At 36.1% G+C, this 1153433-nt stretch overlaps 1 protein-coding gene and 1 non-coding gene across 4 annotated transcripts; both read left to right on the top strand.

Moving 5' to 3' along the window:
• The first annotated feature begins 360952 nt into the window (after nt 1–360952).
• On the top strand, nt 360953–905545 carry KHDRBS2 (KH RNA binding domain containing, signal transduction associated 2). 3 transcript variants are annotated; one of them, XR_008425555.1, is made up of 14 exons: nt 361014–361317; nt 448207–448334; nt 541928–542044; nt 616538–616684; nt 693565–693692; nt 699322–699520; nt 844259–844341; nt 860696–860754; nt 880066–880239; nt 882178–882238; nt 896062–896139; nt 897556–897635; nt 898408–898441; nt 905470–905545. XR_008425555.1 is itself a non-coding variant. In XM_024576649.3 (9 exons), the coding sequence occupies exons 1-9, from the start codon at nt 361227–361229 to the stop codon at nt 880161–880163; spliced, it is 1050 nt and encodes a 349-aa protein (XP_024432417.1). In that variant the 5' UTR covers nt 360953–361226; the 3' UTR covers nt 880164–881164. The 3 variants fall into 3 exon arrangements, 1 of the variants encoding a protein (XP_024432417.1); XR_008425556.1 differs by lacking the exons at nt 897556–897635; nt 898408–898441; nt 905470–905545 and having other exon boundaries at nt 360953–361317; nt 896062–896140; XM_024576649.3 differs by lacking the exons at nt 882178–882238; nt 896062–896139; nt 897556–897635; nt 898408–898441; nt 905470–905545 and having other exon boundaries at nt 360953–361317; nt 880066–881164.
• LOC112319396 (U2 spliceosomal RNA) lies at nt 534174–534360 on the top strand. The gene has a single exon (XR_002976338.2). It is a non-coding gene; the product is annotated as a U2 spliceosomal RNA (small nuclear RNA).
• Nucleotides 905546–1153433: the final 247888 nt, after the last annotated feature.

Raw genomic sequence — 1153433 nt, 5'->3', positions numbered from 1 at the left:
TGAAGTACAGCAGAGGGAATATAGTAGCCGAAGGCTATATATGCATGACCCATGGACATGGACAACAGTATGGGAATTGCCTGAGGAAATGGGGGGAGGCCAGCATGGAGGGGAGCAAAGGAGGAAAAACTGGGAAACTATAATAGCATAAACAATAAAATATAATCTAAATTTGAAAAAAAGAAAATATTGTCAGCTCAATACACTAAAGGAACAGTAAAACTTTAAAATATCAAATATTAAAGTTATGTCTCTTAATCTATGTAAGATAGGCTGAATTGACTTGAACTGAGTAAGGGAAAATGAATAATGAGCACATCACTGATGAAGAGCTGATAATATTTAATGTATGGTGATAAACATATCAGTCATGGTACTTTAGTCCAAGCTTGTTGATAGCTTACTCTGGTGGGTATAATGTTGCCTTTCCCTTGTGAGCCTGACCATATGCATCTACATACACTACCTATACCACACAGGATAAAGTTCTTCTTCGCTTCTCCAGTTCTCAGTGAAACAACAGGGAATGTTTTCTTTAATTTTTTCTGCCCAATGACATTAGTTTTTATAATTCCAACACTCAAATAAATTATAAGGATCAACATACAGTTCAATTTGAGGCTTTACTGTTGCACTGTTGAAAATATTTATGATCTTCCAATACTATTAGGCAAATATGATTCTTGGTAAAATACAAATATGTAGAGCATGATAATGAGTTAAGATTATAAACAAAATAAAATCTGTTTAAGGTTCATTATTTTTCCCCAGTGACAACCTATACAATATTATATGTCTTGGCACTGTCAATTGTAATGAATAAATCATATACTGAAACCCTCCTTTAAGGAACTATAACCTCAAAAACTAACTTTACTATTTTCTTGTCTACATTGGTATGTAGTATATATAGCTTTTTATTGTCTTTTGTCAGGAATTTTTGTTATAAATTTTAACTACTATGGGTAATATATTTTGCTTACCCTTTGTATAAATAATATACATAATTATTTATTTAATTTTGGGGAGAGGGGAAGGGAGGGAGAGAGGGAGAGAAACATCAGTGTTGGATGGCTTCTCATGTGCCCCCTACGGGGAACCTGCTCTGACTGGGAATAGAACCGGCGACACTTTGGCTCGCAGGCTGGCACTCAATCTACTGAGCCACACCAGCCAGGGTTGTTTTCTAATGGAACATACATACGCACACAATGTGGAATTGTATCATTGAAAATAATGTATTACATAATTTTATTAAAACTAGAAAACTAAGAATTCTCATTTCACAGTTTTCTAACAAGAGTTTTTAATCTTAAATTTAATATTGAGTAGTAGAAACATATGTCCATGTTGTAAATTCTTTTTTTATTGTTGTTCAGTTACAGTTGTCCCAATTTTACCCGGTTGCTCTACCCAGCCCTACCCACCCCTGCTCCCATAGTCATGTTACAGTTTCTTTATCCAAATAACATTATCTCTCTCAATGCCATGTGAAAATACTGTCATTATTTCTCTAATCTTTTTTTATGAGGTGGTTTGGAGAGTGAGGAGTGGAATTAAAGTATGAGAGGGGACCCCTAAAAAAACAGAATTACCTTCTGGACGGTGGGCCCCCACTAAGTGATTGTTCTAGGGACCCATCAGTATCAGTGCACCAGCTGGCATTACTGTGAGAAGCTGCATTCAGCTTCGGTGAATTTTTTTGGAAGACTCTTTCAATGTGGTTGCCCATTTCATGATGGGTGATTTATGACTGCACCTGCCCACACACGCTGCGTATTCAACAGATTTTGACCAAAAACTGCATGACCCCTGTGGCCCACCCTCCCTATTCACCTGATCTTGCTCTGGGCAACATTTTTTTGTTTCCCTGGATAAAAAAACGTTCTCAAAGGGAAATGTTTTACCGATGTGGAATAGGTGAAACAAAAATGGCAGAAGCACTAAAAGGCATCAAAATTGATGAGTTCAAAACTGATTTGATCAGTGGACAACACATCTTGATAGGTGTACTGCATCAAATGGAGAGTACTTTAAAGGTAATTGAAGTTTAAACATGTAAAAATAAATACACAACTATTTATAAATAAATTCTAGTTTTGGGGGGATCCCTCTTATAGGCTTTGCAGTTCAGTAAAGATTCCTTGAAATCTGTATTAGTTGGTTTTCCAGAGAAACAGAGCCAATGGGATGAAAAAATATATATAAATATATATATTTATGTATCAATATATGTATACAAAATATATATACCAAGGAATATATATAGAGAGAGAGGAGGGTGGAGAGAGAAAATAAGGAATTGGCTCACGAAGTTGAGAGCTGAGAAGTCCCTAGATCTGAGTCAGCAAGCTAGAGACTCAGTGATGGTGTAGTTCCAGTCTGAACTCTGGCAGGCTTGAGACCCAGGAAAGGCCAACATCTGAGTCTAGTATGGCAGGAGGAAAAAATATAATATCTCTGCTCCAGCAGTTAGGCAGGAGGAGTTCCCCCTTGTTTGTGGGAGGCTTTCCACTGAGATTGAAAAATAGCATTCACATTAGAAAAGGCAATTTGTTTTCCTCAGTCTACCAATTGAAATTATAATCTCATCCAAAAACGCCTTCACAGACACCTAGAATAATGTTTGACCAAATATCTGGGCACTCCAGTACCCCAGCCATGTGGACATATTAAATTATGTCTTTAGCTAATTGAAACATCATTGTGAAAAATGTCATAATAACTTCAAAAATGCCTTCTTTCTAGCTCTAAACATTTGTATTTGGGGATTTAAAATCCATATTTAAGCTAATTTTATAGAGAATAAATTTGGCCTTAAATCAAGGGTAATACGAGATATCATAGAGCATTTTAATTTTGGTTCAGTTAATAGTTTGTTTATTTTTATTTTGATCAATTTCAGAGAACTTTGAGGACCTTCTGGAATTGACTACGTGTTTGTGTACTCTTGCCTTCATTTTCCTTCTTCTTAACTCCTATGGCACAGCATTTTCAGATTTTGGCCCTAGCACAAAAAGAAAACTATAACACGGACCTAGTTAAGTAATATTTTGGGACTAAATAAAAAAATACTACAGGATTTTATCATCTAGGGCAATTATGGTACTGATTTCTAATGGAGGGGGAAACATTATTTAGTAGCAACAAGGACACGTCTTGGGATTCCAGTGGTCAGTTTATTTTCCCAGTTGAAGTGCATCATAGGAATTTTGGCTTTAAGGCTTACTAATGTTGAAGCTCTTACTTTATATGTTAAGAAAATCCCAAGATGTCTCTATAGACAGTTGAATTTTTCTCTATAGGAAGTTTAGTTTTGTGGTTAAAAGACATATAGACTAGTTAACTCTATGAACTTACTTGTTCTTACTATGAACTTACAAAGAAGGGATAAAAAAGTGGGGGATTTTAGCCTGAGAGTCTGAACATTATCAATAGATAGTGACTGAATCTTCTAAGTACATAAGACTTAATCTTTTAAGGTAAATGCTTTGGTTTATCTGAGTGTGTATAGAAAGGACTACTTCCCTTCATTCTAAAATGCCATCAAAATAAAAATCTCAATAAGTGGTTTGGAGGGACCTCTCTGGCTGCTTATGAATTTGTTACTTCTTGCCTGATGGCATGTACATCTGCTTTTAAGTTTTTATCATGTCTGTTTCTTAGAAAACTGATATTCTCTACACAGACTCTGAACTGCTTGCAGTTCTTTGCACAGCCCATGCTGATTCTCATTCCCCTCATTTACTCATTCTGACACCTCTGCTTTACTCCTTTCTGGCCCCTATAATGCCTATTCAACTTTTAAGACCCTGCTCAGGAGTCATCCTTTCCCATAGGAAATCTCTCATAGTCTGTCTTAACTGTACAACAAGGTATGTTAGATTATGTCCCTCTTGCCTCTGTGTTCCTATACAAGCATCTGCAAATTTCTTGTCTTAGAGGCTTGGTGGGAAACAATGATGGGGATCATTTTCTGCTCCAAGGGATTACTAACTGGTGTAGGAATTACTACAGAAATGAATTCTGGTGAGAAAATATAGTCTCCAGGGACAATTTCAAAGTTGGAACAGTTTTTAGTATGAAATTACCATGCTCTTAGGGAAGCTAAATTATTTGTTCTACTTTCTTTTTAGAGATAAAAGAATGGAGTGGGAAGAGTAAGGAGAGATTAATATTAAAAGGTCAAGGAAGTGATGCTTCATTGTATCTCCTTGCTAAAGCTAAGAAAAGGAGAATTTCTGCACAAATCAGAGATGGACATGTTCCAAGTGGGCATCTGCTTATCCACTGAGCTTATTGACGTATTTACTCAATGTTACTGGTGTCAAAGGAAAGCAGAGTATGGGAGAGAGGTGCTCAATGCTATGCTTAGGCAGACATTGGGAAAGAATTATCCATTGACTCCCCAGTTCTGGATCAGTACAAGTGGATCCTTCCCATTTCTATCTGTCTTAGGTTAGAGGCTTCAAGCTGGACTGGGAGTCAAGATGTGTGGACCAGAGGTAAGCAGTTAATGTTGCCCACAGAGGATAGAAAGAAGATGAAATTTCTCTCCAATGGATCATCAGTGCTTAGAAAAATCTGTCTGGGGCGGAGTCTCTTACCGGCAGGGCCTGAAGGGCTTTCACAGCACACCCTAGATCACAGACAATGAGCTAGGACAGTGATGAAGACCAACAGAAAACAGGGTAGAAATCTAGACCAGCTAAGTCACGCAGAAGACCCTTCTCTGCCTTCTCATGGTCTCGACCCTAGAGGATAAATAAAGAAATATAGAATGTGAAATAGCACAGATGAGTACAGCACAACCCTTTCTCTATTCCAATACTGAGAAAAGCTGGAGCAAAAGAGAGAGAGCGCACACTCTGAATGAAGTATGATGACTTTTGTTACTGTCATTAATATCCACTTTATTTTGTTTTAATTCAATAATGTAAATTACATGTATATGGGATTAAAATATTATAGAAAATATTTAAAAAAATAAAATCAGGGAGGAGACAGGGATTATTTTCTCCACAACTACTGCTGCATAGAGATTATTTGGTCATTTTTTTAATGGTAAATAGCCATAGGCCAACTTTTAAAAGCAGCAACTAGCCCAGAACTTTGTTTTTCTTCATTGAAAGTAGAGACTTCTATATCACTACACCCATTAAACCCTAGCAGAAACTGCTTTCAGTATATGCTACAGTAGCAGATGATTTTAAAGTCAAATATTAGAGACTTGAATATAAATCTCTTGATTTCTCAAATGTCCACTCATTTTGGTACTGATTTTAGGAGTGGAAATTATGGGAACTATAAAAATGATAACAAAATATAACTCTAAGGTGACTTTAAATTCTTAACTTACAGTAACTACATACCACAAAGCTCAATGTATTTCTTGGTGGTTGCCCTGTCTGCTCAGATCCCAGGAGGAAATGAGTGGGTGTGAACTGGCACCATGCCCAGAGAATGATGGGAGGTTGATTTGTAATAAGAACAACAACAACAACAACAAAAGGTAGAATCAGGACTGAAATTTTCTGTAAGTTCTTTTTCTATCAGTGGAGACTGGTATTTCACAACAGAAACTCGTGGAAATTGGTGTGAATATGTTGTGTTTTTAGCTTATGTCTGTTTAAACTGAGTTTTTGGAAAACCAGATAGTTTATTGTCCTGTTTCTTTCAAGAAATTCTTTGGGTTACTCATTTCTAAATAAAATTGTTGCTCCAATAATTGTAAAAGAGAAATATTTGTGACAAATGAGTATATCAAGTCTATATTATAGCATCACCGTAGGGAAGCAATACTAAGTATTATGATAACAAGCACCAGAAACAGACCTGCTTCTCATAAAGGGTAAGATAATTTTTGGAAGGATTTTAAAGCAATCTTCCCCCTCTGCACAAAATGTATGGCAACTATAAAGTTTCAGAAGGCAAGTAAAGCTTTAGTGTAGCTGCAGGGAACTAAGAGGCATGAACTGAATTGTGTTCACCACCCCCAACTGTAAAGTCTTCATGGAATTGTGTCATCTGAAGGGAACCTTGAAGAAGAGTAGAGTTTTGATGAATAACAATACAATGAAAGGGAAGGCCCCCGTTCAAGTCTTTCTCCTATGTTTGGTATCTTGTCCTAGAAACACACACACACATTTAAAAAACCCTTGACATATCAGTGAACATATCATAATTCAAAATTTCTAATTGTTCCCCAATCAGATCTGCATTGACCAAGTTGTTAGTGTCTTTCAGTTTCATTCAATTAACATAGCATATAGTTGGGTCTTGTTATTTTTATCTAACTGAACAACTGTCTTTTAATCATGGTATTTTAGTTAATTTATATATAATGTGATTATTGATATTAGTAAGTTTAAAACGACCATATTTTTGTTCATTTTCTCTTTATCCAATCTGTGGCTTCCCTTTTGTTCATTTACTGCCTTCTCTTGGATTAAATATTTTTTACGGTGCTATTTATCTGCTTTGTTGCTTACTAGCTTCAATAACTCTGGTGTTGTTTTTTTGTTGTTATTTGTTTTTTTTAGGGGCTGTTTTGCAGTATATTGAATATACACTTAACTTATCACAGCCTGGCTTGAAGTGAAATTAGATGAGCTTGGGGGTGTTCAGGGTGGTATGGCCATAGACACTTGAAGTAAAATTAAACACTTCATGTGTAAGATTGAAAACTCACTACAATATTCATGTTTCCCCCTCTTCATTCATAAAGAAGAGGTTCTAAAGAAGAATACTTTTAACTTGTATTTTGACATCTTTACTTCACCTTTCTTTTTGAAATATATTTTTTTGCTGGATATAGAATTATAGTTTACAGCTTTTTCCTTTCAATACTTTAAAGATGTTGCTCCTGCATCTTTTGGGTTACTTGGTTTTTATTAACAAAATTTTTTAAGGAGAACCTGTTTCCATTCTTATTTTTTCCTCAATATGTAATGTGTCTGGTTGCTTTAATTTTTTTTCTCTTTATAATTAGTATGAAGCAATTTGATCACTATGTGTTTAAAATTTGTCATGTTTCCTGGATTTGTGACAGTGTGGTTTTCATCAAATGTGAAGAATTTTAAGTTTTTTATTTATTTCTCTCTCAGGAATCAGCAGTTATAACTGATTCCCATTCCCAGTGTCTTTAATTTATTATTTAATAAACTTTGTCTGTCTATTTTTTTGGGCTTGTTCATTTTAGAGAGCAAGTCCAATCCCTCTTATTTCCCACGTGGCTGGATAGAGAAGTTGAGCCCAGCAGTCTTTTTTTTCTTTTTTCTTTTTTTAGAAAGGTTGTATTGAAACTATTTCAAACTTACAGACAAGTTGCTAGAACAGTATATAGAACCTCAATATGTCCATCACCAAGGAAAGGAAATTTGTTAGAAATGTATATAGCATTTGTTTTTTCTCTCTCTCCACACACACACACACACACACACTCATTATTTTTAATGTCTTTGTGAATCTTTTGAAATTAACTTGCAGACATCATCTGCCTTCAAAAGCACCCCAGTGTGTATTTCACCAAAACAGGAACACTCTTCTATATAACCAGGATACATCTTCTAACGCAGGAAATCAACATTGATCATCCTTACCGTTCCATAAACAGACCTCATGCACACTTTTCCAAGGCACCAACAGTCTTTTCTGTTAATTTCTTGTTTAGGATCAGACCCATTTGTCTGTTTCATGTTAACGAGCGCTAAGGAGTGCAGCCCTTATGTTCTACGTGAAGCTGGCGGACATTCAGCCTGCATCCGTCAGTTGTTTTCTCACGACAAATCCATTTCGTGAAATCTTAGCACTATCATCACTAAAATGATGCTATGAACTTCTCCCTGCACTATTTGCAGCACTTTGTCACCCAAACTTTGGGGATGTTAATTATGTTTTCCTTGTCATATTCATATCTGCTAGGTTTTCCCATCACCATTTCACTGTTTTCCCCCTTTCAGTTGATTAGCATTTTGTTGGAGGTATTGCATGACTACTCATCAAACATTTACGCAACAGTTTTATCTATTGCTTAATCTCCCCTAAAATAGCCTTTTGTGTGATGTTTGACTGGGAGAGGAAGATAAGGGAAAGGAAAATGAGGGGGAAGGAATGATGACTTGGGAGGAGCAGAGAGGCAGGGAAAAGAAGATGGAAAGTTATGAGAAGATGGGGAAGACGGAGAGCAGGCTGACAGCTCTGGTGGGGTTGGAGGGGTGAAGAGTTCAAGCAAGAAAGAAAAAAAGAGAGAAACAACTCATGACACTGACATGGGTGTGGTGATTGTGGGGGGTGGGAAGTGAAGAAGGGAAAGCAAGGCAGAAACATTGTTTCGAACTATTTCAATCCCATCTTTAAATAAAGTACAATCATCTGACTACCAAATAAATACCTGTCTCTTGGGTTCATATCTTACTGAACTTCAGATTAGGCATTTATTATTTAAGATAATGTTTAAACAATTATGGTGTAGAATTAGAGACAAAAAAGCTCAAGATAATTTGTATATTAATTATGACCAAAATTTAGTCATCATTTGGGGGATACAGAAATGTGAAAGGGCGGAAGATTCATTGAGGAGCAGTTCATCATGTTCTTTGAGCTGATTGTTCCGTAAGAGTCCCCAGCCAATGTGGCCAACTAGGGTGTATATCTCAGGGTTTGGGTCATAAATTCTAGGCACTAAAGGAAAAGTAGTGCATGGCAGGGTGATGAGAAGAAGAAGGGTAAAGATGAAAAAGTACACATACTTTTGTTCTTCCACAGCAACCCACAGAAGCTTCAATCATAGCTACTCTCTTTATTGGACATCCAAACTTTCCATTTACATATCTATTCTGTTATTTCTTTGTGGGCAAAAACCTTGTCTTAATCATTTTTATATGCCTTGCACTCAGCACAATACCTCGCCCATAGTAGGAATTTAATACACAATTTTTGAAGAGATAAAGAATAACTAAAACTGTGTGGCATAAAGCTTAATGAATTAACAGGACGGTATCTGGGACTAAAGCCAAGGAAAAACTATAGAGAGCCCCCCTGGATTTGTCATATGGCAGGTAGGAGAGGTTCCTGGCAATAATTATTTTAACAACTGCCAGAGTAATATTGCTACCTTTTAACATTGAGAAGTTTTGTCTACCTGTTCAACAGCTTTCTGCTTGGCTGGATCCCTGGGATTTGAACTGCTTTTGAAGGCCTGTGCTCAGGTTCCCTGGACAGCAGCGTCTGCAATGTCAGGGGCACCTTTTCTAGAGAAAGAACAGACCCTGAAAAAAATGCAAATGTCCTTAGGGGCTGAGACACAATTCATTCTTTTCCCTGTGGTGATTAATCTGGGAGGCAGAATTACACAGTGGTTAATGGTGTTGGCATTGAACAAACCTGAGTTGAACTCCACCTCTGCCAAATCCTAATCAGGAAACCTTAAAGCAATTTACTTAACCTTTTTTTGTCAGTCCAAGTCCTAGCAGTCAACAATCGGCTACTCCAAAGGGTGTAATTGAAGAGAGCATAACAAGGCTGTGCAGAGTTAAGGAAGGAACAAAGGGTAATGAAGAGCCAGAATTAGCAACAGCAGGAAGCTGTTTCCACTAAGGCCTAAAAAGGGAAGGAGAAGGAAATGTATTACCATGTTGCAGAGATAGCTGGGGACACATAATAAAGGGACCACAGATTTGAGCTGTGGTCATGAAGAAAGGCAGTCCCTGCCAGAACCTTGGCAAGGTGAGTAAATATCCTGATCTCTTCTCTCACACTACCCCCGTCTTAGTTCTTCCAGCTTCCAAACCTGACCAGAAGCCAAATGTCGTGGAGCCCAGGAAAAGAAGTCCTTATGATGCAGGTATTTCAGGGGCCTGGGGACCCAAGGTCCAGGGACCCACTGTGGATTCTTGACTTCATGCAGGAAAGAATTCAAATTCAGGCCAGCATAGAGTTTAAACTGAAAATGAGTTTTTAGTGGCGTGGTGAGACAGAGCATGTACTGTTTCACAGACAGAGCAGCTCCCCTTTAGAGGAATTTGCTTCCTTTATTTAGGTCCCTTTAATGAGGAGGGGCAAGTGTGGGTATTTAATAAGGGGGAGGAATATTCAGGATCTTCTTGAGAAAGGGGTGGATATTTCTCTGGAGAGCTCCGTGGCCATTTGTGTCCTTATATGGGCTGGTTCCAATCATAGTGGCTCTGACCTGTGTCCTTCGGTGTGCTAGTGCATTATAATGGGCAAGTAACAAGGCCAGGGATCACCGTAAGGTGAAATTAGTCACCATGTTGGATCTAGCTGGTCTCTGATATAAATCCAATGTGTCTGGTGTGTGTGTGTGTGTGTGTGTGTGTGTGTGTCTCGGGGATGATCTTAATATTTTCTTCACAGTTCCTACAGCTTTAATCTATGCCGCCGTTTTGCCACACACTGCATCTCACTTAAGGGTCAGACCCTCAGGGTGCAGAACAGGGCAGAAAAGTGCAGCAAATAGACCTGGAGGGAAATGGAGAATGAACACATTCCCTAATCATCAATTTCCTTTTCTGTATATTGGAGATTATAATCATATCCTCCTCAGATATGAGGGTCAAATGAGATAATGAATGCAAAGCCTTTAGCATAAAGCTTAGCACACTGTTTATACTTGTTAAGCAGTAAAGTATCCTCTAAAAGTTGCCCTGCACTCTGATCAGAGGAACCCTAATTCCTGAAAACAGCCCTTTTCTAATTAATCTCTTAGTTTAAAAGAGATGAAATAAAATCGAAGCTCTGTTTTCAGAGTGTCCGCACACACAGTTTATTCAGGTGCAGATATTCCTGGTGTGAGATTTGGATTCAGAAAAGCTCAGGGGCCAATCTGGTTTTCAGTTTCTTTCTTTACCACTGTATGGGACTTGGGCAATTGTGTATTTTATATGAGCCTGTTTTTTAAGGTCTAAAAGTAAAGAAATAATAACCGCTACCTCATAGATATTTATCAAAAATAACACAAGGTCTAACACATAAGAGGCACTCACAACCACTGCCCATCTTTAATATCACCATAGAAGCTGAACGTGGTATTATATGTTATACGGCAATAAATAGTTGTAGGATAGACATTCATTTTGTGCTTTGTTTTCTTTTTAATGTTAAAAGAATTATATAGATAACCTTAAAAACTGTACACTGATCGTCTTATACTAATATTTCACATTCTATGTATTTGAAGCTATAAGGCAGATATCCTAACACCAGACACTACTAGGTTAATGTTAATATACAGTCTACAAAAAGGCAGAAAATCTCAATAATCCTCAAATATATTTTTATGTTCTCCATTACCAAATAGCAAAGAAAATAGCAGGCTGACTCCAGATGTTCTCAGCAAAATGTCCTCTTGTTCAACCTGACTTTATTTTCCTTTGGCTAAACTATAAGGAGTCATTTTCGACAATTACACAATTTTCCTTGCCCTGCTTGGTCAAGAGACACTAGAGGGAAAATGTTTGAGGTAAAAAATAGAATCACTGTACCTTTTCTTGGAGGGAACCAGCAAATGCCACTGAATGAGAAATGTTCTTGATGCAGAAGAATACACCAGTGATGAGCATATTTGCTACTCCTGATGGCTGCATCAAGCCCACACCACCATCAGCATTCAGTGTAGCACCAAGACCTGCAGGAAACCGTTCCATTTGTAAAAGGTCAGACATTGGTAGCCCTAAGCTTTTGAAATGAAGCAGAGAAAACAATTTCAGAGCTATTTACTACCCTGTCTTTTGAAGCTTTTGTCCCAGTTTCCAGTAAGAGAGATTTGCTTTTATAGTCACAATCCTTTAAGTAAATAGGATGCTTGTGGCTACAAAAATGCATTTGATTGCTTTCTTTGAGTCATAAGCCTGTTATCTTGTTTCTGAAATCACAAAGCCCACTAGGCATTGCATTTTTCCAGAAGTATTGACTGAGGTCTATCCTATACATTCAGGTAATCAGATAAGGGTATAGATGATGATAGAGTAACTTAGGTAATGCAGGAAGGAATTTATAATACATGAAGGTTCTTTTACAATGGAAGCCATGTGACTTTTGGAGGGTAGAAAAATTGCTATTATTGTTTGGTTGTAACATTTCACATTTCTAATATACTTCTAGCATTTTTGTATATTAACAAGAATATATTTGGAGGTCCTTCAGCATCATTTAATAGAAAAAACACACACATGTAAATTATCAAACTTGCTTTTGTACTTCTAGAATACTGTCAAAATAAGAATAGTAAATACAAAGCAGACAGAAGCTTGTGCAAAAATCTGGTGTAGTTCTTATCAGGAATTGCTGGTTAGAATACATTCTGTGTGTACTTTTAGTAAAATAAAGGCACAAACAACAACAAAAATAGACAAATGACATCTGTTTGATTTTTAAATGATTTAAATTTGAAGTGAATATTATTAGTATATTTACTTCACAATAGTTTTAGAAATTTAAGCAATTCATAGAGCCATTGTTTTAAAACAGCATTATTTTTACTCTCATTTTATAGTAAAGAATTTAAATGATTATGTGACTCCTGATTACATACTGGGTAGGAAAAAGATTTCTTCTCAGATAATTTGAAACACAAAAGAAAAAAACCCTGGATGGTGTATTCTCAAACTTTTTCTCTAGGTCTATTTAAGTTTTTATACTGCCGTAAATATTATATAGAGTTTTTTGAAATCTACTCAGCTGTTACACATTGTTTTAGGCCAACAATTATGATATGTTTCCAATAGCATGTGTTTCTGTACCTGTCATGTAACAAGCTTTGCTAAACTATGTGATAAAATGGGGATCAAGAAAGACAAGATTATTTCTTCCATTGAGTTCAAAATCTTACAGGTAGTCAATGCTACTGAAGAAGTAGTAAAGGAAGTTATCATAACATAAAGACAGGACCCAGGAAGTCATCACTAAGGAAACTGTATGAACTGAAAATTAAAGGCTAATTAGGGATTAATGGACAAAGGAAGTCAGTGACTGTGGTGGCTGATGAACAAAGTGGGGCAGCAGTGAGCGAGGAGAATGGCCTTTCAGCTGAGGGAGCAGCTTATTCAAAAACTCAGAGGGAGATGAATAGCAACAAGAATGTACTCAAGGAACCACATAAGGAACCACGTAAGACTGGAATTTCTGATAGAAAATAGATGAGGCTCAAGGACTTAAAAAGACTAATTTATACTAGTACTTATCGAGTTAACCCAAAGAATTATATTGTCATATCAGACTCCTAAGAATCAGAAATCTTACCTAGTATCAAGCTTTACTAATAATATTAAGGATATAAGTAATCTCAAGAACCAGCCAAACAGAAAAAAGTTTAGGACAACCAATAAAACTCCGCAGGTACTTCTTGACCTGAAAATGTATTCTTTGGGCCATGTTTAAGGTGAACTATCTAAATGATGTACGGGATCATCATTTACGCAAAAAGAAATTACTTTGGTCTTTACTTGGCTTCTGTAATATTTTCCCTGGTTCTATGGCCCATGTATCCAGAGTTCATCTTTGTTCACCAAAAAGAGTCCTATTTAAATCTGATACACTTTGCTAAAGGCATTCTATAGATAGTGATTCTCTCATTAGCAAATAGCAGTAATGTGCTTGCCAGCAGGTCCATCAATAACATGTTTTCAAGGGAATTTGACCAGGTTATCTTTCTTTCTATTTCTAGGACATTCCCTGGTAAAGTGAGAATGTATCACAGGCCTGCTGTTAATTCTTTTCTTTTCATCTACAAAATATATTATAGGTTTTGACATTATCATGAAAACAATTGCAAAAGACAAAAGACTTTTACGACCAATATGGAAAATATAGTGAGTAGGTTGAAAAAGAAGATTATAGGCATGGAGACCAGTTGCAGCCTTTGGAATGGTGAGCATAGCTTAGGCTAGGGTATCCCGCAACGGTGTTTCAAGAGCAAAAGGCAGATGCAAGAGTTGTTTATGAGTTAGAGTCCATGGAGCTTGGTGATTAATTAATATAGGAAGTGAAAGTAAGGAGTTAAGGACCACCTATATTTTATTTGCACAGTGAGGTAGATGGGGTCATCAGCTGAGATAAGTAAACATTAGAAGTGTTTATCTGGCTGTCAAAATATGGTCTATTTTAGATATGTTCAAATTTGAGGTGATTGGGAAATATAAAAAGGAAATATTTTAGTAGGCAGTTGGATAAATAAGTTAGAAACTCAGGAGAAAGTCTTGGGCGGGAGAGTTGGGAGTTACTGGCATAAAGAGAAATATTCATTGAGGCCACAGGAATGGATGGCTTTGTCTAAAGAGATTAATTAGGAAGAAGGCGGAAAGAAAGCAAGCCAGTTTTAAAGAGCACAAAGTAGATGAGGAGAACAAAATAACCATGGTATAGAATTAGGAAGCCAGGGGCTGACTCTTCAAGGATTAAAGAGGACGTTTGTGTAAAGAGCTTCTGAACATCCAAGAAATGACTCTGTGTTTAATTTAATAATGTGGATGGGACATTAAAGCCCTAATAAAGAGATGGAGACAGAGTGGATGAATAGCTTCTCCCAGAGGTTGGTTGTCAAGCCAGGAGCAAGATAGTGTTATGGGTAAAAAGAGATACAGTCAAGGATGGAGCTGCCATTAACAGTAGGAGTGAGTAGGAGCGAACACAGTAGAGCTCAGTAGAGAGACCTTTAAGATGGAAAGATAGCTTAGCTTTTAACTAGGCTATATTCCGTTTTCAGACTTGTATCTCTTTCTGTATTCCCCATAGCAGCAGTGGACTATGCATAAGAGCTTAAAAATGTCTTTTGTGAAAAGGGATATTTTTGAAAATTGTGATCTGAAGAAAGGCTGCATCCAGATTAATTATTTGCTGGATGTGTGCAAAGTAAAACTTCTAAGCCAGGACTTGAGTACAACCGTCCAGTGTGCCTTTACACCCCCTTTCCCTGTTTTTTATTAAATTTATTTTTTATTTTTTAACATTTTCCAAATCTGCTGGTTATATTTGTGTTTGAGGAATAAAGTAATCCATTCATTTCTGCTTGATGAAAAGAACTGGAAAAGAAAATCTACTATAGAAGTATCATAAAATATAATCTTAATACGGACAGAAATTTCACTGATTTGCTATTAACTTATCCATACTACTCCACTCTTTTTTCATGTATGATAGAAAGATGACTATATTTCAAAGGAAAAAAAGACTGGTGTACATTGATATATTGATCATATTGATATATTGATATATAAGGATCATATAGATCCTTAGGATTTAATATAAAAATGTTGACAGAGGAAAGATACTTGTTTTTAGCTTGAAATAATAATAACAATAACAACAATGATAGCATAATAGCAGTCTCTTGTTTTAAGAGATCATATCACTGATTCATCATCAGTAAGATATTTTTCTCCTATAAGAGGGTATATATTTATGCTACTTTATGCTTTGGTAATCAATGGCACTGAGTTGAAAAATTGCTTAGTGAATTTAGGAACCAATATTTAAGGAGGGAAGAGAGGAAAGATATTTGAATATGAAGAGGACCACTCCTTATCTTTTGTATTATTTTTAATCAGTTGAACATATTAACCCATTGTAGGACTTTCACGAATTTTTCCTAAGTCAGAAGAAATTGCTATTTTACCTTTTGATTGAGAGGCAGTTCAAGAGTTTTGAGCTCACCCAATTAATTGTCAGGGGCTACTTAGTATTTAAGTGCAGAATATCCGTGATAATCCTGCCTTTCATTGAATTCACAGTGAGAAAAACCCTAAACCTGATAAAACGTAAAACAGTTTCCAGGCAAGATAACATTACTATTTGTTACAATTATACTTATTGCCTTTGTTGTGAACATCTCCAAATGCCATCAGGTTTATGACTCTATAAATCTGGAAAATGTCTTACAGTGAAATAATGGTCATCTGTTTCTAAACTGAAATGGTGTCGTAACACTGGGGCTGATACACATGAAGTAGTTAACTCCTAAAAGGAACACATTAAACAAAGGAAAAATGCCTCTTTGATATTTCTAAAACCTGTGCGCACTTAAAAAAATTTCAGAATTGAAGATAATTTTTTTTTTTACACTGGAAAATAACTTCAGATATAGCAGACCTCTTGATCCAGTCTTGACTGTGGATATGGTTGGAGAGAAAGACAATGGGAAGTATAAAGAATTCAGTCCTTACTTTAAAATTTATAGATGAGTAATCTTTAAGTAAGCACTCCTGAATAGAATATACATAAAATATGTTAATACGTATAAGACAGATAGATACTCTGACCAAGGCCTTGTCGGAGGAAAAATGTATTATACCAGTTGGAACAGAGCCCTACTATGGGGTCCTTGTTTTCTGTAGAAATAGGAGCCAACAGAAAAATCCCCGTGCAAACTTCTTACTACAGGCAAAGAAATGCAGTGTAAAGCTGATAGGAGGTTAATATCCAAAATTTATAAAGAAATCAACTCAACATAAAAAAAACATTTAAAAAAATGAGCGAAGGACCTAAATAGACACATCTCAATGAGGACATACAGATGGCTAATAGACGTACGAAAAGATGCTCAGTGTCACTAATCATCAGAGAAGTGCAAATAAAATCATAATGAGATATCATCTCACACCTGTCAGAGTGGCTATCATCAATAAGTTCACAAATGGCAAGTGTTGGCAAGGATGTGGAGAAAAGAGAATTCTCGGGCATTGTTGGTAGGAATGCAGATTGGTGCAGCATGTTGTGGAAAACTGTTGGGAACCGCCCTGCCTGATTTCAGAGGCTGTAACCCCCCCACAGTTAAGGCTGAGTCAGAATTGGGACCATAAGCCACTAAGGAGACAAAGCTTATCTCCCTGGCAGGTGTACCACCTCTGCCCACTTCACCCTGCTTGGCCCTGAGCTTGGCCAGTTAGCCAATGATGGGTAAGAATCCTCAAGGGAGGATCAACCTAAGACAGGCTCTGGTCCCCAGGGATAAGCGCCCAGGGAAGGACTCGGGGGGCTGTGGCAAAAGGGGGTGATGGACCCTCGCCCCTCGGCTTTGAAATAGCCTGAGTCCTCATTCTGTCTGCAAGAAGTCTCCTAATCCCTTGGCTGCCTTACTTCCCTTGCCTGACTTAAGCCTGAAGCAGTAACAGAGGGCAGTGCAGTCCTGTGCTGGGAGGGGTGGATTCCCTGAGGAATCAGGCCTAAGAAAAATACATACATTCCTGTGAAACCTACTTAATTTGTACCCTCAGCTTAAAAGATAAGGGTCCAGACCTGAGATGAGTCTGGCCCCTAAATTTTTATGGCCCTGTAACTAATTGGCTGTAACTCAGAATAAGCCCTCAAAGTTCTCTGTAAATCCTGTATTGTTTAACCCTTACTGGCTGACAATGATTGATGAGCTTTATCTGTTTTCCTATGCGAATGAACCTAATAAAAGCCCATGGAGGGAAAGGATCAAGGCCCTTCTCCTTTGAGAGATCGCCACCTCTACTCCCCAAGCAGATCGTGTCTTGGTAGTCTTATTCTTCATCCGCGGCAGACCGGGGGAAAAGATTCTCCATTTTGTCATTGACAGTTTTTAAAAGTATGACTTATTATGATTAATTCATTTTTCTGTTCTGAGAAATTTTTTAGTTGCCTGAGAATTTTATACACTAGATCAAGCTAGTTTTTAGTATTGTTAGTCTTCTAATATTTAAAGATTTTCTATCACTTAATGACTGCAGAGTGACATTTGCCTTTTTCTCTTAATTTCTATATACTTTTTGCTCATGAATTCCAAACTTGATTGCTGAGTGCATACATTTAGGATTGCTGTGCCTTAATGTTATATTTGATAATATTCCTTGCCCTGAAGCCTACGTAGTGTGAAATTAATACAGCCATTCTACCTTTAGTGTGATTAGTGCTTGTGTGGTTCATGGTGTCTCTTTAACCAGTATTTTACTTCTAATCTTTTTCTTTATATTAAAGGTAAATTTAAGCTGGCATTTTCATAGACAGGATAAAGTTTTATTTTGTATTTTTCCAGTTTGACAATCTATATTCAAATGGAATACTTGAAAAATCACATCTAATTGATTTTGATGAGTTTGAGTTTAATTCTATCAGATTTCTCTGTTTTTTAAATTAGTACCAACTCTACTTTGTTTCCTTTGTCCTCTTTCTTCCTTTCTTTACAACTGAGTATTTTTAAAATTGTATTTTATCTCTACTATTGGTTTATTAGTTGTATGTCTTTAATTGTATGGCTTTGTCCCTTAAAGGTTTATATATAATAATTATATTGTAATAATTTTCCTCCAAATATTATTATACCCATTGTAAGGACCTTATACAAGTACATTTCCTTTGTGCTACTATACAATTCTTTATACATTTGTATGTGTTACACACTCCAAAATTCATTGTTGTTATTTTTTCCAGTTTATTGAAACATAATCAACAAACAGTTGTGTATTTTAAGTCACACAACCCATTTTGATAAATGTGTACACTGTAAAATGATTACTACCAGCAGCCTAACTCACGTGTTTGCTGTCTCATAGAATGACCTTCTATCTCCTTGACCCTATCATATTGATGGAATCTACGCTCTGGTAACGCAGCACTTTAGAGCTTCCCAGTTTTCTGCCCTGCCTTAAGAGAATTTTTATTTTCTCAAATGTAGGTTAGTGAAAGTAGACTCATAGAGTATGCAATCTTTTAAGAATAGTTGCCATCACTCAAAAGAATACTGTTGTAATTTACCCAAGCTGTTGCATGCATCACGAGTTTGTTCCGTTGTATCACTCAGTAGTATTTCTTTGTATGGATGTGGCATAGTTTTTTTCTTGTTTTAAATATATGCACTAGTTGAAGAACATTTGGGTTGTTTATAGTTTTGGAGATGTTAATAAGGTTGCTATAAATATTTGTGTACAGGTTTTTAAAACATTTTTATTATTGATTTGTTTGTTTATTTATTTATTTTTAAAAGGTTGTAAGGAGCACCTCCTTAGACCTTTTGAGGTCTTAAAGGATCTTTTTTAAAAGCATTTTATTTATTTACTTTTTAGAGAGAGGGGAAGGGAGGGATAAAGAGAAAGGGAGAAACATCAATGTGTGAGAGAAACATGTAATGGGTGCCTCTCATGCCCCCCACCCACAGACCTGGCCTGCAGCCTAGGCAAGTGCCCTGACAGACACTGAACCCGCAACCTTTCGGTTTGTGGGATGGGTGATGCTCAGCCCACTGAACCACACCACACAGGGTCAGGTGTTTTTTTTTTTTTTAATATAAGTTTTTTCTTTCTCTGGGGTATATACTCAGGAGTGGGAATGGTAGGTCATATGGTAACATATGTTTAACTTTAAAGGAAACTACCAAAATAGTTTTCCAAAGAGTCTATACTATTTTACATTACTCTCAACAATTATGAGACTTGTGTATGTAGTTAGGTATGAATGTGTACATTGTCAGTATATGTATATATTGTCAATACTTTTTATTTTATCTGTTATAATAGATGTCCAATGATATTGTAGTTTTAATTTTCATTTTCCTCATGACTATTGATGTTGAACATCTTTTCATGTTTTCTAAGTATACTTATTAAATAATGTTATGATATTACATATTATCTTTGAGTAACATAAAAGCTACTTGTTATTTAAATCATCAGCTTTATCTAATTAATTACATGTGGAGTAAATTTATATTTAACTTGTATGTTTTGGTGGCTCCCTTTCTTAGTATTAAATATTTTCATGTGTTCTAGAATTTTGCATTTTCAATTTGAATGAGTGTTATTTTGCTTTTATATTTATATTGTATTAGTGATTATTGTTTTTCTCTTCCTAATATTCTTTGTCCAGGATTTTAAAAAAATTTATAACTTTATTCATATCACTCATTACCTACCTCTCAGTCCAAATCAGAGCCCTCACCTTCTAAAACAGTTAGCATTTCTTGCAGTCCTGTGTAGTGATTTAGTGTCTACAGCTTCAGTATTTATTCTTTGGTGAGTGAAAACATTTACCTTTGTTTTCTAATAGTGAACCTTGCTTTCTGCTTTGTAGCATTTTGCGTCTAGGTTACTCCACAGAGTTTTATTTCCTGGCTTCCACTTGCTGCTCCCAGATTGGAGTACAGCCACTCCACGACTTTTGTCCCATTCAGGGTTCTACACTTTCTGCCTAGCCTATAATCTTTTAATATTTTCTTTTTATATACTCTAATAATACCTTTTAATTAGCTCTTTTAATATATTTTCTATACCACCACCATGATTTGGAGCAGAGGTGTCTCCCACATTTTTAGGGCATCTGATATTTTTCCAAGTGGTCTCTATGGTCTATGCTAGCTTTAAAATTCTATGTAAACACCCTAAGCTCATCTAAAATATCAACTTAGTGCATATAACACCTATTGATATGCATTTCATTCTATGATGTTAGAGTTAATTTGCACTTTACACAATATTGCACTTTAGTAAAAATTAATTTAATTTTATTTATTTTTTAATTGCTTTAGTATACTTTTCAGAGCATAGAAAATATTGGTATACAGAAGTCTATAACCTGTATATCCTAAATTAAAGTGGTTGAATCATTTCTTCTTCATAGATCTTCAAGTACACATCTAATTCGCCTCCTTAACTGGTAGCATTCTTAGGAAAAGTAGACAGCTTTCAGAGTTCTAGAGATTGAAGTTCAAATTAAGCTTGAGGAGTTAAATAAATTTAGGTAAATTGCAGGATAAAAGGTTTTCTTCCCATCATAAAAAGTGCTTAGTGTGGAGGTTGAGAAATAATCAGGTCAGTGCCTCACAGTATCTCTGGAGAAATTATGCATATGTAGAATCATGTGTCAAAGCAGTCATTAGATATCAAAGACAAATACATATATTCCATTGCTTTTAAGATCAAACACAAATGGAGGCCAACCTTGAAAATTCCCTGAGCAGACAAAAGCGGTTCAATCATACAAGCAAAGTTTAATTTAGCTTATTTTGCAAGACTAACTTGACCTGGGTCATTTCTGGCTTATGTGTCTGGAAATCCTAAGCAAAACTTAGTTTCCCAAGGTTGATATGAGGTAATCACTGTGAAAAATTCCAATATTGTAACCAATCCCTGTGAATAATAAGCAGTCACTACTTTCCCCCTCTATAAGCTTCTTCATAACAGTATTATATCCCACAATTGTTTCCGGTTTGCAAATTTTTTTTTAAGTTAATATATTTGTTTATTTTTTGTAAAAGGCATGGAAGTAGTGATTTATTTCTTATGTAAGTGATTTTTTCAACTACCGTTGACATACCACATCATATTAGCTTCAGGTGTGCACTCCACTGATCAGACATTATATAACGTACAAAGAGATCATCCAGGTGGTACGCATCTGACACCATGCAGTTACTAGAATATGATTGACTATATTCCCTGTGCTGTACTTACATCCACATGACTATTCTGTATCAGCCAATTTGTACTTCTCAACCCTTTCGCCATTTTCATCCCATCCCCTCAAACCCCCTCCCATCTGTAACTGTGAAAATGTTGTCTGTATCTGACTCTGTTTCTGTTCTGCTTTTCATTTTGTTTTTTAGATTCAATTGTTGATAGATATGTATTTACTACCATTTTATTGTTCATATTTTTAATAATTTTTTCTTCTTCTTCTTAAATAAAACTCTTTAGCATGTCACATAATACTGGTTTGGTTGTGATAAACCCTTCAGCTTTTTCTTGTCTGGGAAGCTCCTCATATGTACTGTTTTTATTTTTTAATGTATGCACAATATATTTTACTACTTCTTACTTTAGTGATTCACTGGTTTTATGTGTTATGTCTGAACTTTTTGACACTTGACTTTCACTAGTATTTACTTACCTGAGATATCTTGAAAACGTGTTTTCTTTGTAAAGTGAATGGACTTCACAAAATACGATGTGATAAAGTAATTTCACACATTTTTATGAGGGTGAGCATCAAGAGGAACGCACGGTCCAATGGAAGAGTCATCAGATCATCAGACGCTAACACATTATACTGAAAGCTTATGTTAAGAGTTTTTCATTTAGAAACTACTAGGACCAAAGTCAAACTCTTATTATAAGGAATTAGCAACGAGTACCCTAAAAGGATCTCTTTATACCAGTTGTATTTTATCACTCTTTTTCTATAAAAAAAAGCTCTGGTTAAAGTCATGATTTCTATTTCAAGTATATTATTAATAATTAGCAGAAATTTTATCTAGGACTTACCAGTATTTAATCTTTTCTAATTATATATTTTTTTGGATTATAGGTACTAGAAAATATACTGGTACTTTTTCTTACTATAAAATATAAAATTCTCATAATCTATTTTATTTAGAGCAGGTATATAAAAATCACTTTGTGGAAGCTTTTTATTGGTAGATTTAACTGAATTCTTCAAAGCAGCACAGGCTAAATAAACTTATAAATTAGAAGAAGAAACTAAGACAATTAAAAGTTGAGTATATTGGCTCCAAACTTATGCTTAAATTTCTAAGAAAAAATGTTACTAGCACCCTCCTCATCATTCAAAGTTTAGCCAGTAAAAAAATTTCCTCTTATAACGTCTTTTTTTTCAGAAATATGTTTTCTTTAATTATGATAGAAGATATTTTTCATATTTTTCTTTTTTCCCTTTTTTATGGGAATACATATTTAAAACATTCTTAAATTTTAACTACACAAATTTAGGAAAAGTGAGGCGATGCTTTCTACCGTGGCGATCTAGGCTAACTTTTAAATTCTTACTAATTTATGTCTACTTACTCTATTAATTACTGAGAGAGGTATTGAAATCTTCAACTATAATTGTGAATTTGTCTAACTTTTTTTTAGTTCTATCAGTTGCTATGTCATATGTCCTAAAGGTCTTTTACTGCAGTCAAACATTTAAGGTTAATTGTATCTTCTCCATGAATTGGGCCCCTTATCATTATGAAATGACCTTTTTTGTCCCAATTAAAATTCTTGCTCTAAAGCTTATTTTGCCTGATATTAATTATTGCCACCAAAGTTTTCTTTTGACTAGTATTAGCATCATTTTTTTATCTGACTGAAAAATGTTTTAGTTATGTTAAAGTAGGTTTCTTATAGGCAGCAGACAATAGAGTATTGTTTATTCATCTAATGCAATAATCTCTGTCTTTTAATTGGGATGTTTTAACATTTACATTTAGTATGATTATGGATATGGTTTTCATACTACAAATCTTGCTCTCTTTTCCATTTGATCCATTTTTATTCTTTTTTCTCTCTTTTCTTTTTATCAATTAATTGGATAATATTTTATGATTTCTTTTCATTTTACTTGTTGGCTTATTGGCTACAATTTTTTGTTAAAGTGATGGTTGACATGTTTTACAATGTATGTCTTTGATTTATCACTGACTCCCTTTTAGTGATATTGCACATTATTTCATGTATGGTATAAGAATCTTATAATGGTGTACTCTCATTTTTCCCTTCTGGTTGTTTTGCTAGTGTCTGGTTGTATATTTTATTTTGATATGTTATAAACCTCATATATTTTTATTATTTTTGTTTTAAATAGTCACTTATCCTTTAAAGAGTTTTAAAAATAAAATAAAGTGTATTTATTTACATAGTTACTATTTTTAGTCTCTCCATTTCTTTCATAGATCTATATTTCTATCTAGTATTAATTTCTTTCATTCTGAGTATTTTCTTTGGACATATATTCAGATATATTGATGATTTTTTTCAGATTTAATATGGTTAAAAGAGTATTTCATTTTCTGTTTTGAAAGATGTTTTTCATGTATAGAGAATTCTAGGTTGGCAGAATTATTTTTTTTTCATATTTTAAAGATAATCATTCATTAGTTGAGCTTAGTGATGGCAATAAAGCTGCTGTCTTTGGATTGTCTGTTTTATGTCTTTTGGTTTAAGCAATTTGATTGTGATTTGTCTTGCTGGAGTTTTCTTCTTTTTGGGGTTCAGCTTCTTGGATTTTCAAGTTTTTAGTTCTCATCAAAGTTTGAAAACTTTGGCCATTAATTCTTCAAATACTTTTCGTGTCCTTGCTTCTCTTTAATATTCTCATTATACATATATGAGGAAGTTTCAGCTCTCTGATACTCTCTCTGTTCAGTTTTTTTTCACTCATTTTTCTCTGTTGTTTCATTTTGCATGGTTTCCATTGTTATGTCTTCACCGATGTCTTGTGATGTCTAATTTTGTTTATTTATCTCACCTAGTGCATCTTTCATCTCAGATATTGGAGTTTACATCTCTAGAACTACAATTTAGATCTGCTTTATATTGTCCTTATCACTTCTCAACATATTCTAATATCTTGTGGCTCCTTGAGCTTCTGAAATACAATTATAATAATTTTGATGTCTTTATCTGATAAATCTATTATAGTGTGTCATTCTGGTGTGATTTTATTGATTGACTCTTGCTCTTAATTTTGGGTATTATTTAATTTTGGGTATTATTTATCACCAAAATTGATGCATGTGAACCTTGGTGACTATTTCTTCTGATCTGTTTGGGCAGCTCTTCACCTAGCCTTGTGTAGTTTCCTTAAAAGTTTCATTGACGAACATTCAGCTTAATATTCAGATGGGAACTAGGCATATATCTGAACTGGTCTCTTTTTGGTCCTCTCTTTTCTAGGCAAACTCTGAACGCTTTGGCCTTCTTGGATTCCTTGCTCAGTCTACTTAATTCAGGAAGCTCACCTCATTCTGCACCATGGTCTGCTCTTCCTACAGTGCTGCTTGGAAACTTTATCCAGGCAGTACTGTGTAAGTCTTTTTTTTGATTTTATTTATTTAGTTTTAGAGAGAGGAGAAGGGTGGGAGAAAGAGAGAGGGAGAAACATCAATGTGCGAGAGAAACATCAAATGGTTGCCTCTTACGTCCTCTCAACTGGGGACCTGGCCCATAATCCAGTTATGTGCCCTGACTGGGAATCCAACCAGAGACCTTTCAGGTTCAGGAAGATGCCAAACCCACTGAGCCCCACCAGCCAGGGCCTCTGGGTCAGTCTTACGGCTCACTTAATTTATTTCCCAACTGTTCCCAGCATTGCCCCTGTTGCCTGTGGTCCAATGTCTTGAGACAGTGTTTTATGGGATTTTGTTGTTTTTTTCAGTCAGGAGGGTGAATCCAGTTTCTGTGTGTTCGTTTTTATGTTGGGACTCAGAAAACTTCATTGAATCATCTTTACCTTATATCTTCTGAATTCATTTCCTCCTTAAAATACTGCATCACTTTTCCTCTTACCTTCTTTTTCTTAACTAGAAAGGAAAATATTTTATATGCTTCTTTATAATGTAGAGCTACAAGTATGACTATTCTTTCAGCAAGGTCATTTTTCTTGAAAATTTTATGAACTGGGATCATATTCAAATTATAACAAGTCAAATCCTCACTTTGGCTATTCTATATATATTATTCCATTTAATGCAAGCCTAGTAGCAGACTGAGTTATGTGAGCCTCATGGTTCTTTGCATACTCCATGTCCAGCCCAGGTTACGTGTTTTGAACTTTTTAAATGATATTCAAGAAAAGACTAGAGTATACTTAAATATTCTTGAAACCGTTCCTTATGTCAGGATCTCTCAAATATTTGAATGGGTAGATTTTCAAGTGATAATTTGACACTCAATACTTCCCAGATATATTTAACTGTAACTTTTGTTTTGTTTTGAGAATATGTAAGTAATATATGTTGGAAATGTCCTTAGCAAATATTATTTAAATCACAAAGGAGTATTCTTCTATGACAATAGATCTAAAAGAATTACCTTAAAGAACATAACATTGTCAGATACTTAAGCTGCAACATTTCTTTTCTTTTATCAACCCAGAAGCATCATCTAAACCAAGTGCAAAAGGGTTGAAAATAACATATTTCTGCTTTGTCAAGTTGCCATTTATTAAATGCTTTTCAAATTGTCTCTAACACAGTTATCCAAATAAAATAAGAAATGTTAATATGAATATTATAAATATGAAGAAATTATTTTATTAGACAAGAATCTGTTTTATTATTTGAGTGTTTTCCATGGTAGTGCCAGGTGTAAAAACTATAGCACTTGACTTTGAATACAAAAATATGATTTATATTTAAATCGCTTTCCTTTGATGGCTTCTATCTTCATATTAATTAATATTTTCAAATTTTTGTACACCCAGGACTTAACAATTAATATTCTTTGATACATCATGTGAGTTTCTTTAAATATGTTTTGTTTTTATTAGTGTTGATGTTAGAGACCGTAAGTTTTTAGGAATTAAAATATACTAATTGGTTTGATTCATCAACTGAATGCAGAGAATGCAGAACACACACACACATTTTACATATATGTAGTAGAGGATTATGAAACTAGACTACTTAATGAGTAGGTGTTCTTGCCCTGGCTGGTTGGCTCAGTTGCTTGGAGCATCATCCTGTACTCGGAAAGATTGTGGGCTCAATCCCTGATTGAGTCGAGGTGAGTATGAGAGGCAGCCAAATGCTGTTTCTCACATCGATGTCTCTGTGTCTGTCTCTGTCTGTCTTCCTTCCCCTCTCTTTAAAATCAATAACAATATCCTCAATGAAGATTTTAAAACTATGTGGGCATTCAGAATAACATTGTCAATATAGTTTAAAAATATTTTTACTCAGGAAATTGGATTATATTTTGTAGAAAATGCAGTGTACTTGGGGTTGAACACGGGCAAAGTTGGTGAAACAAGTCAAGAAGTACCAACTTCCAGTTAAAATATGAATGAAGCATCGGGACGTAACGTACAGCATGATGAGTACAGTTAACACTGCTGTAGGATATATAGGAAAGTTGTTAAGAGTTGATTCTAAGAGTCCTCACCACTAGGAGAAATATTTTTTTGTCTTTTTATTATATCTATATGAAATGATGAATGTTAACTAAATCTATTGTAATCATTTTACAATATGTAAAAATCAAAGCATCATGCTGTGCACCTTAAACTTATATAGTGATGTATGTCAATTATTTCAGTAACACTGAAAAAAATAAAACCTTGGTAAAAGAAAAGAAAAAAAAACAGATATGCAAAAGAAGTAAAGGAAAAAAGAAAACTAAGGAAAGTTAAGGAAATATTGGGATGTGTTCTCAACTGGAAAATGGGACCTTGCTCTACCAACTATTTTGTAATTATTTTTTAAAACTTGCTATATAATGCTAATGGTTTGCTATTATGGAATATATTATACTATATTCCACTAAAGAGAACATGGCATAATATTTAGAAAATTACTTTCCTTTCTGATATCATTATGAATAATGGTACTATTACAAATAAATTCTTGTGCACATCTTAAGCATTTATTAAATCTTTGGGGATGATTAAGGGGCCTGTCTGGTCTCTGGGTCATCCTTCAGAATATCAGTGAACTCTGGGCTGTTTTTATAGGAAGGAATGGAGCAGTGGATGTATCTATTCAAATTATAGGACAAAGCCTGGAAATGTATTTGGTTGTTGGTCTTGTGATTAAATTTTATATGCAAAATATATATGCAGAGGAAAAATGAGAAAATGATTCTGGTTAATTGATGATTCTCTATTATGCTTTTGTTTGTGGCAATGTAATTGTATTTCTTATTATGGCAAATTTGGTTTAAAATACAGTAATGTATAAAGGGAAAATGAATAATGTTTGTTAGTGTTGAAACAGTATAGAGTGAAGACTGTATAATTTTCTAGCTGCTATTGAGGAATATTTCGACTATATTACTTTAATATATATGACAGAAAGGAAAAAGAGAATGGGGAGTAAGAAATCTCTGCATAGCAAATAAAAAACACATTGCATAAAACGTATTTAAAGCTCTTCCTTACTCATTGGAGAAAGTCAGATGAGCAGTTGATATTTAAGAATAGAATCCATTTTCTTTTTGTACAATTCTTTGTTGCACCCTCCTCATCTGCTTCAAGGAAGACATGATCACAAAAGCTCAAAAAATAGGGGGTTATGTTAAGATGGATCATTTCTTTCATTGCTCATGCTCATGGAATAGTACAAATGATAAATCTCTACCTTAAATTTTTCCCTTACTTACATAGGCATAATAATGCGCACATGTAATTTTAGTCTATTTCATAAAATGTTTGGTTTTCTAAAAAATATTTAAAAAGTAATCATTACTTAAGCAAATTGGAAAAATGTGTCATATTTTCTTATTTTATTGTGTGGCCCCACAAAAAAGTGGTGAAGAATGATCAATTTTCTAACTTCTCCTCAGGTTGTTCTTTCAAATTCTCTCAAGTCGGGTTTGCTACTCTGCCTCACTGCTCCATGGAGTCTCAGGTTAATCTGCAGAGTATCGATAAATCAAAACCTCCTTTACTCACGGACAAAGTACATTTAATGAATTTTCCCACTGCTCTTTCTAATATCATCAAACCTCTGATTTATCTTTGTGAATTTAATATATAATCTAAGAATATGATATTGATGATAATTCATTATTTTGAAGTGCTTATGGACTATAGCAATAAGAAAATGTTTCAGACAGACAAAAATATCACTTCTGGTTTTTATGAGAGCACAATGGCTTAGAGCTCATTTACTTTTCTGTATTATAAAGTTATTTGATCTTCTAAAGATAATATTTGTTTAAATTATTCTTTTTGGCATTGTATATGATATACATAGTTGTATTTTTATCTACTTTATTATGTAAAATAGTGACTTGTTTTATAAACTATATTATCCAATTACATTTTTTATCCACATCCAAACTGTCACAAATTACCACAAACCAGACTTAAATCAGTACAGTTCTGGAAGTCGGAAGTCTGAAATAGATTTCCCTGGGCAAAAATCAGAATGTTGCTCATGCTTTATTTCTTCTGGGAAATGTAGAAGATAATCTGTTTCTTTGCCTTTTTCGGCTTCTAGAGGTTGACTGCATTCCTAGACGTATGGCTCTTTCCTCCATTATTAAAGCCAGAGTGTGGGGCCTTGAAATCTCCCTCTCTTTGTAGCCTCTGTGTCCATTGCCATATCTCTGATTCTGACCCTCCTGCCTCCCTCTTATAAAAATCCTTGGGCCTGCCAGCATAATCCAGATAATCTCTTCATCTCAAATTCCTCAATGAAACATATCTGGAAGACCCTTTTCACCCTGTAGTTATTCTACCTTGTATATATGTTAATATTTTTTTTTTAACTGAGGTAAAATTTTCAATGTACAGAACTTAAATTTGCAGTTTTAACAAACATATATACCCATTTCATTTACATTCTCATCTAGCTATAGACTATTTCTATCACTGCAAAAAGTTTCACTGTGCACTTTCCAAGTCAGTTTCCCTGACACAGAAATAAACATTGTTCTTATTTCTATCTCTATAGTTTATAGATGGTCCCTGACTTACTGTGGTTTGACTTACAATGTTTGACTTTAGGATAGTGAGAAAGTGATAGGTATTCAGTAGAAACTCTACCTTGAATTTAAATTTTGGTCTTTTCTCAGGCTAGTGGTATTCTGTACAATACTTTGTCATGACACTGGTCATGAGTAACAAGAGAATTTTGCCCATGTGTAGGCTCATGTGGTATTTAATGCAGGCTAGGCTAAGCAACAATGTTCAGGAGGTTAGGTGTATTAATGCATTTTTGACTTACACTATTTTCAATTTGTGATGGATTTGTCAGGCCATAACCACATTATAAATCAAAGAGCATCTGTAATTTTATTTGTTATTGAAATTGATATAAATGGCATCATATAGTATGTACTCTTTTTATGAATGGCTTTCACCCATCCACATGTGCTTTAGATTATCTGTATGGTTGTGTCCATCAATAGTTTATTTCTTTCTACTGCTGAGTGGTATTCTATTGGATGAATGTGCCATGATTTATACATTCTTTCTCTCTCTCTCTTTTTTTTTTTTTGGACATTTAAGTTTTTTCCAGTCTTTGATCATTATGAATAAAGCTGTGATAAACATCCTTGTATTATGAGCATGCATTTTCATTTATCTTGAATAAATGGAGGAAATTGCTGTATCGGAGAAAAACTAGCAAACTTTTTTTTGTTCAAAATGGTTCAAACATTTTACATTAAGAGGAACATTCTCGCCAATATTTGTACTTCTGGGCATTTAATTTTAGCCATTCTAATTGGAGTGAAGTATAGTTTAAATTGCATCTTGTGATGATTAATTATTTTGAACATGTTTTCATGTGCTCATTGGCCTTTCTTAAAGTATTTGCTTATTTTTAATTGGGTTGTTTATTTTTTTATTATTGAATTAAGGGTACCTTATATATTCTAGATATTAGCAGTTTACTAGATATATGCATTGCAAAAATTTCTCCCAGTCTGTGGCTTCTCTGTTCAGTTCCTCAAAGATATATTTTGATAGAGGTAGGTTTTTTTCATTAATTTGCCTTGTGTGTAGGGGGGGGTTTCTTTTAAGAAATGTTTGAGTATAAAATTAAATTTATTATTACTATTAAAATCTTTTGGGGAGAGCAGTTTAATGTTTACAGAGAAATTTATTATATGCCCCGACCTGACACATGCTCAGCCCCCTCCCCAACCACGGTCAGCATCCCCCACCAGAGGGGCACTTTTGCTAAAATTGATGAAGCTACATTGCCACATTATATTGGCCCAAACTCCATAGTTTACACAAAAGTTCACATCTGGTGATGTACATTCTCTGTTAGTTTTTAATATTTTTTGATGAAGTCCAATATATCAATTTTTTTCAAACCCCACTATTATATTTTCAAAAGTTACTATTTCAGTATTTGGGAATTTAAAGAAAATATATGAAATGCCATTGGGAGTCATTCTACTGCTTTGAGAAAGTGTTCAAAAAGAAGTTTAATATTAATTATAATAAAAAATTTGTCGTTTTATAAGATTATCTGTAAATATGTCAAAGAATAAAATTGGATAGTTATCTTACGCTCTACATAAAAATTAACATGAAATGGATTAAAGAATTAAATGTGAGATGTAAAATTGTAAGTCTCTTGAGAAGAAAACATAAGGAAAAATTTTTCTTGACCTTGGTTTTGGCAATGATGTTTTTTATATGACCCCACAGCAAAATAGACAAAAGCAAATTTAACCAAGTGGGACATCAGATTAAAAAGCTTCTGCATAGCAAAAGAAAAAAAAATCAGCAGATTGAAAAGGCACCCTACAGAATGAGAAAACATATTTACAAATCATATGACTAATCAGGGGTTAATATCCAAAATATATAAGGAATTTATACAACTCAATAACAAAAATAATGATTAAAAAATGGACAGAGGAACTGAGTAGATGGTTTTCCAAAGAAGACATACAAGTGGCCAATAGATATTTTAAAAGGTGCTTCTATTTTTGTTTATTTTGTTCATTAGATTCCACATATAAAAGATACCATACGGTATTTGTTTCTCTCCAATAGGCTTATTTCACTTAGCATAATACTCTCCACATCCATTCATGATTTCACAAAAAGCAAGGTTTCCTTCCTTTTTACGACCAAGTAGTCTTCCACTGTATATATGAACCACTGGCTTTTATCCACTCATCAACTGAAGAGTACTTCCACAACCTGAATATTGTAAATAGTGCTGTAATCATCATAGGTGTGCGTATATTCTTTAGGATTAATGTTTTGGGTTTTTCAGAGATGTTCTCAGAAGTGAAATTGCTGGGTGATAAGACAGTTTTATTTTGAATTTTCATGGAAACTCCATACTGCTTTCCACAGTTGCTGCACCAGTCTGCATTCTCACCAACAGTGCACAAGGGTTCCCTTTCTCCACATCTTCACTACTAATAGTTGGTTGGTTTATTTATGATGTCCATTCTACCATGTGAGATGATATCTCATTGTGGTTTTATTTGCATTTCTCTGATGATTAGTGACATTGAACATCTTTTCATATGTCTATTGGCCATTTCTATGTCCTCTTTGGAAAAGTGTCTATTCAGGTCCTCTGCCCATTTTTAATTGGATTGTTTGTTTATTTGGTGTTGAGTTTTGTAATTTTGGGTATTTAACCTCTTATCAAATATTTCATTGGCAAATTTGTTCTCCCATTCAGTGGGTTGTCTTTTCATTTTGCTGATGGTTTCTTTTGCTGTGCAAAAATTTTTAGTTATGTAGTCATGTTTGTTTATTTTTTTTCCTTGCCTGAGGGGATATAACAGAAAAAAATATTACTATGAGAAATGTCAGAGATTTTACTCTCTCTGTTTTCTTCTGGGATTTTTATGGTTTCAAGTCTTACATGTAAGTCTTTCCAAGAGTGTCCAAACTTTTGGTGCCTCTGGGCCACTCTGGAAGAACAGTTCAAATGCTAACACAAAAATTCTAATGAAAACTGATGAGCAAAAAAAAGGTTTTAAGTAAATTTATGATTTTGTGTTGGGCCACATTCATAGCCATCCTGAGCAGTATGTGGCCAGTGGGCCGCAGATTGGACACCCATACGAGTTTCTTCTTGTGTATGGTTTAAGAAGGTGAACTAGTTTCACTGTTTTGCATGCATCTGTCCAATTTTGCCAACACTATTTATTGAATAGATTATCTTTACCACATTGTATGTTCTTACCTCCTCTATCAACTATTAAATGAAAAAAAACCTGACTCATAAATATAGAAAACAGTTCTCAGAGGGTGGGGAGTTGGAGGACTGGGCAAAAAAAGGTGAAAGGATGAAGCAAAATATTCACAGACACAGACAACAGTGTAGTGATTACTAGGGCAAAAGTGGGGTGAAGGCAGATAGAAGAGGGTGAAGGGGGGATAAATGAGAGAAAGAGACTTGACTTTGGGTAATGAACATACAATACAATATACAGATAATGTACTAAAGAATTGTACACTTGAACACTGTACAATTTTATTAACCACTGTCATTCCAATAAATTCCATAAAAATTATAAATGAATAAGCTCAACATCACTAACAGGGAAATGCAAATCACTACCATGATGATATATTGCCTCACACCTATTATGTTATCGTAAAGACAAGAATTAACAACTGCTTATCAGATGTGGCACAAAGGGAACTCTTGTGCACTGTTGGTGTGTATAGCCGCTATGTAAAATACTATGGAGGTTGCTCAAAAAATTAAATATAGAGCTACAAGGTGATCCAGTAATTCCACTTCTGGGTGTATATCCAAAGCAAATGAAATCATGATCTTGAAGAGGTATCTGCATTCTCATATTCATTGCATCATTATGCACAATAGCCAAGATATGGAAACAACGTGTCTGTCTACAGATGAATAAATAAATAATATTGATATATATGAAATGGAATATTATCCATCCATGAGAAAGGAGAGCATTCTGCCATTTGCAACAACATGAATGGACCTCAGGGACATTATGCTAAGTGAAATAAGTCAGACAGAGTAAGACAAACACTGTATGGTCTCACATATATGTAGAATCTAAAAAAAGGCAAACTCATAAAGACAGGGAATAGAATGGTGGTTACCAGGGCCTGCTGGGTGGTAAAGGAAAGAAGGAGATGTTGGGCAAAGAGTTCAAACTTCCAGTTATCAGTTCTGGGAAGCCAATATACAGCCTTATGATTATAGTTAATAATAGTTTGTTATATGCTTGAAAGTTGCAAAGAAAGTAAATCTTAATTGTCCTCACTACAAAAAAGAAATGGTAATTATGTGACATGATGCAGTTGTTAGCTAATGGTAATCATCTGGCTGTATATAAGTATATCAAAGCAACATATACATCTTAAACTTGCATAACATTGTATGTCAATTATATCTCACAGCTGGAAAAAATGTGTCATCCTAAAACTCTATCATTCATCAAAGGACTTTTCTGCTAATGTTGTTCTCTCTTGGTAGTTCAAAAGTTAAAGGTGTGTGCATGTTTATATTCGTGTGCATGAGTGCATGCTCAGAGCTGGTAGGTCTTTCATTTCATTTGTAAAGTTTGGGTGAGTGATAAGAGAAATGGGGGCCAGTGTTGCAGTGGAAATTACTTTTTCTTTAAATAAAATTCATTCTGCTACCTTTTAAAAAATAGTCAAGTTCATTAAGTGATTACATATTATATGTAAAGACAATATTAACAAGGGTTATGAGACATAGCAATGATGGTTAAGTTTAGAAACTTTGATAAAACTTACATCACTCTATGAATAAAAATTGTTTGGAGACCTCGTAAATACTCAAAAATCTCCCTTCATCTTGCAACTCTTAATCCAAAGACAATAAATTAGCCTATTCATTTTATTCCCTGATTTTGGTATTAGATATTGCAACAACTAACCAAGGAAATAGGTAGACATGAAAACCAAATGCCAGGTCGTAATTTTCTATTAGTAAGTTCTCTCATAGTGTAATTTCCAAACTGATTCAGTAATATCTAACTTAGTTCACAGTAACCGCAAATAATTATTCAAAATACAATTTTGCTTTTCTTTTTAATTCCAGAAAGATCTGTTGTTGAAGTCTTACTGTGCACAGGATAGCATTCTGCACCCATTGTTGCTCTCATGCTAAGCCACACAGTGTGAATTACTCTGGTTTAAAAAGGCCTCATTGGAAAATCTGCATCTACTTATCTGATAGTGGTACACTTGGAAAATTACTTTTTCTACTTAAAAATTTTAAATAATTTGTTTAAATTAGAGGATATATAATTAACTCATTATTATAGTATACCCATAGTATTAAAAATGTTAACCAAAAATGCTCCATTTTGTGGTGATAATGTCTATTTTTTTCTTAACTGTGGTAAAATACATACAACATAAAATTACCATTTTAACCACTATTAAGTGTATTAATAAAATGCAGTTAACATTATTAACTCCAACGAATGTACAATTGTGTAATGTTAAATATTTTCATTTTGTCATGCAAACAATTTTCAAAACTTCTATCATTTTACAGAAATGAAACTCTATACTCCTTGTACAGCTTCCCATTCCCACTTCCTGTAGTCCTTAGTCACCATTATCCTTCTTTCTCTCTATGAGTTTGGATACTATAGATTCCTCAGATAAGTGGAATTATACAACATGTGTCCCTTTGAGTCTCATTTCTTCTACATGGTGTAATATCTTAAAGATTCATCCACGTTGCTGCACATGTCACAATGCCCTTTCTTTTAAAAGCCTAAATAGCGTTCCATTGTTTGTATAAACCACATTTTGCTTATCCATCCACCAGTGAATGGACATTTGGTTTGCTTCAAGGGTCTATGGTGGCTGTAGTGAATAGTGCTGCTACGATTATGCATGTGCTTGTATTGTCTTTAAATTAACAACCTAAGAGATGAGACTTAATGGACATTTCACAAGCTCCAAACAAATTCTTAATTTAAATAAATTTTTAAGTTGACGTAGTAGCACTGGCATTTCTCTTTTACCTTTCCCCCCTGTCTGATCTGGTACATTTCAATGATCTTACCCTGAAAAAAATTTACATTCAGAAAAGTTTTGCATCCCCCAAAATAACATGAATTTCAGGGCCATCTGGAAAGTTTTACATTGTAAAATAAGCCAGGATCTTTTATTTTCCCTTATCTAAGACCAAAACTTCAGCTTTTTATTCAGATTTATTCACTTTTATCCCATCAAAACTTCCTACTGTCTTAAAATAATTGGAAAAATAGGTGAAGATTTTTTTCAGGAACATATATAAAGGACACATGGACAAAACCAAAAGAGTAAGATCAATGGCAGGAAGTGGGGGTGGCTCGGGTGGAGGGAGTGGTGGGGGGAAAATGGAGACATTGTACTTGAACAACAATAAAAAGAAAAAAAATGCTATATTAAAACAGAACTAATTTACAGAAAAAAGATTTAAAAATATTTGTTTTGGAATCTCAGTTTTTCTGAAAGCTGAACTCCATTGCATTATACATTTTATTATAAGTAAAACAGTTTTTAAAAAATTTTTGATGACATATATAGAATTATATGTTTTCATTGTTTGTTTTTGACAGTTTACTTAGTATGTCCCAGCACATTATCCACAGAGACACTCTGCGTGGTTAAGTAAATTGGACTGCCTACAACGGGTGTTTAACATCCCCTGTGCCAGTCTTACTCTCCCGGGTTCTAAGTGTAATCAGGGTTAGTATCACCATGCAGCAACAGAATTTCACTCCCTGTGGGCCTGATTCATGATCCTCTTGTTGACCGGGATAGATTTGGTTTAAAACCAGTCTGGATTATTTTTGTCTTCATGGCTTCCTGGACCTTTCCAGTAACGACAGGTGCGGAGAAGTCAGTGCCTGCCTTTGCTCTGTTGGATGTTTATAGGGTTCTGGTTATCTCCTGTAACAAACACTCACCTCTTCAAACCGCTGCATTATAAAAGCATATGTTTTTATCAAAATCATGGGCTAGTCTCAACTGAATAAATGAAAAAGTTGCCCCCTGCCGTGTCCTACATCGTTGTTGTTATTTTTATCTGGCTCTGCCAGTCTGTCTGCTTTCCCTGCAGAGGTTGCCTGCATATGTGTACGCAGCTGTATTAACTTCTGAGTCCTGGCTGAATTGCTAGATAATGCCATTCTGTGAGAAAAGCTTCTCTCTGCACTTTATAAAGGAACATCATTAATTATAATGAATGACTTATTTGCAATAATTGTCCCTTTGAATCTATAGACAATGTTCCTGTAGAGTCTTTCTTGGGGATTTATCAAGCACACAAATCTCTCCATAAACTCTAAAGGGACATAAGTCAAAATATATAATTAAAAAAGAACATGTATGAAGGACACATGGAAAAAGCCAGAGGGGGTGGGTGAGAGGCTGGGGGTGGGGTCGGGGGGCAAGTGAAAATGGAGACAACTGTACTTGAACAACAATAAAAAATACACAAAAAATATTAAAAAGAGACATATGAGATATCAAAAAGAAAAAATACCTATGAATATTTAAAGATTCAAAACTAGATTTGGAAGACTTGGAGATGAGAGATTTCTGATAGTGAAGCAAGCAATGCCTAGCTTGCATAACAATGACTTGTTATAAATCTCGAACACTCAAGGCGCCATAAAAGTGCATGTCCTTTTCTGCCTGCCTTCTCCAGCAAACGCGCGACCTCCTGTTACCAGTGCTAAGATATGTAAAGCATTCGAGTGGGTGCTTTTTTCTTTGATACAAAGTAGATAAGTTCCATAAAAGTACACAAATTAGTGAAATCAAGATGTGAGAAAAAGCTCTATGTTTTGATAATGTGTTAAATGTTATATTTAAGCTGCTAGCTTGACCCACACTCTGACTGGATAAGGGATACAGTAAGCAGCACATATGAAACTTCAAAATAAATATGATTTGACCGCAAACTTTCTTCTAGAGATCCCTTCCTAGTACTCAGTCCTTGAGAAAAGGACTTATCTTCTCCAAAAATCAACTGCCCAACCTGCCAACGAGTTTGACAATATTCCTCTGTGGTATAATGTGAAGCATTTTCTAGCAAAAAGAGTTTTATGCACAATTGCCTATTTCTAGAATAGATTAACATATTCATCTGTTCTAGATTCTGCTTATTACCAAGATTAATATATTAATCTGTTTCAGAAAAGATTGCAGTATAATGTAATTTTTCATATTTAAAAGAGCTATTCTGAAACTGGTGTTCATGTGTGTTTAAGATAAGGGAAATCGAGAATTATTAGTGACAGAAAAATATTTGCTTTTCAAAGAAAAATTCTGTCAAGATAGTTTAGGAGAATTGAACTATGACAATGATATTTGATTGCTATTTAAGAAACAAACAAAACTAAAACAGGGATAACTAATAGTCATAAAATGGCACATACAAAATTAAATATTTTAATATATTGTAAAATGAGTAGAGAAAGAATAAGAATCCAAATTCATGTCTTATTGCTAATTAAGGTAAACCCTGTCACAATAAACAAACACCAGCTTAATAATTTCCTCTAAAAGTGCCTGTATGTTTTCTCTGTCATCTTTGATCCTGCCATTGTGTGAAAAATTATGCAAATGCAACATTTCCTTTTATGTTTGTTTGGAATTTCATTTTTTCCCATTTCTTTGAACTTTCTAAATTTCCCTTGCTGCTTTTATGAGTCATAAAAATGATCAAACTACTTAAATTCATGGAATGGATGCATTTGTTTAAATATATTGAAGTATTATAACTTTTATTTTTTAAGATTTGTTCTTGTGAGTCTCAGATAATCTTCACCTTGAATGCTTCTCTGTTTTAACTGCCTGGATAAAATATTGATGTCATTTCTTTGAAAAACATTTGATCTAAACTGTGATTTTCTTCTTTGATAGGTTCAACTTAAATAGTTTTCATTTAACTAATTGACTTTAAGACTTTGGACATAGGAAATGGAGTTGATGAATGAAGATTAAGAAGACTAAATTACAAAGAAGGATAATGTGAACGATCTGAGTCACAAAGCATGGTTTTAACTCATACATGCGTGTTTATATAAAATGTTTGTGATGTGTAAAACTCCAATTAAGATAATAACAGCTTTACTGTGGTAAATGTATTATGATGGCAAGATTTGTATGTTTGTGTCTGTGTGTGACCGTGTATTTAAAATAAACATATAAATGTAGACTGCTATTCAACAAAGTTTATGAAAGATTAAAGAATTCAATACTTTGGAAAGAAACCTGATCTCATGTAGATGTTGATGAGAAGCAGAAAAGTAATGCATCCTGGGCGTGCGTGTGTGCCCCGAGAGCTCAGATTCTGCTTATTACCAAGAGACTATTGTTTCCCAGTGGCCTAATGACTTGTCTTGTTTTGTTTTCAATACTCACCCAAGGACATGCACCTCGATTTTAGAGAGAGAGGAAGGCAGGGGAAAAGAGACATAGAGAGAGAAATCAATGTGAGAGAGAAACATACTTTGGTTGCCTCTTGCACGTGTTGTAACTGGGGATGAACTCACAACTGGGTATGTGCCCTGACTGGGAATTGAACCCTCAACCTTTAGGTGCCCGGGACAGTGCTCAACCAACTGGCCAGGGCTGACTTTTTTTTGTTGTTCGTTTTAACAAATGTTCTTTACTTCTGAAAAGAGCTAGAATCCTTAGTAATTATTACTTGCCACTGTTTCATCTGGAATAGTCTTATGCTAAACAAGAACTGAAGCTATTTCTTGTTCTCAGGTTGGTATCTATGACTTAATGTTCATATATATAACATGACTTTCAGGCCCCGAATGCAATAGAATAAAACTATGTGATTTTTATTTTTATTTTTTCCATGCAGCCTGTTTTTGGAGATCACCTTTTGGCCATTGGATGGAACTGAGTTTTACTCTTTCACCTTCAAAATGGACAGAGGCTGTTTTTAGTTAGATATGTTTAGTATTTCCTGCATTTTTACTAGCTCACTACTTTTATGAGCTGTCATTTTATTAAGCCACAATATGGGAGTCATTTAAATAAAATGAAGAAGCTAAAGTTTCCCTATTTCTATTATGTAAATATAAAATGTTCTTCAAATGAATACATTTCAACAATTATTTACATTTCAGGATGCATAGCTACATATTCGTGCTCATGTGCAAAGACTGGTATAGTGACTGTCCCTAAGTTAATGTGATAAACTGTATTGTTTTGTGGTTTAAAAATATCTTTGTTGATTGATGGACACATAGTTTATTGGATGAGTTAGAAGCCTGCAGAAAATTTTTGATGTTTTCGCGGTCTATAATAAGTTCTTACCTCAGGGTAATCAGTAACTAAAGATCTAGTCAATAGTTCAGACAGCAGTTTTCAATCTTTTTCATCTCATGACACATACACTGCTAAAATTCTGTGGCACACCGAAAAATATACTTTTTGCCTATCTGACAAAAAATAAGTATAATTTTGATTGATTCACATGGGATGGTATTATTATATTCACTGTTGTGATTTTATTTTAGTTGATAATCTAAGGGAAAAGAGATCAGTGCCCCTGACTAAATAGTCAGGTATTGCATGTTTTAAAAATTCTTACATCGCACAGATTGAAAACCACTGGTTTAGTATTATAATTCCCCAAAGAAGATTCTATAACCTCCCATTTTTATATTGTTCATCACTATAATAAATTAATCAAAACTGTAGTCTTCAAACATGATAGCTTCTATAAGGACTGTGCCACGCGTTCTTGACGGTCTGCGGGTCACCGTGTAGCAGCCTCACCAGTACAGGTGGAAGGGGCACCACCTCGAGCGCCCACTCGTCAGTTTAGTCTGAGGAACCGAGTCAGGACTTGCAGCCCTTCTCATGCAGAGGCACTTGTCTTTACAAAAGTAGACCACTGTGTAAATCAAGGTCAACCGAACAGGAATTGATTATATGGAAAAAATGAAATTAGCAATTGGGTTTGTAAGATTACTTGTTTCTAATATTATTGGTCTTGTTTTTAAAATTCTATTTTCTGATAGATGCATGACAATATCTTTGTCTTCTTCATCTATCTGAATGTTCAGCGTAGTTGGTTCTGTTCATGTAAAGTGAAATGCAACCTTCTAGAGCTTTATCTGAATTTAAATGACCCCTTAGAATTGAGGAAAAATATCTTAAAGTTGGCATACTAAAGACTCTGAGAGGCTATTAAAAAGCATAGTAAAAAAGTCATGCTTAACTAACATGTCTATAACCTATTCTTCAGAACCTATTGTCTTTAACACCTATTTCTATCTCTGAACTGTAGGATTTTCAAATAATTATTTGAAACATATGCCTATAGTGTTCATCTATTCCCTAGATTTCAAAAATGTTCCCTTTGATATGGATTAGCTCCTAAACAGCTCCCTATTATTTTAACTTATAAAGAGGCTTTGGAAGAAATTTCAGGTTTGAGTCTGCATACTAGTAGAGAATTGCTGTTAAATGTGATTATGAATTATCGGTGGGACCAAATTGTGATTGGCCAACTCCACCCTGCATATATGTTATAGTTTGGCTTATGCAGCTTAAAAGAAAATCAAAATCAGCATTTAAAAAGTCAAGAGATTCCAAATAAAAATACTAATTTCTGGCATTTTCTGATACAATGGAACATCTGCCGATATCAGGAATGCCCTCCCTCATTGCTCAATCAGCTACAGCTAAGTCGTGCTGCCTCATGTAGAAGGAGATGCACCGGCTAGAATCCCCTGCTGGTTCACCTCACTAATGTCTCCTGGCCTGGCCACTGCAGTCCATTGAGTTTATAGTCCCTGACTTCATAGTAATTGACCTTAACTGTGTTCCTTAACATCTATCAAATCTCTTCTCAATAAATAGGAAAGATTGAGAACAGGAAACAAATAAAACTAAAGATCACAGCCTCTTATAGACACGTCAGTAAGAACACAGAATGTTTCATCTTTCTAGACAATGAACAGTATTAGAAATATGTCATATTAAAATGAAGAAGCCCACTTCACTCAATCAAATATTTGCTAGGTAGGAAAAGAATATCACAGTATTCTGGAAAAAAATTATTTGTACTACAAAGTAAAAAAAGTATTCTGTTTATGTCATCATAATTTTTTTCACAGAGTAGGATGAAAACTTATTTTTTTTTTCACTTAGCAAGCATTTTTACACAACCCTAATGACAAAGATACTGTGCACTGGAGACCGTTGATGACACCATTCTAAAGGTACTTGATTGGGTATTTGGAGGTGAATGAGAAGGGAAAGTGAAGAGCAGATAATTTATCAATATAATCTGAATTGTAATCAGTCACTCGCAGTCACAAATAACAAGACAGGCCACCTATCAAAAATGCATGAGCAAAGTTAAGAAGAAATCATAAAATTATATGAATGGGAATGGAGGTAAAAGTATTCAAAGCCTAGAATTAATTGGAGTTCACTGAAATTGAAATAGTTTAACCATTTGACTAAAAATATCTTTTCCCAAGTAAATTGTAGAAAAGATAAGTTCAAAAAACCCCATTTTCAATGATTTTCTGTATGCAGATTAAATTCTGAGTTTCCCAGCTATGATTTGATATATTAATCAGATTACAGTTCAGCTTTCCATATTAAAAACAATTACCAAATATTTATTTTGATAGTTTTTAATCCAAAGTTCAGTAACTAGATACTAAGACTATGAGGGAATCTATAATAAAACTATGAAAAGATGAATAAAACTATGTTATGGCATAGACCTAGAATTGTTTCTTGTTGGGAACTGCCCTGCCTGGTTTCAGAAGTGTAATCCCCCATGGCTAAGGCTGAGTCAGAGACCTTAGGACAGCTAAGCCACTGAGGAGATGAAGCTTATCTCCCTGGCAGGAGCACTGCCTCTGCCCACTTTACTTCACCCTGCTTGGCCCTGAGCCTGACCAGTTAGCCAGTGACAGGTAAGATTCCTCAAGGGAGCGACGACCTAAGACAGGTACAATCACTTGGGGGCCCTCAGGGAAGGACTTGGAGGGCTATAGAAAAAGGGGGTGATGGACCCTGGTCCCTTGGCTTTGACATAGCCTGAGTCCTCATTCTGTCTGTAAGAAGTATCCTAATCTCTTGGCTGCTTTACTTCCCCTGCCTGACTTAAGCCTGAAACAATGCCAGAGGGCAGTGCAGCCATGGGCGGGAACAGGTGGTTCCCCAGGGAGATCAGGCCTAAGAAAGAATGCATAAAATCCTGTGAAACCTGCTGTGCTAGGAATGCTCTCAATTTAAATGATAAGGGTCCAAGCCTGAAATGAGCTTGTTTCCCCAAAGTTTTATGGCCTTTTGGCCTTCTGACCCTGACTCTAAAGAAGCCCTCATTGTTCTTTGAATGTTATCTATTGTTTGATCATTACTGCCTGACAATGATTGATGGGCTTAATCTGAAAATTGTGGTTCTTTAGAGCTGCTGGTTGCTTACTGATTATAGTAATGCTCTGTGTACTTTGACGCATTTGCAAATTATTTTCCCAGGGTCAGGTGAGAGACAAGCAAGTAGCAAGCTTTGTGGTATTGTTACAGAGCAAGGAGCAGGGGTGGTTCCTTCATGATAAATTATTACAGAAAGGATTCCGCCTTTCTGTCTCTGGAGGTTCCTTCCCCAACGCCTCCACCTGCTAGGTTCGCAATGCCCGCCGCCAGAGGAAGGACGTCTCTCAATGCCAGAGACTGGTGAAAAGGAAAGGAATTGTTTATTTAAAAGTTACACAGACTTAGAGTAATGGCCTAATGTCTTCAATAAGATACTAAAGTCCTCTAGAATACCCACAGATGCACAGTCCTTCCCTCTCCCTGTGCCCAGTCCGGGGTACCGTGTCTCAGGAAAAGATGTAGAAGTCCGTGATTCAGGCTCCCGGCACCATCCGCTGTGTGGCTGCTGCAATCTCCAGTTAATCCAAAGCCGTGTGGCACCTTCTCATGGCCCAGCAGCAAGAGTCCTTTCTCCCCTTTCTTCCTGGCAAAGTCTCTCCTGCTGCCTAAGCCGCGTGGCAAGAAGAAGCACTCCAAAACCTCGTGGTCCTCTTCCTTTCCCTCAGAATCGCGGGGTCTCTTTTCCCCACTTCAGAACCACATGGACCTCTATCTATCTACTTGCTTCAGAGCCTCGTGGTTCTCCCATTTACTTCAGAGCCACGTGGTCTCTTCTTCTCTCCTAAAACCTTGTGGTCCTCCCCACTACTTTGAAGCCGTGTGGTCTCTCCTCTTTCTATGGCTGCTGGGCCTAGGTTTTAATCCCAGTGCCCATCTTCCTTTGCAGCCCCATTTCTGACTTCTCCTACAGTCAGCTACACCTGCCAGCATCCCTGTATTCTTCCAGCTTTACTGGGCTGCCATAGTAAGTCTGGGCAGGTGTGGCCCCATGGCATGGAGCCAATCATCTCCACACTCTCACGCAGGCCCTGTAACCAGGGGGAGTTACTTCCCAGTCCCATCCTGGGTGGAATTTGGTCCCATCCCCCTGGCTCAAAGCATGGCCACAGCTACTTAACACATCCATGAAACCAGTTAAAGGTTATAGATATGTTAAATGACTGTGCCAGGGGTTAGCTGCAAAGCTCTTGCTACCCAAAACAACTCTGAATGGCCCTGTTCCATGTGTCCCATCCCCCTTGGCTCAGGCCTGTGGGGGTGAAGACATCCTACATACATTTTTCTAATATTTCCTGGACACCCTGAGTCCTGGACCCCATTACAAATCCCTTCTTGGGGCCCTCCTCTTGGCTGCACCCTGCTTCAGTATCTATAGTGGTCGTAACTAAAAACAAGGGGAAAAATATAGGAGACTGCTCTGCTTGGCGTGGGCCCAGCTCCCACTCTGAAAGGCCAGTGGAAAGCGAGGTCTGGCACACAGGACCATCACCCACAGATAGGTTCTCTGGGGAATCAGGCCTGCATTGCACCTAGGCTGCTTTGAGACTTGCTTTTTGCTAAAACTCCCTCATCCTGAATTGATGCAGCAAATGTTTACTGCATATCTTTAAGGTAACTTTCTAAATCTATGCTAAACCTTCCAAGGATGAGTGTAACCAGTTCAACCGCTTTTCCCTTTATATTTGTAAATATCCTTCCTTTTTGATGCAATTAGCAACATCCTCTCCTTTGTTTTCTGTAAAAGGTAACCACCTAAAGTGAACCTGTGCATAGTAAATAAGGACCATCCTCAATGTAATGGGCCTAGAAAAGCAATAAAAGCCTGTCTAGGCAAGGGTCAGGGCACTCTCTGGTTGAGAGAGTGGCCGTGCCATCCCTTTTCCTCCACAGGACTCAATAGTCCGTGTGAATTTGCCTTTTCTCAGCCACAATGTGGCAGACACGGCAGGCTGATGTCCGCATCAGTTTCTAAATAATTTTTTTAAGTGTTCTATGAATATTCATCTACTTTAACCCATTTTGAATATTTATAGACCATTCTAAACATTTTGAGAACCTTAGCAACTGAATGGGTAGGTAGTCCTTTTTCTTACTTTAATCAAACATTTCAACATGAATTCATTCACTCAATACTAAGTGCCATTTCCACTGAAATTATCCATAAATCTTCTAAGTCCTATGGAAGAGAAATATAAAATTTAACATTTTTAAAGTCATGAAATTAAACTATTCTGCATTTTTAACAGAATCCTAGGTCGAGTATGACACCCACAATCATTTGGGAAGCTACTGAAACACTTGCAAAGAATTTTGGAAGAGTCTTTCTGATGTGTTGCTACACATACTTTATTAGTCACTCCGATTCTTGTATTTCAAAGGAAATATTCTGTACTCTTTCAGAAATAGGTCTTTAATCTTTGGGAAAAAGTTTCCTCTATTGCTAATGTGTTCTGTGACCTTGAACAAATTATTTATTTGGCTAGGCTTTTGATTATCCCCATATATAATTAAGGTGATTAGTGCTTGAGCTTTGTAAAGAATCTGAAATTAATTATATATCAAAATTTTGGTACTATGCCATTTTTTTATTCTCACCCAAAGACATGCTTTCTTTGGGGAGGGAGAGAAGGGGAGGGAGAAAGAGAGAGAGAGAAACATTGGTTGGCTGCCTTTTGTAGGCACTCCAACCAAGGACCAAACCAGTACCCTAGGCATTTTCCCTGACCAGGAATTGAACCTGTGACCTTAAGTTTCATGGGATGACACCCAACCAGCTGAGCCACAATGACTGGGGTGGTTCCATGCAATTTTTAAGTTTTAATATTGAAATAAGTCTGGACCTATAGAAGAGTGACAAAAATAGAGTTCTGTGTACTCTTCATTAAACTTCCTTTAGTATTAATATCTTACATTACTATGATATAGTTGAAAAAAATAAAAAAATTAACATTAGTACATATTATTAATTAAAACTTCAGCTTTGATTGAATTTCACCAGTTTTTCTACTGCCTTTTTTTTGGGGGGGGGGGTGTTCAGAATTTAATCCTGGATCCCACAATGCCTTTTGTTGTCGTGTCTCCTAATTCTCTTCCAAACTGTGATAATTTCTCAGTCTTTCCTTGGCTTCATGACCCTTACATGTTTGAAGATACTGGTTAGGTACTTTGTTAAACGTGCTTTTGTTTGAATATGCCTGACATTTTCTCATGAATACATGGAGGTTTGGGAATTGGAGGAAGAATGTCACAGATATTATATACTCTTTTTATTGCATTATATTAGGATTAACCATGATATCAATATAATTTTTCACCAGTGATATTTACCTTGATCACTGATTAAGATTATGTATATCAGGTTCTCTACTCTAATGTTACTATTTTTCTTTTCTTTTTTTTTGAAGTAGTATTTTTCATTTTTTTACTTTTTTAAATTACTTTATTGTTCAATTACACTTGTCTGCATTTTCTCCCCTCTCCCCCACCCCCAGCCAAACCCACCGCCCTCCCTTGCTTCCACCCTTCCCCTTGGTTTTGTCCATGTGTCCTTTATAGTAGTTCCTGAAAACCCTTTTCTCCACTGTCTCTTCCCCACTCCCCTCTGGCTATTGTTAGATTGTTCTTAATTTCATTGTCTCTGGTTATATTTTGTTCACTTTTTTCTTTTGTTGATTATGTTCCAGTTAAAGGTGAGATCATATGGTATTTGTCCCTCACCATCTGGCTTATTTCATTTAGCATAATGCTCTCCAGTTCCATCCATGCTGTTATGAAGGGTAGGAGCTCCTTCTTTCTCTCTGCTGTGTAGTGTTCCATTGTGTAAATGTACCATAGTTTTTTGACCCACTCATTTGCTGATGGGCACTTAGGTTGCTTCCAGCACTTGGCTATTATAAATTGTGCTGCTATGAACATTGGGGTGCATAGGTTTTTCGGGATTGGTGTTTCAGGATTTTAGGGTATAGTCCCAGCAGTGAAATTGCTGGGTCAAAAAGTAGTTCCATTTTTAGTTTTCTGAGGAAATTCCAGACTGTTTTCCACAGTGACCTCACCAGTCTGCATTCCCACCAACAGTGCACTAGGGTTCCCTTTTCTCCACATCCTCTCCAACATTTGTTTGTGGTTTTGTTTATGATGGCCTTTCTGACTGGTGTGAGGTGGTGTATCTCATTGTGGTTTTGATTTGCATCTCTCTGATGGCTAGTGATGCTGAGCATCTTTTCATATGTCTCTGGGACCTCTGTATGTCTTCCTTGGAGAAGTATCTGTTTAAGTCCTTTGCCCATTTTTTAATTGGGTTATTTGTCTTCCTGGAGTGGAGTCATATGAGTTCTTTATATATTTTGGAGATCAAACCCTTGTCTGAAGTATCATCATCAAATATGTTTTCCCATATAGTTGTTTCTCTTTTCATTTTAATACTGTTTTCTTTAGCCATGCAGAAGCTTTTTATTTTGATGAGGTCCCATTTGTTTATTCTTTCTTTTATGTCCCTTGCTTTAGGGGACATATCAGTGAAGATGTTGCTGCGTGGGATGTCTGAGATTTTCCTGCCAATGTTTTCTTCTAGGACTTTTATGGTGTTATGACTTATATTTACATCTTTTATCCACCTTGAATTCATTTTTGTCTATGGTGTAAGTTGGTGATTGAGTTTCATTTTTTTTAATGTAGCTGTCCAGATCTCCCAACACCATTTGTTGAAGAGGCTATTTTTGCTCCATTTTATGCTTCTTCCCCCTTTGTCAAATGTTAATTGACCGTAGAGACTTGGGTTTATTTCTGGGCTCTCTGTTCTGTTCCAGTGGTCTATGTGGCTGTTATTATGCCAGTACCAGACTGTTTTGGTGATAGTGGCCTTGTAATACAGTTTGATATCAGGTATTGTGATCCCTCCTGCTTTGTGCTTCTTTCTCAAAATTGCTGCAGCTATTTGGGGTCATTTATGGTTCCATATAAATTTCTGAAATGTTTGTTCTATATTTGTGAAATATGTCATGGGTACTTTAATAGGGATTGCATTGAATCTATAAATTGCTTTGGGTAGTATGGACATTTTGATGATGTTAGTTCTTCCAATCCATGAACATGGTACATGCTTCCATTTGTTTGTGTCTTCCTTAATTTCTTTCTTCAGTGTTGTATAGTTTTCTGAGTACAGGTCTTTTACCTCCTTTGTTGAATTTATTCTTAGTTATATTATTTTTCTCGTTGCTGTATCAATTGGGATTTTTCTCCTGATTTCTGTTTCTGATGTTTCATAAAGTTACTACTTTTCTCTTTCTTTTGCTTCTTTTGCTAAAAGTAAGTCACTCAGTTGAGCCCACACTAAAGACAAGGGAAATGAAGCTATATCTCCCAGAAAGAATGTTATCAAAGAATTTGTGATCATGTATTAAAACAATACCATATGTAGTAAATTTAAAAAGGAACTTTAGGGCTATGGAAAGATCCTCTTTCACCTATTAATTTCAGTATTGATCAATTGTTCATGATGCTGCAGTTCCATCCACTTTGAATAATTGAAATTCTTCTGTAATAAAGACATATCTCATTTCTCCCTTTGTCGTATTTATTCATTTACTCATATCAGAATAGTTTCATGGAGATTTGGTTTATTTTTTGTTATGATATTTACCTTATTATTTTATTAAGTTGTTCCAATTTTTGCTATTGGGAGCTCTCTCAGCATGTCTTCTGAGACTCTTTGATAGGACCCAATATCTTTTTTTAATTTTTATGTGTGTGTGTATGTGTGTTTACTTCTTTACTTTTTGTCACCAGAGAACAATGTCCCAAGCTCTTCCTGTGTTTTTCCTGCCTCAGTCCTGGAATCAGCTGTTTCCTTATGGAGGCCTGATGCCCTTTATTGGACAATGATATTTGCATTAGTTTCCCAGGACTGCCATAACAAGTTATCATGAACTAAGTAGCTCAAAAACAACAGAAATTTATTGTTTCACAGTTTAGGAGGCCAGAGTTCTAAAATCAAGATAACCGTAGGTTTGATTTATTTAGAAGGCTCTGAAAGAGAATTTGTTGCATACCTCTTTTCTAGCTTCTGGTGCCTGCTGGTAATCCTCGGCATTCCTTCGTTTACAGCTGTGTCATGGCAATCTCTGCCTGATTCATCACTAGGGCCTTCTTCCTGTGGATCCCTCAGTCTCCTCTCCTGTTCTTATAAAGACGCCAGTCATTGGATTTAAGGACCATCTTACACCAGTATGACCTCATCTTAAACAATGACATCTGCAAAGACCTGTTTCCAAATAAGGTGTCATTCTGAGGTTCATGAAGATATGAATATTGGAGGCACATTATTCAACTCACTGCAGTATTTAGAGACCAAGATCTGGGCCCTACATTTAAAAAAGGGAACCTGTTGTGTGCGTGTGTATATGCATGTGTTTTGGTCAACAATAGACCACATACACAATGGTGGCCCCATAGATTTATCTGGAGCTGAAAACTTTCTCTCGCCTTCTGATGTTGTAGCTGCTGTGATGTTGTAGTGCAATGCATTAATCACGTGCTTGTGGTGGTGCTGGTGTAGACAAAACTACTGGGCTGCCAGCAGTATGAAAGGATAGCACATATCTTTACGTACATCATAATCCACAACTGTTACTGGTTTATGTATCTACTGTATTATATTGTTTGTTATTTTACAGTGTATTCTTTTCTACTTATACATAAAAAAGTTTGTTCTAAAACAGTATGCCATGTTACACTGGCTGCAACCTCATACATGTCTTGCTTACCATGTGTCTTGATTTCCTCTAAAATCAAGAGAAAATCAATAATTTTCTCTTGTGCTTGATTGAATCTTGTGTTATGTGCAGTAACATGCTGTGTAGGATTGTAGCCTAGGAGCAGTAGTCTATTATATATATATATATATATATATATATATATATATATATATATATATACACACACACACACACACACACACACATATATATATATTACATATATATGTGTGTATAGATATTAGTATTATATTATTTTACATTATTAGTATTATATTAGCATTATATTGGTATATTATATAGAATATTATATATGTGTGTATATGATAGTTTGTAAAATGTTATAACCTACTCAACAAGTGCATTGCTTCATCACTTTACTATACATTATATTACAAGTCAAGAAATTTCTTTAGATATACAGATTATTCTCTAGTTACAATGGGTCAGTTTACAATTGTTTGAGTATATGATGGTTTGAAAGCCATCTGCATAATGAATTACATGAGATATTCAATACTATGTACAAAATAGGTTTTGTATTATATGATTTTGCTCAATTGTAGGCTAATGTAAGTGTTGTGAGCACTTTAATGTAGGCTAAGCTAAACTATGACATGGGTAGGTGGGTGTGTGAAATGCATTTATACTTACAATATTTTCAACTGAATACTGGGTTTATTGGGATATAACCCCATTGTAAGTTGAGGTGCATCTGTACTATTGAAGATAAATATAATCTAAATTTCCATCTTTGTAGAAATAAAATCTTATGTTCTAGGTCATAATAATGCTATTAAGAAAGTTTACTTTTAGTCTTTTACATGACCAGAGGAAAGCTAAAACCAGAAAATTCACATTGCTCTCATTTAGTTTACTTTAAATTTAAATATTTTAATTGGGAAATATTGAAAAGGTGGAGCAAAGGTACACCATAGTAAGCACAATATATCCTCTACTCACTTTTAACACATGGCTGGATTGTTTTTGCACTATAAATTTTTTAAAACAAAGTATATTTTTATAAAAAATTAAAATATTAGCATAAATCAAAGACCCTCTTTTTATCATGTATATTCAAATTCATATCCATAATCATATATCCACAAACATTGCATTATATGTTTTTGTATTTTTGTAAATGACATGTTTCTTTTCAATTGTCTTTCATTCTTTTAATTTTTCAAGTTTTATCTGTGTTAATACATGTAGATATAGTTTATGTTAACTACTCCATATTATACAATTCTCTGGATATTAAAAATATAATAGACTATTAATTCATTTCTTTATTACTCAAAATTTAGATTCATTTTTCAATATTAACAGAATTACTCAGTAGAGATCCATGCACAAGTGATTGTTGATTCGTAGTGTATGTGGATGCCTAGCTCTACTGACTGCTCCTAAGCTGTACTCCTAATGGTTTTTCTTGTATAGACGCCTAATGACAATGTGGACAGGTGCTGCTTCTCCAAATATATGCCTATGAGATGTTATCTAATAAATACTTATATATTATATATGTTTTTCATTTCTGTCATTTTGTAGATGTGAAAGTAAACTTCATTGCTTTAATGGACATTTTCTTAATTTCTAGTAATAATTAACTGTTGGCAATTCAGTTTTCCATTTGTGATTTGCCTGTTCAAATCATTGGTTCACTTAATTTATTTTTTGTTATTATTTTTGGAAACATTTAGTCCATTCAGAAACTGAATCTTGATTACTTACTGGCAATACAAATATAATTTTGCAGTGTACAGCTTATGTTTTCACTATCTTTTTTGTTATATAGAAATTCTAAATTTCAATGTGGTGAAATGAAAATTGCATCTCATTTGTTGTTTTCTGTAAAAGTACATGTGTATTACTTTAAAAAAATCTTCTTAGCCTGAGGTCATATAGCTACCTTTTACAATAATAAAACTACATGTTTATTCCATCTGTACTAATTTTTGCATAATATAAGGTAAGTACTATTTTATATATACTTTTCCATTTGGATAGCCAATGTTTCCAACATCATGTATTAAAAATTCATTATCGCCCTGAGTGGTGTGGCTCAGTTGGTTGGGCATTGCTCTGTAAAGTGAAGGTTCTCTGGTTTGATTCCCAGTCAAGGGCACTTGCCTGGGTTGTGGGTTGGTCCCCTGTTGGGGCACATACTAGAGGCACCTGATTGATGTTTCTCTCTCACATTGATGTTTTTTTCCCTCTCTCTCTCTGTCTCCCCCGCTTACCCTGTCTCTAAAAATAAATACAAAAATCTTTAAAGAATAAAATATTAAATAAAAATCCATCATCTCTGTAATGAGGTGGTTGTACAACCACTATCTCTGGAATATTCTGAATAGACATATCTGTATGGATCTGATTCTGTTCCATTTCTCTATTTGTCCATCCCTGTGCCAAAATTATAATATGTTAATTTCAACCTATTTTGCTATTTATTAAGTCAAGTCTTCTCATTTTACTTTTCTATATGAGCAGTATAATGGACTGGTTTATAATGTAACATTTGGAACTGGTATAATAGGATTCAAATCTCAATTCTATCTTCTCTTAGCAATATAATATTTGCAAGTGATTTAGACTCTCTGTGTCTCGGTTTCTTTATCTACAAAATAACGGTAATAATGGTTCCTATGTCACAGTGTTCTTTCAAAAATTAAATGTGCTTATTCATGTAAAGCACTAGAATTATTCCTATGAAAAAGTAAGTACTCAATAATTATTCAAAATTATCTTGCATTTTCTTGGTCTTTTAATCTTTATTGTGAATTTTAAGGTCAGTTTTTTAAATAGTTTAAGAAACCCTAACCAGGTTTTTTATTGAAATTTCACTGAATGTTTAGAATAATGTATGTTCTCTAATTGATTCTGTGATCAGCTTTGTTTGAGCACCATTAATTCTTAATGCTAAGTTGTGATAGAAACTAGTGTGATAACAGTCCTGATAATGATTTATAGAGTGAAAAATTTTATGATTAGAAGGTAAGAGTCAAAACTTGAGGATTATTTTCTTAAGGGTAGAGGAGTAACTTAGCAATCATGTAAAAGTAGCCCTTGTGTACAAATGAGGAGCTTGAGGCTCAGAAAACTGGTTTTCTCCGTGTGCCACGGTCGTCTGCACAGACCTAGGACTGCACATTCTAGTATCTTTCATCCAAAATAGATTTGTTGTTATTAAGGAAACTTAATTAGACATTAAGTTTAATATTTTACTAAATATTACTTACCGTGGTTTTGATAACTGACTACATTTAAATATTTCAATATGTCCTCAGGTTAAAAGAAACATAAATTGATGCTTTGGAGAATATTTAATAGAGATTCTCAGCTGAGAAAAATGTATGAGAATCAGCTTTTACTATGTTTTAATATTTACCTCAAAAGAACTGGGTTCCATCTCAAATGATATTTTTTTTCTCTGTAGCATTTTAACCACTCACCTGCTCTGTAAATAACTAGAGGTGCGGAGCCTGCTGATCGGCTCTGGTTTGGGGCTGATGCAGCATCAGGGACATATAGAACTCAGTAAGTTCTTTAGGTGACAGTTTGGGGAGGATAGTGAGTTTGCTGATTAGATTATTCATGAAGAGACCTATTTTCAGAGTCATACCCACTTCATAGTCAAAATAGTTTTGACTGCAATTCATCTTTTAAAATTCTGCTTTGCTGTCATCTCTTTTGGGAGCTGGTTCTGACATCCTCCAGAGGAAAAGGAGAAAATGTTTTGTAAATAAGTTCAACCTTAAAGAAAAAAGTGAATATAGCCATGTCATCATTGAATAAGAGGCTACAAGATGACACTTAAAAAATGTACTACAAAGACCATGCATTTAGCGCTATTTCTTGCAAACCACAAATAAATATCCTAGTGATTAGGGTAAAGGAGGAAAATTTTTACTTATTTCCTCAGGTAGTTTTGCTGAATTTTTAAGCAGGCAGATTCTTGACTCACTTTCTTGTTGAAAAGCATTAATGGGAACAAAAAGTCACATTTGTTTTTTACTCATTTGTCCGGTTTTGCAGCAATTCACACCAAGATTTGTGATTTCCCAGTTTCTTTAGAATGTATCTTCTCAGACAGACATGACTGAAAGGCACTTCTTCAGAGCCTCTGTTTTCAGTAACTTGTAGTCAAAGTAATTAACGGGTGAAATGAAATGATTCATGCTTATTGTCAGTTGAAAAGTGAATTTAGCTATATGGAAACAAAATCTTTGAAGTTATTTTAGAAGATCTGATGAAAGCATTTACATGTTTTGGCAAAAATTCTTTGGTGTGAGTTAACACTGACTTAAAGTTTTTAATATCCAAACAAACTGTCCAAAGAACTTCATGTGTGCCTGTCTTTGAGTCTCCTCATCAAGACCACAGTGTGTTCTAATCATGCTTCAGAATTAAATTTCTCCCTGGCTGGGTGGCTCAGTTGGTTGGAGCATTGTTCCATCCACCGACAGGTTGCCAGTTCAACTCTGGGGGAGAGAACATACCTGAGTTGCAGGTTCAATCCCCAGTACAGACACATATGGGACGCAATCAACTGTTGTTTCTCTCTCATCTCTTTCTCTCTTCCTCTCCTTCCCTCTCTAAAATCAATAAACATATCCTTGGGTGAGAATTTTAAAAAAGAATTAAATTTCTTAGGTGAAAAATAAAACAGGTTTCCTGCAATCTTGAATATTTCACGGTCTATGCCCCCATACTGTTTATTTCTAGGAATAAATAGACAAAAACAGCAATGGTTATAAATATGTGATTAACAACCAGTCATATCTGGGTTAGTTTCTTTACTTGATCTTTACTAATTATATAACATCGAACAAGTTACTTAAGTGTTCTCTGCTAGAAAACAGAGAAACAACACCTAATACATGAGATTGTTATAAACAGTAAAAATGATATGGTTAGAAGTATAAACACTTAGAACATTTAGATGTAAAAGCAATTTTGTTTTATTTTCCCCTTCTCCTTGCTACTCAGAAAGAATAGAACATAATCTTAGAGTTCAATTTGGTTTTTTCCCTTCTATAAAGGGGAAATTATATCTCTGAGTGTAGGGAAAAAAATCAAATGTCACATGAAGATGACTATGGAGATGAGAAAGCAGCCAATCTTAGGGAAGTTGGGCAACAGTGGATTTCTGTCACTATATCTAGGTGAGAGGATACAGTGAAGGATCACTAGAGTGGTTAGGAGGTCTTCAGAGTGCTCAGACTGTCAACCACTCAGCCATTCACGGGAACAAGATTGGTCTATCGCTTTTGCCCAAGGTGCTATAATGTTGACGTCCAGCTCAGATCCGGAGTATTTTACCTTGTCAGCCTCCACTTTCTCACCAGTTAATTGCCAGCAAGAGAGAGATGAGTGAGATGCCATGTGCTTCCCATCTGACCACTACATCCCACCAGAACAATATATAAATATAACAGGCCAGGCTGCAAATACTCAATTATTGGGTTATAACCATAACATGAAGGATAAGAATTTAAGAAAAACTTGCAATTAAATTTTTAAATTTCACTTAAAGGATAGAAAACAAAATATAAGAATTAAAATGGGGTAAGATTTAGAAAAGCAATGTCCTATAAACCACGAAATAGCAGTTTCCCAGAAGGTGAGTTAAAATATTAAGTGCTGTTGAAAACAGTTGGATTAAAAAAAAATAGGCAGAGAACCTGAATAGACGTTTCTCCAAAGGGGTCATAGAGATGGCCAACAGACACATGAAAAGATGCTCAAGATCACTGATCATCAGGGAGATGAAAATTCACACCACAATGAGATATCACTTCATACCCATCAGAATAGCCATCAGTAAATCAACAAACAAGTGTTGACAAGGATGTGGAGAAATGCTCGTGCACTTTTGGTGGGATTATAAATTGGTGCAGCCACTATGGAAAGCAGTATGGAGGTTTCTCAAGAAAATAAAAATAGAACTACCATATGATTCAGCAATGCCACCTCTGAGTATTTATCTGAAAACAATCCAATACACTAAACTAAAAAGATATATGCGCCATTATGTTCATTTCAGAATTGTTTATAATAGCCAAGATATGGAAGCAACCTGTGTCCATTGATAGAAAAATGAATAAAGAAAAAGTGGTACATATACATAATGGAATGTTACTCAGCCTTAAAAAAAGATTGAAATCATGCCATTTATGAAACTAGGGGATAATCTAGAGGGTATTTTGCTAAGTGAAATAAGACAGAGAAAGACAAATACCATATGATTTCATTTATGTATGAAATCTGAAAAACAATAAATGATCAAACAAAAACAGAAGCAAACATATTGATACAGAGAGAAAAATCTGTGGTTGCTCTGTGTGAGAGGGCTTAGAGGAATCGGTAAAAAAAGGTGAAAGGAATTCAGAAGGACAAATTTCCACTTATAAAAATAGTCACAGGGATGTAAAGTACAGTATAAGGAATGTAGTCAATAATATTATAATAACAATGTATGGTGTCATAAAGTATTAGACTTATCAGAGTGATCACTTCATAAGACATATAAATATCTAATTGCTATGTTTATACCTGCAACTAATACAATATTGTATGTCAACTAAAATTAAAAATAAATGTAAAAAATCAAAAAAAATAAATGTAAAAAATCCATCCTTTTGATATACTTGGTTAGAAGAATCAGACCACTCTAAATGTGCTCTTAAGTAACCTGAATATTTGTGGAAGGCCCTGCAAAAAGGGATAAGGTATATACCACAGATCCAATAGGCATTAAACGCAGTGTGCCCTGTACTTGTGCTAAGAGCTGCTGCAGGTGAGGGCACCATTAAAGCAGACTTTCCTAAACTGTTGAAGAGAAACTAGAGCTGCATCTGCTTAGCAGCTATATTTCTTAATTGAATATAGGTAAAATAGCAATTTAGTTTTTTTAAGTATATTTTATTGATTATGCTATTACAGCTGTTCCATTTTTTCTCCCCTTTACCCTCCTCTGCCCTGCATCCCCCTCCCTCCAGCATCACCCCCACCTTCCCACTTAGTTCATATCCATGGGTTGTACATATAAGTTCTTTGGCTTCTCCATTTCCTATACTGTACTTAACCTCCCCCTGTCTATTTTGTGCCTCCCAATTATACTTCTTATTCCCTAAACCTTTTTCTCCCATTCTCCTCAGTGATAACCCTCCATGTAATCTCCATTTCTGTGATTCTGTTCCTGTTCTAGTCGTTTGCTTAGTTTTTTACAGGTTCATTTGTTGATAGTTGTGAGTTTGTTGTCATTTAACTGTTCATATTTTTTGATCTTCTTCTTTTTCTTAGATAAGTCCCTTTAACATTTCATATAATAAGGGCTTGGTGATGATGAACTCCTTGAACTTGACCTTATCTGGGAAGCACTTTTATCTGCCCTCCCATTCTAAATGATAGCTTTGCTGGATAGAGTAATCTTGGATGTAGGTCCTTGCCTTTCATGACTTGGAATACTTCTTTCCAGCCCCTTCTTGCCTGTAAGGTTTCTTTTGAGAAATCAGCTGCTAGTTTTATGGGAACTCCTTTGTAGGTAACTCTCTCCTTTCAACTTGCTGCTTTTAAGATTCTTTCCTTACTTTAATCTTGGGTAACTTAATTATGATATGTGTTGGTGTGTTTCTTCTGGGATCCAAACTTCTTTGGGACTCTGAGCATCCTGGACTTGCAATTTAGTTTTATAAAACCATTTCTGTGAACTTAATGTGTGCCAACTCACAAGAGAGGAACGCACACAGTGGATTATCAAATTGAAAGACCAGATGGTTAGTGTTGAATTTACCAAAAGAATGCTATTGTATGCAATGCATCCAGGGTCCCAGTTGGGTCTTTCTGTGAGATGTTACTGTAGATTATATTGTGATAAAATTTTTTCTTTAACTTCTAATGCATGGGAATCTTCTGAGAAGTATAAATTTAATTTTAAATATATAAATGCAAAAATGACTATAGTGCTGAATCCTTTGTAATAGTTAGTCCATTATTTCCTAAGTTACAAACATTATTTCTAGTAACTTAAGTTTGCTATAAGTAACTAACTCCTTTAATAAAATTTAAGCCAACATTGACAGTTTATTTTTACTATTTAGAGGAAACCAATGATATCTCATTTTCATTTTGAGTTATATCAGTTATTTTATGACATATATTAGCTATGTTTTGGCCCCAAATATGTGTGTTTTTCAACTAGAAGAGTTCTTAGGCTGAACCATAATTAATAGCAATAAATAATTAATTGATTTAACAATTTTTATTATCAGTTGTTTGGAAAAAATCCTTTTTGTGATAAATGGGGACAATTTACATTCTTTCTTGTTTGTTTCTCTTTAGAACAATAGTTAAAACTTCAGTATTAATCATATAATATTGATGTATTTATTAAATACATAATGATTATTGCAACTGTGTCAACAGTGAGTGTTCCCTGTAAATAGCTAAATAGTGACTATTTTAGGCTTTACAGGCCATGTGGTCTCTGACGCAACCACTCCAGTCTGTTTTAGTGAAACATCCATAGATGATATGTAAACTGACAGGTATGACTGTGTTCCAGTAAAACTTACAAACCAGGCAACAGCCTGAATTTGACCCATGGACCAGAGTTTGCTGATCTGATCTTAAGCATTCAAAATGTATGCTTAAATTGTGACTAAAATGTCACTGAGGTAGGAGTGTTGTTTGGAATTCAGAGCTTTAGCATCTCAACCTGGGTTTGATTCCTGGTCTAACCCTTTCCCAACTCTGTGGCTTTTGGCAGGTTACTTAACTTCTCTGTGCTTCAAATTCTTAAGTGCAAATGGAAATAATGTCTTATTTTGTAGAAATATTTGAGGTAATTACCCTAGATAATTCATGTGTAGTGCTTAACCGAGTATATCTTGGCACATGAAAAGCACTCAATAAACCTTAGCAATGTTATCGCTTTTCTCGAATATATTACATTACATCTGCTATGTAATGTAATATATTCAGTATATGTTGTCATTTTGCTTTCATTAATATTATATATTACATAATTTATAAGATATGTCATTTATACAATACAACCTAACATAGATATTACTAAAATATTTGATTTTAGAAGTTTTGCTTCTGATAACTTTCGACAGTTTTCCCCCTTAGTTTTGTATGTTTGTTATTAAAAATGTTTGAAACACCTCTTTATTAATTTAATCAAAGACAACTTTCCTTTAGTTAATCAAGTCTATGTATAAGTTTAGGACTAGGCATAAAAGGAAATGCTAAAGTCTAGACACCGTAGGATTAAAGAAAGCTAGACGATCCATTACATTCAATGAAGAGCCAGACTTCGCATTAAAACAAGTGATTGTAAAGGTTTTCACATGTTAACCACCAGTTATGTGAAACAACAGCATTATGAAAGAATAATTTTCATCTTGAAAGTAAGGCAAGTAATATATATAACCTCAATTATATACATATATGTATATATTTACATATATCCTGAGGTGAGGATTTTTTTTTTTTTTTTTTTTTGCTTTTAGAGAGAGAGGAAGGGAGAGAGGGAAGTATTGATGCAGGAAAGAAGATTCAATTGGTTGCTCCTGTACATGCCAAACCAGGGACCTTATGCACCCAGACCAGGGATGGAACCTTCAACCTAAGTATGTGCCCTGATCAGGAATTGAACCCACAACATTTTGGTTATGGGATAATGCTCCAGCCAACTGAGCCACACTGGCCAGGCCAATGGACTTGACATTTCAAGTGTTGCAAATTGGCAAAATCTAGACTTTGTAAAATAAAAATATGATCAATATTTATCATGAATTATAAAAGTACCTTTTAGTGAATTTTCCTAACAGCATTATATATACATATTCATATAAATGTATATATTGAAATATATTTACTTAAATATATTGCACAATTTTTCACCTTAATACAGTTTAATAAACAGATGTGTTGATCATAGTTAACCTTCCTCTGATGATTTATTATCCTACAAAAGTGGGCATAGCCGTTGAACTTATATTTGAAGGCCTCAGGATGATCTGATCACTAGTTTCATTTTACCTGATATTGACAACCTTTTATTTTGTATAATCTGGTACAAGTCAATTAAAATCATAGTTTCATTTTTCATTTACATACAATTTGCATGAAAGAACAGCCTGTCTTTGGAATTAGAGCTTTATGATAGCTCATGCTCAAGGTATTTAATTGTTTACTCTTTTTTTAGAGAAATAATGATTCTGAAACTCATGTACCCAGAATTCAATTAATTATTCAGTTTCTCCTAAAAATATGAATTTGGACTTGGGAGAAAATGATGCTGTTCACTGAACTCCAAAGTTTACTTGTACATGAGAAATTTAGAAACCCATTGCCACCAATGTGCTTAATTTTCAGCTATTGAAAGTTTTACATATTTCAAAGTTTTAAAATTTTAAATAATTACTTGAACAATTTCAAATAATTTTGACAGTATAAGTAGTGAAGACAAATGTTTTTCTGAAATCTCTTTTTTCATATATATATTTACATATATAAATTTATTGGGGTGACAATGGTTAATAAAATTATGTAAGTTTAAGGGTATAGTGCTATGACAAATCATCTGTATATTGCAGTGTATTTACCACCCAAAGTCAAGTCTTCCATCACCATATATTTGACCCCCTTTACTAGTCCCTCCTACCCATTACCCTCTGGTAACCACCATACAATTGTCTGTGTCAATGAGGTTTTGAGTGTTTGTTTTTATGGTTTGCTCATTCATTGTGTTCAGTATTATATCCCACAAATGAATGAAATCATGTGGCTATATGATTTCCCTTGTATATTAATCACTACTGTGACTTAAAATAATCATAGGACATTATCATTAATAAAATATTTTAGAATTTTTTCATTTAGCCCAGATGTTTTTAAAAATCCCATGAATCACCTGAAGTCAGGTTATGAATGAAATAGCTCTCAATGCTTTTGATTTGTTTCAAAGCTTCTGTCAGTAGGATGTTTATAGAATTGCTGAGCTGGTCTTTTCTTACTTGATTGTAATAACTGTAAGCCAGAAACCAATAAACCTAAAATGCATAAATATGAAAGCATGAGGTTTGTGAGCAAATGTTTAAAGTTCTTAGTTTTATAGCAGATACACTCTAGTTTAAATTAATTGAAAAATTAATTCAATTATTGAAAATTAAGGAAGTAAACAAAACAAGATATTTAGAGATAATAGTCTACTTTTTTGCTCCTAAGAGGATAAAACTATTAATTACAATACAGTATAATTTAAAATAGATTCCAAAAGTATATACCTTGTATTTTTTATGCTTTTTTATGAGTTTTAAAATATGCTTCCAGAAAAAGAGCAGATTTTCTTTGTGATTTATTGGTAATTTTAAGGAACATAGTTAAAGATAACATTTTTAAGAATCCTGGCAGCCTACAGATGTAATGTCATTGATTTATTACCTACCCCCTTAAAAGTCAATCCTTGAAAGGAGCAACTGAAAACCTGTAGCAGAAGGCAATTCAGCAAAGCTAGTTCAAGTGATTAACACAGGACAGAGTGTAGAGCAGCCAGCGATGCCCTGGAGCCTGCTTTCACGGACACTGGAGAGCCAGTTGTTCATATTCCTTCCCTGTTCTGTGTCAGTGACATCATGTTGGTAGCTTGCAATTGACCATGGCAGGACTATTATGCCGCAAAAATCAGAAAATGCTAACAAATCAAGCCTATTATCTTTGTTTTTATTTCCTTCTGGAGAGCCAACTCTTAAAAGATTTCTGAGTGCAACACTGGTTACAAGTCATGATAGAGTACTTTTTAATAGAGATTCAAATATTTTCTTTGCTTTAAAAATAATACAGTGATGGTCTCACTTAGAATTGTTATAAGTAGAATAAATAAATACGAAGAATGAGTCAAAATTAACTATAATAATATCATTTTTACTTTAGATGGTAGACTGTGGATTATTTATTAATTTATTCCATATTTTGCCTGTATATACTGTGTGACAAATGCTATAAACAGGTAAACATGTTTTAAAGATAAATAAGAAAGGAATTTTAAAAAAGATTTTATTTATTTATTTTCAAAGAAAGGGGAAGCAAGAGAGAAAGAGAGGGAGAGAAACATTGATCGGTTGCCTCCAGCACACACACTCCAACCAGGGCCTGAACCAGCAACCTTTCGCTTTGCTGAATGATGCTCAACCAACTGAGCCACACTGTGAGGGCAATAAGAAAGGAATTTTACTCAAAAAGCTCATATTTTTAGGAGAAATCACATAAATGGAGACTATGTATTAAATGCAAATGTAGAGATGTGTGTGGGATATTAAACAAACACCAAAGGACAGGGTCTAGAATGGACCCCTAGCTTATGAATATAATGTCTTAGAATGTAGGTACTAGAACATATACTATTTATTAGTACAATATATACTGTTTACAGGATTTATTCTTATTCAGGGCGGTTCATCTAATTTCACTGGGTCATAGAGATCCAGGCTTCTCCAAGGCAATGCCCGTCAGGTATTTCTTCTTCTCTTCCAGCCCTCCCTAGTGTCTCTTTCGTTTCAGCCTATGAATTTGCCCTTTGGAGATTCTTTGCTACTCACCTAAGCATCTCCATCCCATACAGTGACAAAAACTGGATCAGACAAAGAAATGGATCCTGTCACCTAAAATCTTCCATTTAATAGTAGATATTTAAGATTCCTACATCGATCATAACTAAAGTATCTTTCACTCTAATCTAAAACAGACATCTATTTGCTTTACATCTAGCTTTACATCCACATGATGTATTTACATTGTCAAAGAGAATTCGGGTTTTTCTCAGACTATGCCATTTAGGTGCATGCAATGGAAAGAAAACCAACATGTTAAGCAAGTGTTGAGTGTAGAGGAGGAAATATTTCTGTGAGAAGCAAATTCACTTCCTGGTAATGGCAAGGGAATTTCCATGAAGGTATCCAAGAATATCAATGTTATATAATGTAATTTATTTTTTTTCTGGTAGTTTTAAGTGAGGTCTGGCTTTTGAAGAATGTAGGCTCATCTACAAGGAGTAAATAAAACTTATATTTAGTTTAATTTATTGAGCATTGCTTATGTCCAGAGTGTTCTAGGGTAAAAAGAGATGGACACAACCAGGTATCTGCCATCAAAGTATTTATAATTTATTTCATGAAGAGAGACAACAAAGAACTTTAATATAATTTTGCAATAAATACTAAAGAAGAGGTACACTACAGGGAGAGACCAAAAGAGAAAGAATATTTTCACTGGGAAGGGGATATGAAATAGGTAGTATAGAATTAAGATAGAAAAATGGCCATTGGCAAAAGCAGTGGAAGAAACACATGCTTTGAAACAGGTTTGGGATGGGATGGTGAGACCAGCACAGAAGGATTTTGTCAAAGTTGGAGACCTGGAATCTAAAAGACACACTGGTAACATAGAAGCCACAGGAGGAGAGAAAGAAATAGTTTCTAAATGAATTCAGGTCTTTAAAATGTCTTTGGCACATAGAAACCAGTTCATTTCCAGATCAGTTCTCAGGGAGTAGAACATGGTGGAAGAAGGAAGTAATCTTAGTGGATTGAAAAATGAACAGAAGATAGAAGAGTGAAGATGGGAGGTGGGGTAGAATTTATGAAATTCAGCTGTATGGGATGGTGGTGCTTAGGTGAGTAGCAAAGAGTCTTAAAAGAACAAATTTATAGGCTGAGGAGAAGGAGATGGTGGGAAGGGCTGGGAGAGGGAAAGGAAGACCTAATGGGCACTGCCTTGGAGAAGACTGGCTGTCTATGACCCAGTGAAAATGGGTGAACTATCCCTGAATAAAAGGAAGGCCTCTTCTTCACCTGAGACTACAGGAAAGAAGGAAAATATGCATAAGGATATGTTAATAAGTAAAAGCTGCAGGAAATTGAAAGTATCCACTCCTAATAACATCAGTTTCTACTCGTCAGTGAGGAGAATGGAAGATGGAACTAAGAACAAATAAATGTATTATTAAGTAAATGTGAGGGTCCAGCTTTGTCTGAAAATATTATTTTTTGGTGTCATGAATCTGTACGGTTGCTTGGTTTTATTTACCAGGGCTTAGGAAAATGCCTTGGCATGGAGAAAGGGACTGTGGGACTGAATCGTAATTGCAATTTTGCCAGGTGGTTGCAGTGAAAACGCAGGAGTAGAAGGATGTTGAAAGTTCATGAGCATGATTTTGGGTATAGGCTGCGTGCAAAAAGAGGTGACATAAGAATCACATTACATATTAAGTAAAAATGGAGGCATTGAGGCGAAAGGACTGGAAGTTGTAGTTAGATAATAAGGTGAAACCGAGACATCTGATTTGGAGCAATTCAAAGTGACTTTTAAAAAGGGACAGATGTGTGTGCTGGGAGGAGGCGTTGAGAATATGTGTGTGCGCATACTGCCGTCTCTACTCAGGGCTCCTTTTTCTCAGCTCTGACTCTTACTTCCTTGTGTAATAATTCTAATTGTCAAAATATACATTGTATTATTTTGTATTCCATTTACAGATTTAGAGATTTCCTTAAAAAAGTGCAATCACAGCAGTAGAGTCCCCATCACAGAACTGATTTGGGGGTGTCTGTTTGGCAAAGATGTGGTTTCCTTGGATTGCCAATTCAGCTCAGGTGCTAAGGGTTGGTCCTCATACACAATGCAGCCACTTGAGGACAAAATGGGCATAATGGCTAAATTGTATACAATTTAAAAATCTCAGCAGGGGAGATTTCTAAGTTTTTACCCACAGATTTCTGAATTCTGGACACTGCTTGGTAGTCACTACTGCACCAATTGGGGTTGATTTATTATTGCACCAACTGTTGTACATGGTTTAAACCATAGATTCTTCTAACTGGTAGATCAAGTTAATTGTGGATAATTTAAGGGCTTTTGGTATGTAATAATGTTCCTAAGTGGAACAAAATATTGAACACAAAAAAATGTATGTTTATGTACAATTAAAATGTAACACTTATAGGCTCTGAAATTGATAAAAGGCTATTTTAATTTAATATTGCATGAAGTTATTTTCATTTTGAACAGACTATTGACACAGATTTTGTTAAAGGGTATGGACATCTCCCCTCAGCCATCCCCTCAGTTTTTGGTTGGCCTGCTTACCTTTGTCTTCCTTGCATTTTCAGATATTTTGAGTTGTCCCAATTTGGTTTTTAAATAGGAAAAGAGCATTACTGAGGAGAGGTGGTAGTAAATAGAACATGGTTTTGAATTCTTCATTCTACCAAAAATATATTTTTCAGGATCTCTCATAACCAAATAGTGAGCTTACTCTATTTTTGGTAAATTCACATTCTCGTTCATTTCAATTCCTTTCCACTTATAAGACCTTAAATATCTACATCTATATATCTACATTTATATACCTATATTTACAGGGCCTGGCAAAAATAATGCCCCTATTTATTACAAAGTCTTTCATTACAAAATCATAAGCATGTAATTCTGTCTCATAATAACATCACACTCAAGCACACCATATGACACTTTAGGTGAAGTGTTCAAATTAAAACTATAAATTATTACACCCAGGTTACTCTATCAACCACAGTCAAGTATATGTTACTTCTGCCAGACCCTGTATATATATCTTTCCATATTCTTAGCACTGTTCTAGATACTTTGGGAACACAAAGGAAAACCCATGTTATAACCTCACCTTCTGACCATCTAATTGGAGCAGATTAGTATCATGCAGGGAACAATAAGGGCCAGGAAAACAGGGCGAAATATGAAGTGTTAAGCCATGCTCTCGTTATTATTCATTCAGCAAACATCCGTGAAGCACCTTGTTTCAGGTGCCCTTCTAGGTGATGAGCATACAGTATTGAACAAAACTGATGGAAATATCTGCTCCCACATGGTTCATGGGGAGCAGGCAATAAGCAAGTAAGTGCATTAAAGAATAAAGAATGCTAAATAGAGACAATGAGGAAGAAAGGAGTATATGAAACGTCAGCAGGAGGATATGAGGAATTTTTAAAAGATTTTATCTATTTATTTTTAGAGAGAGGGGAAGGGAAGGAGAGAGGGAGAGAAAAACATTGATTTTCGGTCAGTTACCTCTCCTATGTGCCCTGATCAGGGACTGAACCCGAAACCCAGGCATGTGCCCTAACCAGGAATCAAGTGGCGACCTTCCATTTCGTGGGATGATGCCCAACCAAAGGAGCCACACCAGTCAGGGCTGGTGTGAGGAATTTTGATAAGTTATTTAGTGAATGGTTCGCCGAATAGAAATCTAAGTGAAGAAGCTGAACTGGCCATGCACATATCTTGGAAAGGATATTCAGGCAGAGGAGAAGTCAGGTGTAAAGGCCCTATGGCAGGGGTATGTTCAAGAGGGTAGAATAGTGGGGATGGCATGAATGAAGAGAGAGCATTCAGTGAGAGAACTGAGATGAGAAGGGAGAGGAATCAAGTAGTTAGAGAATATCTTCAGGAGTTGAGATTTGAACTGAGTTTTGATGAGTAAATGGACATTGAGTTGGCATATAACTATTATTAAGTAGTTTGATACCAGCATAGACATAGTAGGAATTTAGAGACTTTGATGGTAACATGTGCAGTGTGCCTTAAGTAGAGGAGACATTCCAGGATTAGCTAATTATGCTGGAACTAAATTACTAATGCCCTTAAATGATGTGAGAGGAAATGATAAAATAGAGAAGTAGAGAGTCTTGGAAGGTTTTGGCCATCAAAGTTTGAATAAATGGGACCAGAGAAGGACAACAGATAAAATAAAAACGGAGACAAAAACAGAATATTGACTTCTACAGCTGTTTAAACAATCAAAATATTCCTCTTCATCAGTAGACTTTGAATTTCCTCCTGTGGTTTGTAAACATGCACGGTTTTGTGTGAACTTATGAACAGAACCGTTGATAATGATAATATAGGAAATGTAGTTTGAGATGAGAAGAGGAAGTGAAGGGGATTAAAGGAAGATATAAGATGTAGAAATAGGAACATAAATAAAAATAATTCAAAAAGCTTGAGTTTCCTTAATCATTTTTATTAATTTGAAAACATTAGGAGTGTTTTAATGTGCTGACATTTATTTCAGTGTAGTAACCTGATCTTTGGGTTACTTCCTACATCTTGAGATAGAAGGTGTTTTGAAGGTATTTTTCTAACAGTAAAATAAAAATGTACTTTAATGTTTTTCTCCCACTGCCTCTCTGACATGGAAAGATTTTCACACAGGTTGATACAGGAGGTAAAAATAAAAATTGCTTTTACTGAGCCATTGGACTGCAAAATGCAGTAAATTTCTAAATGGCAACACGAGAACAGTGTTTATGACTGTGGGGGATTTGCTTACTACAGAGCATGCCTTTAGGTGGGCTGGGAGTTTGTGAAATTCTATTTTCTATATGTGACCTTTAGCAAAAAATTGAAGATGGGAGAAAATTCTTTTCAACCTTGACTGGTTTTCAAAGTAATGCGTATTAATTGGATTGTGACTGTCAGTGTATGGTCAGACTAACAAAAACCAAAACAGCCTTAATGTGTGAACTGAAAAGAGTCATGTTTCTGAACCCAGGTCAGAAATGGGTAGAGGAGAGTTTTGTAACTAACAATAAAAAGAAACAGGATTTCAAATACATTGAACAAATTTCTAGTGGTTTATTCATAAAACAGTTGTTGTTCTCATCATCCTAAAAGAGACGACTCTGGCATGGAAACGGGCAATGGCAAAATAACCTCACACACTGAATTACTGATGGGGAGGAAATAGGAAGCAATGTTCCAAGACAGGGATCCTCAAACTATGGCCCCTGGGCCAAATCTGTGTCCCACTCCCATCTCTTTTTGTAAATAAAATTTTACTGAAACACAGCCATACTCATTCATTTATGCATTGCCCATGGCTGTTTTTCCAATGCAATGACAGAGCTGAGTCGTTGCTGGAGAGATTGCCTGGCCTCCAAAGCTGACTATATTCACTATGTGGCCTTTTATAGAAAACATTTATCATTCCTGTTCTAAGAGAAGCACCGCCTATGAGATTCACACTGCTGGAAGATAACATAAACGTTTTTATGGGAGGGCAAAGGAACCCGGGAAAGAGAAATGAGTGGCAGAGAGAGAGAGCAGTAAAAGAATTCACAGGTTTCATGAAATAGGTTTTGAGTACTACTGTCTGTGTACAGCTTATTTGAACACCCACATCATCCAATGTTTTGTTTATTTTGAAGAATAAAAATAAAGATACTTTGGCCAAATTCTATAATGCTATTTTTTGTTGTGTTGCCTTAGGAAGAGGTATATAGTTTTATGTACCTAACTCCTAAGGCAACTAGTAGGTCTTGACCTTAAACAAATGGATGGCCAGATATTTCTTTAGCAAAATGTGTTTAATTCTGCAATAACAAAGAATTGCAATTTGGGACATGTAGTCTAACAGCCAACCAAGCACATGTTGACAGAACAAAGAAAATTTTATATTTATGGAAGAAAGAAGGACTTCAGAGGGGAGAAGATCTTCCTTCTTCCTGCTAGAGTAGTGGAGTAGAAAAATATCTTCCTGTTGGATATAAAAAGCACATCTCTTCCTGTTTGGGGTAATTTGCGAAGAATAGAAGAATAGTAGAGCGTGAAAGCTTCCTCTACAGACCCTCTCATCTCCAATTTAAATGAGCTCTCAGTTTATTAGTCTTCACATATGCTATATAACAAACAATTGTTAATAATTAGGTTTATTTATCAAAGGAGTGAAAAATAAGCTGTTGCCATTCTCTCATTCTCAGCTCCTCTTATTATAATAGCAATAGTGTTGCTTTGAAGCTATATAGGAGAAAATTGCCACTTGCTGAGATCACAATATAAAGGCAAAACAGGTGAGAAATTCAGATCTATTACATGCCACATATACTACTATTTATTTTTAAAGACTGAAATTTGTTGTATTTTTTGAGGGAAACAACCTATTTTCTCTAGTTTGGAGATGAGCTTCATATCTCTTCTATCTCATCCATGAAAACTCACTATCAGTGCACTTCATGAACACACGAGAAAAACCTGAATGACGCAATGGATGCTGAAGACACATTTCAGTTGCTAAGCACGCCGGCTATTGTTGCTGCTGCAGTCACAGAGGGTGCACTCTTTGTTTACAAAACCGAATTGATAAAAAATAACAAAGGTAATTTTTATTTGTTTTGAGACAATTCTTGTTAAATATTTCTGAAGAAATGATGCCTCCCTTCATTTTTGCAATAGATTTTAATTCTAATTTTAAAATACACTAAAATAGCTAGATGTTTAGGGAAGCATTTCTCAGATTTTGATATCCTAGAAAACTTTCCCACTCAAAAATCAGTAAGGATGTTAGCTGTCTGCTTATGTGGATTATATCTATTACTATCTATAATATTCAAAATTAAAACTGAGTAACTTTTAAAAAATTATTAATTCATTTTAAATTTCTAATTGTAAAATATATTTAACAAAATTTGCAATCATAACCATTTTTGAGTTAATTGTTATTGTTAAGTATAGCCATGTTGTTTTGTATCATTAATTCACTTTTTAGGGATTTCATTTATTTATTTTTAGAAAGAGGGTAAGGGAGAGAGAAAGAAAAGGAAAGAAACATCAATGTGTGGTTGCTTTTCGCATGCCCCTCATCTGGGGCCTGGCCTGCAACCCAGGCATGTACCCTGACTGGGGATTGAACCAGAGACCCTTTTGTTTGCAGGTCAGTGCTCAATCCACTGAGCTACACCAGCCAGGACTCATTAATTAATTTTAAATGACATTAATAACACTATCTATGATGACATAAATAACATATTTTAATGGAGAATGCTATTTATTTATTTTTTTAAATAAAAATAGATTTCTTCCCAATTTCTATAAAGAATAGATTCCCCCCCACCACAAATTCTATAAAGGTAAAAACAGCATTGTTTTACACTATTATAAAGGTCTTTAATGTCTGGCTTAATAGAAAATGTCAGATTCTCATATCTGCTTTGCATTCCCTATGGTACAATATGTTTCTTAGTGGAAATATGAGGTCTATCTGGAAAATGTCCCACCATTGTTAACATAATGAGGATGGTTTGCCTGACATCATGTAACCTGGCAGTCAAGGAGACTGTACTGGAATACGCATGTGTGAACAATGACAGTGAAGTCATCATTGTCAGTGGGGGTAGTAGACATGGTTGAATGAGCATGTGCACTCTGTGGTCTTGGCATTCAAAATGACTGAGTGAGTAGAGCAGTGCATCTGCATCAAATTGTGCATTAACTTTGAGCATTCCTCCGTGGAAATTATTCAGATTACTCAGAAGGCTTTCAGGGACAATGCAATGAGTGCAGCACAAATAAAAGTGTGGCACAAATGCTTCAAAGACGGTTGACAATCTGTTGAAAGTGATCCACATTCTGGAAACCCTGCAACAAACAGAACACCTGAGAATATTGAACGTATTTGGGCTGCAATCAGCAAAGATAGGCAACTGACAGTGTGAGATCTAGAAGCTGATATGAGGATTCCAAAAACTACTGTGTCCAAGATTTTGATGCAGGATCATGTCGTGGTAAATTTCACTCCATGGCTTCTGCTCCCAGAGCAGAAGGAACATCGTGCTGCAGCTGGGAGAACTGTGTGAGGCCCCAGGTGCCTCCTGTGAAGGGGACTGAGGTGTCCTTATCTTATGTATAATGTTTCTTGTGTCATCTTCAATGAATGTCTCTATTTTTTATATTACATGGCCGGATACTTTCTGAACAGACTTCATATATGAAGACATTCTGGTTTTGCATAAATATGTAGTTGATAAAAAGGAATATTTTTAACAGTCTTTCCAGATAATTGTGAATTTGTCATGTGGCCAACACTGTGCATGTGAAACAGAATAAGAGTAAAAAACAGCAGACAACACATTAGTATACCTGAAATTATGTTGACCTTACAGACCCCCTGAAAAAGACTCCTATGGGACTTCTGGCAATACTTTTGGAATCACTGGTCTAGAGCATAGCATTGTACAAATTATGATATGATTTCTTAGAGGCCAAGGTTAACATCAAACATTGTAATTTTTAGAAAATCATATTAATTTCCTTTAAATTGTGGTAAAACATGCAATAAAAATGACCATCTTAACCATTTTTAAGTATACAGTTCAATAGTATTAACCATATTCATGTTGTTTTGCAAACGATTTCATCTTACAAAACTATGCTGGAAAAGCTGGATATCCACATTTAAAAGAATGAAGATGGATTCTTACCCTTACCATATGCCACATAAAAAATTTAACTCAAAGTACATGTAAGAACTAAATATAAGACCTAAAACTATGAAACTCCTAGAAGAAAATCTAGAAAAAAATCTTCATAAAATTGGATCTGGCAATTATTTCCTGGATATAACACTAAAAGTAAAGCTAGGAAAAGCAAAAATAGACAGACTACATGAAGCATAAAAATGTTTGTGCATAAGGAAAACAATTCACAATGTGAAAATGAAAAGGCAACCACGGAGTGGGGAAAATATTTGCAAATAGTGCATATAATAAGGGTTAATATCCAGAATGCGTAAATAACTTCTCTAGCTTAACAACTAAAAAATGAATAACCCAATTTAAAAATGGGAAAGGACTTCAAAGAACATTTTGCCAAAGAAGATGTACACTTTCTAACAAGCATATAAAAATATGTCAATATAACATTATTAAGGAAATGCAAAATAAAACTACATGAAATATCACTTCACACCCATTGGAATGACTGCTATCAAAAATATACAAAATAACAAGTTTTGGGAAATTAGGACATTTGTGCACTCTAAATGGGAATGTAAAATGATACGACTACTTTGAAAAATAATATGAAGGTTTCCCAAGAGCTTAAAAATAAAATTAGTTTATGATGCAGAAATCCAATTTCTAAATATATATATATATATATATATATATATATATATATATATATACATGAATGGAAAACAGAATACCTAAGAGATAACTGCACACACGTGTTCATTGTAGCATTATTCACAGTAGTCAAGAAGTTTGGCAATGCAGATGTCCATTGATAGATGAGTGAATAGATAAATTGTAGTATATATACAATGTAATTTTATTCAGCCTTAAGAAAAAGAAATCCCGTCATGTGCTACCACATGGATGAGCATTGCACACATCGTGTTAAGTGAAGTAAGCCAGTCACAAAATGACAAACACTATATGATTCCACTTATATGAACTATCTAAAATAGTCAAGTGGGAAGATTGAGCAATAGTTAAGGTCATAGAAATAGAAAGTGGAATCGTGGTTGCCAGGTGGGGGAGGAAGAGAAAATGAGAAGTCATTGTTTAGTGGGTATAGAGTTTCAGTTTTTCAAGATAAAACATTTCAAGAGAGCTGCTTCACAACAATGTGATTAAAGTTAATACTATTGTACACTTAAAATAGTTAAAATATTAAATTTTGTTATATATTTTTTCCAGTTTTTCTTCTGGTATTGATTTCTAGATTGAATTCAGTGTGGTTAGAAAAATGCTTTGTGTGATTTTAATCTTCTTGAATTTATTAAGACATTTTTTGTTGGAGAACCAAGATGGCGGCGTAGGTAGACACACTGCGCCTCCTCGCACAACCAGAACTGACAGAGAATCGAACAGCAAGGGGGACCGACACCAAGGAAACAGAAAATAATCATTCATCCAGACTGATAAACCGGACGAACGGCGGGCAGAGAAGCAGACCACTGCGCAACCCAGGGCTCCAGCTCGGGGAAATAAAGCCTCAAACCTCTGATTGAAAGCGCCCCTGGGGGTTGGGGCGGCAGGAGAGACTCCCAGCCTCACAGGAGAGGTTGTTGGAGAGACCCACAGGGGCCTAGAGTGTGCACAGGCCCACTTACTCGGGAACCAGCACCAGAGGGGCCCAGTTTGATTGTGGGTAGCGGAGTGAAAGACTGAAATCCGGAGGAGAGTGAAGCAGGCGCCATTGCTCCCTCTCGGCCCCGCCCCCACGTACAGCGTCACAGCGCAGCGACCAGCATTACCCCGCCCCGGGGAACACCTAAGGCTCCGCCCCTTAAAGTAACAGACGCGCCAAGACAAACAAACAAAAAAAATGGCCCAAATGACAGAACACTTCAAAGCTCCAGAAAAAATACAACTAAGCGACGAAGAGATAGCCAACCTATCGGATGCACAGTTCAAAGCACTGGTTATCAATATGCTCACAGACTTGGTTGAATCTATTCGAAAAACAGATGAAAAAATGAAGCCTATGCTAACAGAAACAAAGGAAAATGTACAGGGAACCAATAGTGATGAGAAGGAAACTGGGACTCAAATCAATGGTATGGACCAGAAGGAAGAAACAAACATTCAACCAGAAAAGAATGAAGAAACAAGAACTTGGAAAAATGAGGAGAGGCTTAGGAACCTCCAGGACACCTTGAAACGTTCCAACATCCGAATTATAGGGGTGCCAGAAGGAGAAGAGGAAGAACAAAAAATTGAAAACTTATTTGAACAAATAATGGAGAACTTCCCCGATCTGGCAAAGGAAATAGACTTCCGGGAAGTCCAGGAAGCTCAGAGAGTCCCAAAGAAGCTGGACCCAAGGAGGAACACACCAAGGCACATCATAATTCCATTACCCAAGATTAAACGCAAGGACCTACGTCCAAGATTACTATATCCAGCAAAGCTATCATTTAGAATGGAAGGGAGGATAAAGTGCTTCTCAGATAAGGTCAAGTTGAAGAGGCTCATCATCACCAAGCCCTTATTATATGAAATGTTAAAGGGAGTTACCTAAGAAAAAGATCAAAAATAGGAACAGTAAAAATGACACCAAACTCACAGTTATTAACGACCACACATAAAACAAAAACGAGAGCAAACTAGGCAAACAACTAGAACATGAGGGTTGTCAATAAGGGAGTGGGAGGGGGAGAGGGGGGTAAAGGTACAGAGAATAAGTAGCATAGATGATAGGTGGAAAATAGACAGGGGGAGGGTAAAAATAGTGTAGGAAATGTAGAAGCCAAAGAACTTATAAGTATGACCCATGGACATGAACTATGGGGGGGGAATGTGGGAGGGAGGGGGGTGGGCAGGATGGAGTGGAGTGGGGGGGGAAATGGGACAACTGTAATAGCATAATCAATAAATATATTTAAAAAAAAAAAAAAAGACATTTTTTGTTGCCTAACATGATTTATTCTGGACAATGTCCCATGTCACTTGAGAGGAATGTGTTCAGTGGTTACTGTGTGGACAGTTCTGTTTGTATTGTAAGGTACAATTAATCTATCGTGTTGTTCAAATCCTCAATTTCCTTATAGATCTGTCTCATTCCATCCATTATTGAAATTGGTGTATTGATGTCTTCTATTATTATTATATTATCTATTTTTCCTTTTAATTCTGTCACTGTTTACTTCATATATTTGGGAGGTCATATTAGGTACATATATATTTATTAATGTTGTGTTTTGCAGGTATTTGACCCTTTATTATTACGTACATTCTTTCTCTTAAGACAATTTTGACTTAAAGTCTATTTCATCTGATGTAAGTATGGCCACCCCTTCTCTCTTTTGTAAACCATTTGCATAACATATCTTTATCTTTTTTTATTTTTAGCTTGTGTAGGTGTACTTAACTCTGAAGTGAGTCTCCTTCAGAGAGCATGTAGTTGGACCTTGTTCTTTGGTTTTTGGTTTTTATCTATTTAGTCAATCTATGTCTTTTGATTGCTGAGTTTAATTCACTTAGATTTATTTTTTTAAGTCAGGTTAATTGAGGTAGAACATATGACTACATACAATAAAATTCATAAATATGTGACAAATATATAGTATATATTTGTATATATATTTGTATTGCACATATATTGTATATTACATACATTATATTATATAACATGTTTGTATGTGTAATATAATATTTGTATATTATACATAATATATTTGTATATGTAGTTGTGCAACCACCACCACAATCATGATATAAGACATTTCCATCACCCTCAAAACTTTCCCTGTGACACCCTCCCCCAGTCCCTGGTAACAACTGATCTGATTACTGTTGCTTTTTCTAGAATGGCATAGAAATGGAACCCTACAAGATATAGCCTTTCAAAGATTGGTTTCTTTCACTAAACATAAAGCTTTTAAATTCATTTTTTTAAGATTTTATTTCTTACTTTTTTATCTTTATTGTATTTTTTCCATTACCATTTAGTACCCCCTCCTCCCAGCAATCACCACACTGTTGTCCATGTCCATGAGTCCTTCTTCCTTTTTTGCTCTATCTCTCTACCCTATAACCTCCCCCCACTAGCCGTCATCCTTATCTCTATCTATGAGTCTATCCCCATTTTCCTGATTAGTTCATTTTGTTCACTAGATTCTACGTATGAGTAAAATCATATGGCATTTGTCTTTCTCTGGATGGCTTACTTCACTTAGCCTAATGTCCTCCAGTGTCAGGGAGCTTTAATGCAGCCCCCCAGGCCACCACGGATGAAGAATAAGTCTACCAAGACATAATCTGCTTGGGGAGGAGAGGTGGCCATCTCTCAAAGGAGAAGGGCCCAGAGCCTTTCCTTCCAGGGGCTTTTATTAGGTTCATTCGCATAGGAATGCAGATAAAGCTCATCAATCACTGTCAGCCAGTAAGGGTTAAACAATACAGGATTTACAGAGAACCTTGAGGGCTTATTCTGAGTTACAGCCAATTAGTTAGAGGGCCATAAAACTTTAGGCGCCAGACTCATCTCAGGTCTGGACCCTTATCTTTTAAGCTGAGGGTACAGATTAAGTAGGTTTCACAGGAATGTACATATTTTTCTTAGGCCTGATTCCCCAGGGAATCCGCTCCTCCCAGCACAGGACTGCACTGCCCTCTGTTATTGCTTCAGGCTTAAGTCAGGCAAGGGAGGTAAAGCAGCCAAGAGATTAGGAGACTTCTTGCAGACAGAATGAGGACTCAGGCTATTTCAAAGCCGAGGGGCGAGGGTCCATCACCCCTTTTTGCCACAGCCCCCTGAGTCCTTCCCTGTGAGCTTATCCCTGGTGACCAGAGCCTGTCTTAGGTTGATACTCCCTTGAGGATTCTTACCCGTCATTGGCTAACTGGCCAAGCTCAGGGCCAAGCAGGGTGAAGTGGGCAGAGGTGGCACACCTGCCAGGGAGATAAGCTTTGTCCCCTTCATGGCTTATGGTCCCACCTCTGACTCAGCCTTAACCATGGGGGGTTACAGCCTCTGAAACCAGGCAGGGCGGTTCCCAACACTCCAGGTCCATCTATACTGTCTCAATGGGTAAATTTTTCTTCTTTTATGGCCAAGTAGTATTCCATCGTGTAAATCTCCCAACAGTTGTTTTAGCCACTCATCTACTGATGGATAGGTTTAAAGTAATTATTGATAGAGAAGGACTACTATTGCCATTTTATCTGTATGTCTGGTAGCTATTTTGTTCTTTTTCTTCATTTGCCACATTTCTTTTTGTTTTGTTGATTTCTTGTAGTAATATGATTTCTTTCTCATTTCCTTTTGTATATGTTTTATAGGTATTTTCTTTGTGGCTACCATAAAAGGGTTACATAGAATACCTTAAAGTAATACAATATATTTTACATTTATAACAACTTCAATTGCATAAAAAACTTTATTACTTTATATCTTGGTCCTTTCCACTTTATGTTATTGATTTTACAAGTTATAGCTTTTTATATATTGTGTCACAACATAAATTTATAGCTATTTTTATTCTTTTATCTTTAGATTTGATATCAGAATAAAAAGTGGCTTAACACCAACATCATATACTGCAGGATTATTTATCTGTCTATATATTTACATTATCAGACAGCTTTACACAGGGCAGGGCCCAAGTAGGTTTACAGTTGTGAACACACAAAACCCAGAGTTTGTTCTTGTATTATTACTTATTAATTATTATATTATTTTCCATGTGAACAACTGCAAACCTACTTTTACCCTGCACTATATTTCATGTGTTTTCATGTTGCTGTCCAGCATCTCTTTGTTCCTATTTGAAGGAGTTCCTTTAGCATTCCTTTAGAGCAGGTGTAGTGGAGACAAACACCCTTAGCTTTTGTTTATCTGAGAAAGTCTTAATGTCTCCTTTATTTTTTAGCTTTATTAAGGTATAATTGACAAATAAGAATTGTATACAGTTAAGGTGTACAACTTGATATTTGATATACATCATGAGATAATCATCACATTCCAGATAATTAAAATATCCATTGCTTTACATAGTTGTCATTTGTGTCTGCAATAAACTATTGTTAGCTATAGTCACATTGTTGTACACTAGATCCCCAAAATGTATTCATCCTGGATAAATAAAACTTCACAACCTATGATCAGTGTCTCTCCATATCTTCCTTCACCCCCACTCCTGGCAACACCATTCTTCTCTCTACTTCTGTGACTTTAACTATTTTACTTTCTATATACATGAGATCATTCAGTATTTGTCTTTCCATGTCTGGCTTATTTCACTTGGCATTATGTCCCCCAGATTCATCCGTGTTGTCACAAATGGGAAGATTTTCTTTTTTTGAAGTCTGAATAACATTCATGTTTGTGTTATGTGTGCGTAGATATAGGAAAAAATATATGTATGTTCAGGAACACATGTATAGATTGTCCATTGATACATAATTATTTGTTCATTAAAACATTTGCATTGTTTCCAAACCTTGGCTATTGTGAATAATGAAATGAATATGAGAGTGCAGAGGTCTTTGAAATACTGATTTTACTTCCTTTGGCTATACACCTAGTAGTATAGTTGGATTGTAAGGTTGTTGTATTCTTAATTTATAAAGTAATTTTTATATCATTTTCATAATAGCTGCACTAATTTACATACCAACCAACAGGATACAAGGGTTCTCGTTGCTCCACGTCCTCACTAACACTTGTTATCTTTTGTCTTTTTGATAATAACCACCAACGGTGTTGTCAAGAATAAACATTGGAGAAAGGATAGTCTTTTCAATAAATGTATTGACAAAGGGATATCTGACAAGCAGAGTTAAATTTGGACCTTTATCTCACACCATTTACAAAAATTAACTCAAAATAGATTAAAGACTAAATGTAAAATATGAAACTGTAAAAGTACAAAAAGAAAAATTTTGGAAAAAAACTTTCTGACATCGATCTAGGCAATTATTGTTTTATGTGACCCCAAAAGCACATGCAACAAAATAAAAAACAAACAAATGAGATTGCATCAAATTAAAAAGATTTTATACAGCAAAAAATCAACAGCAAAAAATGTCAATTTATGGATTTAGAGAAAATATTTGGAAACCGAGTTTCAGATAAGCTATTAATACCCAAGTATTTAAAGACCTGTTACAACTCAATAGCAGAAAAACAAATAACCTGATTAAAACATGCATAAAGAAACTGAATAGCTATTTCTCCAAAGAAGACATACAAATAGGAACTAGGTATATGAAGAGGGCAAGTCTTCATTATTGATAACTAGTTTGCTGGATATGGTATTTTTGGTTGACAGTGTTTTGTTTTAAGCATTTTGAATGTATCAACCCAAACTCTTCATGCCTGCAAGATTCCTGCTGAGAAATCCAGTGATAATGTCAGAAGCTCCTTTGCATGCAATAAATAATCTCTTGCTACTGTCAAGATTCTCTATTGAGGTTTTGACATTAATGTGTCTCATTGTGTTTTGGTTTTATATTAGCTGTGATTTGTTAAGCTTCTTAAATTTGTATGTTCATTTTCCTCGTCATATTGGGGAAGTTCTTGATCATTATTTCTTCAAATAGGCTCTCTGCCCAATACTATTCTCTTCCCATTCTGGAACTTATGTAATACATATTTTGGGTTCTTTGATGGTGTCTCATGAGACCTTTATGCTCTCTTGAATTTTTTATTTTATCATCTTCAATTCAATAATTTTAAGTGGCCTGACTTTAAATTGTTTGATTATTTCTTCTCCTTGATTGGTGCTGCTGTTGAAGCACTTTAGTGAACATTTCAACTCAATTATTGTATTTTTTAGCTCCAGGATTTTTGTTTTGTTGTTTTTTATAATTTCTATCTCTCTGTTGACATTTCCATTTTGGTTGTGTATTATTATCCTAATTTGACTTAGTTGTCTATGTTTTATTTAACTTATTGAACATCTTTAAGATTATTATTTTAAATTTGTTTTAAAGTAAGCTTAGATCTCCATTTCTTTACAGTCAGTTTCTAGATATTTATTTTGTTAATTTAATTGAACCAATTTCCCCAGTTTCTTTGGATACAATGTGGTCTTATGTTGAGATTTGGACAATGGTAAAGGCAGGTAGGATGGCAGTAAAGATGCAATATCCAAGGTTAATATACAAAAGTTCATCAGTTTCCCATATACCAACAATGAAAAAGCAAAATTTGAAGTTAAACATATACTTCCATTTCCATTTACATCCAAAAAATGAATTACAGTCATACCTCAGTACTCGTCAGCTTCAGAACTCATCAAACACTGTACTTGTCACGTTTTCATGAGAAGAAAATGTTTCAGCACTCCGTGCTTGCTGAGGACTCATCTCACTTGTTAGAACGTATATGAGTCACTACGCTGCCCTGCAGCAGCAAATGCTTCATCACTCAGTGCTCATGAGTTTTGGCGCTCATCCTGAGTTCTTGAACGAATTAACAAGTACCAAGGTACCGCTGTACTTAGGTATAAATCTAACAAAATATGTACAATATCCAATGTGGAAAACTATAAAAACATTGATAAAAGAAATCAAAGAAGACCTAAATAAATGGAAAGATAGTCCATATTCATGTATCTAGGAAAACTCAATATTGTGAAGATGTCATTTTTTTCTGTCTGCATTATTACATGGATATATACAACCTGGCTCTAAAGTTTGTAAAAAGAGACAGAAGACCCAGAATAACCGTAAATATATTGAAGTAGATAAACAAAGTTGGAAGACTGATGCTACCTGACTTGAAGACTTACTATAAACCTACAGTGTGATATTGGCAAAATAATAGACAAATAGATCAAAGAATACAATAGAGAACCCAAAATAGACCCACATAAACATAGTCAACTGTTGTTGAATAAAGGACCAAAGGCAACACAATAAAGAAAATAGAGTGTTTTCCATTATAAACATATACGCACCCAACATAGGAGCACCCAAATATGTAAGGAACATCTTGGACGACTTCAAGAAAGATATACACAGCAATACACTTACACTAGGGGATTTTAAAACCACACTGTCAACAATGGATAGATTTTCCAAACAAAATATCAACAAGGGTATTGTGGCATTGAACAATGTCCTAGATGAAATGGACTTAACTCATATATATATAACCTTTCATCCCAAAGAAGCAAAATACACATTCTTTTCAAATGCACGTGGAACATTTTCAAAGATAGGACAAAAACAAGCCTCAACAAGTTCAAGAAAATTGAAATCATATCAAACATTTTCTCAGACCACAAGGGCCTGAAACTAGAAACCAATCTCAAGGAAAAAACCCCAAAACACTCAAACTAATGGAGATTGAATAGCACACTATTAAACAATGAATGGGTTAATAATGAGATCAAGGAAGAAATCAAAAAGTTTCTGGAAACAAATGAAAATGAACTCACAACAATCCAAAAACTTTGGGACACAGTGAAGGCAGTCCTGAGAGGGAAGTTCATAGTGATACAGGCCCACATAAAAAAGATAGAAACATTTCAAATAAATAACCTAACCTTACTTCTATAATAACTGGGTGAACAACAACAAACAAAGCCCAGAGCAAGTAGAAGGAAGGAAATAGCCAAGATCAGAGAAGAATTAAGCAACATAGAGACTAAAAGAACAGTTCTAGGCTCACTAAATCCAGGAGCTGGTTCTTTGAAAAGAGAAACAAAAATGACAAGCCTTCAAGCAGACTCATCAAGAAAAATGAGAGCGGACCCAAATAAACACAACCAGAAATGAAAGAGGAGAAATTACAACTGGTAACACAGAAATACAAAGGATTGTAAGAAATTACTACAGCCAACTATATAGCAAGAAACTTGAAAACTTAGGTGAAATAGACAAATTTCTAGAAAAATATATTCCAAAGATGAATGAAGAGGAAGCAGAAAGCCTGAACAGACTGATAATAGCTGGCAAAATTGAAGCAGTAATCAAAATACTCCCAACACACAAAAGCCCTGGACCGGATAGTTTCCCAGGAGAATTTTACAAAACATTTAAGGAAGAGCTCACCCCTATCCTTCACAGACTATTCCAAACAATTCAAGAAGAAGGAAGACTTCCAAACTCTTTTTATGAAGCCAGTATCATCCTAATCCTAAAACCAGATAAAGACACAACAAAGAAAGGAAAGTACAGGCCAATATCACTGATGAACATAGACACTAAAATCCTCTAGAAAATATTGACAAACTGCATCCAGCAATACATTAAAAAGATCGTACATCGTGATCAAATAAAATTCATCACAAGGATGCAAGGACTGTACAATATTCACAAATCAATAAATGTAATACATCACAGAAACAAAGAAAGACAAAAATCACATGATCATATCAATAGATGCAGAAAAAGCATTTAATAAGGTACAGCACCCATTTGTGATAAATACACTCAGCAAAGTGGGACTAGAGAGAGCGTACAATAGCCAAGTGTTTGGAAGCAGCCTAAGTGCCCACCAGTAAATGAGTGGATCAAAAACTATGGTACATTTATGCAATGGAATATTATACAGCAGAAAGAAAGAAGGAGCTCCTACCCTTTGGGACAGCATGAATGGAACTGGAGAACATCATGCTAAGTGAAATAAGGCAGGTGGTGAAAGACAAATACCATTTAATCTCACCTGCTAGTGGAACCTAATCAATAAAACAAAGAAGCAAGGAAATTATAACCAGAGACGTTGAAATAAAGGACAAACTGACAGTAATCAGAGGGGAGGTAGCAGGAGATAATGTGGGAAAAGGGAGAAACATTGTCAAGGAGCATGTATAAAGGACACATGGACAAAGCCAAAGAGGGATAGGATCAAGGGTGGGAGGTGGGGATGGCTGGGGTGGGAGTGAGTGGTGGGGGGGAAATGGAGACAAGTGTACTTGAACCACAATAAAAAAAGAGAAAAAAAGAAAATAGAGTGTTTTGAACAAATGGCCCTGGAAAATCTGGACATGCACATTAAAAGAAAAAAGCAAACAAAATATACCCAGAGTCTTTGAAATTAAGAACAATCTAACAATAGCCAGAGGGGAGTGGGGAGAAGGGTTTTCAGGAACTACTATAAAGGACATATGGACAAAACCAAGGGGGAGAGTGGAAGCAAGGGAAGGAGGTGGGTTTGGCTGGGGTATGGGGGAGGGGTGGGGAGAAAAATGCAGACAACTGTAATTGAATAACAATAAAGTAATTAAAAAATATAAATAAATAAATAAATAAATCTAGACACAGACCTTATAGCTTTCCCCAAAATTAACTCAAAATGTTTCACTGACCTAATGTAATATAAAAAAACTATAAAGCTATTAAAATAACATAGGGATTGGTCAAAGAACATGTATGCATCACCCGTTGACACAGACAACAGAGTAGAGATGCCCAGAAGGAATGGTATGGGCCTGGGTGGAGGTAAGGAATGGGTATATCTGTAAGAGTGTAATCAATCAAAGAGAGGAGTTGAAACTTTTGTCCACATGTAAACCTCCACACATGTTTATAGCAGATGTATTCGTAAATTCCAACAGTTGGAAGCAACCAAGATGTCATTCAGTGGGTGAATTGATTAATACATTGTGGTACATCTGCACAATGGACTATTCAATACTAAAAATAAATGAGATAAATTCATGAAAATACATTGATAAACTTTAAATGTACATCATTATGTTTTTAAAAAGCCCATCTGAGAAGGCTATATACTATAATATTCCAACCATGTGGCAGTCTGGAAAAGGCCAACTATGGAGACAGTAAAAAGATTATTGGTTGCCATGTGTTGGGGGTAGGGAGAAGAATAGGTGGAAAGCAGAGGACTTTAGGACAGTGAAAATTCTCTATATGAGATTAACTGTAGTTATTTTTCCTTGTCATTATATGTTTGTCCAAACCCAAAGAATGTACAACAACAAGAGGGAACCATAGTGTAAACTATGGACTCTGAGTGATTATGATGTGTCTATGTAGTTTCATCAATTATAACATCTACCACTCTGGTGGGGGTGTAGGTAATGGAGACAATGCACTTGTAGGGGCAAGGAATATATGGGAAATCTTTGTGGCTGAAAAATTTTTGGAGTTATTGCCATTTTATTATTATATTTTTATCTTGTTTTCTTCTTTAAGAAGTCCATTTCTTGTAATACTGGTTGGCCTTTTGTTACCTGGGAAGCTCCTTACTTATCCTTCAATTCTAAATAATAGCCTTGTTGGGTAGAATAAACTTGGTTGTAGGTTCTCACTTTTCATCACTTTGAATATTTCATGCCAATCCCTTCTGGTCTGAAATGATTTTGTTGAGAAATCGGCTGACAGTCTTCTAGGGGCTCCCTCATAGATAAGTAACTTATTTTTTTTCTTGCTGCTTTGAAGATTCTCCCTTTGTCTCTAATTTTTTGCATTTTAATTATGATGTGTCTTGGTGTGGGCCTCTTTGCAGATTTCTTATTTGGGACTCTGCACTTACTGAAATTGTATGTCTATTCCTTCACCAAGTTAAGGAAATTTTCCATCATTACTTCTCCAAATAGGTTTCCACTTTCTTGTTCTCTCTCTTCTTCTGGTATTCCTATGATGCAAACATTGTTATCCTTGATATTTTCCCAGGGACCCTTAAACTAATCTTATCTTTTGGATATTTTTTGTCTTTGCTGTTCTAATTGGATGTTTTCCAATGCATTGTCTTCCAAATCATGATTAAATCATCTGCTTTATCTATCCTACTCTTGATTCTAATTTATTTATTTATTCTTTATTTCCTTATTGTATTCTTCATTTTTAATGGCTATGCTTATGTTTACTGTGTCTTTGTTGAAGTTTTCATTGAGATCACTGAGCGTGCCTATAACCAGTGTTTTGAACTCTGCATCAGGTAAATTGCTTGTCTTCATTTGGTTAAGTATTTTTTCTGGAGTTTTGTTTTGTTCTTTCATTTGAGAAATGTTTCTTTGTCTCCTCATTTTGGCTTCCTCCCTGTGTTTGTTTCTGTGTATTAGAGCTGTGACATCTCCTGGTCTTGGTAGTGTGTGGCCTTATGTAGTAGGTGTCCTGTGGGGCCCCCGTGGCACAGTCTCCCTGGTCACCTGAGCTGGGTGCTCTGTGTGTGTTCCTTGTGTAGGTTGTGTGTGCCCTCTATTGTAGTTGAGCCTTGATTACTATAGGTAGGTCAATGGGAGGGATTGACCCTCAGGCTGATTGGTTGTGAGGACTGGCTGTGACTACAATGGGGGAGCTGTTGTGTAGGGGCTGAACCTACAGAGTAGGAATTGATGTATTAGGACTCTGGTGCCTGCTGAATCTGCTCCTTGGATATGTTGTTTGTGGAGGTAGGTGGGTGGTGCTCTGGTGTGCTCTGAACTTGGACACTGGGTATGTTGATTCTGGGGCCTCTTGTGAGGAGTTCTGGAACAGGCACAGGTCAGCTACTACTAGTGTCTTGGCTAGGGCCACTGATGAGCTACAAAGTAATCTGCTGATGGTTTCCAGTTGTGTCCTGGGAGAGGCTAAGCTGTGAACTGGGGCCAGCTTCCATTAGTGCTGGGCATGAGGCTGTTTAGCAAGAAGTAGAAGGTATGCCAAGACTAGATATTGTTTGGTTGGGATTTGTGAACCTTTGGGAGATTTCAGGAAAGTTTGCAGCACAAGTCAAGACAGGCCATTTGTATGGAAAAGCCACTGGAAGTGGCTCGGGTGGGCCCTTGAAGAGGAACTACCTGGGATTCCAGACACCCTCCCATCTGTTTTTCACAACCACAAGTTATAGAGACTTCTTTTCCTGGCACTGGAACTCTGCGCTGGGGTGCCTGGTGTGGGGTGGGATACCTTGCTCTTTGGCGGAAACCTCTGCAGCTGAGATTACCCCTCCACATTTTTAACTGCCACAGGTGAGTGACATTCTCCATCTCTATTCTTCCTACCAGTCATGGCTTCCTTATATCCTTAGTTAGAAAAGCTCTGTTCAGCCAGTCTTCAGGCAGTTCTCAATGATGATTGTTCTATAGTTGTAACTTTGATGTGGTTGTATAGGAGGAGGAAAGCACAGCATTTATCTACTCCGTCAAGTTGACTGGAAGCCTCTAAGTAGCTAACATTTTAAAAAGTAAAACTATGTTCTAGCATGATGTAGTTTCAGGTGTGTAGGGAAAAAAAGGAGACAGCAAACTAAAGCATTCAATCAATGTTAATTCTCAATAAAATTTTACTTACGGTAAGTTGTCTTTTATGCAGAGAAGAGAAACAAAATTAAGAAAGTTAAGAAATAAGGGTTTTTTTAAATAATTACAAATATAGTTGAATAACTGCTTTTCTTAAAAAAAGTATAGACTATCGAGATATTCATGACTTTGATAATAGTTGATTAAATATTGTTGATTTGCCCAATTATGAACATAGCAACACTAGCATATTTATGAAGCACTCTTTCTGGACGAGATGGCTAGACCTGCTGGAGGCAGTATTTCTACAAACTATCACTTTATATTAATGACCAGAGAATGCTAAAACTGTTGAAAACATAACACTTTCCTGATAAAACACATAAAAACTATTACTTCTGATCATGCCAAAGTGTGCAAATATTTCAACTTTAGAGTACAATATTTCAAGAACAAAATGTCCACTTTTCAATAACATTTATGTTTTTGATCCCAAACTGTATCTCTCAAATGCATTCACATTGGACAAACTTAAAGGGTCACTGCCCTCAGGTATGAATCAATTAAGTGCCTAGTGAGATATAAAAAAGATCAAAATCTACTCTTGATTGACTATATATAATGAATTAACAGGGAGTTTTGTATAATTTTAAAAACATAATTTTCAAATTGAACATGGTTATTCTAGAAGTATCAGCAATAATGGATTTAATTATATATTTAAAAAATTTTTACTTTTTCCAAAGTGTTATACCCTTTATGCCTGTTTGCTTTACCTCTCTGTATATCTGTACTTCTGCGTGTTTACGTATCTGTCCATCAATGGTCTATTACTCCACTCACTTCCAAAACATTTGTGAGACCACTCAGAACAACTATTTCAGTCAAGAGCTAAGTGCAGCTGTAGGCAGCAGCGTAAGACATTCGCCAGATTGGAAGCCTTGATGGAAATGACTTTCAGCTCCTGTGAGCAGAATTTCTGCACCTCCATATTCATTTTCTGAAGAGCTAGTGTAAGTCTGACATGTACTAGATGAAAACATGAATATTTGGTGAGTTTAACTGGGGGTAGATGAAGGATGCAAAATTTATTTGCATTTTAAATTGTTCTACCACTTTTGTCAAGGATGAAAGCAGACTGACAAGTAGTTTAAACTCTTCTTTTTAATATTTTGGATATCTAATATTATGTGAACTAATCACAAAGTAAAATTAAATAATAAAGCAAAAACTCAGAAAGAACTTCAAAATGACCCATTTCTCCAAACTGCTGCTTCTTCTGGCTGGTGAGCTAATGTAAATTACCAGCTAAAGCGGGGTCATCCTGATAATCACCCTCTAAAATTACTGGCTTAGCTCATGAAGTTTGCCATGTTTTGACTTCTTCCTGTCCATATATTACTTCTCTGATCTGCACCAATCCCTTTCACCTTTCGTCCTCTTGGCTCATCCTGGGCAATGAAAATATCAAGGACCGTCATCATCAGGATAAAACATCATAACGATTACACTGCAGTGGCAGAACGAAACACCCTTCAGTGACTGCAGCAGATGTCAGAGCAATGGAAACTTTGACTAGCATTGCTAAAGTATTCAAGGTCTTGATAAATATCTTCTGACTTATACTCTTCTAGCTTATTTTGAAATGTCACCTAACTCAGTAATTTTGTCAGAAAGCACGACGAGCCACGCACTATAGGATATGTATAACTGTTTCTTGGATTTATTCACTTTAAAAACACAAACATAATTTGAGCTTTGACTTTTTGCTCATTTATTATAAAATACTACTAGAAAGAATCCACTGGTTGCTGCTGTCATGCCTCCAAATGGAATCCAGGCATGTGCCCTGACTGGGAATTGAACCAGCAATGTTTTGGTTCACAGGCTGGTGCTCAAGACACAGCCACACCAGCCAGGGAACAGACTGACAGCTGCCAGAGGAAAGGAGGTAGGGGGAGGAAAGGTGAAAGAAGGTGAAGGGAGTAGTCAAAGAACATGTATGAATGACCCATGGATGTGGACAACGGGGTGGGGATGGACTGTGGGAGCGGGAGATGGAGCAGATTAGAGGAAAGCAAAGAGGGAAAATTGGAACAACTGTAATAGATAAAACAAGAATAAAATAAAATTTAAAAGATAAGAAAAAACTACTAGATACATGCTGTGGGAATTTGTAAATCTCTGAACTGTCTTACAAAAATAAACAAGTCTTTTTAAAAAATGTGTCTCCTCAAATGTATATGAGTTTGCTTTGATTATGGAATAATCCACTTTGCCTGTCTAGAGAAATAAAAATCTTTAGGTTAAATCTTTAGTCTTTTGGTAATCTCCTTCCAACGAAAGACTAAGCCATTTTATGAACTGTCTCAGCTATAAATACCCAGACAGAGGCAGTTTGGAAGTAACTTGCAGGAAGTTACTCTAACTGAAGAATAGGTCAGCAGCCTCTGTGTTCTTTGGGCTGTAACATATAGTTATTTCCAGTCCTTAGTTTACAAAGATTTTTGTTATGTAGTTAAGAGACTCGTAGATCACTACCACAAAGAAACAAAAACAAGAAAATTAAAATCACTTTATCTTCTCAAATAGTGGTAAAAATTCAATATGTACAGAGGCTATGTAAAATATAGATACTGGATATAACTGAAAACACACTGCGGAATAAATAGGACTTTTTTTTTTACTACACAACTTTATTATTGACTCTTTATGTTCCTTTTCTCCATATTTCCTTTTTGATAAAAAGAACTGTTTGAAAATCATAATTAATAAATAAATTATTAAAATTATTGCAAATTAAAATGCAGTATTTTACTGTTGGTGAGAAGGCAGACTGGTGCAGCCACTGTGGAAAAGAGTATGGAATTTCCTCAGAAAATTAAAACTGGAACTGCCTTTTTGACCTGGCGATTCCACTGCTGGGATTATACCCTAACAATCCTGAAACATCTATTCGAAAGAACCTACGCACCTCAGTGTTAATAGCAGCACAATTTACAACAGCCAAGTGCTGGAAGCAACCTAAGTGCCCATCAGTAAATGAGTGGATCAAAAAATGGTACATTTACACAGTGGAACACTACAAAGCAGAAAGAAAGAAGGAGCTCCTACCCTTTGCAACAGATTGGTTAGATCTGGAGAGCATTATGCTAAGCGAAATAAGCCAGGTGGTGAAAGACAAATACCATATGATCGCACCTATAAGTAGAACCTAATCAACAAAACAAACAAGCAAGCAAAATACAACCAGAGATGTTGAAATAAAGAGCAAATTGACAGTAACCAGAGGAAAGTGGGGAGAGAATAACAGAGGGAAAGGGGAAGGGTCATCAAGGAACATGTACAAAGGACACATGGAGAAAGCCAAAGGTAGGTAGGATTGAGGGTGGGAGGTGGGGATGGGTGGGGCAGAGGCAAGTGGTGGGGGAAAATGGAGACAGCTGTACTTGAACAACAATAAAAAATAAATTAATTAATTTAAAAAAGAACATAGCAACATACTTGCTGTAGAAAGTATGCCTAATAAATGGTTTTTCAACAAAAATTAATTAATTAATAAAATAAAATGCAGTGTTTTATACACTGAACCTAAAAGATTGCCACTTAATCTAATATACACAAAACTAAAATGACATTTTTATCATTCTGTTACAGCATTACCTCAAAATGATAAAGAGCTTTCAACTAAATTTGAGAAACATGTTTGGGATAATTTGGCTTAATGAAAAAAAGACTATATGGTACATGTGAAACTCACTTTGACCATCCTTAGGGAAAATTCAGAAATACAGTCATTTTGCAGACTAAGCATGAATTTGCTAGCTTTCAGGATACAATTGTGTAGTCTGACAATATATAGACTATATGTCAATTAAAGTGCATTCACTTATATGTTGGAATGAAATAGGTTACATACATATAAACTATATATTTAAAAATATATATTTACATTTATGTATAAATAAAAATATGTAATTCTACTTATGCCCATTTAATTGATTATTTTAAGTATGTTTTCTAACATGTATATATATATCATTTATTATGCATTTAATATGTTGTGTAATCTACATCACACATGTGCATTAATATACGATGTGCAGTGAGACAAACCAAAATCCAAGGTTGACATGTAGAATAATCACACAGTCTTTTATCACTCACTTTCTGGCTTAGTAAAAATAAAATGTGAGATCATAGATAGTTAGATTTTCAGATAGAACAACTTTGTGGCATAATATTTTTAAGTATATGCTAAAACCATAAAAAATAAACAAAGTAGGAATCAAAAGATAAAGTTTGTGTAGCAGAGGAGGGAATGTGATGGGAGAAAGTGGAAAAATGAGGCTCAGATGTAATCTCATGGGTAAATCATTGACATAAAATGTCAAACTATGAAATAAGAACAATTTTGTCTCTGAGATAAGTAGCTGAAAAACTGTGGGCGTGAATATTATCAAGTCTTTTTATTTTTCAAATTAATTGCTCCAGCATGTATCTCTCAAATTATATCAAGACATCCAGATCTGTATTAAGCTTGCCTTGGGCTTGAATTATCCAAAGAACTCAGAACTCTTCAGTGAAAAAGGGTCAGTCGTGCATCCAAATATTAGGCGAAGAGGTAGTTGGAGGGTCAATTTCAGCGTTTCTGCCTCTGACAAAGCTTTACTGAGACACTGCTGAACGCTGCTGAAAACCCTTCCTGAAAGTTCTTTTTCCCCCACCAATTTGTTTTACACATTTTACTCACTGAAGTTAGTTTTTAATCATGAGTGACCTGCTCAACCATTATTCCTAAATCACACCCACTATAACAAGGTTGATCAAAAAAAAAAAAATGGCACCATTTTCTACCGTTTTCTGTGTGACTTTGCAGTTCCTCCCATCAAGAAATGAATTTACCAAACCCATAGTTATAGAAAACAAATCAATGGTCACCAAATGGGAGGAGAGGTTGGGGGGATAGGTGAAAAAGATGCCAGTAGTCTTTTCAGTTTACTGCCAGTAATATAAATAGTCGCGAGGACATAAAGTTCAGCATAGGGAACACAGTTAATGATGTAATAACTATGCTTGGTGTCAGATGGGTGCTAGACTTAACGGGCTGATCACTCCTAAGGTATATGAATGTCTAATCACAATGTTGCACACATGAAAATAATATAGTGTTGTATGTCAACTATAACTGAAAAATAAATTTAAAAAGTAGTGTCCTCTGCTATACCTTGAATCTGGGATAGTCTTGTCTTTTCCTTTGACCATGATGGAATATGATGGAAATGATGCTACATCAGCTCCAAATCTAAGCCTCAGAAGGCCTTGTTTTTAGAGCCCTTCTGCTTACCTTTACACGAGCCCAGGCTAGCCAGATGAATGAAGGGAGGCATGTCACTCCTTATCATCAGACCCCATAGAGAGTGAGGGCTCCAAGATGAGCTAGTCCTCAGTCAACCCATCAGGAAACTGTGAGCAAGCCTAGCCAAGATCAACAGAACCGCCTAGCTAAGCCACAGATTCATGAGGAATAACACGTGATCGTTATCTTCAGCCTCTAAGTTGGGATGGTTTGGTATAGAGAAAGCTAATCAATCTTCCACCACTCAGCCCCACAAACTGTTAGAACACTTCTATGGGGTTCAGTTCACCAGTCCAGACTAACCCTTCTTTTCTTCATGTCATTTCCCCCCCGCTTCCAGTGGACAGTAATTTATCAAAAATTTTTTGCTACTACTGAACTACAAAAGGGAAGAAATTAAGGTCTGAGGTCCACTGCTCCCATCTGGCTCTTTTCTTCCTATCTGAGTTTGCTGTCATTAATAGTAACTGTCATTGCCAACAAGTGTCATGCAAAAGAACAAAAAGAAGTTTTCTGAGATGATAGATGTACTTAGTTCCTTGATTATGGTGATGGTATCATGGGTGTATGTGTATGTTCAAATCTGTAAAACTATAAATATGTGCGTTTTTTCTTTATTTTTATTACTGACACTATTATAGATGTCACCATTTCTCCTGCTTTGCCCACCTTCAACCAGCTCCCAGCCCCCCTTCCCTCTGGCCATCACCAGTGTTTTCTGTGTCTATGAGTTATGCATATATGTTCTTTGGCTAATTAATCTCTTCCCCTTCTTTCCTTCAGTTCTCTTTCCCCACCTCCCCTATGACAGCTGTCAGTTTATTCCATGCCTCTGTTTCTATTTTGTTCACCAATTTATTTTGTTAATTAGATTCCACATATAAGTGAGATCATATAGTATTTGTCTTTGTCTGACTGGCTTATTTCAGTTAGCGTAATAATCTCCAGGTCCATCCATGCTGTCTCATTCCCACCTCTGGGACTGTATCCTAAGAATCCTTAAACACTAATGAGAAAGAATATAAGCACCCCTATGTTCATTGCAGCATTGCAGTAACTAAGATCTGGAAACCACTCAAGTGCCCATCAGAAGTTGAGTAGATGAAAAAGCTATGGTGCATTTACACAATGGAATACTACATGACTGTTAAAAATAGGAAGAAACTTTTATCTTTTGTGCAATTTTTTTGGTATCTCAATTAGAATGTAATAAAGATTTTTTAAAAAATAGGAGTGTTATCATAGCCTCCCCTGAGGGAAATAGAAACCACAAAAGTTACATTGGTTCAATTGGATATGTTTCATAGAAATTTTCTGTATATACCTGAACATAAAAGTTACAGATGTCTTCCCTAGTAAACTGTTAATCCTAAATTGTCCTACTAGAAGTAAAAAATCGAGTTTTCTGATAGATCACAAGAAGTACAATGAATTCAGTTCCTGGTTTACCGGGCCTTAGTCCAGCGTGGCCATCCAGTTGTGCTGAAGACTGAATTCATATATGTAAAGTGCTCGAAAAGTCTCCAGGGTATAAATTCTCAATAAATTTTGGATATCATTGCTGTTGTTCATCTCTAATAAATTGCTTAATTTCTTTAATCTATAAAGTTAGGTTATAAAATCTATAATTTTATAATCTATACAATTACATAAAATAATTTATATTTCTCCATAATGCTGTTTTAAGACTTACAGAATTAAATGTATATAGAATGATTAGAAGAGCAAAAAGATAATTCAGTAAATGTTGGCAATCATTACTATTTTATTATATAAACTATACTTAAAATATCCATGATTCTTGGAGGTGTTTAAAGAAAACACTGTAATTATGCATTTTATATTTTATTCTTAAAAATTCATCCTAGTAAAAGATTCTCTTGTTTCATACTTATGGCTTTACTAACTTTTTTCTTAAATTTCAAGTTTAGCCATTATCCTATTGGATTCAAATTACGTATAAGGACATGTAAACCTAAATTATATCTGATAAAAAAACCTCCAGGAAGTCCTTTCTATGTTTATTTCAATAGCACCCCAGCCAAACATCTACTCAACTATTTTTAGATAATAAATAATCACAGTGATGATTTTTGTTTTCATTTCAGGATACTTTATAGCTTATAAAGTACTTTCACCTGCATTATCCCATTTTAGAAATATCATTTCCCACAATTTCAATAAAGAAAAACTTAGTCATAAAAATGAAATAATTTGCTTAATACATTGAGTAAATGTATTTACACTGAGTAAATGCCAGATTCAAGATTTGATTTATGGTCTTTAGACCCCAGGTCCCAAGTTCTTTTCACACTATAATATTTTCCTTCATAATCAGCAAAATTAACATTTAAAAGACTGTTGATATTTCAAGTTCTGCATTTACTGGCAATTAAACAATCTAAAAATGTCATTAAAAGTAAAATGAGAAATTATACTGTAACAAGCAGAGTGAACTAATTAATCCTACTTAAATCTAGTGTAGTATGCTAGTCATTAATGAATGAGCTCTGACTAGTATCACATCAATTTAAATCGTATTTATGCATGAAAAAGATGACACTTTTTTTTACTAACTACTTTTCTTTCCCATTCTCTCAGCAGGCTAGTTGAAAATAGTTTGCCTAAAAATATACTGGTATATTTAGGATAATAAGAGATATTTTCTTAATTTGAGTAAGTACTAAAAGCTGGAAGTATCCATCCATCCATCCAACCATTTGTGAGATTTAATATATAATTTGGCTCATTGTATGAACGTGGCACAGACTTGGATCTAGAGAATATTATGTATTTTTTTAATAAATTTTTCCAATTAGAAATTTAGTCTTAAGTTCAAAACATTTGGGATCCCAGAGTTATAGACAGATATAGATAACATCATACAGTGGAACGAGACTTCAGCATCAGACAAAATTCAATATGAATCCTAGATCTGCACCAACAGAATGGTCTTGGGCAAGTGACTTCACTTCTCTGGGCCCCATCTTTTCCACGTGTAAAATGAGAAAATTAGTTAACACACTCCAAATCTGCAGACATGTGCAGCAAGGATGTGTGCGCAAAGTTAGTTACATAATTCAGGCCCTTCGTGCACATTGCCGTCGTGATCGATCATAACCACCAGGATTATCATCCGTTAAGACAAGATCTCTCTCTTCCACTGCTATGGATGGAAAAATTGAGCTGCATTTTCATTTAAATTGAATTACTTTATTTATTGAAATTAAGGACTGCTTAAGGTTTAGACATAAGAAATATATTCTCGTGAGAAGGAATATAAATCAATATTTTTGACTACTTAGCTATGTGCCAGGCATGTCAAGAGCTCTGTGCTTCCTGTGCCATCTGGGAGTAATGTTGCCACACAGTTATGTATTAGCTAATGCGATATTTTAAATGTAATAAAACTCAGATTAATTTGTTGAAGATTTTAAACCTAGTTAAAGATATATCCAGTACTCAGATTTAAGGTTGACTCATTATTTTGTAATCATATCTTATATTTAAACATTTGTAAGGTGGTATCTATATGAAATAAAATCACAGACCAATGTAAAATATGTAATAAAAACTTAATTTGAAATAATTTGTGGATAATTTTAGAGGACATGAGACAATAATGAAAAACATGACTTTGAAATTAATTTATACTGAGAATGAAAATGAATTCATAGAAATAATTGTTAACCACAGGAAAAAATGAATGCCATTAATACAGTATATGCAAAATCAGTATATAGGACTATTGGTGTGTAGATTGATAAGGATCAAAGATTTTAGAAAAAAATGTTTGAATATTTCAAGAGAATAAAGTCACGACTTATTGGCAGATGTGAGAAGGACTATGATCCAAATGTCATATAAATGTTATGAAAAAAATCCCCCAGATCTAACTATGTAATTCTGAATAACCTAAGTGAGAAAAAATTGGAAAATGGAAAATATCCAAAGAAATGGTACATTTGAACAATTAACTCCATGAAGACTTCAGATTGGAAATAGGTAGCAAACTGGAAATTTGAAATGAGCATCCAGTAACAAGCACAATGCTGACAAGCACATGTAGTAACAATATATTGAAAATGTCAGTGATATGAAAGCCTTAAATTGTTATAGGATTATTACTTTAGGAGCTAAAGATAATTACTAAAGGGACTTTTGTTTGTTCCTTTAAGAGTGTTCAAGCTAGAGAATGAAGGCAATAAAAGCTTTTCATAAGTAGGCTCTCTGGGACGCAAACTTTTTTTAAATATCCAAACTGGAGAAATCTTTGCCCAACCCTTTAAAAATGTAAGATACCGTTCTTAGCTAATGAGTTGCAAATGTTCTTGTGTGATGAGATGACAAAGGTGAAACTTTTCCACACTGTCATTTTGCAACTTACTAATTGTGCTGCCTCCAAGGAGTTATTTACCTTTTTTGCACCTTAGTTTTTCATCTTTATAATGAAAATAAAAATAGTTCCTAGCACATGGTGTTATTGTGAGATTTAAATAAATTAATATTTTTAAAGCATGAGGACCAAGTGGTACAGAGTAGCACTTAGTCCTTTATATTTCTGTTACGCTACTCCTTGGTGTGCTGATAAACTATTCTTAGCCAGGTGGGTGAGAAGGACGCTTGATTTGTAGTGTTTGCTAATGTCTGTGGTGTAAATATTCCCACGAAGTCTATTCTCATCTACTATGAAGTCACTGACATCACCGGGTAGAAATACACAATAGCTTTTCACTATATAGTATTTCCATCATACAGAAATTGACAACCTCGAGGGCGTAGTTGATAGTAAAGTGCAGTAAAGTAATTAGGAAATGATGTGTTTTAAGTATTTTTTATTTTTATTATTTTTAGAAAAAAAGAAGGAAGGGATGGAAGGAGATAGAGATGACTTGAGCAATGGACTACGAAAGTATGTATTCAGTGTGTGCTGCAGCAAAAGCTTGCCTGGAATTATAAGTTCTAGGAGAGCAGGACTACCCCACTGACCGTGTCTGTTGCAACTGACATGTGTTTGCCCCCCCATAGAGTAGGGTTAATGAATACAAATTACTTGTACATGTAGGGCCTGTTGGGATTAGAAATAGTATTTTGAAGACATCTCTATCTATAATATAGTATTATATATCAGAATATACAAATTTGGCTTTTCCATACTTTGTAATATTTCTATAATAAATATATTACTCTTATTAATTATTAACAATGAAAAGTAAAGCTGTATAACATTTAACTCAAAGTGGTTTATGGTTGAAACAGAACTAGTCAGGTAACATTATGAGGATAGGGCATTATGGGGATGGCTCAGTTACAGTTGGGTCCAAGTTTCCAGCTCTTTCTCCCTCGAGCCGCCTATAACTATGAAATGGTTCCATGCTCTCCTAATCCCTACAGATTTCCCTCTTTATGCTAAATAGGATGATCATGTTTTCCCAGTTTTGGTGATGTCACCTCGAAGGCAAAGAAGTATATGGTACATTTGATTTGGGTAAAACTTGCAGAAGCTTTTGACTCTGCTGGGCGGGGGGGGGGGGGGGGGGCGGGGGGCGTAATGTGCTCATTCATGAATCACTGTAGCTTTGGAAAGGGAGTATTCAAATCAACCAGGACCAGTATAGATCATATGTTCCCTAGTGGAGGGGGAGCAGTTTGCCAAAACTTCCAGTTCCATAGAAGAGAAGAACTTATTTCTTAAAGAAAGGTAGATTGAGCAGTAAATAACATGTCTACTGTGATTGTGAAGTGAAGGTGAAAGGTAAATTTGTAGCTAGAGGGGAATATAAGGCTGAAGGAAATCACATGAAAGAAAATGTTATGTGTAAGATTTGTGAATTACCTAAAGCCAAGAGAAACTATAAACAGAGTTGATGGAAAGATTGGATTCAAAATGATCTCAATAGTCAGAAATGTGAAGCATAAGACAAGATGTAATTTCACAGCAGCAAATATAAATTTCTACATTTAGGTTCTAACACTTGGTTTTATATAAATAAAAAGTAGAAAAACAAGATTTATAGCAGTTCTGCTGAAAAATGAAAATGTGAAGTTTTATTTAGCTTCAGGTTCAATGGGAACTGACACATGACACTTGCTGAGAAAGGTAATCCAATTTTAGGCTGTTACATGACTCAGAACAAAGGAAATTATAGTCTCCTAGTGCTCTGTGCAGATCATATTAAACCCACATTACTGCTTCCAGTTTTGGGTTCCACACCTTGAGAGTGACACTAACAAACTCAAGGGAAATCCTGAGTGAAATGAATGAAATAGAATAATGTCTCAAAAACGACAGAACAAACTGGATACATTTTTATCATGGAAAGGATGGTTTCTGAGGTATATACAATAGCCTTCTTCACCTATTTTCAGACATTTTTATGGAAAAGGAAGGTAATTAATCTTGAGATCTGGAAGAACAGATCTGTACCAATAGAACAGAACAGAACTATACTCATAGAAGTCAAAATTCTGTCTCACCAGGAGGGTGACATTTCTAACTGAAATGACTGTGACTCCAAGTAGTGTGTGCCTTTCATTGGAAATGTTAAGCTATAAATTAGCATGGTGGAGTGAGAGAGGAAAACAATTAGTAAGGATATACAAGTAGGAATTTTTAGACACTGGTCCTTACTAAAACACTGCAAAATATTTAAAGTGCATGTATCAGTTATATTATGATTTTTAATTGCTTTCTGAAATTTTACATCATGCTGCCTTAATATCTAATTTCTCTATTTGATTTTAATAGCTTTATAGTAATTGCCCTGCAATAAACTGTATATAAAATGTATAATTTTATGTTTTCACATGTGCATGTATCTGTGAAATCATTATTACAATCAGTATAGTGAAAATATCAGCCAACTCTAAACATTTTCTCACACTTCTTTGGAATTCCTCTTTCCCCAAACTCTCACTCCAACTGCCTGAATCCCATGACAAATACTGATTTCTTTTCCTATCACAATTAATTTGTTTGTATTATTTTTTAGAATTTTATATGAATGTAATCATACAGCCTGTACTATTTTTTCTATCTTCTTTCAGCATAATTATTTTGTGGTTTATTTATTAATATGTGTATCAATATTAATCATTTTATTGCTGAATAGCATTCCACCATATAGATACTACATAATTTTCACTTATTGAGGGTCATTTGGGTTGCTTTCAATTTGGGCCTATACCAATTTAGTATAGACATATGTTTTCATGTCTTTTGTGTAAAATTAAGAGTAAAAATCCAGACTTTATGGTAGGCATATGTTAAATATTTTCAGAAATTTTCAAACTTTTCCCCCAAATTAAAGTGTGGCACCATTTTAAATTGCTAATAGAAGTACATGAGGGTTCCAGTAACTCCACTCTGATCAGTTAGCTTTCGGCATGCTATTGGGTGTGTTGAGTGGTATCACATGTGGTTTTAGCTCACATTTTCCTAATTACTAATGCTGTTAAGCGTTTTCTCCTGGGCTTACTTACCACCCATTTGTCTTCTTTGTTTTGTCTGTCTAAATCGTTGCCCATTTCTTAAAAATTAGTGTGTTGGTACCCTATTATTTCACATTCTAGACACAAGTTCTCCATCAGATATGTAATGTGCAAACACTTTGTCCCCATCTGTGGTTTGTCTTTTCACTCTGTTGGGAATATTTTTCAGAAAGTAGAGTTTTTAATTTTGATGAAATCCACTTATCAACTTATTTTATGAATCGTACTTTTTATAGATTGTGCTAAGGAAATTTTAAATATTCATAAAGATTTTCTCAACAGTTTTACTTAAAAAAACTTATATTTTTAGATTTTACATTTACTCCGTGGTCAATTTTGTGTAATGTTTTTGTTTAAAAGTACACTGGATAGATCTAAATCCTTTTTTATTTTATATATCTATTAGTAATTGTTCCAGCATCATTTATTAAGAGATCATTCCCTTTTCTACTGAAATGCCTTTACATCTTTGCCTTATAGGAAATCAATTGTCCTTGTATCCTGTTACAGTGATGTATTTGCCTACTGTCATGCCAGCTCCACACTGTCGTTAGAACTAGCTTCACAGTAAGTGTTCAAACCATTGTAGTGCTAGGATTTCAATGTTACTTTTCTTATTCAAAGTAGCTTTGACAATTCTATACCTTTTGCACTTGCATATGCAATTTAGAATCAGTTTGTCAATTTTTACTAAGTCCCACAGGAATTTTAAGCAGAATTGTGTTGACTCTAGAGACAAAATCTTGCTAAAATTGGCATCTTAATATTGAGTCTTTCAACTCATAAGGACACTACATGTCTTACTGTTTTTGTGTCTTTAATTTCCCTCAGCAATGTTTTGTAGTTTTTGTGTATCTTGCATGTATTTTGTTCTATTGAATATTTATCTGTAATTATTTTCTATTTTTGGTGCTATTGTAAATGCACTTTTAAAAAATTTCAATTTCCAATTTTGTTACTCCTATAAAGAAATACAATTTATGTGTGTATTCTCTCTTGTAGCTTCCATTAGGTTTCCTAGGTACATATATATGAGCGTGTACATGAACATAAATAAGCCCATGGAAAGAACCCAGCTTTAGGGGGTGACAACTCTCAACTCCACTCAGTGCACAGGCGCTTCACCTCAAACGTATCAAAGAAAAAAAAAAAGAAAAAGTAACATTGCAGCCAACTTTGAAAAGGGTAACTGAAGTAAACATTCTAAAGTGAGTAAATTTTAAATTTAAAATAACTGATTCATAGAGGAAATAAACAATAAGAAGAAAAAATGCAAACTACTCAGCAATCATTAAAATGAGGATGTAAATGTCTTATAATTATATTTTCCATTGAATGTAGAAATCTCCAATTCTAAATTTTATGTGGAATTTATGGAGGAAGGAGAAAAGGCCATTACCAACAAAAAATGTTAAAGTAGTATATTAAAATTCCTTAGAAGGAAAGATTATACAAATATGTAGCAAACATACTATTCTATAACCAAATTATCATCCAATCTGTGTCTTTAATTTTAAGACCTGGTTAAGAAAGAGCTCTTTAGAATAAACAAATAGGACAATTTTAGAAAAAATGAACAAAAGCAGATGAATTTTGTTATTTTCACTCTTTTTTGAACCATGTTGCCTAAATAATTATTATCTAACAAGATTAAATAATACTGCTCCCAAATTTTATTTTTCCTACTTTTCTCAATTATTTTGATCTTCATGAAACACTATTACCTCATTTGCCTTTAAAACTCTTGACCTCTTCATCTTTTATTCTTTTCTTTAAACTTCCTCAATTGGGAGTACTGGATACATCAATGTATTGATTGATAAATAAATGGTTAAAATGCATTGATTGGTAAATCAACTGTTAAAATGGAACAGAAATTAATTCCAGTAGATATAGACTTGATAGGTCAAAAGTTACTTCTTACATTTACTCGAATAATCTATAGAAAATTTTATTTCCTTTTTATTCCTAAGAAGAAAATGTATTTTATTTTTATATCCTATGGGTACAGAAATCTAAGTTACAACTCAAATTTTGTCTCCTGAAGGGAGCACAATATAATCTCAACATTAAAAAATATAAGCATAGCAGTGATATTCTCCAGCACTGGTCGTGAGGTCCTTGAGGCCATATTTTACATTTGGTTTGATCCCACCTCAGTGCCTAACACTGCTCTCTTCTTGGGAAGTGCTGAGTTTCTGTTTATTGATGATGTTGTGTTATGATTAAATCACATGAATTGAGTATATAGTGTAGTTCCGTGAGAAATAATACAATTGGCTCCATATCTTAAGCTTCTGTATGTAAAGTGATAGACAAATAATAGAAATCAAATAGTTTTGATGTTCTTTTGATGACAAGTAAAAATTAGCAATAGTCTGCCTTCAGAATAAATGACCACATAGTACAGTGACTACTTTCTTGCCTGGCTCATCTAGAATGTTAGCTTTACTTCCTACTCCACTGTGTCTATTAACAGTGACAATGGTATTGGCTATGATTCTTTACTTTATTTTTATTGTTGTTCAAGTACACTTTTCTGCCTTTTCCCCCACCCCAGCCCAAAACCCCAGCCCTCCCCTCCTCCCTCCCATTTCCACCTTCCCCCCCCATTATTATCCATGTGTCCTTTATAATTGTTCCTGCAAACAATTTACCCTTTCCCCCTGAAATTTCCTCCCCTCTCCCCTCTGGTCACTGTCAGCCTGTTCTCAATTTCAGTGTCTTTGGTTATATTTTGCTTGTTTGTTTCTTTTGTTGATTAGGTTCCTGTTAAAGGTGAGATCATATGGTATTTGTCTTTCACTGCCTGGCCTATTTCGCTTAGCACAATGCTTTCCAGTTCCATCCATGTTGTTGCAAAGGGTAGAAGCTCCTTCTTTCTTTCTGCTGCATAGAATTCCATTGTGTAAATGTATATGGTTCTTTACTTTTAAAAATGCTTCCATTTTTAACATTCATTATATTATAAACTTAAATTTTAAACATGTCACATTGTTGTCTAGCAAAAAATAAATGATTATCTCAAGGTTTAATAACATAAAAGTTAGTGTTCACATGGTAGTGTACCAATAAATCAGTAAATATGTCAATTAATTAATTAACCTAAGTCTCAAAAGATTTGCTTCATGTTCTGTGGTTCATGCAGCTTGTTAGGGGTAGAGATGGAAAGATAACAAAAAATTGCATTTTATTGTTTGAAAACAGTATTAAAATATATTCATATATTTTCTGTACATCACTTAATTTTTTTGTGAAATTATCTGCAAGGTAAATATTGTTCTCCATTTTAAGATGAGGAAACAAGATTGCAGAGGTTAAACGATTTGGGAAAGGACACACAGCTAGTAAATGTTATAAATGTTATAGCTGACATTAGAGCTAGGTAGCCATATTCCAAGTTCTCTCCACTTGCCATTTAACTTATTTCACACTCAATATACTCATATGTAAAAGAAGGAGACTGGATCAGATCATCCTCTAACTCATGCCAATTCACAGACTCTGTACAAGGAAAATGAAAGGCCTAGTTTTAAAGTATTGTTTATATGACATTAGCATAATAATTAAAACAGTAAATACCTTGCCCATCTGTCTCCTTGTAATATCACCACCATTAAACATTTTACCTGTACAGGCTTTTTTGACTAAGAAAAAAATCAAACAATTATTGTATCTTAAAGAAAATTACAACATTCATTTCTAATTTAAAAAAAATGATGCTGGTATACTCTTTTACTTAACCAGAAAAATCTACTTTCCTTTCTCATTAATTAGCCCGACTCATATTTCTTTTATTAATTCAATATGGGGTTCATAGAACAATGCATTTTATGATAGCTATTTCACAACCTGTCTTCTCAGTTTTCAAATAGGATTTCTCTAACTGTGAAAAGAGTTTCATATTAACATACATAGTAGGATATGAACCATGGTTTTGTGCCTTGATGTTGCATTATAACTCTACAATTCATGGTTAACTATTTGCACTTCCATATTTGAATACTGTGTACTTAAAGTATGCTAATAAAGCATGGAGATGCAAATATATCTAAATTAATTTTTGTGTTGTAATATAGCCTTTTCTTTGATGTGATATTTTTTATTCTAATATAATGAATTAAAGTGAAGCAAACTGGGAAATGAAAATGATGAAAAATGCACATGCAATTTCCTTTGATACTTTTGTAGGGAAGCTCAGAAGGAATAACTTATAGGTGTTATTCGAGGCAGCAGCAAGACCAAGGACATTCCCCTGAAATCCTGGCTCCGTCTGATGAAGGATGCCTCAAATTTCTCTTAAGAGTATTTTCATTAAGCTTTATTTTCTAAGTCTAGAATTTAACAATAGTTTAGAAATGTTTATTTAATCAGTAATTTATACTTCATTGTGAATACATTCCTAATACTATTTCAGAGCTTTCATTTAACATATATCTTTATTGAATCAATTTACCACCTTACTGCCAGACACCATCCTAAACAAAAGGAGCTGCACTCACAAGGTCCCTTCACTCATGAAGGATATGGAGTGAGACTGTGGCTAACATAGGTAAATCAGGCAGAACCTCTTTGAGCCAGTGAAATTGGACTGAAAGTTGAAGTCAGAGACGTCTGAATAAGAGAATTCCAGGTGGAAAGAACAATCAGTGTAAAAACACTGAAATGAAAATAAGCTTAGTGCATTCAAGGAACAGAAAGCCAGTGTGGCTGGTAGATAAAGAGATTTAGAAGATAATATTAAACATTAAATAGATATTCAAGAGCTAGATATTCAGGACATTATAAGCCATGGTTAAGAGTCTGGATTTTATTCTAAATATAAGAGAATGTTTTAAAGTAACAGAGTGATTTGATTAAACTTTTTTCTTTAAAAAGTTTATTCTGTCTGTTCTTTTAAGGATGGATGGTACCAGGCAAGTATGGAGCGGTATGAGCTTAAGGTGGAAATTTCAGATTCATTTATCTATCTGTCTATTTATTTATGATAGAACAAGGGGTTGACAGTGGCAAAAAAAGAACATATATAATTAAGATATATTTTAGAAATCAAGTCAAGATTTGGAAATTCCTGATAAAATGAATTCAGGGAAAGAGGAAGAATAATCAAAAGTCTACACTTGGGTTTTTTACCTGCTCTTCTAAATGGTTTCATTTACCATGAATGGGAAGACCAGCAGCAGGACATTCTTGCATGTTTGGGATATCAAAGTGCTCAATCAAGTGTCCTATGTTCCAAATGTTAAATTTGTGGTGACAATTATTCAAATGAGATGTGTAGAAGAGAGGTGGATATTTGAGTCTGAACCTCAAAGTAGGCATTGAGATGGAGGTAGATAATTGAGTCAGCTAAGCATAGATAATATTTACAGCCATGATCACATGGAAATAATATAGGTACAGAAAAAGTTAAAAACCACACTGTTAAACTTTAAAGGCCAGTCTAACAGAAGCATTCAGAAAAGGCAATTGTTGAAGTTCCAGTGACATTCAAGGAAAATCAAGGCCATATTTTGTGAAATGCAAGAGTGAAAAGTGTTCAAGAAAGGAGTGGCCATGTGTGTCAAGGGGTTGAATAATACAAGGGCAGGGAAGTGACCATTGAGTTTGCCAGCATGATGGGATGAAAGTATATTTTAAGAAGAACAGATTTGATAGAAGAGGGTGGGGCAGAATGTTACAAGAACTGGATGTTCATGGGTACAGAGCGGCGAGGCTAAGTGTGCTAAAGACAAAATTTTCCACTGCATGCATGAGTGCCTATAAAACAGGTAAAAACATTTTCCATTACACATGGTTAGCTTACTTCTTTTGTATATTTTTTCATTATATACCAATGATTTTTATGACACTATAACTAATTTGGCAGCTTAATTCTTTAAAAAGTAAGATTTCCAGTAGTGTTTACCAACTGAATGCTATCTTAGGTTCAAGGGTTTCTGTTCTAGTCTAACTGTTTGCACAATGATCCACTTTGAGATTAGTATCTGCACTTCTATTAACAAAAATGTAAGAGGTAAGTAACAAATGACAGAGTTACAGTATTAATAATTTAAAATTTGATTATCAGTGACTCTATATTTTTTGGTGGAAGAGTTATGGCAAATACTGGAAAGAATTCTCAGTTACCATTTATTATCCACCGATGCCAAAACTGAGCACAAATAACACATTATATATGATTAGCTCAATGTATAGAGTTTGAAGCTATGCATATTACAACTTCAAATTTTGAAGTTTACAACTTCAAATTTTTTCTCTTGTGAAAAAATAAGGATGTAATCAATTATTATTTTATTTGTCATTCTTAAAATAATAAGAAAGATACAAAGAATATCTTATTGGTTTTTAGCATAAAGAAAGATAAACCTCAAAATTCATTATAGATTTTATTTTTTTTGTTTTTTTAAATTTAATAGCTTGTATACTAAACCTTTTTAAAAACTTAAAAAAAGATATTATTTATTTAGTTTTAGACACAGGGGAAGAGAGGGAGAAAGAATGGGAAACATGAAAGTGTGCTTTCTTCTCGCGCATTGCCCACTGGGGATGTGGCCTGCAACCAGGTATATACCCTGCCTGGGAATTGAACCAGCAACCCCTCAGTTCGCAGGCTGGTGCTCAATCCACTGAACCACACCAGCCAGTGCATAAATTTTCAGTGATTATATAGCATCTTGAGTATTGAACAGATGACCAAAAAGATTACCTGTTTAATGGATATATGTATAAATAAATAAATAAATAAATAAATAAATAAATATATTCACATATATGATAAAGGAAACACTTTAATAATAAAGTAAAACATATAACCTTAGAATTTTATCAAACATATTTATTTATGTTGTTTATTTTGAATTTAGAAGTTATATAATATATTGCTATATTTGTCTTGCCAATATTTTGTTGAGGATTTTAGCATCAATGTTCATCAGGGGTATTGGCCTGTAATTTTCTTTCTTTCTAGTGTCTTTACTTGGTTTGGAATTAAGATAATGCTGGATTCATAAGTTGAGTTGATCAAGTGGGATTTATTCTGGGAATGCAAGGTTGATACAATATTGCGAATCAATACATTGTGATTCACCCCCTAAACAAAAGAAAGCATCAAAACCACATGATCATATGGATGCAGAAAAAATATTTAATAAAATCCAGCACACATTTATGATAAAAACTCCTAGCAAAGTGGGCATAGAGGGAACATACCTCAACATAATTAAAGCCATATATGACAAACCTGCTGCCAGCATCATATTCAATGAGTAAAAACTACAAGCATTTGCCTTAAGATCAGGAACAAGACAAGAATGTTCACTTTCACCTTTCTTATTCAACATAGTCCTGGAAGTTCTAGCCACAGCAATCAGACACGAAGAAATAAAAGGCATCCATATTGGAAAGGAGATACTAAAACTGTCTTTATCCACAAATGATATTACTGTACATAGAAAACTCCAAAGATTCCACCAAGAAACCACTAGAACTGATAAGTGAATTCAGCAAAGTAGCAGGATACAAAATTAAAATCCAGAAATTAGTTGCATTTTTATGACAATAACAAATGAACAGAAAGGGAAATTAAGAAAACAATCCCATTCACAATTGCTTCAAAAAGAATAAAATACATAGGAATAAATCTAATCAAGTATATAAAAGATGTGTACTCAGAAAATTATAAAGCACTGAAGAAAGACACTGAAGAAGATACAAATAAGTAGAAGCACATACCGTGTTCATGGATAGGAAGAATTAACATCATTAAAATGTCCATACTACCCAAAACAATCTATAAATTCAATGCAACTCCTAGCAAGATACCAATGACATATTTCACAGAACTAGAACAAATATTTCAAATATTTATATGGAACCACAAAAGACCCTGAATAGTAACAGTGATCCTGAGAAAGAAGATCAAAGTTGGAGGAATCATGCTGCCTAATATGAAACTTACTATAAGGCCATAGTAACACAAACAGCATAATACTGACATAAAAAACAGACACATAGATCAATGGAACAGAATAGAGAGCCCAGAAATAAACTCACACCTTTACAGTTGATTGATACTCGACAGAAGAAGCAAGCATATGCAATGAGCTAAAGATAGTTCATTCAACAAAGGGTGTTGGGAAAATTGGGCAGATGCATGCAGAAAAATGAAACTAGACCACCTTCTTACACCACACACAAGAATAAATTCAAAATGGATCAAAGACTTAAATGTTAAACCCCAAACCATAATAATCCTAGAAGAAAAGATAGGCAGTAATATCGTGGACATTGCTCATAGCAATATATTTTTTAAAGATTTTATTTATTTATTTTCAGAGAGGAGAAGGAAGGGAGAAAGAAAGGGAAACATCAGTTTGTGGTTGCCTCTTGCACACCCCCAACTGAGGACCTGGTCTGCAACCCAGGCACATGCCCTGACTGGGAATCAAACCAGCAACACTTTGGTTTGCAGGCTGGCACTCTGTCCCCTGAGCCCACCAGCCAGGCATGCTTGTAGCAATATTTTATGGGATATATCTCCCCAGGCAAGAGCAACAAAAGAAAAATAATAAATAATTGGGACTATATCAAACTAAATAACTTTTGCACAGCAAAGGAATTCATCAACAAAATAAAATCACAACCCACAGAATGGGAGAATGTATTTACTGATACATCTGATAAGGGGTCAATATCCAAAATTTATAAAGTCCTTATAAAACTCAACATCATAAAAACCAATAACCCAATTAAAGAATGGGCAAAGGACCTGAATAGACACTTCTCCAAAGAGGACATAAAGATGGTCAATACACATAGAAAGAGATGCTCAATGTCACTAATCTTCAGAGAAATGCAAATTAAGACCACCATGAGATACCATCCCACACCTGTCAGAATGACTATCATCAATAAATCAACAAACAGCAAGTGCTGGAGAGGATGTGGAGAAAAGGGAACCCTTTTGCACTGTTGGTGGGAATGCAGACTGTTGCAGCCACTGTGGAAAGCTATATGGAGATACCTCAAAAAATTAAAAATGGATCTGCCTTTTGACCCGGCAATACCACTTCTGGAAATATATCTGCAGCAATGTAAAACACAAACTTGAAAGAACAAAAGTACTCCTATGTTCATTGCAGCATTATTTACAGTCACCAAGATATGGAAGCAGCCCAAGTGTCCATCAACAGATGAGTGAATAAAACAACTATGGGACATTTACCCAATGGAATACTGCTCAGTTGTAAAAAAGAAGAAAACTTTATCCTATGCAATAGTATGTATGGACCTGGAGAACATTATGCTAAGTGAAACGAGCCAGTCAGAGAAAGAGCAATACCATATGATTGCACTCATCTACAGAATCTAATAAAGAAATCGAACTAACAAGGAAAATGGGGACAGACTCATAGATGGTGAGCAGATGAGAGCCAGTGGAGGGTGGGTTAGAGGTGGAGGAGTTAAGGAAAATGGACTCGTGGACATGGGCAAAAGTGTGGTGATTGCTGTGGAGGCAAGGGAGGTATAAAGGGACCAAAAAATAATGGAAAAAAACAAAATAAAGATTAAATAAAATAGAAAAAAACACAAAAATTATATAATAAAGTTCTTTATCCTTTTACAGCTGAAAATATTATATATAAAAACAAACTTATTTAAAAAGATAAATTTGAGCTAAGGATTCTGAAAATAATAATTTTTAAAATAGTTATCACAAAATATATATCATTTTTCTGATATATAGTCAGCACAGTGTGATGAAAATATTTCATTTATAGGCAAAAAATATAACTCAAGAAGAGCAAGGATTCAAGTTAACTTAGGTAATTATATATGTTTAATGTAATGACAGTATTTAAAGTTTAATTCATTTATTAGTTTGAACATATTTTTAAAAGAGAAAATTAGCAACTGACACAATACCTACCTAAGGTAATAGTGCCAAAGTACTGTTAATAAAAGAAATGATAAAAGTGACAGTTTCATAACTGATGTGAAAATATGATTTTTCATGCTTATACTTTTCTGGCAAATTTATGTTATTTTTATGGTGTTCAGGCATTTTTCTATTTACTCATGAGTACTTTATATGATTTTATAATTAAAAATCTATTCCTCTATAGCAGCCTGCTTTACTCACCATTCTAATAGGTTCTTACAATAGCAAAAATTTAAATTATTATGAAAATATCTAATAGATCTATATTTTAAAGTCCTTAATAATAGTGTAGTGAAACCATTTTCACTGCGAATGTCTATTATTTGATGCCTGCCTAAAAGGGATAAGAAGAGGTAAAGCCTTTAAATATCACCACTTGTAGTAAATACACTCTAAAGAGTGAATAAAATTTTGTTAATGATGAAAATAAATCTGAAATAAAATAATTTGCAAAATTTTACAGGGTTAATGTATAGAATTTAAAATACGTGTATCTAATTCAATGCAGTTCATAAATATTTTTAAAAGTATATCTCAAATAATTGTTTGCATGATAGTTTTGCGAACAAAATTATGAGCTTTGAAAAATATGTACTATCCTAAATATTTTAGTCTTTAATCATAGCAGGTATCAGATTCATTTTACTTCAATAAAATACATTTATTAAACATGAATTTTCCATTCTGAACTAAAGAATGGAGAACTAAATATGATTTGTGAGTTAAATTATGTAATTTTTTTATCCAGGAAAGATTACCTAGTAAATTCCTTGCTTGTTGTCCGCTTTCGTAAACTGTATCAAGACCTTACTGAATATTATCTGCTGACAGGCTACCTGCATGGCTGATTTCAGGCCCCACGGAAGTGTTTTTGGGCACAACTGCTGGTGGCACTGCCAGTAGCTATTGTCTCTTGTACTTGGAAATGCGTGTACAGTCAGTTGGCTATATTATTAGCTATTATTAATCATTTTTGATAGATCATCCTGAGGCTACTTTCCCAGGATACTTCCAAAAATATTGATTTTTATTTGTGAAAGCTTTTATTTGTAGTAGAAAATGATTTTTCAATCTTTAGGCATCAATATTTGCGCTGCATCAAACTACTGCTTCTCATGTTCAATATCCAAAATATTATCCACCCAGGACACCTAATTTTGAGAAGCCCCAAATTACAATGCTAACTTGATAATTACTCTCTTTTCTCAATTACCTTTCTTAAAAGAGTTTCTAGGGAACTAGATGGGATTGTCCTAACTTCAGTCAGAAATATCAGTATCTGGATGAGTCTGTCTAAAGTCATGGTTTTCTTTTAAGGAAAATATTTTGTTTTCTATTTTTGAAAAAATCTTAGTGTATTGATATACTTAATATCATCATACAAATTAGAAAGTGTTATTAGCAAAATATCTACTTTTAAATGTGAATCTCCACTGGAAGAAATTGATATGTCGAAGTTCACAGGGCAAGCTAGTGACCCAGGTCCAATTAGAACCAGTGTTTGCAGACTGCTTATCCAGAGCCGAGCATGCTATAACATAAATTTTTTCCTGAAATGTCCCCTTTATATAATCACAACAGTGAAAATAGATCCTATGAAAGAGATTTGTCTTTGGACCAGAAATATCTGCAATTATAAAAGCCCCTTGCTTTCCTACTACAGTGGCCATGAGATTTATGAGATTCACTGGGAAAGGGGTTGCACTTTAGAATATTGCAATACTCTGTCGGCACTAAAAAATTAATGATACAAAAAACCATCTGCAAGACAAAAAGTAATGGAAACACTCCATCGTTCAATAATCACTCTGGTATTTAGTACTTCAAGCTGGGTAAGATTGTTTCCAATGTATCATTCTGCTAAAATGAAACAGTGCTTAAAGAAAAGAAGAACCTGAGGTGTTTCTTAACAAGAAATTGAAAAAAGATCTTAATAATGTCTAAGCGGATGAATAACAGCAGCCAGAGTTTTCCCTTAAACTGATATGCTGTGAGATGTATTAAAAGCAGCAGCTTTCTGTAATAATGTTATTCAAAAAGGCTAATTATTAATATATGTGTAACTCTTTTAAGAGACTTGAAAAAAAGAATTCAAATTAATACCTAATTTCCTGAAATCATAAGGTTTCCAGGTAATGTTAAAAATAGTACTGCGTAGATTTTGTAAAATGCTACCCTGCAATTAAATGTCTCATTTATGTTTCACACACGGTTCTTAGAAATCGAGACTGATTTACTGCTGAGTGTTTCTGAGTTAAGAAACTAGGATGCAGGAAATAAAAGGGCTCTTGAAAGCTTAGGAAATTACGAGATTTTTTTCCCCCAATATCAGAGAGAAAGACACATTTTCTGTGGACAAGAGATCTAAATGAAAGTAAAGAGAGTAAATATCTTGCCTGGACTCTGAGATACAACTACTTGCAAGATGTCCATTCACCTGCAAGATAAGACATGGACAATGTACTTTCCATAATTACCAATGAATATGCTCATAAATAACTCTCATAAAAAAGGTCCATGGATAATCAAGCTTCCTCTCTGATTGTGTACTTAATGAAAAACTCACATAACTTCAATAATTTGAGGAAAAGACATGATTTCATTAGGAACCTTAACATAACATTTCATTCCTCTGTAAATATTTTATTCATTACCTGTTATTCTAGGTACTGAGGATCCAGGTAAACAATGCAGGCAAGGTCCTTCGTGGAGTGTTCGCTTAGTGGGAGTGTGAAGAGGAGATGATGGCTGAGTAAAAGCAAACGTGGTAACTGCAGGCAATTGTTAGTGCAGCGCTGCTAAGGGAAGCTAGTTGGGATCTTACTGAGGTAAAGAGTGATACGAGCTGGAAGCGGGGCTTTTCTGTTCCGCTAGGTACTGGAGATCTTTGTAAAAGATGATGTTGGATCTAAGGTGTGAAGGCTGAGTCGGAACAAACAGGCAAGTCTATACAAGAACAGTATTCCTGGCAGAGGATCAAGTATAATAACGTCCTGGGGTAGAAATAGTTAAGGTCCCATAAATTTTATTTGACATTTTGGTTGCAAACTTTGATTATTATTGGAGCTAATACTAAAGAAAAAATATTGCATTGTGAAGAGACACAAATTATTTCATCTACTGTACTTTAATTCATTTATTTTTCTATTCTTACTTCAATACAGTCCCATTAAACAACAAAACACAGCATGATCCAAACATTTAATTGGCAAATATTTTCATTTCAATGACAAAGTTAGATGAAGCTGTTGCCTTCACAGGACCGGTAGTGATAAAACACAGACTTGTGTCATTTTTGCTTAAATTCACCTAATCTAACATTACCTCTTAACTCCAATAATACTGAGCAATACTGAGCTATAACTAGTGTTAAACTTGATTTTTATATTGTTTTCAATGTTTAAAAAAGTTTTGAAATATGTTATTGTTTTTTTTAAAGAAACTTCTGTGCATTAAAAGACACTGTCAGCAGAGTGAAAAGGCAATTCACAGAATGTGAGAAAATATTTTCACATCATGCATCCAACAAGGAATTAGTATCTAGGATATATGTAATGAACTAAAACTCACAAAATGTGACTTAAAATGGGCAAAAGATTGATTAGGCATTTTTCCAAAAAATGTTTATATCCATTATATTCTGTCCAGAAAGTATCCAGCTGTATACTATGGAAAATAGAGACAATTATTGAAGAAGATACAAGATACAAGAAATATTGAACGTAGGACAATGATGCCTGAGTCCCCTTCAAAGTAGGCATCTTGGGACCTCACACAGTTCTCCCAATTGCCATCAGCTGCCCCTTCATATTTTCCTAAATCTCATCACCGATATGAAATCTCTCCCCTTTCAAAGGTGATTTTAGTTTTGGGAAAAGCCCGAAGTCACAGGGCACCAAATCAGGGTTGTAGACGGGCAGAGTCACCTGGGTGATTTGATGTTTTTCCAAAAAACTCTTCACAAGACATGATGCATGAGCAGGGGCCTTGTAGTGATGAAGCTGCCAATCACCAGTTGCCCATACCTGTGGCCTTCTGAATCATTCAAAGAGTTTCCTCAGAAGAATGTTCAAACTTAACACAAAATTGAAGGCAGCTTCATTGTTCTACTTGCGTAGTCATTTTTTATGCAATGACCACACAGTACACGTGCTAACTCAACAGTGTCTACCGCCCCGTAGTGACTAGTACAGTGACTTTGTCATTGTTCACCCATGCACACTCCAGTCCACTCTCTTGGCTGCCAAATTACATCAATGTCACACAAACTGTTCTTGTTATATTAATGATGGGTGGAGTTTTTCTGGACAGACCTACAGACAAACACACAAATGGCCCATAAGCACATGAAAAGATGACCAACAGCACTAATTATGGAAATACAAATCAAAACCTCAATGAGATACATTTAACACCCATTAGGATGTTAATGAGGGAAAATATCAATTGTTGGTCAGGATGTGGAGAAATTGGAATGTGGACTAGTGCAGCTGCTATAGAACATGGTTGATGGTTCCTCATAAAATTAAACAGAATTATTTGATCCATCAATTCCACTTCTGAGCATATAGTCAAAAGAATTTAAAGCAGGGACTTGAACGGATATTTATACGCCCACATTCATAGCAGCGTATTCACAATAGCCTAAAAGTGAGAGTAACCCAACCGTCCATCGACAGATGACTGGACTAACAAAGCATGGCATACGCTGTACACACAGATGAGTGTGATTCAGCCTGAACAAGGAGGCAATTCTCACACATGCTACTTGAGGACATTATGCTAAATGAAATAAGCTGGGCACAAAAGGTTAAATACTGTATAATTCCACTTATATGAGGTACTTAGAGTATTCAAATCCATAGAGAGAAAAACAGACTGGTACTCCAGGTTCTGGGGAGAAAGGGAGGGAGAATGAAGAGTTACTGTTTAAATGGTCAAAGTTCCACTTTTGGGAGATAAATGTGCTGGAGATGGATGATGGTGATAAACACAAGAATGTGAATGCATTTAATGCCACTGTAATATACACTTAAAATAGTTAAAATGGTTAAATTTTGATATATGTATATTTACAATTTTTAAAAAGATACAGTATTATTAACTTTGGTAATGTCTATTTAGTTAAAAGAGACTCCTTGCTTAATATGGAATTCTCAAATAAAGATATTTAAAATGTATATCTTGTTACTTTGATCATGTTGAATATTTCAAAATCTCTTATAAAAACAAAATTTTTACTTTTTGAAACTTGTTAACCAAAAAAAATCAACATACGTTTTCCCTCAAATTTCTTTTATGTTAAAAGATTATAAGTAGCATGATGAAATGTGAGAAATCAAAAAATGTTTTGTTTAGATGTTATGTTCTAGTTAAAATTTATTTAGGATATACATGTTATATAAACAAACAAAAATATAAACTACTATGAATATATACTTCAAATTAGTCTAATTTGTTGGATGTTACATGTAACACATTTCAGCACAAGTTAAGATTAATGCAACATTCTAACAATTATGCTGGAGCCTTATCCCTGTGGTTATTAAGAAAGTGATTTTTCTCTGGAGTCAAATAACTTATAAGAAAGACTACACAATGAATATGACATCATTTTACAAGAAACATTTGTTTTTAATAAAGCCATGGTGAATTCTCAAAGCATTGCTTTAATTAAATGTTTTATTAATTAATGTAAGCCACATGTAGTGAGGATAAAATAAACTTTCTTCCTTTTCACTGAGCTACGAAAGCTGAAAGACAAAAGGTACCTTTGCTTGGGAAAGTATATGATGAGAGGCGAAAAACCACGGTGGGGTTCTTGCCTTCAAAGTTGCCTTCAAGGAGGCACTTAGCCCCCAAATCACCTATCTTGAGCTCAAATCTGCAATAGACCATGAGACATCCGCTAGCATCATAGAACAATAGACCATGAGACATCCGCTAGCATCATAGAACAATAGACCATGAGACATCCGCTAGCATCGTAGAACAATAGACCATGAGACATCCGCTAGCATCATAGAAGGCATTCCTGGGCAAAGGAAACTCAACAGACAGTGGGAAACTGTTGCACTAGGAAGTGGCACCCCTCACCATTTCTGCTACATATAGATTACTGTAGTAGAAAGTCGGGGAAATGAACAATAACAGGAAAACTAAAATGTGGTTATTGAATGCTATAATTGAGTACAAAAGCCTGTATTTAGCTCATTCTTCACTGTGTTTACATAATCCAAACCTACCTCTTTGCCTAGACCCACACAAGTGACTATGGCTGGAAAAACAAACCCATGTTGATTCTAAAGACTTAAATCAAAATTATAATGGAATCTTCAAATTGAACACTACTCAGCAATCCTTTCTTATTCCTGCAGTCAGTTTACTCTGTCCCATTTCCTTGTCTCTTCTAGATTACCCATTTCCTTGTCTCTCCTCAAAATTCCATCTCCCTGTCTATTGATGTTCTAAGGAACATCAAGATGATGAACATCCTTCTGAACTATAATAAAAATCAGGAGGTATTTTAGTTCTGGGACATTGCAGTGAACCCGTTCCACTGTCCTTTCCGTGCAATTCGAGACTGCACTGGAGATCCCATTTGCTAACTCTACATGCACCCATCAAGGGACAGGGGTTGTATTGATCTGCTCCAGTAAAGATATTCGGTACAGCTCAGAAGCTGTGGATATTAAGCTACCACTTGGTTAAATTTATGGTAGTGCACTCTCATCCATTATGAAACTTTTTTTTTTTTTTTGCAAAGGCAAGACAGATGAATTGGCTAGAGATAGTATGAAGACCACTAACCCTGAGTCCTTTACTTACTGTTGCTGGTTTGGCAACAATTTATTTAAAGGAAGTGTAATTCCAGGAGTTTATATTCAGCTGAGCAGTCCGTCATGTAAAAATTAAAGACAAATAATATTAAACATGTAGGAAAACAAGTATTATTTATATCAGTTCTTTCTATAGAATATATGAGTGCTGTGCTGTGTGGTAGTCACTAACTACATGTAGCTATAAAAATTTTAATTAAAATTTAATAAAATAAAAAATTTAGTATCTCAGTCACCGTAACCAGATTTCAATGTATATTGACTAGTACCTACTATATTGCACTGTGAGGAACTGTTCCAAGCGTGGGAAATGTGGCTCAGCCCCCACTCGGAAAACCAGGGGGAGCAAGGTTGGCTGGCAGGACCCACGTCCATGGATAGGTTCTCCAGTGGGAAATCAGGCCTGCATTGTACCTAGACTGCTATGAGACTTGCTCTTGCTAAAACCCCCTGACCCTGAGGCAGCAAATGTTTACTGAGTATCTTTATCTTCCTAAAATCTGGGCTAGACCTTCCAGGTATAGAGCGTAGCCAATTGGACCATTTCTCCCTTTACATTGCAAATATCCTCCTTTGATGTATTCAGCGGCACCCTCTCCTTTGTCTGCAAAAGATAACCACCCAAAACAAACGTTTGCATAGTAAAGGAGGACCATCTTTGATGTAAGGGGCCTAGAAAAACAATAAAAGCCTGTCAAGGCAAGGGTCGGGGTGCTCTCCTCTTGAGGGAGTAGCGAAGGCACTCAGAGATGCTCTCCTCTTGAGAGAGTGGCTGAGCTGTTCCTTTTCCTCCACAGGATTTCTGTAGTCTGTGTGTATTTGAATATTGCAACCACAATGGATCCTGCTGGCCAGGATTCGCATCATCATTTGAGCATCCAGGGTTCAAGTCCCTGTTCGGGTGCCAGATGACACGGATAAAGATACTCAGTAAACATTTGCTTGCCTCAGGGTGAGGGGGTTTTAGCAAGAGCAAGTCTCATAGCAGTCTAGGTACAATGCAGGCCTGATTTCCCACTGGAGAACCTATCCATGGACGTGGGTCCTGCCCGCCAACCTCACTCCCCACTGGCTTTTCCGAGTGGGCACTGAGCCACATTTCCCATGCTTGGAACAGTTCCCCACATTGCACAACATGCAGATAAAATATTTCTATAATTGCAGAAAGTTATGTTGAAAGGCACTGTCTAGAGGGTAAATGAGCTACATCAGTTAAAGATGATTAGGAAACCTCAGCCCATGCTTGGTTCTTTTACTTCTCTGGCTATCAGAAAACTTCAGGTCACTAGCTTTTAGTTCCTCAAAAAAAGATTTTATTGTTCATTGGTTAGAATTTTTAAAAACTCAGTTTCAATTTATATTATTCTTATATGCTTAATGTGGTTAAGACGATATGTGTAGCCTATTCTCTGTCAAAAAATAGAGAATTTTGAAGAAGAATGAGGAAAAAGGATTTTTAAAAATAAATATAACTAAAAACTAAAATTTATATTGAGTCACAACTACTTTTTAAAAGATTTTATTATTTTTTAGAGAGAGGTGAAGGGAGGGAGAACGGAGGAGAGAAACATCTATGTGTGGAGGAAGCATTTCTCAGTTGCCTCTCACAGGTGCCTGAACCAGGAATCAAACCTGCGAACTTTCACTTTGCCAGATGATCCCCAACCAACTGAACCACACTGGCCAGGGCACAACTACTTTTTTAATTTTAAATAATATAAATGCAGGAAATCTTTGCTTTGCACAGTAATGTATGAAATTAAAAATGACTATGCAAGATAAAAGAGTGCAAAGTAATTTTAATAGCAAGCGGGAAATTTATTATTGTTTTACCTTTAACAAATTTTTTGGCAAAACTTAAAATTTGTCAGTTATAAATGTATATAGAAATAAAAATAGTACAATTAAATTTTATTTCATAAGCTGTAATTTAAAATGTTAAGAACCTTGAGAATGGTGTTTTGCAACTTTATACAAAATGCATGTCAATAGTAGTTTAAACAGTGTTTGCCTCGTTGTATAACTTACAATGTAGAGTAGCATCTTCTACATATCTTTCTAAGTCAGGATCCACTTTAAATATTTTATCCTTTGTTTTCTCAATGTCATGAAATGTCTCCAAGAACTGCTTTAATGTTAAGTTTTTGTCCACACGGTTGTGGGGTATCGTACTCTTGTTCACCACAACCGTTTTCTGTCGTCATTTACGTCAGTAAGCTTACCTCCACTGAGCTCACCTGCATGCATTTCCAGTGTCTCCCAAATATCCCCTATGTTTACATTCTTACAATCAGCTATTTCCTCTAAAACTTCATGTATGTTTTATTCAAAATCTGCAGTTACTTTCATGATATAATAAATGTTTTTGCAGTAATATAGGCATATTACTCTGTTACTTCAATTGCATGCTCTGTCATATTTTTCTAAAATTCATCTAAAGAAATTGCATGATCTCTTATTATCAATAGCCTGCCCAAAAGTCTGTCTCTAATGATAGTCTTCAAAAGTTGAAATAAATTCTTAATCCATTAACTGGATTAATAAAGTTGAATTTGACAGTAAAAATGATATGTTTGCATGTTAACTCAAGTCCCAAAGAGAATCGAGGTGACCTGAAGTATTATTCAACAGAAGCAGTACTTGAAGAGTTAAGTTGTTTTGCCTGCAGTATCTCTGCCTCTCTGGGATATGAGGCAACATCACTACATGTTTGCTGTCTGTGCACGAGCCCAGTAACAAATGGTCCGTGGCCTCTCACCAACAGACTTTGAAAGGCTAAGAGAGGAATAAAGTTTTCTTTTCCCCTTCTAGGATCTTTGGCTGGTCAGATAATCAAATTAACATAAGACTAGTTAACAGGAAAAAATTAATTTTGCACGTGGAGGAGCCCCACAGGTTTGAGGGTCCCAGACAGTGAGGCAGTGGAGGCCTGCCTGTCTGTCGTCCCCAGCAAAGGAGAAGGGGCTGTGGGTCTGGGACTTAAAAGAGAGAACATTTACAGAAACACGAGATGAGCAAATGTTTGGAAAACAAATGTTTGCCATACCATGCGGAGAAATCTCTCCAATATAAAAAGAAGTTATCTTTGGTAATAGATCTCTTTCTGATACAGACTCCCTATCTAAATTCTTTTAGGCAGTTATAAGAGACAAAGAAAAATGTCCTGAGTCTTCTGTTTCTTAAAAATAATCAGCCTAAAATAATCTTTATGCTAATAAAACACTTTTGGGGGTGCCAAATATATAATTTATTACTCTATAAAATCATGGGATTGGTCACTGATCAGAATACCCATTTGTTATGTATGTTGTGATTTGTAGACTGAAGAACTAGGAGCAAAGTTTACACTTTACATAATTCCAGTCACGTGCCGTGGTAACTGAAATTTGAAATGAGTTGTTTGGGGACTAGGTGTTATTTAAAGAAACGGTGTTAACTGAAACATGCATGCTGTATCATGCAAAGTGAGGACAACTGTATTTTAAATGTTACCTACTGTTTCAAAAATTAAATAACTTAACTAAATATTGAAGCTCATTTCCCCAGGCATATCTTTGAGATGAGTAAGGTTTGACTTTTTTCCCAAGTTGACAGAAGTGAAATGACAAATAGTTTTCTGAGCAATAACATTGAGATTCTGCAGAACAGTAACCAAAAGTCACTCAGCAAATTCTACCAGAACCTCATTGTACATGTGGGTAGACACTTAGAATGAATGAATGAATGAAAAGGATGAAAAATACTCCTTCCAATATGTATAATGTAGCCAATAAAATGATTCATTTACTAAAATAGGAAATATCTTTTATTTTTATATTAAAATATAAACTCATTAAATCTATAACCACATTCATATTATGAAACTTACAATAGACATGGTGAAATTCATTTTTTTGCTTTGAATATTCCCAAGAGGAAATTAGAAGACATGTACTGGGTCTTCTTTATTCCCTGGAATGTTGGATAAACAACTATTCTTCCCATATTGTCTCCTTTTGAGGAGTTTTCTAGGAAGTAAATGCACCCCTAGAAAAGCCATTAGTAACTATGACCCCAGTTGTGCTTCTTGCAAGCTCAGTAAAGCTTTTATGATTCTTCTTTCTAATTAATTGCACACGTCAATAGTGATCTGAATCTGTTTATTTTAACACTAACTTTTTGGTTTAGTGATTTTATTGTCCCTATGCATCCCACTTTCAAAATTATAGATGACAATATTTAACCAATAAAATTAGACAAATGAAAAGTAATGAAACATAAATCCAGGAAGCTACACATTATGGTGGATAGAATCATCCTTGTAAGGAGGATTTAAATTATACTTGATTTCTTTTTGTATATTAGACAGTTGTGTGGAGACAGCATTTCACATTACGAAGCAGTCTGATGAAATCTACAACAGTAAGGTAAATTCTGTCTTCAGTGTTTATGGATAATTTAGCAAGTAGACATACTTTTGAAAGGAAGTGTTGCTCCCTGGCTACCACCTAATGTCAGTTGATGTCTTATTCATTGTAACTTCTTTGAAGTGTGTGTTTTTAAAAGCAGATGTCTAAAGATCTAATCAGAAATGTTTCAAAACTATTTCAAATATCTAATACTGCTCAAATAAAAAAAATAACCTGTTTAGTCCAGAAAATAGAAACTTTTAAAAGCCTTATATTACCTGTCTTCACTTTTTCAATTTATCAATATAAATTTTTTGATTAAAAAAAGAGTAAAAATGGGTTCCAGTGACCCACCTGGTTTTCTGTCATCTGGTTTCCTTCAACTTGGAAAAAAAAAGGAAACAAAACATGAACAAAAATGTTATGTTTCCACAAGCAGTTAATATGTTTAAGAAAATTAGAAAATAACAACTAAATCTGTAATAATGAAATAAATGTTTTAATATCATTTTTTTTCCCTAAAATAAGCCTGATTAAATCTCAACAGTCCAAATAGGGAAAATATTTACATGTTCAGGGACTGCTTTAAAGACAAATTCTTAACTCTTACTGAGGTGGGAATTTCCCATTTATCACTGAAATTTTAATATTTCTGAAGTCACTCGCTTGAACTAACTTGTGGACAAATTGTTTGAGGTTGAAGTGATAGAGAGAAGTAAAAGCACTGGTTGAAAGGCTATCGGCTAAAGCAAGTTTCTGACCACCATAGTTCCAATATCTGGGGTGAACACATGTTTTATCTTTCCAATTGGGAAACTTCTGAAAGTCAAAGCAAGTGATATTACAATTACATTTGGAAAACAATAATAAACTCATGTTATCTCGGCAAAGCGGGAAGTAAGGCCCCCCCTGTATGTGGAGAGCTCACATAGGTTGTGGGCAGGGATACTGCATTCATTCGTACTTGTTTCATACATCTTTGAATTCTTGACTCCTAGTACATTTCAAATATTCAGAGAAGTTTTAAAAAGTGATGTATAAATTAAATAGTAAAATAAAGCAGAACAAAGAGGAAGAAAGAAAAAGAGAAGAGAAAGAGAAAGTTTAATAGAAGAATTCATGGATCACTTACCCAAAAGATGAGATCTAGGATATTTGTATTTAAAGAAGAAGAAAAGGGAATTTAAATACATTTTTAATCCTACATAAACCCATTGTTGTTAAGACACAGATTAACATGTTTGAAATGTGTGTGTGATGAGGGGCAGGGAATGAACAAAAACCACGGCTCCCAGAGCCTTTACTTTGCTGGTACAGTGCACTGTCGGTCAACCTGTTCACTGTTTACCTCCAGCCCAATTCCACCCCCATCAAGACATCTTCATGACCAAACTACAGTGTTGCAAAATCACACGCATAATCATGTGCTAATGCCCATCTTGGAGTACCTTATAAACTGCCTTTCCTAAAAGTCTAGCGTGGATCAAAATTTGTTTAATTATTTTCTTACATAAGGTATCAAAACTCATGCAAGTACTCGTAGATCACATAGATGGAAATACACAAGGGTTCATTTTATAGAAAAACTATATAGTTGTTGAATATACAGCCCTGTAAGATAGCCTTATAAATAAGATATTTAATGAGTTACTTTTTCTATGCACTCACAGATACACTTAGTTATTGCAACTAGGTATGTTCATTCATTAATATTTGATTTCAGTTACAGTGACAGTCAAGTTCAACCACAAGCTTTCAAAATTACAGACAGTCATGAAATTGCATCTTACTCTAAAAAGATAAAATAGTTCTCCCATTAAGTGAAAATTGTTGTGTCATTTCCATAGCTGGCAAACCTCATAATCCTCATTGCATATCCAGCCGTCTTCCGTCATTTCTCAGCAGCAAATCATTAGCTGAGAGCTGGAGTGAGACCTCATTATCACTCACATTAAACTATTTCCACAAAATGTGTTAGAAGAAATTTGCTAGTCTACCCTGAAGCATTACCAAAGAATCGGTACTGAACTATATTTGTCAAGATGAATGAACAAAATAAATTCTGTGATATGGTCTTCTTCATTTTTAATCATGTTTGCTGGTGTTCACTAATTCATAGAACTCAGTAACTGGCAGTTAGTTTCTCTCATTTGCACAAGTTTGTCCTAGGCTTCTGTAACTTTAATGTACCAACAAGACTATAGTTTTATGGCAATTTTCAATATTTAAAGTGTAAACATAAGTAATTATTAATGTATTGAATAGTGTTTTGTTATCTTTGACATGACAATGCATTACTAGAGGAAATATAGTACAGCTTAAAGTTATAGTAAAGCTATAGCATCGCTTGTAAGGGAAAACAGATTATTTCTAAAAATGAACTACTATTTCCTAAATTTGATTATGTAAAATCAATATCATCTAAATAAAATAATTAACAAAAAGGCAAAGAAAAACAAGACATAAGAAAAATATGAAAGCTAAGTGGTTAAATTTGTTAACATATTGAAAACTCTATATAAATGGGCAAATAAAAAGTGAAATACAAATAGATAATGAACTTGAAAAGATGTTCAGTCTCATAATTAAATAATATAAAATAAAATAACAATGATATACTATTATTTACCTAAGCAAAATCTTAAAATGTACTCATATTTGGTAAGAAAGGAGAAACAGGCCATCAAACATTGTTAATAGAAGTATAAAACCATACACTTTATAAAAGAGAAATATTTGAGGAAATACAAATTAACAACTAAAATTACTTTGTCATTAGCCAAGCAAGTTTACTTCAGGGCAGACAGAGATCTCACACACACACACACACGCACACACACACACACACACACACACACACACACACACAGAAGGTCCGGCACAAATAACGCCCCTTTTATTACAAAATCTTTTATAACAAAATCATAAGCATGTGATTCTGTAACATAACAATATCACACTCAAACACACCATATGATATTTTAGGTGAAATACTCAAATTTTTGTCCATCTCATGCAAGACATTCATGTACCCTACCAACCACACTCAAGCACGCCTTACTTCTGCCAGACCCGGAATATATTTCTCTTAGTGAATATGCCTAAACAAATGTGCAAGGCTGTAGTATAAGGACATTACCAAGTAACCCTTTGCTATTACTGAAAAGACCTAGGAATAACCAGTGTCCATCAATTTTATAAACAAATTTGTTTAACAACTTGTGGTAGTTCCATTAAATAAAATCGGATGGAGCATTTGAAACTGGAACATTCTGTGGATGTTCCTATCGTATATGTTATTCTTGCAATTGTACATGTCATACTCATATCATGAATATACATTTATGAGCTGTGTGTGTTTTCATTACAGAATATCACCACATGCTAATAGTGGCCCTCTCTGTAGACTTGGGATCACATGAAATTCTATTTTGTAAAGTAAAAGAGTCAAAATTTTAGTTTAAACATGTTGTTTTCTTATTACACTAGAAGTGTATTGCTTAATTGATTAATATAAAGAGATACTATGGTAATGAATTTTCACAATTGCCACCTTATCGCATGAAAAAAGTTCTTTGTCTTCTAGTACCGTTTGTACTTAATGAGGAAAATACATTTTAATCTGTTATTCTAATTCAAAGTTAAAATGAAAAGATAAAAATAGGCTAGTGTTTTCATCTATAACGCCCATAATGACCTCATGTTTACATGATCTCTATTTTGACATTTAAAAAATGATAACTTGGACATACAAAAACATTTACTCAAAACTCAAAATTGTATCAATTATTAACCCCCAGGGAGAGAAATAGTACTAAGAGAAATAGTACTAAGAACATTCTCTAGTCCAAGAGGGAATCTTTTACAGCAATGTCCTTACTGCATAGAATGAATAATGGGTAGACCATATCCTAATAACCTCAAACAATAAATGTAAAATCACCACCAATCAGCCTTATTATCAGGGAATGTAATTAGACCTAATTACATCCCAGACCCATTTTCCCTAATTTTTCATTCTCTTGGTACTCATGCATATTGATTATACCACACAATCATGGGCTTACTGATCTGTTGCCTTTTAATTGGTCTCTAGTGTTTCACTGGTGTATATTTCTTTTCCTAATATCTCTCTGAGGCTTTTTTTAAAAAATGCCTTCCCATATTCCTTAGTGCAATTGACAAATAGGAAGTGTTTCTTTAATGAAAACATGGTAAAGAAGAACCTTTTAAGCATGAACTATTAAATCATTTAATTAAACAGGAGAAACCCAATAGGGAAGGTGAGATTCTGGTTGTCAATTGGGTAACAATAAAAGAAAATTAAGTGATAGCTGTGTAGGTAAGAATGAACCAAGGAATCTTAGTTCAGTAGGTTAAACTGGGAAGTGAGGAATGGTCACACAAAAGTATTTTTTCCATTTTTAAATATGAATTTTATTGCAAACTTTTCAAATTCAAATGTTTCTATATAAATATGTTAAATCAATCTCCACCTTAATTTAATAACTGGTCATCCTCTGCTTTTAAATTTACTGATAATTACTATACATAGCTGTTTACCTTGGCAATAATAAAATTTGTTATTAGTTCCTGGTCATCATAATAAAGCTATTAAACATAGTACATTTGACTTCCTCATGTCTACACAGCCTGAATATCTGCATCATTGGGCACAGCCCAGGTTTTATAATAAATGAAGCCATTTGGCACCAGGAAGAAATGTAACCTGAAACTCAAGTCCAGATGCACACTTCCTATACAAAATAATTTTGAATACACTTCATAGGTCTAGTGATGAGAAGGGACAAAATAATGCTAAGTGTTCATATGGTTTATTTTTAAACACTAAATACAGATATTTTTCATGATCACCATAACAAATATAATAAGAATGAAAACATTTGAAATATTGCAAGAATTACCAAAATGTGGCACAGAGACGTGAGGTGGGCATGCTGGAACTATGGCACTAAGATTGTTCGATGTAGGATTCCTGAAACCGTCAACTTGTGAAAAAACATGATCTGAGAAGTACGATGAAGCCAAGCACAATAAAACGAAGTGTGTCTACATTTTACTTATCAGATTTATTAAATTTAAATGAATATATGTATATATTTCTCTCAACTATTACCCAAGAGACAAGAGCTTAAAATATTCTGTTTTCTATCATTTTTCTATTTTTTTCTATTAAAAAGAAATAGTTATATTATTTCCTTTTTGTCAAAATACGTTACATACGTAATATTTTATATTTATTTCTTCCTTTGTTTAATTTTATTTCCATTTTTATTACAGTAGAATCTGGCCAAAGGTTTGTACATGTTTGTAAAGATAAGCCCCCTCAAATGAAGGGGGAGTCTACACTAAATATTTACTATAAAAAAGGGCCCAAAATAAAGCTATTCAGAAATAAAATTTTTATTTAAAATATTTAATATCTATTTTGAAGGAGGTACTGTGCATGTTAAATTATTGCTTTTTACTTGTTAGGCATAAAATTTGACAGAACTATTTATTTATTTAATTCACACACATCTATAAATTATGTACATATATTATATATGATTATATTTATGTATATATACTAAATATGTATATATCCAATATATGTGTGTGTGTATATTTTGGACATATATCCAATATATATGCATGTATATATTTTTGGATATATATTAGATATATATATAAAACTTTCATTTTCAACCTCCTCAGATCAAATACATCTAGTTTTAACCATGATTACACTTTATTCCAAAAGTTGCAAAACTGAACAATGAAAATACGGTTTAAGGGAAAATATTGGTAATTATAAGGCTAATGCATTTTATTTGTCTAATTACTGTACAACTCCATTGCTACCAATTCCTGTAATTACAAATTTCACATAAATATTTAGGGATAGCTGATGACATTGCAACACTTAAACATTTCCTGGACCATACTGTGCCCGTAAGTGAAGGAAAAAATAGCCTTGAGGAAAAAGAACTGATTTTAGTAAATGTTAGCATCGCAACTAAAGTCTAATTAGGCATGTGGGAATGTTAGTCATTCAACTACTCATTATATTAGATGTCAGTGATTATTATATTCTATATTTTTCTGCATAGTCTTTTCGTTTATTCTCTCTCTATATATATTTTGCATTCCATACTTTCTCAGTTTTTCTGAATTTTCCCCTTCTTTCTTCTCTCCCACTCCTGCAATTTTCCTGACTGTCTTTGGTTCCTCTGTGAGTACATCATTAGAATAACAGAGTAACGAGGTGTTCCAATGTCAGAGTCTAGATTGTGTTACTTAAAATAGCACAACCTCTTAAAAGTAATACAGAACGTTGAGGGGACAATGATTTTGTAGTACTTTGCAATCTTGAGTGTGATAATCATCACATAGTGTAAAGTGGTCAGGTAGAGGGGGTCCTGAAAGGCAAAGAAATCTGAAATCCAAAGTGACCAAAATTCAGCATAATAAAGGAGAGCTTACTTTAAAATGATAACTGACTTAGATCTTCTATCCTTCATTCAGCACTTCTTATTTCCTTAGTGTCCTTCTTCCTATGAACATACCTAACATATTGTAACGATTGTTTTCCGATTGTTGCTTCTCAAAATTATTTAAGTCATCTAGAATTTCTGGGAGCAGAGGTTAAATTCTGCAATGAATTTAAAAGAGCTTAAAAGTCAAGAATTCTAGAGACTGCTATTGAAAGAGCTAACAGGGTTCCGAGTGTTCACAGAAAATTTTTAGTTAATTTTATTATTCTGTAAAATGCTTATAACCATGAATATTTATAAAATTCTGTGTAGACATTTTGGAAATATACAATTTTGATTAATATACTTCCATATTTGAATTTCAATTTTGTACAAATGTTCTAATCTCTTGGAATTCTACAGAAGAGTGAATAACAAAATAAAGATAGCTCAAAGAATATTTAATTATTTTTGGTGAAAACATCTAAGAATACAAAAAAAAGAGATAGATTAAATGGCAGTCGGAGGCTGCATTCAAGATGTTTTTCTTTTGTGTCAATTACTGGGACAACATAAAGAAACATATGCAGCCAAGTTACCCCAGAGACTCGTTGCAAAGGAAATGCCACAACTGATGGAAATGCCAGGGAATAGGTGGCTCCCCACGGAGAGAACAGAACTGGTACTTAAATGCAAGTTGACAAACATCTGCAGGCTAAACCTCTAATCATGGTTAAGTAAAATCCTGACTTTAATTATGAGGTAAAAAAAATGATGGATATACACTATCTGAATATAATTACGTTGAGTGAAGCATAGAAAATACAATCACCCAATACAGTTTCATCATGTTATACTATACTATACATAGACAGGTAAAAAATCTCAATGACAATGCTAAGTACATATAATGAAATATGTAAGAAATATGTACATGTGTATTTCCCCTGGCAATATCATAATGCAGAAATTTTTGTTGTCTATTTAAATCTGTCTGTTTCCATTAGCTACTGTGTGTGGTACCCATTTCAGGTGAAATTGGTTTACATTCACTCAGTCATAAAACACAGCTTCCCATCTGAGTGGCACTTTCCATGATATCACAAATTCCCTTTCCCTGAGGTATTTCCATCCCACTAAATATGGCAAATGCTCATTGCTGGCTAACCCAACTATCCAAATTTCCTGTGCCCGCACAGCAATAGTCAAGCACTGCTGGAGAAAGTCAAATAAAATAAGTTCAATTACAAATTCAAGATCAATAATTTCAAATGGGATTAAATTGGCAATTCTATTCTATCCTTTTCCTTTATCTCTTTCTCATAACTGGCACATGTAGGCAACACGCACACTCAAGAATTTTACACTCTTGCCTCTTCCATCAGATCCTCAAGTCTTGATTTATAAAAGATATATAATAAATAACCCAGGAACTTTTCAATGCAATCATACAAAATTATCTATTATCCAAAAACACCTTGTCTTCCTTCCTTCCTGTTGCTAGAGAAAGTCCTCACTATTGAAGTACTGTAAATCAAATATACCGATTTTATTTAATAATCTAATATTATTGAATATCCCCTTCCCTGTCCCCTTTTCTTTTAATATTCAAACTACCTATGACCTGGAATTATTCCTATTGGATTTTAGATGTATTCAAATTTTTATCATGAAAAGAAACACACCTCACCATGGTCACTGTTTTCCTCACTATTTTCCAGCTACATTGATAGCTTTCTCTTTCCCTTCTTAGCCAATATTGTAGTAAAAAATTATGCATGCTGTCCCCATTTTTGCAACCTACTCCTGTTTCATTCACTGTAAACTAGTATGGATACGAGTCCAGCTGCTGCAACTGAGATCCAAAATTCATAAAATACCAAACAAAACCTGTTTTTCTTCCTCATATACAAGTTGGAGTTAGTTGTGGTAGCACCCTTTTGGTAAATTTTAAAACCCATATTCCTTCTGTCGTATTGCTCTGATATTTATAAAGGGTCACCTTTATCTGCATGGTTAAAGATGACCTATTATCATGTCTACATTTCAATCACTGGGCAAAAGAAGAAAGAAGAGATTTACCAGGAAGTTGTGTTGCATTACCTATACATTAACAACATGACCAGGTTTATTTGCAATGATCATTGAGAAATGTTGGCTTGATTTTGTAAGTTGTGCGCACAGCTAAAAATGGAAGTTCTATTACTCTGCAGCAGAAGGAAAGAGTGAGTATTGGGGAAGCTACAACAGAATCTGCCAAATACTCAAATTTTATAGTTTCTTCTCCAAAATAACTTTAACTAACATCAGTTATTATGACCATGAATCTAAATTCAATATATATTCATAAATCCCATATATATTTTTTTTGTGGCACCTCTGAACATTCCCTTCTCGAAATGCTCTCTTAACTTGACTTCTATGACATAAATTCTCTTTTCTTTGATTTCTCTGTCATCCAATTTGCAGAATGACTTTTGTCTAAATATGAAATTCTATAGTTTATTATGAGCATTGCTACACCATTCTTTTTTCCCATTGTATTCTACTTTATATATATATGAAGTAGAAAACATACACACACACACACATACACATTCCTTTCTTCGCTCCCCTGATTTATGTCTCCAATCTAGGCATCTTCTAATGTTCTCCATCCCAGTTAATGACATCAATATGCTCCCAGGTGGGATAATTCCAGCACCTAACATACTTCGTAGTTTTTAGTAGGCCCTTGATAAATATTTTTGAAAGAATAAATAAACAATTGACCAATGACAGAATGAGAATTCTTTCTTTAATACTGTACTATCATTTGTACTTATTAAGGATGATAAATTGACATCTGGAGAGATAAAATTATTTTACAGAATCATAGAAGGAGGGAAAAGGGTTCAAAACAGTTTGCAAACCTATGGTCTTTGCACAACATTATGTTTCTTTTCTTGACAGAATTTGAAAAAAGACAGAGGCAAGGGAGAAAAAGAAGAATGTGAAAATTAAATTATATGTATTATATGTAGGGAAAAAGGAGGAAATGCGGAAGTTTGAATTAGGGTTATTGGGGAAAGATTGTTGCCATGACAAGAAAGGGGAGAAAATGAATTGAATTTTTACATGAAATGAATTAAAACTGCTGAAAATCAATACGAGATTCCCAAAAGTTATTTGGAAAAGTGATTCTAGATGTAAATTTTAAAAGTGAGAATTGGAACCTCAATATAGAGTAAAAATGACAATGAAGGGAACATTTAAAGAAAAAAATACCCTTCTGAGAATTTTTCTTTGTGATGCTTCTGACTTTGGTGATGTTGGCTAATAGTTGCACCCTTGGTTAGGCATATAGTTTAGTACCGCCTGTTTATGAAACGCTCCTTTTATCACTGCTAATGTCAATGGTCTTGCAAATCTCCTTGGTGATTTTCAGGGTGTTAATTATTCTGTGTCTTTCCTTGTCTATATGAGAAGAGAATTCCTTCTCTGTGACATCAGGTTATTCTCCCTTTATGTGTTCAGCTATGACTATTTTGTATACCTGTGTTTGCTTTATATAATTCTTCTGAGCGTTCTAAATAAATGTTCAGTATAATAAAGCTGGATTAATGAAATGCATACTGTTATCACTTGCATGTAACAATGGTCATTCTTGCACTTTTTTCAACTTTGATCCATATTCAGATGCAGAAGTTGTCCTTATATGCTATGAGATTTCACAGTCCCTCTGCTGCAGAAATATAACAGAAACCCTTATAGCCGAGGGTAGAAAAAATTGTTGAAGTGTGGATTCATTCATGAGAATTATCATCAAAAGGCTAAGAAGATCACGCGATCATGTTGAATTCACAGAAGACTCCCTAGATTTGAAATTCTTTGATGACTAGGAAGTGTGTCATCCCCATTTTTGTTTCTTCAACAATTAGACCATTATTGGGCACACAGCAAGCACTTGGCATTTGGGTGTCTGAAATTAACTGAGATAGATAAACATATCTCACTATAAAATAGATGCAATTTGAAGTTCAATTTCTAATATAGTAGGAAAATAGACATCTATTGCCTTAACCAATTCATGATTTAAAACTCAAATGTTTTGGCAAAAAAATTTTTAAAGGACACACTGAATGTTTGTTCAGTGTCCATATCAACATTTACGAGGTTAAATCCCAGTATTTTCTTAGGATAACATAATTGAAATACTAAAAAAGTAAAAACGAACAAACAAAACCCCAGCATGGACAACCTGCTTCAAAGTGTTGCAGAACTGGGGGGAATCTCTGGCTGTTGACCAGAGTGCCCCACAATTAATCATGATTGTTGTAGTAATTGTGTCTGCCTTTAGGGAAAACCCAAAGCAGGACCTGGTGTTATACTACCTCAGCATGATCTCTGCAGGCAAATATATCACCATGTGGCAGAGTGCCACGCTGAAGCAAACTGCCCCGTGCCAGTGTGAAAAATGATAACTTTTAATCCCTGTAAGATGTATGGTGGTATAACTTTTTAACTGGTTTCCATTCCCTGGTTTTTAAAGCAATTATACTGTAGGCTGCAGGGCATGTTGTTAGATGCTTTTTTCTATCCTCAGAACTTTTCTTTCCCTATTGAATATTTTTCCAACTTGAACATTTCCTAAATTGCTATGGCAACTGAGTATGAAGCACAGAAGTTATAAAAACACCTAGAAAGTCCAAGTTTTGAAACAAAGAAAAAACCAGTAGCTTAATTTGTGACTCAGTTGTGAAGAAATAACCCTCTGTCCCATACATCTATATGCTCCCTTAGTGATACTTCCTTGCTATCTCAGTATATTTTGACAAACTTGAAGTTTGAACTTCTTCAGTAGATCACTTATATTTATAAAGAATATGCATTCTTTAATTGGGAATTCTCAAATTCCTTACTACTAATATAGTATGTACTTTTCCTCACAAAGTAAACTATAATTGAAAAATATTTGTAGATTCCCGTTAAATATTTAATAATTCTATACATTTATGAACATATTTAAATGCATTTCACTTGAATCATATATGAACAAAGTTCTGTTTTCCTTGTGCTTATCTCTATTAAATGGACAAAAATGGAATGAAGGCTTAAGTGTTTCTACCAGTGAGTAGAGAACAACAAATTATTGTGATGTCCTTTGTTGTAATGGAGACAGTAGGAGTTGCCTAGTTTACCTGTGAAAGTTAAAAGAAAACCTTGTTCCTTCTCGCCAGCCCCTCTATGTGTCTCACACACATTGTGACTCAGCAGAAGTGAAAGTTAATTACATGCTGTGGGACTTCAAGTCTCTTGTAATAAGCTGACATGGGAAAATTCCTACTCTAGAGGAAAGCTGGAATTAAATGAGTCATCAGTTTGAAAGTAGGTGAATATATTAACCTTTGCTCTTTACTGGTAGGTCCACTTGTAAACCCATGCATGCCTTCTTACGTCTCTTTCAAAGTTTCTATAGTTCTGTAGCTCTTAAGAGTCACTCATCATTATTCATTATTTATTAATTTACTCAAAAAATTATTGAGCACATCTAAAATATTCTCTACTAGGTGAACAAAAGAGTGGGCTAAAGAGTCATTGACTACCTAAGTCCAGAAAAATACATACTGAAAATCAGGATACATTCTTTCAATGAAGACCTAGGGTAATAGGGGAAAGAATTATCAAAGGGGTGATATTTAGACTCAGTGATATGGAAAAGTTTCTGAGTAACCTAAGTCTAGACATGTTTCTGTTAATTAGCTTAGAAGTAATTACTTTAATTAGAATACAAACATGTTTTCTCTAAAGGAAAAGTCAGGACATTTCATTTTCAAAGACTGCCTATGTTACTACATTAGTTGCTATGCTAGCTCTTTCCGGTTTCCCCCCCTGACTCTTAGGCCACACCAAGGCCAAAGGGAATCCTTCACAGAAAACCGTTTCAGACTGCCGTCCGCTGACATTTTCACCTCATCCAGAGATGCATGTCCCCCACCCCTGGGGTTGTAGTGCCATTACTTCTACACTCACACAGAGTAACCTTTGCCTCAGCCCAGCCAAGACGTTCTTCTTATACTTCTAAAAAGAGAGTGAAGAAACACATCTTCAAATGAACGTTTCTAAACTTTTAAGATGATCAATCATATAATAATTGTTACTCTGTTCAACAGAATAAAGCAGTGATTTTCAACCTTCTTCATCTCATTGCACACATAAACTTATTACTAAAAAATTTTGTAGCACACCAAAAAATATATATATTTTTGCTGATCTTACCAAAAACAATGGTGTAATTTTGATTCATTCACACTGGACACCTATTGTTGCATTGGTTGTCATTTTTTTTTTTTTTTGGACAATCTAAGGGGAAGAGGTCAGTGCCCCTGACCAAATAGTCAGGTATTGCAAGTTTAAAAAATTCTGGTAGCACACAAGTGCGCCTGCCGCAGCAGACTGGTTGAAAATTGCTGGAATAATACATTGACAATATAAGGCATGCTAAAACCATAAATCTCTCTCCTCCTCCCTTAACAACTGTCTCAAATCCAAGATCAACATCATTAGCATATTGCCTATAAGATATCAAAGATACAATTTATCTTAGAGATCATCAGTTCAGTGGTTTTCAAGCTACTAAGGATAGTCTGGCAGGACTGTTGGCTTCTTCCGTGTCTTTCAAAAGGACTTCATATATAATTGATAGCTGGCTGATGGTGTGTGTAAGAATTTGTTGGAAAAAATAAGTTCTGGGCTCTATAAAAGTATAAAATCACTAAGTTATTTCACTGTTCACTTGTGGGAAGAACTCCATTCAGCAGCATTCTCCCATCAGCCGCAGATGAGAAGTAAGTCATCCCAGACACAATCTTGCTGTTCCAGTGGGACAGGGGGTGGCAGTTCCCTCTAGTGGAGAATGCCCCAAGCCCTTCTCCCAAATGGCTTTTATTGGGAATGGTCTGTGTAGGTGTATACATGCATAGCTCATCAATCAATGTCAAAAGGCTATAGTCACACAAAAACAGGTATTATCTATAGAAGGCAATTGAAGGAACACAGAGATTTGTCATAGGTCAGGGTCTATTAGTCATGCTGATGCCAGAGGGTCTTTAAGGTGTGTTTCATGAGATAAGGAGGTTTACTCCTTATGCCTTGAACTTAACATCCGGTTTATATCTACAGAGCCATATAAAGCAAAGCAGAGCAGGTTTCAGAGGACAAAGTGTGCATTCTTTCTCAGGTCAGATTTGTCCCTGGGAGCTGTTCATTCCAGTATAAGGCCACAGCTGCCTCTGGCAATGTTTTCAGGCTGAGTCAGGCTGGGGGAGCAAAGCAGTCAAGAGATTAGGAGACTTTTACAGATAGAATGAGGACTCAGGCCATGACAAAGGCAAGGGGTGAGGGTCTAGGTCTTTCTGTCCCTTTTCTATAGTCCCCTAAGTCCTTCCCTGATGGTCCCTTCATGACTGTGCCTGTCTTAGGCTGCCCCTCCCTTGAGGAGTCTTGCCTGTCATTGGCCAACCAGTCGTCCATCCGGGGCCAAGCAGGGAGATATGAGGGAGGCAGGGGTTGTGCCCTGGCCAGGAGGATAGGTTCTGTCTCCTTAGTGGCTCATGGCCCCAAGGCCTTTTCACTCAGCTCTAGCCGTGTGACTCTTTTGTCCATTAATGAGGCTACAGCCCCTAAACCCAGGCAGGATGGCTCCCAACATTCACTGTTTAAACAAACTAAGGTGCTGAAACTGAGACTCAACTATCGCATCAGTGGTTGCTCTGTCCTCTGACCCATTAATTTTTCTCTTAGCCAACATAAAATGTAAATTGTGATCAGTGCATTCAAAATTAATGAAAGCCAGAAATATAAAAGTTGTTTCCAAAATCAGATTCCCCTTTCCTTAGAGGTTAACATTTTAAACCTCATGCTTCCCTTCAGAATTATTCCAGAATAAAATGCTTCAAATATGGCAAAATCTCAATGGATGTACGAAGAAGACATATTTATTAAAAAGCAGCATAAAGTCAAATATAATTCTGCTACAGCCCAAAGAGAGAAATGAGGACAACAAAAAAGATACAGCCATTAACTTATTTCTCTGTGCTTTTCATTCTTTCCAGAGACTCAAACTAATTGAATGCTCAGCACCTGTCAGAGACTTTAAAAAAAAAATGAGTAAAAGGTCTAGTTGGAATGTTGGAGCTTAGAAATCTTAGGCGAATTCTTCAGACTGACACCAGATGTACTGCTGGGCAATTTAAGAGAAGACAGCCTATTGACCAAAGTGGCTAAAATTGCCAAGCTTGTGACAATTTTGTAAGAGTGACGAATTTACCCTTGATAACTCTAGTGACTATTTATTCTGTTACAATCAGGGGTTGAAAATAGATGGAGACATGGTCACTGCTATTTAGACCTCAGAGCATAGGAGATTTTGAACCTGTTTCCAGTCAGTGATTTGTCACAGGATGGGGGAAGTCAAACATCAAGTAATGAGATGAATTTTTAACAAGCTTATCAGAATATTTACATTGAATTGAACACATTATTCAAACCAACTTGAATTAATATATGATTTTTCTAATTAAATGTTTATTCCTAAAATTGTTTTTAATACATTTCATGTTTATTTTCATTGATCACATATTATAAAAATTGATCTCTGCTCTCTTAAAATCAAAATAAAATTTCATGTATTCCTCATTCCTGCTACTCTTTTTGCTATAGTCTGTTACTTTTGTTAGTGCCATTGTTAAGCCACACGAAAGTCAATTTCCGAGGTGCAAGGCTTCCTCAACATGCTTCCAATTTAGTGTAACTACTTCCCTCACCTAAACATTTAAAATACCATGACGTTGTCTGCAGTTGCGGTTTTCAGCTGTTATGTAGCATTTTATCATTTTCTCTGTCTTGAAGTTGGTGGCCTCTGTGCCATTTATTCCATGACTCCAGAAAGTTCTTTTTAGCTTCTGTGGTCTATGTCACCAGTTCCATAGCATCTTCTAGTCTTCATACATAGGTATGCCAATTCTGCTCACTGTTGCAATTTTAAAACCTCAGATAAATTCCATCACCCATGATGTCCGCCATCTTTTTGAAACCTGGAGTTTCGCATAGTGATAAAAGTATAACCATAATATCTGGCTTTAGTCACAGAATTGTTGGAATCAAATGGGATACTATGTGTAAAATTAAATTAAAAAATGTAATCATTTATAAAGATATGTTGATCTAAAGCTACCCAATTAGAATCACATTGGCAAAGGTGTGGCCATGATGCAAAGTGGCAAACCAGAGTTTTTGGGAGTTTTTTTCTGAGTTGTTTGAGAAGACACTCTTTTTTTCATGATTAAAAAGCTGGGGAACATGGCCTAATTAAGGCCTCCATACAAAGAAATACTATTTGAGGAATCTGGCTATATTGTTGGATGTTCCAGTGATCTGAGCCAATCAATTATTTTTCCTTTACATCTGTTTAATTTTTATTTTCAGCTACCAAATAACAACTGATTAGTACCATATTTTTCCTCTGGTTCAATTCATAGTGGATATGTGACTTCACTCTTGTCAGGATGGGAGTGACTGTTTGTTTGCATAAACATGTTTACACGATTCATTAAAAACTGCCTAGAGGGCTATAAAGAAGCACAATCATAAAGCCTCCTCTAATTAAACTGAATTTGAGAGCTCAAACATCCCCAAATTCCCAAATAATTTTGGCTTACACTGTTACGTCCATCCTTAATGCCATCCCTCTTCCTAACACTTTACTTTCGTTTGAGATATTACTAAATGCACCATGCACACATCAAATGTCATTTCATTTTTTAAAATCCTGTCTTATCACTGTAACACTGGACACGCTCTCTTCTATTTATACCTCTTTTAGGGCAGTCCTCTGTTTTCCTTGTCTAGATGCCTCTTACATATCTGTTACTGAAGTATAAACTCTGAAGGCAGGAGTTTTGTGTTCACCTTTGTAGCTCTTGCAATGCCCACAGAACAATTTGTAGATTGCTGTTCTGTCATATTGGCTCGCTTGGATTAAATTGCGTTCTTGAGAAAATGGAAAAAAGACTTATCTTTAATACATTTAAAATTCCCTATCACTATTTCCCCCCAAACAATGACAGTTGTAGCACTAGTGTGTCAGAAGGTGAGCATCAGAGCCCCTTCGGCTTCTAAATTGTTAATTGACTTGAACTGACTACTCAATGAATTGAGAGCATCTCTTGGAAACATCTGCCCACTCTCTCAAAATATCATGTTTACTTTTTTAGGTATTCTCTCTTTAGTATGATTATCTAAACCTAATATGCCTCCTGCCTAGCCTTTAATTTTTCCTAATTTGGTGTTGACATTTAGGGGAACATTTGTAGTCCAAACCCCTTTTAGTGTACTTATGACATCCCTGAAATTACTATGTTATACATATGGTTTTTGTATAATATAAAAATAATATAAACCATATATTAAGGAGAACCATATACATAACCATATATTAAAGTTAAACCATATAACCATAAAGTTAAAGCATTAAATTATATCCCCTTAATAATTCATTCATAGATTGGCATAATTTAATAAGAAAATTCCAGTTGAGCCAGGCTAGAGACATTCTTTAGCCTCCTATCCAATGCATGGGATTTCTACCCAAAAGAACTTGATGCCACCGTAGAGTAAAGCCCATTGTGATGATGCTGTATGCTCCTCTCTCACATTGTGCATTATTTTACTCCTTCTTGTTCCCAGGACTGTAATTCATAAGTATTATTTCTGTTTTTTTCTATACACTGTTAACAACTGTCACCATTTATTCTATTACTAACATAATATAGTCATTAAGAGAACTAATTTTAAGGCTCAAACAAATTTGGTATCAAACAGAGACTAGTATCCATTCATTTTCTGATATGCTGCACACTAGCTTACTTAACCACTTTGAATTTGTTTTCTTCTCTGTAAAGTGGGTTAATCTGAGGATACTTAGCACAAAGTGCATTATATAGAAGTATCAAATTATACTATCAATAACAACATAAGTAAATCTCTCAATGATCTTTCCATAAAGCTATGCATAAATATTCCATTTTATTTATTTTTGATGATTAATATTTTCATTTTTTCACATTTTTTATTGTTATTTAAGCACAGTTGTCTCCATTCCCCCCCTACTAATTTCCCCCCAACCCAGCCATCCCCACTTCCCACCCTTGATCCTAACCCCCTTTGGTTTTGTCCATGTGTCCTTTATACATTTTAAAATGTAGAACAAACTTAAGTTACATGAACAACTATGTTGAAAAATGCTGCGTTGTCCTTTATAAGAGAGAAAAAGAAACCCTAGTTAGAAAATATCTCTGGCTTGAATTTATGTGCAGTTCATTTTTTTAGATTTATTGAGCTATAATTTACACATAAAGTTTAAGAATTTTAAATGTGTCAAAGTGATGTTTTGATATACATATACATTGTGAACGATTCACACCATTAAGTTAACACATCCATCATTTCACATATTTATCTTTTTTAAGTTCTCCTTAAGTTCCACTCTCTTAGCAAATTTCTACTGTACACTACAGTGTTTTCCATAGTGACTATAACAGTTTACGCTCCAGCTAATAGTGTACAAGCATTCTCTTTTCTACACATTCTTGCCAAAAATTTTTATCCTTTATTGTTTAATAACAGACCTTCTAACAGGTGTGAGATGATATCTCATTGTGGTTTTGCTTTGCATAATTAGTAATTTGAGCACCTTTTTACATACATATTGATTATTCATATCTCTTACTTGTCTATTCAAGTTCATTGCCTATTTTTAAATTGTTTATTGTTGTTGTTGTTGAGATGTATGAGTTTTAGATAAGGTCCATCCAGGGCAGTATTGGTGATTCGCAGCAGGTTGGTTTGAGAAGCCCAGGTGGATTCTCCTGGCTTCCGGGTCTCAGGTCTCTGGAGTCGGCCCTACATGTGTGCCATATTAGAATCCTGCAGAAGCTTTTAAAGTTTGCAGATAGGCCTCTTTCAGGGAAAGCGTGAGAAACGGGTGCTTTTTCTCCTACTCCCTGTGCACTGAGCCCTGGAGGAGCAGCCATGGTGAGTCCTTGTGAGCACATTAAGAACCGTTTCTTTGTTTGCTATATCCTTGTGGTCTCACGGGTGCAAGCCCCACTGGCTTTCAGAGCGAGGTGATTTGGGCACCCTCCACTCATGTGGGACTCTTAAAATTTGGGGTGCTAGATGTACAGTCTCAAACTTTTGCTCCTCAGGAAGAAGGTGGGAGTTGGGAGTTCCCTACTGATTGTATGGCTCTGTGCTGGCGATGGGGCTTATGGTAAGGGTGTGTCTCAGCCTTTCCTATATATTTTGATGTGGGTGATTTGGGTATTTTCTCATTCGCCAATGTGGAGGAGTGGCTTAGCTAGTATATGGGTTTCTTTCAGAGAAACTTGCTCTCAGTGTAGATGTAGATTCATTGTGTCCATGGGAGGAGGTAAATTCAGGAGGCTCCTATGTCCCAGTCTTGGACGAGACAAGTTGGTAATGTTTTATGGTATTAATTCCTCCCAAGGTAATAAGGGTGACACGTGAAGATACAAAATAGTCAATAACTGTTACCATAAGTGTCCCAGAGAGGCTTGGTGGGAATTAGGATTATTTCTTTTTATTCAGCAGTTTAAAATATTATCATTGATTATAGGCCATTTCAAAAAAGATGTCTAAATTTATAATGGAGAATATCACAGAGCCATCTTGAAACAAAGTGCCAACAATTTTGTTTCTAGTTGTAGACAAAGGGTGAATAATGACTGGGCTGAACCCAATATTCAAAAGGAAGGAAAAGAGAATCCCATACTGGGGACACTGAAGTTATACTTGACATTTAGGTCACACTCACACTTGTGGGAAAGAGCAAGGTGAGATGACTCTGAAGGCTTAACCGAACGATAAGGATACAACTAAAACCGCTTGCCAGATTCGTGGGATAAAGGGTAGAAGCAGCTCTGGGAGGGGATTAGCTGGACTTGCTATAATAAGCAGAATGCGCATAAGTGTGTCAAGAGGGCTTAGGTAAGCATTTATTAGTAGTAAAAAGAAGTTGGTAAGAGCAAGTGCTGTTTGGTTTATAGCCAACTAGATTTATAAAAAGACAGTTTATTATTTTTGGAAGATAAGAACAGAGGATATACTACAGCAATAAAGTATCATTACCTATAGCTAAGGTCCTGGGGTCTCTGCCCTACAATATATAAAATAAGGGGAGATAAAGTTTTAGAGAGCCAGCAGTTTATTATGTGGTAATTATTTGCATTGATGTACACATGTTATTGACACAAAAACTCAAATGCCGCTATATCTGGTTTTGTGCAAAATTCTTAGTTGCTTGAATACTGAAATACAAATAATTATTTTAGCATGTTAGCATGGGGAGGCCTGACTGAATTAGGCCACTGGAAATGGAAGTGGAAGGAAAGGAAAAGGGAGAGAAGAGAGGCAGCTGGCGATGACGCAGCCATTGTAGGAGGATTAGGTGCTCATTATCTAACCATTAGTATCACTGACTATGGCCCAGAGAAGCTACTGGCCTCCTAATGAACGCTGACAGATCCCCTCATGTACATTATTTATATATGATATTATGAACAGTCAATTTATCTTGATGTATTTTAACTAAGGTTTCTTGCAAATGACTTCAAGGGATATTAAATAGGAAAGCCATAATTAATGCTTGAGGAAACCGAAATATAAATGTCTCATAGCTGTGTTGCTTCTGTAGGGGACAGGATCAGTTTCACTGTTCCATGGGGTTTATCAGTTGTTCAGTGTTGAAATCTGACAAAGTCCTCACCTTTCTTCAGCTATATTTGGTGCCAGTTATCATGATTGAATGAAGTGGATTTGAGAATGCCTTCTACACAACTGGAAAAGCCCAAATGCTTACACTGATGACTGACTTTTATGATGTAGATTAAGTTGAATGTTTATATTTGCTTCATAATTAAGTAGTAAGGAGAAATCATTCTTAAACTGACTTGTTTTGAAACATTTGGTGATGTTAGCAGAAATCAAAAGTTCAATTAATAGTCGAGAAACCCAAATAAGAAATCTCAATTTTCTCCTAATATAGTTCTAGATATGTGAAGAATCACGGATTCGGATTCTTAAGATAAGATTGACCATTATTAGCTTACTTGGCTTTATTGTGTCTAAACTTATACTATCCAAGTGCTTTCTAGCTCTGACCAGTGTAGTTTGATACTAAAATATATACAAGTGTCAAGGTCCCTTGCCTGTTTCTTCAGGCTTGTAACAGATAGATAGGCTATTCTGCAATAGCTTCATGTATATTATCTATATTCCCTTTCTCCCTGTCTCTCTCTCTCTCCTCTTCTCTCCCATGTAACCCATAAACAAGAAAGAAAAGTTCTTTCCATAAAGTTCGCTTGTATCCCCTGCTATACAATTTTCCCATTCCTGTAAGCAACAAAATTTATAAATATTTATAGAGAGATATATGCAATATTTACAATATTTATTAAGAGAGTTTCATTTTACCTCTTAGAAATCATCTAAATATAATCATTCAATATGTACTTTTTGGAGTCTGGCTTTTATTAAAAAATGCTTGTGAAATTAATCATGTTGCTTCATGTTTTCATAATTAGTCCATTTTACTGCTGAGTGGTTTTCGATTGTATGAATGTACCACAATTTATTTATTCACTTGTTTTTTTATTTACATTTATTGGGGTAACTGATTAATAGGTTTTAAGTCCATAATTTTCTATGATACATGATCTTCACCTTGCATTGTATGCCCACCTCCGAAAGGCAGATCACCTTCTGGCACCATACATTTCACCATACATTTCGCTGCCTTTACCCTTTACTAATGCTCCCTTTTTCTGGTAACTACTGTTGTGTTGTCTGTGTCTGTGAGCTTATTTGTTTTTCTTGTTGGTTTATTTGCTATCTTCAGTTTTATATCCCACAGATGAGTGAAATCATATGGTTCTGGACTTTTTCTGTCTGACTTATATTACTTTGCATGATATTTTCAAGGTCTGTCTACATCGTGGCATATGGCAGTGTTTCATCTTTTCTTATGGCTGAGTAGCGTTCCATTGTGTATATGGACCACATCTTTTCTATCCAACCATCTACTGAAGGACACTTTGATTGTTTCATGTCTTGGCCACCATGAATAATGCTGCAATGAACATAGGGATGCATATGTCTTTGTGAATAAATGTTTTCAAATTTTGAGGGTAGATACCCAGAAGAGAGGTTGCTGAGTCACATGGTTACTCTATTCTTAATTTTTTGAGGAATCACCTGACTGTGTTCTATCTGGCTGTACCAGCTTACATTTCTACCAGCAGTGAATGAGGGTTCCTTTTTCTTCAGGACCTTGCCACTACTTATTATTTGTCCTTTAGATAATAGCCATTATAACAGGTATGAGGTGGTGTCTCAGTATAGTTTTAATTTGCATTTCCATAATAGGTAGTGAAGTTGAGCATCTTTTCATATATCTGTTCACCATTTGCATGTCTTCTTGGGGGAAGTGTCTGTTCAGGTCCTCTGCCCATTTGTTAATTGGATTATGTATTTGGTATTGAGTTCTAGGAGTTCTTTATATATTTTGGATATTAAGTTCTTGTTGGAGCTATGTTTGAAGACATCTTCTCACCTTCTGTTGGTTGCCTTTTTGTTTTGTTGGTGGTTTCTTTTGCTGTGCAGAAGCTTCTTAGTTTGATATAGTCCCATTCATTTATTATTGCCTTTACTTGCCTTGACTTTGGGGTAACTTATGACCAAGGTCTATAAGTTCCATACCTATTTTTTTGTATGTTATTTATTCTTTTGGGTTCTATATTTAGGTTTTTGATCTATTTCACGCTAATTTTTGCATATGGGGACAAGCAGCAATATAATTTCATTCTCCTACATATGGCTTTCCATTTTTCCCAGCACTATTTATTGAAGAGGATTTCTTGGCTCCATTGTATATTTCTGGCCCCCTTGTTAAAAATGATTTGCCCATACACATGTGGATTTATTTCTGGGCTCTTAATTCTGTTCCATTGGTTTGTGTGTCTGCCTGCCAATACCATGGAGATTTGATTGTCATCACTTTGTAGTATAGTTTGAGTCAAGGAGGGTGATACCTCCAGCTTTATTCTTTTCTCTGAGGATTGCTTTGGCTATTTGGGGTCTTTTGTTGTTCTATACAAATTTGATGATTTTCTTGTTCTATTTTTTTAAATGTAATTGGGATTTTGATGGGGATTGCATTAAATCTGCATACTGCTTTAGGTAATATGTCCATTTTCACTATGTTGATTCTTCTAATCCATGAATATGGAATGTCTTTCTATTTCATTCTTCAATCTCTTTTAATAATGATTTGTAGTTTTCAGTGTATAGGTCCTTCACATCCTTTATTACATTTATTCTTAGGTATTTTATTCTTTTGGTTGCAGTTGCAAAAGGAATTTTTTTTTCTTAATTTTTTCTGAAGTTTTGTTAGTATATAGGAATGCAGTGCATTTTTGTACATTGATTTTGTAACCTGCAACTTTACTGTATTAGTTTATTGTTTCTAATAGTTTTGGGGTGAAGTCTTTAGGGTTTTCTGCGTAAAGAATCATGTTAGAGCAGGCAACGGAAAGAAATAAAAGGAATCTAAGTTGGGAATGAGAAGAAAAAGTGTCATTTTTTGCAGATGATATAATTCTTTGTATATTTATTCACTTTTTAATGAATATGTGGTTTGTTTCTAGCTTTGGGTTTTTATGGATAAGGCAACAGTAAGTATTCCTGTACAGGCCTTTTTGTGGACAAACGTTTTATTTTGAGTAAATATCTATGCGCAGAATTGTTGTTTCATAATTTTAAAGCCAAACCAGTTATCCACAATGTCTCTACATTTCCTCTTCTCCTGTCAGCAATGTTCAAGAATTCCAGTGGCTCCACATCATGGCCACAGTTTGACACTGTCAGTATTTTTTATTTTACTCATTAAAGAGGGTGTCTGTCTTTCTCCCCCTTTCTTTCTTTTATTGTTACAAAAATTCTCTTCATGACTAATTTCTGTCCACTCTACTTCTAAAATGTTTTCTTTTACTACAGTTATTCTAAGTTTGTTTTTGATAACAAATTTCCTGAAGGCAGTGACATTAGTATTTCTTTGGTGATGTCATTCTGTAACTCGCACACAACTAGCACAGCGATACACATCACCAGTGCACTAAACTCTTACATCAGAGAATATTTGAGATAAAAGGGGCATTATTTTGGTAAAGGCTCTGCTTTACGGCTACTGTGAAGTATGAAGACTATACTTGCACAGCCATGCTCAAATTACACATGGCTGGGTCCAAACAAGGAAGCAGAACATGGTGCGTTGGCCCAGCCTGCTTCTCTTGATGGACCAACAAATAATTAGCTGTTAACTCTGCTGCTCAGAGAGCTAAAAAGATAAAGACATACAGACTAGAGTGTCCCTAAATAACAGCACATCCTCAGGAATGCTTACCACCCTGTGATATCTACTGTGCTCCTTAGCTGGTGTCCATGACAACTTTTCCATTTTGGGAGACAATCTCAAAGTTTTGTTTAGGGTGTCATAAGGAAAATAAGAGATTGCTCTGGGTCTCTCAGAAACGATCATATTTCAGTTGATATCTAAACACTATGTTTTAATTTTTACTATATGTATTATTGTATCTTTTATTGTAATATGCCTTGAAAGATAAGAAGGAAAGTACACCTTACTCCTTAGAGACTGTGGAACCACTAGATAAGGTACTGATAGGAGGCACGTCCTGTGAGGTAAAAGTCTGTCCATGTTTTACAAGTACTCAGAAAATCTGTACAAATCAACTCCATGAGGCCTTCCGACTCTTAAATGACCAGATCAGCAGATACTGCTATTCACATCTTTTCTGTTTTTTATATCTTTTTACATATGATAAATGGCACATAAATTATGAAAAAGAAAATTTCAAATATCTACATGTAAAAATTAGGCATTAAAGTGTTTCCTTATATGTGTGTGAATTCTTTTAAATATAATTATTATGAAGAAGTCACAGCATGCCATAAATTATGACAATGATTACCAAAAGCCTTGAGTACGTGTAAAAAATGTTTACTATGGTTGGTGCCTTTTCCTTTGAAAATCTGTTAACTATTGCCTTGAATTATCTGTCCCATAAATCTTAGAGAAAATACGTCTGTAAATATATTTTTCATAGTTAGCCTAGAAAGATAAATCTTGAAATTTGGAAGAATAAACCAAATTCGCTGAAGTTCAAATACATAACTTTTTTCCCTAAGTTATGGATCTGGCTTTTCCTGAACACTGACAAGAGTTTCAGTGCCTCTGATACAGGCAACGCAGAATCTTGCTGATTGTCATTGATTCTTAAGTGTATATCCCCTCCAAACACAGCAAAGGTGTCACAATCTTTTGTGTTGACACTATATTTCTACATTTGGAGTTTTTGAAATTTTAGTGAAGTTCTTTTCTAGAAGATCCTGGTAATCAGAAGTATAATTGACATCACATTATGCTGAAAGTTCCATGGCAAAGGTAACATTTTTACCCATTAAATAAAATATTCCCCCATCCTGCCAAATGACCTATAAAAACTGTATGGGAAGATATTGCTTGGCTCCCACTTAATACCCTGCTCTGTTGTTGCACCCCTTGGGATTCACAGTACTATCTGGAGTTACAAAGGCAACATGTGTTTGGTGGTTGGGAACCAAAGGTCAAATGTTGATAATATACGTTACGCAGAGTCGTAGAATAATAGCAAACCCTCAAGGTGAAATTTTTTGCTGATGTTGAAGATCAGAATTTTTGGAAAATAAAATAAATACTGAGAAATAAACCAGTAAATTCATTTCATTGCCAATGTCCTGACGATTCGGATTATGACAAGATGTTGGTGGTGTTGCATATCTCGGGCTCTCTCCTGTGATTCTGAGAGCAAAGATGAACACTGCAGGGTTTAACATCCAGCTCTTGTCCTCACCGCGACATCCGAGCAGAATCGTGCGTAGTCTTGCCCTTGTAACCACTAGTGTATGTTACCTCTGCGTAGAAGTGAAAAAGATAGATATGATAAATCTTCTAATAAATTTTTAAAATAACAAGTAATTTATTAATTTAAATTCTACAAATGATTGTTATGTTATTCTATATTATATAATGATATTATTAAAATTTACTCTATACAGTATTCCTCATAAAACAGCACTTAGTTTGAAGTAAACATTTGAATTGAGGTTTCAGGGGCCTAGTGTACCCAGGGCTGGTTTATTTCTGGTGTTTGGCAACTAATATATATTAATGTGGATTTTCACCAACCTATAGGTGGAAGTTAATTATATTTATAACCTGTGAGAAGTGTTTTTCTAGATATCTGAAAGAAATACTTTGGTTAAAATTTTCAAATGTATACATAAAATCAGAGATTTCATGAGTACATTTAAAAATGTTTTATTGACATTTAACATATATAAAGTGTATAAACCTTAAGTGTACATTCAATGCAGTTTTACATGTGTACATATACTCATATATGACTTCTAAGTTATACTTAATAAAATACTAAAATTATAGCCCCTAATATATAACAAAAAGATTTGGCTTTTTTGGTATGAAGCAGGAGAAATGGGTTTAGATAAGCAAATCTATTGCTCTGGAGTATGGCTAGAGGCCAGGGGTGATGCTCACTTTATGAATCAACTTGGCTAGGCGAAACTACCCAGTTATTCATTCAAACACTGATCTGCATGTGCTGTGAAGTATTTTGGAGATATGATTAATGTCTGCAATCAGTTGACTTCAAATAAAGGAGATGATTCTTAATCTTACTCTGGGTGGGCCTTGTCCCATTAGTTGCTCGGCCTGGAGAGAAGAACTGGTCTCCCTGAGGAAGACATTCAGCGTGTGGGCTACAGCACCAGGGAACGAAATCAAGGATTTTGTGGGAGACATGTTTATACCAAATTCCAAAGGTTAAAGCTCAGTTCCACAGTATATTTCGTTTCAGATGTCCTTGATGCAGCAGTGGGGTCTTTTTTGACCATGAATTCTCCTGATTTCTTTTGCTTTTCTGATTACTTTTTCTCAGTGCAGGTTCCACTGCGTGTCCATTCTCTTCTATTTGAGCTTTAATGGTGGGTTTGACAAGTAATTCTTAAGCCATCTCCTGCTCCTCTGTGCTCCCCTCTTAGGCAATATACCCATAATTGTGGGCGCAATTATAACAGTATGCTGATGCTTGCCAAATTAATTCATCAGCCCCAGTCCCTTTTCTGAGGTGTGGTTACACGTACGTAATTCTGTATCTGACACCTTGGCTTTAACGTCTCCAAGTTGACTGAGCATCCACATGCCCAGAACACAGCTCTCCAGCCTTCCCACCAATGGCTGGCTCAGGCACAGCTGCAGGTCATTCATCAGAGCAGGTGCACGTGTGCCGGTGAATGAGCGGTGTTAATGAATAAAATTTAGTCATGAGAATAGAAATAACCATATTTAGCACTCCTTCCTCAGAATGTCTGGGGGCTAAGACTAATCCTTTCACTCTAAAAACCAGCTTCATTGGTTTTGTAGTACATTGCCATGATTTTTTTTTTTTAGTTTTTGAATATGCTCTCTAAATCACAAATAATTTGATTTCATATATAGTTTTATCTGATACAGGAGGTAACAAATCTGAATAATGAAGCTTTCAAACATTATTTATGGTTCTTGAAATAGGTATTATTACCCCTATTTTGTAGACAAAGGAATGGAGACACAGGGAGAAAAAGTATTTTCTCCGAGATCATACAAGGTAGCAGTAGTGTTCAGATTTAAAATATAAATATATATGACTCAAAAGTCCATTAGCTTTCAACTTCATGAATTCAGGAATTGACATTCCCTTTTCTAACCTATGGTTTAAAAGCTTATATATTCAAAAATGGCTTAGCTAATAGCAGTGTTTGAAAAATTAAATCTAGTGTTCACTTTATACATTCTTAGAAATTTTAACTTTATATATCTTCTTATGTAACATAAAATGGAATTGAGATGTGATTTATACTAGCAAAAATATATTCTTTTGTTCTTTATAATAGAACAAAGGCTTTTATTAAGTTGAACATGAGAACATTAGGAATTTACAATTTTTATTTAGCCTTTTCCTAAGATTCATGTGTTAATCAGGGGTGAGAAATTTACCTTCTGTTTTGATCCTTGTTTTTGCACTTTGTTTGGTTATTTTCAAGCTCCAGCTGATTGGCACATTGCTCTAAAAATACCTCGTATGGATTTTTTCTTTTTTGTTGAATTTATTTGGGTGACATTTGTTAATGAATTTGTATGGGTTTCAGGTGTACATCATTCTATGATACATCATCTGTATAGTGTATCGTGCATTCGCCACCCCAAGTCTCCTTCTATCACTATTTCTTCCTCCATACACCCTTCTAGTTCTCTCTACCCCTCTTTTCCTCTGGTTGTCACCACACTGTTTTCTGTGTCTATGAGGTTTTTTATTCCACCCAGCCTCCCCATGTGTCCTCCCTTCTGACAGCTGTCAGTCTGTTCTCTCTATGACTTTCTGTTTCTATTTTGTTTGCTTTATTTTGTTCATCACGTTCCACATATGAGTAAAATCATATGGTGCTTTTCTTTCTCTGACTAGCTTATTTCGCTGAGCATAATGCTTTCCAGATCTGTCCATAAAGCTGCAAAGAATAAGATTTCCTTCTTCTTTATGGCTGAGTAGTATTCCATTCTGTAAATGTACCAGTTTTTTATCTACTCATCTACTGATAGACACTGGGCTACTTCTAAATCTTGGTTGTTGTAAATAATGCTGCAATGAACATAGGGGTGCATGTTTCGAATTAGTGTTTTGAGCTTTTTTAGATATATTCTTAGCAGAGGAATCACTGGGTGATAAGGCAGTTTCATTTTTAATTTTTTGAGGTAAATTTATACTGCTTTCCACAGTGGCTGCACCGATCTGCATTCCCACCAATAGCACACAAGGGTTCCCTTTTCTCCACACTTTCATCAACACTTGTTGATTTATTGATGATAACTATTCATCAATAGCTATCACCAATAGAGGTGCAAGGTGATATCTCATTGTGGTTTTAATTTGTATTTCTCTGATGATTAGTGATGTTGAGAATTTTTTCATATGTCTATTAGTCATCTGTATGTCCTCTTTGGAGAAGTGTCTATTCAGGTCCTTTGCCCATCTTTTAAATTGGATTATTGTTTTTCTGGTGTTGAGTTTTACAAGTTCTTTATAAATTTTGGATGTTAACCTTTTATCAGATGTATCACTGACAAATACGTCCTCGCATTCAGTGGGATGTTTTTATATTTTGTAAATGGTTCCCTTTGCTCTGCAAAAACTTTTTAGTTTGATATAGTCCCACTTTATTTTCCCTCACCTGGGGAAATATAACAGAAAAATTATTGCTATGAGAGATGCCCATAATTTTATTGCCTGTTTTCTTACAAAATTTTTATGGTTTTCAGTCTACCATTAAAGTGTTTAATCCATTTTGAATTTATTCTTGTCATGGTGTAAGAAGATGGTCTAGTGTCATTTTTTTCATGTATCTGTCCAGTTTTACCAGCACCATTTATTGAGTGGACTATTTTTGCCCTGTTCTATGAAGGTGTGGGTTTGTTTCTGGGCTCCCTATTTTTTTCCATCAATTTATATGTCTGTTTTTATGCCAGTACCATGCTGTTTTGATTACTATGGTTTTGTAATAATATAGTGTGATATCAGGTAGTATGATTCTTCCAACTTTGTTCTTCTTTCTCAACATTTCTGTGGCTATTCAGGGTCTTTTGTGGTTCCATGTAAAATTTTGTAATATTGTTTTCTATTTCTGTGAAATGTACCATTGGTATCTTTAATAGGAATTGCATTGAATCTATAGATTGCTATTGTAATAGTGGGAATTTTAGCCATGGGAAATTATAGCCCACCTCACCATTCTTTTGACATTGCTTCTGAAGATGCTGACTATGACTATTATGTAGCTTATAGATAAACAGTATGTTTGTATAAGAATCCTAGGAGCTAACTTCAAAACATAAAGACTCCAACCTTCAGACACTCCAGTCCTTTGATATTTGCTGACCTTCAATCATGGAGCTGGGATGCCTAACCCAGGATGATGTACACCAGACCATCACTTGCCTTGTTGGAATGGACTGTGCTCATCTGCGCATGGAAAACTTTTCAAGCCCCTCTCTTGATCTCTTTGTTCTGTTCTCCTCTCACTTGTTATAAAAACCCCTGCCTCCACTGAGGTGGGGAGGTGGACTTTGAGACACGAGTCCCCCATCTTCCCAGGAGATAGGCTTTGTGACATGAGTCTCCCATCTTCCACGTGGCGGGCATCTGAACAAACCACTGTCCTTTCCATTAGCACCTGTCCCTGGAGCATGGGCTTTCCTAGCAGCAGGCAGCCAGACCTGAGTCTCGTTACACTGTGGGTAGTATGGACATTTTAATGATAATTCTTCTATCCGTGAACACAATGTATGCTTCCGCTTATTTTTATCTTCTTCATTTTCTCTCTTCAGGGTCCTATAATTTTCCAAGTACAAATCTTTTACATCCTTGGTTAAATTTATTCCTGGTTATTTTGTTCCTTTTGAAGCAATGGTGAATGTCATTGTTTTCTTAGTTTACCTCTCTGATAGTTCATTATTAGTGTATAAAAATGCAACTGATGTTTGGATATTTATTTTTGTATCCTGTTACTTTATTAATTCATCTATCAATTCTAGTAGTTTTTGGTGGAATGTTTAGGGTTTGCTATATACAGTAGTATCAAGTGATCTGCCAATAATGACAGTTTTACTTCTTCCTTTCCAATTTGAATGCCTTTCATTTTTTCCCCATCTGACTGCTGTGGCTAGGACTTCCAGTGCTATTTTGAGTAAGAGAGGTGAAAGCAGACATTCCTGTCTTGTTCCTGATCTTAAGGGGAACACTTGTAGTTTTTTCCCATTGAGTATGATGTTGGCTGTGGGTTTGTCATATATGGTCTTTATTATGTTTAGGTACGCCCCCTCTATTCCCACATTGCTATTTATTTTTATCATAAATAGCTGAAAGTATTGTATTTTAATGTAGCAATTCTCTCAAGCTGTCTTTTTAATTCAGAATAATGTGTGTTTCCACACAGTTGAGTGTGTGTGTTTAACATGTCATGATTTCTTTCTGTTTGACTATTTTTTATTATTCTGCCTTAGATTCCACAACCAATTTGTACTTTTATCCATACTATATTAACTCACTATTAACTTATTCTTCCAGATCATGACTCAATAAAATATCCTGTGGAGTAGAATGAGAACAATGCTTTTTATTTTTTATACACACAATTGAAACTTATGCAATAAGATTTCTAATAAAAGAGACCTTTTTTCTCAAGTTTGAATATTACAAACACCTCAATTCTTATTATAAAATAAAACTGTCATTATCTCTCTTAATATAGTGTCATTCTCAATGGGCAAGATTTAAATACTTTTGATTCTGAAAATAGGAGGTTTTCTTTTTCCTCACTGTTCGTATGGTTTAGGTGTTTCCAGATATCTATTTATATCTTCTTTATAGGATTACATTGTTTATTACAAACCACTGTATAGACTCTACTTTCAGTTGCCAATCGGCCTCGGCCTCTTCTCTCAGTCAAGGTAAGCTTTAAGTAGTAGCCTCTTGCACAACCCTGAACCAGCCAAATGGCTCCCACACAAAGTCCATCACCAAATGCCTGCTGTCAATTTCATTTTTTAGTACCTTACTTCCACATTATAATTAATTCTTCCAAAAGTGTTTTTAATAAGAACACGCAAGTGAATAGACCAGTATAAATCAAAAAACAAAACAAAACAAAACAAAACCCAGATCCCAGGAATGTGTGTAACAGAATGAAAACATAATCTGTGGTCAAAATAGTTATCTGTTGATACTGATTGATATTTTTTTTCTTAGAGAGAGGAAGAGAAAAAAAAACACATCATTTTGTTGCTCTACCCATGCGTGCGCTCAGTGGTTTACCCCTGTCCATGCTCCGATGGAGCCACAGCCTTGGTGTACGGAGATGGCACCCCAACCAACTGAGCCACCCCACCAGGGCCATCCGTTTACAGAATAAAGTGTGTACTGCCTGCTTATGTATTACGATGGCTAACATGGAAAATAATATATTTCTATATTTTTCTTCTTTTTGGCTGCTAAAATTTCAGTAAGAAATAGTGAACTATAGTAGAATTATATTCATTTTGACTGTTGGATTTAGATTATGGCCACAAAATCAGGACATGCAAAAGTATTTTTATATCACTTTCTACTTATATAATATATGATTGGCCAGCATTAGGAAGGCTATACACAATTTTCTCAGCTAAAATTACTTTATCTACACCTGCTTTATTTGTACTTCCCTTATTCTGTTAACTCTATTATTGAAAAAAAATTATCCAGTATATTATAAACTCTCTCATAATTAAAAGTACAAATTTTTCATAGATCATGTTAACTTTTTAAAAACTTTCTACATTTGTTACACACTTTACTGTCTTTCTTTGTAATTTGTAACTACATACTGTCAGCCAGTCACAGTCATTTGCTACAACATGCACTTGATTCAAATGTTGTTAAAATGCCCCTCTAAAATATGGCACACTCAGGACGCCACAGCATTTGCCTCCATTGAAAATAATTTTCTATACATGATATAAACAATGAAAAAGTATTGAAAATAAATATGCTCTGTAATTCTTAGACTATTCCCTATGCTGGAGGTCTTCTGGCCTCCTCATTTAAGTTAAAAATAATTGGTTTAACTTGAATTATTCAGATTCTATATCTACTTATCATAGATAATTTGGAAGTTTTTACCATTTTAATAATTGAGTGTCTGTCAATTCAATTAACTGTGTAGGACTGTAGATCAACCATTTAGACCACAGTCCAATTGAACCCGCTAAGATGTTTTTGTGTGTGTTCAATTCTTAGAGCTCCCTGGGTCCCATCATTGTACTGTGCTTTACAGCCTGAGTACCAGCAACACGGCTTACTTCCTTCAGGGAAGAGGTGTCTTAACGGCTTGAAATGCTGCCTTTTTTAAAATACATAATTATAGGTTTTGCATTTGCCTGAATATTTTAATAATTTAGAAGATGCTTTTCTAGTAATCAAAATGAAATAATTTTCCCTGATAATTACCTCAGTCACTTTTAAAGAGTCAATGATGAACATATTCATGTTGTGAGATATAAAAAATGTGATTAAATAGAATTTAGCATTGAATATATTTTTCTCTCTGTCATCTATTGAAATCACTATTTAAATTTAGTACTCATGAGACATTGGTATTTTCTTAATGGAATATAATTAATAGCATTTTTTCATTTCAGGAAAAGTTTATTTTATTCAACTGTTGTTTTTCATTATTTATGATGCTAATGTGAGGGAGCAGGCATGCGCAGAGACATGAGGTCAAGGAATGGGCTCACTTCAAAGACTACCTTCCGGGCAACTTCATAGACTGGACACCATCTCTAAAGAGAGAACTACCCCAGTCTTAATTTGAGGGTAGTTCAAGGTAAGGAAAATTTAATATTATGAGCAGAGCAGAGCATAGGGGATTTCTATGAATACCCAGGAATTCATTAAGTAGAATTAGATCTTATTCTTAGCCTTTTGCCTTCTGTTAAGGCAGAGATATACATTCCATTCCCTGAAAGATGATAAAGGTGAGGCTTGGGAAAAGATTCCCAGTGTACAGATTGGTATTTGCATATATCTTGGTAAGAAGTAGGGGGGAATATAGATGGGAAGTAGGAAAGTATGGAGTCCTTTCTCCTTTAGACTAAGCCAATAAGAAAGTATGTACTGGGAGACAGAACTGGGTAAAAGGATGTTTAAGGGGTTGGTGGTTGTGATGGGTAAAATGACTGAAGTAACACAAAGTCTAAGATGTGTCCCATGAGCATTTGGGTCCAGGATCTTGTGGACAGTAACAATACACAGAATATCACTCCAGAGCTCAGTGGTCATAGCCATATCTCAAACACATAAATCTCAGCTATTTAATTGTGAGTTTGATTTGGAAACAGAGAAGGCCTGGGCATCATTGGATATTGCCATAATAATGTGGAAAAGAAAATACCAGGGCATCCAGGAAAGGAATGGGAGTTCTTTTCACATCACTATAACAATGTCTAATGATGCCCAGGTGTACGCTGTCTCTCAAACAAGCTTAGAATTAAATAGCCTTCCAAGATTTTTTTCATATAATGAGGTTTCCCAAAAATCTCCTTTTTCTGGGAATATTCTAGCTCACCTATTGAATTGTATAATTTTCTTAAGTGGAATGAATTATCATGTATTCTTTCGTATCTGCTCTCTTTCACTCAATATTATTTTTGTGATTCATCCATTTTATTGCTTGTAACAGTAGTTTGCTCATTTTCATTATTCTTATTCCCTTGTGTGGATATTTATTGATATATAAATTCTACTCTTGGTGGAAATTTGTGCCATTTTTATAGAATGGTTCAGGTCGTTATTTTAGTGTAGCAGGTCTATTTGCAAACTGCTTTCCCCCCCACAATTTAAACCACAATACATAAATAAAATGAATTGTTAATACCACAATTTAATAACAGAATCATAATATTCTAAGAACACTGGAGAAAAATAGAAAATTAGAGAATTTCCTATGGATGAGAAAGTGTGAAATATGGGTGAAAAGAGAATGTACGGCTGTGGAGGTAGGTGTTTGTGACACCCACGCTGTCGTGAGCACACTCCTGACGGCCTTGGCAAGAGGTGTGCACTCCCGGCCCTTGAGGAGCATCCTCCACCGCTGAGTCAGCCCCTGTGTTTCTCCCTCGGCTGTTCACCACAGCAACCCAGGCATTTCCACTTCACCAGTGACTCTTGATCTCTCCAGGCTTCTGAGAGCCATTATCAGCTAATTTATCCTCATTCCCTGGAATATTTGCTAGGGCAGTAATTCCTATGTCCTAAAATGTGCCAAGTTACATGTTCTCACATATCCAATGTTATGTCCCAGCCCCATTGATCAAGCAACCCCAATATTCCCCTGGTTCTTGTTCTAAGGAACAAGGCTTGGTAGGTCTTATAGTTCCTTTGGTATATACTCCTTTTTCTGCCTTACTAAGTGTAACAATCCTTGGTGGGTTATGGGAAGATTTTACAGTTGGCACAGGTCCATCAGCAAGGAGAAAGGTTGGGTCACTCCTAAATGGAGATATCTGTTAGTCTGCAGGTAAGAGGCTTCTGACAGACTGGTAGAAGTGCTAGCTTTGGGTGGGGAGGGGCGAGCCAACTCTGTAAGCCCTGGGCATCCAGCAGATCTGCAGAGCCAACATGCTCAGGGACATCCATGTCAGTGACTCCATCCTTTGCTTTATGGTCCCAGGTTTTTCTCAACCAGGACTCTGACCACAGCACAAGGCACTTGTCTTGGATCAGCTTTTAAATGTCTCTGGACCTCTGTGACTAATTATCAGAACCTCAGCCATGCTTAGTTGCCTTAGCTATTCCATTGCAGGATATAAAGCCTTTTTGTAAGCTACCAAAGACACATGGAAGAGATTTATCGGGGTGGGGGGAGTGCCTGAGAAGGATAAAAAGGAGGGAACAAGAGAAGGTGGGGAGTGCCTTCAGATATTAATGCCTGCCTGACCCCTTTTAAGCAGAGGAATATAAAATCACATTGCAGTATTAGGAAAATCTGCCTAGTCAGGTGGAGGTATCCTTGAGCTGCAGTCATGCTTTAAAAAAGCCCCCTATCTTGCAGGAATGGGCCCAAATTAACATCTGTGCTGTGTCAATTGGCTGGGTGCAGCCCTCAGAAACATGTGAACACCACGGGGCTAGATCCAGAGGAGAAGCTGCGCAGACCGTCAGTCTTACTCTCCCTCTGTGAGCAAATCTAGATGCATACTTGCAAGGCTCCCACTAACACATTTTCCAGGCTCCCTTTTCAACTGGCTCCCTGTTAGCCAGTGGAAAACACTCGTAGGGTATGGGCAGCAGACAAGAGAATGCCAGGGAATTACTCTTCCTCTTTTTCTTTTGGCTGACTATATCCCACAGCACCTGCAGCTCTTTTGTGGTTTCATCTTCCATCACACAGCCCCTCTGCTTGTGGTCCCAGCAATTTCTAAGCAGCCCCTGCTATGGTTCCAGGCTTCTGTGCTCTCAGTGGGCTTTTCTCATTGTCCCTTTAGCCCCAGGGCTGGTTGCAGTTTCCTGCTGTGTTAATCTCCTGACTCAGTCACTGAACTCTTTTCGGCTTCACAGTTTTTCCATCATATGAATAATCAATTTCTTTTATTCAATTTCTTATGATTTGAAGAGTGAAAATGGTTTCCAATTTTCTGCCTGAACCCTCACTGATAGAATTAGAATAAATAATGTAAAAATCCATGCCACTTCTAAAAAATCATATCTTTTTTCTTTATATATAGCTTTCAGAAAATATTATAATTTTCTCATACATTCTTATATTAATATATTTAAATTATTATCTGTTTTAGGGATATTCCTTTTTCTATAACTCCTAACTAACATGGACTTAAAATCACAGCAAAAATGAGTTAAGAAAGAACAAGAAATTACACTTTATAAAACATGTTTAATTATTAAAGATACGTAATATTTATAGTTAGAGATATAAAATTCTTGTTTTAAAGAGTTTACTTATTTATTTTTAGAGCAAGGTGAAGGGGGGGGAGAAAGAGAAACATTGATATACAAAGGAAACATTGATCATCAACCCATTGATCAGTTGCCTCTTGTTTGCCGCAACCAGGGTCTTGGCCCAGCAGCCGATGCGTGTGCCCTGACCTGGAATCTAACAGGCAATCTTTTGGTTTGCAAATCCCAGCCCACTGAGCCACAGCAGTCAGGGCTAGAGACATGTAAGTTTAATTCTATACTGCTGATCCTGGCATTTAAAAAAATTATTAACTAGCTTAAAACTAAGTCAATATATATATACACATTGCAAAACAGAAATGTATATTAATTTGGATATTTTTCTTCCCCAGTATTGAGTTTTCAAGCCAATAGGTAAGAGTAATAAAATGCTCAATGGTGCATTTAAAACTGTTAATGCCTTTTTTAATGGACTGTCTAAATACAGATTTATCTACCAGATAGGTCCATGTTCACCATTCAGACTGAACTGTAATGAATACATTTATCTTGTATCTTGATTGCTACTGATACATTTGACTAGACAAGTATCTTTCTCAGTGTTTTTGATCAGTCTGCATTTCAAGCATTATCATTTAGCGAGACTCGCACAGTCTCACATCATCTATGATAAAGAGTTCTTGAAACATGCACACACAGAAAGGAGAGTGGGAGGGAAAAAGAAAGAGGTCAGTGAAAATGGAGGGGTTTTTTTTTTTTTTTGCAGTTTTACTTTACAAACTTATTTATTTAATACCAAAAGGAAAAATTACATAAATTGTTGACTTTCCTAACTACCTTAACTCTGGTCTTGTCTCCTGGACCTTGGCCTCCACCTGAGGAACACTCTTCACAGTCAGTTTTGTCCACGTCTGAATCCATTCCAAGATCTAAACATGCAAGCCCCCCAGTGAATTTTAGACAGTGTGTGTCCCAGTGGCAACATAATTGGAATGATTCTTCCACTCCTAATCTTTATAAATTCTCTGCTGCAATTGACCCAATACAAAAGTGCTTTATACGCTCAATGAACTGACTGGCTGTCAGTTGATGCTGGAGTACGAGAATAAGCATAAAATCAAGCAGTCTTTGGAGATCTCAGAAAATTTCTACCTTTAAGATAATATTAGTCAAATCTTCCTGATATATGATGCATTTGGAACCTCTTGAATTTTTTTAAAAATCAAAGTCTAATGGGAATACCAACTCCTTTTTATTAGGGTGAACCATGTAAAATTGCTCCTAATTTGATCATTTTTAGCCTAAAACAATAGCTATTTCATAAACTACAACAAACTAGCTTTAAAAAAAACTGAAACAAGCTCACCTAAGAATGTCTGTTGAAGAAGGGAGATTTCACATACATGTGAAATTAGCTAATGCCATTTATAAAATAAAAACAATGAGCTCTTGTCTGCATGGACTCAGAGGAACTCTGCAAAATGCCCAAAACAGATTTTCCAAAGCATCAAACTTTCTCTCTGACCCGGTGACCTAGTAAGGTTTCGAGTCAATGTGCCTGGGGAAGAGGTACAGCAGACCCGTGGAGGGCTCAGTCTTTCATTCTGAAGGTTCTGCTGACAACAGCATGCCCAGTTCTGCAGAACACGAATCTGCGTGCTTGTTTCAACGAATCTTGTCAACTTTAACAAATCAGCCGTCAGAGGTATCCTTTTGTTCCCTTGGAAAGAAAGGGTGTTTGTTACCTTGATGATTTCTAAGGTACTTTTCGTCCTAGAAATTATTCATTAATATGATTCTGTTCTTGAAAAGTGGCTTTACTGGCAAATTGAAACTTGTTTCTGCCTTTTAAAACATTCTTCACAACTAAATTCTCAACTTAATCAGGGCACACTAGTATTTAAATTTTTATCTGATTCTCACAATTATAAAATATATTAATCTGACTTTATCTTACTTTTCATTCATGAAGACAATCTTTGTAAATTTATAACCATGCAATGTTTGTTAAAGTTATTTTTGCTACTTTTTATGTGTCTAAATCATACGTTAAAAAAAACCTAGCAGAAATGATTTTAACAAACATTGCAGGGTTACAAATTTAAGTTTAAGCTGGTTGTTCTTGGAGTATTTCTCTATCCCTCTCATTTTCACAGTTCCCTGAGCAATATGTTCCCACCTGCAGTGGATGAAAAGCCATCCGTGGGCCCACGCACTCACAAGAGAAGCCTGGAGATCTGACGTTGCCCACAGCTGGCACTGCCTTCACCACAACCAGAGTCCATGGTCACTGTACTGCCGAGCTTGCTCCAGCACTCCTCCTACAGCTGTGAATAGGACTCCACTGCTTGAGGACGATCCAGAAATGCGGATTTGCCCTTTGCTGCTGCCACTGCTGCTCAAGGCACCCCAGAAGCAGAAAACAATCATTTTCTCTTCACATATTTCACACTTAGACCAGGACTTCCCATCAGCTGAACACTGCTCGGACTCAGTTGCCTAAGAAATCTGGGATATGTAGTTGGTTGACTTCCATCTCCCTATGCTTCAGAAAACAGAAGAGTGGAAGGACGGGAATGACTATGAGAGTCATAGTACAAGTGCCTGGTGGTTTAACTCTGTGGAGCTTGAGCATCTATTCTTGCCGTTGTACCTCTATTAATGTTCCATTGGTAATATGCAAACCCACTTTGTGCTTTCAGCTGATAAGGCAAGTATTCTTTGTGCAAATTAAGTTGTTCTCAGAAAAGGATAAAATCCAAGGTCCCACAAGTCTCTATATCCATCTTTGTGTGACATTAATTTCTTTTCTGATTCATTCAATATCCATTCTCTGTATTTAACAATCTAAGGACTAAATATGACTGCCAAACACCACCAACACTCCTTACATAAGAAAGTAGATGAAAGGGAGAAAGTGAAACAATAAATAAAGCAGTTAATAACTACACATGCATGAATACTTGTAGTGCACATTAAAATTACACACACATAAATAGCACCCAAGCAAGAAAATGTGCATAATGCCACTGTCCTCTTTTCCACAAATGGTTACCTAGACATTGTTGATATTAATAACTAACTATATAGTTAGGTAGGTGTAGAGTGAGACAGACAAAAATGAAGATGAATACTAAGATAAAGCCCCGAAAGCACACATACTTAAACATTAAGAGATATTTACTAATCATTGACTTGAGAGCCAGTGAAACCTTTTGTCTTCCACAAACCAGTTTGAGAATATGTAAGAATATGGTCCAAAAAAGAAGAAGAAGAAGAAGAAGAAGAAGAAGAAGAAGAAGAAGAAGAAGAAGAAGAAAAAGCAAAAAGGATGGACATGAGCGGATATATGCAGTATTTCTCCTACTGTTTCTGAAGGTTCATTGACCCTCTAAAGTTTATCAACCCACTAAACGTTTCCTACAATGATCATTTGTTATTTTTCTAACAGGGGAAACTTAGATGTATACTCCTAAGAACAAAAGAATAGGCAGCCTACTTGGTAATGTGGAACTTTTCTATACTTCTAGGAAATTAAAACAACAAAATCTTTCTAAAATTAAAATGGCTACATAGTATAAAAGCCAGACCATTCTAAAAAATGAGTAAATAGTAACTTGTTTTGAGCAAAGGCAGAGGATAAAAAAATTCTGTGTATGAACTACGTCATTTTTGGAACATGATGCATTCTACTGCTTAGGTAATATAAAACGAAACTCAAATTATTCTCTGAGAATCGCTTATACCAACTCAAAATCTTCCATAAAGACATTGTATTTTATTTAGTTTATTTTCAAAGTGTCTCACTTAGGAAACACTTTTGCATTGCCAATCAAAAAATACATGGAGCCTCTGGTGTAGGGAGAATAAAAAATCACTTTCTATGTATAATAACATTTTGGTGATTAATACCTAATGTATATATAGAGGTATAGTTTCAATTTTCTTTGAAAATGTGGATTAAGAATATTTATTTTCCAGGGGAGTTTTCTATGAAATATTTCCATGGTTTTAGATTCTCTGGATAGCTTTAGAACTATGAATCTTCCCAGTGTTTCTTCAGTTGTGGTCTTTTAATTATCAAATAGGGATTGAATTTATTCAAACTCATAAATACTGTGTATAATTCAATTGATGGGTGATGATATTGATGCTACTTAAGAATAGCCCATGTTAGCAAATTAACAGAAGAGAGTAACTATATGAAAGTGAGTACCCAAGGAAAAAATAATTGCACTTTATTTATTTCATTTAATAAGCAATTGTGAATAAATTAATTGTATTTGTTTTTTCTCAGTACTGTTTTCAAGTTATTTTAGGAGGCAGAAATGAAGATGGAATGAAAAATAATGAATAAAATTTAGAGTATGTTGATAATAATTTTAACTTTACTCAGACACCTAAAATTCAAATAAGCAAAATATCTAATTTATATAATGAAATTAATTTCTTATAAGCCCAGTTTGATACTTTTGTCATTATTAATGTTTAGACTCTCACTCCCCTGAGTCCTACCTCACGTTTCGTTGCCTATTATTTGCTTTTTAGGTATATGCTTTCAACCAGGGACTAATGATTTCTCACGTGTCGGGACAGGAGTTGTTTGTGTGGGTAATATTCTTCGGGATATTACTCAGGCCCAATACATAATTCATGAAGCAGAGCTTTACTAAAGCAAGCACTGCAACAGCATTTCAGGGCCCCTACATTTCCAATTTCATTTCCTACCATTATCCCCAAGAATTCTGGAAGGTAATTTTCTGTAAGTTGAGGACCATTGTTTCTACATTTTGGCACTAGTGCTGGGATCACAACCGACACCTTCCCAACAAGTATTTACTAATGGAAAAATCTGACAGATCTCCAGTCAGATCAGTAACCTCAGTTTGACCTCTCCATGCAGAAATAGCTTTATCGTTTATCTGCACACGTATCTGTTACCATCTCTCCTTTGTTTATATTACCCTAGTTGTTATGCTAAAGCTCTAAATCTATCACATAGATTAGACTGTACACCGTTGTTAGTATCTCATAGAAATTTCTTCTTTGGTATGTTAGCCTTTTTTTCTCCAACACTGTTACAGGCAGGAATGTTATCTATGTTCTTTAATAACCTCCTATAGCAACTAAAACATATTTTCTTATTGAATGAAACATAAGAGGTTGAATAAGCCAGCTAAAGGCATAATCAATTGTAGTATTTATTCAACCCACATTTATTTAGTACCTACTTGATATGAGATACTATGCTTTTGATATTGGGGATTCTAAGGAGAACAACAAACAAAGACATTAACCTTATGGAATATATTCTATTGCTGTAGACAGGAAATTTCACCAAAAGTTAAAATCAAAGAAATTGGCACTATAAGTAGATGGAAACACAAGGTGCCATAAAAGGTTGGGAAGATGGTGTGATGGGCAGTCAGCATGAACTCGATAGAGGGTATGAGTCTACAGTCTGACCTTCAGTTAAATAGAGATCTTATGGTTACCTCTTTTGTGTGTAAAATAATCCCCTCTTAATTGGTAATGTCTGATCTAGTACATTGTTTTATTAATGTGGAAGAATAGTTTATTCGTTGTTAAAGCTACATCTACATTAAATGCAACAACACAGCTGAGGACATTGGAAAGGTCCTAGGTATTAATTTTCTCTTGAAAAGAAAAAACTAAGAGTATAGTTGCAATAGTACATTCTTATTTCAAGAGCAAATTTATTTATCAATTTGTTTGTAATTGTACCACAAAGCAGCACAATCTGGAGGCTCATATTTCCCGTTGTAGATGGGATTTATTCAAGCAATACCAATGAGATCAGCCTCGGTGCAGCCTTGTCATCCATGTTCATTTCTCCAAGTGCTAAACTTAAGAGGTTATCTGATGTCTAATTAAAAAATTACATATTACATGCTCTCATAAATTAGCAAAATTGCGCCATTTAGTTTCACTGGCTTGACATAAAAATTTCTTTGTATAAAAACACAAAAAATGTGTATAATCCTTAAAACAAATATATGTAATATCCTTAATATTTGGAAGTGAGTTTTGAAATACTTCTGAACTTTTATTTTGTAACCTTGCTCTGGCCAGGGCTGTAGAGTTCTAGAATGGATTCTATTTCAGTTCTATTTCGGAGATGTTGAAGTTTGCGCTCAATGTTTGCCTTTTGGGTTTTTTCATAAATACCGGAACTGCCACGTAACCCGTCCATCCCTAGCTTCATCAATTCATAATAACAAAGGCGAATTGCACCTCTTTCATATAAACAAGTTATTAGAACAAGAGCCCTACAGCAGCTTAATTAAAGAAAATTATCTCAGACATGATTTCCAGTCACATTTGATAAGAATTCCCTTAGCCCTTCCACTTTCCAGCATTTAAATTTGTGACCTTAAACAAAAAGTCTACTAGATATTTCTCCAGCAAAATGGAATTATTGAGGAACAAGAAAGAGTTGTGATACAGCACATTCAACCTTGGCAAAGCAGTGTGAAGTCCCCTAGAACAAAGGAGAGCAAACTCTTGTAGAGGGAAGGAGGGTGTTGTGCTTGGAAATCTGCTGCCAGTGTAGCCTGTGAGAGCTCTCCCCCTTCTGGCCTCTCTAATTTACCTAAAATGAGGTTTTTGTTTACTCATTTTTTTAAATTCAATTCCACTGCTGGGATTATATTCTAAGAACCCTAAAACACCAATCCGAAAGAACCCATGCACCCCAATGTTCATGGCAGCACAATTTACAATTTCCCAAGAGGTGGACGTAACCTAAATGCCCATCAGTAAATGAATGGATTAAAAAACTTTGGAACATTTACACAGTAGTATTCTACACAGCAGAAAAAAGAAGGACTCCTACCCTTTGCAACAGCATGGATGAAACTGGAGAGCATTATGCTAAGTGAAATAAGCCAGGTGGTGAAACACAAATACCATATGATCTCACCTTTAACTGGAACCTAATCAACAAAGCAAAAAAGCAAGCAAAATATAACCAGAGACATTGAAATGAAGAACAATCTGACAGTAACCAGAGGGGAGGTGGGAGGGGATAATGGGGAGAAAGGGGTAGGGTTTTCAGGAACAACTATAAAGGACACATGGACAAAATCGAGGAGGGTTGTGGAATCAGGGGAGGGAGGTGAGGATGGCTGGGGTTGGGGGGAGTGGTGGGGGATAAATGCAAACAACTGTACTTAAACAACAATAAAATAATTAAAACAAAAAACAAAACATCTTGCCATTGTACTGCTTCTACAGCTGCCTGGAGAGGTGAAGAAAACTGGTTTCTTGTGGGATGGATGCTGGTAGCACCAGTGCAACCTTGGGGAGAGGATAGTGACCTTCTTCCATGCAGAGGGTCATTTCTGGCTGCTTCTATTGCTCAGTGGGACTGGAACTCAGGAGCAGCCTGTGCAGGATGAAGCTAAGTGGCAATCACCAGCCATTTCAACCTCCTTCTAACTGTCTTTCTTAACTGCAAGGGACTGGAAAGCTAAAAAATATTTTTTACAGACTTTCTTGTAGCCAGAGTTATGGATGCAAATTAGCGTCTGCCAATTACAGGCATTCCTTAGAGATTTGGCAAGCAGAGGTGAGGCTGCAGACAACTGCAGTTGCTGGCAGCAAAAGGGTCATGGAAGATGTGGGGTGTTTTTGCAGCTGGGTTCCAGTCACTAGCTTTGGGGTTGCTAAGATGTGGGTACACTGGGTCACTGCTACTACAGGGTGAAGGACAGCCTCCAGAGGCCCCTCCATTCTCACTGTGATGGAGGTAGGTGCTACTCCTGCAGGCCATGTAAGCAGTTTGTTTGGGATTCATTCCTGAATACTCAGCCTGTAGTTCTTAGGACAACTTCTTGTTTTCAATCCCTTTCTCCTTAAAATGACTAGAATGGTTTGGGTGGTTAGCATGCAACACAATATACAGATGATATATTGTACCCTGGAAAGTTATGTAATCTTATTAACCGATGTCACCTCAATAAATTTATTTTAAAAAACTAGAATGTTTACTATTTCCTGCAACTGAACTATGACAGATATTCATTGTGAGTCTCACTCATACCTGCCCAAACTTGGCTGTTTTCAGAGACTCTTTTCTGCTTCATTTCACTGCATCGGCAGCTGTTGCCATCACTGATGAATGGTGCACTCATTTAAGTAAGCATATCTCCAAACTGCTTTCACATGGTGAGAAATAGTTGAGTATCATTCCTGAAATGGTTCCGGGGCATACAATGTCTTATAATCAGAGACCTGTAGGCTCTAGATTAGGTTCCAAAAACCCACTTCATTGATTATCTGAAGAATAACCTCCCCCTGGGTAGTTGTCAGCATCAGCATTAGCTCCCTTCAGTTGAAACTAAGCCCCTTGCTCATGACTTTTTCTTAGTCCCCAAGAGAGTCATGATGGAAACTGACATGTAAACACTTCCTGAACAAAGAATATCCATTCTGTTTTGTCTCTGTTTGCTTTATAATACTCGTAATTATAACCATATACCTATGGGCAAAATCCTAGACCAGAAAAAATTCTCACTAATACAATAAAAGTGGGCATTTCTTATATACACTCTTATTCTTATGTGTTTTCCATGATTTAAAAAGCTGTTTTTCTCAAAGACCTAAATACACTCAGTTAAAATCAGTTAATGTTAAAATCAGTTTTTGTTTTTATGAATATTTTCACTTTGGCCTTTTACTGAATTTATTTCAGATAAAATAACATACTCTCTTTGTACGTGATGTGGGATTATGATATACTTACATGTATATCCACTTTCAGATTTTGACTCCCCAAACCCACAGATCAGTTAATTTGCCCAAGTTAATGTGGTACCTGGTACACTTGAATGTTTAATATTTAAACTTTACAATGGAATTGTTTTAAATTTTATTTTTAATTATTGATACATTTACTACTCAGATCTTGAAGCTTTACTTGAAGTATATCCAGTATATCTATTTACTTATTTCGGAAGATTAAAGATGCTAGTCCTTCCACTGATAGATGCACTCCAGGCTTGGTTTCTGATTTACTTGTCTAACATAATGGCAGAAAAAGTCATGTCCTGGTAATCTGTAGCAAGATCATAGCCAGTCTCACAGATCCGGACCCTGACTGTCTGGAACACTTGTTTTTATGTATGTCCTCTTGGAAGAGAGCTGCCCTGAAGTGTAACAAACGTGCAACTGCCATGATGGGGGAAGCATAAGCCCCATGAAGATTTCTCTGAAACATGAGACACCCTGGGGAGTGAGAGGAAGAGAGAGCTAGAGGGGGGTGGGGAGGAAAGAACGCAAAAAGCTCTGAGACAGAGAAATACAAACAAAGCAGCCATCTTTAAGAGGAATCTGAAGCATCCTCTTGCCCCAGCTGATCATCAACGATCAAAGAAAAACTTTACAACCAACCCCTCTATAAATTTCTGACCTCTGAAGTTGGAAAGAAATGGTTGCTTTAAGCCACTAAATTTTTGGAATGTTTGTTATATGGCAGTACAGGAACAACACATTCATTCATTCAATAAATATCTTCAAAAAATTACTGCATGCTGGGTAATACAAGAATGACCGTGTCAGATAACAGCAAAATCTACTATTTAAAGTGAAAACACTCTCTAGTATGACAATAATAACGGGTAAACGAATGGGTACACAAAATTTGCCAAGACCAATATTAGAGAAATATACAAAGTATTCCAGGAGGAGAGATGAAAATGCATCTCATTGTAAGTGGGAGGTGAGGGTGAAGTGAAGAATCATAGAGAAAGAGATAGAATTGAGTGCATGTATTAATGGGGCTCTTTTATGTAAGTGAAGGAATGAGAGGCATTTTAGTGACAGGGAATAACCTATGAAGGGAAAATGACACATGTTCATTGTCCTATTGGTGAGATGGTTTTGTGTAGATGTACAGCAAGATGTACATGGGGAAAGGGTGGAGAAGTGTCAAAAAAGAGAAAATGTGATAATTATCAAGGGTCTTGTGGACCATATGTAGTATCCTGTAGGTAATGCGTTTTTAAAGGATTTTAAAGTAGTTGAACCACTATACTAATAGATCCCCAAACATTTGACTATTCAAACACAAGAATATTTCTTGCTCAATCAAAAAGTCCAAAATCTCCAAGATAGGTTTAAATAACTAGAAAGATGGCAGTGGGACAGTGCTGTGCTCCACACAGTCATTCACAGACCCAGAATGAAGTGAGTTTGATGTCTTCGACACATGACATTCAAGGTCACTCTGAGGATTTGAACCCAGCAGGCACAGGGAAAGAGTATGGGGAATCAAATCTGCAATTCTTTATGTGCCATGCCTGGAAAGTGGTTCATATCACTTCCATCCACATTTCTCTGGTTATAGATCAGTCATAGGACCTGCCCTAACCACGAGAGGGTCTGGGAAATGTAGTCCATCCAGATCCTCAGAGAAGGGAGGAATCTGTTTGTTTGCTTTTATCCTCACCCACGGAGGTTTTTTCATTGCTTTTAGAGACAGAGGGAGAGAGAGAATCATTGATGTAAGAGAAGCATCAATTGGTTGCCTCCCATATGCACTTGGACTGGGGATCAAACCCACAACCTAAGTATGAGCCCTGACCAGGAATCAAACCCACAACCTTTCCCTTAGGAGATAATGTTCCAACCAACTGAGCCACCTGGCCAGGGCAAAAATCATTTTTTTTTGAATAACCAATATTCTCTGTCACACAGGTAAAATAATAGATCTTGACAACAAATTTGATGTGGAGAAGTTTAACAGAGTAGATGTTCATGATGGCAATTTGATTTTTCACTTGAGTAATTTAGTGGATACCCATGTCTTTTAATTAGATAGAGGATACAGAGAAAAGTGCCATCCACAGGTTTTGTTATGATGGGATAATGTTAACAACAACAAACCATCACATCTCAATTCTTTTTCAGATAAGAAACATCAAGTTTTGAGGGGTTAAGTAAATTCCCTGAGGTTATACAATTATTAAATGATAGATCAGGAATCCAAGATCTATTTGATTTCATAGTTCATATCTTTAGCTACAAACACAACATCAAAGTTAGAATATTCAGAAAACAACTGTAAATAGTCTTACAAACCTCACGAAACTCTAGATATAAATTTGCATGTCATGAGAGCACAGGGATGGTTTGAAACGGGGCCTGTTTCTCAGTTTGCCAAGGGAGGGTAGAGAGAAATAAGAGGAACAAAGAAAATCTGCTAAGATGAGTCTCTTAGTCCTGGACGCTAGACCACAGCTCCACTGGCCGATATGTCCTGTATAAGAAACACTTGCCTGAAAACTAAGAAACAAGTCACGGGAGCACTCTAAATTTGGGAAACTCAGTACTCTGCTTTGCAAACCAAAGGGGTCATCCTGTGAGGTGGGAGGCTGACAGTCTCCGTAAATTTAGCTCTCAAATCCCGGAAACAGAGTGTAAGTTAATGATCAACTGAACAAAACTGAAAACAAAGAACTCAACTATTTTCATCAAGGTCATTCATATCCTAGGCAAGAGTTTTCTCTGAGCACTAAAGCATGCTTATACATGTTGTCTTATTGCTTCCTCCTATACCATCTTAACTGCCAAACGGCATCGTGTTTGCTTGGAGGACTTTCCCCGCCTTTCCACAAAGGGAATGGCGGAGGCCGTTGTCTGTTCACAGAGCCACGTCCTGACCTTCCTGAGCTCACGGTTAGGCTGGATTCCTCAGACCTCCTGCGTCTGAGTTTGGCCGACTGCCATTGGGCAATGCCACGTGAGCAGACAAGATGCAAGACACTTACAGGCCTGGCCCAAACATATCTCCCCTGTGTGTGATCATCATCTCTATTCATGCTCTTCCTCCATCCATTAACCGTACATAAATGATTCAAGGATCTTAGAGAATGTCGGAGCTCTAACATTACAAGAGTTGCTTAAACAGACAAAGTAGTTCCTCAGATAACATCATTTTGTTCAATGTTTTGTTATAATGTTGACAAGTGAAGAAAATATTGATTCCCACTTGGGGGTGACTGTCTATGAGGAGCTTGCATGTTCTCCCCATGTCTGCATGGGTGGTCTCTGGGACTCCAGTTTCCTCCCGCAACTTGAAGATGTGCACAGGAGGTGAGCTGGTGTGTCCAAAACACTCCAGTCTGAGTAAGTGTGGAGTGTGTGTGCGAACCACTTTGCCATGGAGGGCGCCCTGTCCGGGGTTAGCTCTGAGCTAGCTGTTCAGGCTCCAGCTACCCTCGGCCCTGGACTGGAATAGCGTATTGGAAAATCATGATCTCACTTGTTATTAATCTTTCTTAAATGTATATATACATCATATTTATTTCAATGTTTAATATTAGAAGTGCTTTGGGAGTTTATTTAGAAATTTTGTGATTTTGGTTTTTGTGACCAGAAATGTGCTGTTGGCATTTAATTTGTGTTTATATCAATTAGCCCATGGTAAAATTCATTTTGTTATACATCTTTTCACTTAAAGTTGCAGTTTCCAAGAACTTACTGATAACATTAAGTGAGGACTTACTGTATACTTAAATGTAAAGAGGAAATGTACTCTCATGCAGTTAAGTTTATGAAATGTTGGATGTTGTTTGTTACAACTAATGTTACTAATATCGGTGAATCAAAAGATGGTAAAAATTCCTATAGAACAGACATGAAAACAAATGGAATTTTTAAATAAGGTTGAACATGTCATATTGTAAAGATTTGGGGTTTTAGTCATTTATAATATTCCAAAATTTAGGCATTTGCCCTTATGATCTATTATTCTAGCACCACAGAATTCTGCTGAAAACATTTAAGTAAAGAGTAGAGAAAGTTAAGGTCATGAAGAAGAGAAAGGAGCTTGAGAGGAAAGAAGAAAATTAGGGGGACAGAGGCACAAAAGCCAGGAGTAGAACTAGAGAAGATAGAAGTGTGCCATGGAGCCTAATGCCACAGTACAACGGAGAGGCGAATAGACTCCTCCTACCAGGTCATGAGTGCCAAACAATGTCAAACTATTTATTTAGTACTTAGAATGTGCCAGGCAGTGTACTAGCAGAGATGAAAAAAGAACCAAGGGAGACAAGAGCCAATCTCCACAGAGTTTGCATTTTATTTATTATTTATTATTTTAATAGTTCATTTTTATTCTATTTTTCTATTACCATTTATTCTTCCTATACTCCCTCCCATCTCTACTCACTACCCTCCTCCACCCAAATCACCACACTGTTGTGTATGTCCATGAATTCTTTTCCTTTTTGCTCTATTCCCCCACATCCCCTCCAAGAGAAGTGGCCTTTAATGATAGCTTATTTGAGGCAGATTGAATTTTATTGTGGAGTTATTGAGTACCAAAGAATTAAACACGTCAGGATGTAGGGATAGAAGGTGATGGTGCAGATAGAGTGTACAAGCTGACATAAACCCAGGTAGCTAGAGCTTTTGCCTTTGTTTCCCTGAAGAAAGGCAAAGTGCTATGAGATGAGGTCAAGGATAAAAGACAGGTGCCGGATCACATGTCACTCTATAAATCAAGATAAGGATTGATGAGTGCGATAAGCAATCATTAGAAGGCTTAAATTACTATTTTTTCTTTAAATATTTTTCTTTCTTGACTTTTACACTTTTGAGGAATACTGATCAGTTATTTTTGTCTCTTGATTTGTGCTTCTTTGATGTTTCCTCATGATAAATTTAGGTTATTTATTGTCATCAAGGACACTAAAAAGCAATATGATGCCCTGGGAAGAGAGGGGCAGCCTGCAAGTGAACACCTAGGTTATTATGTCATTCTGCTGGTAATATTAACTTTGATTACTTCTTTAGGGTGGTGCATCAACCTAATCCACTCAAGAAACAGAAAATATATAATAATCTGACCAGGGGACATTTATTATAAAGGATTATTTAAGAGCAAATTGAAGTAATTGGAGAGTGCTAGTAAGAGATAAAGAGAATGCTAAGGAAAACAGGAATCCCAGATGCAGGGGTCTGCCACTACAGTTGGTTCTTGCTGAGTATTCAGTGCTTGGTGATGACAGAGAGCACTCAAAGGAGAAACAAAGCTAAGGAGGGCGTGCTCCTGGACTGAGATACACTCCTATTTAGAGAAGGTATGGTCCTGGCTTTACTGACGTCTCTACTGATGGAACTCTTTGGAAAAATGCCTTTTGGGTTTCCAGGGAAAGCTGTTGATCTTAGAGGGTTTGGAGGAATCTGTACATGGGATGAGGCCAGGCCAGTGACACTTAATGAGCAGCCATCTGCGGGAGGAGCTTTGGTGCTGACCTCCTTATGCTGCAGGAGCTAGCTATACACACCGCAAGGTCCCCCAAAGGAAGCGCTGGCAAGAGCCAGAACTAGGAAGAGAAAGCATGACATCGTGCCAGCTGGCCAAGCAGGAATACACAGAACGTCTCACTCAGGGTGTCAGAGAAATTGATGAAGGGCAAGGTTAGACTTCAGATGTAATAAAATAGGTAATGGGAAGATGTTTTGTCTGATAGTTTCCTCAGTATAAAGTAATATTTTTCTCTTTGTCGTTAATACATATAGAAAGGCTGAGATTATACAAATAAACATCTACACATTTTAGCATTTATTAGTGATTCTTGCCTGAATAATTTATTACTGTGCTATTCTCCAAAGGTTGATTCACTATTTCTACAATATTTTCTACATTTGTTGTTTAGAATTTTTATAAGGAAGAGCTATCACTCTCCCCTATGGGTTTATTTATTTGTTTGTTTATATAAATATGGACTTGCAGATAATTATTTAATTATATATTTTAATGTATTACTGTCATTTATCTTGTTGCTCAAAATTTCCTAGATTTAGCTACTGGGAGCTCCTTCAAGGAGACTTCTGATTCTTTTTGACATGTTTCCATTATCTCTTCTTAGCACAACAGAATGTTCTGAAATTAGCTTGTATTTTCCTCACCTAAACTCTGGAACTAGCTTCTTCTCCAAAAAACTTTAATTACTTTTAGTGAAAAACCTTATTTAGAAATGTAAATCTGGGTTTTGCTACTGGAGTGACATTTCCCTATAAGAATATGAAGCTAAAAAATACTTGTATGTATACATGCACATATATATATACACACACATATATCTGTATTTATTATATATATATCTATATATACATATGTTTACAGATATGTATGTAAATGTGTGTATATATCAAATATGCATACACATAGATGTGTGCGTACCATATTCACAGAAGTCCCATTTCCTGCTTATTCCTTGGAACTGTTCTCATTTCCTCATTCTTTCTATGATATTCCCAGCCACCAATTCCTAATTTAGTGAGTAAACAACCTCATTAGTTTCTGGATTATTCTTCTAGGGTTTTTTGGGGGATGACAGATAAATACATATTTTTTTCCCATTTTCTTCTTTCTTGCATGAAGGATACAATAGTATCTTTTGCAACTCATTTAATTCACTTATATCCATCTCAGTTTATATCTTTTCTTCATAAATTACCTTATTGTTGTTCAATTACAGTTGTCTGCATTTTCTCCCCAACACTCCCCTCACCCCAGCCAAACCCACCTCCCTCCCCTGCTTCTACCCTCCCCCTTGGTTTTGTCCATGTGTCCTTTATAGTAGTTTCTGAAAACCCTTGTCCCCACTGTACCCTCTCCCCTCCCCTCTGGCTATTGTTAGATTGTTCTTAACTTCAATGTCTCTGGTTATATTTTGTTTGCTTTTTTCTTTTGTTGATTAGGTTTCAGTTAAAGGTGAGATCATATGGTATTTGTCCCTCACCTACTGGCTTATTTCACTTAGCATAATGCTCTCCAGTTTCATTCATGCTGTTGCAAAGGGTATAAGCTCCTTCTTTCTCTCTGCTGCATAGATTTCCATTGTGTAAATGTTCCATAGTTTTTTGATCTACTCATTTGCTGATGGGCACTTAGATTATTTCCAGCACTTGGCTATTGTAAATTGTGATGCTATGAACATTGGGGTGCATAGGTGTTTCTGGATTGGTGTTTCAGAGCTCTTAGGGTATAAACCCAACAGTGGAATTGCTGGGTCAAAAAGGCAGTTCCATTTTTAGTTTTCTGAGGAAATTCCATACTGTTTTCCACAGTGGCTACACCAGTCTTCATTCGCACCAACAGTGCACCAGGGTTCCCTTTTCTCCTCATCCTTTCAACACTTGTGTTTATTGACTTGTTGATGATGGCCATTCTGACTGGTGTGAGGTGGTATCTCACTGTGGTTTTAATTTGCATCTCTCTGATGGCCAGTGATGCTGAGCATCTTTTCATATGTCTCTGGTCCCTCTGTATGTCCTCCTTGGAGAATTGTCTGTTCAAGTCTTTTGCCCATTTTTTAATTGGGTTATTTGTCTTCCTGGAGTGGAGTCATGTGAGTTCTTCAGATATTTTGGAGATCAAACTCTTGTCTGAGGTATCATTTGCAAATATGTTGTCCCATATAGTTATTTCTCTTTTCATTTTAATACTGTTTTCTTTACCCATGCAGAAGCTTTTTAATTTGATGAGGTCCCATTTGTTTATTTTCTTTGTGTCCCTTGCTTTAGGGGACATATCGGTGAAGATGTTGCTGAGTGGAATGTCTAAGATTTTCCTGCCGATGTTTTCCTCTAGGACTTTTATGGTGTTATGACTTGTATTTAAGTCTTTTATCCACCTTGAATTTATTTTTGTGTGTGGTGTAAGATGGTGATCAAATTTCATTTTTTTTAATGTAGCTGTCCAGATCTCCCAACACCACTTTTTGAAGAGGCTGTTTTTACTCCATTTTATGCTTCTTCCCCCTTTTTCAAATATTAATTGACCATAGAGACTTGGGTTTATTTCTGGGCTCTCTGTTCTGTTCCATTGATCTATGTGGCTGTTTTTATGCCAGTACCAGGCTGTTTTGATTACAGTGGCCTTGTAATACAGTTTGATATCAGGTATTGTGATCCCTCTTACTTTGTTATTCTTTCTCAAAATTGCTGCAGCTATTTGGGGTTGTTTATGGTTCCATATAAATTTCTGAAATGTTTGTTCTATATCTGTGAATTATGTCATTGCTACTTTAATAAGGATTGCATTGAATCTGTAAATCACTTTGGGTAGTATGGCCATTTTGATGATGTTAATTCTTCCAATCCATGAGCATGGTACATGCTTCCATTTGTTTGTGTCTTCCTTAATTTCTTTCTTCAGTGTTGTGTAGTTTTCTGGGTACAGGTCTTTTATCTCCTTGGATAGGTTTATTCCGAGGTACATTATTTTTCTTTTTGCTATATCAAATGGTTTTTTTTTCTGATTTCTGTTTCTGATATTTCATTGTTGATGTACAAAAATACCCTTGATTTCTGGCTATTGACTTTGTATCTGGCTGTTTTGCCAAATTCATTTATTAGGTGGAGTAGTTTTTTGGTGGAGTCTAAAGGATTTTCTATGTACAGTATCATGTCACCTGCAAACAATGAGAGTTTTACTTCCTCCTTTCCAATTTGGATGCCTTTTATTTGTTTTTCTTGTCTGATTGCTGTGGCTAGGACATCCAGTACTATGTTGAATAGGTGTGGTGATAGTGGGCATCCTTGTCTTGTTCCTGATCTTAGTGGGAAAGCTCTAAGTTTTTGTGCATTGAGTATGATGTTGGCTGTAGGTCTCCCATATATGGCCTTTATTATGTTGAGGAATGCTCCCTCTATTCCCACTCTGCTGATTTTTTTAATCATAAATGGGTGCTGTACCTTATCAAATGCTTTTTCCACATCTATTGATATGATCCTGTGGTTTTTGTCTTTGCTTTTGTTTATGTGGTGTATTATGTTTATTGATTTGTGAATATTGCACCATCCTTGCATCCCTGGGATGAATCCCACTTGATTATGGTGTATGATCTTTTTAACATATTGCTGGATGCAGTTTGCCAATATTTTATTGAGGATTTTAGCATCTATGTTCATTATTGACCTGAAGTTTTTTTTCTTTGTTATGTATTTATCTGGTTTTGGGATTAGGATGATGCTGGCTTCATAAAGAGAGTTTGGAAGCCTTCTATCTTCTTGAATTTTTTGGACTAATCTGTGGAGAATGGGGGTTAGCTCTCTGCTAAATGCTTTGTAAAATTCTCCTGTGAAACAGTCTGGTCCAGGGATTTTGTGTGTCGGAAGCTTTTTGATTACTGCTTCAATTTCATCAGCTGCTATTGGTCTGTTCAGGCTTTCTGCTTCTCCTTTATTGAGTTTTGGAAGATTATATTTTTCTAGAAATTTGTCCATTTCACCTAGGTTTTCAAATTTCTTGGCATACAGTTCTTTGTAGTAATTTCTTACAATCCTTTGTATTTCTGTGGTATCAGTTGTAATCTCTCCTCTGTCATTTCTGATTGTGTTTATTTGGGTCCCCCCTTTTTTTTTCTTGATGAGCCTGCTTGAAGGCTTGTCAATTTTGTTTATCACTTCAAAGAACCAGCTCCTGGATTCATTGATCCTTAGAATTGTTCTTTTGGTCTCTACATCATTTAATTCAGCTCTGATTTTGATTATTTCCTTCCTTATACTTGCTCTGGGTTGTCTTTGTTGTTATTCCTCGAGTTCGTATGGGCGTAGGGTTAGGCTGTGTGTTTGAAGTGTTTCTATGTTTTTTAGGTAGGCCTGTATTGCTATGAACTTCCGTCTCAGGACTTGCCTTTGCTGTGTCCCATAGGTTTTGGGTTGTTGTGAGTTCATTTTCATTTGTTTCCAGAAACTTTTGCTTTCTTCCCTAATCTCAGTCTTGACCCATTCATTGTGTAATAGCATGCTATTCAATCTCCATGTTTTTTAGTGTTTTGGGGTTTTTTCCTTGACGTTGGTTTCTAGTTTCTGTCCCTTGTGGTCAGAGAAAATGCTTGATATTATTTTAATTTTATTGAATTTGTTGAGGCTTGTTTTGTTTCCTGTCATGTGGCCTATTTTTGAAAATGTTCCATGAGCATTGGAAAAGAATGTGTATTTTGCTTCTTTGGCATGAAAGGCTCTATATATATCAGTTAAGTCCATTTCATGTAGGACATTGTTCAATGTCATAATATCTCTGTTGATATTTTGTTTGGAAGATCTGTCCATTTTTGACAGTGGGGTGTTAAAGTCCCCTACTATAATTGTGTTGCTGTCAGTATCTTTCTTGAAGTCCTCCAAGATTTTCTTTATGTATTTGGGTGCTGCTATGTTGGGTGCATATATATTTGCAATGTTTATGTCTTCTTGGTGGATTCTTCCTTTGAGTATTATGAAGTGACCTTCTGGGTCTCTTTTTATGGCTCTTCTTTTGCAGTCTATTTTGTCCTATATGAATATTGCTACCCCAGCTTTTTTTTCCTGTCCATTTGCTTGGAAAATTTGTTTCCAGCCCTTCACTTTCAGCCTGTGTAGGTCTTTTGTCCTGAGGTGGGTCTCTTGTAGGCAGCATATGTGTGGGTCATGCTTTCTTATCCATTCTGCTGTCCTGTGTCTTTTGATTGGGGCATTTAATCCACTTACATTTAAGGTCATTATTGATAGGTACTTATTCATTGCCATTTATCCATACCTGTGTTCCTCTCTCTTTCTCTGTTTTTCTTCTTGTTCTTAAAGCAAACTCTTTAACATCTCTTGCAGAGCTGGTTTGGTGGAGGTATATTCTTTGAGGCTTCTTTTGTCTGGGAAGCTCCTTTTTTGGCCTTCCATTTTAATTGAGAGCTTTTGTGGATAAAGTAGTCTTGTTTGCAGGCCTCTGGTTCTCATTATTTGGAATAGTTCTTGCCATTCCCTTCTGGCTTGGAGTGTTTGCATTGAGAAGTCAGATGCTAGTCTTATCAGGGCTCCCTTGTATGTTACTTCCTGTTTTTCCCTTGCTGCCTTTAAGAGTCTCTCTTTGTCTTGGAATTTTGCCATTTTAATTATGATGTGTCTTGCAGTGGGCCTCTTTGGGTTCCTCTTTATTGGGACTCTGTGTTTCCTGGATTTGCGTGACTTTTTCTCTCATCAAATTAGGGAAGTTTTTCATCATTACTTTTTCAAACAGGTTTTCTATCCCTTGATGTTCTTCTTCTCCTTCTGGTATCCATATTATACGGATATTATTACATTTCATGTTGTCCTGTATTTCCCTTAACCCTTCTGCATTCTTTCTGAGCCTCTTTTTCCTTTTCTTGCTTATTCCTGGTGTTTTTTTCTACCTTGTCCTCCAGCTTGCTGATCCGACCCTCTGCTTCATCAAGCCTGCTTTTGATCCCTTCTACTGTGTTCTTCAGTTCAGAAATTGTATTCTTCATTTCCTCTTGGCCCTTGTTGATAGTTTCTATTTCCTTTTTCATGTTAATATAGTTTTCAGTGAGTTCATTGTAGTTTCCCTGTAGTTTTTGGTAGTTCTCTGTGAGCTCATTGAGCTTCCTTATAACCATCACTTTGAACTTAATATCTGATAGTTGACTGACCTCTGTTTCCTTTAGCATTCTTTCTGAGGTTTTCTCCTTTCCTTTCATTTGGGGATTGTTTCTTTGTCTTCCCATTGTTTGTCAGACTCTTCTTGCTGGTAACCATGTACCTTTCCTTTCTTAGTGGTGCCTAGAACTATTCTTGCATGTTTAGTTTTATCATATGAACATTAGCATCAACTACTCTAACTTTATTTTAAAATTTGTTAGTATATTTATTGAGATTATATTGACTTTATAAATTACCTCAGGAAGAATTAACATGACTATGTTGAGCCACTTTATACAAGAACAGATTGCATACTATTTACAAAAAGTCTACTTTACTACCTCTCAGGGATGTTTTAAAGTTTTCATGCAAAATCTCTTAGATAACTGTGGCTAATTTTTTAAATGTCTTTAATCTTTGTTTCTATTGCAAATGGATTTTCTCTAATATTATGTTCTCTGGTTACTTTCTATATAAATGAAGGCTATGGATTCATGTGTGTCAATTTTATAGCCCACTACCTTACTAAATTATTTTTTTATTAATGCATTGTTAGTATTTGTTAATGATTTTTTAAATTTGTTCTGTTTCAATAATTCTTTCTTACTGTATTTTTCATTCTCTTAGTTGATTCTCTACTTTTCTCAATGATCAGAATTAAATTAATAATTTGAACTCTCTTTCATGTAATTATTTTTTCTAACATAATTATTTTTCTTTTGCATTCCTTTCGTGACTTCTAACAATTAACTTTTATCTGGTTCTAATTTTTACATTTCTTATTCAACAGAGTTTTTTATATTAACCAATTTTTGTTTAAATATATTTAGTTTGGAGTGTTACCTTTCAATTACTTCTGCTTTGCAAGTTTGTTTCAGGAGAACTTTTAACAGTTAATCTTTGTTGGATCTCATTTCTTGAGTTTTTTGATGACTCTGAATGTCTGATAATGAATTGGCCATGAGGAATATTAAAAAGGAGGAATAAAGGAGCAAATAAGGAGCTTGAGTAAATGTGTAGTTTGTGCTGGCTTTTATTGTAATGAGAAGGATCTAAGGGATTAGCATATATAGAATTGAAGATCAGTTTTGATTATAACTTTGAAATGTTTAATATGCATCAATAAGTTTGACCCATTGTCTATTAATCTGAAATTATGCGGTAGAATCAAACCATGGAATTGCCTTGTTGTGCTATTTTATCATTGGTGTGTGATTACTTGTTTTGTTAAGTTTTATAAAAATAAAAGGTTTAGGAGAAATTTTCATCTTTGGGTTTCTTCCCCCATCACTACTTCATCTGTCATCCACAAGTTATGTTTATTTTAATTAATTTATTTATTACAGTAATAGGTTTTTCCAGTAGCCACCATGGCTCTTGGTTACACGGCTCTTGTTGAACGTAAGCAGGTTTGCCCACATACGGAGAATTCAGCTGGAATGGCATATACTCTGTACCCTTTTTCTGAGATTAACTGTCCTGGGCCAGGCTATATTTGACCTGCTAGGGAAAGTGACCAGTTATCAGGAGGAGATGCATGAATCCTGATGGCTCCCCTAGTTTACCAACAGACCCTTGACCTTCTATTTTTATCACGGAGAGTCAGATACTGTCTTTCATTTCTACCCTTTAGCCAGGCTCTCTGTGGTAGCTCCGCCAACTAATTACTTACAAATTTGGTGATCTGAGAATTGTGTGAATTTTGTTGACCCAGAGTACAGCCTCTGAGGTTGGATTAGAGGTATTTAGGAATAGTGTTACTCCAGAATTTATCAGTCCTTTTCTTGGCTGTTACCTCAAAGGTTTATGGCAAAAAGTTAAAACCCTTTACTTATTGGCTTGATGCTAGTGAATTTTTGCCTTAAAATAACTTTAATTTTGCTTGATATTATACATTGGGAAGGGAGATTTAGTGATTTGGTGTCACTCTCTATCCGCATATGAAAGTCCTAACTTCATAGTTTACATAGGACAGCAGTTAAAAGTGAGTTTCAAGGGTCTGAATAAGTGAGTAGTAAAGACATGGAGGCCAAAGGTTGGGTCATTCTTTTCTTTTTCTAAGAAGTATTTTTGAAAGTATAAAGAAGTTAAAAAATTGAACTAAAAATAGCAAGTTCGAACAGTTTGTTTTAACATTGAAAAGATGTATGCATGCTGTATGTTGGAAGAACAAGGAGAAAGTAATGTTTAACATAATCATAGAACTCACACTGCAGGCATTGATTTTTAGCCTTTTACAATGAACATACAACTTATTTTTAAAGTGTTTCATGGAATCAATGCACCGATGTCTACAAAGCCAGTATAAAACTGACACTTTTTTTTATTGCTTACTGTGAGTTTGTGATCTTTCCATGCATTCTCAATGATTTGGCTGGTCCTGGGAAATTTCCGGGGATAAAAACTTGTGTAGAAGTGAAGACCAATTATTCATAATTGGTAAAAGAAAGCAGTTTCTGAAGAAGTCATAGATGATAAAAAAAAAAACCCTTCTGTGAGCAGACACTACTACTACTTGTTGCCTTGAATTCTATGCAGGACAAAAACATGAACCACAGGAGAAACACAGAAACAAAATGCCCTTAATGCCGGATGGCAAATTTGGGACAGCATGTCCTCACCAGCTCTCCTCCACCAGCGATGCCCACCGCTGACACACTGCAGCTCTTCTTCGTGCTCAGTTGACCTGTGATCTCAGAATTGTTTTTGACAAAACTATTTCTATTCCTTTTTCCCACTAACAATTGGATTGATAAGTAATTTAAAAAGAAAGTGAATCTGCCAATTGTGACTGACATTAGTGGTTCTCAGCCTTGTCTGTATGGTGGAAGCACTTGACAGAAACCTAAAAGTGATATACCTGTGCCCTATATCCAGAGATTCCGATTACTTTGTCCTCGGCTATGGCCTGGGCATCACTGTATTTTAGAAGTCCCTGGGTGATTTTGACAATAGCCTGGAAAACCTGAGATGAACTTCAGTAGTAAACAGACTGCACATTCAGCTGTGGTGAACTTCATTCTGGGCACTATAATTTTTTCACTTGTGCTACAAGAGCTGCTCTTGTAATGCAAAAATTTTGCTCTTCCCATGAGATATGGTTCCTGCTAGCAACCCTGATACTGCCTCAGTTGACAGGACAAAGCCCACCCACATTGGAGAGCCCTCCTGGCGGTGGGCGATGGGCAGAAGGAAAACCTTTCTGCCTGGCCTCTTCATGCATCGTCTCTAAAGCTGCTTTTCACATTAGTCTGCATTAGTGTCTTCTTTACATACATTCAAGTCCAGCTCCTTGTTAAAAGAAAAAAGAAAAAAGTTAAGATAGACATAGCGCCTAGTCTGTTTCCTCTATTTTACTGAAAATATAGTGAAGATCCTAGCAATCAGTTATTTGTAAAATGTAACAAACTTGGTAGTGGCAAAGCTTGGTTGAAAATTCAGTCCCTCTTCCTAATTCCTAGGATGGGCGTTTTCTGGGTTACTTATTGCTTAAAACATTAGCCTTTATTGTTTACTTCCAAAGGCAAAAACAAAAACACAGGACACCTTTATTATAGTCTGATATAGTCCTCAGAAAAATAGGTAGTTTAGCAGGAAGATTGTAAGTAAAAATGCTCTCGTCAGCAGGTTTTATTTTCTTCCCACCAAATACTTACTGACTTGCAGTACTAATGAGGACAGCAACTTTTACCATTTCCCTCCTTGCTAATTTTTGATGTCTCATTGAGATTTTTTTCTTCTGAACTTTGACAAATTACTCTGAACTTAGGAGTTTATTGAGACACTGTCCTCATTTCCAGAATGCATTAAGTCTCATACTACTAAATAATTTACCCTGGAAAATAATGATACTCTAGCTAATAATCAGTCTGATGAATTCAGCAAAGACTAGAGATGCGATAGATCTGAAAATGAAACAAAATGTAAAGCAAGAATAAATGCAAACTTAGAGAACTAATAGGGGTGGTGCAACTTAGCTTTATATTAGTAGTCTTCCAATTAGAAATCTCTGTTTTATGTAAAACCAAAAAACATTGCAATAAATAACATAATATAATGAATTGATTTATAAAAAGTTATCATTGAAAAAATATTTTGAGAACATTTCCATTATAACATAACATACTACCATACAAAATCATATCACCTAGTTCAAATTATATTGTTAAGTTAATGTGAACAAACAATAAAAACTTAACATAATCAATGTGAGGCATTACTGAATATTAATCTTCTCTTAGATAATCACATTAAAACCGCCATGGTGGTTGTAAATAAGTGTTCTTTAACTACGTATGTTTTCTGGGCAAGGTGAGAATTCCTGTTTAATACTAATTTTAACAATAATTTTGTAGTGAAAATGTTAACACTGAAATGAAAATCTTTATTATTCTTTAGATATTTTAAACCTAGTTTTAGGCCTATCATTCCAGCATTGTACTAGGAAGACAAAATAAGAAAACATACACAAAGGATTAGAAATAACATATAATAGCAAAAACATATATGATGTCAAAGCAACTGCCTTGAATATTCGTTTTTGATGAAGATCTGTAGATAGATCTACAGATGAATAGGCAAAGAGAAAGAGCAAAATGATTAAAATTACATATAAATAAGTAATAAGTTCCATAATATTTTAGGTCTGGGAGGTAGTATGGTCTAATTAAAGGAAAATTTCAGCTCTCTCATTAGCTAGTTCTATAATCTTATGCAAATTTTAATATTAGGGATATATGTATGCTTTAACAAAGATGTAGCCTTCAAAATGTTAGCCTAATATGATATGGATTTGCAAGTTAAGTAGAAGGACTTTTTGTCACCAAATATTAATATATCAGGTTGTCCTAGTGTCTGCTACTTCAACATGGTGTGTTTACTCCTTTGCGTTAAATCTTGCCTTATTCGTGGTAGCCCTTCTTGAAAGAAAGAAAGAAAAAAAAGTCTTTGTATAAATAAGAAATTTCCATCACCACAGAACTGGACTAAAAATTCGGAGGGAGCTAAGCCCCTCTGTGGAAGCTGTTGAAATGGAGAGTTTGCCATCCCTAGACATTCTTCAGAGAATCTTTTTCTTCGTGGCTCTGTGGGCCTGTGTAGCCCAGGTGTTGTCTCGGGCCCACTCTTGTCCCCATGCTCTCCCATGCATTATCTCAAGTGGATATACAGCCAAACCATGACATCCAGGGATTGTTACCTGCTTTCTTTTTTTTTAATTAAACACTTTTTATTGTTGTTCCCCATTTCCCCCCATTGCTCTCCCCTGCGCTTGTTACCTAATTTCAAAAGTGAGGGATTATTTGTTCACCATGACCGAATCTCTAGATAGAGGAACAGGTGATTTCCAGGTGGGATGCAGACCACGTCTGCATCAAAAACACATGGAGTGCTTGTGCAAAAAGCAAATTCCCAGGCCTTACTCTGACCTAAAGAACCTGGCCACATGGGTTGGACTCAGGAATCTGCATTTGAATACACTTCAAATGGTTTTTGTGCACACAGATTTACAGAACCATGAGATTAAATTCTAGTTTATAAGAAAAAAATTCAATTGATACATTCTTCCAGACAGGAAGTCGATTGTGATTCCTGGGTAAAAATTTCCTTGAAGAGCCAAATGAAAATACCATGACTCTAAAGAAGAAAAGAATATCAAAAAAGAAAAATATATATATATGTTAAAAAGAAGAAGAAGATTTAAGACACATATCATCAATTTTCCAGGACAGCCTAATTCATCAGGAGCAATTTTATTTGAGGAAGAGACAGCTTTCTTCACTTGTATTTAGTTTTGGCGTTGTTCTAGAATTTAATTAAGCATTAGTTATATTGTATTCTGAACATATTATTTGACTATGTAATATTCACATATATTAATTTCATTAAAAGGCATTGACTTTAAAATAAAAACAATTGTATTTAATCTAAAGGCAATGCATATTTTAAGAAGACTATATATATGTGTGTGTATATATATATATATATATATATATGGAGAGGAAAAACATATATATATATATATGGAGAGGAAAAAACAGTAAAAATGAAAGAAATATCTATACTTTAAGCATTTTCCTTCCCATTTAGCTATTCCAGTATTTATGACATAATAGACCTTACTGGAACAGGATTTTGAAGAAATAAAAGGTCATTTCCCCCCTTACTATAACATTGCCAGGCTTATTGAAACACATCTGCTTATTTTAAATGAACTTGTCTCTATGCCTCTTCTAACTGTAAAAGTTATATAGCAGCATGTAAAAGTAATGCAGTGATCTCTAAAAGGAAGCTAGAACTTGTGAGAGTCAAGTTGGTAAGATAAAAATCTCACCAACACCAAGAGAAGATTTAGGGGTAGAGATGCAGAGTGTAGCACTTCTAAAGTTCTAAGAAGCACAGTAAATAACTCATTATTTCAAAAAGAGTACCTTATAAATCAGTAAGTTTAGGTTGGAATATTTGCTGTATAATGTCACTGTGAGGTCTATGCAGTAATTAAATGTAAATAACTTGGTGACTAGCACATGGTTGGTGACAAATACTAATTATATGTGTGCACTTTTTAAAACCAATTTAAAATAGTAAACTTCACCTGGAAAATCTTTTATTGTTGGACTTAACAATCAATGAGAATAATGCCAAAATATTTATTTTTATTTGAATATTTATTTTTAATGAAAATTGGTAGATTCACAGCAAAAGGAAGTATGGTTACTTCAAGAAAAGTTTGTTTCAAAGATAGTATGGCCCAAGTGAAAACAACAAACACACATATCAGCTCTGCCATTATTTAGCTGCACAATGCAAAGTGGAGCCTCTCATTTGCGAAAATGTGTGTTTTGACCACAATGTCAACACTCAGAACTATTGAGCTTTTCTCTGTTACCTCTCAATTTGGTAACCTGGTCACATTCTATCTTTTGATCTTTCATTCCTACTGATTGTAAAAACCTTCTGTATCCTAGCAATCAGTTTCGTTTGTTCTGAGTATAAAGATAATATAGTAAGTGTCCAGATGTCAAGGATATGAGGATTCTCTGTGGTTACATCAGGACCCTGCATTAAGTCAACCTGACCTGTCCAGAATATCTGTTCTCTTTCCTCTCTCGCTGAATATGCAGGTGACACAGAATATTGCTCTTTTCTCTTACCACTTTTCAAATCTACTCATCACCTCTGATGACGATGCAATGAAAATACATCGTTCCATTACTTGATGCTGTGCATGTATCCTCCAATGGCAAGTTTCTGCATGAAGAAGCACTCAAACCACCATTCTAAATCAGAGGTTGGCACTTGCATAAATTGGATTTGTAAGTAGGAAGCATTTACAAGTGTGGTTTTTTGCTTTTCGATTTTTATCTAATGACAGGGAACAAACACATATTCAAGGTTACTTTATTGCTTCTACTTTATTGCACATTATGATGGTGCAGCTAAGTGTGGAGAGGTATGACATGAACCATGACAGTCAATGAGTCACCAGGTATGGGATGTTCGTCTGGTCTCTTAAGTCACCAGAGCCCAATGGATGTTTGGCACCAGCCAAGACAATTCACCTGTCCCTAATACATCACTTCTGAGGAGAGAGCTAAAGAGCTTTCTTATTTGGTCAAAATGATGTAGGCTCTCCTTGTTAGAGCCCAGGCACATGAGGATGGTACCTAAACACCCAATTACCTTAAAGCTTTCTAATTTAATTCAACTCTCATCATTGAAACAAATTGGCTTTTGGCCATACAGTTTTTTTTTAAATTTCTATTGTTATTCAGTTACAGTTGTGTGCCTTTTCACCCCATCCCTCCACCCCACCCCAGCCAAAACCCCCTCCCTCCTCCACCTCTACCCTCCCCCTTGGTTTTGTCCATGTGTCCTTTATAGTAGTTCCTGTAATCCCCTCTCCTTACTGTCCCCTCCCCACTCCCCCCTGCCCATTTTTAGATTGTTCTTAACTTCAATGTCTCTGGTTATATTTTGTTTGCTTTTTTCTTCTGTTGATTAGGTTCCAGTAAAAGGCGAGATCATATGGTATTTGTCCCTCACCACCTGGCTTATTTCACTTAGCATAATGTTCTCCAGTTCCATCCATGCTGTTGCAAAGGGTATAAGCTCCTTCTTTCTCTCTGCTGCATAGAATTTCATTGTGTAAATATACCATAGTTTTTTGATCCACTCATTTGCTGATGGGCACTTAGGTTGCTTCCAGTACTTGGCTATTGTAAATTGTGCTGCTATGAACATTGGGGTGCACAGGTTCTTTAGGATTGGTGTTTCAGGGTTCTTAGGGTATAATCCTAGCAGCGGAATTGCTGGGTCAAAGGGCAGTTCCATGTTTAGTTTTCTGAGGAAATTCCAGACTGTTTTCCACAGTGGCCTCACCAGTCTTCATTCCCACCAACAGTGCACTAGGGTTCCCTTTTCTCCGCATCCTCTCCAACATTTGTTTGTTGATTTGTTTATGTTGGCCATTCTGACCAGTGTGAGATGGTACCTTATTGTGGTTTTAATTTGCATCTCTCTGATGGCTAGTGATGCTGAGCATCTTTTCATATATCTCTGGGCCCTCTGCTTGTCTTCCTTGGAGAAGTGTCTGTTCAAGTCCTTTGCCCATTTTTTAATTGGGTTGTTTGTCTTCCTGGAGTGGAGTCTTGTGACTTCTTTATATATTTTGGAGATCAGACCCTTGTCTGAGGTATCATTTGCAAATATGTTTTCCCATACTGTTGGTTCTCTTTGTATTTCAATGCTGTTTTCTTTAGCCATGCAGAAGCTTTTTATTTTGATGAGGTCCCATTTGTTTATTCTTTCCTTTATGTTCCTTGCTTTGGGGGACATGTCTGTGAGGATGTTGCTGCGTGGAATGTCTGCGATTTTCCCGCCAATGTTTTCCTCTAGGACTTTTATGGTGTTATGACTTATATTTAAGTCTTTTATCCATCTTGAATTTATTTTTGTGTATGGTGTAAGTTGGTGATCAAGTTTCATTTTTTTGCACATAGCTGTCTAGATCTCCCAACACCACTTGTTGAAGAGGCTGTTTTTGCTCCATTTAATGCCCCTGCCTCCTTTGTCAAATATAAATTGACTGTAAAGTCTTGAGTTTATTTCTGGGCTCTCTGTTCTGTTCCATTTGTCTATGTGCCTGTTTTTATGCCAGTACCAGGCTGTTTTGATTACAGTGGCCTTGTAATAAAGTTTGATATCAGGTATTGTGATCCCTCCTGCTTTGTTCTTCTTTCTCAAAATTGCTGCAGCTATTCAAGGTCATTTATGGTTCCATATGAATTTATGAAATGTTTGTTCTATATTGGCCATACAGTTTTATTGATTAGACCAGAGTCTGGTGACCATCTAAAAGGTGCAACATTGCCTTAGCCAAAGAGCAAGTTTTTCCCCAGGATTTTTTTCTCAAGCTACAAAACAATGACATCGAATACTATGTTGTGTGTGGCTCAAATAACTATTATTTTGATAGTCCTATCCAGATAGTGTCCTGAAAAAGAGAATGTGGGTCTTATGATGCTGCATGAAGGGATAGAAGTGGAGTGGATCTCAGCTTCTGCACTTCAGAAGAGCCCCCAGAGCTGACAGGAGTTGGGGGTGGGTGGGTTAGGTGGAGTAGGTGGGGGAGTGTTAGAGAAGATGCAAAGTACTGAATGGAGGAAAGACCACTCTTGGCTGTTGTCACATATGTTTTTACTTTATTCTCAACATCTATCTTCCTATTTTTATCTAACATAAGCATTTTCTTTCAAAAAATTGAAAACAACTCACAGTTCTAATGTTAAAGGAACAATTAAAGCCTATAACCAAGATTACTTCACTAAAGCTATTATTTAGAATCAAAGAACATACTGGAAAAAGCTAAAGGAGTTTATCAATACCAAACCAGTGTTATAAGAAATGTGAAAGGATCTTCTATAGAAGAAGATGGAGAAAAAAATCAAAACTATAAAACAAAATAGCAATAAATACATATGCATCAACAATTACTTTAAATGCAAATGGATTAAATGCTCCAATTAAAAGACCCATGGAAGCTGAATGGAGAAGCACACAAGACCCACACATGTGCTGTCTCCAAGAGACTCACTTCAGATCAAAGGACACACACAGATTGAAAAGGATGGAAAAAGATATTTCATGAAAATAAAAAGAAAAACTCAGGGTAGTAAGACTTATACAAGACAAACTAGACTAAAACAAAGGCTATAACAAGGGTGAAAGGAGGACCTAGAAAATTTATTTATCTGAAGAAACCCAAAACACTAATATAAAAATACATGTGCATCCATATGTTCATTGAAACATTATTTACAATAGGCAAGATATGGAAGGAACCCAAGTGTCCTCCAATAGTTGAGTGGATAAAGAAGAGGTAATGCATATATACAATGGAATATGACTCAGCCATAAATAAGAATCAAATCTTGCCATTTGTGACAACATGAATAAATCTAGAGGTTACTGTGCTGAGTCAAATGTCAGACAGAGAAAGACAAATGCCACAGGACGTCACTTATATGTGGAGTCTAAAATACAAACTAACCAAACAAGCAGAACAGAACAGACACAGATTTAGACAACATTTTGACAGTTGCTGTATGGGAGGGGTTGCGGTAATAGGTGAAAAAGGTGAAGGGATTAAAAAGTACAATTGGGGGTTACAGAGCATTCGTGGGGGTGTGAAGTTCAGCGTAGGGAGCACAGTCAATAATACTGTAATAACCGTGATGTCAGATGGGTACTAGATTTATCAGGGTGATGACTTTATAAGTTATCTAAATGTTTAATCACTGGGTTATATACCTGAAACTAATACAATATTGTATGTCAACTATAACTGACAAATAAAAAATTGCTTAAAACTAAAAAGATTTATTAAAGCAATATTGATTCATATGCAATGGAATTGTATAGCTATTAAATGCCTTTTTAGAATAGTACTTAATGATGAAAACACATTCATGATACATTCTTTAGTCTGAAAAATGTAGGTTATGTAAAGCAAATGTTACAATGTAACATTTTGGAATTTATATATGTATAAAATTCTCAAATTATTATTTTAAAATACCACTTCTTATGATAAAAATATTTATAAAATATATGGGTATAAGATACAATTTTAAAGCCTTCTGATATCTAAGTCCTATTCCTTGAAAATGCCATCAACGTCAATGGTTTTTTAACACAGAGAATTACGACACACTTGCATATATTCATTTAAAAAATAGGATTACATAATACCATTTTGTAACATTTCTTAAACATTAATAAGTCTTAACAAGAAAGATTATAGGATGCATTCTATAATAATCCACTTAGATGCAGCTCCCTATGTTAGAGTGGCAGCTTTGCACCAAGTGTCACCACACCTACCCCCTTGTTAACACGTGGCCTGTGCATCGGCCCTTCAGGTGCACTTCACTGTCACCTTCTCCAAGTCCTTCCTTGACCACCCTATCTAATACGGGCCACCCGTCTCCCCATCACACTTCTTATTGTTTTCATCAGAGCACGTATTATAATCTCAATATGCACATGGACACGTGTATGAATGTGTATCTTTGTCACTCATTCATTTTCCATGCACCCCATTAGAATGTAAACTCTTATTCACTTCAGGTTGCAAAGCTTAGAACTAAGCATGGCTTATATTGAACAATAATTACTTACTGAGGGAAGGAGCAAATTTAGTCACCTTTTGATAAATATTTTCCCTTTATCTCAGGATTACAAGTAATACTGGAATTTGCATTTTTAATATTTCTATAACTCAAATATATGTGTAAAAACCCCAGAAGTTGATTGACTGGATTAAAGGATGTTTACATTAAAAATGTTAATAAACACTGCCTTCTGAAATTCACAGCAATATGTGCTCTCACCAACAGTATGTGACAGTAGTTATTTCTCAGTACCTTGGATAAAACTCCCTGTTATCAAATGAATTCATCTCTGCCTATCTGATAAATAAAAAATGTATTTATCTCCCAGAATCTCATGGTTCTTTATATTGTGTTTATTTTGATAAAGTTGCACATTTTTTCTGTGACCTCCATGTTCACATAATTTGATCATTAATCTTTTGAGATATTCATCTTTTCTTAGTAATTTACAAGAGCTGTTAAGGCATTAAAGAAATTATTTCTTAGTTATCTATGTGAATTAAATAGTATTTGCAGTTTTTCTTTTGAATTTAGAAAAGTTTTTATGATGTTTTCCCATACAGTAATTTAAAATGTAATAGGCAACTTATTCATAGCTTCTAAGCTACTATACATTTTTCATAAGTGTCTGTTTTAAATTATCTCATTAGAGTCAAATGAGATGAAGAAATTATTAGATAAAAATGATACACAGAGATTATTAAAATCCATAATCATATCTAAGAATAAAATTTATAAATGTGAAGATGAAAATTAAAAGGAAAATAAACAGAGTAGTAAGCCCTTGGAAGAATGATTCATACTAAAATAAAATAGCTTTGATTTTTAAAAAATATTTTATTTACTTACTTTTAGACAGGGGAAGGGAAGGGAAGGAGAAAGACAGGGAGAGAAACATCAGTGTGTGGTTGCCTCTTGAGCACCCCCTACTGGGGACCTGACCCACAATCCAGGCATGTGCCCTGACTGGGAATTGAACCAGCAATCATTTGATTCACAGGCTGCCACTCAGTCCACTGAGCCACACCATCCAGGGTTGATATTTTTTTTTGAGTGATTTAGAAATAAGATAATGAAATTAGGTAATGTCTACAATTTAAGTTAAATTTTAATATAAATTACCTATATATTTTAAAAGCTTACTATTTCTTGGAGAGACATTTAGAAGAAAAATAGAACTTCAAACACTGGAAGAAAAAAAATTTTGAGAACTCATGTGAATTAGAGATGGTACAGGAAATACATTCAGAACAATTTTAAGCAAGTAGTTTTTTATGTCCTTAGTTAACCCACAAAGTGTTTAGTGTGTCTTATAAAAACACAACCAACAAACTACTAAAACATAAATAAAACATTAGAACTAGGGAAAATATGAATTAGAACAAGAGAAACAGACTAAAAGAAGAAAAGAACACAGATAAGCAGATGTAAGGACCAAAAAGGTTACTATAATTAAGACATGAATTTGTGACTCTAACATCCCCAAAAGTCCAAGCAAAAAGGGAAATGTTGTTAGTTACATAGTTTTCATTAACTATAAAGAGGAAACATACCAGGTCTTTGGGAGAAGCAAAGATATTCCTTGACTACCTTTTAAAACACATTTCTTACGTAGGTAGATAAGCATAATACTTTTTCTTTTAGTAGCTTTTGAGATACAATTTAAATTTGTAACTGGGAATAAAGATCGGTTGTCACACATGTTGTTCCCTCCAAGGCTAGGTGGCTTGGTTGGTTGGAGCTTTGCACACCAGAAGACTGTGGGTTCAATTCTCTGTCAGGGCACAAACCTGGGTTGTGAGTTGGATCCCTTTTAGTCACGTATGGGAGGCAACTGACTTATGTTTCTCACATTGATGTTTTTCTCTCTCTTTCTCTCCCTTCCATTTTCTCTAAATCATAACATATATCCTTGGTTGAGGATTTAAATTAAATAAATGCATAAATAAATAAAAAATAAATAAAGTTTATGATTCCATCTGTTGCCATGACATGGCCTGACACCTCCCACATCGGTCAGTTAGTTCAGTCAGTCATGGTTCATGGTTTTGTTTATCCCTAGCAAAGGGCTAGCCATTGAGTCCCTTACGGAGATCATGGTCTAGTCAAAGACACAGAGTCCCAGTGTTACCAGTGGATGGTCGATGGATCCCAGGAGTCTTCATCAGCCTGGACGGCAGCTGTGTAGGTTCTTACACTGAGCAAGTAGAAAGCTAGAAATATCAATGGATAGAGTCACAGCTCATGAAAAGATAGTGAGATAACTGGGTAGGAAAAATCCCTCCCCACACCCTTCAGTCCTAGACTGTGGGTAGGACCAGGGGAAGGCAGGCACATTTCTAACAGAAGTCAAAATGGTGCAGGAGGAGGGGCTGTACCAGAGAGGCCTGTCAGTCTAGCCTGGGGAAAGAAGGGATTGGCTGGGAGGTGGACCCACCTGAAGCATACAAAATTTTGGGAAGTTGATTGGTCATTTTGAGAAAGCACCACACCAAAACTAATATAATCACAGGGGAACAAACTGGCTCTCCGGCTGCAGCTCATGTTTGCTCATGAGCTATTCTCATACAGTGAACTCGTGAACTCACCTGTCTTCTCCATGGGCCATGTGGCCCAAGGCCTCCACGGGGGAGTCCTCTCTCTCTTGCCAGCCTGGTGATGCACATACCCATACATTGGCATGCTCCCTTGTCCAGGAGCATGTGAGCCTGTGGCCCTAGCTGCCCATGGTCATGCAGGCTGCAGACACAGGCTCCAGGAAGGAGCCTGAATTGGACAGCAGCTGGGAACGAGCTAAGCTACAGTGGATGGGTGCTAAGTCTCGTTAGCAGCAGCCTGCAGGCTCCAGAGGTCTGTACTTTAAAATGGAGCAGGAATCCTGCATGCTGGGTTTTGTCTTGGTCTTATGGAGGAGATGAACTGTGAGACAGCATTCTGCCATTCTCCCAGATAGGACATGCCTAAATAAAACCTCTTCTCTTTTTACGCCAGCATCTGCCTCGTGATTTTGGCTTTTGTAGCAACAGGTTGCCAAACCCCAATTTTTGTTTGGTAACACCAGGACCAGCAAAGCAAATGAAAATGTACAGGGAGCTTGGAGTTCAAACTGAATTGGAAGATCAGAAATGTTTTGCTAGCAAGATGGGATTTGAACTGAATCTGGAAAGATTAGGACAAATTTTAAAGGTTAAATAAAGGGGAAAGTGTCATATTTACTCTGTAAGATTATAAAATGAAGGCACTTTCAATACACATTAAAAGACTACAAATTCAAATAGGTTAGTGTTTTGATTCATTAGGTAGATAAGTCTTTTCTGTAAGTTTTCTTATATTCAAGAGACCCACAAATATTTTCTAAAGCAAATCTTGAATAAATTACATAAGTAACTTTAAATTGAAAGTTGCAGCATATAAAATTCTATTTATTTAAAAGAATCTTCGTTTTGGTTGACTTCCCCCATGAAGTAACTTAGTTGCTTATATTAAAGAATGTGTTGCCCCAGACACAGAACATGCCTATAAAATCTCTCCACCCATTCTCTGTCACATCACCCTTTACATTTTCTTCATTACTTTGAAATTATTTTTATTAATTATCTTTATTAAGTTTGTTAATCCTCACCCAAGGATATTTTTATTGATTATAGAGCAAGAGGAAGGAAGGGAGAGAAAGAGAAGGAGAAACATTGATATGAGAAACAGCAATCAGTTGCCCAGTACCAAGGATCAAACCCACAACCTTTTTGGTGTATGGGACGATGCTCCAACCAACAGAGCCATTGGCAAGTGCTCTTTATTAAGTTTTTGATAGTCTTCTACATGATGCACAGTTAATGAAGACAGAAATTTACCATGGTACACAGTACTGCTTGATAAAGGTATTGACTAAGTAAATGGATTCAGAGGACCGTGATACTGAACAGTAAGGAAAAAGGTCTGGTGGACATGGACAAAAGTATAGAGATCTCTGGGAGGGTTGGGGTGGGGAAGGGGAGAATAAGGGGACTAAATGGTAATGGGAAAAATAAAGATTAAAAGTTTTTAAAAATTTAAAAATAATTTAAGTAGACATTTGCAAGAAGAGGCAAGGCTAGAACTCAGTATAGGAAGGGAAGATGCCATGTCCGCTGGCAAGTACTTCTCACTAAAATATAATTTTAATGCTGCCTCCCATAGCTACCATATTGTAAATGGGAAAGATGTTCATTTATTTGTTACCCATTTAGGTTTTCTGATGTATCCCAGGACTTAATTCTTGAAATTAAGAGACTAAATTATATTCCTGTGCAGGAGGAAGCTATCAAATCTGGAACACTCTTTTCTTTGCACCCCCTGACCTATTTCTAAAAACTAATAATCAGAAAGTGAAGATGAGTGTTCCTAGTTCATTGAAAAGAACATACAGACAAGGTAGAAGTTTCTCTGGTGTTTTCCAATAGAAAAAAATGAAAATAAAAACAAAAAATAAACCTTGCAACTAGAGATAAGTTGATGTTTCGGGATTAACCACAAAATCTTCCTGATCTTTAGAATTGTTTAATAATGTACAGAAGTCTTCTGTGAAGTCATGATTCATAAGTATTCGAGCAGAGATTAGGTGTCTGTCTGGCATGTGTACAGGGACTTGGTCAGTTTGAGATGCTGGGCTACACCAAGGTACTGTGTGTTCATTAGTGGGTGTGAGTGACAAATATAGATTACGGTTTACTCATCTATTTGCAAATTAATTGTGGTTTAAGGCCAACAGGGACTGGTTAATACTTAGCAGCTCAGAGCCTAAATTAAGTAGATTAAAAAACATGAGGTTTTTCTGCAAATTTGTTTTCTCCATGTGTTGCTTACTGGTATGTCAAGACACACGCCAATATCATGATAAAAAACTCATTAGTTTAGTCATGCTCATGTCTTTGACTTAAGGAAAAAATAAAAAACAAGGTATTTGTAGCCTTTTTTTTCTTACTGCCTAACATCCCTTGAGTCATGCTACATAGGGGAGCGTTCCATCACAGTGTACTGGTAACTTTGCATATGTCCTCACAAACCAAGCAGGCAAGGGTTAATAGTGGTCTAACCCAAGTCTTTGTGGAAAACCCTGTGATTTCTTTTGGGCCAGGAATAAGGAGTGTGGTGAAGAGTTGCCACAAAACTGTTTTTCACCCACCTCCCTATCTTGAGGGAACTGCCGCAAGGCTGTTTCTATTCCATTTCCCTAGTTTCAGTGGAGCACAGGACTTTCTGTCTCACCCTCTGTTAGGGTACAACTGCTAAGGGTAAAACCCCTGAGTTTAGCATCTGGAATTGACTCTCCACTGTCAGAGCAACCCGAGACCTGTGCTGCTGTTATCTGAACCCCCCCCCCCCCCCAGTTTGGTATCTTCCTGTAGGGATTGGGACACAGGGAGCTGACACTATGCTGATCTAGCTGTTGCTGTCTAAGTAATAAACTACCTGAATCCATTTGGGACATCGTCTCCTTATTGGCTGGATTCGTAGAATCGGGGAAAAAATAACTCAACAGCTGTAGTAGTGGTCTTTGTGGCCCTACTAGACCCCATGTTGCTCCCTAGCGACTGATCCATCACTTAACATTTTATACTCAGTCATAGAGTTACCTTTCTTCTTCTTCTGCCTTCGTGGACTTGGTAACCAGGATGCAGAATTTTTAAATGTCGTGAAACTTAAACTGAATGCTTCAAAAAACAATACCCACCTCCTATGTACCCCCTTCCCAACTGGACATTACAAGACGGCCCTCTGATCTTGAACCACACGTTAGAGGAGGGGGCAGTGTACTGCGGAAAACTGAGCTTTCTTTGACATCTGAGGTACTAGCCGGGGTACTCATGCATACAGGCATGGAAGTGAGTTATCTCTGCCCTTCATCTTGAATTAAACTTTACTGTTGAGTTTTGTGTACATAGAATCCATTGGTTATCTTGGCTTTTACTTTGACGTTGCCATGAAAAGCACTAGAAATTTCAAAGATCTGCCTCTTCTAACAGTATAGTGGTTCTTATACGTCTTTACAGTTGGTGCAGCAGGAAAATTTACAAATATACCACAGAGTTAAATGATCTAAAAGTATATCATACAGGCAAATATCAGAGCTTTCTGATCCTGTATTTTGATAAGGTTCAAAGACTAACAAACCTGCCTTAATGGATATTTCATTGTTCATTCTACATTCACTGTGTATTTAAAAAGTATTAAAGACGGCCGTGTGGATGCAATCCCTGCATTTGCAGTTTACCGCGAGGGACGAGGAAGGGCCGCATATCATGGCAGACGGGCTATTCTGGCAGCGCCTGGGCAAGTGTGAAAAGGGAATATAAGGAGAAAGTAAGACTCTGTTTATAGCTATCACAGAATCACCATAGCAACTCTTCTCCAAGAATATTGTTAGGTATTTTGTTACAAATATTTATATTTATTTCTGATTAAAATAATTATATATGTATGTATCTTTTTATTGTATATATAAATTAATATATAGATATATCATAATTATATCACTAAATATATAAAAATGATTCACTAAATTAAACAACAGATATTCAATCATTATGCAATATATATAAAATATGTAATTATAGAAAATGCTTAACTTATCACTGATAAAGCAAGATACTAAATACATTTTGCCCCAAATATACAGTTCATCTGTAGATATATTTTACAAATGTGAAGTAAAGGCTGTATAGGAATTTATCTAGCTGTTACTAGCTATTAATTATGTCTTGAGGAGAGAGTACTAATAGGTGAGTGACTTTTAAATTTTTCTTAAAATTTTTTACATGCATGTATTATGTATATAAGTGACAACATTCATTTAAACTTTATATACAGTAAAATATTTCTTCTCCTCTTCCTTTTCTCTCTCTTTCTCCTTCTCATCTTTCTTTTAATTTTTTTCTTCTTTTGTGATATTGTTCTATGAGTTTTAACATATGCATAGATTCTGCCCTTTCTCACCTCTCTTTCTCTTGAAAAAAAATGATCAGTGTTCCCCCTCTGCCCCCAGACAGGCAATGTGCTCAGGGCTAAATGACAAATTGTGAGTGTCTTAAGTGGCTTCCCAACTTCCATTGCAGTAAGGTAGCTGTGAACCCAGTTAGGATTGCCCGATGAAGGACAGGATGCCCCATTAAATTTGAATCTCAGATAAACGATGACTAATTTTTATGTCCCAAATATTGCATTGAACCTGCTTACAAGCAAATTTGTCATAGCAAATTTAACTTGGTGTCTTGTATTTTTATTTGCAAAATTTGATGCAACTTCACACCCAGTTCTTGCCAATGAAACCTAATGGAAAGACTGTTGCAAGGATTTGGGGGAAAGCCTTTGCCCTCTGCCCATTCTTGAATGTAGATGCAGTGCACAGAGATATAAGTGCATCTCGTGGTGAGTGTTAGCACCACGTGCATTAGAAAGGAAAGCCACAAAGTGAGAGGGCAGAGTGGGAAACTACCTGAAGCTGGTCTCTGGCATTACAGGCACTAGCAGGGGCATCCAACCGGCAGCCCACGGGCTGCATACAGCCCAGGATGGCTATGAATGTGGCTCATCACAAAATAATACATTTATTTATAACCTTTTTTTTTGCTCATCAGTTTTTGTTACTGTTTGTGTAGCCCAAGACAACTCTTCTTCCAGTGTGGCCCAGAGATGCCATGGGCACCCCTGTGAGGCTAACTCCTGAATTTTTCCTTTACAGGAAAAAAAAATCCTATTTAGTGAGAACATTGTAAATTTTATTTTCTTGTATTTTATGCTGAATGCAGTCCTAAAGGCTACACACTGCTTGGAGACTATTCCGCTTTCTACACCAAGAGTGCTTGCTTATAATGATAGCAATACAATTATTCACTCCTTCAACAATTATATTTTGAGCACTGACTTTACACTTGGCCCCAATCTCCTATACCCCTCTCCCAGCTATCTGTCAGGATGGGTCAAAGTATATATCTATAAATGAGAATTATAACTTTATATATTTTGTTTGAATCGTAATTAGTTCAAAGAGAAATACTACAACTGAAATAAATGTCAGAAGCACACTAGCCCTGGCCAAGGTGGCTCAGCTGGCTGAGGGGCATCCTGCAACAGGAAGGTTGCAGCTTCAGTTCCTCAAACCTAAGTGGTGGATTCAATCCCTCGCCAGGCACGTGCCCTCCCTAGTCAGAGCACGGAAGGCAACCCATCAATGCTTCTCTCTCCCATCAATGTTTCTCTCTCTTCCTTCCTCTCTCCCCTCCTCTCTCTCTAAAAAAATTCATCAGGTGAAGATTTAAAAAAATGTACACTATGCCAGCGTCGGTGAAATGGTGGAAATGCCTTAAATCCAAACATATTTAGCATTGACCAACCTGTGAGCCTTTGGTAGTTCACTAGATGCAGTATTTCATAATGAAGTGTTGGAATATTTCATCATGTTAAATTTTAAAAATGTTTTCTAAAGTGTATTTTAGGTCTGTCTTTATTGATAGATTCATCCTGTATTTTATAAACATATGAAAAATGATGACATTCTTTATATTATTATCATTTTACTTCTCTTAAAACTCCAAAATTTGTCTGTTTATTTTGTGCTATAAAATTGAAAATACTTGTTTTATTAAAGAAAATTGAAACATTAGATACTTTCCAGTTGTTTTATTACTAAAACTCATATTTCTGAAGAAAGCAAGAGTCTTTTTGTTATGATAATCTCATAAAACTAATTCAAATGACAGATTGTGAGAATAAAATGATATTAAAAATGTGCTTGGATGAGAGGTTTTGAATTTTTAGGAATGTTTATGACAGAGAAAGCATTCATAGAATAAGATTGGCTATTGAGCCCATACAATCAAGATATAAATTGATAAAGAAAATAAACTATTTCATATCCTTAGTGCTTTCTCTTAGATTGTATTTCACCTATGTATTTAACTCTTAGTAACTTTTTTTTTGGCTTTGAAAAAATCAAGGTGTTGCAAAACACAATGTATAAGACAAAAATAACACCTCTGAATCATTTCTAGCAAATTGCACTTGGAGAAAAGAAACTCTTACCAATGAATCTTATGTCTTCTCCTGTTCTGCAAAAGTTTCTCAATTATTAATAGTTTCATTAAGCACGAACTATTCTATAAAAATGAACGTTAGACAAATTACTCATTTGTCTAATTTAGAGAAAAAAATAAATCATGTCAACAAACACGTATAGCCTCAATTTTTCAGTTCTCTGACAACTGCCATCAGTTATAACTTTTGTTGGGCCCTCCTCTTTGCTCACTGACTAGTAACCGACCCTTCCCGCCTTGGACATAGCACCAGACCACCACTACGAATTTCAGTCTCTGCCCATCCCCCAGGCATGGTGCTTGCATGACACCAAGGGCTTGGGATAAATCAGTCTGTCACATGGATTTACACATTGGATCTGGTGGGGCAGATTTGTATTTTGTTGTTGTTGCAAAATTGTAGTGGCCTCTTTTTTTTTATCACAGCTTTATTAAAATATAATTACATTGTGTAAGTTTGAGGTATACATTGTAATAATTTGATATACATGTGTGTATATAACTCGAAATGATTACCACAGTTGTTACTTTCACATATATCGCCTCATCACCTCAGAAACTTTTTGTAATGAGAACTCTTAGGATATTCTCTCTTAGCAACTTTCAAATATACAATGCGGTATTTCTAACTCTAGTTATGATGCTGTACATTGCGTCCCAGGTTTATTTATTTTGCAGGTGAAGTCCATGCCTTTTACCCACCTTCAGCCATTTCCCCATCGCTTTGTTCCTCCCCGCAACCTCTTGAAAAGGCTTTTTTAAGTTATTATTTCACATATACACAAGATCATGCAGTATTTTTCTTTCTCTGTTTGACTTATTTTATTTAGCTTAATGCCCTCAAGGCCCATCTATATTGTTGCAAATGGCAGGGTTTGCTCTCTTTAATAGCTGAATAAGCCATTATATATGCATACACACCACATTTTTTACCCATTCCTCCATTTATGAACACTTAAATTGTTTCCATGTCTAGATTATTGTAAATAATAACGAACAAAAAAACGGGGGGAGGGTGTAAATGTCTCTTTGAAATAGTGATTTCATTTTCTTCAGATATATACCCTTAAGTGCAATTGCTGGATTTTAATTTTAATTTTCTAAGGGTTCTCCGTACTCTTTTCCATAGTGGCTGTGCCATTGCATTCCCACCAACAGTGCGCGTGTTCCTTCTTTTCCACGTTCCCGCCAGCGCTTGTCTCCTGTGTCTGTGATTTCAGCAGTTCTGGCAGTGCCAGACGTTAAAGCATTGTGGTTTTCATTTGCATTTCCCTGGCGATTAGTGATGTTCAGTACTTTTTCATGTTACTGTTGGCCATTTAAATATAGTTTTTGGCAAATTTCTATTCGGATTCTTTGTTCACTTTAAATCATTTTTATTATTATATTTTAACTCAAGTTTTATAAGTTTTTTATATATTTTAGATATTAACTCATCAGATATGTGGTTTGCCAACATTTTCTTCTATTCTGTAGACCGTCTTTCTTGTTGTTGATTGTTTCTTTTGCTGTGCAGAAGCTTTAAAGTTCAATGTAGTTACACTAGTCGGTTTTTGCTTTTACTATTTGTGCTGTAGTGTCACAACCATAAAATTATTGCCAAGACTAATGTCAAGGAACTTTTACCCTATGTTTGCTTCCAGGAATTTTTCAGGTCTGACATTTAAATTTTAACCCATTTTGAGAAATAACTATACAAGAAAAATATATACATATATATTCTATTGTGGTAAAGATAACACAGGAATGAGAGGAATGCCTAAAAAGCATTCCTGAGAAAGGTAAAAAGGCATGCCTGGGAAAGCAGCAGGGAAAGGTATTTGGACACTGGCTTCTCAAAGATAGTGAGCTACTGAGTAGCAAGGTCAATGATCCCTTGCTTGGAAAAGCAGATTTGCTTCAATGCTGAGAACTGCTGCAGAAAATTCCCTCACATTTATTTCATACTAAGATATCACAAAGGAAGTTGAGGTACCTAAAGAAATCCACCATCTTTAAGGCAACTGCATTGCAGAGTGAAAGAAACCTGTGGGAGTGGTTTTCAGCTACAGAAAAATGTGTTCGGGGGAAAAAATGTATTATGTACATTTAGTAAATTAGCAAGAGGTATATGTGTGTTTAAGGCTATGAAGATAGCCTCTAGAAAAGCCATGGATTATATAATTAACAGCATACTGTGCAGCAAAGGAGATTACAAAGATGGAAGGATCTATTTCAAAGTAGATCTGTTGAAATTTCAACCTCACTTGCAGAGGGAAATCAATAGGCACTGGTAAGGAAATAGACTAATTCCACTAAATAAATTAGTTATAAAGGATCACAATAGCTTTAAAAGAGTATAAACTTTTAAAATGATCAGAAGTAAACATACAGAGTAATGGAAACACAGACTTTACTGAGAAAGAAAATAAAGTATAAATGCTCAAAAATAACATAAATTCAGCTGGAAAAACTAAACCTAGCATTAATGTTATATCCATAAGTATAAATGAGATTTTCTTACCTATTAAAAGAAAAAATATGCCCATATTAAATAATCAAGCAAAACCAAACTACATGCTTTGTACAGGAGACAGAAAATGAAGTTATCTCAAAAGTTGGAAAGCAAAAGACTAGACAAAGAACAGCAAACTGAAGACTAAACCTTGACAGCACATTAATACTAGATGACACATGATTCCAGTAAAAAAAAAAAAAATGAATCCAATAAAAAAACTATAAAGAAAAGATTTAATCCACAGTGAAAATGTTATATTCAAGATCTGTATACAAAATATTTGCATTAAAAATCATAAGGCAAAAATTTTTGCCTTTTGGACCTCTGTCAGCCTATAGTAGATAAAATTATAAAAAATACATAAGACAAATAATCTTATGGCTTATATTGATCTAAATGATATAGCTCAGCAGAGCATAAAGTTTATGTTTTCCAAGTACCCATAAAACAACCATGTTATTGACAAAAGATGCTCAATAAATTCAAAACAGTAAAATTACCAGAAATATTATACTTCATTTATAATGTAAGAGAACAACAAATTAGTCCTAAAATCAGTAAGACAAGCAAAAATGAATAATTCATACTCTTGCATTACTTCTCACCTTCTCTCTATCACTACTTCAAAACATTTGTATTTAATATTCAATGTTTTTCAGGAAAAATTGTTATGTGAAAAGGCAAGGCATAGAATAGTAGAGTTTTCACTTTACATGTTTGATATACTACAATGTGTTTTAAAAGGATATATAATATCTTTCTTTATGTATAGCCATTTCGGAAATTATGTATCAGATTTGAAATTTCTGGACAACAAACTTATGGGAATGGAGAAATTGTAGGATGAGATTTACCCTTCTCATGAAATTTTTTAACATTTCTCTATAAAACTTATACATTTAACAAGTTATAAAAGAGCCTGTGCACCCCAATGTTCATAGCAGCACAATTTACAATAGCCAAGTACTGGAAGCAACCTAAGTGCCCATCAGCAAATGAGTGGATCAAAAAACTATGGTATATTTACACAATGGAATTCTACACAGCAGAGAGAAAGAAGGAGCTTATACCCTTTGCAACAGCATGGATGGAACTGAACAGCATTATGCTAAGTGAAATAAGCCAGATGGTGAGGGACAAATACCATATGATCTCACCTTTAAGTGGAACCTAATCAACAGAAGAAAAAAAGCAAACAAAATATAACCAGAGACATTGAGATTAAGAACAATCTAACAATAGCCAGAGGGGAGGTGGGAGGGGACAGTGGGGAGAAGGTTTTTCAGGAACTACTATAAAGGACACATGGACAAAATCAAGGGGGAGGGTGGAGGTGGGGGAGGGAGGTGGGTTCAGCTGGGGTGAGGTGGAGGGATGGGGAGAAAAGGAATACAACTGTAATTGAATAACAATAAAAATTTAAAAAAAAAGAGTTTGCAAAGCCCTTTTATGGTAAGGTATATAGATAGTCTCAATAAGCATCAACATGCATGGAAGACATAAGCAAAGTGCTGGCTGCTATTGGTCTCATTTTAGACATTTATTGCTCATGTATATTTTATAGTATTTTGTTTTTTAACCAAAAATATATATCACATTTACAGTTAAAAAGGACAGCTACAAATCTTTTTTTCATTTTGGAAAAAATTCACAAAACTACACTGAGATGGTATCCTATTGCCTCTGGGAAAAATTTTAAACACCTTAATGTAGCATTCAAAGCCCTTCACAATGCCATCCCATTTTGTACTTCCAGCACTAGTTCCTGCCTTGTCTGCCTTATAAACCTCTATTTAAGAAAGATTTGAGGCTCCCAATTCTGATAGTTCATCAGTAACTTCATACCATATTCCGCATAGAAGACTCATACATGTCCTTCCTTTAACATCAACCCCCCCCATTTTAAAGCATTCATTACAATGTTGCTTTAGTGATATTTACAAGTAAAAATTAATCACTACTTCCTCTGATTTCTTTTACAATACTAGAATTAAATCCATATATCTTATATGATACTGTTAGAGTGTGTGTGTGTGGGAGGAAGAAGGGAAGAAAAGGAGAGAGAGAGAGAGAGAGAGAGAGAGAGAGAGACAATATAAAATTTCATTGCACCCTTGTCTCCAATAAAAGAGGCTAGACATATCCAATTTTTAATTTTATCAACTTACGAACAATTTTGTTTGCTCAAATAGATTGATGAGACAGGTGATAACTAGACCTTCCGATAGCCTATCACTGAGTTTCTGGCTGCGATGATGAGTAGATTGCAAGTTTTCTTATGATAAGCAAGTGTGGAAATCTAGAGATTGTTTTTAACCAGATCCTATATTTTCTGATATAGAGAAATCCCACCAAAAGTCCAATAAAATGTTTTTCAAATAAGTCACAATTAATTAAGAAAACTTTGGTAATAATTAGCCTAAGAACTGGATGATAATGAATCACCTTATTAATTTTTTCAATTTGACACCAATATTATAAACATTAAAAATGACTTAAATTGAGGGCTTCCTCAGACTAAATGTAGAATAAAAACTTTATCCTGAATTTAGAAAAATAATTTATTTTTCATCATTTATTTTAATGACAAAGGTTATTTCATCTGGCTACCAGTGTTCTAATAAACAGACAAACAAAAAACTATATTGCTTCTTTTTGTCAATAATAACTTTTTTGTTTGGAATTTCTAAGGGATTTCAGATATAGTTATGTTAACATAAATGGAAGAATATTTCTAAAAGAAATATGTTTTTTGTTTTTTAATAGGAGCTTTAACATACTTAGATTACTCTAGAATTATGAATTAATCATTTTGGGGTAGAATCTAGCAATATTGTGACCTTGAGCAAGATATCCAACTCCTGAGACTCAATTACTCTTCATTAAAATGATGGTACTCACCTCACATGGTTCTTGTTAATGATTCCAAAGTAGGTGGTACAATAATAATTTCTACTTTATTTTACTACTTTTTGGGTGTAAAAAATTTAAAGCCTAATTATCTGCAATTCAAGTGCTGAAAGTCTTGTGCAAAATATTTACAGAATTAGTATTCACTGTCTCAAATGCATGCACAATTGAAAACAAATTTGATTAATCAATGACAAAGCAGTTCTACCTTTGAGGATGGTATAGTGGCTTGTATGAATAATATCTTCTTATAGATAACAATTAAAAACTATGGGATAAAATTCTGAAAACATATTATTGACAGCTCTGGAAAACAACCTAAATCAGGCAGAACTGGACTTTCAAACCAGCTATTATAGAAATGTTTGGACTTAAAGAGAAATATTGTCATAAAAATAACTAAATGGAGAATCTCAGCAGAGAAATAAAAACTATTGAATAGAAACCATTAAAAAACTAATGGAAATTCTAAAAATAAAAAGTAAAGTATATGTAAAATAAAATATGGCCCTGGCTGGTGTGGCTCAGTGGATTGAGTGCTGGCCTGCAAAACAAAGGGTCACAGGTTCAATTCCCAGCCAGGGCACATGCATGGGTTGTAGGCCGGGTCCCCACTTGGGGTTGTGTAAGAGGTAACCACACATGGATGTTTCTCTCCCTCTCTTTCTCTTTCTTTTCCTCTCTCTCTAAAAATAAATAAATAAATAAATAAAATGAGGCTTTGCTCATAGACTTTAAAAGCATATTGGAGATGGCAACTAAAAATGAATTTAAAGATAAAACAATATAAATTATCCTACCTGAAGAAGATAAAGAAAACAAAAGATTTTAAACAGTATCTTTGCACATTTTTTAAATTGTTTTTTGGGGGGAGTGAGTTTTGTAAGTTCTTTATAAATTTTGGATATTAACCCCTTACCAGTTATATAGGTGAATATGTTCTCCCATTCTGTGGGTTGTTTTAATATTTTGTTGATGATTTCATTTGCTGTGAAAAAACTTTTTAATTAATTTGATATAGTCCAATTTGTTTATTTTTTCTTGTTTCCTGTGCCTGGGGAGATATAGCCAATAAAATGGGCTATGAGCAATGTCCAAGATTTTGCTGTCTATGTTTTCTTCTATGATTTTTATTGTTTCAGGTCTAACATTTAAGTCTTTGATTTACTTTGAATTTATTCTTGTGTGTGGTATAAGAAGTTGGTCTAGTTTCATTTTTCTACATGTATCTGTCCAAGTTTCCCCACACCATTTATTGAATAAACTATTTTTAGCCCATTGTATGTGCTTGCTTCCTCTGTTGAATATTAATTGACTATAAAGGTGTGGGTTTATTTCTTGCCTCTCTATTCTGTTCCACTGCTCTGCATGTCTATTTTTATGCCGGTACCATTCTGTTTTGATTACTATGGCCTGTCAGTATAGTTTGATATGAGGTAGTATGATTCCTGCAATTTTGTTTTTCTTTCTCAGGATTTCTGTTACTATGAGGGGCCTTTCCTGATTCCATATAAATTTTTGAAATATTTGTTCCAGTTTTTATAAATACATCATTGGGGTCTGAGAGGAATTACACTGATTCTATAGATTGCTTTGGGTGGTATGGGCATCATAATGATGTTGAGTCTTCCCATCTACAAACACAGTGTGTGCTTCCACTTATTTGCAACTTCTTCAATTTCTTTCTTCAGCGTCTTGTAATTTTCCAAGTACAGGTCTTTTACATCCTTGGATAAGTTTATTCCTAGGTATTTTATTCTTTTTGTAGGAATTGTGAAAGGGATTGTTTTCCTAATTTCTCTTTCGGCTAGTTCTTTATTGGCATATAAAAATGCAACTGATTTCTCAATATTAACTTTATATCCTGCTACTTTGCTGAATTCACTTATCGATTCTCGTAGTTTCTTGGTGGAATCTTTAGTTTTCTATGTACAATATCATGTCATCTGCAAGTAAAGACACTTTACTTCTTCCTTTCCAATTTGGATTCTTTTTATTTCTTCTTCTTCTTTGATTGCTGTGGCTAGGACTTCCAGTACTGTGTTGAATAAGAGAGGTGAAAGTGGACATCCCTGTCTTGTTCTGGATCTTAAGGGGAACACTTGTAGTTTTTTTCTTCCACTGAGTATGATGTTGGCAGTGAGTTTGTCATATATAGTTTGAATAGATACTTATCAAAAAAAGATACTCAGATGGCTAATAAAGACATGAGAAGATGCTCAACATTACTAATCATCAGAGAAATGCAAATTAAGACTACAATGACATATCATTTCACACCTGTCAGAATGGCTATCACCAATAAATCAACAAACAACACATGCTGGTGAGGGTGTGGTGAAAGGGGAACCCTTTTTCACTGTTGGTGAGAATGCAGATTGGTGTAGCCACTGTGGAAAGCAATATGGAGATACCTCAGAAAATTAAAAATGAATCTGCCTTTCGACCCAGCTATCCCACTTCTGGAACTATATCTGAAGGAACCCAAAATACTAATTTAAAAGAATATAAGCACCCCTATGTTCATTGCAGTGTTATTTACAATCGCCAAGATATGGAAGCAGCCCAAGGGTTCATCAGTAGATAAATGGATAAAACAACTATGGGATATTTACACAATAGAATACTACTCAGCCATAAAAAAGAAGAAAATTTTACCCTTTGCAATAGCATGGATTGGACCTAGAGAACATTATGGCAAGTGAAATAAGCCACTCAGGGAAAGACAAATACCAGATAATTTCATTTATATGTGGAATCTAATGAACTTAACTAACAAGGAAATTAAGGACAGACTCATAGATGGACAGCTAGCGCGGGGGGAGGCTAGGGAGTGGAGGAATTGAGCAAAAAGGAAAAAGGACTCATGGACATGGAAAACAGAGTGGTGATTGCTGGGGGAAGAGGAGTATAAAAGGGCAAAATGGTAATGGAGAAATACAACAAAAATTAAGTTTTAATGATATTAATTCTTCCAATCCATGAACACAGTATATGCTTCTATTTATTTTGGTCTTCCTTAATTTCTTTCTTCAATGTTGTGCAGTTTTCTTAGTACATGTCTTTTACTTCCTTGGAAAAAAAAGATTAAGTGAAAAAAACAATTTTAAACAGTAGATGATGAAATCTGTCAGGCAACATCAAGCAAACATGTGTCCAACTATAGTCCCAAAAAATGAGAGAGAGGGAGAGAGAGAAGAAGAGGAAGGAGAAGAAGAAGGAGAAGAAGGAGAAGGAGGAGAAAACAGAGGAAGAGGGAGAAGGAGAAGAAGAAAAGAAGAGAACAAGAAAGAAAAAGGGAGAAGAAGGGAGAGCTGGGGAAAGCAGGGGAGGAGAGGAGAGAGGGTAGGGGAGGAGAAGGAATAAGAGAGAGGAGGGCAGCAGAGAGAAGAGAGGTAGACAGGAGAAAAGGAAGAAACAATATCAAGTAAGATAAAATGTAAATACTTGGTCAATTGGAGAATAGGTTATTTAGGATTTTCTGATTCTTTTCTTACAATATTTTCATAAGTTTGAAATTATATAAAGAGAAAGCAAACTATAGCAAAAATTATTCTGTCTTTATTTCCTTTTTTAAAACTAAAGTGTGGTTTAAACATTTGATTCACTTCTATAATAAGTCAACATCTTTGGACTATTTAATAAGACACTTTAGAACAAATTAAGTTAGAGTATTTACAGTAATGGTTAAAAATTCAATTAAGGAAAAGTCTAACATGTATATAATGCATGATGGCAGAGCTAATTATTCACATTCATAATAATCTTAGAGAGAGACTAATCTTTTCATAATTTTATTTCCAGAGACAGAGTAATATTGAAAACAAAGACAAAGACTTAATTAAGTCTTAAAAATAGATTGAAAATTAACTGCATTTGCTAATTAATTTGTAATGCAGAAAGCTGTTCTATTGAGTGATATTAAATAAATACACTTTCAGTGTGTCAATGGCCTAGAGCTTTTATTTTTCCAGATTTAGACCAATCTGCTCCTTAAAGTTTGGCTAATTTAAAAAAAGAATTGAGAGTCTGAATTTAGGTCAGATTGCTCAAGGATATTGCAAAGTGGGGTCTTTGGCTTTTCTTTAATTCTATATTATATGAACAGAATCATACCCTCACATGCACATTCACACACACACACAACCTCAGAGCAAATAGTTAGAAAGGTTGTTCTGATATAGAATGATGTTCTTGAAGTTAGAAGACTTATTTTCTCTGACAGCATATAAAAAAATGAAAACCTTCAAAATGTTAAAATAATGCTTTCCTCCAATTTAACCAGCCACATTTTTTTAATGTAGAAATATTCCCCATATATAAAGTATATATGTTTAAAACTATAAGTAATTTGTATATTAAAATAGTATATAAAAGTTATAGTAATAATATTGTACAGAGTTCATGTTAATTGGTTTATTATTTTAAATTTATCTGTATGTATTATTATCTATAAGGCAAAGCAACAGTCAAAACAAGAGTAAGTGTGAACAATGCAGAAAACAACTCATCATTTACTAACGTGAGGTTTATCTCATTCTTCTACTTTTTAATGTGTTTTGAATCATACAAATGACAGCTAACTGTGCGTTTGTTTAAAACGTCAGTTTGTACCGAAGATACAGAACATACCGTCTGCTTCCATGGTAGCCCTGCATCTACTTGATTTTCTTCTCCACATATAAATATTGTTAATATGTTTTTTGTGTTTTCATACCTTCTAAATTATAAACTTACATTCATGAATATATGTACATATATTTACATATTTTACCTTAATGAAAACTTCTAAATATCACTGTGTAACTTGCCTTTTTAACTTAATACCCAATGTCATGCATGTTGTGGAGCAGAAAGAAATTGTCTTCTACTATTCTAGGTTCTTTTCACTTGTAGAAATAAAAAAAGGGACTCTCACCACTCTGTTTCCAACAAACTCTGCAGTTAGAGATCCAGGAGTCTTATTTGGTAAGATAATTTCTTTTTTCTTTTCTTTTTTTTTTTTTGGCTGACTTGGTAAGGATCTTTCTATTGTAGCAGCTAGGGGGTGAGAAGTGCTCAGGAGGCAGTGAGGTATCTTGCTGACTATGCCAATTGTGTGGGAGGAAGAAATTTTGCTCTATCCTTATGGATTCTTTTGGCTGGTCTAATAAGTAAATCTACATGAGACAGATTAGCAAGAGAAAAAATAACCAAGTTTAATTACATATGTGTATATGAGAACCTCACATACATGAGAGTCCGAGACCCCCTGTACATGAGATGTGGAGGAAGATAATTCTCAGGACAATGATTATTAATTAGAAACTGCCCTGCTCTTTAGATAAGTCATAAAAAGTTATTTCTGATGGTGACTCTTATTATGGACATGCCCCGACTTTAAGTTCTTTAAGGGAAAGGTAAATTTATCTTGAGCCCATAGGGTCTCAATTGCCTTTAGCTCAAATTAATCTACATGTCAAAGTGTCACATCTTGGACAGGCCTGTTCTGACCCTTTCAATATCTTAATATCCATGGAATAATTCTATGTCTAAATACCTTTATTTAAAACTATTGCTCACTGCCCTGGCTGTTGTGGTTCAGTGGATTGTGCCAGCCTATGAAGCAAGTGGCCGCTGGTTCAATTTCCAGTCAGGGCACATGCTTGGGTTGTGGCCCAGGTCCCTCCACACTACCCCCCTGATAGGGGGGTGTGTGAGAGGCAACCACACATTGATGTTTCCCTCTCTCCCTCCCTTCCCCTCTAAAAATAAATAAATAAAATCTTTAAAAAAACATCGTTTACTATTTCATTGTGTCATTCCCTATTTATAAAAGGAAATTTAAGTTATAGACAACTTTTACTATTACAGATTTGGATGCAATGAATCTGCTTGTTCATATATCTTTCAGTACAGATGAATTGTGGGCCAAAAGTTTGATGGATATTGAAAACAGGAAAAATTCTTAAAGATTACTGATTTATAATTCCATCATTAACATTGAAAGTACCATTTGCCATTCCCTTCACAACACTAAATATTATAGAAATGTTCAGTATCCTAGAAGGTCAAAAAATAATATTATGTTGTATTCATTTGCATTTATGTGACTCAGTATTTTTATCAGCCACTTTTTCTTTCATAAATATTTTGGGGTGTTCTTTAGGACATTTTTCTGTAATGTTGTTTAACTTTGTTCTTACTGTTCTTACTGTTTTTTAAGAATTGTCTTTATTACGTTCAATGATGAATGAAAAATAAAAACTTAATATTTACTTATTTTCTGACATTAATAAAAATGATAAACTCTGGAAAATTATACCATGAGTTTACTTCTATATCCCTGAAAGCCAGACACTTTTCTAGAAACATGATAGGCACCATTATGGACCAACAGATGATCTCGATCTAGCAGGGCAATAAACTCTTTCAGTGTCTATTAAAGTATTTGTCTTCATGCACTTGTTTTTTCACTGGAGAGAGCATATATTTCTTTCTATCTTTTTCTTTTCTTTTCCTTCTAGTAATTTCTTTACTAGATTACCAGTTCATTATAAAAGGATAAAACTCAAGACCAGCCAGGTGGAAGAGATAAAGAAGGCAATGTAAGTCACATGTGGGAAGGGGCAAGGAGTTCCCACACTCTGCCTGGGTGTGCCGCTCTCCCAGTACCTGCCCAGATTCACCAACATGGAAACCTTACATAGATATCATCAGCTTCTCAAAGCGTTTTAGACCACAGGAACTTGTCACTGTTAGGACCCATATGCAAGTATTTTTACAATTTATTGCATGCCACACATTTGATATTGATTCCAATCCAGACAAAATGATATCCAAAACACTTGCAGAAAAATACTACTGATGTACATGAATAAAAATTCTTTAAATATTCTATATAAAACCCACCTATGTCTTAGAGAAATAGTATATTATGATAAAGTTCAATTAACCTAGCAATTTACTAGTTTAGTTGTAGAAATATTAGGAAATGTCATTCCCACAATAATTATGTCATTCTCATACTAATAGGCAAATATGATAACTTGAATATAATTAAAACCTTTGGAAATATAGGTAATAAAATATCAATATTGCCACTTTTATTCCATCTAGGAAGTCTTAGCCAATACAGAAAAACAACTTAAAAGAATTGAAATACAAGACTATCACTATTTAAATATGTTTTGGTTATTTGCATATAAAACACAAATCAATCTGTAAATAAATTATTGGAATTAATACATGAGCAATTTAATAGTTGAATTCAAGTTTGTTAGAAAAAAACAAGTATACAAAATTAATTATGTTTTATGAGCCAGATCAGACAGAAAATATAATTGGAATAGGATTTTACTTATAATATAGTATCTGAGAATAAGTCTAGATTCTGTATAAACACAATTCACTCCGTGTATTTTAAAAGTATGAAAAGAGACTACTTCAAAGATATCCTCAAAGTACATGTTGTTCATCATTAATGTGAATTACTTAAAATATTTAAATGCATATGATTATATGCATCATATCTATATAAAGTCATGGTGATTGAACAAGTTAATGGCAGCTATCACTTGGTAACTAAGATTTCAGGTGATTTTGCTTTTGTTTTTATTTACTTTGTTTTGCATGTTACTATGTATTTGATTTTCTCATAAATTTACTTTTACTATTTCTATAATTAAAACCAGGAAAATAAGTATAATATTGCTATTAAAAAGCAAAACTCAAAAACTTGCACAGTTTTATGAAAATATATTATGATTGTATACTGATTATTTTAATCTAAAACAATGTGGTTAAATGGTTAATTATGATAAGTACTACAGTCTACTTTATGTCATTCTGAAAATAAATTTGTTCCTATGAAAATGAGCTAATGCAAGTGATTTTACTTTAAAGTTGATCTGTTTCCAAAAATCACAGCAGAGAATGATATACATAGGAGAATTATGGCAAAGTCATTTATAAGCTGAGAACCATAAGTTCACTGGTGGGAGGGTGAATACCAGAACTCTCAATCAAGAAGTGGCATTTTATGGTGTTATGACTTATATTTAAGTCTTTTATCCATCTTGAATTTATTTTCATGTATGGCGTAAGTTGGTGATCGAGTTTCATTTTTTTGCACGTAGCTGTCCAGATCACCCAACACTATCTGTTAAAGAGGCTGTTTTTGCTCCATTTTATGTTCCTGCCTCCTTTGTCAAATATTAATTGACCGTAAAGACTTGAGTTTATTTCTGGCTCTCTGTTCTGTTCCATTGGTCTATGTGCCTGTTTTTATGCCAGTACCAGACTGTTTTGATTACAGTGCCCTGAAACACCAATCCAAAAGAACCTATGCACCTCGATATTCATAGCAGCACAATTTACAATAGCCAAGTACTGGAAGCAAACTAAGTGCCCATCAGCAAATGAGTGGATCCAAAAACTATGGTATATTTACACAATGGAATTCTATGCAGCAGAGAGAAAGAAGGAGCTTATACCCTTTGCAACAGCATGGATGGAACTGAACAGCATTATGCTAAGTGAAATAAGCCAGATGGTGAGGGACAAATACCATATGATCTCACCTTTAACTGGAACCTAATCAACAGAAGAAAAAAGCAAACAAAATATAACCAGAGACATTGAAGTTAAGAACAATCTAAAAATGGGCAGGGGGGAGTGGGGAGGGGACAGTGAGGAGAAGGGATTACAGGAACTACTATAAAGGATACATGGACAAAATCAAGGGGGAGGGTAGAGGTGGGGGAGGGAGGTGGGTTCAGCTGGGGTGGGATGGAGGGATGGGGAGAAAAGGCATACAACTGTAAATGAATAACAATAAAAATTAAAAAAAAAAAAGAAGTGGCATTTAAGCTGGTTCCTAAATTAGCCCTCAATCAATAGCTGTTGTATGAACACCCAGTTCTCTTACCTCTTGGGTGAATAATTCTAAAACCTGTGTTCTATACTACATCCCAGAGTTGTCTCCCCATGTTTTTGATTTCTTGTTACCACAGCCATTAGCTGGCTTAAAGATGCACAATTCATTGTGTGCCCACTCTTTCCTATCCCAGTTTCCCATTCTTCCACCAGTTTTCCTTTACTTCTCATAATTGCACTTGAATTATTGTCTCAAAGTATACTTCTGGGGGAACCAAACCAAAACAGCAGAAAGTTTCCAACTAAACAGTAAGGACTTAGAAAAGTATAAAAGTTAACAATTTGCAGGTCATTATTGGCCAGAAGAAAGGTTTTCCAGATGTCAAATTTTCAATCAAGTGTTGAACTGTAAAGTAGTCAAATGAATAAGTGTGACAGAAGTGTTATAAAAACAAGAGGGGATATTTTTATTTGTTTTTGAAAAGCCTAAAAGTCAGAGAAAAAGTATTAGGAAAAAATACTTGTGACTGTGTTGAAAGTCACAGAACTTGCTGACCTCCACAGATCAGACCACCTGTCCATCCTTTGTACTGTATACAAATAAAACGTATCCCGCTTCCAACTGATTTTACAGTTGGTGATGTTCAGACTTGAATTCAAACACTAATACTATAAGTCAGTGAAATAAGGTGGGTGGGACAGAGAGAGTATAGACAGAAAGTGCTGAGAAAACATAGAATCATCCTCAAAGCTTCAAATTAGAGTGCTGGTGTTAAAATGTTGGTTAACATTGAAGTTTTACATTAACAGAGACTTTCATGACAGAAATTAAGAAAAAATGATTGTTGTTCAGTTACAGTTATCCTATTTTTTCCCTATTGTTCTCCCCTGCCCTGCCCCCTCTCCCTCTCCCACATTCAATCCTCTCTCCATTGTTCTTGTCCATGGGTCCTTAATACATGTTCCTTGACTTGGCCTTCTCTCCCCCTTTATCCTCCTCCTCCCTCACCTCTGGTTACTGTCAGTTTGTTCTTTATTCCCATGTTTCTGGTCCTGTTTTACTCACTTGTTTGTTTTGCTGATGAGGTTCCACTTATAGATGAGCTTATATGGTATTAGTCTTTCACCACCTGGCTTATTTCACTTAGCATAACACTCTCCAGTTCCATCCATGCTTTTGCAAAGGGTAGGAGCTCTGTCTTTCTTTCTGCTGCATCGTATCCCATTGTGTAAATGTACCAGAGTTTTTTGATCCATTCATTTACTGATGGGCACGTAGGCTGTTTCTAGGACTTGGTTATTTTAAATAATGCTGCTATGAACATTGGGGTACAGAGGTTCTTTTGAATTGGTTTTTCAGAATTCTTAGAGTATATCCCCAGCAATGAAATCGCTGGGTCAAAAAGCAGTTCCATTTTTAGTTTCCTGAGGAAATTCCATACTGTTTTCCACAGTGGCTGCACAAGTCTGCATTCCCACCAGCAGTATAGTAGGGTTCCCTTTTCTCTACATCCTCACCAGCACTTGTTTGGTGATTTGTTTATGATGGCCATTCTGACCAGTGTGACGTGGTATCTTACTGTGGTTTTAATTTGCCTCTCTCTAATGGCTAGTGATGCTGAGCATCCTTTCATATGTCTCTGGGCCTTCTGTATGACCTCCTTGGAGAAGTGTCTATTCAGGTCCTTTACCCTTTTTTTAATTGGGTTGTTTGTCTTCCTGGTGTGGGTCATGTGAGTACTTTATATATTTGGGAGATCAAACCTTTGACTGAGGTATCAAATATTACTTGCTGTTCCCTTCTTGCCTGCAGTATTTTTGTTGAGAAGTCAGCTTCTAGCCTTATTGGGGCTCCCTTGTATGTTACTTTCTGTTTCTCCCTTGCTGCCTTTAAGATTCTCTCTTTGTCTTTGAATTTTGCCATTTTAAATTATGATGTGTTGTGGAGTGGGTCTCTTTGGGTTCATCCTGTTTGGGACCCTCTGTGCTTCCTGGACTTGTGTGACTCATAACAGAAATTATTTTTAAAGCAAGAGATGATGCAGATAAATCACATTCAAATATGTTTTAAATAGTAGCTAAAGAAAATCTGAAGAAAAATTGTTTATCTGTGTTGACATAAACCAGTATATTGGTGGTTCTGTGGTAGAGAGGGTTCGCTCCTCAAAATTAAAATAGCTTTAAAAAGGACACAATTATGTTTTAGATTTTTAGGCTAGCAAAATAAAAATATATAGAATTGGTTCACTGTATTCTTAAATGAATGAAGTAGCTAGATTCTGACAAATTATTTATCTTTCTCTTGATTTCAATAATTTTATAAAAAATCTCCACCTGCTTTATAAACATTACTGCCTTATTTATAGGGCATTTATTTTACAGAAGCTTAATAAATTTAGATTCTAGGCTTTCTTAATTTTGGAGAAAATAATTATTCCCACACAGAAACCTTTGGCATTAGAGCACAAAATACACATTTGCTTCAATAAAGATGTGTGTTCAGGACTTAATGCTATTACTGAATTTTGAGACTAGTACTCAGAGTCACATTTATTAAATAGTGGTCAGTGCTTATTTCTTAATTCAATAATGGGCTGATGTTGAGATATAATATTTGCACTAAATTCTTAAGAGTCATGGTTGGATTATTACTTTAATTGTTATTATAATGAAATATCAGGCATGTTTTCTTTATGATTAAGCCAAAAACCTTAGCTTATTTTAATATGAAGCTAATAATTGGAAATGGAATATAACAGCTGGCTTTATAGTTGCCAATAAATGATGATTTTTACTAGGATTAGATTTAGATAATTATGCCTTCAACTCCTATTACCAAAGCAGAAGCGCAGCACTCCCTGCTGCTTGTCTGAATGGACCCCCTGGTTATATTCTCTCTGTGCTCTGTCATTTTTGTGATACCTCTTAGGAAGTTTCCAACAATCTGCCCTACCTTAGTAAGATGAAGGATAGCAGTCTTTATCTGAAAATAACCAAATGAAATGGTTAAGCCATTAAAAAATTTTCTTGTGAAATAAGAGTTATATGATGTTGAAATGTCTAGTGTGACTTGAAGAATAGCAAAGGTGTCTGTCTTAAGGCTTCAGTGTGCTTGTTGAAAGAAATTACCTGGAATAGCATAATCTACAATCTGCATAATGCGATGAGTGCATTGAAGTTATGGCTCATTGCTAATTCCTCTTCCGTATCACTTTTAGAATTGTGCTTCTGGTGACCCTATTACCTTTTTAGTGACTGATATTTATCCTGGGCAGTCGGCTGCTATGAAATCCCGTTGGCTTAACCTTATCCTATCAGCAGTAAATTGGACTGAATGTGTGGGAAATGAGGCCACACTTATAGGGGCCTCGGAGCTAAAGAGTCTGCTTTAAAGTATGGTGAAAATAATGTGATGAAATAAGCCTTTCAAGATACACTTTAAGAAACTCCATCCTTTGAAATCTCCACGAAGGACTTACACTCCTGAAAATTGTCTGGAACCAAGCAGTGCAGCCTCTTCCCACTATCCTTTTGAGGGGCCTAACTACTGATTGTTGCCCCTATGTAATCACCAAGACTCTTGAGAAGAAAGTGAGCATTCTATAATCATGCAGCAGCTGAATGAGGCAGATTTTTTTTTACCTTTATGCAAGTGAAATACTATTTTCAGGGGCTTCAAACTCTCTCTGTATAGGATAACATTACATCAGAGATGATAGAGGGTGACTCTCTAGGAACTTCTGAGCAACATGGCTAAAAACAAACATCAGGACAATTTAAAGCCAGTTTCAGTCCTGGCTTCCTGGTTGCTTTGATGTTGGGGCTGAGTTTAAAATGCTTGTAAAGTAGCCTTTAGTGTGTGCCTTAAGGGGACAGGAAGGATGAAACTGAAAACAGCTAGAGAAAATGAACAGATTCCAAAGGAAATGAAATAGTCTTGTCAGTCTTAAATGTCACTTGTTGCAGAGATCCTATTTACTATCATTTAACAACATAGAAAAGAGTACACCTTATTAAAATATTACCAGTTTAAGCAGAAATCTTGAGAATCAACATGGGATCATACTTAAAAGTATAGCCTGAAGTGCAGTGAATTTTACATTCTAGTTGATGCCCTCTCTTGGCTATAACAGTCAATCCTAGATTGCTTTAGGAAGAACTATAAAAATGCAAATTACTGAGACCTGATTTGGTCTTATTGCCTTAGCTAAGTTCTAACACTTAAACTTAAAATATATGGCTGCTGGAGCTAATTAATACTGGTTAATTTGCATATTCAAGAGTCTTCCCATAGTACTCCTTCTCTCTCTTAACTAATATGAGATGACTCTTTCAAAGCTCATGAGGCCATTTAAATAGTGAACTGGATTGAAATGTGTGTCTTCATTTAAAAATGTTTTATATTTTTCTTGAGCACCACATCCCAGTTTCAATTCTGCCTTATATTCCTTACTAGTTTCCCTCCAAAATAAACAGAAGACAAGGACTATTTTTGTATCGAATTACACAATTTAAATAGAAAGTAATGTCTTAAATTAGCATAATAACACGTTTTGGAAGTGATTGTATACTTATAAAATAATTTCATCATGCATTTAAATACAGAAGAAAGCCTCGTTATATATTTGCAAATAGGTCATAGGAAAATGTCTACCACAACAGATTCATAACATAGCAGAAATAAAATTAAAATAGTTATATAGTTGGAATAAAAAGAGAATCATGTACTTGATATAAACAATTTTTCTAAACTTCAACAATCTCTGATTTTTGAGATTACTTGCTTTTACAAATAAATAAGAAGTAAGAATAGTTAATACTGAAAGGATGAATAATTTATTATAAATTATGAAATGATACTAGCTGGATATACAATTATATATTACTCACAACATTTAAGGCACATGTAGATATACATGCCATCTACACAGAAAGGGAAAGAGAAAAACATAAGGGTAAATGCAAATGTGAGATCTGTTAACCCAAATTTAATCTCCTGTAACATTTAACTTTTTTTCCCATAAAACTCATCAGTATTAAGTTTCTTGTTTTTTCTTTTGAAAACTTGAAAATTTACTTCAGAATATGTTATTAATAAAGTTAACATTAATATTTACCACAGAACACTACACTCCTTCCTAATAACAACCTGAAAGCATATGAGAGAAATTTGAGGACGATGTCATTATTGAAATAAGTGTAGGGCCAGACTTGGTGACTAATTTGCAAGGAAGAATACAATATTTATGAAAGCTTATAGTTCTGCATGATCTATAAATGGCTGCATTAGAGATATGTAGATCAATTTACCTTGACACAGATAATATGTCAAGCTTCATTGGTTCCAATAGTTTTAGTACCCAAATCAGCTGAACACTCTTTAGATAAATTCTAGAGCTAATGAGAGAAGGGGGAAAAGTGAGACAATTACTGACTCCCTACCTCCAATACCTTTTTATGATTTTAGCTGAAGGTGGTATTTAAGGTGATTGCTTCTGTCATTTTGCAAGTTATTCGGTGTTCCTCAGTCTCTCCCATGTATGTAGGTGGGATATGTGTTTTAAACTTTAATTTGTTTTTCTTCTGCTAAACTATCTCATGTAAATTTGATCATTAGAACAGCCAGAAGAACTTATAAGGGTAGAGGAAAATGCTGTACCCCAGTTAGAAATAAGCATGATACACCTTTTAAAAGTTGGATATCATAGTGAGGGTATTGCTTAATGTCATCACATAAAATAGTCTATTTGCATAAACAAATTTTCAGGGACTACTGTAGAATACTGCCTGTTCATACATTCATTTATAATTTTCAAAATAAGGTTTATATTATCTTAGTTGAACTTGATAGCATGTTAGTAAATTAGCTGTGAGCAAACTGAAACCCAGTAAATTTAGGTAATATGTTCAATTCACACACTTAGCAACGATCAGAAGCAGGTGTGATGCCAGAGCTCAGCAGAGCTGGCAGGAGGGGCCCTGCAGGCTTCCACCATAGCAGTGTTGCTTTAGGCCTTGAAGGCACCTTCCAGCTGCCTCCACTGCCAGGGTGTGTTGCAGCCTGTCAAGGCCTGGCAGGTCTACTCTAGCTTTGAGGAGACGGAAGAAAATGCGCGGAGCCACGGGGATGCTTGGCATGCCTTTATTCATGGATGGGCAGGCCACGCACACTGCAAGCTGCGTGTCCCTAGTGAGAAGCTCCTCCTGCCTTAAGTACTAGAGGTGAACAAAGCTGGCTTCCATCCAGAAAATTATATAACATAGCATAATTCTGCTCATATGAGCCCCCCTCATGTTATGGGAACAGTTTATTGGACCCAGTCTCAAGGCTATGAGAACACTACTTCTCTTAGTTACCCAGACACCTAGGTAAGAAAGCCAGACTGCCTCCAGTTAACCTACACAGGGAGACAGCAGGGAGCACTCAGAGGTGCAGCCAAGAATGAAAGTACCTGAAAAACATAAGGGTCTTTCTGTCAGTTACCAGACTAAAAGGGTTTATTTGCCTGCATGCATAAAAGTCCAATAAAATGCATACAGGAGTTTACAGCAAAGAAAGTAGAGGATTATTTAAGAAAATGGCACTAAGCCCAGAGATACGGGTGAGCCGATGTCCAAAAACCTGTGTCTCCATTGGCCCGCATGGACACAGATTTTATATATTGGAAAAATTGTTAATCACGGTGACTCATGGAGTTGGAGTCTTGGTCTCTAGTGACTGGTTAGGGGTAGTTGGTAGGGGGTAGGTAGGTTGGTAGTTGGCAGGGTAGGGGGTAGTTGATCATTGTGTCAGGTCTTGGTATCAATCATGGAGTCCTTCTGTCTAGTTTCATGAGGGTGAGTCAGTAGGGTCACTCCACTTTCATAGGCCTAGGACTGAAACACAACTGGGGCTGAGATGTTATCTTTAGTTTGATCAAAACTGTTCGCTCTTCCATAGACCTGAGGCTTTTTCTTAAGGGATTAATGGTAAAGAAAGAAAGTGGGCATCCAGTATGTGCAAAGGCGAAAGGACCTGGTTGAAAGGAGGCAAGTGAGTCACGGCGCCATTAGACTGGACAAGGCCAGTTTGAATCAAGAAGACAGAAAGGAGAAAGGGTCATGTAAAAGAAATGGAGTTTCTGTGCAATCACATCACATCTTGTTCTTCCTCCTGACGCACCAACACTTGTAGGAGCAAAGGTGTGTTTTCTTCGAGAAGCAAGTAATCCTGTTGTTGGAAAGTCTAATTATTAGAAAATTCTTTCTTTTATTGAGCAGAAATGTTGTCCAAATGAGCGAGCCTTTTTTGGTGATTATTAAAGAATAAAGGATATAACATTAAATCTGAATACAAAAATAAGTTTCTTTGCTATTTGGAAATGTAAAATATCAACTAAAAGTAGAAATTCAACTAAATGAAATAAGCACTAACTCTGTCTATAAAAAGTGCTGTGAAATATGCAGTAATAGTTGATCTAAGAGAGACTGGTAAGGACAGAAGCAATCAGTGTTTCCTCTCAATTATTGTCTAGCTTAAACAAACCTTGTAAATATTTAGAATGACAGTAAAAATGTGTGAGTGAAATTTTAACAAATGCCCATGCGTGTTATTGGTGAATTTTAGATATGCGACCTAAAGATACCAAAGTAGTCACCCTGTTGTCAAAGACTGAGAGTGCCGTTACCTACGGCTCCCCAGAAAGTCAATATACAGTCTGCTGCCATTGGAGAAATACCGGGATTATAAAACATGGGATGCTTTGCTGGAGGCTAAAGCAGATCTCTCTACATCTCATTCATCCTCTTTTTAAAGAATCTCTGTTCTATTGATTATCTCTTCACTCACCCGAATCTATAAACTCTAGTCATTCCTTCCTGACTGTCAAAGCAAAAACTGCACAGATAAAGTTAAACTAGTAGATAAAACTGTATTCAGCTATTGCAATAGAGGAAAGAGATGAGAAAGAGATGAGAAAAAGATGAGCTTCCACCTGCCCCTTGGTTTTGTCCAAGTGTCCTTTATAGTAGTTCCTGAAAAACCTTCTCCCCACTGTCCCCTCCCACCTCCCCTCTGGCTATTGTTAGATTGTTCTTAATCTCAATGTCTCTGGTTATATTTTGTTTGCTTTTTTTCTTCTGTTGATTAGGTTCCACTTAAAGGTGAAATCACATGGTATTAGCCTTTTACCACCTGGCTTATTTCACTTAGCATAGTGCTCTCCAGTTCCATCCATGCTGTCACAAAGGGTAGGAGTTCCTTCTTTCTCTCTGCTGTGTAGTATTCCATTGTGTAACTGTATCATAGTTTTTTGATCCACTCATTTACTAATGGGCACTTAAGTTGCTTCCAGCACTTGGCTACTGTAAATTGTGCTGCTATGAACATTGGGGTACAGAGGTTCTTTTGGATCGGTGTTTCAGGTTTCTTAGGATATAATCCCAGCAGTGGAATTGCTGGGTCAAAAGGCAGTTCCATTTTTAGTTTCCTGAGGAAATTCCATACTATTTTCCATGATGGCTGCACCAGTCTGCATTCCCACCAACAGTGCACTAGGGTTCCCTTTTCTCTATATCCTCTCTAACACTTGTTTGTTGATTTGTTTATAATGGCCATTCTGACCAGTGTGAAGTGGTATCTCACTGTGGTTTTAATTTGCATCTCTCTGATGGCTAGTGATGCTTTTCAGAAATTTATATGGAACCATAAACAACCCTAAATAGTTGCAGCAATTTTGAGAAAGAAGGACAAAGTAGGAGGGATCACAATACCTGATATAGAACTGTATCACAAGGCCACTGTAATCAAAACAGCCTGGTACTGGCATAAAAACAGACACATGTATCAATGGAACAGAACAGAGAGCCCAGAAATGAACCCAAGTCTCTATGGTCAATTAATATTTGACAAAAGGGGAAGAAGCATAAAATCGAGCAAAAATAGCTAATGGTGTTGGGAGATCTGGATGGCTACTTGCAAAAAAATAAAATTTGATCACCAACTTACACCACACACAAAAATAAATTCAAGGTGGATAAAAGACTTAACTATACGTCATGACACCATAAAAGTCCTAGAAAACATTGGCAGGAAAATCTCACATGCTTCATGCAGCAACGTCTTCACTGATATGTCCCCTAAAGCAAGGGACACAAAGGAAAGAATAAACAAACGGGACCTCATCAAATTAGAAAGTTTCTGCATGACTAAAGAAAACAGCATTAAAATGAAAAGAGAACCAAACATATGGGAAAACATATTTGCAAATGATACTTCAGACAAGGGTTTGATCTCCAAAACATATAAAGAACTCACACAACTCCACTCCAGGAAGACAAACAACCCAATTAAAAAATGGGTAAAAATCTTGAACAGACACTTCTCCAAGGAGGACATACAGAGGGCCCAGAGACATAGGAAAAGTAAACTTCTGATGTCTTCTCTATCAGGTAGGAGGTGGGTTTAGAACTTGAATCCCTTAGCTTCCTACCCTCCAACAGAGACTGGGAGATAGGGTGATATCTTCCTTGATGATCACATTTCAAAGAGATGGTTCCCAGGTCCTTGGGAAAATCAGTCCTGGATTAGAAAACTAGCAAGAGTCTTTTAAAAGAATTTACATCATTGGTGAAGGCCAGAGGTGGGGTGTGGCCCTGGGGGACCTCTGTTATAGTGTCAATAATAAAAACAAAGGAGAAATAAAGAGCTTACATCTCGAAGGGACATAGAAAGAATTTGTAATTAATAATTTCCAAAGTAAATACTCAAAGTAAAGGGAGTCCTAGAGGCAGAAAGAAACCTGTCAAAAGTTTAGCAAAGCTGAAGGGAATGCTATGGCCCGTCTACATATGTAGAAATGTTTGCCTTCTTATAGCAAGAGACAAATAAAACAGATCACAAAATCTTGGATTTCTCACCCTTTTTTCTATGCATTGGTTTTAGGAAGAAATGGCAGGGATACGTTGTCTTCCTATGCATGACAGACATTTAGCCTACTTGAATATTGTTTTACAGATCTCTACAGATTAGGCAAAATCTTATTACCTGCATGTTGGGCAGAAAACACCCACCTTCTTCACCCACTAGCCCTGAACATTATTGACTCTACCCAGTCACTATTTTTTTGCTTTTCCTTCCCAATCAAATTATATTCTAGGCTTAAAATTATTTTCTGTATTTCCTCATGGAAATTACATTATCACACTGAATTTGCTTTATTCAGTAACCAATAATTGAATTAATTGTATATCCAATTGGTATTTCAGTCCTTATCTTGTATATTCACTCAGTTGCATTTGACAGAGTCTTGATGTCATATGTCTCTGGTTCTTCTGTTACTCCTGTCTACTTCTTATCCTCTTATGTGATATCTCTTTCTACTGCTAGGTCCTTAAATGCCCATGTTTCTCTTTCAAATCCTATTGTCTTTCTACTTGAAATATTCTCTGGGCAATCTTAGCCTTTCCCATAGATTTATGCGCATTCACATTCTAATGACTGCAAACTATAATTATTCCAGCCCGTATTTCTTTTAGAAGATTTAGGCTTATACTTCCAACTCCGTTCTAACTATCTTCCTCAGCTATCCCAAGAAAATCTTAAAGTCAACAAAACAAAAACATCAACTTGCTTCCAGTTCTACTCTTTTCTCGAGTTGAAAACTCAGGAACTAACCTTAATTTTTCTCTCTCTCCCTCACATGTCATATTTAGTTAACCAGAAACGTTTATATCATTATCAAATTATATTTTGCTTGAATCTTTCCACCTCTCTTCCCCCAAATTCAGGGCATCACACATCTCCCATGAATCATCACAACCTTTGAAGCAAGCAGTTCTTTATAGTTAGTAAATTTGTCCTTGTTATTTGAGGTTCTATTCTACTCTTAGTGAACTACCCATAACAAAATAAAAATTGCATAGATGTTTTATTGTTTTTATCAAAAGGAAACATGGATTTTGAATCTTTTCAGAAATATCTGAATATTACATGCCATTTGGTATGGAATAGATAACTAGTAACTAACTTCTCTATCAACTGCACATGTTTTACATTTTATTAGAACACCAGAACAAGGAATAAATTAGGAACTCCCTCACTCTCCCCCATCAGCAAGTAGGTCTGAGTTATCCCATGCTCCATATTTCAATTATCTGTGTGACACACTGCTCTTAAACTTAATAAATTAAAGCAATGGCCATTTTGTTCTGTTTTGTGAATTTATGAATTGACTGGGTTCAGTTGGGAAGTTCTTCTGCTCCACAAGCTGTCAACTAGGGTTGCAGTCATCTGCAAGCTCTACTGGGCCTGAATGCCCATAGTAGCTCACTCACACAGCTAATGTTTGATGTTGGCTATTGGCTGGGAGCTCAGCGGGGGCTGCCATGTTCTTTCTATTCCCACCTCAAATCATGGCAGTGGGTTCCAAGAGCACAAAAGTAGAAGCTTCCAGACCTCATTAAGCTTTTGGCCCAGAACTGACTGAGCATTACTTACTCCCTATATCACATTGATTAATGCAAGTCTCATGTCCAACACAGATTTAAGAGAAGTAGACTACACAATTCTGTGTATACTGGGAGGCTCAATGCAGTGGGTGTGACCAGAGAAGCAGGCCAGCACCACTGATTGACTTGGGGTCAGGCCAGTTTTTATGAAGGGCTAACAAACCACAACTTCACAGCTCCACATCCGACCTCTATATGCCATTGATTTTCTGTTTTTATTGCTAATGTAACACAATAGTTTTTTTTTAAATAATAGCTAGTATTCAGATAACTGGGATACCAACATTTTTCAGAACCTTATCAGATTTTTCTTATCAGGGACACTACTTTTAAACATTTATTGAGATCTAGTTCACATACCATAGTGAAAGTATACAGTTTGATAATTCTATTATATCATTGAGTTATATAATCATCACCACAATCTAAATTTAGGACATTTTTATTATATCCCACAATCTACCATGACTAAATAGCCATAATTTTTCATTCATTTTTAACCTAGGCCTAGATAACCATTAATATGTACTCTATCTCTATGAGTTCCCCAGTTAATTCATTTCATACATGTGGAATCATAAAATCTATAGTCTTATTAAACTGGTTTCTTTAAATTAAAATAAAATTTTAAGGTTGATTCATGTTGTAGTATGAATTATAACTTTATCCCCTTTTTTACAGCCAAATAGTACTTCTCTGTATATTACTGTTTATTCATGAGTTAATGGTCATTTGAGTTGTTTTTACATTTTGATTATTATGAATAATGCTGCTATAAACATTCATGTACAATATTGGAGTAGATGTGTGTTTTTATTTCTCTTGGATAAATACCTAGGAGTTGACTTAATTGGTCATATGATAAAATTATATATAAAAATTTGAGGAACAGCCAAATATTTTTTTCCAAAATGATTGTATTCTTTTACATTTCCACCATCAATTAATAAGAGTCCTAGTTCCTACCCAAGGTGTGTTACTGCCTGTCTTCTTTATTGTAGCCATTTTAATGGGTATAGAGTGGTATCTCACTGTGGTTTTGATCTGAATTTCCCTAACAACTAAAGATATTGAGCAACTTTTCACGTGCTTACTGGACACTTGTATATATTTTCTGTAGTAATATCTACTTAAATCCTTTGTCCATATTTAATTGGATGATTTGTATTTTTATTACTGAGATGTAAGAGTTTTTCAATATATTCTGGATACAGACTGTTATTAGATAGTATGAGTTACAAATATCTCCTTCCATTTCAAGGAATATCTTTTCATTAGTCCTAACCACATATCTTATTTTATTTATTTTTTAAATATTTATTACATGTATTAGGATGACATTCATCAATAAAATATATACAATTCTATATTGTACAATATAGTATACAATTGTGCAGTGTACAGTTCTATATAGTGTACAATACAGTGTACAATTGTATAGTGTACAATTCTACAATACATCATCTGTATTTTGTATTGTGTTCACCACCCCAAGTCATGTCTTTTTCCATCATCATTTATCCCCCCTTTACTGTCATCTACCTCCTCCCACCTCCCTTTCCTTCTGGTAGTCATCCCTGTTGTCTGTGTCTATGATTTTTTTTGTTTGTTTGTTTAATTAATCTCTTCACCTTTTTCACCCAGCTTCCTAACTCCTCTTCCCTTTGACAGCTGTCTGTCTGTTCTCTGTATCTATGAATCTGTTTCTATTTTGTTTGTGAGTTTATTTTGTTTATCAGGATGAAATCATATGATACTTATCTTTCTCTGATTGACTTTTTTCACTTAACACAATACTCTCTAGGTCCATCCATACTGTCCCAAAAGGTAGGAGTTCCTTCTTTTTTACCATCAAGTAGTAGTCCATTGTGTAAATGTACCACAGCTTTTTTGTCTGCTCATCTACTGATGGGCTTCTCCCAAATCTTGGCTATTGTGAATAATGCTGCATTGAACATAGGGGTGTATATATTCTTTTGCTTCTGGGAATATATCTGAAGAAACCCAAACCACAGATTTTTTTTTTATTTTTTGTTTTATTGAGTTATAATCAATATACAAAAATGGCACACATTTAATGTGTGTACCTATTGATGAATTTGGGCATATGCATATATTTATGATCCTGGCACCACAACCACGGTACTAAACATATACATCATCTTAAAACATTTCCTTGTGTTCTCTTGTGGGTTCCTTCTTTCTCACGTGAGATCTACTCTATCAACATATTTTAAAGTGAAAAATATTATATTGTTAACTCTAGGTACTATGTTGTATAGCAGATTTCTAGAATTTACTCATATTGCTAACAGAAACTTTATATTCATTACCAAATAATTTCCTCTTTCCCTTCTCCCCAGCCTCTGGCAACTGCCATCCTATTCTATGCTTCTATAAGTTTGACTACTTTATATACATCACATAAAGTGGAATCATGTAGTATTTGTCCTCCTGTGGTTGGCTCATTTCACTTAGCAACATTTCTTTTAGGTTATTGATGATGTCAGGATTTCTTTTTTCTTTTTTAAGGCTGAATAATGTTCCATTGTATGTATGTAACACATTTTTTTTAATCTATTCCTCTATTGAAGGGCTTTTGGATTATTTCCATTTCTTGGCTTTTGTGAATAATGATGCAGTGAACATAATGGTGCACGTACCTCTTCAAGATCCTGACTTTAATTCTTTTGTATATATATTATCACTGTGCTTTTGATATCATTTCTAAGAAAAAATTTTCCATGGCCTTGGTATACAGGTTCTCTTCTGAGGGTTTTAAGGTTCCAGTTCTTATAAGTCCATGATCCATTTTGAATTAATATGTGTGTACTATAAAATAGGGGTCCAACTTTTTCTAGTTTCTGTGTCATTTGGTGAAAAGACTATTTTCCCCATTAAATTATCTTGACACCCTTTTCAAAAACCAATTAAATGTAAATATCTGAGCTTATTTTTAAATTCTTAATTCAATTCCATTGACCTAGAGGTCTATCCTTATGCAGTACTACACTGTATTAATTGCTGTAGCTCCATAATAAGTTTGAAATTGGGAAGTGTTAACACTCCAGCTTTATTTTTCTTTATCACATTTGTTTTGTCTAACTGATTCCCTTGGATTCCCACATAAATTTTTGAGATAGCTGGTAGCTTTCTGAGAAAATGACAAATAGAATTTTAATAGGGCTTATGTTGAATTTGTAGATAAATTTGGGAAATATTACCATCCTTGTGATTTTCTGACCCATGAACTTATATTATCATTCCATATATTTAGATCTTCAATTTCTTTCCATAATGTTTATAATTTTTATTGGGCAAAATTTGCATTATTTTGTTAAATTTATTTGCACTTTTATACTATTATTAAATGAATTATATTTTGTTAATGTCATAGTGTTGTTTATTTCTAGTGCACATGAATGCAGTTGATTTTTGTTATGTTGACACTTTATCCTGATAACTTGCTAGACTCATTTAAGGGTGAATAATTTTTTAGAAGATACCTTAAGATTTTATATATATATATAAGATCATATGAACTCCATACAGAAATAATTTTTATATTTTTTTACCATCTGAATATTCTTTCCCACTGCTAATTGCCCTCTAGTAAAAGTTGAACAGAAGGGTGAAATCATTCAGCCTTTTGTCATTTAGTTTGATATTAGCTGTGGAATATCACAGATGCCTTTTGTCAGATTGAAGAAGTTTGTTCCATCCCCAGTTTTAAATCGTTTTTATTAAGAAGGGATTATATATCTTGTCATTTTCTTCATTTTTTCCAAAGATCATGTAGATTTTTCCCTTTTTTCTTTGATATGATGTATTACATAGATTGATTTTCAGATGTTAAATCAACCTTGCAATCCTCAGAAAATTCCACTCATACTTACCATTTCTGATTTATTCTATTATTTTTGTAGATTTAAATTACAATCTAGTGTAATTTCCTTTCTTAGTAATATTTTGTCCCAACTCATTGTTCTTTGTGCTAATTTTTGGCCAGTATATCACATTTCCATATCTTCTATGACTATTAATACAATTATTTACATATTTTCATGCAATTACTTTTTCAATAAGTCAAAATAGAAAAGCAAGGGGATATGCAATTAAACTATTTTCTGCAATTAGTTATAAAATTTCCATTACCAATACTCTCTTTTTTAAATGTAGATTTCAATTACTGTTTGCTATCAAATGCTTTCAACTGAAAAAAGAACTTCCTTTAGAATTTCTTGTAAGGCAGGCCTATTAGCAAAAAAATGTCTTTGGTTTGTTTTCCTGGGTACTTTATTTTCCCTTCGCATGTGAAAAACAATTTTATTAGATATAAGATCGATTGACATCTTTTTTACTTCCTGAACTTTGAATGTCATCTTTCTGCCTTATAGTCTTCACTGTTTTACTGTAAAGTCATCTGTAAGATTATTCAATGGTGTGTAATTTCTCTCCTGCTGAGTGACACTCCTCCTCTACGAGCGGGAATTGGAGGTAGGTAGCAGTCCCTAGTCTTCTGGTCCTACTCTTGGTGAGGAGACTTTACTAGACAATGTGAGGCAGAGGTGATCAGTCCCGCATATTTGTACTACGGATGGAGTCGGTCATGGCTCAAATGCCTCAGACTCTTAGTTGTTACCAAGATTTAATGGATTTTCTTGGATCAATGCTTCTCAATACACTACATTCCCTTAAAACTATTTCCAGATAATTTAAATGGTTTATTTTTGCTTTATAATAAATGATTTATTCTTGTTTTATCATTTTCTCCAGTAATTTTTTTTTTTTTGGTTAGGGAACAAGTTCACTGCACTCTTCACAGTACCATTCCAGAAGTCAGTCCCTGCTCAATCACTCTAGGGCTATATTTCTAGGGCATCTGGGTTCTCCTTGAAACTGGGCAGATTGCCAAGCCTCAATTAGTGTTCTGGCTGGGAATAAATGGTATATTCTAAAGTATTACAGAAGATATTAACCCAGGAGAGTTTAATGAAAGTGTGATCTGTTTTAAGAAACAACTAGTTTTAACGAAGAACCCTAGGAATGGGAATATTAAGAAGTCATTACTATGTGAAACTTAAAGGAGCAAGAGAAAAAATTACTTGAATGGAAGATGTAAGGAGTGAAAAGCCTTAGAAATGGGCCTTTCCAAGGGTCTGTATCTGTAGGTATTATTTTTTAATTATTTTTTGTTTTTCTCTCCTGAGTCTTTAATTATTGAAACTCTACTGGCCCTGTCCTATCAGCCAACATAATTCAAATGCAGGATAGGAGTGAGGAATCTCAAAGAAACTCCAAACTATCTTTCCTTCTATGATTTCATCGTTTGTTGGTGCTTTCTGTAGGGCAATATTTATGAGAAGAAAGACAGGAAGGAAACCTGAGTGATGCAATTTAGAGAAGCCACCTGTTGTGCTAGCAATACAAGGGTAGGGAGAGAATAGATTGGCAGGGCATGTAGAGACTAACCAGCCAATCACAAACCCAGTCACTCTGCAATCTGTTTGACGATAAATGTCATCACAGCCTGGGACTCTGTGTCTGCCACTACATCTGACTCCTTTAGATATTTTTGCTACTATGCATACAGGTTAAGATTGTTATTTAGCTTTATATACTACTATTTAAACTTTTTACCTTTTGTACTTAGTCAAAGTTACTGCCCTCATTTTAACTTCTGGCCTTCACCATCCTACCAGCCCACCGAAGAGGTCTTACACTTTGCTTTTTCTCCATTGGCATGACCTGTGCCTTGTGAAGTATCTATTTATGTTACATCTAAGGATGAGCTAGCTGCAAAATGTGCTCCTTGGCAGATAATAAAGTCTTGACATTATTTATATGTTAGAGAAAAATGTGCCATCAACAAAGCAATAATTTGATTTTGATATAGATAATGAAAATTTCCTTATTTTAACATAATAACCCAATAGAGCCAAATGTTTTAAGTCAATTTCCATCTGATGCTAAAAAATATTATATAAGGGATGACCAAAAATTTCAGAATTACCTTCTAGAGGGTGGGCTCCTTGGTACAGGATTCCCCCACCAGGTGAGTGTTCTAGAAACCCATCTATATCAGTGTACCAGCTGACATTGTTGTAAGAGGCTGCATTTGACTTCAGTGAATTTTTTTTTGAAGACTCTTTCAGGTGTTTGCCCATTTCATGGTGGGTGATTTGCAAACACACCTGTGCTAAGTGTTCAGCAGTTTTTGACCAAAAATGGCATGACTCCTCCTTAACACCCCAAGCTCCACCCTCCCTATTCACTGGATTTTGCACTGAGTGACTTTTTATTTTGTTTTCCTGATGACAAAAGTCCTCAAAGGGAAAAGTTTTGCTGATGTGGAAGAGGTAAAACAAAAAAACAACAGGTGCACTAAAAGGCATCAATATCCATGAGTTCAAAATTGTTTTGAGCAGTGGAAAAAAATGTCTCATAGGTGTATTGCACCAAATGGAGAGAGTACTTTGAAGGTGACTGAACTTTAAACACATAAGAATAAATACACAATTTTTTATAAGTAAATTCTGGGTTGTTTTGGATCCCTCTTCATATGTGACGTGGAACAAAATTTTTTTTTTGCTTGTTATATCAACAAGAAATTCATCTAGCTTATTGAGTACTTGAAAAAATTTAAAAATTAAAAGGAAATGATTTAAGGTACTGTTATTAATATTAGATTGGAATCTGACATAAAATTATACTCTGAAACCTAAGATATTGTAAAAGCAGAAAACATTTTCCTCTTCCTTTCAGATTTCTTTGGCTAGTCTAATGATAATTAAATGGACATAAGACAAATTAGCATGAGAAAAACAAATTTGATTTTATGCATTTGGTAGCTCCATAAAAAATACGAGACTCCAAGACATGACTAAAGCAAGAGGCTTTTATACCATTTAGACAAATAATAAATTTGTGAATAATTGAAAGACAAGGAAGTGTGGGCTTGTGGTAGTAAATTAGTGAGGAATTAACAAGGTTTGTTTATACAGCTTTCTTGGCCCTAAAGTTTCTATTTCTGATAAGGATGCCTTTTACCTTCCTGGTATAGGAAGGATACCTTTCACGTGGGATTTATTTCCTGCATCAAGGAGACAAAGGAGGGTCACTGTGTCCTTCTTACACTGGCTGTTTCTTAGATAACTTTAATTCAAAATAATTCATATGGCAAAGTGGCATATTTTGGGATGGCATATTCTGATCTGCTTCAACATATATCAAGAATATAGATTGGTCCAGAGATACTTTCCCACAATTAAATCAAAGATTAGTGTATACTGTCTTTAATTTTTCTCAATTATTTTTCCATGATAAAGAAATAGGAAAAATATTTAAATTTTATCCATTTATGCAAAATATTAGTTTGTAAACTAGGCCTAAGGATATTAATTTTTAATTGATATTATTTTAAAAACAATTCAATATCCTACTATATAATTGATAAAAAGTTTCCTTTTCTAAATGTCTAATTGATTATAATCTATGTTCTGTACAAAAGGATACCTTACTTATTTTCATGGAGACAGTGGAGAACAAATAGAATTTGAAATGCTTATAACCAGAGCTGACCTGAAGAAGGCCTTCCAAATCATGTGCGAGAGTAATTTAATGATGATTTTAAATAATTATGTGATATTACCAGTAATGTGCTGTAAAGCTGAAAGTAACTCTCTGAACTATCAATAATAAGAAGCAAATTTTGATCAATTATGCTAGAGAAAAATTGTTTTTATTCTCTCAGTTTGTTACCTTACTAACAAGCTCTCTGTTTGCAGCCAATAAAATATAGAAAAATAATGGGTTAGGCAGTTAAATAATAAAAATATTGTGCTGTCTTTCTAGACTTTGATTCTAATGCTTGTCAGCTTTAAATTTTATAATTTTTGTTAAATGTTTTCTTATTTTAAATATTCAGTTTTGTGCTTAATTTTGTATACTTTTGCTTAATAGAGTATTGGAAATTATAGGGCTTCATGATCCGCAAAACCTAAACCTGCTCTTTACTGACAATCCTCCGTAATCTCCTTTGCTCTAACTCTTTTCTGACCACTCTCCTCACCCTGCCGCCACCACCAAACACTCCCAAACAGAAGCCCTGAGACAGAGTGAGGATAATCTCAAATCTTGAGAACCCATTAACTCTGCAGTGATCCCTAAAGTAGAACGCTCAGATTATAAGGTTTTTTCTTTCTTCCCCACAACCCCCTGAAACCAGGAATATTACCAGAGATAGATATTTATTGTCAACTTTGATGTTCACTATTAAATCCTACCTACCAAAACACTAGTATTTCCATTATAAACTCCTGGAATTAGGATATAATCTTTCAGATAGAGAAATTTTTTTATTAACCTCTCCCTCCATTACCTTAATTCTTAATAATTCTGTTTCATTTAGGAGTCACTGACAGTTGATACTCAACATTCCTCTTCTCTTACAAAGAGAATTTAAGTCTATTTTCTTGCATTTACTAAATATCAAATTTTCTCCAAAAAAGTGAAGTAAAAACATGTTCTCAAATTCTTTTTGGTAAACCTCTGCTGTTTTTCACATGGTGACCTACTTTTAGAAAAAAGTAAGAAAGGACGCATAGACAAACCCAAAGGGGGGTAGAATTGAGGGTGGGAGGTGGGGATGTGTGGGGTGGGGAGGATTAGTGGGGGGGAAATGGAGACAACTGTATCTGAACACTAAATAAATAAATAAATAAATAAATAAATAAATATAAATTTTTCACACACAAAAAAGTAAAAAGCAATGGAGTTAGGGCTCGTAGAAGTTACATATGTACTTCTCATGCTATGTTTGGCTTTCTATCTTGAACTTTAGTTATAAATCAGATTGACTAAATTCTCTAATTAGTGTGTAAACTAATTGAGGACAAAGGGCATATCTAAATTCTTCACAAATTATACAAGCTCAGAAATATTTAAAATGTGAGTATAATTTGATTGTTCCCAATGTTTGTGTGGTCAGAATTAGGGTAATAAGATAATAATGAGTTTTGGTCACTCGGTGTTGATTACATAGTTACATTTGATTTGAGAAAATGTTAGTTTCTTTGTTTAACTAAATTATTTCCTTTTTACCCTTGTGGTATTCTAGGCTTCTGTTTTTGTTTTTAATTTTATTTATTTACTATTAGAGAGATGGGAAGGGAAGGAGAAAGACAGTGAGAGAAACATCAATGTGTGGTTGCCTCTCATACACCCCCTACTGGGGACCTGGCCTGCAACCCAGGCCTGTGCCCTGACTTGGAATCCAACTGGTGACCCTTTGGTTCACAAGCTCATGCTCAATCCACTGAGCTACACCACCAGGGTGTATTCTAGTTTTGGATCTGTCTTTTAATTTTAAAGATTTATTATATTTATTTTTTAATAATTTGATTGATTTAAACATCATTAAACATATAGGATTTTTTTTAAGATAAAAGACAAAATAATATGTATGATCCATTATTTTTACCACAAATTTTACCAAAAGAAATAAAATCTTTGTGATATTTAACATCACAAATCATCATTTATAAAATATACTAAAGTATTTTATAAACACATTTTAGTTAGATGTAGTCGTGTTAACATATTTCAAAATAACAGTATAACATATATAATAAGAAAAGAGGAAGTATTTAATTTTAAAACAACTAACAAAGTTATATTAGATACTACAACTATCAGGAAATATGATATTGTTTTAATATACCATCACTTTAGTCGCACATTTTGCCAGAAAATTAATTAGATGAGATTGATAATGTGTTCTTGGGTGATTTTCTCAATTAAAATGTTATAATGAATATAAATTTGTACTCTATTTACTAAACAATCAATTGGTCCTTGAGCCACATTAGTGATAAGTTTATTATTAAGGACACAAAATTATACCACTGACAGTGAAATCGAGTTCCTAAGAAACTCAGGAATATCTTATGTCTTAAATTGATAATTTGTTGTATAGTTTTATAGATTAAATGGGTTAAAGGGCAGATTAAAAATATTTGAGCAGACTTAGTTATATATTTTATTAATCAATGTAAATATTTTTAACTTAGCACTGCTTAAGCAACAAGGACCAAATTCTTTGTCCTGGAAATCAAATTCTTGAATTGTCTCTTTAACAATGCTTCCTGTTTAATTTTCTTATATATGTCTTTCAGGAATTTCTTTGCTTTAACAAAACCTTCTCCTACACCTGCAAATGTGGTATGCCGCCACTCTTTCTTGCAATTCTATGGAAAAAGAGGGAAGAGATGTTCTCATGGTTATTTCTTTCATCCTGCTTCTCTCCCTCTCCCTCTCTCCCTCCCACCCTCTGTCTCCTTCCTTCCTTTCTTTCTTCCTTTCCTTTCCTTTCCTTTCCTTTCCTTTCCTTTCCTTTCCTTTCCTTTCCTTTCCTTTCCTTTCCTTTCCTTTCCTTTCCTTTCCTCTCCTCTCCTCTCCTCTCCTCTCCTCTCCTCTCCTCTCCTCTCCTTTTCTTTTTTCTTTTCCTTTCTTTTCTTTTCTTCCTTTCTTCTTTCTTTACCAAGTTAATTTTAAATCCCTTCAGCTCAGGTTTCTCTTTCTCCACTAAGACTTCTAAGATCAATTGAGCATCTAAAATATCTCTTCACCTTCTGACCACTTATTTAACTACTCTAACCACTTATTTAGAAATTAATAGTGCACTACTTCTTTAATATTCCTTATGGCTTCATACTTCCCCATGTCTGAAAGAGTACACTAGAAGATTTTGCATTCTTAGCATTATTTCCTTTATTTTTAAATATCCTACACCATCACTAGCTCTGCCTCTGACATTTAACATCATCTAGTCTTACAGAACCTGTTTGTTTTCCCCTAGCTTATCCCCTTTGCCTTTCTCACTTCCTACCTTGCCTGGAATACTTTCCTCATTGCCTGGAATACTTTCACATCTCTCATTCCTTAAAAACTGCCTACCTTGGACATTTATCTTGCTGCACACACCTGAAAAATCTGCCTGGATAAACATTATAATCTGTCTCTAATATATGCAATACCTTGAAGATTGAGAAGCTGTTGGGAAGAAAAATCACATCGCCACGTAGATAACTGCCATTGCGAATCTAGAAGTCAACCTCAGCAGAATCCTCCCTCGGTGTTCTTTGGAAACTCTCTGTGCCTTAGCCATCTCACTGTGTCATTCTTCTCCTCAGGCACCTCCCCAAGCTTTGCCCTTTTCTGAAGCCTCTTTCACAACATCCACCACATTCATTTTTGGTAGACTTTCTGGCTTTTTTCTCTGGTTCTAAATGAATGTGTTAAATTGAATTTATTAGCCATGAACTCTCTCAAATTCAAAATCATAAAAACAAAGTTAACAAATATGCTATGATATTCCTTTGTTTCATTTAGTCTCTGAGAAAAAGACACTGCTTCTCCTCTTTAATTTGATCAGTTCATTTCCACACACAGCTTCCTGATTATCACTCTAATCCCTGTCATCTGCCCCACCTTCTCTTCTACTGCTGCAGTCCATCATTTCTAAATTTCTCAGTGCTCTCATGTCCCTAATGTGCCGCTCACAGCCATCACCCAATTCATTCTCTACATCGCTTCCAGTGATATTTCCAAGATATATGAGTAGATATGATATGTCATTGTTTGCTCAAAATTCTCAATGTCTTTTCTTTAACTTCGTTCACAATGCAAGTGTCTTAGCTTCACTCATAAGACCTGTCATGAGTCTGGCTTATCACTCAACTAAGCTCCAGCCACACTGTACTTGCATTTTTTACATCTTACATTCTTTTGTATTTGTGTTTGTCTTGTTTTGTTTTGTTTTTGCCTTTGTACATGTTGCTTCCTCTGACTAGAATGCTTTTTCCCTGGAAAAAAATCCTATATGTAATTCAGAGCTTGCCTGATCTATAATATCTGCCTGGACAACCCCCTCTTCCTACTTGCTTGTTCACTGTCTTGGGCCTTTGTGTGCTCTGTAGCATTGTGTTTACCTTGTGTCCTTTGAATTTTTCTATGTACGAGGGGTACAGGTAGCCTCATATACCCAAGGTCTCACTAAAATTAAATACACAGTGTTCCCCCAAATTAGTTTATTGACAACCATGAAATGACACTTTTAATTTTTTATATTTTTGTTACACATCTCATATAAAATAATACCAAAATTGTCTAATCTATGGATTTAATACATTTTGCAAAATGATCAATAGCATTTATAAAACCCATGTTATAATGTCACATTTACCTTGCATGCTTTGTGTTTTATTAAGGAGCAGGCATAGTACTAGTACCAGCAATGCAGTGCTAGGCCTAAAGGACTGGACTGAAGTGTCTGTGATTGTTGGTATGAGTTGGGCAGTGAGAGAGCCTGTCTACAGGATGGTGTGAATAGTTTGTTTCTATATTTTATTATAGACACAGAAAAATCTTCATCATTTGTCTTGTTCTTGTTCACTCATTATTTGTTCCTTCAATATATGTTTACTGAACATCCAACAGGTGTTAGACAACGTGTTCATTGATGGTTATAGCTGGTTACATTAAATAGTTATGATTCTGGCTTTGTGATACCTTTAGCCCTTAATCTTGCTATTCTAGCTACAAATATAGTGGCAACCAGAAAAGGAGAAGGTAAACACTTCTGATCCAATATAACCATTTACCAGTACATGATAAAAAGAGATATATAAACTCCTGACAACACTTGATTGGAGCTAGAAGTAAACTTTCCTTTAGATTTCTCCATGAGCTTCCATTTAAGAATGGTTAACTGATAAGGGTTTGTATTAGAAAATATATATCTGCCTCACAATAGAAAACTTTTCAGTTATTAGTATATATACTAGGTCAGAAACATGTAGCCATCTCCTGTTTAGAAATAAAGGATGAAAATAACCATTTTCAAATGCTGTCATGTGTCAGCGTGCTAGCCATTGTCTTATGCTATCCCATTTCAAATAGCAGACTCATTTATATCCATTCTTACATCATTTTACAGACAAGATTTTAAATATTCAGAAAAAAATCTTTCCTTCCAAAAGGTGCACATCCAACACATATCAAGCCAAATTTGTAATTCAGGACAGTTCTTTATATCACCTACCTGCTATATGATTAACAACACTAAGTTTGAACAGGTTTTTATCTGATGAAGGATGCAACACCATCAAACAATTTCCTGCTGAAGAAGTATCTTCAGGGGAAGAAGTATCTATAGGGGAAGAAAGTTTATTTGCTTTTAAAAAAACCATATTCTATATTTAGCAAAAAATAAAAGGTGAGCAAGTCAATATGAGTACCTCAGCCCTCAGCAGATAGGATAACTCAGAGGGAATTACACTTTGAACAGAATGAATAATACGACTTAATGGAGATGTCAACAAGAAAGATTTAGTCCACCTGAGAGATTCTCATGACAAGTTTCCTGGGAGGGTTATTTCAGAAAAAGAATACTGTACTGGATGAATTAGTGTCAAGATCTAATCTCACACTTTAGAATTATTTTGTAGGAATTCAAGCCCTCAAACCCATCTATGAAGTTTTCTTTTTCTGCTTTAGAGCATGGATAAGCTAGAACAAGATGAACTTACATCATGTTTTATAAGAGTTCTAAATTGAACTTAATTCAAAAGTGATGGAACTATTTTCGTTTTAAGCAGAATTGGCTTTCTTGGAGTACATATAAGTGTATAAATACTTCTTAAAATAGTTTCAGCCTTAAATTACTTGCTTATAATTCTCATAATAGACAGAGATTAGAAAGGTCTCTGCTTAGTTAGAAAGCCCTTATAGTCCTTCTGTGGTTTATTACTCAATAACTTTTGAGTGCCTATTTTGTACCAGGCTCTGGCACATGCTAGGAATACAGCAATGTAATAACAGACATAGTCCCTGCCTTCATGGAGTAGCAATCAAAGGGAAAATACACGTCATGTTTAGTATTTAAAAATACTTTGCAGACATGTGCCATCCTGACATGGGCTCGCAAAATAAAACTTAATAGAAGATTAATTAATTTGCTCTTTATTATTCTGAGAGACTGACATTAAAGGGAATTTAATAACTTCTTTGCACATCATCTGGTGTTGCTATTGCCAAGAATTTTTTGGAAGTATAGAACAATCTGTTTATTCCCGTACTGAAAATCTCCCTATTTTGCTTTCATTGTATCCATCCATATCATGGTCTGGTAATAAATAGCACATGGATTTTCTGTGGGGAATTTCTATTCTTCCAGTCCACGCAGTAGCTGTCTTGATTCCAGTAGCTGTCAGTCAAGGTGACCTGTGTTCTTTTTGCCAAGAAGTTAATCAGGGACCAGACCAGAAAAATTTGAATCTCTTTTCTGAGCATTTTATGTCTTTGAATCAAAAGACATAAAAACACAGTCCGGGCTGGTGTAGCTGAGTGGATTGAGCATGGGCTGCGAACCAAAGGGTCACCAGTTCGATTCTCAGTCAGGGCACATGCCTGGGTTGCAGGCCAGGTCCCCAGTGTGGGGCGTGCTAGCGGCAACCACACATTGTTATTTCTCTTCCTCTCTTTCTCTTTCTCTTCCCCTCACTCTAAAAATAAATAAATAAAATCTAAAAAATAAAAAGTCATAAAAACACAGATTAGTTAGAGTTGATTTACCCAACTGAAACAGCACCTTAAAGAACCATTCCATTAATCTTGCAGTCTTCATTTCTGTTACATTTCTGGTCTCTGTATTTTCTTCAGTCAAGCCCTACCTCAGGTGTTGAGGGTAAAATGGTGAAAAAGCAGATATGGTCTTTGCTCTCATCGTGTTTCAGTATAGAGGCAAAGGCAAATATTTATTATGACAAAAATGAATTAATTGCAAACTTCGATGAATAAGACTACGGAAAGATTAGGACTGAGCAGAACAGTTAGGTGCTCATTTTAATTAACATTGTGGGAAGCCCTGAGCTTCTCCACACCTTTCTTGCGAGGTGGGATTTTTGAGACGTGTTGAGAATTGTAGTTCAATTTGGTTCAGAGAGAGAGATCACGAACTCACATTGAAAGCACCAAGAAAGTAAAGAGAGCTAACAGACTGCATTAGCAGTTTTTGTTTTTTCTTGAAGAACCTGTTGTATAAACAAAATGAGTTTTCTTATTTGGTAGAACACTAACATCATCACAACAAAAATGATAGGAATTAAAAAAGGTAAAGCAATTATAACACTATTAAACTTACATAAAAGGAATACAAAGCACTCAACACTTCAACATTACATATTTAGAGCATAGGTATAACTAAGAGATAATTGGAGATTATATGATAATAAAACACCTGCCTTTATGATTGTAATAGATATTGCTTTACATTTATAGCCTTTCTATTTAAGTGTGATGTTTCCATTGGAAGAAAGTCAGGCATTTTTTTTATGTCTTAAAAAACAAAAGTAAAACAAAGAAACTGGAAAGTCATTATCAAAGAAAATTTGCTAGAAGACTGAAAATATAAATTTAAGTGAAAAAAGGTGAAATTCTAGGTTAAATATTATTCATTTAGAAGATTAATCTTTCACCCTAATAAAATAGGCATGTAATAGCCAACAGCAACTGTGAGAGCTAATGCATAATCTTATAAGTTTTCAAACTCTTTATTTGGTTAAAAATATTTATAGGTATGTTAATTGCCTAACTATGGATTAATAATATTCTTTATTAATCATTACAATGGAATTCTGCTATAATATTATAAATATTAACAATAATATTAGTTATTCATTAACAGTAGTTAACCCAGATCTAAGGGGGTCATTCAAATAATAATTTGCAATATGAAAACAAGTTAGATTATATCCATTTGCTTTCTGACTCCAGCTACATCTACCTGCACCTATATTTTTCATCATTACCTTTTTAACTCCTCTGGGGAAAAGAGTATGTTTAACCTCTTCCAGAAAATATTTACCAGTTTAATAATTGTCCCCAGTTTATCCATCAAAGTACAGTTATGAAGTCTCTCAAGTTTGTCAGTCATTCAAACATGAGATACTATAATTTCTTCCTCATCCTATCTTTAAATACATGCAAATGAGGATCTTTTCATGGCTCTTAGTTCCCAATTGTTTTGTCTTAATTCTATGGATATAGTTCCCTTTAAAAAAATAAAAAACAGTTAAAATGGATAAGTAATGGCATTTTAACCACCCAAATATTCCAATATATTCAAATCTGACCTAATCCATTTTAACCAAACATACTTCCATCATATTAAAATGCCAAAAACAATTTATTTCTGAAAAATATTTATTAAATCTTCCTATTAAAGTGTGGTACATTATAAAATTAATTGAAATAATTATAGCATATACACTCTTGTAAATTGCCTTTGTCATTAAACACATATTGTGAATATATTTACATTTTATTAAGTATTTTGATTAAACAATTTTTACTGGATGATTAGACTTTCATTTTTAAAGATATATCACAATTTATTTAACCAATATTATATAATGGAATATTTTTCTTTTTCATTGTGATAAATTTGCAAAAACTATTTTTGCAGAAATACTTTTGTACATATATCTGATTGTTTTCTTAGGATTAATAATTATAATAAATATTGTTATATTTGTGTTTGTATAATTTGGTATTTTAGAACTGATTTCTTTCTTTTCTAATTCTTTTTCTTTTTATTGTGTATTCCTTACTTTCAAACCGAACTAATTTCACCCAACATGTAATCATATTTTCAAAAATTATTTAGATATTTGTCCTTTACTACCTGGCTTATTTCACTTAGCATAATGCTCTCCAGTTCCATCCATGCTGTCGCAAAGGGTAGGAGCTCCTTCTTTCTCTCTGCTGCGTAGAATTCCATTATGTAAATGTACCATAGTTTTTTGATCCATTCATTTGCTGATGGACACTTAGGTTGCTTCCAGTACTTGGCTCTTGTAAGTTGTGCTGCTATGACCATTGGGGTGCACAGGTTCTTTTGGATTGGTGTTTCAGGGCTCTTAGAGTATAATCCCAGCAGTGGAATTGCTGGGTCAAAAGTAGTTCCATTTTTAGTTCTCTGAGGAAATTCCATACTGTTTTCTGCAGTGGCTGCACCAGTCTGCATTCCCACCAACAGTGCACTAGGGTTCTCTTTTCTCCACATCATCTCCAACACTTGTTTTTTGATTTGTTTATGATGGCCATTCTGACTGGTGTGAGGTGGTATCTCATTGTGGTTTTAATTTGCATCTCTCTGATGGCTACTGATGCTGAGCATCCTTTCATATGTCTCTGGGCCCTCTGTATGTCCTCCTTGGAGAAGTGTCTCTTCAAGTCCTTTGCCCATTTTTTAATTGGGGTTTTTGTCTTCCTGGAGTGGAGTCATGTGAGTTCTTTATATATTTTGGAGATCAAGCCCTTGTCCAAGGTATCATTTGCAAATATGTTTTCTCATATAGTTGGTCCTCTTTTCATTTTAATGCTGTTTTCTTTAGTGCAGAAACTTTCTATTGATGCGATCCCATTTGTTTATTCTTTCTTTAATGTCCCTTGCTTTAGGGGACATATCAGTGAGGATGTTGCTGTGTGGAGTGTCTGAGATTTTCCAGCTGATGTTTTTCTCTAGGACTTTTATGGTGTCACAACTTCAATTTAAGTCTTTTATCCACCATGAATTTATTTTTGTGTATGGTGTAATTTGGTGATCAAGTTTTGTTGTTTTGCATGTAGCTGTCCAGATCTCCCAACACCATTTGTTGAAGAGGCTACTTTTACTCCATTTTATGCTTCTTCCTCCTTTGTCAAATATTAATTGATCATAGAGATTTGGATTTATTTCTGGGCTCTCTGTTCTGTTCCATTGGTCTATGTGTCTGGGCCAGTACCAGACTGTTTTGATTACAGTGGCCTTGTAATACAGTGATCTCCCTTTTAAATGGAACATAATCAACAAAAGAAAAAAGCAAACAAAATATAACTAGAGACATTGAAATTAAGAACAATCTAACAATAGCCAGAGGAGAGGGGGGGAGGGGACAGTGAGGAGAAGGGTTTTCAGGAACTACTATAAAGGACACACGGACAAAACCAAGGTGGAGGGTGGAAGGAAGGGAGGGAGGTGGCTTTGGCTAGGGTGGGGGTAGTGGTGGTGGGGAGAAAATGCAGACAACTGTAATTGAACAACGATAAAGTAATTTTAAAAACAGTTAAAAAATATTTAGGTAATGGTTACATTCCCCATTCTTTTAAATCACAAATTTGCATTCTATTTTTCTTTTTACTCATACTTCTCAATTGAATGGGCTAACTGGATACTACATATCCAAAGCCCATGTCGATGAGAAGAACATCTCCCCTTTGGCATTACAAGGGGGTTAGTAAGGAGTGAATTTGGCTGTGTCTCCACTATTCCTTCCATTGTCTTCTCTTGTTCAGTAAGGCAGAAAGACAAACTGAGGGTCAGGTAACATTTTTTCATTAATGAAAATTCTGTCTGCATGCTTACACATATCTTTACTTTTATCACTGAATCATTTCACCAGGATTTATTTAGGATTTATTTTTTCCCTGAATTTTGTAGTATTTGAAGAACTTCAGATGTATAGAAATATGATTTTAGCACAGAAAAATTATTTTTCTTGCTATTTTTCTTTTTATTTTATTCCCATTCCATTTGTCTCATATCTTTCTTAAAAATACCTATGAACACTGTTAGATCTTTTTTCCTTCTTGCTATCATCTTTAACTCTTTTTATGTTTCTGTCATTTTCTTTCAATCCTTTGTTCAATTTATTCCCTTAATTTGATTTTTTACAGTGTCAATTTGCCTTTATTAGTACAAAAGGAGTTTTGCATTGTACAATTATAATTTGTGTTTCCTTATAATTTTTATATCATTTACATTTCTTTTTTTTTATTGTTGTTCCAGTACAGTTGTCTCCATTTTCCCTCCACCACTTTCCCCTGCCCACCCACTCCCACCTCCCACCCTCCCTCTTACCCCTCTTTGGGTTTGTCCACAGATTCCTTACACATGTTCCTTGATGACCATTCCCCTTCTTTCCCCCATTATCCCTCTCCCTATTTCCCTCTGGTTTCTTTCAGTTTATTCTCTATTTCAACATCTCTGGTTATATTTTGCTTGCTTGTTTGTTTTGTTGATTAGGTTCCACTTATAGGTGAGATCATATGGTATTTGTCCTTCACTGCCTGGCTTATTTCACTTAGCACAATGCTCTCTAGATCCATCCATGCTATATCATGTTGGATTTATTTGAACATATTTAATCTGAATTCAGGAATTTGTAGCAGATAAAGTATGATCCACTGAAACTAACCAATTCCTTATATATAGGAGTACAAAATCAAATTGAGAAATTATTTATTTTTAAAAGTATATTTTAATTAGTTCTCTATTTATCTGATCATATATAGACATAGCTTATATAGATGTCAAAAGTAATAAAAGTTATTACTGAGCTTGAATACAGTTGTACTTATTTCAACCTTTTATACCATTAAGCATTTATTTATATAATGACAACTGTGTCGAATATTGTAACATCATGTAGTTTTCTTATTATATAAAATAGACATCTCAGATACTGTTTAGGTATGAGATCATTTCATATCATCTCATCTGAATTGTGTTTGCACATGTCAGACAAAAACCCTTTGATTCAATCACTTGAATGCTCTGGCATTAGAATTAATTTTTAAATGTTTGACTTCTGCATGTGCCCACATGTACACAATACAATGATGAAAATTCTTAAGATAAAATATGTTATTTAATCTTTAAAAAAATGACTCAAGGAATTGAAAACTAAGCTATTTAAAGTAAAATGCTATCTTTCATTTTTCTTGACATGTACAAAGCTCTTTTTCAACTGAGTGATTTAAAAAGATGTGTATATCATTTATGAGACAACTTTATGCATATATTTCTGCTGAAGAACAGATAAGCTTATCTAAACATTATTTCATTTACCCAATTGTCAGCTTACATTTTACTACCAAATATTTATCAAATGGCAAGAGTGACATTTTAACTCTGTTAATGAATGATTTAAAACGTATTTTTACAAAATTAGTGTCTTTCAGAAATTTAAGTCAGATGAAATAAAAAATAATAATTATAAGTTTACCAAAATTATCCTTCTAATAAATAAATATATAATTTGATAAGTATATGTCAATTTTTATAAGCAGTTTATTTTATAGCTGGAGTCTCAGTCACATGTCCCTTAAGCCTGAATTTTTTTGTTTACTTTCATGTTTACTATTACTTCTCTCTATTCAACTCTTTGTACAATTTATACTACTCCCTAAAACCTCCACTTGTCCCTCTCCATTCTTGTATTGACCATATATTGTGTCAAATAAAGACTTTGGTGGCTTTCCCCCACCTACAATACTTCTCAGTCTTTCTTTTGCATGGGCCCGGCATAATGGCTCCCACAAAGAAGTAGTGACAAGAAGTAGTGACACTGCAATAATCCATGAGGTAGTGACCAGACAATACACCATCACCATTCATAAGCACATCCATGGAGTGAGTTTCCAGAAGCATGCTGCTCTGTCACTCAAAGAGATCCAGAAATTTGCTGTGAAGGGGAGGACAACTCCAGATGTGCACATTGACACCAAACTCAAATGCTGTCGGGGCCAAAGGAATAAGGACTGTCCCATATGGTATCCAAGTGCTGTTTCCCAGAAAAGATAATGAGGATGAAGATTTACCAGACTTGCTCTACACATTGGTTGCCTACATATTGGGTTGGCCAAAAAATCTGTTGAATTTTCCCCTGCAAAATAAAAGGTATTTTTTTTCATTTTCACCAATAACTTTATTGACTTGGGTATTTTGAGTATGTTGGTTATCTCCTTCATGCTATAACGTTGATTGTTTTCAATTAATGTCTCGATTGCATCACCACCAACTTCAAGTGGTCTCCTAACTGTGGAGCACCATCCAGTGGGAAATCTCCATCACGTAACTTTGCAAACCACTTTTGACACATTCAAAGAATCACAGCACCTTCTCCATACACTGCACAAATCTGTTTCTGCATTTCAGTTGCGTTTTTACCTTTCTTGAAATAGTAAAGCATAATATGACAAAAATGTTGCATATGTTCTTCCATCTTCAATATTAAAATGGCTACATAAAAATTCACATATTTTGATTTTTTTAAATGCACACTGATATGACAACTGTCACAATACATTTTAAATTGTTTCAAATGAAGTTAAAGACAACTAAGCGCTACTAGCCATCTTTCAGAAGAAACCAAGCGAACTTTTGGCCAACCCAGTATCCGTCATGACTTTGAAAAATCTACAAGCAGTTAATGTGGATGAGAACTGCTGAGTGTCAAATAAAGTTATAAAACTGAAAAAAAAAACCTCTTTGGTAAAGAATTTGAGATGATTCATAGATACTCCCATCAATTTACTTTTTTTTTAATAAATTTGTGGACCCTACCTCAATCAAACAAAATTATTTGTTATAGGCAAAAAATCAATTACACTCTAGAAATATGGTTATTCATCTACCTTCATTTATGACTCTAATTAATAAGGACCTCAAAAAATCTTTTTAGTCTAGCCCCTCTGGGCTTTTTGACTAGAATGAGCTCATCAGACTTTATACAGGGCGAGGCAAACATAGGTTTACAGTTGCTCGTATGGAAAGTAACACAATAACAAATAAATAATAACACAGGACTAAACTCTGTGTTTTGCATACTCACAATTGTAAACCTGCTTTTACCCAATTCTGTATTTCCTCACTTCCTTAATCACTTCGCACCACGTGTTGTCCTCCAAAATATGCAGTGTTGAGAAAAGAGACAAATTGGGAGGACAAATACACTAATGTAAATTGCATTATGTACACTGTAAAAATAACACGTTTAATGTCAATGCTGGTTTATGAGTATGGACTGACTTTTCAAGAATGTCTGTGTCATTCACTGTGACTTACTTTACTACAAAGTGTCTTTGCACTTATGGAGAATGGCCACTAGAGTGCTGCAAGTACCCATTCATGTTAGAGCCCCTGTTCTGCGGATATTGCATTAGTGATTTAAAAACAAGTGATTTATCCTTGGAACTGAAGGGCCACAGTCAGTAGAGAAATACTGAGATCATTTAAACCATGCATAGTTTTACATGCCTGTACATCTCTGCTTATAACTCTCTTTCTATTTTTGCATTAGACTTAGAAGGTACAGAAATAATTGAAATAAAACCAATGTCAGTTAATAAAAACTAGTTTCCATTTTATTATCTTGCCAACAACACCTTTTAACTTAGTAATTTTTTATAAATACTCTTTAAGTAGCATCCTTTTCATAGCATTTCTTAATTTCTATTGATTAAGAATACAGGTTGTGGTACAGATGAACTTTGATTAACTTTCTTCTTTAAGATATGCTTTTTAGCTTATATGTCCATTCAATATATGAAGGAATACGTTTTTGAAAACAAATTAGTTTTAATTTTAAAGTTGTAGTTACTACCTTGACACATTTATTTATAGTTAGTGGTAAGTTCTTTGAGGATAAGGAATTATTTTATTCAGCTTCATAACTACAATGTCTACTATATATTTAAAAAAACATATGAATATTGATCATTTAAAAACAGAAGAATAAAATGTATTTCTCAGCAAACATCACAAAAGCAATTGCCCTCGCATCTGTGTTTTATTGTCTATATTGTTTATTGATATTTAGAGTTAAATAATACTTTATATGAAATATATTGTGATATTCTGATTTATAATAAGAAATATATATTTGATCTTTATCAAAGTTTCTGGCACAGAGCTCCTCCAAACATTGGATTTTCTTAAGTGATAAAGGTATCTTTTGTTATGTTAATGAGGACTTTGGGCAGCACCTAGGGTTGGGACTAATAAATTCTGATTATGTAATGAAGCCTCCATAAAAACCAAAAGGGCTGGGTTTGAAGAACTTCTGGGTTGATGCACATGCAGTGATTGGGGAGAATGGTGCACCTGGAGAGAGGGCATGAAAGCTCCTCACCTTTCTTCTTGCATTGCCCTATGCATCTCTTCCATCTGGTTGTTCCTGAATTATATCCTTTTATAATAAACTGGTAACCTGGGGAGTAAACAGAATCCTGAGCCCCATGAGCTGCTCTAGCAGTTCTTGAGAACCTCTGATTTATAACCAGTCTGTAAGAAGTATAGGTAATAACCTGGGCTTGTGACTTGCGTCTGTAGTGGAGGGGGGAAGGCTTTATGAGATTAAGCCCTAAACTTGTGGAATCTGATGCTATTTCCAGACAGATAACATCTGAGTTGAACAGAATTTCTGGACACCCTGCTGGTATATGAGAACTGCTTGGTGTTGTGTAGGGGGAACCCTCCCACATTGGAATTGATCTAAGAAGACCATAAAGATACCTCATTATCTTGGTTAAGATTAGAAGTACGGGGTTGTGATAAATTAACTTTAAATACAAAGGAAATCAAGGCACAGAGTTTACTCATATATTACATTATTGATAGATACTACACTGGAATTCCTATTTCCTAACTGAGAAAACTATTTTAATAGTCTTCTTCCTTGTGGACTAGTCTTGAGCTTGCCAAAATCTATGTTCAATCAGTTCATATCCCACCATATGTAATATACTTTAATTGCAAGTATACAACTACCCACCGACTAAATAGAATCAGTTAGCTTCAAATTAAACATTTCATATAAAACCAGAAACTAGTATTTTAACTCAAATCAAATGAAAGAAAAAGAGATATCAGAGTCATTCAGATTCTATTTCAGCTCATTTGTCTCTGAGGTGAACAGATGCTCGTAGTTGCCTGATAGAAGCAGTTGGAGAGATAGCCATTCATCTCCTCAGTAGAACGACCTGGTTCTCTGCTGACAGTGTCCAGTCAGTTTCCCATGAATCTCAAAGCAAACCTGTAATTCCTGTCTCATTTTCCATAAGAATACTTTACAAACTCTGCCCCTGGAATTCATGTCTGTGCGCCTCTCTTTCATCATGCCCTTTTATTCTGCAATATCGCCTTTCCAGGACAGCTTAAATTCCAGCTCATTTGAGATGCCTTCCATAATTCCCAGGTTGGAAATAATTGCTCCCTTATTAGGAATCCATAGGGTTTTATTTACAGAATTAATTATAATATCATGCTAGGTATTTCTCTCTGTTTTACTATTAGACATTTTTTCCTGAAAAATACTCTCAGACAATTGATTAATTGAATTATTTATTCATTTGTTTCATAAGTATTTCATGAGTATCTACTATGAGCTCAAAGTTGCACCAGGCCCTGAGAATAAAATAGTGAACAGACAAAATCTCTGCCTTCGTAGAATTTACTAAAATGTAATTTAAGCAGATAATAAATAAAACATATGACTATGTAATATAATTATAAGCCATACATGATAAGGAAAATATAAAGCAGGATAAAAGAACAAAGAGGGGTGATGAGCTATATAAATAACCTCTGTCAAGAAAACAGAGGTGACCAGAGATCTGAGTGCCCAGAAGAGAGGGCTAACCCATGCCACTCTCTGAGGAAGGAATGATCCACAAAGAGAAAATAGCAACTACAAAGCCTAGGGGCAGAAGTGAACTTGTCAAGGTAAGAACAACAAAAGAGTAGCAACTGGGCTTGAAATGAAGCAAGTTCAGAGAGGGAAAATGGTGTCTTATCACCATGCCTATCTTCCCTGGGTTTCTTATATGCCATGTTGCATTTAGTATACAGGTTTCACACAGAGTAATACTCAATGATAATGCAATGTGCTGATTATGGGGTACGCAAAATTTGGGCTTGAATTGAATTTCACTTCCTATTTATTTAATGACCTTGAGCAGATTGCATAGCTTGAGGCTTAGCGTTTGTTTGATCAATGTTTTCATTTTCCAGTTGAAAACCTTATATTAAGATCATCAATTAGGAGAGAGATTAGTTTAAAAAGGTAAATTCTCATAGAAAAAAAGTATATTTAGTATAATTAGTTGAACAGAAATTTTTTTCCTAAAATAAACATTCTGAAGTACATTAATCCTTAATAATCAGATGTAATTATTGGCTTATTTTAACTGACAAAACTCCTTAGAGAACTGTGGGAGAGGAAGAAATTATTCTTTATCATCCTAGGTTCTTTTGGTTGGTCTAATTACTAAATCTACATGAGACAGATTAACAAGAGAAAATAACTAAATTTAATTACATATGCAAAGATAGGAGTCCCACATACATGAGAGAATCAGAGACTCAGCCTACACGAGAGGTTCAGAGGCAGACCTAGCCCACAGGTTAAGTGAGGTATGTGTGACATTCTAAGCCAAAGAATGAAATGACACACTTGGGGCTTCAAAGAGGAAGAGGACGACTCCTAGGATGTTCAGTAATTAGAACTTTGCCCTGCCCTACAGATAGATCATAAAAACTTATTCCTGGTAACAACTCTTATTATGGGAAAGGCCCTAATTAAATTTTAATATTTTTAAGGGAGAGGTAAATGTTTCCCTTGAGGCTGCAGAGTTATGATTGCCTTCAGCTCAAAATAATTCACATACCAAACTGGCACATATTTGTGGGGACCATTCTGAACCCTTCAAAACCTAACATCTTTCTTTACTGAAAACTGGCACCAACAGAGGCTTTCGTTGCTCTGAGAAACAAAGCTCTTGCCCTTCATTAAGGAAAAAACTGGGCTTATTTCATTTAGAATCATATTTTCTAGGTCCATTTATGCTGTCACAACAGGTAAGATTTCCTTATTTTACATTCCAGTAGTATTCCACTGTGTAAATGTACCACAGCTTTTTTATCCACTCATCCACTGATGGGCACTTGGGCTGCTTCCAAGTGCAATAAGCCAGTCAGAGAAAGACAAGTACCATATAATTTCACTTACATGTGGAATCTAATAAATAAAATAAAATAAAATAACACACAAAATTTAGAAAGGCATAGATACAGAGAACAGACTGGCAATTGTCATAGAGGAGGGGTTGGAGGGCTCAAAAAAGAAAAGTCACAGACACAGACAACAGTGTGGCGATTACCAGAGGGAAAGGAGGGCAGGGGAAGGCAGAAGAGGGTGAAAGGGAGATAAACAATGATGGAAGGAGACTTGAGGTGGTGAGCACACAGTATAATATACAGATGATTTATTATAGAATTCCTGAAACCTGTAAAAAATTTTATTACCAATGTCACCTCAATAAATTCAAAGAAATAAAAAAAGGAAAAAACTGGGCTCATTCATCAGGACTCCATTTTTTATTTCATCTCATCTACATCAATTTCTGAGCTTCACTCTTTCCGGTTTCATTCTAAAGACAATGAGAAAAGATGAATTCAAATGATATAAACTACCAGTTGACAAACTTCATATTTTTCTATTGTTTATCTATGATTAAAAATACTTTGAAGTAAAAAAGTGATCATAGTCATACTCTTCTATTTTTAATGGGTGGCAAACACCAGGATCGTTAGGGAGAAATGGTTTACCTCAGATCTTCAAGGAAACGTAATCCCTATCATTCTAGTCAGAAGTGGTCTATTGTTCTCTCTGAGGTAGGAGGATCTTATAATATCTCCTGTCCTGAGCTTACAGGATCTCCCACCTATCTTCTTAAATATGTGAATAGAAAATATCGATCCTCTTAAATGCGAACTTCTGAAATGTCCTCCTTTAATTCTCTGATGCTATCATCAGATCTTTTGCCACAATTAATATGCTTGAGATGCCTGAGATAGCTTTACTAGGAAATAATAAGATAAATTAAAATATTTGCCTTTTAAAATGTGTACTTGCAGTGTAAGAGCTGAAAAATTAATATTGCTTAATTAATTATTAAGTTGGGAATATTATAATTTCATCTCCTATCAACATCCTCTTTGTTTCTTTTCCTTTCTGTCTTTATACCCTGGAAAACATAACTCGTTTCTTTGTATCTCGTGAGTTTGCATATTGTTCTTCGTACCCTATTCTCCCTCCTATCTTTGAAAATTCCTAGTGTCATTAATTTCAGAAAAAAACATTACTTCCTCTGTAAAGTCTTTTCTTGCATTTCCACATCCCCATTAGAATTAATCAATATGTGCTATGTTCCTTTATCATTTTGTAGACATTATATTCTACTACTCCTTGTGCTGTATTTTAATTGTTGGCTTGCAAGTTCACAACTCTCCATTAGACTGCAGAACACTCAAAGACAGAAACCATGTGTTATTAATTTTCACTACCCTAGAACCGAACCCAGTGACAGGTACGTAGTAGATACCAAATTATTATTGGATTAACCATAAAGAAAACAGTATATCTTTTGGAACTCAAGAACTTCCCCTCTATAAATTGCCCAATCCAACTATATCTATTCTCAAAAATAAAAAGTTACTTATCTATAAGATATTGGCTTATAATTTTGCCTTTTTTCATCTACAATTTATTTTTTCTTTTTACCATCTGCTTGTAAATATACTGCCATCCACTGAGTCTTAACACATCATGGAAATATTTGCTGTGATTTCAGCAATCACCTCCTGCTGAGAATGCCTATGGAACTTATGTATGTGTCAAGTCTGACAGTTATCCCAGATGACCTTGTATTATTATTGTATGTGTGGAGTAGATTACTTGAAACTTCTAATAGATTTAAGCCTTGTAGTAACTGTGCCATACTCTTCATATCATTTGTTGCATCCAGTACATACTTTACATAAGGAAAATAATTAATATGTCTTGAATGACTGAATTAGTATATGTAGGCATTTACTACTATTTAAGTATATCTATCTTATTTATTAACTATACATTTGTAGTGATTTCCCCTTACATTAAAGACAAAGAAATTAGTATTAGGCAGGGTTAGGCAAAATATTTTCTGGAATCCAAATCCTATTTATTTCCTGGTTTGTTTTTTTTTTTTGCCTTGCCAACAAGCCAATAATGGATTTTACATTTCTAAAAAGTTGAAAACTAATCAAAAGAATATTTTATGCCACATAAAATTAAAATTTCAGTACCCATAATTAAAATTTCATTGGATAACAGCTATACCCATTTGTTTAGATATTCTCTATGGCTGTTTTCATTTCATAACAAAGTTGAGTTGCAACATGTATGTCCCATAAAGCCAAATATGTTTACTATCCAGCCACTCAAAAAAAAAGTTTGGTGATTCTCTTTATAAAAGAACAACAGCAATATAAATGCTGATAAAACAAAATTAAATATGGTAATATTTGCAAACATCATTCACAGCAGACTTTTCTAGTCATGACTGAATCTTTTAATAATGCAATCTTATGTTTACAAGATTGTAGTTTTTAAATTCCATGTATAACAGTGATATGTAGACTTTACCTGCAGGATTAAATTGTGCATGTGTATTAAAATACATTCAAACACATATACAAAATCAATGCAGTGTGGGAATTGAAGCATCAAGGAGCAATATTTATGCTGAGACCTACTGACATGGTATATAAACCAAGCACAGATTTAAGAATTTTGATGATCTGATACAGATATGAGTTAATATTGAGTCTTGCTGATTTTAATCAAGAAAATAAAAGTACCAACTAATGTGTTCACGATCTTCCTCAATATCACATATACATGTGATGAATTTTGAGTAAGAATTCATCTAACTTAATTTACATTTGATCATTTTAATTAAAGAGGTTACAAAGAATTTACTGTTTCTTAAAATCTAAAGTACCCTATTTGTCTAAAATACCTAATTTTGATGTTGTTTATTTCTTTAAGCACAGAGTCAGATGAAGATATTTCTATTGGTATGTAACGGAACTCTTACAATAAAATAGACTACTTCTCCTTTTAAACCAATATGAAATTAAATAAATGACTCATTTCACTACTTTTCTTTTCCACCTCAGGGGCATCTCTTGATAATTTCTTTGCTCAGCAGTCTATCAGACTCTAAGCATCAAAATTTACGAAATAAAGAAAACACTTACGCCACAGGGTTGAGTGGTTAATCTTCCTCTCTTAGCAATTGCATTGCTAATGGAGTCTCTGCATCCCATGATGAACTGTATAACTTTTGCCAAATCAAAGATTGCATATATCCTGGATTGCACAGCTGATAGGTTAATAAGAGTATACTACTGTTCCATTTTGTGTTTGTGTATTGAATAGAGAAGTTTACTTATATATTTACTTTAACTTTTTTTGCATTACAATAGACATCAATTAACAGTGATTATTCCAAAGCCAGCACAACATAATCAACAATACCAAATACATGTTAACATTCAGACTCAGAGCATAATTTGATTGCAAGCCAAGTTGTCTGTGACACACTGAGTCTTAAAGTTTTTATATATTTTTGGTTTGCTTAGATCCCAGTTACATTTCTAATTTATAGTTCACTGTACATTTCTTTTCCAAAACTCTACCTCAATTTTTCTTCCATCTTATTTCTATCTCTAAGTGATTCTCAACCTATTACTTTTCTCATTATATTATTAATCTCCTGGGGACCTTAGCCTAATCACTTTGGTCTTCTTTAGGGGGTAATTGTATAGTTCCACGTTAACTTGACTATCATGCCAAACTTTTTTTAACTTTCCTTACTTCACATTCTTGTGCTTTAAAAATATGAGAGCATTCTTTGTCCCCACTTCTTTATATTCTTAGAGTTTTTCTCCCAATTATTTCCTGAATTTACTGAAAAAATAATCACATTATTTTCAACTGAGTATATAAGATATTAATGTGTGCAAAACATCATTAACAAAGTAAGTATGAAATATTATTAAATATAAACAACCCAATAATTATACTATTTTCAAAACCTCTAACCAGTTGCTCCAACACTGATTTTTTAAAAATTCATCTTCAGTCAACTGATAAAATGCTAACCTTATTATACGGTAAATTCCAAAATTGACTTGGTTTTTGTACTTTCCCATTCAGTTCCACTGATCTATCTAGTCCTATAAGTAACAAATTTCTTTAATTACTCTATTTTAAAATCTATTTCAACACCTTCTACAGCTTAATTGTACCACCTGATTATTCTTTTTTCTGACATTGAAATGAGCCTTAGGAATATGTTAACTTTTTCAGGTAAATTTTGTATTTTTCAAGTTCTGTGATGATCTTCTTGGTATTTTGAATTTTATAGAACATAAGGGGACAAATTCATAGATACTAGAAAAGACATTTGACAAAATTCAACACCCACGTATGTTAGAACATACACAAAATAGGAATTTATGGATACTCCCTTAACAGAATAAAACGTATAATTCAGTGCAGTTGCTATCATGTTACTTGCTGAGGAAGTAACAGGGAGTTTCCCACTAAATGAAGAAAAAGTAGAGTCCCATAAACGATTCTCTGTCCTACTGTTTGACCTTTAGTTGAAGATCTTAGCCAATGCAATTTAACAAAAGAAAAGAATTACATATTATAGATTTTATAAATATAGTTAAAGTTATAGATTAAAACAATTTAAGAGGCATATCAACTTATTCAACCATCACACTTTATAGACCTTTGTAGATACTTGCTTGAAAAACTCTGAAAAATCATGATGCAATTGAGGAAAAATGAACATAAGTGATATTTAGAAAGTATTTTAATATTTTAGTGTGACAATAGCATTATAAATCTCTTTAGAGAAGATTATGAAACATTTTCAGATAAAATAGCATGCTATCTCAAATTTCCTTGAAAAATATTCTGGGGTGGCCGAAGAGAAAGGGAGTAAAATAACCTTGGCCATGCATTAATTGGCAGACTTGGGTAATGGTATATTGAAGTTCTTTATACTATCCTATCTAATTTTCTATGCATTCAAAGTTCATCATAAAAACACAAGGATGTTTATCCTTTTTTTTTTAACTTGGCCTTTCTTTGCTCATAAAGATGTTACTGTCACAGAAAACAACGTGCAGTCATCACTCTATCGCCTTCTCGTACACCATGAGTGGTTTTCTTGGAGTTTTGTTTTCTTGAAGTGTCTGTATTGATTGGTTCTATAAAGAGGACAGGAAAGGAGGAAGGTTACAAGAGTGTATATTAACAAGTTATGACAAGTTCACAGATCAGAGAGGGTGGAAGGGGGTAATAAATAAGCATCTGCACGAATTTCTGATTGCAATCTCATGAATCAAGACCTAAAAGCAGGTGGGATTTTCTACCTTTTTTCAATTGGTCTCTGCTTGTAAGTTGAATTCTCAGGACACCATGGTGTGAAATCTCAAAGTAGAGACTCTTAAAATGGTGAGTTTCTATAACCCATGTATCAGTAATTGTCTTTTAGATCTGGTTAAACTGGGCCAAAAACCCAATTTCATGGTTTTAAAATGTATAAAGTTCTGCTCACACATTTTATAGATTTATACAATTTTCTTAACTAATTTCCACCCCCCTCAATTTTTCTGTTTCTGCATCTACATGAGATTTTCTTGATTTTACTAATATTATTCTGTTTGGAAAGTTACTTCCTATGTTAGTGTCCATCAAATATGCTTCAAAAAATTGACTCTCAGTGAATTTTCTGAAGGTTTTGAGATTGTGAAAGTCAAATTACTGAGCAAAATTATATTCTGCCATATTACTGACTTCACACTCTTTTTCACCCTACCCCCATACCTTTATCTTCTCTTCAGAGAAACTAGAATATTTGTTACTATTAGCAGAGTATTTTTTTCTTACATTCAGGCCCTGAGAACTTATATTCTATTGAAGAGGTCTTGCAAATAATTACTTAAACCAATTATTCTACCCTATTATATGCAGAAGATTAATTGTTGATCAGTTTTACCCATTGTTATATCAGAATGAATTTGGACAAATTCTGCTGATAGTAAGTAGAAATGGAGAAACAATCTGGTCCCAGCATAACCAAGTGTGTAAATTCATAGAGCTAATGGGTTTGCAGAGAACATTTAGTTAATTCCTCATCATTCGTATGAAGAAAAACAACCTTGTCTATGGCCACAGACTTAGTGACAAAGCCAGAGTTAGAATACAGATCTTTAAATTCATGGTCAAAAATGCTTTCTACTGTGTTGCCTGTAATACCAAAAGATATTTTTATACCCTTGTGAAAATAGCAGAGTTTAAAGAAAAAAAAGGAGAATATTTTCTGACTCAAGTACAAAGAGATAAACTTTCCTTGAAGTGTGAATTGAATAACTATTGAGAAACGTGGTAACGTCCAGTTTTGATCTCAGAGATTACAGCTCTTATTCTTTTCGGACTTGATAGATAATTGGATTGGTAAAGCCCGTGGATAGTGAAATTCGGCAGATAGCAGAAGGAAAGACTTAAAAGATGTAATTGAAGCTGCAGGTTTTTGGAGATGAAGTACAGAGATATTTTTGTGACAGAGCGGGATAATTTCTTATTTCAAGGTAATTATCTATATTTGAGGATTTATCCAATGTAATTCATGAAAGGAAACTTATGGTAAGAGTAAGGCATTTTAACTATATTGTCAATTACTATACATACATATGTATAATCAATACGTTGAAATATAGTGTTATTTTAAAACGTATATAACAATTAGAATGAAAAGATTACCTATTGTTATATTTTTAAAATTGGTAACATAGGTAGTTTGCCATCAGCAAATGTGGGTAATATCCTTAAATTAATTGTTCTTAAATTGTGATGCACATCCCAAGCATCTGGATGGTTGGGGGTTTTTTTAGATTTTATTTATTCATTTTTTAGAGAGAGGGAGAGGGAGGGAGAAAAAGAGGGAGAGAAACATTGATGTGCGAGAAAAACATCAATCAGTTTGCCCCAACCAGAGACCTGGCCTATGACCCAGGCATGTGCCCTGACTGGGAATTAAACCAGCGAGCTTGGTTTGCAGGCTGGTGATCAACCCACTGAGCCGTATCAGCCAAGGCTGGGAAGGTTTTGAAAGCACATATGCTTACCTTCTACTCTAGACTTACTTCCTCAAGGGTTCTGTGTGGTAAAGTCCAAGAATGTCTATTTAAAAATGTTCCCAGGTACCTGATGCACAATGCTTGTTAGGATTTGGTCCTTAAATTCAATGTTCATGATAAACTCTGTTTCTCTATTGAACCGAGGAGAGATTTCAGGCAACATTCACTCACTGTCACTTGATGACTGGTGGTGCTTGATAGCCACCTTCTCAGGTGGTATGTGATACAGGGCACTTGCTTATTACTAAGCTAGAGAATTTTGGGTTGAATGGATTTTTCCTGATCTTCATATTCTGCATTTCAGATAATCTAGTTACCCCTTTATGTTCATTCAGAGTAATCTGATCACTCAAAAATTTAAATGAATTTATTGATTAGAGAAGCTTAGAAAAATACTGATATGAGGAAATAAAGTAAATTGACCAAAAAGTCTATTAAACAAATATGATCTAGAAAAACAAAATAAAGCTTATAGAAATTAACTGAAAGGCAACTAATGACTTAATTTTGTAGTATCTCCTTTACTATCATTACCTATCAAAATGCTATATTTAAAGTAGTCAAATGAGTAAATAAATTGCAGTGCAATTAACTTTTGCATTCCTTTGGATTTTCCTAATCTAAATTGAAAAACTATGAAGAATGAGTTTTTTCAATAGTTTTATCATTTAAAATTACATAAACACAAAAAATAAAAAATAATAACCATCTACATTTCCATTATCAACAATGATCAAGAATCTGACATTCTTGCATAACTTATAGTTCTATCCACATTCCACCCTTCCACTGCAATATTATTACATTTTATGTTACATTTTTAGGTAATATTTAGATACTGTATAAGTTTGAGAGTTCCCAAAACCACTCTACAGCTCAATAATTTACTAAAAGGAGTCCTAAAATTCACTGAGAGATTATATTCACAGTTATGGTTTATTGCAGGGAATGTATCCATTAAAAGAAACCAAGAGAAGAGTATGGAAGGCCTCCAAATGCAAAACTGCAATTGTTCTCAATGTGAGACAACATCGAGTATTGTCAACCTGGGAAGCTCACATGAACTTCAGTGCCTAGAGATTTTGTTTGGACTTTGTTTTATAGGCATGATTGATTTTTTTATTTAACATGGAGAGAAAATAATGTTTACAGCAACAGTAATAAAAGTCAGGAAGATGGAGAAATGGATCGAGATTGGGGAGGGTGCTCTGTGGGATCTGGAATACCAATAGTATGATAAGAAATATATAATCTGAATTAAAAGAATAAAAAGTAAAAGACCAAGAGTAGTGTGTTATTTGGAATATGAGTGAATGAGTGGATCAAAAAATGAGGGTACATTTAAACAGTGTAAGACTATGGAGCAGAAAGAAAGAAAGAAGGAGCTCCTACCCTTCGAGACAGCATGGATGGAACTGGAGAGCATTATGCTGTGAAATAAGCCAGATGGTGAAAGACAAACACTGTATGATCTCACCTATAAGTGGAACCTGATCAACAAAAAAACAACAAGCAAAATATAAGCAGAGACATTGAAATAAAAAACAGACTGATGGTAACCAGAAGAGAGGGGAGAGAGGATAATGGGGAAAATAGGCCAAGGATAGTCAAGGAACATGTATAAAGGACACATGGACAAAGCCAAAGGGGGATAGGATTTAGGGTGGGAGGGGGGGGTGGGGGAGGAAGGGGAGAGTGGTGGGGAGAAAATGGAGACAACTGTACTTGAACAACAATTAAAAAAAAAAGGGAAAATCTAAGCAAAAAATGATATTGGTTAGTACTGACTTGTTTGTCATCACCCTAAATTCTGTGCCAAAGGCAAGTACCTCATTCACTCTGGCAAGGGTTTTATCAATCCAATCTTCCCTATTGATCATTAAGGGAAGATCTCTTCCAATATTAAAAATGGCCTACTGACCTCTTACTTTTCAAAAATTCTGAGAGCTGCCAAGCTAAGTACAATGCACAGAGGTACTAATTTCCTCACCTTTCATTTTTAATTATTTGTGATTTCATTGGAATTATACAAGTACTTTCAAAATCAAATACTACTAAAATTTTATGTATAAATAATGTATATACCAATATTTCTTATTCATCACTTTTAGCTAATCTGATTTCTTTATTTAGTAATTATACAAAATGTAGCAGCTACCCTATATTTTCCATTACCCTCACTACCCTACATTCCCTACCCGACTTCCCCACGCCCCCAACGTAGTTATACTACATTTTTGTTTCAATTATCAGTATTTATTTTATTTTTACTGTATGAACATCTTTCACTTTTCAACTGAATAGTATAATAAAATTGTTTCTTTTTCCTTTTTAACTATTCGTTTTACTTTGTTTACTATTTATATATTATAGTTTTATCTGCCAGTAATAAACAGTAGATAAAAGGAATATTTTTTGTGGTCCTTGAATCTGAACAATATCTAAATTCTGCAAGCATATTTAAAGAATGCTCAGACAAGCTATAGATTTCTAGATGGAAAATTATTTTCTCCCAGAATTTTGAAAGCAATATCTACCAATTTTTTTTACCTCAAGTGCCTGTTGGAAATATAGATACCATTATTATTTTTATTTTTTTTACATGAGCCAAAATGTCTCCTGTTGAAAGCTTTTTGGTTTTACTTTATTGCTGGTGTTGTGAAATTTCACGGTGATGTACATTTGATGTGTATTGTCTTTAATTAAAACTTTGTGCATTCATGATTATTTTCAGTTCTGAAAAATGTTCTTGTATCATTTAAAATTTTTTTTTGATATTTCCTTCCCACTATTTTCTTGTCATTTTTTATAACAGCAATTTTAATGTAAAACTTCATTTAATTTATTCCTTATTTTGTTTCTTTTTACTTTTATACTCAACGTCTTTCTTTTTTGTATTGCTTTTGGGGAGACTTTCTGGAGTTTGTTTTCAGACTCTCCTATTGAACATTTAATTTTTAATATCTCAAGAATAACTTTCAAGATTGCATCTTGACTTCTTATTGTTCTCATAGAATGTCTTTATTTTTGAAGAAATAATATTTCTCTGAAGGTATTCATAATAGTATTTTTGAAATTTTCTTCAGTTCTGTGAATTGGATTTTTATTTCCAAGTTTATTTTGTCTTACTGTTTGCTATTATTTATTCTGCATTGGAGGATTTTCCCAAACCTTCTGGTGATCCTTTATTCTCTGCTTTTATTGCAGGGGGATGCACTAAACATTAGTGTAGTATTTCTATTTCTAGGGTATGTATAAATACAGGAAGTGCTTTGTGACTGATGAACATCTCAGGTAGTGTATCTTAGTTGTGGATTAAACCTCTTTCTTGAGGAAAATATTTTTTTCCTGTGGAACGAACATATTCTTCTCCTCCAGAGAAGCAACTTCTTTTTTTCTTTGGTAGGATGAGTGTGAATGAAATACTGATATTTGCTAGTTGCCTGTGTAATAGAAGACCTATAAGAGCCTTGTGAACCTCAAAGTTAGTGTACTTGTTTACTTGATCTATTTTATTTCTGCTCTGTACTTCATCTTTGTGCTTCTCTATACTGAATGTCTCCAAGTAGAGAGCTCCTTAGATTTGTTTTGCAATAGAATATATTTCTTGCAGGAATTTTCAATTTGCTGTAGAAATTGAAAAAAATAAATATTTAACACAAGTTTACCAGATAAACCTTAGGTTGCCTAATCTTAAGTATGAATGGACAATAAATGATTAGCAGACACTGAATGGAAATCTATGGGATGTTCCATTACCTCTGCTGCGTACTTTTAACATATCTATGCTTGTATATTTAAAGTGAGATATAAATATAAATAGCAAATATTTGGACATTAATTACTTATTAAATTAGATATTTCTGCCTTTCATTGTCTGTTTAGAGTGTTCATATTTAATAGAACTATCAAAATAGTGTCTTCTATTTTCTTTATATTTGTCCAATCAGTATTTTTCTTTCCACATTTTCTCTTTTTATTCCTCATTTTTAATTGACTGATTTTGAGGGATTCCAATTTCTTTTCAAATATTAGTATTAGTAATACTATTTTGTAATTTTTAGTGGTTTATCTAGGGTTTATAACACATCTATAATGTATTGTAACCTTTTTTCAAGCAAATTTTTTCCACTTTATGTACACGGCAAGGTGTTTAGAACAGAATATTTACACTTCCTTTTTTCCTTTCTTTATGCTTGTAGTATCAAGTATTTTGTCTATATATGTTATTGTCTTTATGATAAGTTATTTTCATTTTTATACTCGGTTATCTTACAGAGTTTTAACATAAAAATGTAATTTTTTGGTATTTTATACATTTTAACTATATCATGTGGTAATTTCATACCATAGATTAAAATTTCCTATTGGTAACATATTTTTATTGACTGAAGAAATGTGCTTAACATTTCTTTTAGTACAAGTTTTATGGTAATAACTTTTTAGTTTTTATTTGCTTGAAAATTCCTTTTTTAAGCACATTTTTATTTCCCAGAGTGTTTTTCATTTTGTTTCAACAATTTTTTTTATTAATTGTTGTTCAGTTACAGTTGTCCTCATTTTTACTCCCATACTCTCCTTTGCCCTCCCCTCCCCCATCTTCCACATCAATCCCTCCCCCCACTCCCCATCTCCCCCTTGTCTTTGTCCATGGGTCCTTTATACATGTTCCTTGACTCTTCCCCTTCTTCCCCCCTTAGACTCCTCCCCCTCCCCTCTGGTCACTGTTAGTTTGTTCTTTATTTCCATGTCTCTGTTTCTATTTTGCTTGCATGTTTGCCTGAAAATTCTTTATTACACCTTTATTTTGAGATATGGCTTTCCTGAATATACACTTCTGGGTTAAAAAGCCTACCCTCCCCATTATTTAAAAAACATGTTGTCTTATTGTCTATTTCCTTTAGAGTTTCTGATGAAAAATATAATACCATAATTATATCTGTTGCTATTTTTCTTTGGCTAACTTTAAGATTTTCTCTTTATCTTTAAAATTCATCAGATTAACAAACTTTCTTAGTGTATGTGTGTGTGTGTGTGTGTGTGTGTGTGTATATGTATCCTGCTTAGTTTTCTCCAAGTTTCTTGGAACTTTGGGTGCTATCATTCAATAATTTTAGGAATTCTTGGCTGTTATCTCTTTAAATATTTTTTCTGTCTACTTTCACCCTCTTTTGGAACTTTAGTTCATACAGCAATTCTTCTAATAAGGTTGTTTCATTCAACATTTTTTCCTTACAATGTTGAGAGAAAAAAATTTTCACTTCCAGCTGGGGTCACTGACTGTGTGAAGTTTGCACTTTCTTCCAATGTCTGTGTGGGCTTCCTGAGGGTCTCTAGTTTCCTCCCACATCCCAAAGACGTGCATGTAAAGTGAATTGGGTGTCTACACTGCCCCCCGGTCTGGGTGAGTATGGGGTATGGGTAAGAGGCCCTTGGATATAAAGGATGTCCTCTCGAGAATTGGTTTCCAACTACAACCCTGACCTGGAATAATCAAGTTAGAAAATATTGATCTTACTTGTTTTTATTGAATTTTTCTTAAATCTATAGCTTACATTTATTTCAATGTTTAAAATTAGAAATGTTTTAGGTCTTTATTTAGAAGTTTTTGTAATTAAAAACATGCCATAGGAACTTAACTCTTATTTATATGAATTAATTAGCCTATAGTAAAATTGTTTTTGTTATAAGTTGTTTTCTTAAAGTCAGAGATTCCAAGAAACTATGGGCTACATTAAGTGAGAACTCACTGTATATACACTATTTAATACTATTCCATAGATTTTGTTTTTCTGTTTTTTTTTTTTTTTTACTTTATTTATTTTCCTTTTTTGTGCTTCATTTTAGGCAATTTCCAAAATAACTAGAAATGTAAAACATACCAGATAGAAAGAATAACCTAGTGGTTCTATTCAATGATTATAGTTTCCCACATGTTAATTTATGTTGTCCACCTTTCCACTAGATTTTTCACATGCAAGTCTTGTAGTGTACAGCTCTTACAAGACTTGTGAAAGAATGATTTTAAGTTATTTGAAAAACCATGGAAACTGTAAATATGGTAATAAATATTTAAATGGTTAATAAGTGAATGCTAAAACATTGATTATAATACTCTGAGAAAAGAAAGATAAGTGAAAAAATCAGTAAAATGATTTTGATTTTGGAATAATAATAATGTCAAAAGTATAGAAGATATCAAAGCTCACACAGAAAAAAAAGATATTAAAATTAACAAACCTGATATAAGTTCCTGAAATACACACGCCAGTTGTGTGTGTGTCTCTGATCATTTTTCTTTATGGATATGAATGTTCTACCCTTTCAGGAGCTAAAAGTAAATAATTTTACTGTAATATGCAAAATATGGTATTGTTGGAAGCACATGCTTTTGAAACGAGTACATGCTTTTCAAACAAAACTGGGTTAGAAAGCTAGCTCTGTTTCTTACTAATTTTCTAAATGTAATAAAGTTATTTAAACTCTCTGATGTATACTTTTCTCATTTGTAAAAAGAAGGTAAAGCGTCTTTAGAGTTATGTTTTAAGTCATGGAGGTAACCGATGCAAAGAATTTGACATAGAAGTCGCTCAATAGATTGTAGCTAAGTTTCTTGAGGGGAGGTAATGAGAGCTGTTACAATTTATAGGTACACTGAAAATAATAAAATTTAAACTTATACTTTGAATTTATTTAGATGCTAATTAATTTTGTGATCTTGAGATAAGCATTTAACTTTAATGAGATGTATATTTTAATAAAATAAAAACACATGTACTTTATAGTGTTACTGCAACTGTAGGAAAAATTTACATAAAATGCCAAAAGTGTACTGCTACCATATATAATATATATATACATATTTGTGTACATATAATAGTACTGCTACTATTATTATGATATGCTTCTTGTGAAAATAATCCGTTCATGTTCAGGAAACCTCTCCGAAACATTAAATCACAATTTCCTTTTTTTATCCGTAAGACATATCCATTTTTAAAATAAAATATGCTGTTTCTAATATGCTTCCTTTTGCTCTTTGCACTAAAATTTCAACAATTTATGTTCCATGTGGTTCTTTTACTCTTAGCTATTTTTCTCTAATGTCATCATTAATCTCAAGGCCTTAGCTTTAGAATATCCTACCTTCATCAGTTTCAGACCATCAAATATAGATCTGTTCTAGATCATGAGATATAGTTCATCTAACTCAGCTTTCGGAAAGGTGTCCCTAATATTAGATTGTCTTGTATGCATACGGATATGAATCAATAATATAACTATACTTTCCATATCTCATTCTTTGCCATTACTGCTTAAGGAGACAAAAACTCACATATATCACTTATTCATGGAGATGTTGCTAGTTTCAGCTCTATGAGAATACCAGTATTCTCGGCTATGAAGTCTATTACATGTGCTTTTAATTGCACAATTATTTGTTTTATACGCTTCTCTTATTGAAAAATTTATGATTTGGGAAGATTTTCTTCTTAATTAAAAAAAAGTAAATATTTGCCAGTATTAAAGAGAGTAACACAAAGAACACCATTTTAAATTTTAGGCTGATAGTTACAATTGCCAATCTGAAAAGAGTCTCAGTCAATAATGAACTAGTCCAAACAATGAAAATTATTACAAAAGTACTATATAATTGGTCTTTTGAACAAGATATAGAAAAAAGTGCCTAACTTTTCAGAGAAGAGCTATAACTAGTTTCAAAAAGCAGAAGCTGACAGATTTAGTTTTGAAAAATAGTAGGCATTTTTATTGTAGAAAAGGGAAACATTAAAAGTGATAGGAACAAATTGGACAAAAAAAACAATTTTGAAGTGTGTGATGCATTTGTCAAGTAATGAGATTTATAGGGGCTTAAGGAATTATGTGCCTAATTAAAATATCTGAAAAAGTGAACCATTCAGTGTTTATTGAGTAAAAAAAGTGGATTAAGAGAAAAAGAAAGGAAGGGAGGGCCCTTCAGGGGAACAATATATACTTATTCATTTTGAAGGGAGGGAAGGAGGTACTCACGCATACCACAACAGGTTAGCCTAGAAGTAACAGGGAGAAAGTATGTAGAGACAAAAGGTATTATTTTTTTCTATGGCATATGTGATGGTTAAAATATAAATTTATAGGATGTTTATTTCAACGTTTCAGTAAAAATGGCATAAAAACTAATAATTTGGAAGGGTTTTGAAGTAGCCTTATTGACTAAAATTAGAGAACTCTCATCACGAAATACTAGACTGATAGAAGTGGAATTTAGAATCTGGTTTAAGTTTAACGAAGCCAAATGGAAATATAAACTAACATTATATTCCTCTTGATTCCTTCAACTCTCTGAGAGTAACTTTGTGTGTCTTTTCTGGGGAGGTGCTGACTTTTCTCTTTCCAGTAAAGCTAAAGGTATCAGTTATTTTAGTTGCTTTCTAAGGGAAGTCTGTCACCGTCTGATGAAGATAAAGCAGAACAGAGAATGTTGCTTAATATATACCTTTGATATAAATTTCAGAACAAAATTTCTTCAACATTTTAATTCTTCACTGAGGACTAGACAATTTGTAAACCCACACAAGCAATCAGTAGCAGAACTTCGACTATTCTGTCTCCATCATACTAATGCAACAGGTGCGATTCACTTTTTAGTAGTAAGGTGATGCTTAATAGGATGCAGTTCATGACAGGAAGGTAAGAAAGACTCTTTTGACCAGAAATGTATCATAGGATGTATAAAGATGAAAGCCCTATAACTGAGTACAGTGAGGGGGGCAGAGATCATTGTGTAGTAAATTTCTTGCCCAGTGACAGAAAGTTGAGCCATTGAGACAGGGCACCAGGTAGGCAAAAAAGATACACACTATCTATGGTAAAAAAAGACCTTTGGACAAATTCTTAAGTTCCCAGATATGAGGGTCTCTGACACTCATGTATATGGGGTTCCCTAAGTACATGTACAAATAAATTTGGTTATTTTATTTTATTAATCTGTCTCATGTAGATTTGATTATTAGGCCAGTTGAAAGAACACTGAAGGGTAGAGAAAAGTTTCTTCCTCTCCCACACTAACATACACTGGGAAGCACCTGAAAGGGGGACTCTTAATCTGTGACCTAAGTCACTAATCAGAAGAGACAGATATAATTGACCTACTAATGGAAATACCATGTCTGTGGTCTTCAAATTTATAGCATCTATGCTGTTGCATTTATATTATGAAATGTACACATTGAGAACATATATATATATATATATATATATATAAAATGTACTAGGTTAACAGTCTTTCAAGATGTGTTTCAGTGTAATTTACACACATGACATTTTAATGTCAATTTCTCAAACATTAAGAGATTTTCTACCTTTTCTTCTTTCTTGTTTTTACTATTAAAGATCATTAAAATGAACTAATAATCATTTTACAATAAATACATTTTTATAAAAAGAAAAATTTAAGAATGAATATTCCACTCCAGATTATATCTGTTTTGCATAAGGGATATCTTGAGCTGATCATTAAGAAACTGCATACACAGGAGAAGCTCTGAAAACTGAATTGAAGTTACTGTTTTGTAAGAGACACTTACATTTATAAGGGAAAATTCCACTTATAAGGGTGTCTCCCTGACTGTATCAGGAAGAGGAAGATGACTAAATCTCTAGTAACTTTGATTAACAACCATACTTTGTTACTTGTTATTGTGCTTTTAAAACCCCTTATCTGGTCAGCCTCCCTACCTCCTTTGGTCTTTAGCTAGAGATGGTATTTAAGATAGTGGCTTCAGTCACTTCTGAGAGTTACTTAGTTTTCCTGGGTTTCTGCTGTGTATATAGGAGGTGTACATGCTATTACAATTGTGTGTGTGTATGTGTGTTTTCTGTTAATCTGTATTTTATTACGGGGTGGTGGGTGTCTCAGCCAAGAACTTAGAGGAATATAAGAAAAATTATTTTCCCTTCCCTATGTAGATGTATGACACAAATTCTGTTGTTAGTCATGACAGTAAATATTTAGAATTCCTTTTTATTCATTTATTAATTTAACTTAAATCTTGTTTAGTTGTAATCTTTTTTTGCCAGTTATAAAAAGATGTAGATAATTACGAACTTTATATTAAGACAGGGAAAATAAGCTCAAATCTCACCATATCAATATATCCACAGCTGCTTATTAAATGAGAAAATAAAAACAATGTGGATAAATTACTGCAATTTTACATCTCCTTCCAGGGTTATATTTTCACTCAAAAGAATGACTATTCAGTAAAATAGAATAGTCTTGGGAAAATTACACATAATTGTCCTAATTCTACTTATAGGAGATGTTTCAATCTCCTAAATTGTATGTTATTCATAATTATCTTGTGTTTTGCTTCATTTAAAATTTTGAGGTGAAACTTTTTATATTTGAAAATATTTTTATAAAATATTTTACATATAGCTTAAGAAATGAATGAGTATTTAAACCACTGTGATTCATTTGAGCCATCAGTTTATTTTTTTCTTCCTTTTTGGGGAAGTCTAAATTATGTTATATTAATTGCTTATCACAAATGTTTTTCTTCTGCTTATAAAAGATATAATTGTGTATAGCAGTAACTAGAAACTTCACATTCTGTCATGGTCTGATTGAAAGTGAGATCTGAATATTTAAAAATGAGAAAGAACTAAGCAGAACTTTGATTTACAAAAATCCTTATTGAAAAAATTACCTCATGATTCTGTCCAAAGTAATCACTTGACCTTTCCTAAATTAAATTCTCTGTGTGAACAAAGAAAAGAAAATGAGCATGAGCTCCTACTGGCAAAGTTCATCTTACCAGCAGTCACTTAAATCCTTGTTACTTCGGACCCAGAACTTCTATTATGTCCCTTCACAATGGTACAACCTTTCTTACTTTGAGTTTTCTTATAACAGATATTGAAGACCCTTTAATTCACATGAAACAAGCAACTATTCACCATATATTGTTCATGAATAAGATATATACATATTTACACATGTTAGTATATACTCATTAACACATGTAAATATATATGTATATACACATATATACACACTCACTCTCAAAGTGAATATTATCTTGCTATATTTTGAAATGACCCCATTGAGTGTTTGACATTTATTTACTTCTAAATGGCCTTGAGGTTGCAAAACATTTTTTAAAAAATCTAGATTACTTAATATCTTGTTTTAATTAAGTGAATAGTTATCACAGAGTTGTAGATTCTAAATAAATAATATATTTACTTAAATATAAATTATATTTATTTGAACTTTCATTGGAAATTAATTAATATGATCTTAAAATTTACCATTCTTTTGTATTTTAAGTACACTTTGGCTAATGGTGACATCATCTAAAATGAGATTCGGCAAGGAGAAAATGGCATGTGATTAAACAAATTTTTTTTTGCCATTACCCAGTTCTAGGACTTGCTTAATTTGAAAAGCTAGAGGATTGAATGGTGCCTTTTTTCTACATTTAGTCTCCTTTATGATCTTGCTATATATCCAGTTGCATGGTCTAAACATCATAAAGTAAGTGTATGTATGCATGCATGAGTATTTAGAAAAAGGGGAGGGGGAATGGAAAGGGGAGGGGAAAGAAGGAAGAATGGAAGATAGGAAGAAAGGAAGGGAAAAAGAAAAAAACAAAGGAAAAAAGAAAGGAAAGAGATACAGAAAGAGCATGTAGACACATGAAACAGACAAACAACAGAAATAGTAAGAAACACAAACAGGACTGTGACCCTACTAAAATGAGCAGTTGCAATAAACCCCAAATAAAGAAAAAAAGTCGAATTTTTATATATTGTTGTAGGAAATATATACAAATTTGGATTTGAAGCATATATTTATTAGAAACATACATTTTGTTTTGGTGTATTTGAAATAAAATATTTTGTATAAAATAGATATCTGAAAAAGAAGTTGAGACTACTTTGGGTTTGTGATATTGATTCTTTCTAGAACTTACAAAACTGAATTCCAATAATTGAACAGAATTTCAAAAGAACTAATAACATCAAATTATCTGATCCCTCACTCTTGCTATTCTAACTCCACATTTCTTTTTAAGTGCAATGTGCATAAGATCATCAGACTGAAGTCTGCATTAATTTCTGTATCTAGACCCAGAACCCTCCTTGTCCATATCCATAGATTGAAAAGAGGCCAATCATCTACCCACAATCTTTGTTACTCTTCAAGTAACAATAAAGACTGAGCAGAGATTTAAACAGAGATAAACTTGTTTAATGTCCACCTGTTCCCCTTGCATAATATTGGATTGGAAAGCCTGAACCTGTAATTTATTAACGGCATAAAATAAAGGTGACTAACTGAGCTGTACTCCAAAATAACACAACAAAAACACTGAATGGATCTTTAAAATGCAATTGCCCATATATTTTGAGTTTTTCAGTTGAGATCCTATTTGGAGTGAATTTGATGAGGAGTTTGCAATAATCAGAGTTAATACTTAGAAGAGACTTGGGTGATTTTGGGCACAAAGGTTTTTATCTTTTGCTTTGACTTGAAATTTTAAATGAATAAGTGAGAAAATATTACTGGCTATAAGGCAGTGAGAGAATTTAAGAAGTATGGATTTTAAATAATTTTATTTCCTGACTGAGTAGTTGAGAATTCACATGCAAAGTATTTTTTTTAGCTTGTTTCACTCATGACCTACATTTTAGCTTACTCTTAAAGTCTACCCCCTACCCCAGTATGTTTTTAAACTTAGGTAGAATTTCTAGTACCAATATATATATATTTTTTCCTTTCCTTCATTTTTATGCTATCTCATGCTTGGTGTTTATGGACCCATATTCTTTTCCATAGCAGATATTTAGGAAAATAGTTTTCAGTAAGAATGTACAGTAATTAATAACTTATGGAATTCTTTATGGAAATGTTTTTAAATGTATTTTCCTTTCACTGGCACAAAAATAGTCTGAGAAAAAATATCCTTTTTTATTTCACTATACATTTCTAAACTTTTAGCACTTTTTACATTTTGCTACAACAATTGATTTTCTTATCTACTTTTCTCCACCCATATGTAAGTTCATTGAAAGAAGCTATTGTTACTTATTCATCTCAGAAGAGTCAGCACTTAGCATTTGTGTGGTATTGTACTAAGAATTCAATCCATAGTTTAAATAATGAATCAATGAATGAGTAAATGACATGAGTATAAAGGGAGAAAATAATGGAAAGCCCCATTTCTCATAAAAAGTATTTAGGAAGAGAATTTTTCAGCACTTCTTATGTCTATAATTTTTGCAGAGACAAAAATAGACTAATTTATGGTTCACTTTTACCTCTTAAAATTTTTCCTGCCTTCACAAAAATCTCTTGGAACATGCTATATATTATGGTTTAGTATAATGAAAGTGTTCCAATAATCGAATCAGTTAGAACACTGGTGAATAAGTAAATTCCCCTACCAATAGTTCTTGTTAAGATAAATGCATTGCTATATATTTTTGTTGTTTTAGTCTTTTCAGCTTTCTTTCTCATCATCATACACAATATAGGACCTGCTTCATCAATGACATGTTTTTAAGGTTCGAGTCAATGAAGAAGCATAAGAAAATCAATTTGTAAATTTGTAATTCATGACTCGGGCTTGACTACTCTTCTTGTCTACAGCTATTTCTTTATGATGTTAACTAATTGGTACTATCAGAGGGCATGTAACAATTATTTTTGGTTTCCGTCTGTTGATCCCAGTAAAATAGAAGTGGACCACAGTGAAGTTGTACTATCTGGTAGTGAAACACAGCATAATGTCAAGTAAGCTAAGGTTAATTATGCATTATTTTAAACCAAACACTTAGAGTGGCTGGAGATTAGATTGCAGACATAGCCATGAATATTGTTTGATATTAAAGCACTAACTCAGGTAAATTTCTGTTAAAAAATGAAACAGGCCAAAATGAAGTCACTTTTGCTAAGGTGTGTCACCAAACCAAAACTAAATCACTAATCTAACTGCAGTTTCGGGCCCTCCCAGAAGTAGAATTTTAAACCAATCAGATGAACACCAGTGAGACAATTTGTCAGGTAAGACCCCTGTCTTCCCCTAAGAAAAGGTGTCCTTGCTTGGGGACACCTTTTCCACTCTTAATTACTCAGTCCCACTCTCTTTCTGCTTATAAAAACCTTCCATTTTGTACAACTCAACCTAATCAAGAATCACTTAGTAAAGACAATTAGCTCTTCAAATTTACTCCACTGAATTTTGTTCTTTAATATTTCTGAAGATTTGCTTGCTGGGGTACTTTTAGGGAAGCAAAGGAAATATAAGAACAGTTGTTCAGATGTTCAAAATAAAACAACTTTTAAACTCATCACGTGTAAATTTTAAAATTTATTTACCCATTAAAAAATCAGTGTAAAACCATGAACCAGTGTTGAAATTAGCCTTACTAGGGAATATCTAATTCTGTAATTAGTTTAGTCATTTTGATAGGGGACCTCAAAAGAGTTAAAAGATTTTAGCTTCAGTCATAGTTGATAGGCTTAAATGATTAACGCATGTGGAAAGCTGTTATTCCAGAAACTGGAATGAATGACTACGGTAACTCCAGAAGGTTGACAAGCAATTCAACCTTTGTGCCCCATAGGGTCTGCAAATGATGGGCATGGTGTCTGAGCCATTTATAGGGAGGTATCTCCCTGACGCAGATAAAAATTTGTTGATGAACAGATAAAGAAGTACTAGGAAAATCAACACCTGACTAAACTCAACCAATTAACCTTTATTCTAAATTCTTTACCAACCCTCTCTTTTCCTTATAAAAAGGTATGCTTGAGATGAGACATTAAGATATTTGAGGGTACATGACCCACTATCTTCTCAGATCACAGATATCTGAATAAAGCGCCCACGAAGATTCAATCCTTGTCTCTGTACTTATTGGTTCTGGTAGTGACTGGAAGTATGAACACCGACCTTCCTGGTTTGATTTTCGTATTTGCTACAATGAAAATACTTTAAAAAAACATATGTTTAACTTAGCATTTTTATATATCTTCAAGAACTTTTTTATAAGCTAACATCAATAATGATATATTTCCTTAGTTTATGATCACCAGGTTGAAAGGATTGCTGAAAGTAGAGTCTCCAAATAAAAAACAAGACATGTATTCAAATTTTATTTTCAGCTAAATGATGCATAGTTTTTAAGATAAATGTATGACATTTGGAACATACTTACAAAAATTATTGGTCATTTACCTGAAATTCAAATTTAAGTGGGAATCTTATATTTTTAATTGCTAAATCTGGCAACATCAACTATAAGGGTTCTCTTAGAGCAGATTATAAAAAGCTAGCTATCTACTAGATATTTAACTACTTTTAGAGTGTACAATTTTCTTAAAACTATGAGCATAAAGCACCACAACATCTTACTGGTGCCTAAGATTCAGTATATGAGAAGCCAGTCCATGAGCTTCAGAATATTTGGAAATTATTGAGTCTTACAATTAGGCATGAGGGGACGTGAGAGAAGTGAATTCACGATTAGAGTGTTATGCAGATATAGTCTGTTTTTCCTTAAGGCAGAAGTTTAGTGGAATATTGTTACCAAACAGCAAGTGGGGTCCCACCACAACTCTCTAGGCAAAATTCTTCAGGCAAAATTTTTCTGATAAAGGTGTCTTTGTTCAAAAGCTACACAATTTTGGAATAACAGCCTTCCACATGCATTAGTCACTTGTAGCTTTAATCACTTAATCCTATCAATTAAGGCTAATATCTTTAACATCTGATTTCTCCTAGTATTGACCCTGTTAGTTTTTAATTATCTTATTTCTATAGGATTAGTTTACCAACTAAAACAACATAAGATACAAAAGCTACACAATTTTGGAAGAATGGCAGGCTTCTGCCTCAGAGCTCCTCCCCTCTAAATCACCCAAAGAAGAATAACCCTACCACCCTCTGCCAAACCAGCCAAACCCTAGGCTGTGCCTGGAATTCCTTCCTCTCCAAAAGGCCATCCTTTGGGAAATTCAGGCAGCTACAGCACCATCATCCAGGCATCCTTGAGTAAGAGACACGAAGAGCCAGTTTCTGCCCTTTTATTTTACATCTTCTGCCCCCAAATTCCACATGCTCCAGAGGTGGTTGGCTTCTCAGCCAGTATCATCCTAATCTGTTTACCATTGCTTTGCACAACCTCCTCCTATGGCTCCTCCCTCCTACCCCCAGTGATCTGATCAGATCTCTCTGTATCAATATGTTGGAAAATTCTGCTAAAATGCTAAAGATAGAGTGCCCTTTGTATAGCAAAGATTTTAACCTTGCCCCCAAAGAGGTCTTAGTTTTGTCCTTGGCTTCTAGGAGATAATCTCTATACCCTTGAAAAGTTGGCTTGGTAGGAGTGTCTGTTTTCCTGGGGCCATGGGCCAGTCAGATAGTAACAATGTGATTTAGGGTGGAGGCTTTGCGCCACATCAATAACGACATATGGGGCGGTGGTTTGGGGTCATGGATACCAGTTCAAACTTGTAAGGGCTGATGACTGAGGAAAGGCACAGGGACAATCAGCCATACTTAGGTGATGAAGCCCCATAACAAGTCCAGACGTCAAATCTCAGGCAAGCTTCCCTGGCTGGAAGTACTCCATGTCACATAGTTTCCAAGAGGCACTAGCACTGTCTATGACTTAATGGGGAAACAATATCTGGAAGCTCCATGTTTGGAACCCTCCTGGACTCTGGGCTCTGCTCTATGCCTTTCTTCCCTGATGTTAATCTACTATATCCTTACCCTGCAGTACCTGGTAACCATGAGTTCTGTGGGTCTTTCTAACACATAATTCCAACTGAGAGTGAACCTTCCTAAACTTACAATTGAGGATAACTCTGAACCTCTCAATCTTGTTTTACCTTTAAAGTAATGTCAATTATATTAGTAAAAAACTTTTTAAAAACAAACACCAAAAGAAAGGATCTAATTTTATATTCATTACCTTTTACTACATAATAAACCAGCTCTAACTTTTGTGCCTGAAAGGAACATTTTACTGTCTCTCACAGTTTTATGGGCTGATTGAGCTCAGGTAGGGATCTCTGTCTCTCTGCATGAGACTAGGTTAGGTTTACCTAGTGAGTACTTTGGTCAAAAAACAAAATAATCCCAGATGGAAATACTATAAGTAAGAGAGATGAAGAAGACGATTGATAAGTATTGCCAAATAAAGTAGGCATTGACTGAATAAATCAATGATAATAATGTACTATGAGTGAGATTCAAATAACAAAAAACAAAACAGAAATGTAATTTGAGCCAGGGCATTTAGAATTAAAATATTCTAAGATTATTACATTTTCCTAGCGATAAAGATAATAACATTGGATATTGATACGTTTATTTATCTAGGGTATAATCATTAGAAGAATAGGGCGAGTATCATTTCCAAATAAGTGGGAGAAGAGAAATAGAATGTTTATATCTGCTCAACTGACCCCAGATATGCCAAGAGAAGGGAGATACAAATAAGGAGCACGAGCCGATAAGACTGACTATACTTAAAGGACGAAGTGTTCCAGCCAAAAGAAAGATTTTTCAGACCAGCCACATGATGTTTAAAAAAGATACGGTTAAGCATAAATATGCTAAAATGTTGATATTGAAATGATTCAAAATTCAAAAATATAACAGGTAAATTAAACAATAAAAATATATATAACTGTAATGATCCAAACATGATAGACTTTATATAAGTCATTCATGATAGAAATAAAACAATCACCAAAATTTTTTCAAAAGTTTTAATTTAGCTGAAAGTTATAACAAATTGAAATACGTATCACTTGTTAGCATAGCATCATATTATATAGCACATAGAATTATGGAGAGAAATAGCTAATTCACCAAAATACTGTGGGACTTTAACATACTTTCTTATGTAGTAGTACCTTAAATGGACAAAAATTAGTAAAAATTTAGAAAAATTATATAATACAGTATAAACCTGATCAAATGAACATATGTAAAATTCCACTTACGAAGTTGACAATACGAAGCATTTTTAGTAATATAAAAAATGTTAATTTTAAAAACATAAAATATAATTATTTGAAATAAGTTTAAAAGACAATATTTAGCCAGAATTGGAATGCATAAGCATATAGGATGTATAGTATTATAATGTCAATTTTTATGACCTTAAAAAATGAGTACCTCTCATTGATTATCTCTATATCGAGTGAAAGAGGATGACTTAAATTATATTCTGAGGCTATAAATCTTACTAAGAATAAACCAACTAGGAATTTTTAAAATTCTAAATAAATCTATAGTCATAAAACACATTAAAAAAGTTCCTAAGGATTCACCTCCTAAAATGGCTCCGGGACAGACATTTTTAAGTAAAATTATTTTAAACTTTCTAGAAATAGAAAACTTAGAGGTTTTGATGCTTGTGGTAAAACATGAGAAGAGGGGATGTTCTGCGACTTGGTGCTAAAACTGACACTGAGAACATACAATACAAAAGCACAAATAATGTCAGCAGTTGTCAGTCTCGTTCCAACTCTGATTCACTAGCAATAGCTGCTGACAAGTACTATGTAAATAATAAATCATTAGCGTCATTTGCTCTCACCAATTACAGTATCTGCCGTGAACACATGCGGCTCTATAGATGACAACACTTCCCATTCTTGCTATGAAAACCTATTTTGAAATAATGTAGACATAAATTCTGATATAGCATCATCAGACTCAATGTTAAGACTACAGTAGAAAATGATCTGCCACTATTTTTTCAAATGTGTTTACCACAGGAATCAGAGAATGGTATTACCTTGAGAAATCTATTCATACATCACATCGAACAATACAAAAAATGTAAGTCTACAAATGATGGTATAAATTTAACAACTCTTCTCCATACTCTTAAAATTAGCAATGGTGGGATCTTTCCTTAATATTCTGAAAATTTGCTGTCATAAACTAACAACCAACACACATTTTATGGTGAAACCTCTCCTGGTGTTACCACTACCATCATAACATTTTAATTACAGGTGTTTTTGCTTTGTTTTGTTCCATTTCAGAAATTCTATCCAATGGCTTGTAACTGTGAAATGTAACTGTGAAAGACTGAAAACCAAGGTACCTTAAAATTTAGCAAATAAACATGGAGATTTGAGGCGGGTGTTATAATGTTTAGAAAATACACAGCAGATATAGAGGAAACCAATTGCTGAGTTCCACCTACAAAGAAGGGCTAAATATTGCACTGCCATGTTGGATTAGAACAGGTGATGTCTCTCTTGATTTGAATTTATAAAGCTATTATGCCAACAAATGAATTAGAAAATCTTACATTATAAAGCCTTTGGGGTTATAAACTGTAAAACAATAAATAAGTTAAATTGCATGGAGTAAAGGGAGTCAAAATACTCTTTGTCCTCATTCCCAGTGATGTTAGGCTGAGAGCTCCAGGTGTGAGTTTGGAGAGGACAGGCATCTGCCCTTTCAAACCACAGTCTTCCCAGTACTCTTCCTCTTACCCTGGGACAAGGAGGAGACAATGCAAAGGCATTTCTTTAAGTGCTGTTCTTACTGACAGGGCAATATGAGCATCCCTATATCTCACACACCAAGGACGGGGACAGCACTGAGATGTCATTGTTTCTTTGCCCGATACCAACTTGTTCCTTGTTCTTTCTGTATTTTGTGTATCCTAATACTGTCTCCTGGTGATGCATTTGCTGGTTCATCAAAGGACCGGATCCTACCCCTACGTGACCTCCTGACATGGGAGAGCCATTTAAAGTGCAACCTTCTCCTCCACTCCGAGCTTCGCAGCAGGCCACCTACCTCACAGCCTTGTGCAGTTGGGGTCTTCTCTCAGGAAGAGTCTGTCTTAGAGTATGACAAGAATGCGTAAGATGATGTAACCATCCAAAATGTCCACTAGACCCATGGAAAGGCACTTACATTTCCTATATTAAGTGGAGGTAATCTAGGCTCTAATTTCAGCCCTACCTCCTCTCTTATGCCCCTTCTCTCTGCCATAACAGAGGAAAACGAGCTGTCTCAGTGACTCAGCAATTTCCTGGTAAGAAGGCATCATTTATTGGAGCTTTAAAAAAGCATGATTGAGGCACTTTCTAGTGAAGAAGTTGAAAGGAAAAGAGACTTGTTGTTGCTGAAGAACTAAGTTCTCATCTGGGCCCTATTTTCTCACTCTGGTCTACTTAAAGTACCTTTTGATAGTGCACCAAGAGAGTTTAACCTTCCACCCTGTATAAGGGAGCATATGAATTCTGTATGAAGATCGAAGGATTCTTCTGACTCTGGAGAATTTAGCAACTTTTCTGTATGCCTGCTTTAATCACTACATTATTTAAGTTAGCCTCCCTCCATATCACGGAAAATATAGATCTCAATTGATACCTCTCAACCACATTTTTAGTGTACCTCTGTGTTGGAGACTTATGAAAATAGGGGTAAGTTATCTGTGGCATTTTTGATTCTCTGAAATTATCTATAAAGGCAAAATATATGCAAACCTCTATTTTAAAGCATTTCATATTGTCAAGAATGAAATGGGGACATTCTACCAAAAAAGATGGATGCAAATGTTCCTTTTGGGCCATTTTTAGCTGCACAGTTGACATTTCAGCATAAATAAAATATTCAAAGTAGCATGAAAGGTGCAAATTAGGATTAGTAATAGCTCTGGCATCAGACACATTAATATCATTTTCTGAAGTTATTATCTCATACAAAATTCTCTTGAGAATCACAAAGAATGAGCTATATAATTACACAAAATATAGGCATCTTACAATTGCTTCCTGTGATGGTTCTTAAAATGATTGCTCTCCATGTGAATATTTTAGTAGTTGTAACTATCTAATTAGAAATACTTAGGTATAGTAAATTAAAAAGTTTATTCCATCTACTGCAACTCTTGAATAAATCACACTAGCGGTTAAGCAAAGGAAAAGTATTCAGGAGTTTAAATCAAAGTGAAAGAAAACATATCATTTTCAGTTTCGCTGTACTTCCTGATTTTTTCAGATAGACAGATTGTCAGTACCACACCTCTGCCTTTAAGGAACATGGCTGGTTTTCTCTTTGTCACAGAGCAGAAAAATGGTTTTATGGTAGCAACACTAGAATTTGTGCTATTTCTTAACACAAAATTTGACAAAAATGGAACACAAAATCCTATAATTTTTCCAAAAAGTGGCACCAGAGATGTGACACCATCTTAAATTACTGTCAGCTCCATTCCCTGAACTGATGGCTTACTGCTGAGGGAGACAAAGCTGGAGACGAAATTCTCTCTCAATGATTGCATGGGAGCTTGGTCAACATTGGGTATGCTAAGCATTTTCAATACCCTGATTACCTCTGTACATATTTTAAAAATCTCAACAACTAACAAGTAAGCAAAACATAGAGATATTTGAATGTTAGTGAAGGGCTTGCTTTAGAAAGAAAAACCTGTAATGATAATATATTGTATATTAGCAGTCACATTCTTATGGTTATAAGGAGCAGGTAGCTAAAATTCCATTGCAATGAGAAAATTTTATTTGTAATTTGAATTCTATTATAGGAAATCTTATCTCTGTCTAATAATAACTAATCACAGAACACATCACCTCATTCCATTTTATTCTTCAAATAACCTTGTGAAGCAAATGGTTTTCCTATTCCAGAAAGAAAGAATCGAGACACACAAATGTTATCCGCCTTATTTCAGATCTCATAGCTAGTCCCTGTTTGGCATGGAACTTGAAAGTCGATCCACTTTAAGATTACAACTTTTTTTTTTAAACATACCATTGTTGTCTTTATAGCATGGAAACTGGGAAGAGGACATATCTCTCAAGGTCAACCAAACACAGGTAAGGGACTTGGATTTTGGGAAACACATAGTATACTGGCTTTTGAACAAATGTTTTGAAAAAAATCATCATTGATTTCATTATGAAAACACCTCTATGAGCTTCATACCATTAAAAACAAAGGCAGACAGGTGGATGCTGGATATACTTTCATTATTCATTGCAGAGAGTAGGAATTGAGAGTGAAATACAATCTAAAGTGAGGTTTCATATGTGTGGATGTCCCTTTTACGGCAATTCTTTATTTCTGTTTTGTCATTTCTATTTATGGCCTGAAGTATCTGATTTTAATGTCTCAAAAAAATGAAGAGAAACTACATTCTGCTTATAGAGACTTAATGTTTTTCCCCTTTAATTTAATAAGTAATTCGTTATGTATAGAACTCCAAAAAACAGTCTTTTAGAAATAGCAAACAGTTTAAGTTGGCAAATCAGAAAAGGGGCGTTTACATTTGATTTACCATCTTATTAAAATTTGCAACACTGCACTGATTAATGAGGAAGTAAAAATAAGAATCAAGAAACTCCAGACAGAGAAAGATGATTCTGAAATAGAGTGCTCTTACTAAATATAAAACTAAGAGAGGACGGCTTTTGTGTTTCCGAGGGCACGGGCTATCTGCTGTCTGGCCAAGGAAGGGCAATCACAACTTTGTGATCTGAAGAGTCACAATCACCCCTTAATTTCCTTTCTCTCTTATTATATGCATGATAAGATGACAGATTTTTTTTTTAAATCAATAAAATACAAGCAATAGTGTCAGAGAGGAAATTGGCAAATACTTGGTTGGCTATTCTCTTTCAGCCCTGCAGTATTTTAAGGACACCTTCCAATTAGGATATATAACCTTACTTTAACAATAGAGACATTAAGGTCCTTCTGAAAAGAATTCGCCGGTGGCTCTGGTATTATAATCAGCACCAAATGCTAGGGAAATCCTGCAACTGCGAAGTGTTGGGAGGTAGTCAATGTTCCAACAGAAAACAAATGCTCAGATGCACTTGGCTTGGCTTTACTGGCGCTAGTCATGAGCCGGGCAGGCAAAACCAGCAGCAAATGGCAAAAGGAAGTACATTTTGAGCAAATGATAACTAGGAAATAACAACAGGAGGGAACCAGGACTAGTCCGTGTAGCAACTGGAGATGAGAAAGCTCAATTTGAGCTAAATTATCAGCCCATCCATGAGTCATACAATGAGTGCACCTTTGAAGTTCAAACCATGTTAGTCAGTTCCATCATGAGGCAGCATCTCTGTACACAAGTGCACCTATGAGCAGATAGAGGAAATGTAAGGCTTATAAAATACCATCAATAGGGATGGTTGTTGGATTGTTAAGTGTTCTGGTCAGTAAGCAGCTATTTGGATGTGGTCCTGTACCTTTGAATTTACAAATGGACTACCATTACTACATTTGAAGTTAAGGTCATTTTTAAGGGCCAGTGCTTTGTGTGAATATTGAATTAAAAAAATAAAAGCAATAACACTCTGTCCTAATGGAAGATTGGGACTAAAACCCATATTGTAAACAGTGATGATAGCGTAAGCTGAATGTATCCCTTTTAGTGTGTGAAGCATAGTTTGACCTGTGTGATAGCCACATTAATTTAATGATGGTCCCTGTTTTATTTGTACAGTGCTATGTGTTTTACAAAGTTGTAGAACAACAATTACCATAATTAACATAAAAGAAATTATCATCATACAGTAAAGTTCCCTATGCCTATTTTCAGGTAACCTCCCCCTTTCAGAGTCTACTAATGCTCTTATTTGTATTACCAGAGCTTAGTTTTCCTGTCCTATAACTTTATATAAATGCAATTAAACAGTATATACTCAGTTCCGCCTGGCTTTTTCTTTTTCTTTTTGCTCTGCATAATTTCTCATTATCACCAGCACTATGTGGGAGGCAAACTGACATATTTACTTTTGAGATTTCAGAGTTACAAACCACCTAGGTGGTGCCCTGGAGTATGGTAGAATATTATTGCATTTGCTTTTCACTTTTGTAACATCTCTGACCTGTGGCTTGGTCAACTCTACATGGGGATCTTGGGGTCAAAATAACTGGCTCTTGCAATTTAATGGCTAAATGATATTAGGCAATGATTTACATTCTCTACAGCTCAGTGTCCTTATGTATATTCAGTACAATGGAGATGATAACACACAGGCTTCAGTGCTTTAGGAAAGATAAATAACAATGTATATCAAAATGCAAGACCTACGGCTTTTGCTTAGCATATAGAAAATAGGTAATCTCCAAAAATCATAGCTTTTCTTCAAACTGTCAGAGAGGTCAGATCATAAGGAAACTAACCAGCCTGTAACCCAAGGAAAGGCAAGGACTTTTAAGTAGAAGTGGAGTGTGAGTGCTGAGTTATGAAGGGCAGACCTTAGGAGAAAAATGAAGCTTCCAGTACAGGTGGGCAAAATAATACAGCTAAAACTTTTAATGAATGCGAAAGGCTCTGTGTGGTCTAATATGAGTGTTTAGAAGCCCAGAAAACTGTAGACACAAGGTAAATTTGCATTCCTTCACTGGCTGTTCCACACAGATCTTTACTGAATGAATGCTCATGAAAAAAGTGAGAATAGGGTGGTTGACACAGGAAACAACTTCCATTTGCAGGTTTAGTCAGGGAGAGTGCTTAGTGCTTGCCCCTTTGAAGAAGTCAAGAAACCTCACTTGGAAGATCATCCACAAATTGGAACCACTCACAAAAAATTTACAATAACCATGATTAATGTATTAAAGGCTCCATTAGAAAAGGTATAGAACATGCAAAAGAAGGTAGGCAAGTTCAGGAGAGGCAAGATACAAAAGAGTGCCTGTCAATTGGAAATGCTAGGGAAAAATATGAAAGTATGAATGCCCTCCAAAAAGCTCATTAGTATATATGATACAGACTTGGATGAACACGGTGAACTTTCGTAAAGGTCATTAGGAATTACCTAAACTGAAACACAAAGAGAAGAGGGAGGAAAAGAGAGAGAACGGAGTACACAAAAGTTGTAATGCAACGTCAAGTATCTAACAGATGTATAATTAGAATCCCAGGAGAAAAAGAAAGAGTAGAGAAGAAATATTTGAAGTGAAAATGCTCAAAAGTTGAAGTAATAATGGCCAAGAATTATATAAAAACGATGAAGGACACCAAACTACATATCTAACCTCAGAGAACTCCAAACAGGAGTACACACAGCATGCACACAGTAATCAAACAACAGAATGTCAAAAGTAAAGACATTTTGAAGACACCAAGGGAAAAAAGACACATTACATACAAACAAAAATAAAAGATATAACAAACTTCATGTCAAAAACTGTATAAGTAGGAAGACAATGGAGCGACATCTTTTAGAATACAGAAATAAATATAATTTTCAATATAGAATAGTAATCATCAATAAAGAATTATTTTCAGGGGCAATATCTTTCAAAAATACAGGAGAAAAAAGACTTTTCCCCAAAACTGACAAATGATAATAGCATTCATTACCAACAGACCTGCATTATAAGAAATGTTAAAGAAAGCTCTGAAAAAAAAAAAGAAAGCTCTGCAGGCAGAAGAAATATGATGAGACAGAAATTTTAAGTATGCATAAATCAGTGTCTATGGAGACAATCCAGAATATATAAAGACTTCTTCCATCAATAAAATTTAAGAAAAGCCCTGGTTTAAAATACAGCCAAAATGTTTGAGCAGACATTCAGATGCATGGATAGAAAATAAGCACATGGAAAGTTGTTCAAGATTCATTACCACTAGGGTAGTAGAAATTAATTAAAGCCACAATGAGATATCACTGCATGCTAATTAAAGTCACTAAAATTAAAATGATTAAAAGTATTAAGTGTTGGTGAGGAGGGAGAGCAATTGGCACTCTCAAATATAGCTGATGAAAAACTATAAAAACACTTCAAAAACTTTAAAAAACACCTGGACATCTCTAATAAAGTTGTTATCATACATTCCATGTGTTCCCAGAATTTACTTTGGGAAAATGAAAACACATGCTCACATAAATATGTGCATATGAATATTCATTACAGTTTTATTCATAAAAGCCCCAAACTGGAGACAACCCAAATGTTCACCAATAAATAAACGGCTAAACAACATTCTGGTGTATCTGTAAAATGGAATGTTACGCAAAACAAAACAAAAAGTGAATATTGATACATACAATAGCCTAACAAAATTTAAAATTTTTATGAAGAATGTAAGAGGCAAAACACATATTTCGTACTGTTCATACCCATATACATGAAACTGTAGGAGAGATAATCTATAGTGAAACAAAACACATCAATAGTCACCTGGTGCTAGGAGTGGGGTGGCGATGGTTTAGCAAGTAGTGATGGTGGTGATGAGAAAGAAGGAATAAAATTAAAATAATATTTTCCCTTTTGGAATATAGTCATAGGTTCTATTTACTATACTGTAGTTAATTTACTTACTTTTATATGCCTTTAATTTCACATTACATTTTAGATCCTTTGATTCCTGGAAAGTTTTTTAACTCCCAAACTTTCAAGCAGTTCTATTTATGTAGTGGTTATTCAATATTTATTGGCTGACCAAAAAATGAATGACTAAAGTAATTGTCACTATGTATAGCCCGGAACAGTGGAAACGAAGCATCATTCATGTTTAACAGAAAGTTAATGAGAATAACTAGCTGTTTTTGATTAAGCACCTTTCTCAGTTATTTAAATCCTTTGGAAGTATTGCACTTGGCTGTGATATAAAAGGATTACTTCTGTTGGGACATGAATTAAGGTACATTTGTTTGTGTTTAATTAGAATAGGATTTCACCAATAGTAATGTCACTGAATTCAAGTTACAACCCTATTTAGAAAGTGATTGTTGAGCTTCCTTCCTATAAAGCCATTAAACAATAATCATTTCACTGCATCACTAAGTTGAAAGACCCTTTTTTTAGCGGTAGGTTTCTTATTTTGCTCTAGTTCAATAAGGCAAATAGAATAAATTCAATAAATTTCCAAAAAGGGCTTTAAAACATTTTGTTAAAACTTTCCCTAAATGATAAGAGATATTCATTTTCTTCTTTTTCTAGTGAGATAAAATAGGTATCTTTCCATTTTTATTTTGGTAATTTATGCTCATAGTTCATGGAAGAAATATTTCCATAAAATATTTTACATTAGTGGAAGATAGTAACTAGTTGATTCATATATTAATTCATAGAAAGCTACTCATCATATGAAATTAATCTTCCACAGTGAAGATTCATCCTGGAATTGTTACCCACATGGAATCATAATGTGCCTTTTCTCTGTATTCTTGCTTGGGTAGTAAGAGTATATTCATATTGATTTGCAACAGTCAATACTATGGTAACATATGAGTGTTCGCTCGTTCGTATAAAACAATTATACTTTGAAATAATCTTTTGAGAAAACTGCAAGACATTGAGGTGAATGTATCTTTGAGTGTAATGTTCTGTGCTAATGACAGAAGTAAGTGACCGAAGCTTATAGTCTCACAAATATTCTATGTAGTAAAATTAGAGACATCTTCAATATTCTGGTATTTGCTTACCGATGGGGGAAAAAAGGGAGCACACATTTATTACTCCAACACTTGAGAGTATTTGGAAATGACTACTGTAAAGATCCAAAAGGGGTAGATTGTGACAGATGACAGTTTATTATCTGAAAGTACAAAGCAAATGTGCATGTATAAAAGAGAAGCTTAAGACAGGTCTCTGAAAAACTCAAAACTATAAAAATAAAAATAAATCATTGATACATATAAACAGAATGAACAGAAAATTAACAAGCTAATTTTTAAAATGTTTCAGTTAAAGCCTATTAGTCATGGACATTGAGGCACTTTTTAAAAATTTTATAAGAGAATGTGAAAAATACTTTGATAAAAATGTTTTTAATAGGGAAATTATATCTGGAAATCATTGTCACATTTTACTATGTTTTATTAATTAGAAAAAAGGAACGAAAGAGCAATCATTAATGAAATTATTAGTAGAATAATAAGCTAAAAATCTGAAAAACTCTTATTTTTCCAAACTAGTAGCTTCCTGCTAATTTAAGATAATAAATATCCTCATATATATAGTGTATTTTACATATATATATACATATGGAGACATATATAGAGAGAATATATATATATATATACCCACTCACATGCATGTATATGTATATATGTATGTGCATATATATATATGCATTACTTTTTTGAGAAATGTGATTCTCTGTAAGCTGTAAAATATAATTTACTAGTATTAATATATTAATTCTGAACTATTCAGTATAGTTGGATGTCTAGCTATATCTATACCTATGGATGTTAGAATTGTTCTACTTCTAACGTCTCCAATTCTAAACTTCTCCAAAAAGCAATCCCCATAGCTCCATGTCTTAACATTGCATAGCTGTTTTCTGACTGGCTACAAGCAGTCTTTACCCATCCCTGCTGTTCTAGTCCCTGAGCCTCTTCTAGACCTTCCTAGCTTCTCTGTCCCTGAACCTGGATTTCCCTCACCACCACGTTTTTCCCCCCTTTGGTATTGGGCTCCCAAGCCCTCTTGAGATCACCATGAAACTATCTTCTCTGACTTTAGAAAAACCTGCCATTTTCTTCACAATCTTCAAATTGGTCTCCACGTGAATTTTTATTACATGGTTCACAATGTCTTTACAATCTTCTTAATAATAATAATAACAACAACAATAGTGAACAAGTCCATGCTGCCCACAATGTGCCAGAGATAGTTCTAAGGACTTCACATACATTAACTCATTTAATTCTCATAGAAACATGAAGTTTTTCAGGTGGGAGAATTTTTTAGGAAAAAAATTATCTTACGAATGAAAAAAAGTAAGTGTTTATGATGGTTAATGTGACTTTCTAACCTATTCATTAAAAAAAGAATAGAATTTTTTACAGAATTTTTCTATAAAATCAATTATCTTCTCTCATTTACTCAATTCAACTAGAAAGTTGTAGAACATATCATTCCTGAGCACCCTGTAAAATGTAACATTTGATCAGATTCCTTCTGACATTCTTTCCTTTCTTGCTTCTCTAATATTGCTTTGATTTAATTTCTTATCTTCATACTATTTAAGCTATTTTAATTTTCTTATTTTCCTTTTCCTGTGCCCTACATAAATGCGTTCTGAAGTTTATGCTTTGACTCACGGGGTTGAAGCAGATGTCTCTCATGAATGCATCCCAGGCCCCCAGCCCTCCTCTGACTCAGGTGTGAATTCTGGTAGAGAGGTCAGAGCAACCTCAGACTCATCTTCGCTGTCAGTGTCCCACTTCAAGTTTAAGTGCATAATGTCTTCCATCATTCTGCCTCAGGGCATTTTCTGAACTAGGTAGTTCACCTGAGAGCAGTCCAAATATTCAGCAAGACTTAATCTCTGGGACAAATCTCTACCAATGGGTTATGGGAACAGGTGGCAAAATGCTGTAGCCTTTAGCTTTTAGGTGGACAAATCTAGGAGATAATTTTTAGTTTTTGTAAGTCCTAGTGGAATGAGCCCTATTGTTTACAGCAACTATCCAGTTCTCCATCTCTTAAATTTTGGTCATATCTATACATAAATAACATGGTGGCTCCTTTGTTATAATTACCTATTGTGACTCCAGCCAGCTGCTTGTGAATAACAAATAGTGTGGGGGTGATGTGGAGGAAGGTCATTTAGGGACAACCACAGCTTTACTTCAGGACTGTTGTCTGGAGCACTAAGTCTCTCATGTCCATTATCCCTTGAGACAGCGGTCCCCAATCTTTTTGGCCACAAGGACTGGTTTTGCCAGGGACGGGGGGCGGGGGGGCGGGGGGCGGTGTTGCTGAGTCAGGAGGCTGAGCTCAGGGGAGCTTCCCTTGAAGATCGAAGATCGCTTCCTAACAGGCCACGGACCACTACCAGCCCGTGGCCAGGCGTTGGAGACCCCTGCTTAACACATGGCATCCCTAGGCTGTTTGCATTCCATTGATTGATATAAAACATAATAAAGCCCCTTAATTCATGGGGTCTTTATGTTATAATAACTGTTTTCTTTCTTCCTTTGTTATAATTCATTTTGTCAATCTCCTTTGATAAGAGCCGTTCCAAATTGAAAAAAAACTGGTGATTGCCATCGTCTCTCCTTCCGTTTTAATTTCCCGTGCGTTTGTACTGTGCTGAGCTGAGGCAACGCCCATCGTTCATCTACAGCCTCCCAGCCCTGTATTTTTGGGAATCACTGGACATATCTTTTAGGAACCTGATTCATACTTTTTAGGGACACATTAACCATCCCTTGCTCCTCGTATCTGAGTTGCCTGTAAGGAGTTGCTTCTTTGCATCCCTCTGTATTTATAATTTCAGAGCACTTCACAGTTTTAGACATAACATGCATTGAAGTCATGGCCTTCTTTCTGCTTCATTAAAGACAGGTTTCTTTGTATATATTTTGTTCATTTTACTTATTTGATAGGAGTCCATGAAAGTAAAGAAAGTTGAAATACCCTCATGTTATCAAGTTTAGACCTGTATGTATAATTATTCATGGGTACCAGTTATTAGGAATCACATTTATAGTACAGATATTCTTAAACTAATAAAATTATAACCATATGCAATATTTAGCCTTTTAAAAATGTCTTTTATCCTGTTGGATACAATAATGGGCCCAACTGCTTTCATCTCAATTAATAAAAATGCTCATCTTAATGAAATTTTCTGTCTTACAATAGCACAGCAAAGTGTCTCAAATAAAATACTATCTAGAAAGTTGTACTTCAAATTTGGTTTCCAAATCCCATTTTCCCCTTCATTAAAGTTCTTTTCTTGAAGATGTATTTACTTGGCTAAGATATAACTTGAGATTTACAGCTAATTCATACAGGAAAATGTGTAGTCTAGCTTATAAATATTCAAGAGAGTAATAATAGAAAGAAATATAGAGAACGTCTTATATCATTAGTAGGCAGTGGTTCTTTTTACATTTTACTATTAATTAAATACCTTATAATAGATATGAGAAAGAAGAAAGCATTTTTCTTTTCCAAAATGTAAAATGAATCCCAGTGTTTCCATTTCTACAAATCTACACATTCCTTGTGTTCTCAGGATTTATGTTGAGAAAATGATATGTTCCATTTTTTGACATGCAGAGCTCATTTAAATATTTTGAATCTCCATGTTCCATCTGAAAAAGCTGTTACTTTCAGCATTTCCTATGCATCCTCAATTTCTAAATGTAGATTATCAAATAAAATTCTTTGTCATTTAACTTATAAGAAAAAAATAAAACTTTGTTCTAGTGTCCTTCATTATTGTTTTTGATAGAAAGATATTTTTCTCAAATAACATCCAACAAGGATACATTATGAATTATCAAAATGATTTTGTTGTAAGATAAGCCTGACACATGGACTCTAAAACAATAGGAAGCTCCAGTGTGATTCTCTTTTAATAGCAGTGTTACTGTTGCTGGCCTCTATTAGAATACTGTAACTAATACAGTTGCATTCCCTTCTGTAAGAGAGAAAGTATGCTTGTTTTATGTTTACAGACTCCATCCTGCTTACAGCTCAGCTCCCTCTCTTTATGAGAACCATCCCATCTCAGATTACTGACATGCCAGCTTGGTCTGCCTGTTGCTATGGTTTCCCAGCAGTCATTGGCCATGCCCTGTTGCTTGACATTATGCTTAGGCATGTCCTCCTACAATTTCATTTTTTTTTTTACTGTAATTTTGGTTGTTCTCAGTTTTGCATAGAGCAGTAGTCCATTTTTTGGTATGTTTTTCCAGAGTCCATTTGACTGCATCAGCATTGAATGTCTCGAAGATTTGGCTGGCTCTGGATGTACGGGGGATTCTCTTGTTCGTGGCAGACCTAGACTTGTAATATCCCTATTGCTTATGGATTGAACAAAGGGCATGATCCCTGAATTCTTTGTAATGGCCTCATGAACTATATATGTAAGATGAGTTTCAATGGTCACACGGTTGTTGGTTTCACCTAAGGGCTTACCTTTTGTTCATTGTGACGTGGTGGAGGTATGACACTTAGTAGCATCTGTGAGAACCTAGACTTCACAGTCCAAGTACAAATGGCACGCTGCCACCATTCTGTGGGCTATTAGCTTGGCTCGGGACATTTTGCTCTGCTGGTATCATATCTTGTCAGCTAGTCTTTCTGGGAACGTACTGGATTTATTTTATTTTCTATTTCCCAGATGGAATGCTGTTCAATGATATTTTATTAAAATAGTAAAATTCAATAATCAATTTTTATTTTTCTTTTAATTTTTTTATTTTATTGCATTTTTTCCATTACCATTTATCCCCCTAATACCCTCTTTCACCTTCACCCTTCCCCTCCCCTATATTGATTTTTATTTTTCCATTTCCAGTAAGGATCTAATGCTCATGGACTTCAGATGCATTATCCTTATTAACATTATTATTCAACAATTACTAAACACTTATTAAAGTAAGATCCTTTTAAAGACAAGTACAGAATCAAAAGAGGAGAATCTTGATTTTTCTGAATCACATTGTTTAATTTTTTAAAATTATTTTTTCTACTCAAAGTTAATTTTTATGTAGTACCCTTGGCAATGGTTAAGAATAAAGAGGAAAAAATGGGGAGAACACAAAGGAAAATAAATTAAAGCTGAACAATGGTATCGCTAGTGTGGGTAGGATAATTAAATACTATATGAAAGCATTCATTCATATACTTTACACATGTACATTTATATTAAAGCCTTAAAAATGATCTGCTAAGACATTTTTCTTACTCTTAAACATATCTGTCCCCAATTTGTGATCAGCCAGTCCACAGAAGTGTCTCAGACTTAAATTTATAAGACCCATTTTAGTTGTGGAGAGACCAAGTTACAATCCCTATGTTCTTTAATTTGGCCATGACTAGGAGGTATAACTTCATTATGGGCTTATAAAAACCTTGAGAGCATGGTGAACATTTGACACAGGTAGATAGTTTGAGAGGATGACCCATAAGCTAGATAGGTCGTGTGAACAGATAAGAAAATAGCAAATATGCACATATTCCCTTAAAATTTATGAATGACATAAATTTTATCATTCTATATCATGGCATCATAGATTTGAGATTCCATCTAAGTTCATTTGTTAATCAGGGCAAAGAGTTTCTGGGAATATTGAAAAAAGTGATATTAATATTATTAAGGATTATTGATTTGTAACCTTTGGATTTTAACCTCTAGAGAATGTTAGTTATATAAATTAGATTAATTATGATATTTGTTATGTCAAACCATAATTACTCAGTTAAAGTTTTAAACCATGTTTTTATAAAGGGTTCATTTTCACCACAAACTTAGTGATAAATTAGTTCAATTTAGCTGTACAAAACCAATCTGTATTTTAAAAAGTACACAATTTCTTTCACTTAGAAATATAGCTAATGGTCTATTTCTCTTACTAGAATATATTACTAGTAAAAAAAGGATAAGTATAAAATAAAGATGGCCTTGAAAGTGATAAAGATTCTCAATTTATGATCACATAGGATTTTGAGAATAGTCAACTGCACAAGGGCACTGAGAGTGGACGACCTTCTAGATCAAAACCTCAGCACTGATGCTGTTGCTGTTGCTGAATTCCCGTCAGTAATGCTGCTTTTGTGATACATGACACTGTGTGTTATTTTACATGCACTTCCCTGCCTTTGCTATTTTGAGTCTATGCAGTATGCAACACAAAATTCGGTCAGAGGTACTGACCAGTCATTCTTCCACTTGCTTCCTCTATGGCATCAAATATGGCACTTTAAATTTCTGATGATCTGATCTCTTATCTGTAAAATGAAGAAGAATTTTGTGACAATAAAATGGGGGAAATTTTGACAAAAATTTTAAACTGTAAAATAATAAGAGAGGTGTTAATTGCTAACTGAACGGTTGTGGAGGCTCACCTCATGGATTTCTGAGGCTGGCATGTATTCTAAAGTTGAAACTGTTTTCTAAAAGAGCAAAAGACCGTATTTATTTTACTGTAGATATTGAAGATATTTTCTCAGTCACCATAGAAAATGTATGAAATTAAGATGAATTAATATAACAATTTTATGAAAGAAATACATTTTTTCCCTAAAAAATATTTTTCTTTATCCATTTGCAAGCCATTTTCTGCTTCTACTTCCTGGCTCTCAACATAAGTCAATACTTTCAGAATTTTTATTATTTTAGCTTAAACATGTTTCTCTTCCTCAGAGTAATTCATAGCCATTACAACAACATAAAATATTAAAAAATGTAAATTAGCTGGAAAAAACAACCTATTACATTGTAAACAATATGGACTAGAGAGTCCAACAGATTTGGGCACAAATTTCAATGCTTCTCTATTTTCTTACTCTGATCTCTGGGAAGAATTATTCAATAATTGTGCCTGACTTGCTGATGATATGGTAAGAATAATAATATCCATTTTTCCAAGATATCCTGTGACAGTAATATTGTAACAGGATAATAAAAAGCTAGGATAATTCCTGGACAAGTGGAATGGAAAAACTGAGAGAAAAACAATTAAACAAGGTCAAATATTCTGAACAATTGACAGCCACCTGGTGAACTGCAAGACCTTATTTCCCCTAACCAAAAACACTCTAGAACAAATGGTTTATACCTCCCCACCCTAACCAAAGAATACATAGCTTAAATCCCCCTGGCCTGGAAAATAGAGAATAGAGACCCAATTAAATGTCATTTATGCCAACTAAACCCAAGGACAGATAAAGTCAGGGAAGCAAATTAAAAAAGCCAGACAATACCAAAATAAAAATAAAACAATATAACAGACCAAAAAATATTCCCAAACTTCCCTATACATTCATTTTGACACATCAATATATTAAAAATATACCTGGGAAGCTAATAAATACTCTGCTAAAAGCCTCCTCTAAGGTTCTCACCCGCACACAAAAAGGTAAGTCCTCAGGGCAAAGACTCTGGAGGCTTGCTCTAGAGCACGTCCTTGCCCCGCCCCTTCCAGGCTTGAACCTTTCATTTCCTCCCTCTGAGGGTCCAAAGGAGCCTTGCAGCCACCTGAGCAGTGAGCAGTGGCAGCTCGAGCGGACTTACCCCTTGATCCTGTCTCCGGGGTCCCCTTTTCCTCTGACTTCCCAGTGATCTAAAAGCAGCCCTGCCCAGGCTCACTCCTTTCCTATAACTTTTCTAGGGAGCCAAAGCAAAACACCGCCTAGGCTCTCCCCTGTTCCTTCTTCTACCCCTAGTCCTTCATTTGTCTCCTGTCCCGTTCTTAATAGATGTACTTTTAAAATCATGTGGACTCGTACTGGAAAATCTTTCCTACGAGAAGCCAAGAACCCACACAGTACGGGCCGGCCTAAGGCGGACCTGCTCTGGCCCAGTCCCCCGGGGGTAACAGTATAAGATAAGACACGCAAACGATCTTCCATAGTGTGCAAGGCACGTCAGTCCTTAATAAATGACAGCTTTGATCGTTACAACACTCCCATGGAACCATTGTTGATTTTTTTATTTCTTTGCTTCATAGTTTAAAACCAGTTTTTAACTAGAATAAAATCAGAAATTTTTACTTTTGAAAAACAACTTAAAGTTATTAATTCTCCAGACTTTCTTTTCGTATTACTTGCCCGCTCAGTTTTCCAGTTTACAGTTTCAAATACCTTTTGCTTAAATAACAGTTTCCAGGCGTTTTTACCTTCTAGACAAGCTTTTGTTTTTTAATGTCATATTCAAAATGTATACCCCAAGTGGGCGGGCTCATAAAGATTGAAGTGGACCAATCTCTCTTTTGTATGGATCACGTTTCCATCAGTGGAACTTCTTTTCCCACTTCCATTTTTATCCTTACAAACACAAGGGGGTGACGTGGTTAAGCTTGAACTCCCCTAAAATATCTGCCTGCCCCCCTCAAAGAGCTGTCAGCCTTCTCTCACCAAATATCTGTGTTTTTAAATACAAACAAAAGTTTTTTATATTTATTGTTAGTAACCCTTATTTGACTTGTTTTCAGCTCATTATTCTAGCCTAATTTTATATACTTTTATTCTGATCCTAATGCCGAATGTTTTAACAATTCTCCTGCTTTGTAACGTTGACTGAATGCATCATATACTTTTAGGAATATTTTGACTTTTAAAAAATACCATAAAACCAAAAGATAATTCTATTGTATACCCCTAGAGTAATTTCTACAGGTTGACAACATTTAATTAATAAATACTCATTTTTTGAGAGAGTTGCTCAAATAGCCATTAGTCCCCATGCTTATAATATAATCTGGTATCTATTCCTCCATCTTATCTATAATGCTATGAAAATAGTTTACCAAATATAAACTAAAATAAAAACATGCTATTTATAGAGCAGTCACTTCATTTATTGATCGAAAGGCTCAATCGGGATTGTAGTAAGTCAATTTAATTTTTACACATTTTTTAGTAAGTATGACAGTTATCAGTATTACTTTTATATTCCCTAAAAAATCATTTATTTAATAATTTATTGTGGAATTTTTATCTGAATATTAAACATATTGATAAGATAGATTCTGGAATCCATTATTTTTTATATTAAAGAGTCCATTTCCATGTATTTTATTGCACCAAGTGTCATATTATATTTCTTTTTATAGAATAATAAACACATAAGGAGCACGTGTGCTGGCAAATGTGCTAAGTCCAGTGATGAAGCAAGGTTGAACTAGATAAAGTTGCTTTTCCTCATGAAATTTGTGTTACAGGGAGTTAGACAATAAAACACATCACCTAAAGCATAAATAAAGGAAATCTTGAAGGAAGTAGAATTTGAAAGAAAAAGAAAAGATTGCTTTGAAAAAGAAGAATGAGGCAGGTTTTCAAAGAAAATGGTTAGACAATCATTATTTAAGAGAGCAATATTATAGATTAAAAGAAGTCAGCTGAATAAAGAAGCAGGAAAAGGAAACTTTAGAAAGAGAAAACAAGACAGAGACCCTAGACAGAAACTATTTCATGTATTCTGTAGAAGGATAGAGACCCAGGTGACTGATTAACATGTGGTAAACAGGAAAAGAGTGGCTTGAGATGAAGTTGGAGATGTAATAAGGAGTCAGATCACCAACTGAACTGAAGTTCTTCTGATGAGATTCAATTTTACTGTGTAAATTGGGACTCTATTAATAGACTATAAATAGACAGTATTATGATCATCATAGCATTTCAAAGTGATTATTTTGGCTGCTGTGAAAAAAGTATTAGAGGAATTGCACAAGAGCAAAAGAAAGAAAACTAGTTAGAAAGATTTCTAATATCCCAATAAAGATAAAATGAATGAATGATTTTAGCTCAATTTGCCCAAGAGAAAACATGCATCAATTATAGAATGACTGAATCTTTTAAAATAATTCATAAATATGCTGTATGATCAATATGCCGAATGGGCAAATGGCCAAATTTACAAATTTACTGGAAAAGATTATTTATTTACAAAGTTTAGAGATGTTTTGATTGAAATGGATAGTTTTAATAAGCTTTGGAAATTTCTGAGATATTTTAGTCAAGCAATTTAAATTTTAATTTGTTGTTCTTATATTCAGTTTATTTTTTATTTGTTACGAGCCATTTCACTCTGGCAAGGCAAAAATCTAGTAATGTACTCCTAATTTTTTTTTTTTTAACTCTTCCCTGGTTTGGGAATGAGAATGCCTTCTGTATTTTCCCTGACAAGACTTACTTGGACATCCAATATTGAAACTTTAAAATGAAAGAGTGAGTTTCTACCTTTCAGTAAATTTATAGGCACCAGTTCATCAACAAGTTCAACAAAGTTAATATTTGAGAATTGCTTAAGGGCATTCTTAAAATAGTAAAATCAATTTCATCAACAAATTCAGTGTAAAATAGTTAAAGATTTAGCCATATTAAATCTACCTGAATCACCCCTGGCTGGTATGGCTCAGTGGACTGAGTGCTGGCTTGTGAACCAAAGGGTCACTGGTTCATTTCCCAGTCAGGCCACATGCCTGGGTTGCAGACCAGGTCCCCAGTAGGGGTCACTCGAGAGGCAACCACACATTGATGTTTCCCTGTCTCCCTCCCTTCCCCTCTCTCTTAAAGAAATTAAATCTTTAAAAAAACCCCTACCTGAATCAACTTATGCTACGGATAATTAAAAAATCCCCAAACTCTCTTGAAATCATAATATTCTGGAAAGTATACAAATATTTAATACAAATATGTTGGAGTGAATTTGCATTTTTGGCCATTGGATTTTTTTCAATCTTCACTGGAAAACATTTTTAGAGAGAGAAGAAGGGACAAAGAGATACAGAGAGAAGGGCCAATGAGAGAGAGAGAAGCATCAATTTGTTGCTTCCCACATGCGCCTGTGCTTTACTGGGATTGCGCCTAACAGGGAATGAACCCACACTTTTCAGTTATAGTAGGGGGAACTCGAGAGGCAACCACACACTGATATTTCCCTGTCTGATGTGCCAACCGAGCCACGCTGGCCAGCACGGCCATGGATCTTTATGAATTGGCTTTCAGACAATTAATTTTCTGCTATTTTTTTTAACCAAGATTTTGGTAAATTGATCATCTGGCATAAACTCTGATAATGGCAAAGTGAATAGAAGGTAGTGAATATGACACTGGTTGGAGGGACAATAAGATTTGATCCTGCGTTTACTTTGAAGGGCAGGAAGACAAAAGAGGTCAATGATTACTCCTAGGTTGAAGACATGGTAAGCGCTAGCACTGTTTATTAAGATAGAGAAATTTAGAGCATAGTCATGTTTGCTGGCAAGGGGAAGGAATATTTCCAAATTGATATTTTAATGTACGTAGAATGCTAATATAATCACCATGTAAAGATGTCAAGTAGAGTAGAATTTACCCATCTGGATCTAAGAAGAGAGGACTAATGTGAAGATAAAAACTCAGGAGTCATTAAAATATGGATGTCCATGAAGACCAAAGGTGAGAAGTGAAGAAAGAGGCACTAGGATCCCCCCTGAGCTTCTCAACATATAGACTGTGTATAGAAGAGTATAGCTGGGAAACAAGTCTAAAAGGAGTAGCTAGTGAGATGTGCTGCAGTTAAAAATAAGAAAAGGGAGTTGCTCAAGAAGGGTGGAGTTGTCAAGTGTAAAACAGCAAAGTTCCATCTATGCTATCACATTTGACTCTTCAATTCCCCTGCCCACTTTTTTAAGGTTTCCACATCACTATTACTCATAATTTCTGTGCTTTATGCTATACGTATAACATACATACTTGTATACATATATAGACAATCATAGTGTGTATGTATGTGATTATGTCTATATTCTATTTCATTGTTAACCATGAACTTTAATGGCATTTGTCTTTGTATGTCCAGCACAGTGTCTGGAAAATACTAAGTGTTCAGAAATATTTGTTGAACTGCATAAACTATTTCTAATAAGAATCTTGTTTCAGTTATCATTAAGATACAAATATAAATACTGATGAAACTTGTAAGAGCATCTTATATATTGAAGCTAAAATCAAGAGTATATTTCAGTCTTTACTGGGCATTTTATCTCCGCACTTAAAAACCAATGCTACCTTTTTTTTTTTGGTAGAACACATATTGTTTATTTTTGTTTATTTATAAAGTTCTTGCTTTGACATTTTATGAAAATCCTTTGAAAGTACACAGTTGATTCACAAACACTGAAGTCAGAGCAGAAAATTTACAAAAATAACATCTACTCGTTACAACAGCTAGTGGTCTGAAACTGTGAACTGTGCATGCAGCGATGAAATTGACTTTACTCATCTTCATATATGTCATCAAGATCAGCATGCATTTTGAACCATTACTTAAGATTTTGTTATAAAATGATGAAAGTTGCAGTGTGTGAGAGTGATTGGTTTTCTGAAAAGCTTCTCAGCTCATTTGCACATAGCCAAAGGCCACATGTAACCTCCTCGATGAAGCTATTAATTTGGCATTGTGCCATTATATGAGCAAAATCCTAGAGATTTGTTTATTACTGCAGTTGAAATACTCACTGAAACAATTGTTAGAGAGAAAACCACAGGCCCCAAACTGTGTCACTTGGGCTAAAGCCCCTGATACCAAACGTAGAGTTAATATCTGATCTAATCGCTGTTGTAGCCCTTCCCACAAATATAATTTTAATCAACTGGTCAGGATTTTTCTGGTCAACACCAATGTGGTCATCTGTCACCTGCACCCTCTCCATCCCCCCAAAAAGAAGAGGAAATCTGCATGACAAAAATCTTTACAGTGACCCCCACCTCCACAAGATGTTCTGGTCTACAATAATCCTTTTTTTTCTTTGGTTAATAGCTCCCTTTCCCGACTTGTCTTCTTATACAAACCTTCCATTTTATACGTCCCCTCTAAGCACCCTTCTAGTAGTGAGATGGGATCTGCCTCATTCATGAACTTAATAAGGCCAATTAGAGCTTCAAATTTACTAGGTTGAATTTTGTTTTTAACTCAATGAAATGGTAATGAGTTCCATTCTGAGAGCTAACATAATAAAATAATAGAAGAATGTAACACAGGACATGAGAGAAAAAAATTTTAAAGCAAAATTGAATGGGAATAAGTCTTCAAAATCAGGAAGCATAGTCTAAAGGATATGTATTTAGACTGTCCTGAATGTAAATATACATGTAATAGATTTTCTAGTATTTCAACCTCATTTTTCAGGGTTAAAGAATCATCAGACCACAGAATATTAGCATTAAGATGAATCTTAGAGGTCCTATGACTCAAAGCAGAAAGGCCATAGGATATGAGGTGACACATTGGGAGGAGAATAGGGAAAGCTGCACTCATGTGTCAACTTACATTATTTTTCTCCCAAACAACATACTTCTCAAAGAAGACAATCTGTCTTTGAGTTGTGTATTCAGACTCCTGACATTTAAAATTAAGTTAAATTTAAATCTATCACATTTCTATTCATCAGGTATATTATTTGATCCACTTTTCTTCTTTATCTGCCTTGTTTGGAATAATGTATCATGTAATTATTCAAAACAAAAGAGAAGAGATGAAAGCTTTTGTACTAATGTACTCTAGTACTTTAAATTTTCCCAATAAATAATAATGACTGCTAGACAATAATCTGCTTCTAATTATACGTGAAATTAAGGTAGCAACAACAAAATACCTCCTTTTACATGGCTTTGCCATGTATTATATGACTAATAATAGCAGCATATAGTCTCATGTTAAAACTGGTCTTCGCTGGCTAATTAGCACACTGAGAGAAGTGAGGAAGGAGTACCAGGGGCACATTGTTCAGAATTCAGAATTCAGCATTTGAAATTGATCAACCATAAAAGCACACCATTTCATCTACAGTTATTTTATGAAATATTTAAATTGCTGATGTTTATTCTTCATCTTTTCCTATGAATTTTGCAAAATAAAAGAAGATAGTCATTCAAAGTGGACAAAATAGAAACCAACTTTTAGTTAATTATCTTTAAAGTATGAATCACCTATAATAACTCCCATTAGCGCTAATGGAAATTTGCATGTAATAAATCCTTTTGATGCCTGGAGAATATACCACAGCTCTTTTAAACTGTCTGGTGCTTTTACGCCGGGGTCCTCCAGAAGTGATGAGCCATCAAATATAGTGTTCCTGGAAAGGAATAGGAAGATAAGTTAAGTATCTCCATTTTCTGTCTTTGCATATAACAGTCATTTTTCCCCCCAGAAGTGCATGCATACATATCTTAATACTCCCACATGACTATACTTCAGAGGAGCTCAGGTAAAAATATATTGGATCACGTGAGGGGGACTAGGTTATTCCTTATGAGAATCTTATAATTTTCTATAAGTATCGTTACAGTTGGTTATAAAGAAGTTTATTTTTATCCCTAAGTACATAATGTCCTTAAAGTACCTGCATGGTACTGCAATAGCTGAGACAGTGCTGGGCTTTTAGGAACATGTTGCGAGTATGATCCTGGGATTCTACATGTGGATTCAAGGCAACCTTAGGGGTTTTCGGAAACGATTGTCAGTTGTTGTATTATCAGCACAGAGCAGACTGAAACTCTCAGATCATCTACAGTCCTTGCCCCATTAGCTGGGACAAAGATGGGTTAGAGTGAAGATATTTCAGACTCTAGTGTATGCCTGACCTGTACACTCTAGTTTGTGTCTTAAGAAACAATTAATTAGGTGACTTTGGATGTAATTGATCCAAAGGTGAGGATTTATTATTTCTCAGAAAATAATAAACTTTTACAGGTCCAACATATTTACTTAAAAACTTTCATAGAAGCCCTAGAGCCAAAGATAAAGTTGTAAAACACGTGCTTACATTTTAAGTAACAATATATATGACTAATTAACTATAAAACAAAGAATTGTAGAATTATTTAAGCCTGTTCAGGCTGCCATGACAAAGTACCACATACTGACTGACTTGGACAACAGAAGCTTATTTTCTCACAATTGTGAATATCTTGAAGTTTAAGATCAAGGTGCCAGCATGGTTGGTTTCTGGTGAGACTTCTCTTCCTAGTTTGCAGACAGCTGCCTTTTCACTGTGTCCTCACATGGCCTTTCCTTCCTGGGCTCAGGGATAGGGAGATCTCCCGTGTCTCTTATTCTTATCAGCACACAAGTCCTGTTGTATTGGAGTCCTATCCTTTGACCTCAATTAACCTACATTACTTCCATAAAAACCCCATCTTCAATTACAGTCACATTGGGGTTAGGGTTTCCACATATGAATTTTGGGGAACATAATTCAGTATGTAACAGATGGGATTCATCTGATATAGAACCTCTTTCTGACAAGAATGAGAAGTTTCAAAGATTAGTGAACTCTCTTCTATATGCTTTGTTAAGTAAAACTCCAGATTTAAAAAAAGCTAACTACCAATCAAAATATATTTATAAAAATATTCTGTGGCCTTAGACTGTTAATTCCGTCCTAAATCGCTTTTACTCAAAGCATACAACATTACTGATAACTGCAACGACAGACACATATTTTAATAAAAATTATTTAAGTAGGGCAGTGGTGTCAACTTTCAAGTATTTATAATTGGGTTTCTGGCTAACCATGCAATCTGATAAGAAAAGTTCATGATGTGAACATACTTCCCTACTATGAATAATGCATTCTCCTAATGTTGGAGAATGGTGCTTACCCCTATTTAGAGCATCATCATAGGAAAATTCCTGTCTATGAGAATGTCATTTCAAATTAATCTGTAATTTTAATAGACATTTCAATATTTGCTTTTTAATAATTACTTTCCCAATAAATCAGAAAATCAGATAACTAAAGTGCTTAAATGTAAACAACCTATGCTAAAGATAAATTCATTTATATTTATATTCTTTAAATATATTTAATAACAATAAAATGATAATTAATACACTAATAAATATTGTTAAGAAATCCTTTTGGTAGAAAAGTCAGTATTCAGAGTGAATATTCTACAGAACATCTGTTTTGTAATTCAAGTGGTTGGGGCAGTTTTCTAGTAAGAAAAAATATTTTAAAAATAATATTAAAACCTATAAACATACACATAAAGTCCTAAAAAAAGAAGAGAATTATCCATAAACTCATCTTTTAATTTTAATTTTAATCATCCATATTGATTTGTTACAATAAAAGTAAAAAGTCTATATAATTAGAATATTTAACAAATAAATCACAAGTAAAATCCTCCCTATCTCAGACCTGGACCCATTTTATCTTCCAAATAGTCACTTTGAGAATTTCTTGTGTTATCTTAACATTTTGTTACACACAGGAGTATGTCACCTTGAACTGAACAAAATTACTAGTTGTTGACCACCAATTCTATGTTACTCAAACTAACATATTACCCTATATATTTTTAAATTTAATAACAGATTTTAGTTCTTTCTATATTAGAAAATGTAGTACTATATTTAGATTAACATTATTATGTAGGTATAATAGATTTATTATAACTGATGCTCTTTTGATCAAAATTTATAGTTTTATTTCCTATTACAACCTTCGTAGAATATCTTTATATATGTATACATACATATTTATAGTTAGACACCTAATAATAGCACTGTTGCATCAAAAGGTGAACATTTAAAATTTTTATAGAAACACTTAAATTACTCCCCCAAATTGCTAGCAGTCTACACTTCAACAGACCCACAAAGTGCTCCCCCATCACACACACCTTTGCTCAAACCAGATATTACTTATGACTAATAAAACTAAGTATATTGTTTCTTTAATTAGAAGTGAGATTGAACATTTTTCATTTGTATATACATTTATTTGTGTTTCTATTGCTCTTTCAGTATATTTTCTGATTATGTACTTTGTGCCTTTTTATTTACTTCACTTGTGTAACGTTGGTTTTCATAACTCCTTGTAAACTACTTGTAAAGCAATTAGTACTTTATTTGTCATATATCTTATGACTTTTCTGATTTTGTTTTTCATCATTAAAGTCACAAGTAAATGTATACAGATTTGCTTTTAGAAAATTTGGGTTCATCCAAATCTTTGATCAATGTGGAATTCCTTTGTTATAGAGGTGAAGTTGACATTTGGCTTTATATTTCTCATTAAAAGTCTGTTGTTGCCACTGTAAATGACCCATCATTCTTGTTAGCATGCACCTCACTGAACTCTCTCCGTGTTATGAATAGATTTATTTTAACTTGATACTCTCAGGTTTTCCAAATAACAAGTACATCCTAAATAATTTAATATTGACTGAGGAAATATTGACAGTATAGAAATAGTTAAAAGTTGTATAAAACCATGATAAAGATTGAATTCTTTAGGGGAGATAATTTATAAAAAGACATAGGTCAAATGATTAACCTTTGAAAAATGCCAAATATCAGTTTTTGTTTAATATTGCAAAAAAAACCCCAAAACCCAAAGTAGCAGTTTCTCTCATAAGGGAAGGAAGAAAACCATAAGTGTAGGAAGAAAATTGTAAGTGTATATTACTTCATAAAACATGGAATGAACTTAAGAAAGTGAAAACTGAGACAAAAACACCAAAACTGGAAAGAAAAACAATTTGAGTTCAGTTACATACACAAAATTAACATTAAAAAAGATCAACAAAGGGCCCTGGCTGGTGTAGCTCAGTGGATTGAGCATGGGCCTGCAGACCAAAGGGTCGCCAGTTCAATTCCTAGTCAGGGCACATGCCTGGGTTGTGGGCCAGGTCCCCAGTAGGGAGCACTGAGAGGCAACCACACATTGATGTCTCTCTCCCTTTCCTTCTCTCTAAAAATAAGTAAGTAAAATCTTTTTTAAAAAGTATCAGCAAAGGAATGGTATGAGTAAAAGATGTCTGAGTTTATAGATTATTCTATCTAAAAGTTTCACATTAAAAAAAAAAGGAGACACAATGAAAACTGTCTTTGAGTCAAAGATTTCTATTTCCTGTATAAGAAAGTTCTGTAAGATTTGTTTTTTCCTTTTTCTAAAATTGTTTTTCAAGTACAGTTGTCTCCATTTTCTCCCCACCATTCCCTCCCCACCCTGCTCCACCCAAAATCACCTCCCACCCTGGATCATACACCCTTTGGCTTTGTCCATGTGCCCTTTATACATGTTCCTTGATGACCCTTCCCTTATTTTCCCCATTATCCTGTCCCTCCTCTCCTGTGGTTACCATCAGTCTGTTCTTTATTTCAATGTCACTGTTTATATTTTGCTTGCTTGCTTGTTTTGTTGATCAGGTTCCATTTATAGGTGAGATCATATGGTGTTTGTCTTTCACCACCTGGGTTATTTCACTTAACATAATGCTCTCTAGATCCATCCATGCTGTTGCAAAGGGTAGGAGTTCCTTCTTTCTTTCTGCTGTGTAGTATTCCATTGTGTAAATGTATCACATTTCTTTGATCCATTCATTTACAGATGGGCATTTACCCTGCTTCCAACACTTGGCTATTGTAAATTGCTCTGCTATGAACATTGCGATGCATAGGTTCTTTTGAATTGGTTTTTCACACTTCTTAGGGTATAATCCCAGCAGTGGAATTGCCAGGTGAAAAGGCAGTTCCATTCTTAGTTTTCTGAGGAAATTCTATACTGTTTTCCACAGTGGCTGCACCAGGCTGCATTCCCACCAACAGTGTACTAGGGCTCCCTTTTCTCCACAACCACACCAGCACTTGTTTATTGATTTGGTTGTAACAAATATCCCAAAAATTTATATGGAACTATAAATGACCCTGAATAGCTGCAGGAATTTTGAGAAAGAAGGACAAAGTAGGAGGGATCATAATACCTGACATCAACTCCATGGTAATCAAAACACTCTGGTACTGGCATAAGAGCAGACACACAGACCAATGGAACAGAATAGAGAGCCCAGAAATAAACCCAAGTCTCTATGGTCAATTAATATTTGAAAACGGGGAAGAAGCATAAAATGGAGTAAAAATAGCCTCTTCAGCAAATGGTGTTGTAAGATCTGGACAGCTAAATGCAAAAAAAAAAAAAAAGAGAGAGAGAGAAACTTGACCACAACTTACACCATACATAAAAATAAACTCAAGGTGGGTAAAAGGATTAAATATAAGTCACGACACCATAAAAATCCTAGAGGAGAAGATAGGGAGGAAAATCTCAGATATTCCACACAGCAATATTTTCACCAATATTTCCCCAAGAACAAGGGACATGAGGGAAAGAATAAACAAATGGGACTTCATCAAAATAAAACGCTTCTTCATGGATAAAGAAAACATCAGCAAAATGAAAAGGGAACCAAACATATAGGAAAATATATTTGACAATGATACTTGGACAAGGGTTTGATCTCCATATATGTAAAGAACTCACATGACTCCACCCCAGGAAGACAAACAACCCAATTAAAAAATGGGCAAAGGACCTGAATAGACACTTCTCCAAGGAGGACATACAGAGGGCCCAGAGGCATATGAAAGGATGCTCAGCATCACTAGCCATCAGAGAGATGCAAATTAAAATCACAATGAGATACCACTTCACACCAGTCAGAATGACCAGCATAACCAAACAAAGATGTTTTTAATCTGATCAAGACTTGGGCATTGTGAAGGCAATGAGAAACCTGAGGAGAGACAATAGGCGAATGAGAACAATTGAGAGTGAGGGAAGAGTGGCAGAGCAGTACTTCAGAATCAGGGAGGATTTAAAGCTGAGGTATCAGGAGGATTTTGAGGAAAACAAGGGCAAGCCAAGGACAGAATGACAAACTAAAATATGTTTTCCTATTCCACAGAGTTAGGCTAGGCCTTTGGGAGACTCTAAAATAACTAATGTGAAAATTAGCAGAATGACATCTAAACTGATTCAAGTATAAATGTAAATATCAATAAATATTCTAACACAGTCCAAGATATCAATATTACTTATTTCCCATAACTTCCATAGGAAAAATAACACAAAGTTAAGAGAAAACATTTGAAGTATTGCAAATGGGGATTTAGGCAAAATTAAGGTCAAAACTTAAACGTACAGATGCTGTAGTAACATGAAGAATGCCATTTAACCTAAACCTATATAGAAAAAATTTTTCCTCAGAAATAAAAATTTCAAAACATTAAATTATAAGGATTAAAAGCTTGAGTTTATTATTTAGTAGGTACCTGACATATATTGATAGGCTGATAAATACCTGATTTTGATAAAATTCCTTTTATCAGTAAATACATTCAGGTACCTACATTTATAATTTTTGTTGTTTGTTTTGTGTGTGGGGGGGGGGCAGTGATAGTGTTTATTTTTTCCTAATGTGTGTATGTGTGTATGTCAGCAAATAAAAGTTCGGCATGAATATATCTTGAAATGGTCATTTGGAAAATTTATTTCCAAAATAATACAGCATTGATCTTTTACCTAGAGTAAACTTAAACATCAATGGTGACTTTAAAATAATTGTGGCAAAGCAATATTTATTTTTTTTGTAATTTTTGAATAAATAATTTAAATTTCCATATGTTTTACATTAGGCAATATTTATTTTACTTTGATTGAATTAAAAACTTTTTTTGCTATTTCAGAGCATTTCAAAGTAACTGAACAAGCATATCTCATTAGCCTTTCTCCGAATTATGAGTATAATAATTTTAAAAATTCTATTTGTACTTAAATACAAAAGACTTCAATGTAACAGAAATTTGTGGCAAAAGAAAGGGCCACTGTATTTCAAGAATTATTTTTCCCCAAATCTCACTAACTTTTAATTAGATAAGGAAGAAAACCAGACAACGAAAAACTTGATAACATTATCCCTTACATTTGACAATACTTGACATAAATTTAAGCTTTTTTCCTAAACTAAATTCTTTATAGACCAATATAAATCCTTCATTGGGGAGAACACTTATTACAGTATATGAACTTTCATCATAGTATATTTTCTAATTGAAAATAAAATATACTACATTTATTCTTGAGTGTGCATTTACATCAAGTTCTTTAATGTAAAATAATTCTACTTTTGGTCTTTTATAATACTCATAATGTTAGAGTTTTAAAGTATAACGGAACGTCCACGCCCTCTCTCTGGAGGCTGCAGCTTTCTTGACGACAGACGAGTATGTTACAGACGTACTAGCATCAGCCTTACCTTCTGGAATTCCCAATAGCTCTTCAATCGAGAAACTCTATTTCTCAAAATAATGCAGCATACCTTTTATCCAAAGTAAACTTAGATATTAATTGTGACTTTTGGAAATGATAACAAAGCAATTGGACTTTATTTTTTAAAGGAATAGTTCAGCATAAAGAGAGTTCTGTTTATGTTGGAAGAAATGTTGAAAACACATTGCTCTGATTGATAAGCTCCTTGGGCCTTCTAGGAACTTAATATGCAAATTCACTTTTTCATTGACAAGGGATTTTCCACTTTTCATTTTAAATGTATTCATTATTTTTATGTATGTGATGTTAATATTACAACACTTTGCGTTCCCTACTGAAGAGAGAGAGCTCAGTGTTCGGCTTTTTCATATTTGTTTTTGATCTTTATCTTAAGAGCTCCTTATGGCAGAAGCTTAATAACTTAGAGCCATAACCTTGACAAAAATCAGGAAGAAAAATAAAATTAGAAGAGTAGATAAAAGCGTGGAAATAAATAAATGCAGAATTATATACTTTTCTTAATAAGATCTCAGGAGTTCTTGGTTGAAGAGGTTATGCTGGGAGTATTAGGAGAATTGTAGATGATATTCCTGTAGGTTATAAACTTCACAAGAAGCAAAGACAGTCTACTTCAGAACTGGGCCACAAACACCAATGAATGGATTTGGGAAGAGGGGAAAATAACTACAATACATTTCAGGAGTGCCGAACTGTTCAAATTCTTTCTGACAGCTCTTATTCACCGGTATCCAAACTAAAATCCCAGTTACCTTTATCTCCAATGGACAAATGGGAGATACTGGCAGTGAAAACAAAGAAAATCATCCAAACCATGATGTGAGGTCAGGTTGGCTGCTCCAAGGTAGATTTTGAAATTACATAGAATAATCTTTCAACTCAAACATCTAATAGCAAGAATAACTCGGCCTTGAGAATGGAGCTCAAAATAAATACTTGGATTATGTGGACTACAAAATGTGTTTGTTTAATAATGGATAAAATAGAAAAAAATAGACAAAAATGCAATTGGAAAAGGAAATAGAATTATGTGATATACTCAGAAAATTTATTTGTGGGGGAGGGAGGTGGGGAGGACTGAGGTGGTGGGGGGGTGGGGGGAAAAAGCAGAAAACTGTACTTGAACAACAATGAAATTTAAAAAAATAACAAAGAAAAAAATTATTTGCAATTATTCAGTAATATGATAACTGTTTTATTTTATGTTTATATATTATATTTAATTATATTTTTATATTTATCAACAAATGAGGCTAATTATCTTCATTTCTTGAAATATTTTATATTATTGGCATTATCCCCTTAGATAGTTTGTATTTATAAAAATCTACCAACTAGAGAAAATTACTTTTCAATGCTACTTTCTTCAGCTTTTTGAGTTAACCATCTAAATTTTGTATTCAGATTTATACTGGCAACCCACATTCTTTCAATAATGTATACAAGTTAATTATATTTCCAAGAAGTCAATCCTTATTCTTGAAAATATGAAGATATTAAAAGTTAATTTATAAAATCATGAAGCAATTCCTATCATACACTGAAAAGTGAATAAAGAGTTGGGACAAGATGAAATTTCTTAAAATCATATTCCTCTATCAACAAGTATTCTTTAAGTGCTGATTTCATGCAAAGTAATTTTTTAGGTTCTGTGAACTATTTTTTTGAAATTGCAGTTCCTACTCTTAAAGAATATTGACAATGACCTAGTTCTGATTCTCATTTTTTCCTACCTTGACTGTTACAATAATTCTCTAACTTTTCTTTCTCGATCCACTTCTTTCTCCTTGAAAGCTACCTGAGTTCTCATGTCACACCTTGCTCAAAATTCTTCTGTTTCCCCTTCCCCCGAATTGGGTAACATGTAGTCTAAGATTTTCTAATATGTAATTGCAATGGGCCTTTCCAGCTTTCTCTTTACCAATATCCCTCCCATGTACACTGTACACCTGAATCACCAAAATACTCATTCTAGAAGAATTTTGTGATTTTGTAGATGTTCCCTTGACCTGATATGCTTTTATCCATTTATAAATATCTTTGTGTCCATCAAATGTAAGTTCAAATCCAATCTCTTCCAAGAAAGGCTTTCTTCATCTCTCCCAATCTTGAAGGACATGTTTTCTGTTCTGTGTTCCAACAGCATGTATTGTGGTATATTATGGTATTATTTTATCCTCCTCTTGCATCATATTTAATTGCTTGTTTCTATCCCCCTTGCCTTGAAACTATTTCAATTGTTATTTTTTCTTTTACCAGTACAAATGTCTTTCTTTGAGGACCACTTCAAATCCTTTTCTTCAGGGATAAAAATATTATGTCAATGAGTAAATGCTTTTCCTCTAGGTTAGATATTATATAAAGTCAGGACTACATCATAGTCATCTTTGTCATAATCAATAAATATATAAAAATTGGATTGAAGGTAATATAATTGAATTGTTTTGAACAACAATTAAATGGAAAATACAGAAAGACTTTTTATAAAGGAGGAAACCAGAGGTTTGTATGCAAAATTTCTATGCAAAGTAAGAAAACTCTGTAGGTCACTTGGTAAACTTCGTATGTTGTTGGATTTAATTTATATTTCAAATTATGAAGGGACCGAAAGTCACAAAAGCAAGAATAATTTCTTATACAAAAAAAGCATTATCAAAGCAAATGTTTATTTTATAAACAATCGTGGTTGTTTAGTCCAAGACAATTCTTTATTTACAAACTATGGTTCTGGATAATGAAAGACAAATTATTGGGAGAAAATAAAGGAGTACAGGTGTACATCAGGCTAGAAGTATCAAAATGAGAATGACAAAGGTCATTAAATACTCTAAACACACCTGATGGCAAGGATGTCGCCTGGAGGGCAATTTCTCCATGAAATTAATATTGAAATATAGCTATATTTCTTTATTCATTTTTATAAGTAATTTTTTTACTTATCTATATATTTTTTAAAATACACTTTAGACCTATTAATATTTTAACAGATTTGCCATACCGATTCAAGCCCATCAAATCCAGTAATATTTAGCAAGCACCTGTGATAAACCAGGCTCCAAACTAAGAGATGTTATACAAAGACACAATAGCAGCCTCTGTTTTAAGAAGGTTGACTAACATAAACACTGTTATAAAAGAGCAGATGAAACAGTGGTAATTTTACACACAAAAATCATTATAGGAGCCCTAAAAAGAAGCACTTAACCCGTGCTAATGTGGCTACAGGTGTTTTCAGGCTGAACCGAAAACTAACAGAAAAGTTTAAGTAAACGTAGGCAGTTAGAAAAGAGGAAAGATGGAGAAAATGGAAATTCTGAGCAGAGGAAAAAGTGTGATTGAAAGCAGAGCGAAGCATAAATCAGCAGAACTGGCAACTACTGGCAGTTCGGGATTGCTGAGAGATAAACTGGTGGTGTCTGCGGAATGGCCGGTATTTCTAATGTCGCAGAATTTGGTGACTACACTATGGCTGCTTTTTCTTTTGAGTTAGGCATCTTTAGAGAAATTTAACCTTTTAGAACACAGTCATAATAAGTGTAATGATGATGACATATATAATTTAATAGGCAACAAAATGTATAAATTGTATTGTATATAACTTATAATTATATATACAAATATAGTACATAATAACGTTTGTTGAAGGTTTATGTGCCAGACATTGCACCAGCAGATTGGATGACAATTTGTGATCCAATGTTACTCTCACAAAATTATTTGAAATATTGTTACCAATTCCATTGTACAGGATAAAGAAAAAGAAATAAAGAAATAAGCTTACTTGGTCCAAGTTCTTATTGTTACCAGACAATGGAATCCAGATCATTTTATTATTTTATTTTTTAATTATGCTTTATTGAGTATACTATTACAGTCATCCTGATTTTTCCCCTTGACCCTGCCTCCATCCAGCACCATTGTTCATGTCCATGGGTCATGTATATAAGACTAGTCCATTGCCTATCCTGTACTGCACATCCCCATGGCTATTCTCTAACTACATATTTGTACTTCTTAATCCCCTCATCTCTTCACCCATTCTCCCCTACACCCTCCTATCTCATAACCATCAGGACATTCTCTGTATCCATGATTCTGTCTCTGTTCTTTTTGTTTGCTATATTTTTTAGATTCAATTGTTGATAGATATGTATTTTTTCTATTTTATTGTTCATAGTTTTGATCTTCTTTTTCTTAAATAAGTCCCTGTAACATTTCATATAATAATGGTTTGGTGATGATGAACTCCTTTAGTTTTTTCTTGTCTGGGAATCTCTTTATCTGAACTTCTATCTAAATGACAGATTTGCTGGGTAGAGAAATCTTGGCTGTAGGTCCCTATTTTTCATGACTTTGAATATTTCTTGCCAATCTCTTCTAGCCTGCGAAGTTTCTTTTGAGAAAGCAACTGACAGTCTTATGATGACTCCCCTGTAGGTAACTAACTTATTTTCTCTTTATGCTTTTAAGATTTTTCTCTTATCTTCAACCTCTGGCATTTTAATTATGATGTGTCTTGGGAGTGGGCTTCTTTGCATTCATCTTGTTTGGTACTTTCTGTGTTCTGCATGTCTATTTCTTTCACCAAATTAGGGAGATTTTCTTTCACTATTTTTTCAAATAGATTTTCAATTTCTTGCTCTTTCTCTTCACCTTCTGGTACCCCTATGATGTGAATGTTGAACCTCTTGATGTTGTCCCAGAGGCTGCTTATACTATCCCCTTTTTTTGGGGGGGGGGATTCTTTTTTCTTCTTCTTGTCCTGATTGGTTGTTTTTTGCTTCCTTATGTTCCAAATCATTAATTTGATTCTTGGTTTTATCCACTCTACTGTTGTTTCCCTGTAAATTGTTCTTTATTTCAATTGTGTATTCTTTGTTTCTGACTGGGTCTTTTTTATGCTGTTGAGGTCCTAAGTTCCTTGAGCATCCTTATAACCAGAGTTTTGAACTATGCATCTGATAGATTACTTATTTCCATTTCATTTAGCTCTTTTTGTGGAGTTTTGATGTGTCCTTTCATTTGGGCCATGATTCTTTGTCTCTTTCTTTTGGCAGCCTCCCTGTGTTTGTTTCTATGTATTAGGTAGAGCTGCTTTGACTCTCTATTTTAGTAGTATAATGTAGTAGGTGTCCTGTAGGGTCCAGTGGCACAGCCTCCCCTATCACCCAAGCTGCGTACTCAAGGTGCACACCCTTCATGTGGGCTGAGTATACCCTCTTCTTGTAGTTGAGTCCTGGTCGTTGTTGGCAGATCAATGGGAGAGATTTATCCAGGCCAGTCAGCTGCAGTGATTGGCTATGACCACTGAGCACAAACCTCCACCCTCTGTGGAGGATCTGCTGTGCAGGGGCAGGATGGTGGTGCTCCAACATGGTCTGTAGCTATCCACTGGGTAAACTGGCCCTGGGTGGTGCAGGCCAAGGTCAGACCCCACCTGTGTTCTACCCCTGGGCCACCCTGTCTGAGCTATAAAGCAATGTGAGATGGCTGCTACTTGTGCTGGGCTTAGAGATTCCCAGGGGAAGCCAAGTTGTGAATCCAAGCTGGCTGCAGCAAATGCCAAGCCTGGGCCTCACTGAAGCCAGCTGTTGCTTATTTGATAGGATTTAGGAAGTTGTAAAGCATGAGCCAAGACCAGCCATACATGTGTAAATGTAGCTTGACTAGCTGGGTGGGCAGAGTCTCTGGGGATCTCCAGAGTAGGTCAAACAGTGTTATCCAGATTGATGGAGTATCACACATGGCACCAGCTTACTGGCTCTGTTATGAGAGGGTTTAGAAAAGGGACAATGGCCTCTGCTCTCCTTGATGCCAGATACTTCAGTTCCTCTCTGTATACCCCTGGTGCTTTTCAAGCTGCTACCTTGGTGCTGGAGCTCAGAAGGAGTGAGTCTGGGTAGGTGAGTCTGTGTATGGGTTCTTTAAGGAACTTCTTGGGGCTCCAGACGTTTCTTCCACTAACTCAATCCACACTGGTTTTTGCAGCCAGAAGTTGTGGGGACTTATCTTCCTGGCACAGCAATCCTGGGCTGGAGGATCTGGTGTGGGGCTGGGAGTCCTTGATCCCAAGATAGCCTCCTGAATTTTTATCCACCACACATGGGTATAGGACCAGCCTGTTCCACATCTGCGCCCTTCCTACCAGTCTGGATGGATGTGGTTTCTTTAATTCCGTAGTTGTCAGACTTCCATTCAACTTGATTTCTGATGGTTCTGAGTCATGGTTATTCTATAATTTAGTTGTAATTTTGAGGTGGTTTGCGAAGAGGTGAGCCGTGTCTGCCTATGCTGCCATCTTGAATCCAGATCATTTTAGATGACTTCACTGAACACTTGAAATTTCTCTCTATCACCTTGAGGTAATAATTTATCTTTCACTAATTGCATTTTCAAGCAAAGAACTCTTTAAATGACAAATTTTCAGTTCTAAGGAATTGCTTGTCATTTGTTCTGTTCTCTAGAAGGATGTTATTTTTCTGTGGCAAAAAATAGCAACCCCAAGTGTCACTGATTTTTGAGAAATGTTTCTTTTTCTCCCCACAGCTCCTTAAAACTCTCTATCCCACTTTTTATCACTGTGTAAACTACCATTATCCATTCAGTCATTCATTCAGGGTTAGATCATGGTTATTAAATTTTAAAATCATTGTTTTCCTTCTTAAAACTGGCAAGTTTTTCTCAAAAGTGGACAGTTTTTCTGCTTTTCAGAGGATACATATTTAGTATTAAGATGGCATCAATACTGTGACTTGCTAACCTTGATTAAATTAATTTTCTATTCTGAAACTACCCCATATCATATTTCTCCCTTGAGCTCACACAAAATTAGTATTAATTTGTATTGTCCGCAAGTTATTTTTCCACCTTTAGAAACTTCAAATATATTTCTGACACTTAGAGAACTATGTCAACAACTTTAACAAATTCCCTTCTGTGTGTTATAATTAAATCCCATACAGACCCAGCCAAAATTCCTTTCTTTCATTTCTCCATCTTTCTTCATTAAATCAAAAATATTTATTATGTAAGAGGCCTTCACCTCATGCTGCATGTTTGTATTATTTCATAAGGTATTTTGGTTTTGAAACTTGAAATTCATTTTTATTATTATGAACAAATTTATAACTTTTCTTAAATATTTGATTCAAATCATGGCATCATGCTGTAATGAAATCTTGGTTGAGCTTAAAAATATCCAACTTTCATTTTCTCCCTAACCCAAATCCTTAAAGTATTATATCATTAACCTGAATTACCTATCTCTTTTGACTAGGGGTTCTCAAATATTAGTATAAAAATAATCACTGGAAGACCATTAAAGTGAAAATTATCTGGCTGCAGCCTTAGATGACTAAGAATATCTGCAACAAACTTTATTATATAAGACCAGCAAAGAGGGGTCCTCAGGCACACTTAAGGATCACTGAATGAGCCTGATACAAAACACATTCACAGAGCTATACTTTTGCAATGGCAGCTCCTTAACATATCTTTAGTTTTGGGGGGTAAAAATCTATGTACAATAAAACACATTCATTGTAAGGATGTAATTCAATGATTTCTAGTAAATGTATTAAATTATATAATCATTATCACAATCCAACTTTAGGATATGTCCATTAGCTCCAAAAATCTTCTTATGTTCTTTTACAGGTTGGTATTTTCTTATGTTTCTATATCTTTGCCTTTTCTGCACATTTCATATAAATGGGAGCAATCACAGTGTGGTCTTTTCTATCTGGCTTCTTTCACTTTGCATAATAATTTGTGATCTATCCGTGCTATAGTATGTATCAGTGGTTTGTTCTTTTTCATTGATGAATAGTATTTCATTATGTAGACTTAACATGTTTTAAAAACATCTATTCACCAGGAAACAGCCAACTGAATTGTTCTAAATTTTTGGCTATTAAGAATAATGCTGTGACCAGCCATGAAGGGTCCTGGCAGCAAAAGAAACTGTTCCATTTTGTGGAAATAGTCCTCAGAATATTAACATATTTGTGGTTTGTTTTCTCTTTTGTTACTGTATTACATTAACACTTTTTTTGTGTTATTTTTTTTAATAGCCAGAGTTTTATTCTTGATATATTCAGACTGCATAATTTGTTGTCTAAAGCTTTTGATGCCAGGTAAACAGGAGAAAGTTTTTATATTTGTTTGTTGTGGTAGCTTAAAAATTTTTAGATGATTCCTAACTTTGGAATAATCTTTGTAAGTACAAGCAATTATGATACATAATGTAAATGGAATTAATTACATCTGTAAGAGGGCTAAACAGGATTATATTAGACCCTTTGCTGTGGATTATCACTCCAGGAACCTTTGGGAATGTTCAAGTGTAATAGTCACTGCAGTGTCTGGTCTCCACTCAAATTCCGGAAGTGAGAGGTCATATCCCATATGTAAATTTTCTCTTTGCTGCTTATTAATAACATGCCTGTCGACCAATGAAACCAATGAAGATTTAAGGACAGAGTTTCAAAAGATTTTGTCTTTTGTGCTGATGGTTTGCCATGCCATTGATTAAGATACATTTTTCTCCCAGGGATAAGAAAGGTATTCTAGCAATACATTATCATCAGTCCTTAAACGACAGTAATCATCTTGGCGCTTACCTTAAAATTACCCATCACTTGTAATTTAAAAGCTTCCCATTAGAGTACCCTTCACATAGAATTTTATGTACTGTCCTGTTAAGTACCGTTGTTGCTCCCTGTTTTTACTTGCTGCTCTGCATCTCCTCCCTTGAACCATTGGTATAGATGATAATGTTAAGAAAATTTAACTGAATCTTTAAAATATTACAAAAAGAATCCTGCTTTTTAATCTATGCATCTTTGGGATTATAGAAAATATTTTACTCTTTGATATAAAAGGGAACTGGTTTAAGAGTTGGAAACTCTGAACCTCTGTGTGTGTGTGTATATGTGTGTGTGTGTATATATATATATATATGCAATAAAACAACATAGGCTAAGGAAAAATAAAGAGTAATGCTGTGAAAATTTATGTATGAGTCTATGTGGACATCATTGTTTTTATTTTTCTTGGGTATTTTTAAATAATAGATTTTAAAGACCACCTACTTAACATTCAAATATTTTATTTCCATAATCAAAATTATATTAAAATAATTTTTATTCCCCAAAGAAGCTATTTACATATGTTGATTATGTTACACTTAGTATACAGTTTATGAATCATGTGCCAGAAATCTGTAGTTGTCTAACCTAAACATCACGCTGCCTTCCTCCTTAGGTAACAGAATTTGACTGCGTGTGTTGTCACTGAATTCCACTGCAGTTAAATGTGGCCATGAGATTAAACCACAGTAAGAGAGTGGTAAGCAAATGCTGTTTGTAATTTCTGGAAAGGATTCTTAGAAAACGTTTACTTAAGCTTGGAGGGACAGCTACTTGCAATTACACCTTTTATGCTTCTTTCAGTCTTCCCAATGGTATGATATCTGGGATTCCAGCAGCCGTCTTGGGCTATAGTGACCTAGGAGACAGAAAGAAGCCTTATGCTTGGGTAGAAGAAAAATAGAGGTTGCAGTCCTGCTAGATTAAAGGGAACAGTCCATAAGAACACCCTCATTTCTGAGGTCAGTTGCAAACTCAGGAGTCTCAGAGACCGCCTTTAAGTTCAACAATTTGCTACAAGGACTCACAGACCTCACTGAAAGCTTATGGTTGTACAATATTATAGTTAAATTCAGAAAAAAATCAGCTATGGGAAGAGGCACATAAAGCTCAGGAAACTTTCAAACACAGAGCATCTGGCTTCCAGTTGCCAGTTTTTTGTCCTGTCCTGATGGACTTGTAGATAGCATTGACATCTCAGCAAGGATGTGTGACAACATTCACAGAGTATTGTCGACCAGAAAGTTCACCAAAGCCTTGGTGTCCATACTCTTTCTAGAGACTCAGTCCTGTAAATCTTGTTGGATACCCAGGTGGCTGACTTCAGTCTCCAGCGCCTCTGGAAGTCCACTGAAACCACGTGACCCAAAACACCCATTATAAATCACCTTGTCACTATCTGGTCTGGCCCAAGCTCCCCAATCTAAATCATACTCTTTGTGTAGCACAAAGCTCTCCTTCTAAATCATATTTGTACATAGGATTGGCTCAAGGCCTTAAGGTAAAGAAAGACATTTTTGTCAGTGTATTCTAAGGGCTTTGAAATGACTTCCCGGAAGTCAAAAAGGCCAGACCTCTCTCTGGGTAAAATTAAATTCTTTACTGCAGAGACTGTCTTCCACAGAGATTTTACAACAGCCTCTGGTGACAACATGAAGCTGCAATAATGTACCCAGGCTGCATATCTCCAGGCTTTCTTTATATGAGAAATTTTCATCTTATTTACGCCACTGTTATAAGACAGGTTTTTTTGCTATGTTCAGCCAAACATTATCCTAAACAACCAACCTGGGAACATGCAACACTGGGTAACACAGAGAATAGAATACATTTTATAACTTCCTCCTAACAATATATAAAATAGTTAAGAAGAAAGAATAATTAGTATATTACAAAACTTTTATCAAAAGATATGCAACTATTATGATAGCATGAAATTGTATAATTATAGAATAATATCCAAATGTAAGAATGTTATGTAAAGAAATAACTCTATACAAAATTGGTACTTACAACATTATAGGAGAAAGACATGAAATAATATTTGGCCAATGCATGTTGAAATATCAATGATATAAACATAGAGACTATTTAATTAAATTTTACATTTTTCTTCCTTTATTTCAAATAACCTCCTTTTGTTATCAAGATTGATATTTATTACTTAGATATTTTTAACCAAGATTTAGCCCACATATGTCAAAACATTAGGTTTGTTTACAGATTACTTTTGTATTGTTATGAATAACAAAATTTACATGATCATCCATGAACTTTCAGTTTAGAACTTATTTCCCAGAATGAATTGAGATAAAACAAGAGGGGAAAGTCTTAATATATACTGTATGGTGTTCTCCCTGATTTTAATGTCTTTAGGAATTTTCTCCTAAAATTAAGAAATTATGTTTTAGCTAATATCAATTTAGGCTTTTATGTGAAGATTTTAACTTTCATGATTATAAAATTACTAGTACTTTTCTTAATGAAAATATAACCACTAAACTGTTTTCAAAACCTTTATGTCAGAAAAGGTTCTCAAATTTATTATATATTTTCATGACTTTGTAAATAGTGAATATAAATAAAAATTTTCACTTTTTATTTCTTACTTCAAAAAATATTTATTGACTTTCAGAGAGAGAGAGAAAAAAAAACATCAATTTGTTGTCCCCCTTGTTGTTATAGCCTTTGGTTGACTCTTGTATGTGCCCTGGCCAGAGACCAAACCTGCAACCTTGGCGTATCAGGATGATGCTCTAACCGACCGAGGTAGTCTGGCAAGGCCAAATTATTTTCTTATTTTATTTTTTTATCACTTTTTATTTTTTTAGTTCTCACCTGAGGATATGATTATTGATTTAAGAGAGAGAGAGGAGAGAAAGAAAGAGAAACATTGATGTGAGAGAGAAACATCCATCACCCCGACCTATAGTTGAAAATGCAACCTAAGTGTGTGCCCTGACCGAAAATCAGACCTGCAACCTTTTGGTGTACAAGACAATGCTCCAGCCAACTGAGCCACCTGGCCAGGGCTATTTTACTTTTTAAAGCAAATTTTTATTTTAGGATAATATTGGACTTACAGAACATTTGCAAAGATAAGAAAATAGTTTCCATATATCTAACTTCAAGTATCCCTCAATTTAACATCTTATATTACTATGGTACATTGATCGGAACTAAGAAACAACATTGGTACATTACCATTAAATAAACTCATACTTCATTTGGATTTCACCAGTTTTTCCATTAGCATCTTTTTTTCTTTTCCAGGAATCAATTCAAGGTTCCACACTACATTAAATTCTTATGTCATCTCACTCTTCTCTGGCCTGTGATGTTTTCTAAGTCTTGCCTTGTTTTTTGAAGGCTTTGGCAATTTTGAGGAGCCCTGTCCATGTGTCCTGTAGAAAATACCCCGGTCTGGGTCTGTCTGATGTTTTTTCTTATGCTTATTCTGGTGTTATAGGCTTTTGGGGAAGAAAAATACAGAGGTGAAGTGCCTTTCCTGTCACATCACATGGGGAGAACATGCCATCCACATAACATCCGGGATGATGCTAAGCTCCGTCAGTAGGTTAAGGCAGTGTTTGCTAGGAGTCTCTCCTCTAACACTATTGTTTTCCCTATTCAAGTCTTTGATAGTCATTAAGCCCAGCTCACCCTCCTAGAGGGGGAATATTCATAAATACGATTTAGAATTCTTCTGTAGGAAGATTTTTTTCTTCCTCATTTACTTACTCATTATAAATGTTTTCCTGATGGCAATTTTTTTCTTCATTACATGTATTATGTAATATAATAACTTTAGAATATTTTATGATCAGTCAGGGTTCCCCCAGGAGAAAAAAAACAGTAGGATACACATTTGTATACATACACATACACACACATGCACATACCCATATCCATATCCACACCCATATCCATATACAATGAGGAAGAGAAAGTGTTAGTTCAAGGAATTGTGACCTGGCAAGTCTGAAATAGAGCAGGATAGCAGGCTGGAAGGACGTGAGCAGGAATTGATGCCACAGACTTGGGGCAGAATTTCACCATTGAGAAACCTTAGGTGTTGTTTTTAAAGCCTTTCAATTGATTGGAAGAGACTCACCCACATTATCAATGGTAACCTTTACTAGAGGTCAGCTGATTGTAGATGTTAACCACTTTGCAAAATACCTTCACACCAACACATAGCCTGGTGTGTGATTGTGTAACTGAATCAAGATGACACATAAAACCAGCTGTCACGCATAGACGGTATTTGTGTTCCTACAAAAGAAGCCATTGGTGCTAGTTTTCATTATTTTCCTTCTAAAGTAAACTCAGATCAACTTTATTTTTTTCCATCTGCCTATTTATCAACCAAATAACTCAATCAAATGAAATATGCAGAGCTACATGATCACTTGGGCAATCAAACTTAGATAATTTTCTGAAAATAAAAGGAATAAAAAAGTTTCACACCAAAGGAAAAAACAACTGCTCTAAGCCTAGATTTCCCCCAAAGAGAGCCTGAGACAGTAGCTTGTATGTAGTTTATTAGGCAATGCTACCTTAGGATGCAAGAGTGAGGGACAGATGTGTCTACTGAGGTGGCCTATGCTATAAGTGATGGGTATGTAATCTCACTAGAGTCTCTGGGGAATCTTATAAAATATGTCTCTGAGTTGACTTCCATTGCCTATTAGTCTATGGGAACCACCCAGGCAAAAGTAAAGAAATAAGTAAAAATAAAAGCATGAGGACCAAAAGGTTTTCTAAGGGACTGAGGCAGAAAGTAAGGGGACCTCTGCAAGCTCAGGTGAGGTGCCATTAGTTTGAGCCTGTAAGAAGGCAGTTAAGCCTTTGGGAAGCTGGAACAGTGGCTGGAGTGACACATGAGAGAAACAGGTTGTGAAGAGACACACAAGAAGTGGTCAGACATGTTCCTAGGTTGTGTGACCATGTTCAACAAAATTACCTACTTCACTGTCAATAGAAAATCTGATATTTAAAAAAAAATCATTAAAATATTATTTAAGCCCTGGCTGATATAGCTCAGTTGATTGAGCATGGGCTTACAAAGCCAAGGGTCGTGGGTTTGATTCCCAGTCAGGACAGATGTCTAGGTTGTGGACCAGGTCACCAGTAGGGGGCATGCAAGAGGCAACCACACATTAGTGTTTCTCACCTTCTCTTTCTCCTTCCCTTCCCCCTCTCTAAAAATAAAATAAATAAAATCTTAAAAGATATATTATTTAATTTCTCACAAGCAAACACATCCATTTTCTCATTGGCTTTGGTGAAGTATCTTTGTTCCACAACAGAAACAAAATGGCTGGAGACATATTTTTTCAATGTGAAAAAATAATTTCCTCTTAGACATCTGAAGATCCACTATTTGAACCTAGAGTATGGCTTCTTGATTGAGCCTCCTGACTGCAGGGTCTCTCCCATCCAACACCTATGACATTCTTCTGTCAGGCATATCTGTTTATTCCATTCCTCCTGAACAAACATGCATCTTACTGCAGTTTTGGATAACATGAGAACTAATTTTGAGCCTTAGCACACTGCTTTCATCATTTGGATAACTCGCAGGACTTATTCATCAATTTGTAGTGCTCTTCTCTCTCAGACAGAAGCTGTTTTATATTCCTGATATCCTTGTCGTTATTGCCCATGGTCTGTTGAATCACAGTACCTCAATATGACAATACTTCAAAACCATTTGCTTTAAAAATTAACTTCTTTTTCTTGGCTTGACATTTTTTACACGAGCCATTTGGTCACAAATATATCCTGCACATGTTTTTCTTTTTAATTCAAAAAATTTAAACTATCAACAAACCTTTCAACAAGACATTTTCCCTGAATTTCAATAAATATTTTCTCTGCAACTAATACTATAAGTGAAAAAATCCTATAATTACAATTTCCAGATAAAAAAGTATAAACTGTAGCATGTAGCCTTCTTCTTAGTTCATGTCTTGTCAGATAGAAAATTTTTTCCTTGATGCGTTTTTAATTGTTTCCTGAATTCTTCATGATCTCATCAAAATAACTGCAAATGTTTCAGAGAAGTGCCAGAATTTTAGATAATTTTCTGATTAATAAAGACAGCAAAATCCATCATGTACCCACCAAGTCCAAAATATCGTGCTATGTATTTCACGTACAGTATCTCACTCAGTCCACACAAAGCAAATGAGCAGAAGAGGACCCTGGTGCTTGTACAATGGCCGAGCTTGTCTATGACCACAGAGCCCATTATAAGGGTAAAATACCCTCATGGTTTGTCTCTCTCCATAAGCAATATGACAAACCTAATTTTGGAGACCTTTCAAAAGCTGGTACCACTCTAATAATATTTTTCATTTTGGTCTGTCACACATTGCCCTCTCCACTCTAACTGTGCATTTTTCACATCAGGGCTACTAAGCTTTACAACTTTGGCATGAATTTCTGTAACTTTCTCATATCCTCAATGTCTCCCCTAATTAAAGCACACAGTCTTCTCTCTTTTTACCACCATGAAAAATGTACCTTACCTCCCTACCACTGTTAACACTACCACCACTCTCGTCCCACCATTTCTTTATTGCTTCTGTCTCCTCTAATATACTTTGTATTGAATCCTTTTCTTTCTCGCCTGTAACTTAATTACTTTCTTTCTAGTTCTTCTCTTCCCCGTAAAAACATGCTCAAATGTCTCCTGTCTTTTTATACTAATTGGAAATTGATGATATGCCTTTAAAAACTTTTTTAAGATTGGAATGGTGGAGAGAAGGAAACTGAACCTTTACATTAAGCTACCCATGGGCCCAATCTGTGCAGAGCTGATAAGGGCAGAGACTGGGGCGGCCAGCACTGGCCAAGGCCATAAAAACAAGTGGGGTTGAGACTAAGAGAAAAGGGGAGGGACATTCTAAATTAAGGAGATAGAATGGGCAAAAGAGGACTGGTTTTCGCAAGTGCAACAGACAGTAAAGTCATTAACCTTTACCAGCAGAGAGAAAAATTGAGCAGTTTACCAGAGAGCCTCAAATTCTATCCAAGGGGTTGGAATTAAATTCAAACATCTGGAATTCAGAAGATAAAACTGATTCTGAAAATACTGTGATGGAAACATCAGAAAAACATAACAACTAAATTGATGCTGGATGGAGAGATGTACAGGCAGGATATAATAAAATATAATAAAAAATAATCCCCAAACTTCAAGAATAATAAACTTGGAGATTGATAGTCCTTATGGAGTAGTATTATTTGTGGGAGGACATCAAAGAAAAGTACTTACACTGACATTCCTGAAAGCTAGGAAATTTCTAAAGTTCTCAGAAAGAAAAGGTTTGGTACTCAAAGGTCAGTTTCATAATAGTTTATTTTTAAAATTAGAATTCTACAGGCGTATACACTGAAATGTTGGAATTATTTCAGGTTGCGATACATTTAAATGTACTAATTTGTGTAAACTACTTGTGCATTCAAATAGTTGACCTTTTGTGACTAGATCAATAGTCTCAAGGTAATCTTTAAATATCAGTCTCATTTTCTGGATGTCAAATTAGCTTCCCAATCAACTAATTTTTTTAACTTTTAGAAAGTCAATCTAAGAAAATGAAGACCTATTGTATCTTGATTTCCTGCTACTTCTTTTTTGCTAAACTTGTGTCTAGATACGGATCCCAATGTTTTCCCTTGACAGGTGAGTAGAGAAAGAATCCAATACTTAAATATCTGATTAAGAGATGAATATATCAACACAAGCGATGGACTTACCTACTCATCATTAGACTTGTCAGAAGTTTTCTCCTGTCTCTGATCTAAACCATGTAGGAATTTTCTTTTTTCTCACTTGCCATTTATTACTGTATTATTTACTGAGTACCTAAAAAGTGCGAGTACTATTAACTCAGAAGTAACATAGAACTTGGGGAGATTATATTCTAGTGCGTGGAAACTGAAAATAAGTGGCTAAATAAGCAAATACATAAATAACTACAAAAAGGAAAGAAGGAAGGAAAGGAGAAAGGGAAGGAGAGGGGGGAGGAGGAGGGGGGAGGAAGGGAAGGGAAGAAAGAAAGAGCTTAATTTCTAATTATAGAAGTGCTATGAAGGAAATAATTACAGTATTGTGATAGAAAAATATGTGAAGAGGAAAGTCAACATTAAATTGAATGGTCAGTAAAGTCCTTTCTGAAAACAACTTTTTGAGACAAGTCCTGAAAAATAAAAGAGATAGCCAGTCTAAGACCCAAATGAAGAATATCCCAGAAAGTGAAATTAAGAATTAAAAGCAAAAACTATAAAACTCTTAGAAAGAAACATACAAATAAGTCTGCATGACCTTGTATTTGCCATACAGAATGGGGGGAAATATCTGCAAATCATATATCTGATAAAGAACTTGTATACAGAATATATAAAGAACCCTAACAACTCAATAATGGCAAGACAAACAGTAATTAAAAATGGATGAAGGATCTAAAAAGGCATTTCTACAAACAAAATATACAAATAATAAATAAGCATAGGCAAAGATGCTTGATATCATCAGTCAAGGAAACATAAATCAACAGCACAGTAAGATGCTGCCTCACAACCAGTAAGATGGCTACAGTAACAAAATGTAATAGAATAACAGTTTACAAAGCACGGAGAGACTGCAACTCTTACATACTGCTTTGGGAATGCAAAATGGTGCAGCCACTTTAGAAAACAGATTGACAGTAGTAACTCAGTTAAACATACAGTTACCACAGGACCCAGGAATTCCATATTTCTGCATTATTCCTAATAGCCAAGAGATAGAAACAAACAAGCGTGTGTGTTAGAGGGAGCCAGAAAGAGGAGGAGAGACAGAGAGAGAGGAGCACCGACTCCCTGGATCACTTAGGGTGGAAGCGAGAGCATTATTTGTTGAGAACAACTCTGCCTGGTAGACGAAAGGAAAAAGAATGTGAGATAACCCTTCTCTTTCCCATGTTAAGACAGAGAAAGGTAATCTAAAGGGTTTGGAAAACTGAAATGTAGGTAATTTAAGTAATATATCATAAACTAGACTCACACAAAATTATCTTGCAATTTTAACTCCTCAGACCCTAATTCCAAAACAGAGATAATACAAAGGCATTCCTGGAGTAACTTTGCTTCTGCCATGTATTTGTGGACTAATTGACTGGAAGGAATCCAAGGGCAAATCATGGCTGCCATTCCTACAGGGGGTGGCCCGGGGGAGGGGATGTGGCGTTGAAATGAGGTGGGACTTTATAAAGGTACATTACTTAACTCCCTACCTCAGCCATGAGAGCCTGGCATATATTTTAGACATGGAGTGTGGCTCAGCTTATAGATTAACAGATTTTACTGCATTGCCAGGCTCCTACTATCAATACATATGATGCATAGTACCAGGAGTGGAAATAAATATAATGTAAACTTTTGTTAGTAGATGATCTGCATTAATTTTTGTGGAACATGTATGAGACCATGGATGATGTAATATTCAATCGACATTAGCTACAAAGAGATGATGAAATCTCCATGAGAAAATCAATCATAATAATGACTTGCATTTGTATTACACTTGAATGATTACCACATGCAATCACAGAGCTGAGCTCGTTTCATTTTCACAACGGCCTTGTAATCTAGGCAAAATAGCAATTACACTATTTTAACAAGTCGGGATAATTCATGTGTCAAAGTTTTCTAAGTAAATAAGCGGGAACTCCCTGAGTACGCATCCAGTGAGTGCTCTATCGTACCACAGCCGTTCTCTGTAGCCCGAAGACCAGGAACTGAGGGCGATGTGCGCTGTATCCATTACCGGGCTAGCAAGAACCCCACACCTTCATTACAACCGGCTTCTTCTGCCTTCCTGTCTTAGGATTTCAAGGCAATAACCTGAAGAAGAATGCCCTAGGACAACTCTCAGAGGTGCCTAATAAATAGGCAGAATCTTATCAAGGCAATGGAATTTTTAGTTCTTTGTTTTAATTTTTTTGAAGTCCACAAATACAGTCACCTTTCAACTACAGAACATGATTCTGATGCCAAAATTCAGCATTGATATTAGGCTTTCTATGACTTAAAGCTACTTACTGAGATTATGAAACTGTCAATGGCATGACGAAGTTTACGCATAGCTTCATAAGGTAGTCTTCAAGTAATTAGTTAATTAGTGTGTGTATGTTCAATCTTTGTTTCCCTTCCACATTTGAATAAAAATAAGTGAAAATACAAGCACCAAACTGTAAGGTTCATTAATAAGTAGCTTATATCATTAAGTAAATGACTATAGGTACTATAGTTGCTATAATAATTTCTAAATCTATTATTGAAAGAATTATACTAAATTAATTAAATTTTGCAATTTACCACTATAGGTCTTTCTCTTTGCCTAAAAAACTAATTGTAGCAAACAGTATGAATTGACTACTTTCACTGGGTCATTAGATATTATAAATTAAAATTTTATTTTAGTGTTGTATTTTAGGATTGGCTAAATATTTATTACTGAAACCAAGAACTTTTAGAGACATTTAGAAGAACTTGGTCATATTAGATTGTTACTGTACTTTTCAGACTACATGACGCACTAGACCATAAGACACACCTAGGTTTTAGAGGAGGAAAAAAAGGCAAAAAAATTTGAAGCAAAAAATGTGGTCCTAATCCTGCCTCCTGTGACCCCGCTCCACCGCCGTCTCCCCTGACACCAGTGAACCAGGTAAGCTACATTCAGACTATAAGACGCACCCCCATTTTCCTCCCAAATTTTTTTTGGGGAAGTATGTCTTATAGTCTGAAAAATGCGGTAATTCTTTGAAACTGGAATACTTGTCTTTGATATACTACAGGAAATATTTTGCAAATGTATACAAAAATAAATTGAGATAAAGCACAGATGCTCACTGACATAGTTCAAAGCTTCAGTGGCCTGATGCTGAGATGCTGAGTATAGTTCCAAGAAAGGAGCTTGGCCTGGCCGCTCCTTCTGCTGGGGGAATCCTGCCTCTATAATGGTTCCTGCAAAACACAAGCAAATAAACCAAAAAAAAAAACCCTGAATGCTATTTTCACTTTTCATCTTTTTCATAAATGTAGAAATATGGATTTTTTTCAGAAGCATAAACAGGTGCTAATTGGGTCTTTCTTCCAAATGAAATGGCCTAAAGAGAACTTTCAAAAAGCAGTGGGGAGACCCGATTTCTTGTCTCAGTACTGAACACTTGCCTGGAATAGGAGCATTGAATAAATATTTAATGAATTGAAGGCAATGAATTACCACATTCAAGAAATTTGAGGTTTGATTTTAGATTTGACTTTCTTTTTTTTCTTTTTTTGTATTTCTTTTTTTTAAATTCATTTATTGAATTTTATTCAGTTACAATTGTCTGCATTTTCTCCCCTTCCCTCCACCCCACCCCAGCCAGTCCCACCTCCCTCCCCCACTTCTACCCTCCCCCTTGATTTTGTCCTTGTGTCCTTTATAGTAGCTCCTATAGACCCCTCTCCCCACTATCCCCTCCCCACTCCCCTCTGGCTATTGTTACATTGTTCTTAATTTCAATGTCTCTGGTTGTATTTTGTTTGCTTTTTTCTTTTGTTGATTATGTTCCAGTTAAAGGTGAGATCATATGGTATTTGTCCCTCACTGCCTGGCTTATTTCACTTAGCATAATGCTCTCCAGTTCCATCCATGCTGTTGTGAAGGGTATAGATTTGACTTTAGATGAACATTACAGTATTCCAGCTAAATAAATTCCAGTAAGTTCAGAAAATAAATAATCATTAATGGTTAGCAATATATTTGTACAAATCTTTTCCTTTCCTTTAAAGCCATAATTTGCAAATCACCTTGTAAATGCTGAAATCCTATTGAAAAGTTAGGTTTTACTGTGTATTCTTTTCCCTAGTGGACAGTGTGGTTCTTAGCATGGAGAACGGTGACTGATCTCAGTTCAGATAAGGCTTCTCTGAGCTAAGAGCCTATAGCAAAATCTATTTTCCTCTGCAGATCACCCTATAGAATAAATGCACATATGAATTGCACATTGGACTACAGTTGTCATATTATGTCAGGCATTGATATTTGTTTTGGCACACTCGTATACCCAAGGCCTTGTCTATATGTGGCAAATAAAAGGCACTCAACAAATATTTGTAGAATATCAAATTGGTAAAAATATTAATATAATCTTCCAGTTTATATCATCTTCTATAATAGTATATATCAAAGGTAAATCACTGTGTTATAAAATTTATTGAGCATCATTCTGTGTAGAAAATTGAATCATATACTTGGAGGCAAAACAAAAGAAATATTTTCCAATGATGTTAAAATAAGGCATATGGAATTACTTAAAATACTCTGAACAGATGTATTGGCATTTGCTAAACATTATGTAAATAGATTATTTTTCTTTTCTTTAATTGAAGTGTAATTATCATACAATATCCTATTAGTTTCAGGTGTATAACAGAGTGATTCAATATTTATATACATTAAAAAATGAACACCACAATGTCTAGTTACCATCTGTCACCATGCAAAGTTACTGCAGCATTATTCCCTATGTTGTACATTGTAACCCCACAGCTTATTTATTTTATAACTGAAAGTTCATACCTCTTAATCCCCTTCACGCACTTCAGCTCAACTCCTACCCCCTCTGGTAACCACCAGTTTGTTTTCTGTGTCTATGAGTCTGTTTCTGTTTAGGTTTTTTTTTTTTTTTTACTTGTTTTGTTTTTTAGATTCCACATGTAAGTGAAATTATATGCTATTTGTCTTTCTCTTTCTGACTTCTTCCAGTTAGCATAATACCCTCTAGGTCTCAAATGGCAAGATTCAATTCTCTTTTATTTCTGAGTAATATTGCATTGTATGCTACATCTTTATCCATTCATTTATTGATGGGCACTTAAACTGCTTCCATATCTTGGCGACTGTAAATAGTGTTGCAATGAACATAGAGATGTATGCATCTTTTCAAGTTAGTGTTTTTGTTTTCTTAAGACAAATACGCAGAAGCAGAATTGCTGTGTTGTATGGTTGTTCTATTTTTAATTTTTCGAGGAGCCTCCGCACTGTTTTCAATAGTGGATGCACCAATTTAGAGTCCCACCAACAGTGCACAAAGGTTCCCTTTTCTCCTCATCCTAGCCAACACCTGTTATTTCTCGTGTTTTTAATGATGGCCATTCTGACAAGCGTGAAGTGCCATCTCATTGTGGTTTCAATTTGTATTTCCTGATGATTAAGGATGTTGAGCATCTTTTCACGTGCCTATTAATAGATTAATTTTCTTTTACCCACTTGTAACAGAACTGGCTAGGAAAAAAATAAAAGAACACCCAAATCGATTAGTTTTGGACTTCAGGGCTGTATCTGTCCTTGAACCCAGTTAGCTGCATGTTGTGATTCCTTCAATTACTCTTGGGGCATTCTTTTGTCAAAATCTGGACATGTTTCTCCCTTGGTCTTTATATTCCCCCTTTGTCCTTCCCCTCTAATCCTAAGACAAACAAACAGCATAAATAAGGAAAAACATATAGGGTCCCAGAGTTTTATTTCATATAAGTGAACTAATATTCAGAATGCTAGCAATGGTTAGTCTGGTCTCCCCTTTCGTGTTTCCATTCCGTGGCTGGAGCTTCAGGCTCTTTGTAAACCTATGGGGAGTCTTTATGTTGGTAATGACCCCTACCTCCGGTATTTCAAAAGTATCCAGTGCATGGCTTGCCCCCATGCTACCCTTTGATTAATACCTCACTTAAGGGCAAAGAAGAAAATAACTTAAGTTGATATTTAGAAATAGAAAAGGAAATTTATGATTGTCAATACACCATCTTCATGTCACACGAATGCTCTCTGGAATTGTACAGAATAAAAGTAACACATTTATTAAATGTGTGGAAAATTCTTAATATCTCAAGCAGATAGCAACAGCACTTGCAAAATCTCTGGTTTTGGTAAATTTGATTTAAAAACATTTAAGTAAATCTCTTGGAAACACATGGTTGTGAAATATTCTTATATCTTTTTAAAATTTTAATGTTTTCAGCCTCTTATTACTGCCTTTGCTTTTCACCCTAGTTACTAAGATAGTTCACAGCTGGTCCCCATGTTGCAATTGCTCCATTACAAAGTGTCCCCAATATAGCTTGTAGAATAATTTCCCATAATATTCAATTTAAGAAATTGCATTTATTCCAGAGGCTACTTCCAAGGGAATGATTCGATAAACAGAGGGAACGAGGTGTCCTGCTGGACAGCCTAAAGCCCTGAGAAAACAATTCTGGGAAAAGAAAAAGAATAATCCTTAGACCTGGGCAACTGAAATGTAGAAATACATCATTTTTCAGAGAGAGTGTAGAGGTGATCTGGGAGCTCATTCCTAGAAGGAAGAGTAAGAAATAGGAAACAGAAAACAACTGGGGAAATTCCACTGGGTACAGGGGGTCTGTTTGAATTGATATATTAAAAATTATAATACGGTCTTCACAGTCCCCTGGGAAAACATTCACCATAGGAAAAGAGGTCTGATTACAGTGACTTCCATGTGAATTCTTTCCTACTCTCACTCCTCAGGCTTTGGTCTGAGTGTCGGAGCCAGGGCGAGCATATCCTGAGAGTCATTTCACTGGCACAGCATCATCAGGCAGAAAGAAGAAAGGTGTCTTCGGTTCCTTCAATTACTGTGTGCAAACAGAGTCTCGCGGATGCAGCTGGCTGGGGTTTTTTGACAGTATAAGAAAAATGAGTTATGAGTAAACAAACTGAAGCATATGTGGCAGACAATAGTGGTACCACTACAGGGAAACCGAGAGGATTAGCTTAAGAAACCTAGGTGAGGAGCCCAGTTCAGGAGAAAGCCTTAGGGGTCGCTGAGGTGTGGTGAATCCTGCATTCCTAGAAGCAATCATTTATTCTGTTAGGGATTTTCTTCCCTCTCAGGATTTCAGCCTGTCTGTGCAATTCTAGTATTTATATTTCTATCCGTGATTTGTAAAATGAATTTCAACTGCATAATAACTCCTCTACCTGTATGACCTACTTGCACCTTGAAATCGGCATGAGGAAACCTAAATTTATTACTTTGGCTCCAAATGCAGCAACTCCTGGTGACTTGCTTGTTTTGATTAATGGCACACACACTCTTCAACTTATCCACGATAAAACCTCCGAGACACCTTTGACTCTTTCCTACATCTACTTGATAAGCTGAAAAATCTTCCGTTGCCTCCAGAATGCTTTTTACTTCCATATTCTGCTATTTTCCCTTCCATTAGTATCTTTAAGTTAATACTCTTGATGGATGGTAATAGCTCTGATTATTTGGTGAGTGCTTACTTACTGAGGTGCCAGCAGTCCACCAAGGGCCTTTCATGACTCACCTTACGCAATCCCCGAGAAATCTAAAATGCAGGTACTCTTGTTTCTGTTTTCCAGATGAGGAAAGTGATCTTCAAAGAGATTTCATTATTTGCTTGAAGTCACCAAACTAACAAACAACAGAGTCAGGAGTTGAGCAACAACAGCCCAGCTCTAGTGCCCAGAATCTTACACATTGTTATCAGAAAATTTTGTGATATGCAAAGCTCCAATTGTGTGCACCTCACAGAAAACCTTCAATGGCTGTTCTACACAATTAGGTTAAACTCTCCTCTCTGCATTTCTAGAACTTCCATGTTTTAGTCATAATCTATACTTTACTTTTCACCTTATTACTATTCCCCCCTGCATAAAAACTCTTAAGCAATCTCTCTAATTTTTCTGATTTCATAGCTCAGTGTCTAGTTTCTTCTACCATGATTGCCACCCTGTTTATTTTGTACTGTCTTTAAAGATATTTTGAAATTGAGTTTTAATGATTAAGATGAAGGCTTTCCTGAGAAAATTTTGTAAGGAGGGCATTTTGTCTCTTGGCCCCACATCGTACTTGGCCTGTATCACTTAAGACCCTTAGCTTACGTTCACGGTAATCACTCGTGTGAAGGCGCTGTTCAATTTCTCAGAGAGCAGTTTTCCTAAAATTGGAACTTGGCCTCATGAGCCATTTCCACTTCTGTTTTACACATTGATTAATTAATTAACTAATTAGTTGCATAGTGAATTAAACTGAGCTGACAGAAGGGTAAAGGAAAAGTGTTTGATATGGGAAATAACTGAACAGAGGCAAAGAGCAGCAGGGCCAAGGGAAATGGTAACATTTAAAAGAGGACGGAATCCTAAGTGGCACATAGGCTGCAAAGCAGGACGGGAGAGACCAGGCTTGCAGCCCTATCCTGAGGGAGTTGTGGGCAGTGTCATTCGTAGGCTGGAGGGAAAGTGCAACCAGTGCCTGAAGCGTCCAGTGTGTGTTGTGACAGTACGAAGAGAGTGAGGACAGAGATGTTTTGAGGGAAATACAGAATATGTAAGACTCATACTGCACGTTTCAATTTTATAAGTAAATCGTTGACAGAGCCATCTTCTGGGGTTAAAGAAGAAACAACAAGATTACGACTTAAAGAGAAAGAAACACGTGTATAGGATCCCACGGGAAAGGATATTAGAATCCAGCAAAAATGGAGGAGAATACTGATCTGCAGCGAGGAGACTCAGCTGAAGGCAGGTCTAGTGAATTCTGGTGAAGCCAGCGAGCATGATTTTCTCATATCCACAATGCTTAGATGTTAGAACAATTATGTGACATAGTTATCATATAACACTATAAAATTACACAGAAATGGTTAATACTGAATATACTTTTTAAATAAATTGTGGTGTGTGTGTATACACAGTCAATTCTGACACTTTGTAGCTCTGAATTCTATGAGATAGTGTATTTTAGAGGTAAGGTATATATGTTTAGATATATTAATTAAATAAAATATAATTAAGTTATATATTAATTAAATATAACACATGCACATATTATTCAAATGCCAGGTTACATATGAGAGGAGAGCATAAATAATAAAATGATATTTTTTCTAAGAAAATACTATGTTAATATTCAAATGCAGGTGCTTGTAATAATAAATATATTGGACTATGACAATAATGATTCAAACAGCTAAATATGTTATAATTTTTCTAGAATAAAAAGCTATCTTCTTAATGATAACAACTTCTGCCTGAATATTCATCCCTTTTTCATTTTCTATCTTCTACTTTTAGAAGATAGAAAACATAAGAGATTCATTTTAACATATATTTACATGTACTTTACTTTTTATAAAACTAGTTTTCTATATTATATAGTTACATCTTTTTTCCTGAATAATACACACTCATGCATATAACAAACACTGATCAGAAGATGCTACTGATCACTCCTGTTCACCATCAAATAAACAAGGTCTCTCTACGATAACATTTGTAAAAGGTCATTTCTATTTGTGATTAAGTTCAGGTTCTCAGCCCTTGCCCCCTTCTTTGTTGTGGCTCTAATTGGCTACAGCACTGACTTGTCTCATCCTGTTTTTAAGTAGGCAAATTAAGAAATGTTCTACTTTTGTTGTACAGTTACTCAGCCAAAAATCAATTATATATCAATCTTATTTTGACTCTGGACTCAAATTCTATGAGGTATCCCTCCTATTGCTTGTGAATAATTCTTTGCCTTCTGTTCATCTGTGTAATTCTTCATTCATATTTACTGGTACATACCCTATGGCAGCCTCTGAACTAAGCCCTCATGAAAAAAGATATATGGGATCTTCTAACTCGAGGATCAAATAGAAGAGTCTACCTTCCAGTTTTTCAGGGACCATAACTTGCCTTCATGTTACAAACTTGCCTCATTTCCTCCTCAACCCCATGATGAGATTGTTTGTGTCAGTTCTTAAGTTCACAGCTGAGGTTCCACAATCCACCCATCACATAATCCTTCCACTGGTCTGCACTGATGTGTTTATGTAGCATACATTGATATTACTCATTGGAATCTTCATTCTCGATATGCATCCTTGACCACCAACTGATACCATTTTCTTGTCCTTTCTATTCGCACAGAGTCCAAGCCCCAGTACTTTCCAAAAATCCTCCAAAAAACATCCAAAAATCCCAGCAGTTTTTTTAGACCCATTTCTCCAGGTCTGATTTTCTGGAATACTTTTTCATCCTTTTACTTTTAACCTATTCGTTTCTTTGATTGGAAAGCATATTACCTGTAGAGAGCATAGAGTTGGATCAATTTATTTTTTTCACCCAATCTGACATTTCTGCCTTTTGAACAGAATGCTTCATCCTTTCATATTTAGTACTATTATAGGTTGTTTGGATGTACACCTGACATTTTACATTATATTTACTGTCTCTCATGGCTTTTGTTCCTCCGACCCTCCTTTTTTTGCTTTCTTTTGTATCCAGTGGTTATTTTAGTGGAAAATTTTAATTTCTTTGCTGACTTTTAGCTATATCTTTGAGTTATTTTTTAATGATTGTTCTAGGGCTTAGAATATACATCTTATCAAAATGTTCGTCAGGTTTATGCTTAGTTATAGTAAGATGTAAGAACTTTACTCCTTCATAACTCAATTTCTTACCCACCATTTTGTGTTATTACTTTATGCCAATGGTCTCTATATGTACAAATCCAACCATACGTGGTTTCCTTTATTGCTTTACATAATCTTAATATCTCTTTGAAAAGTTAAAAAGAAAGTAAGTGCATATTTTAAAGGTTTGTTATATTAAACTTATTTAGCAGATCTCAATATTATAAAATTTTTTTCAAATATAGAAAAATTATTTACAAATTTTTAAATTAAGGTTAACAGCAAGCATATTCATAAACTTATTAGAAGAGGAAATAAAGTGTTTCTCTTGGGTTCCTGAAACATTGTCTCATTGTTCCTCACCTATACCTTGTTATGCCTTATCAGGCTCTGAAGACTTTTCAGTATCCAAGAAGAAATCATTATAGAAATAATAATTTTCTTATTACTCCTTTAAAAAAACTGTCTATGTAAACCATCATATTCTTGTTTTAGAAGATTCTTTAAAGTATTTATCATCTGGTTTTGTCAAAACATTTTGCCTGCAAATAAAACTTAGTTATAACATTTATTCTTGATTTTATATAGTGAAAAATTGCTTAATTAAAAGCTGTCTGTTATGATGTTTTTATTTACTTTCTATACTATCTGCAATTATCTACAATCTTAGGTGGGTTGGTGATAAAATATTTAACAGTGGCTTCATCAATCTACATTCCCAACAATGGTGCATAAGTGTTCCCCTTTCACCGTATCCTTGCCAGCACTTGTTGTTTGCTGACTTACTGATGATGGCCATTCTGACAAGTGTGGGATGGTATCTCACTGTGCTTTTGATTTGCATTTCTCTGATGATTAGTGATGCCGATCATTTTTTCATATGTGTGTTAGCCATCTGTATGTCCTCTTTGCAGAAGTGTCTATTCAGATCCTTTGCCCATTTTTTAATTGGATTATTTTATTTTATTTTATTTTTTTGGTTTTGAGTTTTGTAAGTTCTTTATAAATTTTGGGTATTAACCCCTTATCAGATGTATCAGTGAATATGTTCTTCCATTTTGTGGGTTGTCTTTTTATTTTGTTGATGATTTCTATTGTTGTGTGAAAACTTTTCAGTTTGATGCAATCCCATTTGTTTATTTTTTTCTTTTGTTTCCCTTGCCTGGGGATATATATCTGATAAAATATTGCTATGAACAATGTCTATTAAAAAAGGACCTTCCTTTCAACCCACCCAGCTATTCCACTTCTGAGAATATATCTGAAGGAACTCAAAACACTAATTTGAAAGAACATAAGCACCTCTATGTTCATTGCAGTGTTATTTACAGTTGCCAAGATATGGAAGCAACCATAGTGTCTATCAGTAGATGAGTGGATAACACAACTATGAGATATTTGTATAATGGAATACTACTTGGGTGTAAAAAAGAAGAAAATTTTTACCTTTTGTGACAGTATGGATGGACCTGGAGAACATTATGCTAAGTGAAATATGCCAGTCAGAGAAAGACAAATACCATTTGATTTCACTTATAGGTGGAATCTAATGAACAAACTGAACTAACAAGGAAAATGGGGACAGACTCGGAGATGGAGAGCAGGGTGACAGCTCAGGGGGTGTTGGGAGGGGATGGAGGGATGGAGCAAAAAGGAAAAAAGACTCATGGACATGGGCAACAGTGTGGTGATTATTGGGGGGAGGAGGTATAAGGGGATGAAATGGTAATGGAAAAAATACAATAAAATAGAAAGGAAATTTAGTTCAATAAAAATATATTTAAATCTTTTTTGTTTGTGTGCTTGTTTGCCTCTTGATTTGCTCTGAAAATATCTAGATTTTACCTTCATTTATGCCTACTATTTTTGCTAATTAATATAATACTGGATTCAAAGGGTTTCTTTCTCTCCTAGCATTTTAAGGATGCCATACCATGAAGTTTGGCATCTATAATTTATTTTGTTGCTTATTTGAAATAATGAGCCTTTCTCCTAGCTGCTTTTAAGATTGTGGTCTATCTTTGATTTTCAGCAACGTGAACACAGTGTGACTGGCTATGTGTACAGTTGTGTGCCTCCACCCTGATACAGATTCATAAAGTTCTTATATCTCTGAGTTGATACTTTTCTTTAAATTTGAACACCGTTGCCATTTCCTCAAAATGATTCCATATCATTCTCTTTGCTTTTCCTTGTATGATTCCAGTTACATAAATCATAGGTCTTTTGAGCATACCCCACATACCTCTAATGACCATGTCTTAGGTCTCTCTTATGCTCATTCTATTCTTTTCCATGTCCTTCTCCTCTGTGGTTTATCCCAGGATTTTCGGTGTCCTGTCATCATGTTCATTCACCCTGCCTTCTGCTGTATCAGGTCTGCAGTTCATCTCACTGTACGATTTCTTTATTTCTGACATGTTTTTAGTTCTAGAATTTCTATTTTACTCTTATCATTCAATTCTGTTGAACTTTTCCATCTCATGTATTCCAGGCATATTTTACTTAAGTGTTCCTTAATTTCCTCCATCCAACACTGGATCATCTTTGAATGGTTTTTTTTTATCTCTTCATAATTGAAATTTTCCCCACTGCTTCTTCATATACCTAGTAATTTTGTCATATGCTGGGTATTTTGGAAAGTACCTTGAAGAGTTTTGGATTATTTTAATATATTCAAAATAGTATTAAGTTTTGTTCTAGGATGTTGTTAGGTTGCAATCAAATGACACTAATTCAGTGTAGGGTTGCTTTTAAACCTTTTTAGAGAGTAACACTTTGTTTTGTACATACCCGTAGGACATGACACCTACTCTTATAGCATAGTGTTTGATTGTACAGTATGGCCTCATTTCAGTTTCAACTGAAAGCCTGGTGTGTTTATCAAAGTCTGCTCATTCCAAAAGGGCTCAAATTCCATGGGGATATGGAATTTCCCCATTCCATATGGTTTCACCATTATGCAGCCTCACAATTTCTTCTTTCCTTTCTAGTCTTTAATAGATGTTTTCTACTAGTTTTTCCAGCAAACCAGCTGTGTACTCACAATTTAGATATCATTCAAAAGCAAAAAGCTCTGAGTTAATTTTACAGAGATTTTTTAGAGCTAACTTTCTGAGGCTTCTGACACCTGCCTCCAACTTTTTTGGCATTCCTGTAACACAATTTCTGTTTTAATCCAGAGAATGTTGCTAGAGTTTTTTTGAGGGGGGAGGGTATATCCTTTAACTATAGCGTGTAAAAATCCTCACAAAGTAATCTGGGAGGTATTCACTGTTAAACCTGTACTCTTCTTTGTTGTGGGTATCACAAACTTCCATTGGTTACTGACACTCTTTTAAACAGTTGGAAGTATGTAACTTGAATAGTTATTTAGCATAGAAAGGTTTCAGTACCAGCTAACCTGTAATGAGTATAAATGAAAGTGGTTGCCCACTTTTCTGGGGTTGTGTCTTGCTCATTTATTTCATTCCTTCCATGGATTTTTGCTCCTATACTTCATACCAAGTATTATGGAAACCCCTTCCTAATATGAACGGTCTGAATCATTTTCTGTTGTTGCCAATCCAGATCCTGTACGTTACCTACAATTTCTTCCAGTAAGTGTACAACTATTGTCTTTATCTCTACTTTTGCCACCGTTCTCTTTATCTCACTTTACCATTCCCTAACCAATCCAGGGTACCCATCTAAGCTTCAGGTCCTATTTGCTCTGAATCTCTAAAATACATTATTAAGTACTTTGTATGATATCTGCTTTACAGTGAAAACTTTTTGATATTTTAGAACTTAACTTAGAAAGGATGAACTTGACATATTTGAAATTGAAGCTAATAACAAAATGTACAACTAGTGTATCCATGACATAAGTTACATACAATGCATACTTTAATTTAATTCATAAGGGTCTCTTAAGTGAAATGGATGAAGTATAGGTTGTCTTGCTGGAGCACGAGAAATGAGTGGTAAATTAAAAGAATTCAGTATAGGTAACTCTTTGTAGATGTTGGTCTATGAAGTATACACAAGAAATAGGTCAATTACTAAAGCTTCAGGCCCTGAATGATTAATTCATAATTTTTCCATTCCTTAGTTCAGTTAATATTTACTACATATCTACTACATATTAGGTACTGAGATATTTTTTGTTTATTTTTATTTTCAATTAGAGTTGACATTTATTATATTATATTAGTTTAAAGTATACAGCATAGTGGTTAGATGTTTATATAACTTATGAAGTGATCCCCAATAATTCTAGTACCCACCTGACACCATCCATCACTATTACAATATTAGTGAATATACTCTCTATACTGTACTTGACATCCCCATGACTATTCTGTAAGGACCAATTTGTTTTTTTTAATCCCATCACCTTTTTCACTTAGTCCCCTAACTTCCATCCCATGTGGCAACCATCCAGGCCCTGAGATATTGTGATGAAAAAGAAATGGACATAAGGACTTTCCACCATGGAACTTACTTTGAGTGGAAGGAGATAGAAAATAAGCAAATAAGTCAGTAAAACATAAGATGATCAGAAGCGCCATGGAGAAAAATAAAGTAGGAAACAGAGATAGGAATTATTGTAGAAAGGGGTGGTGCAACTTTTTAATAGGGTGGTCAGGGAAGACCTCACTGATAAAGTTACTTATTTTTATTGTTGTTCAAGTACAGTTGTCTCCACTTCCCCCCACCTCCCACCCATGATAAAGTTACTTTTAAGCAAAGACTCAAAGGAAGGAAGAGCATGAGTGATACTGAGACCTGTGGAAGCATAATTACAATGCATCAAATATTTAAAGATACCTAAATGTTGATAAGAAAGAGTCAATGCTAAGAATCAAATGCAAAACCTTAAAGAAGCAAGAAAATTGAGCTCTTGCTGGTGTGGCTCAGTGGATTGAGCACCAGCCTGCAAACCAAAGGGTTGCTTTGGTTCAATTCCCAGTCAAGCACATGCCTGGGTTGCAGGCCAGGTCCCCAGTAGGGGGTGCATGAGAGGCAACCACACATTGATGTTTATCTTTTCTTTCTCCCTTCCTTCCCATCTCTCTAAAAATAAATAAATAAGATCTTTAAAGAAAGAAGCAAAATAATTGAGACAGTGAGGTCCTTGAGAGAGGTAAATTGATGAGGAGCAATACAGAAATATGATTAACCGATTGACCTTAGGAGAAGGGACTGACTAAACATCTAGATTTGATTTGATAATCATAACACTTGTAGATTGCTTCCTATAATTCAAACACTACTGTAAACATTTTAATTCATTAACTCAGTTATTCCTCATGAAATTGCCATAAGATAGGCTTTATTTTTCACATTTTACACACGAGGAAACTAAGACCCTAAAGAGGAACTTGTCCAAGTTCACAAGCTAACAAGTGGTAAGATCAGATGAAGACCTAGATATTCCAAAAATGATTAAACTTTTGAGTGAATGTAATATAGAGATGAGAGTAATCTTGTGAGGGATAAAATTTTAGTGAAGAAGGAACCAGAATGGGATGAGATGATGAGAAGCAGGGCCTTATAAGTGCACATCAAATTTTATCATTATTTTTCCACCAAGTTATCTTTTCTCTTCTAAATACAACGAATGGCATCTATACTTGTAGACTGACTTATATAAATGAGGTGTCATTTAAACAATATTTCTGTGTACAAATGGTTTAAATATATTCTCTGTAACCAAGATTTTAAAATGTTAAGATACTATATAAATAAAGTGTTTCATATTGCACATAAAATAAAAATTGGATTAGAACCTGAATTAATCGATGGTTCACTAAGCAATAAAGTGAATTAAGTATTGATCTTGAATACTTTAAGAATAAGAAACTAATTGACACCTGAATTTGATGAGAGGTATGCCTCACATAAAAAGTCATATTTTATAAAGAGAGATAATATAAAGATTAATAAAAGTAATTCTTAGTTTAATGAGTGCTATATAGGCATCAATTGGTTTAGATAGGAAGCTCATAAAAACTGTAACAAAAGATTGATGACATTTTCAGGTTGAGGAGATCAAGAATGTTCAAAGAAATTTATGAAGAACAACCATCTTTACATTACTTTGTGTTTTACCATGACTTCCTCTAGCCTAAGATGGTCACAATGGCAGAAACCAGGAAATGGATCATCTTGAAATCCACAGTGAACAATCGAAAAATATAAAGGTGGGAAATGGTGTGATGAGATTTGAATTAAAAAGATGCTCAATGTCACTAATCGTCAGAGAGATGCAAATTAAAACTACAATGAAATATCACCTCACATCAGTCAGAATGGCTATCATCAATGAATCAACAAACAACAAGTGCTGGCAATGACATGGAGAAAGGGTCCCCCTTTCTCCATATCACTTCTGGTGAGAATGCTGGTGCAGCCACTGTAGAAAACTGTATGGAGTTTTCTCAAAAAAGCTGAAAATTGAACTGTCATTTGATTCAGTGATTCCATTGCTGGGGATATAGCCTAAGAATCCTGAAGCACCAATCAGTAAGAATATATGCACCCTTATGTTCATAGCAGCATTATTTACAGTAGCCAAGATCTGGAAACAGCCCAAGTCCCATCAGTAGATGAATGAATAAAAAAGCTGTGGTACATTTACACTGTGGAATACTTGGCAGCTCTAAAGACAAGGAAGTCTTCCCTTTTGCAACAGCATGGTGGATCTAGAGAATATTGTGCTAAGTGAAATAAACCAGTCATGGAAAAATGCCATGTGATCTCACTCATATGTGTAATCTAATGAACAAAATAAACTGACAGACAAAATAAAATGGGAATCATGGATATATGGAACAGACTGACAGATCTCAGAGGCATGGGGGGAATAGAAGAAATCAACCAAAGAGCATATGTGCATGTATGCAAAGCCCATGGATATAGACAACCATGTGATGAAGGCCAGGCAGGGACTGGGTAGAGGGGGGCAGAGGGAAAGAGGAAATGGGGAACATCTGTAACAGTGTTAGCATTAAAAATAATAATAATTCCACTATTTCTAAAAAAGAGAGAGTGAGAGAATGAACTGAAGAGAAGAAACTAAAGCTGGGAGTCCAGGGAAGTATTTAAGAGGTTATGGCAACCTGCCAGGAAGCATGTGACAACACTGATTAAAGCAGTGGCAGTAGTAAGTTGTAGAGGAGGTAATAAATGTGTAACATATTAAAAAACAGAATCTACAGAACCTGTGGCCAACAGGAATGGAGAGATGAGAGACAGGAGAGAATCAAACAGGATTACTGAGGATTATACAGCTGTGAGTGTGGAGAAATGCCAAAAAAAAGTATCTTGAGCTGGATGTCTTCCATCCCCTTTGCAAAGCCTTCCTGCTCTGCACTCAAAGAAGCTGTCTGAAGCCAATTGTTTCATGCTCTCCCTTGCCCTTTGGCTTCAGGTTTAGATTTAGCCCAGAGGCAGAATAAAGGAGGCATAGGAGTGAGTCCACTATAATTTCTTAGTCCCTCCCCTCAGAGTCACCTCAGGTCATGTGGCTTCTCAAGGATGCCATCTCAACTCGAACCTCTCCTGAGTTTCAGTAAACACTTTCATCCTGGGCTGAAAGCTGTTAAGGTTAGTAATAGCTCTGCAGCTATTAGTCCAGGATTGTTATACTGTTTGTTGTGGACTCCCTATATGCCACCAAACTTCTGTAAATAACTCATTTGAATAGGAATATTCTTTAAATTTTTCCAATTTGTTTGCCACCCACTTCTGTTTGGACCCTGACTGAAATGGTAGAATTCTGCCTTCCACCAAAGTGGAGTAACAGGAACTAGATTAATCTTCCTGCTGAAACAATAAAAAATAGTGGACAACTGATAAAAATGCACAAAGATCCTTCAGAGATAAGAGATGAAAAAGGTGAGCTCTGTGATTACTCCTCACTTTGCTGTGAGGAAGCATCTAACCCCGGTACAAGGACAGCACCCAGCTGGAGACGGAGGTGACAGTGCAGAGAGATCAAGGAAACTAGAATTCACAAGAGAAAGTACAAAGAGGAGAGAGCTGCACACAGAGAGAACTCCAGAAATCTGCAGAGAATTCCCCTCAAGTATTCCACAAAGAACTGATTGGTTTATGGACGTGGGAAACTACCTAGGGCCTGGGGAAGGAACATCTGGAGGTTTTAAAGGTAACAGTGCCCAGCATCCAAGAGGGTCAGAAATAGTTGTTCCAACCAACCACAGTGGGAAAAAAAAACCTCATAATTTACAAGATATTGGAGGGAGTACTCAGCTAATCTTGACCCAGTAGTGCAAAATACATGGTTGTAGATTTCACAACACTTCAGAACTACCTAACAAATCATAGAAAAATAAATAAATAAGCAAGGAAAGGGGACGAAAGAAAAATAATATGGAAAAGCAGAAATAAGTAGCAAGAGTGTATATATGATTATATTAAATATAAATGGTATAAATTATTCTAATCCAAAGACTTTGTCAGAGAGAATAAAATCCTAAAACCACACTTAATTCTGTCTGCATGTAACCCAACTTAAAATTATTTTTGAATGCTAAAAATAAAAAGTTGGAAAAAGATAAGCTATGAAAACCCTAATCATAATAATCGATAGTGTCAATATTGTTTAAGATGGAAAAATATTAAGGGGTAAAAAGAAAAATTTCATTTGATAAGTGAAATTATCAACTGACTATAAAAATCCTAAATGTGTATGCACTTAAGAACTAAACATTAAAATACCTGCAGAAAATTTATAGAACTTAAAAAATAAATAGAAAAGTCCAAATATCAACTATCTTCTATGGACAACTGATAGAGTAAATGGAAAGAATATTACTTAGGTATATAAGAAATATATATCATATTTCACAATGTTCTATGTATTCATCATATAATCTATCACATCTATATACTATATATCCATTTATCATATATATCTCCAGTACCTCTAATATTCAATATATAGATATAAATATAGTGTCTAACAATGGATGAATGGGTAATCAATTTGTGGTATAATGAAATAAGAGCTTAAAAAGTAATATATAGACATACCAACCAAGTGGATTAACCTCAAAAATTTTATGATGACTGGGGGAAATCATGCAGTGAATTATGTAATGTATAATTAAGTGCATACAAAATTATGAAAAGGCAACAAAGTCATCAAACAGTATATTCAAAATGAGTGAATTTTCTCATGTGTAAATTTTACTTCAATAACATTGATCTAAAACAACAAAACATTGAAATGACGTGTTTGAGGTGCAGGGGGAAAATAAATCCTGCCACGTACATTGAAATATATTTTAAGAATAAAGGCAGTAAAGGGTTTCAAATAAACACACAGGAGATTTACATTAAAAAATACCAATGGAGTTTTTCAGTTAGAAAAAAAAATTGTTATACATGGAAACACTGTAGTGTGTGAGAATATTAACGAGTCATGAAGATATAATATCCTAAATGTATAGTTACATGATAAATTTAATAAGATTTAAGACATATAAAGGAAAAATAGAACTAGAAATATAAATGCAGTTATCCACAATCTTAATATGAATTTTAACATAACTCTCTCAGGAGCTGATAGAACATACTAATAAGAAAACTAGTTAAAATGCAAATGATTAGAACAAATTTGGCATAATTAATAGAACACTGAAACCAGCAATCGGATTTCACAAATTTTGGAATCTTGCCCAAAAAACCATAAACTAAGTGACAAGGAAAGCCTCATCAAATTTCATGAAATTGGATTAATTCAGAATGTGCTTTTATTTTTGTTTGTTTTTATTTTTCCAGATTTACTGAGAAATAAATGAAATATAGCAGTGTATAAGTTTAAGGTGTACAATGTGATGATTTGTTATACATAGTAAGATAATTACTATACTAGTGTTAGTTAACATATCCATCAATACACATAATTGCAATTTTTTCGTGATGAGAACATTTAAGACTATTCTCTTAGCAACTTTCAAGTATATAATTTGGTATTGTTAACTATAGTCACATGCTGTACCTTAGATTCCCAGAATTTATTCATCTTGTAACTGGAATTGTCTCTCTGACCAACATCTCCTCATTTCCCCCTCCCACCAGCCCTTGGCAATCACCAAGGGCTGTTCTCCTTTTCTGTGAATTTAGAACTTTTTAGATTCCACATATAATATAATATTTGTCTTTTCCTGTCTGGCTTATTTCACTTAGTATAGTGCTTTTGATGTCCCTCCTTATTTTCCCAAACAGCAGCCTTTTTTATGGCTGAAAAATATTTCATTGTATAAATGTATAGATAGATATAGGTATAGCTATAGATATAGATATACAGTCTATGGATTCTCCAGAAGGTATCTAGCTATGTATTATGAAAAATAGAGGCATTTATTGAAGAAGATACAAGAAACATTGTTCATGGGAAAATGACACCTCAGTCTTCTTTAAAGTAGGTATCCTGGGACCTCACACAGTTCTCCCAATGGCCATCAGCTGCCCCATTGTACTTTCCTGAATCTCACCAATGGTCTGAAGTCTCTTCCCTTTCAAAGGTGATTTTAGTTTGGGGAAAAGCCAGAAGTTGCAGGGTACCAAATCTGGGCTGTAGGTGGGCTGAGTCACCTGGGTGATTTGATGTTTCACCAAAAAACTCTGCGCAAGATGTGATGCATGAGTGGGCATGTTGTCATGATGAAGCTGCCAATCACCAATTGACCATAGCTGCAGGATTCCGAATCATCTGAACAGATTCTGCGGAGGAATGTTCAAGGTTAATGCAAAATTTGGTGAAGATTCATTACTCTACCTACTCAGTCATTTTGAATGCCACAGCTGCACAGTACACATGCTCACTCAACAGCGTCTTCCACTCCCACTGACTAGTACAGTGAAGTCATCATTGTTCGTTGTTCATGATGGGCATTCCAGTCCATTCTCTTTGGCTGTCAGGTTACATCGATCTTGCACAAACCATTTTTGTTATATTAACAATGGTTGGACTTTTTCCAGACCACACACATGAACACACATATACTACACTTGATCTTAGCCAAAAGGCCAAGGAGCGAAATACATATATATTTAATATATTTTCAAAATATATTTTTTGGGGGTATTCCATGATAGAAATGGACTTGAGAGGCAGCATGAGATGCTCTAGACAGGGTCCAGCTGTGCCAGGTCTTACCTGGCTGAACTTCAGGAAGTGGTTAACCTTTCTGTTTCCCATCCATCATCTTTATTTTTTCTTTTAAATGTATTTTTTTCAATTGTAGTTCATAAACAATGTTATATCAGTTTCAGGTGTACACATAGTGATTGGACATTTATATATCTTACAAAATGATCATCCCAATAAGTACTTATCTAACACTAGTCACAGTTATTATAATATTATTGATTATATTTCATATGCTGTACATTTCATTCCCATGACTATTTTTATAACTGGCAATTTGTACTTCTTAATTCCTTTCTCCTTTTCCAACCACCCACCTAACCCATCACCCACCTGGCAAATACCAATTTGTTCTCGTTATCTATAAGTTTCATTTGTTTTGTTTATTCTTTTATTTTGTTTTTTAGATTCCACATATAAGTGAAATCATATGGTATTTATAAATTATACATCAATAAAACATTAAAATATAAAACAACAATTAGCAAGTGGAGCCCTGGCTTGTGTGGCTCAGTGGATTGAGTGCCGGCCTGCAAACCAAAGGGTCGCCGGTTCAATTCCTAGTCAGAGCACATGCCTGGGTTGTGGGCCAGGTCCCTGGTGGGGGGTGCGTGAGAGGCAACCACACATTGATGTTTCCCTCCCTGTCTTTCTCCTCCCCTCCCCTGTCTCTAAAAATAAATACATATTTTTTTAAAAAACTGGAAAAGTATTCAAATCTCCTAACATTGGGTATTTTTCTTAATATGTAAAGTGTGCCTCTGAATACATAAAATAATGTCACCATCAGCTTAATTTTATTTATTTATTTTTTAAAGATTTTATTTATTTTTAGAGAGAAGGGAAGGGAGGGAGAAAGAGAGGGAGAGAAAGATCAATGTGTGAGAGAAACACATTGTGATTGGTTTTCTCTCCGAGACCCCCAACCTGGGACCTGGACTGCAACCAGATATGTGCCCTGGCTGAGAATTGAACAGGTGACCTTTTGCTCCAACCACTAAGCCACACCAGTCAGGGCCAACTTCTTTTTAGCATCACCAGTTGACATGAGCAGAGTTCATAGAGAGGGTTATGAAAATGTCTCAAATACTGAGATGTTCAATCTCTTTGATAGTAAACACAGATTCGGATAACACTGATACAATGTTTTATCTATGATCAAATTAGCAAATAATTTTTACAAAAAAATATAAAGAAACAGGAATTCGATACATTATTTATAAATCCATAAAAAAGGAATACACGACACTTACAAGAATGGCCCAAATCCAGAGCACCGACAACACCAAATGCTGGCAGGACACAGAGTGACATCATTGCTGGTGGGAATGCAAAATGATACAGCCACTTCGAAGACAATTTGGTGGTTTCTCACAAAACTAAAAACATACTTTCACCATATGATTCAGCACTCAGGCTCCTTGGTACTTATCCCCAATATTTGAAAACTTATGTCCAAAAGCCTGGACAGATATTTACAGCAGCTTTATTGATAAATGCCAAAACTTGGAAGCAGTGAAGATGTCCTTCAGTGGGTGAGTGGATAAATAAATGGCAGTACATCTAGACAATGGAATATTATTCAGCATACAAAGATATGAACTATCAAACTATGAAAAGACATGGAGGAAACTTAAATGCATATTCCTAAGTAATAGAAGCCAATCCGGAAGGCTTCATACTGTATTATACCAACCAGATGACATTCTGGAAGAGGCAAAACTGTGGAGAGTAAAAAAGATCAGTAGTTGCAAGGATGTGGGAGGGGAGGAATAAATAGGCAGAGCACCGAGATTTTTAGGGCAGTTAAAACACTGCATAATACCATCATGATGGATACATATTATTATGCATTTGTCCCAAACTATAGAATGTCAACACCAAGAGTGAACAGAATGTAAACTATGAACTTTGGGTGCTTACAGCATGTCACTGTAGGTTTATGTATTGTAACAAATGTACCACTCTGGTGGGGGCTGGCGATAATGGTAGAGGCTCAGCATGTGTGGGAGCACAGGAGAGATGGCAAATCTCTGTATCTTCCTCTCAATTTTGCTGTGAACCCAAAACTTCTCTTAAAGAGGTAAAATCTTTATTAAAGAAAAAAAAAAGAATGGAGGTTCATTTGGATTTCTCTTTCAAATATTCTAAATATCTCTGTTTGGCTTATAGAAAATTATCTTAGAGATTGGTTTATATACATGAAAAATGGCATCACTTACCCTGTTTATAGTAATAAAATATTGAAAACATCCTAAAAACATCAGTATGTATGTGGCAGAAATACTCCTATGTACTCTACAATATTATTTATTTTTCTCTTATTATTTCCCCTATAATTAGGTGGAACCACGTGGCTAAGTTCTGTGGGTCAAAGGAATGTGAACAGAAGTGATGTACTTCATTTCTATACCTGCCCTCAAAATCTTCCACTCCTCTATATACAGGTATTTAAAATATAGAATCCTATATTTTAAAATATCAGTGGGCAGGTTGAGTGAATGAATAGATTGGAATCTGTAAGAATGACTATATATTATACCAATAATATTATATATATTATTAGTTTAAGCTTTGCATTCTCTCAATTTAAGTAAATTAATGTATCTTCCTGTTTTAAAGTTTTCAGTAATAGATATTGCATGGTACATAATGTCTTCCAAGCTTATATTTATGGTTATTTTTTCCAGTGATATATTATGTTGAATTGTTATTAATGTTTTTTCTAATATAGACAACTGCAGTAATAATGACTACAATATTGAAGTGTTATACTTTTCAGACACAATGTATTAAGTGTTTAACAGTATGAATCAACCTAAATCTTCACAGTGATTGTCTAAGGTCACATAACAACAGCCCATGTTACAGATGGGGAAAGGTGAGCATGGCAACTTTCACCGACGTGGCAGAGTTAACACACCCAGTACAGAAAAGCTGAGCTAGTCTTCAAACCCTTCCTTAAACACAGGCCTGCAGTCTCTCCTATTAAACTACTGTGCTTTCCAGAAAATCTCGCTTGAGTACTAGAAAGTATTTTAATATACTAATGAGCATATTTGCTTATATTAACTTTACGATTCACATTTTTATCTATAATTGGAATTGAGATGTTAAAAATGAAGTTTTAATTCACTTATACTAACTTCTTAAAATGAACATGGCCATGTTTCTTTATCTGAAACATGTGGTGTACAATATGAATCAGGCTTCTTTTAGAAAGTAGGATTAAGCTTACCTATATAACACTCGGACTGGGATTTCACGTGGTAATTTCTTCACTCATTTTCATTCTCTTACCTGATTATCATCTGTTCAGACTGTGAAATTTTCCTGTACCACATTTGATAAAATGTATTTTCCTATAGAATTACTCTGCACCCATATTCTTAAAATTAAAAAAAAAAGATTATTTTTTGCCAAATCTTTTCTGTGAAATGTTTTTATTTGACCCATAATTTGACCTTTACTTATTTGAATGGGTATCCAGTATAAGACTAGAATATCCTGTTTTAAGAAAGCTTTCATCTGCCTTCACAGAGTAAAAAAATTAGTTTATATACTTAATCCTTTCAGAATATTTGCTTTTTGCATTCTGTATTAACATGTGATAAAATATTACTATCAGTCCACTGTATTAAAATTTTAACTTTAAAACTACATTTATATGCAAAACACTAGTTAATTTTTAAATAAAATGACTTTTCATTGAGTTTTAAAGTGTATTCTGTATTTTCAATTAGGCATGTTTAGTACTAGAGGGAAAAATACATCCAAGTGTCAGATAATAAGAATTTTTTTAAATAGCCATCATGCTTAAAAGGAATGCTTATGTATGTCCATTAATTTCACTTTCACAGGTGTCTCTCAAAGTTTGTTTCTTTTCCCAATGCATTAAAATATACTAAAAGATAGCAGTGAACTCTAACTGTTTACTTGAAAATATTGTAATTTCTGTTTCAAACAAAATAACAAGTTCCTCACCAGACACCCGATCTGCTGATCTTAGCTAGCTTCCCAGAACAGTGAGAAATAAATATTTGCTTAAAAAATAGCATTGCTAAGATAAATTAATAGACAAACTAGAAACAGAAGAAAGTCTATACTAAGAAAATGATATTATGAAAATTACACTTTTTAAATGTTAAATTACCATCAAAGAGCAGTGAAATTTCAAATATACAAAACTAAAAAAATCTGTCTTGAAGTTTTGGATTAAAATTAGACAAACCAGGGGCTAACCTGTGAGAGGCCAAGGGATGCTAACCTTAGTTCAAGTAGGAAGTGCAGCGCTTCCAGGTGTCCCGACACTGGCTGCCCTCAGGTGCAACCGCAGCGGCAGAGGGAGCCACGCCAGGAACTTGCCTTTCAAGCGATTCAGACATAGCAAGGAAGGATGCAGATGAAAAATGTGTCTGTCTGGCACCAAAAGTCTATAGTTTTCCAATTCAGAAGAGAGGTTATAGTAGGAGGAGGGTGGCCTGACAGAAGCTCAAAATAAGTTAGGAAACATCACTGAGAAGGAAAAGTGACATAACGCAGAGAAAGCGTTGCTCTAATTGTTCAGTAGTCAGCTTAAAATTCTTCATTTAGAGTAAAAAGTTGTCAATACGAAATGTTCAATATGCCAACTGAGTACAAGCTGAAGACCATTTGTAAAGATACATAATTTATTTGTATGTTAAATTATTGTTTATTCCTCTTCCACAACCATTAGCAGTGAACTTGGTACCAAGCAAGTTCATGAGCACTGCAGCTTGTTTTTGTTAACTTAGAAATATAGCACACACATAATGACAGCCATCACCTGAATACAGTTCTTTGTATATATAATTTGTACCTGTATATGAACTCTATTTTGTTTTTAATAAAAGGATATATTAGTATTTGTGTTATATATGTATGTATGTGTATATACACACACATAAAATTTTCACTAGGATATGAACTTCTTAAAAAAAAGATTTTAGCTATTTTATTATTATTTTTTTTTTAGAGAGAAGGGAATAGAGGAAGAAAGAAGGGAAGAGAAACATCGATCAGTTGTCTCTCACACACCCCAACTGGGAACCTGGCCCCTAACCCAGGCATTTGCCCTGACTGGGGATTGAACTGGCAACTTTTTGGTTTGTGGGATGACAACCAACCCACTGAGCCACACCTGTTAGGGTGGATATGAACCTCTTGAGGTAAGAAATGATTAATTTCTCTTTTGTATCCACTTATCACTTAGTGCAAATCTTTTCATATAATGAACTCCCAATGAAACACAATATAGCCTCTTGGCGTTTGAATCTAGTACTTAGGACAAACAATTTGCTTGATGGTTACACTACATAGGTAGTGAAATCACTGAAGGCTAGGACATCGAACAATTGATATATTAAAGAAAAGCAGAGCATTTTTAAAAGGAGGAATCTAGGGGAAAGAACTTTTGGTACCACTAAATTATTATTTCTTTCTATAAAAGTGTATTACAGCCTCCTCCCCAGTGGATGCATTGTGGTTTCTCCTGGCTAGAATTGGCAGTGCCCTTTTATTTACTCCTCTTACCTCTCATTTAAATATCATGCACTAGACTATCATTCCTGACTTTACTACTTTTTACTGCCTGTGGGCTTTTCTCAACTCATTTAAAAGACATTATGCTTTGATAATGGACTGTCTGAAGATGGAACTAAATTATAATTTTTTTAAAACTTCAATTTAATCAATGCCAGAGGCTACCCAGAGATATAGAGTTTCTCATGAAAAGTTCTATTCTAGTTGAACTCTTTATATATTGCATTTTATTGGAAAGTTTTCAGAGTGTATATACAGGGTGGGGCAAAAGTAGGTTTACAGTCATTTGTATGAAAAATAATACAATAATTAATAAATAATAATACAAGAATAAACTCTGTTTTGCTTAGTCACAACTGTAAACCTCCTTTTGCCCCACCCTGTACAACATGTAAGGATATATATGTAAATATATTTGCAAATGTAATTTTCATCATTATAACTAATTAGCATTAAGATAGTGCCTTTGAATTTGTTTGATTTTATAGGATGAACACACAAGAAAGACACAATTTTTAGCAGTAAGAGCACAAGGCTTAGGATTTCTCAGATCTAGCTTTGAATTCTTATTGAGTTTTTCTACCTATGTAACCTTGGTGACTTGACTTAACTTCTCTGAGTTACCCACCTGGAAAATTATGATGACAAGCCTTATAACTAAGGTCTGAATTGGGTAGCATTATAAATCACTAGCCTTCAAAAACATTAGTATTTTCCCTAGAGAAAAATGAAAGAAGCTACTAGTATAAATATAAATCCTGTTTGGTTATTTCTTTTCCTCTCTAGAATACAAAACAACCAAAAGAAAATGACATGTTTGCCCAGCAACTTAATGTACTTATGAGTAACATAAAGAAAAAAGAAATCAGGTTCAGCAAGAATTCCTAAACTGGCTATAGATCTTTTGGTAAAATGATAATTAACTATGAATTTTATAATGAATTTAGCAAATATGTTTATTTTTGAGTGTGTGTGTGTATATGTATACATATATATACATACACATTTTTATGTACATATATACACATACATATATACATATATATGTGTGTATATATAGTTTGATGGATTTTAGGACAGATTTAAAAGAAAAGTGAAGTAAAACCTTAGTATTTCTGAAATATAGCCAAGGTAAAGTCCTTGTTTCCCCTCAAGGCTCTGCCTTCTCAGTCCATCCCTAATCAGTAATGATGACACTTTCTACCAAAAGGTTGCTCAAACCACTTATTTGGATTACATTTTGACATTTTTATTTCCCTCACCATGCCATATTCAATCTACCATTAAGTCCATTGTTCTCGTATTCAAAATATGTTTTGGAGGGAGAGAAAAATAGACTTATCTATACCCGCTACCATTATAGTGCAAGCCACTGCCATCCTCTCTTGAACTATTACATCAGTCTCCAAGAACAGAAACTCCCTAAGTAATCATTGCTTTAAAAAGTTGTTTCCACTTTAAGATAAAATAAATGTAAATTTAAAACATCCAGAGCTGGCACGATGGTTCTATGAAGCTTTTAGAGTATAAAATCCCTTCCTTTTTACCATGTGGGTGTGATTCTTAAGCTCGTGGTCCATGGTGACTTCAAGAATGCCAGCCACCACAGGCAGCAATATGGACGAAAGATGGCCAAAGGATGCATTCCTTTCTCCTTAAAGGGACTACCTAAAAGTGCACAAGGAGCCAAAATTTGCATGACTGTCGAGAATGAATTCCAAGGCCCACAAGCTACAAGGGGTCCTGGAAAATAAAAGTCAGTGTGACCGACTAACAATTAGGGTTCTGTTTTTATCTGGTTCTGGCCTACCTCTCTGCATGAGGTTGCCATATGCTCCCATTATGTCCCCCACTGTCTAAGTGTATAATAAACTATACCCCACTTCATAGTCTTAATACATGCTATGTTCTGTGCTTAGAGGGCTCTAACTCCATTCATCCCCTGAATAACTTTGTATCTGTCACGTTTTACTTTAGTATCACTTCTTTGGATGGATTTTCCTTGCTAATCCAATCAAAGTTGAAAACTTCCATCAACTCCCTGTTACTTCCTCTCAGAGCACCAACCTTCTTCCTTCATAACACTGATTATCAATGACATTTATTTATTTGTTCTTTTTCTTGTTGGATTTCTTCTACCTTATCCACTAGTCTAAAAGATCTGTAATGATGGGGAACGTGTTTCTTTTTTTCATTGCACAATGCCTAGTGCATAGTAGATGCTCAGTAAGTATTAGAAAGGGACCAAAGGAAAGGAAGAAAGAGAGGGATTAAGGAAAGAAGACAGAAAATATAAATTTTTAATAGAATATTGATGGTTTGGCTTTCACCTTTCTATTAGTCATTTTTCTATTTTTCTTGTCTTACAGTTATAGTTCAGAAAAATATATTCAATTCATTGAATAATTTGATCATAATATAAAAACAATCAGAATTGACCTTAAAATGTTTTTTTTTTGAAATAATGTTTTGAAAGTTATACCCACTGGATACAACTCTCCAGGTGAAAATAAAACAGAGTGAATTCAAAAGTTTTAAATCATGTTTAACACGGTTTCCCAAGGAACTAGTCTGAATAGCTTTGTGAATCATGTTTATGGATAAAAACAGAGTTCTCTGCAAGTCCAGGCACAAAAATATAGGGATTAACTTCATGAATGCTTATAAAATGTCCTGTCTGCTGCTGTAATTATTTGTGAGGAAGTAAAAATACATTAAAATGTCTTTTGCCTGTATGGTAATGAGCATGAAAGTATTCTAGTGAATATAAAAAGTCACTATTTTCCTTAGAACTCATTCCAGTTGGGTTAAATGTCTCCGAATATCTTATGAAAGTTTGTCAATTCTAAACATCTCTCTTAAACTTGCTTTTGTTCAGTCGTCAACAGTAATACCTTGTTTTGCCTTTCCCTGAATGACACTTTAATAATGAATTTAAAAAACTAATTGAAGCCAATATTCATCTTGAATAACATTGGGTTATTCTCAGTACTCGTAGCTATTGTAGTTTGCATTTTGATGAGTTTTATTTAAAATTTTTTCTGTCGAATCATGCTCATGCACCATTTGGAGTTTTCTCTAGTTTTTTTCATCATCTATGTGATTTCACTTGTTATTTTGGTTTGCCTTGTAAGAAATTTAAATTTCCCCTCATTTTACTTTCCACAACGATCTTTCAGACTTTCAAATACTTTTTTTAAACTTATGCCAAAGAACACTTCATAAACATTGGTGAAACAGTGCACTGCCAATACTTTTAGCTGAGCTATATTTTATTTTTAATGAAAGGATGTATTAATATTCATTGGAGAATATTATGTTTTCAGCTCAGTCACATTTCTATTTGGCTGCTTTGCAGAAATAATTTTTCTTTTAAAGAAGGATTTATCAGAGGATTTTAAGCAAGGAAAAGGTTTTTGAAAGCCATTACCCTGCTACCATAAAGTGAATACATTTTGATTTAGTGGTCATCATCATATATGAAAATTATTTTCACCTAAATAGAAGACAATTCTTCGGTGTCTAATATCATTACCAGAATGCATACTTGGTCATTTATTTGCCTGAAAATAAAGATGCGACAATTCTTCGGTGTCTAATATCATTACCTGAATGCATACTTGGTCACTTATTTGCCTGAAAATAAAGATGCTGTAGAAGGCATCTACTACAATAATGATGTCCCTCCCCCCGCCATGGGTATTCAGGTCTTAATGCCAGGACTCTGAATGTGTTAAGGTTACATTGTATTAGTTTCCTATGGCTGTTTCCACAAATCACCACAAACTGGTATCTCGAAAGAGTATAATTTTATCATGTTATAGTTCTGGAGGTCAGAGTTTTAAAATGGGTCTGCAGGGTAGCGTTTCTTCTGATGGCTCTAGGACAAGTTCTGTTTCCTTACTTTTTTTAGCTTCTAGAGGCCACACTCATTCCTTGGCTAGTAGCTCCCTCCATTTTCAAAGGTGGCAAAAATAACAGCTTCAAAACGCTCACTCTCTCTTCTCTTTCTTTCCCTCCTTTCCTCTAGCTCCTTCTCCATTCATTTCCTTCCCTGTCCTCCCTCTTTCTATCTCTCTTTCTCTCTCTCTATTGGCCTTTCTGTCATTTTCTCTCTGTCTCTGTCTGTCTCTTTGTCTCTGAATCATCTACCTCCACTTCATAGGCACCCTTGTGATGACTTTGGGCCTCCACCTGAATAATCCAGAATAATCTCCCTTCTTCAAGGTCCTTCACTTAGTCACATTGCAGAATCTCCTGTGCCATGTAAAGTAACACATTGACATGTTTTCGGGATGAGGGTGTGAACATTTTGAGAGGGTGTTATTCAGCCTACCACAGTTGCAGATGAAATTATGATTGATAATCAGCCAACCTAAACTAGGGAGACTATTTTGGATTATACAAATGGGCCTGGTGAAATCACAAGGGTCCTTGAAAGGAGAGTGGGAGAGGGGGTCAGATTGTTGCAATGTCAGAAAGACTCATCGTTGTCTTTTAAAATGAAGACAGGGGCCCATGAACCAAGGAATGCAAGGAGCCTCTAGAAACTGGAAAAAGAAGACATCCCATAAAGCAATACAAAACAGCTCTGAGGAAACTTTGATTTTACCCCAGGGAGACCCAGGTGAAACTTCTGACCTAAAGAACTGTAAAATAACTTTTTGTTGTATTAAGCCACTCATTCATGGTAATCTGTTAACAACAGCAACAGGAAACAGAAACAAGGGTCCATTTTTAAAAAATAGGAAACTTATGTAATGTCATAAATGTGTCATGCAATTCATAATACACTTCAAATAATAAATCGGATCATGGCAGGTGTGTACCTACATGACAGCATTGTTGCTTCACTTATTCTTTAGACTACTGAGTAGCTCTGGCATCCAAATAAAAGATTTCTTGGGTTGATAGACTTGTTAATAGCCATTGTTTTGCTTTAAATAACATTCAGAAAGAATATAGTAACTACTGCGATATTTAGTGCATTCGATATCTTTTAGACATATTTAAGTAGAAGTTTATAATCTTTGAGTTGGTATAAACAATCCCAGGCAATCAGAAAAAAATATCTGCTTCTTTAATTCAGTGATATTCTGAAATACTTCAATTTAGTTAAAGCAATAGTTTGTAATCCACAAAGGTACGTGTCTTAACTTTATATGGTACCTTGTAAATATTCTTCTTACATTGTATAGTTTATGTGGTATTTGCCTAATAGCAGTACTTAAGAAGTCCTGAAAAGTTGGGTGACACCTTTTACCCTGAAGGTGGGTTATCCACAAAGATACGGCCTTTAAAGTAGCATTGCCCATCGTTGATATAAGAACTGTTTACATTTTCCAAAAGTGCTCATTCTTGGGTCCAGTTACCTGTGTTTGAACAGTAATTCTGCTATATGTCAGCTTTGAGACTTTGGGCAACACACTTCTCAAGCCTGAATCTTTTTGTTGTTGCAAAAAGGGGAGGATGGTAATAATACCCACTTCAAAGTGAATTGAAAGAGTTGGGGTTACCAGTCTCACTGATGGCGGTCTGTGATTGATCCCTGCCTCCTTGCATTTACACCTTGGTTCGTAGTCTTGGCAATCAGCTGCCATGTTGCGAACAGGTCTATGGAGAGCTTTGCTGCAATTTCAGGCCCTCCTCAAGACTTCAGATGATGACTACAGCTCTTCTGGCTATTTCATGTAAGTGGATTCATACAGTATGTCAACTTTTCACGTCTGTTTTTTGTTTTTGTTTTTTACTTAGCATAATGTTTTCAGTTTGTCTGCATTGTAGCAGGCATCAGCACCTTATTCTTTTTTATGGCTGAATAAGTTTCCACATGTGAATAGATCATATTTTGCTTATGCACCCAATGGATGGTGGACATTTGGGTTGTTTCCACCTTTTAGCTATTGTAAATAGTGCTACAATAAATGTACCATACATGTATTTGCCTGAGTACTTGTTTTATCTTTCTTTGCATATACAGGGTAGATAAAAGTAGGTTTATACTAATGAGTACAGGAAACACAGTTTATTTTTGTGCTGTTTATTAATTATTATATTATTTGTATTGTTTTCTTCTCATTATTATATCCTATCCTTTCTTATGGTTTATCTTTTAGGGAATGATGGCTGGGAATTTAAACAGCAATAAACAAAAGTGGACACTTTTGTATCCACTTTTTAAACCTGCTTTGGCCCACCCCTGTATATTTAGGTAATAGAATTGCTAGGTTATGTGGTAATTTTACGCTTACTGTTTGAGAAACTGTCAAACTGGTTCCAAAGCTGCCACACCATTTCACGCTCCTATCAGCAATGTATAAGCATTCCAATTTCTCCACAACATTGCCACCATTTATTTTTCTTTAAAAACAAGACAATAGCCATCATCACAGTGGGTGTGAAGTTGTACCCATTGTGATTTTGATTTTGATTTTCCTAATGATGAATGAAGTTGAGCGTCTTTTCATGGGCTTGTTGGCCATTTATATATCGTCTTTGGAGAAATATCTATTCAAGGCCGATTTTTAAAATTGGATTTTCTTTCCATTTTGGAGTTGTTAGAGTTATTTTCCTATTTGGGATAAAAGGCCTTTACCAGAAATTTGATCTGCAAATGTTTTCTCCCACTCTATGTCTTTTCATTTTCTTGATACTGTCCTCGCACAAAATTTAAAAATTTAGATGAAGTGCAATTAACATATTTTTTCTTTTGTTGCATGTGTTGTTTTCTTCTAAAAATCGTACGGCTTTAGACTTTATAAATATACTGTTGATCCATTTTGAGTTAACTTTTATGTATAGTTTTAGATCAGGATCCAGCTTCAAACTTGTACATTTACACAGACAGTTGTCCCAGCATCATTTGTTGAAGAAACTATTTTTTTCCCCTTTGAATGGTCTTGGCACCCTTTTTGAAAATCAGTACACTGTAGATGTATAGGTTTCCTTCTGGACTCTCAACTCTGTTTCACTATCGATAAGTATATGCTTATACCAGTACCACACGTTTTTGATTACTGCACCTTGGTAGCAAGTTGAAATCAAGAAGCATAAATCCTCCAGGTATGTTGTTCTTTTTAAATATTGTTTTGGATATTTGAGATCCTTTGTACTTCTGTAAGAATTTGAGAATTGACTTTTACATTTCTGCAAAAATAATATTGGAATATTGACAGAAATTATCTTGACTCTGTAGTTTGCTTTGAATAGTACTGCTATCTTAATAATGTCTTCCAATCCATGCTTATATAAAATGTTTTTTTCCATGTATTTAGGTCATCTTCAATTTCTTTCAGTAATAATTTGTCATTTTCAGTGTACAAGTCTTTCATCTCCTTGGTTAAATTTGTCTCTAAATATTTCATTATTTTGGATGCTAATCTATAAAAATTTTTCTTAATTTGTTTTTATGATTGCTCATTTCTTATGTATAGAAATACAACTGAATTTTATGTGTTGATCTTGAAATTACAAATCTGCTGATTTTTATTAGTTCAGTAGGTATGTATTCATTGAAATTTTCTACCTATAAGATCATGTTATCCATGAATAAATATAGATTTACTTCATTGTTTCAAATTTGAATGTTTTTTATTTTTCTTTATTGTCCAGTTGCTCTGGCGAGAACTTCTAATACTAGGTTGAATTGCAGCGATCAAGGTAGTCAGCCTTGTCTTGTTCCTGATCTTAGTCTTTCACCCTCAATTATGATGTTAGTTACTGTTTTTTTAGCAGCATTTCTCACTCTTAAATTTTTGCCACAATGGTAAATTTTGTCAAGTACAATGACTTTTGTCCTTATGTCCTATTAGTTCATTTCTTCCCTAATATTTGAACCAGCCAACTAAGTACATTTAGGAGCATGCAGAGCACCTTATGATACAAAGAAGCATATATTTCGCTTATGCTGTCCAATAAACTGGAAAAAGTATTTAGAAGACACAGAGTAAAACCAGAAATGCAGGGATATTGTGATATATTCAAGACTCAAGGTCATACACAAGAAGCATGAACTCTGAAAAACAGTTTCTTCTCATTTTCTTCCCATACTGTTAAAATAAAAATAGTATCTATTCAAAACAGAAGTTTTTTTTATGCCTATAGTTTATTTAAAGAAACTCTTTAAAAATGGCTAATTTTGTAGTAAATGGCTGAAAATGTTATTTTGGAGGAAATAATACAGCTAACATAATTATTTGTGTTATATTTTTGTTTGAAAAAAAGAGATAAGTAGGTGACTCACACATATGTGTTTGTTTGTTTTTAGTGAGGTTAATAAAGTCATTACAAAATATTTGGTCATTTGTGTCCAAACTCATGAATTCAGTGCATGCTATAACAAGGCTATATGATGAAAATAGACACCTGTGCTCTCTGTGGCTAGCTACTGAACTGAGGTTTGGATAAGATACTTTGAGATTATTTTTGGTAATATCTAGATTTAATTTTTTTAATTTTTAAGTAATTTAAGATTTATGTAAAAATTTCAAAAACAATAGAGAATATTGCTATATACTCTTCATCCAATATATCCAAATGTTAATATTTTACCACATTTGCTGTGTCACTTCATGATTTCCCCTGTCTCTGTTTCTTTTTCTGTCTCTTCCACTCTCTTTACAGCTACATGTACATGCATATTTTTTTCTTAATTATTTGAGAGTAAGTTGCAAATGTGATGACCCTTTGCTCCTTATAATTCATTATGTATTTTCAAAAACACAGGCACTTACTTATATAATCACAATACAGTTAGCAAAATCAGTACAGTTAGAAAAATATAGACTTTATTCACATTTTGCTAATTATCCCATCACTGTCCGTCGTAGTAAAAAAAAATAAAGATAAGATAAGCACAAAATGTGGCCCAGGATTCAATCTAGAACTGCATTTTATGTTTAGTTATCATGTAGTGAGGTAATTTTCATGATATTTATTAGCTGTCTGGATGGTCATGATAGTCAATGTTTTATACAATGTCTATGTCTTTGATTTTTTATTTTGTTCTTTCTCCTTTGTTGGGCTGATAAAATCTTGTCTCTGTAACTGTTTTCCTAATTTCATTATCACTCTCTTCAAATGGCTTGTACTCACATTGTAATAACTATTTTGTGCAGTAGGATTTCATAATGATTGTTTCCTGCATGGCAATATCATTTAATGTGAGAGATCAGAATAATGAAAAAAATATCAACATGTATCTGTAGTATTTTAAACCTCAAATGGGGTGATATTGTCTTAAATACTGTTTCAATATTAACCCATCATTTCCACGAATGCTTTTTTAATTAATCCAACTGAAATTTAATCCACTCTTTATTAACTTGTTTTTAGTGATTTGAAACAATCGCTTATCGATCTGTCTCCATGGCAAAAGTTAGTGTACTTGAAGATTGTTTTTATTAGCCCTGGCTGGTGTAGCTCAGCGGATTGAGTGTGGGCTGCAAACTAAAGTATGGCCGGTTTGATTCCCAGTCAGGGCACATGCCTGGGTCGTAGGCCAGGCCCCCAGTGCGAAACATGCAAGAGGCAGCCACACATTGGTGTTTTTCTCCCTCTCTCTCTTTCTCCCTCCCTTCCTCTTTCTCTATAAATAAATAAATAAAATGTAAAAAAAAGATTGTTTTTATTAAATCATCTTAGCCTTTATCTGTACTGAATATAAGAGGGTTCACACCTTCATTTGCTGTGTATGAAAATATTTTATTTTACTGATATGATTTTTTGCCTTAATATTTCGATCTCTAGAAATAATCGATATATGACTACCATTCAACAATTCAAGGATTTAATTTGAAAAAGACAGTCAATAACTTTCAACTTGAAACAGTAGCTTCATTCTTCTTTCCTATAATTCAGTAACTGTTCTTCAGCTGCTACCAATGTCAACCAACACGTGTCAGTGCAGTGGCCGTCCACGGAGACAGCAAAAAGATGAACTTCGTCAGTTTTCCAAGCAGAGACAATGTCAACATCAGAAATGCTGTATTTGGCTTCTCAGGCCACTTTAGAATTACTATCAGCTTCTTTCTTGGCCTTCCTTCCTTACATTTGTAAAGATTCAGAATGGCAATATTCCAAACACAATAGTAGGCTCTCAACAATTATCAGTGCTTTCTCTCTCTCGTCTGCTATTCTTAAATTATACATTTGCATCTGCTAAAATTCAATATGATAATTTTAAATTTTCCAATCAGTAAACACTTTTTTCCTGTGTATATATAGGCCAGCTCTGAGTGATGAATATTCATTTTGTGCTGTGGCATATTAACATTAGAGCATAAATTTTGGCTCTGAACATATTACCTATGAGCGATTTCTCATTGCACTTGGTACTGCTGCTATCGGTTGTCAGCACAGCCGAGTCCCCACTCCCTTCTTTCTTACTTGCCACCCTAAAATACATCATGAAAGTTATAAAAGAAACTGGAACTTATTTCACTAGTTTAGTTAGTGAAACTAAAATAAATGGGAATATTCAAACAGCACCTTCTATGTAATGGACTTTGCCAGGCTCTTCAGTAGATGAAAATCAGTCATTCGCTATTTTGGTCCTTTATTATACTCTGTCCAAGGCACCAAGGCATTAGAAACCTTAATATAAATGATTGGGCTGCTATGATTTTATTAACCCATGGTGTTTATTTTGTGAGTGGGTTCTACTGAATCCTTGGAATTTATAAATCATTGGGCTGCTATAATTTTATTAACCCATTGTTCTTATTGTAAGTGGGTTCTTCTGAATCTGTGGAGTAATTGTTAGCAGGCTAATGAGGTATACCTAAAGTTGATGAGAACTCTGAAATTGGAACTGTGTGTTTTATTAATGATACAGGTTGGAATTTTTTTATTAGAGTCCAAAGATAAGCCAGATTAAATGCCCCTTTCCCTGGCTTTTCTTTAAGTGTTTTTTGAAAGTATTGAATACACAGTTTGTGCATTAGCTACAGAATATACTCTATAATGCATGCCTTATTCTTCCTTCAAAAACAAATTTGGTTGGTGCAAAAATGTCCACGATATCCCATTGTTGAAATGATAGTGCAGTAAATGGAAAACCATTAAAAACAACAACAAGAAACCTTTCAGGACTAAAACTCATGTTTAAAATGAAATACACCTTTAAGATATACAAATCAATTCAGTGGTGATTACAGTTAAGTTATTTACACCATTAGAAGAGGAGATGGGCTTACCAGTAGTTATAATTTATTCATGGATAGACATATGATATTTTCTATTCAATAATCATCTATGGGTGGCTCTCAATTTATTTACATTTATGTTTATTGAATGTTTGCATTAATGAGGTAGCTCTAAGAATACCCATTCTAAAAGTGTGGTACCTATGAAATGTCTGTATGTGAAATAGGTGCGGAACAGGGCAACAGAGAGTCATCTACTAAAAACACATGGCTCTGATGCTGGATATACGTACGTGTAGAGCACTTGGGGAATTTGCCTTTTTCAGCCATATCCTGTTGGAAAATACATTTCTCCTGATAAAAATGCATCTTAGGCATTTGTTAAGAGTTTACTTAAGAAAATAAAATCGTAACTCTTTCTTGATAATTACTAGGAAAATAAAAGTCAGCTAGCTTAATCATGTGTATAATGACCTGGATATCCAAAGACATTGTATAATAAAGTCAACCCTTAGACTGCTCTCCATCATATCTTCTTGGTGCACCTTGAATCACGGAAAAGAGGACTGTGAAAGGATAATGGAATTGCTGTTGCTGGATATAACAAGAGTAACTGCATCTTTTTGATTCATGAAACTGGGTTTGTTCATGTCCCCATCAGCAGCACCATATGCTTTTAATGCTTGGGTACGCTGCAAAGCAAAATTCGATTGTAATTACTGCACAATAATTTTTCTCATTTACATTCATTCAAAATGTTTACAGTTTATTAGCTATGGCTGGCATCTCATTCACCCTTTATTACTATAGATATCTGGCTACCTCTTTGAAGATTGGTACTGCCAAAAAAAGCAAAATTATCAATGAGTCATGTTCTCACAGCCTATCTGATGTACTTTTAACAGTCTTATTACATTTGTTAGTCACATATCCCCTTACCATTGGCACCCGGTTGACACTCAGCTTCCTGACAGGATGGACAATGGCTGGTGTCAAAAAAGGTCATATTTGTTACTTCTGGGTCACTGAACTTCTCTGTCTCTGCCTTAGTTGCTATACCTATAAAACAGATAACGTGATACTTGCACCATGTTTTTAAGAGTGAAAATTGAGATAATGGATGTGAAGTCATGTTAAAATTGTAAAACATAATATAAGGGAGAGGTAATCTCCCAACCTGATCTTGAAAAATAAAGAAAATATTTGAATACAGTAAGAGAACTTGGAAAAGTTTCATCATGCTTTATTTATAGGAAAGTTAGCCCCCATTCTTTGGGCAGAGGAGAGGCAATATCAGAAAATGACTGTTTATGATACGAGACGGGAGAAAAATTGTTTTGTAATATTTGAAGCATTCAAGCTACATTTTCTGGCCCGGGTGGTGATACCTCTAAGGGTTTAACTCTGCTTAAATAGAGGTGGGATAGGTACAAACTAGCTCAACAACAGCACCTGGAGAAAAAGGCTGTCACATCTAAATAAGGAGAAAAGGCGAAATTAGAACAACCTCGGTTATGTATTTTCTAGTCTCTTCCTTTTCCACGTTTTCCCAATTTCTTCACAAATTGTTGCTAATTGATTGTGTTGCTTTTTAGTTGAAAAATACAGACCCCTCCCCGAACCTGTCCCATAGATAGGGATTGAGGAAGCAAGGAGGGATGGGAGAGAAATCAGAACTAAGTCAATACCCCGATGATTGTACGCTAGAAGCGTGTTGCTGTACAACACTATCGCCCTGGAGCTTCTTTATTTGTTTATCAATGAACCTCCTACAGCGTCCCCGAGATGTAGGTCAGGCTCATTGGAAACACGAGTCGCCGATCACATGCAGCCTTCATTATGTTTCCAGACCGGGTGAGCTGCTGATTCCTGCACACTGGAGTGCGTCTGAGCCACAGGAGAGGAGACACCTGTGCCTTAGGGACGCAGGTGAAGTTCCATCTACCTCCCGGAGACTTTCCCTAGTGTTTTTCCAACCCCTCAGCTACTCACTCCTCATCTCCATCTTCCCCGCCGTCTCTGACCCGGCTTCTCTGTTTAACTGGTGCTTTTCCCGCTCTCTCCCTGCTCGGCACCTCAGCCGAAGACCCAGGGCTCCATACTACTGGGCATGCTTAATAACCAGGGAAGGCTTGAGCTGCAAGAAGAAAGCGTTTGCACCTTCTGCGATCCCCTCCCCTCCGCAGCTGTCTCCTGCCAGTCAGCCTATCCGACGTGCAGCTCGGCCCAATGACAGCTCGCGGCCTTCGCGAAAGCCCCGCCTCTCATGGCACATCACCAATGAATGGTTGGCAGAGGTGGGACGTATCTTGTTCCCGCCTCTCCAGTTAAGGCTGCTTGTGTGAGACGGGATCGGCGCTGGCGACGGACGACGGAACAGACGGGCAGGTGTGGGCTCTGGGCCGCGTTAGCAGGACGGCGGGAGTCGCAGGTGCTCGGTGCATGGGCCAGTGAGGACGCGCGGAGATACCCTCGCCGCGGCGTAGGCGGAGCAGCGCGGGAGCCAGGCGCTGCCCCGCGACCCTGCGTCCGAGCGAGCGGAACCTTGCGCTTCGCCCGTGGACTGTCTGAAGTCCGCGCTATGGAAGAGGAGAAATATTTGCCTGAGCTGATGGCAGAGAAAGATAGCCTGGATCCATCTTTTGTGCATGCATCGCGCCTTTTGGCGGAAGGTAGGACTTGTCTCCCCAGATGGGCACAGACCTCTGGCCGCCCATCTCACCCGCGGCTTGGTTAGGAGAGTGAAGTTGGGGAGGGACGCCTGTCTCCTTCGCAGAAACTGTCACCCTGAAGATGCTGGTTTCAGAGCTCGGGGCGGACAGAGCCCATTCTCAGGGCGGGCAGCAATGCTCCTTCTCTAACGTTTTAATTTGGGGAAGACTAAAAGCTAGGAGGTGTAAAGGCAGTGGTGATGTGACCTGTTAGGATCACTGCTAGAGAAACCATAAAGAGTAACGTGGTTTTCAGGGATATTTTCACTTCGCAGAGGGAAGGGAAATCAGTTTGGAAGTAAATGGTGATCAGTGTAGTGTTCAAAGAGCTTCTCGCTACATATCAGCATTTTTTTTTTTTTTTTTTTTGCTGCATATGGGAATTGATGTTGATATCCTTTAGTCTAATTACAGCCTCTCCTACGAAAAGTCTTAGAATCAACCTAGATTAAACTATCATGTTCTTCTGTATTTGTGAATGTGGCAGAGGCTAACGTGCTTATCAATTTATCTGAAGTGTGATAATTGGTTTACTCTGCGAGTTACTGGTCCCTGGGAACACTCTGCAGTTGATCAGCTGTTTTACCAAGTGTGCATTTTCTGTTGTGTACCTGTAATGTTAAAGGAGATTTAATTCCCAGAACAGGTATGTCTTGTCTTTTGCGTGACTTTGAAAGGTTGTTTAAAACACACACAAACTTTGTGACAGAAATGTTAACCAAAATTATTCCACTTACCTTAAAATGAAGCTAACTGCTAATGATATGATATCTGTGGTAATCTACACATGCCTTTTAAAAACAACTTCAGACTTTTTTTTTTGATGAGTGTGCTTCATTAATAATGAATTGTTTCATCATTAAGTGGACTGTAATGCAATTTTGTAGCTAAGGTTGTTATGGACTTACCTATAGTAAAACTAAAAGTGACAACTTCCTCTTCCTCAGCCCTTCAGCGTTAAGGGAAATGTTTTCTTTACTGAGACTTAGTTGTACATGGAAGGAAAAATTCTGATCTTCCATGTATGATTCAAATATCACTAGGTTTATTTAAATATTTTATTGATAGATTATTATTTATAATAACAATAAAGTATAAGTTTTTTTCCATTTTGCATACTAAACAGTTAAGAGAAGATTTATCATCCAAATATTGAATTTGTGAAACAACTAAACTGTTTTTCAAGGAACAAGTTAGTTTTGGAGAGGATTTGGGAAAGTAAAATGCAATTATTTTTACTACTTTCTTGGTTACTGATTTTTAAAAAATAGAAATTAAAGTTGAAAAGTAAAGTCAATTAAAAATTAAATTCTCAAAAACAAATGTAACTGCATAAAATAAGTATTGAAAATTAATGACTTATTAAGTGCTTAGGATTGTTCAAAATAATTATAAATGCAACTAAGCCTTCAAAATTGTTTACTTCGATATATTTTTCCAGAAGTGTCTTTATTTAGCTGATAAGATCTTTAAAATGAAAAAAAAATACAAATTGGTCATTTTCTCTAACACGCTCATTGGTGTTCTCTTTGGGACAGCAGGCTCAATGATTAATTCATCTTTTACTAATGAGAGTCAGTGTACTGTTGAAAACTGCCAAGCTAAAAAAATGCACGTGAGAAACTCTTAATAGAGTACAAAGTATTCTGTGGCTGATGAAACAGCAGTCTCTGCACCTGATTCCTTAACATTTTATCTTTCCCAGGAACTTGATTTCTTGATACAAAACAACATGCTCAGATGTTCCTTGTAATTTAATTTTTTCCCAGTAGGGGGAAGTATGTCCTGCTTTTATAAAGCCTTAGGAGAAAAAGCCCCTAAATAGAGAGAAAAGCATCTAAGTAAGAAACAAAGAGAGATGTCCAAATTTCAAGAGAAATCATAATAAGGAAAAGAGAATGAAATATGACTATAGGTGATTATAATAATTTGGGGTTTATAAAGAGCTGTGCAAAAGATACATAAGGTTTGAATTAATTTTCTGATTGCTCTAGAAGCTCTTTATATGGGGTTATTAAAAAGTATAAGGCATGTGTGCTCTGGAATCTTTGATAAATATTAATGTACACTTTACATTGTAGACATTTCATTATTTTTTAAAAGGCTGTTTGCCAAGATTTCCAGGTTTTTGTTCGGATCTTTCCAGGAGAATGTTGTTGAGATGATTTTATTTCTCATACCTGGAAATGCACTGATTGAAGGCAGTAGCTATAAATAAACCTGACATAGATATTCATTTGGAAGGAAGATGCACCCTGAAGTACGTTTCAGTCAGTACTGTGCAGACAGTCTCAAGACTGAGTGAGTAATAAAAATGATCCAGATGATTCAGTTCTTCGGAATGATTTTTTCCGGAAGCTAACATCTATAAGGGTAGTGATATAAACCAATGAGCTTTCACAATGATTTATTTTGCTATTTTGATTGGTGATAGATGCAAATTAGTGCCCAATATTGACTGCTTTGTTTAAAATTGAAGGCCCTGAGGTTTAAAGTACTAGTTTTTTAGTTATTTTGTCATTTTTATTGTGGTTTGTTTTATTTCACTTGTTTCTGCTGTGTTTTCAGTACATATGATTCTAAGAAAGCTAATGGAAGAGCCCAAACATTTTATGTATTTGACTTTTATTTAGAAAAGATCTTAAATAATATGGTTTGATGAGTGCTTGATTAATTAAAATAATGATTTTCCTGTGATTATACTACTGTTATCTATTTGTTGTGGGTGGTGCTTTTGAATATGATAAAACAGCAAACTCAGCGTGATCCTAAAAGTTGCACTCAGCCTCTGAATTTGCTTGCCAGATGAAATTAGATGAGGTTATTTATATCTCTGCTACTTCTGGGAAGTGCACTAAACTGTGACTCCAGATACCTGGATTTTAATTCCACTTTTGCCTAAACTGAATCTTGATAAGCTTCCCTTCTCTGGGCCCAGTTTCCTTGTCTCTGAAATTAAGGAGTTGGACTAGATGATCTATATGTTTCTTTGTAATTCTAATTACGTCTGGGACTACTGCTGATGCAAAGGAATGGTGTTTGTGTATTCAGAATACCAAAATCAATGGCTGAACATTTTTGAAACTTTAAAAAATTTCTTCCTAGATTAATGATTGATAATACATTTATTGCTCTATAGTATACTTTGCGGCATATACATTATTTTGGCCACTGGGGACAGATTTATGTTCTTAAGTCTGTCGAACTATTATGAAGGCTTGGAGCTGAAGTAATATATATGCATGGATATTTCTTGTTTGCACTCAAGCCTGCCTGTCTGTTGACAGACGTAGATCTGTTCAAGTTTATAGATTCAATTATGGTGATTCCATGTCTTTAGGAGGATTAGTAAATACTGGTCCAGTTGAGACTGTTTTGGGTTGGCAAGACTTCCTAACCTAAATTCTTCACAAATATTGCTAGATTCATCATTGTTTTGGTTGACTCATCATATGGTGAAGTCAAGGATTGCCAAATATCCCAACAGTTTAAATGTTAAAAAAAAACCCCCGAAAAACTCTAGGTGCTATTTTCAAATTTCAGTGGAAAGCTTGGCCATCCATCTAGGATTGGGCTCTCTGCTGCAGATAATAGATGAGTTTTTTAAAACCACACAAGAAATGGGGATTAACACTTATTATAAATACTTATTTGTAGTGATTTAACTATATTTAGGTTTTCAATCACTTTTTAAATTTAGATTGTGTTCCTTAAAATGTGTTCTATAAAGCATGGTGAGTTCTTAAGTGAATGAAAGTTATTGGTATAATGTCTAAAATCAGCTTCTGATAAAAAGTAGTATTCATGTGGTTTTTCCTTTGACTAATGTGTAATCTCTTTTATATTCCTCTCAATATATTTGGGTAATCTTATTCATGTTTCTTAAAGAAAAAATAAAAAATGGCAGATAAACTAAATTCAAAGTTTAATAACTTCTATCTATAATTAAGACCCGTTTACATTATCATAGAAAATTTTGCATATGCAAACCCAACACTTGGCATACATTGGCCACACTTCTGCCTGCTGTGAAATTTCCTCTGATTCTCAGTTTCTTCATCTGTAAAACGGGAAAAGTAAAATCTACCAGGTGTGGCTATTTTAAGGTTAAAAAATGCTGTTTCTGACAACATAGGCAGTATTTTATATAAATACAAATGGAATTTTTTATTCATATGTAAGAAAAACATAGGCAGAAATTATACAAATATGAGATGATGCTTTCAAGATTTTCCTTCACATTGTAATGGCATTGTGGGCTTGACCTCAGCTTGAAGCTTGAGTTTGTAAGGACATAAACACTGCCTTACTTTTGAATTACTGCTGAGTGAGATTTGAACTCATAAACCAAACTATGAAATAAATTATCTTTTGAAAAATGATTCCAGTGAGAGTTTTTTAAATACCTTAGTCACTGGGTACTTGTCATTGGTTTACTTGAGCTTGATGAACCCAGGGCCTCTGTCTTTATCGGTAATTCTAAACCTCCTGAGGCCTCTTCAGAAATCCGTATGTCCTTCCCTCCTGGCAGCTGTTTTCTTGGGTGAAATGGATACATACTTTCTGATGCTCTTCAGCCTCCTGCCATCCAAAAACTTCCATATTCCTTCCTATTGTCTTTCATGCTCAGGAGGTGAAGTGTTTCTTTTTTGGTCAAGGCCCACTCATTCACCCATATCCTTCACTTTAAAATGCTCCCCATCCTCTCCAGACTTGCTCTATAGTTATCTCCTTTTCTTCAGTATCTCCAACTTCTTCCTCCCTGTTCACTCTTTCTTATAGCAGCCTGGAAACATGTTCCAATCTGAATAATTTAAAAAACAGAATTCCTGTTTCACTTGCCAAAAGTAATAAAAACAATCTTTCTTGACTTTTATCCTCTCTCATTTCTTTCAACTTTTCGATAATATTAGTCTATACTAAGCTGCCTTGTTTCTCAATTTACCTCTTCAAAACTCCAGCATGACCTCTGTTCTCATCAGAAAACCAGTGGCCCTGGTGACAGAATCATCTCCTAATTGCCAAATCCAATAAATTTTTTCTGACCTCTCATCAGGTCTCTTGGCTGCATTTTTCACTGTTGATCTTCTTCCAATTTTTTTGGCTTTTGTCTTGCCTGACACACTATGCTATCAGAGTGATCCATTCAAAATTAACTGTGACCATGTCACACTTTTCTGTTCTCTTTTAGCAGGCTTTCTCTGACACCGTGCCCTTCGAGGGAGAGGGGGCATCACTGATACTTCCAGGTAGAGTGAAAGTCCAGGTGACCCTCCAGGGATCCATCGATACCACTCCAGCCAGGAAGGGGAGGAGCACATTGTTACCCTGCCTACCTGGCCTCTATGGAGACCAAGAGGAGTGGGAGGGCTCATTCCTACTGGAGCCTGCTGAAAGTTGCAGCAGGAGTGAGACTTCTTATACCCCAGTGGCTTGGAGGGAGAAGGGTGACGTGTTACTTACTGTTCATAAGGATGGAAGTCCAGGATCTCCAATGACCCGTTGATGCTGAAGGAGGCCTCCTTTCTGTGTGTGGACACAAAGTCCCTATTCCCCATTCAGTCTTAGCTCTGATTCCAGCCAGAGAGGAAGAGGGTGCCTCTCTGCAGCTGGGTGAGGTTGGAAGTCAGGCTCCCTGTTTAACTTTTCTTGACAGGGGTGAGCATGAGACACCTTTTGTTTTGTTTTGTTTTGTTTTTCCTGTGTTTAGCTGGAGACCGATGTTTGTTGCTAAATGTTTTCTGTTTTACTAGGTTGCTCTTTTTCTAGTCCTTTGGCCAGAGGGAGCAGGCTTTCCTTGAGGCTTTTTAAATTTATTTTAGTTTTTGCCTGCTTCTATTGATGTTTATGGATTGCCAGCTTTTCCAATACCCACTCTGGCATACATGAGGCACGAGAAAAAACTAGGGAAACCATTGCCCTGCTGTTCCTGGGTCTGGTGGCACCCAGGTAGCCTGCATTCTTCTTTGTAATCTGTGGTTTATTGATCATAATATCCCCATCCCATTTAATTCTGCGTTTTAATTTATTTCTTTATGACATTTTTCTTGAGAGTGTATGCTAGGCCTTGTACATTAGAATTTCATTAACAAGTTATGTAAGAATGAGCATAGATAGGATACATCTATATTAATGGGCATGTGTTTTTCACTTTATCTAATTTCAAAGAGACTTTGTGATACGGTAACTGAGAGTGGGAACAAAGTGATGTCTGACCATTCTTTCTAGTTTCTGTTGATGGGTACGATTTACATTGAAGCTTTTTGTTTCCACAGGAGCTTTGAAAGGAAGGAAGTTTTACAGGTGGTTTTTAGAAACCCATGGAAATAAGTCTGTCACCTCACCAGCTTATCTTATGCCTTTATTTGTTGGAACACCTGATTTGATCTCTTTTGTCTGAATATACATATATATAAATATATCTTAATTGGCATTATATTCTGATGCCAATTTGTTTTTTAAAACTATAACAGTGTAAGATTTAATATAGTCATAGATTGAAATGTGATCCTTTTTCTTATGAAATGGTGAATTTCATTAAAATAAGCATGGTGTAGAAATAGATTTTTTTAAAAAAAATGAGTAGTAGGTAATAGTTGATCTCCCATATTAATCTTTGCAAACACCCATGTTGTTGTATGACATTTTTTTTCTCAAGTGGAGAATCCTGAAATGGTTGATGTTTTATTGGTTAAAAACTTGAAGTCTTAGTCAAGCAGCATTGCTCAATCATTATTAACTATTGTGGGGAAAAAAGTCATTTGTAGCATATCCTCCTCTGCATACTTTTGCCTCACGAGCGCTACTTTCAAAAAGATTTTGTTGCGGAGAGAGATAGCAAATGTTCCAGAACATCCAAATGACCGATTTTTAGGCCATTTACCATCCTCATCGATTAGACAGAGTTTGGGAGGTCAGTGTGGATGCACTAGCGCTGCACTGTGTTTGATGCGGCATGCGTGCCCGCGAAGGTGTGTTGGCAATACCTGTCTGAAATACGTGCTCTTGGTATGTGAAGAGGTATCAGATGTTTTATTTATTGGTTTCTAAATAATTGGGGGGAGTCAACATTATGCATAAGATAAAAATAGCAGTGCATGGGAAGGTCTCCTGAATTTTACACATTGGTGATTTCCTGGGAATTCAGAGGAGATTATGACTCTTCTTGGCCAGGGTAATAATAGATTCTGTATCATCATCCTCATCATCATTTTCATTATTGTCAACATTAATTGGGAAATCACTCTTTGTCAGGCACTGTACTTGATGCTTTGCATGCATTACCACACTTAATCCATCCACCAGCCCAGTGAGATAGTTATTAGCATTATCTTTGCTTTACAAATGAGAAAACTAAGAATTGAAGAGGTTAATTTATCTCAAGTCACAGAGCAAATGCACTATAAAGCTGAAACTCGGCTTCCTCCCTCACAGAGGCAGGTGTAACCATTACACCATACTGCTTCTGCAGAGGAGACACAATTTGAGTTAGGCTTTGAAGGAAGGCTAGATATTAATATGCAAAGTATGTCTAGGAGATCGACGTGGTTGTTACCATTAACTTCTAAAATATGTATGTTCCTGGATGCAGGTATTCGATGAATTATTACACAACATTGTTAATAAGTACACTATGTAAAAGGCAAGCACATTTATAAATAGGGCAATTTACCTAAATACAAAATTGGGTTAAGGATTATCAAGAAAGCCTAACTTTTCCATGTCTTATATTGACTTTTTTCTAAAGGAACCTGGTGATGAGGTGGCAAGGAACATTCCAGGTTTTTCTTTTCTTTTTTTTGGATCCAAAAAGAGATTTGCAGAGGCATTTTTCTTCCCATGTTTTTGTCTAGAGAACTGCTTATTTGCTGCCTTCTTCTGGGAAGAAAGAACTATAGGTCCTCTCTTGTGCCTTGAGGCAGTGTTGGTTTTGTTTAAAAATGGGAAGTAAGCAGATTGCACATGGGGTCAGACAGAGAATTTGGCAACGCAGCTCGATCCAAATGTCATCTATAGGTTCTGAGGTCTTAGGATCTAGTAACTTTGACACAGATGGGTTGGTATTATTACACTGTTATCAGAAGTGGCCCAGTCGGTGCCCAATTTATTTACAGCATTAAAAATGAGATGCTACTTTTCTAACAGAGAAGCAGAATGAATATGTCTTCTCTAGAGTGTAGATATTTTTTGCAGATTCATAGTTTTATATGTCAGAAAAGGATGCACCCTGACTACAACTCAGGAGAGGGGGCCTCTGTGACAGAAATTCAGTAAAGAGAATGAAGGAGAGAATTTCTGTTAATTTTTAGAAGAAAGGGACAACTAAATTAATACCATCTTAACGGAATATATATTCTGACTCAGGTCCTTTCATTATACCTAAAAAGGCAGCTAATGTTGCATCTATTTTATGGGAAAGAAAAAAGAGGCAGATTAGAGGATAGCATAATCAATGTGGGTTTTTAAAGCAATAAATTAGATGTTAGGTAAACGTCCAATATGAAAGTGTCAAGGAGTGACCATTGACCATTGAAGCATTAAAAAATATTGAAGAATTTTATTTGTTTAAGGACATATCATGATCTTGCTTTGAAAAAACTTTTAGAGGAGTTAAATACCTGTTAACACAGTCTACTGTTTCTTTTAAAGTAATTTTTTCTGGGAAATTTAAGGAATTTGATTTTTTTTTTTAGAAATTTGATTCATATGCAGCAATATACTCATTGTATAATAGAAGAGAGTAGATGACTAAATACATCATGGAATATATTCCTTGCTACATGTTTAGGCATGTAGATATTATAAATGGAGAAATTTAAATGATTGTTATTTTGAATTAAAGAACATCCATGTCTTCAGAGAATCTAAATTTTTCTTTTTGGAATGCAAAAACTGGAAGCTGCCTTTTTCTCTTTCTGAAGTCTGATGGAAGAGAGGGCCTTTAAGGAATTGTGTGGAGATGAAAGAACATTTGGTGTGCTGAGGGCAGATGGCACTTTATTAAATGATACTGTTTTGGAATGGACTTCAGGAAGATAGATGGCTATGCATTAAGCTAGTATTCTGAAATTAGTGCAAGATTTGAAATTATATCATATCCATATAAGGAAAATCTGGTGGAATAAAGCAGGATGATGATTAAAAAAACATTTAATAGAATTATATGAAATGATAAGTATTTGGAATGAGCTGCAATAAGCCAAATGGCTTCTCTTTGAGTAAAATGAGTAAAAGGTGTGTGTGTGTGTGTGTGTGTGTGTTGAGCGTGTACTAGGTAGACAACGAGAAACAGTACAGACTTGGTTCAATTGGTTCCTAATATCTGTGCTCTGTATTGTTGAGAGTTATACAGGGTCTGGCACAAATAACATCCCTTTTATTACAAAATCATAAGCATGTAATACTGTAACATAACAATATCACACTCAAGGACACCATATGACATTTTAGGTGAAATGTTCAAATTAAAAGTATGAATTATTATACTCACATTATTACCCTACCAACCACACTCAAGAAGGAATTACTTTTGCCGGACCCTGTATTTTGGTTGAGGACAAGGAGAAAGGAGCTGCAGCCAATTAAATAATTTTCATAGGATCTGCAAAATGCAGTAATAAGGAAAATTTTTAAGAGTCTCAGGTAGGACACCTAAAAATGTCTACAGAGATTATGGGAAGCTTCAACAGGAAGGGGCATGTTAGTTGAGATCTAACAAATAAGTGGGATGTGGCCAGGAGTCAGTGAAGAAGAGGCTATAATTAAGGAGAATTATACATGTGTACAGAAAACAACATCTCTAAAGCCTGAAAAGAAAGACAACACTAATTTAAATAGGTAGAAGTTAAGTGTGATATTGTGATTTATAATAAGCAATATAAATTTGGTCTCCTTCCCTGGTTCTGGCACAGAAACCTTAAAATCCTTGGAGCTTCCTAAGTGCTGGGAGCGATAAGGTGTCTTTTTATGTTAATGGTGTGGCTTTTATACCGGACCTGAGGATTGGGGCTAGTTGCCATTAGACCCGGCCATGTAATTAGAGGTAACTCTTAGTACCATTCCCCCAATCTCCAGGAAGGGGCGAGGGGCCGGAGGTTGAATCAGCTGCCAATGGCTAAATGGTTTAATAAAACATGCCTATGTAATGAAAAACCCTACGAAAACCCAAAAGGACTGGGTTCAGACATCTTCCCAGTTGGTGGAATGAGCTTTGGGAAGAGTTGAAGCACAGAGCAAGGGAGCTCTGTGTTTTCCTGCACCCTGTACCCCATTCGTTTCTTTCATCTGTTTATTACGGAGAGACATTCTTTACAATAAACTGGTGATCTAATAAATAAAATGTTTCCGTGCGTTTTGTGAGCTGCTCTAGCAAATTAATGAAACCCTACGAGGAGGTTGTGGAACCTCGAGATTAATAGCCACTTGCTTAGAATTTCAAGTAAAAATCTGGACTTGCAATTGGCCTCTGAAGTGAAAAGAAGGTGTTTTGGAACCCCAATTTATAGCTACTTAGTCAGAAACACAGATGACACCTTGGCTTGCAACTGGCTTCTAAAGTGAGTATTGAGGGCAGGCTTGTAGGACAGAATCCTTAACCAGTGGAATGTTACGCCATTTCCAGGTAGATAGTATCAGAATTCAGTTGACTTCTTGGGCATCCTGCTGGTGTCTGAGAATCACCTCCCATTGTTTGGGATCCGCCCCCACATGTACTTTTGGGGCCAGGAACCCAAAGATTAAGTGTGTTTGAAAAATACAGTAAAAGAGAAAGCATCAAGAATCAGTGGGTCTAAAGAGAGTGGTAGATGCTTGTCACACATATCTTGTCAACTTGTTAAAAAGTGTGAACTTTATGCCAAAAGCAATGCTGAATCATTTAAAGCTTTTAAAAGAGGGCAATTTGGTACCAGAATTTCCTTTAAAGCATAATGTAACTGCACTGCTCGGGAAGGATTTGACAGGTAATGAGACGTGGGCAGACCATCATCAGATAGCTAGCAGTCCAGGAGAGAATTTGTGGTGACGTGAATTTAAATAATGAGAGAGCAGGTGGAAAGAAGTGGAGAGAGATAACAGAAACTTAGCAAATGAAATGTAAAAAATCATACTGGATAGAGAGGGTGGAAATAAAGGGTGGTGAAGGCTATTGTCTAGGATGCTCTTGGTAATTGGTTTAATGGTGGTGTCAGTTACTAAGAAGAATTAAAAGGTGGCTAATGCTGAGTTCAGTTGAATATACACTGAAAGGCATGTGGGGTGTTGAGGTAAAAAGGCAGGTGGAGAGTTGGGTCAGGAGAAAGGTCTGTGTTACAGGTAATGGTTTAGATTTCATAGCAGGTAGGTGACACTTGACCTTGGGGGAAGAAGAGTTCACCCATGGAGAGCATATGGAGAGCAATAGGAAGGAGATTTAGGATAAAACCCTGAGGAATGTCAGCATTTAAGGGGAAGACAGAAGAAAGCTAGTCTGCCAAGTTGACTAAAAACAATTTCCTAGAATGTGGGTAGGAAAGATCAAGTACGTTCAGTGCAAAGTAAATAGAGTATTTGGAAAATGAAGGGTTTGGTTAATATTTTCAAGTGCTGCAGATGGGCCCAGTGAGACAAAGATTACAAATGTCTAATGGATTTGGCAACCAAGAACAAATTGAAAGAGGAGTTAAGAGAAAAATCTCAAATTCCTTCAGGTTAAATAGTTAATTGCGAGACCATAGGAGAATGAAGTTTGAAAACTCTTCCAAGAACTTTGACTTTGTAGAGGAGGAGGAGAGCTAGGAGATAGAATTTGTTGAACAGTATGAAATTGATAATATTTAATAATTTTGACCTAAAACATAGCAGTTTTTTATGGTTTGACCTTTATAAGGGGATAGAATGAAAGAGGCATGTAAATGTAGTGGTTACAGCGTGGACACTGAAACTGGACTCCCAAGTTTCCAATTTTGTTCCTATTATTAAAGTTCCGTATTATTTTGGGCGAGTTACTTTAACCTTTATATTCCTCTTTTCCTTACATGTAAAATTAGGACACTATTAGTTCTAAACTAACAAGCTAATGACAGCCACATATTGTTTAGTTTGCCCACTTTAAATTACATCGTCATTCCTGGGCTGCACCATCACCGCCACTCTCCTCCTTTGGCTTCTACCTTGCTAACTTCATGGAACATTGTTATGCAAAACTACACCTCATATCATCAAATCATAAAATTATAAAATTAATCCATACTCTTTTTCTAAGACTACTTTTTTCTTTGACAGTTTTTACTGATTTGTTGACACATGTGACTTTGTTGACCACTGCCACCTTTTTGATATGTTTTCTCCTTAAATTTGTGCTTCTACAATCAACATAGAAATTTACTTTCTTTATCCTGATCAGAGAAAGCTAAAGCAAGGGACATAAAGGAAAGAATAAACAAATGAGACTTCATCAAAATAAAAAGCTTCTGCATGGCTAAAGAAAACAGCATTAAAATAAAAAGAGAACCAACAGTATGGGAAAACATATTTGCCAATGATACCTCAGACAAGGGCCTGATCTCCAAAATATATAAAGAACTCACATGACTCCACTCCAGGAAGACAAACAACCCAATTAAAAAATGGGCAAAGGACTTGAACAGACACTTCTCCAAGGAAGACATACAGAGGGCCCAGAGACATATGAAAAGATGCTCAGCATCACTAGCCATCAGAGATATGCAAATTATAACCACAATGAGGTACCATCTCACACCGGTCAGAGTGACCAACATAAACAAATCAACAAACAAATGTTGGAGAGGATGCGGAGAAAAGGGAACCATAGTACATTGTTGGTGGGAATGCAGACTGGTGAGGCCACTATGGAAAACAGTCTGGAATTTCCTCAGAAAACTAAAAATGGAACTGCTCTTTGACCAAGCGATTCCACTGCTGGTATTATACCCTAAGAACCCTGAAACACCAATCCAAGAGAACCTATGCACCCCAATGTTCACAGCAGCACAATTTACAATAGCCAAGTACTAGAAGCAACCTAAGTGCCCATCAGTAAATGAGTGGATAAAAAAACTATGGTATATTTACACAATGGAATTCTATGCAGCAGAGAGAAAGAAGGGGCTATACCCTTTGCAACAGCATGGATGGAACTGGAGAGCATTATGAAAAGTGAAATAAGCCAGGCAGTGAGGGACAAATACCATATGATCTCACCTTTAACTGGAACATAACAAAAGAAAAAAGCAAACAAAATGTAACTAGAGACATTGAGATTAAGAACAATCTAACAATAGCCAGGGGGGAGTGTGGAGGGGACAGTGAGGACAGGGGATTACAGGAACTACTATAAAGGACACATGGACAAAATCAAGGGGGAGGGTGGAGGTGAGGGAGGGAGGTGGGATTGGCTGGGGTGGGGTGGAGGGATGGGGAGAAAAGGCATACAACTGTAACTGAATAACAATAAAAGTTAAAAAAAAAAGAAAGCTAATCCACAGTGAATACAAGATGGGTGGCTGAATCTGTTGTATGTTTAGATCCTTATAGCTTGTAATATAACCATTTCTTCATACAGAGTAACTTCATTGTGTGATAAGAAATGTGTATTACCTTTCATAGGTTTGTTTCAGGACTCAGGAAAATAATGACTCTGTTGGACCTGAAAGAAGACTCGTATTTCTGCAAAATTTTAGTGATATATTTTAAGGTTAAACATCGTTGTATGAAATGTTTGTGTGTGTGTCTGTGTGTGTAGTGCAGTATTTCTTATTCTGGACTGTGGTAAAAAAATGTTTGAGAGCTACTTTTATAGTACAAACAATAGGTGAAGCCAAAATACTAGTGTTTGAAGCCCAGATCTGCTACTTGATAGCTTTGTGACTCTGGGCAAATTTCTACATCTCATTGAGCCTTTGTTTTCTTATCTACGAAATATGCTCTTGTCAAATGTCTCACAGATCAATCAAGCATCTCATGAATCCCAGGCCAGTCAGTGTATGTGCAGTATTTCTGGCACAAATCAATGAAGATTCTTTTCTTTCCTCCACTTTGTCTGATTTTCTTACTTTAAAAAAAATAGAGGCAAATTTTTTGAGAAATGAAATGCAGTTTTTAGGTATACAATTTGATGAGTTTTGATAATTGTATAATCTGTGCAAGCAGTAGTCTTGGCAAGGTAGAGAACATTTCCATCAGCTCAGGCTTTCTTTCTTCTCCCTTCTCATTAATTTGTATTTCCTTTGGCAACCACTGATCTGGTTTCTATCATAGGTCGCTTTGACTATTCTTCAACATTATATAGACGGAATAATTGACTATACACTCTTCCTTCTTCTTAAGTTCAATATATTTTTGAAAGTCACCCATGCCATTGCATTTATCAATAGTTTATTATTATTTTCCTGCTGAGCAGTGTTCCATTGTATAAATATGTCATGATTTCTTTATCCAATTTCTTATGGATGGACTTCTCAGCTGTTTTCAGAGTTAGCTTATTACGAAAAAGCTGCTGTGAATGTGCATGTGCACGATTTTTGTGGATATAGTTCTCTGCTTGGAGTGGAACTGCTGGGTGTTACAGTATGTACATAGGCTAACCTTTTTGTTATGTGGGATTACCAAATAGTTTAAGAACTCTGGTAGTTCACGTCCTTGCCAACATTTGAGGTTCTCAGTCTTTTAAACAACAGCTATTTTAGTGATTTCAAGTGGTATCTTACTGTGGTTTTAACTTGCATTTCCTTGATGATTAATGATGTTGAGCATATTTTAATGTGTTTTTGGCTATTTATATCTTTTCTCTTATTTGAAATGATTGGTTAGAATGTTGACAGATTTTTATTTGGATTGTTGGTCTTTTTATTGTTATCAGAATTATTTGTTTATTCTGAATTTGCATCCTTTTAAAGTATATGTTCTGCAATATTTTTCTACCAATATCTGACTTAGCTTTTAATTTTCTTAAGTGTCTTTTGAAGAATAGAAGCTATTAATTTATTCTAAGGGCTAATTTATTGGGTTTTTTATATACTCAATTGTGTTTGTGTCCTCTCTAGGAAATCTTTGCCTCCCTCAAGTCCACAAATTTTGCTCAGTTCTTTCCTACAGAGGCTTTATGGTTTTAGCTGTTAAGTATAGGTTTATAACCCATCTAGATGTAATTCTTATGTAAAGTTTTTATTTTTAGATTTGAATACTTACTTGTTCCAGCATCATTTTCTGGAAGTGTTTTTCTTTGATCACTGTCATATTCAAAGTGTTCAACGATATAGTGTAAACACCATGAACATATAGTATTTACACACATAAAATATAGAAAAACAAACATCATAGTGTTCAAGTGTTTGTGAACTACCTTACAATATCGACCATCTACATGTCTGTTCCAGTGCAAAAGGAAACAAATGACCGCCTTAGAATTCTTAAGCATGACATGTGTTTATACTATGCTTTAAAATTATAGATAGCTATATGAACTTTTTGTCTTTTTCTCACAGTTTAGAAAATAATCCTTGAAGAAAATATGAGTACACTTTTCTTTTTGTAACTGAGGGGAAGACTAGGTATCCTTCGTGTTTACTGATTCTGGTAAGTATAGCATTCTACCAATGAAGAAGTAAGGTATTTGCTGCTAGTGAGCAATAGTGGTATCTAGTAAACCAAGAGAATTGCACTTCCCTGAGTATAAAAATAGATTGTTATATTACAAAATAATATGCATGTTAAACATTTTAATTAAAAATAACCAGTTCTGGCCAGGTGGCTCAGTTGGTTGGAGCATCGTCCCGTACACCAAAGGTGATGGTTTCGATCCCAGGTCAGGGCACATGCCTAGCTTGCAGATTGGATCCCTAGTCAGGGTGCGTGTGGAAGGCAGGCGATCCATGTACCCCACACCCCCTCTCCTATCCTTTCCTCTGTCTAAAAAATCAAGGGACATATCCTTGGGAGAGGATTTAAATAAAGACCATATAATTTTAAGTAATAGGTTATATGCCTTTTCTTGTTGTACAGAAACAATACACAGGGTGGGATAAAAGTAGGTTTATAGTTGTGAGTATGTGAAATACAGTTTATTCTTATATTATTGTTTATTAAGTATTATATTATTTTCTATATGAACAACTGTAAATCTACTTCTTCCCACCCTGTATAGAATTGTATAGGATTGACTACCCTATCCTGGATAAATAGATATATCAGAAGATTAATAACTGAGACCTACATCTGCATCCACAGTGATAGCCCCTTTTTATTGATATCTCTTAATCTTCACTGTCATCATAACTGCCAGCATTGCTATTACCCAGAAATGTGACAACGATTTTGAAATCGCCCAAGGGCATTAGTGACTGGTGACTTTACATTAATCCCTAAAGCACAGGTACCAGACCACTATCATTTCGAAAACACATAGATAGTCATGATGTCAACAACAATAACCCCAAAGAGGATTTACCAGTGATCCAGACTGACACAGTACATCGGTGCTGGTACCTGACAAGCTAATCTCGGGGAGTGTGTTTACACAGGCAGGAAGGCTACTCCCTGAAGGAGAGTGAGGGTGTTGTGGGTTTCGCAGTAGGGATGCAGTGGACAACTTTGTCTGCGTTTGGAAAGGAAGAACAATGTTGTGAGGTACTGAAATGCGTTCCAATGGTGATGTTTAGGACCTCCTTTAGAAAGTTGTGGGGAAAGGAAAATAACCATTTTAGTATCCTCAAAAAATATGTATATTGATGCTTGCTTAGAAATGGAAGCTTTGATTATGTGGCCCATGAATATCAATTTTACGTATATTGAAAACATTTCATAATATTGACAATAATGCCTTGTGACCATAAAGAAAGGCTGCTTTTGAAATCTGTCTCAACATGAAATGGTAGAATGTGAGATTTATATTCAATAGCAATCCACAGAGATATTAACTCTCTGAAAGAAAAAATAGATCAAAGCTATATAATATTAGAAAGTTTAAGAGCCACACGGGGTGAATGGGAGAGAAAAAGGACTCTTGATGCATCTGATGTTTACTGTTAGTAGTTCCTTTTGTCCACTCCCAGTTAGAAATGAAAAAATAAGTACAGCTTTCTTATATGCAATTCACTTTTAGTCCCTAATAACTGATATTATATAATTGGTATTTGGAGGATTCTCTAACTTTGTCTCTATTCTCTTAAAACCCCAGCCCCTTCTTAGAGCACTACATCACCACCATTGTTCATCTGAGTGGAACCAAATGGATCAGAGTGGCCATCTGACGCTTTCTGGGGAGAAATTGGCATTAAAATTGAGAAGCCACCAGTTAGGGTTGGTTCCAGTAGAGGGGAAATGTCAACTCTGGAGTTGTATGTCTGATCTCCAGACAGAACAAAACAGATGCACAAGTGAGGCCAACAAGAGAGAGTTTTCTGAGTTTCCTGTGATCGTCCAGGAAGTCTTTCAAGAGACCCAGCTGAACTTGGTTCCTGGGGAAATCCCAGAATTTTTCCAAGATACACAGTTTTTTGATATTTATTTAAGATGGTCCCAATTGGTTTGTGCTTTTATAACTGAAATAACTTTTCAGTAAGAGAAAACAGGACTAGTTCTAGGAAAACAACAATCTCTTGTAATGTTTTAGTTTGAATTCCCCTAAAAGCAGACCCCGAGATGGGGATTTGAATGTTGAAACTTACATGTACTAGTACTGATTGCCAGCACCGGCAGGAAGGAAAATGGCAAAGCAACTTCATTAATCTCTACAGAGTCGCTATTGTTTGTTTGCTTGTATGCTTCTCAGTCTAATTATAGTTACATATAAGCTAAAATTGCCTATATTAATCCTGGTGGATGGAAATAAGAAGCAAAAGAATACAGCTTTAAGGCTGTCCTATTCTCTGCTGACATCTTTATTACTGGTGGTTATCAGGGATAAAAATGTATAGCAGATTGGCCTTCTATTCATTTTGGGTGAAGTTAAGTCCAAACTTATTTAGCAAGAGGTACATAATATCTTATAATTTTCTCCAGAAGTAGACCTTGAAACAAATACTGGAATGCAAGTAATTTATTCTGGAACAAATACTGGAATGCAAGTAATTTATTCTGGAGGTGATCTCAAGAAATGGGGAGGATAACTATGAAGGAAAAGCAGCCAACAAAGATTTTTGTACAAAAATGTTACTAATACAGGCAACTGATGCTTAATCACATTGAAAAAATTTGGGAGCCAGTAAAAACATATGCACAAGCTGAGAGATGAGGGAGATAAGGTATTTACACCAAATCATATTAGCCAGTGGTTAAGAGGTGCTCACCAATTTCCTGACATACCATACTGATGTTTTAGGGCAAAAAGACAGTCTCTGACGGCCCACAACAACTCTTAGGGAAGAAATGTATAGGCCCTGGGTGTTGGAATATGGGCAGGCGTGCCCTGAAGTTAAAAAGTTAGGAGATACTATAATGCAAGCATAGACACTGTAATGCATAGGATGCAATAATAAAAGGTTGCTTTGATTCATTTTTTTTGCCTATATATAGAACAGACAAAACATGCGAGAGTCCCTTGTGAGTTAGAAAAGAGTCAACTAAATAGGAAGAATGATGGCTTGTCTACCCAGCCTCCTCCTCTCCGCTCAAACAACAAAACAATAAACATGAACTAGGTTTGGAGAGTACTTGCCCTGAAATGTTTCTGTATGAATGAACTTTAGAATAACACTGCTCTTTATTGAACTGAGGCAAAATATTGTAGCTGCCTGATAACAGCCTGTCACATTACAAATCACCACTTGCAAGGTTACACAAGGTGCCTTTAGAAAAAGCTAAATGAATTACTTCAAATAGTGTGTTTGTATTCAAAAGGGAAATAGCTGGTAGTTTGGGAGTGACAATCTTTTTCTTTTGGTTTCAAAAGGCCCATTGCCTTGCTTTGCTTTGTCAGAGCTGCTGGGAGCTGGAAGCCTGCGGTGAACAGGTAAATAAAGGGTATTTCTAATTGAGAAAGAAAACAAGAAAAGAATTTTGGTGAAACAATCACAAGGTCTCTCATTTTACCTTTGTAATATTTATAGAGTTTGAGGTTGGTTAAGCTAAATGTAATTGAAAATAAAACATTTAGCTAATTCATTTTTTAAATTCTTATTCAATTAACATTTTTATTTAAACATTTTAACCATTTATATGTTTAAAATATGGAAGAGTCTATATAATTTAACTACCAATGATATATGTCAAAAATAGACACACACAAACACACATACGTGCGTACATGGAATATAGGAAAGGCATGTACTACACACACACCACACGTTACAGAAATCCTGTCATTTCTTCCCATCGAGGTGGATGTTAATTAATTAGCAATAAGGTGTGTAGTTGAGAGCAGCTAGCCACTCATTCAGTGAGAATGGCATTCAGGAGACAGTTCATTCAGTGATCTGTTGTATACATACCTCTTATTGTTTAATGACTCATCCTATGGGCAAGATCAAGTGGTTCATTTTCTGTCTAAATAATGTTTTAGGATATATATTGTACCACAAATACCTTCAGGGATTCCTATTGTCTCTCTTAACAATGCTTTTTTTTTCAATTAAGATTTTATTTATTTACCTTTAGAGAGACTGGAAGGGCCAGGGCAAAGAGAGGGAGAGAAACATCAGTGCGTGGTTGCCTCTCTCACACCCCCTACTGGGGATCTGGCCCACAACCCAGGCATGTGCCCTGACTGGGAATCAAACTGGCGACCCTTGGTTCACAAGCCAGTACTCAATCCTCTGAGCCACACCAGTCAGGGCACTTTACTTAACAACGCTTTACGTAAAACGTTCAGCTTAGTTGTTCTCTGATAGTTTGTGAACCCCAGTTCGTTTAAAAAAATCTTTTTTTAAAATCTTATATTAGCCAAAGCACACATTCACATTTCCTGTATTTCTGCCTCTGGATCTATTGTGTTTTAGGATTTATTTTCATATTAGGTAGTTGAAATCATTAATTTGTAAACCTTAGTGGGTAGAAGTAGGGACATGAGACACTTGCTATTCGGTTACAGTGATGCTTCAGTACTGGACTTTGAATGTCTTTAATCCTTGAGCTCCTTTTCAACTGTTAGATTCAATTATTCTAATTAGAAATGCAAAAAGATAAGCTCAATAAACTTGATGATAAAGAACATAGTGAATTTAAAATGGTAGGTTTGAAAATTATAAGTCAAGATGAACATCAAAATTATGTGCTTATAAACATCTACTATAAATACCTCAATAATTATAAAGCCAGTCTACTATCATGCTTCACAATAAGACTAACTTGAAACTATTAACAGTTCTGTGTGAGTTCTTGCAAAAAGAGAGGTCTGTAGGAGTATTAGGGGATAAGGGCACAGTAAAGGAAAGGAGAACAGCCAATGAATGCTCACTTTATTTTTCTTGTTGCTATATGAAAAGGGATGTTCTTCCTGATTTCTGTTTCTGATATTTAATTGTTGGTGTACAAAAATGCCTTCAATTTCTGAATATTGACTTTGTATTCTGCTGTTTTGCCAAATTCACTTATTAGGTTGAGTAGTTTATTGGTGGAGTCTATAGGATTTTCTATGTACACTATCATGTCATCTGCAAATAATGACAGTTTTGCTTCCTCCTTTCCAATTTGGATGCCTTTTATTTCTTTTTATTCTCTGATTGCTGTGGCTAGGAATTCCAATACTATGTTGAATAGAAGTGGTAAAAACGGACATCCTTGTCTTGTTCCTTATCTTAGTGGGAAAGCTTTTAGTTTTTGCCCATTGAGTATGATGTTGGCTGTAGATTTCTTGTATATGGCCTTTATTATGTTGATGTATGCTCCCTCCACTCCCACTTTGCTGAGTGTTTTTATCATAAATGGGTGCTGTACCTTACACAATCACTATTAAAATACCAATGACATGTTTCACAGATATAGAACAAACATTTCAAAAATTTATATGGAACCATTAATGGCCCTGAATAGCCACAGCAATTTTGAGAAAGAAGGGCAAAGTAGGAGAGATCACAATACCTGATATCAACTGTTTTACAAGGACACAGTAATCAAAACAGTCTGATCCTGGCATAAGAACAGACACATAGATCAATGGAACAGAACAGAGAGCCCAGAAATAAACCCAACTCTCTATGGTCAATTGTTTTGACAAAGGGGGAAGAAGCATAAAATGGAGTAAAAATAGCTTCTTCAACAAATGATGTTGGGGGATCTGGACAGCAACATGCAAAAAAATGAAACTTGTCCACCAATTTATACCATACACAAGAATAAACTCAAGGTGGATGAAAGACTTAAATATAAGTCATGACAACATAAAAGTTCTATAGGAGAACACAGGGAGGAAAATCCCAGGTATTCCACACAGCAATATTTTCACCAATATGCCCCCTGGAGCAAGGGACATAAAGGAAAGAATAAACAAATGAGACTTCATCAAAATAAAAAGTTTCTTCACGGCTAAAGAAAACATCAGCAAAATGAAAAGGGAACCAACTGTATGGGAAAATATATTTGACAATGATACCTTGGACAAGGGTTTGATCTCCAAAATATATAAAGAACTCACATGACTCCACTCCAGGAAGACAAACAACCCAATTAAGAAATAGACACCTCTCCAAGGAGGACATACAGAGGGCCAATAGACATATGAAGGGATGCTCAGCTTCACTAGCCATCAGAGAGATGCAAATTAAGACTACAGTGAGATACCACTTCACACTAGTTAGAATGACCATCATAACCAAATCAACAAACAAGTGCTGGCGAGGTTGTGGAGAAAAGGGAGCCCTAGTCCACTGTTGGTGGGAATGCAGACTGATATACTGGAATGCATAGTGGTGCAGCCACTATGGAAAACAGTATGGAATTTCCTCAGAAATCTAAAAATGGAACTGCCTTTTGACCTGGCAATTACATTGCTGGGGCTGTACCCTAAGAATCCCAAAACACCAATTCAAAAGAACCTATGCAACCTAGTGTTCATAGCAGCATTATTTACAATAGCCAAGTGCTGGAAGCAACCTAAGTAAATGAGTGGATCAAAAATTGTGGTATATTTACGTGATGGAATACTATGCAGCAGAAAGAAATCAGGATCTCCTACCCTTTGCGACAGCTTGGATGAATCTGGAGAGCATTATGCTAAGTGAAATAAGCCAGGTGGTGAAAGACAAATACCATATGATCTCATACCATATGACCTATAAGTGGAACCTAATCAACAAAACAAACAAGCAAGCAAAATATAACCAGAGACACTGAAATAAAGAACAAACAGACAGTAACCAGAGGGGAGGTAGGAGAGGTTAACAGGGGGGAAAAGGGAAAAGGGTTGTCCAGGACCATGTATAAAGGACACATGGACAAAGCCAAAGGCGGGTAGGATAGAGGGTGGTGGGAGGTAGGGATGGCTGGGTTTGGGGTGAATGGTAGGGGGAAATGGAGGCAAGTGTACTTGAAAAATAATAAAAAAACTTTAAAGATGAACATAATTTTTTTAAGAGCTTGGGAAAAAAACATTAAAATTTGGTACATAAAGGTAACATAATAAAATTTTCAGCTAGTATTATTTTCAAAAAATGATATGATTCATTCACTTCATATATTCACTGATTTTTTACTACCTGAGTTTAGGTGCTTATATAAAACATATATTGTTAACATCTCCCTTCCATTTTCATGGCTGGATTCCCAATTTACTTGTCAGATTAAGTCAGAGTTGTTTTAAATAAGAAGTAATATCTTGATGTTTTCTGACTGAATTATGTATGTCACTGTATACATGAGTATACTTTTTGAGAAGGAAGCTTCCTTTGGAGCTTTTATTTAGTAACATGACAGTGATGTCCTGTGATTTTCATCCTTCAGGTTCAGATCGTATCTCTGAAATTAAGGTGACTTATGGCTTGCACAGTTGTGAACTGCTCATCCTAGTGCATGAATTAATTGTGAGAGTTACTGTATGAGCAAAGGTACAAAAACCAATGAATAAATCCACTTTACTTCAAGACTTGGTGCACATTTTTAGAAACCATTACATATGAAGTAGTAACCAATATAACTTAGTAAAAAATTATTATTGAAAGGACTCCTATATCATGAGCAAAAGCCATTAGTTATGTATACTTGTGAGAAGATTCTCAGATTTTCATGTTCTAAAGTGTAGCTGAGAAAATGTCTGTATTTAATGTGGTTTGAGCAGTGTAATATTTTTAAATGAAAAAAATATTTTAAAATATTAAAACAATTGTTATTCTAGTTGAAATTAAGATATCACTCTGCTAAACAACAATAACATGTTTTTATTGTAGTGGATCTTAGTCATGTGTGAGTCATATTTGGCTGAGATAATATGCAGCACTCCTATTTTTAAAAATATTTTTCAAACACTTAGTTGGTAATTTATATAATGGGAAAAAGTGTTGATATTACTAAAGTCTGATAGATCCTACAGATATCTTCAAAAGATGCTGGGTTGTTAATTATTAAAAAACATTCCATATCTTGTGCTGAATTGTACATTTAGAAGAAGTAATTTATAAAATTCCTGTAGAAACTTAATGGGATTTTTTTCTATGGAAATTTTGTTGCACTGAATGTGATTTTTAAAATACGCTCATTGCCATGTAAAACAACATCTACTCATTGCAAGTGTAGGAAATGCAACTATACAAATCTGAGTGCCTAGGAGCCACTCCCCCCGCCACCCTTTCTTTTAAATTTTCTTGGCAAATACAGCTACCAAGTACTGGCACGACAGTATATGAATATCAGGTGTGTTTCATATACTTTTGATGTTGATGTTCATTGTCAAACTTTGATTTCTTGCTGTTTGCTTGCCTGCAAGTTTTTAACGCAGGCACGATGGAGTGGCAGTGTGACGCAGGCAGAGCCGCCCGGGCACCAGTGTTGAGTGTGTTGGATTTTAGAGAGAACGTTCTTTCTAGAGAAAAGTTTAGAGTACATTTTATATATATTTGTAGCTATTATTTCTAAGGTTAGTTCATTTTTGTAGTGGTGTGCGTGTATAGATAGATACTTTCATATATTAACCATTCTAATAAATCTACTTAGGTGTTTATGGAGCATGACTGGTTCAAGCACTGTGCTAGATGGTAGTAAACAAAGATGATGAAGGGATACCTGCTTCGAATAAGCCCTTCTATCCCCAAGAAATCAGAATTACAGAATTTTACTTCGTATTAGGATAGATTCCAATTTGAGGTGTCAATAAATCTGTTAAAACCTGAATTTTAAGTTTTTTGAGATTTCTTCTCTTTTGTTCTGCTTTTATTACTTAGATGTGTTGAGTTATATAAAAATTCTTGATTTTGCTGATAATGATAGAAATGATTGACATGGTGACACAGACTCAATGGGTTGGCTAATGTGTTTTAATATAATTGTACTTTAAGTTAATTTCACCTTGTTATTTTCAAACCCGGAACCTTTTTATAATGTGATTGGTGCAGTTAAGCTCTAGAAATACACAATGGACCCCTGAGTCCTCATTTCTGATAGCTCGTATTAAAAAGACTATTGTATTTCCAGAGTTATTCAGACATTTGAATCTAAGTACTGGGGTATACCTCCTGCTCTTTGATAATAAGCAAAATACATGTAGAGAAGTTCAAAAATTTCAGTTTTTAAATAAATATATCAAAGCCTCAAATGACAAACACTAGTGTATGTGCCTATTTCTTTCAACAACTGATGTTTATGAGGACTTTGGATGGAGAAAAATCTCATTGTTACTTAAGTGTTTCTGAGAATTATCCCTCAATTTGTGGGTTATTAAGTATCCCCAAGACATGGCAGTGATAATGAACTTAGAATTAATATTTATTTTATTCAAATGAATAAATTCCAAGAATTTCATATGTTACCAGCAGATTGTCTGTGGGGTCGATCCATAATATATGATTTAAAAAATTATTCCTATGGTCTAATTTGATTTACTTAAAATGATAACAAAAGACCTTGCTTGCTTGCTGCTTCCAGAGCACTTACTGGCTAACTCTGCTACTAACAGCAAATGCTTCATTTGTTCCTCTTATTCAGAGGTTTCCTCACTTTTATACTGCATCAGTTGGATTGTGAAGAACATCTCTTTAGTTATAAGCCATTGTGCATAATGATTTTTGGCATAATTTTAGAAATTAGTAACACATTTCTCATTATAAAATACCTGCTATCTAAATAGTTGCAAGTCTTTGAGACAAGCGGGTTCTGTCAAAATTGAAAACTGTCAGTGATGCTGCTAATTCTGATCTAGCTCAAAACAGGTAAGTAGATAACTGCTTGAAACAGTAGGGAAATTTTATTTTCTTTGAAGCACTGAAGAGTGCACCACTGAATGGTGCTTGTTTAGGAAGAGACAAAAGGTGGTTGCCAGTGGGTTGCATTCAATCTAAGCATACAGTTTAGCTCAGGCTTCTCTGACAATCAGGTTTTGGTAATGAGACCAAGAATTGTATTGGGTGAGCCCTGGCTGGTGTGGCTCAGTGGATTGAGTGCTGGCCTGCAAATCAAAAAGGTCACTGGTTCCATTCCCAGTCCAGGGCACATGCTGGGTTGCTGGCCAGGTGCCCAGTAGGGGGCGTGCGGGAGGTAACCTCTCTTTTTCCCTCCCTCCCCCTCTCTAAAAATAAATAAATGAAATCTTTAAAAAAAATTGTATTTGCTGAGAAGGTCATTCCTCCCTTTTATCTCAAAGTACAATGTACATAAATCTGAGTTAAGATTCATATAGCTTCATTTGAGCCTTGAATAGAGCTTTAGAAGATTCGTAGTAGTATTTGCAGCTTACTGATGATGGAGCCAAGGGTTGTGCAGCTAGCGAGTGGCAAAGCTTAGCTTGAACCCAGACCTTACTGAAGGTCTTGAACCTGCCTAGGTTTCGCAAGGCCTTCCTGGCAGCAGCTGAGCAGCCTAATCATAACCCACATTGACAAGTTACATATTATACCCTGTATAATGTTGACTATTTAGAGCTACTTGAATATTAGACTTCATATGCAATATGATCCTGACAGAAATATTGGAATATATACACCAGAAGTTCTCACTTGGAATTAACCATGATTATTTTCATTATATTTTTAGTAACTCCCAAATTTTCTACAATGACCATTTATTTTTTTAGAATCAGAAAAATATTCTTAAAACACCATCGTGCTGTGAGTTTGTGCTTCTTATAGGCGTAATTCATTGCCTGTTGAAACACATCCATATTCCCTTCTTCATCTGTTAGAGCACAAGACTGGTTTCTCCCCTCAGCTGGGACCTTTGGTAACTGGGACCTTGAGAAAGGATCCATTTTCACCATTCCGCATTTTCTCCTCCGTGTGACGAAGGCATTGCCCCTGATCAGCCGAGATCCATTTCTGCACTCACACTGGGCCCTCTCCAGAACGCCGTTGTGTATTTCTCCCTGCCGAGGAGCACCAGTAGGAGCACCCCTTCCTTTCATGAATGGCTAACTAATGAAACCTCCTCAGGGTGAGGCCAAGCCAGGTCTTCCCAGGGACTGCAGGGTGGAAAAGTTTCCTGTAACTGGGTAAAGACTAGGAGAAGGATGTGAGTTTATGCTTGTGGGAAAAAAGCAAGGTGCATGCTCCCTGGCTCTGCGGTGACAGAAGATATTTGACTGGATGTGAGCACACAGTGAATATACGGGACATATATGACAGAAATGTACACTGAAAACCTATATGATCTCATTACCAATGTCACCCCAATAAGTTTAATTAATTAAAAAATCCTCCCCCGACAATACCTTTCAAAATGTGTTAGAGACCAGGCTGAGTGAGAAGTTTGAAACTCTTGAAGTAGGTCAGGAAAAGAGGGAAATGGGCTGCTGAAGATAGCGGGTCAATGTGTAAGCAAAGCAGAATGTGGATTGTCCCTTATTTATGGAAGAAATAGGCCAAGGGTTGAGGAAGATAAACTGCCTGAAGGTTTCCTGGCACTAATTTAATATTTACACTGAGTTTTCAAAATAAATATGTTATTAAAGGACAAATTAGAAGTAGTGATGAATGATTCAAGTTGTCTCACATTGGTGTACAATTAACCCACTTTCATATTTATTTCAAATATTCTCATACTTGGTGGTTTTAATAAATCCAAGCAGATAATACACAACTTTTGGAACAGAGAAAGCAATTAGTGAGTTAAGCATTGTTTATGTGCTAGTCAATGTTCTAGTGCTTTACCTTCCCTTAAATCCGTCTAACAACCCTGTAACAGGCTGGATAATAGGAATAGCAATAATAACGATAGCATTTTATTGCTTACTACACAGCCAGGAGAATGCTAAACTCAGTGGTTAAGATTGGGACTGAGGATGCCAGTATTCAAATCCCAGTGACAGTACGTGCCCTTCGTGTTACTTTGGAAAAAAGTTCTTATCATTCCATTTATCTCATTTTCTTCTTCTGTAAATGGAAATTATATTTCACCCAACATTAAAGTATTTTTGAAGATAGACCCCTATGAATCCCTAATGAAGTGTGTGACTTACAGGAAGCAATGAGTGAAATAGCTCCTGCAGTTTCTCCTCCCCGACTGGCTTAATATTATTCATTTGCACAACCTCTAGAGGTAGCTACTGCTGTAGCCCGATTTGGGGAGATTGAGGATTAAAGAACACAGATAACTAGCCCACAGTCCCATGGCCTACATGAATCCAAGACTTTCTGTCTCCATATTCCATATTGTTTATCCTCTTGCGCATGCTGCATGCACAGAAATGATTACTTCGGTCCCTTTCCCCTGACTACTGGCTTATCATTGCTGTCCCTCTGGCAGTTTGTGAGAAAAAATAAATTATTCAAAAGGAGATGCAGGTAAGAAACTGGGCAAAACAGTAACGGCTGACAAGGGTCCCTGTGTTACCCAGCCTGGAGTCAGACACCTGGGCCAAGGTGCCCTCTGCAGCTGCTGCTTAACGTCTAAAACTCTTTCTTAGTCCTGAAATGAAGGATTTCACTTCAATTTTTAAAAGTTTGTGTCAGTGAGGAACTTAATTAGTTAAAGATTCAGTTTCCCAGCTTACCATGTCATGTAAAAGTATATAGAGTGTACCTGGAATGGTATAGTAGGATACCTACCATGCATTCTGAGGGGGAGCACCAGGATATGGGAATAAATTCCCCCTAGGCAAACAATGATTATTTCTATGGGATTTTTTTTTAAAGCTTGAGGAATAAGAGTAAATACAGTATCACATGGGTATTAAGAGGGTTTAAAAGGAAGTAAGCCTGGGTCTGACTCCCTACTCTTCAGCTACTGACTGTGTCAGCCGGTTATCAATCAGCACTTCTTAGTGTCTCATCTGTGGGATACGGATACCAACAGTTTCTCTATCTCCTTCAGGATGTTGCAAGAGGTGTCTATTAATCATTACTTAGAATAATGTTGGTACTCATTTCACATCCAGTCAATGGTGGCAATTGTTTATTTTCTTCTTATATATCATATGGACCTCTGGGTCCCAAACCAAAACAATATACGTTGTAGATTGAATAGAACACCGTGGGTATCCTGGGACAATAACTAACATTCACCGTTTCTATGAGAACGTGTACTCTAGATTTATAATTACGGATGCATGAGAGGGCTTTTGGAAAATCATTATCAATTGAAACTTCTTTTCATGTTTCTCACTCTATAGAGTGCCACCATATGCAGTGATTACATTTGCACGTTTACCTTACCTTGAATCTCAAGATGAGGTCATGACTCACATCCCAGACTTCAGAATTCATGGGGGCAATAACAATAAATTTTTATTGCTAACATTTAGTGAGGGCTTACAGTATGCCATGTACTGTATTAATACTTTATGCATTATCAATTTAAGAATAACTTTGTGACAATATTATTCTTATACAGTCCATCCCTTCAACTGCTTTCAGATGTTTCAGATCCTATTGTCAACCTTCTACAAGCTGCCGATTGCAATTAGCATGAAATGCAATGTCTGAATCACGGCCTACTCTGTTCCCCCTTTTCTAGCCCAACCCACCTTTCTGAGCTTTGTATTTTCACAGCACTTTTGCTCCACTGCTCATTCTGTGCCAGCAGCACTGGTTTTCTTTCTCTTCCTTGACCAGCTTGTGGCTCTTTTCTGTGTTAGGGCTTTTGTACAGTTTGTCTTTCTGGGAAAGCATCACCCCCAGAACTTTGCATGCCTGACTTTCCATGGCTACTTTAAATTTAGTCTTGGCCTTCCTTACCCTCCTCTGTCCCATTGCTATCTTGTCTCTTGTTGAAATCATCTGTCGCTAACTGAAATTTGTTACCTTATATATTCTTACTGCCTGGCTCTTTTTTACACATAAATTCCATGACTACAAAATCCTTTGCCCTTTCCCTTCACTGTACCTAGAAAAATATCTGACATATATTAAGCATTCAAATATTTGTTGAATGAATGATTGGGTGAAGTTTAGAAAGATGACAAAAGGTGTCTATCATCTTGGAGCTAGGGCAGTGGCAGAACTCAGTATATTGGAATCTAAGCCAACTGTTCTCTAAGGTAGTAGGACATATGAAATGCATGAGCAGCTACTGAAACAAAAATATAAAAGTATGGATGTAATAGCTTTTTGACATTTATTTTATTTTGTCATCCAATTTGCAAGGAAGAAATGCCCTGTTTTACTTTTTATTGTACCTTTTCCTTCCATGTGTATGAGTTTCTGTCAACAGTGATGCTCTGGGTCACTTATTTCAGTCTCTTTTAAAAGTTACAGTACTGCCTGTGCTATTCTGCATAGCTGTTGACTGATAAGAGAATTCCCCAAATAAAAGAAGAACTCTGGCATCTGGCCCCCATGGCTGTGTGTGTGGAGGGGGAAAATCCCTACAGTTATACCAGAAATAGCAGAGTTTTACTTTATTTTTTTCAGAAAAAATAATGTTGGATTAGTTTGTAAATTCAGCATTCAAGTACTTTAAAATCATTTAAGAGAAGGTGGGAAGGCATTTGCATTCAGGATCAGGTGAAAATATAGAATCCAGGGGCACAAACTTTTATTGCAATTATTGTAATAACTACAAATTATTAAAATACTTTTGTAAGAATCAGTACAAATTACAGTGCTAATAGGATTATTTTTCTGTTTCTCCTCCTCTTCCTCTTGGGTGTCATTTTTTATATTATAATTTCTTAGACAAATGGGACCTGAATATGAAACATTTTTCAAGTTGTGCATCTTTCAGTTTCATTTGAGAGAGAGAGAGAGAGAGAGAGAGAGAGAAAGAAACGGAGACAGAAGGAGGGGGTGTTGTGTGTGGGGGAAGAGAGAGAGGGAGAAAAAAATAATTTTTCTGATCCCCAAGACAAAAGAATCCCAGTGAAGAGTCTCAGTGAGCAAGCTCTGTCTCAGCCACCTCTTTCTAGGGGAGGGACAAGAAGAGAACAAGGTAAATATCCCGTGTGTGCCCAAAATTTTATGTGAATGTGAATAAATTATGTATAATTAGTATTTTAACATACATAAAGCAAAAAGCCTCCCCTGATTAAAATGTGAAGACAATCTTGATACTTGAAAGCAGAACTCTGTGCTAGAAACAGTGTCAGGATAATGAAGTAGCAGATATTCACTGGCCTCAAAAATCTCTAATGAAATTTGGGATACATGTAACAACAATCACAAAGCAAGAAAGTTCTTTTTAAAAGTAGCATGATGTTATATATGCTTTTTATGGTATTTATGTGCGTGGAAATAATTTTTATTTTTATCTTTTGGTGGGGAGAAGAGGAAGCCATGGGAAAATTTAACAAGAGAAAACCGCCCAGCGTTCCAGTCTGAGGCTGTCAATGGCGATGTGTTCATCATATAAGCCATTCTAGTCACTTTATCATATAATATTTTTTCATAGTCATGATCATATTTTATGTACACATTTTTAACATTTTAAGTACATGCCTGTGATTCAAATTCAAACTATTAGCTGACTAACTAGGAAAAGACAGTTAAGTAACTTGAAAATTTTATGAAGCCTTCCTTGAACTGAATTTTGAAGAAATTGAATTTTTAACTAGAGAGAAGAGAAAAGAGTATTCATGCTGTTTGTTTTCTTTTAAGTAATCAAAAGTATCATCAATCAAGGTTCAAAGTCACTTTAAATTTCTCTATGAAACTTTGGTACAAATTAAAAATAAAGTCAGTAAATGAATATTGAATTGATTCATTCAGAGGCTATTAGGCATTATAATTAGTGCAAGGTTATTTTGCCCAGTCCCTGGTCTCAATGAGAGTATAATCAGTTTGGTTGGAAATGACAGAACTGGTAAAAAAAAATCCATTTTCCACATTAAGATTTAAATACGCTGTTAAAAGTAATGAGGAGTCATACTAGACATTGGATTTCAGTGCTAAATGAATGAAAATATTTGAGTTTGAAATAGGAGACATTTTTTTCAAAGAGGTGAAGCAGAACTGTTTTGAATGGGTGAATAGAGAAGAGCAGAGATGTTACTCTGGCCGGCAGGGTGGTGGAATGAAAGCATAAGGACCCTCAAAGTATGAAGCATTGCTGCAAACCCATCGACCGTGAAATGTTCTCCAAGAGCAAATCTGGCATTCATAATATTGAGTAGTATCATTAAGCAATGAATATTATCTTTATTGTTTGTCAAATCCTATTAAAAATATCAAGATCTAAGGGAGAGAACACATTTCTAAGAAATTTATTACACCTCTCCTCTTATAAATGTAGTCAATAAATATTATTATGTGAAGTCTGTGCCAAGAATGTTCTCCTCCTTCGTAATAGGTAAACTATTCATTCATGTTCGCAAATGTCCTACTGTAAGATATTATAAATGGTAATGGAATTGGATTTTCTTATTTTTTTAAAAGATTTTATTTCTTTTTTAGAGAGAGGGGGAGGGAGGGAGGAAGGAGGGAAACATCAGTCAGTTGCCTCTCACACGCCCCCCGCTGGGGACCTGGCTGCAACCCTTGCCCTGACTGGGAGTCAAACAGCAAACTTTCTGTTCACAGGCCAGCACTCAGTCCACTGAGCCACACCAGCCAGGGCTGGAATTGGATTTTAAATTACTTTCAACATTTAGCCATCTGTGGGATTCTTATTATTCTCACAACTTTAAATATCATTTATTCTCTTATCTTTAAAACTACGTTTACTTTTTTCTTCCTTTATTTGTGCATTTGAAGTAAAAAGGTGATGCCATGTATGTGTGTGAGAAAATACTTATTTTTTGGTTTTGAAAATGATTTCCATAATGTGTGATTATATCACATGTATAATGTTAGGTATATATATGCAGGTAAGAGTTTTAGTACCTGGAGTTATTGTCAAGTAGGCAACCTCTAACCCATTTTGGGTTAGATCCAGATTAGAATCAAATATTTTGTTGAAGAGTTATGTCTCCTTAGCCTTCTTTATTCTAGAACATTTCCATAGCCTCCCTTTGTCTTTGATGACAGTCATTTTTTTTTTGAAGAATACTGTACTGCCATTCCCCTTTATAAAAAAGAATCATCCTTATTTATTTATAATTAATATTTTCCCCTTGCAATCTGTACACAGTCTGTGAGGCACTTCAAGATCGCTCTAGATTTAGCATCCATTAATTCAAGCCCGATACAGCCTTTACTATGATGATTTAGAAATGGTCATTTTGCATCTTTAGCACTCCCTCTACATATACCAGCCAGCCTTTAGCATTCCACCAAAATCCAGGACCCTCTTTTCCTTCCTTCTTTCCTTCTTTCCTTTTATATGAGCTCTATTTTACCACATTGGAAATCAAAATCTATGTGTCCTAAACTAGGTTATAGATTTCTCATTAGGAGTTATCTATTTAAATAGAATTATACAACACTTGTCTAATTATACTTTGATAAATCAAGATTAGTTATATTCTGAAGTTTGCATTTTATGGTGTTATTCACAGGGAGTGTTATCAGGAAAGGACATTATGCACATGTACAAACAAGTCTACACATGCTTTATAATTACAGCATTTCATCAACAATGGCTGATCTGGAGGAAGCACTTTGTCCTCTTTTACAACTAAACCTTTATTCATTTGACAGGAGAGTCAATGTGCTTTTTACATTCCGGGGGTTGACTTTGGAAGGTTTTCCGAATGGCAGACCATTGCCCTTGGAACTACTTCCATTCATCATTTTAAGAGATAATAAAAGTGTTTTCTTCTAGTCCTCAGTGCAAGAACAGAGCGTTCTAGTTAATAAAAAGATAATTAAGAGACAACATGTGGGTAAAATCGGTGCCTCAGTGGAACTTCTGAACATCTGAGAAATCTGCCTTTTTAAATGTGAACTTTAATTAAATAAATTCATCATATTAGCTATTTGAGACAAAGCTTTTATATGGAAATGTGCAGTGTGGACTTAATCATTAGTAGACAGTGGAAGAGCATACTCTTTTCATAAATATGAAAGCCACTTTTCTGAATTATTCCACATGGAAAATAAGGCCTTTATTGAAAAATACAAGCTGGTTTGTATAAGGACAGAAATAAGGCAGTTTTCAATTTGGGTTAAATGGCAGCCTGCATCCTACAGACTTCAGGAAGTCAGATGAAAATTAAACATTTTTTTGGTTTTATTTTATTTTATTATAGTATATACTTTCAACATTAATCATTACCATATACTCTTATTCTATACTATATTTATAAGTTGAGGGAAGAGATGAATAGATAACTTAATATTTTCCCAATATTGCATGGTTTCCTTTGAAAAATTAGAATACACATTAACTATATAATTATCGAATAAGATTTTGGTACATTAATATGTGTGATTTATAACAAATGGCTTATAATGTTCAATATAGTTCCTTAGAAACTGACATTTAAAAATAACTTTCAGGTTAAAGTATGCTCTCAGTACTTTTTAAAATGTACTTTACAGTATACATTCAAAAATCTGCTGAGAGAGGCATACAACTTGAGACTTTCCCTAGGGATTTTATGTATTTTTGATCATTTTTGTCTACAAATTTTATATATTACAAATGTGTAATGACATATATGCATACATATATAATTGCTATTAAGCAGTAATGGAACACTTTCACTGAGAAATTTTACTCATTTAGCCTATTAATTGCTTTAAAAATGTATATAGAAATGGCTGAATGGACATGTTTAAAGCATCTTATGAAACAGATTTTTCAGCACTGAGTTATAAAAGATTTGTGAAACTGGTTATATTTCTAGAACCTTTGTTTTTGTTGCTAAATGTACATGGTCAAAATATAAAGGATTATTTATCCAGAGATATTACATTAAAGAATGAAAGCATCTGAGTTGATTTTGTTCTATCTTCTCACACTATCCCAAGTCATCAAATTTAAATGTCCCCATTCTCTTTTGAACACAGTCTTTATGCATCTATTGTAGTAGACTTCAGTTCTGTGGTTGTTTTCCCATCTGCAGCTGCATTGGGAAGTCATGCTCACTTTGTAATTATTTTGTAGAATGTCTTTTGCCCTTTGGGGTTTTCCTCAAAGTAAAATCTAGCAATTCAATTGAGTTCTTCACCGATCTTTTGAAGTTGCACAAAAAAAATGCTATCAATACTCACACTGTTCTCCATGTCTGTGGGTCATTCATACATGTTCTTTTGTCTAGTCCCTTCCCCTTCTTTCCACCACTATTCCCTTTACCCCGCCCCTCTGGTCATTTTCAGTCGGTTCCATGTCTCCAGGCCTGTGGTTCTATTTTGTTTGTTAGTTTATTTTGTCTACTAGATTCCTCTTATAGGTGAGATCATATGGTATTTGTCTTTCACTGACAGGCTTACTTAACTTAGCATAATATTCTTCAGTTCCATCCATGCTATTGCAAAAGGTGGGAGTTCCTTCTTTCTTTCTGGGGCATAGTGTTCCATTGTGTAAATGTACTAGTTTCTTGATCCACTTATTTACTGGTGGGCGCTTAGGCTCTTTCCAGGACATGGGTATTGTAAATAGCACTGCTATGAACATATGGGTGCATAAGTTCTTTTGGATTGGTGATTTGGGATTCTTAGTGTATATTCCCAGCAGTGGAATTGCTGGGTTAAAAAAAATTCCATTTTTTAATTTTTTTAAGGAAATTCCATACTGTTTTCTACAGTGGCTGCACCAGTCTGCATTTCCACCAACAGTTCACTAGGGTTCCCTTTTCTCCACATCCTTACCAGCACTTGTTTGTTGATTTATTAATGATGACCATTCTGACAGGTATGAGGTGGTAGTATCTCATTGAGGTTTTAATTTGCATCTCTCTGATGGTAGTGATGTTGAGCATCTTTTCATATGTCTATGGGCCATCGGTATGTCCTCCTTGGAGAAGTGTCTGTTCAGGTCCTTTGCCCATTTTTTAATTGGAGCAGGGTGAGGGTTGGGATGGGTGGAGGAGGGCAAAGGGGGAAAACTTGGGACAACTGTAATAGAATAACAAAAGTGATTTGACAAAAAATGTTTTAAAATGTTATCAATAAAAATGACATTAGAACAAACATTTTCCTGGGTCCAAGTTAAAAAAAAATTCCATTCTTTGTATTAGTAGTTTTACTTAGTTTTATTAATTACTCAAGCTCTTGTGATAGCAACTTGTTAATAACCACCTCTTTTTTTGAGTCATGGAGATAATGGAAGCTAAGCATAAATGCAACTTTTATTTATTATAATTTGATTAAATCTATCTTGTGACTACAAACCAGCTCTAAAGTGAAGCTAAGGGCTCCAATGTAGGACAATAATTGAGAATTGTTAATTTGTGTGTAACTTTCACAGTTAGCAATGCCACCTGAAAATGATTTAGAGACTGAGATTTGAAATGGTGTATTTGTTTCAGGATGGTTTTATTCCATTAATGAAAATATAAAGGAAAACTCATTTTTAACTAAATGAGTAACAGTGTAGGAAAACTATTTTTCGTTCCCACTGAAACATTATTGGATTTAAAAAATGGAACTATTATCTCTGGAGTCCTTCAAATAGTAAATTAATACCTACCTATAGCCATTTTGTTGACAAGAGGAATGGTGGTATTCTAATTGATTACAGTTATTCAGTAGGGTTGACTAAAACTTTTAAGCATTGATTTTGTATCATTTGTCTCTCTCTTCATAGTGATGGTTACTCTGTGTAATTATAATTTGTTTTCTTTTATAGAAAAGGGTCAGAGACTTACAGAATCTAATAGCAAAAGTCTAGAATCTATATGTGCTAGATCCAAAGAGCCTACATTCTAAATAACTTTGTTATACATAATATAATATATACAGGGTTCAGCAGAAGTAACACCTGCTTGAGTATGGTTGGTAGGGTAATAATATGGATATAATAATTTATAATTTTAATTTGAATATTTCACCTAAAATATCATATGGTGTGCTTGAGTGTGATATTATTATGTTACCAAATTACATGCTGATGATTTTGTAATAAAATATTTTGTAATGAAAATGGGAGTTATTTGTGCCACAACCTGTATTTGTAAAATATTTAGTGTAGTTGATTTCTCTAAGTTATTCCATACTATTTTTGTATAATTCTGCAAAATTACCCTTTTTCTTATATAGCTAGAAATTTCTTGTTTGTGTTAAATGACCTCAAATATAAAAACATCCTCTTTTTGGTATAATCTCTACTATAATACCCATGAAAGTAGAGTAGAACCTCAAATTCACAGTGGCGTTGTGGCCGTGGTGAGCAGATACGAAATTGTACCAGGACGTCAGCTTAGATACCTAAGACAGACTGACAGCTGCCGCAAAGGAGTGGGGCAGGGCAGGATGAAAGATGGTGAAGGATTCACCAAAGAACATTCATGTACAGCCCATGGACACCGACCACAGTATGGGGATTGGCCTGGGGAGGGGGCCTGGGTGGTGGTGGGGAAAGGGAGAAAAAACAGGAACAACTGTAACAGCATAAACAATAAAAATGAAAATTTAAAAAATGTACCGGAAGTATTAATCACAGTACTACTATTTACCAGAGGAGTCAGAGTAGACAGAGTTGCTGTTGCTGTGAGCTTTCAAAGGAAATCGCTGTCCCTTCTCTCCCTGAAGACAGTGTGTGTGTGTGTGAATGTGTTTGGGAATTGATCAGACAGCCTTCACCTTTCCAAGGAGTATGATCAAACTATTTCAACCAGTTTTTTGGCCTCACACATTACCTCAGAAAAACTTAAAACAATTGACTCACTGTTGCCATTTTTCATAAACTTGCCTGATAATATTTTGGTTTACCAAAATAGGGAAAATATTTGAAAAATCAGATATCACTGATATACATAGAGATACATATATTTTTACCGGAATATACACATATATATATATATGTTTTTCACCTGAAAACTTCATTAAAGATACATGAAGATTCATTTTTCTTCCCCTGCTTTGTCAGCATTTGAAAATGGCTCTGTATATTTCTTCTGAGAACTGACTTTGATTAAATGCCCAGTGTATTAGGCACTGAAAAGTTTCTTATTCCTTTTATTTTGCAAAACAGCATATTTAGAGTTATATGCATATGCTGTTGAAGGCACAAGACAAGAACAGAATTCCTGTTATATATCTTCCCAGCCCAGTCGATAAGAAAATCTGGGAAACCATTCGCAGTAGAAAAGAGAGGGCTGTGGAGGTTTTTCTCGTGGCAGTATCTCAGGTTTATTTTAGCTAAGAATATTTTTTTAAGGTACAAAATCATGTAACTCCAGCTTGCTTATATAACTGGTTAAATAAGCAAAAAAGATCCTGTCCGCATCATGGAACTCAGCCTGGCTCTGATTCTGTACCCTGGTTCTCTGGCTGCTATAGCCTCCCTTGTCCTCTTTTGGAGACAGTTCCCCTTGACAAGAGCCCCTGTGTTCTTCTACTTTACTGAAACTCTTCCATAGATCAACAAGGTTAATACTAACTTCTGGGTATAGTTTTAACACCGATTTTTATAAATCAAATAATTACATTAATATTTGTAAATCCTCCCATTGAGCATTATTTGGCATAAGTGCATATATATTTATATGTTGTGATTGTCCTATTTCTAGAAATTCTCCTAGAAAGATAGGTATTGGCACCTAATTTCCCTCTGCCTTGTATTTAGAATGCAGATTGGCTCTTTAAAAAATGTAAATAGATATCGTTTGAATTGATCCTTGCCAATATTATTTCAATAATCACATAGATTTAGGCCAGACCTTTGCTTTCAGCTGAAAGTGGTTGAAGTAGAAACAAACAAACAAAAAGATCAAATGTAACTATTTGATGCTACATTTTGAAAAGATTTTAGCACAGTTTTGAACAGAGAAACTACATTTAAAACAATATTTAATAAAGGTTCTTTTAGAGTAGCGAACCTAAGATTTTCTTTGTGTAGCCTGCAGAGAATTAAAACATTCTATTAGAATTTTCTTTTTAAGATATCTGGGCAACAGAGATGACATTTATGAGATTAAAATGCTAGAAAGCACTAGAAAATATGAGTGTAAAGGTGCAGAGAATAACAAAAACAAAGAATGTAGCATACCTTCTTGTACGCATTAGCACGATGACCATTCCTGAATTGCACTTTCCACCTGTATTTAGATATTTAGTAATCAGTCTTCAAAACCCTTCCAGGTCATGGAAACGTTGACTCTGTTTTTAGTTTTCCCGTATATGAGGATTTGGGGAATAAGCTATAGAAGTCATGAAATACCATAACTCACATCTTCTCCTGCACAGAAAGTTCTCTTTACCTCTTTGGTGTGAGCAAGGGTAGAATGTGCTCTCTGGCCCTGATGGTCACAGCCCTGAGCTGCTGATGTGAAGATACCACTCTGGCTGGCTCTGCCCATTATTGCATTTAATAGTCACAACTGCTTCAGACGCATTTGCTGAAACACGGCCGGTAAATGCAAACTGCTGTGTTCCATGGAGATTACATTCCAAAGGCAAGAGATTTGGATGCAAAAAGGCTTAGTTCAGAGATCTGTAATGGTTATCTTTAGGTTAAATCTTTTGTTTAATCTATTTCTACTTATCAGTCTACAGTGGAGCACTGAATTGATACCATGGAGACCCAATTCACCTACCTGCATGAAGATGTTAAATATTAGAAAAAACACATTTCTTCTTTATACCTGAGCTATACTTCCCCTGAGGTCCAGTCCATTGTCTTTAATTTATTCTCAAAATAAATTAAATTGCCACTTGACAATGCTTATGTGCTTTTTCTCTTACCTCATAGTGTTGATACTTGTTAAACTTTTCCCACTTCTTTCTCCACCTTCTTTGTTTTTTTAAGGCAGACTGAGACCATGAGAGACATTATAGGCAGATGGATTTCAACTTTCCTTAATTAAAAAAAAAAAAAAAACCAGCCATTCAACTTTCCTTGAATGTTTTATGGTATATAAAGACTTTCCTAAGTTAGAAAACTACAAAACATTTTAACTTATATTTATGATAGCTAGCAAAACCCAACACACACACACACACAGAAATAAAGCTGGCAAAGCACAGGAGTAAGAGAACAATTTTATGTATGAATTTAGATGGAAAAACCCTAAATAAATTATTAGCAAACTCAGCAATCTTTTTAAAAGTAGCAGATGACAGGAACAAGTAATGTTTTGTTTTGTTCCGGGAATGACAGCATGATTCAATAATTGGAAATATGATTCACGTAATTTATCACACTAATTGATTAGACAGGGAAAGAAGACATGAGATACTCTTGAAATCTACCCAAAAAGACATTCTGAGTACTCTAGGTATAGGATACTTCCTTCATCTGTTAAGGATTTATATCCACCAGTTAGTGAAACATGTTATGCCAAGTTCTTGGCTTGACATTTTGCATACTTCCTAGCCCATCCCGCAACATTGTGACAGGGTCAGAGATGATATCTTTATATAGGAAGATCCAAAGGATTCTGAACTGAGAGCTGGGGTTTGAACCCATAGAATCTGACTTCAAAATCCATACTTTTCCATTAGTTCTATATTACAGCCCTTCTATTTTCTTACAGTTTTTTTATCCCATTAGAATTAGGTTTTTTTAATTTTTAGGTAATTATTATGTATTATTTTCAAGTCTAGTACATTTTGCTATGTTTTTTTTCCACACTTCAAAGTAATTGCAAAATAAAAGAAAACCACCCTGAGGGTGGACTTCTCAGGACAATCACTGCACAGCTGCAGTTTGTTTACAAGCCTGTCAGTGTGATTATTTTCAGTTGAAATTTCTACACTGAGGCCTCTGAATCTTAGTGCACCTACTCTATTTGGGGTAATGTTTGAATTATAAATTTGAAATTGACCCACAAACACATGTACTGTATTATGACAGTCTTTCATGCAAGAGGTTCTCTGGCCATTTGAAGCACAGAGAAACTGAATGCTTTCTGCCTTATAAAACACTACAAGTTTTTACAACAAGTGTTCCATTAAGGTATAGCTATTGTGTTTTGCTTGAGCTAGATCAACTTCCACCACGCCCGAACAGATAGCACTGCATCTTTCATTTAGGCCACTCTGTCACTTCTCTGTAATTTCAGACTCAGAGGCTAAACTGGTGCCAAGCTCACGGGTGGGAAGGCATTTCCGGAAGAACGATCTGAGTATATGCACTGTTTTCCCCCTGTCTTTTGTCATTCTGGGAGGGTTATGTTGGTGGCACCTGACAAAACACATAAAAGCAAAGAGGCATGTCCTGCGGGCGGACCGGGCAGGCCGGCGTTGGATTGGATTTTAAATTGTGTTGATGCCATAAGGGCAGATGTCTTTAAAGAAACAAGCAAAGCATTGGTTTTGAGAGAGAGTACATTGCTCAGTTCTCTGCTGGTGAGGATGTAATTTATAAAAGATATGTGTTTTTTTTTTTCTTTAGTGCTGCTGAGGTTGAGTCCATCTGGGTTAAAATTTAGTCGGTCAGCTCCTAAGGAAAAAAGCTCTTTTTAAGAAAATAAGAGTTTTCTGTGCTGTATTATCAAAGGTCCTCCTATTTAAATTCCGTAAATATCATTCCTCCAGTTCTGATTCTGAACCAGTGGTTTTCTATTAATTCTTGATGAGTACCTTCTTCTGCATCCTTTCCATGATGTCTACATGCTTCACGTTACCATGAAGATACTAAGAAATTAATAAAGCTTAAGCCTCAGGGTCTCTCTTTTATATGCTCCTTACAAAGGCACTGGGAGGGCTTCCAGACATGGGTTCCCATGGTTTTATCATTTTATAAATTTGCCAAAATAAAATGATTTTACTTCCTCTTTCAAAAATACTGTAAACCTACAGAAAGGATGCAAAAACAACAAACAAAATACCCACATAGAGGGAAAGGTGTTGGTCTAACTAACTTTGGAATTGAGCACAGTCTGTCAGATCAAAGGCAAAAGGAACCGCACAGAGCACTGTATTCTGTTGATAAAATTGTGTTCTGTGGTGATAAAGGTTAATAGCTCTGAAACCTCTCACTGGATATGTACAGTGGGATTGGACAATGAGGCACATGGACGGTAGATGATAGCAGCCACATTTCTTCTTTTTGGTGACAGATAAGGTGGAAGGATCCCTCTGGTAATGGAGGCAGGTTGAAAACTTAAGTATGAACTCAAATGTGTAACATTATATTATATTATATTTAGATTTATAGATATTGTATATTATATATGCATAGAGCCTAGAAGCAGTGACATCCCAGGAACAAGAAGCATACCCAGCTCCTAGATCTGGCTTTTTATAAACGTCTACTTATTATTTAAAGAACCACGGTCCTTGGAGGAATTGCTGATTGTGTAACTGGGGCAGGATATATACAATATGAGCCTGAGCATCTTGTAGTACTAGAAAGTAAGGAAGTTCTTTGAAAAAAAGAAAAGCCCGCAGTGATGGGAATATATCAAAGGGGCACAGGAGCACACTGAGAGAATTCTCGATGGCCAATCTGGAGCAATCTGAGTAAAAAAATAAATAAATAAAGCACAACTTGACTGTAACCCAAAAGATAAAATAAATATCCGTGAGTCCACACTAATGTAAATAACCAATTTACAAATATGTAAATGGAGAAAATACCCCGATACCCTATGCAACAGAATTCTAAGCAATTTGTGTAGATACTTTGCCCCGAGGAGGAAGAGAATATAGAATAACTGCTCTTTCCTCAAGTGGGCTGTGCTTAGTAAATTCTTACCAAAGACTACTGTGTGGGAAGAGGGGAAAAGAGTAACTTTACAGTAAAGAAACCTGACAGACGTTACCTCAGCTAGGTAATCAAGGTCAGCCTCAGTCCTGCTAAGTCATGTTGGTAGTATGTATCCTTGTTATAATGTGATGAGAACATCATTTTAATTCTGTGGTCTCCCTCCATAAAACACATTACCCCAGGCTAATTGTGAGAAAAACATAACGCAAATGCCAATTGAGGGGTATTCTGCAAAACACCTGATGACTAGTCCTCAAAACTGTCAAGGTCATCAAAAATGAAGAAAATATCAAAAATATTATAGCTAACAGAAGCCTGGGGAAATTGAAAACCAAGTGTAGTGTACTATCCTGATGGGATCCTGAAGTGGAAAAAGGGCTTTAGGCAAACTTAAGGAAATCAGAATAAAGTGTGGACTTTAGTTAATAATAATGTATCAGCTGTGGTCCATTAATTGCAATAAATGTAGCATTCCAATATAAAACAGTAGTAGTAGAGGAAACTGGGTGTGTGATATATGGGAACTGTCTGTACGCTCTTTCTGTACTAAATCTTTTCTACAATACAATATTAATAAGTTAAAAAATACACTGGCTATCTGATTAACAGTCTGCCACATTTGTTCTTTAAATGTGTGTTAGAGAGTGTGCGTATGAATGTTTTTGAGAATTACTTGAAAGTAATTTGTTAACCTCAAGACACTTTACTACTATCCTAAAACTTCAGCATGTGTTGTTGAGAACAAGGATATTCTACATAACAATATCACTATCACACTTGAGAAATTAAGTTTTGATTCACTAATATTTAATTTATGTAATCCATTTAAAAAGAATCAGTATCAAACCAAGGCTTATGTGTTACATTTGGTTGAAATGTCTCTTTAGTTGCCTTTATTCAATGAGTTTCCTCACGTTTGTCTTTCATAATAACATTGAATTTGTTCAGTAGTTCAGTCCAGTTACCTTATTGTAACTTTACATTCTTTGGAGTGTCTACTTGTGATTAGATTCAGGTTAAACTTTTTTGGCAAAATAAAACATATATGTGAATTTCCCAAAACATAGCAGTAGAAGGCACATGATTTCAATTTGTCCCATTATTGCTTTTGCTAAGTTTATTCATTTCATTAAGGTGTTGCATATATGTCAATTAAAGATAATAATGTCCCTGCTTTAATAATAAGTAATCTGTAGGGCTATAGCTTCAGGCGGTGTATATATACGATTGACAAAATCTTTCACCCAGTGGCCTTAGCATCCATGGATGGTTATTGTCTCGGTCATTGATTACTTTGAGTGTTGTTCATGGTGTTTTTATAATTCTATTGTTTTTCTACATTTATTAACTTGCACTCTTTGTACTAAGAGTTTTTCCTTCCCTCTAAACTTTTTATATTTGATTATTGCTATGATTTTGTGAATAATTTTTATTTTAGTATTTTACATGTTATTACTTTCATTGTTCTCTTTTTATTCAAGTTGTCCCAAGTTTTGCCAGTAAAAGACACATGTAAAAGAAGACATTTGAAGCTCACTTTGTACTTTTTTCCTCTAGAACCCTGGAATCAAGCATTTTGTAACAATTTTAGAATTTTCTCCAGTTTATTTTAGAAATAAAATTTAGGGTGATGGGTGTGGTTATCGTTCCTAGGGTGTCGTCTCTCCTGGACTTGTAGGGCACACAGCTATTAAATGCACACACGTGTACATGCACATGCATGGGTAATGCCTTGTGCATGCATGCAACCACATGCATATGTGTGTTTGTGCTTTGATAATCAAGAGATACAGTGTTCATACTTGTAGTTCAGATCCAACAACTTGTAAGTATTACCGCCCTTTCCCCACTTCATATCTGTGTCTGCCTTCTTACATATAGTGAAAATTCTGATTCTCCAAGCACCTGTATATTCATTTGCTTTGTACTTAAGTATATATGAACTAGTTGCAGAGTATCTACACTGATGTCAATATCTACTAATTTAAAGAGTCCTACTAATTAAATTTAAGATGGCTTGGCTGTTCTTTTTATTTCTATGGTATATCTAATAAAGGTGTATGATCAGAGTACTGTATCTAAAATAGCTTGAACTTTTTTTCACGGTGGTGGTGATGTTAACATTATTAATGTAGCATATGATGATCTATATGTGGTCCTCTATGTGCTTTTATAACTTTTATTTTTAACTAATTTTGAACCATTTGAAACACTGATTCTTATAGTTCTATGTTTTTCAAATATCATGTAAGTTAATTCATGCAACATACAACTTTTGGGTCCTATTGTTTTTCAGTCAGAAAGGTACATTTAAGTCCATCCATATATATTTCCATATACCATTCATTTTGCACGAATTGGTAGTTTGTTTCTTTTCATTGCTGGCTTGTGTTCCCTATGGATGTACCATAGCTTGCTTATTCATTCACCTCAAGTTGTTTCTGGGTTTTGTCAGTTATGAATAAATCACTCTAGATACTTTCGTATGGGTGTTTGTGTGAACTTAAGTTTTGATTTCACTTGGGTAGTACCATGGAGTGCGATTGCTGTGTCGCACGGTGAGTGCATTTTCAACTTTCTGAGATACTACCCAACTCTGTTTAGACAAGCGTTTTGTAATTTAGTCACCTGGCTTACTTCTTTCCTGTCTTATGTGATGACCTAAAAGTATTATGTTTAATAAAGTGCTTTTATTTTTATAAAATAAAACTATATATTCTGAGAAAATATTTAAGAACTAAAATTAGGCATAAAATCAAAATTTCATATATAAATATATAAAACTAAAATTAAGACACTGCATATTTTCTGAGAAAATGTATAAGAACTAAAAATAATGACTCAAGTGATTTCACTCATATGTTGAATCTAATGAACAAACTGAACAAGCAAAATGAAGACCGATTCATAGGTAGAGGGCTGGATGACAGTTAAGGGGGGCGGTTAGGAGGTGGAGGGATCCAGTGGAAAGGAAAAAGGACTCACGGACATGGACACTATTTTGGTAATTGTGGGTGGTGCTGAGGGGGAGATGAGGAGAAATAAGAAGGATAAATGGTAATGGGAAAACTACAATAAAACTGGTAAAAAATAAAAATAATGACAGTCTTTTTTGAGTAAGTTGAAAATAACTCTACTGACATATTCAGTTGGGATTTAAAACCAAAAAGCCTCATTCTCTTTTTTAAAAAGGCAAATCTGTGACTTTTTAAAAATGAGAAATGACAAAAAGAAGTTAATAGAGATGCCACTCTGACAATAGGAAATTCTAACATTTTTACATAAAATTGTTGCATTAGATGCCGTGTCAGACAGTGGTGGAAGAACCAGTTGCATGAAACTAGAGTCAGCTTTGATTTAGACGTGTGCCTTCATCAGAAATACCAATGCTTGGTTGGTAGATTTCCTGACCTTGTTAACCTCATATGCCGACAGTGTCAGCCTGAAATATTGTAATTTGCTGCACTTCATTTTTCTCATTTTTGTCTCATTTCTAGGGACCTATTTAATTTTGGGATTATTGCATGAAAGTACTGGCAGTTTATCTTAGCTGCAAATTTAAATGCCCCCTCTGTGGGTGGGACAGGGGAGAACAATTGCCAAACCAACACAGACTTAAACAGTATGAGGGGCAGTAATCCGAGTAAGATGATATAGTATGAATCACATCAGTCTGTCTGTGCATCTAAGGCCACTTACAGAGGAACTGCAGTACTGAATGAGATCCTGGTGCATAGAGATGCACATTTTTCATTCATGGGTATTGATGAACTAGTATACAAAATAATGTATACTAGAATATATAGGTGTATACATAGTGCATACCAAGTGAAGCTTAACATTTAAGAAGTTTAGAGATTTTTAATGATATTTAGTTGAGTATAACCCACCACACCTTGAGTTTATTATTTTCTCAAGTCTAAGTATTAATGGTCAGTGTGTGCAAAGTGCATCATTATTAACACTTAACCAGTTTTTGATTGGTATGCCTATTTCCTTGATTTTGAGGGGAAATTTAGTACTTTGAATTTTTTTGCTTTAATCAGAAAAAGAGTGGCATTTCCTTGCAGAGTTAAACCTATGATATAATGATGCCTTGAAACCATGTGGGCACAATGAGTACCTTATGGCATGAGTGCCTTAGGGTAGTGTAAGTGCCGCTTAATGTATCCAAGGATTGACTGCACCAATAAATTAATAGAATAGTTTAGTTGAACAACTTAACTGTGTTTTTCTTTTAACAGAAGGAAACTTGTTTTCCATTATGTTTTTGTATTCACTACTTCCACCAGATTATATTCTGTTTTCTAATGTAAGCATTAACTCATATAAATTTTATGTGTGTCTGTATATCCCTGGGAAATTTCATAGATGCATTTACATATGTTATAAAAATCCAAAACACTTTGAAACCACATAAATATTTGTTAGTGTGACAGGCGCCTTTCTTTTTAGTATCTTTTGACAAGTCTAAAATCAAATACCATTGGCTGTTTGTTCATTTATACTTTGGAAGTCAGCTTTGATTGAACTGAAGATATGATTTGTCACTCTCATTCATGTCTCTCCTTCTAAAAAGGATATTCTTTTACAAAAGGATATTTTATTGCAAATGAATGCCTTTAAAGCTGTTTTTATTTATGTGTGACAAGAATGCTATATTTTTGAGTCATACTCTTGTATTTTAATCACAATAAAACTGAGGTTTAGAGAACTCTAATGTTTTGTCCAAGGCCTTCATTTGCATACTTGTGGGATGACGATAGAACTCACTTCTCTTGGTACCATCACTTTACTCATTATAGTAGATTGGGCTCTGACTTAGTGCTATGTGGTATTTTAGAGATACAACCCTCACATGTTTGTCAGCCTGATGTCTCAGGGGTGTTATAGTGGATACTATCAACAATTTATTTCTTATTCTGCTGTTCGTTCGTTCATTCATTCATTCATTCATTCATTCATGTTTGTTGAGTACTAGAAGCAATGCTTGCTTGTTTCAGGAAAAAATAAGATTAAGCAAAATAAGTAGATCGACATTAAAATATGTATGCCAAAGTATACATACACATTTTGTCCTTGTTTCTCATTGTTTTCCAATCTCAAGTAATATATAAACTTCATAATAGTTAAGGAACATTTAAATGCATGTATTACTCTTCCAGTTCTACTACTATTTTTTCTTTTATTTTCTCATGGATTTTTATAGCTACCATATTTGTAGGCCAGTCCTTAGAAACCATCAACTTTCCTTATCATTTTTTTATTATAGTTCCCATTTATGTTTTTGGTCTTTATGAAGTTCTGCTTATATCTCTTTGCCCTCTATGCGAGGATACTACAGCAATGCTTTCCTTTGTGTAAAACAGAGCAATGATAGAACAGTATGTTCTCCCACTAGTGGCAGCAATTGGTGTTTGCTCTCACATTTCCTCACTCCCTTTTGCCACCCTGTACATACTTCAAATGAAATACTTTTATGATCTTCTCATTTACTGAAGTATAGAGACTGTCCTACAATAAACAATTCATAAAGAATTCTAATGCACATATTATTAGGTATTTTATGGTATGCCAAAAATTATTAGTAATCAAGAAGTCTTTTGAAAATGAGTTAGAGGCCTATGCCAAGACACTGAACAATTTTGATAATTACTTCCATTAAGCCAATTCTATAAAACAGAAAGACCATGGAACGGCTTTAAAAATGATGTAATGTTCTTTAAGTACTGTGACTTACCTGAGATTATAATGCTAGTTTAAAAAATGCTAGGGAAATCAGAATGTTTGATCTGTCATTTCCATAGCTTCACAAATTATTTTCAAAGTAATTAACATGGTTTTTAGGTTTCACAAGTCTCTGCATTACACCTGGGGTGAGTTGTGGTGTGTTGTTTGTTTTTGGAGAAGTGGATAATGGTGAGGGAGGGAAATACTTAACTGATCTTGCCATTCAATTTGTTAACTTTTAAAAAGGTTGAGAATGCTTTTCTATTTTAATCTTTTCAATGAGTGTCGCTGAAAACATTGCATTATTCCATCAGGTTCTCAGGGGAAATTTTGCATTTCCACTGCTTTCCTGGAAAAATCATTGGAAAAATAATATGCAGTGAGAAAACACAAGAGAAGTGCACATAATATCTTATCCCAGAGGAAATAAATATAATTATGGGGCCAGAAGATACAATTAACAAAGAAACAAAATTCTCTGTAATAATTATCCTCAGAAATACTTGAGAGGGTAATGTGACTTCCAGTTTCAAGACTGCAAAAATTGAGGCAGAATGTTGGCTGGCGAGTAGACAAGTTAGGGAAAGTGGCACGTTGTGTTACCAGGTGACTGAAAATTAAGATCCAAACAGTGTAAGAATATCAGGAAGCAATGGGAAGATAAATGCAAGACATACACAGGAGGGTGCAAGTTGGAAGGTATAAAAAGAGCAGCATTTCTTTAACAGTTTGTTACCCAATTGATCAAGTATGTGGCCATCTTTACTCTGAGAACTTAAAATAGACACTGATCACGTGAGCATTAGTCTAATGTTTTGTTACTTTGAGCTGGTTCAAAAAAACCTAACAGAAAAGGAACCATCCTTAGTCTGTAACATAATGAGAATCCTATAATATTATAGGACAATTTGTATTAAATCTTTTAATAGGTATTTATAATTACCAACGAAACCACTTACAATGACGTATACTAATATTAAAAAATAATGATTTTGTATTTGAAATTTTTATTTTAGTTGGGTTTTGGAGCAGAAGGAGAACCTCATGGGGCTTTAACCTGACCCAGAAGCTCAGATCTAATCTTCGTTAAATTTGTTTTAGTTATTAGAGATGATAATAGATAATGATTTTGTTGCGATGTTAGAAGCTCAGCTGGATGATTTATTTTCAAGCACTTCTTTTTCTTTTTTATTGAATTTATTGGGGCGACATTGGTTAATAAAATTATGTAGGTTTCAGGTGTACAGTTCTATAATGCATCTGTATATTGTATAGTGTGTCCAAGCACTTCTGTTAACTGGTCACCTTTCACTGCCCAAGTCAGGGAATAACTCAGCACCAAAGAAGCATTAAGGAGTTTGATGATGGTAATGCTTATTCTTTCTATTGAACTTGTTCTCAGTACTCTGTGACTATTGAGTTAGGTTTTCCAAACTAGCACTTTTCACTTTACCACTATATTTTTAAAACACTATTTCATTTTTTTAAAGTTTCAGATTGAGAAATGATGAGGAACATTGGATATAATGTAATGAAGCTTGTCTTTTTCATTGTGTTCACAGTACCTGGCACATAAAAAGTACTAGTAAATATTTGTTGACTGAATTAACAAATTATTTGATTCAGTTGCATTGACTTTTACACATGCAAGTTAATCTTCACAGCAGACAGTGTTTTAGTTAGTAATAAACTTGTGATTTCACACAGGGAGAGAGAGAGCCCACGATCACCCCAGTGATACCTGGTTGACTAGGAGGCAAATCCAGTGTATGTCTGGAACTCTTTTTCTCCAAACCGTAGGTGCTAGTTTAGGAGATTGGTGATCTGGGGCTCTCATCTTATATGCTGCTTTTTATTAACCAAACTATTTGAATGATGCATTTAACTTAACTGCATTTTGTGCTTTGTTTCATATTCATAAAATTGGAAATTTAGAATACATACATAATTTCTAAACAGAATTTTACCTGCCTCCAAAATTATTCCATTATATAGCAGATTAAATCCATCTTTAATTATTCTACAGTGCTTACCTGTGTATGGTGTGTCATGATAAAATTCTCTGTGTTGTTCATTAGTGCATATTCTCAATCCATATACATGATATTTACCTCCAGCTTAATGCTTTTTATCCTGGTAATATTACATAACAAAATGTGCCAGCAGTAGAGAACAACTTTTCTTTGCTCCTGTGACTTGCTTCCTGTCATGATAGTTAGTCTGTTGGTATAACCCTGGACCTCTCTGTGGACACCAGCCCCAGAAGTGGACAGATATATCTGGTTCATAAATCTGTGGCTGATCAGTTAAGCCCCATGTGCTTCATCCTGGTAGACAAGAGCATCAGCAGAGAGCAGGTATCAGATCTGCTTCTCCAGGGGCAAATCATTTTGTGAGGCTCCATGCAAGTTTATGAGTATATCTGGCTAACAGACCCAAACCACATTCTCCAACTGGCCCTTAATAGGAATAAGGTAATATGTTGTCCTCCTTCATTAATAGTCTTTATTTTAGTTCTCATCTTGACTGTAAATGAGCATGGAAGAAAGGTGCTATTTTGTGAGGATCCCATAGAGACCCCGTCAGGACTTGTGTTTATGATTGTCGTAGGCGATTATCATCCTGCAACCTATGTTTCTGGTCATATCTCACTTTTATTGATTTGTTTTTTGAAAAGTGCTATTTTTAAATATATATTACATTTACTTATTTTAAATATTAAAAACTCAACAACTAACTATTGGTTGGATATGAAAAATTGAAGATTCAGTTTCTGTGATACCAATAGGTTTTAGAGAAAACTATTAAATTTCCATTTGATCCTTTCAAGGGTCTAGAAACTTTGAGACAGTAATGGAGTAGCGGGTCTAAGAAGGAGGTGTTTGGGTGTGTACATTGCCTACTCTTCCCTTGTGCCTCCTCTGTTTGTAGTAGAAGCCAGGTTTTGTTCTGGTATTTGAGCGTCCTTCATATGCTTCTGAGAAAGCTACTTCTCTGTAGTTCAGTAAAACTAAAAGGCAGAGCTATAGTCCTGGATCCAAGAAGGGTTTCTTTCTCTCCACATAAGATAGGTCTAGGAGCCATGACTGTTAAATGCTTCTCTTTGGTTGGGTGACACATGAGAAGAATCAAATGTTTTGTAACCTAGTTCTACTTTGTGGGTGGACTGCAGTTTTCCGGAGGCTTGTTGTCATTCTAGGCATCTTAATATGTCAAATAACCAATTTCCTTATTGAAACCCTTTTGAGCTGGTTTTCTGTTACTAGCCGATAAAATAGAACTACAGATTTTTATATTTTGAGAGAGAAAAGTTTCAAAGTAGAAAACTATGAGCAGAAGAAGATAGGAATATACATGACTCAGTCTATGGAGGTGTGTATGAGTGAAGAAATGTGTTATTTTTTTTAAATTTTTATTGTTATTCAATTATAGTTGTATGCCTTTTCTCCTCATCCCTCCACCCCACCCCAGCCAATCCCACCTCCACCTCCCCCTTGATTTTGTCCATGTGTCCTTTATAGTAGTTCCTGTAATCCCCTCTCCACACTGTCCCCTCCCCACTACCCCCTGACTATTGTTAGATTGTTCTTATCTTCAATGTCTCTGGTTATATTTTGTTTCCTTTTTTCTTCTGTTGGTCATGTCCAGTTAAAGGTGAGATCATATAGTATTTGTCCCTCACCGTCTGGCTTATTTCACTTAGCATAATGTTCTCCAGTTCCATCCATGCTGTTGCAAAGGGTATAAGCTCCTTCTTTTTCTCTGCTGCATAAAATTCCATTGTGTAAATATACCATAGTTTTTTGATCCACTCATTTGCTGATGGGCACTTAGGTTGCTTCCAGTACTTGGCTATTGTAAATTGTGCTGCTGTGAACATTGGGGTGCATAGGTTCTTTTGGATTGGTGTTTCAGGGTTCTTAGGGTATAATCCTCAGAAAACTAAAAATGGAACTGCCCTTTGACCCAGAAATGTGGTATTAAGGACAGTACAGTCACTGGGTTTCAGGTGTTTGTGTTGTAGGTGCATGTGTGTGTATCAAATGAATCTAAGTTTCAGGAGTGTGTGATTCTGTGTGAGAGAGAGTGTGTGTGTGTGTGTGTTAATTCCAAGCATGTGTTTTGCTTCAGTGAGAAAGTGACTGGCACCTTTTTTGTTTTGATCCTAACTTTCCTTAGAGTACTTCTGTAATTGGGCGATGGCTTGATTAAATGATCATAGTAATTTCATTCTACACATATTGGGATTGGATAGTATCAAAATCATTCTCAATTACATGTAGAGAGAACAATTAGACATTTATTTATTCAATAGCTATTTATTAAAGGACAATATTTACCACATACTCTTTTGAGCACTAAAAAGAAAGGTCTTAGCAAGACAGTTCTCTTCTTCACAGAGCTTATAGTCTAGGTAGACCAAAATTCTCTAATATAGTGTTATAGTATCTGTACTGTTCATGTCAGTTAAAATTTAAGTAAAAAAATGTTTCTCCTAAAAATAATCATTTGTCCCAGTAACTTCTATTTTTATAACTAAAAATCATCGTTTAACCCAGTTTAAATGGTGTAATCACCCTCATAGAATATGGCACATGACCACATTAGAAAGGCAAATCATTTAAAGCATATTAATCTGGGAAACCCTGTATCAATTTACTACTGTGAAATATAATAAATTAACATTTATAAGAAATACCTTAACAGTGCTCCATAAGGATTCATCAGGAGGCAAAGAAGACAGACTGATGTCTTTAGCAGTCCATCATAACTAGGTAAACCGTTTATACCACTTTATCTCAAATAAGCACTGCAAGTTAATACTTCCTGAGAAAGCAAATTCTTCAGAAAGCAAAAACAAAAGAAAAATGAAAGATGTTAATGATATTCTTTAGATATTAAAATATACTACAGGCAGCCCTGACAAGTGTGGCTTAGTTGGTTGGGCATCGTACTGAAAAGCAGAACGTAGCCGGTTCAATTCCCAGTCAGGGCACATGCCTGGGTTGTGGGTTTGGTCCTGGTACAAGATGCAAGAGATCGATGTTTCTCTCCCTCTTTTTCTCACTCCCTTTCCTTATCTCTAAAAATAAATAAATAAAATCTTTCAAAAATTGTGTAAAATGTACTACAAACAATAATTTTTCCTATTAGTTTTAAGCCACACCTGTATGCATAATTTATTCGGCTTGATGTAAAATACTGTTAGTGATTTTTATTTGCCTTACTGTTGAACGTCCTTCATATGTTGGGGCAATTTTATATGTGTGTTTACATTTAGATCTCCCAAACAGTGAGTGGACTATGAGGCATGACCATAGGAGGCATAGGTTATTTTATGACTTAGAATAGCATTTTGCATTTGCTTTGACACAATTCCCAGTCACTTACAGTCATTACACATTTATATGAGCTGTTGATCATATGGTGATTAGAGTCCTAGGCTGTTCAGGAAAAGCAAAATAATCAAACCAATCAGGCCTTTAATATGCGTAGTTAAATTCCTGCTAGCGGCAGTATCAGTATCATTTGATTTAGTTTGGTTTTTAATTGACCTATGAATTGCGAATAGACCTTTTTTCCCCTTCCTTTCAGGTTTTGAAAGCTAGTGAATTGGATAAACATATACTAATATTAAAACATTAATTAAAGCATATTAAAATGATTAGGAATTTCTTGTAATTGCTAGGAACTATTCAAATTACTTTCTACTTATCATATCCTCTGTAACGTTCTCTAAAGTGGCAGAGCTAGGATTTCATCACCGCAGGTCTGAAGTTCACTGATAGCCACCCCTGTATGATTTTGCTACAGTCTGTTCAACACATTCTCTCATACTAGGAAAAATAATTACTGTATTACAAGTTGAAAATGCCAGCTGCATCTTGGAGTTTTAATTTTTAAACAATTTATTTGCATTTTAACTGTCTCTAGACATAGGCAAAGGGAATCTCCAGCTTTCATGAAGAAGATCACTGGGTTTCTAATGCCAATGTGTAAAATATGAAACAATTTAAATATTTAAATCCCTATTTAAATAAACATATCTCAAATTGATACAATAATCATACTTCTCTACTTGTCAGATATTTGATTAAGAGATTCTTTAACAAAAATGTGACTAGTTCACCAAAGTTATATTGAGTTGTATATGATTGACCATAAATATATCCTAATTTGTGTAACTTCGAGTTTTGGCTGATTTTAATTCCTTATTCTAAGGATTGTTTTTGTCCAATCTAGAAAACATGAAAGAAATCAACTCAAGGTTACTGTCGCACAAGATGGGAGGGATAAGAAAATGCTCCTGGATTGGTCAGAGTAGGCCAGGGTTTCTCAATGAGGCCTTATTGACATTTTGGGCATAATTCTTGCGGGGGAGGATCCTACTGTTCTGTGTATTGTGGGATGTTTCGCAGCTTTCCTGGCTTCTATCGTCTAGATTCTGGTTGCATCTGCCTCAGTTTATATAAGAAAGAATTCTGGACAGTGCCAAATGCCCCCTGGGAATAAAATCACCTTCAGCTGAGAATTACTGGATCAGCCAGTTCTAGAAGGAATATCAAATCCAAGAATAGCCCAATTAGGGGTAATGAGCAAGCCAAGAAGAAATGTGTGTGTGTATGTGTGTGTGTGTATTTTAAGTACTGATAGATCAGCTATGGATTTCTTTGAGAACAGACTTTTCTTTCTATTGATGTTTGCATAGTGAGTCGTTTCATCATCTCATTCCGTGCACTGTAATTCAGATAGCCACAAAGGGGCATTTTGCTTAGCTATTTTTTAGACAGTAGCAATGGAAACGAGCCATTATTCCATTACTTTCTATAAAATGTCAGAGATGAATTGGACTGACAATTGTTTAAGTTTTACATAGGAATAAATTCTAAAGTCAGCATTTAACGTGAAAATTGTACATGTCAAAATAATTATTGAAGTCCATAGATGCTGCCAGGTTGAAAAATAATATTCAGTCTCTCAAGTCCTACGTAGCTAGTGTTTCCAACAGTGGTAGAAAAGGTTAGCTTTTGCTTCATCTGAATATCAGGTGAAAGATGGGTTTGGAAGCCATATTCACATACTGCCCCCAATGTTTACACATACACAATCACACACACATACACACAGCGAATCCCATGCAGATTTCCAAAACACTAATGCGATGAGAAGTGTACCCAGTCTATTTCTACTACCTCTCACACTACTTTACTTTTTACATTTTTTATTACTCAGTGTAAAACATTTTAAATCTCCCATTGTTATATCTTTGGCCAGTGGTTTATGAAGTACATTCCTTATTTCCAAATACACAGGTATTTCTAGTTGCTTTATCACTGTTTTTTTCTAACTTAATCGCATTATACTAATAGTTTGACAACTGTATATTATGTTTGTTAAAATTTATAAAAATTAGTGGTCTATAAGGCATATATTTAAGTTTCTTATTTTGCCTGAAGTACTGATTCCCTTTTCTTCTGTTTGATTATCAGTCAGGGAGAGGATCCAGATACTGTGATGGTGGAAGTTTAAACTTCTCATATAGAGAGAGCACTATCAGTTTTTGCTCTTATATGTTGAAGTCATGCAATTGAATGGTTATTAATTGTGAAGTTTCATATATTCCTGATAAATTAAACCTTTCATTAGAATGAAGTCACCCTCCTTTTTTCTTTTAAATATTTTATTGTTTATGATATTATGGTTATCCTAATTTTTCCCCTTTTGACCCCTCCACCCAGCTGGCCCCCAATTCCCACAGTCAATCCCCACACCATGTGACATTATTTTAATATAGTTTTATTGTGTGAGCCTTTTTGATACTATTATGTCCATTTCAGCTTTCTTTTTTATACATTGTATATCTCTCTACATCCCTTTATTTACACTATTCAGTTTTCTTAGTTTGTATGTTTCTTTTTAATAAACAGCAAATAATGTTTCTTTCTAATCCAACAATCTTTTCTTTAAATTGGAGATTTAATTTTATTGTCATTCAAATTAGTCACCAATATATTTGCTTTTAAATCATTATAGTCTAAATTCCTTCTTATGTCTTACTTGATGTCACTGTATTTTTGTCCTTGCATTCTTTTTTATTGATTACATTATTATTCAATTTTTGCTGTGTTGTAAAGCTATATATTCCTATGCTATTCTTTCATACATTGCTCTAGAAATTACAATATATGATTTCTCATACTGGGTGATAATAGTCTAATGTTAACTCCTTATTCCCATCTTCTCCTGATGAGTATAAGTATATTAGAACACTTTAATATTTTTAACTTGTCTGAGCTTATATGCCACTTTTATTGCATGATTTATTCATATGTATGCATACACATATGTATACTTATGTGTATATATAATTTTTGCATGTATATGTGTGCATGTATGTATGTGTATATATAAGGTCTGTCTGCAAATAGTCTAGCCATTGTTAATATAATGAGAATGGTTTGCACAACATTGATGTAACTTGGCAGCCAAGGAGAGTGGACTGGAATGCACATGCTGAACATTGATGACTTCACTGTACCAGTCAGTGGGTGCACTAGACGCCATTGAGTGAGCGTGTGTACTGTGTGGCTGTGCATTCAAAATGACCGAGCAAGTAGAACGACAAATCTGCATCCAGTTTTGCATTAGGCTTGAACATTCCTCTGTGGCTACTATTCAGATGATGCAGAGGGCTTTTGGGAATGATACAATGAGTGCAACACAAGTAAAAGTGTGGCACAAACACTTCAAAGATCATCAAGAATCTGTTGAAAATGATCCACGTCTTGGAAGGCCTGCAACAAGCAGAGCACCTGAGAATGTTGAACATGCATGGGCTGCAATCAACAAAGATCGGCGACAGACAGTGCGGGAACTACAAGCTGATCCGGGGATTCCTAAAACTATTGTTTCCAAGATTTTGGCACAGGATCTTGGCATGGAATGTGTCATGGCAAATTCGTTCTGCAGCTTCTGCTACCAGAGCTGAAGGAACTTAGTGCTGCAGTTGCTAATGACTTGATTCTAACCAGTGAAACAGATTTCCTCAGACGGTCATAACCAGAGATGAATCCTGGGTCTAAGGCTGTGATCCAGAAATGAAGGCCCAGTTGTACCAGTGGAAGTCACCTGGTTCTCCACACCCATAGAAGGCATGGCAAAGTCACGGCAAGATCAAGACCTTGTTAAGTGTGTTTTTTTGACTGGGAAGGTGTTGTCCATCACATGTGTGCCCCCCCAGGCCTAACAATTAATAAGGAGGACTACTCAATGTTCTTCATCAGTTGAGAGATGCATTATAATGAAAATGGCCACAGCTATAGACAACTGGTGATTGGCAGCTTCATCAGGACAATGTGCCTGCTCATGCATCACGTCTCGTGCAGAGTTTTTTGGTGAAACATCAAATCACCCAGGTGACTCAGATTTGGTACCCTGTGACTTCTGACATTTCCCAAAATTAAAATCACCTTTGAAAGGGGAGCGATTTCAGACTATTGATGAGATTCAGGAAAATATGATGGGGCAGCTGATGGTGACTGGGAGAACTGTGTGAGGTCCCATGATGCCTGCTGTGAAGGGGACTGAGGCATCATTGTCCTATGTACCATGTTTCTTCTGTCTTGTATTTTCTTCAATAAATGTCTCTATTTTTCATATTGTACAGCTGAATACCTTCTGGATAGACTGTCTCTTCATATATATAGAAATCCTCAATAAAATCTGGTTATTGTTATGTTTTATCAAGGTGGTGAGTCATTTAGATTTCCCCATATTGCTAGTATTCCTCTTGCTCAGCTTTGTCTTTTCCCATTTGGACTTTATGATTCATTTGATATCATTTTTCTTCTGTGGGTATATACTCTTCTAATACTTCGTTTGCTTGAGTTTGTTGGTAGTGAATTCTCTGTTTAATTTTGGATGAATTGGTTTTTATTTCACCATCACTTTTGAAAGATATTACCACTTGGTGTAGAATTCTAGGTTGTTCATTTTCTTTTGCGTGGTTGAAGACATTATTTAGCTGTCTTTGGGCTTGCATTGCTGTTATTGAGAACTTATCTGTAAGTCTGTCTGGTGTTCTCTAGTAAATTTCTCCCTTCCTATAACTACTTATAATACATTTTCTTTCTCTTTAATTTTTGTTATTTCATGTTGACATATTCAAACATTTGAATTTGTTTTATTTATCTTTCTTGGGATTGATTAGAATATTGAATGTGTGGATTCGACCAATTTGGGGAACTCCTTTGACATTCTTTCTTTTTTTTTTAATTTTACTCCATTTTTTCTGTTCTCTCCTCATATTCCAGTTAAATTTATATTAGGCCCTTTGCTTTCTATATCTGTTATACTCTCATATTTTCTTTGTGTTTCCTTTTATAAAGTCTCCAAATTCATTAGTTCTTTATTTAGGTATGTTTTATCTGCAGTAAATATTTCTGTTTATTTTCTAGATTTATCATTAAATATTTATATTCTGAATATTCTTTGTCAAGTCTTTAACTGTTACCAATTCCTATATGAATGTTTTAGTTTCATATTCATTCTCCATAAATATCACATATTCATCTATCATTGAGAATTTTACTTTTGTTATCCTCACTTGTCTGTGCCTGTTTTCTGTTGTTTGTGTTCTGTTTGTATTGTGCTCTCTTTATCTGTGTACATGACTTTCTTTGTTGCTGGACATTGTTATTAAAAATTACTTGAAGAAATAATTATTTTTCTAGGATGATGATATCTTATTCCAAAGAGGATATTCTTTTGCTCTGTCAGGTTCCCAGAGATCAAAAAATCACATTAATCATGTTTCAAGGCCTAAGATATTTCTGGATTTTCAGACAACTAGCAGCCCAGCTGCCATTCATTGAGGGCTGCTTTCTTTTGGTTTATTTTTATTCCCTTTGCACTCACTCGCCCTTGACTCCACATTTTGTTGCTGTTGTTGCTGGAGAGACAGTCAACATGCTACGTGGTTCTTTTCTGTCTCTTCTGTGTTGGCTGATCTCCCAAAAGCAAGTGCAAACCCAGATGCTAGACTTCTCTCTCCAGATTTCAGTCTTCTCTTGGATCTTGGCGCCGTACTTATTTTCTTTTTCTGGTTAGTTCTTTATTGCTTTTAATATTTTATAGGTATTAAAGCTAGTAGAAGGATTGGTTCAAATTATCCAGTTTGCCATTTGTGAAAACAGAATCCCTCTCCTAATGCCAATGAGTAATTAATATTAAAACTTCATTTACTTAAACATTCAGGATCCCACATTTTGATGCTTTATGGTTCTGTGTAATCTGTTTTATCCTTTAGCCTTAAAAAATGTTCTTATGATTGCAAAAAACAAATTATGTTTCCATATTACTTAAGATGATATTCACATTCTTTTAGAATTAAACTGTTGTATTCAAGACATCAGTTGGTCACTCTTCTAGAAAATGTAAAACCCGTCTCCAAATACTGTACTAGAATTTCATTCTCTGATCCCTTTGCGTTTTGTTAATTCTTCTTATCAGATTTACCACATTGTACTGGCAATGATATGTTTGGAAACAGCTCTTCAGTTATAAAGATTGAACATCATTAATATGTATACCCACAAGGACAACCAAAGCATCTAGAATTTAAAGTCCACAATAAATGTTTAAATAAATTAAAAATATAACTTGTACTTCTATGTCAGAAATGTTAATTGAGAATAAACAATCACATGACATTGGATATAGACCCCTGAAATTAAAAAAAGACTAGTTTTTAAAGGATTCTTTTTTGGTAAGATTTATTTATTTATTTACTTGTTATTTATTTATGCTCCTTTGACTATAGGGTTGTTTGATTAGAAAGAATCTTGTTGTGACTTTAGTGTGTGATTTTAGGTTTGTGAGAGAAACCCAGCTTCCTTTTGAAAACAGCATAGAGACATTTCTTCTGCATTATTTAAGTACATGTACTATTCTCTTTGTATCTATTCAGTGTTCACAGTAAATAATAATTTGGCCAAGATGTTGAAGACAACAAGGACATAGTCCCAAATTTGGTTCTTTGACACCTTATTTTTAATCAGATCATCTCTTTTTGAAAAAATATAAAGGTTTTAAGGCATATAATTTCTATAGTTCACCTGCTCTTGGTAGCAGCTCTTATTAACTGCTGACACTGGTTTTGGGTCTCTGATTTCAATAACAGTACTTGGCTCTCCAGAGACTGGAAATTAAAGCTGTCTGGAAAATGTATCTAGGTACATACTTGAGGCTCCTTATATCCAGCCAAGGTTGAGGGATCCAGGCTCTAAATTTAATCCAGTCTACCCTGTTTGGTTTGAAACATCCTCTTCTTCCATTAGGAGAAACTCTTATCTCTGAATAATTTGAAAAAAAGGAAGAAGGAGAGAAAAGAAATAAGTTAAAAATGTTTAAAGAAAGTGGATCAAACCTTAGTTATATGACTTCTTTGCTTTGCTTCCCAAGACTACTAGCATCACAATGCATCATTATAATGAATCCTGTGGAATTTCAGTCCCCAGAGACCTTTAGAATAAATATATTTTAAATGCTGGGGGCATCTTATTTTGCCTTTTTTAGACCCCCTAACCTTTAAATGGTCTATTGCTTTTATGGCATATAAACATTTCTATGTATTCACAAGAATTTTTAGATTTCGTGTTAAAACAAACTATTAGATGTGCTTTGCTGAGAGATTTTAAAGGTCTACAGAATAAATCATTGTGTCACTAGTTTTATTTAGAAGTAGCACTCAACCTTATTCTAGATCATGTTATTCAGCCTCTTGTTGAATGATTTCAGATTGTTACTGAATATTTTATGTAGCAGTGTAAATGTTTTCTGTACAGTGATTCTAGTACTTGAAAGTCAGCTTTATTATTTTGGAATTTAAATGTAAAACCCAAAAGGAGTCTCAAATAAAAATTTTAATAACTCATGTACAACTCATATAGCTTATGGCTAAACCAAGATTAAGATGTTGGGTCCTGTCAGCATATTATCAAGTCAACATGTATAAAAATGCTTACTATGTTTAAATGTTTAAATGTTTAAGAAATTTATACAATGTGAAATTTTTCTTTTATCTTCAAGTGTCTTGTATGAACAAGGTGAGATTCTGAGTGATTTACATTGAGATATAATCTGTGTTTTAAAGAAAATCCCAATTTAGTAATGATGAAATCAAAACTTTAGGAATATTTCATGTTTATTCTAGTGAGTTGGAAAGATAATGCTGAAATCTCACACTCAGAATGATTCAAATAACCTAAGAAAACATTATTTTCTAACTTAAATATATGCATTACTGTTTAAATGGAATTTCCTTTTTACTCTGTTTGGGAATGGCTGCTCCCTCCTAGTACCTACTATGTCTTTTCATGTGGAAGACCCTTCCGTGACTCTACACTCAAGACTCCTCTCAAATTCCTCAGTCACTTCTCTCTGGGAAGTGACTTAATTGTTAAGGAAGGACCTGGGAAATCCCAGCCCGGCTCCTATCTCCTCCTCCCATAGACAGTTCCTCTCCCATAGGAAATGTATATTCTCTGCTCTTCCGTGCCCTTAGATTTAATGGGCAACACTCCCCACCCAAGTGAAGGGATGATGAAGCACAGCATGTGAATTGGTGAGTGTTTAGAATTGGAAAGCTCACTTGCTTGTGTTAATGTTATGTGTTTGAATTTCTACTTTTCAGTAGTAATGATATTTTGGCCTTTCTCCTGCCTTACTTTTGTTTCTGAACTTGAATTTTCATAGGGAAAAAAAAAAACGGTCTATTGGAATCATCTTAGCTTTCCATGAGAACAATGGCAAATTCAACTAAATTGTTGTGATATTTATATTTCTAACATTTATTTTCTTTCACTTATGTCTTGATTTGTATGTATAACTCTTAATTTAAGTGCATGAATAAACATTATCGGTAACAAATAGAGAAAAAAGCATTTGGGGAGGTTGGTGATGAACGTGGTGAAAACTTTCAGCCTTTCAAGTTTGGAAGAAGTGGAACTGAGTGGAAATAAGAGGAAATTGATTATTGTAATCTGTTAGGGTGGGGAGGAAAGTATAGTTGAGAGGTACCTATTGTCCAGTAGAATGTTGCTCCTGTGGGTAAAATGTGTATGTGACAGAGACTTGCTAGATGCTGCTCAGCCAATTTCTTCTTTATGGGCAATCAGAAAAAAGAAGAACAACTGCCTCTCTAAGTTTCCCTTTCATATAAGCTGCAGCTGTGTGAATGAGTTCTGGTCAAAGGGATGTGAGTGAAAATGATGTCAACAGTTACCAGGCATGATTCTGTATTTTTTTTTTCCAGCGCCTTCATTTAGCTGCTTTTGTTTATTATGCCCAGGGTTTATTTTTGTTATGAGGAAGGATTAGTCTGGTAAGATCTTAGTCATTACCACTAGTCAACTATTAAATAGGTTTATATTTCACACACATATCTAGGCAGTCTTATTTTCTGAAATGTCATATTTTTACAGCTTTCTATGGTTACAATTTTATTAGTATTAAAAGAATTGTTAATATATTAAAATTTCATACCCACATTTAAATAATTATGAACAGTGGTTCTAATATGATAAATAATCCCTTTCTGCATTGGTCAAATGGTATAAAATATATATAGTAAAGTTCAAAATATAAAACATACCAGCACTTACAACAATAATATAGCTGCACAAGGAAATTTTTCCATGGATGCATTTTCTACACTATAAATCAAAACTCAAAATTAAACAAATGAAGCATCAAAAGGCATAAGATAGTATTTGCGTATACAGAGAGAAATATCTGCAAAGGATAAAAGATAAGGCTGTCCAATTTGCCATAGACAAAATCTCAAAAGTTTAATAGTTATTTTATAATACATTTTATACTTAAATGCCGAAGTGTTTTATCATCATATGCATCTCTTGTCATAAAACCTATTTGAGAAAACAAATACAGATATATTAGAATAAAACATTTAAGTTATTGATTTTATATTACAGTAAAGACATATGTCCCAGACTTGTTTCATCTCTGCAAGCTTATGACTACAATCTGGCTTTTTTTTCCCTCTATGATTCCACTAAATTTGTTCTGTCAAGGGTCAGTTCTTCCCTTTATAGTTTTATTTATATTGTATTTTGCTTTTAAAAGAATTAAATGTTCCAGGATGATGTTATTTGGTAAGGAGTACCCTTATCTGTTTTGTATACACTAATTGATGATTACAAGAATTCAGATGCTTAATTTATGATGTAAATTTATTTTGGGGAGATATCCCAATATCAGAGAAAAACTGAAGGATTTTTCAGACCTCTGTGTAAGCGATTGCACATATGTATATTTAACAAAAGAAAAGAGAAGAAGAGTTTAGATTGTTGGAAATTTGCATAGCTTTGCTTTTTTTTTTTCTTCTGAGTGTCAATTATAGAATCAACTTTGTAGTATTTTAAGAAAAAATTCATTGGCCTAGTCATTTATACGTGGGCCTGACTTTCTACCCTCTCTTTATTTTAGAGAATAACTCTGGGAGAGTTTTTTAACCTCATGTTTAAACTTATTGAAATAAAATCAGTGATTATGTTATTATTTTTTACTGAACCAGTGTTAATTTAACTATTCATGTTCAGGTTTCTCTGATAAAGTTATTTGTCCTACGAATCACTCTTAATGGAAAAACATATAGAGATATGCCATTTCTAGAAATATAATTGACTGAGGATTTTAAGAATACTAAAATAATATACTTTATTTTTCTATAGTGACAGCACATGTTAAATGTTTATCAGGAATTTATTATTCAACCAGAGAATTCTTAGAAACATCATCTTTATTTTCTACTGTTCTACCCACTAAAAGTAGGCGGTCCGAGATTCTTTGACAATAATTTTTCTTACCAGATAAATAAAAGCCAGGCTCTTTTTCAGTATTGAGATATTAGTTTTAAATGGTATTTTGTGTAGGAGTCTCAGTATCTAATGGTAGTGTGTCGGGGAATATGTGTGTGTGCACGGGCACAAAAATTTTTGTGTACGTAATGAGGTTTGTACAACTTTATACAGCACCTTCAGGAATGGTCTGTAAATCACCAAAACTGAAGCTGATCCACTTCCACAAAATAATATGATCTGTCTTCCTTGTATTCTGTCTTTGAGTCTTCTCTCAATGCTTCTTCCCTTTTGTCTGTTTTCCACCTGCCAGAATGGAGAGTGGGAGGGGTGAGAGATGTTTAAAAGCTCGTTTTGCTCTGTCATCCATACCTTTTCTAAGGAATCATTTACAACTACTCCTTGTCAAAAACTAAGTATCTTCTATTTATTTCTTCTTTAAAGTATATGTTATTGATTATGCTATTACAGTTGTGCCAGTTTTTTTCTCTCCTTTATTCCCCTCCACCCTGTAACCCCCTCCCACCAGCATTTTCCCCCTTAGTTCATGTCCATGGGTCATACATATAAGTTCTTTGGCTTCTCCATTTCCCATATTATTCTTAACCTCCCCCTGTCTATTTTGTGCCTACCAACTATGCTTCTTATATATTTCTTTTTAAAATTTTAATTTTTAATTACAGTTTGCTTTCAATATTTCTTGTGTTGGTTTCAGGTATCTTTTAAAATAACCATTGACTAGAATTCTCCTCAATATGGAGATGGCATTATGTTTAGTAATATGAAAACCAATGGGGGTACAGGTGTCAAAGACAGCTTACCTTCATATAATATTTATATAGCAATAAGAGTTTTATGGATTAAAAAATTCCTTGGGTTTTTATTATGTACATTTTTAAAAAATTTGTTGCAAAGCTTTGTTTGAATTTAAAAATCCACTTTAACATGGATTTTCACTTTGGCCTCACGGAGTTTTTGAGATAAATGGGTGGAGTTTTCATCCACCCACCCCTAGGGCTTAATATTGGGTTGGCCGAAAAGTTCATTTGTTTTTTCTGTACAACGGCAATAGTAGCACATAGTTGTCTTTAACTTCATTCAAAACAATTTTGTTAGATTGTATTTGGACAGCTGTCATATCAGCATGCATTTAAAAATATTCTCAAAGTTAGTGGATTTTTGTACAGCTATTTTAATATTGAAGATGGAAGAAAATATACATTTTTGGCATATCATGCTTTATTATTTCAAGAAAGGTGAAAATATATATAAAATGCAAAAAAAGATTTGTGCAGTGTATGTGCTTTGACTGAACGTGTCAAAAGTGGTTTGCGAAGTTTCTCGGTACTATTTACATTTTGGCCAAATAATTCTTTGCTGTGGGGCTGTCTTATGCAATGGAAGATGTTTACAGCACCCCTGGCCTCTGCCCACTAGAAGCCAATAATGGGAAATAGCCGACATACTCAAAATATCCAAATCAGTAAAGTAATTGGTGAAAATGACAAATGTGTCTTTTATTTTATGGAAAAAACTACACAGACTTTTTTGGCCAACCCAGTACTATCAGGTTTTGTAATGTAAGGGTACTGGCCCCCATTTCTTTCACAGTTCCTGAGCTTATGCTAGGAAGGCCAGCAGTCTTGCTAATCATATAAACCAAATTGGCCTTTGAGTTAGTGGATGAGATAGACATTTACAACACACATTGGAGTACACCTTTATATAGCAAGTTATACCATTTAAGATAATTAATTTTGACATTATTAATGTGTTTATATATGTACAATAGCTATGTGATAATCTCATTTTTTTTCTGTGCCATAAGAGGCCTTTAAAATTATATTATTCACTGATGTGTCTCAATCATCTTGAAGAATGCCTATCATATAATAGACACTCAGATACATTTGTTTAATATACAAAATCATCAGGAATATGGATGCATAGATACAAGTTTGAGAATAGCAACTGTGAGATTATTTAATCTTTTTCTGTTCTGACCATTGCTTACATGTATTTTTTTCTGCCAATAACCTCTTTATTACTTCTATAATATAAATATTTTATGTGTGTATGGGTAAAAGATAGATGAATAAATATGGTCAGGTGGAAATTCTTAGACTTGATCTGTTACATGGTGCGTACTGCCTCTGCCCTCTTTGGGCAGATACATGGAGAAGGTATACCAAGTGTGTGTACATATAAAGTTAGATAGCTACACTCAGCAAATCAGTGGGGGGGGGGAAGTCACATCCATCCGTCAATTCATCCTTCCATTCATCCATCTCTGACTGTGTATCTATGGGCCTATCTATGCAGCTATCACTCATCTATCTATTTATGCATCTGTATATATATTGTATAGCAATAATCTTATTTTATACTGGAATATGGGTAGATCATGTGAATATTCAGGTATGCATATTTCTATCCTGAAAAATTTTTTAAATGACACTGGGAAGATTGAGTAATGTTTTAGATCTATAAGGGCAAAGAGATAAAAGAGATCAGGGTTTTGCCTAGTTTCTCTTTTGGGGATACCAAGAGATTATAAAATTGAATTGCAAAGTCAATTATTAGTGTTGGTGTGGGGGTCTGAAGAACACCATTACTAAAAAAGTAACAGCCAAATTCCTATTCACTGATTATAAAATCTTGGAAATGGTATAACTATTACAAAATTTTATTTCTATGTGATGGAATGGCTGTATTAATTTGAAAGGTATAATCAAAATAAACAAAAACCCTATATTTAATGCCAATTTTTAAAAATCAGGTTATTTTCACATATTGCTAGGACACCGTGTCTTAAAAAACAAATGATTATTGCATGTACACATAAATAACTGTATAAAGTTTTTGACCCATGAGGTTAAGGTGGACTTTTTGGATATGCATAAGAAAATTATTTCTGAAATCAAGAAATTATACATCCCCCAAACATTCATGTCATTAATTTTATGAAAGTGCATAGCTTTGAAATGTGTAAACATTGACATGACCAAACATTAGATATCTTTTGTAAAAATAGTCTCCTCCGGTACTAGCTTAACGCATTATGCACAGATGCCTTTATAATAATGATGAATGTTTTAAGGTCGTAGGACAGAATATTTTATTCTTCTAATTCATTTACCCAAAGAAAAAGTCAAAGTTTGTTTGTCAAATTAGTACATTTTTGTTAGAAGCATGTATTTTATTCTCTGTAGCTCATTGTCTTCCATTATTTATACTAGCTACATGTCATTTATATGACACCTTAAAATATCTCAGACATTTTAATATGAATTGCACACAATTGTTTGAAGCATCTTTAAAAATCCACTACCATTTCTTACAACTTTCAAAATGTCTTTCAAATGTTTGCCACATCTGCCACATTTTAATTATACCTTTTCTGTTCTATTTTTACATAAGATTTTTTCATCTGTGTACATAAGATTAGAATTTTTATCCCTACACTAATATCTGTATTTATAAACTCATGGACTTGTCTCTGCCAGACAGACACGCTAGAGGACTTTCATGCTTATTAATCTGAAAGAGTAAGCAAAAGGAAACTCATTTTTAATGTTTAGTATGGTAAATACTTGAGTTGGCAAATACGTGTCTTACTAGAAGAGTAAGCTCCTTCGGGACCCATTATTCTTAGAAGCAGTGTTCTTAGAGTAATCTTAAAGAACAGTTTCTGTAAATGATTGATGATGCCTTGTATATGTACCCGTTAGAATTCATGCTGATTTGATTGTGCCGCTATTTTTCCTCAGTAAAATACAGGTTTTCAGAAATACAGTTTGATCTATGTTTACAATGAGTTTGGAAATTTTAATTTGATATTATGGTACATGTCTTTATCACATTTGCCTCAGGTTGTGATTAAATTTTAGGAAAAAACATAAGACTGTAAATTTGCTCACATATCCAAGAGACCTTGAAATTACCTGTATAATGCAAATTCATTTATTATAAAGTAATACCTCTTTTTTGAAGGAAATTTCATCCTTGTTTTGATTTTTCCTCATAAGATTAAAAGCTTAAATCATTGCTTTAATTATTGTACAGATTCTCTTGTCATTGTGATTTTTATCTTGCATGATGAAATGCATGAGGTCAAAGCAGATTACAGCATCACCACTCTGTCGTCATTCTTATTAGACGCGGGCCATTGGGGTCCCTTCTCTGAGCTTCCCGCTTTGTGAATCCCCTTATGGATTTTATCTGGCTATGCATTTCCCATGGGGCAAGGAGTCTCATCAGGCCATTTTGTTTTGACCATATAAAATCAGCATTTCCACCCCCATTCTCTAGAACATTCTCTGAAGCCCTCAAATCCCTGATCATTTGGCCCCAAGCCCACCTCTAGTGCCTATTTAAATTTGTTCCTTGGGTCTCTCTCTCTGAGAGCAGACTGCACTGCTAGTATATGGACATTTAGCCTGAAGGGTTGCAAGGCATGGCCTTGTGCCAGGGATGTATGATTGAAGCTTGGCAGTGTGGGTAGGATGTTCATCTTCCCATAGACAGACCACACCATCGATGTGCATACTCCAGAGCTAAACATTTCAAGACATGGGTCTCTGAAAGGATAAAGTTTGGTGGTATGGAATGGATGCCCACAAAAATGTAGGCACTGCCTTTAGCCCTACTACATAGAGCTGAGGGTGAGTCTGGCTCTTCCCAGATCATTCTCTTCTGGCACGCAACCTGGAGGAGTATTAGATGTCTAAATTCTATCCAGCCATTTACCTAATTGAAGTATACTGATTCAGAAGTAATGAATACCAACATCAATATTAAGTTAAAAAGTCTATTTGTCATGGTAGAAGAATAGGATTTATTTAACAGTTTGTTAACTTGGTTTATAACTTCTAAGTATTTGCACTTATGGTATAGGGGCCTCTATTTGCCCTACCACCCAAGGCTCTGCAAATGGTAGGAGTTTGTCTGGACAGGGTTTCCCAATTCAATCTTCTTTTTTTAAAAAATTATTTTATCATTGTTCAATTACAGTTGTCTGCATTTGCTAAAAGCAATAAGCACTTTCATTAGAGACTTGAGTTCTTTTTATTTATAGAATTTTAGATCCTGCAGCAAACTCTGAGGTCATCTCATTCACTCCAAAGTGAATAAAAAATCACTTTGTAGCATCCACAATGGATGTTTATTCTACCTCTGTTTTAATATTTTAGACATAGATAACAACCTACAAAGCAGTGTTTCTAATTATTTCATTAATTTAAATTAAAAATAATTTCTAATATTTAATCCTTTTTTCTCCATTTGTTCGTATGAAGTAGGATTAAGTACCGCTACTTTCCAGCCTAAGCTAAGAATCAGTGCTGGGCCCACCTTGTCTGCACTGAGACTTTCCTGTGGGGATGAGAATTCACCAATTTTTCTCTGTTGGACTGTGTACACTTTATGTGTCTTTATACACCCCATTCATTTTTACATTCGTTCAGTAACGATTTATTCCGTGTCCAATGCCCAAGGGCTTTTTTATGTTCCTTAGCTCAGAAAATATTCCTAAAGAGCTGTCATTATTTCATAGTATTAACTTTTTAATTTTACTAAAATAAAAAAAATGTGCTTTATAAGAAATGTGTTTGTTTTTCTAGAGAAGTTTTATTTGATGACTCTGAAATTTCTCATTCAGGCAGTGCTTCCTCCTTAAATTTATTTTATTAAAAACTTTGCTGATGGGGAAGAAAAATGTCATGATACTCCCTTTTCCAAAGAATCTGTGGTGGGAAATAAAGTAGATGCATTGTTAAGAGAATGTCAATGTTAAATGTAATCAATCAATGTAAAAAATCCATAAGGAAGTTACACAAAAATATGAAAACTTATTAAAAAGTACAACAAAGTTCCAGGATGCAAGATCATACAAATATAAATTATATTTCTATATTAGCAATGAAGGATCAAAAAGTGAAATTAAATAATTTTATTTACTTTAGCATCAAAAAGTAATAAAATACTTAGGAATGAGATTTCACTTCTTTATTTTTTTAATTTTTAAAAAAGATTATTTATTTATTTATTTATTTATTAGACAGAGGGGAAGGGAATGAGAAAGACAGTGAGAGAAACATCAATGTGTGGTTGCCTCTCATGCACCTCCTACTCGGTACCTGGGCTGTAAGCCTGACATGTACCCTGACTGGGAATTGACCTGGTGACCCTTTGATTTTCAGGCTGGACCTCAATTCACTGAGCCACACCAGCCAGGGCAGGAGTGAGTTTTTTAAAAAGAAGTGCAAGTTTGTATGATGAAAATTATAAAACATTGTTGAAAGACATCAAAGAAGAGTTAAATAAATGGAAATGCCTCCCATACTCATGGTTTGAAAGGCTAAATATTGTTAAGATGACAATGTTTCTACTCTATTGACCTACAGATTCAGTGAAATCCCTGTCAAAATTTGAGCTGTTCTGTTGCATAAACTGACAAACTAAACCAAAAATTCCTATTGGAATTTGGAGACCTATTGCCAAAACAGTAATGAAGAAAATGAACAAAATTAGAAAGCTCATACTTCATGATCTCAAAACTTACTGCAAAGCTACATAAATGTTAATGGTACTAACATTATGACAGTAGATCAGTGGAATAGTTTTCAAAGTGCAGAAATATATCTTCATATTATGAGCAGTTGATATTTGGTAAGCGTGCAAAAAACATTCAATGTGTAACAACTAGTTTTTCAACAAATGGTAGTGGTAAAATTGGAACAGAAAATGCAACAGAAAAATGTTGGACCCCTGCTTCATACCATACACAAAAATTAATCAACCATGAATCAAAAATCTAAATGTAAAAATTGGAACTTTCATAGTGCAAATGATACCATCAAGGAAGTAAAAAGAACACACAGAATCAGAGCAGCAAGAAGAAAAAAGAATTTTAAAAGATGAGGATAGACTAAGACATCTTCAAATGTATTACCATCCAAATCATAGGGATGCCAGAAGGAGAAGAGGAAGAGCAAGAAATTGAAAACATTTTGAAAAAAAATAATGAAAGAAAACTTCCCTAATTTGGTGAAGGAAATAGACATACAACTTCAGGAAGTACTGAAAGTCCCAAATAAGATGGACCCAAAGAGGGCCACAACAAGACACATCATTATTAAAATGCAAAAGGTTAAAAGAGAGAGAATCTGAAAAGCAAATAGTTCCCATAAAATACAAGGGAGTTCCCATAAGACTATCAGCTGATTTCTCAAAAGAAACTTTGCAGTCTAGAAGGGACTCTGGCAAGAAGTATTCGAAGTGATGAAAAGCAAGGACTTAAACCTAGATTACTCTATCCAGCAAAGTTATCATTTAAAATTGGAGGTCAGATAAAGTGCTTCCTAGACAAGGAAAAATTCATCATTCCTATTCTGTTCAAGGAATTCATCATCACCAAACCATTATTATATGAAATGTTAAAGGGAATTATCTAAGAAAAAGATTAAAACAGTGAATGATAAAATGTCAGTAAATTCACAACTATTAAAAATTGAATCTAGCCCTGGCTGGTGTAGTTCAGTGGATTGAGCATGGGCCTGTGAACCAAAGGGTCACCAGTTCGATTCCCAGTCTGGGCATGTGCCTGCATTGCACACCAGGTCCCCAGTAGGGGGTGCATGAGAGCCAGCCACACATTGATGTTTCCCTCTCTTTCTCCTGCCCTTCCCCTCTGTCTACAAATAAATAAATAAAATCTTAAAAATAATTGAATCTAAAAAACAAACTGAGCAAACAAGCAGAGCAGAAACAGAATCATAGATATGGAGATCATTTGGAGAGTTATCAGTTGGGAGGGTGGGGAGAAAATGGAGGAAAAGATACAAGGAATAAGAAGTACAAATTGGTAAGTACAAAATAGACAAGAGGAAGTTACAAACAGTATAGGAATGGAGTAGCAAAATAACTTATATGTATGACCCATGGGCGTGAACTAAGGGGGCATTGATGGAGGGAATAGGGGTACCAGGTGGAGGGGAGCAAAGGGGGAAAATTGGGACAACTATAATAGCATAATCAATAAAGCGTATTTTAAAAATTAAAAAAAAGGAAACATGGAATAGGAAAAGTATTTGCAAATTACTTGTCTGATAAAGGACTTGTATGTAAGTATGTAAAGAACATTTACAACTCGGGATTAAAAGACAATCCAGTTAAAAATGGGCAAAAGATTTGAGTAGACATTTCTCTACAGACTATATGCAAATTACTAGTAATCACATTAAAAGATGCTCAGCATTATCAGTCATTAAAATGCAAATCAAATCTGTAATTAGATGTAACTTTACATACTTAGGATGGCTAAAATAAGGATGACAATAACAAGTGGGAGTGAAGATGCGGACATATTGGAACCCTGACATATTGGTGGTGGGATGTACAGTAACTTTTGAGAGCACTGTGGTGGTTCTTCAGAATGTTAAGCATATAGCTACTCTGTGACTGAGTAATTCCACTTCTAGGATTTTGTCCAAGAGAACTGGCAATGTATGTACACAGAAACGTATACATAGATGCTTAAAACAACATTATCTATTTTATCAAAAAAGTAGAAACAACCCAAATGCCCATCAAATAATGAATGGGTAAACAAGATGAGATACATCCATATAATGGAGTATTATTTGGCCATGAAAAGAAATAAAATACTGGTACACGTTGCAACACAAATAAACCTTAAACATTATGCTAAGTAAAAGAGTCAAGGCACAACAGACTACCTATTGTGTAATTCCATTTATGTAGAGTTCAGAATAGGCAAGTCTGTAGGTATACAAATTAGATTAGTGTTGCCATAGGCTACAGTGAAGGGAGTTAATATTTTCAGTGAAGAGAATGTTTTAAAATTAGATAGTGGTGATGGTTGCAAAGCTCTGTCAATATATGTTGTCTTTTTTTGAATACTGGATTGTAACTTTAAAAGGGCTCATTTTGTGATGTGTGAATTATGTCTTAATGAAACTCTTGTTTTAAAAATATACACACATAAACACACACACACAAATCTTCCCAAAAATGCAATTCAAGGAACCTGTCTAACTTAACTCACCTATTTGTCATGGAAATAAAAAATAACTTTTTTTTTTTGTAATAGATTGTTTTGATTCTGGAACATCTCATATTTTACTACTGCTGAGACTCAGGAATAAAGAGAAAAAGTTTAACTATCTGAACAGTCCTGTTCAGATCTGTGAACAGCTAACATAATTAAATGCTGTAGAGGAGAGGGTGCCTTAGGTTGTCTGTCATCCTGTTGACTCTAAGTATAGTTCTGATGAGTCTCCCGTTTAGGACTGTTTGTGAGATGGGCGTTCTCTCCTACATGTACTAGGAGAATAATATGAACAGCAACAATAGTGTATCAAGTAGTACTCAATGCAATTTAGTTATAGTTACCATCAACCCCCAAGACAAAAATATGAAGTAGAAAATGCTATCTTCATTTGATTGATGAGGATGTAGGGTATAGAGTGGTTAATTAACCCCTCTTATGAGTTAAGAAGCCACACTCTTAATGATTATAATATAGAATCCAAGCTGTAGGAAAATGAAAATTAAAACTGGAAAAGAGATAGTGTCACAAAAAGAGAAAACAACTCAAAGCAAGTTAATGTCAAATATACTGTAGAGGTATAAACTCTATTGAACCTGTCTACTCTTATAGACATCACATTCTATTTTTGCATTATAGACTTAGACTTAACTCGTACCAGAATTGGAAGGGCTCTTCAAATTCATCAAGGAAAATAATGCTCCTTTTACAGATAATGAAACTTAGAAGTAAAAGTACAGATGGGACTTGCACAGGTCAAGTAATAAGGTAGTGGCACATCATGTAATTCCTAGTTTATGATTGTGTGTGTTTGATAATATTAGTATATTTCAGCTGCCCTTTTTCAGCATGGGAATAGTAAAGAAAGTAGACTTCTTGTTCTAAGAAGTTGTCAAAATTAATAACACATGACAAAGAGAAGTTAGAAACTTTTCAACACTTGTTTATGTCTTTATATCTTAAAAAATGGAAAGTGTCTGTCTGACAGTGTGGCAAGGGGAGTACAAAACAACTGATAAAGAATATAACAAAAGTTATACCTTATTGGGTTTCTCTTAAGTGGATGGTACATTTGTATCTTTATTTAGGAGAGAGAGAGACCTCAAGATCCAAATTTCCAAGTCCACAGTTAGTCTCCTATTCCCTCTGCATGTTCCTGAGTGAGGGATGAAGAGAGATTGTGTCCTTGGACTTGCCTCGCACAATATACTTTCTAGTTTATCGTATATTAAGCTATGCCATGTGAGACCTATGGACTTGTTTTGGCCCCCAAGCCTAACTTGAGACTAAATTCAGACTGAGTGGCAACCAGACACTGGCCCCTTCCCCTTAGAGCCAAGGCTTGAATTCATTCAAGGATTTATGCTTTTTGGTGAAGAGAGGTAGAGGAACACTGATTCAAAGGATAAAACATATCTCCCTACATCTAAAAAAGACCAACCAAAGACAAGCACTTAGTATGTACTTTTTTCCAGGACCACATCATGGTGGTGTCAACTGATGGCTGTGGCATCAATCCAACACCAAGAGTAATTTCCAATTTGGGGTGTGGTACAAACAGCTCAATTTTAATACAGTATGGCTGTGAGTACACCATGGCTGTAAGTACAGCTCAGTGGTGTTACAGCTCAATTATGAAGCTGCACGGCAGCACGTCTGTTAGGAGACCCTGGAAGTGGGGGGGGCCTTGAGGCAAGGTGGCCCTGGGGCCAGGTTTCTTTCAGCTGAAGAAACACAGTCTTTTGTCTTCAGTCTTTGGTGGAAAAGGAAAGCGTGCTCTCTGAGCCAGAGGGGAGTGTATTTACACAGATAGAAGTCCCCATCCCTAGTCCCTGATTGGTTTGTCCTCATGCAAATGGAGACTCTGAGTCCTTGAAGTTTGATTGGTTCAAAAGACACTGTCCTGATTGATCAAATGGAGCTGCTGTGCTTGGCTGATGAAGATGTTGGTGTGGATATAGCTGCACAGTTTTGATTGGACAAGGAAAGCCTTAGTCTTATTTGTTGAAATAGGATTCCAGGATCTCTTTTATGAGAGCTTGCTCAGATGGCAGAAACACCGTAGGAAAGCAGTTCAGTGCAGGAGGCAGGCAGCTTAGCATAAGCTTCTCCCTGAAGTGTGGCATGGGTGAGAGGCCCCTGTGTAGAAATGGCTGCTAAGTTCTGTTTTCTTTTTGTTGTTATTGTGTGTGGGGTTTTTTTTTGTTGTTGTTTCTTTTTAATTAGAGCCCAGTTAGCCACCAGGAACCCTTCTTACTAGACATATTCTTTGTCACGGTCCAAAGTGGCTGGAAGCCCATTCATAAGTTGAAGCCCAGTCTATTTTATTACATAATTTGCATGGAAATACCTGTAAAAAGAGAAATAGGAAGGTGAAATGAAAAGTTGAATGGATGAAAGAAGCTAGAAACATCATCTTTAACTCTCATGGAATATTTGTTTTCTAATACGGCCCATGATTGTTTGACCTTGGTTCATTGGAGGAGCTTTCCAGGGTTGATTAAAGATGATTGGGGTAACGGGAAATGGTTGGTAAAGCTTAGAAATCACCACAAACACTCTACCACAAAAAGCTCATAAATTATATTCTAATTTTCAAAATAACTCAGAAAGGTAGAAGGACATATTTGTATACATATACATGGAATATCTTTAGTCCTTCTATATATATATATTATTGTCATACTTGGATATTCTTTTGCATATCCAGCAAAAACATGATGCTAAGGAAGATGGACTTCCAATTTATATTTATGTCATTTCTAAATACTAAAAATATAGTTAATAACTTCTCAAATTAGCTTTGATGTTTAACTTATCAAACTATACAGAATAAGAAATGAAGGGGTGGGGTGGAGGGAAGGGGAGAAAATGCAGACAATTGTAACTGAATAAAAATAAATTAATTAATTTAAAAAAATTAGGAATGAAATGAACACATTAAGGACTATTTCATGTGATACTTGCAATTATTGGTTAGTAAATAATGAACAATCGAGGATAATGTGTTACTTATTTTTCTTCTTCTCCCAACGGCTTACACACAGTGACACTCTCCACAACCTTTGCTGAGTGAATGAAAGGACTGAATTAGGAAGGAGTGCCCTGGAGCATTATGAATGTGAAGCAAGTCATACCCAGTTCCATTTAAATATCTTCTGCTATTAGGAGTTGTTATCTCCAATGAATAATAGCTCACCTTTATTCAATTCCAGAAAATTGATTTTTAAACACAAGAAATGCCTAATGCAATTAGGCTTTTGAACATCTTGAAAATAAATTAATACAAATTCAAGCACATCCATGTGTAGTATTTCTGTCAAATTAGTCCAAATGGGGAACAAATGCTGATTTAGATAATTATCACACTAAAAGTAGGCTCAGAAGAGGTCTTTTAATTTGAACATAGCCAATGAAGCTTGAGCTGCTACTGATTTTAAATTTTGTTTTCTTTTTATTAAGATATCTCAAGATATCTTTGACAAAAGTAAAATCTCTCATTTTTCCAATAAATACAGGACATGTTCTATTCATGCTCTGGAAATAAATATAGTTGAATATGAATATGATGAAATCAGGAATAAATTAGAAATGACTAGAGTCTGCTCATGCTTAACATTAGTAATTCATTTTTAAAAATCAACTCTATTGAATAAAAATGCTGAGAGCTTAATTTTCAACATTTTTACATGAAAAACTTATAATGTATTACATGTCAAGTCAAAAGCTTCAACCAATTTCCTAAATCACAGTTAAACCTCCACAGATAAGTAATAAAATTTATTTGATTGTAAAATGCTAAAAAAAATCACTAACGACCACTAAACAATTAGGCCATTAAAAAAAAAAGTTTCTTTGAATGCTAACTGCCTCTTTTAGAGGTCACTCTCATTTTCTTCAGGCTTTTCAAAACATGTACATGGTATTAAAACCACTCCAGATTATAAAAATGTTGTATTGCCTTTTGTGAAAATAAATATGAGTTTTAAAATGTGGTATTGTGTCTTGTGGAAATAAGTATTATGTTTTCCCATGTAAACAACAATCTAAAAACCATTGTATTGAAAGTCACATATATTCTATGAAATTATTATTATTATATTATTATTATTATTAAAAATCAAGAGATAGTCTTTTAGAAAGACTTATTTAGACAGTTTGATGAGTAGGCCTGATGTAAGTTTATACTTATAAGTTGTCCGTTGTAATGGAGTAAAAAAATAATAAATGTGATGTGGTCTCTGACCTCAAGGAAGTCACAATTTAATGGAAAACACTTGTAAATGGCATATTACGAGGGGATAAAAGTTCTGTATTTTAGAAGTACAGAGTGCTAGGGGAGCCTTGGGATGGGGTAATCATGCAAGTGAGGTGGGCCTGAATATTCCTTCATTGGTCAGAGGAAGGAGGAAAGGTCATAAGCATAAGCCTGAGGCCTTTGAGAGCATATGGTTTGCTTAGGGCATGTGTGAGGATTGAATGCAGTATTTTCCTCAGGATGTCTAGACAAAAACTAGAATGTGGCAAGAGACAATAAAGAAATGGTTTATCAATTTATTGTGGCAGGAAAACAATTAAGAATTTCACCTTCAGGCAATGAGAAGCAGGCAAGTGTCAGAGTAGTGACTCATTCATTCAACAAAGATCTGAATACTCAGTATAGCCAGGGAGTAAACCAAATACAAACAGCACATTCCAGTAGCAAAGGGAAGTGTCTAGTGCTCAGATCTGTGTTTTACAAAGACAGCTTGAATGTGAAAGATAAGTTATACGTGGGTCTTCAGGCAAAATATTTGAAAGCCTTCTGCCATAGGTGAAAATGAAGGCAAAGGGAGGGAGTAGCGGCAGAGCCCCTGGGGTGGCAAAGCTGGCTGTGAGAGGAGCTCCCGAGGTGGAATCACCAGAACTTGAAGATGACGACATGCAGAATGGTGAGGACCAGGGAGTACTAATGTAGAAATGGTTAAGATTTGTGTTCTTGTTTTGGGGCGACGAGGAACATTGTGGAAAGGAATACAGGGAGAGGATAGTCTTTACAGTTAAGGTGAACTCACTTTGAGGGGTATGAGTCTCATATATCTCAGAGATTTTGGAGTGTATATGCAAGAGTTAAGATGAAGAGGTTAAAACTCAGGAAGGAAGTTGGGGTTTGATGTCTGGAAAGAGGAAAGCTGGCACACGTGGATTGTGCGAGCGGATGGGTTCAACTGACAGTGTAGTTCAGGTTACCTCAAAGAAAGTGACTTAGGTCTTAGGGTAAAAAAAAGGAGGAAAACGTTTAAAGGAGCTGCAGGACAGGTAGGTCTCCAGGAGGTCAGCACAGGGTTTGGGAAGGCAATGAACCAAAGTAGTTGTAGGGGGCAGCTTCCTACTCACTGAATACACATTCTCTCCACCCATTTGCTCATCAGTCTGCCCTGACAAGTGACTGAAATCATCCTTAGGTCACCAGCACCTTCCTGTCACCAAATCCAATGGTCAAAATTCATTTTTTATTACTAAACTCATTAGGATAAGTCAGTTGATTTTTTTTATCATTCTTAAGACACTTTCTGCACCTGAATTTTATGTTCTTCAGGTTGAGTTCCCTGTCACTGTTTACCCCTTCTTACTTAATTAGTCAAATCCTCCTCCTCTTCCATTCATCTGTTCCCTGGGCCTAGTCTGGGTGTTAGGTTTATGCTTCATGACAAATAGTCATTATTTATGAAATATTTGCCAATTCATTCTGGACTTAGAAATGCCAGAATCCTACTGTATTATAGTTTACTGATCTTTGAAATTTCAAGTATCAGATCTAGAAGGGGAGATGAAAATTATTTTAATATGTCATACTCTTTCATTCTATTAAAATAATTATTAAGTGTTTGATTCTGTGTTCAAATACTAAGAGTAGAAAACATTTTTTACTTACAAACTAGAAGATGAACAAGAAGTATTACCTTTGATCAGTAACATTATGTAAATATAAGTTCATGCTCCATTTAAAATAAAGAGTTCTGATACCGGGCAGTTGAACATCATTTGTATTTCAAAGCCGGGAAAAATGGGGGAGCATCTGTAGTAGTGTCAACAGTAAAAATAAGAAGTAGTGTAGTCCATTTGGTGGGTTGTTTGACAGTCGTGTGCGTGTTTGTGTGTGTATAGTCAAGGATAAAAGATTTTCATTTACAACAAAATTCTCTTCTGAAAATGCTCATACATAAAAAGAAATGTTTACAACTTTGTATTGATTTTTGGTTTTAGATAAACATAAATGTCAAAACAGCTCAAAACAGGTAGCATTTCCCGTTGTTATATTTTTATTGTTGTTTAATTACAGTTGTCCCCATTTTCCCCTCACCACTCTCCCCATCCCCATCCCCACCCCCCCACTGGCTTTGTCCATGGGTCCTTTATGTATGTTCCTTGATGACCCTTCCCCCTGTTTCCCCTGTTTCTCTTCAGATCATATAAATCTTTCGCCATTGTTATTTTTAAAGGTCATTTATGTTTTATTGACAATAACTTGTTTTCTTCCTAGACTAATTCCATGTTCTTTGCTTCAATACAATTTACAGTTATACCTTACAACAAGTAAATGTTCTTTTCTCTTATATTGCATTGAAATTATTTTCAAAGTCTACTTGGTAATTAAATGTATCTTGACTGTTTAAAAATTTGTCATCATAACTAATGGTTATGCTTGTCCATATTTTAAGTTTGTCCCCACTTTTTAAAATTTTAGAATTATTAGTACCTGTAAGTACATGTATTTCACTCTCCATGAAGAAATTAAACATAACTTTGTAATTTATTCGACTAAGAATATATTTAGTATTATTTAGTATATAGTTCCAACAAGTTTGGTTTTATGACTTCATGGTTGAATAAATAAGTGTACATAGAGGTGACATTGTGCCACCAGGGAAAATGCTAACTGAAAATAACAGGAGCAAACAACAACAAAAATAAACAAATGAGCAACAATTAATTGCAAAACTGAAAAACATTATTAAATGAATGTTCTAAACATTCACTCACACTCCTGCCCAGAAACACACAGAGGATCCTTATTGTTAGGACAACTTACCCAGAGACTATTTGTTCTTCTCTTCCTCCCCCTTCGCTTCCTATCCGTAGTTAGGGTCGGATGTCTTACCTTCAAGGTTTATCCTAAGTCTGGTTACTGGTGACCCTTCAACTGCAGTCATATAAACCAAGTTCTCCTCATTATTCTCTCACTTTAACTATTGCTGTTACATATTTAATCCTTTACACATGACGTAGACTCTAATTCAGTAGTACTCATTGAATTACTGAAAGAATAAAGTCATTACTCTTACTGATTAGTGTGATAGAATAAGTGACACACATCATATAGTCCCTGGAACATGCAAATAAGTATTTCAGAATGATTACTTAAATATGTAAATTTTATTTTAAGATTAATTATGTTAAAAATCCAATTTTCCCATGGATCTTGATAATTGTGATTTTTTTCTGTTTGTGTATATGTAAATATAACTAATCTATATTTAAAATATGAACCTCTATATTTGCCAATTACAAAAATGAATGTAAGCATAATAAAATAACTTGTATAAAGCATTAATATATAGATACAGCCTAATATATCAATTTTATAGCTATTTAATGATTGTAAATCTTAAGCCAAATGTATTCTGGAAGTCAGAAGAATACTAGGTAGGAGTGTGTGGGAGGCCACTGCTACTCAACACACCTGATTTAGGAAGTATGAATTATGACTGCAGAGAAAATCACTTGTGTCAGGAAAGTAACTCGAATATGAAGGTATAAGTTCATATATTTAAATAAGATCTCTTTCACTGCAATTGTACTAATTTTTAGAATGAGTTTAATGCAAACCATAAGTCATTTTACACTGATTTATGCTTGGGGTTAGGGAATATACTGAACAACAAACAGGGCAGATACAGGTATAAATATTTGACATTATTTGACGCAAATTTTACTTGAGGTTATAGAGTATATAAACTACAGATATGCAGCAGATATAGGGATAAATCTTGTATTCAAATAGAATCCCTTTCGCTGAAATTTTACTCCTAATTTTTAGAATGAGTTTAACCCGAACTTTAAGCTACTTGACAGTAATTTATGCTTTAGGTAATAGAATGTACTAACTTGCAAATATAGGGCAGATATTTAAATTACTTTTTGAAATCATTAGCAGAATAAAGAGCCATTCTTGGTTTATAAGAATTATATAGCGTGAGTCCTCAGTCCAGCCAATCGCATTCGCATTTCTCTGTAATGCTTTCTTAACCTAGGGTTCAGTTTCTGGCTCCCTCTGCATGGCATACTGCCTTATGCCTGCTTCAGAAGTTACTTGGTCCTTTTAAGTTGAATATTTTAATACTGAGGATAATAATAAAAATAATGGTTTTGCCCTTTTTCTAAGCACCTCACTTATATGAACTTATTTAACCATTTCAACAAACCAAGAGTTCTTTTCCTAATTTCCGGTTGTGAAAACAGGGCAGACGTGTGCTGCTTATCTTCTGCACCCTTGGTTTTTACCACTGTCTGGAACTAGTATTTTGTGCCGGTTACTTCTAACCTATTGAATCTTGTGTTATTGTTTGCACCTCTCTATCTCAAAATCATCCTCTGTCTCTGTCTCTCCCCCATCCCTTATTTTTCCTCTCATCCTCGCTCTCCCTTGGTCAGAACATCTACTAATCATATATCTCATGTAATAGTATCATATGATTCTTTTATGAGAAAGTTTTCTTAATTATAGTTTTTAATGTTTTTTTCAGTTTTATTGTTTTAGTTTTCATATTCTGAGAACTCCAGTTATGCATACATTGGTCCATTTTTGCCTGTTTTCTAATTTTTTTCTTGAAACTTTTTAACTATCTGGTTTTATAGTAGTTCTTAATTCTTTCTTCTGTTTCTATTTCTGTTCTGTTCTATGTTTAGACTTGATTTACTTCTAGTTCTTCATTTATGAAATAAATAAATTCTATTTCATTCTTGTACTCTGACAGCTCTGTTTACATGCTTCTCTAATTTAATTGCTTTTTATACAACTCTTTTCTATTTCTGACATATAATCTGTTATTGCTTTTATAATTTCATTGCTTTATTTTCCTTCATTTTAATATTTAGTGCCTTTCTGCTTTGTTATCATACGTTTCTCGTCTGCTTTCATTTTCTACCAATATATTAACATTACTTAGTTCATTTTTCTTTTTTTTGTTTTCTTGGAGTTTACTTGTATGAGGTTTAACACAATCTGTTTCTCTGGTTAATATTTAAATGACAAAGTTTTTCCTGTACTTTCAGGAGATTTCTATCAGAATAGTTCATTCAGCTAGGGTTGTGTCCTTTCTTCATGCTCTCTGAGGAGTTTTCTTACAGTTTTTTTTTTTTTTGTCCTCCTCAGGTAGGGACTTTATCTCTAAAGAAGGAAATATTTGTTGTTTTCTTTTGTTTTCTAAGGTCCTGGTGTACTTGTGTTATCTAAGTACCTACAGTTTTTTGTCATACATTATATGGTTTCCAGATACCAGGTTTTTTTAATCTTTTATTATCCTAGGTGCTCTGTCTTATTCTATAATTAGTTGAGATTCAAAAGTGAAGTCACTGGAGGAAAATGGAAGTTATAGAAACACTTTGCTCTGTCTGTGGGAATGTGCCTCATGTATTTTGTAGAACAAGTAGAATTTTTTCAAATTAAGTATATCTTCTTTTATGTAAATGTTCCAATGAAATTCTCACATACTTCTTTTTTTTCCTTTTTATTGAATCTATTTGGGTGATACTGGTTAACAAAATGATACAGGCTTCAGGTGCACAATTCTACAACACATCATCTGTGCACTGGACTGTGTGTTCACCACCCCAATCTAGTCCCCTTCCATCACCTCTCATCCCCTTTACACCCTCCTCTACCTGCCTCCACCACCACTGTCTCCAGCAATCACCACACTGCCGTCTGTGTCCATGAGCTTCCTCTTTTTTTCATCTATTTGCTCAATTCCTTCACCACCCGCTGCCCACCCAGCCTGTCCCCCTGCCAGCTGTCAGCCTTTTCTCTATCTTAGAGTTCATCACTATTGTGTTAGTGAGTTTACTTTGTTCATTAGATTCCATGTATCAGTTAGATCATATGGCACTTGTCTTTTCCTGACGGGCTTATTTCACTTAGCACAGTGCTCTCCAGGTCCATCCATACTCACGCATCTTTTTCATTTCAAGATGGATTCTGAATGAGTAAAAACGTTTTATTGATTTATATTTAACCTTTTGCCCAACAATAAGGAATATAACCCTTTTCATGTAATATTCACAAGTCTTGACCAAAAATTTATAGTCATTTGGAAAATAATTTGGAGATTCTTTAAAAGATAAAAAATGTAATTACCATATGATCCAGCAATCCTACATCTGTGTATATATCCAAATAATTTAAGGCAGGATCTTGAAGAGATACGTGCACACCCATGTTCATTGATACATTGTTCACAATAGCCAAGAAAGGGAAACAACCCAAATGTTCATTGACAGATGATGGATAAAGAAAATGTGGCATGTACATGCAATGGAGCAGTATACAGAGTTTCAGAAGAAGATCCTATGTTATGCTACGACATGGAGGAACTTTGAGGACATTATGCTAAGTGAAATAAACCAGTCACAAAAGAACAAATACCGTTATATTTCACTCCTATGAAGTATCTCATGTGGTTAAAATAGTAGGAACAGAAAGTAAAAATGGCGGTTACCAAGGCCTGAGGGACAGAGAGGGAAAATGAGTTTTTAATGGCTCTAGAATTTCACTTTTGGAAGATGCAAAAGATCTAGCGATCTGTTACACAATAACGTGAATATACTTAACACTACCGGACCATATACTTCAAATGATTAAGATGGTAAATAACGTTACGTGTTTCTACCACAACCAAATGGCCTTCTTACATAGCTTCCATCTGACTTAAACCTGTGTTGGGAGTGGTGCAAGGTGAATGACCAAGGTTGCCTCTGTTGTACTTTCCACATAATCCTAGTACTGTGATGAGAACCATTACAAATGTCAGTGAATGTGAACGTATGTTACTGAATGAACAAATACATTAACTGACCCATGGTGAAAGGGGAACAGGAAATACTGAGATCCATGAGGGGCTCTGTATCTTAACTGTTAAAGTACCTGTCTAGTAAAATCTGTGTAGTTTAACATTTTTTCAAAAAAATCATCCTGCCTAAATATATTGAATATGTTTTCCCAATAATATAGCAGTCAAATTTAAATAGACTATTAAAGTATAAAAAATGCTTTATCACTTCTACATAAAACTATTCAGTTATTGCTGGATGTTAATGGGTGCCTTTTGATTTTAACAGATATCTGTATTATCTAAATGTTTCACAAGGAGCGTGCATTAATTATGAGGTGAAAAAAGAATTACTTTATGATAATACATTTAAAATATGAAGGTACTGCATACATCATTTTCCCTGATTTTAACACCAGGCAAGTAAATACTGTTCTGTCGCTGTGTCATTGACAAATGCAATTACTGAGCTCTTAGTCATGTAGCTGTGTAAGGAACGCAAGATAACACCCTGAAAGTATTAGAAGGGCAAAAGAAATACCAAAATTTTTAAATGAAAGTGTCGAAATGCACAGAAAGGGCAGTGAAAATGGCATTTCATTCAGCTCTATTTTGTGATGAAAAAGTTATTGGAATTAATCGTCAGTGGATCAAATTGGAACCATCTAAAAATGCCTAAGGTTGTAGTTTTGTAGAGAGCAAATAGTATCAGACAAATTTAATTTATTTTTATGAAAGAGTGACAAGGGGAAACCAGACATTTAATAGATTGGGAATTGAGACAGCTTCTTCAGTATGTCCTATGTTACAAGTACCTCAGCAAGCTAGGAAGTACGATATTATGTAGGTGCATGCACCCGAAGGGCAGTGATCACGTTTATTGTCAGTATCAGAGGGTATAATGAATATTCTTTCTTTGTAATTGTCAGAGTTCCATATGAAATGATTATATAGTGGATTGAAAGTGTTAAATAGGGAGTGTTTTTTGGTTTAAAAAGACAAAGTCACTTGTAATTGCTCTGGAGTACGAAAGTAAGAATCTGATGCCATCATAGTAAATAGAAATTATAGACATATTACAAATAACTTCTTTTCAGACAGTTCAGTTTAAGATAATCGTCTTTAGGAAGATTGTAGCATATAACTGAAAAAAGTGATTGTAAATGACTTTATACAAACTATGGCACTCATTCATACATTATCTGGTAAGCAATGTGATCTTCAAAAAAATTTTTTTGCAATTTTACGTGGACCAAATAAATAATATGCTGTAAGATCACTTCCTGGAACATTACTGGGATTTTGTAACAGGAATGTGTTTGTTTCATCTCTAACAAAACTAAAAAAATAAAATAAAATGAAATAAAATAAAATCTGACACATTCATAACAATTTAAGAAGTGCTTTGAAATAGTACAGTTGGGCAAGAGGAACAAGAACATAAATATTTATAGGTTATTTTAATGGTAATACTAACTGGCCAATAAACATAAAAAATAAGGGAAATGAATTTTCCAAGGTTTCATCAAAACATTGGTTTTATATGGTGAATTCCATGAAGTGACTTTAGCTGCATACACATCATTGTATCTCTACCTCATTAGACCAAGTCAGCATCGTTTCCCAGCTAGGCGAATACAAGTTACTTTCCTTGTTTGCTTTCTCTCTGCTATGATTGGTTTTGCATATTATATCTGGTGTTATATTCACAAGTAAAAATCAAATATGACTTCCTCCCTCCTGCACCAAAACTACTCAGGGGCTTCCCACTACATTCACAACAAAAAAGCAGAAAATGTCACTTGTCTACAGGGTCTTACGTGATCTGTCCTGTCAACCATCTGTCAAACCTCTAGCAAGTCAAGCTGCTTCTCTATCAGACTGTAAAGCTTGATTTCTCCATCTCTCATGAATTTATCTTCCTCATTTTTCAGGGTTCTGCTCAATTATTACCCCATAAATCTACAGTAATAGCCCCACTCCTTTATGCAACTTTCCTTTATATTTTAATAGCTTTATTGTGTTTATTTTCACCTCCACACATAAATATGAGTGTGTACATATATTCAGTTTCTAATTGTTCAAATTCCCTATCAGAACATAGATTCCATAAAAGAATACACATTTTCTTGTTTCTGTTCTATACACAGGACTCACATTAGAGGTTCAAAAGGCTTGGGAGAATAAATTAATTTTAAAAAGAAAAATGTATAAACAGTTTACTTTTGCTCAAAAATATCCATTTTGGAAATATTCTCATAGGGCAAAATTAGTAATTCTCCTTAAACATGCAGAAAGATAACTTTATATTGATTAATGTGAATGATAGCAGTTACATATTTAATCCTTTATATAACTTTTCTGTGGCCCCCTTTTTAATTGCTTTTAAGTTTGGTTATAAAACATATAACATGCTATTAATTTTTACTACCCTATCTTAGATAATGGATGATTACTATTCTTAATTATTTTTTCTTAGGAATAATTCTGAATAAAAATAAAACATATGATCTTAAGGTACATTTTATTCTATTCATTGCTCCTAGGAATTATGTTTGCTTAGGTAATTTAATTTCACAATGCTTAGATATTTTAAATAGTTAAAGGACATGATTCTTCTTTATGTATATGTTGTTTGAAGGTATTAAAGTTAATTAAATGCATCATTTGTTTCGAAGGAGACAGTCACATCTTCAATTACCACTTTGTAATTTTAATTGACAGAGGTTATCTTGTATCAGTAGCAGCATTCATGTGGCTGTTAACGAGGTGCCATTTCAGTCCTTTTATAAAGATTCTTCAAAATCTTAAGAAGGGAAGTAATAGCAATCAGCATATTTACAGTTAATTTCCATTTCACTTATTTTTTTCTCTTGATTTTTTTCAGAAATTGAAAAATTTCAAGGTTCTGATGGAAAAAAAGAAGATGAAGAAAAGAAATATCTTGATGTCATCAGCAACAAGAACATAAAGCTCTCAGAAAGGGTATTGATTCCTGTGAAACAGTATCCCAAGGTACTGCATTATATGCTTTGTTCGCATAGAGTTCAGAAAAAAATGATAAAAATAAGACTATATTTTATTTATTGATTTTAATGAAATAAATATTTAGTTTCATTATATAAGTATGCAAAAATATTTGTACTAACATTGAGGGAGAAAAACTTTTTTAAACTACAGTGATGAGAGATTTTAAACTGAAGGTGATAACATTTTTGTTCTATAAATGTGGGAAGCATAATTAGATATTTTAATCATTTATTTAACATGTAAATGGTTCAATATTTGTTCAAATATAAAACAGAGTAGACTTTAGAATGATACTAAATATATAGCATGAGCCAATTTGTAGGGAATTGTTATAAATAGGAAATCAGTGTAGTTTTTATTAGACCCTTGGATTATAGCTATCAGTCTTCTGTAGTCAGGAGGCTACATACAAATAATTATGATATTGGCCTTGGCTGGTGTGGTTCAGTGGATTGAGCATCGCCAAAGAATCGCTGGTTTTGACTCCCAGTCAGGGCACATGCCTGGGTTGCAGCCCAGTCCCCAGTAGGGCGGCATGTGAGAGGCAATCACACATTGATGTTCCCATCTCTTTTGCCCTCTCTTCCCCTCTCTCTAAAAATAAAAATAAATAAAAATATCTTTAAAAAATAAAAAATAAAACAAAAATTATGCATTGCTCTCTTCAGAATACTTTTTTACTAGATATTTTATCACACGAGGTTTGTATCACCAAAGTCAGGATTGTAAAACAGCATGCAGCCGCATGATTTTGTCAGTTATATTTATAAATTCCAATGGGTAAAGAGAGAGTTTTATTTTTTTAATGTATTAAGTAAGCTAAAAATGGAAACTCAAATATTCAAGCTGGTAATATACTTTCAGAAGAGTGGATCTGAAGCAAAGGACCATGTAATTATCTGAATAATAAAGATTACAGACATAAATACTATAGTTTACCAATTGTCTCCTAATATGATAAATTTTAGTAAGTATAATTAAGTAGAGTGTTGTGTTTATAATTATTTCAAACAGGGATAAAACTGTTGCAGCCCACCAAACCATGAAATTTAACTTCTAAATAAAGTTTTGGATTTTTGTGGTTATTTTTTTAGCTAGACTTTATTGCAGGAAAGGTGCATTCTATGGATATAATTTTCATATTAAATTTTATTAGATTTACTTTACAGTTGCATTGCTATGAATATTAAATTGGGAAGTCATAGAAACATATGTGAAAATTTTTACATCGTAATGAAATATAGTAGAAATATTGGATATTAAGAAAGATGTGCCTTTTATTAAGGAACATGATTAATTACCCAATTATAGTCTAGAGTACAAGTTTTTTTCCTTCAATCATATATAACTTGAATAGTATATAACTTGATGCTATTTCTCAGAATAACACTTGTCTATTCTCTGTACATGGGAAAGTCAGTGACAAACTCAATATCTGCTTCTCAGTAAAGTGCAGCTTTATGTCTTTGACCAAATTAGGTTGTCAAGTAGGGGAAGGCATTTCAAGTTCAGATGGCTCTTCAAGTGACAGTATCTGTGATTTTATGCTGAATAATACAGTAGTCTATTTTGATTCATAATGATGAATATTGACACAATATTTTTCCATTTATTTTTATGCATTTACTTTTATCCTCACCCGAGGACATATTTTTCATTGCTTTTAGAGAGAGAGGACGGGAGAAAGGAAGGGAGAGGGAGAAAAATATTGATGGGAGAGAGAAGTATCAATCGGTTGCCTCCTCCTGTACAAGCCCAGACCGGGGACTGTGCGTGCTGGGGAACAAACCTGTAACCTTTCGGTCCCGGGATGACTTTCAACCAACTGAGCCCCACCGCCCAGGGCTCAATTTATTTTTTTTATTTAAGAGTAGTTGGTATACAACCTTATATTGGTTATATTATTTTCAGGAGTACAACGTAGTGATTCAACATTTTTATACCTTACAATATGGTCATACCACTAGTTCTAGAAGTCATCTGTCACTGCATAACCTCATGAAAATATTGACCATAAACAGTATCTTGTGGCATTTAATCTTTGTGAGGTTTAATTTTCTAATTTGTATGAAGATGATCAAACAACAAAACTGCCTATTCATATTGAAATAAACCATATCTCACTAGCAAATTCTTGTCTCTTTAGAATGACAGAACGTTTAAGCTGGGACTAACCTTGGAAATCGTAGAATACATAGAACTTTCACTTTCCAGATGCAGTAATGGGGAGATCATGAATTGCTCAAGGACGTGTCTTTGGTACAGATGAGGCTGCTTAGATTACTCTTATTTTAGATTCTTCAGCTTTTATAAGCCATTATATTTTTAACTTGACTAGTAATGCTCACATATTTGTATTACATTTCCATGTAAAATATGGAAGAATATGAAAAGGATAGCCCCTAATAATTAATAGTTCGGTAATGTTTTCAAATCACAGTTTTTGCTTAGAAAATTTACCATTTTTAATCGATAAATACAATGTCATTTAAAAGGATGTACATTTCCACATCTAATTATCACACATAGGAGAATTCTCAGGGCTCTTTACAGAAGAAGAGTGCTAAGAAACGGGACAGCCTGTTAAGTTGACCTGAATTTGTTTTTGATTATTTTTATACTGAAACAATAAAATTAAAATAAATCTTTTGAAAGCCATATTTTATTTCAAAAGTGGTGATTCTCTCCTACTGAGTGGTTTTTGCCTGCTTCTCCCAAAAACATCAATGGGGTGGAATTAGGATATGATTGCTAAATTTGAACTGTAGTTGATATACATCTGTGAGCTGTAAACTATGTGGTGTGGGGTGATACTGTGAACTGCCGAGCAGAGCACAACAGTATGGATTTGAAGTTTAATCTTTTATAGTAAAAAGTGATTTATCCTTCAAGGGGCACACTGGGAAAAGACCTGCTTTCACAACTTCTCTCAGACCAATCTCTCCCCTCCATGCTGCTGTCTGTGGGAGCCGGTAATTAATGGGGTGGGACACCGGCCTTTCCAACAAAGGGCGGTAAATAACTACAGGGACTCTTCAGGGAATGACCTTCTCCTGCCTTTATTACATGACCTTTTTGAATAGGTTTTTGTTTCAGTTCATCTCCAATTTCAAGTTAATTTGCTGTCAGTTGAGTAATACACAGAATTGAAAGAAGTTTCAGGTTTAAAATTATGGGCATTATAAGAATGGTCTTACATTAATAATGATTTATGTAGCTCTGGTGCTTTATGGTTAATCATTTAATTTGGGTAAAATATGTTACATTATTAAATCATTTTAATAGACAGTTTTTCTTGCTTGATTTATTATTTGTGTTTTTAACAAGATTAGTAAAGAAATAGGCCTTGTACATCTATTGCTGGCACTTGAAAATGTTTTAGAATCAGAGCAATTATTATTTCATAGTCAAGTCTCCAAGGAGGTAGCATGTGTCAATATGTTCCTTTATAATCATGCAGAAAACTCACCATCCTTAACATTAGCCCCTTTCCCTAAATCCACACATAGTGTATTTTATAGTCAGCATATATTTATTTTTAAAATGTTAATGTCATTAACTGGGGCGCCTATTGTAATCAAAATAATTTTACAGTCTTTACCCAGAAAGCAGTGGTCATAACTCATTGTTTTTGTCTGTAAAATTGCACATGTAAATTGGGTCATGGCTTCTTAAATCAAGTCGCTTGTAGTGTTGAAAATATGTGTATTGAGTTTAGCTGCTGTGTGAGGTCTCCAAAGATTGCATTATGTTTTAGCGGTGATTATGATTCTGTGCCACGGTATTGCATATGCAAAAGTAAAGAATAGAACCATAGCTTGGGGTATAAATTTGACGTTAATGAAGACAACATTCATCCTTGGAAGAAGGAGAAAAATGCTATACATTCTTGGTCCTCAACCAACAAGTGCCTTATAAAACCTAAGAAACAAAGACAGACATAAATGGCTAGAGCTGTGTTATGTTTAGTTGCTGCTAGACATGTAAAATGAGTACCTGGTACAAGGGTGGGCAAATTGGGAGGGTAATAGAGGACAGGAAGGTGGACTTGCTAGGGGAGATCTACCTGTTGCTTGCTACTGTACTTACTTGTCCACCTGGGCAATTCAACTTCTCAATGCCTTTTAAAAATATCTTTTTGATATTGCCTTCAGAATCCTCTGAAATACATCAGAACCTTTCTAAATTAAATTTGCCCCAAGGCCCACTTTTTATTTCTCTCCTTGAGTTACTGCCAACTTTTTAAAGCAGTAGATTGCCAGGAGTATAAATCAGCCCCAAATTTGGCCCCTTTTAAGATCAAACACAGTCATGTTCCCCTGTGCTGCTTTGCAAATCCATTCCTTATGTAGATTAATGCAGAAAATTAAAGTTCTAAAATATGCTCAGAAGCATCACACTTGCTCCATATTTCATCTTCCTCTGCTCAGCCCTAGAGAGAGGGCCCGGGCCGCCTCCGTGCATGGCTAGATGTAGTCTCCACGGCCAAGCCTTTCATCCCACAGGGCTTGTTTCCTTCTTTATACTCTGAAAGAGGAAAACCCAAATTCAAATCCTTGATGAGTGTTATTTTTTCTAACTTTGTAAGTAATTATCAGATCATTTCAGGAGCGTTAATAGAGACCAGGAATATTAACTGTGGAAACTATGACCACTTTTCAAAAACAGCATAACCAGAGGTGTAAACACCTCTCTATGTTTCTAAGCACTGTGGTTATCTAAAAGCCACCCTGTAGTTTACATCTTAAACCCATTTTTTTCTTTACCAGACAGAGACCATTGCATAGTATCACTTTCTAATATTCTAAAGGAAATGGAAGGCCGGATTTGGTGAGATTTAGGATTTGTTTTATTCATATCAGTTTCCTAGTCACCTATGAATTTAAATTTTAATTGAGAAAATGACACTCAGATTCATATTTCCTATCAAAAATAATTCCAAAGTACTTGTAGATTTCATTCTCTCTAGGAGAATGAAACCTGAAATAACACTGTTTTCTAGCGAAATTTAGAAATTTGCAATGATATTATGTCTAGCATTTACCTTTTCTGATGACTTTCTTTTTATTAATGTTCATCCTATGTATTTATTTTTCCAGTGTAAACTTAAATTTTTTTTGCCTCTCTCTCATATTGCCCCATGGGTTTCTGACTTACATACACTTCTCTCCACATCCTCCTTTTTCTATGGGCTCAGCACCTCTTCACAAAATATGTTCGTATACTTCCTGAAATAGTCTGCCCTTTTCTATGTCTAGACCTTTTAGAGGCTCTTTAGTCTGTCTTAATCTGTTTGTTTTTTTTTTTTTCTTTTATTTGGTCAGGTTACTTTACCTTTATCTTCAACTGGAAAGCTTAAAATTACTTCCAAAGGATCTTTAAATTGCAAATGTCTGTTGAAATGTGACCAAACATGCATGCTTACTCAAGGGTCCCTTAAGAGCCAAAATATCTTCCACCTCACATCCCCATGTATAACCTAGCCATTTTTATTCTCTTGTTTCCTCATTTGTTATTTTGTTTAATTTGGTGAGTCTTCAGTAAGTTTCTCTGCACCCATTAGGGCACAGATGTCTCTTCTTTCATTTATTTTGATGTTTTAGTAGTAGGGGCTTTGAAATATATTTTAAAGAGACTAGAGAAGAAAGATTACTTTCAAAATTGAGAGACACTATATTACCAATTGTTTGGATTCCTATATTATTGTTGACTTTGATGGACTTAATGACGTGTAGAAGCAAGAATTCTGTGTAAATTCAAGTACTTATATATTAGTATTGAGATTAACAGAAAAACAAACTCTCTAGAAAAGATACAGGGAGAAAAGTCAGTGCACTCCCTTGGAAACATGCAGATGAGAGATTGTTGTTACTTGGATTACTAATTTATGACCTGACTACAACCATCTTTTTGAAAGAAATTTAAATCCATGTAGAAAGTTGTGAATAAACGTGACTCTTATGTATTATCTTTTTAATTTAAGTAATGTTTAAAAGAAATTTGTATAATATTTCTATTTCTATCATATTATAAGTATTTTTCTTGAAAATATGTGTTTCACAAGAGTATCACCAAAATAAAACACTGCAAAGCTCTTATTATGAAAACCAAAGCAAAAACTTTAAAATATTACCAAATGTGCACTAGTGTTCGGCGTACCATTATTTACAATAGCCAAAACGTGGAAACAACCAAATATCCTCAACAGATGAATTGATAAACAAAATGTGATACATAGTTGCAATGGAATATCATTCCTCCCTCGAGAGCATTGTGCTGCAGATACACAGTGTGACGTGGATGAGCAGTAAAAGCATTGTGCTAAGTAAAACGAGCCATACACAAAAGGTCAAACATTGCACTATTCCACTTATATGAGGTACTTAGAACAGGTAAGTTCTCAAACACAGAAAGTGAAATACAGGTCACCCGGGACTTCGGAGAGGGAGAAATGGAGAATTATTGTTTAATGAGTAATAAACTTTCTGTTTGGGATGAGAAAATGTCCTGGAAATAGATGTGGTAATGGTTAGATGACATTGTGAATATACTTAATGACACTGAATCACATATATAAAAGCAACTAAAATGGTGAATTTAGTTATATATATTTTACTATAATAAAAATTGTGTTACAAAATTTTACCAAATGTATTTCAATAGCACACTTTAAACAAATAAATTATACTCAAATGTTGTTTACTTCAATGATTCAAAACTGATGTAGTCTGAAAAATATTTAAAATTTACTGAATTTTAAGATCAAACCAGGTATTTGATTAAATCAATTTTACATTCTTCATGAAATAAATGTGGATGTATATTACATAATACATATATATTTACATTCATGTGAATTAATCATTATTCAATAAATGTTGGACAGATGACTAGTGAGGCATTTGAGGACCAAAGTAAAGGGCGACTAAATTTCTAACTCATCTTTTATACCAGCATGAACCAAATGGGACTTAAGATTAAATGCAAAAAAGAAAAAGTGCTAGAATAATTTATGGGAAATTTATTAACATGGTATAATATTTAATTTAGGGAAAGCATTTCTAAGAAAGATGGAAATTTTTAGAGTTATCAGTTATTAAAACATTTTACAACATAAAACTGAAACTTCAGTACTAGTGAAAATGATGATCACCAAAATGCAAAGGCACTAACTGTGCCAAACTGGTGTGACTCTGAAAAATATTTGAAACACATGACAGAAAGTTCACTTTTTTATATGAAATGGACTCAATTTTTTAAAAATTAGACACGAAGCCAGTGGTATCAGCAGACACTTTTCATCCTTGTACTGTTGAAAGCAAATAGAAAAAACAAAACAAAACTCCGCACGTCACTTATCAATAAACACAAGTTAAGGTGAATATGAAATGCGTCTCTTTTCTGTCATACTTACAGATGCAAGAGTTTGATTGTAATCAATAATGTAGCAAGGGTATGGGGAAAGTATGCTTCAGAACCTGTTGGTCAGATTATTGAAATTCAGCCATTTTGGGGAACAATTTTGCAGAATCAGTGATAATCACAAGGACACAGACTTCAAAGCATTATGTAATTTTAGAGTTACATATTTGCACACATGTACCTGTATTGTTAAGTCAAAGTATGAAATACTATAGTTTTTTTCCTTGAGTGAAAAAGGGATATATATACACACACATAGATATGCTCATGTGTATGTAAGATTATAGATAGATAGATAGATAGATAGATAGATAAGTAGATTGATAGATGTAACAGGGACGTGTTCTTTTTTATTGCAGGTTCTTTTGTGCTCTTTGAATTATTATTAATCTGTTATATTCCCAATAATAAAGATATTTTAAAAATAGTTTGAGCTAACTGAAAACTTCTAAAATAGAAAACAATTAGTTCTATGTAGATTTTTCCCCCTAGAATAGAGGAACAAATAATAAAACCTAAGGATTATTAACTGTTTTTATGTACCAGACATTTTACTTATTTTACATGTATTAACACATTCAGTTGTCTTCAAAATCCTGATAATTCTATACTTTCCATTTTATAGGAAAAATATTGAGTCTCAGAGGAGCTGACTTGCCAAAATCATGGTATTAGGGAATGATCGATTTGAGATTCATATCCAGCCACGCAGAATTCACAGCTTGTTGTCTTTGCCTCATTACACTGTGTGGCTTTATTAGTAGTATGTAAGCAAGTAACATCTTAACACACTTATTACAAAAATTTAACCCTAAATACTATTCCTCAAAATCTATTATGAACTTAAAAACCAGATGGAAATTTTGTCGTTATTAAAAGAAAATCATACACTTCTGTTTCTGGTTTATGAGTAAATATGGCACTTAAATGAAGAGTGTAGTCCTGAACTCCAGTTTAGACAAACAGCTAACTTTAGAACATCGTAAAACAGCCTTTAAATCTGGGACCTCACACTTAGAGAATTAAGGTTGGTGTGCGTACCCACTGTATCAATCACAGAGAACCGCTGTTGTGTCCCCTCAAGAACACTGGCGAGAATTCTGAAGAGACTAAGATTTTAAAATATTCAAGGAAATTTCCTAAAGCCACACAATTAGTGACACCGTTAACATTGTCCCCAAAGCCTCTCCTCTTTGCATTAAACCATTGCTATGATTCACTTTCTTTTATATGAAGAGGCATTGAGATAATTCCAAACACAGACTGCTTAGATTGCAGCGGCCCACAGATGGAAAAGCAGATGTATTTCTCCTCTGGTGTTAAGTGAGGCAGAAATAATAGACTCATTTGGTGGAGTGTATCTCATAGGTCGTACAGCCTAATCTCCTACCCAATTCAGGAATCATTTTTACAAGATCCGTGGTACTCATCAGCTTGTCTCTGAATACCTCTAGTGATTAAATAGAAACTTCACTGTGTTATAAAACAGCTGGATTTAATATTGAGTAGACATTGCTGTTATATATTTTTTCTTATTTCAATAAGATCATTATCCCTATAAGTGGCCATCGGTCCTGGTTCTGCCTTCTGCATCTCCAAAGTACTCACTTGAAACACTTGAACCATGGTCTTACTTGAACTGTCATTGATACATTATTTTCAAAATTTATTTTTATCTCCTATTACAAAATTAACTCCATTTCTCACCCTCCTGGCTTCTCCTCTTCCATATAACTTATTAATGTTGGAGTTTCCCAGGGGCTCTCGATGGTGCCCTTTCTATCCACACCCACTACCTCTCTGTTGTCTCACCCATGCCATGGTTCCTGCCAAAACCTCTCTCCAAGACCGAGATGTGGAGCTGCCTACTCCATATATAGTGTGTCTAGTCATTATTCTTCCCTCACATGTTCTTTACCTGTAATCTACCTGTCTCAGTTGTTGGCAATGCCATCCTTTCACTTGGTCAGTTCAGAAACTGTGGACTCCTCTGTGACTCCTTTCTTTCTCCTACACACCCTATTCAACCTGCCAGGCAAACCTGGTACCCTCGTCTTCAAAACATATCAAGAATCAAATAGCTCTCCCCATCATCACTATTACCCCCGCCTAAGTCACCATCTTCTCTTACCTGAATTACTGTGATATCGTCTTAACTCATCTTTCTGCTTTGGTAAATGCTTCTGTGTCTTCCTACCCATGTACTCACAATCCCTTTACCCTTCTCTCATTTTTCTTTTTTTCATAGAGTGTATCACCTTTTAACATACTTTGTGATTTGCTTATTTGCTATTATGGTTTCTCTACACTAGAATGTAAATTTAAAAATGCCAAGTCTTCGTGTCTTTCTCAACCAGTCATGAATCCCAGTCATCTAGAACAATGCCTAGCGCACAGTAGTTGGTTAAGAAGTATTTGCTGAATGAATATAGAATAGTTGTACAGCCTCTTCTCCAGACACTCTTGCTGCAGTAAATGCCGTTACTGTACAATGGGTCCAGAAAAAGGATCTACTGATTCTCACTTCTTGCCTCTCCTTCCAGAATTCCAGGGGACCTCTCAGAGTTGCAGCAGTAACATCACAGGTTCTCTGAAAGACACCTCATATCACTGTCCTCATCGAAGCCCCAGTGCTATTCTAATCTTGGCAGAGAGGTCGAGTAGGAGAAAATAACAACTATGCTTCTTTCCCCTTTGTCAAATATTAATTGACCGTAGAGACTTGGGTTTATTTCTGGGCTCTCTGTTCTATTCCATTGGTCTATGTACCTGTTTTTGTGCCTGTACCAGGCTGTTTTGATTACAGTGGCCTTGTAATACAGTTTGATGTCAGGTATTGTGATCCCTCCTGCTTTGTTCTTCTTTCTCAAAATTGCTGCAGCTATTTGGGGTTGTTTATGGTTCCATATAAATGTCTGAAATGTTCGTTCTATATCTGTGAAATATGTCATGGGTACTTTAATAGGGATACCATTGAAACAATTACAATGAACACGTCACTCAATTCCAGTGCCTAGATAATCAGTTACTTTTTTAACCACATTTTCTAATCGAAATTATATTAAAAGGTTAATTCAGAAATTACTTTCAACTCATTTCTGAATATCATGTTATGGCTTTTATGGCTCTTTATGTAATTATTGTAAAATTATCCATTTTTAGTAAGTGCAATACATTGAACATTATTTGACCTTTTACAAAGAGCCAATGAGGCCTCCATATCATCATTCTGAATATTAATTTCAACTAATGCTTTCAGTCATCCAGGAGATAACTTATTGGATCTAGATGGCAGTCAGTTGGTCTTCAACTTATAAATGTAATCATGGAAAAGTTGCTTTCACCGGTCCCAGGAAGTCCTGTAATACATTTAAACAGCTGTCCTAATATGGCTTCCAACTAGAATGAATCCAGAAGCTCTGGGATTGTGTGAGTTTACATAAAAGCCTGAAGTCAGGTTGTCTTTAACAATTTTCTTTAGGCTTTAGAGTCTAAGACCTGAAAAAGAAGGCAAAGACATAGAAAAATAGGCCATTATTTGAAAAAAACCAGCCGTGAGGAGAAAGAGAAAGGGGGTGCTGTTTGGGGGGTAGGACTGAGTGGAGCAGAGGGGTGAGTTCATGGTAATGTTTAGCTGCTGTCAAGTCCTCTCACTAGAGAATCCTTCATTTATATGGTGTTTTTGTAACCTGGCGATTGTTAGGTCTGGCCCCTTCTCCTGTAGAGTTTCTATGTTCTGGAAAGGACTTTGTAAGACTATAATTAAGATGTGGAGTGTCTTGAGATGTGAAAGAGCTATGAATATATGCTATAACATAATGGGAAACAATAGAATTTTGAACCAGAGAGACCTAAGTGTCAGTCTTGGCTCCACTTTCATTCAACAAGGATGGTGGTGGGTTCTGTAAACACCTCCATCCTCAGTGTTTTTCAGCTGCAACCTGCGCGTAATGACATGCCGTGTGGGTTCATCAGGAAGACTGGAGAATCTATGTACATACTTGGCATGGTATCACACATCCATAGCTTCCACAGGAATAGTCGCTAAGTAACATTAATATTTTTCACTTAATAACACTCTCTTTGGTGGGGAAGCACCTAGTCTGTACCAGACTCTGTATGTGTGATAAGACAGATAGTTGTAAGTATTTTCCTAAGAGTTCTGTAACCCCCTTCCTGAAGGGGAGAACCATGAAGACATTAACAAAAGTAGGAATAAAATAAATGAGAGGTGGTAACAATTATATTGGTGGTAATAAAACTTTGTTGACTATTTACTATGAATTAAGCATTTTTTCTGTGATCTATATTATTACCTAGTGTAGTTTACTTAACGTCTCTGTAGAATGACTACTATACAGAGAAGGAATTTTAGGCACAGATAATTAACTGTTCAAAGTTACACGGACAGTTCATAGTGAATTAAGCCTGAAGAAAAGAAGATAGCTTAGGCATGAATGTTATCTTCAGTAATTGCATGCTTTTTATAAACTGATTTCATCCGCATTTATTTAAACAATTCTAAAGTATAGGTGTACTCCACTTCCTTGTTTAAATGTTTGGAGTTTGAAATTAAAATTCATGAAATGTCATAAATTGGAAATGAATACTAAACATATAATATTATATTTTGAAATGAGTAAGTTTATGTAAACCATGTTGTTATCGTATTCATACATAATAGATCTTTGACTCGTAGTTATATACTACTTTGTATTAAAACATATCAGTACATACCCCTACAGTACATTTTGCTTATTTCCTATGTTCCCATCTGAAAACACATCTCTTTGAGGTAGAAATTGATGCCTCTGTTAGTGTATTTTTTAATTGCATGTATTAACTGAGAACAAATGTTCTGTGTTTCAGTTAGTTGGATATTTATTGGATAGTTCCACAGCTAGCCAACAAATATTGAAGCTTCACAAAATTCTTCATTACCTCTTGTGACAATAGTAACTTTGTTTCACTCATATGCTAGGCTATGAAATAAGAAATGATAATCCATCTTGGGTTTAGTGTACCTCATATTAATTTTCCCTTTTTAGAGTATGATATTTATATTTAACCTAATTAAAACTTATTAATCCATGGTGTCATAAAAAGCTACAAAATTAACTTTTTAGAAGTAGCTCTCCATGTCAGAAAAATCTAATAACATGTTTTATTTCTTTTATGATTTCAGCAGTAGAATTTAACAAAATGCTTAAAAGAGTATTTCCCTTTCTACACTCTGACTTACTGCAATTCTAATAGAATCCTAATTATTAAATCAAAATTGGGACTTATGTTTTAAGGTAAAGTTTTAATGAGGAAAATTTAATTTTTGAAATGCCCAATACTCATCTTCTTTTTCATCAAATACAAAACCCCTCAAATTTATGAACACCTTTGGTAGTTTTGGTTAGCTGTTGGAACCTAATTTCAATGTCTTGAAATAGCTTTTGATTTTATAGTTTCATACTAAGCGTGCAGATGACTTTATTGCTGACATTTGGTCATGTATCCCATTATTCCAACTTGCTTTAGTTCAATCTCAGTCTACTGAACTATTCAAAGAAGTGCTGTATTGTAAGATTTAATATAGTCTTCAAAAATTCTCCCCAAAATTGACCATGAAAGTATAACTTCTTGTTAATCAAAATATAAAGTATAGTACAAGACACACAAAAAAAACACATAGTTTAGTGGACCTTGGGAAACATTTTTAATATGGTTATCATTTTTATATTTGTATCATAGATGGTTTGAAATAGTTCAAAGCTTCTATACATACACTAGTTCTGTACCTAAGCTATCAGATATATTTGGATCAATGGCATTACTGAGAGCTTTCTATTTTTTAGTATATGTAGAGTTGTTCCTGCCTACATACTAGGAAATCTATGGGGAAATGCATTAAATTAACATACAAAATTCTGCTGCCAAAAATATGTTGTCTAACTAGACAGAGAAATTGTTGTGACCCTATTTCACACAAGTGAGAAAAAGAATAAGCCCATTATGTACTCTGAAAGCATGATGGGGTTCACCCTCCAACACATAGCAGTGGGGTACAGCTCTCCAGGCTTCACAAAAATGAAATATTATGCAGAAACTATCACTCCCCACACCCTTTCATCTTTTTTAAAAGATTTTATTTATTTATTTTTAGAGAGAGGGGAAGGAAGGGAGAAAGAAAGAGCAACATCGATCTGATCAGTTGCCTCTTGTAAGTGCCCTGACCAGGGACCAAACCCACAACCCAGGCATTTGCTCTGACCAGGAATTAAACTGGTGACCTTTCACTCTGTGGAACGGCATCCAACCAACAGTGCCACTCTGGTCACGGCCCCATTTCCATCTTTTCTTCAAATGATTTATGTAAACTCTTGTATTTTTGTAAACTGTGGAAGACAGATCTAGGAATATCTTATTGTGTGTCTTCTAAAACAATCATATGAGCAAAATTGTTTTAGATGATATAAATAGTGTTTACACATTAAAGAAAACTAATAGGTTAGCAATGAAGTTGCGTAAAATGAGGCATGCAAATTTTGCCATCCTGGGCAGCGTCAGGGAACAGAGCCAAACCCAGTGTCCTTAAAGTCTGTGTGTGAGGTAGAAGATACATACTTTCTTGTCTTGGCCCAGCATCTTTATCTTGCTCTGTTACCAGTCTCTGCCAGTTCATCACCTGCCTAGATGTTCAGAACCTTGTAGTTGCTAATGACTCTCAAACCTGTATCTTCAGTCAGTGTCTTTTCTTGATCTGCAGATTTTTGTATCCAATAATGTGATTGCTTTACTTAGTTGACATTGTCCCCTCAATGTTCCTGAGGCAACTCAAACTTGGCGCAAAAAAAAGTATTCTTTTCATTAGAATCTGCCCTTACTCTTCTGCTCCTCTTTCAGTGAATGTCACATCATCCTTCTTGTCGCAGTCACTGCAATTTGGGTATCAAATTTGACTCTTGCCCTGACTGCAGTTTTCGTACTGAACACAGCTCCAGTCCATTCTCATTTCCCAGCTCCACTGCCGCCCTGTTCTCGCTGGCTACTGCCACTCTTGACACCCATTTCTGTAATGGCCTCCTGCCTGCTTTTGCAGAATTCAGTATTTTTCCTTCTGATATATTCTTTACAAAGGATATTGAGTGTTTTCATATTTTATACTCCTACATAAGTCCTTTCAATGTTTCTTCACTTTTTAAATCCAGTCTCCATGATACATCTTGTATGATTTGAGTTGTTCTACTCTCCCTTGAATCTTGCCTTCAATTACTTCCATCTTTTGGTATATTTGTGGCATGAGTAATCCTTAAAACTTAAAGTTTTGTGTAGTTTTATAACCATAATCTAAATAAAATGTGGTCTAGGACTTTTAAGATAATCATTCTTCAGTTCATATTTTTCTCTTCAGCATCATTTGTGAAACTGTTATTACTTTATCTTGTTTGTTCCCATTATTTTTTTACCCCTTTATCTATGAATCCTTACATTTTTTCTTATTTTTTCCCTCCACTTAAGATGGATAAGAGAAACTGAGGGGATTCTAAGAAATGAATCCTTCCAAGGGGAAGCAATGAGCAGAGATTGAGAGAGCATATAAGTCAGAACCTCTCTTTTTTTTTTTTTCAATATATAGTCCAACAATCAGGGCTTATGTTGTTTGCTTTTTTAAAATTAAAATGTAATATACTCTTGAAGTATTCTCACAAGATGTCCTATAAAATAACTTTGGTGAAATAACTTCAGGTCTTTTATTCCCCTTTTCTTCTCTACAAATCAAGGTTAAAAAGTAATGCAACTGCCTACATAAAGCAGAAAATAGGAATGGAAGGGGGAGAGAGCAACAGAGAGCACAGGCAGAATCCCAGTGACACCTGGGTGCTGGTGTGTCCCTGGAGCCCAAGCATATCTGTTTTACCTCTGTGCTTGCTTTCCGGACCCAGCACTCGTGCCTAAGTTTCCTTTGATAACTCGGCCCTTTGATAACTCGGCATGCGGCCTCCCTGTGTGCCGTCAATCCTCTGCTCACTTCTCCCGTTAGTGGAGTCCAGGAAGTGTTGTGGTCAGGTTACTAGGAAGGTGATTACTCCAGGGATCAGACAGCCTCTGCTAGTGAAAAAGAAAGATAAAAAGAAACCAGGTAGACCCAGGATGCCAGTATCCCAGGCCGTGAGAGAGGCCTGTTTTGTGACTTCAGAGCAGGTGGATGGGGTCGTGACAAAGCAGGCTTCCGGTGAGCAACGTGGGGGTTGTTGTCTCTAAAATCTTCCTATCAGTCAGAGTCTGGGTGGAGGACTTCTCCTTGTAACAAAAGAATCTCCCTTATCCTGTACTCATGGTTCAAGAGAACTGACTGTAATTATCCCAGGCATTTTTTTTAAGAAGGCAAAAGAGCGTTCTTCACGGGGTTTTGAGAACAAGAAGAAGGCGGCGACCCCCAGCAGGACTGAGTGGGTCTGACCGTAGTAGCTGTGCTCACGTCCCCGTCCCTGTGCCCAGCACGTCAGAGTGCAGGCCTGGCCTTGGAGGGGACTCTGGTCGTCCTTTCATCTTTTCTCCCCAGGCTTTAAAATAATACCCACGAAAATATTGAAATGAATATTTATATCATTTATCGTTAAATGAATTCTCTTTAGAGGGAAACTGTGGTGCTTAGTTATCATTTTGTGCTTTATTTTCATAATAGAAAGGCTGAAAGCTCTTATCTTTTCAAGAACCATGCATGGTGCATTCCGTGCTCACACCAGGCAGAGCGCAGTGCAGAAACAGAGTGTTCTTTCGTTATTTGACATATGCATGGACTCCAAAAATAAGACTCCATACTTATATATTTTTTATTGCTAACCAGATTTTATTTTACAATAAGGCATTAAGGACATTTATCATTTGCTCAGCGTTAAATTTGTACAAGCAAATTTGGATTTGGAACTCGACTGTGCAACACATTGTGTTTAAAACGCTAAGCAGGTCATTCTTTAATGTTCTGTTCATTCATACTTTATGGTAATGAATTGACATCTTGGAGGGGAGTAAAACTAATCCTTGAGATAGGACCTTAAAATGTGAAGTTTAGTGTTTATCCCATTGAGCAAGCTATAAACTGTGAAATAATATTTCAAAATCCAGAGTTTCTTCTCGAAGCCCTTGACTCACACACATAATCCCCAGTGAGACTCACCTGGGCTGAAGCCTCGATGCTCTCAGGTGGATCCAGAGCCCTGCTGTGTTTCTGGAACCTAAATATGTAATTTAAGGAGCTTGTAATGGCTGAAGATATTAGTGTGTCTATTTCAGACCTGAGGTATGTTCCCTGAGGGTGCTTGTCATGCACAAGTTACCTCTCAGCCATTCCTAAGGAGCGTGCGTGTGCATGCGTGTGTGAGTGAGCGAGCGAGGGACAGCCACAGAGCAGCCTGCGCCCACTCATGGCAGCCGTCCCCTTGGGGCAGTCGGGTGGCAGAGGGACAAATGAACTGCAGAGAGGAATTTACTCAGGTCAAGGTTTAAATATGGATTTTCCATCTTTATCTTGTTACAATTTTAGATAGTCCCCTACAAAAATTGTACATCTTCAACTTTTTAAATAAACTGATTGAGTAATCATGTGTCACAGTAAGAAGGGTTTTTTAATGTCAATTACATATTTTCTCGAGGGTCAATGGATTATTTTTAGAGGAAGATATTTAACCCCATTTGTCTAACCTTTAGTGAATTCTTATTACGTGCCAGGCACTGTACTATCTGCTTTATTTGAATCATCTCAATTATGCCTCACAGAAGCCCTGTATGATGAGAGTTATACCCTTTTCACAGATGAGGACAGTAAGGCATAGAGAAAAAAAGTATGTTGCCAAATCACATAGTTATCAAGATATGGGTATAGGTCTCAAACCCAGGCACTCTGACTCCAGATCATGTGCTTACATTGGATGCTCTACTGCTGTATATTTTTTCTTCCCTTCTTCATATGTTTCTCAATATAATTAATATTTGTTGCATGAAATATATCTTTTTGCAGATACTTTTTGCTGCATGTTATATGCCATCTTTATTTGAAATTAAACACCAGCACTAATTCTTTGTTTAGATAGTCTACTTACATTTTTTATTTATGCTGCAGTACCTGTTATTTTTTGGTACGTGTGTGCATGCATGCACCCTCTTTCTTCTTGTGCTAATACGGACTTCAGTTCACCACCCAACAGCTTGACTATCCTACTGCAACTTCCTTCAGTGCCTGTTGAGTTAACTGGTGTCTCCGAGATTTGTCATTGTCCATCTTAGATTGTACAAGCCTGGAGATGATCAAATAGCACTTTTCTTTTCCATAACCTTAAAAATCATCTTTTCTTACTTGAATTTTAAACTAGTTATTACTGAAGAGGAAAATCTTAAATCTAGAAGCAGCCCTATTGTTTATTTTTCAAAAAAAAAAGCATCATTTCAGGAATATTCCCAGAGAGAAAAAAGAAGATTAATTTTGGGACTGTGATGTGAAGTATAGAAACAGATGGGTTTTATGTGACAGTATGTGAATCCAATTTATTTTTTGTGCTAGAGGAAGGAATGGAGAGGAATATCTACCGACTGCATAATAAAAGGCAAGTTCTGCCATTGTGAGTTCTTATATCCAGTTTAGAGATGAGGAGATCAAAGCTAAGGGAAGTTAATTAGTATCTCAGGGTTATATCTATAGGGTGTGGCTAAGCCAGAATGGGAGGGTCTGAGTCCAGAGTCGTATATGTTCCCTCCCTCCATCCATCCTGCTGCTTTGTTACCCAAGATGCAGGTAAAAATGCCTGGGGAGGGGTGCACCGAGGGAAGTAAAAGTTATAAAGTGAAGCTGAAGGGAGTATCTTGGGAGAATTGAGATCAAATTAAGATCAAGCATGAATTATAAAGGATTATCTTTGGCTTTTACAGTTAGGTAAGAACAAGATAGAAGTCTGTCTATTGCTTACAGAACTCTAAATTAAAATAACACACTGATTTGATGTCCCCTTTATACGATTCACTGGGTTCTGGGACTATAAGACTTCTGTGACAAGCCCTAGACCCTAAAGGACTAAGTCTCCTTGTGGGAAAGCAATGTGCACATTGAAGCAAGATACCCAAGTAAGTGATGGTACAGGAATCAGCATTTTTTATTTGGGGACTCTGAAAGGTATCTGTTTGGATAAGTATTTTTCTAAATAATTCAGATGTCAGTCTTTAGTGGAACACCACTTAGAAAGCAAGGGCAGCATTATGGTTTGGTGTTCAGGCACTGAAAGAGGAATACTCTGAGTTCCGACGTCACTCTACCACGTGTTACTTGTGCGGACAGGGGCCAGACACTGTCCTTCCCACGTCAGTCATTATATATCGGGGATACAGAGTGCCAGCCTCACAGGGTTTCTTTTTCTTTTTAATTAAATGACATGATACATATCCAATTCTTAACACAACTTCTGGACCATGGTAAATAAACTCCCAACATATGCCATAGTTTCTAAAGCTTTTAAAAAATAGTCTCAAGTTTGATTCCTGTATCGACTGCCACCAAATACGTGGTGACAGCAAAAATATTATCAAGGCCATTACTGAAAAGAAACGTTTGCTCCCCCAAATGGTGAGACCGAAGTGTGGCAGTAAAGGAACCAGCCTAGCATCGCTGGATTCAGTGTAGTATTTCACCTGGTCACTTTCTGAGACACCCTCCACACACACCACACTCCGCTGATCTATTTTTACCATTAATTTAAAATGAAGAAAAGACTGTTAGTATGAATGCAGGATGTATTACATGCCAGCCACAGAGCTAAATGCTTTTCATGTTATCCCTACTTTTTTCCCCTACTTTACCAAGATTTACTTTTTCTATTGTTGTTCAATTACAGTTGTCCCCATTCCCCCCAACCATTGCTCTCCTGCTCCCTATCCATCCCCACCCCCCCACATTCAATCGTCCCTGCCCCACAGGTGTCTTTGTCCATGGGTCCTTTATACATGTTCCTTGACAACCCTTCCCCTTCTTTCCCCCGTTATCCTCATCTCCCACCTCCCCTCTGGTTTCTGTCAGTTTGTTCCTTATTTCCATGTCTCTGATCCTGTTTTGCTTGCTTGTTTGTTTTGTTGATTAGGTTCTACGTATTGGTGAGTTTTTTACTTATTTATGGTATTTGTTTTTCACTACCTGGCTTATTTCACTTAGCATAATGCTCTCCAATTCCATCCATGCTGTTCCCAAGGGTAGGAGCTCCTTCTTTCTTTCTGCTGTGTAGTATTCCACTGTGTAAATGTACCACAGTTTTTTGATCCACTTATTTACTGATGGGCATTTAGGCTGTTTCCAGCATTTGGCTATTGCAAGTTGTGCTGTTGTGAACATTGGAATGCATAGTTCATTTAAATCCTTTTAACTATTTTTGACATAGACACCATAACTTTACTTCATGCATCAAAAAAAAAGATTTCAGTTGAGTTGGATACATTGTTTACCAACTACTGCTAGTACATATTCGATGTAATGGGTTGGAACAAAGCTCCGCCTAGCTTCACAGTCTAGTGCCGACGAAAATGATGGCGACAGGTGTCTCTGTATCACCATGTTTGTGGTACACCTTTAGTTGGGGATTTTTTTTTTTTTTACTGAGTCTTATGCAGTAACTTCTTACATGCTGCAGCATATTATACTTAGCTTTAAAAAAAGACTAACACTTGCTGAATTTTTATAAAGTGCTTTATTTGTATTATATTAGTTAATTTATTTAGTGAATTTATTTTTATTTACTTAGTGAATATTTATTGAACAAATTCACACTGGTGTCACTCACTGTGCTAGGCAGTGGTACTATAAACAGCAGTAGTAATACTTGCCATCAAATGCTCATTTTTCCTTGGAAGACTTTTAGCTTGGGAGATAGACATGTGGACCATGTCAGTGCAGTGTGGACAGACCCTGAGAGGTGAACTGTTGGATGGCTTGGAAGCATGCAAGATAGCTCCTGTCCTAGGCTCCAGAGTAAGAAAAGGCCCCCAGAGGATCTGAAAGAGGCCTGAGACACTTAGAAATGAGCGCCTAAAGGGGAAGCAGTAGGAAAAGGGCAGAGATAAAGGGGTAGTTGCTCAGTGTCACAGGTGAGTGCCCGGAGGCATGTCTGTTGTTGCTGGGATGTTAATGAGTAACTGTGAGTGCAAATGAGAGAATTCTGAGGTTTACATTTTTTCTTCTTGTTTTTGTCCCTATGATGGACTTTGTGCTGACTTGTATCAACCATGCTATCCCCTTGCATGATAAACCTCTGGTAAAGGACACTATCTTGTCTCTGAGACTCATGGGCTTCTTGAGCCCAGGGACTGTCTTTTTCTCCTTATTCTTAGTGCCAAGCAAAGTGCCAGGCTCCTAAAGGACAGTGAGGAAGTGCTTGGTAAATTGTCCAATTTATATTCATTCTACGGGCCTTGCATTTTATATTGGTAAATAATAAGAACTAGAGATTTAGTCTATGGTGAGAGACTGGACCGCTTTAAAAGAGGATCCCAGGACTTGGTTTTATTTGTATATTGGCTATAATCAATTAAGTCCATGGCCAAAGATAATCCAGTTGCAAAGAACTTTTTATTAATTTCTAAAGTCAACTCATGAAGTCAGTCTGTTTTATAAATGTTGACATAAATTTTTTCTCTTAACCCATTGGGCCACAATAATACTTGTGATTCCAGTTTGCTTGCTTCGGAACATTTAATGTTTTTGCTATGTCTGTGGAGCATGTCTGTTCTTGTTTATTTGGTCCTCATTTCAAAACGGATAACAGTCATAAGAGCTTTATGTTCCCCTCTCATAGGCAGGCGGACTTGTTCAGTGCTGAGATGAATTACAGAGTCACTGGCTGTTTTACCTCCTCAGATGCCAGGTATAGAGAAAAGCAAAGGACCCCTCTGTAAAGAAAAAAGATAATGCTTTCAGCATTATCAGGTACACGCACAGCCTTCTTAACAAGCCACTGTTGGTTTAATGATTGCATTTATCACCCCCTCCAGCCAAGCACTTTCTGTATTATCCCAGGGAACCGTCCCAGAACTGTTGGCAATTCCTATGGTTTAAGAAGGTTGAAGAATTGAGTTCTTTGTTATTACAGATCCCTCTTCTAATGTATTATTATAGTAAAAGACCTTTAAGTAGCCGCTTCTTTTGGGATGTTCTGAGAGCCTTAGCTGCAGCCTCACTTGATTTTAAAAAAATAAGAAACTCTGATGGAACTGAACGAGGTGAAGTTAAGCAAAGTCTAATGACCAGTGACTTATGGGGCTTGGAATATTTTCTCTCTCGCTTTTTAAAAGAATACACTTACAATGTAATTTATAAAATAAGAGAACACTAGCTTACTAAACCTATTGCCATTATTTGGCAGATTGAAGGAAGATCTTCTGCTTAGTAGAGTGTTACTGGGAAGAGGTAGGGAAAAAAAGCTTGCTTTCTTCAGGTTGGGACATATCCAAAGTCCTTGAGTTCCTAAGATTGATCATCCTAGGGAAATTTTGGCAATGCAGTGCAGATTTCTGAAACTCAAGAGAGTAGGCAACTCTGTAACAAGAATAAGTGAAAGATACCCCAAGTGTAATTTCTGAAGAGGAACCAATCTAAGGGCTAATGTGTGTATGGTCATGTGAACATCCTTCTGTAGATCTTATGTGGTAAGCAGTTTTGATAGTAAGAGATCTGAATAACTGAGTGTAAATATAACTGCTGGGGTCGTGGACTTGGACATAAAAATGTGGCCCCTTACAGTGGAAGTGGCTCATTCCCCAGATTGATGAGGTCAAAGGTTGGGGCCTATTTACCAGTGGAGGAACCTATGCTTACTTACATCATTATTATTAAACAAGAAACTTCTGTAGCTGAAAATGTCTTTATAATAAAAGGTTTACTGGGCCATTTTGCTAGCCAGAAAAGGACCAGGTCTTGGAGCATAACGTCTAAACCATCAGAAGTATGACTTGGTGGAAAATACAAGCATCTCTGCCTTCCAGAAATTGATGAGTGCTTTTATACACTGTATTTTGGGAAAGAAAGATGTCTAAGTTGTTTCTAAAGAATTTACATTGGCTACAGACAAGGGGAGATGGAAAGGTGAAGCGGGGGGAGTTCTATGGTTGGTGCAGTCTGTAAGGAAGAACTGACTGCTATATTTGGTGGGTTTAAGGACAGGAAAAGTCCTGAAGGATCGTTCATATGCAGGCTGTGGTGGTACCTAGTGGTCGGCTCTTAGACTGCAGGAGGTTGATTAAAGCTCCAACCTACCAACAGGAGTATGAACAGTCTTTTGTCAGCTGGCCCACAACTGTTCACTGGTCTCTTTCTCTTACTCTCTGGCCAGCTGTAATTTAGAGCATCTCAGAATCTTTTTCTTATCATTATACAAACAATGTTCTTTGTATCAACATGTAAGAGTATCTGTCAATATTTAAAACAGTTAGCATTGTCATAGATGTGTAGACTTGTAATTTTTCTTATCCCTTGAATTGGGGCTGACACAGAGGATATAAGCCTGGTTTCTCTGCTGTGGGGACCCCGCGCTGCAGCCAGTCCCATGCTTAATTGTGGTATTCAGTTTAGATATACTAATGAAGGGTGTCATTATGATTAGTTTTCTTTTAGTCACTTTACGCATGTTGGCACATCAATGGAGTTTGTGTGTATATATCCCTTTAATTTTTTTTAAAGAAAAATGATTTATGACTCTGTGAATAAGGAACTTTGGCCTTAAATTGAAATCATTGTAGTAGAGAATATATTTTATAGGAGAGGATCAATTCTGTAGAAACTCATGTAAAAGCTATACTTCCAAGTTGGAAAGTATATAAATTTTTTAAACCTCTTTATTTTCTTCTTTTAAAATCCATACATAAAGTTATTACTTAAAAGCAAGACTTAATGAAGTAAGGGACAGCTGAGCCAAGAGGCAGCGACCAGTGATTTCTAAAAAATTTTCTTTGTTTAGGTGTTTGGGACACTGATCATCCGAGATGCAACCTTGGAAGAGATTATAGAAATAGGGAGATAGTGAGGAAAGTTTTAAAAGTTAAGAGGACTTTTTCTGTTTCTGGGAGGTATTAATTCATAATAATCAATGATAATCTGAGAGTACTAACCAAGCAGTTTTCCTTGTGTGTAGAATAAAGGAGAAATTACATGATAATTCTCAAGGGGAGGAGTATGCATATGGAATCTCTGAGAACGGATGTGGCAGAGACCCAGAAAAACCAGTCAGTGGCTTTGTTATTTCATCTGAGGGTCCTTTGCTGACTTACAAGTATGGAAACTGAATGGAATATGACTTTCTTAATAGAATGGAAGAAATAATGTAATACTGACTCCAAGAATAAACAGCACTACAAGTAGGGGTAGGTGTCATCCCCAGATGTGAGAAGCTGGAGAAGGAAAGCACAGTCTGGTCAGTGAGAAGAGAGGTAACACTGCACTCTAGGTGCTGCATGGTAAATAGATGGCTTTTCACTCAAAAGAAATAATATGTGTTGTTATGGGCTGAATTGTGTCTCCCTGAAATTTGTATATTGAAGCCTCATTACTTCAGATGTGACTATATTTGGCGACAGTGTCCCCAGAGAGGTGATTAAGTTAAAAATGAGGCCATTAGGTGGCCCTAATCCAATCTGACTGATGTCTTTGTAACAAGAGGAAATTTGGATACACAAGGTGTCACCAGGGATGCATGTGAATAGAAGCCAGGCCATGTGAGGACACAGCAGAAAGCTGCCCATCAGCCAGACAAGGAGAGAAGTGCCAGGAGAAGCCAACTCTGACAACACCTTGGTGATGGACTTCTAGCCTCCAGAACTGTGAGGAAATAAATTTCTGTTGCTCGTGCTGCCCAGTCTGTAGTATTTTGTTATGGAAGCCCTGGCAAATTAAGACATCTGTTCTCTACAAAGCACTTGCATTTGAGAGGAATGAAATACTACTTAGAAGACTACGTAGTCTTCTAAGACTACTTAGAAGTAGTCTTAGTAGAGTGGTGGGTACGAAAAGAGAAGGATTATAGTGATGGTTGACAAGTTTATGCATGTACTAGAAATTATTGAACCACACACCTGAATGGGTGAATGTTACAGTGTATAAACATATATCAATAAACTTGTTTAAAAAAATAACTAAGATGTCAATCTCAGAGGATTCTATGAGACCAGCATGACCCTAATAATAACAACAACAAAAAAAAACCTACAAGAAAAGAAAACTGCAGGCCAATATCTCTGATGAGCATAGAGGTGAATGTGCTCAACAAATTATTAGCAAATCAAATCCAAAAAAGAGTGAAAATAGTTATACATTATAGCCATGTCAGATTTGTTCTAGGCATCCAAGTCTTGCTCACCATTTGGAAATCAATGAATGTAATCTATTATACCAACAGAGTAAAAATAAAAAATTACATGATCATATTAATAGATGTAGAAAAAGCAATGGACAAAATCCAACAAGCACTTGATTAAAACTCTCAGTTCAGTAGACATAGAGGGGAACCTTCTTAACTTCATAAATACTGCCTATGAAGGTTCTACTGCTAGCGTCATACTTACGGGTGGGAGACTCAAAGCTTTAACAATAAGGTCAGGTACAAGGCAGAGATACCTCCTCTCATTGCTCCTTTTCAGCACCCCTGGAAGTCCTTGCTAATGTAATATAAAAGCCAATGTGAGATACACATATTATGAAGGAAAAACTAAAACTATCTTTATTCACAGATGACATGATTGCCTACATAGAAAATACAGAATTGACAAAAAATATTGGAACTAATAGGCAATTATAGGAAAGTTGCAGGTACCAGGTTAATATACAAAAATAAATTGCTTTCTTTATCTACTAATAATGAGTAAGTAAAATTTGAAATTAAAAATACAATACCATTTACATTACCACCCCCAAAATAAAACAGATATGAATCTAACAACATACATATTTAATCTCTATGAGAAAAACTACAAAACTCTGCTGAATGAAATCAAAGATGATCTAAGTAAATTGAGAGATATTTCTCGTTCATGGGTAGGTAGACTCAATGTTGTCAAGATGTCAGTTCTTCCTGACTTGATCTGTAGGTTCAGTGCAATCTCAATTAAATTTCCAGTAAGTTGTATTATGGATATTGACAAACTTTTTCTAAAGTTTATGTGGAGAGGTAGAAAACTCAGGATAGCCAGTATAATATTAAAGGAGAAGAATAAAGTTGGAGGACTGATAATATTTGAATTTTAGACTTGCTGTAAAATTATAGTAATTAAGACAGTGTGGTATTGACAAAAGAACAGACAGATAGATCAATGGGATAGAATAAAGAACCCAGAATTAAAGCCTCTTAAATGTAGTCAGCTTCTCTTTGACAAAGGAGCAAAGGCAATACAATGGAGCAAAGATACTTTCTTCAACAAATGGTGCTGGGACAACTGGACATCCACATCCAAAATCATGAGTCTGGACACAGATGAGTCTTTACACCCTAACCAAAAGTTAACTCAAAATGGATCATACACCTAAATGTAAAATGCGTGACCATAAAATACCTAGAAGATCTAGATGGCCTTGAGAATGGTGATGGCTTTTTATACAAGACAGCAAAGGCATCATCTATGAAAGAAATAACTGAGCTTTATTAAAACTTCTGCTCTGAGAAAGACAATAGCAAGAGAATTAGAACACAAGCCACAGACTGGGAGAACTTATTTTAAAAGACGTCTGATAAAGGACTCTTACTCAAATGTACAAACATCGAAAACTCAACAGTAAGAATGCAACCTGATTAAAATATGGGGCAAAGACCTTTATGGAAACGTCAACAAGAAAATATACAGGAGGAAAATGAATACATGAAAAGATGTTCCACATCATATGCAATCAAGGAAATGAAAATTAAAATTAGATCCTACTGTATACCTATCCAAATGGCCAAAACAGAAACACTGGCAACAACCAGTGCTGGAGAGGATGTGGAACAACAGGAACTCTCTTACCGTACTGATGGGAATGCAAAATGGCACAGCCACTTTGGAGGATAGTTTGCAGGTTTCTTACAAATTAAGTATATTCTTATCATGTGATCCAGCAATCATGCTCTTTGATAGTTACCCAAAGGAGTCAAAAACTTATGTCCACACAGAAACCTCCACACAGACGTATATAGCAGATTTACTCATATTTGCCAAAACTTGGAAGTCACCATGATGTATGTACTTCAGTAGGTGAATGGATAAACTGTTGTACATCTAGGCAATGGGATGCTACTCAGTGCTACAAAGAAATGAGCTGTCAAGGTATGAAAAAAAACATGAAGGCAATTTAAGTGAATATTAAAAGTGAATGAAACCTATCTGAAAAAACTTTATGCTGGATGTTTTTAATTCTATGACTTTCTGGAGAAGGCAAAACTGTGGAGACAGCTGAAAGATCAGTGGTTTCCGCAGCTGGGTGGGAGGATGAGTAGGCAAAGCAGAAAGGATCGGTTGGGGGTGTGGGTAATGGTAGAAGCTGTGTGTGCGTGGGAGTATGGGCATATGGACGATGTCTGTATCTTCCTCTCAGTTTTGCTCTGAACGTAAAACTTTGTGACATATTTCTTCTGTTCATAGTGCATTTGACCAAAGTACCACACAAACCCAAGCCTAATTCCCAAAAAGTCAGTGAGTACAGTCTGACCCTGAGCCTAGAAAGAGAGCTACACTTTCTAAACAGATTTAGTGACCAGTACAAGAGCAAAACGGACAAGTGAAACATACACAAATACCTATAAGTAGATGAAACAATTGTTTTGCTGCATTAATAATGAAAGCAATGCAAATTAAACAGGACTCAAGTTTTAGGTTTTTAAGTGAGCAATAGTAAAAAGAAAGTTGAAATCCAGGTTTGGTAAAATATGTACAAATAGTATGTGCATTAATGATGGGAAGAAATGCAAATTTAAAGAACTTTTTGATTGGCTACACTAATACATTTAAAAACCTTTTAATGAGAAAAGAATGTAATTAGACAAGGGTAAAAGGTGGATGCGCAAAAGTGTTTGTCACAATCATTTTTAAAGTAAGAAAAAAGTTTATGAACAGTAATGATATTTAGGAAATTTGATTAATTATGATATAGCCATCAAAAGAAAAGGTTATGAACCTTTTAAAATGATATTGTAGGTCTGCATTTGTGGAGGGAAGAAGATGACAAAGTATTTTTAAATGTAAAGAGTAGGTTGCATAACATATTACATGGAAATTTTTGTAAACATTCAGGTAACCACATTATCACATTTAAGCAGTAACAGTAGATACCAAAAAGGTAAATGACCTTTACTTTGTTATTTTAAGAGTCTATGTATTATTATGACAATTAATACGTTATTCACCGAATGATTAATATAATCATTCAGAATAATTGAATACCCCTATTGAAGTGTTTGGACTTCAACTTTTCTCCGCCTGTACTTTCTCCAGCATTATGTTTATTATTATGGCCAAAAATACCACATGTAAGATGGTGGGTGGACACAGAAAAATTGATTACATTGTTTTCTTCTCATATCTTTCTGTATATTGCTCAATCATCTCAAATGTAATATATGTAACACTAGACTTCGCAAATATTATTTTTCTATATTGTTTTTTCTAATAATGCCACCTTTGCCCTTCCAGTTGCTTAATTCAGATATTAAGATGTTATTCTTGATACCTCCTTTTTTCTTCACTCTCATAGTGATGCTACTTCTTCAATATAATTAAATTTTCTTATTTACTGTAATCTATCTGAGATACAGTCATCTTATTGGGTTGGCTAAAAAGTCCATTTAGTTTTTTCTGTAAAATAAAAGACACATTTTTCATTTTCACCAATAACTATTGATTTGGATATTTTGAGTATGTTGATTATCTCCTGCTATTGGTGTCTAGTGGGTAGAGGCCAGGGGTGCTGCTAAATATATTCCAATGCATAAGACAGCCCCACAGCAAGAATTATTTGGCCAAAATGTCAATAGTGCCAAGAAACTTCCCGACCACACAAAATGGTCCCCCAGTCACAGTCCCTTCTCCATGCACTGCACAAATATTTTCCTGTGTTTCTGTTGTTTTTTTACCTTTCTTGAAATAATAAAGCATGATACACCAAAAATATTGAGTATCTTCTTCCATCTTCAATATTAAAATGACTACACAAAAATTCACCAATCTTGATAAGTTTTTAAAAATGCACACTGCTATAACAGTTGTCATAATACAATCTAATAAAATTGTTTCGAATGAAGTTAAAGACAAAGAAGCACCACTACAGCTACAGAAAAATCTAAACCCACATTTTGGCCAACCCAACAGGTCAGCTTTAAGAGCAGTATGCTATTCAGAATAAATGAGTCAGGAATCCTAATCTGCCCTACTAGGCTCTTAGAATATCACATTCTTTTCTAAGCCTGACATTCTAAAATAATAGAAAAAATAATATCAGAGACTTAAGAAATTACCATTGTGTGATCATGAGTTCAAAATTACTACCAATGAAAAAGAGCACAAGAAGCTGTTTATCTGTAGGTGAAACTACACCCAATAAGCAATAGCATAGATTTTTAACTACCTAAAACTATATAATTACAGAGATAGAATGGCAAAATGTAAGAATCAGATCATTATACCTGAAGCCCAGCACCAGAATTTTCATATCAATGCCCATCTAAGTGTATGTGAGTGCGGTAGCCCCCGCCCCCATTTGTGGGTTCCTCTTCTGTGGTTTTGGTTACCTACATTCAACCACGATGTGAAAATATCAAGTGGAAAATGTCAGAAATAAATAATTTATAAGATTTAAATTGTGCACTGTTCCGAGTAGTGTGATGAAATCTCACCACATTCAGTTCCTCCCACCTGGGACCTGAGTCGTCCCTTCATCCAACACATCAATGCCGTATACACTAACCACCCATTAGTTACTTAGTGTACATTTTAGTTATCAGATTGGTTCTCAGAAAAAGAGAGGGAAACCACATTCAGCTAACTTTCATTACAGTATATTGTTATAATTGTTCTATTTTATAATTAATTATTGTTCATCTCTTACTGTCTTGATAAATTAAATATTATCAGGTCTGTGTAAGTATAGGAAAAAACACAGGGTTGGGTACTCTCCATAGTTTCAGGCAGTCACTGGGGGTCTTGGAGCATATATATCCCTGAGAGATAAGGAGGGCAGGCTACTGTAAATAGAAGGTTCTTTAACAGTAGCTGTAGCAGACACTGACTGCACTTCGCACGGTCTGTGCCAACATGGTGCCCTACTTGCAGTGCTTTCGAATAGAGGGCTTTTCCGCAGTCCAAACACAGGGCGTGAGAGCATGTCAGATACGCCAAGGAATTAAGGCCTCTAGTAACAGCCCTGGGACAATGACAGATGGCAGAGATCATTACCTAGTTTCTACGCTTCTTGGGGTGGATAACGCTGAGGGATGGTCTACACTGCCTCACAGAAATCCCCATTGAGATTCAGCTATAGTTGCTTACAGACGTACCTGATTAGTAGCCCTTTCTTTGCTTTCTTACTTTTCTCACTTCCTCACTTTTCTAGGGCTTCCTAAAGCCCTCTCCAAAATAAACTACTCACACTAAAACCTTTGTCTCTTCATCTAGGCCGATCCAACCTAAGACAAATGCTTATCGACCCTCCTGAAGGTTCTTATTGAAATCCATGTAAATATACCCAAGGAGATGCAAGGTTGAAAGACTGTGCACTTGGGGAATATTATCAGCAATCTTTCAGGCTTCAGACACATTTCTACCCATCTAACCACAAATAGAAACCAAAGGCAGCAATTTGGAAACGGCCGCAGTCATTTATCCTATTCCAGTTTGGTCCCCTCTTTGTGCAGATGTTGGTCTTTGACAAAGGGAAACCTGGCTGCAGTTTGCCCACTGTTATCTCACTATATCTTGACAGATCACTCGACTGCCCTTATCAGTACTCTTTTCCCGTGGTGTTCCTGGAGTATAATCCGGAGAAAAGTGTGGAAGTTCTACAGCAAGAGAAGGGGCAAAGAACCCTAAGACTTACGGTTATTATTCTCCCCCCTCACCACCCTCCACTTTTGTGAGCGAAGATGTATGGACTATTTTGCAAGTGCTCAGTGATATTTCCCACCCCATATATTATTTGATAAAGCGTTAGGAAAGGCAACATTTTTAGTCCAGGAAACTCACACTAGAAAATATGTTTTGGCTAAAATAAATTTAGCTAAGAGTTCTGTAGGTCAGCTTTCCTTCTACTTTAACATCTAATTATTACAGTACCATGAAAATGAAAGACAGCAAACGAAATCCACCTGCAGTGTATGTTGGCAGGTGCCAGGGTAATGTATGCAGTAGAATCAGCGAACAGGAAAACAAACGAGTAAATAAAAGTTCGTAGATTGGTTGCATAGATATGTCAAGACTGGCTACATAAAAATGTGATTATCATGAAGCCTATGATACAATTCTTTATAAAACAAAAAATGAAGCATTGTATTTACTATTCTCAGGAAAAGGGCATTTTGAAAAAAGTAGATTTGCCATAGTAAACAGAAGGAAAATTAGAAACATATGCTACGCTGAACTTCAGTTGTATTTTTATTGAGAAAATTGTGGCTGCCAGGCAAGATCTCTCTCACATTCCCCTTCTCTACAACTTAAGGACAACTACTTTCGCTGTCACAGAGGGTTAAGCCTCCTCTCTCCTGCCTAATTTTAAATCGCCCTCTGCCCCATTTCTCACATGGGCCACTAATCTCCTCTAGAGCTTTGTCTTATTAATATTATTTGTTGATATCACTGTTTTATGGGCTTTTTCCTCTTAGTCAATATAGATATCTAAACTGCTCTCCTTTTTAAAGATTGTATGTGTATATATATATATATATATACACACACACACACACTATCTGCTGTCTAATACATTTTTCATTTCTCATTTTAGCTTTACGAAGTAATCATATTCCCACTGTGTTGACTTCTCCACTGCCAATAGTCTTCGAGTTTACTGGTGTGGGCCTTCATGTTCATTTCTTCATTATTCAGGACTACTCCCCACTTTTGAAAATGTTTAACATCCCTTGATTCTGTGAATTAAATTTCATTGGGTGCAACAATCAGAGAACACTCCACATATTTCCAGATGCCCCCGATGTACTGGTATCTCCCCTAATTGTGAATCACTATGCTTTCAAACTGTTCTCTCTAAGGGCCTTGGTAGAATTCCAGTTATAAACAGCAATAGAATTTTTTCTATGCAAGACTTTCATTATGCTTTGTACACAATTACACTTCTTCTCCTGTATAAAACTCTATATTTCCATCAACACTAAAGCAGTACATTTACCAGCTTTTTCATACTTCTCTGGTTTTCCTCTTTGCCCTTTCCCCTCTATCTGCCCCTTAATTATCAATGTTTCTCAGAGTCTCCTTCTCAGATTACTGCATATAACACTGCACATTAGTGGACCTCAGTGCTTTGGGTTTTAATGTATACCTCTCTTTGAGAATCTGTTGATAGCTATGGACTTTTAGTCCCCAGAAGGGGTATGGGTGGATGGTAACATCTGTATCACACAGCTTAGGAAAAACTATATATAAGAGAAATTCATATATATATATATATATATATATATATATATATACACACACACACACACACACACACATACACACATACACATACATGCATACACATATACATATATACACATGCATATACATATATATATATGTACACATATATATATAAAATCAGAGGACTTATGCATTCTTTGACTCCCATTAATGGATTTTGGATTAAGAATCCATGATGATCTACTCTCTTTAACTGTCCATTGATAACCCTGAAATTTACATCACTTCTCTCCCTGTATATTATAGAATTCTCCCGACTATCCCTGCCTCTAGTCTTGCCCTCAGGCATCCTCCAATCAGCTGCTGGAATTATTTATTGATACCTAAAATGAAAACTGTTTGTAAAATCTAAGTTTCTCCAAAGGCATCCTCCAATCAGCTGCCAGAATTATTTATTGATACCTAAAATGAAAACTGTTTGTAAAATCTAAGTTTCTTAATATCATGTAGATGTTTCCCATTATCTGTATGCTACTGTCTCTCCGGCTTTATCTCTTGTGATTTGCTGCATACAAATAGTTTTCATAGTATGCTTGCTTTGGCCAGAAACTCTATCAATTACTTCACTTTGTTTATCTCAAAAATTGTATCATTTAAAAAGTGTTGCTAAGAGATCTAGGATTCTTCATGTAAACTAAAGAATGCTAGGAGTTTGAGAGAAATATTGAAGGAAAAGATTTCCTAGAAAATTGTATGTTTGTAATTATGAAATAAGTTTAACAGGCCATAGGGTTCAGGCTACTTTTAGTTTATATTCAGACACTTAAATGAATATTTGAAAATAGATAAATGGGGTGAAAAGATGGCAGTTGCAAAGGTGAAATCTCACATGGCACAGTCGAAGGGCACACCTGGCATTTGGGGGCAGCAGCAGAACCGAAATCATCTGCAGAGAAGCTGGGTTAATTACTGAGCAGCACTTGTGGTGAGCTATTATTTAGTGGGTAGTTTGGCTTACCTCAGTGACCTTCTCATTGTTCTCACCAGTATCAAATAGCTCTGATTAAGTGTATACTGTACTGATGAAAATGCTGTCTGATGAGAAAGAACTATGGAGATTGAATCAATATTTAGGAGATGGGGTGATAAATTGTGTGTGTGTATATATATATTTATATATATGTATACACATATATATATATATTTGCCATTATTTATAAGTGATAAAAAAACTTTTTCACCCAACAAAGTCATTTTTATGAATATATTTTTTCTCCCTTGCCTTTCTACTTGTACTTAGTGAAACATTTTTTTTCTGAAATTTTTTGTCAATAGCTCTGAGAAAAGTAATAAAATCTTAAAGTAAAGGTATAAAAGTACCATGGTTTCAAATTGTTTCCTATCTTTAAAAAACAGTCAAGCAATTTGTTTTGAGCACTGCCGTTTCAGGGTGAAAAGAGCAGCATTGTTATTTGCTAAGGGGAAAGTGTGCAGCCGGCAATCGCTTATGACTGCCACTGGCCAGTTATAAACTGTCTTGGAATAATTTAGAATAACCAAATTTACACTTACCCTGTAAAAACTTGCTGGCACTTTGATAAGTTAAAACATTAAAGATGCAGGTTTGTTTATATTTAACCTATGGTTCGTTGTAATGGCAACACGCATAGTTTTTGGTGACTTATCTCTGTTTTTCTTAAATTTTTCTTGAGGGATTAATCTATATAAATCTTATCTGCAAAGTATAATGGGTTCGTAAGTTCTAGTTCACAGTCAATTTCACAAAGAACCATTTCTAGGCTTAATTAACCTCCTACATGTTCATGACAAGCCTCAGTTACTCTGTTACTCCTTTTGTTTGGCGGCAGACTGCTAGTTAGGGTTAAGTGAACATGCAAGATGAGCGACTCACAGTAGGAACACTGTTTTTATTAGACTTTGAATTGGCCAAAGTAATAAGAAATAATATTTCTGTTAAATTTTGCAGAAGTAGAAATTTAGAGGCCTACTTACTTTACAAGTAACAAGAATTTCACATAAATCATAGTTGATAGTATAATTGTCTCCTGGAATAATGGATCCTGTAAAATACCAAATGACTCTTATCGATATTGGTTTTATTGCAGAAGTGACACCGCATCTTTAAGTTATCTGATCAGTCAAAAGAGCAAACGCATTCCAAGGGCACAACAGTTGAAACTCGGATGCAATTACAAAATAACTGAAGCCTGTCAAGATCACCTAGATGGCTGAAGAAAAGTAGATGATAATGTTTATGCATATAGTACTTGGAATCAAGAAGACAGAAGGCTGTTGAATGTGTTTGCATGTTATTGCTTTGACTCTAAGTCTTATTCAGAACATAATAATCAATTATGGTTGTGCTTCTAGACCAAAGAAGAGTCAGTCCCCAAGTGTATCACTAACATCTGTCAATGGTGGGCCTGGGCAGCGAGGGAACAGGAAATGCACCAATGAGGGGGGTAACAAAACAAGCACACAGAGAAGCAAACGTGGAAAAACAACACATTAGGAACATTTGGATGTGATTTGAAGATCCCAGCTAAATAAATCTCATGGAACAATAATTAAATTTCTTAAAGGAATTTTTTTTTCATTTAGCTTTGGGAACATCAGGGATATGAATGCAAACATTTGAAATACTTTATTAAATCTTAAGTCAGAGTTTCTAAAGTGGCAGCCCATGTACGGTGTGTTGTTCAATGCTCACAGTGTTTAAGAAAAAGGAATTACTGGTGTTTGATGTAGAAAAATCCACCTATTTCAAAAAATTAATTTATGAAAACACTGGAAAGGAGGATAAATCTGGACTACTATAGCCTAAGGTCATTAATTAATTAGTGAGGAGAGATTCTTTTTATTTATTTTTTGGATAGGGTAATCCCCCTCTCTAATTTGCCCAAATGCCTACCATTTCCCATTGTTCATTCACACTGAGGCCAAATAACAGTTTAATATAAATCTTGTAGTACTTTTTGATTTATACCTGGCATTTACATTTATTATTTTTACCTGAATTGCCTATGAAAATCTTGAATTTGTAATTCTTCTCTAAATAAAACTAATTTTGAAGTTATATAGCCTAACATGAGTTATCCCCAGAAGTTTATCTCCTTTAGATGCCAGAAGTCTCCAAGATAAAACAATCAGCCACAGGATCTCCAAATTACAGTGGTTTAAGTATGAACTAATTTTCATGAACAAGTCAGGCCAGAGCAGGCCAAAATCTGGTTCAAAGTTATTTGCGTGTCATGTTAAGTCAATAAAAGGAGGTTTGGCCTCCAGAGGCTCAGAACAAACATTATGAATGGAGTGGAACACATTTCAAATAGGGGGACCAGGCCAACTTTGCAGGTGCTGTTACATATGTCACCAACGAACCCTGAGCTTTGCCTCAGGGAACAGACCAAAAAATTGTGTTTAAATTGCTGTACTTTTCAAGTGCTTGGCAAGCATTTGCCAGGCAGGAGCCAGAATCCGAGTGACTGTGGGTGTTCACTGTGGCAAAGAACCTGAACTAACCACTCACTGGCATTTTAACATCAGTGAATCTCACATTGTAATGTTTTCTGATGTTCTTTTTATAAGGAGGAAAAAATTAAAGTCTTAACATCAGAAAATGTAACTTTAGGAAACCAAATCTATTATTTAAGCAAAAGTGAACACTATTCCTTATGCAGTGGTCATACAAAATCAAGATAATCTTGAATAAACTGTAATGGATAAAACATATTTAGGTAACGACCAAATGGTACTGAATCTTTAGTTGTAATGAGTTCCTCGATACTTAAAAGGAACATATCTCCCGATTGGGAATCATTTCACGAAACTGCCTTTTATTGCATGATTTGAGCAAAATCCTTCACTTGCCTTAGTTCCATTTTTCATGTGTGAAGAACTGTCATTAGATTTCTTAGTCCACAGAGTTGACAAACTATACTTGTGGACTGATTCCATGACCTTCTTTGGTAAAGTTTCATCAGAACACAAACATACCCACTTGTTTGTGTATTATCTATAGCAAATTTGTGTTATGACATAGTTGAGTACTTCCAGGAGACCATATGGCCTGAAAGGCCCCTGTCTTACTCAACTAATTTTAGTAAACAAGTCAGACCAAAGCAAGCCATGTTAATCTGCTTCATTAGAAAGGAAGAGAATGAGAGGCCTGATCCTTTTTAAACCCATTACAATAGATGACACAATGAAAATAACATGATCATGTATTTCTACTCGGCATCTTTCTAGAAAAGAAACATAATAGTCAATAAGTTAACATGGTGATATGTGTGTGTGTGTGTATATAAAAAAATATAAATAAATATATATATATATATATATATATATATATATATATATATATATATATATATATATAAAATTTTAGATCAGGCTAAACCTGTAAAAAGTTCCCATTAGCACATTTTGGTTTCTTCCAGATATCCAGGTTTCAACTATGGTGACTGCAGCTCTTGATCAAAGGGAATGCACATGTCGACGTAAGAAACTTTCAAACCTGTAGAGAGTTTTTATAGAAGTTCACTTGAGCCAAACTAATGACATATGCTGAAGAGCAAGATCTCATATGCTCTGGAGAATAACAGTTTTGCATCTTCTTTTATGCATTTTAAATTAAGGAAGGAATTTAAGGAAGATTACTTGGAGGAGGTAGAAGCAAGTTAGGGATTGAATTACAGGTTAGTGAAGATTATGTATTCTCTTTGAAGGTGGTTATGGTTTATTTGAAAGGGATGTTAACCTAGGTACACACCTTGCTTAAGGAAAAGATAGGCCTTTCACGAAAAAAGTTCTATGCCTGAGGCATGACCACCCACCATGACCTGCCTTGTTAGTAACTTATGATCAGAGCACCCTGAGAGGTTACTTTCCATAGCACCCCTTTCTGGTACACACATTAAAGGAGTAGTTCTTAAACTTCGGTGCAGCAGGATCACCTGGAGAACCAAAGATTCCTGGGCTCCACCCTCGGAATGTCGGACTCAACAAGGAGGGGCAGTAATTTTCACTTCTGACAAATCCCCAGGTGGCACTGCTTCAGCAGCTTGGTCAGGGGACCTCACTTTCAGAATCACAGCATTAAGGCACTTAGTGATAAGAAAATGACAGATGTCCTACTTGACATATTCACTTGCACATTTTGTTATAAGCATGATTTTAGGTGACAAATACATTAATCATTTCAGCAAAAGAAAGAAACTTTCAAACAACAATAAAGACTTGAATCTCTGTCCTGGCTGTTTTTCATGTACTCATACACCAATCAAAAACTCCATTTTCTTTTAATTAAATACTATAGATAAATTTCTATTTCCCTTACAGGGTTATTTTGAAGTATTATTGATTACTTAGTGATCTGAAAATTACTGTCAAAATATGACATAGACAAAAATTTCAAGAATATTACTATTTTTAGAAATGTCATTAATCAAACTAAACCAAATTATTCACTGATTTCCATCCAAAATGGTCTACTTCAGATTATCCTTAATATCTTATTAATGAGCAGTTTTTATTATATCATTTGAACCTTTCATGTACTTATTCAGAACACAATCCACTGTAAAAATAATAAACCGTTTATTGAATATTATACAGTGTACTAGACACCTTATACGTATGACATGTATCTTTCATTTACTGAATGTCAATGTCCACTCGTACTGGCCAACACCCTGTTTTCTGCTACAAGAGGCTGATACACATGCGATCAGCAGGTTTCTATGTCCTCCGACTTCCCATTGGATTCCACCAATTTGGTTCCAAGCAGAGGTGGAAAATGCGGTGAGATACCTATTTCCCTGATGCTCCTCTGAGGTATTTCCTTGGGAAGGCTCTGTTCCATCATTGTCACTTTTTCCGTCATGAAAGCCTTACCTAGATACTTCCTTTCCTGCTAACTTCTGCTCCCTCTTCCCTTCAGAACTGATGGAGGTACACCTCGGTGCTGCAAGCACCAGCCACATGGAGACTGCCCTGTGCTCCCTCTATGTGCCACTTTTCCCCTTTTAAATAGCCCCTTTGTAAATAAGCTCTCTTTGAATTATTGAAATTTCAGTGGATCTTGGTGAGATCCTAATGACACCCTTGCAGTGCTCTTATGAAATAACTATCATTCTATTATTTTACAGATGAGGAAACCGAGGCTTCAAGAAATGGCAGTGTCTATATTCAGACTAAATTTCCAGTGTGCGGTCTTTCTGCTACCAAAGGTTCTCAAATGTTGACACATACACGGATTACTTGGGGAGTTTGTAAAACATATTGATTAGTAAGCTTCATCAACAAAAATTCTGATTCTAGTATTTGTGATACATTTTAGATATCTGCATTTTAACAACAAGCACAGGTTTTTCTGGAAATAATAATGTTAAAAATACTAATCTTTCTTACTTTATAAGTACAACTACTAATTAATATACATTCTTTATTAGCTAGTATCTTCATAAAAATCATGATGAAGAATATACTATTCTTATCCTCTTTCTACAGATGAAGAAACTGATAGTAGAGAATTTAAGTAAATTGGTTAAGAGTATATCCTTAATTCAGTGGCGCAAGTATCTAATTATGAGCCCATACTCTCAAACACCCCATTACGCAGGTGACGTTTGGGCCATTCTTAGCGAACTGCAGCAAACTACCACCGGTCCCCAATGGCACTGCCTCTCAGTTTTCTTTCCTACTCACATGCCTTGAGTGACTCCTTAAAGGGATGACTCCGCCGTGATATGGCCGTGGTCTTTCTCATTTACCTCCTCATGCCAGGATGGTGCACGAAGTAATCCCACATGTTTTTCGTTTCCTTGTTTGTTAACTTTAACAGAGTCACATCTCTTCTAAGAACTTGGGCATCACAAAAAAGAAAAATGTAAGCAGTGAAGTTATTTCCTTTATATTTGGTTTTAGTAGTTACGTATGGATATGTGTCACATCATTTAAAATAATAAACAGGCATCATTTTATCTAATCACACAAAAATTTCAGCTAGTGTTTCTGTTTTGAAATAGCATATGAAACATCTAGAATATTAATATCAGGTGATAATAATAATTTAGTTCTATATTCCTGATTCCCCAGCATAGTGTTTTCTTAAAACTCCAGAATAGTATTCTCCAATAGGATTTTCTGTGATAATGGAAAAGTTCTGTCTGCACTGTTTAATATATTAGTAATTAGTTGCATGAGGCTTCTGAGTACTTGAAATATGGCCAGTGTGACTGAAGAATTGAATTTTTAATGCTACTTAAATTCGATTAACTTAAACTTTAATAGTCACAAGAGACTGGTGGCCATCCTATTGGATATCACAGTTCTGGAAAGCACATTAAACAGCATCCTTTGGTTATGACTTCTTTGACACATTTAAAAATATTTTAAATCTAGTTGTGTTTTTTTTAAACTGGTCGTGATTGAGATAGTTGTCATTAAAAAGACTTACATCTTCTTCATTAATGGCTCTCTTTCTATTGCTATCTAAGTTTAATCCAGTGTATCAAAACCGTAGTTGGTTTATGTATTGTGTCCAATAACTTACTCTTTTTTGTTCCTGTGTAATATTTTTTCTCACTGCATTTTTGGAACTTTCCCTTCTGCAGCTGTGATGGATGTGGCCAGAGCACTCCAACGTCTGAACAGTCCCCATGAAATCATGGCAGTCACCTGTGGGAATAAAGTCCAATGTGTCTTCCATAAATCTAATCAAGTGTACAACTTGTTGTGGGGTTTTAATAAAGTTGCAAACATAGGAAATTTAAAGCCATCATTTCACACTGTTTTGTTCCATAAAACATAGAAAGGTGGTTGTTATTTTATGCATCTGCAGCAAAATTGAGTAATTTTTACAAGGCTTGGAATAGATACATTGAATATGATACACATTTTTCTGTTGAGTTTGACATCCAACTTCATGAGTAAAAAAGCCCTTTTTATTATGCAGCGATAGTCACACACACCATAGTTATAAGGGAATAAGTTATTTCCTGAAACTCTGGTGTGTCATTTCATAGTAATTCTGTAATATAAAGTAATTATAATCATGTTAGGTATATAAGCAGAGTATAACCGCTTCAAATTTGCCTTTAACTTTGTGTTAATCCATTTGTTGACTGGCATGTGGTTTTAATGTGTCCTTGTAATTATTTTCATCTGGGGGAAATTATTAATTCTGTCATGTTCATAAATAACTACATTAAAGATATATTTAGAAAGATATACATTTTAAATTTAGTAAGTTGAATTTAAAACAAAATAAATAGTAAGGGAAAATACAATAAAAACAATGTAAAAAAATTAATGCAGTTCATTCATTGAACAGAGTTGAAAGCAGTTATTTTAAGTGTCTGTGATGCTTCCACACGATTTGTAAGACATTACTTAACAGAAATTTAGAGTCTTGGCTTAAACATTATCTACTTCTTAAAAATCATCTCTCTTCCATTTCCATCAAAATACTTATTAAAACCCATCATCATTAAATGGAAAATCTTACACAGTGAATATATGGACTCAGTCTATGCAAATGCAGAGTCAAAAAGATCTTTTCACCAACTACAAGGTCAAAGGAAGTAGACTGAAAAATTCAATGACAGGGATCATCGCAGCAAAGCGGTGAAGTAGTTACTGCTAATCTCCCCATTTAACAGGCTGGGAAATGGGAGCATGGAGTAATTTGCCCAGGGGCCTAGAGGGAATAAGGGACAGAGCCAGGATCTGAACCTAATCTGGCTCACAAGTCCGTGCTCTTAACCTTACCTCTACATAAATACTTAACTGTCCCTGCCCTGGATGAAACTGTAGACTAATAAAAGGGCATAGATTCGTAAGTGTTTATGTGCAGGAAAGTTACTGGTTGTAACTTAGAGTCATGTAAGCTGATATAAAACAATAAAGGAAAAAGTTGCAAATTCTATAAAAGGTGGGAAATATCTAAGACACAACTATTATTGTTTAATGTTAGTAATTAGCTATTTTTAGTAGCTTCTCAGTAGAACTCGTGGTGTCTGGCAGATTTCTAGGCACACAATAATTGTGTGGCTGAATAAATGAATTAGTCAAACAGTGAAGGGGCCAGTCAGTGAATGGAAGACTTTACAGAAAACCATAACCAAAGTGTTCAGAGAATCTTGAAATATTATAAGGAAACCAGAAATGTTAGGTTTGAAAGATCATGATAGCTTTCTTACAAGTCTTCCGTGTAATTGAAGACAACTAGATTTGTATGACTCCGAGGAGCAAAACTAGTATGAATTAGAAGTTGCAACATAGCAAATTTTGACAAAAAATAAGGAGGAGGAATCTATTGTTGTTCCCATTTGTATCTTAATTTATGAAATGTGAGAAACCTTAGTATGATTACAACATCAGTCTTTTCAAATTCAATATATTTTAGACTATCAATTTGTAACCTCTTAATACATTCGTAGGTTGTAAGGTAAGGATTTTTTTTATTTAATCATTTCAGACATAAAATCGGCCAGTTAATTTCACTTGTCTTTCAAATGTTTAAATATGTGTATGTGTTAAGACGGAGTCCATCATGCTATGGTAAAGAAGGAAGGCCTGCTGTTTGTGACAACGTGGATGGAGCTGAGGCAATAGGCTAAGTGAATTAGCCAGGCCGAGAAAGACAAATACTGCATGCCGTCACATACATTGAAAAAAAAGTCACACTCATCATAACAGAGTATAAAAGTGTTTGACGGGCTGGTATGTGGGAGAAATAGGGAGAGATTGGTAAAAGGTACAAACTCAGCTATAAGAACAACTTCTGAAAATCTAATGTGAAACAATGTCTATAGTTGCTAACCTTATATTATGTTCATTGAAATTTGCTAAGAGAGTAGAACTGACACTAAAGTTCTCATACTAAAAAAAAACTATTAAATAAAGTAAAATTAAAATAAATATATTGAAGATTTGTTTTTATTTATTTTGAAAACCCATGCTTCTAAGGGAGGTTCAATATATAAATAGGAGGAACAGTAGTAGTACATAGAATTATGACTCTTTCTATTTTAAAATCACTTCCAGCATATAAGGTGAGGGAATCAGTTCCGCTCATGAAGAATGGAAAACTGAGAGGTGGGAGAGGAAAGGTCTTTCAAAGAATAGGCATTTTTCTTAGGAGGGAGGCAAAATATGCCAGAGGTTTATAAATAGTGAATGGAATATTAAAGCACCTCACCTAATTGTTACTAAGTTTAGGGAAAGAAGGAATATTCTTGAATTATGAATAGAAAGTTTTATGAATCAGAGAAAAGGAGGGATGCAAAACAAACCATAAAGACAAATGCATTTATAGTGACCGAATAGATTTACACAAAGCTATTTTTAACCAAAACAGATCTTGTGGATATCATAGCTTATATGGAATATCATTGTTTATTAGACTCAAATATGAGTGCTAAAATTAACCACAGTGGACATCATCCTTTGTAATTACTAAACTACATGCTTTGATAATAAAAATATAAAAGGGCTAATTCATGATCTTAAGCAGTTACTAACTTTAAATCTGGAGTGGGGGGTCACGTGCAAATGTAAAAGTGCAGTTCCGCGTGGTAGCCGTGGGGCACACAGGAAAGTGTAGTAAGCAGGAGGGCCCGAGGATGATTTCATAATATAACTGATTCTTAAACTGAGTGACTTTCCATTGAATTGTGAAGAGGATGCCCCAGGAAAAAGGAAAAGTGAGTAAGTCATAAAACAGGTCTGCATAATAAATTCTACATGTTTTGTGGCCCACAGCACAGAGTTCAAGCTGACAGGAACGCTGGAGAGAGTGGTGGATGACCTCCGGGTCACGAAAGAGCCATGTATCCATCTGTAAAAAGCTTGGAGTTTATCTTATAGGTCGAGGACAACCTGGAGCTGGTAGGAAGTTGCAAATTGCCTGAGATTGGGTTCAGGATTGAGGTTCCAAGTAAACATTTACTTTGAGGCCAAAAAGACGTAAAAGGTCGCTCAGGAGCAGACAGCTACATTCAGATCCCTGGGGATACTGATATTTAGAATCTCTAACTCTTTACAGTCAAGTAAGATGAGAACAGAAAAGTGTCCATCAAATTTAACAATTGGAAGTCACTTGTAACCTTTGCAAAAGCAGTTTAAATACACACACTGAAAAGGGCATGAACAGGTAGGAAAAAAAAATCAATGAATCATTGTGATGTTGTTTTATCTACTCCACATCTTATCAAGGTTTAAAAGGGCAGTTGTTTTACCAAGAACATATGTCATTTGTTTGTATTTTAATTGATAAATGCAGATCTGCTGACAAACAGAACATAACAACAGTAACAAAAGGGGTAGCGTTGGTTCACGGGATCTAGACTGCCTGATGTTGTGAAGTAGCACCAAAGGATTTGCAGGGCTAAACACAAGCATATAAAATGCATCTAATTACAAGGTGCTATCAGTGATAAGGTTCAAATATTCTCTTTTGTGGTCTAAGGATTGTTAAAAAATTAAAAACAACTTAGAGCACATGTAATTTGTTTGGTGCCCAATACAAAAAAATGATGGCATCAAAAATTCTTAGGGGTCTGGCTATACTGCTTTGAAACCAGGAAAAATTTAAGGATTCAAAATAAATTCATAACATGTTTTAGAAAAATGTTTTAAATGTATGATTCAACTTTACCCTCAATTAGTTTGATGACACTGATGAAACTGACCTTGTTTAAAAATATATGGACAGAAAATAAAGTGTAAGGACAAATTGACTTGGAATCTCCATGGAAATAACCTCATAGAATAAGATGTTTGCTAATTATGAGAAATAATTGTTCTGGAATTTAAAAAATGGTACCTTTACCCATCGCTTGCAGAAGGCAAGCCAGTAATATACATATATAGTTTTCCCACCTCTGAATGATTCTTACATTCTAGTTGTGTGTGTGTGTGTGTGTGTGTGTAAAAGACCGTATTACCCTTGTAAGACTAAGTTCATCATGGTGCTAAGATTTTGGAGTTTGACTTTCATCTTACCTTTTCCATTTGGCTTTCCAACCTTTGAAAAGTCTGTAGCCCTCTCTAAGCTTCAACAAAACTTCATCAGTGAAACTGACATAACAGTAGCATATTCTAATTCTGACATCAGGAGTACAGAGCATGGGGTAAGCCTAAGCATCAGTGTTTAAGGTACTGACCAAAATATAAACGTGTTATCATTTGACAGTTCTTTCCACGACCTCCTGTTGTAGATACCCTTAATATAAAAATTAATATGGTTTAATATATAAACTAAAATTAATATGTGGTTTATGTTTAAAATCTTTCTTAGAGTAAAACTAACTTTTGAAATAAATTAGGCAGTAATCAGAACATTAATTTTGGAATGGAGAATGTGTATCTGTTTATGAATATTTTTAACATGAGGGAGAAACTGATAATTCAGAATCATTTTAATACTCCACCTGAACCACTTTTAAATCAAATTATTATGAATAGATTGACAAGTGAGAAATAGTTATTTACATATTGCAACCAGGATTCACCTGTTGTAGGGATTTTTGTTTGTTTATAATGATCATGTTTTGCCATCTCTAAGGCACACCCACGTTTTTGTGTACGTTATACATGGGATTATTATACCACGGCATGTAATCATTATACCCATGTATAATGCGCATCCTTACATTTCCCTCAAAAATTGGGGGGAAAAGGTGCACATTATACACAGCAAAATATAGTAATAAAATTGAACTAATGTATATTAATTCAATTCCCCTGATTCCTTGTTTGTAAAAATGGGCACAGGAGGACTGTTAATGAGTTAATCTAGGTAAGATCTGCAGAACAATACCCAGGATACGGTAATGCCTGATAAATGGAAGCTGTCGTCATTGTTGATAGCACTCAGAATGCAACTTCTTTCCCTTAGATCATAATATAAATTAGTGGTGAGTAATGTTCATACAGAGTTGTAGGGATTTAATTTTTTTACATCTTTTATTCTATTTCATACACTTTGTGATTGTTCTTATTGTCATCCTGTTTCTCAGGTGAAGAGAAAATAGAAAGGTTTAGTGATTTGCTTAACATCACAAAACTATTACATTGTAGAAATAGGTTACTGGACATGCTGCTTCTTCTTTTAATCAACTCACAATTGAAGGAAACATCCCTACAAACTGCTATTATTTATTGCTCTTTATGGAAAGTAAATGTTTCCGGCAGGTGCCGTCAGATTTGATCATTACAGCATTTTATGGACCTTAATTAATTCCACAGAGTGGGAATCATTTTCTAAGAATTTTCTTTGCATTTTTTAAGCTTTGCTGCGATCTTATTGACATATAACATTGTGTAAGGTTAAGGTGGCACTAAAGCTCAAGTTTGTGGTTTCTCCCTGGCCCACAGAACTGCTGCAGCTTTCTGAAGTGTTCACTAGCTGCCTGCCAAGCTTCTTCTCGCTGTTGCCGTAGGGAGTGGGCACAGGGAGCCAACCATGGGGTGGGAAGAGGTGTGGGTAAGGCGCACACAGGGCTACTTGGGGAGATTCTGTGAGCAAGGCATTCCCAGTGGCCCATGGGTGGGCTTTCGATGATGGAGCCCACAATGCAGTTGGTTGGATCACCTCCTTTTAATGCCCTTTAAGACTCTTATCTGCCATTCTCCCGGCCTTTCTGTCCTGTAATTGTGCAACTCATAATACAGTACTCTTGGTGGGGCCAGAGAAAACTGGGCTGCTGTGGCAGCATCTTGCCCAGGTGGAGAAGCCTGGCGACTCATTCAAATGCTGTTGCTTGCCCCCGTCAGAGAGATCACAGGGTAAGAAATTCTGCCTTGGCCCTGAGTCGTGCCACCTTGGAGTGGTGATGCAGGCAGAGTCAGACTCTTACCCTCTCCAATGCATATAAACATACATTTGTTGCAACGGTGAGCTGGAGCTTCTCTGCTGAAACTACCTGGATTTCTACAAAGATTCTCTCATCGGTGGGTGATTATCTAACACAGTGTTTTCCAGAGGATCCCAAATCATAGATGAGAGGGATTGCAGCTGGTTCATGGGCCACTGCAGTATCCAAAGCCAGAACCAAGGTCTATATGCCTATTACCTGTAGCGCAGGTGGACAAGATTCTTTCCGGGTCCCAGGCTTACGGCTCTGGACCCCTCACCTCCCACAAAGGCACTTTGCCTCTGGCTGATACCAATTTTTTACTAAGGGGGATGTGAGGAGGGATATCTTATTCAGCTATGATGCTCCACAGAGTGGGAATCTTGTCATCTCTGGCACCTGAGAGTCATTACCAAGTATGTAATTGGCGATCATGTTAGAGATTGGGGTTTGCAAATTCCGTTACTGAATATATATTTTGTCAACTCTGTGATCCTGTTTCTCACTGGTCAGGTAGTTTTCTCAAGTGATAGATACCAAATAGCTAAGGTATTTCACCCCATTTTTAACAGTCTCTAGAGAGTCAAATGTTCATAATATTACTCAGTTATTAGCATGGACACTTATTATTTGAAAAATAGCATTTGGAAAAATATGAAAAGGATAATAAAGTTTATTATCTTCACCTGAACATGACTTGAATGATTCTCTGAATGATTTCTGGGTGAAACAGACCAATATGTTTATTTTGTTATATTTAATGTTAAGCCTAAATGTATATATCTAAAACCATTTTCCAAATTAACATTTTGTAATTCAGGTTTTCTCAGGGGTTCATTATATATACATATATCACATTAAAAGTTACATTCTCATCTGTTAGGACCAGTTCAAACCTGGCTGTGATTCTGTTTGCCCTCTTCTCTTAATTTTAGGTCTTGGTTATCCTGAATTTATATAGATGTCAGTATATTTCAGGAAGCAATTGTTTGAACAGAGCCTGAATACTAAGACATAACGTGTGCTTAAAGAGTGTCATTCCTAATGAGAGGATTCTTCTAGGTTTTAGTATGTAATGTATTATCCTTGTAATGACACAATTCCCTTGGCTTAAATCCCAAATGAGACATTTGAGACAGTCCATCCAATGACAGCTTTATTGGCTTTAAGCAAATTACCTCAAAGGATTTTTGGATGACATGCATTAGAAATAAATGGTACTCAAAAAAAAAAAGTAATAGCCAGTGTATAGATAAAGTGGGTGGTTGGTTGCATGGATGGATGAATGGATGGATGTAGAGAAAGCCATCATAATTTAGGCTTCTGTTTTTGTTTTTCTGTAAAATATGTCCACTTATAGTATACCTCCCCATCTGTGAGGGATACGTTCTTTACCCCTCAGGGGATGCCTGAAACCACAGGTAATACTGGATCCTACATACACTATGTTTTTTTCCTATACATACATACCTATGACAGTTGAATTTATAAATTAGGCACAGTAAGAGATTAAAACAATAATAAAATGGAATGATTATAACAATATACTCTAATAAGTTATGTGAATGTGGTCTCTCCTTTCCCTCAGAATACACTGGACACAGGGATCATTCACATCCAGGCTGGATAGAGTGGGATGGCTGGAGATTTTATCATACTATTCAGCATGGAACACAATTTAAAATTTATGAATTGTTTATTTCTGGAATGTGCCATTTAATATTTTTGGACCATGGTTGACCCCAGGTAACTGAAACCTCAGAAAGCAAAACCACAGGTCAGGGGAATACTGTATATGAGAATTCCAGTGAAGATCTTTGGTTGAAGATAATTTTGATGCCTTGGCTGCTCTGTTATTCAAAACATGTTTGTATTGCACCATTTTGCTAACGGGCATGGAAGCCACTGAACGTTTTGCTGGGCAGTCACGTCTGCTCCCACAAAGTAGTCTATGTTAGCGAGCTAAAAGTGCACAGGAAGCTTACAAAGTAATTTAGGATCTTTATTAGGTTTTGCTACCACCTTTCATTGTCTTAAGTCTTCAGTTTGGGGAAGCATCATTGTATTAGATGTGGAGTTGATTTCATTACCTTTTTCTGTTGAAGTTTCAGTCTTCTGTTTTACTCTCCTCCTCACGGGAACTCAGTGAACAGGTTCACTGGCGTGTAACTCCCAGTGGAGATGTTTTATTTATTCAGCATTGCCTGAATCGTTTGTGCCCAAAGGGTTTCTCCTAGTTATTGTTCTCTGTGATATTTTAATATTCTTAGGGTGACAAAAGCCTAAGAATGACAAAAGCCACAAGAATGCTCAAATATACAGTATTCATTTGCTCCGTCAGAGGTTCTGTAACATGTCTCTCCTATTAACTGGGGAAATCAGTTAGATTTGGAAATGATAGAACATTTCTTTTTTCAGTCTTGTGGAGAGATATTGCAAGTGTAAACGCCAAATTTAAGAGTACTGGCTCAGTTTAACTATAAACATTCACATTTGCAATCAAGGCACATTATGTGAGGTGAGATTTAAAGTGAGTAATAGGTGTTTCCTAAGTAATATTTTTTTGCTATCAAGGCACCTTGCCTTTATTACTTTCCAGATTTAAATTACATTCTTAATTATTCACATGGCAATCACAAAATGATTTCTAATAAATCAGTGCTCTTCAAAGTACAGTTCCGGGGCCAGCAACATTAGCCTCACTCGGAAACATTAGAAGTGCAAATTCCCTGGACCCAACTCAGAACTTGCAAGTGAGAAACTCCATGGATGGCATCCTGCAGTCTGTTTTTTAACAAATTTTCCAGTTGAATCTGAAGCAGCTAATATTTGAGGAGCACTGTAATAAGTCATCAAATTATCAAAGAAAAATTAGGTAAGATATCTGAGCTAAGTTGCCTAAAGATACTCTCTAATTGCACCGCATAATTGTCAAACTTCTCCATAGTATAAGGTATACTAGGATACAGGCAACACAAAACAGGCATTCAAAAGCACTTTTTGAATGAGTGAATTTTTATAGACCACATTTACATAGGCTTTATTTCAGAATTTTAAAAAGTTATCCAATATATAGAATATGTGAGTACCATTATCTGTGTTTCAAAGAAGGATTAATACATTGTACATTTATTTCCTGAAATGGTAATGAGCATAAGTTTATCTGTGAATCTAGGTGTGTATATGCATACCTCACCTTTTAAAAAGAAGCATAACATATCTGCAAGGTATATGTATGAAAAGTACAATTAAATTGCTGTAACTGATCTGATCTGAACTTGGCCATCACAAGGTCTAAGCAACTGCTATAGTTCCTTAGCTATGGAAGAACAGCTTAGCTTAGAAGAATAAAATCCTTACTTCATATAAGTAATGAAGTTATTACAAAGATCAACTGTACAAGTTGATCAACCAAGCAAGTTCTACATCTTAACACACAAACATTTATTCATGTAGGCCATTAAAATGCACTTTACTTTTTTCTTTTCTTTTTAATAGTTTTATTAAAGCAAAATTGACATACAGTAAGCTGTACATAAAAAACACAGACAACTTGGCAAGTTTTCACATATGTGTACCCCAGTGAAATCATCACTAAAATCAAGATAAGGATCATAATGACCTTCCCCTCCCCCCAATTCTCCTGCCCATAAGATTCCATTGCAGTCCATCATTCCTGCCCCTCACGGCTTCACTTCATCTCTGGTAGTTACTGTGCTTTTGGTTATTCTAAATCAGTTTCCATACCCTCAAGTTTGTGTTGATGGAATAACACAATATGTAGTGTTTGGGGAGATAAGACTTCTTTTAGGCTAATTTCATGCAACATAATTATTTTGAGTATCTTACATCTTCTATCATGTATATGCTTTAAGGTGTTCTTCTTCGTGGTGGTGGTGTACTCCATTGTATGGATACTATACTGCACGTGGTTCATTCGGTGAACATTTGGGTTGTCCAGGTTGGGTTATTACAAATAAAGCTGCTGAGAACATTAGGGTGGAAGTTGTTAGGTATTGATTTCTCTTAGGTATTTAACTAGGATTTGAATGTCAGGATCATATGGTAGATATACATTGGCATTTTAAGAAACGCAAATTGTTTACCAGAGTGGTTTATCATGTCGTATTTCCATCAGCAGTGTATGTGAGTTCCTCTACGTCATAACCGACACTTGGGACGGTCACTCTTTTTAATGTTAACCCTTCTACTTGGTAGGTAGTGGTATTGCATTGTGGTTTTAATTTGCAATTCCCTAATGACTAGTGTTATAGAACAGACTTTCACATGCTTATTTGCAATTGGAACAACCTGTTCCAATTTCTTGACCTGTTTTTAAAATTGTGTTGTTTTCTTATTATTGAACTCTGAATTTTCCTTATATATTCTGGATGCAAGTACTTTATTAGATAATACAGGGTGGGACAAAAATAGGTTTATAGTTGTTTCTATGGAAAACAATACAATGATTAATAAACATTTTCTCTGGTCCATGGCTTATCATTTTATTATCTTAACACTAGTGTTTTCTGAAAAGCAGATATTTTAATTTTGGTCAATATACTTTATTAATGTTTCCTTTTATGGAGCTTGCTTTTGGTTTCATATTTAAAAAATCTTTTTTTCTAATCTAAGATTACAGAGGTTTTCTCATGTTTCCTTCTGAAAGTTTTAAAGTTTAGGGTTTATATTAAGGTATATGATCCACCATTTTTAGTTAATTTTTATAAGTAATGTGACATTTATAGAGAATTTTTTTCTTTTTTCCTCCCTTTCTCCTTTCCTTTCCCATTCCTATTTTCTTCTCTCCTCCCCTTCTTTTTCTTTTCTCCTATTTCTATATAGATATCAAATGTTTCCAGCACCATTGGCTAAAAACAACATACTTGCTCCACTAAATTGACTTTAAATCTTTGTTGAAAAAGTAGTTTCCCATATATGTGTAGATTTATTCCCGGACATAGTTTGTTCTACTGACTTATTTGTTTCTCTTTACAGTCCTTTATAATAAGCCTGAGGATAAGTCATCTTATTCCTCCAACTTTTTCAAAGTTATTTTGGATATTCTAGTACCTTTGAATTTCCATACAAATATTATAATCCAGTTATTAATTTCTATTAAAAAATCCTGTTGGGGTTTTGATTGGGATTACATTGAATCGATGGGTAAATGTAGATGAGTTTGGGAAAAATCGAAATCATAACAATATTGAGTCTTTTGATTCTTGAACACTGATTCTTTCCACTTATTTATAACTTCATTAATTTTCTTCAGCAATATTTTGTACATCTCTCCATGTTTTGTTAGATTTACCAAAGTATTTTATATATTTGGATGCCATTATAAATGATATTTTTAATTTCCATTTTCTATTGTTTGCTGCCACTATACAAATAGGATTTTCATATATTGATTTTATATCCTATAATCTGGCTAATCTCACCTGTTAGTTGCTTGTCTGTGGATAGCATTGGTTTCTATGTAATTGATCATGTCATCTGTGAATAGTTTTCCCTCTGCTTTTCCAGTCCAGATATATTTTTGTGTGTGTGCCGGATCTTACTGGCAAAAAACCTTCAGTGCGATGTTGAGTAGAAGTGGTGAAATCAGACATCTTTGTACAGTATCTCTTACTCCATTAAGCATGATATTAGCTGTAGGAATTTGGAAGCCGCCCTTTATAAAATAGGAATTTCCCTTCTCTTCCTAGTTTGGTGGTCATTTTTAACCAGGAATGAGTGCTGGATTTTCTCAAATATTTTTCAATATCTTGATGAGATGATTGAAATGATTAGTTTCTCCTTTTTAGATTTTTAAGTTGAGAATTTCATTCATTAATTTGCAATTGTTAAAATAATCTTGTACTTCTGGGATAACAGTCCTTGGTCATCCTTTACACACACACACATATATATGTATGTATACGTATATATATGGTTCCTATTAACTAAAATATTTAGAATTTTTGAACTCATGTTTATGAGGCATATTGATCTATAGTTTATTTATAGTATTTTTCTGTGTTCATGGTGTCAGGGTAATACTGGCCTGATTGAATGAGTTAGGAGTTATTTGCTCTTCTTAAATTTTCTGAAAGAGTTTGTGTATAATTAGTATTATTACTTCCATAAATGTTTGATAGAATTCATAGTTAAGCCCTTTTGACTTAGGATTTTATTAATAAGAAAACATTTAAGCCAAAAATGAATATCTTTAATTGATATAGGACTGTATAAATTATCACTATTTTCCTGAAGAAATTTGTAGTTTTTTAATGAATTTTTTCATTTTTCTATATTATCAATGTTATAGCATACCATTGTTTATTTTTGGGGGGGGGAAATAGTTTGTATATATATTTATATATAATTTTAAATCTGCTTTCCTCTGGCTGCTTTCAGGATTAAGAATCTTCTCTTAATATGATTGGCCTTTTAGTTTTTCTTCTCAGTACATTGGCTGTTGAGTTGTTGGTATTTTTATTTCTCTCTCCCTCCTTTTTATTGAATCTGAAAATATCTGCTTCCTATTTGTCATAAACTTTTAGTGTCTTATTGCTTATGATACCCCCTTACTTTCCTTTAAAAATCTCTAGATTCTATAGTGATATCAATTGTATTCCTGATAAGATTTGTGTCCTTTATTCCTGATAATTTTGTGTCTTTTCTCTTTTTTCCTGATCACTCTGTAGGTTTATCAATTTTATTGATCTCCAGCAAGAAACATTGATTGTTATGTTATACTATGAATTTTTCTTTCTATTTCATTCATTTCTAGTTTTACTTTTTTTCTTCTGCCTCCTTTGTTTTATTTTTATTTTTTAAATTTTTATTGTATTTTTCCATTACCACTTAACATCCTTATACCTCCCACTCCTGCAATCACCACACTGATGCCCATGTCCATAAGTTCTTTATGCTTTTTGCTCAATCTCTCCACCCTCAACCACAGCTGTCATCTGCTCTCCACCTATGAGTATGTCTCTGTTTTGTTTGTTAGTTCAGTTTGTTTATTAGATTCCACATATAGGTGAAATCATATGATATTTGTCTTTTTCTGACTGTGTTATTTCACTTCGCGTAATGTACTTTGGCTTTAACCAGTTCTTCTTTTTTCAGTTTCTTAGGTTGGCACCCATGGTCATTGATTTGAGACCGGTCTCTTTAATGCAGACACATATTGATATATGATCCCCTTAAGGACTGTTCTGTGAGCCCCCACAGATTCTAATTGGTTGAGTTTATGTAGTTTAATGAGACCTGGAAAATTGTCCACTGGCCAACGACCCATGCGTACTTGGAAAGAGCGTGTATATGCTGTTGTTGGACAGTGTGTTCTAAAGACTTCCGTCAGGTCAAAGGGATTGATCATTTTGTTCCAGTCTTCTCCTCTCTTATAGATTTTTCTGCACTCTCTACTTTTTTTGAGTACTCAATTGTCTTTTAAAATGATTTCCATAAGAAAAATCATATGTTTTCCTATAAGCTTATCATGTACAGTGTTCATTCCTTCAAGCGGATCTGTATTTCCCTCTGGTGTTATTTTCCTTGTAACTGAGGGCATTCTTTACATTTCTGGCATAAAGATCTACTGCTGATGAATATTTACATGTGTCTGAAATAACTTTATTTTATTTACATTTTTAAGAGACATTTCACTTTGTATAGAAGTCTAGGTTGACAGCTTTGTTTCTATCGATACTTTGAGTCTTGGTTTAGTTTCTTCTCACTTGAATTGTTTCTAATGAGAAATGTGCTGTTATCCTTATTGTTTCTCCAACATGTCCTTACTCTCTGGCTGCTTTAACATTTTTTCTTTTTTCACTGGCTCCGCAATTGAATTATATTGTACCTTGGTATAGTGTTTTCTTGATGATCTGGAACTTTGGGAGTAATGACCTCTACAATCTTAACAGATTTGGAAAAATTTCATCTGTAATATGTTCAAAATTTTTTTCTGTTCACCTTAGATACTTTAATTACATGAATATTTATGCTGTTGAAGTTGTTCAACAGTGCAATGATATTCTTAAAATGTATTTGAAATATTTCTTGTTCTGTTTCATTTTAAATAGTTTCTGTTGCCATGTCTTTTAGGTTCATTAATTTTTTGCTCTGCAGTGTTTAATCTGCTCATCTCATCCAGTGTATTTTTCTTCCCATATAATTTTGGCTTTTTATCTCTAGAAGTTATTTGAGTCTTTTTAAAGTCTTTTATATCTCTAATTTTTGGACATATATAGTATAGTATGATAACTATTTTCATGTCCTGCCTGTAGATTCTACCATCTGTGTTAGTTTTGGGTCCATTTCATTTGATTGATAATCCTCCTCATAATGGATTATACTTTCTTGCTTCTTTGCATGCTTGGTAATTTTTGGTTGGATGCCAGATTACAAATTTCACCTTCTTGGGTGTTGGATATTTTTTTATTGCTCTGGATGTCCTTGAGCTTTTTTCTGAGTGGTTGTTGAGCTATTTAGATAGTTTGATTCTTTCAGGCCTTGTTTTAGGCAGCCGTGAAGCAGGATTCCATCAAAGGCTAATTATTCTCCACTACTGAGGCACAACCTTCCCGGGTATTCTGTCAGCAGTTGTGAATTTTTAGGTTTTCCGAACTGACTTATGGAAACAAGCACCGTTATCAGTCCCCTGGGAGTGCCAGGCAGTTTCCTTTAACCCTTTCAGGTGGTTCTTTTCCAGACTTCAGATAATTTCCTCGAATTCATTGTTAATCAGTATTATGCTAGAGTACTTGGGGGGAACCTTCTGCTAATCTCTGCTAGTCTTTTTCTGTTAACGGCCTTCTTTTCATCAATACCCTTCTGTGAATTCTAGCTGCCATAGTCTCCCTGGACTCTTGTCTCTTAAACTCTGGGAATGCATTCTTCCTGGAATTCCTTTCCTACCTATTTCCTTGAAACCCTGTCAAGCAGTAAACTAGGAAGAATTAGACATCAGTTCATATGTTTTGATCTCTCTGGGAGCTATCCTTTTATTACCCAATAAGCAGAATCCTAAAACGTGTTTTTTTCATACACATATATTTAATTTAGTTTTGGTGGTTTCAGGCAGGAGAGTAAATCCAATTCTGGTTTCTCCATCTTGCCTGAAAGCAAACCTGTCTTTAATTCAATTTTTCACTGGCCTTTTCCCTCTAAAATTATTTGGATCAGTATATAAGGAAACCCATATCTCAGACATCAAAAACTGTATATTTTTTGTTATTTACATAACTATTTTTGTAAACTTTATTTTATACAATGCTTAATTTTTGCCCAATATTACTGGTTTAAGTTGGTTTTAAGTAGCATATCTCAAAATTACATTTCTTTAAGCTATAGGCAGTGAAGAGTTTCATTTGTATTTCTAGAAAAACAAAATATTATTGCTAGTCCATCTCTGTGCACAACCTCATTAAATTATACTGGGAAAGGTTAAAGAGATTGACTGAATAAATGTAGTTCAAATTGTTAAATATTTTATATTTGTGTTATCTCTGCTTTTGTACTTTTTTATAATTCCGTTAACTGACATCCTTAGATTATTATTTGTTTCAATAGTATTTCTGGTGTTACTAATTATTTTGGAAAAGTGAAATATATAATATACATTATTTTTAAATTATCTTCTGCTGAATTATATTTCTAAAAATAAAAATTAAATAACATAATATATTGATCACTCAATTACAGATATTTAAGTATTACAGTGAATTTTTGATAATTCCTTTAATTATGCTTAGTCTGTGGTATTAATTAGTAAGGTTAAAGAATCCTACATTTTCAGGAGCTATCAACTAACTATTACAACATAGTGCTTTCCTATTATTTTATAAACATAATTGGAAATATAAACATAGCAGAAAACTGACAGTTATTCTAATTAAAGAATGTTGATGAACACCTGAAACAAGGACATAATTAGTTCATTTCCATACATTTCAACTCCTACAGACTCTGGGAAAACTTTCTATTAAAATGAGTATACCTCATGACAAATTTGCAGTGCTTGTATGCATGCCTCTCACACTCCTCTGAGGGGTGTGAGAACATGTCACGTTAATATTATTGTTTCTTTGACTTTCTGAAGATGTCTGGAATAAAGGAACAATGTTGAAACAAAAAATAAACAGTTCTTGCAGTGAATTTTAGACCCTAAATAATGAACTTTCATGTATGAGAATGAATATCCCCTCAAAACTGAGTATGTCCAAAACTGAATTCTTGGACTTCTACTCAGCCCCCAAATTTTCTTTATTTTTGATCTTCTGTTGGCTTAGACCAAAACAACTTTGATTATGCTTTCTCTCACAACCCGTATTTTTCTGGCAAGAAATCCTGCCGGCTCTACCTTCAATACATATCCAGAATCCTAGTGTTTCACCATGGCTGCTGCCCTTGACTGAGTCTCTTATTTCTTGGGATTATTTCACGGCCTTCCTAACTCATGTTCTTGCCTCTCCCCTACTCACAATAAGCAGTCAAAGGATCTTTGAATATGGAATGGTTCCTTTCTCTGCTCAAAACCTGAAGAGCCCCTACGTCACTCCATAGAAGCCGAAGACCCTTCAATTACCTAGAAAGCCCTATATGTTTCAAGCTTACTCCCCTCTTTTGTGTCCATTGCCTCAAAAATGCACTTGTTGACATTTTGCAATACAACCTGAGAATGTTCATTCAATTTAAGTGTCATTGCGCCTTTTAGGATGGGGCTATTTTAGGTTTAAATCTGATAATTTTGCATGGAGAAGCCTAGGGTTCCATACCTTGCATGTTTTATTTTCCCTATGTGATCAATAAAAATAAATACCTGATCAACTGCCTGAAACTTTTAAGCATAAGGCCTCATTATGAGTGGGATATAGATCTCTGCTTGCTGTAAGAAATGATTTTAAAGCTTAGGCTCTTTTAGGCTCTTTCAGGCACTAAAAACTGCTCTCAGTGGTCACTTTCCACCCTCACCAGTTTGGTCATCTTTGTAAAAATCTACGTCTGTGACAATGGTCTTCATCTGTTTCTTTAATCTTTAGATATTTATTCAGTGCCTGTTACATGACAGGCATTGAGCTAGAGGCTGGGTGAGAAAAATAAACAGAAATCTTGGCCCCTGGATAGTTTACAGTCTTCTAGGTGACGATGACAGTAGTCCAATAGTCATAGAAATACGAATTGTAATGCTTTTGACTAGTCTCATCTAGAAAGTGAGATGTAAATTACATGAGGAACTGAGATTTGAACTGAGATATGAAATTGAGAGGGATGTAAGTATGTAAAGCTTTGGAAGGGTGAGGTAGACTTACAGAAACAACAGTGAAGGTCCTGTAACAAGAAGATACATAAGAACTGGATAGAGGCTGGTGTGGCTGGAGAGCAAAGAGCACTGAGGGCGTGGTCCAACAAGAGGTTTGAGACAGAGGAGAGTGCAGGTCTCAGAGATTCTGTTAAGAACTAGTCTTCATTCTAATCACACACTTGGAGATTTAGTCAAGGAGCGAGTTCTTATTTCTTCTTTAGGAAATAGTCACACTGAAAGCTATATACAATACAGGCTTAAAAAGAGTGAAATGAACAAACTGTTCAGGTTGCCAATCCAGGTTTCCAGGCAAGAGAGAGTGGTTCTTGGGTTGGGTGGTTACAGGAGAGATGGGTGAAAGTGAAAGGAGGTTAAACGTATTTAAAAGATGAAATAGGCATGAGTGAACATCGCTGCAAAATACACGTGTCAAGGATGTGTGGGTTTGTATGTTTACAACATGAGTGTAGGGGCTTTATATGAGGGAATGTTGGGAGAGAGTCATTTTCAGCTGACTGGGAGTTCTGGTTTAGATATGCTGAATTTAGACACTTGAACATGGGGAGTTGGAGATGCCATTGGCAAATGGAAATTCATGTGTGGAGTGTAGAATAGTGTCTCTCCTGAAGATGTAACTGTAGTGTCATCTGCACAGAGATAGTAATTCAAGTCATTGGTGTAGCTAAAAAGGACCTATTATTGAATGACACAAAAAATGTCCACACCATAGTTTATTTTATTTTAAATATGGAAACTCTAAACTGCTATTCCCTCAAATTAGGATGTTATTATATTTATTTTTCATTTTAAGAATGTAAACTTTTTCTTTCAGTAGTTTGTACGTCGGCCTTTCAAGAAAATACATGAGATGAGGAACAGGCAGGCTCTGATTGTGTCTGTTCTATTACTGATCGGTGTAATACTCATGGTAATCATAAAGAATAATTAATTTTAAAAGCACAGACTGGTCCGTGATACTCACTGACTTCTCCTAGGTATGAACAGGAATTGGCATTTGACAAACGTGTGTAAACTTGATAATAGGTGCCTTTCTAGACCCTGAAGTAATTCTCTTTAACTGGCATGGTTTTGTTAGGCTTTGTTTTGGTGTGGGGGGAGGAGTCAGAGTGGTACAGATGAAATTAGCATTTTCAGAGGGGAAAACAAAAATGTATTTTGGCATATCTTCTTTCAAATATGAACCTTTACAACTTGACTGTACTTATGATGACTGAACAATACCTGGCCTCCCTCCTCCCCCATTTACCCACATTCACTGTGGATACCATATTCCTTTGGTACATACATACATATTCATTTCCTTATATTCATATTACATCTTTGTTTTATTTTTTTGATACAAATTTAGTAGGAGCCTTCAGAGACAATTGTATAATTGGCCCAACTCTTTCTTAGCAGAAAGAGTCATATAAATACAATTGTTCCAGTTAAATCTCCTTTTCATACATACTGATAGCAGTGGTACCTTGGGGAGAACAAGAGCTCTATGGCCTAGAATTTAAAGGTGTGAATTACTCTGTGTTGAAATAGATTTAGAGTCTTTGCCAAATGCATGGATACTTTCTATCTCGATCCATTTATATGCAGAAGTTAGCTGCTAATCTCTTCAGACTTGGGTCCTAACCAGAGCATTCATTTTTCTCTTTTAAAATAAGAGAATGTTAATCTTATACTCTGCTGTTAACCCTGTTTAAGAACGTAGATCTGCCCTTAATCAGCAACCTAGACTAGCTGAATTCTAGGTGTTTGTCAGACAATATAACCTCAAACTTACTAATATTTAATGCCCATCAAAATCTTAGTTGGCGAAAACGGTAATTATAGAGAATTTCCCGAAGTCTATCCATTCACATGGAAACTCAAAATTTTACCTTTGGATTTGGTGAAGTCATCTGAGATTCTTATTTTGCATGTTGGTTTTTTTTGACTTTAAGGTAAGGGCAGTTTCACCACTTCCTTATTTTTATCCTGTTTTATAATATCTATTGGTGGAAGTTGGTCTATGATTTTTTTTGAGTAAGTTGTACTTCATTCACTGAATAAAAGATGGTGGACCTTAATTTGTCAGTTGTTTTTAGTTGAATGGAATATGTAAATATGTAAACATCTACTTACACAAAGATAAATGGTACCACATAGCTTATCCTTCCATTGATTTCTTAATATTAACTAAGCTAGTAGTGTAAAACTCTCCAAATCTTGCCATCAGCCCTTTAAAATAACCTGTATGATGGTCCACAGTGGTTTTATCTAAATTAACATGTGAATGAAAGCTAGAGGGAGGACACTGGATTCTTTTATTCTTATCCACCATTTACATGCCTTACAAATGAACTGCTAATTGATTCTGAAGGTAAAATTACTTTTCTGCAATGGGAATTAAATGATTGCTTTCTGCTTTCATTGTTCAGTGCATTTTCACTTTTGCCTATAAATTAAGAGTCAGAGAAGAGTGATTGATAAAGGTCATTTACAAATCCATATGTATTTCAGAGAAGGAAGGTTTTAGGAAAACAGTAAGAGGAAAGCAGAAATACAATGAAATATTATGGTCCCTTGAATTAGGTAGTTATTTGTTTTCAATAAATAAACTTTATTTCTTGGAACAGCCTTAGATTCACAGTGAAATTGAACAGAAAGTACAGAGAGTTCCTGTTTATCCCTATCAGGTAGGTAATTTTGATTAGCATGAAATACCTATTTTTCCCACAGGCAAAGGGCAGAAGGGAAATAAAAGAATGTACATTATTTTTTTACTATTCAGCTTTATAGGAAACTTTAGAATATAGGAAGTTGTTTTGTGTAACATTTGACTCAGCTGTGACCATACTTTCTGATGTCTATGAGAGCTAAGAGAAAATATTTGAAGCTGATCACCTATTTGGAGATGTTCATTTTCTTCAAGTTGTTATGTATTTCCAGGTTGTGTTCATTAATGCTGTAGGCCTCTTTGTAGTTACTGTAGCACAGTAAATGCCATTTGCGTGAGTTAGGCAGTTGTGTGTCAGGGGCCAAACCGTTCATCCATTGAGTCTGACGTATTGTGAATAAACAAGTGAGTCCCACGTTGCTTGGAATTATAATGAACTATTGGAAACAGACTGTCAGACAAACAAACAAACAGAAACCTGCAGAACACAAGAAGCACAACTTTAGGAAATGTGCAATTGGAGGGGACTAGAGATCTACAATCAGCCTGGCTATCAAGTAGGGTAATTTTATACTGTCTTTGCAGTGTACTTCTTTCAGAAACCTGGTCCAATGCATTTGCCTGGGAACTCCTTGGTCTACTAAGGTTTCATTAATCCAGAAACTGAAATAATAATTATAATTAATAATTGATATGTAGTGAGCATTGATAAGCCCTGTTCTTAATGCTTTACTCATAATCTCCAAAACAAACCATAGTGTTATAATCAACCTTGCTTCATAGGTGAAGAAATGGCAGTATGGGGAAGTTAAGTAAGATGTTCAGGGATTCGTGAAGCAGAGCAAGGATGAGGCCCAAGTCAGGCGGGTCCAGCTTCTGTAATTTTCAGTTCTGTGCTCTACTTCCTGATGAGATGAGGTGATGTGTAAATCAGTACTTCCCTGGCAAAAACGTTGTATCTATTATTAATTGGTAATTCTGACAGCTGATTTGCAACCATGAATTACAGTCATAAGGGCTATCAAGTAATTGTGGGGGAAAAACACATTTTACTGAAAAGAAATGAAAATTTCAACAACTTCCATTATTTTGGAGTGAGTAACTTATTAAATTAATTTGATAACTTTCTATTAAATGCCAGGGCATTTATACTTTCAGATTACTATTGCTTTGATTTTCCTCATGAGTAGCAGAAAGGTAATTCAATAAATATTGATATTTCAGGCTACAAATTATTATAAAATTTAAAATGTTTATGTATATTATACAACCTAACTAACAAATGTAGAGCACTCTAATGCAATTATATTATTAGCAGCTATGGGTATGGACTCAGCAACCTTTGAGACCAATTCTAGGCTGTTAAGTTTTTGTGATCATACTCCTAAGGTCCCCAGCCCGATGGTGTAACTTGAGTGCACTGTGCGGTGAGCTCAGGACTGTGACAGTGAGTGGCCCTTTAGGAGGATCTGTGCTCTGCAGACTTCCACATGGGCAGGCAGGTGGTATTGCAGCTGCATTCCCCATGGTGGTGCAGCAGCTGGCTGGAAATGAAGAATGGGACGTGTTCTGCCATTCCCAAACTCTGTCACCCATAGGCTGTTGGAATGATAGTATGCCATGTGGTACCTTTATTTCGCATAGGAGGGCCTGCCATTTTAGCCCTACTGAATTGCTTGTTGGTTGGTATTCTTTGTGACACTTGCTAAAATCATGCACCTAAATACACTCAGTAATATAGTGATGTTTCCCCTTTCATTTATGGGAGTTGAAAATAAAATTAAAGTCAATAACAGGATTTCAAGTTCCTTGGAGAAAATTTCCATTTCAATGCAGGCTAACATTTGTAGTGTGCATTTCATTTTAGTAACTCCTATTTCTTTTAAAAATGAGACTCTTGGATAATAGAAATTGTACCACTGTTCTCTGTAGCATATAGACATGTTTGGGTCCCTTTGAAGTATCATGAATGACTGGTGCTCAATAAATGTCGAACAGCAGCAGTCCTATAGCTACTGGGGGTTGCTGGCTTATACAACACTGCTCTATTACAGGGTTTATGCATCAAAGGGGGTTGCTTTGCCACTGAATTATTTGCCAATGTAATGCACTCACAGTGCCAAACACAACATTGTTGACTAACACGTATTGGGTGATAATGATTGTTAATTTCCTTTGCTTTCTTGAGATAAACAATATTTCTTTCTAGAACCAGCCACTCTTGGGACCTTAAACTAGCAACTATGAATAGAAGTATATGACCCCATTAAAAATTCCTAACCTTTCAAGGATGAATTTTTTGAGTACAGTTAAGAGACTATTTCCTTAAATAGTTCTTGCTGATATCTGGGGAAGTCCTGAATTCTTATAAAAAGAATTTTCTGATTACTCTTCTTTTACTCTTGTTTTTGTTGTAGTCTTTGCTCTACTGTCTTTTCTTCACCTCTTACTCCATCATCAACCAACCCTAGGCATCATCCGTATCTTTACTGACACTTTTTCTCCCTCGAGAAGTTTCGTTCCACACTCCAGAGTCTACTGGCATCCTGGCGGACACTGTCATCCCAGCGGATGCTCCCGTCACCATGAAGCTTTGTGGCTTCTTGTGCATCACTGTTTACTCTCCCTCAGAACTCATGTATCTGTGTCCTCTGTCTGGGTTTTCCTAAACCCAGAACTTCTCTACCTCATCTTTTTAACTTTTACATATACATTATACAAACAACAGTCCTTGAAGAACATGATCACTGCAAAGAGTGAAATACAATATAGACACAGAATACTACACAAAACAAATAATATAGCTTAATTATTGTGACTGAAACCTTATATTTACTGCTTAGCTTAAGAAATAGAATTTTGCTAGCATCTCTATGTGTACCTCATTGCAACCAAAACCATCTGTCTCTCATCAAAAAGAAAATCATTATTCTGACTTTTGTAGTAATTGAAATTTATTATACACTCATCACTTTCTTGTAATTCTTTATAGTTTCTCACCTATTGTTAGTTCTTCAAATTAAATCTGTGCCTGTTTTTTGTTTCCTTTTCATTTGTCTGTCTCTTATAATTTGATTGTTGAGGAGGACTGTTTGGTCTATAGAATTTCTCACAACCTGATATTGGTGCTTGCCTGCTTCTGGTATAGCCTAACATCTTCCTCCGACCCGTTATTTTTGCACATTGGCACCTAGATTCATAAACTTTACCAGACTCAGGGGTAAGCCTTTCGGCAGGGCCGACCTGCTATGTAGTGGTGTGGCTCCTTGTTTTTCGGATATCAGCAGTTGGTGATACCCAGTGTCTGAACCTATTAATTCACTGGGGATGCACATTAGTAATTTGTCAAATATATCAATGCTTTTCTTTTTTTAAGTATATGTTATTAATTATGCTATTACAATTGTCCCACTTTTTTCTCCCCTTTATCCACCTCTACCATGGACGCCCCTCTCACCAGCATTCACCCCCCTTAGTTCATGTCCATGGGTCATATATATAAGTTGTTGGCTTCTCCATTTCCTGTTCTCAATGCTTCTCATTTATTAACTGACATTAGATTGTAAATAAGGGCTTCTACTTATCTACTTACTATTTGGCAGAACACATGCTTGATTAATTCACTTTGTATGCTGGTTTTATACATAATGAGTTGACTTGTTATCATTTGTCAAAGGTGGCAAATTCATGTATTTTGAAGTATCTTTATTTATTAACTCTTGGATTAAAATATATTTGAAGAGTTTCAATACATTGTAGTTTTTACTCTTTGGACTCAGATTATTCCATTTGGGGGTAATGGAAGTTCTGTTGTTTTTTTTTTAAGTGGGTCACTGAGTTTTGTTAACATCACCTTAGTCTTCGATAACTTCCTCACATCTGCTCTTGCAAGAATTCCAGTGTTCCGTGTTCATCTTGTTGATTTTTCACCACTGAAAATGCTATTTGTCCAATAAGCTCTGATTTTTTTAGTGGAAAATGGCATATAATACTAGAGTCCTGGGGCCAGGGTTACCCACATGCTAATCATCGTTTCTGGGACATTATAGTAGTCGAGCACTGAACACTGAACAAAGCAGAGTACTGGGGTGTAAACATATCATGAGTTCCCACTGATCTCCTCCGTTCCAACCAGAACTATGGGATTTTTACTTAAGTTTTCCTATATAACATCTATATAACATCCACACCACAGACCCTTCTTCTCTAGGAGTATCCCATATGGTACACAGATTGTAACATGGCCCTTAGTGAGCCTACCCTTGTTATTCATCTTCTTATATGCCCTTTTGCCTTTACTGCGAGGCTGGCTTCTAATCATTTGTGTATGGCAAAGGTGATACAGCCCTTCATGATATGTTATGTAATAGAAGATGCTGTCTTGTTAGCAGACTTACTTTAGAAGCTCTCTTACTGGCATTAAGTGACTATGCTGGAGAAGCCACAAGGCAAGGAAATACAGATGGCTTCTCAGAACTGCAGGTGGCTTCTTGAAACTGAGCATGGCCTGTGACTGACAAAAAGAAACAAAAACAGAAACAAAAGCCCCAAACCCTGAAGCTACCCGTTTTATAGCTGCAAAGAACTGAATGCTGCTGATGACCATGTGACTGTATAAGAAGATTTTTCTCTAGTCAAGCCTTCACAATTAGAAGTCAGCTGTGGCCAAATTCTTAATTGCCATCTTATGAAACCCTAAGCAGAAGACCAGTTGAGCCGTGTCTGGAGTTCTGACCCAGAGAAACTGGAGGAATGTATATTATTTTAATCCGCTACACCATGTGGTAATTTGTTATGTAGCAGCAGAAAACAGTCCATCAGCACACTTAATTGCTCTGTCCCAAATTACATGTGCAGTAGTCTTAGGGTAACATTCTAGTTCTACCCACCAGTATGATTACTGAAAGCAGTAAAAAAGTAAATACAAATATGCTGTTCCTCGTTTCAAGATTTTCAGAAATAGTTGTACTGTACCTACATTGTCAGAGCATACAGCCATTGTACAGTATGTGTTCCACCTTTCACCGTATTGGAGCCCAAGTTCTCCCTGTTTAATTCTCCCTACCAATTCTTATTTCAGTGGCTCATTGGCCACTTCGCTTCTCGAAATCTACTTCTCCATGGTTTCTTCAGGAACTGGCCTTTGTAAGCTTAAAAATCCTTGGCTCATGTGTTTTTCTTTTTTCCTTGAATATCTTAAATATGTTACTACATTTTCTTCTGGTATAAAGTTTTGCTATTGAAAAGCCTGATGATAATCTCATTTTCTTTGCCTTATGAGTCACTTTTGACTAGATGGCCAAAGGCTTTTTTCCCCTGTTTAATTTAAAGTTCTGCAATTTTATTAAACATATTTTAATGTTGATTGTTTTGCATTGATATTCTCAGGGATCTGGTATGCACTTTCAATATGCATCAGCTTCTTTTATTTCTTTTGAATTTCAGGAAAATTTTCTGTAATTATAATTTTTAATATTCTGTTCTATTGCTTTAGTTTCCTTTTACAGGAAACCTTATCATTCCATTTGGATCTTCTTTATGTATCTTCAATATTTATGACTTTTGTCATATATATATATTTTTATTTTTATTAAACTTATTGGGGTGACATTGGTTAATGGGGTCATATAGGTTTCCAGTGTATATTTTTGTGATACAAGATCTGTACATTTCACTGTGTGCCTGCCATCCAAAGTCAAACCGTCTTCCGTCACCAAGTATTATTAGTCCCTACCCCACCCCCTGCCACCATCCCCTCATCTTCTTTCCTCTGGGGAGCACCACAGTGCTATCTGTGTCCACGAGTTTCAGTTTTATATCCCACATATGAGTAAAGCTGTATGGTTCTTAACTTTTTCTATCTGACTTATTTCACTTTGCATAACATTCTCAAGGTCCATCCATGTTGTCGCAAATGGCAGAATATCATTTTTCCTTATGTTGAGTAGTATTCCATAGCATATATGTACCAAATCTTCTTTACCTAATCTTCTATTGAAGGACACTTTGGTTGACTCCATGCCTTGGCCACCATGAATAATGCTGCAGTGAACATAGGGGTGCATACATCTTTGTGAATATGTATGAGGTCTGTCTGGAAAAAGTCCAGCCATTGTTAACATAATGAGAATGGTTTGCGTGACATGGATATAACTTGGCAGCCAAGGAGAGTACATTCAAGTGAACGTACATAAACAAGGATGTCTTCACTGTACTAGTCAGTGCGGACAGTAGACACTGTTGAGTGAGCATGTGGACTGTGTGGCCGTAGTTCAAAATGACTGAGCGAACAGAGCAACTACTCTGCATCCAGTTTTGCATTATGCTCAAACATTCCTCCCTGGAAACTATTCAGGTGATTGAGAAGGCCAAAGCCATAGGCAACTGGTGATTGGCCGATTTATTAACACAATACAGACACTCATGCATCACATCTTGTGCCGAGTTTTTTGGCAAAACATCAAATCACCCAGGTGACTCAGCCTCCTGACAGCCCAGATTTGGTGCCCCATGACTTCTGGCTTTTTCTAAAACAGAAATACCTTTGAAAGGGAAGAGACTTCAGACCATCATGAGATTCAGAAAAATATGACAGGACAGCTGATGGCCATTGGGAGAACTGTGTGAGGTACCAAGGTGCCCACTTTGAAGGGAACTATGGCATCGTTTTCCCATGTACAATGTTTCTTGTATCTCCTTCAATAAATGTCTCTATTTTTCATTATACATGGCTGGATACCTTCTGGACAGACCTCATATTTTTGAGTTTTTCTTTTAATCTCATTTTTTCATTTTCTGCTGATCTATTTTAGGTGTCTTATTTTACCTTCTATTTTTCTTATATCATCTCTTGTGCTGATTTGTCTTTTTATTCTCCCCAGATTAGTGTAAACTTATGAAATTATTTTTCTTTTCTTTCTAATTCTTTCTTTAGTTTTCAGAACCTTATTTTTGAATTTTTCTAATTCTGATTTATTTTCAACTATAATATAATTTTATTAATTCTTTTAGGGTATTTGAAATAGTAAAGTACCATTTTGATATTTCCATAAATATTTCTTGAGTGTTTTCTTGGATTGTGAGAACCTTATATGGATCTCTAGTATCTTTTTGAATTATTATCACTGCATGAGATTTAACTTTGATCCTTTTCTGTTGCTCATGTAAATGTGAATCACATTTTTTCTGAACTTTTAGAAGGAGGCATGGTTCATACATGTTTTCTAAATTCACATAGTTTTCCATTGTTTTTAAAAATCACATAAAACAATGTGAAATATTGATTTGATAATTTCCTGGCTTTCATCCCTTCTCTCACTCTTATTTTTACTTTTCTTACTTTGTATGTATTGTCCCTTTTGTGTTCTAATTGTGACTCCACTCTTGGTCATTTTTTCTTGGCATGCTACTCTGCCATAGGAATCCCTGACTGGTTTGTTTTCCGAGGTTTTGGGGCTACATTGCTCTTCAGAATTTACAGTGGGTGCCCCATACCCACCTGCTACTGGATGGAAAATGCTTTCAGTTTTTACTGTTGACCTTGAATTAGCCAGCTCTGTTTTTCAGTGAGTAACATTTGACTATTTTCAGATTCTTCAAATTGCAGTTTCAGTAGACACCCCATTGCTTCTCTCTTCATTCTGAACAGATGCTGCCACAGCCAGGTCACTGCTGTTTGTGTATTGTCGTTCTTGAAGAGTCCTTGCCATCCAGTTCTGTTATAAACGTTTCCTATAGCTTTGGATTTGCTGTCTACTTGCCTAGTTTGTCTAGTTTGTATTTATGGGAGCATCCAATGAGATGTTGACACTATGCCTCCACCTTCCCAAAATTATGTGCTCTTTCTCTTATCTAAAACCCAATTTGCTCAATTTTCTCCTACATATTCTTTATAACTTCAGATCTCCCACTTTCTTTAGCTATACCAAATCTTCTGGTGTCTCCACTCCTTTTTATTTTTCACATTTCTAAATTTTTTCCTATGCAGTGGGAAATCTGGGATTAATCAAGCACTTTGAAATACTCAGTAGTGTCGTCATTTCCTTGGCTTCTTGACTTTTTCTGAACAATTTCTGTCAAACTCCCATCTGTATTTTAAGCTAACTTTCATACTTCTTTACCTCTATCCCTGTCTAGCCCAAACATCACTGAAGATTGATAAATGTGGTTTTTAGACACCATTAGAGGCATAATTTCCAAAGTCTTTCAAACATCAAGGACTGAGTCTTTAATGTTCATTGGCAAATCTTTTATTTATCACCATTTTCACCCTTCCAAGTTATCCATAGCAAATTCTAAATTATCACCAGTCTTCTATAGCCTTTAAGTCACTCCTCTCAGCTATAAAAAGATCACCCTTTTCACTATTCCCAAAGAAAATAGACTATCAGATACCATCTCTTTTCCTTATTTATAGCCCTAACTTTATTCAATTCTTTTTCCTTCCCATCCATTTTTTCAATGTCCCTGTTGCACGTCAACCTCACAGTTAACCCTAACTCTGACCGTGTCTCTCATTTTGTATTTATTTCTCAGCACGTGGCCGTAAAGCCTCTGACCCTCATCATTCTACTGAAAATACCGTCCTCAGTGTCCCCTGGTTTCCTAAGACCTGAGCTCCATGGACTTGCTTCCTTCACAGCATTTAGTTTGTGTTTAATACAAGATTTTATTTCACTTATCACATTAACGTATTTACTTCAGAGGATTCAGGGTTTGTTTTTTTTCCCCAGTGTTTCTATTTGTGTATTCAGTATAAAGGAACTGGATTTTCTGTAGCATGTTTTTACATTAACTCCCCCTTGTTTCTTTTTAATGCTTTTTGCTTCCTTAACACTAATTCACCTTCCCTACCCTTTTTCAAGTCCCTGTGATGCTATTTCTCTTCCACTTTCACCTCCTGCCAATACTTTGGTGATTCTCAGCCTTCTTTTCTATGCTTTTTATATTCTCACTCTACATGTTCCACCCAGTTTCATCCATTGAATGTATGCCTTTGCCCCCGCCCCCATCTTTGTTCTTCATTGACTTAATCCAGAACTTCCTCTTATCTGGCTAACACAATTTTACCAGCAAGCCCCACAACTGTGTGCATCTCCAATAAATAATATGACTAGTTTTTAAGCACCTTAATATTCTTAATGTCTCAAACATAAATAGGTCCTTAACATAAGAATGAATAGGTACTGAAGGATACTCTTTTAGAATCCTAAAGAATAGAGTAATACCTACATTTTGATTTATAGAATCTTAATGATACACAGGTAATTTTATGGTTAGGTGTTTCAGTTTCACCTGTAACTGGTTTCTCGTAGTGATTTGTATAGGCACCGGAGGTATTTCACTTGTGATATAAGAATTAAAAAGTCATTGAATCATTTATCTTTCTTGAAGGGAAAGGAAAATACTTGTAATTTAATTTGTCATGAATATCTTGTTTCTGTAATGGGTGGAATACATTTAATGAACTATTTAATGGGAGTGCTTTTCTCATCTGAATCATATTTTGAGAAATGTGAGAAACCATGAGTATAAATCCACACAATACTTCATTAAGACTATTTACAGAAAATACATTTTTCATCTTTAATGATCCAACATGAATAATTTAATGTATTTATTCTTTCATCTTTGTTATTTGTTCAGAATAGTTATATTTATTTGAGAGGAACCTTTAAGCAAATACTACCTTTTCCATTTCTTGTCAGCTTATTTTTTTGTTAATTAGCTTTATTTTTTTTAAGTTTATTGTTGTTCAAGTACTTTTCTGCCTTTTCATCCCAACTTCCCCCCCTCCCCAGCCCTCCCCACCTTCCTCCCCTGATCCCATCCCCCTTGGTTTTCTCCATGCGTCCTTTATACTTGTTCCTAAAAACCCTTCACCCTTTCCCCCCCATTTTCCCCTCCCATCTCCCCTCTGGTTACTGTCCATTTGATCTTAATTTCAATGTCTCTGGTTATATTTTGCTTGCTTGCTTGTTTTGTTGATTAGGTTCCACTTAAAGGTGAGATCATATGGTATTTGTCTTTCACCACCTGGCTTATTTCACTTAGCATAACAATCTCCAGTTCCATCCATGCTGTTGCAAAGAGTATGAGCTCCTTCTTTCTTTCTGCTGCATAGTATTCCACCGTGTAAATGTACCATTGTTTTTTGATCCATTCATTTACTGATGGGTACTTAGGTTGCTTCCAGCACTTGGCTATTGTAAATTGTGCTGCTATGAACATTGGGGTGTATAGGTTCTTTTGGATTGGTGTTTCAGGATTCTTAAGGTATAATCCCAGCAGTGAAATTGCTGGGTCAAAAGGCAGTTCCATTTTTAGTTTTCTGAAGAAATTCCATACTATTTTCCATGATGGCTGCACCAGTCTGCATTCCCACCAACAGTGCACTAGGGCTGCCTTTTCTCCACATCCTCTCTAACACTTGTTGTTTGTTGCTTTTTTTATGATGGCTATTCTGACCAGTATGAAGTGGTATCTTATCGTGGTTTTAATTTGCATCTCTCTTACAACTAGTGATATTGAGCATCTTTTCATATGTCTCTGGACCCTCTGTGTGTCCTCCTTGGAGAAGTATCTGATCAAGTCCTTTGCCCATTTTTAAATTGGGTTGTTTGTCTTCCTAGAGTGGAGTTGTGTGAGTTCTTTATATATTTTGGAGATCAAACCCTTGTCTGAGGTATCGTTGATTCAATACCTATTGAAGTGCCAATGGCATATTTCACAGATATAGAATAAACACTTCAGATATTTATATGGAACCATAAATGACCCCGAAGAGCTGCAGCAATTTTGAGAAAGAAGAACAAATAGGAGGGATCACAATACCTGATATCAAACTGTATTACAAGGCCGCTGTAATCAAAACAGCCTGGTACTGGCATAAGAACAGACACATGGGCTAATGGAACAGAACAGAGAGCCCAGAAATAAACCCAAGTCTCTGTGGAAAATTAATATTTGACAAAGGGGGCAGCAGCATAAAATGGAGTAAAAATAGCCTCTTCAACAAATGGTGTTGGGAGATCTGGACAGCTACATGCAAAAAAATGAAACTTGATCACCAACTTACACCATACACAAAAATAAATTCAAGGTGGATAAAAGACTTAAATATAAGTTGTGACACCATAAAAGTCCTTCAGGAGAACATAGGCAGGAAAATCTCAGATATTCCATGCAGCAATATTTTCACTGATGTGTCCCCTAGAGCAAGGGCCATAAAGGAAAGTATAAATAAATGGGACCTCATCAAAATAAAAAGCTTCTGCAAGGCTAAAGAAAACAGCATTAAAATGAAAAGAGAACCAACCATATGGGAAAACATATTTACCAATGATACCTCAAGACAAGGGTTTGATCTCCATTTCTTGTCATTTTAATCATGTGCTGGAAATAGCCACATAAACATCTTTGTATTTCCAGATTGGACTCTGAGTTCATGTCTTCAGATTCTCCTGGCCAGCTATTCTTCCTCCGGGAAAGTGTTCACTTCCACAGGGTTTCCTGTCCTGGGTACACACAGCAAAGTGTCAGGACTTTTTCTCTTTACTCAGTCTGTTGTGGAAACTCTGCTGTATTCTCCCCAGAATTGGGGAAAATGTTGGTCCCAATTCTGGTGGTGATTTGTACCCGGAACTGTCCCGCATTATTGGATAGTGATGAATTTCCAAAAATCTCTTTGGCTTCTGTCTGTGGTCTCTTTTTCTTTAGAAGCTAAAAACTAATCCATGAAGGTAAGTAGGGGCAGGCATTCCACCATCTCCTTCATTTTCCTCTTTTCACAAAGCATCACAGCCCCCTCCTTCAGCGAGACATGATGCAAGTAGACGCCAGAGGTAGATGGGAAACTGCAAATCCATTACCCAGTGTCTGTTTTGATTTTCACCTTACAGGATCATATAGCCACACACAGATGTGTACTCAATGGAGAAGAGTAAGAAAGGAATAATAAAATATTTGGTTTATATCCTTCTCTAACATTTGAAAATTAGCAGTGTGTTCTATGTATCATGGAATTTGGTCCATGATTAAATTTAACATTTCTAATTTTTTCCAATAAGACAACGTGAGATTTGGCAAACAATGGGTGTGATGAAGTACTTTGGTGATGGGCAGCTTATAAGCCTATAAAATACATACTCTGTAATAGTTTACCTCTATAATAAAAATCTCCATTTTTCAGCATATTTTTTACTGTAAAGTGACAAAGTCAGTTCCTTAGTTCCAGTTTTACAGTTTCATTTAAGAAGCTTCAGCCAATTACTGTTCCCCCAATTCTCTGTCTTTGACAGGGGAATCTCACATGCTTAAGGAAAGAATTGAACATTCGAAGTCTGGGACATAGAGGGATCAAGGGGTCTCAGAACATCTAGTATGCAGGACTCAAACAGCATGACAGTGCACTATTTATTTCCAATTTTTTCTGCTCTTCAGCTCCATTCTCTCACACTACACTCACGCTTCCTACACATGGCAGAAAATAGGCTGTTCTCAGCTCTGAGTTTAATGTTTAGCACTTGGACCAGAGGATAGGCTCTCTTGCCCAATTCTATTTTTTTTTTTTTTTACTTAAACACCTAAAGTTTTACTTTAGCACTAAACTGTCTTTTTTCATTATTAAATGTATTGGGGCGACATTGGTTAGTAAAGTTACGTGGGTTTCAAGTGTACAATTCTATGATAAGCCACCTGTGTGTTGCATGTGTGCCCACCACCCAAAGTCATATCATCTGCCATCACCATATATTTGACCCCCTTTACCTTTTACTGTCCCCTCCACTCCCGTTCCCTCCGGTAACCACCACACTGTTGTGTGTGTCTGTGAGCTTTTGTTTGTTTGTTTGTGATGTTTGTTCATTTCCTGCTTTCAGTTTTATCTCCCATTTATGAGTGAAACTGTATGGTTCTTCACTATTTCTGTCTGACTTACTCTGCGTAGCATGATGTTCTAAAGATTCATCCGTTTGGTTGCAAATGGCAGCATTCATCTTTTCTTATGGAGTAGCAACATAGAATAAAGAGGGAAAAGCTGTATTTACTACACATTCGTAATGTTTCCTATTTCTCAACCCAGACCAGGGCAAAACACACACGTCTTACGATAAATAAACAAAATCTTCGCAGCAATGTTTCTATAATACGCAGTCAAGTTGGGATGTTAACACACACTTGCACATATACTCATATACCCACAACACATAGTGTTCATTAGCCTTTCTCATAGCCTTTTTGTCTTAGGATTTATTTTAATAATCTTACTGAGCTTTTTAGTAAGTTTTCTTAGAGTGGAAGTCAGATTGGGCAATAAGCCAGTCCTCGCCCTGGAATTCCATTAGCTCTCTTCTAAATGACAAGTGCCTCTTTGACTTAGTCACCTTATCAGCTATATGTTTTAATAATAAATTATCAGTTCCATTTGGTTGTATAATTATTTTCTTCATTCTAACTTCTCAGATGATTACCCTCTTGTGTTTCTTATTTATTGTAATATTGCCATTTAATTCTTGAATTTTTTCAATAATACCAATAGCAGTTTCTATTTATTATTGACATTATGCTTATATTAGATATTTAAATCATATTCTCCACAGAATAAAGAAAAATTAAGTAACCTTAAATACATATACACATGTATATAATATTTTTCTTTTTTCTTCTACAAATACAAAAATTTACAAACATCTAAATTTTAGCAATAAAACAATCCCTGATAATAGTTACAAATAAGAGAGAAATGAAAAAAGGAAAAATCTAAATGTATAGTTTTACCTTAATAGTAATTAAGATTTTTATATAAAAATACATTCTAGCTTTAATAACTTGTGGAATGCTTTATCATTCAGTACATTTTGCCAATTTTGAAAGGTCCCTGCCTTTTCTTGGTCTGCTTTGAAGAGCACTTGATTTCATTCTTCCTCATTTTTTTCATTCTTCTGTCTTACTCAGTTCTAGTTTTACACTTTCATTTAAGAACCTTCAGTAAATTATTCTCTGAAATTTCTGTCTTTGACAGCATGTTTTTCAAAATTTTCAAATTTACTGCTTAGGTACAAATTCAATGTATAAGAAAAAAATTCTTGCCCATTGGATATTAGGAAAACATTTTAATCCTCTCTGTTTCTCAAGAATGAAGACTGACTTTTCTCTAGAAGTTTGTCCAAGCCTCTCCAAATAGATAGGATCTCATTTATGATCTTCTTTAGCCCCAGGGAACTCTACTTGAACATTTCTTTTGCAAGTATTGTACTGTATTCCTCAGCACACCTGGATAAATGTGATATGACCATCTATTAGCTGAAAACCTTGTTTAGGCATCCAAAAGTTAAAAAAAAATACATCAAATTTACATTTGTTGCTCGTGATTGTATCAGTCAGATTTGGGAAAGGAAACAGACCACACTCAAAGGTGGTGATTGAGAAGACTTTATTGGAGGTGATATTTACAAAGTATGGTCAGCGTTAAGGGAGGCTGACAAGGTATGATGACCAGTCCAGGGACAGTAACAGTGAGGAGCCTTACTACTCCTAAGCCCGGAGGGCCAAAGAGAGAGAGACTTTTAAGTGGTAGAAGAGGATGCCAGGCAGGAGCTGTGTCCTGTGGTAGTGAAACATAGTCACAGGCAAACAAATGTGAAGCAAGGAGAGAACCAGGAAATAAGCACTTGCTCTGTCCTATTTGCCTGTTACCTGAGTTGTCTCTCGTGAGCCAAATCCAACCAGAAGCCAAAAGGAAGAAGCATGGAGACACCAGGTTCCACGGACTTCTGGAGAGCAGCTCTGGGATACGGAGCAGGATGGAGAAGTTAGTCAGTGGAGCTGGGTGGACACCTGGAGACCACCCAGACAAACAGTAAATATACAGCATCTCAGTCCACTTCGTTGCCACAAAATATAACCACAAACTGATAAATTTTATTACATACATGATTGAGAAGAACAATGCTGCATTGTAGTACTTCTGGCTCTCTTATTCATCTATAAAATCCATAGTTTATCTCTAAATCAATCCCCATAATTAGACCATCTTTTCTTGAATCCTCATGCCTGATAGGATAACTTTCCTTGAAAAGATTTTTTTACATTATTTCATCAAAGCTTTGATATATTACTTAACAACTCCATGTTAACACTCTGCCTGTAAAATAGTACTTTTTCACAAGTTTTGTTTAAGAATTAAATAAGATAGGAACATAAAACATTTAACATTTGTTTAAGAATTAAATAAGATATGAGCATAAAACATTTAACATGTTTCTTGACATATCACATATGGTCAGCATTGGTTATTGTATTTTTGGCTTACTTTGAGGACTACTACAGTAAACTGCATTATGAAACATATATCTGAATGCGTTACTGCATGTAGATGAGAATCTCCCTATTTGTCAATCCATAAAAGTTAATTTCACATATTTTATACATGTTAAGTACATTTCAAATCTTTATTTACTTATATTTTTCATCAGGAATGTTACAAATTTTATGACTCTTCATCTTGTATTTAGCTTTGGCCAAATGTGTTCCTATCTCACATGTCTTGTAGTAGCTCCAAGCTCACATGTCTGTAGGCACTGATTTTTAAGCTATTTTTTAATTTTCATAATTTATGGTATGATTTTATATATAAAAGCCCCTTTAAAGGAGTTATAAACATATACAAATGATACACCTTCCTGAGACTTGGATTTTAATTCTGTGCCAATGTGGGAAGACGGAGATAAGACATCCCTCTTAGTATAGACATTGGGGTACAATTAATATCTATCAAATTGATTTAAATACCACTCTGTTAATGACACTGCTTCTTTATTTTTGAAGTTCTGTGGGATGGAGTAAATGAAAATGAATATTTGAATCAAGTTGGATTAGATTTTCACTTTCTTTGTCAATGAAATTCTTCTCCTTTTGTATGAAATTAAACTGAATTTAGTACCATTAGAAAAAGCCTTAAATGTTGTAGCTGTTTTTCTAAAGCTATTCATGCAGGACCACATTTTTCTTAGTCTTTTCTTCAATGACAAATATAATAGGCCTTTTTGAAAAAATTCTTGATAAATGCTGATGCATGATTCCAGGCTATATATAGGGCCAGATATGTAGTAGCAGCCTGCGGGACTTCTAATTTGTATTCTGGTGATTATTCATTTAAATGAAGACATCCTTTTTCAATGGTCATATTTTACAAGAACGGCTAATGGGTTGATCTGTAAATAATAGTATTTCAAATTCACAGAAAAATTGCTTTCCATTTAAAATAAAGAGAGAGAAAAATCATACTAGGTAAAACATATATCTTTACATAGAGGGATCCAAGACCTACATTAGTCACAAAGGACAGACAGTTATGGATCACGGTGAATAATTGGTTGTGCTTAGTTCACAATTTAAAGCAATTGGCTTCAGATCTGCTGCACAGAACTTTACTGGTGGACTTTGCCGCATTGATTATCATCCCACTGCAAGTCAGTTGGGAATGCAATTTGCCTATAGAGAAGTAAGATATGACAAAGATCTTGAGAAGAAATCAGTTAAAAATATAGCCGGCTTCTCTTTGAGCAAGTCTCTCAACAATGACATACAAAAATGTTCCCTTTTAGTAGCAAATGCAAAAAATATTGATTGTCTCTAAAGTATGTCATTTGCCATTTTGCATCAAAGCACTTTAAAACCTTTTAACACCACGGAAGTAGAAACTAAAGTACATTAAATGTACTTTCTGTGGTATAATTTTCTTCAGGATATTAGATTAGATCTTAGATATAGAATAATTATTGCATTTCATGCACATTTCACAAATTTAGTAATTTTTTCTTTTAATTCCTGCCATGACTTCTATGGTATAAATAATCACAAAGAAGTTTTCCTTTTCATGCTTCTCCTGGTAAAGAATAAATCATAATTTAAGATGCTTTGCTTTTAAAAGTGAAGTATTTGCCCTGGCTGGCATAGCTTAGTGGATTGCACGTGAGCCTGCGAACCAAAGGGTCTCCAGTTTGATTCCCAGTCAGGGCACACGCCTGGGATGCAGGCCGGGTCCCCAATGGGGGGCACATGAGAGGCAATCACACATTGATAGTTCTTTCTCTCTCTTTCTCCTTCCCTTCCCCTTTCTCTAGAGATAAATAAAATCTTTAAAAATAAAATAAAAGTTAAGTAGTCAACAGATTCATCTTTGGATAAAAATTGTTAAACATTCTACATTTATTTAGAGATGAAATCATATATGTGGGTTTTAAAACTTGATAATTTAAATAATCAAACTACTTTATATATTTAATAATATAAATACATTCTAAATCTTTGATAAACCTGTGTACCTCTAATAAATATATTAAGAACCTTAATAACACAAAGGAAACTATACACATGCATAAACAACCCCAAAATAACATTATTTTATATCATTGTTCATTTCTTGTATATTGTTTAATGATATTGATCATAAGATTCTAAAGCAAAGTCAGAAATTTCTAAATTTCTCAATCAGAATTTACATTTAGGCCATTTTATGTTCATAAAATATGTCAAGGTGTTATATGGTCAGTGTGAATTACAAGACTGCTGAAGACTACATGATTTTGCAAACAAGATATCATGCAGATATTCTTAGCAGCATTTATTAAGTTATTTTTCTGAAAACAATAAAATGACATTGTAATTATTTGACGTGTATTTCTACATGTATGGTAAGATGCCTTTTCCTTCATATTGCAAATGCACTTAGAAAGATAAATGATGTATTTCTTAACTTTTTAAAATAAGGGACACACTCTGCCAGCTGTTACTAAAGATCAGTGTTATATGTCTTAATGTTTTCATCAGGGAGACACTATGCCTGTGGATGCTGTGCATTTCTAACGTATTCTATATGCGCCCCAATCTCATATTCCCTTGTGACAATATTTCTCTTACTAGATCATCACTTATTTATTCACTCACTAATGCATTCCTTTTCTTAATAGAGCACCTACATGTCAAGCTCCCAGGTGTTAGGGTGGTCAGTTAGGATGACAAGTCAAACTGAAAAGTAGCAATCAGATCTCTATTCACTTACTGTGACAGCACCATCAAGAAGCAAAACATGGCCCCAGCCATTCTTCTTCACAGAATGACACCAGGTGAAGGTCACGTGGTCACAACACATATGGGGACATTGTCTCACTGTCAAGGAACCTTAACAAAACTCCTGCCTTTTTGTGGACCTGGGGGTCAGGAAGGAGGGTAGAAGAAGGACCAGGGGTGGAAATTACTGAATTAGAACTGGCAAACTTGCCTCATCAAGACCCCGGAGCAGGAGTTCTCCAAGGGGGCGGCTGGGAGCAGGAATGCAGATAGGTGTGTGAGCACGGCTGGCCCGGTGGGCCTGAGTGTGCCCTTGCCTGCAACTCCTTCTCGTGAACTGCGGAGCACTATCTGTGCACCGCTCTGGTGCGGGCCGGGCAGCTTCCGCACAAGAAGCCTGCCAGGTGAAGCGAAGCCTTGGGGTTGCCTGTGGTCAGGCTCGATGCCCAATTTTGTCCTGGTGCTGGTCTTTTCATTACACGATATGTTCTAATTTTGTCAAATACAGCACTTATTTCTCCATAACCAAAATACATTCTGCAGTAATAAGTTTTGTAACTGATACTGCAAGATCTTGAAGTGAATCTTTTATCTGCTTATTTATTTGTTCATTCAGCAATTAATTCCTGAGCACCTGTTCTATTTTAGTCACCATGTCAGGACATGCAATGATGGACCCACCAGACTTACAACCCGCGCATACACCTGTAAAGCCTCCATTACTTACTGAATGACATCACATCCTTTAACCTGGCATTAGAATCACTTAAACTCAGTTTATAGCAAAAACTTTTCAGTGAACACCTGGAATACAATCCTTTTCCCACACTCCATAACTCTACTGCAACCAACATGACTTAACTGATTTTTTTGAGACAAATTAATGATCCATTTCATGTACCCTGACTTCCTCAAAACTTTCCTCATGGACATCTACTTAACACCCAGCTTCCCCATCTAGTACCCTCCCATCATCTCCAAACACCCTGTGTTAGTACTTATCCTAATGTGCTTTGTATTAATTATGCTTCAGCTTATCACCACATAAAATCATAACTCTGTTACTATGAGGCTAGTTCGTCTTTTTGGAATCCTGAATAGCATGCTTGGCAGTACATGCATGCAGTGAGAACATAAAACACATCTGTGTAACTTAACTCAATATAGTATTTTAGCAGATAAGGAAAATCTTGTCTAGGTAACAACTCAGTGTTCATTATACCAGGGCCAACAAAACCATGGGAAGAGTGGATGAATGTAGATATTCTAGATTAATTTCATTAATAAGATATATTGAGATGTGGAGACAAGAACACTCCCCTCTCCACACACATACTATGTACACATAGAAATGAGAATTAAAGTATAACAACAACAAAAATCTCTTTGTAAAACAGACCAAAAATAAAGAAATTCCTCATCGCTGTGAGAGACAGGGTGGTATTAGCAGGTCACAGTTTCATGGGGCTACAGAAAATACAAGACTCTTGAGTCGGAGCCAAAGGACTTGAATGTTCATGGCTCAGCAGGAAGCATAAACGCTGGCCCGTTTTTTATCAGTTCCCCTCATCTTCGAGTCTCAGAGGTGGCAGGAATGGGACCATGCCGGATGCCTGCACGTGCAGATGGTTTTATTTTTGGAAGGTACCTGAACTGAAGGATCCCACAATGTGAGGATAAGAGGGGTGGTGTATGTGAGAGTAAAGGGAATGACAGCATATTTTCAAATGGTTTGCAGTTATACAGGTGGGGTACTGTTAAAATCATTATTCTAAGATTGTTGAATGTGCAGTTTGGGATAAAGCAAGTGAGTATAATGGGATGAATTTGTTTTCATTTGCTCCCATATTACCCCAGATGCAATACCTTCAAACAACACACATTTATTACCTCACGGTTCTTGCAAGTCAGAAGTACACTTATGGCTTAAAGGAATCCTAGCTTATTATCATTAGGCTTACAAACCTGAAGTTTAACAGATGAAGAGACAGGAAGAGACACAGCCAAGAAGACCCCTCCTAGGATCACAATAAATGCTTATATTGAAAAGGAAGATCTCTGTTCAGATGACTTAACTTCCACCTTATGAAACTAGAAACACAGAAACTAAAACTGAAGCAAGCACAAGGGAGGAAACCATAAATATCAGAGCAGAGATAAAGGACATAGAGAATAAAAGAAAAATAGAGAAAGTCACCAAAACTAAAAGGTGTTTATTTATACAGGTCAGAGAAATTAGCAAACATTTAGCTAAACTGATCAAGAAAAAGAAAAGTCAGAACTACTAAAATATAAAGATAAAATCATAAAATCAGGAAAGAAAGTAGGGGTATCACTTTTGATCTTAGAATAGTAAAAAAAAAAAATAATACAGTAATTATAAACAATGAAATGCCAGCAAAGTAACATAGATGAAATGACAAATTCTGGAAGGACACTAATCATCAACAAAGACTCAAGAAGAAATTTTAAAAATCTGAATAAAACTATGACAAGTACAGGTAAAATCTGTAATTTAAAAAAACAAAGAATAATCAGATTCAAATTCTTCATTGATGAATTCTACCAAACATAAAAAAAAATAATTAATTCATTTTTTCCTAAACTCTTCCAAAGATTAGAAGAGGAAGCAACCCTTTCCAAATTATTTTATTGAATTGTTAATATCCTGATGCCAAAACCAGACAAAGGCAGCAAAAGAAGACTAGAGATCAATATTCGTTATGACTATAGATGCAAAAATTTTCAATGAAATACTACAAACCAAATTTAGTGATATATGAAAAGATTGTATACCATGAAAAGATGAGACTTATCCTAGGAATATGTTGTTTTAACATCTGTAGTTTAATTAATGAAATGCACCATAAAAATTAAATAAAGGATAACACCATATGACCATTTCAATTGATGCAGAAAAAACATTTGAAAAAATCCAACACTTTCATGATTTAGGAAAAAAAAAAAAACCGAAGTAGTATTAAAGAAATGTCCTCAACCTGAGACAGGACTTTATTTAAAAAATAGTTAAAAATCTATTTAATGGAATATGATTTAATAATAAAAAGAAGTATTATACCCCAAGTATATGAACCTCAAAGACATTTTGCTAAGTAAAAGAAGCCAGTAACAAAAAAACCAAAGTATTGTTTGATCTCATTTATAGGAAGTGGGCAGACTAGGCAAATCTGTAGCAGCTGAGAAATTAGTGGTTGATTAGGTGTATGGGTGGAATGGGAAGTGACTGCTGATGGGTATGGAGCCTATTTTTCAAAGGACTTAAATATCTTAAGATTAGATTTCAGTATTAGTCATACATCGTATGAGTCTATAAAAGAATGTATACTTTTAGTGGGTAAATTTAATGAATTATATCTAAATGAATTGTATCTTAATAAATATGTTTAAAATATCTCACTCTTTGAACAGCATATGCCATATGATGAGGACGGGGCAGACATGGCAATTTTAAATTTATCAGCAGGACTCCAGACAGTCTCCAGTTTGGGCAGAGTCCATTGCCTAAAGGAACTGCACCCAAGCAAAGAGTCATCATTGAGTTTAATACATATGTTTCTGGTATAAGAAGTTTTTTTTTAAGTATGTGGTAACTATAATAGTTTCTGATACCACTAAAGGGATATGATGAAGAACTTGGAATCTGGATTTCCTGTTTTCCTATTTCAGTTGCAGCTGAGGATTTCATAAAAGCAGGTAGGAATACTACTTGGACTTGGGTATAAAGCAACCCAAGTAATCTGCTCACAGTACCAAGTCCTTTAACCAATGCTGATCAAATTGATGCTATATTAAATGAGCTAATCAAAAAATTTAACTTGTTTTTACTCTACTACTGAATTAATATCTAACCAAAAGGTATTAGGCATACAAAATGAACTACTAAGCAATATGGTATTTGATCTTTCAGCAGCCTAAACCTGGAAAAAACTAGATACCATCCAGGAAACAGTAAAGCTTTTGGCTATTTAAAACTGTTTCGGTTGGATATAAATATAAATATATAAAATGTACGCTCCATAGGGTCGAGGAACTTTTTTTCCATGGGCTTCTGCATTCCTAGAGTAGAGCAGTGCCGGGCACAGAGCTGATGCTCTTTGCACTTGAATGTTTACCTGCTTGTCAAACATAAGCTCATATATGGATTTCATGACATTGTGTAGCTAAGGAGAAGTCCTGTAAAGAAAAATGGCTCTTATTTGGACATGTAAACACAGTTTACAGGAGACTTATGTGACATTTAGGTAAGAGATTTTACTTTAGAAATTCCCTGTGATGGTGCCATTGTGGTGTACAGAAATAAAAATACAATTATAAAATACAAGAATATAGCTGACATTAAGGCATTCTTTTTGTAACTATTTGAAAGGCCAAAGAAATATCTATTAAGTATTAAACATGCAAAGATGGAGATAATAATGGAATTAGGTAACTGCATGTCATTGCATGGCGAAAACATTTAATCATCTACAAGAGACTCCATGGGAACGTTACTATGGTAGTATACTGGAAATATTTTTATAGACAGTTGTACATGTTCAGCAAATTAGGTTTTGTGTTTTAGCTCTGGTTTTAATTATGATTAGGGCTGTTTATTCATGTTCAATGCTTTTCACTTAGTAATGGTGTTTTAAATGATCTCTTCACATAAAAATAACTTGAGCTTGGAGAAACGGCCCTTAGAGTTGTATAAATGTGGCTCAGAAGACATCGAGGAATGCTCCACGCAGGATGGAAAACATTTAAAACATGACCAAAGCCTCTTGAGTTGTCTATGGAAGCAAAATGTAATTTATACACATATATGCTGAAACACAGTACAGAATTATTTATAATAAAATGAATGGGACATGAATCGTATATGTGTTTACATTATTGAATTCATGTCAAATCATTTTTATCAGCATCTTCTCAATTCTTTGCTGTATCTTAAAAACACAGACCATCTGTAAAATATAGTGTGATTTTAACATAGACTGTTATTTTAAAACTTCAAAAAGAGATATGGATAAAGCACAAAATATACCCAATCAACACATTTTAAAGGACCCACATTTTTTTCCCTTAGCATAAATAGATTCTTCTACAACTATGTGTGCTTCCTTCAAATTCAAGTACATCCCTTTGATGACAGCTGTCCCTAATGGGATTTTTAGATCTTACAGCAAGCAAAAGTAATTGATTTTTATATTTTTGGTAAGACTTTCTGTTTAAACTCTTTTAATTCACATATGTGTTGACATTTACTGTTTTATTTTCAAATGTTCCTTAAGTTTCTCTCCTGGGTTTTCTATTATAATCCCTCTCCCTTAGCAATTCCATAACTTTAAGTAGCACCCTATATAGAAAATCACTAGGCCTATATATTCATTTAGATTTCTCTGTTGATGTCTACTCATACATGGCTACTAGATTTCTTCATCTGGAGGACACCTCAGATTGAATATATCCCAAATTTCCTCTAAAATATTTGTTATTGTCTTTTACAGTTTTACTAATAATACAATATATTTTCAGTCCTCTGAGTGTAGAGTATATTTTGTTTGCTAATTCATTCCACCCTCCCTGTATCCACCCAATTCAATGAATTGTCAAGGCATGTTGAGTCTTGCCAGTCTTTTATCTTGTCTTCTATTTTCTGTGTCCACCATTCTATTTTATGTTCCCATTATCATTGTCAAGGGTACATCAAACAACTTCTGACTGCCTCTCCCATCTTTAGTTCTCCACATCCACCACATGTTTTTCATTCTCCCTTTTTTTTTATGCCACTACCTTTTCCCATGCCCAGTTTCTGCCTCCCTGTTCAAGGATTAGCAAAAGTGTCAAACTTCCTAACTTCCCATATGGAAACCATTTTTTCCTTTGCATTCGCATAGCTCTTAATTTGTCCTTCTGACATGTCTGTGTTTTCTTTTAATTTTTGTGTACATTTTTCTTTTAATGTACAGTTTATGTTCATTCCCTATTTCTTTCACCACAGTGTAAGTTTCCTGAAAGAAGTGCTTATGTCTGGTTCACTTTGTATTCTTCATACATTTCACAAGTTCTAGGGTAAACCATTGTACTCGGTGAGTAACTGAATTGATTCTATCCTTGATTATATATTATTTTTTGAATAAAATTTAGTTTATGACAATATATTGATATCAGTTAATGGCTAATTCTGAAACATTATTATTTCCCCTACTTTCTTAAATTACCAGTTTTGTTAAATTGAAAATGTTGTCTTTGATAGAGTCCTCTGTAAATTCCAAATAACATTATTTAATTCTGCAGATATAGCTTAATATTTTTGCAATCAAATAAAATTCTATTCCCTTGTACTTTGATGACTGCTGAGATGAGAACCTAAGGTATTTTCCCTTCTATTCATACAAGAACAATATCTTTTGATCTGCAACAGTGGTCTCTCTTTGAACAAACTGCCCAGAATTGCTTTACTTTGTTTTAATAGCAACAAACACGAGGGTACTGTACTAAAATTTGATTTAATGTGGAGTTCTCGAAGTACAGAACAGCAGCTCTATGAATTCCTACTCACCAAGAAAATGATTCCTCCCCAAATCAGGAATACGATGGAAATGAAAATAGGGTTCAAGTGGTATCAGATGGGAGGACAAGAGGGATTTTTGGGATCAGGAAATGAAGGAGTTCATGTCCAATCGTGTCGTATGAAAGAGGAAGAATGAGAAGAGGCAGGCTGGCGGCAGTGAGCATCTCCGATTCACCTGGTGGTCACACTGCCTTTTCATCACCAGGCAGATGTAATCTCAGCGCCCCCAGAAACAGAAGTAAGTGTAGGTGAATTTCCTCTCCTATCTGAGAAGGAACAGAGTTACTGGAATGAGTTTAGAAACATGTGACCAGAAAAATCCACATGTTAAAAAAGGTATTTTTTAATACAAGTATTGATGAAATATTTTTAATCATGTGGAAATATATTCATCATGAGGAAATAATCAAATGGGAGATTACATATAAATGTATTGTGGAGTATCCTATTCTTAGAGAATGAATTTATAAATTTTGAAATATGTACATCCAATATTACTGGTTTATTTTTGCCTAATTTTCAACTGTTCTTGGATTTTCTCTGTTAAAAGTGTCTCTAAAATATTTCTCTTAAAATGTGCCTATTTTTATAAGCCTTGCTTTGTCACAAATTATGTTTTGTTGCTTTACAAATCCATTGAAATGTGTTCTTTTTGTTAATTTTACTCAACGCAATTCAAATATTTCCTGTTAGACAAACATCTGAAAAAGCTGATTAAAATTGTTCCAAAGACTTTTGAATATAAAAGTTATTACAAAACAACTGTTCAATAACTTAAGCATAAATGGATTTGACATACCAATGTAATTTTCTTAAAACATGGATAAAATACTTTCAACTTATTAGACGATATTTAACATACTGAAAGCACATTGTCTTCTCTCAGACCGTCTGAGCTGCTCTGAAACAGATGGCATTCTCTTCAGTTATTTTTTTAAGCCTTGCCTAGATAAGTTTTAAGTTTCTCTTCAGGCATTGCCCCAAAATCTCCACCCTGTGCCTGTGCCCGTGGATGCCTGCGCTTGGTGGGAACCTGGAAAACAAGAAGCCCTGCCCTGCACCTCTGGGAAGAACCCAGCCCCTTATAAGCCAGATCCTAGCAGCACTTTGGGGAGGAGCCTTGCTTTCTGTTAATGTGTGATCTCTTGTTGCATAAAGCTCTCTCCCTTTCTCCTTTTCCTCCATCTTGTTTTTGGTAAACCTCTTCTTTTGAATTGGTTTCACCCCTCTTGCTTTTCATCTTGGGGGTGGGGAGTCAAGAACACCTTCAACAGTGACAACTCATATTAAGCCTAAGAATTGAGAGATTCCAATCTCTTGGCTTTTTGGCTAAGATCAAGCGTAGGGCCCATTCTTATGCGTTTAATATCTGATATGTCCTCTACCTGAGGGCTATATATTACATGGGTTTTTGGAACAGGGACGTGGAATAGGAGCTTGCTCCATCCATTCCACGCATCAACCTGGTATTGCAGTACTTCCTGGACAGTGTACCCCATGGGGGGGGGAGAGAAAAAAAAGAATTTAGTGACACATTCCAAAGTCACTAAATTATGGATAAATATTAAAGACACTGCTATGTGGTGTTTGGGTTATATTCTGTTTAAAAGAGATTTGCTTTAAAGAAAAGTTGAGAGCCATCTGTTGTCAGTGAACTGAGAATTCATTCACTTGTTATGGTGATGTCAACCGGCTTCGTTTGAAGGGGACTGAGCATACCAGTATGATGAAAGCAGAGGAGAAAAAAAATCTCTTGTTAAAACAACTCTTGTATTGGCTGTCTTCAGAGTTTATCTTAAAATAAATTTCCAAAAACGAAGCACGACATTGAAAATATGTAACCCACTTCATTATTACTTCTCATGCTTTAAAATCTCAAACAGAAATTGTCTCAAATCCTTTATGGGAAAAAAAAAGTTCTCTGGCCATTTCTCAGTGTTGGTTCCAAAAACTCCAGATATTAGGAAAGGGATAAAATCACTTAAGCAAACTTAAACTATGATAAACAGATGGCCATTAGCAATAGAAAATGATAGATTGTAGTTTATAAATTTTAAAAGCACACACATTAAAAGGACAACTTGCTTAAAATGATATTATATAATTGTTACTCATAAAATATACTTTTATCAGTTTATGAAATTAAATCTTTATACAAGATCATTGATTTGGATGTTTGTGTTCTATTTTAAAAGGTAGAGTTTGTTGCAAAATTAAAGAGGGGATCTCACAGCTTCAAGACGGATTGGCCTCAAATTGGTCCTTGATGAAAAATAGTTACTGTGCTGAAATAGAAGTGTTAAGGAATATGTCAGAATAAGTAGGCAGAAAACAAAAACTTCTGAGAGTAGTGAGCATTATAAATTTTGTCAACATCCTATTCTCAGTCAGAAATGTGTGAAATGCTATCTTTTCATTTCAATCCTGGCATTACCAGCAGAGACATCTCTCTGTGCGCTTTAGGATTTTTGTGTTTGGTGGTTTGTAAAGGGGCAAGAAGGTTCTGCGTCAGACTGCTAAACAGAATAATCAGTCACATTTCACTCAACTGGAATTGTTCTTTTGGTTTATTTTAAAAGCTGTGTAATTCAATCATTCACAGAATATGTGCAGTTTTCATAGAGTATGGAGCAAAGTAAAATTAATACTCATGAAGCCCTAAGTTAAACTAAAGACTAAAATGTTACCTATTACTTTGACACCATCTGTATACCTGACCCTTTGATCAAATTCCCTACACTTCTTTCCCAGAAGTTATCAAGATCTTGAGTTTTGTGTTAATTACTCCTGTATTTGAGGATTAGAATTACTACTTATGCATATATTCACAAGTAAAATATTATTTGACTTTTCTTGTTTTTCAGTTTTATAAAAATAGTGTCATGTCTAGAGCTTGAATTTTTTTCTAAAAATTTTATTTCTAGGATTGTGTTAATGAGATTTCACATAGTTATCAGTAATTTGTGTTTGTCTCTGTATAGTATTCTACTATGATATTTCACAGTTTGCTTATTTTTTGTACTAGCTGTGGTTCTCTCAGGAAAACAGAACCCACTCTCTATATAATAGTTATAATCTATAATTCAGGACTCACCTGACTGTTGAAAGAGGTGGGGAAGGGACTTTAGGAAAGCTGCCACCTGTGGGCAGTATCCGGAAACCTGCCAGCACCTAGATCTGGGAGCTTATGGAGGGGCCTGTGGGGCTGCCGTAGCCACACAGGGGGAGATAATGTAGAGGTCAGTAGAGCTGTCCGACCACCATTGCTTGCCAAGAATAATGGACTGCCATTGTCCACCTTCCAAATCTCATGCAACTTTCAATTATCAACAAAATCCAACACAAAAAGAAGCACACGTGGCAGGGAAGCTGGGAATTGTTTCTGAGACATAAATGAGGGTTGGTGTGATATCCAGTGACAGCACACCATTCTTGCATGGATGAACATTTTTCACCAATTATTTTTGCTGTTCAAGCATTGAGACTGAATATTCTTGTACCTCTGCTAACATTTCTCTAGAGAAAATACCTAGGTATGAGATTGCTAAAACATAGGTTTATGCATTTTCAAATTTACAGACAGTGCCAAGTGGTTGAATCTGTTTTTTACAGTTCTCCAGACAGGTACATGAATCTCCATGAATCCACACTCTGGCCAAAGTTTGGATTCTGTCTTCTTCATTTCTGCTGTCATAGTGCATGTAAAATGGTATCTCAGTGTGGTCTTAATTTGATTTTTATTTAAATACTAATGAGATTGAAACTCTCACATTTTTTTTTTGTTATTCTGTTCTTTCTTCAATAACATATGTATGATTTTACTAATGTATATATTGTCTCTTCCTTATAGTTTTGTACTTATTTTTGCAAAGTAGTGCTGTATTAGTAACATGTAATGAAAATAGTCTACAAATTTGTGTCTTATATTTTCACCTACTTTGTGGTGTATTTTAATGAACAGATATTCTTCATTTTAATTGAACTTTTCTCTTACAGTTAGAATATTTTTATGTCTTGTTTTAGAACTCCTTGACATTATTTCCCTGTATTTTGATCTTAGAAACTGTAAAATTTTGCCTTTCACACCTAAGTTTATAATTCATCCATATATTTTTTGTTATGGTTTAGGAAGTAATTTTATTTTTCTTACGATGGATAGTCGGTTATGTTATGTGTTAGGTAGTTCCTTCTCAGCTTGTTCACAGTTTCCTATTATTGCTGTAACACTTACCACAAACTTAGTGGCTCAAACCCAACTAATGTATTATTTTACAGTTACAGAGGTCAGAAGTCTGAAATGGTTATTATGGGCCTCCATTAAGGTGTTGGTAAGGCCACATTCCTTCTGTAGGCTCCAGGGGAGAATCTGTTCCTTGGCTTTCTCAGCTACGAGAAGCTGCCCTTATTCCAAACTCACAATTGTATCACCGCAACCTGTGGCTCTCCTGCCTCCTTCCTTCCCTTCTGTGGAAATTGGGCACACCTGGAAAACCCAGGACCGTCTGTTCATTGTCAGGTTCCTAATTTAATAGCATTTGCAGAGTCCCTTTTACAGGGTAACATATTTCCAGATCCTGGGAATTAGGAAATGCATGTCGTTGGGGTGGGGGCATTATTCTGCTTCTGTGATGGGTGATGGCACCTGTATCACACATCATTTTAACATCAGCAGGAGTCTGTTTCTGCATTCCGGATTCCATTGTTCTGTTTCCTATCTGTGCCCTAGGACCACACTTACCACGCTACCAATGATACAGCTTTATAATGAATCTTTGTATGTGACAGGAATAGCCCTCAGTTCATTCTGCCTCTGAATGTTTGAGCTATTCTTGGACTTCACCTTTCATATACATTTTAGAACTAGTTGGTAAATTGATTCAAATCCTATTGTAATTGTAATTAGGATTTCATTGAATCTATAGATGTAATTGAGAATATTAGAAATCTTTATAACAGTGAGAATCCCAATTCATGAACATGACCTCTCAATTTATTTATATTCATTTGATGGCTTTATTAATATATTTTGTATATTCTTTGTAAAGGGCTTGAACATATATAGTTAAATTTATTCTTGTGAAATCTATTTTCATTTTTACTACTGTCCTAAGGGATATCTCTTAAATTTTTTTCCTAATGACATGTTGATTTTTTTATATTGATTTTTATGTAAAACACCTTGCTAAACTATTTTACTAATTCTAGTAAGTTTTCTGAAATTACTTAAAGCTTTTTACATACATACTAGGTGAACTATAAGTGGTATTTGTTTTTTACTCCCTAACATTTGCAACACTTACCTTATTCAGTGGTTTGAATTATCAGTGTTGAAGAGAAAATCGAGAATATGGTTGTTTGTTTCTGTATTATTTTATTAATTAAGTATACTATTCTTCATGGTTTCCAGTAGAATCCTTCACTTGTATTAAGGGAGTTTTCTTCATTTTTTCAGATGATCTTAATTTTTATAATGATTGAATTTGAATTTTATCAAAATATTTTTCTGCTCAAATAAAATATTAACCTTTTTTTCCACTAATTTATCAATAAGTGAATTATAATTGGGGTTTATAAGTCTTAAATTACCTGAGTACCTATGATAAAGACAAATCAGAAGTCATGTATGTTGCTTTGTATGTACCATAGGCCTTAGTTATGCTACTATTTTGTTCAACTGGTTTTGTTTCATCAGTGGATTTGGTCTGTAAATTCTCTTCTCTGATTTGGCTTTGGTAACAAAGCTATACTGGCCTACTGAATAGAGGTAGCGGCAATTTTCACTTTTATCTCTAGAATAGTCTGCGTAGATTGGAATGATATATTTCCTAAAGGTCTAGTGAGAGTACTTTTCACAACTGCCCTTATAAAATAAAAGGACATTTTATTATGATATACAAGGTATGTCCAAAATGTATCCAGCCATGTAACGTGAAAAATAGAGACATTTATCAAAGAAGAAACAAGATACAAGAAACATTGTACATAGGACAATGATGCCTCAGTCCCCTTAAAAGTAGGCACCTTGGGACCTCACACAGTTCTCCCAGTCACCATCAGCTGCCCTGTAGTATTTTCCTGAATCTCATCAATGGTCTCAAATCTCTTCCCTTTCAAAGGTGATTTTAGTTTTGGGAAAAGCCAGAAGTCCCAGGGTGCCAAATCTGGGCTGTACAGGGGCTGAGTCACCTGGGTGATTTGATGTTTCACCAACAAACTCTGCATGAGATATGATGCATGAGTAGGCATGTTACTGTGATGAAGCTGCCAATCACCAGTTGCCCATAACTACTGCCTTCTGAATCATCCAGATTGTTTCCATGGAGGAATGTTCAAGCTTAATGCAAAACTTGATGCGGATTCATTGCTCTACTTATTCAGTCATTTTGAATGTGACAGCCACACAGTACACATGCTCACTCAATTTTGTCTACCATCCCCACTGACTAGTACAGTGAAGTTGTCATTGTTCACACATGTGCATTGCAGTCCACTCTCCTTGGCTGCCAGGTTACATCGATATTGAGCAAATCATTCTTATTATATTAACAATAGCTGGACTTTTTCTGGACAAACTTCATATTAAAAATATTTATGTGAGTCTTCAACTTTCTATTTTATTTTTCTCCATCCTTATTTGACATTATTTACATGCCGAGAAATGCACAGGTGTTAATTGTGGAGCTTGAAGAGTTTTGATAAAGATACGCCATACCTTCAACAAAATATAGAATAATTTCATCACTGCAGACATTTCCTTGATGCCACTTTCCAGGCAGTTCAACCTCAGCTTCGATTCTCAAAAGGCAACCACTCTTATAAATTCTAACACTGTGTATGTCTCTGCCTCTAGAATTTTATATTAATGGAATCTAACATGAGGTGCTCTTTCATGTCTGACTCTTTCTCTGTTTGAACATAATGCCTGTGCGATACGGGCATGCTCTTGTGTCAACCAGTGACTAATTCCTTCCGATTTATGTGTAAACTTGTTTCTCTACTCTCCTTAGATGAGGATTGGTTCATTAGTTGAAAGGTAGTTGTGAATAAATGTCATAAGCATTCTTGTGCATGTCATTTTGTGCACATACACTCTTCTTTCTCTTGGTTTAGTACTTATGTATAGCATTGCTGGGTCATAATGGAGCTTTATATTTAAATTAACAAATAGTTCCTAATCTTTCCAAAGTTGTTATATCATTTTAAACTGTCAACAGTGATTGCTGTAGCAGTTCCACATTCTTATCAACATTTGGTCTTTTTCTAGTTCTAGCAATTCTGATATGTTTAATTATCAACTTGATGGAGTCCTTTATAGGTTCTAGATATGGGTCATTTTCAAAGGTTTATACAGGGAGTATTTTCTCCCAGTCTGTGACTTTTCTATTTAACTGTTTATGGTGTTTGGAACAGCAAAATTTTAGTGAGTACTCTTTGATTCTCAGTTAAGTCACCTTCCCCAGCTTGTGTGCAATGGTATTCTTATATGCTTTCCCCCTAGATTTTTTTCTGTGTTTTTTAAATTTTTTTTAATTGTATTTTTTCTATTGCCATTTATCCCCCTTTTACATCTCCCCCCTGCAATCACCACACTGTTGTCCATGTCCATGAGTCATTTTTCCTTTTTGCTCAGTCCCTCCATACCCTAATCCCACCCCCACCCCCAAAGCCATCAGCCTGCTCTCTGTTTCTGGGTCTGTCTCTATTTTGCTTGTTAGTTCAGCCCATTCATTAGATTCCACATGTAAGTGAGATCATATGGAATTTGTCTTTCTCTGACTGGCTTTATAATTTTAGCTTTTATGTTTAGCTCTATGATAGATCTCAAAATAAAGTTTGCCTAAATGTGAAGTAAAGCGTACATTATTTTTTTGTTTTTGTTTTTTGCAGAGGAATATCCAATTGTTCTAGGACCACTTGTTAAAAATACTTTACTTTTCAAATTTATTGCTTTGCCACTTGTGTTGAAAAGTAGTTGACCATTTAAGTGTGGTCTTTTTGAACTTTATAGTCTTCCATTTATCTGTCTGCCTACAGGTACACAATTCTTACTCTAGTACAGTACTGAATAGATGTGGTGAAAGCAGAAATCCTTGTTTTAATCCTGAAATTAGGGAAAAAGCATTTAGTTTCTCATAAAGTATGCTATGCTGCTTACTGTGGGGACCATGGATTTTCTAAGAAATGGAAAAATTCTGATTTAGAAGGCACTTAATTTTATTTATCTTTGTCCTTCATGCCCCAACATATTTTTGATGCATTCCAATCCCCATGTATTTTTAATTCAGTTAGTGATTTGGTTTGATAATGATTCTTTTTTTTTTTTTTTTGGTAATGATTCTTTTAGTAGATCACAACACACTCTGATAAGTGCTCTTAGTTCACCTGTTTTTAACCTTGATTTGGGATGAATAAAAAAAGCTGGACAGATGCCCCCAACTCAGAATTTTCCACTTAGACACACTGATTTGCATATATGCTCTATCTTTAGTGTTTTACACTTTTCTTTATGTGTCCACATCCTTTATTTGCTGATCCTAAGCATACCTCTTTAACATAGAAAATGCAAGATTGAAGAAAAATTGAATGTTTTTTTCTCTATCATGAAATTTGCAAGAGAATATTATTGACACAGACAATAGTTCACAAACATGAATATTACATTTTATTTAAAAATCAGTTTTAAATATTAACTTTGCAATTTTGAAAGTGCATAGATATGTTAAAATCATCTATATCAGATTTGATTAGAGAAAAATGCCTTTAGAAACTTTGTGAACTATATCGTGCTTCTCCCTCCTTTCTTAAAAAGGTGATTTATTTATTTGCTCTATAAAGGATACATTTAATATATTATTAGTCTTGGCATTCTTTTAGGAAGGGATAGCCCTTTTCAAAGGGTCCCAGATTAGTTTCTGAAGTAGTTTCTTGTGTGTATGGTTGTGCATATGGTATAACTCTGTTCTCAATGGTAAAGTTTGAAAAACCCATAACCCATCAATTATTCTTGATGCAAATTATCATTCTTCTCTGCCTTAAAACCAACATTCTATTGATTTTGTTTCCTAGTTCAATTTTGTGGGGAAATTGCTTGGACCAAGAGGAAACTCCTTGAAGAGGCTACAGGAAGAAACGGGTGCCAAAATGTCTATCCTGGGCAAAGGATCGATGAGAGACAAAGCGAAGGTACCGAACTTTGAATTTGATATTAAATGCATAGGGGAGGTTACCTGTACCCCCTGATGACCAAACTTACAGGCACATCTCAACTGTTCTGCCGTCATTTCCCCTGAGTTTCACCTGGTGCGACCATCTGTTGCGCTTTCCTATGACTCCTCTATTTTCATAAAAATTAATAATTGCCCTTTTGTGCAGAATATGTAGTTCTGTATTTTTATTCTTTTTAATCTTTGGTGTAGGTTGCGGCCACATGTTTTCACTTGAGTGCCTTCTGTAGGGTGTTTCCATATGTTCACCTTCAATGTCCTGACGGGTTCCCTTTTCTTTCTTCCCCTGCATCACCTTATCACATCCATTCTATCTCCCCGCTCTATTTCACTTTGCTCTTTCTACCTGAAGCAATTTGAAACACTAATCTGCAAATCTAAGAGAGTTCCACTTTGTTTTGCAGTGTTTCAATGATATTAAACAACTCACCTGACCCCAAAAGAACAATAGGCTAAGAAATATATCAACATTGGTGTTTGAAATGATTTATTTCACATCTGAACTATAGCATTTTTCCATTTTATAAAATGATAGCAATTTCTGTGTGTTAGAATTCAACACTTTGAAAAATAAGTATTTCTAGGGATTTATTCTTAAAGGATCTTTTAAAATTCATTGAGAAAAGATGGATGTGTTATGGCAGTATTATTTGACTAGGCCATACTCTTCTGATTTGCTATGTTACCGTGGAAAATAAAGTGTTGAAATATCTGCCCTGACCTGTGTGGCTCGGTTGGTTGGGCATGGTTCCGCAGGGCGAAAGGCAGCCGTCATTCCCGGTCAGGGCACATGCCTGGGCTGCGGGCTGGGCCCGCCTGGTCGGGGCCCATGCAAGAGTCAACCAGTCGATGTTTCTCTCTCACGTTGATGTTTCTCTCCCTCTCACTTCCCTTCCCTTCTCTCTAAAAGTCAATAAATAAAATATTTTTTAAATGTTCAAACATCTTTTTTATGACTACGAGAATTACTCAGACAATAATTAGGAATTCTGTCTTTGGGCTATTCATAGAACATCTTAAATGAAGAAATGTATAGTGGGAAATATCACAGAACTGGTACATGTTGCATACATAAAATACCTTACCTTAATTATAACAAGTCTGAATGACTGCTGCCTTTAGACCGGATCGATAGTCAATTCTAAACTGCAAAAGGGATGCTTCTTACTAGTCTTTTGAGTAACTTTTAGTTACCCTATACTGTATATAATTTCAAAAGTAAGTATATTCTTTTTAGATTTTCTATATATGCAGACATACTGAAACCATAATCTATACCTACAGTTATATATTCTTTAAGGTTCTTTTTGCTATATGTGTTCTTCAGGTAGCTCACCGTCTTACAATATACACTTCATATTGTATGCTTTTAATCTCTTGCATATTCTTTACGATTTAGATCAGACATCATCTCCCCAGCAGGACTTCCCTGAACAGTAACAGGCTTATTACTCTCTTTTTCAAGTCCCATATTTTCCTGAAATTTTCTGTTTACTTCACTAAACTGTAAGTTTCCACAGCCAGAGAAGTGTCCTAGTCAGTTTTGCCTGTGCAGAGCCTTCGTGTAGTTTCTCCCTAACATGGGTATGTATTTTCTATTCCCATATAATTGGGACACTTTTTCCTATTTATGAAGTTTTAAATTGGATTATTATTTTTCCCTCTGAGCATGTTAGGCACTAGCATGAGTATTTCAAAATTTAGCATGAAACACATTTGCTTCCACTAAGTTTCTATTAGGTTTAATTTATTGATATTACTTGTTACTTAAAATCCTGTTTCTCATTGATTATTTTTTGATTCATTATGTTTGGCTATGCTTTGCGTATTTTCATTGTTCTTTTATAAAATAAAAACATTTAATAATAACAATAGCAATAATCATGATGTATTACACTATAAAACACCTGGTTTAGAATCTACATACCCTAACTACAGAGTATGTTGAACACACAGCTGATGTAAAAGTACAGGCCTGGATATGGAAAGGTTTACCTTAGTGAATGCTTGATTAAAATAAACATTAATCCTTGGTAAATTAGAGAGTACTATGCTGCTGTTTGCTTTCCTGCAACATGACCTAAACATTCAGGAAGACTCTATACGACTTTAGTTCTTCAGACTTTGCAGTGGAAGTGTGTGTGTGCGTTTGTATATTCACAGCCTCGCAGGCATGTGTTTGTGCCTTCACTGAAGAAGCACTCCCTAGACGTGCCATGTGTCACTCGCACGTCTAGTGACAGGTATAAATATGACAAACATGGTTTTCCTCTTGGAGAAACACTATAAATAAGTGAATAAACACATACTTTAGGAACTGGTCATTGTTATGGATTAAAAAAAAACAGAAGAAGGGAAAAGAGGTAAATGGTGGTGGGAACAATATTTTATTACAATGATCAAATTTGAATGCGGATAGTAAAAGGAACCAGCCACAGAAAGATCCGAAATGAGAGAGAGAATTCCAAGTGTGGTGACTCTAAGGGAGAATCTGCGTTCTCATCTGTAACCATAGCTACGAGTATACAACTATTATGGCAACTGTAGCCTCGTCTTTGTTTATAATGACACTTATCGCACTTAACTACAACCTGATTTCTTTGCTCAGCTTCATAGCAAAAGTCACTCAAAATGTTATTTGCAATCAGTTGCTGTCAACCATTATTAGTGTTTTTCTCCTCAGTCCTCATGACTGGTTCCTCTTCCTCTTCTAGACCTGCAAGCCCAGGGCTTAGTACCATCATATTTCTGTATGTATGTGTTTATATGCATATGTATGTATATAAATGAAATGCATATGTATTAAATATTTAATTACATATATGGTATTTATATATTTATCTATATGTAAAGCAAATATAAACACACACAGAGAAAGTGAGAACAAACCAAAATATTAAAAGAGACATATAGAAAGGTTGAGAGAAATACCTTTGCCAACTTTTATAGCCCCGATGAACACAATATGAGCCATGTAATCTTAAGAATCAGAGATAGCTTTTGTTGTTTGTTTTGTGTTTGTTCAAAAGCAAATCTCTCTCTCTTTTTTAAGAGCAAATCTCTTGAAAGAGGAAATGAAAAGCAGCTTGTATTAAATTGAATGGTGCTTGGTAGCTCAAGCCCTACTAAAGTTGGTGTTTGTATGAAGTTTGTATCAGCAGGCATTAAGGAGCTCAACACACAACTGCAAGTCTGTTTTTCACCTTCTATCCAACAAATACATACATATATACATAAACAAATGACTTATTGAAGCATAGGAGGCACTCCTTTTGCACCTGCAGGCAGAGCCTGGGTCAGCAGCCTGCCTGCAGTCCCAGAGTCGGGTGCCTTTACAGAAAAACTGGTTTAATAGCCTGCTTTGCAATTACTGGCCTATGTCACCTTTCTAGGAAATAGTGCATATTGTTTTTCCGGGTTGAGTATGCTGTTGGGATGCTACACAGTGTAGGTCTTAAACTTGATCTTTACCTTATGATGGAAGGAGATATTTGGATAGTTGTCTAAATCAGGACCAAATAACTGTGAAAAATATTTCTTACATATTAGGGGGAACTCCCCCAAACCAGAATTTATTTATAAAAAATTATGTATTTATGCTTACATGTTTAAACTTTAGTCAACTTCAAAGTCCTCTCCATTTGATGCAATGCACTTATTGAGACATTTTTTTCCACTGCTCAATACAGTTTTTGGACTCATCGATTTTGATGCCTTTTAGTGCGTCTGCTGGTCTTTGTTTTACCTGTCTACATCGGCAAAACATTTCCTTTTGAGGACTTTTTGCATCCAGGGAAACAAAAAAAGTCACCTTGGGTGAGATCCAGTGAATAGGGAGAGTGGGGTATGGGGTAATGCTGTTTTTGGTCAAAATTTGCTGAACACTCAGTGCTGTGTAGGCAGGCACACTCGTAAGTCACCCATCCTGAAATGAGCAAGTGTGTTGAAAAGTCTTCAAAAAAACCCCAAAACATTCACTGAGCCCAAACACAGCTTCTCACAACTTCTGCTAGTACATGGGAGCAGATGGGTTCCTAGAACTCTTACCTTGTGAGAGAAGCCTGTACTACAAGGGGCCCGCCCTCCAGATGATAATTCTTTTTTTTGGTCCTCCTCATATTTGTTATGTGTCCATCTGTAGATTAAATATTATGCTGTATAGAAAATAAGAATTGGACATGACTCAACCTCTCACAAAATTCAGACATCCTTATCTGTTTAACACTTTGTTTAAAAAAATGTTAAAAAGTATCAATTACTTGAATTAGTAGGTAAAAGAATGATGAACTCATTTGTTGTGCTTTCATAGGTCTAACAAGACATTTTAATCCTTAGAAAAATATGAAGTTTAAGATTTGTTATAAGATCATTATAAAATTAACTGCATAATATAGAAAATAGTTCTAATGCTCTAGTGTAGTAAGGTTATAACAAATTTAATGTTTTTATTTGTTTTTTTGTTGTTGTTTTTCATGGTGGTGGGTAAGTACTCCTTTATATTTTGTTATATCTAGCCAATAACCCCATATGCAATGAAAGAAAAAGACCAAAAACAAACTAAAATGTAGTCATATCCAAGATAATACAAGTACCAATATCATACCTTATATTCATGATTTCATCCTCATATCGGTCAGGTCGCAGAATATGTGAACTCATATTCAACTGAAAACCATCAACCTTGAACAGAAGCTAACTTTTCAATTGTGTTGATAAAAGGTATTCTTAGAAAATCTAGAAAGCAAAATATACAGTATGTTTGCTGTACTTGACAATACCTGAGGAATTTAACTGGCGGTTCAGAAATTTCTTTAAAGTCTAAGTTCTTCGTGCACCATATGGCTAGCTGGTTCTAAATAACCATACATCTGCCGGCTTCATGAGCAGCAGCTTCTGGGGATTCTTCAGGGGTAACTTTAACTGTAGCTTCAGACAGAGTGTTGCTATTTTAAGTGGTGCAGATGACAAAGGTGATGAAGGAGAACAGAGGAGCAATGGTTCGACAATCTTATCTTTGAAAAGAGTGAGGAACAAACATATTATTCTAAGAAAAAAGGTTAGAGATTATCAGACAAAGGCTGAACACACCCAGATAAGACGGAGGAAATAGGAGGAAATCATGAAAGCAGATATCTTGCATCCTTATCCTATTGTCCTTAAATGGAAATCACAAATGACCATGTTTCAAATAAAATTATATTTGTAATGCAAGGTATTTTGGCACATCTGTTAATAAGCTTGGTTGAAATTATAGCATGTGGTTTTAAAACAGGAGTTAAGTATATGTTAAAAGTAAAGTGCTATTTGGTGGCGCTTTATTTGAAAATGTGTGATAATTCTCAAGGCAAGTCTTTCTCTCTTTGATATGCTAATAACGTGCAGTTTCTGTTTTATAATATGTCATGTATTTGGTGATGGGAGCTATAGTAAATCCTTTCTGATTCCATGGCAAGATTGATTTTCATCAACAATAAAATCAGTAAAAGTCTTCAAAGTAATGCATCTGCCTGGTGGGCAAGGCAAGTGTGAACCAACACCAGTCTTGCTTTCTCATTTGGCTTCTGGGTTCTGCCTCACATGAAACAGCTGGGTAGTCTCTCAAATCCTGAAGGGCAAGGCCACGCTCACTTGCTTGTCAGTTAGCCCGGACTGGTCACAGAAACTCCTGTTTCCACTTTTTAATATTCCCAACAGCAAAGCAATTGGTAATCCCACAAAATCAAGAGCTTAGACACTCTGATTTTAATTTAAGCTGTGTCCATGACAAACTACCCAGTAGATTAACAACATTTCTTTCTCAGTTTGCCCCTCAGACAAGAATGTCTAGCCCATCTTGACTTCCAAACAGAGACAGAGATGTAAGCATAATAGATTGCGCAAGTAAACTTGAATCTGTGAAGAACAAGGAGTGTATCATAACTTACAGATAGGTGGGGTTTTACTTTTTATTTATTCATGGCATTTTTCTGTTTTTCTGATCTGAATTCTGAGAAATTACAGTAACATTAAAACGTCCCACCTGAACAGTAGCACATGTTATTAGGAATGTTTTATTATAAATATGTATTCTGTGAGGATACAATGAAACCTGTGTTTCCATGGTGAACCAATATAAGACTACTTCAATCTTTGATATATTTGGACTCCAAGTGACCAAACTATCAAAATAGTTAAGTTTGAGGTAAAGAGTAAAATATATTATCATATTAATGAGAAATAATTTTTCACATTAGCATTTTCAACTCTCTTATGTATAGTCATTCACTCTAATGTGCTTTTACCTTAGACTAAAAAAAAAACCCAAAAACTAAAAGTCAAAAATCTGCCCAAGCTCAATTCTTATAAGTTTTAACAGTAGAACATAAGGTAGCAAGGTTTTATGTATTATGAATCAAAGCTATATATGATTTTAAATATTAATTTCCTCTAGTCAGATTTTATTCACAGCTAGACAAATTTATTTTAATTTTTTGTAATTAAGACCTGCTCTTTGGAAACTTCTTAGGATCATATACCAGAATATACTATTTAATATTACTAGTACATAGATTTTCCTCCATTGTCACTTGTCACTTGCTATTGGGACTGTACGCTTATTTCCCACGAGGAGTAAAAGAAGGGCATCACAGAATCAGGCTATCTCACATCATGTAGCAGGGAATTTTTATTTATTAAGCTATTAAAAAAATCCAATATATGAAGAGAAAAAATATCTAAGCATTTCTTATTTTTTAAAAATGCATTGTTGTTGTCTTGCCTTTTTCCCCATTTCTGTCTTCTACCCCATCCTCCCTGACTCTCATAGTCAATCCTCACCTCTGTTGGTGCCCCTGTAAGTCAGAATTAATATAAAGAATTTTTTCTTTTACCATTGAGGAAGTCTATCTGTTTTTGTCCTGAGCTATATTGTTGCCCCAAAATGTTATAACCAAAACTCAAATGACAGATAAAAAATGTAGAAAGAAACCAGGTATGTCTTGGCAATATTTAAATTCTACATTCTGTATTAAACCATATTAAACTGTGGCAGTTTAATAGATGATTGCAAAATCTCTGACTTTCTTTTAAAGATTGATAAATAGAGTCTAATTCTCTTCCCTTTAAATCTGGATAGTTTCAGTGATTTGCTTGTAACGGACTGCAGAGGAGTTGTTGCTTCATGATTTCTTTTTTTTAACAAATGAATTTATTTATTCTTTAAGATTTTATTTATTTATTTTTAGAGAGAAGGGAAGGGAGGGAGAAAGAGGGAGAGAAACATCAATGTGTGGTTGCCTCTCATGCACCTCCTACTGGGGACCTGGCCCACAACACAGGCATGTGCCCTGACTGGGAATTGAACCAGCGACCCTTTGGTTTGCAAGCTGGCACTCAGTCCACAGAGCTACACCAGCCAGGGCTGATTTCTAAGCTTAGGCTGGAAAACACAATGCACCTTTTGTCTCATTTGCAAGAACACTATCTTTTGGAGCTGTAAGCTGCCTGGCAAGGACTCTGACAATCCTGAGGCTGTCCATTGAGAGGAATTCAAAGTCATGAGAGGCCTTGAATATGTACCAGTGGGAAGTCCCAGTTGAGCCTAGCCTTTCAGTGATCCCAAGTAAAGAACTCTCCAAATAATATTAGCCTTTGGCCATGTGAGTGATCACCAACTGCTTGAGTCTCCTGTCTGCAGGTCCAGGCTCAGGGAGCAGATAGAGTTTATCCTCATTATACTCTTTCTAAATTCCTTACCCACAGAATTCACACACAAAAAATGGTTATTGTAGGCAACTAGTTTTGGCATGGTTAGTCATGCAACACTAGTTAATTGGAGCACATTCCTACTACTTTATATGAATGATTCTTTTTTGTTTTTTAATTTAATCATTATTGTATTTTTTTCCATTTAATCCCCCTAGTAATCACCACACTGTTGTCCATGTCCATGAGTCCTTTTTCTTTTTTGCTCAAGCCTTCCATTCCCTCACCAGCCCCCCTCCATAGCTGTCATCCTGCTCTCCATAAAATGATTCTCAACACTGTTAGCAATTTTCCAAATACTAGATTCATTCTCTGGCATTTCTCCTGCCCTCTTCAGGGCAATTGCTACAGACTGATAATTTATGGGGTTTTGTGTAGATTTTTGTGTTTTATGCTTTATGTTACTGTTTTGTTCCTTATAATATATTTTCAATTTGTTTATGCCTATTCTCAAATCAAATGATTGAAGCACTTGACAAAGTTTTACTTCCGAGTTGCCAGTAAGAGAAAAGGCTTCTAAGAGGCAATTCGAAGATTTCTTCTTGATAGAGGCATTTTATGCTCATGGACACCAAACACAGAGCATTCTAGTTAAGAAGAATTAGGCTGATTATAAAAGCTGGTTTAAGGATCTTTGCACCTTTGAGTGCCTGGTTTAATGTCACATGACTCAAGCAAGGTTAATTGGACAGGTAATTCTGCTTTCTGTGTAAGGCATCTTAATTTTACTATAAGCTAAGAAAGGAAGAGCCCAGGCATTTTATCAGGGAGGCTAGATGGATCCCATAAGAGAAAGTAAATTATACCATATAGAAAATACCAGAGTGAGATTAAGAGTTTTTTTTTCAGTCCCTTTTTTGATCAAGTTGGTTGACTGAAGATTTGTCTTAGCCAAATAAAATAAAAATAAAAGTCAAAACTGGCATTTTTGTGCTGAGAACATAAACTGAATTTGTTGCTTTGTAAAGAGCAGGATGATACTAGTGGAGTGGGGAAGCTAGGGGGTGGAGGAACTGGGCAAAAAGGAAAAAGCACTCATGGACATGGACCTCAGTGTGGTGACTGCTGGGGGGAGGGGGATATAAGGGGACTAAAAGGTAATGTAAAAAAATTATAATAAAGATTAAATTTTAAAAAGTATATGACTGTCTAACCACTATACTATGTCCTGAAACTAATACAAAACTAATACAAAATAATATTGAATGTAATTGTAACTGTAATTGAAAAAATGTAAAAATTAAAAACAAAACAGAAAAAATAAGTGATTTTTTTATATTTCTTATAGTTGGTAGAATTTAGCTGTGGGATTAAGTCATTTGATACATGACCATCAAGATTACTTGCAGTATCTATACTCATTGTCATATTTATTTTTTCCAGTTTCCTATATTAGAGAAGAATTTCTAAGCAGAATCCTAAGGTGATTCAATTTCGTGATATACATTGATGTATTGTTAGTAATATTTTACATTATTTAGTCCTGCACACATATTACATATTTAGTGACTTATCTCTCTTGCTAGATATTTTGAAGGATATTAATAATATCTGCTTTATTTTTTTACCTTGCATCCTATCTTTGCTTTGATCACTTACGCAGTAGCCAAAGCAACTGACCCCTCTGAATGTGTCAGTACCTTAATAGAATTGGGTATTAGAAAGAAACATTTCCTAAATAGCTTTACTTTGCTAATTGTGAGACATAATACATTTTAAATTTTACAAGTAATTTTAATGCTAAACCAAGTGAGAATGATTATCTTAACAGTGAAATAATAAAGATATCTCATCTCTTAGAAAAGCCTTTGTTGAAGAAGTTGTTATTGTGTGCATGGTTTTAGAAAGATGCTGTTAAATATTTGCTTTAAATTGTTGAAACTTGATCCCAATATAAGCCATGTTCTTTGAAGAGAAACTTGGACGACTTGTTCTAGCACAGCCTGGGGAATTGAGAGAGACTAGAATTTAGGTAGTTAGAAGGATAATGGGCCCAGAGTGGGATTGCTAAAAAGAAAGCCCTGCACTTAACTTAAGTGCACTATCAGCCCTGATTTGGATTCTGAATTTCATTAGTTGTAGTGATGTTTATTTGCCTTTGTATTCTGTTTTCTCCTTATTAGTTAATTCCACAGTCATTTAAAAGTTGAATAGTGGTTTTCCCAGTCATATGTATCTGAATCTTTCCTTACCAATTTTCCACCGGTGTGCCGCAGAATTTTTAAAAACTGCAACCTGACTATTAGTCAGGAGCACTGCCCTCTTTTCTCAGCCAACACAACGATAGCCATCTGGTATGAATGAATCAAAATTATACCTACTTTCTTCTGTCAGATGGGCAAAAACTATAGTGCACTTTTTGGAATGCCACAAAATTTTATAATTAGCTTTTGTGTGTCACGAGAAGAAAAAGGTTGCGAGTCACTGCCTTAGCTGATTTGAGTTGTACTGAATACCTGAAAATTTGTTTGAACTCTTGACAACTCTTAATAGAAAGTAGAGAGGTCCATGTTCTGGTTATAGGTAATGATGCTGAACAATATCCACAGAAAGACAAAGAAGTCACCAGCTCCTCAATCTAATGAAGAATAAATAACGTTACTGAGTTCCCTGTTGCTTTCTGTGACTATCGGTTCACCAACAGTGAAGTCAAAATGACTGAGGGAAATGAAATGCCCAGGATACAAATAAAATTTTATATATTTTTCTGGGAACAAAATCGATTGCCCCACTTGACTTTTTGCAGCCAGGACAATGTTTTTTACTCTTCCAGGGATGCATTTGCAAGGCGTTCTCTGTGCACTGTGCCCGCCAATTGTCCAATACTGCTTGTTAACGGCACTGAATTTGCCTGGGAGTTAGCATACCGAAGGTTAATACAAAAAGAGTTTTATGTATTTTTATTGATATCTAAATATCATAAATCATCTAGACTTTATAGGTGTACAATTATGAACGTATACAGTTCTAGCATTACTATGGGGTTAAAGAAAAGGCATACAAAGTACAGCCCTTGATTCAGAGAATTTGGAATGACTCCAGATGCTTTCACATTCTCATGCACATTTCTGAGCTCCATTTGCTGCTTCCTTGTTCTCAATAATAGGCTTACTGTTTTCTTTTCCTTTTATAAGTTTTGCATGTTTAGAGAAATATTTTATTTCTATCATTTGGCACTTGTAGGGAATATTTTCCCTAGGAGTTCAAATTTTTTTCCTTTCGTCTATCTACCTTTAAAATAATTTAAAACTAAAGCAATTTAAAATCAGAATAATTCTCCAGCATTTATATACTGAATCACTCTCATTTCTATTTTATTGAGTATTACGGGAATGTGTGAGAGATTTATTTAGCAATTCTACCATATTATATTTACTTAAATAAAACTCGTCTATGTCAATAGTCATCCTGATAAATCCAGGAACATAAACAATAAAGAATAAGATAGTAAGCAGTCAACCGAATAGACATATCCTACCTTGTCTTGAGTTAATATGTTCAGGATTTCAGTTCTATATTTTTAGATTTAAAAGTTTTATTCACACTTTATTTAATGATAATAACATAATCTAAAAGAAAGTATGTTGAACCTTTTGTTATGATTATTATTTTTCTTAAAGAATATTTTAAAATTTGAACAAGGCAAGACTATGTTGTTGTGTGTTTTTTTTTTTTCTTGCAACTTCCTGGCTTTAACATAATAATCTGGGGCATAATAATTAAATTTGAGCAACCCTTAGTATTATGAGGATGCCTGTGTGGTTGATAGTTTTTATTCAATTGATCGGAGATACAACGTTTCCAAGCCATATACACACACAGGCACATAGTACATTGGCTTGTATAATTTTGAAGTTGGCAGAGAAGGCGAAGATACTAGTTTAACTCATTTATTTTTATAGTAAAATATATTGTTGCCAAAGGGACAATAATTTGCTTGTGAATCCTGGAAAACTACAAAAAATAATTAATTATTAGCTGTAGAACAAAACAAACATAAAAATACCTCCCTTTAACTAGCAGAGTAGTATCAAGCAACCACAGCATTGGAAGAGATAGGCTTTACTACATTTTCTCTTGAGGTTACTTGAACTATTACATCCAACATAAACAGAAAATGGATGCAAATTATTTTAAATAATGTGAAATTGTTTTAAATACTGTAAAGTACTCTACAAAGATTGAGTGGACCATGATGTTTCATCACGATCTGGCCTCTAGAAAATTGGGTAGTTTGTTATAATTTATTTAGGAAAATGCCTTCATCCATCCTCCCTTCTGTTTCATAGACAGTGTGCACCCTGGATGGAAAAGGGGGAAAGAGCACCCTGTGCTGGGGTGCCTGTGTCAGCAGCCAGTACCCTGGGGTTTGGCAGCTGTCTGCATTCGGTGATACCACATGCAGAGAAGTGCGGTAACCACTCGGCCACTCCAGCCCACCCACAGGGGAAGACTAGGAGCAGCAGGGACTCCTCTGAGAAGTCTTCCTGTTTCTAGAGCTCAGAGCTTCCTTGTCAGGAGGACAGAGGTGTTCTTACTTCTTCACCCCTATATAATTTTAGAGGTTAGAAAATTGATCACAGTATTTTTCACCCCAGATGCCATAAATTTTCTTCTATATTGCTATGTTATTAAAATTATAAGCCAAAAATGTAATTTTATTATAGGTATTTTCCCTCTAACCATTAGTTTTATTAAAACCATCAGGGCCAGATTATTACTTTTTTTTTTTTGCCTCACTTGTATTGGGAAATAACTTACATATATGAAAATCTACCATTTTGAAGGGTACAGGCATACATAGTTTTGTTTTTATTACCGCTGTCAAGATAAAGAATACTTCTGTCACCCCGAAATTTCCTTTGGGCTTCACTCTACCCCTGGTCCCAGTGACCACGGGTCTGCTATCTGTTGCTACCATTTAGGTTTCTCCTAGAATTTTATACAAGTACCTATACATGATATAGACATGTTGCTGAATCCCTTCAGTTTCCATGTTTTTGAGGATTATCCATGGTGTGTGCGTATCAGTGGTTCGTTCTGTTACGTCACTGAGAAGGGCTCCCTTGTGTGGCTACACCACAATGTGTCTCCTCATTCTTCGTTAGGTGGTAATTTAGATTGCTGCCAGTTCTGCCCACCATGAGTGAGGCTGCTGCGAAGATTCATGTATGTGTTTGTATTGATATATGATTTCACAATAAAGAATTTTAAAGTCATTTATCAAAACTTAAAGCACAAGGACATTTATACCATCTTTTTCATTAATATGACAAATATGTTTATCACAGGACTGTACATTTTTCAGAGAGTTAGAAAGAAGTACTCCTAATGAATTGGTTGTATATTTACTCTCTGATTTTTAGTCTGGTTTATTTGACATTAATAACATTTATTAGTTCTTTCATCAGCTATTCATTTTTCATTCTGCAAATAATCATTTTTAAATCAAGTTTGGGGAGAACATTCTTCCAGCAGCGCTCTGCGTTACAATACTAGAGTTTAGCAGCGAGCTGGATGGAGATTTGGATTCCCTAGTCAGAGAGATTAGATTTGTTAGATAAATGAAGCCATCTGCATCAATTTAAATAGTTCTACCAAATTGATTCATGAAGTGTCTAATATTTCCATGTAATTGGCAGTGGCATTTTCAAAATGCTGTAACTGAGAGGAAAATTTAACCTTCTCTGAAGAATTGCATACTCTAGGGTTGATACTTTAGAAAATTATATTGTTCTAAGGGAATACTCACCAAAGAATTAGATCAGACTTTGAACAGATGCTGCAAGATCCCTGTTTTATTGCTGGTGCACTGGAGTGGTGATATTAAAAGTCTTCATCTCCTCCTTCACATCTGATGTTAAAGCAGATTTTCCATTTCTCAACTCTGACAGTTTAGTGGTGAATCTCTTGTGGCTGTTCCAAAAAAAAAAAAAAATACTGCTTTCTCTTTACTTTTCTCCTTTACTGTAAAATTAAATTCTAGTCATTAAGTTCAATGTATATGTTTTTGTTGAGGCTCTAAAGAGTCTTTTCCTCTAATAGAAGGTGGGGGCTTTATTTCAGATGACAGTATCTTTTCTCTTACTCAAGGAAATGTATTTCTTAGTAAAGGATTTTATGTCTACATGTGCACATTCGCTTAAAAATAGTAAAAATGCAAAATCTATGTGTGATATTAATAGAGTTTTATCTATGTTATTATAGCCCTTGAGTTCCATATAATTGCTTTACTAGGGGAAATCCTGGAAAGTGATTTATTATGAAAATCCACAAATCTGTTAAAATGCTGTGCTTACTTCTGTTTTATCTTTGCTGTTTAGATTTCTGATCTTTTTCTCCCTTGTGCTGCATTAGTGGCACTGAATGCAAATGAATCATCCAACTGTTTTATGTAATTGAAGGTAGGCACATACAGATAATTGGAGAATACTTGTCTTCCACGGGAGTTACAAGTCAATTTCTAAACTTAGTTATGTTCCTCATGATTTTACTTACTCACAAATTTTGGACCTTATAGAAGGTGATAGGCATTGTTTATTCCGTTAGGAAATATTCAGTACCTTTTATAAAACAGTTTCATAACAAGGATGTTACATAAATTGGGCATGTTGTAAAAGTTACTTAAAGATTTTCTTCAGTGCTATATATACATCATTCAATTGGAAAAAAATCCTCTTCCCCAAATGTCAAGAAATACAAGACAGCTGGCTGTATTAATGTTGACAAATGAGTATTATTGCTTTACCTAGTATTTTATCGTGCATGTTACTAAAATTTAGGTATGAATTATTTATATGTTAACATTATTAAAGTGTGTGCTATCAGATAGTATGTCTGGATAATTATTATATAACATTTCTAACATATGAGACTACTGCCCGTACATAGCAGGATTATACTTTAATTTGTAGCCATGGTTAATTTTTTTGAGGATTGGTTTAAGGATATAATTTACAAGATCCACTTGTACACGAAAATGTTACCATTTTTATTATTGGTCCAAGTAATGGAAAAGAATTCTAGTTGGAGGTCAGAGAAAGCAACTTTAAGACTCAAGAGAAACATAAGATATTATCGCTTCTCAGCTTTACTTCTCTTGCATACATACTTGCAAGGATGTATGCGAGAGCCGTCTAGGCATACATTCTGCCAGTACCCTAGACAGAGGGCCCTTGGGAATAATCCCATGTGTTGACAAGCACATTTTCCCACTTTATCAAACTGATTAGGTGACAGTTGAACATTGATTTATGTAAGCAGGGTATTTGCTGATGTCTTTAAGAAAACAAGCTGCCAATGAGTGTCACTGGTGTGATATTGCACATACGTGTCCTCATGCATAAAAACATTATCTCGGATTTTTAGAAAGTATGGTAAAATATATATGATGGGAAGGCTCCCTAAAGATATATAGCAACTGTGAGCATATATGAAAATTAGTGGCTTTAGAGTAAATAAAGATTTTATTTTACTGTTTTAAATATGAATCTTAAATTGCATGACTATAAGAATATGAGAATATTATAGAATATTATTATTAATACAGAATATAGAATATTATTACTCACAGAAGAATATTATAATAGCTATTTGTAAGCACAGAATGTCCACATAAAACAAGTAGTTTGTTTTCAGGTTAACCAGCCAATCAACAAAAGGTCAAATTTGGCTACAGAGATGCAGATGACATGTTAACATATTGTGTTCTCCAATATTTGCATGGAAACACTCCGCTCCAAAAAGCACTAATAGTAACAGCCCTAACTCTTATCCAGGTGTTGCCTCGTTGAGCTCAGTATGCTTTGGAAATTGTAGTTTTGTTCAGTGTTTAAAAAATAAAATATACATTGCATTTACATTTATATTTCTCTGATTACTTAATTTAGATAGGTACTTATTAAATACAATTGTAACTGAAAAAACATCCTATATTTTCCCTGTGGTTTTATGAACTTTATAATGTTCTTTAACACACTGTCCCTACACAAACCACTACATTCCAGCATTGATGCCTTACTCCCTTCATATTGCAAGAAAACAAAAGTGTTCAGTGGGCTACTTATTTCCATAGTGAATAGTCATTTCTTAAGCTCCAATGTGCTAGATTGGATACCTGTGTATCTGGTATTCTGGATTATTCACTATTTTATTGTTATTTTAAAAATAATATATATATTTAGTACTTCTGATGTGGATGATTTTTCATACATTAGTCATACCGCAGTTAATTTTTTTAAAAAGATAAAAATCCACACCAATTTAGGCATAATCTATTGGCATAACCAAATCTATTGATGGGCACCTACACTGTTGCCATATCTTTAAATTCTGTTTTACATATATGGACATTAAAGGAAAGAAGTGATATATGTAACAAGACAATAAATAAAAATAGTATAAATAAGATTTAAAAAAATCAAAAATACTCATAAATAATCAACATCTATACCAAAACTAAGTAGTGGTTATCCTCCACAAATCCCAAAGTACTAGTTGGTGGAAATAAACGCATGGAAGCTACAAGATGCTTATGCTGTCATCATTTGTGGAGGAAAAGCAGGAAGAAAAAAGGCAGTATGGTGTCTGATAGATAGTACAAGAACAGGAAAATCCCCAAATAATATTTTGTCAGGTAAATTTAAGAACAGACACTAAAGGTTGTTTTTATTTCTTAGTTCATTGATGAAGTCTTTGCATTCACTTCAAGATTTGAAGATCCTAAAACAGTTTAGGTCCTCTGAGCTCTTGAAATTCTAAGGTGGAGCCACACAATGAGAGAAACTGCCGGAACAGCCCCGAACTTAAAAGAAAAAAAAGGGGGGCAAAATAAATGGAATATTTATATTAAATGGACCAGTGAGCAGAGAAGGCAGATGGAATGAGTTTATGTATAGTGAAAGCCTGTATTTTTATCTCTATGAGTTCAAATGGAATGAGTTTATTGAGTTACCCCCATGACATATTCTATCATTTATATCATAAAAAGAAATATAAATAAAAGTAAATGTAAACTTTGTGCTTGAAACACTTTTTCCTAACAAAAGTTAGGAAATCTGTTTACTTCATGGCTAGGTGTCTGTAGGTGTCAGAAACTAACTTGAAATGGCTGTTTAAAGACAAGCCAATTTGAGCATCCACAAGGACAGTAATTCTGGTGAGTTGAAATACATCAAATGTTTTCATTCCATGACAGAAGTATAACATGCCACCTATTAAAACTACTTGCTAGAAAGTTGGATCTGATTTTTATCAACCTTTTAGATATAAATAAAATATATAGAAAGTACAGAACAGGGAAGAACATGTAAAACAACACAGTAGTGACAGAATAAGCAAAAACCAGCCTGTCACAGCATCTCAGGGGAAAAATGTCCTGGCGTCTTCTAGAAGAACAAGTATGATGAAATAAAAGGGTTTGGGGGCAACCAAGAAACTGAAGGAGACTTATGAAATGTTTCAACCAATCACAATGCATGCACCTAATTTAAATCCTCATTCTAAGAAATGAAGTGTAAAAAATATATAATTTGATAAATACTTGATAATTGTAATTAAAGTTTTATTGTTGCTTTTTATAAGTGGTAATGGTATTGGGGTCATTTTCAAAAAGTCTCTGTCCTTTACATACTGAAATAAAGATAAACATTTTAAGGAAAATAATGTAGATATACCAAAGAACAAATTTTTATTACAATATAGTTGGCACAAAATATTATCTTAGTTTCAGGTGTACATCATAATGATTTTATATGTATGTTGTGATGTGGTTACCACACTAAGTCTAGTAATCATCTGTCATCACTACAGAATTATCACACTATTACTGATTATGTTTTCTCTCACCTTTTTCACTCATCTCTCGGCTCCCCTAGCCTCTGGAAGCCATTAGTTTGTTCCTTATTTCTGTGAGTCTCTTTTTGTTTTGTTTTGTGTGTTTGCTTATTTTATTGAATTTTTTCAAAAAATCCCACATGTAAGTGAACTCATCCAATATTTGTCTTTCTCCATCTGGCTTATTTCATTTAACATAATACACTCTAGGTCCATCCATGTTAGTGCAAATGCCAAGATATCCTTTGTTTTTATACATATCACCTTCTTTATTGATCATCTATTGATGGGCACCTACACTGTTGCCATATCTTGGCTATTGTAAATAATGCTCCAGTGAACATATCAGTGCATATATCTTTTCAAATTAGTATTTATCTTTTCCTGGGTTAAGTACCCAGAAGTGGGATTGCTATGTCATATGATAGTTATATTTTAAATTGTTTTAAATACAAAAATAAGATTATAAAGCAATTTTTAAACTAAAAATAGTGATAACAAAATACTTTTCCCAGAGACAGAAAGACACCAATATCTTCAAAGTACTTTCATAGTATATTAAAATTAGGAAGAGGAAACTTATAAGCAACTGAGAGTATTAAATGGAGAAAACAGTGATGGAGAGAATATGCAAAACTGAAAAGATGTCTGAAACAATAAAATTTAAATGATCATTAGTATAGTATTTTAGAAGAATTTTATGCCATTTCCAGGCTGTCAAAGTGTCAAACTGGGATAAGGAGCCATCAAAATTAAATTTCAGTTTCATTAATTACATGAATTTTACAAAGTTGGCAAATTTAGAGATATTTGCTTATTATCAGAGTGATTTTCTTTTGATTTTTAGATATGGAAATGATTAATTATTTATACATTATTGGTATTTGTAAAATACACTTTTATTTTCCAGTTTGCTATTGTTCTGACTTCTTTTTAACATGTAGACAAATGGAGAGAGATTTCTCTGAGTTATTTGTACTGATTATGCATCCCACGCTTCTATTTGTTGTTTTATTGGTACTCATGAGGATTATGATAAATACTTTTAATATACTTTAATGGGCTACTGTTAAAAGAAATTCTGCGCTGCCACAATAGAGATAGCATTTACATTAAATTACATTACAGGGCTACAATGAAATAGAACGATGAAAAAATAAAAGCTCAAAGGAGCAATTCTTTAGAGCCTGGAGAAATTAGATTCCTTAATAAACAATTCAAGAAGACGATCAACAGAATATCTATAACTAAACAAAACCATTCAGTCTGTACAATCAGCATTAAAGATTAATGATCTCTGTTTTAGAAGGATTGATATGTCTGTATATTATTTTATCTTGATACATTGCTATAGTAATATTTTTGCCTTCAACATGTATCTGTGGTGAATCATTTTATTTATAAAGTTATGACTTTAAATGGGTTTAGATATGACAAAAGTACAGTAATTTATGGTTTTCTGTAAAAAATTATTTAGAGGAATTTTCAGTCTGTGCTTTTCTACCTGCCGTGTGCTTGAGTAGAGATAGAAAAAGATGTTACAAAAGGCATATTTTTCAAAAATATGTTTAAGAATAGTGTTAATAAATTTTAGTAATATTCATTTAGTTATTCTGCTTTTATCTCTACATTAAGATCTAGTTCCTTTGTGCATTAAAATCATGTCATTACTTGCTTATTATGATAATATTCCGTGTAGGTATACTGGCCTTAAGCGTTATACAAGATGGTCAGTGTATGGAGTGGAAAGTAAATATTATAAATTATGTTCTTAATTTTTAGGAGGGTGATAGTATTATTTACTAAAATAGCATGTTAATTCAAATTATATACATATATAACATATTTATGTGTTTTCTTATATAAGGAGCATGTCTAACAATTTATATAGGTAGAGGCATATAGTAAATAAACTTCAGAAAATAATGGTTTAGTGCTTTGAAGATGCAAATAAGTATATATATGCTAAAAGGTAATGGTATAGTTTTAAACAACAGGGAAATATATGATGGAAAAATCTTGGCCTTTGATTTTTAGCAATATTTGTATTTTGTATTATAAATTCTTTGCATATTTAAGAAAGTTTAAGAATTACTTAGGTATGCAAAAATATTGTTATATCAAACATCCTGAAATTTATTATGATTATAGTCTTATTCTGACTTCACTCAAATTATAAATGTGTTGTTGACTGAAATTTAGCTTCCAATGGTATAAAATGTTATGGAAACCATAAATGTACTTTTTTCATGTTTTTTTGTTGTTACTTTAGTGATAAATGTAGTATGATAAATGTATTTTAATAAATGTAGTTTTTTTGTGATCTCTAAAAATGTCATATATTTCCTCAGGCATTTTAAAAGGAATAATCACAAAATTAATAGCTTTTGAATAAAAATATTTTTCAAAATAAAGTGCTGTTTTGGGTCACACTTTAGCCTTTAAACAAGAAATTATAAATTAGAAGCTACAATAATAACACAAAGAAGATAAATTTTGTCAAGATGCAAAAGACTAATTCTAATGAAAAATTACAACTAAAAGAAAGCAACATTTAAATATTAATATTGTTTTTATGACATTTTTTATATAACTCACATAATTTGCCCAGAATTTCTTCACCTAGTAAGAAGACCAATATAATATGTAAACTTCTGATTACCTGGAAACTGAAACATGGGAAGATAAACATATACTCTATACTTATTATTGATGCAGACGGATTGGTAACTCAAACAGGTATATAGCCTTTGGCAAACCTGAAGATGCTTTAGAATATGAAAAATTCCCACTGAGCTCATTAAACATTTTTATTTCATGAAGAGAAACTTCTTTTCCAACTGCAACAGGCTATCTATTACAAGGTGAAATCCTGACAATTTATCGAAAGCTTTTCTAATACCCTTTCTTCTAGGGTCTTTCTTCCTTCAAAAGAAGATTTTGGTGCTATTTCTCTTTAATTCATTTGCAAGGTTTCTTTTCTTTATATACATTCTAATTTTGTTTCTGTACCACCAATAGGACTAAAATAATTCTTGAAAGCATATGATGTGTTATATGAATCTATTTTAGAAATTCACTTGTTTACATCTACATTTTAATCTTCAAAATGTAGTGATGCATTTAGAGTGACATCATTTTGGTGACATTAAAAACTGTGAATGTGCCTTTGGTTGGTAAGTAGATGACTGCTATTTGTCATGACAAATTGCTCTGTCACAGACATACTAATTCAATATATCAAGACCCTCATGCCTTCTATGTATACAGTGCAAACTGTAAATTGTCCAGTGTTCTCTTTTATTTCCCTACAAGTTGTAGGATGTTGTTATTCCTACAGCTAAATTACGACAAAAATTGCACTTCATGGCTCTTCCTATTTAAGTGTTTTCAAGGTGCGTTATTTTTCTAATTAGATTGTTTTAAGGTAGTTGGTAATATTGGGGCGAATTGTATATTTTTGACTACTCTTGTTCTCTTTAAGGTTCACATTCTCTTAACTTTGAAAAATGATTAAATTTCTTTAGAAGTATATTAGTCTAGTAAGTCTGTGAAAAAATGTATGATGTAAAGATTTTCTTTTATAAAATGAAAGAATCCTTTTAATATTCACATGACTTTACTCAATAAGTCCACATTTGGCAATGCTATCAAAATATCTTTAATTTTCCCGGGCAAATTGGATGAGACAGATTTCACCTTAAGAATGTGATTAAGAAGACAACATAATCAAATGGTTGTGCTGATGAATATAAGCGGAGTTCCATATTACACATGAAAATAAGCACTGGCCTGAGGGCTTCATTATATTCCAGAAAAAAGAGTAAATTTTAATAAGTTACCTGGACATAGCTTCTGACAGCTTAACCAAAATAAATTATAAGTGTAAAAGAGGATTTATGGAGGACGAAGATATGAGTGACCACTTAGACTTACTCAACAGTCATTAATTTCACTTAAACACAAAAGAATTTATCTTCATACTCAGAATTATTCAAGTCTTTATGTTCTGCATTTTTAGTCATCTCTTATGCAGATGAGCAGCTCTATCTTTATTTGATGTGACAGTACACATATATAGTCAGTTATATTTATTTTTATTTATTTATTTATTTTACTGTTGTTCTATTATAGCTGTCCCAATTTCCTCCCTGTTGCTCTCCCCTGCTCTACCCCACCCCCCACTCCCATAGTCAATCCCCACACTGTTGTCTTTGTCCACGGGTCACCTGTACATTTTCCTTGACTATACCATTCCCCTTCTTTCCCCTCTCCCCTCTGGTCACTGTCAGTCTGTTCCTTCTTTCCATGCCTCTGGTTCTCTTTGCTCATTTGTTCATTTTGTTCATTAGGTTCCTGTTACAGGTGAGATCATACGGTATTTGTCTTTCGCCACCTGGCTTATTTCACTTAGCATAATGCTCTCCAGTTGCATCCCTGCTGTCATGAAAGGTAGGAGTTCCTTCTTTCTTTCTGCTGCATAATATTCCATTGTGTAAATGTACCACATTTTTTGATCCACTCGTTTTCCAGCACTTGGCTATTGTAAATAATGCTGCTATGAACATAGGGGTACATAGGTTCTTTTGAACTGGTGTTTCAGGATTCTTAGGGTATAATCCCAGCAGTGGAATCACTGGATCAAAAGGCAGTTCCACTTTTAGTTTTTGGAGGAAATTCCATCCTGTTTTCCACAGTGGCTGCCCCAGTCTGCAATCCCACCAACAGTGCTCAAGAGTGCCCTTTTCTCCACATCCTCGTCAACACTTGTTTATTGATTTGTTCATTAAAGCCTTTCTGACAGATGTGAAGTGGTATCTCATTGTGGTTTTAATTTGCATCTCTCAGATGGCTAGTGATGTTGAGCATCCTTTCCTATGTCTATGAGCCCTCTGTATGTCCTTCTTAGAGAAGTGTCTGTTCATGTCCTTTGCCCATTTTTTAATTACATTGTTTGTCTTCCTGATGTTGAGCTGTATGTGTTCTTTATGTATTTTGGAGATTAAACCCTTGTCTGATATATCACTGGCAAATATGTTTTCCCATATGCTAGGTTCCCTTTTCATGTTGATGATGTGTTCTTTAGCTGAGCAGAAGCTTTTTAGTTTGATGTAGTCCCATTTATTTATTTTTTCCTTTATTTCCCTTCCCCTAGGCCCAGGGTATCAAGCTCATTTTCACCAGGGGCCACATCAGCCTCGCGGTTGCCTTCAAAGGACTGAATATAATTTTAGGACTGTATAAATATAACTACTCCTTAACAGTTAAGCGAGAGCTTGGCACTGCCACCGGGTAGAAACAAGGTGCCAGGCCAAATAAAACAAGGTGGAGAGACAGATTTGGCCCACGGGCCTTGTGTTTGCCACCTGTGCCCTAGGAGGTACAGTCAGTAATATTTATGTGCACTACTGCGCCATAACTGAAAAAGAGAATGCGTATATGTGAATAGATATAGATATATCCCTTCAGCAAAGTTTCAGCCCATTTAACAGAATAAAATAGAAGGTTTGCCAAGGCAAAATATTATCATACGATCCTTACTATACCACTACATCAATTTTATATGATGTTTTGTCTTTTAGGAATTTTTATTCTGCTTGTATAACTTATTTAGCTCTAACTACTTCAGTCTACCTAATAGTATCCAAGGAATGAGTGACATATTTAAACAAAGTTTACAAATTGTTATATTAAACTCATATATTAAGTGATTTAATTAACAAACAGCATTTTTGATTGTAGGATACATTTCTGTGAAATGCTCAACAAATCATACAGTATAATATCATTTGATAGTAGATTCTGATAAATTAAAGTTGTATACTTAAATGTGTATATGTGCTTTATACCCTAATGCAACCACAAAAACAACAAAATTGAGTTAGGTTCAATAAGCCAACCAAAGAAATATGAGAGAATCAAAAATAAATATTCAATTAATGTAAATATAGGCAAAAAAGAAATAAAAGGGAACAAATAACAGCTGGGACAAATAGAAGACAAGTAATGTGATAGATGTAAATCTAACCACAAGTAAACACACACTAAATATAAGTGGTCTAAACATCTCAACTAAAAGGCAGAGATTGTCAAATTAGATATAAATGCAAGTCCTTATAAGATGTACAATTTAATTACAAAAAATAAAAGAATGGGGAAAACTATGCTAATATTAATCAAAAGGAAACTGGAGTGGCTATATTAATATCAAATAACTCAGATTTGAAATAAAACAATGTAATTAATGATAAGGTGGTCAGTTTTTAAATCCTCACCCAAGAATATGTTTTGTTGATTTTAGAGAGAGAGGAAGGGAGAAAGAGGAAGAGAGAGAAACATTGGTGTGAGAGGGAGACATCAATAGGTTGCCTTCCGTACACTCCCTGCCTGGGAGTCTAGAACCTGCCACCTAGGTATGTGCCCTGATCAGGAACCAAACCCTCCAACTTTTCTTATATCAGATGCCACTCCAACCAACTTAGCCACCTGGAAGGGCAGTGAGGTTATGATTTTTTTAACAAGAAAGGTGCTAATTCATCAAGGTACTATAACAATTATAAAGTTTATGTACACATGGCCCTGGCTGGTATAGTTCAATGGACTGAGCACGGGCTGCCAACCAAAGGGTCGCCAGTTTGATTCCCAGTCAGGGAATATGCCTGGATTGTGGGCCAGATCCCCAGTAGGGGGAGTGTGAGAGGCAACCACACATTGATATTTCTCTCCCTCTCTTCCTCCTTTTCTCCCCTCTCTCTAAAAAGAAATAAATACAATATTTAAAAAATTATTATAAAAAAGTTTATGTGCTTAATAATAGAAACCTCAAATACAGTAAAAACTTAGAAGCTCTTTGAGAAGTAGTCAAATCCACAGTTATAGTTTAGAAATACTCTTTCTCAATTATTTATAGAATACACAATCAGTAAGGATATAGAAAGGTTGAGCATTATCAAGCCAATTGACCTAAGTAACATTTGTAGAAATTTTCCACCTCACCACTGACAGAATATACAGGGTCCTGCAGAAGTAACACCTGCTTGAGTGTGGTTGGGAGGGTAATAATATGGGTGTAATAATTTATAGTTTTAATTTGAACATTTCACCTAAAATGCCATATGGTGTGCTTGAGTGCAATATTGTTACATTACAGAATTAAATGCTTATGATTTTGTAATTAAAAAGGGCATTACTTGTGCCAGATGTATATTCTCGCAAGTTCAAAAGGTCATTTACCAGACAACAAGAACAACAAAATCCCACCATATCCTGGGATATAAAACAATTCTCAATAAGTGTCTAAAGATTCAAGTGTTAAAAGAATGTTATTTGACTTCACAGGCATAAGTGAGAAATCAATAATAAAAAAATCTCTGGGAAAAGTCCCAAGTATGTGACAATTAAATGATACCTTTAAATAAGCCCTGAATTAAGGAAGGTGTAAAAGGATTTTAAAAAGTATAAACTAAAGGAAAATGAAGACATAACATTTCATAATGTGAGACTTGCCATCAAAAAATAGTTAAGTAGAAATTTATGGCACTAAACACATATTAGAAAAGAAGAAATGTGTCAAATTAATTCAGCTTCCATTTTAAAATCTTGAATAATAAGAGCAAAATAAATCAATCAAGGAGATAATAAAGATCAGGAAAATATTAATGAAATACAAGATAGAAGAACAATAGAGAATTAAACATTTGTTCTTTGAGAAAAATCAAGATAATTGATAAAGCTCTAGCCAGACTACTCAAGAAAAAAATGAGAAATAAATAAATTATCAATGCCAAGTATGACAGAGATGACATTACTGTGGATCCAAACATATTCAATATTAAATGGATAATTAGAAAATATTGTGAAAAACTTCTAAATAAATTCTATAAACTAATATTTATATTAATAAATTAAGTCACAAATTTGATGACATTGATGAAATAGAAAAAAATTTTAAAGATACAAGATACAAAAGTTTATTCAAGAAGAATAGGTAGCCTGATAGACCTTTATCAATAAAAGAATTTGGCTTTATACTGAAGAGACTTCCCCCCAAACTGTGCTGAAATGGCTTCACTGGTGAATTCTACAATCAAATAAAATACTATAATACTAATTCTACAGAGAATCTATCAGAATATTGATGACGAGGGAATATTTTCCAATTCATTGTATGAGGCCTGCATTACCCTGATACTAAAACTAGAGAAGGTCATTAGTAAGATACATACAGAAGGAGAAAGAAAAACCTCATCATTATCTCAATGGATACATAAAAAAAGCATTGGACAAAAATTCAACACCCATTCCTAATAAAAATGCTCACAATAAACTTAGAATAGAAGCAAACATTTTCAACCTTAAAAAAGGCATCTGTGAAAAATGTGGAATTAACTTTATACTTAATCCTGAGAGATTGAATACCTTCAAGTTTAGGAGCAGGATGGAATGTCTGCTCTCACCATTCCTGTTCAACGTTGTGCAGGACGTTTTAGCCAATGCAATAAGGCAAGTCTATGGAATCAGAGGCATCAAATTTGGAACAGAAGAAATAAAACTGTGTTTATTCATGGGTAATATAATGGGTTATTGTGAACATATATGGAAATATTTAAAAAATCAACTAAAACTAGTATGAGTTAGCAAGATTACAAGATACACAATCAGTATACAAAAGTCATTTCCTTTATTCTTGCAAAAATTTAGATAGTTGAATTAGGAAGCCATACTATCTACAGTAGTATCACAAGTGAGAAATATTAGGACTAAATCTGACTAAAAATTTGAAAGGAGGAAGTCAAACCCTCCCAAAATACAAAGAAACTGATAGACTCAAGATTAAATAAATAAGAGAAGAATCAGTTATAAACTTAATTTGGGATTACTTAAAAACTTACTTATTTTGAAAATATTTTCACATTATTTACTAATTTCCTTATTAAATACTACATATTAAAAGCCACATGTTAAAATTCATTCACATGGTTATGTACTAATAATTGTTTTAATAATATAGTTTGTTAGGTTAACTGAGTTATAATATTTTGACAATATGTATAGTAGTTTTCTAATGTCAACTATGCATAAGTTACTTCCTAAAATTGAAAAGAACTTTTATCTCTGACACTACTGCACTTTAAGGACACAGACACAATAAGCTAATTTATTTTATTTTATTTTTTTTGTAGAAGATTCCTCCACTAATTAATTTTAAACAGATAGTAACAACTAATTCATTTTAATACAAATGACATTATAGTCATTGAAGATTGATCCATAATGGTATTTATTATCAGTTGTTGTAATTATAATGCTCCTAGTGGAAATGAGTGCTAGAATTTTAGAAAGATTAATTTTTAGGATTAATAGGTACTAGAACAAAATTGTGCCTTTTGTAACTTCCAGTAAGAAATGAAGTTTTAATATCACATTTATAAGAAGCAAATTGATGTATTCAAAATAGCTATGACTTTGCTCTCTGTAATTATATAACTCAAGCCAAATTAACGTTCTGAACATGCTTACACTTGGGAAGTAGTTGCTACTTTGCCACTTATTGTAGAAGGAAAAAAAGTCATCATCTAAATTGTTATCCAGAATTACTGTTCATTTGGAGCTCTTAAGACCAAGATCTCTGAACCCTCAACTAGCAAATTTCAGTACTGATTTCTATGGATTTTCCTTTTAGTAAAATGAAGACAAAGATAATCCCATTTGGTAGTAGTTTTTCAATTTGTGCCTCTTATGGTAATAGACATAGATATCCCTGCCAGAATATAACATTGTTGTGCATTTCCTTTTGAAATTGAATTTATTGAGGTAACATCGGTTAATAAAATTGTATAGGTTTCAGGCATACAATTCTACAAAACATCATCTGTATATTGCATTCTGTGTTCACTTCCTTAAGTCAAGTCTCCTTCCATCACCATTTATCCCCCTTTACCCTGTTCTACCTCCTCCACCCTCTTTCCCTCTGTACATGTTCTTTTTAAAGTTTCTTTTTCAGAGATTTGAAAAGTAGTTCAAAGACAACAAATGTGTAATTTTTCCACCTTCAAATAATAGTCTTATTATTTGTTTGAATTTTGAGGATTAATGAAAGATAAGAATATTTTATTTCAGATTCACATTTCAACTATGAAATTTTGTCTTCATCGTTAGAATGTCTTCCTCTTACTCTCCCTTTCATATAATTTCATCACCTTTTGGTCACAAGTCTGATGACTCCACTGTATAATTTAATCGACTGCTGTCGAATGCAGTTTGTACCTTCCTTTAAGCACTCCAGAGTGCTCGTGAAAATCACCACTGTCACATGAGTACAGGCCCAACTTCGTATAGTGAGGCGTGATCTCGCAACTGGAAGATGTGGGAGAGGGAGCGTGGTCTATATTGTTGGCTTTGTGGTTTTTGTTATTTTGGTCCATTTGCTGTACCTTATAAAACTGAAACCAGCAAGGGAGGTTGAGAAGAGATTAGAAAATGACAATCACTTGATAGAAAAAATAACACTAAAAGACAGATAAATTGGTTTCACCAACATATAATTGTTTTCACTTCATTGTTTTGCTGTGATTTGTTAACTAAATCTTACTTGGACATATTTTTTAAAGTGGTAGAATTTGAGTAGGATGAACGAAGGCTGTACTCTGATTTCGTGTAATGTTGGGTGGGAGACACTGCCTTAGTAGTGGGAACATTATGCCCAGGCTGACATTTAGTGTGAACACAGTCATGGACACGTTTATGGCCAGCATCTCTTTGGCTTGCTCAGTGTCCGGGAATGTGTGGTCAGTACAAATCACTGACTGATGATTATCCATGCTCTACTAGATCTTTACTTTAAACATCACCTCTGATCAGGTATTTCCCGTTCAATATATATATATAAATATATACATAAATTCATATATGTATTTGTATAATATAATACATACATACTGTAATTATGTGCATATGTTTTTTATCTTCTTATCTAAATACTTTATTAGGCCTTTACCAATGCCATCCGTTATCAAGTATTTTCTGAACACTTATTATACAGTTGACAATATGTTCAATGCTTCTGTATTTTCTCTAGTATGACCAGAACTAAATGTGTGCACTGGAGCATGGGCTCAAATAATTGAGCTTTCCAAATTATTACCAAAAATTAGTGATGTGATGTAACTTTTTTAAATGGTTGAATTTGATTATCCCACCTCATTCCACCATTAAATATATCTCTGGTTGAATGTTGAAATTCCTAAGTATACGCCAGCAGAACCACTGGAAACTAAAAATATCTGTTGGGGTATAACAGTGAAGGAAAAAGAAAATAGTTTTTGAGTAAGACTCCTCCTTAGTTTTCACTATTTGTGTTCTCTCTTTCTGGATTTGGTTATTTAGATTAAATGAGTGATTGAAAAAAATATACTTTAAAATATAAACCCAAGTGAGGAGAGACCAACTTGAGGGAGTTCAGAAGAAAGGCTAATGACTTTTAAGCATAAAGACACCATCCATCTTTGCTGACACTGGAGACATTATTGAAATTATCAGAGCAAGAATAAAAAACCCTCAAACAATTTAGCCCTTGTGATTCAAGAGGGAATGCTAATTGTACTTACCCTAAGAGAAATTCAGAAATGACTACTAAATCTATCTAATTTTCTGGTCTGTGGATAATAGCCTTGGCTGCCATCAGTAGGATTGGTACATGTAAAGGCTTTCCCTATGTTTTCAAACACTTTATATCTTGATGAAACTGCTGGGGGGTTTTGCTGTCTGGGGGCTCTACTTTGAACCTCTGAGTATCTGACCGTGAAACTGGAGGCAGAATAGGTGAGTGGGGACACAGAGCTTTTCAGAGTTTGGTCTGGAGTTCTGGAAATTGTCACTGAGCTAGACGGAGGATCACAGGACCTTGGGATGGAAGGCTGATTATGAACTAAACTGTTTCCGATAAGACATTTTTACTAGAGGTTAAAGTATATAGTAAACTGAGTAAGGTCCAGAGTGGTAGAGGGAGAAAATGCTACAGCAGACATAACCCTACACTCTGTCTCCACCACTTCTTCTTTACATCTTGCAGAGATAAGTAAACCAAGATGTGGGTTATAAGAGGCTAGGCGCCAGCTATGTCGAGCTATGTGAACTTAAACTAAATTTTACACCACTGGACCTCAGTGACTTTGTCTGCAAAAGCCAAATGGCATAAATAGGAAATTCTTCTAATTCTGCAATGTTGTCATAGATACGCTGTGTGTGTACTAGTTTCTAATTTTAGCAGCTTTAAATGTCACTGACTTCATGACATAACAATAATTTAATTATTTAAGTTTGGTAGATCTAAAAAACCCAGAAAAGAATCACATTTTAAAATGTGACCCTTGTTGTGTTAGTGTCAGAAATGCCCAACCCTGAACGCATACTCCATGGTGATAGTTTGTCATCGTAAATGTCTCTCGCATTCCTGGAAAACTGTCAAAGTGTTTTCTGCCCAAGCAGAAAGCCCACAGTAAGAAAACTGAGACTGGGAAACTAAAGAATGGATTTACAAATGCATCTTCGTGCATTATTAAGCATATTCCTAAATGAAACCAGTTTCTTAATGTTTTTTATATAATATAATTTAATAATTCATGAACTAATATGGCAGGTTTATGATCATTTACCAAAAATAATTGCATTCAAATGAAAATGTTTCATGAATCATCTGACTAGACAGAAGTAACATCTAAGATTTTTCAGGTCAGGAAAGAAGTCATTTTAGAATCCAAATTTAGTGTTAAATATTAGTTAAGAATGAGAGATTATTTAGTTAATCTTTATTGTGCTAGTCAAATTAGATTTCATGTTACTTAAGTTATAATTTTAAATATTTCATTACTGTATGAATTAAATTATCTTTTTTTCTGTTACTCATATTCTATTAGCCAATAATGCTATAAAATGTTCAAAAGGAAACAGACACAGCAATTTATGTCTAGACTTCCAGGTAACTTAACTATCACTTAGTTATTCACAAAACAATTTGGAACTTTCATTTTGACAAATTGTAGGACTCCCTTGATAAAACTAAAACCCCAATTAAAAGATTAAACACAAAAGTCAAGCCAGACAGAGAACCCCTTTCTATCCATGGAAAAACAAAAAGCAAGATCTTCCAGTACATTTATTTTTTATTTACCAGAAATGATAAGGAAGAAAGTATAATTGATTTATTAAATATTTAAAACTAATATATTGAAGAGTGAGAAAATATATACAGAACTCCATGATATAGAGATACCACCTAAAAATTATAAGGAGAAATTGATATGTTTATATTATTATACATTTACAACAAATACACCCACCATGCATTTAATTTCATATTTTATCAATATTCTCTGTAAAATGTTAATATTAGTGTCATTCATGGGAGGCTGCAACAATCCACTTACTTTCCAGAATCTTTCAATCAAAACTCCGTAGTGAGACTCTGGGCACACATAACAGCTTTGTAACCTAGGAAACAAGCAAGCAGAGAGGGAGAGCAATATACTTCTCTTCTTCCCTGGTTGCTAGCATCTCTCCAGCACAATCCCAGTTTTGAAAGCTGGCTCTGCCACTTGCTTTGTCAGTGATCTTTGGTGAAGTCTTTAGTATTTTGTGCTTATAAAAATGGAGGTATTGGCAGCATGGTGATACTTTATGAATGATGTCCCGGTTTTAAGCATTGCACTGTCAACAGATAGAGCCTCCTGACTGAATTGTAAGGTGTAGACAAGATAAAATTTGCAAAGGTACGTAGAACAGGATCTTTCTGAAGGTCATTTCATAATAAACGTCATATCATTATTGTTGGTGGCAGCACGCATGGCCCCTGTCATCAGGGACAGGATGGAAATGACTTTTAGCAGATTCTTGGGTGACAACTTTGAACAGAGAAAAAGGACTGGTTAGAATTACAATGTGTCTTTTGAATATCTCTGAAACATTGTGGTGAGGAAGAGGAAAATAGATTTTACTGGAGGATCCTCAGGTATCTACTATACCTATAAGTATAGGCAAAACAGATATTTTGGAATCTGGCTGTTAATGTTAAGATTTTTAAAAAACACAGACTGGGTCGCAGGAGGAGCCTTTCGGGCAGAGGGAAGAGTTAATGCAAAGACCAGAAGGAAGGTGCGTTTGAGACACTTAAATAAGTTTTCTTTGAATGTGGTGAGTAAAGAGTTGAGTGTTACAGGACGAGGTCAAGGACATTAGAGTGGATTAAGATCAAGTAGGATGTTTGAGACAGACAGAAGAGTTTGAATTTTACTCAAGTAAAATGGGAAGACTTGAAATAAACCTGATTTGTATTTCAGGACAAACTGTCTCTGTTCAGTGAAAATATTTGAGGGTCAACCAGAGTGAGAACAGGGTAACTGTTAGGAATCTGCATCAATGATCAAGCAATAACTAGTGGTGAGTTGGAATAGGAGGCAAGGAGAGAGAACAGTACATGGCTTTTTAGTATGTTTTGAGACCAGAATCTGGAGGCCTTACTGATGCATGCAGTAAGTAGTGAGTAAGAGCAAATAGTAAAGATAACTCCCAGATTCTTGGGGTAATGTGGAAAGGGCTGTACTAATAAAGTTAGTCTCAGGTTACTTGCAGACATCCACATGGAAATGTCAGGAATGAAGTTAGGCGTCTGAAGATCTGGGAAGAAGTCAGTTCTTTGGTTCAAGTCAAGAAACATTTATTAGATGTCATATTCTCTCTGCTTACTTTGTATGAATACTTCCTGCCACTTGCTTTCTTTTTGTTTAGGTAAATATTTAACAACCTATTGGCTGAACTTATTTTCTCATAGTACATTTGATACAATTTATAAGGAGACTGTGAATAATGAACTGAAAAAATAATAATGATACATAACTAACATTTATTGAGCACTTATTACATGTCAGGCAATGCTACAAGAGTCTGTGAGGTCTGTTTGCAAATTTAATCATCGCAGAAGACCTAAAAAGTAACTTCTAATGAAAACAGGAAATCAACGCCATGAGGATAAGGAGCAATTATGCTAGTAGGAAGTAGTAATGTTGTCCCTGTTGTTAAACCCAAACTGAAGCTACGTTTCCTATAATTCATATAATTCTGGTGGTCAAAAGGAGAAAAACACTACTAGTTTTTCAAGGGAGACAGATATTTTCCCAGTACTACATAATGAAAGTACTTTTCCATGTGGAATATTATTTATGGAGTATTGTCTTGCCATGTTTCAATAATTTTAATGTGCATATTTTCCACATTTTTAATTGAAATGAATTTTGCAGTCATGAAAAGCAAAAATAAGCATGATGTAATCAAATAAGCATTGTCCGTGGGCCTCAAAATTCTGCAGAATGTGTTTTTGAGAGAAAGCCCTGGGACACCAGTGAGTGAACATGCCTGAGGGCAGGGAGATCATATCATGTGGTGGGACAGACTGTGCCACAGATCCCAGTAGTTCACCCTCCTCTGGATGGACGCACTTTACAATGTAACTGTGCAGCGCACACCCATGCCCCACACCTTGGCACTGAGCCCGTTTTGTCCATTGGAGGATTAGTGTGCATATCAACAGAGGCTTAAAAAGGAGCTCTCTTGAATATATGCCATCCACGTGAGACATAGGGTAACCTGCTGGAAGATGAGACATATGTGGTGATGAGACGTATGACCAGAGTCAACTCTATCAGCCAGTATCTATTTAACCCCCAAATATCTAAGTTGGCCTAACCAATATCAGCAAAGCCATTTGGACAACACCCAGCCCACTACAGATGCATGGGCAACAAAGGTTTGTCGTTTTATACCTTTGAATTTGGAGAAGTTTGTCACTCAGAAAAAGCTAACTGATACTTATAGGGGAAAAAAAAACCATATCATTGATTCTGTGTCAAAAAGTGATTCAGAATTCATGCACTGAATGTGAAAAAAGTTTTAAGAATACCTGAACCAATTTGTTTCGCTAATATTTTAACTTTCTCCATCTGCCCGAGAGACATAGGGTCTAAACAAATCTGTCTAAATAATTCTGCAAGGGCTCTGTCAGTAATATAAAATAAAAAGTCTGCAGAAGAAGAAAGCAGCATTTTGAAGTTAAATTGCAACATTTATTTTCTTTTTTAGTGATGCATTATATAGTCGGGTCTTACAATTTGTAATGCGTTTATATGACATGTAAGTGAGTCATTGTATCACTTCCCTGTTCATTTCTTACCCTGAAAAGCAGGGACTACCTCGTATACATCATTGGATAAATTAAGTCAGTAAGTATAATCTAATCTGTTTCTAATAGCAAAACATTAATTATTAATTAATTAACATGCCCTCCTGTCATTATTTCTTTCCATATGATTGAATGGACTTCAGTGTTAAAGTGAAAAGTTGTCTGTTATTTCATCTTCTTTTAATATAGCAGGATGATATGAGAAATAGAAATGTTCTCTAAATAAAATAAAAAATAGAAAAAGATTTTGGAGGTTAGCTGAGAAATTTATTTTAATTTCAAAATATTATTTATAGGATGTTCAGTTTTAATGTGAAGGGAAATAACTGTACTTTGCGTATAAAAATCATTACTTAAAATGTGTCCTTTTATCATGAAATGTCTTTTATTGGTTGCATGTCAGTGAGCTGAATAATTGTTTTAGTTTCAGTCTTTGTTTTCAGGTGCATTGTGTTATTGCTTTGTAATGCTGATTCTTGGTATAGTGTCTATGTTCATAAATAGTGTCACTTGATTTTTCGTGACAGATTCTGTCAGCATCACAGAAAGAATTACAAAATCTATTTCTACCTGGTTCATTCCACATCCTAGGTGTTCCTGGAGGTCAGCATTTGTGATTCTGAACAGATGGCAGAATTCCGTTTAGATCAATTCTAATAATTTTCTTCATCCATTGTACATTTTAAGGGAAGTATAAATTACCAAAATGTTATAATCAATATATACTTGCTTATTACTTAATAATGAGCTCTTAATTAGAAAGCACAAAGTGAGGACCTGTGTGGGTAAATTGAAACATGTAACACCTTAAAGTGAGAATCCGGAATGAGAGAGAAAGATGTGTTTATGTTTGGAATACTTGAGATGGAGTATTTAGGCTTCTTTTTTTTTTTAATTTATGGGTTTCTCTCCATTATTTTTTAAAAGATTAACTGCAAAAAAAGGGATTATTTGGGATATGCATGCCGTAATAGCTCAACAAAATCTCATGTATCCATACCCAAATTAAAACTATAAAAATTATTGCCCTTCTTTGTCCTTTGCCATATATTCCTTTGTGTTTAGTTGACTTACAATTTTCAGTCGAATTTTAAATGTGCTTTGGTCATAACTTTTATAAAACATTTCATTTTGCATAAGCCTAAGAATCAGCTAAATTAGAAGTGTTTTAATTTGCAAGAGAGACTTTGCTTACTTTTTATAAGAATTCTAAATTTAACATAAAGTTAATTGTACATAAGAGTAGAAAAACCTCTACTTCCCCATTCTGTGAAGTCAGGCCTTTTGTTTTATGCCTGACCCAATGATTGACCCAATTTATCTGGATTACTTTTGAGGGGAAATGATATGAATTCAGAAGTCAATGAAATGACAGCTTTGTAGGTTTATGACTTGATGGCTCTTGGTTTCCACGCCCTTCCCCTCTGTCTCACTGGACACTGGACCTGTCCTTCCAAACCATCTCAGTTCCTGATATCTCCAATAAGCCTTTTCCAATATTCTACCCTCTTTGAGTTTTACCTTCTATAAGTTTTGTTCAGTTACAGGCACAGTCCCATGGTAGTTTCCTTGTTAGAATTTTATTTTGTTACTCAATTATTCCATACAACTTTAAAAGTAAAGCTGTAAGTTTCTAGATGACAAAGGTTTATTTTAAAGTGTGTATCCTATAGCAATTCTCCCAAAATACACAGTTGTATATAATGTATAAAAACAGAGAGATTCCCTTTTTTATTCAGGGTAGATGTCACAGGGTAGGTGGCTGTTGGTCAGAGAATGTGAACTCTGCAGTTTGTGACAGAGGCTTACCATCTTTATCTGCTTCTCCAGGTTGAAAATAATTATGATTGTCCTTAGATAATTGTGCAGGCCATAGCTCCCATCCTTAGAAGAAGGCCATGAGGAGGGATCATGATCCTGTTGGACAGAGGAAGAATTGGAGGATTTTGAAACATTAACTTGTCAAACGTCAAGTTATAACTACTAGGTGGCAGCTCAGGGACTTAAAATCAGACGTGCTAAACTGCAGAGGCTGAGTTCTTATCTCGCTGTATGCCTTCAGTAAAGCCCTTTATGCTGATAAAAAAAACTGTTTAGTGAAGCAGATGGCAATTCATTATTTTAAACTGGGAAATTGAAATTTTTAAGTGAAGATGCTCTGATAAACTATCATTCTTTAAAAACTCTATTTTTGTTGTATTACTCATTTATGTTGTTTTTAATGTTGCATTTCATGTAGCATGTATATTCGCTGATTGAATCTGAGGGAAAAGGAAAGCTTTCAGTGAAACCTGCCATACAATAGGAGCTTTTTTTAAGGGGTTAAAATTTGATGATTCCATCTCCTAAATCAGAGACTATGTGCTACTAAAAATGGAATTCCTTTCTGCATTGAATATAGCTAAGATTTATAGATTTCTAATAAAGATAACAAAACCCATAATAGTTAACTATTAATCACTATTATCAATTCTAGATACACATTTCTTTTATTTCTCAAAAATTCCAATAAGGAGTAGTTACTATGAGCATCCTCATTATCAATAAGGAAAATACCTAAAGTAGATTATTCAATGTTACATGCCTAGGAAAAGACTCAATCTTTTGTTTGATAACTTTAGGCTTAAAAAAGATTATTCTTAGTAGCAAAACCGGAAGCACTTGCTACATTTTGTTATACCTCGCCAAGACAGGTTACACCCAGATAAAAATTTATATTTGATTTACTTCAGGTGACCCTGAATGCAAGCAGTGTTTTGTCCTAAATGAGAACTTTTGTGATAAAACAAATAGTAAAATTTCTGTCGGTTTACTTTAACATTTGTGAAGTTCCATGTATACATATGGTCAATGCTTGGCATTTTTTAATGTGCCAAATTAGGAACTCATTTCCTCTTTGTATTTTCTTCTCTAGATTCTGTCTACTGGATTTTTTCACTGTGCAGTGGAATTAACACATGTACGTTTAGTTTTATTGTGTCTCTAGCCTGAACTATACCCTTAAAAATATGGCAAAGATATGGAGACATAAAATAGCTTTTTTTCTTAATGTGTGATATTGAAAGTTTCATGAAAGAAAAGCTTCACCACCATCTATGAATTGACCTTCTACTTTCCAGCCAGTAAAATTAACTTGCGGGTAATTGTAGCTGACATTGCTTCAAGAGTGGAAGATGCATGCGTGTGCTCGTTCTTTGCTAACTAACATTGCTGTATGTCTTCATGGTTTTCTTCAGAATGTTGAATGTACTTTAAGTTTCACTTTCTATTTTTGAGCCATAATAAATCAACTAATTTAAAGGACTTGAGACTATCAGCATAAATAAAATGTGGTCTGTAGCACAGTTTTTTATACATCTGATTGGTTAGGCAGAGAAGTAAATGCATGCATTTTTAAAACTCAGATAAAGTGTATACATGACTGGAAAACAAAATACAAAAGAGCTGTAGACAAAAAAGTCTTTCTCTGGTACCTTGAACAATGTGGCAGAGTAAAGAGGTCATGAGTACTGTCCCGTAGATATAATTATAAAATATGGGCAAAATAGTAAAAAAGGAAGGGACCTAAAGATAAGGAAAAGCTGAGAGGGAATTAATTCTCAAAAAAATTGCTACAGTAAGAGGAGAGGATTAGGACTTTATGGCTTTCGTGTTGAGGGTGCTTCCCAATTCCCAGGGCTGAAGTGGAGGAAAAGGCAGTGGAAAACAAGCCTTTGTATCAGGGAGGCAGCCTCTATTTTGTCTTATATTTACAGATATGTGCAAGTTTTATTTTGGTCAATGTTGCCTGTCTAGACTTCTTTTCTTTCAGTGTTATTGTATCCCTATGTTTTGGTTGGGTTTCTTGTAAATATCGCAAAGCTACATTTTTTTAACTCAATCATATAACATCAGCCTGGTAACTTAGGATTTTATATTATTTGCTTATTGATATATTTAGACCTTTCTACTATCAGTCATAGTTTTCTTGATTTGTTTTGGTTTATTACATTTATTTCCTTTTTTGTCTTCTTTTAAATTTTAATTAGAGACTTTTAATCATTTATTTTTTAAAATGTGTTTGAAGATTGTATTCTCTGTATTAAACCTTATTAGTTACCTTTGAAATGTTTACTATGCACACGTAAAGGATAAAGTTAATCAATATTTGAAATCCACCTATAAGCAATAGAAGGAACTAAGGACACTTCAATATTGCCGGCTGATTCTATACTTTATGGGTTCCAGTGTTTTAGTTCTGTGTGTGTGGTATGTGTGGTGTGTTCTAATCCATCATTTAAGCATTATAATTGTTGTTGTTATTTTATATAGTCTGTGTTTGATTAGATTGACCAATGTGTTTACATATTTCATCGCTCATTCTATTTTACATTGCCGACTTCCATTCTGAGATCCTTACCTCCTTCTGGGAGTATTATTTCTTATTGTTGTTCTACAGTTGTCCCCATTTTTCCCATATTCCTCTCCCCTCTTAGCCACACCCCACCTTCCACATTCAATCCACCCCATGTTGTCTTTGTCCACGGGTCCTTTATACATCTTCCTTGACTTGCTCTGTCCCCTTCTTTCCTCCGTTAACCCCTGCCCCCGTCCTCTCTGGTTACTGTCAGTTTGATCTTTATTTCCATGTCTCTGGTTCTGTTTTGCTCTCTTGTTTGTTTTGTTGATTAGGTTCCACTTATAGGTGAGATCATACAGTGTTTGTCTTTCACTGCCTGGCTTATTTCACTTAGCATAATGCTCCCCAGTTCCATCCATGTTTTCCTGAAGGGTAGGAGTTCCTTCTTTTTTTTTCTGCTGCATAGTATTCCATTGTGTAAATGTCCCACAGTTTTTGATGTGTGCTTTTTTAGCAATTTCTCTGGAAAAATTATCAATGATATTTATTTTCATTCACCTGAAAATGTTTATCTTGCTTTCCTTTATGCAAGGTAATTTTTCTGCATATATAATTTTATATTGGCAGTTTTGTATTCTAAGAATTTCAAAGTTGTTATTGCATTTCTTTCTGGCTTCAATTGTTGCCTTTAAGAAGGCTGTGTTAGTCTAACCTTTCTTTGTGTGTAAGTAATAATCTTTCCTTCTGCTCTACTTTGCAGATCTTATTTTGATTGCTCTTCTGCGTACTCTGTGTCTAGTAGGGTGATTTCTTTTATGTAACCTGCACATGTTTCATTTTCATTCCTGAATCATTTGCTTGAGACTTTCAACCTTTAGGTTTTTTATTATTCTTTGTTCTGTTATCTCCTTTGGACATGGCAATTGGATATATGCTAACTGTCTCAGTCTGTACAACATTTCTTTTAATCCTGCTTTGAAATTTTCCATCTCCTTTTTTCTTTGTATTATTTGGGGTAATTTCTTCTGTGTCTACTATCTTTTAGCCTGTCTCACTTTTTAATTGAGGTATAATTAACATACATTATATTAGTTTCAGATGTACAACATAATGATTTGATATGTGTACATATTGGAAAGGATCACCGCAGTAAGTAGTTAACACTGCCAACATACACAGTTATTTTTTGTGTGATGAAAACTTCTAAAACCTAGTCTCAGCACTTTCATATATTTAACGCAGTATTGTCAACTCCAGTTGCCAAGCTGTACATTAAATCCCTATGACTTATTTATAACTGAGAGTTTCTATATTTTGACTCCCTTCAGGCCCCTTGCCCAACCCACCCCCCCTCCCCACCTCTGGCAACTAGGGATCTATCCTCTGCATCTATGAGCTTGAGATTTTTAAATTCCACATAAAAGTGAAATACAGTATTTGTCTTTCTCTGTATCACTTATTTAACTTAGTACGATGTCCTCAAGGTCCATCCATGTTGTCACAAATGGCAAAATTTCACCTCTTTATGACTAAGTAATATTTTATTATATATTTATATGTCACACCTTTTTCCATTCATCCATCGTTGGACACTTGGGATGTTTGCATATCTTTGCTGTTGCAAGTAATGCTGCGGTGAACATGGGCGCAGATATCTCTTCAAGCTAGCCTTTCATTTTCGTCAGGTAAATATCCAGAAGGGGGTCATATGGTATACTTGGAATTTTTTGAGGAACCTCCACCTGTTTTCCATAGAGACTTTCCCAACTTACATTCCTAACAATGGTGCACAAGGGTTCCATTCTCTACATTCTTGCTAACATTTGTTATTCTTGCCTTTTCATATTTTCATTTTTAAAGCTGTGAAGCTGTATCTCATTGTGGTATTGATTACATTTCCATAATGAGTGGTGATACTGACCATCATCTCATGTACCTGTTGGCCCCCTTTATGTTTTCTTTGGCAAAATGTCTATTTAGATCCTCTGCTCATTTTTAAATCATATTGTTTTTTTTTTATTTCTGTAAAGTCAGTTGTAACATACCCTTTCATTTCTGAGTTCATTTATTTGAGTTCTCAAATTTCTTTTTTTTTTTAACCTGGAGAGTCTAGCTAAAGGTTTCTCAATTTTGTTCATCTTTTCAAGGAATCTGCTCTTGGTTTCATCGACCTTTTCTACTGGCTTTTTAGTCTCTCTTTAATTTATTTATACTCTGATTTTTATTTATTTTCTTCTACTAACCTTGGGTTTTGTTTGTTCTTTTTCTAGTTTCTTGAGATATAAAGTAAGTCTTTATATTTGAATTATTATTTGTTTATTTCTTGAGGTAGGCATTTATTACTGTGAACTTCCCTGTGCATCTCATAAGTGTTGATACATTGTACTTCCCTTTTCATTTGTCTAAAGGCGTATTTTTCTTTTTCTTTTGAGGTCTTTGTTGACCCATTGGTTGTTGAGTAGCATATCATTTAATTTCCATACATCTATGAATTTTATAGTTTTCTTCTTTTAATTAATATTTTTAGTTTCTTACTATTGTTTCCAGAAAAGATTGTTGATATGATTTCACTCCTTTTACATTTGTTAATTTATAGAAAATGTTCATTTGAGAAAAATGTGTACTCTATTGCTTTTGGATGCAATGTTCAGTATGTATCTGTTAAGTCCATCTGATCTAATGTGACCTTTAAGGCAAATGTTTCCTAATTGATTTCCTGTCTGGATGATCTATCCATTGATGTAAGTGGAATATTAAAGACCCCTGCTATTACTATATTGCTGATAATTGTTCCCTTTAGGTCTGTTAATATTTGCTCTCTGTATTTTGGTGCTCCTGTGTTGGGTGCATAAATACCTACAAATGCTCTATCCTCTTGTTGTATTGACCCCTTTCTCATGATGTAATGCCTTCCTTTGTCTCACTATAGTCCTTGTTTCAAAGTCATTTGTTTGATATTAGTATAACTACACTGGCTTTTTTTCCATTTTACATGGACTATTTTGGCTACCTTATGACTTTTTTAATCCTCATCTGAGCATATGTTTATTTATTTTACAGATAGAGAGAGACAGAGACAGAGAGAATGAGAGAGACAGACAGATACTGATGTGAGAAAGAAACATTAATTAGTTGCTTCCGACATGTGCCCCGACTGGGGAATAGAACCAGCAACCTAGGTATGTGCCCTGACCCAGAATCCATCCCGCAGCATTTTGGTGTATGCGAGGATGCTCCAACCAATGGAGCCACCTGGCCAGGGCATCCTCTTATGTCTTTTAATTGGAACACTTAATCCATTTACATTTGAAGTAATAGTTGATAGTATTTATTGTCATTTTGTTGTTTTCTGGCTGTTTTGCAGTTCTTTTCCTTTGTCTTTTGCTCTCTTCCTTTGTGGTTTGATGATGTTCTTTAGTGATGTGCTTACATTTCATTCTCATTATCTTTCTGTATCTACCATGGTCTTTTCTTTTATTGGTACCAAGAGACACACACAAAACAACTTACATTTATAACTATCTATTTTAAGTTGATAACAACTCAAGTTTGAACTCAGTCTGGAGCTCTACATTTTACTCTATCTTCAGCTTCATGTTTTTATGTTTAATTTTATATCATTTTATCTTATGTATTCCTTAACTAATATAAGTATAGTTAAAGTTATTTTTACTACTTTTGTCTTTTAATCTTCTTACTAGTTTTATAAGTGATTAAATCATTATCTTTACTATATTTTTTTTCTTTTACCAGTGAGTTTCATACTTTCATAAATTTTCTTGGTTCTAATTAGCTCCCTTTTTGTTAGCTCAAAGAAGTCTCTTCAGTATTTCTTGTAAGGCCTGCCTAGTGTTAACAAACTCTTCTAGCTTTTGCTCATCTGGAAAACTATCCTTTAATTCTGAGTGATAACTTTGCCAGGTAGAGTATTCATGGTTGGAGGTATTTTTCTGTCAGCATTTGGAATATATTGTGCTACTTCATCTTTCAAAATTTGCAGAAGAATCTGTTGTCAGTTTCAAAGGGGTTCCCTTGCAGTTAAAAAGCTTATTTTTTTTCTAGCTGCTGTTAAGATTCTCTATCTTGAACTTTTGACATTTTAATTAGTATAATGTGTGTTGATGTGGGTCCCTTTGGGTTCCTCTTTCTCAGAGCTCCCTGGGCTTCCTGGATGTCAATGTAGAGACATTCTCTGCAGATTAGGGAAGTTTTCAGCCTATATTTCTTCATATAAGTTTTTCTACCTTTTTTCTCTCTGTTCATCTACCACTCCCACTGATTAGTACAGTGAAGGCATCATTGTTCACACATGCACATTCCAGTCCACTCTCCTTGGCTGCCAGGTTACATCAATGTTGTATAAACTGTTCTCATTATATTAACAATAGCTGGACTTTTCCCTGACAGACCTTGTATTTTAATTGGACACAAGTTTTATTAACTGAGTTGGAAGTAGTTGTATATTTTCTAGATTTTATAATAATTATTCTTTAGTAATGTTGATTTAACTCAAAATATATTAAATGGTGGTATTTTAGGAAGAAATAATATGCTTTGCTAATAACACATGCTACATATAGGAACTGATAGACTAATAGGAATTTAACAGCTTCAGCAGGCTTAATTAAATATACACATTTACTGTGTGTTGTTATGCTTTTCTTCCTGTGGATTTTAAATCAATGCTCTTTATTGCCATGGTTACATGAAAATATTAATATAATATTTTATGGAGAGGTTGGGTCAAAGGGGGATAGGGTTAGTTCTGTGAATGGTGTATTATAGATAATTAATACTAATAAATATACATCTTAGCTCAGTGTTCCTACCAAAAGTCTATTATTTTATTCACTGACAATATTTAGAAAAATTATTCTCTCCAGGGTGGAATTTTAGGTTAAATTAATGTTATGTTTTATATAATTAGAATAAGCAAAGTTCTAACATTCCATGATGATTTCTTTTTAATTGATTTTTGGGGGTGCCATTGGCTAATGAAACCATCAAGGTTTCCAGTATACAACTCTATAACACATCATCTGCATACTGCATCATTTGCTCACCATCCAAATCGAGGCCCTTTCCACCACCGTTTATCCCCCCTTTGCGTTCTTCCACCTCCACCCACCTCCACTACTTAAAATGGTAATATAATACATAAGAAAACTAGTGACCTAGTGAATCTATCAAGTATTCTGTCATATTAATTTTCTTAATTCTTTTATTCCTTCCATATTGGATAATTTCTTTTTTAATGTAATTTTGTTTTATTCTTTTTGTCTACACATATTTTTCTTTTTTCTTTTCTTTTTCTTTTTTAAAATTTATTGTGGTAGGTATATTTTAATATATTTGTGAAATTTATTTTTAATATTTAAAGGAACCCATTGCTTTGAGGCGGTGTTCTTAATAGAGAAAATGTTGTCTGTCTTTAAAGCATAAATAAATGCAAAGGAAAATAAGTTGGAAAGTCAGTGGAAAAATACGTATAATTTAGTCAAAATGAGAGCTAAGTTTTTATATATGTTATCTATTAAACTTTTTACATATAAGTAGATGGTATGAAGTAGCAAATATAGTACATAATCAAAATGGTTTATTAAAATGCAAGAATTATGAAATTTTAATTGTCTTAGTTTTGCATAACTTATTGCATAAGTTATCCTAATATTTAATAAAATTTTATATATTTAATATATTGATATAAAAATACCTAACAGATTAAACTATAAAATATTTTACATATACTGTTAGCGCAGTTGTGACTAGTGTATAATTATAGAAAAAAATTAAAGAGTTTTCAATAGCCTTTATGTTCTTTGTAATTTTTATTGAATCAATGATATTTTAAAATAATTTACAATTTTATATTGCTTGATTACATATAATTTAAATATTCAGATAAATAATATATTTTAAAACAAAGTCATTAAAACAGAATTTTTTATAAAAGAGGAAATAGGGTAAAACTATGATTTCATAAGTATTATTTATAGTAATCATTATTGATAGACATGGTAGAAAAGGCAGTATTTATGATATTGAATTAGTAAATTTGAAGATAGATTTTCATCGAAAAGTTTGCCAATTCAAGATGAGTAAAAGATGTATTTTTTTAAAAGTCCTCAGATTTTTATTCTGAGCACCAAGCACCAAGCTCTCAAAACAGTATGGTTTTGAGAGATGGCAAAGAGTTTTTCACTTACATTTTATATCTAATGAACATACTTTGTTTCCATCTGTGTTAAGAAGGATTCTGAAGATACATCAGAGTATCAGAAAAGCACCAAGAAAAGCTCTCACATTTAATATAATCATCTCCTTTCACACATGATGTATACTAAATCATAGAAAATTTTGGAGACACATGAAGAAAAATATCAAACATCTTTGGCTGAACTAAAAAATAAATAACTCTGGTAAATATGCTTCCCAATGCCCATAAAGTAAACTTAATATCAAATGAATGTTTTCAATAGCTTTTACTTTGTGAATATTCAAGGAAAGTGCTCAAGCAATTCACCAACCACCTCACGGACACGAGTGAACAACTCCTAAGCTTTATCTAAAGTGAGTGCAGTGCTCTACCCAGGCTAAAATTTCATTTCCCTCTAATCTACTTTGCAAGTTCACTTGTTTCCTTCAAATAATTTATCAAATAACCTTCTGTCAATAAAAGCCATGCCAGGTCACCCACCTTTCTTCAATTGAAGTATGAATAGATGTACCAATAGTAAGCACAAAGAAAATCGAAACAAAAACCAAGGACTTTTCACCTCTGGGTTGGTTCACCGGCGTCACTTTAGTTCATTTTCTGTGTACGTCAGCGTGCACAGGCCCCATGGTCGTGTTTTGTGGAGAGGCCCAATTACTCCTTCGGTATTCAACAACTTAAAAAAGTAGTGTGAGCAGGGTCTATAAATTACTTGCATTAACATTCAGAACTGAGTGTTTTTACTGTCAAAAATTTAATCCCATTAAGACTATGGTCCATGATATTGGTGAAGAAGCTTTCTTTGTTGTTATTTTTGTAAATCTTTTATTTTGGTCATTTTTTTTGCTCCATCCTGGACAATTTCAAGTTCTTATTTTTTTTTACTGTTCTCTCAAAAGTATCTAATATTTTGAAAAATGTTTACATTTTTCAAATATACTTAGTGTTTCTAATGAGTGTTACATTAAGAGGAGTCCCCATATGTAAAAACCAAATAACAAATGATTGTAAGATGTTCAATTCTGTATCATCAACTTAAGTAATAGATTTCCTTAGCGATCCTCCATTTATAGAAATGGTGTGTTAACTCCTTTGATGAAACTCTGGATATATTTGATGCTTTTAAAACGTTAAACCAGAGATTACTGACCCATTAACTTCACTAATTAGGCTGAGACCTAATTTGCATGTACTTTAAGGACTTTGCCCTTGAGTTGCTCATCTTCTTTTACATTTCACTAATCATTTAAATTGTCCTCAAGTAAGGTGACTAAAACAGAATAAGCTACTCCAATAATATTCTGAGTAAAGCATAAAAGTCTGCTTCTCAAACACCATACATCATTCATCATGCATAAATGTTGTTACCTTTCCAGCTAATATTTCTTTTGACAATTTTTTCTTCTTTTAAAAATGTATCTCTTGGTATGTCAATTGATCTTGCTTGTGCTGAATTTTAGACAGACTTAATGATTACCAGCTTTTCTCAATAGCCAAATTTAATTTTTATTTTTGCTATTGAAAGACCATGCTTTTGCAGTTTTGAATTATTTGACATTTGTTAAACCTATACTTCACTGTTTATAAGGGCGCTGATTAAATCTCACAAATCAGTATGATGCTGGATTTGATACTTTTATCTCCTTTTCCTGTAATTCCATTGTTCAATACTAAGGTTGTAATACATTAATAAATTTAATTCTAGGGCCCATTCTCATTCTTGCTTATTTTTTAACAACAGTATGGTTTTGAGAGATGGCAAAGAGTTTTTCACTTACATTTTATATCTAATGAACATACTTTGTTTCCATCTGTGTTAAGAAGGATTCTGAAGATACATCAGAGTTTAGCAGAAAAAAATAAGATCAATTAGTGATTTTTACTATGGCAGTATAACCGAGGAAATAATAGTACTTTTGCTTCACAACTGCCTGTCACTGGGTCTAAGTGAGTGTTCCTGATTTTTTGCAACCAGAACTCACTGTAAGAAGTGTGTTTTACAACAGGACCCAGCATACGCACATACATGCATACGTACAAACACATACAATTGTGGTAGGCTGAATAATAGCTCCCAAAGATATGCACATCTTGAATAATCCTGGAAAGTAAAAAAGATCTTATCTTACGTGGTAAAAGAGACTTTGCAGATATAATTAAGGTAAAGATCTTGAGATGGAATGAGGAGATATGAAGGTGGAAATAGAGGTTGGAGTGATAAGCTTTAAAGATGGAAGATGGAACCATAAACCAAGGAATGCAGGCAGCTTCTAGAAACTGGAAAAGGCAAGAAATCATTTCTCCTCTGAATTCTCCAGAAGGAATGTAGCCCTGCTGACACATGGGTCTAGATTTCTGATCTGAAGAACTGTAAGAGAATATATTTGCATTGTTTTAAGCCACTAAGTTTTGGGTAATGTGCTACAACAGCAATAGGAAACGAATACAATAATATATAATTGAAACAAATTTCTATCTAATGATACTAAGCATGTGTGTGTGTGTCAAACCTTACTATGCGGCATGCTCTTTGATATTACTATTCTATTGTATTCCGTTCTCTTTCACTTTTTAAAGTGTCAATTGAAATCCAATAAGTTGGTGTCTTGACATGCAGTTTGACAAATCAGCGATCTGAGACGTGCAGTTCACTTTAAAAGCATGGGTCTAAATTTATTTTCTTACTGTATTTTATTTTTATTGTTATAGGTCTCACTGAATCTTAAGATTTGTTACAGATTTATAAGTTATACCACTTTTGAGAAGTGGCACAGTTTTTTTTTCTATTTTTTATTCTTTGCACTCAGTATTACTGCCTATAAAAGTAGCCTTTCAAAGTAGCATGTCTTATTTGCAAACACACCTGCTATAAACATAAATATTCTGGATGAGTCATTAGGTCCAAATGATGCATTTACTTATTAAAAATAGTTTAAAGTATTAATTTGCCCAGAAGTCATGCTAAAAAATTACTAGCATTGAACCAAAGGATCATGAAACTTACAATCACAGATCCTATTTTAGTGAGAATTAAAAACTGCTTTCTTTCGAGATTGTTTCTTTAGTTTTTATTTGCACTTTATTATAGCATAGATCAGCTATCCACTTGGGTTCAGCTATAGTTACTGATGTTCATCTCATTTTTGTCTTTGTTTTTGTGAGAAACAACGTGGATGGACCTGGAGACTGTTATGCTGAGTGAAATGAGCCAGTCAGGGAAAGTCAAATATTATATGATCTCATTTATATGTGGAAACTAAGGAACAGAATAAACTGACAAACAAAATAGAAACAAAGACATGGATACATGGCATATACTGACAGCTGTCAGAAGAAAGGGGGGAGCTGGGACTGGATGTAGGAAAATGAAGGGATTAGCCAAAGAACGTGTGTGTGTGACCCATAGGCACAGACAATGGTGTGGTGATGGCCAGAGAGAAGGGAGGGAATGGGAGCTGGGTGGAGGTGGGCCAATGGGGGGGAAGTGGGGAGATCTGTAATAGTATCAACAATAAAAATAAAGTTAAAAAGAGGGGTCATTTGGGGGGATTCCTAAATGCAACATGTACATGCAGTATATAAAGGAAAGGGGTATGGAAAACATTTTGTAAGTTATAGCCACATTGTTGCTCATAATAACGATGCTTGACCACATTTTAGTTTATAGAAGAGGTTCTAAATATAAAGTATGAGCATAAAAATGTTCATTTTAATCACTATGTAAATTTAATTAGAATCTTTGTGAGATTTCTTGTTTGCCAATACAGAAAGAAAATATTGCATTTCTGAAGGCAATTAAAAGCCACTTACAAATGTTTTTATTTGTCTGGGAGGTGGTTAATCTTGATATAATGGAAAAGGTAAATGGAAATTTTGGCCAGACATTTATTTTAATGTAAATGAGTCATATCACTTTCTAGGTCAAAGTATAAAATTAGATCTTTTTTAATGAATAGTTTCAAATTGACCTATGTTTTGCCTTAGTGCATGAAAGAATTCTAGTCAATGCAAATGCATAAATGTAAGTCCAGAAAACAAAAGAAGTAAGATGTAGTCAAAGGAACAGATTTTTGAAATATGACTAAGCCTAAAATTGGTTAGAGACATTTAAACTATGTACATGCATATGTTTATAACTATACGGGATACAGTTATACTTAGATGAATATGTAGCAATTGAGGTGAATTTGGGGGTAGGAAAGGTCCAGAGGAGGAAAGGGTGTCCAACATAGTCAGCAGATCAATTTCAAATGGACCTAAATGTTTGTTTCCTTTAGAAGCAACGTGGCCTGTTTAATTCTTGCCATGAACTTGGGATGCGCAAGACAAAAGAGAAGACACACAAACAGAATACTTTTTTATAATATTCCAGAAATGAAGACTGAACAATGTTCTGGAACTTCTATAAATGTAATATAGTTTAATACCATGACCTCAAAAAAATAAAGGTCAATAAGGAAATTAGTTTTCCATTCTGGGAAACTCCCTGTCAAATTTGTCATGGTTGGCCTACTTTACTCATAAGCTAGAGAAAAAATTAAGTATTATTTAAAACAAAAATATAGATCCTGTGACAAAAAAATCTATTTTGGCTGGAGGGAGTTGAATGCCTTCCAGTTACTTTGTTTGACTAGACTCTTTCAAAAGCGTAAGAAATAGCAACAATATATTATGGGTAAAATTTTGTCAATGAAGTATGATTACTAAATAGTGATTGACATACTTATTCAGTGAATTAATCCAATTGCTTTTCACTATTTAAAATTGTCTTAATTACACTGCTTTAATGACTTTTTATTTTACTCATGGTCTTTCAGAATGCTTTGAAGTTTTCAATAAGTCTCCATTCAAGTTTTGAATTTAGCTAATTATATTGTACAGAAAATATATTTCATTTCTAGTATCACTGTGTGCATAATAATTAAACTAGTTGATGTTAACTTATACCTATAATTCCATTCTAAAATTAATTATGATTACTATATCTTCACACTTAGTTACTTTCTCAAACAGCGAGCCAAACATTGATTCTAGTTTATATTAGGCTCCAACTTTTGCGTCCAAAGTGTTTTTCTTAGACATATTTTGGAAGACCTAATGCTTTCTGAATGTGCTATAGTCATGCGTCTCCTCTACCACACTGTGCAAATCTTGTGGAAGGCTGCTCTTCATCTTTGGATCATGGTGGTTCAATGTCACTGGAGTTTTGGAAAAGAAAAGACAACCTGGGCTGGTGTTAACGGGGAGAATGAGCTTCAACCTTGAGAGAACACTGAAGTCTTGACATCGGCCTTGAAAGGACATTCTCCAGAGTCAGTGATGCAGGTTGCCTCCCATTGTACCCTAACGGGCTTTCTGCAGGTTTAGGAGGATTCATAGCTGGTTGAATCCACAACGTGCCAATTTAATGGATTAGTGTTAAATTGGAAGAAGGTCTTGAATTGAGGCAAGACAGCGGAATGTCAGTATCCTGTTCACCAAATTTGCATGACAAACAAGTATAGATATACTTGAATGATGGGCTGCATTTCACCGATTCTTTCAATTAAAAATTTTGACAGCTAATTTCAAATTGTGAATGATGTTACATACAAGCATTAACAATACCTGTGAGATAGTTCTGGAGGTCTCTGTTGACTACAAGCGAAAGAGGAGCCAAGGGCGGGGCAGCCTGTTTTAGCTGGTATTCCTGTACCTTTGACCCAGAACCGGGAAGATGCTAATTATTTTCTCTCTACTGTGCTAAAAAAAATACTAAAAATAAATCTGTAGACAGTTGGTAAAGCTACACTTTAAGAGGAATGTTAGCAAACTAGAGTTCATCAGAATGAGAGTCCAGGATAGTGATAGGAGCGAAAAAATGATTTAACTCAGAACACAAATGACAGAAATGTTTTAGCTTAAAAATATGTGTATGTTTATTGATTTCATAGTTAAAAGGTTGTTATAATAAAGAGATACTGAAGTTGTTGTTAAGAGAGAAAAATAGCAGTTGGTAGAAGTTTAAAGTCATAGATTTCAACTTCATGGTGAGAACTTTGTAAAAAAAAATAGGGGCAACCTGAATTGGAATAAGTTGTGCTTTTTCAGAGGAAAAACATTTGCATTTTTCTTTCTATAAACCATTCTTTGATATAATACAGTCTACAATATAAAGCAAATACCTAGCTTCCTAATAAGAAACCCCAGAAAAAAACATTTTTAGAAAATCTGATTATAACAAAATTTAGGATATAGATAAAAAGCTCAATATCTGCTTATAATGTAAAACTAAATTGGATACAGAGATACAGTGTTTTTTTCTATTCATTTCATATATATATAATGTCTTTATCAGAGTCTTGACATCAGTTCTTTATTAGCCAATTTGGGGGCCATCTAAAAGCTTTTCTTGGCACATCATTTTCATTTTCGTGTAAGTTATTTGTGATGCAGCTGTTTTGGAACCTCTGTGTGATACCCTAATCGGAAATTTCAGCCTAAATCATAGAGACTTTTTAATAAAGTATTACAACGTTTCTAACATTTGCCCTGCAAGCAGGTTGAACATGACAGTATTGCTTTTAAAAGTGATTTTTAAAGGACCATTTACATAGCCAATTGTGAGGTCATAATACACCCAGAAATAATTATATTTATGCTCATTTTTTTGTTTCCTTTCTTTTTAAATTATTATTACTAGGTGATCTATAAGTATCGCAAGCTAACATGAGTTGATAGAAGTCTTTATAGATTAATGTATCTTCCACGAAGAGTATTCTTTTTATATCAGTGTGTGGTTGCTTCTCACATGCCCTCCATGGGGGACTTGGCCCACAACCCAGGCATGTGCCCTGACTGGGAATCAAACCAGCAACCCTTTTATTTGCAGGCCGGCATTCAATCCACTGAGCTATACCAGCCAGGGCTACCAGCAGTATGTCTTTTTTAATGAAGCAATTGATAAAGCCCCATGTAACATGAAAGTTTGAAAGACATGTGTTTAAGGTATGATAATTGGTGGGAGAAGGGTGGTAAATTAACTTGAAAAGAGATACAGCATTTCACAAATTGCCTGTTTATTATTTTCTCTGAAACAGGTACTACTTACTATTACACTCCTCATTTATCCCCCAAATCCCTTCTTAGATCCGAGAATTAAAGTGTAGCTCTCCAGTGATGACTATGGCACCTCCACTTTCAGCTCCCTTCTAATTCATCCACATTCCATGGGGCACTCTGTGCAAACCTGCCTAGTGAACCTGGGCAGGAGCTTTTGCTCTTTTGGACACAAGTGTGTGTATAGCTTCCTGCCTCCTGCCTTTGCTGATGACGAAGGCTGAGCATCTGCTTTTTGTCCAAATGGAACACTTTTGAGAGTGAAAGGAGGTACTGTGAATTCTTGGGTAAAGGCATTGGTGTAAACCTATACTCTCTAAGGCAAACAGGTGAGATTATATTCGAGGTAGTCTTCCTTCTTGACCCACTCCCTTCTCATTATCGAATCCCAGCCATTCTTCAAATCCCAGCTGAACCAGTGCCTCTTCTATAATACTTTGTAGGTTTTGAAAGGAGACATTAAAGGTGTTGAAGAGTAGAGCAAAAATAGTCACTTCTAGTCTGAAGTACTCTTTTAATAATGTGTTGAAAATGTTATATTAGTAATGTAATCACTTGAAAGCTGAACAATTACTGCCATTCTTACCGTCTCAATTAGTTGCATCTTCTGCGGTTTCACAAAATTCTATGGTTACTTTCCTGAAATTCAAGAGCAAAGCTCCTCCTCTCCCAAAGAAATAGCATGTACATATCCACTACAACAACACCTCTTCTGTTTGAAAACTCTTTACCATGGTCTACGAAGCCCTTTTTTAGTTGTCTAAATCTTCGCTTTCAGACCAGAGCTTCCACTTTCTACCTTATTCTCTGTGCTCAAGCCATGGTGGCATTTTTGCTGTTCTCCAAACACGCCCAAATGTTCCTTCCTGAAGACACTTTGTCTCACACCTCATTTTGCCTGCAGCACCGTTCCGCCTGCCCACTCCCCCTCCTGCTCTGTGCAGGCAGTCCAGCACCTTGTCCTTGCTCAGCACCAGGCTCAGAGAAGCGCCCTGACCCCCTATCCACATCGTGCTCCATCCTCCTGGATTCTCCTACCCTTCTCTCTTTATTTTCATTGCACTTCCAATGTGAAATTTATAGTCATTTTTGTATTGTTTTATTATTTGTCTTTTCCCACTGGAAGGAATCTAAGGTAAATGGACAGACAAGCTTTGGATACTTTGGTTATTTTGAAGTAATTTGAGAAGGAGAAGTGTTAGTTCTTCCCAGAATGTGTGCTAAAATTCACCATTGAAACCATCCAGTCCAGGAATTTTTTGGGGGGGGGGTAGTTTTTTTGTTTTTTGTTTTTTTAAATTACTACTTCAGTATCACTAAGTGTAATCTGTCTATTCGGATTCTCTGATTCCTCCTGATTTAGTTATAGAAGATTGTATGTTTCTAGGAATTTGTCCACATTGTCCAATTTATTGGCATATAGTTATTCACAATATTTTCTTACAATTCTTTGTAGTTCGTTGGTGTCAGTTGTTATTTCTCTTCTTTCATTTCTGATTTTATTTATTTGGTCCTCTTACTTTTTTTCTTGATGAGTCTGGTTATAGGTTGTTCACCCTTGCAAATCTTGTTTACTCTTGCAAAGAACCAGCTCTTGAATTCATTGGTCTTTCTCTCTCTCTCTCTCTTTTTTAATAGACTCTTTTTTTTTCCTGCTCTGATCTTTATTACTCCATTCCTCCTACTCACTTTGGGCTTTATTTGTTGTTCTTTTTGAAATTCCTCTAAGTGTAAAGTTAGATTGTTTATTTGAGCGTTTTCTTGATTTTTGAGATAAGCCTGTAATGCTATGAATTTCCATTTTAGGATTATGTCCCACAGATTTGGATTGTGATGTTGTCATTTTCATTTGCTTGAAGGTATCTTTTGATTTCATCCTTGATCTCATTGTTGACCCATTTGCTGTTTAATAATGTGCTATTTAGCTTCCACATTTTTGTGTATTTTTCAGTGTTCTTGTGATTGATTTCTAGTTTCATGGCATTTTGGTCAGAGAAAATGCTTTGATTTCAATCTTCTTAAATGTACTGATAGTTATTTTGTGTCCTAACATGTGGTCTATCCTAGAAAATATTCCATGTGGATTCAAAAAGTATGTATATTCTGCTGTTTTGGGGTGAAATGCTCTGAAGACATCAATTAAATCCATTTGATCTAGTGTGTCATTTAAGGACACTGTCTTTTTGTTAATTTTCTGTCTGGAAGATCTATCCATTGAAGTCAATGAGGTGTTAAAATCCCCTACTATGACTGTATTTGTGTCATCTCTCCATTTATGTCCATCAAGGTTTGTTTTACATATATAGGTGCTCCTGTGTAGGTACATAAATATTTACTAGGGTTATGTCCTCTTGTTGAATTGTTCCTTTTATCATTATGCAGTGTCCTTGTTTGTCTCTTACTATATAACTTTGGTTTTAACATCTATTTTGTCATATATAAGTATTGCTACACCAGCTTTTTTTCCCTTTCCATTTGCATAAAATATCTTTTTCCATCCCAAATGGAACAGAGTAGAGAGCTCAGAATGACCCACAGCTTTATAGTCAATTAATGTTTGACAGAGGAAGCAAGCCCATACAATGGGCTAATGATGGTTTATTCAATAAATGGTGTTGGGAAAATTGGACAGATAAGTGCAGAAAAATGAAACTAGACTACCTTCTTTCACTACACACAAGAATAAATTCTAAATGGTTTAAATGCTTAAATATTAGAACCAAAACCATAAAAATCATAAAAGAAATCATAGGCATAGGCAATAAAACCTCAGACATTGTTTGTAGCAACATTTAATTGGATATATCCTCCCAGGCAAGGGAAACAAAAGAAAAAATAAACAAATTGGGTTATATCAAACTAAAAGGTTTTTGCACAACAAAGGAGACCATCTATAAAACAGACAACCCATGGAATGGGAGAACATATTTAGCAATATATCTGATAAGGGGTTAATATCCAAAATTTATAAAGAACTTATTAAACTTAATGCCAAAAATACCTAAACAATCCAATGAAAAAAATGGGCCAACAACCTGAATAGACACTTCTCCAAAGAGGACATACAGATGATGGCCAATAGACATGAAAAGATGTTCAATGGCACTAATCATCAGAGACATGCAAATTAAAACCACAAATAGATGTTATCTCACACCTGTCAGAATGGCCATCATCAATAAATCAACAAACAACAAGTGCTGGTGAGGATGTGAAGAAAAGGGAACCCTAGTGCACTGTTGGTGGGAATGCGGACTGGTGTAACCACTGTGGAAAGCTGTATGGAGACACCTCAAAAAATTAAAAATGATCTGCCTTTTGACCCAGCAATCCCACTTCTGGGAATATATCCAGAGAAACCCAAAGTACTAATTTGTAAGAACATAAGCACCTCTATGTTCACTGCAGCATTATTTACAATCTCTAAGATATGGCAGCAGCCCAAGTGCCCATCAGTAGATGAGTGGATAAAACAATTGTGGGACATTTACACAATGGATTTACACAATGGAATACTACTCGGTCATAAAAAAGAAGAAAATTTTACCCCTTGTGACAGAATGAATGGATCTGGCAAACATTATGTTAAGTGAAATAAGCCAGTAAGAGAAAGATAAATACCTTATGATTTCACTCCTGTGTGGAATCTAGTGAACATGCTGAACTAACAAGCAAAATAGAGACAGACTCATAGATAGGGAGCAGGATGGCCGCTATGAGTGAGGGGAGGTTAGGGGTGGAGAGATCCAGTAAAAAGGAAAAATGGCACATGGACATGGACAACAGTGTGGTGATTGTAGGGGGGAGAGGGCTATAAAGGGGTCAATTGTAATGGAAAAAATACAATAAAAACATTTTTTTAAAACAGACTAGGGAGATACACCTTTGGGTTGCTCCTCTTCACAGAATTTCTCCCTGAGAACGAATTTCTGTGACCACTGAGAGCAGGGAACTTGTAACTTTTCTGGTAGCTTTTATTTAGCTCCCTAAGGAGTTTCTTTTCTTTTTTAATATATATATTTTTTAAATATTATTTTTCAATTACAGAGGAGAGTTTATTGTGCACTAAAAGCCATGGTATTCCTGACAGCTGGTTCCTCTTAACAGCTGACAGTGATGTAAATAGCAGAATATCCATCAGGTCAGAATCCAGTATCTGGCTTTGTTTTGCTTATTTTTGTGATATGAGGTAATATGTGATTATTAGTTTTGTGCTTGATATTTATCATTGAACCAATGTTTGAGTCAATCCATTTTCAAAGATTTTGTCTTCTTTATTCAAAAAACTCTTTGTTTCCTTAAAAGTTGAAATGCAGGCACCCTATTGTAGATCATAAGTGAGATAATTCCTAGTATAGTTTCAGCACATTGTGGATGGTTATTATATGATATATATATATATATATATATATATATACACACACACACACACACACACATACAGACATATATATACACATGCATATATATATATATATATTTTTTTTTGCAGATCCTTAACTATCAATGTTAGCACCAGGAGCACAACAGCTAAATAAATATGTTCACTTAAAATTGCACACGTACACACACATATATATATCCATAACCAGAAAAAGTCCAGCCATGTTAATATAATGAGAATGGTTAGTGCAACATCAATGTAACCTGGCAGCCAAGGAAGGTGGACTGGAATGAGCATGTATGAACAATGACAATGTCACTGTACCAGTCAGTGGCGGTGGTAAGATGCCATTGAATGAACATACTGTATGGCCATGGCATTCAAAATGATTGATCTAGTTGAGCAACAAATCTACATCAAATTTTGCATTAGGTTTGCACATTCCTCTGGCAGAAACTATTCAGATGATTCAGAAGGCTTTCAGGGATGATGCTATGAGTGCAGCACTAATAAAAGTGTGGCACAAATGCATCAAAGATGGTTGAGAATCTGTTGAAAGTGATCCCTGCTCTGGAAGGCCTGCAAGAAGCAGAACAGATGAAAATGTTGAATGCGTGTGGGCAGCAATCAACGATCGGCGACTGCCAGTGCGAGAACTAGAAGCTGATCTGGGGATTCCAAAAACTGCTGTGTTCGAGATTTTGATGCAGGATCTGTATGAAATGTGTCATGGAAAAACTGACTTTGTGCTTCTGCAACAAAGCAGAAGCAGAAACAGAAAACAGAGCAGAAGGAACATTGTGCTACAGTTGCTAATGACTTCATTCAAACCACTACCAATGAACTGGATTTCCTTAAGAAGGTCATAACCAGAGATGAATCGTAGATCTGCAGCTGTGATCTGGAAACGAAGGCCCAGTCATCCCAGTTGAAGTCGCCTGGTTCTCCACGCCAGAAGGCACGGCAAAGTTGCATCAAGACGATGACCATGGTAACTGTATTTTTGATTGAGAAGGTGTTGTCCATTATGAGTATGCCCCTCTAGGCCAAACAATTAATAAGATGCACTACAATATTCTTTGTCAGCTGAGAGGTGTAATATGACCAAAATGGCCGCAGCTATGGACACCTCGTGATTGGCAGCTTCGTCAGGACAGCGTGTCCACTCATGCATCATGTCTCATGCAGTTTTTTTGAGAAACATCAAATCACCCAGGTGACTCTGTCCCCCTCCCCCTACAGCCCAGTATTGGTACCCTGGGACTTCTAGCTTTTCCCAAAACTGAAATCACTTTTGAAAGGGAAGAGATTTCAGACCATCAGTGAAATTCAGGAAAATATGACTGGGCAGCTTATGGTGACTGGGAGAACTGTGTGAGGTCCCAAGGTGACTATGTTGAAGGGGACTGGGGTATCATTGTTCTATGTACAGTGTTTCTTGTTTCTTGTATTTTCTTCAGTATGTCTCTGTTTTTCATATTACATGTCTGGATACTTTTGAACAGACTATACACACACACGTATATACATATGCACACACGTGCTTTTGACCTGTGTTCTCCAGGTCTGTTCCTTACTGCTGACTACCACAGCCATGGGCATGCTTGCTGTTGGGCTAGGTGTTGAGGAGAAGGGGCTCTGCTGGGAAAAGATTGGATTAAGAGTTACAGACTCTATTTTTATATCCATCCTCTATCAGTGCTATGGGATAAACATTAGTTCTTTATACTATTCTTATTCCACTTCTCCCTTCTGTTTATGCAACATCCAAAGATGCTTGTTGCCTTGAGGTAAAAAGTGTCTAAACCCCATTTAAACATAGGTAGGTGGTGATGGAAGATTTTCAGATACAATGAAAATAACACTTGTCAGGTTTAGTGAGGGGAAAGCTCCTCTGCTGGAAGAAATACGTTCTGGGTGATAGGAGGCAAGAAGGGCATCAGCATATGAAAGTGCCATGTGCAGCCCAAGCCCAGGATCTTAGCTGTTCCTTCCCTGCTCTTCCTTCCACTTTCTCCAAAAAAAATCAGTTTCACACATTTTAAGAAGAAATTTGGAAAAAGGGTTTCCCACAACCAAGACGAATTTTGTGGTAGCCCTAGTGTCATCTGCCCAAGTTCAGTTTCCTGGCCAACAATGGCACATGAAACAGTTACAAAAGAGCACAGGTACCCCCTTCCTCTGATACGCTCTGAGTCTTATGTCTCCAGCACCTCTGGTGCTGGGTTTGCATTTTCTAGTCCTGACAGAATATTCAATAAGTATATAAAAACAAAGCAGAGATGAACAATCAGAAACAAATTATGTTTATGAAATCAGCATTCCCTTTCTACAACTTTAGTCTTTCCAGTGTAATTGATTTCTTTGGATGTAAAAATATCCTTAATGCCCATCCTTTTGTTAAGTGTATAAGAGAAACTCTTCTTAGACATTATCAATATATTTTTGCTAAAACAAAGTAAAAGAAAGGGAAAACAGTCATATGATAAGAGACATTATAATATCTAGAAGATCAAATGTCTCCTGCATTTCTCCTGGAACTTGTTTATTGTCCAAGTAAAGAAAACTGTTTATTTGATTAAAACAATTAATACAAAAAATATACAGAGATTATGCATCTTATTAAAATTTAGATATGATCTAAGAAGCATCACTAAGCACACTCTGCCTTAATCTGCTTCCCATCTCACACGCACACACATGAGGTGCCTACAGACAAAACACGCTCCCTGCTTAATAGGATCCATGGAACCCAATATCCTGTTGGAGGATACTATCAATATTAGTGATATAATATTGAATATTTATGATTCAATATTATTCAGAAGATGTTACACTTAAGATTCTGTGGAGCAATCATTTTCGCTGTGCAGTCTAGAGGAATACATTTGATCTGAACTTTGCAAGTAGAACAAAGGTCCACAGGGGTTTGAAAGGGGATGATGATTTCAGAGAAAGGTGAGCATTTTCTCCTTTAGCGATTTGAGAATAGTGTCTGAGAAGGGATGACAGAAGATGAATCTGGCAAGCTAAGCCAGTGCCAAATTAAAAAGGTCTGCAGTGCCGTGTGGAAATCACTGCATTTCAGGTAAATAGGATATCAGCAGGGGAACTAATATGGTCTAAAAACCCCTTTTTCAGAAATCTACAAGTGGCAACATATATGTTCTACTGTTCATGGCATTTATTGACCTTGAGTCTATGCTGTCAATTGGATGCCCTTTCACACTGATACCAGGTACGTTCTAGTCAGTCATTAGCCACTTTATTCGTCCTAATGCTGTTTGCTTCTCAGTCTCGTTGTTTGATGAACAGCATAATGCATTTGTTCAAAGAAGTCTTCCTTGTCATATCTCCAAAGGCCAAGTTCATCTGTCTGCTGCCATTGTACTCCCAGTGGGCAGCATCTCGACAATTCTGCAGCAAGTTCTTCACAGCTTGTGCGGCCGTTTTGTTGCTCTTTTCTCTCCTTCTGCCTGCAGTCCCTTCACTTTGGTACTCTGAGGCAGAGCCCTTCTGCTTTGCTCTTACTGTCTCCTCTACAAACACATCTGGTTGCACAAGACATCCTCCTTGCCAACTGCTGTTCTAACTTCAATTTTCTTTCAGACCAGCATTCAGCCTGTTGCTCTCTGCCAACTGGGATTCACTAGTATTTGCCTTTCCATTATTGGTTGGCAGTGACGACTTGCCCTTTCAGAACCGTGAGGCTTAGAAGCAATTCTGGCAACACTCTCAGGTTAAAGATGACTTTACTGAGATCCTCTTAGCCAGCTCACTTGTCTTCGCTTCTTAATTGGATCATAGGTTTCTTTTCAGCACAACTTTCTTTCTGGGCCCTATGCCAAATTCAAAAGATGCCTGTCTCAGGCTTCATGAAGCTTTTTCACTTTTGAGGATGCCTCTTCTTGAAATGAAAAACAGGGGACAGGTATCCTGAGAACCAGCATGCTACGTAAAGTGATTCGTAAAATACTTTCCATCTTTACCCACATTCTTGGGAAACACATTTGCTTTGTTTGTTGCTTTAGTCGGCATATACTCAGAGCATTTTCAGACCTCATTAATTCCAGACTACTGAGACTTCTTGGAAATAGACCTTGTCTTTTTGCATTAGTGAACATTTTTCAGCAGACTGAATTCCAGGTAGTCTAAACACTGTATTTCTTGGAAAGCATAGTAATTGCCACAATTGTAGTGGGAGAGTTAAAATAATGAATTAGCATCTTATTATATCAGCAGCATCCATGACCCTGAGAACCCTGCAGTCGTACACTTCTCAGGGCTTGAGGAGGGTTTCTGAATGCTATATATCATTTCTGGAATAGTAAATATAATTATGCATATAAAGCGCTCAGCACAGAGCCTGGTAAGTAATACTGGTAAACATATGTTAATTTCTAAATTCGAAATTTTGCAGATGAGATATCCACTGCCAATTATATATTTCTCTTTTTGCAGATCTAGTTCTCCACGCTTATAAGAGTTTTTGTTGTGTTTGTTTGCTTGCTTGCTCATTCTTGCTTTTCTTTAACTTCAGGGATTTTACTGAGATATACCCCAGTGTTAATCTTTTTCTCTTCAATTCAGAATGGAGTTAGGTGAGCCTTATGATCCACAGACTATAATTATTTTCTATTATTTATTTATTTTTTCTTCTTTATGTTCTATTTGCTTTTGTGGAATTTTTATTATTCACATATTAGCTTTCCTGAGTCTATCTTCCATATCTCTAATAATTTTGTCATTATTATTACCCATCCAAGTGCTCTTCTTTGCATTGTGTCTTTCTGAAGAAGAAAATAATCTGATTTCTATCATTCTCTCTATACTTGAATCTACTGAATTGTTGTTTTGGTTTGAATTCCTTTGGAAAAAGTCATATGTCAGGGTTTAATTATATGAAGTTTATTTGGAAGGAAATCTCTGGAAACCCTGGTACAAGGGTGAGGAAGTAAAATAAGAAAATGAGGAAACCATATAATCTTCATTCCCAACAAGTTAAACTGTGAGCACCTGAGCCTTATCCAGTTGGGGTACTTTGAGAAGAAAAACATGCAAATTACTCCTTCAAAGGACTGAGGGAGCTGAGTGTTTTTAGAAGGCAGCTCTCCCCAGTCAGTAGTAGAGAGCCTTTCCTGGAGAGGGTTAATTCGCTGGCATTTCCTCCTTGCTCTGTGCATAATGAGTAGGGCTACCATTCCTGGCAGGACCAGACCTCTGGCAAAAAGATAAATAAATGCTGGTTGAATTGAAATAATAAAGCAAAGGAATATGGGCAGAGTATCAATAGCATCTGTTACTATTTGTTTCAGTGGGAGTTGGAGAAATATAATTAATAACACAGCCATCTCCCAGCCAAGAAATCCTAACCACAAAGGTAAAGGAGAAGGAAGACACTTTTATTATTGAATAAGCATTTAACTAGAATGTGATGAACATCACAGGCAATCCACTAAGATTCTAAAACCAGAAAGAAGTCTTATTCTTTTATGTAGAGAAGCAGATTCAGCCTATTACATACTTGTCACACAGAGTTCATCCTAACTTTGTTGGTTGTTGAGGCTGACCATTTGTATTAGCTGATGACTTCATCCAAAGGAAAACCCAACTTCTCGTATCTTAATGACAGGAGGTAGTTTTGCAACTTCAAGTAAGGCACACCAAAGTTAGGTCACCTCCCCTCCCACAGAAACTGGGAGACAGGGTTGTATCTGCCTCGATGCTTACATTTCAAAGACATGGCCTTCCTGTCATCGAGAAAGACATTTCTAGGTCAGAAAGCTGCAAAAGGAGGTCCGTCTCTCTTCAGAAAGAGGACTGTATATACATGTGTGTGTGTTCCCACACACAGAGATGAGAACTTAACCACACATGCCTAAAATAAGTGCTCTGAAAAAATCGAGAAGTGGAGGGAAAGAAATTCCATGCCTTATTTTCAACAAGAAGAATTAAGCCTCTTATTTTTCATTTCTATTTGTCCTCACCTTGGAAATCATCTTTTAAACCCCTAAAAAATTTGTGCGTGCATTGCATTTCAATTGCTTTCTAAGATGTATTTATGTAAGTGTTCATCTTTCACTTTCTGCAACTCAATTGGCAGTGTTTAAAAGGCAAGTGTTCAAATGTTCTGCCTGATTTTCCTGTCTACAGCTGCTAGTATCACACTTAACTTTTACTTGTCATGTTAGATAAGGTTTTTGAAATCAAGTAGTGAAGTTCTCTAATTAGTGAGTGGAAGACAGAGAAATTCCCACCCCTGTTGGCTCTGGTCTGTCCCTGGTTTTCCTGATTTCTCCCAGCTTCAAAGGCAAACCTACTTCTTGGCTTCTTCTCAGCTTTTGAGGTCAGGGAGAACCACACAGTCACACGTCCTCTCCCCACAAAGCCCACAGATTTCTAAGTGCCAGGTTTTTCCCAGGATGTAGTTCCCTCTTTCTGGATCCACTGGGTTCAACACAATTCAAGTGCTTTCACATCCCATAACAGTCCCCTATTAGTGAACCTGAACAAAGCCTGTTACATCTAGTTGCATTTGGAAAAAAAGAGACTAGAGAAACACCCTAAATTATCTAGAGAATTTAGATAATTTGTGTTCCCAGATAGTTTTATTTCCACCCAATGAATGTTTGTGAGCATCTTAATTATAAGCAAATGACTTTTAAATAAAATGTTAGAATATGGCCTTTTATATGTTAATGCAGGGGGATGGCTTGTAAATGTTTTTATAGGCCCTGTGTGGTCAGAATTGATTGTCTTCTTCTTGAGTAGTGAAATAGCTCTTTTATTCTATTAGGACGCTCTGCACTATTTGGATAACACACGCTCACAGTTTGAGAAGTTAGACTGTCTTTGGAATACCTGGAGTGCGTGATTTGATTGTCCTGATTGAAGTTCTTAAACTCTAATAAACCCTCAATTTACAAACTCAGGCAGGAGTATTCTGTTTGGTAGTGTCTGATTCTCTTCTTCTAAAGTACTGACCTACTTTTCAAAATAATATCCTTGGTTCCATTGATGCTACTGGTACTTTACCCTTCCTAAATCTAGATTGGCAATTTTTAACCAGAATTTTTAAAACATTCAATAACTGATATTTAGTCAGAAGCACTGACCTCTTTTCTCTTAGGTTATCAAATTAAAAAATGACAACAGCCAACAATAGACTAACAATCCAGTAAGAATGAATCAAAATTATACCTATTTTTTGGGTCAGCTTGGCAAAAATATAACATTTTTTGATGTGCCACAGAATTTTAGTAATTACTCTATATGTGCCATGAGATTAAAAAGGTTGAAAATGGCCTATCTAGATAGCGTTAGAATCAATGTGCAGAGTGAAAATATTTCCCTCCCATAATGGACCCTTTGGAGGATGGATGGCTATAATCTATAAGAGTTATTGTCATATTCAACCCAAGGGAGCAGGATTTGTCAGTGAACTCACAAGAACCTTGAGGTGCTCTTTGGGATCAAGCCATTGCTTCTCTGGCTTTGTCCATGTGTCTTTCCTAAGCGGGTCAGTCAGGGATGGGTGGGGCAGGGGGTGTGGTGGGGTGAAAATGGAGACAACTGTACTTGAACAACAATTAAAAAAAAAAAAAGAATAGTGTAGGAAATAGAGAAGCCGAACAACTTATATGTATGGCCCATGGACATGAACTAAGGGAGATGGGAATCCTGGCTGGGAGGGAGCGATGCAGGGAAGAGGGGATAAAAGGGGAGAAAATATGGGACAACTGTAATAGCATAATCAGTAAAATATATTTTAAAAAAGAAGTAAATGATTAAAAAATAAAAGAAAATGCTCCCCTAGTTCACGGCAGCATTATCTACAGTAGCCGAAATTTAGAAACAGACCAAGTGCCTATCAGTATATGAGTGGATAAAAATGCTGTCACACACTTAAAAGAAAAAGCTATCACTTCTCTGTCACATATGTATGTATTTCCATTTGTACAAAAACCTTTTGTGTAGATAAATTTTGGACAACTAATTTGTACGGCATAAAAGAATTTCCACATATGTGTATTTAAAAATGCTTTTAAATTGGTGATTCAGACAAATCCCACTCAGGCCAAGGCATAAATAATAAATGTGTGTTTATTTCAATTTCTTGATGGAGAAAGCTGTGCAGACAATAGACTTATTTATTTCTGAAGAGGATTTCTTTTAACAGAATGTTCCCTGGGGCATTAAAAAGAAAAAGCATTCAAAAAGCACTCTAGTAAATTATAACTCTGAGGATAAAATATGACAGTAATAATTGCTAAAGTAAAAACCAAAGTATGAAACTTTCATGTACTCTACATTATGTGCTCTAAACTTCTTTTAAAAAAAATATTTCATGTATTCCTGTCACTAGAAGAGCTACTCCTGGAAGAATAATTGGGACCTTTGAATATATTAACTTTTTCACTTAATATATAATTTTGTATATAGATTTAAATTTTAAATATTTAACAGTAGTCATATTTGGTTAGTGCTTACTATATTATTACTGTTATTACCATCATTATTTCACAAGTGAAGGATTCTAATGCTGAAATGGTGAGGTCACCTGCTCAACTTTTCACAGTATTAATGGGATCTTAACCCTGGCATCACGAATGGAAGCTGGGCTGTTAATTACCATGATGTGTGGCCTTTCAGTGTTAGGGGGCCCAGGTGACATATGGTTGACTATAAATTAATAATTAATTTGAAACTTAAAATTCAAGAAAACACATGATGATAAATTTTTCTTTCTAAAACGTGTGAGCTCTTTGGCTTAGAGTAATTTTAAGTGTACACTCTCTTAAAGTTGTACGTTTAAATTAACTTAGAGACTTTCAGCCAAGATGGAGGCATAGGTAGATATGCTTTGCCTCCTCTCACAACCAAAAGAAAGACAACAACAAATTTAAAAACAAAATATAACCAGAACTGCCAAAAAAAATGAACTGTATGAAAGTCCGGCAACAAAGGAGTTAAAGAAGAAACATTTACTCAGACTGGTAGGAGGAGAGGAGACAGGTGGCCGGGGTGGAGAGGACTCATGGCAAGGCAGAGGGTGGCAGACCAAGTGGTCCAACATTTGCGTGCAGATAAACCAGGAGGAACATCTGGGGAGCAAGACAGACTTCGCAACTCAGGGTTCCAGTGAGGAGAAACTAAAGCCTCAAAACCTCTCACTGTAGAAACCTGTGGGGGGGATGTGGAGGCAAGAGAAACTCCCAACCTCACAGGAGAGCTCATTGGAGAGACTCACGGGGTCCTAGAATGTACACAAGCCCACTGACTTGGGAATCAGCACCAGAAGGGTCCAATTTGCTTGTGGGAAGTGGGGGAAGTGAGGGAAGTGACTGAAAACAGGCCAAGAGCCAAGCAAGCAGCATTGTTCCCTCTAGGACCCATCCCCCACATACAGCACCACAACGCAGAAAAGGGGGTTGCCCCACCCTGGTACCTAAGGCTCTGCCCCTTACTACATAACACGTGCACCCAGACAACAAAATATGGCCCAAATGAAAGAACAGATCAAAGCTCCAAACACAGAACTAAGCAACGAAGAGATAGCCAACCTATCAGATGCACAGTTCAAAACACTGGTAATCAGGATGCTCACAGAAATGGTTGAGTATGGTTGCAAAATAGAGGAAGAAGTGAAGGCTATGAAAAGTTAAATAAAGGAAAATATACAGGGAACCAATAGTGACGGGAAGGAAACTGGAATCTAAAAGCAGCAATAGAAAAGGAGACAGTTACCTACAAAGGAGTTCCCATAAGACTATCAGCTGATTTCTCAAAAGAAATCTTGCAGGCAAGAAGGGGCTGGAAAGAAGTATTTGAAGTCATGAAAGGCAGGGACCTACATCCAAGATTACTCTATCCAGCAAAGCTTTTCGTTTAGAATGGAGGGGCAGATAAAGTGCTTCCCGGATAAGGCTAAGTTAAAGGAGTTCATCATCACCAAGCCCTTATTATATGAAATGTTAAAGGGATTTATGTAAGAAAAAGAAGATGATCAAAACTCTGAACAGTAAAATGACAACTCACAGCTATCAACAACTGAACCTAAAAAAACATAATAAACTAAGCAAACAACTAGAACAGGAACAGAATCACAGAAATGGAGATCACATGGAGGGTTATTAGTGGAGAGGGGCAGGGGTCAGAATGGGGTAAAAGGTACAGGGAATAAGAAATGTAAATGGTAGGTACAAAATAGTCAGGGGGAGATTAGAAATAGTATGGAAAATGGAGAAGCCAAAGATGTTATATGTACCACCCATTGGCATGAACTAAGGTGGGGGGGTGATGGTGGGAGGGAATTGGAAGGTAGACAGGAATAAAGGGGAGAAAAAATGGGAAAAATGTAATAACATAATCAATAAAATATATTTAAAATATTTAAAAATAAAAAATGCTCAGAGAAAAAATTTAATTAACTTAAAATAAGTAAACTAGCATTAAATTGATTCATTCTCAGTTACATCTTATTGAAGCAACACGTGATTTGAAACTTTTGTAATTATAGTTTTTTAAGTGAATTTAATGTTCATAATAAACAACCATTATCATAAAAGTATGGCTTAGGAGTCAGACAGACCAACTTCCAGTCTCTTACTTCCTGAATCAAGTTACTGCAACCAAGTTACTTACCTCCTCTGAGAGAAAACCTTTAATATCTTATGAGTATTTATAATGTACTAGGCATTGTATTTGTGATTTATGTATATCGCTTCATTTCATCCTTACATTAGAAATCTCATTTTTCCTCATTTTTAGATTAAGGCCCTAATGGATAGAAGTACAAGAGGGTGTAAAGGGGATAAATGGTAATGGAAAAAATAATACAATACAAACTGAACTATTTTTTAAAAAAGAAAGAAAAATAAGATCTTAAATCTCAAAAAATTATTAACTTTAAAAAATATTATAGATAATAAATATCAGCGTTGTCAATTTAAGATCTCTGTGACCTCAAAATCTTCTTACTTTTCACTATCCTCTGCTTCTCCCAATGCCCTTCTAAGGGTTCAATGAAGATTAAATGATATAATGTATATAAAATATACAGTAGCAGCCTCATTGTAGATGGTCAAAGATTAAGATGCATAATTGCCATTTTGAAGTTTGATTTTTCTTAGTAACATATCTAAGAAGACACCATTTGGAAATAGCATTTCTAATACTGAAGTTCTAATGTGCAGGATGAGGGTGCCTTTGAAGGAAAGTCACATGATGAGTCATGAAATTTTAAAGCTACGAGAAACCTTTGACACCATCAAGTCTACTGTTGTTGACTGTTTTCAATTTGGTGATCTTGTGGAACAGTGTCTTCTTACCTGACATTTTATGCATAAGCAGGTCTAAGTTGAGCTGATACATTTGAATGGGATGGGGAGAATCCTCCTTTTGCTCTTACGTAGCCCAAAAGGCACCTCTGTGGAGCTCTCTTGGGTCCATATATCACCATTTGAAAACTACCTCTCTGGTAACCTTCCCTGCTCTGCGTGTGAATAAACTAAGGGGTGCAAGAGTGAAGTACCTGCTAAAGTCTGCATTTAGTAATAGAGCCATGACTGGGGGAGCCGTTACACTCGGCACCTTCTAAGTCCAGGTCCAGGGCCCCTTCCTGGACCAATGGCTACATAACAGTGTCTACAGGAAAGCACTGGTTGATACGTGTTTATAGGAGTTTTGAAATATTTGTTCCTCTACATAGTAATAAAAAAATATTTCAGTCTCTAAGATGGTGGCAGTTGCTAAAATACTACTGCAGAGTTTTCAATCATTGGGATCTTTTCTCTGGACTCTGAAGTTTGCTAAGGTTGATTCCTGGGTGGAAAGAGCAGGCACTGTATTTATCCAGCGATTGCTTCTCTTGAAGCTGGAGAACCCAAAAAGGAACTAGTGCACCTGCCAATCCCATTGCCCAATAGGGCACCAGACATAGGAGGGACTAGATACAATGGGCCGTTGTTAAAAAGGTTGCTCATTCTAAATTGTTTATAAGCAGCATCTAAATACTCTTTTGGGCAAATAGCTTCTGTTGGTTTATTTACTTACACAGATTGTGTTTGTGGTTATAATTACAGAACAAATACTTGATGCAGTGCAAACTACAATTGCATAATTACTTGATTATAAAATAAATTGTCACTGATTATGCATATATGTTATCTATGTATTATTTTCTATTTAATAGAAGGATATTGAAAGTAATAATAATTTGGAGACTTTTTTCCAAGATAAAAAGAAAATCATGTTACTAAATACAATTTATTTTATTCCAAGGTCTTAGGACAGTAAGTGTTTGTGCATTTAAAGAAAACCTTAGCATGACAAAAGAGTAAAGGCATGGCTGGATGATACAAGAAAATGTGGCATAATTTTCAGCTTTAAGTAAGTCATTCAACAAGAAATAATTGAGCATCTTCCCCATGTCCTATCAAATACTCTTGTATATGCAGGATTCTTTGGGAGGTGGGAAAATGAGGAAACAGACATATATAAAGATGAATCACAAGTCAGAATGATGCTATAATTGATCTAGGAAAAAAGTATTGGAAAAAATGAAGGAGTTAATTTAACTGTAGAAGCAATTTATGATACAGCAAAATCTCTCAACCTACATATTTTTTATAATTAAAAAAAGTTAAAATGGGAATTACAAATATATAACAAAATACAATAACAAATACAAGTATAAATAAGTTTGGGAACAAATACCACTTACTCCTAGTTTATAGAATTTAGGTGATGGGGGCTTGAATAGTCAGATTATCTTGGACATTAGGTTACATATTTTATGAGGCAATTAACTAATTTGATGAGTCAGTTAGTGGATGGAGTAAACACTACTTCTATTATACTTAGATATTTAAGAAAAGACAATATAAGGTGTATGACATCACATGTTATGTGTACATCTAGATGAATACATAGGTGTTTAAAAAATGACGAGTAAGATATGAACTCAGTTACTCAGGTGTCTCTCTGCTGGTGGTGTTGGTGATTGGATTCTTTTCTGGAGATTCTGGAGGCACAAAATACCAAAATCTGGAATAGGCAAAGGAAGAATCATATTATAAACAACTTATAAAAATCCTTTAAAAATGCCCAAAGTAGATGACTATTCTTAATTTGAGAATATGGGAACATTTGCTTTCACTAGAATCCCACTGTAAGGAGCATTGCATTTTGTGTGAGTGTGTGTGTGCGATTCCACACCAGGACTATAAGGATGGAAGTGCCAAGTGACTGGTGTCCCCTTTATTTCATTGATCTCTATAATGAACTGGATATCTGAGCTTGGAAATTAGCACTCAATAACTATATTACTTGGTTTAATAAAGGTGAAAATAATTTTAAATCCCCTAGGAGATTTCAGGTGGGAGGAGAGAGTAATACAAAAATCAGAAATAGGAGAGAAAAAAATTTAATTGTGTAATGAAGCAGGAAAAGGCTTGGGACAAAAGAATAAGGATTCTTTGAGTTGTCTGTAATGAAATTATCAATGTGACCCCTTTGCTTTGTGCCCCTCTGATATTCTAAATGAAGTCTGTATCACCCATGGTGATTGTGAGAGTGAATCCTTTAGGATATTTTAAGAAATTTTGAGTTTTATATTATTGTACAATTGGCATTTGGCAAATCCAGGGACCAAATGGCTGGACTCAGTAGCAGAACACAAGGTGATGTCTGGATCCTGTCTCCTCTTTGGGGAATTTCTCTTGAATAATCTGAACTAAAGTGAAATACCCAGTTGTGAGCTGACCAGAGTCCCTACCCCAAAACAGAATCAGGGTGTGGAGGGTCCTCACCATCCTGCCCCTGCTGTTGGACAGACTGTGCAGGGAAATGGAGAAGACCCTTCATGAAACCCACTCATTTTAGCAGTACAACATGAATATCCATGAGAAATTGTGCAGACTAATCTGAGCTCAACCTTAAAGACTTTGGATGGATGCCTTGTTGGAACTGATGGTTGCAAACAGAGTTAGGGGTAAAGAATGTAAGCCGCTCATGAAGGAAATGAGTGAGAACCGTGAAACTACTGGTTCCCCCAGCACCGACGGCACACAGCTACTAAATCCAAGCCTTGTGGGAGATGGGAAAGAAAAATCGTGGCAGGTGTGTTTGTTGTGTAAGGACCTGTGATCTGCTGTGGGGTGCTGTGGGGAGCAGAGGGCTGGGCTCCATGGGTCTGGATACCAGGAAATTGCTGAGACCCTTGGTCAAGGTCTCCCAGAAACCAGAGATACCCATGGGGAGATCTGAGTATATAAAAAGTTTACTTGCATTACAGTGACTATCTCATAACCTGACCTTTGGATATGAGATTATTGCCTGGATTGTAGTTCTACTCAATGATGCATACTCTGGATGAGTTTCTCTCCCTGTGCCATAATCTCCTCCTCAGTAAACTCAAGGGAATAATGTTATCTAACAGAAACTATACTTATGCAAATAAAATTAGATAATCCATGGAAAGTGCTGTGTATACCTTTGACCTAAAAAGCAATATCAAAATTATGACTTTATTTCATCACTATTATTATTGTAAAAAGAGACTTAAAGAAAATACACTGAAAATGCTAAAAGTGTATCTTGAACTGTGTGCATGTTGATTTTTTAAAAAAAATATTTGTTCTTTTGGGTATTTTTCAGGTTTTCTTCAATAAACATGTTATTTTGAATTAAGAGGAAGATTTCTCATTGTAAAATGATTTCCATATCTGAAACATTCTTTTGTAGAAAATAAAATACAAATGATAATCCGACAAGAATACTTTCTGAAAACTTTTTTTAACAATTACATGCACGAATGCAATTTAATTAGGCTCTATTTAATGCCATGCTATTCTCTATAACATAACTAATAAAAACTGGTATGTTTTACTTATATTTTACCCAAAGGTATAACATGTGGGGATATGTAAAACTAAATTTGATATATTTAATGACTTTGTTTAGAATCTTCTATGTTTAGCAACTAATAATTTTACTTAAAATAATTAGCTTGTGATTCCTTTGTAATAGCTAAACATTTTCTGAAGGTCAGTGGTTAAAGCAAATAGCCTCAATGGGATAAATGTACCTTTATCAACTGAGTGTACACTCTTCTAAACAGTTTTGCACCCTGCCGAGAAGATTTACGGTTGAGTATGTACCCTACATTGTTTTCCTGTGCTCCCTGGGCCCTTCTTCGTGCCTTTTGGATGGGGATCCAATTTTCTAAAGTCAGCTTTGGAACTATACATCTCAATTTACACCCGAGATGTTTCTAGCATTTCTAATTTTCTTAATTTATTTTTATTTATTCATTTTTTAACCTCTCCTTGTTATTATGTTCCCTGTTCTCTCTAGTGTAACCGCCCAGGGTACTGTGATCTTTGTTACAAAACATGCAAAAGGTAGTTGGACAGAAACATAAAAACACTACTGTCCATTCATGATCCACTTATTAGATAATGTATTTGTTGCAAAACTAAACATTTTTTTCAAAATATATTTGGAATTTTGTCTAGGAAATACCTCAAGAGGTTGTGTGAAATTACTATTAGTGCACTTAATAGTGTCCCAGCTCTTCTGTTGGCCGGGACGGCTGTGATGTCTGCCTATATTCAAATGAAGCTTAGAGCTTTCTGTTATAAACCCAGCGGGGGAGGGGGGCGGGGATATAGTATGGTTTTTTTTAAATAAAATTTGAACATTCTGGCAGACACTGGTTAACTATTCACCACAATTAGATTTAATAATCAAGTGTCATTTTACCTAGTTCTGACTGAGGGCTTGCATGGGAAAGACAGCTCATTGTCACCCAATATCCATTCTCACTTTTTTCTGTCAGCTGAAGCCCTTACATTGTAGATAGTCTATTGGCTGCTCCGTCTGAGACCACATTCAAGCCTCGGTGGCATCCAGTCCACCATGTGACTACAGTCTTTCCAAAGAGGTGTGAGCAGCAATGATGTATGAAACCTCTGGCATATGTCCTTGAAAAGAAGCTTTTCACTGTCTACATTTTCTTTCTCTTCTCTGTGGAGTGGAATTCAGAAGTGATGATGGATAGCCTCCATCAACTTACACAAGAACGGTATCCTAGGTAGTCGCTTGAGTTAAGAGGAGGAACCCAATTCCCTGGATAGGAGGAGAGAACCACCTGCTCCTCGATCTGCCTACAACTTAGATTTTTACTTGAGAGAGAAGTCACTCTCCTGCTTGTTGGACCTACATTCATTTTGGTCTCTGTTGAAACAATCAAACATTATGTCAAAACAGTCCTTGAGAATGTAAGAAAATATTTATTATTTCAATAAATTTGCTTAGCATTTTAATATACAAAACATACTTCAATTTTCTCAAAACTCACACAGTCCTGTGAGATAAGTAATATATGTTAATTTCACAGAGGAAGGAACGAAAGCTTGGGAAATTTTACTCCGTCAAAAGCCACCCCAGTGAGTGAGTTCAACTCTGACAACACCTTTGAAGACATAGAATCTAGTTTTGAAAATAACCCATAGTGGCTCATGACAGGTTCTGCTGTGTTGACCTTCTCCTTTGAAGACCTTTCCCATGCCGTCACCCACCTCACTGAGTCTTGGCTGGAGTCTTAATTAACACTTGACCTCTAGGAAGTTGCTTAATTTCTAAGGACCTCAGTTTTCTAACCTCTTTATAGAAAGGATTATGGGAAGGGGGAGTGGCAAATGTGTTTTCAAATGCAGACATATCTAATCAGGCTCATTTGATTTGAGAAACTTTAAAAATAAGCATTACAATTATTTGATTGCCATACCTCACAGTCCACAGGCCTTATAAAATGTGGTTAGCAAGTAACTCTCCATAGCCAGCTGGAAATCAGTTTGGGAAGTATTGAAATGGGGTCAGGGTCAGGAAGCCTCTGGGTTAAGTACCCCAGCACTTCGTGTAAATGACGCTGACTCCAGCATACACCAGCGGAGGGCATCCCGGCAGAATACAAAGGGGAACGAAATGTGTCCTACACCCAAGGGTGCATATTCTTCATTCGAGTGCTGCTTCTCATCCCCAAACTAAGATTGGGAACTAAGAAAAACTCCTTTAAGTAAAAACTCCTAATTCCAGGTAGAGGGTATGCTTAGGGGAGTGGAGAAGATTCCCAGGTTAAAAGGTGTAGCTCTTTGGGGGTTTGAATAGGCGAGGGATGGTCAGGGAAGCAGGCACTTCTGGTCTCACTCAGGGTGACCTTTTCTAATCGGATAAACACATTAACAGTGGCCGTACAGTTAAGTCATGTAGATCAATAGCAAATTAGCTTTTGTTTATCCAGCTTAGGTCTACGCCTTCTTAATTTCCATATACAACTAAATGTATCTTTATCTTTTGAAATTTAGTGAAACAACTGCTAGTTAACTGGGATGGGATCAAGTAAGGAAAAACATGACTAATATTACTTATGTCATGTGGTTAACCAAATTTTGCTTCCTTGAATTCCTAAAAATACCGTATTTTTCAGGTTATAAGATGCACTTTCCCCTGCCAAATTTGGGAAGAAGATAAGGGTGTGTCTTATAGTCAGAATGTAGCTTACCTGTCCTGCTGGGGGGTGGGGAGGTGGCGATGGAGCGGGGTCACAGGAGGCATGAGCAGGGCCACATTTTTTGCTTCAAATTTTTTTTTCCTGTTTTCCTCCTCTAAAACCTAGGTGTGTCTTATGGTCCACCACATCATATAATCCAAAAAATATGGTAATACAAATCTGGTTGCAAAATGATTTGGGCTTGAATCTCAACTTTGCTGATGCTACTGAGCCTTTCAAACTGAGTTTCCTAATCTGAAATCTGTGAATAACATACAAGGTTGTTATGATATTAGAGATGGTATGTGAAAAATAGGTAGCACACGTTAACAAAGTATGTAAGTCATATACTGACTTGCTCTGCACCTGTACTGAACTAGTCTTCACTAGTCACCTGGGTACAGTACTATGAAAAATCTGATCCAGTGTTAGTGATGCTGAGGATGTGTAGGTCGTGCATAATCAATGCCAACCTGATGCTTAACCACCATCTCTTCAATCAACTCCTATTGACCGAAGTAAGGCAACAAATCATAGAGAGGATGTGGGTGTGAGGCTCAGTGATAATCTGGGCCAGTGGAAACTTTGGCCAGGGGGTGAACCTTGGTTTTGCGTACTTTAATGGCGAACAAATAACCTTTCACCACCTCTCAAAAGGTTATTAGGAAGTTGTGGTTTTCTTAAAGAACAGTGATAATCTTTGGTCCATTCTCTGCAAAATATTGCTTGTCAGACACAGAAGCAAGCCTTTCCTTCCATAATGTAGTGGCGAACACTGAAGAGTTAATGGTATTTCTGTTACTTCTTTTCAGGGATTTAACATTTTCATTTAGCTGATTAAAATCTGTTGTAGATGATAATTACGCCAGGTTTTTTTTATCATTCACTCAAAAATGATTTTAAAATCTTTAAATGGCTTGTACCAGATTTTTATTTCTCAAAGGGTTTCTACTTATGGAAAATTTGCTTAAATTATACCCTTTTGTCGTAGTCACAGTAAATGTTAAATCAATCTAAAATGAGTAGATTTGTATTTCTAAAAATAACTTCTTTCATAGGAAGAAGAACTAAGGAAGAGTGGGGAAGCCAAATATGCCCACTTGAGTGATGAACTTCATGTATTAATTGAAGTGTTTGCGCCACCTGGGGAAGCTTATTCACGTATGAGTCATGCATTGGAGGAGATTAAAAAATTCCTGGTTCCCGTAAGTGTTTTTCATTCTTTACAAAGAAGTTTCTCAGCAACTTTTATTTTAAAAATGTTCCTTTGATCTTCACTGACTTTTTAGGAGGAAACTCATATTGCAAACTAATTATTCAGAGTTCATATAAATATAATATAGAATTAAAAAAAAAGGAACCTCTTAGCACAGGACCTGGCATCTTGACATGGAATGAAGTTTTGACAAAAGTATTTTTAATTGAATTTATTGGGGTGACATTGGTTCTTCCCCAAACCATAAGGTTTCAAGTGTGCAACTCAATAAAACATCATCTGAACACTGCATCATGAGCCCATTGCCACAAGCAGTATCTCTCTGTTCCCCTTTGCTCCTCTTTGCCCACCTTCACCTCCCTCCCTCCCACCTTTCCCTCTGGCCATCACTACAGTGTTGCCCATGTCTAAGGCTCATTCATGAATGTTCTTTGACGAATCCCTTCACCTTCTTTCATCCAGTTCCCCCACTCCCCCTGCCCCTGCAATCACCATACTGTTGTGTGTGCCCATGAGTTCTTTCCCTTTTTATCTTTGTTTCTTACTCTCTCTACCCTCTAACCAGCCCCAGAGCTGTCAGCTTGCTCTCTATACAAGTCTGTCTCTATTTTGCTTGTTAGTTCAATTTGTTCTTTAGATTCCACATGTGAGTGAAATTATGTGGTACTTCTATTGATGAGATGATAGCAGCATTTGTCTTCAGCACATTACATGCCATGTACCTGAATATAACTGTGAAGAATAAGACAACACATACGCACAAATACACATGAAATTGAATACTTTTCTTTTGTGTCTTAATAACTTAGTAATTGGCATTTTTTTAAATTTATTTTATTTTTTAAAGATTTTATTTATTTTTAGAGAAGGGAAGGGAAGGAGAAAGAGAAGGAGAGAAACATCACTGTTGGCAATTTTTAATTAATAAGGCATTTGCAGGTGTCATTGGAACAAAAGATTAGATATGTAATATTTGTAATAAGACAATGATATTTAAAAATATCAATGTATTTTTATGTCATAGTATTCAAAGTGCTGTCTCATTATAAAACATAATGTAAAATAATCAGTATTAATAGAACCAGACATTTATAACCATGAAGCAAAAATAGGGAAATTGCCCTATATGAGAGCAACAGAGAATGCTTGGTTAGTAAGGCAGCAAATTCAAGATTACATATTGAATAGAATTCTCTACTGATTTTCTAAAAAAATGAGAAAGATTAAATGAATGAAGCTTTTCTAAAGGTTGACAATTTAGCATTCTAGGAAGAGGTCATTCAAATAGAAATCTTGGCATCAGGCTTAGTGCTGAGAATAAGACAATCAGAACAGAATGCTGAGTGAGGTTTTCTAGAGTACCTGGGCAGAAAGAAGTCTTTCGGAGAAAGAGAGAGAAAGCAGAGAGTAGCCAAAATTACCCTGTGAAATGAAGAGCACAGTAGATTTCTAAACTAATGAATAAGCTCAGAGGAAATGGTGGATAAGGTTCATATTGACAATGATTTTGATAATGTGAAAAGAAAAGGAAACGAACATCAAAATCTATCCCCATAATCTATTTACATATATGCCTAGTTTAAAAATTTCTCTCAAGACAAGTTTATAGTTTAATGCCATCCCATTCAGATTATTACCTAACTTTAAATGCACACCAACTTTCTGCACAAATTGTTACCTGGTGCTTATCTGAACATCTCGGTAAATATATCCTGTATTTCCTAAGAATGAGGATGCTATGTATGTTCTCTCTACCTTTTTCCTCTGAATGAGACACCTAATGCTATAGGGTAAACAGTTTTACCATGTTTATCTCAGACCAAACTTCTCATGATATCGAAGATATAGAAAAATGCTAAGACTGCTTACACTACTAACTCATTTCATAACTGTAGACAATTTATTTAAATTTCCAGAGCTTCAGCTTTTCTTTTTCTTTTTAAAGATTTTATTTATTTTTAGAAAGAGGGGAAGGGAGGGAGAGAAACATCAATGTGTGGTTGCCTCTTGCATGCCCCCTGCTGGGGACCTGGCCACAACCCAGGCATGTGCCCTGACTGGGAACCAAACAGGTGACCCTTTGGTTCATAGGCCAGCATTCAATCCACTGAGCCACACCAGCAGGGGAAAGCCATGGACATGAACTATAGGGGGTGAACGTGGGAGGGAGGGGGTGGGCAGGATGGAGTTGAGTGAAGGGGTGGAAATGGGACAACTGTAATAGCATAATCAATAAATATATCAAAAAAATAGAGAATTGACTGACCTCTATCACAGTTATTGTGAATATTAAATGAGATAATGCATATGAAAGATATAGAAAATCAAAGAGCACCACAAAAATGGATGTTTTTAATCTATTTTATTTTTATAGTAGGTAGTCTTGGAATGACTTTCTGGGGTGAAATATGTAAGATGAAATACTATTTTATTGCTGCATATATATTGGACCTAGGTTGTAGGCTGGGTTAACCCTATTTTATTATAAATATTACCAATATATATTCCTCTTAGACCTCATGATGCTTGCGATCACTTCATTTATAACTTCTCCCCTGAAATATATACTCTATACAGGCAGGACTAGCAGGGCCTCTCTTGCATTCCCATCACTTAGAATCATGCCTGACACAGCACCTATATTTGTGTGCTAGTCTGTCTGATGGGATGGCTGACAAATGAGCACCAGGGCTGGTGCAGAGGGATAGAATGACTCTCTGGCCAGTTTGGAGGGGTAGCACCCCACATTCAGGGTGCTCTGTATACACATACAGGTCCAGGTGAAGACTGAACATCTTACCTTGGCCAGTTTGGTCTGTTCCTGTCTGTCTCTGGGATTTTATCTCTTCCTGTCCAACTGCCCCCATACTGTGTTCTCAACATGCTGGCTTCTGTTCACCTAATACTTCAGGCTCACTCTTCAGTGAGGGCCTTTGAAGGTTCTCCTCCACAGTACTGACACAGCTATCTCCTTCTCATTCAGGTCTTGCCTCAGCTGTTCGCATTGCAGGAAATTCTTCCCTGACCACAGAGTCTGAAACAGCCTCCCAGCATTTGTACGATTCTATTACATTTCACAGTATCACTGGCTACCTGATGTAACATTCATTAATTGTCTTATTATGCCCTAGCCCTCTTCACTTATTTACCTTCTCACAGCTCTTATCACCTTCAGATTATGTGCATTATATGTATGTATGTATTTTTAACTTATTTGTTACTGGTTGGTCTTCCCACTAAATTATTAATGTCCTGCGGGTGGGGGCTATTGTCTAGTTTCACTGCTTTATTCCCCCATTTTGAATTATGCCAGGTACATAGGAAGCACTTAATATTTTTATGAGCAAATAAATGATTGAATAGCTTTTAAAAAGTGTGTAATGATTCTGATATCTCTCCATGTTGGCTGAACAAACGTCACAGTCATTGAAAGTCCTCCTACTTGATAAATTTTCTGCATTTGCCTTTCCTGGCGCAGCACAAGCAAAGGGGAGCATCTGTCTCCTTCATCCATCACCACAACTGCAAGGGGCAAATGAGCTGCCAGTTCTTTATTTATTATATGAAATGACTCGATGATCCACATTTCTTTGGACATTTGATAATAGAGTCCACAGAAATGCTAGCATATCAGGTCATTAATGTTTATAAGCATCATTGATGAAGAATGTGTAGCCAGGAAGAAGCATGCTAGACAACATAAAAAGTAATGTGGAAGAGGGCTCTGGAGTTCCACTGCTACCCAGCTCCTCTACAAACTGGAGTGTCTTTTCATGGCTGGAAATGTGTCCTCCGTCCCGTCCTGTGTGTTACCAAGTGTCTGCACAGTTTACCCGATGTCCAGGGTTTGTCATCGTCTAAGATTGCTGACTTTAGAACACACAACTGTCCATAAAATCTCTGAATGCCACAAGATGTTGGAAAGCAAGACAGTTTCAGTGCCTTAAATGAATTGTTAGAGACAAAATTAGTATTGTTCAGGGAAAATTTCTGCTTGCTGGTTTTCACTGAGCCACTACAGTTTATCCAAACAAGTAGTGCGGCAGGTCAATAAAACATCGATGAATGGGACCTTGCTAATTTTAAATCTTGAGTGCTTGGGGCAGATGCTATATCAAAGTTTTCCTTCTATTTGCTAATTTGGCTTACAGATTACACCTGTTAAATAAATTGCTTGACAATGACAAAAGGGAAATAAAATCTTAAACTAATATATGTTTCAAAAATGTTACTGTCCTTGTTTTCCCTTGCCAAGCGGTAAAGGGGTAAACAAGTTCATTATTATATTTTGTAACACTCCTTTCTTTTATATTTAGGCACTAGGACTGCCACCCGTGGTTGGGCAGGTTGTGCAAGCTGGACCTTGCACAGCGCTAGGAGGCAGCACTCACATCATAGTTTGTGAATGGGACCCCCGGTAGCCCTGAAAACGACTTCCCTTTCTCCAATCCTAGTCAACAGATGAACTTAACAGAATGACACTGCCTTTCGTTCTCCTAAATTGGCTGACTTTCACCTTCAATTAAATTGAATTAGTAAGTTTTACTAATGCTTAATAATTAACTCATGATTGAAACATAATACATTGTGTTCTCATAATTAGAGCTTATGAAGCATTCAGCAAAATTCTGCTCATTGAATGTGAATTTATACATCCTTTCATCAAAAAGATGAAAGGAGGGGGTCGGTACAGACAGGAAATTAGATTTAGTTCACAGATAACAAATAGATTACTTTGTTACCTTTTGAAGAGTTAGTTATTGACAGAATTAAGATCACAATACGCACTTTTACCAAGACCCGTCATGACCTGGAATCTTTCCGAGTATGGTAAGCTACACAACACTAAAACGTTACGAGAACTTGAAAAGTATTTGCCGTGCTTGGGCTAAGCCTCTAATGGGCATCACTGGAGATCTGTATCATTTAAAGAAAAGGCTTTAAATTTCTTTAAATTTCTATATGTTTATGTATGTATATTATATATCTATATAAAATCTCCAGAGGGACATTTACAACTCCCCACATTTAGTTTCTTCTAAATGCCAGAATGAAAAACATACTGCTAGAAGCATTTTCTGTGCCTTCTATAACAACACCTAGGATGACACAAATTCATATACATTGTATATAATACATATTATATATAGTACATATTATACATGTACATATACATATTATATATGTATTAGACAATATATGTATTTATATTATGTATAAACTTTATACCTATGTAAGCTTATATCTGGGTTTGTGGTATGTGTATCTTTTCATTAGTCTAATCAGTTTCACATATCATAAGATTTTTAAGTAATTCAACACAGAATAAAAAAGCATCACTCCTATTTTTTTATTTGTTTCCTGCATTAGGTTGGATGTGCATCTTGGTGAGAGCCATGATTCTTGAAATGGGGCTTTTAGGACATATTATAACATCTCAAGTTTGAGATACTGCAAACCTGTGTATAAAACCTACTGAGAGTGTGACTATTGAGGAAAAGTAGAACCCTTTTCTTCTTTATGGTGAAAGCAAATAGAGGACATTGTTACCATCTGTTCTTCAAAGACAGTAATCCTAGCTCTGAGATGGGAAAGTGACACTGATTGCTAATAGAAATCACACATGAAAGTAAGTAGATATGAGGAAATTTGAAAAGAAAATCAGGGTATTTTCAGTCTAGGAGATGGAAGAAGACCTAGACTTTCATGCATTAAAAAGTTTTTTGTAAAGGTTTGGAAGATTATAAACTTAGGAATGTGTCTCTGTAATTTATACTATAATTTGATAAGAAGTGAATATTTGGTCAGAGTCCCTATGCAAGTAAATATGTAGGGGAAACAGTGTATTAAATAAAAACCTACCAGCCAGCAAAAGCAGCGAGGGTAGATGGTAAGACGCCCAAGGTTGGGAATGGGAGGTGTCTGACTGGCTGTGGCAGGAGGTCAGCATGTACGGCAGCCACATTCTGCAGGCAAGGGAATGATCAGTAACAGAGTAAAAAATAAATAAAGTTCAATGCAAAGAGGGAAACACGATCCATAACCCGATTTTATTCCTTTATTGTTGTGGTTGTTGTTCGATAACTGTCAAGATTTTCCCCAGATTGTTACTGTTAAAGCCAATTAATTCCCTTTCCTTTTCCATAATTAACCATATTTTAGTAGTGTGGTAGCTAATGGCACTAAGCACAAACCACATGTGTTTATGCAATTATTACTTACTCTGAAGTGTCTCCTGTATTGCTACAGCACTGTGATCATATTCTGCTTGCATTTGGAGGAATTTATAATCATCTAATATTAAGTATTTCTTCTTATCTGATAACCTACAATAGCTAACGCAAGCCACTAAATTAGAAAATAAATCATCACTAGTTCTTAGAATAGAACTAATAGTAATTATTATTATATAATAACTATATGATAATATAATTTATTACCATTATTATTAAAACCCAAGGCCACTTTATTTTCCTTTTCTTTTTATTTTAATCTTTTCTTTTTTTATTGAGTTTATTGGGGTGGCATTAGTTAACAAAATTCTGTAGGTTACAGGTGTACAATTCTATAATACATCCCTGTATATTGTGTTCATCACCCCAAGTCAATTCTCCACCATCACCATTTATCCCCTTTTATTCTCTTCCACCCCTGCCCCCTCTCCCTCTGATTAATCACATACTGTTGACTGGGTCTCTGAGGTGTTTTTTTCTTTTGCTTATTTCCTTCACCATTTTCACCCGGCCCCCAACCTTCCTCCCCTCTGACAGCTGCAGTCTGTCCCCTGTCTCTATAAGTCTGTTTTTACTTTGTTTTTGGTTTATTATCATCATTAAAACCACATATAAGTGAAGTCATGTGGTACTTGTCTTTCTCTGACTGGCTTAATTCATAGCATAATTTTCCCCAGGTCCATCCATGCTATTGCAAAGTCTAAGAGTTTCTTCATTTTTTACTGCTGAGTAGTGTTCCGCTGCGTAAGTGCACCACAGCCTTTTCATCCATTCATTTAGTGACAGGCATTTGAGCTGCTTCCACATCTTGGGTATTGTGAATAATGCTGCTCTGAACATAGGGATGCAGATATTCTTTCTGATTGGTGTTTCAGGATTCTTAGAATATATTCCCACAAGTAGAATAATTGGGTTATAAGCAAGTCCCATTTATAACTTTTTGAATTAACTCCATACTCCTTTCCACAGTGGCTGTACCAACCTGCATCTCCACCAACAGTGCACTAGGGTTCCTTTTTCTCCACATACAACAAGGCTGTCCAGAAAGTATCCAGCCACACGCTATGAAAAATAGAGACATTTATTGAGGCAGATACAAGATACAAGAAACATTGTACATAGGACGATGACACCTCAGGCCCCTTCAAAGTAGGCAACATGGGACCTCACACAGGTCTCCCAGTTGCCGTCAGCTACCCTGTCCTATTTTCCTGAATCTCATCAACAGTCTGAAATCTCTTCCCTTTCAAAGGTGATTTTAGTTTTGGGAAAAGCCAGAAGTCACAGGGTACCAAATATGGGCTGTAGGGAGGCTGAGTTACCTCAGTAATTTAATGTTTGGCCAGAAACTCTGCATAAACTGTGATGCATTAGCGGGTGCGTTGGGATGAAGAAGCTGCTGATCACCAGTTGCCCACAGCCACGGCCTTCTGAATCACCTGAATAGTTTCCGCAGAGGAATATTCAAGCTTAATGAAAATTTTTTATGCAGATTTGTTGTTCTACTTGCTCATTCATTTTGAATGCGATGGCCACACAATACACATGCTCACTCAATGACATCTATCCCCCCACTGACTAGTACAGTGAAGTTGTCATTGTTTACTCATGAGCAACCAGTCCACTGTCCTTGGCTGCCAGGTTACATTAATGTCATGCAGACCATTCTTGTTATATTAACAATGGCTGGACTCTTCCCAAACAGACCTTATACTTGCCAATATTTGTTTCTTGATTTATTAATGGTAGCCATTCTGATAGTAATATGGACAGTAATGGTAGTCATTCTGACAGGTTATACCTCATGTGGTTTTAGTTTGCACTTCTCCAGTGGTTAGTGACTTGGAGCATCTACTAACACCTATTCTTTTCAAACTATTCAAAATAATTCACGAGGAAGGAAGACCACAAAGCTCATTTTATGAGGCCAGCATTATCTTAATTCCAAAACCAGATAAGGACACTACAAAGAAAGAAAATTATAGGCCATTATCCCTGATAAACATAGGTGCTAAAATCCTCAAGAAAAATATTAACAAAACAAATACAGCATTACATCAAAAATATCACACACCATGATTAAGTTGGATTTATTTTGGGGGTGTGAGGTTAGTATAATATCTTCAAATCAATAAATGTGATACACCATGTAAACAAAATGAAAGCTAAAACCACATGATCATATCAATAGATGCAGAAAACGCATTTGATACAACCCAGCAGACATTTATGAAAAAATATCTCAGCAAAAGGGGAATTGAGGGAACACACCTCCACGTTCTGAATTCTCCAAGATCACACTTTTCATGAGCTCTTATTGCTTTTTAGATGCCAGCATCATTCTCCTGTCTCTCAGCACCTTGATTTCATCTTGATGAGTTACTTCTCCATTAACTGCCATTACAATTTAAAGAAACTGCTCTTGCAATCCCATGTGTAGTCATTAGCATGAAGACTTAGCAGCATTCTTAAAAAGGTATCTATGTTGCCCAAGATGTGCAGTTACTAAGGATACAGGCTTGATCTCCAAGGCAAGAATCTCACCTCTTAATTATTGGATTTTAGTATCAGTAAAATCTTAGAAGATTAAATAGAAATTTTATATAATACTCAACCCATTTACTAAATGCTAATCCTGCACTTTTACTTAATGAACAGGCCAACACTGACCTGCAAATACTTTAGTAGATGGAATCAACTCAAAAGACTCATGATTATTGAAGAATTTAGTACAAAAAGGAATCCAGACATCAAAGTAGCTCGATAATCAGAATTGTTAAAGTTTCCCTGGCTGGTGTGGCTCAGTGGATTGAGCACCAGCCTGTGAACCAAAGGGTTTCAGATTCTATTACCAGTCAGGGCACTTTCCCGGGTTGTGGACCAGGTCCCCAGTAGGGGGCGTGTGAGAGGCAACCACACATTGATATTTCTCTCCTCCTCTTTCTACCTCCCTTCCCCTCTCTCTAAAAATGGATAAATAAAATATTTTTTAAAAAGAATTGTTAGAGTGTGTAATTTATAACTGAGTAGTTAATTTGAATAATTAAAATAAATGGTGGTAATTAATGCAAGGTGAAAACTTTGTTTAAATTTGATTCCACACACATTTCTAAGCATCGGACACATGCCAGTCATGGTTCTTGTGATTTGTGTTACATCAGCCACTGTCCTTGTAGAATTTAAGAGTCAGATAAATATTATGGAGAAATATTTGCGAGAGAATTGTAAAGGGAGACTAGGTTGGAAAATAAGGATGATATGGACAGTAGCGATGATAGACCAGGCAATATTGATCAAAACAGAAGTGTTATTTTCTGGAGTCAGGAAAACCTGTTGCTGATAAAGACCACCACCATACAGGCAAAAGTAAATAAACCAATAAGACAGTGAAAATGAGAGAGGGGGGAGGCGTGGGGAGAAGTGAGTTTTAATTAGCTTCTTGAGGGTGTTTGATGATCCACAAAGAATCTATTTTATATTGAACTTATTTTAATACACCAAGAAAAACTTAGAATAGCACATTTTAAAACCGATTATTTTTGAAAAATTAGGTATTTCTGAAATGTGTCTTCAATCTCTGTTCTAGCAATTAGTTATTACTTTTAAACAGCTTGTTTTGCAGCCACCTGAGGGACAGTGTAAGCTTATTTTGAATTGCCCTTCCAGATTCACTGATCTCATTTTACATCTCTGAAGTTTCTATTAGCAAGCTGCCATGGATGATGTATTGATTCCTCCAGACAGTGTTCAAACCAGGTGTCCAGGGCACTTGGGTATCCCTATTCCTCCAAAAAATGTAGCTTTTCTCTGATCCCTGACCCTTGTTTTTGTCCCTTCCTCTTTGTCCCAGCCAGCCTGTCTCTACACAGTGTATGTAAGGATGCATATGTACCAGTTCTTTAAAGTACAAGTAGAAGTGGCTCACTGGATGATCTGTACTAAAAATGGTACACACAGGAATTAGTTTTTATGTTTCTGTAACCACTGTCATGCTTTCATTTTTATTTATTACCGACAGCTTGAGCAAACCACAGAGCTTTCCCCTCATTCTCCTACAAGAAGAGTCTTAATTTACACAATTCAGGTTTTAAGCCCAGTTATTTCCAATGTATGATTTTGGAAATTCAATTAGGTGTTCCACTCCTCCCCAAATGTATGGCTTAGGGAGTAGCAGGAAGTAAAGAGACATGGTCTACTCATTTATTTCCTTCCACTTTCTCCATCACCAGGCTTCTAATGCTTCTGAAGATGTGTGAGTGGTCTTGTCAGGTGGGGTAGGAGGTGATAGGAAATTAAAGAAAGGTGGTCTGTAAAACTGGTCCTGTAAAAATCAGGTTAGTTTTGTTGGTTTGAGTCTTATTTCAAGTGTTCTCCTCTGATGGAATGTATGGATGATAACTAGCAGAGTCATGGACAATCCTCAAATAACTTGTTTTCTTCCTCTCAGCTAAGTGATCTCTGCGGGGAATTCAGGGTTCTCCCATTGCAGCCCCTTCTCTCAGCAGTCTCTTGATGCTCTTCTACCATCTTCCTGTATCAGTGTGGCAGGTGAGCTTTATCCCACGTATCAAACTTATTCTTCCTCTCTGGCAGCTTGTAAGATTATTGTACCTGTCCTTGGAGTTCAAGAGTTTTACCAGGATCTGCTCAGGTTTGGCTCTTTTCTCATCAGCCCAGCCTGGAAATCTGTGAGCTCTTTCAACTGCTGGCATTAGGTCTTTATTTCAGAGGAATTCTCTCCTTATTTATTTGTATCTTTTCTTTCCTCTCTATATTTTTTCTTTTTCTCGTTCTGTAATTCCTATTACTTATAGCAAGTCTCCTAGATCTTTTCTCCAGTCACCTTTTTCTACGATTTTCATCTCCTTATCATCTTGCTTATGTGTTCCAGAGACACCTCCTACAAGGTCTTCTAAGCCACACATTCAGGATTTAGTGGTAATGATGTTCTCTTCCCATCTCCCTGACTTGTTTAGATCAAAATTATGTCGATATTGTGCTTATTTTTTGTTTTGTTTTATCTCTTCAAAGTACTCTAACTCTATCTTAGGTATTTCTTCTGTTTTCCTGTTCAAGTTTATTTCTCTCCAGCAGTTTTATTTCCCAGGGTAGGTTTTCTGACTGCTCTTGCTCTCTCTGGGTGTTCTTTTTTAACTTTTTTTTTGTTTTTATCTCAATTTAGTTCTGTTTTTTAGGTTCCTTTAGTAACACCAGTCCTCTAAAGTGTTAGAAAGTAAAGCAATCTTCCCCCACGTGGACCAAGAATGTAGAACCAGGCAGGCCACCAAAATGTTGGCGAGAAGCTGAAAAATGCCGTCCTGTTCTTTAATCTCCTTTTACCTCCCCAGACTTGATGGCCTGTTCCTTCTGGTCCTTTTTAGCCTCTTGCTGTCCAGGGAAACCAGGCATATTCAAGTGGGTCTATGGTAACTTTCCGCTTGGATGAAGTATAGATCTTTGCAAGCCAAACTCTTCCCTAAATATCCAGTCTATCACTGCCGTTCTGGGCTTGCCCAACACTGGGTTTCGTGTACTCACTCAGCCCACAGGCAATGAGGCCCATACCGGTCAGTTCTCTTCCCTGGGTCTCTCAGAGAACTCAAGGCCTGACACGCACTTAGGTTTCTGACGATCCCAGCCTTTATTTTACTTAAAATATGCCAGTATGCTGGAGTTGGTAAAAAATAAAATAAAATAAAAAATGGAAGGAGCTTCATTTAGCTTACTATTTCCCTATAATTACTAAGGTCCTCCACAGTTAGTTTAATGAGTCATCATTATATTTTGCATGTGAAAGAAAGCATCCAAAGTGACTTTATAAGCACTAGAAATTTTAACTTTGAACTCTGTGTCATGTGACACTTCTGAGTATTTTGTCTTATAATAAATTAGAAATTGCAGATTTAAAATAAAATGACAAAATGTTCCACAGGGGAAAAGGCATAGTATTCCATGAACACCTACCTCTGTACAGACTAGATGCGCAGGTGTTTCCATGTCTTTTATACAGATGTTGTCAGGTTATTATGCACAGATACTAATGAAACCCTCTCCCTAGTGGTAGAAATATTATGATAAACCTATTTGGGGATTCAGAGCATTCGCATAAGTGATAAATATGTCAATAATAATTATTATTTGCCATTAACGGCCAATTCTGATGGTAATATTCATTATAATATTTTTTTGATAGAAAAATTAAAATGCTAATGGATTATTTCTGCTCTCTTTGTATACCTTTTACCTGTAGATTGTTCTTTAGGGGAAGAGCAGGGAAATTTGTTTAGAATTTATGAACTGCTAGGCATTCTGGTGGGTGGCTTATGGACATTACCTTTTGTTAGTTATCCTCACAACAAGTCTGAGAAGGATGTATGATGCTCATTACATCGATGAGGAGACTGAGGCTGAGCGAGATTGTGGGGCAACATAAGGAGCATAAGTAGCCTGGCATAGCAAAGCCTACCTGACTTTAAAGCCCATAGCCTTCTCACAATAGCATATTCTTTTCCACATTCGATAATAAAAGGAGAATAGAATGTCTAAGATTTTATCCAGTTAGACATCTATATTTAATTACAATGCCATTGATAAGTGCTGCAAACTAGATTTGAGTAAGACGGAAAATATCACCTCTGTTTATTTCCATTTGGCATTTACCATGGAATATTTGGGTTTCTAATTCTGTTTAGAGATACATATGATAAATATGACCAGATGTTAATTATTTGCTATTGTAAGAATGCTGATATTACATCATGATGTTTTTTATCTTCAGATCTTGATGTTAGGCAGAGTAATCTCTTAATATGATATCCTTCCCTCCTTTGTTTGGATTTCTCTTCATTTTTAATATGAATAGCAAAAACAAGGGATGAGGATGTAAGAGCTATTATAATTTAATAAATTATCTGATGTTTGAGAGTATACCCTAACACACAGAGTGTAAAAAATGTAAGATTTTAATTACTTATGAGAAAGAAAGTATATATGGAATTTTTATTGTTTTTTCTAACATTAATTAACAAGAATGGGCATTTAGATTCCTATAAGAATGAATAAATAAAATTATGATTGTTTAAAATATGTTTGAAAGAGACCAAAAATATGTAGTCATTTTAACTATTAAGGTTCACTTTATTCATGCTAACAAAAATCATTTCTCCAAATGACCCAAATGGCCGAAATTTATTTTTAGAAAGAGGGGAAGGAGAAAGAGAGGGAGACAAACATCAGTGTGTGGTTGACTCTCACCCGCTGCCTAACGAGGACCTGGCCCACAACTGAGCCATGTGCCCTGGCTGGGAATCAAACTGGCGACCCTTTGGTTCACAGTCTGGCACTAAATCCACTGAGCCACACCAGCCAGGGCAAAACTCTGTATTGTTTTAACTGTATCTCTCATGTAGGAGTCTACATTTTGCAACTAGTATTTGTCTTTGTTTAGGTCAAAGTAAATTTTGGGCACACAGGTTCTTCCAATAATTTCATCCAACTTCATTGGGTTTGTCTGTACTTTGTCACGGGAAACATTTTCTACATTAAAGCCTTTATTTCCATACCCATATGATTCATATATTATACATTCATATAATTGTAGAGCTGGAAGAAATGTTTAAGCTCAGAGCAATTAATAGGTTTCCAAGGCAATTTAAATATTAATGGTTAAGAAGAAAGTACTTGAAACTACTTTATTTTTTTCCAATCCCCTAAAGAGTTTTCAGAACCATGGAGTTTCAAAGAGAGCTGTCCTCCATTTCACAATAAGGATATTAAAGACCAGCCTAGTTACCTGAGCAGCCCAAGGTCAGGTGGCAGAAGAAGGGTGCGTCCTCATCAGGGAAAGTTTCAAAATACAAAGGCCCAACCGCTATAAGATCTCTCACACTCTATTGGAGAGGACTAAACAAATCACTTGCAGTGACAATGGCTGTGCAATTTGCATTAGGCTCCTCCATACTTAGAGCATCCTAAGTGCCTATTTCTTCTCACATAGACCACGCTGGACTTATTATCATTCAGTAAGCATTATCCAATATTATTTTTTAGTGCAAAGCAGGTGTACTTTTTCCTGTGCCTTCTTAGATATTCATTCATTCAATAAGATCTTCATAAGTCTGTTTCACTTGGGAACCTCTTCCTTGCTTTCAATTTCCTATTTTCATGGCACAAATGCATTATAACCTTGGTGAAATCACTTCACGATCGCTTTAAACATAGGTGAGGAATTTGTGATGGAACTTTTATGGTAGGAGTAGAAGCATTAAAATAACATATGTTGAAATTACGCATTGCCAGGCTCTCCAAGGAATACTTTGGTATCCCTAACAGCAAGCTGATGCCTCCGTACATTATAACGTGGTCATTTTGACAGTTAGTAGTAATGGTTAATGTAACACATTAAAATATATTTATAAAGTAAACTCCAGAAGGCAAAAAGTGACTGACACAATAAAGGATATATCATTGGTTATTCTTAGGAATAAAAACAAAATAATATTTGAAATTATCACTCTGCAACTTCAGGGTCCTCTTACCTGGGTAACAAAGTTATAGAATTAACCAATATTCCACACACTATGCAGAGGGTTGTTCTGTTTTAGTTAGACCCTTTTGGTTACATTTAAAAAGCATGTGCGGAGGGAAGGGGCATTATGTATTTTTAATAAATAAAGAGAGGTGGGAGGGAGAGAGGGAAAGAGAAAGACACTGAGAGACTGAGAATGGAGGGAGATTCTGCTGCAAAGGCTAAGAGCAGGAAAATAGTAATACAGGGCCTCACAAAGAGCTGCATCCTGGCTGCCCCAAGGCACAGTAGGGAATCTCAGAAGTCTCATCAACATTAAAATGATACACCCCTATCTATGCTTCTGTTTAGGTCTCTTCTTCTTCTTAACCGCCTCCATAACTTACCACTCTCCTCCTCTTTCTCTGCTTCACAACTTCTCATCACTCAGGCTTTGTGAATCCTCAGAACTTTGGCTTGCCATAGGAGCTCCTGTGCCCTCATACCTCTCATCCTGCCCCACCTACCCTTACAGCTCTCCTTTCAGCTACACTCCACTGCTGCCCCCTGTTGTCAATCATATGTGTGTGTGTATATATATATATATATACATATATATATATATTTGTATGTGTATATATATATATTTGTATGTGTATATATACATTCATATGTACATGTGTCCATATGTGTACACATGTCTGTCCACAAAGTATCCAGCCATGTACTATGAAAAATACAGACATTTATTGAAGAAGATACAAGATACATGAAACATTGTACATAGAACAATGATGCCTCAGTCCCCTTCAAAGTAGGCACCTTGGCTGCTCACACAGATCTCCCAGTCTCTCTTTTACTGTTCAAAACAGTCTGCCAAATCCTTCGTTGGAATCTCCATCAACTGCCCCATCATATTTTTTCCCAAATCTCACTGATGGCCTAAAATCTCCCTTTCAAAGGTGATTTAAGTTTATGGAAAAGCCAGAAGTGTCAGGGTACCAAATCTGGGCTGTAGGGGGCTGAGTCCCTTGGGTGATTTGACATTTTGCCAAAATATTCCACACAAGACATGATGCATGAGTGGGTGCATTGTTGTGATGAAGCTGCCAATCACCAGTTGCCCATAGCTGTGGCTATTTTTGTCATATTGCAGGTCTCAACCGACAAAGAACATTGAACTAGTACTCCTTACTAATTGTTTGGCCTGGAAGGGCCAACTCGTGATGGACAATACCTTCCCAATCAAAACACAGTTTATATGGTCTTGATCTTGTTGTGACTTTACCATGCCTTCTTCAGGCATGGAGAACCAGGTGGCTTCCACTGGGATGACTGGGCCTTTGTTTCTGGCTCATAGCCTTAGACTCACCATTCATCTCTAGTTATGACCGTCTGGAGGAATCTGGTTCATTGGTAGTAGTTTGAATCAAGTCATTAGTAGCTGCAACTGCAGCACAATGTTCCTTCTGCTCCGGTAGCAGAAACCCTGGATCGAATTTTGCCACATTTCCTGCCAAGAGCCTGTGTCAAAAACTCAGACATAGTAGTTTTTGGAATCCCCAGATCAGCTTCTAGTTCTCGCACTGTCGGTCGCTGATCTTTGTTGATTGCAGCCCGTACACGTTCAACATTCCCAGGTGTTCTGCTTGTGGCAGGCCTTCCCAAACGTGGATCACTTTCCACAGATTCTCGACCATCTTTGAAGTGTTTGTGCCACTTTCACTTGCACTGCACTCATTGCATCGTCCCCGAAAGTCCCAGAAGAATCATCTAAATAGTTTCTGTGGAGCAATGTTCAAATTTAAACAAAATTTGATGCAGATTTGTTGCTCTATTTGCTTAGTCATTTTGAATGCAATGGCCACACAGTTCACATGCTCACTCAACAGGTCTACCACCCCCACTGACTGGTACAGTGAAGTCATCATCATTCACACATGCTCATTCCAGTCCACTCTCCTTGGCTGCCAGGTTACATCGATGTCACACAAACCATTTTTGTTATATTAACAATGGCTGGACTTTTCCGGACAGACCTCATATATGTGTGTGCATATATATACATGTGTGTATATACATACATATGTATGTATATGTATGTATATATAAATACATATATACACAGATTCCAGATATACAGGTTGAAAAATTGGTTTTAATATCAAACAATTTCAAATAAGTCTATTTCACTTTCTGCCTGAAATTTCACTGATATTTGTATTGTTTGTTTACTTTTTTACCTTTTGTCTTTTACCTTCTTTTCTTTTTGAAATTTCACTGGAGTAATTTATCTATTTATTCTTAGAAACATAAGGAAAGAACTCCCACTCTAGTCTAATAATTCAAATACAACACAATGTTATAATTACAAATTCATATATGTTGTTATATTTGTTTGACTTTAACAGAACAGGATAAATTCTAAAAGAAAATAACACAAATTCTATTTTCTTTTAAGATGTGTTCCAATTAAAAATACATGAGTTTTATAGATATTAATTCATAACACTACCTATCCATTTAACTAATATATAGAAATTATTTAATAAATTGCCCAAATATATTCTTAATGTTGCTTAAACTAGCTTAAATTTTTGAAATTATAAAGATATTATGTAAATGAAAAAAAGTCTGATTATGATACTCTCTAGTAGGGAGGTGTTTTCTTTAAATATAGGATAGGGTGAGACAGGAAACCATGAAATGTCTGAACCAAGAATACTCATCTTATTCCAGTGATTTAATGGATCTTAGCTCTTTCAAAATATACCTTCCAAAAAGGTGAGTTCAGGGTTACAATTGTTAACGGTTCTTCATGCAACTAAGGACAATATTAACACATATATAAAAATATCACATTGTACACTTTAAATATTTTACAATTGTATTTGTCAGTCATACCTCAATAAAGCCAAAAAACCACTTTGTGTCATTTATAAGACAAAAAAGAATTGGACTGTCATATCATATTACATCACAAGGACCTTGGCTTCTTAAGATAATTTTTGTCATTGTTATTTTCTACTGCCACATAGATCAGTGGTCACTTTAGAATCAGATGAAACCTCCCAATACTCTCTACAGGAAAATGCACAGGCACATTAATATTTCACACAGAAGTCTCGGGGATTTACATTCATGGATCCAAGACGGATGGTCTTATACTAGAAGCATCAAACTCTTAGTTTGGGAGCAGGAAGTGTAAAAATGCATGCCTAAAATTCATTAAAATGCTAAATTTATTTTATATTAGAAAATTAAATGATCTATATTGAAAAGCACAGGTTATTTTGCCTCAAACTCCCTGAAGGTAATGATAATAGTAAAGTAGTTTTTCTTACATTTATCTTATTGAATGAAAATTTTATCTTATGATGAGGTAATTTCACTATCAACTGTACTTCGTTACCTTTCAGCATAATTCTCACTTCCAAATTTCACTTCGAGATACAAATTCTATATCAATTATAACACATTTAGAATATATTTCACTCAGACTTTTTCCCTCCAATACCAATCACAAGACTTTGTCTGATTGAACAGGAATAAGATTCTGTCTATGCTGAATAAATAAGAAGCTTTACTGTCTATTGCCAACTGACCCTAACCTTCTTATCTAAGTAATAAGATCAAGAAGTGTAGCTCTTTATAAAAAATATACACAAGCTGAGGAAACTAGACTATGGGTTGTTTATTATGTTTTAGATTAATTCATTGCAGTCACTCAAACTTCCACTTCCAGTGAGGTGACTCTCTAAACATTATCCTTCACAATAGCTCTCTACTCTCTCCTGCAATTAAATGCCTTAGCATCTTCTCAAAGAGGAAAGTGTTACTGTAGTTCAAAGTATCCATATCAAAAAATTGTACCTATTATTTATTTCTGGTTCTTTAGGAATAATAATTGTATATTGTTATAATGGAAGAAATGCTGTCACGTATTGGTGACTAGAGTGACTGCTTTTAGGATATCAGATTTTCCTCTACCCTATATCCAAAATATCTGGAGAATACCTATCTTCCCTTGCTGTGTAGTCTCCATTGCATGTACTGAGCATGGAGTTATAAGGGGGAAAAGTAACTGAGAGAAATGATGCTGATTGGAAAACTAAACATCTCTCCAAATCCCACTGACTTTTCTTAGCTGAGTGTAGAGACTCGGAGACAGAGAGGGAAAGAGCAGAAGCCTAGTGCCCTGTCATCGTCCTCACCTGGCTCTGGGCCATGCCTGCAGCAGTCTGGAATCCGGGTCCTCTTGACTCTTTTCAAGGCCTTCAAGCTTCCACACCTGTAAGGGTTATCATTCATTTGAGGGCAGATGTTTCAAGTGCCCTGCAACTGGCCTCTGGCACATGGCAAACACTAAACCCTCACAGAGGGTTATGTGAAAACCCTCTGAGCTCCTGTCACTGATTTCAGCTCTTTCCTTTTATTGTTTCCGTCTCAACTCTAGGGAGCCGACATGAAACTCCCCTTTTCCGAACAGCTACAAACCTTAGCTTACCCTCCTCATCCAAGTGCCGGGATTAACAAATTCTCCATAACCCATATTGATGTTCATGAATTACATGTACAATGCAATACAATGTAAAGCAACTAAATATTTATAGGGATCCAGGTGTTTACCCATTTGTAGAAAAAATGGACACACGTTTGACTAATTGTTTTTATCCTATTGACAGATTCTATTTTTGCCTGAACACCTGTATGGAAATCTGCTTAAGTGGCTTTCTTTTGAAGCGCATTTCTGCCATGCTGTTCGGCTCATTCATCTATAATTTTGTTAGGATTCTGAGTCAGGATCACTGGAAAGCTAGACCAAGACAGTGATTGCTTAATTTATTTTTTTTTTAGATAATTCAATGGCTGTAAATCACATTAGCTCATTAAGTTCTTCAGAAGTTACTTTTAAAAAATTCAAAACCCAATCAAAACAGGTAATAATTATTAATTTCAAGGAGGAAAGTGTAATTTATCTTTTAGAAATAGCTCATCTACTTTCAAAAGTTAAAGTTTTGGTCAATTTTAATTAGTGCAGATCTAACATGTTGAAGAGAAGCATGAATTGACAGCGGATGTGCTATCTCCACCTGTATCTATGCCGTTTCCTTCAAGCCCAGCCCCCTGAGGTCAGATGTCAGAGCTAAACTACACCGCACAGGTCACCTGCTGCCTGAGAGCTACACTGTCAGCCTCAGTAAATATTGATCGATGGAAGTAGCCTCTTATAATGTGAGCGTCTGAATTTTTGCATTTGCCAGAAATTCTTCTCCAACAATGTATGTATATGTATTTATGATATGTATGGATTTCTAAAAAGCAGTGTTATCCCTCCACAGTACCAATTTTTATACAACAGACAATACATTATTGACCTTTGAGCTTCATTCTGTGATGTTTTCTGTAAGTGAATCCATGTGGTAAATGAGCTGCAGTACCGGAGGTTCGATACTTTGGATTGCAGTATATTCAGAGGGAAAGGAGTACATTTCTGGATCCATAGTCTATTTTTAGGTGTCATTCATTTCAAAAAATCAACTGGAAAAATTAAAATTGGTTATTTCATAGGGCATGAAATATGAGATTCTTAAAAGCTGTCGTTATTATGGAAAAGCTTCTATTGTTAGACATAAAGGAAGAAACACTATTTCCTCAGGCTTACTTTTTAACATAGTGCTAAGAAGTCAGTCTAAGTTATAGGCCACAGTGTGGTTATCGAGAAGAAATCTTTATTTTGGATTTATCAGGGCCCACATACAGGCTTTCACATCAAAGTGTGGAGGATGAGGGGGAACGTGTGAAATCTTCAGGCTTTATGTTCCAATCACACAGCATTAGGGAACATTCCTCATTTAGATGGGGTTAGAACGTCACTTCCCAAAATGTTCTATGGAACATTCATTCCACACAGTGATCTGTGGGAAAAGAAAAGATTAGAGGCCCCCTGGTCAGTTAAGGTTAGAAAACGCTGCCTGCAGTATTTCCTTCTTAGAGATTCACAACCTGCATTACCATTTCAAAGGCTCTGAGAGGTCCTGAATCCGAGAAGCTGAAGTAACTTTTAACCCAGGATTTGCAACATTTATTTGGCCAAGTGTCCCTTTGTTCAGAATATTATCTTATTCATTCTCAGCAAGTTATATCAAGATCTCAGTTGATAGAAAGTGAATTCTCATACCAATTCTCTTTACCTCACCCTGACATTTCTGTATTTTCAGGTGTTCTCTTAGATTACTAAAATGCTATTACTTTTCATTACGTATTATGTAACACTAAATGCCACACTTTATAATGACCTTTAATTGTGGCTTTATCTCATGCTCCGAACATGGTGTTTGGTAACCAAACTGACGTGGATATTCTCAACTTCTGCATAGGTTTGACTGCACCGATGCACCTGTCAAGCACGTTTGCTGCCAAGTTTTATTTCACTACTAAACAGTAACCAACTCAAGTGGTGTTTGATAATTAAAAAGTCTATTACTTTTGTGGGAAGTAAGGACGGAATGATTAACAAGCATGCTTGGCATGGAAAGGCACTTTCCTTTAATCATATCTGCCTCCTCAAGAACAGACATATTCACACATTTGATATCCCTTTTAAAATGTAAATTAGCCAAGGAACATAGAGGACTCACGGGCACAGACAGTGGTGGGGGGAGAGGCGGTGGGTTGACTGTGGGAGTGAGGGGGATGAGGCTGGGGAGAGCAATGGGGAAAAAGGAGGGACCCTGTAACTGAACAACAGTAAAAAAAAAATTCCCCCCCCAAAAAATAAAATGTAAATTAGTTTTCAATTTGTTAAACTGAAAATCTGGGCTTCCAGAGTCAACATTCTGCATAGAGCAGGTGGGATATAAGCTGTACATCTGACTTGAATTAAATTTGCATATTATTTTATTGTCACATCCTGAGAGATACCTGGCCTAAATAACTGGCATTACTATTTAATTTTTGTCACAAAGTGATGATAAAAACCAATAAAGAAACCATAATTTTTTGCATATAATCCCCAAATGTATTTATGTAATTATTGATTGTCCTCTAATTATAATAAGAACTCCCCAAATTATAAATATATTTAATGTTGGGAAATTTAATGGATATTCCACAATGTAGTAGTTGCAGTTTTAAATCACTTGAAAGGTGAAATTTGTATGCAAATGTGGAACAAATGGACACCTTTGCAAAATCTTGACACCGCCCACTAAGAAACCTGACCCCTAGGGTCTGCAGGGCGTGGACTGGGAACCAGGGCAGTGGGGCAGAGAACTGGGGGGGCACACACGTTATGTTGTCTGTGTAGAACCACATTTTCCTGAGACTCGTCTTGGGTGTGCCCACCGTTACTGCTTCATCACAAGGTGATCAAGACCTGAGGTGATGTTTCTTCCTGCCAAGACAGACATCCCAGGGAGACCCCTTATGTATTTTTACTGCCATTTATCATCCCTACCAATTCACCTGGAAAGTAGTGATAACCAAACTAGCCCTCTGTCAGTCGCCCAGAGAGCAGCTTTCTTCCAGCTTAAATGGAAACTTTCAAAGCGTACGGTTGTAGTATACCTTTGATTGGCAACACAACAGACCTGCTATTCAGATCCTGCCAGAGATTATAAACTCAAACGCTCAGCTGCCCAATTCCCATCAAAGCTTAGTTGTGCGGCATAATGTTTATTGAAGATTGCCTGTAAGATACGCTTGCCTCGAGGTTATAATCACATTCATGAATTGTATTTCCTTGAGTGTTTTCCATGAAGCAGAGGTCCCAGTAGTTTCTCTGCAAAGAGCACACATACATATCTGTGTATATGTAGACATATACATACACACATTTGTGTATGATCACATTGTCTTAGAGGGCAATATTTTATAAGATAGCCCTGTAAAATATGCTATTCCTTGTACTGTATTTATTCTATGGCCTCCACGTAGTCTATTTGCAACAGCCTCCAGAATGGTCCATTTTAAACTGTAGACCAGACCACATCAATCCTGTGCTCGAAGCCCTGCAGTGGCACTTTGCTTCATGCTGAGTAAAAGTTAAATAATTTATAACAGCTTTCAAGACCCTCCAGGATTAGGTCACCCCACCATTTCTTTTTGACCTCATGTTCTATGACTTTCCTTTGCTCCCTCCGTTCCAGCCACTCTAACTTCACCTTCCCTGGAGCACGTCATTCTTGCTACCAGCTTAGGGCCTCTAAACAGTGTTCCTTACATTGGACAATTCATACGTTGTTCCTATGTATAAATTCCTCTTGATGCAGCATTGTAAACTCCTAGCCTTCTGTAAGTCTTTGTTCAGATGTCATTTTTTCCAATGAGTCCTTTACTGAAACGCACCTTGCTTCCCCCGCCAGCACTCCCAACACCTCGTGCCCTGCTTGCACTGTCTTACATTTTTGTGCAGCACTAATCACCTTCTAAACCACGATATAATTTGCTTACTTATTAGGTCTGTATTTTATTGTCTGTCTCTTTCTACTAGAATGTAAGGTCCAGTGACCTTTGTTGTAATTATTGTATCACCACAGCGCAGGAAAGTGCCTGGCTCATAGTGAGCACTCAGTAACGAATTGTTGCATGAATCCATGGATGAAAGTTTACTGTACTGCTAGTGTTTCTGTATAATATGATGTTCACCTTCTTGAAAACTCATAGGGAAAATTCCTCTCAGGTTTCTCTATCCATGACAATGCCCACTTCCAAGTTGTACACTGACTTGAGTCCGGGCCAGGGGTGAGTGAAGGGGAAAAAGTAGTATACTCACTGCCAGTTTAGTGTCGTTTCAAATTCTGGTCTTCTTCCTCAATCTGCATGATATTTTTGAGAGTCCTCAAATAACTCTCTATGTCTCATTGGGAGAGAGAGTGTAGGATGTGCTAATGCCGTCTTACCCTGGAACAGAATTTCTCAATGTGTTTTTTAATTTTAACCTCATAAGATAAAGATTTTTGGCTCAAAATTTTCTCTCAAATGTATATAATCCTTATCAAAACTAAATTTATGTAGAGGAAAGAAAATTGGTTATTTTCATGGAGCAAGTTTGTTAAAATACTGGAACAGTTTCTTGGTAGCTGAATTTGGGCATTTTTATGGAGACATACTGCTTCTTGAAATGTTCCAGAGCTGACCTTCATTTTTATTTTATAAAATCCATCAGTGCAAGTTGCTCATGTTTTTATTGATCTGAGGTTCAATGTGTCTATTGCTTCTGAATTATTCCACTTTGACCACAGTTTTGTGGAAAACATCAGACCACACATAATTGTTATTATTAACAATCAGTTAGTTGAGTATGAAAACTTCACCCCACGTGAATGCCATTTTCCCTGTGTTGCTTCACAAATATAAGTCAGAAAAGCCTCTCAGTATTCTTGTTTGTAATTGTCCCCACAACCAATAAAATGGGATCAATGCTGATGACCTTTTTAATATCCTTTAAACATTACTGTAACATTTTTATACTGATGAACCACAACCAATTTCCAAAAATTCTACTTTTCCTTTAGTATTGTATTATTTTAGGACATGAAATTATTAGATGTTTAAGTTAGATTTTTTTTTTTTAGAAAACAATAGCTCATAAAGATCTCAAGTTTTTCACAAAGAAATATTTAAATTAAGTGTTTCTTTTAAAAGTATATTTGATGGAAATTTATCTATGGTATTTTGGTTCTGAATTTGACTTGGAAATAACCCCCAAGAATGCTGTCTAATATTATATGTACAATGCATATATTAACATATTTTTCTGTAAATTAATATTTGCAGCATGATATAACAATTAGCAGGTTAATGAAGTCAGTTTCTATTAATAATATCACTGTGAAAATACTCATCATTTGCCTAAAAGTTTTATGGGCTGTAATTTGAAAATGTTGATTGAGACTCTGTGTGATTCAAAGAGGAAATAAAAAATATTTTTAATATTCTGGAAATTGAATGGAACAATACGAAGAAATACATTAAATTAGCCTTGTAAATTAACTAAAAGCATAAAAGCATGATTCTAAGTTAGACATTTTTTCTTACCTTGATATAGAATTTAGTTGGTATCTGCTGATTATTCTAGGCTATTGCTAAAGTTTTTTGAGTGACGCCACCGTATATTTTTTCTGGAATTGGGTAGTTCTCTTGTTACTTGTCTCATATCAACAGGATACATATCTGAAGAGACCAGGGCAGAGGAACTGGAAGATATCCAGAGTTAAGGGCCACCTGTTGCTGGGGAAGACAACTAGACTGTGAGAAAGAAATAGTTTCTTTAAATTCAGGTGTTGAAGCAGCCCTCACTGTACGTGAGATCAGCTCCAACAAAAAATACCTGATAGATGGTCTGAAGGGGGGGCCTTCTGAGCCCTGGAGATTATCAAAGAGAGCCACGAAACCAAGCCAGGTGTCTGAAGAATGCAGAGAAGCATTTGGCAGCATGGCCAAGAACTTAGGCACTAATTCTAGGCTCTACCTTTCATTGACCAGTCTTAGTCATCACAGTGTTATCTGAGACAAGAGATCTTTATTTTTTTATTTTTAACGAAATCAGAATCAAGTATGGAGTCAACTGAAAAGGAAAAACACATAGCTAGCTGGAAGATAGTGGTACAGAGTCAGGAGACCAAGATGTTTGTGACAGTGGCATCTAAACACATTTAATATTTTATTGCAGAGCTGAAGTTAGTGTTTTATTAGACTTTTCTACTAATACAGCTTCCATTGAATGCACATTTGACTTTTGTGGTAAATCTAATATTGCATTGTATTTTACTTACCCCGTGATCATCTTCATATTTTTGCTTACACTTGGCAGAGGCTACTCTTTATTACATTTTATGTTTAATTCTTAGTCCTGTTATATAATTAAGAGTAGTAAAATATCAAGAAACTAGACTGTATAATCTCATGAAACCCTTATTGACTTTCATATTAGCTTTTGCAATTTCCCTGCAGAAATTGTTTCTATCAATATTTTAATTTCATGTGTGCCGCATGACAGGAAGTAAAGAGATTTCAGCAGATGGTTGCCACGAACTACATTTCAGAATTGGTCTACAAAACTCCGCAGCTTGGCAGTGTGCGACGTATCATTTTACTGCCTGTTAGTGCCAAAAGAAATCTGGCTTGTATGTGTGTTTTTCCATTTAATTTATTCTGACTTTATTAAGAGCTATCAGACTTGATTTACTTGTGTCTGACATGTCCATAAAATTTAAATTCAAGAACTTTTCACACGTCAATTTTTTTACATTTGCATTAACTGAAATTTCATTATATCTAAGATTAAATATTTAAAGAAACAACTGATAACTTTAAATATTGCTTGAAATATTCTTTTTAATAGGCAGTTCTTAGCTTCAGGTAGTTGAAAACATTGGCAAGTGATGTGATAACTAAGGCTACACACTTTTAACCCAGATATTTTTAACCCAAATCAATATTCAGTTCTTAAAGATCTCATCCAGTTACTTCCTGTGAAGTAGGAAGTGGTGTTATCTGCACGTGTAAGGAAAGAGATGTGGGGTCAGAAGACTGGGGGTATGAACAAATCTCTCAAATATGTGTGGACATTAGGAGAGACAGAGAAGACCCTAAAACATTTGAAGAACCAGATGCGTCGGAGTGGCATGCGTTGAGTTATGCAATGCCACTGATGTTGGAGGGCACCTTTCTGCTGCAGAGATTTGGATCGACCCAGAGCTGGGTTTGTGTGAGGTGGGTTTGATGTAGGGACAAGAGCCAAGACAATGGAAAGCATTGTCAAGGACATGGTTTTAATTACAGATATGGGGAAGCTCAGTAGAGGAGGGAGTAAAGACAGAATACAGGAGGGCTATAATAAAGACAGAAAATTAGAGAGAATAGAGTATTATATTTGAAAAAAAGAAAAGGTGCTCTAGAAGAACACCTAAGATAGAATAGGAACAAGTTTATAAACAAGCAAGGTGCTGCTTAAATGGGATATTTGAAGTAAAACAATACCAGGAAATGCAAAGTCAAGAGTGTGGCCATTAGAATGTGGCATTGAAGTGGAATAGAAGTTGATTGCACTGTGTTGGGAGCTAGGAAAATGGGTGTGATCACCATAGGCTATCCTATATATTACCGTAGGCTATTTATATATAAGTCTTTTATATGAAGTGAATTTTTTTTAGCATAAACCAAACTTTAAAGTCACAAATGAATGAGGTTACACTGGACAATTTACAGAAAACAGCATAGAAGCAAGTGTGGCCAAGAGGCCTTCTTTTTGAGATGGAGGCGTTTTTTAACGCACTAAACAGGAGTTTAATTCTTGGAAGAACATTGATGAAGATGGAGAAAACTTACTCTTTGTGGCCTTGGCAGAATAAAGACTTACAGAAACAGCTTTTACTAACCAGACTGTAGAGAAGGGAAAGCCAGGCTTTAGTTAAGAAAATGGAAATTGTACCCCCAAGAGATTGAGAATATAGGATCTATTGTTTTGTCTTTTGTTATATTGTGGAATAACACAATGAACCAGTCTGCATGTGAATGGAGAAGTCAGAGGCTGAATTAGGGACTAGAACCATAAGCATTTTATGATTGAGATTGAGTGGAAAGGTAGATTGTAAAGAAATGATGATGATGAAAAAAGCTAACAACTGTTGAGTGCTTGTTATGTGCAAGGTACTGTTCTAATTGACTTAGATCTTAAAACAGTCATATGACAGATTATTGTTTTGTTATTTAAAACGTGGTTGAACTGAGGCACAGAGAGTTTTGGATACTTCGGGCACACAGCTCATATGGGAAGAAGCCAGGAAGATTGGTGGAGTGTACCAGTTTACAATCAAGGATATAGGGGTGTGTGGAGAATGGTGAGTTGACCTGGCCCCATGCTTTTGTTCTTTAAATACTAATCTTATTAACCCCTGGTGGACTTTTCTTGGTGCACGTGTGTGTCGAGGGCAGGAAGTGGATTGGTGGAGCTCTGTGATCTGTCCCCTGAGGGCTCCCTGTGGATACAGCCTGGAGCAGCAACAGTAGATGTCATTGCTACTGGTGGAAGGTGTCTGAGATGATTGAATAAAAACACCACAGCTAGGACCCATGAAATCAGGAGACAGGAGAGACAGGTTGTTCTGATTTTAATGTCATCAGTGAATCATACAATGTTTATCAGTTTCCATCTTATGGTGTCCTCTAAATGTATTAGTTGATGCTACACAGTAGAAGTCATTAACATTGATTCATGAGGATCAGAATTGCATAAGGCAGTCTCTGGCTGATTTGGGTTACAATTTTTTGACTTTACTATGGTACAAAAGTGATGCCATTCAGTAGAAACCCTACTTTGAATTTTGAATTTTGACATTTTTCAGGCTAGTGATATATGATGTAGTCTGTCGTGATGCTGGGCAGCAGCTGTGAGCTGCAGCTGCCAGTCGGCCACACAATCACGAGGGTAAATAGTGCTCTACAGTGCAGTCACTGGGGGAGATGATTTTTTCCTCCTGGAGGCTGACGTGAGCATTCTGAGCACATCTAAGGCAGGTGAGGCTAAGCTATGTTTGGTAGGTTAGGTGTATTAAAGGTATTTTTGACTTGATTATTTTCAATTTAGGATGGATTTATGAGGACATAACCCTACTGGAAGTCAAAGAGCATCTATATGCTGGAAAAAATGTGTATGCTGGCATGCCATGCTTCGAACATATGACAAGAGCCTACTGAGAGCATGAACTCTAGAGCCAGACTGTGTGCATTCAGATCCTGCTCCATCGCTACCGTGATGACTAGGGGCAAAGTTAACTGTTCTGTGCAGAAACTTCAGCATCTGGAAATTGAGGACAATTATAGTCCTGACCTCATAGTGTCATTCTGGGCATTTACACAGGTGATCGGCGCTTGCCACTTAAAAGTACTCAGTAAATACTAGTGATTGTTATTTACATTAGTGTCTATTTATACATATATGCAAGCCTACCCATAGCCCACCCCCACACACACCTATGGGCTGATTTTTCAGACTGACTAAAAAACATTAAGCTCTGAAGACAGTGCCACACTTGGCAGGTGCTTCTGGAAACGGCAATATACCACTGGAGCACGGTTCTTAGTGTTCTGTTGCCTGGTGGCACTCTGTGACGCCTGTTGCCTGGTGGCACCCTGTGACGCCTGTTGCCTGGTGGCACTCTGTGACGCCTGTGCAGCCTCCCTCTGCCAGGGTAGTTTTCTGTTACTGCTTGACAGACCTTGATTTTGTGGCCACTCTGTCCTGATGTCTTGTTTAGTCGCTGTGGTGTTTGCGTCACCATCTGTCTCCTTTCCCAGCCGCATTTATGTTTTGTCAGTCTAGAAGCTTGTCGTAGGTCTTCTTTAAATTAGTTGCTCACAGTTTTCTTTCCTCTCTGCTATTAGCAAAGTTAACCTTGCTTGGGGTTTTCCTTGCTGGTGGCCCCAGGCCTTCCCTTCGCTCTTTCCGAGTCAGCCTCTAAATTCATTCTGTCTCAAGTTGCGCTTGTGTATGCTAAGAAGGCAGAGGGGTCTTGCACTATATTCTCCAACAGTACCAGCAGATTCTTTTGATTTCTGCAGCATGGGTGGGTCATACGCCTTCTGTTTTCCTATAGAGGAGTGAATTTCATGAACATGAGGAGAGAGCTTCATTTTTTGCAGTTTTGTGGATGAGAGCAATTCTAACCTTTCTAGTAGCCTGCTTTTTCGGTTGGTGGTTGAAGGGCATCATCGTCATCAGACGCACAAGCAGCTTTATCAAGGTGCGGGCAATGTTAAGTAAATCGTGCACCTCTGCCAAAGCTGAGCTGGCGTAATGGGAGTGTTCCTTATGCAACGTTAAGGGTTATCATGGTGTTTCCAAATGTCAATGTCTCTTTTTAGGTTTAGATGGTCCTTCCTGAGTTGACATGCATATTAGTTCATGTATGGAGGAGGGATAAGGGCAAATCCAAAAATTCTTGGCATTCCAATATTTATTTTTTGAATTCTTTTCAAGGGCTTATAACAATTTTTAGAGCCTACAAAAACTGTGTTAAGAGTCCCGTTAGACTAGTCGGAGTCGGAATACGTGCATTCTGTGAGATGTCACTGACTCCACGATTCCCTCATCTTTGAAACAGAAGTGATAATAGCTCCCCTGCCTTTCTCCGGGCCATTGTGATTCTCTGTTTATTTAATATATGGGAATGGGCTTTGAAAAGTCTAGATAAATATAATACTTCATGTTTAATTTAATATATAAGACATTTTAGGAATTTTCAAAGTTGAATAAGATATGAACAGGGTTTCCTGTTAACCTTTGAATAGGTGCCATTATATTCACATGTTTTCAAATATAACAGAAAGCAGTAACTCCTAAAGTATATGTTTCAGAGTAGATGCGATGACAATATTGTTGCAACACAGCTCCCCTGAACTCCAGGAGTGGAGAAGACAGCAGGGCATGCGGGTAAGTGCTGTGAGATGGAATGTGGCAAAATAATCAGTAGGAAGACTAAACTGTGTGATGTGTTTGATTGGTTTAGTGGTTTGATGACAACTGCAGGCTGGGTAACACTTTGGGAATATGTGCAGTGCATTTGACATATTAGGTTGTGGTGGTCGTTACATAATCTTCCTAGTTCTACTGCAAGTGTTTGTTGGTATCTGGGTAGAAAATCATACTTGGCTTGGGGATACAGTGTAGAGAGTCAGAAACATAGATGTCAGTCATGAGATAATATAAGAACTTAGAAAAAATGTTTAAATAGTATTTACTAATGTTGAATTTATATTCAGTGCATTCAATGAATAGCCTGAAAAGTCCAAACTGAGAAAATAAAAATATTGTCATGGCAGGATGATAGAAAAAAGACGAGGTAGAAGATCCAGAAATGTTTTGGATCCAGTCTTCAGGGTTGTGACATCAAAGCCATTGTCCCTGGTCAAGTGACCCTCATTGTGCTTCTGACGTGTGTATCTCCTGGTTTGCCTTTTCAATATAGCTTTTAACTGAAAAGCTCTTCTAACCAAGCCTTTAAAAATGCTACCTTGAGTCACCACTCAAACGTGAAAAAAGGAACAAAGTACTCAGCATTGCATGCTTCTGATTAGTTTGATGTAAAAATGAACTGGAGGTGTGCCACAGCTTTTTATAGAAAAAGACAAGTACCATACGATTTTACTATATGTGGATTCTAATGAACAAAATTAACAAAACAGAAACAGAAACAGACTCACAGATACAGAGAACAGACTGTCAGCTGTCAGAGGAAGAGTTGGGGGCTGGGTAAAAAGGATGATGGGGTTAGGCAAAGAAGAATACTCAGTCACAGAGGGTGGGGGAGGTAGAAGAGGGTAAAGGGGGATAAATGATGATGGAAGGAGACTTGACTTGGGTGGTGAACACACAATAATACAATATACAGATGATGTGTTATAGAGTGTACACCTGAAGACTATATAATTTTATTAACCATTGTCACCCCAATAAATTCAATTAAAAAGTCAATTCACTGAATAAAAAATGAACTGGAGAATGTTTATGAATTCTTTGGAATTTTGCCTTACTCGTGATTTTCAAATACATCAGTATCACAGGTAGCCATTACATCAATACTCTCCAATGCAATGTGTTGTGTATGATTACAGAATTCTGATAAACCTTTGGGTTCCTGCTCTAAGGAGTGGTCTTCTTTGATTGTACAGATAATGTTTAACTTCACTTTAGCAAGCCTATTTAAACTGCAAAAACGATAATTACAGAACCTCTCTAATGTGTTTTTTTTTAGCTTCTGTGACAATACACCAAACACAAATTCCTGAAGAGAGTAAGGGATTACTTATGTTGACACTGATATAATGAACATCTTTTATTCGCTTCAGGTTAAATTGTGCATTTTAAACATGGATATAAATAGCTCTGTCAAGGTCACTTTATGGCCACTAACCCAAGATTGGTACATCGTATAAAAATGTTCAGTAATTTACACAGTATGCTGATTTTCTAATCCTGCCTTTGAATGTCTTAAAGCACTTTTCTGTCAGAGTAATGCATTTAAAGAAACTGAGTGAGTGAGCAATCGAGACACATTAGTATGGCAAGATACTGTACAAAGCCCCTGTACTCTAGACCATCGTGATAGGAGACAAATTTTCAAGCATTTTCTCAAAAAATGCTTGAGATAAAAATAAAGTAGCAGTAATACTAAGCCATTTCTAGTGCAATGCTAGTACAAAAGAAAAATGTTAACTTTTACAAACTAAAATGTGCTGTTTACACGTCAATTAAAAATGATTGGTGGATTATGAACTATAACTTACCCAGTTCTTCCCGCCCTCCCAGTATTTTTGAGAACCTCTTTAAAGCACTCTAAAGATCTCTTCTCCAAAGAGAGTCACCCCCTGTTTGCACATGGAGTCATTTGTCAGTGTCACGTCTACCTTCCTAGGGCAGCAAAGACACTTTGTCAGCAGGAATTGTTTGTCGGAAAAATCTGCCCCCAATGCAGGCTCATTGATATGGGACAGAGTTTCTGCCTTACTCCTTCTTCCCCGTCTTTGAATGATGCTGTCTCCTAGTTCAGAGAAAAGAACCATGGAGCAGAGCAGAAATAGCATGAATTTGCACCCAGTCTCTGTGCCACCTCAAGCCTCGTGCTAATCTGGAGGGAAAATTCTGAAAGACACGAGCAGCCTACCTCTCGGCATTTGGGTGCATCTGTGGTTATTGCTACTCCAGGCACCCTGAGTTTGTGCCTGGTTAATATTTCCTAATCATGAGAATAATATTTGTGAGATGTTGTCACTACAAACATCACTAGAATTAAATTGAAAACATAGCATATTTAAGCTTATTATATACCCATAAACAAGAGCAAAGAACCTCCAACCACACAAATGGTGGTGGAACTCGGATTCCTCTTCTCTGAAGGGAAGATTGACAGCTAGTGTCACTTCAAGGAAAACCGTCTTAAAGGAACTATCACTTCACACCCTCAAAGGGTATCTTACCCACATTCTAAGTCTTGTAAAGACGAATCGTTCTTTTCCAGGGAGGGCAACAATCAAAAAACTAGGGCAATTTAAATAAATACAGATGGGAGAATTTCAGAGAAAATGCACACTTTCTTAATACTCAGTGTTGAGTATATTAACAGCACTCAGGATCACCTCGGCATCATTGATTGATCGGGGAAACAGACGGTAGCTCTAGCTGTACAAAAAAAAAGTCTAGAATTAAGTGTGTTGGAACATCTGGAATGTTAACTTTTAGTGAGCATTTCAACACTCTACTATCTTAATTCAGGAAATTCATTTCCTAGCATCTGTTTCAGAAGGAAGTGGGTGGTATCAGTAGTGATTGCTATACAATCATTTACACCAGACTAATATATTGAATCCTCAACATCAGCACTTACTGTTAAATAGCAAGCCACTCAACTCTTGGAGCTGTACTGTATCCAAGGGGAAAGAATTAAGATGCAGCAAAATAGAATTTTCACACAGAGTCTTTTCTGACAGTGTATCAGCTGTCATACAATAAGCTTGCTGAAGAAACTTTCTCCAAAATCTAAGAATTTTCAGTCACACAGCCACTCACCTTCCTTTGATTCTGTTATTAGGCATATGTGTGTGTATGTGTGTATATCAATCAGTGTATTTTATGCCTTTCAGTACTTTCAGCTACAATAAAATAATGTATTTTGATTTTGAATATTGTGTGGATAAACTTTCTGCTAACTCAAGAAAATAACTTAAAAATTAATCTAGCTATACATAATATTTCGTATTTCTATTTCAAAGTTAAAACATGTGGTAAAAGAATGATAGATAAAACAATACATGGTTTATTTTGCCTTTATAAAGACATATTTCAAGCTGGAAATTATTTACAACAGATAACATAAATAAATTGTTGGGTGTATGTGTTATTTCTTTAAAATTTAGTCTAGATAATTTTATGTAAATACAGCAGAACTATCTTGCCTGTAAACACAAATCTATAAATAAAATTACTATTAGTGTTTATGAACTGCTTACCATGCATTATTTTTAACTTAATCCTTAAATGACACTTTATGGCAAAAAATTAGAATCTATTTTACAAAAAAAAGGATGGCAGAACTTAAGAATGATAGAATTTAGTAAACTTGCTCAGAGATACATAGATAGTTGAATATGTCAGCTTTATGCCTTCCATTCTTCAATTAGTAGGAATGACACTTTTGAATCTTAAATAAGTGGCCATCAAATAGCAAAAGTATATATACATATACATATATATAAACATTTTTACACACACACACATACACTTTGACTAGGATTTTCTATAGCTAAAAAAGAGAACTCTATTTTAAATTGTGTCCAATGTAGTTATTATTGGTTATAAAAATGCAATGATATAAATTACACAGATGAAATAATGATTAAGTATTAAAACAAGTTAGATTCAAAGACAATTTAGTTAGCTACATATATCATTTATCTCTACAAATAGCCTATTTGCTTGAATTTTATATAATTGGCATTTCTTATAGCCATTCACCTTCCCACAATAGTTTCTTCCCAATTATCTTTGCAGAACGAAATACAACTGAAATATGAGCCTTCATAGGCTTTGGTTCCTTAAATGTTGTTTTTAGGTGAACTGTTAGAAAATATATGCTCTCTCTGTACTATTCATATACTCACACTATTTTCCTGCAGCCATCTTCCCTGGGCCTCACTTCTCATGGTTTGCCACGCTTATGAAAGGTTTCTTGGTCTCTCACCGAAATCAGAGTGGACCTGCGTAGCTGCCATATGTGGGCATTTCATGCCAAGACTTGTATACAAACATGAAATAAAAGTTTCATAGTACACGTCCTTATTGTTGGCGCTATCCACTGAAAATTCCTGTTTTCCCCTTTTCATTATTTATTTAAATTGTTATCAAGACCCACTAGATGGAATTTTTGATGTGCTATTCAGATATGACCCATAATGTTCAAGACCACAGTTTTAAATTCTCTGCTAGGGACTCGTGGCTAAAAAGCCAGATGCCACATTTTCCCTTAGCCCTCCTGCTCATGTGTGTTGGTCCCCTTCACTGACACACCCACTTGTTCATCAATAATACCTCTACCTCATACTACAGAACTAAATTGAAAAGTATTTAGCGATCTTTATACTTTTGTTGGGACTGTCCAAGAACTGAATTTTTCAGAAGGTCGGTATCTGTGCCCTGGAATGGAGTGAGGAAATGGGCATTGTCGTTACTAGGAAATTGGGTCACTTGTAGAGTCATTTTAAAATTATTATTTCAATGTTGTTATGCTCTGTGGGTATTTTATTTGCCAGTCCATGTCAACTGACAGACGAGTTCCTACCTCGATTTTGCAAATGGCTTATAATAGATAGTGATAGGAAATGGATAATTGTCAGCTAACATCAATGGATAAGTTGTGATAAACAAGTGACATATTTTAGCCAGAAGCTTTAGACATACTTCCCTCCTTAATACTTGACCCCATTAATTTGTTTTAATAAGCAGTTCTGGAATGGAAACAAAAATACAGATTTTAAAAACTAAGTATCCCTATTGGATTCTTATCCACTTGCCCACGACAAGTCCATTCACCTCTCTTTTCTCCTCTCGTCTTATACCAGGAAGGCTGACCCCTGAATCTTGTGCCTTTCTTAACTGCTAGTCCTCTGGCTTAGGAGGGGTGCTGATCTGGGCAACAAGAGGCAATAGCAGAGATGCAGAAGGTGGGGAGAGACAGAGAGAGGTCTAGATACTTCACCAATGTGTCCTCCTGGCTTTGGAGTGCCGTGTCTAGTACTGGCTACACCCCCGAGGACTACACATCCACTGGGAAGCCCCTTCGCCGTGGTCCCACCGCTCCTGTCTCTATTTCCTCCACTTGTCCTTTCATTACCCGTGATGGTCATGTGTCGCCATGTTGCTAGATTCAGCTCCTCTTCTCCAGCCCACACATCTCCCAATAGTCCTTCCATGAAAATCTGTTCATATGAACTATCCAGGTGAACTTCTTATTCTTGCTAGGATTTGGCTGACATAATATTTTTTCCTTAACTTTACAAAAGTAGGTTCAAAGCATTTTTAGGATAGGCTTGAGTTCAGTGTAGCCTTCTGCACTATTAGGAAGTGACCAGTAAAGAACCTGTCCGGTACACAGGCCCAGTGTCAAGCCCAGGGGCAGGATGGATGATCTGAGGCTTTCACTCATTTGCTTTTAACTGCTTTTGAACTTCTTTTTGTCTCTGCCATTATATGTTAAAAAGTTGAAAAGAGAGAGAAATGAGATAATTCTTAAAATGTGGATTTGGTGCGTTTTTATATGTGGCATTTTTCCATTGTGGTATTGCTGAAGGAATCTAACCTAGGCGATTAATCTAGTAGATATCAATGTGGACCTAAGTTATCAGAAGTACAGAAGTGATTCATAAACATGTTTATAACATTTAGTTGCTTTAAATATGGTGGAGAGTATTGGTTCTGTGAATTCTAAGTAGGATTCTGAATTGCAACTGGTGTCTATGCTGGGTTTATTTTCTAGTACCTCTGTAAAAGGATTAGCCTGCCTCTCTGCATCTTCTCTCCTCTCTCTCTCTGTCTCTCTCATTTGCATACATCTGTACTTAAACACACACACAGACAGATGAACTATTAATGTGTCTTATAAATGCAGATTTACTGGTTCTTTATTGACCTGGATTGTGGCCTTGTGTTTACAAATTTAGTGCTTTTTCTAAGTGAAAAGTCGTTTTTTGTACAAATTAGCTGCTTGCTATTAATAGATTCCAACTATTGATGTAACTATTCTAGAAATCCTATCTTATATTTTTGTATGTATTTGCTTGATAGTATTAATTTTTTACCTGCACTGAACACATATATATTTATTTTGCAAGATGTTATTTGGCTTAATTTCATATGGAAATAATAGAAAGAAAATTAAAATCAATGAAAGACATTTAAATTAAATCGATGGAAATTCAGCTTCTAGGGAACAGAGGGAAACACATTGCAAAGAAGATGTTTCTAAGGTAAATAAAATTTTACATGCAAATATTCCTGTGTGCAGTTGGGTGTTAAATGCAGTCAAAAGTAAATATGTGGATCGATTGTGTCTATTGTATCTTCATACAAAATATAAACAAAGCTTGTAGAAGTGGAGAAGCTGCTAGGGAAGGAGAAGTAGTAATACATTCTGCCTTCCGGCTAAGCTTAACACATTTTTTTAGTATAACAAATATTTGAACATAATTATTTCCTTGTGAAAATATTGTTTATAAAAATTTCAACAAATAATCTTCCAAATAAGGCAATCCTGTTTTAGTTTTACGAAATTTATTCATCATAAAAATATGATTTTAAAGTATTGAGATATTTAGTGACCTATTTTAATTAATAAAATATTACTATTTTAAAATAAAGGTTCGCAAGATAAGATTTCTTATATACATTTTCATGATGTATATTGTTCTGTATATGTTGTTTGATGTGGGTAATACTTTTATTCTTTAAACATGGATTTATCTATGTACTATTATTAAAACCTTTCTATCTTATATTTTAATCTTAATTTTATTACTCCATTAAACATTTAATTGATATTTTTTTACCTTTGATAACATATAGTTAATATTATTCACATAAAAGCTAATAAATTTGAATATATGAATAGATGTTTTTTGCCAATAATGTGGCTATGTTTTTTTTTTTTATTTAATACCATCATGAACTGTATCATGTATGACTAAGAACAGGGATTGAGAGAAAGTACCAAAGGAAAAAAGGGGAAGAGTTTATCATGAGTTGAATGGCAAGAGAATAAAACATTCTGCTACTATTTTTTCTAAGAAAGTATTAGAATACTTCTTTTTAAAATTTGTATTGTGTTTTATTGCTTATACTATTATAGTTGTCCCCACTTTTCCTCTCTTTATGCACCTCCATCCAGCCCTCCCTCCTCCCTCAGGCAATCCCTGCACTGTTGTCTGTGTCCATGGGTCATGCATATATGTTCTTTGGCTAATTAGAATACTTCTGCATTGATAGCAAATCTATAATTTTCTCCTACATGGTCTTTGATAGCTGTTGTCTTTCTTCCAATAGCTAATGAACCAGTATGTACTTTGGTTTCTTCCCACAGTTTTATAATCATCATTAAAGAGTCTTATTCATCACATTGATTCTTTAAAGAAAGGATATTCTTTCTTTCTAAAATCCAGCTTCAATGGTTTGACTTTGGGTGGTGGGCCTATGTATCATAGAAATGTCCACTTGAAACCCATTTGACCCTATTAACCAATGTCACCCCAATAAATTTAATAAAATACAGCTTCATTGAAAGGTATAAAAGAATAAAATAAGATGTGAGGAACATAATTTATAGTAATACCTACTGTCCCCTCCTCTAAGTATCTTAAATTCTAAATTTCAGTGTCATTAGACCGCAAAAAATTCGTGCAATTTTTACAAACTAACTTCCTCCCTCCCTCCCTCCCTCCTTTCCCTCCCTCCTTCCTTCCTTCCTTCCTTCCTTCCTTTCTTCCTTCCTTCCTTCCTTCCATCCATCCTTCCTTCATGCATACAAAAAGTATTTAAGATTCTGCTCTGTGCCAAGCACTGGCAATGGGAAATATTAGTGTGCAAAGTTGACAAAGATCCCTAAGCTGATGGAGCTTCTATTCGAACAATTGCAGGGGGTTGGGCAGCAGAGATATCGAAAATAAAAACACTGTAGCGGGCATAAATATATTAAGCTGCCTCCGTCAGTTTTTCTTTTCCACTTCCATTACCAGTCTATTAGTCTGAGCATTTATGCTTTTACAATTGAATTATTGCAATGCCTTCCTGCCTCTGTTCTCCCATGCCACAATGTAGAACACTGACGGATTAACCTTCTCAGAGCAACAGTTTCACAATGAAACATGCCTACTTAAAATATCCTCAATAAAGAAAGTCAAACTCTTAAAAATAAAATACTTCAGAATCCGTTCCAGGTCTTTGCTCTCTGATATAGTTCTGCTCAAGCTGAGGCAGTAATAATTATTATCCCACAATAAACTTTTCTCTTCCTCACCTCCCAAGCATATCCTGTTTCTTTTAACTGGAACCCCCTTTTTAACTCTATATTTTTTCTAAATCTTTTAAAAAAATGTTATTCATTTTGACCAGTTGTAGGTTCACAGGAAAATTGAGAGGAAGGTACAGAGATGTCCCACATACCCCCTGTCCCACCCATGCACAGCCTCCCCCATTATTAGCATCAGTCACAGAAACGACCTCTACTATTTCACTTATGTACATATGCTGATTGAAAAACTGGAGGGAATAAAAACTGAGAACAAGAAAACGAAATCTTCAGGTACCAAAATTTAAAAGGAAATTTATTGTGCTGCCTAGGAGTGGACCTATGTACTTTATAGGTATAAAGCTGTTTCTATATAAACCATAAATGACAGAGTATAATTCTATTAAGAGGTCAGAATAAACACAATAGTGCTCATATATAAAAGGTGCTGAGTCTGAGCTTCATTTATAAATATAGTTACATGAAAAACAAAGACCCACTGGAGAACTTTAGCCTGTTGGCCCGCGGCTATGAGTACAGAATCAAATGAGTTACAGAAAAACCTGTGCTTTCTAGCCTTATAATGCAAATAGGTGTGTGATCTTAATTTCTGCCCTATACATATATAGCTGAAATTCCTAAAGGAGAAATTAATAAAAAGCACTTAGTAAGTTAAGGGAACATAATATAAATCAGACTGCCAAATAAGTCAATAATAAAATATTACAAAAATAATTCAATAGTAAAATATTCCAATAACATCATATAGCATTGAGAAATATAGCATATAGGAATGAGAAGTTTCTACACATGTCTGTCTGGAGTTCAAAGAGAGAACTAAGAAAATAGGACAGGGGCACTGTTTGAAAACATATTGTCTAATAATTTTTTAAAACTGTAAACACAGTTAAGACTGAAAAATATAATTAGATGTCCTGGAAATTATAAATGAGACATATGTTTGTGATACTATAGAATATCAAATAAAAATGAAAAAAAAATGTTTTTAGTGAAATAAGTTTACAAAGAGATAAAAATTAGACTGACAAACTTATCATCAGCAAAGCTGTATATAGAACATAAAGCAATAATATTTTTAAAGAACTGACATAAAACAATCATTACCAACATTAAGTTCAACTCCAGGCCAAATTGACATTTAAGAATTAGAGAAAAAAATGGCATTTTCCAGACCTATAAAAAGTAAAAGATGTCCAGCTCCTTATTGAAAGAACTACAAAGGTTGTACTTCAGCCCAAAGCCAAATTAACATTAAAAAAATTAATATAATGCAAGACACAAAGTTGAGTCCAAATTGGGAAAGCATGATGGTCAAATCAAAATAATTATGGGCTTGAAAAATTAATAATGATAATATAAGGAGATGATTAACATAGACAAAAATATAGGATAATTCTAAAATAAAAGATAAAAATTGAGTGGTAATTCAGGGTAAAGTACAGGTATGTTTAGGAGGGCAAACTACGGAGGAGACCCTGTGTGGAAGGCTAAAGATACTAATGAATGTTAGGCTTTGTTGAAAAATTTTTAAGTGAATTTGCGTGTTTAAAGTATGTAATAGAATATATATTTTCCAAATTATTGTGGGGGCAGGGAAAGAAAATATGATTAATCTTTTAGAAGGCAAAGTGGGGAGCAAATAATAAAAAGTAACATTTATGAACATATTTTAATTGTCTGTGTCAGTATAGATAGATCTTCAGTAACAATGTTGACTGACAGCAGAAAGTTGCTGAGACATTAGCAGAGATGCACTGTTGCTTGTTTATGAGTGCACAGAGGACCTACGCTGACCATCTACGTTGTCAGAGGGTGGGGAGGGGAGACTGGGTGAAAGAAGGTGAAGGGGTTAGCCAGAGGTCATGTAGGCGTAACCCACAGACACAGACAACAGTATGGTGATGCCCAGAGGGAAGGGAAGGGAAAAGATGGGGAGAGGTGAGCAAAAGTGGGGGGGGGACATCTGTAATACTGTAAACAATAAAAATAAAGAAAAAAAAGATTAAAATGTTTTAAACATGAATTGGAAGGATGCACACCCAAGAGAAGGAAGATGTAAAATGGAATTGGAAAACTGTAAACTCACTTTATATTATATTTATAGTTAAATATTCATACAATTACTTCTTGAAATTCTCTGTGGTTAAATTTTTTTCTAAAAACAAAGATAGGGATGAGAAACCATACTAGTTCCACCTTTGGCCTCAAGTAAGTTACTTTCTACTTACTACTCTTCAATTTTAAAGTGAGTTGTTGTAAATTGTCTCACAAGGTTCATTTAACCACAGTAATTTTGCAGAATATGAATAATGTTAAGGATTTACCAGCATTGAGACAATTTCCCTCAGGAGAATTTGTTTACCATTTGCAGGGAAAAAATGCATAATTTCTATCAGTATTATAAAACCTCAGATAACATAATTTGTGACTGTAATATTCTAAGTAATAAAACATTAAGCATCCATGCCTATTCTTTTTTTTTTTTTTTTTGGAGGTAGAAGATAGGATTTTTATTTTATTTTATTTTATTTCTTTGTTGTTCAATTATAGTTCTCCCCATTTTTCTGCCATAACTCTCCCCTGCCCTACCCACCCCCCACCTCTCACATTCAACCTTCCCCTCCACCCCCTGCCCTGTTCTCTTTGTCCTTGGGTCCTTTATACATGTTCCTTGACTTGACTCTTCCCCTTCTTTCCCCATTATCCTCCTCCACTCTCCCCTCTGGTTACTGTCAGTTTGTTCTTTATTTCCATGTCTCTAGTTTATTTTGCTCACTTGTTTGTTTTGTTCATTATGTTCCTCTTGTAGGTGAGATATCATATTGTATTTGTTTTTCACTGCATGGCTTATTTCACTTAGCATAGTGCTCTCCCGTTCCATCCATGCTGTTCCAAAGGGTAGGAACTCCTTCGTTCTCTCTTTCTGCTGTGTAGTATTCCATTGCGTAAATGTACCATAGTGTTTTGATCCACTTGTTTGCTGGTGGGCACTTAGGCTGTTTCCAGCACTTGGCTATTGTAAATTGTGCTGCTATGAACATTGGGGTGCATAGGTTCTTTGGACTTGGTGTTTCAAGATTCTTAGGGTATAATCCCAGCAGTAGAATTTCTAGATCAAAAAAAGTTCCATTTTTAGTTTTTTGAGGAAATTCCATACTGTTTTCCACAGTGTCTGCACCAGTCTGAATTCCCACCAATGGTGCACTAGGGTTCCCTTTTCCCCACATCCTCGCCAGCACTTGTTGTTTATTGATTAGTTTATGATGGCCATTCTGACTGGTGTGAAGTGGTATCTCATTGTGGTTTTAATTTGCATCTCTCTGATGGCTAGTGATGCTGAGCATCATTTCTTATGTCTCTGGGCCCTCTGGATGTCCTCCTTGGAGAAGTGTCTGTTCAGGTCCTTTGTCCATTTTTTAATTACATTGTCTTCCTGATGTGGAGTTAATGTATGTTCTTTATATATTTGGGAGATCAAACCCTTGTCCAAGGTATTATTGGTAAATATATTTTCCCATGTGATTGGTTCCTTCCATACCTGTTCTGACAGTCACCAACATAATGTGTTGTGCAGGAACGACCTCTGAAGAACTCCCTGGTTGGACAGGGCAGTTGAATTGCTCCAGTTGCCCTGTGCTTGTTCTCACCTCTTCTCTTTGCTGATCCCCACCGAACCCTTTTGCTACCTGGGTAATTTTGCCTTCGTACCTTGCCCTATTACTAGTTGAGGACAGAATCAACAGAGATGAGACTGGCACTGGAAAAGGTGAAAAGGAAGAGGAGGACACATTAAGAGCTTGAGAGCATTATGCTAAGTGAAATAAGCCAGGCGGTGAGGGACAAATACCATATGATCTCACCTTTAACTGGAACATAATCAACAAAAGAAAAAAAGCAAACAAAATATAACCAGAGACATTGAAGTTAAGAACAATCTAACAATAGCCAGAGGGGAGGGGGAGGGGACAGGGGGAGAGGGGATTACAGAACTACTATAAAGGACACATGGACAAAATCAAGGGGGAGGGTGGAGGTGGGGGAGGGAGGTGGGTTTGACTGGGGTGGGGTGGAGGGATGGGGAGAAAAGGCAGACAAATGTAATTGAATAACAATAAAAATTTTAAAAAAAAGAATACCTCTCATTTAAAATCTACTTATGCTAAAGCCCAAGGATGATGACTCTCAGGCAGCAGTCACTGCTTCATTACCTCAAACCCTCAAGGGCCTGGGAGTCTGCTTGAACTCCTTTAATGAGAAAAAAGTCTTTAAAACCATTAGGAGAGGTATGATATGCCCATGAGTTTGCTTGATACTCAGTGCTTTTCTCATTCCCCAATATATCTGAGGAAATTTCTTAATTCCAAATTTCTATTACCCAATTTGGAATTCTGAGTGAATTTTCCATTAATAAAAAATAGTAATAATAGAGGCTTTGGTAACTTGAAGTTAGTTTTATTTTAGTTGCTTATATAATAAATTCTGAATAGTCTTAGCCAGTTTGTTGTTAATCAAGAAAACTGACCTTTCTGAGTCAATTCTAAATTTTAATAACTAGATTCATGCTACTCAGGATTGCACAATTTATGGAGAAAAAAGAATCTGCCTCATTAATTAGAGCTTGTTAGATAAGTTTCCCTATGTCCTGGAGAGGAGATTATGACAAACACATCCTCCATAATGGCTTGTACCAATGTGGTATCTCACTTTTCTGAGATTCAAGAATTGGCTATTCTGTAATGCTCTCTCATAAGCATAAAATTATGGTATTTAAGCTCTTCATTACTAAAAACGTGAGCATATAAAGCTACTTAAAATAACTTCTTTGATATATAATATATCAAAGAAATTTTAAGTCCAACACTCAATTTCTTTTTGTTTCTCTATGGTAGTATTACTTTTCCAAACTTCATAAAACTTCCAAACCTATATTAAAAGTTCAATCCCTAGAAAGGTTCACCAAATGACTAGAAGTTTTGGATCAGTAAACATAAACTCTAAATTGACTTTATTTACCCCTTATTATATCACGGTATATAGAATAATCAAACCATTTTTTCTCATAGTGATTTTCAGTGAGAATGCAGAGGGATGGTGCTTTAGACACAATGTTTTATATATTTTAAAATATCTTTTTCTTAAAAAAGATCTACAAAAAAATATTGTATTATTTTTGTGTAATATGATTTAATTCTTTGTTGCTTCACATTATTATGTAAAATTGAGGCCGTGTTTATTTCAAATATGTAAAAGAGTTGCTCATTGAAACAAAAATTGTCAGCAGATTATTTCTATCTACCTGAGTAGAAAAATTACTGGTGTTAATTTTTAATTATCTTTTTCTGAGTACAGAATACATTGCTAGGTTTGACATTGAAATAACTCAAAACTTTTCTGAAACTTGGTACTTAGATTCATTCAGGCAACTTATGAATTAACCTGTTTAACTCCCCCTTTATTTGTTTTTATTATGATTCTACTTTTTATGCATTAATATATTCTCATTAAATTTATAATCATTAGTCATCTTTCTCTAGGGGATTTATTGAGTCTATTATCACTTGCCAATTCAGGAAGTTCACCATTGACACACAGTGGTGGAAATTACTCTCCTTGAGCATTTCCTGTATGAATAGCCAATTATAAGAACTCGGCTGTTTCTTAACACTTATGTTTTAAGTGCCTTTACAAATAGAAATGAACTATAAGAATGTTAAATTTGGGGAGAAAAGGGTTAAGAAATCAAATAATCTTGATCTATGGATGAAAAAAACATGAAACTCACCCAGAAAGATGGGTTTAAGTTTATGCAAAAAGTTAATACCAACAGTGGCTTCACTGAAAAATTTTGAAAATTTATATGTGTGTGTATGTGTGTGTGTATATATAAATACATATAAATGTATATGTATACATATGTACATGGCTGAATACCTTCTGGAAAATTATATGCATGTCTGCATGTGTGTAAAAACACACAATTACACATGCATGCATATGCGTACAGGTACATGCATGTATTTATACATGCATGTGTGTATGTGTCCACATAAACACATGTGCCCGTGTGTGTGTACATGAATATATGCATGCATGTGTTTGTGAGAGTATTGGCATGCATGTACACACATGTACCTGTACATGTACATGCAAATATGTGTATATACATGTGTGTGTGCCTAAATACATGCTCGTGTACATATGTGCATGTATGTGTGTGTGTGTGCAAAAATATATGCATACGCACACATATGTATAAAATTTTCCAGAAGGTGTTCAGCCATGTAATATAAAATATAGAAACATTTATTGAATAAGATACAAGAAACATTGTACATAGGGCAGTGACGCCTCAGTCCCCTTCAAAGTAGGCAACAAGGGACCTCACACAGGTGTCCCAGTCACTGTCAGCTGCCCTGTCATACTTTCCTGAATCTCATCGACGGTCTGAAATTTCTTCTGTTTCAAAGATGATTTTAGTTTTTGAAAAGCCAGAAGTTTCAGGGCACCAAATCTGGACTATAGGGAGACTGAGTCACTTGGGTGATTTGATGTTTTGCCAAAAACTCTGCACAAGACATGAGCTGGCACATTGTTGTGATAAAGCTGCCAATTACCAGTTGCCCATAGCTGCAGCCTTCTGATAACCTGAATAGTTTCCATAGAGGAATATTCAAGCTTAATGCAAAATTGGATGCAGATTCATTGTTCTATTTGCTCAGTCATTTTGAATGTGACAGCCACACGGTACACATGCTTACTCAGCGGTGTCTACTGTACCCACTGACTAGTACAGTAAAGTCATCGTTGTTTATACATGTACATTCCAGTCCACCTTGGCTGCCAGGTTACATCATTGTTGTGCAAAATGTTCTTTTAAGCTTGTTATATTAACAACAGCTCAGCTTTTTCCAGATGGAATATATGTCTATAATATAGATTAACTTTCCTCTGTTAGAACATTTGGTACAGGGCAGATATATCATTTTTGGTTTGTTAGTTTTCTGCTTGTCACTGAATTTGAATTCACAGTGTGGTTTTTGTTATATTTCATGATAATGTTCAAGAACTTAATAACATCACAGAGTCCTGCTAAATTAATTCATTTGAATAGGCAGTTTTATCTCTCCTATGCTATATTGTAAATTGCTAAGATCTTCCCTGTATCTCTGGAATCCCCCCATGCCCTACTTCTCAGTAAGTTGAAGGTGGATGATTGAGGAGGCCCTAATATCCCATAGGTATCCAGATGGTAGCGAATGGTCTTTGATCAGATTCTTATTATACTGCAATTTGGATGACTAAGTGATGGAAATTAAGTAATGTAATAAAATGTTCTCTAATCCAAATTCAAGCAGATAGAGAAACTGATGTTAGTTTTTGATTTTGGCCTACACCCACAAATGTTAAAGACAGCTATGGAAAATCAATCTGAGAGTTTTTATTTTAAGGGTCAACTATTAGTAAAATTAGAATTATATTTCAAAGTTGTTTTTCTGATAATTCCTTGAAAGAAAAAGACTTAACACACATTTGATTCAGATAGAACACTACATCAATTGTGTAAATTTATTTTAACACTTAAGATTGCTTTTACAACTTAGTTGAACACTTTTAAAAATAACAAACACAGCTCTGGCTGGTGTGGCTCAGTGGATTGAGCACTGGCCTGTGAACCAAAGGGTTGCTGGTTCAATTCCTAATCTAGGGCATATGGCTGGGCTGCAGACCAGGTCCCCAGTAGGAGGTACATGAGAGGCAACCACACATTGACATTTCTCTGCCTCTCTTTCTTCCTCCGTTCCCCTCTGTCTAAAAAGACATAAAATCTTTTTTAAAATTTAAAAAATAAAAATAACAAACACAACTGAATATTGCAAAATGATATATAACGCATACAAACAACAATGGAAAATAAATGTCAGACATCCAAGATGGTGGAGGAGTAAGTGGAAGCTATGCTAACCTCCTTCCAGAACCAATCTGGGATCATAACTAAATTGTAGAGAAATCATCCAGAATAACCAACTGAACACTAGCTGGAGAGCAGCCTTGTAACCACAGACAGACAGAAGAAAGCACTTCACCACCACAAGATGAGACCGGTGGGCAGTGTGGAGAAGGTGTGAGAGGGCTGCTGGCTGGGCTCCCAGGGGCAGCAGCTGAAGATCCAGAGGGATATTTCAGCAGCTGGGGGTTCCCCTGAGAAATGTGGGGTCTACAACCCAATCTGGCCTCCCTACAGCATCAGAGTTGAAAGGAACTCAGATAGCATCCAGCTGTGAAAAGCAGCAGGGTTTCTGTCTGCCAGAGAGAGACAGCTGGACACTCAGAAAGCCTCTTAAAGGGCCAAAAACACATATAATTTTGTTTGCAGCCACTTACCCTGGGCTCTGGCAGAGAGAGGACAGAATGGACTAGAGACACTTGAGGAGAGTCTGGGGTTGGTGGCTCTGGGGAGAGAACTGGAGCAACAACCACCAGGTTCCCTGTGCTGAGTACTGCAGAAGCCATCTTTCTCAGGCAAAGCACTCCCTTCCAAGTGGCATCAGCTTGAGGAGAAGCAATAGCCCTGCCTGCAGGAATTACTGTGCCCCATCCTACAGAACTTAAGCCTGACTGCTGATGATAGCGTGATTAGTTTAACAACTGATTAGTTTAACTACAAAGGCAGAAAAAACAAAGAAGCAGTCAAAATGGGAAGACAAAGAAACAGACCCCAAATGAAAGAACAAGAGAATTCTCCAGAAGAAGGACCAGATGAAATGGAGGCAAGCAGTTTATCATACAGAAAGTTTAGAGGAATGACTATAAGGATTCTCAGAAGCATGAAAGTACATGTCACTGGCACTTAGAATTTGCATCACTTTGTAAAAGTTGATTTAGTGAGGATGGCTTAAATACTCTCAAATATTTTGAAAATAAATAATTCTTATGACTGAATAACAAAAAGATAACATTGGCTGATACATGTATATTGAGCTTCTAAGTCGAACTGTTAAACTGTGTGCTATAAAACATTGCCCTTCACTAAGATATACTTTGATGACAGACGAGAAAGTTGTCGCAGACTCAAGCAGAGAGATGCTCGGGCTATTCTGATGAAAGGATACAGCCCTGAGTTATGACTCTGCCCCTGCCCGCATGCCTGTTCTTTGTGGCTGCCCGCAGTAGCACTCTTCCCTGTCTATTGCCGGGGACACTGACGGCACACAGGAGCACGCCTGTGCTGGGCCTAACTTCCCCGAGACTGGCACCGTACTTCCTCGCCTGATTTGGATCCCTGGCCAGCTGTCGGTAGTGGAAACACATTTTCTTCTAAAAAACTTCTAATTTTTATGTGATTGTAAAAGAATGATATTTTGTAATAAATAGCACCATTGTCTTTTAAATTTTACTACCAGAGAGCTTCCAATAGTCTTTAAAAATAGTGGTAACAGTGGAAACAAATCTTAATGGCTCAACAACCACTCCTATGTTTTTAATCTTTCCAAAGCATAATAAAAATCTAGTTTTCAGTTATAAATATGGTATAGATCATGGATTATCTTTGCCTAAGACATATAGGTAGAGATACAAAGCATGATAAAACATATATGTATATATATATATATGCCCTGTATGAGTAATTTTTCTTTCTAAGTGCAAACCTATGACCTGCATGTAATTCTGTTTTAAATCCATGTCATATAGTAGCTAATGCCCCCACTAAAAACACATATTTGCTATGCTTATATGTTTTAAACTATACTGTAAAATATAGTGTGAGTAGAGTAATAGTAAATAAAATAAATGAAGTCATATTGTGAGATATTTGATCATTGTGAATAACAATACGAATGATTTAGAACTTAAAGCACACCTCAATGGAATGGAAATTATACAGATAGAAGACTTATATTTCCTCTTCACTAACCGGTTTCCACATACCAACTTTATAATTTCATCATGAAAATAGTGTTTTTCCCCTCTGAGGATTGTAAAGTTGTAAATAAGGAGAAGAAAATAGGAATAATTTCCTCTCGTATTTATTCAGCTTTGCTTAGCAGTTTACACTAATAAGTTTTAGGGACTACAATGACTAAAAAAAGGTATACATTTGAATGTAGAAGCCAAAAAGAAGTGCTGTATTATATACTGAATTTGAATAGGCAATCAAAATGTGAATTGATAACAATCACATTGTTTTCTACTGGAAACTTCCATTGTTCTGTAATGAGTAAACACAAGAACATGCCCACCAATCAGACACTGAGTAAAAACCTAGCCATGATTTCCTCTGACACCAGAAAGCACTCCCAGGGCAGGAGTAGCCAAGACTAGGCAGAGCTCAGAAGAGGTCAGCAGCGTCAGTCATTACATCTGTGCAACAAACCTCAATAATTAGCTGCTTCACAGACCCCACTGTATTTATAGATAGAGAACTACCACAAACTACAGCTTCATACCTGAATGAAAACTCAGCTATAAGATTTAAAAGAATATCTCATCCTTATGTTTCCCATTCCTGTGCAACAGATGTACATTATACAGCGTTATGCATTGCAACATATTTTCATCTCTTTACTATGAATTGAATCACCCTGTGCTTTCAAAGTGATGGATTATGAATGTGGTCACAGGACTATTTTTGTGAGGGTGAGCATTCAGGGATGCAGATTTGGGAGTTTGGGCCATAAATTCTTTAACCTAGTCACTTAAGAAAATTTTATTTTCAGGGTAGGAGAATGTAATTCTATTTATTTAAAAAGGTGTGATAGCCCCCAGATATTTGACTTAAAAACTTATCAGAAGGAGATATTTTCTATTTTTCATAAAGCTCTGAGTAACAGGCACCACTGTTTTGATGTTGTCAGTACCACCTGGAGAGTACTTCTCAAATTTGAATAAGTGACATTAATGTGACATTTTTAATGTTTTGTAGGACAGCTTATAATTGAGATATTTATGATTTTAAAGGTAAAATGGTGACCTGCTCAAAGTAATCACCCCAGTAGTTAGCATACTGTAGTTTTTCTTTATTTTTTTATTTTTTGTAGAATAAGTCTACAAATGAATTTTGCTCCAACCTTTTGGCACAAACTAATGTTGTGCTTTATGTTTTTATCCCTCATCCTGCTACTAACTCTATGTTAAACTACGCTTTTATTACTTATGTTATTGTTGTTTTTATTGTCTCTGAAAAATTTAGCACATTTTTTTATTCACCAAGCCATTCATAGACAAAGTCATCAATCTAAAGTCTGTCCTACTCCTAATTTGTGGCAGTTTCTCCTCAGAGACTTGTGGCAACAAGATACTTGTGGAAACAGCACTTAACTCATGGGTATGAAGGTGATGAGTGAAGTCAGGAAGCCAGAAACTTGTTCGGAACCCTTTCCCACAATTCTCATTTATACATACATGAGAGATCACTTATTAAAGAAAGACAGGAACCCAGGAAAAGTTCTGTGGCCCATTCCATGAGCTCACAAGCTTCTCTTCCAGAACAACACTCTTCACTCTCAGCTCTAACTCTTACCTACTTGCTGAAAACACACAAAAATCTTGCTTCAGATTCTTTTCTGAGTTTCAAACCCATAGCTCAGTGCCTCTCCTACCTGACCCTAAGCACTTCCATGTCCAATAGTCCCAAATCCCTGCTGCCTCATGAGACCCCCCAAATATTACTTGAGTTTGCTGCATCCTCATGAGCGCAGTGATTTGGACTTGAGCAATTCTGTGGTAGCACTACTCTTCCCTGGTTTAGTATTTCCAAATTTGTACTCCAAACTCAGGCTTGCTTGCCGTCGTCCATCTCCCAGAGTATTATACAGTTATACTGTCTCAGGAGAGATTTCTACACCTTTTCAACCCGTTGTCTTCCCAAAGCACATGTACTCTACCTGAAAATTAAAAACAAAAAAACCCAAAAAACACCTTGGGAACTCCCTTGCCCACAGGATCAATTTCATGCTCCTAGGAATAGTGCTTCCCAATCTGCTTCCAAACTACCTTCCCAAAGCCGTTCCCAGCTCTATCTAAGCTTCTACAGTACTCTCGTATCACCATCTAGTAATGATCAACACTTCTTACATAGTTCTTTAAAAAATGAATATAAATTGTCCCTTTGCACATGGTTCCTCCTGCCATGCTGCTTTTCTGTCACCCAGAATCCAACCCAAGTGTGACTTCCTTCCTTTACTCTATACTACAGACCTCACTCTATAAACCAACAGTGCCTTTTTATAACACTAAAATACTTTTTACAATTATCTTTATACCAATAATTGTTTTTATAATTATTTACAACCCCTGTGTAATTATCAGGATGTCATTTAATCTAAGTTTCACTTTTCTCATTCTCAAACTGGCGATCATACGATTGCCTGTGTTATAGGTGTATGAAGATTGGAGAGAATAATACATGTGAAACAAAATGCCTAGCACACAGTAGTCCCAAGTGATGCTAATGTGCTTTTCTCTGTTAAACATTTTAGTATTCAAAGAAAACTGATAATCTCTTAAATAAAAGGTAATATTTATATTTGTAACTGCAAGAGATGTCTTCATTAGTGGCACATAGTATGTACTCAATGTATTTTTACAAAATAGGGAATTGTTATTCCTTCATACTTCTATGTTGCTAATTTTGAATCTTGCTTTTTCTTTTCAGAAAGTGTGGATTATACAAATATTAATGTAAACTAGATAATATCACTGTTAAGAAGTTATTTAAAACACTTTGCAAACCACTACACATAAGAGATACCTGTGAAATAGAGCATCCACTCAATTGTTCTGCCTTGTTGGAAATCTTAGTGATCACTCTTCTAGCATGCTAATTTTGCAGATATTAATATCCACCAATTCAATTACAAGTCTACATGTTGTCCAGGGCACCACACTATAAAAAAGACGATCATTTACCGTTTTAAACCCAAGCCCATATTATGCCCTTGGTTAATTAATCCGTCCCATTAATGTCTGACCCTACCTAATTACCATTATGGAGCTAAGGAGGGTGGTCAAATTGCAATTCGATAGAAAAAGAACAAGTGGTTATCGAATATAAAGAAAGAGTCCCTCCTTTACCTGGTCTGCCTTTATTTCCATGTGCCTAATTTCTCTGGGTTCCATGCTGCTACGCTACAATATAAAGGTTATTGCATCATAAATGCTCTGCCAGCTTCCACCATGGACCTTCATTCTGCCCACAGCTATTGTCAGCACAGCAGACCTAGTGCTTCTTTTAAAGGATACATCACATCACAGTGCTGCTCTGTTTAAAACATTCCAATGATTCCTAGTTGAGTTGGAGTAAAAGCCAAAGGCGGCTCCAGCCATGCTGGCCTCTGATGTTTCGTGGACACAGCAGGCATTGTCCCAGCACAAAACCTCTGCCTCTGCTACTTCCACTCCCCAGGAAGCCCTTCATCCAGATTTCTCATTCACCCCGTAAGTCTTAGCTCACAAATCAGGCCTTTCCTGATTTGACCCTATTTAAAAATTAAAATTGCTACCACCTATAGCATTTTTTATTTCCTTTTCTTTTTTTATATTTTAATATAACACATGTCTCACATATTATTTATATAGCACATTATCACATATTTAATATTCAATATAGCACATCAAAACATATTAATTTTACTTTTTATCTGTTGTCTATTATTCTCCTACCACTAAATTTTTAGCTCACTTTAGGGAAGGATTTTTATTAATTCAGTTAATTCCTGAATCTCCTATGCAGATATCTTATAGGCTCTCAATAAATATTAAATGAATGACTTAATCAAAAAATGAAAAAGCAAATTAAGAATAATTAAGCTTAAGTATGGTCTAGGTTTTAAGTTATTATGTATTTCTGTATAATCACTAGTAATAATAATTGAATGTATAACAATTAATATATCTTAGCTCCTTAGAATTCATAAATTAATGAACTAATAAATTCTAAATTAAAAATAATATTAAATAGAATATGAGAGAATAGTTATATGACCTTAGTTTTTGCCAATATTTTAATGCAATCCAAGAGTCCCAGATTTCATAAATAAAAGACTTGATATTTTTGTCTGAGTAGACAAAATTATCTATACTATATTTTTATTATCTACATGATAATAAAAATATAGTTAAAATATAAATAAAATCTGAAGACCAATGTTAGACTTCAAAATTACAGTGTTCATCACAGTTTAAGGAGTATATAATAATTTTAAAATCAGATGTACAAGGATTGTCCAGAAAGTATCCAGCCGTGCACTATGAAAAATATAGACATTTATTGAAGAAGATGCCAGATACAAGAAACATTGTGCATAGGACAATGATATCTCAGTCCTCTTCAAAGTAGGCACCTTGGTACTTCACACACTTCCCCCGGTCGCCATCAACTGTCCCATGCCCGCCTTGTTTTCCTGAATCTCATCAATAGTATGAAATGTCTTCCCTTTTAAAGTTTTGGGAAAACTAAAACTTTAGTCTTGGGATTTTAGTTTGGGGAAAAGCCAGAAGTCACAGGGTGCCAAATCTTGGCTGCAGGGGAACTGAGTCACCTGGGTGATTTCATGTTTTGCCAAAAAACTCTACATGAGATGTGATGCATGAGCAGGCATGTTGTTGTAATGAAGCTGCTAATTGCCAGTTGCTCCTAGTCACTGCCTTCTGAATCATTGGAATAGTTTCCACAGAGGAATGAATGTTCAAACTTAATGCAAAATTTGATGCAGATTCATTGCTCAACTCAGTCATTTTGCATGCGATGATGACACAGTGCCCACTGACTAGTACAGGGAAGTCGTCACTGTTCACACGTGAGCATTCCAGTCCACTCTCCTTGGCTGCCAGGTTACATCGATGTTGCACAAACCATTCTTGTTATATTAACAATATCTGATTTTTTTCTGGATAAGCCTCATTTTTATAATATAATTAATTTTAAAAATTGCTCCTGTTTGAAGTGGACAACTTGATGTTTTGGCATATGTATGCATCAATGAAACAATCACTAAATTCAAAATAATGAATATCTTTACCCCAAAAGTTTTCTTATGGCCCTCTGTAAAAACCTCTTCCTCTCAGCTATTCCCATGGCCCATTTACTGTCCCCAAGCTGATGCTGTGGATTGGATTGCATTATACCAATATTGAGTCTTCCAACGCATGACATGGTATATCTCTTCATTTATTTAAGTTTTCTTTAAAACTCTCAGTAAAGTTTTGTAAGTGTCAGTGTACAGGGCTTTCACATCTTCTGCAAGATTATAGCTATTTCCTATTTATGCTATTGTAAAAATGTTTCTGGATTTGCAATTTCTAATTATTTGCTGCTAGTACATAAAAATAAAATTTATTTTTCTCTCTATTTTATTTCATACACTATTGCTGAATTCACTCATTTATGTCTTCCAATAACTTTTCCGTAAATTCTATTAGATTCCTTACACAGATGCATCTGTCCCCCGCTCTGTGAAGAAAGGCAGATTAACTTCTTTCATTCCATTCTGCATGCCTTTTATCTTTCACTTGCCCTAGCCCATTAGCCAGAACCTCCAGTATAGCGTTGAACAGAGGTGGTGTGAGCGGACTTGCCTTTCTCCTGAATGTAGGGAGAATAATTCAGTCTTTCATCATTCATATGGTATTAGTTGTAGGGTTTTGATAGAAACTTTTTGTCAGGTTAAGCAAGTTTGCTTCTATTCCTATGTTGCTGAGGTGTTATGTTATTTTATTCTTTTTTTTTTTTTTTGAGAAACGAATATCCTATACCCTTCAAATTTCTGAGATTCTAGAGCATTAGTATTTCTTTTGTAAATGTTTGGTAAATTTCATAAATGAAGGCACCCAAGTTTGAATTTTTCTTTGTGAAACATTTTAACTACAAATTCCATATTTTTTTAAAAAGTGCTATGTGTGCTATTTATTATCTATATCATCTTAACTTTGGTAGCTCCTGTCTTTCAAAGACTTTGTCTACTTTATCTAAGTTGTTTAACTTTTTGGTATGAAATTGGTCTTGGTAGTCCCTTATTACACTTTTCATATCTGTAGAATCTGTAGTGATATTACCGATCCTGGTCCTGATATTAGTAATTTATGTCTTCTCTTTTCCAGTTCACTTTTTTCTAATTCTTACTTATCTTTGGTGTTCATTTTGGATAATTCTATTGTTATGTTTTCAATTTCACTCATCTTTTTTTCCTACAGTATCTATTGTGATCCTATCTAATGTATTTTTCATTTCACATATTGTAATTTTCATCTCTAAAAATTCATTTGAGGCCTTTCCCCTACCCATGTCTACTTAACTGTCTCATTAAATAGAATACAGTTTATAAAAACTATTTTAATATCTTTGACAGTTTATTCTAACATGTGTATCCATTCTGGATCAGTTTCAATTCATTGATTTATTTTTTCCTCCTGATGTTTGATCATATCTTACTTTTCTTTGCTTGCCTGGTAATTTTAGATTGGTTACTAGACATTGTATATTTTACCTTATGAAGTGTTGGATTTTTTTATTACTGTAAACATTCATTAACCTTAGTCTAGAATGCTACTAAGTTACATGAAAACTGTTTGATTCTGTCATACCTTGCCTTTTAAATTTCTTAGACAAGACCAGAGAGCTGTTTAATCTAGGGTCAGTCACTTCCCACCAATGACACAGGACCCTTCTGAGTACCTTTCCTAATATCTCATGAATTAAGCTTTCTAGTGTAGTTGGTTGGCCTACACTCCTGGGCCCAGGTGAATAATGTGGACCAACCCCTGTAGCTGTTTCTGGTGGTTTTTTTCTTGGACCCAGGTAGTTTCCATTCACACAGGCACCAACTAGGACCCTGTTGAATACTCAAAAGGGAGTCTCTTTAGAGTCGTAGAGTTGTCTGTGTTTGCATCTCTTCATTACTCTTCCCTGGAAGCGCTAGCATCCTTGGTTGCCCCGGGCCCTCGCTGAGGTCTCCACCTGAAGAAGTTCCCTGGGCCCTGCCTGGATTGTTCCTCTGCATCCTGGCTTGGAGACGTCCTCAAGGCAGGAATCACAGAGCTCGCCTCATCTGCTTGCCACCGCCCAGGGATCGCTCTCTTTAGTTGCTTAAGTCCAGCACTTTGAAATTACTGGATTTTTTTTAAGTACAGTATATTTTCCAGGGTTTTTTTTGTTGTTGTTTCTAGATAGGAGGGTAAGTTTGTTCCCATTTATTCCATCTTGGTTTGAAACAGAATTCTCTACAAAGATTTTTTAAAATGACAAATAGCCCTGTGGAAAAAAATGAATAGGCCTTTCAGAAACACGGAGACCCAAATGGCTAATAAAAAAGTTATTTATCGTGGGGTACAATTTTTCCCATATAGAGGGAAAATTTTTAAAAAGATGACTTTCTATTTTTAGCAAATTTGTGGAAAATAAGCACTTTAATATCCTGTTGATAATAGTGTGAATAATACAAAACATTTTGGGAAGTCTGACAAAACATTTAAAAAATTTTTTTTAAAACCCACATACCATTTGACACAATGATTCCTTTTCAGAGACTCTAACCTCAGGATTAAAAGGAACCGCATAAGAGAACAATAATCACATCACTGTAGTCACAAAGCAGTGGTGGCTCCTGAACATCCATAAAGAGGAGAACAGTCAATTGTATTAGTAAACTATCCGTGTTACTAAGTTCTGTCTCATCGACCTTCGCAAGGAATGACCATAATATACTGTTCAGTTAAAAGAGAAGCTTGCCAAGCAACATGAATAATATGATCATTAAAAAAATAGATCAGTTAACTGAACTAACAAGCAAAATGGAAACAGACTCAGCAGGCTGACGGCTCTGGGGGAGGTGTCGAAGGGTGGAAAGAGCATAAAGAAGAGAACTCAGGGACAAGCACAACAGTGGGGTGACAGTGGGGGGAGGCAGATGGTGGGGGTAGGGGAGGGTGTAGGGGGGATAGATGGTAATGAAGAAATACAATAGAAAGAACCTATTTAAGATATTTAAAAAGAAATACATAAAATTTAATAATAGAAAAAAAAATGGACAAGGGAAGGATAAACATCATGTATTTAACTTTCAAAAGGTGTTTTGGAGCAATGTAATGGAAATACTATTAATTTTTTTATTATTTATCTTTGTATCACATTACTTGTTAAAATAAGCAAGTGTCACCTCAAAATTAAAAATTAAAATTAATTACAATTTTAAAATCCCAGGAATGTTGCCAACCAGTGTGCAATACATTGCAATTTGCTAATATTCACATACATATTGAAAGAAAATCAGTAAAGAAGGCCACTTTAATGTGTATGTAATGAAACCCAGGAAGGTAAGAGAATATACTGTTTATCTAGAATTGCAAGTGAAGTTACTTAGCAGATCAATGAAATAAGAACATTGGCCAATAGGGACAATTTAACATTTATTATGAAAATAAGACACTGGAAATTATAGGGGCATTTAAAAAAAACTGTAACGTATCCTGTAACTTTAACCTGCATTGCTCACTGCCTGAGGATATTACCATGCAGTTTTAAATGAGAAACTGATTTGAACTAATGAACTGACATTTTATGTTTTCCTTGTTTATACACCTCTCCTAAATGAACTGAATTTGAAAATTTTTCATATTTCTTTTCTTTGCCTTTTGATTTAAAAAAGTCCGATTTTGAACTAGGTAATGGCTCCTCCCCATAACTCTTTTGGCTTTTGTTGATATTTTATTAATTTTTACTTTTATGAAGTGATGTACATGAAGCTTCTATTTTATCATAGGTATTTCACTTTCTTTCCAGCTGCATTCCTACAAAACCTTCTCTTAACACTCAATATTTTTGTTTTATTCATTTTTCCATAGACCTTCATTTCAGAACCATGATATTATGATCATTAAGTCTAAATATGCTCTAGCTGAAGGTTCATTTAGGGTTGGATCTTTTCCAGATACTCAGTCAATAGCTTCAGGCTTGACTCTTGGTTAAATGTACTGTACAAAGAAGCAGCCCTACACTGATTTGTGGCTATGAATCTTCCTGAATTCATCCAATTGGGGTTTGCCTGATTCTCACCGAAGGCCATAACCTTTCAAGGATAAATAGCCAAAACCAATTTTATCATATTTTATAAATTTACCGTAGTTCAAATATTCTTTACCACTTTTGAAAACTATGGGATAAATGTATGCACATAAATATAATACTTCAGGATTAGCTTTTCAGTTAAAATTTTCCAAGTACTAAAAGTGGATATAAGAGATCTGTCTTATGGTTTCAACTAGGAAATCTTGTAATCTTCCATGGAGAAAAGAATAGCTACCATTTCTCGTGTACTCAGGATGTGTTAGACACCATCTTCGCAATGTAGATGTGTTTATTTATTTAATCCTCCCCCAATTCCCACTTTGTGTTTATTACAATTATTAATTCCGTTGTCTAGATAAGAAAATTCAGGCCCCAAAGGCGTAGCGTTGTACCTTAAGCACAAAGATAAATGTCAGTGCCTGGATCTGACTTGGGGCAATAGGGCCTCACTTTCGCATCCATAACTGGTACATGATATCCTCTTTCCAGAGCCCAATACAGTCATGCATTAATACAACACAGTAACACACTATGTTTTTGCTCAGTGTTAAACTAAACTCTCCTGAAAATTGGCATAGTATCAAAACATATTTCATCATGAAATTAAACAACCTAATGCTAGCATCGTGCAATAATGCCACAATCATGTTTTATTATGTTTGAGCTCTGGGGTCCTGTATTATCTTTTTATGTAAAAATTGATTTTTGTTGCAACTCAGAGCACATAAAAACAGATTTTTCTCACACCGCTCTTTGAATTATAAAAGGGACTGAACGGTACTGTGCTATTTCATGCCATGTTCCTCTGAGAGACCCAGGGACAGGGTTCCCCGTGAGGAATGCTAGGGTTTTAGTTCCCACAGAGAGGGGGTGGGTCTTCTCTTCTTACTTCATAAGTAGGCCAAGGGCTTTCCAAACGTGGAAAGGTGTGATGGTTTGGTGGTTATTTTTTTAGGTTTGAAGTCACAGTGAACATGGCCAGAAATAATTCGAAAAGAGGAAATTTGACAAAAAAGAATGCTTTTTAAAAGAAAAACACTAAATGAGAAATCATGTTGTAGTCGTGTTTCTACAAGTAGAAATTATGCAAAAATAGCAAATACATAAGAGCTAAAAAAAGGCTTACAAGCTAACTGGTTTACATGAATAATTTTGATATAACAATTTCATGTAATCACACTGTGAATTTAGGTCTCTTCAAGCTTTATCCGGTTGATTTCCAACATGTCAACAAATGATTGTGCTCTCGTTACTGCCCATTTTGTTATAATGTGAGCCGTTCAACCCCACGTCTCTGTACTCGGAATCCCTGTTGCTCTTGCTAACCCTTTCCTGACTCCTTTAGATGGCTTTTGTTATTTTTTAAATTTTTGCGTGATCACATATTTCATATAAAGCTCAGGCTGCTGTGTGTTTTACTTTTCCATTCACCTCATCCTTGCCCTCAGTTACCATTTTCTTTCTAAGTTTATCCAAACATACATGTATGCCAGTGTGCAAGTGTGAAAATAATGTTACCTAGAGACTCACAGTGTAGTTTGAGTTGTCACCAAATCTTCAGCCGTGGAGTCAGGTTTTATGTATTTATTTTATTCACTTACTTATTTTTTCGAGATAAGAAAGTAGAGAGTAAAGAAAGGAAAGGGGACTTGGAGAGTCACACAGCAGAAAAGAAACTAGAGCTCAGAATTTCTGTCCCCAGGCCTAGAAAGCAACTTATCCAATTTCTACATTTATCTTAGCATTTGCATATTTGGGATAATTCATTCATCAAAAAACTAACATGAGCATATTTTTCACACATGCCTAACACACACTTCCACCACCACTAGCACCACCATCAACAACAGCAACAGCAATAATGCCAGTTTAGTAACAAGGCAATATGACATTCTTTCATTTCCTGTTCTGTTTCCAAAAGAACGCAGGGATTTGGAAGGACAGCCCTGATACAGCCCACCACAAGTGCGCAGAGTACGGGACTTGGAGCTCTGATTCAGAAACCTATGCTCTTTTGATTTCCGCAGGCTTCATCGCTGAATAGGATTAGGCTGACAAGATCTTAGACAAGAGGAAAATAAAATAGGAATAATTTAACTGAGACAATGATGAGAAATGTAAGGCCTTAAAAATGTTTTCTACCGCTAAATCCCTGCTTGTGAGTTGCCTCGCATTCATCATTTAACCTCTGAGTCTGTAAATGGGGCTAGTAATCCTGCATCCTTTCAGCCTCCACCGAGGTACCATAAAGATGAAGTCAGGGTGCTCACGATGCACGAAGGGCTCCCTGTGGATCTTAACTGTGTATGCAAAAGGCTTGAGCAGTCTCTTCCCTCTGGTGACAAGCAAAGTACTTGTCTACCACCACCAGTTTTTTAAGCTTGCATAGATTGCTTTAACTCGCTTGGTAAAAAACAGTCTTTATTTCATGGCATCATGAATCAAAATCATCTCCTAATTGGGCTTTTAAATAAATCTTACTATGTAGAGCAGTTTTAGGTTCAGAGAGGTACAGAGATTTCCCACATGCCCCGTCCCGACTTGGCATAGCTTCCCTCATTATCAACATTCCCCATCGGAGTATCAGAGTGGTGCATCTGTTACTACTGACGAGCCCACACCGACACATCATTATCACTCCAAGTCCGTAGTTCCCATCAGGGTTCAGTCTTGGGGTTGTACATCCCATGGGTTTTCACAAATGTATTATGACACACGTTGCTCTAGACCGAGTGTTTATGTCCCCCTAAGATTCATATGTTGAAATCCTAATCCTCAAGGTGATGGTGTCAGGAGGTGGGGCTTTGGGGGTGAATAAGCCACTCAGTCAGTGATATTCTGTTCTAGCAGCTTGGATGGACTAAGACATGTCCCCACCATTGTTGAATTATACAGATTAACTTCACTGCTAAAGTGTTCCACATATTTATCCATCCCTCTTCCCTAAACCCCGGCAACCACTGATCCTATCACTGTGTTCATAGTTTTGCCTTTTTCAGAATGTCATACCGTTGGAGTCAAATAGTAAATAGCCTTTTCATATCGGCTACTTTCATATGTATTTAAGTTTCCTCCATGTCTTTTCATTGCTTGACAGCTCATTTCTTTCTAGTACTGAATAATGTTTCATTGCCTGGATGTACCACCGTTTATTTATACATTCATCTACTGAAGGGTGTCTTGGTTGCCTCTAAGTTTTGGTAATTATGAGTAAACCTACTATAAACATTCACGTGCAGGTTTTTGTGTGGCCATAAATGTCCAACTCCATTGGGTGAATCCCAAGGAGCACCATTGCTGGATCGTATGGTAAAGAGTACGCACTGTTTTGAAAGAAAGCACCGTCCTGCCTTTCAGAGTGGCTGTGCCATTCTGCATTCCCACCAGCACAATGTCAGAGTTCCTGTTGCTCTACATGTTCACCATCATTTAGTGTCGTCATCGTTTTGAACTTGTGCCTTTCGAATAGGTGTGTAGTCATATCTCATTGTTTTAATTTGCAATTAACTAATGGCATATGATATTGAGTATCTTCTCATATGCTTATTTACAATATGTATGTATATACTCTTTGGTGAGGTATCTTTTCATATATGTTGTCCATTTTATTTTTTTTTATACTCACTGAGGAAATGCCTACTGGTTTTGGAGAGAGGGGAAGGGAGGGAGAGAAACATCCATGTGAGAGAGAAACATTGATTAGTTGCCTCCTGTACATGCCTGCTGGGACCTAGGACCAAACCCACAACCTAGCCTTGTGCCCTGACTGGGAATCAAACCCATGACCTTAGGTTTTACAAGACAATGTTCTGACCAACTGAGCCACACCGGCGAAGGCTCTTTTGTCCATTTCTTAATCAAGTTGTTTGTTTTCTTACTGTTGAGTTTTAAGAGTTGACTGCATATTTGGGGTAATCGTCCTTTATCAGATAAGCCTTTTGAAAATATTTTTTCCTGTTCTGTGGCTTATGTTCTCATTCTCTTGAAATCCTGATTGATTTTTTAATTTATTCTGCATTATTTTTCAGATTTTTTTTTTTAGTTTTCAAATCAGTATTGCATGGATAGTTATAATGAATAAACATTTCTTTATAATGTTTAGTTAAGGAGGACTTGACAATTTGTCCATTATTAGTTTGTATATGTAAATATACTACAATTATACTCTAAAAAGAGAAAAAACCAGATGTTCATACATCAGGAAAGTTTGGGTGGAAACCCGAAACTCCAGTTGTGTCGCAAATAATTTAGAGGAATCACAAGAGTAATTTGCCGAGAGTTGGGTTCTGTGCCTTCATGAGCACATCACTGGCTGTACAAACACCAGCCAATCACTTAGAACTATGCAGGTCTCCGAGTCAACGAGATTTACAAATATGTTTCTAGCTTTTCAGAACAAGGCCATTACTCAAATTGAGTTCTAAGCCTCAAAATGGCTAATTTGCCAACATCAGGTGAATTAAGTTTACAATTAAGTGTATTTTAGAAACATACAAATCAGACCCCCTGGAAGAATGTTCTTGTTCATTGTAAAAGCAATACCTGGGTATGTATTTTTAATCTGTAAATTATCTGGAGAGTCATAGAGGAAAGAGAACCATAGATCTGCTCTGTACTTACTGATGCTCTGGAAGCAACATCCGTGATGGTGCAGAAGACAACCAATTAATGGCTTTTGTGGTTTGCTAAATGCCTGAGTAAAGTTGAGGTGTTTAATAACCACAAAAGCCCTTTGCTGCCACTATAATCCTAAGACTCCAATCACAATTTATATTCTATACCAGCATTAAAACTGGTAAAACAAACCAAAGCATAAATCTCTTCAAAACATTCTCTTTCTCCTCGAGAGGGTTTGGATACTATTTTTTAAAGCTGTGTTGTTGTTGTTGTTTTTTAATTTCTTTATATTTATCTCAGTGGCTTGGTAGCAAAGAAATATATAAAAGGAGATGGCTTGCAAAGCAAAGTGCTGACTCTGTGTTTTATGAAGAAATTATTATGGAAATAGACAACCCATTTCTATTCTCTTGTGTTTTGATTCTACAGTAGGAAAGTGAAAATTCAGTAGCTGGCCCTCCTTTTGGTATCCAAAGTAGCTTTCTTCATGAGAAAATCCAGAGGAGATGCCTTAGGGATTTTAGTGGGATCGTTATGACAGCTTTTTTATTTTCCAGATATGAAAACGAGTCCAGAAATGACTCGTTTAAAGTGACAAAAGTAGTAAAGACTAAAACTTGAATTCTGTCCTCATTTCTACCTCTATTGTTGCATGTGCTACTATAAAAGTCTTCTACAGTAATTCAGGTTCTGTGGAACTGAATGACATCCCCTCAACTCCAGTCCCTCACCCGCTTTCCTGAGGGATCCCTCCAAAGCCTGTCCACAGTGATGCCGGTCTGTGAGTACCGGGTGTCTGGCAAACACAAGGCTCCAGTCTCCCACTGCTCCCCATCCCCACGCCCTCCTACTGCCCACCTCAGACACAACGCTTTAGGAATATTGCGTCATTACCTATTCCCGAACTCTACCACTTTTTTCTCATGGCTTCGTAAATTTGTGCATGGAAGTCAGCCTGAGTTGTTCTTTTTGACCTCTAACTAACGACTTTTCATTTCTCTCTTTTTGATCCCTGGATGCCTCTTGCAAACGTATTTATTTTCCCTTTTATGATGAAGAGACTATGTCTTTTGTCTTTTTTATGTTTTCTCAAGCAGGGTGCTTCAGGATCTGTGTGTCTGCCCAGGAGACAGGCTACCCACTTGGGAGGAAATTACAATACACTTTAAAATTCCCAATTTAAAAAGGCTCCTTGATGACAGATAATATTTTATCTCCATTTTTTTTAAGAATAGAGAGAGACAAGAGGGAAACAAATTTACTGTTCTGCCCTGTTCCATTTTTTTCACAGTGTATCACTGTCTGAAATACTTACTCCTTTGTTCGGTTTTTTACTTTTATTTTTCTGGATCTCTTTCACCACATTAAGATATAAGCTCAGTGCGGGCTCTCGTGTTTACTGTATTCTCAGTACTTGGGACAAATATGTTAACAAATAAGCATATTTTTCATTTGGAATCTCTCTCTCTATAAAATGTTTATATATTTATTAGTACTATTTTTTTCACTGAGGAAAGCAATACAAGAGTCCCAAATGCTCCTTTCTTGGTTCTTGGCCTTGTGATGTTTGCACAGTTTCAGTAAAGGCCTTGCTTTCTGTGCCCAGCACTAAATGGTATGAGCCTGTGCTGTTCGTACTCTAGACTTCAGAACAAAAAAGCGGTCCCACCTTCAGACAAAGGACAGGAGCATTGTAGATAGTATCCAGATGTTGCTTGATCCCGCATTTCATAGGAAATAAAGAAAAACTGAAGCTCTTTTTGGCTTATCTCCACCTCTTGAGAGCCTATAATGTCTCTCATTTGGATAAAAACCAATAGAGTAGAGCCTTCATCACAGGGCACAGAAGTAATGTTGGAACAATTAAACGGTTACCTTCTCCCAATCAGAGTTTGCAGAATGAATTTTAAAAATGAGTGTGGAGGGGTATCCGGGAAGTTTGTTACCCGAATGCTAATTCTTTTTTAAAAATTTTTTTTATTGTTTAGTTACAGTTGCCCCCCCTTTTTCCCCATTGCTTTCCCCTGCCCCTCCCCCTACCTGCTCCCACAGTCAACCCCATTGTCCTTGACCATGAGTCCTCTATTCATGCTCCTTGACTTGCCCCTTCCCCGTCTTTCCCCCTCCCCCTCCCCTCTGGTCACTGTCAGTGTGTTGTTTATTTCCATGTCTGGTTCTGTTTTGCTCGTTTGTTTTGTGGATTGGGTTCCACTTATAGGTGAGAGCATATGGCATTTGTCTTTCACCGCCTAATTCTTGGTAGCACTTCTCCCATGTCTTTGATGAAAGGACTTAGTGTATACAAGCATCTTGGTAGGGAGGCTGAATGGTCTTGAAGTACCTGATACTGGAAGTGATTCCAAGAAAGAAGGCATTACCTTTACTCTTTGAGGTGCAGGGGTAGAGAATAAGGAGACCCAAGACCTGAAAGGAGCCTTAGAAATGGACCATCAATCCCATGGATATTGAGGGGATCTGGTGGCTTCCTGCAGCAAATCCCTTCTGTAGAACGGGATTGATTCTGACTACCGGTTGTGCAGGTTCATTGTGTGGACAAAGGGCAGAGGGGCTGCCTGATTCCACCGGCTCAAGCTCTATGGAGGAGAGCTATGGAGATGTCCTGTGGGATTAGGAATTTTGGGAGAAGCCTCAAACCAAAGAGGTGACCTGGTCACCCTTCAGAGGAGCAGCTCAGTGTGCCAGCCGCTCTGCATGGGCCCACTACGGCAAAAAATCCAGGTCTACTGGCTTAGAGGTTTGTTCCTGACAAAAAGGCTCCAACATAAAACCTTTTTGGATGCTGACCAAATCCACCTCATAGATAGGCAAACACAATCTACCATCCACTGAAAGACCTTACCTTAGCGAACTGAGGAAGAGAAACCCTGTTGAATAACCCAGCAGATGATTCCCACTGAGGCAAAGTCAATGGAAACAAGGAAAGGAATAAAGGACGTACACCGAGGTCTTCAACTCCCAAGCTTTGTTCTCCTCACTTTGCAATTATGGCATTTCATGTCACTACATGGAACTTTCATATATATATATATGAACATATTTTTTTCATTTTTACAACTATTTATTTCACTGTATTGCAGTCATGTCTTACAAGTTCATTTCTTCACTTAGTGACCATGAAAGTAAAATTTTCATCAACTGTTCCTTCCTTTCCCTTCCTAAGTACTGAGTAGCTGGCATTCTTCACTTGGCATCCTTCACCCCAGCTAGGTGCTCTCATTCCCGCGTGTCTGTGCTTATCAGCTGTGCTGTGCTGCCCGTTCCCGTCTGGTATGCGGTTCTGCTCTCCTCTAATACACTGTCGGAAAAAGTGGCACTTGTGTTGTATTTAAGGACTACTCTATTTTAATCTCATTAAATATTCAGGAAGAATACTATGCAAAGATTTTTTTAGATTAAATTTGGAGGTAAGTGAAGCTGCCAAGTAAAAAGGTCACTGAAAAAAAGGCAAGCACAACATATTTTATACTCTTTTCACAGAATTTTTTTAAAGTTAGCATGACTGAGTAGATGGTGGTTTTCCTGATTAAAAGAGAGTCAAAAAGGAATCATTACAATATTTTCATGTGGGAGAGAGAAAGGAGAACTCCTGGGAGAGATTTCCTTTAATTTTTTAAATTGGTTTTAGAGAGAGAGACAGAGAGAAACATCAATTTGTTTTTCCACTTACTTATGCATTCATTGGTTGACTCTTGTCTGTGCCCTGACCAGGGGTCAAGCCCACACCCTTGGCGTATCAGAATAACACTCTAACCAACTGAGTACCTGGCCAGGACTCGAAGAGATTTTCTAATGAGCCATCAATCTAAAAATAGCTATTCTCAGTTAATACTTTTATTTCTAAAACAGAAATGTAGACTTCAACATTTTTTTTCAATAAAGTAAAATTTAAAAAGTAGCAGCCATGAAAGCACTAGTACAGTATTGGGAATAAATTGTTTTTTAAAGCAAGAAAAGGAGTCAAAGTTGAATTGAGCATACACCCATTCAGAGCATATTGAAAAGCCTCCTCTGCTTGTCTAGGCATTTTACTGAAATGTTGCTCTGACATTTCATAAGCATGCGTAGGAATCTTCTCATATATTCACGTAAGTTCCGCTGGCTCAGAGGCTTTCCTCTGCGGTCTCCAGCACCTACCTCAGTGCCTGGCACTTACTTGCTACTCAAAAATACATTGACTAAATTAAAGGATGATTTGTTTTAGCAAAACTCCTTTAAGCACTTTTTAAAATCTGACTGGTTAGATTTCATTAATATCTGGAATATATCAATTTTATGGGTAACAGAAGGCCTGGAATTTTAAGGTTTTTGGCCAAAATCACTCATATGGCCTATCTCCTCTCAATGCACAGGGTTTTTATGCACGAATTTGCACTCTTCTCTAAAGGTATCCTTATCATGAAGATTTCTTTGTTAAGAAGAATTTGGGCCCATTGGATCAGTGATTCAATAAACATCATCAAGTGTATGTTAAGAAAGAGTTCATTTTTTGTACCTGTAAATTAAGGTAGATACAGTAAGCCAAAGTTTTCACCAATGCCTATTTCATCTTAAAATGCAGGTGAAGATCCTGTATCATGTGCACAGTAACTTGCCAAGAAGATTTGCTGAAGAAAATATAGTCGTTTTGACTGTACCTACAAAAATGGAACTTGGTATTTTTAGAAAGTAGCCCGACTCTCTCATGTAATACTACCTAAATATTTACCTCCCACTCTCAATTTAAACTGAGGGAGTGACTGACTAGATAAACTAGGGTGGGTGAAGGCATAACACCTACGCATGAGTTGTTTGGTGCCCGTTCTAAAGGTCTTGGTTCCTAGGCCTCGTATATAAGTGGCCAATGGTCACTAAGGCAAAATAAAACAAGACAAAATAAGCCTTTCCAATAATCCTGCAAACCATCTACATAATGTCTGCATAATTATCTTATTTTTTATGCTTGTTATATAATGTGCAATATAACTTTAATAAAAAAAAGGAGAAAACATTCTTGAGAAACAAATTACCATAACCAGCAGTTCTATATAGAAAGTACACGATATTTTTACTTTGTGGTATTCAATCTCCTTTGATGAATAAGCTTTATGAAGCCTTTTTACAGACCTTCTGCGAAATCATGCACGAAGCATATTCTTAATAAATCTTAATTGACTCTTTTTTACCAAATTTTGTTAATGAGTTTTTCTGGTCCCTCGCCTGGGCTGATTAAAACACCCTGTGTTGGCTAAGAGATTGTCTGAGATGTTTTGCTAAGTAATATTCAGCGTGGCTCTAGTTGTTTTCTGAAATAGCTTTCTACCCATTTCAACTTAGCTGCAGATTTGATGTGGGCAGAGGACCCATTACCTCCCACATTTTCTTGTTTATTACTCTGATGAAAGTGTCCTAACCTCGCTATTTATAAGGGCTGAGGAAATCCCAGGTCACTTTGTCATGGCCACGATGGGTTACAGTCTGCATTTCATCCTCCCCTGATATCGTCTGAGTGGTCTTGGCATTGGTAGAGCCAAACAGGCATTCACATGTTACCAGGGGTTATAATCACAGTTTTAATGTGCAGCAACAGCGCCCAGCATAGTCTTAGAAAAGGGAATTTGGCAGGGAAAAGGTCCCTCGCGGTGCCTCCAGGTAGCCTGTCTTTACCTGTCACTACCTGGCATCTATATGCAAGTGAAATCATCTTCCCAATTTGTATTTGGGCAAAATGCCATCACAGCAGATGGACATGAGTGTATGTAACTGCGAAATTATGCATATACATTAAATATGCAGACTGTGAGCATGAGTCCTTTCTAGGAACATCCAAACATCTGTCTGCTCTGAGCTTTTGTGTGCGCGGTTCAGACCGCACGTCACCACAGTAGGAGGGCCTTGGCAACGCGAGGAAAGGAGCACTCGGGAATTCCATGCAAACTGCGTCACAGGGCACATTTACCTCCCCTCGAGCAAAAGGAACATACAAGTACTGTGAATGTATTTGTTATGATTTCAAGATAGCACATTTTATTTTTTTAGTGGCAAAAAGTGTAAAATTTTGGGATATTACAGGAAAATTAAAATTTGGATCAATTTAAAAAATGTATTTGTGTGATATGCCTCTGGTATTTAGGCCTTGATAGAATCATTTAAAGGTTTGCATTACTTATTTAAATTGCCTTTGTCTGAAACCCAAGCAGTCATACCAATCAGCATTTTTAAAGCAACTTTGTAACTCATCTTGCAAGGCAAAGACTATTTTTAGACTGTGGATGTTTTATGTACTGCATGTATACCCCAAAGTAGTAAAGCATTCTTTGTTATTTGATGGACAGAATCTCAGTAATTTGAAATTCTATCTAAAATAGCATTAAGGTGTATCCTTGAGTATGTTTCATTTTTTGACAAAAGTATTGTCCTTATAATATAGATATGACTTATTTTTTAAATTTTGGAATATTCCACCTTTGCATATAAATTAAAGGACTATGTTAAGTTGTCTTTTAATATTTACTTATTTTAAACTACTGAAAATAATTTTTTTCATTCAGAATTGCTGTAATTTTATCATCCTTTGCATGAACTTGCCACATGCTTAGGTGATTATTTGTCTATTTTTTTTTCCCTCAAGGGTCCTTTAATATTAAATTAATAAATAATATAATACTATAATAATAGCATAAAATACAAATTATTGTTATCACTACTCATGAACTTACATTTTACTTTTGAGTGAATATCTTTCAGCAAGTTTAACATAAAAATTAAAATGCCATAAAACTACAATCAATCATTCACATGTATTTTTTATGACTCCAGAATCTTAGAACACAGTACTATTCAAATGAACTAATACATGGTATATTTCTAATAAGATAACATTTACAAGGTAAACTTTGGATATTTTGTATCCTAGTATCTTTAAAATGTTATATAGCTGAAGCATCAGTGAAGCATGTAACAATTAAATGTTCCATAGAACATTCTAATTCAGCTAGATGCATGTAGTAGTTATGAATGTTTAATTCAAAGTTTTATCTGTGCTTATTGAAAGACTGGAAATAAGCACTATAATGTAAAATTACAGAGTTAGGTGCTTAGAAACTTATACAATGTTTATGTTATAAAAATAATACACAGATACATTTATCTAGGGAATATTTAGAGTTTCAACCATCCCTGCATTTGACATTAAAAAACCCCTCTATTTGTAACATTTAGATGATTTATTATTATAAATACAGCACTATATATATTTTGATTATCCACTTAGAAAAGCCTGCATTTATTAAAAGATCTGATCATTTAGCATTTAATGATCCAAATATTGCAATTAATTAGTCAATGGATTATCTTCACTTACGCAAATGTGCCTTACAAGTATGATTAGAAAATTTCTGTCACTACATTAATTTACTATTTTTTGTTCATTTTTTAAATTATATTTTATTGATTATGCTATTACAACTGCCCTGATTTTCCCCCCTTGGCCCCCCTCCACTCAGCACCTCCCAGTCTGTCAGGCAATCCCCACACCATTGTTCATGTCCATGGGTCATGTGTATAGGTTCTTTGGCTACTCCATTTCCTGTACTGTACTTTGCATCCCCCTGGCTATTCTGTAACTACCTATTTGTACTTCTTAATCCCATCACCTCTTCATTCATCCTCCCTAAACCTCCTCCTATCTGGCAACCATCAAAATGTTCTCTATATTCATCCATGATTCTGTCTCTGTTCTTCCTGTTTGCTTAGTTTGGTTTTTAGATTCAACTAATTCATACAAATAGATATGTATTTTTGCCATTTTATTATTCATACTTTTTATCTTCTTTTTCTTAAATAAGTCCTTTTAACACTTCATATAATAATGGTTTGGTGATGATGAACTCCATTAGTTTTTTCTTGTCTGGGAAGCCCTTTATCTGCCCTTCTGTTCTAAATGATAGCTTTGGTGGGTAGAGCAATCTTGGTTGTAGGGCCCTGATTTTCATGACTTTGAATACTTCTTGCCAACCCCTTCTAGCCTGCAAAGTTTCTTTTGAGAAATCAGCTGACAGTCTTATGGGAACTCCCCTTTAGGTAACTAACTGTTTTTCTCTTGCTGCTAAAATTCTCTCTTTATCTTTAACCATTGCCATTTTAATTATGATGTGTCTTGGTATGGGCCTCTTTGCATCTATCTTTTTTAGGACTCTTCGTGCTTCCTGGGCTTGCATGTCTATTTCCTCTACAAAATTAGGGAAGTTTTCTTTTCATTATTCTTTCCAATAGATTTCCAATTTCTTGTTCTTTCTCTTCTTCTGGCAGTGCTATGATGCTAATGTTGGAACACTTGAACTAGTCCCAGAGGCTGCTTACACTATCTTCTTTTTTTGGATTCCTTTTTCTTCCTGTTGTTCTAATTGGTTTCTTTTTTCTTCCTTATGTTCCAAGTCATTGATTTGATTCTCTGCTGCATCCACTCTACTGCAGTTTCCCTGTAAATTGCTCTTTATTTCAATTAGTGTGTCCTTCATTTCTGACTGGATCTTTTTTTGCTGGTATGGTCCTCACTAAGTTCCTTGAACATCCTAATAACCAGTGTTTTGAACTCTACATCTGATAGATGGCTTATCTCCATTTTGTTTAGCTCTTTTTCTGGACTTTCGATTTGTCCTTTCATTTGGGCCATGTTTCTTTGTCTCCTCATTTTGGCAGCCTCCCTGTGTTTGTTTCTACAAATTAGGTAGAGCTGCTTTGACTCTGTGTCTTGGTAGTGTGGCCTAATGTAGAAATCTCATAGAGTCCAGTGGCACAGCCTCCCCTATCACCCAAGCTGGATACCTAAGGTGTACCCTTCATGTGGACTGAGTACAGCCTCTTCTTGTACTTGAACCTTGATTGCCGTTGGCAGATGAATGGGAGGGATTTACCCAGGCCAGTCAGCTGCATGGACTGACTGTGACCACTGACCACCAATCTCCACCCTCCATGAAGGATCAACTATGTGGGAGTAGGGTGGTGGTGCTCCTAAGTAGTCTGTAGCTGTCCACTGGGTGTGATGGCCCTGAGGTTTCCCAGGTGGTGCAGGCCAAGGTCAGCCCCGACCTGTGTTTTGCCTGGGGGTGCCATATCTGAGCTGTAAAGCAATCTGAGATGGCTGCTACTTGTGGTGGGCTTGGAAATTCCCAGGTGAAGCCATGCTGTGAATCTTATCTGGCTGCTGCTAGTGCTGGCCTGGGGCCCGCTAAGACCCGCTGTTGCATATTTGATAGGATTTAGCAAGTTGTAAAGCTTGAGCCAAGACTAGCCATGCATATGGAAAACCAGCTTGGGTGGGCCTGTAAATTGTGTGGGGCAGAGTCTCTGGGGAAATACAACATGAGTCAGTGTTAGCCTTGTTGGAGTCTAAGATATGGCGCCAGTTTACTGGCTCTGTAGGGGGACAGTTTAGCAAAGGGACAATGGCCTCTGGTGGATTTGATGCCAGACACCTCAGTTTCTCCCTGTATCCCACTGGTACCTTTCAATTTGCTACCCCAGTGCTAGAACTCAGAGGGAGTGAGTCTGGATAGGTGAGTCTGTGTGTGGGTTCTTTAAGGGAAACTGCTTCAGGCTCCAGAAGTTTCTTCCTTGGACTCAATCCCCACTGGTTTTTGCAGCCAGTTGTGGGGACTGATCTTCTTGGCACTGGAACCCTGGCCTGGGGGCCTGATGTGGGACTGGGACTCTTTGCTCCTGAGATATCCCTCATGAATTTTTATCCACGAGACATGGATGTGGAACCAGCTCGTTCTTCATGTGCACCCCTCCTACCAGTCTGGATGGATGTGGTTTCTTTAATTCTGTAGTTGTCAGACTTCCATTCACCTCAAATTCTGACTGTTCTGAGTAATGGTTTTTCTGTATTTTAGTTGTAATTTTGATGTGGTTGTGCAAAGAGGTGAGCCATTTAGCATAATGTTCTCCAGGTCTAACCATGCTGTCACAAAGGGTAAAACTTTCTTCTTTTTAACAGCCTAGTATTATTCCATTGTGTAAATGTCCCATAGTTGTTTTATCTACTCATGTCCTGATGGACACTTGGGCTGCTTCCATATCTGGGTGATTGAAAATAACACTGCAATGAACATAGGGGTGCTTATGTTATTTTGAATTAGTGTTTTGGGTTCCTTTGGGTATATTCCCAGAAGTGGATTGCTGGGTCAAAAGGCAGATCCATTTTTAACGTTTTTGAGGTATCTCCATACTGCTTTCCACAGTGGCTGCACCAGTCTGCATTGCCACCAACAGTGCAAAAGGGTTCCCCTTTCTCCACATCCTGGCCAGCATTTGTTTGTTGACTCATTGATGACAGTCATTCTGACAGGTGTGAGATGGTATCTCATTATGGTTTTAATTTGCATCTCTCTGATGATTAGTGACATTGAGCATCTTTTCATATATCTATTGCCCATCGATATGTCCTCTTTGAAGAAGTGTCTATTCAGGCCCTTTGCCCATTTTTTAATTGGATTGTTTCTTTTTTTGGTGTTGAGTTTTGTAAGTTTTTTATAAATTTTGGGTATTAACCCAATATCAGATGTGTCAGCAAATATGTTCTTCCATTCTGTGGGTTGCCTTTTTATTTTGTTGATGGTTTCCTTTGCTGTGCAAAGACTTTTTAGTTTGATTTGTTTATTTTTTCTTTTGTTTTCCTTTTTGGAGAGATACATTTGATAAAAAAATTCCTAGGAGCAATGTCCGAGATTTTGCTGCCTATGTTTTCTTCTAGGATTTTTATGGTTTTGCATCTAACTTTGACCCATTTAAATCTTTGACCCATTTTTAATTTATTCTTGTGTGTGCTGAAAGAAGGTGAAAGAATAGTTTCACTATTCTGAATGTATCTGTCCAATTATCCCAGCACCATTTATTGAATGAACTATCTTTAGCCCATTGTGTGTGCTTGCTTCCTCTGTCAAATATTAACTGGCTATAAAGGTGTGGGTTTATTTCTGGGCTCTAAGCAGAGCAGCAAAAAGAAAAAAGATCCACTTTCTTATTCGGAATAGTGCATGGGAGAATTATGTACTTTTTCATTTTGGTGGTAGCTGGTTGGTTCACGCAGAAGTAGCAATTTATCATATTACCTGGTCCTAATAAAATAATAGATATGCTTATTGTTTAGTATGGTTGTTGCTTACGTGTGAAAATTCAGAGGTAAGAATTGAATAATACATGACTAGTTCGAAACTATAATTTTCTACTGCGTAGCTCTTCTGTCAGCCCACTGTGTTGAGCCCATTATTATTATAACCAGGTATTTAAGAGGATAAACATAAAAGAAATATGTTAAAAATAAGAAAATAAATGCTTTGGAGTGACTAGTACTTTTGCTTAAATCAGCACAGTTTTTGTACGCAAAGCTGTGTATTAGAAATCTTTGTACACTGAGTGCAGCCCTGTCATTTTCTAGAAGCAGGTGTGTCAAACCTTTTGGCATCTCTGGCCCACCCTGGAAGAAGAGTTGTCTTGGGCCACACATTAAATACACAAACACTAATGAAAACTAACGAGCAAAATAAAAGGTTTTAAGTAAATTTATAATTTTGTGTTGGGCTGCATTCATAGCCATCCTGGGCCACATGCAGCCCGTGGGCTGTGGGTTGGACACTCCTGTTCTAGACTGAGGTATATGGGGAGTGTACCCAGTTTTTACTTAATGTCAGTATAACATATATAAGCAGAGCTAAACTGGCATCGTTCTTTAATTTTATTTTCCACTTACAGTGTGCATCAGTATTATTTTGCTTTCGATTCAGGTGTAGTGTTTAGACAATGATATGTTTTACAGAGTGGTCCCCCCACGTGTCCAGTACCCACCAGGCACCACACCTAGTTATCACAGTATTATTGACTGTATTCCCCATGCTGCACTTTACGTCCTCGTGACTGTTTTGTAACCACCGAGTTGGGCTTCCTACTGCCTTCACCTGTTTCACGCAGTCCCCCAACCTCCTTCCTTCCGGCAACCATCCATCTTTCCTCTGTGTCTATGAATCTGTTTCAATTTTGTTTGTGTATTTTGTTCATTAGATTCCACATATGAGTAAAATCATATGGCATTTGCATTTCCCTGACCGACTTATTTCACTTAGAATAATACCCTCTAGGTTTACCTATGCTGTCTCCAATGGTAAGATTTCATTCTTTTTATGGCCAAGTAATATTCCATTGCATGTACTACCACGTTTGTATCCATTCATCTATTGACGGGCACTTGAGTTGCTCCCATAGCTTGGCTATTGTAAATAACACTGCAATGAACAGAGGGGTGCACACAATCTTTTGAATTAGTGTTTTGGGTTTTTTCAGATATATACCAAGAAATAGAATTGCTGGCTCATAAGGCAGTTTCATTTTTAGCTTTTTGAGTTATCTCCATACTGCTGTCCACAGTGGCTGCACCAGTCCGCACTCCCACCAACAGTGTGCCAGGGTGTCCTTTTCTCCACATTGTCACCAGCACTTACTGGTTGTGGATTTACTGATGACACCTATTCTGACAATTGTGAGGTGATGTCTCATGGTCATTGTAATTGCATTTCTCTGATGATTAGTGACATTGAGCATCTTTCCCTGTGTCTCTTTGCTGTGTGTTTTGTTTGGAGAAGTGTCTATTCAGGTCCTCTGCGCGTTTTTAAATTGAATTGCTTGTTTGTTTGTTTTCATGTTAAGTTGTATGAGTTCTCTACAAATTTTGAACACTAACCCCTTACCAGATGTATAACTGGCAAATATCTTCTTCAGTTCAGTAGGTTGTCTTTTCCTTCTGTTGATGGTTTCCTCTGCTGTGCAAAAACTTTTTAGTTAAATGTAGTCCCATTGTTTATTTCTTTCTTTTTAAACTGACATCATTTATTGAGATAATAGAGTTGATTTTTGGTCCTACAACTAATGCTCAAATATCATTTCTGTTAGCTCACCCTTTACAAATATTTTTAGTCTCAACTTCCAGACCTCTCTTCAACACTACAGAATCTGCTAGATTCGTTTCACTTAAATATGAGTTTACTGAAGAAAAAAAAAAAGATTTAATTAGATTGGCTATTTGGCAAAAATCCTTGCAGGAAATCTGGTCCTGTCCAAAAGGTCCGTGGAGACATTTGGTCGATGTCAAAAGATGTGATACGTGCTGATACATCAGCAGGCCATGCATCATGAGACCCCTTTCTCAACGTGTTGTCCGCTGAGAACTTGACCTTCCTACTGAAGAATTCTTCCCCAGCACTCGTGGTTACTACAAATTCTGTTCTTCTGCAAGATCCAAACCTTAGCCCATGTTTCCAACCTTATGAGCCATCACCAGCTGGGAAACGGAGGCAAGAAGGGTTATTATTGAAACTGCAGCCACAACACAATGATTGGACCAGTAAAAAATGATAATACTTTTATGTATTCTGTACACTAAAAATATAAATAAGCAGTATGGGCTATTTCAACCCAGGGACTTTTTATCTGTGTGGACATATTGGCACCAAATATCAAGGGTCATTTTGTGTGGATCAGATAAACACATAGATGTTTGGAACAGGACCAACTGTCCACTAATCAGCAAAAATAAGCAATTCTCAATTTTGTAGTGTTTGACCAGGTGCATGTGTGTGCTAGTAGTACAAGGAGAAACAGGTAAGACTGACATTGGTTTTTTGAAGATAGAGGACTCAGATCTGTTCTTTCGTCATTAAAATGACTGATGCATTTCCACACTGATCTGGGAGAGATAGTCCCTTTGACTTTGACTCAATCTCTGATTATTACTGTGAAATTTGCCTTCTGCCACTGCTATCACTCTCTGTCAGTCCAACACTAGAACACAGAAAATTTCTTATTTGTAAACATTGCCCATCAATTTTTTTGGTTGGATTGACAGCTCCCCAGTTGTCTGAAACTGTCCCCTATTATTTGCACTTTAAAAAAAATTATTTTAACACATGCTCAGTATCTACTTTGGGCTTTGGGATTGCCCCTTTTTGGTTTAAGAACAGGAGTTATGTGGTTATCATGCAGTCGTTCAAGCTGTTTTTTCATTAATTCTCTTATTAGCAATCATAAACTTGGTACATTCCAAGGTATTGTTCTATATTGTTTTCTTCCCTTTGCTGGCTAACACATCAAGTAACATCCTAGCAAAAGTCATCTGATTTCCTGCTGAGAACTTACTTCCTTGATAAATAAAGTAATTTCAATTTCTCGACATAAAAATAGGAATTTGAAGTATATACACTTTTACATTATTTCAGATTTTTGTATACAAGACTCCAGAAAAATAAATGGAAAATTTCATTTCTTGCTCTGTTTGTTAAGCTCCAAGAACTCCCTGCCCCTTTATAACTCATCAGTCACGTTTTTTCCTTCTAGGACTATAATGATGAAATTCGTCAGGAACAGCTACGTGAATTATCTTACTTAAATGGCTCAGAAGACTCTGGCCGTGGCAGAGGTATTAGAGGCAGAGGGATCAGAATAGCCCCCACAGCGCCTTCAAGGTACATTGGTTTTTACTTTAAGTAAATTCACAGCCAGTGAGGATGGCAATCTTTTGCTCACCTGCTCTGTGGCATGATCACAGCAAGGAATCAGCAACAACAACATTAGCCACGATAACCACCACCTCCACAAAAACGGTGAATGCTTACATAGCACATAAGAATTTCCATGAATTAACTCATCAGATCCTCCACACTGAGGCTAAATATTACACACAGGTGATAAAATGAGATACAGAAAGCTGTAAGGAATTTGCCCAATGTCACACAGATAGTTTGATTGCAGAATTCACAGTTTGAGCTCTTAACCAACTGTGTAAAGAGAAAGTTATAAATTTTGTCTGTGCCTTAGGTGGCCCTTGAATTGTCATAGTCTTGCCAGCTACATATGGAGATAGATGATGATAGATAAATAGGAAGGAAGGAGGGAAGGACGGAAGGAAGGAAGGAAGGAAGGGAGGAAGGAAGGAAGGAAGGAAGGGAGGAAGGGAGGAAGGAAGGAAGGAACAGAGAGAGAGAGGAAAGAAAGAGGGAAAGGAAGGAAGGAAGGAACAGAGAGAGAGAGGAAAGAAAGAGGGAAAGGAAGGAAGGAAGGAAGGAAGGAAGGAAGGAAGGAAGGAAGGAAGGAAGGAAGGAAGGGAAGGAAAAGAAAAGAAAAGAAAGGAAAGGAATTTAGATATATAGGTAGATAATATAAATAACCCTAGTACAGAAAGCCAGAAGCATACTTCTTGCTTGGCAGATGGTAAGGATATTTAAAGTTTAGTTACATTTGACTTTGCAATGTCTTTGGTCATCAGAGATTTGTTTTGCAGGACTCTGTCATGCTTTCAACAGAAAGCATTAGTTTGCAAACAAGCAAAGTAAAAAATACCCATAGCCTTCACACAGAGGCATTGCAATTCTGTCATCCTCTCACCCTATTATAGTTGGCCTTCAAGTCTCGGAAAGACATAGACCTGGAATATTATTTATATATTGCATAGAAATCACTGAAGAGATTCTAAGACATTTGCTGATTTGATTTATTTATTAGTTATGCTCCAAATATTTTCAACAAGCACTGTCAAAACACCAGCATTTTAATATTTAAATCATAATTGCATCAAACAGCTTTTAAATTACCAGAAAAAGTTAAGAATAATAAATTTCCAAATAAAATACGAAGGCAATAAATATCTAAAAGCAAAATGTGGAGATTCTTGACATTCCATTTGACTAAAGGAAACACTTCTGAAAACGTTCTGAATCTATAGCTTATTTTTGTATATTTATCTTTAAAAAATAAAAACAGAGTATTTAATGCTCTCCAGGCACACTTATTTATTGCTAAAAATGTGACATAGCATTTTTATGGACATACTTTTTATGGAATCAGCCTTTTACAAAACATTGCATGGTGCTAACCTCATCACGATGGGTTATAAAAGGACATAGCAGGTATCTTCAAATGATTGAATCATATGGTTTAAATCATGAACTTGTTGCTTTTATAGTTCAAGCAAATGACAATTTATGTCTACAGAGGAGACAATTTTTTTTCCTTTTCTGCATTCCTTGAAATTGAAATCACTTTTTAAAATAATGCATTAACCTGCTTTTGAGATTATAAAATCTCTGTATTAATAGATTTTATTTTGTTATTAATGCTGTTTAATGTAGTAGCATATTTGCCATATTGGAGAAAACCATATGGGATTTTTATTTCACTGAAATTTTGTACTAAAAAGTTAACCTCTATTGAGTTAATAAAGAATAGTTCATATGGTCTATATTTTTAATTATCTTAATAGAAAAATTTGACCCAGAGCTTTTGTTTCTGTTTTTAATGTCCCATGGATCTTATAGACCTGATACTACAGACGTGAAGAGAAGAGAAAATTGCTGTTGAAAATTAAACCTCACTTTCAATGCTGTATTGACGACACTTTTAATGTATTAACATTAATGAAAGTAAATGGAGCAGAACTCTGTTGTCTTCTATTTCAAACCAGATAATAAAATGTATCTACAAATAAGAAGGAATAAGGAAACAGTTTCTCAAAACAGAAAATCATATTGATGAGAAAACCCTTGAAAACATAAGTTAGTGGAAATTTGTACATATTTATGAAATTATGACTTTATTGAGCTATTCAGTTACACATATTTAAAAAAGTACCTAGAATATTTTTAAACTTCTATAGTAATGTCAAAATTTATTTAATTAAAGGAATTTGTGCTTCAATAAACATAAGTATGAAAACTAATTCTCTGATAACATATCCATACTAGAGAGCAAAGCATCGCATGTGTATTATAATAGTTTACATTACCTAACTGAAGAATTAAGTTATGTGACATCTCTAACACATATCACGACTACATGCTGAGTGAGAGAAAGCAGAGGAAATTAAACATTAGGGGCATATTGTTTGCTATAAGGAGAATTAGTACTTAGAATGAATGGTGTTTATTACATAGGGCAGCGATCATATTTGTTTCTAAAAAGACTACTCGGTCATCCCTGTGGGTGAGAGAGGAGAGACAGAGACCCTGGCTCATGGCAGGCAAGCCAGCAGGAAGACAAGTCCATTATTCAACAGAGAAAAGAACCCCATTTGAAGTGTAGAGATACAGAACTAGAGATTAGAATTTATAGGAATTAGGGCCTAATTAGATGCTGGAAAAGAAAGAGGGCCCAAGACAAGGATAACTCTGTGATATCTGTCCTAGTTAGAGATTGTTACATCAGCTAAGGTTAGGTGAACAACCAAGTTAAATGAAGACCATGATTATTCCTACAATTAATTCTGGCTCTTTGGATATGCTAGCAGGGTCTTTGGCAGGTGACTTGTGCTTTCTGTGCCTTGATTGTGAGCCTTTAAAATAGCTTAGAAACTGTGACATGACAGGCTTGTCAAGATTTTCAAATTCGATGGTGCATATAAACAGGGATTTCCAAAGTGGTCTGCACGTTGGAATTAGAGGACTTCCTGCTTCCAGGTACTGTGATTTCATCGGCCTGGGGGACGGTCTGGAATTGGGAATTTTCAAAGGTCTTCAGGTAACTAATGTGCAGACAAGTTAAGGAACCTCTGATGTTAGGCCCATAATTCCGATTACGGCTTGTGTTAGGAAGGAAACAGATAATAACCATAATTCGAGTTAGGGAGTGCAGGGAGCACCACAAGAGAGAGAGAGCATAGAGGATAGAAAATGAGGACATCCATATGCCAAGGGGCCTCAGAAATAGAGAAGCCAGTGAAGGAGGCTGAATAAGGAAAAGAAGAGGGAGGAAATGTGGAGAAAAGCTAAGTCGTAAAGTCCAAAGAAGGCAATTTCCAGACAGAAGTCCACAGTGATAAATATGATAGGGAGGCACAGTAAAATGGGCTCTGTAAACAAGTCCAGGGGATTTTGAAATCAGTATAGGCCACTGGTGAGCTCATTTAAGAGTATTTCTCCCAAATTGGCAAAAGCTATGCCTAGATTACACTTTTTAATTTTATTTTTCAATTATAGTTGGCATTCAATATTATTTTGTATTAATTTTCAGTGTACAGCATAGTGGTTAGACAATCATATACTTTACAAAGTGTCTCCCCCAATATTTCCAGTACCCACCTGGCACCATACAGTTATTACAATATTATTGACTATATTCCTTATACTGTACTTTACATCCCCATGACTATTTTGTAACTACCAATTTGTACTTCTACATCCCTTCACCTTTTTTATTTGATTCAAGAATAAGGAGTTGAAGACTTAAACAGGGAAAAATTTCAAGAAGTGAGAAAAATGAGGGAAAGGATACCGTAGTGCGGATTCAACCAGGGACTGTACCCTAAAATAGGTGATGTAAATCTTGCGTTGAATTGGAGAAGAGAGACATGGGGTTAATATTCCAGGAAAAGGGCATCATGAGCCAGATTCAGGAGACAGATTTGCTAGGGCTGTGTCTTAAAGACAGTTGATAAAGGAACTGAATGAGAAGTTACATATGATGCAAGCATCATAGAATTTTAAAAGAGGAAGAATTTATTACAGATTGGGAAAGCTGATGTGACCCATCAAGGGAAAAAACCCCACCGCAGGCCCAGTGAGTTATAATACCTGTGATTATTTAGTGGTACACCCAGCACTCGTGAATGTAGTTTACAGTAGGTGACATATAATTTACTAGCCACACATGGACACTTTTGAGAGTGTGAAAATGCTAAACCGAATAGGAAACTAGGGCAACGGTTGTAAATCAGAACAATTCTGGGCAAACCTGGAAATATGCTCACCCTCCTTATGGGGAAACAGATAGGTGCTAGGCCCAGGGACGGTAATAATAAGAATGGTCTTCACATCCTTTTTTATAGATGTGTTTTTATATTACCATGGTAATGTGGGCTACTGTATTGTATCATCATGATAATGCAGAATGTTGCCTCCTCAGCTATGTTGTGTTGAAGCAGGCACCTGGCCTTCCAGGCCTTTTGTGTGTCTCCTTCCCCCAGTCTAGCAGAGAGTTCTCTATACATTAGACTCACAATAAGTTCTCTGATAATTTCTCTATTCATCAACTCTGTAATCTATTTAAAACTTTTAAAGGCTTTACCAGCATTCTTGCTGTTCACTCGTAAAAGCTCATTTTCTGCGAGCAAGAAAGAGCCAGCTGACTGCTATTCATAGCAGAAAGCATAACCTACATTCCCATCTGTGGGTGCAGCCAAACAGTGTGATTGTTGACATCCCAATGATCATTATTTTTCCCAAAGCTTTAGTATTGCTGCTGAAAGCAGTGCTTTCTAGAGGCCAGCCTTTCAGACATAATAAAAAGTGAAATAACCACGCTTCTGCCCAAAGACTTCAGACAAACACTCAACCCCTCCGAAGGCCCCTGAACGCCATAAAAGTTGGCTACATCCATTTGATCTCGGGCTTTTAGCACAAGTTACTTTTGTGTCAAGCACTGTAGTACAGAGTATTTAGTCTTTTTTTTTTTTTTTTTTATTGCGGAGTCCTAATGTATTTCACTAACACCGTAGTTACCAGAGGAAAATAAATCAGGGACTCTACCCATTCAGAGGGTTACATGCATGATAATAAATCAGTGACAATGAGTTGTAGTTTCAAATGACCTCAGGCTTAAGCTACTATAATAAACAGAAAGACATTACCATGGTCCGAGTTTCCCATTTTGTTAAGTGTTAAAGTGCAGGCAGATTTTTTTGGTGTTGACGACAGCATTGCACATCACTGTCACTAACCTTCAGCATGGAAGAGACGTTTGCGTTTAGCAGCTCAGTGTCATAGGGGGTCCCGTGAGCCAAGTATCAGACAATGCTCTCAAGTGGGGCTTCCTGGTAACTTTAGAATAAAATGAGAATGGGTTGGTTTTATAGTTTTATAAAAGAAAATATTCAAGTATTTTACCTGCTTTTCATAACTAAGTCATAACCAGCATTTATACAGTTTATTCTACTGTGGAGGTCAAAGTACTTCAGGTTCGAAAGAATCTCAATTAAACACACACACGCAGGGATTAACTGGGTTTCTTCCCATTGTATGGAGGCTGTAGGATGAAAGCTTTGTCTGTTCCAGTCCCTTTGTCTCACTGCTTGTTTCTCATCTTTCCGTGTCCTGTCTTTCCTAGGGGTCGTGGGGGTGCCATTCCTCCTCCCCCGCCACCTGGACGAGGTGTTCTCACTCCCCGAGGGACCACTGTGACCCGCGGAGCTCTTCCAGTGCCCCCTGTAGCAAGAGGCGTCCCTACCCCACGAGCCCGGGGGGCACCAGCTGGGCCAGGATACAGGGCACCCCCTCCTCCAGCCCACGAGGCTTATGAAGAATATGTAAGTACCCTCAGCCAATCTGTTGTTAGGAAGAATTAAATTAATTTTGTAACAAGCTAAGCCTCAAAAACATTTATATACCATCAGTATAGTAGATGGTGTTTGTTGCAGAAAACAAATGCCACTTGCAACAGAATTTAAAGAGTGCTCTTAAACGTTAGCATTTTGAGGGAAGCTTTCATTTTCCAGGTGCTGTGATTGTTGTTGGTACCAGTCAAGTAGCTTGCATTTTAAGAATCAAACTATCCTGAGGTTTTCTTGTCTTGAGAAGACTCAGTCAATTTCAAACTGGAAGTAATTGTGAACATGATGTCAATCGTATATTCAGAAGCTTCTTCTGGGATTTGATAAAGGTTAGCATAAATCTCACTCAGAAATATTTGGCAAATATAATGGGATTGTATTATAAACTTTGGTAGTAATGTATAACCATGTGACTGGTCTTTTATTTAAAGATCCTTACTCTCTCTTTCACTCTGTGAAAGATATGGGATTGGTAGATGAGCAGACTTCAAAAATGTCTGAAGAGAAAAGCTGTTTGGGTAATAGTGGTCAACAGTGTTGTTAATCAAGTAATTTGCAGGGCATATGTAGGGCACCATGAAAGAGAACAAGACTGGCAAAACACTGTAGCCTTTCACATGCATTTCAATTATACTGAATAAATCACTGGAGCACAAGGCAAATAAGAGTGAGCTACGAAAGCATAAAGAGCTCGTAGAAACATGGATGGGAGAGGCTATATTTTGAAAGGAGAAATCTAGGAGGAGGGTAGTTGTTTAAGTAAGTCAAAGAAAATATGTAAAGTCATGTCATCAGAATTTTTGTACTTAGATTTTAAACTATCTAATCCCTTTTATTCATTCGCTCAATCATTTCTGAGCCTCTGTCTTATTTCAGGCACTGTTCTGAAGGTCCTGGAGATGTAGTTGTGAACAAAGACCAAGTATCTGCTTTCGTAAAGCTTACATTTTAGTGGAAGGAAAACAAAAGTATATTAAAAATGAATACAGGGATGCAGGTGGAGAAAAGGGCTCCGGAGAGAGGTGGAGGGAAGCAGTCAGGGGGCCTGTCCTACGTGAGGGTCTAGGCCAAGGGGCTGCCTCTATGAAGAGCATCCCTGGTCAAGTAAACAGCAAACATAAATGCCCTGAAATAGAACCTGCTTGACATATTTGGGGATCAGCAAGGAGAGCATCAAAGCTGGAGCAGGTGTGTGAGGGGCAGGAAGTAGACAAGGTCAAGGGATGGACAGGCCAATCCATGTTGCTTTTGGAAAAAAATAGGGCAGGAAAGTGACGTGATCATGTTTATGCTTTTAAAGGATTGTTCTTCCTGCATCGTGGAGAACAGGAAGAATATGGGTGGGGATTGGGCACAAGGACAGAAACAGGGAGACTGGTGCGTAACTCATTGCAAGATCTCCCACTGACAACCCAATGGCTCGGGGGTGGGGCGAAGAGAGGAATTTAGACTCCGAGTGCGGTGTATAAATGGTCTGTTAGGGTTCGGTGATGAGACAGAAGTAGGATGTGTGAGAAAAGAAAGGAGTAAGGATAATTTTGTGAAGTTTTGTGAAGTACAGGTTAAACAGAACCTTGGACTACACAACTGGATTAAACTGAGGTGTCATTTACTGAAATGAGAAATACCACGGGGGGAACTGGGAAGTTCAGGGAGCTCCGGCTGAAGGTGTTCGGCCTTCAGGAAATTCTGTTGTGTCGCTGGGGAGAGTGAACCTGACTTTGGAAGCAGACAGCAGCATCCTGATTTGCATTCCAGCTGTGTCAGTGGCTGTGTAATGAATTTATAAACCCTCTGAGGCTTGTATTTCCCTTCTGTATAATGGGGCTAATCATTTCCTCTCACAAGACTGCATTAATATTAGAAATAATATAATATGTATATGTAAAACATTAGAAATCATATCCATAGCACTTAGAAGAATGCATAACTACCTAGAACATTATAGACATTCATAATGAAAAGTAACTTATTTAAAATTTTATCATGTAAAATAGTCTTTAATTTTTGCCTGGGATAAGCTATGGACCCATTAAAGTCATATTTACCTATCTTTGTGTATATTGATTGGGCATCATTGATTGCAAATAGCACAAGCAATTTTATCTTCTTTTAGTAATAAACAAATAAGTTAGCAAATGAACAAACACACCTGGGGAGGCTGTCACAGCAATATATGCTTATGCATGAAGTTCGGTAATGGGAATCCCATTAGGCCTAAAGAAAGTTCTGGACAGAATAACTAGAAAACTGTCAAGAATCTCTGCCCGTATTTCATCTCTGTTTTCTCTGCCTATATGTTTCTGTTCCATTTAATCTACAAACTGGATGTTTGGGCTTCTCTGGTCCACGTGGTTCAGCACATGGTGAAACTTGCCCACCCCAGGGCTGCCATGTTTACACGTCCAGTTCTCGTCTCACCTACAGATGCTGCCTCTCAGTCCTACTCTAGACCCTCAGGTGGAAGAATCCTATCACTCGGGCTTGTCAGGTCTAACACTAGATGAATCAGCTATGAGAATAGGATGAGAGTGTCTGGAACTTTGGTCCGAGATCTACCACTCATCTGCCAACAATGAAAAGGGAGGGGAACAGGCGAAGTTCACAAACCGGAAGCACGATTATTGGGGACCTAACCCCAAGGCTAACATGAGAAGACACCATTTTCAGAGAACGCATTATAAATTTGGCAGATATCCCCAAATAAATCTAAGATAATATATTGTTGATAACAGGAAAATGTAATTTTTTAAGCTCATTTTTGCCACATTTTGAAAAACCTTTCATATGCTATATTTTAATTCTTTCTATATAAGCCCTCCAATGAGTACGGACAAAGTTTAATACGTGGCTGGTAAGCTGCTCACAACAATCTTTGCCGTCTCAGGACCAAGCCCCGATTAACAATCAAGAGCCTCTACTCGGCTCTAATTTTAAACTATTGATTTCTCTGTAAGGGGTAAGAAAAACAAAGTTTAAGTGGCTCGGTAACAAAATAATAGCACCATGCTGAGTTGATGGTGAAATCTCAAGGAGTTCTTAACTTTCACATAAAATTTCTTAGAAAAGGTTCCCACTATTATAAATGACACTACAAGCTAATTCATTCTTCAGACTTTTCTTTCTCCCCCGCTGAGTCTCAGCATTAAGTTTCTGACCACACAGAAGGTACATAGGTGATGAAATCCATTCCTTGCAGCTTGCCTGACAAGAAACAGCTTACTGTAAATGAGACTGCTGTTTAAAACCATCATTAGTGTTAGCTGAGTCTACAAAAAAAAAACACATGAATTTTGGTTTGTTACACATCCTAATCCAGACTTTAAATATTTTAAAGCTGCTTTTCATTAACCTTCCCCGAGAAAGAGGACATTTACATTTCACAGATTCGTCACGACGGAGGTAGATTTAGGGAATTGAAAAGTACAATTAAAAAAACACCCATACAACAAAATATTAAGCTGATTAGTCTACAATGGGTAATATTTTCAAAGAGAGTAAACTAAAACTTAAACTTCTGAATACCTACTAGGTTCCAGTCACCGTATATTAATTCATTTAGCTTCAAAATAACAAGAGCAACCAGTTACTGATTAACTATTTTAGTAGATGAGGAAACTGAAGCTTGAAATTGAGGCTTGCATCCAATTTCCTTTCTCCCAAGCTTCTGTATCTTTATCCCATGAAAATATTATCTACATGTTATTTGTCTCACCGAGAACTGACACACATACAGATCATTTGTCCTGTGTGCCCTCCGTCCAGACCATTGTCAGTGTGTAAATCCCCTTGGTGATATTTAGGACATCTCCCAGCCCCCATATGAACACCTCCAATTGTGGAGAAGTCAATACCTCCAGAAACCAAGCGCTGGAAATGTAAGAGCTGTGGTTGAAGAAACACTCTGGACTCTCAAAAGCACGCCATCTGGTGGGAGAGACTAGGATTAGTCTGACGATTAATTTGTAAGTAATGTATAGGGAGGGTTCTTATCTTTACCCTCTATTAGAAGTAATTTTTGTTATCTCCTGCCATTTACAAGAATAAACATCCTAAAGGCAGAGAGTGTTTCCTAAATCTATTTTATCACTGCAGTTCTAAGTGGCTTGATAATAGCAATTGAATTGAACCTACGTATAATATTGTAAGGATGACATTTATGTATATATATATTTATATATTCGCACTCACAAATTATAAAAATATTAAATGAATGAAAGTACAACATAACATATATTATGTGCCAAAGAGAAACTACAGGGTGGGGCAAAAATAGGTTTAGAGTTGTGTGTAAAATAATGCAATAATTAATGAATAATAATACTTTAATAAACTCTGTGTTTCACATACTCACAAATATAAACCTACTTTTGCTCCACCTTGTATGTCAGCTCCTAAAGGGAATTATCACTATGGCCAAGGGTGTTTTTAAAAACTTGTAAGAGGGTAAGGAAAACAGTAGCAGCAGACCAAGATGATTAAGTATAACTGAGAAGTAGACAAAAGACAGAGGAAGCTCCATGCAAAGAAGAAGGAGGAGGAGGAGAAGGGAAAAGGCAAGAAAATGGAAGCTTCAAAGCAAATCTAAAGAATCTGGGAGGACTCTTTGAAGAAACAGTTCATTTAAGATAGCAGTAGAAGAAATACTATGGAGTTACAGATGACCTCAAATGCTGACATTCTAACTTCACGATTGCAATAAAAGGCCAAGTGGAGGTTATTTTGCAGAGGATACACTAAGGTTTTAGGGGATTTTATAATGCTAAGTAGTTTGGGTGAATTGGGGAACAGAGTGAAAAAAGGAGAGAAGATCTGTGACATGAACAGCAGTGAGGCTTACTGCTCTGAGCCCCAGGAATGCATTGAGAATGTCCAGACGAAAGATAACACTGATTACGGAAACAATAGGGTTTGGTGATGAGTGGATGTGGGAGGAAAACGAAAATCAATCAAGGCTTATTCAAAGGTGTTAGTATATGGGGTGGGGGTGAGACTGCAGAGACAGAAGGGAGGGCTGTGGTGGGAAGGGGTGGGCAGGAAAGGATTGACCTTGAAGCAAAAGAATCTCCTTTCCAAGGCCCTGGGAGGGGCCTTCTCAGTGTGCTCACTGGATTAAGTCTCCTGTTGCAGAAGTCAGGGGTTTTACCTGACAGCAGTGGAGATCGGTTTCCCTCTCACACTTCCCGACAGACGGGTCAGGTGGTGTTGGAGGGGCAGGGCTGTTTGTGAGGTTGTGCTAACTGAAGTTCCTGTTGGAGACTCATTTGTTTGCATTTAGTGGAGTATTTTTATTTGTATAAATTAGGTGTTGCTAACACTCTGTTACAGAAGTGATTCCAGGGATACTCTGGGTACACATGGGTCAAGGTCAGGCTGCTATTTGATTGTTCACTATGGCATTGTTGCAAGAATTGTGCGTTTAGTGATGAAGAAACAAATTTTGAATTGTATTGGGCCACATCTGTTCTATGCAAAAGTCTTCCGTAGCTTTCAGCTCAGCTGTGAAAAAAACTTAATAGAAGTTTACCTGACTTTGACAATAATCGTAATAGTCTGTAACATAACAAGGAATAAGTTGTGAAACAAAATGTTCAAAACTATCAAAAATAACAAACTTTTTCTATCAACCATGAGAGAGAAAAAGAAACCTTAAATTTTCTGTCTTTACTATAGGAAATATTATAATTTTAGAAGATGATCAAAAGTAATGGGTCCATAATATGGAAAAATAGATACAAGTACATCAAGTAATTAGTTGATAAAAAAAATACTAAATATTTTCTGGATTTTGTGAAGTTTATAGAATTTTCAGCTTTTTTAATTTTATAATTAGCTGTGATTGCCTTTCTCATTCTAAATAAATGTTTGCTTTCATGCTTAATATAATTTTGTGAACTTTTTTTTTAAAGAATGCATGATGATATAACCTTCAGGCCCCACAAACTCTGGATCTGCCTCCGTAGAGGAAAACAGTGGCAGCACTTCTGGGGAAGTGCCTGTGGAGGGCTGGGAGAGTGGCGCTGGACATTGCTGAGAGGAAATATTGACTATGTAACCTTAGTTTCTTTCTAGTACTGCAAGGCTGTCCTGCTGTGCTTAGCTGTAACCACGTGGGCACCGTTAATAGGTAAAAGATAGGTAAAAGCTGATGCTGCCTTTTCAGCACAGGTTGGATGGGAGAATCAAATGTGCAGGTAAAGGCACACAGTCTGTGCAAGTGTCCATCCGAACGGCACACACTATGAACATAAACTGACACCATCAATATTCGCTTCAATACTCTCTCTGATTGTATGCTGGAGTAGCATGAAAAAAAAAAAACCCTCAGGTGCACAAAATAGTTTCTAGTTTCCAAAGACATAGATCCAATTTATTTTCAAATGACCTCAGATTTTGTCCAATGATTAATACTCAGATATTGGAGAGCTGTATGGGGCACAACAAAGCAAGAAGAGATGTGAGGTCAATGCTACATGAGAGATTGTGACCAGGTATAATCCATCATGTTAACCTAATTTATAACATTCATTTTGATAAAGTTTTGAGAAGGGTTTTTTTTCCCCATCAGTCTTAACTAAGCCCATTGGCATTCCAGCCCATCTCATCATATAATTTGGACTCTGAGGCATCCTTCCAGTAACAATGAGAACACTAGGAAAGTCACTGGTAAATCAATAGTCCTTAAAATTCCATAAATGAGTTCAGGCTGCCAACTTTCAATTTCACGTGTGTGGAACTTTTTTTTTTTGGCAGGAGAGGGAAATAAGTATTAAATGATAATTGAAATCAATTCTTGTGCTGTTTTTGTGGAAGGAAAGATTATGAGCCTGATTTGTAATGCATTTTGAGGGGAGCCACACGGGGTGGTTTTCCGTGTTATAGCCAAGAGCCTTCACCCAATGAAGGGAGATTTTTATTGGAGTTTTTAGATTGGATATTTGTATTCCATTAAACATTCTTGTTTGAGTTTCATGCTCCACTCTCCTCTAAGGAGAGAATAATTTACCAGAATGTATCCTAGGGTTTTGTGTTTTGAAATGTAACTAATATTTAAAATAACAAAAACACGTGAGGTTAACAAAATATTTTTTTGAAAGTACTTAATGGGCATAATGCTACTGTGGTCCAAATCTCCATAGAAAGTCAGTGATATAAATGCTGTTAAAATATTAAATTATTCCCCCCAAATATAATATATTATTTTAAAATTTATGTGCATTTTCTTCTGAAGTTGAAGTTGAACCAAACCATCCTTCTAGCATTGTGCCTTCGATGTTTAAGTCATTTTAGAACAGATGCAGATTCTTTTATTGGCCGCAACGCTCGGGATTGAAGCCAAACCTGTATCTTATAATTGCCGTGATGACTAATGTCTTTTGTAACACTTACAGGATGAAAATAGGTTTCCCCTCTGTACCTTTTCAGAGATGACTGTTAGCTGATGGAACATGTTATATCATGAAGTATTTTAGAGTTTCTTCCAGGAGCTGCTGGGCGAAAATGCCACGATGCTTCTGCAGCATCTGCTACAGAGAAGTGGGGAGGAGAGCAGTGGCAAAAACACCAAAAATCGCCGCCTCGGCCTCCGGGAACTCTACCATTCCTTCTTTTCAACATTATAAGTATATTTTAGGTTGTACTGTTTTCTCTCTGTGGTTCATACCACAGACAGAAAGGCCCAAGGATTAACGATGAAAGTGCGTTGAGCCTTTATTTTTACAGGAATGTTCTTAAAAAGCTGTGGTGGGTACCCATGAATAATTTTTACATCATTTTTCCTTCCGAGTTGACTATGATTTTAATGAATGTGGTCCTACTAAAAAATTAAGACCCTGTACAGGGCGACAAGTCACACCCAGGAATCTTAAAATTTATTTTTTCTTTTGGTTTTTCAAAAGCATTGTTCCACATGTTTTGCCAACACCACCCTTACCTTTCATGGCAAAGGGAACTTAAATACAACTTGCCTAGCTAGTTAGATTGTCTATGGCTTTTGCAGATAGCCAAATAGAAATGGTTAAGTAGGATTGAGTCCTTGTCTGGGTTTTGGCCCTACTCCATTATGGATTCTGCATCCGTTGGGAAATAGTGGCTGCTAAATCTTTTCATCAGTGACAGATCTTTTCAGTGTGTGTATGTGTGTGTGTGTGTGTGTGTGATATGTGATATCTTAGGAGCTAAAGGCTTTTACTGGGGAGTCACAGTTACAGATGTTCTCTGCAATGACTTTTCATAATCTCAATACTTGAATTAAGACAGTTTCTCCTCCTAACTGAGATTGGGGAGGTGTACTTTCCCTTTATATGAAGCCATATTATGAATCAGTTTAGCAGAGGAGGGACACAGGAAGGACCCTCATTTAACCTTTCTACCTTGTATATCTCAGAAGCAAAATGGAGAATATACTGATGACGGACTTTAATTTCTTCACGTTCCTTCATGTATTTACATTTGTTCTTCTGAAGAACCCCTGACATATAAACAAGCAGAGTGAGTTGTTCTCTATTTTACACAGTCATGGATACTAACAGAGCTGGAGGCCTGCAAATGCAGCTGGTGCGCGTGTTGGAGAGGAGGGTTAGGATGCTGGAGGAGGACTGATTTGTTTTTTCAGGTAGTCCCTTTTATGGCAAGAAAAAAGAACAAATTTTTTTCTTATCCCAAGAACAAATTTAAAACAACAGACTCACATGATATAAATCATGGGGATTGTGTACCATAGTGAGAGATTTTGCTTTTACTGCTTTTGCTTTCTTCCTTGGAGCTGCGGTACTAGCTGTAACTACTTGAAAATAAAAACCCATGCCCTTTGCTGTAATTTCAGCCCCCGTTGTAATTTCTGCTGTCACTTATATTGCAATATTTTTATTAAATAATACATCTGGAATGTGCCTTTGCAGAATAATAAATAACCAGCCACAACAGTAACTGGTATGCCCTCCCCTCCCCGCCAATCTATTCAGCTGGTCTGCACAAGAACAGAGAGCCAGTTACTGTCCATTCTGTGTGATCAGACCTCAGATCTGATCGGCTGGGTCCTGAGCCATTCTGGCTGTTAAATGCTGTACCACGTCCATACTGGAGAAATCCTAGTAGAAATACAGGCGAACAGATTTTCACAAATAGACAAATTATATCATCTAAGCTTAGAGGTTAGCAGGATTCCTCAGCCAAGCCATTGGGCCGTTGTCCAAGACAGATGGTCTCACTGCACCAAAACTTCTTTTGGTCACAGTTACAGCTGATGGCACTTACGACTTCAGAATTCCCAGTAGTCTGCCTGTCAGGCTGAAACTCATCACAGTCTCTTTCCTGGTTTCCCAATGTGTCCCGCATCTAGAGGGAGTTGAATATAACCTAGCATGTCTCACCTGCTGTGCTCCCTCATTTACGCAGAGACTCTCGAATGCAAAAGGCCATCTTGCACTTCTGGATGTCAGGAGGGACTGACCCCGTCCACTACTTTGTTTTAAGGTTACAGAAATTAAGGTTCAGAGAGTGACGACTGAGCTGAAGTTGCACACGTGGTAATGCCACTTGCGGGTTGCCTGACTTTCCCTGCAGTGTTTTTACAGTGGATGATAAAAGGCAAGGGTGGGGGAGCACAAATGCACAAATGTACTCACTGGGGTGTCTTCCAGGTAACTAGACGAATCGTCTGGCACCCATGTGGAGCTGAGTTTCAAGCTTTTCTAAAATTGACAAGGAGTAGATGAAAAGGACAATGTGTGAAATGTTTGAGCCCTCACCCCTAGCAGGTTTTGGGGACCCAAATTTCTCTTGTTATGATGCCTTCTCTTCTGAGAAGCCTGAATACCTCATAGAAAATACACACACACACCTTCATTATTTTTTTAGTTAGTGACACTCTCAAAGAAACAAATAATTTCCAAACGCAAAATACAAACAGGAGTAATGTAGCAAGCATAACCCGGAGGTAGGAAAATGTTTCAGGAGGTCTCATTGGGGATTTAGTAGGCAAGAGTACTTACTCATTAAGCAAGAACTGACACCTTGTACGTTTGAAACCAGATTTTCAGCACATATGTCTTCTGTGTTGTATAATCCAAATGTAAGTCAAAGCATTGCAAGCAATGCATTATATATAGAACAGAATTATACATGTAAATATCTAAATACAATGAAACAAAAATACATTTTATTTCCTATGGAATCTAATTGAAGCTTCTCTTAAACTTTACACAACAGAAAATGATAGTTTTTATATGTAACTTAGGCAGCAACTGTCATCCCAAAATAAATCTACCAAATCCCCTTTCTCACAGGAAAAAAATCTCCATGAAAATTTCTTCCCAAACTAACAAGTTTCATCCAGCTATATCCCCCGTTTTTCTCTTCTAAGCTTCTTACAAGGCTATCGTAACACCCCATGTTCAGCTCTCATCTCCAGAACTTTCTTAAATTTGAGTCTTCTGTTGACCTCTTTGTTTGAGCATTTCCAATTATTTGTGAACCTTTTCTTTTTTTTCAAAACAGTTTTTTTCTTCTCACTCCCACGCATCTACACCAGGCAGTAATGTCTCCTGCTTTATGGTTCCTCCTGATATGTCTATTTCTGTTTAGTTGAACCTCAAAACTGTAAAAGTCATCTTTAGGATCTTTCTTTGCTTTATTTCAAATGCTAAAGTTGTGTTAGTTTTCCTAAAATTACAAATCTCTCCCTGTGGCCCGAAGGATAAACTTCCACCTTCTTAATTTTGTATACTTAATATTTTGAGAAGATGAAGATACGTACTTTAGTTTTAACAGCTTACTTACAGTTAATTGTGTTTTGTTTTCAAATGAGATTTGACCAAGAGTAAAAGGAAAGTAAATGAGCAAGCAAGAGGAAAAAATCCTAAATTTATATAGCCAAGATAGTTACCAGCAACTTTATAATTCTTAATATATTGAAATCAATTGTGCTATTGATGCACTTCAACTTAACATTTCTTTGAATGCCCATTATATATTATACTGATTTCCATGGGAAGAGGCAATGAGAACTAGAAAAGGTGGGCACCTTTAATAGATGTCTGTTGTATCTTAGGGCTTTCACATACACAATATAACAATAGTAAAGGGTAAGAAGCATAACCCTTGTTTTCCCATTAAGGAAAAACTACAGGTAAATCTTTCAGCCACCTGACTGGTAGCAGAGCTAGACAGATCTGTCTTCAAAATTACCAGCTTGTTAGATACAAAGATGTAAAAGGAGGAGTTTCCAGCTTCAAAAGGGCAACAGGTAACACACCTAGACAAAAGAGAAAACTCACCAAGTTCAGTACAAAGTATAATTTGTGAGGGTGGACTGAAGACTTCTTTGTTAGGTATATGCTGTTTTCCTGACCTACCTCACAAACTAGGTATAAAGTAATTACGACAGCTGGTAGAAATCCCATTAAACCAAACATATCTGTAATATTTTTGATTTGGTTTGCTTTCACTTGGAAAGGTTAAAGAACTGATTAGTTCTAATGTTATCTATTTGATATTGTGCACATATAGAAATTTAGGGGAAAAATAACCAATAGTCTTCAACTTTATAGTAGTGAAGATAGAAAAGACTGGATCAGTTAGTTGCAACCAAAAGTTCTTTGCAAGTCTAGAATATTAAAAGTAGCCAAGAAGCCCAACAAATGGCAATAATAATAATAATAATAATAATAATAGAAGCACCTGATAATTATATTAAGTACTTATAAGCCAGACACTATGCAAAGTTCTTTACCTTCAAGGTTTAACTTCCATAGCAACTTATTGTGGTGATATTATTTTCATTTTACAGTTGAAGAAAGTGAGGTTTAAAGAGGTTAAGTAGTATACCCAAAGTTACCTAGCCAGCAAGCAGGAGAGCTAGTGTTCAGGAGTTAGATTTCATGGGTAGTGCTCGTAGTGTGTAAGCTGCAACAGTGTAGTATTAACACATGGCAGGTGCTTGCCCAAGTGCTTAACATGCATAGACTTAAGTTATCCTATTGGCACCTCTGTGAGTTAAGTACTATTACTTCCTTAGATACGAAAACTTACATTCAGGAAGAGATTGAGTGGCGACCCCGGAAACCAGTAGCAAAACTGGGATTTCAAACCAAATGGTCTGGCTACAATGGACCCTGCTCTGCTCTCTCTGGGGCAGCTAGCAAAGATACCACTTAGACAATTAGTTGCAAATGATACCAATAGGGAAAAAACGAGGGAAGCACTTCAAAGAATCACCTAGTAAATCTCCCTGGACTACAGTGAACATATAAAAACAGAGAGACAGGAGGCTTGAAAGACAAGTTGTATCAAAATAGTAAAATGACCCGTGGGGAAAAATGCCTGGACAAGAACTGAGTAAGTTGTTAGCGGGGACTTGGGAAAGGTTTCTGAGTTGTCCGAGGATCGGTGTGCAATGTGCACGTCCCTGCCACTGAGGCAGGCGGACAGCAGAGCAGGAAGGGCCGATGGAAGCGTGTGCAAATCTCACGGCCACATGGAATCCCAGTCGGAGTGAAACAGAAAAGAGGGGACCGTGGGAAACATTAGGGAAGACTTAGTAACTAATTAGACCAAACTCTGGAACTAATTCCAGCATTGCAGGCATGCAAAACTTTTTAGGTAATTTAAAAATTGAATGTTATTCAGTTTTATTTCTTTTATTTTTGACTTGAAAATAATGCTAGATGATGCATTTTTTGAAATTTATGTATATTGCCGACAGTTTTCTCAGCTTTATTGAGATATTATTGGCATATAACATGTAAGTACAAGGTATGCAATGTGATGGTTAGTTACATGTACATGTCATAAGTGATTACCACAATAAGATTAGTTACTATTTCCATGTACTCACATAATTATGACTTTTGTGTGTATGGTGATAATGGGTAATATTTACTCTCTTTACAACTTTCACATATGTAATACAGTACTGTTAATCATCATCACCGTGCCGCACATGAGATCCCCAGATCTTACTTCTCTTTTAGGTCACAGTTGTACCCTTCTATCAATATCCCCCTTTTCCCCACCCTCAATATTATTTTTTATCACACCTCTTTTCATTGTGGATCTTGTTTTCCAGTTGATCTACATAGTGATAACAGCTTCAGTTAGAAAACATTTTAGAAAATTGCTTATGAAAACCACAATCTTGAAGTGAGAGTTAAAAAGGCAATTTAGAAGAGAAAAAGGAGTTTTAGATTTTTACTCTAAGTACAATAATGTAATGCACTCATATCATGACTACAGATTTCTTTTTATCCAAGCGCTTAAACCACTTTCTAAATGGAGATTTGAACATATGACCGCTCTCACACACGGAGTTTTTCACCATTTTGGGGGAGATGCCCATCTGTCAAAGGCAATTTTAGCCCTTGCTCCCATTGCATAACACTGAGGAACATGATTTTTGTTTTGTTTTGCTTTGCTTAGTAGTTTTATCTTTATTACCTGTTAGAAGTTACTTTGCTGTGTGTAGGAACTCTGCAGCCCCTGAAGGGAGCAGTGTAGGTCTGGGTGAGCTGGAACCCACCCCTGCAAAGGGAAGCAACAGGGACCTATTCAAAGGACAGAGGCACAAGGCCCACATGCAATGCAGGTAAGGCAGAGGGAGGAGAAACCAGGGCTTTATGTACTAGAAAGATCTCTTCTTCTACCGTGTAGCCTCTATTCAATTTTTCTTTTTTACTCCTAGGAAAACATTTGAAAAATGCTCTATAAGAACTGTAGAATTGTCATTATCCCAAGATACATATTTTCCAGGCATTTCCATCCCCCTCCCTGGCTTCTTACATTTCTTCCTGTTCCTTCATGTCCTTCAGCCAGAGAGGAACCAGGACACCTGCAGAGTACAGGAGACTGCTGGTCCAATACAGGGGTCAGCAAACATGTCCTGAGAATGGCCCAAAAGTAAACATTTTTGGCTTTGGGGGACATACAGTTTCAGGCATGACTACTCAGCTTTACTACCATAGTGTAACAAATGGATGAGAGTGACTGTGGTCCAATCAAACTTTAGTTACAAACAGCAGGTGGCAGGTGGGCTCTACAGTGCCCATTAAGGACCTAACGTGTAACCCATTGTGTTTTGTATTGATCTCATGGCAGATTTCAGAGTGAAATTAATAAGGAGCATATAGCCTACAATAGGGGCCAAAAGAAGACTCTGGAATTACAGGGTATGTGAATTACCTGAGCCTGCTCCTGTTCTAAGAGGATCTGTGTGCCAAGGAGACGGGATAGACCATTCCATAAAACTGCTACCGAATTTCCTCCATTAATTCTCAAAGATGGTGGTTCTCATAGAATTATTCTTATTTCAAGGCCCTCCTGCCCTTTAATGTGCAGATACATGTGTGATGCAGCCCACTGCTAACTCGCTCACAGCGACAGCTGACTCCCATTCAAGAAGAAAATCTCATTTTCAGCAGAGCTCTGAAGGCTGGGTGACCCAGGCACCGTGCAAGTGAATGTCTTGCTAAATGACAAATGAGTGTGGATCCTCTTTTTTTTTTTTAGAAGAATGTAGGTACAGTAATACCAATATTCCATAAAGCTACCTACTTCTGATGATAAATTCTCCAGTGTCACCTCACTGGTAGTGCTATGTCCCAGCCATTTGTACTAATCTAGTATTGTAAGCTACTGTCAGATAAATATTCACACAAGTGCACTACTTGTTTCCTTCTGAAAGGACCTGTTAGCCATCATGCTCCAGACAGACTCAAATTTAATGCATCCTTTAAAAAATGTATTTGGCAGTAAAAATGTGGTGGAAATTGATCTTGTTATAAAATTTAGCACCTTAGATTTGACATTAAGGCCACTTAGAGACTTCAGCAATCAGTAAGGCAGAAAGGGAACAACTGAATTTCAAGGTAATGGTTCTGAGACCATAAAATGAGAAAGTGGAATAGGTTACAAAACCTCATCTTTCAAGTGGGTCGTTTATTTGTCAACTACTCCTGCTCTAGGATTCTCCACACACACCAACAAATAAATAAATAATGTCTTCCCTGCTGTCCTTATTGGTTTTTTTTAATCTGAGGGGAATAAACCTGAGTTTTGCAACATTACCTCACTTTCACAGAGCATCAGCAGGAAAAATCAGAACCATGCAACAAATGACAAAAAAAAATTAACGGTAAATAAATGTAATAAGGTGACTATAAGTCAACTTGAATTTGTAGAGTTATAACCAAATGTGCTAGTTTGACTTTAGATAAGGTAATATAGAATTAACTATTACAGGCATGAATATTAAAATAATAATCAAGTTGAAAAGAGAGGGCAAAAAGTCCTATTTGATCTCTGTTAGCAGTTTGATTTTAATGGCATATTATAATCATGATACAGCTCAATGGAAGTGCATATGTAATATTTCACGGACATGTGTACAGTTCCCTGTTCAAGGCTCCCTGTGGCTTGTGAAGGACAGGCAGCTATAGAGACGTAATTGCAACTGATTTCTCAGAGTTAAGCCTGGATCCACCCTGACGGGGCAGATGGTACATTTTCTGAAGAGCGTCCGTCACCTTTCGGCAACAGCAGGGTCTGAGTGAAGCAGATCAACAGGACTTCACTTACTGGCTCCTGAAAAATGCATATGTATATACATACATATATGTGTGTATATAGATATATGATTTTATATATTTATTTTTAGAGAGGGTGGAAGGGAAGGTGAACGAGATGGTGAGAAACATCTATGTGAGAGAGAAACATTGGTTGGTTGTCTCTCCTTCTTGCCCTGACCACCGGGGATCAAACCTGCAGTCCAGGCATGTGCCCTGACCAGGAATCTCAACCAGCAACCTATCGCTTTGCAGGACATTGCCCAACCAACCGAGACACATCCGTCAGGGCAACACGCACGTATTATAAGGTGTTTTGTTTATCCTGGAACTGGGTATTCATGGACAAGCTTGACTTGCTCCTTCATTTTCTCCCGCGTACTGTTTGTATAAACTCTAGCTTCAGCCTGATTTATTTACTATCCCAAAACATTATATGTGGTTTCATACTTTCCTGCCTTTACTTTGTATGTGATTCTTTCTACCTTTTACACACACACACACACACACACACTCTTACATATAATAGAATCTACTCAAACTTTCAGGTCCCCAAGTCAGAATTCATATCACCATTTCTTAACTAACACCCTAAAAAGTGAGGATTGGGCCCTGGCCAGTGTGGCTCAGTTCACTGGGGCAATGTGCCATAACCAAAGGGTTGTGGATTTGATTCCGGTCAGGGCACATAGCTTGGTTGTGGGATTGGTCCCCAGTCCAAGTGCCTGTGGTCTGGGAGCATACAGAATGGAAACCAATTGATGCTTCTCTCTCTCATTCATGTTTCTCTCTCTCCCTTCCTCTCTCTAAAAAGCAATGAAAAACTGCCCTCAAGTGAGGATTAAAAAATAATAAGTGAAGATTGATTCAGTCTGCCTTTAATGTAGTTAATTACATACTTGCCTGTCTCTTCTGCTAAACATAAGGATTTATTCTACTTTATTTCCTACATGGCTTTGCAAATAATAAGTGTCAACAAAATCAATTAAGTGAATGACTTTTATCAGTCTAGCCAGACAGTTGAAGAGAGATGCTGAACCCCTGCTAGGGACAGTAGGAGATAGGAAATCCCAGGAAGCTTTTAAATCACAGCCTCAGTTCTGACTAGACTCCCAGACTGCAGCCAAGCTGGGGTGTGGTAGGGAGAGGCTGTGCCATATCCCTCTAGGCTTCCCTCCACCTAATTTTCCCTGTTACTCACACCTGCTCCTTCAGGCCTGCTTGGCTTTCATCAGTGAGACCTTTCAGATGCATTTAAACAAGGAGCTCCTCTTGTTCTTGAGGCTGAGGGTAAGACACAGCTTTCTCAACCGGGATCAGTGTCGTGGTGGAGGTGCAAAGAATAAAGAGGCACCTAAGCAAATATTGACCAGTTACCAATTAGAAAAAATATGACCCATTGGGATGAAGAAGGCGGAAAATGTGTACTTATTTAGGTAGGAGGTGATTAAAGTACATTAATTCTTCTTCTAAATTAGATACTACTTTTGTACTTGTTATGCTAACTGTTCTGTTTAATCAGTATAAATACAGTATCGACAGATGTTCTAAATGAAACTTTGTGAAAAGGGATGTTAATTGTTAGATATCTTAGAAAAAATTACTACTCAGATTTTATTATTAAACTTACTTTATGTGTATGTGTAATAATGTTAGCTACTGTTTCTTATCCAAAAAATTACTTAAGAAATGAATCAGTTCTCATATTTAATATAAACACAATAGCGTATAATCAAATGCTATTCTTAAAAATGCAATAGTCTCATTATCATAATAGTTGCTTTCATTATTCTTTATTGCCATGAAAGGTACATGCACACAAGTTTACATCATTAATGTGTACTTTAAAGAAAAACAATATTCAGAAAATAAAAACACAGAAAACACAGAGATGGGGGCTAAGTCTGAAGCCCCCATCCATCCCTTCCAATTGTATGCCCCATCATCTTCTGGATATAATGTCCCAAACTGAAGGATAATCATCACTTTGCTTTTCTTTTATCACTTATACATGTATCTCTAAACAATGTATTATTTCATTTTGTTTCTTTTTAAACTTTATAAAAAGGGACTCAGACTATGCATATCCCTAAACTTTATTCATATTATAGCTATAGTTTGTTCATTTTCACTAATAAATATGCCAGAAGCTTAAATATCCATTTGTTGTGTATAAACATTTGGATAGTTTTTCTTAGTGTTGTCTTTCACTTTATGAAGAATACTGCCATAGATATTCTTATGCTGGCTTCCTGGAGCTGGGCCATCGGGACTGACAATGTTCAACTTTCTAAGTCAAGCTGCTCTTCTAAGCAGATACACTGAATTACCTACTATATTATTGTAGTCCTTGTTGCTCCATATTCTTGCCAACTAATCAAATATGAAATCAAATTTTATTGTGGTTTTAATTTGCATTTTTATGATTACTAATGAGATTTATTATATTTTCATGTATTTATTAGCTGTTGCTATTTTTTTTCTTTTGGGAAATACTTGCATGATTTTTGCCTGGTTTTCTATTGGGTTTTTTGCATTTATTTGTAGTTTCCTTATATATTCTAGATACTAACCTTTTGTCATGTTTAAATGTTTTTTAAAATCATTCCCTGGTTTGTGGTTCATTTTATCACTATTTTTTATGATGGATGCTGCATATAGGTTATTCTTTCAATGTGGTAAAATTTATCAGTTTTCCTTTCACAGATGAGAGTTTTTGTATTTTATATAAGAAATTCTTTCCTATTTGAGGTAATGAAAATCTTCTGAAACTTTTCTTTTAAAAATGCTATTAGTTTTCCTTTCACATTCAGTGACCAGGAACAGATTTCATGTATGGTATATAAAGAGATTTGGGTTTCATTTTTCATCATCAACTCGGTATAAATTTAGTTTTTAAAGCTTTTCAATAAATTCTGATATCTAGCCATACAAGGCCTCTTGTTTCCTGTTCCTGCTCAGGAAAACCTTAGATTCCCTTGGTCCTGTTTTCTTTCATATAAAATAAATTGATATGCTATTAGGGAAGGAAATTAACATCTTTATAACACTGAGTCTCCTATCCTTGTGCATGGCGTATGTCCCTAGTTATTCAGGTCTTCCTTAATTCCTTTCAAAGAGTGGCATGTTTTTCTGTATGTATTTTACATCTTTAGGCTTAGGTGCCACATTTTTTGTTGCTTTAAAGCATGATAAATTTTTAAATTATTAATGTAATTATTTGAAATGTTTAGTGTTATTACATAGAAATTACTTGCAGTTTGTGTTTTAAAATCATCTTCAGCAGTATTATGAAACTTCTTACCAATTCTGATGATTTGTCTGAAGATTATTTGAGTTAATAAATTTGGATCTGTGTACATTACATTTAACTTAACCAAACATGCAGTTTATCAATATTTTAAACTTCTTACAGAATAACATAACAAACACAGCATGAATAAATTCCATTATCCCTCTCAAATCACATGCTATTATCCAATAATTTTTCAATTTACTCCTTAATTTAGAGATTGAATTTATTGTTTTATATGCCATAATTTTTTATATTCACACCATTCTATTTTGACTTCCTATGCATTTCTTTTTTTATATATAAAAACAGAATTGGGCTCTTTTTTACCTAGAAGAAAATCTGCTCAAAGCTTTCAAAATAACAAAAATTTCATCCAACTGCATATATTTTATTTCATTCTGACAATGTCGATACATTTTAAAACTTCTTTGAACACATTTATGTTGTCTCTATGGTAACCTCCATTTAAAAGTAGTTCTTTTGCAGATTCCATTCTTTTTTTCTTATTGTTATTCACTTACAGTTGTCCCCACTTTTCCCCTCATTGCTCTTCCCTGCCCCATCCAACCCCTGCTCCCAAAGACAATCCCTTCCCCATTGTCCTTGTTTGTGGCTCCTTTGTACATATTCTCCTTCATCCCCCTGTAGTCCTCCTTCACCCTTCCCTCTGATTCCCTGTCAGTTTGTTCTTATTTCCATTGCCCTGGTTCTTTTTTGTTCATTTGTGTGTTTTGTTGATTAGATTCCACTTATAGGTGAGATCATATAGTATTTATCTTTCACTACCTGGCTTATTTCACTTAGCATAATGCTCTCCACTTCCATGCTGTTGCAAAGGGTAGGAGTTCCTTTTTTTTTCTCTCTGCTGCATAGTATTCCATTGTGTAAATGTCCCACAGTTTTTTTGATCCACTCATTTACTGATGGGCACTTAGGCTGTTTTCAGCACTTGGCTATTGTAAATAACACTTCCATGAACATAGGGGTGCATAGGTTCTTTTGAATTGGTGTTTCAGGTTTCTTAAGATATAATCCCAGCAGGGGAATTGCTGGGTCAAAAAAAAGTTCCATTTTTAGTTTTTTGAGGAAATTCCATACTGTTTTCCACAGTGGCTGTACTAGTCCTCATTCCTACCAACAGTGAACTAGGGTTCCCTTTTTTCCAGTCCTCATCAGCACTTGCTGTTTGTTGATTTGTAAATATGGTCATTCTGACTGGTGAGAAATGGTATCTCATTGTGTTTTTAATTTATATCTCTCTGATTGCTAGTTATGCTGAGCATACAGAGAGCTTGTGGGCCCTCTGTATGCCTTCCTTGGAGAAGTGTCTGTTCAGGTCCTTTGCCTATTCTTTAATTGGATTATTTGTCTTCCTGGAGTGATGTTGTGTGAGTTCTTTATATATTTTGAAGATCAAACCCTTGTCCAAGGTATGATTGGCAAATATGTTCTCCCTTATGGTTGGTTCCATTTTTATTTTGCTGATGTTTTCTTTAGCCATGCAGAAGCTTGTTGATTTGATGTAGTCACATTTGTTTATTCTTTCCTTTATATCCTTTGCTGTATGGAACATATCAGTGAAAATATTGCTGTGTTGGATATCTGAAATTTTTCTGTCTATGTTCTCCTCTAGGACTTATATGGTATCATGATTTATATTTGGTTTATATCCATCTTGAGTTTTTTGGTTTGTGGTATAAGTTGCTGGTCTAGTTTCATATTTTTACATGTATCTGTCCAGATCTCCCAACACCATTTGCTGAAGAGGCTATATTTTACTCCATTTTATGCTCCTGCCTCCTTTGTCAAATATTAATTGACCACAAAGACTTGAGTTTATTTCTGGGCTCTCTATTCTGTTCCATTGATCTATGTGTCTGTTTTAATGCCAGTACCAGGCTGTTTTGATTACAGTCGGTTTGTAATATAGTTTGATATCAGATATTGTGGTCCCTCCAACTTTGTTCTTCTTTCTCAAAATTGCTGAGGTTATTCGGGGTCATTTATGGTTCCATATAAATTTTTGAAGTGTTTGTTCTATATCTGTGAAATATGTCATTGATATTTTAATAGGGATTGTATTGAATCTATAAATTGCTTTATGTAGTATGGATACTTTAATGATAATTCTTCCAACCCATGAACAAGATATATTATTCCATTTATTAGTGGTTTCCTTAATTTCTTTCTTCAGTATTTTGTAGTTTCCTGTATACAGGTCTTTTACCTCCTTGGTTAAGTTTATTCCTACGTATTTTATTTTTCTTGTTGCTATAGTAAATGGGATTTCTTTCCTAATTTCTGTTCCTTATATTTCATTGTTGGTGTACAAAAATGCCTTCAATTTTTGAATATTGAGTTTTTATCCTGCCATTTTGCCAGTGAAGGCAGTCCTGAGAGGAAAGTTCATAGCAATACGGGCCTACATTAAAAAGTTAGAAAAGTTTCAAGTCAACAACCTAACCCTATATTTACAAGAACTGGAAGAACAAAAAGACGCAAAGCCCAGAGTGAGGAGAACAAAGGAAATAATCAAGATCAAAGTAGAATTAAATAACTTAGAGACTAAAAGAACAGTTCAAAGGATCAATAAATCCAGGAGATGGTTCTTTGAAAAGATAAACAAAATTGACAAGCCTTTAGCCAGACTCATCAAGAAAAAAAGAGAGAAGACCCTTTTAATAATTTTTAATTCATAGTCCCATAAGCAAATGGGACTAAATCAAAGTAAAAAGCTTCTCTATGGCTAAATAAATAAAATCAGAAATGAAAGAGGAGAAATTAAAACTGACACCACAGAAATACAAAGGACTATAAGAAATTACTATGAACAACCATATACCAAGAAATTTGAAAACCTGGATGAAATGGACAAATTTCTACAAAAATATAATCATCTGAATCTGAATCAGGCAGAAAGCCAGAATAGACTGATAACAGCTCGTGAAATTGAAGTAGTAATCAAAAAACTCCCAGCACACAAAAGACTTGGACAGGACATCTCCACAGGAGAATTTATAAAACATTTAGGGAAGAGTTAACCCCTGTCCTTCCCAAACTATTCCAAAAAATCCAAAATGAGGGAAGACTCTCAAACTCTTTTTATGAGGCCAGCATCATCCTAATTCCAAAACCAGTTAAAAACACAACAGAGAAAGAAAACTACAGGTCAATATTGCTAATGAACATCGATCCTAAAATCCTCAACAAAATATTGGCAACTGGATCTAGCAATACATTAAAAAGATCACACACCATGATCAACTGGGATTCATCCCAGGATGGTACAATATTCACAAATCAATAAATATAATATATCACATAAACAAAATGAAAAACAACACATCATCATATCAATAGATGCTGAAAAAGCATTTGATAAAGTACAACACCCATTTATGATAAAAAACACTCAGCAAACTGGGAGTAGAGGGAGCATAACTCAACATAATAAAGGCGATATATGACAAAATCACACTCAATGGGCAAAAACTAAAAACTTCCTCCCTAACCTCAGGCAGAAGCAAGGGTGTCTGCTTTCACCACTTCTATTCAACATAGTATTGGAAGTTCTAGCCACAGTGATCAGACAAGAAAAAGAAATAAAAGGCATCCTAATTGTAAAGGAGGAAGTAAAACTGTCACATACTTCCACTGGATATAGAATTCTATGTCACCAAATATTTTCTTTCATTATGTTAAAAATATTCAACTTGCTTATATTATTGTTATTGAGGAGTCAGCCTTGCTTGACTCTAATCTCTCTTTGTAGGGAATGTATCTCTCTCTGGTTGTTTTTTTTTTTTCTTTTTTCATTGAATTTATTGGGGAGACATTGGTCCACAAATTCATGCAGATTTAAAGTGTACACTCAGTAAAACACCATCTGCATACTTGTATCACATGCCCATCCTCCCAAGCAAAGTCTCTTCCCATCCCTATTTCCATCCTCCTTTGCCCACCTCTGCCTACCTCCCACCCCCTTTCCCTCTGGCCATCACAACACTGTCTCTGGTTTCTTTTAACACCTTCTATTCATCTTTGAAGTGCTGCTGTTTTTACCATGAAGTGTCTCAAAGGTGGATTTACTTTTATTTATTCCACTTTGGATTTTTCAGATTTACTAAATTTGTGGGCTAGCTTTTTTTTATCAGTTATAGAATCACTTATAATTTCAAAAATTTCCTTTTCTATTCCAACTGTTATATCACTCTCAAACATTAATTATAATACAATGAACTTTTGCATTCTCTTCTCGGTATCTCTTACATATTGTCACTTACTTCTCTCATTTGCAGGAATCTGTAATTTCTCATGTAGTTCTTCCAGTATACTTTATTTAATCTGGTATTTGTTTTGATTATTATATCTTTAACTTATGAAAAGCTCCTTACTTTGATTCAGTCAAATTCTATTTCCTCCTGTCTTTTCTATATATGTAATCATATTAAATGCATGGACATCTTTTTTGTAATTCTGATACATGAAGTCTTCCTGAATATTACTCTATCCTTTGATGTCCACCTATACATTCATACCTCTCAGGCTGGGGAAGCATTGCCAAACAGGAGTACTTAACCAAATTTTTGACACAAGAGGCTTTGGGCCAATTGATATTATGAATATAGATCCAAACCATGTGTGAATAAGAAATATTTCTTTTGTTTCACTCAGAGATAAAACCCATTCAGGGATGTATATCCATTGGTTTTTCCTCTGTTAGATGATTTTTGTTCCCATTTACCTGCTAATGTACCATCCTAAAAGGGCTTCCAACATTTTGTGGGATTTTTTTACCTGATTTTTACCTAAGTCTAAAGATACTAGCTCTCCTGACCCAGGCATAGATGCAACCTGTTGAAAATCAATCATTACTCAGCATGGGTAAGTAGGTGTTCCAAGGAAAAGCTTTGGGTCACAGAGCTTTATAACTTCTGTAGGATCACGTTTTCTAATTATGTATGGGTCCTGAGGAATTCCTTTATTTTATCTGTTTACCTATATAATTTAAAAATATATATTTTAAAATATATTTTGTCCCTCATGTTTAAGTCTAATATATAAAAAAAGCTTTCACTGAATTTCTCATGCATAGTGTTTCTGGGAATAACTTATTTTTTTCTATTTTTCCCTTTATCTATACCTAGACATAATTTTAAACTTATAAATGATAATGTATATGCAACTATATGATGACTTGAATATTAATCAGAGAGTCATTCGCACAGGTTCCTAGAATACCTGACAAATATACAACCCTTGGGTGGAAACCAGTTGTATATAATATTATAAGGTTAGTATAATGATTTAGAGAAGATATATTATAAATATGAAAACCAATATCAAAATTTTATGTTACTGATTTTCTTATTTACACAAAAAAATCATGGAAAAATTTCTTTGTAGACTTCAGTAAAAAGAAAACAAAATTGCAGCCTTTAGAAAGTTCATATGGGCAACATATAAAATTGATGCAGTAAAATAGGAAGCTGCTTTTCCCACTTTTATTGAGAAATAATGGACAGACATCACTGTATAAGTTTAAGGCATACAGCATTATGGTTTGATTTACATATGCTATAAAAGAATTACCATAGTAGATTCAGCTTAAATCCATAATCTCATATAGATACAGTAAAAATAATTATCCTTGTAGAGAGACCTTTTATGATTAAATAGTTCTCAACAACTTCCCTGTATATTATACAACGTTAATTGTAGTCATTAGATTGTATATTACATTAGATTGTATAGTACTTATTTATCTTATAACTGGAAATTTGGACCTTTGACCACCTAATAGATAGGAGGTGATATCTCATTGTGGCTTTATTTTCCATTTCTCTAATCACTGGTGAGGTTGAGCATCTTTTCATGTACCTATTGGGCTTGCATATATCTTCTTTGGAAAATGTCTATTCAGGCCCTTTGCCCATTTCTTATTTATTTTTTGCTATGAAGTCATATGAGTTCTTCATATATTTGGGGTATTAAACCCTTATCAAATATATGTTTTGTGATTTTTTTTCCAGGAAGCTATTGTTTATAGGGTAAGAGATGGTTTTAATACCTTATTGCAGTAAATTAAATAATGTAAGCGCATGCTTTTCCATAAAATTTCAAGTGGTTACATTTTTATAGTCAAAAATCAAAATTTTAGCTGAACTGTAAAGTTATGCAGCAGGTGTTAAGAGTAGTTCATAAAAAAAAACTAAATTGAAAAATAATAAATAAAATTATGCCAGATTCTAAATTGCTCAGGTTATGAAAATAGAAAATGAAATAAGATTCAATATTGAGTAATAACATTACATAATGAGTAAATTTAGCCTTTTCATCTCATAAAGAAACAAAAATGTTGGGTTATCTTATCTTAGTTTTTTTTAATTGCAAAGGAGATTCTTGGAAGTAAAATATTAATTCTCTTCGATACAAATGTCTGTTAAAGGGATTGTAAAATAGGGAGTAGGAATAAATATTTTGTAAGTGCTCATTTGGTTGTGCCAGAGATAGAAATTCAACCAAATAAATTCAGTTAATTGATAGTAAGACGAATTTAAACCTATGACATGATGTCAGTCTTGAATGCATTTAATTCTCCACAGTGCGTCTGTGGTACTGAATCTATGAGTATTTATTGACTCTGAATTTTTTCAGATGTTATACAATTATAACATGATATGATATTTTATGACATATTGTATCATAACATGACATAACAAAAAACTTTAATACATTTAGCAAGTTGAAATGATTAATCATATTCATAAAAGTGTCCCATTTACTATCAGTGCAAAATCCACATCATGTTGTATGTACTCTTCTAATGAAGGAGGTTATTAGATACTAAGAATTTCAAAGTATTAGAGAAGGAGTTGCCACAAATGATTTATAATCATATCATCATTGCATTTCATGGGGTTTATGAGCTCACACTTTCGATCAATTCCAGTAGCTACCAAGGGAATCTCTATATAAGTTGGCACTGATATCAGTATGTTACTAATGTAGCTTTTTCTAAAAGGTGTTGTGACAGTTTTAATTGTTATTTTAAAAAATATGTAATAAGTAGTTACATTAACCATGGAAGATCGATTATAGATTCTATCAGAATCCAAAAAATATTATTTTAAAGAGACATAGAAAGAAAATAAGGCTGTTATGCTAGCCTTTATTCTTTCATTTCTTTACTACATATGCCTGTTTCTTATCATGAATGGTAGTTGATCATTGTGACAAATTTTAACTATAGCTATATTTAAGTTGATGACTTACGCAAAAAGGAATGTCATTAAAAAGTCATGGAAATTTAAGAGAAAGATTTTATCATTCTTTTTAGACAATTTATATAGTCATTTCAGTATATTAGTTGAAAAAAATGAATATGCTATTACATCCAAGACTTATTCAGCATAATAAATTTTCTACATGTTTCTGAAACATATAATTTAGAAAAGTACTGGAATCCCTAAATCTTGAAGGAAAAGAGAGAGAGAGAGAGGGAACCCCCCAGGAAGGCTAGTCAGTTAATAAAAGTCTACTTGGCACTATTATCATTACTGAAATTACTATTTTAAATTATTAAATGTGTCCCAAAGCAAGACTGGAGTCATGCTCACTCATCAGCACAATGTTTGAGGAAGATAAAGTCTTGCCTCATGGAATGGTTCTCCTATTCTGGACAGAAAAACTGTTTCTTCCTGAGATGTTTTGCCGGCACTATGTGTAAAAATGCAGAAGGATTAACAAAATGATCATTGTATTCCTGGCTCCTCTTTGCCTCTGGAAATCCCAGGAGTGTTCCTTGACCCCTCTAAGTACCTGCAAGTCTTAAAAGTCACCACTGTTGAAGTATTGATGTCTTAACAGAAAACACACCTATACACCAGGGGAAAAACAGAAGCAAAAAACAAAACAAAAGATGGTTTTACAAAACAACACACTAACTCAATTACCTGGGAAAGACCTTCTACATCTATCTTCCAAAAACAAAAGAAGCAAAAGCAACTCTCCAAAATAGAACTTACCTCTAAAATAAAAACACTTCGCAATTATCTTTCAAAATAAAGTGATTCTAATGTGAGCTTTTCATCATGCCCCACAGTATTCTTCTATTTTCAGGTAGATTAAAAACCATGAGACACTTAAACAAGTTTATAAACATTTGGAGAACTTCCTTCAAACTCAGGCATCTGTCCTCAGTAAAAATAAGTAACTATTCCAAAGACGTAAAAAAAAAAAAAAAAGGAGGCTTGGTTTCTATTATTAGTAGGGTAATAAGACAGCCAGCAGGTTTCAGGCAGATCAGTGGTATTTGCTCTCTCCTGCACTAGCAGTGAAGGTCAGACACCTACGTGTGAAGACATGTGACAGGGATTCCAGTGTTGATAATGAGTGTAATTAATACAAGGGACAAGGAAGAGGCGACACAGACAAAATACTAAATGAAGAAGAAAAGCACAAAGTAAAATTTTTAACAACAAAAATGAAATAAACGCTGTAAAAACTCTCTATGCATAAGAGAAAGAAAAAGGTGATGGGACTAGAAGGTGGGCAATGAAAATCACAGGTGTGACTCAAAATATATATGAGTGGTAATATGGTTCCTGGTTTTTGTTTTGACAAAATCAGCACCCAGAGCAAGGATTCAGGTGCAGATATTTTATTTTAGAGGAGGTAGGTAGAGTGAATTCATTTAAGAACCAAAATGTCAAGAGCAGGCTTAGTGAAAAAAGGGTGGAAAGCCAAAAAAAGGAGTGCTAATGAACTGGTTAATACTGTGAGAAATAGGGGCTCATTCTAAAAAGCCATTTAGAACCCACCTCAGACTTGTCCCACCAAGGGAAGGGTTTGGGACACTCACCTGCGTACTGCAACCCCTCGGAGCACTGAATGCCCCGGCTCCTCTGCCTTGTTCCTGTGTGGACTGTGTTTCCCAGGCTTCGGGGAAACAACAAAAATCCAGGCATATGCTTCCGGTTATAAGCAAATATTTAAGTTATAAAAGGCATACAGTGAAGAAGGGGAAAAGAAAATGAATAAAATTCTAAACTAGGTAAGAAATTCAAATCAAGATGTTGTAACCCAAAGGAGATGTTCATAGAATAAGGAAGCTGGAGAAAAATTTAATATATGGTAGGGAGAGAACAAAATTCCACAACTTGCATTTGAAAATTGTATTTTAAAACTTGCAGAATTCTTGACACTATGCCAGAAATGGCGAGTTTTCTCTTTAATAACTCTTCTCTATATCTTTCATAGGAATGGATATTTAACTGTCACCATAGAAATCCCAAATACAGTCTAGACGGCCCAGACTTCCTTAAATGTAAATGTTACCTGAGGCTTCTAAAAATCTTTCTTAAGACAGTATTAAGAATCCTTTTCCTCTTTTTCTCCATTCATTTAGCCAACTTCTAGAAGGGCAGATGGCACCCCCATGGACTTTGAGGTCAAAGGCAGGACAGAACAATAATAATAAATAGAAGTGTAACTGGACAGAGGGCCTGGCTCTGAGCGGGTCTGCCTAGAGCGGGCCAGTAGTGAGTGCGTTCTTGACTTCGCATAGGAAAGCTTTCACAACATGAGTCCAGGTGACCATGAGGATGTATTTATTAAAGCCAGGGACAGTGAAACAAGGAAGAGCCTAGAATACAAGAAGGGACTGGAGAGCCCAGGCTGGGCTGCCTTAGCTCACCAAGAAGTCAGAGAAAAGGCGACCCTGGAGACAGGCTCAGGAGATTAGCCTGGGATAAGCTGCTGCTGCCCATTGCTCCTCTGATTGCAAGTCTCAGGGTCCCTTAGAGTTTAGGAGGTATGTGCCTGTCAGGGAAGAAGAGGGGGAAGGGAATGGGTGAGGGCTGCTCCCCAGAGAGAGAGCACACAGTGAGAGTGCACGGTCCTTTGCCTTGAGTTTTTCTCTCTCTTGCAGGCAGGAATCTCAGGGGAGGACTCAGGGGAGGGTTTCATCAGTTCTCCAGTTGTGCCCTTTCAGGGTCCTGGTCTCTACTGATTGGTCAGTGACAGGGCAGGGGGTCATTAGTCATTGTAGCAGGTCCTGGCATCCCCCACCTGGCTTTGCCACTTTTCTGGGCCTGGAGCTGAAACACAACTGAGGCCTAGATGTTATCTCTAGAGAGATGACCTTCTCTATCTTGCTGTAAATTGCTCATCTATTTTGTTCAGCTGTCTGTCTCAGTTTCCCTGTCCCACCTGCCAAGGAATTTTTCTAGTTTCTTACTACTCTGCCTCAGAAGCAGCGGACACTTAGAAAACCACATCAACTCTAAACAGCCCACCTTGATTTTTACACAAAAGAGCAATGAAATTTCATCTTGTTTGAACTACCTCTATTTGGGTTTTATGTTTCCTGAACCCAAACCTACTGGATGCAGAGACAAAATTTAGCAAATATAAAATGTTGCTATTGCTGCAGATGTATATTAATTATTTTTGTATTTGTATCTATGTTTGATGCATATTTGATATATATATTTGGTGTGTTTGATATATATATTTGATGTATATATTGATGTACATTTTATATATATGTGATATAATGTATATACGATGTATATCAAATTGCCTAAGTAATCTTTGCTTTTTAATACATTTTTACATTCAGTGGATTCCAAAAAGGCAGCAAAGATGAGAGGAAGGAGACAAAGGACCACATTACTATTTTAGTTCACTTCCTTCTAGTCTTTTTTCTAGTGCCTAGGCTTTTGATTAATGTAATTTTTATGTGACTTTTTAATTATTTTCTCAGCATTACATAGTGTTAATACTTAACTTTAATGGCTATACATTTTGAAAGCATATGATAAATCCATTTAATGGTTATAAAGTGTGGAGTTAGTAACTAAGAATAGCTTTGTTAGGCAACAAATTCTGTGAATAGATTTATGGATAGGCTCTAGAGAGCTGTACCTTAAGCAAGGACTCACTGAAATAACATAAGGCCCAATGGCAGAGGATACTGATGCTGAATCCATGAAGGAAGGCTGAATCCAAGGCCAAGGAAAGCAAGGGTATCAAATACCAGCTCCATAAGGACCAAAGACGGGGCAGTCTGTGATCACGGTCAGGAATGTGTGTGCAGGGATGGAGGGAACAGGGCCTTGACCCTGACTCGGTGTATCAGGTAGATTGAAGGTTGAAGTCATCCTTTATATACCATAGTCACAATTGCAGGTGGCTTTTCATGTTTCATTATGAATAATAATTCAATAAAGAAATGTAAACATAGCCCCGGACATACACACAGCCACACTCAATTTTGGAGATTACCTCCATAAATCATTTAAGAGAAGTGGGATTCCTGGGCCGCAATCTATTTTATGTTTTTGTTAATTATCTTCATGAAATTTTCCTAATTACTTTCCATAAAGGTTCTAGCAAATAAGACCTCCTCAAGTAATGGATATGACCTTCTTTAATCTCACTGAGCATTGTCAGGAATAATTAAAAGGAAAATGTATTTGGTAGGTGATAACAGTCAATGTCATTTTGGTTAACATTTTTTGATTACTACCAAAATGGACATTTTCTTATAATTATATACTAAGTTTGGTTTCTCTTTAGTAAATAGCACCTTAGTATCTTTTGCCTGTCTGTCACATACATACTGCATTCTAATTCACTGAAGAAGTAGTACGTAAGGCATAATAAAGCTTAGTGAATGTTTCTTTGTTTAATACGTATGTATTTGTTTGCTGGGGCTGCCCTAACACAATTCCACAGACTTGGGGGGCTTACAAAACAGAAATTTATTTTCTCACAGTTCTAGATGTTCCAAGTCCAACCCTGAGGCTTCTTCATGTTTGGTTTCTTCTGAAACCTCTCCCTGGCTTGAAAAAGGCCGCCTTCTAGTTGTGTCCTCTATCCGTCACCCTTCACTCGGTCTGTGTGTGTTCTGGGTCCTGATCTCCTTTTCCTATAAGAGCACCAGTCATATGGGATTAGGGCCATGCATACGACATCATTTCACTTTAATTACCTCTTTAATGGCCCTATCTGCAAATACAGTCACATTGTGAGATCCTGGGCCAAGGAAGGACTTCAACAAATGAATTTTGTGGAGACACAGTTCAGCCCAGAGCAATATGCAAATGCCACAAGGCAGGACTTACACTGCATTAAAGCAAGTAGAGTATATTTTTTTGCTCTGTTTTCTACAAGAGGATTTTTAGGCAAGGAAGTGAAATAATCATACTTGTTTGGGGGTAGAATCCTAACAACACTGTAGAGGGTAGATTGGATTAAAGAACCAATGGAAATGAGGAGCCAGCTGAAAGACTGTTGAAACAGTCTAGGACAGGACCTCTGAGGAGCTCAGCCATGTTGTGGTCAGGGTTCTAGGTTAGAGGGCCATTCCAGGGGCATGATCTCCTTGTTTGACAAATTATTTACAACCTTCTCCAATAAGAACAGGTCTGTAGGACATAACCAAATCCCCTTGGTTACCGTGGCTTGTGACAACAATGATGTGAGTGGTGGTGGGAGAGCAGTCAATGCTCTAAGGACCCCTGTTGTCCTGGGATCTCGCGGAGCCCCACGCCATGGAGCGCGTCACCACAGGCTGCACTCAGCAGTTGTCTGAGTTAGATTGACAGGGGCTCTGTGCCAGGTGGCTGGCGATTTGAAGTCAAACCAGTGTCTGAAAATACAGTAATTCAATTTTAACAGAAAAGATCTATGTATGTTTTAGATAAATTTTGTGTCAAATGACTCTGATGATTTTATGATTGATTATGAACTTTTCAGAGCCCAGATGCCTAACATTCCTTTTTGGAAGTATGATTGGTAAAAATTATAAGTAAATTGTCTTGAATAGCCTCTTTGGATACTAAGTCATCATCACCTGACTAGATAAAGTGGAAATATTAACAGAAAGCTTCAAGCTGTGTTGACTGATTTTTAAGAGTAATTGTCTTCTTGCTAATTACTTATTCATAATGAATACAAATATATTTTCCAATGATACAATAAAATGACTATTTTCCTTCAAATACCAGGTATACACACTTAGGAAATATATAATAATAATGACTTAGGGCTGGTCAAAAAGCAGGTGTTAAAAAATACCTAATCTGTATTGGAAGTCTGACCTGTGGGTACCAGATTTTAGACAAGTTATATTTGTATTAGTTTTCTCATTTTATCTTCCCAGGGGATCCATTAAAATGAACGTATCCCTCTTCTTTCTGTAACTGAAACACAGGTTCAGCTGCCTGTCACAATGAAAGCCAAACTTGTGAGACAGGTGCTCGTGCAAAAGGAAAGAGATTTATTCAGGTGCCTGACCTGGGAGAAAAATGGATTCTCAACACAAAGACCATCCCCCCTTTCTGCCCAAGCCCAGGGTTCTCATACGGGTAGGGAGGGGAGGGCTTTTTATCTATCCAATTATGTGGTTAGCTTTCAGTGCACTGGGGCACTATCATTCATCTTTCTAGCTTTGGTGTGCTCGTGTGAGAAACTCCCCCTGCACCATCTTCGCTGATGGGGGAGACACCCCGGTGCTCCCTGACTGTCGACTGCAACAGTTCTACCTGATAGAAGATGAAGGCTCTGGAAAGTTATCCAAAGATGGAGAATAAGTGTCAAGTCCTGGATTTGGCCCAAGTTTCTGGGCGACAAAGCCTTATCTCTTATTATGCTGAAGAGCTTTGATTTTAGAAAGTATTCATATTTGAAAACTTTTGCCTTTCAAAGTCCAGACAGACTACACGAACTGAGATGCTAGTAAATTCATTTCCGTTTGAATGGTCCGTGGCTGTTGGTACTCCCACCCCAGTCAGGGAGCCCTGCGTCCTCCCACAACAGCTGTGCAGCTATTTTCTGTTTTCAGCCTAAGGTTAAAATAAGTTCTAATAAACCTTTAAGCACAAGGAAGATCTTAAGAGACCTTCCTCCACTATAGAATTCTAACGAGGCTTAATCATGGTCTATGATTCATATTAATAGCATTTTATGAATCTCACTGGAAGTTTCTTCTGTGTCTTTAGGAAAGGTTTAGTTAAAAAAAACATCACCTCATTTCTCGAGGGACATTACTTGTCAGGGCACTGAAAAATCCAAAGTCAATACTAAGGACAGATATATTTTCTTAGACTTAGCAAGTTAATGACTAAAATAAACCCATTGTTGATAATCCCCCCCACAACAAGATGCTAAATTCTCTATTTTAGAACTCATTAAAGAGATTTTTAGTTTGAATAAAACTTAAGTTTACATACTTTGTATATTATTTTTATAAGGGCAGTGTTACAAAATAGCATGACTTTTATTAACATGTGAGCAACTTCTAAGTGATTCTTAAAAATTTCTTCTGATGAAGTGTTACTATTAAAGTTTAAAATTCAAAGCATAAAATCATTACTTGCAGGCAGATATTATAGAAATCTGTGTCAACAATTCTATTTAACTCACTAATTAGTGAGGGGAGCAATGATATTGTGATCAGGTCAAAGAGCATTTAAGAAGTTAGGGTATTTACAGGCAATTTAACAAGGAAATATTAAGATAATATACAAACTGATTAGATACAGACTGGTTAGTTTCTAACAGGCCATCAATCTTTACAGTTATCTCTTCCACCAGGAGTTATTTGCATCACTACTGGACTAAATCTGAAAGTTAGTAAGCAAAGTCTGGGACCTTTAATGAAAAGTAAACAGTGAAATGAACCAAATTCATCCCCAGGCAATCCTTGGATAGCTGTAGCACCTGTGTTAGAATTAAAGATTGTGATTCCCATCCTTTTGCTTTTCTTCATGATTTCATTAATTTTCTGATAACAAATGTTTGAATTCAAATTTGTATGAAAATACATTTTTAAAAATTTTTATTGTTATTCAATTACAGTTGTCTGCATTGTCTCCCCATCCCTCAACCTCACCCCATCCGAACCCACCTCCCTCCCCCGCCTCCACCCCCTCCCTTGATTTTGTCCATGTGTGCTTTATACTAGTTCCTGTAAACCCCTCTCCCCACCGTCCCCTCCCCACTCCCCTCTGGGTATTGTTAGATTGTTCTTACCTTCAATGTCTCTGGTTATATTTTGTTTGCTTTTTTCTTCTGTTGATTATGTTCCAGTTAAAGGTGAGATCATATGGTATTTCTGCATGGCTAAAGAAAACAGCATTAAAATATAAAGAAAACCAATAGTATGGGAAAACATATTTGCTAATGATACCTCAGACAAGGGCCTGATCTCCAAAATATATAAAGAACTCACATGACTTCACTCCAGGAAGACAAACAACCCAATTAAAAAATGGGCAAAGGACTTGAACAGACACTTCTCCAAGGAGGACATACAGAGGACTGAGAGACATATGAAAAGATGCTCAGCATCACTAGCCATCAGAGAGATGCAAATTAAAACCACAATGAGATACCATCTCACACCAGTCATAATGGCCAACATAAACAAATCAACAAACAAATGTTGGAGAGGATGTGGAGAAAAGGGAACCCTAGTACATTGTTGGTAGGAAAATACATTTATTTAACTATTCAAATTTACACACTATGTGTCAAGTTTTCTACTCAAAGCATTGAAATGTAAATAAGAAATGTATATAGTGTTCAAGTAGTTTGCAGAATAAAAGGGTAATAAAACAGTATGTAATGTATTATTATAAACACAGTAAAAGAGGCAAGAATGAGTTACGGTAGGACTGAGGTTGCCAAGGATTTCAGGTTTTGGTGATCAGGGAAATTCCTTAAAGAGATGACATGAGCTACTGTATAACTGAAGAACAAATAGGATATATGAAACTCTGGAATTCAATATAAAGAAAATACCCCTCCATCTCTCTCAATGTATGATTTCGGTTGCATTTCCTTCTTTCTTCATTTCTAGGTGGGAAGATTTACACATGTTAATATTGTACATGCAACATTGTGACCTATTTGTTCACTTGTGTATATGTTAAGCACATTTCTATAGATATCTTAGGTTTTAGAGTTTGAATGTAGAAAGAAAAAGAGGCAGGTTAATCAGTTTTATAAATGGCATTTTCATAGTGTGGGCTACAGACCACTTGCATCAGAATTGGGAGACTTGTTAAAAAGGCGGGTTTCTGAGAATACTTCCCCTTGACCATTGCCTTGTCTTGTCCTCATAGTCCCAGTATATATATAGCCTGACACATAATCATATTCATGTGATTGCTTAACAAACTGAACTTTAGGAGCCAGTATGGCAAGAGATGGTTGGCTATGGGGTTAGAGGTTACCAAATACCAAGAAAAAGAGAAATGCAAAATACCTAACAAATGCCAAATATGGAAGGGCAGTGATTCCTCAGCAACAACTGAATCATTTTATAACATTAAGCAAAAGCAATCATTTTTAAAGTGTTTATCAAATATGTTCTAACTTGTAAAATATAATCAATTGGTTGCATTTGTTATTCTGAAATAACATACCTATATAGGTTAATGATTGGATAAACATTATTAGATAAACAAATTATTGGATAAATATATTTATTTATTTTTATTCATTCTTTTTATTATATTTTTTCCATTACCATTTAGTCCCCTTATACCCCTCTCCTCCCTGCAATCACCAAACTGTTGTCCCTGTCCATGAATCCTTTTGCCTTTTTGCTCAACCCCTCCACCCCCAACACCCCCTTAGCTGCCATCCTGCTCTCTATGAATTTGTTTCTATTTCGCTTGTTGGTTCCATTTATTCATTAGGTTCAACATATAAGTGAAACCATGTGATATTTGTCTTCCTCTAACTAGCTTATTTCACTTAGCATAGTGTTCTCCAGGTCCATCCATACTGTTGCAAAGGGTAACATTTTCTTCTTTTTTATGGCCTAGTAATATTTCATGGTATAAATGTACCATAGTTGTTTTATCCACTCATCTACTGATGGACACTTGAGCTGCTTCCATCTGATTGTAAATAATGCTGCAATGAACATAGGGGTGTTTATGTTCTTTCGAATCAGCGTTTTCAGTTCCTTCAGGTATGTTCTCAGAAGTGGGGTCGCTGGGTCAGAAAGCAGTTCTATTTTTAATTTTTTGAGTTTTCTCCATACAGCTTTCCACAGTGGCTGCACTAGTCTGCATTCCCACCAACAGTGCAAAAGGGTTCCCCTTTCTTCACATGCTTGCCAGCATTTGTTGTTTGTTGATTTATTGATGATAGCCATTCTGACAGGTGTGAGATGAGATCTCAGTGTGGTTTTAATTTGCATTTTTCTGATGATTAGTGATGTTGGGCATCTTTTCATGTATCTATTGGCCATCTGTATGTCCTCTTTGGAGAAATGTCTAGTCAGATCCTTTGCCCATTTTTTAATTGGGTTGTTTGTGTTTTTTGGTGTTCAGTTTTATCAGTTCTTTATAAATTTTTGTTATTAACCCCTTATCAGATATATCAGCAAATATGTTCTCCCATTCTTATGGGTTGTCTTTTTATTTTGTTGATGTTCTCCTTTGTTGTGAAAAACCTTTTTAGTTTGATGTAGTCCCATTTGTTTATTTTTTCTTTTGTTTCCCTTGCCTGGGAGGATATATCTGATAAAATATTGCTATGGGCAATGTCTGATTTTACTGCCAATGTTTTCTTCTAGGATTTTTAGGGTTTGGGGCTTAACCTTTAAGTCTTTAATACAATATGAGTTTATTCTTGTGTGTGGTATAAGAAGGTCTTCTAGTTTCATTTTTTTGTACATTCTCTGTCCAATTTTCCCAACATCATTTATTGAATAAATATATTTAGCTCATTGTATGTGCTTGCTTTGTCTCTCAAATGTTAATTGATCATAAAGGTATGGGTTTATTTCTGGGCTCTCTAGACTGTTCCATTGATCTATGTGTCTGTTTTTATGACAGTACCATGCTGCTTTGATTACTATGGCCTTATGTTATAGTGTCATATTAGGTAGTGAGATTCCTCCAACTTGGTCCTTCTTTTTCAGGATCACTGTTGCTATGTAGGGCCTTTGGTGGTTCCATATATTTTTTTGAATTATTAGTTCTAGTTCTGTGACATATATCATTGGAATCTTGATAGGAATTGTGTTGAATCTTTAGATTGTTTTGGGTAATATGGACATTTTAATGATGTTAATTCTTCCTATCCATGGACATGGTATGTGCTTCCACTTATTTATATCTTCTTCAATTTCTTTTTTCAGTGTTTTATAATTTTCTGCATACAGGTCTTTTACAAACTTATTTTATTCTTTTGTGAAGCAATTGTGAATGGAAATTTTTTCTTAACTTGCCTTTCAGTTAGTGCATTTTTGGCAACTGATTTTGGGATATTAATTTTCTATCCTGTTAATTTGCTGAAGTCATTTATCAGTTCTAATAGGTTCTTGGTAGTATCTTGTATGTACAGTATCATGTCATCTACAAATACAGTTTTACTTCTTTCTTTCCAATCTGGATGCATTTTATTTCTTCTTCTTATCTGATTGCTATGGCTAGTACTTCCAGTCCTATGTTAAACAAGAGAAATGAAAGCACATATCCCTGTCTTACCCCTGATCTTAAGGGGAATGTTTGTAGTTTTTTCCTGTAGAGTAGATACTGGCAGTGGGTGTTCATATATGGCCTTAATTATGTTTATATATGTTCCCTCTACTACCACTTTGCTAAGAGTTTTTATCATTAACGAATGCTGAATTTTATGAAATGCTTTTTCTGCATCTATTGATATAATCATGTTGTTTTCATTCTTCATTTTCTTTATGTGGAGAATCACATTGATTGATTTGTGAATGTTGTACCAACCTTGAATTCCTGGAATAAACCCCACTCAATCATGACATGTGATCTCTTTGATGCATTGCTAATATTTTGTTGAGGATTTTAGTGTCTATGTTCATCAGGGATATTGGCCTATAAGTTTCTTTCTTCTTAGTGTTTTTCTCAGTTTTTGGAATTAGGACAATGCTAGCTTCATAAAATGAGCTTGGGAGCCTTCCCTCCTCTTACTTTTTTGAAATAGTTTGAAAAGGAGAGGTGTTATTTCTTCTCAGAATGTTTGGTAAAATTCACTTCTGAAGGCATCTAGTCCAGGGTGTTTGTTGTTTGGTGTTTTTTATTACTGCTGCAATTTCACTAGGTGAAATCTGTCCATTCAGATTCTCTGATTCTTCCTGATTTAGACTTGGAAGATTGTATGTTTTAGGGAATTTATCCATTTTGTCCAGGTTGTCCAGTTTGTTGGCATGTAGATTTTAATAATAGATTCTTATTTTCCTTTGTATTTCTGTGGTGTCAGTTGTTATTTCTCCTTTTTCATTTCTGGTTTTATATATTTAGGTCTTCTCTCTTTTTTTTCCTTGATGACTCTAGTTAAAGTTTGTCAAACTTGTTTATCTTTTCAGAAATGTGCTCTTGAATTCATTGATCTTTGATATCTTATTTTTTAGATTCTACTTCTTCTATTTCTGCTCTAATCATTATTATATCCTTCCTTCTACTCACAGTGGGCTTTGTTTTTTTTTATTATTTTTCAAGTTCCTTTAGGTGTAAAATTAGATTGTTTATTTGAGTTTTTTCTTCTTTTTTGAGATAGATCTGTAATACTATTAATTTTTCTCTTAGGATTGCTTTCCCAGTGTTTCACATATTTTGGACTGTGGTATACTAATTTTCATTTGTTTCAAAGTATATTTTGATTTCTTCCTTCATCTCGTTGTTGACCCATTCATTGCTTAATGCCATCTTATTTAGCTTCCATGTTTTTGTGTGTTTTTCAGTGTTATTGTGATTGATTTCTAGTTTCAAGCATCCTGTCATAGAAGATGCTTGGTATGATTTCAGTCTTCTTAAATTTATTGAGACTTGTTTTATGTCCCATCATGGCCTGTCCTAGAAAATGTTCCATGACCAATTGAAAAAATATGTATATTCTGCTTCTTTGGCGGGAGGTGAAATTCTCTGAAGATATCAATTAAATCCATTTGATCTGGTGTGTCATTTCAGGCTCACTCCTTGTTGATATTCTTTCTGGAAGATTTATCCATTAAAGTCAAAGGGTTGTTAAAATCCCCAACTATGACTATATTTCTGTTGATCTGTCCTTCTATGTCCATCAGGATTTGCTTAACCAATTTAGGTGCTCCTGTGTTGGGTGTGTATGTGTTTACTAGGGTTATATCCTCTTGTTGGATTGTTCCTTTTATCATGTACTTTCCTTCTGTGTCTTTTACTATAGCCTTGGTTTTAAAGTCTATTTTGTCAGATATAAGTATGCTATCCCAGGATTTTCTTCCTTTCCATTTTCATGAAGTATCTTTTCTCTATCCCTTTACTTTTAGTCTCTATGTGTCTTTCAATCTGAAATGAGTCTGTTAGAGGCAGCACATATGTAGGTCTTGTTTTCTTATCCATTCATCTATCCTATGTGTTTTGTTTGGCACATTTAAGCCATTTGTAATTAAGGTTATTATTGATAGATATGTATGTAGTGACATTTTATTGTTAGATTATTTTACTGTCTTTTTTTCCTTTCTTTTCTTCTTCTTAAAGCAATCCCTTTAATATTTTTTGCAACACTGGTTTGGTATTAACAAACTCCTGTAGCTTTTTCTTGTCTGGGGAGCTCCTTATTTCCTCTTCAATGTAAATGATAGCCTTGCTGGATAAACGTATAGCCTCAGTTATAGGTTTTTGCTTTTCATCACCTTGAATATTTCATTCTCCTGCCTTCTTGCCTGAAATGTTTCTGTTGAGAATCAGATGACAGTCTAATTGATGCTCCCTTGTGTGTAACTACCTGCTTTTCTTTAGCAGCTTTTAGGATTCTCTCCTTGTCTTTAAACCTTGTCATTTTAATTAGATGTGTCTCAGTGTAGGCCTCTTTGGGTCCAACTTGTTTGGAACTTTCTGAGCTTCCTGGACCTGTGTCTTTTTCCTTCAGAGTATTAGGGAAGTTTTGGTCATTATTACTTCAAATAGGTCATTGATTCCTTGCTTGCTCTCTTCTCCTCATGGCATTCCCATGATCCAGATGTTCTGCTTCATGTTGTCCAATTGTTTCTTAAGCCCTCCTCATTTTTTAAAATCTTTTTTTCTTTTTGCTGCTCTGCCTGTGTGTTTCTATTCTACCTTGTCTTCCAAATCACTGATTCAATCCTCTGCTTCATCTAACCGACTGTTTATTCCTTCCAGTGTATTATATATTTCAGACACTGTATTCTTTGTTTCAACTTGTCCTTTTATGGTTTCTGTGTATTTTTTCATGCCATTTAGTATCCTTATAACCATTACTCTAAACTATATATCTGATAAATTGCTTGCTTCCATTTGATCTAGTTCTTCCTCTGGAAAATTCTCTTATTCTTTCATTTGGGGTCTGTTTCTTTGTTTTACCACTTTGGTGCTTCTTTGTATTTGTTTCTATGTATTAGGTAGATCTGCAAAGACTGCAGTGCAAACTTATGTCAAACCTTGCCTATGAGTCGCCCTAGGCAACCTGTTTGGAACTATCAGCAATCCATTGCTTGTGGCTCTCTCTGCTGGGCCTGGGTGTGTTCAGAAAGAACCAGGCTGTGCACAAAGCCCAGCTTTTATCTGCACAGGACCCAGAGGGGGTCAGCTAAAGTCTCAGAGCTCCCAGAGATCTGCCTCTGCCTGTAGGCTTTCTGTTAGGTTTAGAGAGTGAAAGTCTTACAGCTGCAATCCTCAGCAGCCTCGTTTAAGTACCACAGGGTGGGACAGGAGTGATTCCTGTGGGTGGGGTTATTGGTTCCCCTCAGGCAGATGCCATTTGGAGGAGAGTGCTCTGCCTGAGAAAGATGGATTCTGCTGCATAGAGAATGGCTCATCACAGGAATCCTAGCAGATGTTCCTTCAGTTCTCTCCCCACATGCACCAGCCTCAGACTTTCCTGACTTGTTTCCAGTACATTGTGCCCTCCCTCTGGATAAGTGGGAGCACAGGATACGTGGCTGTAAATGAAAATTTGTGTGCTGCCCTTTGAGACTCTCCATCTCTAGCCATCTCTCCCTGGTGGACAGAACCCCTACTGATTTTCACAGCCATATGTTATCTGGGTTCCTTTCCCAGTTCTGGTGCTGTAGGCTGGGAATCCCAGCTTGGGGTTTAGACCCCACACTTCTCAGAGGGGTACCCTGCAGCTGCTGAAATATCCCTCTATGACCAGCTGCTGTCCATGGGAGCCCAGCCAGCCCTCTTGCACCTCCTCTGCACTCTGTACCTGTCTCAGTTATGGTGGTACAGCTTCTTCCATCTGCCTGTGGTTATAAGGCTTCTATCAAGCTAGTGTTCAGTTTGTTATTCAGGGTGATTTTTCTATAATTTAGTTATAATTCCAGTTTTGTGCTGGAAGGAAGTTTGAGCAACTTCCACCTACTCCTTCATCATCTTGGGTCTTTGCACCCCTATTTTAGTAAATATATTTAAAAGGAAAATCTCCCGATCCAGACATCTGCTCCACAAATGTGGTAGAAAAGCAATTTTATTGTCAAATAAGCATTAAACTAGAATGTGGTGAATATCACCAGCAATCCACTAAGACATTGCAAAGACAAAGAGAAATCTCGCTCTTTCTTATAGCCTAGAAGATGCAGCCATTGCATATATGTTTTCAAGGTAAACAATAAGTTGTCCTCAAGTGAGAGAACTTGACAGCACAATTGGTCACACAGAGTTCATCCCGACTTTATCTGGTAATTAGGGTTATCATCTGTGTTAGCTAATTGGTTTTATTCAAGAGGGTGGCAGGAATAAAACTTCTCCTATTTTATGATTGGAGATAGCTTTGCAACTTGAAGCAAAGGGCCCACAAAGTTGGCTCCTATGCTCCCACAGAAACTGGGAGATGGGCGTGTTATCTCCCTTGATTTTGACATTTTATTTTTTGACAAAATTATTAATATTACAGTTTAGTAAGAGACTTTGCAAGTAATTGAATTGAAAACCTTAATAGAGGATCAGTTAAAGTAATGAAAAAAACAGTATACTCAGAAGAAAATGCATTTATAGCATTCAAGAGAAGTTAGAACATCTCCAAAAATCATACATATGTAATTAAAAAATAAATGAAGCACTGTTTTCAATTAAAGTCATTTTCTAAAAGTATAATACTCAATTCCAACAAGGTTTTAGTGAAATTGGTGTACACAGTTGGGACAGTGTTACATTGGTACAGTAAATATTTAAAATATGGATTGGATATATATCAGTTGTCATAAATATGACAGCCTTTGATTGCAGAATCTCAAAAGATCCAGAAGGAGCTTAATCAAATATATAAAAATGTTACTATATCATTATTTATAATGCTTAATTACCAAATGAAGTCATAAATTTAATGGGATATTATACAGTCTTTGAAATTAATACATACAGATAATTTTCAATAAAAATAATTTAATGCTTGGACAGAGTCATAAAACAATGTTGATATATATTCATTTATAAGAATGGCTCTCAGGTTCCTGAGTAAGAAATTTTTCCTAGGTTATAAAGCCAACAAAAGGCTTTCTGGTTTTCTATACATGTATTTCAAAGAGAGGAGAAAGTACTTATAATCACAGATTTTCTAAAGTACATGCTCTGAGGAAAAGGAGGGGGAGAGAAATCTCTTCCCTTTTTATCTGTAGGGCTAATTGAGCCTCTGATTTTTAATGCGTATTTGTCCTTGCCCTCTGGAAGGTAAACACTGGGAAAACCATTGTGTTCCCTTATAAAGTAGAGCATAAAATTAGAACCACTTTCCTCATCTAGGTAAATTTTTGTGATTTGTATTAAGTGACCTTAATACATTTTATGTGAGTTAAATTTTTATTCAGTAAACGTTTGGAACCAAGCTGTGTTTCTCAGGAGACACTCGATAATTATCATTTGTTTACCCTCGGTCATTATGACACTGAAAGCCATCACACCCGAATTGCCATAACTGTTCTTTTATAGGAACAAAATACCTTTCTTTCCTATTGTTAAAGGCATTGAAGGAAAAATGATTGTCAATATAATTTCTAAAATGTTTTAGTGTTTCATGCAACAAATCACTCAATAATCTCCTATCTTATGCAGTATATTTTTCTTTTTAGCAAGGGCTCCATTTTATATTTCTAGAACCAGCAGATTCTGCAGTGTTTAAGTTTGGAGTCCTTACATTACACAACTGTTAAAGCCTACAAGAAATATCTTCTAGTTTGGAGACTTGAATTACAAATCTCTGTAATTATTACACGACTTCTTAGGGGATAGAGAAAAATTGTGTTTGCAAATAATTCATTATTAAACTATTTAAAAATATTACTAACTTAGTATTTCTAAGTTACAACTTGAATTTCTCAGATGAAAATATGTTTAACTATGGGAGTATTTCCAAAAGAGCAAAACCCAGGTCAGGTCAGACTTTTCTGACCTCATTAACCAACAGGTAGATACCGGCCATGCACTGCGTAACCAGTCAAGAAGGCACACATTTGTTCTTTGACTCATTCTATGGAAATTATAGCCACTTCGGGATAAATAAGAGTAGCAACTATGGTCTAGATTTTCTGTTATATTAGATGAGAAATTCACTTATAAATTGACATATAAAGTATTCTCCATGAAGAATTCGATCAGTAGTCTATAATTTGGTCTACGTTACCCTTGCCTACAATTAATTACAGTAATAGTAAGGAAATGAGGGATGCACAGCTTCTTTGAAACACTATTGTTCCTTTGAAAGAATGATGGATAAAGAGCTTTTCAAAGTGAGTCCCTCCATATCTACCACCATCACATCCCTCTGGTAGCAGTTAGTGAGAAATGTTCTAAAATTCCATTGGCATCAGCTCTGATCTCAAAGGTGAATCAGAATTGGGAGGTGATACCTCTGCCATCAGACTGTTGTCGAAGTAGGAAAATTCATATGCTACACATGTTTACCTTCAAAAGCCCCAAGCTTTCAAATGGTTTATCTTTGAATGAACTCATATGTCAATCACACACATTTATAAGACATATTCTGTAAAAATCCAAAATTCCCAGACAAAATGTATTACAACATGTACCATTTTAACTAAAAGCTAAAAAATTAAAATTCTGGGAGTTCACTTTGTTCATTGTTAAGTTTTTCTCTTTCTAATCATGTAATATTTATGTAAACCAGCTTGCATTGGAAAAAATGCAAAGCAAATACAGTTTCCAAAGTGGGAATATTGAGCTATGTTGATTAATTTAATTCAGCCAGTATTGACTCTATAGAGACTAAGTTCAAGGTGAGGTATAATAAAATTCTGGAGATAAGAAATGAATAGGATACGATCAAGATATAAAGATAAATACTCAAGTGGATAGCAGGATATTAAATACAATGAAAATGAGTTTTGTATGATTTTAGAAGTAGGAGAGAGAATTGTGGTATCAATAAGGATATATAGAAGCTATTGGTGCCTTCAACTAGTTATAAACTAATTTAAACTTATTTGCTTATTTCTTGCTTGAATTTCTACTTTATGCCAGGCAGTGTTCTGCTCACTGGGGCTAAACTAGGGAACGACAATGTTCCTGATTTAATAAGATTTCCATGGTACCTGGTATTGACATAAGCCTTAAGAATTGTATGGAATAGCAATAGCAGAAAATGAAATGTAGTTATTCCAGGCAGTGGGATATTATCAGGATCATGGCAAGAATATGTGAGAAAACAGGAAATGGGAAGGGAGCTATTGGGCTGGGGTATAAGGCACACATAGGAATTATGAGATATAAAATGGGAAGAAAAGCCAAAATACCATACTGAAAACGATACTAAAATCAGTAGGAAAGTGATACATATTGAAGGTTTTGGAAGAGAGGAATACTAACAGAATGTGCTTTCATGAAAATTAAATGTATAGAAAAAATGAGAGATAGAGGTAGAGATAGGGGCAGAGATTGGGTGATTATAGTGAAGAGATCCTCCCCCCACCCCCGCCCCGTAAACTGTTAGGATTTATTTATTTTTCCTTTATGTTTATTTTTGACACTATCACAGATGTCCCTGTTTCCCCCCACTTTTACTCTGCTTCTTCCAGCCTGCACTCCTCCTCGCCTCTGGCCGTGACCACACTGGTGTTTGTGTCCATGGGTTCTACATACATGTTCTTTGGCTAACCCCTTCACCTTCTGTATCATTTTTATAGTCTCAGTGAAAGGTAAAAAAGCATCTAAAGTCAGGTGGTAGATTTTGAGAAATATGATAATTTGAGGTATTTGTAATGCATATTCTTTGGCCGGGAGACAGAATTGAGTTTCCATTAGACTTCTAGAAACAGACGCGCAAAGTCAAAACAGCATGATCATCCTTCTCATTCCCCCTCCCCAAAGGCAATAGGATAAATTGAAAAACAGCTCAGATTTTAAACTAGTGTGAATATTAAAAGTGACATAATCCTCAATATCAGACACAGAAAAGATTGCCACATTAAGCACAGTAAAGGAATTCAAAAAAAGGAAATTAAGGGTTCATTCAATAAAAAGAGAGGTTAAAAATATCAAATAAGATCAAAAGATAATTAGTTACAGTAACAAGCATATCTTGAAAACTAAGTCCTGGACTTTTTCATAAAAATGTAGTCTTGTGGCTATTATAGTTGAAATGTTTTTTCAAAGAAATTAATCCAGATAAGCTTTCTATAAGCATGCGCAGAAATACTGGTCTAACAAGGACTGCCGTGGAGATGCATATCACATGAAGACATCAATAATAACATGCATTTTTAGATATAACTCATATGCCATTTATCCTTTTAAAGTATAATGCAGTGGTGTTTAGTATACTCATAGTTAAGCACCCAACACCACAATCTAATTCCAGAAGTTTCTATCACTCCAAATAAAAAATCTGTGGCCACTGTCAGTCACTCCCCCTTCCACTCTCCCTCCAGTCCCTGGCAACACTTACCTATTTTCTATCTCTGGATAGAAACAGATTTGCTTATTCTGGACATTTCATGCAAATGGAATCATATAATGGAATCCGTGGCCTTTTGTGTTTGGCTTCTTTCTCTTCGCATAGTGTTTTCAAAGTCTATCCATGTAGCACGTATTAGTACTTTATTCCTTTTTATGGCTGAACAATATTCCATTATATGGATATACTGCATTGTGTGTCTCTGTTCATCAGTTGATGGTATTTGGGTTTCTTCCACTTTCTGGCTGTAATGAATAATGCTGTTATGAACATTTGTGTACAAGTTCTTGTGTGGATCTATGATTTCCATTCTCTGGGTATATGCCTAGGAGCGGAGTTGTGGGGTCATGTTATAACTGTGTTTAACCCTTTGAGGAGCTGCCAGACTATTCTCCAAAGCAGCTACACCATGTTCTGCTCCAGCCAGCAATGTCTGAGGGTTCTAATAACTCCAAAGCCTTGCCAGCACTTGTGATTGTCTGTCCAATATGTGTATTTTGTCTGAAAATGTAGATGCATGCTTAATGTTGCTTCACACTGTGGTCTTTTTAGCTCTTTAGACATGTAAAACAGCCATCAGGTCAGTCCCAGGATGCATTCGAATCCTTCCCCTCTTTACTGTGAGATTTGGGTCACACATACAAAAGGAATGTAGGCTGTCATTATTCAAAACAAGTTTTGAATGTGAATGTTTGTGTCTCACTGAATAATGAAAACATGTCTCACACAGCTGGGATGTCAGGTCCTGGCAGCCTACCCAGCGGTAACCAATTTTGCTCTTCAATATGTATGCCACTAGAAGACTGTATAAGTAATAGCTATTAGATTCCCATGCTAAACTGGTGTTCTGACCTTGTTTTGTCATAGGTGGCAGCACAAAAAACCTTAGCAGCCTTCAGACTAGGCAGCTAGGTAAACATTACTTTCAGTTAAGATCCAGCAGGAAAGTAATAAGGCAGCAATTTGAGATGTCCTAGAAGCCCGGAACACATAGGGTGAGGTGCATTTTCTTTACACAGCTAACAATATAAAAGACAGACATTCTTCATCTGCCAGTGCAGTGAGGAAGAAACAAAAATGGTTTAGCATTGTTTAACGCTCATAAACTGCAACCATAAATCAGCAAATTAGCTAATGATCGCCTCTGGGTAGTGATTCATGATGAAAAACAAATGAGGAAAGGTACTCAAGCATTGCACTTGGTAGCTACTGAAAAATTAAAGTTCCATCTTCATAAAAAAACTGTTTAAGGGATGTGATAAAGGGTTGTGCCCTGGTAGCAGAACAATTACCGCTTCAAATGAGTATGCTTTATAACAAATGCTACCGCATCAACTGTGCTTTTCAATGCTAACAGTTGTAAATTACTCATACTGTTCCCAGGAATGTGCGAGTGCGGGGCTTATTTGGGAAGATGCAGTCAATCCTGCCTCAGTAGAGTGCATGGAAATAACGAGTGTTTAATCCATAGTACCAAGACCAGGGTCATGTCATCAGTAAAGTCCCAATAATAGTTATTAATGAGGTTACTTATAAAATCAGAGAGTAACATTAATCTTTGTAAAGCCAGATTGATCTGGATCTTATTTGTTCTCTATATCTACTTTGCTGCTTTATTTTAAATATAATGATGAACTTTTAAAAGATTGAATTCTTTTATGTTATAAATGTGTGCAAGAGGTATTTAACTGAATATTTTCCACATGTGAAGCACCATTTCAGGAGAGAAGGTAAATTTAAAGCTATGGAGTCTGCCCTTGAAAGGGTTTGTAATCTAATAACCACGCAAAATGATGCATCGTGCATTTATTTTCTTACCTATTTTCAGAGTGTTTAAATAGCAGCTAGGCAGAGTAAGCTGAAAAAGAATGCTTAAGCTGAGAATGGTTGGTTTTTATTTAGAACTTGTTAGATGCTTGGTTTATCTTAAAAATAAGGAAGTCGCCATTTTTTTTATTAGTACTCACGGAGCTCAAGTGCCCTGAGATGTTGGAACTTCTATTGTTTTAAGGGCTAGAAAGCGACAAATTCAAATTTATTTTTGATTAAAAAATTATTTAACTCTCAAAGTTCAATTCCAGAACATAATAAGCTCATAAGATAAAAATGACCCCAGCTGTCACGGAGGCCTGTTTGGGCTGCCCGTCTCCATTTCTTTTTATAATTTTCTGTGTGATCGGGTAGTAAAACACAGAAGCTTAGACAGAGGTCCTCTCCCAGAGAAGCAGGATAAAAATTGTGTTCCTCCTGGGTTTAAACTTGACTTTAGCCCTGAGCATTGCATTGTGGCTCAGTTGGTTGGGCATCATCCCAGAAAGCCAAACGTCACTAGTTCGATTCCCCAGGACCCATGCCTGGGTTATGGGTTTGGTCCCCATTGGGCTGCAGACGAGGGGCAGCTGATCAATGTTTCTCTCCCTCTCTTTCTCCTAACCTTCCCTAAACTAAATTCAAAAAAATATTAAACCTGAGTTTAATGAGCTCAACTGGGCTCCAACATAGAGGATTCATTCTGGAATGAAGCTGGAGCAGAGGCACCAGTAGTGCCCAGCGTCCCCATGTGCCACCGAGGAGAGAAGGTGACTTCTCCCTCTGTTTTGGGGTGCACCCATGCTTGTTTTGTCCCTCCTGTTCCCCAGGACTTTTAAGAGAAAGACAGCTTAGCATAAGTTAGTTAGAGACAGCTCGTATGATTTATTATCTATTAGCATCTTCTTGTTGCAGAGCATTTTTAAGCTTCAAAAATTTTCCCCATTTGCTTGTTTTATTTTGTTTTGTTTTACAGTGTTAAAGCAACAATCCCAAGAACTGAAAGTAGCTTTAATTGTTATTTGTTACATCAATTATTAACAGAAAGTTGCTATGATTTAAATAAACTAGATTATGTGTTGCAGTTGAATCTTGGAATATATGAACTGTTGCAAGCAACTCAACAAAATCATATTACTATTATCTATTTTTATATTAAAAGTCATTATGTTTAATGACATAAAGAAAAATATCCCTTGCCACTAGTTTGACAGAGGCAAACATACATTTTTTAAATAGGCAGTTTTTTAAAAGTATTTTATTTATTTATTTTTAGAGAGGGGAAAGGAGGGTGGAAGAGAGAGAAATATCTATGTGTGGTTGCCTCTGCAGCACCCCCTGCTGGAGTCCTGGCCCACAATCTAGGCATGCGCCCTGACTGGGAATCGAACCAACGACCCTTTGGTTCTCAGTCCAGCACTCAATCCACTGAGCCACACCAGCCAGGGCAAAATATGCAATTCTAATATCATTTTGCAATGTAAATCCTGGGGTTTTTTGTTCAACTCTTTACCCATTTGACCTGAAAATGATATTGTAAAACTTTTAAAAAATTTATTTGAATAATAATTGAGGACAAATATATAAAGATCTTAAAAACTGGGTAGATTATTCTACTGAAATATTTTGATTAAATTATACACAATTTGTGAAAGTTTTGTTCTAAAATAAATATTTCCTCCAATGGGAGAAGAAACGGCGAAACCAGAAGCATTAGTCATGAACTACTCTTCTGCTCTGTATTTTTTTATCTTCCATTCTTACTTCTTTCAGAATCCATGTGATCTGGTCTCTCCTTCCAGAAGATATTCTTTTTAATATAAGGTTATCCGAACACCTATTCTAGATCTTTCACTACTTCCAATAAACTATTAACACATTAGTTTTCCCTATATTCTCCTCACTCTTTTACCTCTTCACTAACTTTTTCATCCTGCAGATCATTTCAAATTTATTGTTATAGTAAAACTGAAACATAAAATTGAAAAAAAGACTTCAGCATTTATTCAACGGTCCAGTCTCACAGAGAAAATAAATAACAAAGCCAGGATTTAGCCAACAATGGACCCCGTACGCTTGACCATTAAACATGTTTATGTCATTGGATACTAGCCTTGGGCTCTGTCCATTCATCCACATATCCATCTCTTCAGTTATTTATTCACTGTCTCACAAATGTTTATAATATTATGTGTTGGTTTGCTACAAACCATGTCCTTGCTGGCCGTGTGGTATTCAATTTGTAGCAACTAGAAATGCTCATGAAGTAGAGTGAGGTGATAGAGCAATACAGAGATAATCACAGAAGTAAATGCGTAACTACGAGTTATAATCCAGCCCCCATGCAAAAAAAAAGGCAGGTATTGCCATGAGAGTGTATAAGATGAGTGACTATTTTAAATTGGAGGCTCAGAGAAGCTTCTTTCTCCTGAGGAAGGTGTGATAAGATGAGATCTGGAGGATGTGAAAAATTGGCCAATTATAGCAAGGGGAACAACATTTCAGCCAAAGAAAAAGCATCCGCAAAATCCGTCAGGTGGGCAAAGGGTTGCCCCATTGAAAGAAACCTGTAGTTAACTGAAGCTCTGTGAGCCTGGAGAAGAGTGGTCAGAAATAGCTCAGGAGAGGCTAGATTAGTCAGCCACTTCTATTCATGTTAAGTTTCTTTTTTTTTACCCTTATACAGTAAGAAATCTTTGAACTTTTAAGAAAGAGAATATAGGAACACGTTTGGATTTTTGAAAAATCAGCTATAAAATATGCTACTCTTGATACTTTCTTTAAAGACACTTTTCATTTAAGATTCTCTCATGAGATTGAACTGGGAGCTGGGAGCCTAAGTATATAGTGAATTTAACTGTGTGACCTTGGGCAAGTCACTTAACTCTTCTGTGTTTCAGTCTTCCTGTTTTGTAAATGGGAGTAATACCTCCCCCATGGGGTTGTTGTGGGGGTTAATTAGATGTAATGTCTGTAAAGCATCTAAAGTTCTTGAAGAATATATATATGTATTTATATATATAAATATAAAATAATATCTATTCCAATAATATATTTGTTAATTATACACCTCTCTTCCTGGTTTCTGTGGTAGGCAGCTGCTATAGTTTCCTGAGCTGTTGAATGAGTTTTGTTCACAGAAATTGGTCAGAATTGGTGTTCCTGTACATCAGGCAACAGGCTGTTGCAACATGTTGATTAGTTGTCTCTACCAGAAAAAAAAAAAAACCCACAAGTGGTAACTGGTCACTACCTCAGTTTCCATATGGACCCTAGTCATAGTGAAAAATGGCTGGTGATCTTTTGTCCCTTGCAATCTTGAGTCAGGGGCTACTCTCGTGGTGTGGTCACTCCTCACCTGTTCCCACCAATCATATTATTAGAACATTGAAGGAAAGGGGAAACAGGGCAGGAAACTTCACTCTTCAAGTAAATGGTTGACTGTTTCTGCCTTACACTAAGGCTGGCCACTTTTTTATTTCGTAGTCATGAATCTGTTGCCTTTGATTTTGGGTTTTATTTTGACCCTTTCCTTTACCAAAGCAGTAGCTGACTCATGGCTAGCCATTGGTGTTTAAGGAAGGGATGGTCTCCAGAGTAAAAGTTTGGTGACAACAGAGGCAGGAAAGCATACTGCATCTTGTGTTAAAATTACATCCCATGTATTCCCTGTTATTTCAGCCCCCGCTGAACTGTGGAATAATAAGGTACACTTTCAATAGTTAGGTGCCAGTCAAATACTAATGCTTCGTCTTCAGTCAGTGATAGACTAAAACTTGTTCTTATCTTAGAATTTTATTTTTGTGGATTTTTAAAAGTTACAAATAATATTAGCATATCCAATAATGCATACAAGTTTCAAAAATGTGAAACAAGCTTTATGTGGGGTCTGGGCATAAGGGAAATCTGGGAATGTATATGGAATACATGAACAAAGGTTCCTGCATGTACAGTTAAAGCAGAAGGGTACCTTACATCTGCTTTATTTAGTATACCTTTTAGTGCATATATTAAGATCTTCTTAACACTCCTTATGTCCCTGGTCTAGAAGGCCATGCCATAGATGAATGAATTCTGCTACTACTGCTCAATAGATATATTCTTAAAGCTCAAAAAAGTATTTTAATATATAAATGTTTAAAGAAAGATACCATTCTCTCTGCATAACATGATAGAAGAATTTTAAGACTCTTGTCAACACCAACAAATTGGAATATAAATACGTTGGTCTCCTAAAAGGAAAACAGTGGTTCTATGGCTCGACCTGCAAAGCTCTTGATCTACTGTATGTGCGCATGTGTATGTGCTATTCCATCTTGAGTTTCTATGTAATCATTGTAACACTGTATATAACCACAGCATCATTACTTTTAGTCAATTGACACTTCATCCTTACTAAATAATTGAAGAGAGGTCACAGGCATCCATTTTATTTCTCTAGTTAGTTATAGCACTGTTGTTTGAATACAAATTAGATTCATCTGTTGCAAATAACACAAGGCAGTCGCAGGATTTTTCATGCTGCCGGCACATTTTTTAAAATTTATTGGAAGCCTTAAAAATGAGTCCTACCTAATTTTATGAGTAGATAGATAATAAAATATGAAAATTTTCGTAAAGTTAAAGAAGGTAGGCTGCCGGATTTTTATGTCATTTCATCAGCATTTCAGGTTTATTTAATGATGCATGTATCTGTCATATGGAAAAATACTAAACTTCCCTTATGTGGAGTCTGTGTTTAAGGGAAATCCAAGAAAGTATATGGAATACATGACCTAAGGGTCCTTCCTACATTGGCTACCAAAATGGCCACATCAAGAGAAGCTGGTTCCAGAGTAGTTGAATTGACACTTTGTGTCAAACAAAATGTTGGCAAAGAAGAGCCGTGCTAGTTGATATTACCGAGCAGACACATGAACCCCATAATGAATTCCAATTCCATGTGGTAGATAGCGGAAAGGAAACCTAGACTGAAAATCAGAAGACATTATCATACCAGCTTTACTCCTCCTGAGTCAGAGGGGACCTTGTGTGTAGCACTTGACCCTTTGTGAACCTCAGGCTCATCACTTCAAATCTAAGGAACACAGTGTGACATAATCGGTTCATTAGGTTGCTCACAATCAATGTTTGTCATCCTGGGAAGTTGCCCCAAGATTAAAAATAATAAAATAAACAACAAATTCTCAATATGTGCATGAAAGCTTGAGGAAATGAATGAGGGTCGTTAGCTAGGGCTGCAGCATATTCGTGCATATACTTAACTTTCTTAGTACTTTAACTTTTCCTATCGGAGTTTGGTGTGTACATATACATAATTAGCAGTGACTGACACACTACATTTAGGTCTATGTTTTAGGAATCTGGAAATGACGTCCATTCAATATTGTTTTATTTTAAGTGAGTAAACCAAATCCACTCAAAGGTTTAGAAAAACATAATGTGCATTCTCTGTTGCAATAATAAGTCCCTGTCTTTCTACATTACTCTCTACTGTTCAAAGCTTTCTCACACTCATTATCTCAGTAGATCCCGGCAGTGGCACTGTGAGATGTCTCCAGCTTATGGAAAATCTCTGCACCATGGAAGAGAGAAACACAGCACTGTGATTAAGGAGCTATGTCCAAGGTTCACACACCGCAACTGATCGGTAAAACACTGCTGCTGTGTCCAAGGTTCACACACCACAACTGATCGGTAAAACACTGCTGACACTGAACTCTTCTTATACCTCGCTACTATTGCAATTAAAACACATTCATAAGAAACATTTTGTATAGAATTGCTATGCTGGCACAAAAAGAGTTTTTAAGGAACCTGCTGCAGCTGATCGGTCTGAAGTGGTCATCCCCATCTGCATTAGTCAAAATGTCAACAGATTTTGGATGCATCTCTACAGACTTAAAAGCTCCAAAATTCGAATGATGAATCTTAAGCTTTCTCACTTTTCTCATCAAATCGGCAAATTTAAAAAATCTGATGAGAGTAAAACCTGTGAAGGAAAGGCATCATTCTGGCAAAAAGAATTCAACTTCCAGACCCTGATGAATCCTTTATTTTGCTCATTGTGGATACTTCATGTTTAACAAGAAGGAGGAAGACAGAAAGAAAGACAGAGAGTGAGGAAGGAAGGAAGGAAGGAAGGAAGGAAGGAAGGAAGGAAGGAAGGAAGGAGGGAAGGAAGGAAGGAGTAAATTTTGTAATATTTAAATTTTCTATCAACAAATCATATATTTATTATTTTAAAAACTCACAACACGAAGTTTCAATAAACCTTGTGATAAATATGATTCAAATTTATAAATAAATATAAAATAGAATTCTTTTTCATTAAATTATCCTTTCTACAAAAAAAGTTGCTTATGCATTAACATGTAATCAACTAGACTTATTTTCAGTATGCCTTCCCTAAAGAGAAAAATCAAATGGTAAACCCTACTGAAATTATGAGAAGCAGCCAAGCCTCCACCTCATGATTCTCATATTCTAAAGATGTTTGACACAATGACATCTCTACATTCACTACCAGAGTCACAAACATTAAAAAAGCAGCTACAATAGATGCCCTTAAACCAAAAGAAATTAACTGTTGAGAATATTCTTTGCTGCAATTATGATAAAGAAAATTAAAATGGAAGCACAGCCACCAAAGGTGAAAACACTCATCCTCTCTATTGTTAATTAGTTTTATGATGCTAAGTGATTACATTTGCATGCTCTTTATGTAGTTTCATTGTGCCTTATATTTCATGGGCTGATTAAATGCGTATTTTTGTTGTTAAATAACAATAATGAAAAAAGAGTTTGGGTTCCAAGAATAAGGACTATATATATTTAACCACGCAAAACTATTTTTCTTTATTTAAGTAACTCTACCTTAAAAGCATTTCTTTTTCCAAAGCTATTGTGTTTACGAACATATATAAAAATAATATGAATGGTTAAATAAAAGCAAAACAGAATACTCCCAAGGTTAATTAAAGCGTAGGTGAAGGCTTGTTTGCACAGAAAATGAAAGTAAAATGATTTTCACTTAGAAAGTCTATTCACAGATATAGATCAAATCATTGGTATTTATCAGATGTTTTATATCCATGTGTAGTCATTAGCCAAGCTCTGGTTGGTATATAGAAACACTGTAACAGTCATTTGAAAAAAAGGTTTAACTGACAGATAGAGGGGAAAAAAGGAGGTGGGAGAAAAAGAAAAATGGAGAGAGGAAGGGACAGATACAGGGAGGGAGTCTTTCAAATATTAAAGAAATTGCGAGTTGTTCAGGGATATGATGTTCTTTCTATTCTTTTTTTCAAAAAGTCCCAAAAATATATTTTAGTGGAGAGAAACTGGGCACAAATTCAATGTAACCGTAGTATTTTTCGCACCAAAATGTCTGGAGCTTTCTTGCCCTTGGAAGAGCTTTTCAAGTCATTAAAGCCTGTCTCGTCTAACTACCTAGAATGATGAATGATGGAAAAGTATATGCTGGGGTTTCATTTAATTTGTATCTGGAAGGAATGTTATAGCTCACGACCAAATGTCTTTCAAATAAACACCACGTTGATTGATGTGATGCATCGTAAGACAGAAGGTTTTTTGAATTGGGAATATATGATAGAAGCTGAACATATGGTATTATATAGGAAAAGAAACTCTTCCAGAATGTGTGAATGAAATAGCATTTTCAAAGCTATTTCAGAAATATTACATTTTGGAGATGTTAGCAATTGCCTGGCCTAGAATTTAATCAACAGCAAGTGCTTTGCAAAGACTCAGGACAAAGAATGTAGGTAATGTGAAAAATGTCACTCAGGCCAGAAAGCATTGCTAACACATTGTCATTACGCTGTGCTACAAGCATCATTCATACCAATGTCAGTAACAGCTCCACAAACTGTAATTTCATAGATATACCAAGATATCGAATGCAAACAGCTTGCCCATTTTACCCTTTAAACATCTATTCTGGTAAATCCGTTGAAATATTAAAAAAGATAAGACACTTTGTAGGAAAGTGGCAATGAAAAAAGAAATTAGAAAATTGAAATTAGTGTATGTATTTGTGAATCAGCCTAAATTCCATACATCTGATCTAGATATTTATAATCTCCTAAAATGTTTATAAAATTTAATTTCAACAAACTATTAATTTAAAAATACTATTGTTTTTAATTTACCACTTTAAAGATAAAGGTATGGAACTTAAAATCGGATCTTCAAAAGCATTTAGGAATTATAGTCTTCGCTATAGACTTAAAACCCAAAAAGTTAGGATTTAATCGTGGAAGCCCCATTTGCTCACACAACCTTTGAGACTCCCACCTCACAGGTCTCAGGTTGCAAATGCAACAGGGTCAGCCACAGCCAGACCACGGCTGACATGCAGTCAGTTCGCTTTCTCCGTTTCAGTTTTCAGTCAGCGGCCCCTAATTCCTCACCAAGTGCTGAACATGACACTTCACAGCTTAAAGTAGGCTTTTACAAACATATTTTCCTGTGTTCCAACCAGGGATCCTTTGAGATAAGCATTCTAATGATCTGGTTTGAGGAAAATAAAACCAGGGCTTTCCCAAGGCAGAAATGGCAGCTGAATTCAGACTTCCTGATATCAAATGGCAGCTTTTATCTACTTTATCATATATTAATACTATTGAAGTTATTTGAAGATTTGAGACACACACAAAAGACAAAAGGAAAGAAACTTCTAAATAAGAAGGTATGCAAATCACACTCCAAATCATGATTAAACTGGTCTCATTTCTAAAACCAGCCCGGAGTGAAATATCTATTTTGTAAGGTATTTAAAAATGATTTAGCACATTCAATACTTCCCCATTTTATTAGTGTACAGATACTTTTACTTCATATAATCACTGATCGTCCCTATATGCCTAGAATATGTTTACAGTTTATTATGGTTAAAATTGTTCTTGGAAATTGTTATGGAAAATTATATAATTAAGTCATTTCTTAATTTATTCAATTTTTGTGTATTTGAATAGCTAGGTAAATTCATTTGCTTGCCAACAAGGGATTTTTTGTTTATGTAATTATTATAACACTGAAGATTTAAGAAGATATTTAAGAAATTGTAGTTAGGTCTATTGGCCGTATTATGTACATTTAATGTGCACTGAACATATTAGTCACATTCATAAAAATACAGAAAGCTCCCATCTTTCAATTGTTATATATAATAAGGTTCTTGTATTAATTGATTGTTTAGAGCTCAATTTTCACTGTAAAATAATGTTCTAAATATTTACTAGTATATCAGGATACCCTTCGAAAGTTCCTTTCAGTAATGGTACAAATGAAAGAAACAGAGAAATAACTTTAATACTTGGTAGAAACCTATAACATTTTATAAATTAAAAGTAAGGGTACATTATAAACCCTATGTGTACACACACATACACACACACACATTTCTTTTTGTTGCCTTCCGGAATTGTGCAATTAGTGATTACTTACATATAAATAAGTATATCACTTTATTACTTGTGTATTTTTTAGTCTATAATGTAGTAAGATATTAATAACAAGCCAGTCATTCAATAATCTTCCAGAATTAAAGTAGTAAAAATATATTGCCAAATGTCCTTTAAGGCTATACATTTCTTTGATATAGAAATTATTGAATATGTTTTTCAAAACTTAAGGAACATTGATGCTGTAACCGACTTACCAACTTTAAAGAGAAGAAAATCACAGAGCCTCTGACCTGTTATTATGTTCAGTACATTTTTAAGTATGTAAAGAAAAAAATAGTTTTTGATTTAACTACAGCTCTTCTAAAATACTCAGATCTATATTTTTCACATTTTAACATCTCTGAAAAATAGGCACCTCTTAGAGTCAAGCATTTAGCTAGGATCATTTTCTTTTTTCTTAAGGGCATACGAGGTCTATGCAGAAGGCATCCAGCCGTGTAATATGAAAAATAGAGACATTTACTGAAGAAGATACAGGGTACAAGAAACATTGTACATAAGACAGTGAGGCCTCAGTCCCCTTCAAGTAGGCACCTTGACACCTCATACAGTTCTCCCAATTGCCATCAGCTGCCCCATTGTATTTCCCTGAATCTCACTGACTGACATTCTGAAATCTCTTCCCTATCAAAGGTGATTTTAGTTTGGGGATAAGCCAGAAGTCACAGGGTGCCAAATCTGGGCTGGAAAGGGGCTGACTCACCTGGGTGATTTGCTGTTTCACCAAAATCTCAGCACAAGACATGGTGCAGCAAGTGCATTGTGATGAAACTGCCAGTCACCAGTTGCCCACAGCTGTGGCCTTTTGAATCATCCAAACAGTTTCTGCAGAATAATGTTCAAGCTTCACGCAAAGCAAAATTCGATGCAGATTCGTTGCTGTACTCAGTCATTTTGAATGCAATGGACACACAGTACATATGCTCACTCAATGGCATCTACCGCCTCCACTAACTAGTACAGTGAAGTCGTCATTGTTCACACATGTGCATTCCAGCCCACTGTCCTTGGCTGCCAGGTCACATCGATGTTGTGCAAGCCATTCCCGTTGTATTAACAGACAGACCTCATATAAAATAATGATCTATCTTAAAACCATCATAGATTTGATAAAGTAAAATGTTATCAAATGACCAAATTATTCATATCCGCAATATTATTTTTATTTTATTATGACTAATAACAAGCCTTTATAGTACATTATTACCAATAAGCAAATATATATATATTAACTTCTACTTCATAGTTTGCCTTAGAGGTAGAAAGGCAAGCCAGCTTTATCTGGGACCTAGGCCACGACACTAGACCTATAAATGAGAAGCCAGCAATACAAGGGCCAACTTAGAGCAGGCAGACTTATGAGAATAGGTTGCACTGCCAGGTTGTTTGTCAATGAGGAGAAAGAGCAAAGGAATTGAGAGATTCAAAAAATAAATTTTGTACTGGATGCAGAAATGCAGAATTTAAGAATAAAAGGAAATTTCAACATTCATTTATCTCCAGTACTTTAGGAAAATTGTAGACAGGCTGCCAAAATTTTGTATTGTTCATCAATTATTTCTTTGAAATTCCTTTCACTGACAGTGAGTTAGTTGGGGAAGGATAAATTTGAAGACTTGAATAGGTGGTAGAGAAAAACACCTCTGAAATTTTTACCTCTCAATGTATCATTCATGTACTTTACTCTGGACTGGCCCTAAACAGGAAGGACAACAGAAACTAACCACTCAAAACCTGGTTAAGCTGGGTGAGCCCACATTCCTTTATTCTAAGAGTTGGCTCCACCCACATCAACATACCCTTGAGCTCCTTGTATTATCTGCCTCAAAAATTTAATTCGAGAAGACATGAAAAATGTGGCTTCACATGGCAAATATTTCCTTGCCTTCAAGCTTCTCAAGACATTATCTACATGTAGCAAGAACTTGACTATTTTTTTTCAAATTATTATACAGTAGATTCGCTGTAGAAGTCAACCTGAATAGGAATTGAAAGAAATTTCCTTGCGATTTTTCTGAACATTTATGAATGGGCATAGGAAATAGAAAACAAAAGCAGATTTTGAGACGTTGGTTCCTCATCTCCATGTTGCTTTGCAGTTGAGCCATCCAGTCACAGCACCTCTGTTCACTCGGTCCGGGTGAGCGCTCTGTGAGGCCCCCGACTCTGGGTCCAGTGATTGCCCTGACCGTTTTTACTGCGTTAAAGACTGAATGTCATGTATGACTCCAGTTTTAAATTGACACATTGCTATGGACTCTTGTGAAAATGATTTGGCTTTGTCCAAAGCCAAAGGGGGATATAGGGTTGAGGTTGGGAGGTGAAAGTGGTGGGGCAGGGGAGAGTGGTTGGGGGACAATAGAGACAACTGTACTTGAACAACAATTAAAAAATGAAAAAAAGAAAAATTGACCTTGAAATTTCCCATCACAGATGACATTAAGAAACAACAGTAATGCTCTCCAGTTCCATCCATGCTGTTGCAAAGGGTATAAGCTCCTTCCTTCTCTCTGCTGCATAGAATTCCATTGTGTGAATATACCATAGTTTTTGGATCCACTCATTTGCTGATGGGCACTTAGGTTGCTTCCAGTACTTGGTTCTTGTAAATTGTACTGCTATGAACATTGGGGTGCATAGGTTCTTTTGGATTGGTGTTTCAGGGTTCTTAGGGTATAATCCCAGCAGTGAAATTGCTGGGTCAAAGGGCAGTTCCATTTTTAGTTTTCCGAGGAAATTCCATACTGTTTTCCACAGTGGCCACACCAGTCTGCATTCCCACCAACAGTGAAATAAGCAAGATGGTGAGGGACAAATACCATATGATCTCACCTTTAACTGGAACATAATCAACAGAAGAAAAAAGCAAACAAAATATAACCAGAGACATTGAAGTTAAGAACAATCTAACAATAGCCAGAGGGGAGTGGGGAGGGGACAGTGAGGAGAGGTGATTACAGGAACTACTATAAAGGACACATGGACAAAATCAAGGGGGAGGGTGGAAGTGGGGGAGGGAGGTGGGTTCAGCTGGGGTGGGGTGGAGGGATGGGGAGAAAAGGCATACAACTATAATTGAATAATGATAAAAATTTAAAAAAAAGAAACAACAATAAAAATTATTTGTCATTAAAAAAATGATTTGGTACATGAGTTTATGGGGACCATTTTATACTTTAGTTCTGGCCTTAACTACAATATAACTATGTAACTTTGTTCTCCACAGTGCTCAATAGACCTGTAGATAAATGGTTTTAATAAATGTCATTATGATTACTCTATTCTTTTATTAGATCTTTTTTATTTCTAAGCTTCTTGAGTTTATGTTTCTTGATTCAGTTTATTTTTCTAAGTAAAGTCAATGCAAAAGAGAACTACTTAATATCTTCAATCCCAATTATATATGCACACATATCATCTCAACTGCATACACACACACAGTCAGTGTTACATTAATAGACATTACCAAGTTAATATGAATAGAGAATAGTCCTATAGAGATCTCCAGAGTCAAAGACTAAATAAAAATTCCAACAATCATTTTACTCGCACTTAATGTTTTCCAGGATGAAATAATAATCCTAACCCAACTGCATACTAATGAATATAAATACCTCTAATATTTACAATTAAGGTACATTTATTTATTCAGCAAATATTTGTGGAACACCACCAGTGTGCCAGGTATATAAAAATATACAAATGTAAATAAAATTACATTGGACAAGTGAAAGGTAGCAGAAGTGTACAAATATAAATTAAAGATGACATCTGACATCAACCGTCTCTAGGTAGCAAGGAGGATCACTGTGATATGAGCTGTAAGAGACACATCAAAGGTCAGGCAGGGGGCAGAGTAGAATAGAAAGACGTGCTGAAATGTGGAAATGGTTACCTCCCGGCCGCCACAGGGAAACAGACATGGTACACAGAGGGAGAACCTTTGAACTAAGACTTGAAGAATGAATAACACTTTTTAGTGAGTTAATCGTCACTTATGATGAGGTCTGATGTTTTATCAAATGTTAGGTTAATAATGAAATAAAAGAAAACTGATAACAAACACACACATAAAGGGAATGTATGAAAACCCCTGACTTCCATACCCAGTCTGGACCCCTCTGCTAACCTGAAACTAACATTCAGGCCTTCATCCTAAAGTCACCTCTTCAGAGAAACTTCAGTGGACAACCAAATCTATATTTGGCACTCATTTTATACGCTCTTAGGATACCTTGCATTTCTCCTTTTACAGCCTTTATCAAAAGTTGTAATTAGATGTTGTATGTGTGCTTATTTGTGCACTGCATCCTCACTAGATCCAGAATTAGACTGTCCAATCAGATCCACTGTTCAGAGATAATACCCAGCCTGAACGATACAGACAATCCAGAGGCTCTGGTTAAGCACAGAGCTCTGGGGCATCAAAAATGTCTCCCAGGTTCTTCTTTCCTATGTCAGACATATCCCGGGATAATCATGTCTCAAGGTGAAGTCTTCACAGTAACTTACAAAATGAGGAGTGTTAATGTATGCACTCTCTCCATTTGATATCAGGTGTGGCCTGCACTGTGTCCCCTCAAACTTCCTATGTAGTAGCCCTAGCCCCCAACGAGATGGTATTTGGAGACAGTCCTTTGGGAGATAATTAGGTTTAGGTGAAGTCTGAGGGTGGCCGTCTTATGATGGGATTGGTGCCCTTGCAAGCAGAGATACAAGAGAGCCTGCTCTCTTTCTCTCTGCCATGTGAGGACACAGCAAGAAGGCACCGTCTGCAATCCCGGAGGAGAGCTCTCTTCAAAATCCCACCGCACTAGCACCCTCATCACGGACTTTCCTGGGACTTAAAAAGAGCCATGAGAAAATAAATTTCTGTTCTTTAAGTCACCTAGTTAAGGGTATTTTGTTATGACAGCCTTAGTAGACTAAGACAACATCCCAGAGAGTTGTCTATGTTATGTGCATTCTCCAGAAAACCATTCCTCATAAATCCATAGATTCTGGATTCATTGACTATACGGAATCTTTTATCCAGGGACATTGTGCCCAGCACTTTCAATAGAGAAGATCTCTTCCTCCTAGTGAGTGACATGTGTCTGCTTGCGTGGAGGTCCAGTAGATCAAAAAATTAAACTGGCTTTTCTGTCTTCTCTTTTCCCCAGGGAGGAACACCCACATTCCCACTCCCTGAAGGGAGTGAAGGAATCGTAGGCAGGCTGCTTTCACACCTTCCCCCCAACTTGATGAGGAGGGACTTTGTCCATTTTGTTCACCGTTGTTTAGCCTGCACTTTGCAGAGCTGGAGTAACAGTTTCAGCTAGCCCAGAGGTATTGAGAGGATGAGTGAAGTAATGATGCATATTAACTGCTGTGTAAAACTGTTACTTACGTTTGCTTGTTTTAAATGTTTCTGAAAGCCTCAAGAACTACAGTCTACTTCCAGTACTTGATGATTGAATTCATCAACAAACTGGCTGTCTTATATTTTCTAATGAAGTAAACAATTGGCCTAATTTTATGTAGTCCAAACCATTTCCATGATGAAACTGTGTTCTTGTACAGTTACGGCAATTGAAGAAAAGAACACAGTCTTTGGTGCCTACTCTCTGGTAGTCAATGTTTATATATCATGTTATGATGGGTTCACTTTTAATATTACTTTGGGTTCTGTGACTTGGGCTAGAAAAATTATGATAGTACTCTGCTTTTAAAAATGTTTCTAAACTTTTTTGTTAAGGGTTTGTACAAAAAAAAAAAGTAGGAATATCTCCCCAAAGAGCCACTGAATTTTATGCAAATGAATATTTCCACAATAGATAGGAAACAATGAATTTTCCAATTATTTTGATAACTTAACATGAGGTTCTCTATCCGCCAGAAAGGTCAAATTTCTAACTAATTAATGAATATTACTTGTGTGAGCCAGGTTGTCAGCATTGACCAGATGGCACACTCACAGAGGCAATTCAAGAGAAGGCAATGAAGGGACCACTTCAACTAGGGATGGTGAAGTAGCCAGAGGCTGTTAACAGCAGGAAGCCTTTGAAACCCGGTCCTGGTAACCATCACTCTGTTGTCTGTGTATATGAGTCTGCTTTGTTCTTTGTCTATTTATTTTGTTTGTTCATTTGTTGCTTTTTTGTTTTATGTTCCATATATTTTAAAGGAGGTGAAATACATGATGAAGCAAGAAGACCAGTGTTTTTGTGAGCACACAATTGAGTATACGGATGTCATATTATAAAGTTGTATAACTAAAATTTATGTAATGTTATTAGTCATTGTTACCCCAATATGCTTAATAAAAAATATTTTTAAATCCCAGCCCCGAGGGGGCAAGAGGAAGGCTTGGTTGTGGAATCCGTGAAAGCCACGCAGCGGGAATGCGCAGCCCTCTGGGAACCACGGTCAAGCTCTGCTCCAGCAAAAGACAGCAGGGGTGGCGGTAGGGGAGGAACATCCTCAGCTCCTTCCCTTCTGTCCTTTGAGTCTTTGCTAGAAGCTCCCCTTGGCCTAACCCAAAAGAAACCCAGGAGGCAAGAGAGCCTAAGTGACACAAGCTTTAGAGGTCAGCCTCCTGAGGCATGGAGCATAGCAGACAGACATGGGAAGGAAAACAGAACATAACCCTCAGAAAACCCCTTAAAATGTCACTATTCCTTATATGAAGATCAGGCTCAATGTCTGAAAATAAGTTAGAAATACGTGGAAAGTAAGCAGAATATATTTGGAAAAAATCCTTCTTTCTTCATTTGCAGCCCTCGTATCTGTCTTCTTTCATGGTTTTGTTAGGTAAAGGATAGCCTACCTTCTATTTTTGGAAGGGAGAAAGTCTTTTAAGTGATGACATCCTAATCTAGCACCATGTCTTTAAAATGTTATTTACAATCAGTTGTATAGTGCTTATTATGTGGCTGGTGCTGCACTAAAACTTTTTACATATACTGACTTATTAATTTACTTATTAATTAAAACTTCATCCAGTGATGTGAAGTGAACTATTCTCATCATCCTCAGTCAGTATCTGAGGACAGCGAGACCCAAAGAAGGAAAGTCTCTGGCACCAGTTCACACCGACAGTAGGTGGTGCAGCCGCCATTCTTTGGCTCCAGAGCCTGTACTCTGAGCCGCTACACGTGCCACCTCTTTTAGGGGGGACTTGTTGTGTAACCAAATTCTCAGTAGAAATAAATCTTAAGCCTCTAAAGTGACCATGTCAGCAGATCAAAGATGGTGATTGGCCATAAATTTTTACAATCCTCTCCACTATATTAGCTTCTAAGATCCTTATAGAAGGTATATCTTCTATTCACAGTCAAACCTACGACAAACACTGTTCAAGATAATTTTGGTGTACATACACATCGATTTGGATGCTATTTGTCAGAATTGGAGATACAGAAATACATTGAAAAAATGAGTGTGATCTGATGCATAATTATGGCAGCTATTAATGTGAACCAATCCAGGAGGTATATCATCAATCCCAAAGACTCAGAATGTTTCCCAATACAGAAACACTATTTTAAGTTGATTCATTTTCTTTCATAAGAAAGTGTATGGCAGTGTCAGATAAGAATCCTTTGACAAATAGAAGTTTTAAAGACATCAGTGACATTTTATAAAAATGCCCTTTTAACATAAATGAATTTCATTTCACAACCTAAATTATATCTTTTTCCACATGCTTTTGGTTAATGGCATAATTTATCCCTTGATTTCAACTAAAATAAAATGAATATTAAAGTGAATACTGAATTAGATTTGTAATAAAAAGATGAGTCTATGGAAATTTTTCACAGAACTGTGAAATGATAGGTTTAAAACCACCTAGCACAATAAATCTTCCGAGTTTTAATACCAGCAAAGTGGACAATCGGCCGATTGAATGGCATGACAATGGTTGACGCATTACTCTCATTTATAAAATATGTAGTAAATTTTTAGGCATTTGGGATTCCAGTAAAAGTCTGGCAATTTTATATAAGCACATCATACTATCGTCCTGAAACAAGTGATTTGAATGTCTTAGATCTAAAACTTCAAGCCGTCTTCAAAGTTATGTGTGTTGCCTGGATTTCAGGATAGCTTTATTTTCCTCATGTATTTGGAAGTGGAGATTCTAAAATGCATGTCTCACAGCTCAGGCTCTAATACAATACAGAGTCCTATGTTTTCTTTTTGTTTTTTGTTTTATGAATTGGTTTTCCCTTTTATTAAATGTATTGGGGTGACAGTTCATAAAATTGTATAGGTTTCAAGTGTACAATTTTCCTTTTTTTCTGAAAGTTTATTTTTTTCCACTACCATTTAGTCTGCTTATACGTCTCCTTCTGGAATCACCACACTGTTGTCCATGCCCATTAGTCCTTTTTCTTTTTGTTCAATCACTCCACCCTCTAACCTCCCCTGCCTTAGCTGCCCTCCTGCTCTCCATCTGTGAGTCTGTCTCTATTTTCTTGTTAGTTCAATTTGTTCATTAGATTCCACATATGAGTGAAATCATACAGTATTTGTCTTTCTCTGACTGGCTTATTTCACTTAGCATAATGCTCTCTAGGTCCATCCACACTGTCACAAAGGGTAAAACTTTCTTTTTTTAGAGCCAAGTAGTATTCCATTGTGTAAATGTCCCATAGTTGTCTTATCCACTCTCATCTACTGATGGACACTTGGGCTGCTGCCATATCTTGTCGATTGTAAATAATGTTGCAATGAACATCGGGGTGCAGATGTTCTTTAAAATTAGTGTTTGGGATTCCACTGGATATATTCCCAGAAGTGGGATATCGCTGGGTCTAGATGCAGATCCATTTTTTATTTTTGGGGTGTCTCCATACTGCTTTCCACAGTGACTCCACCAATCTGCATTCCCCCCAACAGTATAAAAGGGTTCCCCTTTTTCCACGTACTTGCCAAACTTGTTGTTTGTTGATTTATTGACGATAGCCATTCTGACAGGTTATGAAATGATATCTGATTGTGGTTTTAATTTGCATTTAGTGATGATTACTGATGTTGAACATCTTTTCATAGGTCTATTGGCCATCTGTATGTCCTCTTTGGAGAACTGTCTATTCAAGTTATTTGTCCATTTTTAGTTGGGTTGTTATTTTTCTTGGTGTTGAGTTTTGTAAGTTCTTTATAAACTTTGGATATTAACCCCTTATCAGGTGTATTGGCAAATATGTTCTCCCATTCTGTGGGTTGTCTTTTTATTTCATTGATATTTTTCTTTGCTGTGCAGAAGCTTTTTGGTTCGATGTAGATGTAGTCCCATTTGTTTGTTTTTTCTTTTGTTTCCCTTGCCTGGGGAGATATATCCAATAATATATTGCTATAAGCAATGTCTGAGATTTAGCTGCTTGTGTTTTCTTCAAGGGTTTTTATGATTTCAGCTCTAACAATTAAGTCTTTAATCCATTTTGAATTTGTTCCTGTGTGTAGTGTGACGAGGAGATCTATTTCATTTTTTTCTGCACATATCTGTTCAGTTTTCCCAACATCATTTATTGAATAAACTGTCTGTAGCTTGTATGCTTGCTTCCTCTGCCAAATATTAATTTACTATAGAGGTATGGGTTTATTTCTGGGCTCTCTAGTTTGTTCCATTGCTCTATGTGTGTGTTTTATGCCAGTGCCATGCTGTTTTGATTACTATGGGCTTATGTTATACTGTGATAATAGCTAATGTGATTCCTTCAAATTTGTTCTTCTTTTTCAGGATCACTGTTGCTATGTGGGGCCTTTAGTGGTTCCATATAAATTTTTGAAATATTAGCTCTAGTTCTGTGAAATACATCATTGGAATTTTGGTAGGAATTATGTTGAATCTTTAGATTGTTTTGGGTAATATGGATATTTTGATGATGTTAATTCTTCCTATCCATGAACATGGTATGTGCTTCCACTTATTTGTATCTTCTTCAGTTTCTTTCTTTGGTGTCTTATAATTTTCCAAGTATAAGTCTTACATCCTTGGTCAGGTTTATTTGTAGGTATTTTTTTTCTTTTTGAAATAATTGTGAATGGAATTGTTTTCTTAATTTCTCTTTCTGTTAGTTCATTATTGGCATATAAAAATGCAACTGATTTGGGGATATTAGTTTTGTATCCTACTAAGTTGCTGAAGTCATTTATCAATTCTAGTAGTTTTTTGACAGAATCTTTGGGGTTCTCTATGTACAGTATCATGTCATCTGCAAATAAAGACAATTTTACTTCTTCCTTTCCAATTTGGATTCCTATTGTTTTTATTATTGTGTGATTGATGTGGCTAAGACTTCCAGTACTATGTTGGATAAGAGAGGTGAAAGTGGACATCCTTGTCTTGTTCCCAATCTTAAGGGGAACATTTGTAGTTTTTGCCCATTGAATATGATGCTGGCAGTGGGTATGTCATATGGCTTTTATTATGTTTAGGTATGTTCCTTCTATTGCCACGTTGCTGAGAGGTTTTATCATAAATGGGTGTTGGAATTTATCAAAACCTTTTTCTTCATCATTGATATGATCATGTGGTTTTTATCCTTATAAAAAGACTTGTTTATACAGTGAATCACACTTATTGATTTACAAATGTTTTACCAACCTTGCATTCCCAGAATAAATCCCACTTAATTATGGTGTGTCATCTTTTTGATGCATTGCTATATTCAGTTTGCTAGTATTTTGTTGGAGGTTTTATCATGTATGTTCATCAGAGATATTGGCCTATAATTTTTCTTCTTTTCAGTGAGTTTATCTGGTTTTGGAATTAAGATAATGCTGGCCTCGAAAAATGAGCTTGGGGGCCTTCCCTCCTCTTGAATTTTTTGAAATAGTTTGAGGAGAGATGTTATTTCTTCTTGGAATGTTTGGTAAAAATTCACCTGTAAAGCCATTCGGTATAAGGCTTTTGTTTTGGGGAGATTTTTATTACTGTTTCAACTTCACTAGATGTAATTTTCTATTCATATTCTCTGATTATTCCTGATTTAGTTTTGGAAGATTGTGTATTACTAGGAATTTATCCATTTCATCAAGGTTGTCCAGTTTGTTGGCATATAGTTGTTCAAAATATTTTCTTACAAACCTTTTAATTTATTTGGTGTCAGTTGTTATTTTTCCTCTTGAATTTCTAATTTTATTTATTTGGGTCCTCTCTCTTTTTTTCTTGATGAGTCTAGTTAAAGGTTTGTTAATGTATATCTTTTCAAAGAATCAGCTCCTGGATTCATTGATCTTCTGTATTATTTCTTTTAGACTCTATTTCATTTACTTCTGCTCTGATCTTTATTATTTCCTTCCTTCTACTCACTTCCACTCAAGTTCCTTTAAGTGCAGAGTTGGATTGTTTATTTGCGCTTTTTTCTTGGTTTTTTTGTTTTGTTTTGGTTTTTGTTTTTTTGGAGATAGGCCCGTAATGCTAAGAATTTCCCTCTTAAGATTTCTTTACCAGTGTCCCACAGATTTTGGATTGTTGTGTCCTCATTTTCATTTATCTCAAAGTATCATTTGGTTTCCTCCTTGATCTCATTGTTGACCCATTCATTGCTTAATAATGTTATTTAGCTTCCAAGTCTTTGTGTGTTTTTCAGTGGTCGCATTATGATTGACTTCTAGTTTCACAGCATTGTTGTCAGAGAAGATGCTTGATACGATTTCAGTCTTCCTAAATGTATTGAGACTTGTTTTGTGTCCTAACATGTTGTCTATTTTGGAACACATTCCATGTGCACTTGAAAAGTATGTATAATCTGCTGCTTTGGGGTGAAGTAATCTGGGGATATCAATTAAGTCCATATGAAATAGTATATTGTTTAAGGCTGCTATCTGCTTGTTGATTGTCTGCCTGAAAGATCTATCCATTAAAGTCAATGGGGTGTTAAAATCCCTGACTGTGACTGTATTTCTGTGGATTTCTCCTTTTATATTTATCAAGATTTGCTTTATATATTTAGATGCTCCTATGTTGGGTGCATAAATGTCTACTAGGGTTATATCCTCTTGTTGGATTTTTACCTTTATCATTATATAGTGTTCTTCTTTCTTATTATAGTCTTGGTTCTAAAGTCCATTTTGTTAGACATAAGTATTGCTACCCTAACTTTTTTTTCTCTTCCATTTGCATGAACTATCTTTTTCCATCCTTGTACTTTTAGTCTGTGTGTATCTTTTGATCTGAGGTGTGTCTCTTGGAGGCAGCATATATATGGGTCTTGTTTTCTTATCAATTCAGCTGCCCTATGTGTTTTGGTTAGAGTATTTAAGCCATTTACATTTAGGGTGATTATTGATGGATTTGTATTTATGCCATTTTATTATTAGACTTTCTCCTCTCTTTTCTTCCTTTCCCTTCTCCTTCTCTTCCCCCACCTCCTCTTCCTCCTCCTCCTCTTTCTCCTTCCACCAAGCCCTTTAACTTTTGTTGCAGTACTGGTTTGGCATTAACAAATTCCTTTGGCTTTTTTTTTTTTTTTTTTTTTTGGTCTGGGAAGCTCCTTATTTCTCCTTCAATTTTAAATGATAGGCTTCATGGGTAAAGTAGCCTTGGTTATAGGGTTTTGCTTTTCATCACCTTGAATATTTCATGCCACTCCCTTCTGGCCTGAAATGTTTCTGTTGAGAATCAGATAATAGTCTAATTGGTGCTCCCTTGTAGGTAACTACCTGCTTTTCTCTTGTGGCCTTTAGGATTCTCTCCATGTCTTTAAGCCTTGCCATTTTAATTATGATGTGTCTTGGTGTAGGCCTCTTTGGATATAGCTTGTTGGGATTGTCTGATTTCCTTGGACCTGTGTATTTTTTTCCTTCACCTAAGTAGGGAAGTTTTCAGTCATTATTTCTTCAAATATGTTCTTGACTCCTCGCTTGCTCTCTTCTAGTGTGCCCAGAATGTGAATGTTGTTATGCTTCATTTTGTCCCAAAGGTTTCTTAAGCTGTCCTTGTTTTTGGTTTTTTTATTATTTTTTTTCTTTTTTGCTACTCTGCTCAGATATTGTTTTTTACCTTGTCTTCCAAAACACTGATTCCATCCTCTGCTTCATCTAACCTACTGTTTGTTTTTTCCAATGTATTATTTATTTCAGATATTGCATTCTTTATTTCTGACTGGTCCTTTTGAATGTTTTCTGTGCCTTTTTTCATGCTATTGAGTATCCTTATGATCATTACTCTAAACTGTCTATCTGATAAATTGCTTGCCTCCATTTTATCTATCGCTTCTTCTGGAGAATTCTCTTGTTCTTTCATTTGAAGTCTGTTCCTTTGTCTTCCCATTTTGGCTGCTTATTTACATTTGTTTCTATGTATCAGGTGGATCTGCAAATTCTCTGGTACAGGCCTTTGTCAGACAATGCTTGTTATTGGCCCTGGGGAACCCGTTTGGAGTTGTCAGTGATACAAACTGTGTGGCTCCCTCTGCTGGGCCTGTTTCTGTGCAGAAATAATACTAAGGGCAACTTTTACCAGTGCCATGCCCTGGGGAGAGGCATCTAAAGTCTCCCAGAGATCCATCTTAGTTGTTAAACTAATCACTGATATAGTCTCCAGCTGTAGTCAGCAGCCTGGCTTTCGTTTACTAGATGGGGAAAAGTAATTCCTGCGGGCAGGGCTATTGCTTCCCCTCAGGCTGCTGCCACTTAGAGGAGAGTGCTCTGCCTGAGAAATATGGTCTCTGCAGTATGGGGAATGACTCAGTACAGGGATCCTGGCATCTGTTCCTTCAGTTCTCTCCCCAGAGACACCAGCTCCAGACTCTCCTCATGCATCTCTTACCCACTCTGTCCTCCATCTGCTCAAGCCTAGGGTAAGTGGCTGGAAACAGAATTTTGTACATGGGGTCACAAAAGAGCCTCTAGCCATCTCTCCCTGGTAGACAGAAACCCTGCGGCTTTTCACAGATGCATAATCTGGGTTCCTTTTCTGTCTCTGTTGCTATAGGCTCAGGAGCCTGGGTTGGGGTTTAGACCCCACACTTCTTAGGGGGAGCCCCCAGCCACTCTAATATCCCTCTGGATCTTCAGCTGCCACCTGTGGGAGTCCAGTCATTCTTCTTACTCCTCCACACTCCTTACCAGTCATGTTGTGGTGATGTGGCTTTTTCTGTCTGTCCAAGTTTATAAGGCTTCTCTCCAGTTAGTGTTCAGTTGGTTATTCAGGGTGATTTGTCTACAATTTAGTTGTAATTCGAGATTGGTCCTGGGAGGAGTTTAGTGTAGCTTCCACTTATTCCTCAGCCATCTTGGGTCTCAAATATACAATTTTCTGATATATCATCTGTATATTGCATGGTGTGTTATCAACACATGTTGACCAGACAAGGTGCCTAAAAATAGGAGCTAGTGCTTTACTCAATTCAGAGATTTTTGGCTGTAAACCCAGGTGTCTGATGCTTTTAAAATACTCTTTGAAATTTTAAAATCATGAATCTCTTATATTATTAAAATAAGGAGGAAAAAAGCTGTCTTCAGGGAACAGTTCAAAGATAAAACTAAATGCTTTTCCTATCACCAAATTAAGAAAGTACCAATGATAAACATTTTTTCCATTTCTTTTTTTTATTATTTTATTTTTTTTATTATTGTTCAAGTACAGGTTTCTCCATTTCCTCCCACCACTCTCCCCCCACCCCACCCATCCCCACCTTCTACCCTGGAACCTACCCCCTTTGGCTGTGTCCATGTGTCCTTTATACACATTCCTTGACAGCCCTCTCCCTATTCCCTATTTTCCCCCATTATCCCTCTCTCTCTTCCCCTCTGGTTACTGTTTGTTCTTTATATCTGATATTTTGGAGCATGTTATTTCAAGCAATATTTCTTTATTAAAATTATTAAAAGACCCATACACTTGTTTTATTGGCCCCTAGTTTCTTGTTTTAATTTTGTAATTTCCAGATTTTATAGTAGCCACACATTTTGAAAACTATAAATTTGAGCAACCTTTACTTCCAACACAAAGTCATCCAAAATTCACATGAATATTTAGGAGGCAAATTATATGAGGAAGTAACTATTCATAGACACTTATTGATAGGAAAAAAAGTAGTGGAAAACCATTTTAACAGAAGTACACCATTGTGAATAGAATAATTACACTAGTTTGCTTATAGTGTGCATCACATTCTGAGTGAAATAAGCCATGTTAGGTTACATTATGGAAGAAGTAGTTTACTTCAAAATTTGCTCTCTTGGGGCATTTGCCTGTTACCTGTATCCAACTTCTACCCAATCTCTACATCTAGAAAGGGCATTATTTTCAAATGAGAGTTTTATAAAGAATAGCAATGATATGTTGCAAAAAATTGAACTCACATGCTTTATCAGAAAAAAATGTATTAAAATATTTTAGCTTAATATAAAAAATAACTACAAATCTTGTGAACTATTTGAGTATAAACGCCTGATGTCTCCTCCCTAAATCATTAGAGGGCACCCCTAGTAACAGCTATGGGTTGGCAAGAGTGTCATGTATGTCTTACTAATCCTACCTTCTTCACTATGGCAGACATAAATAATCCATCCTCCTAGAACCCTTTATTGATGAGTCATCAGAGGCTTAAAGTCTATCTCAATTCAGTAAATCCTGCAAGTGGTACCTATCACTTAGAAGCACCACATCATTCATTATGTAGCACATATATTTAACCTAGGCTTTATATCAGGCACTGGAGATACAAAAGTGAGAAAAAATTAAAAATAAATAGGAATGGTGCCTGCCTGTCTTCATGGAGCTGAAGAACTGCTCCAACTGCTTCATGACCAACTGATGCAATGTAGAATTATAAAAACAGCTAATTATAGTAAACTGTTTGAAGGATTGCAATGGAAATAATATGGGCAATAATGGATACAGAGAAATGAGATACTGATTTCTACTTAAGGGAATGGGAATGAGAGAATGTTGTAGATTGGGATTAAAGTCCACGTCACAGTTTGGAGGATAAAGTTAGAGAAAGAGAGGGAGAGAGCTCCTCTGTAAGACCACATTGCTACAGAACAATTACTAAATTAGGCTACTCTACCAAGCCTGGGAGATATAGCAGCTCTGCCTAATACATAGAAAATATTGCAGCGAGGCTGCCAAAATGAGGAGACAAAAAACATGTCTCAAATGAAAGAATAGAACAAAACTCCAGAAAAAGAAGTAAACAAAAATAGAGATAAGCAATCTACTAGATGAAAGTTCAAACACTGGTTATAAGGATGCTTGATGAACTAAGTGAGAACTTCAACGGCAAAAAATATAAAATAAAAAACACAGTCATGTTCAAACACTGGTTATAAGGATGCTTGATGAACTAAGTGAGAACTTCAACAACAAAAAATATAAAATAAAAAACACAGTCATGTATGAAGGATAAACTAACTGAAATGGAGACTAATTTACAGGGAATCAACAGCAGAGTAGATGAAGCCAAGAATCAAATCAGTAATTTGGAATATAAGGAAGCAAAAAACACTCAATAGAACAGCAAACAGAAAAAAGAATCCAAAAAATGAAGGTAGTGTAAGGAGCCCCTGGGGCAACTTCAGGCATGCCAACATTTGCATCATGGGGGGTGCCAGAAGGAGAAGAGAGAGAGCCAGAAACTGAAAACCTATTTGAAAATTAATGACAGGAAACTTCCTTAACTGGTGAAGCACGAACAAGTCCAGGAAGAGAGTTCCAAACAAGATGAACCCAAAGAGGTCCACACCAAGACACATCATAATTAAAATGCAAAAGGTTAAAAGAAAGAATAAAAAGCAAAGAGAGGCTCTTAAAAGCAGCAAGAGAAAAGTGATCAGTTACCTACAAGGGAGCCCCTGTAAAATTGTTGGTTGATTTCTCAGCAGAAACTTTGCAGTCCAGGGGGGGATTGGCAAGAAATATTCAAAGTGATGAAAAGCAAGGACCTACCACCAAGACTACTCTACCCACCAAGACTACCATTTAAAATTGAAGGCAAAATAAAGAGCTTCCCAGACCACAAAAGGCTAACGGAGTTTATCACCACTAAACCAGAACTATATAAAATGTTAAATGGTTTTTTTAAAGAAAAAAAAAATTAAAAAATGAACAATAAAATGGCAATAAATACATAGCTACCAACAATTGCATCTAAAAAACAAAATTAATGAACAAGCAAAACAGAACGGGGAAAACACGACCACATTGCTGACCTGGTGTACTCACAGAACTGAACAGAAAAGCATGAAGTATGGAGTGGAAACAGGTTAGCCTGGAGAGTTAATCTGCAGGCACTTAAATAAGAAACTTTTAGGATATTTTAAGAAGTTAGATATTTATGCTAAGAGTAACAGAAAATCATTAAAGTGTTTTAAACAATTTAGAAAGACTTTTGAGTTTTGTATAGATTATTAGTGAAAGGGGGAGAAGATTGGATGAGGGAAACCACATGAATATGCTGAAGTACTGGTCCAAATGAGAGATCTAAGGTAAGGCCAGTGTTACTGAGGATGAAGAGAAGTGAATAAATTTATGAGACATTTCAAATATCAGTTGACAGGACTCTGGTCAACTGGATGTAAGAAAGGAGGAGGATGCAGCATTCCAGGACGATTCCCAGTTTTCTGACTTGGGAAACTGGGTAGATGTTTGTGTCATTCTCTGGCACAAATGTTACAAAATGAAAAACAAATATGGGGAAGAAAGATTTAGGTAGTCTGACTTGGGGAAACCAGTAAGTCAGCTAAGAAAAGATAATTAATTGGCAGTGGGAAATACAGGTCTCAAGTTCATCAGAAAAAAAGATGTTTATGGACCAAACAATTGGGTTTTATCCATAGAGATGGTTACTGAAATCATTTAAATTAATGACATCACTTCAGGTTTCAGAATATTTTAAGAAAAGAGAAAACAAGGACAAACTTTAAATAATAAAAACATTGAAGGGAATTCATAAAAATTATTTGGTATGTTTTACCCAATGGGCTAACTGTCTTCTGACTATAAAAACAAAGAAAATTTTATCTGGAGTGAGCATCCTAGCAGGTTCAAGCCTTATCCTACTCTAGAAACCTGTAAAATTGCAATTTTCTTAAATTGAAATTTTAGTCTATCAAGAATTCCCTTCCTTGGTGCCTTGGTGTGGCACAGTGCTGTTCTAGATTTCTGATAGGAAAACAAAAACAAAAAACCCACACAACTTTAGTGATATGATACCGACCAATAATGGAAGTGGTCTATAGGACATCAAAAACCGCCCTAAATGGAATTCATTTTCCCAAGACTTCTAAGTGGGGTAAAAGTCACTTCAGTAGTAAAATGAGCTTCCACCTCCCATCATCACTGTGGCAACCTGTATAGACATAGTAGGAGAGATGGACAGAGTGTGCAATAAAATGTTCACCTTCAACTCGGACAGAGTTAATTTTAGAAGTGGCATCTTACCTTTGTGTTCTGTCAGCACTTTCAATCATGGATACCTGTCCATTTGCAAACTTTTGAAGCAGGGGAAAATTGAAAGGCAAATATTTCAAGACAGTAATCCAAATTACTGAGGGTGAACTTGATCATTAATAAGGGAACACAGAGGAAACCAAGGAATAATTTTAACAGGTTTAAATTAGATTCAATCAACTTATGTAGTTAGTCCAGATAGATATCCCAGTTCTGAGTAAAATCCCCCTTATAATCCATTAGAAAATTATTCAGCCCCAGTAAGGCTGATAAACAAACTTGAGAGGAAGGGGTGGCAGATAACTATTGGTGTCCAAGCAGTGCTTTGCTTCCTGTAGTTTTCTGGTGTTTACAGCTGTTTAACATATCCAAAAAAAATGCTACCAAAAACCACAGCTCTAGTAAATAGTTTTATTAAATGCATTGCACACGCACCCAAGAGCCCACAGGAAATGAGATCCCTTCTGCCTAACTGTGTTGTAAAAGTTTACGATACACAGATTTTCATTAAAACAGTTACCAGCCTGGGCTGGTGTAATTCAGTGGACTGAGTGCTAGCCTGCGAACCAAAGGGTCTCCAGTTTGATTCCCAGTCAGGGCACATGCCTGGGTTGTGGGCCAGGTCCCCAGTGGGGGGCATGCGAAAGGCAACCACACATTGATATTTCTCTTTCTCTTGCTTCTTCCCTCCCCCTCTCTCAAAGAATAAATAAAAATAAAATCTTTAAAAGAAATAGAACAGTCACTGATGCTGACACAAATTAGACTGCCAGAAACCTCCTGCAGGTAAAGATTACTCTACACAGGAAGCATAGATTGCTTTGACCCTCTAAATAGTTCATATTTCATTGAACCTAAGTTGATTCTCCAGAAACACACTCTCCCCAAGATCCAGATTTGTAAATCTAACCTCCTGCTTAAACTAGCTAAAACAGATTTTCTGTCCTATAACCTCAGGCCCTGTCAAATCCATCCTTTGTCCAGTTTTCGACATCTTCCCTATAATACCTCCATTCACCCGTTGCCCAAGCAAAAAATATTGTCATCTTATAGTTTCATTCTTTTTCACTTCCCATATCAAATCTATCAAAAATTTATATCGATTACACTTAACTAAACACACCCTGAACTTCCTGTCCAAGTGCGGCCCCATCTGAGCCATCATCATCTCTTGCCTAGAATTCCTTGAAAGCCTTCAGTGCCTTTCACTCCTAACCTCTTCTAATTCTTGCCCAGCAGTAGGAATTATCCTTCCCAAAGACAATTCAGATATCACTCAGCTACTTACTCTTCAATGTTTTCCCATTGCAATTTGACAAAACAAATTGTAGTCTCTTCTCACAGGAAACTAACACTTGGTAAATTAATTCTCTTGCTTGCTCAGCCAATTAGTTGTATGTGTATTGAGAGCAAGTTTCTGGAAACAATATCTGGGCTTGTGTGTAGGTTTGACCACTTTCTAGCTTGGGCAAGTTAAAGAATCTTCCTGTGCCTCACCTGAAAATAAATGTTAAATTGGAATGTACTTCAGCGTTTGTGGAATGCTTTCTGCTTGTTAAAAGGCTCACGTTTGTTTATTTTTTGGTATCTGATGTTTTCTTTGCTAGGAATCTTCATTGCTAGATTTTCACTAAGCCATCTCCCCTTTATCAGTTGCTTTTGACTTGAAGTTAGCTCCTCAGAGATACCGTTACTCATCAGCTTGCTTATTTCTCTCATATCTCCTAACTTCAACCATTGTCATGTTGCATTTGTTTATTTTCCTGTATTTCCTCACCTGGGTTCTAGGGTAATGAAACTTGCTTTCTCTACTACTGAAAACAATATCTATAAGCTGGAAACAAATTTACTGTAAATTCCTATTGGAATAAGGGAGTGTGGATATCATTTAATCTTGGGGAAAGCAATGCCCTCAGTTACTAATCAATAAACAAGAAACAACATGTTGAAAACACAATGTTGATATTATTTATAGGTATCTCTGTACCCAGAGCACAAAAATATCGACAGAGAAGGGATATATCAAACCTAGAATTTTGGGTAGCTCTCAGGAAGGAGTGGGGAGTTGGAGAAAATCACAGTAGGGACAAAGCGAGCTCCAGAATTTTGTTTAATCTTCTTAAGTTACATTATATTAGATATTTTGAAAAAAAACTAATATAAAAAGTTTTCATTTAAACTCTCTATTAAAAGTAGATGATGGAGGGACTGAGCAAAAAGGAAAAAGGATTCATGGGCATGGACAACAGTGTGGTGATTGCTGGGGGAAGAGGGTATAAGGGGACTAAATGGTAATGGAAAAATTAATACAGTAAAGATTAAATCAGAAATTAAAATTAAAATTTAAAAAGTAGATGGGAAAAATCTCTGCCCTCAATCCCTTAATAGTTATGCCTTCTTTTGGCCTCATTGACCACATTTATTTCCCTAAGCTTATTTGCATGAATGAAATCATTATTTTATAGTTTCCAAATTAAATACCACCTGCCTTACAAAAGGAATAATGAATTCCCAAATGTCAAAATATTATACCTAAAATATACATTTTTAAAAGAAAAAATGTTGAGAAAAACTGAGAAGAGAGAAATTTAGAGGAAGTAGTTAATTCAATTATGAACTAAATTTACTATTAAGGATATTATAGATGTTCCCAAACCTATTGGGGCTTGGAAAGACAATTCATAGTAACTTGTATGAGGATGTGTATTTTCTTTGAGCTGTTAATGAGATTATGGGACATTATACTAAACAGCAATTGCTAAAAGAAACAATGAAAAAACATTTTTAGAGGGAGACAAGGCTGGGTGGTATTGAATATAATATTTTGTGCTTATTTTGTTCACTTTGTGGTTTTAGAAACACAGTCTTATTGTTCTTCTAGACTTAGCAGATTCTGGATAAATGGCTTCCATTAACCAAACCCAGAAGAGATAGATGAGTATAATAAAAATGTCACTTTAGCAATTTACAAAGGGAGGCACACATTTCCAATGGCCTTCATATCATTTCCATTGTCCAGTGTCAACATTGCCTAGTGAACATGGAACAACAGCAAAGTAAGGTAGAGAATCTTGAGGTGTATTTCATCTAGACCCTGATAAACCATATGAATTTGCTCCAGCCCAAACCAAAGACACCTCTCCAGAGGGCGGGGCCTCTATCACTGGACGCTAGCTCCTTGGTCTCTCAGCGGCAGCTCTGAGTTCACACTGCCCGCTTCTTACTGCTGGAGCTTCCACTTCACTTCTTAGTCACTCCTTCTCATCATCTCCCTGCACTGTTATAACAAGTTTCAGTAACCTCTTGTGTCCCTACCATCCTTCCTTCCATCATCCTTCTTGCCTCCTTCATCCTTCTGTTGCCTGCTTTCCTTTCTTTTACTTCCTTGTGCTTCCCCTGCCTAAAATTGTGATTTTTAACAATGGGAAGATCTTTAAAAAAAAAGGCATCAGAATTATGCTTTCTGAATCGGAACTCATGAAGAACAATAGAATTGCATCTTATTTATTACAATAGATATTATCTTGGCAAGATAAATATAAAATAGTGAGTGAAATTTCTATTATTAGTTGTGTGGCATTTTTAGGAATTTTCCCTGTGATTCAAACCTCTGGGTTTTGAAATGAGGGATAGGGACACTGTATTAAAAAACATGTAATGTGTTTAATCTGTGGAAGTTGTCAATCAAAATATAGAACTCCACACAGACAGCCTTGGGCATATCAGCACCCTAATTACGGAGAGTCTGGCTCATCACCAATGTTGTAACACTTGATTTATTTCCTGTTCAATTTGTTCAATAGAGCCAGAGGTAATTGGTTTTCCAAATGAGTGTTAAAAATATAAAGATCTGGCTTCATTAAGCGAAGGCTATACTTATTATGCACCAGTGACTTGTAAGTCTGTGTAAAGGTTAGTGGGGTGAGCTTTCAGGGCATGCGTACAAAACCACAACTTTGACTTGGTACTAATATGGCTAATAACTAATAAATATTGAAAGCCGCAGTAGCTGATAAAAATAGAGAGATGTTTTATGAATTGAAATTTCTCCCAATCCAAATGTATTTACTAAAGAGTACCTAAAAACAGCAATTTCTTTCTCAAGTCTGGTGAATTTTATTTTTCTTCTAGAAAATGAGGTTAGATTTTTCCCATAGCAAAAAAATAAAAGGTCTATATACCAGTGGATATTTAGCATACTGTGAGTTTTTGAATGTAGTGCTTCTCACTTCAATCATTGCCATTGTACTTTGGAATAGCAATGCATTTAATGTGTTGTTTTGACACCATAATGACAAATGGAGGGCTAAACAAAGAAAGATAATGTGTGCTGGGATAGTATTGGACTTCCACACGGGCACAGGAATATCATGAAGCAGTGATTGTCATCATATTTTCCAAAATAAATGCCTTTAAAAAAACTTGAACACCATTATCAGTAATGCAGATTTTCATTACTGTTAAATGTAATTCTCAAGAAATATCATCATCATTTTGCAGTGAAGCCATCATTTAGAGGGAAGCCTTTACATTCTTTGTAGAGAAACAAGAGAAATCAAGTTATGTTTGGGAAATTTTTCCAGAAAAGCTGCATATCTTTCACAGGAACAAATACTGATCTCATACTTCTGTCCCTCTACTTAGTGTTTCAGCAGCCTTGCCATGTCCCTTGGTTCTGGAGACCACGAGAAAAATATCATCAGGTATATTTTCTTAAACAGAGAAAGCAAAATTGAACTCTAACTTCTAGCTACGCTATTAATTGTAGAAAATATATGGTTTAAATCAGTACAACTTCCACAGATTGAAAAGGAATATTTTTCACATGAAAATATTAGTATAAAGAAAATTTGTGCGGGAAGATTGTAAATATATCATATGAATATGGTGAGTGACTTTCATTTCATTACATATGCTCATAGCATTCCACAATTTGATTGATTTATCCTTTAAGAGTAAACTCACTTTTCTTTGGCAAATTTGATTGGAATAATAGATATAACATGGTTAAATTAGTTTCCTAGGGCTGTGGTAACAAAGAGCTACAAACCACAAACGTGGTGACTAAAACAGTATAAATTCATTGAGTCTCTCCTAATTCTGGAGGCGAGAAGTCCGAAATCAAGTGGTCAGCAGGCCTGTGCTCCCTCTGAGAAGTTAGGTGGAATCCTACCTTGCTTCTCGCCTGCTTTGGGGACAGCTGTCAAACCTTGGTGTTCCTTCCTGGCCTTGTAGCGGTTTCACACCAGTCTCTGTGGACACATGTAATTCTCCCTGGATGTTTGTGTCTTTACATGGAGCTTTCTTTCCTTATAAGGACACCAGCCATATTGAATTAGTGCCCATCCTAGTGACCCCGTCTTGCCTTGATTACACCTGCAGAAACTCTGTTTCCGCATAAGGTCACATTTATGGGTTTTGGGGTGAGAATTCCAGTGTATCTTTTGAGGAAACACAAAACAAGATATAACAGCAGTTTTGTGGAAGTATTTTCAAAATCAGAAGTGTTAAGTGTAATTACTGAACTCCAATTTATTTGTTTGGGCAAGTGATAAGAAGTCTGAGATGCCTTACTCCATCATCATAGATTTGGTGGGGTGGGGGATGAAGGTAAGACTTGGTTCACTATGGAATTTTTGACACTTATGAGAACCTCTGTTTAGTTGAAGAACATGGTTGAAAAATCCTTCCCTTCATAAAATCTGAGGTTTTAAATTGATTCTGCTTTAATATTAACAAATATTCTAGTGGGACACATTTAAAAATGCCTTCGGTAGGGGTTTGGGGGGCACTGGTTATCAACATAGGGTTTTCTGGTGGTTGTCCAGGGACAAATTATGCAAAGCCTAAATTTCATGTAACCTAGCCAATGATAATAAAAAGGCCCCCAAAGTGAAAGTAGAGTCCAGAACTCATCTACTTAGTTGAGAAAATTGATTTTGTACATTTTTTTCATTAAAATCATGAGCAAAAAATATTTTCCTCAATAATTAGTTCAGGGATAGAAGAGTTGATGGAGACTGGGTCCACACCAGTCATAATGGTCGTGGAATTGAACACCCTGGGGACCCGTTACATCTCTCATGTCGATGGCACTGGCCCTAAGAATAATCCCAGGCAACTACTTGCAATGGCAGAGTAAGTCCAGAACACTGTGAATATATGAGTAGATCAGCAATAATTCATAACCTTTGCTAAAAGTGTAAGTTGAAAGTATATACTTTACTACTTATGGGCAAGTAATGACATTTAGAGGGATAGAACATTATTCATCAAGTTATTTATACTTGCTTCCTACTACAGTCTAAAGAGCTCAAACAAACCCTTATTATTCCAAATTTTAGCATCATGTGTATGATTTTTGATAGTGCTTATTTACGTAAGCCAGTTATTTATTTTAATTTCACTTATGATGACTTGTTACATTATACTGTTAGAGAAAGCAACAGCAGCTCGAAATTGTGATTTGTGTTGAATTACTAAACAACTGTTTTGCCTTGAAGAATCCATTTGATATAAGTTTTTGTCACAGGATACAAAGAATCATAGAAACTCATCTGAATGGAACTCAAAGATCAGGCAGTATAAATTTTCGGCTAGCTCTCCATACAAGAATAAATAAATTCAGTGCTTTCTTTCATTAATCTTGCTGGAGTTCAACCAGCATAACCCAGCCCTGAGCCCTTCGTCACTGATGTGGAGTGGGAAAGGGCGGTGCAGCAGATTCTGGGCAGGAGTGGGAGAGGAGGTAAACCAGAAGGCAATAATGGAGAGAGTGCCAAGTGCATGCAATAGTTCTACCTCTATGAACTGGGATGCCACCAAGGAGGAAGGCAATCTTTCTCTGTTATGATTAGTTCCTGACTAGTTAATTCTAGAACATGAGTTAATTTCATTTAACCCTTATGGGATTTGACTACATTGATTTTAATAAGTAAAAGCAGTTCTGCTAATGGCTAAGTGATGGGCAGGGAACTGAGAATTCAAATAGAAACCACACCTTGCAAGAATGAACTATGATTTATGTAGCAGATAAATGGTACCAAATAATAACGTGCAAGACAAACTAGATAAGCTCAAACTCTCTTAATAACAGTTCATTCAGACCTATCAGATCCAATAACTACAGCAAACAATAACTCCTCCCGGACTCATGCAGTTCCAGCAATTTCTTAGTTTACAAATTCTGGCCAGTCTTTGCCAGTCCAATGTTCTGCATAGTTATGTGGTCTTCCTTGCAACAACAAGCTAACAAACCCAAGTTTATTTGACTGTAGTTTGGCTTTAATAATATAATAGCAACAATAATTATAAGTACAATATTGTCACATAATGAGAGTTAGTCTTTCATTTGAGTAGTTCCTGACTCCTTAACTAACCCTAACCTTCTATTCTTGGATCATCGTTTTTTTTTTCCTTCTCTATATGTCATTCTCAAAATACCATAATGCCTTTGCCATTCTAAGTCCTGCATTTGTCTTCGATTTGAATCCTTGCAATTTTCACTCCTCTCATTTCCTTTTCCATTAAATTTGATTTTAAACAGAATTCATCCAAATGCACTTATATGCACACATGATATATGATGGTAGACTCAAAATCTTTTATTGAAAACATAAATCCTATTGATTGCAAACCATGTAAGATTTTGAGGAGTTCTCAAAATCAAACTGGGTAACTTCAAGTAACCTAAAATATGGTGAACATGAAATACATGTGAAAAAGGTATAAGAATATTTGTATAAAAATGTAAGAATATGCTTAGGCCAAAGATGAGTATATTAGAAAAACATGTAAATGATCGTATCTCAACTTTCAAGTTATAGCATTATTAATATTTTTACATTTGTTTCCTAGGATATTTTACCACATTATATGTGCAATTTTCTTTTGTCCAAAGTAGATTTGTTTTATATTTATAAAAAGATAAAATATCTTTTTATTGATAAAGTTGACATTGATTAGGCATTTTAATACAGAAGCTAGAAGGCTGTTAATGCAATAGTATTGGACTTGGAGTAAGAAAACATAACCCAAATTGTACATGAAGAAACTTCATGTATTGAATGTAAATCTCAAAGGAGTGCAAGTCGGAGTTTTGTGACATTTAGGTATCCGAATTGATAGAAATATAAAAGGCAATGAGAAAAGTGTTATATGGGTTTAGGCCTAGGAATAAATGTCATCCACATAGAGAAAAACCAGGTAGAGCAAATGACACTGAATAGAAGCATCAGGACCCGTGCTGGCTCTGGACCCCTTCCCCCTGAACCTGCGAAGGGCCTTTCTGCACTGCTCTTCAGATCAGAAGGCATCGTTTCGCTCCGTTCTGACGTGTAAGAGGTAGCTTACTGCACTTAATTCCCAGACACTCTCTAAATATTTTAGACGGTTTTTGTTCCTGAGTCAGTTTTTTTTATCATGTCTTTGTTCTTTTTAAATTTATAATAAATAGTACCAATTTAATAATCTATCCAAAGTCTCTTATGTACATGAGTACATATTAGTATTCTTTTTAAGATTAATTTTCTTGCCATCCTGTGCCACAAGCTATTGATTTTTCTCCTATGATATTTACAAAATTTTCTCTAGATTACAAATCTTTCTTCACAGTGATAAAACTAAAAATATCCAATGATGGATGCACTAGTATTTCCCCCGTGATTTGTACAGCTTAAAATCCTAGCTACAGTATAAAGATTGCTGCAATATTTATTCATGGCCTTGAAGTAATTGAAAATAAGAGGGTATCAAAGTGGGGCCTTGAAGAGAATGTGTCAAAGAAGCTCCATCACGTTCATTGGACAATTTTTTGAGGCTGACATTTTCTAGGCACAATAGTTTAACTAGTTTGCAAGTCTTAATAAAAAATGTTTGCAAACCATATTAATTCAGATATCAATAAAACATTGGCTTTCGGTTTCTTTATTGATTCAACATCAACTCTGAAGAAAGCAGGAGTTTGAAGGTCAATGTTTTCTTAAGGTATTTTGCAGGTACCTATTGGTATTAACTGTCTCAGACATTAGAATAGCTAAGTATTCCAGGCTTATGTGTAGTAATATCCTTTTGTGTGAGAAGTCACCCACGTTTCTAGCTAACCAAATGTCAAAGCATATACTTGAGCAATAAACTAATTGGTAACAAACCTCATTAAGAATTCTGGATGCAGTAATAGCTTTTCTCCAATTGCTACAGCCTTTAATGAGAAACAGAACAACAGAAGCCACATTACTGGTCTGACAATTTGCTCTATTGATTTATTATGCCTGCTCTGCTGCCATCTACACGAAGGGACTACAAAACATTATAGGCTGATATTAGTACATTTTGACTTCTGCAAATATAATAAAAGGAGGCAAGTACTTAAATGTGACACCATTGCTTGGTATTTGCTATTTTTTCCTCCAGTGGAATCACCTGACTACAACTTAGATAAGAAACTTATATTTAGGAAATCATTATTACAGATTTTTTTGTTTCAGTCCTGGCAATGAAGAAAAGGGTGCTGCATTTAACAAACTGCTTTAAGCACATTTTTATGCCAAATTTAATTAAATTTTACTTATTTTTCTACTCTTACTTGCTCTTTATTCCTTTTAAAGAAGAGGAATTTGTATTTTGCCTCACCCTGTATAAATATCACAAAAGAGAAAAAAGAAAATTTAACTTAAAGAACAGCTAAAATGAATGAAATGGCAATCTAAATATTTTCACAATTCTGTAATATCTAATTTTTTTATTTTATTGAATTTATTGAGGTGATATTGGTTAATAAAATTATATAGGTTTCAGGTGTACAATTCTATAATACATTATTTGAATATTGTATTGTGTGTTCACCACTCAAAGCCAAGTCTCCTTCCATCACCATTTATACCCTCTTTACCCTTTCTTTCCTCCCTCCACCTCCCTATCCCTCTGGAAATCACCATACTGTTGTCTGTGTCTTCGAGGGTTTTCTTTCTTTGCTTAATCCTTTCATCTTTTTTACCCAGCCCCCAACACCCCTTTCCCTCTGACAGCCATTTTCTGTTCTCTGTATCTATGAGTCTGTTTCTATTTTGTTTGTTAGTTTATTTTGTTCATTAGATCCCACATATAAGTGAAATCATGTCGTATTTGTCTTTCTGTACCTGGCTTATTTCACATAGCATGATTCTCTCCAGGTCCATCCATGCTGTTGCACAAATTAAGATTTCCTTTTTTTTATGGCTGCTTAATATTTCATTATGTGAATATACCACAGCTTTTTTTACCTATTCATCTACCAATGGGCACATGAGCTGCTTCCAAATCTCGGCTATTGTAAATAATGCTGCTATGAACATAGGGGTGATATATGCTTTTGAATTGGTGCTTTGGGCTTCTTAGGATATATTCCCAGAAGTGGGATCACTGGGCCAAGATACAGTTCTGTTTTCAATTTTTTGAGGAAATTCCGTACTGTTTTTCCACAGTGGCTGCACCAGCCTGCATTCCCACCAACAGTGCCTAACAGTTCCCTTTTCTCCTCATCCTCACCAACACTTGTTGTTTGTTGATTCATTGATGATAGCCATTAAGTTGGGTATAAGGTATTATCTCATTTCAGATCATAAAATGTCCTGTAGTTTTAATGACAATAATTGAAATAAAGAAATTTAGATTGCAATTCATTCATATCTAACCTGAAAATTCCTACAAAGAAAGCATTTCTCATTTATTTACTTTCAGTGTTTTGCCCTTAATGAGCACACTCCGAAAATATGACTGTGGCTATGACCCCTTTGGTGCATTTTACAGAGTTACATTGAGGTGGAAATAGATCATGCCACTTTCCCTTCGGTCAATGCTTCTTCAGAAGCCTAATGCTGATGCTCAATTTTACTGCAGTTATACTGACTTCTAGTAAAATAAACTTGTTTATTGGAACTGTAGCTAGTATTCTGGATATAATTTTATGTTTATAACCTAAGATCATTAAAAATCTGTTTTACATTTTGTTTTAAGGCCCATTTGAATACTCTAAGTTCAAATTAATGGATTAATATTAATTTCTCTGTTGATTTAGAAGACATACATGGAAACTAAGTAGTTAATATGATTGCCCTCTGGAAAAGAAATTACCCTTAAATATTTAAGATGAATCAATTGTATAGATTCAAACTACTCATAGTAGTTGAGTTCACGCTCTCTCATTTTACTTGATGCATATATTTAAAATCAGAACGTATGTAAATTTGCCAGTGGGAACATTCCTTCTCAAACAAGATGCCGGCCAAGTGATAAGATGATGCTTACTGGGTAAACATTCAAGCAGTTGCTTTATTTGAGTAACTGAATGGAATTTAATTTTTCTTCAACCCCCGCCCCCCAACCTGACAGTTAATTTAATATTGTTATCCAGTGGTGAGTATTCTGACTATATTATTCATTTGTGATAACTTACTCACAAACTGGAAGGAAATATGTTTCATAAAAAAGGGGGGGATATTTTGCAGGAATATAGAGGATTTGCAATCTGAAGAAATGATTTGACATTGGAAGGACAGTAAATAAATTATATAAATTTTTAATTTGGAAGTGTTAGAATCTAGTAACTCTAGTTTCTATAGGAATTAACCCATCCTTTGAAATAATAAAAGACAAAATAAAACTGATAACTGGATTAAACCAACTTTTGAATTCCAACAATGAGATCATAGTAAGAATATTTCTATTGGGGAAACCAGTATACATACCAAAATGTAAACCTACAATTTCAACACATTTTTAATTATCACATGTAATAATTGTATATACTTCATTTTTAAACAAATGCACTTATCTTCTATAGAAAGGGCATTCCAATTATCTATTGCTACATAATACATCACCCCCAGGCATTGTGACTGAAGACATTAACAATTGTTTGATTATCCCTTCATGGTTTTTGAGGAGTCAGTAATTTGGGAATTGCTTGGAGAGGCAGTTCTGACTCAGGTCTCCCAGGTGGTTGAACTCAGACGGTGTCTGAAGCTGGAGGTGTGGGGATGCTGAAGCAACTGGGGGCTTCCTGGGAATCTCTCTCCACCTTGACGTCCACTGGGAGCTGCTCCATGTCATCTCCCTTCTCATGATTTAATTTGGGCTTCTTCATACCATGGTAACTCCAGGGGTGTCAGACTTCTTACATGGTGACTCAGGGCTCCAGTGGCAAGTAGCCCAACAGAGAATCAGTGAAAGCTATATCACCTTTTGTGACCTGGCCTTAAAAGTTACATAGTGTCATTTCTAACTTAGTCCTGATCCCTGTTCAGATTTAAGGGGGAAAAAGCATAGACCTCACCAATTGAGAGCAAGTATGTCAATATTACGTTGCAAGAAAAACAGTGGGATGTGAACTATTGTTACAGACATCTTTGGGAAATAAATCCTTGTAATGTCTCTGAAGCCTGACTTCTTGGGTTCGCGTCTCAGCTCCACCACAAGCTACTTGTATGACTGCACAAATTGTTGAACCACATTGCCTCAGTGTTCTTCTCTCTTAAATGGGATAATAGTTGTGACTACCCTACAGTATTGTTATGAAGATTAAATAAGACGATATGTGTAAAAGTGCCCTGCACTGTGCCTCCCATGTTATCATTTGTATGATTAAGTGTCTGCTATTGTAATTAATCATATTTTTCCAAGTACACTTGAAAGTATAAGAACACATATGAGTCTGTGGGATTCTGGATAACAGATAGTGTGTATAAATTACTGCCAGAAGGTCTAGGGTCAGTAGGCTTTTAATATTTTTCCTTGCAAGCATGCCCATGGCCTTCACTCCCTCTCTGGAGGAGGTGCTGGGAGCAACCCTGGGTCTTATGCTCCTTAGTAAACATTGCTTCCACAGGCAGCAGGGCTTCCTGTAAAAGAATTATGCATTGTGTCTACAAACAGTTGACAGATTCTGTTCCCAATTCCCATTCTCCTGGCACAACTACACAATTGATTATGAAAAGGAGGAGGAGAGGGGAGCAGAGTGGCATGATTCAGTCTATGATTCAGAAAATACATTTGAACCTGTGAAAACAAAGTCAAAACTTAAGTCAGTGTTGTAGTAAAAAAAGTTCAAAGCAAGAAACCTTTCTAATTTCCCTTATGTTTTTTAGATAACTGTCTTTTTGCACTCTCTCTCTCTCTCTCTCTCTCTCTCTCTCTCTCTCTCACACACACACACACACACACACACACCCCATCCTGCCATCTGTCACTCATTCCCTGCCTTTCCAAACTGTGGTGGGTGGAGGCATAAATGTAACTCTCCTTAGGCTTCTCTTCCACGGCCCATCAAAGCCTTGGTTCAGGAGAAAGATCTGCCAATGAATGGATGAGAAAAAGGCATTTCTGAAACCCATAGCTACGAAGTGCACCTAGAGTAATGTATAAAATTACAGATAAAACACTGAAGAAAGGACATTTTTATCTGCCTATGTCACCTCAAATGAAATATTTTCCAGTGTTGCCTTTTACACTAAAGAACATGAGTCACTTTAGATTTTAGAATTTTTTTGTCCATGTTTGGAATTAGACTGTAGTGAAAATACTGTAATTTCTCGTGTATAGGTTTAAGCAAGAACACTTGGTCATAGCATCAAAAGTAAAACTAGTGTAATATAAAGCATTATCTTCACAATATTGAAAAAGTTCTGTTTTGCATTATCAACCATGAGTATACACAGTAAATGGGTGCAAAATTGGTAAAATCCTTAAGTTCTCCTTTGCTCACCATACAATGAGTATAATCATGCTACCAATTTATTGGTTAGGAATATTGTATCAGTTTTTTATGTTTGCGTGGCAAACTTAGTAGCTCAGAATAACACCATTTACTATCTTAGAGTCCCGTAGGTGACAAGTCCTGGCGGGCTCAGTCCGGTTTTCCATCCAGGATCCCTGAGGTCTAAAACTATGGTGTCTGCCATACTCTGATCTTGCCTGGAGCTCAGGGTCCTCTTGTAAGTTCAACTGGTCATAGAATAATTCAGTTTCTCAGGTGAATAGACTCTGAGTCCCTTGATTCTTTGCTGGTTGTCAGCCAGAGGTCACTCTCATATCCTGGAAGCCACTCACTTCCTTGCCGTGTGGCTTCTTGAAAGTCAGCAATGACACAGTGAGTCTTTGTCATGCTCCCATTCTCTCTGACTTTCTCTGTTCTGACCTCTGTCTATGACCAGATCTAAAGGACTCATATGATTGACTCAGGCCCACCTGGATAGTACCTCTATTTTAAGGTCACCTGATTTGAGAGGCCTTAATTCTGCAGAATCCCTTTATGGTAGTACCCAGTGTTTGATTACATAATGGGAGAAGTTGTGTGTATACTAGTGGCTGGGAATCTTAGGGGCCATCTGAAAATTCTGCTTACTACCAGTATCAAATGAGGTCAAGTACATAAAGGTATAAAGCCATTTCAGCAAATTTCTGGGAATATATGAATACTCAGGTGGTGCTTTAGTCATCATCATCCCCACTGTTATTATCATAATTATCACCTGTAGGAAAGGGAGGACAGTGACACCGTAAATCAGTTTGGCCTGAAGTGCAGCCAAATTGAGTAAGGCCAAAGCGCTGCTCATTGGTGCTCTTTCTTTATCAGCTATAGTGTCTATGAATTACCAATTTACATAAAGAAATGTAGAAGCAGACATAATATCATTGGACATTGTGTTAAAATGGATTCAGTTATTAATTGTCAGCATAGGTACTATCACCTTCTCTAAAAGTTCTAATTAAGGCCATTTCCTTCTTCCATCCAAGCTTAATGAGGGAACCTGCTTCTACTCTTTTAGAACCAACTGCCTTTACGATATTCTGTTCTCCAAGCAGTATTTGAACTCCTTAAGGATGAAAATAATGCCTATCCTCCTAAGAAATGTCCTAGTACAACAAACATGCTCTGAAATTATTTGTTAAGTACAAACATACCTGATGTAAATTTGGGAAAACTTTCGCTTTTCTATATTACATACTATCTAAAATTAAAGCAAGAAAAAAAAACCCTATTGATCCAGTGTATTACACAAAATATGTAAAGGTATTAGAATTATGACAGAGACGGGAATACCTGTTGTTATTGCTCCTGTTATCATCAGTATTCGGGCGCACTCATGCAGATGGGTACTTGACATGAAGAAATGCAGCACAGGCTCCCAGGACTTCCCAACAAGCAGGTGAGTGGCTATGGCAATGCAGAATCGAGGAGCGGAAGATACTTAGATTCTCCCCAAAGCAACCTGCATTAGGGATTAGGGCCACAGTCACGGGTATTTGGAAACAGAAGTGCTGTCCCAAGTGCGAGGGACTGGCAAAAACAAGGTGGTGTCCCAGTCCCGAAGAGAGAGAGATTATAGCTAGAAACCTAATAAAAGAACTTGGCAAGGGTGAACAAGTTAAAAATTGAATTTCAATGCCAGGGCATGAGGTGGGGATGCCTAGGTAAGAGACAAGGGTGGGCACATGAAGGCTGTGTCCCTGACCCACAGCCAGATGGGCCCCATATCTGATGATACAAGGAGATCCAGCTGTTAAATTGAAAAATGTCCAGAATTAGGGGGGTTCTGAAAATGGCACATCAGAGGAAGATATTTTCCAAATTGTTTATGGTAGAAAAGGTAAATGTAATGCTACCTACACCGCTACACAACTACTCTCCAGCGGGTTAATTTTGAACAGAGTGGTTCTGAGACACATGTAGCATTTGCTTTGCTGCTCTTGAGGAAGGAATTGGAAGAGCCAGGGCGACCAGAAAGGAGCGGATAGGACCACCTCACTTAAGCTCCTCCTGTTGGTGGTGAGAGAAACGGTCTTTAAAACATATTTTAGACAGGACCACCTAACTTTCTATCCTAACAGTACCATACGGAGCAGTCCCGGAGCAGTCCCATGCAATTCTTCTGTATAGAATTTAAATTACTAAGTTATAAAATCAACTTCTTAACCATTCTCTTTGTAAAAGTTTTGCACCAAAGCTAATTAGAGACCAAGAACTTTGATTCTTAGATCAAAGGCTAGAGAGCCTTAGGACACCCGGACAAGTCCATGCAGCCTTATTATAATTATGAACTTGAGCTTAGAATGAAAAAAATGCCTGTTCAGTCATTCTTATATGTATATTTTTGAGGAAGTCTTATTATTTAGGACATATGTATTAGCATATGCATAAGTTAGTTTTGATTAATGTACACACCTTACTACTTTATAACATTCACATGTAATAATCAATACTCATACATAACATTCCAATAGCACTGTTGAACCACAGTGGAATTACATGTTGAAAGTAGAAGGAGGTCAATGTAGAAGGAAAAATAAAATGAGGATTATACCTCAGACCTCTCTTTACTGCCCATCCAGTTATTTTTTTTCCTTCTAAGCAATATATTAGTGCATGCCCTGCCTGAGTGGATATGACCATATGGAGAAATTCTGAATCATAGTAATGTACATGAAAGTTTGAGTTTGATATGTCAAGAGATTTATTTGAGAAACTCTAATTGGAAGGGAACTACCTAAAAAGTAATCTACCAAAACAGGCTTTGTGATTATATGCTTTAAAAACATCTTCAATTTTGTATTAGAAATTCTAAGTCATTACTTTGTTTTATTAAGGTGTCATAATGATGGTCATATCTCTTGATTATTTTATTGAAGATACACAGTAATCACAAAACCATGAACTATGTAAAAGAAAACAATTTAGTAAACTATGAAAATAAAATAGATTAAGAACATCCATTTGCGTGATGCTCTTTGTTTTTCTATGTTCTTTCATATGCATTATCTCATTTAATATTCACAATAACTGTGATAGAGGTCAGTTAATTATCTATTTTTTTTTAAAGATAAAAAGCTTTCCCCTGCTGATGTGGCTCGGTGGATTGAGTACTGGCCTGCAAACCAAAGGGTCACCCGTTTGATTCCCAATCAAGACACATGCCTGGGTTGCAGGCCAGGTCCCCAGTTGAGGGGCATGTGAGAGGCAACCACACATTGATGTTTCTCTCCCTCTCTTTCTCTCTCCCTTCTCCTCTCTCTAAAAATAAATAAAATCTTAAAAATATAAAAAATATATATTATATATGTATTTATATATTTATAGACACACATACATATATAGGGGTGTATGTGTGTATATATATCTTAGATCTGATAACTTGGGGGCAAATATTTACAGCATTAAAAACTTACTCTACTGTCATTCATGATCAAGGCTGCAGAGCCTTGTGAAAGAATACCAACCCTCATAGATGTTTCAAGTCCAGAACCCTTTTCCACTTATTCCTTCGACTCCACTTTCAACAGCTGTCAAATTGAGATTAAGGTATATCCTCATCCTCAATTTTTTAATTTCTACTCATTTTCAGACAACTTAACATTATAACTATGTAACTATTTACTAAGAATTAAATATATTGAACAGTTTTTTTTATTTTATACATAAAATAGTATATATCTATATATTATATAGATATATTCTACTATAAAAACATATAGGGTTTTTGTTTGTCTAAGTGAAAATTACAGATTAGTAACTGAAAAGCATAAAGAGTAGTTTTCCATTTTATCTTTTAAATATTCAATAAGCTAAAATGTCTCGAGACACTAATGAAGTAAGAAAGAAAAAATACTTATTTGCTTCCATGAGGATTGTGGTGGCCAACTAGAATAACTATAAAATTTGTAATTTAGAACTCATTCTCATATTATAAAATTCTGTAGTGTTTTGTGATATTTTAAGACACTATAAAATGAATTTGTACTAAAAACATTTATGTGTTATACTTATGAACTTATTAACTAGTGTTTAACTAAACTAACCACAATTTATTAATCTCTTCTAATGATGTTGTACATCTTAAACCAAATTTTACTAGTACAAAATGTGTTCTTGCATGTACTTATGCTGCTTGGGCAGTAGAACACAGATTAGGCACCTTCATGCTCAAAAACATCAAGAAGAGATCATTCACATGGCATAGGGTTCTTTGTTTCTGCGTTTGTATGTTTCTACTCAAACAGAGAATGAACTATGTGCATAGCTGATATAGTGTGATATAGAGACATCAAAATGACCACTCTGGAAAGTGAAATCAGCATCACTGCAGCCTAAGATGCTCCTCCTTTTTATGCACCTTTTAAAACAAGAAACAGATATCTACCCTCAAACAAAAGTTCATTTGCGGTGTTATGGAATCTGGCACTATAGTCCAAGGGATCCAGGAGTTGCACACACCTGTGAATCCGCTAATAGACAGACAGACCTCGGTAGAAGCACGGAACCAGGGAAAGCAATGGGCAAGCCCAGACCCCTCTTGAAATAGAGACAGGTATAGGTCTTGTTTTCCTGCTGACTGTACTCTGCAGAAAGTCTATCCAAAAGCTTTGCGTGCACCTCATCAGAGACTTCCCTACTAGGCCCAGAGCCTGCAGGCAATATCCAGAGGACCACAGGCACCTCACCCGTCTCTGCAGCTGGCTCCTTGTATGTGTTCCTAAGTGCTGCAACAAGAGAGCTCAGAAAGACAGAGCACACTCAGAAAATAGGCCTTGGGCTGTGAGCAACAGTAGAGCAGGTTTGCCAACACATGCACAGAGAAACCTCCTGCATTAAAAACACTGAACAGAATATCCTATGTGAAGGCAACTAGCAAAGATTTAAGGGGTGTCTGCTATATCAAATGTCCAAACCAACAGCACAAAACCGTAAATAACATGAAAAATCAAGGAAACATACCATCACAAAAAGAAAATAATGTCTCCAATTACTATGCCCAAAGGCATGAATTTTGTAATCTAGCTGATAAAGAATCCAAAATAGTTATTTTGATGAAACTCAAAAAAGCATCAAGAAAACTCAGAAAGACAATTCAATGAAATCTCAAAAAAAAATACATGATCACAATGAGATATCTTTTCTCAAGAGACAGAAATCATATAAAAGAAGCAAACAAAGATCCTGGAGCTAAAGAACTCAATGAATGAAGTAAAAAATGCAAAAAAGAACAGCTACAGTAGAGTAGAGCAAATGGAAGATAGAATCAGTGAGTTAGAGGTAGGAATTTTGAAATAACTCAGAGGAGGACAAAATAAAAGAATGAAAAGGAGTGAAGAAACCTATGTGATCAATGGGATTTCATCTAAAGAACAAATATTAGAATAATTGTGATTGTAGAAGGAGAAGAGAGCAGAACATTTATTTAAAGATATCACAGCTGAGAAATTGGCAACCTTGGGAAAGAATTGGTCATCCAAGTTTATAAAGCTAATGGATTACCCTACTATCTTGATGCAAATAGGCCTTCAACACACATTACAATGAAACTATCAAAAATCAAGTTTAGATAAAGTAATCTAAAAGCAGCCAGAGAAAAAAGATTATAACTACAAGGAACTCGCATTAGGCTATGAGTAGATTTTTCAGCAGAAATCCCACAACCATGGAGAAAGTAGAATGTCATATTCATAGTGTTGAAAGAAAACAATGCCAGCTAAGATAACTATCCAGCAAAGCTCTCCTTCTTATTAGAAGGAGAAAGACAGACTTTCCCAGACAAACAAATGCTGAGGGAGTTCATCAGCACTAGATCTGGATGAAACAAGTGCTAAAGGGAGTTTTCAAGCCGAAATCAAAAGATACTAATCAGCAACATGAAAACATATGAAAGTTTCCAACACACTGGTAAGGTAAATACATATTCAGAAAACTCTCAATCTGTAATAGGATAGTGTGCTAACAACTTACACATAGTGTAAAGGTCAAAGGCAAAGAGCAATGAAAGCATTGCTTAAAAAGATGTTCGTGGAATGTACATGAGAGAGTCTTAAAGATCAGTTACATTTTTTGTTTGTAATCAGACATGCTCATGCTTCTCTCATCTGATCCAAGTGAAAGACTCAGATCCTATGTGTCCTTGTTGACAAAGATGGCGATATGAGTACCTGTCTTACTGGGTTGTGATGAGAAGCTTTGAAACAAGATCTATCTCACGTATATTTACCTAGTGAGCTTTTAGAAAGCTGTTACACACAGACGGGGAATCGTGTGGCACTGCATTTGGCCCGCTGTGTCATCTCGCTCTCAGCAAACATGCCCCGCCTCCCTTGACTGCGACACGAAGCAGGATCCTGTTTGTTCATCTAAGCATCATCAGTGCTGTCTCGCATTTTTTAATTTCTCTATTTACAAAGAAACTGTAAAGAGATGCTGCATTCAAGCAGAAGCTTCTTTCTATAAAAGGCCAAACTTCTTAGTTTTATTCTCTATTATCACTCACATCATACAGAAAACTGTAATATCTGCCCTGCATATTTTATTTGGGATATTTTATTTTACATACGTTTATATGAAGACATCAGATACAGTTAGCTTGGAAAGTCAAGTTCGTTATCAGCATTTTATAGAGAAATAAAGAGTTCTCATTAAATACAGGGCAGTCTTCATAGTTCATGACATGTTTTCAGGTGTGAACATCTGTAATTACAAAGTATTGCTGCAGCATATTATATATGGGGTTTAAAAACATCTTTGGAAGCCTATGAAAGTCAAGTATGTAGCCCCTTTTAAACTGAGCCAATATAGTAGGTATAAAGGGAATCTTTTACATAGCCAAATTATCACCATGCTAGGCATTAAATAATTTTTCAATTCTTTAAGCAATTTGTGGATGCTTTGTCATTATGAACTGTTATTTTTCAAATTATGCAATGCTTATTTACTTACATAAAACCATTAACTAATGGCTTTTAATGTAACCTTTAAGAGGAATATATTCAAAAGTAAGTTTTGTCAATATAAAATTATGCTTGCCTTTTTTAATACTAAAATCTTACCATTGGAATCATGCTTGGCTGAAAATGGCATTCAGTGAATATTTGTTGAATAAGTAAAACACTGAAAAACATATGCCAAATACTATAGGTTGCCTATCCAAACCTGTTACATAACTTGCGGAGTCTTCAGGCTCTGCAGTGAAAGCCGATTCTCTATTTACCTTACAGAAAGAGTTGAATAACATGTTTCAAGCTGACTTGTCCTACATCACTTCTAAATTAATAAAAGCCAAATTATAAAGGTCTTTGTCAATAATTAAAATTATGAAATACTGGTATTTTCTATGTTCCAGAAAGTGGAATTTTATATCTCATTTAATCTTAGAGCAACCTGACCAATAGTTTGGTTTTCCAAATGAGGAAACTAAATTGCCTGATGTCACACAGCTGAAAGATATTGAGATTCACACGCATTCCATCTTATTCTATTCCCTGTATTCTTAACCACTAGACCATGTCATTTGTATTTTTGTTTCCTTCTCTTCCCTTTGAACATCCTGACATTCAGAGATTCTGTGATAGTAGAATAATAGTAACCCTCACAATTTCAGAAAAACAAGATGATTGAATAGAGCAGACCAAATAAACAAACTGAAAAGTATAGTAGATTATTCATTGCTCAAATATATACTCTCCAGTAAGAAGAAAGATAGAATGTAAAAAATGATCTTCAAGGAAAGAACAAATTTTAAGTTGCATTGATCTGAAGAAGGAAGAGAGAAAATTGAAACAAAAGTGGCATCAAAACCATCTTTTTCTTTTTGCTTTAGTGAGCACTGAGTTTTTAAAATATGATTTATATAGTGGATTCAGTATTCTTGCCTCAACCAAAAGGTTTAAAGATGTCCAAGTACTGCCCTGACCGGAGTGGCTCCGTTGGCTGTGGCTCGTCCTGCAAAGTGAAAGTCTCCAGGTGATTCCTGGTCAGGGCACATTGGTTGTGGTTGGCAACCAATCAGTGTTTCTCTATCAGCTCGATATTTCTCTCCTTTTCTTTCTCGCTCCCTTGCTCTCTCCCTAAAAATAAAGAAATAAAATCTTTTTAAAACCCCAAAAAGATGGGCAAGTACCTGAGTATGACTAGTGTAGCTCTGACTGTACGCAGACCCCATCAACTTAGTATCTGCAAATGTTTTGCAGCAGGAGATTTAATCATGCGTATAAATTGGCATGCCCCCCTTCAGGTGTTGTGTGTGCATGTGTGTGTGTGTGTGTGTGTTGAGTTTCTGCTAGACTGCAAGCCATGCCTAATCATTCGTTTTCTCTCCTCAGCATTTCTTAATAACTTGTCTTTCAATACTTTGAGCTCAGCATTTCTAGTGCATGCGCAAGAAGACTGGGCACATAATTAGAAGATAGTATAAAAATATGCAAACAAAATGACATTAAATTTTTTCCTTAATTCCCAGTAGAATTTCTCTGACTTACCAAAATTCTCTGATTAAACAATCTTTAGGGAAATACTCTTTTAAAAAATCATGTATTTGTGGCTACAGCAACTTCCTCTACTTGTAAAGAACTACTTTTGTTGGTACTTTAGGAAGAAATCTTGACTATATTTCAAATTTCCCATTGTTTTATAATTTGCAAAGCCTCTTCCATTATAATTCCATGTTCTTTTCATATCATTTCATAAGGTTTCAAATATTTTCTAAGATAAAAACATTTCTAAATTTCTTTGATTTATTAAATATTATCTAGCCAAGTAAAAACACTATTACATTTAACTGATTTTTTTTTTCAAATTTGATGCTAAATAAAAGTTGTCCACAACTAAAACGTACAGATGCTTTGACAGCCTAGAATGCAACTGGTTAACATGCCATAGAAAACACCATTTTCCTTTCTGGAGAAAACAACTTATTCACTAACAATAAAGTTGTTTGATGGCTAGGGCTTTGGAGCGAATTCAGCTTATATTTGCTGGGCTCTGCCTCTTACTCTGTTATTTCAGGTACATTATTGGATCACTAAAAGCTTCAGTTTCCTCATCAGTAAGTGGGTAATAATTGTGTTTCTGGACAGGGGGCCTGGTCCTGAGCAGGTCTACCTAGAGCCAGCTGGTAGTTCTTGACGTCATATAGGGTTCATAGAGGGTTTGACTTCGTGTAGGAAAGATTTCACAACACAAGTCCAAGTGACTATGAGGGTATGTTTCTTAAAGCTAGGGACAGTAGAACGAGGAAGGGCTTAACAAAGAAGAAACAATAGAAGAGAATAGGCTGGGCTGCTTTAGCTCATTAAGAAGTCAGAGAAAAGGGGACCCTGGAGACAGGTTCAGGAATTAGCCTGGGACGAGCTGCTGCTGCCCATTGCTCCTCTGATTGCAAGTCTCAGGGTTCCTTAGAGTTTAGGAGATGTATGCCTGTCGGGGAAGAAGAGGAGAAAGGGAATGAGTGAGGGCTGCTCCCCAGAGAGAGAGAGAGCACACAGTGAGAGTGACAGTCCTTTGTCTTGAGTTTTTCTCTCTCTTGCAGGCAGGAATCTCAGGGGAGGACTCAGGGGAGGGTTTCATCAGTTCTCCAGTTGTGCCCTTTCAGGGTCATGGTCTCCACTGATTGGTCAGTGCCAGGGCAGGGGGTCATTAGTCATTATAGCAGGTCCTGGCATCCCCCACCTGGCTTTGCCACTTTTTTGGGCCTGGAGCTGAAACACAACTGAGGCCTTGATGTTATCTCTAGGGAGATGACCTTTGGTATCTGGCTGTAAATTGCTCAGCTATTTTGTTCAGCTGTCTGTCTCAGTTTCCCTGTCCCACCTGCCAAGGAATTTTTCTTCCATTTTTACTATCCTGTCTCAATTGTACCTCCCAGGGTTATTGTGATCATCAAATGAAATAATATATATAAAAGTTTTGACATTCTAACTCAGCACAGACTAAGGGCTCAGTAAACTGGGCTATTAATGTAATATATAAAAATTTTAGTATTGCCAAAATTCTCTAAACCTTGATTTTTCTTGTTTCATAGGTTTGTTTTAGCATTTTATGCATTTAACAGTTTTTTGACTAGCTGTACTAAATGTGTGTTACTATCTTGGTAGCGTGCCGGATTTGAATTATAAAGCCATACTGAAATCATCATCACTGAGATAAATTGCCTTTGCCCATTGCTGTGTGAACTGTTCTTATTATAATATATGACATTAACACCCTCATAATTCAAAGGTAATGCTACTAGTTGTTGATGATTACCATCTCTTTATGAGAGAACATCTGGAAAAGTCAGTGAGTGCACTAGGAACAAAAACACTGTATGCGTATAACCATTAAAAACTAATTGTTTGATTTGGTTTGTGGCATCTGGTGCAATTAGCAAAGCAAGTTTATATTTCTGAGTCAACTTTTTAAAATTACAAGAGAATTTCAACATATTGAGAGATATGCAAAATAATATGACTCACCTCCCTGGATTCAACAAGTAATGCTACCATATTTCAGTATTTGATTTAAGTGTCTACTTTAAGGAAATAAAAATCTATAGTTTTGTTGGTGCTCCCTTTCCAACTTTTTTTTAATCTGGCCTTCCCACTTAGAGGTAATTAGTTTACCTGGTTTGGTGATTTCCTGTTTATATTTTCACACTTTTACTATATTATATGCCTTCTTAAATATAGTCTTCATCAATGTCTGGTTGCCTCACATGCACCCCCTACTGGGGACCTGGCCTGCAACCCAGGCATGTGCCCTGACTGGGAATGGAACCAGCAACCCTTTGGTTCACAGGCCGGCACTCAGTCCATTGAGCCACACCAGCCAGGGCCAATGATACCTCAGACAAGGGTCTGATCTCCAAAATATATAAAGAACTCACACAACTCCGCTCCAGGAAGACAAACAACCCAATTAAAAAATGCACAAAGGATTTGAACAGACACTTCTCCAAGGAAGACATACAGAGGGCCCAGAGACATATGAAAAGATGCTCAGCATCACTAGCCATCAGAGAGATGCAAATTAAAACCACAATGAGGTACCATCTCACACCAGTCAGAGTGGCCAACATAAACAAATCAACAAATAAATGTTGGAGAGGATGCGGAGAAAAGGGAACCCTAGTACATTGTTGGTGGGAATGCAGACTGGTGAAGCCACTGTGGAAAACAGTATGGAATTTCCTCAGAAAACTAAAAATGGAACTGCCCTTTGACCCAGCAATTCTGCTGCTGGGATTATAGCCTAAGAACCCTGAAACACCAATCCAAAAGAACCTGTGTACCTCAAAGCTCATAGCAGCACAATTTATAGTAGCCAAGTACTGGAAGCAACCTAAGTACCCATCAGCAAAAGAGTGGATCCAAAAACTATGGTATATTTACACAATGGAATTCTATGCAGCAGAGAGAAAGAAGGAGCTTATACCCTTTGCAACAGCATGGATGGAACTGGAAAGCATTATGCTAAGTGAAATAAGCCAGGCCGTGAGGGACAAATACCATATGATCTCACCTTTAACTGGAACACAATCACCAGAAAAAAAAAAGGAAACAAAATATAACCAGAGACATTGAATTTAAGAACAATCTAACAATAGCCAGAGGGGAGGGGGAAAGAGATAGTGGGGAGAGGGGATTTCAGGAACTACTATAAAGGACACATGGACAAAACTAAGGGGGAGGGTGGAAGCAGGGGAGGGAGGGAGGTTTGGTTGGGGTGGGGTAGAGAGGTGGGGAGAAAATGCAGACAACTGTAATTGAACAACAATAAAATAATTTAAAAATTGATTAAATAAATAAATATAGTCTTCATTAATGTTTTACACATGCCATGTCTTATTCACAAAAGCTGATGCTACACAGTGACATTTATATTATCCTATATTTACTTCTTCAGGTTTTTACATTTCACTTTTTAGATTTAGACCTTTATCTGAAATCTGTTTTGTAAATCTGGTGAGTAGAGTCCATATTTTACTCTTTTCTGGAGTGAGCTTACAGTCCCAGCACACTTATGAACAGACCATTGTTTCTCCGCTGGTTTACAATGCCCACACTGTCATGCACTAAGTCCCTATACGTGCATGGGTCTGCTTCTCAGCCTTCTCTTCTTTCATCCCTGTGTAGATTCAAAGATATCAATCATCAAAATTTTATAATGTCTTTTTTGTTGCATATTGGGGTGACATTGGTTAATAAAATTATACAGGTTTCAGGTGTACAATTCTATAATATATCTGTATATTGTATTGTGTGTTCACCACCCAAAGATGTCTCTTTCCATCACCATTTTTCCTGCCTTTACCCTGTTTTATCTCCACCCACCCCCTTTTCTCTGGTAATCACCATACTGTTGTCTGTGTCTATGAGGTTTTCTTTTCTTTTTTAAAAATTTTTATTGTTATTCAATTACAGTTGTATGCCTTTTCTCCCCAGCCCTCCACCCCACCCCAGCTGAACCCACCTCCCTCCCCCACCTCTACCCTCCTCCTTGATTTTGTCCACATGTCCTTTATAGTAGTTCCTGTAATCCCTTCTTCCCACTGTCCCCACCCCACTCCCCCCTGGCTATTGTTAGATTGTTCTTAACTCTTTTTTTCTTATTCAGTTCACCTTCAACCCAGTCTCCCAATTCTCCTACCCTTTGAGGGCTGTCAGACCGTTCTCTGTATCTATGAGTCTATTTCTATTTTGATTGTTAGTTTATTTTGTTCATTAGATCCCACATATAAGCAAAATCATATGGTACTTGTCTTTCTCTGACTGGCTTCTTTCACTTAGCATAATACTCTCCAGGTCCATCTATGCTGTGGCAAAATATAAGATCGCCTTCTTTTTATGGCTGAGTATTCCCTTGTGTAAATGCGCCACAGACTTTTTATCCATTCATCTACTGATGGGCACTTGGGCTGCTTCCACATCTTGTCTATTGTAAATAACACTGCAATGAAAGTAGGGATGCATAAATTCTTTAAATTAGTGTTTGGGGGGGGGGGGTGGATATATTCCCAGAACTGGAATCTCTGGATCATATGGCTTGAAATTAAGTAGACAAAACCCAAAACTCTTCTTACTCTTCTTCAAAATTTTCTTGGCTACTGCTGGCTCTTTCTACCTTCAGATGAATTTCAGGATATACATACACAAAACCCCTTTAGAATTTTGGCTGAAGTTGTATCATATTGATAGATTAGTTTAGGGAGGGCCAACATCTTTATGATACTGCACCTTTCTATTCAAGAACATGATATATTCTTCTGCCCTGAATAATCTGTTCTAAGTTTATTCCTAACTAACTCCTATACTTACTCCTAACTAACTTACAGATATGGGGAAAGTATGTTAAATTTTTTATTATATTTTGTAATTAATCAATAGCTGTTGTCATTCTGACTTTTCAACAGAAACAGTGAAAATAAAGTGATAAGAATGATACTTTCAATGTGGCAAAAGCAAGAACTTTCAATCTAGAAATATGTTTCTTATGTGACAAAAATGTAAAATTTAAATATAAATTTATGCATAAATAAGTAACATTTCTCTGAGAGCAGCAGATGAGCAAATGAAACTAAAGTGTTCAAATGTCCAATTTTTCATCTTCATACAGATATTAATTGACTTTAGACTTTGACAAAGTAAGTATGCTAACTATGGACAAATTAAAGGCTTTAATAAGCTAAAGAGGCAAATTAAGAACAGAAGCGGAGGGTTTAATTTCCAAACTAGTGCATAAAATACAGAATGAGAAAAAGGCTTTTTGGCACATTTAAGATGGAAGAAAAAATAAGAAACAGAACGGTTAAGGCCAAATCAAGAAATGAGAGAGGGTGTTGATAACATTCTCTGCGCTAATGGCTCCACGCGTGGATTACACGAAACATCCAAGGAACAAATGGGAATGTTTACACCAACTACAGAAACCATCCAATAAGTCATTTTTTGACGTTTCATACCTTGTTCACCAAAACCTGACGAGGGCAGTGCGTGTAAGGTGAATTCCTGAGCTCTGTCTCTCATTCATCGTGAGCACAGATGCAAAAATTCCTAAGTAAAATATTAGTGCATTGCATCTAGCAATGATAATGGTAAATTAGCAAAAGAAAATATACCATCAAAAATGGGGTTTATCCCAAGAACACAAGGTAGTTTATTTAAAAATTAATAAATGAACTCATGAGAAGAACAGATTAAAGGAGAAAATTCAAATGATTGATTTGGAGTTATTTTGAGGCCCAGATAGAACAGTGCAGGTGAAAAGTTTTTTAGGTTGAACTGCTGTTAGAGAATTATTCTTGCTGGTTCAGGCTGCTCTCGTCTGGCTCTGGTTTTGTTTTTTTAAAAAAGTCACAAGTAAGGGATATTGTGAGAGCTTTGATGAATTCCTTTAGCAATTGCTGCTTTACTTTGCACTCACTTAAGCATCTTTCAAATGTAATGGATTAGAAATCTTGATAAAACTAAAGGGCAAATACTATAAAATAAGAAGAGGAAAAGGTAGAAGAACACCTAATGAGGAAATCCTGGCAGTATTTTATTTTTATAAGGGTTCCTATTTTATTTCTAATGAAGACACCTTCTGGAAAGCACCCTTAATATGGAAAGTGCATTACTCATTTTGGTCAGTACAATCTATCGTCTTGTTCTAGACGTAAAATGCCATTGATTTTACAAGGGGTATATGCTTGAATCAATTCAGTAGTACCCAGACCAGCATGAATAATAGATTATTTACCCTCCCTTTTTCCTCAAATATCATTTTCCAAGAATTTCAACTAACTTTATAATAATAATTTCATGGAAGTTTTCAATTCCTAGTTATAATGGGACCTACCCTTTTGTTTTATAAAAGTGGGTGGTCAGAAAAGTATTTTGTTGGCTGCATTGTTATAGCACTCCCCTCCCCTCCCCTCCCCTCCTCCCCCTTCCCCTCCCTTCCTTTCCTCTCCTCTTGAGTTTGAAACAAATGTCCCTCCATCATCTTTTATTTTATCTATGCATTATTTTAAATAAACTGTTTTTGAGACCTTCATGTTTTCCTTTTCCCATCCCTTTTTAATTCCTCTGACGTCCATGCGATCGAATGCCTCCCTCTGACTTTCAGCAAGACAGTTTGATTTCCACAGACAAGGATCAGCTTAGAAGTCAAGCAGAACTTTGGATTTATTTATTTATTATTTTGCCACTTAGCTATAGAGCTATGAGCACATGAAAAAAATAATAAATTTGTTTTCTTGACAATAAAGTAAGCGTCCTGGTGCCTTTACTGGATACTTGTGAGATAAATGTTCTTTGGGAGGTTTTTACTGGTTACTAATGAAGATGAATGTGATCATGCGTCCACTAAAGGTACTCAGTTTACTACTTAAACCCAGAAATTCTAACCCTAAAGAAATATCTTGAAAAGTCTTCTTTTAGTCAGAAGACATCTAAGAATACAGAAATTATGGCTGGTGTGGCTCAGATGGTTGGGCGTCATCCCACAGAGCAAAGGGTCACCAGTTCCATTCCTAGTCAGGGCCATCCCTGGGTTTCAGGTCTGCTCTCCTTTTGGGGCCGGGATGTCACATGTCACATAGATGTTTATCCCCCTCTCTTCATCCCTCCCCTTCTCCCTAAAAATAAATAAATAAATAAAATCTTTACAAAAAGAAAGAAATCATGGCAAACCAGCCCAATTGCTTAGCAAGCTCTCGGTCCTGTCCCAAATGTCCATGTAAACACTCAGCCCCCACCCGCAGGTCCTTGATCCTGTGCCATTACCAGCTGGGCTACCAAAGCAAAGAGTTATTATTGGCAGTACAGCCACAGCACAATGATCGAGCCAATAAAACATGATGGATTCTGTAGGTATTAATCTCATAAACCGAATGTAAATAAATGTTATGGGCCATTTGAACCCAGGGATGTTTTCTAAGCATGGACGTTCTCCGTAGGACCAAGAATGAAGGGCCATGGGGGGCGCACCCAAAGCCCAGCAGGGCCACCGTTCCTGCAAGTGCAGCCCAAAGCCTCATATTTATGTGTCACAATAAAATGCTAGAAATTTATTTTACAGGGCCTCTAATTTATTTGATTCTTTTGAGCTTTCTTTTAGCTAATCACCATAAATAGATCTTTAAAATACAGGTCACCTGACTATACAGATAGTTCCTTTAAAATACTAACACCACCTTTTCCTTATTTCCATGCTTGTGTGCTTAGTGATTTCACTTGGTACATTTGTTTCTTTATTCTTCTACATCTGATAATGAATCTGTGTGATGTGATTTTCTTTTTTGCTTTCACTGCCTATTGCCTGGTAACTTAATCTACTTTCTCTACACACCCATACTCATCTCCTACTATGTCTTTAATTTTAAATACTCAAGATTTGCCCTTTCAGTTTATCTTTTTAAATTGCTAACATCTACATATACACTGCATATATTGGCTTTTCAACAAATATAACTAATGACTGAATAAATAAATTTTAAAAATAGGCCACTATTAATATTCTGTTAATATTCATTGAAGGTTATTCGGTGCTAAGCACTGTCCCGTTTGTGTAAATTACAAAAACTACTCTTACTGTGACCATTTTGCAGATGAGGAAACTGAGGCGCAGAGAGGTTAAGGACTTGTTAGCGCACCTCAGTGGTAAATCCATGGTTCCCACCCAAGAATTTAGTTTCCAAACCCCATTCTTAACTTCAATCTACTGCATCTCCATCTTCATCATTTTTACATGTCTCTTGAGTTTAAGGTGTAAAAGAAATATGTAATGTGCTTTTCCAACATTATGATATGATTTCTATAAATGTAATCTATTAACATTTCACTTCTTAGCAATGGCATACTGTAACAAACTCCAGTCAATTTTGTTTCAATAAAACTTCTAATCGAAAAGTATTCTCCTAGAATCAGCATGCTAGTTTAGGAAAGAAGAAAAAACTTCCAAGTTTTAAGTTTAAATAAAATTAGCCTATCTGAGTTTAGTCTATAATAGAGTTTTTCTTAATTCAACATGTGCTGTCTATCTTTGAGAACAAGGGAATATTACATTTGCATAAAATATGCAAGAATCTTTTACAAAAACCAAATAGAAATATGTGAACTACTACATAAATATGTCAAAATTAGATATAAAATGTATACCAACAAATTGTTCTCACACTGATATTTTGCATGACAAAATAAAGCAACATTTGAGCTACAGCTGGGAAAAACACGATTCTCCCACTGTCATTAAAATACAATGGTGTTAAGCAAATGATTTGTTTGAAATGACAATAAGCCTAGAAATAATCACCACATCAAATCTCATCTAACAGCTGTAAGTAGTAGGAGTTTTCAGTAATTTGTCTTCCCCAATATTTCTTTCTTTGGTCATAGATTACATAGGCCAGAGTCCAAAACAACTGATGTTTCAGAGTATGAGAGTAGCTGAGTAAGGTTTACTTTTTCCAAAAATATCTAATAGAAAATTTGTTCTTTAATAACTTATGAGATCGCTACTTAGCCTGTCTGTATAAGTAATAAATGACCCAAGTTTCTGGCCAACAAGGTTTTGGAACACATGTAGAAAAAAATTATTTCTAACACATTTATTAATGAAATTTTACTAAAATATAGTATTTAGATAATAGATTAGAATGTCTCTAAAAAATGCTATATTATGATGGATTGTGCATACCTCCAGTCTGCTTTTAAAACTCACACTTTTATAATAAAAGTAACATTATAGCACTTATTGGAATGGTTCGATTGGTTGGAGCATCGCCCCATATACCAAAAGGTTCTGGGTTTCACTCTGGGTCAGGGTACATATAGGTTGTGGGTTCAGTCCCTGGTCCAGGCACTTATGGGAAGCAACCAATCAATGTTTCTCTCTCCCATCAATGTCTCTCTCTCTTTCTCTTTCTCTCTCCTTCTGTCTCTGTCTTTAAACTCAATAAACATTTTTTTAAATAGAAATGTTACTCTGTCATTTCAAAAGAAGAACAAAATAACTTTCCCAAATGAGCCTAATTGAACCAAAGCCAGAAATATGCAAATTACTCAAATTGTCTTCGGGCCAGAATACAGGTTAAGACCTTGACGTTAGTGAAGAATAACAAAGCTTTTTGGATAAATAATAGGTCATACCAATTAAAAAAGTAAATGATAAAAGCACACAAATCAGAAAACTTCATATGATGAAGGGTGAAGTGCTTAATGTGATATTTTTGACTTTTTGAATGAATCATAAATAAAGGTGAGTGTTCACATTCTAAAGGAAATCCATGGTTTTCATCTATAATGAAAAACCATGAGTTACAATGTATTCATTTTCTTTAATAGTCCCTGTTATACAGTATTCTAAAAAGTAAGCTTAAAACTATGATCATGGTAAACTCATGTATGAGATCTGTGTAGAAGGTATCCAGCCATGTAATTTGAAAAATAGAGACATTTATTGAAGAAGATACAGGATACAAGAAGCATTGTACATAGGACAATGACACCTCAGTCCCCTTCAAGGTAGGCACCTTGGGACCTCACACAATTCTCCCAATCCCCATCAGCTGCCCCATCCTATTTTCCTATATCTCATTGACCAACAGTCTGATGTCTTTCCTTTCAAAGGTGATTTTAGTTTTGGAAAAGCCAGAAGTCACAGGGTACCAAATCTGGGCCGGAAAGGGGCTGAGTCACCTGGGTGATTTGATGTTTTGCCAAAAAACTCTGCATGAGATGTGATGAATAAGAGGATGCATTGTGGTGATGAAGCTGCCAATCACCAGTTGCCCATAGCTGTGGTCTTCTGAATCATCTGAATAGTTTCTGCAGAGGAATGTTCAAGCTTAATGCAAAATTGGATGCAGAGTCGTTCTACTTGCTCAGTCATTTTGTTTTGTTTTGTTTTTCACATTTTTTTATTGTTGTTTAAGTACAGTTGTCTCCATTTCCCCGCACCCCTTCCCCCCACCACTCAGTCATTTTGAATGTGACAGCCACACAGTTCACATGCTCACTCAACAGTGTTTATTGCCCCCACCTACTAGTACAGTGAGTTGTCATTGTTCACACATGTGCATTCCAATCCACTCTCCTTGGCTGCCAGGTTACATCAATGTTGCACAAACTGTTGTTATGTTAACAGTGGCTGGACTTTTTCTCGACAGACATCATATAATTTCACTCATAAACTTATACAAAATAGAGATGGATATTCTTTGGCAATTAATTTCATTTCTACAAATTTTTCCTAAACAGATAATGAGAGATGAGGTTATAGATTTATATGCACAGATGTTCACTACAGCATTATTTATAGTAACCAAATGTTGAAAACAAATTAAATGTCAAATAAAAGAGACCTGGTAAAATAGGTCATAGTGTATTACTAACATGTAACAACTCTGTGCACCAAAATAGTTTTCTTGTATGAATTAAGGAAAAGGAAAATAGCTTGCTTTATATATGCATGTGTGTATGTGTGTGTGTGTATATATATATAATTTTATATATAAAATACTGTTAATTATATAAATGTATACAAATTTTATGTAAAGAAAAATATAGCTACTGAAATATGCTTAGAACTTTTTTATTGAGATTATTTTTGGATTATAGAGTTAAGGCAAACCAAAACAATGTGCAATTCTTGTGCTAAACAATTCTGTGATAAAACATGTATTCCTGACGTGTGTGTGTGTGTGTGTGTGTGAAGTAATACTGAGAAAAACAAAAATATTTAAGCGGCTATGCCTACTTCTGGAAATTAAGACAGAACCAACTAAAGTGTCCACTTACAAAGACGATCTGCTCATGAAGACAGTATTCCAAACGTGTCCCTAGTTGTTTCCATCCTCTGATCCAAGGTCATTATGTCATAAACTCTGCCAGATCCTACCTAGTCCCCTTCCTTGCAAGACCCACCTCAAAATCACCAGCCCATGTTTTGAGATTCTATAGGTAATCATTCTAATTTCCCATTTAAAGGCACTAATAGATTTGGCTTCCCTTGATCTAGCAGCTTCTTTGATCTTTGCTGTTCTAGCAGTCTTGACAGAATCATAAATTATTTTAGTTTTCAAAATATTTTGCAAATTTCTCCAATATATATGTTATATTTATCAAAAATGTTTATTATAATGTTATATTTCATGAGTAAGTATGACTCCTAATCATCATGAAAATGACTGTCTTATATAATATTCTTAAACTTACATGTTTGGGAGGTATGGAATATTTTCCAACACATTGTAATTGAATTCACTGCAAATTTTTCCACCCTGTACTCCATCTTACTTTTTTCTACATGTCTCCAATCTTTTCTCTCTCTTTTTCTCTGTCTTCCTTTCATCATTTAATTATGGGAATAAATAGATAAGTGGAATTTAAAGGTTAGTGGTGGGTCAAAAGGCAGATCCATCTTTTAATTTCTGAGGTAACTCCATACTGTTTCCCAGAGTGGCTGCACCAGTCTGCATTCCCACCAACAGTGTAAAAGGGTTCCCTTTTCTCCACATCTTCACCAGCAATTGTTGTTGGTTGATTTATTGATGATGGCCATTCTGACAAGTATTAGATAATATTTCATTGTGGTTTCCATTTGCATTTTTCTGATGATTAGTGACATTGAGCATTTTTTCATATATCTATTGGCCATCTGTATGTCCTAGTTGGATAAGTGTCTATTCAGGTCCTTTGCCCATTTCTTAATTATATTGTTTGTTCATTTGGAGTTGAGTTTTGTAAGTTCCTTATAAATCTGGGATATTCACTCCTTATCAGATGTATTGGCGAATATGTTCTCCCATTTTGTGGATTGTCTTTTTATTTTGTAGATGGTCTCCTTTGCTGTGCAAAAACTTTTTAGTTCGATGTAGTCCCACACTTCTGGGAATATATCTGAAGGAACCCAAAACACTAATAAGAAAGAACATAAACACCCCTATGTTCATTGCAGCATTATTTACAATCACCCAGATATGGAAGCAGCCCAAGGGTCTGTGAGTAGAGGAGTAGATAAAATAACTATTATTTTATGGGACATAAAATTTTTAAAATGTATGGGACATTTATACAATGGAATAGTACTCGGCTATAAAAAAGAAGAAAAATTTACCCTTTGTGACAGTATGGATTGACCTGGAGAACATTATGCTAAGTGAAATAAGCCAGTCAGAGAAAGACAAATACCATATGATTTCACTTATATGTGGAATCTAATGAACAAACTGAACTAACAGGCAAAATAGAGACAGACTCATAGATGGAGAGCAGGATGTCAACTATCTGGGGGCAGAAAGTGAGGGGAAGGTAGGGGTTGGAGGGTCGAGCGCAAAGGAAAAAGGACTCTTAGATATGGACAACAGTGTGGTGATTGTGGGGGGAAGGGGTTATAAGGGGGTTATATGGTGATAGAAAAAAATACAATGTTTTTTTAAAAAGGTTATTGGTATTGACACTTTTAAACTGTCTTAATGGAGTACTTGGTACCTATTACATGACAGATCGGGGGGCTATGTGTGTGTTTTTGTATGTCAGAGAGACAGAGAAAGACTCTGCGTGTGTGTGAATTATGTATGTATCCTTGTTTGATTTTAACCAAATACTAAGTCAGCAGGAGAACAGGTCTAAGTTCTTGTATTTGCCTGAACAGATTCAGCTGAATAAAACTGGGAGAAGAAAAAGAAACAGGTGTACCACACTGGACTGAAAACTTAGTCTACACTACTAATGTTACAGTTACAAAATGTTTATACTTTGTTATCCTCTTTTGATTGTAGAGGTGGAGGATAGGTAACATTTATTTTTATTGAGGTGAAAGGCAAAAAGAAAACTGTTCTCTAAAATTTTATAAAATTTGCCTTCCTTTGAAAGATTCTGAGTAGCATGTCTTACGCTCCTTTCCCATGTTTTTAAAAAATTTTCTTTGATTGCCCACTTATGTACATATTTTTAAAAACTTATAAAATTTCTATTAACTTAAAATCCTAATTTGACCACTAACATTCCTATATAGATACACATGCATGTGCAGTGTTTTCTGTTAACTGGTTTTGATTAGGTGGAATCATGTGAAATTCTCATTTTTGTAGGCAAAAACATAAATAAATGTCAACTTTATTTGGCTTGACCTAATGTGTTCACCAGAAATTATATTAACAGTGTTTAAGTGAAATAGGTTATATTTATGCATTTAATTGTATTAACTGTTCACACCATTTATTAATGAATGGTGTACCATATGCCATGATAATTTCTAGATTAAATCAATGTGATAAAAAATTGATATGTGATGAATCACTTTCTGGAAAAAAGCACTGTCTCGTACTTAGAGTTATTTCTCATATTTGTTATACTCTAGGTATAGATTTTTAAAAATTTACTACTTCAAAATAATTGAAAATATATAATCTTTATAAAATTACTGAAAGACAAAGTGCACTTCTTGACAAAGTCATTAAATGAAATAAATCATTTTAAAGACATCATTTGATTAGTATAATGATTAAAATAATAAATACTTTTCAGGTTTATAATGGGAAGTTGTATCACAGAGTATGAGGCTAAGCTTGCTAAAGTACTAAAAATCTTTTGGAATATATATGTGCATTCAAATTAAATTATTCATATTTTAATAAATCTTTTTCAAATATGAAAGCAATTCTACTTTAAATAACTATTTTCAAAAATTGTCCTCAGCTGGGACATCTATACTTATTACTAGATTTAATTTCAGGGTTTCTTTTTAACTGAATAAAAGGAACTTACTTGAGAGAGTCATTCTAAGGTTTGTTTTCATAGTTTTTAATGAGATTTGAGGGCTGTGATTTAATTGCTTCAATGATTAATATATTATAATTTAAAAGGGTGGCATTTGATGTTAGCAAGTAACTCACCAACATTTATACTAATTAAATGTTATATTTTCCTTGTAATGTAGCAGTTCAGTAGTTTATAAATGATTAACAATCAAGATCAAGTTTTTAAAGGTTATGGCTATTCTTATTAATCTCTTACACATATTATAGTTATATAGAAAATTAAAATGCAATTAATTTTAGAGAATAAATACATGCCATTATTTTAAAGGAGACAACATGGCACTATATTACTTTTTAAATGGATAATTTACATAATTCTGTGACTTCATTTTATTAAGTAAATAGTTTGATTTTATGATTTAATTTCACTTGAATAAAACTATTAAAACAAAACATATATCTTTGTAAGCATAGGTCATGAGATTTGAAGGCAGATACCGTGTCTTTTTGTTTTTCTTCTTCTTTTTTATTTATTGTCTCCCTTCAATAAAAATATACAGTTGACCCCTGAACAGCGCAGGGGTTTGGGGTCACTGACTTGCCCTCATCCTCATAGTAATAAATTGGCAAAAAAGTTTGATTCCCCCAAAACTTAACTTAGCCTACTGTTGACTGGAAGTCATTGATAACATAAATAGCCAGTTAACCCATTTCTTGTATGTTATATGTGTTATACACTATATTATTATGATAAAGTAAAATAGGGAAAGGAAAATGTTATTAAGAAAATCATGAGGGAGAGAAAATACACACTTAGTCCCATACCTATTTATTTTTAAAAATCCATGCAAATGTGGACCCTGCACTTCAAACCCATGGTGGTCAAGGGTCAACTGGAATGAGCATGTGCTAGACGCTAGGTGCAATGTTAAGCACAAAAGAAGCTTCAAAGGAGCATGCAGCGCCTGAAGAGACTAACACAGCCTATTGCAGCGCGAGATGAAAGGTGCTGTGGGGCCATCTCTGTTTCCGACCTAACCCAGAATGGTCGGAATGTTCTTTTTATGAAGGTAATGCAGAGCTAAGCGTAAAGAATGTGTAAAATGTATGAGATTGAGAAAAGGGAGCAAGTCGTTCCAAGAGAAGTAGCCAGGTGTGGGAATGAAGGGGAAATGAGATGAAGCAGTTGATTACAAATAAATTGTGCAATGGTAAAGGCTGAGGATTTTTATTCTTTCCAACAGAGTGACTTTTATTTTGTAAAAATTTTATTTTCTCTCCCAAGTTATGGCAGTTCCAAGTATTGTACTCAATTATCCACATCCTCCTCCCACATAAATAGCATTCTACATCCATACTTTTGCCACAGCCTGATAGTGGGCAAGGCGTAGTTCTCCACCCTTTGAATATGGCCTTGGCCAATGGGATGTAGTGAAAATAACGTATGAAAAAGGAATGACGTGCTTCAGTCCTCTCCTGCTTCCACTACTCTCAAGAGAAGAATGCAGCCTGAATAGCCCTCTAGTTCAAGAAAGATGACAGATAATTCATATTGAGTAAAATACATGCGGCACCTGGGTGGAAAATGTGTGCTTATTGTTGTATGTTACTGAAATTGAGGTGTTTGTTAGGCAGTAATAGCTAACTAATGCACAGTTTTGAGCACAAATGTTGCAAGGTTGCGGGTCAATACAAAATTTTTGATTGGAGAAAAGAACTTTAATGTATCTGTTACAGTTGTTTGAGAATTGGATTCATCTAATTTTTATAAGCCATATTAACTTCTCAAACATACCCCTGGCACTAAGAAAACAAACCAAGATGCTACTACAAAAAGTTTATATTTGGGCTCTTCACAAATGGCATTTCATAGTCTATAAAGGGAGCCTAAAATTAACAACTAAAATCAATTGATTGATCTTAAAAGACGACAACTCCTGGCATTGCCAGTCAACCTGATGACGGGGTACAAACCTGAATCCTGTCAAACAGTGATTAATACAACTGGTTCTTTGTTTAAACAGCAAGACCGCTTCCTGGAAAAAACAACAGCAGCAAGCAGAGACAGAGCATTGCCTGTGCCATACCTAACCAATCAGCTCAGTTGTAGCCAGACACTTTTTGGATTTCCTAATATGGGATGGAGACTCTGGATTTTCAACTCTAAAACACAAAACCAGAACAAAACCGGGCAAACCAACCAAAACATACTTCTTAATTTCCCTGCCTAGAGATATATCCTTCACTGTGCCCTCTCCCAAAATTTACCCAAAATAATTTGGCACACAGGAATCATTAGTGCTAGTATCATGTCTGTATTCCCTGGACACAATTGATTTCTCTCCCTGCTATGCAAAGGTTTTCAAAGTGATATTCTAAAGAGGATTTAAAGTCAGTTCATAACAGGGTTCCTTCCTCTCTCCCTGGAGCGTCATCAGCAACATCTGTCCTCTGGTTTTAAAGGCTTTGGAAAGTGAAAAGTGTGGGAATTTCTAATCTGGAAAAGCATATTTTGCTCAGTTTATTTTTTATTTATTTGCTTGTTTTGAATAGTTGGTGTTAATGATGGCTTAAGGTGTCTACACTTAATGTGATTTTGAAAAATAAATTTGTAGAAGAATTTTAGCTTAGCTTGGATTTCTGAAAATGGATTTTTTTCAAGGGAGATTCATTTCATATTGGGAATATTATCCACTTTTGATCAATTTTTACTTCATCTTTGCTTTGGGAAATCATTTCATATAAACAGGGCCTTGATAGTTACGAGAGGAATAAATTACATGCACATCTGTCTTGAAATTCTTTATATCATTCTGGTGTCTAGAGATGGAATAAAAGGGATGTCAGGTAATCTATACGAATAAAATTAAATTCCTGTCCTTGTATTGTTGCATCATGTGAAAATGATTGGACACATTTTCTTCCATCTTGGGACATATGTTTGGGATGTAATGTTTTAAGTGCTGGCTGGTGGCTTACATGGTTATGGCTTTAGGAACTTTACAAGGCTTCTCAAAGTAAAAGGCCACTATTTTATGTAGTAAATAATCTGAGGTTCATGGAAAGGCTCCTGTGCCTGCAAAACAGGACGGATGCCTCATGTGCTTGAGGCCGCCACAGACAGAAGGCAAAGTGGTTTCAAGTAGGAGCCCCCACATGAAACTCACAAGGGCAGCCACCGTGACTGCAGGCAGGTGGCTTCTCATGTGGACAACAGGTACATGTTCATTATAAATGGTGTACTTTTTCCCAAGCGGATAAAATATAGATTTCAGAAGGAAGAGCCATCATTTGACTTAAATAACTCTTGCTTGTTAGAAGAAATTACTAGACAGCCATAGCAGGATTTTTTTTTTTTTTTTGGCAGAAGCAGGGTGGAGAATGAAAATGATCCTGGATTCAGTGAATTAAAAAACAGAAATATCAGTCACATGTGGAAGAATAAAGTGTTACATATTTTTTAAATCAATAGGTATTTTGCATTTTAGAACTAGTGATATATTTTTCTAATTTTGCTCTGAAATAAAAAGCATCCTAAGTTTAACTGAATTTAATTAATCATACCCTTCAGTTATTGATTGAATAAAGTCCTCTAGTTCATAGATAAATTGACTGAATCTATATTATGTATTTAAAAACACCTTTAATATGTTGCCTTTTTTTATAAGATGCACAGAGAGTTAGACTGAAATGTACCCAGGAGGGAAAATAAAGTACTATAATTTGGTGAGTTTCTTCTATTTTTATAGTGTTTTATAATGGGTTCTATGATTGCTAAGCAATCAGCGTTAGAGTCGGACAGATGTGGGTTTAATTCCCAGCTTGTGTACATCGACCTGTGTGGTTTGGACTTCATGCCTCAGTTTTATGATGATTAAAATGGGGATGGATTTGGGGTTATAATCGGAACGAATTGCTATAGTTAATGTAAAAATTGTGCCTGTGGCATTATATCCATTGGATGTCAGTCATTATTAGTATTAATATAAACTTAAGCCTAACTCACTTATTCTGCACCATCATATTTCTAACTGGGCTGTTTTCTGATGGAATAATTTAAAAATAAAAGATTTTATACATTTCTGGTAAAGTGTTCTCATTTACTTACTCTTTATTTTATTTCCCAGTTTAATTAATTCAAGAAAAGTATGTTATTTGCCACTAACACAGATTACCGCACTTGTTTCTCCTTCTGATATTAATTAAAATTTTCTTGAACCACATACCTATCAAAAATCAGCACTTTCAGCCCTGACTCGTGTGGCTCAGCTGGTTGGGCGTCATCGCACAAAGTGAGAGCTTGCAGGCTTGATTCCCAGTCAGGGCTGTTTCTCTCTCACATTCGTGTTTCTTTCCTTCTCTTTCTCTCTCCCTCCCCCTCTCTCTAAAAATAAATAATAAAACGTAAAAATCAGCACTTTTAATTCAAGTATTCCCATACCATCTTTATCCTTATGTTATTGTTATATTTATTAAGACCAATGTCTAGGTTTTACTCTTACATTATCCTATGCCATAGCAATAAAGGGGGTATATTTCTTTCTGTTGTTGTTGTTGTTGGAATTATATTAAATGGAGGAGAATTGCCAGTTTGCAACGTTGAGTCATTTCACTCATGAATAGTCTACAGGAAAGAACAAAAAGAATTTACCCGTTTCTCACATATCCACCCACTCCCTTCCTCTTGAAAACACAAGTCTGTTCTCTGTATCTATGAGCTCAGGTTTTTAAATTTTATTAGTTTAAGTATTTTTATGATTCCATGTATGAGAGATCATCTCTATTGATTGACTTATCTGTTGTGACATTAAGTAAGATATTTTCCCAATTAAACTCCTGCACGTCTCCAAGGAATAAACCTAAGAGAATGGGTATATTTCCTGTGGCCCCTACGGGAAGAGGGTTCTGAGTTGGGGAATTTCAGATGTTAGTGGGGTGCTAAGAAGTGAACCAAAGCAATGTATAAACATTTTTGCAACTAAAATAAAAATTGTTATGCTAGTACATTTATATATTTACATTTATATATTTATTTTTTAAATTTTTTTGATTATGCTATTACAGTTGTCCCGTTTTCCCCTCTCTTTTATTCCCCTCCACCCTGCACTCCACCTCCCACCAGCATCCCCCCTCCTTAGTTCATGTCCATGGGTCATACATATAAGTTCTTCAGCTTCTCTATTTCCTATACTATTCTTAACCTCCCCCTGTCTATTTTGTACCTGCCAGTTATGCTTCTTATTCCCTGTATACCTTTTATCCCATTCTTCCCCCTCCCCCTCACCACTAATAACCCTCCATGTGATCTCCATTTCTGTGATTCTGTTCCTGTTCTAGTTGTTTGCTTAGTTTGTTTTTGTTTTTGTGTTTTAGGTTCAATTGTTGATAGTTGTGAGTTTGTTGTCATTTTACTGTTCATAGTTTTGATCATCTTCTTTTTCTTAGATAAGTCCCTTTAACATTGTGTATAATAAGGGCTTGGTGATGATGAACTCCTTTAACTTGACCTTATCTGGGAAGCACTTTATCTGCCCTTCCTTTTTAAATGATAACTTTGCTGGATAGAGTAATATTGGATGTAGGTCCTTGCCTTTTATGACTGAATACTTCTTTCCAGCCCCTTCTTGACTGCAAAGTTTCTTTTGAGAAATCAGCTAACAGTCCTGAGAACTGCTTTGTAAGTAACTGTCTCATTTTCTCTTGCTGCTTTTAAGATTGTCTCCTTATCTTTAATCTATTTAATCATAATGTAATTATGATGTACCTTGGTGTGTGCTTCCTTGGATCCAACTTCTTTGGGACTCTGAGCTTCCTGGACTTCCTAGAAGTTTATTTCCTTCACCAGATTGGGGAAGTTCTCCTTCATTATTTCTTCAAGTAAGTTTTCAATTTCTTGCTCTTCCTCTTCTTCTACTGGAACCCTTATCAGTGGATGTTGGGATGTTTAAAGTTGTCCCAGAGGTTCCTAAGCCTCTGCTCATCTTTTTTTGAATTCTTGTTTCTTGATTCTGTTCTGGTTGAATGTTTAATTATTCCTTCTACTCCAAATCATTGATTTGAGTCCAGGTTCCTTCCCTTCCCTGTTGGTTCCCTGTATATTTTTCTTTATTTCACTCTGCATAGCCTTCACCTTTTCCTCTATTTTGCACCCATACTCAACCACTTCTGTGAGCATCCTGATTACCAGTGTTTTGAACTCTGCATCTGATAGGTTGGCTATCTCTTCATTGCTTAGTTCTATTTTTTGGAGCTTTGATCTGTTCTTTAATTTGGGCCATATTTCTTTGTTGCCTGTGCCTCTTATGTTATAAGGGGCAGGGCCTTAGGTATACGTCAGGGTTGGGCAACCCATGCTGCATTGTGGCACTGTCTGTGTGGGAGAGGGGTCAGAGAGGGAACAGTCTTGCTTACTCGGCTCCCGGAAGGCTTTCAGTTACTTTCCCTGCTACCTACGAGCAAATTGGGCCCTTCTGGTGCTGACTCCTGGGTGTGTGGGTTTGTGTACATTTTAGGACCCTGTGGATGTCTCCAGCAAACTCTCCTGTGAGGCTAAGAGTTTCTCTTGTGTTGCACCCCTTACAGGTGTTTACAGGTCAGAGGTTTGGGGCTTTTTTTCCCTGCACTGGAACCCTAGGTTGTGAAGTCTGTCTTGCTCCCCAGTTGTTCCTCCCAGTTTATCTGCACATGAATGTGGGGATACCCAGTCCACCAGCCACCTTGCCTCATGTTCTCTCCGCCCAGCTGCCCCTCTCTGCCCCTCCTACCAGTCTGAATGAAAGTTTCTTCTTTAACTCCTTGGTTGTCGAACTTCCATACAGTTCAATTTTATGGCAGTTCTGGTTATTTTTTGTTCTTAAATTTGTTGTCCTTCTTTTGGTTCTGTGAGAAGGCAAAGTGTATCTACCTATGCCTCCATCTTTCCCGGAAGTCCCAAATTTACATTTGTGCATTTAAACTGGTATTATTAAATAGAGGAATTTGTTATACTTATATTGACAGATGGAATGATGGAAGAATATTTAATTTAGAAGCTGAGGGTTATGCTTGAGAAGATAATTACCAGTATCCCAAATTGCCCAGTAAATTAAGTGCCCCCTTTCTTCTTTTTAAAGCAGTTAGAAGCTGGAACACATTTGGGCAATAAGCTTAATTGGGGGAAGGGAAATGTCAATGTGAAAATGAGTCTGATGTTAACAAGGGTTAGAAAGGAAATGAGTGGTGGTTCAGCAAAATTCTGGGAAATAAAGTTACAGATGTGGGTGGAACCAGATTGCTAAGGATCTTAAATCAGTGTAGAAAGATTTGACTTTTAGTCAATAGTCAATCTCCTCTTTATGACATCTTGTCCTTTAAATTGACTTACCAAAGAGATCAAAAATATATTCTATTATTGATTGATATATTCTATCTATTTATTGACATCAGGGGGTGGAGTATATCATTTAGAACTGATGGTAGAGCCAAGGAAAGAATGAAGGGAGACACAAAAAAGTGACTTGTGGCATGGTGGCACTATGCCCTGGCAAAGAGAAGCCATCTGTCCTGTGTATGACTTTAAAAAAGGGCCCTTTATGCTATAATATGGCACCTTTATCCTAGAGTCAGTCTTTTTATCTTTTATTTTTTACAGCTAATTTTATTTTTTAATGTTCTCCTCTGTGAGTCATGCTTACTCATAACCTCTGTTTGGAGAGACATGTGGTAAATGAATTTGCTGTCAGATTAACCAGCTCTGTGGTTTTAGGTAAATTATCATCACCTCTCTAAATTTCTGCAGCTTTAATTTGAGGGACGAGGTGCTTGTTTTACCAAATTATGTGAGGGAGTTCCTCCTGAGACTAAGGGTGAGAAAGCACCTCTCGCAGTCCTGGGCATGAGAGGCAGTGCCAACTTGACCCCGTTGCCTTAGAGCCAAATACCGTGTTAGTGAATGGAGCTAAATAAATCTTAACAAGTCTGATTATTGGAGCTGCTATTAATATATTTTAGTAGCTTCTCATTGTCTCAAAGACATACCCTGGTATTATTTTCATTAAAATGTATGGCAGCTAATTTAAAATTAAAATCTTATAATATTTATTTTTATAGCTATGTGATATTATATTTCATGTCCTTAATATTAGAATGCTGAAATCCTGGAAAAATACCAAACATATGTTGTTATGCTCTTCAGCACAATAAAGAGGGCATTTCCTTTGAGGTTTCTATCACGAGACCATAGATATCCTTGTAAGTGTTCTCCCTCTGCACACAGATCTCTCTGGATGCTTCATCATTGCATCACTTTATATTGTAATTCCACTTTGTTCTTTCCCAAATGAGTAAGTAGTAGTTAGAAAGAATTTTTTAAACACTTTCCCATGGTTTCTTGGCATTCTCTGCTTCAATGTTTATTTGCAAATGAGAAACAAAATAACTTCATTACTCTTCTTCTGTATAGGTAATAGCTTCTAGTGTTGCTGCCTCTCTGTCTATGGATTAGTGTGGGAAAGTACACCATTTCCCTCCCTTATACAGATCCTCCTCTAAAAATAAAACTGAACATTTATATTTTATGAAACCCAGTATAATTTTTTTAAACTTTTCATTGCTCTTTTTAATTTTTTTATTTTGTGTTTCCAGTATAATTTTTAATCATTAGTATTTTAGGTGACCTCCACTTAAACATCAGCCTAAAAATGCAACATATCAAACTGCAAAGATAGTAACATGCATCATGCCCTTTATGTGAAAATCCATCTTTGTTACCTATGTAGAAAGCATCAAAGACCCTGAAGAAAGACTAGAAATGAGCAAGGGTCAACAATGTATTTCTTTTGCTTTCTGAGGAAAACGATACAGATATACTTTGAATTAAGAAGAAAGTTCCTTCTAAATTCTCCATAATTTCTCCATAAATTCTCCATAAATTGAATCAAATTTTTAAATAAAAAAGTTCACCATTTTAAATTCTTTCTACTTTTGTTGACAAGTGAGCGGTAACCTTTGCAATTTAAACAATGCATATGGTGTGATCAATATTTTACAAAATAGGTGTTAAAGCCAAAAGTCAAATAACGTTAATCTGGCTTGAAGTTCCATAGTTTTCCACTGCACCACGCTAATCTCTCAGACTTTCTGCAACTTGGTTATGTAATGACAATTCCATTTAATACATACATACTTATTTCATGGAATTTCAATCAGCAAACTTAAAGAATCTATGCTAGGCAATCTCTGTTTGACATTTATGGTATTAGTCTTCAGACAAAGAGTATCAAATACCTAATGCAGTGATCTGAAGTTCTGTTTTATAAATATTCAGGGGCAAATTAGTTGTTATGCACAAAATCTTCCAGATTAAAGTGAACCACTGGCATTTTATAAACTAGTATCACCAGCATATTATTATTTGATGGGAAACTAAACAAATACTGTGTCACTGGCATGAAATCAATTAGATGTTTAAGCAGACATGTATGTGTTTTCTAAAATATATAACACTCAAAAGTGTCAGTCAAATTCAACCCATCCACCTTAATCACTGGCAAAGGAAGCCAGATCCTGACAACATCTTCCCCTGATCTGCATCCTTATCTGCATCGTACAGCATTATATCACTTCACTGACCACATGTCTCAAGGGTTAAACATAGCTTCTCTAGAAAGCCTTAACCTAAAAGACAACAGAAATACCAATTCTCTATAGCGTATGAAACCAGTCCACTAAAAAATACAAGAGAAGTATTCGAAAAGCAAAGCTGCTGCAAATTTTATTTCAAATAATTTTCAGTCCTAACTTTTTGCCAGAATCTCAGCACTAAAAATAAATGTAATATTATTAATAAACAATATGTGATACAAAAAATAATCTTTGCTGCTCAATTATTGATGAAATTTTCAAAACTACTCAAGCATTTCTCTAAAGCGTTTCCCAAAGTATAAGTGAATAAGTATATTTGTGTGTCTGCCAACATATTTAAATTTAATGCTTAATGTGAAGATGTTCTACCAAATTAATGATTTTCTATAAATTTCCACAATTCTTTATTTCCATTTCAAATAAGTTAAAATCAGGAGTGTCATAAAATATGTCTAAAGTGTATGTTTTTTTATTCTATTGTTAATGGCTTCTCTTTTAAAAATTTCTCTCCAGAGTGCTACTGGTCTGCTGGTATAAAGAAGAGTTTGGGGCCTTTTATTTGTAATTTCTACACTTATTTGCAAACTTTCTCTAAGGGAATAACGCAAATGCTTTTAGAAAAACAATGATAAATTTATAGAATTTCTCTCACCTACAATAAGTTCAGAATGTTGAGGCAGACCATGTGTAATTGAATTTACCAATTAAAAATACTACAACATGCATTTTAAATAGCTCATCTCTTCTTAGATGCAGTTTAACATTAGGAAATTAAAATAATTAAGTGCATGTTATTTTTTTTCAAGTAAACAAGCACAAATGAAATGAATCTTCTCCAGTAAATCAAGTTTGCCATTTGCTGTCTTGCCCAAAGGCTCAGACCTTTACGAAAGTTTGGCCAGGTTTAAAGACAGCCTGTTCTGAGCCAAGGCAAAAGTTAATTAAAGCTGAAACAACAATCCTTCGCACACGTTCTGGTCCCTTTAGGCTGCCAATGTTCATTTAATTTTTGTTGATTAGCCAAATTCTACCACGATGATGCCCATCAATTGTATCAGGCTGCTGTGTGTTCACCATAACCGGAGGCTGAAATCTAGTCCCAGGGGAAATGAAATGTTTTTCGAAATAGTTTGGTGTTTTACAAATGTCAAGTAATGAGCTACAAACAGGGAGCGAGTAGCTTAGCGAGCTTGACTTCATGTACTTAGGAGAGCTGGCTGACTTTTGGGGTACCTCTAAAACCTAGCAGACCAAACACAATTCTTAAATCTCCAAAAAAAAACCCCAAAAAATCCTGAGAAAAGAGAATTATGAACAGTAAGTCCATTTTATTCACTTGTTTTGTTTGTTCATTTGTTGCTTTTTGTTTTATATCCCACATATGAATGAATCTATGATTCTTGTCCTTTTCCATCTGACTTATTTCACATAGCATGATACTCTCAAGATAGTGTTTTAAATTATGGGACCTAAAAGGTTCTGAATTACTATTAAAATTGCTTTTTGTGATGCATCTAGAAAAGTACAACATGAAAGGAATGGATGTAGAATTTTAACTTTTGTAATTCGACAAGTCACAAAAGGATGGAATCACAGAAACAAATGCATAAAGCAAAGTGGGAGTGTAAGTACTTCTGGCGTAGCAGTGTTGGGTAAGTCGGGAGTTGGCATCCATTACCCTTATCAGCATTGCTAACCTGCAAACACAAGCACATGGCTAGTTAAGAATGGTGTATTTGTTCTTGTGAACAAAGACATAGTGACCATTCTCTTATGCTTTTACCACTGAATGCTTTGAAAACATTGGAGTCTTTTTAATATCACAGTATCTATATGTAAAATCATTGTTTTCATTAATAGTTTAGACAGCTGCTGAGGGAATACCACCTACTACCCACACACTGAGCTTTCATTTTAGCCATGCAATGATCATGCATTGAGAGCCAGGATAATTATACCCAGGTTACAGATGGCTATAAACCGTCCAACGCAGGGTCATTAAATAATTTGCTTAAAGTCATACAACAGGACTGCATCTTATGTTGGACTCTAACTAGTTTGGGAAAAGATATTAACCTTTTGGGGCCACATTTGACACAGTTGTAAAATGCAGCAAGGGGATGGGGGAGGCTAATTTTCCATGTTTGTAATTTATGGAAAGTGAAATATACAACAGTCAACAAATCCCAACTTCAAGCTCTGATGAACTGTTCAAACTCAGCAAATACTCATCCAATGCCTCATATAAAACACTGTTCTGGCAGTGTGGGCACATATTAACATGAAAATCCACAAAGAAACTGTCAAAACCTCATGATCTAGTGGAGGGAAGAGGTACAAGTCTGTACTTATAGGCAGATTGTAAATTCAGATAGCAAATGCTTCTAGCCGAATGGAGTTAACATAAACTAAATTTACTCTTCCATCTACAAAGAACAAAAACTAAAAAATATATGAAATAATAGTGTTATGACACTGGGTATGGGCATAAAGGACAGTGAGGACTGAGAGACGGTGAACCAATGAAATGAGCCTTGCGATTGCCCCGGCTTACAGGCTTGAGAGAGATTGCACAGGTCAATACTGTGAGGAAGGACTCAGGAGAGCAAGGCAAACTCCACTTATTGAGAAGACAGAGCTGGGAGTCCAGGGAGGCCAAGGCAGCTGGAGGTTGTGAGAGTACTGTACAGGAGAGAGATGCACAAAGAGTGAATTCTAGAATCTGCAAAATACTGATTTGCCCATGGGTGTGAAAATATCTAAGTATGGGAAAGCATTACCACCCAGAAGGATTAGCAGTAACAGCACCCAGCGATCACACAGGACAAGGAATAGTGCCTGTTCCTAACTTTCATACTGGAAAACATCACTAATTATTAATGGGGAAGTAATTGGATTGCATACAAAAGTCTTACTTAGTAGTAGAGAATAATGAACCCAAAGGTGAGCACTGCCCTGGTCTCACCTAACAAACATAGAAGTAAGGCTGAAAAGAAAATTTAGTTTCCATAGAGTTAAACTCTTCCATAAAAAACAAAAATTATTCCATAAAATATCTCTGGAGTATTTATTTGAAAAATATGCCACAGCTATCAAGGTAAAATGCACAATATATGGCATTCAATAGAAAACATGAGGCATGCAAAGAAGTAGGGAAAAATGACAGATAATAAAGAGAAGAATCAATCAAAACTTACCCAAGATTAACAGAGATGTTCAAATTAGTAAACAAAGACACTAAAACAATTGTTATAACTATATCCTAGTTTTTTAAAATGTGATGTAGAGACAGCAAAGACATAAAAACACACAAATCAGATGTGTAGATATAATTACATGATATAACATGAAAAAATGGATAGGATTAATAACAGATAAGACACTGAAGAAAAGATTAGTGAACTTGAAGACTGGTGAATAATAAAAACTATGTACAGTGAAGCACAAGAAGGAAAAATAAAGAGAGCACTAGTGAGCCGTGGGACAATTTCAAGAAGCCAAGTGTACCTGGATACTTAATGCAGCATTATTCATAATAACTAAGAATAGAAATAACCCAAACACTCATTGTATGATAAATGACTAAACAAAATGTGGCACAGTATATCCATGCAAAACAATGTAGTGAGTGTTGGGGGGGTGGTGTAAGGGGAATAAATGGTAATGGAAAACTACAGTACATGTTTTTAAAAATATCTTGGAATAAAAAGGAATGAAATACCGACTCGTGCTACATGTGTGATACTCAAAAACACTATGGTAAGTGACAGTAGCAATTACGAAAGACTACACAACACATGGTCCCAGTAATGTAAAATGTCTGAAAGAGTTAATTTTAATAGAAATAAACACTTAGTAAGTTGTTACCTAGGTTAAGTAAGGGCTTTTCAGGAATAACGGTAAATGCTAATGGGCATAAGCTTTTTTGAGAGGTGGGAGGAATGTTGAAGATCTAAAAATTAGATTGTGTTATAGTTGCATAACTCATTCTAAAATAAAAACTAATGAACTGTATGCTTTAAATAAGTGAACTTTATGGTTGTAAATAATGTCTCAAAAAAGCTATTAAAAGTTGGAGCAGCTATATTAATACTGAAGTAATTTTTAGAGCAAAGCATATTAATATGGATAAGGAAGATAATTTTATTATGATAAATGGGCCAATTAGCAATAACATAACATCACAAAATATCATAACCCTACAAATTTAATCCCCTAATAAAAGAGGTTCAAATACTTTAAGCAAAAATTGATTGAACTGCCATGAGAAATGGATGAACCAACAATTATACCAAGAGTTTCAATACTTATTTGATAATTGATAGAACAGGTAAACAGAAAGGGTATAAAAGGCTTGAACAACCCTCTCAACTCAACCTAACTGATGTTACAGAACACTGACCAGCAACAGCAGAAACCCACATTCTTCTCAAGTGCACATCAGCAGATTAATGATAAACTTGTTCCATAAACTGCTACTCAGCAACAACAAAGTATGAACATTGAACTCCTACCCTTCGAGACAGCATGGATGGAACTGGAGAGCATTATGCTAAGTGAAATAAGCCAGGTGGTGAAAGACAAGTACCGTATGATCTCACCTATAATAGGAACCTAATGAACAAAACAAACAAATGAGCAAAATAGAACCAGAGACATGGAAATAAAGAACAAACTGACAGTAACCAGAGGGAATGGGGGAGGGGGATAATGGTGGAAAAAAGGGGAAGGGCCAAGTCAAGGAACATGTACAAAGGACACATGGACAAAGACAATGGGTGGAAGGAGAATTGAAATTGGAAGTTGGGGGGTGGGTAGGACAGGGGAGAGTAATGGGGGAAAAATGGGGACAACTGTAATTGAACAACAATTGAAATTTATGTATATGAAACATATATAAATATATGTGTTATGTATATAAAATATACATAAATATATATATAAATATATAAATAAATATATCTCTATATAAATAGATATTTACTTATGTATAAATATATAATATACTTATATATTATATAAAATACATTTAATTATATATATTTGTGTATTATTTATAATATGTACATTTATTTTTATATGATATAATATATTTAATATATATAATATGTATCACCAAATATGAATGAATTGGCAAACTTGAAGATGCAGTGGAGAAACATGGTCAGAACTTGGAGCAAAAATTTAAAAGGGCAGATTCCATGACAGAAAAATGTAGAGACATGGAGGGATCTAAAGATTGGTTCTACAGACCCAGGCAACAGTGTGGTGGTTACCAGAGAGAAAGGGGGTGGGAGGGTAGTACAAGGTAAAGGGGGTCAAATAAATGGTGATGGAAGAAGACTTGATTTGGGTGGTAAACACACAATGAAAAACACAGATGATGTGTTATAGAATTTTCAGCTGAAACCTATATAATTTTATTAATCACTGTCACCCCAGTACATTTAATAATAAAAAAATATGAACTTTGATGAAAGCCAAAGCATGGGTGAATTTCAAAGTAATTATACTAAATGAAAGAAGGTAAATGAAAAAGAATAAATGCACTATGACTCCATTTATATAAAATTCTAGAAAATGAAAACTTAATTCATAGTACCAAAAGACAGACCAGTGGTTTCCTGGAGACAGGCTGAGGTGGAGAGAGGAGAGAGAGAGGAATTACAAAATGGCACAAGGAAAGTTGGGGATGATGGGTAAGTGTATCACCTTTATTGTGGTGATAGCTTCACTGGTGCACGCTTATTTCACAGCGCATACCTGTGTTAAATTGTACACTTAAAAATGTTTGTGATGTTTACTGTGTTCTAATCATAGTTGAGTAAAGCTGTTAAAAGCCAAATAGAAAGATCTAGGAGTAAAAGGGAGGATAAATAATTATTTAATAACTATTCCTTAGAGTCTCACCTTTCAATAAAATCCATTGCTCTGTATTTTCATATACAAATTATTTGCTAATGGATGGTATCAGGGCTAGTCATATATCAACTCTGAAACATACAAGAGTCATAATATACTTGACATAAAGGTTCTGAAAAAAGGAATGAAAAATTATCCCATAATTCAATTAATATATCCATACATCTATTATACTTGTCAAGATTATGTGTCTGGTGTAGAAAATGGTCATTGCATAAAATTTCCCTGCCAAAAACCACTGTAACATGCTAGTCAATAATGATACTGATAAATTGAAGACTCTAATCATATTATACATCACCCTACCAATATTTTTCCTGAGAGCAATACATCAACCAGAAGATGTTGCTTAAGCAATTTAAAAGTGAAAGATAAGGACAGTTCCCAAATCATAGCATCGGGGGTCCCTAACTCCTCCTCCTGGCCCAGTAAGTCCTTATTGTATCTTCCTCCCATTCACTGAATTGACTATTAAAGTTTTCAAAAGAATCTGCAGATTTTTATATATGTATTCAAGTTGATAACCTCAGGAGCTTCCTAGAGTCTCAGGGCAGTTAAATTTTCTTACAGTCTTTGCTTTTCTGTAGACTGGTCTTCATTTAGCCTTATTTGTAACTTCCCTTCACAGCCTAAGGCTAACTAAATTTCCAAGGCAATAGTTCCCAAACCTGGCTGTTGATTACAATAATCTGGGGAACTTTAAGCATTTATCAGTACTTAGTCACCAGTACAGATCAGTTAAATCAGTCTTGAGATGGGGCCCAAACACATATCAAGAGATTTTATTAAATGATTTATTTTGATATCTAATTTCTCAAGTATTTCTTTAAAAGTTACTTTATAGTTAATCCCATTGGTGTTCTATTTCACACATCCTTGAACATAAAATTAATACCTTCCACATAGAATAACATAAGCCTATACATGTCAAACTATTCAGGCTTGAAAGTAACCTTTGCCAAATTCCATGAAAGATTAACTTATAAGATGTAAAATAGAGAGAGAGAGAGAGAGAAAGAGAGAGGTGCCTGTCTGTCTCCTGAGTGCAAACATGCCGACACACCAGATTTCATTATAAATTTGGTATTGACATCAAAATTCTAATGAAAATTTCTGGAGGAAAAACAGCACTGAAAACTTTCCATGTACTGACTGTCATTTCTTTTTTTTGGCAAGAAACATCGTGCACTGGCCTCATTAGTTACAGTTCAAGGAATAGTTCTTTAAATTCATGCATATTTGTTACTGATTACTCTTTGCACTCATAACTTTTTCTTCCATTTCTTGGCTTACATCCATTCCACAGTCTTTAAGTAGCTTCCACAAACAATACTGCATTTTCTTCCAATAATCAATTATAAAGATTTATTTCAAAAAACGAGCAAAGGCCTGTGTAAGGTGTTGCATCAAGTGGAACGGCTGATGCAAAAAAGCATGAGACATTGTCCATACCTGATAGGGAGTAACTTTTGTGAGTCCTGTCTTTGTGTGGCTCAAAATGTAGTCCAGGTTGAACACCTCGTGCTCACACTTGTACCTGAATTTAGAGAAAACAAATTCCAGCAGGCAATCAGGGCTCACCTGCTCAGTTGGAACATTAAGCCTACAGAGCATGTAGCAATGAGGATCAGTGAGCTCTTAAACCTGCAACGTTATTTTGCCCCACTTATGAATAACAGGACGAATCATCACTTTATTTTCTGCAGCCCCTACCAGAATACCTGAATCACGTGTTTTGTTTTAACATAGATAGCTTCTAGCTTCTCAGCTTGCTGAGAATTCCAGTTAAATCTCTGCTTTCACTCCTCCATATCTGTATTAGTTATCTGTGGCTGCTCTGGACAAATTACCACAAATTTGGTGGAAAGAATAGAATGTTATTCTCTCAAGTTCTAGAGGCCACAAGTCCAAAATCAAGGTGCGGCAGGGCTGCATTCCCTCTAGAGGCTCTGAGGTAAAATCTTTCCTTGGGTCTCCCAGCATCTAGCAGCTATTACGTTCCCTCTCTTGTGACAGCTTCACTCCAGTGTCTGCCTCCATCATCTCGCGTGCGCACACACGTGTGTGTGTGTGTGTGTGTGTGTGTGTGCGCGCGCGCTCCCTCTGCCTCTCTCTGTTAAGGACTCTTGTGATGGTATTCAGAACCCATCCTGACAATATAGAATAATCTTCTCATCTCAAGAATATAATTTAATTACATCTGCACAAATTCCTTTTCAAAAAAAGAAGCCTACCATTGACAGACCATGGGATTAAGACGTGGACATGTCTGTGGGAGCCATTATCAGTCTACTCCATTATTTTACAACGCACTGTAAATGCAGAGGTGGGAAACAGACTTGAGGTCTTTTCTGTATGTCTGCCATGCCCCCATCCTCCCTCCCATCTCCATTCTTACTTCTCTTTCCATAGAGCTCTGGGGAAGAAAATAAAAATCCCAACACTACAGATTGTGGAGCCAAAGATCCACCATTTGTTCTGCATAACCATCAATGACTAATTTAGGAGGGCTGACCATGAGTTACAATTTTTTCACTGCTTAAAGAAAGAGCTTTACCTCTGTTCTTTTGGACAGATATTTTACCTGTCCAAAATATCCCCCTCTTCTTTGAGTACTCAGAAAGAAGACCCCCCCAACCATAATGAAAGGTACAAAGAAAAGCATCTGTCCTAAGCTGATTATAGTTCTTTGGAAGTTTAAAAACCGAAGCTAAGAGAGGAACATTCTTCTCTCCTTACTTAGCCACTGAATAATGACTCTGGAGCAGTTGGTGGCTATGCTCCCTCCCAAGTGCAGATATCTGAGAGTCAAAAGAAATGAGTAATTAAAAGAGTAAAAGAGGCAGGAAGATGGGAGGGAGGAGAGTGAGGAAGAATGACAAGAATGTTGTATTTAATGCATCCTAAAGCTGCCTTTCCTTTCACTCCGTGAACTAAGTCCAATGGAGTTTTAGTTGGTTTTCTAACACACACATGGTCATGAATAAAACATCAGATGGAAGTTAGCTAAGGGCTTAGGTTCTACTGGAATCCTGCAAGTCTTTTGAAATGACTATTAATACTATTATTTTAATCCAGATCACATCTTCCCATTCAAACAGTGTTATAAATCTTAGCCTCTCAGGGAAGGCTACCCTGACTACCTTATTAAATTTTTCATACCCACTGCCCCACCCTGAAAACTTGGCTTTATTTTTCCCATAATATCTATTTCCATATAACATAACATATTCAATTTAATTCTTTATTCTCTGTTTCCACTTTAAGCCACTGACTAGAATATCAGCTCAATTTATGCATTTCTGTTTTATTTACTCATGTATCCCCATCACTTAGAAGTGTGCCTGGCATTTTGCAGTCAAATTTTTTTTTGTCAAAGGAAATAATTTGGTTTTCAGCTTCTTAAAGGCTATACTCAAAATTAAAATATTAGAGAAAGATAATTAAATTTAAGTTTAGAAATAATGCAATTGAGTAACACACCTTTTCATATGGTAGTTATAGGGGATATGTGGGCTTATAGAAAAAGCATATTTAGCCACATGATTTAATGAAGAAGGGCTAAAATGTATAATAAGGTAAAGCTTGGTCAAATCCTGTCTGCTGTTTACTAATCTATCAGATCTTGAACAAGTTAAACCATATAGACCCTTCTCTTTTCACCTGTAAGTGAGAAAAGTAATCCTTACTGTATAGAACAATCTAAATGTCATCCAAAATGTTGACTAGGACTCTCTGACCCACGGCAATCTGACTAGACTTGGCCCAACCCATCCCTAGACCTGTGATGTCTCAAGGTGTTCCCACCCTTTCCTGTGCTTTCTGGTGCCTCACTTCCTGTTATGGCTTGCCTTGTGTCCCCCACTCCTAAATTCTTATGTTGAAGCCCTAACACCCAGTACCTTAGAATGTGACTATATCTGGAAATATGACTTTTAGACAGGTAATTAGGTTAAAATGGGGTTGACAGGAAGAGGAGATTAAGACACAGAGAGATACCTGGAATGCCCACGCACAGGGTAAAGGGGGAATGACCAAGTGAGGACACAGTGAGAAGGTGGCCACATAAATGCCAAGGAGAGAAACTTCAGAAGAAGCAAACCTTCTGACACCTTGATCTTGGACTTCCAGCATCCAGAACTGTGAGAAAATTAATTTCTGTTCAGTCCACCCAGTCTGTGGTATTTTGTTAGGGCAGCCCAAGCAAATAAATATACTTCCTGAAGCTACTTTCTGCCAACAGGCCCGTCCATCAGAGTGGGCCAATTTGGTTAATCCCTGCAAATGAATTAGCAGCTTCTTTCTGCTTTTCCAGGTGAAATCCAGCAGTGTTCAGCACTAAGGTGTTAACGCTTATTTAGCAAAAGTGTGATGGACAGTTCATTCTTCTTGCATTTGGCTGATGGTCCTGTCTCCTTTTCTCCGAGCATCTTTCCCTTCTATGTGTTATATTATAAATTCGGGATCCTCCAACAGGATACATCCTGCTGTGTATGACCCTTTGAGAAGTTTATTTCATACCCAATTCTCACTGTTTCTGTTATGGATAGAACCCACTGCCAGACTGACTGACCATTCCCAGTTCCCTGGAACTCAGGTGATTAAAAATGCTCACTTATTATCCCCTTAGGGAACAATTAATATACAGAAACTATTAGTAGTTGCAGCAGTGAGGAAACTGAGTATAAATTTTGGAAAAAAAATATAACGAAAAAAGCAACATTACTCAAGAACTTCAGAAGTTGAGCAACTGACCCTTTGGGGAGTGATAATTTTACTTTAGAAATCATACCAGGGGTTCTCGGTTGTAAAATAAGGATGATAGAAGTGGCAGTCTCCCAGCAATATATGGAGTAATCTATAGAAAGTGTTTAACACAGGTCTCAGAATACATCACTCAAAAATTTTTACTATTACTACGACATATTGTAATATAAAATTTTATATATATTTGTATATTTTGCTTGCATATGCTAATAATCACAATAACATAATTATCATCATGTACCTTGTTCTCAGTATCAACATAATGCCATTTATATGTAAGGCTACTCAAGATAAGATCAGAAACACAGGAATTCAACTTTGGAAAGGACTGTAACATTTGTCAAATTTGACTATCCCTGTGATGATTTAATTCCTCCTGGTATTTTTTTTTCTTTGAGTCATAAATGCAAAAAAGAAAGACAGTTATTCCTTGGTAAAGAAGGAAATATGAGGCAAGGAAATAAAGAAAGGTAAAAAGCCTAGAAAGGCATATAATCCAAAGGTGGATTTGCCTGGAAACACTTGATTGCTTTCCCAAGAACTGGAGTAGAGATGGTGAGCAGAGCCCCACTGGTGTCCTGGTGGATCAGTGAGTTGAATGGGCATAACTTGTGCATAGGGTCAAGAACACAGAAAAAGAACAGTGAAAGTTCACAAAGACAAAGCTCACTATATCTTGCGTGGCTAGAAGAATCTCCAAGAAGGTTAAACAGAAATCCAGGCAGAAAGAGCCTGAACCCTATAGAATCACCTGACTTATTCCCTTTGTTGTTCTCTATATTCACCAATCCTTGTACAAGCCATAACACCATCATTTCATTTCTGTTACCATTTGTCACTGGAACAAAGTCTTTTTTCATTAGCCTCATATTTAAGCATATCACAGACTTAAAAAATTACCTTTCACCTTTAGTGATGCTCTTTGCAATTCCTGTTTTCTTCTTCCTATATTTAAGGTTCTCCTTGTACAAGAATGTTGTTTTATTGTTGTTATTTTAAAAAATAGATATCACACATAAAATGTTTCTGGTACCTTCTAACTCTTTTGATACAGTAATCTTGTATATTCTTAAAACAATTCTTTATTATCAATTCCATGAGTGTTGAAAGCTTCCTTAAGGAAAAAACCCAGAGGTCAATCTACTAGTTTATAAAGAAATAATAGGGAATACAATAGAACTGACATCATAAGACTCTGCTTTAAAATACCAGTCTTTAAATCATCAAAGATTCAATCATATAGATCTATTTTTTCTCTCTTTTGATTCTTTAAAATGTTAATAAAAGGGATAAGTACAGAATCAAAAAGTATTTTCATTTTCCATATGTTCATTGCTTTTTGCTATTGCTTAGATGTTTGTATGTTGAAGTTTTCTCAAAACTCTCAAAGATTCTTATGTCATTAATCATTTCTTCATTTATTTTTGAGGATTCCCAAAGAAATATACAAAAATGTCCTCAAAACTTCCAGTTCATCCCTTTTATTGGAATGCAAAATCAATAAAAATCACAAAGAGAAAAATCAAAGGTGATTTCTACAATGAGACAAGAAAGATGAAGGGGGAGTGCATGACATACTCAAAAGAAAAATTCTTTTTGCTATCAAAATTTCTTTATTTATAAAAATCTAAGTCCTTTAGTTTTTCTCCCTCTATGGTTAAGTTTAAACTAAAAAAGAAAACATATATTAAACAATTTCTGAGTAACTGAATATTTCATATATGTATTCACTAGTGCTTTACCATCTAATATGGTAGCCAGTAGCAGTATATGGCCACTTAAATTTAAAATTAACTAAATAAAATCATATATAAAATTAATTAAATAAAATTAGAATTTCAGTTTCTCAGTCCACTAGCCACATTTATATGCTCAACAGCTATATCAGACTACCATACAGGAGAGCACAGAGCAAAGGAAATTTCCATCATCATAGAAAATTTTATTGGACAATACTGCACGGGTATCAATGAGGTCTCCATGTATGAGATACTAAAATAGTTTTAACATTATAAGCAGACACAATGTTAAATTTGGAAAGAAATGAGTCACCACAGAAAAAATGAATAGTTAGTAGAAAAACATAGCAATCTGAATGATCCTTTGATAGAAATTTGAGTTTCTATATGGCAAACTATTTTTAGCCAAAGCAGCATGCATTTGGTAGTTATTGTAGAACACACAAAATTATTTACTAAAACAGAATGCTCTATACCAACATATTTGAAATATTTTAGACTAATTTTTTTAAAGTAAAAATGTAACACTAAATATATTTATTCTGGTCACAGTGAAGATAAAGGGACCCTGCTTTCTCTGACAGTCTGCCAACATGGCTGCTGGTTTTCAAGGTAGCCCTGGTCACACCCCAGGGGATCCTAAGTGTATTTTTTTTTAATGTAATCTCTGACCAACCTAGAGGAGAGAGTAGTTTAAAAAGAAGAATATTAAAAAGGAGACTAAAGATGGCAGAGAAATAAGTGGAAGCTACACTAACATCCTCATAGCACTAATCTGGAATCACACCTACATGGTAGAGAACTCATCCTGAATAACCAACTGAACACTGGTTGGAGAGATGCCTTATGACCATGGACAGACAGAAGAAACAACTTCATCACAATGAGACTGGTAGGGAGTGCAGAGGAGGTATGAGAGGGCTGGCTGGGCTACCATAGGCAACAGCTGGAGTTCCAGAGGGATATTTCAGAGCTGGGGGCAGGGAGAAGTGTGGGGTCTAAACCCCAAGCTGGGCTAAGCAGCCTACAGCATCAGAGCAGAAATAGAACCCAGATAACATCTAGCTGTGAAAAGCACAGCATGGTGCTGGGAAAATTGGACAGATAGTGTGCAAAAAACCGAAACTAGACCACCTTCTTACACCACACAAGAATAAATTCAAAATGGATTGAAGATTTAAATATTAGACTTGAAACCATGAATGTCCTAGGAAAAAACATAGGCAGCAAAATATCAGACATTGTTTGTAGCAATATTTTATCAAATATATTTCCCCAGGCAAGGGAAACAAAATAAATAAATAAATAAACAGGACTACATCAAACTAAAAAGTTTTTGAACAGCAAAGGAAATCATCAACAAAAGAAAGACAACCTACTGAATGGGAGAACTTATTTGCCTATATATTTTATAAGAGGTTAATATCCAAAATTTATAAAGAACTTACAAAACTCAACACACACACACACACACACACACACACAAAAAAAAAAAAACAATGAAAGGTGGGCAAAGGACCTGAATAGACATTTATCCAAAGAGGACATGCAGATGGCCAATAGACATATGAAAAGATGTTCAATGTTACTAATCATCATAGAAATGCAAATGGAAACCACAATGAAATATCATCTCACACTTGTCAGAATGGCTATCATCAATAAATCAACAAACAACAAGTGCTGACGAGGATGTGGAGAAAAGGGAACCCTACTACACTCATGTTGATGAGAATGCAGATGGGTGCAACCACTGTGGAAAGCAGTGTGGAGATACCTCAAAAAATTAAAAATGGATCTGCCTTTTGACCCAGCCATCCCACTTCTGGTAATATATCTGGAGGAACCCAAAACACTAACTTGAAAAAAAAACATAAGCACCCCAATCTTCACTGTAGCTTTATTTCGCCACAATCGCCACAATGTTGAAGGACCACAAGTTTCCATCAGTATATGAGTGGATAAAACAATAATGGGGCATTTATACAATGGAATAGTACTCTGCCATAAAAAAGAAGAAAATTTTACCCTTTGAGACAGTATGGATGGACCTGGAGAACATTATGCTAAGTGAAACAAGCCAGTGAGAGAAAGACAAATACCATATGATTTCACTCATATGTGGAATCTAATGAACAAACTGATCTAACAAGGAAAATGGGGACAGACTCCTAGATGGAGAACAGGGTGCCAGCTGGGGGGCGGGGGCAGGTTAGAGGGTGGAAGGATTAAGCAAATGGAAAAAGTACTCGGACAGGGACAACAGAGTGGTCATTGCTGTGGCTGAGGGTTATAAGGGGACTAAGTGGTAATGTAAAAAAATATACAATAAATTTTAAATTAAAAGAAAAATGTTAAAGATCAGACCTAAATTTAATTCAGCAGTGAGACCCCTTCCTATTCAAACAATGTTAAAGTAAATACTTTTAATAACTTAGTTAAGTTGGATTTTATGTTTTCTTTGTGAAAATAAGCCCTGCTTGAAACAGAAATCATCCCAGCAAGATAAAATTGGTAATGGTATCATGACTAAGAACAGAATTGATTTTGGAAAGACAGTTCATGGTTTTCACTTATAAGTACCAAAGATTAAAGATAATAAAAGAGCATTGTTATATCTCAATATATTTATAATCATAGGAATCACAAAAAGTTTAGAAATGACTTTTTTCTTTTAGGATAATAAAGGAGTTTTTGTGATATATGGCACTATATAATAGGGAAAAATCACCATAAAAATGAAAATTACCTAACTGGTATTTATGAAATTATTATTTAATTTTAAGACTCATCTGCCTGATGCATAATTTATTAGAAAGTAATAGTTGTGTAAAACAAAATGTCAAAATTGCTTCATTTTTAAATGTAAATGATAGGTTCTTAAATTGCCTTCTAGTTGAAAAATGTTACTAAAGATCAGAACTCAAATCCTCTTGGGGAAGAAATATTGAAAAATACTAAATAGATACATCATTCCACCATAATCTCACTTCATAGCTACAGAATTCCTGTTTCCATCACCCAAACCATGTCACCAAAAAGTGTGGCAGGAGTCACTGTAGGATGTCGAGTTTCTGGATCCTGTTTTGTTTTACTTTGTGTCTAATTTATCCCCTGCCATCCACAGGTTGAGTTAGATCATTTGAATCCAATCAGATGTGATGGTGTAAACATCTTTTACCCTTTGGTTTCTTATAGACTAAAATAGCAGTATAAATATAAAACACACACACAACAGCAACCTCAAGGTACTATGAAGATTATTGGAGGTAAAAAATGACCTTAAGATAAAACCTCTCCCCTTGTGAGGCCAACCCTATGATTAGAAATATGTTATGATATGACAGTGTGCCTCTATTCATCTTTAATCTTTTGGTATTTGTGAGGGAAAAACACGAGTTGTCTTTTCAAACTTGACCCTGTTCTTAGTCATGACAGAATTTATTAATTTTATCTCTTTTTCTTGTTCAGTATGTTAGAAAACCTTTGAGACTTACACCACTCTTTTTAAAGCACTTGCTTTGAGAGCTAATTTGAATTATATCCTAGAAACATTCTGTAAATAGCTGCCACTTTTCCTATCCTCACCACCTATCATATTTTATTATATTTATTAATCTAGAGTTTATGATGTACCTTAGTTTATTATAAAGTTGTTTTAACAGAAAATTAATACAATGTTTATGATCAAGAACCACCTACTTGTAAACTTAAACTGCATTGAATAAATTGATCACCAAAAATATAGTTAGGAGAGTCTGCTTTGAAACTTGTCAAACTTTGGAAATTAATTTGCAGTCATTCTTTCCAATACAGAAAAGCAGATTTGAAATCATTCTGGTAGAAAATATTAATATTCTGCCGAAACCAGGGCACCTCACTAAAATTATTTGCCTATGTTTTAGGAGATAGAACATCACAACTGACAATGTTTATTGCTCCTAATAGAAAATGGTTGCTGGCTGGAACAACCCTTGGGTAAAATAGTGTAGAAATCTAGGGGACAAAAGCAATACCAAATAAGAAAGAAGAAAGCACATTACATTTTTCTGAAGAGATAAAATTAAAGGCACATCTGCTGACCCAGCGTTCAGATGTTCACCAAACAGGAAGCAATAAAGTAACATCGTCCTCAGACAAAGAGTCGATTGGCTTCCATTTGGGATTCTCTAAGCTCACTCTTCCTCCTGTGTAATGCAACCCAGTGCATGCAGACACATCCACTTGTCCCCACCTGCACTGCACCTGTGGGACGCGGGGCACGGAACTAGCACACACCAATGTGAAGCTCTGGCTATTACTTTGCTTGAGCACTGAAGTCCTTTGATTTTGACCAGGAGTGTCATGTTTTCGGCCAGCATCCATGGACCAGTAACAAGCTAGCTTGCTAACTTTTAAGTGCATTAAAATATCAGACCCTGAAGAGTTCTTGACAGTTGAAATAGAGCACTGCTTTTAAGAAATACATAATAAGAAAGTATTAACCCAAAATATTTTATTTTCCCATACCTGTCATAACAGACGAGACCTCAAACCATGTTTTTATTATTAAAAACATACATACTCAAATGATTTTAAAATAGTCATAAGAACTATATTTTGCCATTAGCACTATTAAACCTTTGTAAAACAACTAAAGATTATGCACTAGGAAGACAGTTTCAGAGACTGGGTTTGAATTCTGGTCAAGCCGTTTGCTCACAGGTTTTGGCTTAATGAAATCATTTCCAAATCTGTAAAATGGGTGTAAGATACAGAATGTTCCTTATAGAGCTGATTGAGGTTTCTAATGAAATACCGTGTGTGTAAGCAGTTCACATACTGTCACCTTGTGGCCTCCCAACACATGCTTATTGTACAAGAATCCAAACATCGTTGTATTGAATGGAATATTATTGCCTTCATCTTTAAATGTATGTACCTTCCATATGTACACGCTGAGGTTTGTTATTTGATTTTTCTGGGCTGCTTTAAAAGTTAAGGTTAGTCAGAAGTCTTTTAAAAGATCCCTAAGAGTTTCACATACTCTATGGGAGACAAGCTTAGTCGGTCACATTGAAAATTAGAAAAAAATGGAGCACCTTACCAGTGGGCCAGAACAGGAAACCCTGGAGGCTAACAGCCCTGAGCAACTCCCAGGGTCTCCCAGCCCTCAGGGAACCTAACAGACTAGAGCCTTCCAGAGCCAGAGCCCAGGGCCCAGAAGATGACCACCCACAAATGAGGAGATCAGGGTCCAGACAGTTAAGATTTGCCAAACCTGTAGATTCTCACCTCTACTATTTGCATATCATCTTGCCGCAACCAGAAATCCACATGTGAAAATGGCATCTAGGAGCACGGTCCTGTACGACGTTGTTCTGTGTTTGCATCATAAATGCTAATCATCTAAAAAAGAACATTCCAAGGATAGAATGTAGGGAATGCTCTCAGCTTCTCAAGCCCTACTAAAGCAGACTCCAGTGTAGTCTAGCAGTTAAGGCACTTGTCTGAATTATAAGCCTCTTTACAATTTTGCCTCCTAATAACAAAAGCTGCTACTTACTGAATTAAAAAAAAATGAGTTAGCATCCCCTGAGATTAATTTTAAAGTGTAGAGTATGCATATGCATGGCTATCAGAAATGGTCTTGGAGTTCCTCGGGAGCTTTTAACTTCCAAAGATAGATGCGATTTCCATCCTTCACATTGAATGTGTATTTATGTGGGGAAATTGTTTAATAGCTGCAATCTACCTAGGAGATGACGATGGGATAGAGTACCTCTCCCCTTGTTAGGGACTTATCCATTGATTTCCATAGAAAACTCAGAAAATGGAAATTTGCCTCAATGTAGAGCTAAACTGTTAGGTGTAGTGATTTGCCACTGCCTGGGTGGACCCTCATGCCATAGGATGGTTTTGAACAGATAATGACTTGCCAGTGAGTGAGCAAGCTGACCTCTCGCATTGGCAACAAAAGCTACACGTTGGGAGGCACCCACTGGCACGCTGTTCCAAACGAGCCATTCTTTCAGTGGCCAAGAGAGAGGGAAGACACTATTAAAATCCTTTCTATTTTATTAAAAGCTCATCTATATGACATCAAGCTGAAAATGTATGATAAAAATGTAGGGAGATATTCACATCAAATAAAACTTCAAAGAAACACAAGAAAGGATAAGTAATTCACAAGCAGACACTTGTCACAAACATTAGTCATTTACAACCCGAGGGAATATTGTCTACTAAAACAGTAGCATTCTGTATTTAGCTTTTGTTTTAATAATATTTCATGATATGTTTAAAAGTTTAAATTATTACAATAAAGTGCTTTTGTAGTATCAAGAGATTATACATCTGAAGTGGCCATGCTATGCATTTTGCGGTTTAACTCATTAAGAAGGGAACATATGTTTATGAGAGTTAACACTTCATAAAGAAAGTTAAATGTCAAGTTCCTACCTGACCTGTTAATTATGTTCAATGACATTAAAGGGCAGCATTTGCAAATTGCTTCTGCTCCTAGTATTTTAGTGTTTGGTGACAAATTTATGATCTTGACCCTCATAATTAAATTACTTAATTCTGGAATATTTTATGGTTCTTGATTGCATGCTTGACTTTATTTTCCTTTTCTCTTGATTGTATTAGAAAATTCCACACTATTTCCTTTTATTTTAATACCCACTGACCTTTTACAGAAAATAAAAACCCAAAACGAGAATAATGACCAAATGCTAAGTCTGTCACTTAGGCCTGTTAAATTTTAAAGTCTTCCAAGAAAGTGTGGTTATAAAACAGAATCAGGATGGCATTTTATATCACTGAAATTTTCAAAAGACTTTCTTTTGGAAGCCACAATAACTTACTAGCATCACATGATATTTTTGCTTTCTCTTTAGCTGACAAAAACATGTCTGTTTTATAGTTTCTAATATAAGTATTAGGTTTAACTATATTTCAAATATATATACAAAATGGCAATTTCATATGGTCAAACTTTTTAAAATATTAGCCAAACTTTGCATAACATAATATTTTAAAAACATGTAATTTTTTCAGATATGTAGTGAGAGATGTTCTCAACCATCTTGTGATGATTTTCTTTTCTGCATTACAATAAATCTTCAAAATAAGTCCACAAATAAATGTTGATGAGAAAAACTCTTTATCTAGAAAAAAATAGTACATAGTTTATTTATCAATATGTTCCTATTTTTGTCAGAATTTTTTGATTTGGTGTCTATGGTTGGAGTACACACAGGTAGAACCAGAGATTTTCACAGCTCAACGTTAAGAAAATCCATTTGCATGGGGATTTTATAAAAGGCCTTTCAGGTGATAAGGTCTTTTTTTATATATATAAATTTAAGACTGATTTTATTTTCGTAGTGGGGTCTTCCTATAGAAAACATGATTATATTTATTGCAGCTGATGTTTGTGTCTTCATTTCTTAGTGATATGAAGACAGACCAGTTATATAAGGGGAGAGGGGCTTATAATACTGCGTTCATGTTGAGCACGGTGCAGCCTAAGCTTCTCTCCTCAGAAACACTCTGAACAATGGTTGTTATTTCAGTTGTCAGCTCTGTGTTGACTTCCAGAGCTATAGCTCCAGCGCAGACTGTCTGAGCTTCAAGCTCCTTATATCCAATTGCCTAAAACCGTCTCTCCATGGCATCCAAGTCATCTGCTGTAATTCTATTCAGTGACCGCCTGCCCGGGGAGCATTTACTCCTATGGAAGAAAATACCATCAGACAAGATCCTTCACAAGTTTCCATACACCATATCAAGAGTTCAATGAAAAATGACTAAGCATGTTAAAACCAATATAAAATCAACAAAAACCATGAGAAAAAAAAATTCAGATGTTGGTATTTTTTAGTGACTGTATCAACATATTCGAGAAAGTAGAGGGAAACCATGGAGCCTAGTCCCAAAATACTTGAAAGTTTTTAAACAGTAGGACAGAATTTACGAAGTGCAGATCTGTACGTCATCCTCCCACTGCCTGAAACGTTTTCATGCTTCTTTGCCTCCAGGACACGTATAAACTCCCGACCATGTTAGAAGGAAGCACTTCCGACCTGACTCCTACCTATTTCTTTAGCCCAAATGCCTACCATTTAGGAATTCTGCGCTTCAGTTAGATCCGACTACTAGCAGGTCACCAAACACAGTGCTTTCTTTCATGTTGCAACGCATCCACACCTGATGTTCTTGGAGACTGGGATGCTCTCACACTACCCACTTAGAAAACATATATTTATATACGAATAACCACTGCAAGTAAGGCCTTCCCTGAGAAATTCTCCTTGAAACCCTCAGACAGATTTAGAGATCCCTTCCAATGTTCCCATGGCACCAATTACACGCTCTATGGAAACGCTTTCCATTTGTATTTCAATTTTTTATGACTCTGTTAGTCCCCTCTAGTGAGCCAAGAACAGTGGCGTGCTAGAGCTGACTTGTGCTGACTCGCAAGGTCCCTTGTAATATTCTGAAGAATTTCATGAATTGCTGGTTAAATACAGCCATTATTAAAAATCAAATTACTTAAACTAAAAATTAAATTAATTATATTAAAGGCAAAGATAGTTCACATTTAAAAACTAATTATTATCTAATTTTTATTACAGTTTATGCTCTAACCAAAATGATATATAATGGTGGTCTACTATTTGTCTCTTTCTAAACCTGTTTTTAATGAGATCACGTTGATTTGAAATTAGCCATTGTAAGAGAATTTCTACCAAAGATATTGGAAATTCTAAAAGCCAAGCCTTAATCTTTTGCTATAATGATTACACAGACTCAGGAAGACTATGGTGAAATGTTAATAATGTCAATTTGACTTAAAGGTGTGTTATATCTATAACCTTTACATTGTGAATAGAACACAAAATTGAGAAAATATTTTTCTAGTATGTGAAAACCATCATGCAATTCAGAGCAAAGTTGTTCACGTCACTGACAAATAAAGTTCTGACAGACATATTTGAGGTTTTCCTTTCACTTGCCAACATGAATGAATATTGCAAGGGTTTCTATCTACTCTGTGGGTTTTCTATGTAAGACTTTAAATAAAAGTGTAAGTAAAGACGGAAAATATGCCTTCCACAGACCAAATGGTAAAGCTAGCCTTTATAATTAGAAACAGTGTTACTATATAATCATCATATGAAGTATTTCTAATTTAGCAGTGATTGATTTGAGTCAATCCATACCTATACTGGATGAGAACAGTTTTTTTGTACTAATTAAAAAATTCTATACATATTTATTGAGCAAACACTCTCTGGAATACACTATGCTAAGCACCACAAATATGTAGTTCTTGCTTTTCAGGAGCTTAAATTCTAAAAGGAGAGAAAATTGTAGAAAAATATAGTGTATGTTTGTATATTCTAAATACCAGTGAGAAAAAAAAAAACACAGGCTATTAGAACTTAGAGGGTAGAGATTTGCCATATGTTTGGAAGGAGCAGGAAAAAACTTCCTTAAGCTTGTGAAATACAAAATGGCCTTTAAATCAGTAGCATTTACACAGATGGAAACTACCCCATACGGCAAAGAAAAAATATGAGATGGAAATCATGAATGAAAAATTGAAGAAATCTAAGTCAGACTCAGAAAAACTCATATATAAATAATAGCATTATATACACAGTAAACCAGGTGGAGAAGAAACAACATTTTTAAAACATTCTTAATTTGATGAAAATATTAGTCTTCCAAAGAAATGAGCTCAAAAGTCTTACTGAAGATTACTGTGGAAACTTTTACTTCTACACATTTTTTTGTTTACATTTCTGAACAAAATAAAAAGATCTGTAAGCCTCCAGACTTAAATGAAGTTATGGATTTGTGGGGTATATAGAAGTCCATTTCAGTAAAAGAAACACATCAGCAAAGGTCCAGAAGCAGTAAAACGAAAGGTTTTTTTTCAAAAGTAGGGAGTAATTGAGATGAATGGCTAGACCTGAGAGAAAAGCCAATGACCACAAAGGGAAATAAAACCAAATGACTCACCGAGTGTCTGATAACTTTCTACAATGAAAAATTCACATTAGCTTTGTTAGCATTAAGTTAAACAAACACATCACACAACATTATTTTATTGATGAGATTTAAAAAACACAGAATGCACAACAAAATAAACAATCTTTATTTTGCTTCTTTCTCTTCCTTCTTTCCTTCCTTCCTCCCTTACTTCCTTCCTTTTCCTTTTCAAGCAATAATAACTACATTGGTTTTATAGAAAGTTCACTACAATTTAAGAGTCCTAAATTTTATAGTTTTAATCTTAATTATGATTAATATTAATGGAAGAAAAACTCCCAGTGGGGTTGTAACAAATATGTTAGCACTACTGTTAGGTTATCACAAATGTTTTTATCTACCCATAATATTTTAAGTAGAAAAAAAATTATTTTGAGTTTCTTAAATTGTCTTTATTAGTATTGATCAAAATTCTAAATAAATCCTAGAGTAGATATTGTTACTTCAATGATATGCTGAGTTTAATTATTCAGCATTAATATCCAACCCTTGAAATATTATTCAAAGCTATGTAGAAATAATTAATCTAGTAAAACCTGATACAGTATAACTCACCAAACATAAACACTAAATCAGAGTCACATTATATAAAATCTCAATAAAAAATAGCATCACAATTAATCAGGCCGATTGCTAATCAGTCTTTCTACCATCTTCTGCCTCAGGGGTATGATGACGGCTTTGGGGGTGAATATGATGACCAGACCTATGAGACGTATGACAACAGCTATGCCACCCAAACGCAAAGGTAAGGCATTGGCTGTCTAAAGCACATCCTTCCTAGTACTATTTCTAATCCTGCTATTTTGTTTCTTGTATCTGAATATCAGTTATGTTATGTGAGAGTTTCTAGTAGTGGTTTTTCTCCATTGTCCTTCTGAATTATTAAATTTGTTTACTAGACTGTGAGAGGTAAAAGATAACAGCTTAAAACAGTAGTATGTGCCCTGGCTGCTTTACCTCAGTGGATTGAGTGCAGGCCTGTGAACCAAAGGGTCATCGATTCGAATCTTAGTCAGGGCACATGCCTGGGTTGCAGTCCAAGTCCCCAGTAGGGGGCGCATGAGAGGCAACCACACATTGAAGTTTCTCTCTTTCTCCTTCACTTCCTCTCTCTCTAGAAATAAATAAAAATCCAAACAAAAGTTTAAAAAAATAGTAGTGTGTTATTTTGAGACATGATGATTATCATAATCAACTCATTAACATGCTTATATTTAATGAAATTGTTATTTTTAAAGATTATTTGATTGAATACATAATTAAGACAACAATGAGCCCAGACTGGTGTGGCTCAGCGGATTGAGTACTGGCCTGCAAACCAAAGGGTCATCAGTTCGATTCCCAGTCAGGGCACGTTCCTGGGTTGCGGGCCAGGTCCCCAGTAGGGAGCGTGTGAGAGACAACCACACACTGATGTTTCTCTCCCTCTCTTTCTCCCTCCCTTCCCCTTTCTATAAAAATAAATAAAATCTCTTTAAAATTTTTTTTTAAAAAGACAACACTGAGTACAAGTCATTTGTTCAATGTAGCTATTTTTCCCTAAAATGTAATTTTTATTTGTAAAACAAAAGAGAAAGAAATGTTATTAGTGCTTTGAAAAGAGGGAAATTCACAAAACACCTTAATGAATCAAGAGTCCTTTTCCTCTCTTGACAGGTCTCTAAATTTAGATTGTTGAATATATATATATATATATATATATATATATATATATATATATATATATCATTAGATTGTCTCAAAATTTGTGATATCAATGAATTGCTACCTTTTTTAGAGTCAAATTTATTTAGGTATTATTTATAGATGGTAAATTTTGCCCATTGAGGATACAGCTGCGTAAGTTTGGCACGTGCAAGCCACCAAAATTAAGATGCAGGGCATTTAAATCAGCCCAAGGTGCTTCCTTTTCTCCCCTGACAGACAACTTTTCAACCCAGGCCTTGGAAACCACAACTTGTTCTTTGTCACTACAGTTCTGCCTCTTCTAGAATGTCATATAATTAATATAAAGCAAGGCAATGCGTGGCCTTCTGAGTCTGGTTTCTTTACTTAGCATAACACATCTGCAGTTTATTCAGGCTGTGTGTGCCGGTGTTCTGTTTCTTGTTATTACGCAGTGTTTTGTTATAAGGATGTACCACCGTTTCTTCATTCACCAGTCAAGGGACATTTGGATTGTTTCTGTATTGTTGCAGTCACGAATAAACATAAAACATGTATTTTTAGAAAAGTCAGTCACAAGCTTTTTCCTGAAATAATTATCTTTACTTAGTTTCAGATTCCATGGAAAAGTTGGAGTCCGTATACTATTAGTTTTTTCTCCCTACTTGTGATTGATAGAAATCAGTGTAATTCCTTGTCACAATATCATTACAGACTCGATCACTTATTGATAAACTTTATTGGCACCCAGAGGGGTTTGGTTGATTTTTAAGTAATATTTGGAAGAGAGATGATGGCAAAGAAAGAAAACGGTAGGATCACAGTGAGGGGAAGGGAATCTACGCGTACCGCAAAAGTGTCCTTTTTTCATGGCCTGAGGGACAGCGTAGTGAAAGGGATCAGGGGCAGTTCTATTTGAAGAGAATACTGCATGCAGGCAGTTAGGGAAACATGAGTGCGAACTGATGCCTTTAAAGCTAAACATAACATGAGCTATCATTGTGGAAATGACCATCTTCCACCTTGAGTAGCTGGCGCATTTATAGTAGGTGAAATAGAAAAGCCGTCATGAACCAAGAGCTTTTACTGTGGGTAATACCTTAATTGCCCCAGTTACCTGTTGGAACACAGCACAGATATTCAGGAGTAGGGAAAGCTTTGCATCACATCACAGGCACTGAATAGAGCAGTATTTGCAACTTGGCTACATATTTAAAACAACTGATAACATTTTCAGCTAAATAACTAGTACATCACTGTATGTTAGTACATAAAAAATAGTGATAATAAAATTCCTTAACTTGTTTCAGAATCTGGTAGAAAACATGATTATCACACACTACAAACACAACTAGAATAAACAGCTCTGTAGAGTTAGATTCACCTTGTAGAGATTTTGGAATACTTTTCTGAAAGTGAAAGTGTCTACGTCTTTCTTCCTGTTTAATTTAAATGGGTTTAACTGACACTAAGGGAAGAGGAAGAAGAAAAATTGAGAATGAGAATAATTTATCTTCACATATTTAAAAAGTGAATACTAAAATAATTGAACATAATTATGTTTAAAGAACAATGGCGACATGGAATAATTCTGGAAAAAATTTATCTTGTTTAAGTAAAGTATGATTTATAGGTAAGAGAACATTTTCTATGTGCTTCTGCTGTCTTCTTTTTTCCCTTTACTACCCAGTCAACTTTCCATGGCTAAATTATTTGCACCCTTCTAGGTCTAGCTCAAATCTAACTCTTCTGAGAAGTCTGTTCTTAATCCTCTTTTTTATGAATAACGTGTTTGTGCCCTGAATTCCAGTAGCACCATACCTCTTTTCTCTATGGTACTTTCTATCTCTGTCTTACATTGGGATCATTTGTGTACATATCTCCTATCACCCTCACTACTTGCCCAGAATCCTTGTCTGATCCCCGCTCTCAGTCCTTCACAGTCTCTAGCATTGAGACTTTCATGGGCTGTGTAAACTCAGTAGATGACTGTTGAATACATGAGTGTCAGACCTAATGTGTACCTACACTGAGAAGATTTAAAACAAGAGCCTCATCCCTCAGAAAGAAAACAATGCTCAGGATTGTATGTATCATATTTACTGACAAAATATTTATGTGTTTTGAGATATATTAGTGCTAAACAAGAAAGGATAAAGAAAGCAGGTCATGGAATTAATTGTAATGATACTGATATTCTGTATTATAATAAAAATTTAAATAATATTTTATATTCTAATAATTATAAAATAACTATTTTGGTAAAATATATTTTCAATACTAGTATAGTATATGGCACATTAAAGGTTCTCAGTAAAGATTTGTTGAATAAATGAAGTAAAAATAAATGAATGCACTAATGAATGAACAAATGAAATTAACACTATTATTGCAAAAATTCTGCGTGGAAAAACTCTTAACTATAATATTAACTTGTAATACAAATGGATAAATACTGAGACATATTGCAAAATGTATTAAATCTGTACTTTTAGATTATTTCTATTGATTCAACTGTGCCAGCAGATGGTAAGATTAACAGTGCAATAAGCACTTATTATATAATTAGGGATGCCAGAAAGTATACTTACCATACGGTGCACTGATTTTTAAATTTTTAAATACATTTGCACATTCTCACCTAATAATTTGTTTGAGAAGGAGTCGTTTGCAAATTGTGTGTATATTTAAATAAATATAAGTGAAACAACTACTATAGGATAGTCAGTTCATTTTTTACAAGAATCAGTCTATAATTGTTTCTTTTTCAAATGGTGGCTCTTTATGTGGACATTAGAAAGTATGATTTGGATTTATGGAGGAAAAAGGAGCACGTTTCTGAAGAAGTGGAGTAAAGACAATACAAGCATAAAGCTTCTCCTTCACTTACAAACAACTACTATTTTAGCATTGTCATGGTCAAAATCAGAAGAAATGCTGATTTAGAATCTTAAAGGTTAAACAATAGATTATGAGTGACTTAGCAGAACTAAGATGAAACATAAAAATCTTTAGAGAAAATGGTCTTTAATTGACTAGTTAGCATAGGTGAACAGAATTTGTGGAGATTATAAAGTAGAATAATTGAATGAAATTATTCAGGTGCCTAAATGAAATAATTATATCATGTTCAATAGAGAGTCTAAGGGAAATTCCCAAGGTAACAACCTTACAAAAGATCACCTGGAATTCAAAAGCTGTAATAATTTTTGTTAATCCCCACTTTTCTTGTAAAGTGTCTTTAGTTCTGGAACATTTCAATGGAACAGAAAAGGAATTTCACTGAAGATACCTTAAGAGGCAGCTCTGCTAATGACACAGTGAGGACTGGTCTCCAACTATCATTTTATTTTGCTCTGTGTCCATGACAAAAAAAAAGTAAAGAAATAGATTGATGAGTTTATCATGCAAGCTTCAAATTGCAGTTGCCAGGGAAACTCAATGACTTGAAGTCTTTGCCTCAACACAAGTTACATCTTGTGATTTACACCTTTAATTGGACCAAATATGAAATTCTATTCATGTTCTGATGCCTGATTTTTAATGCACTCTTCAAAGTCCTTAATATTTTCAGAAATTAATATTCTGAAATTATGTAAATTCACAAGGCTTTACCGACCAATTGGTTTTTCTCAATGCCCAAATTTTAACCAAGAATTTATGTCAAACCAAAGCATAGATGTACAAAAAGGTAATTTTATGTACAATACTTAAAAACAAATAGTAATATTGCAAATGAAGGTCAAAAGACCAATTCTGATCTTTAATTCTAACAGCAATTTCATTTGAATGCAAAATGTTGAGAATTTATAATTTTCCAGTGTAAAATTTTTTAACTACAGGTTGGTGTAACAAGCCAAATATTAAAATGGAAGCTTTTACTTTCCTTGAAGCCTGAATCAGGTGAGACACTCACACAACCTACGAAGAGACTCCTCTTTTCTGTAGGTTAATGAAGGAATGTTCCAAGGGTGCAAAGATACTTCTTCTCCCTCTGCCATGTAAGGCAGTTGTTCCCAAAGTCTTCCAGGATGAATACCCATTTTGAATATCTGTAAACACACTAGGGTCTACACAGCAAGGAAATAAAAGAGACACTTAAGTTAGGATAATTTGAAGAGAGTGTAATGAGGGAACTACTTTCAGTGGCAGAGTACAGTGAAACCACAGGGACTAGTTTCCCTGGGGCAAGGTATTTGCCACTGAAACTAGGAATGAAACATGCAAAGCTGTCAGAGAGGCCTTCTGTTGGGAGCTGATAGAGAACGACAGCCATGGCCATCCCACAAGGAGGAAGCTCCAGGAGTTAATACCCCTACCTCATTCACCTCTCTCCTGCCAGTCTCCTACCGTTGCTCTCACTGGTTGAACCCTTTCAGAGTCAGAGGACAACAGACCCCATTGATGAAACTGTCATTAGTCATCCCAGAGTTTAGGGAAGACTCGAGAGATGAGTACCAGTGGGGAGCCCAACTTCCAACATTTTTGTTACACCCCCAGCAACCAGTCATTGTACATGTTAGTTTCAGTTACTTGAAGATATAAATAATGACATGAAATTGTTACGGAAACAGTAATGCTTTTAAATGAATTTGTGTTTTATTACAAGAGAATATCTATATACTTAAAAAAAAAAAAGGCAGTGAATACATGTATTCTTGGACCCCTTTGCACAACTTCTCAGCTCTTCAGGATCAGAGCTCACACAGTAGGAACCTGCATTGCTCAGAGGCCCGTTGGAACTGATGATACACACAATTACATTAGCTTTGTGCTAGCTGCTATGCTGATCATTTAGACCATTTTATCTCATTTAATCCTTGCGACATCTGGGACAGAGAAAAAAATGAAGCTTAAAAGTATTAAGTGACTTTCCCAAGTTCATTCAAGTAGTAAATGTTGGATTCAAAATAATATCTGCTCACTCCAGAGGCCTCAAACTAATAAACACTGTCTGAAATCTAAATCAATCCATTGATTCAACAGGTTTCTGTTATGCAGCTGAACATGCCAGAGGGAATATGCATTTAATATACTAAGAATGTAACAAGCTATCTGCATGCTTTCCAAGGGGCTCTGACAAAAAGATCCGTCTGTGCAAGGAAAAAATGAAATTATTTTACATTAACTACTGTTTTTAGGCTATAAGTTTAATGTGATAGTAAGAGTCTACAGAAACCCTTCTGATGAAAAATGAAATGTAAGTCACTGCAGTTACCCGGTAATTTAATAAAAGTTACAATATTAAGTGTATAACAGCTTGTCCTGTTCACTTAAATGGCACTATTTGCTATAAAGTGACTCACCCTCATTTTGTAATTCAGTTCTCTTATGTCTCAAACTGTAGTCCATGATGAGGTTGAATTTACAGATGGCTGTTGAATTTGAGACATTTCCCACATAACTGCACAAGTTAGCTGTGTTTCCATGCCGCCTACAGACTCTGCACGCGTCCAGACCGAGTTTGGTGCTGCTTCTTTTTATCCCAAAGAATGGGAATCCGGCCCTTGATGCACACTGTTTTTGCTGTTGTTCTCATCTGACATATGTTAGGCATCCAGAATGACTGTCATTAACTTTAGAAAAGAAACTATGTTTCCTCAAATTGTTCATTATGTATTCATTGTTATTTAATCTTCTATTAATGTAAGGTTAATTTTGATAATAACTAAACTACATGCCTGGTCGGTTTTTATTTAAAAACTTACCACTAGAGTACTTTTATAAGACTTTAAGGAGAGGAGTTGTAAAAAACATTTTCTCAAGTCATTGGTATGGAAAGTCTCCCAGGTGAACTTAAGGAAGTGTCCCTGTTAGTAACTGCAACCTGCTGAATAATTTATGAAGATCAGGACATGTCAGCACACCAATCATTTTTCTTCATCAGAACAGTGCAGAACTGGAGATACCCCTCAACAAGAAACGGGAAGGTATCGGGCAAAATGTCTACCAGATGCTTCATATTCAGAATTGCTCATTTTTTAGAAAGGCAGTACTGTGCTTATACTATATATTTGCATGTTACCCTCAGTGGCATCTGTACCAAAAAACATCTTAATATTATTGTTTTAAAATATATGAATAACAGTACTAAGCAGGATGTACATATCTCTAAATAGCTTCTTGTCGCTTTAGATAGAGTTTTGTTGCCTAATGATTTCGGACACCCAGTTAAAGGAAACAATTTGATTTCAAGGTTTTGGACTTATATTTGCTATTCAAGTATAAGTAACAGTAGATTTGTATTATATAATATTCAGTTATATTGAACTATAGATATGTGAAAGAAGCAAGAAAGCTATTTCAAGGGCTAGGCAAGGAACACTAGACAGATTCTAAAGGGAGTAGGTTTCTAGTAATAATAGCTACACTACAGAGTAGTTATTATATGAAGTTATCTACATTATCAAATGAGATGAACAGTTTTATTCTCATGTTACAAATACAGAAATGAGGACTTGGAATGTTTACCTTGCCCAGTACTTTATAGCTTACTAGGTAAGAGGTCCAAGCTTTGAACTGATTTCTGTCCAATGCCATATTGCTTCTCAAATACTTTACTCTAGTTTTTAATATTTCAGCTTATTAGGAAACTCTTAAACTGAAGTAACATCTCCTTTCCTATAATATCTGTTTATATACATTGATCACTAATCGGCTTTGTGAACCTACACATAATACAGCGAGCCTTCTCCCACATATTAGCCTTTCTTTATGAAGATAATGTCCCTCAATCAATATCCATTCAGAGTTTGAGAGTGCATTCTTGGCTATAATTCTTCACCTTCCTGTGCTCATGCCCCTTGCCATGTGGCTTTCCAGTTCCTCCCAAGAAAGAGGCAGAGTATGGTTTCCTGACTCCTCGCTATCACGTATCTTGCCTTAGCTAAGAGATGCCACATCTAAGCCTACACGTAAAGGAAGCTATGAGTCTCTCGCTTTCCCTCTTGCCATTGCCATGAGGAGAGCTTCGCCAGGCAGCTGCCAGGAACCCTCAGCCTGGGCGCCAGATGAACGCATGGGAGCCCATACCTAGCGAGGCCAAGCGCAGCTCCATCCATAACTTTGAGCAGAAACCCCAGCAAGCCCAGCCTAGATCAGCAAACCTCCAGCCCAACCAAAACACATGACCTAAGTAACTACTGGGTGTTGTATGATGCTAATGTGTTGTGATCATTGTGGAGCAACGTTACTGTACCAGTAACAAGCCATTATCCAGGGTGAATGTCCCGATGGACATGGTCTTCCTCAAGGTTTCCTGGCACTTAGTGACCCCTATTTCATCAAATGTCCTAATTGCTCCCTCCTAAAACCATTCCAGTTGTCCAGGTGTCTACGGTAAGTCGTGGCACGGTGACCTTGAGGCACACTATATCCGGTGAGAGTTGACGGGTACAAAGAAATGGCACTGTCGCATCGTGTGCTTCTTGCTTTAAAGCCCTTCAACACTGTCAGGTTTTATTGGATTTGTTTTCACCTGAAAACCTAGGTTCTTTCTAAACGAACTGCTGTCAAGCAAGTTCTAACACCATCCTGCAAATTTACACTGATTTTTTTAATCTAAATGCAGAAATGTACATTTATCTCTATGACAGTTTACCTTCTTGTTCAAGCCTTCTATTCATTTGTAGCTATGATTTGGAATGCTAATTCTTAAAACCAGCATATTAGTTATACTTCCTAGCATAGCTTCTATTTCTTTAGGAAGTACTTAAAAAAAATGTTGGCAAACAGAGTACCAAGGACAAAGTTCAGTAGCAACATTTAAATTGACATTGACCACTAATTACAATTCTGTCAGGACAGTTGTAAACACAGTCACAAAATAGCACGGTGCACTGTCAGCCAGTTTGCAGATCATTCACAAAGGGATTATGTAGTATTTTAAAACTACTCATGTACTTAATAAACATTCAATGAATGTCATTGTCCTGGACCTATATATTCAAAACAAGCAAGACATAGCCCAGACGTTGGTTTATTCACAAGTAGTGGATCAGAAACGCAGCAAATAAAATTGCAGATTTCTGGGCCCCTGCAGGTGACTCAGACTCTTAAGAACAGGGCTCAGGAATCTGCATTTTTAGCACAGTGTCCTTATGATGCTTATATATACTAGATATTAAGAACCACTGTGCTAGAGGAAACAGCGGGGTGGGGGGGTTAAGTTCTGGTAGAGAGCTATTCTACATGAAGATGTGAGCAAGGTATTACAGAAGACCGGTGGTAAGGGGGGACATCTTGCCTGGGAGGTTGGGTAGTGCATTAATAAGAAGCTGACCATTGAGCTGAATCCCAGGAAGAGGTGAGGAAGTAGAGTAAGTACCTCTGGATAGAAGGGTAACCACGGTCAGGGGTATGGAGTCATGACAGGACCTATGTCTCCAGGAGGCACTCCACATGTCAGGGTGTAGCATATGGTAGCAGGGAGTGATAGGGAAGAAACTGGACGTCATTAGAACATGGAAAAGGGACTTCTGTGCTGTATGAAAGAATGACCACTCACAGACTGAGGATTAGAAAAGAAGAAGACATTAAAATTCATAAACACAGTTCAGTGCAAAGCATGAGACAGTGGCAGTGCACAGTAGAGCCTCAGCTGATTTAGTTATATTGAGAGTTTCTGAATGAATGTGGCCTTTTTTCTTCACACACACACACACACACAAACTTGTCAAAGTGAAATTATTGTTATCAATTCATATATTCTTTCCCCACATTTTATTTGATGTATTTAAATTTCCAAAAGCTGGTGCATGAGGAATAATTCTTTAATAAATAAGAAGTTATTCTGGGACATTATGCAACACAGGTGAGATTCCATTTGTGATTTGAATGGAGAATATAAATTACCTTTAACACGTAGCCACATTGCAATTAGCACCAATGAATTCAATCTCAAAGTCAACCAAAATGGTGAAATAATTAGAAAATATGTTTGTGTTTATAGTACTGAAATCTTGCTGATACTCATGAATTATGATTCAGCCACAGAAATAATGTGTATGCAGTTAAAATTATGTGCATATCAAACTAGGGTTCAATAGCTTCTGTATATTTGTACCAAAGGCCTGTAACAGTTCATTTAATAATATCTTGTACCAGTGAGCCTAATTAATCAGCCAGTTGAAAGTCTTATTTATAGAAAAATTGCTATGTTTAAATTAAAATTCCACATAGTAAAACAGAAGATTAATGTTTTTGTTGTTAGATTGCTCACCCCTCATTTATGTAATAAAGGTTAAAAGTAAGCAAAATACAAGCTGAATTAGAAAAATTGATTAAAGGGTATCTATGAAAAGAGACTATTTGCAGAAATGTATGTGCAGTGTTGAAGCAAAAAAACAAGAATATATTTAAGTGTATTTCTCTCTCATTGGGGGCATGAAACTGCATTCTCAAAACATCCATTTTCCATAAAGGACATCATTGCAAAGCTGATCATAATTCTATCCTAGATGCCTTGTATAGATCATCTATCTTGATCCCTAATCTATGAGCAGAACAAATATGTCACTTCCCTCGTGAATAATCAGCCTATATTTCATCCTGTGAACATTAAATTCCATCAACTTAAACTTAAGAGGGCATGTATGGTTCTGTCATGTTTCAGAATATTTCAAGAAGATGAAATCTCTATCAGCACTGCAACCTTTATGGGTATGAAAAAGAGGAGTTTTATGTCTATGCCTTCATTGATTGGACAGTCACCCATTATTAGTATTTATTGAGTGCCTACTCTGCACCAGGCAGTTCCCATGGGGCTGTCACAGGTTATCTCATTAATACTTGAGGTAGATATCATGATTGCTATATTAAAGGTGATGAAACCAGAGCTCACAGAGATTAAATGATTTGTCCAAAGTCCATACTCAATAAAAACAGCAGCTCTGAATTTAAGTTCAAATACCTTTTTCTTTGTGTTCTGTGCATTTTTTCCTAGAAGAAATACTGATTTACCTCCAAATGGATTGGAAAATGGAGGCTTTGTTTTTCTCCCGAGATTGTTGACTCTTTATTTCCCATAATGCATTCTGTCTCATAGTGAATCTTTGTGTGGGAGAGATTTGACTTTCTCAAAAGGAACTGGCCAGAAAAATTATTGTGGTGGGTTATCACATTTATGTACCTATTCATTATCTATCTATCATCTATCTATCCATTTATCTATCTATCCATCTATCTATCTATCTATCCATCTATCTATCTATCTATCTATCTATCCATCTATCTATCATCTATCTATCCATCTATCTATCATCTATCTATCTATCTATCTATCCATCTATCTATCATCTATCTATCCATCTATCTATCATCTATCTATCTATCCATTTATCTGTCTGTCTGTTTATCTATCTACTCATTCATCTACCTATGTTCAATGTATATAGTTTACTAGTTAATTTTGGAATACACAAATTTATATTCATTTGAAAACACGGCAGTTCTGTATCTATATGACACTATTGGTTGTTGATAAATAAAAAAATAAATGATTCAACAAAAATTTCAAAATTATTTCAAAACTATTCATTCTATCTTGATGGAATTTTAAAGACACCTTAGAAATACAGAATCTAAAAAATTGATTTTTTTTGTTATAACTCTGTGAGAACCACTAATATTAAGCACAAAAAAGGGTATTTGCAATTTAGTTGAAACAAATACACACAAGAAGAACATATTTCATTCAATATTGTCGGGCACAGGCAAATTATCAAAGTGTTTTAACTTGTAAACTTTCAATAAAAGTTTTGAATGGAGTTTCATTTCTTTTAAATCTATTCTGATTATTCCTATACTAGAATTCTATAAAATAAAAGTTATAGAGAAGAATTTAAGGAACAATGTGCTTTGTTTTTATACCAAGTTTTTATTTACTGATAATACTAATGCAATGATAGTGAACTTTCAACAAAGCAAGTGGTCATATATGTGAATACTAATTTCTAGTATCAAGAAGGTTAACTTGTATGTTTTAATTCTCCAGTTGTCCTCAGAATAAATGTTAAAATTCCTCAATGAAAATGAAATATATAAAATATATATACATAATAGTGACTAAGTTAAGCTTTACATTTTTAATTTTTAAATCTCTTATTTATTCCAGTGGTATTGGTACTTGTGATTTTAATCTGAAAGTAGGAGATTAAGAATTAAAATATATATATGTGTGTGTGTATATATATATATATATATATATATATATATATAGAGAGAGAGAGAGAGAGAGAGAGAGAGAGATTCACTCATTTTTACCAATTACACAAATGCACAGACGCACAGGTTTTCTTTCACAGTATTTCATTTCAAAACCTTGAAATCAGTTGGTAACAGCCCAATGAACACTACGAGTCTTCTGTCTCCTTATGGAACTAAGCATGACAGTGGAGTCCGAGACCACTGCTTATTTGTGCAATTTGGTTACAAAATTTAAGGTTTCTTTCAAATAAATTAATGCTTTTTCTAAATTACTGTGTTACTTAAATTTAATTCAAATAATTAGCTTTGAATATAATTAGCTTTGGATGAAAATGTACATTTTTAACCTTTACAATACTGTAGCTAGTACTCTGAAACAGTTGTGCTACTGTTAATGTTAATGTGGAGATTCTTTTACTTTTATGTTGGGAATTTCTTTCTAGAAGTTATATAGACTGCGATCAGTGAAGTCTGGAGAAAAGGTCGGACAGAAAAGATGTACAATGCAGACAGAGAGGGAAGTGAGCTCTAGATACAGCCTCGGGAAAGACTACATTAGGGTTTGACATGGAAAAGAATCTGTGCCAGCCGCCCTTCTCTCCCCAGCCTCATCTCTGTAACCAGCCTCTGCAAGTGCCCACTCTCACCACCTTTATTTAACACAGTATTGGAAGTCTAGTCAGAGCAATTAGGCTAGAAAAATGAGTAAAGGGCATCAAAATGGGAAAGAAAGAAGTAAAAGTGTCACTACTTGCAGATGACATGGTATTATACATATAAGACCCTAAACACTCCACCAAAAACTGTTAGAACTAATAAACTAAATCAGCAAACTTCCAGGATAAAAAAAATCAACATGCAAAAATCTGTTTTATTTATATACACTAATAATGAACTATCAGAAAAAATAAATAAAAATAATAACCCCATTTATAATTCTATTGAAAATAATACCTAGGAATAAATTTACCCAAGAAGGTGAAGCACCTGTATATCAAAAACTACAAGACATTAATGAAAGAAATTGAAGAAGACACAAATACATGCAAAGATATTTCACTCTCATGGAGCTTAAGAATAAATATTGTTAAAATTTCTATACTACCCAAAACAATCTACAGATTTAGTGCAATCTCTATCAAAATTCCAATGACATTTTTCAAAGAAACAGAACAAATAATCTTAACATTTGTTTGGAACCACAAAAAAATCCCCACAAACCTGAATATCCAGCACAATCTTGAGAAATAAGAACAAAACTGAAGGCAAACCAAATAGTTTCTTGTTTAAGGCCCCTTCCCATTTAAAAAAATTTGATTCTAAAAAGCAAGTGGTGAAGGAGTGAAGGAATAAAAAAGAAGGTATAAATCAATAAGGAAATAGCATTTAATAGTAGTGGAGTCTTTCTTTCACTGCAAGATGTTATTAAAAACACTAGCAAAAGAATTAAGCAAATAATACTTCTTTTATAATTCAGACATTTGAGTTTGGGCCTCCAAAATATGAGATTTAACTTATGTATGGCTCTCAATATCTACCAAATCTTCCAAAATACTTTTTTGAACAGGTAAGTAAAGTCAACCAGAATTATCTTCGTTTTTCCTTTGGAATCTCTGCCAAGATGTGCAGGGTGGGGCATTTAGCAGTGCAAACTGCAGATCCTAAATGTACATCTAGTGAAATAAAATAATTATGATTTATGTTCACAAATAATTTATCCTAATAGTCCTCTAGAGTGGCCACGTGATTTGTATATGTGAGAAAGGGTCAACCTTGTACCTTGAGAAGGGCACAGTGGCCACATCTCAAAGGGCCTTGTCTTAGTCTGCAAAGGAGAGGTCTTTCTTTTCTGTTACTGTATTGTCAGCACCCGGAAGAACTTCAAGCATATAGTAGGTACTCAACGAATATTTATGGAATAAATGAATCAATAAGCATATCCTGTCGAATGAATATTTCTCTTCATAATTACTCCTTCCCTTGTGTTTTTACATTTCTATTTCTTCTATATCCATGAGCTTGGACTTTCACTATGCAAATACTAAGCTCAAATAAAATAATTTCCACTTTTTGGATAGTATTTAAATAGTATCACTTTTTTATAGTATGTAAATGATGCCTAATTTTCTTATGAGCAATACAATCTTTTATTCCATAAATATTTATTGAGCAGCCATTATGTGCCAAACATGTTTCTACACCAATCAGCCTGGAACAATGAGAGCAATGAACTAATTACAGATCAATTGATAAATTGATCTGTACAGTACAGAAGTAATTGATAAATACTAAGATCCACGAAGTATCATAAAGATGAGTGAATGCTAGTTTAAACAGAGTATGAGAGAAATCTCTCATAAATGACTTTTAAGTGAGTTCTGAAAGAAAAAGAGAAGAGACCACTGAATATTTAGGGAAGGTGTGTTCCAGGTAGTGGGAATACCAGATGAAAAGATGCTGAGACAGTAATGTGTTTGTCATATTTAAGAAGCAGCTAAGAGGCCAAAGTGCCCTGAGCATATAAGCAAAGGGGGAAGTGGGACAGGACTAAGAAATTCTAGGGGGTCAGTGTGTACAGGCAAAATAAGATTTTTTTAATTATCTTCCTGAAGGATTTGGGAAGCTATTGATGGATTTTGAATAGAGAACTAATATAATGTACTTTATTTTTATGAGAATTATGTTGATTTCTATGATGAAAATTGAAACCAAGAAATCAGGACATAAAGACCAGTTAGAAGGATATTGTATGTGTTTAAATGAGAGGTAAAGTAACCATAATCATAGCTTTGGAGGTGTTCAGAAATGTTTAAACTCTGGATATATTTTGGAAGTAGAAATGAAAGAATTTGCTAGTGGGTTAAACATTAGATATGAGAGAAAAGGAGAAGACTCCGGAGTTTTCAGCAGGAGTAACACTAATTAAGGTGTTGTCATTTATAAAGGTGGGAAGCATGCACAAGAAGCAAGTCTGAATGGGAAAGAAAATCAAATTTTTTATATTTTGGATATGTTGAGTCTGACATCCAAGTGGGAATGTACAGAAGGCAACTGGATACATGAGACTGGAGTAGAGGGGAGGTGCGGAAGCTGGGCATATAACTTACAGACCATCAGAATAGAGATGGCATTAAAGCCATAGCAGCAGATACGATTGCCTAGGGAGTATCAACAGAAAAAAATTCTAAAAACTGGACCCTAGTAGTCTTCAGGATTAAGTGGCTGGAAAAATAAAGAGGTACCAGTAGAGAAGAATGAGGAAATGACGTGAGCATAGGAGATCCAAGAGCGAGGACATCTCAGAAGCAATTGAAGAATTTGAAGGCGTAAAAAATGAGCAACTGTGTTAAATGGAGCTAAGGTAAAATGAGGACCAAGTCTTTACCATTGGATTTGAAAATGTCAAGATATTGACAAGAGGTGTTTCTGTGGAGAAAACAGCTTGACTGGATTGTCTTCAAAAGCATATAAAAGGAGAGGCAGTGAAAAAGAGTGAACAGAGTTACTTCCTTTTAAGCAGTTTTGCTGTAAAGGGGCAGAGAAGAAGATAATCACTAGATGGAGATCGTGGGCTGAGGGGGAGCTTTTTGAGGATAGGCAATATGCTTGGAAGCTAATAAGAATGGCGCCTTAATGGGGGAACTGTTGGTGATGACAGTTGTGCTAGGGAAAGCCTTTAAATAATGAGTAAAAAATAGAGGAAGAACCCCTTTTCCTCAGTCACTAAAATGTAGAAGAATCTAGCAAAATGTTAAGTAAGAAGAAATAGCTATATACTTGAGAACTGCGTGGACATGCTATGGAAGGGGTAAAGAAGAGTATAAATATTATTTCAGTGTTTGGGAGTGAAGATGAAATTACGCACTTTTATAGGGTAACAGCATTAAAAGCCATACACTACTGAGCAGATTGTCATCTTATATAGCACCTTTTCTTGAAAATAGACCTTTTATAATTCTCTTCTTGGCAAATTTTGGAGATTTTACTTGTATTTTAGGGGAAATTTCATTTCTAAGTTGAAGGATAAAGAAGTACTGAGGTGGCGTGAGAAAATTATAGCACTCCATGTCAATAACCTATATTTTTCTTCCTATTTCCTTAGGATTGTGTTTTATGCCTAAAGGTTTTTGGGATACTACTTTAGCACACATTTTGCTTTCAAATTCCATGTGAGTTTCTGGGCGGATCCTGATTCCAGTAACATTGATTGCTGTCTAAATCTGTTGCAGTGTGCCAGAATACTATGACTACGGTCATGGCGTAAGTGAGGATGCCTATGACAGCTACGGTAAGACCTTCTCTTTACTAACACTGCGAAATCAGAACATCTGTCAGTCACTGACAACTCAGAAATTACTTCTGTCTTTCTCCCCCCAGTTTTCACAGAAGTCCAGACTGAATTGATTTATGTAATTCCAGGGTGAGATTTGGTGTACAGAGCCTGTGCCAGAAAATTGGACAGATCAATTTTGATCAATATTTCAAAAGCAATTATTCACAATGATAGATCATTTTCAACAGCAACAGTGAGCATTCTGAATAGCATCTTATATGTTCCACTGTGTCCATTGTCTGACTCATTGATTTGACAATAATCATGTGTCTTTCCTGCTTTCACGAAGAACATCGAAGAAATATACAGTTAAAATATTTTAAAACTTTTAAGGGCAGATACTGTAGCTTTCAAATTATTTACCATAGTGTGCCTAGCTCTTAAAATTGCCAGATAATGCTTGACTCATAAGAATTAATATTCAATAAGTATATTAGCCTATAAAATTAATATTAAAATGCACTGCTGAATTAACATACATGCCATATAAAATTGAATTGTAATTCAATTCAGTAAGATTTCACTGAGTGCCTGTGAAATATATAAATATAGTACATGACTTAAAGGGTTGCTGGTTTCTAAAATACGTCTGCAGCATCAACAGTTGACTACCTTGAAAAACACTCAATTAAATGTTTCCAGTTCCAGGTTCTTGTCAAAATAATGCCAAGGCCACTCTGTTGCTCTTTATGGGGAGCAGTAAGGGAGACCATGCGTGTTCCCTGTGTGGGGCTCCACATGAAGAAAGGGTAGCGCTTCATCAGGACGGAGGTTGAACAGTCCAGATTCCAGGAGAAAAGAAGGAATTACGCCCTCCTTGGACTCTCAGTCACCAAATCAACTCGACTCATTTCCCTCAGTGGAATATCACTAGGCTGAGCTCAGAAGTAGGAGTACAAAAGTAAACCAGCACTACAATTGCCATTCATAAGCTGATTACCCGTACCTATTTTTTTCAGGTATTTCATTATAATACTGTATTTTGCTGTGTGTAATGCACACCCACATTTTTGTGCACATTATACACAGGATTATTATACCCATGGCACACAATCATCATACCCATGTATAACACAAAACCTTGTTTTTCCCCTCAAAAATTTGGACAAAAACATACGTGTTATACATGGCAAAATACAGTAAATTGTAATATTAAGTATTTTTATCTCCATTTGACAATGAGGAAACTGAACCACAGAGGTTAAGTCAACTTTTGTTTTTATATTCTCATCAGTGGTTAGAATGCTATTAATTAATTGCTGCTACCACCCATGGAGTACCTATTATAGCTCTGTGCTAAGCAATGCATAGTGAGGATTAGAGACTAGGAAGATAATCCTCATTACACATTGTATGTATATCTATGTAATCAATCCCTATTAGCATCCTGTGGGGTACACACTCCTACCGTCATCTGCATTTTACAAATAAGGAACTAAGGCTTAGGGCATTAAGCAACCTGCCTCAGTTAAATAATTAGCAAGTGACATAGCAAGAATGTGAATTCAACTTCGTCTCATTTTGTTTCTGTTGTTGAGGGGTGGGGCAGAGTTTTGTAGGCCCTAGGAGAAAGAACAGGATCTGCCACTTTAAACTTGAATTCATTTTAAAGAAAAGATGTTCAGCTTAGTGAGATTTCTCTAAATTGTGCCAACTATCCTACTAATCTAAGGGAAGGAAGGTTTTCTATAGTATTTCACAGGAAAAAAAAATTACTATAAAATGAGCACCAGGCTCCCTCTTTCCCAGGCTCCAGCTTCTCTAGCATCAATCACATTGACCTCATCTTTTGCTGCTGTCAGAGATCAGGATATTCTCCAAAATATCCTAAACATATTTTCACGATTTATTTCACAAACATAATAGATGATGGACAAATTTGCATAGGTCCAGCTCAGTTGGTGAGCTACCACATAATGTAGAGCTTTAACTCTGTTTTTTCCACATTGGAAGGAAGGAGTCAAAGGCTTCATCTGGTCTTTAATGAACACAATAATATCCCAAATGCAGGGCTTCTCCAAAGCCATAGCAATGGGCCATCTAGGTTGAGCTGAGAGGTTGCCTAACACCCCAGCATTCTCTGAGTTCAACAAAGCAGTAAATATATCTCCATTGTTCCAGGCCAATTCTTAATCGAATGAGAATCAAGCCATATGCCTTCTTAGATTAGGGACTGAGGATGATAGATGAATAAAACAATATGGACATTTCTTTAATTCATTCAACTTAGTTGAATTCAACTTGAGTTTAGTGCACATAAGTATTGTCAGGCTCTAGGAATATGATGGTGTACAAGATAAATATTGTCCCTCCCTGGTTTTCACTGTCTAAAGTTGAGAAAGATGGTTTCATAATAAAAACTATGCCACATTATAAGCCATGTGATACAGTAGTTCTATAGAAGGTCAGAAGACATTACCCTTGCCCTGGCTGGTGTAGCTCAGCGGACTAAGTGCTGGACTACAGGCCAAAGGTCACTGGTTCAGTTCCTACCCAGGGCACGTGCCTGGGTTGTGGGCCTTGTCCCCAGAGGAGGCACTCAAGAGGCAACCACACGTTGATGTTTCTCTCCCTCTCTTTCTCCCTCCCTTCCCTTCTCCCTAAAAACAAATAAATAAAAATATTTTTAAAAAAGAAAATATTACACTTAAATATTTATTTAGTGGCTGACAAATCTGTCATCGTTCTCAGTCCTGAATATTCTACACTGAACAATTTCTTGAAGATCACATTATACTAAGAAGACATTGTTTATAAATCACTTTTTAAAAATGAAATTTCATTTGCAAAATGCCATTATTATATTTTACATGTGGCACATTACCTTGAGAAAAATCACACCATGAGATTTACTTTGCAGTTACTACATGCACTGAAATCAATGGCCAGGATGGAGTTGATGATTTCTCTTTCCAAATTCTTTACATTTATTTAATTAAATTTATTTGGGTAATGTGGGTTAATAAAGTTACATAGATTTCAAAAGTACAATTCTATCATCTGCATTTTGCATTCTGTGTTTACCACCTAACGTCAAATCTCCTTCTGTTGCCACGTATTTGACCCACTTCATCCTTTATATGTTGATAGCATCTAAGGCAATAAGAAAAAGTGTGTGACTACAAATGACTGCTTCTCAGACCGAGTGGACATGCAGGAGCTATGGTCAGGAGGTCTGGCTGGGCTCACCTGTATAACCCATGGGTCTTACATTGGTTAGTTAGTTAGTTAGTTAGTTAGTGTTTGTTTGTTTTCTGAGGAAGGAGGTTGCTCACAAGGCCAGATTCCAGTAGCCCAAGTTCATCCCAAAGCCTCATAATCCTCTGGGCTCACTGTGGCCCATCAGTGGTGAACACTGGGCAACAGAATAGGGGTCAAGTAACTCTAAATAAAAGCCCCTAGGTTTTAAAATATGTAGATGTGAATTAATTTTATTTCATAAAATAATTCTTGCCAAAAGTGTTGAGAAATGTAAGCGGATACTTAAGTCTGATTAACATAAAAATTAAGTTACATATTTTCTTACTGTAAAAATAATACACATACACAATAGGAAATTTAGGTCAATGAAAAAGTAGGAAATTTAAATCACCCTAATTTACACTACTACACTAAATCACCCTTTACTTTTTTGTTATATATATTTTATCATTTTTTAATTTTTATTGTATTTTTCTATTACCATATAGTCCCCTTACACCCACCTCCCCCCAGCAATGACCACACAGTTGTCCATGTCCATGAGTCCTTTTTCCTGTTGCTCAGTCCCTCCACCCCCTCACCTTCCTCTCTCCTAGCTGTCATCCAGCTCTCCATCTGTGAGTCTGTCTCTATTTTGCTTGTTAGTTCAGTTTCTTTATTAGATTCCACATATGAGTGAAATCATACGATATTTGTCTTTCTCTGGCTTATTTCACTTAGCATAATGTTCTCCAGGTCCATCCACACTGTCACAAAGGGTAAAATTTTCTTCTGTTTTATGGCCAGGTAGTATTCCATTGTGTAAACGTCCCGTAGTTGTTTTATCCACTCACCTACTGATGCACACTTGGGCTGCTTCCATACCTTGCTGATTGTAAATAATGCTGCAATGAACAAAGGGGTGCTTATGTTCTCTTGAACTAGTGTTTTGTATTCCTTCATATATATTCCCAAAAGTGGGATCGCTGGGTCAAAAGGTAGATCCATTTTTAATTTTTTGAAGTATCTCCATACTGCTTTCCACAGCGGCCGCAGCAGTCTGCATTCCCACCAACAGTGCACAAGGGTTCCCTTTTGTCCACATCCTCACCAGCACTTGTTTGTTGATTTATTGATGATAGCCATTCTGACAGGTGTGAGATGACATCTAATTGGTTTTCATTTGCATTTTTGATGATTGGTGATATTGAGCATCTTTTCATATGTCTGTTGACCATCTGTATGTCATCTTTGGAGAAGTTTCTATTCAAGTTCTTTGCCCATTTTTTTTAATTGGGTTGTTTGGGCCTTTGTGTGTGTTGAGTTTTGTAAGTTCTTTATAGAACCTCTTATCAGATGTATTGGCAAATATGTTCTCGAATTCAATAAAATGTTGCTACGTGCAATGTCCAAGGTTTTGTTTTCTTCTAGGATTTTTTATGGTTTGGGGTCTAACATTTAAGTCTTTAATCCATTTTGAATTTATTCTTGTGTGTGGTGTAAGAAGGGGTCTAGTTTCATTTTTCTGCACTTATGTGCCCAATTTTCCCAATACCATTTATTGAATAAACTATCTTTATCCCATTGTATGTGCTTGCTGCTTCTGTCAAATATTAATTGACCATAAAATTGTGGGTTTGTTTCTGGGATCTGTATTCTGTTCCATTGCTCTATGTGTCTGTTTTTATGTCAGTTCCAGGCTGTTTTGATTACTGTGGCCTTATAATATAGTTTGATATTAGGTAGCGTGATTCCTCAAACTTAGTTCTTCTTTCTCAGGATTGCTCTTGCTATTCAGAGCCTTTTGTGGTTCCATATAAATTTTTGAAATATTTGTCCCATTATGCACGCTTTATTTTTAAAGAGAACACAACTTAGACTGCTTTATAAAAATTCCTTTTTTTCCCATCATAAAACAAAGAAGAAAGATTTTCTTCTACTTCTTTTTAAAAATATTTTAATTTTTTATTCAATCTTTATTATATTTTTTCCATTACTACTTAGTCCCCTTATACTCCCTTCCCCCAGCAATCACCACACTGTTGTCCATGTCCAATCATTAGGATTGTATCTTGAAAAAAAATGCAGAATTTAATATATTTTCACACATCAGGGGACTATCAGAATCACTATAAGTATGTTCAGTTTAAGAAGGATACTCCCTTCTTTTGTGTAACCAGGACATAAAGAAAATACGTGTGTCAATCCATGTGGTCATGAGATTTAAATCTGGATCATTCTCATATTCTCATGTCCTACATAGACACTAGAAAAGGACCAAGTCAAATGCCAAGCAATAAAAAGATTTCCGCATCATAATCTTTAAGTCTAATTAAATTAATGCACATTACATGCACTTAGCTTCTGGTATTAAGTATTATATAGAGGGAGATTCAAGGACAGGGTTCTTGCTGATAAGTTGCTCAATTTATGATTTCCAAATAGACAGAAGAAAAACATTAAATATGCATGTGGTACAGTGATTTGAGGACCCATTTATATCATTTATAGGTTGATGTTTTTAGTTAATTTTTCATACCTCACATATTAACTAGTATCCATTTATAGTTTGTCTTTAATGAAGTTCACAGTCTTGTAAATCAATTAACATTTGTTCTAAAATGAAAATCTTACATTTCCACTTATTTGTTCACTTCCCTGGTGAATTAGTAATTTTTCTCTTACATTTTGGCTGTATAATGGGTACAGATATTAAATCTCAATGGAACATCTGTATTTTTACAAAGAAAATAGCCCCAATTCTGTTTCCTGGATATACCCCAAATTCTGATAGTGTGTGAGGAGCTCTTGGTCACTTGCCTTGGACTCCCCCCTCTCCTGCTCTGGTTGGTGGAAAGAACAGTGGGGCAAACCAAGGTGGTGGGGAGGGAAGAAGGACTGCTGTCTGGGACAATTGCGTCGTGCATTGGAAAGACTCACAGATGGCATCTCTCGTCAGAATTCCTTCAGAAATGGTCTTAAATAAACCCCTAGAAGTAACACTGCAGTCTTTCGGCCTGCCGCTCACTCGGAATTGTCACACATTGTACGTGTGTGCATCGCCAGAAGAAAGTGTGTTTGTCTCTTTTGGGCCTATTAAAGTAGCAAATACTGCATATTAAAGTAGCAAATACGTTGACTTCCAAGAAAATCATGTATCCTTCTGGGCTTCAGGACAATTAAACTATTCAAGGTATTGGCAGAAATTTAGTATTAAATATTAACTATTTTTCTTATTGCAATATAAATATAATTTTTAATATTTAAATAAATACTAGGGCAAATTACAATATATTGTTTATTATATTAATATTTGATGTGTTGATATTTATTACATATTTCATTGATGTTAAATTATTATCTAATTAACACTTAAATATTAAATTTCTGGCAACTTGAGTTTATTTTTGAACCTGAATATTTGGCTTAAAGGAATTTCAAATCAGTTTCTGCATTTTAAAAATATTCCCTAATTTACTAGTCATTACAATGGTTTTGGATAAGTCTAATTAGGTCATAATTTAATAAGGAAGCATTTTAAGTACATTACATAGATCAACTTGGCTAAGCGATGCTTCATGTAAGAAACACCCTCTAAATTCTCTTCAAGACTGACAACTAAGAATGGACAGCAATATTCTTTTCTCAGAGAACAGAGCTGTTTATTAAAATGTATTTAATGTATGAACTGAAGTGCTAATTATGCATCCATTCTCTAGTGACATTTTGGATGACAGCTGTGTGGAACCAAGGAGGATAATATTAATACACTGTCTCTAAATCAATGAAAGCAAAAGAATCTTTGTGCTGTATTCTAGGACATTTGAGTGCCTTACTTCAAATCAATTGCAGAACATGAATGCACTAATTTTGTGTCGAGGAGCTGGAATGATTATTCTCCCAGTGTGAAAATAAGCCATCCTTTGATTAATCCGTAAAACGGCAAGGGGAAATGAAGCTAAGTGGCTAGCATGCCAGCCATGTGATTCCAGAGCAAAGACTGTCTATTTTTAATAGTAAATAGAAATTTAAGGAAATTGATTTTACAGTGAAGATGAGTTTTCTTAATATGGGCAAGATTTTATGTTCATTTAAAAAAAACTAGCATATACAAACAATTTATTTTTCTTAGAATTTATAAATATTGAAGTTATTACATGATACGCTATTGAAAACAGTACCATGACTTATTCAACTTAATTTTAATATAGGTTTATGGACTTTATTTTTAACTGAAAGAAAAACTAATATATTGTATTTTTAAATTCACTTGTAAAATTAACTTAAAAATTTTAATTTTCTGTGTCTTACTATTTTAGAAGTTACCATGGGGTGGATTTCCAATCCAGCTTGTCTTAATAATAAATGAAGATTATGTTGCGTAGGCAAAAGCAATCAGAAAGGGCAATGCACAGCTACTTCATTGCTTGTATTGCTAATTTTGTCAACTCTATTTACAGTTTCAATTGTGTTTTGGATTATGCACTTCTAAATTCAGCAATTTTAGGCAAAGTTGGAAATACTTTTTTAATATTTTAGATCAGAGAATTTTTTACCTTAATTACACATTTTAGAATCACCTGGTGAGTACTGAAAAAAATACCAATGTGCCCGTTATCACCCCAGGTCAGCTATATCATAATCTTTGAGGATAAGAACTGAGGGTGAGTTTTAAAGACTCCTGGGTGGCCCTCCTACCAGCTAAGGTTGGGAATAAGGTTTAGATATATACCTGCATTGGAGAGTGATGAGCGGCAGCCTATGAACTTAATAGGAATGGTCAAATCTGTGCCAGGTGTTTGCCATCTTGGAGGCAACACATGTTTTATGCAGACAGACCACTTTTAGAAAATTAGGTACTTTGTAAGTAAGCCTTGTGTTATGAAACCTGGCATTTGGAATTCACATTTAAAAAGCTAAATATTTAGTTAATGAAAATAGAATTTAGTCCCTTTTTGAACAACTGTGTGTGAAACAATTAAATCCCAGAGCTGATTTTGTCCAAAATTTATCCAGCAGATAGAGGGTCCACAAAAAATTATAGTCCACATGCATCTAACAGCTCTCTTTTTAAGACAAGAAAACTAGGCATAGGAAGGTTTTTAATCACTTTTTTTCTGCTGAGTTAATGGTGCAATCATTTTAACAAGAGAAGGGGAGAGTTGAGAGATCTATTGTCAGAATCTTGGGGTGAACAAAGAACACACAAAAAGTATATTCAATATGGTGTAGATTTATAATTGAATGTTGAAAACAGGAGCTGTTTTTAAAACACTAAGTACACAATGCAAATTATAAAGCTAAGAACACATTTTTCTTGCCTACGTGGAAACACACCAGCTATGGAAGTACCTACTCAGGAGATTGCTGCCTAAGGAAGTCTTTACATAATTTCCAGAGTTTGGGAAGATTTTGTGTTTATTAACAGAGGTCATGGATTTTTTAAAAAAAGATAATTGTTCTGAAATAAATGTAAAACACTTCATTTATTAAATAGATCATAGTTTATTGAGTGACTCAATAGGAACTGATAAAACTATGCCAGTTAAAAATGTAATTATAATTATTGATTATTTAAATAATGTCTTTGTATTAAACAAATGATTTAACCATATTGGTACCTTGTCAAACTTATAGCTTAGTTGGAACAGGTTGTGCCAAGAAAAACAAAAATAGCATAGACTAGATAGGTCAGTCTCCCTGGAGCCTATAATTATGCATGAAGATCTCAGGAGAAGGCCCCTCACACTCAGCTACGTGCAGGAACAGACAACAGACAGATATCCCAGGAGACAGGTCCAGTCCGGGCAAAGAGCTAAGATTCAGGCTGCTGAGAAGACTGGGAAGAGCAAACAAAAGAGACTGGGTGAAGGAGTGTTTCATAAGTTAGGGGCACAATTCTGCCCAAAACTGCCCTCACATCACAACCAGTGAGAAGTTTATGAAACCCCAGGCCACCCTTACTTCTAACCAGCTGGCCACGAATTTGGTGGTTCATACTGCCCCATCAGGTTTGATAATTTGCCAGAACGACCCACATAACTAAGTGCTATACTTAAAATCACAGTTTCATCATAGCAAAAGGATAGAAAGCAGAACAAGGCAAAAGGAGAGACACAAATGGCAAGGTCTGGGAGAGTCTCAAACATGAAGTTTTCGAAATCTTCAGGGCTGCACTATTCTCCCGGCACCCTGTCGTGTAACAGCAATTGAAGTATTGCCAACCAGAGAAACTCATTTAAACTTAAATGCTCACACTGTTTTTGTGCTTTCGTTCTGTTGGCATGATTGAATCATCTCCATCTCCAGCCTCTTCCCTTCCCCAGGCTGAGCTGGTATCACATGGTCAGAGCCCAATCCCCCTAATATCATGATTTGTCTGTTTGGCATGACTAGCCTCATCCTCAGTCATCTCATTAGCATGAATGATTGGGTGTGGTCAAAGGGATCCACTCTGGATCCAGTTGCTCCAAGAAATTCAAGGTTTAGAAGTTACCTCACAGTAACCAGGGACAAAGGCCAGCCTAGGTTTTTGCAGTGCAGGCGGTGAGATAAGAGCGCTCACCTGGGAGAGCAGACAGAGGCTCCATCCGGGCAAAAGGCCAGAGAGGAAGAGCTGGTTAAAAGCTAGTTTAACATTTTGCTGCACTTAAGGTCTGACTTTTTCTAACACCCACAACTTAGTGCTGGTCTGTGGATACACCCAGCTCATTTTTGTTCTCAAATATAGAAATAAGAGATTCAGGGGAATAAGACAATCAAATAACTACAAAATCAGTCTCTTCCTCTGTGAAGTTATGTCGCCAAGCCTGCCTTCTCCACTGATAAAGACTTTATTGAAATTCTTTGGGAAGAGAATTATTATTTTATATCAACATTCTTATTCTTCCTTCCATTATTTCTCATAAAGCCTTTATGTATATTACAAAAAAAAGTGTATGGCTGAACTCTGTAAGCTTTTGATTGATTCAGGATTTTATTTAGCAATAATAAAAGTATTTTTAAAATTGAAGTCAGACAAGGTTCTATATCATGTCCAATTATGATTCACTATATTTTTCTGTACCTTCCATTTTGGAAATCCTTCCTCTAGCTGGCATCTTTATGTCCTTTTTACTTAGATGAGATCTTAATTCCAAAGTAAGAAGATAGATACATATTTATTTAAAATTTTGAGAACCACTGGCCTATATTACTGGACAGCTACAAGATATATAGAAAGTGAAGAATAAAATATAAGTTTAAATTTTACATATGTAATTTATCAGTCATTAATAGATGGTAATTAGAAATGAAATGGTACAAATAGAGGCAAGTTATTATGAAATATGATCATCTGTAAAATGTGTAGGGTAAGGACTAAAACCAAATAATAATTTAAAAACACCACCACCACCAAGGCGAAGAGGTCTTATACTAATCACAGCGTGTTTGATTTACAGTGATTCTTAACATTCCAAATCATGGTAGCCTCACCTGGGAACATAGAAGCTTGTCAAAGTCACCCATTGGAAACTAAACTAATTGGAAAGCTATTCCTGGTGCAGCCTCAGGTTTGTTGGTCACTGTTTTTAACGTTCCTGGAGTTCACAATGAGAGACAGCAGTAATCCAGACAACCTAGATGTAACACCGAGGGTGACTTGTAAGACCACACTGTGTTCCGGCAATTAGGTGTATACATGAAGTATACGTGGTAGCATGAAACAAGAGTAAGTACAAAAATGAAAATGTGTTTAAAAAAATGGCCTTAAGATTTCCATACCAAAACTGAAAAAAGAAACTGGATTTAATTCCTGGCTTAAAAAATCCAGCCATGACCACAGACCCACATTACTTTGAATCAAATGAAAGATAATAGAGAAATATCAGTCACCAATTAGCAAGTCCACAGGTGTATTTCAGAATTTTACCCTCCAAAGTTTTTATAATTTTCCTTATTATAGATTATTCATATATTTGTCAACTGTCTTCCTAAATTTACCCATTCGTATTTTCAATATGTACTACTCTTAAAGCATTTATATTTGTTATCTATGTGAAGTTTGGACTCCAGAGTTAGTTGTTATTTATTTGTTTCATGGTTTAGGTGGCCAAATGGAAGCCTCTACTATTAAAAGCCAGTTTACGATTTTACCTAAAAACTTCTTCAAAGATTAAATGGATCTGGCTTATCAAACTTGGATGAGAATTTTGGTATTTAGGACAAATTGGCCAGTAGCAAGAGAGGCTCTTCTTAAAATGCACCAAAAGACCCAGCCTATCTCTGGTTGGTAACATCAGTACCAGAAATCATCATTATCTTTCTTAAGATGATTCAAAATAAGCAATCCAAGAAGCTAATCCATAAACCTTCACTAACTGTTAAAGAAATCAGAATTGTTCTTCTCAATACATTAATAAAGTGAAATCATTGATTTGCTAAAATTTAATGGGTACATAAATTTTGGGTATTTTGCACTTAAAACCTTAAATGGATTTGTCCTCCTGATTCCTTCTTCTAGTTGGCTCTGAGCCTATTTCTTTGCAAAAACAAGAAGACTTTCTCCTTTAGAGAAATGTATTTTAATATCTTAACTTCACCAATAACACTCCTTTATTTTCAGACCCAAAGTGAAAAACTCCAACTGTCTAGGATGAAATTAGGGATCACATCAAGTTAGGCCTAGCATGGAATTCCTTGCTAAGGTGTTTGGGTTTGATTTTGAATGTGCTGTAAGATTAATTGAATAGACCTAATCAATAGTATTTGGTACAGTACCTCTGGCTAGAAGGTGGACAAGAATAGAGTGTATGCATACACACACACACACACACATATAAGGAAATACATATATAAAACATATATAGTATATAATACTAATTACAATATATACTATTGCATATATATGTAATAGCATGGATAAAATTATAGAAAGGCACAAAAGGTGACTAGGTAACTAGCTTTCTGGACAACTGTGATAATGGCTTTCAGTGAAATAGGGTTAATGAGGATGGAAATAAATGGATGGGTTAAATATATATTAAGGAAGAAAAGACAAAGCTTGGTTATTGCGTAGGTCCATTGGGCAAAAAGAGAGATCGTTAAGATGCCAAGAGTTTGGGGTTGGTAACTAGATAGCTGGTAGGTAGTAGGATCATTTGCTGAATGGGAAACTTGGGAAGAGTATTAGGTAGTATGGAGGAAAAGTTTAATTTCGGAAAAAGTTGACTGGAGACACCTAAGGAGATCTCCCACAAGAAGCTAGATGAACATGTCAGAAGCTCAGAATGGTCTGTGACAGTTAAAATGTGTCATCAGTATGTAGATTAAGAGACTCACATTAGGGCTCTTTCAACAACAAAAAAGCAGGGTCAGAATTCAAATGCAGCCTTGGGGGCAAGACTCTTGGGACTCCCATTCAAAGTGATGGATCCATCTGGGGCTTCTTTTACAGGTACAAAAAATGTAAATATTTAAATATGATTAATTTCTTGAATAAATGACTACCAGGTGTCTGCCATGTGCTTCACAAGATTCTGAGTTAAGCATAGAGTGTTTAGATACGCTCAGCTCTTTGTTATTCTCCAAGTGGATTATCCCAAACGTTACTTTTCTGTAACAGGAAATATCTAGTTAAAAATTTGCAATAGTGTTAAAAGCTATCCATAAACTGACTGAATTTCCTGAGAGCATAAATGACGGTGAACTAGAGTTAACTCTTCTTGGAATGTAATTCACTATGTTCATCTGTGAAAACAGATGCTGCTCATGTATTTCTCCCTCAATAGTTTTCCTTTTTGCCATTTGCATCTCAAAACAATAAACTCATCAATTGCAAATAGTGACCACACAAATTGTGTGGATGAAATGGTTGAGCGATCAATATTTTTAAATGCTGAGTACAGAGCAGATAACCCAACCATCTACTTTGGATAAATGAACATCTAGATTTACACTTCAACAAATGTAGCTCATGCAGCCCATATTCTTGTTAACAAAATTAAAGCTATAATCTCACTCATTTAGCTAACTAATTGTTTTGTGGTTGGAATCACCAACTATTATATAATCCAAGGGAAATGAAATAAAATTAAGCCCAGTTATACAGGGAAGAAAGGGAAGGAAAAAGAAGTGATGGTCAGGAATTCTTTTAGATGGCAGGCGTAGTGGAAAGATGGTGAGACTACTAGAGAGAAAAATTCTGAGTTATGGTTTCCTCATCTTAAAAAGAAAGGCAACAGTAACACCTGTCTCGCAGGAAAATTGTATTTGCTAATAACATCCATAAAATGCCTAGCACTGGGCTTCCACCTTAGAAGAAGTGATGGTAATATCTTCATTTCTAAATAGGATAGATATTTTTTAATTATATAAGGAAAATGGATATTATTATATGAGTTAGAGCAACAACAATAAAAAATCTAACTGAACATATTTTCTTTGGGAATAAGTAGTCATAATAACATGTAAGTATATATTAGAAAGATGCTTTTACATAGAACCATATTCCTCAGAAAGATCAGAACAACAAACTTGTCTCAATGGCTTACAGCGAGCGTGCATTTTCATCAGCCTTGCTGAAATGCTCTTGAAATGACTGGCAAACCAAAACACTAGAAGCCTGTGGTAGTAGAGATTAACTTAGGTTTCTTACCATAGTTGGGGTTTTGCATAATGCTTCATAGTGTGCCAAAAATAAATAGCATGAGCCATACTCCTTTGTGGTGGTTGCTTAAAAGAAAAATTGAGGCTCTTTTTCAGATCTCAGAGATATAAACAACTAGCTATGCAAGCCTAGCAAAGTGTGAACGTAAGGCCTGTGCCCTCAATGATACTGATGATTCCTACATCTTTTCTCAACTAATCTTTCAAGTTAGTTTACTCAGAAGGTGGCATTCGAAACCTATTTTCAGAAAGAAAAACATTAAAAGTATACTTTCCAGGTACTTAAATAATGCCAACTTTTCCTAAATTGGCTACTTCTTCCTACGCTTCATTTTTTTCCCCTAGTAACCTCAACATTTACAGTACATCTGGAACAGTCAGAGAAGACTGTTTTGCAACTTTAAAAACCATCCAGATTTTTCTCTCCTACTCGGAATGCCCCCCACAGCAGCTGGCCCCCTGGCAGGAGTGAGAGCACTTGGAGAAATGCACACCGCTTAACAGTGCTGATTCCGCTGACAGCGGAGCGCTTGCCTGAGTGCAGAAGCTTTTCAAGTCACTGGAGTAACATTTAATGCACCAGAAGAGTTACCTGGGCAACCTGCACCTCTTTATCAAAGTAAGATGTTCCTCGATGATGCTTATTACCATGTAATGAAGATGCACTCTATGGCATTCTGTAAAACTTGACTCAACTAGGTAAAAAATAATCAGTGTGAGTTATAAAATTAGAGGTGGAGTAAGTTTTAAAAGAAATATTGAATGTGGGAAGAGAGGGTGGGTAAGGAGGACTGGGGAGAGTAATGAGGGGAAAACAGGGACAGCTGTAATTGAACAACAATAAAAAAGAAAAAAGAAATATTGATATATTTCAAATATGTGCAACACTCTAACCTAATTGCTAACAATGTGTTTCTGAAGAAGAGTCCTGTTTTACTCATTTTGTATAATTGATTCTAGTTAGTGATATCATTTACTTATTTATATGTGCTTTACAAATATTTATGGTGTTCTTACTTTGTATCTGTCACCTTGAAAGGTCTCTTCCTTTGTAAATCTTAGAATTCAGTTTAAGAAACAAAGCCAGATGATGAAAGTAATTAATACAGGAAAGTCTTTAAAGAAAATGAGTTCCCTTAAATAGGTTAAACAGTGTCTGAATTCTTAGTTATGTTACATATTTGCTCAGAAAAGTATTTCTCTGAGATGAATAAATCTAGAGTTCAGTCCAAGTTCAGCTGAATGATGGAAGTTAGTAGTAGCACCCTTCTCTAGGCTAGCCCCAACATTCTCTTCAAATATCAACTATAATTGAGCTGTAATCTGTGAAATTTCACGTTAGTTTTGTCCTGCGATCTCCTTAAGGCTCATTGAACTATCCTCATATACAGGGCTAAGTACAATGACTGGCAGGAGATCTTTAGTAAAGAATAAAAAAAGAAAAAGTTTGCTTTCTGAATGCTTTATGTTGCCCCCTTTACTTCTTATTTCATATACAAATGGTACATTAAAATCCGAATTAGGAACTCTAGTATTGGCGGGAACTTGATTGAGTCACTTAAGTTCTCATATCCTCATTTGCTATTTCCAGATCCACAATTCTGGAAACCATTTCAGTAATTTCAACTTGGCAGACAGTTGTTTTTCACCTTCTCTAAGCAATAGCTTATTTATTTGCTCAATTCACATGCCTAGTCTAGCTAGTGCTTCTCACACGACACTGATCCTGAAGTTGAGAGGACCTCACTTCCTTTATCGTTTTTCAGAAGGACACAGGACGATTCTCTCTAAATTTTTGCAATGATTTTTTTAAATAACATCCTAGAATACCTCATGGGAATAGACACCATTGGCCAGGACTCCAAATTTTTCATGAAGCCCTAAAATATTCTAAATCCACCTTGTCTGCTGAATAGGAGAATCCTAAGAAGACAGATATATTCTCAATGCATTCCTGGGCCTTTGTAACTTCAAATTTTAGAAAATTCCCATTATGAAGACCTTATAGTAACGTATCTCTCCCTTTGGGTTTTTTCCGTGTGTAAGCTTCCATGGTAGAGTCAAGTTAAGATGCTTTTAGATTTCTAAGAATCACTTCTATCTCTGATACTTAGTGTGTAGTGAAGAAATCTAAGAGCTTGTGGTGAGCAATGAGGGGCAGGCTGACAACGTGAGTTTTCGTGTCACACGGTGTGACGACAAAAAAACACTCGGCGCAGATCAAAGACCAGACACGGAACTCACTGAGACGAGCTCGCGTGTACTATCATATGATGGTATGTGTGGCTATCCTCTCCATAAACATATATCAGGAAAATTATAGAGCAAGGAAATTTGGCACCAATAGAAATATTTTCCTAAACTCAATTCACTGCCCATTATTGACAACATGTACACAGTGGACACAAGGTCTGAATTAAGGGAACTAAATCCTTGCTTTCCTCTACTAAAGGTAAGGAATTTTAGAAAATCTAAAACTCACTTTGCGTGTGTAGAAATTCATTTTGGCTGACTTTCTGGTTACAATTATGGTAGACTAATAGTTGTCCCCTTTTCCTAGGAGGAAAGAGCGTAGTATTAATTTGCATATACACAGAGATCTAAAGAGAGCACATTTTTTGTGCAATGAAACATGTTTTTATACCTTTTTGTAATGGGATTCCACTATGATTGTTTCGTTGAATCCAGCAGTAACTATTTTAGGTACATAGCTAATTAAACCTCTTGAGTAAGAAGTCTGACTTCAACTCTCTAAGAAATATCTAAGATTTCTAGTGATAAAGCTTTTATAGTTAATATTGAATTTCTTCAGCTCAGTTGTTACTGCTTTCAAGGTTGTCACTGGAAGCTCTTTCTGTCTCGTAGTTCCTAGAGTTAATCATTCATTTATGTAATCTTTCATTGCATTCAGTGCCTATTAAGCACTGCATTTTCTCAAGGCACTTGGGATATACCAGTGAACAGTGACACTTCCTATTTTAATGTTGGCCAACAGTTAAGAAATGTAAGCTTTTAGTCCATCAATTAGCTGTCTGATAAAGTCAAGTAAAGCCAAGTCAATGAGTTCATTTTAAACACGTATTCTGCAGCAAGACCCCAGGATTATGCTGGTTTAACAGTTCTGACAAATCTAGGCCTAGACGTGGCCTGTGTTGCTGTCACTCCGCTCGAGGTCGATTCACTATTTCGAAGAAGCTACCAGGAGCACAGAGCATCTGAAAAGGACCCAGATCTTCCATACCCTGGGAAAACTTGCAACCTGTATTATCTCAGCTCCTAAAACTCCGTGGACTGCAACCTTGAGATCTCTAACACGCTAGAACAAAGGAAGCCAAAAGCGGTGCATTCCCTTTGTTAACAACAAAGCAGGGTAGATTTTACCACTAGAAGACAAGGACATGGACACATTCTTGATGATTCATAGACAAAGCATAAAATTTACATGGCATAAAGTTCAGGACACACTTTCAAACTTGTAAGCAAAAATTCACTTTCCATTCTAGTGCATCAAAAAGAGTTTTATTTAAGTCCAGTCAAGTACATACATAAAATTCTTCTCTGAAATGTCTGTGTTGAGAAATTCGGGCAGCTCGGGCTGAATTCTTTCCCGAAGAGATTACTTCCGAAGGAGCAACACCCGCGATCTCCCGCAGAGGAGACAACAGGATCTACGGCAGGGTCTCTGTAAAGGCCCAGAGTGTGGCCAGTTCAGGCTTTGCAGGCAGTCAGTCTAGTCTGCATCACAATGACTCAACTCTGCCTCTGTAGAGCGAAGGCAGCCAGAGACAGTAGGTTAGTAAGCAATCAATCGTGTCTGTTTTCAGTAGAACTTTATTTATAAAAATAGGCAGCATACCAGGGCTGGCTCACAGGCCATAGGTTGCCTGGTCTAGGTAGGTCTCTATTCTGAGTACGGGTAACATTTCTTACAGTTACTTAGGCTCTTACTTCTAATTTATGCCCTATCACACATTGAAATAAGCACGAGCAGGTAACTTCAGTGAAAAACATAAATTTTTCATTTATCATGATATCATTTGTAATAAAAATGTCCTGATGAAGGAAATGCTTAAAACCCCGAAGTTCACCCATGTACATGCTATTTATTTCTACACTAATAAACTTTTGATTATTTTTCTGTATTGTAGATCGTTATTTATTGCCCTATAGTATAGTGAGTGCGAGTTAAATTTTCCTTACTGTTTTTGCTAGAGATATTCTTAGTTGTACTTGAACTGCCTGGGGGCATATACCCTACATCAGTTGGCCTCAGTCTGCAGCGATTTTCCAGGTGATATTGTCATTACCACCACCTTTTACATCAGCTATCAATGTCAGTGTGTCTCTTTTAAGTAATCCTTTTTCTTACGCCATGCTTCCTCCCACCATAGCCCCATGCATGAAATCTGCTCTCTACAAAAGAACTACATTCTGTTTGAAAGACCGGGATAACCTAGTTTCTGGAATCACATAAGTCACCACAAACCCATTATTAAGTCCTTTGCCCTTTGAAGGAGGGCTGTATTTCTCTTCTGTGGGCATAAACTTTGCAAAAGCCATTTTCCACAATACTCAAAAGCTTGCTTGCTTATTTTTTATGTTTTGGCTACATTCCAAAACATTAAGGTTACTGAAAGTCTGATTAATGGGTAAATGAAGAGTTTTCCTAGAAAACTAATACCTCTTTATTTTCCAACTTCTTTATTTTGAAAAACTAATATGAGATTTTTTTTCTTTACCGATTTTGCTACTTAAAATATACTCTACTCCATATCCTGCTTATTTCTGACTATCTTTGTCTAGAACAGTTTTGTACAATGAATCTCATCCTGGGACTCCAGAAAAATCACCTAGAAGAGCATTTGTAAAATGCCAAATCTTAGGTCCCACCCTATGGAGTGTTCTAGTCTTTTGGTTGGGGATACATAGAACAGGCAGTAGTCATTTTTGGTTCTGTTTCATTTTAAGATTCCCAGGTGATTCTCACATTAATAAAGACCTAAGAACCACTGGTTTTCTTTCTTTTTTTATATTTTTTATTTATTTTTATTATATTTATAAGGGGATAAATGGTAATGGTTTTCTACACCCAATTTCTTTTGGGAGTCTACCTAAAGGGTTAAATATGGAGTGGGTTACACTAATAATCCTCTTGCTCTGTTGTGGTGTAGAAACTTAACACAATAAATGTGAGTTATCCAAGAACTTCACCTTTCTCTTCTTGAAAAAAAAAAATGCCCTGCAAGTTGAATTCCAAGTGGCTGCTTTTCAAAATACATACATTTGGATTATCTCACCATGTGGAACATATAGTAAGGCTTCAGCTGTCAGTGTTGAGATCCTTTATTCTCCCTTCTTGGGTTGACTATTGTGTCTTAAATGATTAATCTTGATGATTCTGAAGCCATGTGGACGTTATTATCTTTCTCTTGTTCATAGCACCAGAAGAATGGGCCACAACCCGCTCCAGCCTGAAGGCACCACCGCCAAGGTCAGCCAGAGGGGGATACAGGGAGCACCCCTATGGTAGATATTGAAGGTCCTCCTCCCCCGTGACCTCACATCAAAGACAATTCATAGCCTGTGGTCTCCACAAAAACAGCAACAAGACAAGTAATAGTCCTTTCTTTTTTCCTATTCTAGGGATAACTTCTCATGATTATTCCCATATAGTTCTTGTATTTCCCCTATAATGTTGGCGTGACTTTGACACTAGTATTTTACAAAACGGACTAAAAGAGACATTGGCAAGCATTGTCTATAAACCATTCAGTAGGATGATATTCTCTTGGTTGTTTTTCATTGTTGTGTGTAATCTTTTTTTTTCTTTTTTCTTTTTACTTTTTTTTTTTTAAAGAAAGAGCATGAATCTGTTAACAGATTTTTGAGTCTCAATCAACTAACAAAAACGTTGTTTAGGGTTGCTAAAAGACTGTAATATGATTTTTGAACTAGCTGATAATAAAGTTGTAGATAAGATGTTTTAACCTGTCTTTTAATATTTGTTAGTTAGATGAAGATGTTTGATATTAAGTTTGTAAATTTAATTTTAAATGCTGTTTTAATGGGGTTGAAAACAAGCAGCTACTGTATGTATGTAGCTAACTGAATTTGTTCAGTGTTTTAACCTGTATTTGTTAAAAAAGAAAAAAAACACACATAAAGTTCCATGTGTAAGCTTCTCTAAATAGGAAACCACAATTTGTCAAATATGTTTGCCATAATTTGTCAATAAAGCTGAAAACTTTTGTAAAAACTAAATTTGGAATTACTTGTTTTCTAGCTTTAAATGTCTGCTTTATTTCTTCTTCAAGAGATGCCTAAAATGTTTTCTATTTAAAAATTACAAAAATGAACCCAAGCTTGTTTTAAGATATTTGTGTAATACTTAAAAAATGTATTAATAACTTATGGTTGTTAAATAATTTAAAAGTTAACAAACTAAACTGTTACATGAATCATGGTTAGTAAGCACTAATGTATAACATGTTAATGGAAAAAAAACTGGATTTAGAAAAATAAATGGATTTTAAACTATCCTCTAAGCTTTATCTTGCTAAACACAAATTCTGATTGACTTGTTTGCATTAGCATGTCTCTCGTGAGAAAGAGTAATGGAGTATAAAGAGGTAAGATTACCACTTACCACTGTCTAAATGCCTAGTTCTTCAACCTTTGAGTTTCCCCGCACATTAAATATCCCATCCAACATGTAAGCATTGCGTAGATTCACTTTATTGTTTTCACTCAAAGGAGTGCGTGGACTTCATTTGCGTAGTTGATAACAATTTGTTTTGACAAACAAATCATCAGTGTCACTGGCCAGTTGTTGCTATTCAACCTCAAAAACTTTATTTGTAATTTTCAGTGCTAAATATCACCGCCCTTGAAGGCAGTTTAGAGGGCTGATATTTCTTTTGAGACTATCAGACTTGATGGCTGATGATTATTAAGGAAATATGTCGCAGGACTCAAAGGATGACTAAACGTTAAACAGGTAACACTAATAGTAACTCTGTAATTTTGCATATGCAACAGTAATGTTAAATATTCTCAGTTATTAAGTTCCTGATAGTTAAAAAAGTAAACCTACAAAAACATAACAAATAGGTCTATAGGTTATTAAAACAACTAATTAACATTAACTAGAGGCACCAAAATTATTTTACAATATATAACCCTCAAGTTAATAAACAGAACTAAAATTAACAATAATAGTAATGCAACTCTTGCTAACATCAAACGTAAGCTAAATTTTGATGGAAAAAAGAAAGAACGTGAAAGACTTGATGGTAGGGATGAATGCCAAAACTGTTAATCTTTTCAATACAGTTTTTTTGTTGATGGTGGCTTTTGTCGATGTGATTGGTTTACTTTTTTGCTGCTAACCAGCTTAGGCATATTGCTGTTCAGTTTTTGCAGCTGGAGTTGCATGCTGATAGTTTTATGAAGTGTGTGTCTGTCATCAATTAAAATTGTAAATATTTGCCTTTCACAAATGTTATTTAGTTATATTTAATTTTCTTTTCTTATTCTTTCTCACTATTTCAGGTACCCACAAGCAAAGAGCATGTAATTGAATAGCAGAAGTGATGGACTAAGAAGGATAGAGGTAAACTCATTTTTTTAATCTCTGAAATAGATAATCTTCACCAACGTGAACCATGGCACTGAACTGTGACACCAAATGCCACTTGTTGAAAACAGAAGAGGTTTAGATTGTTGTCAAGGAACTGAGTTATTTTTATCTTCTTTGAAATAAAGTGATATAACTTGGTATTTACCTGACAAGATTTTTGAGCTTATCCAGAAACTTGTCAAAGGAAACATGAATTAGTAGTTAATATTCTGCCCTTTGCTGTGAACTACCACATATTACCTCCCCTTAACTTCCGACTAAAGAATACTAAAACCTTTACTCTGCAGATGTAAGAGAAGGAAATCACAATTATTGGCTTAGGTGGACGGACGGCAAAGGGGACCCCATAATCAACCCCTCAACTACCCCTTGTCAATGAGATAAAATTTAGTTACATTAACATTTATTTGGTCAAATAAAATAACTAAGCTTACCATTATTTTCCCCATTCATCCCACTGGGTTTATCAATAAACTTGTTTTTCATCTGCCATTCTATTTGATTCAGCAAATATTTACTGAGTACAAAGCACTATTGGAAATTGAGATTTGATTTCTGTACACAAGGAGTTGGCAACTTTCAGCCAATAAAACTCTGACTGAAACGAGTGCAAGGGCAGTTATGAAATCCACAGACAGACCTGACCATTCAGAGAATCGAAAAGGCCTCGCCAGGATATTTGAAACAAGGTAAACCCCAAGTCTTCTCCTTCTGGGCCTGGGCCTCTTTTTACTACACAAATATCCAAATGTCCGCAATGCAGTGGAGCCTGAAAGGCCACAGAAGAAATATGAAAGAGCCTGCATATTCCTTAGGACTGGAAGCAGGGCTGAGGCAGGGGAAGCCTGGAGCTAAAGGGGTAGCCAGTTCATTGATGAGGAAGAGAGCGCCATCTGGTGAATGGAGTGGGTTGTGCCAGTTCAGAAAGCGAGAGGGATCCTGAGGACCACGTTCCTAAAAGCAGAGGGAAAGCAAAGCCTGGAGAGGCGGGGTCCAGGTCCCTCACGGTTGTCCCTGAGAACTGTGTTAAATTATTTGGATTTCATTGGAACAATAAAAGGAAGCTGATGTAGGTTTGAAGTAAAGAATCAATTGGAGATATCCCCCTGAGAAAATTATCCCAAGTAACTCAGGCAAATATCACATTTAGTCAATTTTATAATTACTAACGCCTCTTCATCTGAGATAGCTTTTCTAAAATTCAAATTGTCAAAATAACTGTTTAATACTGTGTGTTGACAAGGAACTGAGTTATTTTTATCTTCTTTGAAATAGACTGATATGAGTTGGTATTTACTATAACGAAATTACTCGGTTCTACCACTGTATGTGCTTCAATTCATCAACTGCCTTTGTTAAGTTGCAGAAGGAAAAAGTTATAGAAAATACAGTTTTGAAATCTTATTTATCAGTAATATTCCATATCTGACTTAACTCTTTAAAAAAGTTACTGTTTTTATCAGCTAAGGGGACAAAGAATCTCTAATCCAGATATGCTGCATATTCTTCTCCTGTCATCCCTTTTAAACAGACTTGATTTCGTAAAGCAATAAAAGAGAAACCAGAGTTTGTTACTAGTTGATCAATAGGCTTTTGTGTTCACTTAATTATCTTATCGTGGAGATTGCTGTGTTCCAGTCCTCCAGCTCTCTCACCATCAGACTCGGGCAGGGCCATCACAGCAGAAACACCGGAGCTGAACAAGAGAAGAGAATGTTCTTGGCTGTTGAGTTTAGAGTCAGAGTTTTTAAAGCTCAACGCAGTGATTTGTGAGAAAGAGGATTTTGAGTTTCAAAAGGATGCATTTTTAGTGGGCTTTAAGTAGGACATACATTGTTTGAGTTAACTGTAGGTGTAAAAGACTCCCATCCATAAATAAACAAATAGATAAATAAATAAATAAATAACTGGCCCCACCCCCCTGCCTCTATACATCTTCAAGACAAATATTGTCCAGGCTGAGAAGAAAAATTAAGAGGCAGCAATAACTAAGGTTTTAGTGTAAGATATTAGTGTGGCCTCGAGTATGAGTTCTGCGCACTACATCCATTATCCAATAAAAGCCTGAGATAGTTTTGGAACACAAAGGGGGCCTTTGTCTACAGAGGAGGCTCAGGAGGCAGCAAGGCTCACAGAAACCCCCCCAAGTCAGTGTGTTACAGGTGCGACCTTGTAGACGAGTGTTTCTATAGAATGTTTTTGCGTGCTGCCAAGGGTGAATGAAACAGGTGTGGCAGAGAGAGCTGCACGCACAGTCACCCTCGCCGAGGGAAGGCAGGGGAGGGCACAGGAATCTCGGCCTGGCCCACCCCTGACCCAGGTGTACCAGTGGGTACTGAGAAGGTAAGATCAGCGGCTCGGCTCCCTGCCACTAACACCTCCCCAACTTAAATGCAGTCAGGAACGAGATAGGGAAGCAGACATCTCTGAGTTAACAGAGGAACTCCTGACCAGAATTAATCTGAACTGGCTGGGGTTATTTTTCTCCGCCTGGCCATATGGGAACTTGAGAATGAAACCGAGTTGAGGTGTAGAAAAATATAATTATATATGCATTGCAGTCATTTATTGCATAACTTGTCTAACTCTTAAAATAATCCGAAGTGAATACAGTAGGTTTCTCTGGCAACAGGGAATGAGAATTTTCCAAAGTTAGTGGCCTCTCAGCAAAATCGGTTAATCGAATGAAAACTGTTCAGAGTGGCCCTAACTAATGACCATCTGCCCAGTTAGAGGGTGCCTTCTTCCCCGGTCAGTATCAGACAATGATGCGGGCTCCCACTTGGATGCCTTCGTGACATCACATCTGCACCCACCAACTGCAAGGTGCTGGCTCCCAAATATGGCAGAGCAGGTATTTTCCCAGTTCGAGAGCCAGTGCCCACACCAACATTCTCACGTCTGACGTTCACCCTGAGCAAGTCATACAGACCTGCATGGCAAATTAAAGTTCTGAATTAGAGTGCATTGCATCCAAGTGCAGTGGAAGTTTTCCGTGGCCACGCTCCGTACGTTCTGTCAGATAATGCTGTAACTCTTGCTGCATTGGTGGCCCTATGACAAGGAACTTACCAAACATTGCAGGGAGCTAGCTTGGGCGCTAAACCAAGTATTTTAAATAGTGATAATAACACTAATAAGTAATAAAGTCTTTGTACCTGCTTATATTTGTCCAGCAAAAAGGTTTTCTACACTTATGTATGATTAAATCAGAATTAATTTGTTGCCAAGTAAGAGACCAGAGCCCGGGGTGTCCAACCTTTTGTTGTCTCTGGGCCACACTGGAAGAAGAATTGTCGTCTTGAGCCACACATTAAATACATTGCTACACGTAATCACACAAAAACCTCATAATGTTTTAAGTAAATCTATGATTGTGTGCTGGGCTGCATTCATAGCCATCCTGAGCCACACACAGCCCACAGGCAACTGGTTGGACACCTCGTTCATAGTGCATTTAGGTCTCATTAGTAATATTTAGATAATTTTTACATTTAGTATATTAATGGAACTAAGGTCGTTTAGCTTAATAACAATTGAAGCACCAACCATTTTTAAATAAATTTAAAGGCTCGTATTAAAGGTTCTTATTAATTCTGTTATTGACAGAATGATATATTAAATGTTCTCATTAATTCTTTTAAAAGAAATTGTTTTTAAACTATATTATTACAATGTCACTCTTGTTCCTTTAGTTCTCTACTATTTCTATGTCTCTTGGTTAATGTCATATACAAACTTGTAGGGTTTTGGGGGTTTTGTGCTTTTTAAAGGGACTAGAGAACAGTGATAAATAGTCTGATTTCACTGAATAAATATCAAATATCAGTTTCAGTATCAAAAGGCCACCTGCTACTAAAAACGCCATCTGTTTGACATTCCTGCAGGTACCACGGGAAGGTTTAATTTTTACTGCAAAAAAAATATGTAGTAAATAATTGTAAATATCCAGTTGTATGGTAATTGACAAAATTGATGACATGATTTCTGCTTGGTTTGATGGCAGAGTATTAATAATGGTAAGAAAAATAATACTTGGGCCATCTGTTTTATGAACATACATGCCTAGAAAGGTACTAGAATTTTCACATAAAAACTCACAGGAAACATCTGTAATCTTACAAGCTTGCAGAAGAAGTACAATTAACCACATTTTGTAGAAGTTGAAATTTGTAGTTTTAACTAGTGTCACACATCCTATATATAGCAAAACCAATAATATAAAGCAAAGTTTGACAACCCACGCATTTTCCAGAATTCTATGGTTGATTTCCAACTTTTAATGAATTTGAGAAGACAATCTAAAATTTTAAATAGCCTTAACATAATTCCTCTTCTGGAGCAATATGATGAATTATGACTAAAAAATTTACAAAATATTTTAACTTCAAGTGCATCTTAACTTTGATTTTTCCTGAGATTTGTCATCTTTCAAAAGCTATGATTTCATCATAAAAATGTAGATGAAAGTATTCTACATTTGTTACAAAGCATGACTACAGTTTTGTAGAACAAATTCATTCATTCAGAATATAAATTCTATTTTGACGCTAAGAAACCCACATAATTAAATAAGCGTGAAAAGAATTTCAGTCCTTTATTCTTCATCCTATAGATTAGAATTCTGCTTTAACATATGAGGCTCAATTTCAAATGAGAAATGTCTCCACATAACCATGCAGTCATGTGCTAAGAACACAAGTTAAGGTATCACTCAGTGTTAAATACTTAAAGCATTTCCTGTTGCCCGTGTAATGTGCAGCATCTTTCTCAACATCCTAATGCCCTATTAAAGCATCTGAGTCACTGGGCAGATAGCTGTTTTTCGACTTGCAGACATCAGTCTTCCATACCATCATGAACTTTAATTTTCTAGTCTTATTACATACAATTTATTAATTCCTTCTCGAGTAATTACTTGCAGTGAGGAAAAAAGTTCACTGTATTTGATATGCTGTCCTATACCTCAGTCTCTTACACTTCCTTGTGAGAGGAATTGAGAAAACAGGAGGGGACATTGTCAGATTCATACACCACCAGATGCTTTAACAACAGCCAGCTTATCTGCCTTTATCAAAACACACACACACACACACACACACAGAGAATGAGCCACTTTAAAAAACTGGTAACAAATCACTAAATACTAACTTTCTTTAAGGTTCTGCTCCACTGTGATTCATACTTCACAGTGGGATATAATGAATGGTCTGTTTCTGAGAGATATTTGGAGATTCTCAGATCCTCTTCTTACGACCTCTCCAGAAGCAAATTTCACCACTAGACACAGGTTTCCAACCTCTGTGTAGTCTCTCAAGATCACTCTCTCAGTAGGAAAATGTTCCTTCCGCTCTGTCTCATTCTCTGTCTGCCCTAGCACAGGTGTTCCACATGTCCTATATTCGAACCTCTTAGCCTGCCTTTTCTGAGACATTTTCAACTTCTCTGGTGGTACATCTTGCCGCTCTCTTTCCAATGTCTTCTGTCATCGGCCCTACTGCACACAGGGATGTGAAAAGACAAAGAGAAAGGCCATCCACGACTGTGGAGAAAGGGGCACTGTGCAACCTATTCAGCAGAACCCTGGATTAGCAACGGTTTACTGTGTTAATTACAGAAGCAATGCATGTTCACCGTAAACCCAAAAGTATCAAAGAAAAGCATCACATTTAATTAAAACAGAAATAACACCTGTTTGCATTTACATGTAATCTACCAGACACAAAATCTTGATTTCTTAGCTAAAAAGTGTAAGGGAGTGCAATAGGTGAGAAAATATCTACAATTAGTCTAAGTTCTTCATTTCAAAATATAAACCTTAAAAGAGAAGTAAATAAACTTGAAAGAAGTAAACTTACTTGTGGAATTCACTAAGACCAATGCAGAAATATCTGTGACTACAGTGAAGCCGATGTTACGATGTTAAATGTCTTTAAACAGGGAAGATTGTATTTACACGTTTCATAAAGATAATCTTCATAATAGAATTTATGTTGAATTTTTAAACTGTTCATTTCAACTTTCCTGTTGGCGGGATTAAGGAGAGAAATGTATTTATTGACCAATTAGATAATTATTTAAAACTAATATTAGGTATGCTGCTTAATGTTTCAGCTAAGCCAGTAATTGTTACAAGAAGTAATGCCACATTCTACCAGAGAAACTTTTCTGGAATTCTTTTCTATCCAATAAGTTCAAACAAAGTACATATTGGTTTAACTTATAAAAAACCTTTTTTAACTTCCAGCAAATAGTATGTCAGAACAGCTGGTTGAATTGGTGGGTTTTTAAAAAATCTTTCTTTAAAGATTTTATTTATTTTTAAAGAAGGGAAGGGATGGAGAAAGAGAGAAACATCAATGTGTAGTTGCCTCTCACACACCCCCTACTGGGGACCTGGCCCACAACCCAGGCATGTGCCCTGACTAGGAATCAAACCAGCAACCCATTGGTTTGCAGGTCGACATTCAATCCACTGAGCCACACCAGCCAGGGTGAATTGGTGTATTTTTTTTTAGGGGGGGGAGGGTTCTCTTTGTGACATATATAAAGTCTCCTTTTTATTACAAAAATAATCCACAATAAGGTTTAAAAATAGAATGTACAATGTAAATATATAATCTAAAAATCAAAATCTATAATCCTCCTCAAAGATAACTGTTAAGATACTCGCTTGTATTCCTCCTAATTTTCTTTCTCTCCCTTTCCTTTTTCCATTCCCTAGTTGCTTGTTACTTCTTTTTTCACTTGAAATGGGATTCTGCCATATACACACATGCAGAAGGGAGACAAATTTTGTTTCTTTGTGACTTCATACCCATTTTCATAAGGTTATTTGTGTGCAGAGGATTCAAAAGAAAAGTCAAAGTTACACTCTGAAACTTTAACCCACACTACATGCTCTAGAGTGTAAGCAAAGTTCCTCTAAGTTTTCCAGCTTCAGTTTTCTTATAGGTAAAATGGGGATGATAACAGCACCTACTAATAGATTTGTGAGGTATAATGTAAAATCACGTGGGTATGTGCAAATCCTCTGTAAATTTATAACATTCTTTCCCCAAATTATTTTTCCTTGACTGAACATTTTTATACTTTAAGATATCTTCTTGGTGTATATAAAATCTATAAATAAAAACTATACAACCCATAAAAGTTTCATATTACTCAAATCAATTTGCAACATAGACACTTTAAAAGTATCATTTACTAAAGTATGCAATTAATATAGACTTTAGAACACAGTTGTAAAAATGTTCCTCGTTGTATTCATTAGCAAGCATATATTGTATATCTTCATAACAAGAATTATATGCTTATACACAATAATCTTAAGAATTTGCACATATATTGTTCACACTCAAATAGAGCTCAATGTGAAAGACAATAATTTGGTGTAATAGTTTCAACAAGATGAAGAAACAGAAACTTGCAATAATGGAATGCATAACACGTGTCAAGCACTGTTTTAAGGATTAATAGGAATGACTGAGCTCATACATATTCTCAACAACCTGTGATATAAATTCTAAGGCATCCTCATTTTCTAAGAGGCAATACTGAGCCTGAGAGAGAAGTAACCTACCCAGGGTCATGTCACTGGGCAGTGGGGTGGAGTCTAAACCCAGACTGTCACAGTCAGAGTCCTCATCCTTTACCCTACACACCGCTGTCCCCTCTGACTTCAAGGGGGTAAGCTTCAAGGTAAACTGATTTGAGAGGAAACCCAAATGCATATGTGTGACTCATTCTTCAGGCTAGTAAAAAGGAATTAGAAGAAATTCTCTTACTATGAAAATTTCCAAGGTCAGTACTACTTAAAAGTCAGATGACAAATCTTTAATCCTTTCTATATACACAAGCCAAGACATTCAGAACATCTCTATTCCTTGGATTATTTAAAAGGGAGTCCTGTGTAATGATCCAAAACTCTGTGTATGTTGTGTCTGAGTATATTTATTTGCCCAATTTACCATTAATTAAATGGAAGCTACGTGTACCTAAACATAGAATTTAGCTTTCATGGGGGTTCAGATATCCTAAATAACAAAGTAACGTAAAACTTCAGTGAAAAATGAAAATAAATTATAAAAATGTATTTCTAGGGAAATAGTCATGATTACTCATCTCCTTAGTAATGGCATGCTCTACTGTATTGATTTGTCCCAATCTGTGTAACTGTAACAATAAAATGTACTTTTCCTTATTATCTCTTGTCCTGTAGATGATTCACACTATTGAAATGTACTTTATGCATTATTATGTTTAATGATAGGATACCAGAGTGAAGGTGAACTGAGAATAAGAAAATAATAGGTGGAGAAGGAGAGGGAGCGTAGCTGGAAGGCCGAGGAGACCCATTAGAAGCGCTAAGATGAAACAGGTAGCTGCACGAAAGAAAGGCAGGCCGTCCCTTCACATCCTCAAGGAACGTCATGTCCCGAGATCTGCAAATCCTCATAAATCACCATCGTGTGCACCTTCTCACATAAGGCAGTAACTTTAAAAATTAAAAACACGTCTTCCCTCTGCCTGAAATACAGAACATTCCGCTACTGAATGTGTCTGGGATTTCTGTCAGCTGGCTCAGAACAAGCACTTTCATAGACCACTGCGTCTTCCCTTCACTTCCACCAGCAGGTAGCTTGTACTCCTTCGGAGTGTTTCCGTGTGTCCAGCGTTGCGTAAAGGACAAACGTTGGCGGTGGTTCCTCTCAGTGCACGTTAGTTCAAATTAGCACTTTAGAATGTTAGAAATTATTGCATATCTGATATTGACATTTGAGAGATGCTGTGCTCTTACATTTGAAGACTCTTGTAGTTTGGCATTCTATATACTGTGAGTAAAAAAAAAGCAGACCCTGTCGGAGCATTAACTCTCTGAAGTTTCTCAATAGGAATTGTTTATTTGTTGTATTTAGATTATTAAGAATATATCGAACATAGGATACTATAAAAGGTTGATTACTAATGAGTGAAACTTGGTGATGAATTGATCTGCTTGCTCAGAAGCAAGAGAGATTTGTTCATTAATTCTCTCATGATTTAATCCCAAAGTGTTCATGTATTTTAAGTAACATTCAAATGAGTTACTGAATCCATATAGTTTTCCATCTCTAATTTTACCTGTTCATTATATCAATAAAAAAAACACTTTAACCTGCAGATGAAAATAGAAATGATCACCTCCAAGTGAAATAGGTTTAAAAGAAAGTGGCCTTATGACAATTTGCAACTAAAAAATACTGAGTGGATGCCAAGTAGTTTGCTGAGCTAAATGCGCAGCTAGCTGTCACATAAGGGAAAATGTCATCGAGTTCAGCATCTTCAAAAAAAATGCAGCATCTTGGTTTAAAGATGTTCGAAAAATATTTAGGAAAAGAACAGCCACACTTTACCTTTCTATACCAAAAATTAGAGCCCTCTTGGGAAAAAGCTTAACTTTCTTTTTATCTTCACTAGTATATATTATAGATCCAGATTTGTGGAAGGCATTTATCAAGTATAACTAAATTAATAAATATCAATTTGCCTTCATCTTTTTTAATCTTATATTTCTTATGTACTATGTATGGTATATGTCAGTGATCATGATTTTATGTAAAAAACTAATATTTTATATGACATTATATGTACATACTTATCATGTACATCTATCTACCTATCTATCCATGCATTGATACTTTATAAAACTTTTGTGATAGTAATGTTTTAATTGGACAACAGCTCTCTGAAGAAAGCAGGGCAAGTTTTCTTACCCTCATTTTAAAGATAAGGAAACAAAACTTCTGTGTTTAGAAACAATTTTTTTGTATTTTTACATTACTATTCATCCCCCTTACACTCCCCTTCCCCCCACAATCAGCACACTGTTGTCGAGGAGTCCTTTTTCCTTTTTGCTCAATTCCTCCACCCCCTCACCAGCACCCCCACCTCCACAGCTGTCATCCTGCTCTCCATCTGTGAGTCTGTCTCTATTTTGCTTGTTAGTTCCATTTGTTCATTAGATTTCACATATGAGTGAAATCATATGGTATTTGTCTTTCTCTGACTGGCTTATTTCACTTAGCATAATGTTCTCCAGGTCTATCCATGCTGTCACAAAGGGTAAAATTTTCTTCTTTTTTACAGCTGAGTAGTATCCCATTGTGTAAATTGTCCCATAGTTGTTTTATCCACTCATCTACTGATGGACCCTTGGACTGCCTCCATATCTTGGCGATTGTAAACAACACTGCAATGAACATAATTTTTTTAAAAACCTCACAGGGTTACGAGGTATGTCCAAAATCACCTGAATTCTGAGTGTTAGGATTTGCTCTGAACATTAACCTCTCCAGAATAACTAACCATCTTGTTCTTGTAAACGATAGCATCAGTGGAAGACAGATCAAAGTTGTGTGAGACAGAACACTGCTCATGTGCAGTAATTATTAAATGTGTTTTAATAAAACGCACTCTAGATAAACGAAAAGTTTTGAAGTTCACTTTTACCTATATATAAACATTTACTCATATCCTTAAAAATTAACATTTAGATACCTTCTAAAGACATGTCATAACATCGAATACTTTGTAAAACAACACGGCATATTGGTATCAGATCCACATGCAATCGCTCAAAATTGAGCACCTAATGATTACAAAAGTATACACTGAATTTGTAATATCAAGTGTACCTTAAATTGAGTAATGAATTTTCTCATTAGCTGGAAGAGAATGGAATTAAAATTAATTAAAACGTGTAAAGCACTATGTAAGAAATTATCAGAAACATCTCAGTTTTTACTTAAAAAGTCACTGCAATTTCCTAATTTTAAATCAAGCACCCAATTTTCAGGAAAAGACTCTGGAACATCTGAGTCTAAATTAAACAGATGAGTAGTTGATCTTGATTTAATTTACTAAACAATTTCATTTAGCAATGAAGACACTGAGGCTTTTTTTTTTTTTTGGTAAGTGTATTTATTTGGGAGGTTTCTGCTATTTGGTCCAATTTATCTGTGTTTATCTTTATTAATAAAGTGTACTGCAAGGACCCCAAAATACCTATTTGTCACAAACCAGCTGTTGAAGTAATACATGCAAATCCATACAGATTTTACTGTTTCACAATTAATCTGCTGCACTACACTGTACAGAAAATATAGCAGCTCATCTTCCAATATAAAAGCAGCTTATTAGAGTCTTAGGCTTACTCGGTTTCCAGGTCAAACCTCATTCCTGAATTTGACATGATTTCCTGCTCTTATGATCGGTCAGAGAGCTGACCTGAGTTAAATGTATCAGGTTCTGGTGTGCTCAGAACCACACAGTTTTCTAGTTAATTTCTGAGAGCAGGAAATGCACTTTTTTATGATTATTTGTTTTATTTAATTGTTGTGCAAGTACAGTTGTCTCCATTTTACACCCCCACTTCCCCCACTTCCCACCCTTGATCCTACCCGCCTTTGGTTTTGTCCATGTGTCCTTCATACATGCTCCTGAAAACCCTTCCTAAAATATTTCCTAAAATATTTTTCACTACTCTAATTTTTGACATATGAAAATCATCCATAAAATAGCCACAGAAACATAATATGTGGATTTCTAATTGGGAGTAAAATTAAGGATTTATTATTTCATTCCTAGTCAGTTTATTTACCAAATGCCCACTCAACACATTCACAATTTTATGTCACATATTAAGGGTTTGTAAGAACAATTATAAAGGACACATGGACAATAACGGGGGGTGGGGTGGGGGGGTGGAAATGGGAGGGAGGTGGGGAGGGCTGGGGGCTAGGCTGGGGTGGGGGGAAAAGGCAGAGAACTGTACTTGAATAACAATAAAATTAGAGAAGAAAAAAATAAAAATAAAAACAAAAAATTTTATGTCACATATTTGCTTAGTAGCTTCAAAACTAAATTAGACATGATTTAGAATACTAATTAGTACATAACAATATATAGAATTAGAAAAACCATCCAGTTAAGGTACAATGAATTTGGTTTTAATGTCAAGAAATGATATATTTAAAAATTATAATAAATCAATTGCTCTGGTAAAATATTCTCAATGTGTTATAAACCATAGAGCCACCTTTGTTTATTACAAACACTAATAATAAAACTGTAGTGCTAAACCACGCAAATTCAAATTAATCCAACTACATACATTTCAGTGAAACAATGTTTAAGAAATATAAAATAAACTAAATATGAAAGGTTCATTGCCTTACATTTTTAGAAAAGTTAGCTTAATCGCCAATGAACCAGATGGTAAGTTTGTCATTTCCCGGTTGTGTTCTTATTGACAAGTTTTCAAGAATGTCTGACATTTCTTAAACTTGCCACCTCATTTGTCCTGTTTCGTGAGCCTCACGTTGATGGTAAACCATAGGACTGGAGGGAGGGGACAACCACAGTTCCACTAAAACACAGACATCAGCCTTAGTAAATGCCATGCGTGGTGCGAAAGCATCCATAATTTTCAAAAGGAAATGCACATTATCTCTCACTTCCTCAATTCTTGTCTTCCTTCCTTCCTTTCTTCCATCCCTTCTTCCATTCTTCCTTCCTCTCTCCTTTGTCTAGGTGCTAACTAATGGACAATAGGAATACTATTTATCAATTGCTCCAATGTTGGAGACATAAGGTCTCTTATATTAGAGTTAAAAACAATGAATAAATATAAATCTGCCATATCCAAATAACCACAAAAGCCAAAAATCATTTTTCTAACAAATTCAAAAATGGCCATCTTTCAGTGAAAATATATTTTCAGTCATTTTATAAAACTTTTTCCAAAGGAAAAGAGTTCAATTAATACAATCAATGACTGCTTTGCTGTGTCTTATATAAGGAAAGTAGAAATATCAGTAGGTGTGGAGTTACAAGTTAAAAAAAAGCAATCAAAACAAAGACTGAGCCTTTCTAGTGTAGTATACCAAACCTCACCTTTTGACTTGGTCTGATCAGGTTATTTCTGCTTTAACCTTGTTTTGATCTTCAGTTGGAATGCAGCAAAGTTCAAGCTACCTGATCATTTCCTTTCAACATATCACTTTTCTGTCACACTTACAGGAGTGTAGAAAATTTTTAAGTATCAATGTCCCTATCTGATAGTTTGAGGTACTGTAAGAATCTTGGGAATTTTTAATATAGTAGAAGTTCCATTAAATTTAGTTGGCAAATAGCTTCTTAGGGTTTATTCATCAAATAATTCAGGGTATAAAAGTAGCACATAAACAGTAATTGAAGAGCCATTAAGCAGTATGACTATTTGTTTTTGGTTGATAGAGGACATAAAGCTCGGTACCCTATGGTGGAAAACAGTTGGGTCTTACGATGAACTTGCCATTAAATATACTACGCCCAGACTTAGACCAGTCCCACCGTACAATACAGCAGTCAGCTGTAGTCAAAACCCCGCCCACCGTGTGGGGCGTCGTCATTTCACTGTCATGGCTGAGCTGCTCATAAATATTGTAATGTGCCTCATGCCTTATGCTAATGCAGTGACTAATGGTTGTCATTATCTTCATTCAATCTCATAAAAAACTTGCTCAGGAGACACTGATCATCGTCTGAATGCTGCTTAAAGCTAAACTGTTTTTGTAAAATACAGAATATAAAAAAGCACTTAAGTACAAGAGGTTGGATGGATAATTCATTTTGTTTTGAGTATGTTTGACAGCTGCCACTGTCGTTAAATTTGCCGTGAACCCAATTGATATCCCATATGGGAGTGCCTTATAGATGCCTGAATGTCTAATTGCGTGATGCTTTAAACTTGTTCTGCTCCCCGGGGACTGCAGGTGAAGATGTGTGACAGAAAAACCAAAGCTGGAATAAACTGGACACTGTTTGGAAGGTCAAAGTTTTTAAGGATGGAGGTGAGTCCCCTCACAGGATAGAAACCATCTGTGGTTTCATTTATGTATTTTGTTTACAAGACAGGAGCAGAGCACTTCACTATGGACCCAAAACGATGCGCTTTAATGGATGAAGCAGCTCTTTGCATCTGATTGAAACTAAGTGGGACATTAAATTAACATCCAACAAGTGACAAACTTTCCATTTCATTCTACACTGTGGCAGCATCGCAGTAGTGCGCTGGTTCTCAAGCGCACATGGTTTCATAGTCCTTACATCACCAGAACTTAAGGTTATGCATTTCTGTATTACAGAGTAAAAGCCAAAACAAAAATCCATTAATAAGAAAATATATTTTGTTGAGAGAATGTGATAAATATTCACACTATTTCTATAAGAAGGGGAGTAAGGGATAAAATGTTCCTGAGGGATGTAAATGTCACCCGCCATACCTGAACGGATCTTGATGGAGCCTTTGTCTGAAGAGTTATTGTAGTTGTCCTTTTAATATCACCTCTGCGTATTAGCAGGAGAGTTCAGTTTTATCGGTGAGAGGGCTGATATATTGTGGGCTTCCCTTAAATGTTTGTAGAATTAAATGGGGTGGAATGGAGCAGAATGGAACAGATGAGGGCCATCATTATCTGTTCCTTCCTAAAATTCTAATTTGTTCTAAAACAAAAGGAGGAATAAATATATGGCTGCATGAGTGGTCAATGATATAGGACATTCAGAAGCAAAGTTTCTGTTTTCTTCTTTATATTTAAAAAGGACTTACTTAAAGAGTATAAATTACAATTTATATGTTTGTTTAATGAGACAGGGACCTAGGTAAGATATTTCAGAAAGCTTCTCTTGAAAGTACTTAAAATAAACTTAAATGGAAGTTCATTTCCCAAGACCTTATCTTCAGAGAGAACTTAGAGACTTCAGCTAAGTTATAAATACCATCGAAACAGTGTGCCTCTTTCATCTCAGAGGAGTTGGGAAGAAGGCAGCACCATACTTTTCCGCCCATCTTGAATCTGATCCATAAATAACATCTTTCCAAAAAGTTCCATGTAAATTCTCCTGCACAATATAACACTCCCTCAGGAATTTGCTTTCAGCTGGAAAATATATTGCGGATAAGGGGCCCATGCATCCTGGTTTATTATGCCTGCTGTCCCAGCGCGATTATTAATAGCACCGCCATTCACTGTGTCCCCAGTATGCATGACAAATTATGTTAGCCTATCTATAAATAATCATGAAATGTTAATAATAATAAAATAACCTTTATTGGAAGTTTGCTATTTGTCAGAGACTTTGAAATGCTTTCATGTGTAATGACTTCTTCACAATAACCCAATGAGGGAGGTATTTTATTGTCCCCATTTTACATGTGAAGAAACAAAGGGGTAGAGAGGTTAAACAGCCTTGTCCTACTCTAACAGGGAGAAAATCTAAACCCCGATGAAGGTCTGACTCCATAGCAACATATGCCAGAGGATGACCTGCTGTCTTCCGTTTTCTGGTCAGTGTTAACTTGATTTCATTTAATGAATTCAAAGATTATCAACAGGACTTTGTGTTTCTTCCTAGCTATTATAACTACATTTTAATACGGACTGTGCACTTTAAGAGGTAGGGACAGAGCATTAACTAAACTAAAAGTCAGTGGACTGTTTTTACTGCTGTACTACATTAATGATAACAAGAACAATTTGTTAAGTGACTAGTTTATGCCAAGCACTATACAGGGTCTGGCAGAAGTAACACCTGCTTGAGTGTGGTTGGTAGGGTAATAATATGTGTGTAATGATTTATGGTTTTAGTTTGAACATTTCACCTAAAATGTCATTTGGTGTGCTTGAGTGTGATGTTGTTGTGTTACAGAATAATATGCTTAGGGTTTTGCAAAAAAGGGGGGGGCATTATTTGTGACAGACCCTGTATTTGGGGTTTCCCTGTGTTCTCTCACTGACCTTTAAAACAGCTCTGTGAGGCAGTACCTTTGAACCCCACAAAAGTGCATAAATTGCTTCAGCTATGAGCCCTAAATTGGGTCAGAAGTTAAAAATGAAGACTGTGGGAGTAAATCATTTCAGTAGGCGTCTCCAACTCGGGCATTCTATGAGAATAACTGGTTATCAGGGTATTAGGCATAATACCTGATGCTGAGGAAATCTCAGGGGCAAAGAGACTTCCCTAACACCTCATTCACATCAGCTACCGTGCAATGCGTTTAGTGCTAACTAATGGCATGTGCTTCACAACTTTCTCTTTTGTTTTTCTCCTCACCGTAGGGCAAACAAGACGAGAATTTGAACTGGAGCCAGGGTGAGTCTGACTGCACTGTGCTAGAAATAGCATCCTTCTCTGAAACTCTCTAGGAACTGCCCTGAACCTTTCTACCAAACAATGTTAAATAAAGATAAATACATAATATTTGCTCATGATCAAATCTGTTACAGCACTATTTAAAGAATATGAACAGAAACACGGTATGATAGCATTAGATAGTGGTTGTTGAAGGAAATCCCTTGTCATTTTTTCAGACAAGAAGTGTGGAAATTCTTACCGGTAGAGAGTAACTTCAATGTGCTACAGAGAACAAAGTAAATATATTCAATATCCATGCCTATACGCAAAATACGATTACGGTTCACTTGGGGATACGATACTATAGATGCACAAATAGGTTGTGTGCTATTACAAGATGCCAAATTGTACAGTGTGACTTGCACAGTTGTTCTTAACCAGGTGTGTGTTATGTGTGCTGTGTTTTAAAAATGCAGATGCCAAGACCATATTCTCCTTGACTGAATAACTTTGTGATGTTGGAGCCTAGAAATGTGTATTTTTTTTAAACTCCACAAGTGATTCTGAAGTATATTATGAATAACAACCATTGGATTAAAATATAGGTGGAACATATTTGTATGTTAATTGTGCAGATTAAAAAAGAAGAGGTTAATTTAGGTTGGGAATTAAAAAGATGGTTTCATAGAAGAGATGAGATTTGAATGAAAGATCAGACACAGACAGAAGGTAGGTGAACAGAACTTTTCATTCTTTTCCTCTTTTAGTTCAAAATTAAATCTTGCCTTTGAGGTTGCTTTTTCTCCATTTCAGATTCCTAATTGGGTTGTTATGGAATAGATAATAAAACTTATGACAATAAATACCTGAAATGTTCAATCTTGTAATATATCTACAATATGGCTACATGCAACTCAGGTTTAAAATCGCACTTGAAAACTTGCATAGTATTATAAATTAACATTAATATCTGAAATAAAGAAATTTAATCTCAATTAGCAAATTTTGATTAGCAAATTATTGATTAGCAAGTTAAGACCGCAAATGACCAAACATCAAACTCTGTGTTTTATTCAAATTTGGATTCTTAGATCTTTAGTGTAGAGCTTGGTATCTAGAATATGCATAATATATATTTGTTAGTTGAATAAAAGATTCATTTGCATTTACTTGGTGTGCTCATTCCACTTTGTTCCTGGGGCAGATTTCAATGGTCTCCACGTGAAAGATAAAGTAGTTTACCTGTAAAGGTTAGGTTGTTTGTGTGTTTGTTTTTTGACCCAGGACCGGTGAGCTGGCAAAGGCTTTCACCTCTTATTAGCTTATCAGAGTAAATTTTGAGGCTTTTTCTTTCCCTATAAAAAGAATGAAGAAAAAGAAGAAAACTGGAAAAGGCAAAGGAGTTGCAAGGGGTCCTCCCCACCTATGTTTATACACAGAACAGCTGGCAGAGCCCTCTCCTCGGACCAGTCTCTCTGGAAGGAGGAGCATGCAGGGGCCAGGCATGTCCATGGGAAGGAATAAGGCTGCCTGAACTCTCCCCAGCTCTGCCTGCAGGCCTGCTTCTTTGTCAAATGGGATTATTTTGTCATTGTTTTGGGTTGAGTTGTTAATGGAGATTTTAAAGGCATGACTCAAAGAGATCACAAAAATCTTGGTCATACTATCTTACCTCTCCCTAGCACCAGTCAAGCCAAGCTTCCTTAGCATTAATTTTTTAATTCTGTAGAAGAATTAAAAAGTGTCAGGAGATTTTCCTATTCTCCCCGTGGGATTTCATACTGCCTTTCAAAACAGTTTTTTGTGGGGTAGGGGTTGGGGGCAATAAAAAGAAGAAAGGATGGACAGAAAACAAAACAGAGGTGGAACAAGAGTATGGTGAGCTGATGACAGAAAGCTTTGATTTTTTATTCATACATGTGTTTTAGAGAGTAAAGGAGAAAATGGAAAGCATCATATAGTGTGTAGTTGTGGACAAGTATTTGTAAAGCATTTTTAGTGACGAGGAAGTTTTAATAACGAAGACAGACACTACGTTGATGGTGGAGAAGGAAGAGGCAGGATACAGAAGAGGGAGCTGGGGCAAAAGCAACGGCTGTGTTCCAGGCTGCCCAGAAGCTCGGCCTTGGTGCCACTCAAGGGAAGTCCAAGGTGGCTGTCCCCATTGTTCCTGGTTAAATTGATGGGACCCAGCTAGTGGGGCCTAAACAAGTAGCCACTCCTCTCTAAAGGACTAATGAATGAATTCTTGTGGTGACGTTATTTGGTAATAGACACATGACATTCTTATTTGGACCAAAACCCAAGCCTTACAAATTACTAACTGGAATCTTAGTAAACCCGTTAGCTACAAAATGACCTAAGGAACTGTGGTTTGGAAAATCTCTGGTACCTGGTTTAGGCATATATCTGCTGGTCGTCCTAAGGGTGGTTCCATTTTTCCAGCCTCCCCCATCTCCTCTCCAACTGCTCTGTGATTACCTAATGCCAGACAAGCCTGATTGGCATGCATGAAAAACATACCAAAAATAATTCATGATTACACTGTTCTTTATAAGCAGTGATTAAACGTGAACACATCTAACATAGTTTAATTCACACTGACTTTTATAAAACAGCTGGAAATAAAATGAATTCATGTTTTAAGAATATTTCAAGGGTAGATCATCACCTCCATGGCATACATGTCACCTTGAGCTTGACAATAATTTAATTGGCCAGTGGTGCGCTGGAGCCACAAGCTCATGGGATCCGAATATGTGCATTTCTTCCCAATGAGGCATTAGGAGACTTCACTTTGATAGCTTGAAGTGGATGCTGCTGGGAGTATTTACACCACGGAAATTGGCAAATGCTAAATCTTAGTCTATCTGAGCTGTTATGACAAACACCACAGACTGGGGGGCTTATAAACCCCATGAATTTACTTCTCACAGTTCTGGAGGCTGGAAGTCTGAGAGCAGGCTGCCAGCATGGTCAGGTGGGGACCTTTTCCTCGGCGGCAGATTTCTCCTTATACCCTCATATAGCGGAGATGGCTAGGGAGCCCTGTGGGACCTCTTCTGTAGGAACACTAATCCCACTCAAGAGGTCACCACCTTCATGAATTCATCACCTCCCAACAGCCCCATCTTCTAACACCATCCCATTGGGTATTAGGGTTCCAGTACACAAGTTTAGGGGGCTTTTTATTTTTCTCTTTCAGAAAGCTAGTGAGCCAGTTTGCCATCACACCACTGAGTTACACTCACATTTTAGAAGCAGAGACTCCATATAAATTTATGTCTCTGTGATTAAGATCATTACTTTTGGGTAAAATAGTTAAAGAAGACGCTGCTTGAGACAGTATTTTGTTAAACTGCTAAGACATATTATTTTATTAATTGTGACTTAACCTCCCTTTGCCATAGTCTCCCCATCCTTAAAATGCTAACCCAATAATACCTACTTCATAGAACTGTTCTGATGGCTAAATGAGGTGATATTTGTCATAGACTTTAACAAGTGCCTGACACAGAGAAGGTGCTCAATAAGTATTTTCTGTTACTATCAACAGTAGATAAGACTATATGGTTTTTTTACAGTCTTCTCCTAAAAGACTGCCTAATTTCAGTGTTGTTTTCCTTGTTTTGCTTTTATATCTTTCCAAAGCCCATACCCAACTTGCACAAGTTCTGCAAAGAACAGTTTAATGAAAGCACATCAAATCACTTTGAAATGCATAAAGCACTATGTAAATGAAAGGTGGAATAATTATGTTAAAGGCATCATCTTGAATTTTGTTTATACTGCATCTTTGAAATGAGCATCAGATTTTTCTCTAGGCAGTTACGGCTCCTACAGAAACAAACACAGATGTCGCCCAAACATCCTACTGAATAGTTTTAGGCAATGGCATTTATCAAAATACCTCCGGTCACTAAATGTACAAAGGCTCAAGACAAACCTCACGTCTCAGTGTCAGGCCTGCATGGTAATTTAGGCAAATAAGCCTTTGTTTGATAATTCAAGGATTTTCTGATTGTAGAATGCACTAACACAACAAAGAGAGAATCTCACATGTCGGCTAAGTTTTACAGAATAGGATCTGAAAATGCAATTTCTTTTAGAGAAAAAAATCAGTTATTTCTGATGAGCGTTTCTAGCCAAATTAAAACTAATTTGGGGGGGCCATGCATGCAGGTGTTCCCATTTTACGTTGACCTGGTCAAGCAAAGCAGAGGAAGGGGAGAAATATGTTTTAAAGACATTTTTCTTATACTGAAACTTTCTAAGAACCCAGTCTTTGGAGTGCAGGCTTCCTTTTTTCAACAAGATAGTCCTGTGAGTTCTGTAACTTAATTCTTCTAGTTGGGTCCTGCGCCAGTCTGCCGTTGGATGCACGCCCTCGCTCCCTGGCTCCACGCACAGGAAGGAGATCTGGCTCCAAGGCCTCCCTGCCCAGAGCACCGTCTCAGCTGGCTTGCAGATGGCTCCTGTCAGTGGGGGCTGGGAGGTGGGGACAATGGCAGAAGAATTGAGCTTGGGAAAAAGAAAGGAGTCAGGGCATTGCTCTGGACATTATTTGCCTCCTCCACCTTGCCAGGCAGCAGCTCTGTCTCTCCCATGCTCCACCTGCCACCACTGAAGGCTGCCTTGGTTCCAGTTCCCACCAAGCAATCCAAGGGTACTGTGTTACATACAGCAGCCTGTCCCCATCCTTCCATCCTTCCAGCCTGGGGTCGGTGATGAATCCCTCCTGTTGCTAAATCTGGTTCCCTCACTTTTCTCTGCTTGGTTTCTTCTGTCTCTTTCATCACCTGTTTTGGGCTTTAATCAGTTGCCTACATTAGAGGCCAACGTTTAGATATTCCAGGTGAAATCTGTTTCCTGGACCCTGACTAACCCAAGGTCTAACACAGGTACTGCTCAACTGAACTCTTAGACAAAGTACACTGTTGGAAGTTACTCTAAAGAGTTCAGAGGACCTTCTGGAGCATGAACTCCTGCAATCACTGTTCTCTTGGCAGCCCTTCCCTTGTGTTAAGTGAAGATTCTACCTTGAGCCTGCTCTGTGCTATGTTCCTGAGCTGGAGGCAGAGAAAAACTATTTTTCTCTGTTTCTAACATTGGTCTCACAAGACCCTCAGCCATTACACTTGATTGTTTGGCTAGCCTGTCCACCTTCTTCAGGCCACACCCTTCAAATTCACAGCAGGGAGCTGATATATACATGATTCTTCTACCAAATGTCAGTACCTTTCCTAGAAAGTTACAAGGGTGACAGGGTCTCCGGGTGATTTCCACAGGCATGGATGAAAGGATTGGGAAATGGATATGCAAGCTGATGCCATTCTAAAACTCTATCCCTGCTGCTTTCTTCTCAGGAAAGGACATCTGGGCACCAAAACCACTCGATGTTTTAAATGGTTTGCAGGGGATTAAATTAATTCTAGGAGTATCCTCTGAATTCAAAGATGTCAAATTAGGGTTGTACATCCTGTGCATTTGTTAAATTTATTTTGGAATTTGAACATTGAAACATACATTAATGAGGCATTTCTAAAAATAATATTTTATAAAGATATTCACCTTTATGCATACACCTCATCCCACTGCATTGCCCACACTCTTTGCCTTCCTGAAATGATCTTCCTTTTCCTTCCATTTTTGTTGTGTTTTGAATTCTTGACCAAATAATCCCATGTCTAGGAGTGTTCTCTGAACTTTCCTACTGGTTGTCTGGGACTGTCCACTTGGCCCCAGTCTATGCCCCCATCTTGTGCTGTGTGAAGTAAACTACGTCTCTCTGTCTCGCATCAGCCTTTATGCTCCAAAATGAAAGGGCTGTGTTTCTTCTTTGCAGTCCAGTGCTCTGTAACTTCCTAGACATTTAGGGATCATTAAACATATATTCGTTGAGCCATTTTTTTAAAAGCACTCTGAGAGTTCCCAGGCTTCTCACACTGGATGAAATTAGTATTTAGGATCACGGGATGAAAGATTTGTGTTGGTTTGGTTTGCTTTGTTTTTTTGCACTGGGAATATTTTTTAACAAACATAAAGCAGACTCCGGGTATTTCATAAAATGTCTGATGTGTGTGCCCCACATGTAGAAGTACTTGTGTTTTGTTGAATGACATTGGCAAATAGGGAGATAGGAACACAAGAGGAATGGAAGCACCTTAACAAGTTTAGGGCAAAGCTTTTCAGTTCATTGTCTTCTCTCCCCCTTCACTAGTGGTTCCATCCTCTTTCTGTGTGTGTCTTCCTAAATTCGAGCCCTGATTCTGTATCCATCTGCATCTATTCCCACGGCTTCTACCACCAATTAAGTAAATGCCATGTCTCTAACTCATTTCCCTTGAAAAGGATGAGTTCAGCCATGCTCTTTTTATTCCTTTTATAATGGCTCTCTCTGCACACATTGGCCCATTGCCTCCGGTGTCATTTCTCACGCATCAGTTTATTCTACTCAATTAGATCAGAGCTTTGCGGTCACAAGTACTTTTTCCCTCTCCTCACAGCATGTTCACAACATAGGCTTGTGAACTAAATATTCTCTAGATTTCACCAACATCTGTGCCAGTATTTTTAGTTCCTCGTCAAATGAACACATGACTGTGCTCACTCTGCAGCTGGCCCCCTGGGCGTTTGTCCGCTCACACAGGACACAGCTCTGGGTGGTTCCTTTACTCCAGACCGGAGAGTCTGCAGGCTTGGCTGGGCAGCACAGAGACTTCAAGACTCTTTTACCACTTTTTTTTAAAGCCAGGAATATTCCTAAGCTCCCTCCCCCAGGAACTAACTATAGCTCCCCTAGTGGTTCCCACTACTGATAACTGGCTGCTGTCACTGGACCAGTTCATTTCCTTCATAGCACTTAGGATAATTCATAACCATATACATATATATACATATAAATACAGTGTGTAAAATATACAGTAGGTATAAAGTATACTCACATATGTGTATAAGTAATATACACATACACAAAACACCCATATGTGTGAGGGTACATAGGTGTGCGTGTGTTTTATGTTTGCATTTTCTCTTTCTGTCCCCAGATTTTCTTCACAACGACTTGCTTCATCACTTAACACCCAAGTCTAGCACAGAGCCGGGCACATCGTGGGTAGTCAGAAATACTTGTTGTGTAAATAATATGTGAATGAATGAGTGAAGCTGTGAGAGCAAAGAACCCTTCCCAATCTTAGTCACATTCAGTCTCGTCTCTACTGTGAAAGGCAGAAGAGAGAAGTTGAAGCATAGAAAGAGAAGGGAGTCAGTGTGCTTCTCTCTGCTCTAAAACTTCATACTTTATAATACCTCCTCCCAGAAGGAATCTCACAGAGCTCTCAGTTTGTGTTCATCTGAACCGGGGAAATAGGTGGAGAAGAAAGTCTCTGCTGTCCACTGTCGTCGCTACCCACTAATCAAAACTACAAATATTTTAGCAAAAAAGTCAATGATTTTCAAATAGTATAGCGAAAACCTGATTAGGCATCCCTACTTTCACTGTCACAACCTTCTGTTTCTTCTCAGTGAGCACAATCCTGAATATAGCTGTAGCAGAGCCCTCCTCTCCCCCAAATAAAAACTCTAGTCACTAAGAAGAAAGAGTGGGACATAACTAGAGAGTAAGCAGTAGAGTGCGGTGACTGACAGCAGGGACTGTGAGGACGGCCTGGTTTCAAGTCCTCGCTGCGCTTCCTGTGAGATTTCAGGCAAGGTATGGGGCCTTGGTTTGCTTCTGGTTCCTCATTTGTGAAGCAGATATAGTAATAGTACCTAACTCACAAGGTTTCTTATGGGATGGAGTAAGTTACAACATGTGAAACTCTTAGAATAAGACCTGGCACATAGCACACACTCAGTAAATGTTCAGTAATCATATTCTTATTCTTCGTATCATTATTTTTGCCACCATCTCCAAATTAAGGCAGGTTTACTTTGAATACAGAATGGAAAAACTCTCATTCAGAATGAGCAAGGGAAAAAGCAGAGAGACAATGCACACATAAGTAATAGTAAGTATGAAAAAGAAATATGGCCATAGATACATATCAGTCTGAAAAGGCATGGTAGAAGGTCAGAATTCAAAGCCTTTATGACTTCTTGATAAATAATTTTTCTTTTTATTCTTACTCTTAATAGAAAATATTCCTTCATATACCATTTAAATACCCAACGATGATGATTACTTTTATCTCATCTTTCTTCATCTAAAACATTTGGAGGACAGCAAACTACAATCTACTTTTCAATAACCCCAATTCTTGTAAGGGAATCACAAGTAATTTAAACCTGTTTATTCAAAAGGTATTTTCAAACCTGTTTATTCAAAAGGTATTCATAGTACCCTGAGTTGTTTGAATTCCTTTCCCTCATCATGCAAGGCCTTAAATTTCCCATATTGTTTACCTGTGTAACATAATACAACACCACATTTAGCCCTTAAAAAACAAAACAACACACAAAAAAACTTCAACTAACTGCACGCTTCCCTGCTTATTTGTTCTTTATGAATATATGCATGTCTTTCATTTGAGAAATATTTATTAGGCTCCACTATGTGCTAGGCACATTACACTAGAAACTAAGCTTTAAAAAAGCAATGGACAAACAAGAAAGAAAGCGAACACCACAAAGTCTCTGCTTTCATGAAGTCTAGAGTCTAGAGGAGCTGTGAAGCAATAAACAAAACACATAATATTTCAATTACAAATTGAGATCATTGCTACATCAGAAATAAATGGAGAGCTTAAGATAGACTAAGAGAGAATGGGTAGTGGGGGCGGGGGGTGAGGACGGTGTCAGGCAGGTTACAGAAGGCCTCTCTGAGAAAGTAACACTTGGGCAAACTCCTCTAGGAAGGGAGAAGAGGAAACGGCCATTGGAAGTGCTGGGAGAGGAGCGCACTCCGGGCAGAAAGAGCAGCCGTGCGCAGTCAGCGGGTCTGCACCTGGACACGGGGAGCACTCGGGTGAGTGGCGTAAGAGGGTCTGGAGGGACAGGTATATGTCAGATCATGCTGGGAGGTTCGATTTGGATGTTCTTAATGTAGAACCGACACTGTTAAAAAGGATTTAAGCCAAGAGCTGGCGTGAGTATGATCTATGTTTCAGAAGATAGCCCTGGTTTCTTTATGGGGAATTTATGGAAAGGATATGAGTAACATAGGAAGACAAACTAGTAGAATATTAGAGTAATCCAAGCTAGGGAGATGTATAGCTCAGTCTTAAGTGTTGGCAATGGGGGTGTGGAGAGCTCGATGTGAGAGTTACTTAGGAGGTAGAAATGACAACATTTGATGATGGATTAGATTAGAAAGGGAGCAATCATGTGCGACTTAAGTTTCTGCCTCAAATATTAGGTGATAATTCCATTTACTGAGAAGGAAAAACTGAAGAAGTACCAGGAGTTCTGTCCTGATCAGGTTAATTTCATGATACATATGTGACACCCCAATAAAGATGTTAAATAAGCATTTGATTATACCGATGTGGAGCTGTTATAAAAATGAGCCAAAGATGACTTCTCTGTATTGGTCGCTATGTCTTTTATTTCTCCACTGCAGCCTGAGACCCATTAGCTCAAAAGCCCGTGAGGGAAAAAAATCAAATGTTTACACATCCATTTATTTTTTAAATAGGACATACAAACAGATTTTTTAGCCATCTAGCGCCTCCCTGTTTTGCACACCCCTGCAAAATCTCACCCCACATCTGCTAGCAATAGCTAAAGCCAGGCCCTGAAGACCTCAAACCATGGAAGCCCTTCTGAGCTCTCTGACCCAGACTGCCCACCATGCAGCGCGGTGACTTTGCCTGCATACAGAAGCTCCCTCTCCAATGCCCCTCTCCCAGGATTTCCCTCACCCTCCTCCACCTGAGTAGCTTCCCTGAGCCCTGGTCTCTGTCTCTCAACTGATTTCTGCTCTGAGGGTCTTTCCCCAGTGAACCTGTCAAAAGCTGCTCCAAATAAAGTTTGTGTGTGCTACTGCCACCTTGTGGTGAAATCTTTCTCCTTGATCAGCAGCAAAATCTCTTGAACCCCCTACATAAGCTCAAAGGAAAGATGTGATTTCGTATGACTGTATGTAAATAATTAGCATGGAGACAGCAATAAGGCCATAAGAATCAGTGATACTATTGCAACAAAAGAGTACAGAAATAAAGCAAGAGAGCTGGGGACTAAATCTGAAGTTTTAGATTTAAAAATGTGAGGTCTAGTAAAGAGGAAAAACATGCAAATATAACCACTTAGTTCATTTCTCCTTGTCCTCTATGACTCAGGCCAGACCTTGGTTCTTTTAGGACAAAACCCTGTCTCCTCCTCTACTGAGCCAAGCTGTGTCAGAATGACCGCCCTCTTCTCTGCTCCCGGGCGTTTCTGTATTGTTGCTCTACCACAGATTGCTGGAAGTACCTAGTTGTTATTTGTCTGCCCCCACGTGAGGCTCTCCTTTAAACAAAACATGAGTTCACCTCTAGATTCCAGGGACCCACCACAGCACCTGAAAAAGCTTGCCATACAAAAACGTTCTGAGTGACGGCCTTAACCAACAAATGAGTCACGCAATCTGACTCTATTAAAGTGGGCGGGGCCACGGTGGTGATAGCGGTCCTGGGGTGGCTGTGAAATGTTAGGACACCTTTCGTTTTCCTAATGATGGCACTGCACTCCATTCCTCCTTCCCCTTGGAAGTCTGATTCTACTCCCACCCTAAGGAAAGACATTGGGACGTTGGGCTTCCATGCGGTGAACCCCAGGAACCATATGTACAGACAATGGAATGATGTGAACATACTTCCAGTTACTGGAAAGGCAGCTAGTTCCATCCAAGCTCAAGATGGTGTAATATTGAGGGCCGTTCTAAAGTATATCCTGCAAGATTATTACATTAATTAGGTTTGGCTTCTTTAAATGAAATTTAAAATGGCATTTTGGGGGAAGTTGTATAAAATCTGAATTTGAGTCACCCCTGAGACAATTCTTTATTCTTAATTAGAACCCCTTTTTGTGATTTCAATGTAGTTACCATTTGATTTTCATGTAAGGGTGCAAGGCTGGTCCGAGAATGTTATGGAAGTGTTAGGGAATTTTTATTAAGATACATGTTCATCATTCAGAATTTGGCCTTTGAAAACAAAAACTAACTGATATTAGAAGTCTATGACCTCTCCATCCCCACATTTGATGACTAAGGTAGAGTAAGCATTCATACATATTCCACAGCAAAAAGTGAAAACTGGAATGCATAAAAGATCGTGGGCGCTAATCAAGTAACACAAACTTGGATCCAGAAAATGTTTCTGACATGTGGTGGCACAATATCCTGTTTCCTTAACGATGAAACAAAATTGGTTGCATGACATAATTAATGAAAGCTTTTCGGTATAAATGGTAAATAATCAGCAATTTTTTGCATATTGATTGAGAAGCATCCTGATTTCAAAATTTAAAAATGTAATGTGTGTCTTACAATTGATTTTTAAAAACTTATGTGTACAACTAATAACTGAACTGAATTAATTTCTGTAGCTGGGAGTAATGGTTAATGAATGTTTTAGAATTCTGCATTTATATTATGTAATTATCTATAATTATATATAACTGTAGATAATTACATATTAACTTCCATAAACATATGTTTTATTGACTTCTATCTGTTTGGGAGAACACTGACTCAGGTTGGTCCCTCCTCTGAGACATAAACAAGTAAAATTATAGACCTAAGTATGAAAATACAACATACCAATTTATTACTGTTGCTATCAGTAAACATATTCATAATAATTCATTGTTTACAGAATGCTTTCACCATCATTTCTCAGTGATCTCATTTTATCATTAGAGCTGTAGCAGGAGAGGTTACAGAGGCAATAGAGCTTGCACATTTAAATACATAGCAAATGTACTCATTTTCTACTTTTTCTTTTTTTCCTGATAAAAGATAGAAACAAAACAATTCAAATACATGCCCTGGCTGGTGTGGCTCAGTGTATTGAGCACCGGCCTGCAAACCAAAGGGCCGCAGGATCAATTCCCAGTCAGGGTGCATGCCTGGGTTGCAGGCGAGGTCCCTAAGAGGGGGCACATGAGAGGCAACCACACATTGATGTTTCTCTCCCTCTCTTTCTCCCTGCCTTCCCCTCTCTCTAAAAATGAATAAATAAAATCTTTTAAAAAAAGAATTCAAATACCCAATCTTTCTGCTTGTGTAGTGAATGAAGTGTGTGTGTGTGTGTGTGTGTGTGTGTGTTGAAAGTAAAGATGATATTATGGTTGCCAAGGAGCCTCAGGAACTTTGAAGACCAGATTCAAAAACCGGACTACAAAGGCCATATTCTTTACAACATTTTAAGTTAAAGAAATCAGAATAATTATCCTCTTAAAAATGGACAGAACAGTATGTATTGCAATGTCTCTATAATTCTCAAGTGCTATACTATACATTTGTATACCCAAAGTAATGCCCATATACATTTTTTATTTTCTTATGTGATAAGTGACCCTCTAGAAGTAAGAAGGAGTTGGTGTATTTTTTTCAACCCACAAAAAGCCACACAGGAAGAAAAAGGTAGCTGTCATCTGAGGAACAGACACATCCTGTGCATATCTGGCCTTTTCTACCCCTCTGGGTCTGGAAGAACTCTCAGTACAAAATGGTTTAAGGCACTTGGTGTTCTGAGAGCTTTTTAGTGTTTACTGTAGGAAAAAATGCCTGTTTACAGCACTGTATGCTCACTCACATTACATCCCTGTAATTGGAAATTACCAAAAGGAGACATCACCGCTGTGTTCAAATATGAACGTTTCCTGGTTGGCCGGCAGGAGTTGTCCGTGATCATGCCATCACCGAGCGACGGGGCGCGCTCTAAGCTTTTTTGCCTGGACTGACTCATTCAGTCCTCAAAACAGCCTCCCAGGTAGGTGTTATATAGGTAGACCTGTCTTACAAATGAGGAGGCTGAGGTTCAGGGAGATTACACACCTTTCCATAATCATACAACTTACAAGCGTTAAACTTCATAAAGACGACAAGAGACTGTTCGAAGCACAAATATGTGTGTTTCTTGGAAGGAGTATGAGGATGCTGTGCCGTGACAATCACCAACCTAAACAGCACAGTCCTGCCTACCTGGGTAATTTAGGTGATCCATTATTAACTGATTTGGAAACGAACTTCTTTTTCTCCTGCCAAAGGTTTCTGAATCTTTAATGTACTCTCACCCTGCGTAAGTCTCCAAGAGGAGATGTAGTTTTCCCGCACAATTTGACCACCGATCTTTTCTCTGCCCCTGTCTGCATACAGCGGCACCTTGTGGCGGCAGCGCTCCGGGAAATGCTTTGGAAAATAATGACGTTATCCATTGCCCAGTCTCCGTGCGCTACTCAAGTACCACACGTCCTTCATGGAAACTTCCTCCCTCATCCCCAGAAGCAATTTTTTTCAAATCTTTTTTGAAATTTCTGATATAGAGTAGTTATGTGATCGATATAACCTGTAACTATAGAATTGTTTAAAAATATATGTATCAGAACATATTTGCATATACATGCATATGTATATGTATACATATCAGAATATATACATGTACACCATAATTTACATATTCAAATGAGCTATCCTTTAAGTGACCACCACGGGAGCCATGCATCGCCCAAAGAACCTTTGAATTTCCTCTTGGAGACGACTTTATAGATGTGCATTTTGGGTATCCTCATGATGTTCTCATCCTCTCAGGATTGAAGAATTTCTGGAACAAAACAAAAGTATTTGAAACAAGTTGAAATTGAGACTATCAAGTAATGAAATTGATTTTCTTGTGGGACCTAGAAATTGGTTCTGAGAACAATTGCAAAAGTGGATCAGAAGATAGATATAGATATGGATATGGATATAGATATGGATATATAGATATGGATATGGATATAGATATGGATATGGATATAGATATGGATATGGATATAGATATAGATATGGATATGGGTATGGATATGGATATAGATATGGATATAGATATGGATATGGATATAGATATGGATATAGATATAGATATGGATATAGATATAGATATGGATGTAGATAGGTACAGATACATGTCGGCGTTGTTTAAATAGGGACAAGGCTGATGACAGGCCTACTTTGGGGAGGCAAATGCACTTGTTACATTACACGACAGGTTATGTATTTAAAAACCTTCAAGCAAATTAAATATGTGAAACTCTTGGGTATAAGACAATAGGTAACAAAAGAAATAATGAAAATAAGAAAGTGAGTGCCCCACATAGCAGGTGAAAATAAAGAATAAATTTCATTGCCAAAAACAACAGAGAGAGAGAGAAGCCCCAGTTACTGAAGCAGGGGCTGAGGAACGGGGCTATCCTCTGCTTGAGTCTTCTTTCTGGTTTTGGCTCTTGAGGGATCCTTTGAGTTTTATTTGCTAAACCCTAGAGCTTCTCTGATGCATTTAATATCAGAAAAGTGACTAGCTCTCACTTCAGGCAGACCTGGATTTGAATCAATGGACCATTTACAAACAAGTTACCAATCTCTCCAAGCTTCGGTTTTCTTACCTAGAAGGTCGTTGAATTGACAGCACTGAACATGACCATTCACAAATACACTTAGCCTAATGCCCAGCACAGGCCCCATTTAAATGTGACGGCGTATTTGATAACTAGAATTTAAACATCATAATGTTTTAAATTTGTGAAGGCACTGCTTTGCCTTGGTCTCTGTCTTTGTGTATAGCCTTTAGGATTCCTCCACCAGCCCCTTAGGCATAGACCACTCTGCCAGAGATTAGGGACACAGATGAAAGACAGAAGCTGTGTTCTGAAAAGCTTATGATTGACTGAAGAAGTGAAGCTCATCCTTGTTATAATACCATGAGAAGAAAAAAAATCCCAAGGAAGATAGAACTTTGCCCAACCTTACCAAGTGAGAGGCTGATGCTGAATAGGACCAGGAAAGCCTTTATGCTAAGAAGCAATGAAAAGAATTGGAGGATGTCTCAGGTAGCAATGTATGGAAAGAGATGCTTTACATAATAGGAACACTAAGGAGCCGAGGAATGGAGGCCCAAAAGTACAGGGTATTTTCAGGGACATGTAATTAGTTCTGTCGGTTTGCTGTTTCAAGTGCTTAAAGAAGGCATAATTGGAATGCAGACCCTAGACAGATTTGTGAGGCCCAAAATGCTGGGCGAACAAAAAAAGGACTTTAAAAGAAAAAAAAACAGGCAACAGTGAGCCACCGAGAGTTTTGAATGTGGGAGTGGTGTGTTAAGTGCCACATTTTAGGAAACCTAATCTGGAAGCACCTGATAGTGTGTGATGGAAAGGAAAAGATTAGAAGTAAAACACCACCAGGAAAGCTGTTGAAGTTGCCCACAGGCAAAAAGGAGGTGCACCTCTGTCAATGGAAGAAAGGGCAGACTGGTGGGTGCCAGCTGGGAGTTACTGGTGTTTCTTTGTCAAGCACAAGAATGTAACAGATTTTATGCTTCGGGGGCAGGTGACTGGGGCTTGCTGATGGAGATAACTGAGGTTAGAGGCTTTGAATCATTACCTAAAGGAATCCTAAACAAAAGCTGGTTTAGGAAAGTGGCAGCAAAGGTGAAAAGACGGGAATGAGTAAGAAAGACATGAAGTCTAGTGTTCTATTTTCTGTCTTCCCATTTTCTTTAGCATTTTCTACTTGGTCAAGTCTCCAATTTGTATGCTAACTTACCTGACCCCTGGTGTGACTGTTAAAGGAAAGTTTTATTCACATCATTTTCCTTCCGTGACATTGACGATGAGTGGAGGAGTGGATCCAATTCAGCAAACAAGGGGAAAAATTACTCTTTGCTTTTTACAGAGTTGTCGGTCATTCTCGGGATAAGAGAATAAGTTATTTTGGGTCAGTGGCTATTTGACTCTCAGACAGCCACGAATAATAAACATGGTGTCCGTAAGGGCAAAAATCCAGACTCGCTAAACATCCAATAGTCTTCTGTGACATACGAGGAAGTAGGACATTGTGAAATTAATGTGATGTTTTCTTCTCACATGTTAAATTGCTACCTAAGTGTTGGGTTAAACCTTGTAAATTAAAATTTATTCAAGTCACTAGAGTCCCTTATACTTAGCATCTTAAATGACTGAAACGGTGTTCTGCTACTATGATAGGGACTAAAAGGTTATTCTACAGCACTTCACTTAATATATTTTTGAATTTTATGGAAATATTCAAACTTACTGCAGTAGAGAGGTATAATATAATGAACGCTATGAATCCTTCACTCTGCCTCAATAATTATCAATATTTCATCAAACATTGTCAACTTTTTTTTATCTCTTGTACTTTTTTATTGGAATATTTTATATCAAACATTTAACATGTAAATAATTTAGTGTGCATTTCTAACAGATAGGAAGTATTTTTGACATAATAAGCATGTTTTTGTCACATCATCTGTTACTCATTCCACATTCACATGTCTGCAACAGTCGTCCTTTCATTTTTTCTCGACATTTGTCTATCGGAAAAACACTTTTTATTTCATATTCTGTAACCAAGTTGCCACACTGTTTTCTACTTCTAAAACAAAATCATAATTCATTCAACATTCACTCCACTACTATGTGATAAATAATTACCGCGTTATGTACAGGACAGTGTACTGGTGTCGAGTGTGGCCCAAAGATGTGTGTGAATCATGGCCCCTACTGCTATGACTTCACAGTCTGAAGGAAAAAGGAAAAATAATAATGCTCCAATAAAATGACAACAACACACAGAAGTTAAGTGGCATAAGATGCGATGCTTTTAAAGGCAGAGGCATGCCTGAGAAGACAAAGGGAGCCCTTCTAGAGAAGTTGGCGTGTGACCCGGGTGGTTTAGACTAGAGTGACCAACAACTCAAGAGGCAATCGGGCTTTAAAAAGGGGAAAAAGAGAAAGTGCATTCCATGACTGACAAACTTGGGGGAAAAAAGAACATAAACCTTAGAAGTGAAGGAAGTAGGAGGTACATTCGAGGGATTAGAAATGCAATAATTCAGCTGATGCAGGACGTGTGTGAGAGAAATACAGGTACGCAGGGGGACCTTAAATATCAGGCTACATAGCTTGAACATGTCCCCTGGATCAGAGAGCTGTTAGCTCCTTTCAGTTTTCCAAGTACTGGAGATTCTTGACATGATATAAACATAGACATTCTATTAGTAAGCAAAACGTATCAGTTTATTTCATAAGGAAACGTAAAAAACTGTTTATGCATTCCAATAGCAGTCATCTTCCAATATTTATGGCAAGTTGGCAAGATAATTTAATGTTTTTGTTTTTGTTTTTGTTTTTGCCCAACAGCTATCAATGCTCCACTTAGGAGAACGCAGACACATTGGAGCTTATTTAACCAGCACCCACGACCCGGCAGCCAAGTGGCCTTCGTAAAGCACGGACTAATTGTTTGTGTCCTAGCATAAAACAGCAACAACGCTGCAGCAGGAGAGACAGAAGAGCACTCTAGTGAAGGCAGATACAGCAGCCCTGCCCACCTCAGACTCGACACTTTTCATCTACTATAGAAATGCAGTGACGTTTGTATGTGTGTACGTTAGGGGGCTTGGGGGCCAATCAACAATAAATATATATTGACCCATAAATTTTCTTTTTACCAGCACAATGCTAATTGATTTTCATCATTAAAAGATCCTCACGTGGCAGCTGAACTATCAAAGCCTTCAAAGGAAGTATGCATTGAACTTAAGGTAGCTTGATTAGTAAGTAACTTCTTCTTGCATGATGTTCTTTAGTAAAAATATCCCATATCATATCACATATACCAGAGTTTGTGCTAGACTTTGAGAGAATAAAATTGTGCATAAGATGTGGTCCTGGTATCCCAGAGGCTTATATTCTAGTATAAATGATTAAACATGCATACATAGAAGTTAAATTATAGGCAGGATTGAAACAGAGGTGTCAAATTGCATTAAGCTAGGGTTTTCCAACTGCCATTTTGAATCAGATCATTCTTACTGGTGAAGAGCTAAGCTATATATCGCGGGGTGTTTAGCAATGTCCGTGACCTCTACCTGCTAGATACCAACAGGAAGCAAAGATACCTTCAGATATTGCCAACGGTCCCCTGAGGACTGCGTGAAAAATCTCTTGTGATTTTGAACCACTGTATTAGTGGGAAAGTCCTATGTGTATTTGCTAATGAGTATAACTTCTAGTTGGAGAAATCAAAGTCCATAGAGGGAAGAGCAGCCGACGTGAGAAGGTTGAGAAGAGGAGAGAAATTCAGGACTAGAGAAGACAATGAGAAAGTGGCTAAACGATGATGGGAAGCCAAGTGGGTAAGTATGAAATATGTTCGAGAGTCATGTAGCACTGGTGGCTAGTAGGAGAAAACTGATAAAGTAAAAAAAATCCAATTATGGAGGTCCTTGCATATAAAATAAAGAGAGATGGTTTTCATTTTGTAGGGATGCCGTTCGCACAGGGAAGAAATGAATAAAACTCATTTCAGAAATGCTAATATGGCAGTTCTGGCAGAATGATTTGGGCAAACAAAAACGTCCATTTGAGGTCTGGGACTCAGTTAAGGACATAATGTGGCAGAAATTGGAGAATATATTTGTGGGAGATGTATTTCCCAACATGGAATGAGAGAAGAAACACTGCTGAAGAAGTGGAGTCGAGATCTTGCTTCTATGTGTGATCCCACGTATTGCTGTTGAAATTGTTTCTTGTAATAGAGCTGACACTTCCTGATGGAGCTGACTGGCCGGTGTGCCCAGGTTCTCTGGGACTCTGTGAACAGGAAAGCTGTCACTGATGTTGCAGAGTTGTGAAAACAAAGATAATATTACTCTCAAAAACAACTCCCCAATGACATAGAAACTAGCAGTTTAAGTGTTTAAATAATCTTTCTCAAGAAAAGTATTCAACTAAAATCCCAAGGCCTGGCACAGAAAAAATGTTCACACGTGTCTGCTGAATGAAGATCTCTAACATTAGCTTCTGTCCACATTAAAGTCCTCACCCCACAGGAGACTTTTGAGAACCTCCTCATCAGTCGCACGCCTTTTGAGGGGTTTGATCTAAGTTTATCCTCACGATCCATTTGCATCATAAAATATTAGGACAGGTCAAAATTCAGTTTCATGTGATATGCAACTAGCATACTAGACCCTCTGAAAGCCCTCTCTATGGGGTTCAAATGCATACTTTGTAAATTTACTCTCGATCACTAACTGCACTGTTCATTTGCTCTGAAGAGATTTTATAGCCTTTGAACGCTAACCTCTCATGTTCAGATGACATGGTGTTAAAAACAGGGCAAAGAAGAAGCAACTGTGAGAGAGGGCCATCACACCCCTCATCTTCTTCCCTTCTTGGCCAAGTCACCTCTGACTTAGGTCCATGAAAGCGACACTATCTGAAATCACAGAGACCTTCTGTCCTTTGTTTGCCAACAGGCTAGTATATTTATTTTAGAAATTCTTAAACTCACATTTCTGAGATTCTGACACCAAAAATTAAAATTTTTGATAGACACTGAAGAATTAAAATGCACTCTTTGAAACACATAGAAGCAGTGAAGTAATAAAAGATTAACTGCATAAGAAGAAATGAATACCCAGAGAAACTTTAGGCACAAGAATTCTGATCTTGTTAAATAAGCCAACTCCAGTTTCATAAACAGGGAATTAAATATTGGTGGAAATTCAAGAGAGGATTTTTTATTCCTGGCAGTTAGGTGGAAAATAGATAATAATTGGGAGAAATTTGAATGAGTGAAGCAAGTGAAGAGGCTGCTGTACGAATCCAGATGTTGCTCATCTATCAAAAGCAGTTTATAACTATCCAGGATTAATGGCACTTTATTAGATACAAACTAATGCTCACTTGAACTAGGGCAGTGACTACAGAAACAGAAATGGTCCTATTGAATATTAATAAAATGATTAAACCAGCTCAGTGCCCATTTTTTCTTGAGACCTTTATTCCTACATAGATGAAACAAATCCACAGTTTGGGGATGCCTTCCTAAAATAATCACATTAAGAATCCTTGGGAGAATTTCGCTAATAGTTGCCCATCAGCTGCCTGTCAGCCTGTACCAAGTTGACATGCTTTTCTGAGTTCAGCAGCACAGAGTGGTAAGGATGGGGGAGGGGGGAAACAGCGGGGAGCCATTCCACTCCCTCCAGGTTGCATCAGAGGCTCTTTCTGTCAGGCAGCAGAGAACTGAACTCCGTCCCGGTCCTGCAGCAATGCTTTCAGCAGTGTGAGCGGGTTCATTAAAAGAAAGGAATGAACTAAATGGCCAGGATTATTGATCATGTCTGCCCTTGTGGCTCTGGACTGGAAGTGATCAAGGGTCCTAAAAGCTATTTACATTTTTTTTCTTAATTTGATCTGCAGCATTGTGGACACAACTCACTTTAGCCACATCTGATCGGCTCCACCAGACCCTTGGGAGTAACTGTTAACAAATGAAGGAGCTGCATTTGAAAGCCTTTTAATCCTTCTATGTAATTTAAAATTTATACTAAATTACATAAAAAGACAAAACACCTAGTTTGTTACAAAACTAAATTTTAGTCCCACTTCTGACTGGCTTAGAGCACGAATCTAAAAAAAAATCTAAAAGATCAAAAACATCTAAACATGTGGTGGAGAGTGAATCTCTCAGTCACTGTCCTACCTTATCAATGTAATTTCACCACCTGGAATTCCTTAAGTAATATTAGTTACGATTGTATGGGTTTTGGTATTTGATAGAACTATTAAGTGTTACAAATGACTTTTCTCTTAATGTACAGTCTTTTCTGAAGGATAAGATACTTAAACATAATCCATGTTCAAATTTGTTAATTTTAAACACTTGATTAATATAAAAGTATCTGAATCTATACATTAATATACACTCGTTTTATAAAGAATTGTCCACAGGCTCTGGGTTTTGTTTCCCCATTCCAACATTTGGCAAATATTTGCTGACACTTCTGGTATGTGTTCAGTGCAGTACAAGGGACTGGGCGCAGGGGGTGTAGAAGACAGAGCTACCCATTCTCGAGAAGTTGGAAGTGTAGGAGAGGAGAAACAAGTAAACCGGTACCACCATGGAGATGAGCGCTTAGTGGAATACTAAGTCAGAATAAGGGTTTTGAATTCTAATGTTTTTTTCTTTTTTGAGTATATTTAAAACCCTGACAAAACCTTTGAAATTGTCTATGAAAAATGGTAATGGGAACATGTGACTTCTATAAACTCTTCAATATTCTCACAGTATCTAAAGGACTTGAAGGGATGTGCTGTGATGTTAGTTTCATTTAAATAAATTCATTAAATATTTTCCATATTTTGACAATCTTACAAAATCTTCAACAAAACCACTACATTTTGTTTTGGGAGTATCTTTCTGAATCAAAATTCTTGATTTTTCCCCCTCCATTTCTCTCCCAAGTTTCCCCTAAATAAGTCGAGAAGCATTTATTTTCTTCTGCTGGTAAATATGATTTATTGGCTTTTAGAAGAAAAAAAAAGAAGAAACACTGAAAAACCTGTGGTACATTTTCTGCTTCAGTAAATGGGTCACAGTTTGTCAAATTCTGAATATATTAAGCTTCTGTGAAGTTCTGTTTTTCTCAAATACTTGGTTGCTGCATTAGATATCAAAGGGCAATTTATTTTGTTCTAAGTAGGCTTTTACTCGGTTCATTTTTTTACCTGAATTCATAAACACTTTAGAAAAGATGAATCAAATAAATTAGAATGTTTAAAGAAGGAGAATCTTGGTTTTCATTTATATTTTGGCAATTGCACTGCTGCCCTTCACATTTGTAGATGATTATTGCAAACTGAAATTCGTAAGACATCTGATTTGTTAATTTTCTTGTGACAGTGATGAATTTGAGGTGATCTATCCCTGAGAAAAATGGGCCTGTTAGAAAGTAGCTTCTACAAACAGGAAGATCAAAATTTGCCGTCCTCACAGGGACTGAATGTAGAGAGGAGGCACCAACAATTATAGCTGTACACAAATACAGGTAGAAAATTGATATATTTGAGAATATGCTATTCACATATGACTGCTAAACATTTTTAATTCAATCTGAACATTTACTTTTTGATTCTAAACTATTTTTCAAAATTGTCTTGCTATAACCTTATTTGTTAAAATGAACTAATATTATTCTCAACTAATATGACAAAATATGACATGTATACATTCAAATTAAAGAAATACTTTTGTTCTAGTAAAGTGCCTAGCACAATGTCAGAAATATCAGCACTTCTCATTAAATATTTTTTCCTCCTTTTCTCCGTTTACCGTAGTAAATTATTTTAAGTTTGCTTAATTCTCATCTCATACTAGAACTAACATAAGTGACACATAACCCACTCTTTTTCAGAGATCACTGGTATTGAAATAATATTTACCAATTAGTAGGTGTGTTAGGATTTATTTTAACTCACAAACTCACACTGGTCATACATTTTTGGGGGGCAGTCTTTTCTCAAACATAGTCATTCCTATTTTCTTTTAGAACATTTTCTTTTTCTTCTTTTATAAAACAATATTGACTTGAGAAAGAGAAACATTGATTTGTTGTTTCACTTATTTATACATTCATTGGTTGATTTTTTTTTTATGTGCTTTGACTGAGGATTGAACTCACAACCTTGGCATATCAGGACAATGCTCCAACTAACTGAGCTACCCAGCCAGGACCTAGGACATTTTGAAAATGCTGAAAAACAACAACTCCACTGTTAAAGAAATAAATGAGCATATAAATGGACATTAATACCTTCATCCTGGAACCAACGTTTTTACTTCTCCTCTGTTTATAACTATTTCCATGTCTTTTTCAAATCCTGTATTTACATCTCAAGAGAGTTTCCTAGTTCTTGAACTAGCTATCAGTTGGGTGCTCCCGTTGATTGATTTATGGCTTTCTTCTCTCCTCTAGTTTCAATCAAATGACCGTCCTAGAGCAAAATACTTTGGAGAAAAACTTAGAACTCAGACTCCATTCTGACAATTTATGCTTTCCCCTATACACATCATCCTAGATTCAGGTCTCCGTTGCTTTGCACGTAAGTCGTTGACAAAACAAATTGCTAGCTTACCTACCTGCCTCCAATCTCCTTTCACCTAATTGCTCTACTGACAGAAAGCCTTGGAACATTTCTGCCATATTATTGCTCCCATCTTAAAATCTTAAATGATCTCCCATTTCTATCAACTCAAAACTCCCAAGTTTGATGTTCAGGGTACAGTACTAACTCATCTTTGAATACCATGGGTATACTACTTGTCACAACTCAACAGATAGTCAACAAAGTCACATACACATATATTTAACATCTAAATGTGTCCCAACCACTACTTTTTGAAAATATTTTCTGACCCTTCCTACTCATCCCCGATGTGGGCTGAACGTACACGTAGCCCCCCAAGTGCCTCCAGCAAATACATCAGATCATGGCAAAAACTGTCTTGTCATTTTGGCTTATTTGTCTGAATCCCTCCATTAGGGTGTAAGTTTCTTGTGGGCAGAAATATGTCCTATTCATCTTTGTAGCTCTAACACCTGCTGAGGTATTGGCATGTAGGAAATGCTCAAAAACAGTTGTTGAATGAACAGCATTTCCTGAATTAGTTATTGTGTTTTTGATGCCAAAAACTTACTGATGTGTCTCTTCTAGGTAAAATGCTGCCATCCCCATTCTCCTGTTTTATCATTCTTCCACCTTCTAAACTTGGATCAAATTTAACTTCTTTGGAAACAGTCAGATGTTCATCAAAGAAATGGAAAGATGTGACTTGGGGCTTGCAATATGAAGCTTACAATAATTTGTTTCTAAAGCAATATTGCCTGCCACTAAGGAGGCTAAAAAAGCCACAGAATGGAGAGACAAAGAGGCATTTATGTGCGGAATTCTGAAAGTCCAACATACGGCTTCAGGACTCAACTCAGCCCTTGGAAATATGCACCAAACTCCAAGATATCATTTGGGACAGTTTCTGTCCTCTACATAAGATCCCCAGTTCTTCCCTCTCGGTGGTATGATTAGATCTGCTCCCTGCTCACCTCACTTGCCACTGTGTCCTGGCTACTCTCTTCTCTGGCCTGATGTCCACAGACCTCTGAGACAGAAATGGAACCTCTGATCATTCCATGGGTACCCATTCTAACACTCCTTCGTTTCAGGCATCATTTCAGAACTTGCTCTGCTCTGTAAGGTTGCACCACACCGTTGCCATAATGCAATCTTCAATATCATGTGGGAAATTTCCCATGAAGCCTTTGTCAGTTATGTGCTTCTGGTTGGCTTTCAGGTACTCTCCTCCAAGGACAATCCTGTTCACCAGAGAAGACACTGGAGCCTCCAGTAGCTGGAGCTGGGGATCTTCGCCAGGAAGCAGTCATCCGCCTGTGTCTCAGCTCTGCCTTTCACTGCTGATACCAGCTGCGGCCCCGGTATGCACTTCAGTAACCAGATTCTGTCACACACCTGTAAAATGTGAAAATAAACAAGAGTTTAAAATATGTACATGTCTACATTTCTTTCTACTGCCCTGGTTTATTGCTGGCTACATATAATTCTTAACAATCAGTTCAAGAGGCAGGAATTCGACAGTAAAAACAACTGAACTTTTCAGTCACCCTCTCATTTTATAGACTATTGGATAAGTGCCTAGTCTTGCGATCCCTTCGAGTTGATAAGAGTTAATTTGAAAATTTCCTACTGTTTTGAAATATCTTTGAACCACCCATGGTTGAAAGCACTGTTTAAGAGAAACCATTAGCTGAGGTGTAAGGATATGGAACAACTGCAAGATTATATTTGACAAAGCAAAATCTGTAAAAATGTATTTCCGCTGACAGTAAGTAAAAATAATGTGGACTCTCACAAGGCAATTTGGAATTTATTAGGTAAGACTTTCCAGAGAAGTAAGTTTTCACTATTTCCTTTATCTTTATTTTCAAACACATTCATCTTTATTCACAGACGAAATATGCTGGACTTTGAAATTCAGCTTTATTACATCCAGTATTATTATTGATCAGTCCCTTTCAGAACATGTAAACCTCTTTAAAACAAATGTAGGCCTAATGCCCCAAACCCATTTGTCCAAAGGCTTAGAAACTCCCTGCAGTCACTTCCAGGATTTGATTTAAAAAAAAAAAAAAAAAAAAAAAAGGTTGTGTTTTCTCACAATAAGTCCATTTCTTCCCAAGGCATGTCTCTTAAATGAACGCTGAATTGTGTATCCATCTTGATTAATCAGACTGGAGTGTTGTTTTTCTTCTCTTTGCCACAAAATAGGAAACTTAAAGAATGCCAGTATTTAGTCACTAATTACATATGTGTATGCAGACAATGTAAAAATATATGCCAAATTAAGGATTGCAAAGCTTCCTAAAAAAATGCTGTGTTGCTGAAATATTGTTTGGGGCAAGGTTTCTTCCTTGTTTGGAAGCAGTGAGGGCTGCTGTATTAGCTTATAGGTTCATTTTCTGCTTGGTTCCAGGGTGGGGAACATGAGCCTTGCTGTCTTTGGAGATGCAGGTGAGAAAAGTTGAGATTAAAGGTGGTAAATGAAAACCAATCACACACACTCTATCCAAGGACAATATATGAATATTAGTTTCTCTGCAATTCCAGCTACAAGCAGGACAGTAATTTCAAAGACATTAAATTATTGAGTTGATTAGAACTGCTTTAGAATTAGTAGTTAAGTTATTCCCTTCATCTTCATTGTTTTTACAGATAAATTTCAGACATTAAATTATTGAGCTGATTAGAATTGCTTTAGAATTAGTAGTTATCTCCCTCATCTTCATTGTTTTTACAGATAAGACTTGATTGCTTGTACTGATTAGACAGAATAAAAGAAAATGTATGTGAAAACTGAAAAGTTTATGCGTGCTTTACACGTAAGTCCTTGAGCTCATACACACACACACACACGTATTACATTTGCCTGTTTTGAAAATACTGTGGTATCGTTTTTAAAAGAACCTGAAACAATTAAAAAAATAAGTAGAAACCCCAGGTGGTCCAGACGAAGAGCCAAATGAGAATTGCACACAACGCATGCAATATGCATACAACACGTGCCAAGAGAATCCAGAGGTGAGAGCAAGCCCTGAGGCATGGAGAAGTCCGGCAGGCCCATGGAGGTGGGGCCCGGACAAGCAGAGCAGGGAATGCACATTTCAGACAGGGAGTTTGTTCAGCGGGATGGAGATGGACCCTATTACCTGGGAGCGAAGTAGTAAGTAAAATAATTCGGCTGAAAGAAATGATTCATTTATGGAAGTAAGAAGACAGTGGAGGAAATACATAGGGACCAACCTTATGGGATCTGTAAAGCTATGGAGTTTGGAGAACAGGGATATATTTATTCAACAAATAAATGGGTGCCTGCTGTTTGAGCGCGGCGGCAGTGGGCACTAAACAGACATCTCTGAGAGAGGTGTTTGAGCTCAAGGGTCAGGTAAAGGAGGAACATTTGGCTGAGCAACACCGAATAGATTGTAATGAAGATAGACCAGTTTAAGTCCTTTTGAACCGAAGAAGATGCATGTGAAAGCTATTATGAAGGAAAAAGAAATTGGACCGAATGGCTAATGAAGTGGGAAGGGGAATAAAAAGAACAGCAGATAAGTTGGTTGGCTATTGGGGATAGTTACATTTTGCTTTAGGATTTAATGGTTGTGCAATGCAGTTCTGATGCCACCAGCCCATGTTCAGTCAAACTTCATGGTTTAAGGGCCAGTCCTGCACAGGACTGCCCTTGCTTCAGACTCCAGCCACAGACTCTAAGGTCCCCAGACCACCCACACTTGGGACCAACTGGCTACAAACTAGGAGTTTCCTCAGTTTTATAATTAGCCAGAATGATTCACAGAATTCAGGAAAGCACTTAAGTTTTATCATAGAGGATAAAAATCAGGGCCAGCCAAATGAGAAACATAATAGGGAAAGATCTGGGAGCTTCCCAAACACGAAGCTTCTGTGTGTTCAAGATATATCACCCTTTCAGCACATCAATCAATGTGTATCACCAGCCAGGAAGCTAAACTAGGTATCACTGTACAAAATTTGTACTAGAGTTTTATTACAGAGGTATGATTTTTTCAGTCATTGACTATGAAATTAAACTCAATGTACAGCCCTCTCCTCCTCAGAAATTAGGCTGATATCACAGGACTCAAAGTCCCAAATTTCTAATCACATCATTTGTCTCACTGGCACCACCAGTCTCCATTCTGACTCCTCCTGTTAGCGAAAAGTATCCAGGGGCACTGTGAGCCATCGCATTAGCATAAATTCAGGTGTGGACCAAGAGGCCACCATAAAAAACAAAGATACCCTATTGAAAATCGGAGACAAAGATGCAGCCAAATTCTTTGTTACACAACAGAACGAATTTGAAGTGACTCTAGGTTCTTTCAGACGGAATCTCTAGCAGACAGTTGAAATTCCAAAACAGCCTGAAGAGAGAGACAAAAGAGGACTAGAGATGTGACTTGACCACAAAGGGAAAGGTCACATGGTATAGTTGAGTGTTCATAGGCACTCAGCAAGGGCTACGGTCGGGGTGCAAGAACCTTACCAGAGAACATGCATCAGGAAGCAACCAAACACATACAGCATATTTTTCTAAAGAAATCAATGCTTAGCCTGCTACTAACATTAACTTAAATAGAAACAATTCTTTCTCCATCTTCTTTGTAAACCAGATGTCTCAAATATCTATCTTTTACAAGCATATAAAACAATCCCTGGAGAAAATGTGATAAAAAATATGTAAATCCAAAATGAACGTAGCAGTGACGTAAATACTTCATTCTCATGAAACAAATGCAGGAGTGACGAGGCGAGCATTTCTAATGGTCCTTTCATTTAGAAAGTCCTGTCGTGCGTCGTGAGGGTAACAGTGGATGGTAAGCGGCACCACCTCTTGTCTACCTCCTGGTTCTTGGACTCATGTATTCTTCCTATTTAGACCCATAACTTACATTATGTCCTGGAGTGTGGCCGCTTATCTTTGCGCAGTATTGTCATAAAGCTAATACTACACTATGAGGTTATTCCAACCTTCTGAATGGGGCGGTGCATGATTCAATCAGTGGATCCTAACGTCATCAGTCCATTCCCGTACTGAATTTGTTATGAAGTGTTTTCCCTGTTAGGTGATGTTATGAGGGATTTAATGCCTATGGATCAAGCTTTCAGTAAACCTGCAAATATTGGTGCCGACTAAAGTTCTGTGGCAAGGAAAGTCAAATCAATAAATGTGCTCATGCTCACAATAGGTATCTATCCATGTGACGACGAACTTCTACCCCTTGTAGTGGAGAAACCCCAGTGTAATTGAATTGGTAACGAGTGTTCACTTCATAGCCATCTGTGGAAGGTTGAGCCTCCTGAAGGGCCAGTAGCTGGATCAGCCATGGTAGATGGGAACCCGCACCATAGACCAATGTGCAGCCTCCATCTCTGCCACTCTGACTCCTCTGTCCACACGTGCCCATCGTGCCAGTTCTGGGGTGGTTGATGACAAAGGCTGGCTTTAAAACGATTAGCCAAATAATTTTGTCTACTTAGTTATTCAGTGCCACTGCAGTGGGATGATTTCTAACTGGCAATGACTTATATTACGAAAATCTTCAAATCCTGTGTCCTCTCCATATTTCTCTCCACATACTTCTACTCCAGACTACCTTGTCTTCTCTGTTCTAATCCTTTTCTTTTCAGTCCCAGGCCATTGGCCTCTGACCAAGAATGTGCATATATTTTCTCCCTAGGCCACTCTTCCTTTCCCACAAAGCAGTTTACCATGTGCCTTCCTTGCAGCTCCAACTACTGGGAAGGATTTCCCTCTCCACTGAATTCCCAAGTCATTCCTGAATGTTACTATAATGCAGCCAACATCAATTTTCAGCTTACATCCTGACCTACCCATAAGCCAAATTCAGGCACTTTTTCTTTCTTCAGCTGGTCATATGGACATCCCTCCCCGCAATCAGGCCATAGTTGCAAACTGAGGGAGGGTACTGTTGCAATTGTGATGGGTGACATGGCGGTTTGGGCTATTTGCTTATGCATAATACTCATCCCCTCTGGTCCTGCTTAGGTTCATCCAGGATGTACCATTTCCATCTAACGATGGAATGCTGATGAGCCCATTCAACTTTATAACTTGGCAACTCCAGCAGAGCCTAGTTTACAAGAAGTAGTTCTGAATGAATGCCACTTGTTACCCCATGGACAAGGGTTCTGTTCTGTCCATACCAGGGCTCAGTAACAAAGCAGGAGGGGTTTCTCAGAATACAGACACTCTTCTGCTCCGATGGCTGCAGCTTTGCTCCAGAAACCCAGGGATCTGTGATGTAATTTTCCTCCTAGTGGTCTAATAACCCGTACACTGTTTACTTATCCTTCACTGACATCTCCTGCTCCGTGAGATCTGCCTCAAAGACTGGAGGAAAATTTACAGCCTATACTTGTTGCATTGTTGCAGTATCCTCCCTGTTCGAACCTTTATCTCTTCAGTCAGTGCTTTTCATATGAGAAAATTTGTTCAGGTCCAGGAACTGAGCAAGGAATCGTGTGTATTATAGGGGTGGCTTTCTGCAGACTCATGGTTTCTCACTTTTGCCTCCTTCTGTGTGTAAATGTTAAGCAGCTCCCTTATTGATTGTACATCTATTTTGACCCTGAAGATGTCACTAACCATTCCCACAACTCCTTGCAAGTCAAGTCCTCATGGCTACTCTCCATCCTTATCCTTGTTATAGGGTTAAAACGTATGCTTAAAAAAAAAAAAAGACATGCAATTCAATAAATTCTTGCATGTTCAGACTTACATTCTGGCCTACTTGATCAAGCAACCTCAAAATCCAATCTTAGGGGCATTCCTTTGGATGCCAGCTGGTACATGCTAACTAATTTTTACAGCTCCTTGGGATGCATTCTCTTTTCTTCATTATCAGGCTCAGCTGGTCTCCAGCCAGGTTGTACTGAGATTTAACCCTAATTATTGGCCTAACCACCAGGAAAGGAGGTAGGGCAACTCCTGAAGGAGTGCCTGTTACCTTGTAAGGGGAGAGAACTTTACATCATCTTTACTGATGAGGATATGCTGTCCCTTAATAGAAAGGGGCAGTTTCTCTTGAAGGGAGACCTACATGTTATAACTCCAAACCCACAACATTTCATTTAATCTTTAAGAAGTAAATGTTATTGTCTCCACTGTGCAATGATAAAATTTAGCCAAGAGACACTGACTAATTTCACAGAATCACATCTTGTAAGCAGCGGAGCTGGAACACTAGTTCACATCACACTGGTCCCGAGAACCTGTTGTCTCTCCCGTAAGAACAGACGATGATTACTAATCCTGGTCCAGCACCAGAACTTTGAAGAGAATAAATATTGCCTTAAATATTGCGTATAAGATGTAAATATATAAAGTATCAGTTAAAAGTCATTAAGTGTTATTAATGAAATAGGCCCTTTAAGTCTATTCACTAGTAGAATAAATGAAAAATTAAAAAAAATAATTACCAAAGCAGGTGAGAAAGAATGAGTGGAAGAAATGAGATTGGGAGAAAACCTCCAAAGGTATTAACTTTCATACAGTTTTGACTTTTGAACCATATAAATATATCGCATATTTTTAAAAGATGTTGTTCTTAAAATCTGAAAATAAATCAGGAAAATAAAAAAATGACCCATAGAGTTTGGGGGACAACTAGCTAACAACAATGGGATAATTGTGGCAAGCATTTTCTAAGTGATCCATAATTATTATATTTTTGATCCTTAAATCAAAGCTTGTGCAAGTAATCTCACATTAAAGAGATCAGAAGACTTAATGCAAAATGACTCACTTTGATTAAAATTTCATGTTTTTAAATTGCAAAATGACAGAACTTAGCTCACCTGCGCTTCAGCGTTGTAAAAAAAAATCACTGACTTCCTTCAGGACAGAGACAACGTTTTGTTCAATGTGTTTCTGAAAATGAAATAGCATAAAACAAAACAGATCAAACAAAATCCTCTGCCCTCATGAAGCAAATGCTCCAGTTGGAGAAACCAACAATAAACAAACAAACAAACAAATAAGTAAAAGTTAAGGTATTAGAGAAAGAACAATACATGTGAAAAGACTTAGACTCACTCACACAGATGTCCACAGCTGCCCACTCAGAGAACTTCAACCCCCTTGCTGGCAGGGGGGTTGCAATGCTTATCCACATTAATACTGGTAATTGTTCAACAAAAAGAGTCATATGAAAATGAAAGTATTTTCAAAATTCCTTAGAAAACAATCCTCATCCTTGAAAGTTAGCCACCTTATGTATTCACCCTAAAATCAAAAATGTTCTATGTATAATGGTAGACTGAATTCTAGAACTTCTGGGTTACTAGGTGACCACAAAGTTAGAGAAAACAGTTTCCCAAAGAATCAGTCCCTGATGCTACTGGGTTCAAAATAGTGTCTCACAAGACAAATCCCCTAAAGCAAGGGACATAAAGGAAAGAATAAACAAATGGGACCTCATCAAAATAAAAAGCTTCTGCATGGCTAAAGAAAACAGCATTAAAATACAAAGAGTACCAACAGTATGGGAAAACATATTTGCCAATGATACCTCAGACAAGGGCCTGATCTCCAAAATATATAAAGAACTCACATGACTCCACTCCAGGAAGACAAACAACCCAATTAAAAAATGGACAAAGGACTTGAACAGACACTTCTCCAAGGAATACATACAGAGGGCCCAGAGACGTATGAAAAGATGCTCAGCATCACTAGCCATCAGAGAGATGCAAATTAAAACTACAATGTGAGAGGTACCATCTCACACCAGTCAGAGTGGCCAACATAAACAGATCAACAAACAAATGTTGGAGAGGATGCGGAGAAAAGGGAACCATAGTACATCGTTGGTGGGAATGCAGACTGGTGAGGCCACTGTGGAAAACACCTCTTGGAATTTCCTCAGAAAACTAAAAATGGAACTGCCCTTTGACCCAGCAATTCTGCTGCTGGGATTATACCCTAAGAACCCTGAAACACCAATCCAAGAGAACCTATGCACCCCAATGTTCATAGCAGCACAATTTACAATAGCCAAGTACTGGAAGCAACCTAAGTGCCCATCAGCAAATGAGTAGATCCAAAAACTATGGCACATATGGTACATTTACACAATGGAATTCTACGCAGCAGAGAGAAAGAAGGAGCTTATACCCTTTGCAACAGCATGGATGGAACTGGAGAGCATTATGCTAAGTGAAATAAGCCAGGCAGTAAGGGACAAATACCATATGATCTCACCTTTAACTGGAACCTAATCAACAAAAGAAAAAAGCAAACAAAATACAACCAGAGACATTGAAATTAAGAACAGTGTAACGATAGCCAGAGGGGAGTGGGGAGGGGATAGTGGGGAGAGGGGTTTACTGGAGCTACTATAAAGGACACATGGACAAAATCAAGGGGGAGGGTAGACGTAGGGGAGGGAGGTGGGATTGGCTGGGGTGGGGTGGAGGGATGGGGAGAAAATGCAGACAACTGTAATTGAATAGCAATAAAAATTTTAAAAAATAATTTTAAAAAATAATAAAAATAAATAAAAATAAAAAGTTACTAGATTGTATTGTGACAGTTGTCAAATCAGTGTATGTTAAAAACACTCATCAAAAAAATAGTGTCTCACAAATACTAGAGTCGATATTTGTTGACCGATTGGTTTGGGAGCATCTATAGGAAACATTTTCCTTCAAACGTTATAATTGCATAAAGAACGTCATTACTTATTATTGTGACTTTCTACCAGGCTCCAAATTCCTTCCTAATTTCAAAAATTCGCCTGTATCTATGTGGAGAACAATTTGATATGAAATTTTATGAAAATCTTGGAAAGAAAAAGGAAATAAATGGCAAATTGATTAATTGATTTAAAATAGAACCAAATTCTCTTACAAAAGATGGCAAGTTGGAGAAAAAGTAGGATTTATTGGTTATTTTTAAAATTTTAATCCTATACAGCATTCTTGAAACTCCAAAGGTTGGGCAAAACAATGAAATTCCCTAATTATTTCTAGGAAATATGTGGACATTAATGATTACCTAGTGTCTAGACACAGACAAACACTTCTTCATACAAATTCAATTTTATTTGTGCTTTTGTAAGTTATTAGCATTCATTTGGATACAGTTTTTTTGTTGTTAAATTGCTTTACTTAATGAGGTGTGCTATGAACATGATATTGCTGACACCAGATACTCAAAATAGATAAAAAGTAAGAGACTGCTTCAGTTAATAAGCTCTCAGAGCAAAATAAATTAACATTCTTCTTAATTTGTATTTTTCATATTTGATTCTAATCACATACTCTGCCTGCTAACATATCAAAATAAATGTGGGTTGTAAGATATTGGAATGTTACAAAGCATTGCTGCGACGAAATATTCTGAGGAAATTACTTTAATAAAAGTAGCATTTTAGAAAGCAGATCATTAAAATAAGATGATGGCTGAGACAATAAAATTGATAATCTGGGTGAAAGTATAGCTATCCTTCCAAATCAATTCCCAGGGTGTATGCAGAGAGCCACATTGGTCATTGAGAAGGCTACAATGAATCCTTTTTTCATGCACCAGTGTTTAATTCCAGGTTTATAGACCTGTAGAGAGACAGCAGTTTAAAGCGTGGTATGGGACTAATTTTACTCTTTCTGAGTTTAAAACAAAAACCCCACAATTACATATATCTAAGTAGATGAGTTATATTTTTATGTATTTTTAATCCCAAAAGTCCAATTATTTCTGAAGAAAATACTTAATTGTTTCACATCTACATCTACATTCTCATTTCTCTTGTTTTGAAATCAGTCCCAACAGACACTGAAGTTTTGGTTGCAATCTCTTTCTTATTTTCTGCGTACATAAAAAAGGCGGTAAGGGACAAATACCATGTGATCTCACCTTTAACCGGAACATAATCAACAAAAGAAAAAAAGCAAACAAAACATAACCGGAGACATTGTAGTTAAGAACAATCTAACAATAGCCAGAGGGGAGTGGGGAGGGGACAGTGGGGAAAGGGGTTTACCGGAGCTACTATAAAGGACACATGGACAAAACCAAGGGGGAGGGTGGAGGCGGGAGAGGGATTTGGGTTCAGCTGGGGTGGGGTGGAGGGATGGGGAGAAAATACAGGCAACTGTAATTGACTAACAATAAAAATTTGAAAAAAAAGAAAAACAAAGAGCTACTAAAGAAAATTACTTGTCCCTGAGAATTAGAAGAGTCAATGTAACATTGATAGTTTCAGTAAGTTCAGATCTTGCCTAACAAAATAGATTCTTCTTAAATGTTTTTAAGTTTTCTCCACTTAAGTTGGGAAGTCTGGGAGGAAAGCTCGACCACAGAATGCGGGGAGCTGGTCTCTTCTGTGCCCGGTACCAGCGGGTTAAGTGGACTTTCCAAGACACTCGATTCCTTTGAGCCTCAGACTTCTCATGAATTTGCCTCTAGGAGGATTGCTAGGATCAAGCAAAAGGAAACAAAATAATGGGACAATTTACATGTTTAATATATGTAAGTTTATCATTCATACTTGGCCTTAGCAAATGCTAAGGATCCATTTCAGAATTCCCAGTCAAATTAATTAAATCACTTGATCAACTACAAATACTGCAAAAATAGTTTAGGCAATAGTTGGCTTAGAATGCAATAGCATTTTAAACAGATTTTTTGAATCTCATAACTAAATGTTGTTATAATATTCTTACTATGGAATCATCACATTCCACTTTTCTAGCTAACTACTTGCCAACAACCCTTTCCTCACCCTCCCCACCCCCACATACAGCCACTGAGTTCAAGATGAAACACTACAATAGTATTATAATGCAATCGTACATCCTAATCTTCCAGAAAGGCATTCAAATGGGGGAGGCTTCAGTGTATTTTAAAGCTAACAATAATTTGGGTCACATTCTTAAGCCATAAATATTTTGCTCCTGAAATTCACCTTCATCCTATCCATTGACACTCAATGTTTTTGCAGCTAGTTGAGGGCACACATGAGCATAAACATTTGGCTGTAGGCAACTCCTTTCAGGAAGAAAATGCCATTTTTAGAACCACAATCTATCCAACTCGGGATTCTGTCTCTTAACAGGAATAAAAAGTGACATTTGGAGGAAAGAATGACTGTTACTCTTTATAATATACTTGGAAGAGCCTTAAATGTCCTGCTCATAAACTTTTATGGATTAGTCAACTTTGAACTCATCCAAATGATATTATAAGTGCTTGTAAAGATAAAACAACAAAGCTCAACAGATTTGGGCCATTTCTCCAATTTCTTTCTTTGGTAAGTAATGTGTGTAGGCTATTACTAATCAATAACATCTAGGGATTCAATGATTCCCAAAGGAAAAAAAGAGGGCATCTGACTTTAAAAATGAGAACAGACAGAGTGTGAAGTAGCGCCGTTGCTGGTTTCTTCATTTGTTTTAGTTCTGACTTTGCGTGTTTTAAATTTTGAATGCTATCCTTCTACGATTTCTCAACTAATATGAGCAAAGAAGAAAGTTCAACAGATTCTTTGGTAGATAAAGTCGACCAAATAGTAAAATATACTTAATGCTTACTATGAGCCACATACTGTTATCTGCAGTAACTCATTTAATCTTGATGTTAAGCGTGTAAAATATATTATTATTGTTGTTATTGTTTCCATTTTGAAGATGAGAACAGTGAGGTTCCTCCAGGCTAACTTGCTCAAGTTCCCCAAGTTCATGTCACAAAGCTAAGATCCAAACCGAGGTGATGCTGCCTGTGGAGCCTGACTTCTTAACACTGATGCAAAATCCCAAGTTTGTGATTTTAGAACAAAACAAAGGAAAAACTACATTGTGCTCTTTAAAAAAAAAAAAAAAAAGGTCATCTGATGCTCACGATCATGTCTCTATCTACAGTGAAAATACCAGTGGACTAAGTGGATCCCATCTCCCCGTTCCTCTTGCCTGGATGTAGCCCAGAATGTCACTAATGTTCGTGATAATGTAAGTCCCATCCTGAGAGACTGAACAGGGAGGCACTGAAAAGATGAAACTATCCCCACTCTTAAACCGTTATATTTAATAAGAAGAAATAAAAATAAATTCCTTTATTTGTAGTGAATGAGTGTTGTCACACTAGGAAATCTTCGGAAGGGTTGTTATCCCTGGCAAGGATATTGAAAAAAGTAGCAGATTACAGATCTATTCTGACAAACATCGTGACAGGAGATTTAACACCTGAGTCGGCCTGATTATTTACGCTATCACCAGGATCAATAGTGATGTCTGTGCTCCCCGCCATCTCTACAAGCACCGGCGATTACAGCAGAGGGAGACCACAGCATGTTCAGTAAGCAAAGATGGCAAACTGGCTGCAAATCTTGATTTTACTCTTAATATGTGATTGTGGGCAAATCATCATTTGGGGACCTCAGTTTCTCTTGTTTAAAATGAGGTTAATGGTACTGATAAAGAAATGGTTGAAGTAATGTATTATGAAGTGTCAAACACCATTCATGGGTCAAAATCTTCCTGATTTGCATAAAAATAAATAGGATTATAAATTGTCTTCATTATTGTTGGTCGAGATGATGAATTAGCCATGCCATGGGCCAGGTAATCTAGGAAATGGAGAGATGACTTAGAGCATGATGTGGTAAACTGCTTGAGTAGAAAAAGTTTGTTTGCAAGTTCAAGGGAAGAGTTCAAGGGGTGTCCAACCCTTTGGCATCTCTGGGCCACACTGGAAGAAGAAGAGGTGTCTTGGGCCACACATTAAATACATTACAACACATAATCACAAAAAAAAATCTCATAATGCTCTAAGTAAGTTTATGATTTTGTGTTGGGTCGCATTCATAGCCATTCTGGGCCACATGCGGCCCACAGCCACGGGTGAACACCCCCGGATGGGCCTCCCTGGTACACATCTTCTGGGGGCAATTGTCTGGTATGCAATAGCTTTTCTCTAGTTCTTTGAGACACAACTTTGCATTACCCAGTAAAATACTGGACAAAGTCAAAGAACACTTTTGAGTTACATACACTAAAAATAAGCAGTGAGGGTTTCTTATAGCTAAAGAAAGCAAAATTATAGTGACTATACAAAGATAATGGAAGAAGTGAGGGTAGGAAAAGCAGAAAGAAATGTAGACACTCAGAAATACCTTAGTCTGGCAGACCTGAGACCTTATTCCTCATCTAATTGCTGTAAAAATTGGTATATGACTTTGCACAATTAATGTAATGTCTCTGGGCCGCAGCTGCCTTATCTGAAAACTGAATAAAATAGACTCACTAGGGTGAGTCCCAGGATCTCAAGCACCCTATGATTCTATTAAGTTTTGACAAAGAGTTGTTGTAAAGTCAAATGTTATCAAACATAAACATTCAATCACCTAAACATCCAGAAAACACTTATTGAGAAGCTATTAAGTGTCAGGCACCATTTTAGGAAGAGAGGTAACAGCAGAAAATAAGTCAAAACAAGGTGCCTGTCCACATGACCTTTATGTTCTAGAAGAGGAAAACTTAAAAAGAAAACAAGCAAATGGACATAAAGCATTAGACTGTTTTAACTGTGGGAGAAAGTAGTGGGGTGGAGGTAACTGTAATATTTAGGTCCCTAAACACGTAAATAGTGGGGTGGTAACTGTAATATTTAGGTCCCTAAACACATAAAGAACGGGAAAGCATGAGCACTGGAAGGTAATAGGATATGGTCCGTTGGACCATACGCAGGTCCTGTTCTGCAATGCACAATGATGTTCAGTGCTTCTCTCCTCTCTCTGAGAGTTCCATAACCAGTGAGTTATCTTTCAACCTCATGCCTGCCCCTAGCCTGCCTCCCATCCATTTTTTCTTTATTCATCCATCCATCTATTCATCATCCATCCAATCAACTATTCAATCAACTGAACCCCAATAGATATTGTGCTACATTCTAAATTATTTGGCAGTGTCCTCGTGGTGTTGATGTGACCACCAGTGGTCAAAACAAAAAAGTACAGAGATAAGTGACTTCTGAGGGACAAAAGCCAACATGGATATCTAAGAGATTACTAAGGGAACACAGCAAAAGGAACTCTCCTTGGAGATTGGCTGGGGAACTAGTAATGGGGACATGAATCATTTTTCCTGACTATCATAGCTAAACATGATTTAAAAAAAAAAACAATATAATGCATTTAACCAACTCTTACATCTAAGACCATTTCACAAGATTTAGGATGTTTTCTAAACCCATATGGAAATTTACCAATGTAACCAAAAAAAGACCTTTTATGGGTGTGATGCTGTGTCACGTAAAGTGCTGGAGAAAGCCCTCGCTACAGGGCAGTCGGGCACACCTGAGTCCGAAGGCTGCACTGATTTACTACTGGCTGATGACTCCGGGGAGGTCCTTTTCCTTTCTCAGCCTCAGTTTCCTGGTTTGTAAATTAAAAGGATTGTTTAAATGATGTGTATTCAGTGGTTAGCACAATACTTGTGATTAAGTAAGTGTTCATTCAGTAAATAATAGGTAATATCATTACTGTTTATTGAGTAACTCTTTTGTTCCAGTGTGGGGAACTGTTCCAAGCATGGGAAATGTAGCTCAGCCCCCACTCAGAAAAGCCAGTGGGGAGTGAGGTTGGTGGGCAGGACCCACGTCCATGGATAGGTTCTCCCGTGGGAAATCAGGCCTGCACTGTACCTAGACTGCTATGAGACTTGCTCTTGCTAAAACTCCCTCACTCTGAGGCAGCAAATGTTTACTGAGTATCTTCATCTTCCTAAAATCTGTGCTAAACCACCCAAGTACAGAGTATGAGCAGTTTCCCCCTTGAGCTGTAACATCCTTCTCTTTTAAGTAATTAGCAGTATTCCGTCCTTTGTTGTCCTTAAAAGGTAATCACCTGTGGTGAACCTGTGCATAGTAAATGAGGACCATCCTCCATGTAATATGCCCAGAAAAACAATAAAAGGCTGTCCAGGCAGGAGTCGTCTTGCTCTCTTGGGCTCTCTCTAGCCCTCTCACCCTCTCTCACTTAGAGAGTGGCCATGCCATCCCTTTTCCTCCACAGGATTTCTGTAGTCCGTGTGTACTTGTATATTGCAGCCACAACACCGGATCCTGCGGGCTAGGATCCGTGTCATTCCAGGCACTATGGTAAGCATTTAAAGGCATTATTTTAATTACCCTCCATGGCCATACTGGAAGTAGACATGATTATGCCCATTTTACAGTTGAGAAAACTGAGGCTTTACAGAGTTTAAATAATTTGGTTCCACACAGACAGGATATTGAGCTAAATGAGTTTTAAAATGATGCAAAACCCCATGTTAATTCTAACAGACCTAGTTCTCTCCCCAAAAAAACATTATGTAGACTTTATGCTCTTCTTTTAACCCCAGCGTCGTAACATTTTACATGTGGTCTGGCTTCTCACATAGGTCTTCCTAGAAGGGAAGAAGACATAAAGGATGCACTTTGAATGTTTTCATCTCTAGGGTGGAGATTTCTTGTAAATTATAAAGTAGACATTCTGGTTTGAAACATTAGTCTCTTGATTTTGTTTAATGTGCCTCCAGTCTTACAGATGGACTTGTAAGCAGAATCACATTTCCAAATTTCAAGTTCAACCCTTGGATGCGTAGTGATCAAATGCCTCGATTTTGGGGAACAATCTCCCTGAGTTTGAACTCTGCTTCTACCAGTCAATAACCTAACATCTTGTTATCTCAGCTTCCTCCTCTAAGAAAGTAGCTTAACACACAGACAGTACTTTACAAATATTGACAAGACAACATCAGAAAGAAAATTCACATTGGCCCCATTATGCCAGGCAAACCCACAAGATATTACTTCTTCCAAAAAGGAGAGGTTCCATGATATGAAACAAAGTTAAGCAGATCTATTTAACTCATGGACTCTCAAATTCCTTAATGTGTTATGTGCAATATGTGTGAGTCTTTAATAGTGGGATATGATACAGAAATAAACTTATTTGACTACAAAATTGTTTTATTTCAGAGTAGCCCACAAAGTTTACTTCCTCAGACAACAGTTTAGGAAAAGGTTCACCAAAGGGAAGTGCCACCCTGATGGTCTCTTGGGAGACCATAGACCTGATGTGTCCAAAAGACAATACGGAGAAATCTCCATGCATCATGTAATAATGAGTGTTCAGTAGTCATGTCTTTCTGGGTGCTGCGTAGCACCTGTGCTCCATACTTTTAGCAATCCCTATCTTTTCACACCATCACAACTTATTTTTTAAGATCCCAGTCCCCCAGACCTTGTGACCAGATAACTAATCCAGGAAAGTAAAAAAATGGATTATAAAAAATAGTAGTAGGTTAAACTATCAGATTTCCTCAGTGAACATGTTTCTACAGTGGTTTCTTACTTTGTTTTTCAGAAAATTCTTCTTAGATACATAAACCTTGCCCATATCCAGAAGGAAGCAAAGCCAACAGTAGATTTTTCTGTTGGGGCTATTTTTGAGCAGTTGGGCATCTAGGAATTTGAAAGGATACCTTAAAGCTTCCTCTTTCAACTGTTTTTGATTGTGACTGACTATCATCCTCATAGAGGATGAGAAAGGGATTATTTATTATTCCTCTGTGGGAAAAATTAACTCCAGGCAAAAATGTAATTAAATGATTATTTCACAAACCTTTCACTCTGGCAAACAAGTTTCTCCTCCTCTACTACAAAACACTTACTGCAAGGAAGACAGAGTCAGAACAGCACCCACATCTCGGGTGGGGAAGACTTACTTTCTTCTTTTTTACTCAGGTCGTAGCTTGTTGTCAAATTATACCCAAATGATAAAAAAGGACACTTTCATAAAGTTCAGTTATGTGGCTAGTTAAGAGGGCATTTCATGTTGCACTATCCTAAGAAACTTGTTAATGAAGAAAAGAAAATGTTATTATTGATGATAAAGTTAAGGAAAAAAAAACTTACTAGAACTTGTTGTCTGCTGAAGTACATACTCATTCTCAGCTACAGGAGGGTATTCAGGTGTTGTCCCAAGGTAGCCAAGAGGTCTCCCCAGTAACTCTCATTCTCTTTGAGACACTAGAAGTTCAGGCCTAAAATTGTCAAATCAGCTAACTGTAATTGTGAGATTAACCACATCTCTCTAACATCTCAGTACCTATTTTTAAAATATTTAATCTGGGTATAATTGTAGAGATTTTCAATTTGAATCACAGCGATTCATAATGATCACTCTCACGTCCTCAGGCAATGCAATAATAATCAATTTACCATAGTATTATTAAAGAACTTTTAGTTTTACCTAAATTTGTGCAACCTCAAGAGAAGGGAAAGTGAAGAGAGAACACAAAATAAACAGCAGCAGTTACAATGAATGTCCTCTTTATCTTCTTGTCATTTTTAGAGTTATTGACACAATTAATTACTTATGTTTTCATACAGCTTTACAATCTACAAAGTGTACACAAACAGTAGTTAAATGAATTATAATCAAATGATGCATCAAAAATCCTAATAAATGGACAGTTGACTAAATGGGAACGGAAGTAAAATCTCCCCAGTTCATCTTTCATCAGCTAGCTTGATGACAGTAGGGTGTGGTCTTTTCTTGTTTGGCAAGGTGTCTGGCTCAGAATATGCTCTTAATAAATACCTATAGGGTAAGTGAACTAGAAATTGATGACAAAGAATGAAGCAGCCCATTGTCTGAAATACAGATTCTTAAGTATAGATTTGAGTGCCAGAATAAAAAGATGCCGACTATTAGTTTTCTAAGCTTCTGTAGCTACAAGGTAACACCAATTTCTAGAATGGAAAGATTAGTCATTTAAAATGATGTAAGTGCATGGGGCTGTGGAAGGGCAATTGGGAGAGAGATACAGTCAGAGAAAAGGACAGGGACAGTTTAATATAGAGATATGTACTGCAACCAATGACATTTTGAGAGTTAACCAGCCCACTGTTCTAACACAGTTAAAGAACCACAATATGTCAAATAAAATATACTATCCATTCGGCCTCAACTGTAGCTCACTAAGTACTAGTATTATATTAAACTGACCCCAAGTTGAGCATCCATGCCAAACTTAAGGTCACGTCTACATACCTATAATTTTTTTTAAAAATGAAAGGTGTCCATTAAAAACAAAAATAAAGATAAAATGCAGTATCAAGCTAGACTTATGCAAGTTGATGATTGAGACAGGGTGTTTCTACTGGTTGGGAAATGAGATTTGACAGCTGGCTCTGCCACAGAAACATGTTTTCAAAGAGAGGTAAAACTTCTGTGTCTTCCTGGTCTCCCTAGCACCAGCTGACCATCACTGGGCACAAGGTCAGCAAACGATAGTGAGACCTCAGTTAATCAATTCATATGCAGACCAGTATACTTGATTTGGCAGCTCCAAAAGAAATGTCTGCTAAGCCTCACTTACGTGAGACTCCAAGCAGTGATTTAGAAAGCCCGCTATGGCTGCTTCCCCATTTGGAAGCCTGCTGTCGGGACAGGCACGGGCAGCACAGAATGTGGGGAGTGTGCAGGCAATGCTATTGATTTCCCCCACACCATGAGAACATCAAATGCTGAGAAAAGAATACAAACAGTAAGGAGAAAGTGAAATTAGCAGGTGTGCGGCTAAATTAGTCAGGAGATATCTTTATATACACAGAAGTTTGAACAGGTTTGCTTACGCATTATTAGCTAGGTTTCAAGAAATGCAGAAACTTACTTGTGCTATATTAACCTCAAAAAAGCAATTTATTAACCAAAAGAACAGAGAAGGTCATAGATGAAACTAGCTTTGGACATGTCAGGAATATTGGTCTTGAATGGTAAATTCTGGGCACCCTCTCTCCCCCATTTCTGCTTTTTTTTTTTCTGGGCCGGCTTCATTCTTTCTTGCTTTATATGCATTTCCATTGACTGACTGGGACATGGCCATTGGGAACCCCGAACTCAAATCCTCCTAGCCTAGAAACCCAAGCAGAAAAAAGGACTGCTTTTTCTAAATGTCATAGATTGATGTAAAGAAAACTGATATTACTATTGTAATGTATGTCTAGCCTTATAGTAGTCATTCTTCCAAGAATGTTGGATTCTTTGAGAGGCCCAAGCTAGCACAAATGGCTGGCAACTATCATTACAGGCACCACCAGAACACAGAGAAAGAGACCAGTGGACTTGCTAGGTGAGGAAGGTTACCCTGGGGGTGACATCCCTGTTCCCTGTTGCTAGGCATCTTGGGCTTTCTGGCCTAGTGAGAATCTGTACCTGGCCCATCATCCTTACTCTGTTCGTTTCTAACTGCCAGGACCCTGGAAGCAAACTGCAGCCAGAGGTTTGAATATTATCACCACAATCTACTAGCTATGGAAGTTTGGCTGTTGCTGCCATAGTATAAAAATTTCTTCAAATTAAAGTTAATAAAGAATGGTATAAGAGCTAGATCACCAAGATGGCAGCCTAGGTAAACAGAGCTCACCTCCTCACACAATCACCATCAAAATTACAACAAAACTATGGAATAACCATCCCTGAGAGCCAGCAGAAATCAAGCTGAATGGAGGGACTGCAACCATGAAATTAAAGAATAAACCACATCCATCCACACTGGTAGGAGACACAGTAATGCAGAGATGCAGAATGGGCTGGTCCTATGCCCACATGTGCCAGACAAAAATCAGGAGGGATATCTCAGGAACGAGGAGTCTCAGACCCACGCCAGGCCCTCGAGGCCACAGTTCCATGGCGGGAAGATGAGTCCCTGTGGCTTCTGTCTGGAAAAAACAAGTGGATATGGAGTTAGTGGAAGAAACTGCTAGATTCCCAGGCAGTTCCTCTTAAAGGGCCCACACGTGTACTTAGACTCCCTCCTGCTGAGCTCCAGCACCGAATCAGCAGATTGTAAGGCACCAGTGTCATATGGGGAAGAACAGAAGTATCTGGCATGAAGGTGAGAGCTGACAGTTTCTCTAAGACAGGACTGCTGGCAGAGACTATTGTTCCTCTAGTGAACCCTCCCCTGCACAGAGCCACAGAACATGGTGTGCAAAATATCTGAGACTCCTTCAACTTGGCTCACATTGTTTGCCTTGCCCTGGTGATTCCCTGAGACTCTGCCCCACCCAAATTATGGCCCACCCAAGCAATAAATAGTGGCTCTTCCATATGAATGACTGCCTTGGTACATGCTTCTGATCTTCCTAAATCTTCTGAACAAGGAGAAGCTGGCTTCAGGAAGCCCCATACCTTGCTAAGTGGCCACGTGCCAGGCACTAGCAGCAGCTGGCCTTGGTTCATAGCCTGGCTTTGCTAGGGCACCTCCAAGCTCAGCACAAGAAGCAACCAGCTGCTGATAGCTTTATAGCTTATTCTAAGTGGCCTAAGACAGAACAAAAGTGGGCACTAGGAACCTGCTGAAGTAACCCCTGCTCTGTGGAGTGGGCCCCTGCACAGATGATCCTCCATGGAGGGCGGAAGTTGGTGGTCAGTAGTCACAGCCCACCCTTGCAGCTGACTGGCCTGAGTAAATCCCTCTCATTGATCTGACAACAGCAACCAAGACTCAACTACAAGAGGAGGGTATACTCAGCCTATATGGAGGGCACACCTCATGTATCCAGCTTGAGTGATAGGGGAAGCTGTGCCACTGGACCCCATAAGACATCTACTATATTAAGCCATGCTACCAAGGAGGGAATCATAGCAGCTCTACTTAATATATAGAAACAAACACAGGGAGGCTGCCTAAATGAGGAGACAAAAAAGCATGGCCCAAATGAAAGAACAGATCAACGCTCCAGAAAAAGAAATAAACAAAATGGAGATAAGCAATCTATCAGATGCAGAGTTTAAAACACTGGTTATAAGGGTGCTCAAGGAACTTAGTGGGGATCTCAACAGCATAAAAAAGATCCAGTCAGAAACAAAGAATATACAATTGAAATAAAGAACAATTTATAGGGAATCAAGGGGTGGATAAAGCTGAAAATCAAATCAATGATTTGGAACATAAGGAAGTAAAAAATAACCAACCAGAACAATAAGAAAAAAGAATAAAAAAAAAATGAGGATAGTGTAAGCAGCATCTTGGACAACTTCAAGTGTACCAACATTTGCACACAGGGTTGCAGAAGGAGAAGAGAAAGAGCAGGAAACTGGAAATCTATTTGAAATAATAATGAAAGAAAACTTCCCTAATTTGGTGAAGGAAATAGACATATAAGTCCAGGAATCGCACAGTCCCAAACAAGATGGACACAAAGAGGCCCACTCTAAGACACATGCTAATTAAAATGCCAAAGATTAAAGGTAGAGAGTCTTAAAAGCAGCAAGAGAAAAGCAGTTAGTTACTACAGGGGAGTTCCCATAAGACTGTCAGCTGATTTCTCAAAAGTAACTTTGCAGGCTAGAAGGGATTGGCAAGAAATATTCAAAGTTATTAAAAGGAAGGACCTATAACCAAGATTCTTCTATCCAACAAAGCTACCATTTAGAATGGAAGGGCAGGTGATGTGCTTTCCAGACAAGAAAAAGCTAAAGGAGTTCATCATCACCAAACCATTATTATATGAAATGTTAAAGGAACTTATTTTTTTAAAAAAAGAAGATTAAAACTATGAACAATTGAATGGCAATAAATACATATTTATCTATTGAATCTAAAAAATTAAATAAACAAGCAGAGCAGAAAGAGAATCATAGATACGGAGAATGGTTTGATGGCAGACATGTGGAAGGGGGGGTTGGGGGAATAGGTGAAAACACGAAGGGATTAAGAAGCACAAATTGGTAGGCACAGAATAGTCACGGTGATGTAAAGTACAGTAGAGAAAGTAGAGAAGCCAAAGAACTTATACACATGACCCATAGACATGAACAAAAGTGTGGGAATTGCCTGAGGGTATGGGGTGGCTGGGTGGATAGGGACTAAGGGGAAAAATTGGGATAACTGTATATATAGGCATAATCAATAAAATATAATTTAAAAAACACATAGAAAGAGTTAAGGAGTTCATAAGGAAAGTTCAACCTGGTCACAGAAGAAGTACAATAGAAAACATGAAAGATATTCCCAAAGGAAATGGATCTGTTTCATAAACAGGAAGGAATGGAAACAAGTAACAAGTGTTGGTGAGGATATGGAGAAAAGGGAACACTTGCGCACTCTTAGTGGGATTGTAATTTGGTGCAGCCACTATGGAAAACAGTATGGAGATTCTTCAAAACATTACACATATAACTGGCATATGTCCCAGCAATTCCACATCTAGGTATTAATCTGAAGAAAACAACATTACTGATTCAAAAGATATAAGCACCTCAATGTTCACTGCAGCATTACTTACAGTATCCAAGATATGGAAGCAACCTAAATGTCCATTGACAGATGATGGATAAAGAAAATGTAGTCTATGTGTACAATGAAATATTACTCAGCAATAATAAAAAATGAAATCTTGCCACTTGCAACAACATAGATGAACCTAGAAGATATTATGATAAATGAAATAAATCGGAGAGATAAATATTGTATGACCTCATTTCTTTGTGGAATATGAAAAAAATAAAACAAAAGAATAAGCAAAAGAAAACTGAAACAAACCCATAAGTAGACAAGAGCTGATCGTTGCCAAAGGGGAGGGGATGGTGGGATGGGATATTTTTTTTAATTAAAAAAAGAAGGGGGGTGGGAAATGTACTGAGCAGGAAAAGAAGTCACTACTAAGGGGACAATGTACTGGTATTGGGACAAACACATATGTTTGGGGAGACACATGCTCCTTGAAGACTGACTAGCTAATGTTTAAAACAAAGCATTTCCCCAATTAATATTAGCAGGATGGTTTTTATTATAAGAATAGATATCCAAGCCCAACTAGTTTAGAGAATAAAGGAATTATGTGACTAAAATAATTCAAAGGTTTTAGTGTCTTCGGGAAAGTTTTGATTTGAGAGCTTTTTCTCATTGTTGGCTGCATTATCAGCAAACTTCCCTTTTGTGGTCTTTAGATATGAGGGGGACCCCCAAAAATCTAGAATTTATTTATAAAAAATTGTGTATTTATTGTTACATGTTGGAACATTACTCACCTTCAAAGTACTCTCCATTTGATGCAATACACCTATTGAGATGTTTTTTCTACTGTTCAAAGTAGTTTTTGAACTCATTGATTTTGATGCCTTTTAGTGCTTGTGGTGTTTTTTGTTTCACCATTTCCCATTAGCAAAACGTATCTCTTTGAGGACTTTTTTCATCTAGGCAAACAAAAATAAGTCACTCGGTGTGAGATTGGGTGAATAGGGAGGGTGGGTCATGGGGGTCATGCCATTTATGGTCAAAGACTGTTGAATACTCAGTGCAGTGTGGGCAGGTGCACTGGTAAATCAGCCATCACGAAATGGGCAAATGGGTTGAAAGAGTCTTCCAAAAAATTCAGTGAAGCCTAACACAGCTTCTCACAACAATGCCAGATGGTACACGGACACAGATGGGTCCCTAGAACACTCACCTTCTGCGGCAAGCTTGTACGACAAGGGGCCTCCCCTCCAGAAGATAATTCTGGTTTTTCTGGCTCCCCCCTCATGGCTGTGGATAGCCTTCAAGGTGTCATGCTTTTTCATTCATGATAAGCACAGAAATTAATCTTTCTCTGTCTAAATAAGAGATCTGAGGTAAATTATAACATAAAATATGGTTTAGAGGAAACAGGACAAAGGAAAGATGATTACAAATATGCAACCATATGCACATTTGAACTTTAAATTTATCTTTGTACTCCTAAGAAGCCCAGTAAAATATCAAGTGATATAACTACCATAAGGAATATGAACAATTTATCATTGTGAATTTTGTGCTAGCTTTATAAAGTTATAAAAATAAGCTGTTTTATACATTCTGAAACATTTTATATGTATAGCAATTTTCTTTTTTAATGTTTGAAGAAATTTCTTATTAAACCATTTCATTTGTGAATCATTGTATTAGTGTCACTTTAAGCACTATTTTTAGTTAATTGTCTGCTTAATGGTCTATTCAGGCATTATATTTTATTCTGAGTAAATTTAGTTCATTTATGTTTTCTTAGAAGTCATTTTTAATATCTGTTGTATTTATTTGTACATATTGTTTTTGTTCCTTCCTTTCTTGCATTAATCTTCTAGATTTTTCCCCAAAGGAAATGGATGTTTCATAAAGAAGAAAGAATGGCAACAAATAACAATGTTGATGAGGATATGGAGAAAAGGGAACCCTTTCTTGCATGTCTTCTAGGTGTTTTTTATATTATTTTCTAAAATAAAAACCCCCCAAAATAAAACAAACAAAAAAATCTTAAATTTGCCCATCCTATTACATTGTCTATGAGAAATTATTATTTTTCTGCTTTTATGCTTATTTCCTTCTACATACTGCTCTTATGTTTGCTTTTTTTGCCTCTTTAAGCTGAATGCCTAGCTCATTTATTTTCACTTTTTCTCTTTTAATCTTTTAGGTAATGAATCTACTACTGATTTAATAAATGTTTCATTTCTTTGTTACTTGTATAAGTTGTAGTATTATCTTTTTGAAAAAATAATCAAGATTCCTTTTTTTATAAAAATGTCTGAGTGTTGGAAAATTTTTCCCCTATGAGTTTGTAATTCATGTCTTCAATTTATAATTGGAGAACGTAGTTGCTACATTTTGAGTTTTTAAAGAATAAGTTTTAAACATGTTCCATTGATATTTTAAAATGATGTTCTTTTTATTCTTGGGTGTAGATCTTTCCATATATCTCTTTTATCAACCTTCTTGATGGTTTTCAGATTCTCCATTTCTACATAATTTGGTTTACTTTAGCTGTCGTAAAAGAGAGTGATGTTTTCAGATTTCCAAAGTCAATTGTATATCTGTTATTTTTCCTTAGAATTGTGTATTTGCTTTATATATTTTTATTGTTTTATTTTATGTTAAGTTTCATAGATTTTATGTCTTCACTACTTTTCCTTTGGCTTTTAATTCAAATTTGGCATTTGCTTTGCCATGTTTTACATATACTTGTTTTATATATTTGGCTATGTAATTTTAAAATTACCATTGCTAGTGTCAGAAAAACAGATTAAACAAGATAAGTCAAAAAGAAAAGTTAATTAGGTGATGTTGAGGTTTTTCATAGAAGAATTGAAGCCCTAAACCACAGAAAAAGGGGGAATGCATGCATTCTACTTTGAGGGCACAGAACAAGAGCAGAGGCAAAAAGAAGAATATGGCATATGATTTGCAAAGTATGTGCTCAGTTTGTGTTGAGAAGGAGTGGAAAATTGGGGTGGGTCGTGAGGTCAGTGCTTGAGTCTCAGGATGAGGCTGTGTTTCAGATTTGTGGCAGGCCTCACCAAAAAAAAGCATGCTTTGCCTCCCTAGTATCTCTGTATCTTAACCACACAAGGTGGCCGACAGTCTTGATCTGGTGGTATTCACAGTTTGTGTAAGGACCAATGTTTCCAAACCCTGAGTCCAAATCTGTCCTTCATTACCAAGGAGGGTTGAGCTGAGGTCGGAGTTCCATGAGCAGTACTGAGCTGGGCACAGAATTAAGAGCCTGAGAAGAAATTCCAAAGAAGGTAAAGTCAAGGACTGAGGTTCCTAACAATGGTAGAAACAGTTCTCTTTGCTACTGCCAATTGGAGCTCACCCTTATATTTTCCAGCCTCACTCCCACCTTCATCCTTATTCTACATTTAAACTCAGCACACCTCCCTCTATCCCTGCTTCAGGGACCAACTAAAACTCATATGTTGTGACATTCTGTCACACTCCGAGCTTGTTTAAATAGGGATAAAACTATTACCAACCTTCCTCCGGGGGCTGAGAGAGGAAATTATCAGTAACATGTAAATCCCATGGAAAGTAAAAGGTGTTAGATGCAAATGAAAAGTGTTAGCTAAATGTTAAAGAAGCCGAAGAGGAAATAAAAAGCAAATCCTCTTCTCATTGCCTTCAATAAATTGGAATCTCCTTTATTTAATTGGTGAGGATAGTTTCATTGTCCAAGCATCTGACTGTAATAGCTTTACTACCCACAAATCTGTGAAAAAGATAATTTTATCACATTAAAACTATCTTATCACCACAACTATGATACAGACGCAATGGAGCAGCCACACTTCCTGTTTGATGAATTCAATTTGGTTTTTATAAGGCAAATTTTTACTGGCAGGTAAAAGCACTTTTAGATGAACTATGGAGTGCAAGGGCAGTGGTATCCGCAACGCTTTATCTGGCTGAAAGCTTTACTGCTCTGGAGGCACAAGCAGCTGACCCTATAACCCAGAGACTTCCAAAACTCATCCGATAAAACTCAGGGACTTTACAGCCACATGGGCTTTTGCAATTTCAAATGCAACCATGACATGTAATTGTCACTACAATTGCTCACACACATATTTTTGACTACCATACTGTTTTTCAGAAAAACAACTCTGAAGACTTCAGTGAAAAGAATCAAATAAACCACAGAACTTGACAAAATGTTAATGAAATGTGTCAATAATGAACTTCTACAGAGTGACGGGTTTTCCCCAACTGACCGGACCCCCACCACCACTGTACCCCAGCCCTCCCCCTCTGCTCTCGTTGGGGAGGACTCCTTACACACAACCTTTTGTCCCCTGGGAACCAACTACCTTCTGCCCTCACAACGGAGGCTTCTTTAAGATTCAAAAGTCAAAAATGCGTATCTGCTGAGTAAAATAGTGAGGGTGAAATTGTATTAGTGAAGACAGACTTTTCTTTATAAGTACTTCTCAAATATCTGCCTACTGATGATATCAATGCTTTCAAGTTTAACTTGGTGAAATAATCCCTGAACTAAAAATTCTAGGGGAAATATTCTCATTCCTTGACTAAGATTTTTACAACGTCCATGCTTGTCTTGTTGATATTATGTAAACAAAAGGAATGTAGGATTTTAGCTGTCCCAGAAATACTAATCCCTAATACTGTCCCTAAAATGCTAATAGATATTTTATTATGAGAATACTATTTCTATACTCTAACCTTAATTATATGAAAAGCACATATTGTATAAGAGCATATCAGTTATTAGTATAATTCTGATTTTAATATTATTCATCTGCATGGTATAGTCTGATTACAAGGTCATACTTTTGGAAAATATCTTTAAATATATGATTTCTAAAAAAACTGTTCATAGCAATCATATATAATCATTCCAAGTCCTGTATAAAGTTGGTTTCTTTCCCCGCAAAAATCAAAAGTTTGAAAAGTCAGGCAGGAAAGAGAGGTTGGCTGGTGCTGGATGGATGACTCAGTAAGCGCATTGCTAACGCCTCTGACATTCCCGAGGCCTGTCCTTCTTGGCCACGAGTGGCTGCCATGGGTCGATGTGTATTCCTCCAGCTGAGGCTGAGAACTCAAGTATCTACTTTGCACAACCTGTATAGTGTAGGCAGGCAGGGAAGAAGGTTATTTGGATGCAGTGCTTACCTTAGTAATAAACCAAATCACTACTTCATACAACAATCAGAAAAATTAATGGAAGGAAAACGCCTTATTTACAAAAGTAATTCAACCATAAACATCGAGGAATAAAGTTAAGAAAAACATGCAAAAGCTAAATTAAAAATGTAAAGCACTACAAAGAACATAAAGGAACACAATCACATTGAAAAGGCTTATTATGATTTGGGTAAAATGACTCAGCATCTTACAGATAACAATTCTTTCAAAGATAATATATGAATCTAACATGATTATAACCATAATTTTGTTTTTGGTAATTGACAACATGTTTCTAATTTCTTCATAGAAAAATAAATAAAATAAAACAAAATAAAATAAAGAATTCTTGACAATATAAAAACAATGCAGGACTAATTCTACCATATTTTATAGGTTGACAAAAATTGAAAAAGTATGGAACTGGCTCACAAGTAAACAGCAGTTGAATAATAGCCAAGAAATGCACCCAAAAGCAGCCTGGAGCCTAGGCTATGACAACAGGCTATGTTATGAACTAAATGAGGGTGAGACAGTTAGAGAGACACACGTGTCTGTGTGGGATGCGCGGTGGTAGACATGCTGGCTCTGCACTTTGTGTTTTCCTCCAAAATAAGTTCCAGGAAAACAACCAAACAAAAATATTGAAGAAAAATTGATGGTTTAAAAATAATCTGAGTGTTAGAACACAAATACCAGATGCCACAAGAGAAAAAATGTCAAATTTGATTACATAGGATTCCATCTAAGACAGAGCAGTGGTGACTGAATTTATCCTCCCATCCGAAAAACTGCATGTGACATGAAGCAACAGTTTTCTGGACGCTAGAATCAGACAACAAAACACGACGATCCCTGAGAAAGGAAAGACGAACTAAGTAAGCTTTAGTTTCTTCAAAGAGAAATTAGCAAGTATTTTTAACTGAATGAAAATACCACCTCAGAGTTTGTGGGAGGCTGCTAAAGGAGTATTTGGAATGATTGTAAAGGATCATGAAGAAACTTTCGGGGTGATGCATGTGTTCACCTTCTTCACTGAAATGATAGCGCCACAGGTACAGTCCTATGTTAAAACATCGAATTGTAATCTTTACACATGTACAGTTTATTGTATGTCAGTTACACCTCAATAAAAGCTATGAAGAAAACCACATTTGTATGACAGAAAGATAAAAAGTAATGTTTTTAAAAAACTACAAACAAAGTTAGAGAAACTCCAAGTTTCAAAAAGTGTATGCAACTCATATCCCAATCATGGTCTAATTGTCTTAATAAGAAGCTACCATATATTACTAAGAAAAAGACAAACAATAGACAATGGTAAAAATACATGAACAGAGGGCACAAAGAATAAATAAATATGTTATACAAATGAAAATATGCTTAACCTCCTTCACAATAGGACAATGCAGCTTAAGACTACAAAGCCATTCGAGTCAGAAAATTCGATAGTAGATTATGTTGATGAGGATATAAGGAAACAGACCTTCATCTACTGTTGTTTTACTGTGTAAATGTAATTGATGCAACTCTTTAGCAATTTCAAAAAAATCAACAAATTTTAAGTTCTGCAGTGGAATGCATACACACACATGCTCATGTGTATGTGTCGTTTGAGCCCTGTGGATGCCTAGGATAGTTCTCCGATTATAATCCATGTATTGCTGAGGAAGAGGGCTATACACTATTGACATTTGAATATTTCTCCGGTTTGCATGCATTATTTATTTTAAAATATGTTAAAGAATTTTTATTTAAAAATATGTTTTGGAATTACCTGGGTATTTTTACATGTATTTAAACTGCATCATAACAATTGACACTTTATTCTGTCTATCACCAAATTATGTAACATTCTACATACTAATAAATATCACCATGATAAAAGTGAAAACAATGAACAGGTATAAAATGCCGTTAGCAATCTTTAGGCTCTACTTATTTTTATAACGAAAAAAGAAAGTTGTTTTATTTCACAAAGAAAAGTAATTCTCTTGTCACATCAAAATGAATGTAAGCAGCGTATGTACAAATATGACTGGAAAGAAAATGAACAATTTGTGAAGATGCCTCAGAAATGAACAGAGAGAAGAACTGGTATAAAATTGTGCTGTAGTTATCAAAGCTATTGTGAGTGAAACAGAAAATAATTTCAAAAATTCCATCAGTGCCAGCTTGAAGTCTTTTATCTTGGTGAATTAACTACCAGACACAGTAGCAGACACATAGTGAGATATTTTTATTCTATATCCAATTTAGTAAGAATGTCCAGAGGAAATTTTTGTGTAATTTATAGAGCCAGGGTCATTTTTTTTCTAAGTACATTAAGCCACTATTAGCTTTGAAGTTCTAAAGCCTTTTTTAAAAAGAAATTTAAACTAGGTCTTCCCACTAAATCTCCCAGTGCTCTGCCACTGGAAGTCAGGCACATGCCAGCTCCTGTGCTATTGCACGGATCTCCTGAAATGCCTCCCCACCTGCATTCACTGGCTAGAATCCTATCCTCCTCGAGGATCACCTTTAAGCACTTTGTTTCTCCCTTTACCTTAAAAGAGGCATTGACACACCTGGCAACTCAAACCCTAAGACCATTGTTAAGGGTGATAATAGCTACAATGTATTTTTAATTTTTTCAGCGTTTTTCCCCAAATTCTGAGATCATAGGTCTGAGATTTTAATAGTTATATATATGAATAACTTTTTACTCTTTAATAAGATGTAACAAGTGACTAAAATTATTTTTATTACTATACTATTCACATAGTCATCAGTGAACTATAGCAACAGTCATTGGTAATGAGTTTTTAAAACAATCATGATAGGTTTTCTAGGAGCTGAGAAGGGAGAGGCTAAGTGCCAGGTTGTGGACTCCAGACATCATCCTGCAAGCAGAGGCAAGGGGAGCCACTGATGTGTGATTGGACTAAAATATAATGCACGAGCTCTAAATTTAAATAAGGATGTGTAGAAACAGATACAAAATGTTCAGACTTTCTCTAGATCGTCTGAAGACCAAATCGCCTATCTGGGTGACTCGGAATTGCTAGAAACCCCATTTAACATCTGTAGGTCAAGGTTAAAACATCTTTATTTTGTTGCAGTAGCTATCTTGAAAAATATTTGCTATTTGTATAAGCATCTACTATGTGTCAGGCATCATACCTGAGAAGATTTCAGTCAAGTCCCCATGTTGAGATGATTCTTTCTTACAGCTGCTTCTGCCGGTGTCACCACTATATTTGAATCTGCCCTCCTCCATTAGCCTGGCAGCTGCTGAGCCCATCTGGACTTGGAGGACTGCCACTCTCTACAACATGAGGCTTCAAGGGCCACCAAAGAATGGAATTGGAAGTGAGAAAACAACATCCATTTCTTAGGGACACAGAAGTAAATAACATGTTCCCAGGCCTGCCTCCCATGTTATCAGAGGGTGGAGGGCAGGCTCTCTTGTTTATAGAGTTTATGTAGAATTATAACATTTTTTACCCACCTCTCCCTTCTCTGCTCCCCCTATACAGAGTGTTAATTTTATGATGAGACTGAAGAAAGTATATCTGGGGGCTGGAGGTTTGGGCTCTGGCTTCGACTCTGGGCTATTAACAGAAACCAATGCATAAAAAATGGAGAGATGACTCCTCAAAGTTTTACTTTGGGATTTCATTGAGAGGAGAGAGGTGAAGTGGGGTAGGAGGTGGGTATGGATAAAGATTTCCTTCTGTCAAGCCCCACCTCCTGCGTAATTTAAGAGAATTCTGGACAATGGTTCTCTTTGTGGAATTAGCGAGTGCATTTAACCTAAACGTCTTTTTTATTATCTTAAAATACAGCTGGGTAAACGTCACAGGTAATCAGGTAGGTAGTCCTGTCTTTCCATTACCCATCCCTTTTCCTCCAGGCTTCATCTTGTGCTTTACTGTTTCCACACATAAGCACTTATGTAAAGGTTAGTTGTATACCTAGACAGGTAGCTCAGTTGGTTAGAGCGTTGTTCCGTTGTGCCAAGGTTGTGGGTTTGATTCCTGGCCAGGACACATATAAGAAACAACCAATAAATGCATAAATAATTGGACCAACAAATCCATGTCTCTCTCCCTCTCTTCCCCTTCCTCTTTCTCTCTAAAATCAATCAATAAAAATTAAAATATATAAATAAAAGCTAGTCGTACAATTTTAAAGGTTTCATATGGAGCACAGTAAGCTCTTAAGAGGAGAGGTGTTCTAGCAATTCAGTAATGAGTGAGTACTCAGTGACCCACATGAAGTCTGTCAGCAGTGCTCCTGTCGGCAGGAGCGAAATAAACAGGCTCAAAATAACTGACCCAAAGGGGTCATTACCGATCACGTTATAAATATGTAGGACTCACGTCGGCAATAATTACATCATCCTCTGTCATATCCTTAGCTCCATGCCTTCTCTATTCCTTTTTATTAAATCAGCTCCCGTTGAGAAAGAGACACATACACTTTGATTGTCCGTGTGTGTGCTCTATACTCAGTATCTGTTTCCAGTGCCATGGCTGTGTAGCAATTCACACCAGTGAAAAGAACATCCATCTTCTCTTCTTTCTGATGGGAGATGAGTTTTATTATGCTTCATGTTTCCACTGACAGTCAAGACTACTATTTAGATGCTTTGTGCCTCCAAAATCTTGTGCCCTTCTCCTTCCCTGTTTGCACATTAAATTCCCCAGGCTGGAAAAAAAAAATGTAAGTTAGAGCTGAATTTCTATTAACACAAGAAATGTTCCTTTACTTCCAGGTTTTGGGGATACATGTGCGGAAAGATAAGCATATCCACAGTGTAGAAGGATATAGATGTTCACATATAGAAAAGTGTATAGGAATACATTTTATTCACCTGTGCCAGAATGGAGTTATTTTAACAAGTGTCTAAAAAGATATCATTTCATTAAGAAAGTAAAAGGTCCCTAAAAAGGGAGGAGGTCCACACTACTGGATGACCAAAGCGGCTTCTCAGGATGTCTGCAGCCCTGCGCAGCTGAGATGCGGTGTGGGAGTGCAAGGAGGCAAGGCCAGTGTGAGCTAGCCCTGAAGCGGGATGGCCAACACACGCAGGAGTTGATGAGAGATGCCAGTAAAACAGGAAACAGTCCCAAAATACACCAACATTCAATATGGGAGTCGACCACGAATTGGGAAATTATCTGGCATATGGAAACCGCAATGATGCAAAAGAATTAGAAGTGATATTTCAAAACTTCAGATAGATAATCAATGGCCAGGATATTTACAAGACCCAAAAAGACAGGACACAAGAGGCAGGAAACCAAACATGAGGACCTTTAAAATGAGGGCCACACTTGAAATTGTCAAAAAAGCTTTTACGCCCTGCATACAAAAGTTGAAACAAATTCCCAGACATGGTTAATGTTAGGGACTTAGGTAGAAACTGCAAGTAGAATCATTAAAACAATGAAAAACAAAACAACAAAACAGAAACCCTCACAGTTACCAAGTGCTTTTTATCTGCCAATCACAGCTGTAACTGCTTTACATTTGTAGTATGTCTGCTGAACAAGCTTGACTGCTGGGGCATGATCAGAATGCAACTCTATTTCTCATTCCCTCTCTCCAATATGTGCTCAGTTGGGAAATTTCTTCCCTACTTCTGGAAGAAAACTTGGGCAGGCCCTATGAGTTTTCTGTCACTGGCAATAGAAAGCCCTGCCATCTCTCTACATTATAAATACAGCCTCAATTTAGTAAATTTAAAAATGCCCCCTTCCATGTAATAATCAAATTTCCCCACTTGATAAGGGAAAAAGCTGGTACCAAAGGTTAAGGAAGAAAGAAAGTTCTTATAAGAACATAAGTCTCCAAAGATAATGTCCTGTTCTCTGTACTTACTAGATTCCCACACCTGACTCTTCCCTCATCGGGCTACTAGTTACTACTTCAAAGTCCCCCAGTCTGAGGAAAACGGACTCTGAGATTACTTTCTCTCTCTCTTTAGCTCCTAGAAATTGCATGGCCCATATTCAACTTCTGCCATCCTAAGATCAATGGTCTTCCAAGCAACTCCTTTGCACACATCTCTCAAAACACAACTAGTCCACATCTGATCTACAGAAAACATTCATGCATTTATTTCTGGAACAGGTGTTAGGAGCACAGGGTGCAGGGCAAAGCCAAGGAGTTCAATCTGACTTAACTCCGTCAGCCAAGTTCACCAGATTTCTAGGGTAACAATGAGATGTCAGACTACTGTATCAGCCAAGTGAGATGACATGCATTAATCTCTCAATGCCGTGACTGAAGCCCTCTCCCCTAACCTGAAGTATCCCCACTCTTATACTGTGGCATGGAGGTAAAGGGCATATAAGGGGCTGTAGTTGCTCTCTTGAAGAAAATTCTGCTCACAAATATCTCAATCTGCAATAATCTCACTCACATATACGTATGTCATCATCTAACTTACTTTGAAATTTCTGCTGAATGCTTTATCTTACAGAATGCTTAGTATCTGTTTTCTTGCTTAGTGCTTAAGCTGAGATTTCCATTTTGATGTCCTGTTCTTACTTAATTAAGCCTTCATTCAAACCTTGGCCTGTGGGTACTTTTATCTCCGTTTTGAGAGATCAGGAAACTAAGGTTAAGTAACTTGCTCCGGTCATGAAGTTAGTAAGTAGCTGGGCTACAGTCAGACTCAAGCAGTCTGTCTCCAAAGCATATGCTCTTTACACCACAGCATTTTGTCTCCCAGTTCCAAATGAAACAAAATTGGTGCATGAAGGCAACAGAGTCTTCCTTGATGTCATTTGGGGGGGGGGGGGGCGGGGGGAACTGTACTACATCACTCTTAGTTTTGGTCCAAAGAACTGGACATTTTAAGAAGGAATTGGTTGACATCCCAAGGACAGGCCCTTGCATACTTCTGTTAGCTAGTAGATTGCAGAAATGAAAATGAATTCTTCTGTGCTAAACTTAGGTTTAGTTATACTAGAAGTTCTACCTACTCCATAGCCTTGACTTTTTTTTTTTAACCTCTGAAACTGTTAATTTATTCTTTCTTGGTTTTTTCTGCTTTTTGTAAGTAAAACTCTTTACCTGGCTTTTCACCAGGTAAGCAGCATTTCTCTGTTTAGATTCCTCTTCGTTAAAACTTCACGAATAGGCTAAATGAATAACCTAGTACTGACCCTAGAAGAACCAATAGAGAATCATGAGTAGTCAGCTTATCTTTCTTTACCAGCCCTGGAAGCTTCAAGTGGGTTAATAAATATCCAGGTCTTGGCTGATTTAGATTATTAAATTTTGTGATTGTGAAGTCAGTAGAAACTAGAATTATTTTAAAATGGAAAATCATGTTCATTAAGAATGTATACTTGAATATGAATAAGTCACACAATAAAATTAATTGGAATCAGGATTATAGGGGAGGAAGAAACTTTCCTCTGTCCATCAGTGTTCCTTAGGCTGGTCTAATAATTAAATCTACATGAGATAGACTAGCAAGAGAAAATAGCCAAAATAATTACATATGTATTTATGGGAACCTCCCATAACAGGTTCCCATATTGATAGGTCAGAAAGATTACCTCTGATAATCCCTTATTATGGGCAAGGACCCTAATTTAACTCCTTCGAGGTAGTTAAAATGGGCAGAAGTTTCTCTTGAGCCTGCACGGTCTTGCTTGCCTTTAGCTCAAAAATAATCCAAATACCACAAAAGCATATCTTGAGGTGACTTGTTCTGAGCCCCACAAGGTATATGATGGTATCTTGGAATATACTCTATTGAAATATTGCATTGGCATTAAATCTTTTTTGGAATTTCAATTATAATTTTTATAATTTAAAAATATTTTAGTCTTTTATATTAATGCTAACAAAGAAAATGTTAAATATTCTATATAGCATTTAGGAAAACAAGCCTATTTCCAAAACTTTAGCTTTTACAAATTATACATTACCAAATAAAAAATTATTTTGTGCAATCTATTCCCAAACCATTAATATTATAAAATAACCAAAATTTGTTTAGGGCATTTAAAAAATCATGCAGGTAATGATGATTTTTTTCTATACCACAAAACACTTCAAGTATCTCATGAATGACAAATCAATTATATTTTGTGTTTTTGTGATAAATGCATTTTATCACACTCAGTTGACTATTGCTAAATGTATAATTATTATAATAATTTGCTCTTGGTCTGAATTCCCATTATAAAATAGGTTTTTTTAAAAAAAAGTTTAATGTACTAATGTACATTAGTATGGATTCATAGACTGGAAAGACAAGGAATGAAGGAAGGAAGAAGAAAGAAAACAGAGAGGGATTAGAGATAGGGAGGGAAGGAGAGAAAGAGAGGAAAAGAAGGAAAAAGAAAAAAATCTTAGCTATATTTTGGATTTATCTTTGTGATCTAAGTTTCTTAACATTCCCTGCAGTTTGGCTGAACTTTAGACAGTCAAGCTGACCTTCGTTCTACTATAGGCCCCCGATCCCCCTTTCTTAGAACATTTACTTTAGAAAATTTGCAATTATAGATTCTTTCTCTGCCCCTTGGAGATATAAATATTCTACAAGCTAGAACTGTCTTTTTCAAGGACCTGGGAGTCATCCCTTTAAAATATAATCAGGGAAGAAGATAAGACCCCTCTCCTAGTTTCTGTGGGAGGGTAGCAATCTAACTTCAATAAGTGGCAGTTAGCCAATATAGATGGCTTATTCACATTCACCAAATTTCCCCCACATTTAGAACTCCTAGCCTTTAAAAATCCTTCCACCTTTTGATTCAGAGGAATTGAGTTTAATCTCTCTCCTCTATTGCAACAGTGTTTAATAAAGTCTTCCCTGACTATTTAACTGGTGTGACACATTTTTTCTTTTACATTTGCCATTACTCTAACTTTGTTTAGCATATCTTTAATGAAGGCTCTAACAAGTGAGTGTCAGGACCCATTTATTCACCCTGCATCTATGGTTCCTTAGATCCTTGAATAACTTACTGAAAAGGTAGTTTGATTGGCTCAAAGGATGGGGAAATGCATGGTATCCATCAGAGGTAAGCCTGACTTTGAAAGGGAAAATGGCATAGCTAATTGGGAGCTCCATTCAAAGTTAAAACACTTCATACAATAGTTTCCTAAACTTGCTCAATTCATCCATCTCCACAGCTTCCTTTTCCTTTAACAAACAGAACAAAACAGATAGGAGCAGACATTTCCTGTCCTGAACTTTTCTTCTCTTAGGTTATCTCAGGGTTGTGATACTATCCGTACCTTTCAGGAATCAACTTCAGCTTTTGCTTTGGAAGAAACCAGATCATGAAGGAGGGATGTACTCTTCAGAGACAGGAAATTACTTGGGACAACAGAAGGAACAAAAGGAAAGCTATATGCAAAGGTAAGCCATTTAAAGCTCATACCACCCAAAGGAAATAATGCAAATACCTACTTTTTATACTGAGAGGTTGGAAGATTATTTTTGGATTTTTGCTCAGTTTATTCTATAACTTTATGGGAATGTCATTCCTTTGATAGGACCTTTTCCTTGATTCAAACTGGCCTTGTGGCCTGGTCTAATGGTGCCGTGACTCACTTGCTTCCTTTCCACCAGACCCTTCCATCTTTGCAACACTGCGTGTCCACTCCCTTAATCGTGAAGCCCTTAGGACATCAGGTTCTAGCCAAGAAAAAGCCTTAAGAAAAAGCCTCAGTTCTGTTGGTCAAGGCAACAGAGTTTCCGTCAAACTAAAGATAACAGGCTGAGCTCAGTTGTGTTTCAGCCCCAGGCCCAAGGAAACAGAATGACCCTACCAACTACATCTTCACTAAACCAGACAAAACAATGCTGTGGCTGACTGACAGCAGGAGCTGACATGGTGATCAACCACTCCCTACCTAGCCCCAACCAGTCGGTAGAGCCAAAACCCCAACTCCATTAGTCACCTTGATTACTGATTTTTCCCAAATATCATCTATCCCCTAGGAGCCACTGGGGAGCCAGGTTTTAAACACTAGCTCACCTGTGTCTCCAGGCTTGGTGCCATTTCCTTAAATAAACACTTACTTTTTTAGCTGCAAACTCCTGTCTGTATTTTATTGTGCTCTGATGTGCACAGGCAAATTAACCCCTTTTAGTTCCATAGCAATGTTAATTCTTTTTGAATACTGTACTCTTTTAAGGACTAGAACTATTTCTTGGCAAAGGCATACAGTAGGTGCTTAATAAAATGCCATGAAATTGAATTTAAATAAATTGTCATGTTTATTAAAGCTATACACATGGGGCTGATTAGTGCTTTTTACGATTGTGACATAGATGTGTTCTGTGCTTGGCCAGGATACTGAACACAGACAACTACTTGTTTTCTCCAAGCTGATGATTGCATAGCAGTCATCACAGAGGTAGAGAAAATCCTTTTACTTGACCAGACATTAATGACCACCACATGGAAAATAAGATGGACTACTGACTTTATCAGACCATCCAAGGTCACAATCAGACTCCCATTGCTCCATTGCTGTGTATTTCAAAGCTTTAACAGGCAGCAGTGGAGAAGCAAGCTCTTCATTGATGTGCAAATGACCTTCAAAATGCGCTCTCACGTGCTGCAGTGAGCTCCTTTGGCTCAAGTTAAAGATCCCCTTCCCTCTTAAGCTCAAACAGACATTGTAATGGATTTTCTATGACTGGATCTCAGTAATAATAGCTTTAGAATCTATTTTAATAGACATTTTTCTGTACATACTTTGTCTGAAAAGTACAACTGGAAGTCTGTTTAGAGAAAGGCTTTCTGGAGGTAAAAACAGCTCTGGCTTAGATTACCCTTGGTTCCTGTAAATCCATATTCTATTGACCAGGACTCGTATTTGAAATGCCTGTACCTTCCTCCCATTTGTTATATGTGAAATTGATCCTATTGGTGTTAATATGAATAGAATAAAAGTCAGCAATTTCGTTAAAATTCAGCCCAAGATTAGCAATTAACATTTACCTCTTAAAATTGAAGTCAGAGAACTTCAAGAGTTATTCTTTTTCTAACTAAAATTAAGGAGGTTTAAAAATACCTTTCAACTGAGGAATGTAGAGAAGATGGAATTCGTAATAGCACTTGAAACACACATTTCTATCAAAAGTAGAATGTCCTATGATCCTTATGTTTGCACAACTTTTCTAGTAGCAAAGAGGAGTCAAAATGGCAAGAACAGTGAAATGCAGTAGTAAGTTTTAAGACCACATTTGAGCAATTTCAGATGGAACTTGGGAACTCTAAATAGTTATTGACAAGAAAATAACCAGTCTGGTATCAACAAGTATAGGAGAAGGAGTTCTGAGGAACCCATGTTGAGGAAACATAATTAAAAGCAAAATAATCTCTCAATCCAAAAGTCCTTTCCACAAAGGTAGAAAAAGAAAACACTTTATTATTGAATAAGCATTAAACCAAAATATGATGTACATCACAGGAAATATGCTACAAGATTTCAAAGATGGATAGAAATCTTATTCTTTTGCATAGCCTAGCTGATATGACCAAATACATTATGTTTCCAAGATCGACAATAACCAGTCCCCAAGTAAAAGGACTGGACAGCACCATTTGTCACACAGAGTTCATCCTGACTTTACCTGGTAATTGGGGTGGCCATCTGTGCTAATTGGCTTTATTCAGAGGAAATCCAAACTTCTCATATCCTTATGGCAGGAGGTAGTTTTGCTACTTGGAGCAATGCACCCACCACAGGTAGGTGGCTTCTGCCCTCCCACAGAGACTGGGAGACAGGGATGCTATGTCCCTTGATGTTTACATTCCAAAGATATGTCTCCCAGGTCCTTGTAAAAGACATGCCTGGGCCTTAAAGCTGACAAATAACCTATGGAATTTTCCAAAAGAATTACAATATATACATTTTAAAGAGAGGAGATAGTACTTACAAAGTTTTTTTAAAGTAAGTTCTCCAAGAAAAAGAAAAGGGAAATCTCTTCTCTTATTTTCAACAATCATATTTTTTAAAAAACATATTTGCATTTGTCCACACACAATAAGCACGCCTTTCAAGCAGCCAACAGTTGCAAAGGAGACTGTGAAGAGATGCCCGCCCCCCCCCCCCCAAACACACACCTAAGATCACAGCAGGGGCCTGGCCTTCATCAGTCTTGGCTGCTTGATCCCCAAAGCCCAAAGGAGCTAAGGTTGACTTCCCTCCCTGTTGTTGCCTCTCAGTGTAAGATCGTCCCTGACATTGCCTTAAGTCAGGGTACACCTGACTCATCTTCCCACACTATTCACTTCACTAGAAGAGTTGATTAAAGAATTTAAATTTGGACTTCTTTTGTCCCTATACCAGTACAATAAAAATTCCTGAGTACACAGCAGAATGTTATGGGAATTTTGTTTACAGGAGGTCAACAATCTCGAGATTTTGTTTTCATTTGCAATCACTTATTTATTTATTTATTTAAAAATATTTCTCATTTTTATTTTTTTATTGTCGACACTACTAGAGATGTCCCACTTTCCCCCCCTTACACGCCCACCAAGCCCCTGCCCATCTACCCCTGGCCTTTCACCACACTGTTGTCTGTGTCCATGGGCTTTGCATACACGCGTATATGTTCTTTGACTAATCTCTTCCAGTCCTCCCAACCCCTCTTCTCTGAGATCTGTCCATCTGTTCCATGTATCCATGCCTCTGGTTTTATTTTGTTCATCATTTATTCTGTTCATTATATTCCACATATGAGTCAGATCATATGGTATTTGTCATTCTCTGACTGGCTTATTTTGCTTAGTGTAATATTCTCCAGGTCCATCCAAGCTGTCTCAAAGGGTAAGAGTTCCTTCTTTTTTATAGCCGCGTGGCATTCCATTGTGTAAATCTATCACAATTTTTTTTTTTATCACAACTTTTTTATCCACTCATCTACTGATGGGCACTTGGGCTGTTTCCAGATCTTGGTTATTGTAAATAACGCTGCTATGAACATAAAGGTGCCTATGTTCTTTCTGATTAGTGTTTTGGGATTCTTAGGATATATCCCCAGAAGTGGGATTGCTGGGACAAAAGGCAGGTCCATTTTTAATTTTTTGAGGACACTCCGTACTGTTTTCCACAGTGGTTGCACCAGTCTGCACCCCACCAACAGTTTTATACCCGTGCTGAGACCTTTTCGGCCCAGTCCTACTCTGTGCAGGCGTTCCCCACCTGTGTCAGGAGCGCTGGTTTGCCCCCACCTGGGGGTGGGGAAATCTATCAAGCACGGCTGCAGCTTCGATTTTGCCACCTCTGGCACTTTCTGACCCTTTTCGGCAGTCCCTCCCCCTCCACCCGGTGATCTGGCCAGATCCCGCCTGTAACATTCCTGGTGTTAAGTTGTATAAGTGCTTTATATATTTTGGAAATTAACCCTTATCAGATATATCATTAGCAAATATGTTCTCCCATACAGTGGATTCCCCTTTCACTTTGTTGATGGCTCCTTTTGCCGGGCAGAAGCTTTTTAGTTTGATGCAGTCCCATGTGTTTATTTTTTTCTTTATTCCCTTGCCTCAAGATTTCCTTATAGTTGGTTAAAATATGGTCCCTTTGGCCATTCTGTTTGTTTATTTTAAACAAAACCTTCATGGCTGAAAGCTTTTGTGGAAGAAAGCGTTTATTGAGCCATATGGTAGCCAGAAAAAGGACCAGGTGTTGGGACGTGCAGTGCGAACCAACATCAGCAGGACTTGTTGGAAAAGATGAATATGTCCATCATCCTGGAGCTGAGAGGGCTCCTTTATACACTGGATTTGAGAAAGACAGATGTAAGTTGTTTTGAAAGAATTTACATTGGCTATAGATAAGGAATGCCCGAGAAGGTGAAGTGAGGGCAATTCTAGGACAGGTGTGTAATCCGAATAGAAGAAATATTTCCTGCTTCTGGACTGGTTGTAGACAATAGTTTAAAAATTTCATGCAAAAGCAGGGTGTGTCTGCTGGTCAGGTATTTTTTTAGAGAGCTACCTGAACTTTGATTCCAAGTTTTAACATGCATCCAGCGATGTGAGCAGTCCTTTATTGGTTTCTGCCTGTGGCTCTGTTGACTGATTATAATGTCTCTTACCTCTTACTCCCAATCTCTTGCCTGATGTAATTTAATTCAGGACATCTCAGAATTTTTCTCTCATCAGTTTCTAAAAAGTATATCTATGAAGACATCATGTGAAGTATTTGGCTATGAAATAATTGGGAGTATTGTGCTGGCAAGAGAAGTGAGCTTTTATCAGTGTAGCTTGGTATTTTAGGAGCTGAAAGTGGGGGTGAGGTAATGTATGGATGTGTGTAGAGCAGGAACCCAAACTCTGGCGGGCAGCCTGAACCAGCACGGCCATTCTCACAACTCAACCAGTGCTCTCAGCGGTGCTTACAAAATCTCGTAAGTGAAAGTTGGGTTACTTTGGAATTTTAAAATCCTTTTAGAATCATTCATCGTTTTTATCAATCATCATTTCTTAAGTAGAAAGCACTTTGCCTCAAGGCTAAAACAGTAACTAAAAACAAAAGGCAAAGATAGTTTCTGGTTTAAAATGTTTTTTCCTCTCCCAACTGTTTACTTGGGAGTCGGTGAGATAGGGTGAAGGTCGTACAATGTTCTTTTAGCTTTAGGTGCGGTTGAAAGATTGCTACTCCTGAAGACTTCCTCTGTACTACACGAGGCTAAGAAATGAGTTTCTCTGGGAAAACTGCAGAGAAAGCTGCTCAGTGGCTGGCTCAATGGTGTTAGCTCTTCAGTGGGAACACAGGTCAGGCTTAAGAAGAGATAGTGAGGAGCTGGACCATATTTCTCAGCTGCTTTATCTTCCTTATTTATATTATGGATTTACTCTTCTCAATTTTCTCAAAGGAGCCTCCTAACCTCACTCTTGGTACTGTGACTCCTCAGCTCTCATGTGAGTTTTATGACCTGGTATTTTATGTCATTGGGAAGGGGACAGTAAAGGGGATTTTGTCAGCTCATTGGTAATATACACACTTTTATTCGATGTTCCAATCTCTCTCTCCCCCACCTCAGTATAAATTTCTTATTAATTTTCACACACACGTGTTAATCCATACTCAAAAATGACATTTCTATCATATTGTAAATGTTGGGTAAGACAAGAGGGATATGTGATACATTGAGAACCTTTCTGTAATGGACTGAATGTTCGTGTCCTCCCAATTCCATGTATTGAAGCCCTAGCCCCCACTGTGACTTGGCCGTACAGGAGACTGGACGGCTAAGACAGTAATCAAGGGTGAATAACGTCATAAGGGTGGGGCCCTGATCTGATAGAATTAATGACCTTACAAAAGAGACACCAGAGAGTTCTCTGCTTTCTCCTGCTCTCCCTCACCAAGGAAAGGCCACGTGAGCACACAGAGAGAAGTCAGTGCCCATCAGCAATCCGAGGGGACAGCTCTCACCAAAAACTAACCAGGCTGGCACCCCGATCTCAGACTTGCGGACTCCAGAACTGTGAGAATAGAGATTTCTGTTGCTGAAGTCATCCAGTCTGAGGTATTTTGTTATGACAGCCGAGCGGACTAGTGTTCTCTCTCTAAATGCTTGTACTTTTAACAAACATATAATGATAGAACATTAAACTGAAAAGTTTAATCTATTATCTCTCTGCTTAACCTGAGGATGTTGATGATGAAAAGTTTCCTGATGGAATTTTTCTGATGAAATTTTAAAAATACTCAGCGTAAAAGACTCACCATATTTTGAATTATATATTAATAAGTAGAATATATATGTCATCATATATTAAATATATTACTATGAAATGTGTTTATGAAATAGACTGCAAAGCTGACAGGAAACTTTAAGAAAAATAGAACTTCAAGTAACTACAGGTTATTGAACGAGGCTGATACGTGTTTATGCCTCTAGGCTCAACTGAGACTACGCATTTATATTCTATTTTAGTTAGAGAACAGGTTTGAGAAAATTGCCATATATATTTGTTCTTATAGTCTTCTCAGTTCGATGCATACAGATTAAACTTTAAATTAGCTATTTAGTAAACTGTATATGACTTATCTCATAGTCTAACCTCCTGATCTCTGTCCAGTCTTCACCAAGGTAGGTTAAAGACAAACATTTTGGCAATTCTTAAAGATATGAAATAAAACTTGATGGGCCCAGCTGACAAATTTAATCACCATCCTAGTGCACAGGATAAGTAGACCCCTCAAGGAGAAAGAATGCTGTCAGTAAGGTGCCTGCCTGAGGCGTGTTTATTCTTGGCTTTGCCATTCCATAGCAGTGACTCAGTCCCTGGTTTGCACCTCTTGGAGAATGTTTAAAAATACTGACACATGGAAATAACATTGTATCAATTAAACCAGAATCTTTGAGGAGGGGACCCAGCCCCATGTTTTGTTTTGTTTTTTTTAAAGCTTCTGGATAATCCTAAAGTGTAGTCAGGGTTAGATCAGCTGCCTTCGAGGGACGTCTTTAAAGTCCTAGAAATGCGCGAATACACTTTATATGTATTCTTCCAAAAAACGTCCAATTTCTCCATCAAGCTCCTGAACTATATGATAGTAAATTACATTAGCCTTTACTGCCAAGGGGCTGGGGATGATTCACAGAATTCAGAGGCATTTTAACACTGTACTAATTTAGCAACACATAAAAGTGAATCTCCAAATCAACGGAGATGAAAAAATATGTACTAACTCTGACTGATCATTCCACAGAGCAAAGAATTTATACATCAATATTTTCAAGGAGACAAAAATCTAATAGGAACTGAAATGATGAATCTGATGCTTCAGAGGAGAATAGAAGTTCCATTTTAAGGAAAATGGATTATAATAATACATAGAAACATTCCAGTATTTGAAGAGACTTAATTCCAATTAACTAGGGAAAAATAACATTAAGGAAAGCTAAGAAACAAGGTGGATGTAATATTTTGACTAATATCCTGAAACATAACACATTTTATGAGGGTTGTATTTATGCAGTAAGCATGTGCCGGTGTAAGGCAGCAGGCTGAGATCACTAGGGCTCAAATTACCATAAAGCAGTGTTCACAAACCTTCTGTCCGCAAGAAATCATCTGGAACTCTTGTTAAAACGCAGATTTTAATGAAGTCTGGAAGTGAGGCCTGAGAGTCTGCATTTCTAATAAGCTCCCAGGGGATGTGGAAACTACCGTCCAAGAACCACATTTTGAGTAGCAAGGCAGACTATTTTTCTTCCAACTTCTTACTGATGGACTTACCGAGGTTATAGACAAATTTAAAATCTGAAGTGCATTGTGTGGATTTCACTCTTCCAGAGCAGAGAACATTTGATACCTTTCACAGCTTTGTGTAATGCCCGGTGTCTCCACACCACTCAGAGGCTCTAAGTACTGACTGCCGGCCCTAGCTGGTGGCGTGGCTCGGCTGGAGCGCCGTCCTGTAAACCGAAAGGTTGCCGTGCCGTTTGATTCTTGGTCAGGGCACATACCTAGGCTGTGAGTTCGATCTCAGTCCGCTGGGTATATGTGGGAGGCAACCAATCAGTCTCTCTCTCTCTCTCTCTCTCTCTCTCTCTCTCTGCCCCTCTCTCTTTCCACTCCTTCCTTTCTCTCTAAAAGCAATGAAAAAAATGCCCTCTGGGGAGGATTAAAAAAAAAGAATAATTAATAATAAATGTTTGCTTTAAAAAAGAGAAGTTTTTAAAAAACACCCAGACTGAATCTAATTTTGACAGAGACATAAATGCTGTCACCAAAGATAAGTTTTGGATGAAAATAGGAAAATATGGAATTATCTTTTCTTAAACCTGAAAGACAGCAGTCACTTGCCATTAATACTGACATGGGCCAAGGGCCTACTGGAGCCAGTTCTTACTGCTGAAGAGCCAACTGTTTGCATCTCTTCCCAACTCCAAGAAGTATTGTGTAGAGTGATGTCAACTTGGTAACCTAAGGGCATCAGCAAATGCTTTACATCAGAGGTTTCTCTGCCTGCCCCCCAACCCATCACCACCCAGAGTGGGTTTGTCAGCGTATCACAGCACAGGGCTTCTGCTTTACCCCGTAGTCCTGGAAGAAAAGAAAATATGAACCTAATGTGAAACACAGTGAGAAATACAATGGCTGTGGGATCGTCACGATTTAAAAAGCACAGGAAGCTAAAGGAGACTGTCTTCTTATCTGAATGGTAAAAATAAATATTGGAGAACAAATGAAAGTGTGGGACAAAGGGAAATGCAAAAGTAACACACGGATCCAAGTCTGAATCGATTGTATTATGTTAAATGTGTTTTAATGGTTTCTTTGTACCAATGGTTCACAAACATTTCATCTCAAGACTCCTTGACAGTCTTAAAAATTACTGAATACACCAAAGGGCATTTAGTGTGTGATAAGATCAATTGATGTTTATGGTATTTGAAATGACAATAGATTGTTTTTAGCTCTTTATTTATTAAAAAGCATAAAAATAACTAATAAATCCACATGTTCACATTTGAACACATTATGTACAAATAATAACAATACATTCCAAAACAAACAAATATAACAAAAAGAATTGGATGGTCTTTGCAAACCTAACGCCTTCCTTAGGAGAAATAGCTGGATCCCCCAATGTGCTTTGTATGCATTCTGTTGCTACATATCATTTTGGCTGAAGTATATGAAGGAAATCTGGCCATGCACAGATAAATAATGGGAAGAAGTATTTTAGTAACCTTTTCCATGACTGAACATATTTTTCTTTTATTATTCACCAAAACATGGCAAGTGAGAGTTTCAGACCTGACTTTGAAACTACCCCGTAAGAAACCATATCAATGACCTTTTGTATTGTCACATTAAAATCTTCGGTCTGTCTTACAGGTAAAATGGATCTTTTACTCATTGCTTTGGTCATTTGGAAAATATTGTTTCGCTGACTTAGGCAGAGCTTCCAAATATTGAAGCTCAATATGCAATATCTTCAGAAAATCACATTCATTAATATCACTCCTGATCTCATTAGAAAAGTCCGTAAGAATTGGAAAGGAAACTCATGGTAACAGATATATGTTTTTGAAAAATTCTAATTTTCACTTTAAAGCGCAAATACATTCACTGGCAAACATATTGTGAGTTATTTTTCCTGAAGTGACAGTCTCACTTCATTCATTTTTGAGAAAATGTCAACCTTATATCTCAATATCATAGGTTGTCAGTTTTTATTTTAGAAAAAGATGAAATTCTATTAAAAAATAAGTTAGTTCAGTTCACAGCACAGTGTTTTCTCTCAAGACAAACTGGGAACTTTGGTGTGCAGCGGAAATGCTACAGGAGACCACTCCCTGCCCTTATTTGCCGTACAAAATGTTAAAAAGACATACACTCATGGGTCGGTATTTAATATAATTAATAGTGTTTATTGCTTTATCAAGGCTTTTCCTAAGTGAAACTGGCTTCATTATATTTTATTTTTAGTGCAAGTACACAGTAGTGAGAAGCCCAATGACAACTAATACAGTTTTGTGCTACCGCCTTGGTTCACACCAAAGGGCCAGCAGGTTTCTCCACCATTGTTTTGCACCCTCGGTGACAAGGTCGCCACAGAAGAAAAGCACACATAACATCTTCCTGCTATTATGGAAGTCTTTGGACCTCATGTCCCACCTGAAATAGTCTCGGGACCCTCCGGAATCTGCCATTGCTGCACGGTATTGTGTTAGGCCAGGATTTTGTGTCACAGCATCATCATCATCATATTTCATCGTATATGTTTACACTTTTGTCATAGCATTTTGTAGTTTACAAAGGCTCTTCATGCATGTTATCTTGCTTTAATTACAGTGTGATGAGATAACGTTCCTAGCCAATCGTTCTAGTAAATGATGCCAATATTGCAAAAAACTGAAATAAAATGTCCAGAAGTACAGAGTGGATACAGATGACGTAGCTCTCTGCTGTCAGAAACAAAAACTCTAAGACACCAGTGATGTTGTTCCTTGCAAGTCTCCAGCAGCTGTACAGAGACACCTTTTTGAATCTTCCATTGCCTTTCCCCCGGTGATGTAATAGACCACTCCTTGCTGCATCCTCAACCCATGACATCATGTTCTGTCCTTATCAATTAACAGAACAATTACTATTCAACTGTACAGCGTACCTTTATGTACCTGAGATTTATGCCTTCCTTTGGTGTTGCTTTCTCTGCATCATCAGAGCCAACTCTCCTAAACGCTACTCAAATTTTCAGAACTCTGTGAGCGTTGCAAATTCCCTGTGGGTTTTGCAGTGAATACATACATACGTTCCCCTCTGTATTAGTCTGTATATTCCAAGTTTCCAGTTAGAAATTCTCTTTGGAACAGGTCAAATTGCCATGTAAATGTTAAGCACTTTGGTGGGAGGGCCTAAAGAAAATTCATCATATTGCACTGTAGAAAATTTTGAGTCCTTAGTAGCATAAAATTCAGACAAAAATAGTATCTTTGATTTTTCAGTTATCTTATTGTGCATATATATATATAATTACATACATATAATTATGGGTGCATGTACATATATGTGAAACTTAATTAAAAAATAACAAATTATCTGTAAATAATCTATGATGGTATATACCCACAGATAATTAAATGTTTACATACTATATCAATTAATGCAGCACCTATGTGTATGAAAGGTTGTTTGTGTTACCTGCTGGAATTTCCAAGCATTTCTGTGTCACAAATAGCTAATTAGCTAAGCTTAATTTTGTATCTTTCTTCCCTTTTTCTAGGTGATATTTTATTTGCTCATGATTACTCGGAACTTCTTAAGTCCTTATATACCGACACTCTCATTTGATTTATGAGGATGTGGAAGTTATCATTTTCCCCTTCTTTGTTATCAGGGATACTAATTTAGTTCAAGGTAGCAATATCACAGTTTAAAATTTTTATTCCCCAGTCTCCTGTGCAGCTAGAAGCAGCCATATGACATGAACATGGGGATTTCTGGAAAATTTGGACTGCGGATACAGCCATGCCTCCTTTTCATTGTATCATTCTCCTTCTTCCTACCCGACACACAGATGTTTTAACTGAAGGGCTCACAACCACCTTGAAGTTGCAGGAAAACCACAGGAACACAGTGGTTGTGGCCTCAACATTCCTGGGCCGTTCTATGGGCTCTGACTTATTCTTTCAGTTCTGATGGGATTCAATCATTACACCATTTTTTAAACTTTTTTATTACATGCTGCCAAATACATTTCCTAGAGGTCACAGAAGGTATTATTAATTTACATATACAGATAAAGAAATTGGGACCAATTTGTTTTATAGCTACCTAATTGGTACAGGACAAATCTCAAATGGGAGGAATTTTTAAAAAGAGGAAAATCAGCCCAGTATACTTAGAAATCACAAAATGCTCATTTAATACATATGTGAGATAGGAAATTTGTTAACCTTAAATCTTATCTGTTTATGAAATAAAACTATAATTTCCACAACTTTCCTGCTTTTCTTTCACTTTTTTTTTTTAAAATGGTTGAATTCAGACCAGAGACTCCTGACATAGATAGTAAATGAAAAATACTTAGTCGGTCTTATGTGGGCCCTGGTATGACAGGTCATCTATGAGCCCATCAATATTTGTGACCACTCTTCTCAGGCCATTTGGCCTTCTTCAAACTCACCATAAACGTTCATGCTGTTGAGAATTTTCTTATGCAATTCTTTTTTACATTCCAAACGCCTATTATCCACCATCATCACTTATTTAAGCATCGCTTTCTTGGGGAAAGTCATTACAGTTTTCCCTCAGCTTTTATACCTCTCTTAGAAGAGCTACAACCATATATATTTTTTATGCATTAGTTGTGTAAGTATTAACTTTGAGCCTCTTAGATGTCTAATTAAACTCTTTGTCATTAGTTCATATCATCAGTGCTAACACATACCTAACACTAGGTGATGTTTAAATGTTTATTATGTTTTCATGGAAAAAAGAACAGAATCAAGGACTGAAAAAAATATTGCTTTCACAGTCTTACATTTGCTAATCAGCACTTCTAAACTGTAGGTTAGTGAAATCAACTTAGTGGGTGACGATTTGCACTTTACAAAATGAAATAAAAATTAATTCAAAAGAATAAAATAGAATAGAAATATAAGACTATATCAGAGAGTAATGTTTTGTCAATGAATATATTCATTCATTTATCCATCCAAAAAATATTTACTGACCACCTATTAGGTGCCTAGATGGGCTTCCATGTGCATGTATATACCAGGTCATGTAAAATATATTTTATTGCATTTATTTCAAATATCTGAGCTCCCTTGCTAACAAACCACTCCTTATGGGAGAAATATATTCCCTGCCCCATAGACACTGGGCTGGCCTCAAGACTTGATATGGTCAATTAAATAGGAGGGGAAATTATGTGTGATTTCCAAGCAGAAAATTTGAAAGCCCTCTGATCTTTTCCCTCTATAAATTTGATAATATGTCGATAAAAACTGACCATCACCCTGGGTGTCTGAGTGAAAATGCCACAAAGCAAAACCACAATCAATTCCCAATGAACATATAGTAGGAGCAAGAAACAAACCCTAAAAAAATAAATAAATAAACTTGAGAGTGGCTACCACAACCTCACTTGACCTAAACTAAATATTATCTGCTGCACAGACACTGAACGAGAGCTCCTTGATTTGATGACGAAACTGTGTGTGTGTGTGTGTGAGTGCTGAAAAAAATTAGGAATCTCACTCCCAAGACGTGTGTGGGACAAAGGATCCCAGGCAAAGAAATCCCAGTTACAGAGAACAGGGTATATATCAACACAAATGTGGGAGGGTGTGACCAACAGTCACAGGGGAATTGTCGTCACCGATGTTAATTATGAATATGTACAAACAAACAAAGTAAAAATATAAAAATCCTAAAATTAGCATCTGTTTCCACATAGAAATTCAAAATAAAGTTATTTATGTGAACATCTTACCGTCTTTGACTAACCTTTCAACGCAATGATTATTACATCAATAGAAATATGTCACAGTAACTTGGATGTTTTACTAGATTACCACAATAAACACTGAGCACATGTTTTCATAGTTTCTGGCTTGCACTGCCTATTCTTATTTATGATTACAACATAAGAAAAAATTAGAAGGAATAACTATCAAACCTGAATACTTCCTCTCAATATACAAAAGCCTATATTTTTTTTCTTTGTAACCAGTAATATATGTCTTCTTAAAAGGTTTACTGGGTCAACTTTTTCAAGCTAACATGCTGTCTCTAAATTTGGCCCGATATAAGAATTCAGTTAATAAAATTTAAAGCAGCCTCATTTTCATCGTCTTCTTAAATACAACTATGTATTTGGAATCTGGCAGAGGCTTCTGTCAAATTGAACTATTGAACTCTGGGCCGTAAACGTCCCTCCCCAGGCAAGAGATTTAAATCATTTTCAAAGTTAATTTCCTGCTCCCAGATGGAGAACAAATCTAATCGGGTTTACTTCATTCTCCGGATGAACAGGAAAATGTCACTTGCATACTCAAAAAGGAGAAAAAGAAAATCTCGGGGCATGCAGTCTCTAATCCACATCACAGCAAACAAAGAAGGTGATTCCGAAATTGAAATTGAATATACTGGGTCATTTTGAATCTGAAAGCAGATCTGAATTCAATCTAGACAAATCTCCAAGCTTACTTCCAACCTAGTTCTGTTCAGAGATTGTGCCTGTTTATACTAGACATACACACATATTAACTTCAAATCATTTCCCTCCGAGGGGGGAAAAACAGTTTCTAGCCCTAAAAAAGCAAACTTCCCAAGCTTCACCTGAGAAACAAGGCTAGAACCTTTCAAAGCCCTGTACAGGGTAGGGAAATTCTGTTCTTTATTTGCTGAGACATAAAAATAAGATAAGATGATGCATATTTGAATCACAGAATAATAGGGCTATGGAAGAGACGAAATAAGCATGCCTGGTCTTAATTTAAGAGCTGCAGGATTCTATTTAAATATTTGTTGCTATGTACCTGTTAGAAAAGCTTCACATCTGCTATCAGTCAGATGTTGATTACTTACACCTCTCAGTTGTGTTTTTTCTTGGTAACAATAGCACCCTCAGCAAAGAAGCAGGTACATCACGAGACCATCATGAAACAAATCAGCACTGGCTGGGCTGCTCTCAGTTCCCCCTGCCACATGGGGCTTTGCACGACTTCCGAGAAAAGCAAAGCAACATTTTGTGATCTAACATGGCTGACATTTTCGTAAGTAACCTATTTAGTTCTATCTGTGTTTGAAGGACAAATTACCACTGAAGTCAATGATACAAAGAAATCTTTTCTGAAGAGATTCCAGTAGACTTGATAATATTAAAGTTCAACTTTTCTTATGATTATAAAGCAGGAAAACAGTTATGCTTCAAATTAATGCTAAAGAAAAGACCTTTGGAGTTTAAAGGATGATTTTATTTACCCTGTGTTTGAAATGTCAGTTCAAGTTGTAGGATTCCAATTTATTATTTAAAGTAAGTCTGATTGTTTTAATCCATTGTTTAATCCAAAGCATGTCCAGATAAGTGAAAATAGTCTTTGTCTCATGAGCAGAATACTCAAGATCAATAACATAAAAATTGATAGATAAAAAAGGACAGTCAGGATCTATTCGGTCTTCTGACACACAGATGTTGCTCAGTCCAAGCAACGTAAGTTTTAAGACGTGACCATAAGCTATGAATCATCACACATACTTCTGCTGGAGCAAGAGTACCAAAGCAGAGAGAAAGAGAAAGGTAACTCAGCATTCTTGAGAACCTAATTCTGTGCCAGGTAGGAGGCAAAGCACTTTTTGCCTGCAAAATCTCACGTAGTCCTTTTTGCCATCTCTGTTACACAGAATTCTGAGAGACTGGCTCCAGGGTCATGAGATAATGAACAGTGTGTGGCACCCAGAGCCTTGCTAAAAAGCAGTTACACTTTCCATGGCGCCACGACATTTTGGGAAGACTAAAATAGAATGCTTTGTTCCAGAAACAGTCAAAAGTACAGAAATGAACAGCACATACTGAAAAATTTAATTGTAAAAAATGTGTCCAAACACGTGTATCTTAGTCAGCACTAGAAGTCAAATAGCACACTCGACTGTTCATCCTTGGGATTCTAGTTATGGATTTGTGTGGGGTTATGGTAGCTTCTCTAGTTGTTTTATTACTAGACACCTAATTCATACAAAATATTTATGGCAATAGAAACAAAGTATGAACATTTTTTTAACTTTTGGATGTTTATCGTTGAACCATAAAAGTAGGAGAACTTGAAGGAATAAAGTTGCAAAAATAACGACATTTGTTCTTCATTAGTTCGTAGAGCAGAGGCCATTTCCAGGGTCAGGATGGTCTCACCACGTGTGTTATCTCAGACTTTTACCATGTGTAGTCAATATCTTGCTCTCAGCTACAGCCACGTAATCAAAACCTGTTTCAATGGATATCATTTCAACTAAAGAAACTGTCAAGATCCCTGAAATTGGGTACTAGCTTTGCAACAAGTAGAATTTGACTATAGTATGACTTAAGTATGACTATAATACGAAATATATAGCTTAATGAAGGCAAATACTTTTTCAGTAGACCCATAGCATTCCCAATGAACACATTCCACAGCCTTCTGGGCATTCTGGGCATTTTGACAGGATGATTCTTCGTTAGTGTTGGGGTCAGGAATCCTGTGCATGGCAGAGTCCTGGGTGTTATACAATGCTTGCATTTAGCAGCATTCGTGGCCTCTACACACTGCATGCAAATAGCCTGCCCTCCAGAGTAACAACCAAAAATGCCTCCAGACACAGCTGATTGCAAAGGTGCCCTCAGCTGAGAACCAGTGCTCTATAGGTTTGAGGACCATTCTTTAAAATAATGCCACCACCTAAGTTAAACGACTTTTGTTGATCCAGCCATGAGTAGACAATATCCAGACCATCTTGAAATTTCTAAAACGTTGTATTCAGCCAATTTTTCAGGAAGATCACTTAAAGTTATCCAAAATATAGGTGAGATATAATTCCATTTTTTCCCTTGAAATAATTTTTAAGTTTCTATTTATGCACCTTATGCTATTGCAGCTATGCACTGAGAGAAAAATTATTTATCTGAAAGATCATCGATGATCTTATTAGAAGTACCTGAAGTATTAAAAATGGCACCACTCTTCACTGCCTAGCAGTTACAGAATGTACGCAAACTGTGCCTCACTGCTCAGTGATGCCATGAGGCACACAAACCCTTTCTGGCTCTGTTTGCCATGATGAGTGTGCTGGCTTTTATCCTCATTTCTTAGCAAAAGATGGCTGTCACATGAGGTCCACATTCAAAGAGGCAGTATGGATCAGTCCAGGGGGCAGTGGGGTATTCTAGCCACATCTGTCCACTCTTACTAACTTGTCACAAGTACAAGCCAGCCATTAAGTATGACCAATATTAGGAAATAGTTTAATTAAAGACAATATTCAATGTCTTCTCAGAAACTTCATCAGAAAATTTCTGCTTAGAGATTATTGGCCTAACTAGGGTCTGTCAAAAAATAATGATAATAAAAGGAGTCACTTTAAAGAGGAGCCAGAGCTACCCTACCACAGGAGCTGCCTTGTAGGTCCTTACGCCTCCATTCCCTGGAATGTTACAACAGGGCAATGGACTGGGCTTAAAGCAACATTGGGTCCCAAAGAACTGTTTGCAAGGATAACAAGAAAGCAGATATCATGACTACCAGACTGAGGGCTACCAGGCTGAAAATTAAAAACATTCTATAAAATAAACATCACTATGTTATGTTATCTACACCAACAAAAATGCCATGCTGAACATCCTTTCGTATGTCTCTCGGCCCTCTGTATGTCCTCGGAGAAGTGTCTGTTCAGGTCTTTAATTTTTTTTTTTGTCTTCCTAGAGTGGAGCTATGTGAGTTCTATGTATATTTTGGGGATCAAACCCTTGTCCAAGGTATCATCAGCAAATATATTTTCCCATATGGTTGGTTCCTTTTTCATTTTGATGATATTTTCTTTCATTGTGCAGAAGCTTTCATTTTCATGAAGTCTCATTTGTTTATTCTTTCCTTCTGTCTCTTGCTCTAGGGGACATATTAGGGAAAATATTGCTGCGTGGAATATCTGAAATTTTCCTGCCTATGTTCTCCTTTAAGAGTTTTAAGGTGTTGTAACTTATATTTAAGTCTTTTACCCACCTTGAGTTTCTTTTTGTGTATGGTGTAAGTTGGTGGTTGAGTTTCAATTTTTTGCGTGTAGCTGTCCAGATCTCCCAACACCATTTGTTGAAGAGGCTATTTTTACTCCATTTTATGCTTCTGACCACTTTGTCAAATATTAATTAACTATAGAGACTTGGGTTATTTCTGGACTCTCTGTTCTGTTCCATTGATCTATATGACTGTTCTTATGCCAGTACCAGGCTGTTTTGGTTACCGTGGCCTTGTAATACAGTTTGATATCAGGTATTGTGATCCCTCCTGCTTTGTTTTTCTTTCTCAAAATTGCTGCAGCTATTCAGGGTTGTTTATGGTTCCATATAAATTTCTGAAATGTTTGTTCTATATCTGTGAAATATGTCACTGGCATTTTAATAAGGATTGCTTTGAATCTACAAATTGCTTTGGGTAGTATGGACATTTTGATGATGTTAATTCTTCCAATCCGTGAACATGGTATATGCTTCCATTTGTTTGTGTCTTCCTTAATTTCTTTCTTCAGTGTTGAATGGTTCTCTGAGGACAGGTCTTTTACCTCCTTGGTTAGGTTCATTCCTAGGTACTTTATTTTACTTGTTGACATAGCAAATGGGATTTTTTTCCTGAATTCTGTTTCTGATATTTTATTGTTGATGTACAAAAATGCCTTCAATTTCTGAATATTGACTTTGTGTCCTGCTGCTTTGCCAAATTCACTTATTAGGTCGAGTAGTTTTTTGATGGAGTCTGTAGGATTTTCTATGTACTCTATCATGTCATCTGCAAACAATGACAGTTTTGCTTCCTCATTTCTAATTTGGATGCCTTTTATTTCTTCTTGTCTGATTTCCGTGACTAGGACTTCCAATACTATATTGAATAGAAGTGGTGAAAGTGGACATTCTTTCCTTGTTCCTGATCTTAGTGGGAAATCTTCTAGTTTTGCTCATTGAGTATGATGTTGGCTGTAGATCTCTCATATATGGCCTTTATTATGTTGAGGCATGCTGCCTCTGCTCCCACTTTGCTGAGTGTTTTTATCATAAATGGGTGCTGTATCTTATCAAATGCTTTTTCCACATCTATTGATATGATCATGTGATTTTTGTCTTTCATTTTGTTTATGCAATGTATTATGTTTATTGATTTGTGAATATTGTACCACCCTTGCATCCCTGGGATGAATCCCACTTGATCACAGTGTATGATCTTTTTAATGTATTACTGGATGCATTTTGCCAATATTTTGTTAGGATTTTAGTGTCTATGTTCATTAGCGATATTGGCCTGTAGTTTTCCTTCTTTTTTGTATCTTTATCTGCTTTTGGGATTAGGATGATGCTGGCTTCATAAAAAGAGTTTGGGAGCCTTCCCTTTTCTTGGATTTTTTGGAATAGTCTGTGAAGGACAGGGGTTAGCTCTTCCTTAAATGATTTGTGAAATTCTCCTGTGAAACCATCCAGTCCAGGGCTTTTATGTGCTGGGAGTGTTTTGATTACTGTTTCAATTTCACCAGCTGTTATCGGTCTGTTCTGGCTTTCTGCTTCTTCTTCATTCTGTTTTGCAAGATTATATTTTTCTAGCAATTTGTCCATTTCACCCAGGTTTTCAAATTTCTTGGCATATAGTTGTTTGTAGTAAATTCTTACAATCCTTTATATCTCTGTGGTCTCATTTGTAATCTCTCCTCTTTCATTTCTGATTTTGTTTATTTGGGCCCTCTCTCTTTTTTCCTTGATGAGTCTGCTTAAAGGCTTGTCAATTTTGTTTATCTTTTAAAAGAACCAGCTCCTGAATTTATTGATCCTTTGAATTGTTCTTTTAGTCTCTATGTCATTTAATTTTGCTCTGATCTTGGTTATTCCCTTCCCTCTACTCACTCTGGGCTTTGTTTGTTGTTGTCCCTCCAGTTCTTGTAGGTGTAGGATTAGGTTGTTTATTTGAAACTTTTCTAACTCTTTTACATAGGTCTGTATCACTATGAACTTCCCTCTCAGGACTGACTTCACTGTGTCCCATAAGTTTTAGACTGTTGTGAGTTCATTTTCATTTGTTTCCAGAAACTTTCTGATTTCTTCCTTGATCTCATTCTTAACCCATTCATTGTTTAATAGCATGCTATTCAATCTCCACAAATTTGAGTGTTTTGAGTTTTTTCTTGAGGCCCTTGTGGTCTGAGAAAATGCTTGATATGATTTCAATTTTCTTGAATTTTTTGAGGCTTGTTTTGTGTCCTATCATGTGGTGTCTGAAAATGTTCCATGTGCATTTGAAAGAATGTGTATTTTGCTTCTCTTGGATGAAGTTTCTATATATATCAGTTAAGTCCATTTGATCTAGGACATTGTTTAATGCTGCAATATCCTTATTGATATTTTGTTTGGAAGATCTATCCATTTTTGGCAGTGGGTTGGTAAACTCCCCTAGTATAAGTGTGCTTCTGTCTGTATCTTTCTTGAAGTCCTCCAAGGTTTTCCTTATATATTTGGGTGCTCCTATGTTGGGTGCATATATGTTTACAATGTTTATGTCTTCTTGATGGATGTCCTTCTGTGTCTGTTTTTATGGACTTTGTTTTGAAGTCTTATTTTGTCTGATGTAAGTATTGCCACCCCAGCTTTTATTCCTGTCCATTTGCTTGGAATATTTTTTTCCAACCCTTTACTTTCAGTCTGTGTAGGTCTTTTGTTCTGAGGTGGGTCTCTTGTAGGCAGCATATGTGTAGGTCATGATTTCTTATCCATTCAGCTATCCTATGTCCTTTGATTGGAGCATTTAATCCATTTACATTTAAGGTTATTATTGATAGGTACTTATTCATTGACATTTTACTCCCTTCATACCTATGATCCTCTCTCCTTCACTCTTTTTCTTACTTTTCTTAAAGCAGTCCCTTTAGCATATCTTGCAGTACTGGTTTGGTGGAGGTATATTCTTTGAAGCTTCTTTTGTCTGGGAAGTTTCTTATTTGGCCTTCTCTTTTAATTGAGAGCCTTGATGAGTAGAGTAGTCTTGGTTGCAGGCCTCTAGTTTTCATTACTTGGAATATTTCTTGCCATTCCCTTCTGACTTGTAGTGTCTCTGTTATCAGGACTCCCTTATATGTTACTTCTTGTTTCTCCCTTGTTGCCTTTAAGATTCTCTCTTTCTCTTGGAATTTTGCCATTTAAATTATGATGTGTCTTGAAGTGGGCCTCTTTGGGTTCCTCTTGTTTAGGACCCTCTGTGTTTCTTGGATTTGTGTGACTTTTTCTCTTATCAAATTAGGGAAGTTTTCCATCATTACTTTTTCAAACAGGTTTTCTATCCCTTGCTCTTCTTCTCCTTCTTGTATCCATATTATAGGGATATTATTACGTTTCATGTTCTGCAATTTCCTTAACCCCTCTTCATTCTTTTTGAGTCTTTTTTTCCTTTTTTTGCTCTTTCTGGGAGTTTTTTTCTACCTTGTCCTCCAGCTCATTGATTCAATCCTCTGTTTCATCAGCCTGCTTTTGATTCCTCCTAGTGTGTTCTTCAGTTCAGAAATTGTGTTCTTCATTTCTACCTTGGTCTTGTTGATAGTTTCTGTGTCCTTTTTCATGCTGATATAGTTTGCAGTAAGTTCCTCACAGTTTTCCTGTAGCTTTTGGTAATTCTCACTGAACTCATTGAGCATCCTTATAACCATTGGTTTGAACTCAATATCCTCTATTTCATTTAGCCCTCTTCTGAGGTTTCCTCCTTTCCTTTCGATTAGGGGTTGTTTCTTTGTCTTCCCATTATCTGTGAGACTCTTTTTGTTTGCTTTTGCTTCTTAAATTGATCTGTTTTGACTCCCTGAGTTTGTGGTGTGAACTTCTATGGTAGGAGACTTGTGAAATTCGTGGTGCAGTCTCCTTGATCTCTTGAACTTGATTCTCTTGGAATGCCCTTTATGCCATTTATGTTGGCTTTCTGGATATAATTGGGGTTTGATTCTTGCTGGGTCATTCTTTGGTAGGTCCATCCCTCCAGCTGGTTGACTGAGGGTCACTCCACCCACCTTGTCTTGTATCCTGTTGTGCAGGTGCAGTCAGGTTGTGCTGAGGCTGATTCTTCTGTCTGTCCGAGGTTATAAGTCTTCTCTCTCACTATTTTTCAGTTGTTTGTTCCATGTGATTTCTCCACAATTTAGTTGCAATTCCAGATTGGTCCTAGGAGGAGGTTAGTGTGGCTCCCATTCACTCCTCTGCCATCTTGTGGCTCCTCTCTGCTTGCAGTTTTTCAAGAGGACTTAGGCAAAAACTTGATTCCTCCTGCTGTTCAGCCTGGTTCCTATCAGGCCCAGACTGGTACTGGTCTGTGGCCTGAAGGTTGGGGACCCCTGCACATTCCTCTTCTCAGAGAGGAGCCAGGGAAACCTGAAAGCTTCAGGGTGGCTGTTGGTCTCCCACTCCATGGTCAGGGGTCTGGTTAATATGCCACCAACTCCTTAGCCAGTTGTGACAACATTATTAAATTTTAAAGAATTAAATTAGTATCAGACACAAAAAAAAATCAAACAAAGCAACCCACAAAATCCTGACCATGTAGGATCAGAATGAGAGATTAGACTAAGACTAATGGAGATCAATTCAAATGAAGTCAAAAAGAATTTTTACTGTAAGTTCTATAGTGAAATTTCTGCCAAAAGAGTGAAGTGACATGAAAGAAGTTGATACTTTGTGAGACCCAATGCAAATGAAAATGGGAGACCCCTGTTCAAAAAGAAGGGGAAAAAAAGATGTAAAAGTATTAAAAATTAAATTTTTCTTTATTCTGTGGTCCCTCTCATAACTTGTCATAATGTTTTGTTTTGTTCTGTTTTAATTTTCTCCTTCATATAATTCTAACTAAAGAAAAATTAGAAATTTTCATTATTACTGTGCATTTTATCACTCATCTTTAATAGTGCAATACCAGTTTTAAATACAAATATAAGAGTATTTAACTTATATGCTGAATCACCAAAATTACACAACTGGTGTCACATCGTTCCTATGTGTATATGTGTACATGTATTTTGCTCTTATCAGACAGTAAAAATGCTGCATAGAACAAACAACTTTTTATTTCAATTCTTTATATGCACATATTCTACAACACTACTCCAGGCTTACTGGTAAGAAAGGACTGAAAAGAAAGAAGCTCTTTCTTTCACTTTTCTTTTATATCATTTTCATCACAGGTGTTGGGCTAATAAAGGAGAATAACAAGCATAAGAAAAGATATGGCAGCATTTTGTGATCATTAATTAGTGTTCTTAGAATGTCACTGTGTTCTTTCTGCATTTGAAGCACGTCTGGTTCAAACAGAAAGCACAGCCTCTAGGATTTACACAGTTGGTCATATGACATGCTTCCTTGTACTTTCTTTGAATCTCTTTGAACTTCTATGCATCCATCCTAAATCCACAAGAATTCTGTGCTCATGAGACCATGAAGACTCTACAATCCGGGATGTCCAACCTTTTGGCATCTCTGGGCCACACTGGAAGAAGAAGAGTTGTCTTGGGCTGCACATTAAATACATTGAAGCATGTAATCACACACAAAAAAATCTCACAAAGTTTTAAGTAAATTTATAATTTTGTGTTGGGCAACATTCATAGCCATCCTGAGCCACATGTGGCCTGTGGGCTGCAGGTCGGACACCCCTGCATGGATGGGGAAACAAGGAATGGAACACACACATATTGCTAGGAATATATCTTCTACTGATCCATGTGCACCGTTGTCCCATTGGACTTCGCTTATGTCCCATTGTAATTCACAATACACATATTCAAAGACAAAATTATTAAGCATTTTAAGACATTCTCAGCAGAAAAAAAAATCAAGTGTATGGCCCTTCTGAGCACACAACTAAGCCCATTTCACGGCAGAGAGCAAAAGCCCATGAAACCAGCTTCGATATTTTAGCTTAGGAAATTTTAATAGTACTCAGTTTAAGAAACAAAATAAATAAGCTTACTCCTCTTTGAATAGTAATACTTTTTATTTTAGAAGTTTTAATATCTTTCAAATGTTAACTAACAGTTGAAGTTTTTTAACTGGAGGTCTTAACTACAACCCATGTTTTTATTTTTCTTAAAGGGATCTTACAAAGCTCTGCTCTACTATATGTGAAGTAATTTTAAGTTCTCAGAAATAATTATTGTTTCCAAAATATAATAAGAGAAGGGAGTAAAGGTCAGAGTCACACCTTATATCTTGAAATCTTCTAATTTTAAGGCTTTCTATTCCTTCCATTCTACTTTTCAATATTGTCAGTATCACTATATTTTTAAGATCTCTAAAGGTGTCATTCACCATAATAATTTTCTGAAATACATGTGGAATCAGTATCCAAAACTCATGGAGGGGCCAAGATTAGAACTTAAAACTCTTTCCTTTCCTTTATGCCTTGTGGCACTGAAGGGTGCTGTGGAAATCTGCAACTATACCAATAATGATAAAGGCATTCTGCATCATTTATGAAGAGTAGTAGTTATGCTACCTTTGAATAGAATATCACCTAATTGATTTTTTCCATTTAACTAATTACTAATTTAAAAATTATCATCCTGTTGTCTGTTCCTATTGCAGCAGCATTAATCAATAGAATACCCGTATAGTCAATTTTTCCCCACTGTCATTACTTCCACCCTGGGGAGGCATTAATTAGAGAAAATGGCTAAAATTTTTAAGGATCATTACCCACAGTGTTCCATTGAATATAAAATGTCTTCCCTGCTTCTGAAAGCTGCAATGAGATGGAACGCATAGTGGAGAAAAATACCTCCATGGTTTTTAATCAGGGATGGTGGTGAATCTTTTACCTTACAAACAAAACACTAAATTAAAAACAAAAAGGGTCACTTACAGAAATTGGAACACTGAGTACCTGTCATTCAGAACCCTATAAATGTAAGCAGTATATGAATGTAAAAAGATAAAAAGCTACTTGTTTTTTATATTAATATCTAAGCATATATAAAGTCATTTTATTCTTTGTTTAACAAATGACAACTTGTTACAAACAGCAGATAAAAATATGTAATGAACTTAGCACATGAAAATGGACTTGTGCTTCCCATGGAAAGTTAGATTCAATAGGACGACATGAACTAGGCCATATATTAAAAGTGATGAGAAGATCCAGAAATCAGCTCTTCATTCTTTGGGTCCCGCGGCCACCCTTTGCTTGGAATAGGTGGAGTATCTCTCCCATTTCCAATCCTCACCCTCCTGCTTAGGGACAAAACAATCCTTGGGACAAAACAGCTAATGCGAAACTGAAAGCTAACTGCATCAATCATGGTTCTCCTGAGAAACAGAACCAATAGCAGAATATATGGTTTATATTAAGGAATTGGCTGATGTAATTATGGGAGCTGGCAAGCTCAAAATCTGTAAGGCAGTCCAGCAGGCTGGAAACTCAGGTAAAAAACGATGTTGCCATTTTGAGTCTGAAATTTGTGGGGCAGGTCAGCAGTCTGGAAACTTGGGCAGGAGTTCTATATTATGATCTGGACGCATGATTCTTCTTTTTTTTTTCCCAAGAAAACAAGGTTTTTTACAAAAAAGAAAAAAGAAAAGTTTTTGTTCTTAAGGACTTCAAGTGAGTGAGTGGATGAGGCTCACACACAGTATCAAGGGTCGTCTGCTTTACCTAAAGTCAACTGGTTGTAGAGGTTGTGGTTATAGATGTGGTTACATCTATAACACACCTTCACAGCAACACCTAGATTCACGTTTTGATTAAATTACTGGGTACTATAGCCCGATGACACATAAAATCACACCAACTTAAGAGAAAAAAGTTTGTGGTTTATGATAGGGATGCATCAGCCCTAGACAGCATAGCTACAGGAACCCAGACAGAGATAAGGAACTCCGCAACCCCTACTTCTTTTCCAGATTCCACATACTCTTTCAATGAAACAATGAATATCAGTTAGTTAGCACATTGCCTGGAATTTAGTAACTGAACCAAAAACATGAATTAATGGTTGGCCATTTTAAATTCTGAGCAGCCTTTGGGATATTCAGGCAATGATACTCAGTTGGATATATGGCTCTAAAGCTCATAGCAAGATGTTAATTTAGTCCATTAAACCAGCTTCCTGCAAGACTTGGGCTATGTAATATGGAATATGGAAAGGATAATTTTGTTATAATGATAGAATAATTGAGCCAACTTAATATAGAAGCAGAGATGACATTATTTGGACAAGGAATATAAAGTGGAATGTACAAGAAAATGATAAAATTGGGGGGCTATTAGGAATACTTTACCATCTCTACCCTCCTATTCCCCAAACCTCTTATATTCATTAGTTTAAGGAATGGGGCCTCACCACCCCCCCACAAAGCTATGTCTCTCTATCTCCTCTGCCACTCCCAGAATAATTATTCTAAAACAAAAAGTCCCTGTGTCATACCTAGTTTAAAATTCATCAATGACTATCCATAAATCTCTTTCAGACTTCATAACATGAAGCCTACAGCCGTCAGACCCCTGTCTACTCACATGGTTTAATTTTCCAGCCATTTCTCTCACCTTTAGTATTCTACTTTCAATACATAATCATACAAATTTCTTTAAATGTGCCTGTCTCTGATCCTTTGAACATCCTTGTATTTCTTTCTAGTTATCCCAATGCCCCACTGAAGAAAATGGCTTAGGGTAGAATCAATCTCATACTTCCCTCTATCTTTGCTGCCTACTTCTCAGTACAAGGCATATCCAGGTTCACAATAATATCTGTCTTCCCCTTCAGATGCCAAATTCTTTAAGCAGCATAGAGAACCATATCTATTTCATTTTTATGGCTCTCACAGTGTCATTAGCAAAGTACTTTATTCTTAGTTTCCTCAATAAATTCTTGCTGAATTCAGTGGATATAGTGATAGGACTATAAACTCCTATAATCATTTAAAATAGGAAAATTATGTTCCAAGTGTTACAAAATGGGTATGAAGGAACCATATGTGTTGATTATATATGGGGACTGAAAATGCTATAAAGTGCACATATGGTAGCAAGAACACAGCTCTACTGTGTTACTCAACATGAGTCATGTAAAACTAATATGCTAGCAATGTGCTAATTAAACATTCAATTAACCACGTGCTTGTCCTATTTAAATGGAGAATGGTTTGAAGGGGACTATTTGGGTCGTTTAAAAGCACTTTCCTGGTTCATTTAAGTAGGCATTTTTTCCCTCTCCATTAATTTCTTTCAAGTGTGCAGAGCCCAGCAAAATTATTGACCTCAAAGTTTGGTTCTTTCACTTCAAGAAGGACTTTGCATAGCATTTAGAGGAGCCACATGCAAATGCAGAATTTCTAGTGCTTCCTGTCAGAAAGTCTTGGGCCCTCTGTTCTTTGACCAGAATTCTGGATATATTTTATATCTTCTAACATGGTTACACACACACACACACATACAACTCCAAAGCTGCTGTGATGAAGGTGACATTTATTTCTGTGCATTTGCTTTGGGATGGTTTCAGATCCAGTTTCATAATAATTTTAGAGACATTATGCCAGAGCTGTCCAGTTCATCCACCAGCTTCTCAGCATCTCATAGACCTTGTGTAAAACAAATCTGTAGACTCTGAAAGGTCAGGAAGTACCTACATTTTCCTCTCTAGTGCTTGGTTCTAAATATAGTCAATAGTAGGTGCCAATAATCCTTTGTCTGTTCACTAGGAAAAGGGAATGTGGCTTTAAAATGCTGAGGGTGCACACACTCCCTGGTAATATTAGTCACTCGCAAACATACTTAGAAGAATAAAGGTTATGGTACTTAGTCACAAACAAAACAAAACAAACACTGTGTTTGCATGAATCCTTCGGCAGTTAAGGATTATCCATGGGAAGGAAGTGAGATCCAAATAACATTCACTCGGTGGCAAAGGAATCCCAGGACAGGCATGGTACCTGACCTAGACTGGAGTAAGGTGACGAGGAGAGAAAAGCCACATAGTGACAGATAATGTTTTCGCACCAATGTCAAGATACATATTTTTTCCATCATTTAACATATCTAAACTATGAAATCACTTTAAAATTAATGATACTCATTGAAAGCAACAAGATCTGAAGGAAGAAAAGGTTGCTCCTCAGTACAGCAAGAAAAAAAAAAGCCTCTGAAAAACTGCTTCAAAGAGAGTGTGCAGGGAAGTAACTCTATAGACTTTTGAGGTACAGAGCCCCTTTCGCAACAAGCAATTAAAATTCTAAGAATGGCAAGCAGCTTCAAGCACTCTGACATGTGAGTTTTCATCCAACAGGATGTTTGCTACGAGCAACAAAACAAAGGAGCCCCGCAGGGTACATTGAGAATGACACCAGGGGTGTTTTTCACTAACTTATGTAGAATTTTCCAGCTGGGGTGAACAAGGCCTGAGGAAAGTGTTACGGAACTGAGGATCCAAGACTTTCCAGGAAGTATGGATTTCACATCTTATTGTCATGCTCAACCAGGTGGCAGTAATGATGCAGACACTATTGCCTGCACATGGCCATGGCTGTTCATGTTGTCATTTTAATTGAGTTAGGTGAGTACTACAGGTGTTACATTTAATTATCATTTAGAACGACTATAAGAATTGCATTATCATGCCGCCCTGAAATGAAAGTTTTGTGCTCAGAAAGGCTCAGAGACCATGAAGCGGGACATATATTCAGTAGTCCAGAGACAAATTTCCAGCCTAAGAGGAATGAATATTTATTTTCTTGGACAGCAAAAACAAATTTATTGAAGCTAAAGAAGAAAGATGCTACAAGAAGATAAAGATGTGTTGTCTTTTGCTTCCATTGACTACTGTGTGCCAAGCAAGAAAGTGCCAGCAACCAATTTTGCAGAACAGGTATCAGAAACTTGTGAGAAAATCCCTGAGACTATAGTGGAGAGTATGTTTTAAAGAAACACTGCATCACTAATGCTCTGGATGCCTCAGAGGACCATGCTTTGTGACAAAACACAGACAGATATCAGTAATTCTGGATTTAAAAGGGATGCAGAAAAGTTGCGCTCTAGATCTGAAATTGTTGTAGGAAGATGTTAAGCAATTTGTTTCACCAATTCAAAAATAAACACACATATGATGAATGGTAAAACATCTATGACAAAAAAATCTTTAAAAAGCTATTTCAATAAGCAGAGATAAAAATTCTAAGAGATAAAGTATCATGTCACAATTTCATGGGAAGCATGTGTTTTTTTTCTTTCCTTCTGAGTCATAATGGTGTCTTACATTAACAAACTTACACTAAATTTTATCTTAATGCTTGCTAGGTCATGAACTATTTGGAAAATCTTGGGGGTAGGGTGGGAGAGATAAGTGTTAGTCAGAAATAGAGATTCTAACCGTGGTGATAAGAAGAAAAATGGAAGAGTTACAAAAGACTCAAAGGCTTTAAGAAGAAGTGTTCCATGTGATCTAAAAAAACCCCACTGTCATTAATATAGTTAAATAAACAGTACAAGCTGGTTCCCAACGCAATTCCAAGTCTGGAGTTGTCTTGGAGGTGTTTATCCCTAAAACAGCCTATTTCAGAGTGTGTGCTCCCCGGGGGGCTTTGGAGGGAACCCGAGGCAAAGAGGGGAGAAGCGAGCACACACAGGCAGCTGGATTACCTCGAGCAGCCCTATTGCCTCTTGGAGTGGTGCAAGTCGCAGCCACACTGTGATTCTTTTCACATTTGTAGTGGCTTCTGTGCTGTTCTGGCCCAGCATACATAAGCCCAGGGATAGTACTGGATTTTGTGTGAGATCGGACTTCGTCTGATGCTGGTGATGACATGTGGCCAGGTGAACCATCTGTGTTGAAGTGAGAGAATATGTCCATTGCAGTGGTCTTAGATCCAGTCCAATGCCTAGAATAGCATTTCACTATGCTACAAAATTAACTAGACTTTCATGAGTCTACATTTTTCATTTCCTTCTAAGTTGCCACACCTCTGGGAACCAGTGTAGCTCAAAATGACTCAGGCAATGAGGCTTTCATTTCTTCCCCTGGGAAACTAATGTACAGTCTAATAGACTGTTCGGAAATTGTTTTTGATATTCAGCCTACATTTTCTTTTCCCTAATTGCATCCCATTACTACAATCTAAACAATTTATCTTTCTCCTGTATACCCCCCAGATTCTTGTCTAGGAGCATTTCAATTTGGCCAAGCTTTATAAATTAAATTGTTTTCTTCTTAGTTTCTACTAGAAGTCAAACTTCTTGTTTCTAGTTTACTTGCTTGGTATTTTGCAAATTTTCTTACTGCTGGCTATTACTAAGATAGTCAAAAGACTTCCATTTACTAAGGATCATGTGACCACACAAGCATAGGAAACAAGTATTACCTTCTTACTTTGAATGCAAAAATTCACTTCATGAATTTCACAGCTAATACTATATTAGCTGAATTATACAGCTAATATGATATTAGCTGTATATTACACTTCCAATTTATTTTTAACCAGATAGGCTACTATCTACATATTTTCCATCTACACATAGGTATTAAAATTTGACATTATTCAAAGAATCTTTCCCAAAATTATATTTTGATTTCTCATTTACAGTTTTTGTCTTGCATTATGTTGTTTTGTGTCCCCACATGCTTTTCATAGATGCAGTTTATCAATAAACATCAAATAAATATACAACTTAGCTCAATTTAATGATGTACATAACTTGTAAAGAACAAAAACTTACCCTAAAACAAGTATCACTGATCTCAAAGCTTCTTGTTGCTAAATGCTGTTTTCCTTTTTTTGTAATAAATATACCAAAAATGTATATAACACATTTTAATATTTATAATAACTTTTATATCTATTACCTTTGTTAACTTGGCTCTTAATTTTGTGATTGACTTCCATTTTTTCTTTGAGTCCCAAGTGTTAGTAAATGACCATGCTGGCGTACACACACACACACACACACACACTCCTGGCTACAAATAAAGTGATCTTTCCACTCTATCTCACCTTCTAATAATACATTACATAGCATTTATGGGAAACTAAAGTTGAATTTTGGGCACTATAACTAATGGGATATAGTAAAATACCCCTAGATTTCAGTCATTCTGTAAATTTGATATAGAAAAATAACTAATGAAAAAACTCAGCTTTAGATGGGGGGTGGGAGAACTCCCCAAGAAAGGGTTTGCTATAGCTTGTCAATGGAACCACAGTTTCCAGAATCTTAAGAAGAGAGAGGACACTTTTGAAAAATCTGCCACCTACTAAATAATATTGTAAGGTGTCCAAGATAAGTATGTTGGTTACTGAAGGGTGCTAATCTGACCTAGGTCTGAGAAAATTGCCATATTACGAGTATTGTTCTCTGTGAATATATGACTTTATTTGAAATATTGACTGCAGCATTCATAGTACAAGGCTATGCTTCCCACTGCTCTTTCCTGGTCTCTCTGATTACCTTTCTTGCAGAGCAGTGGGTAGCACTGGAGGCAAGGTCCTGTGGGCCACATTCCCCAGAATGGTCTGAGAGGGTTAAAGCAGCATCTTGCAATCTGATGAAGTATTGGGGTCCTTTAGAGAAGAGCTTTCATTTGTTCTACTTACTTTGGAGGACAATAAATAGAGGAAGTGTCCTCTCAGAGAGTGATTTAATTTTTAAAAAGTATATTTTATCATCTCCCTCTTTCTGTTCCTGTGGATGATATTACATCTTTATTTGTAAGATTTTTATTCTTAGAGAGAAGGGAAGGGAGGGAGAAAGAGAGAGAGAGAGAGAGAGAGAGAGAGAGAGAGAGAGAGAGAGAGAGAGAAACATCAGTCTGAGAGACATTGATCAATTGCTTCTCATAAGTGCCCCAACTGGGAACTGAACCTGTAACCCAGGCACGTGCCGTGACCAGGAATCCAGCTGGAGACCTTTCACTTTGGACAACACCCAACCAACTGAGCCACACTGGTCATGACAATGCTATTACATCTTGATGATGACTGCCTTTGTCTCGTTGTTGTTTGGAAAACTATGAAGATTTTGTTAAAAAAAAAACACCAAAAAATCACTCTATTACAATTTTTGATGTTTTTTTAATATTTTAAATCAAATAGATATACATTGCTATTCCTATCTTGAGTATGAGAGTTGATAAATAAAATGTATAATGATGGCACTTCACTTACAAAAGCTCAGCCATACGAGTCAGAGAGAAGAGAGAAGAGAGCGTGAGAGCGACAGAGAAATAATAGTGTTGTTGACCTTTCCACTCACCGCAGTGATCAGAATATGGAGAATTAAACGTGCCTTTGAGTTTTGTCTCACTGATGTAATGCCTCTCCTGGCAAGAGCATCTCTTTGTGCCAAATGTTATAATAAAGTTTTATACCTCTTGACCCTATCTGTTCAATCAGCCATGGTTCCATTTGCAGCAAAATTCCCTCATAGAGCGGCTTATACACACCATTTTCAATTCCTTTCCTCAACTTCTATTTTCTCATATTTCACTTTGAATTGATTTCAGAATCACTTATAGAAAAGATGTAAGAATAGCTAAAATATCTTATATATCCTTCATCCAGATTCCCTAATTGTCACCTTACTACCTTTGTGCCGTTGTTTCTCTCTCTCATATATGCATATTGGTTTTTTTCAAAATCATTGAAAATGTCCCTTAACACCTAAATACTTCAGTGTGTAGTTCCTAAAAAATAATATTACTCTCTTGCATAGTGTTATGTGACACTGAATCACCTCTGACTCCTGGCAGCTATGAATGAGGGATGTCCACAATGCCCTGTCCTCTCAGCCCTGCTCAGCTCCTGTAGACTTATGCCCATGGCTTCTTTTATGGAGTCAATCCATCACATATTTGGTTCTCCTCTTTTCCTGCTGCCTTCTACTGTTGCAAAGTTATTATCTTTTCCAAAGAAACCTGCCTTCTCATGATGCGTTCAAAGTAGCACAGCCTCAATTTTGTCATTTTTGCCTCCAGCGATGTTTCAGGTTTAATTTGCTCTTGGGCCCACTTATTCATCTTTCTGAACACACGGGGTATTCATAGAGCCCTCCTCCCAGGTCTATTTCAAATGAATTAATTTTTTCCTATCAGCCTTTTTCAGTGTCCAACTTTCACATCCATACATGGTAACCGGGAATAATAAGCTATGGATGATCTTAGCCTTGACTTCTATTGACACATCTTTGCTCTTGATGATCTTCCTAATTCTTCTATTACTGCTCTTCCAAGTCTCAGCCTCCCCTTGATTTCTTGGTTGCAGTCTCCATTTGAATCGATGACCAAGGTAAGCAAAATCTTTAACAAAGTCAGTGTCTTCATTGTCTATGTTAAAATTGTGTATTTCTTCTATAATCACAATTTTTATCTTCTTGATGTTCAAATGCAGTCTTGCTTTGGCACTTTCTTTTTTCACTTTCATCAGAAGTTGTTTCAAATCATTGCTACTTTCTGCCAGTAAGATGGTATCATCTGCATATCTTAAGTTATTGGTATTTCACCAGTTTTCACTCCTCCTCCCTATGAATCTAGTTCAGTTTCTCATATGATATGTTTGGCATACAGATCAAACAAACAGGGAGATGATATGCACCTTTGCCCGACATCTTTGCCTGAGGGAAATCATCCTGTCTTTCCATACTCTGTCCCGACAGTGGCTTCCTGTCCACACTACAGGTTCTGCATCAGGACAGTCAAGTGCTGAGGCACAGCCACTTCGGGACAACTCATAGCTTTGAAGAACTTGTACAGTCAAAGGCTTCATCGTAGTCTATAAAACAAAGACTAACCTTCTTCTGAAATTCTCTGGAGCACTCTAGTATCAAACAAAAGTTCACAACCACAGTTCAATTATCAAAATTAGAAATCAATATTGATATAATACTACTATATAATCAACTTACCTCATTTTCCTTTTGCCACTTGCTTCAAAGTGTCCTTTAGAGGAAATACTAATACTAATAATTGTGGATAATAGTCCAGTCCAGTGGGATTTTTTTGGTAATCTCAGTTTCTAATATTCTGTTGCTAATATACAGAATAGCAGTTGTTTTTCTATATTGATTTTTTTTATCCTGCAACCATTGTATCCTATTAGTTCTAATAATTTTTGTAGACTCCATAATTTTTGTATAGATGATAATTTTACTTCTAAATAAAAACAGTTTTGCATAATCCTTTCCAAACTGGATGCTTTCTATTTTATTTTATTTTATTTTACTTTATTTTGTTTTATTTTATTTGTGCCTTATTGTACTGACCAGAACCTTGAGTACAATACTGAGTAAAACGTTGGAGTGGACATCCTTGTCTTGTTCTAGTTCTTAGGGAATAGCACTCAGTTTTTCACTGTTAAATATGATGTTAGCTGTAGCTTTTCTGTAGACATCCTCTTTCAGTATATGAAAATCGCCTCTTTAGTGAGTTAAATGGTGGCCCCCTAAAAGATTTTCTCTTGTTCTTGGGACCTGTGAATATTATTCTATTTTTTCAAAAGGTCTTTGCAGGTGTAACAAAGTCAAGGATCTTGAGATAAGAGCATTTTGGATTGACAGATGAGCCTTAAATTCAATGACACGTATTTTGTAAGAGACAGATAAAGAGAATACAGACACACACGAGAGAAGGCAATGTGAAGACAAAGGAAGAAATTGGAGCAATAAACCAAGAAGTCGCCAATAGCTAACAGAAGGTGAAAGAGCCAGGAAAGAATTCTCCCCTAGGACCCCCAGGGCACGCGCAGCCTACCCTGCACAGAGACTGCTGACCCCCCAGAACTGTGAGACAATACATTTTGTTGCTTTAAGTCACTCAGTTTGTGATGATCTTTACAGCAGTCACAGTAAACTAATACACCTTTTACACCTACTTTGCTGAGAGTGTTTTTTTTGTTTTGTTTTGTTTTTCCTTTTCTAAATCAGGAATGTATACTGAAGTTACCAAAGGTGTTTTCCTCCAACTGCTTTTTTTCACTTTAAATTTGTTAATGTACATTGTATTGACGGATTGCAGTGACTGACTTTCAAATGTTAAACCAACCTTTTATTCCTTAGATAAAGCCCATTTGGTCATGATGTATCACCCTTTTCCCGTACTGGTGAATTTGCTAAAATTTTGTTTGGTATTTTCACACCTATATTTATGAAGGATATTGGTCTGTACTTTTCTTGTAGTTTCTTTGGTTTTGGAATCAGAGTAATTCTGGCTTCATAAAATGAGTTTGAAGTACTCACCTCTTCTAAAGACCTGAAAGTGTGTATAGAATTGATATTATTTCTTTCCTAAATGTTTGGTACAAGTCACCAAGGAAGGTATCTGGGCTTTGCATTTTCTCTGTGTGGAAGTTTCAATTAAAACTTTAAAATTTAAAATAGATATTGAGGTACTTACATTAGCTGCTTCTTCTTGGGTGAGCTTTGTAGTTCTATCTCTTAAGAAATCGGTCCATTTCATCTGAATTGTTGAATTTATTGGCATAAAGCTTTTAATGACACCCCTTCACCAACCCTTTAACATGTGCAGAACCTGTAACAATGTTACCTCTTTCCTTCCTGCAATTAGTAATTTATAACTTTTTGGCTTAATCCATCTAAGTTTATTAATTTAATTGATATTATCAAAGAACCAGATATTGGTTCAATTGATTTTCTCTATTTTTTTCTATTTCATTAAATTTTACTCTGATATTTATCATTTGCTTTTACATATTTTAGATATAATTTGCATTGACTTTCTAGTTTCTTTGGGTGGAAGCTGAGGTCATTGATTTAAGACCTTTTAAAAATAGATATTTAGTAATATAAATTTTTCTGAGTAATTTTTTAATAGCATGACACAAATGTTGATATATTGTTTTCATTTTCATTCAGTTCAAAACACTTCTTAAGTTTCCATTTTAATTTCTTCTTTGATGCACAGATTATTTAGAAAAGTGTTATTTCATTTCCAACTATCTGGAGGATTTTCCAGAGATATTTCTGTTATTTATTTCTCATTTAGTTTTATTTTGCTTAGAGAATTTATTATGTGTGATTTGAATTATTTTAAATTTATTGAGACTTGTTCCATCTTTGCAAATGCTCCATGCACATGTGAAAAGAATGTATATTATACCTTTGTTTGGTGGAATGCTATATAAATATTATATCAATTAAGTCAGGTTGGTATGTAGGGTAATTCAAGTATTCTATTTCCTTACTTTTGAGATCTCCAAAGCTTAGGCAGCTTCATTGCTATGTATATGAGATCCTGAGAAAGTGTGCGGTGATTTCCCACAGCTTTTCCCCCTTGCCTGCAAGTTAGAGTCTGTGTAAAATTTTCTGTGTTTCATTGGTTCCTCTCTATTTGCCTGGCTTCCTGTGTTGGGTGTTAGCTACATGTTACTATACTCACGTTTGCAGGAATTCTCATCATCTAGCTTTGTTAAAAACAAAACTAGTTAACTGATTTTATAAGAGGATTATTTTTTTAAATGTCACCACTCTCATATTCTTCAGAAGAGTATGTTTTTTAATTTAAATAATTTACACTTGTAATTTAAATAATGTGATTGGTCCATAAAAAAGTATAATGTCCAAAATTTGATTATGAAGTCAGAAAAACTTACCCTCGGAATTGAAAATCAATAAAAATAAATTCATATTTCTGGATTAGTTTAATTCAGTCAAGTATAATTTGTTTTTAGTATTATATATGAAAAGAGTTAATGGCCCTGGCCAAGTAGTTCAGGTGGTTAGAGTGCCATCCCAATACACTAAGGTTGCAGGTTTAATCCTTGGTCAGGGCACATACAGGAATCAACCAATGAATGTATAAATAAATGGAACAATAAATCAGTGTCTCTCTCCTTCTCTCTTTCTCATGAATAAATAAAAAATTTAATATAGTTAATGAAAAATAAAATTTCCATAAGCCATAGTCTTACCTTTGAACTTGCTTATATTTTAAAGGGAGTTAATAATAATATACATAAATAACAATTAGACAAGGCAATATATGCTATTAAAGGTAATTCTTTATCTTTTAATTAACTATTAATTAATGTGTAGGAGAGAATTACTCTGACCAGAGAAAGAAAGAAGGCTTCATGGACTATGAAACATTTCAGTATAACTTGGGAAATGACTAAAATGTTCTAATACATGGTTTTCAGGATGTGAGAGTAGGAAACCCCAAAATGAGCAAAAATGAGAAAATATAAGATGATTGGAATTCTTGAGTAGTAGCTATACGTAGACATAACTTGCTAAGAAAGAAAGAGCCCCTTTGAAAGTGTTACTCCGGGTAGTTCAGATAGAGATACCTTCCAAAAACTGATATCCTGTTAATTTATAGTATAGGAGAATGGTGGTTTGTCCAAGTCCCATTTGATTGAACAACCCTCAGTTAGAAGGAGTCTAAATGGATTATTAGGTATTGAGAAAACTATTAAAAATGTAATGGGGATTTATTTTTCAGCTTAGAGATGAGAAAAATGTCTGTGAATGTTAGAGCTGTCCCAATTTTTTTCTTTTGCAATTAGAGTTGACATTCAATATTATTTTTAGTTTCAGGTGTACAGCATTGTGGTTAGACATTTGTGTAATTTATGAAGTAATCCTTCCCCCCCGATAAGTCTAGTAGCCACCTGGCACTATACATAGTCATTACAACATTATTGCCTCTATTCCTTATGCTGAACTTTACATCCCCATGACTGTTTTGTAACTACCAACCTGTACTTGTCAATCCTTTCACCTTTTTCGCCCAGTCTCCAAATCCTTTCCCATTTGGCAACCATCAGTCTGTTCTCTGTATCAGTGAGTCTGTTTCTGTTTTCTTTGCTTATTTTTTTCTTTAGATTCCCCAGAAAAGTGAAATCATGTGGATTTGTCTTTTCTGTCTGACTGGTTGCACTCCGCACAATGCCCTCTAGGTAGCACCTCACATCTGTCACAATAGCTGTCATCAACTACTCTTTTTCTGTATCTCTTTTGGAGGAATAAACAGATCAGTTAAGCAGAGTCATCCTCCATTTAAATAACCATTTATTTATTAAATAAATATTGACTGAACACCATTTTAAGCTACTTGCTGCGTGACTGATATTTTTCCTCAAAGAGAGAAATCTGTAAACTTTCCCTTTTCTAGCTCTTAAAACAGTGGTTCATAATCTTAGCTATACAGCAGAACAACTAGAGACCTTTTTGAAAAACGCTGATGCCTACAACACCACTTGACCGCTTACACCAGAACCCTTAGGGGAGGCAGTCCAGATTTGCATATTTTATAAAGTTTCCCAAGATGAGACTGAGGGGAAGCCACATCTGAGAGCTACTGTCTTAAAGGATAGCAACAAGAGGAAGGGGGAGAGGGTTAGTTTATATATGTGACTAATTTGGGGTAGCTTTTATCAGTATTGGTATTTTTGCTCCTTTTTTCAAACAACAATGGCCCATATTTATGAAGAGGCTAGTTTGGTTTAGGAGTACAGTTTGCACTCTGAAGCAGGATAAAGATCATTAGCTCCACTCTTGGCCATGTTAGCCAAAAAAGAAAATAAACAAACAAACAAACAAAAAATCCTGATTAACAAAGCTGAATAAAGCGCAGCTTTAGAACACAGAACTAATGAGGCCACAGTCAAAATCTTTACTGAGGACCATTGACTTCATTCTGTCTCATGGCCACAGAATGTCCCCCAATACTCGAAATGTTTCCTCTTGGCCATAAAAAAGCCTGGGTAATGAGCAGGAGCATATAACTACAAATCTATCACTGCCACTAAGCCTACCCAGTTATTATCAAGAACATAATATTCATATATGAGGAACTATGCAAACTGAAAAAATGCTAATCAGATACAGTAGAATCAATAGCTCCAGAGCAATTCACTCTGAGAAAGAGAATCAACCATAAATGGTCTTTAAGTCAGCCCAGACAGTTAGAAAGTATAATTCCTTTGTACTTTGCTACTTAAAGCATCATCACCAATGAACAGCACTGACTTCACTTCGAAGCTGATTAGAAATGCAGAATCCCAGATCTCATTACAGATATATGGGGCCAGAATCTGAAGCAGGATCCCCTGGTAATTTGTATGCACATTAATGTTTGCGAAGCAGTTAGCCAGACCCATAAATTTGAAGCATCAACCCTTACATTTATAATATACCTGAAACAATTATATTTCTTTAATAAGAGAAAATAATATCTTCTTGGAACAACACAGTTGACATTCCTCACTTGATAAGAATATGATAACTTCCCATGAAAAATTAATAAAATTAAAAATGGATTACTATTTTTTATTCATTATCTTTTTTCTGTTAGCCCCATTTTCTATTTTAATATGGATATGTTCCCGTTGTTATTTATGCATCTGCCTTCCTTGAATCTATGTTGAAGTTGAAGATTTTTTTTAATCTCAATTCTGTTTTCTCTTAATATGAGAAGACCAAAAAAAAATAAATGAGCAATCATCAAATAGCTTAGTTTAACCTAATACTTAGACTACTGGCCAAGATGGGGGCATAGGTAGACACACTGTGCCTCCTCACACAACCAAAAGGACAACAACAATTTAAAAACAAATAACAACCAGAACTGACAGAAATCAAACTGTATGGAAGTCTGACAACCAAGGAGTTAAAGAAGAAGCATTCATGCAGACCGGTAGGAGGGGCAGAGATGGGCAGCTGAGGGGAGAGAACTCACAGCAAGGCAGTGGCTGGCGGGCCCAGCAAGGCAGCGGATTGTGGGCTGGCCAGTCCCACATTCTCCTGCAGATAAACTGGGAGGAACAACTGAGGAACGAGACAGACTGTGCAACCCAGGGCTCCAGTTTGGGAAAATAAAGCCCCAAACCTCTGATTGAAAACACCGGTGGGGGTTGAAGTGGCAGTGGGAGAAACTCCCAGCTTCACAGGAGAGTTTGTTGGAGAGACCTACAGGGGCCTAGAGCATGCACAAGCCCACCCACTCGGGAATCAGCACCAGAAGAGCCCAATTTGATTGTGGGTAGCAGGGGAAGTGATTGAAAACTGTCAGAGAGCAGAGCAAGCTCCATTGTTCCTTCTTGGACCCCTCTCCCACATACAGTGTCACACCACAGCAACATGGGTGGCTCCACCCCTTACTACGTAACAGATGCTCAGAGACAAAAAAAAATGGCCCAAATGAAAGAACAGATCAAAGCTCCAGAAAAAATACAACTAAGCAACAAAGAGATAGCCAACCAATTAGATGCACAGTTCAAAACACTGGTGATCAGGAAGTTCACAGAATTGGTTGAATTTGTTCGAAAACCAGATGAAAAAATGAAGGCTATGCTAAGAGAAAGAAAGGAAAATGTACAGGGAACCAATAGTGAGGGGAAGCAAACTGGACTCACATCAATGGTGTGGACCAGAAGGAAGAAAGTAACATTCAACCAGAACAGAATGAAGCAACAAGAGTTCAAAAAAATGAGGAGAGGCTTAGGAACCTCCAGGGTATCTTTAAATGTTCCAACATCCGAAACATAGGGGTGCCAGAAGGAGAAAAGGAAGAGCAAGAAATTGAAAATTTATTTGAACAAATAATGGAAAACATCCCCAATCTGGCAAAGGAAATAGACTTCCAGGAAGTCCAGGAAGCTCATAGAGTCCCAAAGAAGTTGGACCCAAGGAGGAACACACCAAGGCACATCATAATTACATTAGCCAAGATTAAAGATAAGGAGACAATCCTAGAAGCAGCAAGAGAAAAGGAGACAGTTACCTACAAAGGACTTCCCATAAGACTGTCAGCTGATTTCTCAAAAGAAACCTTGCAGGCAAGAAGGGGCTGGAAAGAAGTATTCAAAGTCATGAAAGGCAAGGACCTACATCCAAGATTATTCTATGCAGCAAAGCTATCATTTAGAATGGAAGGGCAGATAAAATGCTTCCCAGATAAGGTCAAATTAAAGGAGTTCATCATCACCAAGCCTTACTATTTGAAATGTTAAAGGGATTTATCTAAGAAAAAGAAGATAAAAAATATGAACAGTAAAATGACAGCAAACTCCCAGTTACTAAAAACCATACCTAAAACAAAAACAAAAACAAATTAAGCAAAGAACTAGGACAGGAACAGAATCACAGAAATGGAGATCACATGGAGGGTTATCAGCAGAGGAGTAGGATGGGGAGAGAGGGGGAAAAGTGACAGAGAATAAGTAGCATAAATGGTAGGTAGAAAATAGGGGGAGGTTAAGAATAGTATAGGAAATGTAGAAGCCAATGAACTTACATGTATGACCCATGGACATGAACGGAAGGGGGGGAATGTGGGTGGGAAGGGGTAGGCAGGGTGGAGGGGAATAAAGGGGGGGAAATGGGACAACTATAATAGCATAATCAATAAAATATATTTAAATAAATAAAACCTTTTTAAAAAATACTCAACAATAAAAATAATGAACTATTAAAAAAAGAAAAAAACCCAATACTTAATTTTGTTAAATATCTAGAATACTATAGAACCATTCTACTGATAACTAAATTTTACTTACCACATAGAGTTATCTAGTGAGTCATATGCATTATTCACCCTTTATTGGAAATACTCAATTACTTTCTTTTTTATTCATTCATACTAGTTTTCTTACTAAAAATTAATTTAAGAAAACAGCACTGCATTTTATCTCCTAATTTAAAAAGAATACATATTGGTTGTATGTGTGTGTGTATATATACATTATATGTATATATACATGTATGTATGTATATATGTATGTGTGTGTGTATATATACACACACATACAGAAACTATTTTCTAGAATATCCATCTTGTGTGCTATCAACAGCTTGTTTCCTAGGGACAACAATGACAAGTCTTCTGAAAACTGACTCTTATCTGTCACCAGATTAGGTGATGATGCAAACAGAGCAAAGCTGTGTTTTCACACTCCTCTATGTATTGGTTCACACTCTATCAGAACAAGCTCTCAAAGCATCATTGATGTCTTCTCCCACATGGCTTGTTAACAGGCACATTTAGCCTATGGCTCACTCACACAGCACAACGGTATCTGTCATACTGTCAGCGCTGTCATTTAGCCCAGACCTCTGCCTAGAGCCCTCCCCTACTCTATTATTTTAGTCTTTTTATATATTAATGTAATAATCAGTTATATTCTCATCCTCTCAATTTATTTTTGTTTGTTTTGGTTTTGGATCATTGTTTTGTACTATAGGGACTTGAAAGTGGGTTGGTAATCAGCTATGTGAAAAGGTGAAAAGAGGGCATTTAATAAAAGGGTTAACCAATGATCTTTTTATTCTAAAATCTTTTGGTTAATTCTTGATTCTCTTTTTGCTCCTTCTCTCAGCAACATTTAATACATCTTACAATTTCCCTGTTTCTGAAATTCCTTCTTCCCATTTATGATGCCATGTCTTAGGACTCTCTTCCTGAGCCGTTGCTTCCTCCAGTACCAAAACTCATTTCCCTTCTCTCCCTCGCTGTGGCGTGGAGTGCCCTAACCAAGCCTTCTGATCTACTCTTCTCTTTATCAGCATTTACCCTGTGGGTGAGCTCATCTATCCCCCTGCTTTAAATGCCTTCTGCATGCAAAAGACTCACAATATTAAATTTTCAGTCCTCACTGCTTTCCCAACTCTAAGCTCATATATTTAATTGCCAATTCAAACTCTCTACTCTGATATCTAATAGTATCTCAAAATCAACACATCCGAAACCGAACTCTTTTTGCCCCTACACACAATACCTGCTCTCCTGCAGTGTTCCTTATTTCAGTAAGCTAGTAAACTCCATTGCTTCAAAATGCTTGCAAATATCCTTGATTCCTCTTGTTCACAAGCCACAACCAATCCATTAACACATCCCATCAGATCTACTTTTGCAATTTATCGAGGAACCTCATCACTTCTCCCACTTAACAGCTACCTACTACTCAACTTACTAGTATTTTCCACCCAGTGTATTGCCAGGGCTTTCTAAATCTTCTCCCAGCTGCTTGCTCAACTTCCTAAATTCTACTCCAAACACATCAGAGATTTCCTTTTCCAGCACAAGTCCGATCTTGTCATTCCTCTTTCCTATCTCACAGAGTGAATCCGAAGTCCTTATGAAGGTCTAAATATCCTCCAGTAAATCTCCTACTACCTCTACAACTTCATACCATGTCACTGTCTGCCCCCCTCAACCCCGCCCAGCCCCATGGCCTCCTTACTGTTCTTCGGACATGCTAGACATGCTTCAGCCTCAGCACCCACACGCTTCCTGACTTCTCTGCCCGACGCTCTTGGCTTACTCCCTCACTTCAGTCAGGTCTCTGTTCAAATATCATCTTTTCGAAGAGAATTACTCTGACCAGCACCCCCTCTCCTACCACCAGTCCCTCAGCATCCTTTTACTTTTGTTTTTCTTCTTAGCCCTTATGATTACTGATATATCATGTCTGAATTTGCTTATTGTGCATTTTTCCAACAGAATATGCAAGGACAGAGACTTCATATGTCTTGTTCACTACTACATCCCTACTGTCTAGAATCTTAGAATTATAGGTAGTGCTCAATAAACATGGTAGGAAGAAAAAACGTAATGGATCAACATAGAAGAGTATATGCAAAGCCTCTTTCTGAGGGACACGCAGTGTGTAAGGTATGTGAATCCCAGACAATGCTGGCGATGCCTGGTGGACTTCTGTAGATATGGTTGTGGTCACTGGGCTTCTCTGAAAACGCAATTCAGTAATGTTGGAATTATTTTTTTAAATTTATAAACAGTGACATCTGAATGCAGGTTAAATCAACCATTGATTATACAAACATCTGTTAAGTTCCTTCTGTGTGTTAAGCACAATCACTATGAACAGCGAATCTGATGTTATCTGACAACATTTTTGGAGGATCAAAAGTTGAGGGCTACCTAGGATAATGTAAAGAATCTATATGTGGCTTCACCATGTAATTCCTCTCCTAGCCTGGTTGAATCCTGCTCTGGCCCATGTCCACGAATGATGAGAGGCGGGTAACCTGAGTGTGGTAGAGAGTTCAATGCCAGAGGCCAGGCTGGAGTCTTCTGTAAAGAGATGCTACTTCCAGCCTGAGAGTGAGTTCCCTCCAACATTTTTAGAGCAAAAAAACAGTGCTGTGAAGTTTGATAGCACTCAATATCAGTATCATTGTTTAACAATACAATAGACCTCTGCCACTGGTTTTTATGTATCTATGTCATGTCTCATTATACTGCATACCCTTGGAGGGCAGGTGTCAAACATAGTACCTATATAACCTAATACTTAATATATCCTGTGGCTTGATTGAACTAGGGGCTTGGCAAAATAACACAGTAAACTACTAGAGCCCTAAACAAATCCTGGGTTATTAATAATCATTAGACATAAAACATCCTCCTACTATTTAGATGCTCTCATAATGGTCTTCTCTCCCCCAAGGGAGTGCAAATCTTTATAGATTTGAAAAACCAAAGAAGACTGAACTAGAATCCTTATTTTTTTTCAACTCTAGTATTAAAATAAGCCAAGAACATGCATCTGTCAAAATGACAGGTTGGCTATGGACTTCAAATAATACTGTGTTCTCATTTATTTTTATCTAACATCATCCTCCCATTTTAGACTTTCAGTAAACCAAAGTCTGGGATGCAAAGTAGCTCATTCATATTTTAATTCAGCTAAAGAGAACAGGAACTCAATCTAAGACTTCCCAAATAGTTGTGTTATGAATTTATAATAGCAGCTCCATAATTGATAGGTGGATGGGACATATTTCCAAAACAACCTGGTATGACTAATGAAACCTGGTGTCACAGTTCAGCAACTGAATAGGTGATGTGGCTACTGGGCTTGATTTTTAAATCACTGAACTTGTCATAAGTAAACAGGAGAGCCCGAACACTGTGATAAAAATAAAGAAGAAACATGTGACATGAACTCCAATGGCATTAAGGTTGATGCATTCACCACATACCTATTTACATTTGAAAAGAGATACAAGGAACTACTTCTGAATTTTCATATTTGGCCTGTGTTATCAGAGACAGATTCCTCAATACATATAAAATGATGATAATAATGGCTGTTACAAATTGAGCATTTTACTAGGTGCCATGAACAATTAAGAGCATTAACATAAATGTACTATGATACTCAAAAACCTAACAGCAAGATGTTTCTAGCTCCTAGCTCCATTTTAGACATGAAGAAACTTCCTGCTTTTCATCCGCTGACCTCCTAGTTTAACAGTTCTTCTTCCATTCACACACCCTCGTATGTGTTTATCTCTGGCCTTACTTTTATAACTAGATCTATGACATTTTCTCTAACCTTACAAAAACTTCTGCCTTCCAAACTCCAGCAGGACAGTACATTTATTACACTTGAGGACGCATCATTAACTTATTCTTGCAACAGAGAATGCTCAAGCTAACCCCAATTGGAAGAATGAAAATTTTTAGTCTAAAATGAAGAGATATATAAACTAAAAAGCCTTTCCCAGTTAAGACACGTATCATAACATAAAATATAGCATGTGCTCTCTGCCCCCAAAGCCAGCCCTCAGGCCAAAATCCATGCAACAAACACATAGACCTATCAAGCAAACCCTGGAAAGGTCATTGAAGTTACAGAAATTTTAGCATTCATTTATAGTCCCATTTAGATCATATGCAAGAAAGATCACTAATAAATAAGGATAAAAATCTATCATTAGGTAAATCAAATAATTTAACTCATTTTGATAGAGGCCCTATAATGCCTTCTACTGAAAAAGCATTCTAATGATGTTTCAAGCTCCCAGACTTTGAGTCCAAAGGTGCTAGTGACAACCTGCACACCAGACCCCTCCAGCCATGTCCTTTAGAGTCCTGTCCTGTAACTGGGCAAATAGGAGTAGCTAGCTCTTCAGTCACTGAGAAAATGAGTGTTTCTTGTAAAATATCTCCGCTTGCTTACACAGGAAAAATAATTGTTCATTTGAGAGGCAATCTAAAAAAGCCCCTTCCACTAGAGTGTCGACCTTTGATTAGAAGGAAAATATGTATTGTTATATAAAGGAATGACAAATCCTAAAATTGTTTTTTACTAATAATGATTCTCATTAAATTACTTTGCCCCAAATGTCTAAATGCAAGGTCATCACAGCCAAGTCAACAGAAACAGAGTTCAGAAAGCTGACTATATATCTCGAGAAGAAATGTTAAAGATGCATAAATCACAAGATGTTCATAACAGAAAAAGGATTAGAATAAGGGTATTGAGCTAAAAAATAGACTTAGCAGATGTCTGTTTTCCATAACCAATTAACAGTTACATAAGCCAGTGGAGAAAGGAAGGGAGGGAGGGAAGAAAGAAGTAGGGAAGGAAGGAAGAAAGGAAGAAAAAAGGAAGAGGCAGAAAGAGTGGGGAAAACATGCAGAGATAGATAGAAAGAAACAGAAAGCAGACTGAACACAAGAAACAGGACATTTTTTGGCAGCTCTGTGAGGTTAAGTAGCCTCAGAAAAAGAGTGAGAGCAAAGTAGTATATGGGACATGTTAGGTGCTCTGTAATTTCTTTTGTTTCTTTGATTTTTTCCTAGTTTTTGGTTTCTCTAAGATCTCTGCAAAGAAATGTTTTGGAGTTGATTTTTGAAAAGTGTGGCAATGTATGAACTTGCCCCAGAAGTGGCAGAAAGAGCCAAGTTATATTTGAGTTACATTATAAGGGGGAACACCCCCCAAATACCAGAATTATCTTCTGGAGGATGGGACCCTTGTAGTACAGGCTTCCCCCGCTAAGTGAGTGTTCTAGGAACCCACCTGTGTCAGTGTACCAGATGGCATTGTTGTGAGAGGCTGCGTTGGGCGTTAGTGAAATTTTTTTGAAGACTCAATGCATTTGCCCATGATGGGTGATATGTGAGCGCACCTGCTCACACTGTGCTGTGTTCAGCAGTTTTTGACCAGAAGTGGCATGACCTGCAGCTCCACCCTCCCTGTTCACCAGATCTCACCCTGAGTGACTTTTTTTTGTTTCTCCTGATAAAAAAAGTCCTCAAAGGAAAATGTTTTGTTGATCTGGAAGAGGTGAAACTAAAAATGGCAGAAGCACTAAAAGGCATCAAAATCAACAAATTCAAAAACTGTTTTGAGCAGTGGAAAAAAAATGTCTCAATACATGTATTGCATCAAATGAAGAGCACTTTGAAGGTGACTGAAGTTTAAACATGTAAGAATAAATACACAATTTTTATAAATAAATTCTGGGGTTATTTGGTCCCTAATTTAATGGTATATAGAAAGTGCAAATGATATTTGAATAATGTGCCCTTTAGCATTATTTTTATTTACTTGGCTCCCTCCAATACCGGGTGGAGCAAAAGTAGGTTTACAGTTGTTCATATGGAAAATAATACTGATAAATAATAATTCAAGAATAAACTCTGTGTTTTGTGTACTCACAACTGTAAACCTACTTTTTCCACACCCTGTATTTTTAGACCATTTAAAATCAACCTTACGATTTTGAATGCTCATTTCCATGTTCCATGTAATTCAACTTAGACTTGAATTGAACCATTAATCCAACTCTATCTTTTAATGATTTTGTGCTTTTTTGGCAAAGAGCAGGCGCATCTTAAGTATGAATTTGACAGTCTCCTTTCCCTTAAATAAGTTCTCACAGATTTCCTCGATTACATACCAAAACAAGCAAGTTAGCTTCACCAAACCACTGTTTTTATGGTTCAAATATGGATCATCTGTAAGAAAATTTAAAATGTTTTAATATAATAGAGCACAAGAGCAATGGTCTAGGAAGCAAGACCTTGGGATGGCAGACAAAGCTCTGCCTCAGGTTAGTAGTGGGAACTTGACTACCTCATTTAAACTCTTGGTTTATGTTTTCTTACCTCTCACATGAGAAATTTTATCTATATAACCTTTTAAATTTTTATCAATTTTAAAACTTTGTGTGTGTCCTAAGAACTGATCACTGGGAAAATCAGGAGTCAAAGGGTGTAAGTCCAGGGTGTGCAGTGAGGACTGGTGTTTATGGCTTTCTGTAATTTCAATACTCGGCTGTAAAGTAGTTAATATCCTGTACGAGAGCCTATTTAATGAATTTGTAAAAAGTAGTATGAATTATCTCTCTTTTCATATGCTATTAATAGAAAATATATTTTCTGGAAAGTTTTCTAATAGTTCTGTATGCACATAAGTTTAAGAGTTTATAGGAAGAGAGGAGATGGTTCCATATTGTTTTTTACAAATTATGCTTTGTATTTTAAGATAATTGTAGATTCACATAGAGTTGTAAGAAATAGCACACAGAGCTCATAGGTAGCCTTCACCCACTTTTCCCTGATAGTACATCTTCCATAACTGTAGTTCTCATCACGACCAGGATTTCAATATTGAGATCCTGAAGATGCAGGGCATTGTCCTCACCACATGGATCCCTCTTGCTGTGCTTTAAACACCCTCCCCCTCACCTAACTCCTGGAAACCACTAATCTGTTCCCTATTTTTATAATTTTTTCATTTCAAGAATGTCATGTAGATGGAATTACAGTATTTAACCTTTGGGGCTTTGGGAAGGAATGATGATGTGGAGGGAAAAGGAGGTTGTGGAGGGGAGATCAAGTGTCCATTGTGAAGGAAGAGTACTAAAGAGAGGCAGGACGGGAAGAGGGAAAGTGAGAAAGAGAAAGGCAGAGGATGACTAGAGAAGGGAGAGAGAGATAAAAATAGGAACAGAGAAAAGTAAGAGTAAGAAAGAGAGAAAGAGAGAGAGAAGGAAAAAGAAAAAGAAAAAGAGGGAGGGAGGGAGGGAGGGAGGGAGGAATGAAGGAAGGAAGGAAGGAAGGAAGGAAGGAAGGAAGGAAGGAAGGAAGGAAGGAAGGAAAGAAAACAATATTTGGAAAAATTCAATATCCTTTCATAACAATTCTTAACAAAATAGGAATAAAAAGAGAAGTATTCTCCTTTTTACTTCTGTAATACTAGTATTAATGTACCCTCTTTCATACTGATTTTAGTTATTCGAGTTCTCTCATTTTCTTTTGTCAACCTCCCTAAAGCTTTGTCAATTTTGTAAAGAACCAACTCCTGGTTTCATTAATTTTGTCTATTGTTTCCCTATTCTCTATTTTTCTATTCTCTGTTCTAATCTTCCTTATTTTCTTTCTTCTGTTAGTTTTAGATTTAGTTTATTCTTTTCTAGTTCCTTGAGGTGTAATTTAGGTTGCAGATTCGAGATCCTTCTTCTTTTCTAAGGTAGGCATTCGCAGATAAAAATTTCCCTCTTAGCACTGCTTTCACGGCATCCCATGCACTTCAGTATACTGTGTTTTCATTTCATTTGTGTCAAGGGATTTTCCAATTTCCCTTGTAATTTTTCTTTGGCCCATTAGTTGTTTAAAAGTGTGTGATTTACTTTCCACAAGTTTGTATTGCCCAATTTTTCTTCTGTGATTTAGTTCTAGTTTCATTCCTTTGTGCTCAGATATTTTGTATAACTTCAATCTTCTAAAATTTATTAGGACTTATTTTGTGCCTTAACATATGATCTATCCTGGAGAATGTTCAATGTGCACTTGAGGAAAATGTGTATTCTTCTGTGTGGACGGAGTGATCTGCATATATCTCATAGACCCAAGTGGGTCTATAGCCCTGTTCAAGTCTTCTACTTCCCTATTGGTCTGGTTGTTCTATCTGTTATTGAAATGGGGTGTGGAAGTTTCCACCAATGTTATAGAGCTGCCTACTTCTCCCTTGAATTCTGTATTTGGCTGCCAATACTATTATGAATTTTTTAAAAGTGTGTGGGGGCAGGGAGGGTTGTATTTATACCTTAAAACCCATGAAGCAAAGTCAGAAAAAATTTTTCACATGTATGGCAGCCATATAGGTATCTCCTCAGATGTCCCTTCAAGAGAGACTTACATAAGGAACACAGTTGACTGAAAGCCCCAATGCTGTACCTTTAGACCCACCCTTGTGTTCAGTCAGAAAACACACTTTCTCTAGGCCGTCCCCAGCCAATAACTGAACTTGACAAGAATTCTAGAACCATACTGCTCATGCAGGACTCTTTCAGTGGGAAACCTTTGCTTGGGGACTCCCCCTTGGCTTGGCTCAGGCTTTCACAGAAATGCACTGTGATCTAGAAGTGTTCCCACCTAATTCCCATTACTTCTGGTTCTCCTTTCACAGGTAATGGGCCTACAGAGCAACCTAAAGGCTTTCCCTCCCTCCTTCTGTTCCTGTCTCTTTATCCTTTACAGATGTTGCACTCAATAAATCTTTTGACCCATAATATTGTCTTGGAGTTTTCTTCTCAGAGGACTTGAACTGACACAGCACGTCACTCTAAAGTGGGAAAAAATAGTAACTTTTCTAGGACTGATATAATCTCCCTTACAAGTCCTTGACCCTCACTTCCCACCACACTGGGTCAGGGGAAACTTAAATGTGTAAATTTATTTTGAATACTCACTCTATCTAAAATTTGTCACTAACTGGGCTTGTTTAAATAATCTCCTATGGAACATCAGTCTTTCTCGGTAAAAAAGGATCCTATACCATCTCTCCCATCCCAAAGGATACTGCCCGTCTGTGTGAGGGCTCCTTCCCAGTCCTCACTGCCACGATGAGAACGGTGACAGTAGTGGCAACTGTAGCTTCCCTGAGCCAGGAACTATTATGACTGATCCGATCCTTACAATTCCCCCAAGAGGTAAATCCCCCGTGAGCTAGCCTGTTCAGTGCCTTTTTGCAAATTAGAAAAAGGTGGTCCTTCCTCAAAAAACCTTTATTTCCATCTGTCAGAAAATGGTTGCTTTGTGTTGATATCCTTAGAATAAGACATTTTACTGCCATCTGCTGGGAAAATTTTGTTGAAATAAATATGGAAACTATGTTGCCTGCAATGGGAACACAGCCTTGCTAGGACCAATACCCTCAGGCAGTATACAACCTGTATAAGCGTGCAGGGCAGCCTTGGGCTACAGACTAACAATGCATTTGCTTTCCCCTGTTGCTGCGGCTGCCATGGCACTAGAGGGCGGGGGGAATGTGATTTAAAAGGACAAGAAATGAGAATCATCTCTTTACAATGGTTTCAAAATATTACACCAATTACTTATGCTTAATTAACATATTGGTTATGACTGTGGGGATGTCTAAATAAAGAAGCTCTTATTTACTAGCTATTCTGCATACTAGAAAAGTTTTAGCTTAAATGGTTTACATTGCAGCACATTCAAATATCTTGTTAGATTAGTTCCCAACTGAAAATATGATGAGCTCTATTTTCTCAGATTTAATAAAGAGTGGAAAGCAGTAGCCAACTTACTATGCTAGTTATCAAATATTACCACATACTTTATACATGAATTATCAGTATAAAAAGCAGTTTAACACAAGAAGTATACCGGACATAATTTAATTCATGGCTTTTGCTTCAGAAGGTATTTCATTATCTTGTGTTTCCTAAAATCATGTTTATGTACATAAATTAAAATTAGAACTACGTTAAAAATACTATGTTTAGATTGTATGGCTGCTATGGACTAAATTATGGTCCCTCAAAATTCTTATGTTGAAACCCTAATTCCCAATGAGACTTTTTTGAGATGGGTCCTTTAGGAGGTAAATAAAATTAAATGAAGTCAGATAGGGGGTTCCTAATCTGATAGGATTGCTTGCCTTATAAAAAGAGGTAAAGATGTCCGGCAGGTGTGGCTCAGTCGGTTGGAGCATTGTAACCAAAACGTCATGAGTTCAATTTCTGGTCAGGGCACAAACCTAGGTTATGGGTTCAATCCCCGGTTTGCCTACAATCCCTGGTTCAGGCGCATATGGGTAGCAGATAATCTATGTTTCTCACATCAGTGTTTCTCTTTCTCCCTTCCTCTCTCCTTTCCTATCTTTCTAAAAGCAATGAAAAAATGTTCTCAGGTGAGGGAAAATTTTTGAAAAATAAAAGAGGAAGAAAGATCTGTGAATACTAAAGAAGAGATCACGTGGGGCACACAGTGAGAAAGTAGCCATCTGTTACCCAAAAAGAGAGCTCTCACCAGACAGCAACACTGCTGGCACCTTCCCCTTGGATTTCTAGTCTCCAGAATTGTGAGAAGAGTACTTTGTATTATTTAAGCCACCCAGTCTATGGTATTCAGTTATAGCAGTCCAAGTTGATTAGTACAATGGATGATTAGATTCTATATCAATGAGATTTTCTTATTTACTGCATCTCAAAAAATTTCAATTTTATGTGAAGTAGGTAGTTAAATATTTGAGGTAGCTAAAACCAATGTTTAAAAGAATTTTCAGTTTCAACTAATTCTTTTGAATTACACTCCAAGCAAGTGTGTGTTATAAGTGGGAATATATAGATGTCCCTTTTTCATCAGCTAATATTTCTAAGACTATGTATCAAGTATATCTTATGTTACAACTCAAATTTGGAGAGAAGATATTTTTATAGGACAAATCTGGTCTTTCTACCAAGCCCTGATCTACTAACAGAAACAAATAAACAACCAATAAATAAACAGACCTGGTTAGTCTTAATAGACTTAAAGGTTTAAAGTTTAACTACCTAGTCTCATATAATTTTGGCATAGTCTTTCTTCCCCTACTCGTCTTCCTAAGTTGTCACTCAGGTACCTGATGGAGAGGTCTGGGGCATGCATGTCCTCATGGTGTGGGGTAGAAGGGGGTCTGCAGACCTGCATCATTCTTGAAGGTATGCTAGCATGCACCAGTCACTGAGCCAATGCCCATGACTGCCAGTGACTGGATGCTTTGCTGGCCTCCAAAGCTGAAATCTTCAGCTGATTACTCATGGCTCTTGTCTTGACCCAGGCAAGGCTCCTGGTTGTGCTCCCTGTTGGACCTGACCTCACCTTGGTTTTTGTCATCTAGTTTTGACTCCCATTCACTCTCAGCTCAAGAGGTCTCCCTTGTGCCACAGTCCAAGGTAATTCTACACCAACATGGTTTCCTCCTCTGTCAAGTTTACTAGCCAGACCCTCAGTTACTTCTGGGTCCGTTCAATGTCACTTAGAAGACAACAGCTCAGGAATGCTCCACTTCCGGGCTGTCCAACCTTCCTGGGATGCTCATTTTATCTGATGTACCTGTGATCCAAAATGTTGATGGTAAAGTGGCCTCTTTTCATAAGCCCAAACAGGAAGCAGGAGGACAGGAATTTTCTTTCTCTGAGGGACAAAATTTGAAGAAGAAGAAGAAGAAGAAGAAAAAGCTTATTTTGCACTTCTAATTCTCTTTCTCCTACTTCTGCTCAAAATTCTCTCAATATCAGAAAGAGAAAATTTTTTTTCCTGGTGTGTATCTATTTCATGTAAAACTCTAATCACCCAGAAAGTCTGTCCTTGGTAAAACTGAATCAGAGCTAAAGAAATTTAGACAATCTTTCCTTAAAAGAAGTGTTTTGTATAAAAATCTATTGTTTATGAAGAAATTATGGTTTTGGATGTCAGAAACTAAATATTACTTAATATCACTCGAATTATTTCTGTAATTTATTCTAATCCTTCCCAAGGTCAGGGAATGCCTTGTGAATCTAGAATGAAGATTATGTACTTAAACACAAGAGAAGCAAACAATTTTCCCCAAAAATATTTTTATAGGTTTCTCTAAGCATGACAGCCAAGAAACAGCTTAGTAATGTGTGTGAGTGAATGAATATGCATGTGTGTGTGTGTGTGTGTTGCCCTTTGTCTGGATTGGAACCCAAGCTTTAAATTTATTTTGAAAACCCCCCTGGTTAATTCTGGTGTATAGCTAGAGTGGAGAGTCGTAGCTGTATGTATGCATAAAGAAATACAATATTGACACATAATAGGTAACACATAGTATCTTCTGGAGAGCAGTTAATTTTAAGGGCCTTCCAATCTTAGATTTAAGATATTTTCATCTATTCAGACAATACTAATTTCATTCACATGAATAAGTGGTGACCACACAAAATGTCTCTGTTTAAACATTCAAATCTAGTACCAGATTTCATAACAGTGATAGCCTTCTCCTACATGACTGAGATGAGAATGGCTTAGAAGCTTCTACAATTCCCAAACTTCATGAAAACTTTGAAGGCACGTGATTCAAAATAGCATCTTAAAGCCTACTAAAAACTCTCACTTTTAAACATTAGTCTGAATCAAAAGTCTGAAATTCTCTTGTTTCTTCATCTTCCAGTATTAGCCTCTTCAGTGATCCCAGACAGTTCACTTTATTGACAAGATACACTTAACTGAAAATATTCAATTGCATGAATTAAATTTTTGTATTGTAGTCCTTCATTCATGAAGACCACAGAACAATGATGGAGAAATGACCATTCCAGAATAGTAATGAGGCCAAGGACTAAGACCCTGGACAAGTCCCATCATCAGTCTATGTCCAGGCATGGCTGAATAACATGAAAAGCAACAGCCCAGCACTGCCAACATTGACTTTCCCATCCCACCATCAAGAGACCGCTCTGTGAATGAAAGAGTGGTATCCCCTGCAAGCATATGGGAGCTCACCATAATCCAACAGCTTGGTTCTGTTATACCCTAAGAAACCTAATGCATTTTCCCCGAATGACCTTTATGCTTCCCTGTCACTTTAACTTGTTCTCAAAAGTGAAAAAACAACCATCAGGTTGGAAACGGAGAGGCTAAAAGGCATGTAATTCTGCTCACAATGGATTTTTACAGTCCTCACTGGAATTAATTACTGAAAACTTGCACATGTAGTAATTAATTTTATGCAATTCAGCACCATCTGCAGATGCATATTTTCATTCAAAACTAAAATAATCTGATATAAAATTGAAATTGTTGGGAATTTTAAGAAAGCTAAAATCTTTGCATCTTCATTTATGCTAAACAATTAGATAAGAAAATCATGATTTGTAGAAAGTTGTCAAAAAATACCAACTACCTTTAAGATAGATGTCAAAAAAAAAAAAAACTACAAATTCCAAATGTTGACCTTTTCCTCAGAGGTTATTTAATCTAACTTGGATTTCTAGGTCATACCGATACATTCCTACTGTAATAATACTATACAACGTTTTCAAAAGTATAGACTCCAAGTTTTCTACAGCTCGCAAAGTGTGTATTATTCCCATCCACATCAGCTACTGCTCCCACATCACTGGTCTGTAGAGAACAAGCATCCTCTCCTCACACGAACACTCCACAGTTCACTCCCTAGAGCCTGATTAAAAAGAAAAAAAAAAAACTAATCAACAGAGAATATGAAGGGAAAGTAGAGTATTTTACCTTTTTTTGTAAGATCCCTGCCTGGTCCTTAGTAATTTTGTTGTCTTACCCTTTTGTGGGCCCATCCTAATTTATTTCAGGCCTCAGACACGTGGGCTGCACTTTAGCTTTTCATGATGGTTTAAATATGCAGATAACCTGGCTAGAACAGAGCCCGCTGTGCCAAGATCTGACTTTATCAATCAGAGAGTGTGGACTGGTAGAGTCCCTGATTCACAAACTCTGAGACTGTTAAAAGCCATTTACGATCAAGGATACTGCATCGTATTATAAGCCTCTCGGGAAGGATTGTGAGTCACCAGTGGGAGGTCCAGGAACATCTCTCCCATGGAACATGAAGCATCCCCGTCACACCTGTAGTCATGAGGTCATCCCCGGGCAGTGAAGTTGAATTGCTGTGGGGCATGGTGTGGGGCCCACGGAGGGACACCATCGCCCATTCCTGGTAAGGAACACGGGCACAAATGCCACGAAACATGGGGCTGGACTCCCCAAGCCTTGGTCACAGAAAGTGCTTTTCTTCTATGGAATTAGCAGTATTCACTTTTTCTGAGAGAAATAAAACATAGTTGCAGGCAGAGATACACATTTTTACAGGTACAAAACATGTACCCTGAGAACTCATCTTTACAAGTACAAATATATTACTTGGTTTTTAAATTCTTTTCTGTTACATGTATGCTTCTTATCTGGTAAGATATACCTGCCTTCATATGCTACATAATGAGTTTCCAGAGGAGTGACAGTGTGTGACTATTACCTCCATTTCTTTTCACATTCCCTAAACCTCATCACAGAAAATTATAAAATCCATCTCTTTACAGCAGGTAGAGAAAGTCATGAAACAAAATTAAATGATTGATTCTGGAAATAAAATTTTTATAAGAGACTCTTTATAACTCCCTTACTATTTATATGGCTAATGCCTCCGTGAGCCTTTCCCAATCATTTTAATTAAATAAACCTCACTCCTCAAAGTATAAAGATGAGAGCAGAACAAATTCTGGAGCTCTGTCTGTAATTTAGTCCCATGGGCAAAGTAATTCACAGCAATTTTAATGCCATTCTTAGTAAAAGAAAGCTATGTTGTTCCAGACATTTATTTAAGTGACATTTATGGTAGGAAATTTCACCTAGAAACCCCAGGAACGTGAAAACATGATAAGTCGTCCGTTTTTCTTTCTTGGACAGGTAATTTGATCTTTATCTCATTCTTTCACACTTCAACACTGGAATCAAGTCCTGATACTTTTTAAACTAAGTGATAAGATTGAAAGAAACAAAGTGGAGAGGCTCGCCAGGGCAGTCCGCAGCGAGCGCCAGATGAAATAGCCCAAGACTGGGGGCTGCCGCAGAACAACTCGGCACAACTCGGCAGTGAGTTCGACCTCAGGAGACGCAAGTGCGTGGAATATTTCATCCTTTATAGGAGAAATCTACAATCGTCGCTGAAAATCACTTTGATTATCTTTTATCAATGCCTCATTGATCCATACTTTTTTTTTTAATTGTATATTATGGCTGAAGAAACTGGTTAAAGATTTCCATTATGTTTGGGTTATGTATGTTTGGTTTAAAGCCATTTTCAACACCTGAAGATAAACAAGCAGGCCACATTTTGAAATAAAAATGTTCATCTATGCATTGTTTAAAATATTTCTGAACTTGGAGAACAGCTGAAAATGTAATTTTAAGAGATATTCATATATTTGAGGTGATTATTTATTTCCCTTTTTGTCCTTTAAAATGTAAGATTGTAGTTTTATAATTGTAAAAATAGACTTCCCATTAAAAATCCCTCTCTCTCGCCCCCAGAGTTCCGCAAAAATGAACATAAAGGACTAAAACAGATGAAGGATGACAGAACAGGAGAGGAGTCAGCATGAGGTGTCAAGAAAATTTTGGAAGATGGAAAACTAAGAGATAACTGCAATAGCAGGGGAAAGGAAGTTGAAAATCAAGTGCCTGTTGACCTTAAGCAAATAGACAGCCAAATAATTCTTCAGCAAAATTTGGAAACGAGAGACAATTTCAATTCTGGACATGCAGTCTGAGGGCAAACCACACACAAGTCCAGAGAAACAAAAGAGGATAATGCTCTTTTATGAACGTGAGAGGGGGTGTTATAAAGGAAAAATCCACTGGAGGAAACAAAGTTTGAAGTACAGTGAGTTTTCATTGGCTGAGTTATGGCCATGTCCCATTGGCTGAGCTGTTGCTGGGCAAGGAGGAATCTTCCTCTTGCTCTCTTGCTAAAGGTCCTCAAGTAGTACCAGTTCCTGTAGGAGATGTCAGGTATGTCTCTTCCCATGGGGGTCGATAATGTAAGTCAAGTGACACATGTATGAGAGTTCTCTTTTCTAGACTTCTGACTCCATTTTAAACGCAGTTTCTGTTGATTAATTTTCACATCCCTAAATAATGAGGTGCACCAATGAGAGACAAACATACATAAATATTTTTAAAAGCTTCCAAAATTAACTCTAAAAATCTTTCAAATTTAGTCACATCACCAATAATTTCATAGGGCATTTAACCCACTAGGATCCAACCAGAAAAAGAGGAACCACTGTTAATATTTAAAACAAAAGGGATTTGGTGCCAGGAATTCGTGCACAGATGACAGAATTGCTAAGAAGCCAACTAGGGATAGTAAAGCAACCCAGACATTAGCAATTGCAGGGAGATGGCCCCGCCTCTAAATTGGAGACGCAAAGGATGAGTGGTGTTACCAGAGCCCAGCGTCCACGGTGGAAGCTGAAACCCTACTGGGCCTAAGGAAACCAAAGGCAAAGAGGAGACAAGAGGAGCACAGGAGATGACATTGGAGACAGTGAAGGCAAGAAACACTCTAGTCTCTCCCTTCCTCCTGCTCCCCTGTCTTCTCCAAGGAGCTTCCATTGTCCAAACATGGCTGGAAGCCACTTACATGAAAATAGGAAAACCACAACTTGGAAAAAAAGAAGAAAGGAAAACAAAATGATCTAAGGGCAAACAGGTCAAGGCTTGGGTCAGCATTAAATCAAAGATCTTTTGTAAAAATTTGGAGTTGAATACTATCTTCTGATGAATAAAGTACCCATATTTTTTTCTTGAAGCCCTTAAAAATTTTAAAGGAGTAAATTAATTTTTTAAAAAACTATAATTCTGTTATTTTATGTGATAAAAAGCACAAATCAGAACTCTGGCATAAATTTTAGAGTTTGCGTGCCAGGCTGAAATTTTTATATCTTTTACATGTAGAACGATATTTTTCTGTTTTGTAGCCTAGATATAAATAAACATGGGTAACCCTTAAATATGTGTCGTTCTTGACTGAGTCACTCATTTGTTTATCCAACAGACCTCTATATGTACTTCCTTTGGGAAAACAAATAACAAAAACACGCATGTAACCCGAGAGGCAAAAGCGAACAAAAGAGCAAGCGGGGACACCCAGAATCAATACAGAGCAGCTTTCAACCTGTCTCATCTCATGACACACAAACTAATTGTTAAATTTCTTCCACACGCCGAACGAGTCAATTTTTTTTGCCAATCTGACAAAAATAGGTATAGTTTTGATTCATTTACCCTAGATGGCTATTGTTATATTGGCTGTTCTCATTTTTTTATTTGACAATCTAAGGGAAAGGAGGTCAGTGCCCCTAATTAAATAGTCACGTATTACATGTTTTAAATTTTCTTGTGGTCTACCAGTTGAAAATCACTGATATAGAATAACAGTCAAGAGTTTGCATCTGAAGTCAGATACTTGTGGGCTAGAAATAGAGCCCACTATGTATTCACTGTGGGGAAGTTTCTAAACTCTGTGAGCCCTGGGTTCCTCCCATGTAAGATAGAGTAATAATATTTGCCTCGCAGAGCATAGTTTTATAAGCACTAAGTTTGATAATGCATGTCCCATGCTTAATGGAGCAATTAATTTAGTCACTCTTTAGATGTATTTCTTAAGTGAACTCTTTTTTTATTCTATAATCTTTACTGCCCAGTTGTATTAAACTTATTAAAATAAAAGAGAATGAACCATCAAAAATGTTACCAATCATTATTAATATATCAGAGAAGAGTAAGGCACAGAACTTTTCCTTAAGATTTTTAAAGGGAACAGGACTTATACTCAATTTTAATGTTTGCCTAGAGTTTTGTAAGGAGATACAGAAGCAGTGCTATTCTTACGTATTAATGATTACAGAACATAAAGTTTTCTCCAACTTAGAATGCCAGGAAGTTTGCACAGGGGGAGGATTTGGAGCTAAAGCTTGAAAGAAATGTAGGATTTGGATATAGATGGGAATCTGTGAGCAAAGACATGAATGTAAAAGTGTGGACATGCCAGGTGTCAAAGGCAAATGGGGAGTGGGTACATTTGGAAAAGAACATCCAGTGGGTGATAAAGGGCAGCTGGGGTCAAATTTGGGGAGGAAAAAAAAGAATAATCAAAGACCGGTTATTGAGTCTGGGCCTTTGACAGGCAAATAGGGTGCTGATATCTAGAGCTGGGCTTAGAGACCATAAAGGCATCAGTTGGAAGTGTAAATTGGAATGGAAAACAAAAAGCAAAATCAAAGACAAGCTTGGATAGAAAAAAGCTCCAGAAGTACTATGAATCAACCCTAGAAATCAAGATAGGTGGTACGAACAGATAAGGTACATTATCCGAACAACAATAAAAAAAATGTGAAAAAAAAGTATACGTTATCCATCGGATTCCATATCTCCTAATATTCATAATCACATCTTCTAGCCCCTACTTTCTGCAAATAAAAACAATTTTCAATTTTGTTTCTAATATTGTTCTTGTTATGTTCTTAATTAGACCTCACTTTACAGAGCACCAGCCTATTCACAAGTCAACCCTAGAGCAGAATAAGTGTTATCACAAATTTCCTTCAGATATGATAACAATTTTTTCAACTGACTTTCTCTGGATGTACAACGGTGTGAACTGTTTCTGACTGTAATTCACAGCAATTGTAGCCAGTCTTTAAGAGCACCAGAAGCCTGAACCTGGCTGTTCTTCTTTTTGTTTACTTGATATATGGGATGTATATAATTGAAAAAGTCTCAAAAATAATAACTAAGGATGTCATAAGATGCAGTAAAATATCTTTTCATTTATCACTAAAGGATCCGATGGGCTTCATCTTTATATATATATCATATCCTTAGCTTGTTTGTATTTTATTTTTCCGATCCCGGGCCTAATGAATACCTACCAAACAATGGGTGTTAGACAATGGTTGAGGAATAAATGAATGAAACATTAGGTTTGATTTGATTTGTCTATATCTCCAATCCTTGTTTGTTTCATTGGCTTTTTACTGTACATTTTAATGATCTTGTTTAGGTGTGTCTTTATTAAAAATTGACTCAAAATGTTTTAGGAAGAAAATGAGGGATGAATTATATATTACACATACATGCTGGTTCTCAAAGCAGTTTCACATATGGAAAGACTAAAAACTCCAGAAATGTTATATAATGAGGCCAGTTCTATAACCGGCCCATCGATGTTCAGAATGACTTGTTGAGACTGTAGCAAGGAGAAGATTTCAGTTCATCTGTGTGAGAGGAGGGGTTTTTTTTGTGTTTTGTTTGTTTGTTTGTTTTTTACCTGACCTCATTTTGATGGATTTTGATGCTACACACAGAACTGGAGAAGAAAACCTTTAACTGAAAAATAGATACTCTTTTCTGGCACCTGAGATAAGCCTTGTAAAGCCTGGGTATCGTGTTTCCCAAGGGGTCTGTTAACTAAAAAAATCAGGTAATAAGAGTCACAACAATAATTTTATGCTAGAATGAGATATTAGAAAAATAAAAGGAAATCTCCACCAAAAAAAACCTAATAGCCAAAAATGATGCAATAAAGATATGGATAGAAATACGTATGAAGCAGAATGCTGCATTACTTCTGGGGAAAAATTTCTGAATGCTTGAGAAAACACATAAGCACCTGGAGGTCATTTGGTGGGTGAAGCAATAAAACTGGAAGCAAAGGCGAGATTGAGAGGAGGGAGGTACGATTAGGGTAATTACGAGAAGGAGGGAACAGAGTTGATGGATAGCATATGCAGGCGGATAATCACTGTGACTAAGATAGATGCAAAGCGAATCTGTGCTAAATATTATGAGGACACAGAAAAGGAGATATTGGAAAGGAATTTGTGTGATTAATAGAGAACAGTTAAGATCGATGAGAAAAAGAACTGTGTGTAATAAATTCACTATTCAGGAATATCACTTTTCTTTTTTCACCAAATGACAGGGACATCTTACCCTTTGGTAGAGAAAAAATGGACAAAATGACAATTTTCAAGCAAATCCCAAAGCAGGACCTAAAATAAGATAAATTTAAAGTTTCATTTTAGAAATGATTAGACAAATTTTCTTGATTTCCAAAGTAAAAGGTATAGTATGCTCTGTCCTCTAATTCAAACCCTAATAAACTATATAAAAAATAACATTAACTTTTAGTGGAGATGTAAAAAAAAAAAAACTAGATTGTAAACCCCTCAGTAGAATGATTACTTCTGTTTTGTTTGTTTTTATATTTTCCTATTATCCTGAAGACCTTTGAAAAGCCTGCATTTGTAGCCAAAGGTGATGCCTGTGGCTGTTTGCCTGCGACCCCTCTTCTCTCAACTGTGAAGTATTAGGAGGTTGTATAAATGCTCACTAAAATTCCTGGAGTGTGGTAGCACAAGGCTTCCAATGCTTAATTCCAAAAACCATTTACTTCAGGTTTCAGTGAAAGAGGTAAGTGAAAGTATGACATGTTCTACAAATTTCTTATACATTTCTCTGTGTCCTGAAAATTATGCAAGCCTTTACTTTATAGTAGAGGAAGCTAGCCCATTAGTTTCCCTAACGAGAAGAGAAACATTGGACTTGGAGGTTCACACTTTCCCCTTCATAGTTATAAAGACAGAATCAGCTCATCTTGCCCTGTGGAAGCAGTGGCCAGGTCATTTCTAAACCTTTGATCTCATTAATCATTCTTCCTAAAACAGCAGAGTGCAGAGGGGCGGGGCCCACTAGAAATACTTTTTATAGAAGATGACCTCACCAGTAGAAGGATGAGAGTACTGGTGAAGGCAATACAGTACATGATTATTACTCAGTATTTTTTTAGTAGAAAATAAAAGAGCATTGATGAAAAAATCCTTTAGATCTTCATTATTCTTAAGTGTTAGAAATGCAGCCTTTCAGGCCTGCCCCAGATCTACCGCATGAAAACTTTCATTTAACAACACCCTAGGTGATTACTATGTACATTACAGTCTGAGAAACACTGTTTCAATTTGTCTCTTTAAACTCTGAATCATTGCTTAGAAAAGTGAACAAAACCCTGACTCTGTTAGGGAAAAGTAGAAGGAATTCTCTCTTAGTCTCTGTTCAAAATTTCCCCAAACACAAACAACACAGTGCCTAAGTGAACAGACAGTAGGTGCTCAATAAACACAATTCAATGCAACAGACCTTAAATTATCATCTACCCCAAATCCTGACCCCACCCAAAGTAATTCAGGCAACTTACCAATGAAAGGACTGATTCTTAAAGCATTTCTGTCCTTTACAGAGTATTCATCCACCCTGTATCCCCACCCTTGGATTATACATGGTTATTCACAGAAATTCTTTATGATGCTGTCAGAAGACTATAAAAACACTCATTTGTCTAAGCCGTCTTATATCCAAGTTTCAGCGGATGTAGTTATATTGCAGGAAATGTGACGTGAGCTACAGTATATCTGATTTTACAAACAAATTTTTAATGTAATTTTATAATTTGTGAAAACTATAAGGGGAACTATATATAAACAAAGAGCAATAAAGTATTTATATAAAATAAATAACTGAGCCCTGGCTGGTGTGGTTCAGTGGCTTGAGCACAGGCTGTGAACCAAAAGGTCACTGGTTTGATTCCCAGTCAGGGCACATGCCTGGGTTGCAGGCCAGGTCCCCAGTAGGGGACGCATAAGAGGCAACCACACATTGATGTTTCTCTCTTTCTCTTTCTCCTTCCCTTCCTTTCTGTATAAAAATAAAATAACTAAAATCTAAAAAAATAAAATAAAAATAAAATAAATAACTGAAAATGCCAGCTGAATAAAAATAGAACTTAAAAAATATTGTGATTCATACCAGCATCTTTACACATGCAAATCAAAGAAAGTTCACATATATTGAGCAAATTATGGTTGGAATTAATGTGTTCATCTATTAGGATTTAAAAATCAGACATTTTGTTTAACAAATAACAAAAATACTTTTTATCCGATGTGTTAAAATTTAACTATTTAGAGGTTTTTTTCCAAATGCAAAATTAATGAAAGATTTTATTTGATTGTATATTGTTACACAAAAACTACAGTATCTTCCTTAAAAGTGGGATAATTACACTTAACCATTGAATGAAATAATTTATCTTACATTCTGTCTTTTTCAAAAGCAGCAATATTAGTAACTCCTTAGTATCATTTCTAACTATGACACTGTCAATCTAAGTGATGATGTACACAAATCACTAGAAAAATAATTAACTGCAAATAATCACGCAACAGTCAACAGCACTAAAAATATAAATGCTGTAAAATTAGAAGTTTCTACTAGAAATTAATTGGAAAGGCAATTACAACATAATAGACTAATTGCTAACCCACACCATTGACTCACTGAGCATATCCACAGAATTGGAATTTACGTAATGTTATTTCATGAGAGGATTTATGTTACAATTTGTTTATACATTTCAATATATTCCAAAAAGCAGAAACATCTTCATCTCAAGAAAGAATTTCCAGTCCTAGAATACTTCACTCCCAACCCCTTGAATTTCTTTTTCTGAAAAATCTATAGTAATATACTTTTACTCTGAGATTTTCAGAGGTAAGTGATGATGTTATTGAATAATTAGGAAGCCAGAGAATTCTTTAGATAATTACTTTGTCCTCCAGAGGAATCCTGCAGTATACACATATCCTTTGGGTGCTCAATATACATTTGTTAGAAGTTAGTATTATTGACTTGTGCTTAATAAGACTGAACCCTACTAAATAACAACTTGGAATTTAACAAGGACAACTCTATTTTCTTAGGTAGTTGAAATGTTATTGATTTTTTAGGTTTTCCTTGAAAAGATACATTGCTGAAAATATTCTTTATATATAAGCAATGTTAAATTGAAAACATTATAACAAGCACTCCCAGGAATTTATAAACAAGTATTTATACAGGGTTTTTATGCTGTGTCTGATTAAAGGTTAACTAATATATATATGAAAAAGCAATGATCAAATTATTGAAAAAAACAACAATTCAGCTGCACTTGAAATTTCCTTACATACATAATTCTTAAGGATTGTTGCAAAGGAAGAGAAATGAGATGGTTCTAATAGTATGCCAGTTAAGAAGTCATCACATGGGGGCAAAATTTAACATATCAAAAACTACTGTCATTAAGTTACTGGCAGGAATAAATGCAAGGTATGAACATATTAGAAAAGTAAGATATAAGGCCAATAGTATTTCAGAATTAAATATATCATAATGATGGCATTTCAAAATAATGGGAAAGAGATCAATTACTCAACAAATGACGCTGTCTACCCATTTATATAAGAAAATGTATACTCTAAAATATATTAATGGTGGATTAAAGATATAGTGTATGAAACAAAACAATCAAAGTATAAATATACAATAATTACATAGAATTAAATGTTAAGTAGTTTTAAAAAATAATGCTAAGGTAGGGACAATTTCCTAAGCAAAGAATGTAGCCCACAAAAGTCATTAAGTATTTTGACAAATTCGGCTTTCTAAAATTTAAAGCTAACTCACTGTAAAAGATACAACAAAAAAAATTTTAGGCAATGCACTGAGAGAAAATATTTGCAATATATTTAACAATTGTTTAATATTCCAAATATACCAAAAAGTCCTATTTATAAAAAGGAAAAGAAAACCAGTACTGTAGGATAAATGAGTCATGAATAAGAACAGATAATTCACATGGGAAGACACAGTAATGACCAGTAGACTTTAAACAGCTATACGCTCTTACACATAATTTAAAAAACAAAATTAAAACACAATATAAATTCATTTCAAATCTATTCAATTTGTAAAGTTTCAAAAGTTGCACTATTGCTGAAAGTTTAAATTGGAACAATCTTTTTGTTAAAAAATATTAACAAAATTAATATTTTTAAATCTGATTCTCATCTTTAGCATCACATTTAAAAGATGCTAATTTTTAGCATCACATTTAAAAGAAAAAATATTCTTTTTTCCTCTAAGATTTAGCCTAAAAAATAGAAGGAATAATACACAAGACTATGTATAAGGATAGTCAATGCATTATTGTTCTTAATATAAAAAAATTTGGAAAGAAGGTATAAGAAGGGGTAAGTGGAAAAATATAATATAAAGAAAAACCTCAAAAAAACTGGAGATATATATATATATATATATATATATATATATATATGTGTGTGTATATACACACACACAGTAATGGAAGACTAGTTCATTAGTTACAACACCATCAAACTACTATACAGCCATCTTAATGAAATACTAATTCATAAAAAAAATCCATGATGGAATTGGTAATTGAAAAATGTAGGTTAATACATAAAAAAGTACTTTTTTTGTAAATAAGTGAATGAATAAATTAAGTATTCAATTATTGTCTTACAATGCGTATGTGTATCAGTACAAGTATCAAAAGTTCTGCACTTATCAGTAGTTCCTCCTGAAAGGGTTGGAAAAAAAGGATGAGGGAGGGGGACTGATTTTATATTTTCTCTAAGTGGTAAAATAATTGTGAGGAGATTTTCATTTTTTTGCTAATTTTCACATTCTGGAAACTAGTAAATAAATATGTGAATCTCTAGCAATGAGAGTTCATTTACTTTGAAAACAATATAGCACATTGAACTTATACCTTCTCGGTATAAACAGAATTGTCCACTTTTCAAGTTTACTGATTTGATTTGAAAAAAAAAGATTAAGTGTAAAGATTGTTGTAATTAAAGATTACTTTTTCATGTAAAAATAAAAAAGCATGTAAAAGCTAAGAAACTCTGTTGATTTTTCTGCTAGAGGCTTTGGGACCTGACTTCTTAAAGTACCACCTAGCAGTGTAGAAACAAAGGTATTGATGTAATGGAAAGAGATAACAAAACACAAAAATCAGTTTTCTTGAACACAGCAGACTCCCATAAAAATAGTGAGACACAACCAATTTTATGAGAAAGAATTTAAGATTTTACACCTCTAATAACAATACCTTCAGCCAAACATAAACAGGCTTATGATTTACATTTTCAGAATTCTTAGTTAATATATGTTCTTTTTTTTTCTTCTTTGGACCACTTGTATGTTCATGATAAGTGTTTGTTGACATACTTCTTGAATATGATTGAGTGGTGTGGGGTCAATACATGCCTCTCCCACCACGTGTGACAAGGGCTGGCCAGGGGTCCCCTGGCCAGAAGGAACATGTATCATTATAAGAATGGATTGTAACTCCCTCCTTATCTCCTTTAGGGAGCAGCTTGTTGTCCTGGGACTGCTTCTTGAGCTTTTCTTTCTGCCCATACACACTGAGGTAATGTAGTTTAGAGTCATGTGTAGGACACGTGCCTCCTTTATGTGATACTCTTTAAAAGGAACCTCAGACTGGAGGAGGTACAGTCTCTCTCACACCGACCCACCACCGTCTGTGCACTCACCTGTAATGTGAGGAACGAATGACATGTCCACATTGGCTAGTCTGAAAACCGGGTGGTTTTTTCAGAATATCACAAACACTAAGCAGCTTTGCAAGTTCCAAAGGGATGTTAATGCTACTGTTCTGAGGACCACACTTTGAGAACCACTATCTTATTGTGCTGCAGAGAATGGAAAGCCAAAACAACATTTTCCCGATTCCCTTGCAGCTAAGGATCTGGATACGAATTAGTTTTCATCAATTAAATGCCGTCTCCTGTGATTTGGAGAACGAACAAAAGGGAGAAGCTAATTTCATGTTCCTTTGGGCTGTTTTATGCTGGAAAACAAGTGTATATAGAGACCTGGGATGTTTCTACAGTAACATCCCTGCATCCATCTTCCAGCAAAGGTGGCAGGGGTAACAGCAATAGTAGCCAGGTGGCCCAGTTGCAGCTTCACATTCCCTCTAGCACAGCATCAGTGCTGAGATTCGCACAGTGGCCTTCTAAGCCCTCAACTTCTGCTTTGGCAGGGGTGGTAACTCCCCAGTAGTTCACTTCCATGGTGCTTTGGGAGTCACACTTAAAGGTCCAGCATAATCCCTGCTTCTTCCAGCCCTTCCAATGATTTCATAGGCACCTAATTATCTTTCTGCTTAAAATTCTTAGAGTGGTATCTGTTTCCTGTGTCAACCCTGACCCGATATAACATGCAAAATGTTAAGAAAAGGTTCAAAATCAAGAAGTGTCATCTGCAATTTCACCCTACTAACCATGAGCAAGTTACACACGTAGTTTCCATAAATAAACGTGTCTCAAACTCCAAATAGTTTGGAGTAATACCTAAAAGAAATGCCATGATAATTAAAAGAAGGGCAGTTTCCCCCAAACCTAACTAAGGTCTACTTTGGAAGCTCACTATTCATTATAGAACACATGCTAGTCCTCAAATGATATAATATCAGAGCTGGGAGGGGCCGTGGAGGTTACCCAGTTTAACTGCTCTTTCTGCCAATCCTGACCTTATGTAGCAGGAAAGGACACTGACATTGGGGAACTTAAATGACAGCCTACCCTGGATCCCAGGATTTCAAAACGAATTCCTAACCATTGGTAATGGGATAAATGTGTTACTTGTTTTCCTGCCAGAAATAGTGACCCCCTTATAAACTTCAACATGTACATAATCTCTTTGTGTTCATATATTTACCATACGTTAGTGCGAGCTGGTATGATAGCATAAGGCAAAGTATGTTGTGCCAGGTGATGAGAAATAGGCTGCATAGATATTTGAAATTATATGTACTTTATAGTTCACGGTGTTTTTATGTTTCTTATCTCATTTACTCAAATGATTCTTTCTGTTGTCCTGTGGACTGTAATGACTGCTGGGGGCACCAGAATAAAAATCAGCTTACATTCTACTACGTTATTGAGGTGCCTAATGAATTTGACTCATGCCAAAAAGTTTGTTGAGATTCCTGGAAGAAAGATAGCCTGCAAGACAGTGATATGATGCAAATTTATTTTTGCACCATGTTACATGTATTTGTGGAAAAAAAATAGTTATCTTAAATCTTTGGAATCCACCTAGGAAAAAAATCAGTAATACAAAATTGTCTGAGTCCATCGAATCAGTGTAGTTAGTGTCTGTAAGGTACCCGTGGGCTCAGAAATTATGTGCTCAGGAGAGAAAGCATACTTCCAGAAATCAGGGCTTTGTTCTCCAGGAACCAGTAAAGGTAGTAATCAAAATGAAATAAAGGCACCCAATGAAGAGTCCCATAGGTAAAACTGCTTCCTAAGTGGATGTTTGATTGCTCTCAGCTTCTCCTTTTATGTTCATCTTTCTACCACAAAAGCCCATTCTCTGTGGCATTTCATAAGGCTGCTAATGATTTACTGTTGGGAGACGCAGGAGTCTAGAGGGGAGATACACAAAATAGCAAACTTTTTCTAAAAAGTAGGAGTGTTGGACAAAAATATATTTTAAAATTTTTGTTTCATTACTTTTATTTGTTAAAAAAAAAGAATGTTCTTTTCCTCACATTTTCTCTGGTTATTTTAAGTCTCTATGCTCATCTTTATAATTGAGTGTGATTAGTGTCAGGATTATTATAGGCAGAGTGTAGAAGGCTTTACCTTGACTTGTTCTTATTTCATTTTCTTTTTCTTTGCCTCAGAGGCCTGCCTGCAGGGTCACTCTCAGGGCTGCTGTTGTTATTGGTGTTAACCTCCCTCTCTTTGGCTCTATTAATTCTCTCAACTATTCACTGTGGCTGATTTTACATGTTAGAAGAAAGGTCATCTAATAAACAATGTATACTAAAGTGTAGATGACTAATGTCCCTCATACATTGCCACTCTAAAAGATGTCAGTTATTAATCAAATGAGTTTCTAAATTGTGAAATTTTAATCTGGGTGAGTGAGACTGAAATGTTACTCTGAATGCACTTTTCTTCTTAATCTTGTAAGGGGAAAAAACTACCCAACGTTAATCATTGTATACAACTGGTGTGTCTTCTTCAAAATAAACAAGAAAATAAGTTAATTTTAAATGATAAAAACTGGCAACCAACCTGAGTAACAGTATTTACAACCTTTTTGTTTGAGTACCAGTCATTTGAAGCAAGTATTAAATATCATGTTTAACAGAGATTAATTTTTAATTCAATTAATTTTCAGAGATTAATGATACGGATTAATTTCTATATCATTTCTTACATTCTTAAGAAAGCTCTTAAGAAAATAAATAATAAGATGTAAGGCTACTTATTAAATGGGATAATCAAAGTTTAGCCCAACTTCTCTCTATCCAGTGTGGGAGGCTATGAATACTAACACACCCTCTTTCTGGGATTTCTATTGAGTAGGTTATATGGCCTTCAAGAAATGTGGACCTTTATTCTGACATCATTGTTATGTATAAGGAGATGGCTTGAGGTTTTACTGTGTAGGAAATTTTTTTCTCAAAATCAGAACACATTCTTTTGGGAGGTCAGAGTATGCACTAATGAATCCTTAGATAACAGTCTTTGGAAAGATGGTGATGCTAATAGTAACTAAATCTAACAGATCATGTACACTGAGTATTAAATCCATTGTACTGTATGTGTAACCTGGACATAGCTGAGGAACTGGATATACTAGAGGTACTGGATGTAATTTAACATTCAATTGAAATGTGTATGAACGAGAGGGGAGAATCTATTCACTGGCTTCTGAACCCTGCTAGCTCTGAGTTCTGTTCTAACCAATGGGATCTTCTTTCTATTAAAAACAGCCAACCGCCACTGCTCTTTGGGTCTTCCTGACCCTGAAAAACACCCTCATCTACCCATTCCCCAAGTGGGTGTGCCCCTGCTCAGACTGTCACTGAAGTTTGAAGAGTTACAGAGTGAGGGCGGGATGGGGAGAGCCGAACAGGAGTTTGCACAACTAAGAGTTTATTATAGGAAATCGGGCACTCGTGTTCATAAATCATCCTTCAGCGCTGCGATCAATAGCTATCACTCTGCGTAGCATTCTGGCTTTCCTTAAATTGTTGGCCTGCTTTCTCCTCCTTCCTTATCTTTTTCCCCTTTTTCAACCCTGTATAAGGAAATTTTAAATATTTTACTAAATTTTATAATAAAATTTTATTTTTTAAAAGAAGATTTTACTTATTTATTTTTAGAGAGGAGGGAAGAGAAGGGAAGGAGAAAGAGAGGAAGAAAAACATCAATGTGCAGTTGCGTCCCACATGCCCTGACTGGGAATCGGATTGGCGACCCTTTGCTTCACAGGCCTGTGCTCAATCCACTGAGCTACAGCAGCCGGGCCTTAAAATTTCATTTTATTATAAAAAGAAATTTGATGCTTGCTTGTCTCTCTCTTTAGCCCTCCCAGCTATGTCTAACCCCTATTTTCCAAAAGCAAGTGTCTCATCAAAATATTTTGCCAGGCAAAAAAAGTAAACGAGAATAATTACCGTATTTTCCAGACTATAAGACTCACTTCCCCCCCACAAATTTGGGAGGAAAATGGGGGTGCGTCTTATAGTCCGAATGTAGCCTACCTGGCTTGCGGGGGGAGGGGTTGTTATTTATGTTATTAAATATTTACCACATTTTTTGCTTCAAATTTTTTTTCCTATTTTCCTCTAAAACCTAGGTGTATATTATGAAAAATATGGTCTGAAAAATATGGTATTCTGTTTCTGTAAATTACAGAGGCTATTTATATTATCTACATTCTTTTCAATATGTATATAAATATATCTATAAATCACATATATGAGGGGAGATCCAAATAACAAAATTTATTTATGAAAAATTGTGTATTTATTCTTACATGTTTAAATTTCAGCCACCTTTAATGCACTCTCTATTTGATGCAATACACCTGTGGAGACATTTTTTTCTATGGTTCAAAACAGTTTTTGAACTCATTGATTTTGATGCCTTCTAGTGCTTCTGCCATTTTATGTTTCACCTCTTCCACATCAGCAAAACATTCCCCTTTGAGGACTTTTTTTATCCAGGAAAAAAACAACAACAAAAAAAGTTATTCAGGGCAAGATCAGGTGAATAGGGAGGGTGGGACACATGGGTCATGCCATTTCTGGTAAAAAATTGCTGAACACCCAGCACGGTGTGGGCAGGTGCACTAATAAATTACCCATCATGAAATGGGCAAACATGTTGAAAAGTCTTCAAAAAAAATTTACTGAAGCCCAATGCAGCCTCTCACAACAATGCCAGCTGGTACACTGACACAGCTGGGTTCCTAGAACACTCACCTAGTGGGAGAAGTGTGTACTACAAGGGGCCTGCCCTCCAGAAGATAATTCTGTGTTCTTTTGGGTTTCCCCTCGTACATACATATATGTGTATTTCAATAAAATAATTAAATTTGGTTTAGGTTTTATATAAGAAATAATTGTACATAAGCCAAATAATATGTAATTAAACATTCAAAAATGTATAGACCCACTAGTTTGGCTGGTTCATTGCTGTAATAGATTCAACCTGTGTTAATAAAAAGATTATTAAGGATCTGTGTTCTGATAGGTATACCCATTAATGTATATTTTGTTATTAATAAAAAACATTTACCATTTCCTGAGATAGACTATAGGTCAACCTGAAAGAGAACTCAGTAAACAATTTTGAACTATTTTGACTAACTAAGTGAGTTGCACTTGAGGTCAAGGGCAGATTCTGAAAATACTTTCAGTATACGTTCTATCCCACATGATTGACAGATACCCAATAGCAACACCCATCGCTTCTGCCTCTGTAGTAAGTGAAAACAAAGAAAATTCTATAAAATTGTTGAGGGCAAATATGAAACTACATATTTTACCCAAAAAAGATTCATACCAAGGCTCTTAAGACCCAAAACTATAGTGGAGATACTTGGCATGTTAATTATTCCTTCTTTCATTGATGATTACTTATCAGTGCAAATAGCAAGAAAAAATTGTTTTAATTAATGTGCATATTAAAGGGAGGAAGAAACTTTGCCTTCATGATGGATATTCTCCATAAAAATAATTGCCTCGTTAACCTCACAGTATCAACTCCACTTCATTATGAAGGTCAAAAAATGGATATGTGTATTTCTGAGTAACAAAAAACTTTATGAAAAGTAGTAAAAGTGCTATTAATTCATTTGTTAGAGATATAAAACTTAAAGGACAGTCCAAAAAAATAAATGAAATAGCATAGAGTTCTAAAATTTAGCATATACAGTTGTTACTCTTTAGGTTATTTTGTGTGAAGAAAGAAAGGTGTCTCCGGATGGCTTTTTAAAGAGACTTCTCAATCAACCAACAGAAACAATATGCATTCTAGGAATAAAATAATTAAGGCAAGATGTGTTTTCTCTATACAGACTTTAAAAGTGTAAGGGCACAAGTCAAAACAAGGAGTTTAGAATATAAGATGAAATTAAACTATGGCTCTGGTTATACAAAAATTAAGTAGTGTGCTATTTTTAGGACATTATTTCGAGAAGTGGCAGGATTCCTGGCCTATGCTAAATGACCCTATCAATATTATTTCCCAAACATTTTAGAAATAATTATCCTTCCCATTGATGGTAATTCTCTTTGCAACAAATTGTACATAAAAATTTTTTCACTGTAACTGGACTCCCACTTTCATAGAAATTGCTGACTAATAAGGAACCATTGATTAGTTTTAAAAGGCTGGCATCTTATTAAACCTTCTGGATTTTCAAAGGTCTGGAGAAATAACCAACCTAAATGCTAACATATATCATAATCTAAAATTCTATAACAGCCTTAGTTGTTATAGTAAAACAGGACAAACACACATCTCTGTTTGTGCCAAGGTATTCTTGAGTCTGAGTGAAAAAGCAGCTTCCTGTAATTGGATGATTGTTGTAATATTTAAATAAATTTTTAATTTTAGAATAGGTTTTCACAGAAAAGTTTCAGGGATATAGAGAGTTCTCATATACCCTGTACTCAGTTGTTCTCATTAACTTCTTGTATTAACATGGTACATATGTCACAACTAATGAGCCAATATTGATACTGTATTATTCATTGAAATCCACACTTTATTTGAATTTCTTTACTTTCTCCTTAATGACTATTTTCTGTTCCAGGATCCCACTCAGGATATCACATTACATTTAGTTGTACGCCTCCTTAAGCTTCTCTCAGCTGTAACAGTTTCTTACACTCTCTTTGACTCTGATGACCTTGGCAGTTTGGGGGAGTACTGCTTCTGTACAACGCCCTTCAGTTTGGGTTTGTCTGATGTTTGTTTACCTCACTGTTAAAATGGGGTCATGGATTCACAGGAGGAAGGTAATATGGGTAAAGTGCCATTCTCAACACATCTGGGGTACAGGTAACCAACATGACTGTTGATATTGACCTAAATTACATGGCTGTGGTAGTTTGTCATCTTTCTCCATTCTGAAGACTGTTGCTGAATTTTTAATAAATACTCGCGTGTATTGCGAGAGTTTGGTTTCCTTCTTTTGAAAAATATGATACACACCTAACTGTCTAGTAAGGATTAGGGCTGTTGCTGCCTGGAGGCAAAGAGTTAGGAGAAGCCTCAAATCTCTTCCAAGTCTAGAGTTCAAAGCTCACATTCCCCCCGTAGTCATTTGTGCTAATAGAAGCTGAGTAAGTGCAAACTGTATGTTACAAAGAAATTGATGAATGATCCTAAACACATGTCTTAAGGCCAAGAACTAAGTAAGATCCCATACCGAGAGTGTTTAGATCAGGCTGCATTGACTTTACTTTTTCAACTTGATTTTTGGAATGATTTCTGGATTTCAATAACATTTTTAAGTAGAAAATCTTATGACACAGACAGAATGGCTAACTTACCATACAATACTAGACAGCCTGCAAGCTCCAACATGTCAATAAGAGAAACTAAAGCAGGGGGCAAGCCTGTAACTTACAGGAAAGAATTGTGGCAAGATGGGGGAGGGTGAATTATCCAGGAGAAAGGGTTGTCAGAAATATATTTGCAAATAGATCAAAGTCATGTTCACACAAACATTAAAGTTGCCCAGACTTTAGTAAGTGAATTAGAGGTTGCTTTTAAGTTATATAATTGCACCCATTGAAAAAGTTCCTTGTCTTCAGAGGCTTATAGCTGAATAAGAGGTACGAGGAAAGACTGAATAAATATAATGATCACAGAGCAGCTATTACACTCATCAGACAAGAGGAAACAGGTGGAGAAAGGCTCCAGGTAGGTGCTAAGGCATGAATACATTTCAGAAAGAAAGATAAACTAAATTAAAAGGGAAAAATAAATCTCTGGAGAGAGTTAATTTCTCCAGTACATCCTCTGACACCCTATCCTTCCTACGAGATGTTTTATACACACACACAAAGTTGTTCTCTTTATTAATACACCCCTATTGAGGTTAGTTGTATGTATGTATGGATGTATGTATGTATGTAGTGTGTGTATACTTCATTTGAAACACATGCCCCAGTATCTGTTAGCAGGAATCGAGGGCAAATAAAACAGTTAACAACACACATGGGAAAGAATAACTTGATTTCTCCAACACAAAGCAAAAGTGAGTCACAGATGACCTTACAGTTATCTGCTGTTTCCAAACAAGTCAACAGAACAGAAAATAAGATGAAAAGGATTGAAAAATATAAAAATGTTTCCTTGGCCAATTACTAGTCTCAGGGTAATCACACAAAAACCAGAGAAGACAAATGAAAGTTAAAATGGGAACCAACAAGTCAGATGATAGCACTTGAACTTGTCAGTATAGATTAGAATTTAAGACCATGAACTCCTAAAACAGAGTGTGGTGGTTCAGATATCAGCTTTGCTGCTTCCTACCTGTATGACTTACCTGTTTCTCTATTTCATCATCTATAAAATAAGAATAATAATAGAGCCTACCCCATATTCATAATGTAGTTGTAAGGATTAAATGATTTAATATCTCTGTGTACTTAAGATGAACTCTGTTATGTAGTGACAACCACACTAAGTGTTAATTGTTATTATCCTTACAGTAACCAAGGGTTCTTGTTCCGCAGCTGCTCTGTTAGCACTCTGTTATCAAATAAACATAAGTTTGAGTTCTTTCCAACTGTGTGTAACCCTTGGCAAATAACTTACCTCTCTGATTTTGTTTTCTCAACTTTAAAATGGGGCTTCTGAGGAGTAAATAAAGCCACATATGTGATCCTTAAGACACCAGCTTACACATTAAAAAAATCAGTGATAGTGTTTGTTGTGATTATTAACATGACATTAACATTGGCCAAATAAAAAGTAGCAGTAAACCAAGTGAAGAGAGGTCTCAATAGAAAGTGATAGATACTATCACGGACTATAAATGACCTTGAAGAGTCCCAAAAAGCTACAGAGAGGGAGCTGTGCACTGCTCTTTTCAAGTCCACAGAAAATGTTGCTTATTGTTGTTATTAAAAGGTATTTTATAACTTGAGTTTTTACGTTGAAAGAGGAGCACACAATTGTCCAACAGGTTGATTATCTCATATTTGGGGGATATGGACAGCATGCAAGAAAAAAATAAACCTACAGAAAATTATTTGTATACTTTATGCTCTAAAAATATTTCTGTGCAATAGTTATAATCAGTAGCTTTATCTTTACTTTAAAATTGCTTCTCAGTGGTGTATATTGTCTTTATAACTGTAAATTAAGCTACTTATAGACAAAGAATGTGACTACATCTATAAAACAGCTTAGAAAACCTTCTAAGGTTCTTACTGCGTAAGTGAAGTGGTATAATTTCACATGAACGTTAACTGTGCTAAGATAAAGATGTGTGTAACTCCATTTATATGAAATGTCCAAAATTTGCAAACAAATAGATACCGAATGTAAATTAGTGGTTACCAGTCCTGGAAAAAGGAGGGAAATGGAGAGTGATACCTTAAAAGGGAATACAGTTTCTTCTGGAAGTGATGGTAGTGAAAATTAAACTGACTAGTCAAACTCCTGGGTCCTACCTTACATGTAATAAAACAGAATCTCCAAGGGTGGAGTTTTGAAATACATCTTTGAATAAGCATGTCAGATGATTTTAGTATATTCTGAATTTTACATATAAATATATATTCTTATCATATATACACATATATATTTTTCTTGGATCATATGGCTTTACCTATAGTACAATATAACTAAACATAATGTTTTATAAGTAAATTTTATCATATTTATCAAGAAGACCTCTAGGTTTTACTATAAACATTTTCAAAAAATATGGTGAAGTGTATATACAGAGAAGAGCATGAATGTATCACAATAATGATCCAAATATGGAAATGATTGCTAAAGATATTTTAATTATATTCCAATTTTATATCGTGGCTTTAGGCCATCTAGATATCCTCTCCATTTCTGTTCTCTCAAATGTGAGGATGGAGGAAAATGTGGTAAATGACATTGCCCGAAATACATAAGATGACTGGCCATCTATATAATTCAAATAATTAAGCTCTCCTGCTGCCTGGCCCTCTGCATTCCAGTGTTTGTTCGCAGTGCTCCTGAGAGCAGGCATCAAATGAGAAGGTGGAATTCCTGTCAATCAATTGTGACACTTACTGGTTTTGCTCATTTCTCACAGTGAGAGAAAAAACAAGGAGGATGAGACAGGGCATCATTTTGATTATATAGATATAAAAATATATATAGTTTACTAGCAAGTTCATAGTGAATATGCCTACTCTAGCGTGCTTGTTGGCTAAATGAATAGGTACAAGGCTTTGACACACGAAATGAAGTAAGAAGTTTCAGGTGGTCCTGAAAAGCAGTGAAAGTCCATTCGCTTGCATTTATTCTTTTTCTGTTCCAAAATAGTTTAAATGCTGGTTGTACATCAAGAGAAGGTGAAGATTATCACAATGTCTTCTAACATGATGCATGGGAACTACAAACTGATATGCCGTTATCACATTTCCATGTCCTAATAATAGGGTGCTGCTCTATATTACATTTACATAGTTAAAAGGACAGGGTAGGGCTCCAGAGGTCCTGGCTTCAGACTCTAACTGTGCCATTGTCCGGCTAAACTTGAGCAGTGCGCTTGCTGTCCCTGTGCTTCAGTCTTCACGTGCATCGTTTTACAACTGTAGGCCTCTTACAGAGAATAAATGAAATGACTCACGTAAAACGTTTAGACACAGTAAATATTGAACACATGGTCGCCATTAGTAATGTGTAGTGCTCTACATTTTTTAAAAGAACTTTTCTATGTTTTTTGCATGATACCTTTAAATTTAAGGGAACATGATACTTTTTTCTAACATTTCTCCTCTAATTATCAAAATAATTAATGCTCATTCTATCTATATAGAAATGATAAATGATAAAATGTGAAGAACTATGAAGGCATAAAATATGAAGAAAGACATCCACTCAAATGTCTTCTAACATGATGTATAGGAACTACTATTAATGGTTTTGTGTTATTTCCTTTGCTTTTTCACTTCTGCGTGCATTTTCATCCCATTGAGATTACAGTAAGTTGAAACCCGCAAGATGGCAATACTCCAGTTTTAGACCCACAAAAATGGCAATTTCATGTAGTGTATAATGTTCTACCTGACATTTCTGTCCATTTATTATAAACGTAATGAACTAAATGAATGGAGATTATTCCCACTTTATTTTTTAAAAAACTGAAATTCAGTATAAATAATTTAAATTAAATAAGAGAGATAATTTGCCAGCGGTGGGGGTAATAATAGGATCTCAGTCTTTTGATTTAAAAGACTACAGGGTAGAGGGAAAGTAGATTCACAGTTGTTTGTATGGAAAATAATATAATAATTAATAAATAATACAAGAATAGTCTCCGTTTCATGTACTCATAATTGTAAACCTACTTTTGCCGTACCCTATATGTACTTTCTCTTAAAGCAACTCACCTTTTAAAATTGTTAGTTGAAATGGATGTGGTGAATAAGGATATAATTATTCTTATTTCCAATCACCTCCTATCATTCTTCTGTCTTTGTAAACTACCCATCTTCTTATATCTTTTTTCCATTTCATGCAATCTCACAACAAGTATGTGAAGTCTCTTCATTGTCAGTTAACCCAAAGTCACATACCAAATGCCTGAAAGCTAGTCCTACTGTTTTATAATCAACATACTACAAATATTATAGTGATCTCATCACCAAGGCTATCAAGATCATTTCTCTACTTGTTTCATCTGCCTCTATTCTCAGCCAAAATATGCTAAAGCAAATCTCATGTCATATTATTTCACCACTTATTTTAGTATACATGTCCAAAAAATATAAATGTTCCCTCATATAACTCTAATTCCATTACCATATCGGATAAAATTAATAAAATACCTTGACATAATATTCAGGTCATATCCAAATTTCCTTTATTGACGAAAAAATGTGTTTCACATTGGTTTTGTGATTCCCAATTCCAGTAAGGTCCTCACATTGCCACGAGGATGGTATACCAGTTAGATCTTCCAAGAAGCATTAAGTTGGCATTAAGATGGAATTAGGTTGGTGTATTATAAGTTTTAAAACTTCATATTTTCCTACTGTCTCAAAATCCCCACAAACAAGTGCTTGCATCTGGCCAGGTGACCAGAAACTCCAACATAAGGCCGAACCCTGTCCTAAGTTCCCCTCCTTACCCTCCCTCGACTGGCCTAGTGAAATCCAAACCCACCAATGGAATCCCGTCCTGTCTTTTGTTTGTGCACTCCACTGTGCCCCCCACTAAAGGCACTTGCCTATGGGTTTTCTCCCTCTCCTTTCCTCTCCTCCCCTCCTTTCCCCTCACCTCTCTGTCCTCTCTCTCAGGCTTGGTTGAGCCTGCTCCCTGGGGGTGCTCCCCTTTGGCCCATGTGATCCCCTAGTGATGTGTGCTGACTCCTTCCTTAGGACCTGTGAGTATAACAAACTATTGTCCCAAGCCTCTCCTGTGTCCTCTCTTGTGGTCACACCTGACTGACCATCTCATGAAACAATATAAAGTCATAGACATTAAGCATTCAAGGGACTTATTAGGGGTAAGAAAAAGAGAGAAAGCAGGATTGAATAGGGGACCATTATACAATTGTAACAAAATTTCTGTAAGTTCACTAAGAAGCTCTGGAGGAAAGACAGCCTTTAGAAGCAGCCCACCTCAGGCAAAAATGGCCAGGCCCTTGCGCTACATTCTTGTTTACCCATTAGCTAGAGCACAGAGAAAAGATGAGAAGATCCTACAGAAACTCTCACCTGGAGGCTGTCAGCTAGCCACGAGGCTCAGAGCTGGGCAGTAGGTGGTTTGCTGAAGGGGGATCTGGGAGGTTCATTTCTGTGCCTGCCACATGTGTTGTCTTTTCAATTTCTCCCACTCTCTGTTTTTATGCCACTGACTTACTGAAGGAACTAATAGAGGTTCCTATAGACTACCCTGCATTCAGAATTTGTCCATTTGGTGTTCTTTAACTTGTGTTTTTATCCCTTGTATTTCTTATAAACCAGAGGTTACCTATGAAGGCTTCATTGGACTAAGGTTCAATATTTTGGGCAAAAATATTTCATAGGTACTGCTTGAATCTCAAATTGTATCCCCATGTAAGGAAACAAATCCCTCTACTGTACCCATCAACTTTTTATTTACTCACTTCATACAATGAGGAGGCTTATATTAAGAATTGCAAGATAATGATTTTATAATTCTATAATTTCTTCTTCACTTAACACCATTAATTCTTGTAAAGAATAACTTTCTGTTATCAATATAAGCTACTTGGTTACCCTACAATGGGAGTTTTACAGGACAAATGAAATAAATGTTTGTTTTTCTTTAAGTTGCCAACTTTATTAATAAGGACTTGTGTCCCAGTTACTTCCTATGATCAATAAGTTGTTGAGTTCTATTTTTTATTTTTATTTATATTGCTTTTGGTTTTCTCCTCTTTGTGTATTATGAACACATAGGTTTTGTTTTGATCAATATTTAAAAACATAATTTATTGAATAAGATGCGATCATTTAAGTATGAAATTCAAAACTAATCCTTGGTTCTAAGTTACTCTGTTGAAATTTTAAAGTAATGAATTCTCTTACTACTCAAAATTATTAAATGCACACATAATCACTTAATCCTCCCTCTCATAATAAGACTAAGAACTGTTCTAAGTAATCTTGGTTATTTTTAAAGCCTGATACGTTTTCCTGGCCATTGTGTAACACGTCAAATTAAAATGGTCCCCACTCCTCCAGTTAAGAAACCCTCCATTCCTTTGTATTTTAAATATATTTTTAACTTTTCTTTTTGACATAAATTCAGGTTTAAAAAGCACTATAAAATAGGATGAAGAATTTCTGAATACCCTTCTTCATCCAAATTCTTGGAACAAAGACTTGTGGCTATTTTAGACAATATGTCACCTTTGAGGAGTTATGTCACTGACAAAGGACAGTAGAGTAGAAAATCAAAGAAACCTGAGTCCTGAGTGAGTGTGGAGGTGGCCAACCAGCTGAGTGCTCTCTCTCCCACACTTCTCATGAAGGATCTCGTGTATATGCAGGGTAACTGAGTCTTATCCCCAACACAATCATTCCCATAACACCCTGTAATATATTCTTCTACTGAATGTTCAACTTTTCCATGCTAGATTTTTCCATAATAGTGGTGGGAAGGAACTACATTCTGAAATATGGCTTCTGGATATTCATACTAAGCAGCCACGAAAACCTTTTTTACACATTTATGCAATTTACACACTTTCTAAACCCAATGGATAGGTACTCAGTTTACCTTGATTTTATATAGTCGTTACCCCAAGGCTTCTTTGAACCAGACTGTCTACCTTTACCTTTAAATCAACTGTGCTTCGACTATACAATAGTGCCCTAATTAATCAAAAAGCATCACAAATTCTCTATGTTTTAGTAGTATAATTTGATCATTAATTCCTACCAGGCTTAAGGTGGACAGGATGGAAATTATTGCAATTTAGTAAGTGAATAAACTATGCCTAGAAGATGTGAAAATTATATTCTCAGGGTGTCACGGCTAGCAACTTATAGAATCAGGATTAGAATATAGGGTTTCTGGCTTCTGTTCTCTATGTCAGAATAAGTATCTACATATAATAAATACTAATATGGAATATGAAAATCCTTACATCTTATCACATGATAATTTCCAAGTCCTTTAAATCATATTATTTTCAGTATATCATGTATTATTTACTTATTTATTTGCACTGTCATATTTAATTAAAAATAATTTGTGAAGATTTAATTATATATTAAGTGAGAGATCATTTCTATAACAGCAAAGAAATCACACACTTCAACTTAATCTACATTCTGAATGGTTATTAAAGATAAGCCATAGTATTTTTCATGGTGGTAGCCAAGTTGATTTGGTGATTTCCTCATTTCCATGTTAATTGTGACTGATATGATATTAGTTATTTCACAGAAGTTTTTATACCATGAATGCATAATTTTAACACAAATTACTATGTCTTATGTTTACCTTGTACTTCCTACTACAATTCATAAATCACACACAATGTAAAATACATTCTATTTGGCTAATTTGCAAAAGCTGCTTAGCCAACTAGCCAAGCAAGGTAAACTAAAATAATCGCATGAGATTGTTTTCACTAACATAAAAAATATAGGTGAATTGTTTTTATTATAACAAGACACACACATAGAATATTCTGTAAGTAAACCTGAATTTATATGTTTACTGGGAGATGAGATAATTACTCTAGAATTGCCTCAGAAACAAGGATATTTTAAGGCAGTTATCATTGAATCTTTATGACCATTTATGTTACAATCTATGTTTCAAATTTGCTCACACAGAAATGTTGCTAGACTTCTAAAATAATTCAGAAATTATTACATAGTTATTACCTTGCATTTGGTTCTCAGATATGCAAAACTCATGCTTACAAAGAATATTTCTAAGCACTTTTTCCTCATTTACCATGTGCTTGGCAATGCACTATGAACCTCACTAGCATTTACAAATAGGAACATATAATATAGACATGATTTTCCTCATTTTTTGGCTTTTCCTAACTTTTTTGTCACATTGATCTACATATAGCAAGATAGCTTGACTAAGAAATTAACTGTGTCTTTCTTTTCATTATTCTGCAATGAACATGAAAAAAAATTGAGATGGTTTCCCATTCTCATTCTCTCAGGATGAGGAGCCAGAGCTTCAGGCCTTAGAGATCGGGATTTTTGTTGACCCAGAGTAGAGGACTTTGTTTTTATAAATGTAGGGTTGAGGAGGTATTCTGCATGAGAAGATAGTATGAGTATTTAGTGTTAGATGAGTGGAAGCAAATCTCCCTGGGGGCTAGGTTTCTTGAGTACATTTCACTCTTCATGCAGGACTCCAGAAGGGGCAGAGACTCTAAACAATGTGAATGCATGTTTGTCTGGCACTAAGCATCATTAAGAAGTTTCTGTATCAAAATTAGACAAGGATGAAGTGGATGTTGCCATTCCTTCTTAAGTGTATCACAGAAACTGAATAAGGAGAGAAAGCAGACTGAGTCCACTAGAGCTGCACTAACTCAAGGCCACCATCTACACATGCCTATTTCCAATCAAATTTAAATGGATTAAAATTAAATACAATTAAATATTCAACTCCTCATTCACACTGGCCATGCTTCCTCATTTCAAACTATACTGCAAAGCTATAATAACCAAAACAGTAAGATTCTGACAAAAAAAAAGATACATACACCAATAGGATGGAGTTGAGAGCTCAGAAATAAAACTATGTATATATAGTCAACAAAGATTTGATAAGGAAGCCAAAAAGTCTCAATGAGGAAGAGATAATCTCCTCAATAAATGGTGATGATAGGAAAAAAGGACACATGCAAAGAATGAAACTGGATCCCTATCTTATACCACTCACAAAAATTAGCTGAAAATGGATTATGTAAGACCTGATGCCATAAAATTCCTAAAAGAAAACATAGGGTAAAAGTTCAGTTACCCTATGTTTTGGTTTTGGCAATAATTTCATGGATATGATGTGAAAAGCTCAAGCAACAAAAGCGAGAATAAACAAGTGGGACTATTTCAAACTAAAAAGCTTTTGCACAGCAAAAGAAATGATCAACACAATGAAAAGACAACCCAGGAATAAGAGAAGGTATATGCCACATATGCATGCAGTAAGGTGTTGATATCCAAAATATCTAAGAAATTGATACAATTAAATAATAAAAGAACAAAGAACCCAATTTTAAAATGGGGAAAGGACCTCAGAAGACAGAGAAATGGCCTACAGGTACAAGAAAAGGTGCTCAACCTCACTACTTATAAGGAAAATGCAAATCAATGTCACAGTGAGGTATTACTTCACATCTGCTAAGATGGCTAGTACAAAAAGAGAAGCAATAGAAGATGCTGGAAAGAAATAGAGAAAAGAGAACTTTTCTGCACTGTTGGTAGGAATGTAGACTGGTACAGCAACTAGGTAAAACAGCACAGAGGTTCCTCCAAATATTAAAAATGGATAAAGCACTCCTGTGTTCACTGCAGCATTATTTACAATCACCGAGATTTAGAAGCAGCCCAAACGCCCACCAGTAGAGGAGTGGATAAAAATACTATGGGATATTTACACAATGAAATGCTATTCAGCTGTAAAAAAGAAGAAAGTTTTACCCTTCGTGACAGCATTGATGGACTTGAAGAACATTATGCTAAGTGAAATAAGCCAGTTGGAGAAAGACAAATACCATATAATTTCACTCATATGTGGACTCTAGTGAACAAAGTGAACTAGCCTGCAAAATAGAGACAGACGCATTGATAGGGTGCAAGCTGACAGCTCTAGGGGTGGGTGGTTAGGGAATGAAAGAATCTAGCAAAAAGGAAAAGGGACTCATGGACAACAGTGTGGTGTTTGTGAGGTGGGAAGGAGGTGAAGAAGGATAAATTGTATGGAAAAAATACAAAAAGAAAATTTAAAAAATAAATGTCCATAAACTTCCTGAAAGAAGAGGCAAAAAAATTTTTTTTAATTCACTACATTTTTTAAAAATTGGATACATGGCTTGAAACATTAAAAAGTGACATGTCACTCCATAAGAACTAAAGAAAAAATTTTCAAAAAAAGAATAGATTAACTTTACAGATTAGCACTAGAGAGTGTCAAAGACCCATCCATCAGAGTAATAAAAATATGAAGAACCTATTTCTTACACTGTGTATAAATAGCAACATAGTCTTATACAAAGCCTATACTTATTATTTATGTTTCTGTTTTTATTCCTGTGAATATTAAATGTACTAGTCATCTCTATTCAACTTTCTCATGGCATTGTAAAACTTAAACAAATAACATTACATATACTTTAGTTATTTTCATTTTAAGAAGCCACCTTTTCTTGATGACTCTCTTGGTTCTCCACCTCCCACTTGTTTTTTAAAGAAAGCATTAGCCACACAGGTTATTTCGATATCAGATAGGAATATTGTGAGTTTATTTGTGCTTATGCTGAAGATATTTCCAAATGTTAACTCAAGCACTGTTTCTGTCCCTATTTTGTACTTTAGGCCTCACTTGCCATACAAAATAAAGTTTGTTGCGCTCTTTGAAAAAAGTAAAAATAGAAATGCAGTATGATCCAACAATTCCACTTCCAGTTATTTATTGAAAGAAAGTAAAGTCAGTACATAAATAGATAGATGTCTCTCTCTATATATATATGTAATATATATTATCTATTTAATGCATAATATAATATTGTATATTATATATAATACATATATGTAATTCAGTTACATTTAGTGGTGAACATGAAAGCTACAGTAATCAAAACAATGTGGTGCTGACATAAAAATAGATTTATAGGTCCAAAAAATAGAGCAAGGAATTAAGAAACATACTCATACATTTATGGTGAACTTATTTCTGACAAGGCTGTCAACCAATTCAACAAGGAAAGAATAGTCTTTCAACAAATTGCACTGGAACAATTGGATATCTACATGCAAAAACAAAATTCAACTCCTGCCTCAAATCATAGACTTCATATAAAAATGAACTCAAAATGGACTGTAGACCTAAATGTGAAAGATAAACTATAAAAACCTTAGGAGAAAACATAAGATTATATCTTTGTGACCTTGCATTTGGCAACAATTTCTTAGATATGATACCAAAAGCAAAAATGTCAAAAAGCAGACTTCATCAAAATTAAAAGCTTTTGTGCTCCAAGGGACACTATCAAGAAAGTGTAACAACAAACAGAACTAAAGAAAATACTTACAAATCATAAATCTGATAAAGAGTTTTTATCCAGAATACATGAAGTACTTTCACAACTCAAAAATAAACAACCCAATTTAAAAATGAGCAGTATAATGACATTTTGCAATATATACAAGTATCAAATCATTATGGGTGCCTAAAACTAATATAGCGTTATATGTCAACTATACCTCAATAAAAAAAAATGAGCAAAGAGTCTCAATAGACATTTCTCCAAAGAAGAAACACAAATGGTCAATAAGCAACAGAAAAGATTCTCAGTGTCATTTGTCATTAAATAAGTTACAAATCAAAAACTTAATGAGATACCATTAGACACCCACCTAAGGATGGCTATAGTCAAAAAGATAAATGAGAAAGTACTGGAAAGGATATTAAGAAATTAGAAATATATTGCTGGTGAATATGTGAAATGGTTCATCTCAGGAAACAGTCTAGCAGTTTCTCAAAAAGTTAAAACTAGAGTTATTATATAACCCAGCATTTGAACTCCTAGTTATGTAGTTGAGAAAACTGAAACATCTACAACAACAAAAAACTTGAACACAAGTGTCCATAGAAGAATTATTCATAATAGCCAAAAAGCAGAAACAACGCAAATGTCTATCAATGGATCGATGGATAAACAAAAGATGGTTATCTGTATAATGGAATACTATTCAGCTATAAAAAGAAATAACAATACATGCTACAGCATGAATGAACCTTGAAAGTATTACAAAAGAAACTAGTCACAAAATATATTGCATGATTCCACTTACATAAAATGCCCAGCACATTTAAATCCACGATGACAGAAGGTAGCTTAGTGGTTGCTAGGGGTAAGGGGATTCTGGAACAAGGACCAAATGTTAGTGGGTATGGAATTTCTTCCTGGCGAGATGAAAACATTGTGAATTAAGTAGTGGCAATGGATGAATATACTGAATATACTACAACTCCATAGATTTTGTGTTTTCAAGGATTGAACTTTATGGTTTATAAATTTATCTCAATAAATCTGTTTAAAAAACTTATGTACATGGGGGGAGTGGGTGAAGCAGAGGAGGATATAAATGGTGAGGGAGGGAGGCTTGGCCTGGGGTGGCGAACGCACCGTACAGTATACAGATGCTGTGTTACAGAATTGTGCACCTGAAACCTGTCTAATTTTGTTAGCCAGGGTCACCCAATAAATTAAATAAAAAGGAAAAAAAGTTATCTGCATGAAAAAACTACAATGCACTATTGAAATAAATTAGAAATGTACATAAATGGAGAAATAATTTATGTTCATAGAGTGGAAAGCTTTATATTGAACATGAATAAATGCTCCTTAAACGTCTTTAGATTCAATAAAATCTCAATCAATTACATATTTGTTCTAAAATTTATATAGAAATGCAAAAGTCCAAGAAGAAATATGACACTTCTGAAGTAGAACACACAAAGTAGCCATATTTTATGAGACATGAAAAGTATGATAAAACTATATGAATAAAGGCATCGTGGCATTGACACAAAATGAGACAAAGAGACCTGCCACTGTTTGAGGAGCCCTAGCCGGCCACAGGACCCAGTACTGTTTCCACAAAATTTAAGTGGAGGTGACAACCGCAACCAGAGGACACCAAACCATAACTGGGAAAGGACACAGGTATCACATAGCAGGGTCGCCTGCTCCCTGCCGGGCTCCCCCAGGGAGTTCATTATCCTCATAAGAACAGGATCCCATACTTTATACTTTTAAAACTTTCAACTCCATTATTGCTTCAGGACAGTTTTTTTAGGGACTACCCAGAGGTGTGTAGGAAGGAAACAATTATGGAGAGCAGAGTGAAGTCTGGTGTCCGGGAATGCAGTTATGTGTCAGCATAGTTCCTGCTTAGTGTAAGCATCTCCCAGAAGACCTAGTCTTCTAACCCAATTTACTCCGGAATGAGCTGCACCCCTGGGGACACTGCATTCTCTTCCGCGATTCACATACACATTGTTGAAAATCCTCACAGTTCCAAACACAGGAGGAAATACTCCAGCCTCAGCCCAGTGTTACCAGTGGAAGAGGGGCTCTTGTGGAATCTAAAGGCAAAGAACTTCCTGAGACCAGCACGGGAGGACGTGGCTCTGAGTTATGGTTTATTGACGATGTACAATTAAGAAGTTCCCTTCTTAACTTCCCAGTGTCCTATCTCTGTCTGTCTTACCACGGAAAATGTCCAGTCTTGTCTTCAGTAGGGCCAGGATGAAGGCCACTGCCCAGAGTTTATGCCCTATATCAAAGTACTGTACGGTCCTGCATCCAGCTAGTTTAGCATGCATTTCCAGTTGTAGCCCATTTTAGGCTCCATCCTGGAGCTTGCATGTGGAGCAGCATGGCCATGGGCCACATGGCTGCTAAGACCACGTGGCCAAGAAGAAAGGACATGCAAACACACAGGATGAGTGCAGGTTATCTGGGTGAGAGAGAGAAAGAGAGAGAGAGAGCTTCTTTGTTTCCCTGGGACTATATTAGTTTGAGTGTGGGATGGACCAGGTGCTTTCTCAAAGTGACTAATCTACTTCCCAAACTTTCATGCACTTGAGGTGGGTCCCAACCAATTCCTCTTTCCCCAGGCTAGACTGACAGGCCTCTCTGGTCCACCACCTCCCCTTGTGCCATTTTGACCTATATTGCACACGTGCCTGCCTTCCCCTGGTCCCACCTGGAAATCTGGTACTGGAGCAGGGAAGGGAGACTGTTAAACCTCTTGGCAGAGAAATACTGCAAATCCCAGGAGTGCGATGCTGGTGCTTCCTGGCTAGCAAGCAGGCTGATGTTACCCATTTTATTAAGCTCAATATCTAGTCCCTTTGCTCCCCTTTTCTAGCTAAATACCAACAAGCCCTATATTTGATGTCTTTGGCCTGACTGGATATTTACACACTATGGACTTGTGTGTCATATCTTACAGTTTTCACTCAGCCTCTTCTCTATCACAATAGCTGGTATTTGCTAATCTTTCAAATCTTGTAAATCTATCTTGATCTTGGCCCCAAGCCCTTGGTAACACTACTTACTTAATTCCTTTATTTTTAAATGTGTATAAAAATATATCATATAAATCGTAACCTTCTAGGAAGTATATAAATATGTATTGTGAAGTGTTTTAATTATAAAGTAAGATTTCTATATTAGTTAAGTTTGGATGACTGTTATAACAAATAAACCCGAATATTTCATTGACTTGAAACAGTACCAGTTTGTTTCTAATTTATGTAACAGACTAGACAGGGTTGAACTGGTCGGGGGAGGTAGTCTACTGCAGTTACTCTATGACTTGAGTTGCTGCCATTTCTGCCATCCATATGGCTTGCTGAGTTCGCCTGGGTAAATTTCCCTGGCTAATGGGGAATGAGCATCAAGGACCACTTGGAAGGTTTTATGAACTAGGCGTAGAAATGACATACATTATTTCTATTGATTTCTATTGGCTAGAACTTGGTGACATCATGCATCTAACTGAAAGGAAAGCTGGGAAACGTAGTTTTCTTGAATGCTCAGGAAAAGGAGAAACTAAGCTGATGACATGCTAACACCACAACATTTATTTTAAAGATTTATTTATTTTTAGAGAGAGGGGAAGGGAGAAAGAAAGGAAAAGAAATATCAATGTGTGGTTGCCTCTCGTGTGCCCCCTACTGGGGACCTGGCCAATAACACAGGCATGTGCCCTGAATGGGAATTGCACTGGCAACCCTTTGATTCACAGGCCAGCACTCAAAATCCACTGAGCTACACCACCCAGGGCATGGCAACTCCACAACATTTAAAGCTCTGTATTTCTGTGATCTCTTTGGATATTCCTTTTTATATACAATCATGTCATTTACGTTCAAGTCAATTCAAAGAATGGGGCCAAGTTAGTAGAATAAATGTATGATATGTAGCTTGGCTGAGAAGGAGTAAAAATGTAATCCTGAGAACAGGGTTATAAGTTGTTATCTGCCAAGTGGTAGAGAGTAGGTTGGTGCTGGGGTAGAAGTCAAGGAGTGGATAGGAAGCCTGTGGATAAGCCTGTTGGATGGAGAACCGAGAAGGCAATATGTTTTTGAAAATTAGATATACAGAAATAGCTTAAAGGACCAGTGAAGAACCGAAAGCAAAAGTTGCGGACTTCAAAAAACAAACAAAAATGTGAGAAACAGTCAATGCTATAAGCTACTCTTTTTAAAAAAGGACAAAAACAAATCATACAAAAAAATGTCTTTCCTTGCCAGGAGACATAGTTTTCCCATCATTAAACCAGCCTTGAAAAGCCACCTTTTGGTGGTGGAGTTGGGGGTGGGGTTGGGGGAAGAATACTACTTTATGTCTAAAAGATAACAAAAGTATTTCATTAAAAGTTTTCTTAGACTTCTGGTCCAGATGCTGGGGTAGGCAGATATGACTTGCCTCTTTGCAAAACCACATCACAATTATAACTAAAATATAGAACAACCATCACGTAGAACCATCATAAATCAAGTTGAATGGAAGTCTGACAACTACAGAATTAGAGCAACAACATCATCCAGACTGGTAGGATTGGGTAAACATGGTACAGGTTGGTCCCTCACCCATGCGTGGTGGATAAAAATTCAGGAGGGATATCTCAGGAGAGGAGTCCCAGCCCCACACCAGGTCCCACAGTCCAGTGCCAGGAAGATAAGTCCCCAAAAATTCTGCCAGCAAAAATCAGAGGGGATTAGATGATGGAAGAAACATCTTGGGCCCCAATCAGTTCCTCTTAAAGAACCCACACACAGACTCACCTACTCAGACTCACTCCCTCTGAGCTCCAGCACCAGCATAGCAGCTTGAAAGGCACCAGTGGTATACAGGGAAAAACTAAAGTGTCTGGCATCGAGGCAAGCCAAAGCCATTGTCCCTTTTCTAAACCCTTCCCCCCACAAGCTAGCAAGCTGGTGCCATATCTGAGATTCCATCAATCTGGCTAACACTGTTTGACCCACCTTGGAGATCCCCAGAGACTCTACCTCTCCCAACTTACAGCCCCACCCAAACTGCCTTTATATATATATGGCTGGCCTTGGCTCATGCTTCACAACGTCCTAAATCCTATCAAACAAGCAACAGCTGGCCTTAGTGAGCCTCAGACCTGGCACTAGCATCAGCCAGCCTAGATTCACAGCTTGGCTTCACCTGGGAATCTATAAGCCCAGCACAAGTAGCACCCATCTCAGATTGCTTTATATCTCAGGTAGAGTAGCCCAGGCAAAACACAGGTTGGGGCTACCTTGGCCTGCACCATCTGGGAAATTCCAGGGCCAGCACACTCAGTGGACAACTACAGACCACATCAGAATATCACTACCCTGCCCTTGCACATCTGATCCTCCATAGGTGAAGGTTGGTGGTCAGTGGTCACAGCCAGTCCTTGCAGCTGACTAGCCTGGGAAAATCCCTCCCATTGATCTGCCAACAGCAACCAAGGCTCAACTACAAGAGGAGGGTGTATTCAGCCCACACAAAAGGCAAACCTCATGTACCCAACTTTGGCGATAGGGGAGGTGTCACACAGGACACCCACTACATTAGGCCACCCAATACATGGAGTCAAAGCAGCTCTACCTAATACATAGAAACAAACACAGGGAGGCTGCTAAAACAAGGAGACAAAGAAACATGGCCCAAATGAAAGAGCAGATCAAAACTCCAGAGAAAGAACTAAACAAGTAGAGATAAGCAATTTATCAGAGGCAGAGTTCAAAACACCGGTTATAAGGGTTCTCAAGGAACTTAGTGAGGACCTCAACAGCATAAAAATATCCAGTCAGAAGGGAAGAATACACTAATTAAAATAAAGGGCAATTTACAGGGAAACAACAGTAGAATGGATGAAGCCAAGAATCAAATCAATTATATGGAATATAAGGAAGCAAAAAACAACCAATCAGAACACCAAGAAGAAAAAAGAATCCAAAAAAGTTAGGGTAGTATAAGCAGCCTCTGGGACAATTTCAAGAGGTCCAACATTCATACCATAGGGGTGCCAGAAGAAGAAAAAGAACAAGGAATTGTAAATCTATTTGAAAAAACAATGAAAGAAAACTTCTCTAATTTGTTGAAGGAAATAGACATTCAAGTCCAGGAAGCACAGAGAGTCCCAAACAACATGGATGCAAACAGGCCCACTCCAAGACACATCATAATTAAAATGCCAAAGATTAAAGATAAAGAGAGAATCTTAAAAGCAGCAAGAGAAAAGCACTTAGTTACCTACAGGGGAGTTCCCATAAGACTGTCAGCTGATTTCTCTAAAGAAACTTTGCAGGCTAGAAGGGAGTGACAAGAAATATTCAAAGTCATTAAAAGCAGGGACCTACAGCCAAGATTGCCCTACCTAGCAAAAATATCATTTAGAATCGAAAGGCAGGTAAAGAGCTTCCCAGACCAAAAGGAAAAAGACCAAAGCTATGACCAATAAAATGCAATAAAATTACAAAAAAATACAAATCTATCAACGATTGAATCTGAAAAACAAACTAAGCAAACAAGAACAGAGAATCATGGATACAGAGAGTATTTTGATGGTTGCCAGATGGGAAGGGGGTGTGGGGTGAGAGGTGAGGGTATTAAGAAGTACAAATAGGTAGTTACACAGTAGCCATGGGGATGTAAAGTACAGTGTAGGAAATGGAGCAGCCAAAGAACTTACAGGCATGACCCATGGACATGAACAATGCTGTGGGAATTGCCTGAGGGAGTGGGGGATGCTGGGTAGGGAGGCAAAGCAGGAAAAATCAGGTCAACTGTAATAGCATAATCAACAAAATATAATTTAAAAATAAATATTATATTAAAAACCATTTTCTTCAGAATTGTGGCCATGCAATAAGCTTATTTACATTTTTACAGTCTAACTTATGTTAATGCTACCCTTCTTTTGTGCCTTCTTTGGAAGGACACAGGTAAAAATTTTAGACCGTTACAAATAAAATGTCCAGCATTTATTCTAAGCTTGATTAAAGATAGGATAATAAGTATATGATCATCCCTTAAAGCCAAGTTTATAGTGATATACCAAAAAGAGGAATGAAGGAAATGGGAGTCAGTTGACATGGGATCTATCACTAGTCCTGGCATTAAATAATTTATGAAATTGAATAATATTCCCCCTAATGTCCTCTTTCATTTCTAAAATGAAGAAAATAGAAACACTTCCTAAAAGCTTACAAAGTATCAAGTATGTTAATTACACAATCTTATTAGGCATTTCAAACAATTTTATATGCTTTTGATCCCACATCCCTTGGACCTATCTCTGATTTCTGTTGCAGCTTTGGCAGACAGTTTTATATGCACGAAGAGATTTTTCACGTCTCTTGTATTCTGCCTCCTCAGCTTCAAGAGCTGGCTGTGATCATTTACAAGAGCAGCCTGAAAGAGTGGGGGACTTAATGTCCCTGGGAACAACCCTCAATCAGTGAGGACAGATGCCCCAGCCTCCTGTCCTTCGGAGCAACACTTCTAAAAGTTATTTTGGACTCTCCTCAGAAGCCCTGGTGGAATCAAGACCCTGTTACCTAGAATAGCAAACTCAATAATAAGCCCTAATGCTTTTGGCTTTGCCTCCTCACTCTCATTTTCATTGGTGGGATCACATCCCAGACAAGCCACCTGCATCCAAGTTCTTCACTCAGGCTCTACATTTAGAGAAACCCACTCTAAGGAGAGCATATTTGAAGAATTTCATTTTCTTTTATCCAAGGAAACTGAGACTCAGTCCAAAGTCACATTAGTCTATTGGCTAATAGACGATGGAGCTGTATGGCAAACTCAGGGTCATGTGCTGTGCCACACCACTCCGGGGTCTTCCTATTTTTTCAGTTCTAATAATTATGGCATCCATACATATTCATATGCATTATTTTTTTCTCCTTTGCATTATATTTTCAACATCATTTTTGGGGTGACACTATTTCTGAATAAGCTTGCTGTTTAAAACAGAAAACAAGCACACACTATTATATTTGAATATTTAATAGCAGTTTCAATGACCTATTATTTTCAATTTTTTTTTCATTAGTATGCTGGGTCAGTGCCACCATTCTCAGAGTTTCCATCATAAACACAAGACAACAGATTCCTATAAGCTGGAAGTAGATATCTTAACCTTTTCTGTTGATGTCAACGGCAAAAAAAAAAGATATTGGATATGAAATCCTCTGAGATTTACACCCTGATTTAAACACTGACCTTGCCCCCACTATTATTTGTGCTTTTCTATATTTGCTTCCTACTGAGAAATGAAAGGACATAGGAGAAGTATCACCAATGGCATTTTATTTCAGGAAAAACAGTGTTTGTAAAATATCCTTTGAAACACTCAAATCTCAATCAAGTCTAATTTATCACTGCCATAATCAGCCCGATGGTGCTGTGGGAAAGCCCATGTATCATTTCTGAGACAGTGAAATAAAAATATCTATCATCAGCACCATTTCTGAGTCACTTTAAAAATACATGACCACTCACAAAACAGATCCTATTTAGTTCCATGTTGTTTCTCTATCATGTAAAATACTATACTGGGTGTGTTTTATAGGAGTGTGTGCTTATGTTACTGAGTAGTTTGCAACTGACTTGTTAAGAAGAGAAAATTACCTGAATGACCCTGGCGTGTGTTATCATAAGGCAAGAAGGGTGGTCTTAAATTTATTGGCCTCAACACACTCGAGCCAAAGTTGTATATATCTTAATTGCCCATTAATTGCATCCCTAAGTCTATTTTTTAAATTGATATATATTATTTTATTTCTGAGTCGTTCATTTTGCCTCACATTACTGCCTTATTCTAGTCACCTCTGTACTTCAAACAATCAGCTGTGTCTAGTTTCTTACCACTCTTGGTAACTTCATGTGTTTTCTTATTGTCCCTTCACACCAGTGGTTATTCAAATCTGAGACATTATTTTTTTCCTGGAGACAGTTCCCATGGCCCTCGCTTTACGGCCCCCTCTCGTCTATTAAAGTCTTCTCTGGTTTCCTTAAGTGGCAACAGCTAGAGGAGTGTGGCTGCAGACAGGAGAAGCCATTCATCAGACAGCCAAATGATACCTCTGCCAGGTTGTTGGGGGGGGGGTTTTGAGAAGCTTTTATTTATTGAATCATTAGCTGAGAAAATAACATTATGTTACCTAGTGAATTCTCTCTTCTTTTTCCTTTTACATGTATCTCTAATATGGAATTGAAGTGGTAACTGAAAGTAGAACATATAGAAGACAACAATAATATAATATTCCCATATTTTATTTATTTACATCCCCACCAACTTCCAAGAGGATTTCATGAAACTTACAATGAAAGCAGATATGCACAGCATCCTTAAAAGGATGGTGAAAGACAGACCGGAAGCCATACAGACATTGCCGTATCCTTAATCTACCACCCAGAGAAACCTGACAGCTCCAACTAAATATATTCTGAAAGCACATGGCTTAAAGTAAGATAACTACACAGAGCGGGCACAGCTGGTTGGTTAGCAATGGATCAGAATACCACTGCAGTCAGAAACTAATCTACCACAGAGAAACTTGGCACCGTTTGAGATCTGTGGGCTGAGAAAGGGAAGCTGGTAACACCATAAAAGCAGAAACAGCCAGGGACAACTAACCTTTGGAACAACCTATAAGGAAGCCCTCCCGCCCCCCAAAAATGTGCATTCCCTCTCCTCTCACATACACACTGCTTGACATTTTTCTCTTAGCATTGTAATAGTACCTGAAACTCCAGAATAGAAGAACAGAGGTTCGTTGAGATTAATATGTACCAACTTAAAAATGAAAATAAGGAGTGTTCAATTAATAAATAATCAGTCATCCACACTGTCATCTCATTTGTTGACTTGTGTTCAAAATGGAAAGAATTTCATGTTTTTTAATAAAGACATGGAGCTAATGGAGACAAGAGTGTGAGTAGAAGCAGTTAAGTAGCGAGACTGAAATCAAGGAATTTTGGAACACACCTCACTTTCTCCTTCCTTGATTCAACCCAGCATATTACATTGGAGTAACCTTTAAACATAAATCAAAGTAAATGAATATATAAATATATACATAAAATAAGTCACTGCTCTTTGGTATGAATTCAGGTCCTTTGTAACCAGGCCGCACACACCAATATTTCTAGGTATTTATTATCATCAACCTTCATAGCACATATGACACCAGTGATTCTCAAAGTGTAGTCTCAGATCAGCAGCATCAGCACAACCTTTGAATGGATTAGATATTCAAATGCTTGGGCCCCGCCCGATGCCATGAAGCAGAAGCGCTGGGGGTAGATCCCTGTGTTTAAATAGCCCTCCAGGTGATTCTGGTGCAGATAAAGTTTGAGACCCTTTTCCCTACCCCATTCATTGTTGTCCAAATTCACCTTATTTTTGTTTGTTCTTGCTTTTGCTAATGGTCTTTCCTCTATTCTGACTTAACTTTTTCCCCATCTTATACCTGTTGAAACTAGTTACCTTCCATAGTCCCACTAAAATTCCAACTCCTCCAAGAAAAGCTCACTTGTGTATGGAGTTCAGTGGTTACCAAGGTGTAAGGAAAAGTGCTTACTCAGGGCCAGGCACCCAGTGGCCATAGCCTCCTCTTCCCAAAGTTGTAAGAGAAAATCCCAAAGTTGTGTGTCTGTGTCTCATTCACGGCGACAATGTTAAGGTCCATTTTTAAAAGCTGCTTGCCTTTCACGTAGTCTAACATCTCCGAGTACTGACCCCTTTTACTCTAGATTTGTTGTAGGCACACCCACCTGTTATTTATTCTTCATCATTCTGAAATCTGTAGAACTGTGTTCACAAACACTGATTGCTGAGCCCTACTCCCAGAATTTCTGTTGCAATTGGTAGGGTACAGGCCCAAGACTTTGCGTTTCTAACAGGCCCTCAGAAATTTCTGACGCTCCAGTCCAGGAATCACATATCGTGAATCTCTGCTATGGAATAAAACCTAATTTTCAAACTGATCTGATCATGTAATTCACCTGGGGCATTTTAGAAATGTATTAACTCACTTCTTTTAGAGAATCTGATCCAGTTTGTTTGGGCTGGAACCAGAACTCTATGTGCTTAAAAAGAATCCCATGTGATTCGAATGATAAAGCATGTTTGAGAAACATTGCTACATACAGTAGCAGTATATGCAGTTTTCTACTACTGCCTTTATATAATTTTATTTATTTATATTATCATTGAAAAAAAGCACAGCTTTTTATTTAATCTTCTTCTTTTTCTGCTTTGATTTTTCAATCCCTCTAAGCTCAGAGGCATTTACTCCTCAAGACTGAATGTATCCACCATGGGGTAGGTGTTTGGGGAGGTACACAAAGGGAAGTGGTACTGAGTGGGCTGGATGTGTGAAACCTCCACTCTTTCCCAGATACCTTCATCTGGTTTTTCACGGTGAAGACATTGATTAGCTTTCACCACAGAGGTAAAAAATTAATGGTCTGGGAATGAGCCAAAATTTAAACTCAACACACGCAAAAAAACACACACATACAAACATACACATATGCTGGGCTGATGATGTCCAGCAATCGCAAAGCACTGGCTACAGGAGGACCTATGTCCCTTCAGCAGAATCACGTGGTGGTCTGCTTCCTGCCCAGAAACTGGGAACTAAATCATCTTTTCTCTGATAGACTTCATCTAATGCTCTGCATTATGCCTCCAATCAGACTTTCCTTGAGGTCTTCATTCTGCAGGAATTGCTCTGGGGCCACACCCTGTCAGTCTCCCACAGCCTCACCTTTTGAAGGTATAGTGCATTTCATTGACTCTTGTTGCTACCACCCATGAACTGCTGACTTCCCTGCTTGGGATAGGGAGATCCTCACTCAGCCCAGCTCAACTTGGCTCCACACTCAGGCCCCCATTTTCTCTGAGGTTAAGTTATATAAAATGCCACTCTAGGTACCACTTTCATTGTCAGATATTGTCGATTGCTTAAATGGTAAGAGAATCAAGAGTTCGATACGTAGAATTCGAAGTTATTTGCCTAGAAATAATACTAAAAGCAACACAAGCTCACTAAGGAACACATGGAAGTATGCTCATATGTGTCAGCTATTGCCACAATGCAGCTCCGTAACCAACCACCTGCAAACTCAGTGCCTTCAATAGCAAGTGCTCATTTCTCACAGATCTATGGCTGACGTCAGCTGAACAAGGCTGGACTTTAGGCTCTGGGCCCCAGGCCTCAGGATGGATTCAGGTCTGCTCCTCCACATGCCTTTTATCTATTTAGGACCAGCAGCCACCCAAAGCAGGCTCTTCTTACAGTGACAGGCAGGGGTGCAAAAGCCAAGTCCAACCACACAAGCATGCGTGTGAGACTGCTGCTCGCGTCACATTTGTTAATGTCAAAGCAAGCAAGGTGCGCACTAGGTATGACCAAAAAATCCATACTTTGTTTCTTTACTCCATATAGCATCTCTAATGTATAATAATATATTTCTTCCATGAATGCCTTTCTCCCCTCCTAAAATCCATTTCAACAGTATCTATCATGTAGTCTATAAGATGGAAGCACTCAAAAAATGTGCACTAAATTCCTGAATTAACAAGGACTACCCCAAACATACATATTTATACAAAAATGATCATACTATCCGTATTTTATTAAGAAAGACTGATTTTGATTGTAAACGACCAAGAATATGACTAGCAGTGTCATGAATGTTTATTGTTACCAAATAAGAAGTATAGACAGACTTTCCATAACTGATTTAGCAACTCCACAAGGATCCAAAAACTTCATTCTTTTTGTTCTGTTATCCTCTACATCTTGCCTTTTTGTCATCAGCCTTGTGCCCTCATGGTCACAAAGAGAGGCTGTAGCTCCAGCTATCAAGTCCTTGCTCTAGTAGTCAAATCAGGGAGCAGGGTACAATATGGAGCCCATAGAGGCCTTCTTCTCAGTCTGGTCTCTTCCTTTATCAAGGAGTGGAAACTTTTCCAGATTCCTCCACACTTTTCCGTGATGTCTCTGTAGCCTGAATTTGGCCCATACACACCCTTAGAGAAGTGGATTCAGCCCACTTCTCTGAGTCCAGGTAAGATTCTGCACCCAATTCAATTCATGTGTAGAGGGGTGGATGGTTATCATCACACCACTACGAAATTCTCCAACATTAGCTGGGTGTACCTGAAGATAGTATCAGATCCACAGGTTAAGGGCTCAGTCCTACAAGACTTGCTGCCCACCCCCACCCCTAAATTCAGAGATCAAGTGCTGTCTAAAAGTCACCTCATTACCATAAAAAAGACAATTCTATGTCTCTCATCACTTAAAAAATTTTGAGAACTTTAGGAACTCTGTGCTAGAAAAGGGACAAAGACCAAATATATATTTCTTATTATTATAAATCACAATATCACACCAAGAAATCTTGGACCAATTCCTGCTACATATATTGCAACTTGGTTTTTTTCCCAGATAATGTCATGAATATTCCCCAATAATAATATACCAATCTACTTTTTTCTTTCTAATTGTTTCATAGTATTCAACTAAATTGATATACACAGTTTATATTGTTTCTGCTCTTTCTTTTGGATTTGCTTTCTATTTTGTCTTGTTTTGTCGAAAATGATGCGATGTGAATTTAAGTCCTAAAGAAGAACTTCTGAGTAAAGGCCGTGAGCACTGTAAAAATCTGAATACTGCCGAATTACCAAACAACATTGCATCAGGTTACATGTTAACAGCTTATGAGACTAATTGTTGCCATATATTCATTAATATTATACATTAACTTTTTAATATGTGCCAATAAACAGTTTATGAAAATGGATTTACACAGACTCATCAATATTAGACGTTACTAACTTTTTAAATATTTTCCAATGTTAAGTGAAAAGGTGTACTGGTCTCCTAATTTGTATTTATTTAATTATAAATTACATTGATCCCCTTTCAGTAAGATTTTAATTTTTTTGTGAATTGCTTATTCTTACATTTTGCTGTTTTTATACTACAATATCTCTTAGTGTTCTTACTAATATGTATGAACTGTTCGAATATTATAGAAATTAATCCTCTGATTATAATACAGGGGTCCATTTTTCAAAAGTTTGCTGTACACCACTCTGCTTTTATGAAAGACCAGTATCTGTTGTCACTACGCAAAAAGAAATCCAGGAAGAAAGGAAGATTTGCTTTATGAAAAAAGGCGACGAGTGAAAATGGCGTGCAGAACTGGTTTGGCAGTGAGCCTCTGCCCGGGCAGCACGCCCTCCCACCCGCGGCGCGGCCCCGCCAAGCTCCTTCCCGGGAACTACACTCAGCAGCTCAGGGTCAAGCCACCGGGATCCAATCCAGATCACACGTTGAATTTAGGTGACATGTCTCTTGGTTTTGTTTTTTTGGCTTTTTTAATCTAAAACAGTTTCTCGGCCTTTCTTTGTCTTTTATGATATTGTTTTAGCAAAATAATAATAATAATAATAACAACAACAACAACACACTTTTTACCCTCCAGAATGTTCTGGTTTGGACAATACATCATATGCTGCCTTATTCGAAAGTGTGAGGAGAGCTTGCCCTGGAAATGTTGTCGTGTTTCTGCTTGATGGGAGCTCTCTGAGCAAAGGGCACTGGCACTTGGATTAAAAGATGATTCCACAACAATCCTAAAGACAGAGACCTCCGGAGACAGAACAAGACTCCTCTCCCCAGGGCCATTTGTTTATACTCCAGGGTGGTCACCTCTTCCTCTTCTCCCAGAGAGGACTTGTTTACATTCCAGAACAAAGATCTTTTTTCTCTTTCCAAGAGGAGTTGGTCAGACTTTCCAACCACCCTATGTAAGCTCCGAGTTTCATATTTCAGGGTTCCTCTCCTGTGGGGCAAATCTGGGTCTCGCTGCACGACCTGCAGGGACATGGGACAGGAGACTAGCTTTCTGGGACGTGAGACAAGCCCGAAATGTCCTGTGAGTAAAAACTCTGCGTCTGACCCAAAGGTCTCATGTGTCTGCGGTATGCTAACTCCTTAGCTTGGAAGAAGAGTGACATTCCAGACCCTTCAGAGTTTCACACTTATTTTGTCATTAGCATTAAACTAAAAAGTCATGAGGGACACTAAAGCTAAAGGTTTGGTCCCCGGTCACTAAGAATGTATAATCTAGTGAGGGGAATAGACCTAAATTAAAACACGGGGAGGAAAATGGGGTACGTGCTACAAAGACTGGGCTGTGAAAAGAATGCAGAGAAATGAGGGACCAATTCCTATTAAGAGGGATGAGGCTTCCAAGAGAGGAAGAGATGGATGTTGGACAGCTAAGGATGGTAAAAGAGCTTCAGTGAATTGCACAAAGCCACAAAGAGATACAGCTGGAGTTAGTACTCTTATTTTTCTAACTCGGTGAATTTTTATTTCCATTAACTATATTTTACAGTTGATTAATAGTCCAAATGGAAAAGTCCAAATGAGCCAGGTAAATCTCACTGTCTCAGAGAAATATAGTTTGCAGTGCATAGTATTGGATTCTGCCAACCAATATTAACTCAAATATTTTAATTTTAATGCCTGTGCAAAGTATTAGCGCTTATAATATCTCAATTTGCATATATAGTTATACATTTTACTTTAATACGCTATTTACATATGCTTTGAGAAATCTATGTCCTTGATTCATATGCACTGGCACAATTGCACAATAGCTAGGAAACAATTTGTATTTTAGTCATAAGTTTAAAAGATAGGCATATTTCAGAGAGTTAAGTCCCCAGAAATATCTGTATTTGGAAAAAATATATCATCTTACAATGTGAGGAAATTGAGCCATGGTCTCAGATATGAGAAGCTAATTAAAAATTTCATTGCATTGAGATTATAATACATTGAGGGACAAGAAAACTGTTTCATACATATGTGGAGAGAGAAATGAGTAATAAATTCAGATAAGCAAGTGCAGCATGGAGCAACCCTATTAAATCATTGAAATAACATCTGGTGTGCATAAAATATTCTAAGGCCAGTCTTGGATAAGATATTATTACATTTTATTTTTCAGCTACAGAAAAATTAATTTTAGACAACTGTCAATTTAAATGCAATTATTGTGAGATATTATATAGACATCGTACAAAGTTTTATGAGTAAATTGAATATTTTATAAAGGTAACATTATACCATTGATATTTCAAATGCAAATTACATAAGTGTGATGGGTAATTTTAGGTGTCAACTTTACTGGACCAAAGGATGCCTAGATTCTGGCTTAACATTATTTTATATACATTGCTTTGTATATCTGTGAAGGGGTTTCTGGGAGAGATTAGCATCTGAATTGGTGGGCTGAGAAAAGCAGGTGGTCCTCCCCAGTGCAGCGCTGGAGCATCATCCAATCTGTTGAGGACCCGAACAGAACAAAAAGGTGGCCCTCACTGGGTATCCCTGTTGGTGAGCATGTCTTTCCAAATCGCGAAGGTTGTGGGTTTGATCTCTGATCAAGGCACATACAAGAATTAACCAATAAATGCACAAATAAATGGAACAACAAATCTCTCTTTCTCTCTCTCCCCGCTCACTCTCTCCCTTCCTCTATCTCTAAAAATCAATAAGTAAATTTTTTAAAAGGTAAAGAAAATTTGAATTATCTCTCTGCCAACTGTTTAGTCATGACATCCACCTTCTCCTGTCTTTTGTGCTCTTGGTCCTCAGGCTCTGCAGGTCTGGATGGGACTCACACCATGGGTTCTCTGGCTCTCAGGCCTTCAAGTTACAAAACTGTGTACCCAGATCTCCAACAAGCAGATGGCAAAGTGTGGGACATTTTAGCCTCCATAATGACATGAGCCAATACCTTATAATAAATCTCTTTCTATACAGACATAAATAGATATATAAAGATATAGATATAATCTATTGGTTCTGTTTCTGTGGAGAACCCTAACACAATAAATAATATGGTACAGAGATAAAAATTGAGACATAAACACTATATGTATGGTGAAAATAGAATTTTGGAAAATGAAGCTAAAAATATCCAGCATATATGATTCTGATATGATTTCTCATAAAATGTTGGAGCTTTATAGTTTTTTAAATATTTTATTTACTTATTTTTAGAGAGAGAGGAAGGGAGGGAGAAAGAGAGGGAGAGAAACATCAATGTATGGCTGCCCTTCACACACCCATTACTGAGGACCTGGCCAGAAACCCAGGCATGTACCTTAACTGGGAATCGAACCGGCAGCCCTTTGGTTTACAGACCAGTACTCAAGCCACTGAGCCAGACTAGCAAGGCCTGGAGCTTTATACTTTTATCTGTAGTAATGTTACTCATAAAATATTTCATTTTTCAAACCTCCAGTTTTTTTTCCATTGAAATAAAACATCTATCATGGACAGAGTATACACTTAGGTACATAACTACACTTTCTAGGTCAGCTTATCATGAAGCAAAAAATAGATAATCAATTTTTATGACATTGATAGCTACTTACATTTATATTTTATTGGGGTGACTCAATATCATCTGGATGATGATACTGGTATTCTTAGTCAATAACCTAAATATAAGGGAAAAAGAATGGAAAGCAATATCCTGTGAAACAATGATAAATCTTAGTAATATCAACAGCGAGTAGGAGGTTAAAAGAAATGGTGGACAAGACCAATTTTCATGGTTTCTTGTCCTAAAGCAGAGAAATTACTTCTCTAAAGCAAAAGGCAATGTGGAATACCAGAAAAGGAGAATCTTTTATAAAACTGAAAATGGAAGTAAAAGGAAGTCACAGGGCTGAATGAAATAAAGAATAAGAGGAAGAACCAAGGAGGGAAGAAGAAAGAGGGGGGAGGCAGGGATTCAGAGAGGAAGGAGGGAAAGAAGGAGTATCTCCTGCGTCTTCCATCACGTTAAGAAAAGCTCCACTTCAGACTGCAAACCTGAACAAGACAGGTGCATTCAATTTCAGGCTGTTGTTTATCGTCTTACAAACTCGCCCCAGTGATTTCGCTGGGCTCCTGAATGCACCTAGAACAAATGGAATCAGCTTCAGCTCCTAACAATTCCTGTGACCCGCGTCCCCTACCTGTGGATTCAGGGAGTGTCACAAGAAAGGCTAAACCTGTTTCTTCCAGATCTCTTAGACCAGAAGGAACAGCAATAAAGAATAATTTTTGAAGTGATAAACAAATTATAATAATAAATACTTTTAATAAATAAGGCAAAATAATTTGGGAGCTAATTTTTTTTCTTCTCAGCCTACATTATTACAGGGAATTACTCAGTGCATACTTTAAATGATGTAGCATAATCTATTTTACAATACTTCACTGTCTAATTTTCTTTCCCTTTTTTGGGAAGCAAATACCTTGAACATACTTGCATGCATTGGGTGATTCATTTATTTAAAATGTATTCAGTTATTTACCAAGAACCTACCAAGATACCTTGCCCAGTGTCATGGGGTCTAAAAGATATATGCAAAAATAAATGAGTCTCTGTAAATATAGTTTTTAATCTATGAAAGGTTATTAATATAAAAAGTAAACAGTCAGAGTCCATATCTGTTTTGAGGGAAAAATATTTCTTATGAAAAGAACCTTTCCATGCTTAGCTTAACTATCCATTTGAGTTAAGCAATGCAAAGACATCAAATTAATAGTCAGAATCTTTTTATAACATATTTTCTAAGTGCTTTATCCTGCATTATCTAATTTAATCACAAGAAAATTAGTAGACAGGTAAGGTGTTATTACTGCTGTTTGAAGAAGAAGAAAATGAGAAAAAGAGACAGGCTTTGTAAATGATATAAGATCACACAGAAAATCAGTGGCAGAAGCAAGATGAAGAGCAGGGGCCCCTTAACTACTCGCCCATTGCTTTTCCCACTACCCCACGCTGTTTTATTTTTCTACTGTGCAAAATCCTCAGCCTGGTTACGTTAAAAGAATGTAACAAAATAACAAAATAAAGGCTAAAATTTCCCCTATGATTTTTAAAGAGAAGTGCTTTTTAAAAGAGAAGTTTTAGACATTCACATATCCAATTAACATTAAGGTAATGAACTCGAATTTTATTAGATCTTCCTCCCTCTTCCTGTCTTCTAGTGAAAATGTTAAGCAATTACATTCTTGTCCAAAGATTCAAGATGGATAATTGACCACTAAATAATTATTATTTCCACTGTTTGCAGGACAATGGATATATTAACTAATTGTGACGGTGATGTAAGATGGTTTGATCAGTCTAATAAATAACGAAGCAAGAACTTGAGTATATTTGAGGTTTAAAATATTGGTTTAAAAATAAGTGTAAGTTAATGGTCATTATTATACCTTATAACTACATATGAATGCCTTAATCTTATCAAGGTCATATTAGTCAGAAAAATAATGCAAATGGTATTTCTACTTACTTTTTAGTCCAGTCCCTACACAAAATACTACTCTAAGGTCATAATAGATCACTGATAGAATATAGTGAGCAATGGGAAACTCAGCAAATTCATTTTTCTGAATAATATGCTGATATAAGGTAATATTAATATTTTTCAACTAACCCAGAACACAAGTAGATTTTTAAAATTTGCTCTAGAGAAATTTAGTGCCTGGAAAACAAAAACAAATGAAAATTGCACAGCGAGGAAAGTCTCTCTCGGTGAGCAGTGTGAGCAATAGAAAAAAAGAAGAAAAAGCAAAAATCCTAACTTCCTTTTACTTCTTTGTTTATTGTCTGTTTTAAAATTCGGAGGCATGACTGCCTTACAATCACACCTTCTGGAAGATGCGCTGATGTGAAAACCTGCAGGATCCCAGGGCTGCTACCTGTCAGTGCTTGGATTTAAATCAGCTTCAGGTTCTTCCCTGGAGCATTAGCACAAGAATGACTTGACTTTTGTATTTTCAATGGATGCAAATGTCAGCCTTATCACCAAGGAAGACATATGGTACCCAGTTCTGAAAGCCGAATTCTATCTCCTAATGTGTTCAAATCTCCCGCTGCGATCAGAACGTGATGCAGGGAAAGGCCGAGGTCAGCATGCTGAGAGGGTTGCTTCAGTGCCCCACGCGGTGCCCGGCGCTGCCTAAAAATGTCAGTTTTCAGAACATGTTTCTGCAGGTTGCTCTTACCACAATGTGTAGCTAATGTAAAAGCAGAGACAGGGAAATTAACTAAACAAAACATTTTTGTCCAAAGAAAATGATATACTGCAGATCGTCCAGTTATTGTGAAAGTGTTTTCAGCTGCCCCTTCTACCTTTCTTTGAAATGCACAGGAGAAAATCGCTTGTGCGTAAATTGTGGTTAACATAATCACCATTGGATCCGAACTGTTGTGCTTGGACAGCTATTAGGATTGTCTGGTTCTACAGAGGTGATAACGTGGGCTAAATCTTTCTTCCCACACAGTCCCCCAATGCACAAACCTGGTCAAAATGCCTACCCTGCCCTGAGGTCCATCTAAATGGCTTTGTTCCAAAATTACAAACCTCCATTGTGTTTGTTTGCTCAGGCTGCCATAACAAAATAGCACAGGCTGGTAGCCACAGAGATTTAGTTTCTTATAGTCCTGGAGGCTGGAAGTCCGAGATCAAAATGTCCGCAGGTTTGTTTTTTCCCTTCGGCCTTTCTCCTTGACTTGCAGATGCTACTTTTCTTGCTGTGGCCTCACATGGGCTTTCCCCTGTACGTGCACCTGTCCAGTGTCTCCCTGGATGTCCAAATTTCCTCTTCCTACAAGAAGGACACCAGTCTGCTTGGAATAGGACCTACCCTAAGGGCCTCATTTTAACTCAATCACAACTTTAAAGGCCCTATTGTAACGGGGTACAGAGCATGGGTCCTCTGAAAGTGCGGGAACAACTCCTACAATACTGTCTTCAGGCAAAATTGGGGGCAGGGTGCCCACAGAGGGGGAAGTACAGCAGTTAAGATGCATTGCATGACAAAGGCAAATGAATGGCTCTCCTGAAGGGAAGACGGCTGCTGCCTGGGGAGGATTCTGTGCATGACTGTGAGAAAGTGCAGTGACTCCTGACACAGCATTGGGGGCGATGCCCTCCCCGGGTGCCTGTGCGGCACTGGGAACTCTTGCCCTGACTAAAGATGGCAGCAAAAAGAGGGTCAATGGCACTGGAAAGCTAACAAAAATGGCACACACCAACGCATCATGGGAAGGGCCAGATAGGCGATCACATAGGAAGTTCCCAGCTGAACATTTAAATTAGGGTGTGCCGAAAGTTGGAGAGGGGGAGACGTGAGGTCAGAGGAGGTCAGGAGGTCTGCCTGGAGGTCTGTCTGCCTGGAGGTCTGAAGGTCTGCCTAGAGTCAGCCACGAGGTCTGCTGGGAGGTCTGCCTGGAGAAAATGGCATCAGAGCTGGTGGTGCTGGGGGGGACCTGCCTGGCCACCCAGACTCCTGAGGGATGCTTGAGCTGAACTGTGACTATGAATGCTGAACTGCAGACTTCTGCTTTTCTGAGTGGCATATTCTGAAACTGTCCTGGTTTGGCAAAGGGAGGCAGGACTGTTTGTTTTGGGGTGTTTTTAAAGGTAATCGGACTCAGCAGCAGAAATCTACCATTATTCTAAATCTGTATAACCTTTACATAAACAATCCCTTTCCCTTTCACTAAACTCTTGCCCTGGGAGTCACGTGTCTTGGCGGGGGCACTTGAACCCCACAGCTGTTCCAGAGCACCAATGGCAGGGTTCTGTAATACTCTGTGCAAACATAGTCAAATTCTGAGATGCGGAGGGGCAGGATTTCAACATACGAATTTTGAGTCGACACAGTTCAGCCCAAAACACACATCAGATTATCTTACAAACTGGTTCCTACTCTAATTGATCCATAGTCAGCAGGCATGCTCAATCTTCAGCTTTACAAATTATCTTTCTGCTTCCTTCCTGATTACTAAGAAACTCACAGATCTAGTTAGTGGTCCTTGTACTAGTTTATTGCACAATTATTGCCCCCTACCTCCCATGTCTACATTTTAATGTAAGATTTTTATTTTAATATACCTGTTACATAATGTCCTTAACTAGCAAACAATGCCGTATGGCAGAGCTAGTCTGGGTGTGTAGTCTAGTTCTACTCATTGCATACCATGTAATCCCAACAGGTCTCACTGTTTCAGTTTCCTCATCTGTCAAATGGGCACAATCTCAGTATATAACTCATTGATTTGTTGTTCCTGTTAAATGAGTTAATGTATATAAAGCTCTTTGTACCAGACACATTGTAGGCACTATGTAAGTGATTGTTACTTGTGAGCTAATTTTATGTATAATTATGCAGACACATGTATAATTGTATATGGTACAGATACATCTGTATAATATGGTTTTTAATTGTACATGTATTTATATAATTGTATAGGTAATTATGTACATGTATACAGTCGCATCTGCATAATATGATTTTTAGTGTATGGGTAAATAAATAAATTTCTGACAAGTAATATATTTTTAGAATACCTAAAACAAATTACATAAACATACTTGTATCACAAAATTTAAAATCTTATGGTTTCTTAAATCTCATCCTCATTCCATTGCTACATTTCCTTTGAATTTCCTTGTTTCTAACTTCACGTAGGATAAATGCACATTATCTCACTTACCACTAGAAGCCCCCAGCTGTTCTGCTTCACCTCTATAGCCCCTTCTCCAAGGCTACTACAGAACTTGTCACCTAACTCAGCAAATACTATGTAATCTATGTTTCATGTATGGAAGCACAAGCTTGAGAATCATGCTGCTGTTAGTCTCTCATAGCCAGCAGGTTCCATCCCGCCCACCTGATACCCTACGGATGCCTAACTGTCAGTATCTAAGATGACTTATATACTTTGGGGTCTGTTTTTCATTTCACTTTGGGCATCTCAGGTCTGTGTCTGTAGTGATGATCTCCAGGCCTTTGGGGGATTTTCTTCTTTCAGCATTGCTGACTTCAGCCTTTTTTTCTTGTTCCTAAGACTGTGCTTCCCCCATAAGGCAAGCAGCCCAGACCTCATACTGGGATTTTCAGAACTGAAGAGAGAATACAATAGATTCAGTGCAACTCGCTCCTGTGCTAATGATTATACCCCCTTGCCTCTCTCCCAGTTGATTACCTTCCTTCTTATTTCACCGAGAATAACAGAGAAAGCCTTTCTTGCTTTCCCAGCACCAAAACTAGCAGCCTACATCTGTGCTTGAGTCCTCTGCCCTCTTCTGTTACAAAAAGCTCTCACCACTCCTGTCCACAGACACCTCCACCCCTGGTACCCTGGACCCCAGCCCAGGCCACCTACTCAAGGACTTTGATACTCTAATGATTGCCCTCCCCGTGCCATTGCCTCCCTGTCACTGGAGCCCTAGTATGAAGAAACAAAACATAAAACCAAAAATCCTTCCTTGGACCCCAAATCACTGTCCAGTCACTACTTCATTTGTCTGCTTCCCTTAGTAGCCAAAATCCTCCAAAGATTTATCTATAAGCAGTGTTTCCATTTTCTCCCATCTCATTTTCAACAAAACTTTGAAACTGCTCCTCTTAAAGCCAGCAGTGACCTTCTTGCTGTCATCTCCGAAGGTCAGTCCTCAGTCTTCTCACTTAACCTCTTAGTAGCATTGAACATGGCCGACCATGCTTGCTCTTGGAACTTTCTTTACAGCATGAGCATCCAAAAAATATCACAAGCTTTAGAATCAGGCAGATAGAAATACAAATTCTATATTTTCTACACTGTAGCTATTTGACTTCAGCAAAATTATTAAACCTCTCTGAGCCTCAAATTTTACATTTCTAAAACAGGGATAATACCTCTCCTGTAGGATGTAGTATTGAAGATAGTATTATAAAACTTTGGCTGTATCATTAATAATAATATCATTAATATTATTATTGCTTTACTTCCTATTTTCACCCTTCTGCTCTTATCTGTACATCTGTGTAGTAAATAGTGTTTCTCTCCCTAACTTCTTCTACCTATGGAAATTCTACCACAACCTCAAGACCCATCTTCAATCTCTTCTCTTCCCCGAAGCATTCCTTGCATGCCTCTGAAAGAAAGGGACCCTTCCTGTAATCCTTAGTTACTCATTTTATCTACAGGTCCCACAGTATCTTTATTACATTACTGTTATTCATGGCCATGTTTTCTTTCTCTTACTAGTTTTAAGTTCTCAGTGGGGAAGACCAGCTATGTAGAAGAAATCAGCTAAAAAGAATCCTGTTAGGTCTCAAAATTTGGCAACGTCTCAGATTTGGAAAAATGTTTAAACATTTGGCCAACATAGTAATATTATATAACTCAAGGACCTATGAAAAAAAATTGAGATTAAAAGCAAACTCTATCCAACCACTTTTGGAAGCCAGCGTTTCTAGCAAAATCAAGTACTTGGAATGTCCACGTGTGCCTGTAAAGGGCTTTGTAACTCTTCTCTGCGATGTTCCCATGGAACTGACTCTCACTTAGAGGAGAAAAGAGTGCTGAGTACTGAGTACTGAGTATAGAGTACTGAGCCCACGGAAGTGAGGACACCACGAGAAAGTGCACGAAGGAGGTCACTGGAACATACCTGCTCTGCATCATGTCCTGCCCTCTTTATGATTATAACGGGCTTTACAAATTTTCCAACATTCTTTCTAGTGACAGTAGCATGAATGCTTTTTATCTACAGCAAACATCTCTGGAGTCCTGGGTTTATTTGGCCTTGACCACTAAAACACTGTTTACTTATCATGTCTGGTTGGCCACTGTCATCTCTCTACATTTCTGTTGTCTATATGAGCATCAAGGCATTAGTCTGATATTCCTTTCCTCTCTACAAGTGCATGCTGATCCTTGTTGAATTCATAGCAAAGAGTTGATATGGTCATTACAAGAATATCATATAGAATTATTTCTTTCTGTTCAAGAAAGCAATTACATATTTATGTATTGATATTTTGCAACTTCCTCAATGTATTACTAAGTGAAAAAAAGCAATAGGCCAAACAACCTATAGTATATGCTCCCATATGTGAACAAAGGGGATCTGTGTGTATTATGCATGTGTGTATATGTATATGTGTGTATACATGCACATACACATATGCATGTGCATGTGTACACACACATGCATTATGTATGCAAAACATATACACATATATACACATTTGTATGTGTGTATGTACATGTATGTGCACACAATTTATATGTGTGTGTACATGCATCACATACATATATTATATATACATTTTATTTATATATAAAGTGTATAAATATATGTGTAAATGTATACATTAATATGCAATTTAGATAACTTTTATACATTTATATATATTTATATATTATTTATCTATATGATATACAATGTAAATATATATTATAAAGCATATATAATTATACTGTATATTATATATTTATACATTTTTTATGTATTTATATATATTTATCCATCTCTTAGCTAAACATAGATTTATCTTTGGAAAGATCCAGGGGAAATTGTTGATGGTGATTGCCTATGAGTAGGGTTTAAAGGTTCAGGAGTGAAACTTATTTTCACCATATGCCCTTTGCTATGAGTTTTTAACAATGTACATGCATTATATTTCCATTAACAGAAATCTGGTTAAGAATAAAAAGATGTACCACATCACTTTAGTTGGAACTTTGGGCAGATCTAAAACAAATGCATAGCCAGGAATGGGCATCAGGGGCCATGAAGGTCCAAGAGGAGCGCTGAGTAATTCCTCAGCTATACACCGGTCTAGTCCCCAGAGCCTAACCACAACCTGCCTTCAGAATTTGGGCTCCGAACAGAGTCAACAATTGTCTTTCATATCCTTTCTCACTTCTAAGCCATTGCTTAGCCTACTTTTTTCTATTAAGCATATTCTTTCTTCACAGACACATGCCCCAACTCTACAAATGTTAGCAAGGTCAGTGTGGTAGATTGTTTCCAAAGGTGGTCACCGACAATTCTTCCTCTACCTGTACACACACTCTAGTCTCCATCCTCTTGAATAAGGCCTACTCTGTGACTTGCTTTGACCAATAGAATATGACAGAAGTGGAACTTTGCCAGGTCTGGGCCTAGGCCTAACTAGCCCTGCCAGTTTCCATTTTACTTCCTTTGAATCCAGCAGCCTTATAAAGAAGTTTGACGTGAAAGAGAGGCCATGAAGTGAGGAGAAGCTCTGGGGAATGAGAGACCATGAAGGGCTAGAGAGAAAGGCCAGCAACCCGACCATCTCAGCTGAGGTTGCAGCCGTGTGGATAAGGACATCTTGGATCCTCCTGCCCTCGTCAAGCAATGTCAGACAGTGTCACCTGAAGCAAACACAAGCCATTCCGGCTGAGCCATACCCAAATTGCAGATGAATTTTTGTTTTTTTTAAGCCCCTAAGCTTTAGGAATGATACTCTTAAATGGAAATGATCCAAACTCAATCACTCTGCAAAATCGTAGCATTTTCTCACCTTTTTTCTACGTCCATGAGTCCTTTTTTCCTTTTTGCTCAGTCTCTCCAACCCCTCAGCCCCCCACTACCTGTCATCCTGCTCTCCATCTCTGAGTCTGTCCATATTTTCCTTGTTAGTTCACTTCTTATAGTGTGTCATGTACCTTTCTATACTGTGCAGAATAAAATCTCTCCGACTGAACTCTATGTAACATCCTTGAGAGGAATTTTCTGTATCTCATTTATTTTTGTATTTTCCAGCCGGGATAATATTTTCTTGTATAGTACTCAACAAATACATTAATACATGAGTGATTGAGTGTATGTTCATATATGCCAATCACACACATGAACTCTAAATCATGCAGTTAAATAGGGACAATTTTCTCCTCACCAAAAGCAATCCATATCTCTTTTAGCACCTTGGAGGACTGCTGAACCAACCAGCTCAGCCCAAGGTGATACCAAACTATTCCTAACAGTATCGGTATTTGCTGCATAATAGCTTGAGTTATTGAGAAATAATCAGCCATCATGCCATTGCTTTGGGTTTACATTTCTGCAAATACATAGTAAAGTAAAATCATTTTAAGGAAAGTGGACCTAAGGACCATTTTCCACTTTTATACACATTCATTATCACTTTCCTGTGGATTTTCACATTAAAATGGGTACATTTTTCTCTCCCAACTAATGCATCCACAACAATGATGGCAACAGCTGGCACTGGCTCCCAGGAGAGGTTCCCACACTCCACAGCGTGATGTTGGCCTTGTGGCATGGATGGAATAAGCTAGAGATTATACAATAGTAAGGAAGCAAGTAGAACGTGAGGCAAATACGGGCAAGATGGGAAAATTCAGCACACAGTTCCGGGGTGATAGCCCCACTCCAGTCTGACCAGGAGCACCTGTCAGTAATAAGTCAGAGGAAAGAGCAGGGGCGTGGCTGGAAGAATGTGGTCAGAGACCATGCTCAGTGCCAGGTGGTCTGTGCCATTAATTGGGTGTGTTGGTTATAAGTAAGGGGGGAGATGTGGAAAGCAGAAGCTGAGCCCTGGCCAAGAGCTGGCAGGATCCTCATAAGTGAAGGCAGGTCAAAGCGGGCCACCTGGGTCACCTCCCTGGATCTTCCATAGATGACAAGGTCTGTAGGTGAAAGCATACTTGACAGGCTGCTGTCTTCTCTGGAAAAGGAGTAGAAGGTCAAAAATTCAGCAAGCTAGCTTTAAAAATCCCTCTAAAGTACAAAGTTTTTATATCAATTTCTAGGACCTTCATCCCTTCTGGCATGAAAGAAGAGATTACCATTTCTGAGTATACAATTTGTGATTATAATTACCACTTATTTTTGATCCTTATGTCAAGCCAATAGATAGATAACATCTTTCCTAGATAAGGAAACTGAGGTTATGAAGGAGTTACCTGCCTAGGATTTGAACATAGACCTATTGACACAAAGCCTAGGCCATCCCATGATACCTTTATCACCCTGAAAATTTTGATTGCTCTGCATGATAAACTCCAAGGTGTTAGAGTTTGGAAGCCTGCAAGAGAGGAGAAACTATGCTAACAATAGCCTGAGGTAGGGCTTGACACCTACATCAATTTGAAATATTTGCTCCACAACAGGCTGAGATGCACTGTGCCCAAAATGATGGCCTCTGAATTGAAAGGAGAAGGGATGCAACAATGACACTGAACTCAAAAAACAGCTTCGTCAAGAAACATGAGCTGAAAAACCCATACACGCAAACACACCTACAAACCACACTTCATGTCTGCTTTAGACTAGCTCTGGTTATGTAACTAGAAATGTGTGACCTAATTCTTTGTGTTAGACTGAACGTTTGTGTACCCTCAAAATTCATACGTTGAAGCCTAACTCGGAGTGTTCCTGTACATGCAAGATGGGGCCTCTAAGGAAGCAATTAAACTTAAAGGAAGCTGTAAGGGTGGGGCCCTGGTGTGATGGGATCACCCTCTTTATTGCTGCGCACAAGGAAGAGACTATATGAACACAGGTCAAGATGGCCACTGCCTACCGACAAGCCAGGAGACACCTGCAGAATGCAACCTCCATTGCCAGCCCCTTGATACGAGACTTCTCAGCCTCCAGAACTAAGAAAAAATAATTTTTCTTGTTTAAGCCACCCAGTGCATGGTGCTTTGTTACAGGATCCAGAGCTGACATATATCCTTCATATCCCAGAGCGAAAGAAACGGAAAAAAGTTGCTCAGTTAACACACAGGCTCCTTGTGTACATCAAACTGTTAATTTTCAAGTTTCAATCTTGGATCTGATTCGCAGTAACGCCAACAAATATCTTTAAAATACGGATACTCTTTCTTTAATTGGCATAGTATGGCATCCTGGGTCTTCAAAAAGTACTCATGTTCATTTCCTTTGACATGTTACTACTCCTTCAGAAACCAGCTCAACATTAACTTCTATAAGTGTTTAAAACCTCGGGCTTTGGAATACAATAACACTGGTTTCTAATCATGGTTCTGTCACTGCTAGCTCTGAGTAAACTCCTTCACTGAGCTCTCTAAGACTTGATTTTCCTATTTAAAGACTGGTGATATTGACCTCATCTTTGAGCTGCTACCACTCCTTCTATGCTACTACTTCCCTCACTGCCGTTATTGCTCCAACCAGACAATTATATAATGCACTATATGTTGAAGGTTTACTGTGTGCTTGCCAACTTTTCAAAGAAAGCAGTATGTTTATTCTTCCGTTGTAGGTGAAAAAGTTTAGGGGCTACATACATATCTTAAGTAATGCAATGATAAGTTCTGGGAAACTAGGATAAATATCTAGGTTTGCAGGGTTTTTAAAAAGGGAATTCTTTTAACGAGCAGGCAATACTGCCTATGACAATGGAATGAGCTCGTGTATGCCAAGTGTCTGGCGCAAGCCTGAGAGAGGCTAGAAGAATTACCGGAGCTACATTCCCCCACAGCGAATCCTTTTCCACATCCCCACACACTCATTCATTCCTCTGTGTTCTCACAGCACCTATCAGTGCATATGCGTTTACCTTTATCTTTCTGTGCAAATCTTTAGTGAAACAACGTTTTTGTTCTGCATGTCTATCAGACTGACTGCTAGAGAACAAGAACCCCATGAGCGCCTGTTCTGCACCCCCATGCTCACCACCTCACCCCTCTACCCCGACAGTTTCCATCTTTCTCCTTCTAAGACTCTACTATGCAATAGGTATGTGTTACATGCCTATATTATAATGCCTGTGGCATCGCAATTACTCACTTTGATACCAGTCTTTACACAAAGGCAATAACTTCATCATATTTAACTTGACCTTCCATATTGGAGGAACATAATAAATGACCATGAATGAATGAGTTGGTAAGTGAATGAATGTCATTTGGATTTCCTTATAATGTCCTTCCTCATGCATTTATTCAATAGTGGCAGGTTATAAAAGCCCTAATCTGAAATTCATACTCCATGGTTTAAAATATAAACTGCAATGAGATCAATCAGTATAAAACATTATTTATATAGCTATAGCAACTTTTATGTTAGATCATCATATGGGAAATGACAAACCACAGAAGATATAACAAAAATACCTTTTATATATACTATGCTTTTAATTTGCACAGTGGTGCTATGGGAAACAGCTCTCATTTTCCTTTGTTCCATGAGTAAACTAAGGTCTAGAGAGAAACGAAAAGATTTGCCCAAGATTCCAGGGCTGGCAAGTGATGCAATTTTCCCTCAAGTCCAACACTTTGATCTGAAGTCTGGGTTTCAGCATATGATGCTACCTTTTGTGGAATACTAGGTCTAAAACAAATTCTGAAAATGGACACCGAAATAAAATGTATTTAAGATGAAAAGATAACTAACTGAAGAAAGAAAAGGCAAAACAAAGAAGTTTGTTTTTCAAGTTAAGCTATCCAGGAAAAATAATCAGATTTATAATTGTATGAATGGCAGTTTTGCAAACCAAGTTTTTTCTTCCGTGCATCTATGGGCCTGGGGAACAGGTACCTTGTGCCTTTGTTGGCTAACTCGATCACACAGGCTGTGCTGGGGATGTGTAAGCAGGCACAAGCGACTGCTTATTCTCAAACCTACAAGGCAATTACTAAATAAAAAAATAAAATTACCAAACACTGCTCTCCAGTCATTAAAAAAAAAACCACCTCAGAATCTGCCCAAAATGCTAACCTTAATTTTGCATTCATGTTACTTCTAACACAGCAATATAATTAAATTTATACTGTAAGAGAATAGATCATTCCTCAAAGGCATAATTTTTGAGTGGTAAACTTCATCATCTAAAACTATTCCAGAACAAAACCATTCTGAAACTTGGTACCTGAAAAAAATTGTGTCAATTCCTGAAGACTAGCTAATGAAGCTGTCTGGCCACATCATTTAAATATATAAAAATAGAGAATAATAAGTCATCCCCTCATAAAGTGTTTCCAAACAAATTAACCCAAAAGCTATTAATGCACCAGCTGCCTCAATTAACCAATACTTCTAACCTGCTGATTTGACAATACGGAAAAGAGGGGGAGATACAGGGAAGCTGAGAATATTGTAGGCAGAATTGTGGAGAATACTGTAGAGATAGAGCTCGACTTCAAAATCCAGGGTATTAGGGAAGAAGAAGCACCTTACACCACTGTATGAACAAACACAGAGCACGCACACCTCCAGGATGGCCAAACACATACACATTTGGAATTCAGAATGGCTGAGACCTGAACACACGCACGTGGTCTGTGCTTCCCACATCACAGTGGGTTTGCCATGTTAATCAGTGAAGATGACTGCTACTTCTGTAAGGTTTCATCCAATGTTTCAAGCCATACATCTGTACAGAAACAGCGTGTTTCTGCCTGTGCTCTAGTTCTTATCTTGGCTCTCTCTCTCTCTCTCTCTCTAATGGGCTGCTCCCAGTCTGTACCTCCCTGTAAAACAATCTGTTTAGTGCTTCTGGGCTGCTAAGACCCTCTAAGCAGGCATTGGATTTTGTTGTTGTTGTTAGGTATTGCATTTCTCCCCTTTGAACTCGTGCTCTGCTAAGAACAGCAGCTAAACCTACATGTGTAGAGATTAAAGGGGGTCTACTGTGGCTTTTAAACATCAAACTGCTGAAGTTGTACATGACTCAAGTAAATTGCATAGTGCTGGGTCTATTTTTTTTTTCCTTCACGATAGAAACACCTTCATTATCATTCTCATTGTGACCACTCTCCTGTACTCTCCTGGTGTTGCTAGATACCCACGAGAAGTGAGAAACACCCTGCCTCCAGAGAGTGTGTGTTCTAATCCACAGCACAGGGGTAGGTGGGAAGCAAAGGTGGGAGGGGAGAGGTAAAAGGAGATTTTACAGGACAGGGAGAGAGAGAGGAAATTTGAATTGACTAACTAAAGCTTTTTAGAAAAGGTCACATGTATTTCCTGACAGATAAAGACTGTTTGCTGAAACAGTTCTGCTCTGAATTCCAAAATCAGATTATAAGCACAATCTGAATTTCATGCAGTTGTTCCATATTAAAGAAAATTTCCTGTGGAGATTAAGCCTTTCTTGGAGAGAAGAAACCAATGCTAACATGCAGCTGCTTTGATCAGAGATGATTTATTGCTTAGCGTCAAGAAAAGAAAGCCCAAGTAACAAGAAGTAAAGAACCCTCATTCATTCTGACACAATCTTTGGAATCTTGAAGCTGAACCACAGAATCAGGGAGGTTGCTTCCTAATGAGGTCCCTGATGTTACCAAACTTGGATCTGTGTCTCTTCTCAGAAACCTTCATGTTCAGTTTCCCAGACAAAATGTAGTGACGGATATGTTCTGTGTACAATGAATGCTCAATAAATACTGTTGACTTACAGGTTTAACAAAAAATTGTTTCCTGCAAGACCAATAGAAGGAGGTCTAAAAATGTGAAGGCAGAATATATTTTCCCACTGTAGACTTCCTAGATATTAAACTCTTTCCAATTAGCACCTGATGGGCAGTACATCACTTTGAAGTCATTGAATTAAATCACTTATAGAAATCAATTTGTTCTTAATATTTTTGAGATTTTTTTTCATTGTGTGTTCTAGATTTTCTATAATCCTGGTTTAGTCTTTCCAGTTTTCATATATTCAGGGAGTTCAGAGTATTCTAACTTCATCTACTTATGGACCCACGGCTCTGGTTCCTTACTTGTGTCCACTTGCACACAGGAAGGAGCGAGATCAGGTGCTCCCTAGCATCCTCCCGCAGTCACTCTCTCCTCCCTCACTGCTTCCACATTTGCTCTGCTCATCTCGGGAATGCACAGAAGTCTCAGAACCGGGTGTTCCTTTGTCCAAACATGTAGGTCTGATAGGCTTAGAACAAAATTGCCTAGGCCCTGGCCAGGTTGCTCAGTTGGTTGGAGCATGGTACCATGCACCAAAATGTTGCAGATTTAATCCCTGGTCAGGGTGCATGCGAGAGGCAACTGATTGGTGCTTCTCTCTCTTTCTCTCTCACTCTCTTTCTCTCTCTCTCTCTCCCTCCCTCTTTCCCTTCTTCTCTCTTTAAAATCAATACATATATCCTCGGGTGAAGATTTTAAAAATTGCGTAGGCCTGTTTAAAAACTCAAGGCTGCAAGAGGACACTAACATAACTTCAGAATACAGCTGTTGCATCAGTTTCCCTTAGGAGGGTAGTTTCTTGGAGACAAAGACAAAGCAACTTGACGAGACAGATGAAGATAGAAGGCAAACAAAAGTAGTCTTTTATTAGCATCTCCCCATGTGTATGCTCTTAGCCAAAGCTGATTCCAACCTTCTATTAAAGAGGGATGACTACATGATCGGATCTCACAGTCTATCCTTGAGAACTCTGAAAAATGATCTACCTGATATCCTCAAAGCACACAGTTGCCAAGTTCTTGCACATTCCCATGGCCTCATTTCAAGTTTCCCGGTGCAATTAAGGGTATTGTAGTAGATAAGAACCACTGTATTCTGTCAAATGGTCATTTCCTAACTTGACTAGGGAAAACCAGTCATCCATCCTAGGAGCCTTGCCGTCATTTGCCAACTGTCACAAATGTTTGTCCCTGGCCCTGTCTTTCTTTGCAGCCACCAGAACCTACAGCTGTATCCAGCATATTGGAAAAATGACAAGAGGAGCAATATCCAGAAACATAACTGCCACAGATTCTAAAACTCTTCCACAAATGCTAAAGATATAATTTTCCTACTGGAATTCTATTTTTTTATGTTAATTAAACATACGTCCTAATTAATCGAGGCCGACAGACAAGAAATTTCCTTGAACTATAGTACTACCAGTGCAAAACCTATTATGCAGTATGCTGTGAGTCACACATTCTAGCTATTATGGGAAGAGCACTCTATGAAAGTCAGGCCATTTTTGTCATCCATCTTTTTAAAAAATTGTACAACATATTACTGTCTCCAAGGATTCATTTTTAAGCCTAACATAAGTTGTTAAGATATCACAGTACCATTTTAAGTGCTCACTGCTGCATCTGTGGTATTTGAACACACCCTGAATTATGGCTCCGTCAAAGGGGCACATCCCAGCCGAAGGGCAGTTGGGGGTGGGGGCGGTATGGGAGGGGAGGGAGCCAGGAGACAAGCAGCAGAAGTCCCCCATCTACAGTCATTTGTTTGTTTCTACTTAAGTTGATTTTAATGTCCGAGCTTGCTTACACTTTTTAAACTATGTAACATATTTCAAAGAGAGAGGCTCAATTTTCTTTTTTTTTTTTTTTTTTTTTAATTTTTTTTATTGTTATGCAATTACAGTTGTATGCCTTTTCTCCCCATCCCTCTACCCCACCCCAGGTGAACCCACCTCCCTCCCCCCTCTCCACCCTCCCCCTTGGTTTTGTCCATGTGTCCTTTATAGTAGTTCCTGTAATACCCTCTTCCCACTATCCCCGCCCCCACCCCCCACCCCCGCCCTGGCTATTGTTAGATTGTTCTTAACTTCAATGTCTCTGGTTATATTTTGTTTGCTTTTTTCTTCTATTGCTTATGTTCCAGTTAAAGGTGAGATCATATGGTACTTGTCCCTCACTTCCTGGCTTATTTGACTTAGCATAATGCTCTCCAGTTTCATCCATGCTGTTGCAAAGGGTATAAGCTCCTTCTTTCTCTCTGCTGCGTAGAATTCCATTGTGTAAATATACCATAGTTTTTGGATCCACTCGTTTGCTGATGGGCACTTCGGTTGCTTCCAGTATTTGGCTATTGTAAATTGTGCTGCTATGAACATTGGGGTGCACAGATTCTTTTGGATTGGTGTTTCAGTGTTCTTAGGGTATAATCCCAGCAGCGGAATTACTGGGTCAAAGGGCAGTTCCATTTTTAGTTTTCTGAGGAAATTCCATATTGTTTTCCACAGTGGCCTCACCAGTCTGCATTCCCACCAACAGTGCACAAGGGTTCCCTTTTCTCCACATCCTCTCCAACATTTGTTTGTGGATTTGTTTATGTTGGCCATTCTGACTGGTGTGAGATGATACCTCATTGTGGTTTTAATTTGCATCTCTCTGATGGCTAGTGATGCTGAGCATCTTTTCATATGTCTCTGGGCCCTCTGTATGTCTTCCTTGGAGAAGTGTCTGTTCAAGTCCTTTGCCCATTTTTTAATTGGGTTGTTTGTCTTCCTGGAGTGGAGTCGAGTGAGTTCTTTATATATTTTGGAGATCAGGCCCTTGTCTGAGGTATCGTTGGCAAATATGTTTTCCCATACTGTTGGTACTCTTTGTAATTTGGTGCTGTTTTCTTTAGCCATGCAGAAGCTTTTTATTTTGATGAGGTCCCATTTGTTTATTCTTTCCTTTATGTCCCTTGCTTTAGGGGATGTGTCTGTGAGGATGTTGCTGCGTGGAATGTCTGAGATTTTCCTGCCAATGTTTTCCTCAAGGACTTTTATGGTGTTACGGCTTATATTTAAGTCTTTTATCCATCTTGAGTTTATTTTCGTGTATGGCGTAAGTTGGTGATCGAGTTTCATTTTTTTGCACGTAGCTGTCCAGATCTCCCAACACCATCTGTTGAAGAGGCTGTTTTTGCTCCATTTTATGCTCCTGCCTCCTTTGTCAAATATTAATTGATCGTATAGACTTGAGTTTATTTCTGGGCTCTCTATTCTGTTCCATTGGTCTATGTGCCTGTTTTTATGCCAGTACCAGGCTGTTTTGATTACAGTGGCCTTGTAATACAGTTTGATATCAGGTATTGTGATCCCTCCTGCTTTGTTTTTCTTTCTCAAAATTGCTGCAGCTATTCGAGGTCGTTTATGGTTCCAGACAGGCTCAATTTTCAAGTCAAACAGCAGATAAGGGCACCAGGGATGCCTGCACCACAAAGGAAATACACACAAAGAGGGCAGAACGGCAAGGTGCACGTTTTCATAAGCAGCCAGATGGAAAAGGGACTTCAGATGATCCCCTTACTACCTGGAACTTGCTCAACACTGTATTTTTAGGGTACTTTCTAGTCATTAAAATCACACCCATTACTATTATCTCTGTCATACATACTCATCAGTTAATAAGAAACTGAAATATTAAGTCATTTGCTGTAGGCTACACAGCAAGACAGTACAAAGATATGAATGGCCCTGTTCAGAGGTGAACTAAAATATTTTGCTCGCTTCAGGAACATGGAATTCATTAACTTCCCAAGATTTTGAAAATAGGGTTCTGAGAGCCTAAATAAAGCCTGGTTTTGAACTGAAGCTGTGTGAGGCAAAAGCATGGTCTGCCTTATTTACTCCCGTGCCATCAACACCTAGCACAATGTCAGGTCATTGAATAAAATAAAAAATGAATGAATCATGAAGCCATCAATAACAAATGGATTTCTGACGGATAGAAACTTGACAAACACATTCGGTTAGAGTTAAGTAAGAATCTAGGAAACGAGGAGAACATGTTCTCTAGTTTGGCTTTCTCCTACCCAGTACATTGTTGCCTTTTGTACTTGTCTTGAAAGGGGATGGGAGGAGAATACTTCTCAAAGGACAGTACATATGAGAGTAAGGATAAATTGCAAATGGATTAAAAGCCATGAGACTTCATAACTAGCCTTTGCAGTATAACCTCTGAAAAGGGGCGAGCCTTCTGAGTCGCAAGCTCTGGAAGACACGGCAGCCACCATATTCCAAGGAGAATCAGCAGAGTGAAGAGTCTTTCACGTGGCACGTGGGCTTGAGCCAGCCATGCTCTCTCAGCACATTCCCGTGATTGAATCCCAGGTCATTTTGTAAGCTCCTTTTAAAGATGACTGAATTGCCTTTACGATCACCTTTCCCAGTTGTGGGCAAGAGAGAGAGGCCGGACAGCCCGGTCATACGTGGGGATTGGCTAGAAGTAGAAGCAGGGAGAAGGGGGGTGACGATGGAAAGGGACGAGTGTGAGAAGGAGAAAACTGCGGCACTGAGGAGAATAAAGGAGAGAAAGCACATCTCAAGACATTTGGACTGTGGTCACAGAACCCTTTGAGAATCTGATGAAAACAATATTCAACCCATAAAAACGTACTTGGAAAAAAATCCTGCATATTACTTCAGTTTCAAGCAGCTTCTTAAAGTCATTCTTGAAGGAAACCCGATTTCTGCATGGGTTTTCTACACAGACCCTCATCTCTCACGGCAACGGTCCTGTGAGATATATTTTTAACCTGGTGGCATTTTCCAGTTGACTTCAAGTCATGAGCAGCACGACGTGTTACTCCTCTTAAAATGCCAGCACAACACTATTTTCCTGTCTTAAGCTTGCTCGCCAAAGCAAAGTCTGGAGGTTTCCTAAACATAATTAAGTGATAGAAATAAAGGGCCAGATATAATATGTCAAAATTTCTAAATCCCACAGAGAACTGACTAAGAGTGGAGAGGCTATTGTGAGATGGCAGGCATCTGGCCCTCTCGTACCCTCTCTGTGACCTTGGATAACTCACTACTCTACGCCTCGCTCTCCTCATCTGTAAAGTAGAAGTAACGATAGAACTCATTGCAAGGACTAAATGAGTTGTGTTTACTTGGTGTGTTCATACCTGTCAAACACTTAGAACAATGTCTAATATATTTTGAATTCTGGGTACATGTTAGATTGAGCACCATCATCATCATTATTTTACTGTGTTTGGAGCAATTGCCCAAGCTCTGTTCCGGGCAAGAACTGTCTGAAGAGCTCTGGTTCATCTCTCAGCAAATATTTTTTGATGGCTCAGTGTTGCCTACCCACAAAGCTGCTCCGAAGCACTCTAGATTGTCTGGCCATAAATCCCTCCAATCTCTGTCTAAAAATTAGGGCTTGAGTACCACACTCAGTACCCCCAGTCTTCCAGCTGCCATGAAGTCCAACTTGGAGCAAGCTGTGATTGCAAGAACCATGTCCTTGCCCATGCCGCCCGATGGCAATGCCCGTGAGTCTAATTCGTGTCAGTTTAGCCACCCCATGTATCACTTTAAAAACAGAGTAAATGAGCTTGGAACATTTTTAAGTGCATGCAGTAATTACTGCTCTGCTACCTACTTTACATTAGAGCAGTTTTAGGTAGTTACTGGGATTTAAGGACAGCTCAGAATTCATTTCACAGTTGGAAGGATAACAACGCTGAACACTCGGAAGGTGTAAGACACTGTGAATATTGTCTTCACTCTAATAGCCCCAACCCCTGGAACTGAAGCACGTGACCAAAGCATTAAGTCATTTTCTGAAACCCTGCTGCTACTAGCTGACTCCACAAACAGGCACTTAGCAGTATCCTCCCTGGACTTGCCACTCTGTGGTTGTACATGGACACCAATCGAAGCTACATTAACTCTTTCAGTGACACCCCCTCATTCCTGCCACTGAATAGAAGGTATAAATGCAGCAATTTACTAAATGGCTTTGAATTATTCTCAACACTATTCTTGGAAAATGATGGTAAGCCTTAAAGAATTGTAAAGAAAAGGAGTATGAAAAACTATAACACTCATAATTTATGTTAGTTATAAGAGCAGATACTGATTCTATGCAAGCTATATAGCAAAATATATATATAAATGCATGTTTGCTATTGTAAAACCCACAAGATTGGGTTTATGAGCAGAAAGGCCAAATGGTTCTAGTTGGATAATTAATTTGCTCAAAGATGTTTTTCTCTAAACAGAAATTGTTAATTCCTACCTTATCACTTTTTAGGTATGAATAAAGTATTAACCATGGCATTAAATTCCAAGTGACATGGATGACTTATTGGCAATTGTGAGAATTATCAGAATATAATCAAATACTAAGTATATATAACCTATAAAATGAATTAGTAGGACAAGAGCAAACATTCTTATGGAAAATCAAAAATTGGTCTCATGGTTTTCATTACTTCTTCCTGGATGTTACTGCTTGAAACCTTAGAAATAATTGCATTCCAGGTTTCTGATTTCCAGCTCCTTAATTTGGTCAATTTGTGGTATTTGAAAGACCTTCACTTAGCATGTTTGAAATTTTGTTAGAATGTTCCCAGTCTCTCCTAGATTCTCACAGAAGGCATTTCATCTGACTTCACAACCACCACTTCCTCCAGACTCGATGGAGGGCTACTTAGCAGCAATCTAGGTGGTCTTTCAATCCTTTTTACAGCAGTTTTTAATCCCTACTAACTTTTGATCACAATGAACCTAGAAAAACTTCAAATAGAAGAGCAATATATCTCGATTTAAAATAAACTTTTAACTTACCAAATTGTGTGGGTTGTCATAGATTTTTCCCATCTTTCCTCAAGATATCTCTATGAAACGAGTCTTCTATTACTAACCAACTACAAAGCATCTAATGACAACAGAAGAGAATTTTAGACTACAGCCGTTTACTCTGAATAGTTTCATACTTAACTGGTGTTCTCAGGTCAAATCATTAGAACTGTGCACAAATATAGTGGTTTACTTTCAGATTTTATCTTTCCTAAAATATTATCATCTCTAGTTATCTCTATAGTAGGCATGTTTTTAAAATGAAACAACACGAGTTCAAAAATAATATGGCTTGCAGAAAAACAAATGCTGAAATATTTCCCTTAACCTGTTCTCTGTACATAGGTGTTACTCAGTGGGGTTTCTTAAACAAAGTAGATCTTTCTAATGTGGATATAGCTAGGTAATATCGTATGAAGTACTACCCCATAGCTACATATTGCTTTCATTAATTTTAGGATATTATTTGAGTTACACGGGTAAGTAAACCGTCTCACGAAGACCACCACAGTGCAGCGCAGACACAGCCCCAAGTTTGAGGGCCCCAGGGCCTCCCTCACTTCAGACCAACTAGCTATAAATTGGGGGATTCTCCTGGTCACCCTCAGGTTTCACAATTCACTAGAACAACTCACAGAGTTCAAGAAAGCACTATACTTATGATTCCAGTTTTATTATAAGAAAAAGAGACAAATTAGAGATCAGCCAAAAGGAAGAGATGCAAGGTGGAACCTGGGAGGAGTGCAAAGGAAGAGCTTCTGGTCAGCATCTCCTGTGGGGTCCTGGATGACGTTAGCTCCTCTGGCTACAGCAGGTGATAATACAGAGAACTGCCAATTGGGGAGCTCACCTGAGCTTTCAGAGCCCTGAGATTTTGTTGATCACAGCTGCCTGTGGCTGGCCTTTAGTCACCAGCCCCTCCAGGGACTCAGGCTAATATCTTTATTAGTCCTCAGGCAGTTGGAACAGATAAGGCATATTCCAAAGACCCCACCATAAATCACATTGTTAAACTGTCCTGTGGCAAAAGCCTCTGGCAAACAAAGGTGTTCTTATCTGACAGGATATTCCCGAGGCCTAGAGATCACGCCCAGTAGCCAAGGGCAAAAGCCAGCCCTCCCTTTGGTTAAAGTTAATTCTTTGTTTTGTAGATAGGTGTCATTGTTTCCTAATGGAATGTTGGATATTGGATAGAAAAAGGCCATTAGAACAAGGACTTGCAAACGAATCTTCCTCAATACTCAAGAAGAATTAAAGCATAGGGCATTATAGTCAGTTTTAGCCAAAGTTCAAATGAAAAACTATAAAAAATGAAAAGTAGGAAAAAAACATTAAAATTCGTTTTAAGAAATCAAGCATATGATTAAAATGAAAGGAGTTAATAGAAATTGATCCCCAAAAGATAAAATTAAATGGTAAGTCAAAAATATTTTCTTAAACCAAAATTAAGTTTATTTAGCAGCTATCAGTGAATTTATGCAGATCACACCTTTTGTGAGGCATTCAGTGGTCATCACTAGGAGAAACAGTGTCGGGCAGTAAGCAGAGGAAAGGAAACGGCCTCTAGGAGAATAAGGTGTGGGACTTTAGCTGGGCCTTTTAGCCAACTGATTTTGACAAAACCTTTTGGACAACAAAAGAACATTCATTTAGAGATTAATATATCCTTTGAGTGAAAACATGATCCAACATTTGGATAGCCCTAAAAGATGTAACACAACCTCAACTCATAGAGAACTTTTAAAATAAGATAAATAAAGCTTTGGTTTTGTTTGTTTCTATGTTTGTTTTATAGGAACTGAATGACCTTCAGATCTAAATTTGAACCACATAACTCTGGAGACCTCGAAATTCCACAAATTTCTAAGTAAAACAAAAGAAAAAACAGAAACAAAACTGTCTGATTAGACATAAAGTAAGTCAATGACAAATAAACTGTCTGGAGTAGAAAAAAAATCTTTGTAACAAATTTATAAGGATGAATATTAACAAGCATTTAATTTTTAACGTTACTTCTTTAACAAAACTTACATAAAAAGACACCCAGATACCTTTGGATATACAAAATAATAAGAAAACATAGTAAATGTTGAATTGATATTTTAAAGTTATTGAGGAGTCCACCCAATACTTACATATCTTTTATTGAAAGTATAAGCAATCAACTAATTTATGTATTTTTCAACATTTTCTCAAACTTATCCAAGAAACATTTGATAGTTAGAAAAATACTTCATAGCCTAGTAAAGTCAATGTACAAGTGTCAGCAAGTGAATATAACAAATACGTTTCTTGGCTTAAAGATGTTTTCAGACGGTAAGTGTTCCATCTGGTCTTATCATACGTAAAAATGGGATATGATTTTATAAGCTTATCTCTGTGTGGCTTAAACTATAATGGAAGTTCCACAGCTTCAAAGAGAATCTGATTCTGCTCAAGCCGAACCTTCTACCATTCTCCATCTCATCTTCCCAAAGGAGCTCAAATGAGTTTTAAAAGCTCAAGAATAACTTAATAAATGAAAAGACATACCATGTTCTTGGAAAGAAACACTCAGTATTATGAATGTCTCTATTCTATTTGTGTGTGTGACTATTTCGAAGTAATGTGATTACAAGTGAGTTTTCTTTTCTTTTTTTTTTGTCTTAATTTTTTTTTTATTGTGGTAAGAAGATTTACAAGAGATCTATCCTCTTAACAATTTTTGGAGTATACAGTACAGCATTGTTAACTATGGGCACAGGATTGTGCAGCAGCAGGCTTCTTCCTCACCTTTTTCAGATTTGACCTTTTTTTCACCTTTTTTAAAATATATTTTATTGATTATGCTATTAAAGTTGTCCCATTTTTTTCCTCCCCTTTATTGCCCTCTGCGTTATACTGCCCTCCCATCATCATTCCTCCACCTTAGTTCATGTCCATGGGTTGTACATGTAAGTTCTTTGGTTTCTCCATTTCCCATAATGTTCTTAACCTCCCTCTGTCTATTTTGTACCTACCATTGATGCTTCTTATACCCTGTACCTTTTCCCCTGTTCTCCCCTTTCCCCTCCCTGCTGATAACCTTTCATGTGATCTCCATTTCTGTGATTCTGTTCCTGTTCTAGTTGTTTGCTTAGTTCATTTTTTTTTGTTTTTTTAGATTTCATTGTTGATAGTTGTGAGTTTGTTGTCACTTTACTGTTCATATTTTTGATCATCTTTTTCTTCGATAAGTTCCTTCAACATTTGGTGATGATGAACTCCTTTAATTTTACCTTATCTGGGAAATAGTTTATCTGCCCTTCCATTCTAAATGATAGCTTTGCTGGATAGAGTAATCTTGGTTGTAAGTCCTTGCCTTTTATGACTTCGAATACTTAAACATTCAACCAGAAGAGAATGAAGAAACAAGAATTCATAAAAATGAGGAGAGGCTTAGGAACCTCCAGGACAACTTTAAACATTTTAACATCTGAATCATAGGGGTACAAGAAAGAGAAGATGAAGAGCGAGAAATTGAAAAATTATTTGAAAACATAATGAAGGAGAACTTCCTTAATCTGACAAAGGAAATAGATTTCCAGGAAATCCAGGAAACTCAGAGAGTCCCAAAAAAGTTAGACCCAAGGAAGCACACACCAAGGCACATCATAATTATATTACCCAAGATTGAAGATAAGGAGAGAATCTTAAAAGCAGCAAGAGAAAAGAAGACAGTTACCTACAAAGGAGTTACAATAAGACTATCAGCTGATTTCTCAAAAGAAACCTTGCAGGCAAAAATCTTTCTATTCTCTATAAGTCAATCAATAAAATAAATTAAATTCCATTAAACTTTATTATGAACTTAGCGAGTGAATGAACCTGGTATTCTTTTTCTAGAAGAACCACGAAATTTGTGAAAAATTTGAATTATGAGAAGGAATAGGCTATATTGATAGCAAATCCAATGGTATCATGAAGCTATAGTAATATATTCCAGTTTCTGCTTTATAAAATTCTATAAATTTTGCATGGTTTATTTTTATGGAGCATAAATTCACATTAAAATAAAAATATCAATAAAGACAATTCTTTAGGATAAAAATCTAAGTCCAATATTTGAAATTTTGCCTACTAATTAACTATTAAGAACAAATAAGCTCTACAAAATTAGTTGGTCATTTATTTTTCTTAAAAAATAATTCTTACTTGCCTTCTGGATTTTAGAGTATACAACTGCTATATAGAAGCAGCTTTGTCTATGTATTGAATGTGCTCCCTCATTTTATATGTTTTGATATATAAATATATAAAATTACTTTTACAGAACCACCTTAAACTTTCCTCTCTTACAAAATTCTGATCTCTCCCTCACATTGTGAATTACACGTGTGATTATGTATAACATAATAACATACATTATTGGTGATACAAAGGAAATACTATAATTAATGGTGAGAATGAAAATGTAACTGTTCTTTTGGAAAGCAATTGGCAGAAGCTATTAGAATTTTAAATTTTGATGCAATTATATCACTTCAATATTTAAATGTGACAGACCTCATGTGAACGTTACACATTCGAGCATGTTAAAAAATGTTCTATTGGCAAAAACTGGAAATAAATTAGTTTTCCAACATAATAAAGGTTGAGTAAGTTTTCATATAAATTGTATAGATCACCACCATAGAATATTGTGCAACTATTAAAATTATAGGTCCTATGGTTGCCTAGAGGGATTTCCATGAGAATATGGTGAATTTAAAAAGTGAGAAATTAATGTAATATAATATTAAGTTCATAAAGCAAACTAATAACAAATGACAAATCACAAGTGACAAAAATATATCAGTGCCCATATATGTACATTTCCTATGAATATATAAGTATAGAGAAAATACTGAGTACTACATAGCTGATCGTTACCATGTGACTGGAAAAAAAGGAAAAGTCCCACATGTTTACCATGTGGGAAAGGGGAAAGTCAGACAAATAAACAAAATAGATGGCACTTAGAATAATCTATTTATATATTGGACAGCATTGATAAATTTTCCATTATCAAATCATCCTTTAGTTCCTGTGAAAAGTAATAATACATTATTATCATTATACAGAACCAAATCCAGTTTGTTGATATTTTATTAGATATATATTTATTACATATATTTTGTACATCTTTTTTCATAAGTTAGATCGATTTATAACACTTTTGTCCAACTGAACTATAATGGGAGCCACATATGTAATTTAAAATTGTAGTAACCAGAATAAGACAACTAAACAATGAAATTAATTTTAACAACATATTTAATCAAATAAACAATGTTATATAAATATGACAATATGCCAACATGTATTCAATAAAAAATTAATGAGATATTTCATTCTTTATTTGCCCTAAGTCTAAATCTGCATGTATTTTACACTAGAGCATATCTGAATTCAGATGTTAATAGTCCATCAGAAATACCAATCTAGGTTTAAATTTCATAAAATTTATGGCTGAAAGGTAGTTCACATAATCAATTCATTCCAAGCATATTTAAGGTTTTTCAATAACTGAATAAGTATCAATTTTTAAATTTAAGTTAATCAAAATTAGAGAAAATTAAAAATTGAATTTCTCAGTAGTACTGGTCACACTTCAAGTGCTTAATAGACATACTGAAGTGGACCACACAAGTCTCTACACTTATTTTCCTTTATTGCTTCATTCTGTTGGGGTATCAAGGTTATGCTAGTTTCGCAAAACTGACTCTGTAGTTTTACCTCTTTTCTTGTCTTTCAGACAATTTACACAATATTATTAGTACCTATTCCTTGAAAAACATTACAACTTCACTATAGATCATCAGGGCTAGTGTCTTTTTTTTTGGGGGGGGCGTGGCTGAGGGGAAAAGAGTTATTAATTATCAATTCAGATTTTATAAGCATTGTTTAAATGAATTTTCTATTCTTAAATCAGTTGTGGTCACTGGTGACTATGGATTTAGTTTGCAAAATTCTGTGTACAACCATTAATGTGCCTTTAAATGTTCATGCTCTTATTTACTTTTTGCTTACCTTTTCTATGCTCCTATAAATGTTATCAGGTTTTCACTGCATTTCTAATAGGTGTGTGTGTGTGTGTGATCAGTTGTTATATTATTTGGTACATGTAAGTTTGTAACTATTATATCGTCCTTGTTATAATTCTCCCCTCATTTATAAATTTGTATTTGCTTGTAACATTTATACAGTATTATCAGTAGGATTTAAGCATGGTCCCACTACATTTAGTTTTATAAAATTATTATTTTTTTCACCTAAAGCTACTAGTACTGTAATAAGTCAATTTTGATCATTTATATTTACTGTAATGAGTGGCATATTGTTTTTATTTTTTAATCTTACTCTGTGGTTATTATTGTATTTTGTTCTTTATTTCTTTTAATTTTTCTTACTTTTACTGGGTTTTTTTTTTTTAGATTTTATTTATTTTTAGACAGAGGGGAAGGGAGGGAGAAAGAGAGAGAGAGAGGTCAATGTGTGGTTGCCTCTCATGCACCCTCTACTGGGGACTGGGCCTGAAACCCAGGCATGTGACCTGATCTGGAAATCAAACCTGGAACCCTTTGGTCTGCAGGCCAGTGCCCAATACACTGAGCCACACCAGTGGCTTATTTTTACTGTTTTGATAAAGATATATTTCCCCTTTTCTCTAGCTCTTACCTTTCCTTTCTCAAAGTTTTTATATGTGTATATGTCCGTATATTTTTGTGTGTGCATCTACTGATAATAAGATGTTATGATTTCTGTATAATTTCTAACTCAGATACTAATACTCTATTATTCCAACTTCTAGAACTCTAACCTTTAGTGTTTCAACATTTAATATAATCTTTTATTTTCATTTTATGTAAAAAGTCTGAACATATTTGGATTATTTACTTTTATTTATACTACTTCACTTAAGTTTACATCACTATTGTCTTTTATTTCAAATTATTTCACTATTAATAAAATTTCATGATCTCTCATCATTCTTTTACTAATAAAAGGAATAATAGTTTACCTAGAGCTGAATAATCCTTACATTGCTGAAATAAATTATAGTTTCTATTGATATTATTATTTAAACACAGAATTTGATTTATTTCACATCACAGATTAAACAATGCATTTTGATTAAAATACATTGCAGAATTTGATTTATTTCAGAACAGAAATAACTTTGAAAGTGAACACAGTATACCTTTCCCTGCCTCCCTTCCTGGAGTTAGGTTGGCTTTGTGACTGAATTCTGGGGGGGTGGAAATAAAGTCATATCACTCCTAGGCCTGCTCCCGAAAATGTTTCATACAATTCTCTGAGCTCTCTGTTTTTCATTGACTTTCATCCTCTGCTTAATGGATGCAGAGAATCAGATGACTATCTTTCAGGCTTTAAAAGAGAGATAAGGGGGCTACTTGATGAGAGAAGTCTAGATCCATAAATAGAGTAAAACAGAGCCCCCCAATTATTTGTATTAGATGGTACAATAAGAAGACATATACCTTTTGTTTTGATGCACAAGGAATTTTGTAGTTGGTTTTTTATAGGCTTACCCTACTTGACAATCCAGGCTCCAATGAGCAACTAAACACAGAAAATTCAATTGAGAAATAATGTTCAAAGCTATATACTGAACAAATATATCACGTGTATTGATAAATAATGCAACATTCATACTTTGAGAGAGCATATAGTATAAGTAAGCAATTGGGGGGAATAATTATGAACATGAATCAATCAGACTTGAGGCACATTGTTAACAAAGACATAATAAAAAATTTTGGTTCTTTCTACTAATTATCTCTAAATGGAAAAAAGTTATTTCTCTTATATTTCTTTTAAGTGAAGGGATGAGAAGTAGAAAAGGAGAAGAAATGAAGGCAGGAATCAGCATTTTATGAAACAAGTTTTCAGCCAACATGAATTACAGCAGTACTAGACTTAGATCAAATGAACATCTGTCTGGAAGATTTCTATCACCCCGTTGCCATCTCCTACCCCCTATAATCCCTGCTCGTCATGAGAACTCTTCCATTGTTTCTGCCATATTGGACCAAGAGGTGTTTGGTTTTTCCATTCCCAGTTGGCATTATAGGTCCCCACTACCCTTTTCTAAATTCCAGCAATTCTTATGCATTTTATCTTCTAAATAATTCTCAATCTGTCTGTTTCTCTCAACCTTGTTCAAGGTACCATTTCTCACCTAGACTGACACACCCAGTCTGACACACCAGGCCTTTGCCTCACTGAATAGGTCAAAATAGTCACTTTACATGTGCTTAGAGATTATTTGATCTGTGTCTGTAAACCTGTTGGACTGTAGGCTTTATGAGGAAATGGACTCGCTCTGGCAATCTCTCTTGCTTGTGTGTGACAGAGAGTGTTCATGTATTTGTGATTGGTGCCTAGTACTTGATGGTTAAGCAGTAAATGGTGGTTGACTGAATGAGTGAACCCTAATTTTTTATTCTGAAATTATGCAGGGATTACCCATAATCTGGATACAGCCTATAGTGACAAAAGACTGAAAGTGACAAAAAGAAAGGAGGAAAGAAGACCATGTTGGCAAAAGTATAGCTCAGCTTGGTTTTCATAATCAGGATTCCAAATCTTCTCACTATTTCACCAACCAGTATCATCAAAGAGGTTTGATTCTCATAGCTCTGATCCAACACTCAGCTACACTTCAAGCTCCTGATACCATTAAAGTCCTTTTAAATGTATGTGAATACTACTTGAATTCTTCATCTACAGGAGAAAAAAAAAGTCACCTACATCATTTTGTCATTTCCTGAAAGTTTTAAGTGGGTAAAACTTAATTCTGAGGTTTTTCTTTGACACTGTCTTCTACAAAAATGCACAAGGTACGTATTATGGTCACTCTCTGAATGAGGAAACAAAAGCCAGATGCTTTAAATAAACTGCACAAAGCCGTTTCAGGAATGAGAGAGAGATTCACTTAAGTCCAATGACTACTTTTCACTAAACTGCTGTTACACAACCTCTAGAGTGCCCCCCAAAACTACAGGTGAACCATGTGCTTGTCTAGCAGACGTGATGGTAGAGGAAAAGCAAAGGGACTGTTTGTTCTATTAAGGGAAAAAATGAACGAGAACCTCCATTGTAGAAACAGATAATGGCAAAGAAAAATTTAGGGAAGACTTATGTGACTAGAGGCTACTTAACACCTAATACCCACCTTTCATTTCCCTGCACCCACCTTCTTAGAGACTCAGATCAAACAAGTTACCCCTAGTAGCGTGAATTCTGACAGGTGTCAAGTGAGAAAGGTGTCTTCTTATTACGTCAAGGGAGATCTCTAAACTCATTTTCCTTTTTAAATATCATTATTCACAGTGATTAAGGTCTTATGCTATTTGGAAAGATAATTAGGCATAGAAGGTAGAGTTTAAAAGATTTTTGTATCATTCTGAAAATGCAACTATCATGTAAAATATTTTATCTGTTGAAAAGTACAGCCACCTTTTAAAATATTTATTAATTAAAAACACAACTTATTAGGAACTTCAACATGTGTTTAAGGTCTGAAGATATTTGAAAATCAGGGCCAGAATCCCTGGTTAAGACAGAAGCTCTGACGAACACTTCATAATCCTTAGCTCATAATAAGATCATTAGTAATAACGGCATCATCCCTTTGGGAAGTTTCATTTGGAAAAATTTTATAGTAGTTAAAATATCCTAAGCTCTTATAATCTTCAAAAGCACCATTTTTTCTCAAACCAATATATTGAAAAAAACACTGAAGTAGAAAGTTTTGAATATTAATGTATCTTAAAGACATAAAGATAAAATTAACCCACATTTACTTAATTTTCAACTTTGGCCTTTTCCTCCAAGCAGTTAAACCACATAGATATAAAATATTTGTACAAAGCCACCCTCGATTTTTAAAGTCTTTTAAGAAAAGTAAAGAGGCAAGACAAACCAATTGCTTCGTTTCTGGCCCTGTGAGCAGTGATAACCAGGGGGTGGTCATTAATCATCAACAGATTACAAAGAAATCTGCATGCAGTGTCAAAGGTGAAATCAGTTAGAGAGACAATTAAAGTACTCAGACAGCAAACTCAAAGCCTCTGCAGCTAATAGACAGCCTAACATGACTTTATAGGGAATTCAAGCATAGCATTGAATTCCATAATGCTGACATACAAAACTACATTTAAGAAAGGATATAAAGCAATAATTTGTATGGTAAATTGGGAGAAAAATCTCCTATGGTAATAAAGTCGACAGTTATTTGATCCACTGTGTTCTTATCAATTATTTCATAGAAAGTAGCAGTGAGTACATATTGATTACAATGCTTTTGCTGCAATCAAATCTTTGTGAAGAAAATTCCATGCATTCTGCCTTGATGTTGGTATCTAGCCCCAAGCCTCAAAACAGAGTAACAGTCTGCAAAGTTATAGGACTAAAGGACACTCTTATCACTGCGTGCTGTCAACTGCATCTCTGAACTCTTTCCTGACCTTCAGATGAAATCACCCAAGTGAGTTAAGTCCAGAGAAGTGTAGAGTTCTACAGACCTGTATGTTTTCCCAGATGAGTTATATTGTCATTCACATTTCTCCCACAGCCAACACGAAGAGTTCTGCTATGATTCTGAAATAAGGGAAACCTCCCCCCAGTGGAGTGAGGGGAGTGGAGAGGTGCTTGCTTCTGCTGCCCCTAGTCATTTAGGAGCAGGTTAGGAATGTCCACACTCGGTTTATCTTAGCTCAAAGATGCTGCTGTGTTTCCTCCACTCAATTTACTCTGTGCGAGCATTTTCTAAAAGAAATAAAATTCTAACAGCATTTGGTGAGATGATCACATAGATCTGGTAAGAAAACCAAAGTAGCTGTATTTTAATTTCAGTCTTATTACTGGTTGAGTGATGCTGGATTAGTCATTTAACCTGTCCTCTTGTAAAATTCTTTTATCTCTAAAATAGAAAAAAAAGGATTATTTCTATATATTATGCAGGGAAGTTGAACACATAATTGATTCTGAAAATGATCTTAAGATAACAATTAAAAATATTGTATAAACCAAATGTATAGTATAGGTAAACTTACTTGAATATATCAGAATATAATAATACCAAATTTCCAAATTATCAATAGACATTAGTTACACATGACTCAAAAATTCTTTTGAGTTTCTAAAAAGGGTTGTTTTCATTGTCTTTTTAAATCATTTTGCACCTTGGAAACCCATTCCATGGATAAAATTCCCTTTAAAGACAAACTCTTCCTCAGATTTGGTTTACTGGGAAATTAGCAACAATTTTGATATTCTCAATGACATTATTGACATCATGACATCATTACCATTACATCTTTACCATGACATCATTGACGGATCCTTCCAAATCTCCATACTCCCTCATCTCCATTCACCCCCTGTAACAATGATTTCACTGTCTGAGGGACGAATCTCTGCATTTTGCAATAGTTTTCATTTCTTTTTTAACTACTCATGAGAAGAGAATGTGGTTGAAAATGTCTCAAATAGCAGCAGAGGTAACGATCAAGCTTATCTCTGTCCTTATAGAAAAGAAGCCCATTCAGCCACATTCTGAGGTAAATGCACTCACTGGCGGGAATTCTGTTGGGTTCCACGGCATTTGTGGTTCAGGTATTTTACACATTAACTCACTGAAGTACCAGCACTTTCTCATCACATCGCAGATGACAACACTAAGGATCGAGAGGTCAAAGTCCTGCGCAAGGCCCTTCGCCTCGGAAATGCCCGAGGTGGACAGAGAACTCAAGTCCGACTAATTTTAAAACTCATTTTTGTTCTTGTACGTGAACGTTTTTCATAGTGAGGATGAGAAATAATCACTTTTAGGTTTCTACTAGGTTTCTAACTGTGGTAGGTTTAAAATAATTCTGAAGATCTTTCTATACTTAAAAGAGACCTGGTACCAATCTGAAATTTATTTATGCAAATAGATCGGGCATAAAATTACCTCCCTACATAGCCCGTGAAACAGGCAGTGTGTGGGGTGGGTAATATGAACTAACCTTTCAGTCATTTAAGAGATACTGATTGGCTACTAAGTGCTAGGCATGGGGGATAGATGATAGGTCAGTCAGCAAAACAGAGAAAGATCTCTGCCTTCATAAGGTTTACAGTCTAACAGTAAAAGACAAAAATAATAAACATAATAAATAAGTAAATTACATATGTGTTAAAAAATGGTAGGTGCTATAGAACAAGGAAACTCAGAGCAAGGTCAAAAGGACTGGGAGTAGGATGGTAACAGGAAAGGGGCACGGCCCAGTGCTTGGTTCCGAGGTGGGGAGCGGAGGGGAGGAGGAGACAAGGTCACAGAAGAAGCGGGGTGAGGCAGAGGTAGCATAAGGCCCCGTAGACTTTGGCTTTCACTGTTAATGAAGTAGGAAGTCATTTCAGGGCTTTGATCAGAAAAGTGACCTAATATGACTCACATTTCTAATGATTACTCTTGATGTGTTGAGAATCAATGGAGGTGAAGGAAAAGCAACACAGAGAGAACAGATATGAGAAGGGGCAAAAGCAATGCAAGAGTCCAGCACACAGGCGATAGTAGCTTAAGTCAGAAGGTAGCAGTAGAGGTGTTAAAGTGTACTTGGATTTTGAAGTAATGTCCATAGAACTTCCTGATGGATTTGGATATGGAAAGTGGGAGGGAAAAAACAAGAACACTTAGAAAATGACTCCAGGGTTTGGCCTGATCCATAGGAAAGATGAGCGCCATTAACTGAGATAGATGCCTGCAGTTCTGGAGTGTAAATCAGAGGCCAGTTTGGGGGGTTACATTTAACATCCAAGAAGAGAGATTAAATTGGGTTGTTTACATAAAAGTCAGGAGTTCTGAAGAGACAACTGGGCTGGAGATAAACATCTGTGAGTTAATCAGCCTATAGATGGTACTTAAAACCACTAGGCTCAGTGAATTCGTGAAGGGAGTGAGGGAAGATAAAAAAGATAAATAAATTGTCATTATATTTATAATAAGCATATTGCCTCCTTTTGATAGAGATTTAAAGCAAGACAGTGTTCTATTTTGTTTTTTGAAATGAGATGAAAGTTCAGTGATTGGAAGCTCTATACGTGGTTATTTCTAATTTTCCTTTGGAGTAAAAATCTTCAGGTACTCTTATTCAATGATATATCACCTCCTAACTGAAAACTCCAGCTCTCTTACAAACTTTAAGTCAACGTCAGTGAGCTAGTAATGGAAGAAGCACCACTCTAAGAGTGAAACTACAAAAAGCATGTTTCCAAAGTTTGGATCTCTATTTCATACATGTTATTAATATCCAATGCAAGTATGACTAGTATTTTAGCTTCTCTACTTATAAAGGAAAATCCTGTAAGAAATGGAAACATAATCAAATTGAATTTTAAAGAATATCCCTTTACTTTCCAGTACAGGAAAAAAATAATGATGATTTAACCATCTTAATATAAAAAAACACTTTAAACATGCAAATTGAAAGTAAAATGTAAATGCCAATGCCTCACTTTTTTTCTTTGACAAGCACGTTCTCCCATATTCATTTTTAATGTCAGAGGATTCGTGGAACCAAGATCTTTATTCTAAACCTCTAAAGCTTGCCTAGGAAAGTAATTATGCAGGTTATTTGTCAGAAACTGAACTAATAGCTTTAGGAAGTTAAATTCACTTGTAGAATATAGTTACATAGATACATCACCCAGCAGGCTCCCCTCCTGCACCTTTGCAGGCTCAGTCATTGCTACAAACCAGTTCTGGGCCCTTTTTCCTTTCAGTATCAGAGATAGACTTGGGACAAATTATAAAACCCAGTAAAAGTAAAGGTGTGATGAGACAGACATGCGAGTATAGAGCTGGTAGCTGTATAAGCTGGTTCAAGCTTTGTGGAGAGAAAGTTGGCAGCGAGGTCCAGGAGCTCGATGGCTCTGATCCCCCCTAGCACTCCTAGCTGCTTCTCCTCAGCTGGCTCCGCCCTCCTGAGCTGCTTTCTACTGTGTCCCTGGATTAGAAGCTACGTAGGATGGAATGGAAATAGGTAGAGTCCAGTTTATCTTCCCACCAAGCCATAATTTTTCAAACTCCAAGCTATTTATTTTTTTCTAATTCCCATGCATACATTTTTAAAAAATATTTTTAAGTAATTGTATATGTCAGTCAGGGCCCCTGCAGGAAACAGATGGCACAAAGAACCTGGATACTGTGAGGAGAGTTTAATAAAAGAACTATTTGGAAACCACATGAGCTGTGGTTTTATGGAGTAACTAATATCCCAGCCTCACACCCCTTTCCCACCCTTTCATCTCTTGCCAGTGCCTCCTTTTGCCTAAAACAACCTGAAATCAGAGAGACAAAAGCCCACTGATACCCAACAAATGGGTTAACTGCTCAGACAAGACTGGCTACATCATTTGCAGCATCCAGCACAAAATGAAAATGCAGGACCTCTTTTTTGAAAATTTTTAAAATTTCAAGGCCGTGACAACAGCTGTTAAACCAGATGCAGGGGCCTTCTGAGCATGGGAGCCTGCGGAGCTGCACCGGTCACATGCTCATACAGCCAGTCCGGTCCCAGGACTCACAGAGGATGCATAAGGATATGGCAGAAACTGCCATAAGAGCAAGGGAAGAAATGCAGCACATATCGCTGCCTGAGTTAGGTTACGTTAGTACTCTAAATCACAGTTTGCTTGTCAATAAAGGGGGGATGACAACAAGACTTCATGTTGTTATTCTGTGGATTAAATGAGATGGTACGTGCAATTTGCTCAGGCCAGTGCTGTCACAATAAAGTTGTCAGCAAAAGTCAACTACTGCTTTTAACATTAACATTACTTACTTAACATCAATATGCACATAAGTACATTCATATGTAGTAGCATTTGTGTTATTTAATGTCCATCATTTTAAGAAAATTGCAAATTTAACATTTTTTTCTAGGAAATTTTTGTATTTACTAAATTTTGAAGAATCCCTGAATGTATGGCTGGTAAATATACACTCAGCTAAAATGAAAAGTTTTCTCTCATTACAGCCATCTTCTTAAAAGAGAAGATACTAATGTGTCATATAAGGATTTTAAGCTTCTATGATAACTGGTGGCTGAAATCTGAGTAAACTTTCCCTCTCCCTTCTTTTACCAAGATTCTCTTTGTGTGAGATCTAGAAAACTGAGACTCCCGAGGTCTCAGTTTTTTGTCACGCACTTCCCACAGGCAGTGAGTCTGGCCGTGGGTGTTCCTGGATGTGCCATGGAAAATGCACAGGTTTTGAAGCCAGACAGGCCTCGGTTAGAACTCCGGTTTTGCTGTTTACCAGTTGTTTAAGTATGGACTGGACTTCCTGTTATTCATCTGTAACACAGGAATTCTTGAGAACCAAATTCTTTAATTATATTGAGCATAAAACCTGACACATAGAGGTACCTGCACATTAGTTCTTTCCTTCTTTCTTCTTCCCTTTATTTCAGTCTTTCTTTCTTCCATTATTTTAAATTCACAGAAGGAACAGTAATTCGCCTTACATGTGACCTTATTTCACTCAGCTTAGCTTTTCAAGACAGGCTGTTTCCATAACAGTCATATACAAACAAATGTGGACAGAATAAATTTCCGCCTTTATTAAACAGAGAAAAAATGAGACATGACAAAATAATGTCGAATGGGTAATGAGAGAAGGTCAGTGTTTCATTTCTGCTATTGACGGACTGTGTGGCATGTGGCAAGTCTAGCTCACATAACGTCCTCAGAAATTACATGTTGACCTAAAAGTCAGTTTTACCAACTGACTTTTATCCTAGGATGTCCTGCTTAGCTATCTCCCCCAATAAAAAAATAATGATTTATGAGAAAGTATAATATTTTTATTTCTAGGACAGCTGTCAAAAAAAAAAGGATTCTTATTGTCATAGCAAATCCTGGTTTACCAAGTTCACTCTGGCATCTCTCAAAGTACTATGACATCATGATTGCCCAAAGTCATTGAGAAACCAGTCTGCACAGCAACGTGTTCAAACGAGCCAAGAGTTTGGCCTCTTTAGTCAAGACATAAACTATTTTTATATTTTATTTTCTAAAAAATGCATTTGTGGTTACACATGGTTTAATCTTTTCTAGATGCCTCAAGCTGTGATAGCAAGTATCAGGGATTGCACTGTGCTAAGCACGTGTGTTCTTGGGAAATATCAGATCAGTAGGTCCTTTTGTCCCGTGTGAAAGGGCCCAAGCAATTCGTTTTTGGGGTGTATGCTCAGGAGAAAAGGTGTCTCCTGTCTTGTTGCCATACCATCTCTTCACGGTGTGTGTCTGCTTGTAGCAATGACACGTCAAAATTCGTAAGACTCCCAGGAGTAAAATATCCAGGCTTTAGTAATATCTACCAACTTCGACAACTTTCAGTTGCTTCCTTTCTGGTTCTGAGGCCATGTAAGATTTAAGGTTTTGATATGCCATGCTACAGCTAAATTAAATTAATTTCAATTCCTATAAATCCCAAAGATTATATCCTATTTTAAAAATAAAAATAAAACTAAGATACACCTCAAGTTTAAATTAAAATACTTAAATCTTGCTGAGTCATCAACTTAGTCCTAACATATTGCTCCTCTTCAATTTAGGTCTCTAAATAATAAGTGGAATAATTTTCGAAAGACCGTGCAGGAAAAAAAATGATGATTATAGAGCACAAAAATAAATAAACCCACATTGACTTACATATTACTTTACTAAATCCCACACAGTAACTACTATTCCTTTAGAATTCCTAGCTGAAACTGGGACATTTCCTACCTCATTGTTGCAGCTTCCTAGAAGATAGAACAGCATGCTTCCAGGTACTGTATGATTTCGAGAATGGTGGATTACAAGAATTTTACATTGTTACGGTTCTTTTTCCCTTTTCTTTTTCCTAGCAGTCTTACAGTAGACCTAATACATTACACCTGATTTTTTTCACTGTTGTGACTCAAGGTCACTCCAGAAACAATTTGCATTGCTGACATACAAAAGTTGAAGGTGGTTGCTGTCACCCTGAATAATTTTGCACATTTGTCTTTCTTAAAAAAAAAAAAAAAAATGAAATAGCAGTGACTTTGTTTTACACTATTCTACCAAAGATTAATACTATACTCCAAAATTCTTAAGAAATCCATTTTCTAAAATGATTTTGCCTTGTTGTAACAAAGAAAACAACAAAAATCTTCACACCGCACAGTAGATGCAGATGGACAGACATAAGAAAGGAGCACTTGACCTTGGCAGCAGAACATTGGCACTTCCAAGGTGAGGTCAAAAAGACAGATGGTTTGTTCAACTTCATGTAGAAGAAACACGTCCAGGGAGCTTTACATAACAGAGAATTTTTGTTTTTAGGCACTTTGAATTCTTCTTAAATCTCTCTTAAAAATTTACACAGCTCTTTTTAATTTAGCTCCTCTGCCTCACTTCTGATTGCAGTTTACCGAAGAGATATTCAAGTTGACTGTTTCATCCTCAACCCAAAATCTTTGTGTATACTAGCTCTTCTTCGCAGTTCAGTCTACATATGCCATCATACAGTGTCCCATCCTTCCTCCCAGGAGCACTTATTTTCACAATATGGGAAATGAAGCCCTTCCTAGGCTGTTTGTATCCATTTCCGGAGCTGCTGTGCTGACCAGGCCCTAGTCACGTTGTTTCTTCTCTCTATCCCCAATCTAAATTAGACCGCATTATCAGATGAAAAGCAACAAAAAATTATCTTCTTTAAACATTAGTGCTACTATATAACTTACCTATTCGAAAAAGTGTGCCCAATTCAGAGAAGTTCAATAAACAATGTTCCAGGCACTATGTTAAACATATTAATAAATTATAACATAATTTTTAACTGTATGAAGAGCGGCTTGTTCAAACTATTAATGAACCGTAGCAGTGGGGACCTAGCCCATCTTGCAAGAGGATGATGTGTCAGGGAGGGCTGCCTGGACTTGATAACAGCTGAATTTGAAGAGGAGTAGAGGTTTGGGGCCCAAACTGTAAAGATTTGATCCTGTCTGCTTGTCCAGCCTCCTCTCTAATGCCTCGTTTCACTCTACACTCAAACAATATCAAGCTGTTTGCAGTTCTTTGTACACATCACGCTATTTCACCCTGCCGATTTCTTGTTCAGAGGCTCTTCCCTGTACTTTCAGCTTTCTTCCTAGTGCCCCCCTTAAGTGTACTTTTCCTTCAAGTTTCTATTGAGATAAAACCACCAAGGTGATAATGCCTGAAATTTCATGTAGGATAAAAACAACAGTTCTGTACTCTCAAATAATATCCTGTGAAAATCACCTTTATGGTACACATTACAGTGTGTATCATCTTTAACATAAATTGAGGATAAAATCCATGGGAAGTTCTATTTTAATCCCCATAAAAGTGCCTGTGTTCATAAATGTTGCTTACAAAGGACAGACTTACTGAAGCATTAAAAAAATCCTAAGGAATAAATTTAAGCAAGGAGACAAAAAAACACTTGTACACTGAAAACTACAAAATGCTGCTGAAATAAACTAAAGAAGATGTAAATAAATGGAAAGATATCTCGTGCTCATGGGTTACTAGTCTTTATATTGTTAAGATGTCAATACTACCCAAAGCTATCTACTAACACAATTCCTATCAAACTACCAATGGCATTTTTTGTATAGATAGAAAAATCTAACATAAAATTCATACGGAGCCTCAAGGAAACCTGCATAGCTAAAGCAATCTTAAAAAGAAGAGCAAAAATGGTGGTCTCACACTTCCTGATAAGGAAGTTACAAAACTTATTAAAAATTTACAGTAATTAAAACAGTGTGGCACTAGCACAAAACTAACATACAGACCAATGGAATAGGACAGAGATCCCAGAAATAAACCCTTGTGTATGTGGTCAAAGGTTTTCGACAAGGGCACCAAGACCATTCAATAAGGAAAGAACAGTATTTTCAACCAATGGTGTTGGGAAAATTGGATATCTACATGCAAAAGAATAAAGTTGGAGTCACAGACAAAAATTAACTCAAAAATGAATCAAAACCTAAACATAACAGCTAAAATAATACAACTCTTACAAGGAAACATAAAAGTTTCATGACATAGGATTTGTCAATGATCTATTGAATACGATGCCAAAGCACAAAGAAAAAATAGACAATTTGGACCACATCAAAATTTAAAACTTCTGTGCCTCAAAAAACAAAATCTACAGAGTAAAACTAGAGCCCACAGAATGGGAGAACATATTTTCAAATCACATGTCTGATAAGGGATTAATATTCATAATACATAAGGAAATTCTACAACTCAACAACCAAAAAGCAAACAACCCAATTTGAAAATGAGCAAAGAGCTTGGACAGATCTTCCTCCAAGGAAGATACATAAAAGAACAACAAACACATGAAAAGGTGCTCAACATCACTAATCACTAAAGAAATGCAAATCAAAATAACAATGACATTTATGTCACATCTCTTAGAATGACTACTATCAAAAAAAATAATAATATGTATTGGCAAGCATGAAGAGAAATTGGAATCCTTGTGCATTGTTAGTGGGAATGTAAAATGTAAAATGCTGTAGCCATTATAGAAAGTACAATGTTTCCACAAAATATTAAAAATTGAATTACCATATAATCCTGCAATTTCATGTCTGAGTATATACAAAAAGAAGTGAACATGATCTCAAACAGATATTTGTAAACCCAGGTTCATAGCAGCATTATTCACAATACCTACGATATAGAAGCAGCCCAAGTGTCCATCAAATGATGAATACATAAACAAAATGTGGCCTATATACAATGGAACATTATTCAGCCTTTAAAAGGAAGAAAATTCTGACACATGCTATGACATGGATGAACCTTGAGGACAATATGCTAAGTAAAATAATCCAGTCTCAAAAAAATAAATACTGTATGATTCCATTTATATGAGGAATCTAGAGTAGACTAATTCACAGACACAGAAAGAATGGTGTGGTGGTTAATTTTATGTGTGACTTGACTGGGCCACACAGGGTCCAGGTATTTGGTTAAACATTATTGTGGATTTGTCTGATAAAATGTTTCTGAATGAGATTAGTATTTGAATCCCTAGACTGAGTAGAGCTGATTCCCCTCTTCGATGTGGGTGGGCCTCAGTCAATCCATGGAAGGCTTGAAGAGAATGAAAAAGCTGAGGAAAGGGAGAGTTCATTCTTTTTCTGCCTGACTGTCTTCCAACAAGGACCTCAGTTTTCACCTGCCTCTGGGCTCAGACTACAACTGGAACTTACACCATGGGCTCTCCTGCTTCTCAGGCCTTTGGACTCACGCTGGAAATGTACCAGCTTATGCCTGAAGATCTTGGGACTTCTCAGCCTCCATAATTGTATTAATCAATTCCTATAATAAATCTTTTTCCATTGGTCCTGCTGCTCTGGAAAATGTTGACTAATATAAATGGTGTTTGATAGAGACTGGGAAGAAAAGCAGTGGGGAGTTACTATTGAATGGGCATAGAGTTTCAATTTGCAAGATGAAAAGAGTTCTGGACATGAATGGCTGTGATGGTTTACAACACTGTGAATGTATTTACTTTAATATCACTAAACTGTATACTTAGAATTATTAAGATAGTAAGTTTAATGATTATTTTACAACAATTTAAAATTTTTTAAATATTCAATCCTACTGAGCAAAACATCTTTTGGTTCTGCTTAAATAAACAGTTCTTACCCTTTACATTCCTACAAATTAATAAGAATCCCAGAGGGCTTTTGTTTATGTGGTTTATGTCTTTGATGTTTACTATATTAGAGATTAAAACTGAAAAATTTTAAGTATTTACTAATTCATTTTAAATAGTAAATCTACTACATGCAAATATAACACATTTTATAAAAATTAACTATATTTTCCAACATATAAGTAATTTAGTGAGAAAAGTGGAAGAGTTTTTCTTTTTTAAAATCTCTTTTATATGTACCTAAATACAAGACAATCGTATCTTCCTACACACTTCTATATTCAGTTTGTTACAATATGTTATTTTGGTTGACTGATATAAAGAAAATGCAGCTCATACAATTACATAATTGGAAGTATGGCCAATAGACATTTGAAAAGATGCTCATCACTAATCATCAGAGAAATGCAAATAAAAACTATACTTGAGATGCTATTTCACACCTGTCAGAATGGCTATCATCAATAAATCAAAAACAACAACTGCTGGTGAGGATGTGGATAAAGGGGAACACTTTTGTACAAATGAAGACTGGTACAGCCTCTGTAGAAAGCAGTATGGAAATACCTCAAAAAATTAAAAATGGATCTGCCTTTTGACCCAGCAGCCCCACTTCGGAAACATATCTGAAGAAACTCAAAACACTAATTCAGAAGAATATACGAACCTCTATGTTCATTGCAGCATCATTTACAATTGTCAAGATATGGAAGCAGCCCAAGTAACCCATCAATAGATGAGTGGGTAAAACAACTATGGGACATTTACACAATGGAATTCCACCAGTCCATAAAAAAAAGGAAAATTTTACCCTTTGCAACAGTATGGAAGGACCTGGAGGGCATTATGCCAAGTGAAATAAGCCAATCAGAGAAAGAGAATTACTATATAATTTCACTCATATGTGGAATCTACTGAACTAACTAGCAAAACAGAGACAGATTATAGATAGAGAGTAGGATGGCAGCTAAGAAGGGAGGGGTGATGGAGACTACAGGCTGGAAGGATTGAGAAAAAAAGAAAAAGGACTCATGGACATGGACAAGAGGTGTTGATGGTTGGAGGGAGGGGGCATGAGGGGACTAAAGTGTAATGGGAAAAATACAATAAAGACTATATCTATTTTTAAAAAGTCCTTTGAGGTAAATTTGGATATTGGTCTTTGATAGCACACTCAAATTAAATCAGATATAGTTTCCTAAAGGTCAATTGCAATGTGGTATCAGAACCATGTCAATGAACTTTCCTTGTTCAATACTTTTCATATTCAAACATGTCAACATTTCCATGTTTAATATTGTCCAATGGACCAATATTAAGTCTACTGGTCCATTTTCTCCTTTGAGTAGATATTTTATCCTTGAATAGTAATATCTATATTTTTTGTTTAGAAAATATTGGTTCACCAAGTTGAGCTCTCTCAAATGTTGACACATTTTATCATTCAATATTTTAAAACCACATTCAATAATATCATCACTGATCTCATCAAAAAGTTTTTGGGAAGTTGATACAAATTTTACAAATTTCTAATTTTCACTTGAAAGCTCATTTTATCTTTAGAAACAAATACCATCAGAGGTATTTGCTGAATTGACAGGTTCACTTTGTTTAAATTTGATAAAATGTCTGTCAGATACTCAAGTCAGAATAACCACAGTTTGTCATTCTTTTCTGTAGAAAATGGCGTTCTATAAAAAAAAAAGTGGCTGGTTCAGCTTGCAACTCAGTCACACAAGTTCTTCTACGACACTGTGCTACTTGGTGTGTTATCTACCTGTTTCCCATTTTGTCATGCAGAATATTAAGAAGGTGTATACTCAAGGGTAAAGATTTAACACATTTAATCACTTTTACTGCTTCACTAAGAGCATTCTTGGAAGAAAAAGATTTTTTAATGTGAGTATATGTTTTTAATGCCCTGTAGGATGCATAAGTATTTGTATACTTTGGTGCCATTGCCTTGATTTGAGCTAAGGGGATGGCAGTTTTGCTTTTCACCATCAATAAAAGTTGAGATAGTGAAAAGGACAGCCAAATATTAATATTTTCAAAAAGTGATTTTGGTATCACAGAGCCTCTCGAAGGGTCTCAGAGACCCTCACAGATCTTCTGCCCACACTTGAAAACTTCTGGCTTAGACAACCCAGGGAGTTTTAGAACTTCTTAATATCCAACTGACTTCAGAACTCAAAATCATTTATCTTTTAAGTAAAAGGTAAACAGAGATTAAATCATCCAGCGCCCTTCTTTTCCATGAGAAAAAATGGAAAGTTGAGAAAGAGCTAAAACACCTTTCTTATTTCCAGCTATTTTTAGAACTTAGCATAATTGACTGCATTGAGTGATATTTTCACTCTTGTAGCTCAGTGTGGACAACTCTCCAACATCACAAACAAAATTATTCAGGAACCCAGTCTTTTCCGAAGCCATTTGGTGGCACATGACTATAAACTTACCAGATTCACTTTTGTATTCCCATTTACTGGTGAGGCCAGCTATAACTCTGAATTATAATCTCTGTATCATTCTCTGGCATCCACGTATGAAGGGATATAAGGATAGACACCATGCAAACACATAAATTGACAATTAGCAAGGAGAGTTATAGATACACAAAAACTCATATGATGGTCATGAGAGCAAAAAAGGGGGTTCTATGGGAAGTAACTTTTCCTCACATGTGATCTGACCATAAAGTCCTAAGTGAGCAGGTCTTGGTGGAAAGTCGTGCCCCAGGCATAGAACTTCTTTAGTAAGAGCCTTATCTTTCCCTTAAGCACACCCTGTCATTGCTTCCGTGAATCTAGGTTAACCCATCTTTAATACATTTATTTACATTTTTAGAGAGAAGGGAAGGCAGTGATAAAGAGAGGAAGAGAAACACTGATGTGGGAGAGACGTATCAATCGGTTGCCTCTCATATGCATGTTACCTCTCGCACACACCCCAACGGGGGACCAAACACGCAACCCAGGCACGTGCCCTGAGTGGGATTCGAAGCAGCAGCATTTCGCTTTGTGGAATAATGTCCAACCAACTGAGGCCATGGCTAGCTTAACACACCATCAAAACAACCCCTTTCAGATGCCTTTTGCTAAAGTGCAACCACCCCAACCTCAAAAGAGCACATAATCTTAACTATTTTGTAATCTGATTCTTTCTTGCCTTGCTTTTTCCCACTCTTAAGCAATCTTCCTTACCTTCCATCCTTAATTTCAAATGCATAAAGAAAACTGCAAAACTGTTATTCTTGGGAGCAGGTGAGATCTTGCTCCCTAACATACGTCATCAGTTTGGCTCAAATAAACTCTCATAAAAATTCTCTACAGATTTGGACATTTCTTATGTCCAAAGCCACAGAAGACATCTTTGAAGGGATGATCTTTGATCTGAGCCTAAATGACAAGACGGAGTCAAATATAGAAAGATTGTGGCAAGAACATCTGATGTAGAGGGAAGATCAAGTCCAAAGGACCTGAAGCAGGATCAAGTTAAAACTATTTGAAAAATCAAAGGGTGAACAGTGTTGATAGACACACATGATAAGACAGTGAGCACAGTGGGTTGAGATTAGAGAGGGATAAGTGGGGTCTAGTTCATAGCCATGGAAGAGTTTACATTTTTTCTGGGTGCAACAGCAAGCTGCTACAATATTGTGACTGAGAAAATGAAATAATCTATTTAAAATAGGGTCCGAACAGCAAAGAGGCCACTCTAAATATGATGTGTCTTCTTCCAGAAGAATAAAACCCTAGTCCTGGTAATCATGAAAACTTAAGGTTGGAATGTGTTAGGAAATATGACTACCATCTTCAATGTGTGTGTTAGACAAAATAATGACCCCCTCCTCCAAAAAATGCCTGTACACTAATTCCTGGAACCTGGGAGTGTGTTTTGTCGGTGGTAAAAGAGACTTTGCAGACTGAATTAAAGCTAAAGACATAGATTATACTAGATCACCTACCTGGCCCCAATGTAATCCCATGAGTCATTGAAAGCAGGGAATTTTCTTGGTTGAAGGCAAAAGAAATGCAGCAGAAGTCAGAGATATTTAAAGCATGAGAAGGACTCAGTACAGCATTGCTGGTTTGAAGATGAAAGGGCAGTGTGATGAGATATGTAGACAGCGCCTTAAGGAGCTGAGAGAGGCTCCCAGCTGACAGGCAGCAAAGAAACAGGAGCCTCAGCCCTACAACCAGAAGGAACAAGGAACGCGCTTCTGCCAATGGCTTAAATGAGCTTGGAAATGGATTTTCCCCCACAGCCTCCAGATAACAGCCCAGAATGGCTGACACCTTAAGGTTGACCTTGTAAAACCCAAAGAAGAGAAGCAATCAAACTCACACGTGCTTCTGGCCTATAGAACTGTGAGATAAATTCATATGGTTTGAAACTGTTGTGTTTATGGTAATTTTCTGTGGATAACACAGAAAGCTAGTGAATATGGTTTGGTAAGTAGAGAGACATTAAAAAATTTGGTATTTTTTATTATAATCTTCAAGATGGCAAAATAGATAACTTAGCACATCTTCCTGAATCCTAGTTTGTTCCATAAAATGAAAAATAACCTGTCTTCAGTGAAAACAAGAATCATCATTAACACCAAATCACAAACTGTAAAGAATATATAATAATGAAACTTGTATACCAAGTTTAGGGGAGATCATGAAAGCTGCTAAAAATATTGAAAAGGTACAAGTTTCCCTAAAGTCAGTTAGGCTGCCCTGGAAGGCCCTGTCGGCAGTTTGGTACCGGGATCTCAGAATGCTAAGGCGCAAATGCACTGAGGAACCGCCAGAGGACAGGTCTATAAAACCCTCTTTCTGCTCCCCAGGGAGACAGACCATCTCAAAGTTTATAGGACCCGTCGCCGCCTCTGTGCTTCAATCCTACACTAGCAGTATGAGCCACCAGGACCATGAGAAAAGTAAAACAAATTAAAAAATAAGTGAAATTTTTTCTTCAAAAGTAGAATTGAAAACAAGAAATGTTGAGGTAAACAACTTAGATTAAACAATGAAACAGATAGAAGGGACACATAAATGAAGAATAAAAAGAGACACAAATTTACTTGGCAGAACTGAGACAAGAAATAGATGATGACAATAAACCATACAGAAATGAAGGGCATGCCAGAAATTGAAATAAATGAACTGATTGCTGCTGAAAATAAGATAAGAGCATAAGGCCAGAGAAAATTACACAAAATGAGATAGAAGAGAACAAAGGTATAAAAGAAAGTAGAGAACATGATAAATATGGGCAACAAAAAAAAAGAGAGATATAATTGGAGTTTCTAAAGAAATCTCAGCAAATGGAATAGAAATTTAAGATGTTATAAAAGAAGAACATTTTCTAAAAGGATGAATATGTGGATTAAAAAGAAATTCTACGTTCCACTTAAAAAGATGTAAGAATGACCGATGTCAAGATATACCTGGGGAGGCTTCTAAACTTTAGCAGAAAAATGTATCATAACTACCTAGGAAATAAAAAACAAGTCACCCATAACGAGCAAAAATTAGACTGCTTTCAAACTTCTGCAGATGATTTTATTTTATCATGTGAAAAGAGTGAGTCAATATTTACATAGTTCTGAGAAAAAGCAAGAGTGATCCCTCCTTTTAAGACCCAATTTGTCATTCGTTTTCAAAGGCAATGGAAGCAATTTCAAATAAGCAAAGGGTTAGAAATTGTAGCTGCGATGAAGTCTTTAAAATAAAAATCTACTTAATGACAAATCTAATCAATCAAAAGATAAAATGAAGAATCAAACAAAGAATTTATAAACTGGAAAGCTATTTATAGCATAATTGAATATTGAATACATTTAAATGTGGAACTAGGAAAGATAAACTATGAAAATTATAGTAGCTGAATATAATAAAATGTTACATCCCTGACAATGGAAAAACTAACATGACAAAATTAAGAAGTAGAGAAAAATAGGCAGGAAGTAAAGAAGTACAAGCTTATCATTTTATTAAATGTCATAGAAAGAAATCAGTGGATAACATTAAAGTTTGGATAAGTTATTAAAGAATAAGAATAGCCTACATCATCCCAAACATAATCAGGGAAAATACAGATACATGCACACACACACCAAAAAATACACTAATTATACAGCACAATGTATTTTTTTAAAAAGACTTCCATTTCCAACAATTCCGTGACAGACATTATGAAAAAGCCAAAATGTTGATACATGCAAAAAATAAGTGTAACAAATTTTACTCTAAATTATCATTGAGTTCATATGAAAATAAAGGAATACCTCAGTAGTCCCAAAGAAGGAGCCAAAACTACAGAGTTATATTAGCTCTGGAGCCATGATGGCCCTAGATGATTCTGGACACAAGCAACTGTGGACGGATGAAAAGGGTTCTACGTAACGTAGTCTCACAGTGTGATCTGATCAGAATTTCCTAACTGGGCACCTGATGGTGGCTTCGTGGTGGCGTATCACAACCCAGGCACATAACTTTTTTAGTAAAAGGTTTATCTTTGCCTTAAACAAGCCCTGTCAATTGTGTCTGTGCATCTGGGTTAACACACAGGTGAAATAAGCCCTAACCACCCTCAAGAGAGCACATAATCTGGACTTCAGTACTCGCCTTGCTTTCTCTCACCTCCATGTCATCTTCCTTATATCCCACAATTTCAAATGCATAAAAGAAGCTGCAAAACTGTTCTGGAGCATTTGAGATCTTGTTCCCTGGCATATATCATTAGCTTGGCTCAAATAAACTCATAAAAATTCCCTACAGGTTTGGATGTCCTTGTGTTGACAAAACCTAGTGCCTGGGTTACAACGTTCATGTGAGGGACAAAAGATAAGTACGTGGGCCCACATAAGTTGGGAGATTGGACTCCAAGACCCCTTTACTGAGCTGGGACTCTCCACACCTGCTCTTCCAGTAAAAGAGTAAGATAGAATTAAAGCTTCCAGCCAGCAAAGGGACTTTATTAGTAAATGTGACTATTTTTGCTTCATACGGAATTTAGGATTCCCAAACAAGAACAGTAACTTAAAGTGATACCGGGACCAGAGCACCTGGAGAATCACAGTAATACAAAACAGATGTCAGAGTGTAACAGTTTGAACTGTAACAGTGGGGAATTCTAACCCACCCCACACTGCTTTTAACAAAGTTTCTATAAGTGCTGACTCTGACTAATAGTTAGCTTGTGATGAACAGCATGTTTGTATAAGAATCCCAGGAACTAACTTCAAAAGATACAGACCTTGACCTTCAGGCATCCCAGCTCCAGGATATTTGCTGACCTTCAACAGTGGAGCCGGGATGACTAAACCAGGATGATGCACAGCGGGCCATCACTTGCCTTATGGGAATGGGCTGTGCTTATCTGCATGGAGAAAACAGTTCAATCCCCTCCCCTGCTCTCTTTGGTCTGTTCCCCTCTCCTGTATAAAAACCTCTGTCTCCACTGAGATATGGAGATGGGCTATGTGACATGAATCCCCCATCTTTGAGGAGATGGGATTTGTGGCACAAGTCCCCCATCTTCCAGGTGGCTGACACCTAAAAATAAACCACTTTCCTTTACATCAGCACCTGCCTCTCAAATGTTGGCTTTCATAGCAGCAGACAATCAGACCTGCTTTCAGTTACAGGAATATACCTTCAAATCAGACTTTCAGTATTTCTTTAAATTATACTTTATTGATTATGCTATTACAGTTGTCCTGATTTTCCCCCTTTCCCCCCTTCCTCCCAGCACCCCCATACCCTCAGGCATCTCCCCACCATTGTTCATGTCCATGGGTCATGTGTATAAGTTCTTTGGCTGCTCCATTTCCTATACTGTGCTTTACATCCCCATAGCTATTCTGCAACTACCTATTTGTACTTCTTAATCCCCTTACCTCTTCACCCATTCTTCCCCTCACCCTACTCCCATCTGGCAACCATCAAAACTCTCTGTATCCATGATTTTGTCTCTGTTTTTCTTGTTTGCTTAGTGTGTTTTTTTAGATTCAACTTCTGATAGATAACTATTTTTAGAATTTTATTCATAGTATTGATCTTCTTCTTTTTCTTAAATAAGGCCCTTTAACATTTCATATAATAATGGCTCAGGGATGATGAAGTCCTTAAGTTTTTTCTATTTTGAGGAGCTCTTTATCTGCCCTTCAATTCTAAATGATAGCTCTGCTGGGTACAGCAATCTTGGCTGTAGGTCTCTGCTTTTCATGACTTTGAATATATTTTGCCCATCCCTTCCAGCCTGCAAAGTATCCTTTGAGAAATCAGCTGACAGTCTTATGGGGATCTCTGTAGGGCACTAACTTCTTTTCTCTTGCTGCTTTTAAGATTCTCTTTTTATCCTTAACCTTTGAGATTTTAATTATGATGTGTCTTGGTGTGGTCCTCTTTGCATCCATCTTGTTGGAACTCTGTGCTTCCTGGACTTGCATGTCTATTTCTTGTACCAAATTAGGGAATTTTTTTTCATTATTTTTTCAAATAGATTTCCAATTTCTTCCTCTTCTCCTTCTGGCACCCTGTGATGTGAATGTTGGACCTCTTGAAATTATCCCAGAGACTGTTTATACTAGCCTCATTTTGGTGATTCTTTTTTCTTCTTCTTGTTCTGATTGCTTTTTCTTTTTCCTTATGTTCCAAATCATTGATTTGTTTCTCACCTTCATCCACTCTACTGCTGTTTCCCTGTAAATTGTTCTTTATTTCATTTAGTGTATCCTTCATTTCTGACTGGATCTTTTTTATGCCACTGAGGCCCTCACTAAGTTCCTTGAGCATCCTTATAACCAGTGTTTTGAACTCTGCCTCTGAGAGATTGCTTATCTCCATTTCATTGAGCTCTTTTTCTGGGGTTTTGATCTGTTTTCATTTAGGGCCTAGGGATGGCCAACTTTTTGGCATCTCTGGGCCACACTGGAAGAAAAAGAGTTGTCTAGGGCCACATATTAAATACATAACACTAACAAAAACAAAAAAATCTCATAATGTTTTAAGTAAATTTATGATTTTGTGTTGAGCTGCATTCATAGCCATCCTGAGCCACATGCAGCCCATGGGCTGCAGGTTGCATGTCACTAATTTAGGCCACGTTTCTCTGTCTCTTCGTTTTGGCAGCCTCCCTGTGTTTGTTTCTATGTATTAGGTAGAGCTGCTTTGACTCTGTCTTGGTAGTGTGCCCTAATGTAGTAGGTGTGCTGTAGGGTCCAGTGGCACAGCCTCCCCTATCACCCAAGCTGGGTACTCAAGGTGTGCCCTTCTCACAGGCTGAGTACACCCTCCTCTTGTAGTTAAGACTTGGTTGCTGTTGGTAGATCAATAGGAAGGATTTACCCAGGTCAGCCAGCTGCAAGAATGTGGAGGATCAGCTGTGCAGGGGAAGGGTGGTGGTGATCTGATATGGTCTGTAGCTGTCCACTGGATGCACTGGCCCTGGGGTTTCCCAAATGGTAAGTGGTACAAGCCATGGTCAACCTTATCTGTGTTCTGCCCGGGCCACCTGGCTGGAGCTATAAAGCAATCTGAGATGGCTGCTACTTGTGCTGGGCTTGTAGATTCCCATGTGAAGTCAAGCTGTGAGTCTAGGGTGGTTGCAGCTAGTGCTAGGCCTGGGGCTCACTGAAGGCAGCTATTGCTTGTTTGAGAAGATTTAGGAAGTTGTGAAGCATGAGCCAAGACCATTCATAGGGAAAAGCAGTTTGGGTCAGCTGGTAAGCTGGGTGGGGCAGAGTCTCTGGAGATCTTCAAGGCCAGTCAAACAGTGTTAGCCAGGTTGATGGAATCTCAGATATGGCACCAGCTTGCTAGCTTTTGCGGGGGAAGGGTTTAGAAAAGGGACAATGGCTTCTGCTTGCCTTGATGCCAGACACTTTAGTGTTTCCCTGTATACCACTGGTGCCTTTCAAGCTGCTATGCTGGTGCTGGAGCTCAGAGGGAGTGAGTCTGAGTAGGTGAGTCTGTGTGTGGGTTCTTTAAGAGGAACTGCTTGGGACTCTAGAAGTTTCTTCAATGATCAATCCCTGCTGGCTTTTTCAGACAAAAGTTGTGGGGACTTATCTTCCTGGCACTGGAATCCTGGGCTGGGTGGCCTTATGTGGGGCTGGAAGTCCTCGCTCCCAAGATATCCCTTCCAAATTTTTATCTACCATGCATGGATGTGGGACCAGCCCATTCTGTATCCCCACCTCTCCAACCAGTCTGGACTGGTGGTGTTTCTTTAATTCTGTAGTTGTTAGGCTTCCATTCAACTCAATTTTTGATGGTTCTGAGTGATGGTTGTTCTATACTTTAGTTGAAATTTTGATGTCGTTGTGCAAAGGGGTGAGCCATGTCTGCCTATGCCCCCATCTTGACTACAAGCCTGACTTTTAGTATTTTTAGAAAGTAAGGTTAGTCAGAAACAAGTACAAAAAATAAGTTTCCAGTGTCACTCAGTATTGACTGATGGCCTATGAACTGAAAGGTCACCAGTTCAATTCCCAGTCAGGGCACATGCCTGGGTTGCAGGACAGGTCCAAAGCTGGGGGCCTGCAAGAGGCAATCAAGCAATACATTGGCTTCTCTCCTTCTCTTTCTCCCTCCCTTCCCCTATCTCTAAAACTAAATAAATAAAATCTTTTTTAAAAGTTTCCAAAATATGCAGTGCTATAAGATGCCATCAATGAAGACAGCAGAAATAAAATCAATAGAATTATCACCACAAAGATTTTGGCTATTGAAATGATCAAATCACAATGCAAAATTAATTCTAAAAATATTTAAAAAAATAAAAAAGGCAACAAAATACTTAACACTTGTGTTATCTTTATTTTATGGCAGGAACTGTTCTAAATGCTTTATTCATATATTTACTCATTTAATCCTCAACAACTTCATAAACTAGGTACCATTCACTTTACAGACATGAAAACTAAACCTTGGAGAAGTTAAGAAACTTGCCTAAATGTACACTGCCTGAGTTCTGGTGCTAGAATCCAAATACTAGGATTTTAGCTTCAGAATCTGAGCTTCTAGTAATTATGTTGTAAGCAAGGACTAAAAATATATTAATAATTAATTGGCCAATTAATTGGCCAACATAGATCTCTAGGGTGAAAATATAATAACTGAAAGCAAAAACTCAGTTGCACTTCAGAGTAGACCCAGCTGAAGAGAGAATTAGATCTGCAAGACAGAGCTAAAATCTTTAATCAGATTGCATTAAAGATTAGTAAACAGAACCCAAAATTTAAGACACTGGAAGACAAGATAACATTGAATTGCCTAGTAGCCATTGTGGTAGGAGAGTATAAAGGAAGTGAAAGGAAAAGGCTGTTCAAAGAGATAACAGCTGAGATTTGTCCAGGCCAGGTAAAAGAAATAAATTCATAGATTCAGACAGTACCAAAAATCTCAGACACAAACAAAGAGACGAGGAGAATGATGAAAGGCTGATCTTTAAGCTAGGAGAAGGACTGGGGACACTGATGGTTTTATTACATAATCTTCTCTTTTATTCTGTGTGTGCTTGAAAGTACCCATAATGAAATAAAAAATAAACATTTTGAATAAGTTACAAAAAAGTTCCTAAAAGCAGCTAAAGTAAAAAAAAACCTGACAACTTATGTAATGATTAGAATGAGGCCTGATTTTTCCACAGAAAGATTGAAAGCTAAACATATGGTATAATAATAACTTCAACTTGTTGAGATAAAACAAGGTCACCCAAGAACTATGAAACTAAGTTTTTAATCATATGCTATCTTTTTAAAAATGACATTTTCAGCCTTTCCCAGTGTGGCTCAGTTGGTTGGGCATCATCCTGCAAAGCAAAGGTTACCGGTTCAATTCTGGTTCAGCGCATATGCCTGGATTGTGGGTTCAGCCCCTGGTGGGGGCACATATGAAAGGCAACTGGTCGATGTTTCTCTCTCACATCAATGTTTCTTTGCCTCCTTTTCTCCCTCCTCCCCCCTCTCTAAAAATAAATAAATAAAATCTTTTTTAAATGACGTTTTCAGACATGACAAAATGGGAAATTTAATACCAATAGACTCACTAAAGAAACTGAAACAATGTTAAACAATGTACCGCAGCAAGAAATAAAACAATCTCAGAAGAAAAGTGAGCAAAAAAGCATGTGGATAAAGTTAAGCAGTGACCATTTAAAACAAAACTAATAATGCTTAGAATGGGAGATAAAATAAAGGTAGAGAACTTCCACTTCTGAAAATGAAAGAGTGGCTTTTCGCAGGCTCATTAATTATAGTTCAGGGAAAGGGAAAGAAAAAAAGAGAAAATCTTGAGGGAAAAACACAAAACAGCTATTAGAGAGTAACATGGAGTTGAGGGGCCAGCTACCTTGAGGTAAGCCTGACACACCTACTGTTTTTCCCCTGGAGGAATTTGCCCATTCCTAAGTGGCTTGGGGCTAGGAGACAAGCAATATTAGTGACTCAAAGTGTCAGCAATCTTTTGGGGAGACAAAGACTGAAGGTCAGTGATACCAAGTCATCCAGAACATGAAGGGAAAAGTCTAACTTTCCAGCTTTCTTCCTCTGAAGGCACTTTTGTATTCCTATCCTGCATAGGACAAGAAGATGAGAAATCAAGCAGATCGTGGCAGCCACAAAACTGAGAATTAAGCAGAGATTTTCACTCTCATTGTACTGGTGTCCATGTAAGAAACATCCAAATCTATAGACAATTTTTATGAGTTTGAACCAAAACTGATGATAATTCCTGGGAAGCAAGATCTCAAATGCTACAGAGAATAAGTTTCCTAGTTCCTTTTATGCATTTGAAATTGAAGATGGAATGTGAGAAAGATTACATGGCAGCTATTGGATTACAGGATAGTTAATACGATTATGTGCCCTCTGGAGGGTGGTTAGAGCTCATTTCCAAGGTGTGTGACTAGATGCACAGACACAATGGACAGGGTTGCTTAAGGCATAGATAAACTTTTTACTACAAAAAGTTACAGTATTTTGCCATATATAATGAGCACTCATTTTTTTGTGTGTGCATTATACATGGGATTACTATACCAATGGTATTCAATCATTATACCCAGTATAATGTGCATACTTATTTTTCCCTCAAAAATGTGGGTAAAAGGTATGTATTATACATGGCAAAATAGGGTATATCCCTGGGACCTGACGAGCCGCCATGACCTGCCCAGTTAGGAAGTCGTGGTCAGATCACACTGTGAGGTTCACTTTCCTTAGGGGTTAGCTTCCCCCTTTTCATCCACACTGGGCACACAAAATTAGAGTATACGTCCCACCCAGGAGGAGAAGCCCTGGTTTATGGAGCCTTCAACTGGAATCTCTGATGGGCTATAAGATCATCCAGAGCCTCTGCAGTTTTTCGTACAAAATATATGGCATTAGGTTAAATATTACCAGGCATGCCAGGAGACAAGATCAAATAGCCACAGGGAGAAAAAAAGGAGAAGCAAAACCATAGCTAAACATGGATTTTGTTGTTAAAAATAACTTATGAAAGATGATTTCTTTAAATGTACAGTAAGATGGACGTGATTACCAAAGGAATTGCAATAATGAGAAAAAGAAATCCTGGAACTCCTAGAAATGAAATATTTAATTAACAAAATTAAGACCTCAGTATGGGTATTTATATTGAAAATGTCCAATATATAGTGTTTAGTGAAAAGGACAATCTGAAAAACACACTAAAGGATACTTCAAAATTTCAAGTTATTTATACTATAGAAAGGATGTAGGAATAAGTTCAGAGCTTAATTATACTTTTATATTTAAACCCTTCAATAGGCAGTATTACTTCTATAAAAATGTATTTAAATTGAATAAGTAAATAAAATTAATATGTGCTTATTTCATAGGAATTTTAAAACTAGAGTTGTAGGAGAAAATATACCTTCTTTCATAATGCCAATGCTCAGGGATAATAATATTTAACATTTTTTGCTTGTTTCCAATTTTTTGCCATACATGTTTTATTAGTTGTGATCATGTAATATGAGAGGCAGAGTCCTAAGATACTTCCCAAAATTCTTGCAAACTCCCTTCTCTTCAATTTGGGCAACACCTGTGAATATGATTGGATAGTTGCTATCTTGATTAGGTTTTGCTATATAAGACTCCCTCTTAGCAGACTAAAGAGAGATTGTCCCACTGACTTGGAAGAAGTGAGCACCCTGTTATGAGACGACCCAAGGCTATGGCCTGAGAGTGCCACCTAGGAACTGAGGGAAACTCATGGCCAAGAGCCTGTAAGAAAAGAGGATTTAAACTAGAACTGCAAGGAACTGAATCCAGTTCCCAACCAGTGAGCTGGAAGAGACCCTGAGCCCTAGGTAACACCCTGATTTCAGTCTGGAGAGACCATAAGCAGAGGACTCAGATAATCTATGCCTGGATTCCCATGGAAACTATGGGATAGTGAATTTATGGTTTTTTTAAAGATTTTATTTATTTTTAGAGGGAGGGAAAGCGAGGGAGAAAGAGAGGGAGAGAAATATCAATGTGTGGTTGCTTCTCACATGCCCCCTACTGGGGATCTGGCCTGCAGCACAGGCATGTGCCCTGACTGGGAATTGAACCAGCAACATTTTGGTTCACAGACCAGCACTCAATCAAGTGAGCCAGGGTGAATTTATGTTGTTTTAAGATGACATATTTGTGGTAATATGTTATGTAGTAATAGAAAACTTGTATATACAACATATAACTACCACAAATCAATTATGTAATAAGCACAAGAGAAATGTAGAAAATTTACAAATATAGAAAATTGTAATAAGCACCAAGAAGGCAACTGGACCAGATAATCACACTTGATATTTTGTTTTGTCTATCAGGGTCTTTTTTTCATCTAAAAATGCTTTACTGTGTATCCTTAAAAAGTGTCATCTTTAAAAAATAATTGTAACCACAAGACTATTATCCCACTGTTTTCTCTGTGCTTTTCTAACCTATACCCACTGTAGTGGTTAGTTTTATGCATCAACTTAGCTAGGCTAGTGCCCCCAGTTATACAATCAAACACAGATCTAGGTCGTATTGTTTGCTGTGAAGATATTTTATAGGTGTGGTTAACATCTGCCATCAGTTAAATCCAATAAAGATTAGCTTTGATAATCTGGCCTCATTCATTCAGTTGAAAGGTCTTAAGAGCAGCAACACTGTGGTTGCTCCAAGAAAGAAGAAACTCATCCTCAGGACTGTAAAGGCAGTTTCTGTCCTAGTTTCCAGCCTGCCGTGCAAACTTCAGGTTTGCCAGACCCCAGAATCATGTAAGCTGATTTCTTGAAATAAATTTGTGTGTGTGTGTGGTGTACAAGGTCTTCACTGTTTACAATTTCCATATTTGTGAATTCGCTTACCAGCTAACATTTATTTGTAACCTTAAAATCCACACTCATGGCCCTTGCATGGTCAATCCTAACATACGAGGAATAGTAAAAAATTTAAGTTAGCAGATGCCTAGGTTCCCAGTTGAAATAGAACAAGGCAATGCTCTGCCTTCTTGTTTAAGCTCTCAAACTGTAAACAACTCTTCTTTTCAATTTACATAGCACTACTTTTTTTTTTGGTTGCATTTTTGTGCTTGCGGCTGTTGATTTCACTGTTTAAATGGCCTCTATGTAGTGCTGAAGTGCTCTCTAGCATTCCTAACCACAAGAAGTCTGTGCTGTGCCTTACAGAAAAAAAAAATACACATGTTAGATAAGCTTCATTCAGGCATAATTTATAGTGCTATTGACTGTGAGTTCAATGTTAATGAATCAACAATATATATTAAATGAGACATCATTAACAGAAACATGCATAAAACAAGGATTGATTGGTTGACAAAAATGTTGTGACCAGAGGCTTACAGGAACTACCCTGAATTTCCCCTAGGAGTAACAGAATAATGGTTCATTACTCACTGATTCAATGTTGGTAGAGACTCTATACAACATAAATACAGTGAATAGCAAGAATCAACTGTGTTTCTGTGTGGCAGAGGGATGTACAAAATCCTGCTGGTTCTGTTTCTCTTACAGAAGCCTGAGTAACACACATACCATCCTTCTTCTGGGACATTCTTGGCACTTGGTTGAAAATTACTACCAAGAATGAGGTAGTGTAACAAAGAGGAGTATCCTGTATTCTTCTAGAAAAGGGGCTGAAAAACCACAGTCACATTTTGTCTTTATCAGTAAAGTTTTATCTGAACACAGACACACTCTTTCATGTCTACATTATCTATGGTTGCTTTCATGCTACAGTGGCAAAGTTGAATAGCTGTAAGACTGACTACGAAACCCGAAAAGCTGGAGATATTTACTGTTTGGCCCTTTCTAGAAAGCTACTGCTGGCCCCTGCACTGGAATGTTAGAGCACATAAACAGTCTAGCAGATGTGGGTATATAATGAGCCTAATAATAAAAATTCTCTATCAGATAGTTTCATAATCTTTCAACTAGAAATGGTTCAGTTAATTCAGTGTTATTTTTAATACACATACATCATTACTAAAGTTCTTTGGTGATGGAATTGGGCATTATGGTGCTCTAAGCAGTTCAAATCTTGCAAAAATACAAGAAGAAATCTCTGAGGTGGGTTAACTGTTCAGCCACAGTTAACAAGTGCAGGAATAGAAGAATGGTACCATTATATTAGATGGTCAACAATAAAGATACAAGATTTTATCTGAACCGCACATTGAGAAATTCATCTCAAACTTCCAGCCAAGAGGGAAGTGTAGGTAGATACACTTTGCCTCCTCACATAACCAAAAGAAGCACAACAAATTTGAAACAAAAAACAACCAGAATTGCCAGAAAATCGAACTGTATGGAAGTCAGACAACCAAGGAGTTAAAGAAGAAATATTCATTCAGATTGATAGTAGGGGCAGAGAGGACACTTGCAGAGGGAGAGGCTGGTGATCCTACATTTGTGTGCAGATAAGCCAGGGGGAACAACTTGGGAATGAGACAGACTGCACAACCCAGGGTTCCCGTGCTGGAAAAGAAAGCCTCAAAGCCTCTGGCTATAAAAGTCTTTGGGGGTTGCAGTGGTGGGAGAAACTCCCAGCCCCACAGGAGAGATGAATGGAGAGACATACAGGGTCGTAGAATGTATACAAACCCACCCAGTTGGGAATCAGCACCAAATGGCCCAATTTGCTTGTGGGTAGCAGGGGAAGTAACTGAAAACCAGCAGAGAGCCAGGCAAGCGGCATTGTTCCCTTTCTGACCCATCCCCACAAACAGCACCACAACACACCAACGTAAGTTGTCCCACCGTGGTGAATACCTAAAACTCCACCCCTTACAACACAACAGGTGTGCAGAGACAAAGGAATATGGCCCAAATGAAAGAACATATCAAAACTCCAAAAAAAGAACTAAGCAATGAAGAGATAGTCAACCTATCAGATGCAGAGTTCAAAACACTGGTAATCAGGATGCTCACAGACATAGTTGAGTATAGTCACAAAATAGAGGAAAAAGTGAAGGCAATGCAAAGTGAAATAAAGGAAAATGTACAGGAAACCAACAATGAAGGGAAGGAAACCAGGACTCAAATCAATAAGTTGGAGCAGAAGGAAGAAATAAACATTCAACCAGAACATAATGAAGAAACAAGAATTCAAAAAAATGAGGAGAGGCTGAGGAACCTCTGAGACAATTTTAAACATTCCAACATCCAACTCATAGGGGTGCCAGAAAGAGACAAGGAAGAGCAAGAAATGGAAAAGTTATTTGAAAAATTAATGGAGAACTTCCCCAATTTGGCGACGGAAACAGATTTCCAGGAAGTCCAGGAAGCTTAGAGAGTCCCAAAGAAGTTGGACCCCAGGAAGCTCACACAAAGGCTCACCATAATTACATTACCCAAGATTAAAGATAAGGAGACAATCTTAAAAGCAGTAAAGTAAGGGAGACAGTTATCTACAAAGGCATTCCCAAGACTCTCAGTTGATTTCTCAAAAGAAACCTTGCAGGCAAGAACAGGCTGGAAAGAAGTATTCAAAGTCATGAAAGGCAAGGACCTACATCCAAGATTACTCTATCCAGCAAAGTTATCATTTAGAATGGGAGGGCAGATAAAGTGCTTTCCAGATAAAGGAGTTCATCATCACCACGCCCTTATTATATGAAATGTTAAAGGAACTTATCTAAGAAAAAGATGATCAAAACTATGAACAGTAAAATGACAAGAAACTCACAACTATTAACAACTGAATCTAAAAAAAACCAAAAACAAACCAAGCAAACAACTAGAATAGGAACAGAATCACGCAAATGGAGATCACATGAGGGTTATCAGTGGGGAGGTGAAGGGGGAGAATGAAGGAGAAGGTACAGAGAATAAGATGCATAAATGGTAGGTACAAAATACACAGGGGGAGGTTAAGAACAGTATGTGAAATGGAGAAGCCAAAGAACTTATATATACAACCCATGGACATGAACTAAGAGGGGGGAAATGCTGGTGGGGGGAGCAAGGTGAAAGGTGGAGGGGAATAAAGGGGAGAAAAAAATGGGACAACTGTAATAGCATAATCCATAAAATATACTTTAAGAAAAGAGAAATACATCTCAAAAAATACTTTTTTTTGTCTTCTGGTCAAGATGGCAGCATTGGTAAACACAGCTCACCTCCTCACACCACCACATCAAAATTACAACTAAACTAGAGAACAACCATCACTCAGAACTGGCAGAAATAGAGGTGAATGGAAGCCTGACAACTACGTAATTAAAGAAACCACTTCCATCCAGATTGGTAGGAGGGGTGGAGATGTGGAACAGGCTGGTCCCACATTCACATGTGGTAAATAAAAATTCAGGAGGAATATCATGGGAGCAAGGAGTCCCAGTCCCACACCAGGCTCCTAGCCAAGGATTCCAGTGCCAGGAAGATAAGCCCCCACAATTTCTGGCTGCAAAAGCCAGCAGGGATTGATCAGTGGAAGAAACTCCTGGAGTGCCAAGAAGTGCCTCTTAAAGAACACATGAATTTACTGAGACTCACCTGTCTGAGCTCCAGCACTGGGGAAGCGGGTTGAAAGGCCCCTTGGCATACAGTAGGAACTGAAGTGTCTGGCATCAAGGTGAGAGCTGAGGGACAGCTTTCTTTCAGACAGAAAGGCAGGCAGAGCCACAGACCTGGCAGGGAGGTGCCTATCTGAGACTCCATTAATTTAGCTAGCACAGTTTGCCCCACCCTGGAGATGGCCTGAGGCTCTGTCCCACCCAATTTACAGCTGTTAACAGTACTTTTACATATGAATTGATGGACTCAAGCTTTGCAACATCCTAAAAACTTTCAAACAAGCAACAACTGGCCTTAGTGAGCACCCAGCCCCCATACCTCTTGCTAAGTGGCCCCTGGCACAGCACTAGCAGCAGCCAGCCTAGATTCACAGCTTGGCTTTGCCTGGAAATCTCCAAGCCCAGACAAGTAGCAGCGATCTCAGATTGCTTTGTAGCTCAGGCAGGGTGGCCCCAAGCAAAACACAGGTGGGGGCTGACTTTGGCTTGCACACTCTCTGGAACTCCGGGAACTCCAGGAACTCCAGGAACGCCCAGTGGCCAACTACAGACCACGTCAGAGAACCACCATCCTGCCCCTGTACAGCTGATCCTCCACAGAGGGCAGAGGTTGGCGGTCAGTGGTCACAGCCAATCCTTGGAATTGACTAGCCTGGGTAAATTCCTCTCATTGACCTGCCAACAACAACCAAGGCTTGACTACAAGAGGAAGGCGTACTCACCCCACATGAAGGGCACACGTCGAGTACCCAGGTTGGGTGATAGGGGAGGCTGTGCCACTGGACTCCACAGGACACCTATATTAGGCCATGCTACCAAGACAGGAGTCAAGCAGCTCTACCTAATACATAGAAACAAACACAGGGAGGCTGCCAAAATGTAAAGACAATGAAACATGGCCCAAATGAAAGAACAGTGAAAACTTCAGGAAAAAAAAGCTCAATGAAATGGAGATAAGCAATCTCTCAGAGTCAGAGTTCAAAACACTGGTTATAAGGATGCTCAAGAAACTTAGTGAGGACCTCAGCAACATAAAAAAGATCCAGTCAGAAATGAAGGATACACTAACTGAAATAAAGAACAACTTAGAGGGAAACAACAGTAGAGTGGATTGAGGTGAGAATCAAATCAATGATATGGAACATAAGGAAGAAATAAAACAACCAATCAGAACAAGAAAAAGGTCTCCCAAAAATAAGGCTAGTATAAGCAGCCTCTGGGACAACTTCAAGAGGTCCAACATTTCTATCACAGGGTGCCAAAAGGAGAAGAGAAAGAGTAAGAAACTGGAAACCTATTTGAAAAATAATGAAAAATAAAAACTTTCCTAATGTGATGAAGGAAATAGACATGTAAGTGCAGGAATCACAAAGAGTCCCAAACAAGAGGGTGCAAAGAGGTCCACTCCAAGATACATCATAATTAAAATGCCAAAGATTAAAGATAAAGAGACAAACTTAAAAGCAGCAAGAGAAAAGCAGATAATTACCTACAAAGAAGTTCTCATAAGACTGTCAGCTGATTTCTGAAGAGAAACTTTGCAGGCTAGAAGGGATTGGCAAGAAATATTCAAAGTCATGAAAAGCAAGACCTACAGCCACGACGGCTCTACCTAGCAAAGCCATCATTTAGAATTGAAGGGCAGAGAAAACCTTCCCAGACTAGAAAACACTGGAGGACTTCATCATCACCAAACCATTATTATATGAAATATTAAAGAGACTTATTTAAGAAGTGTCAAAGCTATGAACAATAAAATGGCAATATATAATACTTGTCAACAACTGAATCTAACAAACACTAAGCAAACAAGAAGAACAGAGACAGAATCATGGATACAGAGAGCGTTTTGATGGTTACCAGGTGGGAGGCGGTTGTGGGGGAATGGGTGAGAGGTGAGGGGATTAAGAAGTACAAATAGGTAGTTACAGAATAGCCATGGGGACGTAAAGTACAGTACAGGAAATGGAGCAGCCGAAGAACTTTATGTGCATGGCCCACGGACATGAACAATGGGTGTGGGAATGGCTTGAGGGGTGTGCTAGGAGTAGGAGGGAAAAGGGGGGGAAATTGGGACAACTGTAGTAGCATAATCAATAAAATATAAAAAATAAAATAAAAATACTTTTTCCATTACTTAGAAGGCAATACAAGTAAATGCACGGTAGCTAAAATGCTATGCAAAGCAAAATTTTCACTTCCAGCTTGTAGAAGCTAAAAATTATAATCCAACTACATTCTAGAATTTGCCTTGATTTGCTTCTGCTAAGGCAAACTGCTGCAACTTTCTAAGCCCCTAGAATCTTAAATACTTAACACGGTTGAGCTCTGTTTCTCATTATTGTTAAGCTTGGCGCTGCTCAGCCAGCCCTCCCCTATTTATAGCTCTGTGGAACATGTGGTCCTATGGTCATAACATGGGAGAAGGTAAAGATGGAGGGGGCACAGTGGCTCTTAGTTCCTCCACCCACAAGTAACACACCTCACTGCCACTCACAGTCCATTGATGCAGACTAATTGCAAGGGAGGAAGGGAAAGGAAGCAGCAGAGCTGGTAGAACACCCGCGGTACAGTACTCTTCTCTACCACAGGAACCAAACCAACAAGGGGCGGGCTGCAAGTTCTTTTACATAATTTTCTTCATTATTTGGAGTCACCCCTTTGTCAGCTTCCACATGCCCGAAGCAAAATATGCAATATGGATCAAATGTAAGTCATTGTATGGGTCCCTGCTATCTGAAATTTTTTTCTCTTATTTCAGTAAATATTTTTGAGTGCTTACGTGAGGCCATGCATTGTTCTAAGTGCATAAAACAAAATGAGATTTCTAAACTCAAGGCACTTATAATCATGTGGGAGAAGAAAAACAAGAATAAAAACATAAGTAAATGACATGTATTTTTAACAGGTTTTGTTTCTTCTTCAGTTTTACTGAGTTATAATCAACATACAGCACCATATAAGCTTATCATGTACAGCGTAAGGATTTGGCATATAGATATTATGAAATGGTTATCACAGGTTTAGTTAACATCCTCACCTCATAATAGATTTTTAAAAAAAGAAAAAAATATTGTTTCTCCTTGTGATAAGAACTGTTAGGATTTACTCTTTAAGCAACTTTCAACTACTCCATAGAGCAGTGTTAATTACAGTCATCACGTCTTACATTACATCCCTAGTACTTATAACTGGAACACTGTGCCTTTTGACCACCTTTTACAAAATCCCGCCCCCTCATCCCAGGCCTCTGGTTATCACAAATAATCTCGTCTCTTTTTCTCTGAGTTTGGTGAGGTGTTTTGTTTTTCAGATCCACATATCAGTGAGATCACACAATATTTGTCTTTCTCTGTCTGACTCACTTCACTTAGCATAATGATCTCAAGGCCCATCCATGTTTTGCAAATGGAACAATGACTCAATATGTTAAAGGTGACAATTACTATCGGGGAAAAAAACATAGTAGAATAAAGTCAGAGAGTGCTGGGGTTGGAGGTTACACATTGTTTCATTTCCTACTCTTGCTGTACAAATTACCACAAATTTAGTAGCTTAACACAGAACAAATTTATAAACTTATAGTTTGGAAGTCAGAAGTCCAGATGGTTTTCACTGGCCTAAAATCAAGGTGTAAGCAGGGGTATGTTCCTTCTGGGGGCCCTAAGAGGAGAATGTGTTTCCTTTTCCAGATTCTAGAGGCTGCCTGCATTCTGTGGCCCACAGCTGAATCACTCCTCCATCTGCTTCCATTGTCACATCTTTTCTCACTCTGCCCCTTCCATGTCCCTCTTACAAGGACCCTTGTGGTTACACTGGTCCCATTGAGATAATCCAGGACAGTCTTTCCATCTCAAGCTTCCATAATTTAATCACATCTGCAAATCCCTTTTACCACGTAAGGTAACATATTCACAGTTTCCAGGGACTAGAGAGTATGGACATCCTGGGATGAGAGGGTCATTATTCAGCTTATCACATCCATTAAGTAGTTTTCAGAGTAAACCTCACTGAGGGAGTAATAATGGAACCAAAATTTGAAGGAAGAGATGGGGTTAGTGAAGGCCGTATAGTAGGAACACAGCTACACTATTCCAGAAATACACAGAGACTCATGTGAATGAAATGGAGTGAGTTTGAGAGATGAAGGACATGAAATCAGAAAGGTAATGCAGGGCAATTTTGAATCATGCCTTGTAACTTTTAAGATTTTGGATTTTCTTCGAAATTGGGAGCCATTAGATAGTTTTGGTTAGAGGAATGATGTGATCTTTTATCATTCTGGCTACTGATTTGAGGATAGAATCCAATAATGCGAAGGGGATAGAAGCAGGGAAAGAAAATAAAAATTGAACTCAACAAAGTCAAACAGGTGGGAAATTTTCTTTCAAGACAACTGCAATAAGTAAGAGTGGTCCCAAAACAGTCTGAGCTCAACTCCACTGAAACAAGTCAGTGGGGGCTCTAAGAGCTTTTAAAGGCCATTTGCATTTGCTAGTTGACCCCAAAGCATAGCGAACTATCACATATCTTCAAGATAGGAGGTGGTTTTACAACTGGAGCAAGGTGCCCACTGCAAAATCTAGGCTCCTGCCTTCCCACAAATACTGGCGGTTGGAGGTGTTATCTTCCTGGATGATTACATCTTAGAAAGCTAGCTTGGAGGTCCTTGAAAAAAATTGCTGGATTGTAAAACTGGCAAGAGACTTTTTAAATGGCTTATATCTGAAAGAGACATTTTTACAGTTACAGGTTTTGTAAAGTAAGTGTTCAAGAAAAGGGAGGCTAGGAATTCTTTTTATTCCTTCTTTCAATTTCTTGCTTCCTCGCTTCTGCCGCCGCCCCCATGATGTGAATGTTGGTATGCCTGACGTTGTTCCAGAGGCTCCTTACATTACACTCATTTTTTTTGGATTCTTTTTTCTTTTTGCTGCTCTGATTGGGTGTTTTTTTGCTTCCTTATATTCCAAACAGCTGATTTGATTCTTGGCTTCATGTTCTCTACAATTCTCTGTAAGTTATCTTTATTTCAGTTAGTGTATCCTTCCTTTCAGACTTGTTCTTTTTTATGGTTTCCACATCCTTTATATGCTGTTGAAATTCTCACTATAAAGAAGAATCCCATCTAAAGTTTAGCCAAGCTGAGGAGAACATTAAAGTCTTCTTGGTCAGAGACTTTCAGCAAGTAAGTGAAAGTAATGATAGTTTGGGCCAGACTGGTAGCTGTGGGTATGATGAGAAAGAGATGGATTCTAGATACACTTTGAAGGTGGAGGTAAATAATTCATAGAAGGATTGGACATGGGGTTCCAAAGACGGGGAGGACTCAAGGACAATGCCAAGGCCATTTTACATACACCCTCACATGTGAACAACTGTGCTACCTTGAGCTTTCTGCCTTGGTAAGAAATCCTGTCAGAGGATCCTCATAGTCATAAGGAAGAAATAAAATAATGCTTGCAAATTGCTCAACAGTGTCTATCACTTGTAAGTTTTCAACAATATCTTTGGTAAATTTTGCAGGTGTATTTCATTATATTTTGATCATTTTATAGAGGTGAAACCTAATGTTTATATCTTTTCAGATAATTTGCTGGATATTAGTAGGAACATTTCTGGAATATCCAAAAATTGCCAATATATTCTCAGTATGTTTCTCCTTTAATTGCATTCTCCCGAAACATCACATTTTTGCTATTCACTTTTTCAGATGTACAGTTAGAGCAGGAAACATCCATGTAATTTTATATTTATTGTATTTATTACCTTAGTAACATCTTCTCATCCAATTTACCTTATCTTCCTTTATTTTCTGTTTGTTTTATTCTATTCCTTTGGGAGATCCTTTCAAGTTTATTCTTCAAATCAATAATTGATTTAACTTAATTTTCCACAGTGTCATTTTTGCTTCTTATTATTTCACTGGTATAGCATTTCAGGTTGCCCGAGAGCATTTCTTACCTTGTAAGTCTACATTTTCATCTAGTCCCCTTTTCATCTCATCTTCTTTTTGAACACGTTTCTCTGTTTCATTGAAAACCCTCTTATAGCCTATAGAGATCATCAGGTTGCTTTGGATTCTGAAATAAATCTTTTGCTGAGATTCATTCTTCATCAAAATCTTCAAGGAAGACTTTTCCTTTCCCTAAGATGTAACCTTTTCTAAGTCTTACAGATCTTTTTCCAGCATCTCCGTGTTGATTATTTTCTGCTTATTCCTTCTAGAAGAGGGAAAGAATTCTCTTCTCTTTCTGTTTTCTAAATCTATGATTCTGGGATAATTTGTGTTCACATAGAGAATTTATTCAAACCCTTTCTCAAGTCTAAAGCTAAATATAAATGTTATTTTCAGCTCTTAGCACATATCCCAGTGACCAGTAGGCCTTCTTTCAGTGTAATAATGCCACAAAGTGGTGGGTTCCCTCCTAATTCAGTGCTCTGCTCTATACGTGCTAAGAAGATACGCCACAGGATCCACAATGCACTACCAGCTCTCCGGCTCCCTCACAGTGCTCTGCGTAGGAGAGTTTTACAAATGGAGATGTAGTGTTCCACAGCCAGGTCTCTCATTTCCTTCATCACTGGGTTTGTTTTTAGGGGGTTAGTTTCTGAATACATGTATTAGGAGTATTGGCAGAGAGGCAGCACTTCATTGCATGTCACTCAGGAGACATTATTGGACATTGAGGAAGACTGCCCAGGGTCTGCTGAGCATTTAAAGCCAGTATTCTCACTTAGGATCTTTGTCTGGGGAAAGGATACTTGAAGCCACGTGGAGCTGTCTCTGTTTTCCATCAGCTGCTTCCTCTTGGCCCTATCATCTCCCCTGCCACCCACCTAGATCGTACTCCATGACAGAGGTTTTAACTTCTGTGTAGGAGGTTCCTCAGATTTCTAACTATCATCACTGTTTCTTTCACAAATGTTGCCGGAACTGTGTTTGAAAAGTTTTTACATCTCTGTTCATCCTTTTGTACTTACAATTCTGAATTAGAGGCTTTTAGTAGAAGAGTAAAATGATAAAATGTGTATTTCAAAACCTTAGTCTGGTAGTGTGCTGATGAGGTCTGTGGTGATTTAGGCATTAATGAGGATGAAAACGTCACAACAGATTAATATAAGAGAAATTTTAAAAGAAGAATCAAATTTCATAATAAAGCTAAACAAAGGCAAGAGCCAAGTAAATTTTTAAAAATAAAACAGAGAAACTATTAAGAGTAGAATTCTTACATAAAATTGAGAATGCAGTGTAAAAAACAATGAGGAGTCAGTAGCCAAAAATAAAAATAAAAAACCAGCAGACATATGAAACACCTAAAGATGTATTGAAGTAACAGACAGTATTACAGGTGACAACAAATGGAATTCTTGTCACTGACAGCTGATCCATGGCACACTCCTGCCGGAGAATATGAAGAAGGCAAGCAGGACTGAATAAGCCGAGAACAGATGGCACAGTCACAGGGAAAGAAACCCATGAAATATGATCAAAAGAATCGGTTTCTATCTCACATTCAAGATGACCCATTTTTAACCTCAGCCAAGTCATTTAATCTCTCTGCGTTGCAGTGGTCCCTTCTCTGTAAGTTTCAGTTAAGATACTAAATCGTAATTTGGGGGCACTGACTCTAGAGGCCGGGGTTGAAAAACTGAGACGGGTGAACCCAGTGTTATAATGGGAAAGAAACAACAGACTGTTGAAAGGAAAACTAACTGACTCCCTCAATGAATTAAATCCTAGTCTTCCAAAGTTGACAACAAATAATAACAAAGACAGAGTATCTTCCTGGTAAAGCACAGCTGGCCAGCAAATCTCTAACTCTTGTCCCTTGGGGCCAGGAGAGTGGAAGATTTAGCAAGGGATAAGAAACTCCGTGGGAAGAGTCAGGGGTTTGGGGCCAGCCATCCCATCTCACCTGGAAATTCCCTCTTCATTGCTAATCTCAGAGTCTTAGTATTCGGTTATATTTTGAAAACCTACAGTTTTCCTTACAGTTATGCTCCCTACCTCTAAGCCATCACCTTCCTGAGAAAATTAATTATTTGAATGTATAGCATGGTGGTGTAGGTATGACACAGGCAGTACTGAAGAGCCATTTTCCCTGCCTTCCAGGAGTTCAGATCCTAACAGAGCAGATGACGACTCTGCTCTAAGTGAGAACAAGAAATTATACACCAAGTGCTTTGAATGAAATATCTGAACAGGTACAGAACTGGTACTATTTATTGTGTTTACCATTTGTTTCAAAATGTTTGATTATGCCATTCTGAGCTACTCTGCATTCACTTTCCAAATCATGGCCTTGTAATTGACTATCAATGATGCTAAACATTCTTTTTAAAAAATTTTCAGTATATTTTATTGATTATGCTATTACAGTCATCCCAATTTATTCCCCTTTGTCCCCCTCCACCTGATACCCCCCACTCCCTCCAGCAATCCCCTCCTTAGTTCATGTCCATGGGTCATGCATATAAGTTCTTTGGCTACTCCATTTCCCATTCTGTTTGTAACATCCCCCTGTCTATTCTGTACCCACCAATTTGTACTTCTTAATCATTACATCTTTTCCTGGAATCTCCCCCTTCCCCTCCCAATTGATAACCCTCCAAATAATCTCCATGTCTATGATTCTGTTTCTGTTCTGCTTGTTGGCTTAGTTTTCTTTTTAGATTCCATTGTTGATAGTTGTGAATTTATTAACATTTTAATGTTCACAGTTTTGATCTTCTTCTTTTTCTTCAATAAGTCCCTTTAACATTTCATATAATAATGGCTTGATGATGATGAACTCCTTTAAGCTTTATCTTCTCTTGGAAGCACTTTATCTGCCTTTCAGTTCTAAATGATAGCTTTGCTGGATAGAATAATCTTGGTTGTAGGTCCTTGCTTTCCATCACTTTGAATACTTCTTGCCTGTCCCTTCTTGCCTACAAAGTTTCTTTTGAGAAGTCAGCTGACAGTCATATGGGAACTCCTTTGTAGGTAACTCTCTGCTTTTCTCTTATTGCTTTTAAGATTCTTTATCTTTAACCTTTATCATTTTAATTATGATGTGTCTTGGTGTGGTCCTCTTTGGATCCATCTTGTTTGAGACTCTCTGTGCTTCTTGGATTTGTATGTCTCTTTCCTTCACCAAATTAGGGAAGTTTTCTTTCATTAATTTCTCAAATAAGTTTTCAATTTCTTGATCTTTCTTTTCTCCTTCCAGCACCTCGATGATTCAAATATTGGTGTGTTTGAAGTTGTCGCAGAGGCTCCATGGCTTATCCTTATTTTTTTGGATTCTTTTTTCTTCTTTTTGTTGAGATTGAATATTTTTTTCTTCCTTATATGTTCCAAATCATTGATTTGATTCTTGGCTTCATCTACTCCATTGTTGGTTCCCTATAAATTTTTCTTTATTTCACTTGGTTAACCTTCATTTCTGCCTGGGTCTTTTTTATGCTGTTGAACTACCCAATGAGTTCCTTGAGCATCCTAAAACCCAGTGTTTTGAACTCTACATCTGATAGATTGCTTATCTCCATTTTGTTTAGTTCTTTTTCTGGAGTTTTGTTCCTTTCTTTCATTTGGGCCGTATTTCTTTGTCTCCTTATTTTGGCAGCCTTTCTGTGTTTGTTTCTATGCATTAGATGGAGCTGCTTTTACTCCCTGCCTTAGTAGTGCGGCCTATTGTAGAAAAGCAAACCAGTAAGTTGGATGGGTAGGAGCCTTAGGGTATTGCCACAGGGGAGCAACATGTGTGAACCAGGTTAATGGATCTCCAATATGGTGTCATGCTCTGTGACTCTGTGTGAGGAAGGGCTCAGAGAGTGGAAAATGCCACTGTCTGGCCTCTGGAATTCTGTCTGGGAGGTAGCTGTCCTCCAGGCACTCACCTTGATGCCAGACACTCCAATTTCTCCCTGTATGCCACTGGTGCCCTTGCAGCTGCTGCCCTGGTGCTGACGCCCAGAGGAAGTAAGTCTGCATAAGTCCTAAGTCCACTGCAGGCCCGTTAAGTGGAGACACCTGAGAATCCCACAGTTTCTTCCATCGCCCCAACCCCTACTGATCTTTATAGCCAGAAGTTATAAGAACTTATCTTCCTGGCACTGGAACCCTGGGCTCAGTGGTCTGGAGTGGGGCTGGGATCCCTCACTCAAGTTATCACTCGATTTTTGTCTATCACACGTGGGTATGGGACCATCTGTTCTGCATCTCTGGGTCTCCATGCTTCTCTGCACATCTCTGCCCCTCCTACCTGTCTGGATGAATGTGGCTTCTTTAATGCCTTTGTTGTCAGACTTCCATATAGCTTGATTTTCTGATGATTCTGGATATTTGTTTTGTAGTCTAGTTGTAATTTTTGCTGCGGTTGTACAAGGAGGTGAGCTGTGATGCTAAACATTCTGATAACAGTGCTTTCATATAAACCCAATAAATCTTCTCAGAGATACTCATTATATAGAAAATTATGATATTGGAAATACTCCAAAAACAGTAAATACATGTTACTTACTTGAGTGCATTGTATCTCCTTTAACAGCATACCCCTACAGCAGGAATTATAGAAAAAAAATTTTCAAGAAAAAGAATTCTATCACTATTAATCAAAGAAGTTATTATACAAGGAGGAAAATTATAAACTACTTACTAGTCTGTATCACCCGGTTTTATTAGTGCTGAGATATTGTCATTGGGTCAAATTTGCAACAACAATGACAAAAACTTGAATAGTTGCATGATTTAAATTTTAGTTGTCCTTAGTAAACAACCATACTTTTCTCATTTAACTATTATTACAAATCCATCCAATTTATAGCATAGCAGGATTGGAAGAAAGAGGTAGAAAGAAAGAATTGAATGAGTTAGATCAAATCGTCCCAGATTTAGTAGATAATGTATAAATAGAGTAGCTATGGAATGCATCATGCATACCAAGAAACTTCTGAGAGTGAAGGGGATGACAGTGACAATTACCGTATTTTTTGAACCATAAGATGCACCTAGGTTTTAGAGGAGAAAAATAGGAAAAAAAAATTGAAAGAAAAAATGTAGTAAAATATTTAATAACATAAATAACATAATATTTCACCAATGTAAATGTAAGCTACATTTGGTCTATAAGACACATCCCCATTTTCCTCTCAAATTTTGGGGAAAAACTGCATATTATAGTCCAAAAAATACGGTAAGCCAAAACAGTAGGCATAAAGTGGGACTGTGTTGGGCAAAGCACGACAAATCTTCACCCTGTATTTGAATATTGAACAATATTTACTCAAAAAGTGAGAAAATTTTATTTTTATCACCTCTCCTCTTAAAACTCCAGATAACTCATATCTAAGACTATTTCTACAAACTTAATAATAGAATCTAGTCCATTATATTTAGATTTGCCAATTGTAACACACTTTTAATGAGATTGATCTTTTCAGTGTAGTATGAACAAGATAACTGTCATCAAAATTAAGCACAGCCCATCCTTACAAATGATACTTCTACGAGCTTTTCAGCATTTTTGAAAGCTAATATCCCTGCCAGTGAATGTAATACTGAAGATTGGTGCAGCACTTGAAAAGTATAATTATAGTTGTTAAATGCCATCAAATCTGAGCTAGGGAGGTGAGTAATCTTGGGAATGCAGATGCTGTTAATGTGATAGAACTCAGATGTAATTTTTTTTTAAAATATGGATGGTACATCAGAAGAAAGTCAAATTCAAAGGCAGATGTGATTCTCCCAATAAACATACACACACACACACACACTCATTACTATGTGGCTTTCTGAAGCTATTAAAGAAGTGTGTACCCTTTCAGATAGAAATGGAATAGAGAACAGAAAGAGTGGCCAAGTTTCCAAAGCAGAGCTTCCCAGCGTATTTTCCACAGGATACTAATCGCTTTAAGATGCATTGTTAAAAAAAACAGATGTGCACATTGAAGAAATACTACATATCCCAACTTTCTCTAAGAAATTTACGTTATAGATTTGTGTCGGAAGTACCTCCCAAATTCTGCAAAGAAGAAACCTGTTTCCTGTTGTTTAGCTCTGTATTTGTGAAAGTTTTTTGAACGTACAATGCTGAATGGAGGTTTTGTGGAGCCTGAATCTTTTATTGTTTGAGACTCTTCTCTACAAAAAAAAATTAAAAAATAAATAAATAAGTTGGGTACATAGTAAATATTTATTTAGAAATCACTTTAAACTTCTTAGAGATGTCTATCTCTTTTCTTCTGAGCTTTCTGTGGGCAAAATGCTGGAAATGCGTCCTTAGAAATGTTCCTAGTGGTAACCTTTTTTTCCCTTACAACTAGCACACTGAACAAATCTTAGCAATTCTCTATATTCTCACTGGTCTGTAGAAGTGAGGGGTCCTGTAGTTTAAGCTTCATTACCTTAGTTGTAAACTCTATGCCAAGGTAACCCTTTTAATTTGGCTGAAATAATGGTTTCAAGAGCACGCTCTAGAAAATACCAATATATAAAGTCTTACTCTGCCTCCATGCCTTAGAGAGTTGAAAACTAATATATTGGGTAGTTATGGTGCTACAGCGAAAATTAATTTAGGGAAGAGATACAGAGTGCCAAGGAAGAGACAGCAATTTACAAGACGGTGGTCAGGGAAGGCCTCATTGAGAAAGCGAATTTGAACAGAGGTCTGAAGAACATGAGGGGCTCTCCAACCCCATGTATGAGAGGAGAACGTTCTGCTCTGCTGAGGAGCTTTCTCTGTCTGTGGAGCAGAGATCTGGGGCAGTAGACAGAGCAGCACATAAGGAGAAGAGAGCTTTTTATTTAGATGGAAGAAATTAATAGAGGTTTGAATGCTAATGGGATTGTTCTGGTAGTGAGGGGATAATTTATTATGTAGGAGACAGGGGGAAATTGCTAGATGATATTGGAAGAGCTGGCTTTGGGAGCTCAGCATATGTGGCTCAGAGAGAAGGCAGATTTATGCACAGAGATGAAGGGATTTGTGTGTGTTTGGGAGCATGAGGAAGGGTTCTTCTGATTTCCCAGGAGGCCGACTGCCCTGCAGACTCACAGCTGGGTGGGTGGACTATGTCTTTGTGGGAAGAAGAGCCTCTTCCTTTAGGAAGACACAGCTCTGAACTGGGGCACAGGGCTGGTGGAGCGGGGTTCAGTCTGCACTGCCACCCCTCTCATGCCCTCAGCTGGGCAGCGCACAGCTGTTCAATCATACGCAGGGGTCCTGCCGAACTGAAAATACAAACTTCCATTTTTTAGTTCCAAGAAACACTTTGAATCGTGCTGAGGTAAAAGGTTATAATGCAAAGGTAATCTTGCTGTTTTATTTTGGGGCAACACCCCACCCCCTGGCCAATTAAATGAAAACAACTCCACACAAGCTGCTTACATTTTTAAAAATCAAAAGAAATTTCTAAAACCACAGCAAAAACAGCAGAAAAAAATCACATAGAAGAAAAATGAAGAATGTACTGTTGACATAAGAAACATCCAGACTTGTAGAGAATTTTTATGAGTTTATTTGAGCCAAAAGTGACAACAATTGCCAGGAAACAAGACCTCAGTTACTCTGGAGAGTGACATTTGTTCAGTTTTTTTAGGCATTTTAAAGTAAGGAAGCCATGTAAGGAGGATGACGTGAAGGTGGGAGAAGGCAAGGCAGATACTGAATTACAGGATAGTTAACAGATTATGTGCTCTCCTGAGGGTGGTTAGGGCTTATTTCCAAGGTGTGTTTACCGCAATGCACAGGAACAATGGAAGGGCTGCTTAAGGCAAAGGTAAACTTTTCCTAAAAAGGTTATATGCCTGGGGTGTGACTGTCCACCATGAAATGCCTAGTTAGAAATTTATGATCTGATCACCCCCTGAGGTTACTTTCTATAGAATCCTTTTTGTCCACAATACATTTGAAAATTTACCTCTATAAGCAAAAGAATATTTTAGACAACAATTCTTTTACATTCTCAAATAACTTTTAAAAATTACAGAAACTGCACTGGAAAGACAACATACTGAGAAGGAAAAGGTATACAATGTGATAAAAATAATCCTAACAGTATTACAAGCAATAAGTAGTAGAAGTTACATGCAGGGAATTAAATTCAGGATGAGAAGAATATCTAAATATTTATCAAGAAAATTATGCATCTTGATAAAATTAATGATTCACCAGTAATTCAAAGTTAAAGATAACTTGTTACAGTTATTGGGCATTGTAAAGTATACATTGAACTTTTGTGTTTGTGAATTCAAAGTGCAACAAATCAACATTTATGTTCATCTTCTGAAGCAGTATTTGTCAGAAGGGAGTAGACATGAAGAAGACAGAGGCTGTTCAGGCCCATCCCAGTGCAAGATTTTATCACATGAGTGCAACGGAGGAAGAGAGGGGCAAGATGGTTGAAGTTATTTTCAAGGAGTGATTATAATAGTGGGCCGTGCAACCTAACTGGAATAAAAAAAGGGAAAGGAGTAGTTGATGAACTGGGAAAATAATAGAGGGATTACTGCATGGGAGGTGATAACGAGGTCTAAGAAATATAGCAGATAGGTCACCAAGGCCAGTGTTTCAGGAGAATAGATGATCTGAGTGGGATATTAGAAATGGGGAATCGGGAGGCTGTGCACCTGCTGGCAATGACAAGAGTATGAAGGAAGCTCCTGGTAGAGCCTCTTTCCAGTTTTCCCCAGTGCAGGGATCATATCAGGAAATCGTATCTTCTGAGAAAGTGTCCCATGTGGTATATTCCACAGAATAGCAGATCTGAGTAATATCTGTAATTAAAAATAAACACGGACTATTTCTGCAGTGTTTAGAATCTCCCTGCCTGGTTTCAGAAGCTGTAACCCCTCCATGGCTAAGGCTGAGTGAGAGACTTTGGGACCATAAGCCACTAAGGAGACAAAGCTTATCTCCCTGGCAGGAACACCGCCTCTGCCCACTTTACTTCACCCTGCCTGGCCCCCAGTGCCTGACCAGTTAGCCAATGACAGGTAAGATTTCTCAAGGGAGGGATGACGTAAGACAGGCATGGTCATGGGGGTGACCACAGGGAAGGACTTGGGGGGCTATGGAGATAGGGGGTGATGGACCCTTGCCCCTCAGCTTTGACATGGCCTGAGTCCTCATTCTGTCTGCAAGAAATCTCCTAGTCTCTTGACTGCCTTACTTCCCCTACTTGATTTAGGCCTGAAACAATGCCGGAGATGGGTGTGGCCCTGTGCTTGAAAGGGCAGGTTCCCTAGGGCAATCAGGCCTAAGAAAGAACACATAAAATCCCAGGAAACCTGCTTTGCTAATACCCTCAACTTAAATGATAAGGGTCCAAGCATGAAGAGAGTTTGTTTCCCCAAAGTTTTATGGCCCTTTAGCTATCTGACCCTAACTCTAAATAAGCCCTCATAGTTCTTTGAATGTTATCTATTGTTTGATCATTACTGCCTGACAATGATTGATGAACTTTATGTATATGCCCTGTATTCCTATGCAAATAAATGCAATAAAAGCCCATTGAGGAACAGGCTCTTGGCCCCTCTCCTTTGAGAGATCAGCCACCTTTCCTCCCCAAGCAGATCATGTCTTGGTACTTATTCTCATCAGTGGTGGCCAGGAGGGGCACTGCAGGCGGAGCCCCCCCACATCTGGCACCCAAATAGGGACCTAAGGATTCGGGACCTGTTTTGACCAGAGGCTATGGGCCATCTTCATGGACGGCACGCCTAAGAGGATGGAAATTAGCGCTTTCATCCCCCCAGGGACAGGGCCATCTCTCGGTAAGGCTCCCAGGCAAGTTACAGATAAGAGGAAAGGTTTCTGTCGTGCCACCCCTTGAGCGGTTTTCTTCTCATTTCTCTCCCCTGCACCCTCTTCCGTGAATAGGAGTCTTGCTTTCTCTCTCCCAAGCATTTGCTGCATTTCGCAGGCATAGGTTGAGTATTTAAAGGCCACTAGGGCGCTCGCTGCTAGAAAACTCCCATGAGAGAATAAGCTGGAACGTGGACCTGGACAGAACACTAGGTTTCCCACCAGCCACGATCAAAAGTCCACGCAACGAGAAGCACACTGTAAAAACACTCACAAGCTCTTCCCCGTGGCACAGCCCCCAAATAGGTCTAGGCTTGGGAGAGAGAGCAAAGACTTTCCCTTTAATCGGCTTTAAAAACATCAACTAGTTACAGGACAATTTACAAGCATCTCAGCAAATTCTTTCTTTTAAGCCACCTCTTGCAGTCCCTTCAATTTTGCCTTTTCCCTCTGTCTGCCTGCATAAGGATTTAAAGGCACATTTGGAGAAAAAGCAAAATTGAAACTGGTTTTGTAATTGCCACGCTTGTGGCGGGAGGAATTTCAGAAAAAGGTTCTTTTATTTGTTAAAGAATTTCTTTAAAGGTTTCTGTGAATCCTCAACCATGGGGAACGGGCTCTCTAAGGAACAAGAGCAATGTTTTAAGCTAATTCAGCAGCTTTTTAAGGCTACTGAACATCTCCCCAATAAGGGATCTTTAGACTTAGTTATTTAGGAAAAAGTTGGGCAGAAGTTGAAATAACACCAGGTGGTGTGGGTTAAGATTCTAAGGCTAGTCTCTCACTCCCTCCTTTAGAGGATTTAATTTGAAAATACTGGTTTGCTTGAATTTTGTTTTTGTTTCTGAATGGCTCAGTCTCAAAATATTTTGCTAAACTTCTGGTAAATAGAATGAAATCTCTAATGTTTTTACATCATAAGGATTCTACTCAGAAAGAATTTAAATTGATTATTTAAAAAAAAAAAAGCTAACAAAAAAAAATCAGCCCAACACCAATAACTGGGGCGAGAACTCTGTTTCTTGACGGCTCCGGAAAAACCAGACAGGCTGCTACTGCCTGGTAAGAAAGCAAAAACGGAGAAATTTTGTATCCTCAGGACATTCTTCTACCCAAAGAGCCAAGCTTTTCACTGCAATGATGGCCCCGTGACAATGGCCCCAGGAACCTTTGAATATAGTCTGTGACTCAGGGTATACTGTTTATACTATTCTGCATCTAGACCAGGCATTAATTAAGACTTCTTTTGACCCTACAGTCCCTCCTTGACAAGAGAAAACACCCCCTCTTCGTTACTCATATTCGATCCCATTCAGGCTTGCCTGGCCCCCTGGTGGATGGTGACAATAAGGCAGATGCCTTAGTTAGTGTCCTCACTGCCTTCCAGCAGGCAGCAGCTTCTCATCAGTTTTTTCATCAAAATAGCCAGACACTCGAAAGCAATTTGACATTCCTCACTCCCAAGCTAAGCAAATTATTAAATAATGTCTTGATTGCTAAGCCCTTAGCAAGGCACCCCCATCTACAGAAGTTAATCCTTGAGGACTGAGTTCTCAAATAATTTGGCAAACAGATGTCACTCATTACGTTCCCTTTGGGAAATTCAAATACGTTCATATTTCTATTGATACTTACTCTGGTGCCCTACATGCATCTGCTTTAACAGGAGAATCTGCTAAAAATATACAAGCCCATTGGCTTGAGGCCTTTAGTCATTTAGGAGGGCCTCAGCAAATTAAAACTGATAACGGCCCTGGATACCTTGCCCATTCCACTCAGGTCTTCCTTCAGCATTGGAATATCCAACATAAGATGAGAATACTTTACAATCCAACTGGTAAAGCAATTATAGAATGGTCTCATCATACTTTTAAAAATATTCTTAAAAAACAAAAAAGGGGGAGTCATGAGTCCTCCCCCCAAAATTTGATTATGTTAGCCATGTTTACATATAATTTTTTAAATTGTGATGAATCACTCCATCCTCCAATTGAGAAACATTTTCAGAAGAAAGAGCCAAAGTCATCTCATCCTCCGGTTTCATATAGAGATCCGCTGGGAGATGGCTCTTGGCAAGGCCCTATAGAGCTTTTAACATAGGGAAGAGGGTATGCATGTGTTTCCATTCCTACAGGTCCTGTCTGGCTGCCAGCCAAAAGAGTAAAGCCTTATCATGAGGGGATAGATGTCAAGCTCTGCTACCTGGAGATGAGAACTGATCAACTAGCAGGCCCAGATGACCCTGAACAACCAGAAGGAACATGGACACCCACGGCATCACACACTGGTCTTGGTCCACCAACAGAGGAGGATGGGGCTTGCCCCAATGCCAGGGGCTGAGGCTCAGGCGCCTCCTGCAGAGGGCAACAACTCCCCGATGCCCTATAATATTCCCTTCAGGCATGCCCCCACTACCTGGGGAGACATCAAGGCTCTTAATGCTCAAGCCAAGGAGATTCTTGCTGAAACAAAAGTAGAGGACACCCCAGAAAACAGGTTTATCACTTACCTAGCAGTGCTGTCAGCCAATTGGCCTGTCCTTATTAACACTTTGTGCTTTCCTTTAAAGGAGCAACTTTACAATGAACCCTAAAAACTCGTTCAATGGACTGAATTTACAAGTTTGGGTCCTAGCAGCCCTTGGGTGCCCCCTTGTCATAATCCTTATTTGTACTTTATGATGTATATGGAAGTTGTTTTCTTGAGATCGCATTTGGAACAGCAAAAAGTAGGTTTCACAGGCTTAACAACTACAATTGCAATCACAAACAAAAAAAGGGGGAGATGTTGGGAACCACACCTCAGTGTAAACAGCAATCCCCTAGTAGAAAATCAAGTATTTGGTAAGCCACAACAAGACACAGAATCAGGTGCTGGGTGGACAGTAGTCACCAAGAAAGAGATTGGCCTGTTCCTAAGGAGCTTATATTCGAGTTGGGAGACTCATTTAAAACACACACACACACACACACACACACACACACACACTCTCTCTCCCAAATCAAGCTGGGTGCTGCAAGACAAAATACTGGAGAGGAACTTGATCCCAGGGTAGGAAGAGTAGCCTCAGGCATTTAAGCTGAGACTTAAGCATGAATAGAAGTTAAGAGGTAAAAAAGAAAAAAGGGTTTTAGGCAAAGAAAACTTCAAGGAAAATATTTTGTTTTCTTTAAATAGTAACTACACCCCAAGGCAAATAAGCCTGAAAGTAAAAATCAGGGTGTTAACATTAATTTCACTCTGACTCTGCTGCAATGTCATAAAAAGCTGTTTATTGGGTTTCAATTTTTAATTTAAGCTGTAAAAACTATAGAGCAGAATATAAGTATTACCCTTACCAAAATAAACGTAGATCCTAGCAGCTGAGAGATGGAGGGAAGAAGGAAGGGATGGAGCCATACAGAAAATGAAAATTCTCCATCTTACCTAGTGAACCCATGTCTTAAACTGATTAATCAAGTAATAAAGATCTATGTTTCAGGAGTAAAGACAAAGAAAAAAACCTACGAATTATTTGTAAGAGAATACTGTCCAACTACCAAAAACAAGCATAAATAATCCTCAAAGGTAAACACTGTAGACCAAATCACTTAAAATTATAAATGTAAAAATATTAAAGTAGTCATCAACAGAATAAAGACTATTCCAAATAAATAATGCAACTATAATTCAACATAGTACTGGAAGTCCTAGCCAGAGCAATTAAGCAAGAATAAAAGGCATCCAAATTGGGAACAAAGAACTAAAAGTTTCACTTTTTGCAGATAACATGATTCTATATATGGAAAACCTACACCAAAAACTATTAGAAACAATAAACAAATACAGTAATATTGTAGAATATAAAATCAATATACAAAAATCCACTGCACTCTTATATATTGACAATGAAATATCAGCAATAGAAATGAGGAAAATAATCCCACTTACCATTGCAACAAAAAATATAAAATACATGGAAATAAACTTAACAAAGGAGGTAAAGGACCTCTACACTGAAAACATTGTTGAAAAAAATAGAAGACACAAAGAAATGTAAAGATATTCTGTACTCCTAGATTAGAAGAATTAACAACGTTGAAATGGCATATTACCTGAAGTAATATACAGATTTAAAGCAATCCCCATCAAAATCCCAATGGCATTTTTACTGAAATAGAATTTAAAAAGTCATCAAGTTTCTATGAAACCAAAAAGATTATGAATAGCCAAAGCAATTCTGAGAAAAATGAACCAAGTCAGAGGCATCACACTCTCTGACTTCAAACTATACTACAAAGTTACAATAATCCAAACAGTATGTCATTGGCTGAAAAACAGACACATAGACCAACAAAACAGAATTGAGAGCCCAGAAATAAACCCATACATATTTGGACAACTAATTTTTGACAAAACAACCAAAAACAAACAATGGAGAAAGGGATGTCTCTTTTCAATATGTAGTGTTGGGAATACCAAACAGCCATAGGCAAATGAATGCAACCAGACTTTTATTTAACACTATACACAAAAATTAACTAAAAATGGGTTAAAAATGAGTATAAGACCTGAATAATAAAATACATGGAAGAAAACATAAGCACTAAATTTAATAGCCTTGGTTTCAGAAGCATTTTTGTAAACTTTGCCACAAAGGCAAGGGAAGTCAATGCAAAAATAAGTGACCACTTTGTAAGTTAGATAAATGTTTAATCACTGGGTTGCACACCCAAAACTAATATTATATTGTACATCGGTTATCATTTTTAAAGTTTTAGTTTTAAAAAATGAATAAATGAATAGGCCTACATCAAACAGCTTCTGCACAACAAAAGAAACTATCAACAATGCAAAAAGGCATCCAACCAAAAGGGGGAAAGTACTTGCAAATGAGACCTCCAATAAGGGGTTAATATCCAAAATATACAAAGAACTCATACAAGTGAACAACAAACAATCTAGTTAAAGAATGGATAAAGAACCTGAATAGACACTTTTCCAAGGAAGACACAGGTAGCCAACACATGTATAAAATGATGCTCAACATCACCAATCATAATTGAAATGCAAATCAAAAGTGTAATTAAATATCACCTTATACTTGTTAGAATGGCTATTAACAATAACACAGGGAATGACAACTGTTGGAGAGGATGTGGGAAGAAGGAAACCCTCATACATGCCAATGGGAATGTAAATTGTAGCAGCCACTATAGAAAACAGTATGTGGATTTAGTAAAAGAAAATGAAAATCAAGAATAGAACTAGTAAGAATGACCAAGTAATCCCTCTTCTGGGTATCTACCAGAGAAATTAGAAAACAGTTATTTGTAAAGATATATGTACCCATATGTTCATTGAAGCTTTATTCGCAATAGTGAAGATAAGGAAACAACTTAATTGACCTTTAACAAATGATTGGATAAAGAAGATATGATACATACATACAGTGAAATACTACTCAACCATAAAAATGATGAAGAATTGCCATTTGTTATGACATTGATGGATCTTGAGAGCATTACGCTAAATGACATAGGTCAGGTGAAAAACACCCAGAACCATACATACTATTTCACTTATATAAGGATGCAAAAGAAAAAGCACAAAGGAACAAACAAAACAAACATACAAACAAAAAACCAAACTAATAGAGACAGACATTTGAATAGTGGTTACCAGAGGGGAAGGGAGGGAGGATGAAGAGGGTAGAGGGGTTAAGGACATGGTAAGAGAAGGAGACTAGACTTCTCATGGTGAGCACATGGAGTATTAAGATGTCATTTTATAAAAGTGTACACCTGAAATTTATATAATGTCATTAAAAAATGTTACCCCAACAACTTTAATTTTAAAAGTCTTTTAAGCAGCATGAACAAAGTTAAAATTCAAAAACATAATAAGAAATATTTGTGCTCTGGCCAAGTGGCTCAGTGGGTTGGAACATCCTCCCATGCACCTAAAAGGTGATGGGTTCATTCCCAGTTAGGGTAGGTACCTAGGTCGTGGGGTCAGTCCTCGGTCGGGCACAGGCAGGAGGCAACCAATTGATGATTAACTGTCACTTGGGTGTTTCTCTCTCTCTCTCTCTCTCTCTCTCTCTCTCTCTCTCTCTTTCTCCCTTCCTCACTCTCTAAAATCAATAAACATATCCTTGGGTGAGGACTAAAAAATAAATATATGTATATACATATACATATATATAACAAAAAAGAAACATTTGTAACAAATACTTCAGATAAATTTTCAAAATTTCTTACATACAAATCATAATTATAATTAAAAGACAAATGTTCCAACATCTGCACAGAGTAAGAAATAGCTGACATACAGAAAGCAATAAATATAAAAACATACAACTTTACTAGTAATGAAACAATGCTAATTTAAATAACAATGAAATTAGACAACAAATGTCAAAAAGTTTGACAACAGCGGGTGTTGGTAAAGGTTTTGGAAACATCATACATTATTTTTGAGAGTATAAGTCAACAAACATTTCTGGAGATGAATCTGAACACAGATTCAAATTTTCAAATATAGATAACCCTGATGTAGAACTGCATATTTTAGAAAATTATTATAAATAAAATAATAGGTAAATTGTATAAGTATACAGAAACTAGGAATTTTTTTAGTACAGTTTCCAATAGTGAATAATCAGAAATATCCCAAAAATCTAGCAATAAAGTTATGGTATAATGAATTATGTACCACAAAGCAGTTCCAAATAATATAAATCATCTGTGCATTACCATAGAGAGATGTCTATAACACATTGTTAAGGAAAATTTCAGGTGACATTTGTGTACCTATGCTGGTATGTGAATGCATGTAAATACCATTATTTATCTCAGTAATAAATTGACACATTTATTTATTGTTCCACCAACTATGCACAGTATCTCTTGGCTTCCGATCTTATTATGATAGCTGCACCATTGACTTTCTTACCTTTTCCCCACTTACCACCTCCCTACGTCTGTCACTTGTAATTTTAATTTTACTTTATCAGATTTGACAATATTTACGTTTTGTTTTATAACTACGACCAATCATTCCACACTTTGTCTTTATTGAAAAACAATAGTGCTTGTATCATTATGCCTTTGTAATTACAGGCTCTGCTGTGAACAATAATTCAAAATCCTAAAGCTGCAAACACTATAACATATCCGATTGTTTTTCCTGGAATGTCAAATAGTTTTTTAAATTGACGCCTTTTCTTCTTGCACCCTTACCATACACTTAGTTTCTCTGGAAACATTCTTTTACACCAACTCTGAGAAACTCCCTCCTTCTCCCACACAGAACTCCCCGCTGGCACCTTCGGTCCTTGCACCCCGTCCTGGACGGCTGCCCTCTGGACGCGCCAGATCCACTTCTGAAGCCTCAGGTCTCTGCTCGTCTCGATTGCATTACCTCTCTTCCTGGGCATCGTGTCTTTACTATTTGCCTATGTTTTGGAATATGTCTTCAGTTAACTTCCTTAGGAAAGTGGAAGTAAACTTTTCGAATCCTTGAATGTATATTTTTACTCAGCTCTCAGGTTTTACTTATTCTTTGGATATTTTTAATATATTTTTATTCCTTCATAATTTTGAAAGTATTTCTATTGAAAATCAATATAAAGTGGACAATGTCCAGAGCACATATAAAAATAGAGCTCTGACCAACACTGCAGCAACCAGCCTAGGAAACCAACCCGTTTTCTGTAGGAACCAGCCCAGGGAACCAGTCTGCACCTGAGAAGTCAGATCAGTATCTCTGGCAAACGGCCAGGAAGATCAGACAGACAAAATTGGCCCAGAATGGCCAGAAATTGATTAATAACTGAAAACTTCCCTAATTTTTGTCACCACTTTCAACTGAGTACCAAATAGAGACAGCCAAACATGCATCCCTAATCCATCATAGAATGCCTGGCTTCTGGTTAGCCTACCTGCAGCTTCCCCGTGCCAGCAGCATCCAATCAGAGCAAACCTGAAGCTTCCCTTTTTCTGCTACAAAGCTTTCCCACTCCTCTGACTGTCTGTGAGTTTCTGAGTTTTTTGCCACACCAAGTGATGGTGGCTGAATCCCTTGCTATAGAAAAACTCTGAGTAAATAGCTTTTGCTTCTTCTCGTCTTAGTGGTCTTTGTTTATTTCTAAATTATATAGAGACTTCCAGAATACAAGGCTACTAAGAAGCCTGATAATAGTGTGACTTTAAAAAAATAATAGATTTGTTGGGATAAAATTTGCACATACATACAATTCACCCATTTACAATTCAATGGCTTTTAGTCTAGTCCCAGAGCTGTGTAACCATATCCACAAAATTTTAGGATATTATCATCTCCCAAAAAGAAACCTGTACCCATTAAACAGTCACTCTCCCATCAACCCCCAGCTCCTATATCCCTGGCAACCACTACTCTACTTTCTGTCTATATAGATTTGCCTATTCTGGACATTAATATAAAGGCAATCTTAAATATATGATCCTTTGTGTATCCTTTGTGACTGACCTCTTTCAGTTAACATAGTGTTTCCAAGGTTCACCCGTGTTGCACCATGTAACAATACTTAATCTCTTTTCATGGCCACATAATATTCCATTGTACAGATATACTACATTTTGTTTATCCATCCATCAGTTAGGTTGTTTCCACTTTGGGGTGTTATTATGGATAACACCACTATGAATATTTATGTACAACTTGTTGTGTGAATATCTGCTTTTAATTCCTCTTGGCTATATACCTAGGAGTGGAATTGTTGGGTCATATGTATAGTAACTATTTAACCTTTTGCAAAACTATCAGACTGTTTTCCAATGTGGTGAACCATTCCACATTCCCAACAGCAATATATGAGGGTTTCAATTTATCCACATTTTCATCAACACTTGTTATTATCTGTCTTTTTTTATCACAGGCATCCTAGGGGGTGTTAAGTGGTATCCCATTATGGTTTTGATTTGGACTTCTCTGATGGCATCTTTCCATGTGATTTTTTTGTCATTTGTTTATTTTGTTGGGAGAATTGAGTGCTCAAATTCTTTGTGACTTTTTAAATTGAGTTATTTGTCTTTTTATTATTGTGTTGTAAAGAAACCTGTTTTTTGTTTGTCGTGTTTTATTCACTTTTGTTTTTAAGGTGACCTGTTTTTTAACTTTACTGTTTTCTTTCTAAAAACTTTAGCATCTTCTCTTTCTTTATCTTTGGTATTCTGAATATTCACAATAACATGTCTAGGTGAATGCCTTTTGCTTCACTTTGCTAAGCACATGGTATACCTTTCTACCAAGAAGACTCATGCTTTACCTCAAGGTTGCCTCTTTCATTATTTCTTTGATGATTTACTGCCCTCTGTTTTCTCCTCCAGGAACTTCCTTTATTTATGTAGCAAACTTGGATTGATTCTCATGTCCTTAACCTTTATTCTCATATTTTCCTTTCTTGTTTTTTTGTTCTTTTTATTTCTAGGATTTTATTTAATTATTTTTATTACTCTTCTACTGATTTTTGCCACCAGTTACATTTTAATGCATTCCCTTTTTTACAGCATATTAGTCTTATTTAATAAATGTAATATCTCTCTAAAATATCTCTAAAGATACTAGGCATAGAGATGATTTTAAAGTTCTCATCTCTTTCCTGGATTAACTATGCTCTCTCTGGCCAAGGTGGCTAATTATTAATCTTGATCTTTCTCTTTGACATTCCTCATTTGTCTGATCATTCTTATTTGCCTATTTGAATTTTAGGTCAGACAACAGAAAATCTAGCTGAGGTATTTTTCTTGATGGGCAAGAGTTTAATGATTGCTGATTTCATCTTACGTTGAGTCAGGAGCAAGTCAACCAATATGATTGGCTGAAATATTGAAGACTTCCCTCTAGGATGCCAATTCTCACATTAACTGTCCTAGTTTTACCAGACAGTTCTTTTCATTTCTACAGATAAGGAGTGTCTTTTCACTTTTTCATTGTGGTAAGTATACATAAAATTTGCCATTTTAACCATGTTTAAGTGTACACTTCAGTGGCATTAAATACATTCACACTGTGCAACCATCACCACTATCCGTTCCAGAACTTTTTCATCATCCCTTACTGTAACTTTCTACCCATTGAACAATAACTTCCTACTGCCCCATCTCCCCAGCCCCTATTTACCACTGTTATATTTTCCGTGTCCATTTTTATTTAATTTTTACTTTTTTTTTGGAAGTATTTTTTGGCTTTGAGATTCTTGCTGGAAGGAAAGGAAGATATATGGGAAGTTAATACTATCCATTACCTGCACTCCTTTGCTTTCGACTATTCTCGTCTGAAGATATACCAAGTCACAGACAACCCACTAATCTGATTGTGCCTCTTTTTGGACATTCTCTAAGTTGTGTTTTGCTCCATCCTTTTGAATCAGTCTCTACTGCTTCATCCACTCTCTACCTCCCATTAGATTTTATCAAATCTTTCACACACTATTGACCCTCCCTCCACTTCCTATTTCTACATTTTCATTCTTATTACAATGATTTTGGGAACCCAGTAGTAGATATAAGCATAAGTTCATCCTACCATATTAAAACATAAGCCTATGCTATCATTTTTAACCTCTTAAGTGTTATCTGGTGTACTTACCTAGAAACTAGCAGTGTGCTATCTAATATCAATATCAAAATTCAAACAAGTATTTTTGAAAGTAATAAAAAATTCAGAGAGATATTAAGAATCAGCATATGGGGCATATTTTCATGTAATTTTAATAAATACATTTAAATCCTAAACTACTGTACATAGCTGTTTATAGCACAGATATTGATGACTTTAAAATCAACTATTTTGTCACTAACATATTTGTTATTGCATTCTTTATGATTAAAGCCTCAGTAGAGTAGCATATCTTATTAAATGCATATGTGCTATGGATTCATAAAACATAATAAAAAACTGGATTCCCCTTGTTCATGATGACCATTGTATCTAGCATAAGAAAGGGATCATATATAGTAGGGATCCAGTGTATAAAATCCAAAATGCCATCCTGAGCAGGCCAAGATGGAGGCATAGGTAGAAACACTTCACTTCCTCACACATCCAAAAGAAGGATAATAACCAATTTAAAAACAAAAACAATCATAACTGCCAGAAAATCAAACTTCATGGAAGTCCAACAACCAAAGAGTTAAAGAAGAAACATTCATCCAGACTGGCAGGAGGAGAAGAGATTGGAAGCAGGGCAGAGAGGACACACAACAAGGCAACGGCTGGCAGTGAACAGTCCCACATTCGTGGGCAGATAAGCCGGGAGGAACAACTGGGAAATGAAACAAACCACACAACCCAAGATTCCAGGGTGGGGAGATATAGCCTCAAAAACTCTGGCAGTAAAAATCTGTGGGGGTTGCGGCAGCCGGAGAAACTTCCAGTCTCACAGGAGAGCCCATTGGAGAGGCCCACAGGATCCTGGAACATACACAAACCCATGCACCCAGGAATCAACACCTGAAAGGACACAATCTGCTTGTGTGAAGTGAGGGAAGTGACTGAAAGTGGGGCAAGAGCAGAGCAAGCAGCATTGTTCCCTCTCTGACCCCTCCCCCCACACATAGCACCACAACACAGTGATGAGGGTTGCCCCACCCTGGTGAATACCTAAGGCTCTGGCCCTTACAATATAACAGGTGCCCCAAGACAAAGAAATATGGCCCAAATGAAAAAAAAAAACAGGTCAAAACTCCAGAAAAAGAACTAAGCAATGAGGAGATAGCCAACCTATCAGATGCAGAGTTCAAAATACTGGTAATCAGGATGCCCACAGAAATGGTTGAGTTCAGTTGCAAAATGAAGGAAGAAATGAAGGCTATACAAGTGAAATAAAGGAAAATAGGCAGGGAACCAACAGTGAAGGGAAGAAAACTAGGATGCAAATCAATGGTTTGGAACAAAAGGAAGAAATAAGCATCTAACCGGAACAGAATGAAGAAAAAAGAATTCAGAAAAATGAGGAGAGGCTCAGGAACCTCTGGGACAACTTTAAATGTTCCAACATCCAAATCATAAGGGTGCCAGAAGGAGAAGAGGAAGAGCAAGAAATTAAAAACTTATTCGAACAAATGATGAAGGAAAACTTCCCCAATCAGGCAAAGGAACTAGACATGTAAGTCCAGGACACTCAAAGAGTCCCAAAGAAGTTGGATCCAAGAAGAAACACACCAAGACACATCATAATTAAGTTACCCAAGATTAAAGATAAAGAGAGAATCTCAAAAGTAGCAAGAGGAAAGGAGACAGTAACCTACAAAGGAATTCCCATAACACTATCAGCAGATTTCTCAAAAGAAACCTTACGGGCAAGAAGGGGCTGGAAAATAAGTATTCTAAGTCAGAAAGGCAAGGACCTACATCCAAGATTACTCTGTTCAGCAAAGCTATCATTAAGAATGGAAGGTCAGATAAAGTGCTTCCCAGATAAGGTCAAATTAAAGGAGTTCATCATCACCAAGCTCTTACTATATGAAATGTTAAAGGGACTTGTCTAAGAAAAAGAAGATCAAAAGCTATGACCAGTAAAATGATAACAAACTCACCACTATCAACAACTGAACCTAAAAAGTAAAAACAAAAACTAAGCAAACCACTAGAACAGGAACAGAATCACAGAAATGGAGATCATCACATGGAAGGTTATCGGTGTGGAGGGGAAGGGGAGAGAATGCAGGAAAAGGTACAGAGAATAAGAAGCAGAATTGGTAGGTACCAAATAGACAAGGGGAGGTTAAGATTAGTATAGGAAATGGAGAAGCCACGAACTTATATGTATGACCCATGGACATGACCTAAGTGCAGGGGGGATGCTGGAGGGTGAGTGGTGCAGGGCAGACAGGGATAAAGGGGAGAAAAATTGGGACAACTGTAACAGCATAATCAATAAAACATACTTTAAAAATCCAAAATGCCTATTTTTAAGCCCAGGTTTGGGCATATATTAACTTTACTTGGGCAATTTTTTCAGCATCTTAAGTCATTCTTCATCTATAAAATGGGTTTAAAATAATGCCTTTCCATAGGACATCCATGAAGAATTGAGGAAGCACATGTAATGTTGGGCTCAAAGTAGATGCTGAATAAATATTAGCTGTTATTACCCAAAGTTGGTCTCCAGTAACACTTGTGTGAATCAGGATCCTGGGTCTAACTAATACCAGTTCCCTAACCTTGACCATGCTATTCAACCTCTCAGTGCTTCTTCCCCCTTCTCCAAAATGGAGATGATGCTGAGACTACATTAAAGGGTCATTTTGAGGATTAAATGCAACAATATAGATATAGGATTTAAAACAATTCTCTCACTATCATCACCTGAATTATTATATAATTGTTTGGCCTCTGTAAAGCAGACTATAATATTAAACATAACACCCAGAGAGTCACTGTAAAAAGCTGAATCCAAAGATAATTTTGTTATTGTGCCACCGTATGTATCATAGTCTATTCCCTGGCTCTCTTTCCTCCCTTCCACCTCAAAATATTTTAAAACACTTCTATTTTTACATTTTGAACAAATATTAAATTTAGAGTGTGCCACCCTTGAATCATCACCAATAACATATGTAATCAACAGTTGCCCCTGTCATCTTTATAAACAACTGAAATCTTTCTTGGCCGGTATGGCTCAGTTGATTGGAGCATTGTCCTGTACACAGGGGCATGTTTGGGAGGCAACCAATTGATC

The sequence above is a fragment of the Desmodus rotundus genome, chromosome 11 (assembly GCF_022682495.2).
Source record: "Desmodus rotundus isolate HL8 chromosome 11, HLdesRot8A.1, whole genome shotgun sequence".
In the NCBI taxonomy this organism is placed as follows: domain Eukaryota; kingdom Metazoa; phylum Chordata; class Mammalia; order Chiroptera; family Phyllostomidae; genus Desmodus; species Desmodus rotundus.
The sequence above is the reverse complement of the archived record's forward strand: the minus strand, read 5'-3'. Positions and strand labels throughout refer to the sequence as shown.

Bases quoted from the DNA above. Each gene is read 5' to 3' on its own strand.
- KHDRBS2 (XM_024576649.3), top strand. From the start codon at position 361,227: ATGGAAGAGGAGAAATATTTGCCTGAGCTGATGGCAGAGAAAGATAGC. The intron at 361,318-448,206 runs GTAGGACTTGTC...GATTTTTTTCAG, and splicing joins ATCGCGCCTTTTGGCGGAAG to AAATTGAAAAATTTCAAGGT. The intron at 448,335-541,927 runs GTACTGCATTAT...TTTGTTTCCTAG, and splicing joins CTGTGAAACAGTATCCCAAG to TTCAATTTTGTGGGGAAATT.